General features: G+C 45.0%; 2 pseudogenes; both read right to left on the reverse strand.

Moving 5' to 3' along the window:
- Positions 1 to 1018904: 1018904 nt before the first annotated feature.
- On the reverse strand, positions 1018905 to 1019037 carry LOC146776090 (5.8S ribosomal RNA; annotated as a pseudogene).
- Positions 1019038 to 1020127: 1090 nt separating this feature from the next.
- Positions 1020128 to 1022032, reverse strand: LOC146776091 (18S ribosomal RNA; annotated as a pseudogene).
- Between the last annotated feature and the right edge of the window lie 131401 nt (positions 1022033 to 1153433).

A 1153433-nucleotide genomic window follows, 5' to 3' on the forward strand; every position in this document is an offset into this window, starting at 1 on the left:
CTAATGTGGGCGGCACAACCAGTGCTTCCAGACCACTAGTAGCATTCGATTTACAGACCCTGGAACAGACAGTGCACTTTACTAGGGCTTACCAGTAAAAAGGCCATTTACAACAACCATATTGTCTGGGCCAAATAGAATACCTGTGATACGATGTGTTATTTCCACTTGATTTCTTTAGAGGTTTACATTTAAGTGACTATCACAAGAGCAAGCCACCTTTTAAGGGCTGCAACAGGGCAAACAATCCTTGTCCTTGAAGAATGTTAGGGCATGCTAATGGCATGTCATTAGTCTATCACTCTGGTGCCTTCCAAGTTGACAAATGACTGTGATGTTAGATACATTATGAGCAGTGTGCTCCCAAATTTGTGCATTGAACCATATACATTATTAATTATGTGATATGCGGTGCACATGCCTGCCTCACACTGGCAATCTAAAGTTGGTCTTTGTCCAGTTGTAGTCTGTAAAGTGGCTGCCTGGCACGGTAGCAGTCAGCGGTTTCTGTGATGTGTATTATGTTACCCACAAAAAGGCCAAGGTGGTGTAAAAAACGTAGGCTGTAGTTAGGTTTGACTGTGTGTGGCACCAATCAGTGACATGCTGACCATTTACTGAATGAAGGATGTTTTTCCCCAACATCAATCAAAACTTGTTCCCCATTCACGCTGCAGAGGGTGAGATGAGTTTAAATGACATAAAAAAGGAAAACACAGACAAATATTTAGGGGAAAGGTTTGAATGTATGAAATGTTCAGATTCAGCATTGGAAACATAATCAGAAGGTAATCGTGTGTAGCCCGGGACTCCCCACTGGTACACTATATACCCCCCTGTGTGGCACTCCTCTACTTGAGGATCATGTTGGCACTATCCTGTACAGAAGGGGCTCACTTTCAAGTTCATGTGTTAACTATTCTAGAGACGCATATATTTTCCTACAAGTTCCAAGTGTCTTTATTCGGGTTGTGGGTCCAGAAAACTTTAAATGTTAAAGACTACAAAGCTGTTTCTTGAAGCAGTGTTTTGATCTAATTTATGTATAAGCATGTGAGTTAAAATGCATGTCTTTGTAACTCAGTTTTTCAAACCTGCTGCTTGGGAGATCCTCGGGGAACCCTTAGGAAAGACCTGGCTGGCAAATTAAAGGCAGAAGGGACCAGTGATGTAATGGAGCTACAGGATGTTAATTAATCGTTATCTGGCTCTGCTATCAGAGACATTGTGAGCACCATAGGTCATGATATCGGAAACTCTGTCCTATTAAAGGTGCAGCTTTCAACATCATGTTCTCCATTTTTAGGTTGAGTCTAGACCATGCTTGCGCTTTTTAGGATCATCTGTTGTATGTACTTTGTGGGTTTTGACACCTCCATCACCTGTGATTTGTCTAGTCGGTTGTCTTGTACAAATCCTTGCTTGTGGTTAATTTATCTTCCTGGCCCCTCCTTCTTCCAATACTCCCCTGGAGTATTGCCACAAGACTTGTCGGCTTCCATTTGTCCCACTGTAACATCTGTTTAGGGATTACTTTTTCATTATGGTCTGGTACTTACCCATATCCCCTACTCCAACTACAGACTCTGGGGTTATGGATGGCACCTCCCTCCCCCCAGCATAACAGTATTGGAAACCACACCAAAATGATATATTTTGGATTAAGTATTTATTCAAATTAACAATTTTTTAAAACAATTATATACAGAACTTTATGCAGAAAGTACAGATACATTTGATAGACAGATATTCCAGGGCTAACCTTAACACAGTCTAATACACAAGACACTCCTACCGGCCCCGTGAATGTCCCTGTGGGGAGCAAGAACAAGAGACTGTTCTGCTCCCCACAGCCCCCTTTTAAGGAGGGCGCCCAGGCTGACCAGATCAGACCGGTATACCTGGGCGCAGGCTGGACGTTTTCAAGCCGGAAGTGCTTCCGGTTCAAGAAGGCCGCCTCTTTCATTGTTTAATGCGGGGGGGGGAGCGCCGCGTCATTGCTGACGCAGCCTCCCCCCCTTCTCTTAACCGGGGACTAGTGTGACCGCCATAGTGGCGGCACGGTCTATGCTAGCCCTAGTCTTTTCCATTCTCTAATAACATTTGACCAGAGCTCTGGATGTTTTCAGTGCGCTGAGGTACATTTTTATAAACAGGGCTGTAAATCATGTCTTATCTCCTTACATTTACTTTGCATTCAAAGTCCGAGTTTAAATGTCAGAGGTTGTTTTCCAAGTGACCTCTTTCCTTCATACTGTTGCTGCCTCTTTAACACGCACTGCCGTCAGAGTAAACCTCATGGCAGGCACGAACACTGCCTCAGGCTGTGGGAGCGCGTTCAACTTAGTTACATCTTTAAATCCTGGCTGGAAGCTTTGGTTGTGTGTGCGCGCACACGTCTGAAAGAGGCTGGCTGTAGTGTGGGCAACTTATACGATCGCATTTCTCCAGACCTTCCAATCCACCATCACCTCTGCACCCTTCGTTGCTTGTTATTTTCTGGGTTTTAGCAAAGGACAACAGACGAATAATGTGCTGCGCGGACTTTGCCTGTAGGTGAAATAATGTATTTTAAGGTTGCAGGTTAAACGCGGCTCGTCAACATAAACCAGCAACCACTTTAGTGCCTCTGCCCAATTCTCACCCAGTTCTCTTGTCATTTCCGCTGAGGTCTCAATTTGGACAGTAGAGGGCGTCCTCTTCTGTGATATGAAGACTTGCGCAAGATTTAGCGCTTTCGAAGTTCAGACTCTGTCACACTGTCTGTCAGCGCCTTCATCAGTGCCCAATGACACAGAAACATCTTAGAGTGTAAGCAAAAAGGAACATGTAATTATAAATCTCAATTCTTTATTCGATGAAATTTCATCATAAAATAGCAATATAACAGCACAATGCAATATGCAATACAATGCAATATATAAAATACCAAACATAAAAATAGAAGCGACATTTTACCAATACCCTACTAAGGATAAACACAAGTCACATATCAGACATAATAGAAATCCTAACCAAGAACTTTTAACTAATAGGTGGGCAAGAGTAGGTTTTACAACACCTCATACGGGATCGCCAAGCACTGCCCAGAAATTTTGCAACTCCACAGACCATAGCAATAGAGGAAGTATCAGTGCTGAGTATCCGCAGGGCCGTTTTATGACATCTAAGGCCCAAACCCCTGCATAGCGGCTTTAACCAAATCCTCCTGGCAACCCTATAGGCTGGGCAAGCAAAGAAAAGATGTGCCACGGACTCTGTAGGGGCTGCACAGCCTGGACATGAATTCTCTTGGCCATCATGCTTTTTCCACCCCGAAGTGAAATCGTTTACTGGGAGGATCCCGAACCTAACCTTCAAGTAAAGTGCTCTATCCAAGGGCAACTCGATATAGTCCAAAAGTGGTTCGAAACTCCTAATCCATTTGAAGGACAAGAATCGCTCAGTAAGGGGACCCCCAAAGCTACTGGAGAGGGTCTCTTGCTGGACTAGATCCCAATATAGCTGTTTAATCACCAGCTTGGGTGGAGGTGATTGGCTTTCCCAGGAGTCGCTCAAACCCAAGAGACCTACCAACCGCTTCAGGTTGCTCAGCCATTTAATCCTATTGTTGGAATTAAGCTGGATTAATTCGTCTAGGGCGGCGGCATAATCCTGAAGCTCCCTTGCCCTTCGCAAGCGAACCCAAAAAAGTAACGGGTGCAAGCGCACTAAATCCTTGAGAGGGCGCCTGCCCATATCTGCCCGGAGAGGAATTAACGGGGTAGAGACTGGGAGGGCTACCGCATCTCTCAAAAATTTATTTTCAGCTCTGTCCAGCTCTATAGTATTTTCAAACCCCCATAGTTCTGAGCCATATAGGGCGGATGGGAGAACTTGGCCCTCATAAATAGTTAGGAGCGGTGATAAGGGCTTGCTCTTAGATTTCCGGTGTTCTCTCATAACTGCCCCAGAAGCTCTTTTATAATTTAACATCATTTTAGCCAAGTGGTCCTTCCAGCTCATACGATTATTAACCCTAATACCCAGATAGTCATAGGAGTCTACCAGCTCCAAGGGCTCCCCATTAAGTAAAAAATTGTTTCTAAATCTGGGTGATGGAGCTAAGGCCATGAGCTTAGTTTTTAGAGTGTTGATGGTGAGACCTCTATCCGTGCAAAATGTGCTAAAACGATTCAACAGCTTTTGTAGGCCAGACGGGGACTTAGAGATCAAGATGGTATCATCCGCGAAGAGGAGTGTGGGGATTTTTTCACCTGCCAGGGATGGAGCATCAGCTGGTTCACCTCTCAGATAATCCACCACTCCGTTCACAAAGAGAGAGAACAGCGTTGGAGCCATAACACATCCCTGGCGTACACCCCTCTTCACGGGTATCTTCTCAGTTAATTGACCTTGGGTACCCCACCTGATTCTGGCATAGTTCCCCTCATGGAGATGCACAATTAAACTCAAAAGGGGTCCGGGGAACCCCATGTTCTCCAAAACTTCCCACAGCCTCTCACGAGGGACCAGGTCGAAGGCCGTCCTGAGATCTATGAAAGCCAGGTATAAGCTACCTTTGTTAATGGTAACCGACTTCCAATAGATCGCAAAGAAGCGAAAGACCTGGTCCATCGTACCCACCTTTTTGCGGAACCCCGCTTGCAAATGGGACAAAACATGCATCTCTTCCATCCAGGTGCCAACCCTCGATATAATTACCCTGCCAACCACCTTCTGTAACACATCAATCAAACTGATTGGTCTATAGTTGGCAGGGTCGTCTCTGGCACCCTTTTTAAAGACCGTGATTACCTCCGCTCCCTTCCACGAGTCTGGAACGGGGTATCCGTGAGAAATGAGGTTCATTATGTTTGCAATGAGTTTGGCCCATAGCTCTGGGTCCTCCATAAGGAGGTCTCCAGAGATCCCATCTGGGCCGGCTGCGTTCTTTGGGGTGAGATGTCTGATGGCTAGCACCACCTCAGAGGGCAAAAAGGGTTCCCTAACCGGGAGCATGGGAGGGACGCTAAGGACATGATCAGGAGGAGAGAGGGACATTTCTGACCCTCCATACAAGGTGGAAAAATGGGATTGCCATTGCTGGCCTGTTATATGACTATCTAAAGGTCGAGAACTAGTCAACCTAGCTTTGTTAATCAGATCCCAAAACAGCGATGAGTTCTTTCTTTAAGAAGCTGTCTTGAGGTCTTGCCAGCGTTGTTCTTCCCACTCTCGTTTTGCTTGCTCCAAAGCCCTTGCATATTCTTTCCTGGCTACACTAACCAGGAATTGATTCTTTTTACGCAGGGCGATTCTGATCTCATTTCTTTTATCCTTACAATGGGCCGAGTACCAAGGGTTACTTGTTATAGCTGTGTTGTTTTCCCTACCACCTCTCTTGCCCTTATTATTTCCAATTAAGAAAAATTCCCCTACTTTCACTGTTAAGTTATTGTACGCCTGAACGAAAAGCGTGCCCTGAACGGACTCTAGATCCTGATCAAGCACCACCAATTCTGTACTCAGGTCTTCAACATGCGCCCTAATCTTTACCAAGTTATGAACCTGTGATTTAACCTTCTCCCATTTCAGTCTTCGGTTTCCCTGGAATGGTGTCACCTCCTTAGTGGACCTCCGGTGTGATAACCTCCGGATGTTATTCCGCTGCCCCCATCTTATCGTCATGCATAAAGGATTGTGATCACTGTCCTGTGAAGGAGTCACCACCATATCTACTAAATCACTCCACAGTGTCACATCTAATAAGATGTAATCAATTCTTGACGGGCTACTTAACCTATTGAAGGTCATCGCACCGTCAAAGTCAGAGGGAGTCCTACCATTGAGAGCTCTAAGGTTATATTCCACAGTTAGGGAATTAATCTGTATAACCTTTGATGACCATTTTTTGATTGGGGCTAAGGACAAAGTCGGAATTGACCATCTAGAGTCCACCTCCTCAATACCCAGGGGATCATCACCTTCCAGTGGTTCAAAAGTACAATTAAGATCCCCTCCCACTATAATTTTAGAGGAGGGGGGGCAGATAGCTAATGCCTGATCTAAGATAGATATAGTACTTGAATTTTAATCCCCTGTGTTCCATCTTGCGTAAACATTAAATAGATCTATCCTGCTGTTTACCCCCTCAAATGAAATATGTTGGATGTCGCAACACCCGGAGTCATAAGTAGTTACTTTCCAATTCAGGGCATTCTTGATCCATACGTGTAGACCCCCGGCTGGTCTACCCCTTCCGCTACTCTGAGCTGGTATGAAAAAAGTGGAGTATCCTGATTTATGTAGTGGGGATATACTCCATGTTTCTTGGAATAAACATACATCGAATTGATCGATGAAGAGATTCCATTCAGGTAGGTCCAACTTTCTTCGCAGACCCGCCACATTCCATGAAACTAGATTTAAGATTTTGTTATCTATTAAATGCAATTCGGAGGGGGCCCCCGCGTGCATATCCGAATCTGGCATGATTTGAGCACCTATGGGATCTAATTGGACTGGGGGATCTGTCAACCTGAGGACTACAGCGCTATGGTCCAGAGGTACGGAAAGGTAGGGGGGTACAATCCCACCAATAGCAGATCCGATTATAGTGGGTTGTCCTGTGATTACAGGAACAGCTCCGGGAACTTCCAAACACATCTCACGAGTATCATCCTTGGGACTAAATGAACCTATTCGCCCCCCTCGATCCTGGGGAGACTTTAGCCATCAATCACAGTCTGCCAGGCTAGAGAGGGCCTCGAACCGATTCATTGTCTCTAAAGGAGTGGAAGGCTTCACATTGCCACATCCTCTGTTATGATTCCTAATGGACCTAGGAGGAATAAAGTTCCAACTTAAAGGGTCAGCAACATAGGTGGTGTGTGAGGTGCGTGACAAGTGGCTGGGTATAAATGTACCTGGTAGAATGGGAAACCGTGAGGCTTGCTTAGTTATACGGGAGGGGGGGAACACCGTTGATCTGGGGTAAAAGTAGGTTAGCGCACGTGGAATAATGCCATTGTTACCTATTTCAGGGGGCCAGTCCAGAATATGCTTAACTACACGTGGGTCTCTAAAATTTACTACCACGATGTCTCCCTCGATGTTTTTGCTTTTACCACCCATCCATGGGAGACGTCTGACGTGTAAAATCTCACCGTTAATGTTCTCCTCAATAGGTCTATAAGCCAAAACATGATTTTGTTTTTTAGCTCGGTCTACCCTTCTCTTTTGTTATCCATTAAAGGTGGGACCCCCGTCAAAACAACCACCAAGGGCACAGCTTCGGGGGGCAGGTCAACTTGTGGCATGTGGTATGTTACAGGCTTATCAGTACTGGAATTTTCCCTATTGTCCAGCAAAGTGGTTGTATGAAGGTTTATTCCCCCCCCCTCTCTATCATCCTGAATGGGCGCTCTCTGGGTGCCCCCAGTCGTAGGTGGGAGGGACACATACTGAGACGCAGCTAGCTGATTAGACGGCTCAACTATAGCCTGGGAAACGTGGGGATGGCAGTTAGGTGCCACAGCTGTGTGATCTATGCCACTAGCAACAAACGCCTTCCCCTGACCTATTGCCAGATCGATTTTCTTACTTATTGCGACTTCTAAGTCCGCAAGCCTTTTCTCGACTCTTAGTAAGCCTTCAATAAGCGGTGAAATGAGGGACTTAATCACCTGGCCCCAAACATCCTGGCAGACAACCGAAGGGGAAGGTGATAACGATGGGTCAACAGAGAAAGAACCCGACGTTATAGGGGGCACTTCGGGTTCATGGGTGACTGGTGACACTGGAAGAGGTAATTTAGATGTAATAGTTGCTTCAACTGCTATCCCTTTAGTTAGATTTAAGGCCTTCAATGCATGTTTCCCGAATTCAGAATGGTTATACTTAGATTTAACTGGGACTCCCCCTTTCTTGCATCTTCTCTTGGTCGGGGGGGGCCATGGATCTTAGCTGCTTTAGACGGCTTGGTAAACTTCTTGTCCTGTTTACCAAGTACTATTTATAACTAAGGGAAGACCAGAAAGTCCAGTAACATGGTTCTCTTGAATAATCTGCTCTTTAGAGGCAGATAGGGTAGGAGCATGGTCCCTTAACGGGCAAAAATCACTCGGCAATACAAGAGGGTCTGCTATGGCACCACTGCTATCGTCTACCCGGAAGGGGACCTGCAAATTAGAGTTATCAGGAGTCCTAAGCTTTCGGCTTTCTATTGAGCGGCGACGCTCAGTCCTACGTTTGGCCAAGTTATTGTCCTTTTCCTCCTCATGTAGCACCTTTTTGAAATATGTGTCCAATGGGCCAGCTGCTGTGGCTCCCGTCAACTCCACTACGGCGTTAATAGAGGTGTTAGACATAATAGATATTAAGCGTTAGGTGCACTCGTATGCAGGCGCTACAGGTACTAATGGGTCAATAACCGAGCCCAGCCCGGCCTCGCTCGGCCTCTGAGGGCCTAAGAGGGCCCACCCTTTGCCAAGGCTTAGCCCCAGGCTACGACCCGCGCGCGTCCCGCTTGCGCGTGGATAGGAAATTCGACTATAAGGTAGAGGGGGAGGGGCCGGGAAGAGGAGGCAGCTGCTAACACCGCCAAGCAGCCTGGTCCTCGCAGTCCCGGACTGGGATATACAAAGTTAAAATCACCCCCACTCAGCACAGCGTCCACAGCGTCCACGGCAATGTCCTCGGGTGAGCCTCGATGTCCAGCTGCAAAGCCCAGGTGAGAAGGAAACAGTGGCAAGCCTACGAGCGGCCCCCGCGAAGCGGGGGCCGCGAGGCGTTAAGTGCCTGCGGGGGGAGGGGCCGGGAAGAGGAGGCAGCTGCTAACACCGCCAAGCAGCCTGGTCCTCGCAGTCCCGGACTGGGATATACAAAGTTAAAATCACCCCCACTCAGCACAGCGTCCACAGCGTCCACGGCAATGTCCTCGGGTGAGCCTCGATGTCCAGCTGCAAAGCCCAGGTGAGAAGGAAACAGTGGCAAGCCTACGAGCGGCACCCGCGAAGCGGGGGCCGCGAGACGTTAAGTGCCTGCGGGGGGAGGGGCCGGGAAGTGGAGGCAGCTGCTAACACCGCCAAGCAGCCTGGTCCTCGCAGTCCCGGACTGGGATATACAAAGTTAAAGTCACCCCCACTCAGCACAGCGTCCACAGCGTCCACGGCAATGTCCTCGGGTGAGCCTCGATGTCCAGCTGCAAAGCCCAGGTGAGAAGGAAACAGTGGCAAGTCTACGAGCAGCACACATACTTTCTCAGTTGAAAGGATGGCAGCTGGTATGTCCTCGGAGACAGAAAGGCGGTTTTTGTGGTACAGATCCATTGCCCCACCCCCCCTAAAAGACAAAAGGCACACCCGCAAAGCTTTAATGTAAGGCAGTAATGTGGAGAATAACTAGACATTTTTCTTTCACTGAAGGTGTCGTCCACGCTGAAAATAAAGAAGTGTGAATGTGCCTCTTTGTTTACTACAGGAATTCAAGGCACGTTTACCAGTCATAAAACTATACATCCACAGTGTGTGCCGCCCTCCATTTAAGTTTGGGGAAACGGGAATTGGGCATACGAACAAAGTCCTGGACTGGAGTGACAGTACCTCCACTCTGACCTGCTTGCCCATATTAATTGTACTTCTGCACCCCAAACGGTACTAAGAGCTGTAAAATACAACACCTGCATGTTTAAGACTTCAGTCACATTTTACAGACAGTAGGCGACACCTCTAGCTGTGACAGCACAATCATTTCACTCAGCACCAGTAATTCCTGAGAAGCTATCTGCTAAGGCAAGATTATCAGCACAGGGTGTTTGCGGGCTCGTGTATCATCCCTGCGTTGCCTTATGCTCTCACATTTCTAATATGGGTAGGCTGCTTGCTAACCCCTTATGCGGTCATGTTTGCTCTTCCACATCTACTGTTGGAACCCCAATTTCTTTGCATAAAATCTTAAATATAAATTCTCTGAAATTAGCCTCCAGCATATGCACAGTATGTGGGGTAGATTTTCCAGAGCCTGCAGATGTGGCATTTCGCCCCTAATTTGAAAATGTCAGTCGATGATTTCCTAAACTCGCCTTTTGCGATAGGAAGACATTTTAAACACAGAAACTTGTTTCTCGTGGTACCATGTCAAGTTACATATTGTTACATTTAATTAGCGAGGAGAGATAATATAGCATACAAATTCAAATGGTACTATTATTCCTTTTATTAAACTCTAGCAAATCGAAAGTTTAAAGGCACCACCAAACTTCTGCCTAATTACAACTGGCCATGATGTATACGTTTCTTTCTCTAGCTCCCGGGTTATACCTGTGTTCTTTACTGTTAAAACAATGTGCATCAACATCCCATATAGCTGCTTGCCCGTCTGCTCTTTGCAAAATTTCGTTCATATCAAAGATTTCTATCAGCCAGTTTTGCTTACTCAACACATTCAGAAACAATGAATCAAAAAAAGGGCCTTCAACTCCAGTGATTGACACACCAAACTAAATTCCAGAAAAATCAGGGATTGTTTCAAGAAGCAAGGTTGATGAAAAAAAACTCTAAAATCGTAACATTATGCTACATTTAACCATTTAAGTTCTTCCAATTCGAGACTCCTTAGGCGTTCGCCGTAAGTTAACACAGGCGTCAGTTTTGCTATTGTTACTGCAAGTATCGGCTTACCAAGTGAGAGTGCATTTTTTATGGGTAGATTACTGTTGCTGCCTTGCTTTTAAGTTTTTGGGAATGACATTTCGGTCTTGCTATCTTATCTAGCCAAGCACCTAGGCTATTGCAAAATGACCACCGCTTCATCCAGCATATCATTTTCCAGTCTTAAATTCATCTACGTCTAAAAATGTCAAAGATTTGTTTTTACTATATCAACCACTAGATCATTTTGTTGGTTATAGTAGTACAACTCTCAGAGCCTCTGCAATCCCACTGCAATTGTATCTAAAATGATAGCATGGCTCAGCACCAGCACAACACCAACTCAGCATCACTCGTCACCACCGGAGCACCGGCACAACATCACCTGAGGATCACCAAAGCATCACTCAGCACCACTTCAGCAGCACCAGCGCAGTACACCTGAACATCACTCAGCATCACCTGAGCACCAACTGCACCAACTCAGCCCCAGAACAGCATCACTTCAGCACCAGCACAGCCCCACCGCAGCACCAGTGCAGCACCAGCTCAGCATCACTCAGCACCACCCCAGCACCACCAAAACTTCACTCAGCTCCACCACAGAACCTCCTCAGCATCAGCACAGCACCACTTTAGCACAAGTCAGCATGCCTCAGCACCACTTCATCAGCCCCACCTGAGCATCACTCAGCAGCACCTGAGCACCAACACATCACTAGCACAACACCACCTCAGCCCCAGCACAGAACCATCTCAGCCTCAGCACCAGTGCAGCACCACCTCTGCATCAGCGCAGCACCACGTCTTCCCCAGCTCAGCACCACCTCACTACCAGCGCAGCATCACCTCAGCATCTGAGCCGCACCAGCACAGCATCACTCGGCACAAACACAACATCACTCAGCACCAGTGCAGCATCTCCTCAGCATCACTCAAGACAACCACAGCAACCCAGCAGCACCACATCAGCATCAGTCCAGCAACATGTCCTCATCAGTGTACTACAACCAGTGGAGCACCAGCTCAGCACGAGCGCAGCCCCACCTCAGCAAAAGTGTAGCCCCACCTCAGCACCAGTTTAGCCCCACCTTAGAACAGACCCACCACAGCACTAGCGCAGACCCACCTCTGCACCAGCGCAGCCCCACATCAGCACTAGCATAGCACCAACTCAGCATCACCTAAGCAACACTTTAGCATTTGCATAGCATCACCTCAGCACTAGCACAGTACCAACTCAGCATCACCTGAGCACCAGCACACCACCACCTGACCACCACCTGACCACCACCTGACCACCACCAAAGCATCACTCAGTACCATCTCTGCAACACTCAGCACCACTTCAGAATCACTTAGCACCACCTGTGCACCAACCTCCATACAAGCACACCACCATCTCAGCACCACTCCAGTATCACTCAGCACCAGCGCATCAGTGCAGCACTACCTAAGCATCAGCGCAAAACCACCTCCACATCAGACACCACCACCACAGCACCACCTCAGCATCAGCACAGCACCATCTCAGCTTAAACACAGCACCAACTCCTCATCAGTGCACCACCACCAGTTCACCACCAACTCAGCATATGTGCAGCTCTACCTCAGCCCCATCTCAGCACCATCTCAGCACCAGCACAGCACCAACTCAGCATCATCTGATCATCAGCACAGCATGACCTGAGCACCACTGAAGCATCAATCAGCACCATCTCAGCATCACTCAGCCCCAACAGTATCACTCAGGACCACCTGAACACCACCTCTGACCAAGCACACCACCACCTCAACACCACTTCAGTATCACTCAGCACCAGCACAACATCAGTGCGCACTACCCAAGCATCAGCGCAGAACCACCTCCACATCAGACAGCAGCACCTGAGCACCACCTCAGTATCAGCTCAGCACCATCTCAGCTTAAGCACAGCACTAACTCCTCATCAGTGCACCACCACCAACTCAGCATCAGTGCAGCACCACCTCAGCACCAGAGCAGCACCATCTCAATATAAGCACAGCAACATCTCAGCATCAGGACAGCACCAACTCAGCCCCAGTACAGCATCACTTCAGCACCAGCACAGCACCACCTCAGCACTAGTGCAGCACCAACTCAGCATCACTCAGCACCACCTCAGCACCACCAAAGCATCACTCAGCTAAGTCTGCGCGTTACAAGTTCCGTTTCATTCATTCATTCAAAGGCATACCAATAAGCTCTCATGTGGTCTTCCAGTCAGCTTTTATGCTAGGCGCCTTGACGCCCATTGGGCTAAGTCTGCGCGTTACAAGTTCCGTTTCATTCATTCAGCTCCACCGCAGAACCACCTCAGCATCAGCACAGCACCAACTCAGCCCCAGCACAGCATACCTTCAGCACCACTGCAGCACCAGTGTAGCACCAACTCAGCATCACTTAGCACCACCTCAGCACCACCAAAGTATCACTCAGCAGCACCTGAGCACCACCACATCACCAGCACCACCTTAGCCCCAGCGCAGAACTATCTCAGCTCCAGCACAGCACCAGTGCAGCACCACCTCTGCATCAGCCCAGCGCCACCTCTGCACCAGCACACCACCACCTCACTACCAGTGCAGCACTACTTCAGCATCAGTGCAGCACCACAACCTCAGCATTAGAGCAGAACCAGCACAGCATCACTCAGCACCACCACAGCATCACTCAGCACCAGTGCAGCAGCTCTTCAGCATCACTCAACATCACCACAGCACCCCAGCAGCACCACCTCAGCATCAACACAGCAACATCTCCGCATCAGTGCACCACCACCAGAGCAGCACCTCCCCAGCACCAGCGCAGCCCCACCTCAGCACCAGTGCAGCCCCACCTCAGAACAGACCCACCTCAGCACCAGTACAGACCCCTCTCAGCACCAGCGCAGCCCCACCTCAGCACCAGCACAGCACTAACTCAGCATCACCTGAGCATCACTTCGGCATTGCGCTGCATCTCCTCAACACCAGTGCAGCATCACCTCAGCACCAGCACAGCACCAACTCAGCATCACATGAGCACCAGCACAGCACTGCCTGAGCACCACCGAAACCTCACTCAGCACTATCTTAGCATCACTCAGCACCACCTTAGTATCCCTCAGCACCACCTGAGCACCACCTCTTTACAAGCACACCACAACCTGAGCACCACTTCAGTGTAACTCAGCACCAGCACATCAGTGCAGCACTACCTAAACATCAGTGCAGAACCACCTCCACATCAGACAGCATCACCTGAGCACCACCACGGCACCACCTCAGCATCAGCACAGCACTATCTCAGCTTAAGCACAGCACCAACTCCTCATCGGTGCACCACCACCAGTGCACCACCAACTCAACATCAGTGCAGCACCACCTCAACCTCAGAGCAGCACCACTTCAACATAAGCACAACAACTTCTCAGTATCAGCACAGCACCACCTCTGCATCAGTGCACCACTACCATCGCAGCCATGCCTCAACACCAGCATGGACTCATCTCATCAGCAACTCAGCACCAATGCAGCACCACCTCAGTATTGGTGCAGCATCACCTCAGCACAGCACTTACTCAGTATCACTCAGCCCCACCTGAGCACCACCTGAGCACTGCCTGAGCATCAGTGCAGCACGACCAACATAGCATGACTCAGCATCACTCAGCACCAACTCAGTATCACTCAGCATCACCTGAGCATCACCTCTGCACCAGCACATGACCACCTTAGCATCACTCAGCACCACCTCAGTCTGCCCTCAGAATCTGGTATCTGTTAAATCTCCCCTAGTGTCCATCTGCTGCTTGTGTTGTAACTCAGGTACTATTTCACAACCTTCACCCTCCAAGTGTTTATGTTCCCCATTCCCCACCCCAAAGAAAGTCTATAACAAGCATTAGAATAGGCAGGAAGAAGTGATCAGCATTGGCAAAAAAACTAGAAAACATTTTTTATGTTAATTATTTTTATCAATAAGGTCGTTCAGTTGTACATAATGTCTTCTTGGTTATATATAAGGTAACAAAAATATTTTTTAGCACTTTTTTCTCATAACATTTCAACATGCTGCACAGCAGCCACGCTGATCAACAACATAACTTAAAGACATTGGTAAAGCCTATAGCCCTGGATAAAAACTTAGAAGGTCCCCAGGGCCAGACCTATTCGCTATGCCAATGTTTGTGTGTTTGGCCACTATGCAGAGCCTTAAAAAAAACTCCTATTAGGTGCATTGTTCTTTTGTTTTCCAAAATAAAAACTGCAGGCCTCTAGGCTTAGAGCTGTTTTTCATGCTGGCAGAGCAGTTAGGTAAAAATTCCCCCTAGACTGGTGAGTCTAAATTGGTCAGAAACTGAATAGGGAGGAAACAAAATCAGCCCATCGGAACTTGGAAGAGCGCAGGAGGTAGGGATAGAACCCCAGTTGTGTCTTTTTCTTGCATATTTAACTGCCAAAAATGTTCTCCTTACCCACAACTCCTTGCCTCTTTTCATCCTTAATCCAGATATTTGTCACAGGAATCCCACCACACATGGTGCTGGTGTGCAACCATTGGCTCAAATTAACCACTGGTGCATACACCCATAATGGGGTGCTTAAGTGCTTTGCGCTGGGCAGCATGCAGCTCCAAGACCAAAGGTTGATGACATGGACGTCAATTCACTGAAATGCCAGGGGTAGCAGAAGTGACATTACAAGCCCTTTGACCTCTGCGTTCACTCACACATACAAACAACTTCACACATATACACTCTCCCACATTAACACACCTTCACCCTCATGCACGCACACAACATAAATTTAAATGTGTTTTTTTTACTTACCTCAGCTGCCACGGAAGGCCATATTTCACCTTATTGTACTCAATTTGTATTGCACTACTAGTGAATAATATATTTTATTGTTTCACTATTAGTGTAATAAAAATTGACAGAAAATAAAGAAAGTGGAGCCCCAGCTGTCCCTGTATTCCTGGCACAAATTTGCCACCTCTAAGGCCAGGGGTCGCGAGGGCAGTGCTAGGGGTAGTAACGGAATTACCAGGGGTTATGACTGTGGCTCTTGGCGACCCCTCAATGATGTCCATGGCTACTGTTAGTCGAGTGATATTGCTTTTTGATGGTTATTGGGATTACTTTTGTGTACTCAGCAAACCATTCCATTCATTTACTGCAGTTTCTTTGTGGTGGATTACATAATTTTAAGTTAGGTGTGATCATTATTGAGGGGGTTTGTGAGATCATGCAGATGTTTGTTGTGATTTGAGGATGAGCTAGAGATAATTCGGTATTTTTGGGATGCAGGAGTATGAATTTCAAGGAAGGTGTTTGTGGTGTTTGAAATTGGCTTCGGGCAATTGCAGAAATACAATAATAGAGATGATGGTGCTAGCACGGAAATATCGCGGCAAACTCTCTTTGGTAAATTTAGTAAATGTGGTAGAATTACCTTTAATTACATTCCCCTTTTTCCAATCCAATATATATTCTCGAGGTGACGAATCTTTGCCACCGTATTTTGACCAAAAGGGCTCCTTCATAAACACAAGTAGTCAAATACAAATACATATTTTTGTCAACAATGGGATGAACAATGAAGTCAATCAGAACTCATGAAATGTTTAAAAATAAAGGCAAGATTGAGATTAGCATGAAGATAATAAATCAATAATTAATAATTGCAAAGTTTCCTATGAAGAGAAAATAAAGCATAGAGCAAAGAAGCCTTGGTAAAGCCAATTGGTCAAAGCGTAAAGCTTGAGTTTTAATAAAGAGTAAAATGGCACACAACCTGTCTCTCAGTTAAACTGCCTTACCCCTTCTCCTATGTAATGAATCTTTCCTGTCATCTGCTCGCCTGCACACAAATCTCTCCAGCTCCTTCTGTTCTGTCTGCTTTGAATCAAAGTCAGCTCTCTCCTCCTCTGTATCTGTTCTTTGCTCTCACCTCTCTGCTCTCTTGTCCACTTCGTCTAGTTCTGTTCTGTAAATCACCTCTGCTCTGTTCTCTTCAATTCTGTATATAACTCTCCCCTCTAGTTCTGGTCCTGTTCAGTTCTAAAACTCGTAAATTAGGAACACATTTATAAATCTGTAAATGTTGCACATAGTATGCCATGTTTCTTCATCTTTTCCTCCTTCCTCCTGTTCACATGTAATTCATCAGGCACTAGCTATTGCTTTGTCCTCACAGCACATTTGAAACATTTTTTAAATGGTCTCTCTTCCTAACCTTATGATAGAGAAACGTGTTATTCTAACTAAACAAATTGCATTTGCTGCAAGAGAAAATTAGTATTTAAACAGGAAACATTAGAGCATAATGTGGCAATGCATTTTGAAATCCTTGTGTGTGTTATATTCCTACAGTTAATAAATGAGGCTTTAAGTTACTTCATTACTAGAGCTCTTATTTAAAATAACATTCTACCAGCAGCTAACACAATATCAGTAATGTTTCTAAGGTCATTCTGAGCATCTCTGTTTCTCTCATTTTTAGGTCGGGCATTCGAGACCTCTTGTATATACTTTAGTATATACTTATATATTAGTATATACTTATATGTGTATGTACTTTGTGAGCTCTGGAGATCAGCCCTAGGACTTGTCTGCTTCCGCTTAGGGACTGTTTGTTTGTTCAACTGCCTCTATTTAACTGTCTTAATAAAAAAAAGAACAGTAGAGGTCAGTAAAATACCAGAATTGCTTTCTGCTGAGGGACTTTCTTTTTTAAAAATGTCTTGCAACTACCTCTATTTAACTTTCTTGATAGAAAATGACCAGCAGAGGTCAGTAAAATACCAGAATCACTTTAGCATTCTCTAGATTCCAGTCCATAGAAATTGTCTTCCATGAGCATCCATAGACAATAATATTTCTTCAAACCTTGTATTTTCAGTGATATGACCAACTAAGGCCCTGATTTTATGTTAAAAACAGAGCATTGGACCATACCATTTCCCTCTGAATGGCAATATTTCTCACCATATGTTCCCATACCTGGCGTGTCACGCAGTTTGGTGTTTACTTTCCATCTTGTTAAAAAACAGTAGATGTTTCAGCACCCAGGTTAATGTGCTGCATAGCTAAATACATATAAGGTTCCAAAGGCGAGACCGATTGCATTGCAAATGCTTTTTTCTATTATCTACAAGGTCAAATGAAGCTTTTCTGAGCAAGCTGGAAGCCATTAATTCTATTTAGCTGTCACTGCTCTTGTGCAACTTTTTTTTTAAATGTTAAGTTAATTTAAGACAAATAATAAACCACTACTGCATACACGTTTAATATTTATTGTAAGTTACGAAACCACATTCTATAATTAAAACAAAATCTAAACTAGTCACATTAACTATGAATTATATTTGCACATGTTTTAACATTTAAAAAGAGCATGATTTGTTATAGGAGGAAGCGTCTGATTAAAGGTATTTAAAGCCTTGTGTTTTTATTTTCTACACCAAATGTCTACATGTCCTTTTTTTTAAAGTTCAAGACAGGTTGTCATTTAAATTTATTATCCACATTGGAATTTTATTTTGTGGAGTCTTTCCTACAATGACAAAAATACTTATGGTTTAAAGTAGGTTGTGGTCCAAGAGGAGGCATACTGGTCATGTTGAAAATGGTATTCTATTGTCTGCTTTAGGGAGAACAATAGCCAGTTCCTTGCCTGGGTTTCAACTATTCACGTTTTAGGGCAAGGCACCAAAGCTAACATTATGCTCAAACTTCTTTATGACCATCCACCACAACAGGAATGTTAATCAATTTCAGAACTTTGGACAAATGTCTTCTCGCTTTCTTGCTACTCACAGCTAAAGTGTCATTTATGACCCCGTCCAGAATTTTAACAGTATGTGTGTTATACCAGGTTAAAGCATATTCTCTAGGCCCAATAGATTACTTGTGATCCGAAGGGACTTTCACATGAGTAGGCCGGCTTTTGAGGGTTTTCAGGGCTGATGTAGGGCAAACAATCCGTCCTTAATGTTGTGGCATGCCAATGGCATGTCGTTAGTCTATCGCTCTGGTGCCTTCCAAGTTTACAAATGACTGTGGTGCGGGATGCATTATGAGCAGTGTCCTCCCACCTCTGTGCAGTGAACCGCATATATTATTAAATATGTGATATGCAGTGCACATGCCTGCCTCACGCTGGCAATCTTGGGTTGGTCTTTGTCCATTTGTAGTCTGTAAAGTGGCTGCCTGGCACAGTAGGAGTCAGGGGTTTCTGTGGTGTGAATTATGCAAGCCTCCAGCTTGGGTAGAAACTGTTCTATTTGAGTTAATCACAAGAAGGCCAAGGTGCTGTAAGAAAGGTAGGCTGTAGATAGGGGTGATGGTGTGTGGCACCAACCAGTGACATGCTGACCATTTACTGAATGAGGCTGTCAACTAAGGCGGTTTCCCCTCAACATCAAACAAAATCTGGTCTCAATGCACCCTACAGAGGATGAGATGAGATTAAATGATATAAAAAAAAAGGGGTTGAATGAATGAAATGTTGAGATTCACCATTGTAAATATAATCAGAAGGTAATCGTGTATAGCCCTGGACTGCCCATTGGTACACTGTATACCCCCCTGTGTGGCACTCTTCCACCTGTGGATCGTGTTGGCGCTATCCTGTACAGAAGTAACCCTGGGCGTAGTTCACGAAGTAGCACTACGCGAAGCTACGCAAAGTGCACTTCGCACCACGCGAGCTACGCGTAGCACTTCGCGAACTGTGTAGTACCCTGTTCGCACTGTGCAAGATGTTGTTTTCAATGATTGCACAGTGCGGACAAGCAACCGGCACTGTGCAATCATTGAAAACGGCATCTTGCACAGTGCGAGCTGTAGTTTTCTGCTGCTCGAGTAGATTTTTACTCGAGCGGCAGCTTTCTCAACGCGGACTGGTAGTTTCTTATCGCCAGCGGTCGCGAGCATACGCAACCACTCGCAATGAGAAACCTGACCTCCTCGCGTTGAGAATCTCGCCAGGAGGTTTATTTTCCACACTCGCGATCGCCAACTTGATGTTGCTGATCACGAACGAGGAAAAAGTCTCGCCGGGATGTCATTTTGCTTGCTCGCGGTCGCCAACTTGACGTTGAGGACCGCGAGCAAGCAAAAAATTACCGCTGCACTACGCAACACTACGCTACGCGTGTTTGCACTGTACTAAGTGCAATTCGCGTAGTGCGAAGTAGCGCAAACTTCGCAAACTACGCGAGCATAGCGTAGTGCTTTGCCCAGGCTTATACAGAAGGGGCTCACTTTCACGTTCATGTGTTATCTATTCCATAGAAGCATGTTGTTTCCTACCAATTGCAAGTGTCTTTATTCGGGATGTGGGTCCAGAAACCTTTCCTCCAAAGAAACACACTCAGAAGATGGTTCGGTGCCATGTTTAAAATCTTCACTGATGCAGCAGGGTGAAATGTTAAGAAAAAAACTTCAACTCTCAAGAAAGCAAGCTACGAAACACATCTGGGGTACACAGAGACAAATTATGTTCCACATTTTTTCAGCCGTAGTAGCTCACACACAACAGTGAGGTGGCATCTATTCTTCCCTGCATCCTGGGCAGGGTGGGTAGTGTTTTTTTAAAATATATTAATTCATATTATATTATATTTTAAAGTATGCGATAAATATTTTAATTTGAATTGTTTTCTTTATATTTTCTTTCTGTGTTTTAAACTGTTTTTTCCCTATGTTATTCATTTCTGTGACGTATTGTGGGCTATGAGGTTTATTGCGAGATTAGGTGGGTAGTTTTTGTTTAAAAGGTATGTTCATTTTTTGCAGAGTACTATTATTAATTGTACTATTGAATAACAATTAAATATTGGATTCATTAATTATTATTATTATGATATTTTCTTTTATGAAGTATGACTTTCTTTGGGTAGTAGGTGAGTATTATTATTATTATCATCAGAGGAATTAATTAGTATAAATAATGTGTCATTTTAGGGATCTTTTATTTAATGTTTTTGTAATTTCCTTTCAAAATAATACATTCTGTGATATTAATTATTTAATTATATATGTATTTGGTGGGAGTGGCTGACCATGATTGCATGAGGGCATGTGATTAGGAGCTCTGTCCCCCTCCCGGCCCAACATCTTTACTAAAATCCGTCAATACAACCAACTCTCCATCAGCAAAGCTGACCCCTCCACATACAACACAGCAGATCGCTACTCCTCTGGTGTGAAAACTCTCACACAGAGACACAGAGATGCAGAAAACTGACATTTAAGGTGAATTGCCAGGCCAACAATCAAAGATGGCACCCAGGCGGGGTCTGCAGCCGGATGAAGAACCATGAGCCATAAGCAACTGAGTTGAATTGCAGCACCAGAGCCAGCTGTCTGGAGAGAGGTGCAGTGAGCAGAACAGACACCAAGCAAGAGAAATTCCTGTCATATGTAGAACAAAAGAGGAGAATATCAGAAGGTGCCAAAGGATGGAGCGGTGAGGCAAAGGCAAGTCCAGAGATGATCAGTGCAGGTCCTGTTTCCCGAGAGAGGCATCACAGCCCTGAGGGCACTGCACCGCATCTGGCTAAGAAAGAGTGGATCTGGTCGGAGAACCTAGGAGGTAGCTGGTGGGCCCTGGAACGAGTGCTGTCCAATGTCACCTGCTGGCTGTGGGGCACCCAGTCATGGGATTGCATTCATATTTGCTGAAGAGAAATAGGGGCCACCTGAAACACGAGGTGCACTCGAGGGACAGTATGAGCATTCAGAAGGCTATGAAAGTGCACTACCCCACATAAGCGTAGTGAAACTGGGAGCTCACAGGCACCGAGGACCGAATGGGACATAGAGCAAAGCTACCCCCAAAAAGAAAATAGCCCTAGTGAATGAGAAGACATTCCACGGATTGGGCGGGGAGTACAAGGGGGGAGAGTGAGGCGCCACAGATTGAGATCCAAAAAGCATGATGGTCAAAGACAAACCCTCCAAACCAGAGCCCATACAAACTAATATTGACAAATATGCCAAAGTAGTTGTGATCCACAGGGCAGACAGAAAATATCCAGAACTACAACTCCACGACCACACACTGCTGGACATCAGGAGGCGACCCAATACATGTGATCATTCACTAGAGTGAAGGTCAATGGAGGTGCTGTAGACCTGGGTCTGATATGTGTGGACCTCCAAAATGTGACTTAAAGGGTCACACAAGTGGAGAAAGAAACAAATGAAACTCCCCAAATTGGATCTAACTTAAGCAAGGCAGTAGAGAAGGTACTCCAGGGGGTGACAGAGATAGTGGCTCGATGAAAGACACTGAAGGACATTTCAGCAGAAACAACATTCACCTAGTGTGCCTACCAGAGAGAATTGGGGGGTGGGGTTGGAGTTATATCTGTAGGAATGGATAATGATGGAGCTCAAACCATAAGCGCTTTCCAAGACCTTCTCAATAGAATGTGGGCACAGGATGTGAACCCTGCCACACCCTCTAGGAACACCAACAGGAACAATCATAATCTGGCTCCTCAATTAGAGAGACAGAGATGCTATAATGCAGTAAGTGTGAAAAGGAAAGGAGAGACGCATTGGGAAAGCAGCCTTAAAGCTGTGATTACTTACCGGAAATGACATTACTCTGAGACCTTCTCTCACCATGATTTACTGAATCTGAAATGTCACCAGTCATCTGGTTAACCAAAGTTAGAATGCGTACATTTTTTAGTGAGGCTTCATGGGTAGCTAAGGAGGCTTCACAAGAATTCTCAATTTAAGAAACGTAATTCTGATCTGGTGCTGATTACCTCAGTTATTTCCTCAAGAAACTCTAAAGGGCCAGGCTACTGTCTTAAACTCTACTCATTGTTTCAAAACAGCTCAGTGAAGACTTTTTGTAGGGAGCATTATATGAGCAACATTCTCCAATCGCTATATCATTCACACAGCCTTCTATTCAACCATATGGAGTCTGTAAATATACCACACCAGTATTCCTCTATTAAGGACCTTGAGATAGTCCAGACAAGATAGAAATATAGACCTGAAAAATGCTCTAGGAATGGAAAGATATTAACAGCCAATATACATTTAGATTTAAATCTTTTCTTGGACACCATAGTTTGTTGGCTCATGTAGAGTTTATGGTCAGTGTAACTGCTAGTTTCTCAGTTGTCGGGATGGTCTATGTTACTGTGCCCAGAGCATCTAGCCAGGGATCCTTACATGATGCGAGAGTAGCCATTGACATATGTAATATTTTAGTTTTTCTGCCATTGATTGCTAGTTTACCCAGTCTCATCCACCAAGAGACTACTCTCAGGCATGCATTAAGTTGTTCTTCTAGTTCAAACTTAATTGTTAGATTTGCTGAGGGTGGTACATATTGATGGAAAATCAGGAGGATGATCTCTGAACCTTTTGAATTCCCACAATCTTAGGCCCCAGTCCTGTCTTACCAGAATCATTGCGTGGTCTACCATACCAAAAAATGATGACCTTTGTATCTCATGTGCAATCAGTGTTTCTACCAATCAGCCAATATTTTGATGAGCATATACATTTATAACCTTCACAAAGGCATTCTTCTTTTGGGTAAGGTATTAACGTTAAAGTCTACAAAGCTGTTTCTTAAAGCAGTGTTTTTATCTAATTTATTTGTAAACGTGAGTTAAAATGCATGTCTGTGTAACTCAGTTTTTCAAACCCAGCTGCTTGGGAGATCCTTGCAGAACCCTTAGGAAAGGCCTGGCTGGCAACTGAAAGTCTGAAAGGGACCAGTGATATAATGTAGCTGTGTCTAATAAACGACAGGATGTTATTTAATCGATATCTGACTTTGCTCTCAGTAACATTAAGAGTACCACAGGTCATGATGTCAGAAACTCTGTCCTATTAAGAGCGCGGCTTTCAACATCATGTTCTCCAAATTTTGTTTGGCCACTATGCAAACCATGAAAAAACTCCCATGAGGGGTGTTGTTCTTTTGTTTTCCAAAGTGAAAACTGTAGGCATGCAGGCTTGAAGCTGTTTTTCATGCTTGAAGAACACTTAGGTAAAAGTTCCCAGTGGTGAGGAAGTCAAAATTGGAGGGTTACTGATTAGGGAGGAAACAAAAGCAGTCCATCGCAACTTGGAAGAGCGCAGGAGGTAGGGACGGAACCCCAGTTGTGTCTTTTTCTTACACGTTTCACAGACAAAAATCTTCTACTTGCCCACAACTCCTTGCTTCCTTTTCCCATGCCTCCTTTTATCTTTACTACAGATAGGTGTGACAGGAATCCCACCACACCTGCTTTCCTCCTAACAGGTCTACCACCATGGGTATTTTTACAGGGGGTGGGGGCATCATTAGCAGTGGGGGCTGGTGACATTTGATAGTGGTGAGGCATAAAATTTGCGGCTGAGTGCACTGTGGCACGCGCGCGTAGCGAGCAAGCTCAAGGGGCATTTGAGGGGTTCAGGTGTGTTTTCCCCCAGAGATAATTTTGAAAAAAGAGTGGCCAAATTGTGCATTTTCAAGCAAATTTGAGAAAGCTACTTGCCCAACAAAATGTAACAACAATAGTGAAAAATATTCCAGTGGTGACCTATGACCGTGTTAATAACTGCCTCCAGCAGTACCGTAAAGGGTGAGATAGGCATCAAGTCCAGTGCTGGGTTAAGGGCTACTGTAAGTAATGCTAAATATACCTTCGTAAAACAACTGAGGCCTGCAGTCAGTGTCTTCCAATGCTACACCTCTGCGTGTAGAGACAGTAGCCAGCCCATGTCTGCCTTCCACACACGCTTTTCCTTAAGATGAAACTGCTCGTTTTAAAAAGTTTCACAAACAAATGGTGATTCAGAATGGTTTCCTAAAGAATATATGGCATGGCCTATGTTTTATCTACATTACTGGCCTGTAGTGTTGTGCCGGTACTTTCTAGAAAGTGATGCCAAAAACACCGCAAATAAAAAAATTGCAAGTGTAAGTCCAAATGGCATCTGTGACACTGGTAATTACTCTAAGACCATAAACTACATTATTTTTCAAGCCATTTTGATTAGGCTCAGTTACCCGGAAAAAAATAAAGCATTTGCATGGAATGAGGTGGTCACTGTTAATTTATTTTCACAACTTAGGATAATGGGGAAATGAGTAAGAGAGGCAAGTGATTTGGGTCAAGCCAACACCGTTTAGGTCCAGGGGAAAAAATGAGATTATAACTTAGGGTTTGAAAGCTAACAATTTCCAACTGGCCAAAACTGTTAAAAAAGTCCACACCTAGTAAAAAAGAAAAACACCCGCTGCTTACAGTGGATAGCAGTGAAGCACGGAATAAGCGTTGATTTGTACGAAAGGTCACCATATGCAGATAAGCTTGGTGGTACCCCCCATCTGTGCCTGCTGTACAGCCAGTCGCCACACACTGCAATGAGGGGCATGGGGCTGTCTCTGGGAGTTCACACCCCGTGATACACGTGAGACAGATTTTGTCACACGCAAGCATAAGGAAGGGGGTGTTGAATATGTATAACTCCTGCATATACTCGAGAATGAACCACACCAGGAATCAATGAATGTGGGTCACAGGCATAAAAATGCAGTGCGCTTACTAATGTACACATTACCTTACTATCCTTAAGGTAAGTATGAGGTGAGTGACTGGCAGAAGGCTCAGGAACCTCGTGGCGCTACCTCTATCCTGGGCACCTAATTAGTGGGGCTTTGAACTTAAGAGCTATAGCTGGGTTTTTTACCATCCAAATTACTACTGTATGCCTTCCTGAAATCTATATGGGCAGAGGAAATACCCATTGCCTATTTGTAAATGCAACCCTCTCCCCTGGATGTGGTCCCTGTCTTCCACTCATGATGGAGTGGCCCCTCTTTCCTGTTACGCTTACTTTAGTCCTATGTATTCCTTCTTTCCTTCCCCTGCATGTGCTTCCACGTGTTTTAGAGTGCTTGAATATTCCTTCCTCCTGAATGTATACCCTCTTTCCTGTGAACATTACATCATCCTAGTGTGTGTGTGGACCCCTTCTAATATTCCCCATTGGCACCTACATCCAAGGGTTCAATGTGCCTTTTCTTTCCCTCTTCCCCTGACCAGCTGCCCTTCCCCCATCCTCATTCTGGCATGTGCTCCTCATCTCTACCTTCTGTCAACTATAAATTCTCCCACCGGGGGGCGTGGCTTGGCACCCGACGGAGATGGCGGCGCTTCACTGAGGCTCCCGGTCCGGCATGGGGGGAACGCGCTTACAGCACGCCCAGCGGGTCACTCTCTGGCCGAGCCTCACCATGAACTGACGCTCCTGCAAACGGGGAATGCTTTGCTACCTCCTGTAGAGGCATTCTGCAACTTTTTGAAGGTAACGCGGCCGCGCTCTTCTATGAGGCGACGGACACCATTTTGTCACCGGAGCCTGCCGCTCATCACTACATAGTACTCAGACACAAGACTTTCTGAACTACAAAACCAGAAATCACTTCTCAGACTATGCAACATTCCCTGTGAACATCTGATCAGGGAAAAATAACCTTCCTATAGAAAGTGAATTCGGATTTTTGACTGATCTGTGTGGCGCCTCCTCCTCAGTCAGATACCACCTGGTGGCAAATGGCCTTTCACTTCGCAGCACAGTGCTCTTCTAGTTCCCCGCACCTTGGACTGGCCAAATGCAAGTAGGACTATGATTTGGAATAGACTGACCAGAGAGAGGGTAACATCGTTGTTATATCCTGCTTATGCCGATGCAATGCCAATCTACCACCAGTGGAATGTTCATGTGATGATGCTGTCAGAATGTTGGGAATCTGCAGTGAGTTATGACAGTTGACTGGGCTGAGCTGCCTGCTGGCTGCTCCTGGTGGGGTCTTACTCTGGTCTTATCCTGTTCCTTATCTGGCCTACTTATGGTCTCCCTGTGATCTTGTACCATCTCCAATAAACCTACCTAAATCATCACAACTGAGTGGACTTGATTACTACAATCGTGTAGTAAAATAGGGCACATTAAATGCTCTGCTTGTATTTATTTTTAAGAGCCGCTTCTGCAAATGGGGAATACTTCGCGACCTCCTGTAGCGGCATTCTGCAACTTTTTGATGGTAACGCGGCCGCGCTCTTCTACGTGGCGGTGGCCGCCATTTTGTCAACCGGAGCCTGCCGCGAGAGTTATTTTACGATGCAGCATTTGCCAGCGCTGGTCCCACATTTCAGTATCAGGACTTTACAACACTCCCTGGATACGAGGGCTATTTTTACAGGCCTTTTATCTTACCAAGGGTCTTTAAAGTCTCAAGGGGCCTCTACTACTTATCCCTCAGCCTTCCACATGCTATGAGGGAATGTATTCCCAGCCGCCATTTTAAGAGACATACACATACTCAACCTACTGCAACCATGATAATTTTTTGAGATACAAGTACTGTGCGCTTAATCTAATGCTTACTCAGGACACTTTATATTTATTTAGCAGCCTTTCCCTGATGCTGTTGGCGCATTGGTGAAGCAATGTTAAATCGGTCAACATATTATTATTTTACTGTCTTCTCCCTCGTTCTCCGAATCGGAGCGTAAACGCTTTTTGCTTGCCTACAAGGTAATATTGTTGTACGCATCAGTCCTTTAATAGTTAGGTGCGAGTCTGGTGGTGGCACAGAAGTCCAGTTTTACCTCACCTCTATATAGAGGTTGGGGTGGTGTGATTACAGGCGCCTTTCTTTCTTTTACTTTAAATTAAGTGTAATTTTTGCAGCATATATCAGAGTCGTACTGGCTTACCTACAGTACTTTGAGAAATTGTGTAGGAACCGTTCTTCTGTTGAGGGACGCTCTCTTGCTTCTTGGCTCTGTTTCAATTTGCCTAACAGCGTCTCCTCAAGCAACTTAGTTGCATACTTTGTAGTGCGGTCTAAGTGAATTCATCTTACATGGGAAGAACAAAAGGCACTAGCTCTGCTATTTCAAAACCTAAACACATCTTTATCAAAAACTCTAAAGTCTTCTCAGCATTTTCTGACTTGGAGAGTCTGGATCTCCTTGCGTCAGACCAGTGCGGCACAGATATGGATCCTATGCAACCACCTACAGGGAAATCGAATACGAAAAGGTTAAAAAAAGACCTCCCCATCTCCACCAAAATCAACTTCTCCAGTATCAATGGAACTTTTATTACAGGAGATTAGGGCCCATAGACCGTTCATGGAGGAATCTTTATCTGATGATTGGTCGCAACTTGCCGCTAGACTCTCAACTGTGGAACAGAGTGTTTCCTCTTTTCAGGATACCACAACTTGCATTACCTCTTTAAAGTCTCAAGTGTCAACTCTTCAAAAACAGGTTGAGGACCTTGAAAATCGAAACAGGAGAAATAATCTATGCATATACAATTTAGAAGAGGGGGTCGAGGGTTCAGATCCGATTGCCTTCTTCCAGTCATTCCTGCCTAAGATTCTTCATTTGCCAGAAGCCACCAGGCTGAACATACAACATGCTCACAGGCTTGGCCGTGCTCCCAACAGCGCAACGTCTGTACAGAAACCGAGAGGAGTTATCTTATATTTCTTGGAATGTACAGATTTGTTAAAAGTTCTAGCTGCTGGTAAGGCCCGCCAAAAGGTCACCTGGTCTGGTGCCACAATATTTTTTGCACAGGATTACTCCAGAGCTACTGCGTCAAGACGTAAAGCCTTTCTCGATATGAGACCAACTCTTCAGTCAATGGGCGCCAGATACGGCCTATTTCACCCATGCTTGTTCAAAGTAACCTACAATAATAATACTATTTCATATGAGGATCCAGTGCGTCTACGAAGTTTCATCAATGCGCACAGCACAGATTCCATGGACTCTTCAGGATCATCTTCCTCACATGGAACTTGATGTATTTCAGTTTGCTACTTGGGTTGTCATTTCTCATGTTGCTAATCATATCTATGCCACTATATGTCTTTATATTCTAGTCACATCCTAGTTATTACTATGTAGCATTACAAGTTTTTGTTTACGCTTAGCATATAAATTAGAGGTAAACTTATCATCTCACTTCTTTTTGTTTCTATCGCCAGATTTATGTTTTGGCGTGTCCCCTCCAAGGTCCGGTCCGGTCCTCGTTGGATGTTTCGTCCGCTCCATGTGGTCCCACTTCTCCACACTCTTTCTCTCCCTCACTGTAAGTATGTCTTTCGTTTTGTCTTTTGTTTTTTGTCTTGTTTCGCACGTGATCTCTTTTATTGCTTCTGGTGTCCTATATATTCTCATCCACTTTTTTTCTTTTTCTTACCTCTACACTCTATCATTTTTTATTTCATTATTCAGCACTTTTTCCTTCCTACATCTGCTTCATCTTCTTGTCACTTTTATGCTTTACTTTTTATCAACTTTGTCTTTTTTCTCCTGGTCAATATTCTCCATATCTTACATCTCTCTCCTATTTACCTTTCTGCTCTTTTTCCAATTCTCTTTACTCTTTCTCAATAATCCAAAATGTTGCTGCAACGAATCAGATGTTTCCCTTAGAGTTTTGCTGTATTTCGTTTCTGATTACTCATGTCATTGAAGCTCATTTCATGGAACGTTAGGGGTCTAAATTCACCTATCAAAAGACAAAGAGTCCTTACTCACTTAGCTAAACTAAATGCTGACTTGGTGTTTTTTCATGAGACTCATCTAACAGATACTGAATCATTCAAATTAAAAAGAGGGTGGGTAGGGAATGTTTTCTCATCACCAGGAGATGCGAAACGCAATGGTGTAACGATACTTTGTCGCAAGTCACTTCCACTTTCACTCCTGTCCCAAGAATCGGACAGTGATGGTAGATGGGTATCTGTCAAAGTGTTATTAAAGGATGTTACGGTTTCTCTTCTTAACGTTTATGCCCCCACGTGTGGTGAACCCTCTTTTTGGTCCACATTAGCCAAGCAGGTTGTACACTCAATGGAAGACAATTTTATATTAGCAGGTGACTGTAATCAGGTTTTTGACCCTTTTATAGACAGGTACTCTAGATTTCCTTTTGTTCCTAATAAACCTCATAAATCCTTTGTTCATGCAATAAGCCAACACAAACTTTTGGATGATTGGCGGTTGTGCAATCCAACTACCAGGGAATATACCTTTTACTCCCCTACCCACCATACCCAGTCCAGAATTGATTACATTTTTGTTTCCCACCACATATCACAAACGCTAAAACATGCAGATATTGTTCCTATTTTAATTTCAGACCATGCTCCTGTTTCAGTCGGTATTGATATTTTATCCAAATTCCTCACTCCCTAAAAGATGGCGATTCAATAAAGCTCTTCTTTTAAACCCAGAATTTACCACTTCTTTTACTAGTTTTTCTAATTAATATTTTGAATTAAATCATACGGAACATATCCCATTTTCAACCATAAGGGGTGCTTACAAAGCTTCAGTGAGAGACTTCATCATCGGTTTTGTTGCTAAACATCATCGATCTAGCCGTTTACAGACTAACAATCTTCTCCAAGCCATCAAGAAGCTAGAGCACTCCTGTCATACCTCACACTCAAAAGATTGCCTCACAGCTCTTTTAAACGCTAAGATGCAATTTAACAAAAAGTCGACTGATGATGCCTCACTATACCTGTTAAAATCCAGTGCTAAGTTCTATGGTGGTAAAAATAAAGCTGGCAAAATACTGGCTAATTACTTAAAGATTAGGCAGAACAAATTAAATATAGAATCGATATATGATAATAACTTGAACGTAAAATTTAAGGACGCTGAAATTCTAAGTGAATTTTCTCTCTTTGACAAATCTCTATATTCATCCGAAACACAACCCACTGAACAGTCCTTATCACATTTCTTCTCTAACATACCAAAACCTCACCATTCCTCTCTAGACCTGTCCTCCTTAGAGTCAGATATTGCACAACAGGAGTTATTGTCTGCATTACAACTTCTCAAAAAAGATAAAGCACCCGGTCCGGACGGCTTCACTGTAGAATTTTACTTACACTTTTCCAAAATCCTTTTACCTAAGCTGCATTTTTTAATAGATTTTTTCACCTCTTCCAACAAATCTTCTGCATCCTTTTCAGAAGCACACATTTGCCTTATTCCTAAGGATGGTAAAGACTCTAAGTTCTGTAAAAACTATAGACCCATTTCACTGGTCAACATCGATTACAAAATCTTTTCAAAAGCATTAGCTATCAGATTAGACTCCTACCTACCAAATTTATTGGGAAAAGAACAGTTTTGTTAAGGGCCATTTTATTACAGATAATACCCGACTTCTTTTCAACATCCTGTCCAAGTCTTCCCGCCTGAAGCACTCCCTGGCTGCAATCGCTTTAGACGCGGAGAAAGCGTTTGATAGGGTTGAGTGGATTTACCTGTTTTATACTCTTAAATGGTTTGGCTTCCGTCCTAATTTCATTTCTTTACTCTCTCTCCTGTATTCCAATCCCCGGGCTGCAGTTTGCGCAAATGGTTTGGTTTCCGCTTTTTTTAATTTAGTTAGAGGAGTCTGTCAGGGATGCCCTTATCTCCCTTTTTGTTTAATTTGGCTTTAGAACCTTTCCTCTCCAAACTTCGCCAGAACTCACATATACATGGCTTCAAGACGACCAACACTCATATTAAACTTGCAGCTTATGCTGATGACATTTTGCTTTTCATCTCCGATCCAAATTAATCAATTCCTGCCTTTCTATCTGAAGTCCAAGCGCACTCCCTTATTTCTGGCTATAAGCTAAATAATGATAAATGCGAAATTCTGCCCTTAACTAAATACACTTTTAAACCGGACTACAGTGCCTCTAATTTTACATAGAGCTCAAATCATATTAAATATCTAGGACTTTATATCACTTCTAGCACTTCTGATACAGTAAGACTATGTTTAAATAAATGTATTCAAAAGCTTGTAGACCTCACCACTAAATGGCATCCTCTTTATCTATCTTGGTGGGAGCGCTTGGACACTATAAAAATGATGTTGACACCCATAGTTCTATACACTATATCTAATATACCACTCCCGATTCCTGTTAAACTATCACATAAAAACAACTCAATTCTCTCCTCCTTCTTATGGAATAACAAAAAACCTAGAATGTCTCTGCAAACGCTAATGCGCCCTAAAGACGAAGGCCGAGTCAATTTTCCAGATGTTAGGACATATCAGAAAGCGTTTCTCCTAAGCCAGGCCTCCTTTTGGCTGCTTGAGCCTACGGATGATCGCCCTTTGTGGACTTCAGTTGAAAATCTCTTCTTATCTCCCTTTTCCTTCCAAGAGTATCTCTCCTTTTCAAATAAACCGCAGTCCCTTTTCACCCCCATAATCAAGTTGACTTCTAAACTTCTCAGGCCACCATCTCCTCCTCAACGACACACTATAGACTTCTTTCTCAATTCTACTATTTGGCATAATAAGAACCTGCTCATTCGTAATAAAACGTTTTATTGGAAAACATGGAGATGGAGAGGATTACTTTGGGTTCACCAGTTATTTTCCCAATCAGTTTTTTTACCCTTCTCTTCACTCAGCCAAATATTTAACTTGCCCACTTCATTTATTACTAAATATAGTCTTTTAAAAGAAGCTGTAATGACCACTTACACTCAATTATCCAATGCCCCTGCTATGTCGAATAACGCTGACTCCCTCTCACACTTATATACCATATTAAAAAATCACCCAAAGCTTCCATTATCTATAATTTTCTACAACGCACAGCCATCACCAGACAGAAATCCACAATTGAAGTAGCGTGGGAACATGATTTTCAAACCTCTTGGTCAATCCCTTTATGGAGGCATTTATGGATTAAATTACGTAAATCTTCTAGAGCAGCAAATATAACGCAAACACTGTTTTTTGCTTATAATAGACTTTTATTATCACCATACGTTTTAAGCAAAAGTTTTTCAACTGTTTCCGATGTATGCTGGACATGTTTATCTCCAAAAGCCAATTTATTTCATATGTTGTTTTCTTGTAGGATTTTGTTTGCAATTTCTGGAAACAAGTTTGGACTCAAATCAATTTAATTTTTGATACTAAATTTCCTTTTTCCTTTACCAATGTCTTCTTAGGGAGCCTCTCGCCTGTATGGGAAAACCTGTCGTTTAATGTTAAAATTATTGATCTGTTATTAGCTGTCGCTTTTCAGCAAATTACTATAAACTGGAAAGACTTTACAAAAATGTCTCATAGAGCTTGGTGGTATAATGTTTGCCATAACCACAGGTTAGATACTGCTTTTGTTTATCCTCTAACAATGTCAACGAAACGTTTGGACTTATGGTCACCTGTTACAATGTTTCTTGATGTAAGTGCTCAAAGGTTTTCTCAGCCACATCCATTACAACAAGAAGTTCCCAAACCTCCCTGATCCCCTAAATGTTCCTACTTTTTCCCTATATTTCACTAGTCTTCAGATTTCAGATGTTATTTTTATCTCTTTATTGTCATTTATGAGTCTGATTCGTATTCTTATAAATATGTTTATGCTGGACATTTCATTATGACGTTATTAGGATGTACTTTGTATTGACACCTTTGTATTACTCAATAAAGCTTTCTTGAACTTAAAATACATTCTCCCACCTCCCTTCCACTCACATGTATGAGGGATGGGGGAACTTCTTACATAGCTGGTATAGCACCTGATGCTGCCTGTTTTGGGCAACCTACCAGTCCTTCTGGCTCATGCATTATGGGGAAGGGGTTAGTTTGTCCCCTGCCTCTAATGACAGCTGTGCAGTCTGTAGAGGCTGCATGGCCTCTACAAAGCTGGATTTTTTTTCTCAGCATATATGACCCTCCACAAAATCAGACCAACATACCTAAACAACTGCCTCTCCTTCCACGCACCCAAAAGACACCTTAGATGAGCTGATCTCTCTCTGGCCATCATCCAATGCATCTACAAGACCAGAACGGGAGGAAAGTCCTTCTCCTACCTCGCAGCCAAGGCCTAAATCGACCCCCTCCACCTCCGGCAAGTGCCTACACAGCTCCGGTTCAGGAAGGAGCTCAAGACCTGGCTCTTCGGATGACCCCAGCACTCAACGGAACGACCACCCCCCACCCCCCAGCACCTTGAGAGGCTCGTGGGTGATTAGCTATGCTTTACAGGTCCCGATTGATTGATTGATATGGCATCACAGCTATTTTTTGCACTGTAGCACCATGTAATGTTTTTCTGCTCAGAACGACCCACAAGCTGGCACTTCTCTTCAACTCCTCACAGCCTACCTGAATTTCCAACTGAGCCTGTCTTTGTGCTGTATAACAAAGAAGGCCCTTATGTAGTTCAGTGCATGTTCCCGAAATGAAAATTCTGCTACATTAAAATCAGAACGCTTTTCCTCGATATAAGCACCATTGTGTCTTTGCAGAACCCGCCTTCACACAACCAAATGGAATAATAATCATATTCTATAGAAAAGGAAAGGTATCTGAATATCTGATACAAAAGAATGCCTTTGAATGCTGTCTTCTATAGTTCATTGCCTCTGGTCTTAGAGCAATTACACTGGGTCTACATCATAAAAGAGTCCTCTCGGCTTGCACAGTTGTAGAGAAACTATCATACCTGTGATTGAGTGTTTTGAGATCTCTGAATACTTAATTTAGTTCTATGTATCTGAACGAATAATAAGAAACCCTGGCAACCAATCACCTCTAATGAAATACTAAACAAAAATGCATTTACTAAATATCCCGTTCAGCTCGTTTCATCACTCAATGTTAAATTCACTCAGTAGCTAAAATAATTTTCAATACTAAAAGTGTGCAAATTGGCAATCATAGTATTTGTGACCCTTTATACTTTGTCCACATCAGTAATGGACTTGCAAAAACATGTATTTCACTGGACAACTGAGAGCTGACTGGAGAGGGATGATAATACGGTGGCGGTTGCTATAGAGACTCGGATCTGAGCTCTTTCACTGAAGAGGGTTTATTAGCAGATGTGATATGTGCAGCTTTGTAGGCCAAATACCTCTCTAAGGTGTGTACTCGATCAGGAAGGGGCTTGCTCTTGCATTCCAGGGAGGACCAATTTTAGCGGAGCCAAGGACGATTAGCACAGAGTTGGGCTCTATTAGGTGTGGGCGAAATATAAGTTACACTGGTGCAATTCGCGTAATTTCCGGAAGTTCGCACTACGATTGTGCACAATTCAGGAAATTACTGCACGTCGTGTAATTGTGCTGCCAATTTGGTTTAAATTAGAGCCTGGGAGCACTGGATTTACAAGAATAACCAGAACTAGGTTGACAGTTGTTAGCGCCACTGTGTCCTCGTATCAAATGTTGATGCAACGACACATTATGCACTAAAATATAGGACCAAGGCACGGGCTAACATTTCGCGTAAGTATGCTTAATTTCGCGAGGTTGCCAGAAATTGGAGCGTAAATTACACACATTTCGCGCAGCACTAGACTCTTTCTTTAAGTGGTTACGCGAGCTAAAAAACAATGAACATGGCATGTGATCCGGTTTTATATACCAGTTATTTTAGTTAAAGCATTACACAGTGGCCTTGTGCGCTCTCTCTGTGACATACACATCCTGAAGAGAATTTCCGAAATAACATTGGATGATGCTACTTTCTGTCCTATCATGTTTGGATCTTTGGATGCAATGTGCATCCAGGACTGAGAGTCAGGATAATTCATTAAATGCACACATAGTGAAACTGCTTCTGACTCTTGTGATTAAATCCAAAGCTTTTCTGAAATATAGGACTGCACTGTTCAGTTTGACTCTCTGATGGGATTTATTTCAGGCTGTCGCTCAGCTTTGAGAAGCTGCACCCTGCTTTAAGGATGCTTTTCAATTTGTTTTTGGAGCAGTTAAAGCCCTTGTGAGCAGATTGGAGACATGGAAAGTAACATGGCGCCATTGTTCAGAGGGGCAATTCTTCAGCCTAGGAGAAGGTGCATAATGTGTGTGAGAGAGAGAGTGTGTCTGTGTGTGTGTACGACACTACTCAGTGTGATAAAAATAACTTTTACTAATAAAATTGGAATGGTGAGTGGAGAGATAATCATGAATTAATAATCATGAAAAACCGATGTATGTAAGATTATAAGAGTTGCACCTGGCTAAGTGCCCTTAAAACAGAGGTAAAGGTCACCCTGAAGAAAACAATATGCAGAGTCCCTTCAATCTCTCTAGAACTTCTGTTTGAATTGGTAGTTTTACCCAGTGAGGCACATACTTGGTGTGCTGCTTGTTGTCTTCAGTCTTCACGGATGCTGGTTTGGTATCCAGATCATCAGTGGTCTCCCCTTTAGACAGACTAGAAAGCTGTAACAAGTATCTGTTGATCTGCTGATGTTTAGAACCTATATTTTCACTAATGTAATTTGGTGTTGCATTTCCAGTAGGACGCAAAAGACACCGACTGTGAATGCTACTCTTGTGATCTAAGTAGCACACACTTGCGTTTGATTCTCTCCTCCCCTCCCATTTTCCTCTCAGTTGTACTTACAGGTGTGTTTTACCTTAGCAACCTCCGGTAGAGGTTAGGGAAGGTGTGAGATTCTCAGTGTGTTCAGATACTGCACATTGGATCTCTTGGCATCCTGCTGGTCACTAGGTTTTGGTTCAGCATTTCCTTTTTGCTTACATTTGATGCAATGCTACTAGCCAAACAGCCTAAAACTTCAAAGAACACATGCTCCTCTAATAGAACAACTTATCTCCTGCAGTAGGAATATACCCTGTGTCAGAAAAACTCCTAAAAACATTTGCACAAAGACGCAGTGTCGGCCGCTGTGGCTCACGTGTGGGGTGTTGGGTGCAGGAGGTCGCTAGAGAGTGTCTTGCGGTGAGGAGGCTGGGGGTCGCGATTGTGGGAGGGAGCATAAAAATATTCAAATAACGCACCTTTCTGCTGGGTCCTGCACCTCTGCTCCTGTTCTCCTTCCTCCAACTTCAGGAACAGGAAGCAGGCAGTCAGGCTCCCTCCTCTAAACCAACCACAATGCTGCAATGCAGCATTGTGATTGGTCTGAGCGCCGTAACACGGCGCTCAGCCAGTGGCTGGAGAAATGGGCATGTTCTCCATGCAGGCTGTACTGCAGACTGCATGGAGAATGGGAAAGTGTGCATGACTGGTTTGAGCAGAGCAGCTCCACCCGCCCGCAAAGCAGCACAAACATAAAATGATAATAACTGAAAGTTAATATCATTTTATGTTGTTGTTTCTCACACTGCTTGAAAGCAGGCGCCGCCACTGCAAAGACAATTTCAATGTGGTGGGAACCCTATTTCATACATGAGAACTCCCTCCAGGCACAATTCAGGAATGGCTATTTGTTTACTCCAAACCCCCCTAGAGAATGAATATAATCCTAGTACTTGAATGCAGACTTGCTGTACAAGTGGACAAACACCTGGTTGATTTTCATGGCATTAGATTTTAAGTTGTATCTATATATATATATACTTGCCAAAATTAAAGGATATTTTCTCTCACTTTAGCACATCTGTTGGGCCTGTTCACATGTTACTGAAGCAGTACATGTTTTTCTTTTGGAATATATTGGTGCTGGACGAACACAGACAGGCCCGACCTGAGGGGCTGGACGTCCCGAGCATCACAGTCTTTTGGATGTATTTAAAAAGGACAGTGAAGGATCGGGACATTTTGTGAACAATTGGCAAAGCATTAAGGTATTTGTGGTCTGCTAAGTAATGAGTTAAGTAAAGATCAGTCATGAGACTTGTGTACAAAATAGTACTTATTCAAGGGATTGACCATTACATTCAATTGCAAATCAGTGTTTATACATGGGATTAAAAACCAAATTGAATCTTTCTGGACGTGCGCTGTTTGTACACATGAAAATGTATTTATCATCAGAACCAATGACCAATGCCACTTTAATTTTTCGTAGTGAAATGTCCACATCACACAAATTGAGCGTCAATAACAACTGATGGCTGTCTACTCTCACCTGCTGCATACGATTAAGACTTGCAAGGATTCGAAACGCGTTATGCTGTTGGACTTGTCAAAATTAGGGGATATTTATTTTCACTTAAGCACGTCTGTTGGGCCTGTTTACATGTTACTGAAGCAGTAAATGTTTTTCTTTTGGAATATATATATATAGTTATGCGAATCTTCACATGGGCTGGTGGGCGGGGCAGGTGCTCACGGTCGAGTATGCAACCAACCGAAAAGAGAACATTGTGGTCTGGCCCCTTTTTTATAGACAATTTGTTGATTCTTTGGAAGGCCTCCCTTGAGAGGGCCGAAAAGTTTGTGTCTGCCTTAAATGAAAACTGTCTGAATTTGAAGTTTTCTAGTACTATCAGTGAATCCCAGGTGTGTTTCTTAGATCTAGAAGTATTTGTCAATGATGAAAAAATACATACACGCACCTACAGATAACCGGCGGCAGGGAATTCAATTTTACACTCAGACAGCTCCACCCGCTAAAACTCAAACAAAGTATACCCTATGCGGAGAATCTCTGCATGAAGAGGAATTATAGTGAACTGTCCTCTCTAAAAAATGCCCAGACTGGATTGTTTTGGAGGTTTAAGGAGAGAGAGTATAGTCAACGGTTCCTAAATCAGGCACTTCATAAGGTGGCGGGAACTTCAAGAGAATCACTCCTTTTTCCTGAGAAAGTGGGAGAAAGCCAGAAAGTTAAAAGGAAGGATGAGATTAGAATGATCACAGGATACAATGCCTATCATGTCAAGGTGAGAGGTTGCATGAATAGGCATTGGCATCTAGTGAGAAATGACCCCACACTAGGCAGCGATGTCTCACATAGACCACTCCTAACATTCAAAAGGGCGAAATCTATGAGACAACAACTAGTAGTGAGTAGCCCAGAGGTGGTAGAAACTGAAGGGTGGTTGAAAACCAATCTTGGATTCAACAAATGCTTGAAATGCAAGGTGTGTCAACACAGCGTAAATAAAAAAGAAATCCAATTGCCGTTGTTATATAGACCCTGGAAGATACCTCGCTTTTTCAATTGCAAGAGTGATTATGTAATATTTGTTCTCCAATGCATGTGCCCCAAATTATATGTGGGAAGCACAATACATATAGTGCAAGTGAGACTCCTCTAGCATTTAAGGGCTGTAAAGAATAAAGACAGGACCTATCCTGTTGTTAGACATATAAATGAGATCCATGGGGGAGATATAAAGAGGTTGTCTTACTTTGTGATCGACTCAGTCCCAAGGACACAGGCGAGGGTAAAATCGAAAATTAAAACTTAGACAATTTGAGTCAAGATATATAATTGTGTTAGACACCAAGAGTCACCAGGGTCTCAATTCAGAAGAAGACCTGTATGTCCATATTTAGAGGAGGAGGTCCCCTTAGCCGCCAACCCTTACCACGATAGAAAAAGAAGTTGTACTGTATAAAATCAATGCTACTGGATATTTACAAAATGTTCATTTTAAAAAAATTTAATTTCATTTTATTCTTGTACCTGTACTCTCAGAAATGCGTATGGAAGGGCAAACTACACAAAGTGGGAGATTCAGAAGCACTTGCACTTTATTTAGCCCAGCTCGACCAAGGAGTTGACATGGAAAAAACCATTCAACAGTGAGGAACAGTTATGCAATAGGCACTTGAAGTTCATAGCTAGATTGTCAAGTGGAAACATTCAGATATTTCAAGAAAAAGGGAAGAAACCTTTTCTCAACATCACTTGCGCTTTCTTAGATAACAGCAGTGCACTTGTTGAAATAACCATGTTTCTGGCTACGGTATAATTTGTAAGATCAACACCCCATGGCTGGAAATGGTATTGGAGAATAATTATTATCCCCTGAGTGAAAAATCGATGCTAATCCTTGCAAGAGCACTAGCACTTTAAGCTGGGAGCCAGCACAAGCACTTTATCATTATGCAATAGAGCCAAACTGTAGAGCGAAAAGTTCAAGGTATACTGCACAAAAGCACTTGCACTTTTTAATATTGCACTTAGGGAACAAGATATCCTGAGTGAATATGACGCAAGATGGCTATAACATGGGGGCTGAAAAAGAATATAGTATGACTTCTCCCCAGGAGCACTTCTGTGGTCAGATGGAGCACAGATCTGTTTATGACATTAATATTTTGCCAATATACACACTAGTGAAATTACAAAACGAATTGTAATGTAAGCCCAAGGATATAGGTTAATTTCCGAGAGTATTGGAGAGAGAATATATTTGCATAAATTTGCATTTTTGACACATTGGAATAATTTTGCACAGAAAAGCATAATCAAAAAAAGCTTCTTTAAAAAAACAGAATAAAATAGATAATAAAAATCTTTTTTGTGATGAAACAGTAAAGAAAAAATGCACCTTGAGAAGCATTTTCAATTAGAGATGTGATGTGGTGTCATATGTTTGAAATTGCATTGATTGTATAATGTTGTCTAAGTCAGTTACACCACGTGACTGACTGCTCCCAACAAAGAGAAGGGAGTAATGGAGCTCAGTGTGTGAACAAGGCAGGGGATCCTGTCGAACCACGTTACAGCAAGCAAGTGAATAAATTAAATGCCAAATCGTAACTGAGTCTGCAATGTCGGTGTCTGTTTTTTGAAGGAGAACTGGTGATTGGCTCGGATATATATGTATTATCTAATGGTAGTCGCCACTAGTTATAGTTAGGTCTGCATTTCAATAGACGGAACATTTTTTGGATTGCTTTATGGAAAGTTCCATGGTGACCTGTTCAGTGGAAGCCGAAAAAAAAGGGTGATCCCAAAACATGAAATCCCCATGCATTTTCTATTGTTAGGTGTCTGAGTTAGGCCTATGTAGCAACGCCTCACATTTTCTTACATTGCCCTCTTTCTGCACAGTAAGATTTTGAACAATAACCTTTAGCACATATTTGCAAGTGTGACAATGTTGGAATAGTTTCTCTGAAACTGCGTTGCTTGCAAATTTCTCTTCAGGCAACATTATCATAATACCTCTAACACTGGTACAAGGCATTTACGCATGCTGTACAAATGTCTTTCTATCACCCATGAGGCAACAGGGCTAACTGCATATCCATAACAATGCTGATTTGCATATACATGAAAGGATGCTTTTTATTATAAATAAATAAGCATATCCAGGGGTTAGTCAGAGGAAACACTTCTGATGACATCGAAGGTCCTTGCATGCTGATGCTTCCCTAAGCAGCTGCCTAACATCTCCTTGAGAGGTGCCAGTTCATGACCAAGACAGGGTCTTACATTCCGTCCCTTCAGGAAATGTGGTTGGATCATTCCATTGGGGGATTCTTGGACTAGATAGATATACATCTCAACACACACACACCCTAGGTGCACATTCTGTTATGTTATGTTATTTTTTTTATAGCGCGCCCAGATACTCAGGAGTGTCCCGGCGCGGAGCCAGCGAGGGGTGGAAACAAAGAAATCTAGGCAAAAAGATGAGTTTTCAGGAGTTTGGAGCAAGTCAGTGGATCTTTAATATTCCGAAGCGCAAAGGGAAGGGCGTTCCAGGCCATGACAGCTTTCCGGGTGAGCGAGCTGCCACCTAATCTCTTGCATTTAAAACGGGGCACCAGAGCCAGAAGCTGAAACGAGGAGCATAATTGTCTCACAGGGGCATAGAAGGAAAAACGTTTTTGCAGGTAAATAGGTCCTTGACTGTAGAGTGCACGATGGGCAATGATTAGTGATTTGAACTTTACCCTTGCCTTCAAGGGCAGCCAGTGCAATGAGTGCAGATGCTGGCTCACACTACTTCTGAAAGGCAAGTCAAGAAGAAGCCTGGCTGCCGCATTCTGCACTTGCAGCTTTTTCAGCAGGTAGCCAGGGATTTCCACATAGAGCGCATTAGCGTAGTCCAGCCAGGAAAGAATGAGGGCTCGGACAACTGACTCTTTTGCAGCCCTAGGCAGAATAGGGAGAAATTTCCAAAGGGTTTTAAGAAGGCCGAAGCATGTGCCGGTAAGATTCTTAACTTGCGTGTGAAATGCAAGGTTCTCCTCAAACCACACCCCCAAATTCTTTACGGGCTTCCCAACAGAAGTGGGCATAGGGGACTCTACAGGCCAGAGGGAGTCCCTAAACTTAGGGGGAAAATTCCTGAAGATGGAAGACAGGCAGTGCTTCGCAGAAATGACTGAGTCCATATTCTTCTCCCATGTAAAAATAAGCTGGGTATCGTCCGCATAAGCGATGATCTTTGCTCCCAGTTCTTCCGCCAAGTAGACCAATGGTGTGACATAAATGTTGAACAGAAGGGGGCTAAGGGAAGACCCTTGAGGGGCCCCTGTGGTCACTGTCAGGGGAGCAGAAGAGGCTGGCGGAAGACAGACCTGTTGGACCCGTTTGTCCAGGAAGGACTTGATCCAGCCCCATACTGAACCAGAGACCCCTATCTCGGTGAGTCGCGTGAGAAGCTGTGAGTGTGGGACCGTGTCAACCGCCCCGATAGGTCGAGCAAAATCAATGCTGCCCTACCGCCTGCATCCAGACACTCCCGAATGGCTTCTTAGACCTCGACCAAGGCTGACTCGGTGCTGTGAGCGGCCCTAAACCCTGACTGCCTGGTGCAGGAGGCCTGCACTTTCGACATAATCAGTGAGTTGTTTAGTCACTAACTTCTCACAGACCTTAGCTAAGCTGGGCAGGAGGGAGATAGGGTGGTAGTTCCCTAAGCTAATGGGGTCTAAGGAAGGCTTTTTTAAAAGGGGAAGAATCTTGGCCTGCTTCCAGACAGCCAGGACGCAAGCTTTCTGCAGGGACAAATTGATAATACCGTTCACTTCAGCATTAATAGTCTCTGCGGCTGTCGCCAGCAGTCTGGCTGGACAAGGATCCACAGGAGAACCTGACTTCAGGCCCCTTAAGAGTTTGAGAGATTCAGAATGGCATTAATCAGGGCGACCGATATAGTGGAGACCTTCATAGGCCTCATAAATTAGGTGCTAGTAGGAGCCGAGTTGAGCGACCCCACAGCAAGCTTAAGATCACATGTTCCACAGGTAACAGTGTTACAAATAGACAAATCACAAATACCTGGAAGGGTGCAGGGAAGTGGACGAAGATTCAATAGAAAGTCACTAGTATAGAGCAATCTGCCCAGCAAACAGGGAACCCAGCGGGCAGTGTGGCTGGTGCTAGCCACTTTCGGGCCGCTGACGGGCGCAGACGGGCTTGCCTTAGGCGCCCCTTTGGCGCGCATTCTTATGGACCTGGCAGCCACATAAGCTAGAGCGTGCATTTCCCAAGATGGCGGCTCTCAATGGCATGCCGAGGAACCAGGAAGTCAATCAGTTCCCACCCAACCGCCTCAAATTCAACACAGATTGTGCAGGCAAGAAACACAGATGCTCGTTTTAATATTTAAAAAGCAAAACCAATCCTCGTATAGAAACAGTTAAAAACAAGACTCATTATTTTAAAAAGGTCAATTCAAGTGGCAGAGATGTGCAAAATAGCGAAGGAGTGAAAGTACAAGAGCCTAATGCAGCAAACCCCTCAAGGCACCTGCGACCGCGCAGCGCGCATTTCTATGGACCTGGCAGCCACGTAAGCTGGAGCGCGCACTTCCCAAGATGGAGGCTCTCAGTGGCATGCCTAGTAACCAGGAAGTCAATCAGTTCCCACCCAACCGCCTCAAATTCAACACAGATTGTGCAGGCAAGAATCACAGATGCTTGTTTTAATATTTAAAAAGTAAAACCAATCCTCGTATAGAAACAGTTAAAAGCAAGACCCATTATTTTAAAAAGGTCAGTTCAAGTGTCAGAGATGTGCAAAATAGCGAAGGAGTGAAAGTACAGGAGCATAATGCAGCAAACCCCTCAAGTCGCCTGCGACCGCGCAGCGCACATTCTTGTGGACCTGGCAGCCACGTAAGCTAGAGCGCGCACTTCCCAAGATGGCGGCTCTCAGTGGCATGCCTAGAAACCAGGAAGTCAATCAGTTCCCACCCAACCGCCTCAAATTCAACACAGATTGTGCAGGCAAGAATTACAGATGCTCGTTATAATATTTAAAAAGTAAAACCAATCCCCGTATAGAAACAGTTAAAAACAAGACTCGTTATTTTAAAAAGGTCAATTCAAGTGTCAGAGATGTGCCAAATAGCGAAGGAGTGAAAGTACAGGAGCGTAATGCGGCAAACCCCTCAAGGCCCTACGTAGAGTAGGGATTGCATATTAGGAGAAGACCTGATCACCACCTTGTCTTATATGCCTGCATATATACACTCCTCTTAGCTAGGCCTGGGCATGAGCTCACAGAGTTTCACTCTGCAGAATTCTACGGAGTGTTTTAAAAACTCTGTGGAATTCCATGGAGTTCAGCGAGGGGGATGAGTATTATGCAGCACTGCCACCCCTAGCACAGACCTGCCTTGAGCCTAGTGTATCAGTGGCACAAACCAGTGTGAGCCCATTTGAACAGACCTGCGTTGAGCCTACTGACTCAGTGACACAAACAAGTGTGAAATCCTAAGCGCAGACCTACAATGAGCCTACTAGTGCATCAGTGACACAAATCACTGGGTGCCTACTGCCTAAGCCATGCACATCAAGGAGCTTTGTGCGAATTTCCATGCTTCTGACAGCGGACACAGTCCTTCCCATCTGATGTTAGCTCTATTTAGATAATGACTACAGGGGAAGGGGTAGAGGAGGAGAAGACAGGAGAGTGAACTAAAAATAAACTGCGGTCCCAACCGCAGGGACGGCAGCTCAGAAGAGATCTGTGAGGCGTGGAGGAAGAGCAGTAAAGGTGTCTGTGGGGCCAAGAGTGGAGATCCCTTCCCTGTCTGCAACCGCCCCCACCCCAGATAATCTAGTTACAGTTTGCATTAAATGGTCGCTCAGTTACCCATACCTGTTCAACAATCTCAAAAGAGCTTCAATTGCACGTTTGTATGCCGTTTTCTGGTCTCTTTGCAGCGCTTCAAATTCCCCAGATCATGCCCAAAGTAAGTTGACTATGCAGCCACAGAAGACCTTGATTCCACGTGGGGTCACTGTCTGATGTGGTTCCTTCTTTGGATTGGGTCAAATCGCCGACTCACAGCTGTGACCACATAGGCGACCAGTGACTTTTTTGTGGCTCCATGCCCGAAATCTGTTGTTTGTTATTAGCACTTTTCCAAGTCCACATTACCAATGTGCCACTTGCCTTCACACAGCGAGTTCACATTGCAGGTCCTGAATTACATTTCTGCAGTCTGCATAACTTGCTGTACATACCCTTTGCAAATATAGCTTCAGAAGGAAACACCAATTTTCCATATGTACACATTAATACGTTACTAACTCACCTTACGCGAATCATGCCATAATAATACAAAACAACATTCCTCTGCAGAGTGTCACTGATGGGCGAGATTTATGTTTTTTATTAGGCACTGTTAGACCTGTCAGCCCTTTGGCGGTTCCCTCCTCATTTTATTATTTTTGTCCCTTTTCCCCTCCTCATTTTTTCTGTCTACCTAACTATTGGGTGCTGATGTAGAGGTTCTGGGTGTTTTTTTTCCACATCACCTGAGGAAAAGACACAAGGTGCTCCTCTGAGGGAAATAGATGGGGAAGGTGAGAGGCACAAAATGGTGGCTCCAACTGTCACCTCAGCACCTGGGCCATGACTACCATGAGAGGTTCCAGAACCTTCTGGGCCCCTCTGGCAAGTCAGGCCCAAGGTGATAAATAGAGGTGGCAGGAGGGCAGCCATTTCGGAGTAGAGTGAGGCGGCAGGCTAGTCAGGAGTAAGGCACGAGAGTAGGGAGGTGGCTGCGCTGGACAAAGAGTGGACAGATCTCAGGATTTGCCAGGGTATCTACGGCAGTGACACCACCCTCAACCACCTGACCGGTCCCTGAACATAGCCGAGACGAGGGGATGAATTAACGTTTGGGGCCGCCTACTTCCCGAGTCCATGGTTGCCGGGGATTGCAGGATAGTGCCCAAGCCCAGAAGTCTATCGGGTCTCCGTCACTGTCCCCGTGTGGGATCCAGCACCCGTTACCCTTCGCCTTGTGTCCCTGGTCTGGAAGGGTGAGTCACACCCCGTAGCAAGAAGACTGGGCCATATTGGTTAATTCTCCCGGAGCCCTCCTGATCGCGTGAGGGCCGCACCAGACTCTTTTTCCCCCCCCCCTCACCTCCCCGAAAATATTTGTGTCCGGTCCCTACCTGAAGCGGACCCCAACGTCTTGGTCGCGTGGCCGGTGGTCCTCGGTGTGGACTTGCGGTGCCAGTGAGCTGCGGAGGTGAGGGGCCGGGAGCCAGCGACTCCGTCGAAGCTCCGGCGAGAGCTGCCTCAGGAAGCAGTCAGGAAGAAGGAGGGGGAGGCGTGTCTGGCCCGGAGGCTGCCGTCCTCCGATCACGTGGGAAGGGGCTAAGCGCCGCCCTTCGTTGCCGGAAGAAGTGGGAGACTGCGTCCCGTCCTGTCTCTAGAGGCGCGGATCGTGCAACGTCCCTGTCCCCAATTCAAGTCCTCTGCAGCTGTCCGTCCAGAAGATTGTAACGGAGTAAGGCACGGAATCGGACAGGGGGCGGGAAAGAGCCCGAAGGTGGTTTATCCTGTCAGGGGATCTCCCATAAGTTATTCCTCGGGGTGGGGATCGGTAGAAGTTCCCGGGTCCTCGTCCTCCCTGAGAAGGGGAGCGCCTCGCCGACGAAGAAGTCTGCCTCTCACGAAGTGAGGGGGAATTGATTCCAGTTCTGACGGGACCCCTGAAAAAGAGGACACCGAGACTGACCGTAAGCTGGGCCTGGTGGAGGAGGGAGGGGAGTGAGAGAATTCTGTGAGGCCCATAGCTGTTCTCAGGGTCCTTGGAAACCATACGAGTTATTTATAATTTTCTCAGTAGCCGAGATCCCTAGGAGACCAGCACAGAACTAGGGGGATTAAGGCCTATGTTATATTGTTAGGAGGTGACCGTGTGAAGTATTATTCAACCCCAGCGGTCAGGACTGATACCAGGGCTACAAGGGACAAGGAGCAGTAAAGGACAATTAACCAAGCTGCTGTGGAACAGCCTAGAGAGTCCAGGTGCTGTGCTTAGGCCCCAGGGAAGTAGTTGTGGGATGCCAAATTGAATTAACATTCCCTGTGGAGTGGTCAAGTCATACTTAAAACGCTGACTGAAATGTGACCGGGGGGGTTAAACTTTGATGGTTGTAAACACTGTTTGAAAAGTCATCGTGTACTGTTCTATTTGGTGTGCCTCAAGATATAGAGAAATGTACTAGAAATGTGCTAGGAATGTACTAGAATTGTGCTAGGAATGTACTAGAAATGTGCTAGGAATGTACGAGAAATGTGCTAGGAGTGTACTAGAATTGTGCTAGGAATGTACTAGAAATGTGCTAGGAATGTACTAGAAATATACTAGGAAGGTACTGGGAAGGTACTGAAGTTTTACCAGTTTAATGGAAAATTGATTAATTAAGCCTAACCAAGAGGAGAGGTGGTCAAGTCTTTTTAATAAAACTTCACAGTTAATCAGTGTAGCGTCCTCTTTTGGGTGAGGCTGCGCCAGATTGCAAGCTGGGTAGGATGCAAGCATGAGAAGCCAGAGAGAGATATAAGCCTGTTGACCGGAGCCAAGCTACCCCTTAGACGTAGGTCTAACAAATTGGTGCTCAGCGGTGGGATCACTTACTCAGTGCTTGCATCCCCTTAGTGGCAGTCTAGCGTGCATCACCACCTACACTGGATTGTTTTGGCTGGAGTTTTCTCCAGAGTGTTTTCCTAATTGGAGATTTTTGAAATTGTCCTGTGTATATCCCCTTTCTTGAGAAAAGTTCTTGTTAACGGTGTTGGGGTCCCATCTGGCAGGATGGAATTCGAATTGGGTAAGCTGGAGGAGTATCCAGCGGCCCAATTGAGGGAGTTCTGCCAGGAACGGGGGGTATTCTTTAAGCAGGGGGCGAAGAAGACAGAGCTCCAGGCAAGTTTAAGAGCCTGGGTTATGGCCCACCCTAGCGGGAAACGGGAAGAAGAACCAGGACTAGATCTCCAGTAAGAACCGGAAGTCCTTCTTCCCCCTGGGAGCGGTAATATGGACGTTGGGTCCAGGGCCCCATCAAGAGTGGGAAGTAGCGCCTCAGGGGGGAGCCTGTCCTCTGCTGACCTAGTTGATCGGAGGGAAGAGAGACAGCTTAGAATGGATCTGGCCCGGTTGGAAAAGGAGAGGGAGGAGAGGAGGTTCCTCCACGAGCTTCACTTAAAGGAGTTAGAGCTCAAAACCCTTCAGCTTGGAACCCCCAGCGGTCCTAATGGTGGCAGCATACCGAGAGAAGTCCCAAGAGAGTCCAGGCCCTACCTGCCCAAAGATGTGGTTGCTAGCTATGGTATCGGGGATGATATTGTAAAATGGCTGGCTGCCTATGAGGTCTCTCTAAGAGCCCATGGGGTCCCCGAAGCCCAGTGGGGGGGTGGCCTGTATAGGTATATGCCTCCGGTGGGGAGGGATGCCTTGTTAGCGCTAGAACAGCCAGACCAGACCCGGTACCCTGTTATGAAGGTAGCCCTAGTCAGGAAATTTGGACTGACCCCTGAAAAATTCAGGCAGAGGTTCCGGGGTAGTCAGAAGTTGTCCACTCAGAATTGGGTGGACTTCTTGGACTATGCCCGGAAAGCCTTAGAGGGCTGGGTGCAAGGTAGTGAAGTCAAGGACTATGAGGGACTGTACAATTTAATCTTAAAGGAGCATCTCCTCGAGAAAAGTTTTCCAGAGCTGCGTCAGCACTAGTAGACAGCAAGCTCACTAATCCCAGGAAGCTTGCAGAGGAGGCAGATATCTGGGCCAGTACCCGGGTATCCTCAAAAGGGACTGGAGGGAATTTCCAAGGGGCTGGACAGGGCGCCCCCCAGAAGAAAGGGGGGAAGACAAAAAGAGGGAGTTCTCTAAAGGCCCCCAAAAGAGTTCACCAGGGAAGGGAGTAGGATTCCCTCCTAAGGTTGGTCCCCACAAACCCCCTTATCCTGACCGTGGTTAGCAGCCTAGGGTTGTCCGATGTTACGAGTGTGGTGAGGTTGGGCACTATAAGGGGGATGCCAAGTGTCCCAAGAGACCACACCCTCCCATTGGAGGAAAGACCCCTGGGGTGGCGAGTGTAGTGCTCGGGGAGGAGTTGCCCCTAGATAAGGGAGGTGAGTGGGCAGGGCTAACCTTAGTGTCCTTAGGGGATTGTGAGATGGTTCCTAAGACCCAGATGCCTTCAAATACTACCAAGTACAGGCAATGGGTCACCATCAATGCCCAGAGGGTGGAGGCTCTGAGGGACACAGGAGCCAGCATGACTATGGTAAGGAGTCAGCTGGTGTCCCCAGAGCAGGTGGTCCCCAATGTAGTCCACCCGGTTGTGATGGCTGACAACCGAGAGGGTCACTATCCGGTGGCCCAGGTTCCCTTTGAGTGGGGAGGGGTGGCGGGTCCTCTACGAGTTGCGATCAGCCCTGCCATGCCGGTCGACTGCCTGTTGGGAAACGACCTTGAACACTCGGCGTGGAAGGAGGTTGAGTTCAGGGCCCACATGGAAATGTTGGGGACCCCCGAGTGGACGTGTGCCCACACTCGGTCCGTGACCACCCGAAGAGGGGACACACAGAGGTTGGAGCCTGGGACAAAGGCCCAACCAGCTGCCGGAAAGGGTAGACGGGGACGGGGAAAGCCTGCCCCGGCATCTGACCCTCCAAAGGTGGATGGGGCAACCAAGGTGGTCCCGGAGTCTACGGAGGGGGATGTAACGTCCTTGGAGGGCTTGCCTACCCCTGCAGATTGGCAGGTGGAGGGAGGACCTACTAGGGAAGAGTTTTGCCGGGCCCAGAAGGAGTGCCCTACCCTTGAGGGTTTACGGCGGCAGGCCGAAGCCCAGGCAGCGGGTAACGATTCGGGGAACTTCCACATATACTGGGAAGATGGACTCCTGTATAGCGAACCCAAGGCTCCGGTGCATGGTTCATCCCGGGCCTTGGTAGTCCCCCAGCGTTACCGAGCCTTCCTATTAGGACTGGCTCACGAAATACCCTTGGCGGGACACTTGGGACAAGACAAGACCTTTGCTCGACTTGTCCCTCATTTTTATTGGCCTCAGATGAGGATTGCGTCAGATACTTTTTGTAGGACGTGTGTAACCTGCCAAGCTAGTGGGAAAACAGGGGTGAAGCTGAAGGCTCCCCTGGAACCACTGCCTGTCGTTGGTACCCCCTTTGAAAGGGTGGGCATCGACATTGTCGGGCCATTGGATCCACCAACGTCAGCCGGTCACAGGTTTATCCTGGTTCTGGTGGATCATGCCACACGGTACCCAGAGGCTATCCCTCTGAGGACCATTACTGCACCTGCGGTGGCACGGGCCCTTATGGGAATTTTTACCCGGATGGGATTCCCCAAGGAAGTGGTGTCGGACAGAGGTACCAACTTCATGTCGGCATACATGCGGGCTATGTGGAAAGAGTGTGGAGTTACCTACCGGTTCTCCACTCCTTATCACCCCCAGACTAATGGTCTGGTGGAAAGGTTTAACAAAACCTTAAAGGGCATGATCCGGAGTCTGCCCGAGAGCCTGCGGAGGAAATGGGACGTCCTCCTACCTTGTTTGCTGTTTTCGTACAGGGAGGTACCACAGAAGGGAGTGGGCTTCAGCCCCTTCGAGTTGTTGTACGGGCACCCTGTGCATGGACCCCTCAGCCTGGTGAAGGATGGATGGGAAAAGACTCCCAGAAAACTTCCCCCGGATGTGGTGAGCTACATGCTGGCATTTCGTAGCCAAATGGCTAGGTTGTGGAAGCAAGCTTCTGAAAACCTAGAAGCCAGCCAAACGGTCATGAAGGAATGGTATGACCGTAACGCTCACCCGGTGGAGCTGGAGCCTGGCCAGAAGGTGTGGGTGATGGAACCTGGAGAGCTTAGCGCCCTCCAGGATCGCTGGTCAGGCCCCTTTGAGGTGGTTGAGAAAAAGGGCAAGGTTACCTACGTGGTAGATCTTAAGACCCCCAGGCAGCCCCATCGGGTGCTCCATGTCAACCGCCTCAAGCCTCACCAAGAGAGACCCGAGGTCACGTTAATGATGGTGACTGATGGGTCAGAGGAAGAGGAAAGTGAACCTCTTCCTGATCTGTTTGCGTCCCGAGAGAAGGATGGATCGGTGGAGGGAGTGATCCTTTCACCGTCACTAACTCCTGAACAACGGAAGGACTGTCGCCAGGTACTGGAGCAGTTTGCTTCCTTGTTCTCCCTTATTCCGGGAAGGACTCATCTGTGTACCCATGATGTGGACACAGGGGACAGCCCACCTGTGAAGTCCAAGTCCTACCGACTGTCGGATAAGGTGAAGGCTAGCATCCATGAGGAGGTTACCAAGATGCTAGAGCTAGGAGTAATTGAGCCTTCAGGAAGTCCTTGGTCCAGTCCGGTGGTACTGGTACCCAAAGCTGCCCCACCGGGCACTACCCCAGAACTCCGGTTCTGTGTGGATTACAGAGGACTGAATTCAGTGACGAAGACAGATGCTCATCCCATCCCGAGAGCGGATGAGCTCATTGACCGGTTGGGAGCTGCCCAATATCTCAGTACCTTTGACCTCACATCTGGGTACTGGCAGATTTCCCTAACAGATGGAGCCAAGGAAAGGTCAGCCTTCTCCACACCCGAGGGTCACTACCAGTTCTGTGTGATGCCCTTCGGGCTCAAGAACGCCCCTGCTACGTTCCAGCGATTGGTGAACCAGGTCCTCTCTGGAATGGAAGCCATTTCAGTTGCGTACCTGGATGACATTGCCGTCTTCAGCCGCAACTGGGAGGACCATCTGAGTCACCTGCAGGCCGTTCTTCAGGCTTTGCAGCAGGCAGGTCTGACGATCAAGGCCAGTAAGTGCCAGATCGGGCAGGGGTCGGTAGTGTACCTCGGTCACTTGGTGGGTCGGGGCAAGGTGCAACCCCTCCAGGCCAAGATCGAAACCATCATGGCCTGGGAACCCCCCAAGACACAGACAGAGGTTCGGGCCTTCTTAGGCCTCACTGGTTACTATCGACGCTTTGTCAAGGGATACGGTACCATCGTAGCCCCCTTGACTGAGCTCACTTCCAAAAAGCACCCTCGACGGGTGATCTGGACCGAGGGATGTCAACAAGCTTTTGACACCTTGAAAAAGGCCATGTGTGCGGCACCTGTTCTCAGGGCCCCTGACTTCGCCAAGGAGTTCATTGTCCAGACAGACGCGTCGGAGCACGGTATTGGAGCAGTGCTGTCGCAACTTAATGATGAGGGTCTAGACCAACCGGTGGTTTTCCTATCTAGGAGACTACTCCCCCGGGAGCAGAGGTGGAGTGCAATTGAGAGGGAAGCTTTTGCGGTGGTGTGGGCTCTGAAGAAGCTGCGGCCATACCTGTTTGGCTCGCACTTCCTGGTTCAGACCGACCACCGGCCCCTCAGGTGGCTGATGCAAATGAGGGGCGAAAATCCCAAGCTGTTGAGGTGGTCCATTTCCCTACAGGGGATGGACTTTAGGGTGGAACATCGCCCAGGAGTAGACCACGCCAATGCTGACGGTCTCTCCAGGTATTTCCGCCTTAGTGAAGAGGACTCCCAAGGGGTTGGGTAGCTCTCCCCACTTTCAGCTGGGGGGGACGCGTGTTAGACCTGTCAGCCCTTTGGCGGTTCCCTCCTCATTTTATTATTTTTGTCCCTTTTCCCCTCCTCATTTTTTCTGTCTACCTAACTATTGGGTGCTGATGTAGAGGTTCTGGGTGTTTTTTTTCCACATCACCTGAGGAAAAGACACAAGGTGCTCCTCTGAGGGAAATAGATGGGGAAGGTGAGAGGCACAAAATGGTGGCTCCAACTGTCACCTCAGCACCTGGGCCATGACTACCATGAGAGGTTCCAGAACCTTCTGGGCCCCTCTGGCAAGTCAGGCCCAAGGTGATAAATAGAGGTGGCAGGAGGGCAGCCATTTTGGAGTAGAGTGAGGCGGCAGGCTAGTCAGGAGTAAGGCACGTGAGTAGGGAGGTGGCTGCGCTGGACAAAGAGTGGACAGATCTCAGGATTTGCCAGGGTATCTACGGCAGTGACACCACCCTCAACCACCTGACCGGTCCCTGAACATAGCCGAGACGAGGGGATGAATTAACGTTTGGGGCCGCCTACTTCCCGAGTCCATGGTTGCCGGGGATTGCAGGATAGTGCCCAAGCCCAGAAGTCTATCGGGTCTCCGTCACTGTCCCCGTGTGGGATCCAGCACCCGTTACCCTTCGCCTTGTGTCCCTGGTCTGGAAGGGTGAGTCACACCCCGTAGCAAGAAGACTGGGCCATATTGGTTAATTCTCCCGGAGCCCTCCTGATCGCGTGAGGGCCGCACCAGACTCTTTTTTCCCCCCCCCTCACTTACCCGAAAATACTTGTGTCCGGTCCCTACCTGAAGCGGACCCCAACGTCTTGGTCGCGTGGCCGGTGGTCCTCGGTGTGGACTTGCGGTGCCAGTGAGCTGAGGAGGTGAGGGGCCGGGAGCCAGCGACTCCGTCGAAGCTCCGGCGAGAGCTGCCTCAGGAAGCAGTCAGGAAGAAGGAGGGGGAGGCGTGTCTGGCCCGGAGGCTGCCGTCCTCCGATCACGTGGGAAGGGGCTAAGCGCCGCCCTTCGTTGCCGGAAGAAGTGGGAGACTGCGTCCCGTCCTGTCTCTAGAGGCGCGGATCGTGCAACGTCCCTGTCCCCAATTCAAGTCCTCTGCAGCTGTCCGTCCAGAAGATTGTAACGGAGTAAGGCACGGAATCGGACAGGGGGCGGGAAAGAGCCCGAAGGTGGTTTATCCTGTCAGGGGATCTCCCATAAGTTATTCCTCGGGGGTGGGGATCGGTAGAAGTTCCCGGGTCCTCGTCCTCCCTGAGAAGGGGAGCGCCTCGCCGACGAAGAAGTCTGCCTCTCACGAAGTGAGGGGGAGTTGGTTCCAGTTCTGACGGGACCCCTGAAAAAGAGGACACCGAGACTGACCGTAAGCTGGGCCTGGTGGAGGAGGGAGGGGAGTGAGAGAATTCTGTGAGGCCCATAGCTGTTCTCAGGGTCCTTGGAAACCATACGAGTTATTTATAATTTTCTCAGTAGCCGAGATCCCTAGGAGACCAGCACAGAACTAGGGGGATTAAGGCCTATGTTATATTGTTAGGAGGTGACCGTGTGAAGTATTATTCAACCCCAGCGGTCAGGACTGATACCAGGGCTACAAGGGACAAGGAGCAGTAAAGGACAATTAACCAAGCTGCTGTGGAACAGCCTAGAGAGTCCAGGTGCTGTGCTTAGGCCCCAGGGAAGTAGTTGTGGGATGCCAAATTGAATTAACATTCCCTGTGGAGTGGTCAAGTCATACTTAAAACGCTGACTGAAATGTGACCGGGGGGGTTAAACTTTGATGGTTGTAAACACTGTTTGAAAAGTCATCGTGTACTGTTCTATTTGGTGTGCCTCAAGATATAGAGAAATGTACTAGAAATGTGCTAGGAATGTACTAGAATTGTGCTAGGAATGTACTAGAAATGTGCTAGGAATGTACGAGAAATGTGCTAGGAGTGTACTAGAATTGTGCTAGGAATGTACTAGAAATGTGCTAGGAATGTACTAGAAATATACTAGGAAGGTACTGGGAAGGTACTGAAGTTTTACCAGTTTAATGGAAAATTGATTAATTAAGCCTAACCAAGAGGAGAGGTGGTCAAGTCTTTTTAATAAAACTTCACAGTTAATCAGTGTAGCGTCCTCTTTTGGGTGAGGCTGCGCCAGATTGCAAGCTGGGTAGGATGCAAGCATGAGAAGCCAGAGAGAGATATAAGCCTGTTGACCGGAGCCAAGCTACCCCTTAGACGTAGGTCTAACAGGCACTGACAGCCGAGACGAGGATACAGCTCCCTTCTTCTCCATAAACAAAACTGCCAGAACCAAACATACCACATTCCGTAAACCCGAGGCACTACTCAGTAACACATGATCCCCTTTATTTCCTATGGCACATGCTCATGGACGCATAGAACGTAGGTATCTGGTACAATCTACTTATGTTTTACTTTTATTATGGAAATTTGCTTACCGTCATGGCATAAACCCGAGACACTGCCCAGTAGCGCATGATCCCCTTTACTTCCTACGGAGCATGGTCACAGAGGCATAGAACATAGGTTTCTGGTACAGTCTGCTTATGTTTTACTTCTATTATACAAACTTGCTTGCCACTATGTAATAAGGGTGGGCTGCAGGTGCCGTATACTCCGCCATGCAGCGGAGTCAGAGTTTTTGCAGAACTCCACGCTCCGAGTGGAGCACGTATAGCAAAAACTCCGCAAACTCCACACGCAAAACGGAGTTCACTGCCCACCCATACTCTTAGCACCATGGTACAACTATACCTGCTATTCACTATTTTGGAACTTGAAATCACTTTCATATGCTTCTATCTATTGAATATAGCAACACATGCATTCTATACAAGAATAACGTTGGCTCAATGAATATATATAAAAAAGTCCCATTGTGTATTCTGCGTATACTTTTCTGAGAACAAAAGCGCATGAGTTACTGAGCGAAAGGGTTCTAGATCTGTTACCCCGATCCCTGAGGGATCAGGGTTGTCATGTTCAGTGGTTGCCAGAAATCATTTGCTCCCTGTCTGCGTCAAGGGGGCTTATGGTGGTAGTATGAGCTAGTTGGTCTTTAGCCCAACATATACTGTGGGGGTGCATGGAATGAGATTAAACACCTCACACAAAGTCTATGTTGTCCACAAACATGCAGATCCTATTGATTAGCAGGAACTACGCAACACTATAGACTTCATTAGGCAGGGCTGCAGCAAAAACTGTGCAATGGAATTATTCCAAATTAAGCAGGAAGTTAGCTCTTGGTCCGCAAATTGTGCTTTTTGTAATTTGGTGTAAATCTGTTCAGTAGGTTTTGAGAAATTAACGGTGAAAAATAATTGTATACTTGACTGTTGGGCAAACTCAACAAGCAATAGGTCTTGCATTTTTTAGAGTTAGAGTTATTGACATTGTAAATAACAATGTCTTTTACCTATATGTTTTGGTTTAGAGTGCAGTGGATTTATGAATAGAGACACATCTGCAGCACTGCCTCGAGGACTTAAAATGATGACTTACCACCGGGACCAGAGAAGCAGCTGTAGACATTTCTAGAGGACTTAGAATGAGGAATTACCAATGAGACCAGAGAAGCAGATGCAGCACTGCCTAGAGGACTTAGAATGAGGAATTTCTGACAGGACCAAAGATGCAGCTGTAGCACTGCATAGAGGAATTAAAATGGAGAATTGCTGATGAGACCAGAGAAGCAACAATAAGTATACTTAAAAGCAATAAGTATTTAGGCATGCAGCACTTTTATTTATTTAATGATTTTTTTTACAAACTAAGTACTTTACATTTGATATAAAAACAAAATGCCTCAAGCGCGAGACCCACTGTGCCCTTTACAAGTAACCGATCCAAACAAAATACGCTGCTTATTTGGAGAATTTTGCAGTGTGCATATTATAAGCAGTTCCTCCAACGAAGGAGTGCATATCCAACATTGGTGATGAAACTTGAAAGTGCCACGTCGATTAGTTAATATTGATAAAATGGCAACAAAGCACAAATATTCAAAAACACGTTTTTCACATTTTCATGTACATTCCAATTTTGGGTACTTGGGGAGTGATTAAGTAACTTGTTGCACACATGTTGGCTTATAAATATGCCCCGTACAGCTACTACTGTCTGCACATCCAGTTTGACTTAGAATAGCCCCCATGCAGCCACTCCTGCCTGCTACCCAGGTTGACTGGAAATGCTCCCACATGTAGCTACTCTTGCCCGTGCACACGTGTTGATTTGGAAATGCATCTGTGCTGCCATTTCTTTGAGCACTGTACATTTTAGAAAAATTCAATTAATTCATGCATTCCTGCAGCACAAAAATGTTGCCTTGGTAGCCCCAAGTGCAGTTACTCCTGCCTGTGCACTCCTGCTGACTCGGGAATACCCCCCACCCCTGTAGCTCCTCCTGCCTGCGCACACATGTTGACTTATAAATGTGCCCCGTACAGCTACTCCTGTGTGCACATCCAGGTTGACTTAGAATAGCCCCCATGCAGCCACTCCTGCCTGATACCCAGGTTGACTGGAAATGCTCCCCATGTAGCTACTCTTGCCTGTGCACACGTGTTGATTTGGAAATGCAGCACACTCATGTTAACTTGAAAATGCCACTCTCAAAATGTTGCCTTCTGAAGAAGGTAATTCCGCACAGCACATCCGGCTTCCATTCAGAGGCAGCTGTTTAGCATTCCCCTCCCAACAACCAACTGCATTATGCTACTTCTAAGAACTGCTGTGAAGACTGCCCATTTCAAACAAAGAGCTGCACTTAAATTCTTTCACTGTCTGGGACTTTAAAAGCTCCCATTTAAAGAAATCCCGAGTTCCAGTTTCTCAATAAAAGCTAGTCGTGGGAGCTTTTGAAGTCAAAGGGATCTCCAAATGCAACTTATTTAATGGTGATTCCTTCAGCACAGCGTCTCTAGCAGGAAATCCCTCCGAGCCCCTCCCCGAGATCCTTTCAAATGGACAATCGCCTGCTGGTACTTCAGTAAAAGCCTCCATTGTGCATTCTCATTGTCTGTACCTAGCAGCCTTTTTAAATATGGAAACTGAAATCATAAGCAATTCCTAAAAAACATGTAAGCAGTATGTAAAAGTTTCTGGTTTAAGTGCGGCACAGATCACTACAGGGCACCCTGTGGGGCCACCCGGTAAACTCCAGCTGCGCGGTGTGGAATCACCTCAGGGCCTGGGACACACCTGGGCGTACAAGAACCAAATTCTTACTCACACTGGGATGTGCAAAGGAGTTGAAGAAACTGCTCCCTAAGATTTGCAAAGGGACAAGAAGTAACACTGCTTCATAGCAAAGCCGGAAGGATTAGTGAAGATCCACACCCAGCCATCATTCTCCCTCTTCCCATTGCAATGAAATCTTCCTTGACACAGGTTTGTTAAAGAAAGGCGCGTGGCTGCACGGCGTGCCATGCTGGTTTAAAAACCCAAAAGTTTTTTCCGGCGTGGCGCGCAGCCCTAGTATATGTTAAAGCAGTAAAGTTAAAGTGCAGCATGGTCCTGGTAGGCCGTGAGTCACATGATATTTTTGCAGTGCGACTGTCCTGCCCACCAGACATACGTGCTCTGTGGGGGGTCCTTAAAGCGTGGAGAGGCACCTAGAGCAGCCATAGCGAGCATGCAAGGTAAAAGAGCATTAATTCTAAACTTGAGCGTATTGTTGGCTCTGCATTTGAGCAAGCAGGAGGGAGGGAGCAGCTACAGCCGAAGAGAGAGAGCAAAGGGGGAGGAGGAGGCTTCAGCTGCAGGTCAGGAGAGGGAGCAAGTGTAGCTTCGTGCAGTTTCTCAGTCTAAAGAAGCAAAAAGGAGAGAGCAGTGCGCTGAAACTAATAAATGACATAACGTGTAACAACACATGTAACAGGGGTGTCCATATAGGAGGTAACAATAATAGAAAATGCGGTACTAAGGAGGGACGACTAAGCCTATAAACCAATAAAAAGGCACCATTTACAAAGCACAGTAACAGGAGGCAATTAAAAAGATGGGTGGAAAGTGGGAGGAGCTTCATGCCCATATCCTAAATACTATAAACCTATGGAAGGTTTGGGTCCAAATGCACACTAGAAAGACCACAATACGTTTTTTGCATGAAAGGTTTCTAGTGGCACAAGTTGAATGCACAATTTAACATGCAACTAGCCGGTGTTATTTATCCACAAGCTTGTGTGATTTATTTCACAATTATTCTCATATTTTGAAAACCAATATACACATTAACAGTGTGTCATGTTAAAGAACACAATTTCACGGTTTAACATTGCATACACAAACAGTTAAGAATTATTTGATAGTAAACTCTTAACAGTAAACAAAATCGACAAAATGAATGAACACAATTGGTCAACATGAATGAACACAATTGAACATAACACAGATCACCAGTCCTATATTGATAGGTAAACACACTGGGGTGGAGATTAAGTAGACAGACATCAAGTTTTTAGAGTCTCCTGCCTATGTGAGCATCCTATCATAGCTCCCGGGTACCCAAACTAAATATGGCTGTGCGGCATAACATGATAGCATTAGCTGATTGTCCAGTACTGTAGGTTTAACAATCTCCAGAGTAAGTCTAGTACTTTGTAGATGTGCTACACAAATTGCTTTTAATTCCTTTCTTGGAATTGCAATGATACTGTCAAGACTTTCAAAATATTCAGGATGGCCGATGTCACTGGTGAACTTTTTTATATTATTGATCAGTATGTCACAAATCTTTTGGGTTATTTAGATTTTGTTTAAGAGGAAAATGAAAACTTGTCTCTGAGGAATAAATTATCTGCTTGCATAAGCAACGAAAAAGAGCCTTGTTAACACAAGCAGGATTATTCTGCTATTCAGCAATAAATACATCTTGAAGCACAGTGTTTTCAGGTTAGAAGGATGTAGAAGCCCCTGAACAGTTGTTCAGATCAGCAGCACAAGCTTACTCTGAAAGATATAGGTTTTGTGAACTGTAATGCTGCTTTGCTGAGACTTTATTGCCACCTAGCCTGCTATATTATAGCAGGAAAGTACAGACTCCTTGGCAGACTAAGGTGGCTAAAAGACTGGAAAAGAAATGCTACTGACATCAAATTCCAGTAGGCAAATAAAGCAAAAAGAAGGGAGACGTTAGCGCCTACTGATGAGTGTTAGTGAAAAATTGTGTTGTTGCAATACAAATGTTTGAACTTACTTTTATTTTCTTTGTTTAAAAATTATTGTAAATTTAAATTTTAGTATAGTATTGCAATATTGACTAAAACTGGCAGTTCTCAACAGAGAGGATACTCCATTGTATACTCTACTATGGACATTCATCACTATGAAAAGAGATATGCACGGAGAGAATAGTCTCTATTCACAGTCTACTTTGCACATATGTTACTCAGTGAAGAAGTCTCAGCTGAAAGGTCAGTGTGTTTCCATACTATTGTCTCTATAGTTGTTTCAGAAGACATTCTCAGCATATAGGAAATATCTTCCCTATATCTTACTTGTACATCTGTCATCTTGGGGAGAGCTGTGACCAGAAAGTTAAGACTTTTTCACACCCTAATTTGCACACCCATTATCTAAGACACAGGTACAGGAGTGGGACAAGTCTCTGTCCACAATATATGTGGAAAAGTCTTAATTCTTGCTCTGATCATCCCCATTTTCAGGCTGATACTGCTGGTTACTGACTCGCCTTGGGGTCTGTCAACCAGGCCCAGGGCCAGTGCTCTGTCCTCAAAAGGTATGTGGTACATGGTGTATTTATAATTGGTCAAGACAACCTACCTGTAAGTCCCTAGTATATGATAGCGCAGGTAGGTTTAGAGCCACTACTGGAATTAATGTGTACTTAATGCCCTTAATTGCTCACTGCTTTGGTGTTATTTTAAATCTAGACCTGCCTGGCAGGCTGGTTTTAAAATAAAACTGTGTCCAAATTTGACTTTGGAATTAAAAGTACTTCCTAAGTCTAAAACTAACTTTTAATTACATATAAATCACCCGTAAGGTCTGCCCTAGATGGCCAAAGAGTAGGGTGCTATGTTATAAAAAGCAGGGACAATATAAAATATGTTTTATATGCCCTGGGGGGGCTAACAAAGTCTGTTTTCCCCATTGTAGTCCTACTAGTTCCATAGGCCAACATGGGAAGGCTTTATAAAAGTTTTATAAAGTCTAACTTTCTTTGGGAAAAGTCTAGAAACATAATTCAAAGTATCAAAAAAAGAGTTACAATAAATCCAGCAGCTTGCCACGGACTATTACAGGAAAGTATTTTCAGAACTTACTATTCTGAAGTTACCTAAAACAGCCCTGTAGCAGCTTATTCTGGTTGGCCAGCCTCTGACAGGCTGAGCCAAGATGCTCCCTGAGTAGGTGTAAAGAGGCCTGGGCTGAAATGATACAGATGAGATGGTGAGATGAGATTTTCTTTTTGAGGAAGCTGGGGACAGGAAGGAGGCTGGGAAGATAAACTGAGCTTCAAAGGTAGAAGCACACATGTAAAAGGACCTAGGCCAGCTTCCACTTCCTTGATCACCTGCGGATGGGAGTCTCCCTAATTAGATAAGGAGAGGGGCTGGAAGGGGAGTGCAGAGAAAAGTTAGCCACACCTGTGGGTCAGGTTAGCCAGACCTGCACTCCAAGAAGAGAATTTCTCCATTTTGATTTTCGGAGAAATGTGCATTCTGGAACAAATTTATGCCACACGTCCCAGGAAGGTGTCATGGCAGAGGGTCGCAACTTAAACCCAATTGGTCGGGGGTATTCTCCCTCTTACCAGACCAGGATGGGGAATGAATATAGGAGATGTGCAGGAACCCTTCAGATCCCTGCATGAAACATCGGGAGAAAAAGGACAGCCCTGCTGAACCCTTAGACTGCACCACAGAGGACTGCAAACAGAAGGACTGCACCTGTTGCACCCTACAGTCTCCACACAAGAACTGTGCTTGTCATAAAGGATAAGGAGTGAACTCCCTGAGCAGCAACAAGTAGAAAAGTGACGGAAGAAGTCACCTACAGCATCCACTGATAGGACAAATCCAGCTGGCCAGCTTCACCTGGATTTTCCTTAACTGACCAAGGAACCTTTCATAAAAAGTTCTTACAGTTTGGGAACTTTCTGCTAAGTTTTGTGAAAAAGCTCTGGAAGAAGACCAGCATCAATGACGAGAGAAAAGCCAGCGATGTGAACTGCCTGATCGCACTGGTTTGTTATGCTGAAAGCTCCGGAGCTCATTGCCTTCGACGATGAAGAAAAAAGATCTCCAGGTTTCAATAAGGCATCACGCTGCAGCAGGCCACAGTCATCGATGAGAAATCCAGATCCAAAGACCGATCACTCAACATTGAGAGAAAAAGCTCCAAAAAAGTGACTAAGTCAGAAGGTAAATTCTTGAACGGGCCTCACCACTCATCCTATCTGACCCACGCTCAAATGCGGTTGGATGAAACTTAGACTTTGTCCCAGTCCAGCGCGACTAGATAGCCATGGTCGGTGTGCTACAAAGTATGGTACAAAAAAAAGGACATTTTCTTATTTCATCTTTAAAATTTCTTATCTACAGTTCCCTACATTGGAGTTTTATCATTTTGGTGTTATTTTTAGGATACAAATAGTCTCTGTTTATAAATTGTTGTTGGATTTTTATTTTGTTTTATCTTTTACTTATTTACTGTTTAGGCAATATTAAATGCTACACACCTGTCTATTAAATTAAGCCTGACTGGTCATCTGCCAATCTTTTTTGGTTGAGCAGTGAGTAATTTATTGTGACTTAACAGGACCTTATTTGTGATTGAGGTATTGTTACTAGATGTAGGTATCTACCTGCACCTACTGATTACCCACCATCCTACATTTAGTGGCAGCAGTGCGATCCAGAATTTGTGTTTGATAACACTGTTCTGTCATGTGAATGGGTAAGACCCGGGAAGAAACACTGCCATTTTATGTGTACACATTTCTTAAGTTGCCTCCTTTTCGACACAATGACTTTTGGCACACATCTGCTTGAGTGACAGTGCAGGATTATTTACTCTGAAACTACAATGCTTTCAATTCCACTTTGCAAGTACACTATCATGATACACAAGGCCTGAACATTCATGCAAATGTTGTTGTTTGTTACTTGTCCATGGGGCATCATGGCTATCACAAAGACAATAAACAATGTCACCTCGGCTAGAGTATCGGCCCAGAAGCATGGATACTATTATCATGAATACACATGTATTTCCATGCTCAATCAGAAGAGCACTCTGCTGTCATTGCAAGGTCATGGCATCTGAAAGACGTTTACGATGTTTTTTTCCTTGGACCGTTGGGCATGATACAGATGGTACGCTAAGCCCCTGGGTGTTAAAACAGGGTGTATTTCAGATGTTTGGGAAAAATGCGGACCTTGGAGATTAGGTGCAGCTTGGGCTTGGAAAAGAAGGGCCTGTGGTTGTCAAGCTGTTTCATGTTTAAGCATAAATTGTTGGTATCTTTGTCCCCGCAGACGATATAGACAGACTATTTGGACTGCTTAGTACCTTGTACCATGCAGAGCCTACCCTTGTCATCGGGTAGCACGCGCTAAGGAGTGGGCTAAGGTTTTTTGGAAAAAGTAATAATGTTTTCTCTCTCAAGTTTGTTTCTCTTCTTTAATTCATTGTGGTTATTAATTCATCCATTCTTGATGTGGTGCTAGTAAATTGTTGCAACTGCATTTTTGTCTTGAGTGTCGTGCTTTGTTAATTACTCAATGTGTGTATGGAGAAGTTGCAAATTATTCCAATCTTTATTCCAAATCTAAATAATAGTCTGCAAATTTTCTGCTGAATTCACACATTTGGAACTGGCAATTTAACTTTCTTTGATGTTGTGACTCTCCATATGCATTTTTTGTTTATGTTTGTGAAATGTCTATTCTGATGCATCTCTATATAACGTTGAGCTCGTAGAAGTAGTTGTAATTAGTAACCACTGTGTATTTATTTCCCCACAATCAGAGTAGAAGTTAAAATTACTTAATCCTGAGAGGCTAGAGTGTAGCATGGAGTTGCTGGTAAAGCACATGCAAACTAGATTCCCCACACAGCTTAAAAAACATAGCAAATATTGCCACAAATTGCATGCATACACTAAGACACACATGTTCCCCTGCCAGAGGGGGAGACATTTTGACACTAACTGTTATATTCTGGTCTTCTCCTTCCCTGCTGCTCAGCCTGTGTGTGTGATGTCATTAGAATGTTGGTGAATGCATGGTTTGAATGTGTGGTCAGTTTGAGTGAGTGGGGCTGAGCAGCTGGATGCTGCTCCTGGTGGGGTCTTCTTTGCCATCTAACTTATGACTAATAAACCTACTTAATTACACCTACGGCTACTGGATTACTCACCTAAGAGAGCACTTTCTTCGATGTAAAACTAGCATAATCAAACACACGAGAACACACATTTCAACCAAATACGTAGGGTAAAAGAAGATCAGAAGAGAGGCACTATTAGAACTATGGGCCATCTTCACGAAGGGCCAGACCGGCAATCCTATCCCAGAACTAGCAAGCAAGGCGTCTGGACCTACCCCATCATATGTAGGAATGGAGGTGCTTTCCCCAATGCCTGCCATCCCCGCATTAGGTTATTGTAATCTGCCGGTCGAAGGAGCCAGAGGGCCCCCTACCAAACAACCAATTACCAGATCTGGACATGGGAGGCAAACAGGCCCAGGCAATCTCAGGATCACTCCAGTCCAGTGTTAGAGCTCCTCCGTCTGTAGTGTTCAACCCACCAAACCCCAGAGCATGCACTCCCACCCATCAGAGTGAACACACTTGGGTGACTGGGAGATTCATAGCATGTCTGGACAGTGATACAACTAGCGAAAGTGAGGAGGAGGGACCCATTCCCCAGGGATCCTACCTCAAGAGTGAGCCTACAAGATCAGTCCAGCAGACCAGAGGGGAAAATAGGGAACCTATTGCAAGAAACCAACAAAACACACAAAAACACAAACATCTTACTTTCGACCTCAGGCCAATCCGAGGAATATCCCATGGTCACGGTCTTGGTGAAAATTACACCATGCGAGTTCCTGTTAGACATGGGGGCAATAAGGTCATGCCTACGGGAAGGGACAGTCCTCTTGTCAAAATACTCCGCAACTATTCAAAGTGTCTCGGGGACAGTGGCCAGGATCCTCATCACAGAACCCATTGAGCTGGAGATAGGGGGAATAGTATGAGTGAACAGTTATTTTATTTTCCCACATCTCTGGCTAATATATTAGGGCAAGACCTAATGACCAAGCTAAAAATGTCATCCAGTTTGCCAACAACTGAAATATAGCCTGCTCCTCCCCTGAAGCTTCTACCCTAGAACAAGGAAGCACTCCCACACTTCAGTTACACATGCAAGGACAGTCGCAGCCAATCAGACCCCCTACATTGAGGCAGTCCAGGAATATATAGGGAATTCCTTTGAACTACACAGGCTAGCTCGGCAGTGGGCATGTCTCACTCACCACCTCCCAGTTGAAGTAGTCAAAAGACCGAGAACCAATGAGAGCCAGCAAGGTATTCAAGGACGAAGGGAGTTGGGACTGCAAACCCACATACCTACTGGGTCCCTCTGAACTGGGTGGGAAGCAGGACCAAGGTGGATAGTGGCAATGGCAATAACAGCCAGAGCACACGTACCTCCAAGATCACGTAACTCAGCCCCTACCGGTACTATGTGGTACGTTACCCACACCTGAAACCCTCCACCTGCTTTGAAACGTGGTACCCAAACATGTAACCACCATAGGAAATTTGGCACATAGAGCAAAGAGAAAACCACCCCAAGGAAGTGTCCCTGTCAACCACAAGGGGAGGTACCCTGAGCATGGGATGGGCCGGTGGCCACATGTGCCCGCCACACAGCAGCCTACAGGGAAAAACAAAACAGGAGCAAGCCAAGAGAGAGACTGCCAAGTTGGTCCAACACAAATTGAAAGAGACTGCCTTCGAGGGGGCCACATTTGGCGGCAAACATACAAATGCAACCTGACGTGAAGGGGTTCCCACTGCAAATCTCCCAACTGATCTAACCCAGCTATAACTGCAGAGGTAAGGGAGGTAAGCAGCCGGAACTCAGAGAATGTTATTATTTCCACCAAATGGGCCACATGGCCCACCAATGCCACTTAAAAGCATATCATGAACAGAGATCAATAAATCTCAGCAAGTCCCCGCAAAATACCCATCCTCGCAGCCAAGCCCAAGGTAGCCAGATAGTCACTGTGCAACAACCACAGAGATCAGGCGATTGGTCAAATAGGTGTACCAGCAGCAACAGACAGGGACCCCATACCAGCAAGGACCACAGCAGGGAGGGGTAACTAACTGGGGAGGCAATACTTTTACACAATCAAAAAACCCACCTAAAAAGTAAGTTCAAAACCCTAATGTGAAACATCCACTTCATGCATACTTCAAAACTCAATTTAAAAATAAAGACTAGTAAGGCAACACTAGTAATTCAAGCCTTTACTTGCGTTTGGGAAACTCTGGTCTGCTGTACATTTTGTTGATCAGGAATCTGCACTAGAGTCCGCCATTCAGGTGACTGTCTGGGTTTGAGCCCCACTCTACTACTGGTCACCCAGGGCAGGGTTGACTCAGACTGGCCATGCCCCAGGGGGAGGACAGTCTGTGAGGGGGCAGGGCAGCTCCCCATCCAGTGCATAAAAACAGACACCTGGGTCCCCTCACCCAAATCTAATTGGGACAGGTTCCAATGACCAGATCAAACGGACCCCACTCTCCGGCTCTGGCCCAGGACCTAAATTTCCTCATGGTATGAGGTCCCAACCACAGCCTGCAGCCTCCAGGCCAATGCAGGCTCCTTTTCAGATCCAATATAAAGAGATGTTCTCGTGTCAGGAGCAAGGTTTTCTCACACTCGGGATGACAAAGACCCATAATACCCATAGCACACTGACCAAGAAGCAGTAGGAATGTTCTCCAGAAGTATCGCTCGTACCAGTCCATTACCCATATTCTATGAATATTGACGAGTTCTGGCCTCTCACCTGACTCCCCATTACAGCAACTTTCTACCTCCTTCTTTACCTCAAAGTTTTTTAAACACCCAAAGCCTGCTCGTTGGGTCAGGTCCCTCCAAAACAAACAAAAGTAGCGAGTCACCAGCAAGAAGTCCCTGGACACAGCTGGGGATAGCAGGCCCATCCACCTCAATGATACAAAGGGATATTAGTCTTGTAGGGGAGGTTAAACACCAGCATAGATAACCCATGTGGGATACTGAGATGGATAGATACATCGTATTCCTTGTATTTCAGACATAAAGGAACGATTCTGTTTGGCACAAATGAGAACTGTAGCACAATCCTACACATACCAGACATGCAATGGGGCGCCTCCACTCGGATGACTACCTACTGGCAGTGCAGTGAATTTGCCTACACCCAACACATTCTTGGATGGGGGGGCCTATGCTCCCTCATCACTATACACAATCTGGCCCTGGTCATTGATGGAGAAGATTTGTCAGAGTAGACCAACGTCTGCCAAAGACCACTCTGTTGCATCAGGCTCTAGAGAAAAGAACTGCTGAGTATTTTGGGTGGGCTCAGTTCAAGGATATTCAGGAAGAATTTAGACTGTTTTCAGACACACAGGTAAATGTGGGAAGCTCCATGCAAGGGGTGGATGGATTTTTTAATTTTGCTTGTGGAACTCTTGTTATGCGAAATTACTAAGAACTTTCCGCTGCTCCACCAGCATAATTAAATTAATTAATTTATTCATCACTGCAAACCTGGAGACAGTGAGCAAAACAACAAATCATACCTCTCGAGATGGCCACCGCTGACACTGTCACCAACTTTAAAATGCCCTCCTCAGCAACAGCATTTCGTAGCACGGGTGAAAGTGAAGCAAAGTTCCCGCCTTGTTCTACGGGAAAATGCGCTACAACATTTTGGGTGAAGGTACTATCCGTGAGATCATGTGGCTGTGCCTGCCCAGCAGGGGACCCAAACTTTCTCTAAACTATCCTACTAATTAGTGGACATAGGTTTGTGGAGTGTCCTGCTCATTTCAAGTCTCAAAAACGTATCAGTGACTGGAGGAGCATCCTGTCCTCCTGAATGGAGAGTGTGGATGGTTCACATTAATTAGCAATTACAGCCAACCTAGATTCTTTGGGATTTCACTTCATTTTAAAATTTTGGTTCTTGAATTGAGCCTCCCTCATATTGTGATGTGACTGCATATCTTGTGCTTTTTTAATTGCACGTATCGGCATCCGTCTGAGACAGGAGCTGTCTTCATTGAGCATGTTTAACTCTGGATAGGGATGTGTTTTGAATCATTTGCTCAAGTGTGTATAAGGATGAAAGTTCACAGCAAAATGTGTTTGTGTTCAGCACAGTGCAAGCATATGTAATCTTGCACAGTTGAATAAACTAGGTTGTTCTGGGGCTTTCTAAAAACGTTAATGGCCCTGATTTATGAAGGCATTTATAGTCAGGAAGAAACCTAACAAAATACTGCGATTAACCATTACATTTGCACTTCGAAATTCAGACCTTGTGTATGGTCGCTGCCCGAATCCCACGCATTTCTACTAAACTTCCAAGAAATCCTCTTACTTTGACCGTACGTTAACAAACACAGGGATGCGCATTTATTATTTTTTAGATGTTGCTTCTCGTGTACATGTTTCAGTGACAAGTTCTGAAACTCAGCAGCAACAGGGAAATTAGTGAGGTGTGATTCCTGTCTGGGGTACTGGATTAGGAGGCATGGTGAATGTGAAACAAGTCAACATGTAATTGCATGGGGCTCTTCAGAGGAATTTATTGGCCATGTTGCTGTTCCTCTTACGCTCTATTTTCTACCCAGCACATACATTCCATGACATCTGTCTCCATACTTTGTTGTGGCAAAACTACAGCCCCTGGAAGCAAGCATGTTTTGAAGAGAGTTGCAAATATGAAGAGTAGTAGATAAACAAGTGCTAATTAGGTGGGTGAACTTTCCTGAATTCCACTGAGTTTTTATGGAACTATGAGGGATTCGGTGGAGAACAAGTCCGCGAGTTCTGCCCACCCCTAGTCCATACCTTTTTTCATTGTACAAATGAAAGTCAACGCCCGCTGGTTGCAAATAACCAGATGGGAAATGTTGAAAATGATGAACAGTGCTGAGCTCGGCCTTAATGCAATAAAAGGAAGAACTAAGAGCTTCATGATGATACAATATCAATACGAGTTAGACTTGATGACCGCAATGGAGGGAGGTGTGTGTGCCAAGCTTGGTGCATCCTGCTGCACATTTATCCCAGGTAATGACATGGGCAACAGGGCTTTAACTCTTACCATCCAAGCACTGCACCATTTACAAAGAGACATTTATAGCAAGGGAGATGCCACTGAGCAGGAATGGTATAGCAATTGGTTTCCCTGGCTCCTACGGTGGTTGACTGGCTTGTGTACATCATCGCTGACAAATCTCATCTTCATATTGTTTTTGTGTGGTTTGCTACAAGTGGGGGTTTCCAACAAATTAGGTAAAATGCAAGTAACTACGGAAGTAGTAACAGTTAAAACTGACGCACAACAAGACCCTAATAATGTGACAATCATAGAGTATGGGGTAAATGATGTAGTTGAAAATTCAACTAGAGGGGGGAATGTAAATATTGATGTTGATGTATGCAATGATACATGTGTGCATAAAATCAAAATCGAATCACTGTTGTTTAAAATCACCTGATATGGCTTCTCCATCAACCCTGAGTCAGAAAACCATGTTCAGGGAGGCCTTATGACCTAGGCCTGAGACAACCGATTGACAGGTTAAAGGTGGGGTAGCACATAACCAGCAGAACAAACAGTGAACAGGAAAAACCCTGATTCATACCACAGATAGGCAGCAACACCACAATGGTTCAGAGGAGATTGTCCCCAAAAAAGTGCACACGATGCAGCACTAATGAGCAACATAGTGGGCAAAAATTACAAAACGACACTATATATCTCAAATGGATTTTCTCTGCCAAAATATAGTTCCTGGAATCAGGTATTTGACAGCATTCATTGTGCTGGGTCCTCAAAACCAGTTCTGCCACAGGTGTAAAAGAACAACCCTGAGGTCAGAGTAACAGAACGTTTAAAAATATTTTATGACCAGGCATTTTCCTCTGTCGATGACATATATTTGACAGATGATGACCTTTCTGTACACTTGACAAGAGTAGATCGTATCATTCAGAAATTTGCTTACATGGGCTACAAATGTAACATTGAAAAATTAAAATTGCCCACCTCAATGTCCTGTTTCTGGGATACGAGTTTTCAAGTGAAGGCAAAAGCCTTGCAATGCATTTCTTAGGGAGGAGTGCTCTTTTACAATCTCCAATTACGTTGAAGAGGTTACAATACATATTAGGATTCATAAATGTTTGCAGAACGTACATTCTAGATTATGCAGGATGTGTCAGACCCAGTAGCGTAACAAAAATTGATGGGGCCTCCCTGCAAGGTACGCGGAGGGGCTCCTACTCTGGGTTTAATCCAGAGCTATAAGGTCTGAGTACTGTGCTGAGGGGGCTCCCTGCAGCTCAGGCCCCCCCGCACCGTGGAGGCCTGTGTTATGCCCCTGGTCAGACCATTCTATGACTGCATACATCCAGACTTCTCAAGCACGCATTGGACTGCTGAACATACTAACATGCTACCTTCATTACAAGCTGACATGCTGGCTTCATAACACTTACACACATATGTAAACACAACAAATCTGGTGATCCACTTCATCATGGGGTCATCAGGGTACACCTATGTTACATCCAATGAAGGTGACACTGTACCATTTGCATATAAATTGCATCTATATTAGGCCTGGGCGGTAAATTCAGTTCCGCTCACGGAATTTGAGTAATTTGGGTAATTTCGCGTTCTGCGGAGAACTCGGAATTGCCCAAACTTCTGCGCTCCCCTGGCTTCGCGCAATTTTGTGCTTGTTCGCGTTCTCAAAATGTGTGTCCGCAAGATATTTCCCCCCGAGCACGCAACCAGCGTTCGCGAACAGGAAAGAAGCATCGCGAACAAGCAAATCCACGTGTTTGCGGAATTTCTGCGTGCTCGCGGAGAGTTTTTACCGTTTTGCGGAGCTTTGCGTCGCGCGACTACGCAAATTCCGCCCACCCCTAATCTATATACAAAAGGTGAAATGCGTTTTGCACTAACAGAAAAAATACTGACTGCAGTGTTGACTGGTGTGGTGAGTGACTGAGCACTGGCTCAGGGAAAATAAATTATTGTTGTGACCCCAGTGTCGACCTTAGAGGCTGTAACAGCAACAAGGGGTTTGGCCCTAGGTGGCTGGAAGAGGCCGTATTAAACTAAGAGCAAGAAGTGTCCTAGCCATCACCCTTCAAATGCTGCTACATTAATTTAACAGACTATGAACCAACAATTCAATTGATATTGGCTTAAGGCATTTGCTTGATGCTCATTTCTATGTACTTTTGAATCAAGGGTCAGAGAAGTTAGATACATTTCAGTCTAGAACAAATTACATTTATTTATGCCACAGATCAAACAAAAACATATTGACTTTGTGGTGAAGTAGTGTGATGTAAAAAACAATACAAGAACAAGTGATACAAAACAACAAATTATACCAACATTATGTCACCAGTCTTAATTCACAAACAAAGCAGCTACTGGGATATCCTTTAACATCTACATTGTATATCTGAGTCAAGTAGATGCTATCACAGGGAACAAACAATCAAACCCAGTAGTGAGACAATTAAAAAACATTTCCACTGGGTGAAAAACTTTTATCAAATACAACAGTCCCCGTGTTGTGTAACGCCGACGCATTTCGATTCCCAGCGTGGCTTATGGGATTCTCTTCAGGGCGTGGACTGGTTTATCTAAAAAACAAAGGGGGCACAAGTTGAACCTGTAAAGGGGCCCTACACTTTCAATTTGCTCAAACTACAAAATAATGTTTTATAACTACCTGACCGATTTAAGTAAGCAAGTTGCTTGTTGCAGGCGAAAAGATGCAAGTTAAAATGTAAGTATCATGACCTACAATAAGAAGGGATCTACCATCAGTCACATGTTGGGTTTTAGTGGTTTTCATTATTTTACGGCTGGAGGGAACAAAAGAAGGGGCACTTACTTGTGCCAATCGGGCGATACTTCTACCAATGCAGTAGTTATGCTTGTTGCCGGTAAGTGGAAGTTTAGCTGAGCTTTCATGGGGAGATCTATGAATGGAAATGAGCACCACGTCATTGAATTGCATATACGGTAATATGGCACATTGTTGCTTTATAAGTTACAGGCAACACTTACTTTTGCCATGCTGATGATATTTTCATCTTTTCACCAATATTCTCAATGACGTAGCAATGGTCCATCGTGTAAAGCCTGTAAACACAGTTTCAGTTGCAATGATTATAAGACTAATGACGGTAAATTGAGAACAATTCACAAGTTTATCATGTGCACCACCGAATATGTGGTCTACATTCTGGAGTGCCCTTGTGGCATGAGATATAAAGGAAGCACGAAGTTATAATTGAAGAAACGTATTTTGGAACACCAACGAGCCATAACTAACCGAGATTTCATTTATACGTGGCAAGGCAAATCTACAATGTGCTTAATGGCGACAACATTTAATGAAAATTCTTTGGCATGGATCGTGTTATGAAACGCATTTGAGGAGGTGACAGAGCAAAACAACTGCGTATCCTTGAATAACATTATGTAATTGATTTAAACATGGTTTAAACATTAAGATGCCATGTGAGATGAATAGGGAAGAAGAATTGGCAACACATATAGGGCTATATTTCCTGGAGAACCCCATTTGGTATTCAATATTTATGCTGTAGATACATTGTTGCTTAAGCAGTTTCTAGTATATTTTATTATACATGTATTATATTCTGATATTTCACCTTTTTGTTTTTTGTTTATTTGATCACATTTAAAAACAACCACACATATGATCTGATTTTCATTTTATATTTTGGGCACTTGCCTTTTATAATAGGGCAATTGCCCCTTATGTAAAATCAAATTCATATACAGTATCATTGTAGACCCTAAAATATTTTTGAGAGATTAAGTTATAAGAAGTTGAAGTATTTATATCAATGATGGAGTCTTCAACAACAGAATCTTTCCTGTTGACAACGATATGCGATCATTAGTGGTTTTGTGATAAATATTTTATTATTCCACTCTTGCACTTTAATATGGGTGAAAAGAATAACGTATGGCAGCTCATAAGTATATGAATTTGAAAATAAATTTCACGTAAAAGATACTATGATCTATAAATATTTGTATTATGTCTATGGTTCATAAACGGGGATTTATAGAATCCTTTCAGTATGCGGTTTGCTTTTTTAATAATGATTGTTAATTATAAGTCATTTTTATTTGAGTGTGATTGATTTAAATCGCATTTATCCATTGATCCATTATTTTTTGCAAATGTGTAAAAAGATTGGTAATGAGTATTTTGTTTATGTTCATGATGATGTTAAAACCTATTTTTACGGCTGGTGGGGCACCATACGTCAACTTGGCAAAGACTTCTTCTGCCAAAACGCGTTGTGTTTGTGCACAATAAATCACTTGTGTATCGGACTGAGACTGGCGTATCACATTCCTTTTCTTTGGACTGGAATTTGCATCAATATATATATATATATATTTAGTGTAAATGCTACATTCAACAAATATATGCTGCAACATTGCTAGAAATGGAGTAAACAAGTGAGTTGTGTTTCGCAATTGATCTCTATTACTAAGAGATCCCAAGGATTCACAGTTTGTGTGATTTTATTTAGTGCAAACGGTTTTATGGTTGCAGCTATTCTAAAAGTCATTTAGCGGGCTAACTTTTCTTGGAAGTTATTTGTACAGATTATAGACATCATTAATATAAAATGAGAAAGGTTTTTTTGGGTGATCATTTTGTATCTTTTCACAGAGTGTCTGAAATACAAGATAGGAGCCACGGTCGGTAGTGGGAGTAGCTGCCGGGCGGTGATGTGGGGAGGGGGAGGGGCAGGGTGGGGGGTAGTAAACTATGGATTACGGATGTTTACTGGTAAGTAAACATATAAATTAATTTTTTTTTAAATCGTTGTGTGCACTACATCGCATTTGGAGATGCAGTGCGCGCATCGAAATTCGTTTTATTAATTTATATGTTTACTTACCTGTAAACCTCCGTAATCCATAGTTTACTTCCCCCCCCCCTGCCCCTGCCCCTCCCCACATCACCGTCTGGCAGCTACTCCCACTACCAATCGCGGCTGTAAGATAGTGGTATTTTTAATCATTTAAGGATTTCTTGTGTAAGTAAGTTAACATCAAAATGAGAGAATCTGCAAACCCCAAACACTCACAGAGTCTTAGGTTTGACACAGTGGCGGCTCGCAAAGGGCGTGTTGCTGGGTGGTGGGCGGGCAGGGGAGGAGCAAGGTGGGCAGTAGTACATACATAGTACCTTTTGTGTCACTGCCTGGGAGGAATACACAAGCCCACAATAGCAGAGCCATTCACAGTCATTGGGACCCAGAATAATGGCAGAAGACACATATGGTTAGGACAACATTCTAAAAGAGGCATTTTCAGAATTGTGACTTAAAATCCGACTTTAGCACTAGCTAGTAGTGGTAAAGTCCTAATGCCAGCAAATACAAATACAAAAAGAGGAGGGGTGAAGGCAAAAAGTTTGCGGAAAGACCCCACCAAGGATGTCAGGTCTAAAATTGCTTTTCACAGACAGCCCAGCACCCGACATCAGGACTTCAGAATCCAGTAGCTTGAGATACGTTTTTAATTTTAAGGAATGTGACCTTCATCTTATGCTGATTATCTGTGATCTTCCACATCAGGTTCACACCGGGCCACCGCAATGCGGGCTGGAGAGGTATTCTTCTCTGGACTCACACTTCTTATGGTCTGCAGGTTTGTAATCAATTTACAAGGACAGCATCAAGATAAAGATTCATTTTATCAGATGGTCCAAAAATATTTATAGCAAATTATGTGTCAAAATAAGGCCTTGTTGCTCTTCTCAACAACAGCTTGCAGCCTCTGTGAAGTTGTGGAACTCATCAACGACTGCAACCTCACATCTCAAGAGGCAGACCAATAGCTGACAGAGGCAGTCAGGGCTCATTGTCTCAGCCCCAAAGGCTCCAGGGGCTCCATGCTCATGTTGCATTATACATTTACATAATTTAATGTATGTCTGATCTGTTCCTACATGATGCGGCCACCTTCACAAGGGGTTGCTAAATACTGTGGTTTCCCTTTCCCCATTATATTTATTTTCTAGAACTATGTGTTGCAACTTGCAAACCAATAAGGGTGCAAAAAAATGTTTTTCACCCCAGCACCACCAAAGCTTCTGACATGCTTGTCCCAAAAAATTAGTGACTGTGGCCCCCACCTGTAACCACCAGCTCCAATAAAGCAATGCTGAAGAGCAAACTACTTGAGAGAGATTTGTCACTGGGATGCAAGTGGAAAGGTACAACAGACCAGTGCCGGTTGTAGGGTGGTGTGACCGGTGCAGCCGCAACCGGCACTGAGCTCGGGGAGAGCTGTGTTTACAAATACCTTATGGGTTTTAAACTACCTGTTACAGAGTTCCTTGTGTGTACAGCAGTTTTCCGGCAAGAATACTGATGTCAGGATAACTCTGATGAATAATGTACTTGTTGAAGAGAGATGTGTTTTGTCTAGTGGCAGTTTTGACTCAACACAAAGTAGCACAGAGGGGCAATATACCAGCTGCAAAGAACATGTACCATGCAGATCACAGAACTGAATTTTATGTGAATAGCTGAGTGGTTTACTGCTTTTGTCAGAGAGATCCTTTTGTTACTTGCAGTTCATAAGTTGCAATCCTAATATAGAACAGTGGGCTATAAGCTGTAATCAAAGAGCTGCATGCAAACCGCGTGGCATTGGTTAGAACGTTATGTTTTTCCCCAATCTTACATTATCCTAATGTTGGTAACTGGGTTCGTTTGGGTATAAATACATTCTTATTATAAAAGCCCAACCACCGTGTTACATTTTAAACCCTCAGTTTGTGCTTTTCCAGACCAAACACTCTTAAAGTGCCCTGCCTTCTCGCATGGATGTCATGTGATTCCAACACCCTGCAACTTGCATTGTTTTATGTTTGATTTCCAATAGACTAATTTATATGTGTAAGATTCATTGTGTATAATGTGTCTGTGATGAAAAGTGCTCTAACACTCTACACTGGTATGATTAGCACTAAAAAACAAATGAAATGTATGTGAAACAGTGGCACTGTTGGAGGGTGGCAGTGAGGGATTCGCAGAGAAGGAGGTATGTGGGAGAGGTGGGCCCAAAATGAATTGTCGCTGCGGGCGCCACCAGCACTGAAGCCGGCCCTGCAAGAGAGGCACACAAATGTTTCTGACAGACTTGATTCAAGCTGAGTACAAACAAGGGGTCCTACACGCCCCTAACGTTAAAACAAGACCACACGATCAACATGTCAATTAATATTTTTATTGCATACGTGTTTGCATCTCAGTTTTGAATGCCACACTGGAGAGGGTTATGTCCGAATTGGGCATCAGGGCTTCTTTGAGAAAGGCTTTGTTTAAACAGTTGATCAGTTTGAAGAGAATCCATCAATGTTACAGTGTTAAAGACCACGGGGCAGATTTACAAGCCCCTTGCGCCTCCTTGAGCTGCCATTGTGTCACTTTTTTTGTTGCAACGGAGGCGCAAACAAAGTGTCCAATTTACAATGTGACGCATCTAGAGAGATACGTCACGTTGTAAATCCCTGCATCACATTATACCTGCGTCAGGTATAATGTATGCAGGGTGGGCGTTCCCATGCAAAAAGCCATGCAGAACTGACGCAGTGAAATTTACAACATTTCACTGCATTACTCTACGCCTGCTCAGACCAGGCGTAAGTAATGACGCAGGGCTTTTTGAATGGGACTCACCTATCTGTTGTGGCACATTGCTGGAGTTACGTCACTTTTATGAGCAACTCCAGCAATGTGCCACTTTTGGGCCAACAGATGCCTCAGAATTTCTGACACATCTGTTAATCCTTGCGCCATGGACCACTGTATTGTAAATACAGCGCATCCATGGTGGCGCAAAGAAAGTGACGCACCTTTGCAGATGCGTCAGTTCCTTGTAAATTTGCCACACATCTGTTTCCAGCAACTTGTTACTCTAAATACCCAGAGGATTAAACTGTCTTTTTGAGAGTGATGTCCACATGTACAAACTATGTTAGTAAACATCCTGCTCACAAAAGCTCTTGGATGCTCAGAGATTTGCGTAAATATAGAATACAGCATTGTGAAAATGTTTTTCTTAAAAAAACCTCTGGAAAATACATTTTTTTCCTGGTTTGACCAAATCATAGAAACGTCATTTAAGAAAGAAGGAGATGTGTTTACAGCAGTGAAAGCCAAGATTTTGAGAGACAGACATAACCACCCTCATACAGGGAGACAGAACACATTCAGACTTTCCTTTTGAGAAACTCCAGACTGGAATTAGTAGCTGAAAGAAGAAATACCAGCTGTTCCACAATATAACAATGTTTGCAGACGTGGGAGGTCCTGCTAAAGGAAACAGAATCAGTGAGGGTGAGAAAGAAGCGACCATCTTCTCAGGTGACAAAGCTGCTTCTAAAATGGAGCCGTGGACGATTAGTGGATGGACTCAGCGGGTGTGAGCAGAGGTGCAAATGCTCCCCCACACCTACAATGAGACTCTCCCCAGGGGAGGAAAGACATGCTGCTAACATGGTATTTCCTTTCTCCCGGGGTGCCTATGCTCTGCGAATGGAAGGCATCATATCCGGAAGCTGTCAAATTAATGCCCCGAGTGAGCAATATATGTGTGTTAAAACAAATCTAACATATCATCCAAGAACTGTATTGTGCCTCACACTCAATATCTCAGCTGTCACTGGCTTCTGATGATCGTGATATCCGAAACAAGTGACCTAGCGCACAGTCTGTCCTTCGTGGCGATAGATTAATCGTGTCTTTATGCAGTCACTGTCCTTGGACAGGATGCAATCAATTTAAGTATACATGTGCACTGATGAAGTGTATTATGCGGCACATACTAAAGCTTCGTGATTCTAAAACAAAGGGTTGGTGGAGGAGCCTGTCACCTTCTAGTCGCTGGATGAACGTTCTAGTGGAAATCTGATCATGGTACTGCTCGTCAGTAAAAACAAGCATTTGCAATGCAATCGGTCTCGCCTTTGGGACCCTATGTGTATTTAGCTATGCAGCACATTAGCCTGGGTGCGTGACATGCCAGGTATGGGAACACTTGGACAGAATTATTGCCTTTCAGTGGGAAATGATATAGCCCAAAGCTCTGTTTTTAATATAAAATTAAGGCCTTCGGTATCATATCACCGAAAATACAAGATTTGAAAAAAATATTATTGTCTACGGGTGCTCGTGGAAGACAATTTCTATGGACTGGAATCTAGAGAATGCTAAAGTGATTCTGGTATTTTACTGACCTCTGCTGGTCGTTTTCTATCAAGAAAGTTAAATAGAGTCAGTTGCCAGAAAAATTAAAAAAAGAAAGTCCCTCAGCAGAAAGCAATTCTGGTATTTTACTGAATTCTGCTGGTCGTTTTGTTTCAAGACAATTAAATAGAGGCAGTTGAACAGAAAAAAAAGTCCCTAATGGAAGCAGACAAGTCCTAGGGCTGATCTCCAGAGCCCACTAAGTACATACACATATAAGTATATACTACAGTGTATATACAAGAGGTCTCAAATGCTCAACCTAAACAACAAAAAAAGGGCCACATACCAATCTAAACATTTGGAGAGGTGACAGAGATTTGTTGTTAGAGTGAATGCAAGGATAATAGTTCAGCACTGTGCAAACAGCTGTGCTGTCCTGCCCATAATTAAATTTCTGTCGTCATGTAGATGCTTTTCTCAAGGATGCAACACCTTTAAGATCCTGAGAGCTGCTCCTCGTGTTCTTTTGATTTCCTAATAAAGTACACACAAGGAGATGATGGACGGAGCACTGAAACCTTTCAGACACTCACCCCCAGTCATGGATCTGGGTTGAATCCATCATCGTTCTTTAGCTCACTATCTCATCTCTATCGGACCGGTCATGGACAATAGGGGTAGGTCTACACCTCCTCACAAAAACACAGCCTGATCTCCAAGAGTTTTTGAGCCCTGGGTCCCCCTGCCTCTGCTAGCCAGAGAAGGGTGAGTTTTGCTATCCTCCTTTTTAGGTTTATAGATCCTTAGGGAATCTCTTTGGTGGGCTTACCATCTCCCCCCTTTGTTTTTTTGTGGGCCTTACCACCCCACCATCCTGTTGTCACCGCCTGGGCTTTCTTGGGTACTGTTTTCCTTACCCACTCATCAGCCTTCTTGCCCAGGTCTCTGGGGTTAGAAAGTTCTGAATCTACAAGATGCTGGTGTAACTTGTCTGAGGTACGGTTTGTGTAAATGGGCTCTTTGATAATCAAATTTCACAGCCCATGATAAGTATCCACCTTATTGCCTTTTATCCGGCCATCTAGTGCTTCGACTGAAAAATCCACAAAGTCCACCCATGTCTGAGTAAGACCTTTATGAGTGTACCTAAACTTCAATCTGTATTCTCCAGTCATGAGTCCACATTCTTATATCAAGGTGTCCTTCATATACTGATACAACTCAGCTACCTCCTCATTAAGTATCAGAAGTAAAACTGTGCGCTTCAATGCAACTAACTCCCAAAGTAGAGAACCCCAGTGCTGGTGTGTTATCCTCCTCCTTTTTCAGGCTCTCTGAAATGCTGCACACAATGTGTCAATATCATCTCCATCACTAAACTTAAGGACAGTGCCTTTGGGGATCTTAGGGTCAAAGGATTCCTTCTTCTCCCTGGTACTTTTGTTGCTACCATCATCTTGGGCCTAAGGCACAACTTAACCCTCAGTTCCTCTCAAGCTAGCTTCCTCCCCTCAAGTTCAAGCTTTTTCTCCTCCTTGGAGGGTAGGTCTTGCTCATCCTCAAGGGTTCCTACCTCCTTTCCTTTTGGTAGTCTGCTAGAGTGACTCATGTCACTTTCCACTGGTGAGGGGAGCCTGGGGAAGGGTGGAGAGTTGAGATCGTCACCGTCTTCCACATAGTTATCAATGTGGGCTAGGGTTTCATCCTTACCATCTTCAGGTTCTTCTCCTGAGGAATGGCCCTCCCTCTCTATTCTTACTCTCTCATGGAAGCTGAGGAATGTCTCAAGTTTCTCCTTTTTAGCTGTCACCTTCTAGCTAATGCCCCTTGCTTTGCACAGCACCCTTAGATCCATGATTCTCAGGGATGGGATGACTGCTAGATCGAGATTCTGACCAGTCTCCATTGTGCCTAACTTTTTACTTAGTAGTTGGGACCTTTTTAAAAATGTATAACACGTTTAGAATTTTACCTAACTCCCCTACGCCTTTTTAAACGTACTATTGGGAAGGGGGTCTACACAGGGCCCTAACAATCCAGTTAGAAAAATCAAATACAGTTTTTCCAAAAATGTTTTTAATCCTGAAGACAATTAGGTGGATTTCTTATTCAAAATCACTTATGATCAAGTGGTACTGCAAGACACAGGTTCAGGACCCCATTGCTGAAACGCCAATATAGGAAAGTGGAGTATTATGTGGTGTGGTGGCTAGAACTCACTATGTAATACTATCAGAATACCCCAAAGATGGTCCTCGGCTTCACACTAATAAATCCAAAGCTCAGTCCTGGTAGTGTTACAAAGAGCTGTCAGGCTTTTCTAGAGGAACATGTGTTAAGCATTTCATAGTACCAATAGAGAGGATAAGTAATTGACACGACTCGAGAGAAAGCCAACACCAAATGACAATTATAAAGTCTATTTTTATCTTAATTTAGGCATCAAAACTAAGGGAAATGCATACATACAAATGGAGTTATAGATTTTAGAATTAATAGAAAATCAATGTAAAATAATACATTGAAAATGTAACCTTGTGGTCAATGGGAAAAGCCACTAGTGACTATCGGTCACTTGCAGGTTGAATTGCGTTGTACACTTGCAGGATAAAGGTGATGTGAGTCCCAGGTAGGGTGCAGAGTTGTTCGGGCTGTCCTTGTTGCTGAATGGGTGCCATGGGGAGCTGCTTTTTCCATCAAGATGGTGCTTCAGAGAAAAAAGATGACAAATGTGTTGTTGCTAACATTGGTCGAAGATCAGATGGAATTACCTATTAAGGCAACATCAAATAGAGGCATCAGTTGCCAGACTGGCAACCACATGGCTTGGCAGCAGTCAGCAGTGCTGGAAGTCCGGTGGCCCAAGGGAACACAGTAGCTATCTGGAAGTTTGTGGATGGCAGGACTACAGTTCCCACAATGCACTAGACCATCTGGATTTGGGCAATCCCTCTACCAGGAAGTGCCAAGTTGTAGTACTTTGCCATTATCACCCAGAGTGGCACAAAACTGTGCTGCAGCCCTCGGAACCCCTTTACCATCTTTGCCCTAGGTACTCCTGGTACCATATACTAGGGACTTATAAGGGGCTAAAGTCTTTGTCAATTGGGATTGCCAATTCACACATCACAGGTTTAGGTAGAGAGCACAGGCGCCTGGTTAGCAGGTTTCAGTAGACTGTCAGAGTCGAAAAACAGCATGTAGCTGTTCAATTGGGGCAAATTGTGGGGAGGAGCATTTGCACAGAACCCTGTTTTCTTACCCATTCTATCTGACATTTCCATCTAATTATAACATCACTTTAACCTTTGTTTTGTTGTTGAAAATATCTACATATTTTCACAGAAAAAACAAAGGATAAAATGCTGTTATGAATCAGTTTTTTGATCAGGAAAAAGAACATTTAAAAAACAAAACAATACTGAATGTTTATCTAACTGACTGAAGTAAAACTCTCGATCCATGGCACCAGTGTAGGTCCAGCTGGCCCAGCCAATCAAAATGATTTTTGTTGTTCATTCCTGTGGGACTTCCACAGAAATCTAGCAAGACCCTCAAAGCACTAGTTATCACTAGTTATCAATAGTTATCACTATTTTTAAACTTTTTACTTCTCAGAAAAGATTTATATCAAATTACAAAAAGCACCTTTTCTGAGTAAATATCTAGCTTTCTGGCAACCAAATTTGGTGAAATTCCATACAGCCTTTTTAATGTATAATTGTCAAGTTTTTCCTCTGGAAATTGCATGGGCAAAAAAGTGCTTTCGAACTCCAATCTTTCTTGTCCCTGCTTTACGGATCATGTTGAAACTATCCAGTAAGGAGCTGAGGTGGATGAATTTTCCCTTTGGAAAGTTTTGTGAAGATTCATCAAATGGTGCCAAAGTTATTAGCAAAGAAAAAGCTCTTTCTATGGAAATTATGACTGGCATGATGGAACTATACAGTGGAAACCAGGGAGAACGTTAGTTCCTATAGGGTTTTTGTTTAATTTCCTGCCTGAATTTTTGTCTATGGGAGTGTGATCCAGTACCAGTGGCTGACCATGTGTGGTGATTAACTGACTTCAAGGCTGAACTGAAGAACATTATACCATGTTTCAACATCTTTATGGTGCCAGTAACTTTAGAGGTGTATTTTGTGAACTGCATTAGCCTTACAATTTTGTGGATATATGTTTTGTATTAACATGTCCCTCCCAAGCGCCTACTTACATTTTCCTCAATCTGCCTTATTTAGTAGCAATTTTCCCCATTTTCCTACTCACCTTTCCCCGAATCCTCCTACAATTACTACTAATTTGTATATCTGTGTGTGCTAAGACCTCCAGCCCGAAAAGATTGGAGAGGTGGAGTTCACTGGCCATAGATTTGTGAATTGATATATATGAATAGTACTACTGTAGTACTTCTTTACGTCCTGCAAAATGCAGTTTGTGAATCTGATTATTGTTATGTTTCGCAACAATAAAGCACCGTTCAGTTGTGAGCATTTTAAAGATGATGATGCTATTTACCTATTGATTTCTCACATTTTCTATTGGTTGTTAATACTTAATATTAACTTTGAAACTTCTATCTCTGGACATTTAGTATTCACAACACCATGCACTCGCCTTTTGCACTTTGTGCATAAAGTAAAATAAAACTCAATGGGGCTCATTTATGAGCCCCTGCGTCACTTTTGCGCCACCGGTGCGTCACTTTTTGTGACGCACCAGTGGCGTAAAACATGCGCCATGTTGCGCCATATTTACGAAGTGACGCATCTAGGTAGATGCGTCACTTCGTAAACCCCTTCGCTACATTACACCTGCGCCAGGTATAATGTATTCAAGGTGGGCGTACCCCAGCAAGAATGGGTCGTAGGAGTGGCGCAATCTATGAGATTTCACTGCGCCACTACTAGGACGCCAATGCATCAAAACCTTACGCCTGCCTCATGGCAGACGTAAGGGTGACGCAGGCCCTTTCACATGGGGCTTGCTTCATGTGAAAGGAACATTGCTGGAGTTACGTCAGGCTTCCGACACAACTCCAGCAAAAACTTTTTGCGCCGACAGATAAGTCAGTTATACTGACGTATCTGTCCTTCCTTGCGACATGATGCGTCATATTTATAATATGACGCATCATTGGTGTCGCAAAGAGGGCACACTGAGAAGTGACGCATCGCTGCTTTCACTTCTCATAAATGAGGCCCAATATGTGCAAACCCAATTCCGAAATGGCACTTGCGTTTGTTCAGATGACACATTGCACATTCATAAATTGCTAAATCTCATTTGTGCATTAAAACAGGAAAGAGGAAGGCTAATGGACAAGGTCTGAGTGTATCCCTGTCTGACTTGCCAAGGGCCAAAGGGACAGTGAGCTTAACAGTTGTGCAGCACTGCACAGCATGCAGTTCCCCTTTGTGGATTATCAGGGGACTGCAGCCTCTCATGGCTTGGACATACACTGGTGTGTTAAGACTGCACGTGTAAGATAAGGGCCCCCATCGTAAACTAGGACATGGATTTAATCACTTAAACAATTGTTGTATTGTTTTGAATTTATAGTAATGGATCACTGCATCTGGAGACAATCTTCATTGAGTAGATTGCATTAGTGTGATCTTGCATTCTCAACTGCCAAGATATTTTGACCTGCTAACATTTATAAAATGAAATTTCCAGGCTGATTAGACGTAGCAAATATTGAATTTCCCCTTGTCAAGAAAGGCAAATGTTAGCACAAAATTGCATTATCCCTAGTGCAGCCTAAATAATCGAATGCAGAGTGTGTAATTTGTTTCGTGGAATTTTGATCGATGGCATTTATGCCCTTAATATGTGACCCTGTGAAAAAAGGGCACGTGTAAATATAACAACAATTTTGTCATTTACTAACTGAAAATGCCCTCAGTTTCAATTGTATGTAAAATAGCATGACAGGTTCATAGTTTGCAATCAGAGAATACTACAATATTTAATACAGTACTGGATGGCTCACAGCGAGGATTTCCCAAAAATGTGTTTTGGGTTACAACTCGCCGAACTCGAGTTGTGCTACACAGAGAACCCCAAACTGGATAATACAGAAACGATGTCAAAATACTGAGGTTTTTTTAAATACCGACCAACAAAAATATTGAATCAAGGATATTGATTAACATTGTATATACTAGTTGACGAGATTCTGGGTTCAATATTTTTGTCAGACCATACAAAGACTATATAATGTGTTTGAAGCGACATAAATGGCAGCAGTTAATTGACCTCACTCAAAATGAGATGCTTGCTTTTGAGGAAGATGATTAGAGGCCACTGCTGGTGGCTCCTCCCTGTGCATAAGAGCCCAATGGGGAACCAAGCAGTGGGGCACTGTAGGAAATTGATTTTTTGGTTGAGGGGAGCTGTGAACCTTTATCAAGCAGCAACCACAATCCCTGTCAGGGTGAATCACAAAAACGTACTAAATTAACCTGTGATTACCCTATGGGAATTTGGAACAAAAGGAGTCAGACTTAACTTAGAGGCACTGTGTAAGGTTTTCATGTTGCACACAACCAGTATTAAAGGGAAAATACAACACAGGAAATATACAATAAAAATTTAGAAAAATAGAGAAAAATGTGATAAAAAATTTGACACCAAAATAAATCAAATCCAATCAGAAGCACCGGAGTTCTGAATCTTATACTTTTTTGAGACAAATAGTACAGAAAAGATCAAAGTGCAAACTAGTCATGCAAGATTGGGGCAAAGTGAAAAGTTATGGCCGACTGCAATCGAGCGCAATTCAGATACATAAAGGGGATTGGGCTTAGTTTTGGCTTACCTTCAGAATTAGAAGAAATATTGAAGAAAAATGTCTGAGAAGGTAAAGTTCAGCAGGACAAGGCAGCCTGCAGTGACAAGGTGAGGTCATCATTGTCGGGGAGCAGCTGGATGAAGTAACAGTGAAGATTGCTACGTTCTGACTTTGTGACTTTTTTGGAAGTCGCAAATCTCCAGCACGACAAGGCTACAGACTGTAGCCGATGAGGGCTCCAAGAGGCTGGATACCTTTCCTAAGAGCAGCCATTGAACACAATTTGCTGCTGGAGAGAAGAGCGTAGCAGGAGCTACACCGAAGTCAGGCTGACCAGCGATGCGCCATGGGTGGATCGGCGAGCATGTAGGTCTCCGGTGTTCTGATAGTTCACTGGCCACTTCATAGTGAAAAACATTGTGGATTTTGCCTCTTTGGGCACCAATTGGAGGGTACGACTCACTTCAGGCCCTGTAGCTCAGAATAGGAGGCCAGCCAACAAGCCCTTGGAGTCACTCTGGTTGTCCTGGGTTCACACAGCAGTGTAGTCCTCTCATAGCAGCAGGGCAGGCCTCTGAAATGCAAAGTAGTCCTTCTGAGTGTCCTCCACAGATCCAAAAGTGAACTGAACAGTTGGTCTGGGGTTCAAGATTTTTACCTGATGTCATCCTTTGAAGTAGGAAAAACATCTAGACTTCGCCCTAAAACTGGTTCTGGAAATATCCTTCTTCACTTGCCCAGGTTCCAAGAAGTCTGTGGTGACAAAAGTCTGGTGTCAAGTTATTTGTGAGTTAGCTGGAGGCATCCCCTTTGACATGTATGCGGGGCAGGTAAGAGCCTGGCAGGATGGCACTTCATCCCAACACCTAACCCCCCTTTGTCTGGGAGGAATACACAAGGACCAACTGTCACTCTATTCACAGTCATGTGACCCAAGACACAGGCTGCAGGAATCTAATGGTTAGGACAAAAAAATTCCAACTTTCTAACTTGGCATTTTCAGAATTGTGACTTAATACAACTTTACCACTAGAGAGGGCTTTAAATTGCAATTCTTTTTGAGATCACACATGATATTTCTACCTATTCCCAATCCAAAATTAACATTTATTAAATGTAATATGGTAACATAATGATATCTATGGGAGAAGTAGGCCTTACAGTAGTGAAAAATGAATTTGGGAGTTTTTCACTTCAAAGACATATAAAACTTACATGTCCAACTTTTTAAATACACTTCACACTTCCCTATGAGCTGTTTAGGGCTTAACTTATGGGTGACATATGTATTAAAAAGGAAGGTTTAGACCTGGCTAAATGTTTATTTAGCCAAAACCGGTCCCAGGATGCTTGTTTCCCGTCCAGGGAAGACATGGCTTAGCTGTTCGGGTTGGACTGTTCCCTTGAGGCACAGGGTCCAGACTGATTTGCAGATAGCTGTGTCTGTATTGAGGTGGCGAAGTGAGCTAAAGAACGATGATGGATTCAACCCAGATCTGTGACTGGGGGTGAGTGTCTGAAAAGTTTCAGCGCTCCGTCCGTCATCTCCTTGTGTTTGCTTTGTTCGCCCTAAGTTGGCAGGATATGCCCAGATGTGGGTCCCTTGCTCACTTTGCCACTGGATTCAAGCTAGCCTTGCTGATGAGGGTTGTTAGCCCGACAACCAGTCCCAGGATGCTTGTTTCCGGTTCAGGGAAGCCATGGCTTGGCAGTTCGGGCTGGACTGTTCCCATGAGGCACAGGGTCAAGACTGAGTTGCATATAGCTGTGTCCGAACTGGGGTGTCGAAGTGAGCTAAAGAACGATGATGGATTCAACCCAGATCTGTGACTGGGGGTGAGTGTCTGAGAAGTTTCAGCGCTCCGGCCATCATCTCCTTGTGTTTGCTTTAAATGTTAATTTTGACATGCCAAATTTGCAGTCTAAAACTGCACAAAGAAGGCAATGAAAGTCCTTAGACATGCTTTAAAGGCCTACTTAAGTGGGTGGCACAATACGTGCTGCAGGCCCACTAGTAGCATTTAATTTACAGGCCCTGGGTACATGCTGTGCCACTTTATTAGGGAACTATAAGTAAATTAAATGTGCCAACCAGGAGTAGGCCAATTGTGCCATGTTTCAAGGAGTGAGCGCAAGCACATTGGCACTGGTTAGCAGTGGCAAAGTGCACAGAGTCCTAAAGCTGCCAGAAGTAATTTCTGCAAACAGGAGGGTAAAGACAAACATTTGGAGAAAGACCCTACCAAAGACTGACAGGTCTAGCAGGCACACTTTCACTCACTGTGGCCTAAAGTTGGCAGATAGGCAACTGTTTTTCCAATTTCTAATTTCTCTAAATTGTGTAAAAAAGCAGGATCAACCTTACCCATTCTGGAAATAAGGACGTACTTTGAAATGCATGACCCTTTCAGCGTTCTTTCTTTCTGCACACAATATAGGAGCTTGCTTGGCCATTGTAGCCTATCCTCCATTTAAGAATCTGGCATGGAATGTCTGAATATGGGATTTGTATGTTTGAGGATCATGGCGTAATTTGTTATCTTGTGTTTTATTTCGAAGCAGTTTTCATCTAAAAAATAGTCCTTTATACATCATTCTAACCCACTCTCTTTCATATCACCTATATCAGAATGCCTGTTGTAGATCAAGGTGGGTTTGAAAGACTGAAACCGAGTAGCTTTTGTTTTTTTTTCCTACAGCCTGCCAGCTTTATAAAGATGGCAAAGTTCAAATGAAAATAAAAGAGAAAGTCTACTGGGGGACTATGTCTCAGCTACTGCTCAGTGCATCAAATGGAAAAGTATAACTTGTAAACCAAAATAGCAACAGCGGAACCCGGGAACCTCACCTCCCACACAGTTCTGTGCAATTAGAGAATGGTGCACTTCATCGACAATTTCAGCCATTGCTTTGATACTGCCGGAAAAGCAGAAATGCTAAGAAACAAAACATAGAATGGTGCAACCAACATCAATAAAAGTCTACAATCTTTTTTTTGTATTTATAATCTCCTGTATTGAAATTTCATGTCTTTCATAAAAACAGACAACACTTTTGTTTGAATTGAACTCTATCAGAGCTTTTTTTAATATATAAGGTCAATATTTCCTTCAGTTAAGGGTTTCATAAGAAGTCCCATGAGGATGCTCACCACCTAATTGTCCTGTGAAAAGTTATCATCCATATTAAGGTGGGGTTACAGTGTCCCCCAAACGCGACACCTGGATCTGTGTCTCTCCTCACTATGTATGGTACTCCATTGGGTGACAACCGGCAAATGTGTCACCAGAGGGACTACCAGACAGATTGAGGAGAGACACGGATCCAGCTAACCCCACTTTAATGTGGATGATATCTTTGCCACTTGACAATTAGATGGTGATCATCAGCATGTAACTTCTAATGAAACCCTTGACTGAAGGAGATATTCGCCTTATATATAAAGAAAAGCTTTGTCGAAGTTCAAATCATTTGAACGAAATGCGTTGGCTGTGATCTCAACTGTTTTTAAGAAAGACATCAAATTTCAATAAAGGAGATTACAAATACAAAAAAGGACTGTGGACATTCCATTGTTGGGTGAACCATTCTATGTTTTGCTTCTTGGCAAAGAATATCTCACTGCAGCTCAGCAGTTGTGCACTTAAATTTTCTACGACTGGAAGTCCTGCTCCTATAGGGGCACAATATTTGGTGGCGGGTAGACATTTGAGTGTGAGCCCAAGCAGTGGCTACTTACCTGCTGCCTCTCAGGGGTAAAGAAGGTCAACTGAGTTAGTTTTTGTTCTTCATCTCAGATGTTACATGTAGTGTCATCCAATGCTATTGGTTCTGTTGCTTTTTTGACTACTTGTTCTAATTTATACCTTCTCTCTACTTTCCCACACACATACTGGTCACCTCGGTGCCTTGGTAGTCCCAATATGAGGGTTGTTTTATTTGTTTAGTGTAAGAATTGGATCAAAAGAAAAGAAAAGGAGGAAAATGAACAATGCAGAAAAAGAAGACAAATTAGCTTAATAAGTGTTAGGAATTAAAGAAATTGTAGAAATCTTTACACATCAGACAAGTGATCATACAAAAATGTTGAGACAGCACATGAGAATTGATCATCTATTCATATTATTCATTCGTCCTTTTTTGAAATTGTATATAAAATGGGCTACACACACAACCAGGTTGACTGTGCATTTAAAAAAAAGATGCAATGTGTTAGAGATTGCAGAGATCACATAGGGGCCGATTCCGATTCTGGCCGCAAAACTAACCGACCGACACAGACCCGGACCGAATACCGACCGACAAGGATCAGCGCCGTACGACCCGTGCAGTACGATGCAACGTGTGTGAATTACAACCGACACGTCTGGAATACAAGCCGTACGACCGAGCCGTAGGGAAAATAGTGATCCAGCTGGAAAACCGACGCGATTTTCACCAACCGACACGAACCCGGAATGAAACCGACCGACCCGTACCCGCGATGTATGATTAGCGCAGTACGATGCAATGCGTGTAAAACCAGACCGACTCGCACGGATACCAAGCCGCATGACCGACACACACAGACAACCGGGCACACAAGCAATAGAGACCGCCGTGACCGACGCGTACCAAACACAGAAGACAGGCAGTGTGAACGAGGCGGAGAAGTCCGCACGAAACAACAGCACCATCGTTTCTGTCACATGAACGTCTCCTTCATGCCTACAAAACACAAAGGAAAAAAGACAAAATAAGGACCAAACAAGCAATGACAGAGCCAATAAATACCACAAAAAAACATGGGACAAAGACACACCCACAACCCCAACTATATAAAGGACTACAATCACTACCATCATCCCTTGCAAACAGGAGACACAGCCAGCAGCAAACACCAGTACACAGCAACCACAGACACACTCACAACTCACCCATCACACAACTAACACACCATCAGCACCTCATACAAAAGCACACACACATACACACAGCAAAACCAACACCAACCCACCATCACTTGCACCCTCACGCACACATCACTCACCACCACCACCCATCACCATGCCTCCAAAGAAGAATCCAAAGTTCACAGATGAGTTAGAATTGCTGGTAGATGAGATCATCAGAGTAGAGCCACATTTGTTTGGTACATTGGTTCAAAGGACCCCCATCTCACAGAAAACAAAGATGTGGGCGAGGATTGTGGACGCACAAGCACCAGCAAGGTGCACAAAGGACGACATCCAGAACAGGTGGTATGACGTGCGCAGGAGGGTCAAGAAACTCATCAAAAAAGATCACGCCCTGAGTCAGTGCACCGGCGGTGGCCCTCCTGCCAAACCAGTCCACTTCAGGACCTGGGAGGAGAAGGTGCGGGACATCCTACCACCAGAGACCGTCCATGGCCTAACAGACATCCCAGAGCCTGGTGAGCAAACAAACAACATACCCAAGATTGTGTGGCAAGGGGACAGTGAAACCAGGCACCGCAAGCAAAGCTACACTAACCAATAGACAATCAGCCCAAGATGTGTATGCCAGTCACACAAACACAATACCTGCCATCTCATAGTGACTGGGAACTGTGTCATGACATGCACCAACCTACAAACAAATAGAGCAAGCCAGTGGCACTAAGCCAAAAATACCCTGCCAGACAGTTTGCCACCACAAACACACCACCTCACAGTGCAGCTGACTGTCAGGAAGGAATAGTGGGGATGCAGGTGAAGTGAGTGTAGCCAAAAGCATGATGGGGCCTGTAGTCACAGATAATGCACACCCTCCTGATTGGCCCATCAAGACCTCTCAGAAACATGCCCACATCACAGGGAGTGGAAAATGACTGACAAGATGGCTGACACTGGGCCCTGCTGTGGGGAGCACAAGGCCCTGCAAGGGGTTGTGTGCAAATCAGAAGCAGGACACCACTGACTGACATCCTGAAAGACAACTTGCACGCCCTACAATGGAAGCATGTTTCATGATGGGAAGGAGGACTGACAGCCCTGACCATACTAATCAGCATGGGGAGACACCCCCCCTCAGCACAAACTCCACACAACTCACCGGGTACAATGCATTGACACACACCTCATTGAAATATCAGCAAAAGATACCCCGTACTGGGTGCTGCTGTGTGAAGCACAGGGGCTCACTTGGGACTTGTAGCCAAACAAACACCAAGATTTCACAGTCAGCCATCTTGCCATTGCTGTCACACCCCCTCACAGGGAAGCAGAGTCAAGAGGGAGGAAGTATGGGCATGCTGGGAAGGGGGGTGTAGCCAAGAGTATGATGGGAGTCGCAGTCACAGACAACCTACAACTACCCACATGGCCCAGCAAGATCAAACGGAACCATACTCGCCTCACAGGGAGTGGGAAGGGACTGACAAGATGTCTGACACTGGGCTCTGTTGTGGGGAGCACAAGGCCATGCTGGGAAATGGCCAACAACAAACATCAGGACTACACAGTCAGCCACCTTGCCATTGCTGTCACATACCCTCACAGGGAAGCAGAGTCAAGAGGGTGGAAGTATGGGCATGCTGGGAAGGGGAGTGTAGCCAAGAGTATGATGGGAGTCGCAGTCACAGACAACCTACACCCACCCACATGGCCCAGCAAGATCAAACTGAACCATACTCGCCTCACAGGGAGTGGGAAGGGACTGACAAGATGTCTGACACTGGGCTCTGTTGTGGGGAGCACAAGGCCATGCTGGGAAATGGCCAACAACAATATCAAACTCTGTCTGTGACAAGCTGGGAAAAAGCAGTGTACAGGCAGGCATCTGTTTGAAAAGTAGAAAATGTCATGTTTGTGAACCAACGATGCATGTAGAAACATAAATCACATTGTGTGTCTCTTCCAAACACAGGTGGTGCTGGGCACCTAGCACCAAATGACGAGGATACCCAGTCCCAGACTCTGGTGGACACTGAGCTCTCTTGTCTGACTCTCTCACTGTCCTCTTCGGATGACGACGACCAACCTGGCCCCTCCGGTGTGAGCCATCATGCAGCACCAGCAGCATCAACATCTGCCCTCCCCTGTACCCACGCCTCCAGCATCTGGACACCGACAGGGCACCCCCGCCAACATGGACAGACCAAGGACAATCAACACCCACAGCACAGGGACACAGGACCCCCCAGAAGCTACAGCCAACACCACCAGCAACACCACCCAATGGGTCCCAGTGTCACCTGTGTGTACCGCTGCTGGTCCTGCCTGTGTGGAGAGGGGTGCTGGGAGGGGTGGGAGGCACAGGGCGCGCCTTGCAGAGGGGTCTGGACTGCATGATGATCCCCAACTGGCACGTATCTTAGATGCGTACCAGGATAGCACCGGAGGATTTGGCCAGGTAGTGGGGATCATCAAGGACATGCAACACGAGCAGGTCGCCCACCATGCCCGCATAGAGGCCAAGTGGGATGACATCACTGCGGTGCATCAGTACATACTACAATGCCTCCGCCAGGTCAACACCAACCTGTCCACACCCCCCTGTGTGCCCACTACATCTGTCGCAACACCATCTGCCAGTGCCACAGGGAGGGAGGAGGACTCTGGCGGAGAGTCCCCTGCACCGCAGAGGCCTGCACATGAGGATCCCCCCCCCCGGAAGAAGAGGGGTCGTCCGAAGAAGGACATGTGAGAGGCAGATGTCCCAGCACATCCCCCATGGCCTACAAACCTGTTCTGGACAATGTTCTATGTGCGCAACCCGTTCACCTTGTCCAATCGCACACAACTCGCCCACATGACATGGAGGGTTCTTGTTGGGCCAATGTATCAGATGACTGTGGACTTTACTCTGGACATTTCATCTACCAGCACTTCCAACTCCAATGTGAACTTTGGATTCCCAAACCACTGTACAGCAGCCACCATCCTGTGCACTTCCCTCACACATGTTTGTAAATAAACTCACCAGTACATCATACTTGCCTCTGTTGTGATTCCAACTTGTCCTGTTTAGGGAGATGTCGATCTGCTACACAACACAGTGCATGTCAAATACTGCAACAATGTGACCAACGTAAGGTGAGTCATGTGGATGTGACACAAGTGAGGGACACACACCACATGGCAACACAAAACATACTCACCATGGCCATGTTACTCATCACACACAATGATGTTGACCTGAAACACATTGGCATGCACACAACACCAAGCCCAGTCAGTGGTAACAAGTCCACAGGTGAGGTAAGCAGATGTCACTCAGATGTGGGAAGACAGACAACGCACATAACAAAGCGTAGCACAGGTTCATTACACATCAGCAACACGTTTATTCCACATTAGTTGCACGGTAATTCTACGTAACAGTGGACACACGCTCCCAATGTGTTGGAGAATGGAAGTCCAGGGATGTGTGGTACATCAGTTGATGGGAATTGTCAACTTCCACACTGGAGTTGACTTCTGGGTGTTGGGGGTCAGTGTTCACCACACAACAGGCAAAGTACCCTGGGAAGGACAGACAAGATACAGTCAAAAGCACAGAAGAACAGAAGAGAAATGCAAAACACATGCACAAAACATGTTGCAAAACACCTACACAAACACTAGTTAGCAGTACTACCCTATTGTGGAGTACACACCACCTGAATGGACACATCACAGCACGCATCCAGTCAAGTGGCACACAGACACACTCAGACAGCAACAGAGCTGGCTCAACACATTCCAGGCTACCTCCATACATTCACATAACAACACTGGAAACTCACATTCAGGTGAAGAAGTTGTTGAAGAGCTGGGAGCGGACGTCACCATCATCTTCATCATCACTGGCATCGTGGCCGAGGCCGGGATCCTCCACAGGTGCCGGAGGTTGGTCGTCGTCATCATCATCCTGGATGAGAGGCACCTCCTTCCGCACCGCCATGTTGTTTAGCATGCAGCAGACAAGGATTATTTTGCACACCTTTGCAGGCTCATATGGGAGGGCCCCTCCGGTCTTGTCCAGGCAGCGAAAGCGGCTTTTCAGGAGGCCGAATGTCCGCTCAATCACCCTCCTGCTCCGACCATGTGCCTCATTGTAGTGCAGCTCGGCTGGTGTCACAGGGTTCCTGAGGGGTGTCAGCAACCACGGCATGTTGGGGTAACCGGAGTCACCTACACACACAAAAATGAACAAGTAGCTGAGTTTTGTAGGAGTGCGGAATACAACAGTGGCAAACACACACAATGAGAAACAGTCAGTACACACCGACAAGCCAGGCATGCTGAGCTGGCATCTGTGACATCAGCATTGCAATGCGACTACTCCTCATAATGTAGGCATTGTGCGCCAAACCAGGGAACTGTGCACACACATGTGTGATCGACATGTCAGCAAGACAGACCACCAGAGCATTGATCGAATGGTAGTGCTTCCTGTTCCAGTATGCCTGCTCATGTGCCTGTGGTGGTATCAGGGCAACATGTGTCCCATCAATAGATCCGATGATGTTCGGCATCATCCCCAGTGTATAAAAGGCATCCTTTATTTCAGGGAGTTCAGCTGGGCTCGGGAACTTGATATACAGGTCGAGGAATTGCAACATCCCCTCCAAGACATCGCGTAGCACCCGACTAAACATCGTTTACGACACACCACCAGCAGTAGCCACAGCGTACTGGAAGGTACCGGTAGCAAAGAAGTGCAGGGCTGCCATCAACTTCACCTCTGGGGTCAGTGCTGTAGGGTATGTCCGGCCAGGTAGCAGATGTGGCGCCAACTGCTCCGCCAACTCCGCAATCAGTGGCCTGGTGAAGCGGTACCGTCTGATGCAGTCACGTTCCTGCATGGTTGCAAGGTCTAGGAACAGACGATGGACAGTTGGTGCCCTGCAGTACAGAGATGCACAAAGGAAGATTGTCAGTTCATCCACCCATGTGACCATGACCACGATCACTATCACTTGCCAGTTCATGACATTACACAATGTACTGAGGTGTGTGCTGTGGGGCATGGACACATATGTCACCTACAAGACCACCACCTCACATCTCAATTCCACATGTCCACATGAGTCCTATTTAGCGCAATGGCCAATCATCTGGCTGTGTCACCCAACCTATGTTCTGCTGCAACGTTCAAAAAACACACCACAGTGGCAATTGAGGCCTCATGTCTCCCAGGCATCACAGATCTTTGCCATGCAGAAACCCAGGCTCCCTGTATTGCTACATCAACACAGCAATGGACATGGCATAGCACGTACACACCACAAGGCAAGTGTATGTCCCACAGGTAGTGGCCACTGTGTTTCCTGCCGGCCCTACATGTACTTCTCTTAGACACACACCCCATCAAGGTTGATGCATATACCACATGGATGTGGAGACTGTCACCCATTGGGAACATTTGATCAGACACATCTGAGACACAACATGCACACAGACTGTGGGTGCACATCAGTATTGTGGCTACAGGTCTCACTGTGATGTACATGCCATCACCCCCAGGACTCAGGGTGTATGTGACATGTCCTAAACATATCCAACCTGACACTGTGGCCTTGAGTCATGCCCATTACTGTCCAATTACACATCACAGTGGTAATGTGCACAACACACAAAGGAGTCTGCCCCCATGTACACGTGCACAGCCTGGGAGTGGCTGCACAAAGGGCCAGCCAAAAAAACAGCAGTGCCCCCCCCCAAACACCCAGGGAATGCAGCCTTACATGCCATGGGACACTGTGTGGCCAATGCTTTAGTGTGGCAGGTGTGCACAGGTGTCCACGGCCAGTATATGTGTTTTGCATCCGTATAATAGTCACACTAATGAGGTCCGACACATATGACAATGCGTACGCATTGCACGGGTCATGTCCGAGCCATGCGTATGCTTTGCCCTTGAATGCAATGAGGTCCGATGCGGGTAACAATGCGTACGCATTGCACGGGTCATGTCCGAGCCGTGCGTATGCTTTGGCATTGAATGCAATGAGGTCCGACGTGGGTGACAATGCGTATGCATTGCACGGGTCATGTCTAAGCCGTGCGTACGCTTTGGCATTGAATGCAATGAGGTCCGACGCGAGTGACAATGCGTACGCGTTGCACGGGTCATGTCTGAGCCGTGCATACGCTTTGGCATTGAATGCAATGAGGTCCGACGCGGGTGACAATGCGTACGCATTGCACGGGTTATGTCTGAGCCGTGCGTACGCTTTGGCATTGAATGCAATGAGGTCCGACGTGGGTGACAATGCGTATGCATTGCACGGGTCATGTCTAAGCCATGCGTACGCTTTGGCATTGAATGCAATGAGGTCCGACGCGGGTGACAATGCGTACGCGTTGCACGGGTCATGTCTGAGCCGTGCGTACGCTTTGGCATTGAATGCAATGAGGTCCGACGCGGGTGACTATCATGCATACACGTCGGACAGGCATGGTCCGAGACAGGCGTATGCCTTGGCCATTGAATCGTATGGAGACGGGTGCATGTGTATATTCAAAACACGCGTTGTACAGTCAGTTGAACGAACCGGGCGCACCCATTGCCTCTGGACTGTCATGGAGACGGATGCGGATTCAAAATTTGTACAAGTTGGGAAGTGGAAATTCAGTTGGATGCCTACAACAATGTTGCGATTTCAAGTGTTCCATGAAGGTGAAGATTTGAACGATGCGGAAGGCATGTACGAGTCGTACTTTTAAATGGATTGGCCAGATTCATAGAATGCAACCGTGTTGGACCTATCACTTGGGACACATGGCACAGAGTCTCCCTCTGCAGCACAGATATAAGGCTGGCTGGCCCCCAGGGAGCTCACTTGCCTGCACTACATGCTACTGGACCACATCCCTGCTACCACTGCTGCTGTCTCTGCATCCTCTGACTCCTGCTATGGCACGTACTCTGGAGAGGGCCCCAGCCTTCACTGAGGAGGAGAACCAGGCCCTGCTGGACGGGCTCCTTCCAGAGTACAGAAAGCTCTATGGGAAACCAGGGGAGCAGGTGAGTGTGCAGTCCACTGCCTTCCTAATTATGCATGTTGTCTGACTGGCAGTACTAGCAGTGTGTACACCAGTGGCAAGCATTCTCAATGACTGCTTTCATCCCCCAAAGTGTGTAGGTACATGCAATGAATAGTTTTCCTGCTGCTAAAGTGCATTATTGCAAGCTTAAACTATCCAGGCATTGTTAACATGTCAGACATGCATGTGCTTTTGCAAACCCCATGGTTGCACTACCTGTGTAATTTATTTCCCTTTGTGATGATGACATGTCTATCCAAATGTGTGCTGCAGCAATCTGGGGCATGTGTGTTAATGTACTTTTCACTTTGTCCTCCTCACAGGTTGTTGCCCACCAGAAGCAGGAGATCTGGCTGACCATCGCCCGGGCTATTCTTTCTGTGGGGGTCTACATGCGCCGGATCCCCAACTGCCAGAAGAGGTGGCAGGACCTTCGGGGCTGGACCCGGAGGATAGCTAGAGTCCAGCTGAAGCTGTCACCTCCATGCAGGAAGGGTGGACACCGGACCCTGACTCCCCACATGCTCCGTATCCTGGCGGTGGTCTTCCCGGATCTGGATAGGCAGCTGAAGGCCAGACAGCAGCAGGAAGGGGGTGAGTCCATGTCTGATCTGTGTACTATGTCTGACATGCAAATAGCAGTCTTTGGTCCTGGTCACACTTCCACATTATGTAGCTCTTGTTGTCCAAAACTCAGGTCCCTCATTTGTGTGATGCACTCTCCTCATCTGTTCCACAGGTGTGGCCCCCTCCAATCTGTTGCTTGTGTCACTAGGGCACTGTGTCCCTGCAGTCAGCTATGCTTCAGGTACCAGTCAGCATCAGTTCCCGTGAATCTGTTGTGTGTTTAATGGGTGGGTCAATTGTTTACACAATGCCTGAGATCTGACATGTGATCTGTGTGTGCCCTTGAAATGTGTACCAATTGCTGGTCTGACTCGCAACATGTGGCTGGGGTATTCCAAACAAACCCATGCAGCAGGGGACTCCAATTTTGGGCCTCAGGAGTATGTATAGCAAGTATGTCACACTTGCTTAGCCACCTGACTACTGTCCAGGGCCAAACACTGTTTCACTTAGTCCTGGCCAGTCATGCCCCCTCAAGGGCATTTAAAAACACTCTGTAATCCCACTCCTGTGTATGAAATTGCAGGCTGTGCTTAGTGACATGTGCCGTCAGGTGTCTGCCTCTGTGTCATTAGGGTGTGGCTTGTTGTTATGTACAACTGAGGTGTCCATGATTCCGAGGGTCAGCATGACATCTGCGATGTGACTGTGAGAGACAAGACCTGTGTGACATATAGGTGTGTGATCATCTGACAGCGCACAATGGTGTATGTAACTGTGTCCTCCATGCAGCTGGGTTACATGCATGGCAGACTGTGATGTGTTAATGTACAGGGATTAGTGTTTGCTGAGACTCATATATCTGATTTGCAAGATGTGGGGTCTTCTGGGTCCTGGATATGTTGTTTACATGGGATGGGCAAGTGTGCCGGTCATCTGCTTAGTTTGCATTACCCCAGAGCTAGGATTGTGAGTCAGTGCATATTGTTGTTGTCTGGATGCCCTGCCCCTGTGACAGGAGACAGTGTTGACTGACTTTCAGGGCATACCAGTGCCATGGCATTTAACTTGCTATGAGTGAGCCTGCATTGTGTTCAAGTGTGCACCATGCACCACATTGTGGCATTGACCATCAGGACAGGAGTACATCATAGTGCGTGTTGCTGGCATGCATCACAAACATGTGGAATGAGTCTCTGCCCATCCCTTCATCCGGACACCTGTTCTGAGTCAGTAGCAAGAGATGTGCTGTGTGTATAGTGGCATACTCCTAAATGTTCACTTGCATGTACAACTAATGTGTGGGTGGTGCATGTTGGCACATTGGGGTGTTAGCATCCAACATGCAACGGACATATGTGTGAAAGTCAAGGAGGGATATGTGTGCCATGGTTGATGTTGAGAATTACAATTGTCTTATCCTAAACAGTGTTGGCACTTTGAGCTGTGTTCAGCTGATGATGCCAGGGCTTGCCCTGTGATGTGATATACTCACTGTGGTGTGTGCAGTCGGTGCAGGTAACTGATGTTGTTCTGTTACTTTCAATTCCTATCCAGATACATCCATGGCCACAGGAGGGGACAGCTCCATGGACCAGGAGGAGCCACAGAGCCTTACAGGGACAGAAGGAGAGGAGTCGGGTGGACCCAGTGGCACGGAGGGCGAGTGGAGCTACACAGAGGAGTCGTCAGCACCATCCCCCCAGCTGAGGGCCACAGCAGCTCTGAGGATGACTCCCTTGTGGAGGTGGGTGTCAGCAGCCACCAAACCCCAGCTAGTGAGGCTGTCCATGCCACCGCCACCACCACCACCACCCCCCTCCCATCAGCTCCCATCCCAGAGGTCCCTGTGGGCTCCCGTGTTCGTGAGCATGTCTCCTTTGTGCCAGGCACCGCACCCCCTGCCCCTGTGTCCCCTGCTGCCCTGAGTGAGGAGTCTATGGACTTACTTCGACAGATCCATGTAGGGCAGACGTCGATGCTGAAGGTCCTCCATGCACACACAGGTCTGTTGACACAACTGGTGTCATTCATGGAGGGCATTTCCTCAGGCATGTCTGCCCTACAGAGGACCAATCAGTCCGTGGCCTCCTCCCTGACGACAGCAGTGTCCCTTCTCCAACAGTCCCGCACCCATCCTACCCCTGCACCACCCACGATTCCTAACACCCTACCTGTCCCAAGCACAGAAACCCCCAAACCAATTTCTAGACGTGCACACAAGCAAGCGCAGGGGACTGATTCCACACTCACAGGGGCTGGTTTGCTGACACACACACAGAGTCATCCACAACCACTCCGCAGTCCTCCAAGACCTCTCCCTTCCAGCCCCCTTCCCTTGCCTCACCTGCAACCCCATCCCCCCAGAAGCTCTTCCTCTGTGACCTTGGCCTCATCCCCACCGACCCTGCAGGGTCCTGATTACAAGGGGAAGAGGAAGTCCCCACACACAGAAGGGAGTGCCCCTCACACCTGGACACCCTCCCCCAGGCGCAGTCAGACAGAGATGCCCACCCGCAAGTCCCCCCGGCGCCAGAAGAGAAAGACCCCCCGCCACCACGCAGCTCCAAGGCAAAGTCTCCGTCCTCCATCCCCCAGGCCACCACTCCAGAGGTTCCCCCGCCACTCCCTGCCCCGGGTTCCCCCACACACAGATACACCATCCCCAAAATGCTAAGGCCATCCCCCCTAGCACTTGGTCCTCCACACCTGGTCAGACAGTTGGTGCCCCTGATGTGGGGACCGTGTCCCCCCCGCCCTGCCGACCTCACCTGTCCCTCATTCCGCTCCCATGGATGAAGGCACTGCTTTGGAGTCCACGACCACCCTGTCTGACTTGGGCACTGCAGTGGTGAGCCAATCCACTCCATCTGACCTGCCCACTGGAGTTGTGCCGGCACCCACCCCATCTGACTTGTGCCCCACAGTTGTGACAACACCCACCACTTCAGTCAGCTCCACTGCAGTTGCAAGCATCTCGCCTGCATCCACCACCTCTTCACTGCCTCCTTCTGCTGCGCCCTGATCCTGTCCCTGCGGTGCCTGGCCTGCCCCCATGTATGCCCCTCCGAGGGGATGACCCCGGTCCTTAGCAGTGTAGGCAAGCAAGGTGTGACAGTTGTCACTCTACTTCACTCCTTGGCATTTGGACATGGACTGGCCATTGGCCTTTTGTTTGCACAGACGTTTAGATTTTCATATACTGAATTTGCCACTCTAGTTCACTCCTTGGCATTTGGAAATGGACTGGCCATTGGCCTTTTGTTAGAACAGACATTTCACTTTTAATATGCTGAATAAAGCTTTTTTCTTTATCCCTGTGAACTTGATTTAGATGTACATTATGTTGATGTTGTTTTACATGCCCTTGCACCTGTAATGCTTGGTTTACAATGTTGAATACTGATGTGTTGATGTGAGGTACTCCCTGTAGTCCATGAGATATGTATCCTATTCTGGTGGGTATCCATGTCATCCTTTGCAGCTACATGGGTGTGTCAGGATCACCTATTTGTGTACATCTCTCTGTGAGCATTTTATTTGCATGGTCACATCCTTGGCTTGCACCCCTGCACATATGATGTGCTTCCCATTTTCCAATTTGTCTCTTCCACATACTCTGTGCTCATCAACACTGGACCTACAGGTGTGGGCATCATTGTAATAGGAGAAACTGGGACCTCTGTGCAACTTGCTAGATATATGTTTTGGGTATGTGCAGATGACTTAGGGGAGACTCACGTACCCAGACTGTTGTGACCAGAGCCTTCATTGTATGCTAACTGATGGCTGACTGACCAAGTGTTCTGCAGACATGAGTGGGACTTGCGGTTAATATGTTTGGCACAGCTGGGCTCCCACAGGAGTTGTGTCCCCTCAAGTAAGTGTGTTGTCCAGTGACATGGCCTGGGCCCATGGTGTGTGTTGTATGGGCATGTGTGTGTGTCCACATCCCTGTTCATACACAGACAGTGTTCCCTTGATATGTTCCTGTTGTTGATGCTTGCTGAGTGGTACTGGGTTCATCCCACTACTTTTCCAATGGCCTACCAGATGAGATGTGTGGGTGTATGACACACTACTGTTAATTGGTGTATCATCATTGGGATTTGTCAGTTCTGAGTGGTGATGATGTTGTCAGACACAGATGGGACACAGTCAGGGTTCCTCAAGGCACCTGTTTATTTGCTAAATCATGTAGTTGTACCTAGGTGGTAGTTTTCACTGATTGAGGCATTTGTATGTGTGTGTAACTGCTCACGATGCTGGCAGGTGTCAGCATGTGTGCCTTGTGTTTCTCCTTGGCATCTGCATTGTCCTGGGACTGTGGCAGGTATTCGGAAGGTTCCATGAGCTTTGAGGTCATGGCCATGTACTGCATACTGTGCAGTATGTCTGTCATTCTCCAGGAGTGTGAACTGTCCTTGTGTGATGTGTGTGTGCACCTTAGTTCCTCCCAACATTCCTGTGTTTGTAATCGGTGCATGTGCAATGTCACCTGTCCATGTGAGCTTCACAGATACACATTGTTGCAGTTCAGGGTGTGTGGTGTTGAGGGTGGACTGATGTGAATGTTTGCATAGGTGGTCTCCTAGCTCAAGTTTGTCCATGGATGAGGGGCCATGCTGAGTGATTTGTGTTTGTGTATGTGTGATGTACGTTTGTGGCACAGGACACATGTCTGGGTTTCCCAGTTTGTACGACATCTGCCTTTAGCATCACAGTGAAGGTGTCATGCATGCTTGTGTCAACCCAATGTCTGTTCCCTGGGGGTAGTGGTGTTGTGTGTCAGTCTCTTGCTGTGTTATTTGGTGTTCATTCTAGCTTGTGTCACATGTGTCTGTTGTGCTCCCTCTCATCTCCCAATGCCTGATTGCCCACTTAGGGTGTCCCAATGATGGTTTACTTTTGTATGACACTGTGTCCACATCTGTGTCACTGTGGTTCAGCCCCCCTCATTTGTTGTGTAGTTGCCTGGGGATGCTGTGACACACACATGTTGTGTCCGATGTGCAGTGTGAGTTTGCCTGTTTGTGTTTGTGCATCTGCACCAGTGCATTGGTATTGCTGTTGTGGGCCTTTGTCTGGATGCTGTTTCTGTGATTTTGCATGCTGTCCCTGTGAGTCATTTCACATCATTGTGCACATTCATCCTGGTTGTTGGGTGCCATTGCTGGCATGGAATGTGAGTTTGGAATCTGACACCTACAGTCTATACATGTTGTTTTGATTGGTGTGTCTATTTTCGAGATGTGTGCATGCTTGGTGATGGTCACTTCTGCTGTTGTGTCATTGTACGCTGTATGCATTGTCAGCACCCATGTGTGGTGCTTGTCTGCACATGGCCGAGAGTGTGTTATGTTTTCACAGCACTGTTAGCCTCACCACATCTCTGTGTGTATGGGACACAACCACTAGTTTGCCCCAGAAGTGTTTGATGTGTTGGGAGCAGGGATCATACATACTGTTTGTTATTTGCAGCTTTGACCATGATGACACTTACCTTTTGGTCACTGTGATGAGGGGGGTTTAGTCCCCATCACCACAATGCTCGACATCTGCTGCATTTTGGGAGCCCCCACTTAACTTCTGTTCTACACAGTTAGGGGGTGTTCTTTTTACATTGCCACAATGCTATGGTGATGCTTGCTTTGTGTATGTCACACTCATGTGTTGGTCACACATGTGCTGTTACTTACATTGTATGCTCGTAGCCATAATCACTGTTGTGGGCATTTGTCACAGACTACACACTGTTGTCATGATGTTAGGGGGGATGCATTTTGCGGACATACCTGATGTTGGAGTATGCTGGATGTGTTGCGCATCACCCATCCTATGGCTGCGGGTGGCTGTAGTGGTGGGCAACATAAGCCCTATGGGTGGGGGTGGCAGTAGTGATGGGCAACATAAGCCCTATGGCTGGGGGTGGCAGGGGTGATGGGCAACATCAGCCATATGGGTGTGGGTGGCAGTAGTGATGGGCAACAGGTCCACTATGGGTGGGGGTGGCTGTAGTGATGGGCAACATAAGCACTATGGGTGTGGGTGGCAGGGGTGATGGGCAATAGGTCCCCTGTGAGTGGGGGTGGCTGTAGTGATGGGCAACATAAGCCCTATGGGTGTGGGTGGCAGTAGTGATGGGCAACAGGTCCCCTATGGGTGGGGGTGGCTGTAGTGATGGGTAACATAAGCCCTATGGCTGGGGGTGGCAGGGGTGATGGGCAACAGGTCCCCTGTGAGTGGGGGTGGCTGTAGTGATGGGCAACATAAGCCCTATGGGTGTGGGTGGCAGTAGTGATGGGCAACAGGTCCCCTATGGGTGGGGTGGCTGTAGTGATGGGCAACATAAGCCCTATGGCAGAGGGTGGCAGGGGTGATGGGCAACAGGTCCCCTGTGAGTGGGGATGGCTGTAGTGATGGGCAACATAAGCCCTATGGGTGTGGGTGGCAGTAGTGATGGGCAACAGGTCCCCTATGGGTGGGGGTGGCTGTAGTGATGGGCAACATAAGCCCTATGGCTGGGGGTGGCAGGGGTGATGGGCAACATCAGCCATATGGGTGTGGGTGGCAGTAGTGATGGGCAACAGATCCACTATGGGTGGGGGTGGCTGTAGTGATGGGCAACATAAGCCCTATGGGTGTGGGTGGCAGTAGTGATGGGCAACAGGTCCCGTATGGGTGGGGGTGGCTGTAGTGATGGGAAACATAAGCCCTATGGCTGGGGGTGGCAGGGGTGATGGGCAACAGGTCCCCTGTGAGTGGGGGTGGCAGGGGTGATGGGCAACAGGTCCCCTGTGAGTGGGGGTGGCAGGGGTGATGGGCAACATAGGCCCTATGGGTGTGGGTGGCAGTAGTGATGGGCAAGAGGTCCCCTATGGGTGTGGGTGGCTGTAGTGATGGGCAACATAAGCCCTATGGCTGGGGGTGGCAGGGGTGATGGGCAACAGGTCCCCTGTGAGAGGGGGTGGCAGGGGTGATGGGCAACATAGGCCCTATGGGTGTGGGTGGCAGTAGTGATGGGCAACAGGTCCCCTGTGGGTGGGGGTGGCTGTAGTGATGGGCAACATAAGCCCTATGGCTGGGGGTGGGAGGGGGGATGGGCAACATAGTCCATATGGGTGTGGGTGCAGTAGTGATGGGCAACAGATCTACTATGGGTGGGGGTGTTAGTGGTGCTGGCCATGCAACCCCTATGGTGGGCTGTTGTTAGTGGCTGTGGATCCCCTGTGTGTGTGTGTGCCATTTTGCAGGTATGTGTCGTTTGTTTGTGTTGTAGGTGTCTGACTTACCGCCTGCGCCGTCGGCGTCGGTCCCTGTGCCGGTCATAGATGTAGAGTACTGGTATGACCTGCGCGATGGGATTCATGATGTGTTTGTGTCGTACACGCTGCTTGTTGCTCCGTCTCGTACCCGCTGCAAGCTGGCCCGTCTCGTAGCCGTGGATTGATTTGTGGCGCGAATCGTAGTTGATATGCTTGTTTTCCAGATGCTGTGACGTGCCGTACGTGACGACCCGTCCGGCGAAGGAAGTACGCATCGTACTTGTCATGCCGGAAACTGCTATGGATACTGCTTCCGGGCGACTCGGTTCATCTTTGGGAGTTACGGCTCGAACGGAGAATGGGGCTTGAATCACAGCCTACGTGACGGTCATGTTTTTGGCAGTTATGCGCATCGTACTTACAGGACGGACCGGCTCTGGGTACGTGTCGGTCGCACGGTAAGGCTACGGACAGCTGTCCGACCGGCTATCAGAATCGGCCCCATAGTATTTAATAACAATGTGTAAAATGTTAAATCGGAAGAATTAGCAGCAGAGAGACAGCTGGTGAAAAAAAACAAAGTAAAAAGGTTTTCTGAAAGAATGGAAGACCTCACCAAAGAGGTAACAGCAGGTACCTGTGTGGATTATTTTTGGGATGTTGGCATGGAAAGGCAGCAGAAATCAGTTCATGTATTTAGGACCCCTTGTTACTGCAGAAGAAGCAACAGACCCAGGAGCAAGGCTTCGGTAAAAAGAAAGAAAAAAACGTGCTTGGCATTTAAATCTTATTTCATTTTTCTCAATCTTCAGGCCACAGTGAACCAGGATGTAGCGCACAGATTTGGTATGAATAAAGCATAAATGTATGTCATTTTTCTTTTGAATGTCAAAAACCTGACTGGCAAAGGTTTTTCAATATCATCCGATTCAACATTTCAGACATCATCAACTTAAGTATAGTTGCCATTGATTAGTAAAAAGTGGACTAGATGACAGTAATTTAGCTTCTTTGAAATCCAAAAAGTCTTTTGTACAATGTGAAAGGCCTTTGGCAGCATGGAGAAAAAAGGGAAAAATTAAGGAGTTTCTCCATTTATTGCAGAACAAAGAGCACTACAAAGACACAATAGATATACTGTTTCCTATATGCTGACCATCTTGGGTGTTGACATAACTGATGTCCACTTCTCTTAGCAGAACTTAGCTCACGAAAAATAATTCCAAGAAAGTAAGGATATATTGGACAATTTAGTTAATGTTAATGCTATTGGATAGAGAAGATTCAGCTGTTGTGGAAAATTAGAGAATATAGTAGCTTAGAAAAAACAACCTGGATCATGGAGAATTACTTCAAATCAAACTATCACTCTTGCCTGTTTCAGATATGGCTAACTCATCGATGAACAATTGGACATTCACACTTTCAAGCCACACTTTAAAGAATATGGGGAGTATCTTTGACCTACACTTCAAAGACCACTGTTGTCCATGTGACATAAGCAATTTCCAAATCGGTAGTCATTAGTAAAGAAATTCAGGAAACAAATCAATTCACAGTTCTAATAGAGTTAATACAGGTTCTCACACTTACTGGACTGGGCACAATTATCAGTTGACATGTCACAGACACTATACATGAGCACTTTCAACAGTCAGGCGTTGCACATTGTTGATTGCATAAGGATTGTGTGGGTTGGTGCAGAGGGTTATTATAAAAAGCAACATTGACCAAAGTGAGAGCATTGGGATCTTAATTTTTGGTGCTTCCAATATGTAGGGTCAAAACAATGGACTAACTTCTTGGCAACGCAATGAATCCTCAAGTCAAATACATGACTGGTGCCAGAGCCGGCTTTAGGGCAGTGCGACTGGTGCGGCCGCACTGGGCGCTGACCTCTGGAGGGGGCGCTGTGACCCCAGGGGGGGGGCGCTTTGCTTAGCAATATCTTATCATAGGAGAGACGAGGGGCACCTTTACAGGTGGTAGTGAGAGAATCGAGGAGGCGGTCAAGGGACGTGGGGGCGCCAAAAGTGATTGTCGCACTGGGCACCACCAGGGCTAAAGCCGGCCCTGACTGGTGCTTTGCACATGTGGGAGATTTTGCATCTGGTTACACGCCACAAGTGTTTCATGGCCCCTTCTCCTTTTTCAGCTGTTATATTCATGTGCAGGCTTTCTCCATGAGACCTATAAAAGAATGTATGTGTGGTGTGCAACTGCTTAGGCTATTGACACAGTGTAAATTACAGTTGAGATTAGATAGTAGGTTACAAATTTGAACTCTGAAACCTTTTGGTACTTTAAATAGCCGTAGCAAAGCTATGTTTATTGATCTTACTGACACGTTGTGCAATATTGGCTCCAGGACATTTGGGGTTACTTTAATGTCTGGTACCAAGCCCCACAATTTGCTGGTTCGTTATGTAAATGTAAACCGTCATCTGCCTAGTTAATCCTTCACATTTTTTCACAAACCAAACCATTGCCTAACTATCGCTGCACCAGTAAAATGGACATCCTGCAAACAAAGAGAAAAGTACCAGGCCCTATAAAACCCCTTTCTTCAGACTACAGAAATTTTGATGCCTTGAATGCAATAAAACTTGCAATAACCGAAAATTTGCTTAAAAGAAAGAAACTTTGATGAAGATGTAAAAACAACAGTATTCGAAGAAAGGACATGCCAAAACAAAATGTCCCCAATGTGCACTGGGAATGAGCCTATTTCTGTGAGTAAAAAATAGGTTTTGCATCAGTGCACATAATTGAGTTATGGGAATGGTTACTGAAAGTCTGACCAGCAAAAATACTTTACTTACTCCGAGAGAACTTAAGTAAGAGACTAAATGGGCCAATTTAGTGTTTTGCAGGCCCCCCATCCACCTGCCAGGCTAGCAGAGGTCATTAACTCCACCACCGCCTGCCACAATCAGACTTCACTGACAGCACAGCACTGATCGCTGTGCCTTCAGTAATTGCCATCCCGCAGTACCTCTGAAGGCACTGTACCTTTGGCGTTTTTCAAAAACACACTCTCAAAGAGGGAGCTTGTCATTGAAAAACATAACACCCTAATGACAGGCCCACCTGGGACTTTCTTTCCAGGAAGTGGTATAATTTGTCTTTTTTTCTGTCTTGAACTGCCTGCTTTTTCCTGGCAGTGATGGACCAAAGAAATACATTAGACTGTCTGTTCTAAATAGGGCAAGCGGTCTGACATCCTTAGTCCGATGACAAGCAACCTTTCTGACCGGAATCTGCAGGGTACCGCCGTGGGAAAGATTGCAGTCTGTCCGACTCATAATAGAGCGGGTGGAGTGAGGGTTTGATGGACAGGGTACAGGATACATGGGCCAATCTGTGGCGAAGTATCCTGTCAGCCAAACTCTGAATTGCCCCTCCCCAAAATGTACTAATTGCTTCAAAACATTGATAGTTTAATAAAAGGGCGGTCTCGGAAAGAACTCCTAGATGCTGTGTGCAACTAGACAAAGATGATAAAAATGCAATCTAATCATTTTGTGTCTAAAAAAGGCAAATTAACAATCACTCAGTACTACAAAGAGTAGAATATAGACATACAATGAAGATTTAACCACAAAGTGCAATACAAGTTGTAAATGTTATTGCTATGGTTTGAAAAAGGGCATGTTTGCAGCACTATTTACACAATTTGAATGTCAACAAATTAGTTTTACCCTTATACAGTAAGTGCCTGTAAGAAAAATGTTACAAAACTAAAGAACATTGCAATCTGTCAAATAAGTCAACTTGACCTTGACAGGAAAACCTGGAAGCCTTTATATTTATGACGGTCAAAGCAGAATGTGCTCCTCTAACTGCTTTTTATTAAGCCATTTAGCTACTTTAATTATTTTTTTGAATATTCATGTTTTATAAAAACAAAATACATCACATAATATGCACTGTACAATATAAAAAAACATGACTAAAAGCAAATTACAAATTGCAATTAATCAGTGCCTATTTTGAGCTAATGGTTTCTGGTGCTCGGCACCCCCACTTAATTGTCAATACCAGCGCATCTACAGTCTGCCACAAGGCGGCGCTGTCTGGCTCATTTAGAGATGACCACAACAACAGGTAATTATTAATTCAGTGCGCATTAAAAATGACTGTTACCTGCAGCCCAAGCCATTCGTATAGCTGTAAAGACCTGAAATAGTCAGAATTCTCACACTTGTAGGGGTATGATGGTTAGTAGTTGTGTTGTTACTGTCACTGGCAGCATGGCATGGGCAATGTGTGGTGCAAGCTGCAGTGGCCTTCCGAAGAGTGCCCTGGCACTTATTTATGTTGACAAATTAAGCACTGCAATTAATTATAGTTTTTTTCACTAATTACACATGTATTTCCATCATATTTTAAAAGTCACCACTACAATTTTAGAGAAAGACGAACAAAGTGCTCGTTCATCCACACAATTCACAATTTAAAAATAAAGTACGAAAAAATAAACGTTGCTCATTTTTTCCCATGGATGTTTTGAGACACAGATTTGAACTAGGTGGCCGTTCAAAATTGAAAAGTCAAATATGCTCATTATTACTTTATATGACTTGTCAATAGTGAGGTCCACTAGTTCAAGGGCTCCCAAGATTCACAGTCCAGAGCAGCATGTTTTTCATTTTAGAAGTTCACAGACTGCAATAATTAATTAAAATAATCTACTTTGACTCTAGTACTATCTTAATGTATAATGTATTGCCCTCAGCTTTTGTCTATTTAAATTCCATTTAATGTTGCTGTCTTACAATATAGCTTTATGGCCTGCTGCCGAAGGCTACACTGGTTGCTAAAGGCCCTGAACCCGACTCGGGCCTATAACTGGTAGAGGGCCTTTAACAACTGGTATAGCCAGAGGCAAAAGGATTATAAGGCTATTAGAACATTCCACCCACTAAGGGTCGAATGTTCTAAATTAAAAAGAGAGAAACAGAAGGGTAAACATTGGAATGTTGGAACAGAAGGCTTATACCAGTCATTTAAGCCCAAAGCTAATCCACTGTTTTCAATGGAGCTCCGAACATTTGAGCGTTCTAATTAGTCTTACGTGATTGGGTGTAAATTTCATAGACGGATAGCTAAGCCTTATTAAGCATTGTTATGGCCCTGAATGTGGCAGCTTAAGGTTTTATTTGCATCAATTTAAGTTTAACATTTAAACCTGTTGAGAAAAACACCAACATTCCCTTCGCAGATTCCCTACCCTTAAAAAAGGTAACTTTAAGTAAGAGAGAGCTGTAAGCATGCCTATACCCTGAACCAATAAGGTCTCCTGAAAGCCAATCTTAGTTATCTGCCTGCGGGCTACCGAGCGCCACATTGCAGGACAAACTATTTAAGCACTTGGAACTCACAATCAATCTCATTGGGCACCACTTGGGGTAAATTTTAACAGGGTGGGTGTGGCATAATTTATGTTCTTCAATGTTTGATTGTGTTACTCTATTATTGACAGTGACAGCTTCCAACCACAGACTGTAATCATCACACACAAATTCACCTTTGGTCTGAATTGAACTAAAGAGTTTTCCTGGATTAAGGAGGAAATTTACTTCTTTAGGTGGCATGTAATTTAGGCAAAGTGGCAGCAGGGGGCAATAAATCACTGACAGATGGGTTCTCCATTGTAAATAGTTGCACTATCTGGAGGGTCAATAGATCAAAGAGTGTTTCCATCAAATCATTAATCAGAAGACTTGTCAAAATGTCGCATTCTCTACTGACAAAGAAAGGCTTCCATAATCTAATGACAGCATCTCTTTCTGAAAAGCATATCTCACCGAAGAGGAATTCATAGCATTTCTAATTCAGTGTAGAGATTATTAATGACTCAGTCAGAGCATTCTTTCCACCATGCTGCTTTTATAGGGAAACCTGTCAGATGTACACAATGTAGGCATTAGTAATCAATCGACCATCTAATTCCTTGTTATCTCTCACACGTGATTGGGTATTGGAGCAACTATAAGTCCTTGTAGGTGTACATCCATACTGTCAAAAGCCTTTCTTCTTAACCTATTACTATGAACACACTTTTATTGTTCGAATAACCTGGAGGACATGCACCTGATTCCAATTAGATCCCACACATCGAATATTCGCCTTCCTTTAATCTTTGCTCACAGCATGTGCTGTGTGAATAGTGCTAGGGGAATGCTTTCTTGTTATGAAACTATGCCATAGACAATACACAAAAGATGTCAACTCTAGGGTACCTGCAGGAAGGAATTTTAGCTCTAGCGATATTTGACCCCTGAACTTCACCCATAATTCAGCGTGGCACATTTGATCATGCTGTGTTTGGATATTATAATCAAGGTAACTGTCTCAAAAATGTGCCTGAGCAACACATACAGAGTTGACTTAAGGTGCGCCAACTGATTTGGAGTTTAATTCAGGTACCATCCATCGATTAAAGCTAGATACTTGTATCAGCTCTTACCCTGCTGCATCATATACATTTGTTGATACAACTACCTTTATCCTATCGCTTGATGGTCTAAACGGCAGCTTTATCTGCTTGCTATCGCATCTGCATTCTGGCTTATCACACAAAACTGAGATAAATCTGCATTTCTTGTTCTATTTGCATTATGTGAAGTATTATAAATATCCTCCAGTTCTACAACAGCCAATTGGGTGAGATTTTCAATATGACTCACTTCTTCACGCACATATTCATCATCTCAATCAGGCAAGAGATTCGTCCTTGTTTTACTATTTGCCAAAGCTGCTACCCAGTGGAATTCAATGCCACCCTGGTGTTTCACCCCTAACACATGTAAATCATGCGGACCAAAAGGAAACTGCAGAAGAGGTCTTTAATAACCTTGTATCCGAAATGAAACTAATAAAAGATTAAATATACGTATATCAAGTATAAATAGCACAAAAAATATTGCTTTTAACCCCTGTTGGGGGGGGGGGGGTAGCATAATACATAAAGGAGTGCTTCCCCCCCACCCCCCGTCAGAGGAGTGCCATCAGTATTTCTGGAGTCTTCCCACTCCATCAACTACAGTGCCACATTTCCGGTATGTGGCGCATTTTAAACACCACCCTCTAGAATGGATGTCAATTCACTGGAATACCAGGGGTAGCAGAAGCCCTCACACACCTTTTGACTTCCACTTTCACTCACGCACACGTACTCACTCATTCACACAGATTCGCACATATACACTCTCACCCATAAACACCCTCGCACGCACACAACATACATTTAAAATCATTTTTACTTACATCAGCTGCCATGGAAGGGCATATTTCACCCATATTTTATTTATTCACTATTAGTGTAATACAAACATGGCAGAAAATAAAGAGAGTGGAGCCCCAGCTGCCCCTCTGTTCCTGGCACTGAATTTGCCACCTCTAAGGTCAAGAGGCGCAAAGGCTGTGCTGGGGTACCAAAGGTCAAGCCAGTAATCGCAGCTGCAACCCCTGGCGACCCCTATTTGACGTCCATGCCCTCTTCGAGTCTTCTTAGAGTCTTAGAATGCGTTGCTGTCAAAAAGGTGATGGCAAGTGACCTAGCCAAACTCAGCCTCGGGCAGGAGTAGATAGTGTGCTGCAAATTGTAAAGTAATAGATTTCTGGGACTCAGAGACACTACAGAGTGGCACCATCTCACACAAACAGGAGCAGCAAAGGAAGTGTGAAAGGAAGTAGAGGTCAGCCTCAGAGCAGCTGCTCCGGGGTTGGGCACTCAAAACACACAAACCAGCTGCATGCGACTGTCAACCCGGGTAACAAGAGGCAGGAGGGTGGTGACAGAAGAGGAGAAGCATTCGAACAGTTAAATGAAGCAGCTCCCAGATGGGGTTCAGAGCAATTCCGTGTCAGGTGGGGAAGCGTCAGTACAAGCAGGCCTGAGTTATGACCATTTTGCAGCACATGGCTGGTTGATGGCGAGATAAAGTTTCCCTCTGTTTATGCCTTCCTGCACCTTTTCGCACAGACCCTTCACGTCCCTAGTGAATATGTGACCCACAGTTATCCATTTGCTTTCCTGTTGTAATCCTTGTCTTAGTTATACGTTCCTTCTATTTGAGGAGGTCTCTAGCTTCCAGGAGGGTTTCTAGTACTCCTTGGATTTGTTACAGCTTGTTCTTTAACATATCTGGGTAAGTCGCCATTTATTTTGCATATTTACCCGTGACACCATCACAGCCGACCCATTTCTAATATTTTCTAATTGCTTCTTTGAGACTCCCCCTGGAACGCGTCCGAAGGGACAAGGCAAGTCTATTGCCATTGCCACAGCACACACCATCGAGTGTGCTTTCTCTCTCTTTTCCCTGTTTTTCTTTCATTTCCCCTGAGGTCTGTACTTGAAAGCCTGGGGATTGTACAGAGACCATTTTTTTAAACAGAATCCTTCATATGGGATGGTCAGCTTTTGTTACATGTTGGGAGCATCTCCCGCTTCACAAATCATTAATAGGAACCACAGACAATTCAGGCCATTCTTTTGCCGCATGTGACCTTATCCCTTGAGCTAACCCTGTGAAGACATTGGAAAAATTCTGCATGTTGTGGAATAAGAAGCCGCATAGCACGGTAGCAGGATTCTATTTATTTGGACGTTTTGGAAGTTCTCTTCCATAGGTGTTATGAAAGCATTATTTATTTTCTCTCTTTAATGATAAAGATTATTTCCTCTGAAAAACCTTACCTGTGCTGCAGGAATTTGAAATCTATTCTCATACCAAAGTCTACCTCTAGGAAAACAACCTAGCGAAGACTAGACAAAAATTGGGCTTTGGGACAAAATAATCTACATTGTAAGAGAGCATGTTTTATTTAATGTGGGTGTTCTGTGAGATCTTTTATGTAGGTGATATTGATGCATTATTTCCTTTCTCTCTTTATTGGTTTAGGTTCAATTCTGTCAGAATCCCCTTCTTCTGAATCAGAGCAAGAGATGGCTATATGCAAATTTCAGAACTATTCTTTCTCTGCTTTTTCCTTTCTAGTTCTGTTCGCACAGATCCCAACTTAGCCGCTCCACCTTGGTTTTGAACAAGGGCACTACTGGTCTAATGCATTTTCCCTAAGAAACAAAATAGGTAAAACCTTTTGATAGATATAGCCCTAGATTTCTAATGGTTTTGATATTTGCAGTCAAGGGCATAGATAGCTTTCAAAAGGTAACTTTATGCGTTAAGCAAAACCTGAGCATGGCACTGTAGGTGTCTAAAGTTTTCAATTTTAAGAGTTGCATTGAAATATTGTTGCATCCAGTTTTGACCAGTCTTACTGGCCCTATGTGCATCCAAACTATTCATTGGCTACACACTCCCACCAAGCTATGTTTCATGCAAATGTTAATAGCTTTATTTAGTTATTGTGCTAGTTTTGGTTTGCGTCCAACCTGTATATCTGTAAATTCTAATGAAGACATCTAAAACTGTGCTTTATATGGGGACCCATGTCCTCAATTGTTCACCTTAACTATAAAATCAGAATATGAGACTCATTGCAACGAGGAAACCAAAAATGTACAACCAGTACCTGAAGTCCCTTGGTAATCCGCTTCCCTTTCCTAATAACATTTCCAAGCATTAAAAGTTACATACTGGCCTTGTACACTCATATGAACATTCATGACAAGAGAGTGGGGAAGAACAAAGTCCACTCATGCCAGCTGATAGGTCAACAGAGTGCTGCTGCCTGCACTCATTGGCCTGTTAAAACCCTCATCTAGACACAAAAGAAATGGCAATAAAGCTATTTGAGGAATAACTAATACATAGTTCACTTCTTAGATCGCCTTGGTATCCTATTCGTCTTATATAATGCAGTCACCGGTTTAAAGTTACCACGTGGAGGCATCAGGTGACAGCAGGAATGGAATTAGTGCTTCAGTCTAATCCAAAATTGCATTGACCGCGATGTAAGTTATTTTTCTGGTAACACAAAATGCAGGGGATCTTTTACCCTGTGGATATTCAATTTTTAGACACATGTATACACAATTCATTATAAAACACAGTTCAATTAAACTTATGTGACATGAGGGAATGGGTTTATTAATGCTCTCAATGCCCCTACAGAACCATAGGTATTGCAACAGTATGTACAGGTGTATGCACGTGCCTCTAATTGAGTTGCAAACTGACATGTGTGCTGCTGTTTTTTTGCTCGATCTAGAATTTTCATCTGCAGATCTCAAATTGTGTGGTTATCCTCAAGGCTTATGAAGTCAGTGATCCCATCAGTGATTTAATTATAATAGCAGCGCTGTAGCATGTATGTCAGAAAATCAAGGTAACAAATATCAACATACAAATTACTGACTACAGAATATGAACTATTACTATATCTTATAGGTAAGCATATATAAATAAGTATACATTTACTATTCTTAAATCCACATTTATGTACCTTGAAGGTGATAGTAGCAATTTGAAAAACTTGATTTTGGTGAGGTATACACTTTAGTGTTAGTCTACATAATGCCATGACTCCAGGACATACTGTATCAGGACTTTAGATATACAGGAAATAATACTTTTAAATTGTGCCTATTACATATGGAGTGCTAGATTTGATGATGATTAGGATCAGCGTGACAGTGGTGTGCACAACGATAAACACCACAATAAAACAAATCCCACTTGAGATTCTTGGTAATCGGAATTTCAGAACCAGCGTCAATCTTGGAAGATATTGTATAAAAGGAGATTTGAGTTAGAGTCTTGTTCCTTCCAAATCAGCTTGTGGTTGGCAGTTGTGGTAGTATTGTTAAGGTGTGAGTCTCTTGTGGTAGGAGTATTAGGTTGGAAGTTTGACTTTCTACGTTTGCACTGTCTTGCCTATTCAAATCTTAGAATATGATCATCCACAATTTTCAAGGCCTTGTGTATATATTTTGCTCACTATATTTTTATAACTTTCTTGGTTTTTTGGGCAAATTTTTAATTTGCACTTTCGATCTCTCTTATCTTCATTGCTGTCTTTGTACACATAATCAATTTTCAAGACTGAACAAATTATTGGACTTGTGTGCATTGAACTCTATAGTAAGTTTCAGAGTTATACGTTACTGCGTGGATTTCGAAAGACAAATGTAAAAGCTGTTTTCTATTTATTGGCCAGTGAGAGAACTGCATCTAAGATTATAAAAAAAAAGGATGAGTTATAAGACTGTTTACGTAAGGTAATTAGGTAGAAACAGTCATTCTTGACTTTTTGACTTCTGTAGACCCCACTTAATCATTACTGGAACACAGGGACCCCACTGAATAATTGTTGGAGCCCAGGGACCCGAACTGAGACATTACTAGTAGTAACTTGAGATGCAAAATAAATACAAAAATACAGGAACAAGCGATCGCAAACAAATAGACAAATGATTCAATATTTTGTTTAATTCACAAACATATACAACAAAATGTGACTATAATGGGAACGTGTGAGCTTTTCTAAACTGAATTATGGCCATTCATTGTCCATACCATAATGTGATGCACTTACACTGCTCATATGAATCAATCTAATGATACTAACTTAATTTTAAGCTCCAATTTCTAATTCCTTCACATTTACAGAATGTTTTAAAATTTCCAATTTTATAGTTGTATTCTTTATTTATAAGCACTTTAATATTATGTTAATATTAATTAATATTCTAAGCACTACCAGACCCCTGAATAGGCCTCACAGATCCCCAGGGGTCCACAGAGCACAGGATAAGAGCCACTGAGATATATACGAATTTCATAATATAATGATACAACCTTCTCCATTAATCTGGTGCTGTTCTTTACAGACTTCTAAAGCAGTCCAGAAGAAAGTGTAACTAGTATCTCATGTGTGTTTTCTCTCTTTTCCCCTTATCCCTTTCTCCGGTGTATGGGCTGCTGTTATTTCTGTTACAACTGGAAGTCATGGTTTCCTGCTGGAGGAGAATAGGACTAGCTTTGTGGCACTCCTGCATATTGGTAAACAGAAATCCTTGAACTTCGACATATAGGGCAGTATGTATCTCATTGTTTCACAAGTCCCAGGATACTATGTTGACAGATTCAGTTAAGCTGTAGCTTCAAGTTTGTTTACACAATCCCTTCCACTCTCTAGTTTGAGATTGATGACTTGGTCATCAGATGCATATGCTTGGGGTTCTTCATTTGTCTTAAGTGTTTCTCTAGAGTAAAGACCATATCTAACTTTCTTTATCATTGATTTATGTTTTCATGCTTATATATTTGTTTCTCAGTAGGATGTATATCTTTGTTCAGACGTTTTTTGGTTCGTTCAGTTAATGTGATTCTGATTTTCTCTTGTTTCTATAAGAAATATGCATCTCAGCCTGTGGTGTGATGTGTACTTGTCCTACTAAGGGGATTGTTGTACAGTTTTGCAAAGTTTGTAATGCAATTAGTACAATGGCTATGGATATTGTTGTTCAGACATTTGTGAAATATGGCAAGATAAGAGTACTTTTATCTTTGTATTTTTATGTCTAGAACTCCTATGGTTGTGGCAAAACCTTGACATAGAAGGAACCTAATGCCCTTTGGCAAAATCCCCACTCTTTGACTGTGTCTGTGGCATTGGTTGATCAAACAATATAATGGCTTCTGTTACCAAATACTATTGAAATTAAGTACATTCTTTTCTATTTATACACTCCTATGATATTACCAATTATGTTTCTCGAATATACAAGATGTGTTGATTTTTTTTAGATTCGACCTACAAACTTACCTATTCCATCCAATGAAGGCTTACAGTGAGATTTGTCTCCATCCCTTCCTCATGAAATGTTGGCTGTTTTGCCTATCTATTTCACTTCCCTCTCCTCATTTGATACATTTTCTCCTCGTCTTGTATTTGTAGCACCCAACAAGCATTTTAGCCTCGTTGTGTTTTAACTTCATGAATTTATCCTTCCACAGCTGATGTCAGACCTCGCATTATACAAGGGTCTACTTTCTCTCGCTCTCTTTGTGCTTCCCTTCTCCTTTTTGCTTCCCCAGTTTATCCTCCACTATCCTCTTCCTCTTTATGCCACATGCTATTGTATCGGTGAGTGACCATCTTCAAATGTTTTTTAAAACATTCAAAGATGGCTGCCCTTATGTATGCAGAGGCCATATTGGATTGATTTTTCTTAAACTAAAATATAAAAAGCATAGCAAGATGGTCTCAATGCATACACACGCATGAACATCGGCCATCACTTAAAGATTTTTCTTCAAGTTCAGGAAAACCCATTACAATGTGACTATTACAATTGGGCAGGTACCCATGGTATCCATTTTTTAATGGTTTTTCTGAACTGAAATAAAACCATGACAAGATAACTGCTGCATATGCTACGCCTGCGTGGCAACCCTCTTGGGATGTTTTTTTTTTAGTTTAAGTACATTCATTAGAAGATGGCCATCGCGCATGCATGCATATGTGCAGGGGCCTTCTTGGAATGAGTTTTCTACAACTAAAACAAACCCATAACATGAGGTCCGCCACACATGCATACACACACATAGTGCTCATCTCGGGATAAAACAAGCATTGGCAAAGCCAACAGGTATCACTGGCAAAACCTACTTGGCTTTGTCAATGCTTATGTACTTCAGATATTACAGTGCAGACCATCTATAAAATTACCTGTATAGAACCTCAACTTATTACATAGTTCCATATATACTTTGTACTATATGCAGAACATAAAAGAAATATGCATTTATCTTAATTAAGTTCCAACTTGGTTTTTTGAGGGGAACAAGAAAACATTGTTTTTTGGAAAAAGAAAACATTGGGGAAAGAGGTGACAAATTCATAATTGTAATTTGGTCAGACAAGAAAAACTCTAAGTACCTCATGAGACACAAAATGCAGACACAGCTTTAAAATGGGGTCCTTTATCAGTTCAGGAGGATTCTATACATTCTCCCCATGTTTTGTGAAGAAATAATCCTACTCTAGTTCAAACCCACCAGGTACCTGGTCAGCAGGTCAGAGATGCTACTAAATTGGTCCTATGGACAGAAGGTTAGCCGACCAAAAAACCCTTGTTTTTAATATAAATTTTACATTTGTGGTGGATTAAGATGTGACAAAAGCTTCTCCGTAATGCAATATATTGTTGACTGGATACATTTAACGTATCAGTCACAGACCACAAACTCTTCCTGAACTACTTTAGCAGTAACTAACATCCCAGAATCAGGGCTGTAATAATGTGTCTTTGAATCCTCACATAAGAATTTCCAGATTAATTTGCTGTAGCAAAGGCTTAGAGCAATATAATAAATATTTCAGTACCTGCTAATCTTCTCCTCCAAGTTCTTTCTGAGGTAACATCACAGCCACCTCAATGAATGTACTAAATTTTAAAAAATCACCCAGCGAAGGCCTGTTGCACAATGCCTTTCCCGAAAACTGCAGCTGTAAAGGCCACGACAACTTTCAACACCACTGTTATTTTGACTGATCCTCCATCATAGATCACCCTTGGAGTGTTGGGGACAGGGTTGCCTGTATTAAATTATTTTCATATTCTTTAATATTGAATACTGTCCATGGCACCATTCTGGAGGGCCTGGCCTGGGAATGCTTGGAGGGGCTTGTTGTTTAGCATGGTGGTGCTTCACAGGTCAGTGGAGGATCTTATCACATCACTGCGGATATCAAGGTCAGATAAAGTAGACAAAACAATGTGCAGTACAGTGTGCTTAAACTATGCCGGTGTTTGCCGGGTTTGGTGACAGCACTTATTTCTTAACACCAGCACATTTTCTAATGACATTTTGCCACATTTTAAAGATAGCACCTCAGCAGTGTCTTTATTAATTCAATACAGATACACAGTCCTTATTAATTCAATATACATTAAAAATAGTATTACCTCTGCGCCCAGCCTATTCTTGCAGTTTTGAGTGATCTGGAATAGTTCAAATTGTTCAATTTTTAGGAGTGTGAGAGTTTGCATGTAGCATTGGTACTGGCATTTCGAAGCCCTTTTAGGGACAGTAGACAATGCAACCAGTGGTGACATTCTGAGAAATATCTAGGGGCTTGGAACTTTTTTTCGTTTTTTTACGAAGTTTTACATGACACGAACTTGACCCAAAGGTATCGGGTAGCCAAGCGCTTTACATAGCACCAGTTGTGTTACATGAGAACACATTCATTTTTGTTAGGCACGGGGAGATTAAGTGATTTGCACAGAATCACTGGATGTTCAGCATCATTGCTGAGACTCAAACCCGGTTCCCCAGATCCGAGATCGACCGCCCTAGCCGTTAGGCCAACTCCTTTCCCCACCTTGTTTTTAACAATTAGGCACTGCCAGTAAGGGCATCTTCGTGGGAGAGATTAGCTGCTTTAATCCCTGGAGTCAGTCTGCTTAATTGTAGGAATGGGCACTGCAAATAAAGAAGAGTAAGGGTCTGTCTTTCTTGGACCACTGGGTAATACTCCACCAAACTCACACAGTATGATTCAAGAGGCACAAAAATGCTGATGGTGAAACTATATGTAACACAACATGTCCAGCTCCTTGGACCTTTGCTGGACATGTTTGTACTAAGAAATTGAGAAATCATCACTGAAATGAGAGGAAAAATGTAAGGTTTCTCTATTGGTGCAAAATCGGGCCTACTCAAGAACTTATGGGGGATCATGATTGCATCTGCTTTACAGAGTGTATGAGCAGAACTAAGAAAGTCTGCCTAGCAACTAACCAAAAGCACAACTGTTGACGGATTGACCAAACTCTAGATCCAGCCTAGATAATCACAAAATACCTTATTTTCAAAACTTTCCAACCAGGGGTATGGCCCTTGGGGTGGCAATCAGTTTATACCCCAAGCCCTCCTCCCTCATACTTTGTGGGAGGAAAAAGCTATTTAAAAAGATATATCTGAGATAAGACAACTGAAGACGATATACACAGCCATTTGCCAACAAAATGTTAGTCCAACAGATCAACAACAGATAAGAGAAAATCTTCCTTAAACAACGGAATGAAGGTTAGGGTGTGTGTGCTAAAGGAAGTTGAGCAGTAGTTAGGCAACACTTAAAATGACACCAATACCACACATCCCCTTGAAACAAGGAGGCAGAATACTCTCACCTTCATGCATAAGGGAGGTCAACAACATTCCATACTGATTTAGGCGAGTGGAAGACCCACGGAATGGCGCCTCCTATTTTCTGACCCTGAAAAAGGTGCACAGCAGTGAAAGCGGAATGCTGAATAATTAACTTTACAATATCAAAAGGATAAATTGTGCAAAGGTTCAGTAGAGCAAACTGTGCCATGTGAAGCAAAGTTAACTACACTCTATTTCAACATAGATATTGAGGAATACATTGAGAGTTTTGTCAAGGAATTGTAGCACATCATAATATTAAACTGGGCAATGCAGGCAATTCATACTAGGAACATTATTAATTAGGACGTATATGGATGCCTCAAAATATAAAAACAAAAAGTAAAAATGTGTGTGGATATACAGTTCAACATTTTGCAAGATGGCATGAACAACGACCAGGGTACGGGCGCTATAAAAAGATCTTCATAAACTAGAAATCTGGCTGTTGATAACTCAGCGCCATTCAAAGGAGACGTGCACATCTTTACACTTAGGTTGTAACAATCTGAAACATGACTAAATAGTTCAAGTTTTATATATAGTCTGCATTGTAGAACTTGGGTATAAATGAGACATAGGCTCCATCAAGGTTCAAAGGTAAAGTCGCTGTACTTGCACACAGGAACCGGGTATGGCCAGGGCGACTGCCTCCGGATCCTGGGGCTCAAGGTTCGATCCCCGGTGCCGGTGGCAGATCAGCCCAGCACCATGTGACTCTGGGCAATAGCTCACTTAAAATTCCCGACGGCCCCCAGCGCTGGCACACCTCTCCTGAGGTAGCTGTGCGCTTTACAAATACTGTATCAAAAGAAATGGGGCGACCCGGTATCCCTCAGAACCTGGGTATAAAGTTTATCAACAAAAAGGGAGGTTCTGTAGGGTATACAAGGAGTTATTTCTTACATGTACAAGGTATCTTGAACGTAAATTATTCATCAGACACGAAGAGCGACCAAGCCTCTTATATATGCATCTAAAGATCGTAATAAATCACGTAAAGACCTTGAAAATATATCTACTTTATATTTATATCAGAATTAATACATTCAGATATGCTTATTTGATAAGGTTTAGAGTCAATAGTTGTGAACAATTGGTGAAAATCGTAACATGTGTGCTCAAGACGGTGAACAGTTTGTGCAATATATACAAAGTGATTCAAGGTTTATGTACAGGGGATGGGACAAAAAAATGTATACAATGGCCAGCCTAATAACCATAGACCCTGGATGCTAGTAATGCTTTTTCGTGTAGGGCCGTGGTTGGTCTGAGCCTAGGTGTAGCGTCGACGTTTCAACCCTTGAGGTGCTCCTTTCGGTAATCACTGCGGGTCTTCATCAGGACTGAGTGTGGGGGGAGGAAAGGGAACTTGTATCAGCCTATGGAAGAGACGTAAATGATTGTCAGGCGTGTAAAGTGCTGTAAGAGGCGATGGACGAGAAGAGACTCACCTAGTGTGGATCGAGGTTCTGGCTGTGAGTGCCTCTGAATGACACTAGTGTCAGCAGGCGAATGGCTGTAAATTAAATGAAACAGGTGCGTTGTAAGAGGTGGACTAAATCCGGGATCAGGAGTGATGTGCTGCGCCGTGACATGTGAGGGATGGTCCTACTCCTAGAAGCTAAGTTAGTACTGGACAGCGTGATAAGCACCAGCGCGACAAGCTGAATAAAGAGGTGAACGCGATGATTAGGCTAAGTTAAAACCGTCAAACACCAGAGCGCTGAAATGCTAGTGAGACAATCTTGGAAGAAGCGCTTGGGTGAGGTGGAGGCGAAAGGAGGAGGGGTGGGGCATTCCTAGTAATGCGATCGTGGCAGAGTGGCTCACCAAAAGTGTGACTAAGTGAAAACGGAGCGCCAAGCGAAGTATTGTGGTGAATGTGGCGATTAAAAACCGGAGCGCTGACCTTAAGATTTATTGCGATCTTTAGATGCATATATAAGAGGCTTGGGCGCTCTTCATGTCTGTTGAATAATTTACGTTCAAGATACCTTGTACCTTTACAAATACTGGACATCATTTACTGGACAGCAAGTGTGGCAACCTAGTGTCCAAATTACAGAAGTTCAGTGCAGCTTCTTATTTCTGTGAACCGCAAAGGGCATTGTAATACATATCCAATGAAAATAAAGTTACAGTTTATTTCTTCATTATCATGAGTAAATAAATCCTGTGCGCTTGATTAGGTGAGACAAATGACAAAATGTTATGCATATAGCCAATAAGCAAACATCAGTGTGATGTGCCGACGGCATAATACATTGTGGTGGGCTGCGTGATGCTAACATGACAGGTGACTGGGACATTGGGGATTTTCCAACACCTCTGACAATACCATATTGTGCTTCATGCTCAGTCGAATCGGTTCACCCGCCATGAAAAGGTGGGTGGAAAGTGACTTTAAGGGCCCCAAGCCGGGCCCCTAGCCACGCCCCTTTCTCCCCAGGCCCTCCACTATGGGGAATGGGGGCACCTCTGGTGCCCCCCCAACCATCCCTGCACCATGTTTCAGGCCCCATGGTGCCTGCCACGCGGTGCAGGGGTGTTTTTAAAGTATTATTTTTTTGGGGGGTGTGTACTGCAGTCCACAGCATACGCCGCAATGGAAAATATACACATTACGACTGGCGTGAAGGCGGTTGCCTTGCAATAAGGGCAGCGGGACCACCGACTTCTAGTCCACTACAGTGCTGGTTGGACGAGAGTCCGATCGGTATCATAATCAGGCCCTTGGTTCAATAATACATGGTAGACTAATGCTGGCTGTTGCTGTGCTAGCGTGGCAATGCGTGTCACAAGTGATGTTTTTGTTTAACCACGCCTTGCATCACAAGCTGTTTACTTCTATGAGTACCAGAGTTTGCCCAAAGGCATCTTGGCATTAACACACGTTCTGCAGGCCCTTACATCACTGAGTATCACCGACCGGGATAACACAAATGGTGTTAGGGTTCCACAGTATGATCTGCAGAATAGTCTAATGAGAATAGTGTTATTCACAAGCAAATATGGGAAATCAGGGCCAGTTTTAGGGCAGTGCGACCAGTGCAGCTGCACCTGGAGCTGACCTTGAGGGGTGCTGTGTTTAGAAATAAACGTATATTTTTCAATAAACCCTGCTGCAGGGTTCCTTGTGTGACCAGCAATTTTCAGGCAACATAAAAATGTCAAGATAACACTGGTGACTAATGTTCCTGCTGTAGAGAGATGGAGTTTTTGTCTAGTGGCAGCTTTGACTTAAAATACAGTAGCGCAGACGGTTAATGTGGCTTCTGTAAAGAATGTGCACCATGTAGTTCTCTGAATTTTATTTTAAATAGCTCAGTGTGCTACTGCTTTTGTCAAAGAAATCGTTTTGTTACTTGCAGTTAATAAGTCACAATCCTACTATAGCAAAGTGAGCTATGAAGACGCATGAAAGAGCTGCAGGAAAACTGCCTGGCATAGGCTAGAAGTTATGAATTATCCCCAGTATCTATTTATCCTACTGTTGCTAAAACGTTTTCTGATAAAAATATATTCTTATTGGTAAAGACAACCCCAACCAGTGTGTTGATTTAAAACCCTGAGCTTGTTCTTACCCACATCCAGCACTATACTGCCTACAAGTATGGATGACAATTGACTCCTACACCTTGTAATCCTCTATGTTTTATGTAACTTTCTCTATGCACTGATTTACACACGTATGATTCATTGTCTCTGTATAATGTATGTGTGATGTAAAGTGCGCCGACACCCTGCACTGCATGAGTAGCGCTATAAAATCAAATGAAATACATATGAGGAAGGTGCAATGGAGAGATGAGGAGCACTGTTGGAAGATGACAGTGAGGGAATCTGAGAAGAAGCAGGTCATTGGGGGTGGGGGGATTATCAGCCATTTTTTTCGGGGATGGATTCCCCTATGCCTTAATTATCCCCTTCTAACATCTCTTCTCACAATTTCTGGAGCACACAGTCAAGCTGAAATGTATTTGTTTATTTCCACTGTTGGTATCTTGGAATTTGACTGGTCAGTAAAAAGAATTGGGAATCTTTGCTTAGCACCTATGTTTAGTCCTTCAATAGGGTTGCCCATAGTACTGATGCTTTTTCCAGGCGTCTCAGCCGCATTCATATTAAATCCATATTAGATCTTTATAGAGCAAAGTGTGTCTTGACATAATCGTTTGGTGCTGAGATTTGGGGGGACAAGCATTGTCATCCTATTCAAGTAGTGAAAAATAATGTTCAAAGTGCACCAAAGGCGATTATGTACAAAGAATTGGGTGCAGGATTTCTGATTATATACAAATCCTCCCCATATTACTGCGGTTTTCTGTCTGGCTGAAAAAGGACATGGCTTTTAATTGAAAGATCCTGAAAGACTGTGTGGGACTGGATTTTCTATGGTTGCATTATGTCAAAAGAATTTTTCTTGGTAAATCAAAACATTTTCTGACACTGAGCAAATTACTAAATCAGATGTTTTTTGGGCTAAGGCGCCACTTTGCGTTATTGTGAATGAAAAAAGGGTTGAATGTATGTTGTCCAAAAAGTCTTGTACCCATTATGCTATGGTAAAATCAATGAGCAAAATAAAGCTGTATTTGACACCGGAGATGCCAGTCTAGCACAGACGACGACTGTACTATTTTATTTGACACCGGAGATGCCAGTCTAGCACAGACGACTACTGTACTATTTTCGTTTGACTTAGTTCCTTCAGTTTTTCGTAGGGTGACATAGATTAGTTTGCACATGTGGAATGGTTGCTGCACTGGACACTTTACATACAGTTTTTATTTGCCCTAAAAGTGCTAATTTACATCACATGTACATACGTCCCCTTCTCTTGTCTATGAATTTTGCACAAGTACGGCCTGCCTTACCATATCTTCAATTTGTATCTAGTTATAATGTTTGCTTTTATGTATCATGATTATTAGCAGGGGTGTTCCACTCTGCTGTGTGTTTTATGCCATTTATGAACTTTTATGATTTGCTGTATTACATCGAACAAAGTATTTTGATGATGATATTTCCACTGTCATTGTTTATGCTACTCTTGATGAACTTGCCCTGGCTCAGTCACAAATTGCCACTATAAATTCGAGGCCCTTCTCCTGGCTTACTGTACCATATTCATCCATATACCATGATATTCTTCATGTTACTAATTTGTACTACCAAGTTTGGGTGGCATTAGCATAGAGAGGCAGAATTTATTTTTCATTCAGTGGGATAGTGCTTAAGTGCAAAGGCAAGATGAAGTTTGTTGTGCTCTGATTTGCTGACAAAATACATTTTTCCATCACACCATAGTTATTTTGTAGTTTTGGTAATTTCATATATGCAATTAATGTATAAAAACCAGAACCCAATTGTCCACGGACTTGATAATTCTCGCTTCGGTGCCCACTCTAAGCATGAGTTCACACTATGCAGCTCTGGGCAACAAGCCTGCTTAATCTCCACAACGGCCCCCCGCGGCGGGATGCTTGGCTTTCACCTTGGGGATACCCAGTATGGGTTATCTTACAGGGAAAAACCAGGACGGGTTCCCAATGCAAGCGCCAAGATGCCCGTAGGGTGATAGTTGCGCTCTATAAGTACCCCAATCAATCAATCAATCAAAAAGGCTTCAATATGAGGGTGAGACAGAACTTCTCAGAGATGTTTTCTATGCTACTTGGGATGCTGCCGGATTTCCTCATAATTTTGCTGCTCACTTGGGACTCAGAATAATTATGACTTTGTATTCCTCTGTAATGCTCTATTTGCTGAGAACTTTCATGGCACTGAGTCCGTACTGCTAATTTTTTTATTTATGTAATAAAACCCTTTAACAATTACGCTGATGTAGAACTCAGTTACTGACTGGACCCTATACTTAATTGATTGTTTTTCTAAGATTGTGATGGGTTGGGGGGGGGGGCCTTATTCTGGCGAAACCTTCCCTTTTGAAACTGAGACTTTTAACACTATCTCTGAATCAACAAATTGTGGGCATTCTGTTGAGGTAAAATCTTGGGGTGTCTACATTTTTAGGTCTCTTTAGCACGTATGTATTGCAGACAGGATTTACCTCTCCTAACCATGAAATCTAAACATTTTGAAACTATGAGTTTTATCACAGTTCCTAGCCTGGTCTTCACCCTGCTCCTAGTGGTCCAGGCTGAGTTCCCTTCTCTCACTATTTTACCCTTGATCTTTGTGTCCAGTAACTACTGTTCTACACCAATGTTGAGTTGTTCATATCTGATGGCATTGCCTTTGTAAGTAGCGCAGTTTGGAGTGTAGTGCAGGGAAGTTGGATACATGAGGGCCAAAGTTACTCCTTCCTCCAGGAGGCATGGGGAGGAGGAGCTTCTTTCTCCAGCAGTCCTTGGCTCCTATTTGTCTTGCCACCACCATCTTTGCAAGATTTCAATATGGCAGGTGTGTTGCAAGACTATGGAGGTCATCTTGGTTTTGGTGCTATAGAAACTAGCAAGACGTGGGATGTGAGAAGTCTCGCTATGGAGAATTACAAGCATTCCTGCAAAAGACACCACTGTTCAGTGGCCTGCTCCTTTGACTCTTTACCCTCTGAACAAGTGTCAACAAGAAATGGGATTAGGTATTCTCTGCTCCAGCTGCAACCCTTTAACATCAGATTGATCATGCAGTGGCTGTGGCCCTTCCGTTTTGTGAATCTTTCTTGCACCTAAACTTCCAAAATGGGCTGCTCGTTTAGAACCTGAACAACAATTAAATAGAGAAACCAGATCTTAAATGCAGAGTTGCACAGAAGCCTGATCTGTCTCTCCCATATCCGGCTTCCGAGACAGAGGAGGATAATTTCTTCCTATAATGTCAGAAGAAAGCATCTGAAAATCTTCTACTGCATGGTGTTATACACAGGCTGCTGATGCGAGAGTGGTACACGTTTGACCATCTTGTTTTTGAAATGCTGTCTTTTCACAAAATTTAGTGAGGAATTTTCTTTGGGTGCCAAGGAGGATTCTGTGATGACTGGGTATCTTCTCTGAGGAGTGACATCTTCAAGGATGCTGTTTCTATGGATTCTCTGGATACAAGATTAGAGGTGGCAGAAACAAGTTCCTTCTTCCCTTTAAGTTTTTAAGTACATGAAAATACATATGGTACTTAAACAGTGCAATCTCTTCTACAAATATTTCATGGCACATGTAGTTTGTGTCTCTTTCCTTTCCCTGTGGTTTAGTGCTTACACCTGAGTAAATCCTCATTCAGTTACAACCGGGGTGAGGAATATGAAATAGAATGCAATGGCCAGTTACTTACTGGTAATCTTTATTACAACGTGGCAGTAACCATGCTTAACTATTACAACACGGTCATTACAACACAGATACCGTTACCATGCATAACCATTACAACAAAGGATTGTACAACACATTTGCCTTTACCAAGCATGCCTTTGCAGCGAATTTCATTGTAAAGGCATGAATGATAAAGGCATATGCGTTTTAAATGTAAGGTGGGATTTTTAGGATATGGGTGGGTATGGGCTGCAGTGTAAATGTAAATTTTTATATATCCATATATTCATTGGAAAAGCCAAAGGTTACAGGGATGTTATAGTTAGGCTTACATTTTACTCGCACAAAACAGGTGACATTTAGAAGCTATAGTTACCAGCGCTAACTTTTACTTATGCCCCCACAATGCACAGCATATGACCTTACATATTACATCTCTCATGACGTGGTCAGTGACATCACTGATAGTGCGCCAGGAGGTGTGTTTGCAAAGTGGTGGAGAAAGGGGACATGGCTGCCAAAGACCAATTAATTGGATACAAAATGCAAACATGGTTGCATTTTGCAGTCAATAAATTAGATAACCTTCACCCATGAGTGCTGGTCCTGATACAGTTCTGGAAAAGCACTCGCAGGGGTCTTTATCTTTATTCGATGTTTTTAATTCATGCAGCCAACAGTTAACATGATGCATTTCGGCTACTGCCTTTCTCCAATGTTACAATGTTTCACGCCAAACAACGGCATTTAAAAGCATCAACATAAGGTCACATGATGCAAATGAAAGTAAAAATCAACATAGGACAATAATTCCTCTATTCTTTCATGGGCGCCATCTTAGAGCATGCATAAAGTAGCTAAATCCAAATGTCTAGCGCTATATCAGCCTTCTGATGCGATTAGAATACAATGCGTTCAGTAATTCCATTTATCATATTGCAAAATGAAATATAGACATTCTCGTTGTTAAAACAGGGTAGTGCTAACCAAGATGGTATTATGCCGTGTATCGGCATTAGCAAGCAAATCGATTGGGCTCAACCTTTAGAGCCACAATTATGGCGCACATGTGAATTATAATCAAGCCGTTTATCGGCTAAGTCCTTTCTATAATTACTTGATTTCATGCATCAAAAACCAATAAATCAATAAATTCAAAAATTACATAGCATGTTACAAAATCAAAAATATATATATCTCAAAATCCACACAGACAACCTTAAACTTCATAATTTGCCTTTATGTTACACATAAATTACAGATTTAATCGCCCAGGTGTACAGACAAGAGAAAATTACAATGCCAAAGCACAAAGACAGTTATCAGATAATAACAATTATCAAAAAATCACTAAGAATGTCTATTTGGAAAGTGCCCATAGATATCATGATCTCATTAAGTTATGGTTTGATAAATCAATGCTCAACATGGATGAATTCCTTTTTCTTCATTGTCTAAATCCTGTGGTGCCTACATTTTACCGCACTCCGAAGATACACAAAAACAGTGAAAAACCTCAGGGGAGACCGATTGTTTCATCACAAGGGGGACTTACAGAACACTTATCTATTTTTGTTGATTTTTTCCTCTTTCCTTTTGTCAAAGACTTACCAGCATATATTAACCCCTTCCCTGCTCATGACGGAGCCGCTCCGTCATGAGCCACGGTTGCCGTGTGCTCATGACGGAACGGTTCCGTCATGTTACGGCCGTTGGCGGCCGCTCCGCCTACGCGGTGCTGTTTCCCCGCCTGTGCGGGGGGACATCGCAAATGGGCGGAGTCATGACGGAACCGTTCCGTCATGAGCACAGCTCAACCGTGCCTCATGACGGAGCGGCTCCGTCATGAGCACAGCGCCACCGCGCTGCCCCCCCGCACCCCCCAGCACCGCGGCGGAATTCTCGCCGCGGTGAAAGGGTTAAAGACTCGCAAGATTTTTTTAACCGTATTGAAAAACAACCATGGGATCCAGAGAATAAATTACTTGTCCTGGACATTACGAGTCTTTATCCCGGCTAAATCACGAGCATGGCCTTGAAGCGGTGGCACACTTTTTGAATAAAAAATCTTTGAAGTTCGCAGAACACGACAAAAGGATCTTACAATTCACAGAATTCTGTTTAACCAATAACATCTTTGTATTTGGTGATGACTATTACCGGCAGATTTCCGGGACTGCGATGGGCACCTGCTTTGCCCCCAGCTATGCAAACTTGTTCGTAGGCTGGTGGGAGGAGCAGGTGTCCAGAGCACATGGAAGTATCGATATAAGTAGGGTAGTTTCTTGGTAACGTTATATCGACGATCTGTGTATTGTATGGAACGGCTCGATGGAATCAGCTAATGAGTTCATTAGAAGTCTGAATAATAATGTTGTCAATCTAGAGTTTAGTGGTGAAGTCAGTTCTAATACGGTGAACTTCTTAGATTTGAAAATAAGTGTAATAGACAACAAGCCAAATGTGTCATTATACCGAAAACCTACAGCCGGTAATTCATTATTACATGTGGCTAGCAACCATCCACCTAGGTTGGTCAGAAGTATCCCCTATGGGGAATTCTTAAGATTAAAACGTAACAGCACGAGGAATTTGGACTTTGAATTAGCCGTCAAAGCCAGTCTGAAGAGATTTGTCAATAGGGGCTATATTAGGCAGTGGCGGCTGGTGACATTTGAAAGTGGTAGGGCGTAAAAGTCAGGGATGAGTGTTACGTTATGAAGTGAGCGAGCCCGACTATCATACGGGAAAGTTTGTTATAAAATAAATTTTAAAAAAGAGTGGGGAAATTATTTGTTTATAACATTTATCCATAGAATTGCATGATTGAGAAAATGTAATGCCTATATCAGTGGAAATGTGCTATTTATGAATGACAGTGCGCTACTGCACTATCCTTTAGTAATATATTTGCGACAGTGTGCTCCAAACGGCACGACCACCAGTAACATACTACACCCTTACAGATGACAAGCATGAGCCTTTTGTTCCGCAGGGCTGGTTTCAGCTCATCAATAATGGCAGGTTCACTCCCAATTTTGGGATTACACTGCTTAGTTAAAACTTCTATTTATTAGAGGGGAAATTAAAGAGGATAAAAAAGAGGTGAGGCGCTAAAGAGATAACGTGTCTTTATTACAATTCTACATGTCAGTATCTGGTCAAAGCAATGTATTGGGGAGAGGAGTTTGCCTAACTACTACGGCGGTCGACCTCGAATCTGGGGAACTGGGTTTGAGTCTCGGCAATGACCCTGCGACTCTGGGCAAATCACTTAATCTCCCTGTGCCTAACACAAATGAATGTGTCCTCATGTAATGCAACTGGTGCTATGTAAAGCGCTCTGATACCTGATTCGGGTCAAGTTTGCGCTATACAAAAGTCTGTAAAAAAGAAAAAAAAACTAAAGAGATGACAGCATGCCTCTATACAGCTGTCATGATCCGTGATCGCCGGCGCCAGCGCGAAGAACTACAAGCCCCAGAGGCGCGGCGGGCGCGCGATCACGTCACCTCCCCTCCGCGCATAAAAGCCCACAGCCACCACGGGGGCGTTGCCTATGATTCCCATAATCATTGCTACGGCCCCCAGAGCGACAGCTTAGCGGTTTCCAGCCCGCCAGCATCTGCGAATCAACGGACCTTCCAGCGGCCCTCGGAGCTTCTTCTATCCAGTGCCGGTGACGTTGCCGAAGCCCGCAACGCTCGGTGAGTATCTCTGTTTCCACCGGAGACCTCGCCAACGCCAACAGACCAGACCCCCGGCTCGCCTGAACCCTCACAGCCATCCCCTCGTCGGAACCCCGGAGTTCCCCCTCGGCCCACGGATTTCCGGGCACTCACCTCAGACCCAGCTTCACCCTCGGATTCCCAGGCGTTTGCCTCTCCAAGTCAGCCCTCGGAAGTTCCGAGCGTTTTCTCGTCCCTCGGAGTGCGCTCCTCTGCTCCCGGCGGATCGGGGAGCATTGAGTAGAAGCGCGGACATCTCCGACGGGATTTCCCGTTCTCTCTCCTCTGGTGATTGGTCGTGTCTCCCCAGACTGTCGGGAAAGACACAAGCGGAACCCGCCAGGCCCTCGCTTCGTGAAGGGAGGGAAGAGACCATGCCCAGATTGGCGCTCCTCCGCTCACGGAGTTCCGAGCGTTGAAGTGGAAGCGCCACCTCAAAACCTTGGTCAAGACTCATCGTGGAAAACCACGCGCCACGACCCTCGGTCTCGGAGAGACAGGAGAGCCAGGTACTAGGGCCTTAACACTCCCCGGGGGTACTTGGGAGGGGTGTAGGGGTCCTCGCTCCTCTTCTCACCCACTGCTTCTTTCTTCCAGGTCTCCCTCTCTCGGCTGTTCCTATCCCGTTTTCCCTCGCTCACCCGTCTCCCTAGTCCGAGGGTATTTCGCATTCTCCGGGCTGGGGACGGATGGGAGGGGGACCCATACCTAGCATCAGTGCCATCCCGAGGAGAAGATCACGAAAACCACGACAACAGCAATAGCTTTGCAGATAGTAATACAACACATTAGTAGTACAGGATTTTAAGTAATGTCATCATCTAAATTCAACTGCATGAGCTAAGGAATGGAGTCAAAAAGGATAAATGGCAATCAAAAATTACAGTAATTATTTGAGGTAAGCCCTTTAAATGTGTTCTGAAGCAGTCTTAATGACCAAGGACTGATAATTAAAGCAGATACAGATAGAAAGGCAAAGGTAAAAATGAAAATAGATGATTTTTCAGAAACCTAAAATGTGAACTAACTGCTGGTAAGTTACATAACGGTGAATGAGGAGAGCAGGCAGGTGAACATGCAGGATGAAGCCATGCAGGTCAGGCGGACCGGCGGCGAGGCTAAGAAGATGTGACTGACGTCATGGGTAGGCTTGGCGCCTTGAAGAAATCATTCCGAGTCCAAGGAAAGTTTGTTTCTACTCACGCCTCATGGTTATTCATAAGCAGCAAACAGAAGAGAATTGGCTGTATTTGCTGGGAGAGATTATTTAATTACAAAGACTGCTCTCGCCGAAAGCTGCCAACGGCCAAAGACTTATTAATTAGAGATAGTGAGCCTTCCCAGCAGGGCCTGCTGAGACACCAGGGGCTGCAGTTCGAGCTGCAGGAAGTGCACGGCCCAACCAGTCTAAGGAGCTGCAGGAACGGTCCCGGGGCTTTGCCAACAGGGGCACCCCCAGTGACCCCATCACCAGTGAGGGCCCTGTGAGGCTGACCCCTCCGTACAGGTCGGTGCCTCTCCCTTCCTTTACACACCAGCATCAGCCCACTGGCTTATGCTGGCGTTTAAAGGAAGGGAGAGGCACCGCATGCGCAGGGAATTAAAATGGGGTCTTCAGGGAGGGATGCCAGTTCATGCTGAGGTGGCTGTGGCACTGACAGGGTGGTGCCACAGTTTGTATGGGCAGGGAGAGGGGCAGTGGTGCGCTTTGGCAGTTAGCTGTGCAGGTAGAAGTCCAGATGGTAGGTATGTGCAGTGAGCGGACCGAGAGTAGAAGCAGTGTGCAGTGAGGGACTTGGGGAGTAAAACATGTATACAGTGAGACCTGGAGGAAGCAGTAGTAGCAGGTAAATACAGTGGGTGGCTCGGGACTCGGTAGACCATGTGTGCAGTGAAAGGCTTCAGGTCAGCCAGTGCGCTGGGGTAGAAGTCTAGAAGACGTGTTCTGCGAGAGGCTCCGGATTATGTGTCCAGTGAGAGGATCCACAGTAGACTGTGTGTGCAGTGAGGTTCTCGGGATTAAACGATGACGATATATGCAGTGAGAGCTGCAGGAGTAAACAGTGTGCGGCTTAGAAGTAGGCAGTGCGTTGGTAGAAGTTGAGGAGTAGCCAGTGCGTGCACTCCGTGCAGTGAGAGAGTGCGTTATAGCACAGGGAATGGCTCCAATTCTGGAGCAGATCATGTGTGCAGTGAGGGGATCCTGAATAGATCGTGTGCAGTGAGGGGCTCCGGACTCAGGATCTGACATTTAACAGCAGGTCTGCCGAAAAAGGGGAAAAGGCTTACCTGTACATGTGTCGTGTCCTTTGAAACCACGGCTGCAGGCACCTTTTTCCAGCAACAAACACACCCCTCCTGGAAATAGGAGCTGCCTGCCAAACTGAAACTAAATGGATAGCCACTCCCGGTCGCCTCGGCCTTACCCAATGAGAAAGCCTAATTTACGGAGGCGAAAGGAGTGCTGTAATTGTTACCACCCACTGCACTCAGTGCACTGTGAGCCAGCCCTGCCCCTTCCCATTACTCTGAATGGTGCTCCACTGATCGCGCCCTGGGCCAATTCATTATCGCCCCATTTGAAACCCATTTCCTGCTGCTTTTTTCAGCCACTCCCACAAGGCTGATGTCACCCGCCTCCTCGCTCCTCGCTTGTGCCTTGAGGGCGAGGAATAGTTCTCGCCCAGCTTTTGCACATGCGCACATTGCGCAGGAGACTCCGGGACAAAGTATATGTAAGTAAAAATATATATATATTTATTTTACATAGTTTAACTTTCAAGTTTCACGGGGGAACACCAAGCAGTGAGCACTTCTTTAAACTGCTCCACTGGTGTTCATTCGCTCCCATTAGTTTTCTACGATGCTGGTAGGTGGGGCAACGCCCACTACGCCCCTTAACACCAGCCGCCACTGCTTAGAGGTAACCATTAATAGGGTTAATAACATACCAAGAGAAACCCTTCTTGCTAATGAGAAGAAGAATAATAAGATAGAGACAGGAGACAACAAGTTCAGGATGATAACAACTTTTTCTAATGAAGCCAATGACTTGAGAAAAATCATGAAGAAGAATTGGCACATTCTAAAAACGGACAATGTGATAGGTTCAGATATCCCAGCTGCCCCTTTGATAACTTATAGGAAGGCCAGATCACTAAAGGATAATCTAGTACAAAGTCATTTCTATACTAGACCCAGCATAGGCGGGACCCTAAGGGAGCTTAGGGGTTTCTATCCTTGTGGTAGATGTAAGGCCTGTGCAGGGAGCAGAAGAACATTGACTTATGAAGTGACAGGCCTTAAGATGCCTAGAACCATAAAGAAGTTCATCACATGTAATACTACTTATGTAGGATACTGCATAGAATGTCCCTGCGGACTGAAATATATTGGCAGTACAATTCATCCCCTTAAGATACGGGTGTTAGAACACATGAGGGCGATAGCCAAAAAAGATGATACTCATCCAGTCGCAAGACACTATGCAGAGAAACATGGCAGTGACAGGGAGCTGTTACGATATTATGGTCTAGACATGATTCCCACTAGTATAAGAGGTGGAGATAGGATCAGAAAGTTACGCAGACTTGAATCCAGATATATTATCAATCTAGAGACGAAGACCCCAAAGGGAATGAATATAGGAGAAGAGCTAGCTGTACACCTGGGCGATTAAATCTGAAATTTATGTGTAACATAAAGGCAAATTATGAATTTTAAGGTTCTCTGTGTGGATTTTGAGATATATTTATTTTTGATTTTGTAACATGCTATGCAATTTTTGAATTTATTGATTTATTGGTCTTTAAAGCATGAAATCAAGTAATTATAGAAAGGACTTAGCCGATACACGGCATGATTATAATTCATATGTGTGCCATAATTGTGGCTCTAAAGGTTGAGCCCAATCGATTTGCTTGCTAATGCCGATACACGGCATAATACCATCTTGGTTAGCACTACCCTGTTTTAACAACGGGAATGTATATATTTCATTTTGCAATATGATAAATGGAATTACTGAACACATTGTATTCTAATTGCATCAGAAGGCTGATATAGCTCTAGGCATTTGCATTTAGCAACTTTATGCATGCTCTAAGATGGCACCTTATGTCGATGATTTTAAATGCCGTTGTTTGGCGCGAAACATTGTAACATTGGAGAAAGGCAGCAGCCGAAACGCGACATGTCAACTGTTGGCTGCATGAATTAAAAACATCGGATAAAGATAAAGACCCCTGTGAGTGCTTTCCCAGAACTGTATCAGGAGAAGGAGTGAGCGCGCATCGTGTACGCGGTGGCACCTCCGCGTTTTATATATATATAACCGGCCACTTGACCAAAGTTCGCGATGTGGGACTGCGGACTCGCACAGCGCGTGGGACATCACAGACTGCAGGACTTCAGCTACCAGCATTCCTTGCACATACTGCTCACAGTAAGGGAAGAACATTGACTGTGATTGGATCATATTGCACCAATAAGAACTCAATGAACAGTATGTAAAGCCCCTGCGTATTTGAACTTGTCTTAAAAAACACAAAGCTGGCAATGATTAAGGCATTCGCCGAAACGCGTCTGCCAGGTGTTTTGAACTCTTACCTGTCTGAAGGGTGGCAATTAAACCTTACCTGCATTCGTCCAAAAGCATGTTTCGGACCCGTTCTTGGATAAAGAGGCGGGATTGGTGGTATATATATATGTGTGTGTATATATATATTATCTACTGGCGGTCGCCAGTAGATAGTTATAGTTAGGACCGTGTTTCCATAGGAAATCCGCAACATTCTATTTGGAATAACTTTTGCGTCGATTGACGAATCCTCGCGAAATTTTCAAAATAGGTGGGGCGCTCCGCTCCGCTCCTTCCCTGAAAGTCTCGGGGGGATTCGTCAAGCGGGGGCTGAGAAAAAGGGGGGGTCCCAAAACGCATTTTCCCCATGCATTTTCCCATAGGACGTTTAGTCCGCGCTACAGCCCGAACGGCTGAACAGAAAACCTTGAAATTTGGCAGAGAGGTAGTCCTCAGGTCAGGGATGTGCCTTTTGCAGGTCTGGTGTAAATCTGTTCAGTATTTTCTGAGAAAATAGCATTTAAAAGCATATATATATCTATAGGCGCGCACCGTGCGCGTACGGTAAGCGCACCCTGGCGTGCACGAGCGCAATTCTGATTGGTTGTTAGATCTTAGTAAACATTCGAATCGGTCGAAACCAGGAAGTGTCGGCCGCCATTTTGTCTCTCGCAGTCCGAGGGAGGTGAAAAATAAAGGTGGAGAACATGAAAAGGGGGCAGGGTGGACAGTTCCTGACCCCCTAGCCATTGTCAGGGGGTCCCCAAAGGACCCCCAAGGGCCATAAATGTTTTTAATATTTTTACGAAAAATCGCGGAGTGCGCTTACCGCGCGCGCACGGTAGAAACGTGAAAATTACGCGAACGGCGTAACGTGGGCGCGCGATGCGCGAAGCGCACCGTGCGCGCACGGTACGCGCACGGTGAAAACCCTTAAAAAAAATTTTTGAAAATAATAATTACATAACTTAGCATTTAAAAAACCGTACAAATTCACTGAAAAAAACCATAGGTTTCACACACGTTATAGTTAGGAATTAGCATTTAAAAAACCTTGCAAATTCACTTAAAAAACCATAGGTTTTACACATGTTATAGTTAGCTGGACATTTCCCTCGTAAAAAAACAATAAAATTCCCCCGTTATAGTTAGTAAAGGGAACTATAACTCACGCGACCGCAATCCACTGCTGATGACGTCAGATATTACATCACTGATGACATATGTGTCTTTCTGTAAAATAAATATTTATTAAATATGTATAGCTAAAGGTTAAAGGAAAGAAAAATGGGTAAATAAGTGAATAAATACAGTGATGTAATATCTGACGTCATCAGCAGTGGATTGCGGTCGCGTGAGTTATAGTTCCCTTTACTAACTATAACGGGGGTATTTCATTGGTTTTTTACGAGGGAAATGTCCAGCTAACTATAACATGTGTGAAACCTATGTTTTTTTTAAGTGAATATATATATATATATATATATGTATATATATATATATATATATATATATATATATATTACCTACTGGCGGTCGCCAGTAGGTAGTTATAGTTAGGACCACGTTTCCATAGGAAAACCTCAACATTCTATTTTGAATAACTTTGGCGCCGGTCGACGAATCCTCGCGAATTTCTCAAAATAGGTGGGGCGCTACGCTCCGCTCCTACCCTGAAAGTCTCGGGGGGATCCGTCAAGCGGGGGCTGAGATAAAAGGGGGGTCCCAAAACGCGTTTTTCCCATGCATTTTTCCATAGGACCTTTAGAACGAGCTACAGCCCGAACGGCTGAACAGAATTACTCAAAATTTGGCAGAGAGGTAGTCCCTAGGTCAAGGAAGTGCCTTTTGTAGGTTTGGTGTAAATCTGTTCAGTAGATTCTGAGAAAATAGCCTTTAAATCAATATATATATCTGAGCCCGCTTACGGTACGCTTACCGTATGCTTACGGTAAGCGTACGGCGGCGTGCGCGAGCGCGATTCTGATTGGCTGTTAGATCTTAGTAAACATTCGAATCGGCCGAAACCAGGAAGCGGCGGCCGCCATTTTGTGTATTTCACTCTGAAAAAAAAGAGTGAAAACAAGGAAAGGGGGCAATGAGGAGAGTTACAGACCCCCTAACATTTGTAAGGGGGTCAAAGAAGGACAGAAAAGTACAAAAAAAACATTTATTGATTTTAAAAAAAATCACGGGGTACGCGTACGGTAAGCTTACGGTAAGCGTACGGTAAAAAAAATAAAAAAAAATAAATGAAAAGCAGATTTAAGAGTTTAGAAATTAGGGAGCTCTAAAAAGAGCTGTTGTGTTTATGAAGTCATTTTTTTAGTGGTACCTACAAGTAAGTACCGATGCAGAGTCTAAGGTTCAAGAGGAAGACTCTGTTCCCTTCATCATTGAAGTGCACACCATCTCCTCTATAAATGTCTTGCATGTCATAACGCAAGTTGTTGTGGTAAATGGCACCCATACCATAGTCACGGAGGAAAGCAGAAACAGATTTGTTGACGTGCTTTCTTGCTTTGTCAATCTGTGGACAGAAATGATTGGACCAGTTCCATTTTTGCCTTTGGCATATGTTGGAAAACACAAAGGCAGTTTTAGGGAAAAGTGTAAACAGTTGTGCAAAGGTGTCCTTCATAAGCATTTCCAGACCTACCCCAGTCAAAGTGCCTAGGTCATTGCCACCACAGTGCACTATTATGAGGTCAGGGTGTTGGATTTGAATGAAGGATTTCACCAATGGCATCAATTGGTGCCACTTTAACCCTCTCTGACCAATCCATTTAATGTCTACATTTGGCAAAGCAAGGTCTCTCACCATATCTGTTTTCTCTGCAAACTTTTCACTCCAGAAGACATAGCTGTGCCCTACAATCCACACTGTGAACATCTTCAAAGGAGAACTGGATGCACTCAGGAGGTGTCTTTCAGTAGAATGGCAATATGAAAAGAAAGACAGTTTGGAAATGGAGGCATACAAATTTTTTTAAAACAAAAAGAACTGATTGGCTGTTTCATACCATTCTAGAATAAAAACTAGGCTGTATGTGAAAATTAATAGAAGCATGTTTTGTATTGGTACAAAAAAATGTGTAACCAAAGAACAGTACTATGGATTTGCTGTTAGGTTTGAAAAGTCAAGCACTCTTGCTCTGTGGAATTGAAACATTGTGTGTCGAACTTCTGACCTAACTGCACACAGCAGTGTTCCATGAGCTGTTGCTATGGTAGCAGGCAGAAGTCAAGTTGGGGGAAGGGTACTAGGCAGAAGTCAAGTTGGGGGAAGGGTACTTTTGGAAAAGGGTTCGTTTTCAACCAATAGAAATGTGTGATTACATGTGAAAAAAAGGGGGAAGCACTGAGATTTGAAACTTACATGTATATGTGTGGAAAAATAGAGGGAAAGTTTGCCATTATCTGGTTCTGCTGAGAGGAGAGAGGTGAACACAACAGAGATCCTGGCTCTGATAATCTGCTGTTTGAGTGTCACATTTCTTTCACAACTAACTAATTTTAAAGGTGAGTTTACAGTTTGAGAGGGTATGTATGTGGTAACTTAAGAAATGAATAATAGAAATGGGAATTGTTTTTGTTGTAGTTACACATGGTGGTTTCATAATGTGTCAGTGTGTAAAAGTGATTTACACTTGCCCCGAAAAAAAAAAGAGCAGTAAGTGTGCTTTCAAATTGGCAAAGAAATTTCGTTTTGGGACTAATGTGAAAACATGACTCTGTGTGCATAGAAGAATTATAGGCAGAGATTTATTGCGTCTTGCTCTGGTGATTTCACAGTTGCATTAGATGGAAAGGGGGAGCGAATTTTTTGGGGAAGAAGCAGAGGCTTAGCACACACCCATGTGCTTGCCATGTATAGTCATGCACAGTATTTAGAAGCCAGTGGGGTTTTCAGGTTTAAGTCTGTAATGCAAATACATTCAGCATCACTAAGGCTGGTTGCCCTTGGTGGAGTGTAGGCAGTCACAGAGAATGCACATGGTGGTGGTCTGAAAAAAAAACAGCTTGGACACGTGCAATTAAATAAATCAAAAATAGTGGTTTCATAATGTGTCAGTCTGTAAAAGTGATTTCAAATTGTAAAAAGAGATTTTCACTTGGCCCGAAAAAAAAAGAGCAGTAAGTGTGCTTTCAAATTGGCAAAGAAATTTCGTTTTGGGACTAATGTGAAAACATGACTCTGTGTGCATAGAAGAATTATAGGCAGAGATTTATTGCGTCTTGCTCTGGTGATTTCACAGTTGCATTAGATGGAAAGGGGGAGCGAATTTTTTGGGGAAGAAGCAGAGGCTTAGCACACACCCATGTGCTTGCCATGTATAGTCATGCACAGTATTTAGAAGCCAGTGGGGTTTTCAGGTTTAAGTCTGTAATGCAAATACATTCAGCATCACTAAGGCTGGTTGCCCTTGCTGGAGTGTAGGCAGACACAGAGAATACACATGGTGTTGGTCTGAAAAAAAAACAGCTTGGACACGTGCAATTAAATAAATCAAAAATAGTGGTTTCATAATGTGTCAGTCTGTAAAAGTGATTTCAAATTGTAAAAAGAGATTTTCACTTGGCCCTAAAAAAAAAGAGCAGTGAGTGTGCTTTCAAATTGGCAAAGAAATTTCGTTTTAGGACTAATGTGAAAACATGACTCTGTGTGCATAGAGGAATTATAGGCAGAGATTTATTGCGTCTTGCTCTGGTGATTTCACAGTTGCATTAGATGGAAAGGGGGAGCGAATTTTTTGGGGAAGAAGCAGAGGCTTAGCACACACCCATGTGCTTGCCATGTATAGTCATGCACAGTATTTAGAAGCCAGTGGGGTTTTCAGGTTTAAGTCTGTAATGCAAATACATTCAGCATCACTAAGGCTGGTTGCCCTTGGTGGAGTGTAGGCAGTCACAGAGAATGCACATGGTGGTGGTCTGAAAAAAAAACAGTTTGTACATGTGCAATTAAATAAATCAAAAATAGTGGTTTCATAATGTGTCAGTCTGTAAAAGTGATTTCAAATTGTAAAAAGAGATTTTCACTTGGCCCTAAAAAAAAAGAGCAGTAAGTGTGCTTTCAAATTGGCAAAGAAATTTCGTTTTAGGACTAATGTGAAAACATGACTCTGTGTGCATAGAGGAATTATAGGCAGAGATTTATTGCGTCTTGCTCTGGTGATTTCACAGTTGCATTAGATGGAAAGGGGGAGCGAATTTTTGGGGGAAGAAGCAGAGGCTTAGCACACACCCATGTGCTTGCCATGTATAGTCATGCACAGTATTTAGAAGCCAGTGGGGTTTTCAGGTTTAAGTCTGTAATGCAAATACATTCAGCATCACTAAGGCTGGTTGCCCTTGGTGGAGTGTAGGCAGTCACAGAGAATGCACATGGTGGTGGTCTGAAAAAACAGCTTGGACATGTGCATTTAAATAAAAGAAAAAAAAGTGGTTTCATAATGTGTCAGTCTGTAAAAGTGATTTCAAATTGTAAAAAGAGATTTTCACTTGGCCCGAAAAAAAAAGAGCAGTAAGTGTGCTTTCAAATTGGCAAAGAAATTTCGTTTTGGGACTAATGTGAAAACATGACTCTGTGTGCATAGAGGAATTATAGGCAGAGATTTATTGCGTCTTGCTCTGGTGATTTCACAGTTGCATTAGATGGAAAGGGGGAGTGAATTTTTGGGGGAAGAAGCAGAGGCTTAGCACACACCCATGTGCTTGCCGTGTATAGTCATGCACAGTATTTAGAAGCCAGTGGGGTTTTCAGGTTTAAGTCTGTAATGCAAATACATTCAGCATCACTAAGGCTGGTTGCCCTTGCTGGAGTGTAGGCAGACACAGAGAATACACATGGTGGTGGTCTGAAAAAAAAACAGCTTGGACATGTGCAATTAAATAAATTTTTAAAAAAGGTTTCATAATGTGTCAGTCTGTAAAAGTGATTTTCACTCGGCCCGAAAAAAAAAGAGCAGTAAGTGTGCTTTCAAAATGGCAAAGAAATTTCGTTTTGGGACTAATGTGAAAACATGACTCTGTGTGCATAGAGGAATTATAGGCAGAGATTTATTGCGTCTTGCTCTGGTGATTTCACAGTTGCATTAGATGGAAAGGGGGAGCGAATTTTTTGGGGAAGAAGCAGAGGCTTAGCACACACCCATGTGCTTGCCATGTATAGTCATGCACAGTATTTAGAAGCCAGTGAGGTTTTCAGGTTTAAGTCTGTAATGCAAATACATTCAGCATCACTAAGGCTGGTTGCCCTTGCTGGAGTGTAGGCAGACACAGAGAATACACATGGTGGTGGTCTGAAAAAAAAACAGCTTGGACATGTGCAATTAAATCAATTTTTAAAAAAGGTTTCATAATGTGTCAGTCTGTAAAAGTGATTTTCACTCGGCCCGAAAAAAAAAGAGCAGTAAGTGTGCTTTCAAAATGGCAAAGAAATTTCGTTTTGGGACTAATGTGAAAACATGACTCTGTGTGCATAGAGGAATTATAGGCAGAGATTTATTGCGTCTTGCTCTGGTGATTTCACAGTTGCATTAGATGGAAAGGGGGAGCGAATTTTTGGGGGAAGAAGCAGAGTCTTAGCACACACCCATGTGCTTGCCGTGTATAGTCATGCAAAGTATTTACAAGCGAGTGGGGTTTTCAGGTTTCAGTCTGTAATGCAAATACATTGAGCTTCACTAAGGCTGGTTGCCCTTGCTGGAGTGTAGCACTGTGGACATGGGCTTTTTAAAAAATCTGAAAAGTGGTTTCATAATGTGACAGTTTGTAAAAGAGATTTTCACTTGCCCAAAAAAAAGAGCAGTTTGTGTGCATTCAAATTGGCAAAGAAATTTTGTTTTATGACTATTGTGAAAACAAATGTAGTAATATATTTAAATACAATAAAGGATTTTTTTTTAAGTTTTTTTCAGGTATTGCTGAAGAACAGTGAACAAAATTTAAGATGCCTACAAAATCTCGAGTTCAAAAAACGCTAAAAAAAAAACTATATTTGAAGACAACTGGAGGACCAAAGTTAGTAGAAGATGCTCATGTTGGGAAAAAGAAAAAATCTTCTGGTAAGCAGAAAAAACAATTTCTTAACAAAATATTCAAAACAAAGAAAAATGTACAAAATGTCTGTCCTCGGAAAAATGTAACAAAACATAGAGAACAGCAAAAAATTGAGAATTTAGTTAATGCAAATATACCTTCTGCAATTGAAAAGTTTAACATAAACAGAAAAACAGCGTTTAAAGAGATACGTAGAAAAATGTTTCAGAGAAGAGTTATGTCCAATTTGATAAAGGATGTAAAGAAATATAAGCAAAAGGCAAAATATTACAAGAGAAAAAAAGAAATTGAAGCCATTGCAGCAAAAGCATTAGAATTAAAAAGGAAACTATTCATATTAATTTTGAATAGGATGCGTACATTAGATAAAATGGTTAATGTACTGAAATCACAAAGCAAAAGCAAAAGAGTAGTGAACAGAACAAACTTTTGTAAAGTGTTTTTAGGAAAGTGGATGCATAGTTCAAGTAGTGAACCTTTTTTTAATGAAGAGAGCTATTTTCAAAGTAATAGTTTGCTGCATGCAGTTGACACCAGAGGTCGTTCATACGAAGTAAAAAATGGTTGCATAATGGAGAAGGAGATAATGGTTCCAAGAGATGAGGTACAAGTGATGGCAGATGAGGCAATGGGGAGACGTCCTAAAGCCCCAGTGTACACTTGGAATTGTAGTAGTATTTGCACTGTGCGTCAGGAATCTATTGACAGATTTCGAGAGTTTCTAAGAGAATATAGTAAAAAAAGTGTAAAACAAAAGATTAAGGTGCTTCAAAGTCTGGATCCATGCAGAGTGAGAGAGAATACTGGTTTGCAGGGTCATTCTCTTGCTTGTCTATCTAGAAAAGTGTGCAATAGTGTTTTCCATCATTTTAGGATGCTGGCTGTTCATCATACTGAAATGAGAAAGTTTGTGAGACGGTTGTATTTTGCCAAAAGTCCAGCAATAAAGTTAAATGAATTGAATAGGGCTCTGTTCCGAGGAACGGTATCAGATGTAGAGAAGGTTGTTGATGAAATTCAGTTTTGTTACTTTGGTCCTGAACAAAACAGTGCAGAGAAGGACACAGTAAATGAGGCAGAAGTGGAAGAGAATGTAGAACCCTCTGTAAGTAACACATTTAATGATCACATAACAAAATTTGCAATAGTCTCTAATGAAAGACCAAATGTTACTTGTATTTGTTGCCGCAGAACTCATTATAGAAAACAAACTAGGAATGTTGATCTCTACAGAAAGAGTGAAAATGAAGATAATTATAAGTGGATGGATTTTGCCACATATATATTTCTTGAAAATTGTTTTGAATTGGGTGAAGATCAGCGTATTTGTAAATACTGTTACAACAAGTTAGAGGAAAATAGAATGCCGACCAGAGCTGTACATAATAATTTAGAATTGGATGCTATTCCTGCTGAACTTTCTGAATTAAATACATATGAGTCTATACTCATTCAATGTGTTCATCCGTTCCAGACCATAGTACGTATGGAGCCCAAAACTGGTAAATTACCTCCTTCAGATTTACTGAGAGGTTTAAAAGGTAGAGTGGTGTATTTGCCCTTGGATTTGAAAAAAAATATGGAAACTATTGATGCGGATACTTTGGAAACTGAACCATTAATTATTCTGGTTAATGGTGTACCTACAAAGAATAAGAAGATTTGGCAGGAGCTGGTAGATGTGCGGAAAGTACAAAGAGCAAATTTGTATTTGAAAAAAAATAACAAATGGTATGAATCAATTTATATAGAAGAAGAAGAAGAAGAAGAAGATTTTCAAGAACACACAGAAACACCAACTGGACAAATTGAAAAAGTGGACAAGTCAAAGGAAGAAGAAATTTATGAACATTTTAGCATACATCCTCTCCATTCGAAAGAAGTTATGGGAGACAATATTGATCTCTTTCAGATGAAGAAAGCAAAAGGAAATCCCGTGAGTGTATGGGAGGAGAGCTTGGAAGCTCGATGTTTTCCCCAGCTGTTTCCTAAAGGAAAAGGAGGACGATACGATGAACGTCCAGAACAGATTCCAGCTTCAGAGTATCGGACTACAAGACTATATGCTGAAGATCCCAGATTTCGACAAAGTATTCCTTATTTGTTCCATCTTTTATTTGAAAGCGACTTGTCTGCACTGTCTTATGCAGTAAATCACATTTTAAAAAGTGGAGTACATTTACAAAATGTGTCTGCTAAGGATTTTATGGAGAAAGTGCAGCACCGAGATGATCATTTGGAAACACAACTGATCAATCTGATGGCTTGTCAGCGTGGGACAAATGAATATTGGTACCGACGCCATGGTGAACTAAAATGCATGTTACGCAATTTAGGAACACCAACATGGTTCCTTACCCTAAGCTGTGCCGAGTACGCTTGGGATGATTTACTGGATTTTCTACGAGAGGCCAATTCAAACATTAAAAACATCGAATACAAGACAGCAGGAGAACTGTGCTCATTGGATCCGGTTAATGTTTGCAGATATTTCAATCATAGATTTGAGGCTATGATGTCCTTCATCTGCAATAAAAAAAATCCACCCCTTGGAGAAGTAGTGGATTTCTTTTGGAGAAAAGAGTACCAGGCAAGAGGTGCTCCTCATATTCATATGCTGCTGTGGATCAAGGATGCCCCAAAGTTTGGAACAGATACTGATGAAGCAGTGTTATCTTACATTGAAAAATATGCAACATGTGGTATACCAAAAAGCACAGAAGAGAACAAGTTAAAGGAGCAAGTTCTACGTTTCCAAAGTCATCGGTGTGGAAAATACTGTCGACGGAAATACAAGAGCAAAGAAAAATACTACACTAAATGTCGATTTGGATTTCCTAGACCTGTTCTTTCAAATGGAAGAGTCAACAGTTTTATGTCAGCTGTGAGACATACTATCACAAGAAAATCACCTAAGAATACCTACAACCTTAAAAGAAAAGAAGAATCAAAAAATATAAATGACTACAACCCAGTCATTTTATCCATGTGGAACGCTAACATGGATATACAGTATGTAGCTGACAATTCCATTGCTGTTGCACGATATGTAACGTCTTACATTACGAAATCAGAAAAAACAGAATTGAAGGAAATGTGGGAAGAGATTTCTCACGAGAAGACTGTCAGTAAGAAGCTGTACAGTTTCAGTTTGAAGATGTTATCGCATCGAGAAATTGGATCCTACGAATGTTCAGATAGGTTATCTTCTGCAAGTCTCTACTCGAAGTCAAGAAGAATAATTTGGGCAAGTTTAGGCCGTGCAGCGTGTTATTTGGTGGAAAACACGTCATAGTTTTTGGGGATCTTTTGCAACTTACTCCAGTTAAAGGACAACCAGTGTTTAATACTGTGACACATGAAGACACGAAGAAGTCATTGGGAAGCATTGGAAATACAAATATTTGGTCCTTCTTTGAGTACAAGGAACTTACAACTAATATGAGGCAAGCAAACGATGAAGAATATGGAAGTATTCTGAAAGATATCAGAATTGGACTACTCACAGAAGTTGGGATAAAAGCATTACAGAGTCGGCTGCTACATAATTTATTTCCAAAGGAAGAAATAGTTGCAGAGAAAATATACAAGAATATTGCAGAAAACAAAAGTGTCATCTGCTTAATGCCAACTCTACGTGAATGCTCAATATTTAATGAGGAGCTTTTGAAATTGGAAAAGGAAGAGATCAGGAAATTGGAAGCAGTGGACAAAATTGAGGATGGAAGAATTACTGTCACAGTAACAGGCAAACTGAAAAATAAATTGGACTCACTAGAGAAGAACATCTCCAAAACAGCAGGATTAGAAAAAAATCTATATGTTTGCATGAACTGTAGAGTATTTTTAAGGAGAAATTTGGATGTTGAGAAAGGCTTAGTGAATGGAGCGATGGGAAGAGTTGTGGGTTTTATTAATTATCAGAAAAAAGAAGGAATTGAATGTTTACAGATAAAATTTGATCAGATAGATGAAGTTAAAGATATTTGTCGTTGTACAGTTCGTTTTATGCTTGTGAAAGACTTATATGTACGTAGGAAGCAGTTTCCGTTTTCTCTAGCATATGCTGTAACTATCCACAAGTCTCAAGGATTGACTGTAGATTGTGCATTTGTGAACATTGGTTCAACTGTGTTCAAAGAAGGTATGGCATATGTAGCTTTGTCACGAGTCAAAACATTATCAGGTTTATTCATGATAGACTTTGATGACTCAAAAGTTAGTGCTGATACAAACTGTGTAAAGGAGTATAATAGATTAAGAAGAAGCTATGCTCCTCATTTAGGTCAGTATCCTGTGTTGGAGAAACGTGTAGTTTCTCGTAAAAGGAGAAATGAGAATATCTGTAATGAAGATATAGAGAAGAGGAAAAAAAAGAGGAGTGATGTAATTGCAAGCAAAAAGAAAAAGGACAATGAAGAACAGGTTGTAGGATGTCATTTTGAAAATAGCTCTGGTGTCAACTGCTACGCTAATGTAGTGCTGAATGTTGCATTTTATCTGGAAAGTTTGCAAGAGCAGATAATAGTAAATCAGGGAAAAAGATTCTGTTCAGAGCTGAGTCTCCTTTTTCAAAAGCTGAGTAAAGATAAAACTCAAATAGAAAGTGCTACTGATATTAGAAAACTTTTAGATGTATGTTCAGGACGAACACAGTTTTCTCAAAATGAACAGCAAGATGCACACAAATTTTTGATGTATTTTCTTCAGGTAGTGGAAGAAGAAGGAGTTCCCATTGACATTTTTTTTGGTCTCTCTTATAAATGGGAACATAGTTGTGATAATTGTTATAATATATGTGGCTCTATTGTTGATAATGAAAGGTTTATTTATTTGACATTGCCAGAGAGTAAAACAGTCACTTTTGCAAAATTAGTTAAAGATGCTAATCATAGCATGAAATGTGGTGAGTGTAATTCTGACATGTTTTCAACATTAATTTTAAGGGAATACGGACAGTATGTAATTTTAATGATGCAACGATGTAGAGCTGATGGTTCAAAATTGGATACTTTAATAAAGAAGTTTACAGGACAGCAATTATCAATTTCAGGAAAAACTTTTGTAACTGTTGCAATAATTTTCCATGATGGACCTACTGTTACTTCTGGACATTACACAGTTTATCTAAAATGTGAAAAAGGCTGGACACTGTGTAATGATTCCCAATTGATTTTCAAACAACGTTTGCCTTTTGATTTAGCAAATTCCTATCTAATCTTCCTGAAACCTAAATTTTAGAGAGACTTGGCAAGATCTGGACAAAATAATTTTACCATTTTACTGGATTACCATTGCAATTTTGTAGAAAAAATATTTTTAAAATTATCATTTGGCCTAAAGGAAAGATAACCAATTGTAATGTGGACTTTTTTAATTTTTAATGCAATTTTGAAAAACCAATATTTAGAGATAATCGGTAACTTCTGCACATTTTAAATTTTGGAATGCTATTGGACTGCCATTGGAAAGTTTTTCAAAAATGATTTAAAAAATTACTATTTGGCCATGTGGAAAAGTAAGCAATTCTATTGTGGACTAAATAAATTATTCAAAAAATTTTCGTGAACCAAAATGTTACAGAGAATCGGTGAGATCTGGACAGATTAAACTTTAGAATTTTAATGGATTTCCCTTGGAAATGTATTCCAAAAAAAAAAAAAAAAATACTATTTGGCCTAAAGGAAATGAAATCAGATGTATTTTGGAGTTATTTGAGATATAATATTGTGATTATACTTCTGAAACAAACATATCAGACGGTATTTTAAAGAAATAAGTATTGTTTTTAGATGATATTTTTTTAGAATAATATGCATTTCTGTAATGATAAGTTTAAGTGAGAAGAGATTCTGGGCTTTTTTAATACAATCTTTGAGATTGTTATTTTTTTTTGCCCGCTGTAAAATGATGAATGCAATTGCTTTCACAATTTATAGTGAAATGCAATATATTCTGAAAACAGCAAAAATAAGGCAAAAATATTTTTGGGAAAAAAATGTAAATATGTATACTGTATTATAAATTGTTAAAAAAATATTAATACTTTTTTCTTTTTTTTCAGATCGATATAGAAAATTTTCGAAAACTACAACCATTTTTACAACTATTTTTAAAAAAAACAAATGAATAAATATTTTTTTGAGTGAGTATGGTAAGTCAATAATAATAATTGTAGTCTCTCAAGGACCTTGTAATGTGATAATTGATTTTTAGTGTTTTTTTAAAAAAATAAAAAAAAGGTACGCGCACCGTACGCGTACGGTAAAAAAAAAAAAAAAAAAGGTTTTAAAAAACATATGTAAAAAAAAGATGAAAGATAAGGTTGGCTCTTAAAAGAACTGTTGTGTTCATGCAGGGACAGAGGAAAGGAAGCATGGGAAAATTAGTCTCTGTGACAAGTGTGCTGATCTATTTTGAGGTTCACTAGGGAAACACTGGTCTCCCTATGACAAATTAGATCATGACAAGAGGCACATCGAATATCAACCCTCAGAAATCGAGGGTTAATTTCCAGAGGGCCAGCAGAAGGAGATGCTCCCCCCACAGATGAAGGGCTCACCTGACCTGCAGAGGAAGGAGTCAGCCCTGCAGATGATGGTCCAGGCTGAGCTGCTGTCGATGTACTGGCTCGTCTTTCTGAAGAGTTACCTCCAAAAAGATGACCATGTGTCCTTCCGTGTACATCCTGGAGGTGCCTCTTCATGGTGTGATTCCCAAAGGAATACTTCCTGTCAGGATTACCTCTAGAAAGTACACGCTTACACAGACAGCAAGTAACTAAGGGTGCATTCACCTTTTGCTGGCCTTCTGGAAAAGTAAAATAATCCCAAACATAAGAAGGCTTTTGTTTCCTCGATCTCTGCCTCAAGACAGTGCTGCTGGTGCTAGCCTCACTCTCAGAAGAGCTCTGCTGTTCTGCCATCGTATCCCAAAGACAAACCAGCTCCTTCTCCCAAGGGATCACAAGCAGAAATGAGGGGAATGGGTGTGGTGTAGGAGAGTTCTAGAACTGAAAGTAGTTTCAACCAATCAAAAGTTGTGTTTCAAGATCACATGACCTACCGTACGCTTACGGTACGCTTACGGTACGCTTACGGCAAAAAGTACGCGTGCGCGTAAAAAAGACACGCGCTTGCGCGCATGCGCATAACAGTCACTCCCCGGCACTTCCGCGTAACGTGCGCGTGTGGCGTAAGCGCGCACGCGTCCCACGCGCAGTACGCGCGGCTACGCAAAGTGCGTAACTATACGCAAGCAGCGTAGATAGATTACGGACGTTGCGTAAACCGTACGCTTACCGTGAGCTTACGGTACGCGTACTATAAAAAAAAAAAAAAAAAAATCTGGTAATAAATTTTACATGTTTATTTTAAAAAATATATTAAAAAAAAATATTTAAGGATTTTAAAAATTTAAGCATAGTCTTTATAAAATGAAAGAAAATTAAATTAAAAATATGTTTGAAAAAAATGAAGAATAAAAAAAAAAATTAGCATTTAAAAAACCTTGCAAATTCACTGAAAAAACCATGGGTTACACACACGTTATAGTTAGGAATTAGCATTTAAAAAACCTTGCAAATTCACTGAAAAAACCATGGGTTTCACACACGTTATAGTTAGGAATTAGCATTTAAAAAACCTTAGAAATTCACTGAAAAAACCATAGGTTTCACACACGTTATAGTTAGGAATTAGCATTTAAAAAACCTTAGAAATTCAGTGAAAAAACCATAGGTTTCACACATGTTATAGTTAGCTGGACATTTTACTCGTAAAAAACCAATGAAATTGCCCCGTTATAGTTAGTTCAGCTAACTATAACTCACGCGCCCGCAATGCACTGCTGATGACGTCACATATTACATCACTCATGACATGGTCAGTGACATCACTCATGACATCACTGATGACATCTCAAATGACATCACTGATGACATCACTGATGACATCATCCTTGTGATAGAGTGGCAGACCTCCTCTCACCTTAATATAAGCTTTGATACACACATTCAAAAATAGAGACTAAAATTTTCAAAACAATGGACATACCAATACCAGTTACAACAACCTCTTCAGTAATTCTAAGATCCACATACACATCCACTCATTCACCAACAGTCCTATACAGTCACTCATACATGTACTCACTCATCATATGTACTCATACACCTATACATCCTGTTACATAATGCCACTCATCCATAGAGTTACTCACACACATAGTCACTCATGCTAATAAAGAATCAAACATACATTCACCTGCATATACAGTTATACACACACCACCACACTTACTTCTACGGAAACTTACACATACTTAGTCTTTTAAACAATCACTTATAGAAACACATACTTATTCATACAGGAACTCTTTCAATCTCTCCCTCTCACATATACTCACATATATACACCAATAGTCACATATACTAGTTTAAAACATATGTAGTTACTCCTGAAGACACTATTGGGACAGTCATTCACTCACTAACACACCCATACACACACTCATCCACCCATACAGTCCTGCACACATGCTGTCTTCAACACATACAAACAGTGAGTCACTCATTCATGCACCTATGCACCACGTAATACCCCCCACCGAACCATACAGACACTCAGACTGATACTCAAAAAAACAACTACTAACCTATATAGACACCCATGTAGCTACTCACCAACCCATGCAGCCACTTATACACAAAGTGAGAGATACACTTAATCAGTCAGTTACACAATCAATTTTTCAAAAACAAATCATCCATTTAGACACTTATATACCCATTTATTCTTCCATCGACCTTGAGATATACATATATAAAACATATTTAATTTTCAGAAAAACACACATTCACTGGATGATGTCATCAGTGAGGTCATCAGTGATGTAATTTGAGATGTCATCAGTGATGTCATGAGTGATGTCACTGACCATGTCATGAGTGATGTAATATGTGACGTCATCAGCAGTGCATTGCGGGCGCGTGAGTTATAGTTAGCTGAACTAACTATAACGGGGCAATTTCATTGGTTTTTTACGAGTAAAATGTCCAGCTAACTATAACATGTGTGAAACCTATGGTTTTTTCACTGAATATATATATATATTCACTTAAAAAACCATAGGTTTCACACAGGTCATAGTTAGGTGGATATTTCACTCGTAAAAAACCAATGAAATTCCCCCGTTATAGTTAGTTCAGATAACTATAACTCGCACGCCCGCAATCCACTGCTCATGACGTCACATATTACATCACTCATGACATGGTCAGTGGCATCACAAAGGACATCACTGATGACATCATCCTTGTGATAGAGTAGCGGTCGCGCGAGTTATAGTTATCTGAACTAACTATAACGGGGGAATTTCATTGGTTTTTTACGAGTGAAATATCCACCTAACTATAACCTGTGTGAAACCTATGGTTTTTTTCAGTGAATTTGCAAGGTTTTTTAAATGCTAATTCCTAACTATAACGTGTGTGAAACCTATGGTTTTTTAAGTGAATTTGTACGTTTTTTTAAATGCTAAGTTATGTATTTATTATTTATTTATTTTTTCCCAAGGTTTTTCACCGTGCGCGCACCATGCGCGCACCGTGCACGCGCCCCGCGATTTTTTTCGAAAAAAATCAAATGTTTTTTTGCCCCTTGGGGGTCCTTCTGTAACCCCCTGACAAAGGCTAGGGGGTCAGGAACTCTCTTCCCTGCCCCCTTTTCGCGTTTTTCACCTTTTTTTCCCCTTTCCTTTTCAGGGCGAGAGACAAAATGGCGGCCGACACTTCCTGATTTCGACTGATTCCAATGTTTACCGACATCTAACAACCAATCAGAATTTCGCTCGCGCACGGCACCGTGCGCGCACGTGCGCGCACAGCGCGCGCACGGTGCGCACGTATAGATATTTATATGCTTTTAAATGCTATTTTCTCAGGAAATACTGAACAGATTGACACCAGACCTGCAAAAGGCACTTCCCTGACCTGAGGACTACCTCTCTGCTAAATTTCAAGTAATTCTGTTCAGCCGTTCGGGCTGTACCTTCGACTAAAGGTCCTATGGAAAAATGCATGGGGAAAACGCGTTTTGGGACCCCCCTTTTTTCTCGGCCCCCGCTTGACGAATCACCCCGAGACTTTCAGGGTAGGAGCTGAGCGGAGTGCCCCATTTATTTTGAAAATTTCGCGAGGATTCATCAACCGGCGCCAAAGTTATTCAAAATAGAATTTTGAGATTTCCTATGGAAACACGATCCTAACTATAACTATCTACTGGCGACCGCCAGTAGATAATATATATATATATATATATATATATATATATATATATATATATTACCTACTGGCGGAAAATTGTAACATTCTATTCCCAATAACTTTGGCGCTGGTTGACGAATCTTTGCGAAATTTTCAAAACTGATGGCCCATTCCGGTCAGCTCCTATTCTGGAAGTTTGGGGGTGATTCGTCAAGCAGGGGCCGAGAAAAAAGGGGGGTCCCAAAACGCATTTTCCCCATGTTATTTCCCTTAGAACTGCTTAACGGAATTACACCAAATTTTTAAAAAAGGTAGCCCTTGGTTCAGAAAGCACCCTTTTTTTAAATGGTGTAAATCCGTTCAGTAGTTCCTGAGAAATTAAAAAAATAGTGGTTAAAAGATCATTTTCCCATAGAAAACTTTAGACACGATTATAGCAAAATCTGCTGAATGGAATTACACCAAATTTGGCAAAAAGGTACTGCTTGGCTCAGGAAGCGAGCTTTTTAAAAATGGTGAAAATCCGTTCAGTAGTTTTTGAGGAATTAAGAAATAAAGTTGGTGATATCTAGAGGCACGGAGGATCCGCGCACCCTCCCAATCACAAGGTTCATGCTAATTGGCTGTCACCACTCCAAACCAGGAAGTGTTGGCAGCCATCTTGTGAAAAGAGAAAAGAGTAAAACAAACGCGCAAAACACGAAAAGGGGGAGGGTAGAAACACCCTGACCCCCTAAGCCTGCTTAGGGGGTCCCACAAGGAACCCCAGGGCCCAAAAGAATTATTATTATTTTTTTTGTAAATGGCGGGATGCGTGGAGGATCTGCGGATCCGGCCGCGAAATTAAAAAAAACGAAGCGTGGGCTCCTGCACTTCGTTTAAATAAAGCCCCCGGGTGGGCCAGGTCCCGGGGAAGAAAAAAAAAGTGAGGGGGGCACCAATTCCCCCCACACAACCTCAGCATAATCTCCTACGCCGACGACACCCAGCTGATCCTCTCCCTGACCGACGACCCCGCCGCCGCCAGAGCCAACCTGCACAAAGGGATGAAAGAGGTAGCCGAATGGATGACGACCAGCCGCCTGAAACTGAACTCAGACAAGACGGAGGTCCTCATCCTGGGCTCTTCACCCTCCGCCTGGGACGACTCCTGGTGGCCTCCCGCCCTGGGCACCGCACCCAAACCGACAGACCACGCACGCAACCTGGGCTTCATCCTGGACTCCTCCCTCTCCATGACCAGGCAAGTCAACAACGTCTCCTCGGCGTGCTTCAACATCCTACGCATGCTACGGAAGATCTTCTGGTGGATCCCCACCGAGACCAGGAAGACCGTCACCCAGGCCCTCGTCACTAGCCGACTGGACTGCGGCAACGCCCTCTACGCCGGTACCACCGCCAAGCTCCAGAAGAGACTCCAGCGGATCCAGAACGCCTCAGCCAGACTCATCCTCGACATCCCACGAACCAGCCACATCTCTGGACATCTGAGAGACCTACACTGGCTCCCCGTCAACAAAAGAATCACCTTCCGCCTCCTCACCCACGCACACAAAGCCCTACACGACCAAGGCCCGAGCTACCTCAACAACCGAATCAACTTCTACGCTCCCAAACGCCACCTCCGATCAGCCAACCACGCCCTCGCCGCCGTCCCCCGCATCCGAAGAGCGACTACAGGAGGAAGGTCCTTCTCCTACCTGGCCGCCAAGACCTGGAACTCCCTCCCGACCGACCTACGCCTGACCCAAGACCACCTCTCCTTCAGGAAGAAGCTGAAGACCTGGCTGTTCGAGCAGTAGCGGCACCCCCCTCCCCCCAGCGCCTTGAGACCCTACGGGTGAGTAGTGCGCTCTACAAATGTCTGTGATTGATTGATTGAGGACCGCCACCCCCCAGGGCTTTGCTCAAAGATTTTCAGGGGGCACATGGTCCCCCGCAGCCCCAGGGACCGCCACCCCCTGGGGCTTTGATTTTTAACATGGGGGCATCCAAGCCCCTCCAAGCCCCGGAGACTGCCAGCCCCTGGGGTTTTTCAAAAGTATTTGCGGGGGGGCTCATGGCCCCCCCGCAGCCCCCGGGACCGTCACCCCTCAGGGCTTGTAAAATAAATGGGTGGGGGCTCAAAGGCCCCCCAAGCCCCCGGGACCGCCACCCCCGGGGCTTTTGTAAAATATTGTAGGGGGCACAAGGCCCCCCCACAGGCCTGGGGACCACCACCCCCGGGGCTTTGTTCAGAATAAAATATAAACTACCTGTGTGGGGGGGCACGAACCCCCAACACGCCCTTGGGACCGTCATCTCCCCGGGGCTCTAAATATGCAAATTTGGGGGTCCGTTACAGACCCCAGAGCCCCGGGGACCACCACCTCCACTGGGCTATTACAACATTGGGAGGGGGGCCGTGCAGCCTCCTCCTTGAGCCCTGTGATGGCCCTGGGGACCGCCACCCCCCAGGGCCGGTTCCTGCAGTGTTCCCGGGTGCCCACTCCCGGGACACTGCTGTTTGCTATGGCAGGGCAGAAGCCTTGCGGCTCCCGCCCTGCCATAGCAAACTGTGCTTTGGTTTTTGGAAGAGAGAGCAGGAAACCTGCTCTCTCTTCCAGAAACTAAAGCAAATTGCTTTTCCACACGGGGAGCTGCATCTTAGCAGCTCCCCATGTGGAAAAGCAATGCCAGCTCCTGCAGGAGGCAGGGAGCCAGCGGGACCGTGGGGGGATTGGGGACCCCTCTGCAGTCTCCAACAGAGAGGGCCGGCCCCGGGGATGGGGTCCCCGGGGCTAGAAGTGGCCCGGGAGGGGGCCACACGGCTCCCCTCCCCCATAATATATATTTTTTTAAAACACGTAAATGCCGGCCCCGGGGGATGGGGTCCACCGGGGCCATAAATGGTCTTAGGAGGGGGGCCACACAGCCCCCTCCAAAAGAATATTTTTAAAAATGGCCATGTCCCGGGGGATGGGGTATCCGGGGCCCAGAATTGGCCACGGGAGGGGGGCCCACGCGACCCCCTTCCCGTTAACATTTTTTTTTTAATTGGGGTTCAGGCCCTGGGGGATGGGGTCCCCAGGGCCCCAAAAAAGTAAAAAGAAGGGGGGCTACACAGCCCCCCTTCCAAAAAAATAAAAATAAAAGCGATCGTGCCTAGGCCCTGCCCCCTTATGGAAACACTATGCAAACACGACCTGTGGCGCGTTTTAAATTGGGGAATTAATTCCCCTTTAATACTGGGGGTCCCTGGGGGCCAACTAGCCCACCAGGAACCTCCAGTATGCGCCAGGGAGCTGCGTGGCAGAGAGGTGTTCATAGGTCACGCCCCTTTTTACACCTCTCTGCAAAGCACCTCTGTGGCGCTTACTGGAGGTACCTAGTGGGCTAGTTGGACCATAAGGACCCTCAGGATTCAAGGGGACTTAATCTCCCAACTTAAAATGGCCACAGGGCGCGTTTGCACAGTGGGGAAGGGAGGGGATGGGGCCTGAGGTGACGTGTGCAAGCACACCCTGTGGCACATTTTAAGTTGGGGAAATAATTCCCCTTCAATCCTGAGGGCCCCTGGTGGGCCAACTAGCCCACCAGGTGCTTCCAGTAAGGGCCACTGCGCTGCGTTGCGGAGAGGTGGTCCAGGCCATGCCCCTTTTTACACCTCTCTGCAACGCAGATCTGTGGTGCTTACTGGAGGTATGTAGTAGGCTAGTTGGACCTAGGGACCCTCAGGATTCAAGGGGACTTAATCTTCCAAATTTCAACGGCCACAGGGCGTGTTTACACAGTGAGAAAGGGAGGGGACCGGACCTGAGGTGACGTGTGCAAACACGCCCTGTGGAGCGTTTAAGTTGGGGAAATAATTCCCATTGAATCCTGAGGGCCCCTGGGGGCCAACTAGCCCACCAGGTGCTTCCAGTAAGCGCCACTGCGCTGTGTTGTCAGAGAGGTTGTCTAGGCCGTGCCCCTTTTTACACCTCTCTGCAACGCAGCTCTGTGGCGCTTACTAGAGGTACATAGTGGGCTAGTTGGACCCTAGGGATCCTCAGGATTCAAGGGGGTTTAATCCCCCAACTTAAAATGCACCACGGGGTGTCTTTACACAGTGGTGAAGGGAGGGGACGGGGCCTGTGGTGACGTGTGCAAACATGCCCTGTGGTGCATTTTAAGTTGGGGAAATAATTCCCCTTCAATCCTGAGGGCTCTTGGGGGACAATTAGCCCACCAGGTGCATCCAGTAAGCGCCACTGTGCTGCATTACAGAGAATGTGGTCTTCGCCTTGCCCCTTTTTACACCTCTCTGCAACGCAGCTCTGTGGCGCTTACTGGAGGTACCTGGTGGGCTAGTTGGACCCCAGGGACCCTCAGGATTCAAGGGGACTTAATCCCCCAACTTAAAACGCGTCACGGGGCGTGTTTGCACACTGGTGAAGGGAGGGGGCGGGGCCTAAGGTGACATGTGTGCAAACACACCCTGTGGCGTGTTTTAAGTTGGGGAATTAATTCCTCTTCAATCCTGAGGGTCCCTGGGGGACAACTAGCCCACTAGGCACCTCCAGTAAGCATCACAGAGCTGCCTTGCAGAGTGGTGTAAAAAGGGGCATGGCCTCTGAACCCCTCTCTGCAATGCAGCTCCCTGGCGCATACTGGAGGTACCTGGTGGGCTAGTTGTCCCCCAAGGACCCTCAGAATTGAAGATGAATTAATTCACCAACTTAAAATGCGCCACAGGGTGTGTTTGCACACATGTCACCTCAGGCCCCGCCCCCTTCCTTCACCACTGTGCAAACGCGCCCCCTGGCGAGTTGTAAGTTGGGGAATTAATTCCCCTTGAATACTGAGGGTCCCTGGAGGCCAACTAGCCTACCAGGTACCTCCAGCATGCGCCAGGGAGCTGCGTTGCAGAGAGGTGTTCAGAGGCCACGCCCCTTTTTACACCACTCTGCAACACACCTCTGTGGCGCTTACTGGAGGTACCTAGTGGGCTAGTTGGACAATAAGGACCCCCAGGAATCAAGGGGACCAACTTAAAACTGCCACAGGGCTCGTTTACACAGTGGGGAAGGGAGGGGACGGGGCCTGAGGTGACGTGTGCAAACACGCCCTGTGGCGCGTTTTAAGTTGGTGTAATTTGAGATGTCATCAATGATGTCATGAGTGATGTCACTGACCATGTCATGAGTGATGTAATATGTGACGTCATCAGCAGTGCATTGCGGGTGCGCGAGTTATAGTTAGCTGAACTAACTATAATGGGGGAATTTCACGGGTTTTGTACGAGTGAAATGTCCAACTAACTATAACGCCCCTGAAGCCTATGGTTTTTTCAGTGAATTTCTAAGGTTTTTTTAAATGCTAATTTCTAACTATAACGTGCCTGAAACCTATGGTTTTTTCAGTGAATATATATATATATATATATATACTACAATGTTTCCATCAAAGGAATTCCCACGCACTCACAGATGCCACAATAATTCAAGTTAAATCCAATTGATGTAAACTGTTCCAGCAATTTTATTTCAAAGCGTGCCAGCCACCCAATGCATTTCGATCCCCACTGAGATCTTGTTCACGGGTAAAATGACAAAGACACAGCGACTTTTTTTATTTTTAAAACATAGAAGTTTACATCACTTCCTATGGAGCGCCGCTATGCACTCTGGATATAGTAGTTTATCTCATTATTTTATACAAAAATAAGAATTTTACATATCTGTTTTTCTTTTCTTGTTTTAACTTGTTTTTGTTTTTATATTTTTATACATTTTTAGACTTTTATGAATTAGTTTAAACATAAAACCACCCAGTGCATTGTCCTGCGTGCAATAAATTCACTTGCCTATTGAGTCATTTTGAGTATCTAACATGTTTTTATTCATTCTAACCTTGATCTTTCCATCATTATTCTTTATAGGAACCATTTTCATTTATCTAATTCATTACATTAGCGGCCTCAGCATAAATAAAGAATTCCTCATTTAAAGCCCTCCGGTGGGCATTCAATGGTAACCATAATTTTAACCATTATTATTAAAATGCAACTAAAGACTCAAGAAGGACCTAATTTAAATGACACATGACCATATAAATTCATTATAAATGGGTTCTCACCAAAGCACTCTTTGGGCAGGACAGTATTTCTATTATTCGCCAGATTGTGCTCAACTTAAAAACCAATTAGTGAAAAAAATAAAAATATTAATAATAAAAATTATAAAGAAAACAGTAATCCATGCTCTATTTACATATGTACATAGTTCCGGGAAGCCTTATACGAATTCTCAGCAATTTACATATTAATTGTTAATACAACAGTTATAGATGATAATGTAACTCTTCGTCCTGATTCAACCCATGCGGGGACAAAGTGCTGATATTTATAATATGTCGAGATTCTTTTTGTCTTAAGATCTTTTCTCTGTCTCCACTTCAAGTGTTTCGTACAACTGCTTCTACTGCATAGAACTTTAGATCTTTCCAATTCCCTGCATGTTCACACTCCATGTGTTTAGCCACTGCGTTACTTCTATCATTGTTAATCGTGGCACGTACATGTTCTAAAATCCTTTTCTTAAGTTCACAAATTGTGCTACCCATGTATTTCAGGTGGCATGGGCATTCGATAATATAGACGACAAATTGACTTTTGCACGTGATTAACCATTGTATTTTCCACTTCTTTTTATTCGCCATTTCAATTTCCTTCATGTTTTTTGCAATTATGCAGACTTTGCAATTTGTGCATTTATTGAAACCTTTAGGTTTGATCCATGTTGAAGTAGTTTTTTTGTCCGAGAAGTGGCTATGAACTAGCTGATCCTTGAGATTACTTGCTCTATTGAATGTTAGTCTCTGGTGATCCCCTACTATTTTTGCCACTGTTGCATCCAGATGTAAGATATGCCAATTTTTTCTTAATATTTGCATGATTTGTTTGATTTCTGTGGAGTAGGGTGTGATCACCGTATTTTCTGATCATTATTATTGTCACCTGTTAGATGTTTCTCTTTGAGCAGATCAGTTCTCTTTAATTTTTTGGTTCTCAAACGACACTTCATTACTACTTTCTTGTTGTAGTCTCCTTGTCTAAATCTGGTTGCTGCCAGAATATTGTTTCTGTGCCATTCACTTTCTTGTGAACAAATCCTCCTTATCCTCAGGAATTCACCATAAGGAATATTGTTTATCAAACTTGGTTGGTGGAAACTGTCAGCGTGTAATGTGGCATTAGTTGCTGTTTTCTTACGGTGCAGTGTAGTATGCACTTCATTGTTCTCAATATATATTTCAGTATCAAGGGAGACCACTCTTTCCTCACTTATTTCATAAGTGAATCAGAGATTTGTTTCTGTGTTGTTTAAAATCTCAAAGTACTCCGCAAATTCTTCCATCCCAAATTAAAAGCAGATAGTCAATATATCTTGACCACATGATGATTTTGTTGACTTGGACATCATTATTGGGGTTCCATGCCAGGTTGCTCTCCCACCATCCCATCATTAGGCAGGCATAGCTTGGACTAATGCCAAAGCCCATTGCCGTCCCTTTTACTTGACGATAGATTTCCTCTCCAAACATGAAGATGTTCTGTGTAAGGCACATATATATATATATATATATTCCAAGGCTCTTCAACAAGGATAGCCCCCCGATCCAACGGCATAGAAGAAAGCAGCAAACCCAGGCAATAGCGGATTGTAAGTAGTCCATTTATTTCATTTTCATAACCACCAACAGTGCACCAAAGAGACCTATGTGTTTCGACCTGACCCTTCAACATATATATATGTTCGAAATGGGGATCTCTAGTTGGCAATGGTTTGCACCATTGTCCAAGTAGGGACCCTTATTCCTAGTCAGGGTAAGGGGGATAGACTTCCAAAACAACCCCTTCTCACCCCCTTGGTAGCTTGGCACAAGCAGACAGGCTTATCTCAGAGGTAGTGTGTAAAGCATTTGTGCAAGCATACAGTAAGACAGTGAAAACACTACAAAGGGATACCACACCAGTTTAGAAAAATAAGTAATCTTTATCTAAACCAAACAAGACCAAAACAACCAAAATCAATAATACAGTAGTTTTGCAACGCATTTTTTGGAAGAAGACGCTAGGACGATTTCATTGGGCTACCATGCCCTTTTCTTGGTGACAACATTGTCATTTTCTATGAACTGTGTCTCAAGATTGCTAATGCTGAAACAAAATTTCCTAAAGGAGCAATTTCCTTAAATTACATTCTGGGCCTTGAAGAAGTCCCTATGAGGACGAAACGCATCTACTAATGGAGTGTGAATCTTGGATTTTATCAATTTGATGTATTTTCACCATTCTCATTATAGAATAAAGTACATTAAAGAAAAAAAGAACAAAATGACTTTGTGTGTGCGGAATCCATATTTTTTCTCAATTGTGTTTTGGGTTTCCCAATAAGGGAGTGGAGAGGGGTGCACTCCCAGGTTTTCCTGCACCAATCATAACTTCTTTGACTTTCTGAGAGGTGCGGTTGTTTTCTCTAGCCTCAGCCCTCCTTATGTGTTTGATGCTACACTTCTCCATAATCAACATCATTTCTAGAGAAGTAAACTGAACACCGTTGTCAGTTAAGATCTCTCCAGAAATACCTTCTCTTGCAAACACATCCTGAAAAAATTCGATCACACTCTTGGTTGTAGGTTCCGTAACACCTTAAACCTCCACCCACCTAGACAGGTGATCTATCATAACATTGAAGTATTTCATGCAGTCGGGAATAACCTGATTCAACTGCATTGTTATCTTGCTCTCCACTGTTTTTGTTGTTAGCTTTTCTTTGTAAAAGGAGAGAAATGTGTTGACGTATGTTCAGAGCGCTGTGCCATCATGGAATGCACGGTTCCCTGGGGATTCCACAACGGACAGTTGTCTCTGGGCCCCTGTAGGAGAGACACGGCGTCCCTCTTAATAAACACCTAAACCCACTACAAATGCGTCAGAACTTGCTTCATGAATTTGGCGACGAGTGGGCAACGAAGAATATCGAAGTATTAACCTATGCGGGAACAGAAACGACAGGGGCAAGAGGATAAACACTGAAGGAAGACTCAACTACGTAATGAAATTTAAGAAGATTTTCCTGGGTATTCGGTAATGTAGACAAACGCTACATCCCACGGCACAGCCCGAGATGGGAGACATTTTAATTATCAATTAGCGGTTTTATTTATTACTTAATTCACCGTGGGCACCAATCGCTAATGCAGGAGATGTGCATGGTGTACGAGGCGCACGCTGACTTCATAAAACTGCTTAAAGTATTACTGAGATGTGTAAGTCACTCATGCTGGTTTAAAATTGCACTTACAACTTCAAAACTGTACAGTGCCTACTACATAAAGAAATTCTTACCTTTGAAATTTGGTGACCTCTTTTGTTGTCGTTCTGCCTGCCAGCAGTCTTCAACGCTGACAGGCACAGCTTGTGCAACAGTCTATTTCCGCCTCAGAACTCTCCCTGTGAAGGACCAATTGAATTCTGGGTGGAGAAAAGAAAAGAAAGACAAGGCGCAGATTACCAGCAAAGAAAGAGGAATGAACCTCTTTATAATCAAATCTCTTCAATTAAAGCAATATTTTCTACAACTCTACATTGTTCAGCAAATCTTACAACAGCGATTTGCACGCTTTATAAATAATTTCTTTCTGTGTAATGCAAATGTGTCATCAGTGATGTCTACACTTATTTTATCTTTCCTATTGTTTATTTTGCTGATAACTCAGTGTGTACTATATATCACAGCGATTTGAAGGCTGATCAAACTCTTGGTCTTTTACAATATATTTTTACACAGCGATTTGCACGCTTGTCAAACATTTGTCCACTACAACATTCTTTCAACATGCAGAGTGTCCAAGCTCCAGCGCCGTTTTTACAAGAACCTTTAGAATGGAATTTGTGGTTAAGATCCTTCTAAGCTTATCCAGGAGCAATTGATGGACAATAATTTAGAACTAAAAGATGCAAAAGTTTAATGTATTATCACTTAGGTGTAGAGGGACAACATTTTCTGTTAAAAAAATGTACGCGCAGAATTGATATTACAACAAAGATGTAACAAGTACATAAGCAAATAGTAACAAAATACAAAATACATAAACCAACACGAAATAGTGACCCTTCCCACCCTTCCAAAAATTAGTGGGAAAAACTAGTGGAAAGAATTAACAATGAGAATTTAAAAAACTCAATCACAAATAAAATCTTGCCACCTGCTTGGTGTAAACTTAGGGCAAACACTCCTCCTCAAAACTCTATGCATGTCCCCCTCATCAACCTGGTTGAGTGATTGATTGCAAATGCCTCTGTTATCATTGCAAGCACTGGGGTCTAGTGCTATACGGGAAGTGTCCCACCAATTTGCGTCAGACACTTTGGCAGCATTCCTTCTAAGTTCACAAATTTGCATAGGCTCTTTGAACTTGGAACAACCTTTCCTAACTAAACAAGGATTCTTGACACATACCCAATCACCAGCTCTCAGTCTGCTCATACCACTCCCACTGATATTTAACCTCTTGGCGCAAGAAGAATTAGAATTGCTTCTCGCCACACTCCAAGACTCACTTACATTTGTGTTTTTAGGGGACATCTTAGTCATCCAAAAAGGGTACAACTCTGTGGTCACTTTCCTGCCTTGCATAAGTTCAAAAGGAGTTCTTGTCGTGACACTGTGGGGTGTCGTTCTGTAACACCAAATCAACTCTTTGATCCCTTTTTCAACATCAATGTTACACCTCAAAGTGGATTGTATACATTCAACTAGAAATCTATTAAAGCGTTCAACTTTACCATTACTTTTGGGAATTATATAACGTTGTCCTTATGTGTTTGATGTTACATTTCTCCATAAAAGACATCATTTCTAGAGAAGTAAACTGAACACCGTTGTCAGTTAAGATCTCTCCAGGAATACCTTCGCTTGCAAACACATCCTGAAAAAATTTGATCACACTCTTGGTTGCAGGTTCCTTAACATCTCTCACCTCCACCCACCTAGATAGGTGATCTATCATAACAATTAAATATTTCATGCAGTCGGGAAGAACGTGATAAGGTCCCAGGAAATCCACACCTACATGCTGCCACACTCTACCGGGACAAGTTGCAATAGAATCCCAAGGGAACCTTGCATTCCATGATGGCACAGCGCTCTGAACATACATCACCACAGGATGCCACACTAAAGGGTTCTGATATGAACTGAGAAGCACAAAGGGATCTCTCTGGTTCTGTTGCATTAACTGATATTTTTATTTATGGCAGGAAGGGCCTATTTTAACCTACCTACATCAATGGGGCATATTTACAAGGAGAAACACACCACCAGAACGTCACTTTTGATGATGTTCTGGTGGCGATATCCCTTCTCCTTATTTACAAAGCGGCGTTAAGCCACATAATGTGGCTTAACGTCACCTTGTAAATATGGCCCCTCTCCATGCTTCACTTCGCGTGAAAGGGGCGTGCTTTGGGTGTTGCAGTGGGCGTTCCGCCGCAATACCCATTGCTTTTTGACACTGCCACATATTTATGAGGATGGGGCACTGTCAAAAACGAAGGCTGAGAAAACCTTGTCTTAGGATGGCGATACGAGGAGAAATCATTAATTTCTCCTCATATTTTGCTCTTTCTATTTGTGCTGCATTCTGCTCAGCAAATCGCCTTTCAAGATTGTTTATGTGCAGGAAAGTGTCCCTTCCTGCACATGAACAATCTCCTCAGCAGTGCAGTAACCCTTGCAACATGGCACAAGGGTGCCTGCGTATTGCTAGGCAGCTTTTTTAGCGTCAGAGCTAGGTGTAACGCAGGAGTGTGTTGTGATTTTGTAAATACAGTGCATCCCTGCATTTAAAAAATGGCAGAGCACAGCGTTACTAATTTTGGCATGACACCTCGCTCCGCCATTTTATTGTAAATATCCCCCTATGTTTGTATAATGAGAGAAATCTCACTGTGTCGATTTGCTCAATTCACTGTTGCAATGCAGTTTGTCACACTACCTTTAGGCAATATTTGTCCGTAGGGCTTACTCGCAGAATGGCTTAAAAAAACAAAAGAGTATCATATTAATTAGTATTTCCCACTACATTATGAGAGTGAATAAGATTGTTCTTAAAATATTTGACTGTATGACTGCTACATGCAGTGTTCATGCGTCAAATCCTTTTGAAAATATAATTATATGGGACAACTAGTGTTTCAAGTAGATCTGATGGCTTTGTGTATGATTCAGTGGCATGCTATGTGTCATGAATAGAGTTGAGATTGCTTACTGTATTGTAAATGCTGTTTTCTTTATTATAGCTCTGATGGAAACTTGTCTTCACATCAACAATTTTGAAGGCAGGCGTTTTCTTTTATGTGCTCTGTACATGGATATTAATGTACATGGCAATGAGAAGCATGCATCTTTTCCTTCAGACGTTCGGCAGACATAGCCAGAGATGTGCCACTCATGATTTTACATCCATTGAGGTAGGTAGAGGCATATTCTATTAGCCCTGAGATAATTAATTAACCTTGGACTGCTTGAGGAGATAAGCTCAGTGCCGGATTGGTCATAACAGACTTCAAGCGTGTCCCCGGGAGGCTGAAAGGGTGGGGGCCAGTTTTGTTACTGGGGTTCGATTTTGCAGCAGTGCTGCAATATTCGCCCCAAGTAACAGAAGCAGCAAGCAAGCGTTTCCAGCCCCCTGGGGCCAGGCAGTGCTTCCCCAGGGGCTGGTCCGAGAAAATTGCCAGGGCTGCTTTGGGTTCCCAGTCCAGACCTGGATAGGCTATTTTCATAGGACTAGATGGAGCAGTATTGAAAACACAAGCAAATGTGAAGTTGAGAACTGGACTCATTACAAGAGTCCCACCACACCACAATGAGCATGTGAAAAGTCCTCCTAAAAGACAATTGGAGCCCTGACTCTCTAAGCATGGAATGAGACAGTGGAAACATACAGGCACAAGAGAACACATGGCACAAGGCTAGGACGATGTGGAGACATGCATGAAACAGCATAGCAAATGGGTGGAAGGAACAGGAATGTGCCACTGTAGCACATCTCATCTTTTTACAAAAGGAACAAAAGAGATAACAGAGCCAATGGCCTTTTCACACTTGAAACAATATCCATAGTTTCCTTTTGAGAAGGAATCCTGTATCTCAACAATTATCACTAATGTCTTTCATTGTAGGAATAACCGACAATCTAGTCTTTGATACATTTGTTATTACAACCATCAAAGTCACAATGTGAAGCTAATACTTTAAAATATGATATGCTATATAATATGTTCATGGGATAGCTGATTTCCGGTATTAAAGTTTGCGCCTCTCCACAAACCAATATGTTGTTCAGCAAAAAATGTAACTTGAGGTGAGCAGTAAACCGCCAATATAAATTCACTGTAATCCTTAGCAGAAGTACCAGAAGGAGGAGACCTATTTTCTTTAAGAGCTAAAACACATTTTGTGCCTCTTTTCCCAATAAATTTAACGCCAGAGTTTTTTCTTTCAATGTTACTTGTTTTAAAAAAAAATGTATGCCAAGTTTCTCATTTCATACTGGGTTCACAGGGATTCTGCAGTAACAATGAGGCTGATTGCAGCTTTGTGTATTAGAAATCCACAAACAAAAACGTTGCTGACAGTGAAAGTTGAGGAAACTACCGGTGCAACTACCCAGTGAGAAGTCATCATAAAAACTGTTCAGACCCCCATGCTCTAATGGCGATGCGAAACGTTGGGAACATAAGGACGCTAGACAATACATGGCACAAGGTTAGTGAAGAACTAGGTTGATGTGAAGCCACATGGGAAACAGCAATGTGAATGGATGACGCGAGCAGGAATGTGCCACTATAACAGGAAGATCTGGTTTGTTGTTCATTGGCTGCATAGGCTTGACTTGAGTTGGCTTGGAATGGAATTGGTGCATGCTTACCTGATCCTATTTGGCTGTGGGGCCAAGGACAGTGCATGTGGCCTTGGAACAGTGTACGCCCTGCAGTGAAATCAGTACAGAGTAGCTGACTCTTTACTGGTTGACTGTCGTTGCCTGTCCATTTCGGTGAGCCAGCATCCAGGCTTGTGGCAGCTAAAGGTGCACCCGACCCAAGTGAAAAGAGTAGCCGCTAGTGAATCCTCTCATTCAAACGGTGGCTGCAGTCTAACTGGAGTTCACCCTTCAGTGGCACCATCTACAGATGAGATTTTCACAGTCCTCATTATCATCACAACCTCTCCTGTCTCGCTCTCTTATTGCTCTCAAGCACCACAGCTGTCCATGAGTGTCTAGATCCCATCCTATGCCCCCACTAACACAAGGTTCATGCTGACCTCAGTAGCTCCTCTTTAGAGGGCTCCTCACCTACTCCTGTAACCTCTTCTATAGGCCCCCATCACCAGCCAGGGCCTCTACCAGTGCGGTGTGCAACTCCTACCTGTCAACAGGGGAAGCCCATCATGGTACCGAGGTCGTCTCTACTATAAACGTTTTAAATTTTTGAAGGGAGGCTGCTGCAGCTCGGTATGAGGGAAGTTTGTGCTGCTGATATCTGCTCTATTCCTTGTGTGTGCAATTGTGTGTGTTCATATGTGTATGTGCAAACTCATTCTTTACAGTGACAGGGACAGACAAGCACTATCAAATGTGACAATGCTGTTATTATCCACTAACAGAGACATTGTGTACCTCCTCTCGATGGAAATTTGGCCCACAAAAGCCCTTATCTCTCTGGAAAAGAACAAGGAGTAAAGGTTTGGCTTAAAGAAGGTAGTTTGTAACTAACATAGTGTACAGTACAACACAACTATCACATTTGAAATAAAGGTGTGATGTCCTCCCAGAGTTTTGAATTTCGTTAAAGGCATATCATGTATCGAAGTATCCAAAATACACAAATATATTGACAGCAAAATGAAGGTCATATAGTAAAAAGTTCACACATCAAAAAGCACAATAAGCAAGTTATGAATTAAGAAAATTCAGTGATACAACCAGGTCTCCTCGATATAATTACTGGATACTGGAAATACAGACAACTCCTAAAACCTGAGAAACACAAAAGATCACAATGCATGTGGTAAAAATAAAAAAATGGTTCATAAAATGTTTGTTAACAGATTGTGTTCACAAATTCTGCCTGGTCAAGAGCAATGCATTGAGAAATCGAGGACTGCAGCCCTCTGACCAAAACCTGGTACTTTGGTAAGTGTTTGTAAACCGTCCCATTCAAGATCTTACTGATCACAAACAAGTAAAACAGGCAAAAAACCGGAAAGACAATGAATGGCAAGTGATACAACAGATAAACATTAACCATGAAAAGAAATTGATGTGTCTCAGAGATTCGAAAAGTGGAAAAAAATGTCCAGAAAAATTAATTATTCCATGTGTAGGGTTGGATGTTGCTATTCTGTTAAGATGTGGGCTTCTCACATGCTGGGGTCCTGACATCTTGTGGGGATTGGCTCTACACTGAGTTGGCACCAACCTCGACATAAAGGGAGGAAGACTAAAGTCGAACCCACAGAGACAACAATGTGTGAGCTGAGCAGGAGAAAGAAGAAGACTCAGGCCCCTCTTGATCTGGCTAGTTCACACACCAGTCATGTTTTGCATCGCTGCATTCCCAAGAAGAGACTGGGAATCACAATAACAAAAGACTGGGTATAGGGAGCAGTTGTGCTCCGCAGAGAAAAGCAAAGCGCCTCACCTGCACTTACAGTAGTTATCTCTTAATGGCCTCTTCAAGTCTTTAGAAGTGCTTTGTCTGCTTTTCTGGACTGGCTGGAGGCATCCATGCAGGGAAGTCCAGCATCAGCAGGGCTGCCAAGTATAGTTTCAGCATTGCATTCAGATTTGCCCACAGCCTTCAAATACCAAACAACACTAATCCACACATTCTGAAAGCACCACTGCAGAGTTTAAGAAAGCAAGTGTTGAAGAACTCATTCAACAATCTAGAGGGGAACTCCAGCGTACATGTACACGTCCTCTCCGTGTGGCAGTACCCCACTGCCACTCAGGTTTGGTGCATCCTATGCAGTTCAGAAATCCAACTGCACTTCAATCCTCAGAGGGGCTTCTGGGAAGAGAAAGCCTTACCCTCTTTAGAGAAATGCTTTGTGATATCTATTGTTTATATGTAGCTGGCCATGAACAATCTCAAATGGTCTGCTATGGCAGAACACCTTCTGTATTGTTCTCTGGAGACAAATAAACAGGGAAGTAAGATTCAGGATTGGGCAATTCTTGTGATGTCTGTGAGCAATATCCATCCTCCATCTTGTAACCCCCATACAGACAAAAATAAAAATCTCCATGATTAGCTAAGGGTAGCCCAAACAACCACTAGTGCACAAGCTGTTTCATGATTGCCCAAATTCCCATTTGTGACCATTGTTGCAAAATTGATGCATAGTCTTGACAGCATTTACACTCAGAACATATGAAACATGGACCCTCATCTGGCCCAAGGTATTTGTTAGACCTGGCACCTTGGCGTGAGTCTCCCTTCCACTTTTTGTCGCTGTGCGTCATGTGTTTTGCTGGTGTTGGTCGCTCAGAGCACTGTGCCACTGCCAACCAGTGCCACAGTGCAAGTGCTCCCTATTTAAAATGTATATGTTGGTTGGATTCCATGATTGGTTTATTTGGTTTACTGTCAGACCCCAGTAAAGTGCACCAGGAGTGCCCAGGGCTTGTGAATACAAATGCTGCTGGTGGACTTGCAGCACTGGTTGTGCCACCCACAGAAGCGGCCTGGTAAAATGTGTCTAGGGTCTGCCATTGCAGATCCTGCTTGCAGTCTGGTACTGTCATGCTGACTGGGTAAGTGCACATACTTCCCAGTCCCTAAACCTTCCCTTAACTTCATATTAGTCACCCCTATGGTAGGCCCAAGGGCAGGGTGCATTGTAAGCATAAGGTAGGACAAGCCCTGACGTGTGTGATATGTCCTAATAGTGAATTACAGCCATTTTCGTTTTTCACTATTGTAAGGCTACCTGTTCTCCATAGGACAGAATGGGCTGCTAGAATTATTACATTCTATGATCCTAACAGACCCAGGGAACATGGTAGAAATTCGAGTTTAGTATGCCTGAACTCAGAATAATAAAATACATCTTTTAGTAAAGTTTATTTTAATATTCTGTGTTTGCAAATACCACTTTTAGAAAGATGGTATTTGCTTGCCTGGCCATTTCAGCCCGCCTCTGCTATGATGTGTATCTGCCTGTCTGGTTGTGTGAGTGACAGGGCTGGGAAAACCCAGAGGGGCAGGGCTAGGTAGCCTGGTGGTGAATAGGAAGATTGGCAGTCAGATGGGTGGGAGGAGTACACCTGGGCTCTGAATAGGGTTGTGCTCTGCTACCACAATGCTGGCTCCACCTCCTGCGGAGCGGCTGATGTCTCTGCCCTGCACCCTGAATAGAAAGGCAGAATCATGTCAACAGAGTGCTCAAGAACTGGTTTGGACTGGGCAAAGGCCCCTCTATCACAGAGGAACAAAGGAATTAGGGGTATAAGTATTGGGACCCTGCTCCCAAGAAATTAGATCCTGCTGAAACAAGAAGAACCTCTGCCAGAGGAGAAGGAACTGGGAAAGCTGTAGGAGGAGTACTGTCCCTGACCTGGGGGATTGGCCTGCAGTGGTTGCCTTGCTGCTGAAGGAGAGGAGAAAGACTACTAAAGACTTTGCTTCAACTTGTGCTTTAAAAAGATCTCCAAGGGTTTGAACTGAGCTTGCCCCCTGAATGAAGTCCCAGGACCAGTGGACTTCACCCCCAGCTCCCCAGAGTCTTTTGGAAGTGCCTGCTGCTGTTGTTGGGCCTTCTGAGGGACTGTGTGTCGCAAGGAGCTGGGAGCGCGACGCAAGGAAGAGAAGCGTGCCGCCGTCGGAGCTGTTGCTGTCGCATCTCGCAGAGAGTGTCGCCGCTGCAGCATGGCATCGAGCGGGAGCGTCTCGCATCATTCCGGAAGTGTCTCGCAAAGCCGAAGAAGCGTGTCGCCATCGCAGCCATCGTAGCTGTCGCATTGCACCGCATCGAGAGGAGAGTCTCGCATCGAGGAGGAAGCGTGTCGCCATCGCAGCCATCGTAGTGTCGCATTGCACCGCATCCAGAAAAGCGCCTCGCATCCATGGAGAAGTGTGCCGCCGTCGGAGCCGCTGCTGTCACATCTTGCAGAAGGGGTGTCGCCACTGCAGCATCGCATCGAGCGGAAGCGTCTCGCAACGTCGGAGAAGAGTGCCGCTGCCAAGGCCGCTGTCGTCGCATCTCGCCAAAGGTGACGCCGGTGTAGCTGACGCATCAAGTCGAGCCTTCTCACAACATCGGAGAAGCGTAACGCATCTGGAAGATCCCGTCTTTATTTCTTTTGCACCAAGAACTTCAACGCATCTGCATCGCTGCAACAGTTTCGTTGCCCTGCGTGTCGCATCTAAGGTACATTGACTTAAAGTGTTGCATTTAAGAACTTAAGAGAAACTAAGCAATCTTCTACCAACTAAGCAACCGTATTGTGTATTTTTAATCGTTAAATGGTCTTGTGATAATCCTATATAAAGAATCCTTATTTTTAATATAAATACCTGTGTGGTGTCCATTTGTACTGTTGTCACTTGGTTACTGTCTGTGTTCATAAATGCTTAACCTATAACGCTCTGAGATAAGCCTTGTCTACTCGCGGCAAGCTACCTAGAGGGTGAGCAGGGGTTATTTTAGGAGTGTAACCCCTTACCCTGACTAGAGGAAAGGTTCCCTGCTTGTCACAAGTACCTACCTGTGCCAACCAGAGAACCCGGATTCTAACATTGGTGGTCAGCGGTGAGGATTCTGTATTTGCATTTGTGACTCATGTACAGTGATTGGTGAACACTACTTAGTGAGTGCAGACCTTAAACGCAACCAATACTTGTTGGTAGATTTCTTTTGGGACTGTCTATTTTTGAGCACTGCCAAGCTTTACCATGGTGGAGAAAGCAGCATCCATAGTCTCTGTTGGTACCGAATTCGAATGGGAAGAAGAGGAAATAGATAACTACACTGCCAAGCAGCTAAAGTTCTTTTGCAAGAAGTTTAATGTTTCTACAACTGGATGTAAAAACAAGACACAGCTCTACAAGGCGCTGAGGGCCTGGGTAGAAGCAAGGAAGGCCACTGATGATGATAATGCAGATGAACAACTGGTTGGGCCAGTGGGCTCAGGAGGAAGGAGGAGCCCTCCTCTGCTGGTAGCAGTGTTTCTAGGAAAAGTATATCTCCAGAGGAGCTAGCAGTTAGAAGAGAGGGTAGGATGCACGAAATGGAAATGGCAAAGCTCAAATTGAATGGGCAGCTAGAGAGCAAGAAGCTGGCTCTGGAAGAGAGAAGAATACAAATGGAGCATGAAACAAAGTTGAGGGAATTAGATCTGAAAGCTAAGAGTTTAGAGTCTACTCCCTCTGGTGGCAGCACACCGTCAGTGCAGACAGAATCAAGGGTGTACATACCCAAGGATGTGGTTAAGGAATTCTTCAAGAATGATGACATAGGGCAGTGGTTTAAGGCCTATGAGGTAGCCATGACTTCCCACCGGGTCCCTGAGAAGGATTGGGGAGCGGGGTTGTGGGGACGGTTCCTTAGTGAGGGGCGGGATACACTGCTGGATTTGCCTTCAGATGATTATAATTCCTATCCCCATATGAAGGCTGCTTTGATGTCTAGGTATGGGTTGACCCCTGAGTTGTATAACCAAAGGTTCAGGGGTTGCACCAAGATTCCAAACAGTACGTATGTTGAGTATGTGACTTTTTTTTGCAGAGCACTGGATGGTTGGGTGAAGGGTAGCAAAGTGAATGATTTTCAAGGGCTTCTTGATTTAATGGCATGGGAGCACTTGTCTAGTAATTGTTTTCCTGAGCTACGCCAGCACCTGATTGATAGTAGGCTGACAAACCCTAGAAAGCTTGCTGAGGAGGCGGACCGCTGGGTCAGAACCAGGGTCCACAAGGGTCAAGTGGGAGATTCCGCCAAAGGTGGGCAGGGTCCCCAGCAAAAGAGTGAGGGGGAGAAGGGTAAACAAAGGGAGTTCCAGAAGAGGCCCCAAAGTAATCCCCAAGGGAACCAAGGGAAAGGTTCTCAACCTCCCCCACCACAGAAGCCGACCGGGGCCCCGACAGGTACACCTGTTCAGAAGGGGCCCATCAGATGTTACAAGTGTGGTAACATGGGGCATTTTGCCTCTGATGTGAAGTGTCCATTGTTTGGTAAACCAGCACCCACTGGTGCTCCCTCCCGGCAGGTGACTAGTGTAGCCCTGGGGGAGGAGATGGGTGTCCAAGGTGGGTGGGGTCCCTCAGAGATGTCCCTTGTCTCATTAGGAGACTGTGAAGTGGTCCCCCAAACCCAGCTGCCTGAGAACACTAAAAAATACAGGCAGTGGGTGACCATAAATGGCCATAGGGTTGAAGCTCTCAGAGACACAGGAGCCAGTGTGACGGCTGTCAAGCGCCACCTGGTGTCTCAGGAGCAGGTTGTCCCAGGAGCATTCTATCCGGTTGTTGCCGCCGACAACACCGAGAGCCACTGCCCAGTGGCTCAGGTTCCCTTTCAGTGGGGGGGGTCTCTGGTACTCTTCAGGTAGCTATGAGGCCCGCCATGCCTGTAGACTGTCTGTTAGGGAACGACTTGGAGAGCTCACCTTGCGCTAAGGTGGAGCGGAGTGCTCACCTGGAGATGTTGGGTATGCTGGATTGGGCGTGTGTCACCACACGGTCCATGGCAGCCAGTAGAGGTGCTCAAGAGGTCCTGGAGCCTGAGAGGGAGGCCCAGGGACCGGCCTTAAAGAGAAGGAGCAGGGGGCGCGGGAAACCGGCCCCTGAAGTTCCCACGGTCCAGGAGGGAGCAGACCTTGAGGGGGATGCCCTGGAACCTACAGGGGAACAGATAGCTGAACTGGGGGACCTGCCTGAGCTGACCCATTGGCAGCAGGAAGGAGGACCCTCCAGGGAAGAGTTCTGCAGGGAGCAGAAAGAATGCCCTTCTCTTGTGGGTATGCGGCAGCAGGCTGCAGACCAGGCCAACGGTGATCAGTCTGGAACACACTTCATTTACTGGGAGAACGACCTCCTGTATTCTGAGCCTAAGGTTGCTGAGCCTGGGTCAGCCCGTGTGCTGGTGGTACCCCAGCGCTTCAGAACCTTCCTACTGGGGCTGGCTCACGATGTGCCATTAGCAGGACATTTGGGGCAGGACAAGACCTTTGAAAGGCTTGTCACCCACTTCTTTTGGCCCCAAATGCGCAGGAGTTCTGATACTCACTGCAGAACATGCCAAACTTGCCAGGCAAGTGGGAAGAGGGGAAGGAAGCAGAAGGCTCCACTCCAACCATTCCCTGTGGTCGGTACCCCATTCCAGCGAGTGGGGATTGACATTGTAGGGCCACTAAACCCCAGGACAGCGATGGGCAATAGGTTCATCCTGGTCCTGGTGGACCATGCCACCCGGTACCCAGAAGCCATCCCTCTGAGGACAGTCACGGCCCTCTAGAGGTGGTGTCTGACCGAGGTACCAATTTCATATCTAAGTATATGAAATCCCTTTTGCAAGAGTGTGGTGTAACCTACAAGTTCACCACACCTTCCACCCCCAAGGAAACGGGTTGGTTGAGAGATTCAACCGAACCCTAAATGGCATGATAATGGGTCTTGAGGAACCCATGAGGCGTAAGTGGGACGTCCTCTTACCATGCCTTCTCTTTGCTTACCGAGAGGTGCCACAGAAGTCTCTAGGGTTCAGTCCCTTTGAGCTTCTGTACGGACACCCAGTGAGAGGACCTCTAAGTCTGGTCAAGGAAGGCTGGGAGCAATCTCCCAGGAAACCTCCCCAGAATGTATATAGCTACATGCTGGCCTTCAGAAACCAGACTAGGCGTTTCAGGGAACTTGCTGAGGCAAACCTGGAAGCCAGCCAGGAGGAGATGAAGCGGTGGTACGACCAGAATGCCACTCTGGTAGAGCTTCAGCCTGGACAGAAGGTGTGGGTCTTGGCCCCCGTGGAGCCGTGTGCGCTCCAGGATAAGTGGACCGGTCCCTTTGAGGTTGTGGAGCGCAAGAGTCCTGTTACCTGCTTGGTGGACCTGAAGTCTCCTAGGAACCCCTTAAGGGTCCTACATGTCAACCGCCTCAAGCCCCACTTGGAGAGGTCCCCAGTGGGCATGCTCTTAGCGACAGATGCTGGGATGGAGGAGGAGACCGAGCCTCTTCCTGACCTCCTGTCAGTCAAGAAGCAAGATGGGTCAGTGGATGGTGTCATCCTCTCTTCCACCCTGACCCCTGAGCAACAGAATGATTGTCGCCAGCTGCTGGGACAATTTTCTGACCTGTTTTCCCTGGTTCCAGGTGTCACTGAGTGGTGTGTCCATGATGTGGACACTGGGGATAGTACACCTGTGAAGCACAAGGCCTACAGGGTAACTGACAGGGTAAGGGCCTGCATCAAGGAGGAGGTCTCCAAGATGTTTGCCCTTGGGGTAATTGAGTCCTCAAGCAGTCCTTGGGCCAGCCCAGTGGTCTTGGTCCCAAAGGCTGCAGCGCCGGGAGCCACACCCGAACTCCGGTTCTGTGTGGACTACAGAGGACTCAATTCAGTCACCAGGACTGACGCATACCCCATCTCCAGAGCTGATGAGCTCATAGATCGGCTAGGGGCTGCCAACTACCTCAGCACGTTTGATCTAACATCTGGGTATTGGCAGATCGCCTTGACCGAGGGGGCCAAAGAGAGGTCAGCATTTTCCACCCCTGATGGGCATTACCAGTTCCGGGTTATGCCCTTTGGGATGAAAAATGCCCCTGCCACCTTCCAGAGGTTGGTCAACCAGGTGTTGGTTGGGCTGGATTCGTTCAGTGCCGCCTACCTGGATGACATCGCAGTGTTCATCTCCAAGTGGGAGGAACACCTGCGCCACCTCTGGGAAGTGTTGATGGCGCTGCGGAGGGCAGGCCTCACGATCAAGGCGAGTAAGTGCCAGATCGGGCAGGGTTCAGTGGTGTACTTGGGGCACCAAATTGGGAGTGGCCAGGTGGCACCCATTCAACCCAAGATAGAAACCATCCTGAATTGGGAGTCGCCCAAAACCCAGACAGAGGTGAGAGCCTTCCTAGGTCTCACCGGGTACTACAGGAGGTTTGTCAACGGTTATGGCAACATTGTTGCTCCCTTGACAGCGCTGACTTCAAGGAAGCAGCCCAGGAAGGTGATCTGGACTGACACCTGTCAGAAATCTTTTGAGGCCCTGAAAGCTGCTATGTGCACGGCGCCCGTGCTTTTGGCTCCCAACTTCTCCAAAGAGTTTATCCTTCAGACAGACGCTTCAGAGCATGGTGTGGGGGCTGTTCTTTCACAGATCAATGAAGAGGGCCTAGATCAACCTGTAGCCTTTATTAGCAGGAGGTTACTACCACGGGAACAAAGATGGAGTGCTATTGAGCGTGAGGCATTTGCTGTGGTCTGGGCGCTGAGGAAGCTAAGATCCTACCTGTTTGGGTCTCACTTCCAGGTTCAGACAGACCACAGGCCCCTCAGATGGTTGATGCATATGAGGGGTGAGAATCCAAAGCTGTTGACGCGGTCCATTTCCCTACAGGGTATGGATTTCACTGTGGAACATCGCCCTGGTACAGATCACGCCAATGCTGACGGTCTATCCAGATTTTTCCGCCTTAGTGATGACAAACTCCCTGGGGTAGGGTAATTCTCCCCACTTTTCAGCTGGAGGGGACACGTGTTAGACCTGGCACCTTGGCGTGAGTCTCCCTTCCACTTTTTGTCCCTGTGCCTCATGTGTTTTGCTGGTGTTGGCCGCTCAGAGCACTGTGCCACTGCCAACCAGTGCCACAGTGCTCCCTATTTAAAATGTATATGTTGGTTGGATTCCATGATTGGTTTATTTGGTTTATTGTCAGACCCCAGTAAAGTGCACCAGGAGTGCCCAGGGCTTGTGAATACAAATGCTGCTGGTGGGCTTGCAGCACTGGTTGTGCCACCCACAGAAGCGGCCTGGTAAAATGTGTCTAGGGTCTGCCATTGCAGAACCTGCGTGCAGTCTGGTACTGTCGTGCTGACTGGGTAAGTGCACACACTTCCCAGTCCCTAAACCTTCCCTTAACTTCATATTAGTCACCCCTATGGTAGGCCCAAGGGCAGGGTGCATTGTAAGCATAAGGTAGGACAAGCCCTGATGTGTGTGGCATGTCCTAATAGTGAATTACAGCCATTTTCGTTTTTCACTATTGTAAGGCTACCTGTTCTCCATAGGCCAGAATGGGCTGCTAGAATTGTTACATTCTATGATCCTAACAGACCCAGGGAACATGGTAGAAATTGGAGTTTAGTATGCCTGAACTCAGAATATTAAAATACATCTTTTAGTAAAGTTTATTTTAATATTCTGTGTTTGCAAATACCACTTTTAGAACGTTGGTATTTGCTTGCCTGACCATTTCAGCCCGCCTCTGCTATGATGTGTATCTGCCTGTCTGGTTGTGTGAGTGACAGGGCTGGGGAAACCCAGAGGGGCAGGGCTAGGTAGCCTGGTGGTGAATAGGAAGATTGGCAGTCAGACGTGTGGGAGGAGTACACCTGGGCTCTGAATAGGGTTGTGCTCTGCTACCACAATGCTGGCTCCACCTCCTGCGGAGCGGCTGATGTCTCTGCCCTGCACCCTGAATAGAACGGCAGAGTCATGTCAACAGAGTGCTTAAGAACTGGTTTGGACTGGGCAAAGGCCCCTCTACCCCAGAGGAACAAAGGAATTAGGGGTATAAGTATTGGGACCCTGCTCCCAAGAAATTAGATGCTGCTGAAACAAGAAGAACCTCTGCCAGAGGAGAAGGAACTGGGAAAGCTGTAGGAGGAGTACTGTCCCTGACCTGGGGGATTTGACTGCAGTGGTTGCCTTGCTGCTGAAGGAGAGGAGAAAGACTACTAAAGACTTTGCTTCAACTTGTGCTTTGAAAAGATCTCCAAGGGTTTGAACTGAGCTTGCCCCCTGAACGAAGTCCCAGGACCAGTGGACTTCACCCCCAGCTCCCCAGAGTCTTTTGGAAGTGCCTGCTGCTGTTGTTGGGCCTTCTGAGGGACTGCGTGTCGCAAGGAGCTGGGAGCGCGATGCAAGGAAGAGAAGCGTGCCGCCATCGGAGCTGTTGCTGTCGCATCTCGCAGAGAGTGTCGCCGCTGCAGCATCGCATCGAGCGGAAGCGTCTCGCATCATTCAGGAAGTGTCTCGCAACGCCGAAGAAGCGTGTCGCCATCGCAGCCATCGTAGCTGTCGCATTGCACCACATCGAGAGGAGAGTCTCGCATCGAGGAGGATGCGTTTCGCCATCGCAGCCATCGTAGTGTCGCATTGCACCGCATCCAGAAAAGCGCCTCGCATCCACGGAGAAGTGTGCCGCCGTCGAAGCCGCTGCTGTCACATCTTGCAGAAGGGGTGTCACCGCTGCAGCATCGCATCGAGCGGAAGCGTCTCGCAACGTCGGAGAAGAGTGCCGCTGCCAAGGTCGCTGTCGTCGCATCTCGCCAAAGGTGACGCCGCTGTAGCTGACGCATCGAGTCGAGCTTTCTCGCAACATCGGAGAAGCGTAACGCATCTGGAAGATCCCGTCTTTATTTCTTTTGCACCAAGAACTTCAATGCATCTGCATCGCTGCAACACTTTCATTGCCCTGCGTGTCGCATCTAAGGTACATTGACTTAAAGTGTCGCATTTAAGAACTTAAGAGAAACTAAGCAATCTTCTACCAACTAAGCAACCGTATTGTGTATTTTTAATCGTTTAATGGTCTTGTGATAATCCTATATAAAGAATCCTTATTTTTAATATAAATACCTGTGTGGTGTCCATTTGTAGTGTTGTCACTTGGTTACTGTATGTGTTCACAAATGCTTAACCTATAACGCTCTGAGATAAGCCTTGTCTGCTCGCGCCAATCTACCTAGAGGGTGAGCAGGGGTTATTTTAGGAGTGTAACCCCTTACCCTGACTAGAGGAAAGGTTCCTTGCTTGTCACAAGTACCTACCTGTGCCAACCAGAGAACCCGGATTCTAACAGTATTCAACTTAATTTAGAAAGGGAGGCCACAAGAAATCATACCTCTATGCATATACTGTATCCAAAACAAAAAATGAAGCAGCCACTTAAAACCTGTGTAGAGAGGATTGAGGGAGCTACAGGGTGTGGAGGTGAATGATGGGTCTCTCCTTCTCGGGGCACACCACCGGAGTCCATGAGGAGCACCACATCTACAGTGTGAGCGGTCCACTGCACCATCATTAGGCAGGGGGTGTCATCCTTACAATGTGTGTGTAGCTTGCACTTCCACTAATCTATTCACAAAGTGCATAGCTACCAGGGGGCACATTTCTTGATACGCTCAGCAATTACTGGCTTTATTGCCAACAGAAATATTAATCCTGGGGCTTTTTGTTTAGTCTTATGCTTATTGGTTCAGGCTTAAAACCCCAACACAGAAAAAAAAATTGCTGCCACTAAACCCAGGTCAGGCTGAATTTGTTACTCATGATTTGGAAGACTTAAGCATGTTATCCCTGTTGTACATCAACACATGAGCCTGATATGCTTAGGAGAAAATAAAGCCATGAGTACAAAATGTTGCACCTCACATCAGTGCAGGAATGGATGGGGAGTAACAACCTTTGCTTGAATGGATCAAAACAGAGACACTTATCTTTTGGAAGACTAACCCAAAACATCTCCCATTCCTTTAGCCAGCATCAGAGGGTGATCCTCCCAACTTGTTCACTGGCTTTATCATGCCTAGACTACTGCAACAGCAGGTCCAGTGACCTTAACTAGAAAAAAGTTGCAACAACATTAAGTACTGTGAAATTGGTCTGCAAGACTTGCATTAGGTCTACAAAAGTCAGAAAATGCCCTCAAACCCTTGAAATGGATGCCAATAAAACAGAGAGTAACCTTCAAGATTGTCCCAACCAGCGGCCTGAAATTCATATCTAACCACTTTAATGTCAACAAAACACCACACCTCCTGAGACAACAGGATAATCTAAAAACCGTTCAACAAGAAGAATGCAGGTGGAAACATTTCTAAATTCCTATTGTCAAAGGACCTGGGACAGCCTATCCCAAAGTCAAACAGGACCATCTTCTGTCCAAAAGAGCTCTGAACACTGACCTGTTCCAACAGACCTCCTCGTCCCTCAGTCTGAACTTCCTAGTCACCTCAACAATTAGAGATATGATACTTTCTCAGAACAGCCTATGTCATTGTACATGGACTCTCTTTCCAACTTACAAGTAGCAGCCTGTGTTTGGGATGAGTGGCTTCATGGGTTTGAGGTGAGGGGGGGCATTGGGGGCACAAAGGGAGGGGGAAAAAGGAAAAATAAGAATTAAAAAAATAAAGCTTTACCTTAAGCCAGCCGGCTCCTCTGCTTCAGGCACAGGCTCCGAGAATGCCCTGTGGCCAATCCTAAAGCTGCTCTCACGTGAGAGCAGCTGTAGGGTTGGCCTGAGCCCCCTTGATTAGCGCTCCAGGACAGACTGTGAGTCTGTGCCTGATCTCTCCAAGAGTTCCTTGGACTGGTTCGGTACCTTTCCACCTGAGGATATTCTTCTCTCGGAGTCTCTTTGACTGGCGGCTTTTTGCATTGTTCGCGCTCTATCAGTTAAGTTAATCACTGCCACGACGAATGTTTTCGCGGACCTCCTGATGGTGCCCTTGCATCTTCCTTTCATTGACATATAAAGCTCTGCGCACTCAGCTTTACCCAGGAGTGAAAGCAATTAATTACGCCTCTGAAATTTTCCTATCGGAAGCTCCAGCTCTGACTACGAGTTTACTATATTCCTAATAGCAGATTTAATTTATGTAATGCATTGATCTTCCGCCTGAGGCCAGAGCGATCCCGCCTGTGTCTTCACTTTGACTTGCACACTATTCTTATAGCGTATAGCCTATTCAGGTCCCAGCATAATACCCAAACGACTTTATTTGGTCCTTGTTTCGCCCTGAGGAAGGTGGCATCTACATTTCGGTGCGTTCACCGAAACGCACGTCGGCGCTTCCATGAGGCCCACCCAACTCTTTGGATTTTGAACATGTATTATTCAACACAGTACTGAACATCTGTATGACTTTGTATATATATTGATTACTGTGGTTTTCTGGGCCATTTTGGGTCATTTAGACCTTTCACTTGTAGATGTGTGACGTTTGTATTTACGATGTGGTATGATATCGGTATGAATCTGTAAGCCTGTGTGTGTTTGATTATGTTTGGGGTCTTTTATGTATATATATTGTTATTTGATGTCTCTCTTCTAAATTGTAAATAAGCCAATACATAGAATTTATTTCTCTGAATTTGACAAAAGTGAAAAATAAAATATTTACAAATCCTTTTTGGCCATATGCTGAACGTTTATTGAATTTTTGCTTGTTGGTTCAGCTTAAGTGTCGACTATACTAATAGCATGATACAGTGTACATTTTGAAAGATATAGGTAGGGAATCTTTTTTTCATAATTATTTTGTATTTTCCCCTGAGTCTGTACCTACATTCACTTTGCAGGGGTTCCCCTTGTTATATTGGTTGCCTGCTCTCTCCAACCCTAGCAATGCAGCTGGGGTTGGAGAGAGGTTCACTGATGGCCAAACCATCATGCGCTGTGAAGGGAGTGTCCTACCACTTCCCTCAGTGCCATCACCACCCCAGGCCTGCACCCCAAGACTCGGCTGGAAAGGAGAAATTAAATGAGTATCTTTTGTTTCTCCTTTCTTGCCGTTTTTTGGGGGCAACGCTGCACTGCCATAGCGGAGGAGCGTCGCTGCAACTTACCCTTATTATTACTCAGCTGTTTTTTAGTCTTTCTTTCCTGCAGGAATTGAAATATCTCTGCATGACTTCTCTGAATATTCCTGACATCCTCCTTTTCCTTGTCCCCATTTATCTTCCCCTAACACCCTGAAGCCTATTTTTGGTGGGATATAGAGTGCCATTCAAAATTACCAATAAATAAATAAAGGAAGACGCTTGATGTTGCTGCCATGAGGGACTCAATGTCCCAGGTAAACCTGCGCCAGAAGGCGCCAAGCCTACGGCCAGAGCAGAAGGCTGCCACCTACCCCTGCTTGCACTACAAAGCACGCTGAGGCTTTCCGCTATTGGGACGCCTTCTGTTGCTGCTGTGAGGGTCTCAGTGTCCCAGGGAAACCTGCGCCAGAAGGCCCTAATGCTGTGTACGGGGAGGAGGCTGACAAACCCCTTTGTAAGCACTACAAAGCGCGTCAAGGCTTCCATCTCCCGGAGGAGGCTGGGCTGGGCTGGGCCACCCCTCTTTCATCATCCACTAGGTAGGGTCCACTGTGTAATTTCCCATAAATTCCCTCCTGACATTATCGTGACTCCCCTGTGGCATTATCTCCACTCCTAAAATGGGAAGAGAAAGGAGGCTGAGGCCCCCCCAAGCCCTGTTAATCCTGTACTTAGAGCACCTAGTGTTCCGTACCCCAATCTAGGCCTAGGTAGCAACACGACCTTTTACTTACATTTGTCCTACCTTGCTCTACGTAAAGGTTCTAGCACTAACCTTTTACACAGTTATGTGCTGAATAAATGTCAATCAGTTTCTTGGAAACTAGCCTCATTTATTATGCATGAGGGTTCTTAGAACAGTTCCTACACATGACGTACATAACAGCATGAACTTACTCTGTGTAAAAGTCATGGTCATCTTCATCATAGGGCGAAAGAACTGCTTTTCATATACACAGGTATTGTTCTAGGCTCATTTGCATAATCATACTCACAACATATTGATTGTGTAACGAACCCCGAGGCTATTTTTATGGTTTAAAAGAGTTATACCAAAACTACATAGGCAGAGGAGAAGCTTCAACGCTGACACTAGCTGCTGACGTCCCGGCCTACAGAAGCTAAAACACGCAGCAGCCTGATATCCCTTGTGGGGTGTCCAACTTGAGACCAAGACGAGGTCCTTCATTCTCTCCCATCAGGTAATGGGTTTGGATCTTTCCAAGGAGATTCTTGGCTTTACACCCACAGATATGCTAGGTACACTAGGTAGGGTTTGGATCGTAGGAGTACAATTGATTCCCATCAAGTATCTATATCCCTGCATATGTTCACTGTTTTAGCAACATGGTAGAATTCCACATTCTATTTACTCTGTTAGTGCTTGTAATCTCATACATCTGTTTCTGTCTAATGGTTGTCGCAGTACATATGTTTTGTACTAGAATGACGCTGGTTCAATAAATGCTTATTGAAAACGTCCCCATCATTTATTCTATGTATCTCTGAGACTAAGTGAGTACGATTGCCTGAGTGAAAAGTACTGTACTGTTTCACAAACCCTGAAGGATCACGGGTTGTCATGTTCGATAGTTGCCAAAAACTATTCGCTCCTTGGTAAGATTAGGGGGCTTATGATGGCACTGTGAGCTAGCTGGCCTAAAGGCTAACATATCCTTTGGGGGTGTCTGGAATCAGTCTGGACACCAGTCCCGTAGTTTATGTTATCTAAATGTGCAGATCCTATGTATTTTTATGAACTACACGGCACTAGAATAACACTGGATGGCTTTTTTCAGAGAGGTGTTGGTGTCATCAACAGGGAGATCAAGTTGGCTGAACGCCATGTGTCTTCATCACCCTCTTCTTCTTTGCCTAGCAGTCTGGGGGCCACAAAGGACATTTCTAGTATTGACTTGAGAACAGGTGCAAACCAATAATCTGGGAAGCTGGGTCTATGAATTGTTTACCAAGGGCTCTGGTACAAGCCCCAGAACAAGCACTGATTGGGGTAATACTGGACGGGACATCTTAAGACCATCAACAGGGATAACGCGGCCAAAAGAAAGAGGGCCGAAGGTGGGGTAAATCCTAAAAGGCAGCGTCTTTCTACATCCTCTGTTTTATTCGAAGCTGGGACTGAAGAAAGGGTTAACTCTACTGACATAAGTGACAGATGTGAGGCCATTGGTAACAAAGTTTTGGAGTTTCTCAATTATAAGCTCGACCCCATTGTGCTCCATCTGGGGAAGACTGAGCATGAAGTATTTAAATTGAGCTCAAACTTGCCTGCTCACTTGTCGGTGGCTGCTTCACCTATGGTTTTACCTTCTATTGCTATGAGACTCAGTTATTTGCCCTCCCCATCAGAGACCCCAGCTCCCAGGTTTTGCAATACCAACTATGGATGGGTGTGGAATGGGCCAAGGGGGAAATGTATTAAGATTACATGAAAATCTAGAGGGTAGCTTTACTTTATATGTGATGGATAATGGCCACCTGGATCTTGTTGTTAGGGAGCTTTGTAATGTACCCATGTCTAATAACACTCGTTTGGATCCCCCTTCTGATGGATCTCTGACAAAATTTCGAAGGTCAGAAATTCGACCTACAAAAATATCGCAACAAAAATATCGTTGTCAAGAATATCGACATCCTATCTACAACATGGTAAGTACAAAAATATCGAAAATAAAATATTGATGTCAAAAATATCGTTTTTAAAAATATCGGGTTTTTTTTGGTTACAAAAAATATGTAAAATCAATATAATAATACTTATAAATAAAATAAACATAATTAACTATATTTCCTAATGTTAAAAATTAATAATTAATCAATATAATTTAATAACAAAATAATTAAACATATACATATAATATATAATATATATACTTACTTAATAATGTTTTTATAATTATTTTAATAAATTATAAATTATTTAAAAATTGCAAAAATTGCAAAAACATTACACACATAAAACAATAACATAAATAAAAATTAAATCATTATATATAACAAATTAAAAAAATTACATTTAATTTAAATGTTGTTAAAATTAACTATATACTACATTAGCTAAAATAATAAAAAAAAAAATATTAAATAGCAGAGACAATAAAACTACTACTCCAGCTCCAAAAAACAACAGAAAGGAAAATTTTGGATAGCGGAGGGCTAAAAATTACTATATCCACTCCAGATAGTGTAACAGTAGGGAAAGTGTTGGATAACGTAGAGGTATAAATTATTATTCCGACTCCAGGGAGTCCAACAGTAAGGAAAGTGTTGGATAGCGTAGGGGTAAAAATAACCATTCCAACTCCAAAGAGTGCAACAGTAGGGAAAGTGTTGGATGGCGTAGGGGTAAAAATTAGTATTCCCACTCCAGACAGTGCAACCGTAGGGAAAATGTTGGATGGCGTAGGGGTAAAAATTACAATTCCCACTCCATACAGTGCAACAGTAGAGAAAGTGTTGGATTGCGTAGGGATAAAAATTACTATTCCCACTCCAGACACTGCAACAGTACGGAAAGTGTTGGATAGCGTAGGGCTAAAAATTACTATTCCAACTCCAGAGAGTGCAACAGTAGGGAAAGTGTTGGATAGCGTAGGAGTAAAAGTTACTATTCCAACTCCAGAGAGTGCAACAGTAGGGAAAGTGTTGGATAGCGTAGGGGTAAAAATTACTATTCCAACTCCAGAGAGTGCAACAGTAGGGAAAGTGTTGGATAGCGTAGGGGTAAAAATTGGTATTCCAACTCCGGAGAGTGCAAGAGTAGGGAAAGTGTTGGATAGCGTAGGGGGAAAAATTACTATTCCAACTCCAGAGAGTGCAACAGTAGGGAAAGTGTTGGATAGGGTAGGGGTCAAAATTACTATTCCAACTCCAGAGAGTGCAACAGTAGGGAAAGTGTTGGATAGTGTAGGGGTAAAAATTACTATTCCAACTCCAGAGAGTGCAACAGTAGGGAAAGTGTTGGATAGCGTAGGAGTAAAAATTGCTATTCCTACTCCAGAGAGTGCAAGAGTAGGGAAAGTGTTGGATTGCGTAGGGGTAAAAATTACTATTCTAACTCCAGAGAGTGCAACAGTAGGGAAAGTGTTGGATAGCGTAGGGGTAAAAATTACTATTCCAACTCCAGAGAGTGCAACAGTAGGGAAAGTGTTGGATAGCGTAGGGGTAAAAATTACTACTCCAACTCCAGAGAGTGCAACAGTAGGGAAAGTGTTGGATTGCGTAGGGGTAAAAATTACTATTCTAACTCCAGAGAGTGCAACAGTAGGGAAAGTGTTGGATAGCTTAGAAGTAAAAAATTAACATACTTATAAATGCAATAATTCTTTAAAATAATTATTAATGTAATTATTAAATAACTCAAAATTACTTACAAATACCAATAGATATTTATTAAAAACATAACTACCAATAAATAATTATTTAGCAATAAATTATTAATAAATACCAATAAATACTAATTAATGAATATGAATATGAATTAATATTAATATTAAAAAATATTGAACAATTACATTTTTATACCAAAAAATTAATTATCAAACTTTAAATACCAATTAAAAAATAATAAACAATTGCATATTTTTAAACCAAAAATCATAATTATTATACATTAATTACCAATTAATAATGACTTATTAATATATTAATTAGAAATATCAATACATAATATTTAAACATATCTAATTAGCAATTGATTATTAATCAACAATAACCCAATTTTCATAACCAAAATATTATTATTTAAAATATTTACCAATTAATAATTAATCTCTAATTAATTAATTATCAATACCCAGCAACAAATTTAATAATTACTTAATTAAATTTCAATTACTTCCAACACTATTCCCCTATAAACACACGAAACACTCAAATAATAAAATAATACAGTTAACATAATTATCAATTAATCAATTAATAAAAACTAATTACCAATTAATGAAAATTAATTAACAATTAATACTTAATTAACAAAAATATAATTATCAATACCAATAAATAAATAAAAATATTACTTAATTACAATTAAATTACTTCCCACCCTATTCCCCTATAAACCCACAACCCGCTACAGAATTTAAACGCAAAAATTATTTAAAATTAATTTATAATTCCTAAAAATGTATAATTAATTTCACATAATTAAATTACTTCCCACCCTAATCCCCTATAAACCCACAACCCGCTACAGAATTGAAATGCAAAAATTATTTAAAATTAATTTATAATTCCCAAAAATGTATTATTAAATTCATATAATTAAATTACTTCCCACCCTATTCCCCTATAAACCCACAACCCGCTACGGTACTAAAACACAAAATTAACTTAAAAAAAACATTATTAACATATAAAAATGATATACATATATTTTAAAACCAGTTGAACACTTAACAAAAAATAATTAACACATACATATTAAATACATAATAAAATACATAGCAATATTATGCATATTGGTATTAGTGACATGGATATTAGTAACATCGATATATTTCATATCGATATTACTAACTTCGATATTACTAACATCGATATAAAAAAATCGATATTACTTACCTTAGGGTCGATATTCTGTCCATCGATATTCTTGACATCGATATTCTGTCCCTTCGATATTCTAGACTCGATATTATTGTAGGTCAAAATTAAATTTTCGATATTTAGACTGCTCACCCCTTCTGATTGTGCTCCTTATGTAGTAGTTCTGGTCAACGTGCCTCCATTAAAGAGCATCCGTATTATTTTATTTTTTTATCAATTGAGAAACAAAGTGACACACTGGTTGACTTCCAGGGGTGGGTTCAAAGCAAATCCTTATGGCTCATCGGATTAGGTGGGATATGACCACTTTGGTTATTTTACCAACCGGTCCCTGCCTGTACTTCGAGCTTTTATAAAACCACCCAACTCCTGGCGGAGTGGAGTAAACAGGGGGTTTCCGGGGAGTCTGCTCCTAAAACAGCCACATCTCTCCCCTTAGCGAATAGATTTACTCCTCTTCAAGCTCTGAAAAAAGTGAATTGACTACCACCCTCTAGACATTTAGAAACTCCTGATGATGATGTGGGATCTTCCCTCCATGGAAGGGGTGTTACTCAAGAGCAGCTTAGTCCCTTGTCTTAGAATATAGCGGGACTGGGGGAGAAAAGAAATTACCAAAGTTGGCTAGGTTTTAATAAGCAATCTGGTATCTTGGCCCATCAAGAAACTTGGTCAGGTAGGACCACACCCTTTATGGATGGGTTTGATCATGTCTTTTACCCTATCATTCCTTCAACTTCTGGACGAACAAAGAGAAGGGTGTGCACCTTAATATCTTTATCCCTGAACTGCTCTACGGCTGAGCTTATTAGTAACTCCCCTAATCTAAGAGCAGTTCTGCTAATCTTTCCCAATAAACCGAACCTCCTGGTAGTTAACATTTACAACTAAAAAGGCCAATTGCCCAGTTCTGATAATATTACTTCCATGGGTATGGTCATTGATACTTAGAAGAGATGGTACATGGAATCTGTCCAAAGCCCTATTTTATTCATTCCAGTAGTCGCTTTGGGCAATTTTAACCTTCATCCATGTAAACAGGCATGTCCATTATCACAGGAGGCTTTCATGAAGGAGAACATTAATTATGTTCATTTTGCACACTCACCTCAAGAGGAACAGACCAAGCTTTTAGTTCAATCACTGAATATGCTTGTACTTAGCACCCTGAATTCCCCTACTTATGTAGGTAGGGGGCAGGAGACAATTGTGGAATACATATTAATTTTCTCCTCTTTGCTTTCCTCCTTCGTTGAGTACAGGTTAATAGAGACTGGCTGGTGTTACTACAAGCCTTTTCTTTTATCCTTAAGATGGTCATTCTTGAACTTGCCATTATTGCCCCCCGTTTCTTCCAATCTTGCCTTGAGGAATCAAGGCAGGAGATAGAAATGGTCCAAAATAATTCTGGATTAATTTCTTAGAAATCTGTGTCATGGGAGCAGCCATGAGCTGGAATGTTGCCTGGGTTTGGATTCTGTGCATAAAGAGGATGTTCACCTCTCTCTGTGCCCTTACTCTTCCAAGTAGAGCACAGATTGACAATAGGGGTGAATGTTGGTTTGATGGGGCTTGTTTCAAAGACCAGCGGGAGTTTAAAGAAGGCCCTTAGCGGTAGTACCATGGATGCAGTAGAGGTGAGCTTGCTACGTAATCACTGTAAGTTGGTTACCAAAAAAAGTAAGCCTGGGCAAAGCACTACGCTACGCTCGCGTAGTTTGCGAAGTTTGCGCTACTTCGTGCAAACATGCGTAGCGTTGCGTAGTGCAGCGGTCATTTTTTGATTGCTCGCGGTCCTCAACATCAAGTTGGCGACCGCGAGCTAGCAAAATGACATCCCGGCGAGACTTTTTCCTTGTTCGCGATCAGAAACATCAAGTTGCCAATCGCGAGCGTGGAAAATAAACATCCCGGCGAGATTCTCAACGCAAGGAGTTCAGGTTTCTCATTGCGAGTGGTCTCGTATGCTCGCGACCGCTCGCGATGAGAAACTACCAGTCCGCGTTGAGAAAGCTGCCGCTCGAGTAAAAATCTACTCGAGCGGCAGAAAACGACAGCTCGCAAGATGCCGTTTTCAAGGATTGCACACTGCCGGATGCTTGTCCGCACTGTGCAATCATTGACAACGGCATCTTGCACAGTGCGAACAGGGTACTACGCAGTTCGCGAAGTGCTACGCATAGCTCGTGTAGTGCGAAGTGCACTTTGCGTAGCTTCGCGTAGTGCTACTTCGCGAACTACGCCCAGGGTTAAAAAAAAGGAAATAGTCCCTAAAGGATGAGTCCTGGGATAATTTGCCTCTGACTCTCAGGATAGTATTATCTTTTGGCAGGTTGTTAACAGCCCTTTTTTAGGGACATAAGTTGTCACCCCTTGTGATCTCAGTGATTGGCAATGATAAATGGTTTGACCATTTCTCACGCATTTATTCATCGGACCCTGCTTAGAGTCTCTGCTTTCACCTTTTTTAGCAAGGTCAAATCTTTCTTTCTCTGTTGTTGAGGTAACAGGGGCCATTTTGAAACTAGCTGGTAATGAGGCCCTGGATCCCGATGATTTACCTGCAGATCCTTTTGGGTCTAATGCCCTTATTTGGGATCCTCTGTTAAGTAAATTCCTGAATGCTGCTGTGATAAATGGCCTGCCTAGTTCATCACAATCAATTTTTGATCCCTTGTTTAAAAAGAGTATTTGAGGTGATCTGAAATGTTACAGGCCAATCTCCCTGATTGATACTACTATCAAGGGTTTTGGCTAGGTGAATTTTGAAAGGTTTTTTCCATGGGAGAATAGTATTATTACTGAGTTGCAGTATGTTTTCAGGCCTGGTTCAGGCCAGGCCTGGCCTCAGTATTATTGACCAATCTTTGAACCTATACCTTTTAACTCAAAATATACTCTGCCTAGTAAGGGTACCTTGTTCCTCAGCTTAAAGGATCTTACCTCCACATTTGATTGTGTAAATCATGCTAAATTATGGGATTTGTTGCTGTCACTTGGGGTTGATCTCATGGTGTCAGACAGGGTTTTATCCTGGCACCTTTTCTGTTTAACATCTATATCAGTCAGTCAGTCAGTCAGTCAAAAACACTTTATTCGATTAATTAAAATCATAAAAGTACAAAATTCATACAGTAATAAAAAGGCAGTCAAAGACATAAAGGTGCCGATTACGATCCGGTAAAAACCGGGTACGAACCGTCGGTCGGAGCGTTTTCTCCGTCCGACTCGTACCCGGTCGTAAAACTTTACAAACATGGAATTACGATTCGCACGGAAACACCATTTCCGTACGATTCGTAAAAAACACCGACCGACGAAAATATACATACGAATTTGATCCGGGAATGCTGCGACGTGACGTCGGGACGCTTTCAGGCAGCGTTTCACGACCCAGGAACTACGATTCGAACCGACAGCAGTCCGGACGGCAATATTTTCACGGCACCCAAAAAGTGCCGGAAAAGCGAAGTACGGCGCGAAACGACCAGAGTAGGTGGCCCGGTACGCGCCGTACACCCCCAGCCCCCGTATATACGTGCCGACCCCCCCCAGCCCCCGTATGTACGCGCCGACCCCCCCCAGCCCCCGTATGTACACGCCGACCCCCCCAGCCCTCGTACGTTCGAGTCGTACCCCCCCCAGCCCCCGTACGTACGCGCCGACCCCCCCAGCCCCCGAACGTTCGAGTCATACCCCCCGCCCCCGTACATACGTGTCGAACCCCCCGTGTATGTACACCCATGTTCGAGTCGTACCCCCCTGTGTATGTACACCCGTGTACGTGTTGAACCCCCGTGTATGTACACCCGTGTACGTGTCGAACCCCCTGGGGGGGTTCAACACATACACAGGTGTACATACACGGGGGGTTCGACACGTACACGGGTGTACATACACGGGGGGGTTCGACACGTACACAGGTGTACATACACGGGGGGGTTCGACACGTACACGGGTGTACATACACGGGGGGTTTGACACGTACACGGGTGTATATACACGGGTGGGGGTACGACTCGAACGTACACAGGTGTACATACACGGGTGGGGGTACGACTCGAACACGGGTGTACATACACGGGAGGGTTCGACACGTATGTACGGGGGCTGGGGCGGGTCGGCGCGTACATACGGGGGCTGGGGGGGTCGGCGCGTACATACGGGGGCTGGGGGGGTACGACTCGAATGTACGGGGCCTGGGGGGGGTCGGCACGTACATACGGGGGCGGGGGGGTCAGCGCGTATGCGGGCACATGTCTCCATGGTTGTTATGGGATTTCGGTGCGGACGGTGTTTTTTCCATACGGTTGTAACATCGGACGCACGGGATGGATCGTAATTCCGCGGTCGGACTTCACTTTTCACATTTGTACGGTAAATTGTCCGTGGACGTGTCGAACACATTTTCCGAACCAAGGACGTGTGGGGAATAATTCCCAATGCGATTCGTATGGACTTTTTACCATGCGAATCGTAATTGGCACTTGTACGATTCGTACGGTAAAAAGACCGGATACGAGTCGTACGGGGAATTTTTTTACCAGATCGTGATCGGCACCGATATGTACCAGCATAATTACAACATATCCACACAAACAGAGACCATACCTAAGAACAGACATTAAAAAATTGATCTATGATTGCACAGATAGGGAGAAATTTTTGATTTGCAGCGCATAGCTACTACCAGGAAATTTGCCACACTAAATATAATACGAGTACTACTCAACTGCTGGAGAAATAGCAGGGCGGGTCTAACTCGTACAAAGCCGGCTTCCTTCAAGATTGGGAGCAGATATTTTTTCCGTCTTGCAGAATAGAACTCGCAAAACATAATAAAATGCAAAGTGTCTTGGGATGAGAAATCATCACAATGGCATGGCCTACTACATTCAGGCCTACCCCAGGACGGATAGAAACCAAGTGAGTAGTGGATCAAATTAAATCTAAATCTTAACAGTAAAAATCTATGAAATGGGTTGGAAACAATACTCAAATAGGGTTCCAGCGAGGGAGATGAGAGAAGCATAAAATGCGATCTAACTGAAGGTTTTAAGAGTTCTCTTTCTTCGCGATCCAAATTGACCCTAACTAAAAAGCACTGCTTGATCCAAGCTAAGTCAGCCTTGACAATATCTGATGGAGACACAAAGAGCTCAGGGTGCCCAAGACGAGAGAGCTCCACTCTGACGTACTCCAGCCAAGGTATTCTTCTAGCATAGTCCAAGGTTAGAATGTCATTAAGAATCAAATGGTTAAGAGTGATTTCCTGATTTAACCAGGTTTTCACCCAACACAACAATGGGGCCATTTTCAGCTTGTCCGTGACATAGCCCAGACCAACCTCTTCATGGATAGAGAAAACAGGGGTCGATTGAGGGACTGAGAGCAATTGTCTCAGAAATCTATTTTTAACTAGTTGGATCATGTCCTGCGTAACATAACCCCACAGAGCCGCGCCATAAGTGGCAATCGCCAGGCTTTTCGAAGAATAGACTTTCAACAGAGCCTCCATTGGTCTGGCCCCCAGTCTTTTAGCAAAACTCAGCAACGCAGAGGTAGACCTAGCTACAGAGTTATATTTGAGCTTAATTTGCAGGCCCCAAGTACCATTCTCATCAAAGAGGACTCCCAGATAGCATAAAACCTTTACTCTAGAGATCTCTTCCCCATTACAAAATAAGGATCTGGATTTAAGCTTTTTTCTCTGTTTCCCCACCACCATAAAATGGGATTTCTTTATGTTCACCTTAAGGTCTAAGGCAGCCATAAAGGCACCAAAGGCGTCCAACAGTCTCTGAAGCCCCACAGATGTGCGGGCCATCAGGACAGCGTCATCCGCGTATAGAAGGACCGGTACAACTCGGTCCCCTACACGCGGCGCGTCTGCCCTCAGGACCCCCAGGGACCTTTCCAGGCCGTTAATATAAATAGTAAAGAGGAGTGGGGCAAGGATACACCCCTGCCTTACCCCTCTCTCTGACCTAAAGTGCTCAGTGCATTTCCCATCCTGAGTGACCCTCACTGAGGCTGAAAGATACTGATGAATTGCTGCTAAAAAACTTACTAAGGGAGGATGAATACCCAAATCCAGCATGATGGACCATAGCTTAGACCGATTAACTAGATCAAAAGCGGAGGACAGGTCCATTAAAGCCATAAAAAGGGACCCGTCCTTCGCCACCATGTATTTACTAATTAAATGCTGAAGGTTTAAACATTGATCCAGAGTCCCCCTATTAGCTCTAAACCCATATTGCAGATTAGACAAAATACCTTGACTGTCTAAAGCATCCCTGAGTTTATGAAGTAAGACCCTGCCCAAGATCTTCACTGCAGAGTCTATCAGGGAGATGGGTCTATAGCAAGAAGGATCATCACGATGGCCCTTTTTAAAGATTGGAATAATGACCGCCTTGGCCCAAGAAGCAGGGACCCTAAAACTAGAAACAACATTAAAAACGTTAGCTAAAATCCTTGCCCATAAATTAGGAGAGTAGCCATATAGGTCTGCTGGCACTCCGTTAGGGCCCGGCGCCTTATTACTAGCAGAATCCTTTATGGCTCTCTCCACATCCATCGGGTCAAAGGATAAGCAGGGCAGGGAATGGGATACTACAGAGGTACTACTGCTAGCGGGACTTGAATCTCCCACCCCATAGATTTTGCTAAAATGGTCAAACCATTTCTCATCTGGAATTACACAGTCCTGGATAGTGCCCTCAGAACCCGAGAAAAAAGGATGATTAATGGTTGCCCAGAACTTCCCACTGTCCTCTATATCAGTCATTTGGAGAGCTGAATTGAGACGTCCCCCGTGTAGGCCAGTGGGCCTTACCAGTTTTGTTCTCTGCCAATTACACCATCTTCATGTCTAGGACAGTGGTAGGGATATAATTCCTGCTTGACATCTTTTCAGAGTTTAGGCACTTTGGGATTTCTCTATAAACCAGTCATAGTACTTTGTTATGGTCTTTAACCGAAAGCCCCCCAAAGATAAATCCTTTTACTACAATAGGAGCAAAATCAATCAGGTACCCACTTTTAATTTTCTGGGTATCCTGCTTGATAATAAGAATACATGGGGCACACTTCTTAAGACCTAAAGAATAAAGTTAACTTGTATGTGGTGGGCTACATTGGATTAGTGTGCAAGGTTGGGCAGGAAATTGATTAAGCCCCTTCTTCAAATTTACACTGCTAAATGCGTGTCAGCCATATGGCAGTATATCTAGGGCAATGAGTATTGCCACTTGATTCAAGCTGAGGAAAAAAGGTTTGCACACTGTCTATTGGGGGTTCTGTAGAGTAATCCCAGCGTTACTGTGCATGAAGAATTTGGCCTTAAATATATATCAGATGCTATTGCTTTACGGCCCTTGCTACGGTGGATCTCTGTATGGTACAAGAGTGAGCCATCTCTGAACCGTTTGGTTATAAAGGAATTGTCTATTCTTAGTTAATGTGAAAGCCAAACCTTGGCTTGGCTCTGTTAATTTGAAAGTCACTGTCTGGGTCGTCCTCATTTATTTTCTACCCATGATACCCATGATAAAATCACCAAAGCAGACTATGAATGGGTAAAACACACTTTGTTCTCCTCTTTTGTGGCCTCTAGGGAAAACGATGAATTGCTGAAACCTGCTGTCTGTGCCCATTGCATGATAAAAAAAAGTGGTTATATGGGTAACCAATGTCTATCACCCGCAGCTATTAACCAGATTGATGTTAAATCTTTTTGTTCATCTTATTAGTTTCCCTAAAGGCTGGTGTGCTTTTGGCACATTGGGTGTATGTGTGGCAATCAGTCAATACAACATCTTGAGCACCTTGTTTTGTGCTGTCCCCATTTCTCTCTACCGAGAAAATGCTTTTTATTCTCCCTTTATAGAAATGTAATCTTTGACATAAGTAAGACTCGCCATGTTACACCGTATGATTCTCAGGAATATCCACACTTGTGTGAGTCTTGCTAATATTTGAAGCTGTGCAATCAAGTTGAAGGAGGCCTGGGATAAGCCAACAGGGCAGTCCTGCCTTTTAGTGGGTTCACATTTGCACTTTTGATGATGTGTGGTTTTTAATAATGATGGTTAAACTGAATTTTGGAGATCTATAGAGTTGCCATTTGACTGTTAAAATGTCTCTGATATGTGTTCCTGTAACATTTAATATTTCTGTTATGCACATTGACTGAGACTGGCAACGTGGCTTTTGGATGTTTTACTGTGTGTTCTATTGGTTATTTTTATGCACATACATTTTTATGATACATTTCTAATGTTTCATGCATCTTGTGTATCTTTTATGGTTACATTTTACCGGCAAAAAGATTTATACTACTACTAAATGAAGGAAGAACAAATTATTACAGTAAAGAAAATCATTCATTCAATTACCATGTCATACCCAAACAAAATACGTTTCTTTGACAAATGTTGTGAAGACCTGACATTCAGGCCATCATCCATGAAGACTAGAGGAACCAAACAGCCTACAAATCTATCGTACACTAGAGCTACAAAGTATCAAGGGCATATCAAAGGAAAAAATTGTGAGGAAATGTAAAGCCACAACAACTCATCAGGATGTTACCAGAAACTACATTGCCCACTTCTTGTACTCTTTGTAGTCATTATTCCCCAGAAGTGAATACTTATTAAGTGAAACTCTATCGTGGACACACAGACAGTTCCATGGGCTTTATGTATGATACAAACCTCTTCCCATGTGCTATTTTACTGTTCTTGAGAGCCTCCAATATCAGTTATTACACCACCATAGTAAAAATCCTCTCATGTCATGGTTCATTGGCATGCATGGTATGGAATGGTGCATGAGTGAATTATTCATAATCCCGAAAGACCACCATGGTGTACATCAACCTGTGGTATTGATGCTTAAATCTTTTGGCCACTGTTAAATAAGGTTATGTATAGCTATTGGTACTGATACCTGTAAATGTGATTGTGTGTGCCTGCATGCCAGTTGGCCGTTCCCAAAATGTGGGTCTGCAGTTATGTTCATCTGTGTATATCAGTGAATGTTCTTTGGGCCAGATTCACAAAGGTAAACATGTACATCTTCTCCCACACCCAGGTGCAACTCCCCACTTTTTTAATATTCACCATTTCTCAGTGGAGATTTACACTAGCTGCAGACTTACCTGTCTCCTCCCACTCAAATGAGGTGGTGGAGTCCCCCACAAAAAGTATTTTCAATTATAAATTTACTATTAATAACCTTTCACCTGTTGGTGGAGCTCTCTGGCACCAGAGTAGGGATGTCTCTCTGGTAAAGTAACGGAAAGTTTTATAGAGTTTATTATTTTTTTAATGTATAATATATACTATATGTAACTTAATTTAGGATATACATTACTAATGTGGAACTAATAAAATAAAATGTTACAACGACTTGACTTATTGAATTAAATGTGCAAATGTTTGGAACAGCCTTCAACTCCACATCAGAGACTCCTCCTCTTGTTGAATTCCACAAGAAGCTGAAGACCTGGTTTTCCAATGAACCAACTTCCTGTAGGCAGGGCCCGGCACACACATCTGCTGAGTGCCAGGATACCCTTGAGGGTGATTTACAAATACACAAAACATAACATATTAAATAATAAAATATTTTAAATATATTAATTTAATTTATGATTATTATTTTGTGAACAACAATTAAAGACGTATCTACCATCACTAACATTTTTAATTTGAATTAAAAAAAAGTTTACACGTTTAATTTAATTTTTACAATTGAGTGCCTTGTGTACTATTATTCTATTCACAAAACCAATGCATCAACGTTATATCAATAGGTTGGCTTGCAAAATACTGAATGATGGTGGGGCTCACAGAATGACCTGCCTAATAAATATTCATTAGACAGGTCACGTTTTTCAACCCCATTCTATTGGCCACAATCACAGTGATGGTAGCCTGCAAGATTCAGCAGACCCACACATCTGTGAATTTGTTTAAATAAAGAAATTATAAAAAGCTTTCTTTTTGTAGAAAGTATCACTGAGAGTTGGCAGTGGTCCCACGGACCATTGCCTACTCTCGGGGAACAACCTTTACAACGCAACTTTTACAACGCACTACACTTACAACGCAATTTTTACAACGCAACATCCACTACAACGCATTCCATTACATCGCATGACACTACAACGCATTTTTAAAAACTACCTTTACAACGCATTCCATTACATCGCATACTACCTTTACAACGCATACCATTACAACGCATAATATTACACTACACTATCCAACACTTACCCTACTGTTGCACCCCCTGGAGTTAGAATAGTATTTTTTACCCCTATACTATCCAACACTTACCCTACTGTTGCACCCCCTGGAGTTAGAATAGTAATTTTTACCCCTATACTATCCAACACTTACCCTACTGTTGCACCCCCTGGAGTTAGAATAGTAATTTTTACCCCTATACTATCCAACACTTACCCTACTGTTGCACCCCCGGGAGTTAGAATAGTAATTTTTACCCCCATACTATCCAACACTTACCCTACAGTTGCACCCCCTGGAGTTAGAATAGTAATTTTTACCCCTATACTATCCAACACTTACCTTACTGTTGCACCCCCTGGAGTTAGAATAGTAATTTTTACCCCTATACTATCCAACACTTACCCTACTGTTGCACCCCCTGGAGTAAGAATAGTAATTTTTACCCCTATACTATCCAACACTTACCTTACTGTTGCACCCCCTGGAGTTAGAATAGTAATTTTTACCCCTATACTATCCAACACTTACCCTACTGTTGCACCCCCTGGAGTTAGAATAGTAATTTTTACCCCTATACTATCCAACACTTACCCTACTGTTGCACCCCCTGGAGTTAGAATAGTAATTTTTACCCCTATACTATCCAACACTTACCCTACTGTTGCACCCCCTGGAGTTAGAATAGTAATTTTCACCCCTATACTATCCAACACTTACCCTACTGTTGCACCCCCTGGAGTTAGAATAGTAATTTTTACCCCTATACTATCCAATACTTACCTTAAATGCAATGTAATATTATGCGTTGTAATGGTATGCGTTGTAAAGGTAGTATGCGTTGTAATGGAATGCGTTGTAAAGGTAGTTTTTAAAAATGCGTTGTAGTGTCATGCGATGTAATGGAATGCGTTGTAGTGGATGTTGCGTTGTAAAAATTGCGTTGTAAGTGCATGCGTTGTAAAAGTATGCGTTGTAACGTCATACATCCCCTACTCTCCATTAAACTTTTTTCAAGATTCACAAAAGGGAAGGAATCCTAAGAGTAGCCCTTCCCTTTAAGAATCAGTTACCACCCTATCTTGGGTCTCTGTAACTTTTCAATGTTTTGGGACTGGACTATGATGACAAAACATTGATACACCAGGTTCAGAATCCCTGTTAGAAGTGATGCCCATAATACACCATTCAAAATCACGATTCTGAAAACATTTCTAAATCCATTTAGCAATTTGAAAAACTTATACCGAAAGTGAGTTTCGTACACTTGAATAAGGTTTTTAATGTTCACACTCTGATTTACTGAATCTGAGGGTTGGTGAATGCTAAAACCCTTTCAAAGTTAAGCCCTATCAATATTTTGAACTTTTAAGAATAAAAACCCACAATAATTTTACATATATTTGATCACACATGCACACACAAACACACACACACACACATATATAAACTGCTTCAGTAAAAGCGTGCTATTGAGTTTGTGGGAGACCAGGACAGAGACCACCAATGACACAATGATACTATTGTTTACCCAAAAAGCACATAGGAGGTGACTTCAATTGTGCATTTATTTCATTACAGGGCAGCCAGCTCAGCTGATTGTGTGGTTGTATGATGGAACCAAACATGCCATTACCACACTTGCCATTACAACATGGACATTACAACGCACATGCCTTTACCACGCATGCCATTACAACAAACATCTTTACCACTCATATGCCTTTTCAACTCAAGCCTTTACAAGTATTTCACAGGTAAGTATAAAGTCTTTATGTATATGTATAAATATATAGAGGAAAAGAGTTGCCACAAAGCGAAGTGCACTCCTCAAACAGGCTTTTATTCACCGCAACCACAACAAGTTGTACAAACAAGGCAGCGAATGACCCATGCCTGGTGCGTTTTGGAAGTCATCTCCCTTTCTCAAAGGCAGAACATGTCAAATCAATCAATCAATCAATCACATAATTTGTAAAGCGCGCTACATACCCGTGAGGGTTTCAAGGTGCTGGGGGGGGGGGCGTGGGGGGTTGCTGCTGCTATTGGTCGACGAGCCAGGTCTTGAGTTGTCTCCTGAAGGTCAGCAGGTCTTCGGTCTGTCGCAGGTAGAGGGGAAGGGTGTTCCAGGTCTTGGTGGCGCGATGGGAGAAGGACCTGCATCCGGCAGTGGTTCTCCGGATGCGTGGGACCGTGGCCAGGGCGTGGTCAGCGGAGCGGAGATTCCTGTTGGGTACGTAGAAGGAGAGTCGACTGTTGAGATAGGCTGGTCCGGTTTTGTGGAGTGCTTTGTGTGCGTGGATCAGGAGTTTGAAGGGGATTCTTTTGTCGACGAGGAGCCAGTGCAGGTTCCTCAGGTGGGGGGTGATGTGGTCGTGGCGTGGGATGTCGAGGATCAGGCGTGCGGAGGCATTCTGGATTCTCTGTAGTCTGCTGATGAGCTTGGATGAGGCTCCGGCGTAGAGGGCGTTTCCGTAGTCAAGTCTGCTGCTGACAAGGGCCTGGGTGACTGTTTTCCTCGTGTTGGTCAGGATCCATTTGTAGATCTTGCGGAGCATGCAGAGGGTGTTGAAACAGGTGGAGGAGACTGCGTTGACTTGTTTGGTCATGGAGAGTTTTGAGTCGAGGATGACACCCAGGTTGCGTGCGTGGTCGGTGGCGGCCGGGGGGTACCACAGTGATGTGGGCCACCAGGAGTCGTCCCATGCGGAGGGGTTGGATCCAAGGATGAGGATTTCCATTTTGTCTGTGTTCAGTTTGAGGTGGCTGTCCTCCATCCAGTCGGCGATGGCCTTCATTCCCTGGTGGAGGTTGGATTTGGCGGTGAGGGGGTCCTTAGTGAGGGAGAGGATCAGCTGAGTGTCGTCGGCGTAGGAGATTATGTTGAGGTCGTGCTGTCGAGCGATGCGTGCTAGTGGTGCCATGTAGACGTTGAACAGTGTCGGGCTGAGGGAGGATCCTTGAGGGACGCCACAGATGATCTCGGAGGCCTTGGATCGAAACGGGGGGAGGCGGACTCTCTGCGTTCTGCCGGAGAGGAAAGAGGTGGTCCAGTCCAGGACCTTGTTACAGATCCCTGCGTTGTGAAGGCGTGTGCGTAGTGTGAGGTGGCAGACGGTGTCGAAGGCGGTGGAGAGGTCCAAGAGGATGAGGGCCACCGTCTCGCCGTTGTTCAGCAGGATCCTGATGTCGTCTGTGGTGGCGATGAGGGTGGTCTCGGTGCTGTGGTTGCTGCGAAATCCTGTTTGGGACGGGTCAAGGATGTTGTTGTCTTCGAGGTGCCGGGTGAGCTGGATGTTTACTATCTTCTCGATGACCTTAGCTAGGAACGGAAGCAGGGAGATGGGCCGGAAGTTCTTGAGGCCGCTCGGGTCCGCCTTGGGTTTCTTCAGTAGGGCGTTGATCTCTGCGTGCTTCCAGATCTCAGGGAAGGTGGCGGTCTTGAAGGAGAGGTTGATGATTTTGTGCATGTGGGGAGCGATGGACTTGCTGGCTTTGTTGAAGATGTGGTGCGGGATAGGGTTGGATGGGGATCCGGAGTGGACTGTTCCCATGGTCTTGATTGTGTCCTCGATGCTTACGTTGGCCCAGGTTGTCAGGGTGTCGTGGGCGGTGGGGTGCAGTGGGTTCGGTGCGGTGTGGTCAGTAGGGGTCGTCCGGGGTCTGAAGCTGTCATGGATGTTGGTGATTTTCCGATGAAAGAAGGTGGCGAGGGAGTCGCACAGGGCTTGCGATGGTGGGATGTCGTACGCGTTGGAGCTGGGGTTGGAGAGTTCCTTCACGATGGTGAAGAGCTCCTTGCTGTTGTGTGCGTTGTTGTCAAGGCGGTCTGTGAAGGAGGTTTTTTTGGCGGACCTGATGAGGTGGTGGTGGTTGCAGAGGGCGTCTTTGTGGGCGGTGCGGCTGTCTGGCGTTTTTTCGTTGTGCCATATGTTTTCCAGTTTTCTGCAGGTGCGTTTGGAGTTGAGGAGTTCCGGGGTGAACCAGCTGACTCTTCTGCTGGTGTCTGCGTTGGTGGGGCTTTTCAGAGGAGCGATGGTGTTGGTGCAGTCGTTCATCCAGCGTTCGAGGGCGAGTGCCCCTTCATCTGGGTTGGTTGGGGTCGTCGGGGGGTTGAGTGCGAGGTTTGTCTGTAGATGTTCTTCAGTGATTTTGCCCCAGCGACGGCAGGGGGTCTGTAGGGTGCGGTGGTGTGTGGGTGGTTTTCGGTAGGAGAAGTGGATGCTGTGGTGGTCTGTCCAGGTGAGTTCGGAGGCGTGGCTGAAGGTGATGTGGGGGCTTAAGGAGAAGATGACATCTAGCGTGTGGCTGGCGTTGTGGGTCGACGTTGTGACGAGCTGTTTCAGTCCGAGGTTGGTGAGATTGTCGATCAGGGTGGAGGAGTTGCTGTCGTTGTTGTTCTCCAGGTGAAAGTTCAGGTCTCCGAGGAGGATGTAGTCGGTGGAGGTCAGCACATGTGTGCTGATGAGGTCGGCGATGGAGTCGCAGAATTGAGGCCGGGGTCCTGGAGGTCTGTAGACGAGGGTGCCTCTTAAGGTGGTCTTTGGGTTCGTGTGGATCTGGAAGTGCATGTGTTCGGCGGTGCTGAGGGTGTCGGTGGTGTTTGTTGAGATCTTGATGTTGTTTTTGTGGACGATGGCGATTCCTCCTCCGGCCCTGTTGGTGCGGTCTCTGCGGGTGATCTTGTACCCATCTGGGATGGCTATGGCGATGTCTGGCGAGGAGGCTTCGTTCATCCAGGTCTCGGTTAGGAAGGCGATGTCCGGTGATGTGGTGTCGAGTAGGTCCCAGAGTTCGACGGCGTGTTTGTGTGCGGAGCGGGTGTTGATCAGGATGCGTCTGAGCTGGTTGGCTTCCGTTGTGGTGGGTGTCTTGGCGCTTTTGTGGCAGGAGAAGTTGCAGTTCCAGCAGGTGAAGGGACCGTGGGTGCACCTTGGGGCGGCCTTGTAGCAGGTGTGAGTTTTTCCTGGGTTGAGAGCGATGAGGGTCTTGGCGTCGTAGCGGAGGTGGTCGTCCTGGCAGGGGCCAGGGGTTCTGGCGCAGGGCGCGCTCCAGGCGCGGACGGGCGCAGACAGGCTTGCCTTAGGCGCGCCTTCGGGTGTGGCGAATGGGTGTGGAGGGGGCGGGCCGCAGGGGAGGCAGCGGTGGGGCGGAGGACGGGAGACCGGCACGGGCACAGAGGAGTGAAGGTGTACAAAAGCAAAGGGGCACAGAGCAAGCGGCGATCAGAAAACAAAATGCAAAATACAAGGGGCACAAGCAGAGCGTCGATCAGGATACAGAATATAAAATAGGAGGGGCCCAAAGCAGAGCAGCGAGCGGGGGGCACAAGCAGAGCGGCGATCGGGATACACAATATTAAAATAGGAGGGGCACAAACCAGAGCGGCGAGCGGTGGGAAGGGGGCACAGAGCTGAGCGGCGATTAGGATACACAATACAAGATAGGAGGGGCACAAAGCAGTGCGGCGAGCGGGGGGCAGGGGGCACAGAGCAGAGCGGCGATCAGGATACAAGGCAACAGGCAGCCATGGAACACTGGATAAACGTACCTAAGGCCACCACTGGCCACCAGGGATGAGGCACAGGTGGAAGCCTGCGGGTGGTGGAGTGCCTCGAATTCCACCGGCAGCAGCAGACAGCGGGGGTGCAGGTGGCACTGCAGCGGGGGGAGCGACCTACCAGAGGTCAAGGGTCGCTCTCCTCACCGCCATATATGGGGAGGTGGGGAGGGAGGAGCAGCTGGGAGGCGGGAGGCGAGGGACGGGTGTGGCGAATGGGCGCGGAGGGGGCGGGCCGCAGGGGAGGCAGCGGCAGGGGCGGAGAACTGGAGACCGGCGCGGGGCACAGAGGAGCGAAGGTGTACAAAAGCAAAGGGGCACAGAGCAAGCGGCGATCAAAAAACAAAATGCCAAATACAAGGGGCACAAGCAGAGCGTTGATCAGGATACAGAATATAAAATAGGAGGGGCCCAAAGCAGAGGGGCGAGCGGGGGGGCAGGGGGCACAAGCAGAGCGGCGATCGGGATACACAATATAAAATAGGAGGGGCACAAAGCAGAGCGGGGGGCAGGGGGCGCAGAGCAGAGCGGCGATTAGGATACACAATACAAGATAGGAGGGGCACAAAGCAGAGTGGTGAGCGGGGGGCAGGGGGCACAGAGCAGAGCGGCGATCAGGATACAAGGCAACAGGCAGCAATGGAACACTGGAAAGACTTACCTAAGGCCACCACTGGCCACCAGGGATGAGGCGCAGGTGGAAGCCTGTGGGTGGTGGAGGGCCCCGAATTCCACAGGCGGCAGCAGACAGTGGGGGTGCAGGTGGCGCTGCAGCGGGGGGGCGACCTACCAGAGGTCAAGGGTCACTCTCCTTACCGCCATATATGGGGAGGTGGGGAGGGAGGAGCAGCTGGGAGGCGGGAGGCGGGAGGCGAGGGATGGGTGTGGCGAATGGGCGCGGAGGGGGCAGGGCCGCAGGGGAGGCAGCGGTGGGGGCGGAGGATGGGAGACAGGCGCGGGGCACAGAGGAGCGAAGGTGTACAAAAGCAAAGGGGCAAAGAGCAAGCGGCGATCAGAAAACAAAATGCAAAATACAAGGGGCACAAGCAGAGCGTCGATCAGGATACAGAATATAAAATAGGAGGGGCCCAAAGCAGAGCGGCGAGCAAGCGCTTCAGCAGCCTGACGCGTTTCGGGTAGTATCCCTTAATCATAGGCTTCACCACTGGACTTTATTTAAATGCACGCCCTGCAGTGGGCTACTCAGATAAGTCCCAGTGCTTTTTCATACCTGTGCATGATTTCTTGTCTCTCGATTGCGCCCTTGCTGCAGAAGCAACCGTTCCTTGATGTTTACACACTGGCTTCGTGCGTGAAGGGCTGCACCACCCTAAGGATTTACAAGGGGCCACTAGACACGTAATTTGACGATGCCAATATGTGGAGAGACATGCATGGATTTTGGCATGAACGGACACTTTATTATTCATCTGAATGCTAATATTGACTTTTGTATCCAACCCCATTAGGGTGAAGGCAGGGACTACATTACCCAGCAGGCGCTGGGACTCATATGAGTAGCCCATTGCAGGGCGTGCATTTAAATAAAGTCCGGTGGCAAAGCAACTGTTTGGAGTCAAGCCTATGATTAAAGGATACTACCCAAAACACATCAGGCTGCTGAAGTTCTTGTTCCTACCTGTGCATGATTTCTTGTTTCTCGAGTGCAACCTTGCTGCAGAAGAAATCGTTCCTTGAGATATATATATATGTCAGATCAACCAGCTCCACCAGCCTCGAAACTCGTGCTGACGCTTCAAGAAGTTGGTACACGAACCAGTTTAAGGTGCAATTCTCTTTATTTGCCCAGAGCGACGGCCATTATATATATATATATTGGAAAACGTTGTGCCCATGCACAAGAGAGCACTCGAGACCAGCGCTGATGGTGGCACATCTTTATTCAAGTAGAACCGCTGTCATCAAGAGGGTAAGTGCGGCAGAGTTGCAGTGTTTAAAATACGACGCGTTTCGGGAATGGCTCCTTTCTTCCTGGTACAACACCGCAGCTAGCAGTCCAACACACCTGCATTCATTAGACCTAACACGCCCTCCAATGGGCCAATCATCTGTGAGGTCAGTCCCAAGTGAATTCTGGGACTTGTAGTGTGTCGCAATGTCAATGGCCACAATATTTGTCCTGCGAGCAATGCATTTAACCCTGAATGGGCCCCTCTGGATATAGTGGCTCAAAATCAACCCCCACGCTGCTCCATAAGACTCCGCAAATTCAAAACCTCACGGCCCCCTTTCCAATCCTCGTTTTCCAAAGTTTTAACGCGGCCACCCAGCCGCGGAGAGCGGCACCACCCCGAGGATTGCAAAGGGGGCCATGAGGTTTCACATTCGCGGAGTCTTATGGAGCAGCGTGGGGGTTGATTTTGAGCCACTACATCCAGAGGGGCCCATACAGGGTCAAATGCATGAAGATTCGCAGGATAAATATTGTGGCCATTGACATTGCGACACACTGTAAGTCCCAGAATTCAGTTGGGACTGACCTCACAGAGGATTGGCCCATTGGAGGGCGTGTTAGGTCAAATGAATGCAGGTGTGTTGGACTGCTAGCTGCGGTGTTGTACCAGGAAGAAGGGAGCCATTCCCGAAACGCGTCGTATTTTAACACTGCAACTTTGCTATACTCACCCTCTTGATGTCAGCGGTTCTACCTGAATAAAGATGTGCCACCATCAGCGCTGGTCTCGAGTGCTCTCTTGTGCATGGGCACAACGTTTTCCAAAGTTTTAATGCGGCCGCCCAGCCGCGGAGAGCGGCACCACCCCGAGGATTGCAAAGGGGGCCATGAGGTTTCACATTCGCGGAGTCTTATGGAGCAGCGTGGGGGTTGATTTTGAGCCACTACATCCAGAGGGGCCCATACAGGGTCAAATGCATGAAGATTCGCAGGATAAATATTGTGGCCATTGACATTGCGACACACTGTAAGTCCCAGAATTCAGTTGGGACTGACCTCACAGAGGATTGGCCCATTGGAGGGCGTGTTAGGTCAAATGAATGCAGGTGTGTTGGACTGCTAGCTGCGGTGTTGTACCAGGAAGAAGGGAGCCATTCCTGAAACGCGTCGTATTTTAACACTACAACTTTGCTATACTCACCCTCTTGATGTCAGCGGTTCTACCTGAATAAAGATGTGCCACCATTAGCGCTGGTCTCGAGTGCTCTCTTGTGCATGGGCACAACGTTTTCCAAAGTTTTAACGTGGTCGCCCAGCCGCGGAGAGCGGCACCACCCTGAGAATTGCAAAGGGGGCCATGAGGTTTCTCATTCGCGGAGTCTTATGGAGCAGCGTGGGGTCGATTTTGAGCCACTACATCCCGAGGGGCCCATACAGGGTCAAATGCATGAAGATTCGCAGGATAAATATTGTGGCCATTGACATTGCGTCACACTGCAAGTCCCAGAATTCAGTTGGGACTGACCTCACAGAGGACTGGCCCATTGGAGGGCGTGTTAGGTCAAATGAATGCAGGTGTGTTGGACTGCTAGCTGCGGTGTTGTACCAGGAAGAAGGGAGCCATTCCCGAAACACGTCGTATTTTAACACTACAACTTTGCTATACTCACCCTCTTGATGTCAGCGGTTCTACCTGAATAAAGATGTGCCACCATCAGCGCTGGTCTCGAGTGCTCTCTTGTGCATAGGCACAACGTTTTCCAAAGTTTTAACGCGGCCGACCAGCCGCGGAGAGCGGCACCACCCCGAGGATTTCAAAGGGGGCCATGAGGTTTCATATTCGCGGAGTCTTATGGAGCAGCGTGGGGGTTGATTTTGAGCCACTACATCCAGAGGGGCCCATACAGGGTCAAATGCATGAAGATTCGCAGGATAAATATTGTGGCCATTGACATTGCGACACACTGCAAGTCCCAGAATTCAGTTGGGGCTGACCTCACAGAGGATTGGCCCATTGGAGGGCGTGTTAGGTCAAATGAATGCAGGTGTGTTGGACTGCTAGCTGCGGTGTTCTACCAGGAAGAAGGGAGCCATTCCCGAAACGCGTCGTATTTTAACACTGCAACTTTGCTATACTCACCCTCTTGATGTCAGCGGTTCTACCTGAATAAAGATGTGCCACCATCAGCGCTGGTCTCGAGGGCTCTCTTGTGCATGGGCACAACGTTTTCCAAAGTTTTAACGCGGCCGCCCAGCCCCGGAGAGCGGCACCACCCCGAGGATTGCAAAGGGGGCCATGAGGTTTCACATTCGCGGAGTCTTATGGAGCAGCGTGGGGGTTGAGTTTGAGCCACTACATCCAGAGGGGCCCATACAGGGTCAAATGCATGAAGATTCGCAGGATAAATATTGTGGCCATTGACATTGCGACACACTGCAAGTCCCAGAATTCAGTTGGGACTGACCTCACAGAGGATTGGCCCATTGGAGGGCGTGTTAGGTCAAATGAATGCAGGTGTGTTGGACTGCTAGCTGCGGTGTTGTACCATGAAGAAGGGAGCCATTCCCGAAACGCGTCGTATTTTAACACTGCAACTTTGCTATACTCACCCTCTTGATGTCAGCGGTTCTACCTGAATAAAGATGTGCCACCATCAGCGCTGGTCTCGAGTGCTCTCTTACCTCTCCTACCACTTTTTGAGTAATTATTTGCTATTTTCCCACTCCCCCAAGTCCCTCCCACATTTGCTATTTAGGCCCTCTTTACAAGTTAGGGTGAATAGGTGAGATGCTTACCAGACATGGTAAATGATATTACCTTGGAGGTGACCTTCTGACCTACATGTGTTAAATACCTACTATTCCCACTTTCTAAAGTGCAAATTAAGCATATCATGAGGAATTGTTTTCAACACACAGAATTCCACGTTTTGTCTTTTCATGGGCATTTTCCCTCAGGTGTGACCTCCCGGAATTTTTCAGAGGAAACCTGGGATAGTTATCACACAAGTCACAATTCAGATCCCTGTGTGCTGGGGTCGGAATTTAGCCCTACATATGTAATCATGGCCCTAAGTAGTATACTTGCATGTGCAGCGATCTCCATCACTGTAGCCAAGCTCTCTACACAGAAAAGATAGGCGAGACAGAGGCCTCTGGTGGTCTGTTTGTGTATTGTATTTTGTAGTCTGTGAGTAATATTACTGTAGTACGGCTTTACGTGCTACTAAATGCAGTTTATGAATCGTGCCCATTGTGTCTAAGTGCACTACCTTGAGTAAGCACTATAAAAATACAAGCCTATTGGCTTTGACGATACTAGTTTCACTCCTCTCCTTCTCACTTTTTATTCCATTTTCTCTGCAGTGTGCATGATCCTAAAACTTGCATGCATGAAAAGCTCCTTAATTATTGCATAGCAGTCAAGTGAACGACCTATGGACTATGGTTGATGACGTTTACTCCTATTTCCAGTTAGAGGAAACGGAACCATATTGTAATATGAAAGAAATAAGATGCTCCCATGCAAGCCATTTGATTTCTGTATTGTTTGCCTTTGCTGCCGTCCATTCAGCCTTAATGGTGTGCTGGTGTACTGGGACACAGATGCAAAATCAGAGTAAAGCATTTCGGCTGAGTTCCTAAATGGTGTATAATGAGCAAAGCCAAGGCAGGCTAAGGGGAGAAAATTATGTTCTTAATTAGGATCATAGTGCATAGCCGCTTACTTAAACACTCATGTGCCTGAGAGTGTCAATTAAAATCAGGCAAAATGTTAGATTCCTTGAATGCTTCATCGAAAATGAAGTGCTCGTTTCAGAAGAAATGCTAATTCAGTTTCTCAGAAAAACCACATACTGTTAAAAGGGATTATTTGAAATCTCGGAATAGCCATGTACCTACCTTTCCAGTGCCGTGAGAACAGTACAGCTCACGATTCCTGAGGTAAATGAAAATTACTTTGTCATATTGTTATTATTAAGTTAGCGATATTGATACGTTTTTGAAAGCTGTTATTTTGTTCTTAATTATAATGGGCTCACAGAGCTCGCAAAAACAGGAGAGACGCCAAGAGTCAAATATTATTCGGCAATACCTGGCGCGGTTTATTTCCCATTGGGTTGGCTGTTTTCAAAAACCAAATACTCATTTGAGAATTTGATTGGATTGGATTCATTAGGTGTGATGGGTATGGTTTATGTATTATACGTCAACAATGACAGACCCTTTAACCACTCTGGACTATGGTAACCGTACTAAGCATAAGAGAGGCCACATGGCCACTTTTAGGTAATTTAAGAATTTTCCTAAGCCCCCAAGGTACAACGTTCTGCAATGGAAATGACGTGACAAATCCTTTCAGTTTTTTTCCAGGTCATGAACCTGTTTTAGAACTACATTTTGAAATGCCAAAATGTCATCTGGCATCAGATTAGTTGTGCGGTAAAACGTGGTAGAGCATGGTCAATTTCAGTTGTGTGCCTTGAGTCTTCCCTAGCCTTAACAAAATTCCCTGATCTAATTTTTTTGAAAACATGTTAAGGAGCGTGATCTCACGTTCAGGATCTGCTCTAGAACCTCGAGTCGATGGTACTTTTTCTCAGCATAAGAGGGAGAGGGATCGTTAGCGGGTCGATCAACTCAGTTACAGTTCACTAGGCCCATTAAGAATCACAGACTACTAAATGGGGTCAGTTGATTTATTACAAAGCCAGAAATAACTGAACATACAGGCACCTCATGTAGAAATACATTGGGACTAGTACACTGCCGAACCCATGGATAAAAATTAATGCAGTTCAGCATACACAAGATGATTTTTCAAGAATGAAGATACAAAAGAGTAGAGCACAAGAGTCCAGATTTCCCAGCATTAAAGATTTCATAAAATAAAGCATCAATGTGTCCCAACACTAACACTGACGTGACATCCCTAATCAAGCATATTGCAAGACCGGTTAGGGTGTCAGCGTGTGGAGTCTTCCTTAGAAGTCTCTCCACATCAGTTGGGTCAAGCAGCATGACGTTACTAAGACAGAGGTTGTTTTAAGATGCTCTCTCTCCAAAGCCAGAGAAGAAGTGGGGCTCCTTCCCTAGTTACCATACCTCATTATTACAGGTGATTACCCAAGATCCTCTTTGGGTCACGCCATGCGGCCAGGCCACATCCTCAAAGGTATTTTTCCACTGGACAACGATATCCCAGAGCGGTAGCAAAATGACCTTTATTACCAGGCTTTCTCTGGTGAGAAAGTACAACAGTTCTCCTTATCGGTATCCGCGTTCAATGAATCCCCTTCTCTCCTTGACAACTTCCAAAACAAAGACATTATTCTAACTAACAAGGATGCGTCTTCCACCTGCAACACAAGCGTGAGAAAGAGCAAATCCTAACATGCACATGAAATTCAATTATTAATTCAAATACGAGAGCTTCAGGGGAAAATGCATTTCAGGCCTACAAAATTGAGTTAACATAAGAAAGATGGAACATGATCTTTACGATGTTTGATTGAATTTGAATCAAGCATAATAAACATTCTCCTTTACATTTAAAATGACATGACTAATAAGCATATTTCGAAAATAACATGAGTGTCAGTTGCACAATGCAAGCATCTTCATTAGAGTTCCAGTTAGTTGAGTTTACTTGCTGCCCTACTTCTCCACTTTACATTGAAATGTCCTAAAATATATCACGATAGATGTTATTACAATTCACATTCTAATGTCTCATGTTATCACACTGAAGAAATATATGTGGCTGCCTCAACAAACGAATCTCCTACCACGCTCCCAAGAAATATATGTTGATGCCTTAATGAACGAATCTCCTTCCACGCCCCCAAGAGAAACTTCTTGGCAGATCATTCTCCTACTTCGCGGCCAAGACCTAGAACGAACTCAAGACCTGGCTCTTCGAATGACCTACGCTCGCACCCTAGCCCCCCCGTGCCTTGAGACCCTCACGGGTGAGTAGCACACTTTAAAGCCCCCGATTGATTGATTGATTGATTGATTGATTGATTGATTGATTGATTGATTGATTGATTGATGTGGACTATGTATGATTTTGATGCACCCCTACAAATGAAAAATGGATTTTGCACTATATCACATGGAACAATTCAGTTTGGATTCTGAAGAAATTCGGTCTTTCTGTAGTGATGAACACCAACTCTTTACTAAAGATCAGCTTCTCATCATGTCCTAACACATGAGAGGAAATAGTGAAGATGGGAGACCTTTCTGCACCCTGGGACTCTACCATCAGTAATATTGTTTGAGAGTCTATCTCTTGCCCGACTTAGAGTGTCATCAGTCAGGAGACAGTATGATCTTGTTTTTTCAGTGTTCCACAGAAACACATGGCACTTATTGAAAGAATATGACTCATGGCCTACTAATCAAGGCCAGTCAGTCAAAACCTTTATTTCGGCTACTAAGGGTAACCATAAAAGCACAATACACAATATCAAAGCGATGTAGAAAACATTCCCATTTTCAATCTGCATCACAAAAAATGCATCTAATAAAATATGGATATTTTAAAAGATATTTCCCAATGAAAATACTTACATAAAACTTCTTGGATGCATTTAGTTCTGGACATGTCATAACCTTCAAACTCAGCCCTAAAAAAGGATTAATACAATTTCACAGGATCAACATTCCTAACCCATGATGGGTATCAATCAGAATGGATACACGCCACAGTGAAGCTCCACAGTGAAGCATGTAGCTAAAATAAAATTGAATTCCTTTTAGCAATTGCATATTTAAAAAATGAGCAAATAATCACAGAGATAGAGAGAGAGTTAAGCTTTTGTAAGTACACCAGGGCCTCACTGCATTTTCTTATTCCAAACTCCCTTAATATAGGAATTAAAAACCTTTTAGGAAAAAACAGTTTAAAAGTGACAGGAAAAGGTAAAATGGAGCAAGCTCTGGGGTGAGGACGCATCACATGGACAGATTAAAACATTACTGGTGTCAGACTGGTCAAGGGGTAACCCAAGGTGCCACGTCACAAAACCAAGTCTAAATCTGGTTAGAAGAAGTCTGTCCCAGGAACTATACACCCATTCTAGATACGGCTCCAAAGCTGGTGAGGTTTGAAGCTTCAAATAAAACCTGACAGTGTTTTAGCCATCTTGGATACATCCCTTAGACTTGATCTCAGGGACTTGAAAGTCTTCTTAAACCAGACAAAGTCAGATTAGAACATTGAGGAGGGGCTAGAAAAGAGGTCACCCCCCCCCAAGTTGGGCAGTTCTGACTTAATATAATGAAACCAGGGGACTTTCAGACTTCTTTTGCTAGTTAAGCAGTCAAGGATGTCCTCTCTCTTAAAACCAGCATGTGGATTTGCCCATATGGCACACCACATGGTAAGAGGGGCCAACTTGATAGCATCTTCCACATACTCAACCCCAAATTCTTGATGTACAATATAGGTTGAGCAGATGAAAGGCACACCCAACAAGCTCCTCAGCATCACATTCTGCTCTCCCTGGAGCGGAATGGTGTTCGAAGAGCCCCATAGGCTGGCCCCATACATAAGAGTCAGGGAACATTTGCCCTGTACACCTCCAATAAAGGGGCCAATGGTTTACTTCCAATACAAGGAGCTAAGTTATACATCTACCCTACTCGCAAATCTATGGGAGGCTTTGAGTTTGCATGGTCCCCAATTCCCCCTTGCTTTGAAGACTACACTGAATAAAATAATAATTCCTGGGTAGAAGCAGCAGGATGACTGTAAGTACTCTTCGCATCTTACGTTTTTAGATTGATTTGTGGCAAGGCCAGGTAACCCCATAAAATTTACAAAATCCTTAAACAAGTCATGCAGTTCTTTATATGAGGGCAGGCACAGGCCTATTCAGGAGCAAGTGTCAGCTGCTCCCTCCCAATCTACCTCAGGAAGGCCCACCAGCCTGGTGATGGGCCATCAATTTGCAAATGTGACACCCCCAGCTCCTTAGCTCCTTTTATGTGGCTGTCTAGAGAGAATGCACAAAGCCCAGCTGTCACCCTAACACAGACGTGTATTCAGAGACAGGCAGAGGCAGAGAATGGTTAAAATAAGAAAACGGCAACTTTCTAAAAGTGCCATTTTCAGACCTGCAATTGAAAAACTAACTTTACTTAAAGATGTGTTTTTAAATTGTGAGCCCAGAGACACCAAACTCCAATTTTCTTTCTGCGCCCAATGGGAATTTACACTTAAAAGATGTTGTAAGGCAATTCACATTTTAGCCCAAGGGAGAGATAGGCCTTGAAGTTTTGAAAAATTACATTAGCAGTATTTCTCTGCCAGGACATCTAAAACTTAAAAGTACATGTCCTATCTTTTGAATTCACTGCACCTTGCTCATGAAGCTATCTAGGGCCTATCTTGGGGTGTCTTATATGTAATAAAAAGGTAGCATTGGGCCTGGCAAGTAGGTTAACTTGACAGGTCAAAATGGCAGTTTAAAACTGCACAAAATGCTGTACAATGGGTGGGTGGCACGATCAGTGCTTGCCAGCCCACTAGTAGCATTTAATCTAAAGGCCCAGGACACTTTACGAGGGTCTTACAAGTACATTTACTTTACCAATTGTGTATAAGCTAATGTTACCATGTTTAGAGTACAGAGCATATGAACTTTAGCACTGGTTAGCAGTGGTAAAGCGCCAAGAATCCTATAGCCAACAAAAAAGAATTCAGCAAGAAAAGGGGAGGAGGAAGGCAAAATGTTTGGGGTGACCCTGCAGAAAGGACCATTACCCAACATGATTCACAGACATTAATGAAGTCAAAAGAATTAATGAACTGGAAGAGAGCTTTAGCTCTCTGATCCGTAAGTGGATATACACATTCTGTGCTTACTAGATCCAACATGGTAGCGATGTTGACTTCCCCTGTAGAACCCAATTTAGTATTAAAGAACCCACTAAAAATAAGTTGGAATCCAATGTGCAAATAAGCAAGTTTAGAGTCTAGGCCTAAAATAAAATCAGAGAGCATGGTAATAACAAAACTCAGGTTGGACCCACTGTAAAAATTTAAGATCACAATTTTCAAACCATTGAGCCCCTTTGTGCAAACTGGGGTAATTTTACATTCCAGTGTTACCCTGAAAAACACCATTAGACCCACACTTGCCCTACTTTAGGAAGATAGAATGGCTGGGATGGTATAGGAGGCGTAGCGTAGCCAATCAAACAGAAGGCCTCCTCTGCCCATGTTTCTTGGAAGAAAAGCATATTGTAATTTTGTATGAAGGAGACCTAGATCTCATTGTTGACTTTGCTGATGAGGCCGACGATATTCCAGGACAATATTTTCACCGACTGGTTGGGGACAATAATATGAGTCATCTATCCCACTACAGAGTTTGGGCCGCTGACCAAAAGATTGGAGGTGTTGGGACAGATGTAATTATCAATGGCGACAGCTGAGCTTTGCCTTCCTATAAGTTGCACTGGCCCCTAGGAAATTTCCTTGGGAAGGTACACCTTCTTTGCTTGACCATAGCTGAGTGTCTGCCAAGTCTCCCAGAGTTGCAAAGTGATTCTGCACCTCGATGTGGAAAGGTTAAGGAGGGGCTAAATAAGGACCAGGGTGCCCCACCTGATTTGGAAGACAATTAACTGTGTCTCTGTAGAAATAACCTATAGGCAAGATTTTAACATTGCTAGGCTTTAGTGGACCTTGTACTGAGGTACTTAACACATTCCCAGCTATTGTAGGGTTACTACGCGCCATAACAACACAATCTCCCGTGAATTCTTTGAACATCTTCCCCACGAACCTCACCCTCCTGACCATAAGTACTTCATTAAACAATTTGTCCTGACACCTCAAATTCCCGTTTATCCAGTGAAGTGATTTGTGAATTAAGTCCACTGTGATTAAATAGTCCTTGCGCGTAAAATTGGTTCATTGGCGAAGACAATGACAAAAGGACTAGCCGCTGGTGGGAGATCACACCTGGAGGGAGGGCCTGGATCCAAGTCTAGTTGACTAGGGGGAAGGGGTGCTTCCAGGTGACCCGATGTCAAAAAGGTTTGATGTAAGCCCTGCTGGCCCTGAGGTGGGTGTGCTGCTGCACTACTTGGCGTGTGAGTGCTTCCAGCTAGGTGAGAAATCAAGCTCCTCCTCCCTTCATTCAGATGGTTAGAGTCTCACACCATACCAGCAACAGTGTATCCAGTTATTGTGGTATCATTTATTCATGAGTCAGCGGCCTGCCTCAAGTCCATGGTAGAAAGCCTCTCCTCAATAGACTTCAAGCGATTGATCACACCTTGCAGCTTGAAGTCTAAGAATACCTCAAACTCTTTCCTAAATTAGGCCAACAAGCCCTCAATGGTGTACTTCATGGAACCAGGAGAACTGGATGCCATTTGCCCTGAGGGTCTTGGTTGATTGACAGCTGCACAACAAGTTTGATTAGTCCCTCATTTTTGTCGTTTGCTGGAGGGCATAGCAAGCTTAGCAGGTTTAGCAGCTGGCTCGCTTAGGGGCAAAACTCTGGTAGAGAACAAGTCACCACCCACCTCAACCTCTGCTGATGCCTGATTCCCTATGGCATCCTCTCCCTGGCTAGATACAGGTGCCATATCACTTGAAGAGGGGGTTAGCAATAGGTGAGTGGGGTCCACTGTCGATGGGTACTAAAGACAGCCTTCCTTCCACGCTTAGGATTTCTTTAATAATGGCGCCCACTGCCTTTTCGATATAACTATCGAGCACGCTGATCTTCCTTTTAGCATAGGCCCCCTCCATGGTACAATCCTGTTTGCTCTTGCCCATCCTGTTCCTGACCTGAAGTAGCCCGGGATGTAGAAGCCAAGCAACAACAAGGGTCACTGTTCACACACAGAGATAAAAAAGTCTATCAGTGCAATAGGGGATTAAACAGTTTCCTTTGCAGAGAGAAGACAACCAAGGGGGGTGTCCCAGCCCATCCTCCTCTTGGCTATGTCAGGCACAGACGCACTTGCCCATAGCCTGGGCTTCGCCCGGTAGAGTGTCCAACGCAGTCGGGAATGGGTGAGTGCTATAAGTGCGATGTCAATATGCCCATCCTCCCACTGTGGTGCTGCAAAAAGTGCTTCTGGGACCTGTAGTCCCTCCAAATGCAGGTAACATGGATTTTACATTGCAGACCTTGTACCAGTGAGGTAAGTCTTTTATGTTTTATCCAGACTTGACTGACGTTGTGTCTCCAGTGCCTCATGAAGGTGTGTACATCAGGGCAAACAAAATAAACAATCTCTGGTTCTAAATTCCCTCCCAAAAGTACAACTCTCGGTGCTACCATTAACATATCGGACTCTATGTGTGGTTTATCAGACCTCCACCTCTCCAGTGATTAGACTGTGGCTTTAACCTACTAGAGCTCTTAGTTGTCCTCACTCCTGGGACTCCTGTTTTTCTCCCCCACCAGTCAAGCCACCCTCGAAACCACCTCACACCACTTGCCAACAGCCACAACCCTGGTAGAGGGTCGTGGGTTCCCCCTTCTCAGAACCTCCTTCTTTAGAGTCGTTAGAGCAGTGGCCTCCTGCACCTACCTCGGTCGGCTGGGCTGTTGCCTCCTTCCCTCCAGACTCTCCTTCCCGCTCCTCCATACATTGATCTCGGCTCCATTGTGACAGTCAATCTGATGTCCTTAGCTTCCATGAAATGTGATTAGTAAGTAATTATGTTGTACAAAATGGTCTGTTCTCTAAAGAACTTATACAATGGGAGTTTTACATATTATCATTTTAGGTGATAACGATTCTCATTTTAACTGGTCCTTGGACCAAATATGGATTTTTTTTATAATTCAATCTATAATTATTTTTAGGGCATTTTAAACATTTCAGCCATTGATTGTATGTAAGGTATTAACCTGAGACTTGTTTAATCACCCTTAGTCATAATTGAATGTAGTTTGAACTAACTAGACTTGGGTTTTAACATAATTTGTACTTTTATGATCTGTATTTTAAATGGATCGAATAAAGAGATTGATTGATTGGCATTCAATTTAGCGCCAAAATCAACGCTTTACAGCCAGGTACTGTAATTAACTCAACTATATCATCAAACCCAGGTCAGCAGACTTTTGCACAGCTCCACACAGTTCATGGTCTGTGTGTGCATCATGCTGTGCTCTGTTCGAAAAATACTAGGGGTTCTAAGGGTGCGGGTTTTCCTGCGTTACTGGTATCGGCTCTAGGGTACCAATCCAGGCATTAAAAGTCTCTGAAGATACCACTTCATCTATATAAGGTAAGTGGCTGATTTAGTACATGACCTAAATTAGATTGTATTATAGCCAATATGATTTGTACATACCAGAGTACACAGAAAGTTTATTTGGAGTTTTTTATGCACAAAGGATCCTTGAACTGTAGGGGGTCTTATAGATTGGCAGTGTTTACACATGCCCTCAGAATCTATACACAGGTATGTGAATTGTAGTTATGAATGATTTAGACTATTGTTTGTTGACTAATTTGCATATGGCTGGGGCCAGACTGAGGTGACAAGGTGGACAAAAGATCACTGGGTTGGAATGCAACCCCAAGTGTTTGTCAGTGTTTAGACTTATTGCAACTATTCCTCCCACCCCTTTTTGTTTGTTTGATGTACTGTCTTAAGTGGGAGGGTAGCTCAGACATTGGTCCTGTCCTCCCTGTGCCCCTGGAACCAAGCTATATTTGACTGATGAGCCCCAATCAGGGAAAAACCGGTCTTCGGTTCCTTGGGTTCCGGGTCATGGAGGACTTGGCCTGGCACGTTGGTTGGTTAGTTCCTAAAGGAGCATGGGGACTCTTTAATTGGATCCAAACTGAGGTGTCATGGTGGGTGAAAGAACGATGAGTTGGAATGCTATCTCCGGCAATTAGCAGTAGTTATTGCAAACATTCCTTCTATCACATTTTAGTTGTTTGATGTACTGTCCTAAGTGGCTAGGGTATGCCTAGACATGGATCTGTGCTTATTGTGCAACTGAAACCAAGCTATATCCAACTAATGTGACTCAGTCAGGGTGAACACAGTCTTGGCTTGCTTGAGTTCAAGTTGAGGGAGAAACTGGCTTGGCAGTTTGTGCTGGACTGTATCCATTTGGAGCAGGGTCAAGACTAATTTGCATATGGCTGGGTCCAAACAGAGGTGGCATGGTGGGCAAAAGAAAGATAGGTTGGAATGCTACCCAGAGGGAATTCTTCCCATCACCTTTTATGTTTTTGATGTACCTCTTTAAGTGGCTATGGTATGCCCAGACGTGGATCCCCTTCTGACTGTAACTAGAACCAAGCTACACCAGACTGATAAACCCCAGTCACGATGAAACAAGTCTTAAGTTGCTTGGTTTCTAGTTCTGCGACGACCTGGCTTTGCACTTCAAGCTGGACCGTTCGTATTTGGAGCAGGGTCAAGCCTGATTTGGATATGACTGTACCTAAATTGAGGTGGCATGGCGATTACAAGTGGTTAGACTTATTGCTAGCCTTGCTACAATTACCTTTTGTTTGTTAGGCTATTGTTTAGCTTGAATGTTCATTTACTAGGCTAAGGGCCCCTTACTTCTCTTTCAAGGTGCTGCATAGATGGATAGGCACTGTCCTTATGTGACCTGCCAATTGTTGATTGGGTCGAAAATCAACAATACACCCTTGGTTGTAGAGTGAAATCATCAGCTGGGATACCACAAAGGATTTGTTGGCAGCAATCTTGATGTATAAAAATATTGCAACATCCTTGGGTGCTAATTGTGTTTTTGTGTGGTTCTGTATATAATATCCCACTTACTGGAGCACTGCTGAATCTACACTTTAATCACTTTTACAGAGCACCACTGCGTTTAATATGACAAAAATATTCATGCTGAGAAGAAAAGGAGAGGCAAATACAATTTTGGTTTTGTTTAATGAATGGCTGTTATATTCAGGACGTAACGTTGCATTGATTGCCACACATTATTTAATATGGTACAAAGTTAAGTGAGATATGGTTTATGGCCATGTGCCACTGCAGTCAGACTCACTGGGCCAATCACAGAAATGTTTCATGGGCAACCACCAAGCATGTAAACAAAATACAAAAAGAAAGCTAGCCTATTTAATTAACATCATCTTCATTGGAGATAGGGAAATCCGCTTTGGCACAATTTGTAACGGATAGCCTTGGAGTGGAAGAGGCAAGTCCAGGGCTGGCATCATCACTTCCAGCTATTTCATTCCCGGTGGACCTTAATGCTGAGACGATTTTGACAATGGTGGAAGATGACTCTGCTAGCCCCCTGAAAAGGAGGAAGAAAACAGGCCGTAAATGAGCCCCACTGAATGCTCCGCCCAAAAGGTCTACAATGCCAGCTAGTACTGACTCAGAATATTTTATTGACTCAGTTCTTCCAAAAGTGGAGTCCATGTTTGATAAACTTTTATCGCTGATACGGCAAAAGCTGGAGGGTCTGGCAGCAAGGCTTGATGCTATTCTTCCAATAATATCCTGCCACCCCTTCTCCAGGAAACCCTTGGGGGGGCGGGTACATCGGCCGTGCTAGGACCACTACTTTGCAACTGTCTGATAGAGGGACACCAGACATAGTGGCTTTATCAGCAGTGATTGGTAGTCTAACTCAGATGTCCCTTGAAGCTCAAAACACTCAAAATATTGGGCTTCTGTGTCAAGGAGTAACTGAAGGGACAAGAGGCAGCAGTTTGATCAACAGCCCACCTCAGGCAGTGCAGGTGGCACAGGTTGCCCCACCTCGAGGGGTACTACTACCAAAGGGGTGTTTACCTGACACACCTGCCTCAATTAATATTACCACGTCTGAAGCTGGCAGCCTCGACATCATAGATCTGCCTCCAGAATCAGCACCCTTGGCTGTAATTTTAGTGGGAGTTCCCTCGACTTCACAGGGCAGGAAGGAGTCTACATTGGATCTTATTCATAAGATTACTCATTGGTGCAATACTAACATCTTCAACAGCTACCGGCTATCCCCAGACATTATTATGGCTAAAAGAGAGGGCTGGGTGGGATGCATGTTGGGGAAATATATTGAGGGTGACTGCGTTATAGTTATTATGAGACATTCTGCACAAGTCAAAGATCTTACAGATTGTGAGTTTAGAAGTAGTTATAAAACAATAATTAGGATTGTCCCCCTTCAATATTTTTACCCCCTGCTAATTTTTCTTTAAATAGTGCCTGGTATCAGTCACCCAGATCAATTAAGCTAACTAAGAATAGTAACCTCAGAGTAGTCCTACCTTTAGCTAATAGATTTGAACCCTTGCAAAGTTTACAGGGGCTTGATGACATTGCTTGACAATCATTGGCCGAGGTTGAATGGCAAGGCATAACATCTCAGGACCTTGCTGCCAACACTATTCCCTCACCCAGGAAACCAGAGTCTGCCCCTCTATCTAGACAAGAAACTAGTCTAAAACCTATTAATGCCCCTCCATCCAGATAAACACCTATTAAAGCCTATGATACTCCTTTATCGTGGAAGCCAGAGTCTGCTCTTCCTCCAAGATTAGTACCTTCTAGAGTAGGCCTGCTTGTTTGAGGATACTCTTGTGGAATATGGCAGGCTTGGGTCAAAAAGTGATGAAGTCCTTTGGCAGAGGACTCTAGTGGGCTGCCTATTGATTGCCCTACAAGACACCTGATATACCAGTGAGAGTTTGTTTTTGGATGGGTTTACCTCGTTTTTTAATCATGCAATCCCCTAGACAGCGGGTCGAGTCAGGTGGGCCTTCTTTTATTGTTTTCTCTTAATTTAGGATGTATGATGAGCTGATTAGGGTGTCAGTCTCCCCACTTGTTAGCAGTAGAGTTGTCTTTTAGGAATCACTATCTGTTAATTTTTATAACTCTTGTACTAGATGTTCTGCTTCAGAACACTTAGTTGCCCTGGAGCATTTCCTTGATCATTATAGAAAGAGGAAACACTCCTATTTTGAGATCATTATTCTAGGTGACTTTAATATCCACCAGTGGTATCTTAACTATATCTCAATTGAGCCTCATGGGGAATTCTTACCACCAAGCACACATTTTGAACACACAGAGTCAGGTATAGTCACAGAAGGGATACTCTCAGGAAATAATTTGTATTGCCCAGAGAAAATGAGAGAGAACATCCCCATTCCCACTTTCACAGGCAGGGGATGCTCTAGTATCATTGATTATATAATGATCTCCGCATCTTTAGCTCCACCAGTTCATAAACAGAGCGCATCCTGGAATAATCACAGTGATCATAATCCCCTCATGCTTGAACTATTGTTCACATCTGCTTTTCCCCAACTCCGACATCAGTACCAAGGATCAGTCACATAGGCTGAAGTGGGAGAAGGTGGTACCGGAAAGGTTCTTAGATAACCTGTATGTGGAGTGCGCAGCTGAGGTCTCAGCATGTATGGACACCAATGCACAGGATAGAGTTGTCTTAGATGCCTTTGGAATATTAACTAACAAGTTAGCCATCAATCTAACCATCCTGTGGAGGGGAAAGGGCCCTAAGGTCTAGAGGTGGTTTGATGGCACGTGTTCTACTGCCCATAGGAAGCTACTGATGGCCCTTAAACAAATCCCGAGAGATGAGAATGAGGTCAGGGCCTGCAGGAGGGCTTACAAGCATGCAATCCAGGAGAGGAAGAAATCCATCATGGAAAAGGCTTGGGAGGACTGGGGACAAGCAAGTACACTCTCAAATAGTAATAAGTTTTAGGCGGTGGTCAATAGCTCGTTTTTCTCTGATACAGTAAATGCTAGTACAGATTGTACTATAGCCTCTGAACGTTTGGTCCAGCATTTTGGGAGTATGTACAGTGGTGAGGATCTGGAAGGGACAGAGATACAATGGGACCCCAGTGTAGTTATAGCACTACTTCATTTTAATGCAGATGAGGTTTATAGAGCTCTCCTTGCTACATCTGGGGGAAAGGCTCTGGGCCAAGATGGGGTACTAGCTGACCTGTATAATGGCAGACCTTCAGGTCTGGCCTACAATACTGGGGCAGGTTTTTAATGCGGTTGGCACATGCGGTTTTTCTCCCTTGTGAGCTATCATTATCCCTATTTTTAAGAGGGGTACAAGGGGTGATCTTGCCTGTTACAGACCCATTTCGCTCTTGGACTCAGCTGCCAAAACCATGAGGAAGGTGATTTTGAATTGTTTATCATCGTGGCTAGAGAATGTCAATGTTCTTAGTGACTTACAGTATAATATTAGGCAAGGCAGAGGGACGCTCGATCAATGTATTAATTTGAACCTGATGTTCGGGTAGTATAAAATAGTCAGGAGGGGTACACTGCACATGGGATTTATGGATTTAACATCACCTTTCAACTGTGTAAACAGATCTAAACTGTGGCAGATTCTGGGAGAGTTGGGTATGGAGCTGAGTCTGGTGTCCTTTTTACATTCCGCTCACAAGAACACAACTGGGGCTGTAAGGTTTAAGGAGGATGGCAGTATGACAGTCCCCTGGGAGGTCAAGCAAGGGGTATGGCAGGGGTGTATTTTGGCCCCCAGCTTTTACACTATCCATTAATAAGCTGGGGGACCTCCTGTCAGCTAACACTAAAGACATTCCAAGAGCAGGGGCTAAACTGATCCCCTCATTATTGTACGCAGATGATGCAGTACTGTTTGTCATGACCGCTGTAGGCCTCCAAAATCTTCTAAGTATTTTATGGATTCACTTGATTTAGCCACCAATTTTTCAAAATATACCATGCCGATGGGCCGTAAAAAGGCTGCTAAGTGCACGTTTTCTGTAGGGGGGTAGAATTAACGAGAGTGTCCACCTTCCCTTATCTGGGTGTGTTGTTTGACGACCATGGGACCTGGGTTGCGCAAAGACAGTTTAAAAATGAATGTTCTGGTGAGAGCAGTAGGGACCGTGTGGGACTTCGCCAAAAGGCAGAGGTCCAAACCAATCCCTGCCCTGCTCAAGGTATATAAAGAAAAATGTATTCCTATGGCCTCATATGGGTGTGATGTATGAGGATACAAGGATGTGAGGGACATTCATGGGGTAGAAAATAAATTCATGCGTGGCCTTCCTGCTGTCCCCTCTAGCACCCCTGCTTTTATTTTAAATGAAGAGCTTGGTCTGGGGTACATCTCTGACATTATATCTGCTGCACCACTGACAAATTGGCTGAGAATCTGGTTGAGCACAACCACTACTTTGAACTAGCTGAATATAACGGACTGTATTGCCCATGAGGGAGCCCTAAGTAAGTATTCCGTGGCTAATATACATCATGGAGCAAATGACCTGGCTGGATTGCCCTGACATGTAGACCAAACCTAGGCCCCTAGGTCCGGCAGCCATCAGGGATATAAATCAGAAGTTTCTGTCTAAACAGCAGGCGATAAGAGAGGGAATTGAATTAACTGTGCCTTCAGTAAGAAGGTATGTCACCTTGAGTCTGTGCCCAAAGACACAGCCTTATTTGTCACTGGTCTCCAATGCACAACATCTCTTTGTTTTAACCAGATTTCAGCTGAACCAAGTACCCTAGTTATTAGCCTTCCCCAGTGGTTACTCACTGCCTGGTGCTCTAAAGCCCTGTCCTTGTGACAATTTCTCAGAGCAAGATACCTTGCATTTTATCTTTTTTTGTGAATTTTACGCCCCCCCTGCGCAAAAAATTCATACTGCTGTTACTCAGGAATGCCAAATTAGTCCAAGTAAGGCCCACAATAAAATTTTTACAAATGCTTTCCTCCTCTACGGTGTGCTTTGCGGTTGCGAGCTTCATGCTATGGGCCTCAAGATTTAGGAAGAAGATGTCCCAGCAGTAGTCATGTGACATTCATTTACACATGGTCACAGCATTATATGCATTACTGAGCACTTTTTAATGTGTAATTAAGTGGTCTTTTATTAAGCATTTATTACTGCTGTATTCTACCTGCTGTATTTTATGTTCATTTTGATACCTGCCGTCTGTCTCCCTCTAATGAGTTTTACTTCGACTTGTTGAGTGACTAATTCTAGTATACACAATATTTGTATGATGGGGCCCTTTCAATGGGCATGTGCAATTTCCTTCTTCTAATGTATTGGCTGTTTTAAAAATGTTATTAAATGTTTTTAACTATCTGCTTTTATGGCTTTTATCAGCTGGATAAAGTATGTTTTGACTAGCTGACTGACTGAAATAAATGTTTTATTTAACCTCACACCCACCCCTTAGCGCCCCTCCTCCCCCGATTGATGCAGGCCACTGCTGCATATTTCTGACTTTTCTTTCATTTAAACGTCCATCCTCAAATTCTGGCCCCTAAAACTTTGGAGAGGAAGTGTGAAAACTGATCTTGATGTTTCTTCTTTCACATCACAGGCCAGCTTCTACTTTCTTCTTGATTACAAAGTATAAATGGCAATTTATTGCTATCGGTCGCATAGTAATGAAGCTGTTGTAAACTGATTGTATTTTCCTGTTATGAAACATAAGCCCTGATTAACAAAAGTTGTGACGAACATCTGCACAAAATGGCTTGTTTTTATTTACTTTCCAGCGCTGAACTTTTTTTGGACTGCAAAGTTCCCTCAAAGTAAAGCACGGCAGCACTTAGCGCGGCTTTGCGTTACTGTGCATCAGCGAACATTCCATGTGGGGTACGTGGGCATTTCTGTGCAACCAATAGCTTTTGATGCAAAATTTTATTTACTAGCAATAGTAGGCAGAGGTTAGTACCAAAATCAACACCGTTTTGAAGAAATGCTTTTATTTCTCCTTGCTTTTTCAACTTCGGATGTGTGCTGCAGTGTACAGCACACATCCAAAGTGTGAAAAGTTTTGTTAGTCTTAGAATAGTATTTTCTACTGCAAGGGTACCCTTTCAATACAAAACCTATGCAAGACTCACACAGGCACCCTTGCACTATGGTGCAAAGGTTTCTTCATGGCGGTCTGCTGCCTTATTGTGCACCGGAGCTAGTAAACGAGTAGGATAGTGCCACATCTCTGTATATATGGTGTTCTCCTACTCGGTTGTATGACGTTACAACAAATTCCGTTGCAACGCATACCTTTACCACGCATGCATTACAACGTGAATGGCTTTACCATGCATAACCTTTACCATGAACATGCCCTTACCACACTTGCCTTTACAACAAATTGCATTGTAAAAGCATGAATGTTATAGGCATATTCGTAGTAAAGGTTTTCCCTGCCCTCTGTCCTTAAAACAGATTCAGCCCTTGGACCCCTGCGTGGCACCCCCAGCCCTTCTAAAAAGTACCCCTCCCCATGCCCTAAGCCCTTCTTAAAACTATTCCTCTCCAGCTCAAAACTGTTAATCCGTAGGCCCCCACCCCAGGCCCAATCCCCCTTACCACTCCAATTATTTTACCTCTTCTCCAGCTCTTCTTTGGCACATCGCACGTCGTAAAGAGTAAGCGGAATAGTTTCCTCTAACGACTCCGAGTGGTACCACAACAAGTGAGGCGGAATCCCATTCCAAGGTAAGATTTCCCGTTTCATGTTCTTTAGGCATACATGCTGCCACACATATACACATTTCCCATACATAGCTTTACAACGTAATTCAATGTAAAGGTATGCGTGGTAAAGGCTACTCGTGGTAACGATGTATGTGTTGCAACGCATGCAAGCTTAATGTTATGCGGTGAAGCAGCGCCGTTGTAATGGCTGGTTCCACTCCTGGTCAGCACTCTAGGTTGTTCCCTGCTACTCCTGGCACTTCTTTTGTGACCCCTGGCCTGAGAGGAGGCAAAGACCTTGTTCCCTCTGAGGCCAGGGGTCATAATGGAAGTGCCAGGAGTAGTAGGGAACAAGCTAGAGGTCAGAGCTTGGACTCCTGACTACCTCCAAATGACATCCATGGCTCTCTCTTTATGACACAACACAGCTCAGCAGCTTTGGTTGCTGCGCTGCGTTGGGTGACACTTTTGGTAATCTGGGCGCCAATGTATACAGATATTTTAGGAGTATGGAAATGTTTAATAACAGATGCGTAGATGCATAGGCAATACTGCAGGTGGGTAAATGGGCAGGCCAGGCCTGAAAACACTCAGGGCAGACAAATGTGAGGCTGAACCTGAATCTCTGAGTGAGCGGGCGGAGGTTGAGAGCAGGGCACAGGATAGCAGTTGGTTGGCATCTGTCATTCCAATCCAATAAGCAACCCCTTAGTTTATTAAATCACTCTCTTTGCATAGTCTGCCGTAGTTTAATGATAAGTTGTCCTGAGTTGAGAGGCTTCATACCTTCACGTAACCTCATTTAAATTTTATTTAAAAACACTGTCTCAGTGCCATTTGAATGTGTCTACATTCAACCATGAAGGAATATTTATGTATAGCTAGGTACCTTTCAAATTTAAATATGGTCCTCAGTGCCCGAGGTGCCGGTGCTGGAGCAGAGTTTTCTTTTAGAAAATTCTGGGGCTTTTGAAGCTCTGGCATGTCTATGCGTTTTATTAGTTTATTAATAATTAACAATTAATTATTTGTCTTGTGCAAGTGTGTTTTACTAATCAACCCGTTTGTCCTAACATAAGAGAAAGTTACATGAGGGTTAGCTTATTTGTGCTGTTTTTGTATTTACAATAGCGTGCAAGTTTTCATGTTTAAACGTTGCTGTGTGCTATTTATTTTGAGCACAAAACGCTGTCTGAATTAATGCTTTTTATGTCGCAAGGCTAGATAAATGCATAACACATAAGGGTATTAGTGGGGTTAACACTGTTTAATCATTATGCTGTAGTAACGTTTATTTTGTCTCTTTAATTAAAGATGGTCTATTGTGGCCTATAAAGGCCTTAGCCGAGCTGACAGTATTTCGAAGCCTGGCTGTGGTATATTTCTGTGATGTGGCAAGAGAGACCCCTGCTGGAGAAAGGTCGAAGACAACTGACCGTGGTCCTTATTGTATTTTTCCATGAGGACATCAGCAGTTTGGAGGATCTCCAAAAGAAATGGAATGCCCTTGGCGAACAAAGGAGCTTCAGAAACAGATAATGAACTGTGGCCTGGCTGCCGAGGGAAGTTGTACAAGTTGGAAACTTTGATAGTTTCTTGGTTCCTGTTCCGTAGTTCACGTCTTGTGACTTTTCCTGAGCGGAGATTTCCAGATGTAGCAATGTTACATTTCTTCCTTCTCGTTCTGCTCAGTGATACAGTTTATCCTGCCAACTTTATGTGTGTTTCTATTGTATTTTTCATTATAAAAACTGTTAGCTTAGGGAGGGATTTTGCCACCCTTTTGCCACTTGCCATTTTACCTTTGCCGCGTGAACTTGCGTTGCTGAGGATCGATGCTGAGGACTCTGTCTTGAGAGACTTTACTGAGAGACTGGTCCTGACCCGTTCTGACACTTAGTTAGAATAGGTAACTATGAGAAATGATTTATTCTGATTTTTACTTTGACTAATTTTAGATAAAGCAATATAACTTTTAAACATGGTGTTGAATATTCTTTCTTGTCAATTATTGTGTACATTTTTGATCATTGTTGTATAGATTATAGAGTATGTTTAAGGACAACCACTATAATCAGGTCCTATCGCTTAGATATAGATGCAGGGTGGTTTAGGAGTTTTCTTCCCACAGGTTTATTGCTGGTAGAGTATTTGAGCGTATGTTAGTGAAATGGGCCCTAGCGTATGATGAATGTATGTGCGTGTAACTGTGAGATTACTCTATCTGTGGTAGTGGGCATATTTTTGATACCCTGATCTCTATCAATTTCTCTGGTAGCAGAGGATGGTTATAGATGGTTGTCTTGATCTGATAAGATAAAGATTGCTTGTATATTGGCTTATTGATTATTGATTTATTTTGATGTTATTGGTATATGTACTAATACTATATGTTGGAGTTGTCATGTTGAGTTATATGTAGTGCTTCTGGAACTTGGAAGCTGTTGTAGCAGTTCCGTAGTAGGGCAGAGGGAAGTATATGCTGCTCTCGGGAAAGACGGGATTGTTGGTCCTGTATGTATGCAGGAAAGTTCACATTGTCTGGGTTCGGAATCAGTGACATCGTCGTATGTTACTATTAGATATTTCTGGTATATAAGGAGTGTGTATCGTAGTGAAGGTTATCTATGAAACTCTGGTCTTAAGTCCCAGGGATCCGTAAGGATTGCCGTTAAAGCTTATTGCGGGAGGAGTAATAGGTATTCTCTGAGCTTGTTTGAGGAACTGGGCAGAGGTAAACTGCTTAGTTGTTGAGTTATAATTCTGTACAGGGACAGATTGTGCTGTTCTTGGGAAGCAGGATTCTGTGTGCATGTACTATATTTTTCTCGTATGAATGTGCGTGAATGCATATACATTTATTGACTGTAAGACTCTTTGGATAAGTCCTAGAGGAAACAGTTATGCGATGTATGAAAGTTGTTGATTCTTGAGAAATAGACTCTCTTTTACTATTCTGTGGTTAGCGAAGCAGACAATGGAGATGTTTTTATGTTGTAACTAATAGATTTTGTAGAAGTTTTGACACACAAAGTCTACTGAGAGTTTTTTGTAAAGGAGGGGTAGACGAGTGACAGAGACAGGAGACAGAGACTGCAGCGACTGTTGACGTCAGAAGGTCCGCGCACTGATTGGATAGTGAATCAGAATAGGGTTCGCGCTAGGATTGGTGCGTTAGTGTGAGTCGCGCAGGGATTGGAAGAGCTGTTTAGTGACGTAGACGCTCCAGGATTGGTGCGTTAGTGGGAATCGAGCTTTTCAACCTAACCTCGTATTGTATATTTATAATACGAAAAGAGTAGAAAGTTTTAGTAAGCGCTAAAATGTATTACCAAGAAGAGAAAAAGAAAAAAACATTCTTTGGGAAAGTTAAAAAGTGGTTTAGCACGGATAAAGAGGTTAAAACGAGAGAGGGTGAGTTGCTACCTCCAGCGAAAACACCTGCATCCTTCATGGTTGCGAAATATGGATTACATACCTGTATATGGTTGCAGAATTGGGTTAGGTATACTAAAGAAGATGGTGTTCTAGCATTTCCAGAACATGGTTCATTTAATTTGGCCGTGTTGAGAAATTTACGGGAAAAGATGTTATGCTTAGACCCGAAGCCGAGACCTACGCAGTTCGAGGCTTTAGTGGAATGGGAAGAGGAAGTTCATGACCGAGAAAAGCAAAGATCTGGAGGGTATTACAGGTACATGTTTGGGAGGAGACATGATCGTGAAACACATCATGATCGAATGAAAAGATGGCGAGATGCTAGTATGACAGAGGGATTATATCCAATGAGAACAGTTGAAGTTTCTGCTCCTTCAACAGAAAGGGTTCCTGAGTCAGATATGAGAAGATATGGAGAGTATGAGGATGACGTCTTAAATGACATGATTTACAAGAGACCACCTCCATATAGATCAGAACCAGATGAGAGTACACCAGTTGTTTCTCCGATAAGAGATACAGTTGAGAAAGAAAAAATGACACCTGAATCAAGAGGTAGTAGTTCTTTCAGGGAGAGAGAGAATCGAGGTAGTGAGGAAAATGCCAGAAAATTAGCAAAAACGACAACAGAACTGACTGAGAAAATTAGGGAGTTAACGAAGAATCTGGAAGCTGTTACGGTGCCTGTAACAATAGGTCCAGTTATGCCTGTGTTTGATAAACAGAGAGCAGGTGAGAAAGGACTGATAATTCCATATATTGCAAATGAATCGACAAATTCAGTTGGTCCTTCAGGAGATTCAGATAAAAGGACAGGGAGAAGTGACCTGAGACAAACCAGACATGACACATGTAGTGAACTATTGGATGTTAGTGAACCTAGTTGTTCAGGGATGCCGATTTTAGAACCGCAGAAAAAAGTGGTTCCAGTGAGAAAAACTGCTGAAATAACAGTTGATGATTTGAATGATTGGATGAAGGTTCTTCAGAAAAAGGACAAGGATTCACAAGTTATTGATGTGGTTAAGTTACGTATAGAATTAGAAGAGCTTGTGACAGGAACAGTTCCAACAGAAATACTGAAGAGTCATCATGATGGTGAGCTAATGTTCATGTGCAAGAGCATAACATGGAGAGCAAGAAATACACATGATAGACTAAGAGCAATAGCAAATGAGCAAGGAGTTGACATTGATAGAGTAAAGGCTTTGCAGAAAACGTACAGGATGGATTTCACAGAGAAAGACATTGAAAATTTGAATACTTCTGGTAGAACAGGACAGATTAAAGAAATGGTGGCATTATTGAGAAGATGGGGTGATGTAGAAAAGTGGAAGGATAGGTGGTATAAGAAAAGAGAGGAATCTGAGGATAGAACAACTTATTCAGCATTTCCAGTGAGAGAAAAGGAGAAACCAGTGGAGAATTATCCCATGAGAGAAATACCTGGAGGAGGATATGTACATGTTCCATGGACCAGACAGGATATTTTATCATTTACGAATGATTTCCCTCGATTGAGAGAAAAGCCCGTCGAGTGGTATAGGCAGGTAGATAGGTTTGTGAAATTGTCAAAAGTGCTGTGGGTTGACCTGAATAGTCTGTTTGATATAATAGTTCCAGCAGACTTGTGGACTGAATGTAAAATAGTTGTGAGTTGGCCTACTGAGGAATATCCAAGAGATTCAAGAACAGGGGCACCAGATCCAGAAGTAATGAGGAAGTATGATCAGGTGATGGTATACCTGAAGAGTAAAGTTCCTCCGAAAGAGACAGACTGGGTTAAGATAGATCGAACACAACAGGAAGCAAAAGAATCAGTTCATGCTTTTTACGAGAGGCTGATACTGGCTTTTAAACAATTCAGTGGAGATGAACACCTGGGTGACAAAGATTTGAGTCACTTTGTATACAGATTTGTATATGGTCTTAGACCTGAAATTGGTGAGAGAATTCGTGAACACACAGTGGATTGGCAGAGTAAAAAAGTAGATGAGATTCTGAGACATGCAAAATACTTCAGTGATGAAATTGAAGCAAAACAAAGAAAGCTGAAAGAGAAAGCAATGTGGGCACAAGTGAAAGTTGCAGAAAGACAGGAAGCACAGTTGGTGGAACAGGCAAATAATCCAGGAAATAATGCAGGAAATAGACCGAGATTTGCAGGTAAAGGAAAGGGAAGTCTTGAGGAAGCCAAAAAGAAGTTCCCGTGTCACAACTGTGGCCAACTGGGACATTGGAGATCGGAATGTCCTAATCCACCATTAAATGAGGGTAAATCCTTAAATCAACAGGTGCAGAATGATGGGAATATCCAGCAGCAACAACAGCAGAAAGTTGTGAGACAGCAGAGTCAAGAGCCAAAACCGCCCTTACCGCAGAATAGAGGGGTACAAAAGTACAATCAGGACTCAGGATTCTTCAATGATGAGCAGGTAAACAAACCAAGACGTACTAACAAAGTACAGCAGTACTTGTTAAAGAGTGAAGGGAGTGAGTCTGAGGGTGATTATTGACGGTGCCGAGGAGAGGAGGAAGAGTGCATACTTGGTGCAACTCTAGAAATAGACCAGGCAGGACCATTTGTGGATGGGAAAATAAATGAGGAGAGTGTTACTTTTTTGGTAGACACAGGTGCGACAAGATCAACTGTCAGGTCAACAGATGTTAGAAATCTTCCTCTCTCGGATGAAGCAATCCAAGTAGTTGGTGTAGCCAATACACAAATCAGAACACGTCTTACTGAACCAGTAAGAGTACAGATAGGGAAATTTTCAGACATGCACAGATTTATTGTCTGTGACACGAGTCCAGTGAACCTGTTAGGTAGGGATTTATTGTGTAAAATGAATTGCACAATTTTTTGTACACCAGATGGAATAGCTTTTGAGACACCAGATGATGATGTTTTCTACCGAATGACTCTAGAAAATAGAGAAAATGAATTAATTGGTGCATTTCCAGTGTTTAATCCGGAGGATTTGCCTCAAGTGCTGAGAGACACAGTGAAAAGAGCAGTTTGGGATTTTACAGGAGAGGATGTGGGATTGATGAATAATGTAGATCCAGTGAAAATTGCAGTGAAAGAGGGAATTACATATCCTAACATTCCTCAGTACAAAATGACACCAGAACTAATTGAAGGGCTAACTCCTATAATTGAGAAAATGATTCAGCAGGGAGTTCTGAGAGAACTACTGAGTAGTCCGTGTAATTTACCGATAATGGGACTGAAAAAGCCCAATGGCAAATTTAGGATCGTACAGGATCTGAGAAAAGTTAATCAAATTGTGGTGGCATGTTGTCCCATTGTGCCAAATCCATCAGTGATTCTGTATCAAATTCCACATAATGCTGAGTGGTATACAGTGATTGATTTGTGTCATGCGTTCTTTTCAATTCCATTGCATCATGACAGCCAGCCGATTTTTGCATTTAGGTTTGGCCAGCGTATTTTAGCATGGTGTCGTATCCCACAAGGGTATACGGAGAGTCCTTCAATATTCAATCAGTTATTGAAAAAATCGTTGGAAAGTCTAATCATGCCCGAAAACTCAGTGTTAGTGCAGTACATTGATGACCTACTGGTGGCATCAAAGACACGTGAAGCTTGTGAAGTGGATACCATAGCTTTACTGAATCATCTGGCAGATGGAGGGTTAAAGGTATCTCCAGCCAAATTGCAATTTTGTAAGAAAGAGGTTCATTATCTTGGACACAATATTGAAACAGGTCTGAGAAAAGTGACTACTGACAGGATCAGAATAATCAGAGAAATGAAAGCTCCGAAAACCCAGAGAGAAGTGAGAATGTTCCTGGGTATGGTGGGATATTGTCGTCAGTGGATAATTAATTTTTCCCTGATAGCAAAGCCATTGATTAAATTGACAAAAAGTGAAATGACAGATCCGTTGGATCTGGATGCAGAACAATTGGCAGCATTTGAAGAGCTCAAAACTAAAATGTGTGAGGCCCCAGCTTTGGGTATGCCTGACTACGAAAAAGAGTTTGAACTGTACTGCAGTGAGAGAAATGGATGTGCACTTTCAGTGTTAATCCAGAAACATGGGCAATTGAGAAGGCCTATTGCATACTTCTCATCGACACTTGACACTGTAGCCGTGGGGTTACCAGGTTGTCTGAAAGCTGTGGCTGCGACATGTAGAAGCCTGGAACAGAGTGAGGGGATCATAATGGGATATCCTGTAAGGGTATTCGTACCTCACAATGTGGCAATTCTTTTGACAAGAAGCAGAACTCAGCATATGTCACATAGTCGGCTGACTAAGTACGAAAAAGTGATACTGGGAGCATCAAATGTGACTCTTGAGAGATGTGTGAATGTGAATCCAGCGACACTCTTGCCGGATATTGAAAATGTAGGTATAAAGATGGAAGATGATCATGATTGTTTGGATGTGCTTGAGTACTGTACAAAACCGAGACCAGACATAAGGGATCTTCCCTTACCTGAGAATGACCATGTGTTGTTTGTGGATGGATCATGCCTGAGAAATGATAATGGTGTGTTATGTGCAGCATATGCAGTGTGCAAAGTTTCAGAGGTTATGGAAGCATCACCATTGAAAGGAGTGAAATCTGCGCAAGTTGCTGAATTAGTGGCATTGACAAAAGCTTGTGAGATTGGGAAAGATTTGAGAACAACTGTGTTGACTGATAGTCAATATGGATTTGGAGTGGTGCATGACTTTGGCCAACTGTGGCTACAAAGAGGTTTCTTGACATCGGGTGGAACTCCGATAAAGAATGCTGAGTTGATTGGAAAATTGCTTGAGGTGATACAGCTGCCTAAGGAGTTAGCGGTTGTAAAATGTGCTGCACATGGTTCAGGGGACGATTTTATCACTGTTGGTAACAGATACGCAAACGATGTGGCACAGTATTGTGCCAAAACAAATCAATCGATTAACAGGGATAGGATGGAAGAAATGTCTTTTCTTTCTGTGATGTTTACTAATGTTCTAGAAACGTGGGATGAAGTAAAGCAGTTACAAGATGAGGCAGGAGAAGAAGAGAAACAAGATTGGGTTAAGGCAGGATGTGCTCCAAGAGAAACAGACCATGTTTGGGTCTACAGAGATGGCAGACCAGTAATGCCAAACTCAATTTTGTCGTCAATGGCAAGGATGTATCATGGCCAGGGACATCTGGGGAGGGACGCGATGGTAAGGTCCTTTAAACAAACCTGGTACAATGCAAAGTTTAGGACAATTGCGGAGAGCATCTGTCAAAGGTGTTTAATTTGTCAGCAATTTAACACTGGGAAAAAGACAGTGGTGAGTCTAGGGACAATTGGCAGAGAAGGAGGTCCTTTTACAAGAATGCAAATTGATTTCATTGAAATGCCCCAAGTGAACAGACTGAGGTATGTTCTAGTGGTAGTCTGTTTGTTTTCAAGGTGGGTGGAAGCTTACCCGACTAGAAGAAATGATGGATTAACAGTGGCGAAATTACTGTTGAGAGAGTTGATTCCTAGGTACGGGTTTCCAGTTACAGTTGAGTCTGACAGAGGTAGACACTTTCAAAATGAACTCATTGGTTTAATTTGTGAAGCATTGAAAATACAGCAGAAGCTACATTGTGCATACCGACCAGAGGCTTCTGGTGTGGTTGAGCAGATCAATGGCACAATCAAGAATAGAATTGGAAAGATGTGTTTAGCCACTGGCATGAAATGGCCAGATGTGTTACCTCTAGTCCTGATGACAATGAGATCTACTCCAGATAGAACTACTGGTTTGAGCCCGCATGAAATAATTATGGGACGTGCAATGCGCCATGCATTCGTGCCTGTAAATAAATTGGTGGCAATAACTGATGACATGATTTTGGATTACTGTAAAGGCCTGGCTGACGCAGTTCATTCTGTGTTTCACCAGGTTGGAGAAGAAGCTACCACACTTGAGAAGAAGCAAGCCCATGATCTGAGTCCAGGTGACTGGGTGAGGATTAAGGTGCACAGAAGAAGAAATTGCTTGATTCCAAGGTGGGGAAGGCCGAGACAAGTCATTCTGACTACGACGACTGCAGTAAAGTGTGCTGGAGTAAGGCACTGGGTACATGCAAGTCATACTCTGAGAGTTCCAAGCCCGAGAGAGGGAACTGGTGAAGAGTATTTTGAAGAGTCAGATTCCAGTGATGGTGAAGATCCTGAAGATACGGAATCAGTGAGAAAAGAAGCAGAGAGAGCTTCAAGAGAATCACTGCGAGTATCAGAGAGAAGATCAGATTCTGATAAAGAGCCTGAAGTTTCAAGTAGCAGTGGGGGTAAAAGAAAAGAAAAGAGAAAACACACAGAACCCACTCCTGAATCAGAAGAGGAGGAGATTGAAGAACCACTTGAGATTATTCTTGAAAAAACAGGGTCAGAAGAAGATAGAGAGGGACAGATTGCGGAAGACCCCCGAGGAGGTGTAGGGAACATTGATGAGGAGCTAGGAGAAGGGACAAGTAAACAGCAAGAAGATTGCGTGTTGGAGACCCGAGGAGGGACAGAAATAGGGAAGTCTCAAACAGTGGTGAAAAAATCTGTGGAGAAAAGAAAAGCTACTGGGAAACGGAAACAAGAGGCACTTGAAACAGATGATGAAGATGAACAAACAGAAGGTCGAGTTCTGAGAAAGAGAACTTCGATTGGAGAGAAGAGTGTTAAAGAATTGAGGCCGAAAAAGGTTGTGAAAGGAGATCGTTGGCCTAACAACCGAGTGAAAAGGGTGAGATACAGAGTAATAAGAGCAAATTCATCAAAAGCTGAACAAGTGAATGAAGTATCAAGCCAAACTTCGAGAGCTGAAGAAGAAGAATCAAAGAAATCAAAAGAACCAGTAGAAATAAGAAGAGTTAAAAGACCCAACCAAAAGTACAGATCACCGGAATGGTCTTATGTGACACTGTCTGAAGAAGGAAAAGAAGAAACAGTGACTCGAGATAATCCGGAAGTGGTCTTGAGAAAAGTGGTTGAGGAAGATACTGGTGAAATTCTGAAAGTACTCTTGACTGACATTGGAGAAGAGTCGAGTACTGAGGATTCCGACGTTGGAGATCTGATACAATTTGATGTTGAAGAAATTGAAGTGAAGAATGACAAGTATCCAAACTGAGTGAAAGAAGGATTCACTTGGATCAAGTGAACGAGGAGATCATTTGGATAAACTGAAAGCTGAAGAATTGCGGAGAATTGAAGAAGTTCAAACAGTAGTGGAGTAGTAGAGGCTAAACTAAAATGGCTAACATAGAGGAAAATAGAAATAGATGTGCCTTTTTTAAGAGGTGGTGCAGAATGTGCTGCTGTTGTACTGGATTATTAATGCTTCTATGGGGTGTTTTAATTTTATTAGTAACTTTTAAGGTTGAATTTGGGATGAACACAGAGAATATGACTAATATAGAGAAGAATTCACAGAAAGTAGTTCCAATTAGAAGTAGTAGTTACATACACAAAGATAGGTCAATTAATAATTTTTCTAGTAATGTTTTTTCTAAACTGTTATATGAATATGTGAAGACGATGGAAGTAAGGGATTGCTATGTCTGCATGCAATTACCTGCATCCGTCTCAGAGGGTGTTACTTATCACCATTTGCCAGCTACATATGGTATTTCTTGTAGTATTTTAAGTAGTGTTTTTTATTTGTTAGGGAAAATAGATTATAAGATGTCTAACCGAGATAGTATTTTTGGGCACTTGCCAATGAATAAAGAGCTGAATCCAGCTAAAGAAGCTAACACTTTTGGTGAGATTTTTATTGAAGAAAAAGGATTAACATTAGATTACATTTTTAAGAATAATTTAACTTGCAGTTTGAAGGAGAGTGAACATGCATGAGAAAGGGAGAAAATATGAAGAGAGTGAAACAATTTGGGACATTGAGATGGGAAAAGAATTGAAGAATGGGGCTAGTCCAACTTTGGCTCTAGATGCATCACAGAAGGGTAAACTATGCATTACCAGAAGAAAATCCCAATATGATACATATTTCGTGGGAACTAGTGAGTGCCATGATACATACTTCGTTGCGACAGGTTGGGGTTTCAGAGGTGGAGAAGATACAATTTTTCCAGGAGTGTACTATGTGTGTGGGAACAAGGCTTATTACAAGTTGCCTGACCATTGGTATGGCACGTGTTATGTGGGCCTGGTTTTTCCTAAGATTTTTCATACAGATAAAATAAAAGATGTAGAAGATATTAACTTATTAACACGTTTTAAGAGAGAAACTTGGTCTGAAATTGTGGGTGATATTTTTGGGGTTTTGATTCCAGCAGTGGGAATTTCTTTAAATGCTTATGGAATTCGGAAACTGTCCACAGTGGTTGATCGCTTATCGACAAATACCGCAGGAGGGTTTCTTTTGGTGAATACGGAATTAAGTGCCGTACGTGCCATGTCAATGCAAAATCGACTTGCCCTTGATATCCTTTTGGCCAAGGAGGGTGGAGTTTGTGGAATATTGAAAGTTCAACATTGTTGCACTTACATTCCTGACGAAAGTAAAGACCTGAAGGTCTATATCAAAAATATTACTGATTTGCATGAAGAATTAGTACCACTTGAAGCTGGGAGTTTGTGGACTAAAATAGCTAATAAAATGATAGCTGTTAAGGATTTTATTGCAAAAATAGGTAGTACTATTATAGGTAGAATATTGTTTCCTTTGTCTTGTATAATTGTTGCTTTACTGATACTAAGATTGGTGTGTGTGTGTTGCAAAAACAGGAGAGGGAAAGAGAAATTGAAAAATGAAAAGAAAAACAAGAATTCGAAAATTTCGAAAAGAGAACCAGAAGAGATTGAATTAGAAGAATTGAGGGAGAGTGTTTATTTAGAGACAAAGAGAGATGATGAAAGAGTGACTGGTGTTTAATGTTGTCTAAGGGGAAAAGACATTTCTGATTTCCTAAAATGGGATTAAATTTTCACTAATTTTTTTGGGGTTTATTTGGTGATAAAATCACCAAAGGGGGGATTGCTGGAGCAGAGTTTTCTTTTAGAAAATTCTGGGGCTTTTGAAGCTCTGGCATGTCTATGCGTTTTATTAGTTTATTAATAATTAACAATTAATTATTTGTCTTGTGCAAGTGTGTTTTACTAATCAACCCGTTTGTCCTAACATAAGAGAAAGTTACATGAGGGTTAGCTTATTTGTGCTGTTTTTGTATTTACAATAACGTGCAAGTTTTCATGTTTAAACGTTGCTGTGTGCTATTTATTTTGAGCACAAAACGCTGTCTGAATTAATGCTTTTTATGTCGCAAGGCTAGATAAATGCATAACACATAAGGGTATTAGTGGGGTTAACACTGTTTAATCATTATGCTGTAGTAACGTTTATTTTGTCTCTTTAATTAAAGATGGTCTATTGTGGCCTATAAAGGCCTTAGCCGAGCTGACAGTATTTCGAAGCCTGGCTGTGGTATATTTCTGTGATGTGGCAAGAGAGACCCCTGCTGGAGAAAGGTCGAAGACAACTGACCGTGGTCCTTATTGTATTTTTCCATGAGGACATCAGCAGTTTGGAGGATCTCCAAAAGAAATGGAATGCCCTTGGCGAACAAAGGAGCTTCAGAAACAGATAATGAACTGTGGCCTGGCTGCCGAGGGAAGTTGTACAAGTTGGATACTTTGATAGTTTCTTGGTTCCTGTTCCGTAGTTCACGTCTTGTGACTTTTCCTGAGCGGAGATTTCCAGATGTAGCAATGTTACATTTCTTCCTTCTCGTTCTGCTCAGTGATACAGTTTATCCTGCCAACTTTATGTGTGTTTCTATTGTATTTTTCATTATAAAAACTGTTAGCTTAGGGAGGGATTTTGCCACCCTTTTGCCACTTGCCATTTTACCTTTGCCGCGTGAACTTGCGTTGCTGAGGATCGATGCTGAGGACTCTGTCTTGAGAGACTTTACTGAGAGACTGGTCCTGACCCGTTCTGACACTTAGTTAGAATAGGTAACTATGAGAAATGATTTATTCTGATTTTTACTTTGACTAATTTTAGATAAAGCAATATAACTTTTAAACATGGTGTTGAATATTCTTTCTTGTCAATTATTGTGTACATTTTTGATCATTGTTGTATAGATTATAGAGTATGTTTAAGGACAACCACTATAATCAGGTCCTATCGCTTAGATATAAATGCAGGGTGGTTTAGGAGTTTTCTTCCCACAGGTTTATTGCTGGTAGAGTATTTGAGCGTATGTTAGTGAAATGGGCCCTAGCGTATGATGAATGTATGTGCGTGTAACTGTGAGATTACTCTATCTGTGGTAGTGGGCATATTTTTGATACCCTGATCTCTATCACCGGCATGAAATGCAAATGTAGAAAAGTGAGCAAATCTTCAAAGACAGTTTTGAAATTAAGGGCATAATAGTAAGTATACTCCACAGTGTCAAAATAAAAAGTGTACTAGGCATCACAGGACTAGAGCACATTAAATCGTCCAAAAGGAAAAATTCTGTAACAATAAGGATTTAGGAGCTCTCCCATTCTGGAGAATGGCAGTAGAGGTAGAAACTAGAGACTCATTCAACTAAATAGCCCTAGGGAAAGCTCAGAGCAGTGGGGCATAGAGGCATCTACAGTTATCTGCATCCATTGGTTTATTAAAGCATTAATTAAAAATTGAAAACTAACCAGAATAAATTATAGTTGAGCATATGTTTGTATTATCAGGGACATCAACATCCATAAATTATATTTTCACTGTTGATCTCTTCATAGTCACTCGTGATTTCATCATGTTACAAGTGTTCAATACTTCCATTTCTATTGTTAAAGGAACCTTCAAAATAACTTCAATGCAGTGTGTTGCAGCAATATTTGTCAGATAAGAATCCTCTCCTGCAGTACATTCAAGGGAATAAAATGCACCATTCAACCAGGTTGTTTCACCATCTTTGACCAAAGCAAGCTTCGACAAATATAACCTAAAGGGGTTGTCTACAAAGAGTCTTTTGTTCATTGTGGTAATGACAAATAACTACATACTCTGCATTTTAGGTACAATGTAAATGTATGCATTTATTTTACGATCACAAAATGAGATGTCCCAGGGATAGGGGTTCCCATGGCATTTGCCAAATTTTAGAACTCCTTGAGATAGATAGATATTTTTTCTGACAATTTGTGGCACTGATAATGCTTCCGACTTGCTCTATCTGGAATTTCCAGTCTATTTATTTGTGATTAGATACAATATTGCTGCATGGATTCGAGGGCTATCTACTGAACTTCCACGACCTTTGATTGAATGTATAATGTTACAACGCAAACATTTACAACTCATACCTTTATAACGCAGTTTTTACATCACAACATCCATTACAATGCATGGTTTTACAACGCATGCCATCAAAACGCACTTTTAGAAACTACATTTACAACGCATTCCATTACAACGCATACCATTACAACTCATACCATTACATCGCATATTACTTTTAGGGCAACAGTAGGGTACGTTTTGGATAGTGTAGGGGTAAAAATTATTATTCCCCATTACTTACCTTACAATGTGTTTTAATGGCATGTGTTGTAGTGACATGCGCTGTAATGACATGCATTGTAGTGACATGCGATGTAATGGCTGCGTTGTAATGGCATGCGATGTAAAGGATGTTGCGTTGTAATGACTGCATTGTAAAGGTAGTGTGTAGTAATGACTGTTTTGTAAAGGTTGTTTTCCCCCTTTGATTTTCTGCTATCCATACTCTGACTTGGCTAGGAGTCCGACCCTCTGCATTACAATGAGAGTGCTATGTATTTCTTGTGAAAGGATAAATTAGCAATTGTTATTAAGTGTCAGGCTCTGGAATGGAATACATTTACAATAATTGGCTCAAATGAAAGAAGGTGCAAAGTAGAGCACACATTTAAGCTGTGGTGACCCTATAGACTCTGCTGCTTAAAGGTTCCAGGCACAGTGAAAGTGCTCCAAGAATATGAAGGCATTTTCTGCTCCCTATGCCAATATCACAATTTTCTTGCTTGAATTATCCCTATGCTCTGAAAAAAAGGCCCTCAGAAAGGCTTCTGTCGTAACTTGGTGCCACCAGTAGGTTTTGACTTAAGACCGTGCCTTGTATTCTGGAACCTCTACGGACCTTGTTAGAGGGTGGTACTAGGGTGCACTATACCATCTATATTCAAATCCTATCTCAGTTGGTATCTACATGGTGAGTTGGGGGCTATTGACCTGGCACTGGGTTATGGTAGCAGGCTGCATTTAGTGTAGTCTTATTGTTGTGACCTCCACTACTTCTATAAGTGCTAAGTTATTCTCAATCCCTATTCTATCCTTTTTCCTATATATATTTTTCTGAATGTTCCCTTTTCCTACATAATTCATACCTACTAATTTACTATCAGTATTTCTGGCAAAATGACAGAACAACTGAACGGTACAACAGAGGAGCAACAGCACACCGAAAACTGGTATCAAAACATTTTTAGAATGACAGACAGCCAAGAAGGTATCCAGTCAGAGTTGAACCATTCAGTGGCTGTTCTCTGCTATGGCACCTCCTCCAGCAATCATTTTCTTTTTTATGTTCTTCAAGTCCTTGATGGCCTTGGTGATGGAGTCATTTTCTTCATCGTTGGCACTATGCAGCACAGACTCCCTAGCCGAAGGCGTACCCTCCTCTTGGTCTTTCTGAAGATAGCTGGACCCTGTTCAATAGGCAAAACTCCTGTGGTATGTCTTTGAATGCTGCCCACCCATAGTACTCAGCATACTGCCAATGTCGGTGGAGCAAGGAAACAGACCAGAGATGGGCATGGATGTGGGAGATATTGGTTGCTGGAACGATCAGGGAGACATTGTGCATTGTTCTAGTGAGCACAGGCTGCTCCATTGAGGAGACTGTTGGAGATAGAGACGTTCTCTGCAGGCCCAGTAGAAGTCCATTAGGCTGGAGGTGCCATAACGCATGTCCAAATTATAGATGGTGCTGTTGCATCCAGAGTTGCGCCCAACAGGTACCGTGCCATTTCCTAGAAAACAGAGAAGAGGTGACTTTGATTTGTAATCTTTTCATAATTTTGGACAATTCTTCCCACCCCAAGTAGACATCCAGTCTATCCCATCTTCATAATCTTAGTCTATCCAAGGGGGCCCTAAGGATGCTGCTCTGTACACCACGTTGCCGAAATCATTCAATTTATCATGGATGTAAATTTGTTCGAATAAACTTAAAGCAGTTCTCTTTTGGCATGGGCAATGTAGGGTGTAGGGCAAAGAGCTATTACAGTCTGATAGTGAACCTGTTATCATAAACCCATTGTTCCAACAAAAGCTACACTAAGGTCGATATCAGGAACCCCTATCTAAAATATCTTTGTTTATTTTGTTTTATTTTATTTTGAAGGTTTTATATAGCGTGAACCAGACACTTGCGGATATCAGAGCTCTTTACAGGGCAAATGTAAGAAACATATACAAGCATAGAGAAATATATGAGACTCAAATACATAGTGATAATTACTACAAACTGGTAATTATATTTTAGAGTTAAGTAGGTAAATCAGGTAAATTTAGCCATGAGAATCGATATCACTTCTTTTTTGAAGGAGGCCGTAGAAGTGTTCTGTCTTGTTTCTGTGGGCAAAGCATTCCAGATCCCAGGAGCCATTCCTGAGAAGGTCTGGTTGTAAGTTTTCTTCTTGGCAAATCGTTGTGGTTTCAGAAGACGATTCCTGGAGCTCCTGGAGGATCTATTATCACAAGAGAGTACCAGTTTCTGAGCTAGATAGCTCGGAGTATTGTGATGTAGGGCCTTGTGTGTCATAAATGCAATTTTCAGATGAATTCTAACCTCGAACGGTAGCCAATTGAGAGCTCTAAGGTCTGGGGAGATGTCACTGTTTCTTTTGGAGCCTGTGATGAGTCTAGTAGCTGAGTTGATTGAGGCTCTTAGAGGGGCCATCATCGATCTAGGAAGGCCGCATGGAGTGACACTCCCATATTCCACTCTTGGGGTTACTAGCGCTTGACCTGCCTGTTTAAAGACTTTTGCTGGTAGGAAAGGTTTCAGTTTTCTCAGGGTGTTCATGTGGAAATTTGCTCTTTTTGTAGAGGCGCTGATATGTTTATGCATGTTTACGTTTCGGTCCAGCGTTACTCCCAGCGATTTCGCTGAGTCGACCATGAGAGGTTGGCCTTTGAGTGCTGTTAGGCGCTTCAGCCAGTCGAGGATGATGGTTGATTGGTTGGGGGGGGGCGATTAAGAGAAATTCAGTTTTGAGGGTGTTTAGTTTCAAATGGTTTTCGGCCAACCAGATTTGAGTTTTTTGTAGCGTTGAGTTAAGAGATTTGGGGCCATATGTAGGTAAATTATATTTACCGATTCTTAAATACCGAATTTTACCGATTCAGTATTTATGAATCGGTAAATGTAATGTAGGTAAACAATCGGTAATTATTACCTATTCGGTAAATATCGGTATTTAAGAATCGGTATTTACCGAATCGGTAATAATGCATCCCTTCCCATTCATTCCTATGGGCCTGGAGGCCCATAGGAATGAATGGGAAGCCAGTTACCATTACCGATTCGATAAATACCGAATCGGTAATAGGGGAGGCATTATCATGGGTGGCAGGGTGTCACATTGACACCCTGTTGCACCCCTGATTCGTGCATGTGTGCACATGTGGCGCACATACATGCCCTAAGGGCATGTATGTCTGCCACATTGCACTTTTCAAATGGCACAAAAATGCTTTTTGAAAGGTATTCGTCATTTACCATCAACTTGTAGTTGGTGGTAAATAACGAATCCAGACACCAATGATGCACTCACTTGAGTGCCCCCTACATAGCATTTCTGGATTCGGTATTTACCGAATCGGTATTTTACCGATTTCTTAAATTCCGATTCGGTAAATACCCAATCCCGAAAATCAGCCACCTACATCGCAAATGCCTAAATACCGGTCGGTAACGGGATATTTACCGAATTTCGTCCATTACCGACCGGTATTTGGCTTCTTACATGAGGCCCTTGATGTCCTCAAGTGAGTGGATCTTTATGTAGAGTTGAGTGTCATCTGCGTACATGTGATAATGGACATTGGAGAGGCTGAGAAGTTCGGTAAGTGGTTCCATGAAGAGGTTGAAAAGTGTGGGTGAGAGGGATGATCCCTGCGGTACTCCTAAAGTGACTGGGACGGGTTTGGATAAGGATTGCTCAACCTTGAATCTTTGTGATCTACTTTTGAGGAAAGAGGTGAACCAAGTAAGCTCCGATCCAGATAGTCCCAGTCTGTATTTCAGGAGGTCTAGCAGGTTGTCGTTTTTGACACTGTCAAAGGCCAATGAAAGGTCCAGTAGGATTATTAAACAGGCTTCGTTTTGGTCAAGGATTTTTAGTGCGTCGTCTATTATGTGGGTCATGGCTGATTCCGTACTGTGACCTGCATGGAAGCCTGATTGGTATTGGTTGAGCAAGTGGAATTGTTCAATGTGGTTGCTAAGCTGTGTGTGCACACATTTTTCCAGGAGTTTGGCCTGAGTGGGGATGTTGGATATCGGGCAATAGTTATTTAAGTCCGATGGGTCAGACTTTGGTTTCTTTAAGATAGGGGATACCTGTCCTGTTTTAAGAATGTCTGGGATGGTACCTTGAAGAAGGGAGGTATTTATGATCTTGGTCCATAGAGGCAGTAACAATGGAATGAAGTCTTTTAAGCAGTTAGCGGGAAGAGGGTCTGTGAAGTGGGTGGAGGGATGCAAAGCTGTTACGTTTACCTCGTGTGAGGTTGTTTACAACTAGGCCTCTAGAGTTGTGTCTTGTTGCTCTTAGGGGATTGGTAGGGATGGATTGGATTAGGGAATGATTATGTAAATTATCTGGGTGTTCCAAATTAAGTGGGAGGCACTGTAGCTCATAAGAACGGTGTAGGGAGATTATATAGCTGAAAGAGAGTTTTTCATCCTGACCTGACGGGATGAGGCGTTGGGGTAGAGCATTGTTCTCTATCTTAGGACACCATGATTCTGGGAATTTGCGTTTAGTTGTTGGGTGAGTTTCAAATTTTTGATGTGCCGGTATGTTCTGGGTTCTAGTTCAGGGCGCACAAACTTGGGTTGTTGAAGAATCAGATCATGTAGAGTTTGGATGTCAGCTTTGACTTGTTGTAGTGATAGTAATATCTCGTCTAGTCTGGGGTGAGAGGTATTATATTTAATTTTTGGACTGTGGGTGAGGGAGGTATACTTGAGCCATGTATGAAGTTTGGGGGGGAAACATGATCAGGAGTGTAAAGGTAGGGGGTCTGGGTGTGAGTTCTGTGTGTGCCTGTGGGAGTAGTTGTGAGGTGAGCGGTGATAGGTCAATGGCAGGATGAGGGGAGATGGGGGTTACGGATGTGTTTGGAACAGTGTGATTATCAGTGTTGTTGGGGGTGGAGTTGGAGTTGGGGAGATGATTGGTGCCATGGGGATGTGAGGCGGAATGGATGTGGGTTTGAGTGAGACAGTGGGAGTGTAAGTGAGGGAGAAGGGGGGGTTGGTAAGGCGGGATGAGAAGAGATATGGGTGTGGGGTGTGAGTGGAACCGTGGGAGTAATGGCAGGCTGAGGGAAGGTAGTGGTAGGATGAGGGAAGGTGGGGGTTACGGATGTGTTTGGAACATTGTGATCATTAGTGTTGTTGGAGGAGGAGTAGCAGTTCGGGAGTTGTGTGGCTTCATGAGAATGTGAGGTGGAATGGATGTGAGGTGTGTATGAGACAGTGAGAGTATTAGTGAAGGTAAAAGGGGGGATAGTAGGGAGGGGTGAAAAGAGTTAGGGGTGTGGGCTGTGAGTGTAACCGTGGGAGTAATGGTAGTGTTGGGGTACGAGAAGGGCTTGGGGAGATGTGTTTTATCCCCCTGGGTGGCTGTTAGGTCTGAGGTGGGTGTATATGTAGGAAGGGATAATGGGGGAAGGTGACCTAATGGGGAATCAGACAGGGAGTTGGTAGGTGAGCTGTGACTGCGATTGCCTGTGGAGGTGGGCTGGGGTCTTATAACTTTTTCCTTGATGAGAGGAGAGAGGTTATCTAGAAGGTTTAGGTTACAGTTCGATGATTGCATGAGGATGATCCCATTATGATAGATAGTGATTGTTGCTGCGGCTTTATAGATTGGGAAGGGGATGATAGATAGCGTGAGTCAGTGAGCTGTTTTCCTTGTGGAGGCGATCGTGAATAGGGCGAGAAAGGCTTTCCTCCATTGTGCTCTTCTTTTAGTGTAGAAGATAATGTCATTAGTAATAAGACCTTTGTTGGTCGAGAAGTACGGATCAGAGTTTGGGGTTTCAGGGTGAGATTTCAAAATGTTGTGTTTAAATCCTTTAGCTGCTTTTTTTGTAAGGTTAGGGCGGTAGATAATGTGTGCAGACCATTGCGCTCCTTAGTGGGGTTCAAGCTTGTTAGAGGGGGTAGAGCGGGGTCGGGGGGAACATGAGGCAGTTTGCACTATAGGGATGAGATGGTGCTAGGTCTGAAAGGTGGAACTCTCACCTTTGTGATTGTTGAATGAGGAAATTAGGGCGTTGTCTGAGTTCTTGGGAGCCAATCCATTTGTAATGCATCAGTCCAAGATGGCCGCCCTGTTTACTCCCTGGACCTGGTCCTGCGATGTAGTCCTCTTTCGCTTTCCATTAAGTGGTTTTCAAGGGATGTAGTCCTGTTTCTATGTTTGTGCAACTGTGGTGAGTGGTCCTTTCTTTGTTTTGTGTGTAGTGAGTAACATGGAGCGGTCCTATGTCTCTTTCTGCTTAGATCCCTGCGTGGGTGGTCCTTTCTCTCTGTTTATAACTGTTGCTGCCATTTTGGGTAGTGAGAAGAGGTAGCTGGGGATCTTCACCCAACCTGTGTGAATTAGATCCCAAAATGGGTTCCACAGCATTAGCAAATTGGTCTGTGGAAACTCTACAGCTCCATCAAGGTCATGTAAACCTCGGTGTGCTCCTCCTAATGTGTCCCGGTGAATGTAATATACAGTATGGCTTGCGTGCACAAAGTGAAAGCCTTGAAAATCATATATTGTGATCCTCAGTCATAGTAAGTAGAGGGCCCGCATGAGATAGGGGTCCTGCATGAGCACCATGTACACTCGCATCCTGGAAATGAGCAAGGTGGAATGTGCAATGTCTGCAATCCTGTCTGCCTTTGCATCGGGCGCATTGACCTACCTGAGAACCGGGTTCCGATGTGTCACCGGGCGATCAGCTGTTCGCCTTATCTTTCCTGAGCATGCAATTGCCTTCAGTTGCTCCGGCTCATTAGCCAGAGGGGCGGAGGCGGTGCAGAATCCACGTGATGTCCAAATCCAAGCATGCTGGTCTAGAGCACATCCGCGCCACGGACCCGCACCGTCTTGCCTCCTTGTAGATGTGTGTGCGTGCTTGTCCTTGCCAGTTTTGAGCACGCGCCGGTCCAGAGAACGTCTGCGAGTCGGGCAGCCCTGTACCATCTCACCTCCCTGAAGATCCTTGTGTGTGTCCTTGCCCGTTGTGAGAACTCTGCTTATGCAACCCGAGAGGTGGGGGGGCCCGGAATGGAGCTTGCAGGGCGAGACCGCCCAGAGACAGTGCCCAGCGCTCAGTGCCCCTGAGTCCTGTATTTGGGGCCCGCCACAGCTGTCCTGCAGTTGTGCTCTCACAGTAAGCGCATGGTCGTTTGGTTATCGTGCTGACATGGCCAGTGGGGAGGCGATCAGGTCATCATCGCTGCCCTGCGTTCAGGGAGATCGCCACCCTGTTTCACCCTGCCAACCTCGCCCCTGGTCACATTCTAGAGGGAGGGGGGATCGCGGTGATGAACCCACAGGGAGACAATGCTGACTATCGGCTGAGCACTGGAGTCGTGGCTTCTCAGCCTGCGGGGCAGTCAGTTCTTCATTGTAGATCTCTCACAGTTAGTCGACCGCCCGGCACCCAATCCAGCATGGTCCTGTGGTTGGGCGCTCACCGTGAATGGAGATTGGCCATAGAATCGCCACTATAGATGCCTCCGGGTCCCTAGATCCTTGTCACCGCAGGACTGCGATGCTCACTGGTTCCGGATCTCGCCCCTGCTCCGTCATTGAAGAGGTGAGAAATTAGTCTTTAATGTAGCTGGTCCTGTTACTCATGTTGATCCTTCTTCTTCTCTCTAAGTCCAGTGAAAGTTCTGATGGGGCTAACAGGGATATCAGGGAAAGTGATCTCAAGCAAGCGGAGCTCTCCTACTAAGCTCCTCTCCAGTCGGCCTCCAGTTACCTCCCCCTCTATTCTGGAATTGTCAGTGATAACCTCATGCATCATTGGGTTGTGGTCCCATACTGTTCTATTTACCAACACTTCAGAGAGGTTGGCCTCAATAATCTGAACTTGTCCTTGTATTCTGTAGAGGAACAGGTGTAGGAGATATTCTACAGTGTGTGGTAGTATTTCCCTTAGGAAAATCAGTCTATCTGCGCCTACTACATGGGTAATGCATGAACCACATAACAGAATTCATTATCTTCCTGTCTCCCTATTGTGGCCATCTCACTGTACCACATGTTGTCATGAAGGGAGTCATGAGCAGCATGCTGTCTAACTGCTGGGGCAGTATTTACATTATTGCATTATTACTTCCAACAGGGGGAGGGGATGAGGACACAGGGTGTGCATAGGTATTTGGGGTGCTGATTGTACTGGCAGAGGATGTGGAACCTTTTGCATTACTACGGGGACCATTTCCAGTACATGTGCTAGCAGGTAGATTGGGAGATGACATGGGGTGCACAGTGGTATTGGCAACTTCAACATTTTGAGGAATACAAGCCGCAATACAATGAGAAATAACAGCGAACCAATTAAACAGTCCTAGTGCACTCCGACAATAATGTAAAATATTATAATACAAATACATAACTTTGCATAGGACACTTCTGTGTGGAAGGCGGCTGAGTCCATAGACCACCAAACGATCATCTTCTTCTTCTTGGGGGACAGTCAATGGGAACAAGATACCCTCCTCTTGTTAGTCGTTCAGTGTTGACGGGGTGCAAGGTTGACCCTGAAGTCTGTTCTGTTAATCCTTTCCTCTTGGCAATACGGATAGCTGTTGGTGAAGAGTCTATGACTTTAAAATGTCCTTCAAATTTTGGATCACCGTCTGACATTTTTCTGGACAAAAATCTATGCTCCAGGACGGATATGTGGGAGCTCAGGATCGATGGTGCCCTTCTCCTTCCACCTAGATATCTAGGTAGAAAGGAACTTCCCAGTGCTTGTTAATTCACACAGATACTCAAACATTTCAGCTTTCACAATTTCAGAAGAGCTTCCAGTGTCAGTTTTAGATCTAGTTGTTGGTACTGATACATTTAATAATTGTTCACTGACAAGCACATGGGGCGTTGGGTGACGGTCAGAACTTTGAATTTGTCTCGGTGAAAACAGGGTAATTTGTAGGTAATTTTGCTCAATTGTGGCACTTATCTTGCTGGGGAGGTGGGCTGGGGTCTTATAACTTTTTCCTTGATGAGAGGAGAGAGGTTATCTAGAAGGTTTAGGTTACGGTTCGATGAGTGCATGAGGATGATCCCATTATGATAGATAGTGATTGTTGCTGCGGCTTTATAGATTGGGGAGGGGATGATAGATAGCGTGAGCCAGTGAGCTGTTTTCCTTGTGGAGGCAATCGTGAATAGGGAGAGAAAGGCTTTCCTCCATTGTGCTCTTCTTTTAGTGTAGAAGATAATGTCATTAGAAATAAGACCTTTGTTGGTTGAGAAGTACGGATAAGAGTTTGGGGTTTCCGGTCACGTGAGATCTGAGTATGTCATTTGCTTTGGTGTGGAGGGATTTTCATACCCTAGGATGAGTGTCACCAAGACCTTTTGTCCATTGCTGCCTTGCCATATGTCTTGTGCCAGACCACACAGTTTCCGTGGAACAGGCAAGGATCTTTGATGCTCACCTCACTTTGCCACATAATTCTCGACAGATCAATATAAGGTCTTCAAGGATGTTACCTGCTGACAAAGACTAAGGCACAGGACATGGCGCTAGTAAAACATAATCAAAGATGTGCCAAGTGCCCATTCCAGGAGGTCACCTTCCACAGAAGTGTAAAGCTCAGTAACAAACACCATGTATGGGACTGATTACGATGCGGCTCTGTCACAAGTCCGATAACGAACTGCGGACTTTGTTGCCCTTCGATACCGGCAAGCCTCTCATAAACGTCATCTCACCCTTTATACAGGAAGGGCTGGAGCCCTTTAAGTACAACCCTCAAGCAGAATCCCAGGGGGTGTGGCCCATGACGTCATTGCAAATCGGCCTATAAGAGGAGCAGATGGCCAAAACAAGAGGGCTGAACTTCTCTCACGGAACGGAAGCTGATTTCCCCAGAGCAGGAGGAGAGTTCGTGGCGTAGACGGCAGGAGCAGGCAGAGACGGAATATCGTCTGGAACGAGCAGAGCGGTTACAGAAGGGGAGACTGAGGCGAGGGCTGCTGCGGCAGACGAAGACGTCAAGCCGGGAGGCCAACGGGACCGCGTCTCGCCCAGCCTGGAGGAGGGTGGCTCACCAAGGCGAAACTACAGGGGTTCACAAGCCACGGGAGGGGGAAGGGCGCTGTGTAGAGGGAGGAGGGAGGTCACATCAGGGCTCACTTGGTGCTGGTTAGAGGTAACTTCTCCCCTCACTCCTAGTCCCTTGAGATAGGAAGTGCCCACTTTCCCCGTGACTCATTCCGATGTTGTTTTGTTTTTGTTCCTTCCCACCTACGCCGGTATAACCAACTCCTGGGAAGTGGAGCACCGGGTGCCCAACCCCAAGTCCAGTAGAAGCCCTGGTGAAGACGGGACCATCCCAACCAGGAAATCTGCCCTGGAAGTCCAAAGACGTTTACCTTGGTTTTCTTTCTGTTTTTGTGAAAATAAAACAAAATCCTGACCCTCTATCATCTCTCCCGTTTGTTTGGCTACCTTCACTCTGACAAAAATCCCTAGTTGCGTCAGGTTCCTAAAGGCTATGGCCTACGGTCGGAGCCTTTACGGCCGCATCGTAATGGGCTGCTCTGATTCCTTTCTGACTGCCTCATTACAATGGAGGCAGTTAGAAAGGAAACCGACTGGTCATTCCGGCTGGTTTCGGTCGGGCTCAGAGAGCCGTCCGCCAGTCGGAAGCCAGGTAGTAATCTCAAGGGCGGGCCTTTCCACCCTTGAGGTTACAATGACGATTTACGACATGGTTCTCATGCCAGCCTGATAAATCGCACCTCCCATTTCACTATGGGAGCATGCATTACGGCTGATTTACAGCTGTAATGCATGCTCCCATAGTGAAATATAGGCAAGCGACTGAACAGTGTTCGGTCACATCATGGGGCAGTTGGGACCGTCAACCAGGTGTCGGTCGGTCCCATGACCGAGTCTGTGTCGGGCGGAATCATAATGACCCCCCTAGTTTGCTGAAGAGCTGTCTGAGTGGAATCCCTTATCCAAGGTGATATCATGGGATCCCTGCCACCACTTGGTTTACAAAGCGATGAGCTCTACTCTGAGCAAGGTGATCATTTATCCTATTACACCCTCCACAAATTGTGCCACGCCTCCAACTTCCCCAGTATGAGATTATAAACTGGCCCCATGGGCTACAGACTGTGTTCACCTTTGTCTACCAACAGAAGCTCTGTGCCCAGCCAGAGGAAGGATTGACCCCGGGGAAGGAACACAAGTTTTCCTCCAGCAAGCTATGATCAGAAGTTTCTGAGGGGTGAGAACCTGCTTTTTATTAGAAAGATTCCATTTCCAGATGCCCATGTGCTGTTCTGAGGACTGCTGTTTGAAATATGAAGTGTTGCCAAGACTGGAGACTTGATTCTAGGGGCATCATGAACCCCCAATTTTTTGCAGCAAGAGGAGGTGGGCAGTGGTGGCACTGAGCATTTAGGATTAATATAAAACGTTTATATTTTTGTCTGCATCCTTTTTGACGTTAACATGATACTGATGGCCTTCGAAGAGAAACTCATACATAGCAGAGTACAATGGGAGGTGGGGCAACAAATGGAGCAAGAGCCTGAAAAGAGGGGGGAAAGGGAGGGCTGAGAGAAGGATGGCTTGAGGGAAAGATGGATGGATGGATGATGGAACGACAAATTGAAGGATAGATGGCTAGATTTAAAAAAGAAGGCAGGAGAGACGGATACGTAAATGGATCAATCAAGAGAAGCAACGAAGAATGAACAGCTTTTGATGGATGTAGACAGATTGATGGGTGGATGGATGGATAGATGGATGAACAGATATAATGAAGGAGAGAACAAAGGAGGGAAAGAAAGATGGATAAAGGAAATAAGGCATGAGGGAAGGAAGGAAAGAAAGAAAAAACTGAAAGAAGGACAGAAATGTAATTTCCCTTGGAGTAGCAATCCCCCGAATAACAACTGGGCTCATTTTCTTGAACAGTGCCATTTGTAGGGGGTATTTAATTTTTCAGGCTGCTCCCTTATTTTGAAGCATTGCCCAGCCTGACGATAAGGATGACATCTTTGAGAGCAGTGCTCCCATGATCACCCACTGATGGAGAATGAAGAGAACACCCCTTGTGCCTGATGCTAAATATGTGAGGGAAGCACTCAAGCGCATTATGGACACAACTGGCGCAGTTTGCAGTGCGACTTGAAATCTGCTCCTGCTGCCACCAAGATCGTCGATTGCTAGGTCTGCTAACCATGGTTTAGTAGACTTCACTCCACCATTGTGTGTCTCCATTAGGAGGACCCACCAAAATATGAAGATTGGATCATCAGCTTGACACCTTTAAGCATCTTCTCTTGTGTTCCATCAACCTGTCATTCATCCTACAGCTGAGGACAGTGGCTCAACAAGTGTCTAAAAGTCTATAGCACTCCATCAGCCACAACCCTGCAACACTTAGCTCCCTGCGGCCATCACCAAGGAAACTTGGATGCTCTATGGAGAGTCTTGCAGCTGTATCTACTATCAACAAGAAGCCATGCAGTTCCCAGAAACTTTCCCCAGAACTTTCTCTCCAAGTCTGTTACCTTGTAGATCAGACACTGCAGCTGTACAGCTGTGCCAGTTTGCCTGTGTAGACACCTGCAGATATTGTTAACGCATGTTGGCTTTTACTACATACCTGGAAGAGCTAGACTGTCTAGGCTTCATTGCAATGAATGTACCTTCTGCTAAGAGAAATATTTTTTTACTAAACTCTTTAACTTTTAATCGTAAATAAAATCTTATTCCTTTTACAAAAATGTATTGCCTTTTGAGGACCCAGCATCTTTTTTGCATCAATCTAGGGTTATCTGTATATGTTCATTGAAGTGTAGCCTTGACCCCTCCCCTTTCATTCATCCTAAAAGCCAAAGCTTAAACAGCAGGCTAAAAGCATTCACTAAGCTCGCAGTCACATCTAGTCACTGGGGGTTCACAGACCACAGGCAATCCTTGTTATGAATATTATCCAGCAGCTCCAGAAGTCCAGTAACCCCATTAAAGTGGCCTAGCAAGCCACTATTCATATGGAGTTTACTTCCGTTCTGAGACTGAAGAGAGGTTTGCTATAGCATATTTTATGTTTTTTAATGTTTTTGACGTCTTTTCAAATGAGGAAGGGTATAACTTGGCTGGTGACAGTGAAGAATTTGTATGTTTATCAGTCTCCAGATTTGTAAAAAAAATATAATACCAGGACCGATTACTGAAACACCAGAGGTCTGCTACAATGTTGTATATTCCTGACTACCGGTACACTGAGATGGCCCAAGTTCTTTCACTTTGAAGTTGCCTCAGGCTGGATGATAGGGAAGGGACTATGCTTTAAGGTGAAAGGATACATTTGTATATAAAACTTGGTCTATCCTATTGGAAAAGGGCTGCCAGAGTAGCCGCAAAATGCACCCAGGAGGACTGAAAGGGAAATTGGAGACCAGGGTGGGTTCCTTTTATGTAACAAAATATATGGTGTTCAGTCCTATGTCTCCTGGCAAGGGATTTCACCCACCAGGCTTGCATTCTTAAAAAAAGAAGGTGTGCCACGGCACGGGGGCTATGAGGCATTTATTTTTGGGGAGAAAGGTATGCGTGGCCCCATCCATAGGCCGATTTCAGCCCCGGGGTCCACATGCCCCAGGGCGACATCTTATTAAGGGGAGGATGGCATGCAGCATGTCTCCCGGGCCATTTTCAGCCCAGAGACTTCCTCCCCCGGGGTCTAATGTCTTTTTGAGTGGGAGGGGACAAGTGACCCCCCTCCCCAGGGGCAACTTTTGCCCCTGGGCACTCTGTCCAGAGACAGGGGTGACATGGCCCCCCTAACTAAGACTCTAAAGTGCCCTGGGACCCCATCCCCGTGGCCGCTAAACATTTGGAAAAAGAAGGGGGGCCAAGCGTGCCCTGAGACTGAAATGGCCTCGGGATCCCATCCCCCGTGGTCAGCTCACTAGCTATGTCTCGGAGAGCCCATCCTCTGGTACATAGAGGTTCCCTTGTCCACACCATCGTGGGCAGGGAAACTTGTATTTGCTGCTGCTTAGAGCAAACATTTTTTAAAACTCCCAAAATGTAGGAGCAAACACAAAGTCTGCTACCAGCCAGTGGGAGCTTTGAAAATGCTCCTGCCAGCTGGGAGCAGACATTTGATCTGTTTTCCTGCCTGCACTGATGCAGGCAGGGAAAGAGATCAAAATATTGTTAGAGACTGTAGGTAGCAGCATTAGTAACTGCTCCCTCCGGACGGGAGCAATGTTGGCTCCCGCTGCATGCAGGGAGCCAGCTGGGGATGTGGGGGCCTTAAGCTACCTCAGCGCCCCCCAACAAGTATATAGTGGGTGCCCTGGGTGGGCACCAGGGCATCCACAGTTAAATAATGAGGACCCGGGCAATAATGGGTGTCCACAGGGCCTAACAAGGCTCGGGAAGGGAGGGCACATTACCCCCTCCACTTAAATTTAAAGAAACGGCCCTGGGGCTGCCTTAACCATGCACTTCTAATAACCCCATGAGTTTCAGTGTTTTTCAGAGTTTAAAACATTATGTTGTTACTGAACATTTCACCTAACTGTAATGTTACTTTCACATTTGTATTTTTGTTAGTGAGTATATATATATATATATATATATATATATATATATATATATATATATTCACCAAAAAAACACAGGTTTCGGGGATGTTATAGTTAGAAATTAGCATTTAAAAAACCTTTGAAATTCACTGAAAAAAAGCATAGGTTTAGGGACGTTATAGTTAGAAATTAGCATTTAAAAAACCTTTGAAATTCACTGAAAAAAATCATAGGTTTTAGGGACGTTATAGTTAGAAATTAGCATTTAAAAAACCTTAGAAATTCACTGAAAAAACCATAGGTTTCAGATACATTATAGTTAGTTGGACATTTTCACTCATATAAAACCAGAGAAATGTAGCCGTTATAGTTAGTTCAGCTAACTATAACTCATGCCCCTGCAATGCACTGCTTATTGCGTCACATATTACATCACCCATGACATGGTCAGTGACATCACTGATGACATCACTGATGACATCTCATCTCCCTGAAACCTGTGGTTTTTTCAGTGAATATATATATAGATATATATATATACATACCCAGTGACTAAACTGCATAACGTGAATCATGAAACCCTGTATTTAATCTCATCTTCCCCCTTAACCAAATTGTGTGGTCCAAGACATTTTATTTCTCTTGTTCTCCTTTTCTAGCTTTGTTCAATATAGGCATGTCTGCCACGGTGGGGAAGACAATCAGTCTCTCCCAATTCCCCAATTCATTCTTTAAAACTATTCCCTGAAACAACAATAATATTTCTTGGCATAATCTGTTGTACGGGACAGAAAACGTATACACTCAAACTATATTTTTCAAAACTGTTAATTCATTCACACAGCTATTTGTGTTCTGCTAACTGTATATATATATATATATTATCTACTGGCGGTCGCCAGTAGATAGTTATAATTAGGACCGAGTTCCCATAGGAAATCTGAAAATTCTATTTTGAATAACTTTGGCGCCGGTTGACTTATCTTCGTGAAATTTTCAAAACTAATGGGGCGCTCCGCTCAGCTCCTACCCTGAAAGTCTCGGAGTGATTCGTCAAGCAGGGGCTGAGAAAAAAGGGGGGTCCCAAAACGCGTTTTTCCCCATGCATTTTCCCATAGGACCTTTAGTCGAAGGTACAGCCCGAACGGCTGAACAGAATTACTTGAAATTTGGCAAAGAGGTAGTCCTCAGGTCAGGCATGTGCCTTTTGCATATATGGTGTCAATCTGTTCAGTAGTTCCTGAGAAAATTGCAGTTAAAAGTACATAAATATCTATATGCGTGCACCGTGCGCGGACGGTGCTCGCACGGGGCGCGCACCAAATGTCCGCGAGCATAATTCTGATTGGTGGTTAGATGTCAGTCAACATTCCAATCGGTCGAAATCAGGAAGTGTCGGACGCCATTTTGTGTGTGACAGTGAAAAAGAAAGGTGGAGAACGTGAAAAGGGGGCAGGGTAGAGAGTTCCTGACCCCCTAGCCTTTGTCAGGGGGTCCCTGAAGGACCCCGAAGGGTGAAAAAAACATTTTATTTTTTTTCAAAAAATCGCGGGGTGCGCGCACGGTGCGCGCACCCCCCAGCCGCCATTTTGATTTTTAGAGGCAGACGAGAGCTAAAAACACAAGTGGAGAACGTGAAAAGGGGGCAGGGTAGAGAGTCCCTGACCCCCTTGGCCTTCTCAGGGGGTCCGTAAAGGACCTCGTAAATAAAAAAAAACATTTCGTTTAATTTAAAAAATTGCCGGTGCGCGCACCGTGAAAAACCCTTAAAAAAACAAAAACATTTTAAACTGTTTATAAGTTTATAGAAAATATTAACTATGCGGTTCAACTTTATCCAAATTCAAAAAAAAAGAGCTGAGCCATTCCATATTACAGGATACAGTCAATCTATAACTATATACATAGGTAGTTTATTGTAAAATAGATATCTAAAAAATATAATAATACATACATAAATTAGCATTTAAAAAACCTTTCAAATTCACAAAAAAAAACATAGGTTTCACACACGTTATAGTTAGAAATTAGCATTTAAAAAACCTTGCAAATTCACTTAAAAAACCATAGGTTTGACACACGTTATAGTTAGGAATTAGCATTTAAAAAACCTTGCAAATTCACTGTAAAAACCATAGGTTTCACACATGTTATAGTTAGGAATTAGCATTTAAAAAACCTTGCAAATTCACTGTAAAAACCATAGGTTTCACACATGTTATAGTTAGGAATTAGCATTTAAAAAACCTTGCAAATTCACTGAAAAAACCTTAGGTTTCACACATGTTATAGTTAGCTGGACATTTCACTCGTACAAAACCATTGAAATTCCTCTGTTATAGTTAGTTCAGCTAACTATAACTCGCGCGCCCGCAATGCACTACTGATGACGTCACATATTACATCACTCATGACATGGTCAGTGACATCACTCATGACATCACTGATGACATCTCAAATGACATCACTGATGACATCTTTGATGACATCATCCAGTGAATATGTGTCTTTCTGAAAAATAAATATTTTTTATATATGTATATCTAAAGGTTAATGGAAGAATAAATGGGTAAATAAGTGTCTAAATGGATGTTTTTTTTGTCAAATTAATTGTATAACTGACTTATTAACAGCATCTTAGTGAATACAAGTATTAGTGAGTAATGTTTAAATATTTAAATATCTGTATCAGTGTCTCACTTTGTGTATAAGTGGCTGCATGGGTTGGTGAGTAGCTACATGAGTGTGTATATGGGTTATTAGTTCGTTTTTAGAGTATCAGTATGAGTGTCTATATGGTTCAGTGGGGGATGTTACTTAGCGTATAGATGCATGAATGAGTGACTCACTGTTTGTATGTGTTTTGAAGACAGTATGTGAGCAGGACAGTATGGGTGGATGAGTGTGTGTATGGGTGAGTAAGAGAGTGAATGACTGTCTCAATAGTGTCTTTATGAGTAAGTCCATATGTTTTAAACTAGTATATGTGAGTATTGATGTATATAAGTGAGGATATATGAGAGTGAGAGATTGGAAGAGTTCCTGTATAAATAAGTATGTGTTTCTATAAGTGATTGTTTAAGAGAGTAAGTATGTGTATGTTTCTGTAGAAGTAAGCGTAGTGGTGTGTGTATAGCTGTATATGCAAGTAAATGGATGTTTATTTGCATGTGTGAGTATGTGTGTGAGTAACTCTATGTATGAGTGTAGGTGTGTAACAGGATGTATAGGTGTATGAGTACATATGAGTGACTATATAGAAGTGTTGATGAATGAGTGGATGCGTATGTAGATTTTGGAATTACTGAATAGGTTGTTCTAACTGGTATTGGTATCTAACTATAACATGTGTGAAACCTATGGTTTTTTCAGTGAATTTATATATATATCTATATATACACATATATTCTGGATGGAGTGCATGCATTCAGCTGTGCATGGTGAAAATGGTGTGAATTATTGGGTAACCTCGGACCCTGTGATGCACCGACGCTTTAAGTGTCCCGGCGTATCTGAGGAAGTGGAAAGGTTGTATATATATATATATACATTGCAAATGCCTTGAAAAAACCAGGGATGACGACGCCGTGTGCTGGCGCAATTTCTTTTATTGTCAGTCAGCTGGTTGAACGTGTTTTGCCTGACCTGCAGGCTTGATCACCAACAATCATTACAGAATGATTCAACCATTTTAAATGTTTGTGCTCGTGAAATGTCACATTATGTGACTACAAACTCAGTGTATTGGAAGAAAGACTTGTAGTTTCTATATATACATAACGGCTACACTCTAAAGGATTAATCAACGATTCTACAAAATTAAAGAATTCTGTCACATGATAATGGAAAATGTAGCGCTAATGAGATGTATTGCAATTCAGAACAAAATTACAATTATTGCAGATTAATATCGTATTAAAGACCTCCCAAATTTTACAATTCCCACAGTCTCATTTCCTTAAATATACAGGTAGAAACGACCACCTAGGTTATCGTAACTACCAATCTCATTGATAGAGAATCTCGTTTGATTGAGCAAAATTAAACAATCAAATAAGAATGATCACCTCCTTTAACAAGCGTCATGGGCAAGTGAGGAGCATACTCTCTAAACATTGGCATTCAATCCGCAATGACCCGCGTCTAGGTAAACTTGTTCAGAAAAAAACGTTGATTACATTCAGGAAAGCACGTTCCTTTAAACCGATGTTAGTCACCAATATGATAACTAAAAAACGACAGAGTAGCCAGGTTAGTTCTTGGTTGAAAAGAAAAGAAGGCTTTGTGAAGTGCACCAAGTGCAAGGCCTGTAGCTATGGTAAAAACACTGCTACCTATTCATTGGGTCTTTCAAAAAGAATAAAACAGATCAAAGGTTACTATTCCTGTAAAACAGATCATGCTGTCTATGTTCTGCAATGCCCTTGTGGCATGAGGTACGTTGGCAGCACAATCCATCCGGTCCATAAAAGGGTGCTGCAACACCTAAGGGCAATACGGAATGGTGATAAAACGTATCCAGTGGCACGACATTTTGAGTCACATCATGAGAAAGATGAGCAAGGTTTATCGTACTTTGTAATCGATTGCATACCGCCAAATGCCAGAGGGGGAATCGAGAGAAAAAACTGAGAAAACTTGAGTCCTGTTATATTCTTGCACTCAACACACGTACCCCAACAGGGCTGAACATGGAAGAAGATTTGATTACACATTTGTAAGCACTAGTACATCTGAGTGTAATGGAATCTAGTACTAGTAGGCATTCTCCTCAAACTGTTTTTAACCATTTTTGGCTATTTAATTATCCTTATTTTTTCTTTTTTCTTTTTTCATGTTCTGTTGGAGATATAAGACTTGTCCTAAGTACACAACAATGCCCACTATGGCGTAAGGTTATTGAATATTAGATGTATTGAGTATAACAAACATGAACCTCCGCTTGCCAACAGTACCCACTGGGGTTTAATAATATTTTCTCGGTCGAAGTTGGCTGAGTGTTAATTCGATTGCACGTTTAGTTTTGCTCAATCGAACGAGATTCTCTATCAATGAGATTGGTAGTTACGATAACCTAGGTAGTCGTTTCTACCTGTATTTTTAAGGAAATAAGACTGTGGGAATTGTAAAATTTGGGAGGTCTTTAATACGATATTAATCTGCAATAATTGTAATTTTGTTCTGAATTGCAATACATCTCATTAGCGCTACATTTTCCATTATCATGTGACAGAATTCTTTAATTTTGTAGAATCGTTGATTAATCCTTTAGAGTGTAGCCGTTATGCATATATAGAAACTACAAGTCTTTCTTCCAATACACTGAGTTTGTAGTCACATCATGTGACATTTCACAAGCACAAACATTTAAAATGGTTGAATCATTCTGCAATGATTGTTGGTGATCAAGCCTGCAGGTCAGGCGAAACGCGTTCAACCGGCTGATTGACAATAAAAGAAATTGAGCCAGCACACGGCGTCGTCATCCCTGGTTTTTTCAAGGAATTTGCGATGTTATGCGGACTTTCCTAGGGTAGTCCGCGTTCGACGACACACCCTCTGATCTGGTGAAGCGGCGGCAGTTACTCAAGCACGGAGGAGAAATATATATATACATATATCTCTATATATCAATTAACAAAACACACAAAGGGTTGAGGCAGCGAAACTGCACCTATTACTAATAGTGGTATAATAATATTGTGATGGTGCTGAAAAAACCAGGAAGTGCACCCTTCTCCACTTCCTATTGGGTAAACCCAAATAAAGTCAAAAACAGAAAGCGGAATTAGCACCCATCATTTGAAAGAGTCTCATTGTGATTAATTAGAACATAGAACATCCATGGTGACCAGTAGATGAAGCAGGTCCACAATTTTGCTTGTAGTCAGAAATAAATGTTCTAAGACGTCCGACCGCTTTGGAAGACGTCTTAGATCGTTGCTGGCCACCTTGCCCATTCTGTTATTACTTGATGATAATTTATCTCAGATAATTATTGTGCAACAATACTCACCTGTACCGCTGAAACTCTTTCTTTCTTTAAGTGGAATATAACTGAATCCATATATATTTAATCTTGAGCCCTGAAGAAGTCTCGATAGAGACGAAACGCGTTGGCTAAAAGATTCACTTTTATGGTCTTTGGATTTTAAGAATTTGAATACATTTGAATAAAGAACATTTATTTCTGACTACAAGCAAAATTGTGGACCTGCATCTTCTACTGGTCACCATGGATGTTTTATATTCTAATTAACCACAATGAGACTCTTTCAAATGATGGGTGCTAATTCCGCTTTCTGTTTTTATATATATATATATATATATATATATATATATATATATATATATATATATATATATATATATATATATATATATATATAATTTTTTTTTTAACTTTCCTGTTCCGTTTGTAACCAGGAAATTATGTCTTTCTGGCCTAGGCACGGTGCCCAGACTCTGTGGCCAGCCAGGAGCGTTAATATAACGGCAGCCCAAGAAGAAAAAAATCAATTAACCCTTCAACACCTCGTAATCTAAATCTAAAAAAAAACCACGTGTTGTTTTCCATTGTTCGTTATGCTAAATAGAGCTTATTTCAACATAACGTGTTTTTTGTGAAGCGCACGTTCACTCAGAAGGGTATTTTGGCACTAAATAGTATATCTTTATTGTTCCCCAACTCAATGGTACTCATTTTATTCACCTCAGAATGATGAAAGGCTGAACAGACCTTGTAGCATTTGAACCTGTGACCATGAAGTCAAACACAGGCCCCCACAGACCCAACGGAGGTGCGTTATGTGTCATGCATGTTGTGTAATACACCGTATTTTCTAGTCTTGTGCTCCTAAGGGCCTAGAATAATGTATTTGGACCTATGTTCTGATACAAGACAAAAATTGGGTGTAGTTAGTGTGCATTCCATTCCATCAATTTGTCTCCCCTTTCTTCTGTCTAATGATCACCATCTGCTCCGATATTTATGTTGCCCTTAGTCTAGTGTCACTAACTTCTTTGCTCATGAGCCACAATTTCAAAATTCTCATTTCTATTAGCTAATTGTGAGGCCCATTACGATGGTGGGCGGACAAAGTCCGTCCGCCATCACGAGGGAGCCAGGGACTGCCTGCCGAAGATGCGGTGGTCCCGCCAGTGGCATCAGGATGCGCCCGCAACACTGGCGGGCGCATCCCGCTTTTTTTACATTGTGGCGGGCGGTGCTGCACAACGTGACAGGCACCGCGCGGTGACTGCCACCTTGTGCTTGCAAATGCTGGAGGGTACCCCCCAACACCCTGGGGGCCTGCTACTGGCCCCCAACAGCAAAGACACAAGCCTTTCCATGGCAGAAAGGCTCATATCCGCACCTATCCTAATATAGATGGCGATGTCTAACAGACACCGCCACCATGTTATGCTCTTTTTCCGCCTGGTCGACGAGTTGACCGTCGGAAAAGCGGTGGACGGTCTTTCCGTCTGCCGCCGACCCCCCAGCCATCATAATATGGCGGGAGTCTTTGATGTGTGGATGGCGGGCGGATCGCCCCAGCCGGCCCAGCGGGGGAGATCCGTCCACCATCCTAATGGGGCCCTGTGTGTCCTCCTAGATCGGTGTTTGCATTTGGGCTACTGCTACTGCCTGGAGGGGTGGGAGTCTTTACTGCTTGGGCTGCTGTTGAATTGGACGCAGATGGGAGTAAATTATTTGGGGCTTAGTTGCTTGGTGCTGTAGTATTTTTATTTTTATTTAATTTTTTTCCACAAAAAGAAGAAAAAAACAATTACATCAGCATTTTCCAATAATAAAAAATTGGAAAGCATTTGCAGAGCACAAAGGAGCATTGTAGAAGAAAAAAGAAGTGACACATATAGCTATAGCTACTTACATACGATAACATCTGAAGATCAAAGCAAGCCGGTCAATCGAGAAAAAAAAAAGGGACACATTCAATCCTTAATCCCATTGAAGACAGAACCAAACCCTGCGGAGTTTTAGCAGGGATCGAGGGCCTCTAGATTTAGCTAATGCAGTTTTCATTTCGAAGATCTCCCTTAATAGAGACCAGAATTCATTAATGCTAGGAGGGGTGGAGTGAATCCAAGAGCGCGCAATACACAGACGAGCACAAGAAGCGATGATAGAGGCTAAAGGTTTCGTAAGACACCCAGACTCTGAAAATAGCCCCAACAGCAGCTCTTTCCCCAAAACCGGACTATCGTAGCCAACCCAGGTTGCTAAAGTCAGAGTGATATAAGACCAGAAGTGCTTCAGCCTAGGGCATGTGAAGAATATGTGGTGTAAATCGGCAGCATATTCCTGACATTTGTTTTAGCAGTAGTTAAGTTGTTAGCCCATTTGGAAATTCGCTCAGCAGTAAAAAAGAGCGTACAAATAATTCTATGCTGTTGTACTTTTAGATTGACAGATGTTACGGCTAAATCAATAGTTTGAAGAGATTCTTGAATTTCCTGCTTTGAAATATCAGAGCAGAAAATCCGACTTAGCTTTGCTGCAATTTGTAAACCATCATCATTCACCGCCCCAATTAATTTTTTATATATTTTGCCTATGGCTCCTCGCCTTCTAATACCAACAAGTGTGGACAGGATCTCGGATGGATTAGACAACTCTAATAATCTCCTACCACGAATAAAATAGTCCCTAACTTGTAGATATTCAAAAAAAGTAGGTTTGTGAAAGATCAAATTCTTCTTTTAAAGATGAAAAAGTTTAAAAACTCTGAGCATCATATAGCTGACCCACCCGTGTTATGCCTTTGAGTTTCCATTCTTTCCAAATCTGGTCATGAAATGTATTAGGAAAGAAAGGATTACCCCATAGTACCGTCTAATAGTGTAAATCGGATATTGCATAAGTCTTGCAGATTTCACGCCATATGTTGGTGATATCTCTGACTACCTTGAAGCGAACCCACTTAAAATAATTGGGGACAGATGTTCAATATAGTAGAAACCCAGTATTCGTCCACAAGCCAGCTGATATAAAAAACAACTGGGATTTGTATCATTTCCTCTAAGTAGACTCTGTATCCGCACGATAAATGCTGCCCAGAAGTATAACTTAAAATCAGGGAGGTTGAATCCGCCCTGTATATATGATAGTTTTAGATATCGAATAGCTCTTCTAGCCCGTCGGTATCCCCAGATAAAGCTGCCCAGGACACTATCTAGACGTTTGAAAAAAGAAGATGGTACTTTTAATGGAATTGTACGAAAAAATAAAGAAACTTTGGTAAAATATTTATTTTAACCACGTTGCATCTCCCTTAAATACTGAGAGGTAGCCGGTGCAAGCTTCGCAGCTTTACCACCGCTTTCTTCAGCAGTAGATCGTAGTTTAGTGGGATGATTTCATTAACTTGGCTGCCAAGACATACCCCAGATAAGTAGCCGTACTTGTAACTCCTAGAATTACTGGGGGAGCATCTAATTGAAAATTTAATATTGTCTGTGTTTTATGCACATTTAACTTATAGCCAGAAAAGGAACCGAATCGCTGTGCTTCATAGGTGATTGCGGCCATGGCTTTGACAGTGTTAGCCTGGAACATCGCAATGTCATCCACGTATGCGGTTAATTTTAAATTTGTCCCGTTTAAAATAACTGGATCAATATTTCCATTGATCATTAGATGTTGAATAAAGGGCTCAATATAAATAGCAAACAATAAAGGAGATAAAGGACAACCCTGCCGGGTCCCCCTTTGAACTGAAAAAGAAAAAGAGGAAAGCCCATTGAGTTTGATTGCAGCTGTTGGATGAATATATAGTTTCTGTACCACTGAGTTAAGCCTTTGACCGATGCCCATTTGAGACATAGATATCCATAGTGCTTCCCATGTTACCCGGTCACCCAGTCAAAGGCCTTCTCGGCGTCTAACATCAGCATCCCCATCTGTTGACCTATCTGACCAGAGATATCGAATGCGGCAATTGCCGTGTAATTGTGGGCGGCGGTGTCTCTTCCGGGGACAAAGCCATGTTGCTGCTCTGAGACTACTGTACGGATTACCGGAGCCAGACGAACCGCAAGAATTTTGGAAAAAAGCTTAGCGTCAGCATTAATCAACGCTATTGATCGGTATGAACTCATATCGTCAATGGTCTTCCCCTTTTTGGGAAAAATGACAATGTTTGACGCGTTCCAAGAAGGAGGAACCTCTTCTCTCTGTATAATAGAGTTACATACCTTAAGGAAGATAGTAATCAGTATATCTTTAAAGATTTTTAAAAAATTCCAATGGGATCTTCTCCTCGCCGACTGCTTTGCCAACTGGCAAGGTATTTATAGCTTCCTCTACTTCGCTTGCATCAATGTCTTCATCCAATGACTCGGATGACATCGGACTCAAGATTGACATCTGACATTCCTGCAAATAATCCAAAATGATCTGCTCGTCCGGACTACCTGGGCTACTGTATAGATTAGAGTAAAACAGCCCAAATTGTTTGACTATATCAGCAGACCTAGTATATATCAAGCCGTCCACCCCTTTAATCGTTTTTACATGAGTTTTAGCCGTTTGATCCGCTATTTGATTAGCCAGTAACCGGCCAACTCTTTCGCTGTACTCGTATTGTTTAGTCCGGAGCTTGCGATAATTATTAGTGACTTTATCATTTAGCCGTCTTTTAAGCTTACCCCGTAATTCTACAACCTGTTGGTATCTCGAATGTTCGTCCGCGCTCTTTGTGGCAATAGCCATAGCGTGCTGACGCTCCAGATCCAGGCAGAGTTTTTGCTCCAGGTTCCACTGACGAACGCCCAGCCTATTTTGCTTTATAATATATTGTAAGGTGACTCCTCTGATATAAGCCTTTAAACAGTCCCAAACAGTTACAATTGATGCCGAGCCCAAATTGGAGTCGATATATTCCCCAAGTGCCTTACGCATCACCTCCACGTATTCCGAATTGCTAAGGAGATGTCTGGGAAAAGTAAAATCCCTAATTGGTACTTGTATGTTTGACTGTAACTGCGCTATTAACATAACCGGGTTATGATTGGAAGTGATTTTAGGACATACAACCACCAGTGCGTTTTCCAGGATGGAATATTTAGCAAAAATCATATCGATTCTAGAATAGTGTTTATGAGGAGAAGAAAAAAAAGTGTAACCTGGGACATTGGGGATTAACCTCCTCCAGGAATCTTCCAACTGATGCAAATAAAGGAGCTCGAGTATAGCAGTTTTAGTTTTTTTTTTTTTTTTTTTTTTTTTTTTTTTTTGTCCTCATTGCTACCATGGTTCCAATGCCAAGCCAGATTAGCTTGCACATGACTGTCTCAGTTCATAAGAACTGGCAGGGATAAGGAAAACGAGATGGAAGGTACACAATATCCCTCAGCCATTGCAGTGTCAATCTTAGAAGGCGAAGAGGCAAGCGATTCCCATTTTATAAACCACCAAGGTGAGCCCGGGCTAGGACCAGGTAGAGACAAATCACATGGTGTAAACGGCAATGGGAGCACCATAATAGGATAATCATGGGACCCGGGGAAAAAAAGAAAAAAAAAAAAAAAAACCCCGGAAATCAGTGAACCCATGATAACAAATGCCAGAAAGCTCTCTTATTCTGATTGCCAGCTCTAACAAGGTCCATACGTGATGTAGACAAAACGGAGGTCTGCCATTCACTGAAGGAGGGTGGAGTCGGATCTTTCCACTTCTTGCAGATCTCCCTTCTTGCCAACAGCACCGCGTAGAACACCAATTTTTTGGCTGCAAGTTGTACTCCTTCCAAGACCCCGAAAATCGCTAGAGATAAGTCAATATTAACATGGACCCCCAATGAAATGGTTAGAGTATTACTGATAGCTGCCCAGTATGGCTGTAAAGTGGGGCAGTCAAAAAACATATGGGTGTCCGAAGCAGCCAGAAGACCACACCTTGAGCACGCAATAGAGTTGCCCTCGGAGAATTTAGATAATCTAAGGGGAGAATAATATGCCCGATGCAAAGTAAACAAATGGTTCCTGCGTAGCCAAGATGGCTTCACTATGGTGTATAAAAGGTCGAATGATACTGACCAGAGTTCTTGTGCTTTGGGACCAGAAATTAAAGGGCTCCACAGCAGGTCCGGCAAATTAAAGACGCCATCCGTTTCTTCCAATAATAGTCGATACCACTGTGAAGTCTCTTTCTTACCCAAGGGGTTGTTAACCAGATTATTTATAAGTGGGCTACATCCTCCAAGTAGGAACCTATTTCTTCCGAGGGGTTGAGTTTTATAGGCCTGAGTCCAGCTATGCATTTGAAAGTATTTAAACCTTGAGAGGTTAGGGCCAATCTTAGCCTGCAGCTGTTCCCATGCAAGCAACTCCCCTTCAAAAAAGAGATCTCCCCAGACCTCTAGGCCTGCATCTCTTATAGGTGCCGCTAAGATATCTCCGAGCCAGTCAGGGTTTTCAGGTAGCCCCCATAACGGAGTCTTATCACAATAGTAGCCTTGTTTAATAGATCTAGTGACTTCGGCCCACAACTTTGCCAAACCCTGTAATACTTTCAGTTTAATTTTTTTAAAGTACTTGGGGTTGCCAAATTTAAATAAAAAGGCAGATTGGCTAACTTTTTCCCCTTCTAGCATGGCTGAAAACATCCGCCCCACCCCGTAGTCATAAGGTAATTTTAACAACATACGGGAATGAGTTAACTGAAAAGCCCAAGCATATAGTTTCAAGTCAGGGGCAGCCAGGCCCCCTTTGTCCCTTCGCCTCCTAAGCTTTATCCAAGAAATCCTTGCCTGTATATTATTCCAGATGAAAGATGTTATATCTGACTGTAACTTAACTAAACAAGAGAAATCAAAATGCAGGGGAATGGTAGAAAACAAAAAAGAAACTTTAGGAAGAATCGACATTTTAATTAAGTTAACCCTCCCAATTAGAGATAGTGGAATACAAGACCATGAAAGCAATAACCTGCGACACTCTTTAGCTACTGCTATTAGGTTAACTTGAGCAATTTTCCCTATGTCCTTCCCAATATGTAAGCCCAAATACCTCATCAAAGAGCCTGCTTGTAGATCCCTAGCTTGCCCGTCATCATTCCAGACAAGCATCTCGGTTTTGGCATCATTTATTTCGTAACCGGAAACCTGGCCAAATAGATGGGCTAACTTTAACACCAAAGGGAGTGCGGTGGCAACATCCGAAGTAAGAATAAGCACATCATCGGCATAAAGGGCTACTTTCCTTTCCCAACCTTTATATGAGAAAGGTTTGATGTTGACCTCCTCCCTCAGTTGTTGCGCAAAGGGTTCGATGTAAAAATCGAACAGTAAGGGGGAAAGTGGGCAGCCCTGCCGAGTCCCCCTAGTAATAGTGACTGGGTCGGATAACTCTCCATTGACCAACAGACGTGCAACTGGGCTATGATATAACAAGCTTATAACCCTGCGAAACCCAGCCCCCACGCCAAACTTAGCCAAGGCTCCCGACAGGTATGACCAATTGACTCTGTCAAAAGCCTTGGTCGCGTCCAACGTGAGGGCGGCCAAGGGGAGGGCACGGGCCGATGCTATATCTATGGCACCTATTAAATCGTAGGTTAGCTCATATAGTTGTCGCCCTTTAACAAAGCCCTTTTGGTCAGAGTGGAGGACCGAAGGCGCAATCACAGCCAACCTTGATGCTAAAATAGTGGTAAAGATCTTATAATCCACATTGAGTATTGAAATTGGCCTATAAGATCCACAAGCGGTCTTTGGCTTCCCTGGTTTCAGAATAAGTGTAATAGAGGCATTATCCCATGAGGCTGGGGGGAGCTGCCCTTCCAATAAGATTTGATTGAAAAGAATAGTGAGGAATGGGACTAATTCTATTTCAAGGGCTCTATAGATTTCTGCCGGCAAGCCATCCGGCCCAGCCGCCTTCCCCTTCTTACTGCTTTTAATGGCGGATCTTACCTCTTCCTCAGTGATGGCTTTATCTAAGAGAAGAGATTGATCGGCCGATAGCGAAGGAAGATTAATGTCTTTCAACCAGCCCTCAATAGAATCTTTTGAGATCTCCTTATCCTCCTTATCGATCACCTGAAAGTAATCTCTGAAGGCACCCCTAATATCCTCATCAGAGTGTAAGGTATTGTTATCTACCATTATTACGGCAATGTTATTCCGAACCAGATCCGTTTTGATCTTCCAAGCCAGTAGTTTCCCAGCGCCCTCGCTATATTCAAAGTGGGCCAACTTACTTGCTTCCCATCTTTGTTGAAGTCGAAGATTTAATATCGAACTCAGACTACCCTTCAAGGCTAGTAGTTGACTGTGAAGATTGGACGGATCTGATCCGGGAGCCACATAGTTGGTATCTATGTCTTGTTGTATTTGACATATCTGAGCTTCAATGGAGGTAACTTCTTCTCTATGTAGCTTCCTGCGGTATGAGACTTTCCCCATAATAACCCCTCTCAAGAAGGCTTTAAAGGAATCCCAAATTATTCTAGTCATGGCTGAACCTCTATTGGAGTTCAAAAAATTCTGGGTTTCAGATTTAAGAAATGCGATATCCTCATGAGATGAAAGAAGAGAGCGGTCAAAAGACCAAGACGTGGAGCACTTCTTAATCGGTCTAGCCAGTTCCATTACTACGGCCGCATGGTCAGACAAATGTAATGGGAGGTAGCTGATAGCCTTTACGGAATCTACCAGTCTCAGACTTATTAGGATGAAATCAATTCTGGACTGGTGGTGGTATTTAAAATTCCGAAAAGAAACCCCTTGTTGTTGTCCCGACCTCATTCTCCAGATATCAACATAACCATATTGTTTCATAGCGCTTTGCAGCAAGGCCCTAGATTTGGAGAAGACGGCAGAACGATTATTAGCCGATTTATCCAGTAAAGGGTCCAATACGATGTTAAAATCGCCTGCCAGAATAATCGGATCAGGGAAGGAAAGCAGATGTGAAAAAATTGACTCAAGAGTAGAGGGGTCATCCTGATTCGGACCATAATATCCTACAATTGTGTTTAGCATACCAGACATAACCACTGACGCTATGGCCCATCTGCCACCTGGGTCAACCGCCTGTGATATCAGCCTAGCTTTGGCTCCCTTTTTAAATATAATTGAGACCCCTCTTGTGTTAGTTGTTTGGGTTGTTGAAACTGCAAAGTCTATCCACCCAAATTTCTTAAGAAAGGCAAGCATTTCGGCATGTGTTAAATGTGTCTCCTGGAGCACAATGACCTGCGTATCCAAGTCCCGTAAATATTGCATAATTCTATTAGCTCTGGGCTTGGTACGGAGGCCATTTACATTCCAAGAGACATACCCCACACTACCCATACTCAAAAAAAAAAGCTAAGGAAGGCAAAGATTTCCATTGTTGCATTAATACTTGGCACAATATCTGCCAACCTCCATCTTCCATAATACTACTTCGAACAATGAGGAACATTTTAAAGTTTTGCCAACACCCCCCCCTTCTAACCCCGTGCATCCCCTGAAACCCCCCACCCCCCCCATGGAAACCCTTGTGTTATCTAACCGGCCCATAGTCCGGAAGATAGCACCCCTTGAAACAAGCTCCCGTCAGAAAAACCCCCACCCATCCCCCAGAAGAAAATACATGCCAGAAAAGTATAAAACATAGAGAGGTGAAGTCCCCACCCAATATACAAATAAGAACGAGGTCACCTAGACCTCTTTTAAACAATTAACTAAGCCAACCTAAACCTAGACCAAGAAGAAGAGAGAGATTTTAATCAATATGGATAAGTGGCAATGGCCTAAAGTGAGGTAAGGAGCGTAGATCTATGTATAATAGTGATACAACATCTGGTAGGCAGATTTGGAGGAACCCCCAACACTATCACAGAAAATACGCAATCTAATTGTGTTCTTTCCCTAATGTTATCAAAAGCTCATCAGCTGCCTGTACAGTTCTAATATTATACATCCGATTATTATGCATAACTTTGATGGCTGCCGGAAACGTGAGCTGAGCCGTTGCTCCGACCTTCCTAAAGGCATCCAGACGCCTCCCGAACTCCCACTGTTTTTCCAATGTTATTCTAGAGAGATCAGACCTAACTAAAAAAGTGTAGCCTGCCCCGGCGAGAGACTTTTGTTTTAATGCCAGGTTAAGAATCTGTTCCTTCAGTACATACGTGTGGAAATTAACGAGAATTTTACGCGGCTTTGATCTTTGGGGGTTACGCCGAAAGGGGTCCCTGTGGACTCGCTGTATGTCCATGGCTAACTCCTCCACAGAGTGCTCTAAGCCCAGGGAAACCTTTAACAGGCCCGAGATGAACTGCTTTATGTCTGGGCCCTCGGTTCCTTCTGGAATATTAAGAATTCGTATATTCCCCCGTCTGGCATTGTTTTCTAACGTCTCCAGCCTCTCGCTTAGGCTTTGTTCCTCACTGATAAGCTTCTTTATGTCATCCTTAGCTTGCTCTAAGTTAGCTGAGAAGACCATTGAGGATTCTTCCAAGACACCTGTTCTAACAGTTAAGCTCTCAATCTTATTATCTAATGCCTCACAGTAGTTCCTTATCTCCTTCTGATTTGCAGAGGACTCAGAAAAACCTTTCCTTATCTCCATTGTAAGAGCTGAGAACATCCCCAACAAAGAGGCGGCTGAAATAGAGCACTCATCCTCAGAAATGGCAGGACCAGGTCCTGCGGTGTTACCCTTCTGAAACTGGACCTTAGTAGTCTCTTGATCCACACTGATTCCACCAACAGCCCCCTCCAACTCCAGAGTCGCATGGTCGCCGGAGGTTGGGCCATCCGCCGTTAACAAACTCAGTGGGGGGGGACTCTGTTCAAAGGTAGATAAGCCTGCTATAACCTTCTTCCCCAACACCGTTTCTTGACCCGCTCCTGCTCCAGCTCCCTCTAAATCATTCACCTGTGGTACGATCTGCTGTTCATTCATCCCCCCTGATGTAACTTCGTCTCCGACTAGTGCACAGGAGGATAGTACTGGCACGTTAGCAGAGGGAGAGGGAGAGGGAGAAGGAAGAGGGTCCGGACCATGCAAGACCCCTGCCATATTATGATCTTCCACAAGGTTAAGGATCTGAGGGACCGCTTTAAAATAAGATCGAAGTGATGGAGTAATCTTAGAGCCCAAGGATAATACTGCCTTAGAACCTTTCGTTTTGGTTTTGGTTTTGGACTTAGGTTTAGGTTTGCTACCCTGAGCCTTCACTTCTGTGTTTAAGTAGGAAGAAGGCTTCCTCCTAGCCGATATATCGGAGCTCTGAGCAGTAGCTGCCTCCTCAACAGTTTGTAAAAGCGCTATAATTGGCTCTTGCGGTAACCCAGCCTGCGTTTCAAACCCTTCAGGACTCTTACTCTTACCGTAGTCGAGAGCTTCCAACTCTAGCCTTCCCTCATCGGCTACTGACTCATGTGTACTTCCAGAATTCACTTTACCATCCACTTTACCATCCACTCTGCAGGCGTTAGCCACGTAGGCGGGACCGCGGAATAACTGCCCCAGGCTCCGCACCTTCCTCCCCCGCCTTAGCTCCAGGGCGGCAGTCCAGAAACAGAGCCTTGGTTTCCCCAATGGCTCTAGCGAAGGAGATGAAACAAGCCGACCTGACTTCGACCAGACTTCGACTTTTGAATCGACAGCTTCCTTATAACACACTGAACTGCTCTGAACTGCTCCAGCCTCTCTCAGGGGCACAATGCTCATAGAAAAACTCTCAGCAGGAACAGCTGTGAAGAAGCCCTCACGGTGTACTCCAACCTCCGGAAATACAGACGGGCAAAAGCAGCAGGCAGCCGGAGGAGAAACACGGAAATGAATTTTCAATATGCATTAAAGGGACAGCAGCCGCCGATAAAGATTGAAGAAAAAGGCATTTTACCCGGCTCAGAGTGAAAGTTTAAAACCCTCCGGCACCTCCCAAACATAATTTACTGCTCCAGCCATCGGGAGATCAGACGCCGTTGGAATGAGGTACAATCCGACGGGAGCTCGCATCAGAGCGCCACGGCAGCCTAGCTAGCTGCCGCCATGTTTCCCCCGAAGGCACTTAGCAGTTTTAGTTTTACACATTCTAGCACGGGCGGAAGTGTTGGTAGTCTCAATCCTCCTATCCAGTATACAATTAAAATCGCCCATCACTATCTTTTCACCAGACCACTCCAACAACTCGTAACTCAGATGATAAATAACATCTGGGCAGTGCGTATTAGGGCCGTAAACCATACATAATGTAACCTTTCGCCAATAAATCAAAATTTGCGAGATTGCCCACCTCCCCTTAGTATCTGCAAGTGAGCGGATAACAGTAGCCTGGCACAGACTGGATTTTAACAAATCCACCCTGCAAATAGAAACAGTCTGTGATGTAGAGCACCATAAAATCATATCCCAAGTGCTTAAAAAGCGCTCTGTCTTTATAAGCAATATGCGTCTCTGCCAACCCTAGTATATGAGGCTTAAAAGTGCGCAGCTCTTCCATTACTAACAGTCGTGTCCCAGCCTGATTCAATCCTGCTACATTCCAGCACATACACTTAAGTTCAGGCATTGAAAAATATAAACAAACTGAATCAAGTTATCAGTACCCAAGATAACATACTCTTCTGACTGCTGCTCTGCGCAAATTAAAATGTTTAAACTGTCTAAGCTGTGGCTTCCCCCCCCTTCCAGAGGCAACCATCCCTACCAGGCCCTTCACCCACCCCCTCCCAGTTACTTGAAAAAGGAATTGCATCTTTCCCTGCTGACCCATAATGACAGCATTGCGGAGACGCCCTCTCAAAAGCCCCCCCCCTCGTCCCCAGTGACCCCCACTATCTCTGACACCGTACACCAATCACTCCGCTTAACCTTGTGCCTATGAAAAACAAGCGTGCTTATCAGAAAAAAACAACAACAACAAAAAAGAGAGGAAGTCCCTTAGAAGTGTCCATTATAGTTTCAAAAATGAAAGTCTCTTCATGGAAACAACCTCTCTTATAGCTACCACCATAGGATTAAGACTATAGTTCGTTACTTGCTGACTGATTGCCCTTTAAACCGAGCTTGTTTAGCGTCCTGTTCATTGAAAAAGAAATGTTGTCTGCCATCCTTTGTTACTTTCAGATGTGCGGGCTCTTGTAAGAACACCTGCGAACAGACAGTTTTGAAGGGATCCATAAGTTGGTGAAGCTTCCACCGCATGTCCATGGTCGCCTTGCATAAATCAGAGTGTGCAAAAATAGACTTTGTTTCTACCTTGACTGGAGATGCAGGACGCACCTTAAAGCATATTGCTTGGCGTAATAGAAAATTACCCAGGAACACCAGATTCGGTCGGGCAAAGTTGGGTTTGGATTGATTACCCTGGGAGATTGGGATTGACAGTGGTAGTCTATGAGCTCTTTGGACTTGAGTGTCCATATCCCAGTCTGCGAGGTCAGAAAAGGCTTTTTAGAAGAGACTAACAATGAAAGCACGCGGATCGCTGCCTTCCCTGACCTCTGGAACTCTGAAAATTCGCAGGTTCTGACGTCTCCAGATCTTCAATCCTGGACTGCATGCACGACAGTTGGGAGTCCTGTGTTTTAACAAAATTAACTGTAAACATATTGGCTTCTTCCACAGCCACCACTCGCTGTTGTAAGTCAGCGACTTCAGTGGAAAGTTGGCCGACTTTGGATGTGACCTCCAGCAGTGCTTGCTTAATTTCAGAGCTATTGATTTTAGCCTGCTGGTAATATTCTTGGGCTTCCGCTCTCTGAGTGTTCAGTGCCAACAAAATGCTAGAGAAGCGAGCATTTTCTCCCGTAACGTTCTGGTTCTTAATACCCGCTTCTGACAGGCTCAGCGGTGACACAACAGGGCTGGGGACAGGGGAGAAGACTGAAGATGTTGATGAGGTACTAATGGGTGGAGATTCATGCTTCTCCGAGGGAGCCACTGATGCTTGCCTCCGACTACCGCCATTGCCCCCGGGGTCTACCCGATCTCCTTCAGATATTTCAGTCAGGGAGGCCCCAGAGTAGTTAACGTTTGAGAGCCTTGAGATAATAGTTTTCACCTCCCCCTTAGATGACACCCACTTACGTAGCGGGCTAATCCTAGTCCCAGCCTTGGCAACGTTAGCAGTTGCTTTCTTTAGTCGCCCCATTACCTCGGTTACTTGCTGCTTTGCTCCCCATCCGCGCCCTTTGCCTCCTTTGAGTTTTTTAGGAGTATTACAATTTTTATTTTCGGAGTCTTCGCCCCGTTGGGGGTACTGCATCCATTCTTCGCACTGTTCATGGAACCACAGACTGAGTCGTGTTGCTCTATGTCTAGCTCTGTTGAGGTCTGAGCCATTGAATTTTGGGCTGTGGCTAGGATATTGCTGATTGGTTCACTTGGAGCCTCTGTATGTTTAATAAGACCCTCTGCATCCGGACTGACAAAACCACCGTGGCCTGCAGCTTTGACTATAGCTGCTACTGTGTTTACGGCACAATCATTCTCAGCCAGATCATCCTGTTTAGTACCATTATCCAGACCAGCTGCTCCCTCTCCGTGTGCTCCGTCTGTCTGAGCAGTTTAGAGGGAACTTAAGGCAACAGTGACAGCGACAGCTGAGGATAGAGCATTTGTAGGACATGCGCTACTGAGTACATTACTGCTACTATCAGATGTAGGTCTAACAGAGCTCCTGCCTCCCTGCACTGCAGTGTTTATCACCTTGGCCATTACAAAATCTGGGATGGAGTTTTCAGAGCCACATGTACAAAGGATTTCAGTTGCACGCCCAGATTGCAGCAAGTTCAAGATAGATTTCCCAAGTTGTGACCCAGGCCAAGCCTCCCTTTTAAGCCCACTAATGCTATCAACGACTGTCTTTAAAATATGTGCAATAGAGTGTGGTTCACCTGATGTAGAGGGAGCGGTGCTGCTTACCCCTTTATTCCCTGTGGCCCCAGTAGCCTTCTTCTTCTCCTTATCCGCATCGCGTAGTGTTTCACTTGCATCCGCCAGTGTGGAAATTTCGTTACGCCTGGTTTTTGCGTTGCGTGGCGGACCCATTTCTTGTTTGAATGCTTTCTCTGACAAAGTAGCAGCGTCAGAGAGGGTTGTAAGAGCGGTTGGAGAAAATTGTGGCGTGTGAAAGAGCTGGAGCGGATCCGACCAAGAAAACCACCGAGCACGGCGGCTTTCAAAGACCCTTCGGTTTATTGTTGAAATGCGGCACATCCGCTGGTCTTACGGTGGAGAGTGGAGAGTGGGCGTCTGATATGGACGCCCTGAGGCAGAGACTGGACCGGAGCCCAGCAAGAACAAAGCCAAAACAGAGCTGGGATAAAGCCTCGGGCCCCACCAAGTCGTTCTCTTCACACAGCAGCTGATAGGTAAAGCCGTGGATTGACTAATATGTAAAACAGACCTCGGGAGAGGCGTTTCACGTCTTCCGAGCTTCGTGGCTCCAGCGGCTTCACGGTGTCAGCAGGCAGGCAGGCAGTGAAGCAGCTTCACGGTATCAGCAGGCAGGCAGTGAAGCTAGCAAAATCAAAAGCAGACCTCGGGGGAGGCATCCCACAGCCTCACGGTTCCCACTGCTCCACGGCAGGCACGTAGTGAAGGTAGGTGGGCAGCAAGCGATCTGTAAGGAGCTAGAAACATAGGTGACCTCGGCGGGGGCATTTCACAGCTGCACGGCCCCAGCCGTTCCACGCCCGCAGCAGGCAGGGCGTCCAACATGGATGCGCAGAAGCAAAGACTGGACCGGCGCCCAGCAAGAACGAAGCCAGACCAGAGCACAACGGACCTCGGGAAAGGCGCCTCGTGTCTCCACAGCTTCGCGGCTCCAGCGGCCTCACGGCACCAGCAGACGGGCAGGCATCGAAGCGGCTTCACAGCATCAGCAGACAGGCAGCGAAGCCAGCCACATCAAAGCAGACCACGGGGAAGGTGTCCCACTGCTCCGCGGCCCTCAGCTGGCAGGTAGGTAGTGAAGTTAGGCAGGCAGCAAGCTATCTGTAAGGAGCTAGAAACATAGGTGGAGGATCACTGAGGCACTAATGGAGGAGGCAGGGAGAGCCTCAGCGCATACGCAGCTTCAGACCGCCATCTTGCTTTTTTTTGGGCTGTAGTATTTTGTGCTGGTGTAAGCTTCAGTGTGAATTGTGCGTCTATTTGACCTGGCAGCCCTGGAACTACAGCTTCTATCATTGACCGGGGACCAGTAAGATATTGCAGTGTTTGACCTGAATTTATTATGTCATCGTTCATTGGGGGAGGGGATGGAAGGAGAAGGTCATCTGGTATTGGAAGGGAACCAATGGCTGGCCTGTCATTTGAAGTTGGAGCTAAGTCTAGGGCATAATAGTGACGAGAAACGTAAAAAGTTTGCTCTGTTTTGTGGTCAATAAATGCCTGCAAAATCCCTCCTCCCCTCTATCTGCCACTTGACTGAATAGTCAAGTGGGAGCATGCATTACTATGGGACCAAGCACGCAGGGGACAAGTGAGTTGATCAACAATGAAGCACAAGAATATGACATATATATAAATATAGATCTAAATTTAAAATTCACATGCACTACCAGCAAAGAGGTGATTCATTTTCTAGATTTAGAAGTATACCAGGAGAATGAAAGGATAGAGACAAAAACCTTTAGAAAATTAACATCAGGGAATTCTATACTACACGCAAGCAGTTTTCATCCAAACAAACTTATTCACAACATTCCGTATGGGGAATGTTTGAGGATGAAAAGAAATTGCAGCTCTGTCACCACTTTTAATCAAGCCAAGAAAGAACTCTTTACTAGACTTAGTCATAGAGGGTATAATGAACAAATATTGACTAAAGCAGAGAACAAAGTGTCAAAATCCAGAGAATAGAGCTACTGAAACCAGACAACAAGAAAACGTCAGAAGAGACAGGAGATTATCACAAAAAGACACCTCCTAGACTCATCACTGGCTATAATCTCTACCACAATAATCTAAGAAAAATACTGCTTAGACATTGGCCATCAGTACGTAACGATCTAGTAATAGGCGAGTTATGTAAGAAACCCCCGCAAATTACATTTAGACGGGCTAAATCTATGCGCCAAGAACTTGTCTGCAACTCCCCTAGAGCGAGTGCCAAAACTGAATGGCTTAAACCGCAAAACGGATTTTTCAAGTGTGCAAAATGTAAGGCATGCAAGTATGGTATTAACACCCGCAGCCTTACACTACCATTTAGGAACACTCCGTTTGAAATCCGTAGCAATTACACTTGTAAAACCGATTTTGCGGTCTATGTCTTACGGTGTACCTGCAATAAATTCTACGTAGGTAGTACCATTCACCAAGTTCACGTAAGAATATTGCAGCATCTTCGTGCCATTAACAAGGATGATCCAACATACCCGGTGGCCCGACACATAAACACCACACATAACGGCAGAAGTGAAGACCTTACATTTTTTGTAATAGACAACATCCCTAAGAACAACAGGGGAGGGAATAGATTGTTGTCTTTACGAAAATTGGAATCCAGATACATAATGTTATTAGACAGTAAAATCCCTAGAGGATTGAACGCTGATGAAGCTTTAAGTGTGCATCTGCAATAAGTATTGTACTTCAACTCAAGTTATTTCAGAAAATAATGGGTTCTATTTCCTTTCTGTTAATCCTAATCCACTCCACCAACACAGGTAGCACCTCAGGCATGTAGATACTTGTTTTATTTCTTTTATGTTGTCTCCCAACCAATGTTAGTGGTTCGATCAAGGAGCCACAAGTTATCACTACCCACTGGGGTTAAAATTTAACATAGCTGTTTTCTATGTAGTCGACAACATGCTAAATATGTGATATATTAAGTTTAAATGTGTGAGTATTTCACTCGTATTTGATTTGTGTATCTTTCTTTTCTTTTTGACAAAATGAAATTATTTCTATTACCAATTGGTTGGGTAACTATGGCAACAAAAGATTTAAATAACATGGTAATTGTGTTGTACCTGTGTTCAGTGACCAAGGCGGCGAGTCCGTCGAAACGCGTTTGGCCATTTTGCTGTAAATAAATATTTTTCTTTGACGAATTTCCCACGGAGTCAGCGCCTCTTCATAAACAGTTTGAACTGGATTGTTGAATATATATATATATATATATATATATATATATATATATATATACACTTTTACACCTATATTATGTTTTTCGCTTGATAAATGAAACACGCTTTTGAATCGCTGCACCAGGCACCCGTCTTTTAGAAGAGACCACAATATAATCAGTAGAAGATATGAACTCAAAATACCAACGAGCTGGTTATGTAAATATGAAACAATTTATACATAAGTTTAGTAGACTTTTTCACTGAATTAAATTAAAAAAGACAGGCAAAATTGTGCACTTTTGCCTGAATGGAGACAGAAAAAACGTACTTGTTCAATGTTAAAAACATTGTAATAAATAAGAGCCTTTCTTTTCCTTTCACCCAAGGAGAACAGGAAACCACAAAGGGAAGCCTTCTTTAAAAGGGGCATACTTCCCCTTTCTGTAACTACGCAGATAGAGATAGTTCTGTTCAAAACGCTACTATATTTTTTTAAAAAGCTTATTTATTTGCTCATTTATTTGTTAACTGTTTTAATTGTCTTGCAAGAAATTGAATTACTTTTTCTTGGAGTTCTGACCCTTTCAGAACCCATGAGAGCTGGAAAACGTAAGGCGCTTTTCCCCCTTAGTTATCTGTGCTAATTAGATAGATGCCCTATCTTATTTTAGACAGGCAACATGAACAAATAGATATACAAAAGATCATGCATGGAAAAGGAAAACCCACAATTTTAACAGTCAAAACCTAACACTAACTCCTGGCTCAGCGCCTGCATACGTGTGTTACCTTCAAGAGAGTTCTTTGACATGGCAAGACACTACGGAGCAAGGACTGTGGTTTGTGCCGTGTCGCACCTACGAGTGCTCAATCGACCACAGCCAAACATCACATTGGGACAAGGCAAAGATAAAAAACAAAGACTCTTTGACCTACCTGTGTGTGCTGTGGCTGTTCAGTCAGACAGAGGCACCGAAGGGCAATGTCCAGCCGCTGCCACTGGGAAAGTTCCATCTCCTTGCAGGCTGGAAAGTCTCTGCACATCCCTTCTGGGGTGCCAACTGTTAGAGGGTGGTACTAGGGTGCACTACACCTCCTTAATTTGAGCAGGGGTGCTCTAGCTAAAAAAGGAAGCACACGTGTGAGATGCAGGAACCGAGTCAGAGTGGCACCATTTATTAAAGAACAATTTGAACAATGAATGTCAAAGGCACATTGTTAATCAAAAATAGCATTGTGTAATCTAGAAGATAACACGTTTCAGAGACACCTTCCTAGATAAAAAAGTAAATCATGCAATTTTGTAAGTTTAAAAATCCCGGCAATGCAGAGGAGAGAGAAAAATACAATTTCAAAATATAATAAGCATTATAGTCTCAGCCAAAGATGCTAGAGAAGATGGCTGAGGGGGCACACACACTTGTCATGACCCAAGGGTTCATTTGGGCGAGGTAGTCCGTCGAATGGACTGAAGAGCAGATCTTTTATACTCTGTTAATGAGGAACTATTGACCACAGAATCACAACATTAGCAAGTGCTTTGACCGCACAACATGATGCACTTTGGCCACTTATTGGAAATACTAGGAACACAGAAGTGATACTATATTACAAAAGTTTACCAAAAGGTCACTTGATGTTTGACCGTAAATCATAATGAAATTGAACAAGTATCAAAAATAATTTGAGTCACTTCTCGGAAAGTTTTTAAGAAAGCAGAAGAATACAAAAGGTTTGAGTTCACTTGTAATTTCTAAAGCTCTGGAAAGTCCCAGTTGATGTTCAGAAAGATGTACACCAACAGGTCATAGGAGAGATACAGCTGAGTATACAGGAAGGCAAGGGGCCTATGGCCTTCTAGATGCTTAATGCAGTGTGGACAATTTTAACACAACCGTGTCTATGGGCTGGCAGGGACAATTGAGACTCTTATGCTTCAGATGTGGTCAGAATGGGCCTGGGGCACTATATGCTAAAAGATAGACCCTGCTTCACCTGCTCCAGGATGATTTCTGATGGCAGCATGATACTAACCCTGGGCGTAGTTTGCGAAGTAGCGCTAAGCGTAGCAACGCAAAGTGCACTTCGCACTACGCAAGCTACGCATAGCTTCGCAAATTGCATAGTGCACTGTGCAAGATGCTGTTCGCACTGATTGCACAGTGCCGGATGCTTGTCCGCACTGTGCAATCAGTGCAAACTGCTTCTTGCACAGTGCAAGCGGTCGTTTTCTGCCGCACTCGAGCGGCAGCTTTCTCAACGTGGACTGGTAATTTCTCATCGCGAGCGGTCGCGAGCATGCGCGACCACTCGCAATGAGAAACCTGACCTCCCCGCGTTGAGAAGCTCGCCGGGAGGTTTATTTTCCACGCTAGCGATCAGCAACTTGATGTTGCTGATCGCGAACGAGGAAAAAGTCTCGCTGGGATGTCATTTTGCTTGCTCGCGGTCGCCAACTTGACATTGAGGACCGCGAGCAAGCAAAAAATGACCGGTGCACTACGCTACGCTACGTGTGTTTGCACTGTGCTACGTGCAATTCGCATAGTGCGAAGTAGCGCAAACGTCGCAACCTATGCGAGCGTAGCGTAGTGCTTTGCCCATGGCTTACATGATACCACTACCAAGCAAATTGGAAATCTTATAAAATGAATTTCTTGATGATATTTCTCACTACAATATTCGGACATACAACCTACAGTACAAAATAAATTCAGATATAATATCTATTCAGCAATTTTGGCATTAAGACTAGCATATCGGCTAGTGGGATACGTCATTATTAATGCAGCATCCCTGAGGCCATCTTTACTTGCTAATAAAAAAAAACAGAAAATTAAAACTTTGAAAGCCCATTTACTCCCCAGATTAAGGTACTGGTCAAGGGTATCAACATGCAACCATCCCCGCCCCAGAGAATCATCTCACTCCTCTGAACCGATCACCCAGTAAAGTTGATATGGCCATGTGATGGCTTGCTTTGACTATTGTAACATAATTTACACTGGACTCCCCAAAATATATTGATAGGTTTTAAAGGGCCCAAATAATCACAGAAACAATGTGTTTAAACGTCTAGAGACACAGCCACAAAACAGACGTCTTGCAGCTAAACTCCACATCTTCATTTGCAGCAACTGAAGAATAGCAGATTGAGACCATCCTTCTCTGATTAGACTCCAGCTGCGTCATCCCTCACCTCACACAGATTCAAGCCACAAAACTCTCTGGGAGTAGACATTTATCACTCTATAAAACTTCATAAAAACTTACACAGCAGATCCATATTAACCTGCAATTAATATACTTGAAGGTCACAATCATTCAACTTATTTTGGGTAACCAATCTCTTTGCCAACCATCAAGAGCTTTCTTGTTTAGGAATAATTTTCAGAAACAATGAATCATTTTCTGAATGGAACCCAGTATTAGCTTTAGATCACTGACCTGTCACCTCAAAGTACTAAGAAAAACTGCCTGGAAGCTGTCTGATGGAGCGGTTATGAAGACTAGACTGTCCGGATTGAGTGACCGCATCATTTTCCCTGGGAATCATGACACAGTTGGAGGCAGATTAGGAAATTAAGTGGGCACAAGATTGGGGTTAACTACTGGTGATGTCAGGAGAAGGCACAGAAAGACTTTCTAAATCACGTACTGTAACACCGACCCCAACCACGCATATTCCAACGTGAGTAAAGCCACTGCTTTTATTGCAGTATTTTCTGAAAGCCAAAACACAAAATTCTGTGGAACTTCTAACTTACAAACTTCATCTCCTCAAAAACTGAGAGATGACAAAGTACACCTTGTGAAGACCTGCTCGGATTACTGTGCCACTCTGCACCGGAGACAAAGCCTTTCACTTTCACCATCTTTTTAATAACCATGGAGAGAAAAGTCCTTGAAAAAAGACACATTTTAAAAACAACTTTTTCAATTGGATGCGCCCTATGACACATATTGTATAGGTCCTTTCACAACCTGCCTCTGCTGAGGCTTTTGATCAAGTAAGAATTTCATAAACCCTTTCCACTGTACTTCACCTTACTTTAGAACAAACACCTTATATAGTATTTAATACTGTTTTAAGTACTGTAGCTTATGGGCTTTCCCCCCAGTAATTGCATTCTAACTAGTTTTTGAATTCCTTTTGTCTGAATATTACATTATTTATCCCAAAGTTTTGCATTGTGTTTCTGTTTCTTGCCCCCAACTCCTGCTGTGCCTTCAGCTTAGTCAAAATACTGAAAGTAAACCCGAGGCGCCTTAAAATCTCATTTGCGTGTCTCTATTTCTAAACAGTCAAGTTCTTAACTTTCTTGCCTAGAGAGTTGGAAATTATCAAACGGTTCCTCTGTACTTGCTGGTAGATTTTGTACAGTGATAACATATGTTTTTTTTGTGTGAGTATCTCTATGGACGCTGTGCCAAGAGGCACCACCATTATTACATTTCTAAGGGCAACACAGCTGTCCAAAAGACTGCACTTTCCAGTGTTAGAGAATCAGCGTTTCAAATATGGCTCACGGGAAAGAGGCAGATGAGTCACAGACAATATTTGTCCACAGAAAGAATATTGAATACATGAAACATCAGAAGTGGTAGAGAGATGAAAACAGTAATTTAAAAAAGAAAAAAAACACCTGAACATTATGTAGAAAGCATAGTTTAGTTTTTTTCCTATGTATTAAACAATGGTGAAAGTGATCTGTAAAATTAGTTAAAAAATAATTTAATTAAATTTAAATAGAAATGAATATCACTTTCGTTTTTATGTTAAAAAGGTTTATTAAAATATTTTTAAACAAAAAAATAAATGTTTTATCTTTAGACCATTTTAACATTAAATTTAACATTAAATTAAATGTAATTATTTTTTAACTAGTTCAAATATTTTAATGCAATTTAACATTATTTATACTGGGGGTTTATTTAACTCCCTACCTCCATTATTTTCCATGAGAGAAGGTTGCAGTACCAGTGGTTGGCCATGTGTAATGCTCTGAGCTGGACTACATTTACCACTGTTTTTGGCCAATTTGGCTGAAGTATATTTAGAGCTGCAGTTTGTGAATAGCAATGGGTATTTTCTATTATGGGTGAGTGCATATCTCTCCCTAAACCCCTGCCTAACACCCCCTGACCCGCTTCATCCTCCTCTCTAATCCCTCACATTTATCCTGTTTGTTTATTGAGGACTAAGGTGTATAGAGAGCTACAGAAGTCAAAGTTTCAAAATCATTCAGCTTTGTGGCTGGAAATAGCTTCTGTTGAGATCATATAGTTAATGGTCTGCGCCTGCATTTTGCCAAATGCAAAGAGTCTGACAAAATGTCTTTATTTTGAAAAATGTGGGCACGAATGCTTGGGAAGATGTTTCCTCTGCAATTGTCAAGGAAAGAAACTACTCAAGGCAAGTCAAAGCATACATTGTCAGCTAACATTAGAGGATTCTAGGATAGAGTCACATGACTAAATGTTTCATTTCAGTTTCCTATCAGGCAGGTGTTTGAATGAGATCATAACAACATAGAAACAATGGCCCTGAGAGCAAGTGCTTTTAAAAAGTAATCAAACATAGAGCTCTAATCCTTGTTATATTAAACACATTCTGACCTGTCAAAGTTTCATGTTTCAGGTGCCAAGCATGACCCAATCCTAGACAGGAAAAATGAGCTTCTGGTTAATACTTCAATAATGCTTACTAAAATATGGCTACAGAAAGCTGGAATAGCTAAACATTAACAATTGCCTCAATGAAGAAATCGTCCACCGGGGAAAGTGAAGGTGGCAGACCAGTCCTCCCCTGGTGAGCTTCATTCTGGCCACAGGACAGGGTAGGGATAGGTTAGTTTGGGGGAAGGGGCAGGTTTGTCATAGGATATATAAGCGTCAGTAAGGACATATCCGGCCTCTTCCTGATGCCAAGCACCACTGGGAAGATAGTTTTATGAGGTAGAGATACTTTGTACGAGGTTATATTTTTTTACGCATTAGTGGTTGTTTGTGACCTGGTCCCTACAGGTCACGAGCAGCGTAGGTGTGCGGAATGCAGACGCTCATCAGCAATGCGGTCAAGACGGTGCACCAGATGCAGGGGGCTGTTGGCAGGGCTAACCTTCTCAGCCCTGTTGTCTGACCTTCTAAGCCCTGGTGTCCTAGAACAGGCCTGGATGGGCGGTGTGGCAACGGGGTATTGGTGTGTATTAATGAGCCGCTACCAGCCAAGAAAGCAGGTGCGGGCTGCAAGAGGTGCGCAAAGCACACTGCCATGGTCAAGAGGGGAGGTAGGCAGGAGAGCCTCCCAGCGTGTCTCTCCTCGGCCGAGGAGAATGATTTTATGCTGGAGTTTGGGGGGTGCAGGACCTGAGGACTTAGATGAAAGTGCGATCCTGCTAGGACCATGAATGCAGCATTAGACCTCCCAGGGATGGCTGGGCTTCTTTACCTGTCAGCCAGGACCTCCCTGGGAGTGTTCCTGGACAAGTGGCTGGGCTCCTGGCCCCAGCTCTGAAAAAGTACAAGGTGATTGGGCCTGGGCCCTCAGTGGAGGGGCATGATGGGGAGGGGGGACCACCTTATCAGCAAGCAGCAACCCTTGTGGACCCTGTGAGGGGCAAGGGACCTTTGGCCTTTGGGGACTCCCGTCCCAATAGATGGCAGGGAGTTGACATTGAGGCACACATACACAAGCATCTTCTGCTCATCCAGGAGACAGAGGAGCTGGGCCAGAATGTGTGATGCCCAGAAGAGGACATCTGCCCCCGCAGACAAGGACCCCTGGGTTGATGACATGTATACAGGGTGGCACACACTGGACAGGGAGGACAGTGGGTATGGGTGTCTGAAGAGCAGGGTAGGGATGTAGATAGGTCTGGAGCTGGTAGGGCTCGCGGGCCTGGTGGTGCAAGGGGCCCCTCAGATTGGTGCAGCCTGGTGGGGGAAGGCAGTGCAAGACGGGCAATAGAGGCCATGAGACAGCTGGAGATGCCAGCGGGACACAAAACAGCCTCTGGATGTGGACCCAAAGCAGCAAGAGGGTCTGCAGCAGCCTGCCCTCCGACAAGGGCTTGCGCACATGGACCTTGGCCGGAACCTCGTGTGTCTCAGCATGATGTACCAGTGCAGTAGCAGAAAGGAATGTTGTATGTGAAAGAGTGTGTGGCTGCATTGGGTGATGATTACCTGATCCTGGACTATGAGGATGAGTGTGAGAAAGGGGAGACGGGTGGGTTGCGTGATGATGAGGGTGTACCTGCGGGGAGGTCTGTGAGAAAAGAGAAGACAACCAGCAAAGTTGGTGTTTTACAGATGTCAAGTGCGGCCAAGGTGAGTACCAAGAACAAAGGACCCCGAAGCAGTGGCGGGCATCGCAAGGAAAAGACAGTGATGGAACTTTGTCAAAAGGTAAAGGTGACTGGTGGACAGCGTGGGATATCGAGGCCCCTAGAGTTGGGGGCAAGCCTTGCAGGTCAGTGGGTGTGGGGAAGGGCTTGTGGATGGCTCACAGATCGTGAGGCTGGACACTGCAGCAGCTGTGTGGGTGCCTGACCAGGTAGCTGCTAGGAAGATGGTGGTGGGTACAGGGGTCCTAATGGATAGTATGGGGCTCAGCGAGGCAGAAGGTAAGGATGAGACTGAGGAGTATAAGCATAAAAAGAGATTACCTTACATAGGGTTGACAATGCTATTAGGGTCCCATCTGTCGGAGAAGACTAAGAATAGGATTTGCAAAAACGAAAATGTGGATGTATTCAAACACATACATAGAGAACTTCAGGTGAAGGAAGAGTCTAAGGAAGAGTAGTGGGAATTGACCAGGAGGCCGAGGGTCCCACAAATATGGAGAATTGGAAGTTGCCATTTTTGATTTATGCTAGCAACTACTGTGAGCGACACTTGAATAGAGTGATTGCGCTGCTTAAGTACATGGACATTGTTCACAAGGCGCAGATGCATTTTGGGGGTTATACCTGGTTGAGCTACAATGAGGAATTTAGAGCTAGAGTCTGCCTTAACCCAGATAAGCCTTGGGGGAAGTGGATTCGCAGCTGTGGATGCAGTGGATGTCGTCTACTCAATTCACAGCCTCGACACGTACTGCAAGCGTCCTGAGCGGGTCGTCAATGACTTCATTGTTCAAGAAGATACCAGGGTGCTATATGCCTCTGTGGATGATGTGATCTGACTAGTGAGGAAAGGTGGGCAGGGACTGAATCGGCAAAATGTGATATCAAGTCTGACTTTTGGTTGCTGCCGGTACATCCTGCTGATTTTGCGTTGCTAGGCATGCAATTTTGGGGTGCTATCCATGTGGACAGAGAGTTGCCTATGGGGTGTGGCATTTCCTGTGCCTTATTTGGACTGTTCAGCACCTTTATGCAGTGGGTCTTCACCAGGAGGAGTGGCCACCGTGCAGTGTCTCACTAGCTGCATTACTTTTTGCTTGTGGGTGCACAAGCATCGGGGAACTGTCACAGGGCGCTGTGGCATTTTGAGTCCTTAGCACAGGAGTTCAGGGTGTATTTGGCTCCCTAGAAAACAAAGGGTCCTAGTGTTGTGTTGACTTTCGTCGGTATTGAACCGGACTCGGTGCAATAGGTGGCTCGGTTGCCAAGGGAGAAAGGGGTGGAGATACAGGGCTTCCTGATGCATGTGATTGGGGAGAGGAAAATTGAGCTGAGGACAGTGCAGAAACTGCTGGGCTTCCTGAATTTTGCGTGCCGGGTGGTGAGACCAGGTAGGACCTTTTGCCGGTGTCTGGGCATGGGTACGTTGGGTGCATTTCTGCCCGCACCACAGGATGCAGATTTCTTTAGCAGTCAGGGCTGATCTTTGTGCTTGGCAGACATTAGTGGATGATTTCAACAGTGTGTCCCTGGGGTTTTTAGAAGAGAACACAGTGTGTCAGGTCCAGATATTCTTGGATGCGGCTTAGGCCTTGGGTTTCGGGCCTTTCTGGGACGGGAGATGGTGTGCAGAGTTGTGGCCAGTGCATTGGTCAAATCAGGGTTGGAGCTTTGCTTTCTTTGAGTTTTTCCCACTTTTGGTGGCCTTGGCAGTCTGGAACGGTGAACTGATGAACAGAACGATCCTGTTCCATGTGGACAACATGACTGTGGTGGACCTGGTAAACAGGCAGAGAGCAATTGACTTGAGTGTGTTGAGGAGATTCATGCTGGTGTGCTTGCAACTTAATGTGGTATTCAGGGCTAAACATGTGCTGAGTGCCAGCAATACTATAGCTGATTCCTTGTCGCATTTGCATTGGCAGTGTTTTCGCCAGCTGGTGCCAGGAGTGGAAGAGTTCAAGACACATATGCCTGCTGACATCTGGGCCTAGGGGAAGTGAGAGTGGTGGGACTGTTCGAGAGGCCACTGTCAGAGTCCACCAGGAGAAGGTTACCGACGTGTATAGAGCAAATTTTAAGATTTTACAGGCCATTCTTACGAAAGGATATCGCTGGAGCGACACAAAGCTGAGCAGGGGGTGTTGCATTTTGTTGAGTATTGCGTTGACAAAGGTCAGTTGCCCACAACAATTAGGGGGAAGTTGGCAGGGATCTCTTTCTATGGCAAGCTGTATTGGGGTTTCGACTCTGGCAAGGATGAGATTCTGGGTCCGGTTTTGAAAGAGTGGGGCAGGGAGAGGCGTGTGGGGAGGGTGGCATTGTGGGAAACTAGTACATTTGAGCTGTTACAGGATTTCGTGGCTGTTTTTCCTCTTTGTTATTACGATCGTTTTGAGGTTGCAGTTCCTCAACTGTGTGTGATCTGAATATTGTTTTGGGCGTTTCGGGTATCAGAGATCTTGGGTACCGTTGGTCAAGGGGGGAGGTCGTATGTGAAAGTGGGTTTGTGTTTAGCATGGGTATCTGGCTGTGGCAATCTAAGATGGATTAGATAGGCAGTGGCAAATGTATATGGCTGTGCGAGGGTGGTAGCCATGAGGTCTGCCCTGTGAGGGAATGGAGCAGTATCCAGTTTTTAGCATGGATTTTTTGTCACGCAGATGGCAGTAGGGTCACAGCTTTTAATTTGTTGGGGGTGTTGAGCATGGCATTGGGAAGACTTTGTAGGAGCCGACAAGATTTGGTATGCATGCCTCCTGAATTGGGGCAGCGACGGCTGGACCGCATTTGGGGTGTTCTTGGGGACGGATTAATCAGATTGGCAGGTGGAGGTCGAGGTGCTCGAAGCCATCTGTGCAGAAGTAATGTAGAGGAGTTTTTTCATGGAGAGGCAGGGGGTAGGGGATGAGATATCCAAGTTAATTGCCTTTTTTCTACTGCAGGATGTGTGTACGGTGCGGGGACTAGGACGGTCACCTAAATTGTTGGACATTCCTTTGTGCACTGGGTAGCAAAGCCTGCAGATCAATAAGTGTACGGATGTAATCTGGGTCTGCTGAGCAGCCATCATTAGGGTGCTTTGGTGGGGCAAAGGGGAAATATGTTGGGGTGCTCTGTTACCATGGCTGACAAACTTGGTTCGGCAAAAGAGTTGCCTGGACATGCTACTGATTTATCTGGGGCAGAATGATTTGGTTCATATGTCTGGACTGGCTTTGCTCCAACATATGCAGAGGGACTTGGAGGCCATCAAGAGGTATTTTTCAGGAACCTGTTTAGTCTGGAATAATTTGTGCCGCGCAGGGTTTGGAGGAGGGCTGTTAAACATGCTGCGATTGATAAGGCCCGGAAGAAACTAAAAAAGGCAATGAGGGTTTTCTGCATGGCAAATTACTTCAAGGTGATTGCTCATGGGGGGCTTAAGGAAGAAGAGCCGGATCTTTTCAGGGATGTTGGGGTGCACCTTTCACACTTGGGGAATGCTTATTACATGATGGAATTGTGGGATGTGGTGAGCACTTTATGGAATTAGTTGATTTGGTGAAGGCGGTCTTATTGCTGAGGTGAAAGGTGCACATGTTTACTGGGGTAGGGTTTGGCGGTATGTTGGGGGGTGGTGAGTTACATGCAGGCATATCCACCCCTCGGGAGGAGGAGGGGAGCACAGGTGACTGAAGGCAGTGTGCGGGATGCGGCAAGAAAGAGAAGGATCTTCAATGGGGGATACTTGGAGGGCACGAGAGGGAGTGACTGGGTATATGGTACGAGGTCAGTGAGTGAAAGGAGTGAGTGACAGGGGAAAGAATGAAGCAAAGGATATGGACTTACTTGGGAATTGAAAGCGGGTGATTGGTAAATGGTGCAGGGAGAATGGAACTGTCGGGTTTGATGATCAAATTCAGAAGTTTGAGACATTGTTAATGTTAATAAAGTTCAATAGTATGTTAGCAACCCTGTCCCAATAAATGGCCTTTAATGCTAATACAACAGCATAGAGTGTGCTCATTGCATGATGTTTGACAATGAGACAGATCATTCCTGGAGGGAAACATCCATTACCACGCGGGCATTGCATCGCAATGCCTTTACATCGCGGGTATACAATGCAAGTCGTTACAACGACTTGTGCTGGATGGCGCTCTAACCTTAGGAATTATATGATTTACTATTCCAACACCTTCCCTACTGTACGTAGACTGGTGTTGGAATAGTAAATCATACTATTCCTAAGTCTAGCGCCCTCCAGCGCAAGTCGTTGTTAATGACTTGCATTGTAAAAACTCCGATGTAACTTACCGCGATCATTTTGATCGCGTTGTAACGTCACATATTCGTGCCTAGAGGGCTCTCCTATTTTAGAAAGTGCCAGTGGTGATGCAGCAAACACTAAGAGACCAATTCACAAAGGTAAACTTACACTGCAGGTCCAAATTTACTTTTGTAAACTGGGCCCCAAGGTTCTAAAAATTTGCACAATTTCTCAGTCATCTCTATTCAAGAAAAATCAAATGTCTTTTTTGAAAGTCTGGTGAGATGACTATAAGTTGTTATTGGTGCTGGAATTTTATTTTTGCCTCATCAGCATAATCCTTCCTTCAGTTAGCTCTAAGAGTGAATAATAGCAGCTTTTTTTCTTTTTGAAAGCTTGTCAGAACTATTCACATTGTTAAAATGTAGATGTCACATGAATTAAGTTAATCAGAGCAATCTCATCTAGAGCCATGAAGCTGGCATCAGGAAATTGTAATAATGCCACTTGATCCACAGTTTCCTCAGGAGCAAGCAAGGACTGACCAATAAAGGAACCAGAGGTAATCAAAAAGGGAGAAAATAGCAAAGTGAGGGGTGTGCAAGGACTGGGTGCCAACTACAGTCACAATAGACACAGAGCCCTCGGGTCCGACGCAACAAAGTAATGTCAAAGAAGGGAAACAAACTGACTTGAAGGGGGGGGGGTTCCCTTTTTAGATCGGTTTCCCTCACACACCAATGGGGAATCCTCCTCATGAGGAAGCATGACATATTTGGTGTGTGAGGGAAACCGACCTTAAAAGGGAACACCCCCTTCAAGTCAGTTTGTCTCCCTTCCTTGACATTACTTTGTTGCGTCGGACCCAAGGGCTCTGTGTGTACTGATTCTTTAACTGGGGAGTTTGCCCTCACTGGTCCCTCATAACTCCTCAGGCTCCCCCTTGTGTGTATCTGCAAACTACAGTGACAGTCAAAATGCCAATGGAAATAGGAGACGTTACCAGGCACTGACCAAAGAGAACTGCACTCTCTTACACTAGCACTGCTCTTGGTGATCGAAAGTGATCCAACAAGGTAAAGGAGTAGGTGTTGAGTGTGCTCACGCATGCCCTGAGTCTAAGGCCTCCCAGATGCGGAGCCTCAGTTTGCCACATTTGCCAAGAACCATTTCTCTTTCTCAAAATCGCCCACTGTAAGTTTTGCCTGGTGTTATCATGTGGTGAGTGCTTGGAACCCATTGCCTGAGCTTGTCACAGCAAGAACCATTTAAGGTTTACTTTGGGAATGACAGTCTGCTGAATATCTTTACAAGTAGATGGCATATTGATGTTAATCCTAACAGATGACTGAATTTAACTGGTTGAAATACCACGAAGGGCCAGAGAGGCTCTTAGTAGGACAAACAAGAACTGCGTGTTTATAAATCTTTTTCAAATAAAGGGTCAGTTGTATTCCACACTCAGAAAGTAATAGCTCCTGTTCTTTTTTTTTATTTGTTTGCAATGGCCTTCAGTTTCAAAGGAACCAAACTGTGGTGAGACTCAAGGACGGACAGATGGCAGAACATCTATTGTTAATTGTGCTGCTGAGCAACACACATGACCAAGGATATGTCATGCATTATCTCAGGCCCATCTCACTTTGAGCATGTTAAATGGAGCCTTGCTCATTATCCAAGGATGTTTATATATGACCAAAGCAGACTCTGCCGTAATATTTAAAATCTCGAAGTACTGTCAGCTCATTATGTCATTAGAAATATTGTATGGGAAAGACAATCCCCAACTTAATATCATCATAGATTTCCAAAGGCAGTTAAAATGTCTGTGCAAGTAAAGGATTTGAAGGGAGGTTTTCATGAAAGTGGACCAACACCTCATTTTTAGGTCAAAGCACCAGACAGTGCAGCTGGATAAAACACACTGTCAAAGCCAATAGGTCTTGCCTAGGCGCAACCTATCGCTTTGCCAATGATTTTCATATCCAATCCAGTTCTCAGTTTTGTATTTTTGAAAGCATTAATAATAGAGGCGCAACCCTCCTATCAACATGTTTAAAGAAGGCAGATATTTTGGAGACCATTCGCTGTTTTCAGATTTTTATCCAAATATATCTATTTTACTCGACAGAGCAAAAATGTATCAAGCTAACCAATATATCACACAATGACATAACAAAACCAGGTTATGTAGACTTAAAAAAGATGGCAATTTTCATTAGAACAGGAAGTTAGAGTTTCTCCATGTGAAGCATTTTTTAGGATTTCTCATTCAAAAGGGTACTTCGAGCAGAAGAAAAATAACAGTGATTCACCTGAATACACAAGGTGGTTATGCTGTTGTCCATTTTCGTCCAGTAACAGTGCAGAAGAAAAAAATATGGACTGTTGAAACACCCCATATGCAAATGTTCTGTAGTAGCATAATATATGCTAGGATTCGCATTTAAGGATGTCTGAAGGGTTTTCATGGTTTTTGTTTTTTAAACCGAATAAAGTATTTCTTGAATCTCTTGAGTGATCTGAAAGCATCCAGAAGTACTAGGAAAGAAAACCAGTTAGTCTTAGGGGAGTGCACGAATGAAAGTCCCCCAGGATTATTGCAACTAGTTTATCCGCACCATTCTTTTTATATTCTCCGCAACGTTAAAGTGAAAATGTCCTTTTTGGCCTTTTGGCACAGTTTCTGGGACATCTCATGCCACTGAATTCCTCAAACTGCAGATCCAGTCTACCTTTGTTGTACCCGAGATTGGGGTTGGGCTAACAGTATGTGCCCTCTCCGTATTATGTTGAGCTAGCCCCTTTGAACTTATTATTCTAGGTTACAGCAACAGACTATATTTTTAGGGGGCAGTAGTAGCACAAAGTGATAATGCCTACTGACCTCATGATTTAAGTCTACTGACCTGTGATATAGGGGACCAATGTGTATTTCTTTTTTTTTTTAATAAATAGGAATATTCGTAAATATAATGTAGATGGCTTTCACAATAACAATTGTCAACATAGGAACAAGTGTGTAAAGAAGATTGAGCAAAATCATCTTATCATGCATCTGTCAACAGAGTAATCCTTAGCTGATTGCAAACATAGTTTTTAGTTAAATTTTGAGAGCTGCCTAGAGAGAAAACAAGCTCAATGCCGTTTACTAAGTACTTCTTCTTTTTGGCTTCTTTTTTCTTTTAGTCTGGTCTCAAGCCAATATGCAATAAGTGCCCGGATGTTGCCTGGTGTTGCCTGTTGCCACGTAGAGAGCAGCCCGAACACTGCATCCACTGAGCGGGGCAAAGTCAGCACTTCCTGGAAACCTCTCTGAAGAGGGAAACTCAGCCCCATTCTGGCTATTTGGAAAGAAGAACTGTGAAAATGTTCTGGACTCAGGTGACAGGTCTTACATTGAAGTGACTTAGTGACCACTAAGTCACTTCAATGGTTGTTTTAGTACAACCTTTGAATGGACAAGAACAGAGAAAAAATCAGTAAATATTGCGCAGATATCCCATAGCCCACGACAAACTGCTCTGATTGAAATGCATATACTTAGAGAGTAAAGACCAAAAGACAAAACGACAAGACCACACCAGTTAGAGTATGAGAAAGTTATGCTGCAGGTTTATTTTTATATTTAGGAAAGGTAATGGGTTAAGTTACAGGCTATCCAAGGTCAGCCAGCGAAGATACGACGTATGCTGACCGCCTACCTGGTTAGCCAACGAGCACCCGGACTGTGCAACATCAGGCACTATACTTTTGGGGGATTTCCCCAAACTCTGGACCCCCTAGCCAGGAGTCAGAACTCACCTGCAGGGGTGGTGCAATACAAAACAAGCCCGCAGTGGTTTACAACTGCCCGTGGGACTAATGTGGTGCTCAGTAATGGCTGCTACCGGACTTGTGTGGTGAGGTGGGGGTGGTGAAAAAAACTTTTTTTAAAACCCACTTACCTGTGACGGCTGGCCCCTACCTCTCCTCGGCCCTCTTCTTCCTACAGCAGGATACAGGAAGCAGTAGGAAGCACCTGGCTCCCAGGCTCCTGATAGCCACTCACGATGCTGCAATGCAGAGTTGTGATTGGTCTGAGTGCCGTGGATCAGCGCAGACAGGGAATGAGGGCATGGGCATGTTCTCCATGTAGGCGGTAATACAGCCTGCATGGAGAATTGCGCACAACTGTTTTGGCTGGCCCGAGAGGGCTGACCAAACAGTCATGTGTACTTAGGAGTGGGCAAACCACTCCTCCCCTGCTCCTCTGTCTTCCGAGCAGCCCCGCCTCACCCAGAAAGCTGCCCTAGCAGAAGGAAACATAAAATGATAATAACACAAGTTATTATTATTTTATATTTCCTACTGCGGAGCAATGGGGCGATGCTCCTCCACCTTTGCGGAGGAGCCGCCACTGGTGGTGCTGTTGCTTTTATGCCGGGGTTTTGCCATAAAGACTCCTGGGGAATTGGGATGGAGCATCCCCTTTGTGTTCGCACCCATGGTTGCTTCCTTCACCAAAATCCTTTGGATCACCCTGTAACTACGCCTTCACCACAAAACAATGGAAAAAAGACACACACACACACACACGCACACACACACACACACATATAACTATGTATATTACCTACTGGCGGTCGCCAGTAGGTAGTTATAGTTAGGACTAGTTTCCATAGGAAAAGCGTTTTTTCTTTTCCCAATAACTTTGGCGTCAGTTGACGAATCTTCACGAAATTTTCAAAACTCGTGGGGCGCTACGGTCAGCTCTCATCTTAAAAGTTTTGGGGTGATTTGGCAAGTGGGGGCCGAGAAAAAAGGGGGGTCCCAAAACGTGTTTTCTCCATGTTATTTCCTATGGGAGACTTTAGACACGACTACAGCCCGAACTGCTGAACAGAATTACACCAAATTTGGCAAAAAGGTAGCCCTTGGTTCAGAAAGAGACCTTTTTGTTAAATGGTGTAAATCCGTTCAGTAGTTCCTGAGAGATTCAAAAAATAGAGACCAAAAAATCAATTTCCATAGGAAACTTTAGACACGGCTACAGCTGGAACTGCTGAACGGAATTACACCAAATTTGGCAAAAAGGTAGTGCTTGGTTCAGAAAGTGCCCTTTTTTTAAATGGTGTAAATCCGTTCAGTAGTTGCTGAGAAAATCAAAAAATAAAAGTTTCGATATACAGAGGCGTGGTGGATCCGCGCACCCTCCCGACCACGAGCTGCATTCTAATTGGCTGTCAACACTTTAAACCAGGAAGTGTTGGCAGCCATCTTGTGCCTCGGTAGAACGGAGGCACAAGAAAAAAGAATAAGAAATGCTCAAAACAAGAAAAGGGGGCAGGGTAGAAACACCCTGACCCCTAGGCCTGCTCGGGGGGTCCCACAAGGACCCCCAGGGCCCAAAAAAGCATTTTTCTTTTTTTAAATCGGCCGAATTTGCACTGGGTGCCCAATTCGGACGAGAAAATAAAAAAAAACAAAGTGCGGGCTTCCACGCTTCATTTAATTGCAGCCCCTGGGTGGGCCAGGTCCCGGGGGCAGTAAACAAATGTGTGGGGGGCCCCAATCCCCCCAACACTGCCCCAGGGACAGTCACCCCGGGGCTTTGCATAAATATTTGCGGGGTGCACATGGTCCCCCCGCAGCCCCGGGGACCGCCACACCCCGGGGCTTGTGTTTTTTAAAGTTGGGGTGGCCTCTATGGCTCTCCGAAGCCCCGGTGACCACCACCCCTGGGGCTCTCATTAATTATAATCGCGGGGGCACACTTCCCCGCCCACAGCCCCGGGGACCGCCATCCCCCGGGCTTCTTTTAAAAAACAATTATACCTGTGGGGGGGGGTTCAAGCCCCCCCACATGCCCCAGGGACTGCCACCTCCCCGGGGCACTAATATTTAAATTGGGGGGTCCGTAACGGACCCCCGGGGACCACCACCTCCCCGGGGCTGTTCAGCTGTTGGGAGGGGGGGTAGCGCGGCCCGCCTCCTGGAGCCTGTGATGGCCCTGGGGACCGCCACCCACCAGGGCCGGCTCCTGCAGTGTCCTGGGGTGCCCAGCCCCGGGACACTGCAGTTTGCTATGGCAGGGCGGGAGCCTCGCGGCTCCTGATCTGTCATAGCAAACTGTGGTATGGATTTTGGAAGAGTGAGCAGGAAACCTGCTCTCTCTTCCAAAATTCAAACCAGATTGCTTTTCCACACGGGGAGTTGCATCTTAGCAGCTCCCCATGTGGAAAAGCAATGCCGGCTCCCGCAGGAAGCGGGGAGCGGGCTGGGACCGTGGGGGCATTGGGGTTCCCCCCACTTTCCCGAGTGAGAGGCCAGGCCCCGGGGAATGGAGTCCCCGGGGCAAGGAGTGGCCCGGGTGGGGGGCCACGCTGCCCCCTCCCAAATAATATATATTTTTTTTAAAGGCACGCGAAGGCCGGCCCTGGGGCATGGGGTCACCGGGGCCATAAATGGCCAGAGGAGGGGGGCCACGCCGCCCTCCTCCATAATAATAAAAAATATGTGGGCCATGCCCCGGGGAATGTGGTCCCCGGGGCCCGGAATTGGCCACCGGAGGGGGGCCCACGCGGCCCCCTTCCCGTTAATATATATCTATTTTTTTTAATGGCGATCAGTCCCTGGGGGATGGGGTCCCCAGGGCCCAAAAACATTAAAAAGAAGGGGGGCCACACAGCCCCCCTTCCAAAAAAAATCATAAAAAAAACCTCACAATCATGCCGGAGGCCCCATCCCCTCCCAGCAACACTCTGCAAACATGCCCTGTGGCGTGTTTTAAGTTGGGGAATTAATTCCCCTTCAATGCTGGGGGTCCCTGGGGGGCAACAACCCCACCAGGTACCTCCAGTAAGCGCCACTGCGCTGCGTTGCAGAGAGGTGGTCCAGGCCATGCCCCTTTTTACACCTCTCTGCAACGCAGCTCTGTGGGGCTTACTGGAGGTACCTCGTGGGCTAATTGGACCCCAGGGACCCTTAGGATTCAAGGTGACTTAATTTCCCAAGTTAAAAGGCACCACGGGGTGCGTTTGCACAGTGGTGAAGAGAGGGGGCGAACCTGAGGTAACATGTGTGCAAACACGCCCTGTGGCGCGTTTAAAGTTGGGGAATTAATTCCTCTTCAATTCTGAGGGTCCCTGGGGTCCAACTAGCCCACCTCGTACCTGCAGTAAGCTCCACAGAGCTGCGTTGCAGAGTGGTGTAAAAAGGGGCGTGGCCTGGGCCACCTCTCTGCAACGCAGCGCAGTGGGGCTTACTGGAGGGACCTGGTGGGCTAGTTGGCCCCAGGGACCTTCAGGATTGAAGAGGAATCAATTCCCCAACTTAAAGCACGCCACAGGGCGTGTTTGCACACATGTCACCTCAGGCCCCGCCCCCTCCCTTCACCACTGTGCAAACGCGCCCCCTGGCTCATTGTAAGTTGGGGAATTAATTCCGCTTGAATACTGAGGGTCTCTGGGGACCAACTAGCCCACCAGGTACCTCCAGTATGCGCCAGGGAGCTGCATTGCAGAGAGGTGTTCAGAGGCCACGACCCTTTTTACACCACTCTGCAACGCAGCTCTGTGGTGCTTACTGGAGGTACCTCATGGGCTAGTTGGACCCCAGGGACCCTCAGGATTCAAGGGGACTTAATCTCCCAACTTAAAACGCGCCATGGGGCGCATTTACACAGTGGGGAAGGGAGGGGGCGGGGCCTGAGGTGACATGTGTGCAAACACGCCCTGTGGCGCATTTAAAGTTGGGGAATTAATTCCCTTTCAATCCTGAGGGCCCCTGGGGGCCAACTAGCCCACCAGGTGCTTCCAGTAAGTGCCACTGTGCTGCGTTGCAGAGACGTGGTCCAGGTAATGCCCCTTTTTACACCTCTCTGTAACACAGCTCTGTGACGCTTACTGGAGGTACCTGGTAGGCTAGTTGGCCCCCAGGGGCCATCAGGATTGAAGGGGACTTTATCCCTCAACTTAAAACGTGCCAAGGGGCACGTTTGCACAGTGGTGAAGGGAGGGAGAGGGGCCTGAGGTGCCATGTGTGCAAACACGCCTTGTGGCACGTTTAAAGTTGGGGAATTAATTCCATTTCAATCCTGAGGGCCCCTGGGGGCCAACTAGCCCACCAGGTGCTTCCAGTAAGCGCCACTTCGCTGCGTTGCAGAGAGGTGGTCCAGGTCATGCCCCTTTTTACACCTCTCTGCAACACAGCTCTGTGGCGCTTACTGGAGGTACCTGGTGGGTTAGTTGGCCCACCATCAACACTGATGCGTGCAAAATTGCCTTACCCATTTGCTCTGCCCCCATTTATCTACAACCTGCTGCTTCTAGTGCCTCATGCAAGTCTAAGAGGAATATAACCATGCCCACTTTTGATAAGTGAGAGCTTAACTGCTCAGTGGCATAGCTAAGGGGGTAGTCTGTCCCCTGACGGCACTTTTTGGGGAGCAGCGGTGTATGCAAAGTATGTTTTCCTTAATTTTATACCCGCTCATAATCTGTCGCCTCCCCTGCTCTTACCTGCACTGGCCGTCACTGGGTGGCAAACACAGGGATCGCCCAGGCAGGCGAAAACTCTAGCTATGCCACTGCAACTTCTGCAACATAGCCTTTTCTATGCATATTGATCAGGCTATATCTTATAAAATCTAGGCATCTTTGCTTTGTAGACATCCACATAGCAATGTTACTTTGTCTTCAATAGAGCTCGATTACAGCTTCTGACCTGGCTCCCTGCAATAAATGGTGAGGAATGATCTCCAACCACGCTATCTCACATGACCCCATGAGTTTAGTGAATTCAAGCATTGTTTCCGTCATGGACTGCACCAAGGGTCATGGACCCATGGAAGTTACATCATTTTCCCCAGGTAGATCACTAAAGCATGGGTGTGCCTGGGCTCACTAAACAGCCTCTGGCACAGCTTGTTTATGAGGTTTGCTCAGCACAAGCCAGGAACCTCATTCCTGTTATTATGGTTCCAGTTCTTTGTCTATGGGCCATTAAGTCACCTTCAGGAAAAAAGATTGGTCAATGACCCAAACTGTGACCCTCTAGCAAAAAAGCCCAGTAAAAAAACAACAAATACATCCAGCACCACATGTAATAACATATCCTATGAAGTGATCACTTTCTCACCAGTTGGGATAGCACTACTTTATAATAAATGTCCTTTAATAAAGATGACACACTGCTCAGTTCAGACCAGTTTGGAACACAACTGCAGTATATATGACACTTACTTCCTTAAAGCACTCCCTGTTACAAACATGTATCCGTTTAAAAGATAGGATTTAGTGCATGGAAAGAATCCAGTGAATTGGAAATACTGACAACCAAATGGCATAAAACGTGGGGCCTTAATTGTTCTTGCATCCGAGATGGTAAACTTAAGACAATACAAATATTGAGCATGTTGAAACCATTTTACATCTATTACAACCATATTACACCCATGCATTTCTATACAATGTTAATAAGAATATTGTTACAATCGTCATGGATGTTCTATTATTACTAATATTTGGAAATCAAGTCAAGCTCTGGGCTTCCAGTCTTGGAGAATTAGGTTCGCAAAGAATCCCAAGACCTCAATATTGTAATATTCAAGAAATTGCTATTCAGAAATGTGTGCAATCTAGCAATTATACAATGAGTTTATTGAGATCTAAAGATGCTGTCTAGTTTATTTGTACAAAATGATGGTCTTTTTTTTTAATAGATTTTATTGCAAGATTTTTCATCAATACGTCACAATTACAATTATATTCTCAGGCGCATAATGAAAATTCCCACATGACAAACATATTCAATGAAGAAAAGCAAAACAGTGCAAAATATGTCACATGCTTCAACTCTCCCCTATACCACCTCCCACATGAGTCGCACCCTCAATGCTTTAAAAGGTTTTATATGGTACAGGGTGACTAGGCATTTCTCTATATGCTATCCTAGGGCACTCAGGTTATCAGGACCTCTCATAAGTGGTCTGCAGTGATTGGGCACAGATCAGTTGGGAATGTAGCATGTGGTCTCCGCATATAAGCTAAATGTTGTGAGGGGGTGGTGCAGGTGAGACCTTCGGCAACTGTGTATGGGACTGAAAATCTGGCTCTTTTAGGCTGTCTAGTAGTGTCTCCCAGGCCCATGACACCTCGATGGAGGACAAACCCCTCCTGGCCTCAAGAAGTAATACTTCCCCTGGTATCCAGCGTACCTCTCAATCTCTTTCCGCCATACAGCAAATCAAGGTCCCCCGGGGGCCTTTCAATGTCTTGTGACTTCTCTCATAGTCAAGAGGAAGGCTAGGTCTTGGAACCTACTTGTGACTTTTGTTTTGGAGCTATATGGAAAGCAGTTCAATATGCAGTGGCGGAGCGAAAAAGGAACCGCTTTGGAGATGGTCTCTGCCACCACTGTCGTGACCTCCTCTCAGTAACCCGTTCATTGAGGACAGTCCTACAACATGTGCTTAAACTCAGACCCTATCACACCACATCTAGGACATGCCACATCTGTCATATGGAAGTATTTATTGATGTGTCCTCAGGTAAGGTATGCCCTGTGAAGAACGTAATAATGAATCAATTTAAATGAGGCTATTCTGGACACTTTTGGCACCTGTTTCAGAATGTTCGTCCAGTCTTTTTTGGGACTGGACATTCCCAAATCCTCGTCCCACCGGGTTTTCAGAGTGTCCAGGGACTGAAGCATATCTCTTCTAATTGCCCTATAAATACATGTGACCACCTTAACGGTACCTGCTTATTGTGCAATAAATTGGCAGGTTTGGTGGGGATGTGGCTCTGCCTACCAGTTTCCCAATGGTTATGGAAGGCTATTGTCTCTGCTCTATGCAGCAAGAAATATCCCTGTGGAAGGTCAAATTCTGATCGGAAATCTTCAAAGGGGAGGAGCTCATTGGTTTAGAACAAGTCCCCAACGTTTGTCGTTCCTGCAGCCGACCATTCAGTAATTCCCTTCCAGTTCCCGTCATGGTGTAGAACCTTCAGCAACATGATAGGCAGGTCGGGGTAGTATGGGATGTGCGTTTGCTTTTTTTGTAAGGAACGGCTCCAGCAGCTATGCATGACTCTAAATTCCTGGGTATCGTCCTAAGAGGGTCAACTCATTCTAAGTAACACTCTCGCTAAGCTAGAAAGGTTTGGAATGAATGGCCCCAGTGCGTGATCCAAGGTTTGTGTGTCCGCCAAACATTGTGTACACCAGTGGAGTTGAGATGCTAAGTAGTAGCATTCAAATTCCGGAACTGCAGTCAGTCGTCACCTGACGGGCGCTGCAGTTTAGAGAGGGCCACCCTTCTCCAGACAGGTCCTCATGGGAATCCCGTCATCACGGATTGTAAGTCTCTAAACATTGCCCTAGGGATCCACACTGAGAGTACTGTAAAAAGAATTCAATAGACGGGAGGGCAATCATTTTATGTAATGTCCCTCTGCCTGCCACTGTCAGTGGCAGCATCCACCAGAACTTCGTGCTCGACCTCAGAGCTTTGATGGCTGTGCCCACATTCCCATCCTGAAGATCCTGCCTGTCATGGTAAATTTTAATCCCCAAGTAATTGAGGCAACAAGGTTCCCACCTCAGTTCCCTCAGTCCCCCTGGTAGGTGATGATTCCCCTTCATGGAAAACAAGTGGGATTTCTGCCAATTTACTTGTAGACCCAAGAATAAAACAAAGCACTCCAGCATGGGCCTAGCACCCATCAGGTCTGTAGCCAAGTCTCTGAGGAATATTACGAGGTCATCAGCATGTAAGGCTATGCTATGATGATGGGTATCAAGCTGGGTACCCTGGTAGCAGTTGCCCTGCATGGTAAGGCTGGCCAATGGCTCAATCGCAAGGGCAAACAGCAGAGGTGATATGGGCACCCCTGCCTGGTCCACTGACCTATGTTCTAACTCTCTGAGACGGGTTGCTCCGTACGGTCTCTGGCTGTGGGGTCTGTATAAAGCAGACGGGTCCACGCAAAAAAAAACCTCCGCAGTCTCATCCGATCCATCACTTCAGACAGAAAACAAAATTCAAGGCTGGCAAAGGCCTTCTCAATGTCAACATCAAACACTGCTGCCTCATTGTGGTCATAGGGTTTAGCTTCCATCACCACCAAGAGGCATTGTATAGTAAGTGTTGTGTGCCGGACGGGTATGAACCCTGCTTTGTCAGAGTTTACTAGCTTGGGCATAAGAGGAAGATACCTATAGGCCAAAATCCTGCTGAGGATTTTGTAGTTGAGATTGAGCATTGACAGTGGCATGTAGAACCTACAGTCGTCAGTCGGTGTCTCTGGTTTCAGTAGGGGCACCACTAGCACCTCTCGAGTGGCGTTTGATGGGTGGCTCATTTCCCTAGCCACCATATAGAGGTCCACTAGTTTGGGGGCTAACTCATTGATATATGTCACATAGAACTCAGCCGGGAGCCCGTCTATCTCCGGTGTCTTACCCCGAGCCAACACCTTTAGCACCGCTCTTATCTCATGGATAGTGATTACTTCTTTCAAATCTTTATTTCGATTCAGTGAATCATAAAAGAAATCATACAAATACATTTGAATCACACAGATTATCTTAAAGAAAGAAATCATTCATTGATAAAAGATACACTATAAACTGGGGAGAATACAGTTACGAATAGGTGAATTGCAACATAGTCCTAGCCAAGGATAAACAATTTACATTTCATTTCGGCAGGTGAATTCTTCTAATATACCATATTGCTGCTAGGTACTTGCTAATAGCAAAAACGGTAGAAGGGGATAAATCACTTTTCATCAGCCTATAGGCATCTAAATGTCGTCTAAATCCCCAACTCCTACAAATAGGAGCAATCCATTTCTTCCTAGGTTTAGTGTACATAGGGCAAAAAAACATTAAATGAATATCGTCCTCCAGCTCACTAGAGCATGTAGGACAATTTTTTACGGTAGGCGGGTGCCACCTACTGGTGAGTGCTCTAACTGGGAGTGCGTTATATCGCCATTGTAAAAATAGTTTTCTCAGGGCGACAGGATTAATGTCATTCAAGACGGTTTCCAATCTATAGTGATCCTTAGTGATTAAAAAAGTAGTGGTCATTGATCCCAAGTTCTCATTTGCAAGAGTTGCCGAGAGATTAAAATTGTGGTATAGTGCAACAAGTTCTTTACGGGGTATAGTCGCACAGGCCTCTAGGGGTTTTGTCCAATGGGTCTGAAGGCCCAGCTTAATAAATTCATTTTTGACATAATTCAGCCATGGGATTTTGCCCAGGGCTGGGTGAAGGTAGAGTTCCATAAGTTCAGAGCGATAACTCAAAAGTTCAGGGGTTGTCCAGAGACGCCTCCAAAAAGTTAAAGGCTTCACGCCAAGTTCCTCCCTTATCGGTCTTAGTCCCATATCGAGCCTAAGGGGAAGTAACGGCGTGCTAGGTGGAAGGGCAGACAGGTTCCGTAAAAACTTGTTTTCCGTAGCGGCAATCTCAGGGGCACAATCAATGCCCCAGAGTTCGCCGCCATAAGTTAAAGCCCCACGAGCCTGCATTTTATAGATTTCCAGGGGTGGACCAATCGGATGGGTCATAGATTGGTTCCATAATTTCAGGATTCCCCCTACCCTTTGATTTAACTTTAAATTTGATTTGATCTGGTGATGAGACCAGGTCATTTTCTCGTTGAGTGTTAGACCCAAATACTCGAAAGTGTGGACTCTTTCTAAGCTGGTTCCATTTATGGTAGGATTAGGTCGAAGGGACCTAGGGGGGTTGAAGATCATAAATTTGGTCTTAGCCGTATTGATCTCCAACCCCCGATCAATACAGAAGGATACAAAACCATCCAAGACACGTTGTAACCCCATAGGGGTCTTGGCTAGAAGCAACGTATTATCGGCAAACATAATGGCCGAAATGCCAGTACCCGCAAGACGTGGAGCATCTCTGTTGGGTACATCATTTAAATGAGAAATGAGACTATTTACATAAAGGCAAAACAGCGTGGGCGCCAAGACACACCCCTGCCTTACCCCTCTTTCAACAGGGAAACTAGCTGAGAGGCTGCCACCTCTCCCACATCTTACCCTCGCATAGTTATTAGTATGGAGACGCACCAGTATGTGCAAGAGAGGCCCTGGAAGGCCTAAATCTTGTAGCACGGTCCATAATTTTGTGTGGGGAACTAAGTCGAAAGCCGCGCGGAGATCGACAAAAACTGTATAGAGGGACCCCCCCCTCTATCTTTACTGTTTTCCAGAAGGGCATATACAACCTAAAGATCTGATCAGTTGTGGAAACGCTCTTTCGGAAGCCAGCTTGATAGTTGCTCAAGATCTCAGATGACTCAACCCAATCCATAATACGATTCAGGATCAGCCTCGAGAAGAGTTTTTGTGCAACGTCTATCAAGCTAATAGGCCTATAATTCCCTGGCAACAGTGGGGAACCTTTTTTAAAGATAGGCACAACTTCGGCGCCTAACCAAGTAGGGGGAATAGGCAAGCCGTCGAGGATGGCGTTAAACAGTAATGTAAGATCTGGTGCCCATACACTAGGTTCGTGTTTATACAAATCACCTGGTACCCCATCCAATCCTGGTGCTTTCCCAGCAGGAAGTTGGGAAATTGCAAGCTGGGTTTCAGTTAAGGTAAAAATTAGGTGGTCCCAGCTTGGTACTGCGTGTAATGGGCTCGCAGGGGCAGACGTCGGGCCCCTATAGAGAGTACTAAAGTGGGTTTCCCAGGCTTCTGGGGCAATGTTATTAATTACAATTGCGGGAGGTTCGGTTGTCCCAGTAGATACAATCAACCAAAATCTCCTCGAATCTCTTGATTTTAGGGCAGATGTTAAATTATCCCAATTTTCAGAAGCCCATTCCAATTTGGCAAAATGTATCAGGGATCTATAAATCTGTCTCTTGTGTTGGATGTCAGCCTTAGAGGCTTTGTTCTTTATAGCACCGAGCAGGTCGCTCTTTGCCGATCTGCAGGTCTTATTGTACCAGTTAGGCTGGTTGACAAATCCCTTTTTACAAGGAGTAATAGGGTTAAATAACCCAGACAGCATAAGAAACAATTCCTGATGGGCAGTTGCCAGTTTCTCGTGATAATTTGGAGGGGAATACTGCTCTAGGATCTCCGCTATATTGTTTAGAACCGAGGCGACTGCAGCATAAACTTGGGATATTTCTTTATCATTGCGAACCATTTTGGTCCATTTATTTCTCCGCTTATTATTAGAGAGAATAGCTGAGTCCGATGGCTCCGAATTAGGTGGTGACGCTAAATCTATAGGGGACAAACCAGATAAGGAGACATCCAATATAAGAGGATTATGGTCGCTCTCCCCCCTTGGGATGACTTGAAAATCAAGGACTCTATTCCAGTCCTTGGCTTGAACAAAAATATAATCAAGCCTGGCCTCTCTACCTGGTTTGTTAAATGTGGGCTTAGGAGGGTTATCTAGAATAGTTCGACCATTGCAAGCCCTAATAGAGTGGACCATTGTCAAGGAGGTAATCTGGATAGCCAAAGGTGTCCAGGCCCTAGCCATTGGACCAGAAACCTGAGGGATATTCCAGATTTCGTCCTCTTCCAGGTTTATTTGATCCACCAAGCCCTCGAGTGGTTCAAAATGATAGTTAAAGTCACCAGCTATAAGAAGCATTATGTGGTCGGGTATTCCAGTTAAAACATTCGAAAGGGCCTCAATCACCCGGGATTCCGCACAAAAATTCACGGGTCTGGTGTATACATTAATCACCGCCAGTTTGTTATCTAAGCCCCAATCCAATATTAAGCATAGAATATCATCAGACCCAGTTTCAAATTTAGTAACAGTACATCCTAGGTGAGTGGCAACCCAAGTAGTCAAACCGCCAGAAGGGCGGCCACGTCCGGCCCACACCGCCAGAATTGAATAAGTAGCATAACCCAGTCGATGGTAATCTTGTCTTGCCCAGGTTTCTTGAAAGCAACAAATTTGGTGAAGGTCTATAAAGGAACCCCAAATTGGGCAGTCAAGTTTACTGGGTAGACCGGCTATGTTCCATGAGAGCACTTTATGTTTTGTTGTGCAATTGGAAGGAGCTACAAAAATTTTACCAGCGGGAGACTCACACAAATTCGGAGAAGTAGGAGTGGTAATAGGAACAGGAATAGAAACAGGTGAGATGGGATGGCAATTAGAAAGTGGAAGCACTGGAGGAGGTAAAACAGAGGTAAAGCCTTCCTGGGGAAGTCAATCGACATCCTCGAGACAGGCATACCTGTTAAAAGTTGAATAGCCAGAAGACATAGGCTCATCGAAATGGACGCGCCTAAGCCTGCCTCTAGCCCTATTGCCCCCAACTTTAAACCAATTATCATCCGTATCATCCTGGAAAAAAGTATGAATTGGGGGATAGAAAAAAGACAGAGGCAAAGAATTAATAAGGGAAGTACTATTACCACCAGTCCAATTGAGAATATAGGGAGCTGTTAAGCGGTTGCTGAAATTAACCAAAATACAGTCACCCTTAATGTTCTTTGTAGTGCTACCGAGCCAAGGAACCCTTCTAACCATTAGAACCTGTGACCTTACATTCGGGGGGAGAGGCCTATGCTTGTTGAGCCAGTTAATGACTTTGTTTTTTAGAGATGCATAGGATTCAGGCGATGAATTAACAAGTTCCGGGACGCCTGTTAGAACAACGACATAAGGTGAGGCTTCTGGTGGGAGATTGATTATATTTCTCCTATTTGTTAGGGCCGTATTTGAATTAGTGTTGGCTCTTGGATCCTTGTTATTTTGGTCCGAATCTGCATGTTGTGGGATGGGTACTGTAACTATGTTCTTAGTTTGGGATTGTGATTGACATTGAGCAGGCACAGAGGATGTATGTTGTAAGGCAGGGGATACCAGCAGAGAAATAGTTGGAGTAGGTTCTGGTATATTTGACATAGGATCACGGGTTCCAAGTGGAAGGATTTCCTTCCTTTGGAGTGGGTTTGGAGAGCCCAAGGGAATAGGAAGGGAGGAAAAATGTGAGTCCGCTTTTCTTGCTTCACATACAGCACACGCTTTGGCTCTGCTTACTAATACATTTGCCGGGGCTGTAACGACCCTTTCTATTTCCTTAAGCCTAATGTCAATTGCATCAAACCTAACAGTCAATGAAGTAAGAAGACCCTTGATAGCAGTTTTTACAATATCATTATATCGGCAGGAGGCCTCATCGGGTTCTGAGTCACAATCAGAGACATGTATGGGTGTATTAGACGTCAATGCAGTTTGTTCTAATGATGGTTTGAGAGTGCCACTGTTGACTTGGGCAGGCCTAGTACATGTTGGAATAGGTGCTTTAACAGTACTAGTATGAGGTCTATCAAGTCTAGGTTTTTTCCCTCTCTTATTGGCCCCCACACGTTTTCTTTTTGGAACAGCACCCTCCTCAATATACTGTGCTCGATTTAGCATCTGGTCCGGCAATCGGGAGTGCATAATATGATCCGTACCCTCAGGGATTGGTTGAAGAGTATCTCTACATGAGGGGGAGCTAGATCTTAAGTCACATAATACAGATTCAATTGTACGATCAATACTGTCCATCAATGCTGCTTGTGAGTCATCGAGGTTTGTAGGGGAGCCTGCAGATGCGATTAAGCCCAAAGATGACCTACGTGTACTGGCAATTCCGTCAGATAGACGCCTTTCTAGTAAGTTCAGTTCGCCTTGGATTACAGAGTTCGCCCTGATAATAAAATTATCCAGTGTTCCAGATACTATTGGTTGTGATTTCGTTAGTTTACCTCGTGTATCCATAGTGACTTGCTTCCTGTGCGCGGCGAAGGAGTGGAGGAAAGGGACAGGGCCCGGTCCGGTCTTGTCCGTGCTTGAACGGGCTTAAACGGGCCCGCCCTTTGCCCGGGCTTCGCCACGCAACGCGTCCCGCAACGCGGTAGTAAACGCGGGAATTAAATAGGAAGAGGAGGAGCCGGGAAGAGTGACCAGGTGCGCTTAATCCGGTTGCACAGCAGCGCACCCTGGTCCTCGCAGTCCCAGCAGGAAACGGGCTCCAGGTACAGCACACAAGATGTCGTGAATAAAACTCCTCAGTGGTAAAAGTTTAAAAAAGGGACAAAGTTCTCCTGTGTCCACGCCAGCGAGCGGCACCCGCGAAGCAGGGGCCGCGAGGCGTTATGTAGGCGAGAGAGGAGGAGGAGGAGCCGGGAAGAGTGACCAGGTGTGCTCAATCCGGTTGCACAGCAGCGCACCCTGGTCCTCGCAGTCCCAGCAGGAAACGGGCTCCAGGTACAGCACACAAGATATCGTGAATAAAACTCCTCAGTGGTAAAAGTTTAAAAAAGGGACAAAGTTCTCCTGTGTCCACGCCAGCGAGCGGCTCCCACGAAGCGGGGGCCGCGAGGCGTTATGTAGGCGAGAGAGGAGGAGGAGGAGCCGGGAAGAGTGACCAGGTGCGCTCAATCCGGTTACACAGCAGCGCACCCTGGTCCTCGCAGTCCCAGCAGGAAACGGGCTCCAGGTACAGCACACAAGATGTCGTGAATAAAACTCCTCAGTGGTAAAAGTTTAAAAAAGGGACAAAGTTCTCCTGTGTCCACGCCAGCGAGCGGCAGAAATTACCTCTTTTGAGCAATGAAAAGCTCTAATAATAAGGCTTTGAAACTGCTGCAAAATCCCTGAAATGAAAGGTCAGTGATCTACTTGGTAGTGAATGCACTTGCGGCAGAAATCTTTGTGTTGTCTAGTCACAGATTTGGCTCATCATAAAATAGCATTGAAGGTTAAAGTGCTTGCTGGAAACGTATAACATCAAGTCAGTGATTTGTAGTTAATTTGTAAAGCTCAGTAAAGCTCAGTAGGTTACTGCTTTTGCAACAGAGGTGATGTTATCTGCAGGTCACAAGTTATAATCAATCTACTATAACTCAGTGAGTTATGAACTGGCATCAAGGAGCTCCGGCGTTCCACGGCATATCTTATGGAATAGCACGCTGAATATCGGTTCTAACCTTCTACTTTTGACTCGATAAGGCTGTGGGTAAAAACGGCTTCCTTTCCTTTCTCTCCGGAGGAAAAAACTACCAAGATAAGCATAAATAAAACCTAATTACGTGAGCTTGGGAGTCCGGGAGTCCGAGAGTATGGCTCATGGTGGTTTCAGCAGCTTCCCTCCATTTTGGCACTGCAGAACGGGCAGAGTGTGCAGCCGCAGTCAGCCTATCGTTGTGGCGCGCGGCTCGACCTGTTGTGGAAGGGCCGGCTCGTGGTGGTGCGCTTGAGCTTCCGGGTTGCGGGAGCTACAGCAGGCGGGGAGACTCGCGGAGGTGGAGCAGCTAAATGACAGTGATCTCAGTCTGCCTCTACGTTCTCCTGTCTGCCTTCTTCTGAACACCTGGCTGGCTGCAGTGCGCAGCCCACGATTACACTTTCTAGATTCCCAGACTCTTCTCGTGTAAGGGTTGTGGCTGGGGCAATGATGAGAGGAAGGTGTGTAGTGTTTTTGCATCACGGTGTGACGCTTGTGTAAAGCCCAGTGTAATACTGTAAAAAGTGTCTGTTGGTCTCCTCATGCCTGTATAATCGGTAGTCTCCCTCAGTAGTGAGCTCCACTATGATCGAGCCCCTCTTAGCTGAGTTAGCAAGCCAGGCCAGTAGGGATCCGGTTCTATCACATTCTGCGTGAGCCTGTATCATATATTGCTTATAATCAAAGCAGCGGAGCCTCTCTAATTGGTCCGCTACCTTTTCTATATAATTCACAAAGGTTTTCTGTAATTCAGGATGCCCTGGCCTGCACCTCTCAACCTCCCTCAGCGTTTGCTCAGCTTCCACTACCTAATGCAGCAGAGTGCCTGTGATTTCTATGGATTCTGCTGTACATCTTCCCCTAATCACTGCCTTGAAGGCGGCTGACTTCACTAAGAGAGAAGAAGCAGTACCACTATTATCATCAAAATAGCGCCATATATGTTCCTCGCTCACCTTCCGCTACAGTGGGTCCTCAGCGATTCCGTTTTCAGTTACCATGTAGGGCTGCAAAGATTGGGGCATCACCATCTTAATTGTAACAGCACTGGGTTGCGAGCCGAGATTGTGCAGGCTAGATATTCTACCTCATGTATTAGGCCGTGTATATCTGGGTTGCAGAGAAACGTGTCAAGACGTATATGCATGTGGTGTAAGCTAGAGAAGGAGTAGTCCAGGGGCCTCCAACCTTTTCTGTAATCCGAGCTACTTATCTTGAATGAAAATTATCACGAGCTACTAATATTAGTGATGTTGGAGTGGCCACCCCAAACAAGACAGTCAGCAGTGATCACATCAGTGCATTAAGCAGGGTTACCAGTAAATTCCCCTCTACATGGGTAATACATAAAAGCCATAGCTGCTTCCACTGGCACCAAGGTGAAAATGGCAGTAATATATTTCTCCAACTCAAATAATAGCTTTAAATACATTTTGAAAATTATTTTTTTATTCCTCCAAACAGAGACTTAGGAGTTCTGAAAATGCACACATTTTCATCCAAAAATGTCTATTGTAGGAGACTGGGCTGCATACTTGAGAGCTACCCACAAGGAGCTGGAGAGCTACCGGTAGCTCATGAGCTACTCGTTGGAGACGCCTGGAGTAGTCTCTTGTCAGTGGGTTCATTCGGCGCTATGTGTCCAATAGACTCCATTGGGTCTGCCAGTCCTAAAAGACCCTGGATGTCCTAAATACATGTGAGTACCTCAGTTGTGAATGTGAGCGGTCGATCTCAGGGTCTGCCAGCAAATAACGTCCCCACCTATGATGACACAATGAGCCAAATAGGGGGCATTCTGCCTGATAAAGTTGTTAGAAAGGCCCCGTAATCTACATTTGGTGCATAGATGTTAACTAGGGCTATGTCTTGGCCCTCTAGGTAACCCGTCACTACCACATATTTACCCTCTGTATCTATTAGGTCTCCTGTGTGTTTGAAAGGGACCCCTGACCTGATCCAAATTAGTGTACCCCTGGCACAAGCTGAATACGTGGTGTAATAAGCCTGACCTCACCATCTTCTGTGTAGCACAGCTTGCTTAGCCGCGAGGTGTGCAAGAATGCCACATGAATCCCCCTTCTGTTCAAAAAGGAAAGCACTTTGTAGAGTTTTGTCATGATATGCATCCCACTAATGTTCCAAGTGAGTAGTTTATAGGCCAGAGGTGTAGCAAGATTGATGTCAGGCCCCACCCCCTAACGATTTTCTTTTTGTACGAATTTAGTGAAATTTCACATGATTTAATTTATTACTTAAACAATTACATTAGGTTTAGTATATTTTGAGATGTTTGTCAAACATTTTTACAGTTATCTGTCAAATATTAATACAAACAACTAAAATAAAGTACATTTGTTTTCAGAGTTGAAGTTTTATGTTTACCCACTGTGTTTAAGGGAGAATGTTTCCAATTGCAGAAATAACATTTGAGCCGAACTTATATAGGAGGTACAGTTTGAGATGATTTTTCACTTTACGATCAGTTTGCCTTCCTGTCTAGCTCAATGGAATCTGTGAAAACCTTAACACAGAAGAAAAGTGCGTTTGCCATTTACAAGAACTTCGAATAACTGCTGCCAGGCAATGCTTTGTCTTCCTATGTGTCAGGACTGTCCCTGTGCAGCGTGCTATATCAGGGGAGAAATGTGAGTTCCTAAAGCCCCTGAAAGAGTGGGGGAATGCTATTGTTGGGGGCATTCTGCAAGGGTCTACTAGTCAGACTAAGGCCTAATAGATTTGTACAATACAACTCTTAATTTGAGCCGGTGGTTTCCAGTGCTTGGCAAGGCATTTAATTACCGGCACTTAATTGCCGGAAGCTGCACTTATGACAGCTGCCACATCGTGGCACTGTTTGTTTAATTGAAGCAGCTGTTTGTTAATTCGATATACATTAGAAGCAACTGGTACCTGCTACCCAAGCCGTTCTTGAAGCTTTGGCCTTGGACAGTCTGAATCGTAACACTTCTAGTAGTGTAATGGTTGGCAGTTGTGTGAGTACAGTAGCAATGTGCGGAGCAAACTTCCTCCTGACGAGGGACCCGTCGCTTTTTTTTCACCTTTTTTTTTTTTTACAAATTAAGCACTGAATTGATTTGGGAGTCTCAGGGGCCCGTAAATGAAGGGGGATTTGAGTTTTAGATAAATTGGGAAGTGGGTAAAGAGCGTCTTTGCTTTAAAAAATTCTTAGATGCTTAATTTTTCCAGTTAAACCAATGCTACGCGAGTGACGCTCCCCAGAGTGGAGGGGCGTGCATTCCCTTAAGCCTTTGCGACCACCCAGTCGGTGACAGGCGCTTATTTGCTATATACAGCCCCTTGACGTCTGCCTCTTCATATACTCTTCAGATACTCTGAAATAATTGAGGAATAAACATAATGGACTGGTATCAGCAACTCCGGCACTGAATGATGCGTGTTTACATTCTTTGGGCCGAGCACACCACTAATGGAAAAATTCCATTTACAGAAGGAGCAAAGATAGGCATCTCCTTCCGGCCGCCTCTTAGATGTGAGGAGCACAGTGTGTCTGTGAGATCTAATCACACGGCCTGAACTGTATACTGTGCTTGCATCACGAGCGCCATCAAGATTTACAGGGGGACGTAAAAGACCCGCGCCCCTGAGACTGCGGCAAATTCAACAAGCACAGGAGCCGGAAGAAGCCTGCCTTCCAAATGTTACATTGGCCCTGGGAAACATCTTTATTATAAATGTAACTACTAACACAGTCCGTCTTCTCTGCCCACAAAACACAGTGAAGTCCAATGGACAAAGTCATGGTTTGACTTCCCTCAGGTGTCATAAAGAAGGTATCCAACAAACAAAAAACAAGCATTGGCACATGCATCAGGTTTCGATTATTTGATTAATAATAAGCTGTATTTGTTGTAAGTTGTAGCTTGGTGAATCGTTGTGCAATATAAGTTTCTGAAAGTTTGTTCAAGTGTTGTGACTTGTTTATACCAGACACCGGACAGCCAGCTCTAGGGAAAATCCGAAGTGTTGAGAATAGGAAAGAAGAATGAAATGGCAAAGCAAAATCCACACTGCTATTTGCAGACAACACCTGCAAAAACAGAGCCGTTGCAAGGAATTTACGAAGAAAGGCCATAAATTTCCAAGCGCAAAACTCTGCCGTTAGAGCATCTAAACACAACCGATTAATCGTTAATACAATTGGCACAGCATGTGGTAGGTAGGGTTAGCTCCATAGCAGGTTAACAAGGACTCCTGCTTAGATAATAGTTGTTATCATGATGTGCTTGTGTTTTAACTCACAGTGATGTTATTGGCAGAAAGAGTGGTTCATGAGATCCGAAAAAAATACTCTTGCAGACCCTGGTCGCTACTGCAAGATCAAAGTTCAGAACATGTCTGAGTACTTAGCAGCCCTCTCTTCCAAAATGGGAGAATACCACCTCTGAAGTGACCCACACTTTGCCCTGCTCAACACATCTTTAAAGTCAGTGGATATGGCCAGAGTAAAATGACCACGCTGAAAACACTGCAGACAAACAGTCAGAGCAGACTGGAGGACATACTGTAGAAGAAAAGACACAGCAGAAGACTGAAATCTACAGAGGAAGAGAAACGGAAAAGCTGAAAACGCAGGACAGGACGAGAAGCGAGAACAGACCGAAACAGTGAACATTCAGCAGAGGAAGGGCCTGAAACAGAGTGGAACCAGCCACATTCTGAAAACGTAGAAAGGCTAGAAACAAGAGAAATACAGAAAACCCCTATGAGGAACACACAACGAGGTGAAAGGGAATGGAGATGGTATGAATGTTTCCTTAACACAGCCCCCGGTACCATGGTTTATGCTTCTTGTAGCCAGTGAACAGTTTATTTGATGGGAGATGCTCAGAAAATTACTGTAGAGGAAAGGAGATGAAAGTGGATGAACCAGTGTTCCCTAAATCCGTCCAGGAACTTGTCTCTGGTTTGACACCTGGTGCCAGTCACAGTCTTTACACCCCTCTCTCCCTCTGCCACTGCACTTCCATCTTCACCAGAGGAGGCACACGTCACAACGTTTTGGGACGGTGGTTTAAAGGCAGCTGTCAGGCTGACAACCTGGGCATTGGATATAGAAGGACCTTTATAGACTCAAGTTTGATTTTGCTTTTTATTTTAGATGGGAGATTTCTGCCAACTCTACGGATTGTAAAATAAACTGTCCTTGGGTAACTGGTTGGCACGCAGTGGGGGCTCCTCTGCTAAGGAGGAGGAGCGTCGCCCCACAAGAAAGATAAAATGATAATAACGCAAGGTTATTATAATTTCATTTTTCACTAGCCAATCTCCAGGTGCAGGGCGGGGTGGGGCTGGGCTGGCCAAAGAGCAGGGGAGGAGTGGGAGGCACTCCCCAAGTGTGCATGAGGGTTTGGCCAAGCCGTCTGGTTAGAAACACGCACAGGCCCTCAGGCCCCATCTCCAATTCATGGTGCTCAGACCAATCACAACACTGCATTGCAGCGTTGTGATTGTCTAGAGGAGTCTGGAAACCTGGGTGCTTCCAGTTCCTGAGTCGTAGAAGAAGGACGGAGGAGAGGCGGCCGCCCGTAAGGTAAGTTTATTTATTTATTTTTTTTTTTTAACCCCTCCCCCTGCCCTACCACTGCTGCCTGGTAACAGCCGCTACTGTTGGCACAGACATTTGCCCAAGACCTTCCCCTGTGTCCTCATCTTGAACTAATGTGAAACCGAGAGGAGTTCATCAGTGCCAAGAGATGCTTGATCTGTTATTTCTTCCTCTGAGACCTGGAGTGGGTTGACTCAAGTGAAGAATGGGCCTTCACAGTAGCAGGAGTGCAGTGGATTAATGTGCAAACGTGCCTGGAGGTTTTCAGGCTGGGCAAAAGAAAAAAAGAAATACAGTAATTATATGTCCACGAATGCCTCATTCAGTAGCCTGCTCAGAGGTCACCACCACATTTGTGCAATAGAGCTGTTCAAATAATTTGTGCGTAGTTGCTTTCAGGCACAAAATTAAGTCTGATCTGATTTTTGAAAGTTGCCCCCGTTTTTTTTTTTTTTTGCAGTTTAATACAGTGCAAACTCAACAGGAAGGTTTTAGAGTGCTTTACGAGAGTACCAGTTAAATTAAATAAGGTCATATTATTTTTTTATGCACAGGGAGATCAAGTGTTTTGCCAAGAATCATAGGATATTGAGCCAACAAGATTAGGTAGTTCTAGCCGTAATGCCAAAACCTCTGTCCTACACCTCCCTTTACATGTAGTCCCCCGTCTCAACCGAAGGGAATCCGTGCGATTTTAAGATGTTTAAGCAAGTAATCCATTTAAAGTAAACATGGAGGAATAGAAGTTTTAGTTTGTCTATCCCATTCTAGTCAATGCCCTGAGGATGCATAGGTTTGGCTAGACGTTTAACCCAACTGAGCCACTGGGATGTTGTTTTTTTTGTTGCTATTTTATATAGCCCGAAGATGATGAGGTATTGGTACGCTTTACACGAGCACCAGTTGCATTATACTGGGACACATTCATTTTTGGTTGGCACAGGGAGATGATGTTGCGCCGACTCGAAGACTTAAACCTAGATCCCCAGTTCCAAGGTCACCAACTCTGCCCGTTATACTACATGCTCTCTCTGTTTGACTGCTAAAGGATAGTGGGTAGGGTTTAACGTTGTCAGAGTATAAACACAAAAAGAACAGATGATGGTTGGAATTCTGAATTAATCAAACATTTACCCCCAGTCAAAGATCTGGGCTAAACCATAGTTTTTTTGCACACCACGCCATTCCAGTTTAGACCCACCCATATGCAAATCAGTCTTGACCCTGTTTCCCATGGGAACAGTCCGGCCTGAACTGCCGGGGAAGGTCTTCCCTGTAACAGAAACAAGCATCCTGGGACTGGTTTTGGGGTTTCACCCCTCATCAGCCAGGCTGTTTGAATCTGGTGGCATAGCGAGCACGGGACCCACGTCTGGGCATACCCTTCCCACTTAAGACGCCAAATGCAAAAAGACAGCGTTCTAAATTAATCAAACATTCACCCCCAGTCATAGATCTGGGTTAAATCCATCGTTTTCTGCACAACATGCCATTCCAGTTTAGACCAAGCCATATGCAAATCAGTCTTGACCCTGCTCCCCAGATGCAGTGAGTCTAATTACCCTTCTTTAGTGATAGCTAGGGTTTGTGGAGGCTAATGTGGATAGGTTTGCCTCATGTCCATTGGGTATGTCTGAGACAGTACTTCTCTTTAAACAAAGGGGAGTCTATCTAATGCATCTAAGTTCCCAAAAAGGGACAGAGATAGCTGCACATATGTACGCACACTACTGTGAGGCTTCCAACACTCAGATGCTGAAAGACTTTGCCTGCTCACTTGTGCACCAGGGTGTACTACCTCTGTTTCCATCAATTGGGATAGGAAAATACGGACTACGGATCTGCTTTTTTTGTGGGCCTTTGTTTGAATTGTATTTTTTTTTTAATAAAGAGTTCCTACTGTTTTCCTAATAGAGAATCAGCCACTGAAGAATGTAATAATTAATCAATTTAAAAGAGGCTATTCTGGACACTTTTGGCACCTGTTTCAGAATGTTTGTCCAGTCTTTTTTGGGACTGGACATTCCCAAATCCTCTTCCCACTGTGCTTTCTGTGTGTCCAGGTACTGAAGCATATCTCTTCTAATTGCCCTATAAATACATGTGACCGCCTTAACGGTACCTGCTTATTGTGCAATAAATTGGCAGGTTTTGTGGGGATGTGGCTCTGCCTACCAGTTTCCCAATGGTTATGGAAGGCTATTGTCTCTGCTCTATGCAGCAAGAAATTTCCCTGTGGAAGGTCAAATTCTGATCGGAAATCTTCAAAGGGGAGGAGCTCATTGGTTTAGAACAAGTCCCCAACGTTTGTCGTTCCTGCAGCCGACCATGCAGTAATTCCCTTCCAGTTCCCGCCATGGGGTAGAACCTTCAGCAACATGATAGGCAGGTCGGGGTAGTATGGGATGTGCGTTTGCTTTTTTTGTAAGGAGCGGCTCCAGCAGCTATGCATGACTCTAAATTCCTGGGTATCGTCCTAAGAGGGTCAACTCGTTCTGAGTAACACCCTCGCTAAGCTAGAAAGGTTTGGAATGAATGGCCCCAATGCGTGGTCCAGGGTTTGTGTGTTCGCCAACCATTGTGTACACCAGTGGAGTTGAGATGCTAAGTAGTAGCATTCAAATTTCGGAACTGCAGTCTGTTGCCACCTGACGGGCGCTGCAGTTTAGAGAGGGCCAGACAGGTCCTCATAGGAATCCCGTCATCAGGGATTCTAAGTCTCTAAACATTGCCCTAGGGATCCACACTGAGAGTACTGTAAAAAGAATTCAATAGACGGGAGGGCAATCATTTTATGTAATGCCCCTCTGCCTGCCACTGTCAGTGGCAGCATCCACCAGAACTTCGTGCTCGACCTCAGAGCTCTGATGGCTGTGCCCACATTCCCATCCAGAAGATCCTGCCTGTCATGGTAAATTTTAACCCCCAAGTAATTGAGGCAACAAGGTTCCCACCTCAGTTCCCTCAGTCCCCCTGGTGGGTGATGATTCCCCTTCATGGAAAACAAGTGGGATTTCTGCCAATTTACTTGAAGACCCAAGAATAAAACAAAGCTCTCCAGCATGGGCCTAGCACCCATCAGGTCTGTAGCCAAGTCTCTGATGAATATTACGAGGTCATCAGCATGTAAGGCTATGCTATGATGATGGGTATCAATCTGGGTACCCTGGTAGCTGTTGCCCTCTGTGGCAAGGCTGGCCAATGACTTAATCGCCAGGGCAAACAGCAGAGGTGATATGGGCACCCCTGCCTGGTCCACTGACCAATGTTCTAACTCTCTGAGATGGGTTGCTCCGTACGGTCTCTGGCTGTGGGGTCTGTATAAAGGAGACGGGTCCACGCAAAAAAAAGATTCCGCAGTCTCATCCGATCCATCACTTCAAACAGAAAACCCAATTCAAGGCTGGCAAAGGCCTTCTCAATGTCAACATTCAACGCTGCTGCCTCATTGTGGTCACAGGGTTTAGCTTCCATCACCACCAGAGGCATTGTATAGTAAGTGTTGTGTGCCGGATAGGTATGAACCCTGCTTTGTCAGAGTTTACTAGCTTGGACATAAGAGGAAAATGCCTGGAGGCCAAAATCCTGCTGAGGATTTTGTAGTCGAGATTGAGCATTGACAGTGGCATGTAGGACCTACAGTCGTCAGTCGGTTTCTCTGGTTTCAGTAGGGGCACCACTAGCACCTCTCGAGTGGCGTTTGATGGGTGGCTCATATCCCCAGCCACCTTATAGAGGTCCACTAGTTTGGGGGCTAACTCATTGATATATGTTGCATAGAACTCAGCAGGGAGCCCGTCTATCTCCGTTGTCTTACCCCAAGCCAACCTCTTTAGCACCGCTCTTATCTCATGGATAGTGATTACGCTTCCTAGATCCCCAGACTCTTCTTGTGTAAAGGTTGTGGCTGGGGCAATGATGAGAGGAAGGTGTGAAGTGTTTTTGCATCATGGTTGACGCTCGTGTAAAGCCCAGTGTAATACTGTAAAAAGTGGCCGTTGGTCTCCTCATGCCTGTATAATCTGTAGTCTCCCTCAGTAGTGAGCTCCACTAGGATCAAGCCCCTCTTAGCTGAGTTAGCAAGCCAAGCCAGTAGGGATCCGGTTCTATCACATTGTGCGTGAGCCTGTATCATATATTGCTTATAATCAAAGCAGCGGAGCCTCTCTAATTATTCTGCTACCTTTTCTATATAATTCAGGAAGGTTTTCTGTAATTCAGGATGCCCTGGCCTGCACCTCTCAACCTCCCTCAGCGTTTGCTCAGCTTCCACTACCTAATGCAGCAGAGTGCCTGTGATTTCTATGGATTCTGCTATACATCTTCCCCTAATCACTGCCTTGAAGGCGGCTGACTTCACTAAGAGAGAAGAAGCAGTACCACTATTATCATCAAAATATCGCCATATATGTTCCTCGCTCACCTTCCGCTACAGTGGGTCCTCAGCGATTCCGTTTTCAGTTACCATGTAGGGCTGCACAGTTTGGGGCATCACCATCTTAATTGTAACAGCACTGGGTTGCGAGCCGAGATTGTGCAGGCTAGATATTCTACCTCATGTTTTAGGCCGTGTATATCTGGGTTGCAGAGAAATGTGTCAAGACGTATATGCATGTGGTGTAAGCAAGATAAGGAGTAGTCCAGGGGCCTCCAACCTTTTCTGTAATCAGAGCTACTTATCTTGAATGAAAATTATCACAAGCTACTAATATTAGTGATGTAGGAATGGCCACCCCAAACAAGATAATTAAGCAGGGTTGCCAGTAAATTCCCCTCTACATGGGTAATACATAACAGCCATAGCTGTTTCCACTGGCACCAAGGTGAAAATGGCAGTAATATATTTCTCCAACTCAAATAATAGCTTTAAATACATTTTGAAAATTATTTTTTTTCTCTTCAAACAGAGACTTAAGAGTTCTGAAAATGCACCCATTTTTCATCCAAAAATGTCTATTGTAGGAGACTGGGCTGCATACTTGAGAGCTACCCACAAGGAGCTGGAGAGCTACTGGTAGCTCATGAGCTACTCGTTGGAGACGCCTGGAGTAGTCTCTTGTCAGTGGGTTCATTCGGCGCTATGTGTCCAATAGACTCCATTGGGTCTGCCAGTCCTAAAAGTCCCTGGATGTCCTAAATCCATGTGAGTACCTCGGCTGTGAATGTGAGCGGTCGATCTCAGGGTCTGCCAGCAAATAAAGTCCCCACCTATGATGACAGAATGAGCCAAATAAGGCGCATTCTGCCTGATAAAGTTGTTAGAAAGGCCCCTTGATCTACATTTGGTGCATAGATGTTAACTAGTGCTATGTCTTGGCCCTCTAGGTAACCCGTCACTACCACATTTCTACACTCTGTGTCTATTAGGTCTCCTGTGAGTTTGACAGGGACCCCTGACCTGATCCAAATTAGTGTACCCCTGGCACAAGCTGAATACATGGTGTAATAAGCCTGAACTCACCATCTTCTGTGTAGCACAGCTCCCTGCTTAGCCGCGAGGTGTGCAAGAATGCCACATCAATCCCCCTTCTGTTCCAAAAGGAAAGCACTTTGTAGAGTTTTGTCATGGTATGCATCCCACTAATGTTCCAAGTGAGTAGTTTATAGGTCAGAGGTGTAGCCAGATTGATGTCAGGCCACACCCCTCTAACGATTTTCTTTTTGTACGAATTTATTGAAATTTTACAGATCCCCGGCGAAATCCGGCTATCAGCTTTCGTACCGTCTTCATTCAAACAACAAATACTTCGTCTTCCCCCAACCCTTGGACATTGTTAAAGACTGCCATATTGGGAGGGGCTCTGCCTGCAGTTTGGTACCGTGCGAGGTGACGCTATCGTGGGGAGAGCGCACCACACGGGACTCCGGTTCCCAGGAGCCCGTGCGTCGCTGCACCTGTGCCTCTACACGCCCACCCGCCACAGTCTCGTGACGCCCTATTAAAAGACGTGACAGCAACCGCTACACGGTACGCGAGCGGGACGCGCCGGGCTAAGCCCGGGCAAAGGGCGGGCCGTCTGTGGCCGTCTGGGGCCGGACAAGGCCGCGCTGGGCCATCCTCCTTACCTTGGTAAGAGCGACTTGTTGGGCAGGGTTTGCCTGTGAAAATTTGTACTTTGAGGTACCGACTTTTGTGGACTATTGTTGATTTTGTCGTTGCTGGAGGTGTATTTGTGACATTGATCTGAGAAGGTTATGGCAAAAAATATCAGTAAGGGTTCTGTTGTTATAGGGGGGTCCGGGACATTAGATGCCTACTTAAAAAAAGTAGAACATGCCGTTTCTAGGGAAATTGAAATGGTGGAAAGGAGGCTATCTTTAGAGCCCGTAACCCAGCCTAACCTGGAGTTACAATCCAGCGATCCTACTTTATGTTTAGGCGTAGAGCAAGCTATATATCCGCTCCCGCAGGACTCTGTCCCAGAATCCTCCCCTGTTATGACACCCCCTCTCACCAATGTACCGGCCCCACCTTTTTCTCCTCCAGTGACACGCACCAGGCAGTTAAAGACCCCTCCGGTTGCACTGGTTAAAACTTCTAAAGGAAAGAGAAAAGCAAATAACGTTCCTAAGGGAAGCCGACAACAGGCTAAGTTACCCAGGCTTAAAGATTCTGTACTGGGGATGGATTGCCAGGAAAGTAGGGCTGTGGAACAGCAAACGGGGAATAAGGGAAATGGTTGTCATGAGCATTCTGTCCAAGGGGAAGTTGCCACAATGGGGGATAAGTCAGATGATTTGATTAAGCTTATGGATGAGCGTCTGAGAGTGATTATTTTGCCTGTCATGGACAGACTTAATAAGATTAATGATAGATTGGTTCTGATCGAACGTCATATAGTAGGGCAGAATGTTTCGTCGTTGAGGCAAAACGCACCTGAACTCCATTCTCTTAATGTAGTCACTTCTAGAGTTTCGGAGTTGGTTGAGTCCATGACGGCCCCTACCGTCGGTAACATAAATCCACCTCCATTGGTTTTGGGATCAAACAATGGTATTAAAGCGGGGATGAGGGGGCAGATTGAAAAACCATGTCCTCCGGTAGAGGGCTCACGAAAGGAATTTCCTTTGCATTTGCCGCCGGAGGCTTGCCCTTATACTGTCATTCTAGCTAACGTCCCAAAAATTTCTGATGGGAGGGAAGAGCACTGGTCCTCATTAAAAAATAAAGCCCTTCATTATTTGGCGGGCAAGACTGTCTTGGGGAGTTGTCTCTATAAATGTTTCAAAATGGTTAGAAGGGTTTCATGGGTAGGGAAGTCTAATAAGTCATTCAATGGTGACTGTGTCGTAGTGAATTTTAACTCTCCCGACATAGTAGACCTTATCTTGAGGCAGGCTGGGTCAAGTAGACTGCATCAGGATTATGTTAATGTTCTCCCGTTGGGTTTCTTTTACCCACCTCACATTCAAGGGCTGGTAAGACCTGGAGAGCATATTTCTCAGTTTATTCCTGCAAGTAAATCATTGGCCTTAAGCAATAGATATGAGATCCTTAGTTATTTGGACATCAATGACTGACTTAGTCTGGTTAATACTCATACCTCTAATGATCCAGCTAGTGCAGTTCCATCTAAACACCTTGGTCCGCCATTACCAAGGTCTATTATGGTATATGGGGTGGACGGTGGTGATTTGATGGATGCCCTTGTACCTGACCAGGTTGTTAATCAGTCAGGAATTACTCAGGGGAACTCCGACAATGTCCCGCTGGCTGGGAGTTGTATAGTTCCTGCTGATGTTACTGGTGATCTGAATGTTGTAGCGCCCAATCATAGTTGATTCTCATTTCCTTCTACCTCATTCAGATAACATCCTAACACAAGAGTTAGATTGCGGGGGAGGTACTCCAGAGACAGATAAAATCACCATACTTTCATGGAACACAGCTGGTTTGCGTTCGAAAAGAGAGGATAAAAATTGGAGGGACTTTCTTTCATCGTATCATATTATTGCCCTTCAAGAAACCTGGGAGGCGAATGACCCATATTATCTGGATGGGTACCAGTCTTTTATTAAATATGCAGTGCCTTCCTCTATGGGGAGAGCTCGAAGGGGTCTCTTGTTACTATTTAGTTTAAAGCTTTTATATAATGTTGAATTGATAGTGACTAATTCCCCACACATTTTGGCAGTAAAGCTTGAAGGGCCCAATTTGCCCTCTTTTTTAGTGGTAAATTTTTATAATTCATTCGTCAGGTCTGATGAATTAGAACACCTGAAAGCGCTGAACATTTTCCTGGACGAGTATGATGCAGGAAACGTCACACCTTATTCTCTTTTACTTTTTGGCGATTTTAACATTCATGTATGTCATCTTAATTGTTATGGTTTTAGTAATTATGATATATGTGGGCAAGAGGCTATTCACTTTGAACACTCTAAGGGTCTGGAGAGTATTATCTCTGCTCTTCACTTATATACTCCGGACCAAGATTCCTTGTCTTGTGTTCCTACATTCACTGGTCAAGGTCATTATAGTACGATTGATTATATTTTTTTACCTTATCCGCTGAGGGACTTGGCAGGTTCCTTTTGTGTTATTGAAAATCCTCTTAGCGATCACAATCCGCTTACAATGGAAATTAAAGTGAATGCCTTAGTAAAGGAAATTTTATTGTCTTTGACATCCAATATAAACCTAGTCTCTACTAGCCAGGCCAGGCGCTTGAGATGGGACGTTATTACGCCGGTTGCTTTCTTTGAGAATCTATACAATAACAACAATGAGGATTTTAGTTTATGTCTGTCGTCGAAGGCGCTTCCTACGGAAGTTCTTAGTGCCTTCGACAGGATAACCAAACAAGTATCAGGTAATTTGTTAACTTATGGGAAACCAAGGCCTAAGAAATTTAAAAGTTGGTTTGACCATGCCTGTTCTAGTGCCCACTCCGCGCTTATGTCGGCATTGAAAGAAAGAGACAAAGATTTAAAAAAGATTGTAGAGGCAAGAAGGATGTATAAAAAATCTATAAAGCTCAGGAAAACCCAGTTAAGAAATCTGGCATGGGATGAACTGTCAGACGCTAGTGTTCTGACAAGTAGTACCCAGTTCTGGAAGGTGATTAACAGCCCACTTTTCAATGAGCTGGAGAATACTAATAAGGATTGTTTCATCCCACCAGAGAGATGGGTGGCCCACTTCAGTGGCTTTTATTCGGAAATTGATGACCCAGATCCAGTGAACTACGCGGATAGCAATTCAGCCTCAAAAATTCTTTTTAATGAAGAAGAAGTGATAAAGGCCATCAATACAATGGCAAAAGGTAAAGCCCCAGGCCCGGATGGCGTTCCCGCGGACCTCTATCGGGCAGACCCAGGGTTCTGGGCAAAACTTCTAACTGCTGTTTTTAACGCTGCTTCTAAGGCTGGTGCACCTAAATCATGGGGCAAAGCTGTGATTGTTCCATTATTTAAGAAAGGGTCAAGAGAAGACCCGGCATGTTACCGGCCCATTTCTCTTTTGGATTCCGCCATGAAAATAATGGGTAAAGTTGTCCTTGCCCGCCTAACAAATTGGTTGGAAGATAAGTCTATAATTTCCAACCTTCAATACGGGTTTAGACAGGGAAAGGGTACAGTCGGTCAATGCCTTAACTTGCACCTTATTATCGGGAAATACACAGTCGCGAACCAGGGGGACCTTCATTTAGCATTTATGGATTTGTCCACTGCTTTCGACCTTGTTAACTGTCAAAAATTATGGGCTTTATTAGTTGCCTTAGGGCTTGACCCAGTTTTGATATCCTTCCTGGCCGTCATGCATGAGGACACTACCGCTGTCGTCCGCTGTAGTGAAGATGGGAGTTTATCAAATGCTTGGCAGGTAAGGCGAGGGGTTAGACAGGGGTGCATTCTTGCTCCCCTGCTTTTCTCACTTTACATCAATAATTTGGGTGAGGTTTTAAGTTCGACCAGCAAAGACATCCCTAGAGCCGGCACAAAATTATTTCCCGCGTTACTATATGCTGACGACACTGTTTTACTGGCGAGAACCGCTAGAGGTTTGCAAGCGCTTTTAAATGGATTTAATGATTTTATGGTCTCTCTAGACTTATTAATTAATTTTAAAAAATCACATTCCATGTCAATAGGTGCGGGGAGGGCTAAAAGGGTTAAATTCTATTGTAATGGGCAGGAACTTACAAAAGTGCAGACTTTTCCATATTTGGGGATCTTATTTGATGATAAAAGTTCCTGGGTTATGCAACGCGCCCAGAAAAAGAATATTTTTGCTAGAGCCACAGGAGCGTTGTTGGGTTTCGCAAAGCGTCTGGGGTGTAGACCACTACCCGCACTATTAAAAATTTATAGAGCTAAGTGCGTACCCATGGCACTATATGGTAGTGAGGTATGGGGTTATAAGATCTCGGCAGAAATGCAAATAGTGGAAAATAGTTTTTTCCGTAAACTGCTGTCCCTTCCTCCTTCCACACCAATTTTTAATATTCACGAAGACCTCGGGATGGGTTATCTTACTGATGAGATTTCTGTTGCGCCGTTATTAGGTTGGCTTAGAGTGTGGGCCCAGCAACCCCCAAACTTAAGCCAACTTATTGTACAAGATTGCTTGTCCCTTGATGAAGCTATGTCTATCCCTTGGTTTAATTACATTAGAAATAATTTGAAGTCACTTGGTTGTTCCGAATTGTTTGATAGGCCATGCGCATTGAGTAAAACGAAAATAAAGACCTTGAAGAGTCAATTCTTGAGTAAAGCCATGTCACTAAGGGAAGAAGAAGAATTGGGAAAGCCGACAGTTAGGAGGTTTGTCATGCTAAGTGCAGGTAGAGGGATTCAGTCTTACTTGACCTTTATAAACAAACCTTTTCATCTGTTTCTGTTAATAAGGTTTAAGCATGGCATGCTTCCCTGGCTTTTGGCTTACCCTAAGGGTTTTTTCAAAGACGGAACCCTAGGGCCTTGCCCCTGTGATAATACTTCCGAACAAAATTTGTTGCACATGGTTTTCTTTTGTGAATTTTACTCCATACTCCGTAAAAAATATATTGTGCCTATCCTCAAGAAGCATAACTTTGTACAAGTGAGACCCGCATTGGTATATTTGCAAATGCTTGACTCCCCGGTGGTATGTTTTGGGGTAGCAAGCTTTATTACAGGTGCTATTAGGCGCAGAAATAGGGTTTTATCCCATTAGTAATGTTCCCCAGGCCCTTGGAGTATTGTCTTTTAATCATGATATTTGGAATGTGAAGCAGAAACGTTTTTAGAGATTTGTAATTAATTAGATTTATTTATTGGACATACTTTTATTGTGTTTTGCGCCAATGTTTTGTATTATATTTTCTGTGAATTCCTTTTTGTATCTGCCCGTACCATGAATTACTGGACTGTGCTTTGATGGTTTTAAATTTTAACCGAATAAAGCAAATTTTTGACTTTGACTTTGAGTAGTTTATAGGTCAGAGGTGTAGCCAGATTGATGTCAGGCCACACCCCTCTAACGATTTTCTTTTTGTACGAATTTAGTGAAATTTCACATGATTTAATTTTTTACTTAAACAATTACATTAGGTTTAGTATATTTTGAGATGTTTGTGAAACATTTTTACAGTTATCTGTCAAATATTAATACAAATAACTAAAATAAAGTACATTTGTTTTCAGAGTTGAAGTTTTATGTTTACCCACTGTGTTTAAGGGAGAATGTTTCCAATTGCAGAAATAACATTTGAGCCGAATTTATTTAGGAGGTACAGTTTGAGATGATTTTTCACTTTACAATCTGTTTGCCTTCCTGTCTAGCTCAATGGAATCTGTGAAAACCTTAACACAGAAGAAGAGTGTGTTTGCCATTTACAAGAACTTCGAATAACTGCTGCCAGGCAATGCTTTGTCTTCCTATGTGTCAGGACTGTCCCTGTGCAGCGTGCTATATCAGGGGAGAAATGTGAGTTCCTAAAGCCCCTGAAAGAGTGGGGGGATGCTATTGCTGGGGGCATTCTGCAAGGGTCTACCAGTCAGACTAAGGCCTAATAGATTTGTACAATACAGCTCTTAATTTGAGCCGGTGGTTTCCAGTGCTTGGCAAGGCATTTAATTACTGGCACTTAATTGCTGGAAGCTGCACTTATGACAGCTGCCACATCGTGGCACTGTTTGTTTAATTAAAGCAGCTGTTTGTTAGTTCAATATACATTAGAAGCAACTGATACCTGCTACCCAAGCCGTTCATGAAGCTTTGGCCTTGAACAGTCTGAATCGTAACACTTCTAGTAGTGTAATGGTGGCAGTTGTGTGAGTACAGTAGCAATGTGCGGAGCAAACTTCCTCCTGACGAGGGGCCCGTCGCTTTTTTTTCATCTTTTTTTTTTTTACAAATTAAGCACTGAATTGATTTGGGAGTCTCAGGGGCCCGTAAATGAAGGGGGATTTGAGTTTTAGATACATTGGGAAGTGGGTAAGAGCGTCTTTGCTTTAAAAAAATCTTAGATGGTTAATTTCTCCAGTTAAACCAATGCTACGCGAGTGACGCTCCCCAGAGTGGAGGGGCGTGCATTCCCTTAAGCCTTTGCGACCACCCAGTCGGCGACAGACGCTTATTTGCTACATACAGCCCCTTGACGTCTGCCTCTTTATATACTCTTCAGATACTCTGAAATAATTGAGGAATAAACATAATGGACTGGTATCAGCAGCTCCGGCACTGAATGATGCGTGTTTACATTCTTTGGGCCGAGCACACCACTAATGGAAAAATTCCATTTACAGAAGGAGCAAAGATAGGCATCTCCTTCCGGCCACCTCTTAGATGTGAGGAGCACAGTGTGTCTGTGAGATCTAATCACACGGCCTGAACTGTATGCTGTGCTTGCATCACGAGCGCCATCAAGATTTACAGGGGGACGTAAAAGACCCGCGCCCCTGAGACTGCGGCAAATTCAACAAGCACAGGAGCCGGAAGAAGCCTGCCTTCCAAATGTTACATTGGCCCTGGGAAACATCTTTATCATAAATGTAACTACTAACACAGTCCGTCTTCTCTGCCCACAAAACACAGTGAAGTCCAATGGACAAAGTCATGGTTTGACTTCCCCCAGGTGTCTTAAAGAAGGTATCCAACACAAAAACAAGCATTGGCACATGCATCAGGTTTCGCCTATTTGATTAATAATAAGCTGTATTTGTTGTAAGTTGTAGCTTGGTGAATCGTTGTGCAATATAAGTTTCTGAAAGTTTGTTCAAGTGTTGTGACTTGTTTATACCAGACACCGGACAGCCAGCTCTAGGGAAAATCCGAAGTGTTGAGAATAGGAAAGAAGAATGAAATGGCAAAGCAAAATCCACACTGCTCTTTGCAGACAACACTTGCAAAAACAGAGCCGTTGCAAGGAATTTACAAAGAGAGGCCGTAAATTTCCAAGCGCAAAACTCTGCCGTTAGAGCACCTAAACACAACCGATTAATCGTTAATACAATTGGCACAGCATGTGGTAGGTAGGGTTAGCTCCATAGCAGGATAACAAGGACTCCTGCTTAGATAATAGTTGTTATCATGATGTGCTTGTGTTTTAACTCACAGTGATGTTATTGGCAGAAAGAGTGGTTCATGAGATCCGAAAAAAATACTCTTGCAGACCCTGGTCGCTACTGCAAGATCAAAGTTCAGAACATGTCTGAGTACTTAGCAGCCCTCTCTTCCAAAATGGAAGAATACCACCTCTGAAGTGACCCACACTTTGCACTGCTCAACACATCTTTAAAGTCAGTGGATATGGCCAGAGTAAAATGACCAAGCTGAAAACACTGCAGACAAACAGTCAGAGCAGACTGGAGGACATACTGTAGAAGAAAAGACACAGCAGCAGACTGAAATCTACAGAGGAAGACACACGGAAAAGCTGAAAACGCAGGACAGGACGAGAAGCGAGAACAGACGGAAACAGTGAAAATTCAGCAGAGGAAGGGTCTGAAACAGAGTGGAACCAGCCACATTCTGAAAACGTAGAAAGGCTAGAAACAAGACAAATACAGAAAACCCCTATGAGGAACACACAACGAGGTGAAAGGGAATGGAGATGGTATGAATGTTTCCTTAACACAGCCCCCGGTACCATGGTTTATGCTTCTTGCAGCCAGTGAACAGTTTATTTGTTGGGAGATGCTCAGAAAATTACTGTAGAGGAAAGGAGATGAAAGTGTATGAATCAGTGTTCCCTAAATCCGTCCAGGTACTTGTCTCTGGTTTGACATCTGGTGCCAGTCACAGTCTTTACACTCCCCTCTGCCACTGCACTTCCATCTTCACCAGAGGAGGCACACGTCACAGCGTTTTGGGACGGTGGTTTAAAGGCAGCTGTCAGGCTGACAACCTGGGCATTGGATATAGAAGGACCTTTATGGACTCAACTTTCATTTTGCTTTTTATTTTAGATGGGAGATGTCTGCCAATTCTACGGATTGTAAAATAAACTGTCCTTGGGTAACTGGTTGGCACGCAGTGGGGGCTCCTCTGCTAAGGAAAAGGAGGAGCGTCGCCCCACAAGAAAGATAAAATGATAATAATGCAAGATTTTTATAATTTCATTTTTCACTGACCGATCTCCAGTTGCAGGGCAGGGTGGGGCTGGGCTGGCCAAAGAGCAGGGGAGGAGTGGGAGGCACTCCCCAAGTGTGCATGAGGGTTTGCCAGCCGTCTCAGGCCGGTCAAACATTCATGAGCACTGTGCCTGTTCCCCACCAGGCTGTAATGCACAGCCTGTTGAGAAACACGCACAGGCCCTCGGGCCCCATTTCCAATTCATGGTGCTCAGACCAATCACAACACTGCTTTGTAGCATTGTGATTGTCTAGAGGAGTCTGGAAACCTGGGTGCTTCCAGTTCCTGGGTCGTGGAAGAAGGACGGAGGAGAGGTGGCCGCCGGTAAGGTAAGTTTATTTATTTTGTAATTTTTCTTTTTTTTTTAACCCCTCCCCCTGCCCTACCACTGCTGCCTGGTAACAGCTGTTACAGACATTTATCCAAGACCTTCGCCTGTATCCTCATCTTGAACTAATGTGAAACCGAGGTCTGTTTTTCTCCAGAGACAGAGAGGAGTTCATCAGTGCCAAGAGATGCTTGATCTGTTATTTCTTCCTCTGAGACCTGGAGTGGGTTGACTCAAGTGAAGAATGGGCCTTCACAGTTCAGGAGTGCAGTGGATTAATGTACAACCGTGCCTGGAGGTTTTCAGTCTGGGCAAAAGAAAAAAAGAAATACAGTAATTATATGTCCACGAATGCCTCATTCAGTAGCCTGCTCAGAGGTCACCAGCACATTTGTGCAATAGAGCTGTACAAAGAATTTGTGCGTTGTTGCTTTCAGGCACAAAATTAAGTCTGATCTAATTTTTGAAAGTTGCCCCCGTTTTAGTTTTTTTTGCAGTTTAATACAGTGCAAACTCGACAGGAAGGTTTTAGAGCGCTTTACGAGAGTACCAGTTAAATTAAATAAGGCCATATTATTTTTTTATGCACAGGGAGATCAAGTGTTTTGCCAAGAATCATAGGATATTGAGCCAACAAGATTAGGTAGTTCTAGCCGTAATGCCAAAACCTCTCTCCTACACCTCCCTTTACATGTAGTCCCCCGTCTCAACCGAAGGGAATCCGTGTGATTTTAAGATGTTTAAGCGAGTAATCCATTTAAAGTAAACATGGAGGAATAGAAGTTTTAGTTTGTCTATCCCATTCTAGTCAATGCCCTGAGGATGCATAGGTTTGGCTAGACGCTAGTAGTGTAATGGTTGGCAGTTGTGTGAGTACAGTAGCAATGTGCGGAGCAAACTTCCTTCTGACGAGGGACCCGTCGCTTTTTTTTCATCTTATTTTACAAATTAAGCACTGAATTGATTTGGGAGTCTCAGGGGCCCGTAAATGAAGGAGGATTTGAGTTTTAGATAAATCGGGAAGTGGGTAAAGAGCATCTTAGATGGTTAATTTCTCCAGTTAAACCAATGAAGGGCGCCACCCCTCCTCGGGGGCGTGGCGCCGTTAGTGGTAGCAAAGTGACGTCAGAGTAGGGATCCCTTCCGGGTCACATAACCCGGAAGTGGATAAGACGCTAGGTGGCAAAAACCGGAAGTGCGTAGCGTAGGGAGGAAGGAAGGCAGGGTGACCCCGGAAGCGATTTGCGTTGGGCGCGAGGCTTGAAAAGCCAGCGAGCCTGAAGACGCCCCCTCTTTGTCCACTCGCCTGCCGGAGTCGGAGGTCGCATTGCAAGTTCCCGCTAGGACCACAAGCGTCATCTTCGGAAGTCGAGGAGTCCAAGCGGCTTAAGGGCAGGTGAGCGGGCCTCACAGTGTTGCGCTTGTTAGGATGTTTATAGCTGATTTAAATGCTTTAATTTAAATTTAGCGCGGGGCGCCGCAAGCTCCGAAGCTTAGCGCCGTGGGAGTGCCTTAAGGTATGGTGTGCATAGGCCGAGGGACGGGCATGATCGGAGAAGCGGAGCATCCCTATTACGTTAATGCTATCCGCGTGAGAGTGAATGAGACATGTTCCGTATACGAGTGAAGGGTTAATGTTGGCGTAGACCAGGAGCTATAGCTCAATGGTAAGTCTGGTGCCTTTGGTTATCAAGGCTCATCACAGGACAAGGGTTCGAGTCCAGCAAACGCTGTCAAAATGTCATAAGTTGGCAAAATTTTAAACTCGGCTGCATCAGTCGCTTACCCGTTTTTAACTAGGCATGGCGCCATTAATAACAACCGCGAAGGGATCCCAGCACTATTTCCCTCCGCTATCCCTTTAGCCAACATACGGGGGAAATCATTTCAGGAAACACTCATTAAAGATGCGGTTTGGCGGCTCCGCTGCCGCCCCTGATGCAGGGAGCCGGGATTCAGGCCTCGGGGTCGCTTCCACATCCGGTGATCAGTCGGGTCTCTTAATCTCCCTGGGCATGAATGTTGGGCGTGAATGCGGTGCTCTGCGAATGGTGCATTGTTCTCGCAGGTTTTGTCTTATAATCGGCAAACTGTTTCGTTTTGGGTCGGAATTGTTTTGAAGCGAGTTCAGGTTTACATTCCCTCTGCAAGGGCAGCCGCAGGCTCCAATACTTTCCGGTCGAAGTGGCACGCCGGATTGGCAGCTCAGCGGGGCCAGTCGCTATGTGGGAATTACATGGGGGGAGCCTTAATGTCGAGTTTGGCACGCCAAATTCTAGACGAAGGGAAGCGTGCGCGCGGCAGCTAAGAAGGCACGTGTTCTTGCAATTGTTGTTTTGAACCTCATTAAGGCGCACTGGGTCCATAGCAAATTGGGCGTGGTTTAAAGGGCGGAACTAACTTTTCTATTTCTCATTAAGTGCAGAATGCCGCCAAAAAGGCCAACGAAGTGCAAAGGGGCCCAGGCTAAAAGAGACGATTATCTGGCGTTGACGGAGCTGCTGGAGTTCACGAAGGAAAAAGGAGTCGATTGGGCACTTAAGACATTAAAGGAAGGGGCAGGTACGGTTGCCCAGGAGGAAACAGGGCGAAGCAAGCGAGCCCGGCGCACACCCGAAAGATTTAAAGAGGCATCAGGGGGAAAGCGTTCCAGAGTCGGGGATTCTCAGGCAGCACCCTCAGGTGAGAAGGGAGCACTAGATTCAACAGACTTGGTTTCGAACACTGTGCAAGATACCTTGGCCCCTCTCACAGGTACAAGCGGGGGACCCAACACCCAGAATACTGTTTCACCGGCGGGTGTGACACCCGTCTCAAATGCGGGAACGCCTGGGGCTCAGATAGCTGCGCCACCAGTGGTCGCACATCCTGGCAGCGGCATCGCGCAGGTGTGGGTTCAGTCTGGGGGGGGTAGCACAATCACCAGGTGTACTGGCAACGACATCGCACGGCCAAGCCCTTAACAATTGCCCAGCGGGCGCAATGGTGCCTGCAGCGGCTTACCCAGGGGTGTTGGGGTCGGTGATTACGGGGCAATTCCCAAGCGGGGTGATGCCAGCGCCACAAGGGCAAACGGCCAGTAATGGCGCAACAGTCTCAGGGCCAACAAGTAACACGATTCAAGGGGCGGTGGGGCCGGTGGTGATGGGGCAGCCTACGCTCTCTTACAGTCCTTTGATCTACGGATCAGCCTCCATGGCTCTATCGCCCTCAGCGGGCATCACATGGCACGTGCCCCTGGAGACCAAAGAGAAGATCCTGAAAGGAGAGTATATCGATGTGTTTGACCTCATTAATGCCGGGGTAATCCCGGGTAAAGCCAGGGTAGGTAAAGAAGGGGAATACAAGCAAAAGAAGGTATGGGTGGAGTGGTCGATAAAAAATTGGATCACAGGTTTTGCTATCTATGCGGCCATCATGGTAGAAAGGTACCCCGCGGTAGCACCCCAGTTGATTAGTTATATTTCCTTGATTCATGGGGCAGCTTCCGAATTCCCCGGGACGGGTTGGTTACAATATGACACCAAATTCCGTCAAATGAAGGCAGTACACCCTGAGATAGCATGGGACCAACGCGAAATTAATGTGTGGCATGCGGTATTCTATTCCACGGTTCTCACGAATAAGGCTAGTTACCCGAGTCAGAATCAGTCCTTTCGGAGTGACAAGGGAGCAGGGGATAAGAAACAGGCCTGCTGGCAGTACAATAAGAACGAGTGCACCAGGGGCGCAGCATGCAGATACAAGCATTGTTGCTCCTTTTGCGGGGGACCGTCTCACCCAGAAAACAAATGTTTCAAGAAGTCAGGAAGGCCGAGAGAGCAGCCGTCCCAGAATGCGGCCAAAAGTCGGCCTCCTCAAGCATCCGAGAAATCTGCCAACTCCCATTAGGATTCATGTACTGACACACCTCCTTAGCATGTATGGCAAATTGAAAGATGCACAGTTTTTACATGAAGGTTTTGTCTCTGGTTTCCGCATCCCTTCTTCGGCCACCCCCGCCAGTGTTCCTCCTCGCAACCAAAACTCAGTGCTGCAGAACATGGAGGCTGCGGAGCAAAAAATCAGGAAAGAAGTAGCCTTGGGGAGGGTGGCGGGACCCTTTAAACAGTTGCCGAAGCCGGACCTTGTATGCTCACCTCTAGGTTTAGTACCTAAAAAAGAGGCAGGGAAATACCGATTGATTCACAATTTGTCCAGCCCCCCTGGTCTATCTGTTAATGACAAGCTTAATCCAGATCTATGTACGGTGCGCTATACAACATTCGACACTGCAATACAGAAACTGCAGGCGCTGGGTCAGGGAGCCTTAATGGCTAAGTCAGATATTGAGGCAGCTTTTCGACTATTGCCTGTACATCCCGAAGATACAAAGTTCTTGGGTTTCACGTTCAAGGGCGAGTTTTTCATTGACCTCTGCATGCCCATGGGGTGCTCAATCGCCTGTGCAGTATTTGAGACTTTCGCCAGGTTCTTAGAGTGGGCTGTGCAGCATTTCCTAACATCAGTTGCATCTTATGGAGTCGTACATTATCTAGATGACTTCTTGTTTCTGGGCCCCCATGGGTCGCAGTCTTGCAGAATGGCCCTGCTGGCCTTCCAGCATTTGACTAAAGCACTGGGCGTGCCGCTGTGCGCAGAGAAGACGGAGGGGCCGACTACTTGTTTAAGATTCCTGGGCATAGAAATAGATACTAGAGAAGGGGTGTGTAGGCTTCCAGTGTCGAAGGTGACTGCATTCAAGGCGGCCATCGACTCCTGTTTGGGGGCCCGGAAGGTGACACTACACCAATTGCAAGTCCTGGTGGGTCAGCTGAACTTCGCCTTGAGAGTCATACCGATGGGCAGGGCCTTTTCTAGGAACATCGCAAGGGCGATGTCTGGGCTTCGCGCCAAGCACCATCACACTAGGTTGTTGGCAGAGGTAAGGAATGACTTGGCAATTTGGAAAGACTTCTTGGAGAACTTCAATGGGTCAGTGATATGGCAAATGCCGAGTAGTTCCAATGTTGAGTTAGAATTGTTCACCGATGCGGCAGGCAGTGTGGGTTTCGGCGCAGTGTTAGGTCCCAAATGGTGCAGCGCAGCATTGGACAGAGGAATGGGTAAGGCACGGTATGACTCGGAATATCACCTTTTTAGAACTGTTTCCAATCATTGTAGCGTTGCATTTGTGGGGAGATATACTGACAAATAGGCGCATTGTGTTCTGGTCTGACAGCATGTCTGTGGTGATGGCAATCAATAATCAGAGAGCGAAATGTACCTGGGTGCTGCGCCTGTTGAAGGAGCTAGTGTTGCAATGTTTACGGCGCAATGTATTGTTTACTGCCAGACATGTACCGGGAGTAGACAACCTAGCCGCTGACGCCTTGTCCCGTTTTAAGTTGGCAGAGTTCCGCATTCAATGGCCTCAAGCAGACAGAGAGATGACGAACTTCCCGGCGGGGCTATGGAAGCTTGGTGCCCCACTGCCTCTGAATTGATAACAGCGTCTCTGGCCCCCAAGACTAAGTGTATGCATGAGAGTTCGTGGCAGGTTTATCAGGATTACCTAAAAGGGGTGGGGATAGTGGAGGTGTTCTCACCTACGAGTGTTTTGAGTTTCATAGTACATCAGAAACCCAGTGGGAAGTCAGTAGCAATGATGAAAAGACAATTATCGGCAATGGCTTTCTTTGCCGGTCTAGGGGTGGGGCCGCAGACCCAACAAAGGATCCTAGGGTGAGGAGAGCTGTGAAGGGCTGGGAACGCCTAACCCCGGGGGTCAAGGACAGTAGGAGACCCATAGATGTAAGCAGGTTGGTAAATATCCTGGAGATACTGCCCAAGATCTGCTTCTCGCCATACGAGACGCAATTATTTAGAGTAGCTTATGCATTAGCCTTTTTTGGGGCATTCAGGATCTCTGAACTGATACCTGCCTCTAAGGCAGACAGGGTAGGGGGCATATGGTGCGAGGACCTAATCCTGTCGGGGGAAACCCTGAGAGTCAGGGTCCGGAAATCAAAGACAGACCCGTTAGGTAAAGGCACATGGTCCCAGCTGGGGGCAGTGTACGGGGCTACGTACTGCCCAGTAAGTCTGACGAGGGAATTTCTTCAAATTAGGCCACAGGAGGGAGATAGTAGGGTTCTGTTGCATGCTGACGGTATCCCCCTCACTAGATTCCAGTTCACCAGGGTATGTAAGCTTGCTCTGATTAGATTGGGCGTAGACGCAACTGATTTCACATCTCATTCGTTCCGCATCGGCGCGGCCACAACGGTGGCGGGTCTGGGGCTACCTGAAGAGACAATTAAGAGGGTAGGCCGTTGGAAGTCTGCGTGCTATGAGCGTTATGTTCGCCCACAATTAGTCTGAGTTTTTCTGGTTGCCTCCTTTTGCCTCCCATTGTCCTGCTTGATTGCGTTCCATCTCTACTTACTCTAGGTTCTACGTCACAGAAGCACCAAATATGTTGGTGCGGCCACTCTATTATTCGCAGGGCGGGGCTTGCCTTCAAGAACTCACGCGAGGAAACAAGACAGGAGGTAAATGGATTCGAACACCATTGGGTGGGGATAGGCGGACAACATTTGGCTGAAGTACCGAACGATTTGCGGGGGGCCTTGAACAGAGGCATGCCTACCCCCGATCTATTAGTGCTACATTCAGGAGGTAACAATATGATCCCGGAGGGAAGGAGGGGCGTGAAAGACTCCTTGTTTTCAGTCCTCGCTGTGGTCAGGAACATGCTCCCCAATACGTTATTGTTGTGGTCTGAAGTTATACCAAGGCAAGTTTGGGCGCAGGGAGCTCCCCCGAGGGCAGTGAATAAGTCAGTAAGGAGACCAAATCAGTCAGTGGCAGAGATCCTAAAGAAATCAAGCATCCGGACCATAAGGCATAAGTTGATACAAACATCAAGGCTAGAACTTTATGCGGCGGACGGGGTACATTTGTCCGATGTAGGTAATGACTTGTTCATACAGACAGTGCTAGGAGCCATTTCAGAGGCATTCGAGCGCGGAGGGGGAGGTCGAGTCCGCCAGTAAGCACCTCGCCCTGTGTCGGGGTCCTGGGCAAGAGAAATGACAGGGACTCCGTTAGTCGGTGCCATTTTTGACCCCAGAACAGGTTTTGAAATTCATCATGGGCTCCGGGCTGGCGAGAGATTTGGGGCTGACCTGCTGGTGGCTCTGGATTCTCTAGCACTACCCTGGAAGCCGTTGGCTGTCACAAGTGGTGGGAGATTATTTACCTGCGGCTCTGTTGACCGGAGGGCAGTCAACCTAAGGAGAGCAGGCGATCTTGGTTGTGGCCTGCTGGCACAGCCCGAAGGTAAAGCAAAGGCCCCTTTGAGGGCGGGATGTAAATATAATGACAATGCGTGAATTTTGAGATTTATTTGAATGCTGTGGTGTTTATAAGAAAAGTGTTTTAAAAGATTCTACAAATAAATAAGAAAGGCCAATGGAATAATTGGCCAGAAAGTTAATTTAATAAAACGTACACACTGTGAAGACCAAAGCTGACTCAGGTGTCTCTTTGAGAGAGTGGAGAAGACTGGTGATGTTGAGGGGGGGGACAAGTGCGCTTTGTATGCCATCTATGAAGGGCGCCACCCCTCTTCGGGGGCGTGACGCCGATAGTGGCAGCAAAGTGACGTCAGAGTAGGGATCCCTTCCGGGTCACATAACCCGGAAGTGGATAATACGCTAGGTGGCAAAAACCGGAAGTGCGTAGCGTAGAGAGGAAGGAAGGCAGGGTGACCCCGGAAGCGATTTGCGTTGGGCGTGAGGCTTGAAAAGCCAGCGAGCCTGAAGACACCCCCTCTTTGTCCACTCGCCTGCCGGAGTCAGAGGTCGCATTGCAAGTTCCCCACCCACCCATCCCTGAAGTTAAGGTTTCGGGTTAAGCGGGGTCTCGGGGTACTGGCGGGGTCCTGGGCAAGAGGAATGACAGGGACTCCGTTAGTCGGTGCCATTTTTGACCCCAGAACAGGTTTTGAAATTCATCATGGGCTCCGGGCTGGCGAGAGATTTGGGGCTGACCTGCTGGTGGCTCTGGATTCTCTAGCTCTACCCTGGAAGCCGTTGGCTGTCACAAGTGGTGGCAGATTATTTACCTGCGGCTCTGTTGACCGGAGGGCAGTCAACCTAAGTAGAGCAGGCTATCTTGGTTGTGGCCTGCTGGCACAGCCCGAAGGTAAAACAAAGGCCCCTTTGAGGGCGGGATGTAAATATAATGACAATGCATGAATTTTGAGATTTATTTGAATGCTGTGGTGTTTATAAGAAAAGTGTTTTAAAAGATTCTACAAATAAATAAGAAAGGCCAATGGAATAATTGGCCAGAAACTTAATTTAATAAAACGTACACACAGGTGTCTCTTTGAGAGAGTGTAGAAGACTGGTGATGTTTAGGGGGGGGACAAGTGCGCTTTGTATGCCATCTATGCTACGCGAGTGACGCTCCCCAGAGTAGAGGTGCGTGCATTCCCTTAAGCCTTTGCGACCACCCAGTCGGTGACAGACGCTTATTTGCTCTATACAGCCCCTTGTCGTCTGCCTCTTCATATACTCTTCAGATACTCTGAAATAATTGAGGAATAAACATAATGGACTGGTATCAGCAACTCCGGCACTGAATGATGCTTGTTTACATTCTTTGGGCCGAGCACACCACTAATGGAAAAATTCCATTTACAGAAGGAGCAAAGATAGGCATCTCCTTCCGGCCGCCTCTTAGATGTGAGGAGCACAGTGTGTCTGTGAGATCTAATCACACGGCTTGAACTTGTATACTGTGCTTGCATCACGAGCGCCATCAAGATTTACAGGGGGACGTAAAAGACCCGCGCCCCTGAGACTGCGGCAAATTCAACAAGCACAGGAGCCGGAAGAAGCCTGCCTTCCAAATGTAACATTGGCCCTGGGAAACATCTTTATTATAAATGTAACTACTAACACAGTCCGTCTTCTCTGCCCACAAAACACAGTGAAGTCCAATGGACAAAGTCATGGTTTGACTTCCCTCAGGTGTCATAAAGAAGGTATCCAACAAACAAAAAACAAGCATTGGCACATGCATCAGGTTTCGATTATTTGATTAATAATAAGCTGTATTTGTTGTAAGTTGTAGCTTGGTGAATCGTTGTGCAATATAAGTTTCTGAAAGTTTGTTCAAGTGTTGTGACTTGTTTATACCAGACACCGGACAGCCAGCTCTAGGGAAAATCTGAAGTGTTGAGAATTGGAAAGAAGAATGAAATGGCAAAGCAAAATCCACACTGCTCTTTGCAGACAACACCTGCAAAAACAGAGCCGTTCCAAAGAATTTACGAAGAAAGGCCATAAATTTCCAAGCGCAAAACTCTGCCGTTAGAGCATCTAAACACAACCGATTAATCGTTAATACAATTGGCACAGCATGTGGTAGGTAGGGTTAGCTCCATAGCAGGATAACAACGACTCCTGCTTAGATAATAGTTGTTATCATGATGTGCTTTTGTTTTAACTCACAGTGATGTTATTGGTAGAAAGAGTGGTTCATGAGATCCGAAAAAAATACTCTTGCAGACCCTGGTCGCTACTGCAAGATCAAAGTTCAGAACATGTCTGAGTACTTAGCAGCCCTCTCTTCCAAAATGGAAGAATACCACCTCTGAAGTAACCCACACTTTGCCCTGCTCAACACATCTTTAAAGTCAGTGGATATGGCCAGAGTAAAATGACCACGCTGAAAACACTGCAGAAAAACAGTCACAGCAGACTGGAGGACACACTGTAGAAGAAAAGACACAGCCGCAGACTGAAATCTACAGAGGAAGACACACGGAAAAGCTGAAAACGCAGGACAGGACGAGAAGCGAGAACAGACGGAAACAGTGAAAATTCAGCAGAGGAAGGGTCTGAAACAGAGTGGAACCAGCCACATTCTGAAAACGTAGAAAGGCTAGAAACAAGAGAAATAAAGAAAACCCCTATGAGGAACACACAACGAGGTGAAAGGGAATGGAGATGGTATGAATGTTTCCTTAACACAGCCCCCGGTACCATGGTTTATGCTTCTTGCAGCCAGCGAACAGTTTATTTGTTGGGAGATGCTCAGAAAATTACTGTAGAGGAAAGGAGATGAAAGTGTATGAATCAGTGTTCCCTAAATCCGTCCAGGTACTTGTCTCTGGTTTGACACCTGGTGCCAGTCACAGTCTTTACACTCCTCTCTCCCTCTGCCACTGCACTTCCATCTTTACCAGAGGAGGCACACGTCACAACGTTTTGGGATGGTGGTTTAAAGGCAGCTGTCAGGCTGACAACCTGGGCATTGGATATAGACGGACCTTTATGGACTCAACTTTCATTTTGCTTTTTATTTTAGATGGGAGATGTCTGCCAATTCAACGGATTGTAAAATAAACTGTCCTTGGGTAACTGGTTGGCACGCAGTGGGGGCTCCTCTGCTAAGGAAAAGGAGGAGCGTCGCCCCACAAGAAAGATAAAATGATAATAATGCAAGATTTTTATAATTTCATTTTTCACTGACCGATCTCCAGTTGCAGGGCAGGGTGGGGCTGGGCTGGCCAAAGAGCAGGGGAGGAGTGGGAGGCACTCCCCAAGTGTGCATGAGGGTTTGCCAGCCGTCTCAGGCCGGTCAAACATTCATGAGCACTGTGCCTGTTCCCCACCAGGCTGTAATGCACAGCCTGGTGAGAAACACGCACAGGCCCTCGGGCCCCATTTCCAATTCATGGTGCTCAGACCAATCACAACACTGCTTTGTAGCATTGTGATTGTCTAGAGGAGTCTGGAAACCTGGGTGCTTCCAGTTCCTGAGTCGTGGAAGAAGGACGGAGGAGAGGTGGCCGCCGGTAAGGTAAGTTTATTTATTTTGTAATTTTTCTTTTTTTTTTTAACCCCTCCCCCTGCCCTACCACTGCTGCCTGGTAACAGCTGTTACAGACATTTATCCAAGACCTTCGCCTGTATCCTCATCTTGAACTAATGTGAAACCGAGGTCTATTTTTCTCCAGAGACAGAGAGGAGTTCATCAGTGCCAAGAGATGCTTGATCTGTTATTTCTTCCTCTGAGACCTGGAGTGGGTTGACTCAAGTGAAGAATGGGCCTTCACAGTTCAGGAGTGCAGTGGATTAATGTACAAACGTGCCTGGAGGTTTTCAGTCTGGGCAAAAGAAAAAAAGAAATACAGTAATTATATGTCCACGAATGCCTCATTCAGTAGCCTGCTCAGAGGTCACCAGCACATTTGTGCAATAGAGCTGTACAAAGAATTTGTGCGTTGTTGCTTTCAGGCACAAAATTAAGTCTGATCTAATTTTTGAAAGTTGCCCCCGTTTTAGTTTTTTTTGCAGTTTAATACAGTGCAAACTCGACAGGATGGTTTTAGAGCGCTTTACGAGAGTACCAGTTAAATTAAATAAGGTCATATTATTTTTTTATGCACAGGGAGATCAAGTGTTTTGCCAAGAATCATAGGATATTGAGCCAACAAGATTAGGTAGTTCTAGCCGTAATGCCAAAACCTCTCTCCTACACCTCCCTTTACATGTAGTCCCCCGTCTCAACCGAAGGGAAACCGTGTGATTTTAAGATGTTTAAGCGAGTAATCCATTTAATGTAAACATGGAGGAATAGAAGTTTTAGTTTGTCTATCCCATTCTAGTCAATGCCCTGAGGATGCATAGGTTTGGCTAGACGTTTAACCCCACTGAGCCTTTGGGATGTGGTTTTTTTTGTTGCTATTTTATATAGCCCGAAGAAGATCATGAGGTATTGGTACGCTTTTCACGAGCACCAGTTGCATTATACTGGGACACATTCATTTTTGGTAGGCACAGGGAGATGATGTTGAGCCGACTCCAAGACTCAAACCTATATCCCCAGTTCCAAGGTCACCAGCTCTGCCCGTTATACTACATGCTCTCTCTGTTTGACTCCTAAAGGATAGTGGGTAGAGTTTAACGTTGTCAGAGTATAAACACAAAAAGAACAGATGATGGTTGGAATTCTGAATTAATCAAACATTTACCCCAGTCAAAGATCTGGGCTAAACCATAGTTTTTTTGCACACCACGCCATTCCAGTTTAGACCCAGCCATATGCAAATCAGTCTTGACCCTGTTTCCCATGGGAACAGTCCTGCCTGAACTGCCAGGCAAGGTCTTCACTGTAACAGAAACAAGCATCCTGGGACTGGTTTTGGGGTTTCACCCCTCATCAGCCAGGCTGTTTGAATCTGGTGGCATAGCGAGCACGGGACCCACGTCTGAGCATACCCTTCCCACTCAAGGCGACGAATGCAAAAAGACAGAATTCTAAATTAATCAAACATTCACCCCCAGTCATAGATCTGGGTTAAATCCATTGTTTTTTGCACGACATGCCATTCCAGTTTAGACCAAGCCATATGCAAATCAGTCTTGACCCTGCTCCCCAGATGCAGTGAGTCTAATTACCCTTCTTCTTCTGAGTGATAGCTAGGGTTTGTGGAGGCTAATGTGGATAGGTTTGCCTCATGTCCATTGGGTATGTCTGAGACAGTACTTCTCTTTAAACAAAGGGGAGTCTATGTAATGCATCTAAGTTCCCCAAAAAGGGACAGAGATAGCTGCACATATGTACTCACACTACTGTGAGGCTTCCAACACTCAGATGCTGAAAGACTTTGCCTGCTCACATGTGCACCAGGGTGTACTACCTCTGTTTCCATCAATTGGGATAGGAAAGTACAGACTACGGAACTGATTTTTTTTTGTGGGCCTTTGTTTGAATTGTATTTTTTTTTTTTTAATAAAGAGTTTCTACTGTTTTCATAATAGAGAATCAGCCACTGGTGAGCCAGATAACTGAGTTGTCCACCGTTGCATCCAATCAATGGGGCTACCTCATGGAACGTCACAAAGGGAAGAGCTCTGATCTATTCATATTGTCTTTATTTACCAAAAAAGAGTAGATCTAAAAAGTCCTGAAGTCCTCTTCATTCACTTGAGTGAATCTTATTGTTACCACAGGGACTGCTAGAAATGGGGGTCTCTAGTTGGCAGTGGCTTGCACCCTGTCCAAGTAGATACCCTTCTAGTCAAAAGGGAGTTACACACACAGATAACTCCTGCTCAACCCCTTGGTAGCTTGGCACAAGCAGTCAGGCTTATCTTAGAGGTAAAGTGTAGAGTATTTGTACATATCACATACAGTAACACAGTGAAAACACTACAATTGGACACCACATCAATTTAGAAACATAAAGTATCTTTATCTAAACCAAACAAGACCATAATGACACAGATCCAACACACAGAAGTCAAAATATAACTTTTAAAAGGCTTCAAAAAATGATGTTCATATATCTCTTTGGATGCAGTGATTGTACACAAAGTACCTCAAATGCATCAAAATTCACAAAGCAAAAAAGCCACAGAAGAGGGAAGCATCGGAAAACAAAGTGATGCATCGGTTCCTGAGTCCACAGGGAGGCGATGCATCAGTTCTACTGCAAGCATGATAAGTGTTGCGTCAAATCCGGACAGTAGGGTGAAACGATGCGTCAAAGTCCAAGACGGTTCTGGTCTGCCGGTTATGCGTCAGAAAAACCTTGTTCACACATGCGATGGGTAGAAATCCAGACACGCTGGAGGTTGATGCTCAGTGGCAAACAGGCGCTGCATTGATTTGCTCAAATGCTCCATCCATCATCCCCTTTGGTATCGCTTTGATTTCTTCAGCCACGGTCCACGATGTGTCGATTCTTTCAACTGCACAGCAGAGCCTGCGTTGGAGTCAATGCGGAAGTCTCGTACTTCGGAGACACAGTGTGCAGAACTTTGACTGCTGTGCTTTCTACAGCCACTGAAAGGCGCGGCATCAATTTCTTCAGCCACAAGGCAGCAGTGCATGGAAATTTCTCCCACACATCAGAGGTGCATCAAAAAAAGAGGCGCTGGAAGGGTGATGTGTCAATTTTGATGGTTTCAAGCAGGTATTTGCAGCAGGAAGAACATCTAAGGCCCCAGAACTGGATTTGGCACCACGTGGTAGGGCAGGACTCCAAGCAATGGGGTTCAAAGATGCTGCAGATGAAGTTTTTTATTGCCTCAAGACTTCCAACAGGAGACAAGAACTGGGTCCTCAGTGATTCCGTTTTCAGTTACCATGTAGGGCTGCACAGTTTGGGGCATCACCATCTTAATTGTAACAGCACTGGGTTGCGAGCCGAGATTGTGCAGGCTAGATATTCTACCTCATGTATTAGGCCGTGTATATCTGGGTTGCAGAGAAACGTGTCAAGACGTATACGCATGTGGTGTAAGCTAGAGAAGGAGTAGTCCAGGGGCCTCCAACCTTTTCTGTAATCAGAGCTACTTATCTTGAATGAAAATTATCACGAGCTACTAATATTAGTGATGTTGGAGTGGCCACCCCAAACAAGACAGTCAGCAGTGATCACATCAGTGCATTAAGCAGGGTTACCAGTAAATTCCCCTCTACATGGGTAATACATAACAGCCATAGCTGCTTCCACTGGCACCAAGGTGAAAATGGCAGTAATATATTTCTCCAACACAAATAATAGCTTTAAATACATTTTGAAAATTAATTTTTTTTTCTCCAAACAGAGACTTAGGAGTTCGGAAAATGCACACATTTTCATCCAAAAATGTCTATTGTAGGAGACTGGGCTGCATACTTGAGAGCTACTCACAAGGAGCTGGAGAGATACTGGTAGCTCATGAGCTACTCGTTGGAGACGCCTGGAGTAGTCTTTTGTCAGTGGGTTCATTCGGCGCTATGTGTCCAATAGACTCCATTGGGTCTGCCAGTCCTAAAAGACCCTGGATGTCCTAAATACATGTGAGTACCTCAGCTGTGAATGTGAGCGGTCGATCTCAGGGTCTGCCAGCAAATAAAGTCCCCACCTATGATGACAGAATGAGCCAAATAGGGGGCATTCTGCCTGATAACGTTGTTAGAAAGGCCTCTTGATCTACATTTGGTGCGTAGATGTTAACTAGGGCTATGTCTTGGCCCTCTAGGTAACCCGTCACTACCACATATCTACCCTCTGTGTCTATTAGGTCTCCTGTGTGTTTGAAAGGGACCCCTGACCTGATCCAAATTAGTGTACCCCTGGCACAAGCTGAATACGTGGTGTAATAAGCCTGACCTCACCATCTTCTGTGTAGCACAGCTCCCTCCTTAGCCACGAGGTGTGCAAGAATGCCACATGAATCCCCCTTCTGTTCAAAAAGGAAAGCACGTTGGGGCAGATTTACAAGCCCCTTGCGAGACAATTACGCTGCCGTTGTGTCACTTCTGTGACGCAGCGGCGGCGTAAACCATGCGCCATGTTGTGCCTTATTTACAACGTGACGCATCTGGGGAGATGCGTCACGTTGTAAAGCCCTGCGCTACATTAAACCTGCGTCAGGTTTAATGTATGCAGGGTGGGCGTTCCGTCGGAAAAAGCCTCAGGAAAGTGAGGCAGTGAAATCTACAAGATTTCATGGATTCACTTTTCCGACGCTGCTGCGTCAAAACCCTGCGCCTGCTTGAAGCAGGCGTAAGGCATGACGCAGCATGGTCGGTATGGGCAGCCCCTGAGCATTGCTGGAGTTGTGTCGTGCTTGCAACACGACTCCAGCAATGTGCCGCCCTTATACCATCAGATGCGTCACGCATCTGTTTATCCTTGCGCCACGATGCGCTGCATTTTAAATGCGTGTTCTGCTCGATTTTCCCGGCCTTCTTGTGTGGCACAATGATGGAATGTGACTTCAGTCTCTTATCATTCAAGTCTAAGGGTTAGAGTAGTGAATGGAGCCTATTTACTAGGCACTTCGACATGATTCTGTGCTCTTCCCCATAGATCAGGGCTTGCACACATAGCCTAGGGGATAGATTCGTTAGTATTAGGGATAACCTGTCCTGTAGTGAGGGTATTTCATGGAGCCGTGCTGAATTCAGGCCTGGTAGGCCTCAAACGGGAGAGACTCCATCTTTCTTTCTGCTCCGGCAGCTTGGGATGCTTCTAGGTCAAATGTAATGTTTTAGTTATGAGGTGTTATTCGCTTGGAGAGAACCGGTTCAGGCCGGCCCTTATCGAAGGATTGTATTTTTCTTCATGCCGAAGACACTACATCAGGCCGGCCGGCTGGGAACGTGTCCTTGGTACGGGGAGGTACAAGAATTTGGTGGGCGGCAGGTTACAGGCCGGAATTTTCCATGAGGAAACGCACCTCTATATTAGTGAAAGTCTGAGGCAGTTACATGTTCAGTCCGTAGGCGGCATCTAGCCGTTAGCAGTAAAGCTACTACTCATTCCAGGGAAGACAGACGCCATCTTGAAGGCGGAGAAGAACCGAGAGACAGATGCTCTCCTAGCAGAATAGCCAGAGAGGAGAGAGTAGCCGATAAGGAAGAGGTCCCAGTGACTCGGAGAAGGGTGATTCCAAGCGAGCCGAGGCACAGACGAGAAGGGAACCTAGATGACCACTGAGTGCAGGCTACATACTACTAAGGTGATGTCGACCCTTTCTTATTAGAGTGTACAACTTAATCTTTCACTTTTCTTTGCAGGTTATGTGTTATATCGTAATGTTATGTGATTGTGTATGTAATGAGTAATAAAGTACCCAGTTTGTAGTGAACCAACATGTGCTGCGTGTTCTTGTATGAGAGGGTAGCCTATTCTTCTAGTCAGCTGCGGCTACATGAACAGATGTTAACCCTGATCAGGTAAGTGGTAACTGAATAAGGGAAAGAGGAGCCCCTCGGACCTGAGAACAGGCTATGCTCGAACTGGCAATCCTTGTGTGATCTGATGAATAGTGAGACTGATTCCCTTTTTGTATGTTATGGTGATCATAGGATGAACTGTCGTATGAGACTGCCGTCTAGGTAGAGAGGTCTGGATTCGTATAGGATCGCGAGGCCGCCACTTGTGATACTGTCGTATGGGCAGAGAGGTCTGGATTCGTAGGGGATCGCGAGGCCGCCGATTGTGCTGAGACTGCCGTCTGGGTAGAGAGGTCTGGATTCGTATAGGATCGCGAGGCCGCCACTTGTGATACTGTCGTATGGGCAGAGAGGTCTGGATTCGTAGGGGATCGCGAGGCCGCCGATTGTGCTGAGACTGCCGTCTGGGTAGAGAGGTCTGGATTCGTATGGAATCGCGAGGCCGCCACTTGTGCTGAGACTGCCGTCTGGGTAGAGAGGTCTGGATTCGTATGGGATCGCGAGGCCGCCACTTGTGATACTGTCGTATGGGCAGAGAGGTCTGGATTCGTATGGGATCGCGAGGCCGCCGATTGTGCTGAGACTGCCGTCTGGGTAGAGAGGTCTGGATTCGTGTGGGATCGCGAGGCCACCACTTGTGATACTGTCGTATGGGCAGAGAGGTCTGGATTCGTATGGGATCGCGAGGCCGCCGATTGTGCTGAGACTGCCGTCTGGGTAGAGAGGTCTGGATTCGTGTGGGATCGCGAGGCCGCCACTTGTGATACTGTCGTATGGGCAGAGAGGTCTGGATTCGTATGGGATCGCGAGGCCGCCGATTGTGCTGAGACTGCCGTCTGGGTAGAGAGGTCTGGATTTGTATGGGATCGCGAGGCCGCCACTTGTGATACTGTCGTATGGGCAGAGAGGTCTGGATTCGTATGGGATCGCGAGGCCGCCGATTGTGCTGAGACTGCCGTCTGGGTAGAGAGGTCTGGATTCGTGTGGGATCGCGAGGCCGCCACTTGTGATACTGTCGTATGGGCAGAGAGGTCTGGATTCGTATGGGATCGCGAGGCCGCCACTTGTGATACTGTCGTATTGGCAGAGAGGTCTGGATCCGTATGGGATCGCGAGGCCGCCGATTATAAGAGGTCTTGGTATGTATAGTAGGAATCCCCTGTCCTTAGGTGGTAGATATATGTGGTTGCACTATTGTAAATAGGTTCTAGGGAGGGGGTAACGTTCTGGCTGGGTTAGTGAGGCTCTGATGAGCGGGTTCTATCTGATCCGAAAACCCAAGCAGAACATTTGGCGTCACGAACCGTTTACGAAACCTGTGTGCGTTGTGGTTGTATCGTGTTTGCTTTCGGCGCGTGCGTGGTTTCGTTTGTATATTATTTGTATATAATTGTGTGTAGTTTTCTTTTCTCTTTCTTCTTTTTCTTTTTCTCTTTTTCTTTCTTTTCCGAGATGTTTTCTAGAAAGTCGAAATCTACTTTTAAGTTGCCCGTTGATATTCCCGGCTGGGATTCAACGCCTTATGAAGCCTTAGCCCGTGAGTGGGCTGATTCTACTGGTTTGAGTGAGAATTGGAATTCTTTTTTGGAGCTGGCGGAGCCGGCTAATGTGATTACTTGTTTACAGAAGTCGCCGGTATCTAAGGGTGATGAGCTTCCCGTTTTGGGGCGCAGAGGTTGGATTGTTCTGTCTGCGTACAGGATTCTGCATGAGAGGTTGTTGAAGTTACAGAACTTGCATAAGGATTTGGAAGCAAACTTTGTTGAGATTCAGAATGCTCATACTTTGTTGCGATGTCAAAATAAGTTGCTTGCTGATAAACTTGAGACGTACCAAACTATTGCCGAGAGGGCGGCTGTGCAAATTGCTCGTTATAAATACAAGAATCGGCGTGGTCGGGTTTCGACGCGAAAGGTGCGTCTGGTCGTGGCGAAAGCCAGACTGGATTGGAATCCTGATGAATGGGATGGTAATATCTGGAACTCGAGTGATTCTCCTTCCTCGGGTGAGGAGTCTGCCAAGCGCGAGTCCTCTCGCTCCGGCCGTGATTGTAAGTCTGCTTCTTGCGCCTCTGATGGTGCACCCCGTGATTGCGCTCGTCCTTCGAGCGGGGTCGATGCTTCTTACACTGATTGTTCCTCTACGTGTACTGGTCGAGCTCCATGTGATGCTCGTCCCGCGGTCTCGGTGCATCCAGTTTTTCGGCGGAAGTTGCAGCAGGCTCCCGGTGCTCCGAATGGTATTGCTTTAGACTCTTTGGAGGATTTTACTCAACAAGAAATTAGTGATATTTTGCAGCGATTTCGGCAGCGAGCTGGTGAGACCTTACTCACATGGATGGTGCGCCTTTATGAACTGGGCGCTGCTGGCATTATGTTGGATGCTGGCGATTGTTTGAAGTTTTGTTCCTTGAGTTCGGATTCTACTGTACAGGATCATTTTCGTAACTTTAATGTTGGTGGTCAAATTTCTTTGCTTCAATTGGCAACTGAGGGTTGTAATCAAAAATATCCTACTGAGTCTGACTGGCCTGTGAATGACAAACCGTGGTATACTTTGCGCGATGCTGCGCAATGTCTCAAAGAGGAGGTGATGAAAACGGCAATTTTTCTAAATACTGCTGACAGGTTGCTTGATGGTTTCTTGACATCTTCTGTGCGGAATCGTATTATTCGTTCTTCCCCTGTTGCTTATAAGCAGGTCATGATGACTTTATTGATTAATCAGACTGGTAACATGTTATCTGTGGTGCTGGAATCGGTACACCAACTCGGTGAGTTGGGTGAGTGGTTTAAACCTGAACGGCAGTCCCGGCCTGACACTCGTACTCCTGGTGACAATAAACTTACTAGACGTGATATGTTTTTTGGTCTTATGGCCGATGGTGTGCGGAAGGAGGACATTGATGGTGAGACTACTTCTCGTTTGTGGGAAATGTTTCGCAAACGTGGCTTGGATCGAAAGGAGGGTGCCCGGCGTGTTCGGACAACTGAGTGTGATCGTGGTTTTTCTGACGGTAGCGGTGATGACGACCGCCGTGGGCGCTCTGATCGTCGTGATGATCGACGTTATGTACGTGATTTGTCCCCCCGTCGTGAGAGAGACAGGGAGAGAGAGGGGGAAAGAGAGAGGGGGAGAGATGATTATGTTAACAGCAGACGTAGAGATGATAGGGATCAATCCCCTGAGTTGAGAAGGAGAGAGGATCGACACATATTGGCCGATCGAAACCCGCAGTACAATGCAGAGAACAGTAATCCATTTCGTAATGGAGATGGATATGAACAGGAGGTATCGATACCTGGGAAACGTGAGAGTCTTTATCCTGATTTATCCTGGTACACAGAACGCAGTAAAAAGGACTAGGAAATAGGTCAAGCTCCAGTACACAGATGGCCTCACAGAGATAATAGACCCTATGTAGATATTGATATTTATTGGAGACATCGTAATATCCAAAGGGCCCGAGCATTGGTAGATACAGGAGCGGAGGCCACTCTTATTCATGGAAAATCAAAGAAGTTTAAAGGTCAGCCTTTTACAATTACCGGATTAGGTGGAAAGGAAACTCCCGCAGTTCAAACTTTACTTAAAATGAGAATAGGTAGAATTCCTAGAAAAGAATACTCTGTATTAGTGGTGCCACTCTTAGAATTCATAATTGGAATTGATATTTTGAAAGGAATGACTTTGCACTTAGATGATGGATGTTACCAATTTGGAACTAAACATTATATATCGTCCAGGCCTGTACGGGTTGGTCGTTTAAGAATGCCCCCCATAAAAGTTCCCCAGGCGACAAAAGTGGTTCGTCAGAAGCAGTATCGTATTCCAGGTGGTCATGAAGAGATTAGTACCACTATTCAGGAGTTGGTGGATGCAGGAGTTATAACCCCAGTTACTTCTGCTTGGAATAATCCTGTTTGGCCTGTACGTAAGAGTGATAATTCTTGGCGCATGACTGTTGATTATCGAGAATTGAATAGACACACACCCTCTTTGACTGTTGCAGTACCGGATGTTATTACCCTAATTGAAAGAATCCAAAAACATCCAGGTACATGGTATGCGTCCATTGATATTGCTAATGCTTTCTTTTCGATTCCGATTGCCCCTGAGTTTCAGGAACAATTCAGTTTTACGTGGAACGGGCGTCAGATGACGTTTAGAAGTCTTCCCCAGGGCTATGTGCATAGTCCTACGATATGTCACTGGCTGGTGGCAGAGCATTTGGCTGAGGTACCGGTTCATCCGCAAATTCAGATATGTCACTATATTGATGATATTTTGATCCAAGGCGAAACACAAGAGGAAGTTCAGACCCAATTGGACAGAGTCATTGAGTGCCTGCGTGAGAAAGGTTGGGAAATCAACCCGGATAAATTACAAGGTCCGTCCCAGGCTGTGAAATTTTTGGGTATTAATTGGCATGAGGGGCACCGAGAAGTGATCCCTCAGGTTAAACAGAAAATTCTTGATTTTGCAGTTCCGAGGAATAGGAAAGAAGCCCAAAGCTTCATTGGTTTGTTTGGTTTTTGGCGCCAGCATATTCCTCATTTGAGTCAAATATTGGCCCCTTTGTACCAGGTCACTCGTAAAAAGAATGCATTTGAATGGGGTAAACCACAGCAAGATGCGTTTAGTCTGGCAAAAGAAGCAATTCAGCATGCTCTGGATTTATGGCCTGTATGTGATGGTGATGTGGATTTGAATGTGTCTGTACAAGGCCTTTATGCGAATTGGAGCTTGTGGCAGAAACAAGGCAAGAGTAGAGTACCGTTAGGTTTCTGGACAAAAAAGTTACCTGATGCTGGTGAGCGTTATACACCTTTTGAGAAACAGTTACGTGCATGTTATTGGGCTCTGGTGGATACCGAGCAATTGACTTTGGGACATGATATAGTTTTGCGACCTGAAATTCCTATCATGCAGTGGGTTATGAGTTCGCCGAAAACTCACCGAATTGGACACGCTCAAGAGGCGAGTGTGATTAAATGGAAATGGTATATACAAGACAGGGCACGTGTGGGACAAAAAGGAGTTGCATCTTTGCATGAGCAGGTGGCGCGGGCGCCATCGACTGAGACTGAGAGTGAATGTTCCGTACCTTTAGTACAGGAGTCTCCTGTTAAGTGGGGTAGACCTTTTGATGATTTGTCCGCAGAGGACAGAAACCATGTCTGGTTTACGGATGGTTCAGCAAGGTTCATAGGGATGAAACGACATTGGAAGGCAGTGTCCTATAATCCGATCACACAAAAATTGCTGAGTACAACTGGTGAGGGTAAGAGCAGTCAATTTGCTGAACTCTATGCTGTTCATCAAGTTCTGAAACAAGAGTTACCTGGCACATGTCATATTTTTACCGATTCTTGGTCTACTGCCAACGGACTGGCAGTTTGGTTACCGACTTGGCATTCCCATAGTTGGAAAATCCATTCAAAAGAACTGTGGGGAAAAGAATTATGGCAGGAGATTTGGGAAATGCTCCCACAGAGTACTGTTACAATCTTCCATGTGGATGCTCATACCCCGATAGACTCTCTTGACAAATTCTTTCATAATATTGCAGATGAGAAATCTAAAATTGCTGAGGCAGTGGTGGACACGCAAGATTCTGATATTGCGGGATTGGCGAAATGATCCCACCAGAAAGCAGGACACTTTGGAGAGAAAGCCACTAGCAGGTGGGCTGCTGATCGAGGAATTTATATTCCCCTAGATTTAATCAAAAATGTTATTCTACATTGTCCCATTTGTCAGCATATCAGGCAGCGAAAAGTGCCCCAAATTGTTAAAGGTCATTTACATCGCGGGAAATTGCCCGCTCAAATTTGGCAGATTGATTACATCGGTCCACTTCCTATGAGTAGGAATTGTCAATATGTTTGCACTATTGTTGATACATACAGTGGCCTGTTGGTGGCCCTTCCCTGTAAGCAAGCTACCCAATTGAATACTATTAAAACATTGGAATTGATATGGTGTGCCATTCCAAATTCAATCTGATAATGCATCCCATTTTCGTGGAAGATTGGTACAGGAATTCTGTGTGGAAAACAATATTGAATGGGTGTTTCATATACCATATTATCCACAGGCCTCGGGTCTTGTGGAGAGGTTGAATGGACTGCTGAAAAATCAGTTGCGTAAATTAACAGATGACAAGTATAAGAATTGGCGAGACTTTTTGCCTCAAGCGCTATTGATTTTGAATAACCGTCCTTTTCTAAATGCTGAATCCCCACTTATGCGTTTGTTTCCTCCGAATGTTGATGCTAAGCCCAATGAAATCAGAGAGACTGTGATGTACTGGGAGATTACTCCCGGAGCTTTGGCTCCATCTAGAGCGACCCCAGGGTCGGCAGGTTTAGACTTGCATGCCATGGATGACACCGTTATAAAAAGTAAGGATCGAGTCATCATTGAAACTGGTGTTGGTGTTCATATACCAACTGGAAATTTCGGATTAATCGCCCCTAGATCGGGGCTGGCTGTAAAAGGCATTCAGGTGCTTGGAGGAATCATTGATAGTGATTATCAGGGAGAGATTAAGGTGCTCCTGCTGAATAGCAGTGAGGTTGACTTACTGATACATCAAACTGACCGAGTGGCTCAATTGCTAATAATGCCTGTTTTCAGTGGTGAGATCACAAAAGGCACTGCCCCAACGTTGCTAACTGTATGAGGCCAGAAAGGTTTTGGCTCCACAGATAATCCTGGGGCCAGAGTTTGGGTGCAGTCGCCTAAGAATCCCCCTGAACAAGCAGAAGTCATTGCAACCGGTCAAGACAACACCATTTTAGTTATGAGACCAGGGAAAGATAGCTGGGAAGCAGTCCCGGCTGACAAATGTTATTTACGAGAATGAATAATGCTTGTATTTGATTCTCTTTCAGATCATTCTTTGGACTGTTGCTGCAGGATGTGTCGGCGTTGGACTCCTTTTGGGCTGGTACGACGAGAGAGGAGGGATCCCATCAACCCGGGCTGAGATGAGAACCCGAGTGTCGCGTTCCTTCGCTGCGTGGGATTCGTCGTCGAACTTTTGGACTACGTTAGCCAAAAGGGTGACTAAAGCCCCTCATTTCTGCTTGACACCGATGAGATCGGTGTCTGACATTCTAGCGACTTGTTTAGTTGCTGTCCCTGCTTCATTGGAGACTTTGACTCATATTTTCAATTTATCAAATGCTCGCCCCAATGTTCTTCTGGGCGATTTTGCCACCCATGAGTATTGCCCCTTGTGTACTGTACTTTCAGACCCGATACCCCCCATCCAGTCCCAAATAGTTACCTATAATATCACACAGGGTGATTTGTGTTTCTTCCTTACTTGTGATCCTAGTGCGATTTCTGAATGTACGCGTTTAAGATTGAAAGGTGCCACTTCATTCACCGCTCATGAACGAACTTTGTGCCTTCAAAGGACACCGAAAACATGTACTTCTGTTCAGAATGACATGACTTGCAAGAGTATGGTAGTTACCCCCAGTCACTATCGCACGATGTTACTGCCTGCCGGATGGCTTTTCTCATGTGGTAATACTTCCTGGCCATATATTCCCGCAAATATTTCTGGAGGCCCTTGTGCCATTACTAGACTGAGCTTATTAATGTTTTCATCACATCCGAATGCCAACTCTCGTGTGATTCGAGATACAGTGAAGTTACAGGAGGATTGTGACTCATCTTTGCATTTATATTCCAAGTCTGAATACCTTAGCCTGGCTATTTCAATTGTTGGTGTTCCTGCTTTGGCAGTTTATAATGCCAAATCTATTGGGAAAATGGCCTGCTGGATGGTAAAATCCATCAATCATACTTCTACAGTCCTGTCTGACATGCTATTAGACGCCCAGGGTGAACGTAGGGCTATCTTGCAAAATCGAGCGGCCATTGATTATCTTTTGCTTAAACATGGACACGATTGTTCTGATTTTGAGGGTCTTTGTTGTCTTAACTTATCGGATCATACAAAATCCATTCAAGCTCACATTGATAAACTACATGACTTGACAGAAGAAGTTAGAAAACACATTGACCAGGGCTGGTTTGACTGGCTCTTTAATTGGTTACCTGATTTGCATATGTTACGTCAGATATTAGGAGGTATTCTGATTACTATCGGCATTTTGATTTCTATCTGTTGCTTTATTCAGTGTATTCCTTCACTACTTCAATTCTGTACACCTGGTACTAGACATAGATCAGTTAGTCTTGTTTCATATTATTCTTCCACAGATATTAGTTCTGTTTAATGAATGTATAATAGACTGAAGTCAAGGGTGAAATGTTCTGCTCGATTTTCCCGGCCTTCTTGTGTGGCACAATGATGGAATGTGACTTCAGTCTCTTATCATTCAAGTCTAAGGGTTAGAGTAGTGAATGGAGCCTATTTACTAGGCACTTCGACATGATTCTGTGCTCTTCCCCATAGATCAGGGCTTGCACACATAGCCTAGGGGATAGATTCGTTAGTATTAGGGATAACCTGTCCTGTAGTGAGGGTATTTCATGGAGCCGTGCTGAATTCAGGCCTGGTAGGCCTCAAACGGGAGAGACTCCATCTTTCTTTCTGCTCCGGCAGCTTGGGATGCTTCTAGGTCAAATGTAATGTTTTAGTTATGAGGTGTTATTCGCTTGGAGAGAACCGGTTCAGGCCGGCCCTTATCGAAGGATTGTATTTTTCTTCATGCCGAAGACACTACATCAGGCCGGCCGGCTGGGAACGTGTCCTTGGTACGGGGAGGTACAAGAATTTGGTGGGCGGCAGGTTACAGGCCGGAATTTTCCATGAGGAAACGCACCTCTATATTAGTGAAAGTCTGAGGCAGTTACATGTTCAGTCCGTAGGCGGCATCTAGCCGTTAGCAGTAAAGCTACTACTCATTCCAGGGAAGACATACGCCATCTTGAAGGCGGAGAAGAACCGAGAGACAGATGCTCTCCTAGCAGAATAGCCAGAGAGGAGAGAGTAGCCGATAAGGAAGAGGTCCCAGTGACTCGGAGAAGGGTGATTCCAGGCGAGCCGAGGCACAGACGAGAAGGGAACCTAGATGACCACTGAGTGCAGGCTACATACTACTAAGGTGATGTCGACCCTTTCTTATTAGAGTGTACAACTTAATCTTTCACTTTTCTTTGCAGGTTATGTGTTATATCGTAATGTTATGTGATTGTGTATGTAATGAGTAATAAAGTACCCAGTTTGTAGTGAACCAACATGTGCTGCGTGTTCTTGTATGAGAGGGTAGCCTATTCTTCTAGTCAGCTGCGGCTACATGAACAGATGTTAACCCTGATCAGGTAAGTGGTAACTGAATAAGGGAAAGAGGAGCCCCTCGAACCTGAGAACAGGCTATGCTCGAACTGGCAATCCTTGTGTGATCTGATGAATAGTGAGACTGATTCCCTTTTTGTATGTTATGGTGATCATAGGATGAACTGTCGTATGAGACTGCCGTCTAGGTAGAGAGGTCTGGATTCATATAGGATCGCGAGGCCGCCACTTGTGATACTGTCGTATGGGCAGAGAGGTCTGGATTCGTAGGGGATCGCGAGGCCGCCGATTGCGCTGAGACTGCCGTCTGGGTAGAGAGGTCTGGATTCGTATAGGATCGCGAGGCCGCCACTTGTGATACTGTCGTATGGGCAGAGAGGTCTGGATTCGTAGGGGATCGCGAGGCCGCCGATTGTGCTGAGACTGCCGTCTGGGTAGAGAGGTCTGGATTCGTATGGAATCGCGAGGCCGCCACTTGTGCTGAGACTGCCGTCTGGGTAGAGAGGTCTGGATTCGTATGGGATCGCGAGGCCGCCACTTGTGATACTGTCGTATGGGCAGAGAGGTCTGGATTCGTATGGGATCGCGAGGCCGCCGATTGTGCTGAGACTGCCGTCTGGGTAGAGAGGTCTGGATTCGTGTGGGATCGCGAGGCCGCCACTTGTGATACTGTCGTATGGGCAGAGAGGTCTGGATTCGTATGGGATCGCAAGGCCGCCGATTGTGCTGAGACTGCCGTCTGGGTAGAGAGGTCTGGATTCGTGTAGGATCGCGAGGCCGCCACTTGTGATACTGTCGTATGGGCAGAGAGGTCTGGATTCGTATGGGATCGCGAGGCCGCCGATTGTGCTGAGACTGCCGTCTGGGTAGAGAGGTCTGGATTTGTATGGGATCGCGAGGCCGCCACTTGTGATACTGTCGTATGGGCAGAGAGGTCTGGATTCGTATGGGATCACGAGGCCGCCGATTGTGCTGAGACTGCCGTCTGGGTAGAGAGGTCTGGATTCGTGTGGGATCGCGAGGCCGCCACTTGTGATACTGTCGTATGGGCAGAGAGGTCTGGATTCGTATGGGATCGCGAGGCCGCAACTTGTGATACTGTCGTATTGGCAGAGAGGTCTGGATCCGTATGGGATCGCGAGGCCGCCGATTATAAGAGGTCTTGGTATGTATAGTAGGAATCCCCTGTCCTTAGGTGGTAGATATATGTGGTTGCACTATTGTAAATAGGTTCTAGGGAGGGGGTAACGTTCTGGCTGGGTTAGTGAGGCTCTGATGAGCGGGTTCTATCTGATCCGAAAACCCAAGCAGAACAATGCGGCGCATCTGTGGTGGCGCAAGGGTAAACTTGAGTGACACATCTTTCCTGGCGCATTCCTGCTGATTTGCAGGGATGCGCCAGGAAACATAAATCTGCCCCTTTGTATGTAGAGTTTTGTCATGGTATGCATCCCACTAATGTTCCAAGTGAGTAGTTTATAGGTCAGAGGTGTAGCCAGATTGATGTCAGGCCCCACCCCCTAACGATTTTCTTTTTGTACGAATTTAGTGAAATTTCACATGATTTAATTTATTACTTAAACAATTACATTAGGTTTAGTATATTTTGAGATGTTTGTCAAACATTTTTACAGTTATCTGTCAAATATTAATACAAACAACTAAAATAAAGTACATTTGTTTTCAGAGTTGAAGTTTTATGTTTACCAGAATGTTTCCAATTGCAGAAATAACATTTGAGCCGAACTTATATAGGAGGTACAGTTTGAGATGATTTTTCACTTTACGATCCATTTGCCTTCCTGTCTAGCTCAATGGAATCTGTGAAAACCTTCACACAGAAGAAGAGTGCGTTTGCCATTTACAAGAACTTCGAATAACTGCTGCCAGGCAATGCTTTGTCTTCCTATGTGTCAGGACTGTCCCTGTGCAGCGTGCTATATCAGGGTAGAAATCGCGAGTTCCTAAAGCCCCTGAAAGAGTGGGGGAATGCTATTGCTGGGGGCATTCTGCAAGGGTCTACTAGTCAGACTAAGGCCTAATAGATTTGTACAATACAACTCTTAATTTGAGCCGGTGGTTTCCAGTGCTTGGCAAGGCATTTAATTACCGGCACTTAATTGCCGGAAGCTGCACTTATGACAGCTGCCACATCGTGGCACTGTTTGTTTAATTGAAGCAGCTGTTTGTTAATTCAATACATTAGAAGCAACTGAAACCTTCTACCCAAGCCATTCTTGAAGCTTTGGCGAGCTTGAACAGTCTGAATCGTAACACTTCTAGTAGTGTAATGGTTGGCAGTTGTGTGAGTACAGTAGCAATGTGCGGAGCAAACTTCCTCCTGACGAGGGACCCGTCGCTTTTTTTTCATCTTATTTTACAAATTAGGCACTGAATTGATTTGGGAGTCTCAGGGGCCCGTAAATGAAGGAGGATTTGAGTTTTAGATAAATCGGGAAGTGGGTAAAGAGCATCTTAGATGGTTAATTTCTCCAGTTAAACCAATGAAGGGCGCCACCCCTCCTCGGGGGCGTGGCACCGTTAGTGGCAGCAAAGTGACGTCAGAGTAGGGATCCCTTCCGGGTCACATAACCCGGAAGTGGATAAGACGCTAGGTGGCAAAAACCGGAAGTGCGTAGCGTAGGGAGGAAGGAAGGCAGGGTGACCCCGGAAGCGATTTGCGTTGGGCGCGAGGCTTGAAAAGCCAGCGAGCCTGAAGACGCCCCCTCTTTGTCCACTCGCCTGCCGGAGTCGGAGGTCACATTGCAAGTTCCCACTAGGACCACGAGCGTCATCTTCGGAAGTCGAGGAGTCCAAGCGGCTTAAGGGCAGGTGAGCGGGCTTCACAGTGTTGCGCTTGTTAGGATGTTTATAGCTGATTTAAATGCTTTAATTTAAATTTAGCGCGGGGCGCCGCAAGCTCCGAAGCTCAGCGCCGTGGGAGTGCCTTAAGGTATGGTGTGCATAGGCCGAGGGACGGGCATGATCGGAGAAGCGGAGCATCCTTATTACGTTAATGCTATCTGCGTGAGAGTGAATGAGACATGTTCCGTATACGAGTGAAGGGTTAATGTTGGCGTAGACCAGGAGCTATAGCTCAATGGTAAGTCTGGTGCCTTTGGTTATCAAGGCTCATCACAGGACAAGGGTTCGAGTCCAGCAAACGCTGTCAAAATGTCATAAGTTGGCAAAATTTTAAACTCGGCTGCATCAGTCGCTTACCCGTTTTTAACTAGGCATGGCGCCATTAATAACAACCGCGAAGGGATCCCAGCACTATTTCCCTCCGCTATCCCTTTAGCCAACATACGGGGGAAATCATTTCAGGAAACACTCATTAAAGATGCGGTTTGGCGGCTCCGCTGCTGCCCCTGATGCAGGGAGCCAGGATTCAGGCCTCGGGGTCGCTTCCACATCCGGTGATCAGTCGGGTCTCTTAATCTCCCTGGGCATGAATGTTGGGCGTGAATGCGGTGCTCTGCGAATGGTGCATTGTTCTCGCAGTTTTTGTCTTGTAATCGGCAAACTGTTTCGTTTTGGGTCGGAATTGTTTTGAAGCGAGTTCAGGTTTACATTCCCTCTGCAAGGGCAGCCGCAGGCTCCAATACCTTCCGGTAGAAGTGGCACGCCGGATTGGCAGCTCAGCGGGGCCAGTCGCTATGTGGGAATTACATGGGGGAGCCTTAATGTCGAGTTTGGCGCGCCAAATTCTAGACGAAGGGAAGCGTGCGCGCGGCAGCTAAGAAGGCACGTGTTCTTGCAATTGTTGTTTTGAACCTCATTAAGGCGCACTGGGTCCATAGCAAATTGGGCGTGGTTTAAAGGGCGGAACTAACTTTTCTATTTCTCATTAAGTGCAGAATGCCGCCAAAAAGGCCAACGAAGGGCAAAGGGGCCCAGGCTAAAAGAGACGATTATCTGGCGTTGACGGAGCTGCTGGAGTTCACGAAGGAAAAAGGAGTCGATTGGGCACTTAAGACATTAAAGGAAGGGGCAGGTACGGTTGCCCAGGAGGGAACAGGGCGAAGCAAGCGAGCCCGGCGCACACCCGAAAGATTTAAAGAGGCATCAGGGGGAAAGCGTTCCAGAGTCGGGGATTCTCAGGCAGCACCCTCAGGTGAGAAGGGAGCACTAGATTCAACAGACTTGGTTTCGAACACTGTGCAAGATACCTTGGCCCCTCTCACAGGTACAAGCGGGGGACCCAACACGCAGAATACTGTTTCACCGGCGGGTGTGACACCCGTCTCAAATGCGGGAGCGCCTGGGGCTCAGATAGCTGCGCCACCAGTGGTCGCACATCCTGGCAGCGGCATCGCGCAGGTGTGGGTTCAGTCTGGGGGGGGTAGCACAATCACCAGGTGTACTGGCAATGACATCGCACGGCCAAGCCCTTAACAATTGCCCAGCGGGTGCAATGGTGCCTGCAGCGGCTTACCCAGGGGTGTTGGGGTCGGTGATTACGAGGCAATTCCCAAGCGGGGTGATGCCAGCGCCACAAGGGCAAACGGCCAGTAATGGCGCAACAGTCTCAGGGCCAACAAGTAACACGATTCAAGGGGCGGTGGGGCCGGTGGTGATGGGGCAGCCTACGCTCTCTTACAGTCCTTTGATCTACGGATCAGCCTCCATGGCTCTATCGCCCTCAGCGGGCATCACATGGCACGTGCCCCTGGAGACCAAAGAGAAGATCCTGAAAGGAGAGTATATCGATGTGTTTGACCTCATTAATGCCGGGGTAATCCCGGGTAAAGCCAGGGTAGGTAAAGAAGGGGAATACAAGCAAAAGAAGGTATGGGTGGAGTGGTCGATAAAAAATTGGATCACAGGTTTTGCTATCTATGCGGCCATCATGGTAGAAAGGTACCCCGCGGTAGCACCCCAGTTGATTAGTTATATTTCCTTGATTCATGGGGCAGCTTCCGAATTCCCCGGGACGGGTTGGTTACAATATGACACCAAATTCCGTCAAATGAAGGCAGTACACCCTGAGATAGCATGGGACCAACGCGAAATTAATGTGTGGCATGCGGTATTCTATTCCACGGTTCTCACGAATAAGGCTAGTTACCCGAGTCAGAATCAGTCCTTTCGGAGTGACAAGGGAGCAGGGGATAAGAAACAGTCCTGCTGGCAGTACAATAAGAACGAGTGCACCAGGGGCGCAGCATGCAGATACAAGCATTGTTGCTCCTTTTGCGGGGGACCGTCTCACCCAGAAAACAAATGTTTCAAGAAATCAGGAAGGCCGAGAGAGCAGCCGGCCCAGAATGCGGCCAAAAGTCGGCCTCCTCAAGCATCCGAGAAATCTGCCAACTCCCATTAGGATTCATGTACTGACACACCTCCTTAGCATGTATGGCAAATTGAAAGATGCGCAGTTTTTACATGAAGGTTTTGTCTCTGGTTTCCGCATCCCTTCTTCGGCCACCCCCGCCAGTGTTCCTCCTCGCAAACCAAAACTCAGTGCTGCAGAACATGGAGGCTGCGGAGCAAAAAATCAGGAAAGAAGTAGCCTTGGGGAGGGTGGCGGGACCCTTTAAACAGTTGCCGAAGCCGGACCTTGTATGCTCACCTCTAGGTTTAGTACCTAAAAAAGAGGCAGGGAAATACCGATTGATTCACAATTTGTCCAGCCCCCCTGGTTTATCTGTTAATGACAAGCTTAATCCAGATCTATGTACGGTGCGCTATACAACATTCGACACTGCAATACAGAAACTGCAGGCGCTGGGTCAGGGAGCCTTAATGGCTAAGTCAGATATTGAGGCAGCTTTTCGACTATTGCCTGTACATCCCGAAGATACAAAGTTCTTGGGTTTCACGTTCAAGGGCGAGTTTTTCATTGACCTCTGCATGCCCATGGGGTGCTCAATCGCCTGTGCAGTATTTGAGACTTTCGCCAGGTTCTTAGAGTGGGCTGTGCAGCATTTCCTAACATCAGTTGCATCTTATGGAGTCGTACATTATCTAGATGACTTCTTGTTTCTGGGCCCCCATGGGTCGCAGTCTTGCAGAATGGCCCTGCTGGCCTTCCAGCATTTGACTAAAGCACTGGGCGTGCCGCTGTGCGCAGAGAAGACGGAGGGGCCGACTACTTGTTTAACATTCCTGGGCATAGAAATAGATACTAGAGAAGGGGTGTGTAGGCTTCCAGTGTCGAAGGTGACTGCATTCAAGGCGGCCATCGACTCCTGTTTGGGGGCCCGGAAGGTGACACTACACCAATTGCAAGTCCTGGTGGGTCAGCTGAACTTCGCCTTGAGAGTCATACCGATGGGCAGGGCCTTTTCTAGGAACATCGCAAGGACTATGTCTGGGCTTCGCGCCAAGCACCATCACACTAGGTTGTCGGCAGAGGTAAGGAATGACTTGGCAATTTGGAAAGACTTCTTGGAGAACTTCAATGGGTCAGTGATATGGCAAATGCCGAGTAGTTCCAATGTCGAGTTAGAATTGTTCACCGATGCGGCAGGCAGTGTGGGTTTCGGTGCAGTGTTAGGTCCCAAATGGTGCATGCAGCATTGGCCAGAGGAATGGGTAAGGCACGGTATGACTCGGAATATCACCTTTTTAGAACTGTTTCCAATCATTGTAGCGTTGCATTTGTGGGGAGATATACTGACAAATAGGCGCATTGTGTTCTGGTCTGACAGCATGTCTGTGGTGATGGCAATCAATAATCAGAGAGCGAAATGTACCTGGGTGCTGCGCCTGTTGAAGGAGCTAGTGTTGCAATGTTTACGGCGCAATGTATTGTTTACTGCCAGACATGTACCGGGAGTAGACAACCTAGCCGCTGACGCCTTGTCCCGTTTTAAGTTGGCAGAGTTCCGCATTCAATGGCCTCAAGCAGACAGAGAGATGACGAACTTCCCGGCGGGGCTATGGAAGCTTGGTGCCCCACTGCCTCTGAATTGATAACAGCGTCTCTGGCCCCCAAGACTAAGTGTATGTATGAGAGTTCGTGGCAGGTTTATCAGGATTACCTAAAAGGGGTGGGGATAGTGGAGGTGTTCTCACCTACGAGTGTTTTGAGTTTCATAGTACATCAGAAATCCAGTGGGAAGTCAGTAGCAATGATGAAAAGACAATTATCGGCAATGGCTTTCTTTGCCGGTCTAGGGGGGGGCCGCAGACCCAACAAAGGATCCTAGGGTGAGGAGAGCTGTGAAGGGCTGGGAACGCCTAACCCCGGGGGTCAAGGACAGTAGGAGACCCATAGATGTAAGCAGGTTGGTAAATATCCTGGAGATACTGCCCAAGATCTGCTTCTTGCCATACGAGACGCAATTATTTAGAGTAGCTTATGCATTAGCCTTTTTTGGGGCATTCAGGATCTCTGAACTGATACCTGCCTCTAAGGCAGACAGGGTAGGGGGCATATGGTGCGAGGACCTAATCCTGTCGGTGGAAACCCTGAGAGTCAGGGTCCGGAAATCAAAGACAGACCCGTTAGGTAAAGGCACATGGTCCCAGCTGGGGGCAGTGTACGGGGCTACGTACTGCCCAGTAAGTCTGACGAGGGAATTTCTTCAAATTAGGCCACAGGAGGGAGATAGTAGGGTTCTGTTGCATGCTGACGGTATCCCCCTCACTAGATTCCAGTTCACCAGGGTATGTAAGCTTGCTCTGATTAGATTGGGCGTAGACGCAACTGATTTCACATCTCATTCGTTCCGCATCGGCGCGGCCACAACGGCGGCGGGTCTGGGGCTACCTGAAGAGACAATTAAGAGGGTAGGCCGTTGGAAGTCTGCGTGCTATGAGCGTTATGTTCGCCCACAATTAGTTTGAGTTTTTCTGGTTGCCTCCTTTTGCCTCCCATTGTCCTGCTTGATTGCGTTCCATCTCTACTTACTCTAGGTTCTACGTCTCAGAAGCACCAAATATGTTGGTGCGGCCACTCTTTTATTCGCAGGGCGGGGCTTGCCTTCAAGAACTCACGCGAGGAAACAAGACAGGAGGTAAATGGATTCGAACACCATTGGGTGGGGATAGGCGGACAACATTTGGCTGAAGTACCGGACGATTTCGGGGGGCCTTGAACAGAGGCATGCCTACCCCCGATCTATTAGTGCTACATTCAGGAGGTAACGATATGATCCCGGAGGGACGGAGGGGCGTGAAAGACTCCTTGTTTTCAGTCCTCGCTGTGGTCAGGAACATGCTCCCCAATACGTTATTGTTGTGGTCTGAAGTTATACCAAGGCAAGTTTGGGCGCAGGGAGCTCCCCCGAGGGCAGTGAATAAGTCAGTAAGGAGACTAAATCAGTCAGTGGCAGGGATCCTAAAGAAATCAAGCATCCGGACCATAAGGCATAAGTTGATACAAACATCAAGGCTAGAACTTTATGCGGCGGACGGGGTACATTTGTCCGACGTAGGTAATGACTTGTTCATACAGACAGTGCTAGGAGCCATTGCAGAGGCATTCGAGCGCGGAGGGGGAGGTCGAGTCCGCCAGTAAGCACCTCGCCCTGTGGCGGGGTCCTGGGCAAGAGAAATGACAGGGACTCTGTTAGTCTGTGCCATTTTTGACCCCAGAACAGGTTTTGAAATTCATCATGGGCTCCGGGCTGGCGAGAGATTTGGGGCTGACCTGCTGGTGGCTCTGGATTCTCTAGCACTACCCTGGAAGCTGTTGGCTGTCACAAGTGGTGGGAGATTATTTACCTGCGGCTCTGTTGACCGGAGGGCAGTCAACCTAAGGAGAGCAGGCTATCTTGGTTGTGGCCTGCTGGCACAGCCCGAAGGTAAAGCCAAGGCCCCTTTGAGGGCGGGATGTAAATATAATGACAATGCGTGAATTTTGAGATTTATTTGAATGCTGTGGTGTTTATAAGAAAAGTGTTTTAAAAGATTCTACAAATAAATAAGAAAGGCCAATGGAATAATTGGCCAGAAAGTTAATTTAATAAAACGTACACACTGTGAAGACCAAAGCTGACTCAGGTGTCTCTTTGAGAGAGTGGAGAAGACTGGTGATGTTGAGGGGGGGGACAAGTGCGCTTTGTATGCCATCTATGAAGGGCGCCACCCCTACTCGGGGGCGTGACGCCGATAGTGGCAGCAAAGTGACGTCAGAGTAGGGATCCCTTCCGGGTCACATAACCCGGAAGTGGATAATACGCTAGGTGGCAAAAACCGGAAGTGCGTAGCGTAGAGAGGAAGGAAGGCAGGGTGACCCCGGAAGCGATTTGCGTTGGGCGTGAGGCTTGAAAAGCCAGCGAGCCTGAAGACACCCCCTCTTTGTCCACTCGCCTGCCGGAGTCGGAGGTCGCATTGCAAGTTCCCCACCCACCCATCCCTGAAGTTAAGGTTTCGGGTTAAGCGTGGTCTCGGGGTACTGGCGGGGTCCTGGGCAAGAGGAATGACAGGGACTCCGTTAGTCGGTGCCATTTTTGACCCCAGAACAGGTTTTGAAATTCATCATGGGCTCCGGGCTGGCGAGAGATTTGGGGCTGACCTGCTGGTGGCTCTGGATTCTCTAGCTCTACCCTGGAAGCCGTTGGCTGTCACAAGTGGTGGCAGATTATTTACCTGCGGCTCTGTTGACCGGAGGGCAGTCAACCTAAGGAGAGCAGGCCATCTTGGTTGTGGCCTGCTGGCACAGCCCGAAGGTAAAACAAAGGCCCCTTTGAGGGCGGGATGTAAATATAATGACAATGCATGAATTTTGAGATTTATTTGAATGCTGTGGTGTTTATAAGAAAAGTGTTTTAAAAGATTCTACAAATAAATAAGAAAGGCCAATGGAATAATTGGCCAGAAAGTTAATTTAATAAAACGTACACACTGTGAAGACCAAAGCTGACTCAGGTGTCTCTTTGAGAGAGTGGAGAAGACTGGTGATGTTGAGGGGGGGGGACAAGTGCGCTTTGTATGCCATCTATGCTACGCGAGTGACGCTCCCCAGAGTAGAGGTGCGTGCATACCCTTAAGCCTTTGCGACCACCCAGTCGGTGACAGACGCTTATTTGCTATATACAGCCCCTTGTCGTCTGCCTCTTCATATACTCTTCAGATACTCTGAAATAATTGAGGAATAAACATAATGGACTGGTATCAGCAACTCCGGCACTGAATGATGCTTGTTTACATTCTTTGGGCCGAGCACACCACTAATGGAAAAATTCCATTTACAGAAGGAGCAAAGATAGGCATCTCCTTCCGGCCGCCTCTTAGATGTGAGGAGCACAGTGTGTCTGTGAGATCTAATCACACGGCCTGAACTTGTATACTGTGCTTGCATCACGAGCGCCATCAAGATTTACAGGGGGAAATAAAAGACCCGCGCCCCTGAGACTGCGGCAAATTCAACAAGCACAGGAGCCGGAAGAAGCCTGCCTTTCAAATGTAACATTGGCCCTGGGAAACATCTTTATTATAAATGTAACTACTAACACAGTCCGTCTTCTCTGCCCACAAAACACAGTGAAGTCCAATGGACAAAGTCATGGTTTGACTTCCCTCAGGTGTCATAAAGAAGGTATCCAACAAACAAAAAACAAGCATTGGCACATGCATCAGGTTTCGATTATTTGATTAATAATAAGCTGTATTTGTTGTAAGTTGTAGCTTGGTGAATAGTTGTGCAATATAAGTTCCTGAAAGTTTGTTCAAGTGTTATGACTTGTTTATACCAGACACCGGACAGCCACCTCTAGGGAAAATCTGAAGTGTTGAGAATAGGAAAGAAGAATGAAATGGCAAAGCAAAATCCACACTGCTCTTTGCAGACAACACTTGCAAAAACAGAGCCGTTGCAAGGAATTTACAAAGAAAGGCCGTAAATTTCCAAGCGCAAAACTCTGCCATTAGAGCACCTAAACACAACCAATTAATCGTTAATACAATTGGCACAGCATGTGGTAGGTAGGGTTAGCTCCATAGCAGGTTAACAAGGACTCCTGCTTAGATAATAGTTGTTATCATGATGTGCTTGTGTTTTAACTCAAAGTGATGTTATTGGCAGAAAGAGTGGTTCATGAGATCCGAAAAAAATACTCTTGCAGACCCTGGTCGCTACTGCAAGATCAAAGTTCAGAACATGTCTGAGTACTTAGCAGCCCTCTCTTCCAAAATGGAAGAATACCACCTCTGAAGTAACCCACACTTTGCCCTGCTCAACACATCTTTAAAGTCAGTGGATATGGCCAGAGTAAAATGACCACGCTGAAAACACTGCAGACAAACAGTCAGAGCAGACTGGAGGACACACTGTAGAAGAAAAGACACAGCAGAAGACTGAGATCTACAGAGGAAGAGAAACGGAAAAGCTGAAAACGCAGGACAGGACGAGAAGCGAGAACAGACAGAAACAGTGAAAATTCAGCAGAGGAAGGTCCTGAAACAGAGTGGAACCAGCCACATTCTGAAAACGTAGAAAGGCTAGAAACAAGACAAATACAGAAAACCCCTATGAGGAACACACAACGAGGTGAAAGGGAATGAAGATGGTATGAATGTTTCCTTAACACAGCCCCCAGTACCATGGTTTATGCTTCTTGTAGCCAGTGAACAGTTTATTTGTTGGGAGATGCTCAGAAAATTACTGTAGAGGAAAGGAGATGAAAGTGTATGAATCAGTGTTCCCTAAATCCGTCCAGGAACTTGTCTCTGGTTTGATACCTGGTGCCGGTTACAGTCTTTACACTCCTCTCTCCCTCTGCCACTGCACTTCCATCTTCACCAGAGGAGGCACACGTCACAACGTTTTGGGACGGTGGTTTAAAGGCAGCTGTCAGGCTGACAACCTGGGCATTGGATATAGAAGGACCTTTATAGACTCAAGTTTGATTTTGCTTTTTATTTTAGATGAGAGATTTCTGCCAACTCTACGGATTGTAAAATAAACAGTCCTTGGGTAACTGGTTGGCACACAGTGGGGGCTCCTCTGCTAAGGAGGAGGAGCGTCAGCCCACAAGAAAGATAAAATGATAATAACGCAAGGTTATTATAATTTCATTTTTCACTGGCCGATCTCCAGTTGCAGGGCGGGGTGGGCCTGGGCTTGCCAAAGAGCAGGGGAGGAGTGGGAGGCACTCCCCAAGTGTGCATGAGGGTTTGGCCAAGCCGTCTGGTGAGAAACACGCACAGGTCCTCGGGCCCCATCTCCAATTCATGGTGCTCAGACCAATCACAACACTGCATTGCAGCGTTGTGATTGTCTAGAGGAGTCTGGAAGCTTGGGTGCTTCCAGTTCCTGAGTTGTGGAAGAAGGACGGAGGAGAGGCAGCCGCCGGTAAAGTAAGTTTATTTATTTTGTAATTTTTCTTTTTTTTTTAACCCCTCCCCCTGCCCAACCACTGCTGCCTGGTAACAGCCGCTACTGTTGGCACAGACATTTATCCAAGACCTTCGCCTGTGTCCTCATCTTGAACTAATGTGAAACCGAGGTCTGTTTTTCTCCAGAGACAGAGAGGAGTTCATCAGTGCCAAGAGATGCTTGATCTGTTATTTCTTCCTCTGAGACCTGGAGTGGGTTGACTCAAGTGAAGAATGGGCCTTCACAGTTCAGGAGTGCATTGGATTAACGTACAGACGTGCCTGGAGGTTTTCAGTCTGGGCAAAAGAAAAAAAGAAATACAGTAATTATATGTCCACGAATGCCTCATTCAGTATCCTTCTCAGAGGTCACCAGCACATTTGTGCAATAGAGCTGTACAAAGAATTTGTGCGTTGTTGCTTTCAGGCACAAAATTAAGTCTGATCTAATTTTTTAAAGTTGCCCCCGTTTTTGTTTTTTCTGCAGTTTAATACAGTGCAAACTCGACAGGAAGGTTTTAGAGCGCTTTACGAGAGTACCAGTTAAATTAAATAAGATCATATTATTTTTTTATGCACATGGAGATCAAGTGTTTTGCCAAGAATCATAGGATCTTGAGCCAACAAGATTAGGTAGTTCTAGCCGTAATGCCAAAACCTCTCTCCTACACCTCCCTTTACATGTAGTCCCCCGTCTCAACTGAAGGGAATCCGTGTGATTTTAAGATGTTTAAGCGAGTAATCCATTTAAAGTAAACATGGAGGAATAGAAGTTTTAGTTTGTCTATCCCATTCTAGTCAATGCCCTGAGGATGCATAGGTTTGGCTAGACGTTTAACCCAACTGAGCCTTTGGGATGTGTTTTTTTTTGTTGCTATTTTATATTGCCCGAAGAAGATCATGAGGTATTGGTACGCTTTACACGAGCACCAGTTGCATTATACTGGGACACATTCATTTTTGGTAGGCACAGGGAGATGATGTTGAGCCGACTCCAAGACTCAAACCTAGATCCCCAGTTCCAAGGTCACCAGCTCTGCCCGTTATACTACATGCTCTCTCTGTTTGACTCCTAAAGGATAGTGGGTAGGGTTTAACGTTGTCAGAGTATAAACACAAAAAGAACAGATGATGGTTGGAATTCTGAATTAATCAAACATTTACCCCCAGGCAAAGATCTGGGCTAAACCATAGTTTTTTTTGCACACCACGCCATTCCAGTTTAGACCCAGCCATATGCAAATCAGTCTTGACCCTGTTTCCCATGGGAACAGTCCGGCCTGAACTGCCAGGCAAGGTCTTCCCAGTAACGGAAACAAGCATCCTGGGACTGGTTTTGGGGTTTCACCCCTCATCAGCCAGGCTGTTTGAATCTGGTGGCATAGCGAGCACGAGACCCACGTCTGGGCATACCCTTCCCACTCAAGGCGACAAATGCAAAAAGACAGAATACTAAATTAATCAAACATTCACCCCCAGTCATAGATCTGGGTTAAATCCATTGTTTTTTGCACGACATACCATTCCAGTTTAGACCAAGCCATATGCAAATCAGTCTTGACCCTGCTCCCCAGATGCAGTGAGTCTAATTACCCTTCTTCTTCTGAGTGATAGTTAGGGTTTGTGGAGGCTAATGTGGATAGGTTTGCCTCATGTCCATTGGGTATGTCTGAGACAGTGATGTATACAGGCCTCAGCTAGGCCCGCAGGACACAAGGGTTCGCTCTACTGCAATGGAATCTATAAGGAAGTTGGCACGGAAACTGCAAAGTACAAAGACAAAGTTTATTAACCCTTAAGGGTGGTCCTACAATCCATACAATACCCTTCAGTATTGCATAGAGTAGCACAAAGAACTTGCGTACACGGTCCCCTTTTACACACAACAGAGGGGCTCATAAGTGGGAGGATACAACATGAGGCAAGGAATGTTACCTTTTATGGACATTTTCGATACAAGATCAATATGTGGGTGGAGCTGACATACTCTTTGAGCCCGCGAAAACATGGTCAAGCAAGGACTAACTGATAACAGATGTGGTCAAGCCTGGGCATGCGCCAGGCGGACAAAGGAACTATTTATAGACTGTTACTAGGCAGATTACAAGAGCAACTAACATGGAGATAGGACTCTTCTCGTGTTGAGCATGTGGAGACATGACAATACAAAATGGAGTCCAAACTTCAGTCAACATAACGAAATATCATGTCTAAGGGAGGAGAATTCATGTCTTTAGTAAATGCTTAATCACATCGTGGTTTCAATGTACAACAGACGACCCTTTCAGCATTTACTGAAGACATCCGGTTTGTTAGGATAATCATCGTATATGTCAATTGTCATCATTCCTTCTACTTCCTTGGCTAAACGTTTCTGATAAGTGACATTGGCAATAGCTTTCTTATCGGGAATACAGAAGGATACACATAAGGAACAAAGCAAAGGACCACATTGGACACAGATGCAGCAAGAAAACAGAACTGCTATAATTATACAGAGACCAGTTAAAACCTTCCAACCCCAAGCAGTGATCAATGCCCAAAACCATCCAGAAAAGGACCAAGTGCCGTTTTCTGTATGGATTTCAGCTGCAATTTTATGCAACCTATTGATTGCATTATAGACTGACGGTGTGTGGTCAGGGATAAACACACAGCAACTACTCCCGATAATTTTACAAGCTCCACCTCGATCAGCTAACATAACATCTAACACCATACGATTCTGCAATGCAACAATTCTGGTAATCTGCAATTCTTCCGTAAGATTCCCAAGAGCAGCAGCGGTTTGGTTTGTCACAGCCTCTACCACTCTTGTCAATCTTCGAACTTTCCTACTATTTAGGGCAGCTCCAACGAAGAAAAACAATCCTAAATTAAAATCAATGTACTGCTGCAGACTGGTGTCAGTCTGATCCACATCATCAATTGATAAAGTACGTTTATACCTATCTACAGTCACATTATTTAACAACTTCAAATCCTTATGATAGGATGCAGGTGCCAAAAATACAGGAGGCAATAGAAATGCTACATAACATACTCCGGACCAACCGGCTGGCAAACGGTAATAACCTTTATTTCCACATACGAAGTATGTATTATGGGATGCTAAGAAGGTACTGTTATTCAACCCGTCGATGTTTAATATGGTAATACAATCACTAACACCAACAGGAATATAACCCACACTCTGGACACACAGGTCCGCTTGAGCTTGTGCCACTTGAATCACAAATTTGTCTTTTCCCACAGTGTCTCTAGTGTTCGTGAAAATATAAGGAATCGATTCATTGTCTGGTCGATACTCTTCCCATTCCCAAATTGTCCCATTCGCTTGCGGATATCCATCTTTATCCTGATGACATTCTTTATTGAGTCTGAAGAGTAATCGTCCCACTGTGGGTTTCCGGGTGGCAAAAAGCAAAGTGTACCATGCTCTACAAGAGCCATTATGAGAGAAAGGAAGAGGTATGAATGGCGTTCCTCCTTTCTTCTGATGAGCTGGCATCATACCACATATCCAACAGTTCGTAGCATTTGTGGCAACGTGGGTATGATGCAACATCTGGATGAAAGTGTTATTCAAATAAGACTGACGATGCTTCAATTCTTGATACGGAAGGGTATAGAAGTAGTGCTCCTCAGGCACTGGAGTGGTCAACACAAGTAACTCTCGAGCAGGAGTCACATCCTCCACAAACCATGTGGTTATCCCAACAATAGCTACTGTGAGCATAAAACCTGTTGCACAAAGGATCTTCTTTTTCTCCATGTCAAGGTAAGGAATCAATATCTTCCTGAAACTAAAAGGTTTGTCAGAACTCTTCCCCTTAGGCAGCGGTCGATTTCTTCACCAACGGGCCAAGACGGGTGTCACTACACTAATGCAGGGCTGATCACCCCCCTTGCCTCATTGGCTCTCCGTTTCACTAACCCAAGGGCCGTTCTGACAACATGTCCCGATACTGAAGGATTCACTTTCTTGGCCTCAGATGATATCGCTTTCCTCCAGGAGTCGCGTGGTCCGGAAAGAGCTCCTCAGCGTCGTTCGATTCCACAGCACGGCCCTTCTCTGTGGTCAGAATCTCTCGTTGATCGGTCAATACAGCAGGCTCCACCAATCCGGGCGGTACTTTGCGGCAGTGCAGGGAATGGATCCAATTCTTTCTGTTGGAAACTCGCACAGCCGTCCTCGTTGCAAGCAGGACTTGCTCAGGACCAACCCATCTCGGCTCCAGGCTGTTCGTCCTGTCAAAGATTTTTATCATGACATAGTCGCCAGGCCGGATACTATGTCCTTCACCGGTGGACCGATCAGGGAGCGCCTCCCGGACCTGTTGATGAATAGAAACCAAGTTATCCGTTAACTGTGCCAGATAATCATTCATCATTACACAAGGTACATCATACACAGTCTTAGGTTTTGGTGGACCCCAAATATTCATTGGACGTCCAAAGACAATCTCGTACGGTGTAAGACCGGTTCGAGAGTGCGGTACCGACCTAATTGACAATAACGCCAGCGGTAAAGCATCTGGCCAAGTCAAAGACGTCGAAGCTTGGAGTTTAGCGATCTTGAGCTTCAGTGTACCATTATACTTCTCGACTAGTCCTGCAGATTGAGAGTGAAATACTGCGTGGAACTTCTGGGTGATGCCCAGACCCTTCAAAACATACTTTATAACATCCGCTATAAAGTGGGGTCCGTTATCACTCCACAGAAGTCTACAAACGCCATATCGAGGGAAGAACTCCTTCAACAGCATCTTGGCGGTAGTCATTGCAGTATTGTCTTTCGTAGGGTATGCCTCAACCCATTTGCTAAAGGCACAAACCACTACTAGAACATACTTCAAATTGTTACAGCGCTCAAGCTGGATGTAATCCATCTGCAGAACCTCAAAGGGTGCAGTAGGTGTTACAAATCCTCCTGCTAGAGTTCGAGTACCCTTTCCTGGGTTGTACCTCAGGCAGATCATACAGGTCTGCACCACCCTCTTTGCCGTGCTAGCAATCTCTGGATGCTCCCAGACTTGGGTAAGCAATTTTACAATTGCGGAAGCTCCAACATGTGCTAGCCCATGTGCCATCTGAACCATAGGTTGTACAAAAGCCGTGGGTAGTTTCCATCTATCCATCTGCTTATTTCTCCAGCAACCCTCATCATCCAATTCTCCCTCACTGGACCATTGCTCCCGCTCTTTATCAGAAACGGTCCTCTGTATTTCTCGCACTTCTTCCTTTGCATCATGCCATCTTTCTACTTGCGACTTCACTACATACATGGCAGTAGCACCAGGCTGCATCGCAGTCTCCCGTGCCACCCGGTCTGCTAACGCATTCCCTTCTCCAACTTTATCGACTACTTTCCTATGGGCGCTACATTTAACGATGGCAATTTTCTTCGGATATGTCAATGCAGTTAAAAGATTATGAACTAACTCCCCATGCATTATTTGTGCTCCATGTGACGTTAAAAACCCTCTCTCCTTCCAGAGCAGGCCGAAATCGTGCGCTACTCCGAAGGCATACCGGCTATCTGTATAAACATTCACACACAATCCTGTACTGAGCTCACATGCTCGTGTTAATGCTATCAGTTCCGCTGCTTGAGCTGATTTCTGTGGTATGCGTGCTGTCTCCACTATTGTTTGCAATGTGGTAATTGCATACGATGCTGAAGTCGTACCATCTGGTAGCTTCAGGCATGACCCGTCCACCCACAGTTCTCCATCTACATCTGGAAAGGGCGTATCCTGGAGATCAATACGACCCTTTGTTTGTTCCTCAGTCACAAGAATACAATCATGTGCTTTCCGTGCTTCAGACTGAGTCTCGGGGTATGGCAACAATGTGGCCGGATTTAACGTCACGCACCTCTTTAACGTAATATGAGGAGCCAAAAGTGTCAGCTCATATCCCGTTAAACGGGCACTGGTCAAATGCTGCGTCTTTGTCTGATTAAGCAGGGCATCAACAGCATGGGGGACTAATACCAACAGCTTATGAGATAACACAATTCCCTCGCTTTGGCGTATTGACACAGCTGTCGCAGCAACCGAGCGAAAACAACCAGGCAATGCTCGGGCAACAGGATCAAGTACAGCTGAAAAATATGCACAAGGGCGCTGCTTGTCGCCGGGCATCTGCACTAAAACTGATAATGCACATCCATCTTTCTCATGCACATACAGCGAAAAGGGTTTGGTATAATCAGGAGTCCCTAACACTGGCGCTGAACAGAGAGCCTGTCGCAATTTCTGAAAGGCAGTGTCACACTCATTCGTCCAAGGAAGCGGAATAGGTGTGTCTTTTGTCAAAAGGGCTAACAATGGCTTAGCTATGTGTGAAAACCCTAGTATCCATTGCCTACAAAACGAAACAAGACCCAAAAATGCACGCACGTCCTTCTGCGTGGACGGCGTCGGCGTGTCCAGAATTACTTGGACACGATCTGGTGTGAGTGCACGCCCCTCCTTAGACAAAAGGTGACCCAGATAAGTCACCTTTGGTCTACAGAACTGTAACTTTTTCCGAGATACTTTGTGATTATGGGATGCCAAAAAGGAAAGCAAAGACAACGTACTCGTTTCACACAACTCCGGAGTGTCGGCCGCCAGCAAGATGTCATCGACATATTGAATGAGGGCGACACCCTCGGGCAGAACAAAGGAGTCCAATTGTCTTTTCAAAGCTTGACTGTAAATGCTAGGGCTTTCCGTGTAACCCTGAGGGATTCTACAAAATCGGTAAGACCTATTATTTAGAGCGAAACCAAAGAGGTATCGACTATCGGGATGAATAGGAATTGAAAAGAAGGCATTTTTCAAATCAATAACTGAAAACGTGGTCGCCGTAGGCGGGACCAAAGTAAGCAACGTCGTGATATCAGAAACCACTGGGTACTGAGGTATCACGATCTTGTTCACTTCTCTCAAGTCAATTATAAACCGATAGACTTTGGCATCCGTATCCTTTTTCAAAATGGGTAAAATCGGGCTATTACAGACGTTATAGGGGACTTCTTCCACTACTCCCACCTTAATCAAATCCTGCACTATCTGTATAAGAGCCTCTTCCCCCTCCTGCGAAATACGATACTGTGGAAGGCGTGGTAACACCGCCCCCTCCTGGACACTAATGTGAACAGGCGGAATCACCATCTGTCCCACATCAGTATCCGAGGTGGCCCACAAAGCACAAGGGAGGGTAGCTAACACAGCATCTTCTGTAACCACACACATCCGTTCAGACAGGGGGTAATTGTCATTTAATATCACCCGCACTCCAGCAGGGGAGCAGCGGATCGTAGCTCTGAAATGCTTCAACATATCAAGGCCCATAATATTGTCCGGCGTGTTCGGGGCAAGCAGAAACGGACAGGGTGCAGAAAAAGAATCAACCTGAAATGTGAGGGGCCGTGAAAGAGGGCTTCGGGAGAGTGTACCATCAAACCCTACCGATGTAACCATTAAGCCAGATGGGGGAGCCCTCGGAACCAATTGTTTAGACAGCGCACTACGAGTCGCTCCTGTATCCACTAGGAACTGATCAGTAGAACCCAAAACCTCAGCTGATACGTAAGGACCCTTCTGATCAACCGGCACCTCAACTGATTCTAACCCCCATCCAACGCATTCCTATGCATGCTGAGAATCATGATACCCAGAACGGTCAATCCCCGACACTTGATACTGGTTTTGTCGATCGAAAACATTAGGCCTATCTCGTTGCTGCCCGGCAGGGTCGAAACGAGTGTGATCGTTAGAATTCCCTCTAAAATTCGAGAAACCCCCTCTACCTCTCGGGCCACCCTGATTGTGTCCCTGACGCGAAGCATGCAACGCCGGGCAATCTCTGGCCCAGTGTCCCGATTGCTTACAATACGCACATTGATTCCTGTTCAAATCAGATCGGCCCGAGGGAGGACCATAAAATCCTCCCCTACCTCTATTTACACCCCGTCGGGGCGGACCATATACTTGTGCTAACATCACCTTCGTTTTTAAATCCTTCGATTTCTTCTCCTCCTGCCCCTTCGCTTCTTGCTCCTGGCGCTCATAGTACTGAGCTATAGTCAGGAGGGCTGTCGGGGTCGCAGTGGACCAAGAACTTTCACTCGCTTTTAGGCGGGCTGCGATCGCCGGTAATAAATTCGCCACATATTTATCAGCAAAGAGGTGTCGACACGTATCATCCGTAAGTGACTGACCACTAAAATCATGAAACGTCTCCTCAAAGCGCGTAAAGAAATCTGCAACTGATTCATCGACTTTCTGCTTGCACGAGGCTAGCATATTCCAGTCAATATTTTTAGGGGGAATGATTGTCTTCAACTTAGCCAGAATAGCAGCAGGGAGATCTAAGATAACCTGAGGTGGTTTCTGTGCGGGCTTCCTCTCCCTATCCTCATCCTCAAGCTCAGACCACCGAGCCTTAAAAGCGGCAACATCATCCACCTTCCGCACAGATCGCCACATATCTGGTGGTAAAATAAGCCCAAAGAACAAATCTATATCTGCTAAGGTCATAGTACAAGAATTCAAGGCCCCCTCGACTTCTTCGTAAAAGGCCGCTGGATTCTTGCGGGGATCAGGCAACGCATTCTTTAACGCCATGACGTCAGCCCTGTGCCAGGGAGTATAAACCCAATTATACACAAAATATCCCTTAGCATCGGCGGAGGTAATATCCGAGCTAGTCTCCGCTCCTTTAGGAGGAACATACAAAGGCGCCGCCTCTCGCATTGGTTTAGCATGCACTAAGTCGCTCTTATCTGACTGAGAGGTGGATGAATGGCCATCTCCGGTACGCGAATCCGACCGCTTCTCCTCCTCAGCTTGTTAGCGTGCTTTCTCTTTAAGGTTCCTCGCCGCATCCCGCAACGCAAACAGTCGCCGAACCGCATCAGGCGCCTTAGAGGGAGAGAAAACACCATTACGCAATGCTTTAGCATCTGATACCACATCGTCAGGTTCAAAGACACTGGAATATTTCCGGAAAGCAGCAATCACTTCCTCAGAAAAGTGACCCAAAAAATACAACCTTTCTCTCTCCTGCCACAACTCCCAAGAATTCAACAACTCAGCAAGGGATAACTTGCCCTTGAGTGCACGATAGGAAACTTGCCGAAGCTCACCCATTCGGTCAGCCGATAACATGGACCGCGTGTCCACCTTACCCGAACCCGATCCAGAATCTTGTGGCCTCGGGGCAGACGCGCCGACATAAGGAGGCGGAGAACGATCTAATAAATAAAAATCATCGTCATGATTATCAAGGACAGGATAAAGTGACTGACGAACAGCATATTGACCCGAGACTTGTAACCTACGCTCTTTCTCTTGCCTCTCCGTCTGTTCTCTTTCCTCCCGACGCTTTGCTTCCTGTGCTCGCACATGATCATTCTTCCGTTGCTCTTTATCAAACAGCGCTTTCTCACGCTTCTCTCGCTCACGCACTTCCTTCACCCATAATCGCACACATTCAAACATGTCTTGACGAACACGCCGCTTACACATACACTGTTCCACATACTCAATCTTACGCATATCAAACGACCCATACAACGGCCACCGTAACTCAGGATCCTTTCTGGTATATTTCCTCCATACTGTGCTGTACATTATGGAAGAAAGACCATGCTTCACATACATATCCCTATTAGGAGTCCCCTCTGGGGGAGCTGGAGCAGATTCCTTGAGGTTTAACCGGTTTCCAAAGCAGCAGCACCACTTACGGAGTGCGCTAAAAGCAGGCATGCTCAAAAATAATGCAGAATATGCAGTATTATCAAAAAAATGGCACTTAAACGTTGTGCCGTTCAAAGTTACACAGTTCCGGAGAAATATCTCCACATTACCTGCCTATATGTGTTGCAACGCATATATTCTCACAATAATCAATACAAGATATGACCGGTCATCACAAATCAAAGTCAAATAGCCAAACCAGGCTTCAAAAACTCGGAGCAAGTACCGTACAATGGTTCTTACCAATCAAGAGTCCAGATTCCAACTGCCAAGCTCCAAAATTCGCCCAAACGGCTGTCACGGCAGGACCGACAGAAGAGGTCTCAGTCGAGGACCGGCGCCACCCAGATGGTCAGCTCGGAAGGGAAGGAAGAAAAACCTCGGGATGCCAGGACTGAAGTGCCGCTGGCAGTGATCACATCCCCGGCCAAATTCCTCACCTTCGTCGCGACCAATCCTTCGAGCATCCGAGTCGCCGATGAGCCCCACGTGACGGGCGCCAATTGATGTATACAGGCCTCAGCTAGGCCCGCAGGACACAAGGGTTCGCTCTCCTGCAATGGAATCTATAAGGAAGTTGGCACGGAAACTGCAAAGTACAAAGACAAAGTTTATTAACCCTTAAGGGTGGTCCTACAATCCATACAATACCCTTCAGTATTGCATAGAGTAGCACAAAGAACTTGCGTACACGGTCCCCTTTTATACACAACAGAGGGGCTCATAAGTGGGAGGATACAACATGAGGCAAGGAATGTTACCTTTTATGGACATTTTCGATACAAGATCAATATGTGGGTGGAGCTGACATACTCTTTGAGCCCGCGAAAACATGGTCAAGCAAGGACTAACTGATAACAGATGTGGTCAAGCCTGGGCATGCGCCAGGCGGACAAAGGAACTATTTATAGACTGTTACTAGGCAGATTACAAGAGCAACTAACACGGAGATAGGACTCTTCTCGTGTTGAGCACGTGGAGACATGACAATACAAAATGGAGTCCAAACTTCAGTCGACATAACGAAAAAGACATGTCTAAGGGAGGAGAATTCATGTCTTTAGTAAATGCTTAATCACATCGTGGTTTCAATGTACAACAACAGTACTTCTCTTTAAACAAAGGGGAGTCTATGTAATGTATCTAAGTTCCCCAAAAAGGGACAGAGATAGCTGCACATATGTACGAACACTACTGTGAGGCTTCCAACACTCAGATGCTGAAAGACTTTGCCTGCTCACATGTGCACCAGGGTGTACTACCTCTGTTTCCATCAATTGGGATAGGAAAGTACGGACTACGGAACTGATTTTTTTTGTGGGCCTTTGTTTGAATTGTATTTTTTTTAATAAAGAGTTTCTACTGTTTTCCTAATAGAGAATCAGCCACTGGTGAGCCAGAAAACTGAGTTGTCCACTGTTGCATCCAATCCATGGGGCTACCTCATGGAACGTCACAAAGGGAAGAGCTCTGATCTATTCATATTGTCTTTATTTACCAAAAAAAGAGTAGATCTAAAAAGTCCTGAAGTCCTCTTCATTCACTTGAGTGCAGCTTATTGTTACCACAGAGACTGCTAGAAATGGGGGTCTCTAGTTGGCAGTGGCTTGCACCCTGTCCAAGTAGATACCCTTCTAGTCAAAAGGGAGTTACACACACAGATAACTCCTGCGCAACCCCTTGGTAGCTTGGCACAAGCAGTCAGGCTTATCTTAGAGGTAAAGTGTAGAGTATTTGTACATATCACATACAGTAACACAGTGAAAACACTACAATTGGACACCACATCAATTTAGAAACATAAAGTATCTTTATCTAAACCAAACAAGACCATAATGACACAGATCCAACATACAGAAGTCAAAATATAACTTTTAAAAGGCTTCAAAAAATGATGTTCATATATCTCTTTGGATGCAGTGATTGTACACAAAGTACCTCAAATGCATCAAAATTCACAAAGCAAAAAAGCCACAGAAGAGGGAAGCATCGGAAAACAAAGTGATGCATCGGTTCCTGAGTCCACAGGGAGGCGATGCATCAGTTCTACTGCAAGCATGATAAGTGTTGCGTCAAATCCGGACAGTAGGGTGAAACGATGCGTCAAAGTCCAAGACGGTTCTGGTCTGCCGGTTATGCGTCAGAAAAACCTTGTTCACACATGCGATGGGTAGAAATCCAGACACGCTGGAGGTTGATGCTCAGTGGCAAACAGGCGCTGCATTGATTTGCACAAATGCTCCATCCATCATCCCCTTTGGTATCGCTTTGATTTCTTCAGCCACGGTCCACGATGTGTCGATTCTTTCAACTGCACAGCAGAGCCTGCGTTGGAGTCAATGCGGAAGTCTCGGACTTCGGAGACAGTGTGCAGAACTTGCACTGCTGTGCTTTCTACAGCCACTGAAAGGCGTGGCATCAATTTCTTCAGCCACAAGGCAGCGGTGCATGGAAATTTCTCCCACACATCAGAGCTGCATCAAAAAAACAGGCGCTGGAAGGGTGATGTGTCAATTTTGCTGGTTTCAAGCAGGTATTTGCAGCAGGAACAACATCCAAGGCCCCAGAACTGGATTTGGCACCACGTGGTAGGGCAGGACTCCAAGCAATGGGGTTCAAAGATGCTGCAGATGAAGTTTTTTATTGCCTCAAGACTTCCTTTTTTTTAAAATCTTTTTATTGAGATCGGGATAAGAGTTCAAATCAACAGTACATTTAAAAGTACTAAAATAATTGTATACATATTCATATCAGTATAACTTGCAGGACATGGATATAAATGTCAAAGTAACTTTCATAAATGAAAAGGTCATTTTTATTCAAATAGCAGGTATAGCAAACAGCAAGAAGAAGTAAAGCCAAAAAAAAAAAAAAAAAAAAATTATATATATGTATATATATATTTTCAGAGGAGTTCAAATAAATGAGGACCCCCAGATACTATCTAGCTTCTGTAAGGATTTTGCTCCTCTAATTTTAGCTAGAGAGGATTCCATAATATATATTTCTTTAACCAAAATCCACCAATCCATCACTTGTGGTGAGTTACTTGCGATCCAAGTTCGAGCTAGAATCAGTCTAGCACAACCAATTAAGATATTGAAGAGATCTGAGTGTGAATCTGCTGGAGAGTTATTGTAAATCTGAATACCGAGCAATACGCTAGTTATGTTAAGTATTACTGGTCTAGACAAAATCAAAACCATTCCTTGTTTTACCTTAGTCCAGAATTCCGCAAGTCTAGTGCAAGTAAACAGCATATGTTCTAAACTTGCAGCAGGAAGGTCACACTTAGGGCAACTAGTCCGTTGGTTATCAGTGCTATTACTATACCACTTAAAAAGTCTTTCGGGAGTATAATATAACTGACAGATAGTTTTATAATACTGTAACCTCAAGCTGGAAGAGTGAATTATACGATTTGTATTACAGATAGATGTAGAGATTTGATTAGCAGTAATATTTAGGCCTAGTCGAGAGCTCCATTTCTCTGCTATTTTCCCACAATCATCAGGTTTATATAAAGTTAAAACACTGTATCCAACACTAATAAATGACCTATCCTTGCTGAAATAGAGACATTCCCAAATATCGGTGTCAAGAATATTCAAAAGCTTCATTTTATGAATAAGAAAGTCATGAATCTGTATATATTTAAAGCGTGTTTCAGGTAGTTTGTAAAGTCTACTAAGAGTCTCAAAGGTCAGAAGACCATCATTGCCATATAAGTCACCAAGTGGTTTTATTCCAGCATTTTCCCAGATTTTAAATGACCCGTCGTGAAATATTCCTGGGAGACCTGGGTTTACCCATAAAGATAGTTGCGGATGATAAAGCGTCGTATTGCATTTAGTCAAAATCAATTGCCAGATTTTAAAACTGTCTTTGGAAGTCTGGAAATTTAACTCGTTTAAAGTAGTTGCCTCAAGACTTCCAACAGGAGTCAAGCACACACAAGTCCTTGGAGAAACTTCATAAGCAGGATACAAAGTAAAGTGCAGACATTTTCCTCTCCAAAGCAGAGGCAGCAACTGCAGGCCAACTCGGCAAAGCATCACACAGCAAATGGGCAGTACTCCTCCTCACAGCTCTTCAGATTTTCTCCTTGAAGGAGGTGCCTCTTGATCCAGAAGTGTTCTAAAATTCTGGGGTTTTAGGTCCTTTTGTCCTTCAAAGTAGGCATTCTTCAAAGAATTGTCTTTGTAGTGCACAAGTTCTTGTCCTGTCTGGTCTTGGCTTCAGACATACTCCAGGGGGGCGGAGACAGCATTGTGAAAAGCCAGGGAAATCCCTATTGAGGTGCAGGTGGCAGCTCCTCTCACCACTCTAGCTTAGGAAGGTCTATCAGCCTGGTGATTGGCCATCAGGATAGGCAGGGCACACCTCATCTCCCTTTGTGTGACTGTCTAGATTGAATGCATAAACGGGCCCCTGTCAGTCTATACCAAACGTTGATTCCATAGGCAGGCAGAGGCACAGGATAATTAAACAAGAAAATGCCCACTTTCTGAAAGTGGCATTTTCAAACACTCAATTTAAAAAACACCTTTACTAAAATATGTGTTTTTTTAAGTCCTGAGCTCAGAGAGCCCATACTCCAAATCTCCAGCTGTTCCCAACTGAAAGTAACAGTTGTACAATGTTACAAGACAGCTCAGATGATAACCCATGGGAGTGCTAATCCTTGCAATAGTGAAAAATTATATTGACAGTATTTCACTGTCAGGACATGCAAAACACACCAATACATGTCCTACCTTTCACATACACTGATACACATTGATATTTTATATTATATGATCCCTTATTATACTTTCAATACATTCAATATGGGCATTCATCAGGGTGGTTCCAGTTTGGTGATAGGCTCGGAGGCTGCTTTAAATCTTTTTTCCCTGTGCTAGTGATTTCTTCTGTTTCCATGATTACGGGAACTTCCTACTTTTCCTCCTTTATTTCTAATATTGTATTTCTATTATTACTCAAATGACTAAGCATTTAAGAATCTAGCAGCATATAAAAGTATGCAAAGCTAACTTTTTGTTTATTTGCATGTGAGCAGAGATCTCTTTATGATCTGATATGGCTCAGTCACGATGTTTATTTGAAATTTTAAAATGTTTAGAGGATTTTCTGAAGCCCTCCCTTTATTAAAGACTAACAATTTGAAGTCACGATTCTCAGTAAGATCCGTTTAAATTGGAATATTAGTGACACAGCATTTGTTGCTCCGTTGCTATGACAATATGAAAGCATTAGGCCAGCCAGTTCACAGCTTGTCCTCCTGTCCTAACATGACAGCATGATATGTACAAGTGGACGCGGAAGAATAGTTGCATAAAGATGGGATTAGGGGAAACATAGAGCTACATAGAAGGGGGATCCTGAAGTTGCAGACTTCAGCCCTTGAATCAGCCCTCCACCTGGGTGAGGTTCTCCAGACAGATTCCGGCCCTGCTCACAGATTCAGTGACTTTCCTAATTGTTCCACAGGCCAACAATTCATAGTTATGCGGTAGCAGGTGACGGTTCCCGGTAAGAGACCACTCTAGTACGCCATTTGCTCCTCGAAACAGACTGTTTATGTCCCTGCTCAGCCCTGAACATCTGTTGGAATGATCCAATGGGTGAACTAACTATTAATTTAATCTGGCCCCATACCAGACAGACTGGCTGCATGAAAAAGTTTGGGCGACAAGTCCATGCTGGTTTATTGTTGCTCCACTGCACTAGCTTAACAAAACTTTAGGGGGGTCCCCTGCAAACTACATGGAGGGGCCCCCCTCCGGACTCAGTCAGGAGCTGTCACGCCAGGGTATTGTGCTGAAGGGGCCCCATGGAGCTCGGGGACCCCCCGCAATGCGGGAGCTGCTGGGGTCTGTGTTACGCCACTGCTTCACTGCTGATTTAGGGCTGATTCACTGTAGTTGTTTACATACCTTCTTATTAACATCTTGAAAGGTAAAAATATGATTGTTGGGCTTGGCCCCCTCTGCAGCGTCACCCCAAAGTTTTGCCTTTTACCCTACAATTTTTGTTGAATTTGTTTTTGTTGGCCTTAGGACTAGGTGCACTTTACCCCTGCTAACCAGTGCTAACGTGCTTGGGCTCTCTCTCCTAAACATGGTTAAATTGGCTTACACGCATTTGGCATATTTAATTTACTTGTGAGTCTCTTGTAGACTGGTATACTATATACTCAGGCCCGGTAAATTAAATGCTACCAGTGGACCTGCTGCACTTATTGTGCCACCCACTCCAAAATCAACATAAAACATGTTCCAGGTCTGCTCCTGAAGCCATAATATAGTTTTAAACTGTCATGTTGAAATGTCATTCACCCCCCCCTGCCAAGCCTTAAACTGCCCTTTTATTACATGTAAGTCACCCCTAAAGTAGGCCCTATGAAGCCCATAGAGTAGGGTGCTGTGTAATGAAGAGGTTGGGCATGCACTTTTAAGTTTTACATGTCCTGGTAGTGAAAAACGTCTAATTTGTTTTTCACTACTCTGAGGCCTACCCCTCACATAGGATGACATTGGGGAATCCGTGTTACATTTAATACGCTGTCATTTCTAACTGGGAGCTGGTAGGTATGTCATGTTTGTTGTCTTTGAGATTGAAGTAAGGAGCCCTATTTAATTGTAAAGTCAGGTTTTTGATGACAATTATAAAAATGGCACTTTTAGTAAGTTGCCTTGTGTTTGCTTTGTTCACCCTAGTTGATGGGGTATTGCCAAACATGTTTCCCTTGCTCACTTTGCCACTGGATTCAAGCCAGCCTGGCTGATGAGGGGTGTTATCCCAAAACTGGTACCAGGATGCTTGTTTCCGGTCCAGGAAAGACCTGGCTTGGCAGTAGTTGGAGCTGGACTATTCCCATGAGGAATAAGGTCAAGACTGATTTGCATATGGCAGGGTCTGAACTGCGGAGGCAAAGTGAGCTAAAGAACGATGATAGATTCAACCTAGATCTGTGGCTGGGGTGAATGTCTGAAATGTTTCAGGGCTCTGTCCATCATCTCCTTGTGTTTGCTTTGTTTGCCCTAATTGGCCTGGCTGATGAGGTGTGTTACTCCGAAACCGGCCCCAGTATGCTTGTTTCCGGTCTAGGAAAGACCTGGCTTGGCAGTTCGGCTGGGCTATTCCCATGAGGAATAGGGTCGAGAATGATTTGCATATGTGTGGGTCTGAACTGGGGTGGTCAAGTGAGCTAAAGAACGATGATGGATTCAACCCAGATCCGTGACTTGGAGTGTCTGAAAAGTTTCAGCGCCCTGTCCATCATTTCCTTCTGTTTTCTTTTAGAAAGTAGACATTTTTCTGCCTTTATCACTTTTTTGCCTCTAGCCTGGCCTGGGCCACATAACTAAGTGTACCTGACAGTTGGGCATTGTGAATTCTTTCCAGACAGTCAATCAATAGAGGTTTTAGAAGGGCTTGGAGGAGCCATTTGCTGGCAGGATGGGAGGGAGGAGTTGCGCACAGTCCCACTTAAAACTGAATAATCTGTGCTCTGCCTTCAAAGAAAGGGCCTAACAAGCTTGCATTGTTATTGCAGCCAGCTTGGAGCCAAGGCAGGGGAGGTAGGGAGTTCATTCACTTCAAAGCCACTGTCTAGAAGCTTCTTCCATCTTCCAAAACCAGGGCAGCAGAATAAAAAATTAGGACCTCAGACACCAACTCTTCAGTACACTTCTGGACCTGTGGATACTCTGCCAGGAAGAAGGGTTGCTGTGCTGGTGCAAGGACTGCCCTTCTGCTGGACTGCTGCTCCAAAGGAACTGCCACGCTGCTGTGCTGACCAGCTGCCTGCTGCTCTCTTGCCTGGGGAAGAAGAACTGGACCTGCAACTTCATCTTGAACCCAGGAGCCCACAGTGACTCTACAGGCTAGTCTACTGGCTTCATGATCTGAGCCTCAGGAACATAAAAGGCTCCCCAAGCAGCTCCTGGACCCAGATGCAGGAGGATCCTGACCCTCAAGTGGTGCCTTTCAGATCATGGACCATTGGTGTGGCTCATGGGTTCTTGAAATCAAGCTTTTGGGCTTTTTGTGACCGCGAACGGGCCTGTTTGCTCCATGACTGCGCCACACGCACCTAATTCAGCACAAGCCACCGCCAGCCCATCGCAAATACAACACAGGTGATATGTTACCATTCGAAAGAAGTTGGAATGGGATAATACCCATCATCCTATGCCAGACTTTGGCTAATAACACCAACCATACGGAGGTTTGGTTACTAATTAGATTTCGCCTCACCTAAGAAGTAATTCTACCTTGCCAAGGCTTATTCAGCACTATTTGAAAAGAAAAACAGACCATACGCTAGACAGCATCCATAATAGAAGGCCAACACACTTTCCTTGCCCTGAGGACGTTCGAGAGGGCAAAACGCGTTGGCTACGGTTTTATCTTGTTGTGAAGAAGAAATTCACGAATAAAAGAAGGATTGAAATACCTGCTGAATCAGTGTTCTTTCATAATTATGTGATACATTGTACAAAATTGTAATTGAGTGCTGGACTGTATTGTTGTTGTGATATGTGTAGGGTTCTTTAACCCTAGGAGGCTTAAGTGTATTAAGCCTCAGGTCAGGTGCACCAAAAGAACTAATACAATACATGACCTCACTATAGTGATAAGTGCAGTCCCAAATTGCCTCATACCCTGTGGTTTTGTTCTTTGCCGCCAGTCTATCTCTTCACAGAGCAAGCATCAATCACCCATGGAGAACTGCCAATGCGAGGCTCCAGCCCGCCTGTCTGCAAAGCCCAGCTTGCTCTTCGCGACATGGCAGCCACCACCTTGATGCTCTTCTTGCTCTCTGTCAACCTCTCAAATGAGAAGGGCACTCTTGGCACAATTTTGAGAAGGTACATCTCCAGCAGGGCTAATCTGGGACTATCTTTAACCCACATTCCATCATGGTCGGCCTGAACTTTTGACTTTAACCCGGTACGGCACAAACAGATAGCCATGGTTGGCGCTTTCATGCACTATTTTACAGTTTATTTGTTAAAAATTCATAACTCCGCTTCTACTGATTGAATTTTTGTTATTTTGGTCTTGTTTTATTTATTAAATTAGGTTCTATTTTTCTAACCTGGTGTGGGATGTTTTGTGTGGTGTTCTGACTGTTTTACTGCTTAAAGTGTTGCACAAATATTTTACACATTGCCTCTAAGTTAAGCTTGACTGCTCTGCGCCAAGCTACTAGAGAGTTGAGCATTATATAATTTGGGGTTTACATGTGTCTTACTCTGACTAGTATCGTGGTTGCTGCTTGACCAGGGCTCACACCCCAGTCAACCAGTAATCCAATTTCTGACAATATTTCTGAAACACAGTAGTTCTGCAGTTCTTCCCTTCCTTTCACCTTCTAAACAAACAATTGCTTCTCACAGACAGTTCTGCACAGTTCATGTTCACTGTGGGCAGGGTTGCCAGACGGACATGCTATCTAGAATGCCCAAGGTTTCCCAGACTGCCTATAAAGGGCCTGTCTTGCGTTTACCTCACCTCCCACTTTCCACACCCTGAACAAAACATCCCTCTTTCACTTGTGCTTGTTATGCCTTCTTTGTTGTATTGGTGACCAGGCTGCTTCTCTCACAGTTCAGTTGCATAAATGGATTGGACCACTACTGTGGCCCCAAGATGTACAACCAATCTAAGCCTCAAATCATCTCTCAGACACACTATGGGCCTGATTCACAAAGGTTACGTACACTTCGGAGTAATTTACACTTTGGAATAGCTTCACTACTTTTCGGTATTCACAAACTCTGGGCTCGATTCACAAAGGTAAACTTAGACATTTGGCCTAAACTTACACCAAATGTCTGCGTTTATGACTATGGGAATTCACAACGGACATGTACGAATACTATCTTTATGTCCGCACTTGGCCCGGATCTCCGCCAAGTGCAGATATAAAGATACCATTCGTAAATGCGCTTTGTAAGTTCCCAAAGTCGTAAACGTAGACATTTGGCCTAAGTTTAGACTAAACGTCTAAGTTTACCTTTGTGAATATGGCCCTCGAGTGTAAACAATTACGTAATTGTAAGTTGCATGTCTCCACTATGCTTGTAAAGCAATTGGCTGACTCTAATGATGGTGGGTGGGCCCCTCCCTAAACCCCTCCCTGGCAGTCCCTAAATCCCTCTTCCTCCTCTCTAATCCCATACTTTGTGGAGTACTTCTGCCCCTTTTCCCACCGACTCCCTCAGTCTCGCTCACATTTACCGAGACTCCGCAGTCGGGGCTGAGAACTCCGCATACAAAAGTATGGGTATTGGGGAGGCTTAAACTCTGCACACAGTTTGTGAATAGCACTTTGTACTATGTTTTATAGTACAAAGCACACTACAAAATGCAGTTTGTGAATCAGACCTTACATTTCTACCAGCATCTGAATGTAATCACCATAGTACCAAAACTCTGTCAGTGCGTACTCTCCACAAGGGAACCAAGAAAAGGTTGCTTCATGCTGGCTTCTATTTAGTTTACGGCACTGTTGCACTGCCATTTGTCTCCACACACACCGAGACAATATATCATGTTTGTGTGTTCCATATATTCTATATTCTTTTTTTCCTGTAACTGTATTCAAGGTGTATACTTTGTCAGGTGATACCTTCACTTCGAGTGTCGGACAGTCTGGCAAACACCCGCTCATATTAAGCACTGCTGTCTGCTAATTTATTGATAGCAACTGGTCAGTCTCTTTGTTGTTCAAGCACACACTCCACACTCAGCCAGCACGAGGACAGAGAACACTGCACAAAGTTCCCGGCGCCATTTTTGCAGCTGCTTCTTTCTCCATGCCTCAGGACCCCTGTCTATCTCTGGGGTTAAGCCATCCCCAGGATGATTACAACGTTGTATAGTCTCCTGTTCCATCCTGAGTGCCCAGACAGAAACATGCAACAAAGGATTAATGTTAAATTGTGGAATGATGGCACCTGCTGTGACTATAATTGTTTTTCACTTAATGTAAATGTAATATGTTCAGATGACCCTGTTCAGAAACAGTGTACCTCATGAAACACAACATTTAAATGGCATAATGATTGTCAAAAGAGTTTTTGAGAAAACGTATGACTTTTAGAAACAAGCATATTCCTATTAATGTACATATACCAACGCCAGGTGGAAGACTTCTTTCTAATGCTTATTGCTGGACCAACAGCTCTGCCAGGCAAGGCCTGTGGCAAAACTGCACTATACACATCTCTGTCAACATAACATACCAACAGTGCTTAATTTGAGCCGTGGTTTCCGGTGCCCGGCACCGCACTTAATTGTCAGCACCCGTGCTTCTGACAGTCTGCCACAAGGTGGCGCTGTCTAGCCATTTTAGAGATGTCCACAACAACAGTTAAGTATTAATTCAATATACATCAAAAATGACTATTACCTGCTGCCAAGTCATTCTTATAGCTTCGGGGGCCTGATATAGTCCAAAATGTCACACTTGTAGGAGTGCGATGGTTAATAGTTGAGTTACAAACTAAGCACCGCATACTAATTTGTAATTCAAAGGTGTGAGGTACTTTCTCTTTATAGGTGTGAGGCAGAAGAGATATTCTGGACAAGGCACAGTGTTCGTCTGCTCTCTGTTTGCTGTACAGTCTGCACTGTGTCGGTTCTGATTCATTTCTTTATATTGAATTCTTTCTTCTGAATTGCCTTTCCGCACACATTATCACTGTCACAGGTAGCCTATCTGAACAAAGAAGAGACAGGAAATTAATACAATCTAAAGATCTAGAAAAGTCATGACAAGGCCGGGAGCTGAACTATTATAAAAACATTATACCCATCGATCTGAATGGAAATTCAGCAGAGCTTCTTATGGCATTCAGACAGAAGTGTCAAAATGGCACTGGACTTCTGTACCCAATTGTTTGTAGGGCAATTTCATGAGCTTTAGGGGTACCTTTTACGTTGGGAGTTATGTAGAACACCTAATGTAATTTTTCCAACTGAATTTTGAGGGCCTTCTCAAAGTCAAACGTCTCAGCACCCGCCAATACAAAAAAGTATACATACAAATATAGTGGCACTTTGGTCAGCCTTCTTCATTCATTGGTCTGGACACCTTTCATTCACATTTTGCTTCTGCTCATTGCAGCATAGAACATAGGGCAGTGGGCCAAGCCACTTCAGTCACTGGATGACTTAAAGTGTGAGTGATGGCATTTACACATTGATTCGCCTAAATAGAAGTGCAATGAAGTGCCAGGACGGCTGGGCCATTATTTTACTTTGCCAACGCTTTTTTCTTTCCATTCTGTATCACTATTTTTTTTTTTAGCCGTACGTCTGTGTTTAAAGTAAGTCTTTAGATAACAGTAATTCAAGGGTAACATAACAGTACCCTATATTTGTGCCAATAAGAATCATAGTGTACTGTGGAGTACATTAAAACTAATAAAAGAAAAGAGCTTCTTTGCATATTCTAATTGCAGCAGCTTGCTAGGAAGTACATTACTGGTCCGCGGAAATGATATGCATGGTTACGTTGTTTTATTATTTTGTTTTATTCAAGCTTTTGGGTGCCACATTTAAGTGGCAGTATGTTTTATTTTCTCTTTTTATTGTCTTGGCACTTGCTTGCAATGATAATAAAAAAAAAATAGCCATCATCCCAGCCTAGATAAGCATAGACTTTGCCAATGCACACTGCATCTTACATCCGTTTTTCTCGGCTCCTGTTCCTCATCCGACAGAGATAGACTTCTGCATTTCTTGTGACATTACCATATTTTCTTGACTGACCCTTGTGGCGTGTATTCTCAGCAACCACGTCGCCTCTCCAACTGTACCTTCTGACATCAGTGGCCATTCTAAGTGTGTCGCTGTGTCCTGATTCGAGCCCCTATTTCTATCTCGATAATACATGTGCTTCAGGTAACACATAGCTCCCAATTTCCTCACTCTAAGCCCAATTTTCCCTTTGATTTAAAACAAACTTTACACAGTCATAACACAAGCAGGAGAGGAAATCTCACATTTTTGGCTTCGCGAGGCCAAGTAGACCTGAGAGTTTTTTGTTAAAGTATACAGGTCTGTTTTTAGATGCATATAAATACATATGCATACCAGATATTCACGAATAACATGTGGTTCCTTACTTAGAAATATTCTATTTGTAGATTGGACTCCAGTCTTAAAGGTAACTTTAGGCACTCAAAGCCCCATCACCAGTGCATTGGTAATTCTGATAGAGGTATGGTAAATCTGAGAGGTGAAATTAGCACGTGTCTATGAGTAACCCCGCCCCCCCCCCCGCCCTCCTTGGGAGCTTATGTATATAGAGAATAACACTGGAAATCATTGTTTTCACAGCTATTTCCATATGCATTTCCTGAATTCGGGACCATTTTATTTTCCCAGGATACATGCCTTAAAGACTGACCTGGAGAATTTGTCCAGGAAAAACACCCACCCAGAATCACATCAATATCACATCATACTGCATGTTGTATCACTGCATCACTTGTAGTACTGTTTTGGGAGGAAATTCCCGTTTCCACCCATATTGGCGTTAGGAGGCAACTCAGAAATACACCCTAAGGAGGCAATAGAAATGTATATCACCAGAAGACTTTACATTTACAATGCCATCCTCCGTTAAACGAAACACCGAGGATCCCACCAATCTAGAGTGCCAAGACTCCTATGTATTGACAACTAACGCATGCTCACATACCCAATCGGTGACAGGTAGACTCCTCTGAGATGATATATCAACACAATCCTGTGGATATCTTATCCCTGAAAAAATCAAGGAAGTAGTCTTTGGAATGAGTGAATACATCTCAGCCACTGGTAATTACTGCGGGTCGCATTCCAGTCCGAATGAACAAGACTGAAGAAGCCCACCCTAGGTTACTTTCTATCCCCATACCTCATGCAAGCCCAGTATGTTCTTTTAGATCTCTAACTGGCACATGCATCAAAGCTTTTTGCGATCGCAAATGGTGCGATTCGCAAAAATCGGCCGTTTGCCATCGCGTCAAGGGTCAGGGCCCTCGCAATTTGAGAATTCACAATTAATTGCGAGTTCTCAAATTGCGATTGCATTTAAGGAATCGCATTTTGCGATTCCTTAAATGCAATGCAAGAACCACTTTGAAGTAGCGATTTCGCTACTAGGGGGCGCAAATTACCATGAAGTTGAACTTCATGGTAATTTGCAAAAACTTTGAAAAATGCAAAAAGTGCATTTTTCAAAGTTGTAGGTTACACATTGGTACTCGCAAATTGCGCTTGCAATTTCCCATTCATTCCTATGGGCCTGTAGGCCCATAGGAATGAATGGGAAGCTATTCCTTATTTGCGACTCGCTATTTGCGAGTTGCAAAGAAGGAATGTGTAGGAATCGCTATTATTATAGCGATTCCTACATGCATAGGATTTTGCAAGTCCTTAATTGCGAATCCTTAATATTTGCAATTAAGGACTCGCAAAATCCTAGCTTGATGCATGTGCCTGCAAGCCCCTTGTTTTGTGTAGTTTGCTTCAGGAGGTATCCTCATGTCCCTATAGGAAAATTGCCCCCCGACAGTTTCTACTTTCACTCCTAAAAAGAAAATTACATTTTAGGGTAATACTGGAATATTGTGGTGAAAAATAAAACCCCCACTTCCAGAGCTGTGGCTGAGACACCTGCAAGGCAGAGATCTGGTAGTGCTGGTTTCTTCTAGTCTTCACCCCGCTCTTCTGGTATCTGGGAGCCTTTTAAAAAGACAGTTTTTATATGTCTCCACAAGTTAACATTCATTCCAATCTCCTCTGACGTGTCCGTTCCAACTCCCATGTGCCAAAAGTGGTGGATTCACAGTCTGCCTACCCTTGTCCAGTAGGAGGCCGAGGATGGCAGCGTTTCCTAAGGTGGGGTCACCTCCCTCTGTGCCAGGAGGAAGATTGTTATGGTAAATGAACTTCACAGGAAATATCCATATCCTCTACAATAGTGGTCTGGTGGACAGACCATCATATCTCAGATTAAGCCTTCTTTCCTTCCTTATTTTTTTCCTTCTCCTCCCCTTCTCTTCCCCTTCTCTATCTCTTCTCTTTCCCCTCCCCTTGCCTTTCCTTTCTGTTCCCTTTGATATTGTTTTTACTTCCATTTCCTTCCCTTCCTCCATCCCTCCCGTTCCTTCCTTTTCTCTCTTCTTTCATTATGCGTTCCCTATGCATTTGATTTGAATCAGCCCATGCATTATGGCCACTTCACAGCACTTCTCTCACAATAGCTCTCTTGCAGGCACACACTCTGCCCCTGATGTACATCGTCACAAGTGTTTAGCCCTGTGGTTGCAGGTGAGGCACCAGCAGTTCTAGGGGGTGTGACCCGGAGGGAGAAAGGGAGAAAATGCAAAAAAGGAGGAGGAAAAGAAAGATAGGAGAGCTGTGAAAAAGGGAGAAAGAGGGAAGAACAAGAACTAGGAAGAGTGAGTTAAATAAAAAAGACAGAACGTGTAGGGTGATAAAAGACAGGGGCACAAGGTGGAATAAGGACAAGGCTGCCTTGCTTCGGTACAATAATTACATCAGAGGGGCCCTGTACTCAAAAAATATATAACGGGGCAGAGTCCCAGGGAAAATACAATTAAAAAAACACACAAAAAACCCCTTTAAAGAGAAATTATCAGTCTATCCCACAGAATAGAATAAGTCTGCTAAATCATTCTTTTTAAATTTTTATTATAAAAATATAAAGTTATATATCAATACATCTCTTTTAAGTCAAACATTCAATTTTTGTTCATAGACAAAACTAGCCAGCTAATAAGTCAAGCTCAGATTGACGAAGCAATGCAATTATTAAGGAGACACGTAAACACTCATAACATTACATCCAGACTAAAACAATTAGTGAAGTGTATAAAATAGTGAACAATTTCAGTGAAAACATACAACACAAGAAATACGAATGAGAAAAACACCTGTAAAAGACAATACAAAAAGCATAAGAAAAAACACACACAATTGCGCCGACGCGCGTTTCGGAGTCTTCCTTCTTCATGGCGTTGAGGTATTTCAAGGTGGTAGAGACTCAATATGATTCGGTAACATAGACTAAAGAAAATTGTTCAATCAATAAAATAGATTTATTTTCCTTCTTTTTGCCTCGTCAGTCGCATCCAATAATTCAAACTCGTAAAATCAAAAGGAATGACTTCAGGAAAGTAATAATCACAAGAAGTCAAGGTCTGTTTCAGTATGGACTCGACAGAGAGAGGGTATAAACTTCCAGGGATCAGGTAGATTCAGGTATAGCAAAGGGTGATACTGAGAGTTGCAAATCTGTAGGCGGAGTTCACCAAGATAATTCAAAATACGCTAGATATAATTATAGCTTTCAATCATGAGGAATACTTCTTTCGCTCCCTATGTCGGGATCCTCTAAACCGCTAGGCATACGTTATCTTACTTCCGTGACCGAGGGCATAATTCTCAGTGCAACAGCTCGCTCGCGTATACCGAAGTCTCTATGGTAAAACTCGGGGGCGCACCGCCTCTGAATACCTTGCTTCGGTAACCATGGCATTGAAAAGCACCGTGGGGGCTAAGAAAAACTTTAGGCCCTTGCATAAATCATTATATTATTATTATTTTTATTATTATTACTGTTTTCACATATGTAATACCTTCGCACCGATCGTTGTCTCCATGCTCTGTATAGAAACCGGTGAGTCAGTCGTCTGTGGGAGAGATGCACAGATGTTATGTCAGGTAGCAGTGGCCAGAACAGGCTTCCGAGAACAACTTATTTAGACGAATGTTCAGGGCTGACAGCTTCACGCAACGTGTCATGGCATTCTCGTCTGAGCACAGTGACACAGCGACAGCAGTGTTACACATCTTACTCCCACGATTAGACAAGGCGAGCGTTCCAGCACTGTCCCTGCCAAACATGTGACTGTACAGGCAAAAATACATCAGTTAAAAAAAAAAGGAAAGCATTCTCCTTTTCAATAAATGGCTGTGGTGAAAATAAATGCAAGTACCGGGTCGTCTGTTGTCATAGCAGGCGGGAGAAGGCCTGTGCCTCGTAAAAATAAATTTAACACGTTTTAGAATGGGACACATCACAAAATCTATTTGTAACCATGTTCTTTCTTTTTTAATTCTTCCAATTTCTCCTCTGTTTTTTTGCTTATTTAATATCTTATAAGTAAGGAGATTATTCCCCACATTAACAGCACTGTTAGGGGAGCAGGGGTTCATGCTCAGAGCCGAACACTATAAACGTATACAGGATGCGAGCTAGGCGTTTGAAGTGCAGAGCAGTGACATTGATTTCAAATAGTCTTTTTAAGATCAGTTATCTTCAGGTTCTCTAACATCAGGCCAGGGGCACATTGTGGAGCATTTAAAGGAAACTACATGAAGGGCAGTCTTTATCGGATATGTGGGTCAGTTTACAAGTGAAAGGGCCCCAAGGGCAAACAAAGGCTTCTTACCGTAGATTTGATGTCATTCTACTTGACCACAAAGATGGTCTTTACAAAAGATGATGCATTCCATTGCTTAAACGTGTGGGAAAGACAGACTTTATTCTATATTATCCGGGGAAACATGGTGGCAGGCCGAGTCAGCCTGTTGGTAGACCAAGCAACCACCAGCTCCCGTAGTTTGTTAGAGATCCATGGAGGAAGGACTCAACATAATTACGGCGCGGGTCTAGTAGGAAACCATGTGCATTTTCAAGGCGCTGATTTTGTAGGTTATTTATGAACTGTTAGACTTGGCCCTTTTTGCAGGGTCATTCCTGAACTTTTCGCTTTCCTCCTAGTATTTTTTCTGACCTGGTGTCGGTGGTTTTTAGGACTCTGGGCACTTCAGCACTGCTTTCCAGTGTAAAGTGCATGTGCTCTCTGTGGTAAACATGGTAAGATTCGTCTGAACCTGTTTGGCGTATTTAATTTACCTTTCAGTCCCTTGTAAAGCGGTATCTCTGATTCCCAGGGCCAGTAAATTAAATGCTACTGGTGGGCTTGCAGCGCTGCTTGCGCCACGCACCAAAGTAGCCTTTCAAACCTGTCTCAGGTCTCTGTCATTGCAGGGCCTGTGCGTGCAGCTTACTGCTGCTGTGACATGGCACATAAAGGGGGTGCCACGTCTGGGACTCCTCTTTTACTACATGTCAGTCACCACTAAGGTAGGCCCTAGCTAGCCCTATGGGCAGGGTGTATTGTAGGTAAAAGTTAGGACATGTGTCTAACTGTATGGCATGTACTGGTAGTGACAAACAGCCATTTTGATGTCTTACTGCTGTGAGGCTGCCCTCTCATAGGAATGCATTGGGGATTCCCTGTTAAGTGTTTCAGTGGTAAATCCTGATAAGAGAGTAGTAGCATGATCAAGTTAGGTATGTTTGGAACAGTGGTAATACATTCTGTGTAATGGTGTGCACAGATTTATTATCACTATTTTAGAAATGCCACTTTTAGAAGTTGGCATTTCTGTGTGCTATGTGTCTTTGTGCCTGCCTGATGTGCATTGCATGTCTGGCTCTGAAGTGACAGGGGCTGGTTAGCTGCAGTAGCTCCAGAGGGGCTGGGTGAGTCAGCACTAGGCTGAATAGGCAGATCTGCATTTGGAGTAGTGGGAGGACTAGCCCCTGACCCTGAATAGGTCTGTGCCTGCCTTGTACAATGTTGGCTCCACCCCTGTGGTGTTTCTGGGGCCAGAGCCTAATCTAACAATAAGGGGTTTGAGCACTGTATAGAAATGTTGGAGCGCCCCCAGAACTGGTTTGGACCGGGCGCAGAACCCTTAGAACAAAGACACATGTGGTATAACTATTGAGGCTGTCACCCCATATAAAGGGTTGGTACTTAGTTGCTTACTTGGACTTGAAGGAAGGACCTTGCCAGGAGGTACCGCCATGTGGCCCAGCTGCTGCCCTCTGCTGGGAGGCCCTGCGTGCTGGCCTGCCTGTGCCCAGCATCTGGAATTATCAAGGCTTGGGCATTGGAGGATCGCCTTGCTCTATCCTGCGCAGCGTGCTTTGAGAGCCCTTTCAATTTCGTGGCCCAAGGAGGGGGGTTACTCTGTGTGGAAGCTTGGCGAGGAATGCTCCTTGCCCTGCAGCGTGTGCAGCACAGTCCTCTCCTTTGGGGCTTAAAGCAACGGGAGGGGAGAGCTAAAAGGAGCAAAGCATTTTCCCCCCTCCAGCCGAATTGCCTGCCTTTTGTGTGGTATAAGGCCTGGTAGCCAGGGCTATGTTACTTGGCCCAGGGCTGTGAGGCCGTGCTGTGGGCATGGGGGAGCCTTCCCCAAACCAAGAAGTTGCGGAGGCTCCGCTCTGTACTGTGTGGCAGAGGAGGCGGCAGGAGTAACGGGGACCTCGCTCCGTCCAACCGCAGAACCAGAAGCCAGGCAAAGACAAAACAGGAAGCCAGGTGGCACTTGCATGACTGTGGACGGGGCTCCCCATAAGGAGGAGGAGAAGTCCCGCGTATCTGCCGGCATTGCTGGAGGCAGAGAGGAGTTCTGTGTGTTCCCCGCGGACAAGGGGATCTGAGGATTCTGCAGAAGCTGCGGCTGCCAAGATAGAGACCCCTCCGCCCACAGGAGGACTGGGAGCAGAACCGCTCAGCCCCAAGGAATGGTGAGTGGTGCTGGGCTCCCTGGCATTACACTCTGATCGCCGTGTAGTTGGGAGCCTTAGCCCTCCAAGCTAGGGCAGAGGAGAGGAAGTCTGGTGTCGGCTTCCCTCCCCCTCAATGGTGGAGATTGCCCTGAGGCACTTTCTGGAGGTTGCCCCGAGTTGGGGGTGAGATCGCGGGCAGCTGCGTGGGGAACACTCATTTCAGGGAGCTCTGACTCTTTGGACAAGGGGCATGTGGGACAGCCCAAGATGGCCTGTCCCCCGAGGTAGGCCAGTTGGCCTGGGAGCACCTTGTGTTCTGGTGGGGCGCAAGGCTCTAAGAGGATGAATGCACCTGGTTAGTGTTACTGTGTTGCATTGCTAATATGATTGATGCATATTGTGGTTTATGCCTGATCTAATGTGACTTATGTATAATGTGTTTTGCTAAGTGCCGGTACCAGTAGTTACTGGTTGTGTTGTTACTTACCTGTTGTGATGGTTCTGACAGTGGCCCAATTGGCCCTGTCCTGTATATAATCCCCCTGTAAAGTATTACCTAGTGCCAGGTGAAACAGTGTACATTTGTAGTTATGATTCTAATGTGTGATATAGATAATACAAAGGTTATATTTACATAATCCTGTGTGGAGTTTCTTTTGTTGTGTGCCTAGTGTGTTGCTGCTGTGTGTGTGTTGCAAAAACGCTTTACACATTGCCTCTGGGATAAGCCTGACTGCTTGTGCCAAGCTCCCAAGAGGATGAGCATGGGTTATCTTCAGCATGTAACTCCCTTGCCCTGACTAGAGTGGTGGTTTCTGCCTGGCGTAGGCACATGCTCTAGCCAACCAAAAATCCCATTTCTAACATGAATCCATACATGTTATTGTTCAGTGTTGATTACAAGCTCAGGAGTAGAATGGTACCTGTGAGCCTCACTGCAATGCCAGTCAGTTGCTGGGTGAGGCTCGCAGGTGTAGGACACTCCTGGTTGTGGGTGTTTCTTATTCTGGAATAAAACCCTTTAATCTACGCTTGAGTCCAGTGACCTCCCTTTCTACAGATTGGCGACAAGGATTGGATCTGAACCCATGTGTGAAAAGCACAATGGTGTATGTGGCCGTTAGAGGCAGAACTATCACCGGGTGACAAGATTTAGTACAAATAGGGCTGTTTTCAAAACCAGGAGGGGGTTTGGAGGAGAAATCATATGTTGTAAGCATTGAGGACAGTCCAGGTGCCGCAGATATAGAAAATATTTCAAATCAACATACCACAGTGTTCAACAAAAAGGTTGGAACTATCAAAGGTTTTGAACATCATATCGGCCTTGAGTCAGGGCCTCAACCAGTTTTGCACAAAGTTTGTCCACTTCCATTGAGCGTGAGAGATGAGGTAAGGTCTGTGTTGAAGAACTTATGCTCAGAATGGAGCATTGCACCGTGTGACTGATTCCAGCAGGTTTTGCCCAAAGTAGTGGTGAGAAAGAAGTCTGGGGAGGTCAGACTTTGCGCTGACTTACGTTAATTGAACAGGAGGATACTCATCCACTGTCATCCGCTCCTCAAAATACTTGGTTGCTAGCCAATGTTTGGTCAAGGTGGCACATTCTTTTCCATTATAGACCTGCGCTCAGCAACATCAGATGCCACTTATGGCTGAGTTGCAGGAACCCCATTTGGAGCATTCAAGTGTCTAAAATTACCCTTTGGACTGGCCTTCTCGGCTAGCATATCCCAAAAGCTCATGGACAACTTATTGGGGGAGATATCAGGGGTCCAGGCATACCAAAATGACATATTGGCCTTTGCTAGGAGTTGGGAGGCGCATCACAAAACACTGCACAACATGTTGTCTAAACTGTCCAATGTCATTTGGGATGTCATCATCGATGTCATCACTGATGTCACTGTCCATGACATAAGTGATATAATATGTGAGGTCATAAGCAGTGCATTGCAGGGGTTTAAGTTATAGTTAGCTCACTAACTATAGCGGCTGAATTTCTCTGGTTTTGTATGAGTGACACCTGAGCCTAACCATAACCTCTCTGTAACCATTGCGTTTTTCAGTACATTTCTAAGGTTTTTCTTAATTCCATTTCCTAACTATAACTCCCCTCTAGCCTTTGCTTTTTTCAGTGAATTTCTAAGCTTTCTCAAATGCTAATTCCTAACTATAACGTCCCTGTAACCTTTGGTTTTTCAGTGAATTTTTAAAGTTTTTTAAAATACTAATTCCTAACTATAACGTTCCTGTAACCTTTGGTTTTTCAGTAAATTTCGATGGCTTTTTAACGAGTAGTCACGTTTGCAGAGTGGTGGAGAAAGGCGGCTGGGCCTCTGACCAGCTCTCAGGAATCCCACTGTATAGGACTTACAGGAGGTCTTCTTGACCCCCAAGGTCCATCAGGAGTAAAGTGGACTACATTCCCCAACCAGTAGTGCACCACGAGCCGCGTTTGCAGAGTGGTGGAGAAAGGGGGCATGGCCTCCAAAGCCATCTCAGCAATCAGGCTGTATGGGACTTACTGGAGGTAACAGGAGGGCTTATTGGCCCCCAAGGATCCTCAGCATTCAAATTGACCTCATCCCCCAATCAGCAGTGCACCAGGAGGCACTTTTGCTGAGTGCTGGAAAAAGGGGATGGGGCCTCTGAAGACCTCCCGGCAATTCTGCTGTGTGGGACTTACTGGAGGTAACAGGAGGGCTTGTTGGCCCGAAAGGACACTTTTGAGCCAACTGGACTTCATCCCCCAACCAGCAGTGCTCCAGAAGGCAACTTTGCAGAGTACTGGGGAAAGGGGCATGGCTTCCAAAAATCTATAAGCAATTGCCCTGTGTGGGACTTACTGGAGGTAACAGGAGTAGTTATCGGCCCCCAAGGACATTCTTGTGGGCCAACTACCCCTCCCGTTACCTTTAGTAACAACCATACTGCGTGAATGCTGAGAGGTCATTGTGGTCCACCCCCTTTCTCTGAACTGAGGTGAGCTCCCCAACAAGGGGAAATTCTCAGTGAAGTGCACAGATTAGAATTAATGCATGCTGGACATTCTTTTCCTGAATCCGTCTAGAATCATTAGGAACACTAGAACAGTGCCTTGAAATATTTACACCATTGGCTATCTTAGAATGCCTTAAATTCATTCCATATAGCTCAGCATTATCTATGCCACAGCGAAAGCATTTACCATCATACCCCCTCCCCCATTTCATCATCTTAGCTGGGGTATGGTAAAGATTAAATATCGTTTTGTAAAACTGGGCTGTGAGACTCGCCGACATGCAAACTTCCCTGGCGATATCAATCGCCATCTCTAAAGCAACCATTGGTTCTCCCAGTTTAAGTGCCCACTTAAGGGTGTGCTTATCCAGATCATCCCTCCTCAAGGCTAACAGGATTTTATAAAGGATCCCTGTCTTTTCCTGGCGCCTAATAGCTTCTACTAATTTATGAGATGTTATCAAAGTGGGCTGTTTGCTCAGGAAATCTCGAATCTGTAAGAATTAAAAAAACTGATTCTTAGGTAGAAGAAATTTGTCAGCTAGGTCACTAAAAGATAAATATAACCACCCTGCCTCGTAAAAGTACCCAATTTGATTAATACCCTTACATCTCTAGCTGGTTGCCACGTGGTCTTGAAATATCGGCGGCAATATACCTACGGCAGTAGTAGTAGGTGTATAAAAGGTTGATCCCTGAATTTGTAAGTTGTTACATACTGTGCTCCAAACCTTAAAAACTGCCCCCAAGATTTTAAAATGCGCTTTTTGTAATAGCTCCTATCCAATTTCTTGAACAGGCAATTCTTAACCTGGGATCCTAACACCGTCTGATAGATTGAGGGTGCCTCAGCAGGATTACTCACATCTTCTCCTGTCAATATCATCCGCATATTTGACAAGAGGGACACATAATAATAGAGCGTGAAGTCGGGAACCGCCCACCCACCCCTCTCTCTGGGAAGAGTCATAAATCGCATGGCCCTCTGTGGTTTCCCCGGAGCCCACAAGAATTTAGCACAAAGTGCATGTAGATGATAGCCTCCATATTTTTATGTTTGTGCTAAACTGGTGCCATTAATAGAACATATCGAGAAGTTTCTGACAGAGGTTACTGGGGTTGTTATTAAAATATCGGCTTCTATGATGTTACTTGGAATTGGTGAAGACCTAGAGTAAGGGAGACCCATGTATAAATTCCGTCATTTGCTCTTTATTGCAACGGCAGTTGCACGGCTATGTTTAGCGTCTTCATGGCTTCAGCCTGAAGTACCGTCTTATGAAATGTGGCGTGCCCGGTTTTACAATATATATAATCTGGAGTACAGTTTGTATTCTGTTAAAAGACCAAGAAAACGCGAATTAGGTATCTATGTATGGGGGGCAATGATCGATCACATGAATTGTTAAAATTTAATTTTTGGTAAAAGTGAACTAAATGAATTGGTTTTATGTTGTGTTATCAGATCTGTCTGTTTATTTTTTATTAATGTTTTTGATACTGTGGATTAAATAATAACATTTTTTTGTTTTAAAGTTCCATATAGCTCTCAGCTATTGGATGTAGTTCATGGTTTTACTCTAAAACGCTCTGTGTTCAAAATCAAATTGACCATTTTAGCTTTGGGTTTTGGTGTCTTCTGGTAGGTTCTGACAGTACCCTTTTAATCAATCAATCAATCAATCAATCAATCAATCAATCAATCAATCAATCAGGGTTGATAAAGCTCAGCTACTCTCCTGCGAGGGCCTCAAGGCTCTAGGGGGAGGGGGTGCGGCTTCATTGAGTGCTGGGGCCATCCGAAGAGCCAGGTCTTGGGTCCTGAACTGGAGCAGTGTTGGTACATGCCGGAGGTGGAGGAAGAAGTCACTCTAGGCCTTGGCTGTGAGGTAGGAGGAGGACTTTCCTCCCGTTCTGGTCTTGTAGATGGATGTGATGGTGGCCACAGAGAGGTCAGTTGATCAGAGGTGTCTCTTGGGTGCATGGAAGGAGAGGCGGTTGTTTAGGTATGCTGGCTCACAAGGAGGATTTTCCCGGTCGAGGCTTGGTTGGAATTTTCTGATGAAAGAATTTGGTCAATCGAGGGGCATGGACATCGGTACGCAATTCTCAGGACCTTTCGTCTGGTCCACAGCCCTTCCAATCAATTAGATAGTATATTTGACCTCTAACTTTCTTTGAGTACAGGATCCACATTTTACCTCAAACTCTAATCCTTCCTCAAGTTGGAGAGGCTTGAGCGGCAAGGTCTTTCTGAGGTTCTGAGACACCTTTTTTAATAAGAAGACATGAAATACAGGGTGAGATGTTATGTTAAGAATTGCTTAATATAGCACACAACTCAACTTCGGAAGGGATTTCTCGGTGCTTGGAAAAGCAGATAGCTAACATAGGCATGATATTTTAGAATAACCAGGTCTTCAGGTGTTTCTAGAAATCCAAAAAACTAGGGTATGTTGTAGAGTCAGTGGTCATTTATTCCAGTGAAGGAGGCTCAGGTGTGAGAATGCACAACCTCTGTATTTAGCCGTACGAATCCAGCGGAGGTATAGAAAGAATTGTTTGCTGGATTGCCAGTTTCTATTGGGGATATAAGGGGCAAGCCTGTTATGTAGGTATATACGGCCAGAGCCTGAGAGAGATGCATAAGTTATACATAGTAATTTAAACAGGGCTCTCTTGAGGATAGGTAGCCAATGTAAGGCACTGAGTGTGGGGGCTGATGAAGTCCTTTTGGGCAGGTTGTTAACCAGACGTGCCGCTGTCTTTTGGACAACGTGCAGTTGGGACAAGAGGGATTCATTAGAGGCAAGAAACAAGGCATTACCATAGTCTGGTCGGCTAATGACCAGGGCCTGGGTGAAAGTTTTACGTGTCTGCAATGGGAGCCATTGAACGATCTTTCTAAGATGATGCACGGTCCCAAAGTAGGTGCCACATATGGAGGATATGTGGTCTTGCATTGAGAGTTGATCGTTGATAAGGATGCCTGAATTCCTGGCCGTTCTACTAGGTAAAGGGGAGGGGCTCAATTCTGCCGGTTACAATCCTCAGTCCAGAGACTAGGGCTTTGCCAAAGAGAAGAATTTCAGTTTTACTCCCATTTTTTTGAAGGCAGTTAGAGGACATCCAGAAAGCAACACCTCTCATGCAGGTAGGGAACCTGTGTTTAACGTTCTCAATGTCCTGTCCGAATGAGATGACCAATTGAGTGTCATCAGCATATGAGAGTGTCTCAAAACCAAATAATTTTATCAGACAGTCCAAAGGGGCTACATATATATTCAAAAGCGTTAAACTCAGGGAGCAGCCCTGGGGAACTCCTTTGTTTAAGTGGAGAGCCCTAGAGTGGAGTGGTCCCATAGAGATTGTTTGGACTCGGCCTTTAAGGAAGTCGCTCAACCAGACAAGGCTGAATCCCTGACACCTATCTGCTGCAGACATTGCAGTAGGTTTTGTGCAAGATGGTACCGCAAGCTGACGATAAATCAAGCAGCACCAGCATAGCTGGTTGCCCATCGTCAAGTGACATTCTAATTGTGTCTACTACTGCAAGTAAAGCAGTCTCGGTGCTGTGAGATGGTCTAAAACCAGATTGGGAGATGTCTAACAAATTGTTCTGTTTGAGGTGGACCATAAGATGTTTGTTAACATGGGACTCTAATATCTTTCCAAGTAGGGGGAGAAATATGGGACGGTAGCTGTTGGGGTCCTTGGGGTCGGCGGTGGATTTCTTCAAGATAGGAGTTACGTGGGCTGCTTTCCATAGCCATGGAAGCTTGGCTAGGGTCAATGATTGGTTACATAGTTCAGTGATGGCCGGGGCAAGATAACGGGAGAGAAGTGAGATGATTTTTAGAGGACAGGGCTAGTAAGTCGATTATTTGGGTTAGTGGGATGGGCTCAAAGCAGTTATGTAAAGCTGAGCAGGAGTAATGTTGTGTAACAGTGGGGGGGGATGAGAGCGGATTGAAAATTATTGTAAATATTGTCGATTTTAGTTTGGAAGTGAGTTGCCAGGTTATCGTAGAAGACTTGGGATACTGGGGGGGGCAGGCGAGCAGGCCTGATGTTGGGCGGAGGGTTTTAAAATTTTGAAGAGTTCCTGAGGAGCTACCGGCTTGGTTCTTTTTAAGAACAATATATTGTTTATGAGCAGTCTTTATTTAAGCATGGGAAGAGTGAAGTGTGTCTTTGATTATTTGTCAGAATTGCTTTTTGAAAGCCTTCAGTTGCTCTTAAGCCTTTTGCAGTGGGTCTTGTCGGTTTTAGATTCTGTTGAGTACCACTGGGCATTAAATCTTGGATGTTTCCTAGAAAGTTGTTTATAGGGGGTCACAATGTTGGATGCCTGATCAAGGGAGTTGTTGAACTGTGCAAGGGTTTCATTGATATTTAACAGGTTACTTGGTTCGAAAGTGGTTCAGGCTGCTTGGAAGAAGTTACCAGAAATCTGCTTCCAGGATTTGGTGGTGGATTGGTGCTCAGCCTTGGATGACTTAGATATCATGATTAGTGGAATTTGGAAACTAATCAGAAAATGATCCGTCAATGTTAGTGTCAGTGGGGTATCAAACATCTGGAGCTTGCTGGTCAAAAATAAAAGATCCAACATATCTTGACCTGTGGAAGTAACCTTTATCGAAATGTCAATGAATTTATAATTTCCTTGATGAGATATGGCCCCACAAAGCAAGGTTGGAATTTTCGATTGCCCTTGAGTGGCCATCTTAAATTTGCTCAAGTTCCATATAGCTCTCCAGCTATTGGATGTAGTTTGTGGTTTTACTCTAAAATGCTCTGTGGACAAAATCACATTGACCATTTTAACTTTGGGTTTTGGTGTCTTCCGATGGGTCCTGACATCAAAGAAACCTTGGGACAAAGTTGGTCTGGATTTCTCAGGCCCGTATGAGGTACTGCCTAATGGTTACAGGTATTTGATCTTGTTTATAGGTTATCATTCTAATTGGATGTACTTTCTGTTTTGTGACACCCCTAGCACTGAAAATGCCATCACATTTTTGAAACATGTATTCACATTAGAAAGGTCACCGAAAACAATAGTTAGGGATAACAGTACACATTTTTTTTATCACATTTCATGTGCACATTTTGGAAGCTCCATGATATTCAAAATCTCAAGATAGGCCTTTGTTCCCCATCCTTGAATGTTCTAGTTGAGAGGGGTACAGAATGGTGAAGGAGGGGATCCAAACAGCGATCTCTTCTGGACAGAACATTTAGGATTTTGTGCATACAAAGGTTTGGCGCTACATTGACACACCCCAAAGTACCAGAGGAAATGCACCATTTACATTGCTCAGGGTTAGAAAAGTACATACAATTTTTTTGCCTGATTGTTTGAGAATTAAGGGTAATTTGGAGGAAATTGCTGCAGATAAGGTTTTTGAACGGTAACGTGATTCAGAAGCAGAACGCCATGAAAGCGCACTAGTGCACAGGGAAAACATTTAAAAACATGAACCTAGAAGCCAGTAAATGGGTGCAGAAAGGGTTGTCACATAATCATTTACCCTGCTTGGTAAACCTCTCTGGCGGCCCCTTGCTCCCCATTTCTGAGACTCAGACTCACCTCCGTCAGAGTAAAGAGCCAAAGCAGTGGTGACCTTCCGAGAAGAGGCACTTATGCTTGTAGCAACCCTAGAAGTTGTTGGTTACTCTTCTTGCTGTAACCAACTAGACCAATCACATTCATCAGCATCAAGCTTTGAATGTTTCCTCATGGTACACACCTGTGAATCGGAGAGCCAAAGCAGACTTCTCTTGTTCCACCAGCTATTGTCCTCCAGAAGGGCTAACCCTTTGCTCACCGACTTGACTAGAAAAGGTGCACAAAGGAAGGGAAAAATTCCTGCATATAAACAATCATTCCCTACAATGCAGGCACCCTTGCACTACGGTGCCTACATTAGAGCTAGGTAGCTAATTTTAGTGGCAGCGCTAAGGAAAACACAGGGGTGCACCGTATTGTAGTAAATACAGTGCATCCCTGTGTTTTGAAAATGTTGGAGTGCGGTGCTGCCAAATATGCCATTGCTCCGTACGCAGACATTTCCTAGTAAATATGCCCCTCTGTTTCCTGGCATGTCTTAAATGAGAATGGCTGATTCAGCACTTGACTGTATTAACTACTCAATATTGTTTAGGAGATTGGCTCAAGTTTTAGAGTGTAGCACATTGAAAATAAACAATTCATAAGAAACAACCTTTCAGAAAATCATTTCCATACATAGTTCACAGTATTCAATGAAACACCTTTAATTGCTCCAAATTTGTTACAGAAATGTTTACATTTTAATGGGGAACTCTGTCCTGAGAAATCTCAACAGGTAATTTATTTTAATTGTATTAGTTCTGATCTGCTTTGTGATGCACTTTGATCGTGTTCTATGAGATGGCTGCCCAATCATTATGTGCTGTTATTTGTGCAATCTCAAATATCTGGTGCCTTGTGAGTCATTCAAATTTATGCGTTCAGGTTTCCCAGGGACCTGATGATCTTAATGATGTAAAAAAGTTGGAGTCAATGAGCTCCCTGCAGGAACTTGACTTGTTTCTCACACATTAAAAATTGATTGCATTTATTTGTATTTTTTTTACTCACTCTGACATCCGAACCGCTCAACAGATATACACCAAAGTTGACATGAAAGAAGAACTTTGCAATAGAAAGAATGCTGTTGCTGATTTGCTGATTTGGTGTAAATAGGTTCAGTAGCAGAAAAGGAGACCACATAAAGCACCCACCATGTTCTGTGGCTGATCAGGGGCGAAACACAGGCCCCCGCATCCGCCGTGGTGCGGGGGCCCCTTAAACTTTCGTTACGCCACTGTGGCTTATGGGTGTTTGCGGTTTTCTAATGGTGATACCAAGATGGCGGGCGAGCTTTGCACCACACCTCCTTGTACTCCATCCCGGGGGTGAGGATTCCCCCAGCAACATGATCACAATCAACTGTGGGGTCTCCCGCTGCTTCCATTTTGGGCCACCGTAATCAGGGGAGCGCAAGCCCTGAGCAACTCTCTTGGTGTAAAACGGACTGCATTTTCTCTGTTGCTGGATGCCACGTACGTCGCAAGCAGAAGCTGCATTATAATCACTGCCATTGCAAGTGATTGTAGACTCAAGTAACAGATGCACGGATTACCGCTCCAAAACCTTCCCACTCACAGATAAGTACCTTTATTATGGAAGCGGGCACTGCACATTGGGGGATGTTGTATGATCTTGCCAACAGTCGGGGAAGCCACTGCTAATATTAATTGTTACCGCACTAAATTGCCTGTGTATATCTTTAAAAAGTGCTTTGCTGTGTGGCAGGTGGAGGGGCATGCTCATCCTGTAGCCGCAGTGCAGAGAAATGGAAGGAAAAGGAAGGGGTAGAAGGCGTGTATGGTGGCAACGCACACAGTACAAGGGAGAAGCTTCAAAAAGAAACTGTAGTAATTTAAGAACACTCTCAGGTAGTGTTATCTCAATGGCATCCCCAGGAATCAATCAGCTGCGACAATGAATGAAGTTGTACAAATAGACAACCTTGTAGTGGGGCAGGCTTAGCGCACCTCAGATGGGGCATTAGGCTCCCCTGCAGGAATGGGCCTTGTAGATGGTTGTGGAATGGCCTGTGTAGACACGGGTGTGGCTTGCGGCTCCCATGAGAATCTCTTAGCGCAACATGCATGAACAATGAAGAGGCTTTCAAGGGACACAAAAGCCAAGAATTGTGTAGCCACAAATCCAGTACGCAGTGCAAAGTACCACAACCACACCTCTTCTGCAAGGGGAGGTGGGTCTAAATCGCTCGGCATAAAAAGTAAAAGCTTTTCCCCTGATAGTGTACATGGGCAGGGGTCCTGCCCAAAAAAAGATAGAACAGTCTTCGAATACTTGACGAGAGAACTGGTGCGTAATAAGGAATTCCTGGCATCCATGGAAACTGAAATTAGTGACACAGTGCCCCCAGTCGTCCTACGTATGGACTTGTTAAAGACCATGAAGTCTAGTACACCTCCAGCAGGGCAAACTAAGGGTACTCTAGGCACAGGGATGAAGGAGCCAAGCCAATCATCCAATAGCCTCTCAGGACCTACGCAACTACAAGCATACCCCTCATGTTCCAGCACTAGTGCCAGGCAGTAAAGCAAGGAAGAAGGGCATGTGCCATCCAAGGACAGCTCAACTCCAGAAGTTCAGGGAAATGTAGCCGCCTTGAGTTTGCCAAGAATTGCCACTCCATCACCTGGGGTATGGGAAGGCATACAGGCAAGAGGTACAGCTATCACCAGAATACTAGCTTTAGTCCTGGAATCTCAGCAGATTCAAGTGCAAAGCCAAACCTTTGGGGTTGCCGAATCTCAAGCGGCTTCAACAAATTTGCTTCTCCATCAGATCTTAGAAGAACTAAAAGAAATGTAAATCTCCCAAGAACAGGTGGTTAAACAGCAAAATAGCTCAGCTTAACTCAAACTAATATGCAGCAGCTTATCACACGAATCTCGGGCATAGAGCAACGAGTCTTTGATCTAGAAGATCTAGGTGGATAAATTACAAGTTGAACTGACAGAGCTTTAAATAAAGGTCTACGATGCAGACAACAGATGGTGATGCTCTAATCTAAGATTAACAGGAATACCTGAGGGGCGCGAGAAAGACCAGTCAGTTGCCCCCTCAGTAACGGACCCTATCCTCAAACAAGTTTATCCCGATGTCACTGCATAAAAGATAGACCTAACAATTATGCGCGCTCACCGCGTCCCTGTGGTTCAGCCTCCTAATGCAAAGTATCCTCGGACAATAGTGGTGAATTCTGAAATTTCAGGATCTTGAACATTGTTCTTGCTATTGCCCACAGAGATAAAACATATCAGACTTCTAAGAACTTTTCTTTTAAGATATTTTCCGACATGTCTATATTTTCAGCATGACACACAAAATTTTGAGGCATGATTAACGTTTTCCAGAATCTCTGCGCCCCAGCTAGCATCATTGAACAGTCAAGCCTGAAAGCTCTGTATAAGGGGTGGGCACATATCTTCCAATCTGTTGACCAAGCATGAGACTTTCCATATTCTTTACAACATCAGGGGGAGGGTTGGGAGTAGCCAGTTTTGCTAAATGAGCTTTTTTCATAACTCAAAATTGTTGAAACTGGCAACAGCTGATTTGCTTTTTTGGCCATTTTGGAAGAAATAGGCTTGTTCTCTTCTATTTTTGATCAGTGGCCAGATATTTCATGCATTTCTGTTGGTAGCCCTAAACAGCCTCCAGGCACCATGTGAAAGTGCCACAACATGGGGGTGGAGAGGGGATGGGCTGGAGGGGAGATAGAGTTGCATGAAGGGAGGGGAACCCTCCTAGGAACCCCAGGTGGGGAGGACTCCAGGACAATGGAAGTTCAAGGGGGAAGGGGTCACTTGGGGGCGGGGGCAGGGTGGGGAGAGCACTAATAAAAAAAAGATATTCGTAATTGTCGCAGGAACACATCTCCCTTTTATGATGATTAGGCACATCTTAGGGGGGGCGATACTGCCATAAGGTTGTACTTAGGTGGGAAGGTAGCCGAAAGGAAACCCTTGTATAATTGTTCCAAAATTTTAAATTGGAAGTCTTTGGATTAGTTTCATGTAATAATAATGGCATCAACAATCAGAGTAAATTTAGATCCATCCTATCATGACTTAAATCATCAGATGTTCAGGTGATTTTCCCCCAAGAGATGCATCTAAAATCATCGGCTAAGTTGCCAAATATGTCATTTTTAGCATCGGCAGACACAAAGGTTAGAATTGTCACCATTTTATTAATTAAAAAGTTTGTTGGCGAAGAGATGCGGGTGATGTGCGGCCCTAATGCTAGATGGATCTTGGTGAGTCTAAAGGCCCATAATCTAATCATGCATATAGTCAGGTTTTATGGGCCTCTTGAAGATGAGGCGACTCCATTGGAAGAGGTTTATAATATTTTAGTCCCACTTACAGGAATAGTACTTATTGGGGATTTTAACCTTATTAAGCAGGTTAGTTGTGATTGTTCTCACCAAAATAAATACCAGAACAAGCTGAAATCTGCATGGGTCCTGGCCAATCTGGTACGGGATCTCGCATTCATTGATCCTTGGAGAGTTGACCATCCTCTTGGGCGGGAGATTACTTGCCTCTCTAAGCTTCTCGTATTGATTACTTTTTAATATCACAAAGTTGAAGGAAAACAGATTCAGGTATACTCTTGAACCAGCTCTCTGATCATTCAGTTTTATATGTAGTTCTTAAAATGAACAGACCTCTAAAGGAAAGGCCACGATGCAGGAGGGCTGGGTCACAATTATGCCGGTTGCATTAACCAAGTTTATTCCAGAGGAATGTTGGTACGGCTGCTAACTATTTAGTCCGGGAGGCATGTAAATCCTTTATACTTGAGGAAGCTATCTACTATACTGCCCAAAAAAATAGAGCTAGGTGTGAGGAAATTACTACCCTGCAACAAGAACTGGAGCAGGCCAAAGAGAGGACATCAGCTTACATACAGTTGAGTCCAATGCCAAACTGGTGGTGGCAAGTCCACATCCTAAAGATTACTTTATCTCAACAGATGTAATAAATCAGAGGTCTTGCGTTTAAACATTCTGTGAGAAGAGTGAGCATACGGGATGCTTCTTAGCTTGGGCAATTAAAAGAAATGTAGTTATGGGGCCACCAAAGAGATTTTAGATGTGAAGGAGAACTGCATAGTGACGAATATAGACCAGGAAGGCAGGGTGCTTTTAGAACACTATGCAGACCTTTATACCTCAAGTAGCAAACCCTCTTCTTGAAGCCTTTTTGCACCCGATTAAACTCCCTTTTTTGGAGGGAGAATTGTGGGAGAGAATAGAAGCTCCCATTATGCAGGTGGAAAATATTGAAGCTGTCAAGCTTCTTCCCAATGCCAAACCGTGCAACAATGATGGTATGCTGTCTGAATTCTATAAAATATTTGCCGCACTGCTATATAATGAATTCCTGGATGGTGACGAAACTCCAAAGGAATTTACAGTGTCCTTAACAAAGATAAACCCCTGGAACAGCCAGGTTCGTACCGCCTTAAAAGTTTCTTGAACTCAGACTATAAACTCCATGCTAAAATTATTAATTAAGACTGGCCTCCACTACATCGTGAGTTGTACACGGTGACTAAAATCTGTTTTTACCGGGCAGAACTATGTCACTAAATACAAACTTTCTTGCATAGGCAATAGATTACTATTCAACCAACAATGTAGAAGCAGCAATAATTATACTGGCTGCTTGGAAGGCTTCCAACCGTGTACAGTGGGAAGCGTCATTCACAATCATCCTGCTCTTGGGATTCTGTTCTAAACTTATAGTAATGCTGCGCAACTTATATGCCAAAGCAGAAGCAAAAATCATGAATAATACTCAGACAGCAGGAACCATACCTATATCTAGAGGCAAGTGTCAGGGTTGTCCAATGTAACTGGTATTGTTTTCTCTGTTTGTTAAGCCTTTGGCGACGGCCCCCAGACAAGGCCCGGAGATCCAGCCGCCACCTCCTTGTGCCGTGAAACTAAAACTATTTGCCAATGATACCATTTTCATATCTCATTCTCTATCATTTAAGATGACGTCAGTGGTGTCATGAGTGATGCAATATGTGAGGTCATGAGCATTGCACTACGGGGCCCGAGGTATGGTTATCTCAGCTAACTATAACAGCTGAATTTCTCTGGTTTTGTACGAGGGAAATGTCAGTCTAACTATGACATCCCTGTAACCTTTGTTTTTTTCAGTGGTTTTTTAAAAGCTAATTTCTAACTACAACGTCCCTGAAACCTGTGGTTTTTTCAGTGAATTTCTATGTTTTTTATTAACTAGCAGTCGCCTTTGCAGAGTGGTGGAGAAAGGGGGATGGGTCTCTGCAGTGTAGGACTTACAGGAGGTACCAGGAGGGCTTCTTGGCCCCCAAGGACCCCAAGGACCCTAAGGAGTAAAGTGGACTTCATCCCCCAACCAGTAGTGCTCCAGGAGGTGTGTTTGTAGTGTGCTGGAGAAAGGGGGCGTGGCCTCCGAAGACCTCTTAGCAATCCCACTGTGTGGGACTTACTGGAGGTAAGAGGAGCTCAGCTACCAGCCTTTCTAAAAACCCTAAAGCTGCCCAAACGCTCTCGATATAAATTTCTGAAAGCAATAACTAAAAGGTTTATGCAACTTCAACAAGAATTCCAGTTACCATTGTTGCATTTCGTAATGCCTTTGAAAGATTGTGGGTTAATAAGCTTATCACTGCAAAATAGCACTATTACAAAATGGAAGAAGGCAGGGTATTATACTCTTGCAAATTTTAATTAGCAGGGCAGTTGAAAACCTGGGAGCAGGTAGCAGCAGACAATACCAATATTTCATCTGATCTCACATTTTCCTACCTTCAAATTCATGACCATTTTCGGGCCTATATCCAGACATCTAGCATAGGTAAGGAACACATCAGTAAAGCACTCTTTGTGAATGAACTGATACGGCTAGAAAACTGGTATCAGATTTTGTATCTGTATTTCCACCAATCAACTGCTCTTACAGCTTTTTCACCAATTTCACAATAAATTGAGGAGAGAATGGACTTTGCTAGTTGGGGTAGAGTCAACCGAATGGCCCATAAGGCTGTGCGCAGAGCTAACTTTTAAGCGTGTGGCTTTTTACTCAAAATGGGCTTTCTATTATACCCCATATTGTTTGCAACAGATGTTTTTGGCCTTGTCTGCCAAATGTTTCAGATGTGAGCATCCACAAGGGGGCAGGGTGCATGTAGGGTTTCAATGTCCAAATTATTTGATTATTGGAGCAAGTTTATGGCCTTCTCAGGTGGGAAACTACAAGTTCAAATTGAACTTGACTTGCCCTCCAACATCTACCTAAGTTTGCAACAGTAACAGTACTTCTTTATTGGTTCATTAGTAGCCAAGGCACTAAAGGTGGAAATCCCCTATTCTGCCAATGTTCGAAAGTTGTATTACGAAAATGAAACTAGAGGAATTGTACTCCCAAAGGGTAGGTGCACTGAAGAAAGCCAAGGGAATTTGGGATTCTCCGAGGGAGGAGGTATCACACGAATGATGGATTTTATCATTATGTACTGTTAAATCTATTTATAAATATGAATTAAGATTTTATTTGATAAATGCCCATTGATTTTATGCATATATGCATATATATATATATATATATATATATATATATTACCTACTGGCGGTCGCCAGTAGGTAGTTATAGTTAGGACCAAGTTTCCATAGGAAGAGCATTTTTTGTTTTGCTTATAACTTTGCTGTCGTTTGATGAATCTTCATGAAATTTCCAAACTAATTCTTTGTTCACATCAGCTCTTATGTTGAAAGTTTGGGGGTGATTCGTCAAGCGGGGCCGAGAAGAAAGGGGAGTCCCAAAACGTGTTTTCTCCATGTTAATTTCCATAGGAAACTTTAGACAAGGCTACAGGTCGAACGGGTGAACAGAATTACCCCAAATTTGGCAGGGAGAAGGGTCTTGGTCTAGAAAGCACGATTTTGTTTATTTGGTGTAAATCCGTTCAGTAGTTGTTGAGAAATATCGAAATTTACAGATATCGATATTTGGAAATTATGCCATCTGATTGGCTGAGGCGTTACAAGCACAATATTGCTGCTTATTGGTTGGGAACGCTGTGAGCGGTTGCAACTAGGAAGTGTTGGCCACCATTTTGTGATTCTGTTGAAGCGAGTAAGGGGAAAAAAGGGCGAAAAAAGTAGGAAAGAGGAGGGTAGGAGCACTGTAACCTCTGTGGGGTGTTTAGGGTGTGCTATAGAGGAGTTGCAAAACAAACTACTCATACCTACCAGTCTGAAAGTACTGGGTACGGAAATTAAGTGAGGTATTGCGTAGAGTCTGAAGCTGCTAAGGTGAGCTGCTGTGGGAGTCGGGGATGAAAGCGTGAGCCTAAACTGTGTGTCTTATGGTGTGAAGTCATGTGCCCTGGCTGCTGCCGCACACCTGTAGAAGTAGTGTCAGCATGTGTTTATAACTACTAGGACAAACTACTTACTCCTACTGGTCTGAAAGTCCTGGGGTACGGAAAATATGTGAGGTATTGTCTAGAGTCTCATGGTGCTAAGCTCAGGTGCTGCCGGACTCAGGGATGAAAGCAATGGTCCAAACTGTGTGTCATATGCTGTGAAGTCATGTGCTCTGGCCGCTGTGCCATATCTGTCAAGTAGTGTCAGCATGTAGTTATACCTACTCGGAGGAACTTTTGTTTCGAACATTGTAACTTGTGTATGGTGCTTAGGGGGTGTTATACAGGGAGTGCGAAGGTAAATTTGGGCGTATCAAATCAATACAGTTTTGTAAAGCGCAAACTACTCACCCCTATGGGTCTGAAGGCCATCGAGGCTGGCGTGGAAATTATGTGAGCTATTACCCAGAGTCACATGGTGCCGAGCTGAGGTGTCCAAAGGTGTCCTTTATAAGCATTTCCAAACCTACACCAGTCAATGTGCCTAGGTCATTTCCACCACAATGCACAATCATGAGGTCAGGGTGTGGAAGATACAAAGAGGTTTTAACCAAAGGTAGGAATTGGTGCCACTTCAATCCTCTCTGTGCAAACCATTTAATGTCCACATTTTGTAAACATAGGTCTAAGTCAATACGTCTGTGTTCTGCATACCTCTTGCACCAGAAAATATAGCTATGTCCTACGATCCACACTAGCATTTTGAAGATATGGCTGGAAGGTATGGAAAGATGTCTGTAGCTCATGCAGTTCCTTGGTAGAATAAGAGATATGTTTAAAGATGGGGAACTACTTTTTTATGCCATACAAACCGATACGTGATTGGGAGATGAAAAGCATTCTTTTTTAAAAGTAGGGTGCACATTCGTTTTGTGGAAAAGCATCTTTGTGATTGGTTAAGAAAAAGCAGTTTCAACGTGGAGTACATATCATAGGATAAAATTTGCTCAACTCAACCACACCTGCTACTTGCAGTGGGAAGGCACTCTTTGAACTTAAAACAATCGTGAACTTTTAACCTGCACGTGCCGTTAAATGTTCGAGAAAATGTTGCAAAAAAATATCGTTAAGTTTAAAAAAAATTATGAACTTTTAACTTGCACGTGTTGTAGAATGTTCTAGAAAGTGTGTTGATAGAATACATTGCACTTCTGACTTCTATGTGTTGTTGAATATTAAAAAACTGTTTATGTGGAAAATTAAAAAGAGACCAATAGAGAGAAGTTTTGAAACCTAAAAGAATCAAGGAACTATTCTAATTTGTTCTTTACATGTATTTATGTGTGGAGCAACAAAATTATAGACACAACAGCACCAGGAAGAGGAAGAAGCAGGGAGTGGGGGGACGGAGGGAGATGGGCAGAATGGCACACATGCACAATTAAGTACAGCACAAGTATAGACAAACAATGGCCAAAATGAAACACACCAATAAGGAGCACAAGTCACACAACCCGCCAACATCACACCACTGAATGAGCATAGAAGTGAAAACCACGCTGCATTCATACAGGATGTGTACAAAGGCCGGTCGTTGGTGTTGTGGGATGTCTGCGACCGTGGTCATCATGGATGAGATGCCCAGCACGTGGTACATGGGTGAGTTCACTGTGTGCTACGTTGCCAAACAGCTGCTCCTCCCTCCCATGAGCCCCCACACTTTTGTACGGTTCGCTGTTGTATCTCGTACACTTGTACGACACACCATTGCAATGCCTATTCGCGCATGTCCTGCTAAATTCTAACTACACCATCACAGTGCTGTTTGGAGGTGGTGCATGCCACTTTACAACATCGACTGCTGGGGCCCTTGTGGCAAGCCACACCAGAACACAGAGACACACTTACTGCACTTCCTGTACACGGACACGTCCGAGACACCCCGTTCCCCCTGCCTGATAGGCAACCGCCGGTTGTGCATGCAGGAGGATGCGTGCGTAGCTACATGTCCAGGCTCACTGCCAACGCTGAGGTGACAGCACACTGTGATGTTGCAGGGCTCGTGCCTATCATGCTAACATAATGACCACAGGGACACACTTGCTCAGATGCGGGTTTGGGGGGCGTTGGAGGTCCTGGAGTTGTTGCGATGAGTCTTGTGGCCCTCATGGGTATCCCTGTATCATGCTCATTGACTCTATGGCACCTGTGGGTGTTATGGTGTGGCTCTTGGCTGTGTTCCCTTTCATGGTGCAGGTAGTCGTCCTGCTTAACACCAGCAGAAAGCAGGTGTAAAATCCCTGGTGCTAACGTGGCTTATCGCCGGAATTTGTTTCGCATTGCAGTTGGTGTGAAAGTTGTGATTTTTTCGTGTGCAGAACAATATTCGAACTGAGCAGTGTATGTCGTCAAGATCCAGCACCTGACGCACTATTCCCAATCAATAGAAATACAATGAGATTTCTTAATTGATTTTGTGTGTACACTGTAAGTGCAGCCACTACCTCAGTGCAATTCAATACAGGATTTTAGTATTTAGTATTTTAGTATTTAGAATAAATCACAAACTGCAGACATATCCTGTATTCCCGTGATAAGTGCCCCAAACTTTAACACCATGGTGGACTCCATCAAATAACTGTAATAAGAACAAGAAAGAGTCACACAGCAGTTAAGAGAACAACCAAAAATGTTATAAAATGTTTTCTATTCAAACTTTTTTTTTTTGGTCTTGAACAGTTCCTTTATATCTACACAGGTCCCTGTACATCATTACCTTTCTTGATATTGTCTTTTTGCGTCCTGAAGAAGGTGGTACCCCAACTTAGGGGTCGTTCACCAAAATGCGCGTCGGCGCTTTGAACGAGGCCCCCCCTCCATTTTTTATTATATCTCATTTAATACCATGTTTCTGAAATTATAACATTATCATTATGTAATAATTTGAGTATTCACAAAATTGATTCTTTGAATTTAAGGCGTGTGGGGTCCTTATATACACTAACAGCCTCATGCATCAAGCCAAAATCCAGTCGGTAAAATACCGAATCGCAAAAATCACCCGTTAGCGATTAAAAAATACCTACTTCAAATGCATGAACCCAAAACGTGAGCAAATAACGAATCGCAAAAAATAAATCCGCCAAAATACCGAATCGCTAATAACCAAAATGCAAAATTACCGAATCGCTAAATACCAAATTAGCAGTTACTGAAATCACTATTAGCTCCCGGAAAGTGCCAATAGCAAATAACGAATCGCACCCCAATGCAACAACAGTCGCTAATAACGAAAATCCCCCAAATCGCTATTTTGCAAGAGCTAAATAAGGGGAATCAAAACCTGGAGGTAAAGTAAAAAAAATAAAAACGCAAATGCTAAAAAAAAAAATTCAACATGTGCAAATGATTGAGGCAATCACAAAACCCTTAAATGTGGCCCAGGAGACCCTGTTGGCTCCCACAAAATGGCTGCCCTCTACGTGCTTGCAAGGAGGATGCGTATCAATGCAGAAGGACAGCGCAGGAGAAGGGTCCAGGAGCGAGTTTTCAGACTGCGCATAACCTTGCTCGGGCAGAATGAGGACGAGGTGTACGAGAAGTATCGCCTCAATCGTGCAATGATCATGCGCCTGATTGCAGACCTGGAACCATTACTGCAGCACCAGACACACCGGACCAATGCAATCCCTGCGCACGTTCAGGTCCTATGCAGCCTGCACCTACTGGCCTCAGGGAGTTTCCAGGGGGTAATTGCGGTGGCCGGAGGCGTATCGCAAAGCGCACTGTGACGCTTCTTCAAGAAATTCCTAGATGCCATGCTGACAATGCTACACACCCACATCAGCTTCCCCACAACCCCACAGCAGTTGGACCGCACCAAACAGGCATTCTACCAGGTGGCACAATTCCCACATGTGATTGGATGCATCGACTGCACGCATATCCCCATATGTCCACCCGCAGCAAATGAGTACATATTCCGGAACCGCAAGTCATACCACTCAATCAACGTGCAGGTTGTGTGCGATGCCAATAACATCATAACGGACCAAGTGGCACAATTCCCAGGGAGCACACACGACTCCTACATCTTCCGCCACAGTGGAATGCAGAGGCGACTAATCAACGGAGAATTTGGAGAGGGACTCCTGCTAGGTACGTAAAAATACGCTTCCCCACACCAACACCACACATGTATGTACATCACCAATGCTAAGTCTATGCTTCTATCTTCTAGGTGACAGTGCTTACGCCCTGCGTGAATACATACTCACCCCATACATCAATCCAGCAACCCCGCAGGAACATCGCTACAACGCTGCACACATCAGCACTAGGAATGTCATAGAGAGGACATTTGGGATTCTGAAGAGTCGCTTCAGAATCCTACACAAGACTGGCGGCGCCTTGCTATACAAACCTGAAACATGCTGCCGGATAATTGCTGTATGTGCAATGCTGCACAACATTGCGACCAGAAGGGGGATACCCATAGAGGTGGACAGGGATGACGACCACCCGCCCAACAACGACAGGCACACGTCCCTAACACAGCAGAGGGCCATAGGAGGCGGACATACATCATGCAAAATCATTTTTGAAACATGTGAGAATGAAACATTACAAGTTAGTTTGGGGTGCAACTGTTTAATGCACAGTAGCACTGAGGTTTGTGCAACAAAACTAGCTATGTAAATCATGCTCCAATTGCATAAAGTAAAATAAAAGGTGCCTTAAAGTCACGCCTGTGCATACTCAGTAAGTGGATGTCCATGGTTGCCCCACCATGGTCATGTATGCATGTCCAACTGTCTAGTGGCGCTTCCCACGTACCCCAAGCCTCCGCTCAGGTGTCTCCAAAGCCTCACCACGGCCTGTCCCCGTGGATGCCCGCGAACTGCGGCGCCTGGTGCCGCCCTCTGCCACAGACACACTGCTCACATTCGAGGCAGCCTCACTAGCGTCATCCCCCCCCAAAGCTGCAGCACTGCATGTGCTGCTCTGGAAGTGTTCCACAGCAGTGGTCAACTGCCCCAGTGCCTTTGCCACACCCCCGCAGAAGTGCCCAAGGTTGACCTGCAAGGACACAGTGCGGCGTGCCAACACTGCGGTACTGTTGCTGTGGCGCGTGATAGCCTTAGTAGCGGCAGCGGAACGCAACAATTGCTGTCGGTGCCTCCTCTTCTGGCACTCATGGCCCTCCCTCATGGCACTGGTGAGCTCTTGTACATCTTCCCTGAGGTGAGCATTGCCCTCTGCCACCACAGTGCTCATGTCCCTGACCGCCGTGCCCATGGCCGTTACTGCGGCAGTCATGGCTCGCATTTCACGAACAAGGTGCACAATGTTGGTGCTGATGGTTGCCATGTGGCGGCTCTGCACGCGCTGGACAGACAGCATCCTCTCCTCAATGCCAGGAGTGTGTTGGAGATCCAGGTTGCCTGAGGAGACCGAACGTTGGCGAGACCTGCGCCGCTGTGTTAGCCTGGCGCGGACAGGTGGTGCATCAGGTGGTGTGATGGCACGCTGACCGTGTCCCGTTTGTGTGGTGGGTGTTTCCATCACCGCCAAGGGCGCAACCTGGGACCTGCGCCGCGGCGCTTTGGTGGCTGTCGTGGCAGCAGCTGGTGTGGCTGGTGCTGGTGCTGGTGGTGCTGGTGTTGCTGGTGCTGGTGTTGCTGGTGCTGGTGGTGCTGGTGGGGTGGCAGGTGTAGGTGATGTGAGGGCATCCTGCTCTGTCTCAAGGTCTGATTCAGCCGGCCGCTGTCATCTGAATCCCCAGGTGATGCATCTGTGTGTGAAACAGTGCATGGTTAGTGGGATAGTTAGACCTACGTAGTGTTGCACACATACATGTCCCTCTGTGATCCACTAAACATACTGTCTATACCCAGCTTCTACTGATCTGGTGAATGGTTATTGCATTTACCCCTGTACATGCACACTTGCCTGAGTAGACTACAACTCCCATGATGCACTAGTGTTAGGAGTAAAGCTGTGTGTTGCAAAGCTGCATGCACACTCAGATCCTGCTGGGGGCCTGGAATGGGATTTACGCTATGCTGGGTATGGCAACAGGCATGCATCTTACCTTGGGCACTTGTGGCTGCGCCGGACGTGTCCATCTGGGTCACTCCCACGACGGCTTCCCGCTCAATTGTACCTTCCACCAGCTCCTCCAGGGCAGTGTTAGCCTGGACCGTGCAAGGGCCGCCTCCCGTTCTGCTAGCGTCCCGGAGCCTCTCTGCTATCCTCTCCTTCGCGCGCTACCGCAGGTCGTACCACCTTTTTTTTAGGTCGTCGATGCTGCGGGGCGTCACACCAACTGCATTCACCCTCTCGCGGATGCGCAGCCATATGCGGCGCTTCTCCGCCTCAGGCACCTTGAGGGACAGCTTTCCGAAGAGGCGATCGTGCTTGCTCGAGACTCCCTCAATTAGGTGCTCCAGCTCCCTGTCGGAGAACTTGCGCTTGTGCGCAGCCTCAGCGCTGGATGGGGCTTCCTTCTCCATGGATGGTGTATTTTAGCAGATGGAACAGTCTGTGTGGCTTCAGTCTGCACAATGATGGGGATAGGATGCACACCATTTTTTCATATTTTCTATTTTTATCCATGCTGTTCGTATATAGCGTGCAAACATTGGCGCAACTCGGCAGTGCATCTGGTCGGGGCTCATGTGGGGCCCCGTTTTCTTCATTGATCATTCAGTCTGCACAGGCAGTCTGCAGTCAGTGCTCCTGTTTGCTCCTCTGTCGATGCAATGAGGGTGGGGCTGCTGTATTTCCTGGTTGGTGATGTCATCTGCACGTTCTCGGTGCGACGCGGTCATTTGCGATTTCGCTAATACCGAATTCGCTATTTGCTAATTCGGAATTACCGAACTCACTAATAGCTAATCGGAGTTTGCATGCCCCGCTATTGTATAATCGGTAAAATTAGCGATTTTTAAGGAATCGCTAATAATTACCGAATCTGTTGATGCATACCCAAAAGCGATTCCTTAATAAAGATTCCTTATTTCTCGCTATTAAGGAATCGCTTTTGGTTTGCTTGATGCATGTGCACCTTAGTTTGTTTTTTGGTACAAGTGTGGCATATGTATCTGTGGTGTTGTATGAATTTGGCTTGAGTCTGAGTGAATGTCTTGAATGACTGTTTGGGTACTGGGATCTTGTTTCTCTGTATTTGATTAGGTATGTAGCAACTTGTCAGTTATTTTAATGTATTATTATTTACTAATTGTCAGCACATGTTCTTTCGGAGCTGTTCTTTCTGTTTTACAAAAAAATGAATAAACAATATATATATATTAAGAAAATTCAATAAAAGATGAATATATTTTCTCGGTAAACAACCTTTACAACGAAACTTTGACAACGCGTGCAGTTACATCATGGACTTTACAACGAACGCGATGTAACCACACAATACCATTACAACGCAAGTCTTTACATCGACTTGCGCTAGATGGCGTGCTAACATTACAAATAGTGTAGTTTACTATCCCAACACCTTCCCTACTGTTAAGTGGACTGGAGTTGGAATAGTAAATTACGCTTTTCTAATGTTAGCACGCCATCTAGCGCAAGTCGATGTAAAGACTTGCGTTGTAATGGCTTTGCGTGGTTACATCGCGTTCGTTGTAAAAACCGCGATGTAACTGCACGCGTTATAAACACACGCGTTGTTACGTCATACATCCTATTTTCAATTATGGTCTAGACAACTTGTTTTTTTCGGTCCAGTCAGAGTGTCATTAGCTGAATATATGATACATTGTACATATTGAAATATAGAGGTGGAGTACGTTCTTTGTGTTAATGTCGCTGAGTCCTGAGTCATGAATGGCGGAGACCACATCATCTTCTTCTCCACGGTCCGGCAGATCTCACACATGTCGCTGAGTACTGAGTCATCAATGGCGGAGACCACATCAGCTTCTCCGCGGCCCGGCAGATTTCACACATGTCGCTGAGTTCTGAGTTATCAATGGTGGAGCCCACATCAGCTTTTGTGGCCGCTAAGCCTGTGGAACTCAAGTCTGTGCCACGTGGTGGTAGGCCCCTGATGGCCATATGAGCTTCAGGTGGCACTAACCCTGTGCATCTGAAGTCCGGGCCAAGGGGGTGGTAGGCCCCTGACGGCTATACATATCAGAGTGCGACTATCCTTCTGCACAACTTTTCAAAGACTCTTTATGGTTGAGACACGTGGAGCGTCCGCCATCTAGTCAGCACCGGCAATAAAGGATGTGACGTTGACGATCTATTATATTTGCGTGATGACATGGCCTGTGACGCATGTGCTGGATGGGTGTGGTGTGTGTGCAAACCTGCCCTCAGGGAGTGGCCATGAGATGTTGAGAACTAGACCACTGACCTGCACACCAACAGCAAGTACGCCTGCGACAGGTAGCTACGTGGGGCCAACGTCGGAACGTAATCGGAGTGGCGTGGCATGGCGTACGACGGAACAGGGCAGAGATAGCTACAATGATGCAGACGACTCGTAGTACTGTGTCTGTGAGCCAAGCGAACGGGCCGCAGCTGTCCCTTTGTGAGCCTGGGTGGGAACTGTTCATAACTCACACTACATAAGCATTGAAAAACCATTTTGTGATTCAGTCCATCAGCTGGCATTTGTCCGAGGCATTTGTGAAAACATATCGGAGTTCTTTCTGTGATAGATACCCCTTTGACGCTGCCTCTCCCCACATCAGCAGGTAACGCACCCTCTTCCCACATTACCATCATAACCCTAACAACCTTCTTGGGCCTGGAAGTGTCCCTGTGCAGTTGGACAAAGAAGAATCTTAGTCATGTATAGATGTACATATAAAAAAATGTATTTAAAGAAAAGAACAACAAATAAGACTGAAGGGAGTCTGGTGCTGTGGTCGCTGCCACGAAGTTGGGTTGACTGCCATTCAGGACTCAGGACACAGATACACTCGTGGGATCTGCTTGTGTTAAAGAGGGTTGGTGGGACTACGTGTCGCCGGCCTTGCATATCGAAATATGCCTCACTAATCGAAGGGAGTGTGGTGCTGTGGTCGGTGCCACGGACTTGGGGTCACTGCCATTCAGGGCTCAGTTACACATGTGGGATCGGCTTGTGTTAAAGAGGGTTAGTGGCACCGGAAGCATTGAGACTGTATGAGCCTGTGATGATGCTTGGTGTGGACGGGCCACACTGGGAGCAATGTGTCTTGGCTACTGGACTGCGTCATGTGGAATCAGGACTCTGTCTGAATTGTGAGTCCTGCTGACCGTAGTGTAGGCCAGAGGTAGCGATGAGCAAGGGCCCACAGCCATGTGCATATGTTGGTGGCCCCACCGGCCTGCGTAGTGCAGGTTCAGTGGCACCATGTGTCGCCGGCCTTCCATATGCAAATACCCCTCACTAATCGAAAGGAGTGTGGTGCTGTGGTCACTGTCACGATGTTCGGGGCACTGACGTTCAGGACTCAGACCAAAGTTACACATGTGGGATTGGCTTGTGTTGAATAGGGTTAGTGGCACCACGTGCTGTTGGCCTTGCATATGGAAATATGCCTCGCTGATCAGAGGGAGTCTGGTGCTGTGGTCGCTGCCACGGACTTGGGGTGACTACCATTCAGGACTCAGGACACAGTTACACATGTGGGATCGGCTTGTGTTAAAGTGGGTTAGTGGCACTACATGTCGCCGGCCTTGCATATGGAAATATGCCTCACTGATCAGAGGGAGTCTGGTGCTGTGGTCACTGCCACGGACTTGGGGTGACTGCTATTCAGGACTCAGGACACAGTTACACATGTGGGATCGGCTTGTGTTAAAGAGGGTTAGTGGGACTACGTGTCACCGGCCTAGTATATGGAAATATGTCTAACTGATCAAAGAGAGTATGCTGCTGGGGTCGCTGCCACGGACTTGGGGTCACTGCCATTCAGGACTCAGGACACAGTTACACATGTGGGATCGGCTTGTGTTAAAGAGGGTTAGTGAGACTACTTGTCGCCAGCCTTGCATATCGAAATATGCCTCACTGATCGCAGGGAGTCTGCTGCTGTGGTCACTGCCATGGACTTGGGGTCACTGCCAATCAGGACTCAGGACACAGTTACACATGTGGGATCTGCTTGTGTTGGACAGTGTTAGTTCGCACCACATGTCCAAAATTCAAATTGCGAGGTCTGCTGCCCGCAGAGTAGACTGCTGAGGGTTCGTTTGTACTTGCAAATGAATTTGGTGATTGTGCTAAAGCTATAACTGATATAAAAAATGTTCAAGAAGAAAGGACACTAAAAGGATATTATGTAGATTTGAGGCCTGTAATAGTTACTTGCCTAGTGGACTCTGCAGTTAATGAATAAAGAAATAATTTTCATGGTGAGCCCTACTGAGTGCAGTGTAGTAGGCGTATGATGAAAAGATGAAATAAGTATAGAATAAACTGACGAAGTGTTGTATTTTCTGAGCACAAACTTGTTGTTAGAAATTAGCATTTAAAATTGGAATTGCGAGCTGTACTGCCTGCAGTGTAGATTGCTATTCCATGTTAGTTTGCATTTGAAGATTAATTTGGTCATTGTAGTAAAGCTATAACTGACATAAAAAAAAGTTCTTGAAGCGAGGATACTAAAAGGATAATATGTAGGGTGTAGGACTGTGATAGTTACTTGCCTACTGGAGTCTGTAGTTGCATATGGAAATACCCTTCTCTGATCGAAGGGAGTGTGGTGCTGTGGTCGGTGCCATGGACTTAGGGTCACTGCCATTCAGGACTCAGGACACAGTTACACATGTGGGATCGGCATGTGTTAAAGAGGGTTAGTGAGACTACGTGTCGCCGGCCTTGCATATCGAAATATGCCTCACTGATCGAAGGAAGTGTGGTGCTGTGGTCGCTGCCACAGACTTGGGGTGACTGCCATTCAGGACTCAGGACACAGTTACACATGTGGGATCGGCTTGTGTTGAACAGAGTTATTGGCACCATGTGTCGCTGCCGTTGCATATGTAACTATGCCTTACTGATCGAAGGGAGTCTGGTGCTGTGGTTGTCTCATGGAGTTGAGTCACTGTCATTCAGGACTCAGGACACAGTTCCACATGTGGGATTGTTCTGCTTGTGTTGAACAGGGTTAGTGGCACCACGTGTCGCCGCCATTGCATATGGAAATATGCCTCACTGATCTAAGGGAGTCTGGTGCTGTGGTTGTCTCATGGAGTTGGGGTCACTGCCATTCAGGAACCAGGACACAGTTCCACATGTGGGATCGACTTGTGTTGAAGACGGTCAGTGGCACCATGTGTGGCGCCAGTCTTCCACAGTGTAGGCCAGAGGTAGCGGTGAGCGAGGGCCCACAGCCACGTGCATACATATGTGGCCCCACCGGCCTGCGTAGTGCAGGTTCAGTGGCACCATGTGTCACCGGCCTTCCATATGCAAATACCGATCACTGATCAAAGGGAGTCTGGTGATGTGGTCGCTGCCATTCAGGACTCAGGACACAGTTACACATGTGCGATCGGCTTGTGTTGAACAGGGTTAGTTGGCACCACGTGTCGCCGGTCTTCCACAGTGTAGGCCGGAAGCAGCAGTCAGCAAAGGCCCACAGGCAGGTGACGTTGACTTGAGCTGTACAGATTGGGAGCATTTGGTCTTCTTAACCCATTTTAGTCTCTTACACAATTTGTGTTGCTACTAATCTTGAATTGTGAACCATGTAACCCCAGTGTAGGGCGGAGGCAGCAGTCAGGATGGGCGCACAGCCACGTGGCGTTGAGTTGAGCTGCACAGTTAGTGGCACCTGGAGTACTCAGCGTGTGTGCACCCTGCGATGATACGTGGTCCTGGTGGGCCGCACTGGGAGCAATGTGTTTTGTCTAATGAATTCTGCCTTGATGAGGCCACGTGGTGCAGTGAGTTAGTAGCACCTGAAGCACACAGCGTGTGCGCACCCTGTGATGATGTGTGGTCTGGGCGGGCTGCACTGGGAGCAACGTGTCTTGTGAACTGGACTGTAACATCGGCAATCGCCACTGCATCTGAATTGTGAGCCCTGCTGTCCGCAGTGTAGATCGAAGGCAGTAGTCGGTACAGACATAAGTCTGCGGTGCTGTGCCGCTGGGTTCGCAGGGGGCCTGTGTCGAGGAGGCCCGAGGTTATAGTGGCAGCCACGTGCCAGGGTGAGGGCTGCCGCTCTTACAGACTCGTTGGTCTTCCCACAAGTGAACAACGCCTAGGGCCTGGCCTATTTATTCATACTCCTGTGCTGGAGTGGCGTACGTTGGAGCAGCCCACTCCGCTTCCTCTTCCAGGGGGGACAACACAGCTACATGACTGAGATCTTCTCCACTGCCTGAGGTAACATGGTTGCGTCCACTGTGCACTACACTACAAGTATCAATAGTATATCTCCACATGGAGAGGTTTGTGCTTTGCATAGTGAGGTCTGTGCAGCAAATCAGCGTTACACTTGGCATTGTGTGTTTTATTATTGATGGGTGACTTGCCTCCTTCATATATAGTTGGTTGCCACATCTCCCAACATTCAGCTATTGTGTGGCAGAGGGGCATGGCATTTTGGGAAGGTCCTTTGCCCTGTTTTGCGCTGCCTTGTGGTAGTAGGGGTGTGGTGCGAGGGGAAGTTCTGGTGGTGGTGGCGCTGGGTGTTGTGGCCTTGTTGGGTGTCGGAGCTGCATGATCAGTAGCTCTATCACGTGTTGGTCTTTAGATGTGGCTGTGAGTTGGGTCCAATTCACGGAGTAGATAGTCGACCTCCTTACACCAGTTAAAGGTTGATATTAATTTGATACTGCTAACTCGGCTTATCACCTGCTTTTTGGATCGCATTGCAGATTTGGCTGGTCGTTGAAAATATAGGGAAGTGGTGTTTTTGTGGTTTTTTTGCACGGGAAAGCCTACTTTGCATTTCATTAGCATTAGTTGTGGCTCTCGTTTGTGGCAATTTTGTTGGCATAAGGTATCGATGAAAGAGGGGTGAGATTTGCAGTTTTTACCAAGTTGAGAATGGAATGATAATTAAAAAACACAGAAAAAAAGATAGATTTAATGAACATTATAATTAGAAATTCGCATTTAAAAAACCTTTGAAATTCACTGAAAAAACCATAGGTTTCAGGCACGTTATAGTTAGAAATTAGCATTTTAAAAACCTTAGAAATACACTGACAAAAACCATAGGTTTCAGGCACGTTATAGTTAAAAATTTGAATTTAAAAAAACCTTTGAAATTCACTGAAAAAACCATAGGTTTCACACACGTTATAGTTAGAAATGAGCATTTAAAAACCTTTGAAATTCACTGAAAAAAACATAGGTTTCAGGGATGTTATAGTTAGTTGGACATTTCACACATAGAAAACCATAGAAATTCCCCTGTTATAGTTAGATGAGCTAACTATAACTCACGCCCCCGCAATGCACTGCTGATGACGTCACATATTACATCATTCATGACATGGTCAGTGACATCACTGATGACATCACTGATGACATCTCAAATGACATCACTGATGACATCACTGATGACATCATCCACGTCAAAATCTGATGCACCTCATCAGACCCTAATATAACACTTGATACACCCACTCTAAAATACAGACTATAATTTTCGAAACCATGAACACACCAATACCAGTTAGTACATATCCACTCACTATTTTGCAGGTCTACACACACATCCATTCATTCACCCATACACTCACTCATACATGTAGTCAGCCATTAATACAGCATCATCATATCCAGTCACATATCTATACAGACTCTCACACACCGCCTCTCATTCATAGAGTTATTCACACACGTAGTCGGTACTGGAAATAATCAATCACACTTTCATTTACGCACCTGTACATTTATACACATACCACGTCACTTATTTAAACATATACTAACACATACTTACACTCTAATACAATAACTAATATAAGCACACACTGATCCATACAGGCACTCTCACAATCACTCACTCTCACATATAGTCATTTATACAGTCCAACACTCATATATACTGCCTTTCACATATGGAGTTACTCACACATGTACCACTGAGGCATCCATTCACTCACCAAGACACTCTTACACACACACTCACCCAGCCATACAGACCTTCACAGATACAGACTTCAACACATATACCCAGGGAATTATCCACTCACACATCTATGCACAGAGTCACACCCCCCACCCACCCACACAGACACTCAGGCACCCATACAGGTACTCAGACAAGCAATCGATAGCTCATATAGATCCTCATTTAGTTGCTAACCAAACCATGGAACTGCTTACACACCAACTGACAACCTAATCTGTGTGAATGTTTGTTTCAGTCGCTAACACATGCATTAAGCAAGACACAATTAATCACTCACTTATACAGTCAGTCACACACCTACTTAATCATCCATCCTGACTCTTATACACCCATTCATTCTTCAATACACCTTGGCATATTTAACCTCTTCAGTGCCCATGACGAGATAGTCTCGTCATGGAGCACGGTTGCGCTGTGCCCATGACGAGACTATCTCGTCATAAACCCCACCCACTAGTGCAACGCCCGGCACAGGAGGGGGAAAGGGCGTGGCACTGAAGGGGATATATAAAACATATTTAAATTTTATAGAAACACACATTCACTGGATGATGTCATCAGTGATGTCATCAGTGTTGTCACTGACCATGTCATGACTGATGTAATATGTATCGTCATCAGCTGTGCATTGCCGGGGCGTGAGTTATAGTTAGCTCAACTAACTACACCAGGGGAATTTCTATGGTTTCCTACGAGTGAAATGTCCAACTAACAATAACATCCCTGAAACCTATGGTTTTTTCAGTGACTTTCAAAGGTCTTTTAAATGCTGATTTCTAACTATAAGGTGCCTGAAACCTATGTTTTTTTCAGTGAATATATATATATATATATATATATATATATATATATATATATATATATATATACGCTAAACTCCAATCGCTGCAAAGCTTCCGGCGTTAAACACCAATGGAGGACGGACCACAGGTACGTGCAAAATCAGTTTATTGTCCTTTCCCCTTGCACCCTCACACTCGCCTGACGCGTTTCGATCCTCTAGGGATCTTGATCACATGACGCGCTGTACAGTGCTTGATAGGTTTAGATAGGTTGTTACATTTTTTTGTTTTTTTGTGTTTTTAAAGTGACAAGCACAAAAAACACCTCGTATTTACAACCATGAACATAGAAAACATACCATATTCGTCATATATATATATTATCTACTGGCGGTCGCCAGTAGATAGTTATAGTTAGGACCTATTTTCCATAGGAAATCCGCAACATTCTATTCCCAATAAGTCTGGCACCGTTTGACGAATCTTCGCGAAATTTTCCAAACTTTTGGCCAGCTCCACTCTGCTCTGAAAGTTTCGTGGTGATTCGTCAAGCAGGGGCTGAGAAAAAAGGGGGGTCCAAAAACGCGTTTTCCACACGGAATGACACCAAATTTGGCAAAGAGGTAGTCCTCAGTTCAGACTCATGTCTTTTGCATAAATGGTGTGAATCTGTTCAGTAGTTTCTGACAAAATTAGGGTAAAAAGGTAAGTGGTATCTATGGCCGGGGAGGATCCGCGCACCCTACCCGCACCGTAAGCGCACCCTCTCTGAACCGAGAGCGCACCCTCCCGATCGCGCGCTGAATGCTAATTAGCTGTCGAGTGTCTGTCTACATTCGAAAGCAGGAACTGTTGGCGGCCATTTTCTGCCTCGGTAGAAGCGAGGCTGAAGAAGCAAGGGGAATAAGTGTGCAAAACATATAAAGGGGGCAGAGTGGAAATACTCTGACCCTCTAGAGGTGCTTAGGGGGTCCCAGAAGGACCCCCCGGGGCCCCCTTTTTTAAAAAAAAAATGGCAAAATGTGCGCAGGGTGAGCCATCCTAACGCATTGGGTGCACGGATTCTCTTGCGTTGGGTGAGCGGTTCCTAACGCGTTGGGTGCGCGGATCCCAAAAAATTGGAAAAAATATATAAAATAAAGTTATGAACATATAGTTAAAAAAATATTTTTACAAATATAAAAAAATATGTTTGAAAAACCCAATAAAAACAAATATTATTTTTTAATTTTGAAAAGATTTAAATGAAAAAATAGGTTAAAAAAATTGTGTTAAAAAAGAATTTAAAAAAAACATAATTAATTAAATTGACACACTGAAATTGAAAAATATAGAAAACCAATGTAAATCCTTAAACATGATATCTTTAGAGATAAGTTATAGATAGGAATTAGCATTAAAAAAACCTTTGAAATTCACTGAAAAAACCATAGGTTTCATGCACGTTATAGTTAGGAATTGGCATTTAAAAAACCTTTGAAATTCACTGAAAAAAACAAAGGTTTCAGGGGCGTTATAGTTAGGAATTGGCATTTAAAAAACCTTAGAAATACACTGAAAAAACCATAGGTTTCAGGGGCATTATAGTTAGCTGGACATTTCCCTCATACAAAACCTTAGAAATTCCCCCGTTATAGTTAGTTCAGCTAACTATATCTCGCGCCCCCGCAATGCACTGCTGATGACGTCACATATTACATCACTCATGACATTGTTAATGACATCTCTGATGACATCACTGATGACATCTGAAATGACATCACTGGTGACATCACTGATGACGTCATCCATGTGATAAATTAGTGCATCATCTCATACCCTTTGATATACTCAATCAACATTTCAGACGTCCATTCTCAAAACCATAGATACTCCAATACCAATAACTACATACCCACTCATTGACTCTTAGATCTACACACACATCCACTCACTCACCTGTACAGTCACTCAGTACAGGACTGTCATATGCATTTATACACCTACATAGACATTCACACACCACCAATCATCCATAGAGGTACTCTCACACCTAGCCAGTCATGCAAATAATTAATCACACTCCCATTTACTCACCTATGCAGTTATACACACACAAGTTCACTTACTCATAAAAATAGTACCAGATTCTTATGTTCTTATACAATCACTGATACAAGCACACACTCTCACATATACCCACTTATATTCTCTTACACACATATATACTGCCTTTCACATATGTAGTTACTCACACATGTACCACTGAGATATATATTCAATTACTAACACACCCATACATACACTCACCCAACCGTACAGTTCATCACAGATGCACTCTTAAAACCATGCACCCATAGAATCACCCACTCACACATGTATGCACAGAGTCACACACACCCCACCCACACAAACACTTAGGCACCCATACAGATACTCAGACAACCAATCAATAACCCATCGAGACACTCATATAGCTATTCACAAAACCATGCAGCCGCTTATACACCAACAGACAGACAGATACAGACATTCACACAGTTTAGTCACTAGTCTGCAGTAAGATACGTTTAATGACTCACTTATAGAGTCAGTCGCGCACCTACTAAATCATCCATTCACACACTTATACACCCACTCATTCTTCCATAGGTTTTTCCCTATATATATATTAAACATATTTAAAATTTACAGAAACACACACTCACTGGATGACGTCATCAGTGATGTCACTGACCATGTCATGAGTGATGTAATATGTGACGTCATCAGCAGTGCATTGCGGGGGTGCGAGTTATAGTTAGCTGAACTAACTATAACGGGGGAATTTCTAAGGTTTTGTACGAGGGAAATGTCCAGCTAACTATAACGCCCCTGAAACCTATGGTTTTTTCAGTGAATTTCTAAGGTGTTTTAAATGCCAATTCCTAACTATAACGCCCCTGAAACCTTTGGTTTTTTCAGTGATATTATCTACTGGCGGTCGCCAGTAGATAGTTATAGTTAGGACCGAGTTCCCATAGGAAATCTGAAAATTCGATTTTGAATAACTTTGGCGCCGGTTGACGAATCCTCGCGAAATTTTTAAAACTAATGGGGCGCTCCGCTCAGCTCCTACCCTGAAAGTCTCGGGGTGATTCGTCAAGCGGAGGCTGAGAAAAAAGGGGGGTCCCAAAACGCGTTTTCCCCATGCATTTTCCCATAGGACCTTTAGTCGAAGGTACAGCCCGAACGGCTGAACAGAATTACTTGAAATTTGGCAAAGAGGTAGTCCTCAGGTCAGGCATGTGCCTTTTGTATATATGGTGTCAATCTGTTGAGTAGTTCCTGAGAAAATTGCAGTTAAAGGTACATAAATATCTATAAGCGCGCACCGTGCGCACACGGTGCGCGCACCATAACGTGCGCGAGCGTAAATCTGATTGGTGGTTACATGTCAGTCAACATTCGAATCGGTCGAAATCAGGAAGTGTCGGCCGCCATTTTGTGTGTGACAGTGAAAAAGAAAGGTGGAGAACATGAAAAGGGGGCAGGGTAGAGAGTTCCTGACCCCCTAGCCTTTGTCAGGGGGTTCCTGAAGGACCCCGAAGGATGAAAAAAACATTGTATTTTTTTTTCAAAAAATCGCGGGGTGCGCGCACGGTAAAAAACCCTTAGAAAAAAAAAAACATTTTTAATGAGCCATTCCATATTACAGGATACACTCAATCTATAACTATATACATCGGTAGTTTATTGTAAAATAAATATATAAAAAATATGATAATACATACATAAATTAGCATTTAAAAAACCTTACAAATTCACTTAAAAAACCATAGGTTTTCACACACGCTATAGTTAGGAATTAGCATTTAAAAAACCTTGCAAATTCACTTAAAAAACCATAGGTTTCACACATGTTATAGTTAGCTGGACATTTCACTCGTAAAAAACCATTGAAATTCCCCCGTTATAGTTAGTTCAGATAACTGTAACTCGCGCGACCGTCACTCTATCACAAGGATGATGTCATCAGTGATGTCATCAGTGATGTCACTGACCATGTCATGAGTGATGTAATATGTAACGTCATCAGCAGTGGATTGCGGTCGCGCGAGTTATAGTTATCTGAACTAACTATAACGGGGGAATTTCAATGGTTTTTTTACGAGTGAAATGTCAGCTAACTATAACCATGGGTCATGGGGGGGTCGCCCCACTGCTTTCTCGCAGTTCGAGAAGCAGAAAAATAAAAAGGTAAAACTACCCTTTTATGTTTCTACTTCTTGCACTGCGAAGAAAGCAGAAGTGCCTGGAGTGCCTGGTTGTGGGCGGGCAGGTGGGCAGTCCTGCTCGAGGGCAGGGGGGAGTGGCTTGCACAATGTTGTGGGCCCTGACTGCTTTGGTCGGCCTGGGGCCGACCAAAGCAGTCATGCGCACTCTCCCTTTTCTCTATGTAGGCTGCATGCAGCCTACATAGAGAAAAGGCACCCCAATTAGGCCATTGCAGTGTTGTGATTGGCAGAGGGGAGGGAGGCTGCCTGTGGGTGACAGCTTCCTGTTCGAGGAGAGCTGTGGCAGCAGGAAAACGCGGGACCCGGGTGTAAGTAATTTTTATTTAATTTTTTTAAACCCCTCCTGCCTCTCCCCTACCCCCACCACGCACAACCCCCCAGTGTGATCCCCCCCACCCACCCGTCATGCTGCCCACGGATGCATTTTCTCTCGTTCACTAGCAAAACATCATTGTTTATCACGCATCTGCAGTCTTTCTCTCATTCACTCAATGGTCTCTGTGTGTTAATGTGTGTACACGCACCTGTGCACATATCTACATGCACAGGCAGACATATTTCTCAACCTCTCTCCCTCTCGTGCACAGTAAAAGCAATAAATTCATGCTAATGTAAAAGCGACTCCCTTCTGTAGCTCAGCCCACTGATGAAATAAGGCCCCAATTATTCTTTTCATGTTACCCAGCGCCTGCCTCAGAACCATCCCGGGGTATAACACAAGACATGCTGCACAATTTGTGGATGAAAAGAAGGCCTCTCTATTTAAAACTCCAAAAATGGGTGAAAACACCCTTCATGGGACTTTAACGATGTAATTGTTCAAACCACTCAAAATGAGTGCAAATTCAGAACATTTTGAAGCAGGGCTTCTATATGTGTATTTTTTCAAGTTTTCCCCTTCCATTACACCCCAGCTTCATAAACATGCACGCACGCACGCACACTCATGCACAGCGACGATTCTTTACCACAGTACTGGAGCTTTGCTCATCTTTACACTTGCATTGTTTATACAGCAGCTCTTTGAACTTTTCCCGGTCCCTCAGCCTCCTGCACACTTATTTCCACGGTAAGAAGGTTTTGAGGGCCGCGTTTGGCCGGTGCTCCTGTGGGGCAAAATTAAATGTACTAAGAAAAATGTAATAAGAAAAATGCTTAAAGGACTCAGCTGCTGGACTGACACGTCACCAAATAGACAACTTCCCTGCTCACTGCAGCGGAACCAGGGCCGCATATTGACACAGAGAACATCTGAGCATTTCAGGGTAACCACCAGCAGAGCTTTTAACAGAGCAGAGTTATCCGTTTGTACAGATGCATATGTGGGAGAGTGTGTCTGAGAGTTTGTGTGTATCAATGTGTGTCTGAATGTGGCTTTTTTGTGTGTGCGGTGCACTTTTTCACGTGACAGTATATGTCTGTGTACGTAAGGGTGTGTGGATGTTTTAGCATGTGTAAGTGGATGTGTCTTTGTATGGGGCCGCGAGTGTGCACATGTGTGTGTCTGTATATTAGTCTACTTGTTTCTGTTACCATTATGTACTGGGCCATGGGCATTTTTTAAAAGCCTTGCATGCTCCATCTCTTGTGGATTTAATGTCAACTGATTTACGAGTCCATGCCGGCAAAAGCTGGAGTGGGCAGTGAATGCACTGTTACCAGGAGATTAAATTCAGTCCAGTGTACGGCCACCAATTGACATAAAAACACCATGAAATGATAATCCACACATAAGGGCTAATATCACCTTCATCTAGCAAGGGATTGATGACGCCCTCATTCTTAAATCATGTCCCCTCCAAATTCTAGCGCCCTGATGCCCAGAAAGGCTGCATTTTGATGTTGCCAGCTAGGTTCACGCTTTATAAAATACCAACACAATCTTTATGCAAATACAGTATTGGTTTTACGTTGACCACCTGCTGGGTGTTACAGCAGTAGCAGAGTGTGTTCTCCTTTCCCTGTGTTTGCACAAGGTCTGCTCTTCAAGGAATCACAGAATGTTGTGACACTCAAAAAAATGTAGCATTCGACCATGAAAGATCAGACAAAGACCATGCTCAGCCTGTTCCATCCACAATGTAAGCAATTAAACGTGATTTCCAGAGTTATTAACTTTTCTACTTGACATTGCTGCTTTTGTTACATTAATTTGCTCTGCTAGCCTCATAGTAGAAATGTATCATCCCAGTGTCAGATATTAAAGAATTGGTAGTGTTCTGTGCATTAACAGATGTGTTCACTCTCCGAGGCTGGACTGCTCCAATGGAGCAGGGTCTAGACTGATTTGCATATGTTGGAGAATTAGAGGGCATGGAATGGGCACAAGACCACTTAAAGAATTGATTGCCACAGCTAATTGTGTAATATTTTCCTTTTCTGCACTTGTTACAGCCTGGAGAAGTGCACATGTTTGGACAGAGAGGGGTTACATAGAACCCAATCTCCTTTTCTGCTTTTCAAAACCTTAGGGTTTAAGGTAAGGGCACTGATACTATTTTATTTTTACAAAGTAGTTAAGGGCTATGACTATGTAGGTGCTCTTTCACAATTGCTTTATTAACCTTCTTGTTCTCTCAAATTTGCTTGAAAATTCACCATTTGCCTTCTCTTTTTTCAAAATGTTCTTGAGAGAGAATCCCCCCGAACCCCTCTGATGCTGGTCTGGCACGCTCGCTAGGCTGACTCACCATACTGCACTCAGCCACAACCTTTACGCCTCAGCACTTTCAAATGTCACCAGCCGCCACTGATCTATATATATATTTATATTTATATATCCACCCATTCTTCAATGCAAATTGCTATATATATATATATATAGATATATAATACATATTTAAATAACGAACCAAACCACATTCACTGGATGATGTCATCAGTGATGTCATCAGTGATGTCATTTGAGATGTCATCAGTGATGTCACTGACCATGTCATGAATGATGTAATATGTGACATCATCAGCAGTGGATTGTGGGCACGCGAGATGTAGTTAGTACAACTAACTATATCGGAGGAATTTCAATGGTTTTGTTCGAGTGAAATGTCCAACTAACTATAACACCCCTAAAACCTATTGTTTTTTCAGTGAATTTCTAAGGTTTTTTAAATGCGAATTCCTAACTATATCAGGCCTGAAACCTATGGTTTTTTAAGTGAATTTCAAAGGTTTTTTAAATGCTTACTCCAAACTGTATCAGGCCTGAAACCTATGGTTTTTTCAGTGAATTTCAAAGGTTTTTTAAATGCTAATTCCTAACAATATCAGGCCTGAAACCTATGGTTTTTTAAGTGAATTTCAAAGGTTTTGTAAATGACAATTTTTTATGTATTAATTGTTATACTGATTTTTCTTATACTGATTTACTACATTGTTTAAACTGTTTATTTTCAGATATTTTATTTTTTTATTTACATTATACATTACAATACAACATATACTTTCTCAGAATGAATTACTTTAGTGTAAATACTTTGCAAATAGGCAATAGACTTTTAAGTACGGTAGTTACAGTTGTTGCAATGGGCAACACAATTTCAAACACAAAGCAACATTGAGCTCAATGTGAATTTCTAGTCAAATGCAATTAGTTACTTTATGGATTACTTTTCTAACCACAGGACTGGATGCTAGATTCAGTGCTTGGACATCTCCTCTAAACAGTTGAGTAAAAGCATTTTGGTAACAGTAGTGATTTTTAAGGACTATTATTGTATTTTAAAAGTTGACACTTAGAAAATGTTTCACATAAAATCACCAATGTTATCCTATGGCAGAAAATTCACTTAGCAGGTAAGTAGTGTTATTGTTACTTTTTCTTACTCAGTGGTGGATCCTGGATCCAGCACAGGTGAATCTCCTGTAAACAGTTGAAAGAATGTGTTTAAGTCAAACAGCCAAATTTTTAGGAATATTTTTAGTTTGTGAAAATAGACACTTAGAAACTTTTCTACTTAAAAGCACACAATGGATTCCTATGGAAGGGAATACAAGTTACTGTTAAGTATGCTTAGAATTACTTTTCAGGGTCAGTGCTGGTCTAAAAGATGCAGCCCTGGGTTCTCTCCTGATAACAGGTGAGTAAATCGTAATTCGTAGTTCGGCTGATTTTAGAGGAATATTTGTAAGTTTAAAAAATGGACACTTAGAAACTTTTCTGCTGAAAACCACACAATGGATTCCTATGGAAGGAAATACAAGTTACTGGTATGTACGCTTAGAATTACTTTTCAGGGTCAGTGCTGGGCTAAAAGATACAGCCCTGGGTTCTCTCCTGATAACAGGTGAGTAAATTGGAATTTGTAGTTCGGCTGATTTTAGAGGAATATTTGTACGTTTCAACAATGGACACAGAAACTTTTCTGCTGAAAACGACACAATGGATTCCTATGGAAAGAAATACAAGTTACTGGTAAGTACGCTTAGAATTACTTTTCAGGGTCAGTGCTGGTCTAAAAGATGCAGCACTGGGTTCTCTCCTGATAACAGGTGAGTAAATCGTAATTCGTAGTTCGGCTGATTTTAGAGGAATATTTGTACGTTTCAAAAATGGACACTTTGAAACTTTTTTACTGAAAACCACAATATGGATTCCTATGGAGAGAAATACAAGTTACTGGTAAGTACGCTTAGAATTACTTTTCAGGGTCACTGCTGGTCTAAAAGATGCAGCACTGGGTTCTCTCCTGAGAACAGTTGAGTAAATCGGAATGCGTAGTTCAGCTGATTTTAGAGGAATATTTGTACGTTTCGAAAATGGACACTTAGAAACTTTTCTGCTGAAAACCACACAATGGATTCCAAGGAAGGAAATACAAGTTACTAGTAAGTACGCTTAGAATTACTTTTCAGGGTCAGTGCTGGGCTAAAAGATGTAGCCCTGGGTTCTCTCCTGATAACAGGTGAATAAATTGGAATTCGTAGTTCGGCTGATTTTAGAGGAATATTTGTACGTTTCAAAAATGGACACTTAGAAACCTTTCTGCTGAAAACCACACAATGGATTCCTATGGAAGGAAATACAAGTTACTGGTAAGTACGCTTAGAATTACTTTTCAGGGTCAGTGCTGGGCTAAAAGATGCAGCCCTGGGTTCTCTCCTGATAACAGGTGAATAAATTGCAATTCGTAGTTCGGCTGATTTTAGAGGAATATTTGTACGTTTCAAAAATGGACACTTAGAAACCTTTCTGCTGAAAACCACACAATGGATTCCTATGGAAGGAAATACAAGTTACTGGTAAGTACGCTTAGAATTATTTTTCAGGGTCAGTGCTGGGCTAAAAGATGCTGTCCTGGGTTCTCTCCTGATAACAGGTGAGTAAATCGTAATTCGTAGTTCTGCTGATTTTAGAGGAATATTTGTACGTTTCAACAATGGACACAGAAACTTTTCTGCTGAAAACCACACAATGGATTCCTATGGAAAGAAATACAAGTTACTGGTAAGGACGCTTAGAATTACTTTTCAGGGTCAGTGCTGGTCTAAAAGATGCAGCACTGGGTTCTCTCCTGATAACAGGTGAGTAAATTGGAATTCGTAGTTCGGCTGATTTTAGAGGAATATTTGTACATTTTAAAAATGGACACTTAGAAACTTTTCTGCTGAAAACCACACAATGGATTCCTATGGAAGGAAATACAAGTTACTGGTAAGTACGCTTAGAATTACTTTTCAGGGTCACTGCTGGTCTAAAAGATGCAGCACTGGGTTCTCTCCTGAGAACAGTTGAGTAAATCGGAATGCGTAGTTCAGCTGATTTTAGAGGAATATTTGTACGTTTCGAAAATGGACACTTAGAAACTTTTCTGCTGAAAACCACACAATGGATTCCAAGGAAGGAAATACAAGTTACTAGTAAGTACGCTTAGAATTACTTTTCAGGGTCAGTGCTGGGCTAAAAGATGCAGCCCTGGGTTCTCTCCTGATAACAGGTGAATAAATTGGAATTCGTAGTTCGGCTGATTTTAGAGGAATATTCGTACAATGGTAGAGGAAGGGGGCGGGGCCTGAGGTGACGTGTGCAAACACGCCCTGTGGCGAGTTTTAAGTTGGGGAATTAATTCCTCTTCAATCCTGCGGTCCACTGGGGGCCAACTAGCCCACCAGGTACCTCCAGTATGCGTCAGGGAGTTGCGTTGCAGAGCGGTGTTCGGAGGCCACGCCCCTTTTTACAACACTCTGCAACGCAGCTCCGTGGTGCTTCCTGGAGGTATCTGGTGGGCTGGTTGGCCCCTAGGAGACCTCTGGATTGAAGAGGAATTAATTCCCTAACTTAAAATGTGCCACAGGGCGTGTTTGCACACATATCACCTCAGGCCCCGCCCCTACCTTTACCACTGTGCAAATGCACCCCCGTGACGCATTTTAAGTTGGGGGATTAAGTCCCCTTGAATCCTGAGGTCCCCTAGCGGCCAACTAGGCCACCAGGTACCTCCAGTAAGCACCACAGAGCTGCGTTCCAGAGAGGTGTAAAAAGGGGTGTGGCCTCATTACACCTCTCTGCAACGCAGCCCCCTGGCGCAGACTGGAGGTTCCTGGTGGGCTAGTTGGCCCCCAGGGACCCCCAGTATTCAAGGGGAATTAGTTGTGTAAGGATGGGGCGTGGCCTCGGACCGATCCCGGTCTTTTTTCTTCTTCTTTTTTTTTAGAAGGGGGGCTGTGTAGCCCCCCTTCTTTTTCCATTTTTTTGGCCCCGGGGACCCCATCCCCCGGGACATGGCCCTGTTTTTTTTTGTTTTTTAATGGAGGGGGGCTGCATAGGTCCCTGGGGCAGTGTGGGGGGGATTGGGACCCCCACACTCTTTTTTAATTCTGCCCCCAGGATTTGGCCCCCCCGGGGGCCAATTACCAAAGAAGCGCGGGAGCAACACGCTTCTTTTTTTTTATTTTCGGCCGAAATTCACGCTGGGTGTGCAAATCTCGCCGATAATTTTTTTTTAAAAATGCTTTTTTTGGCCCTGGGGGTGAGGGTGTTTCTACCCAGTCCCCTTGTCACGTTTTTCACGTTTGTTTTATAGGTTTCTTGTGCCTCGTTCTACCGAGGCACAAGATGGCTGCCAACACTTCCTGATCTGGAGTGTTGACAGCCAATTAGAATACAGCTCGTGCACGGCAGGGTGCGCGCTGGATGCGGGGAGGGTGCGCGTATCCTCCGAGGCCATAGATATATCTATCTTTTTAAGTCTAATTTTCTCAGGAACTACTGAATGGATTTACACCATTTAAGCAAAAGGCATGAGTCTGAACTGAGGACTACCTCTTTGCCAAATTTGGTGTAATTCCGTTCAGCAGTTCAGGCTGTAGCTGCGTCAACAGGTCCTATGGGAAAATGCATGGGGAAAACGCGTTTTGGGACCCCCCTTTTATCTCGGCCCCGGCTTGACGAATCACCGTGAAATTTTCAGGATAGGAGCGGACCAGAGCTGGCCAAAAGTTTGGAAAACTTCACGAAGATTCGTCAATCGGCGCCAACGTTATTCCAAATAGAATGGTGCAGATTTCCTATGGAAAATAGGTCCTAACTATATCTACCTATTGGCGATCGCCAGTAGGTAATTAGGTAATATATATATATATATATATATATATATATATATATGAATTCAGCTTTTCCCATAGGGAAGTTTTTTCCTCATGCACTCCCGTGTGACGGAGTCAAAAACCACACCGGGTTTTAGATCAAATTACAGTTTCTTTATTTCAGCATCCAGCAAAACCTAACGCGTTTCGGTCTCTACGGAGACCTTGCTCACAGGTAGTGTGTTTGACAAAATTTGTGCTTTTAAATAAAGGGGAAAGGGGAGAAACCAATTGGGTTACATCACTTCCTGTATGTTGTACAGGCATTCTGGGACATGTAGTTTGTTGATTCAACAAATAGCGCAAAACGTTGATTTTTATCTTTTTCACAGAAAGCATACTTCCAAAATTAAAGTTTCTTCTAGTTTTTGCATTTAACTCATGCATTTGTTGTCATACTAGATAACATAAAGAGTTAAATTGACAAACCTCCACGAAATTATATCAAGGCCCTCCAGTGGGCAAAACCTGTTTCGCACTAAATTCTTTTCGTCAATTTAGATGCTAGTGCAAGAGTTCACCAATTTTTTAAAATTATAATCATACATTTCAATTGATGTGTTATTTGAACAATTTAGATAAGTATAATAAAGCCCTCTAGTGGGCGGACCATTCCACACCATAATTCGTGATTCAACGTTTCACTGTGCAAAATAAATGATTGTTCAAACATGTCCAGAATGAAGAAAAATGTGTGAGAAAAAATGTGTGAATTTGCAAAGAGTGAGCAACAGTCATTATCTGATAAGTATGTAAGTACATCTTTACAGGTGGCAGTGTAGTTCTTCATCTTGATTATGCCCGAACGGGCTCAAGGTCCGGAAATTCATAATATGTTTGGACTCTTTTTGTCTCATCACCAGTTCACGATCTCCGCCTCTTCTATTTGGTCCAACACTTTCGATTCCATAGAAATTTAAGGATTTCCAATCACCTTTATGTTCCTTCTCCATGTGTCTAGCCATGGCATTACTGCGATCAGAGTTAATTGTCGCACGGACATGCTCCAAAATCCGTAGTTTGAGTTCTTTTTTGGTGCTTCCAATATATTTCTTTAAGCATGGGCACTCAAGGGCGTACACAACAAACTGAGTTTTGCAATTAATTAATTGTTCGATTTTCCATGTTTTTTTGTTTGCCATCTGTAACTCCTTAGTTGTCTTCGCAATGCAACAAACTTTGCATCCTGAACATTTGTAGAATCCTTTCGGTCTACGCCATGCTTCGGGTTTTTTTGGTTCCTGAAAATGACTATGAATCAATTTGTCCTTCCGGTTTTTTGCCCTTCGATAGGTCACATTTGGGTGATCTCCTACAATTTGAGACACTGTAGGGTCCATGTGGAGAATGTGCCAGTTTTTTTTAAGAATCCTTATGATTGCTTGGTTGGCCGTTGAGTGAGTGGTGATGAAGCGTATTTTATCTGATTCGTCCTTTGTTGATTGATGTTTGTCCATCAATAAATCAGTTCTATTAATCATTGTAGAGCGATTAGAGGCAATTTGAATCCAAGCTGGGTTATATTTTCGTTTTAAAAACCTATTTTTGGATAGGTCTTTTTGTTGTTGCCAGTCGTTCTCGTTTGAACAAATTCTTTTGATTCGGAGAAATTCTCCATACGGGATGTTTTGTAGAAGGCTAGGTTGATGAAAACTCTGAGCATGTAGGACCGCATTTGTCGCGGTGCTTTTACGGTGTAATGTAGTATGCAATACATTGTCTTTAACGAAAATCTCCGTATCCAGAAACACAACCCTAGAGTCACTGATTGTATAGGTAAAGTTTAAACCAAAATTGGAGTTGTTCAAAATTTCGAAGTACCTTTCAAATTCCTCATTTGTTCCTTCCCAAATTAGCAATAAATCGTCTATATACCTTAGCCATGCTATGGTTTTTTGGACCGCTTGATCGTTTTCAGATCTCCATGCCCATGTCTTTTCCCATTGCCCCATTGTCAGGCAGGCATACGACGGGCTAAAAGAAAAGCCCATAAACACGCCACTAGACCGCCAGGAAGACCAATAATCTCCGCCAAAGGGGCATTATTAGAACCTATTGCCAACTACATTGATGTGTTTCTATTACCCTATGTAAAGGGCTTAACATCTTACATAAAAGACACGGGTGACATGCTAAGAAGATTACAGGACACTCCATGGCAACCAACGTACAAATTGATCACAATGGATGTAATATCCCTATACTCCAATATTGAAAATAAAATTGGCATTGAAGCAGTTAAATCTTTCCTTAAGGACAGAAGCATACAACTGACTGATCATAATAACATGCTGTTGGAGATGATTTCGATGTGCCTGGAGCAAAATATCTTCTTATTTGGAAATGAAATCTACCGGCAAGCAAAAGGCACCGCAATGGGCTTTTCTTTTAGCCCGTCGTATGCCTGCCTGACAATGGGGCAATGGGAAAAGACATGGGCATGGAGATCGGAAAACGAACAACTCCAATTTTGGTTTAAACTTTACCTATACAATCAGTGACTCTAGGGTTGTGTTTCTGGATACGGAGATTTTCGTTAAAGACAATGTATTGCATACTACATTACACCGTAAAAGCACCGCGACAAATGCGGTCCTACATGCTCAGAGTTTTCATCAACCTAGCCTTCTACAAAACATCCCGTATGGAGAATTTCTCCGAATCAAAAGAATTTGTTCAAACGAGAACGACTGGCAACAACAAAAAGACCTATCCAAAAATAGGTTTTTAAAACGAAAATATAACCCAGCTTGGATTCAAATTGCCTCTAATCGCTCTACAATGATTAATAGAACTGATTTATTGATGGACAAACATCAATCAACAAAGGACGAATCAGATAAAATACGCTTCATCACCACTCACTCAACGGCCAACCAAGCAATCATAAGGATTCTTAAAAAAAACTGGCACATTCTCCACATGGACCCTACAGTGTCTCAAATTGTAGGAGATCACCCAAATGTGACCTATCGAAGGGCAAAAAACCTGAAGGACAAATTGATTCATAGTCATTTTCAGGAACCAAAAAAACCCGAAGCATGGCGTAGACCGAAAGGATTCTACAAATGTTCAGGATGCAAAGTTTGTTGCATTGCGAAGACAACTAAGGAGTTACAGATGGCAAACAAAAAAACATGGAAAATCGAACAATTAATTAATTGCAAAACTCAGTTTGTTGTGTACGCCCTTGAGTGCCCATGCTTAAAGAAATATATTGGAAGCACCAAAAAAGAACTCAAACTACGGATTTTGGAGCATGTCCGTGCGACAATTAACTCTGATCGCAGTAATGCCATGGCTAGACACATGGAGAAGGAACATAAAGGTGATTGGAAATCCTTAAATTTCTATGGAATCGAAAGTGTTGGACCAAATAGAAGAGGCGGAGATCGTGAACTGGTGATGAGACAAAAAGAGTCCAAACATATTATGAATTTTCGGACCTTGAGCCCGTTCGGGCATAATCAAGATGAAGAACTACACTGCCACCTGTAAAGATGTACTTACATACTTATCAGATAATGACTGTTGCTCACTCTTTGCAAATTCACACATTTTTTCTCACACATTTTTCTTCATTCTGGACATGTTTGAACAATCATTTATTTTGCACAGTGAAACGTTGAATCACGAATTATGGTGTGGAATGGTCCGCCCACTAGAGGGCTTTATTATACTTATCTAAATTGTTCAAATAACACATCAATTGAAATGTATGATTATAATTTTAAAAAATTGGTGAACTCTTGCACTAGCATCTAAATTGACGAAAAGAATTTAGTGCGAAACAGGTTTTGCCCACTGGAGGGCCTTGATATAATTTCGTGGAGGTTTGTCAATTTAACTCTTTATGTTATCTAGTATGACAACAAATGCATGAGTTAAATGCAAAAACTATAAGAAACTTTAATTTTGGAAGTATGCTTTCTGTGAAAAAGATAAAAATCAACGTTTTGCGCTATTTGTTGAATCAACAAACTACATGTCCCAGAATGCCTGTACAACGTACAGGAAGTGATGTAACCCAATTGATTTCTCCCCTTTCCCCTTTATTTAAAAGCACAAATTTTGTCAAACACACTACCTTGAGCAAGGTCTCCGTAGAGACCGAAACGCGTTAGGTTTTGCTGGATGCTGAAATAAAGAAACTGTAATTTGATCTAAAACCCGGTGTGGTTTTTGACTCCGTCACACGGGAGTGCATGAGGAAAAAACTTCCCTATGGGAAAAGCTGAATTCTTGTATTCGCAGCGGGTCCTGCTGCGCCTCGCGTGCACCACCTCAGAGCACCCGGGAGCCTCCGAACTTGGGCCAGACTGAATTATATATATATATATATATATATATATATATATATATATATATATATATATATATTATCTACTGGCGGTCGCCAGTAGATAGTTATAGTTAGGACCGTGTTTCCATAGGAAATCCGCAACATTCTATTTGGAATAACTTTGGCGCCAGTTGACGAATCCTCGCGCAATTTTCAAAATAGGTGGGGCGCTCCGCTCCGCTCCTACCCTGAAAGTCTCAGGGGGATTCGTCAAGCAGGGGCTGAGAAAAAAGGGGGGTCCCAAAACGCGTTTTCCCCATGCAATTTTCCATAGGGACCTTTAGTCCAAGGTACAGCCCGAACGGCTGAACAGAATTACTTGAAATTTGGCAGAGAGGTAGTCCTCAGGTCAGGGATGTGCCTTTTGCAGGTCTGGTGTCAATCTGTTCAGTAGTTCCTGAGAAAATCAAAAGTAAAATCATATATATATATGTGGGCGGAGCCTAACCACACATCTCATCCTGAGATCTGATTGGCTGTCAGCACTTCATCCAAGAAGTGTTGGCAGCCATCTTGGAACCAATATACATGATAGCACCTCATTAAAAAGCATTTCAGTTAATAGAAGGTTTTAAGACTTTAGTTACATTATAAATCATTTGTTGATGGTACCATACTCATTTTAGGAATTGTGGTATGTTCTAAGGTGATTTCACCATGTGAAAAAGCCTTCTGCTGGGATATCATGATTGAGAGAAAAATATTTTCTCATGCTTTTGCCACAGAGGTTTGGAAGGTGATCTATAAGCTAAACTGAGAGCTTATTTTCTGTAAATTCATATTATCTTTCTCAGTCATGTGACAATGAAGTCTGACATTCTCAGTAAAACATGTACATCCAACAAGGGCAGAGACTGTCAGTTGATTCCTTTGTGTTCTACTGCAGCTTCCCAGAGTGTTCCAAAGAACAACTAGAGCGCTAACAGTCCTACTTATGATAAACGTATGGCACACCTGAAGCCATCTTGCTTGGATTAAAGTGGTAACTCTTAAAACATTTAATTTAAAAAGGAACAAAATGAGGGGGTTCATTTTTCCATAAAAAGTATGATTAGTGCTGCAGAAAGAAAAATTAGGGCACATTTTGAGTGACTTCTCAAATCCTCTTCTATTTCATAAAAAAATTCTGACAAGCAGACTGAAACATGCACTTTCAATACAGCAGCAGTTTTCCCTGGTGAGCAGTAGCTTAACTACAGTGATCTAATGAGCAAAAAGAGTGCTAACATTCTGAATTTATGGCAAATGTGTGACACATCTGAATGCCTTTGGAATCAAAGTAAAAAACTGAAAGTATTTCCTACTGAGGAGACTGCAGTAAATGAGGAAATTAGGAAACTTCATAACAAATAAGTCTGCCAAGATGGCCACCAGAGACAAAAGAGCCCAAATGTAGCCCAAATATCACCCAGATGTAGCCCAAGTATAGCCCAATGACATAATGTCCCAGAGTGTTCTTAAAAACAACTAGAGCGTTTACTGTCTTCATTATGACAAAAGTATGGCACACCTGAAGCCATCTTGATTGGAATAAACTGGTAACACTTAAAACATTTAATTTAAAAAGAAACACAATGAGGGGGTTCATTTTGCCATAGAAATTATGATTAATGCTGAAGAAAGAAAATGAGGGCACATTTTGAGTGACTTCTCAAATCCTCTTCTATTTCATTAAAAACTTCTGACATGCAGACTGAAACATGCAGTTTTACGACCAGGAGAAGACTTCCATGGTGAACAGTAGTTTTACTACAGTGATCTAATGAGCAACTAGAGTGCTAACATTCAGAATTTATGGCAAATGTGTGACATATCTGAATACCTTCATGATGGAATCAAAGTAAAAAACTGAAAGCATTTCCTACTGAGGAGACTGCAGTACATGAGGAAATTAGGAAACTTCATAACAAATAAATCTCCCAAGATGGCCACCGGAGACAAAAGAGCCCAAATGTAGCCCCAAATCACCCAGATGTAGCCCAAATATAGCCCAATGACAGAAGTGTGCAAAACACTTATTATTTTGTGTTTTTGCAGTGTTATATAGTGCAGACTTGTCAGGTATTGGAGTGCTTTACATGAGCATTGGTTACATCACACAAGAACAAATTTATTTTGGTTGTAGACATGGGGAGACTAAGTGATTTGACCAGAATCACAGAATGTCGAGCTGAAGCAGAAACTCCAACCTGGTTCCCCAGTTGCAAAGTCTGCAGTTCTGGAAGTAACACCACATCCTCTCCCCTAAGTGCAACATTTAATCAAGTGGTCAACTGGATAAAAAAACATAAAGGTAACAAATAATTTAAAAGTGCTTTCTCGCTATTTGAAAACTGAGAAAATATGTCCTTATTTTAGTCTTTTAGAGCACTAACCATAATTTTGATGCCAATAAGACCCTCGCATATATGTAATTTCTAAAGGAAATGCTCTAGGTATTACAGTTTTGATTACATCAAGATGACGTCAGGCGTTCCACACTTTTGTAATAAATATAGAATGTTAGCAATCTAGTTGTTCATCAGGATACTGTTGAGAGGCAGAGGCCAGGGGCACGGACTCTGAAAATTGAAGGCAGGTAGGAGGGTGCAAAGGCCACAATTTAACCACACTGAGCAGGCAGGAAGGGCCGTGGCAGCACAACAGACTATGGAGGGCAGTGGAAAGGGGGGCAGGGGCAACAAACCAACAATACAGGACTTGCAAGAGAGGCTGTGGCAATGTGATAGACCATTGTGGGCAGAAGGAAGAGGCAATGGTAGTACAACCATACATGCCAACAGACCCGATTCAGCCAGGAAACTTCCAATGTTTTTAAGCTCAAATGGGCTTTATTTTATCTGTCTCCTGTCTACAATCTCCTCTTTTTCAATGTAACTCAAAGGGGAAAATCAATACCCCAGTTTTTTTTCAAAATCTCCCTCTTACCAAGTTCAAAATGTTCGCAAGTATGGTACATTGGATCATGGAAGGAACTGGGGTAGGGACATGGACTTGGATAACAGAGGACAGGAGGGACATGGAGAGGTGCACCAAACTGACCCTGCAGGGCAGGCATCAGGGTTTGCAGCAGCACAATACACCACACAGGGCATGCGGGACGGGAGTGCAGCACAACAATCCATAGAAAGCAAGAGGGTGGGGACAGGACCATGCACATGGACAACAGAGAACAGAGGGGCAAGAGGCAGGACCATAATGGACAGACAGGAGAGAAAGCTGCAGCATAACAGACCATAAAGGGCAGGAGGGATGGATCAGGGGCATTACAATGGAACAGACAAGCCAGGAGGGAGGGAGTAGGGGTCTGCACATGTAAACAGAGGGCTGGGGGCAAGGGGGCAGGGCAGGAGCAGCAAGATAGCCATGGAGGTCAGGCAGGATGGGCACTAGAAGCAAGACACACCATGAAGAGCAACAGTGAGACTGTGATGGCATACACACAGACCATGGAGGGAAGGTGGGAGGGGTTCAGGGGCAGCTAACTGACCACACAGGGAAGGTGGGAGGGGCCATGGCAGCACAGAAGACCATGCATGGCAAGTGGGAGGGTTAGTGGTAGCACAATGGCTATGATGGGCAAGAAGGAGGGTGCAGGGGCATGCACAAAGGACGATGGAGGATAGAAGGGAGGGTCAGGACCTGTGCACAGACAAGAAAGTTCAGGGGAAGGGGCCTCACAACAGACCGCACGGGGCAGGCAAGAGGAGCAGTTGCAGCACAACAGACCAGGGAGGGCAGAAGGGTGTGGCAGTACAATGGACCATGTAGGACAGGAGGAAGAGGATAGGGGCATGGCACGTGGACAGGCAGGGTGGAGGTGGCAGGGAGAGGTTACAGTCATCTGACAATGCTAGGCAGGTGGGAGGGGAGTGGCAGCTCAACAGAACACTCAGAGTAGATAGGAGTGGCAGGTCCATGGAACATGGTGGGCAAAAAGGATGGAGCAGGGGCATGCACAAAGACATCGGAGGGCAGGGGGAAGGAGAATAGGGGCAGCAAGCTAAGCACAGAGTTTAAGCAGGAGGTCAATGATGGGGCATAGAATTGGGCAATGGAGGGCAGGAGGAGTGGACTGGTACATCATACTAAATTGAGGGCAGTGGCAGCACATCAGACCATGCATGGCAGGAGGGAGGAGGCTAGTCCATGGATTCACACAACAGAGGATAGGGAGGAGGGGGATGGGGCAGCAAGCTAACTGTTCAGAGAAGGCGGGTATTAGGAACTTTATTGTTTTTAAAATGTGTGTCTGTGTGAACTACTTAAAATATGAACAAGTATGCAGCATAATCTCACTTTTATTCAGGAAGAAGAGGACGTTTGTGACTGTGACTCCGGGCTCACTTGGCAGAAACACCCCCTGACCCTCCACCCCCTATCGCAAAATGTAATGCCCGTGAAAAGGGTAGGTGAACACAGTGTTATATAGAACATTTTCCTGAGAGCACGATTGAAAATGAAAACTAGATATAGTGTATGGTATAAACTATGCACCAAAAAGTGTGATATAAGATGAACCGGGCGTGAAATATAATATGCAATACATTGTGCGCAATGACAGATTCATTGGAGAGCGCGAGATAGCACAGGCACTAGCGCGTGCTATGCGATATGCCACTTGGAGTGTAATATGCACAGGGCAGTGTTGTGTAACCTAACTAGTCTCTAAAGTTGTAATATAAAATATGTGCTGGGGAGTGTAACGTTGCATATGCATTGTGACTAAGATATGGATCCCAGATTGTAATATGTATGGCATAGCAGTGTGCGTTATAACATAGGCATCGAGGAAGGCACGTTAGATGGGGCAATATAACCCGTGCGAAGACAAGTGTGGCATGACATATTCACGGGGTGGTGTTACAGTGCACATGGGCTAGAGAGTGTCACAGCATATGCACTAGCTAGTGGAATACAACACAGAGGTGTGTGGCACTCAGCAGGCAATGGTGGGTGTAACACAGCATTGGGCTCTGCCAGGAGTGTGCTGTGACTCTCAAGTGATGTTCGTCCCCTTTCCAGAGAGTAAAATAAAAAGTATTACACATCCGGCAGTGGATGTGTGTTTTATTAACCGTGAGGGGGGTTTCTTGCATAGTTTTGGTCGAATTTTTGTCGAATCCCCTTTGAATGGCTTGGTGTGCATGTGTATTAAATGTGCCCGTCAATAGCTACCCATGTTTGTATAAATAAACGACAAGGGTGTCTACCGGGATTAGGCACGGTAGGGCATCAGACATGTCAGAGCTTCACTAGTGGTGTAAATACATTCCACGTGGATTCATTGTATGCATAGTCGCCTTTTAATGAATGTCACGCAAATCGTCATGGTGATAGGTACGTACGGTTTGTCCAGCATGTCCTAGGTGTGTCTATAAATATATATTTTTTAAAAATAATAAAAAGCAGTGGCCGGCCCTGGGGATTGGGGTCAAAAAAATATAATTAGGAGACAGGGGGATGGGGTCATCAGGGCCAATAAATTAGAATAAGAAGGGGAACCACACAGCCCCCCTTCTTAAAAAATTAAAAAAAATAAAAGACTGGCATCGTGCCGGAGGCCACGCCCCCTCCTTGCAGCACTCTGCAAACGCGCCCACTGGCGAGTTGTAAGTTGGGGAATTAATTCCTCTTCAATACTGAGGGTCCCTGAGGGCCAACTAGCCCAACAGGCATCTCCAGTATGCACCAGGGAGCTGCGCTGCAGACAGGTGTTGTGAGGCCAAGCCCCTTTTTACACCTCTCTGCAACGCAGCTCTGTGGCCCTTACTGGAGGTACCTAGTGGTCTAGTTTGACCCTAGGGACCCTTAGGATTCAAGGGGACTTAATCTCTCAACTTAGAACAGCCACAGGGCACGTTTACACAGTGGTGAAGGGAGGGGACGGGGCCTGAGGTGACGTGTGCAAACACGCACTATGGCACGTTTTAAATTGGGGATATAATTTTCCTTCAATACTGAGGGCCCCTGGGGGCTAACTAGCCCACCAAGTGCTTCCAGTAAGCGCCACTGAGCTGCATTGCAGAGAGGTGGTCCAGGCCGTGCCACTTTTTACACCTCTCTGCAACGCAGCTCTGTGGCACTTACTGGAGGTACCTAGTGGGCTAGTTGGACCCTAGGGACCCTCAGGATTCAAATGAACTTAATCTCCCAACTAAAAATGGACACAGGGCGTGTTTACACAGTGGTGAAGGGAGGGGACGGGGCCTGAGTTAACGTGTGCAAAAACGCCCTGCGGCCTGTTTTAAGAGGTAGTTTTAATCCCCCTGCCCTATTATATACTAGGGGCTTACAGAGGAGGTCATGCTAATCACAGGGGGACCCCAACGCATAATGTTCCCTAGTGTATGTAGGTGTTTTCACTGTATTCTAAGTGTCTTTTAACATAGCACTGGCTCTAGGACTGGTTAGTCAGACTCAGTTACCACCAGTATCCGTCTGGAAAAGTTGAGGGTACAGGATGATTTTGCAACAAGGCTTCTTTCTGCTCTTCTTTTTGTTCTTTCTGCACGTTATCCTTCTTCCTGCACTTTTCTTCGTCTTTGAGGACTTCTGTTGCTTCTTTCTGCACTTCTTTTTTTTCTTTCTGTGCATTTTTTCTTCTTTCTTCACATGTCCTATCTCTGTAGGCATAGTTAGAAATTGGCATTTAAAAAACCTTTGAAATTCACAGAAAAAAACATAGGTTTCAGGCACGTTATAGTTAGGAATTAGCATTTAAAATACCTCAGAAATTCACTGAAAAAACCATAGGTTTCAGGGGTGTTATAGTTAGCTGGACTTTTCACTTGTACAAAACCATTCAAATTCCCCCGTTATAGTTAGTTCAGCTAACTATAACTCGCGCGCCCGCAATGCACTGCTGATGACGTCACATATTACATCACTCATGACATGATCAGTGACATCACTCATGACATCACTGATGACATCTCAAATGACATCACTGATGACATCACTGATGACATCATCCTTGTGATAGAGTGGCAGACCTCCTCTCACCCTAATATAACCTTTGATACACACATTCAAAAATAGAGACTAAACTTTTCAAAACAATGGACATACTAATACCAGTTACAACAACCTCTTCTGTAATTCTAAGATCCACATACACATCCACTCATTCACCAACAGTCCTATACAGTCACTCATACATGTATTCACTCATCATATGTACTCATACACCTATACATCCTGTTACACAATGCCACTCATCCATAGAGTTACTCACACACATAGTCACTCATGCTAATAAAGAATCAGACATACATTTATTTGCATATACAGTTATACACACACCACCACACTTACTTCTACGGAATCTTACACATACTTACTCTTTTAAACAATCACTTATAGAAACACATACTTATTCATACAGGAACTCTTTCAATCTCTCACTCTCACATATACTCACTTATATACACCAATAGTCACATATACTAGTTTAAAACATATGTAGTTACTCATAAAGACACTATTGAGACAGTCATTCACTCACCAACACACCCATACACACACTCATCCACCCATACAGTCCTGCACACATGCTGTCTTCAACACATACAAAGAGTGAGTCACTCATTCATGCACCTATGCAGTACGTAATACCCCCACCGAACCATGCAGACACTCAGTCTGATACTCAAAAAAACAACCAATAACCTATATAGACACCCATGTAGCTACTCACCAACCCATGCAGCCACTTATACACAAAGTGAGAGACTGATACAGATATTTACATATTTAAACATTACTCACTAAGCCATGTATTCAATATGATACACTTAATCAGTCAGTTACACAATCAATATTCCAAAAACAAATCATCCATTTAGACACTTATATACCCATTTATTCTTCCATCGACCTTGAGATATACATATATAAAACATATTTAATTTTCAGAAAAACACACATTCACTGGATGATGTCATCAGTGATGTCATTTGAGATGTCATCAGTGATGTCATGAGTGATGTCACTGACCATGTCATGAGTGATGTAATATGTGACTTCATCAGCAGTGCATTGCGGGCGCGCGAGTTATAGTTAGCTGAACTAACTATAACGGGGGAATTTGAATGGTTTTGTACAAGTGAAAAGTCCAGCTAACTATAACACCCCTGAAACCTATGGTTTTTTCAGTGAATTTCTGAGGTATTTTAAATGCTAATTCCTAACTATAACGTGCCTAAAACCTATGGTTTTTTCTGTGAATATATATATATATATCTCCAATAGGATAAAGGCGTCCCTTGCACCCGTGTCCAGCGTGGTACGAAGCTCCTCTGCTGCGATAACCAGGGCAGTCTCCGTACCATGCCCTTGACGGAAACCATATTGTGAGGGATTCAGTAGGTCTTCCTAGGACACAAAGGCGGTGAGTTGGGAGTTTAGGATCTTCTCCAGGACCTTAGCCGGAAAAGGGATCCTCGCAATAGGTCTGTAATTGTTGTGGTCACTAGGGTGAAAATTTGTTTTTTTAATAGGGGAAGGATTGAGACCATTTTCCACGCCTCTGGGAAAACGCCAGAACTGATAATCTCTTTGAAAAGTAGACTGAGTTGCTCACTGATAGCATCAGGTGCCAGTTGGAATATTTTAGGGGGGCGGGTCTGATAGTGTTCCAGATTTAACTGCTCTGACTATATGTGAGATCTGTTCTGCATTAGGTGAAACAAAGGAATCCAGATCATGGACAGGTTGTAAAGGTGATGTGGTGGGGGTGTCCGCTAGGAGGTCAGTACCCTTCTCTGTGAGGGAATCGAAAATGGACTGCACTTTGTCCCTAAAAAGCTCTGCAAGTTGGTTGCAGAATGCCACACTGCTGTCCTCTATTTGTAGGGGCCGGTAGTGTTACTAATTCCTTTAGGGTCGAAAAAAGTATTTTACTAGAATTGCCAGCCTGCCTGATTTCCTCTGTGAAGTAGCAACTTTTCTTGTCCAGGATCATTTTTGATATGTGCTCAAAGATTGTGTATATAACATTTTCTCGGATTCCGTAAAAAGAATTCTCCAGCCTCTCTGTGCTCTTCTACAGAGTTGCTTCTGGGTACGTAGTGTGTCACAGAACCAGGGTTCTGATTTCTTCATGCGCTTACTAATGAGTGTTTTTTCTGGAGCTAGGGTAGTTACTGCCACTTCAACCCAGTTGGTGAAGCTATCAGTTGCCGAGTTTACTTTGGACATTAGGTTCGGTTTGGAGGATGCTAGTGCTAATTGCATCTGCTGCGGGCAAATATTCTTCAAATTTCACCCTTTAAATATCCTATAGGTGGAATGAGGGCGTGGAAAATGGTGGGTGGAGGTAAATACAAACAAAATGGCCTTGTGGTCTGACCATGAGATAGGCAAAACCTCCTGTACTTTCAGTTGGGAATTGGATGTAAAAATTCCATCTAGATTGTGACCGGCCTCATGAGGTGAATGCTTAACCAACTGTTGCATCGAAGCACTGGCCATCAACTCTAAAAGAGAAGCTGTATATTGGTCGTTTACATTTTCTAGATGGTAATTAAAATCACCTAAGATGGAGAACTCGTGTGAATCAGTGCTAGATTTGATGATATGACTAATTATTCCTTCAAATAAATTTTTCACCCCAGGGTATCAATACAGTAATGTACCTTAAATGTATAGTTGTTGCTTATAGTGGTTCTAAATGAGAGCAATTCACAGTCAGTACACCTTCCTGTTGGGGAGCTTTTTATCAACATTGTATCCTTGATAATGTTTTAGTGCGCATGCGTGTCATTGTAAGCATGCGCACCATATAATTTGTCATGGCAGAGTTCCAAGTGGTTGTGAAGAGCCTTAGTTAGGGATGGAGCCAGTGGTTGAAGTGTGAGGATGGGCATGGCACGGCGTGCCCCTACTTTTTTAATTAAATAGAATCCACTATCCTGTCATGTAATGCTTAATGCCGTTGTAGGCCTCTGAGGCTGAGCAAGGAGTCCAGTAGCTCTCAGGCCCCTCCAAGTGTGTGGAAGCACTTGCATCATCCCAGCAAGCAGGCAAGGCGCTAGTGCCATGGGAGCGCCATGTTTGGGAGGCCTTCACAGAGCGGCGTGAGGATCATGGCCACCTCAATGGAAGGCGTCTCTTAGTGACTTGGTGAGCCGCTGCAGTGTGCTGCATGGTTGCTACTGTGGAAAAGCAGAAGGCGGCAACCTGAGGTAAAGGCAGGTGAGGTAGACGGCTAAGTGCACAGTGGAGAGGGGCTCGTTTTAATATGTGAGATGGCCAACTCACTCCCTCTGTGTGTGCAAGAGCAAAACTACCATGTCCAATGCTCAGTCGTCGGTAACAGGGATGAGCATAACGGGGGGAAATTGCTCAGGAAATTTAATTCTTGGAAGTTCAACCACATTCGCAATCAGAAAACTCCACAATAAAGTAACTTCATTCGGCTGTGATGCACGGCACACACACACCAGCACTTGGTTGCATAAATGATGCTGTAAATGTGTTTTATTCAGAGGAGACATCCATTGCAATTTTTGTTGTGAAACACAATTGACTAAAAAATAAATTCACAGAGGAGTGGGAAATCAGAGAAAAAAGAGTGGCAGTAATCTGATCATCAAACAATACACGTCATCATGGGCGTCCGAGGGGGGGGGGGGCAAGCAGGGGTGCGTGCCCCCCCCCCCTGGAGTGCCCCTCCTTGCCCCCCCTGCGGACACCCATGTTTTAACGGACGCCTTTTGTCTGTAATTCTGGCCCCTGCAGGGAGTAGACCTGTTCCCTGACAGAGGCCTCAACTCTCTGATGGGGCGCCTCGTACTCCTCCTTGCAGCCCCTCCTGCCCATTGTCATTCTGTCCGTGGCTTATTGCCACATACAAAATGACAATGGCCAGTTTGAGCTGCTGCTACAGCATACATCTCACCTTGAACCTCTAAAGCGCCTTAGCTCAAAACCACTGAGGAGCCGAGCGGAAGATAAAGTTGAAGTTTAAATATGACACACATGGTTGGAGAAGCAGAAGAGCACTGCGTGGTTAAAAGAAGTCTCCTCTTGCAGTTGGGGTGCACAGTGAAGGCAGTGGGGGTACCCTAGGGGGTTGCGGTCCTGGAAAAAATGCAAGAAGGGGATCCGTGCAGTTGAAAGCATAATCTGGTCCTTCTCTCACAAGAAGACGTGCATCTTCTAACAAATGTACCTGCTTGTGTTCCATAAATTGAGAGGTCTTGTTACTCTCCGGTGCTATTTCATTTTGTAGTGTGAAAGGAACGGACAACGCTTTATCTCGCCATGAAACTGTTAAAGAAATGTAAATCAATGTGCTGTTTTTATTGTCTATAATGAAAGAGAGAACTAGAGAAATGTTTGTGCATGTCTGTCTGTATACAAGAATAAACACAAACAGCTCCAATAAAAATACAAGGACCATTTAGAAAAATACCAGACTGACTTCAGGCAGCAGTAGAAAAGATTTGATCGTACCAGTAAAGGTGAACAGTAGGGGATGTGAAAGAACAGTAGTGTGTGCATGTGTGCGCTGTCCTGAGGGTTCCCACCCTTCACACCACCAATTATGAAAGATAGATCAGTAAAAGGATAGATTGATGAGTGAAAGGGTGGATGATGGGCGAGTGAAAGGCTGGATGATGGGGGAGTGAATGGGTGGATGGATAAGAGAAATGATGGATGGATTGATGAATTAATAAGTGAAAGGGTGAATGAATGGATGGATGGGTGACTGATTGGATCGATGGGTGGAAGAGTGGATGGATGAGTGAAAGGGTGGCTTGGGGGAAAAGGTAAATGGTTGGATGGATGAGTGAATGGAATTCATGAGTGGAAGAGTGGTTGGATAAGTGAGAGGATGGATTGGGTGAAAGGGTGGATGGATGATGGATGAGTGAAAGGATGGATTTGGTGAAAGGGTGGATGGTTGATGGATGGATAAGTGAAAGAGTGGCTGGATGGGTGAAAGGGTAAGTGGTTGGATGGAGGAGTGGATGGATGGGTGGAAGAGTGGATGGATGAGTGAAAGGATGGCTTGGGTGAAAGGGTAAATGGTTGGTTGGATGGATGAGTGAATGGATGGATTGGTGGAAGATTGGATGGATGAGTGAAAGGATGGATTTGGTGAAAGGGTGGATGGATGATCGATGGATTGGGTGAAAGGGTGGATGGAGGGATGGATGAGTGAAATGATGGATGGAAGAATAGACGTTGGATAGGTTTGCAAATGGTTGAAAAGGTTTGGATATGGATGGGAACACAAATGGAAGGACAGAATGAATGGTGAAAGACTGAATGGTGGATGAAAAAATTAATAGATAACAGAAATTACATTTGAAATGGTGGATGTCAGGGGTTTGATGGAAGGCTGAATGGCTAGATCCTTGGACAAGAGAGCTCTTCTGGGGAGGGATGTGATGATTTACTTTGCTTTCTTGGGGGCATATGTATCAAAATCAGTTATTGCGATTCTCAAATAGCGACTTTTTGAGAATCGCTATTTGAGAATCACAAAACGGGATCTATTTAAAAATTCGCAAATATTTTGCGATTTCTAGTTGTTCCTTAATTGCGAGGAGGCCCATAGGAATGAATGGGAAGCCATTCTCAATTTGCGATTCGCAATTAGAGAATCGCAAATTAAGAATAATTTCAAGGGTGCAAGGGTGTCATAAGGACACCCTGATGCACCCCTGAAATGAGCATGTGTGTGCATATGGCGCACATACATGCCCTAAGGGCATGTATCTGCGTCACATGGCACTTTGAAAAATGCCAAAAAGTGCATTTTTCAAAGAAATCACAAATTACCACCAACTTGAAGTTGGTGGTAAATTGCGATTTCTTAAGGAGAAATCGCACAACTTGGGTGCTTGTTACATAGCATTTAAGGAATCGCAATTTGCGATTCCTTAAATGCTTACGCAAAAATAAGGAATCACAAAATTAGCGATTCCTTAATGATGCGATGCGAAAATGGCTCATACATCGCGTTTTGCGATTTTGTATTCGCAAACGCTGTTTTTTTGCGAATCGCAACGTTTGCGAATACAAAATCGTTTGATACATATGCCCCTAGTGCCATAAGAGCTTTAGTTCAAAGTGGGAGTTATTTCAATTTTCTGGCTACTCCCTTGCCTATGTATTACTATTCTGTATTTGCTGTGTGCTTATGTGTGGGATCCATACATCATGCATACGACATTTTGAGTGACACCCAACTGCTACTTGAATGTTACACTAGTAATTGTAAATGTTTGCATGCTTTGTTTTAGGTGTAAGGTTTTAGGGGGAGCCTCATAGTGCCATAAGATGTATATTGTGTTTGTAACAATAGGCTAGGTGTCAAAATTATACTATATAATAGTGTATTGACAGTGCCTTTTTTAAGAAAGCTGCAGGGAAAAGCACCTTTGTGACTTCCGTCAGCTAGTGCAACTATCTGCAAAGCCCCCATAAGCAAAGTCAGATTCCATATTTTAAGTTCCACTTGCTGAAACACCCATAATGCGTTCCCTATAGTGGGTTCATCACAGCAATCCTCCCTGTAGTTCACCTATGCTTGCCGCGTTACATCTCACAATGGCACTCAGATATGAGATGCTAGTAATAAAGTCTATCCAAGCAGATCTTCCTGAGCACTTCTCTCACCATACATGTCTTCTCACGACCATGAGTTGTAAACAAAATATCAGACTGGACAACCCAGTGCAGTAACCATATAAATAGTGTTAGAAGGCGACCTCAGAGGGGCCCGGAAGGGTCCCTGACTGCCCTGAGACCCACCCTCGAGGTATCGTAGCCGGGCACTGGCGGGAGACTCCTCAGGGGAGGAACCTCGTATCTAGGATCGTACACTCGGCACCACACGACAGAGAGACACTACACGAGGAGTTCTTAAGAGCAAATCTTTATCAGATCGGAGTGATAGGATCTTTATGATCAGCAAGGCAAAATATATACAAGTAGAGCGCGGGCTCACAAAGTCTTGGAGGGGCGTTAGGAGGTAGCGGGACAGTCTTTGGGGATAAGAATCAAATGCAGGAGCGTACCCGGCGCACAGCTCACAATCCTCGAGCTGGGGGATACGCTTGTCGTCGTGGGGTCCGGCGGGACTAAGAGAGTCTGTGGGAGCTGCGAGTCACTCAGCAGGCTCGAGTATCAGTTCGGAGGTCTTACGGTCTTCGGGGAGCCGCGAGTCACTCAGCAGGGCTCAAGCACAAAGTCAGAGGTCTTACGATCTTCAGGGAGCCGCGAGTCACTCAGCAGGGCTCAAGCACAAAGTCGGAGGTCTTACGATCTTCAGGGAGCCGCGAGTCACTCAGCAGGGCTCAAGCACAAGTTCGGAGGTCTTACGATCTTCAGGGAGCCGCGAGTCACTCAGCAGGGCTCAGGTGTTTCCAAGGCGAATCTGCCGGACAGTCCCAGGGCACCCCTTGTTATAGGGCGACTCCTCTTTGATGTCCGGAGTCTGTGCAGGCAGGGGTCTTGTCACCTGGGGGTCGCTTGTTGGGGGTTTCCTGCCATTGTCCTTTGATCCTTTCAGGGCCGGGTCGGGAGGAGCCCCAGACACCCAGCAGGCGTGGAGCCAGCCCTCGGGGAGGCCGGCGGGTCGATCGAAACCCACCTGCCCAGGGAAGCGCAGAGGTGTGATGGAAACTGCTCCTCCCTTTCTCAACCCAAGGGGAGCGCGATGTCCTCCAGCCGGAGTGGCGCCTACAGGCTAGGGTCGCGCTGGGGCCGGGCGGCCATCTTGGTGCATGAAGTGGGCACGCGGGCCCGGGGTGGCCGAAGGAGGAAGGCCACGGACGGGGGAAGTCTGGGTCGGGTGTGTGGGTTCTGGTGGGAAGGATCGGCTAGGCCGTGGGCTCGGGGCTTGCGTGAGGTGCAGGGGTCAGGTCTGACTATGTTACGAGGGCCGGGTCTAACACGCGTCCCCCCCAGCTGAAAGCCGGAGAGAACTACCCATCTTCTTGGGGGTTCTCTTCGCTGAGGCGGAAGAATCGGGAGAGGCCATCGGCGTTGGCGTGGTCCGTACCAGGGCGATGTTCTACGGTGAAATCCATCCCCTGGAGGGAGATTGACCACCACAGAAGCTTGGGGTTTTCTCCTCGCATCTGCATGAGCCATCGCAAGGGGCGATGGTCGGTTTGGACCCTGAAATGGGTGCCGAACAGGTAAGGGCGTAGTTTCTTGAGGGCCCAGACTACGGCGAACGCCTCGCGCTCGATGGTACTCCATCTCTGTTCCCAGGGCAACAGCCTTCGGCTGAGGAAGGCCACGGGCTGGTCTAGACCCTGGTCATTTACCTGGGAGAGGACTGCCCCGATGCCATGCTCGGAGGCATAAGTTTGTACCACAAACTCTTTGGAGTAGTCGGGGGCCTGGAGGACGGGGGCCGTACACATGGCCGTTTTCAGGGCATTGAACGCCTCTTGGCAGGCAGGGGACCACTGTACCTTCTTGGGCTGCTTCTTGGACGTGAGTCCCGTGAGGGGACCGACCAGGCTGCCGTAATTCAGGATGAATCTCCGGTAGTAGCCCGTGAGGCCCAGAAAGGCTCGGACCTGTTTGGGTAGTGGGGGGTTCCCAGGCTAGGATGGCGTCGATTTTGGGCTGTAGTGGGGCGACCTGCCCGCTTCCGACCTGGTGCCCCAGGTAGGTTACCGAACCTTGCCCAATCTGGCATTTGCTGGCTTTCACGGTGAGGCCCGCCTGGCGTAGGGCGGTTAGCACCCTCCGGAGGTGCTGGAGGTGGTCACTCCATTCGGAACTAAAAACTGCGATATCGTCGAGATATGCAGCGCTGAATTTTTCCAGCCCGGCCAGGACTCTATTTACCAGTCGCTGGAAGGTGACCGGGGCATTTTTCATCCCGAAGGGCATCACGCGAAAGCGATAGTGCCCATCCGGGGTGGAGAAGGCGGACCGCTCCTTGGCTCCCTCTGTGAGCGCAATTTGCCAGTAGCCGCAGGTGAGATCAAAGGTGCTGAGGAACCGAGCAGCCCCGAGCCGGTCAATGAGCTCGTCGGCTCGGGGAATGGGGTGGGCATCGGCTCGGGTGACTTCATTGAGTCCCCGGTAGTCCACGCAGAAGCGGAGTTCCGGGGCGACCCCGGGGGCAGCTGCTTTTGGGACCAGGACCACGGGGCTGGCCCAGGGGCTGTCTGAGGGTTCTATCACGCCTAGGGTCAACATTTTCGAGACTTCGGCTTGGATACAGGACCGGACCCGATCAGGGACTCGGTAGGCTCGGTGTCTCACTGGCAGGCTGTCCCCGGTATCCACATCATGGACACACCAGTCGGTGACCTTGGGGACCAGGGAGAAAAGGTCCGGAAACTGCCCCAGGAGCTGGCGGCAATCCTCACGTTGCTGGGGAGTGAGAGACGGGGAGAGGTTCACTCCCTCTACGGAGCCGTCCTTCTCCTTGGTGCAGAGAAGATCAGGGAGAGGATCTGACTCTTCTTCGGACCCGTCGTCAGTGGCCAGTAGGAGGCTCAGCTCTGTCCGCACAAAGTGGGGCTTGAGGCGGTTCACGTGGAGGACCCGGAGGGGGTCCCGGGGTGACTGGACGTCTACCAAGTACGTGACCGGGCTCTTCCGCTCAACTACTTTGAAGGGCCCGGTCCATTTATCCTGGAGAGCGCAGGGTTTCACGGGGGCCATGACCCACACCAGCTGGCCCGGCTGAAACTCGACTAGCGCGGCGTTCTGGTCGTACCAGCGCTTCATCTCCTCCTGACTCCCCTCCAGGTTGGCCTCTGCCATCTCCCGGAACCTCCTAGTCTGATTTCGGAGGGTCAGGACGTAACGGAACACATCTCGGGGGGGGCCTCGGGGCGCCGCCTCCCACTCTTCCTTGACCAGGCTGAGGGGCCCCCTGACGGGGTGCCCGTAGAGTAACTCAAAGGGGCTGAAACCCAAGGATTTCTGGGGAACTTCTCGGTATGAGAATAGAAGGCAGGGGAGCAGGAGGTCCCACTTACGCCAGAGGGGCTCTTCCAGGCCCCTCGATCATCCCCTTCAGAGTCCAGTTAAACTGCTCTACCAGGCCGTTTCCTTGGGGGTGGTACGGGGTGGTGAACTTGTAGGACACCCCGCACTGTTGCCATAAGGACTTCATGTATCGGGGGATAAAGTTGGTACCGCGATCGCTCACGACCTCGCGGGGAAAACCCATGCGGGAGAAGATCCCCATCAGCGCCCGGCCCACCACGGGGGCCGTGACGGTGCGCAGGGGGATGGCCTCAGGGTAACGGGTGGCATGGTCCACCAGGACGAGGATGTACCAGTGCCCCTGGGAAGTTGGGGGGGTCCAGAGGTCCTACAAGGTCGATCCCGACCCGCTCAAAAGGGGTACTGACGACAGGGAAGGGTTGGAGGGGAGCCTTGCGCTTCCCTCCACTCTTCCCACTGGCCTGGCACGTGGGACAGGACTAGCAGTGGGCTTCCACATCCGCTTTCATTCTGGGCCAGTAGAAGTGAGTCACGAGGCGACTGTATGTTTTGTCCTGACCCAAGTGGCCTGCGAGGGGAACGTTGTGGGCCAAGCCCAGGAGGAGGTTTCGGAAGCGTAGGGGTACCACCAGCACCCGGCCGGACCCTAGCTCCACTGACTTCTGTTCGCTGTACAAAAGGTCATTCTCCCAATACACCCGGTGCATCCCCGTCTGGTCGCCTGCGGCCTGGGCCTCTGCCTGTTGCCGGGGCCCGACCAGGGAGGGACAGGTAGCCTGCTCTCGGCAGAACTCCTCTCGGGAGGGGCCCCCCTCGTGGCGCCACTGGGCTAATTCGGGCAGATCGCCTAACTCGGTGTCTGGGGTGGAGTCGGAAGGCGGGGGTTCGTCACTGGCGATCGACTCTTCTGGTGGGGGGATGTGGGGGCCCTCGGCCGGGACCATCCCATCTTCAGGGGTCGGGGCGTCGTCGACGTCCCTCAGGGGGGTCAGTCGAGCCGCCATGGATCGAGTGGTGGCGCACACCCACTCAGGGAGGCCCATCATCCCTAGGTGGGTCTTGCGCTCAACTTGTCCCCAGGGGGAACTTTCCAGGTCGTTCCCCAGGAGACAGTCGACGGGCTGGGAGGTTCTCACTGCGACCTTCAGTTTACCGACCACCCCTCCCCACTCGAAGGGCACCAGGGCTACCTTACATAGGCTTTCTGTGTTGTCGGCTGAAATGACAGGGCAAAATACGTTGGGGAGGACCTGGTCTTCGTGGACTAAATGGCTGAGGACACCGGTGATGCTGGCCCCGGTGTCACGGAGGGCTTCTACTTGGTGGCCATTGATCGTTACGAGCTGCCCATATTTCTTTGTGTTAGAGGGCAGGAGGCTCCCAGGGACCATCTCTCTATCTCCTAAGGACACTAGGGCCATAGCGGCGGGTTCCCACTCCTCGGCCTCCTCAACCTCCTCCCCCAGGGCTACATTGGCTATCTGTCTAGCGGGGGGTGCTGCCTGGGTGGTGCGTGGGGCCATGGGGCATTCAGGGTCGTTGGCGTAATGCCCGGGCTTCTGGCAACGGAAACAAGTGATGGTTACCCGGTGCCCCCGTCTCAGGGGGGGGCCGGATACAGCTGGTGGGGGTGCCGGGAAAGGTGGAGGTTGGGACTTTGGGGGACTAGCCTGGGACTCTCTCTGCCCTCCCTGGTTTCCCCCCCCCCCTCTCTGGCAGGGTGGTCCCTGACTGGCTCAGGGGTACTCTCCTACAGGGCCCCGGGAGACCCGGGTGTTGGTCCAGCGATCCGCCTCGACAGCCAGCTTTCTCGGGTCCGTGAGCTTGCTGTCGAGCAGATGCTGGCGTAGTTCCACAAAGCAGTTGGCAGCCAGGTGTTCCCACAACATAAGGTCGGTTAGTTCTTCCAGGGTGGTTACCTTGCTGCCCTTGATCCACCCATCGAAGGCGCGGCTGAAGAAATTCACATATTCCACCCAGGTGGTACCCGGGATCTTCCTGCAGTCCCGGAACCGCTGGCGGTACATCTCCGGGGTGAGGCCGTACCTTGTGAGGAGGACCGCTTTCATGTGTTCATAGGAGGTCTGCATGGAGGTGGGTAGGTCGAGCAGGGTGTCTCTCCCTTCGCTCAGGAATCGTCCCCATAACCCAGCCCCCAATCCTTCTGCGGGACCCGATGGGAGGTCATGGCGACCTCGTAGGCCCGGAACCACTGCTGAATGTCATCATTTTTGTAATATTCTTTGACCACATCCTTGGGGATGTGGACCTTCTGCTCCGTCGGGGCGGCCGCCTCCCGGTTCCCCGGGGGCCGTGCTTCTTCTGTTCTCGTTGGAGTTTCTTCTCTTCTAGTTCTCCTTGTACTCGCAACTGTTCTACTGCTAGCTTTTTCTCGGCTAATTTCAACTCGCCCTCAATTTTGAGTTTGGCTAATTCGAGCTTGTGATGGCGACTTTTTTCTCTGTCTGCGAGTTCCTCCGGGGATAGGCCCCCGTCTGGTACGAAGCCTCGCACCTGGTTGCTGCTGCGTTCTCTTTGGGAGGGTCCAGCTTCGTCGTGGGGCTCCCCCGCTCCTTCTGGGCGGGAGGCTCCAGAATCCACCCAAGCTTTCAGTGCATTTTGCATATCTTCTTTGGTGTTGAGACCAGTAGTAGCGATTCTGAGTTCCTTACAGAATTGCTTTAGTTCTTTGTGAGTGTACTCTTCCAGCTGTTCCACCTGGAACACGGTACTGGCGTCGTCTTCTACGAGAACCACGGCGTTTCCTTCTGCCATCTTTGTCGGTAGTGCGTCAGCCGTTCACGGTACGATCTCTAGATTATGGGCCCGAATCCCACCGCTGCCACCAATGTTAGAAGGCGACCTCAGAGGGGCCCGGAAGGGGCCCTGACTGCCCTGAGACCCACCCTCGAGGTATCGTAGCCGGGCACTGGCGGGAGACTCCTCAGGGGAGGAACCTCGTATCTAGGATCGTACACTCGGCACCACACGACAGAGAGACACTACACGAGGAGCTCTTAAGAGCAAATCTTTATCAGATCGGAGTGATAGGATCTTTATGATCAGCAAGGCAAAATATATACAAGTAGAGCACGGGCTCACAAAGTCTTGGAGGGGCGTTAGGAGGTAGCGGGACAGTCTTTGGGGATAAGAATCAAATGCAGGAGCGTACCCAGCGCACAGCTCACAATCCTCGAGCTGGGGGATACACTTGTCGTCGTGGGGTCCGGCGGGACCAAGAGAGTCTGTGGGAGCTGCGAGTCACTCAGCAGGCTCGAGTATCAGTTCGGAGGTCTTACGGTCTTCGGGGAGCCGCGAGTCACTCAGCAGGGCTCAAGCACAAAGTCGGAGGTCTTACGATCTTCAGGGAGCCGCGAGTCACTCAGCAGGGCTCAAGCACAAAGTCGGAGGTCTTACGATCTTCAGGGAGCCGCGAGTCACTCAGCAGGGCTCAAGCACAAGTTCGGAGGTCTTACGATCTTCAGGGAGCCGCGAGTCACTCAGCAGGGCTCAGGTGTTTCCAAGGCGAATCTGCTGGACAGTCCCAGGGCACCCCTTGTTATAGGGCGACTCCTCTTTGATGTCCGGAGTCTGTGCAGGCAGGGGTCTTGTCACCTGGGGGTCGCTTGTTGGGGGTTTCCTACCATTGTCCTTTGATCCTTTCAGGGCCGGGTCGGGAGGAGCCCCAGACACCCAGCAGGCGTGGAGCCAGCCCTCGGGGAGGCCGGCGGGTCGATCGAAACCCACCTGCCCAGGGAAGCGCAGAGGTGTGATGGAAACTGCTTCTCCCTTTCTCATCCCAAGGGGAGCGCGATGTCCTCCAGCCGGAGTGGCGCCTATAGGCTAGGGTCGCGCTGGGGCCGGGCGGCCATCTTGGTGCATGAAGTGGGCACGCGGGCCCGGGGTGGCCGAAGGAGGAAGGCCACGGACGTGGGAAGTCCGGGTCGGGTGTGTGGGTTCTGGTGGGAAGGATCGGCTAGGCCGTGGGCTCGGGGCTGGCGTGAGGTGCAGGGGTCAGGTCTGACTATGTTACGAGGGCCTGGTCTAACAAATAGATTATTATCATATGAAATACCTCAAAAAGACCTGCACAGTTGCTCAAAGCTGTGCGCATACCAAAAAACCATGAAGTGCATGATTGTCTCAACCTAATATAAACTTATTTTGACTTGTACTTAAGTGGTTGTCTATTTACTTACTTTTATACTATCGCGCAACTTCCTCTAAAGTGTACCTTTGGTTCCGAAGATTTGTCCTGAATTTTGACCTTCTGTCCTGAATTTTCGTCCTGAATTTTGACCCTTTGTCCTGAATTTTTACTTACCATCCTGAATTTGCAACCATGCCAGTTGGTCACCCTACATTAACTGGTGAGTTCACTTCGGGGCGCTGCGTTCACACATGACATCACCAAAAGTACAGAGTTCACCCGAACGTGTCTGCAAAGCATTCACCAACGCATCCATGGTACTTAAAATATGAAACGCTCGGATGCGCAGATCTGGACAGGACTGAAGCCCAGAAGCATGACTGAAGCACGCACCTCCACTAGCAGGGAAAAGACACACTACAAGCCGTGCAGGAACAATGAGTCTCCTTCTCTGCCACAAACGTCCTGCTAAGCCCCCATTCCAGAACAGGGATTTCTCTGAAGTGACACCTCAGCCAGGGCTTTAAATTGGCCGGGTCCCCCGGGTCGCAGAGGACGTTGCAACGGGTCCTTATTGGGCTCTAACGTCATGCCCTTTATTCTGACATAAACACTGATCGATTTCTAAATAATTAATGTCAAAAGGCAATCCATATCAGCGATTTAGTTCCTGTTTGTGTTTGACGTTTAACTTAATATTTCATTCCCTTAGAGTGTTAACGATTTCCCGTATTTTGTGTTTCTGTATTTTTTCTGTGTAGCATATTACGCTTGTAAAGCTCCTACTTTGATCTGAGCCACCACCAGGTGCTAAGAACGAGCCATGGTTGAATGCTAAGCATCTGAGAATGTGATTTTTATGACCCCTTCTGAGAGATCCAGAACCAGCCCGAGCCAGCCCACCTCTGAACGGTTTCAGCGACCCTTCCTGCCCCCACCCTTTGTTTTCTTTTAGACTGGTGCCACCGAGGTGATATCCTTGCCTGAAGGCTGGGATTTCACCTAAGCACTTGATGTGTTGTGGATGTGAGCATGGGGTGGGAGTGGGAAGAAGTGCACAGCAGGGGGAAAGGGATGGGCAGTGCAGGTGACGCTTTTCTTTTGTATAGGAATTTCTGCTGGCATCATAGCCCAGGGTTTGCTGTCTGTGCACTTGTATAGATGTGTATTCCATACAAGTGTACAGACAGCAAACCATGGGCTATGACGCCAGCAAGAATTACTTTACAAAGGAAAAGCATCACCTGCACTGCCATCCCTTTCCCCCTGCTGTCTGTGCACTTGTATGGAATACACATCCACGGCGCTGCTCACCAGATGAATTGTGAACAGGGCCATGGATCTGTCTCTTTTTGCATCCAAGGCACCGACGAAGAAGCAGAGGAGGCCCAGGCAAGGAGAAACCAGGAGAAATTTGACCCACATCTATCTACACAGTGAGACCTTCGGGAGGGGCTGGATGCCAGGACGACAGTGCTGCTAATCAGCCCGACCCCACTGAATAGTATCAGAAGAGCAGGCAACAGTTTTTAAGTAAGGTACAGTAACTTTAATGCATTCTACAGCATCAGCATTACCTACTGGCTGCATATCTAGGTTACTCTAAGTGAAAGGTGTTCTAGACTTACAAGCATGGAAACGTCAAGGAGGAAAGTCCCCTCCGAATATGCAAATGTAGTGTAAGCTTGTAGTGTTCAGCTTTTGGGGTGCCAGGGGGTAACTGTATGGTTCAGGTTGGGTGTGGGTTTTAGGGTGTCAGAAAGTAATTTTAGGGTTCAGGGTAGGTTAGGGATTGGGGTGACGGGGTAATTTTAGGGTTCCGGGTGGGTATGGGTTTTGGGGTGCTAAGGGTAATTTTAGGGTTCAAGGCGGGTATGGGTGTTGGTGTGCCAGGGAACAATTTTAGGGTTCAGGGTGGGTATGGGTTTTGGGTGCCAGGGGGATAATTTTAGGGTTCAGGGTGGGTATGGGTTTTGGGGTACCAGGGGGGTAATTTTAGGGTCCAGGGCAGGTATGGGTTTTACGGGGCCAGGGGGGTAATTTTAGGGTTCAGGGAGGGTATGAGTTTTGGGGGGCAGGGGTAATTTTAGGGTTCAGGGTGGGTATGGGTTTTGGGGTACCAGGGGTTAATTTTAGGGTTCAGGGTGGGTCTGGGTTTTGGGGTGCAAGGGGGGGACATTTTAGGGTACAGGGCGGGTATGGGTTTTGGGGTGCCAGGGGGACAATTTTAGGGGTCAGGGTGGGTATGGGTTATGGGTTTTGGGGTGCCAGGGGGCTAATTTTAGGGATCAGGGAATGTATGAGTTTTAAGGGGCCAGGGGGGTCATTTTAGGGTTCATGTGTGCTCTAATTGTTGTCCAGTTTCAAATGCAGAATTCACCACTTTTTTTTCTCAGCTTGGCATTAGCATTACCCGATCCTGATTGTCTGCCATTTAGCCCCACCCCTATTGATTAACATTAGCCACGCCCCTTCATTTGCCAGGTTAGCCTCCCCTGGAAAAATTTCTGCGGACGCCCATGCACGTCATCATGTCCTGCCTTGCTGCATTCCTCATCATGTCCTGCCTTTTGCATTTCTGTTTCCATCACTGTTCGTCGAAGCATAGCAAATGGTTTTAAAACAGGTAGTCGAATGAAAGCGGCACAATTCTGCGATTCTGCTAAGCCCGTATTAAAGTTAGGTATTACCCTTTTAGAAGAGCCATGACTGTACATACAGGTCAGGAGTGAAACCGATGTACCTGAGCACTGAATAATAAGGATAGTCAAAGCCATTAGGTCTGGATTGCATTTTCAGTTATACGATCTATTGGCTATGGCATGCTAAATTGTATTTAAGCGGTAGCCAGGCAGGCATCAGAACCGAGGAGCTGTCAGGGGATCTGAATGTCACCGGTGGTCCGGCGGCTGAACGCGAATGCTCAGAATATAAATAGTTTGTTGCTCTAATCAAAACCATTAGAGGAAATGCCCTTTGGAATCCCTAGCAATTCACTGTGTGTGTCAAAAGGTGCGTTGATTGTACCTTTCTGAAGTAAAAGTGTCCTTCATGCATACCAATGGAAGGACTTCCTAGGAGGCTGAAGATTAGCACAACATGGAATAAAATAAATATTCCTCTGCTCTCATCCAAGAAGTGATTGACAAGCCAATGGCTTAAAGTGGTTGACCACATGATAACATCTGTCTATTGAACACAAAGGTTTGACCTCTCCACATGTAAAAACAAGCACCTGCAATGCAATAGGTCTCGCATTTACGCGGTTTTGAGCAATTGGCATTGTAAATGTCAATCCCTTTTATTTATGTTTTGGTTTTTAAAACATAAATAAAAGGCATTTTGATTTACAGTGCCAATAGAATAAACTCCCACAAATGCGAGACCTGTTGCATTGCAAATGCTTTTTTTATTTATAGGTAGTACTTAGGTCCACCATACTCTATCCTTTAACACCTCCACGCACCTCCAACCTCCCTTCCCCCTTGCCTATTCATTTTCTCCCAGTGTACCCTACACCCATTTGCGTCCCATGTATCTTTTTCTGGGGCCCAGCAGCTGCCAGGCAGCTCAGTTACCTTTATCTGCTTGCACGGCTGTATAGCACGGGGACTGAGGTAACTTGCCCAGTATTTATCAAAAACTCAGTTTGAATATAATATATCTAAAGAAACGGCATTCACATTTGTATGCATATACTATATTAGGGAAACAAACATGCTGCAGTTCAGAAGGAGAATGAGCAATAAAAATGCCTTTTTTCATCTTGTTACTTTTGCTGCTCTTTCAAAGATGGAGGTTAAATGTAATTTGTCTTGTGACAAATTGCTGTTTGTTCTTTTAACGTTGAGATGTTTACTTTTCTTTTTCTCACTGCAAAGTCAGAGGATTTTGTAAAGAGGGCTATGTGACAATCTCTCTGGGGTACAAGCAGGACAACTTGGATTATGTGGCAGGGTGACCCAAATTATCCAGCAAGTTTGACTATATTGTGCAAAAAATGCAAAATAATTTTACAGCTCAATGCAGCACATTTTGCCATAGTATTACTTCATCATTTTGTCATTTTTGCACATGTTAACACTGTTTGGGCAGAGTGAGCTAACCGCCTAACATGGCGGCCGCAAAATAGCGGAGCTCCAAGACCAGACTCACTTATACGGAACATATGGGCGACTCTGGGGGCCATCTAAAGCCTGCTTATTCTCTATTGTCCGCCTAGACTGCAAGGGACGCAGATTTGACAGACTGCATCCTGTATGATGTCCAGAAACTAGAAATCTGGCGACGCCACTGGAGGCAAGTGTGGCACGGGTACCTGCAGCCCACTGGGCTGACCGATGCTGACTGAGGAACACTGAGGGCCTCTGGGCTGCCATCCGAGACGTCCCTGCGGTGCCTGGCTGGGGAATTGCTAACCCGTTCTGCTGGGCTGTGGGGGTCGCCCCGAGCAGAGGAGTGAGCGCTGTGTCAACGTGCTCTACAGTGTCCCTGCGGGCACGGCCTACTGTCTCCTCCCTCTGAGCCGCGGTACAGCTGGGCCTGTGCTGGTGAGAATCGGGGCCGACTCGCCGGGGACCGGAGGTGGCAGCGGCTGCAAATGGGCAGCTGCCCTACGAACACCAGCCAGAAACAGACAACACTAGAGCAGCGCCTCCGCCCATTACAGCTGTGGAGAGGAGCCGGCGGGTGGGCAGGAGCGGACGTGCTACACGCTGCTGGGGTCCTGTGAAGTTAACGTGGACACTGCAGTACAGATCATACAGGCGGTGAGTTGTGGACCCTGGAGTGCCGGACGTGTGGTAAAGCATGGCCTTGTCTGGGACTTAGTTTGCCTTCCGGCCCTGACTGGGTGAACTGTGTGGGGCGGCAAACAGTGAGTACCTATCCCCTGCCTGATTGAGCGGCCCTGGGCTGTATGCCAGAGATGGTGGGGGTGCCTGACACTGGTGGGGGGGCCTATTACAGAAAAGAGGTATCAACCTGCTGTTAGCTCACCGGAGCATGGTGGTGGAGGAGCCTCCTTGCCCTGATAGCGGCGGCCCGCCTCTGGACTTGGATCAGGGCACTGGGGTGCTCCTACAGCTGGTTGACTAACCTAGCTGGGAGTACAAAAGGCACTGGATCTGCACAAATTGCATGATTGTTGGTATCGATCTTAGTACACCTGCTGGCCGTGGCTGGGGAACCCCATAGAGGCTTTCTTGGTCTGTGTGCCTTAAGCCAACATCAGCTCCCTAGTGCTTGGCTCTGAATCCACTGCTTGGGATGGGGCCTGGTAATAACAGCGCCACCTGGACACCTCCCGGGCTACGACCTTGGAAATTACTGACATGCCCACGAACGGAGCACCTAAAGACTCCGGGCACTGACACACTTCAATGGCGACTAGCCCCACTCGGCTGTGCAATATGGGGCGTACAAAAGGGAAGCTGCTGGAGTCAGCTACCATGTGTCCACTACAGCGAGAGGAATTGGTCAATTCAACTCAGATGCCCCCAATGAGTTGCATCCCACCGACCAACATGGAGGCCACCCCAGGCAAGCTAGACATAATACTACAGGAGGTGAGAGACTCTCGAAGGGCAATAGAACAGCAAATAGGCTACCTGACAGCTGGCTTCACACTGCTCAAGGCAGATCACGACAAACTGGCCTCCTCAGTGAAAAATAATAAACATCTTCTAACAGAGCTGCTCCCGCAGCACAAAGACCATGCAGGGCAGATTTCAGAACTGCAGCGACAAGTATCCAGCCTACAGGACAGAGTAGAAGATGCGGAGGGTAGAGCCAGGAGGAACAATGTCCGAATAGAAGGCCTACCGGAATGCTGTGAAGGCCCTAACCCCACTCGGTTTGTGCAGTAATGGTTGCGTGATCATGTAGCCCCGCAGGGCCTGTCTGACCTCTTCTGTGTGGAGAGAGCCTATCGAATCCCTACAAGGAAACCAGTAGAGGGTGCCCCTCCGCTCCCAATGATCGTCTGCCTACTTATCTATAAGGACCGGGACACGTTGCTCCACCTCGCTAGGGAAAAGTCTACTATTCCGTATGAAAATCACCAGATTTCACTATACCCCGACTCACGATACTGGTGCAGCGTCAGAGAGCCTCCTACCAATCGATAAAACAGAAGCTCAGAGCCCTGAACCTGCAGTACGCCTTGCTGTTTCCCACCCACCTGCAGATCATGTATGAACAGAAGACACATTTTTTTGATAGCCCAGAGCACGGACGTAGGATCGCTTCCAGTGGCTGGGAGGGGTACATGCCTTACCAGGTCGACTGGTTAACGTGGATCGAAGAGCCCATCCCCGGAACAGGGCAAGCAAGGAAGAGAGGCAGCACTCGCCACCACGGCAGCCTTCAGAGACTGTGACTCCCACTCCTCGCCAGAGTCGACTGAAGACACCACCATACATTTAGACTTGTGTCACTCCACAGACCGTAAATGATCTTTAGAGTCGATGTCTTCCATGCACGAATACCTTGCTGAGTCAATGGCAGTTTGCATTATATGGGGGTCACAGTCCTACGCGGCCTCCTTCATATTCCCCCAAGTCTGCTATATCCTACATAAACAACCACCGTTCGGTCAACCACACTACTGTCTGCAACTGAGTTATGCAGGGCGTCGTAGCCGCTTTCCCCATGGAGAATGCAAATCGAACTCAGCAAACTGTTACAAATGTTGTGTATTCTGTTTGGTCCAGCATAGTTTGTGGGTTGGACCTTGAATTGGGTGTTAATATGTTTTTGGGGGTTTCTTGCTCATCCCCTACTAAGCAGGGTGTAATACCCCGCCTCCGAGCTCGGGTAGATCTCAGAACTGAACACTCGTATATCTGGCCACGCAGGGAATGGGCACCATAGTCACTTGAAATGTCAGGGGAATGGGGGCGGTTCACAAGCACCATAGAATACATTTTCAACTAAATAGGCGAAAGGCGCAGTTTGCCCTGATGCAGGAGAAGCACCTCACTGACTTGGAGGCCATCAAGCTACACAAGAAATGGTGTTCACCACAATTATACTCCACCTTTGCGAGGGGGGGCAACTATCTGGGCTTGAAATGGGGTTTGTTTGTAGCCTTGGAACAGCACACAGATGCACTGGGCAGGTATGTCATTATTAATGGCACACTTGATGGCGTGCACATATTCATAGGCAGTATATATGCCCCGAACTATGACCAGGACAAATTCATAACAAGTCTTAATACAGTGCTAGCAGATTGAGCGGGATACACATGGGCGCTGAGAGGAGACTAGAAAGCAGTTCAGGATGTCCAGTTGGACTGTTCTCACCCCCCAAGGAGGGGTCCCTATTAAGCAAGCAGACGACCTCTGCGGGTGGGCAGAGGGCATTGTGAAGAAGATCGCCAGATCGAAACGCGTTGCCAGTAAACTTTCATAAGTACATCGACCCTGGAGCGCGAGTCTTTATTTCCTATCCGACTGTGGAGAAACCGGAAATCTTCACGCTATATATATATATATATATATATTGTCAAACAAAATGCCCCAGCATTGAAAGAGCACTCAATGCCTGTTTTCAAAGCCCAGGAAGAAGAGGCGTGTAAGCCTCGAAACGCGTCGGCAAGAGGAGAATAATTGGCATGTGAGGCGAGCTGCAGCGAGGCACTAAATTACCTTGTGGTAAGGGGCGCTGTTGAGTGCCCTTTCAATGCTGGGGCATTTTGTTTGACAATATATATATATATATATATATATATAAAGTTCCACAAGTGCCCAAGACTTCAGGATGCACTCGCCATCAGTAAAACTCCATTATCAGGCAGCAGCGCAGTTTAGCAAGTTCACAGTTCTCATATAGATGCCTTACGCGTTTCAGATTACAAAATTCTTGATCACAGGCTCGAGCGGCAGCACAATCAATGAGAAAGACTCTCGATGACATCACCAGTACTTTCTTTTATTGCTCACAGGTGTGAACCTTCCATGATGTTGAAATAGCATTCTGGGATCGGTAGTCTTTGCAATACATGCCTAAGTTCACAATAAAGCTCTTGCTGCTCGCTCGTAAATAATAAATTTAAATTCAGCCATTAGTGGGCTCACTGTTAGTTGCCCGCTGCGTTGCAAATTCAATGCCAAAACTGATGGTCCAATGACGGCTCCCCACATAGGAAGCCCACCGGCCCGCTGTCATACGCGGTGGTGCAACCTCACGGCAGGGCTGCCGTGCATACATAAAGTTCCACAAGTGCCCAAGACTTCAGGATGCACTCTCCATCAGTAAAACTCCATTATCAGGCAGCAGCGCAGTTTAGCAAGTTCACAGTTCTCATATAGATGCCTTACGCGTTTCAGATTACAAAATCCTTGATCACAGGCTCGAGCGGCAGCACAATCAATGAGAAAGACTCTCGATGACATCACCAGTACTTTCTTTTATTGCTCACAGGTGTGAACCTTCCATGATGTTGAAATAGCATTCTGGGATCGGTAGTCTTTGCAATACATGCCTAAGTTCACAATAAAGCTCTTGCTGCTCGCTCGTAAATAATAAATTTAAATTCAGCCATTAGTGGGCTCACTGTTAGTTGCCCGCTGCGTTGCAAATTCAATGCCAAAACTGATGGTCCAATGACGGCTCCCCACATAGGAAGCCCACCGGCCCGCTGTCATACGCGGTGGTGCAACCTCACGGCAGGGCTGCCGTGCATACATAAAGTTCCACAAGTGCCCAAGACTTCAGGATGCACTCGCCATCAGTAAAACTCCATTATCAGGCAGCAGCGCAGTTTAGCAAGTTCACAGTTCTCATATAGATGCCTTACGCGTTTCAGATTACAAAATCCTTGATCACAGGCTCGAGCGGCAGCACAATCAATGAGAAAGACTCTCGATGACATCACCAGTACTTTCTTTTATTGCTCACAGGTGTGAACCTTCCATGATGTTGAAATAGCATTCTGGGATCGGTAGTCTTTGCAATACATGCCTAAGTTCACAATAAAGCTCTTGCTGCTCGCTCGTAAATAATAAATTTAAATTCAGCCATTAGTGGGCTCACTGTTAGTTGCCCGCTGCGTTGCAAATTCAATGCCAAAACTGATGGTCCAATGACGGCTCCCCACATAGGAAGCCCACCGGCCCGCTGTCATACGCGGTGGTGCAACCTCACGGCAGGGCTGCCGTGCATACATACAGTTCCACAAGTGCCCAAGACTTCAGGATGCAGTCGCCATCAGTAAAACTCCATTATCAGGCAGCAGCGCAGTTTAGCAAGTTCACAGTTCTCATATAGATGCCTTACGCGTTTCAGATTACAAAATCCTTGATCACAGGCTTGAGCGGCAGCACAATCAATGAGAAAGACTCTCGATGACATCACCAGTACTTTCTTTTATTGCTCACAGGTGTGAACCTTCCATGATGTTGAAATAGCATTCTGGGATCGGTAGTCTTTGCAATACATGCCTAAGTTCACAATAAAGCTCTTGCTGCTCGCTCGTAAATAATAAATTTAAATTCAGCCATTAGTGGGCTCACTGTTAGTTGCCCGCTGCGTTGCAAATTCAATGCCAAAACTGATGGTCCAATGACGGCTCCCCACATAGGAAGCCCACCGGCCCGCTGTCATACGCGGTGGTGCAACCTCACGGCAGGGCTGCCGTGCATACATAAAGTTCCACAAGTGCCCAAGACTTCAGGATGCACTCTCCATCAGTAAAACTCCATTATCAGGCAGCAGCGCAGTTTAGCAAGTTCACAGTTCTCATATAGATGCCTTACGCGTTTCAGATTACAAAATCCTTGATCACAGGCTCGAGCGGCAGCACAATCAATGAGAAAGACTCTCGATGACATCACCAGTACTTTCTTTTATTGCTCACAGGTGTGAACCTTCCATGATGTTGAAATAGCATTCTGGGATCGGTAGTCTTTGCAATACATGCCTAAGTTCACAATAAAGCTCTTGCTGCTCGCTCGTAAATAATAAATTTAAATTCAGCCATTAGTGGGCTCACTGTTAGTTGCCCGCTGCGTTGCAAATTCAATGCCAAAACTGATGGTCCAATGACGGCTCCCCACATAGGAAGCCCACCGGCCCGCTGTCATACGCGGTGGTGCAACCTCACGGCAGGGCTGCCGTGCATACATAAAGTTCCACAAGTGCCCAAGACTTCAGGATGCACTCGCCATCAGTAAAACTCCATTATCAGGCAGCAGCGCAGTTTAGCAAGTTCACAGTTCTCATATAGATGCCTTACGCGTTTCAGATTACAAAATCCTTGATCACAGGCTCGAGCGGCAGCACAATCAATGAGAAAGACTCTCGATGACATCACCAGTACTTTCTTTTATTGCTCACAGGTGTGAACCTTCCATGATGTTGAAATAGCATTCTGGGATCGGTAGTCTTTGCAATACATGCCTAAGTTCACAATAAAGCTCTTGCTGCTCGCTCGTAAATAATAAATTTAAATTCAGCCATTAGTGGGCTCACTGTTAGTTGCCCGCTGCGTTGCAAATTCAATGCCAAAACTGATGGTCCAATGACGGCTCCCCACATAGGAAGCCCACCGGCCCGCTGTCATACGCGGTGGTGCAACCTCACGGCAGGGCTGCCGTGCATACATAAAGTTCCACAAGTGCCCAAGACTTCAGGATGCACTCGCCATCAGTAAAACTCCATTATCAGGCAGCAGCGCAGTTTAGCAAGTTCACAGTTCTCATATAGATGCCTTACGCGTTTCAGATTACAAAATCCTTGATCACAGGCTCGAGCGGCAGCACAATCAATGAGAAAGACTCTCGATGACATCACCAGTACTTTCTTTTATTGCTCACAGGTGTGAACCTTCCATGATGTTGAAATAGCATTCTGGGATCGGTAGTCTTTGCAATACATGCCTGAGTTCACAATAAAGCTCTTGCTGCTCGCTCGTAAATAATAAATTTAAATTCAGCCATTAGTGGGCTCACTGTTAGTTGCCCGCTGCGTTGCAAATTCAATGCCAAAACTGATGGTCCAATGACGGCTCCCCACATAGGAAGCCCACCGGCCCGCTGTCATACGCGGTGGTGCAACCTCACGGCAGGGCTGCCGTGCATACATAAAGTTCCACAAGTGCCCAAGACTTCAGGATGCACTCGCCATCAGTAAAACTCCATTATCAGGCAGCAGCGCAGTTTAGCAAGTTCACAGTTCTCATATAGATGCCTTACGCGTTTCAGATTAAAAAATCCTTGATCACAGGCTCGAGCGGCAGCACAATCAATGAGAAAGACTCTCGATGACATCACCAGTACTTTCTTTTATTGCTCACCGGTGTGAACCTTCCATGATGTTGAAATAGCATTCTGGGATCGGTAGTCTTTGCAATACATGCCTAAGTTCACAATAAAGCTCTTGCTGCTCGCTCGTAAATAATAAATTTAAATTCAGCCATTAGTGGGCTCACTGTTAGTTGCCCGCTGCGTTGCAAATTCAATGCCAAAACTGATGGTCCAATGACGGCTCCCCACATAGGAAGCCCACCGGCCCGCTGTCATACGCGGTGGTGCAACCTCACGGCAGGGCTGCCGTGCATACATAAAGTTCCACAAGTGCCCAAGACTTCAGGATGCACTCGCCATCAGTAAAACTCCATTATCAGGCAGCAGCGCAGTTTAGCAAGTTCACAGTTCTCATATAGATGCCTTACGCGTTTCAGATTACAAAATCCTTGATCACAGGCTCGAGCGGCAGCACAATCAATGAGAAAGACTCTCGATGACATCACCAGTACTTTCTTTTATTGCTCACAGGTGTGAACCTTCCATGATGTTGAAATAGCATTCTGGGATCGGTAGTCTTTGCAATACATGCCTAAGTTCACAATAAAGCTCTTGCTGCTCGCTCGTAAATAATAAATTTAAATTCAGCCATTAGTGGGCTCACTGTTAGTTGCCCGCTGCGTTGCAAATTCAATGCCAAAACTGATGGTCCAATGACGGCTCCCCACATAGGAAGCCCACCGGCCCGCTGTCATACGCGGTGGTGCAACCTCACGGCAGGGCTGCCGTGCATACATAAAGTTCCACAAGTGCCCAAGACTTCAGGATGCACTCGCCATCAGTAAAACTCCATTATCAGGCAGCAGCGCAGTTTAGCAAGTTCACAGTTCTCATATAGATGCCTTACGCGTTTCAGATTACAAAATCCTTGATCACAGGCTCGAGCGGCAGCACAATCAATGAGAAAGACTCTCGATGACATCACCAGTACTTTCTTTTATTGCTCACAGGTGTGAACCTTCCATGATGTTGAAATAGCATTCTGGGATCGGTAGTCTTTGCAATACATGCCTAAGTTCACAATAAAGCTCTTGCTGCTCGCTCGTAAATAATAAATTTAAATTCAGCCATTAGTGGGCTCACTGTTAGTTGCCCGCTGCGTTGCAAATTCAATGCCAAAACTGATGGTCCAATGACGGCTCCCCACATAGGAAGCCCACCGGCCCGCTGTCATACGCGGTGGTGCAACCTCACGGCAGGGCTGCCGTGCATACATAAAGTTCCACAAGTGCCCAAGACTTCAGGATGCACTCGCCATCAGTAAAACTCCATTATCAGGCAGCAGCGCAGTTTAGCAAGTTCACAGTTCTCATATAGATGCCTTACGCGTTTTAGATTACAAAATCCTTGATCACAGGCTCGAGCGGCAGCACAATCAATGAGAAAGACTCTCGATGACATCACCAGTACTTTCTTTTATTGCTCACAGGTGTGAACCTTCCATGATGTTGAAATAGCATTCTGGGATCGGTAGTCTTTGCAATACATGCCTAAGTTCACAATAAAGCTCTTGCTGCTCGCTCGTAAATAATAAATTTAAATTCAGCCATTAGTGGGCTCACTGTTAGTTGCCCGCTGCGTTGCAAATTCAATGCCAAAACTGATGGTCCAATGACGGCTCCCCACATAGGAAGCCCACCGGCCCGCTGTCATACGCGGTGGAGCAACCTCACGGCAGGGCTGCCGTGCATACATAAAGTTCCACAAGTGCCCAAGACTTCAGGATGCACTCGCCATCAGTAAAACTCCATTATCAGGCAGCAGCGCAGTTTAGCAAGTTCACAGTTCTCATATAGATGCCTTACGCGTTTCAGATTACAAAATCCTTGATCACAGGCTCGAGCGGCAGCACAATCAATGAGAAAGACTCTCGATGACATCACCAGTACTTTCTTTTATTGCTCACAGGTGTGAACCTTCCATGATGTTGAAATAGCATTCTGGGATCGGTAGTCTTTGCAATACATGCCTAAGTTCACAATGAAGCTCTTGCTGCTCGCTCGTAAATAATACGACGTGAGCAAGGTCTTGAGGCAAGACCGAAACGCGTCGCTTTGTTTTTGGATTTATTGCATACTTTAATTGGGCTAAAATAAAAACAGTTCTTGTACTTTGCGGAGTGCGACCCTACTTTCTCTTGTTTAAGAGAGTTGGATATATATATATATATATATATATATATATATATATATATATATATATATATATATGGAATCGAGGGAAAGGTGCAGAAAAAACAATGTTAAAACTAACGCACGGATCGCCTAACTTCCCTTTATTTGTGGATTTCCTGGCTAGATTAAAAGGGTTTTAATCAACCAGTGGATGGTGGTATTCTGGTCCATAATGGACCCACTAACCCTACAATCTGCAAACTGTTGACATGTTTCAGCCGGATAATGCGCTGTCCCCGGCTTTGATCAGGACTAAAGAGTACATCCCTAAGAAACTCTCCCTTCCTCCTACCTTAAGGAGTAGAGCGTTGTCACAGCCTGTGTAAATGCTCAGGTCATGAAGGTTTTGTAACTCATTCAAAGAGTTTATCCGAGTTTACTTGATACTTGTGTTCGAACTGGCGGGGGAGTGAGGACAGCTCCCTGTAGACACACATTCGCCAAGGTGAACTCGTCACAGACATTTTGTCCCTCCCGGCTCCGTGTAGGGATGAAATGTCCGTGATGGGCATTTACACAGGCTATGACAACGCTCTACTCCTTAAGGTAGGACAACACATTATTTGACTGAACCATGTCGACAGTTTGCAGAGTGGAGGGGTAGTAGGTCCAATAAAGATCAGAATACCACCATCCACTGGCTGATTAAAACCTTTTTAATCTAACCAGGGAATCATGAAGCATGCCACAAGTTTTTGTGGGTGAGGGCAGTTTTTACAACATGTTTGTGTTGTCAACGCACCTCTTCTAAATTAGTGATATACTTCTAATTGCCCCATTTCTCAGTGTGTGTAGAGAAGGCGTTCTCTAACCTTAACCCCTAGAGGTCGCGTTGGCGTGGGGAAGAATCCCTACACCCATCCCTACCTGGAAGTTGTGGCCACAAATGCTCGAAGACGCTGTCTTCTGAGCCCCTATGGCATTGGCCATTACTAATTATTTCGTAGAAAATGTCAACACGGCGTCTTCCCGCCTTGTAGAGTGGGACGCGTTAAAGACTGTCATAAGGGGTACTGCTATTACTGCCACCATGGGAGCCAGGCAGGAGATCCACAAATGCCTTAAGTCTGTAGAGAGCACTCTGAAAAAATTAGAGCAAGAGACAAAAAAGAGGAGCTAAAAGAGGCACGCATACCACGCGCTGAGCTGCTGGAGTGCCTCTGAGTATTGGATTATCAATCCTATACTCAACTCAAACATTCGGATGCCTATAAATCAGGAGTGCTTCTTGCACGATTGTTACGAGATGCACCGTCCCCCACCCCTACACATGAGATAGCCCTATCAGACGGTTCCACGGTGAACACACAACACAACATAAATTTAGCTTTCTGCGAATATTACGAGGAATTGTACAGGGCCCCTGGGGAGGCAGTCGGGGAACCCATAGAAGCTTTTTTGCATGACTCAACTTTCACAGGCAGACCAAAAAGAGCTGAGAGGCCCTATTACCAAACAGGAAATCAAGGAGGCCATCCAAGAACTCCCACGTAACAAGGCTCCAGGTCTGGAAGGCCTACCGGCGGAATTCTATGACACCTTCTCAGATAAACTGGTTCCAAACCTGGAACTTCTATACCAAACGGCGTTAGAGGTTGACACCCGCCCCCTCACCCCGATGCAGGCCTTGGTAACCTCACTTTTCAAACCGGGCAGGTATCCCTTGGACATGTCGGGTAATCGCCCACTGCTGCTTTTACGAACAGAATACAAGATTCTGAGTAAAATATTATCTTGCCGACTGCTCCCTCGCCTACCACAACTTATCCACACAGACAAGCACGGCTTTGTTCCAGCCCGTAGTACTTCCCTGAACATCAGACATCTCTATCATGTCATGAAGGCCACTCCTAATGATTCTATGGGTGCGGGTGCATTACTATCGATTTGCGCCAAGCCTTTGATACCCTTAACTGGGAGTATATGCTTAAGGCCATGTGTAGGTTTGGCATCCCGCTTAAATATGTGAGATGGGTCAGGCTGCTTTACCTCCGCCCCCACGGTACGGGCCCTATCCGGAGCCCACATCTCGCGGCCTTACTCAGTGAGCAGAGGCACATGAGAAGGTTGCCCCCTGTCACCACTGCTCTTTGTACTAGCGCTTGAGCCCCTGGCCATTAGACTCCGGAAGGAAGCAGAAGACACTTGGATCCGAGTGGGCAACTCAACACATATAATGTCAGCATATGCAGATGACCTCATTCTCTACATCCATAACCTAGCTAGTGACCTGGAACCCTTATCACGTATTTTTGAACACTTTGAACACATCTCAGGCCTAGCTATCAACGAGAAGAAATCGTATGCGTTCTTTTTCAACCAGGAGAGCATCCGGAATGGTGTTGTCTTTATTTTGTGATCCTATGTGGTGTTTACATGTTATGCAGGATGACCACCACAGTGCGGTTCTCATGTTTTGGGACACAACACATAGCTGTGATAGATGATGAGGTGTGAAAGACACAGATGCGCAGCTTATGGTTTTTCAATATGCTGGCAGCTTTGAACAGGTCTGTGGGTCCTGGTTAATGCACTGGGTTGTCCAATCAGAAATGTTGTGTATAGTTGTGAGCCAGAGCTGGCATGGTTGGAGGGAGAGGGAAGTGGAGGGATTTTCTGGGATGTACATTGTTACTATCATTCCATATCTAAGTGTCATTGTGAGATTTAAGGAAGCACACATGTCGTATAGATATTTGGGATCTGCAGTCAAGGACTAGAATAATGTCCTCCGATTGGCCCGCAGTGTGTGACAGATCTTTTCAGTTATTCTGAGCATGCTAATTTTGTGATGGTTTGTTTATTGGCTGCACAATACTGGTGATAGACAACCCTTGTAGCATATATGTTCTATGTGAATGTAAGAGGTGTACGAGACAGTTTGCTACTGACCTCTGAGTGCTATGGCATTGTTCTTAGGGCCTCATTACGAGTTCAGCGGTCTGACCTCTGAAGGACTGTATCAGTGCTGCACTTGTGGCCTTCCGACCGATGTCTTATGAGTTTGCCGAGGGGCTTGCAGTGTGGCTGTGGCAGTCTTATGTCAGTGGGCAATGCATTCCCATTTATATTGATGCCTGTGTGTACATTCCGACTGCTTATGTGTCAAATGCACATATATGCATGATATATGTGGAAAAACACCACCTATTCATTGCTGGAGTCTGCCCAATATGTGGGCAGTCCCGGTAATGGATACATGGTAGCAATGCACTTACCTGTATTTTGCCGAAGACGGGGTCGTATTCCTTGGGGTGAAGATGCTCCTGTGTAGGGGGACCTGGAGAAAGGGACCCGCATTGAAATCTGCTAGGGAGACCTGGAAAGGGATGAATATTCACCACAAATCTTTTGTGTCCGCAAATCTTTAGTCGACAGTCTGACTGCCGCAGTCGGCTCATTAGGAAGTCAACTCGGTAATACGGACGGCGGTGTTGCACCTCTGTCCCACATAATGAAGGCTGCTTTCCCCCGACCGCGGCCCTGGTGGTCTGCAGTGTGCTGGCACTGCTGGCAATGCCAGCGGTCCAGCCATGGTCTTTGCAAAGCCAATCTGCCCAACTCATATTACAGCGGACGGCTCACTGCCACTGTACCACCACCTCCAGGACACCAGCCCAAGGACCCCCAAACTCATCATAATGCCCTTAGTGTGGGACAGAAATGTTATACTCTTAATTGCATAACCATATAATACTCCAACGAACTATAGGTTGGCCCTCATTAACTTACCTGCTTATCAAAAGTAATTTGGTTGTTTCCAATCTGTGGACGGTAAGCTGAAGATTGAGCTTGGGGTTATGACTTTCTTTCTGGGTTTTGTTGCCAGAATGTGTGGTGATGTAATTGTCTCAGAAATAGCTATATCAGCTGTCTTCTGAAGTGTATATGCTCCTGAATGCTTTGAATTCTGGCTAGTAGAGAGTGCCAGAGCTTTGTACTGAGAAAGCAGTGTCTCTTATGGATTCCTTGTGGTATGGTGGTATGATGATAAGTGGTGCACACCTGGAGCATAGTGTCCTGTTTGGTTTATAGTGCTTCAATTTACCTTGTAGGTATAGTGCTCCTTTTCTTTGGACCCTCTGTATGTTAAAGATTGCAGGGATCTGTTAGCATGAGCTGAAAGCCATTTTGCACTTGGCAGCCATTTTAGTTAGCTATGTGCTAGCCATTTGCTTTCTCCCGCTTCCAGAACTTTGCACATGCTCAGAAAGGCCTAGCTAGTAGAATGCACCTGCTCTTATGTTATAACTGTCAGGCTATTCTTGCTGATGTAAGGAGAAATATCTCTCCTCCCACTTTGTTGAGCAAATTCTGTATAGCCATATTAGTCAGTAAGTATTCTTGTATGTGCCAGGACCTCCCCTTGGTTTTATGCTGACTAATGTAACCTATGCATATATAAGGCCCCTGTTCTCTGTACTCCATAGAATGCCTCCTAGAGTGACTTGAGGGTACTGTGTGACGCAATCTCCCTCATGTGAGGTTAAATAAATGCATTGTTTTTATAGTACAGCTTTTGTGCCAATCTCTTCTTTGTTGGTTTAAAAGGACCAGGTGTATCTTACAATATTCTTGGAATGCCTGTTTCAAGCGCACATCGAAGAATGTGTTGCTTTCTTGGAGGTACCATTATGGAACTTGTATGGAATCAGCCGGCTCCCCTAGAGGGGATACCTAAATAGGTTTAGGTAAAAAAATGTATTTCTTCCTTGGTGACTAGTACCCCAAGGAACTAAATATGTACAAAAAAAGGATCCTGGTCTGTGCACTTAGTAACATTCATAAATGGTGATATGCAGAGCGATTTTTGGTGTTCTGCCAGCCAAAACTAGCAAATTTGGTGTATTTTGGATTCTTGAAAATGGAACAGTTTTTTGGGCTGTTTTTGAACTACTTTTGAGAGCTTTTCTTGTAAATATGACTTATAATTAATATTTACAAATGGTTTGGTGTCAGTACAGTGTGTGGGCTGTCTTTTGTTTCTGTCCTAAATGTTGATTTGTGGGTTAAATGTGTGTTTAAATGTCTATGTGGTTTGTCATTGGTGGTACTTGTGTGAGTAAGTAGCGATTGCGCTCTTTGTGTAAGAATGGCTAGCCTTAGGCGCACTCTATTGTGTGTTCTGAGTGCATGACCCCCTTCTGAAAATGTCTGGAATGAGCTCAATGTGTTTTTTTTTGTCATCATTCTGTTATGCAAAATATCATTAAAATAAAATATATTTTAAAATAATCCAACAATTAATTATGTAATATATGCTAAATAGCTGCACGCTATCATTAAAATTGACAGAGTAAGACACTGTACATGTGTGCAAATTGCTACAATGCTAAAGATAAAAATAGAATTCACAATCAATAGGAATAAAATAGGCATCATAGAAAGGAAGAAAAAACGAAATTGTGGGTTTTACAATAATTTGGACTAAGATACAAAATGTCACAGCATTTATCATTATGTATTAGGTATTAAAAGGCATTCACATCACCTGAGTGAGTTGGTTGTTGTTGAACTAAACACACATTACAGAATGATAGATTTGTGCTGGCTTGAAAGACGTGAGAATTCGACGCCTGCTGATCACACGCAACAGCTGTGTCAATAGCGCATGGCTATTTCTGACTGCACGCTACAATGGGGAAAATGCTGAGTCACCTAGATTAATTTTTTTTTTTTAATTTGCCAGTACAGAAAGAAAAGGGAAGATTACAATAAGCATTACAAAATGGAGCCCATCCCCCCACCCCACAAAAAAGAAAGAACTTGCGTATGGTTATGAGAAAAGAAAAGACACAGTAAACAGGAAAAGGAAAAGAAAAAAAAACGAAAGAAGGAGAGAAGCGCATACATTATCCTGACTGTGCAAGCCATAGGCTAATTTTTTCCCAAAGCTCTAATCCCTTCTTCCGTCCCCTTCTTCCCTTCTTTGCATATATGGCGATTTCTAAATAATATGTGGCAATAAAATGAGCTAGCCAGTGTGAGAACGATGGAGGCTCCGGATCTAGCCAGGAGGAAGCCACACAGAGCCTCCAGACAGTCATGGCAATGAAAATCAAACCATCTCTTTTCAGCTGGGAGGACTCGGTCTGCGTTCCTAGCAAAATAATGGTAGGATTCAATATTATGGGCTGAGTTGTAACTTCCTTTAAGAATTCCTGTATTCTGTTTAAAGTGATGGAGAGTTTTAGGCATGTAGCGAAAATATGGATAGAGTTGACCCCGTATTCCGCACATCTCGGACAAAGGGTGCCTTGGCCAGACCCCCACTTAGCAATCTTACTAGGGGTGAGATATAGAAAAAAATAGTTTTAAAATGTTGCGCCTGTAGTTTGGATGAAATTAGAATGTTCTGTGAGAGGGAGAGTGAATTAAAAAAAAGTAGTATTAGAAGTGTCAGTTTTGCTGGACCATATATCGGCTATGTTCTGTAGGTCGTCGGGGGTCTGTCTATTTATTAAGTTGTATAATAAGCCAATTCGTGGCGCAACTGGCTTGCGTAAGATGTTAAGCATGTCGGTTTCCCTGAAGCCAGAGGGCCCCCCTGCCTTTCTAGACAAAAAGTCAGATATACAGTAGTATTTAAAAGCATCTTCATTTTTGAGTTTAAACTTAACCAGTAGCTCCGAAAAAGGGACCACCCCTTCACAGGTAACGAGGTCTCCTAATTTCAGTATGCCGGCCTTGTGCCAGTCTGAAAGGTAAGCCCTACCGAATATAGCAGGTAAGCTGCCATTATTCAGCGTGGGAGTGTAGAAGTTAAATCTACCCAACCCAAGAATTTTACGGATGCTGCGAAAGGTTTTAAAAGAGTTTAGTAGTGTCTTAAACCTCACCCTTTTGTAGTATCCGTAGGTGGTCTCCCGAAGTAGGCAGCCCCAGGACTGTTCACACAGCAGTAACTGAAAAGGCGTGGGGAGCCCTATGGTCTGGAGGGGTGGAGCCTCTTTTAGCAGTTCTGTGCTATATTGTAGAACCGAAGCCCAGTAGTAGAGTGTAATATTGGGAAAGGACCAGCCCCCTCGCTCCTTTGGTAGACAAAGCTGCCTTAGTGCCCTCCTGGGTTGGGAGTAAGACCAGATGAACTGTGTGAAAATTTGTTGAAATTTTAACAAATTGGATTTACTGAACTCCAAGGGTATTGTGCGGAAGAAATACAAGAGTTTGGGAAAGTATGTCATTTTTCTGTATTGCATCTGCCTACAAGGGTTAAATGTAAGTTGTTAATTTGTTTCAGGGCCTTTTTTGTGTGTAGTGCCAGAGGGGCTAGGTTGTCTGTGACAATTTCATCCAAATTTGATGATATAGAAACTCCCAAGTATTTGGCTTTAGAGACAACTCGAAAGTCAGTCCATAAAGCTTGGCTATTTGTTATTATTTGGGTTTTGTTTTGGTTCAGAGCATAGCCAGAAAGCCTCCCAAATTTTAGCGCCTCATTTTCAAGAGCCACTATGGTGTTTGAGGGGTCAGGTGAAGTGATGGCCAGGTCATCGGCGTAAGCCATGATCTTAGTACAGCTGCCTTGGAGGTTAACTGGGAGGATCTCATTATTTCTCTCTATTTGCTTGATAAAGGGGTCAAGATAAAGGGCAAACAGCAATGGGGAGCATGGACAGCCTTGCCTGGTGCCCCGGGAGATCTTAAACTGACTGGTTAGTTGCCCATTAACTGAGACACAAGCTGTTGGTTTTACATAGAGGGCTTGTACTGCCTGCGTGATCTTAGGTCCAAATCCCATTCTCTTCATGACCGCCCACAGAAATCGCCAGGAGACCCGATCAAAGGCTTTCTCAGCGTCCAAGAGTGTAAGTGACATCGGGTCTCCGGCAGCCTGTGCGGCGTCAAAAAGAGTAATGGCCCTTCTGACATGTTCGGTTGTTCCTTTTTTCGGGATAAACCCGTGCTGCCACTCTGAAACCAACGATTCAACCACAGAAGAGATTCTATTAGCTAGTATTTTGGAAAAGATTTTTGAGTCGCAGTTAATGAGCGTTATTGGTCGATATGAGCTCATCTCTGTTGGAGATTTGTCCTTCTTTGGGAAGATAGCTATTCTGGCCATGGACCAGGATGCTGGTGGTAAAGTCCCGTTAAAAATAGAAGGTATTACTTCTGTAAAGATTGTCTTAATCTGTGGAGCAAAGGACTTATAAAATTCTACTGGAATGCCGTCTGGCCCAGTGGCTTTCCCGTCAGGCAAACTGTTAAGGGACTCCAATATCTCATCCCATGTGGGAGTTATATCTAATCTATTCGTATCTTCTAAGGAAAGAGATCTGAGGTTGACCTCGCTAAGGCAATTAGTGGTCTCAAGAGCGATTAAGTCGCTAGGGCCACAAATCTCTTCGGTATAAAGCTTGGAATAAAAATCCTGGAATCTGTTTAGAATATGATCTGTGTTGTTAGTCTAAACCCCTGATGGGAGTTTAATCATGCGAATCTCGTTGTAGGAGACCTGTTGCCTAGTCCTGATGGCCAAATGGTGTCCAATGTTGTCACTACACTCATAATTTTTCTCCCGGGTACTTGCCCATTTTGCGGCGGTCTTTTCCGCAAAGATTGCCCCAATTTCGGCTCAGGCCAGCACTACCTCCTTCTGGACTGTCTCGATGTTTTGTCCGGTCTGAATGTGGTGGGTCAGCTTAGTTTCAGCCACCCTGAGCTTTCCTTGTAGGTTGTTTATTACCGCTTTCTTTTTTTTATTTTTGCATATTGTGAAACCCAGGGTTTCGCCCCTGACCCCCGCTTTTAATGCTTCCCAAACTGTCATAAGAGGGGCAGAGCCAACATTGAATTCCAGAAATTCCTCTAGCCATCCTTGCATATGTGTTTTATACATCCGATCCTGTAGTAGAGCTTTTTCAAAGGTCCAGGTGGAGACCGCTTTGACTTTCCCTAGGCCTGTAATATCGATGATAAGGGGATTATGATCGGACATAAAACGTGGGGCCATTTCAATAGTGCAATTATTAATGATCGAGGATGAAAGGAAGAAATAATCTAGTCTAACAAGGGTGTAGTGCGGAGCAGAGTAAAAAGTATACCCTGGCAAGGAGGGGTTTAGGCTTGCCCAGCAGTCTCTAAGACCATATACCTGTGCAAGGTCTATCAAGGCCTGATATACCTGTGGTTTCTTACCCTTGTATTTACAGTGACTGACACTATCCCAGTTGGAGGGTAAATGCAAATTCAAATCGCCACAGAGGACAATGGGGGTGGGCCAGTGTGCTAGTTCCCCGGAGACCAGATTTATAACTCCTGGGTCGTCTAAATTGCTCCCATAAATTGAGCAGAGGGGGGGTTATTAGAGACATGGCACTCAGTAATCACCCATCTGCCTAAGGGATCAGCCTTGACCCTGGGTGAGAAGATAGAGAGTTTTCTTTCAGCCAAAATACCCACCCCCTTATTTTTTGAACCCTGTGTAGTGGCCCCTAAGACTTGAAAACCCAAGGAGTCTAATAAATATCTCTGAGAGCCCTCGATATGAGTTTCCTGAATACAATTGATGTCCCCCCCCAAAGAGCGAAGCCCAAGCGCCACGTTCTGTCTTTTTGAGCGATCGTTTAGCCCGCAGATGTTAACAGAGACAATTCTTAGAGAGTTTAACTTAGCCATTTTTAAGGAAAAAAAAGAAGCCAAAGGATAATAATAACACTACAGGTTTGTGATATCTTATCTTATGCCATGGCAAGTGTGTATTAGGTATGCATATGTATGTGCAGAAAAAATTTAAAAAACTCGTGCTGGGTTTATCTGTGCAAAACTTTTCTCTTGTAGTGCCTTTCCCCCCCCCACCCCCCTCCCACCCCTTCTTTGAGCAATCAGGCAGAGCCTGAATGATGAAATTCAGCTTGAGCCCCGACTGCCGGTCACGCCGGATTGATATATTCTATGGCTCTAGTTTATAAGTTCAGCCGCATGCCCCTTTCTCTTAGCTATGTTCAATAGTAGCGTAATGGAGTGAAGCGATGTAGTAACAGCCTAAAGAAAAGGAAAAAACCCACGCAGTGGAGAATGAGGCGAAAAGCCAATTAGGGTCACAGAGAGAAAAAACACAAATGATGCCAGAATCGAGGTAAAAAAAAAAAAAAAAAAGAAGTTCGATTTGAGTCTGACTACATTTGTAAGCGCCAGTGAGCGAGTGTCATTTGTTCTTGCCTTTCAATTCCTCCAAATACTCCCCTGCCTTAATCTCGGAGAGAAAAACCTTAGTGCTCCCGTTTAGTATTACTTTGAGCCTTGAGGGGACCATGAGAAACACTTCTGCCCCCAGCTGTTGAAAAGGGGAGAGTAGTTGTCTCATACGCCATCTTTGTTCAACGGTCTGGTGGCAAAAGTCTGGTTTGGCAAAAAATGTTACACCATTTGCTCCCTTCTTGGAGTTAAAGCGGGCCTGGTCGTATATCATCTGTCTAAGGCAAAGTTTCCAAAGTAAACAAGGAATACTCTAGGCTGCCCTCCTGACGTATTGGCACCGCTATGTTGTCGCTTTTGATAAAAGGGGAATCGGTGTGCCCTCTGGAGTTCATAGTCCCAATCCCAATTTGGATGATCTGGAAAGGAGTCTTTTAGTAGTTGAACTATGAAGCGCCGGGGGTCGTCCCCCTCCTTCCCCTCCGGAATACCAAGTAAGCGGAGGTTGTTCCGGCGCTGGCGATTTTCCTGGTCCTCCATTTTTGTCATCAGGTCCATCATGCAGGCGGTATTAGACACTCCCTGCTCTTTGGTGATCAGAGCGTCAGTTTCCAAGTGATCAATTCGTGTTTCTGCCATAGAAACCCGCTCGCTAATGTCTACACAGGTTTTGTTCAGACGCCTTAGCCCACCCTGCAATTTTTTGGCAGCATTCTTGGCGATTCGATTGTCCGCCCGGACTTCTTCGTGAAACTCCTTGATGGAGGTCAAGATAGAAGCTAAAGAGGGTTCAGCCATTTCAGCATGTAGGCTCTTGGAACTACCCCACTGAGTAGAGTTTAAATCGTCTTCATCTAGGGTATATGATACCTGAGAGTCGGAGTAATCCCATTTTAGATGACTGCGGCGCCTGTTTTTGCTGGTGGACTTTTTCTGTCGCTGTACTGTGCCTGTGTTTTGAAGTGAGGTCTCACTGTCCCCTTCGCTGGCTTCTCCAGAGACATCTTCGTTAGAAGAATTTGGAGTACTGTCTGATACAGAGTAGAAATCTTCCCCTCCTGCTTCAGGAGTCCAGGGAGTCTGGGAACCAGTGGGCACCGACAGGTTTTGGATTACTTTGTAAATCCCTACTCCTGAGTCGGGATCAGAAGTGAGCCGAGGGGCCTCTGAATTATTCCTGTTGAGTATATTTTCAGGTTCCTGTGTCTGTTGGGAGGGCTGTGACAAAGAAATGTTATTGTCTATGGGTAGTGGTACAGGCACCGGGGAAGACCCATCCTGAATCCCTGCGGGCTCTCTTAGTTCGGCCAAGTCGTTATCTGATAAAGTGGATGGAGCAGCAAAGTCCACTCCATTCCCTGTTTGGGATGTCCCAGCCTTTGCGATATCTACTGGTGAGTGGGTAGTGAGAGAGGATAGAGGTTTCATGCTGGGGTTTGAAATGTTTTTATTGACTCCCAGAAAGATTTTTGCGGGGGGGGGAGAGAGAGCTCAGCGTTTTTTATGTCTCGAGGCAGAACACCCCCCCCTGACTTGTCCCCATGTTACCCCTGCATTTTCTTGTCCCCACTGACCTCGTTTTTAGATTTCGGAGCTCCCTCAGTGGCGGCGACGGCGGCATCTTTGGCAGCTTTTGCGTCTTTGAGGTCCAAAGCAGTAACAGGAGTCTTTTGTTTGGAGCCTCTTCGGACCCCACGCGTACTCATGATGATCCTACTGTGTTACAGCAACTTCGCCTCACAGGGATCTTTGAGAAAGGCAGTCCAAGGGTCCTGGAGATCGTTAACCCCGCTAACGGCTGCAAGGAATGCCAGAGGAAAAGAGCGCAAAGTCGGGTGTTTAACAGCATGCAGCGTGGCCAATGCTTTTTTCACCAGCTTCTTGCGTGAAATGAAAACGGGCCGATTAGCCCTCAGCCGGGACGAAATCTCCAATACAAGCCCCCCTTCCAAGAGGAGCAGTCTCAGTACTCGCGTTGCAGAGCAGTAAACGCGGCGCTCTGGCATCTCGGGTGGCGGAGCAGGGCAGCTAGCTGAGCGTTACGCGTCCGGCGTGAGCAGCCGAGCAGCGTGAGCTCAGGTCGATTCCATCTTGCTCTCCTACCGAGTCACCTAGATTTTAAGTCAGTGTAAACCTGGTATAAAGGCCTGCATTAAAGATTGCTCTTTTAAAAGTTAGAAATACAGTTTTATTATTTTGGATAACAGAGAAAAGATAAGAAGGGAATTCCTTTCTTAATGCCTTTTTACATAAGCACGTCCATGGTTTTGATGTTAAATAATAACTGTCCTTTAAAAAGTGGCGCAGATTTTTTCATGTTTCATGTAAGGCTTCTGTGCTTAGCGTTATAAATGAATGTGTTTAAATATGATAGGAAAGGAATGACGCTTGCTTTTCATATGTGCAACTTTAAAAAGGGTTGGAGTTATTAAAAAAAATATAATAAATAGGGGAATTTTGATTATATACATTTTTTTTATTAAAGATAAGTTAATTAAATTCGGTTTTTAATCTTTATAATGCCTAATAATAATACTGTGAACTCCCAGCATTAAAGTTGAATTTAAGCAAGTGTTTTACAGCAATTAGGGGAACTAAAATGGAAAATGTCACTTTACCCAGGCATACAATACTCATTTTTATAAGGGTGTACCTTATACATTTCTGATCCCCCATCTCTGGGATATTTAGAGGACATTCTGGGGATGACTAATATGCCAAAAAATTGTAGGATGTTCATTTTTAAGTGCCCCAAACACCAAAGTCGAAATTGGGCAAAATTCACCTTTTAAAAGAAGTTCTGCCACTCAGAGCAGCTTTCAAACTGCTCTTAGGCTTCAGTAAATGCACACATTTAAGTATGACACAAATAGCTGACCTCTAGAAAAGCACTCTGCACACTGCTTACGAATATAAATAAATATACAAACCCAGCAGAAGTTATTCTCTTACCTCTGAATTACTGGAAAACAGGAATAACAGGACTGCCTTTCAGCTGTGATTCTTCATAGTCACTTTGAATTGAAAAACCGCATGGAACGCCTTGCACACAAAATAGGACAGCTGATAAAGGGTTAAAGGTCGAGTTCTACATTTAGAAGCCTAGCAGAGCTCAGAGCAAGGTTTGCTTAGACAATTCGACATCTGAAACTTTTTGAAAGACGAGATGTCAGAGCAGGGAGAGAAAGAGAAGTTTTGCTTACTTTTTATGAACAGAGGGAAATATAATGGTATATGTGAACTCTGATTAAGAGAATGGCTCTGCCATGTATATAGCACTAATGCTTTTAGGGCTGAGTTAAGGAGGCAATGGGATTTAGTTTGAATTCATGTGCCCTCATGTTACACTTGTACATTTGCTAAAGGAATTGGTGGTTGGGTATTCATGTTATTTTTTTAGCTAGCTCAATGTGCTATTTACCTCCTATAACTTTGTTTATGCTCAAATGCTGCAAATAGGGGTTGATAGTGTCCACAGAAGTAAAACCTGTTTCAGGTTTTCCTATTGTCGGAATGGGGGAAGGAGGCTAGCTCCTCTACAAATTAAGGGTAGGCAAATTTATGTTTTCTCTCTCTTTTTCTCACTTTTTTTTTAGCCTGTCTAAATTGTCTAGGAAATAGCCATGAGACATTTAGTTGGCTATTCAGTAATATTGTTTTAAAATTGTTAGCATTAATAAAATGAATAAATAAATATGCTATATTACTGCCCATCCTGTATGATGAAATTATGAAAGGATGAGTAGTCTAGATTGCTGTTCCCTTATTTGATCTTTAAGGGGAACTAGATGTGGGTAGTTTTTGTTCTAAAATTCTCAGGTGATAACACCATTGTTGTTTATGTTATTCTCATGCTACATACAGTTTTGTAAGGGCATTGCAAGTCTTTTATTAGCTAGTCTGTGTAAATAAACTGACAGTCCTTATTAGAGCTGATGTTGCATAGTTTGGATCGTGAAAAGCAGAATGCAGGAAAGACGCCCATGTGATCCTTAGCAAACATTCTTTAGGAAAATATTGTTTTATAGGAGTTTGTTTGTCACAACATGTTCTGCTGGAGAAATTTATGTGCCCACTACGTTGAATTTTTTAGTTCTTTATGTAATCAGAATCCCTGTTAAATTAGCAGTTTTAGATTTTCCTGCTGCACCTATAACATGAGAGCATGGTCCTAAGCGTACAATGTAGGTGCTTTTATTAAGAGAAATCATTTTAGAAGTATCTGCAGACCTGTACAAGTAATGCAAAGTCTATGAGTAAAAGTGTAGAACATTTCCTTTTTTCTTGAGGGTCTTCAGATGAATAATATAGGAATGCACAAATGTATGGATTTAGAGTATGTCTGTATTGTTTTTCTCTTTTCCTCAGAAGTTAGTAAATGAACACAGACTTCCTTAGCTGCTTTCAAATAGAGGAATAGGTCCAGGGTGTTTTACTCTCAGAGAGATGAAGTGGTTCTTGTGTGCCTTGCTAATATATGGGGCGCACCAGGACTAGGAAGTATTTTGAGAATATCCTCTTTGTTGATAGATTATTTGTATGCCTTGTCTAAAGACCTTTTGTTCTGTCCACCAATAGATATTTGCTGCCTTACAACCATTGCCAAAGGGGCCCGGACATCAGATCCAGCCTGGGGAGTCAGCACCAGTCCAGCTTGTAGCCAAGGTGAATGTAACCAGCACAGGCATTGCTGGCAACTAGGACCTCAGTGAAGGTAGAAGGCCGGAAGCACTGGGATGTGAAGTGTGTACCCCTTGGGCAAAAGACGGGGTCACAAATCAGAAAGGAAAAAATGTGGATCAAGTTTTTGATGCCCGGCTGAGAGTCACAGACCGACCAGAACGGCAAGGAAGTTCTTGCTTGAGGTGACCCCCTTTGTAATAAGGGTTGCTTCAGGTACTTCAGCATCACGCTCCTGAATGCTGGCTGTAAAGTCTGCACCTTTGTTTGTTGATCAAGAGATAACTGGGCACACTGGATACAATCTGTGGCCCCAACGAAAGAGCAGTGTGCCTGCAGAGCAATACAGGAGTTAGGGAAGGACTTGGGTTCAGGGTACAGGTGCTGTGCCTTTGGTGCCTGTTAGATTGAAGTGAAGAAAACTGGTTCACTGCCTGAGACACTGGAAAGGATCGCTGAGGGCATTTGCCCCGGAAGGTGATTGCCCTATCCTGAAAGAAGAAACTTTTCCCTTGAAACTGGGCCATAATTCCTGAGTTGCAAGTTGTGTAGCACACTGTGTGAACAACAAGAGCCTGCCTGTGAGGCTCAAAACGGACGCAGGGAGAAGACTCCCCTCTGGCTGGTTGTACAGCGGCTTCAATTTCCCAAGGATCTTCTTCTTTTTTTGTTAAAAATTTACCCCTTTGGTCGTCCCATTTTTGAGGAGGAGCAGCCCTTTGCGGCTCCTCGTCCTAATTCTCATGGCCCTGTGTGGTCCTCCTGGTCCCCTGGAGCCAGGATAGTTTCTGTAATAATATGTCTGACTGCTTTAATATTTGCATTAGGAATAATGTTTATTCTGCGAGAGAAAAGTTCATCTGAGCAGTTGACAAATGTTACTTTACCCTTTCCTTGACTATAATGATTGATACTCTAGCCCTCATAAAAAGAACACTGGAAAAGACTATTGAAAATGTTTTTTACATAGAATTGGACTAGATGGTTCTAGATGGTTCTAGGATTTGATTTCTGCTTAGGGTTGAAAAATATTGGTAGTTCTGTTTGTGATAATAGTCATTACTCTCTCCTGCTATCTGTATGAACCAATGCTCTGTTCCCTTTGTACTCCTGCTTATACCTTATATATGCCCGCTTAACAACATTTAGAATGAGAAATGCCCACCTAGCAATGGATGAGAATATTGATGAATTTATGAAAATAAATGTGCAAAATATTTTCTATGTTCCTACTAGATCATGGGAATGTCTTTAGCTCATGCTAAAAGGATCATCTGTTAAAGATTGCAGGGATCTGTTAGCATGAGCTGAAAGCCATTTTGCACTTGGCAGCCATTTTAGTTAGCTATGGGCTAGCCATTTGCTTTCTCCCTCTTCCAGAACATCGCACATGCTCAGAAAGGCCTAGCTAGTAGAATGCACCTGCACTCATGTTATAACTGTCAGGCTATTCTTGCTGAGGTAAGGAGAAATATCTCTCCTCCCACTTTGTTGAGCAAGTAAATTCTGTATAGCCATATTAGTCAGTAAGTATCCTTGTATGTACCAGGACTTCCCCTTGGTTTTATGCTGACTAATGTAACCTATGCATATATAAGGCCTCTGTTCTCTGTACTCCTTAGAATGCCCCCTACAGTGACTTGAGGGTACTGTGTGACGCAATCTCCCTCATGTGAGGTTTAATAAATGCATTGTTTTTATATTACAGCTTCTGTGCCAATCTCTTCTTTGTTGGTTTAAAAGGACCAGGTGTATCAGTGAAACCCCTGAGAAGGTTTATATTTCTTCATGTGGACAATACAAAGTGCCTTGAACATTGTCCTTCTTGCTGTAGGTAGCCAGTAAGTAATTGCAAGACTGGAGTCATGTGTTCTCTTGGATAAATGAGTTGTATTTTGTGTATGATGAATGCAGGTGCACCAAGGTATAGGCTGTTGGCTGTTGGAGATTACAAGTGTGAGGATGGCATGCAGTTCCTGTTGGTATCCAAGGAATGGGAGGATGCAACATAGTTCTTTCATTGTGTAAAAGGCAATCTGTTTGATGTTATCAACATGTGATATAGGTCTGAATCCATGTCTACCCCTAGATTTCTGACTCCTCTTAATATTGTTGGAGAGGTGTCATGTTCCGTACCCATATCCGGTGGGCTGGTACTTTTTCCATTGCCTGCAGGTCATAATCACTGTCTTTGTGGTATGTAGCTTGAGATGGTTGTTCACCATTCATGTGCTTATGGCCTGAAGGCTGTCATCAGGTTTTAAATTGTAGAGGTCTTCCAGAACATCCATTTTAAAAGGATTTGGGTGTCATCAGCTTAGTTGTAACAGGTGAGGTTGAATGATTTAATCAGGTTCGTTAAAGGGGTTAGGGTTAGGTAGATGTTGATTATTAGAGGGTATATGATAGACCCCTTAGAAATGCCATGGTGTAAGTAGCTGATGTGAAAGGTGTTACTAACACTAGTTCACTGTTTTTTTAAATGTATTGATCTAATTTATGGTGGTAGCAAATAAATCCCTGTGATGAGGTCCTATGTAACTGATATATTATGTGCATAATACTGTTAGCCGAAGTTTGGTGTTTGCATGGCCTTCTGGGTAAGAAAAGATAATGGAATCCACACAAACCAAACCACCTCAGATTATCCAAGTTGCTTCATTTTGAGAAATGTCTAGCTCTGGCAGGTTTCCTTGGATGCCTACCAAGCCCTGACCTAAATACCGCTACCCACATTGTCAGAATAGGTCTAAAAAGGCAACATTTTGATGTATCCTTGCACCTTAGGAGACTTAGGAAGTCTGTCCTTTCAAGGGTGGTAGCCCAGTCTCACAAGTGGGGTACTATTGTTATTGGGAGGAGTCAGGAATGCTGTGTGATAGGACATTTATGGATCCTTGCAGATTCCATTAGTAGTGCCTGCTTTCACTTTTGTTTTGCTCTGCAATGTCAGTACTCATATTGTGCTGTGGAATGTAGCAAAACCAAAAATACAACTCAGGACTTGTAGCGAGCATTTCCCTTGTGTCACAACTTTGAGTTTGGAAAAGAATATGTTTCTGGTGTTTTTACTAGAAACATCTATTTTCCAGTACTGTGAACGATGGCTTGAAATCCACCGCACTGTGAAAATAGATTTGTGGACGTCAATGGCTTGTAATCTGCCCCAAAGCAGTTAAAACCACTAAATCCATGCAGCCTGATGTCCTGTCCAATAAGAGCTGAGAACAAGCTGGAGGGATATGATGGCAACATTGCAGTAACTTCTTTGTTCCATGATTGTAGGGGACATCTTCAGTAATAAGAGACCCCTTGGATAATAGGCTTCTGAACTAGGGAACAGGAAAAAGCAAAGTGGTCAAAGAAAAGTGCCAGGTGCTGCTAATAGCGATGCACAGCCAAGAGAACGTTTCCGTTGCCAGGCATAGTTTATGTAGAAAAGGGCTAGAAAGAGAGTGAAAATGATTTAAAAGTACAGAGAAGATAGAAGAGAAGATAGAGGCAAAAGGTTCTAGAAAAGAACCACCATTCAGACGCTTAGAGGCAGTACTGCTGCCTACTCAGGTTAAGCCCCTCTAACTGGAGATTAAACTAGTGCCCTCAGCCAGGCCATAGGCCTCAAATGGACCCATCCCAATCTCACACAATCATACAATCATCTATCCTTGCCTACCTGTCTTGCTCGTCGATGCCTAATGAGGGTCTTTTCTTATATAACACATGTCATACAACCTGTCTGTAACTATGAGGAGTGTATTGCAATGCTGGAGCCTACTTAAAGTCCATGATGGTTTGACTGGTGCATTTGATCAAGTGTAATTGAACTATCCACCTTTTGTCACAACCTTGCAGTGAAATTCATTGTGGGATCTTCTCAATTTCTCCTGTAACATAACATCTAAATTCTATTTAGTTTTCACCACTCTTGGACCACTAAAATGTTTAAAATGCACTGGCACCACTAATTTGCCCAAATGATCTTGATGGATATTCTCCAAGCTCTCTGTAAAGTTATTTCAAATTAGTGGGAAGTTAAATAACACTTTTATTAGGATTCCTGCCACAGCTCACCTCTCTTGGCTATCACAACATACCAGCATGACTGACATCATTCCTCCCAACACTTATGAATTAACAAACGTCTTGTACCCTGACGTTTGACCATATTATATTACATGCTGTTGGTAATAGATAGCTGCAGCTTGTTTCCCTGGTTTGTCTGAAATGGCTTAATAGCTTTTACAGATGTTTTACCATGCATATGCAAGGTCAGGTTTCAGGCACCATGGAAACATCCAGAAAATCCACCAGAAATAGCGTCAAGCAACCAGCGTAGATGATCTCAATGTGAACAGCCCTCATGAAATTAATCCCCTGCACCTGTTCCTTGCAAGTAGAATGCAATCGTTGTGAACATTCTAAAACACCTTCTGGAAGACAGCCTCATTAAATTAATCATGTGCATCTGTTCCATGCTATAAGCAATTAGAACGCAACTTTAGTGAACATTCTAATACACCTTCTAGAAGACAGCCTCATCAAAGTAATCATTTGCACCTGCTCCTTACTATAAGCAATTAGAACGCAACCTTCATGAACATTCTAAAGCACCTTCTAGAAGGCAGCCTCATCAAGTTAATTATCTGCACCTGTTCCTTGTTACAAACAATAAGAAGGTGACCTTTATGAACGTTCTAAAGCAGTCTTATTTAAAGACCGTCTACACTCCTCCCCTTCGCTTACCCTCTTCGTCTGCAACTTACATCTTTCCTAGCCTCCAGAATTCTACCTTGCCAGCTCCCTCGATCCTCCCACTTCCACCTCACGTCAAAGACCGTCCACCTAGATGGAAAAAAGAACAAGAAGAAAAGGAGAGACGCATTAACAGACTTATTTTACAATGTGCTGAGCTCAGCCGCAAACACAGGTAATCAGTGTTTTTGTTCTAACTTGTACATACTGTTGGCAGGGCTCTGTCAGAAAGGACTTGGGTGAAGCTAACCTGTCCAAATTTGCTTGGGGGTTTGATGTTAAAATCATACTCTCTGCACTTTCAAAAATGTTGATAAAGGAGACTCTACTGACAGTATACATGAAAGCAAAACAACAACAAAACTAAAGGTTGGTTGAGATTTGAGGTCATGTCTTAAGAAATAGAGTTAATACTAGACTTAAGCCTTATTATTTGTTTGTTTATAGCTATCATATCTGCCAGTACCATTCATCAGAGTGGTGTGAATGCTTGTTGCTGTTGAGTAGACGAGCCACAGCATCTTTGACTCTACACGCTCTCTCCATCCCAACCCTGTACCCCCTGGGATTTGCCACCGGAGCAGTATCTCCTCCTGCAAACCGAGGGTAAGTCTTGGGAGGATTCAGGAGCTTGCATTGCTGCCCCATTGAAATCATCTAGGATCCAGATAGATGGCTTATGACAACTTCACTTACAAAGCCGGGTGAAATAAGGAAACTCCACACTTTATGAAGCTGATGAAATGTGCTAACTGTATGTGAGCTAAGGTCTATCCCTTCGAGCTTTTCAGGTGTGATGAGTTCCTAATGCAGAATGTTCCAGATAGGACATCCTCCAGCAAAGAAATGTTGAGTGTGGAGTCTGGACATCCACCACCTGAGTGAGAGGTGTGGAAGGAAGGGCTCCGATCTTAGGGCAGCTTATTTAAAAAAAAGAAATCATTTCATAAGCTTAGCATTTCACAAAGCTTGAAAAGTGTAGAAAATACACAAAGTTGCCAGTCAACATACTTTACTACTTTACACCCTTCTACTTTAAATCTAACTAATAGTAAATGTGTACCATCATATAAGCACTTACCTTTCATTCTGGTGGTCGATATTTAGCAGTACAACCAGTACTTGGGAAAGAAAGGACCTATAGAGCTGGGGGAGAATGTCTGCATTGTCAGCATTCCGTCCATCATTTGTTTGTTGTAACGCTTTTCGCCCTAAGTGGGATGGGTATTCCCAGACGTGGGACCCGTGCTCACTACGCCGCTGGAGTCAAGCTATCCTGGCTGATGACGGCTGATAGCCAGAAACCGGTCCTAGGATGCTTGATTCCGGTCCAGGGAAGACATGGCTTGGCAGTTCGGGCTGGACTGTTCCCATGAGGCACAGGGTCAAGACTGATTTGCATATGGCCATGTCTGAACTGGGGTGGCGTAGTGGGCAAAAGAACGATGGATTTAACCCAGATCTCTTGACTGGGGGAGAATGTCTGCATTGTCAGCATTCCGTCCATCATTTGTTTGTTGTAACGCTTTTCGCCCTAAGTGGGATGGGTATTCCCAGACGTGGGACCCGTGCTCACTACGCCGCTGGAGTCAAGCTATCCTGGCTGATGACGGCTGATAGCCAGAAACCGGTCCTAGGATGCTTGATTCCGGTCCAGGGAAGACATGGCTTGGCAGTTCGGGCTGGACTGTTCCCATGAGGCACAGGGTCAAGACTGATTTGCATATGGCCATGTCTGAACTGGGGTGGCGTAGTGGGCAAAAGAACGATGGATTTAACCCAGATCTCTTGACTGGGGGAGAATGTCTGCATTGTCAGCATTCCGTCCATCATTTGTTTGTTGTAACGCTTTTCGCCCTAAGTGGGATGGGTATTCCCAGACGTGGGACCCGTGCTCACTACGCCGCTGGAGTCAAGCTATCCTGGCTGATGACGGCTGATAGCCAGAAACCGGTCCTAGGATGCTTGATTCCGGTCCAGGGAAGACATGGCTTGGCAGTTCGGGCTGGACTGTTCCCATGAGGCACAGGGTCAAGACTGATTTGCATATGGCCATGTCTGAACTGGGGTGGCGTAGTGGGCAAAAGAACGATGGATTTAACCCAGATCTCTTGACTGGGGGAGAATGTCTGCATTGTCAGCATTCCGTCCATCATTTGTTTGTTGTAACGCTATAGAGCACAGCTTTAATGTTTGGTCATAGCTGAGGGCCATGTTCCCTTAAAAATGTACTCCTGGCTATGGGCCTTTGTGTTTGCACCCTTCATTTTCCATTCTTAGTTTAGTGTATTGAAATTACTATTGGCCAGTAAAGTAAAAAACTAATATTTATATATCCATCGCCTCGTCACAACAGATGTTGCTACACATGTACAGAAATGCTTTGTGATGGGGCGCACTTTTTGCTTTCTTAATATTTTTTTTACTTTACCTTTCCAAATTGGCCCATGGACATGTTGCAACTTTCTGGAGCACCATGAGTGCGGAGTGCAAATGCGAATAAGCATTGGCAGAGCCAGTAGGTTGGCACTCGCCTTTTAAAGGTACGACCTCTTGGCTTTGTCAATGCTTGTTAATAATATTTTCCATTTATCTAGTTCACATATCACAAATTCAGCTGTGATTAGATGTCTAAAAGTATGTTGTTATTAACAGATTGTTAATTAAATTATAGCCACCCATAGACGACAGAAAGGTCCATGGGCATTTTTGGTTTCACCCTTTGTGCAAAATTAATTTTTGTGATTGTGCATGCACGCATACATAAATATGAAAAAATAGTTAAACACTTTACTAAACCCAGTCAGCGACACATCTAATGCAACAAGCATTTGCAATGCAACAGGTCTTGATTACTAAAAGTTTGAGCGATTGGCGTTGCATTATTATTTCCAGCGCCAATAGCTCAATCATTTAGTAATGTGAGGCCAATTGCATTGCAAATGCTTGTTTCTACCTGAAGCCCGACTTTCTGAATAGGACATGATAAAAGAAAGTGACAATTCATGTGTTAGGACTGCTACCTTTGTTAGCGCATATACAAAAGCAAACAAGTGACCTCAGAGGTGATTACTGATGGACAAAATGGCACTGCTTCAGACATGTGAGCCCACAGGTAGAAGGATGTGCCTGTGCTCGCACTTAAAAGCAAAACAACCCCACATAAGACAGTAGCAAATACTTATGAAGAAGCAGAAATGGACAGAGTAATGTTGAGGGAAGAATATAAGCTTACTGAAAGACTGCTGCTGAAGACCAAAAATAAAACTAGTTCAACAGCCGGGTTAAGCACATTTGCAACCAACAAGCGGGAATACATCACTGGGAAAACATTAGTTGCATGAGATCCAGAAAAGGGGTACATAAAGCTCCCAACACTGGAGTCATATTGGACCCGGTGGAGCGAAATCATGTTGTTGTTTCCATCCTGGGACTACTGAATTTGTGGACTGACTGACATAAGGAGATTCAAAAGTGTTGATGGCTTGAACACAAGAGAAGAGCTAACAATCACTCAGTTTATGCATCTATCTAAAAAGACTTATATTATAACCTTTACCATCAAAGTAGAAATACAGTTGCTTGGTATAAGACCTTGAAACATTGCAATGCAAAAACCAATACTGCGCCACAAAGTAAATATTTTCAGAAATCAAACATCATGTGCTCATGTACAAAACCCAACCTGGTGTGATGATACATATTACAACACTATGCACTCAGCATGTTCAGGCACATTTTTAATGCACAGGCATGCTCTTGCTAACTATTCAACATGACAATTGCAAAACTGCAAGGTGAAGGTCATTACTGTATAATGTATTGTGGAGAAAAGTCAATGTGGGCCCCTGTTAAACAGGACAAGCCTACAACAAACATCCAAAATTACTACGAAACGTAATGGGATACGTCTGTCTCTGCCTACTAAGCAAAACACCGGCACTCTTTCTTTAATTTTAATTGGATCAAAAGATACATACCCTAATTATTGATATCTTTAATATACAGTTTCAAACCTCACTGCTGCCGTTTCTAAGCAGGGTCAGTAATAGATGTCACTATTACCCAATTTAAGGCAATGTACTCACCTTTGTAAAAATGGAAAGCAGAGTCGGTCTTGCCGGAATCGGACATGCAGAGCTGTTATCACAACTTTTTTCCAGCAGAACATTCAACTCATTAAGCCATCCTTCCAGCTAATGAATTTGATTTCAGGTGCAAAAGAAAAACTCGAGGATTATGACAGCATGAGCAATGACCGAAGGAAGGTCTTCGCCAAAATACCAGGGCATGTGTCTGGCTGGCCCACTCTAATCACCCCATCACTGCAACAACCTCTATGACACCTATTACCAACACCCCTGTAGGTTCAATGAGCACTAAATGAAGGACAAAGCCACTATCACCATTTCTCTAGATATGTTGGCGCAGAAAAAACCATTGGTAACCCTTAGAAATCAGTACTGCACTGACTTTCTAGCAAGATACTAACTCCCTCATTTGCCCCAGTGCAACACCAGTTTTATACACTAATACCATCAGTGGTGCCCTAGGCCCTGATAGTGCCAGCAAAATCAATTACAGCACCTGGTTCTGTTCTAAACAAAGTGGAGGCATGAAATGACGGTCAACAAAAGCTTATTCTAACCAGGAAACTTGTCAAAGTCAAGTACACTCTCAATCAAGAACTGCAGAGAAATACTTAGTAGAGCGAGGGGAACAAACAGAAAGGCAGGCTAAGCTGACCTGTTGGCCCTGAAAGAGAGACTTTGTCCAAAACAAGCTTGAGCATCAATCTTTTTATCTGCAGGGCGTGCTCACTGCAGAGAAGCAGGAGTGCACTAAATGGCCTTATGTCACAACTGGAACATCAAGTCGTCTCCAGATGCTTGACAGCTCAATTGCATGTACTCTGACGGTTTCAAAACCCAATTTTCCATCCAATACCAACTCAATAGGATGTACCGTGGACATAAACCTAAGCCACAAGGAACACATCACCAAGAACACAAAGAAAATTGAGTACCAGTTCTCTCTATTACAGAACGTGAAACCATTCCTACCAGAAAGCGATGTTGGAACTACTTTGAAAGCTCTTGTGCTCTCAAACCTGCATGGTGGCAACAACTTGCTCCATGGAATTCCACGCTGGTCCCTCTCAAGGGCATCCTACATGCCACAGTATGTATAATCCATGGCTTGAAGAAATATGACTACATCATCCCCACCCAGATGGAATTCAACTGGCTCTACTTTCTGCCCCTCACCTTCAAAACTAGCTGCATAATTTGCAAAGCCATCACGACTAGCTCCTCCAACCACATGACTGACAAGCTCACTGTTTCCAGTGGTCCTAGATGCAGGCATGCCAAGAGCATCATAAGAATGGAGACATAAGAAGTGTAGGAAAGGAAAAAATACAGGCAACCGGCCTTCTCTATGGATGCACTAATGATCTGGAACTGCATCCCACTCGCCACCAGGCCAGTCTCAGCCCTCCTCCAATTCAGGAACGAGCTGACAAATCATCTCTAAAGAGAACACAAAACAATGCAGTAAATTCTGCTAAAAATAAACATCTATCACTTCCATATTTTGTTGACTGTATTTTAGCTTTCAACGCTGCAGAGCACTCAGTTGCTTTTTGTCTAGGTTTGCAGTATACAAATAGTGTATACAAGTATACATTTGTCATTAATTCCATTTAAATCTGTCTATATCAAGAACTGACACGGCCCAATTTACAAAGTTTACGTTTTGTTTGGTATTCACAAAGTATGTGTTAACAGTAAATTAGGACTATGGAGATTTCCGCAGTCAGGGCAGAGAATTCTTCACATAAAAAGATTGGGCAGGTCTCCACAATCGTAAACATACTGTTATTATTTATTATTATAACTGTTACCTCATAACTTGTGACTACCAAAAAAACTATAAAAGTACTCAATCGTTCACTCTGCATGCGAAACAACTCATGCCATTAAAACGCGGTCATTACAATGACTGCGTTGTTACATCGCATGCCATTACAAAGGAAGCCGTTACAACGGCTTGCTGTAGGGGGCAGAAGGTGTTGGATTTTAAATCCAACACCTTCCCTACTGTTGCACAGACTGGAGTTGGAATAGTAAATTATATTATTCCAACATCCAGCCCCCCCTACAGCGAGTTATTGTAATGACTTGCGTTGTAATGGTATGCGATGTAACAAAGCAGTAGTTGTAATGACCGCATTGTTGTGGCATGCTTTCTAAACGCATGCGTTATAACGTGGCATATTCGTAAATTCACCTTTGTGAAGCAGGCCCTAATTACAACCAGTCTGTTAAAATAATAATCTATGCACAAATGCGATTGATATTAACTGTCAGCACAGGGTACTTACAAGCTAACGTTCTTCTACAGCGGAGTGCCCTCTGCAGACGGGTGCCAGTAATGGGTGATTTGTTGTTTCAGACTCCAGCTATCAGCGGGTTGGTAGAACACCAGGGGTGTTTCACAGTCTTCTAGAAGTGACAATGCTCATTATGGGGCAGTTTGCATAAAAAGTTTTTTAAAACACTTCAGGAAAAGTAAGGGGTGCCAATTAGAGATGGGACCCGCACCGCACAGACAGGTCCCTGGAGGAAACTAATAGCCATTGGTTTGTACATACTCTATCTATCCTCAAAGTATAAAACAGTATTATTAAATAGAGCAGGATGGGGTATGAGTGGGAGAGTTCAAATGGCGCAGAGATAGTGAATATCGATGGAGAGAGTACAACCAGACCCTTTTCTTAATTACCTACCTGCAGCTCTGTCACTGCTGCACAACCCAACCCCCTGGGGAGGTAGCCCTCCAGGCCAAGGTACAGCAGTCCGAACCCTACTCCAAATCTGTCGCAGACCTAACAGCGTTATCTCCCCCTACTCCTCTCACAGTAGTGCAATCAATGAGGCACAGCTGTGATGACGTGTGAGAAACAAAAAAGGGACTAAGAACAAAAGTTGGTGGAGCATTGTTGCTAATCTTGTAAATGCTCATCTGGGTACAGCGCATCCATATTGGGATCAGGCCGTCTGTCACGCATTGTGAAAAAAAGAATTATACCAAATGACGAATGTGTCCTTGTGTAATGTAACTGGTGAACTTCGGGTCAATTTTGCGCAAATAAAAATACCAACAAAACCAACGCCTGACCTGCAATAGCCGGATGGGAGGAGGGAAGAGAAGCCATCACACGCTGTACTGTGTGAAAGCCGACCAAAATGCTTTCTGAGTGAAATCACTGGAAAGAGAGCTAAACACACAAAGGAGGGACTTTAACAGAAATGCATCAATAAGTAGCCAGCATTTCTGAATGCCACAGATAGTAACCAATGGCAATCTGTGGGTTTGCCAAACCCCACAGAAGAGATATAACAGGTCGATGGAAGCTCGACCTAAAAATGTGAAGTATAGCAAAAGTAGTTGTTGCGAGGGGATGTTGCATTACGTCTTGAGCTGTTGAATGTGGAGCTGGGGAATCAGGTTTGAGTCCCTGCATCAGCTTACAATCCTATGATTCTTGGCAAATAACTTAACTTCTCCTTGCCACAAAAAAATGTATGGGCCTTGTGAACAGTAGCTCGTGCTCAAGTGAAGCCCTCTAACACCTTTGGTCGACTTTGCACTATATAAAACTTCAAACAACAAAAAACGTATTTTTTTCAAGATGGCCTGGTTAGCATGGTGGACTATTTGCCACGATCAACCTGTGTTGTTATGGTCTCTGTAATTTTGATGTAATCTGCTTGACAGAAGTTCAGATCTTGCACAAGAGATTCAGACTTTCACCTCTTCCAAGCCAATAAAATGTGGCGCACTCTTTGATATTAAAGCAAACATTATCATGCACCACCAGACAGAGCTGAAGTTAGTCTGGTGAGATTCTTTGTCAAAACGTCAAAATATCCCATTCACATCACAACTGCTGTAAGCTGTAATGCACTTGTAACAGGGTGGACGGGACATCTGCCACTTTGGTAACAGAGCATCCCATCTGCCAAACCCTAATTAAGGCCCAGAGCATACTATTCCAGGTGTCAACACTCCTCACCAAAGAATAGCTTTGAATGCAGTTGCTTGCTCATTACCGGTTGCACTGCCCCATCAGACATGTTTCTGGTGCTGCTCAATAGTACAAAGCTGGAGCAGAGACCAAAACCAAATAAAATTAGCAAAGTTCGAGCTCTCCCCTGTTCCAGCTTCAGTTTTGCCCGGTTCGCAAGCCTGAGTAAAGTGTGTAATTTACGGTACCTCCTTGCAGTGGGCCAAGTGGCTGAGTTATTGTCTGTAACAGAGTTCTTCTCCCTTCAATGCCACCATTTCTCCACATTGTGGGACCCTGTGCTAATCACTTGGTCATGACTGTAATTCATTTTACTTATCTGGCAAATAAAAGTGAGGTTGAATCGAAAACCGTTTATGGTTTTTTTAATATAGGAATTTCATCGTAGATGTGTTTTGCTCTGTTCAGTGATCGTTTTCGATTTAAAATGAGCATAAATAATAGCCCTGACAGAGGAACAGCATGAAAATTAGATTTGCATGTTCTTCATATAGTGGGATGAGTGTAAAGACAAAATCCATTGCTCAGGGACAGAAAATAAAGAAACTCTTAGCTATGCCATTGGTCGATTTCTCAGCGCACTCAGTAGATGTTATGGCTTCACAAAATTGCACACCTGTTATTCTTATAGATTGCTGTGTCTAAGAAAGGATTGAGGTCCAAACTCTTGCTTAAAATTTTAACTCGGCAAACTTGGAGGAGTAGGTGAAATGTGGGCATTCCTTAGGTTTGTGATTAGGTTGCCTACTTCGTGTGCTCTTTCAATTACTCTTTCTCCCTTGGGGCCTATCTGTACTTCACTGCATTTTTCTCAAAGTCTTCCTGAAGAAGTTGAACCTCAATATGCCTGGTGAGGCTTTGGAATATTTCACTACTGCTCCTTCAGGGCCTCTGGATTTTTAGCTAACTTATGAAAATTGTGCTATAAGTGTACCATTTGATCCTGTATTTTTTTCAATTTCTCATGGGAAGAACCCTGCCGAACCCTCTTATGGAAATCCAGAATCACACAAGACTCTGTGTGGCAGGTGTATACGCCCCACCTCTTTCAGAGTTCACTAGCTGCTACCGTTGGTATTTAAGGAAGCACTGGAGGTGGAGACCTTCTTTACAACTCCCATGGAGGAGGGAGAGCCTAAGCTTAAGACTTCGTATAACTATTTGTTTTAAAATTTTATTTATTTGGGGCTAAAGTAGGTAAATCTTGTCTGTGCAATCAGGCAATCCTCATGAAGACTTGACTGATGAAGAAGACAAAGACTCGGAGTAATGAATATTACCAGTAAGTACTCAGGTAGCCTATTCACGTGGAAGGATAGCTTTGTTTGTGGGCAGCAGGCCATGTTATTCATAGAAATGTTTCCTTTAACACTGGTGACTAAATCTTTCCCATTAGTGTTGGTTGCCATGCTCTCCCGGTTTTTACCTTCTGTGTGTGTCTCAGACAGACATCACCTGCCAACAAGGCTTCATCTGCAGACCTGCTACAAGGCGCTTGATGGCGTATGACACCATTGGGCCGCCATCTGCCTCTTAGTTAGAGGAAGCATGTTACAGTCCTGCCCAGTGTCACAGATCTCATTAGTCTAACATAAATTGAGAAATATACTGCATTACCAGAAGGTCGGTAATTAATCATGAATGCCAAGCCAAGTAAGCTGACAGTGTCATTTTAATTTTTAGGTCTAGCTTGAAAGTGCAACTGATGTTAGACTTTTTGTCATCAACAAAGATAGAGCTTTAAGAAGCACTACTGAGAAAGGGACTTCAACTCCACCCAAATGATGATTACCTTGAGTACAGGCAAGACTTGTGTGCTTCCATTGAAAAAGAGCTCATATGTTACACGTTTTGCATTGTGGGAAAGCTTCAGCTCAACACAGCTGAACTGGACTGATCAATGCTATAGATCTGATTTATTACAAAATATTATGACAAAGTTAGTAGACCTAATATATTTATTGTGAAAAACATATGTTAAACCAATAAGAGTAGATTGTCATTGCACTGTGTTAAAGCTTTAAGAGTGGTATTTTGTTATAGGGAATTTCACATAATATTACCGTAGGCAAGTCTTTTGGAGGAGGTTAGATCATATGATAAACCCTGGGGGAGAAGATTTGCACTGAGATGCTCCTTGATGGACCCTATCAAGAGGGCCTAGCAGGTGCAGTTGTCTGCCCGGCCCTTTTACTATAAGACCTTTTAAAACTATATATGTTTTTTACTTTTGACAAGGTCAATTGTACTAAGCTTTGGGCAACTTTTTTGGATCTGGGGATCAATTCTACCATTGTTCATTTTCTGGCAAATATGCCTCAGAATCTATCCGCTAGGGTTAGACTTAGACCAAATGCTGAACTACCCAATCCTTTTACCTTGCATCATTGTTTGATACAAGAGTGCGTGCTAACCCATTTATAGTTTTATGCATTAATAAACTCAGTGTATCTCTGAATGGCGTGACTAAAGATGTCCTCTATGCCAATTCAGTTCCTATACCTGTACTTTTATATGCTGATGATGCTGTGCTTCTTGCCCGAACTCCAAATGCCTTATGTAGCTTGGTATGTACTTTGTCAGAATGTATGTGAGCTCAAGACCTGTCAAACAACTTTGCTAAAACCCACACCATAGCATGTGGCCCTAAGCATTGTTTGTTATGCGCTCTCTGTATCAATGGGAATAACTTTAAGAGTGTGTCCTGATTTCCATATCTAGGTCTCCTATTTGATTCCAATGGAACACGGGCAGAATGTGTGAGGTACAGGACTGCCAAGTTTATGCAAGCAGTATGTTCACTTTTGAATGTTTGTAAGGCTGTCGGGGACAAGTTGATCTCTTCCCTTTTAGAAATGCACTTCAAAGAATGTGTAACAGCCGCTATTTCTCAAAGTGGGATATGGGGTTTAGCAGACTGTCAGGCATTGCAAGTGTAGGAGAATAGATTTTGCAGGCATCTCCTCTCTCTTCCTCAATCAACTCCCCATTACTTTTTGCCACAAAAAACTGGCCTTTTGTTATCTTGAGGTTATTATTAAGATAGGGCCCCTTCTGTTAAGGATTTCATTCTGGAAAAACCCTCAGGCCACTGTTAGCCAAAATATAATTGCTTAGTGTATTCGATGTGAGCAGGGCTTGAAAATTCTCTTAGAATATGTTAGGCATAATTCTGCTAATTTGGGAAATCCTCCTTGTTTGACAATCCTCTGGCTGTATGTAAAAATTATTTTAAAAAATTCAGTGACATGACTATTGATGGACTGACAATGTGCACTCTGGAAAGTTTGGACTGTATCGGAAGGAGGGAATTCTCAAATAAATCTTACTAGACAACACAATCAGTGTTTTGTTCTAACTTGTACATACTGTTGGCAGGGCTCTGTCAGAAAGGAATTGGGTGAAGCTAACCTGTCCAAAGTTGCTTGTGGGTTTGATGTTAAAATCATACTCTCTACACTTTCGAAAATGTTGATAAAGGAAACTCTACTGACAGTCTAAATGAAAACAAAACAACAACAAAACTAAAGGTTGGTTGAGATTTGAAAAGATTTTGTGAGGTGATATCTTAAGAGATAGAGTTAATACTAGACTTAAGCCTTATTATTTGTTTGTTTATAGCTATCATATCTGCCGGTACCATTCATCAGAGTGGTGTGAATGCTTGTTGCTGTTGAGTAGACGAGCCACAGCATCTTTGACTCTACACGCTCTCTCCATCCCAACCCTGTACCGCCTGGGATTTGCCACCGGAGCAGTATCTCCTCCTGCAAACCGAAGGGCAAGTCTTGAGATGATTCAGGAGCTTGCATTGCTGCCCCATTGAAATCATCTAGGATCCAGATAGGTGGGTTATGACAACTTCACTTACAAAGCTGGGCGAAATAAGGAAACTCCACACTTTATGAAGCTGATGAAATTTCCTAACTTTATGTGAGCTAAGGTCTATCCCTTTGAGCTTTTCAGGTGTGATTATTTCCTAATGCAGAATCTTCCAGATAGGACATCCTCCAGCAAAGAAATGTTGAGTGTGGAGTCTGGACATCCACCACCTGAGTGAGAGGTGTGGAAGGAAGGGCTCTGATCTTAGGCCAGCTTATTTAAAAAAATCATTTCATAAGCTTAGCATTTCACAAAGCTTGAAAAGTTGTCAATCAACATACTTTACTATTTTACACCCTTCTACTTTAAATCTAACTTAGTTGATAGGATATATATATCTTCAGTGTATGTAAATGTGGAGTTAGGAATAGTAAATCTGTACCATCATATAAGCACTTACCTTTCATCCTGGTGGTCGATATTTAGCAGTACAACCAGTACTTGGGAAAGAAAGGACCTATAGAGCACAGCTTTGATGTTTGGTCATAGCTGAGGGCCATGTTCCCTTAAAAATATACTTCTGGCTATGGGCCTTTGTGTTTGCACACTTCATTTTCTAGTTTTAGTTTAGTGTATTGAAATTACTATTGGCCAGTAAAGTAAAAAACTAATATTTATATATCCATCGCTTCGTCACAACAGATGTTGCTACACATGTACAGAAATGCTTTGTGATGGGGCACACTTTTTGCTTTCTTAATATCTTTTTTACTTTACCTTTCCAAATTGGCCCACGGACATGTTGCAACTTTCTGGAGCACCATGAGTGCGTAGTGCAAATGAGAATAAGCATTGGCAGAGCCAGTAGGTTGGCACTCGCCTTTTAAAGGTACGACCTCTTGGGTTTGTCAATGCTTGTTAATAATATTTTCCATTTATCTAGTTCACATATCACAAATTCAGCTGTGATAAGATGTCTAAAATTATGTTGTTATTAACAGGTTGTTAATTAAATTATAGCCACCAATAGACGACAGAAAGGTACATGGCCATTTTTGGTTTCACCCTTTGTGCAAAATTAATTTTTGTGATTGTGCATGCACGCATACAGAAATATGAAAAAATATTTAAACACTTTACTAAACCCAGTCAGAGACACATCTGATGCAACAAGCATTTGTAATGCAACAGGTCTCGCATTACTAAAAGTTTGAGCGATGGGCGTTGCATTATTTTTTGCAGCGCGAATAGCTCAATCATTTAGTAATGCGAGACCAATTGCATTGCAAATGCTTGTTTCTACCTGAAGCCCGACTTTCTGAATAGGACATGACACAAGAAAGTGACACTTCATGTGTTAGGACTGCTACCTTTGTTAGCGCATATACAAAAGCAAACAAGTGACCTCAGAGGTAATTACTGATGGACAAAATGGCACTGCTTCAGACATGTGAGCCCACAGGAAGGATGTGCCTGTGCTCGCACTTAAAAGCAAAACAACCCCACATAATACAGTTGCAAATTCTTCTGAAGAAGCAGAAATGGACAGAGCAATGTTGAGGGAAGAATATAAGCTACCAACACTGGAGTCACATTGGACCCGGTAGAGCGAAATCATCCCATGTTGGTGTTTCCATCCTTGGAATACTGGATTTGAGGACTGACTGACATAAGGAGCTTCAAATGTGTTGATGGCTTGAACACAAGAGAAGAGCTAACAATCACTCAGTTTATGCATCTATCTAAAAAGACTTATATTATAACCTTTACAATCAAAAGTAGAAATACAGTTGCTTGGTATGAGACCTTGAAACATTGCAATGTAAAAAACAATACTGCGCCACAATGTAAATATTTTCAGAAACCAAACATCATGTGCTCATGTACAAAAAACCAACCTGGTGTGATGATACATATTACAACACTATGCACTCAGCATGTTCAGGCACATTTTTAATGCACAGGCATGCTCTTGCTAACTATTCAACATGACAATAGCAAAACTGCAAGGTGAAGGTCATTACTGTATAATGTATTGTGGAGAAAAGGCAATGTGGGCCCCTGTTAAACAGGACAAGCCTACAACAAACATCCAAAATTACTACGAAACGTAATGGGATACGTCTGTCTCTGCCTACTAAGCAAAACACCGGCACTCTTTCTTTAATTTTAATTGGATCAAAAGATACATACCCTAATTATTGATATCTTTAATATACAGTTTCAAACCTCACTGCTGCCGTTTCTAAGCAGGGTCAGTAATAGATGTCACTATTACCCAATTTAAGGCAATGTACTCACCTTTGTAAAAATGGAAAGCAGAGTCGGTCTTGCCGGAATCGGACATGCAGAGCTGTTATCACAACTTTTTTCCAGCAGAACATTCAACTCATTGAGCCATCCTTCCAGCTGATGAATTTGATTTCAGGTGCAAAAGAAAAACTCGAGGATGATGACAGCATGAGCAATGACCGAAGGAAGGTCTTCACCAAAATACCGGGGCATGTGTCTGGCTGGTCCACTCTAATCACCACATCACTGCAACAACCTCTATGACACCTATTACCAACACCCCTATAGGTTCAATGAGCACTAAATGAAGGACAAAGCCACTATCACCATTTCTCTAGATATGTTGGCGCAGAAAAAACCATTGGTAACCCTTAGAAATCAGTACTGCACTGACTTTCTAGCAAGATACAACCTCCCTCCTTTGACCCAGTGCAACACCAGTTTTATACACTAATACCATCAGTGGTGCCCTAGGCCCTGATAGTGCCAGCAAAATCAATTACAGCACCTGGTTCTGTTGTAAACAAAGTGGAGGCATGCAATGACGGTCAACAAAAGCTTATTCTAACCAGGAAACTTGTCAAAGTCAAGTACACTAGCAATCAGGAATTGCAGAGAAATATTTAGTAGAGCGAGGGGAACAAACATAAAGTCAGCCTAAGCTGACCTGTTTGCCCTGAAAGAGAGACTTTGTCCAAAACAAGCTTGAGCATCAATCGTTTTATCTGCAGGGCGTGCTCACTGCAGAGAAGCAGGAGAGCACTAATGGCCTTATGTCACAACTGGACCATCAAGTCGTCTCCAGATGCTTGACAGCTCAATTGCATGTACTCTGACAGTTTCAAAACCCAATTTTCCATCCAATACCAACTCAATAGGATGTACCGTGGACATAAACCTAAACCACAAGGAACACATCACCAAGAACACAAAGAAAATTGAGTACCAGTTCTCTCTATTACAGAACGTGAAACCATTCCTACCAGAAAGCGATGTTAGAACTACTGTGAAAGCTCTTGTGCTCTCAAACCTGGATGATGGCAACAACTTGCTCCATGGAATTCCACGCTGGTCCCTCTCAAGGGCATCCTACATGCCACAGTATGTATAATCCATTGCTTGAAGAAATATGACTACATCATCCCCATCCAGATGGAATTCAACTGGCTCTCCTTACTGCCCCCCACCTTCAAAACTAGCTGCATAATTTGCACAGCCATCACAACTAGCTCCTCCAACCACATGACTGACAAGCTCACTGTTTCCAGTGGTCCTAGATGCAGGCATGCCAAGAGCATCATAAGAATGGAGACATAAGAAGAGTGGGAAAGGAAAAAATACAGGCAACCGGCCTTCTCTATGGATGCACTAATGATCTGGAACTACATCCCTCTCGCCACCAGGCCAGTCTCAGCCCTCCTCCAATTCAGGAACGAGCTGACAAATCATCTCTAAAGAGAACACAAAACAATGCAGTAAATTCTGCTAAAAATAAACATCTATCACTTCCATATTTTGTTGACTGTATTTTAGCTTTCAACGCTACAGAGCACTCAGTTGCTTTTTGTCTAGGTTTGCAGTATACAAATAGTGTATACAAGTCTACATTTGTCATTAATTCCATTTAAATCTGTCTATATCAAGAACTGACACGGCCCAATTTACAAAGTTTACGTTCTGTTTGGTATTCACAAAGTATGTGTTAACAGCAAATTAGGACTATGGAGATTTCCGCAGTCAGGGCAGAGAATTCTTCACATAAAAAGATTGGGCAGGTCTCCACAATCGTAAACATACTGTTATTATTTATTATTATAACTGTTACCTCATAACTTGTGACTACCAAAAAAACTATAAAAGTACTCAATCGTTCACTCTGCATGCGAAACAACTCATGCCATTAAAACGCTGTCATTACAATGACTGCGTTGTTACATCGCATGCCATTACAAAGAAAGCCGTTACAACGGCTTGCTGTAGGGGGCAGAAGGTGTTGGATTTTAAATCCAACACCTTCCCTACTGTTGCACAGACTGGAGTTGGAATAGTAAATTATATTATTCCAACATCCAGCCCCCCCCACAGCAAGTTATTGGAATAACTTGCGTTGTAATGGTATGCAATGTAACAAAGCAGTAGTTGTAATGACCGCATTGTTATGGCATGCTTTCTAAATGCATGCGTTATAACGTGGAATATTCGTAAATTCACCTTTGTGAAGCAGGGCCTAATTACAACCAGTCTGTTAAAATAATAATCTATGCACAAACGTGATTGATATTAACTGTCGGCACAGGGTAATTACAAGCTAACGTTCTTCTACAGCAGAGTCCCCTCTGCAGACGGGTGCCAGTGTTGGGTGATTTGTTGTTTTAGACTCCAGCTATCTGCGGGTTGGTAGAACACCAGGGGTGTTTCACAGTCTTCTAGAAGTGAGAATGCTCATTATGGGGCAGTTTGCATAAAAAGTTTTTTAAAACACTTCAGGAAAAGTAAGGAGTGCCAATTAGAGATGGGACCCGCACCGCACAGACAGCGGGTCCCTGGAGGAAACTAATAGCCATTGGTTTGTACATACTCTATCTATCCTCAAACAGTATTATTAAATAGAGCAGGAGGGGGTATAAGTGAGAGAGTTAAAATGGCGCAGAGATAGTGAATGTCGATTGAGAGAGTACAACCAGACCCTTTCTTAATTACCTACCTGCAGCTCTTTCACTGCTGCACAACCCAACCCCCTGCGGAGGTAGCCCTCCAGGCCAAGGTACAGCAGTCCGAACCCTACTCCAAATCTGTCGCAGATCTAACAGCGTTATCTCCCCCTACTCCTCTCACAGTAGTGCAATCAATGAGGCACAGCTGTGATGACGTGTGAGAAACAAAAAAGGGACTAAGAACAAAAAACCTCATCTGGGTACAGCGCATCCATATTGGGATCAGGCTGTATGGTCTGGGAATTTCCCCCTCCCCCTGCGCGTAACCCACATTTTTAATGAGGGACATGAGAAGGTAATTACTTTTTGGAGGCGGGGGTCGTACAACCCCCGGCTGTATTTATTAAAATATGAAAACAAAATAAAATTTTGAAATAAACATTATTTACACAATTATACGCAGAAACATAACACAACATTTGATTACAATTCATATGCACAGATATCAGATGGCTAACCTTAAACTATCTCTAATACATAGTTTTTCTATCCGAATCTAACATCTGGACATAATCATACATTAATTACTTTCTGCGTATCCTATTTGGGCCTACGGCAAGGTCGCTAACCGGTGTCAGATCCTTATCAATTAGCCACGCCCTCCCGTAGGAGTTGCGCATGCGCAGAGGGCCCGCTTACCGAGAGGGCTGGAGATTAGCTCCTCCAGCAAGACCCTTCTGCCTAGTGTTATCAAGTCGTTACCCCACTAACTAAGAACTATTGTGGCGAAGGACTGTGTCTCTTCAGAAGATCAGTCATAAAAACCCCCTAAACTGACTGAGGCCAAGGAAAGATACTTGGAAACCACCCTGCTCTCAGCTCTGTCTGTATAGTCTGCAGGTGTAAAAAACGCTAGCTAGCCTCCTCCCTACTGAAATCCCTGCAATCCATGCGGAGGTGTACCTCGGCCTAGACGTGTCACTTTCCCACTCCCATGCGAAGTATTCCCACAGTTCTACCCAGGCGTAGGGTCCGCAACCCCCTTCCTAGTGTACGATAACACAAATACCAGGGCCGACTGAATCAGACAAAGTTGACATACCGTCCAGGGAGCCACTAAATGGTCTTAATTGAACGCATCGCGATGTAACACGTTGCGACCCACACCCCTAGTATTATTAGCACCATGCTGTAAACCGTCAGGGTTAACCGGCCACTCACATACCCCGGCACTCATTGCCGATGTGTGTATACAATTGTGATACTAACCCAGTAGTGTCCCACAGGCTCCCAAAAAGATCCCATAAGCATACCATGGGCCTCATGAACCATTGAAACCGAACCAATATGCTCTAAGATAGGTTCTGTGTTGACTGCTGACCCTACTACGGAACATCCCAACACCCCCAGTGACCAATTTAATGACAAGGGGTGCTGAGCAATAGTTTCGTACCCGGTCACTCCCCATTTGCAGGATAATAATGCTACGGGGCTGGATTCATCATAGGGAATGTACCTGCCGTTTTGGAGCCCTATACCGTGAACTATCTGCATCTAAGGACAATGTTCTGGGATAGGCTCTGTGCCAGCCTATCCCCCTTCATGGAGCATCCCAACACTGCTCAATGTCCGCACTGAAAGGCGCCTGCGTGCACATGCGCCGTAATGGCAGTTAGCCGTCCCATGACACAGGAATTAATGTGTCGCGTCTGCCCCTAATACTTGTGTTTTATACCATCGGTAAAGGTATACACCTACAAGGCAGCGAACTGCCACCATAACACGAATGGCAACAATAAATGGGTGACAACCATACCCTCCCACTATAATGCATGAGCAGCTCTGAAGGTTTATACCTGCCGGGCAAACGTACTGCCGACTTACCAAAATTGGCAACAACAAATGAGTGACAACTATACATTCCAACTATGAAGCATATGGAGCACTGTCTCAGGCTAGCACCGCATGAACCACTGGGTTGATCACCCATTCCACTTGATGCCGCCGCTTGCCACTCACGTTTCGGATCCACCAGTCCCCTTAGTTGTCCACCTCTTGTAGTCATAGCGATGTGTAGCACTTCCAGGCATCAGGCGTGGATCAAGGCATACATAAAAGAAAATCAAAGATCAATGATTAGTGCCTTATGCTGTGAGGTGCCCAACAACGATTTTTTAAGTCAGCGCTACTTTGCGAGACTGTATTCTCCCCCTTTTACCCACACCCCCAGGCTTTTACAGTGCATCGATACTATTCTTTGGCCCGCCGGACCCATCACTTGTACGCCAAAAGGATGCGTTGATACTGCTGACACTACACCCCTCTCTCGGTGTGACACCGCCAGGTCCCATAATCTGCCGCCCGCCTGGTGCATTGATACTGAGTGGGTCTGACAACATAGGCCCCCAAGTACCCCAAATGTGAACCAGCCCCAGAGCGTGGGTCCAGCGCCACACAACCCAACAAATAACCTGCTTATTGTACAAGTCCACTGCACCCCAATAATGCGCAACCCCACACATACATAACACTGTGTAAGTGCACTGGCAATGGTGCATATATACAACATGACAAACCCCAGGCATATAATGCCGCCGTGTATACGCGCTAGGGGAGCGACGGTACCATGTGATGCCATACGACGTAAAAATAACAAGTGCACACGCACATAAATACAGAGATAGCGTGTGATACAATAAATCATTGTGCCTGCATATATGCGCATAAATGTATTCCCTAAACTCCAGTGTACAGACACTGAGCAGACATCGGAATCCAGTGCCTACGTGTATAGTTGGACCGACGCACCGGCGCCGTGTGACTTGGCGCCTTCCTGCGGCTTACTTCCCCTGCACATGGCGCCCAGGGCTTCTTGACCCAGACCCCTCCTTCCTATGTACCCCCACACCACACACACGGATACCCTTGACGGTGTGACAACAAGGCCTATACGTGTTGAGCATTTACTTAAGTGACCCTCCCCTCATGCCAGTGCCTGGTGTGCCGAACCTCCATCATTTAAAGGTATCGGTTAACATGCTGAGCCTAACTCACGAACTAAGAAATGTCGCACAATGTGCAACCCTGTAGCCTACCATAAAGGTACCTTATATGTAAAGCAGTGAAGCTTTGTACCAACTTGGCAATTTACCAACTGTTTGAGCAGATCCTACAGTGATAGGTTTGACACACAGTGTTAAAAAAGGGGGGCCCACCCCGGCGGGTGGCAATGCTGGTGGTACAGGCCCACCAGCAGTGCTTGGCTTACAGGCCATGGCCCACACCTCTCGTATTCCTAAAAATATCCTTCAGTAGACCTGGTACATTCACCCTAGGACGCTTTCATAGGCAGTATTGTCCCGCTTTACATGAACACAATACTGACTCCTATTCTACTGTTCCAATCCCTGCCTACTTCATTTTTCCTTATCTATAGCAAATCCCCCAACACTGCTTCCTACAGTGTTACCTAATGAATTTGTAATGCAGGCCAAGGCATTGCTTTCAGCCATCTAGGCACAGATCAGAGAATTTCTCAGAGGTAGGAAATGTGATCGCTGGCTGAATGTGCTTCTAGCACCAGGCTGCGTGAAGTGTAGTCGTGGCTGCCTCACTTGATCAACCGTATGATTCTGGGGGCAAAACACTATATCTGGCCACACACTCCCTGTAGATCATATAGGGCCTATACAGACACTCCTGCAAGCTGGCTTTATGATCTGTGAATGAGCAGGACAATGTATTGCCTGTGTAATACGTACCCTTTGCGCACAGCATTACCATTAAAATGCTTCCTGGCGAGTATCTAAGTAACTCCTGCATCGAAACATGTGCACGTATGCCACTGGCTGGCACTCTGGTGCACAAATGTTACTTAAGCTCTCCACTAAACCCCTGCATATCCCTCTCGGAGAGTGTTGCCACCATATAAACTAACATGTATTTGCCAAAGGTCCAAGATCTCTTGGTGCTGAATAACAGATGTTTACTGCTACCCAACTCCATTGTACTCATCTTACCCATCTCTCAATGAGTCAAAGGCTGGATGGACCCATAGGGATCTGAAACTGCGGCCATGAGGTCAAACACAGGCCACTATAGTCGGAAGCACCCACCGGGGCTAATAAAGGGGGCATAGTCCTTCAAATCATCTGTTTTCAGAATTATTAACGGCCAGCGAGATCCAAACTCTGCCAAAACAAAGTTTGTTCTGTGAGGGAGCCCCCTGCCGAGTTGTGACCCTGCTCCAGAACCCATAAAACTCCTCGGGGCTAATGCTATGCTCTAAACTTGCTCACATCCCACAGACGGACTTATGAGTCCGAAGACAAATATCTGGCAATGGCCCCATGGACAGCGCACAACGTTATGTTAATGCAGCGAGCAGGGGGAAAAGTAACCAACACTCGCCGCGCAGAAATACCAAAGCAAATAAGCCGAGCAGTACCAGCCCCCATTCCAAAGCCTGCCTGAAACAATAGCCATACAACAAACATATGATGGACGGAATGCTGACAATGCAGACATTCTCCCCCAGTCAAGAGATCTGGGTTAAATCCATCGTTCTTTTGCCCACTACGCCACCCCAGTTTAGACATGGCCATATGCAAATCAGTCTTGACCCTGTGCCTCATGGGAACAGTCCAGCCCGAACTGCCAAGCCATGTCTTCCCTGGACCGGAATCAACCATCCTAGGACCAGTTTCTGGCTATCAGCCGTCATCAGCCAGGATAGCTTGACTCCAGTGGCGTAGTGAGCACGGGTCTCACGTCTGGGAATACCCATCCCACTTAGGGCGAAAAGCGTTACAACAAACATATGATGGACGGAATGCTGACAATGCAGACATTCTCCCCCAGTCAAGAGATCTGGGTTAAATCCATTGTTCTTTTGCCCACTACGCCACCCCAGTTTAGACATGGCCATAGGCAAATCAGTCTTGACCCTGTGCCTCATGGGAACAGTCCAGCCCGAACTGCCAAGCCATGTCTTCCCTGGACCAGAATCAAGCATCCTAGGACCGGTTTCTGGCTATCAGCCGTCATCAGCCAGGATAGCTTGACTCCAGTGGCGTAGTGAGCACAGGTCCCACGTCTGGGAATACCCATCCCACTTAGGGCGAAAAGCGTTACAACAAACATATGATGGACGGAATGCTGACAATGCAGACATTCTCCCCCAGTCAAGAGATCTGGGCTAAATCCATCGTTCTTTTGCCCACTACGCCACCCCAGTTTAGACATGGCCATATGCAAATCAGTCTTGACCCTGTGCCTCATGGGAACAGTCCAGCCCGAACTGCCAAGCCATGTCTTCCCTGGACCGGAATCAAGCATCCTAGGACCGGTTTCTGGCTATCAGCCGTCATCAGCCAGGATAGCTTGACTCCAGTGGCGTTGTGACCACGGGTCCCACGTCTGGGAATACCCATCCCACTTGGGCGAAAAGCGTTACAACAAACATATGATGGACGGAATGCTGACAATGCAGACATTCTCCCCCAGTCAAGAGATCTGGGTTAAATCCATCGTTCTTTTGCCCACTACGCCACCCCAGTTTAGACATGGCCATATGCAAATCAGTCTTGACCCTGTGCCTCATGGGAACAGTCCAGCCCGAACTGCCAAGCCATTTCTTCCCTGGACCGGAATCAAGCATCCTAGGACCGGTTTCTGGCTATCAGCCGTCATCAGCCAGGATAGCTTGACTCCAGTGGCGTAGTGAGCACGGGTCTCACGTCTGGGAATACCCATCCCACTTAGGGCGAAAAGCGTTACAACAAACATATGATGGACGGAATGCTGACAATGCAGACATTCTCCCCCAGTCAAGAGATCTGGGTTAAATCCATCGTTCTTTTGCCCACTACGCCACCCCAGTTTAGACATGGCCATATGCAAATCAGTCTTGACCCTGTGCCTCATGGGAACAGTCCAGCCCGAACTGCCAAGCCATGTCTTCCCTGGACCGGAATCAAGCATCCTAGGACCGGTTTCTGGCTATCAGCCGTCATCAGCCAGGATAGCTTGACTCCAGTGGCGTAGTGAGCACGGGTCCCACGTCTGGGAATACCCATCCCACTTAGGGCGAAAAGCGTTACAACAAACATATGATGGACGGAATGCTGACAATGCAGACATTCTCCCCCAGTCAAGAGATCTGGGTTAAATCCATCGTTCTTTTGCCCACTACGCCACCCCAGTTTAGACATGGCCATATGCAAATCAGTCTTGACCCTGTGCCTCATGGGAACAGTCCAGCCCGAACTGCCAAGCCATGTCTTCCCTGGACCGGAATCAAGCATCCTAGGACCGGTTTCTGGCTATCAGCCGTCATCAGCCAGGATAGCTTGACTCCAGTGGCGTAGTGAGCACGGGTCCCACGTCTGGGAATACCCATCCCACTTAGGGCGAAAAGCGTTACAACAAACATATGATGGACGGAATGCTGACAATGCAGACATTCTCCCCCAGTCAAGAGATCTGGGTTAAATCCATCGTTCTTTTGCCCACTACGCCACCCCAGTTTAGACATGGCCATATGCAAATCAGTCTTGACCCTGTGCCTCATGGGAACAGTCCAGCCCGAACTGCCAAGCCATGTCTTCCCTGGACCGGAATCAAGCATCCTAGGACCGGTTTCTGGCTATCAGCCGTCATCAGCCAGGATAGCTTGACTCCAGTGGCGTTGTGACCACGGGTCCCACGTCTGGGAATACCCATCCCACTTGGGCGAAAAGCGTTACAACAAACATATGATGGACGGAATGCTGACAATGCAGACATTCTCCCCCAGTCAAGAGATCTGGGTTAAATCCATCGTTCTTTTGCCCACTACGCCACCCCAGTTTAGACATGGCCATATGCAAATCAGTCTTGACCCTGTGCCTCATGGGAACAGTCCAGCCCGAACTGCCAAGCCATTTCTTCCCTGGACCGGAATCAAGCATCCTAGGACCGGTTTCTGGCTATCAGCCGTCATCAGCCAGGATAGCTTGACTCCAGTGGCGTAGTGAGCACGGGTCTCACGTCTGGGAATACCCATCCCACTTAGGGCGAAAAGCGTTACAACAAACATATGATGGACGGAATGCTGACAATGCAGACATTCTCCCCCAGTCAAGAGATCTGGGTTAAATCCATCGTTCTTTTGCCCACTACGCCACCCCAGTTTAGACATGGCCATATGCAAATCAGTCTTGACCCTGTGCCTCATGGGAACAGTCCAGCCCGAACTGCCAAGCCATGTCTTCCCTGGACCGGAATCAAGCATCCTAGGACCGGTTTCTGGCTATCAGCCGTCATCAGCCAGGATAGCTTGACTCCAGTGGCGTAGTGAGCACGGGTCCCACGTCTGGGAATACCCATCCCACTTAGGGCGAAAAGCGTTACAACAAACATATGATGGACGGAATGCTGACAATGCAGACATTCTCCCCCAGTCAAGAGATCTGGGTTAAATCCATCGTTCTTTTGCCCACTACGCCACCCCAGTTTAGACATGGCCATATGCAAATCAGTCTTGACCCTGTGCCTCATGGGAACAGTCCAGCCCGAACTGCCAAGCCATGTCTTCCCTGGACCGGAATCAAGCATCCTAGGACCGGTTTCTGGCTATCAGCCGTCATCAGCCAGGATAGCTTGACTCCAGTGGCGTAGTGAGCACGGGTCCCACGTCTGGGAATACCCATCCCACTTAGGGCGAAAAGCGTTACAACAAACATATGATGGACGGAATGCTGACAATGCAGACATTCTCCCCCAGTCAAGAGATCTGGGTTAAATCCATCGTTCTTTTGCCCACTACGCCACCCCAGTTTAGACATGGCCATATGCAAATCAGTCTTGACCCTGTGCCTCATGGGAACAGTCCAGCCCGAACTGCCAAGCCATGTCTTCCCTGGACCGGAATCAAGCTTCCTAGGACCGGTTTCTGGCTATCAGCCGTCATCAGCCAGGATAGCTTGACTCCAGTGGCGTAGTGAGCACGGGTCCCACGTCTGGGAATACCCATCCCACTTAGGGCAAAAAGCGTTACAACAAACATATGATGGACGGAATGCTGACAATGCAGACATTCTCCCCCAGTCAAGAGATCTGGGTTAAATCCATCGTTCTTTTGCCCACTACGCCACCCCAGTTTAGACATGGCCATATGCAAATCAGTCTTGACCCTGTGCCTCATGGGAACAGTCCAGCCCGAACTGCCAAGCCATGTCTTCCCTGGACCGGAATCAAGCATCCTAGGACTGGTTTCTGGCTATCAGCCGTCATCAGCCAGGATAGCTTGACTCCAGTGGCGTAGTGAGCACGGGTCCCACGTCTGGGAATACCCATCCCACTTAGGGCGAAAAGCGTTACAACAAACATATGATGGACGGAATGCTGACAATGCAGACATTCTCCCCCAGTCAAGAGATCTGGGTTAAATCCATCGTTCTTTTGCCCACTACGCCACCCCAGTTTAGACATGGCCATATGCAAATCAGTCTTGACCCTGTGCCTCATGGGAACAGTCCAGCCCGAACTGCCAAGCCATGTCTTCCCTGGACCGGAATCAAGCATCCTAGGACCGGTTTCTGGCTATCAGCCGTCATCAGCCAGGATAGCTTGACTCCAGTGGCGTAGTGAGCACGGGTCCCACGTCTGGGAATACCCATCCCACTTAGGGCGAAAAGCGTTACAACAAACATATGATGGACGGAATGCTGACAATGCAGACATTCTCCCCCAGTCAAGAGATCTGGGTTAAATCCATCGTTCTTTTGCCCACTACGCCACCCCAGTTTAGACATGGCCATATGCAAATCAGTCTTGACCCTGTGCCTCATGGGAACAGTCCAGCCCGAACTGCCAAGCCATGTCTTCCCTGGACCGGAATCAAGCATCCTAGGACCGGTTTCTGGCTATCAGCCGTCATCAGCCAGGATAGCTTGACTCCAGTGGCGTAGTGAGCACGGGTCCCACGTCTGGGAATACCCATCCCACTTAGGGCGAAAAGCGTTACAACAAACATATGATGGACGGAATGCTGACAATGCAGACATTCTCCCCCAGTCAAGAGATCTGGGTTAAATCCATTGTTCTTTTGCCCACTACGCCACCCCAGTTTAGACATGGCCATATGCAAATCAGTCTTGACCCTGTGCCTCATGGGAACAGTCCAGCCCGAACTGCCAAGCCTGTCTTCCCTGGACCGGAATCAAGCATCCTAGGACCGGTTTCTGGCTATCAGCCGTCATCAGCCAGGATAGCTTGACTCCAGTGGCGTAGTGAGCACGGGTCCCACGTCTGGGAATACCCATCCCACTTAGGGCGAAAAGCGTTACAACAAACATATGATGGACGGAATGCTGACAATGCAGACATTCTCCCCCAGTCAAGAGATCTGGGTTAAATCCATTGTTCTTTTGCCCACTACGCCACCCCAGTTTAGACATGGCCATATGCAAATCAGTCTTGACCCTGTGCCTCATGGGAACAGTCCAGCCCGAACGAGTTTGAAGGGTATGCCCAGACGTGGGTTCCTTGCTCTCCATGCCACGGGAAATCAAGCAAGCTTGGCTGAAGACGGCTGAAATGCCAGAAACCGGTCCTAGGCTGCTTGTTTCCAGTCCAGGGAGGACCTGGCTTGGCAGTTCGGGCTGGACTGTTCCCATGAGGCACAGGGTCAAGACTGATTTGCATATGGCTGGGTTCAAACTGGAACGGCATGGTGAGCAAAAAAACGATGGATTTAGGCCCAGATCTCTGTACTGGGGTGAATGTATGACATTGTTCTGCATTTTGTCCATCAATTGTTGTTTTTGCATTTGACACCCCGAGTTGGAAGGGTATGCCCAGACGTGGGTCCCTTGCTCTCCATGCCACTGGAAATCAAGCAAGCTTGGCTGAAGACGGCTGAAATGCCAGAAACCGGTCCTAGGCTGCTTGTTTCCAGTCCAGGGAGGACCTGGCTTGGCAGTTCGGGCTGGACTGTTCCCATGAGGCACAGGGTCAAGACTGATTTGCATATGGCTGGGTTCAAACTGGAACGGCATGGTGAGCAAAAAAACGATGGAGTTAGGCCCAGATCTCTGTACTGGGGTGAATGTATGACATTGTTCTGCATTCTGTCCATCAATTGTTGTTTTTGCATTTGTCACCCCGAGTTGGAAGGGTATGCCCAGACGTGGGTCCCTTGCTCTCCATGCCACTGGAAATCAAGCAAGCTTGGCTGAAGACGGCTGAAATGCCAGAAACCGGTCCTAGGCTGCTTGTTTCCAGTCCAGGGAGGACCTGGCTTGGCAGATCGGGCTGGACTGTTCCCATGAGGCACAGGGTCAAGACTGATTTGCATATGGCTGGGTTCAAACTGGAACGGCATGGTGAGCAAAAAAACGATGGATTTAGGCACAGATCTCTGTACTGGGGTGAATGTATGACATTGTTCTGCATTCTGTCCATCAATTGATGTTTTTGCATTTGTCACCCCGAGTTGGAAGGGTATGCCCAGACGTGGGTCCCTTGCTCTCCATGCCACTGGAAATCAAGCAAGCTTGGCTGAAGACGGCTGAAATGCCAGAAACCGGTCCTAGGCTGCTTGTTTCCAGTCCAGGGAGGACCTGACTTGGCAGTTCGGGCTGGACTGTTCCCATGAGGCACAGGGTCAAGACTGATTTGCATATTGCTAGGTTCAAACTGGAACGGCATGGTGAGCAAAAAAACGATGGATTTAGGCCCAGATCTCTGTACTGGGGTGAATGTATGACATTGTTCTGCATTCTGTCCATCAATTGTTGTTTTTGCATGAAACAATAGCCAAGCATCCAAAGGGGCAGCCTGCCCCACCCAGCAGTATTGAAGAGTATTGCAGGCGCAGTGCTAACCCCTGCTATCGAACCCGGTCCACTCCCAAGTGACACGATGGTGACCTGTTGTGTCTGGCAAAATATCTAGTGCCTTAAAGAATGCAAGGCTGCTCAGCACTGCGGACAAAACCGGCCAAATGAAGTGCAATGGCCAACGAAAGCGGAAGATCCCCAATCACATTCTCACAAACCTGACAAAAAGAAGAACGTGCAGGATGGCAGGCCTCATCAGATATCTCTCATGGGGAGGGCCACACAACTACCATCTCTACCGATGTAAACCACACATGCGTGACAAACATGAACACAGGAGTCATGCAATTGGAGGCTGCACAACCGACCCCCCCCATTCCATCTGCCACCATCAATATCATTTGCTACCGACAGGACAAAACACCCTCTCTCCTCTGCGCCTCCGCCCCATTCCGTCCCCCACTCCGTGCTTAAGCACACCTGGATACCCAGCCATGTGCGCCCTGGACAACCCCAACACTCCCCGGCCTGCTCTGCTAGCCATACAAAAAATGTCTCCACGCAGAGACAATGCAAATAGTCCGAAGCAAATCAGGCACCAACACACTAGCAACTGAACGCCACCGTCCAGGCTCACCGATGGACGAAAAGCCAAGACAAGGAACACTAACCACTAGATGACACACGCCAAAATGCTAACGGCTCTACAATGTCAAAATGCAGCTAAAATGCTCTGCTCCGGACCCATGCGAGAAATCTCGTTCGAGCACCTCCACGTAGACAACATGACACCATCAATGCCAAACGCTGAAAAGAGTACCACCACAACAGGCCAAATGGCCAAAACGAACAACTCCAGATATTGACAGGATGAGAACCTGTATGTAACCGTGCACTGTTCACAAAGTGTCTAGTCTGACACTATACAATTTTTGAAGTCAAGACGAACAACTGCCACCCGAAACACCGCAGTGCACTACCCGGGATTAGGATACGGCTTCATATGATGAAGACAACCTGCGAACCCTCGCCGCGCTTCACTGCCTGTACGCCACCCCCATGATGGGAGAACGCGGCACACATGGCCCCAAGGCTCACCTTTAGTGAAGAAATCTCAGCACCATGAAGCAGATAACATCGAAGGACCGTCTCTGTCCACACCCGGGCTCCGCCCGAAAACTCCTCCGCTGCTCCCCGAAAATATCGTCCTGCTTCTCACGGGAGCGCCGATCGCTGCAACATCGCATTTGGGATCACCCGAGCAATTTCGCTGCTCCTTCTGCCATCGCCGCTTCTGCTTTTCGGCCTGCTTCCCGCTTTCACGCCTGCAGCAAAGAGAATAAAAGTGAAGATATCCTCCACGCGTGGTCGTCGCGTCTTGCCCTGGACGGCGACATCAGTCCGCCGCACCCTGCAGAAACAACAAAAAGAAGGAAATAAAATTACAGCCTCCTAGCGAGACTGTTGTGCTTAAGGCGAACAAATAGTTAGCAGCCTCCCAGGGGCTGCGTCCGGTTGCCTGAGAGCGCGGGACCAAGAGACCGCGTCCCGCGCTCCCCGGCCTTTTATCCCAACCCTGGGGGCAGGCCAGTTCTAACTGGCCTGTCCCCTGCCGCCCCCTTGACCCGGAAGCACCTTAATTGCTTCCAGGCCAAGGGTTCCCTGCCGCCACCCAATCCCGGCCGCGACGCGCCCACCGCGTCACTCTGACGCGGTAGACTCGCCGGGCCGGGCGAACAGGCGAGAGGGGGGGAGGGGGTCGGTGCCCCGCCATATCTGCGGCGGGGCCGATACCGGCACCCGCCTTTCTCTCTGTCACGCATTGTGAAAAAAAGAATTCTACCAAATGACGAATGTGTCCTTGTGTAATGTAACTGGTGAACTTCGGGTCCATTTTGGGCAAATACAAATACCAAAAAAAACAACGCCTGACCTGCAATAGCCGGATGGGAGGAGGGAAGAGAAGCCATCACACCTGTGCTGTGTGAAAGCCGACCAAAATGCTTTCTGAGGGAAATCACTGGAAAGAGAATTAAAAAGGAGGGACTTTAACAGAAATGCATCAATAAGTAGCCAGCATTTCTGAATGCCACAGATAGTAACCAATGGCAATCTGTGGGTTTGCCAAACCCCACAGAAGAGATATAACAGGTCGATGGAAGCTCGACCTAAAAATGTGAAGTATAGCAATAGTAGTTGTTGCGAGGGGATGTTGCATTACTGAGCTGTTGAATTTGGAGCTGGGGAATCAGGTTTGAGTCCCTGAATCAGCTTACAATCCTATGATTCTTGGCAAATAACTTAACTTCTCCTTGCCGCAAAAAAATGTATGGGCCTTGTGAACAGTAGCTAGTGCTCATGTGAAGCCCTCTAACACCTTTGGTCGACTTTGCACTATATAAAACTTCAAACAAAAAAACGTATTTTTTACAAGATGGCCTGGTTAGCTTGGTGGACTTTTTGCCACTGTCACCCTGTGTTATGGTCTCTGTAATTTTGATGTAATCTGCTTGACAGAAGTTCAGATCTTGCACAAGAGATTGAGCCTTTCACCTTATCCAAGCCAATAAAATGTGGAGCACTCTTTGATATTAAAGCAAACATTATCATGCACCACCAGACAGAGCTGAAGATAGTCTGGTGAATTAGATACTTTGTCAAAACGTCAAAATATCCCATTCACATCACAACTGCTGTAAGCTGTATTGCACTTGTAATAGGGTGGACGGGACATCTACCACTTTGGTAACAGAGCATCCCATCTGCCAAACCCTAATTAAGGCCCAGAGCATACTATTCCAGGTGTCAACACTCCTCACCAAAGAATAGCTTTGAATGCAGTTGCTTGCTCATTACCGGTTGCACTGCCCCATCAAACATGTTTCTGGCGCTGCTCAATAGTACAAAGCTGGAGCAGAGACCAAAACCAAATTAAATTTGCAAAGTTCGAGCTCTCTCCTGTTCCAGCTTCAGTTTTGCCCGGTTCGCAAGCCTGAGTAAAGTGTGTAATTTACGGTACCTCCTTGCAGTGGGCCAAGTGGCTGAGTTATTGTCTGTAACAGAATTCTTCTCCCTTCAATGCCACCATTTCTCCACATTGTGGGACCCTGTGCTAATCACTTGGTCATGACTGTAATTAATTTTACTTATCTGGCAAATAAAAGTGAGGTTGAATCGAAAACCGTTTATGTTTATTTAATATAGGAATTTCATCGTAGATGTTTTTTGCTCTGTTTAGGGACCGTTTTCGATTTAAAATGAGCATAAATAATAGCCCTGACAGAGGAACAGCATGAAAATTAGATTTGCATGTTCTTCATATAGTGGGATGAGTGTAAAGACAAAATCCATTGCTCTGGGACAGAAAATAAAGAAACTCTTACCTATGCCATTGGTCGATTTCTCAGTGCATGCACTCAGTAGATGTTATGGCTTCACAAAATTGCACACCTATTATTCTTATAGATTGCTGTGTCTAAGAAAGGATTGAGGTCCAAACTCTTGCTTAAAATTTTAACTCGGCACACTAGGAGGAGTAGGTGAAATGTGGGCATTCCTTAGGTTTGTGATTAGGTTGCCTTCTCCCTTGGGGCCTATCTGTACTTCACTGCATTTTTCTCAAAGTCTTCCTGAAGAAGTTGAACCTCAATATGCCTGGTGAGGCTTTGGAATATTTCACTACTGCTCCTTCAGGGCCTCTGGATTTTTAGCTAACTTATGAAGATTGTGCTATAAGTGTACCATTTGATCCTGTATTTTTCAATTTCTCATGGGAAGAACCCTGCCGAACCCTCTTATGGAAATCCAGAATCACACAAGACTCTGTGTGGCAGGTGTATACGCCCCACCTCTTTCAGAGGTCACTAGCTGCCACCATTGGTATTTAAGGAAGCACTGGAGGTGGAGACCTTCTTTACAACTCCCATGGAGGAGGGAGAGCCTAAGCTAAAGACTTTGTATAACTATTTGTTTTAAAAAAAAAAAAATTTGGGGGCTAAAGTAGGTAAATCTTGTCTGTGCAATCAGGCAATCCTCATGAAGACTTGACTGACGGAGAAGACAAAGACTCGGAGTAATGAAGATTACCAGTAAGTACTCAGGTAGCCTATTCACGTGGAAGGATAGCTTTATTTGTGGGCAGCAGGCCATGTTATTCATAGAAATGTTTCCATTAACACTGGTGACTAAATCTTTCCCATTAGTGTTGGTTGCCATGCTGTCCCGGTTTTTACCTTCTGTGTGTGTCTCAGACAGAGATCACCTGCCAACAAGGCTTCATCTGCAGACCTGTTACAAGGCGCTTGATGGCGTATGACACCATTGGGCCGCCATCTGCCTCTTAGTTAGAGGAAGCATGTTGCAGTCCTGCCCAGTGTCACAGATCTCATTAGTCTAACATAAATTGAGAAATATACTGCATTACCAGAAGGTCGGTAATTAATCAGGAATGCCGAGCCAAGTAAGCTGACAGTGTCATTTTTATTTTTAGGTCTAGCTTGAAAGTGCAACTGATGTTAGACTTTTTGTCATCAACAGAGATAGAGCTTTAAGAAGCACTACTGAGAAAGGGATTTCAACTCCACCCAAATGATGATTACCTTGAGTACAGGCAAGACTTGTGTGCTTCCATTGAAAAAGAGCTCATATGTTACACGTTTTGCATTGTGGAAAAGCTTCAGCTCAACACAGCTGAACTGGACTGATCAATGATATAGATCTGATTTATTACAAAATATTATGTCAAAGTTAGTAGACCTAATATATTTATTGTGAAAAACATATGTTAAACCAATAAGAGTAGATTATCATTGCACTGTGTTAAAGCTTTAGGTGTGGTATTTTGTTATAGGGAATTTCACATAATGTCACCGTAGGCAAGGCTTTTGGTGGAGGTTAGATCATATGATAAACCCTGGGGGAGAAGATTTGCACTGTGATGCTCCTTGATGGACCCTATCAGGAGGGCCTAGCAGGTGCAGTTGTCTGCCCGGCCCTTTTACTATAAGACCTTTTAAAACTGTTTTTTGCTTTTGACAAGGTCATTTGTACTAAGCTATGGGCAACTTTATTGGATCTGGGGATCAATTCTGCCATTGTTCATTTTCTGGCTAATATGCCTCAGAATCTATTCGCTAGGGTTAGACTTGGATCAAATGGTGAACTACCCAATCCTTTTACCTTGCATCATTGTTTGATACAAGAGTGCGTGCTAACCCATTTATAGTTTTATGCATTAATAAATTCAGTGTGTCTCTGAATGGCGTGACTAAAGATGTCCTCTATGCCAATTCAGTTCCTATACCTGTACTTTTATATGCTGATGATGCTGTGCTTCTTGCCCGAACTCCAAATGCCTTATGTAGCTTGGTATGTACTTTGTCAGAATGTATGTGAGCTCAAGACCTGTCAAACAACTTTGCTAAAACCCACACCATAGCATGTGGCCCTAAGCACTGTTTGTTATGCGCTCTCTGTATCAATGGGAATAACTTTAAGAGTGTGTCCTGATTTCCATATCTACGTCTCCTACTTGATTCCAATGGAACACGGGCAGAAAGTGTGAGGTACAGGACTGCCAAGTTTATGCAAGCAGTATGTTCACTTTTGAATGTTTGTAAGGCTGTCGGGGACAAGTTGATCTCTTCCCTTTTAGATATGCACTTCAAAGAATGTGTAACAGCCGCTATTTCTCAAAGTGGGATATGGGGTTTAGCAGACTGTCAGGCATTGCAAGTGAAGGAGAATAGATTTTGCAGGGATCTCCTCTCTCTTCCTCAATCAACTCCCCATTACTTTTTGCCATAAAAAATTGTCCTTTTCTTATCTTCAGGATATTATTAAGATAGGGCCCCTTCTGTTATGGATCTCATTCTGGAAAAACCCTCAGGCCACTGTTAGCCAAAATATAATTGGTTAGTGTATTCGATGTGAGCAGGGCTTGAAAATTCTCTAGAATATGTTAGGCATAATTCTGCTAATTTGGGAAATCCTCCTTGTTTGACAATCCTCTGGCTGTATGTAAAAATGCCGCTCGTGGTGGAAACTGACCTTTTGCCTTGGTACACCGCATTGAGGACTGCGAGGCCCAGCAGCCCTCCGCTTCCTGCTGCTGCTGCCTGCCTCTTCCTCTGGACCCGCCCCTGGACACCTGGACACCAGTTAAAAGCTCGCGGCCCCCGCTTTGCGGGTGCCGCTCGTGGTGGAAACTGACCTTTTGCCTTGGTACACCGCATTGAGGACTGCGAGGCCCAGCAGCCCTCCGCTTCCTGCTGCTGCTGCCTGCCTCTTCCTCTGGACCCGCCCCTGGACACCTGGACACCAGTTAAAAGCTCGCGGCCCCCGCTTTGCGGGTGCCGCTCGTGGTGGAAACTGACCTTTTGCCTTGGTACACCGCATTGAGGACTGCAAGGCCCAGCAGCCCTCCGCTTCCTGCTGCTGCTGCCTGCCTCTTCCTCTGGACCCGCCCCTTGACGGCACAATATTCACTTGCACACACCAATCCGCAGCGCGGATCGCAGCGCGGGCGAAGCCCGGGACAAGGGCGGGCCCGTCTGAGCCCGTCAGAGACCGACTGAGGCCGGGACGGGGCACCCCTCTTGGTTCTGCTGTGAAACAGGTGAGCCGTGCGCCAGTGAATGTCGTAATACTGCACTGTATAGCTGCCCAAGACCATAAGACTTAATCCCCCCGTTTCGGGTGCCATTGGAACATTTCCTTCCTAGCCGCGAGCTGTTTTGTTGATATCTCCTTACGCTAACATCTGAGCATGGCCACTGCCGGCGCCGGAAAGGGCCGGAAGTCTGTGATTGGGACTGGAGTAATTGGAACTATGGACAGTTTTATAACCAGAGCTGCATCTGTCCTACAGAGGGAAATTGAACTGACAGAGAAAAGATTGTCTCTCGAACTAGTCCTTGACAAGCGCTCCTCTCTGGGTAACATTGCTTCTGCTAAATCACCGGCAGCATCCACACACACACCTGTATTAGTCCACCGCACAGATGTCCCACCTTTGAGTGGGAATGAGTGCGTGGATGTTCCAGCAAATAACAGTGTTTGTGTTGTGATTGACCCTGGCGATTCTCGTCGCCCAGTCTCCTCAGTTGATGCGATATCGGAAGGCACCACCAGATCTGGCCATTCCATCCGCCCCGATGCCACCTCTACTAAAATGCCTGAAAAGGCGGTGAAACGCAAAAGGGGTGGCCCACCAGCGTCGACTAATAAAAGATCCAAAGTGCAAAAGCGGTGTCACAAGGGGACATCTGAACCTGCACCTACTATAGACTTGATGGCTGACTGCCTAGAGGCACCACCAAGCCCCGCACAGAACTATGATTTTTGGCAAAAGATGGAACAGCTTTTTACTGCAATCTGTCGCCCCATCTGTAACAGACTCGATTCCCTAGAAAATGGTCTTACTAATCTTGAACTTATGATTGCTTCAGCTATTAAATCTAAGAGCATAGAGGGAAGAGGGGGAATAACAGCTAGCCCTGCTGGGACTGGTGTCCCCGGCAACTCTGCCCAAATCCCACCAACTGCCCAGACAACCATTGTAGACCAAACAATTGCCCAAGGCAAGGGCCAGAGTCAGGGACTGTTCATTGTCCCCCAAGTAGCCGCCCATGCTTCAGCTAGCATAGGGAGCACCAGAAATAGAGTGAGCACTGTAACTCCCAACATACCTAACACCTCACCATCTAAGTCTACCGGGCTCCCCCAATCCCCTAGCAAGCAGTTACAGCCCTCCTGTGACCAGAAATTACCCTGTCTGGACCTTCCTCCCGAATCGGCTCCATATGTGGTGATCCTTGCTGGTGTCCCCACTTTGAACCAAGGATCAAGGGAGTCATTTCTTGATTTAAAAAACAAATGTATACATTGGTTAAATTGCCACAAACCACTCCCGAAACCGTGCTCAAGCGAGATTTTATTCGCCAGGCGAATAAATTGGGTTGGACATCGAGCCAAAGATGTACAGGGAGATTGTATAGTCATCAATTTCAGGAACACAAACACGGTCAGACACATCTGCACATTTCAGCCAGGCCCTAACTCTAACAATCACTCAGCAATTAGAGCTCTCCCCCTCACCTATTTTTACCCAGGTCTCCATCATCCCAGTATTATCAATCCAAATAGGGTAAGGGTGGACTTTGCGCGAACTGATAGGGCTGGTTTATTACCCCTCGACTATTATACATCTCAAGGTCCAGACCGACCCTGTTCATCTTCGTTTGAAGTTTTCTACCACCCTAACAGATACAGCACTCTTGAGCAAGTGGATTGACGTTTGAACCCTAATACTGCGAAAATGGCCCTAACCCCAGGGAACAAGCCAGAAATGGAAGGGCTGGCAAATAGGCCCTTGTGGGAAATTACAGAGAGGGCATTGAGTTCTTCATCCGCTACTACCCCTGTTGCTGACCCGATCCCATCCCCTAGTAAACCAAAGTCGAGCCCTTGTTTTCTATCTTGGAACGTGGCAGGTCTCAAGAGCAAACTGGACTGCGAGGACTGGGGTGTCTTTATAGACGATTTTGATATTTTTCTGATGCAAGAGACCTGGGCATTGGAAAATTCGCACAGGGTTGGCTTTGCATCTTTTGACATATTGGCTGTATCTAGTGGTAGGGGCAGACCCTCAGGGGGTCTTACCACCTGGGTAGCGCTTCATCTGGGCGCCGTGGCAAGGCAGATATACACCAACTCGGAAGACATTCAATGTATTCTTTTAGTGTTGCCTAATAATATTCATTTGGCTCTTCTGAATGTCTATTCGAGACCTTCCCAGGGTGGCCGAGAATCAGAGGTTATGGAATCGCTCAATAAATTTATCTTGACCCTGGACTCAGATTATTCCGTGGTCGTAGGTGGCGACTTCAATTGCCAATACGAACCACTCTGTGTGTCGGCCTTGGACGATCTAAACACAGAGAATGAATACAGAAATATCCCTGATCCTATGATTCCAAAGGTCAAAGCGTGGTCCCCTCTGGCCCTTCAAATCTCCGCTCTCACACTTTCCTTGTCACTGAGGGCTTGTAATGGGAGATTTGATTCTGACAGACCTGGTCGAGCTACTTTCAATAGGGTAGGTCATACTTCCATTCTCGACTATATCCTTATTGAAACTAGATCTTGGGATAAGGTGCTTGACTTTAGGGTGTTAGATCGCAATGATAGCGACCACAATGCCTTGGTTATAACCTTTAAACCAGGCTGTTGGGGTATGAGCACCTATGATGTACCATCACCCACCACTGCTCAACACCCCATATTATCCAACAACAAACGAAGGGTGAGATGGCCGCACATTGCCGCAAGCCCTAATAAAATCTCCGAAATCTATAGCCTTGCTCTTCCTTATCTTGTGGAAATGTCTGAGGTGGAATCATCACGTCTACCACCTGTACACGCAGCCGGACCCACAGGCATCCACCTACAGTTAGTAGATAAACTCTCGAAGGCGTTTTGCCTGTCAGGGCCCGTGAGGCCCCATCTGCCTAAAAGGCAACCGTGGTACTCTGCTGAGTGCAGGAAATCGAAGAGCGAGCTACTCATCGCCATCAAAACCCTCGATAGAGATAGGATTAAAGTAGCTAGGGTCAAACACAAACAAACTTTAGAAAGGGCCAAAAAATGCTGGGAGTCTGATATTTGGGAAGAATTAAGATCTACTCTAATAGCGAAGGATTTCAGGGGCTTTTGGACAACCGTGAGCAAGGGGAGGAAAGAAGCAGGAACGAGCCCATTCCCAAACATAGCTCCAGCTGTATGGGAAGCACATTATGGAGGTCTCTACTCAAGCACATATACCAATACTCCTCCTTTGCCTATCTTCTCTCCCGGATCTATCACCCAATGCGCGGCCTCAACGATGATAACCATAAAGGAGGTGGAAAGGGCTATTCATCTCTTAATACCAAACAAAGCTCCAGGATTGGACAAAATCCCGGGCGACCTCTATCGCTCTGAACCTATGATTTGGGTGCCATACCTTTGTGTCCTATTCAATTCCATCCTGTCGGGAAATGATCCACCAGAGTCATGGTTAGGAGCGGAGATTGTGCCCATATTTAAGAAAGGCTGTCCCCTAAAACCCTCAAATTATAGGCCCATCAGCTTAATCGACATCACTCAGAAGCTGTTTGGGCGTATAATACTGGACAGACTCCAGGCCTGGGAGACTGAAAACAACATCTTAAGTTCACTGCAAGCAGGATTTAGAAAGGGCACCTCCACTGTGGACCAGATCTTCCGACTTCAGGTCATACATTGGAAGACCGTGAGTTTAGAGGGTGGCAGCCTCTATCTCATTTTTGTTGACCTGAGGTCGGCCTTCGACCTGGTTCCGCGTGAAAAACTGTGGAAGGTGCTCCTGGCTCTTAATGTCCCCTTGTATCTTCTGGACATTATCTGCAGACTGCACACAAAAATTTTTGCACAAGTTAGATGTGGCAAATACGGTGAACTTTCGGCCCGTTTTCCTGTAAACCGTGGAGTCCGACAGGGATGCGTGTTGGCACCCACATTATTTTGTCTTTATATCAATGGGCTTATTAAGCACTTGGCAGATATTAGGGACATTGATGCGCCCAGACTTGCCACAGGCCTGGTGCCAGCGTTGATGTTCGCCGATGACACTCTTTTGTTATCGCGCACATCAACCGGCATCCAACGCATCCTGAATGGCTTTGTGGATTTTTGTGCAGAAAGAGGCCTAGAGATCAACTTGGCCAAAACCAAATATATGATTCTAAATCCCCCCAAACACACACGGCCAAACCCAGTTCTGAATGGTGTATACCTTGAGCGGGTAACCACATTCAGCTATCTGGGGATTTTACTACAGGAAAACTTTGGCTGGGGTGGCCAAGTTGCAAACTCCGTGCTAAAACTTGCACAAACCACCGGGGGAATCTCTCAAGTATTCAGGGGTTCGGTCTCCAAACCAGTGTCCCCTGCTTTGGAAATATATCGGACACAAGTAAGAGCAGCCTCCATATATGGAGCGGAACTGTGGGGCCACACCAGAATACACAGCTTGACTGGGTCAGAAAATTCATTCGTGAGGAGCATGTTGGGCCTTCCATCTAGCTCCCCACTGACCCCTATCAGGCTGGATTGTGGGCTACTACCCATTGAACAAGTGGTAATGCTGCGTCCATTGTTATACTGGAAGAGATTATGGTCAAATGAGGAGTTGGGATTTTATCGTGAGGAATTTAAGGGAGTCTGGTCCCAACTCAAGAGCAAGAATATTCCATGGCTGAGATTTGTCAGGGATTCCTGCACTAAGATTGGCCTTCCAGAATTATGGTCTACTCCGGAGGCCTCATGTCTGGCCCTACCCAAAGCTAAATTGGTCGAACAGTTTAAAAATCATCACCTTGCGTGTCTGTATGAAAACCCTAAGATCGGCAGGCTGACGGCCGTGTTCCTCCAAATTAAAGATACTTACAGGAAAGAGGAATTCTTAGACCTGGTCAGTCCACCGGCCGCAAGGAAACTTTACTGCCAATTGAGAATGGGTTGTCTTCCGCTCAGGTCATTTACATCTGGATGGGACGCCAATAAAACCACTGCTTGTCCGGCCTGTAGCTATATACTTGAGGATGAAAAACATGTCTTTTTCTTCTGCCCAATATATCTACACCAAAGGAAACGCTGGATTAAGCCCCTTTGCAATAATCTTGGTTTTAGAGAATGCGAAAAAGCAATGAGAATTTTAAAATATGACACAAAACCTCTGATAGTTTTCGCTGTTTCCCGGTTCCTCAACTCTGTCTGGTTATCACGTAGGAAATTTTTATAATCGATTATCCTGCCAAACATTTTTCTGCTCATCTTGAATGTAATGTGTTATTTCGAAAATGTTTGGATTGGCTCTACTTTTTAAGATTTTTATTTGTATTATCTATTGTGATAATGATTGTCGCTTTTATGGTCATTGAACCGAAATAAAGCTTTTAATGATGATGATGACTTAAAAAAATTCAGTGACATGACTATTGATGGACTGACAATGTGCGCTCTGGAAAGTTTGGACTGTAGCGGAAGGAGGGAATTCTCAAATAAATCTTACTAGACAACACTGACAGGTAAGGGGATCCAGATTGAAAATAAAAATACCTTAGTAGGCTTGTTTATTTATAAAAATGTATGCATACCTTACTATCATTGGATGTTCTTGAGTGGAAGTCTAATTTAGTAATACACTCAGGTGGGTCCTACCTGGTAATTGATGAGTAGGAACTTGATACCCTAGGTTTTAGGGGATATTGAGATCTCGGTCACAGAGGGGGGTGGTAGGCTTTGTAGTCACACATTCGTCCAATGGTACACCACTCGGTACTACCTATGCGGAGCCCTTTCTGTGCCACTGGTACCTCTTCCATTAAGGATGACCTTTCCTAGCTTAAAACTAGGCCTGGGTGGTGAACTTCGCTCCTTTCGTGCGGTTTGTGGAGTTTTCTGCACTCCGCAGAGCTCGTTAAGTGCAGAAAACTCCACTTCGTGATGTGCAGCTGAGTTTTTTCCCCTCTCGCGATCGCGAACGGTAAGTTTGCGATCGTGAAAAGTAAGTTCGCGATTGCGCACAGTAAGTTCTCAAGCGCGAGCTGCCGCTTGGCTAGAATTTCTACTCGAGCGGCAGAAATACCAGCACACACTGCAGTTGGCACTGCACTCCGCCACTCACGGAACTTCACGGAGTTTTTTGTCACTTCACGGAGTTCGCGTAGCAAAACTCCGTGAACTACGCCCAGGCCTGCTTAAAACTAAAAATTTGTTTTAAGATTAAGGAAAATCTGTAAACTTGTATCGTACTAACCAAATAGATATAAGAAGTACACTTAACAGTTTCTTACAATTGTTACTCAATGCTGCGATATGTCTTAGATTGAGTAGGTTTTGCTAATCAGCTATTTCCTATTACAAATGTCTGTATTTTTAGGTGGGAGCATATTTTAATTTTTTTTGCATGTTTTATGGTATGTACATCTGTTTATGACATTTTAACTGTGTGGATATTACGTATGAATATCTTATAATTGTCGTTGACATTCAAATAAAGATTTAATCGATATATATATATATATATATATATATATATATATATATATATTCACTGAAAAAACCATAGGTTTCACACATGTTATAGTTAGCGGAAATTTTACTGATAAAAAATCAATGAAATTCCCCCGTTATAGTTAGTGCAGGCAACTATAACTCACGCGACCGCAATCCTCTGCTGATGCTAATACTGTATTTAGACACTTATTTGCCCATGTCTTCTTCCATACATTTTTAGCTATACATATATTACAAATATTTTTTTTTCATAAAGACACATATGTCATCAGCAGAAGATTGCGGTCGCGTGAGTTATAGTTGCCTGCACTAACTATAACGGGGGAATTTCATTGGTTTTTTATCAGTAAAATTTCCGCTAACTATAACATGTGTGAAACCTATGGTTTTTTCAGTGAATTTGCAAGGTTTTTTAAATGCTAATTCCTAACTATAACGTGTGTGAAACCTATGGTTTTTTCAGTGAATTTGTACGGTTTTTTAAATGCTAAGTTACTTTACGCCATTCGTGGCATGCGCGCCCACTTAACGCAGTTCGTTCCGTGCGCGCACCGTGCGCGCACAGTGAGCACGCGGTGCGCTTCGCGCACCGCGCGCCCACTTTACGCAGTTAGTGCCGTGCACACACGGTGGGCACGCGGTGCGATGACAAAGCAAGAAAGCACGTCAACAAATCTGTTTCTGCTTTCCTCCGTGACTATGGTATGGGTGCCATTTACCACAACAACTTGCGTTATGACATGCAAGACATTTATAGAGGAGATGGTGTGCACTTCAATGATGAAGGGAACAGAGTCTTCCTCTTTTTCCTTAGACTCTGCATCGGTACTTACTTGTAGGTACCACTAAAAAATCATTTCATAAACACAACGGCTCTTTTTAGAGCCCCCTAATATCTAAACACTTAAATCTGATTTTCATTTTTTTTTTTTTTTCCTACCGTACGCTTACCGTAAGCTTACCGTACGCGTACCCCGTGATTTTTTTTAAAATCAATAAATGTTTTCTTTGTACTTTTCTGTCCTTCTTTGACCCCCTTACAAATGTTAGGGGGTCTGTAACTCTCCACATTGCCCCCTTTCCTTGTTTTCACTCTTTTTTTTCAGAGTGAAATACACAAAATGGCGGCCGCCGCTTCCTTGTTTCGGCCGATTCGAATGTTTACTAAGATCTAAGAGCCAATCAGAATCGCGCTCGCGCACGCCACCGTACGCTTACCGTAAGCGTACGGTAAGCGTACCGTAAGCGGGCTCAGATATATGTATTGATTTAAAGGCTATTTTCTCAGAATCTACTGAACAGATTTACACCAAACCTACAAAAGGCACTTCCTTGACCTAGGGACTACCTCTCTGCCAAATTTTGAGTAATTCTGTTCAGCCGTTCGGGCTGTAGCTCGTTCTAAAGGTCCTATGGAAAAATGCATGGGAAAAACGCGTTTTGGGACCCCCCTTTTATCTCAGCCCCCGCTTGACGGATCCCCCCGAGACTTTCAGGGTAGGAGCGGAGCGTAGCGCCCCACCTATTTTGAGAAATTCGCGAGGATTCGTCGACCGGCGCCAAAGTTATTCAAAATAGAATGTTGAGGTTTTCCTATGGAAACGTGGTCCTAACTATAACTACCTACTGGCGACCGCCAGTAGGTAATATATATATATATATATATATATATATATATATATATATATATATATATATATATATATATTACCTACTGGCGGTCGCCAGTAGGTAGTTATAGTTAGGACCACGTTTCCATAGGAAATCCGCAACATTCTATTTTGAATAACTTTGGCGCCGGTCAACGAATCCTCGCGAATTTTTCAAAATAGGTGGGGCGCTACGCTACGCTCCTACCCTGAAAGTCTCGGGGGGATTCGACAAGCGGGGGCTGAGATAAAAGGGGGGTCCCAAAACGCGTTTTTCCCATGCATTTTTCCATAGGACCTTTAGACACAGCTACAGCCCGAACGGCTGAACAGAATTACTTGAAATTTGGCAGAGAGGTAGTCCTCAGGTCAAGGAAGTGCCTTTTGTAGGTTTGGTGTAAATCTGTTCAGTAGATTCTGAGAAAATAGCCTTTAAATCAATATATATCTGTGGCAGCTTACGGTGCGCTTACGGTGCGCTTACCGTAAGCTTACCGTACGCGTACGGTGGCGTGCGTGAGCGCGATTTTGATTGGCTCTTAGATCTTAGTAAACATTCAAATCGGTCAAAACCAGGAAGCGGCGGCCGCCATTTTCTCTCTCGCCCTCTGAGTTGGGCAGCAAAAACTAAGCCAAAAAATGTCTAAAGAGGCAGTTTCTTGAGATCCTAACCACCCAGCATTGATATAGGGGTCCCCAAACAACCCCCAAGCCCAAAAAAAAAAATTTTTTTTTTTCGGAAAATCGACGATTATGCTTACCGTACGCGTACGGTAAAAATTTAAAAACAACAAATTATCCACACTCTCCCCACCCCGCGTGCAAATGGTGCCCGAAGGGCACCATTTGAGCACGGCTTATTAGTGATAAGAAATTAACAAAGAATAAATTTCACAAAGATGCGCATAATATGTCCCCCATGTGCGCACGGTGCGTGAGGCGCATCGTGCGTACATGGCCCATCCCGCATAACGTGGGCACGCGGTGTGCGCAACGCACCGCGTGACCACCGTGCGTGCACGGCACTAACTGCGTAAAGTGGGCGCGCGGTGCGCGAAGCGCACCGCGTGCTCACCGTGCGCGCACGGAACGAACTGCGTTAACTGGGCGCGCACGCCACGAATGGCGTAAAGTAACTTAGCATTTAAAAAAACGTACAAATTCACTGAAAAAACCATAGGTTTCACACATGGTATAGTTAGGAATTAGCATTTAAAAAACCTTGCAAATTCACTGAAAAAACCATAGGTTTCACACATGTTACAGTTAGCTGTACATTTCACTCGTAAAAAACCAATGAAATTCCCCCGTTATAGTTAGTGCAGGCAACTATAACTCACGCGACCGCAATCTTCTGCTGATGACATATGTGTCTTTATGAAAAAAAAATATTTGTAATATATGTATAGCTAAAATTTAATGGAAGAAGACATGGGCAAATAAGTGTCTAAATACAGTATTAGCATCAGCAGAGGATTGCGGTCGCGTGAGTTATAGTTGCCTGCACTAACTATAACGGGGGAATTTCATTGGTTTTTTACGAGTGAAATGTACAGCTAACTATAACATGTGTGAACCCTATGGTTTTTTCAGTGAATATATATATATATATATATCTATATATATATATTATCTACTGGCGGTCGCCAGTAGATAGTTATAGTTAGGACCGAGTTTCCATAGGAAATCTCAAAATTCTATTTTGAATAACTTTGGCGCCGATTGACGAATCCTCGCGAAATTTCAAAACTAATGGGGCGCTCCGCTCCGCTCCTACCCTGAAAGTCTTGGGGTGATTCGTCAAGCGGGGGCCGAGAAAAAGGGGGGGTCCCAAAACGCGTTTTCCCCATGGATTTTTCCATAGGGACTTTAGTCACAGCTACAGCCCGAACGGCTGAACAGAATTACGTGAAATTTGGCAGAGAGGTAGCCATAAGGTCCATGAAGTGCCTTTTGCAGGTTTGGTGTAAATCTGCTCTGTATTTCCAGAGAAAATAGCATTTAAATCAATATATATATCTGTACGCGCGCAGCGTGCGCGCTGGGTGCGCACACCTTGCCGTGTGCGAGCGCAATCTGATTGGTTGTTAGATCTTAGTAAACATTCGAATCGGTCGAAACCAGGAAGTATCGGCCGCCATTTTGTCTCTCGCACTCTGAGGGGGTGAAAAACAAATATGGAGAACGTGAAAAGAGGGCAGGGCGGACAGTTCCTGACCCTATTTTCAGATCTAACAACCAATCAGAATCGCGCTCGTGCACGGCAGCGTGCGCGTACGGTAAGTTTTACCGTACGCTCACGGAGCGCGCCTATACATATATATATGCTTTTAAATGCTATTTTCTCAGGAAATACTGAACAGATTTACACCAGACCTGCAAAAGGCACATCCCTGACCTGAGGACTACCTCTCTGCCAAATTTCAAGTAATTCTGTTCAGCCGTTCGGGCTGTAGCTTGGACTAAAGGTCCTATGGAAAAATGCATGGGGAAAACGCGTTTTGGGACCCCCCCCCTTTTTCTCAGCCCCCGCTTGACGAATCCCCCCGAGACTTTCAGGGAAGGAGCGGAGCGGAGCGCCCCACCTAATTTCGCGAGGATTCGTCAATCGGCGCCAAAGTTATTCCAAATAGAATGTTGCGGATTTCCTATGGAAACACGATCCTAACTATAACTATCTACTGGCGACCGCCAGTAGATAATATATGTGTGTATATATATATATATATATATATATATATATATAAACAATCCAACAAAGTACCACTGCCTGCCGAACACTTAGTTGGCGGGTGCTCCCGGCGTGCATGTGGCTTGCACGCATTTATTTTCCAACAAACGTCCCTCTACCAGGAACAGACCGGGGCACATCTCGGGTGTTAAAATGCATTTATTTCGGCCTTTCAAACCTGCATTTCAGTCACTCTGCATGACGCGTTTCAGCTATTCAGCCTTTCTCAAATGCCTCGAGTGAAAGTTTGTTACTTCTCGTGTAGGTAGTTAAATAGTCCCTTGTTCTCCCCATGTATAGTGGATAGCGATGAAGGACCGTGAGTTCACTGTTAGTTCATCTGCCAATAATGCCGCCATATTTGCATGGTTGAACTCCTTTCTTCTTAGTGATTGATGACTGACGGCACTTTGAAATATCACCATGCACTGTAAATGAGGTATATATATATATATATATATATATATACATATATATATATATATATATCTTTGCAAATGGCTCCTGTCATTCCACCCGACTGCATCCAAGCAGGGTTGGTGCCGGTTAGGCGGCACAGGACCCGCAATTATATTTCAAAGGCTTCTCGCGTTGTCACGCAAAAGAATTAACTGCACTCCAGGATTTTGGAGAAAATACATTTTTATTGACTGATGCATTTCGACCTGAACGGTCTTTGTCAGAGTCATTTTCCAACCTGGAAGTGCTCTATTTTAAAAAAAAGCTGTGAATGAACATTCATAGAACAAGTAAATAGACTTTAAGAGAACACGAGTAATTCCATTAATTTCATGGGAGAAAAAAGATTGCCCATACTGTTCAACATTGTAAATGATGTAAATGCACAGGTAAATTCATACTGTGATAATCACATAGTAATATGAAAATTTTTCCACTCAATACATAACAAATATTTTATAGTTCGTACATAGTCAACAATGCATAATTTAAACATATGTAGCGACTGCTATTAACTGCATGCCCAGTGGCAAATTTAAGATACCAACAGTTTGATGCCCAAATGAAATGAGATGAAAAACAGCCCAGTGGCTGAGTCTCACCCTTCTAAAAAGCTCTACGCTTTCCTGGCCACATTCTAATAGGTCCTGCATAATCTTGATGCTATTTTGCAGACCTATGGCTTTTGCTACACTGGCAGATGATGCAAAGTTTTGCAGTGAGAGCACAAGCAGGTGGAATGAAAAAGAGGGGGTCTCAAAACAAATATTTCCACCAATATTTTCCATAGACTTTGTACTCATGCGTGGTGGCCAAACAGACTGTTGGATTTCCATTAAACTTGGTTGGATTATAGATTATTGTGTGAAGATGATCCTTTTTGGTATTACGTATGTATATGGTAAGTGTTTTAAAAGTTATAAGGTATTTAAACTTATACAAGCCACAGTAGTTTCATAAAGTTTCGAGGTATTTTGCAAAAGTACTGTGATACATAGCGATGACAAGGCATTATGTGATTGGCTAATGACTGCCTTTACAAAAGTTAAAGAAAGCCACCTTGTTTTAAGTACACTTTTCTGTGTTCTGAGATAGGCCTCAGATATAGGTAAGTATTAGGTTTTCATATTTTCCCTACTTATTACCACTTTATTAAAGTGGTATTAGGTAAGGAAAGATATTTAAAATTTTCTAATTGTTATAAAAACCATTTACAGAGTACTGCAGTACTTCCTAGGAAGTACTGCGGTGCTTAATAAATAATTATTTATAGTTAAAAGTGATAAATGTACTACAGTATATTTTTTGAATATAGCGTATTTCCAACTTTTTGCATATTCACTTTTCTAAAATAAATTAACGCAGTATCGCAGAACTACCTAGAAAGTAATGTGCTACTTAGAAATATCTTTTTTTTCAATTGTAAAAAAAGAAGTTGCATTTTAGTACACTATATCTCACCAATATGGTGTACTACGGTGCACTCCACTCTATGGCACTCGCTGTAAGTCAGTCCATTGCATGCTGCACAAGTCAACTCCACTCTACTCCATGCTATTCTACTCTACACCATTCTGCTCCATGCCATTCCATGCCACTCTATGCTACAGTATTCCATTCCAAAGCACTGCGCTCAACATCACTCCACTGTACACTAGTCCACTCTATGCAACTGCACTCTACATATTTCCAAACAGCGTAATTCCAGTGTATGCAACTCCACTCTAAGGCACTGCAGTGTATGCCACTCCACTCTATACTCCCCCCTCTCTACGCCACTGCATTCTTCTCTACTGCACTCAACACGATTCCACTCTGTGCCACCACACTCTACACAACTTCACTCTAAGCCACTCAACTGTGCACATTTTAACTGTATGCCAGTCCAATGTGAGCTATGCAACTCTAAGCCACTGCACTGTCCAAAACTTCACTACACGCCATTCCACTGTAAGTGCCTCCACTGTTCGCCACTCCGCCATTCTATTTAACTTCATACTATTCCACTCTACAACACTGGACTCCATGCCACTCTACACTACACAACTCTATTCCTCTCTACACCATTTCACTCTACTGCACTGCACCCTGTGCCACTGCTCTCTATGCCACTTCACTCTATGTCACTCCACTGTAACCCACTCCAATCTACGCCACTCCATTTTATGCCATTCCATGCTACCCTTTTCCACTCAAGGCCACTTCACTCTGCTATTTCATTTTATGTCACTCAATTCTACACCAAAACATACTATGCTATTCTAATCTCCGCCACTCCACTGTAAGCCACAACACTGTACATCATTCCACCCTACACCACTCCACTCTACTAATTCCAGTCTACGTCACTCCACTCAACACCACTCCATTCTATGCCACTCCAAGCTATTCCACTGAATGCTACTCTAGTTTACGCCATTATACTGTACACCACTTCACTGTTTGCCACTGCCTTCTGTGCCAGACTACTCTATACAATTTCATTGTACCATGCTCGACTCTATGCCACTCCACTCTTTGCTACTCCACTCTCCACCACTCCTTTCTACACCACTCTACCCTATGATATTCCACTGTACGTGACTACACTCTACTCTACTTCATTTCACTGTATGATAATCCACTGTATGACACTCCACTCTTCACCAAACCACTGTACCCCAGTCCAATCAACACTATTCCACTCTACGCCACTCAACCACAAACAAGCATTGGCAAATGTAAAGTTTGAAAACTTTTGGAAAGTTTGGAAAAGTTAGTGCGAGTACTCCGGCTCAACTTGGGCACCCAAATCTTGCAGGAATAAGGTCTATGGGGCCAGAAAGGATACTTTGGACAGTTACCTGCCACCAGAGAGTTTTGAAAGTAAGTTTCAAACTTTACAGAACAATTACCATAGATGTCAATGGAGTGGTCCTGATGCTGAGAGCTACAGGCAAAGATGCTCAAAAGGATTCTCCAGTCATAGGTGTGGTCGATGGAAGTGTCTCAGTGGTGGTTCCTTGGTCCACGGGTGATGTGGGGCAACTCTGGCCATGGAGATTAGGGTCTCTCGAACTCCTCTATGTTGCAGTAGCTGGACAGCCAATACTGCACTACTGGTCACGCTGCACCTTGGTTGGATGAAAACTCTGGTGTCCCTTGTGAACAACAAATCCAAACTTGGGCAGCACTCCTGAGTCTGCCAGGCTCGGGTGCAGGATTTGGCTATTTCAGATTTGGCATCTGTTGTGCTCGGCAACTGGTAGTGGCAAAACGTCTGTAGTGGATACCCCTTTGTCTGTTAAGGCTCTTTCAGCTCTTGTTGTCCTAGAGATGGTTCCAGGAGATCAGCAACCTCATCCTCAGAGTCATTAGGCCTGGAAAGCTGAAAAATCTACTTTTCCCACTGTCCCAGTCTTGCTAACCCAAAAGTGCAGAAGGTTCAATCCTCTCGGAGGTGCAGCCTTTCTTTGTGTGGTTCAAGGCCAGCAGAGTAGTCCTTCAGTCCTCTCTTCTTCTGCAATGTGAAATGAAGGGCAGGGTTCCGGGGGTGCCTTACTTATCCCAGGAAAGTGCTACATAGGGGACCACGCTGTCATTAGTCAATGGGCTACTGGATCCTCTCCTCTCTAGTGGCATAGTTCCTGTGATGTGGGCACCTGGCTATCTCAGATTGGCCCATTTTGGCCCCTTCAAGATGGCACAACCCTTCCTTGGTGACTGGGAGCAGGGAAACTCACCCTGGAGGCGTGGGTACCAGTGGGCTACACGCTCACTGGAAAGCTGGTTTGGACACAGGTTGTCACACTGTGTCCTGTCAGTCTGCAGTGGCAGACTGGGGACCAGTGTTGCAGCCCAGGGTGAACACTATGTCTAACATGCCCTGGGTACCATATACCAGGGACTTATAAGCAAGTCAGTACTTGCTAATTGGATGTATCCAATTCAACATAACTTTGCACAGGGCTAACAGACCTCAGTACACTGTCAGAGTCGAAAATCAGCAGCATCACTCTAAAAGTGAGGATGCAAAAAGAGGCATTTCCTTACAGTAACCATTCTACACCACTCCAATGTATGCCACTCCACCATACACCCTTCCAGACCATGCCACTCAACTTTACACCACTTCACTCTGCACTTTCTACTCTATGCCACTCTGATCTACACCATGCAAAGATTGCTACTTTACTGCACACAAGTCCACTCAACACGGTTACGTGTAATTTCACTCTATGCCACTTGAATCTACGCCATTGTATGCCACTCCAGTACACGCTATTCTACTGTAAATCATTCAACTTTATGCCACTCTAATGTACACTACTCCCTTCTATGCCGCAGCACTCTATTTTATTCCATTCTATGCCACTCTACGCTATGCCACTCTATGCTATTACACTCTACGCCATTTGACTCTACTCCACTGTACACTCTTCACTCTATGCTATTCCACTATGTGCACTCCACTCTATGCCACTCCTCCCTATGCTATTCTACTCTGTGCCACTCCACTCCACTTTATGCTATTCTACTCTACTCTACTCCACTCTACGACACTCCAGTCTATGCTACTCAACTCCATGCTACTCCACTCTACGCCACTCCACTCTATGCCACACTTCTCTACACCACACAAACCAATGCCACTCCACTCTAAACCACTCCAGTCTACATCACTATAGTTTAAGGTATTCCACTCTATGCCACTCAACTCTACACTACTCCACTCTGTGCTATTCTATTGTACACCACTCCACTTCGCTATAACTCGCATACCTCCATTTACAGTGTTGTCCCCACTCTAGCCACACTACACTAACTATAACTCATGCCTTGACCATGCACTGCTTATACCCTTTAATAAGATATTATTCATAACATATGAAATATACCATTCATACCAACACTTGTGTCATCTCAAATAACATCATTTATTGGAGCACTGTGCATGATGGAGTGGCGAGTTATAGTTAATGTAGTGTGACTAGCAAGTTGACAACTCTGTAAACGGAGGTGGGCAAGTTATAGTAAATTGGATGTGGTGCATAAATGATAAATTTAAGGTATAACTATAACGTTAGAATTTCTAATGTTTGTTTAGTTAAGCTTGGTTTGCATATTTAGAACAAATAACTTTTTCCTAACTATAGCTTTGTTAACCTTTGTTTTTTAATTGATATATATACATATGTATATATACTCAAAGTTCAGAGTTCCAAACGCGCTCGTGGAGCAAAAAGTTCACACCAAGGAAACGACTGGTTAGATCAACAGCAGGTAGGTTTATTCAAGTCATAAACGGCTGGTTTATGACTTGAATAAACCTACCTGCTGTTGATCTAACCAGTCGTTTCCTTGGTGTGAATTTTTTGCTCCACGAGCGCGTTTGGAACTCCGAACTTTGAGTATATTAATTGCCGGTTGTCTCCGCCGGTCCGCGCCACCCCTCCTAAGGGGGCTTGAACTTCGGAAGGAGTAACTTTGTGAAATATATGTATATATATATATATATATTGCTACATATTTGCCTTTCTGACAAAATCTTATGGCACAGTTCTAGAGTATCTAAAGGTCATGTGGGAGGTACCCTTCTTTGGAAAAGGGATGGGTATATGGACTCAAAAAAACAAAAGTTCCCTTCTCCTGTTGATGTGATTAGGAAGAGATTATATCCTCCTGGGCCTCTCTTTTCTCAACGTGAGAAAAAGGGACTAAGTGTGCGATAGAGTCTTATGCAGGTTACCAAATTTACAATACAGTAATTCAATGCTTTGTGATTACCCAGTCAAATGAAACAACTACACAGATGCAAAGGAATAAGATGTTTACCTATTTTATTAACAATACATTCTTCATTATACTTCCATATCAGTTAAATACACTTTTCCATGTTATTTATTAAAAAAACATATACAATACATAATAATAAAACAAAGATATTTTGAAAAAAGACTGTTGACGCGGCGTTTCGGTGTTCTAAAATATCGTCACCTTCTTCAGGACAACAATTTCCAATTATAAAAACATCTAGACAAAAATATGAACATTGAATTATTGTAAAGAAAGAAATGGTATTCTTATGTTTATATTCCTTTGCTCGTTTTCAGAAAATACATGCAACAATCTAACAAACTTTTCTTTTGACATTGTATATTCATACAACCATCTATTTATCCCCACTTAATCTTAAGAATGGCTCCTTAATTCATTTGGGGTCTCACCCCTTTCATTCGACCAAAGTTGTTCTACCACAATTGTAGAATTTACTTTACATTAAAACATCTCTATACCATGGTGAAGAACATCATCAACACTGTTCGATATATATTTGCAAATAATCATTCTAATATTTGGTAACCTGTAGACAGTATCATGTTGATCACTCTCCTTGGGAGAGGATTTTTCTTTTAACTATTACTTCTATATGATATTATTGCAATTCTTCAGTACTTTTGGATAAAAGATAGAATGGTGCTACAAAGAGGGCTCTTGCAAGTTGCAAGTCTGAATATCAGAAAGAACGAAGGTATGACGAGGGGGATATTCTACTCTAGGAACATGCACTTATATAAACAACACTTTTTGTTAGTATCAGCAACTGTTGCATCCATTGCCTTCTTCCATCCAATAACCATCCAAGATTTTTATGGGAGTCGGATTACTCACCATATCTTCTAGAAACAATGGTCTTTCGAAAGAGCTAGATTTGTTGCAACTAATGTCCAACAATGTTCAGTTCCACCGTAGTCTGAGCTTTCCCAGTATACTTGTACCAGTCTATCCTTCAAACTAAGTAAGTTATGTAGAAGTTAAAAAAATATATATAAACATTTCACAATGACATGACCTGAAAGGAAAATACGTTATAATTTAAGAGGTCAGCATTCATGATATTTGCTGATTCCTCATATTATGCTGCACAGTTTCCATTTTCAAAGACTACATCCTAATCAATCCTACCAGTAAGCCTCTAGCAAAACAGCAACGTTTCTACAACATATGTGAATCATGTTATAAAATGTTGATCTTATTATAAAGTAGCATATTTTAGTGAGGGTCATGAGTACACATAAGTGTTTTATATTCCACTGTAAATGATATCATTTTCAGAAAACTTTGAGTGTGTTAGCATTTCTAAATGAACAACCTTTAACATTACAAATGAACAGTTTGGGGTCTAGCATGTGTAATTGTGCTTGCACATTCATTTTCTGTACATTTATTTAAAACTATTTTATTAGTGAATTTTATGGAAACTCCCTACTAATGTTTGTTCTGGTCATTTATACATTCTCATTTTGTGTCTGGGCTGGTTCCCTCCTACCATCTCTCTTTCTCTTTTCTTTCAGCTCCCAAATTTTCAGGTCCTTTTCTCCCACCCATCCCTCTTTCATCTGTGTGACATGCTCTTTACCCCTGCGGCCACCCCTTCCCATTACTCATCCTACTGCTCTCTCTTTCCCAGCTGCATTCTCCTAATTTTCTTTGCTCGCCAGGCCTTTTTGTTCCTCTCTATAACCTTTCCCTTATTCACCTGTGTGACCTCCATTTCATTTTGGCATCGTCTGGTTAGTGCTGCTGGGGTTTACTTAAAAAGGGATGGCTGCCTACATTGACTGATCCCCTACTTTCAATTTAGTCCTGCATTTGTTTGTCAAACAAAGGTCAGTTAGCATTACATAATTCATTATAGTCCCTCCTTTCTGCGCAAGACACAGAAACTGAGAAAACAATTGGCAATGTCAAACAGTCTGGCTTATAAATGAAAGTGCCTCTTTATCATTGATGGGTTTAGGCACTCAATAAGTCACTATATATACACTCTGTAACTTTTACTTGCCCTCATGCATCCATTTATCCACTCACTGACTCATTTTTCCATTCATCCATGTACACTAACTCAATAAAACAAAAACTAACTCAATAATAAATGTGAGATAAATTAAAAGAATAAAAGTAGAAAAAATAACACATGCTTCAGCCTCAAAATGGTAGGCATATGCTGCAATGACAAATAAGATGTACCATGGCATTGGTTGTCTGTATTAAAGTCTATCATTGCTTTAAAGTTCCAGCATGGCTGCCACATTTTAAACCGTAGTGTTCACCATTTTGGAATAGTAAAACACACTATGGACAATATCCTTCCATGATGGTCACCTGATTTTGAGGCAGTCGCCACGCTAGATGCAGTGCATTGAAGATAAATGAGTGGTGAGCAAACAGTCTGTTAACACTGTTGTCCAAAATTCTGCAGTATGCTCTCAAAGTGAATGTAGAAAAAGGAGAAATAAAGAAATTAAAGGGTACATTTAAATGAATATTTCATAGAATACTAAAGGACTTACCCAACATCCATAGCGCTGATGTGCACTAATTTTCAGTTAGATGGGAACATGTGGTCAGACAAATGTAATCACTCACAGGGCAAGAGAGACAATGGCTGAAGTGGGTTGGTTGACCCACTGCTGTATGCACTATTTGTGTATGTATGTATGTTTGCATGTATGAGTGTATGTGTGTGTGTGTGTGTGTATGTATGTATGTATTTATGTTTAACCTATTATTTTGATAAGATCCTGCCAGACAACTTAGCTTGTCAGGCCTTCTGGAGCAATTTTAGCAACAATGTACACAGTGCAAAACCTCTACCCATTAAGTTTGTCAAAGGGTGGCGTCAACCCCAAAATCCATGCCTTCTAAAAGTAATCTGTGAGATTTTATGTAACAAAATGTGTTTGCAGGCTTTACTAATGTGCAAACAATTAACACTTACCAGTCTATTGGCTTTAAAATATGCACTTTGTCACAACTTTTCATATTAAAAATTTAGGCCTACAATATCTTTCCGAATGAAAAAAATCAGGCCTACCCTACACCCAATATCATTTACTTAACACCATAACTAACTCAGACCTACTGTATTAAGCATTCCCAAAGGGCAACCCCATGTATACTGTAGTAAAACTCAAAATGTTTCAAAAATTACATTTGTCAAAACAATATAAAATCCATCCTAAGTGGGACTAATAAGGATAATAATACCACAAATATTCTATGCCTATGGCTTGTTCGAATGGGTCATCAGCACCAAGTCCCGTGCCTATTACAGTAATCAATGAGGTTCCATGTAATAAATTACCTACCTACAGCTTTATCACAATGAAATAATAATACACTCTTAAGAGCCTATTGCCAGTAGCATATGTTTTTCACAATTAGGAAATTAGTCCTACTGTTTTTGTCATAACTTTCCATAATAAACAGATCAATGAATCCAACAAGGCATGTAGCCATTACCATTGGTTTGACACCATAATCAGCACAGGCCTATTTGAAGTGTGCATAAACTGACAGTCATCGTGCCTAGCGATGTAAAATTACAAATATGTACAAAATTACAAGTGGCAAACGAACATACAACACTTCTCGAAAGAGCCTTTTAAGGATTATCACAGTAAAATCCTCTAATCCCAGGGTTTTTAACCTACCACGGTAACCTGCGAGATTTCATGTAAAAAAATACCTGTCTGCGGCCTGTAACAGTATGATAGAAATCTAGTGTTAAAGGCCTCTTGACTTTAACAAATGCTTTTCATGTTAAATAAGTCAAACATATTCATAATAAACTGATAGGACCTATGACATCAGACAAACTTTTTCAAGTGAATCAATCAGCTTCATGCCCTTTATCATTGGCTTTTCACCATAACCAACTCAAGCTTACTGTATTGCACATAAGCTTTCCCAAAAGGCAACCATCAGGTGCACAGTCATAAGACAAAGCCAAATACTATCTGTCCTAAATGGGCCTAGCAAAGGTTTTCATAAACCAAATCTATTTTCACCACAATTATTCACAGGGGATAAACAATTCAAAAACCTTTGCCTATTATGGACATCTGTTAGATTCTTGGTAAGAAAATATCTGTCTTTCTGCTTTAGCACACCATGAAGACAATCTAATCTTAAAGGCAATATGCTTTTCACAATAAATAATTAGACCTTATATATTTTATGTACCTTTTCACAATAAACAATTCTAGAGTATAGACCCAATCAATTGTGTGTCACTATAACTAGCTCAGTCCAGCCTTATTTTGTATAATCTTTCCCACAACAGATAGTTTGCGATATAAGCATTCCTTTAAAGCTGAAGCGCACAATTTCTTCCCAGTCAAAATCTTTACTCAAAGTGATCAAAATGCCGACAGACTCTCTTTCAATAGTCCTTATCAAAAGTCTTTTCCTGTTGATTAAATAAGGTATGGTGAGATGTGCTGTCAACTCAGACTTAAAAAGGAATATAATGAAGCACCCTGTGTCATTTCAATTTTATTTGTCATGGAAATAAAAATAAGACTGTACTGAAGGTAATGGAAGTTTAAATGTAGATAGCCTTTCATTTCCTATGGGGCCGATTAGGATGGTGGGCAGTGGCACCACCACGGTGCTGGGGGTGCAGAAAAATGCATTTTACCGCCCGCGAGCAGCGGACCCCACACCCGCCATATTGGTATGGCCAAACATAGCCCATTTCCCATCCGTCGTGGTTCGACGCGAACCGCCATCAAAGTGCGCTTGCCACCGCGGCGGTGGGAGCCAATGGAGACTCACCGCCATGCGGAATGACATCCGCCGCGCTCCACAAATTAGGATGCCCCAAACAACCAGTCGCACCGCAGCGGAGTAACCGCCCAACCAGAGACGGCAGAAGCTCAACAGCGGAGCACGAAACCAGAGTCCCGGTCCACACCACCCGGACACAACCGCAATGGACCCAGCCCTACACGTTTTGTCCGGTGCTGTACCTGATACATCACCAGCAACTCATGGACCGCCGCAGACGCCGCCGCAGGTACGCAATAACACAACCACAACCTACAACTCATGGGCTAATACAGGGTCCAAATCAACATCAAGACACCCTGGTGGGGACAGGAACACATCCACAAGTGCACCCACACAACTGGACACACAGCCTGCCAAGTCACACATACATACCCCATACTGACACACAGACACATCCACACACCACATTCCAACAGCAATGGAGCACAACAAATAGGAAAGCCAAAGTGGGGTGCACACAAATGAAAGGCTATGGAGACAATCAACAAGCATGTGTACATCACATGCAAGATAAGGAACAGAGAGAAACACCCTCAGCCCATCAAATCACACATGTTTGGCACAGTTAGTGAAGTCAAACTACAGACAGCTCAGTGCAACAACACAGGGAGACAGCAAGGCAAACCATGTATAGGCACAAGGATGAAAGGAAGGCCCTGAAGTCAAACTGTGAACAGCCACACATGTATACAACTACTTCACAGGAGTACGCCAGCAGTACAACACACAGGGACCACTGACACACTCCATGACTGCCAAACACTAGTAGGAATCTACACACATACCCCCCTCACACCAGCAGCACACAACACCAGTGTCATACACACTGACGGGTGGCAATACTTGCCAGTCAATACACAGACAAACAATCACACATTTTGGGGGTAGCCACAAACATCACACACACACACAGGGATGCCAGCAGAACAAATGTCTGCACACAAACCCCAGACAAACACATAATCCAACAGAAACACACACAGAACCACAACAAGAACAGACATGCCCTGTGTAGCTAAACTGTGGAAAGGCAATGGGAGCACAGACACAACAGGAGTGCACAACCTCATCACTCAGGAACAATGCACAGACAACATACCACAACACAGACAAGAAGTGCACCATCACAGAACAACACAGCCACATCAAACAAACAACAGATGCACAGGCAAATAAATCACATAGCAAACACAGCAGGAAATCAGGGGATGCACACCAGGCAATGACAAGGCAACATACACACACAGCACTGCATGCACAACAAGCAGTGTATGCACACCAAGCATACCAGCCCGCACAGACATGGGTGACATAACATTAACCCACACAACATCAACATGCACAGCACAAAGACAACAGCCCACCCAGGAAGTGAAGCAGTACCACAACTAACCCACATACATCCAACACAACACATGCACAAGTCTGGGACAGAAAGGTGGAAACAACTTGACCAGAGGACTGGGCAGCACACACAGTTGAACTGCATATGAGCAACCAAACAGCACAACAATATGACATATAACCCATTGGGGAAAAGCCCTGAGTGACACATTGCTCCTGACCACAGAACTGCACCAGAAAGCACAGTGGCACAAATTAAGTAATGGGGAGGAACACACACATGTAAACCAAGGGGACAGCTGACATCAAAGTGAAGTGTACTGCATGTCAGTAGGGGACATGGCAGGAGTGTGCCATACACAAATAGAGGGAGTGCAGACTCACAATGGGTAGGCATCTGAAGCACAGATAGGGGATGGTATGACACCACACACAACATACCATACTGGAGGCAAAAAGGCACCATGTGACAGCAATGCATGAGAAAACACAACCACAATGGCAGTGTGGAGCAGCAGGTCTGCACAGTCTCCACAAACAGTAACAAGACACACAGATGATCAACAAAACACAACACTGACTTGCAAGTCACACACTCTGCATACTCACAAGTAAGAAAAACAACAAGTAGGAGTCAGCCAGAACTGCAAGGACACACACACACACTGCACAGTGCACAACCTACAACTCACACATGTGCATACAGCCACATCCACGGGGCTGAACAATCAAAACAACAGGCAAACAACTCCTGGGTGACACGTGTGTAGTTGACAATGTAGGGGCATACACACATCAACACTCCCGACAAAGTCACCCCCTTCACACTGCACACTTCTTGACCACCCAAGAGCACACATTGAAAGTAAGCCATGGGACTAGGATGACTGGCCATCACAAGATGACCACACACATACACCACTGGGCACACATAAAGAAAGAATACACATACATGATGGCCCTGGCCAGCCTGCCTGCAATACTGTGGATAGAATCCCACTCTGTGCTGGCAGTGCCCCCTATCCTGACATGTGTACAATATAGCCAACCTGAGCAAATTAAGAAACTGACAACTGCTTTCCATTTAAAATTGACATCATTGCCCCCACAAGTATCAGGGTCAGGAAGAACTGAAGTCCCTGTCACCCCTGTAAAAAATAGAGTAAGTGAGCCAAGACATTGGCTATGTTGAAGTGGCACAAAGAGCATGTGGCCCAGTAAACCATATACAGACAGCAAAATAACTTTATTTAGTAAGGATACTGATAAAACAGACAACAGGAGCAACTGTCTTTATTCACATATTGCACAGATAGCCACCATGAGTAGAGAAGAGCAAGGCACAAAATGCTGAGTACGTCCATGAGAAGCTGCACAGGCAAGGGGCACACAGCAGTGAATAACAAGGCCAGTTGGCAGGGCAAAGTGCAGAGTATGTCCATGAGAACCTGCACAGGCAAGGGTCACACAGCAGTGAATGTCAAGGCCAGTTGGCAGGGCAAAGTGCAGAGTATGTCCGTGAAAAGCTGCACAGGCAAGGAACACAGAGCAGTGAATGACAAGACCAGTTGGCAGGGCAAAGTGCAGAGTATGTCCATGAGAAGCTGCACAGGCAAGGGCAAAAAGCAAGGCCAGTGGCCAGTTCAGGGTGTAGAGTATGTCCATGAGAAGCTGCACAGGCAAGGGCAGAACAGCAAGGCCAGTTGGCAGGGCAAAGTGCAGAGTATGTCCATGAGAAGCTGCACAGGCGAGGGGCAAACAGCAGTGAATGACAAGGCAAGTTGGCAGGGCAAAGTGCAGAGTATGTCCATGAGAAGCTGCACAGGCAAGGGGCACACAGCAGTGAATGACAAGGCCAGTTGGCAGGGCAAAGTGCAGAGTATATCCATGAGAAGCTGCACCAGCAAGGGCAAAACAGCAAGTCCAGTGGCCAGTTCAGGGTGCAGAGTATGTCCATGAGAAGCTGCACAGGCAAGGGTAGAACAGCAAGGCCAGTGGGCAGGGCAAAGTGCAGAATATGTTGATGAGAAGCTGCACAGGCAAGGGGCACACAGCAGTGAATGACAAGGCCAGTTGGCAGGGAAAAGTGTAGAGTGTGTCCATGAGAAGCTGCACCAGGAAGGGCAAAACAGCAGGGCCAGTGGGCAGGGCAAAGTGCAGGGTAGGTCCATGAAAAGCTGCACAGGCAAGGGGCACACAGCAGTGAATGACAAGGCCACTTGGCAGGGCAAAGTGCAGAGTATGTCCATGAGAAGCTGCACAGGCAAGGGGCACCCAGCAGGGAATGACAAGGCCAGTTGGCAGGGCAAAGTGCAGAGTATGTCCATGAGAAGCTGCACAGGCAAGGGACACACAGCAGTGAATGACAAGGCCAGTTGGCAGGGCAAAGTGCAGAGTATGTCTGTTAGAAATGGGATTTCTGGCTGGCTAAGGCGGACGCCTAAGCCAGGCAGAAACCACCACTCTAGTCAGGGCAAGGAAGTTACACGCCAAAGATAACCCCTGCTCACCCCCTTGGTAGCTTGGCACGAGCAGTCAGGCTTATTCCGGAGGCAATGTGTAAAGCGTTTGTGCGCGCACACAGCAACAACACCCTAGGCTAACACAAAAGAAACTCCACACAAGGTTATATATAAACAAATAGCCTTTGTATTACAATAAAAACATTAGATGATAATCACATAATTTACACTGTGCCAACAGGCACTGGGCAGAATTTTACAGGGGACTATTTACACAAGCCAGGGCCACATGGACCACTGTCCGAATTAGCACAAATCACCAATTGTAAATGTAGAGCATATACCAACTGTAACACAAATTATCACTGTAGAGCACAACCAGTAACTACTGGCGCAATAATGACCTCAGCATTATCACAATAGAATCAGGTATAAAACCTATCCTGTATACATCACAGGGGCATAATCACATTATGCAATCTTTCACAAGTCTAACGCATTAGACCCTACCTCCTAAGTATAATTACCCTAGGGGGGTACATCACACAGGGAAGTATAATCTCACTAACATCAACCAAAACAGGTAGAACAATCTCCTATGCAGAAATCATTTCTAGAGGTATAAAACATAGGGTTGTCAAAACATGCTACACACAGTACATTTCCTAACACCCAACGCATTAGTATATAAATCACAATAACACCTAAATCACATTAGGGTCCAGGTTGTGCCAAAACCTAAACGTAGCAGCTGCCCACTACTTGCTGGGCAGCTGGGGGCAAGAACAGGGCCTAAACGCTGCAGCTGGCACTAAGTGCTGCGCAGCTGGGGAAGTAAACTGAGTCATGGGCTCTCAATGGCCCTTGAAATAATGTCCAAAGCGTTGGAGCCACCCAGGATCTAAAAACGACATGTCCCCCAGTACTGTGGAGCCACACGGGGCTCCTGAAATTAACATGCGCCAAACGTTGGAGCCATCTAGGCTCTAAGAACAAACTCGCCCACGGGTTGGAGCCACTCAGGGTCCGAGATAACTAACAAACTGGCCCCCGTGTTGGAGCCACCAAGGCTCTGTAAACTATGCCCCTCTCGGTGGAGCGCACTGGCGCTCTAAAATAAACATGACAAATAGCACTGGCACTACGTGTGCCATGAGAGTCCCACTCCGGGACTCTTAGGAAGAAGAGATGGCCCAGCAACATTGGAGCAGCCCCCTATCAGGCGGGGGCTGCTCAGCACATGGGCAGTGACTCTGTGCCTCGACCGGCACACACAACAGAGGAGCCCCTACTCACCGGCTCTCTTCGTCGCTCTGGGTCTCCTCTCCCACAGACAGCACTGCTCTCACGGCGCGGGAAGGCTCGCACCTCCTGACTCTACTTGCTGGCCCCGCATGGCAGGCGCCGTCCTCTTTACCCGGGCCCCCTCCTGGGATCCGAGACTTGGTTGAGAGGCCGCAAGGCTCCGGGGGCATTTTCCTCTTCTCCTGTCTCCGGGAGGCGGGGTGGGCTCCCGTCCTCCTTCCGGCTGTAAGCTCCAGGGCTCCCTTTTACCCAGAAAATGGCTGCACTTTCGCTTCTGTCCTGTGGCCCTGCCCACAACCAGGCGGGCCGCGGACTCGGCGGCGATTTTTGAATGCGGCTCGGGCCGCGGCAGTGAAACGCGGGGTGGGCACCCGCTTTGATTACCAGGTGAAAAAGCGCCACGAGGGGTAGGCTCCCTCCAAATTTGGCGATAAAGCAGGGTGGGCTCCTGCTAGTTAACGGGCAATGAGGGGTAGGCTCCCTCAATACGAAATAAATAGCAAGCGGGGTGGACAACAGGACACAATGCGGGGAAATCCCTACGTCGGGATTCCCTCCGAAGATCGCAGCCCAGCGCTGCAAAGACAAGGCACAGGCTCCCTCTCAAATCAGAGGGGGCCAATTATGTTAAAGCGCTCCCAGGCGCTAGAAGAATGCAAAAGGTCCCGGGGCAAAGAGAATCAATCCAAAAAGGTCCAAGATGTCCATCAGGCATCCAGGGGCTGGGCAGGGCTCAGGGAGGCAAGCCTTCCCCTGGGCCCCAGCAGCAGCACGCCCCTGGTCGATTCAAGTCAGAACAAGGACAAGAACATTTTCATGGGGTCACAGCCTCTCTTTTATACACATAATCCTTTGTCTCCAAAGGTGCAGGGACGGGGCGAACCAGATGCAACTGGTTCCTGAGCACTTTGTTTTGCTCAGCCCCTCTCCTTATTCACAGGACAGGCCAGGGACATCAGACGCACCACAGGGGGTGGAGCCAGCATTGTGTAGGGAAAGCCCAGCCCTATTCAGGTCCCAGGTGTACTCCTCTCTCCACTCACCACTGGGGCAGACCCATCCTGACTCCTGGAGACAGACATACCGGCCAATCGCAAGCCAGACAGTCACTGCACATTTATTATACAGACAGGCCAGCTTCTAGAAGTGGCACTTCTACACGAGACACCATAACGCCGCACACATCATTGCAGAGCATTCACTCTCACGAGTTCGTACATACCAAACTCGACCCTGCACTCCTCTCACATCAGGACTTAACACGGTCACTCTGATCCCCCATGCATTCCTATGGGAGGGCAGGTCAGTCTCACTAAACATACACAGAGCGCACGCACTTTCCACTGGGACACAGTGTGAAAGCGCCTAGAGGCCTAAAACCACTAGTACAACATAGGAAAAAGGCTAAGAAAATGCAAAAAGTTCTAGGGGTGAACTGGCCAGAAGGGCCAAGTCCAACAATGTCCATGAGAAGCTACCCCAGCAAGGGCAAAACAGCAAGGCCAGTGGCCAGTTCAGGGTGCAGAGTATGTCCATGAGAAGCTGCACAGGCAAGGGCAGAACAGCAAGGCCTGTGGGCAGGGCAAAATTCAGAGTATGTCCATGAGACGCTGCACAGGGAATACTTGAACACAGCATAGAGCAACAAGGCCAGTGGCAAAAACAAAGTGCAGAGTATGTCCAGGAGAAGCTGCACAGGGAATACTTGAACACAGCAAAGAGCAACAAGGCCAGTGGCAAAAACAAAGTGCAGAGTATGTCCAGGAGAGGCTTCCCAGGCAATGTGTGCGACTGTACCTTTCCATGATCAGCAACACAGTCAGGGGGTAACAATGTGCAGTACAGGCCCCACCTGTGTGAGAGACAGGTGTGTGAGGGTGACTCCCACTCAGACTTGGCTGTCAGGCGGACTGAGAGCTGGCTGTGTCTCGGGGACTGTCAGGGCATTTGACTGGGGAGAGAGCGGACCAGCTGATGTAGAGCTATCAGTGGCTTGGCAAGCCGGAGGGCTGCTTGGACCAGGTGGTGTATTGTCATGTGGAGGCAGAGTCATGCAGACGGGAGACATGGTGTGGCTGGGAGATTGTGGAGGGGTGCCTTTCCACTTCTTGGGGATCCTAACTGGCTTGACTGACTTTGGATCAATGAGAAGTGGTGTGGACACAACAGGCACACTCACTACCAAAGCTGCATCAGGTGCAGACGCTGGCACTCCCTCTGGTGATGTGCTGGATCCAGTGGAACGCTTTGCCTGGCTTCGCCTTTTCCCCTCCATCCCCTGTTTACTAGGTGTTATCTCTTTAGTGCCCTCCTTCCCCTGCTTCACTGGGCTTGGAATGGGAGTCGAGGTGGTGGGTGAATCTGCCTTGGAGCCCTTCCTAGGTGTACACTTGGCATGCACCACCTTCTCGGTGGGCACAGAAACTGTATGCTACTCTTTGCGAGATGCCTTAGGGACAGGAGAGTCCTTGGATGGGGATGCCTCTGAGACATGTGAGCCTGAGGTCTACTTCTTTGCATTTTGGCCCCTGGTGTTGCCTGACGGGCTTTTCTCTCTGTGATCTGTGGTGGCTTTGGTCTTCTGTGGGGATGGTGTCTGTGCCCGGGACCGCTTGGGTTGTTGCTGCTGTGTGCTTTGTGTGCTGTATTGTGACTTTGACATGTGTGGACCATGGTCACTATCGTCAGACGTGGCCAATGCCAGGGGGGTTGACAAAGGAACTGGAGCTGGACTGTGAGTATGTGCCTGTTGAAGGGCTGACGTCCCTGTGGAGGATAAAGACTGGACAGTCAGGTGCAGCTCACCCACGTCTGAATGTATGCCTTCCATGAAAGCAACCACCTGTGCCAATTTTTTGTCGTGGTCAATGAAGGCATTGAGGAGAGCTGTCTTGCCTACACACAGCTGGCGCAAAGGGTCCACAGACTCAGCATTGATGGCAGCAGGGGGGCAGGGGCAGCGGTGCCCGGGTTGAAGGACACTCTTCCCCTCTTCCCCTCTTACTGAGGTGAACACGGGCACCACCAGAGGAAGTGGCTGGGAGGGTGGGCAATGGCCACTGTGTGGTGGAAGATGGTGCAGAGTCCCCGTTGCCTGTGCCCACCAACATGGATGCATCCCCGCTGGCATCAGATGATGTGGTACTTTGCGTCTCACGCTGGGATTCCTCCAGCAGACTCCTGGTGACATCTGTGTCACTGGGCTCCTGTGCAGCTGTTGTGCTTGTTTCACCCCCACTGGTGTCCTTCTCCTGTCCCTCCGTGACCACAGGAGATGCTGCATGAGAGAGAGAGATGTAGGGTCAGTTCAGTGGGGGTAGACTCACTATGTCCAAGACTGCGCATCCCTCAATGTCCCTGCCCTGTGAATAGATAACTGTGTCATGGATGTCACATTGAGGGACATGATCTCACAAATCCAAAATCCTCATCACAAGGCCGGTTGTGTGCAATCTGCAGTGCTGAGATGGCTCATAGCTAGAGTGCAATGAGAAAAGACTGATGTAATACTCTGTAAGTGAAGTGATGTGTCCTTGTGTTTTTGGGTGGGGACTGTGCAGGCCAGCTGGGCTCACACTGAGATGGACAACAGGGGCACACACAGCCATTCAGCCAAGCAATCACTGTCCTGGCTCCTGCATGAACAACTTTCTGCGTCACTGTATGGCTGACAACACAACACAGGTCCCTCAAACATACATGTGCAGGCAGGGAAACCTGTGGCATTGGGTACACACACCTTCCCCCTGGAGACAACATGTTAGGCAGTGCATGACACAACCAGACACTCTCAGGCACATACTGCATCAGTCCAATTCCAACTACATGTGTGCCCCCCTGCCCTCCCCCCCCCACCATTGAGGACTTACCACGACATTTGGGGCACCCTATAGCCTTGGGTACTGTGTGAGCACCTCATCCACCAGGACCTCCAGCTCCTCGCTTGTGAAGGGAGTGGCATGGATCTTCTCTGTCCTTGCCATCACTGTGGACATGAGACAACAGCGGCAGAATTGGGTGGTGAGGGGTCTCTGGCAGCAGTCCCTGGAGGCAGCAGCAGGTGAGTGGTCTCTGGCAGCAGTCCCTGGAGGTAGCAGCAGGTGGGTGGTCACTGGCAGCAGTCCCTGGAGGCAGCAGCAGGTGAGGGGTCTCTGGCAGCAGGCTCTGGGAGCAGTGGAAATGTGAGGCTCCCGCCCACACATATATAGCCCCCTGGGGTCGTTGCACAGGTGCCAAGCAGCAGCAATTGGTGGTCCAGGTCTGCCTTTTTCAAATGTATCCAATGACCACCTCCGCCGTGGCGGAGCACGCCTACCGCGATTTTCAAAATAGCATCATGCCACCGCACTCATGGTTCCCACTGGCTGTAAGAGCATGCTCCATGGCAGTGACAGCCGCAGGGGCCCGGCGTGCGCTACGGCGATAGTGCATCTTTCAATTGCATCCAATGACCGGCTCCGCGGTGGCAGAGCACGCCTACCGCGATTTCAAAATTGCATCATGCCACCGCAATCATGGTTCCCGTTGGCTGTAAGGGCATGCTCCATGGTGGTGACACACTGCAGGGGCCCGGCGCGCGCTACCGCGATGGGGCATCTTTCAATTGCATCCAACGATCATGCTCCGCAGTGGCAGAGCACGCCTACCGCGATTTTCAAAATTGCATCATGCCACCGCAATCAAGGTTCCCATTGGCTGTAAGGGCATGCTCCATGGCGGCGACACATCGCAGGGGCCAGGCGGTAGCTACCGCGATTTGTGTGCCATACATCCACATGAGGCACCGCGATTTGGGTGGCAGAGTATGCTAACCGCCATTTGGGCATGTCTCCATGGCTATCACTACCGCACTTGTGTATATGGGGAGTGCTGGTGACACACCGCTGGGGACAGGCGGTAGCTACTGCGATTTGGGTGGCGGAGCATGCCGACCGCCATTTGACAATACATGGATATATATATCACTACTGCACTTCTGTATATGGGGAGTGCTGGTGACACACCGCTGGGGACAGGCGGTAGCAACCGCGATTTGTGTGCCATACAATGGCAATGGCCATCTGGCAAACATCAACAGTACACAGTGGCCACATGGTAAATGGCACATCATTGTGCAATCAATGCCAATGTTCCATTTACTCCACTGGTGACTACACATGCCATGTTTGTGTATGTGATTTTGTAGATTGGCATGTACTCCTTCACATGTCACTTGTGATATTGATGGTCCTGTACACAGGACAGTGTTGTTATGGACTCTACAATGTGTACACATGTCAATGTGTTGAGGTGCTGTGACAATCACAGCAATGTTTGTTTCAATTAATGATGTTCTTTTTTGCATGTCCTCTCATGTCTGATCATGCACACAATCGTCATTTCTGCTCAGACTGTGGTCATTGTGTTGCTGATGTGTGCCAGGTTCAAATGACGCATGAAGGTGTGTCAGGTACAGCAGCTAGGTATGAGACAGTGGGGTTGATTTGTTACAGATATGCTGGATGCTATACTCCCAGGCGTGCCTATGGTAATTGCGGTCGTATCCCTATGTGCATTCACATTGACCGAGGTGGTGTTTGAGGGACTTGCTTTGTGTAAGTTTACAAGTGTGTCATTTGTGTAGCGGAAGGTGTCCTTACATGTAGGCTGGTCTGTAGCTCAATTGTGATGACAGTCATTGTTGGCATTGTGTCATCCAGAACGTGAGATGCTGTGCCCATCTCATGATGTATTGCATTGACATGTGTCCACTTTCATCTCAACTAGGCGGAGATCAAATCTGCTTCGTCACTTGACAGTGCTGGAAGACATGGAGGATGAGGCGATCATCCAGAAATGCCATCTGGATAGAGCCACCCTAAAGACCCTTTGTGATATGTTGGAGCCCCACCTGCAGCCTTGTAGAACATATCCAACAGCTTTCACCCCAATGTAGAAGGTGATGGCGGCCCTGTATTTTTTTGCCACTGGATCGTTCCAGCAGACATGGCCAGCGCAGGTGGGATGTCACAACCGATGTTCAGCATGGTGCTGCATGAAGTACTGTCCGCCATGATGATCTACAAGGACAGATATATCAATTTCCCTAGGGGGCCTGAATTGGCAGCTGTGAAGGGAGATTTCTCTTCCCCCGGACACATCCCCCATGTTGTTGGTGCCATTGATTGCACCCATGTTGGGCCTGTGCCACCACAGACATGTGAGCACATCTACAGGAATCAGAAACATTACCACTCCATAAATGTGCAAGTGGTGTGCCTGGCAGATATGAACATCTCCCACCTGTGTGCCAAATTCCCAGGCTCAGCCCATGACTCATACATCCTGCAGAACAGCATTGTACCCCAGCTGATGGTTAATCTGCTTCCCGAGCATGCATGGATTGTGGGTGAGTATGCCTAGTCATATGGCGTGCTGGGTGTGTGACCTGCTGCCCTCTGCCCCCGCGACATAGCAATGTTTATTTGTGTTTGTCACACCTAGGTGACTCTGCATGTCCCAACCGTCCCTGGTTGCTGAGCCCACTACGGAATCCCAGGACCCCGGCTGAAGTCCGCTACAATGATGCCCATGGGAGAACACTGTGTATGGTGGAGAGTACTTTTGGTCTGCTGAATCACGTTTCCGCTGGCTGGACAAGATCGGAGGTGCACTAAAGTACTCGGTGTGTCAGATTGTAGTGGCATGCTGCATGCTCCACAACCTAGCCATTCGCAAGGAAATTCCCCTGATTCTGGATGATGATGAGGACCAAAGGCCCCCGCCTGCGCTGCTAACCAACCCATGTCCAGTGATGAGGACAGTGGAGAGGAGGGAGGTGTTGACCTGCGTCAATAGCTCATCACCCGCTGCTTCACTTGAAGGTGGTGATAATGTACAAAGTACCCATTGTCTGATGATGTTGCAGTTGTTGTGAAGGTGTACGTGAGATTTGTGACAGCAGCCGGTTGCAGACTCAGTAGTGGCTGACAATGTTTCTGGGACAGTTAATTTAGGAACATCTATAGGATGTGTATGTTGACACTTGTCGCCCATTGTGTTGTGTGCATGTGGGATTCTCTTGTTGTGAAGTGTTATGTGATGTCTGTGATGCTGCACCCAGACTAGTGAATGTTGTTCTGTTGTGTTTTCCTAGGTTCCTTCAACCTCTCCTTGCCCATATACACTCCAGTCTACTGGTACATTGTAATCATGGTGAAGACTGTACATCCTGGAATAAAGACAGAGCAGACACAACAACTTGTGTGTAAGGATTTTTTATTTACAATGGTGACATGTGAGGGGGTGAACATTTACATTGAGGTGATTAGTGGAGCAGTGAGTTGACAGTTGTGGTAAATGAGATAGTCGAGTAGTCACAACATTGATGTGGTGACCCAGTCCAAGAGACAGATGCCATTCACAAGGCAGTGTGGGGAAGGACAGTCAATGAAGTCAATGCAGTGGTGAAGAGGGTTTCCATCATGGCTGGCTCGGTGACTGGGGTTTGGCAGTTGCTTTGCCTCCTGTTGCTCCTAGGGTTTTCTTTGGACGGCCCCTTCGTCGCTTGGTGGGGGGGCCCTGTTGTAGGGCCAGTGGTGTCTGAGGACTCACCCCTCTCTGTGGCTGCAGGGGAGGATGGTGAACTGTCATCCTGCAGACCACCAGAGGGGGGTGGAGGTGTTGGTTGTGGTGCAGGCCTGTCCCTCAGTACCACCACTTGCTGGCCCAAGAGGTACACAATTTGTCCCATGCGGGTGTCGATGGACCTCATCAGCAGGATGAGCTCGCGGAACAGTTCATCCGACCGGCCCGTTCGTCCCTGGAATCGTTCATATGCCCCAAGGACTCTGGTGATGTGGTCCAGGGATTGGGTCCCAGCCTCTTGTTGTCTGTGGGTGACCCTGCCCCTCCCACCTTCCCTGCTGCCACGGACCTGTTGCCTCACCACTGTAGGCACCCGCATCCTCTCCCTGCCCTCCTCAGTCGGTGGTGTGGGGTGGTCATCCTCTGGGACAGGGAGGGTGTTGCAGGCAGCACTGGTGGTGGTGGTGGTGGTAGTGGTGGTGGTGGCGGTGGACGCACAGTCCGTAACAGCAGTGCTCTGCAGTGACGTAGTTGGTGCAGCAGATGTGGTGGGGGGGACGATGGGATCCTGGGACCTGTTGCTCCCTGGCACAAAAGATGGTCCGGCTTCGAGCTCATCGTCCAGAGAATCCCGGGAGTCAACATCCGGGAGTCGATGTATGGGGGGGGAGGGGACTGGCTGAGAAGGTTGCTGGTGTTGTCCTCTGCAGTGAGTTCTTGGTCACCTGTGGGTCAGATGGGATATGGTCATTGCAGTGCACCCTGAAAGCTGTTTGTTGGCTGTATGTCATTCACCTATTTGTACACCACACAGTTGACTGATCATCACATTTTGTTGTATGTGCACTACTGTGCCTCCTGACATGGTGCTGTGGTACATGCATTACTTGTCCATGGTGTGAGTTGTCAATACCTACCATGTGCTACATGCATTATTTCTGAGTACAGGGACATGTTGCCATCTGGGGACTAGCACATGGAAAAATATCTGTGAGGACTCTTTTTTGCTCACGCAGCCCTGTCAGATGTTACATCTGGCCCTGTACAGCCTATTGTCATCTCCTGCATACCTTTGTCTTGTCATGTGCATATCTGGATTCATACCACAAACCATGCCTTCTAGTTTCACATTTGGTGCTTGCTGATCGGGCACCATGGTACTTAGACATGGAATTCAGTGCTGTGCATGATTGTTCCCAGACTTTTTCCTACATGTGCATTGGTGTATCACACTTTGGTTGCTGTGACAGTCTCATTGGCTTATTTGTGTGCTAACTGTGAGTGGCAATAGGATCTGGTGTATGTGTGTGCAATGAGGGGGTTGTCATGTGTCACCATGTTTTTTGCGGACACTGGCTATATGCACATACTGGCTACTTACCTGTTCTGTTTTCCCATTTGGCTTTGACTTGACACATCTGTGTGTGTGTGTGGTGGGGATTTGAATGCTGCTCAGGGGTGTTACTAGCAAGCATGATAAGTCTACCTACCTGTTATTTTGTTTGTGGTGATACAATGGCTGACACATTCCTCTGGGTGGGTGTGGAGGGTCTGGGGGATGAGTTGGCCTGGGGTGAGTTGTTGTTCAGGCATCCCACCCACAAACACCCACCCAGGGAAGTAGGCTACCTACCTGTAAGTTTGTTTGGTGTACTGCAATGGCTTCCAACTGCTTCTGGGTGGAGGAGTGCTCCATCCTGCTGAGGTGCGGGACAGGGGGCACGGTGGGAATAGTGGTAAAAGCCTCCCACACACAAACACCCTCCAGGGAAGATGGCTACCTACCTGTAAGTTTGATGTGGGTTATGTAATGGCTATCACATGCTTCTGGGTGGGGTGGGGGAGGGTTCCATTTTGCTGATGCAGTGGGACATGGGGGCCTGGTGGGAGTTGTAGTGCTGTCTGCCTGTACACATGCCTGTACACATGCCCCCATGGTAATGTTGCTAGCTACGTTTGGGGTGTATGGGAGTGAGTGAATGTTGGATCTGTGAGGCATGTTTTTGTGAGTGTGTGGTGCAGATGAATGGAATTTGTCCTAGGCGGTGTAGCTTTGTAGTTGTGCAAGACAGTACATAGCAGTGTGGTGGAAGTCATTTGTTTGTACTTACCAGCCTCCACTCCCCGGGTACTCCTGTGAGACTCTCTGGATGCAGTATGGCAAGCACCTTCTCCTCCCATGGTGTGTCTGTTTTTGGTGGAATGGGAGGGCCACCGCCAGTCCTCTGAGCCAGCTCACGGTTCTTGCTCCTCCTCTCTTTGACAAACCTCTTCAAGTCATGCCACCGCTTCATGATTTCCTTTTTTGATCGCGGGGTGGTCCCTACTGCATTGACCTTCTCAACTATCCTTGCCCACATTTGTGTTCTAATGGCTAATGGTGTCTGTTGGACCAGGCTACCAAACAATTGTGGTTCCACTCTGACTTCTCATCTACCATGACTGTCAACTCACTCTCTGTGAATTTTGGCATTTTATGTGTTGCCATGGTGTGTGGTGTGCAAAGTGGTTGTGGGTTAAGGGGTGTGAGTGATGGGTTTGGTTGTGATATGTATGGTGTGTGATGTGCAGGGGGTTAGTAGTGCAGGTGTGGAAGTGGTGGTCGTGCCTCTTCTTTAGGCTGGGGTATTTGTCCCTTCACTCCTGGAGGATTGCAAAGGATTGTGGTCAGGGAAGGGGCTGGTTTTATACTCAGCTATGTGGTATTGCTGTCAGGTGTGTTGTGTGTGTTATCCTGGGAATTGTGTTTTTTTGCCATGTGGTTGTGTCATTGGGGTGTATTTTGTGTTTTTGGGGGGCATGACTAGTTTACTGTGTGCACTTTTTGGCATTATTGTGGGTTTTCTCATTCGTTCGCCATATTTTTCACGGATCGTCCCATTCATCACTGTTTGCGACCGGGGTGGTTGGAAACAGCGGAACATACCGTGGGACCATCGGGTGTCTCCGCTTTACTTGCGGCGGGTTGGTGTTTTTCTGCCACGAATCTGACCGCCGCGGACGGATTTTGGCCATCTCCACCCACTATGGGTGGTTTTTCTTGGCCCCGTTCCACCACAGTGGGTGTTTTTTGACGGTTGATCCTAATTTCCCCACCGGTTTTTCCACGGTGCCTGCGGGCGGTTGTTTTCCGCTTCCATGGCAGTCGGGGTGGTTTTCTGACCGCCATCCTAATAGACACCTATGGCTGGCTTCAATGGGGTTACACTTCATATGTAAGCACATTAAAACCAGACCTCTTGTCTTCCACAATGCTTATTGAGCTTTCAACTGGACAGTCACCCAGAATTGCAGATACATACCTACACAAAACTCATAATTTATCAAATTAGGCCACCACTCAAAAGTGTTGCAACATACAAAGAGTTTGTCTGACAGGGTGTATGACTTTGATTTTATATAGTATCCCTGAATGACAGCTCTTTGCTTTCCTATCACACCAAGGCCAACCCACCTGAATTTCCAAATATTCTGCAGAAGTCAAGATTTTTCACCACTGCTTCTGATGTTAATGCTTAGTATCAGAAGAGAAGACTGATACAGTGGGGGCTGAGGAGAGAGAGAGAGAGAGACGGTTCTGGTGTACCTGGAGCTCCCATGGAAATAATGACAGGTGTGTGTAGATGCTTTTGAGCTGGAGCCTTCAAATTCTAGCGGTAAGGCTCACTCCTTTTGCAAAGAGACATATCCTGTGACAAAAGAATGCAATCACTTAAGGCAACCAAACATGAATGCTTTACACTCACCTTGAGCACGTTTTTCTTGACCCTGCTTCAGCTATTTGCGGTTTATCTCAATAATCCCTAAACCCATTTGCAGAGACCACCATTAAGTTTAGCCTTCTACTTTCCAATGATAAAATTACAAAGTTAAGCACAAAATTGATGTGAGTCCTTTAAAAAATGTCAAATAAGAACACTGAAAGAAATCGGAGACCACTTGGAGATCTTTTGACCACTGCCCGCTTTGCTAAATCCTAAGCACATATTTCTGGTTTCTTCACTGATGATAACAATACCTATCAACTTCTTTTACATTGTGTTTCTTCATACAACTCACAGAAATTGTCCATTTTTCCTTTTCTTCTGCTAAAACTTCTTCATTTAAAGTCAAACTGTCAGGGTGTCCTTGAGGAAAGGAGAAACCAAAAACAACAGGCACCCGGCTAGTGCACTAACCTGAGGTCCGTGTAATGGGCCAACTAGCTGGAGCATTGAGCAGCAGTCAGAGAATGAAGGTCGTAATCAAGGGGAGGGAGGCTGCAGCACCGCGGATTGAATGACCAGGTTCCCGGTTTCAAGGTTGTAGAAAGGCACCCGGAAGGAATGGAATTCCAAGACAGGTTGAAAGCCACCCAGCTTCTAGGCAACAGTGTCCGGGTTGCTCTTGTTGCAGGCAACAGAGCTCGGAACCCATGCTCTGTCTTCAGACGGATTGACAAAGTTAAGTGGGCAGCCACACTTTGAAGGTGATATTTATAACCTCTCATAAACGTAAAGTGTGCTGCCTGGCAATCACAAGACTGCCTGGAAGGAAACTGGGGCAGGATTAGAGGCCTTAAATATAGTCAGCAGTCATTGTACACACATAAACAAAATACCAGACACTCTGGAAGGAAACAAGGACAGCAGGAAATAGAGGTTTTTGATTGCTCAGCAATGCATGTTGATTTAACAAAAATACTTGGCACTTGAACTTCATTAAACAGACTCATTTTACAATATACACAAACTAAAGTGCATAGCATGCCTTTTAAGTGTGACAATCAGCTTAGCATGCAAATTAAAGTACGTAGCAAAGACCATGACACCTTCCTTATTGTAAAATATTGATGACAACAGTGAACAAACAGCACCACGTTATGACATTTCCTTTAACTCAAATTTTCAACTAAAAAGTAACATAACATCCTGGTCACGCAAGAAGTATGATGTGATTTGCCCTATTTCCCTGTGCTAGATAGCATGGTCTATGGCAACAGAGGATGTCATAAATATTATTGTTCATAACCCATACTTGATCAGAACCACAGGTACACTGCAAAAGCCTTGCTGGCATTGAAGTCAACATTGATGATAAAGGACAAGATCAGCTCCAAACAGCACCTGCAATTAAAAACTCCTGACACATGCGCAGACCGATTGAGAAGTAACACGGAGGGTGCCCCAAATTGCCACATAGATGCACAAACAGCAAAAGGCATGACACCTCCACAAGTACCACCTTTCACCGGTCCACCACTAGATACACATGCAAAAACGACAAAGCCATACACAGGTTGTTGGACCTGACCTTTCTTGTATGGTCACCCCCCAAACATTTTGCCTTCCTCCTCCCGGGTTGGGTACTTTAGCAGTGCCAAAGTACATGTGCGCTCTCCCTAAAATGTGGTAACATTGGCTTATCCACAATTGGCATATTTAATTTATTTATAACACCCTAGTGAAGTGCACTACATGTGCCCAGGGCCTGTAAATGAAATGCTACTAGTGGGCTTGCAGGACTGATTGTGCCACCCTATCAGTAGTCCTTTTTCACACGTCTCAGGCTTGCCACTGCAAAGCCTTTGGCTACAGTTTTAAACTACCATTTCGACCTGGCAAATTAACTCTATTGAGTCCAGTAAGTGGCACGGCAAAATCCGTGTCACTGAGGAGTTGCACAGCAGTATGCACATCAGTGAACGAATATTCACAAGTATACCACGATTTAACCAAGTTTATCCAGATTTATACAATTTTATTCCGGAGTTAAGTCAGTTTTTAACCATCACGTCAGAGACATCAAGTTTCTATGTTTCATGCATTTATATACACTGAGATCGCCTGAAGTACTGGGTATTTTAGACCCAGCGGTGCAGGGGCACACACCCTATGACTTCTGGGTTCACCCTGTTCCAGACCTACAGAAACACAGAGTCTTCTGGGTGAAGTCAAAGATTCGTTTATTGGCTGCAGACCAATGACAGGTATCCTAGAAGTACAACAGCGTGTATGTTCTCAGGAGACTGCTGAAAATCATAGGAACGGACTTCATCTTAAATACGCTTTTTCCTGCCTCAAGCATACATTCCTAGGTTTTATGATACGGCAATATGCAAGTGTACATTACAAAGAAAAGGCAGAGTCATGATGACCATCCCACATTCCAGTTCGGCCAGCCCACAATGATTTACACAGTAAGGTTCAGATCCCACATTTGAAGTAAATAGACCCCCCAATAAACATGAGCATCTCCTGTTTTGGGAAACAAGTCATAAAGCAGGAACAAGCAGGTGTGGAAGAGATTAGCCGGGGGCTTGTGTAGGATGAGAAGGGTTTTATGATGGGTCGAGCCCTGATGCTAATCACAGGTGGACGGAGGAAGGGGAGCTCGTGAGACCGGTTTGACCCGGGGCAGCAGAGCCGGCTGCCCAGGTCACAGAGAAGTCAGAGGGAAAGCCCATGTACTGTGAGGCCCGTATTAACTCCATCATAGCCTATGTGAGGGCAATGACAAGATGGCCACTGCTTCCAAAATGGAACCCGCGTAGTGAAGCCGAATAACGTGTAAACAGTGCGTTTATAGCTAGAACGATCTATAAAGCACTCGTACATGCCGCATTTACCATTTGCGGTTCGCTAATACCAAGATAGACAGGGGTAGGGCCCTGTCCCCTACGCGGTCCCGAATATTAAAGTACGACAGACCCTCCTTTTGCCCTTACATAGGCAATCACTATACTCATCTTAATCCGAGTCTAGGTCAATGTTCACGAAGTCATGGAGATGTTGCTGTAGCATCATCCTATTACTTAGCTCGTCCCTCGATACAGGTTTCCTTACACATAAGGTAGCACAGAGGCCACATATCGCGGGAGCACACTGTATACACAGACAGAACAGGAAAAGAATGGCTAAGATCATTCCAATGACCATCAGAACTTTCCATCCCCAGGCAGATATCAGTTCCCAGAACCATCCCATCAGTGACCAATCTCCCTTATCCACGTGTATGGCTTCAGATATTTTATGGAGTTTGGAGATGGCTTGATACACTGTTGGAGCATTATCTGGTATGAAAATGCAGCAACTGGATTGGATGACCTTGCATACCCCACCGCGGTCTGCAAGAATAACGTCTAGAACCATGCGGTTCTGCAGAGTCATAAGGCGATCCGCTTGGAGCTCAGCTGTCAAATTACTAAGGGCACCAGCCGTTACATTGACAGTGGATTCAACCACACGAGTCAGCTGTCTCAGGTTCCTACTATTGACCATAGGTCCCCAAAACGGCAGGAAACCCAAGAAGAAGTCTCCTGCTTCCTGACCGGCAGTGTCCTCCTTACTAATCACACCTCTCACGACTCTGGTCTTGTGATAGTCAGAGGCGGCAGTAAATGTCGGCGGTAGCAAGTTCGCAATATAACATGTGCCCGAGAAATCAGGGGGCAACCACGTATATGCTCGGTCATGACAGATGAAATATGTGCCCTTGGCAGCCAAAAACGCAGGGGAAAACTGCGACGGGAAGGTGTACGTTTCAGTACAGTCACTCCTTCCCAGTTGAGCTCTAGGATTCTGACCATTACCCTGTAAGCAGAACCGACCCATGTGGGGTACGACCCAGATTGGAGATGAGATTTTTCGCTGTCTTTCACCCAGACTAATACTATACCCCGTCGCGTTCCATCCTACATAAGGTCTCAACTCTTCTTTGGGAATGGATGAGTACGCGTCAATATCTCTACTCATGTCGGCAACTCCTTTCATCAAAGCCTTATTATTGGTGATGGGTCTGATGGAACGCGGTTGGCGAGGGGAGTATGTATCTAGAGCATAGAGAAACATGGTTTGGAATGCCCATGACGATCCATTGTAACTGTACGGCAGCACCAGGTAGGGAATACCTTTGTTAATGGTATGTGGCATTAACCCACACACCCAGCAATTGGTCGTATTCATTACCAGTTGGTGCTGGTGCAAGAGCTGGATAAACGAGTTATTTACGAACTCTGATCGTCTGGTCTGTTCGTGCTCAGGCAAAGGGTGAAAAGAGTGAGAGGAGGCAGTAGAAAGAGATATAGGCTGTTGAGTGGGTGCAATGGGCTTTTGAGCAGAGAAAAACACAAACCCTACAATAAACATCATGATACTACACAGTGTAAAAAAGCACAAAAAGACAAAACATTTACTTTTTACAATTCTACACATCCTGGCTTTAAAGTTCATTTCCTCAATCGGTCTCTCCATCTTACAAAACTCCATCCTCTACTCGGGCCGCTCGCGGTGGATGAGTTTCTTCTGCTAAGGAGTACGCCTGTCAGTCCAGGGAAACGCCCTAGACCAACCAGAACCGTCGACCTAGCGTCTTCGGCCTGTACCCCAAAGTCTTGGCACCGCGACCCTGCGGCAGAACCCGGATGGTGGTTCGAAAAACAAAAATCAAGAAAGTCCTTCAGATGGGAGAGCAAAAAATGTCAAAAGGGAAATAATGAGGAAATCTTTATTTGTCCATGGGCCTAGGTCTCAAATTATAGCGGAGACGGCCAGGTGCTGTTTGGTCTTGAAACAAAAGTTCAGGCTCAGTGGTGTCCAGTCGACTTGATGGTGGCACAGCTTCCTGCAGAATATTGTCACTCTCTTGGTCTGAAACTGTGCCTCTTAAGCGTGCGTCACTAAATGGTACAAAGCGAGGTACAATGTCTGTCTCTGAGTCGGCGATACCCTCCTTGACCCACTGGTCATATGGCAGAGGCAAGGGAACTACCTTGCAGTGAGTACCATGAATCCAGTGTTTCTTCCCTTTCACTCGCACTGCTGATCTTGTCGATAGAAGAACAAGATGAGGGCCGATCCAGCGAGGCTCGTCGTTGCTCTTGCGCTGGAAATTTCGGACCAGGACCCACGTACCAGGGTTGATAGGGTGTCCAGGAGGTTCAGAGGCTTGGGGAAGGGTATCATATACCTGTTGGTGCAAAACACGCAGTTTAACAGTCAAATCATACAGGTAATCGAGCAGTACTGGATGCTCTATTTCGCTAAATTTCGCCGGTCTTGGCACGCCCCATACATTAGCCGGGCGGCCAAAGACGACCTCATAAGGGCTAAGTCCCACTCGTGAGTGTATGGTCATTCTGGTGGACAGGAGTGCTAGGGGCAGAGCGTCAGGCCATTTAAGACCAGTGCTCGCCTGGATTTTAGCCAGCTTGAGCTTTAAGGCTCCATTGTAGCGTTCTACTAATCCAGCTGATTGGGGGTGATTTGCAGCGTGGAACTTCTGCTGTATCCCTAGCCCTTCACATACATTCTTCATCACTTTACCCACAAACTCACTTCCGTTATCACACCACATCATTCTTGGCATCCCAAACCTAGGGAAAAACTCTTTCACAAGGGCTTTGGCTGTGGATAGGGCAGTGTTATCTTTCAGAGGATAAGCCTCAATCCATTTTGAGAAAGCACAAACAACCACCAATACATATTTCAGGTTGTTGCATCTTTCCATGTGAATAAAGTCCAGCTGCAAAACTTCAAATGGACATGATGGGGGTGCAAAGTGACCAGCCGGAGTTGGGGTTCCCCTACCAGGGTTGTACTTCAAGCATACTATGCAATTCTTGACCACGTTCTCTGCACACTTGGGAATCCCAGCATTCTGCCATACTGGAGCCAACAACTTGCATATACCTTTCGTACTGATATGTGCCATTCCATGTGCCATAGTAACCACTGGAAGCACATATGCATCAGGCAACAACCATCGCCTATGTTCTGTCAGATCAATCCAACAACCATTCCCATCCAACTTACCCATACTTTCTCTCCACTTGCTTAACTCTTCCTCTGTGGCTTCAGCTTGAAGCGACTTCACACTCTCTATTGTGTTCTCACACATTCCCACATCATTAACCCATCTTGCGGGACCTGCAACATACATTCTAGTCCTCACATTCTGTGCGGTTTCTCTCGCGGTCTCATCAGCAAACGCATTCCCACGTCCAACATCATCTGTGACTTTCCTGTGCGCACTACATTTCATGATCGCAACTTGCAACGGTAGGGTCAGTGACTCAAGGAGATCATTCACCAACTTGCCATTCTGAATTTTAGCTCCATGTGACGTCAGGAACCCACGCTCTTTCCACAAACGCCCAAAATTGTGAGCCACGCCAAAGGCGTACTGGCTATCTGTGTATATGTTCACTCTCATTCCTTCAGACAACACACATGCTCTCGTGAGGGCGATTAATTCTGCTGCTTGGGCCGAATTATGTGGCACTCGTGCAGTTTCCACGACCGTGTGCAAAGTCGTGATAGCATATGCAGCAGTCGTGTCACCATTAGGGAGCTTGAAACATGACCCATCTACCCATAAAGTGCCATCACACTCAGTCAGGGGAGTATCTTTCAGATCTACTCTCCCTTTCGTCTCTTCTTCTGTTCTGAACAGACAGTCATGTTGCTCAATCTCATCTGAGTCTGCCGGAATTGGCAACAATGTAGCTGGATTCAGCGTATTGCATCTCTTTATGTGTATGTGATTAGCTAACAGTGTAAGTTCGTAGCCCGATAATCGTGCACTGGTCAAGTGTTGTGTCTTGGTTCTATTTAATAATGTGTCTACAGCGTGTGGAACCATGACAATCAATGTGTTGTCCATTACCAAACCAGCAGATTGTCGGATAGACATCGCTGCAGCAGCTGTCGCTCTCAGACAGCTTGGCAATGCCCTTGCTACAGGGTCCAAGGTAGATGAAAAATATGCGCATGGGCGCGGTCTGTCGCCAAAAGGCTGTGTTAACACTGACAACGCACATCCGTCTTTCTCGTGAACATACAATGTAAAAGGCTTACTGTAGTCGGGAGTACCCAACACAGGTGCTGAACATAATGCATTACGCAATTCCACAAAACTTCTCTGGCACTCTTCAGACCATGGGATAGGATTCGGTGTGTCTTTGCATGTTAAAGCTAACAAAGGTTTTGCCAATAAGGAAAAACTAGGGATCCAATGCCTACAGTATGAAGTGATGCCCAAGAAAGCACGCACTTCTCTCTGTGTTTTCGGCACACTTAACTGTGCAATAGCTTGAATTCTCTCTGGGGTCAGTTTCCTTCCCTCCTTCGATAAGAGATGACCTAAGTAGGTCACTTCTTGTCGACAATATTGCAGCTTAGAGAGAGACACTTTGTGATGGAAAGCGGATAAATGACGCAATAGTGACAATGTGGCGTCTTTACAAATCTTCTCAGTATCTGCGGCGATCAGTAAATCGTCCACATATTGAATCAGGATAGCGCCACTAGGTAAAACAAGTGCATCAAGCTGCGCTTTCAGAGCCTGACTATATATGGATGGACTCTCACAGTAGCCCTGGGGAGCGCGTTTGAAGCGGAAGCTTCGGCCTCCCAGACTAAAACCAAAAATATCTCTGCTCTCTTCTGCAATTGGGATACTAAAGAAAGCATTCTTTAAATCGATCACTGAAAACCATGCAGCAGAGGCTGGAATCATCGTTAACAAGGCAGTTATATCAGGGACAACCGGAAACTGTGGCACAACAATCTTATTAACCTCTCTAAGATCAATCACAAATCTGTAAACAGGTGGCTGTGAAGGGTCCGTTCGTTTTAAGACAGGTAAAATCGGACTATTGCAAACGTTGCCTCTTGTCTCTTCGATCACACCCTTATTAATCAAGTCGCTGACAATGTCTAACAATGCTTTCTGCCCTTCATTAGAGATCTTGTACTGGGGAATACGTGGCAGTCTGACATTAGCCTTTAGAGTCACCACATATGGCGGTATTTCCAAGAGGCCCACATCATTGGGACCAGTAGCCCAAAGGGCATCCGGAAGGGATGACAATTCAGGTGGCATCGTGTTTTTAGACAAATACATTGGGGAAACCACTTTCTTGCCTAATGTAAGTTGTACTCCTGAAGGAGAACAATACAATGTAGCGTGCAATCTTTTCAACAAATCTAATCCCAGCAAATTCTCACCACAACCTGTTGTCAGGATCAGGGGCGCTTTCAGCTCGCAAGGTCCAACAGAAAGTGACATGGGACTGGAAATCGGGTTCCTAACTGGGGCGCCAGAAAAACCTACTGAAACATTTATATCGCCAGACAAAGGTGCGCCAGGGAGTTTTGAATGCATGATTGAACTCTTTGCAGCACCAGTGTCTAGCAGAAAAGGCTCCGTTACATTTGCTGTAGTCACCTCAACATACGGTCCACTCTGATCCACTGGCACTGAAACAACTCCCTCTCTCTGTCTATGGCTGTCCTAGTAACCATTACTCTCTGCATCACCGTCTTCTGCATAATAATCATTATTATAATACTGAGCCGTATTGCTAATCGCGTTAGCTTGCTGATCAAAGCTATTGATGGTACTTTGAGGCGGCAGAGGACGCGCGTTCTGGGGAACACTTCCACGCCCTCGGCCTCTAGGAGCTTGCTGACCACCCCTTCCTTTTGCGCCATACGCATTACCGTTCCGCTGCATTAATTTAGGGCAACTGTATTTAAAATGACCTTCCTCTTTACAGTATGAACATTGGTTGGGACCTACAGGGACACGTGGTTGGTAATACCCGTTCATTTGCTGATTGTTTTGAAACTGTTGGGGTTGGTGATAGACACCTTGGGGTTGTCTATAATTATTACCACCTCCACGTGGCGGATAGGCCTGCTGTAAAAGGACCTTTGTCTTTAGTTCCTTCGTTTTCTTCTCCGTTCTATCTTTCTCGTCTTTATCTCTATTTTCATAATACTGTGCAGTAGCCAGTATTTGCGCTGAAGAAGAAACAGCCCAAGAACTTTCTGAATCTTTTAACTTTTTACACAGGTCAGGAAGTAAATTCTGCACAAACTTATCCACAAACAGCCGTTGGCCACCCTCAGTACTCATATCTTGCCCACTGTGGTCAATAAACGTTTCTTCAAACCTAGTAAAGAAGTCTGACACTGTCTCATCTTTCTTCTGCTTGCATGCGGATAACTTGTCCCAATTTACGCGCATCGCAGGCATTATTGTCTTCATATACGTGATGATTCTACCAGGCAATTCAGCTACTAAAGGTTCTGGTTTCGCGCCACCCGTTTGTCTAGCATCAGCAGCAACAATGTTAGCCCATGTATCCCCTAGTTCTGCATTGTGATCTACATTACGAATTGATCCCCATAGAGGCTGTGGAACAACATTACCAAACAACATGTCTATGTCGGCCAGATTCATAATGCATGACCCTGCCGTCTGTGACAACTCTTTATAATAACCTGCTGGGTTTTTACGGGGATCAGGCAAGGACTGCTTAAGCGCTAACACCTCAGAGCGCTTCCATGGAACATGCACCCAAACACGCTGGAAATGCGCTGCCACAGCGGGGTTACCACCGGCAGCTGCAACCGCTTCCTTCCATACCGGGGGAACTTCTCTCATAGGGTATTGTCGCGCTTTTGCCTTTTTCCCCACAAGGACCTCTTGTTCAAACAATGACTGTTGGCAATCGTCATTCCTTAAGGACAATACAACCGCAACTGCTTTATCTACTTCGCGGTCCACAATTATACCAGTTCCAAAATCGAACCTCACTCTACACAATTCCTGCGGGTTCGGATTTCTACCACTATCCTCCAATTCTTCACAGAGAATTTCGCACATTTTCTCAAATACATATCTCTGTTTCGGGGCATCCCATTGATGGAAAGTGTTAACAACCGATTCCACATCATACAGTGAAGGAAAAACGATCCATCTACGCGCCATGTGATCTATTACCTTTTTCTCATCGGGGTTAGGCAATTGGCTGCGCAACTGCTTACGCTGTACACCAGGAGTTGCACCAGATGACCCAAAGAGAGGAGACATTAATGTAGTAACCACATTAGCTAAGCGCTGTCGCGCTGAAGGAGAAGCTGAGGCGAGAACAGGGGGAAAAACAGAGGGAAGAAAAGAGGATGTAGAGACAGGTACTGGAGTGGTGGAAGGAAGAGTGTTAGGGGAGGCAGTTACTGGATTAGGCAAAGTTGCAGGGAGTGTGGGGGCAGTTGGAAGCACAACTGGCGGCGCTTGAGAGGACTGCGCTACAGGAATAGGAACTGGTTGCAAAGCAACTGGCGGTTGCGGCAAGGCTTGCAGTATATGCACTGGAGGCGGCATATTTACAAGCTGGGGAGGCGTCGTGGCAGTTTGAGCATACGGGGGTGGCGAACTCAACAAATGTGACATCAGGGGATCTTTCTCCTTTTCTTCTGACTCATCCTGCTTAGAATGTGGCAAAGCTGGGTAGCATTTGTCAATCCCTAACTTACGCTGCCTGTGCAATTGCTCATCCATTTGCTCCTCTTCATTGTCTTTAAATTGTACAGCTGCTTGCATTACTGACATACCTCTCTCTCTCTTATTCTTTTTCGCTAACTTAATTTCCTTCTGTTTGGCTTCCTTTCGCCATAAGCGGAAAGAGTCAAACATCACCGGCCGGGCTTTCTTCTTAAACAATTTAATTTCCAGATTATCTAAAATATCAGTATCAAAACTACCATTTTGGGGCCATTTTAAAACACCATCTTTCCTGGTGTAGTGGATCCACACTTCGTTATATGCAATGGGGCCTACGCCATGTTTCACATAGAGCTCATAAGTTGGAGTTCCAACCGGAGGAACCGGACATGATTCCTCTAGCTGGAAATCTTTTCCACAACCCAAACAGAATAATCTACCAAATAGTCCAGAACCAGGCATCTTCGCTCACTAGTCTAGATCCAAACGTCAAAGGATTATCGATTACGATAGCCTCGTGAATACACGAGTCCTCTGGTTTTGGCGTTTGCAAACTCCAAAGTACCAATTCAAATGATCCCAAAGGATACCAAAACAAATGGGAGACGCTCCACTTATACTTAACTGAATATTGCTGATCGATGGCGTCACCAGAAGACTCTCTCGATTGTTTCGCTCTCTCAAACTCGTCAAGGGTCCAAAACAGGTCGATTAATCAGGGCAGCAGTCCTTCGTAGCCGTCGGGACGCGGAGAACCTCGCAGAAAAGACTTTCGGACCACGTCGACATGCAGGGGTCGATGAAGTGGCGGCCTTCCTCCGGAATTTCCACACGAAGCTCCTCACGAACCTCTGGCTTGGACTGGTACCGCTGAAATCGTCCCGAGTTGGGCGCCAAACTGAAGTACTGGGTATTTTAGACCCAGCGGTGCAGGGGCACACACCCTATGACTTCTGGGTTCACCCTGTTCCAGACCTACAGAAACACAGAGTCTTCTGGGTGAAGTCAAAGATTCGTTTATTGGCTGCAGACCAATGACAGGTATCCTAGAAGTACAACAGCGTGTATGTTCTCAGGAGACTGCTGAAAATCATAGGAACGGACTTCATCTTAAATACGCTTTTTCCTGCCTCAAGCATACATTCCTAGGTTTTATGATACGGCAATATGCAAGTGTACATTACAAAGAAAAGGCAGAGTCATGATGACCATCCCACATTCCAGTTCGGCCAGCCCACAATGATTTACACAGTAAGGTTCAGATCCCACATTTGAAGTAAATAGACCCCCCAATAAACATGAGCATCTCCTGTTTTGGGAAACAAGTCATAAAGCAGGAACAAGCAGGTGTGGAAGAGATTAGCCGGGGGCTTGTGTAGGATGAGAAGGGTTTTATGATGGGTCGAGCCCTGATGCTAATCACAGGTGGACGGAGGAAGGGGAGCTCGTGAGACCGGTTTGACCCGGGGCAGCAGAGCCGGCTGCCCAGGTCACAGAGAAGTCAGAGGGAAAGCCCATGTACTGTGAGGCCCGTATTAACTCCATCATAGCCTATGTGAGGGCAATGACAAGATGGCCACTGCTTCCAAAATGGAACCCGCGTAGTGAAGCCGAATAACGTGTAAACAGTGCGTTTATAGCTAGAACGATCTATAAAGCACTCGTACATGCCGCATTTACCATTTGCGGTTCGCTAATACCAAGATAGACAGGGGTAGGGCCCTGTCCCCTACGCGGTCCCGAATATTAAAGTACGACACGCCAATCCAGGCTTATTCACAGGCAAATTCTGAAACTTCATCATTTCCAGCCATTTGATTCTACCCAATGCATTTCGGTCCTCCCGACCTTCTTCAGGGGTATCTGTGATGTTAAAAAGATATTTCAATGAGTGTACCCACTAACAGTTCATATACACATTGATTTTACACTAAACATTTGACCCATACACCCCTTTGTGCCCAACAAATATGATTTATGTGGCTCTTAAACACAATGTTCACAACCCCATGCTACAATTGTTACACTTCCCTATTGATTTTTACCCCAGTTCTCATAACACATCAATCGATATACCCCACTGGTAAACAACGTGCTCAATACCCTTTCTAAATCAATGCTAAACACAATAGTAAATGCTACTATATCCAGTATAAGTGTTAACCCCTATTCCCCAACAAACCTCCTGTTTAAACTTCACCCGCACTAAAAAACAAACATTAATTCCCCGTGCATACCTGCTAAAAACGTCCTGATTTTAAACCCACGTAACCTCCTTGTCTTCCTCCACCAGATTTTCTGATCGTGCTACTTCTAACGTAACGGTTCTTAAACCTCGTACTCCCACCTGTGTTAAGACTGTCACGTGCTGTCTACGCCTCAGGTTTCTTCTTAAAGTGCACCCGACCATTAGATCCCTCAATTAGTAAAAACAAAGCTGCAGTGCCATGAACATCTCACCCCCCTCATTAATCATGAAAAAAACAGTGTAAATAACCTCATCTCCCCCCTCATCCATAAAGAATTATTCAACAAATCCTACTCTCAAACGTGATATGAACAAAAATGAAAGTGAATTAAATATAAATATAAACCCAGATCATAAGTCATTGCAAAATCATCCATAGTTAGTGCTCCTTCAAATTCTGTGGAAAAAGTCTCTGACGTGAAAACATCAAATGTAACAATATTGATCTATGTCCTATATTCCAGCGGGGTGCTCTAGCAGGGTTTGGAACAAAGTTAATAATGTGTCAATGGGATATGACCTGAAGCACACCCTTCGTTTTTTTCTTTTTTTAAATCCTCCAACTTTATCTCTCGTTTTTTTCTTTATTTAGCGTGCAGCACTCCAATGCGCTTCGTCCCAAACAAGCGCCAACATTCTCATGAGTCCAGTAAGTGGCACGGCAAAGTCTGTGTCACTGAGGAGTGGTGGAGGAAGACAAGGAGGTTACGTGGGTTTAAAATCAGGACGTTTTTAGCAGGTATGCACGGGGAATTACTGTTTGTTTTTTAGTGCGGGTGAAGTTTAAACAGGAGGTTTGTTGGGGAGTAGGGGTTAACACTTATACTGGATATAGTAGCATTTACTATTGTGTTTAGCATTGATTTAGAAAGGGTATTGAGCGCGTTGTTCACCAGAGGGGTATATCGATTGATGTGTTATGAGAACTGGGGGAAAAATCAATAGGGAAGTGTAACAATTGTAGCATGGGGTTGTGAACATTGTGTTTAAGAGCCACATAAATCATATTTTTTGGGCACAAAGGGGTGTATGGGTCAAATGTTTAGTGTAAAATCAACGTGTATATGAACTGTTAGTGGGTACACTCATTGAAATATCTTTTTAACATCACAGATACCCCTGAAGAAGGTTGTGAGGACCGAAATGCATTGGGTAGAATCAAATGGCTGGAAATGATGAAGTTTCAGAGTTTGCCTGTGAATAAGCCTGGATTGGCGATCTCAGTGTATAAAAATGTATGAAACATAGAAACTTGATGTCTCTGACGTGATGGTTAAAAACTGACTTAACTCCGGAATAAAATTGTATAAATGTGGATAAACTTGGTTAAATCGTGGTATACTTGTGAATATTCGTTCACTGATGTGCATACTGCTGTGCAACTCCTCAGTGACACGGACTTTGCCGTGCCACTTACTGGACTCATGAGAATGTTGGCGCTTGTTTGGGACGAAGCGCATTGGAGTGCTGCACGCTAAATAAAGAAAAAAACGAGAGATAAAGTTGGAGGATTTAAAAAAAGAAAAAAACGAAGGGTGTGCTTTAGGTCATATCCCATTGACAAATTAACTCTATTGCCAGGCCCAAACCTTCCTTTTTAATACATCTTTGTCACCCCATATATGGTAAGCCCTAGGCAGCTTCAAGGGTAAGGTATGGTGTATTTAAAAAGTTGGACATGTAATTTTAAGTTTTACATGTGTAGTGAAAAACTCTTATATTTGTTTTTTACCACTGTAATGGAGATCTCTTGCATAGGTTAACAATTGGATTACCTTGTTACATTTTATAAGTATAATTTCTAATTGGGAAAAGATAGAAATTTGGAGTTTAGTGTCTCTGGAGTCACAATTTAATATCACAACTTCTGGTCAAGTGGGATTTTAAAGTGTAGGTCTACAAATGGCACTTTTGAAAATTTGGCATTTTCTTAGTTTAACTATTCTGTGCCTCTGCCTATCTCTGAATACATGTCTGGGTTGGGTTAAAGCTGCGCTTTGTGCATTCCTTCTAGACAGTGACAAAAAAATGGAGCTGGGATCTGACATTTGCATCCTGATAGCTATCACCAGGCTGGCGGTGCTTCCTGAAGTAGATTGGGAGGGAGGAGCTGACACTTACAGCTCCATAGGGCTGTGCTTGTCCCCACACAAAGAGCTGCATAACACCCTGTAGTGAGTCTGGAGCCAGGTAATGAAAGGCAGTGACCTTGTGATCTTCAAATGCCTCTTTGAAGTCTCCAACACTTCTAAGTCACTACTGAGTATAAGTACTGGACCCCTGACACCACCAAATCAGCCCTTTGCTGGAATCAAGGACATTTTGCCAGGAAAAAGAGCTACTCTGCTGTTGGAGGGGCTGCCATTGTGTTTCCTGCTTTGCTTTGTTGGCCTGTTGCCTGCTGATTGCTGTGCTGCAGGAGGGACTGCCCCTTTACTACCTGCTTTTCTGTGCTGGCCTGCTGCCTCTTGCCTGGGAGTGAGATGGACTGCACCTGCTCTCTACATCCTTGAACCCAAGTTTCTCCAAGGACCTGCCCCCTGTTCTTGAAGTCTCAGAGCCATCAAAGACTTCCTTTCAACTCTGCTTTAGCTGCTGAGCTCTACCAACTGTGAGTTCTGACCTAGCAAGCGGTGCCACTACACTTCTGGGCCTTGAAAGTGGGTTCTACAGCTGTTTTCCTGCAAAAAGAGACACAGCGACGACTTGTGCTTATCAGACCCGACGCAGTGCCCTTAGACAACAACGCATAGCTGATCTGAGGGCATCCCTGTACAGCTCGACAACAATGCGGGACCTTGACTGCGGGGTTCCACGATGATGCAGGGCCGATTCGAGGACACAGCTGTGAGACTCAATGATGTTGCTGCACCTGCATCGTAAGAGGTTTAACAGTGACACAGGACCCAACTGCGAGGCTTGACTTAGACACATCGACCCGACTGCATGCGTTAGAACTGATGCATCGAGTCTTCATCACCGACACTTGCTCCATCCAAAGTACTTTCTCTGGGGGCCCTGCATGGGTCTTGTAGCCAGTCCTCCATCCATCCCCGCTGGCCTGAACTTTTGGATTTACCCTGGTCCAAGGCGATCGCAGGTCGATCGCAGGGCGATCGCAAGCAACCCCTTACCGCTATTGACTTTTGAGCATCATTTTTCAGTTTATTCTTTAAAAATTCATATCTTGAGTTCTACATATTGGCTTCTTATAATTTATAAATCATCTCTATATTTCAAAACTAGTGTGGACTCCTATTTTGGTGTTCTTACCGTGTTACTGTAATTTAAGTGTTGCACAAATACTTCACACACTGCCTCTTAAATTAAGCTTGACTCCTCTGTGCCTAGCTACCAGAGGGTGCGCACAGGTTAATTTAGGTTTTACAACTGACTTACCTTGACTAGGATTGTGGTCCCTACTTAGATAGGGTGCACACCTCTGCCAACTAGAGATCTCATTTCTAACAGAGGTCCTTCAGGAAGAAGAATGAAAGAAAAATGTTGTTATGTCTCACCATATTACTGCTTGGATCGCTGTTAGCATCTAAACCGCTTTCAAGACCATCAGGAACATCAGAGACCTGCCCAGAGCCAACACTGCCACATCCCACTGAAACAACCACAGGAATAAAAAAGTTATGTTCCGCAAAACAGAGGATGATGTACTGTCTGAACACATTAGCCTAAGTGGAGAGCCAGGACTACCAGGGTTTCCAAATCCTGATCTCTACTCTCAATTCTCTCATGGAAGTTCTCTCTCATTCCAACCCATTGCTAAAGGATGGCTGGCATATGCTCAAGCACTCAATTCAACATGATGGGCACTTGCCACTCAGTGTTTTTCTAGTTGGGTGCTGGGCTTGTTTTAAAATTATTCATCACCTCTCTGAAACTAACGATATGGCAAAGACATCCCTGCTGCTTTACTTACCCAACAGCACCATCTACAGATTCTTAAGGACATTAACATTCAAGGCCCTCAACATATTTATGCCACATCCTTCACAGTGCTCATTGAGCTCTTTGAGAGGATAGTCAATCAGGCTAAAAAACGTTTCACTTCCAAAAAGACATACACACTGAAAACGAAAGCTATTGATGCATTTCATACCATGATTCATGAGCATGACACCACATGAACCTTTGATGATTCTAATGAACTTCTTTTGCAAATGATTAAAGGATGCCTCTCCACTAAGTTTTACAGACTAATTAGTGAAGAGCCATGAATTTCACAGGAAAACATAGCATTTGGGGCTTCTCATGGAGTGGCGTAACTGTTTGCTTCACCAGGGGAGTCTGCATTTGCATGGACATTCAATCAATCAGGGATGTTAAAGCGCGCTCCTCTCCTGTGAGGGTCTCAAGGGGCTGGGGATTGGGGGGTGAAGCAGCTCCATAGGTCATTCAAAGAGCCAGTTCTTGAGGTCTTTTCTGAATTGGTGCAGTGTCAGGCTTCGTCGGATACGTTGGGGGAGTTGGTTCCAAGTTTTGGCTGCGAGGTAGGAGAAGGATCTGCCACCTGCTCTGACCCTGTGGATGAGGGGGACCATGGCTAGGGCGAGGTTGGCAGAGTGGAGGTTTCTCATGGGGGCGTGGAAGGAGATTAATTTGTTGAGGTATTGGGGTCCGTTGTTATGCAGGGCTTTGTAGTCATGTGTGAGCAGTTTGAAGGTTATTCTTCTTTTGACGGGTAGCCAGTGGTGGTCGAGGAGGTGTTGGGTGATGTGGTCATGTCGTGGGATGTCGAGGACAAGTCTGTCTGTGGCATTCTGGATGGTCTGGAGTTTGTGGAGGAGTTTTTTGTTGATTCTAGCATAGAGGGCGTTTCTGTAGTCCAGTCTGCTGGTGATGAGTGCGTGGGCGATGGTCTTCCTGGCGGTTCGTGGTGAGTGAAGAGTCAAGTATGATGCTGAGGTTGCAAGCATAGTCCGTTTGGGTGGGTGGGTTTCCGAGTGCGGGGGGCCACCAGGTGTTATCCAATGCAAAAGGAGTGGAGCCGAGGCTAAGGACTTCTGTTTTCTCTGAGTTGAGCTTCATGCAGCTGCTGCTTATCCAGGTTGCAAAGTCTTTCATCCCTTCATGGAAACTGGCGTGGTGATGTTGAGTTCCTTGGTGAGTGAGAGGATGAGCAGGGTGTCATCAGTGTATGAGACTATGTTGAGTCCGTGTTTTTTGACAATGGTTGCTAAGGGGGCCATGTAGACATTTGAAGAGCGTGGGGTTGAGGGAGGATCCTTGGGGTACTCCGCATCGGATCCCTGTTGGTTCAGAAAGAGGAAAGACGGGAGGCTTATTCTTTGTGTTCTGCCTGAGGGGAAAGATCAAAACCAGTCTAAGCCTGGTCCCTGGATGCCGGCGTCGTGTAGTCTGGCGGCTAGTGTGCATTGGGAGACGGTTTTGAAGGCTGCTGAAAGGTCCAGGAGGATGAGGGCTGCAGTGTAGCCTTGGTCTAGGAGGCCACGGATGCCATCAGTGGTGGCTATGAGGGTGTTCTTGGTTCTGTGGTTGCTGCGAAATTTGAACTGAGAGGTGTCTAGGACATTGTTGGTTTCTATGAAGTGTGCTAGCTGGGTGTTGACGGCTGTCTGGATGACTTTGGCAGCTAAAGGGACCAGTAAGATGGGCCTGAATTTCTTGAGATCCATCGTGTCTGCGGAGAGCTTCTTGGGGAGGGGTTTGGCTTCTGTGCGTTTCCAGTCATCGGCGAATGTGGCGGTCGTGAGGGAGCAGTTGATAGTTTGGCGTATTTTGGGTGTGATGGTGGTGGCGGCCCTGTGAAAGATGTGCAGCGGACAGGGGTCAGTAGGTGCTCCAGAGTGGATGTTTTTTCATTGTCTTTGCAGTGTCTTCTGTGGTGAGAGGGGTCCAGGTGAGGCAGGTCTGTTGGATGGCATCGCTGTGGGGAGTGTTGAGGTGATGCCACGGTCTTGGAAGTCGAAGTTGTCATAGAGCTTCTTGATCTTGCGGTGGAAGAAGGAGCTGAGTTTGTTGCAGAGGTCTTGGGAGGGAGGGGCGTCGCTTGTTTCGCTGTGAGGTCTACTGAATTCTTGTATGATGTTGAAGAGATCCTTGGAGATGTGGGAGTTGGAGAGGATTCTGTCTTGGATGAGGTTTCTCTTTCTTAATTTGATGAGTTGGTGGTGTGCCGTGGTGGCGGCCTTGTAGGTGGAGGGTCCTTCCGGGGTTTCGCTGTTTCTCCACATTTTCTCCAGTCATTGGCAAGAGCGCTTGAATTCTCTGAGGTCCATGATGAACCAGGTGGTTTTCATGGTGTGTCATCTGGTGGTGTTCTGGAGGGTAATGAGAGTGTTGGCGCAGTTGGCGATCCAATTGTGGAGGTTGCTAGCTGCTGTGTTGGCGTCTGTGGTCCTGGGGGACAAGTACAGCTGAGGGTGGAGGTGAGGTGTTCTTCTGAGACATTGTTCCAGTTTCTGCATGGGAGGCAGGGCATGCGCTTCTCTGCGGTGGGTTTCGAGAAGGAGAAATGGATGCAGTGGCGGTCTGTCCAGAGTGGTTCCATAGTGTGACTGAAGTGAATGTTGTTTCCTCCTGCGAAGATGGGGTTGAGTGTGTGTCCTGCAGTGTGTGTGTGGGTGGAGACAAGTTGCTTCAGTCCTATGTTGGTGAGGTTCTCTAGGAGGGTGGTGGTGTTGGGATAACTGAGGTTGGTTAGGTGGAAGTTCAGGTTGGCGAGCAGCATGTAGTCCGTGGAGGCGTTGTCGTACTTTACAATTTGGGACCGTGTAGGAGGCAGGGCCCTACCCCTGTCTATCTTGGTATTAGTGAACCGCGAATGGTCAATGAGGTATGTACAAGTGCTTTGTGTAACGTTTTAGCTATGAATGCACTGTGTATACGTTATTATACATCACTACGTGGGTTCCATCTTAGAGCGGTGGCCATCTTATGGTTGCCCTCACATAGGCTACATATCATGAAGCAAACACGGGCCTTTTAGAGCACATGTGCCTTCCTTTGACTCCTCTGTGACCTGGGCAGCTTGGCTCCGCTGCCCCAGGTCAGTCCGGTCCCACGAGCTCCCCGTCATTCGGCCACCTGTGATTAGCATCAGGGCTTGACACACCATAAAGCCTTTTCATCCTACACGAGCCTCCAGCTAATCTCTTTCACACCTGACTATTCCTGCTTTATGGCTTGTTTTCCAAACAGGAGATGCTCGTGTTTATTGGGGCCTGTTGATATCTGATGTGGGATCTGAGCCTTGCTGGGTAAATAATTGTGGGCTGGCTTAACTGGAATGTGGGATGGTCATCATGACTCTGCCTTTTCGTTTGTAATGTGTACATGTATATGGCCATATCATAAAACAAGGAATGTATGCCTGAAGCAGGATATTCTGTATTTAAGGAGAAGCCCGTTTCTGTAACTTTAAGCAGTCTCCTGAGAACATACACGCTGTTGTACTTCTAGGATACCTGTAATTGGTCTGCAGCCAATAAACTGATCTTTGACTTCACCCAGAAGACTCTGTGTTTCTGTAGGTCTGAAACAGGAAGAACCCGAAGTCATAGGGTGTGTTCCCCTGCACCGCTGGGCTTAAAATTCCCAGTACTTCAGTTGGCGCCCAACTCGGGACGATTTCAGCGGTACCGGTCCAAGCCAGAGGTTCGTGAGGAGCTTCGTGTGGAAATTCTGGAGGAAGGCCGCCACTTCATCGACCCCTGCATGTCGACGTGGTCCGAAAGTCTTTTCTGCGAGGTTCTCCGCGTCCCGACGGCTACGAAGGACTGCTGCCCTGATTAATCGCCCTGTTTTGGACCCTTGACGATTTTGGTAGAGCGAAACAATCGAGAGAGTCTTCTGGTGACGCCATCGATCATCGATATTCAGTTAAGTATAAGTGGAGCGTCTCCCAGTTTGTTTGGTATCCTTTGGGATTTTTTTTGGTATCCTTCGGGATTATTTTGATTTGGAGTTTGCAAACGCCAAAGCCAGAGGACTCGTGTATTCACGAGACTATCGTAATCGATAATCCTTTGAAGTTTGGAACTAGACTAGTGAGCAAAGATGCCTGGTGCTAGTGTATTTGGAAGATTATTTTGTTTGAGTTGTGGAAGGGATTTCCAGTTAGAGGATTCATGTCCGGTTCCTCCAATTGGAACTCCAACTTATGAGCTTTATGTAAAACATGGCGTGGGCCCCATTGCATATAATGAAGTATGGATCCGATACACCAGAAAGGACGGTGTTTTAAAATGGCCCCAAAATGGTAGTTTCGATACAGATATCTTAGATAATTTGGAAGTGAAATTGTTTAAAAAGAAAGCCCGGCCGGCGATGTTTGATTCTTTCCGCCTATGGCGAAAGGAAGCCAAACAGAAGGAAATTAAGCTAGCGAAAAGAAATAAGAGAGAAAGAGGTATGTCAGTGATGCAAGCAGCTGTGCAATTTAAAGATAATGAGGAGGAACAAATGAATGAGCAATTGCACAGACATAGCAAACTAGGGATTGATAAATGTTACCCTGTTTTGTCACCCCTTGTGCAAGATGAGACAAAAGAGAAAGAGAAAGATTCCCTAATGTCCCATTTGCTAAGTTCGCCACCCCCATATGCGCAAAATGCCACAGCACCTCCACAGCTTGTAAATGTGCAGCCTCCAGTAAATATGCCGCAAGCCTTCCCGCAGCCGCCAGCTCCTCCTCAGCTGGCTTCTATCCCTGCAGTGCAGCCCTCTCAAGGGTCGCCAGTTTTGTTACCTGTTACCCCCACGCTTCCTGCGACTTTGCCTAGCACGCCAGCGGCTTCCCCTGGCGCTCCTTCTTACACTACCCAGGTACCTGTATCTGACTCCGCTTTTCTTCCCTCTGTTTATCCCCCCGTTCTCGCCTCAACTTCTCCTTCAGCACGACAACGACTAGCTAATGTAGTTACTAGTTTAATGTCGCCTCTCTTTGGGTCATCTAGTGCGACTCCTGGCTTACAGCGTAAGCAATTGCGCAGTCAGCTGGCTGGTCCCGACGAGAAAGAGGTGTTAGATCATCTGGCGCGTAGGTGGATTGGTTTCCCTTCACTCTATGATGTGGAATCAGTTGTTAACGTTTTTCACCAATGGGATGCCCCAAAACAGAGGTATGTCTTTGATAAGATGTGTGAGTTCCTCTGTGAGGAATTGGAGGATAATGGTGCAAACCCAAACCCCCAGGAATTGTGCCGAGTGCGATTTGATTTTGAAACAGGTATAATTGTGGGTCCCAATGTAGATAAAGCAGTTGCGACTTTACTGTCCCTCAGAAATGGCGATTGTCAGCAATCATTGTTCGAACAGGAACTCCCTGTGGGGAAAAAGGTAAAAGCGTGCCAATATCCGATGCGTGAGGTTCCTCCAGTGTGGAGACCTGCTGTTTTAAATGCTAATCCAGCTGTCCCAGCTCATTTTCAGCGTGTTTGGGTACATGTTCCATGGAAGCGTTCTGAGGTGTTAGCACTTAAGCAGACATTGCCTGACCCCCGTAAAAACCCTACAGGATATTATAAGGAGTTATCCCAAACTGCAGAATCGTGTGTCATGAATCTGGCTGACATAGATATGTTATTTGGGAATGTGGTTCCACAGCCTTTATGGGGATCCATTCGTAATGTAGATCACGCTGCAGAATTGGGTAACACATGGGCTAATATCATTGCTGCAGACGCTGGACAAGTTGGCGGCGCGAAGCCTGATCCTTTAGTAGCAGACCTCCCTGGTAGAATTATTACCTACATGAAAACTATAATGCCCGCGATGCGCGTAAATTGGGATAAACTATCCGCATGCAAGCAGAAGAAAGATGAGACAGTGTCCGATTTCTTTACCAGGTTTGAAGAAACGTTTATCGACCACAGTGGCAAGACATGAGCACTGAAGGTGGCCAGCGGTTATTTGTTGATAAATTTGTGCAGAATCTACTTCCCGAGTTGTGTAAAAAATTAAAAGATTCCGAAAGTTCCTGGGCTGTTTCCTCTTCAGCGCAAATACTGGCTACTGCACAGTATTATGAAAATAGAGATAAAGATGAGAAGGATAGAACAGATAAGAAAACGAAAGAACTGAAAACAAAGGTCCTCTTGCAGCAGGCTTATCCACCACGTGGATGACAGAATAATTATAGGCAAACACAAGGTATCTATCAGCAGCCCCAACAATTTCAGAATAATCAGCAAATGAATGGGTATTATCAACCACGAATCCCTGTAGGTCCCAACCAATGTTCATATTGCAAAGAGGAAGGTCATTTTAAATATAGTTGCCCTAAATTAATGCAGCGTAACAGTAATGCGTATGGCGCAAGAGGTAGAGGTCGTCAGCAAGCTCCTAGAGGCAGAGGGCGTGGAAATGCTCCCCAGAACGCGCGTCCTCTTCCGCCTCAAAATACCATAAATAGCTTTGATCAGCAAGCCAACGCGACTGGTAATACAGCTCAGTACTACAATAATGATTATTATGCAGAAGACGACAATATAGAAGATAATGATTACTAGGACAGCCGTAGACAGAGAGAGGGAGTTGTTTCAGTGCCAGTGGATCAGAGCGGACCTTATGTTAAAGTAACTACAGCAAATGTAACGGAGCCCTTTCTGCTGGATACTGGTGCTGCAAAGAGTTCAATCATGCATTCAAAACTCCCTGGCGCGCCTTTGTCTGGCGAAATGAATGTTTCAGTAGGTTTTTCTGGCGCCCCAGTTAGGAACCCGATTTCTAGTCCTATGTCACTTTCTGTTGGACCTTATGAGCTAAAAGCACCCCTCATCCTAACGACAGGTTGTGGTGAAAATTTGCTAGGATTAGATTTGCTAAAAAGATTGCATGCAACACTATATTGTTCTCCCTCAGGAGTACAACTTCTATTAGGTAAGAAAGTGATTTCCCCGATGTATTTGTTTAAAAATGCAATGCCACCTGAATTGCCATCCCTTCCGGATGTCCTTTGGGCTACTGGTCCCAATGATGTGGGTCTTTTGGAAATACCGCCATATGTGGTCACTTTAAAAGCCAATGTCAGATTGCCACGTATTCCCCAGTACAAAATCTCCAATGAAAGTCAGAAAGTATTGTTAGCAATTGTCAGTGATTTGATTAAAAAGGGTGTAATTGAAGAGACAAGAGGAAACGTTTGCAATAGTCCTGTTTTACCTGTCTTAAAACGAACGGACCCTTCACAGCCACCTGTTTACAGATTCGTGATTGATCTTAGAGAGGTTAATAAGATTGTTGTGCCACAGTTTCCAGTTGTCCCTGATATAACTGCCTTGTTAACCATGATTCCAGCCTCCACTGCATGGTTCTCAGTGATCGATTTAAAGAATGCTTTCTTTAGCATCCCAATTGCAGAGGAGAGCAGAGACATTTTTGGCTTCAGTTTAGGAGGCCGAAGCTTCCGTTTTAAACGCGCTCCCCAGGGCTACTGTGAGAGTCCATCAATATACAGTCAGGCTTTAAAAGCGCAGCTTGATGCACTTGTTTTACCGAGTAGCGCTATCCTTATTCAGTATGTTGACGATTTACTAATCGCTGCGGATACTGAAAAGATTTGCAAAAACGCTACCTTGTCATTGTTGCGTCATTTGTCTGCCTTTCATCACAAAGTGTCTCTCTCAAAGATGCAATATTGTCGACAAGAAGTGACCTACTAAGGTCATCTCTTATCGAAGGAGGGAAGGAAACTGACCCCAGAAAGAATTCAAGCCATTGAGCAGTTGAGTGTGCCTAGAACACAGAGAGAAGTGCGTGCTTTCTTGGGCATTACTTCATACTGTAGGCATTGGATTCCCAATTTTTCCTTGTTGGCAAAACCTTTGTTAGCATTAACATGCAAAGACACACCGAATCCTATCCCATGGTCTGAAGAGTGTCAGAAAAGTTTTTGGGAATTGCGTAATGCATTATGTTCAGCTCCTGTGTTGGGTACCCCTGACTACAGCAAGCCTTTTACATTGTATGTTCATGAAAAAGTTGGTTGCGCATTATCAGTGTTAACACAGCCTTTTGGCGATAGACCGCGTCCATGCGCATATTTTTCGTCAACCTTGGACCCGGTAGCGAGGGCATTGCCAAGTTGTCTGAGAGCCACAGCCGCCGCAGCTATGTCTATTCGACAGTCTGCTGGCCTAGTAATGGATAATACATTGATTGTTATGGTTCCACATGCTGTGGACACATTGTTAAACAGGACCAAGACACAACACTTAACTAGTGCGCGATTATCCGGATATGAGCTGACACTGTTAGCAAATCATATACACATAAAGAGATGCAACACGTTGAATCCAGCTACACTATTACCAATTCCAGCAGACCTAGATGAGATTGAGCAACATGATTGTCTGTTCAGAACAGGAGAAGAGACGAAAGGGAGAGTAGATCTTAAAGATACTCCCCTGACTGAGTGTGATGGTACTTTATGGGTGGATGGTTCATGTTTCAAGCTTCCGAATGGTGATACGACTGCTGCATATGCTATCACGACTTTGCACACGATTGTTGAAACTGCACGTGTGCCACAAAATTCGGCCCAAGCAGCAGAATTGATTGCCCTTACGAGAGCATGCGTGTTGTCTGAAGGAATGAATGTAAACATATATACGGATAGCCAGTACGCCTTTGGCGTGGCTCATAGTTTTGGGCGATTGTGGAAAGAACGTGGGTTCCTGACTTCGCATGGAACTAAGATTCAGAATGGCAAGTTGGTGAATGATCTCCTTGAGTCGCTGACCCTACCGTTACAAGTTGCGATTATGAAATGCAGTGCACACAAGAAAATCACTGATGATGTTGGTCGTGGTAATGCGTTTGCTGATGAAATCGCGAAATAAACAGCAAAAGATGTAAAGACTCGAATGTATGTTGCAGGCCCTGCAAGATGGGTTGGTGATGTTGGAATGTGTGAAAACACAATAGAAAGTGTAAAGTCCCTTCAAGCTGAAGCCACAGAGAAAGAGTTGAGCAAGTGGAGAGAAAGTATGGGTAAGTTGGATGAGAATGGTTGTTGGATTGATCTGTCAGAAAATAGGCGATGGTTGTTACCTGATGCGTATGTGCTTCCAGTGGTTACTATGGCACATGGAATGGCACATATCAGTACGAAAGGAATCTGTAAGTTGTTGGCTCCAGTATGGCAGAATGCTGGAATTCCCAAGTGTGCAGAGAATGTGGTCAAGAATTGTATGGTATGCTTGAAATACAACCCTGGTAGGGGAACCCCAACTCCAGCTGGTCATTTTGCGCCTCCATCATATCCATTTGAAGTTTTGCAGCTAGATTTTATCCACATGGAAAGGTGCAACAACCTGAAATATGTATTGGTGGTTGTTTGCACTTTTTCAAAATGGATAGAAGCCTATCCCCTAAAGGACAACACTGCTCTATCCACAGCCAAAGCCCTTGTGAAGGAATTTTTTCCTAGGTTTGGAATGCCAAGAATGGTGTGGAGTGATAATGGGAGTGAATTTGTGGGTCAAGTGATGAAGAATGTGTGTGAGGGATTAGGGATCAAGCATAAGTTCCATGCTGCAAATCACCCCCAATCAGCTGGATTAGTAGAGCGCTACAATGGCGCTCTAAAACTCAAGCTGGCCAAAATCCAGGTGAGCTCCGGTCTTAAATGGCCTGACGCTCTGCCTCTAGCACTCCTGTCCACCAGAATGACCGTACACTCACGAGTGGGACTTAGCCCATACGAGGTTATTTTTGGCCGCCCGGCCAATGTATGGGGTGTGCCAAGACCGGCGAAATTCAGTGAAATCGAACATCCAATACTGCTTGATTATTTGTACGAATTGACGGCTAAATTGCGTGTTTTACACCAACAGGTGCACGATACTCTTCCCCAGGCCTCTGAGGCTCCAGGACACCCTATCGACCCTGGCACGTGGGTTCTTGTGAAGAATTTCCAGCGCAAAAGCAACGATGAGCCCCGTTGGATTGGCCCTCATCTCGTACTTCTGTCTACAAGATCAGCTGTTCGAGTAAAGGGGAAAAAGAACTGGATCCATGGCGCCCACGTCAAAAGGATACCTTTGCCTCTGCCGTATGACCAGTGGGTCCAGGAGGGTATCGCTGACTCTGAAACAGACACTGTACCTCGTTTTGTGCCTTTCAGTGATGCACGCGTAAGAGGCACAGCTTCAGCACAGGAAAGTGACGATATTTTACAAGAAGCTGTCCCACCATCAATTCGATTGGACACTACAGAGCCTGAACTCTTGTTTCAAGATCAGACAGTACCTGGCCGTCTCCACTATAACTTAAGACCAAGGCCTATGGACAAATAAAGATTTCCTTACCTTTTTGTTTTTGATAACCATAGCTCTCCCATTTGAAGGACTTTCTTGATTTTTGTTTTTCGAACCACCATCTGGGTTCAGCCGCAGGGTCGCGGTGCCAAGACTTTGGGGTACAGGCCGAAGACGTTAGGTCAACGGTTCTGGTTGGTCTAGGGCGTTCCCTGGACTGACAGGCGTACTCCTTAGCAGAAGATACTCACCCGCCGCGAGCGGCACGATTAGAGGATGGAGTTTTTCAAGATGGAGAGACTCGCTGAGGAAATGAACTTTAAAGCAAGAATGTGTAAAATAATGAAGAGCAAACGTTTTGTATTTTTATGTCTGTTTATATTATGTAGTATGGTAGTGTTTACTGTAGGATTTGTATTCTTCTCCTCTCAAGAGCCCATTGCACCCACTGTACAGCCTATACCTCCTCCTACTGTCTCCTCACACTCTTTTCACCCTCTGCCTGAACATGAACAAGCTAGACGATCAGAGTTTGTAAACAACTCGTTTATTCAGCTCCTGCACCAGCACCAACTAGTCATGAATACAACCAATTGCTGGGTGTGTGGTTTAATGCCACATACCATTAATAAGGGTATTCCTTATCTAGTGCTGCCGTTTAGTTACAATGGATCGTCATGGGCATTCCAGACCATGTTTCTCTTTGCTCTAGATGCGTACTCCCCGCGACAACCGCGTTCCATCAGTCCTAGCACAAATAATAAAGCTTTAATGAAAGGAGTTGCCGATATGAGCAGAGATATCGACGCATACTCATCTATACCCAAGGAGGAATTGAGAGCTTATGTAGGGTGGAACGCGACGGGGTATAGTATTAGTCTGTGTGAAAGACAGCGAAAAATCTCATCCCCAATCTGGGTCGTACCCCACATAGGTCGGTTCTGTTTGCAAGGTAATGGTCAGAATCCAAGAGCTCAACTGGGGAGAAGTGACTGTACTGAAACGTACACTTTTCCATCGCAGTTTTCCCCTGCGTTTTTGGCTGCCAAGGGTACATATTTTATCTGCAATGACCGAGCATATACATCGTTGCCCCCTGACTTCTCGAGCACATGTTATATTGCAAATTTGCTACCACCAACATTCACTGCCGCCTCTGACTATCACAAGACCAGAGTTGTGAGAGGTGTGATTAGCAAGGAGGATACTGCCGGTCAGGAAGCGGGAGACTTCTTTTTGGGTTTCCTGCCGTTTTGGGGACCTATGGTCAATAGTAGGAACCTGAGACAACTGACTCGTGTGGTTGAATCCACTGTTAATGTTACGGCTGGTGCCCTTGGTAATTTGACAGCTGAGCTCCAAGCGGATCGCCTAATGACTTTGCAGAACCGCATGGTTCTAGACGTCATACTTGCAGACCGCGGTGGGGTATGTAAGGTTATCCAATCTAGTTTTTGCATTTTCATACCAGACAACGCTCCAACAGTTTATCAAGCTATCTCCAAACTACATAAAATATCTGAATCCATACACGTGGATAAAGGAGATTGGTCACTGGTGGGGTGGTTCTGGGAACTGATATCTGCCTGGGGTTGGAAGATTCTGATGGTCATTGGAATGATCTTAGCCATCCTTTTCCTGTTCTGTCTGTGCATACAGTGTGCTCCTGCAATATGTGGCCTCTGTGCTACATTATGTGTAAGGAAACCTGTATCGAGGGACGAGCTAAGTAATAGGATGATGCTACAGCAACATCTCCATGACTTCGTGGATATTGACCTAGACTCGGATTGAAATGAGTATAGTTATTGCCTATGTAAGGGCAAAAGGAGGGTCTGTTGTACTTTACAATTTGGGACCGCGTAGGAGGCAGGGCCCTACCCCTGTCTATCTCGGTATTAGTGAACCGCGAATGGTCAATGAGGTATGTACAAGTGCTTTGTGTAACGTTTTAGCTATGAATGCACTGTGTATACGTTATTATACTTCACTACGTGGGTTCCATCTTAGAGCGGTGGCCATCTTATGGTTGCCCTCACATAGGCTACATATCATGAAGCAAACACGGGCCTTTTAGAGCACATGTGCCTTCCTTTGACTCCTCTGTGACCTGGGCAGCTTGGCTCCGCTGCCCCAGGTCAGTCCGGTCCCACGAGCTCCCCGTCCTTCGGCCACCTGTGATTAGCATCAGGGCTTGACACACCATAAAGCCTTTTAATCCTACACGAGCCTCCAGCTAATCTCTTTCACACCTGACTATTCCTGCTTTATGGCTTGTTTTCCAAACAGGAGATGCTCGTGTTTATTGGGGCCTGTTGATATCTGATGTGGGATCTGAGCCTTGCTGGGTAAATAATTGTGGGCTGGCTTAACTGGAATGTGGGATGGTCATCATGTCTCTGCCTTTTCGTTTGTAATGTATACATGTATATGGCCAAATCATAAAACAAGGAATGTATGCCTGAAGCAGGATATTCTGTATTTAAGGAGAAGCCAGTTTCTGTAACTTTAAGCAGTCTCCTGAGAACATACACGCTGTTGTACTTCTAGGATACCTGTAATTGGTCTGCAGCCAATAAACTGATCTTTGACTTCACCCAGAAGACTCTGTGTTTCTGTAGGTCTGAAACAGGAAGAACCCGAAGTCATAGGGTGTGTTCCCTTGCACCGCTGGGCTTAAAATTCCCAGTACTTCAGCGTGGGGACGTGGGGAGCGATGTAGTCTGCCATGATATTGGTGAAAGTGGTGCGGGGTCCTGGTGGTCTGTAGGCAAGTGTTCCACGGAGCATCGTTCTAGGTTTGGGCTGGATCTGGAAGTGGATGTGTTCCATGAGGGGTGAGGCATCGTCTGAGTTGGTGGTTGTTAGTCGGAGGGAGCTTTTGTGGATGATGGCGAGGCCTCCTCCTGGGCAGTTGGGGCAGACTTTCCTCAGGATCTTGTATCCATCTGTGATGGTTGTTGCGATGTCTGGAGCGGAGCTTGCGATGGTTCAGGTCTCTGTGAGGAAGGTGACGTCATGTCAGTGAGTGTTGATTTCTATGGCTTGTCTGAGCAGGGAGCGTAGGTTGAGGAGGATTCAGCTCAGGTCCTTGTGTACGGTGGCCTCCGGTGGGTTGAAGGTGGCTTCCTCGGTCCGTAGGTGGGTGAAGGTGCGGCGGTGGTGTAGGCAGGAGATCAGGCCATGGGTGTTGCTCAGTGTCGAGAGCTGGCAGTTGTTGTTGCATCCAGGGCTGAGTGTGTGGAGAGTGCTGGGGTAGTAGTGGTGGTGGTCGGGAGACCAGGGTCCCTGGCACTAGTCAGATCACGGATGAGCACAGATGGGCTTGCCTTTGGCACAGCCACCATTAAGTAGGGGTCAGGGGAGGGTGAGCAACTGGGAGGTGGGAGGCTGGAACACACTGGGGGGAGTGGTCTTGGGGGCAGCAGTGGTGAGGAAAAGGCAACAAGAAAGGCCAAACAGAAAAAGACAAAAACAGGTAAAAAGAGAAAGGCAAGAGAGAAAAGGCAGAAGAGAAAGGCAAAACAGAAAAGACAAAACAGAAAAGGATGACACCCACAGAGAGGACTAGCAGAATAGCAGGCTCTTCCACTAGACCACCAGGGATGAGGCGCAGGCAGGAGGCCGCAGGTGGAGGAGAGCCTCGAACACCTACCTGAAGCTCAGGAAGGCGCTAAGGGCTGTACCCTAACGGTGGAGTTGTGCGGGGGAGAGCAGTGACTCTGACCATTTGCATTATGAACCTCATGGCGGAATCTCAAGACTCTTGCTGCAAATGGGGAACCCTAAAATGAGTGTGCACTGATGTATCTGTAGCTACAGTAGCGGTGCTGCCTAGTGTCCCCACTGGATTCCTGGTGAAAGGAAAGGTACACTCTGCATGTGTTAAGTTGAACCACTTAATCTAGGCGGAGCAACCATACTATTTTACCCAATAATTAAATTGCCACACTGATGACATGGGTGAAGAAAACACAGTCAAATCTTAGATTTTGCCTGCATGGTAACTAAAACAGTGCCACCTCAAAGGCATGCTCCTAACTGCCAAGTCACCATCTATGGATACATTGCAATCTCATGTGTCAGGTCTGCTGTTCTAAGAAATGTTGTTCAATCCCTGCTACCGATTTGAAAATGGTGTCTGCAGGAATATATCTTGCAATCTTTCACAAACCTGGAAACAATAACCCAGCTGACAATGCCACCCTCTGATAGCCACTGAGCAAGAAGCATTGTGAGCTAGAGAGACGTAAGAGTGAATGCGATATGTGGTGGATATCTCAAGGATCATCCTGTTGTCTTTGAAGGACATCGGGAAAGCCATTGGCAATAATAAGTGTGATCAGCATGCTGCTGCTGCACTGCAAGAACATTCTCAGATGCAGATTCTATATGGCCAATCCTGTGATGTAGAAGTGGCTCTAGGAACATTGATGGCACATGTAAAACACAGGATAGGAACCTTCTGTGATCCCTGATGGCCTATTACTATGATGGTACTTGTGTTGTCCAAACGCTGCCATGTGCACATCTAGGACACAAAGGAATTGTAAAAATAAAATCACATGTTTGAAGAAAGGTGCAGTTCCCTCACATAGATAACAGGATGAAAAACCTACTGGAATAATGTGCTGCATGCCAGGTGTCTGTTCAGGTGGAACATTGCCTCAGCTTCACTTAGCACATTCTTGCCATCGCATAGGCCCACACCTGTGCCAACTTTAACAGGTATCAAGATGGATATCATCTGGTAGTGATAGTGCATGACTTTACAAAATACAAGTAGAAATCATAATACAGACCATATCAAGTGAAGAGGTCATACCTAACATAGAGAAATTAGTTGCCAGTCTTAGGATAATCAAAGAGCAGAGGACCAACAATGACTTGTCTTAGATGACACCAACAAACCAGCCTATTAGTTTTGTACCCAACCTTCCCTTTTACTCTTTACAATATAAATACATAATAATACATTTATTTGTCCTATGCATCAGTATGATCTTCCCTAAAGTATTTCCTAATAGTAACTAAAAAAAACTTGTATTCACATCTGAATTCTGCATCATACCTGTACTTAGGGATCTAGTGTTAATATGAATGTGTTTAGAGAGACTGGTTGGAGTGTATTTAGAGAAACATGAACCTTAGCATAGAGTTAAGCCTTAGGTACAAATCTGGTAGTCTGTTTCTAGTCATTGCATCATTCCATGTAATACTCCTCTATTACTTCATATCCATATTCTAGAGAATTTAACCTTTCCCAGGTTACCCGTATAATTTTTTTTTAAAAAACATTTTTTAGAACAAGAGAAACATAGAGAGAGTTTTGATTAAATGATTCTGCCCTCTGGTCCACTAGCATATTACTCAGATTGTGATCTAATACATAATCAATAAAGCTATATATTCTTAGGGTAATTAGTGGAGTAATGTAGTATGTTATACCATTAGTAACTGTTACACCATACCCAATGGTCATCAGCACAAGTTGGCGTGCTACTTCAGAACGAATTTTAAAGTGAGTTGTTGCATAGAAGGATTTTCCCAGACTGTATCCTCTTCCGTTGTTAACATATTAAAGGCATGTATTGGTTCAAAACATATATTAAACTTTCCCGTCAATTCTAAAATGGGGCTACCAGAAAAAACATGTTTACTCCAGTTCAACATGTTATACACTTTCCACTATTTACATGTTAAATGGATTTTCAATAGGTCTATTTGTAGAACAAACAGGCTTATAAACATTAAGGGGTCCATTAGGATGTAGGGCGGTGCCACCACTGTGGCGCTGGTGGTGCAGAAAAATGCCTTTTTCCGCCCACCAGCAGCGGACATCACGCCCACCATATTAGTATGGACAAACATAGGCCAATTCCTGACCGCCGTGGTGCGCCATGCACCGCCAACAAAGTGCGCCCGTGACCGCGGTGGTGGGAGCCAATGGAGACTCACCGCCATGCGGAATGACGTCCGCCCCGCTCCACAAATTAGGATGACTCAAGCAAGCAGACGCACTGCAGCGGAAACACCGCCACACCAGAGACGGCGGAAGCTCGACAGCGGAGCGCAAAACCAGAGTCCCGGTCACGACCGCCATGGATCCAGCTCTATACGTCTTTCCGGTGCTGTAGCTGCTACATCACCAGGACCTCATGGACCGCCATGGCCGCCGCCGCGGGTACGCAACAACACAAACACAACACACAACACACGGGCTGACACAGGGTCCAAATTCACATCAGACACCCTAGGGGGGACAGGGACACATTCACAAGGGTACCCACACATCACCCACCTGCAACAAAGTCACCCCGCTGGAACCTGGACACACAGCTACCGCAACCATGCAGCAATGTCCCGGTCACATGACCGCACAAGCAAATACATGCTCTCAATGCAGAACGCAGGGCCAGTGCCAGGCATGGGCAGGGCCCAAAGACCACAGGGCCACACCCCCTCCCACCACACACAAGCACACCCCATGAAGGCACATGCCATGTGCCCCTCCGGTGCACCCCATGCACAACAACAAGCCAGGGCTATACACACCCTGCACCACACAACAAAAAATCATGGAGACAGACACTCAGGGGTGGCTGCACAGGAACACACAACACATAGCACAGTAGCACAGGGCCAGGGAAACACACACAGCACCACAATCAGGGAAATATAAATGATGACAAGCAACAAATGAACACATACAAGGAATTAACATCCAAATGGACACAAAGCCTGCACAGTCACACATACATACCACAGAGTGACACACACACATACACACCCCACATGCCAACAGCAATGGAGCACAACAAATAGGGAAACCAAAGTGGGCTGCACACAAATGGAAGGCCATGGAGACACACAACAAGCATGTTTACATCACATCAACACAAGGAACAGAGCACAACACCCTCACACCATCAAAGCACACATGGCTGGCACAGTCAGTGAACACAAACCACAGACAGCACAGTGCAATAACACATGGAGACAGCAAGGCAAACCACGTATAGGCACAAGGATGAAAGGAAGGTCCTGAAGTAAAATTGTGAACAGCCACACATCCATACAACTACTTCACAGGAGCACACCAGCAGCACTACACACAGGGACCATCTACACACCTCAGGACTGACAAACACCAGTAAGATTCTACACACATACCCCCTCACACCAGCAGCACACAACGCCAGTGCCAAACACACTGAAGGCTGGCAACACTTGACAGTCAATACACACACATACAACCAAACACCCTGGGCTCAGCCACAAACATCACACACACACAGGGATGCCACCACAAATGTGGAAACAAATACAACAGACAAACACATAGCCCAAAAAGAAACACACACAGAGCCACAATAACAACAACAGGCATGCCCTGTGCAGCTAAACTTGGGAAAGGCAATGGGAGCACAGACACAACAGGAGTGCACAACCTCATCACTCAGGAACAATGCAGAGACAACATACCACAACACACACAAGAAGTGCACCATCACAGAACAAAATCACATAGCTAACACAGCAGGACACCAGGGGATGCACACCAGGCAATCACAAGGCAACATGCACACACAGCACTGCATGCACAACAAGTGGTGTGTGCACACCAAGCATTCCAGACACACACAGACATCAGTGACAGAACAGCAACTCACAAAACACCATACAGCACAGCACAAAGACAACAGCACACCCAGGAAGTGAAGCAAAAACACAAACAACACACATACATCCAACACAACACCCAATAGATGCACAAGTCTGGGACACATAGGTGGAAACAACTTGACCACAGGACTGGGCAGCAAACACAGTTGAACTGCATAGGACCAACCATGACTGACAAACAGCACCAGAACATCACACATGATCCATTGGGGAAATGCCCTGAGTGACACATTGACCCTGGCCAAAGAACTGCACCACAAAGCACAGTGGCACAAATGAAGTCATGGGGAGGCACATACACATATAAACCAAGCGGACAGCTCACACCAGAGTGAAGTGTACTGCATGTCAGTAGGAGACATGGCAGGAGTGTACCATGCACAAAGAGAGGGAGTGCAGACCCACAATGGGTAGGCAGCTGAAGCACAGATAGGGGAGGGCATGACAACACACACAACATGCCACACTGGAGGCAAGAAGGCACCATGTGACAGCAAGGCATGAGAAAACACTACCACAATGGCAGTGTGGAGCAGCAGGTCTGCACAGTCCCCACAAACAGCAACAAGACACATGGATGTGCAACAAAACACACCACTGACTTGCCAGTAACACTTTCTGCATACTCAGAAGTGACAAAAACAAGTAGGAGTCAGACAGAACTACAAGGACACACCAACACACTGCACAGTACACAACATACAACTCACACATGGGCATACAACCACATCCACAGGGATGACAATTCAAAACAACAGGCACACAACTCCTGGGTGACACATGTGTGTAGTTGACATTGCAGAGGCACGCACACATCAACAATCCCCACAAACTCACCCCCTTTACACTGCACACTACCTGGCCATCCAAGAGCACAAATGGAAAGTAAGCCATGGGACTAGGATGACTGGCCATCACAAGATGAACACACACATACACCACTGGGCACACATAAAGGAAGAACACACATACATGATGACCCTGGACAGCCTGCCTGCAATACTGTGTGCAGAAACCCACTCTGTGCTGGCAGTTGCCCCCCCCCCCGACATGTGTACAATAGAGTCAACATGAACCAATCAAGTAAATGACTACTGCTAACCATTCGAAATTGCCACCATTGCCACCACAAGTATCTGGGTAAAGCAGAAATGAAGACCCTGTCACCCCTAAAAAAAAGAGAGTAAGTGAGCCCAAACATTAACCATGTTGAAGTGCCACACAGACCATGTGGCACAGTAAACCATTTACACACAGCAAAATAAATGTCTTCAGTAAGGACACTGACAAAATAGACAACAGGAGAAACTGTCTTTATTCACATATTGCACAGATAGGTACCATGACAAGAGAAGAGCAAGGCAAAAGATGCAGAGCATGTCCATGAGAGGCTGCACAGGCAGGGGGCACACAGCATTGAACGACAAGGCCAGTGGCCAGGACAAAGTGCAGACTGAGTCCATGAGAAGCTGCACAGGGAAGAGTTCAACACAGCAAAGAGCAACAAGGCCAGTGGCCAGTCCAGGGTGCAGACTGAATCCATGAGAAGCGGCACAGGTAGGGGGCACACAGCAGTGAACAACAAGGTCAGTGGCCAGGACAAAGTACAGACTGAGTCCATGAGAAGCTGCACAGGGAAGAGTTCAACACAGCAAAGAGCAACAAGGCCAGTGGCCAGTCCAGGGTGCAGACTGAGTCCATGAGAAGCTGCACAGGCAGGGGGCACACAGCAGTGAACGACAAGGTCAGTGGCCAGGACAAAGTGCTGACTGAGTCCATGAGAAGCTGCACAGGGAAGAGTTCGACACAGCAAAGAGCAACAAGGCCAGTGGCCAGTCCAGGCTGCAGACTGAGTCCATGAGAAGCTGCACAGGCAGGGGGCACACAGCAGTGAACAACAAGGCCAGTGGCCAGGACAAAGTGCAGACTGAGTCCATGAGAAGCTGCACGGGGAAGAGTTCAACACACCAAAGAGCAACAAGGCCAGTGGCCAGTCCAGGGTGCAGACTGAGTCCATGAAAAGCTGCACAGGCAGGGGGCACACAGCAGTGAACGACAAGGCCAGTGGCCAGGACAAAGTGCAGACTGAGTCCATGAGAAACTGCACGGGCAGGGGGCACACAGCAGTGAACGACAAGGCCAGTGGCCAGGACAAAGTGCAGACTGAGTCCATGAGAAGCTGCATGGGCAGGGGGCACACAGCAGTGAACGACAAGGCCAGTGACCAGGACAAAGTGCAGACTGAGTCCATGAGAAGCTGCACAGTGAATGTGTGCGGCTGTACCTTTCCATGGTCAGCAACACAGTCAGGGGCAACAATGTGCAGTACAGGCCCACCTGTGTGAGAGACAGGTGTGTGAGGGTGACTACTACTCAGACTTGGCTGTCAGGCGGACTGGGAGCTGGCTGTGTCTCGGGGACTGTGGGGGCACTTGACGGGGGAGGGAGCGGAACAACTGAGGTAGAGCTCTCAGTGGCTTGGCAAGCCAGAGGGCTGCTTGGACCAAGTGTTGTAGTGGCACGTGGAGGTGGAGTCATGCAGACGGGAGACACGGTGTGGCTGGGAGATTGTGGAGGGGTGCCCTTCCACTTCTTGGGGATCCTAAATGGCTTGCCTGACTTTGGATCAATGGGAAGTGGTGTGGGCACAAGAGGCACACTCACCACCACTGTTGCAGCAGATGCAGGTGCTGGCAGCCCCTCTGGTGATGTGCTGGACCCAGCGGAACGCTTTGCCTGGCTTCGTCTCTGCCCCACCTTCCCCTGTTTACTAGGTGTTACCCCTACAGTGCCCTCCGGCCCCTGCTTCACTGGGCTTGGAATGGGAGTCGAGGTGGTTGGTGAAACTGCCTTGGAGCCCTTCCTAGGTGTACCCTTGGCATGCACCACCTCCTTGGTGGGCACAGACACTGTACGATTATCTTTGCGCGATGCTTTAGGGGCAGGAGAGTCCTTGGATGGGGATGCCACTGCATGTGTGCCTGAGGTCTGCTGCTTTGCTATTTGTCCACTGGTGTCGCCTGATGGGCTTTTCTCCCTGCGCTCTGGGGTGCCTTTGGTCTTCTGTGGGGATGGTGTCTGTGCTTGGGACCACTTGGGTTGCTGCTGCTATGTGCTCGGTGTGCTGTATCGTGACTTTGATGTATGTGGACCGTGGTCACTATCGTCAGACATGGCCACTACCAGGGGGGTGGACAAATGGACTGGAGCTGGACTGTGAGTATGTGCCTGTTGCAGGGCAGACGTCACTGTTGATGACAAAGCCTGGACTGTCCGGGGCAGCCCACCCACGTCGGAATGTATGCCCTCCATGAAAGCAACCACCTGGGCCAATTTCTTGTCGTGGTCAATGAAGGCATTGAGGAGAGCTGTCTGGCCTACACACAGCTGGCGCAAAAGGTTCACAGACTCAGCACTGATGGCAGCAGGGGGGACAGGGTTAGGGGCAGCGGTGCCAGGGATGAAGCAAGGACACTCTACCCCTCTTACTGAGGCGGACACAGGCAGCACCAGAGGAAGTGGCTGGGAGGGTGGACAATGGCCCCTGTGTGGTGGAAGTCGATGCAGAGTCCCCGTTCCCTGTGCCCTCCAACATGAATGCATCCCCGCTGGCATCAGATGATGTTGTGCTTTGGGTCTCAGGCTGGGTCTCCTCCAGCAGACTCCTGTCCCCCTCTGAGGCGCTGGTGACATCTGTGTCACTCGGCTCCTGGGCAGCTGTGGTGCTAGTTTCACCCCGACTGGTGTCCGTCTCCTGTCCTTCCTTAACCACAGGTGATGCTGCATGAGAGAGAGAGATATAGGGTCAGGTCAGTGGCAGCAACAGAACAAACATATGCAAGCAATGCATGACAAAAGTTGACCACCACCCTGTGCAATCACATTGTGCCAACTCACTACATAGACTGAAGCAGTGCGTGGAAACTGGAAACTCAGGCATAAGTAAGCCATGTGATGACCACACAGCACAACACCCTGCTTGTGGCTCTGTTCAAACAGACACACAACTAGTTCTGAGCACACCTAGGGACATGATGGGGGCACACTACTTGTTGCCAATGACAGAACTGTATGGAACAGGAGGGGCAACCAGACCCAGACTACAACATGACAGTCCACAATGGACATTAGCCCATGCCACCCACCATGTCGTACCTTGGGGACAATATAATGCTGCACATTGCTGTAAGATGTGTAGGCCTCCCCAATATGGGTGCATGCAATGGACGCATTGATGTACGAGCAGTCAGATTGGGCACACTGCCGTTCCCTCCCATGGGATTCCCAAGACTACACCAATGCAGAAGAAACCTGAAGAGCACAACTCAGAATGTAATGTCAAGGCACAGCATCCAAATCACCTCTGTAAGTACAGGTAGGGCATATGCATGCCACAGGCACCCAGGCCAGCAGCCACTTACATGCCACAGCATCACACTACCAATATCATATAGGCCAGCGCTGGCACAGGCTCTGTACACATGCAGCCACTCCCAGCCAAAGTCAGACTCCTCAAATGCTCACCCCTGGCTTGCTGCTGATGCTCCTTCAAACGTGCATCCAGCTCAGGCTGTGTCACCAAGATACGCCCCATTAGTGGTGTCATGCTGCACCGTGCCAGACGCCCAGTGTGAGGAAGCAGCCCCAAGGTCATCTCCAACACATTCTTTGCCAGCTGGCTGATGTCGTCCCATCTCTTGTGGCAGTGGGTGCGCCGTCGGTTTGAGACCCCCAGAGCTTGCACCTTAGCTGCAATGGCCCACCACACGGCCGTACGCTGGTGTACCTTGAGTTGCAGGCATGGGAGACAAGGTGTGGAAATGATCAGTGACACAGTGTCATGTACCGACATCTATCAGTATAGCAGCAAGATACAAAATCATCACATTTCCAACGAAATTGGCAATCAAAGACTATAGTACAGCTCACATTGGACTCCTGCATGGGAAAAGCTGATGTTAAAGCATGCAGGTGTGAGGGAGAACACAGTCCCTGCACATCTCACGCACATGCAGGATGCCAGCACTGAAACACCCATGTAGCCTGCCCTCATCTCCAGTCCATTGTTGGCTTGAGCAACACATACATCACATGTCAACATGTGTTTGGGGATGGACTCACTGTGTCCAAGACTGCGCAGCCATCAATGTCCCTGTCCTGTGAATAGATGAATGTGTCATGGTGGTCACATTGAGGGACATGATCACACAAATATAAAATGCCATTCACAAGGGCAGCTGTGTGCAAAATACAGTGCTGAGATGGCCCATAGCTGGAGTGCAATGTGAAAAGACTGATGTCATACTCTGTAAGTTAAGTTAGCTGTCCTTGTCTTTGTGGGCGGGGACTGTGCAGGCCAGCTGTGCTCACACTGAGATGGACTACAGGGGCACACACAGCCATCCAGCCAAGCAATCACTGTCCTGACTACAGCATGAACTACCTTCTGTGTCACTGTATGGCTGACAACACAACAGAGGTCACTCATGCATACATGTGCAGGGAGGGAAAGTTGTGGCATTGGGTACACACACCCTCCCACTGAAGACAGCATGTCAGGCAGTGCATAACACTACACCTCACTCCCAGGCACATTCTGCATCAGTCCAACTACATGTGTGACCCCCTGTCCTACCCCACCACTGTTGAAGACTTACCATGACAATTGGAGCACCTTATAGCCTTGGGTACTGTGTGAGCACCTCGTCCAACAGGACCTCCAGCTCCTCGGTCGTGAATGGACTAGTACGGATCTTCTCTGTCCTTGCCATCACTGTGGACATGAGACAACAGCGGCGGAATTGGGTGGTGAGGGGTCTCAGGCAGCAGTCCCTGGAGGAAGCAGCAGGTGAGGGGTCTCAGGCAGCAGTCCCTGGAGGCAGCAGCAGGTGAGGGGTCTCAGGCAGCAGTCCCTGGAGGCAGCAGCAGGTGAGGGGTCTCAGGTAGCAGACTCTTGGAGCAGTGGAAATGTGAGGCTCACTCCCACACATATATAGCCCCCTGGGGTCGTTTCAAAGGTGCCAAGCTGCAGCAATTGGTGGTCCAGGTCTGCCTCTTTCAAATGCATCCAATGACCGCCTCCTCGGTAGCGGAGCACGCCTACCGCGATCTTCAAAATTGCATCATGCCACCGCAATCATGGCTCCCATTGGCTGTAAGGGCATGCTCCATGGCGGTGACACAACGCTGGGGCCTGGGGTGCACTACCGCGATGGTGCATCTTTCAAATGCAGCCAATGTCCGCCTCCGCGGTGGCAGAGCACGCCTACCGCGATCTTCAAAATTGCATCATGCCACCACTATCGAGCTTCGCATTGGCTCTAGGGCAAGCTCCATGGTGCTGACACACCGCAGGGGCCCGGGGTGCACTACCGTGATTTTAGTGGCGGAGCATGCCATCCGCCATTTCCACATGTCTCCATGCCTATCAGTACCGCTCTTGTGTGAATGGGGGTGCTGGTGACACACCGCTGGGGCCAGGTGGGAGCTACCACGAGTTGGTTGCCGTACATTGACACCAGGCTCCACCATTCAGGTGACGGAGCATGCCAACTGCCATTTTCACATATCTCCATGTCTATTACTACTGCACTTGTGTGTATGTGGGTGCTGGTGACACACACCGCCGGGGCCAGGCAGTAGCTTCCACGATTTGGGTGCCATACAATCGCAATGGCCATCTGTCAAACATCAACAGTGCACAGTGCCAAAATGTTCAATGGCACATCATTGTGCACACAATGCCAATGTTCAATTTACTCCACTGATGGCTACACATGCCATGTTTGTGTGTGTGTATTGTAGATTGGCCTGTACCCACTCACATGTCACTTATGGATTTGATGTTGGTGTAGGCATGACAGTGTTGTTCTGGACTGTGCAATGTGTATACATGTCAATGTGTTGAGGTCAGTGACAATCACAGCGATGCTCACCTAAATGAATGATGATCTATTTTGCATTGCCTCTCATGTCTGCTCATGAACACATTTGTCATTCCAGCGCCTACTGTGGTCATTGTGTAGTGGATGTGTGCCAGGTTGTAATGATACATTAAGGTGTGACAGGTACAGCAGCTAGGTATGAGACAGTGGTTTTGATTAGTTACACATATGCTGGATGCTATACTCCCAGGCATGCCCATGTGAACTGCGGCCATTTCCCTATGTGCATTCACATTGACCAAGGTGGTGTTTGAGGTACTTATCTTGTGTAAGTTGACAGGTGTGCCCTTTGTGTAGCTGAAGGTGTCCCTCCATGTAAGCTGGTCTGTTAGTCACTATAGATGTCAGTCATTGTTGTTGTTGCGTCTTCCAGAACGTGATATGCTGTGCACATCTCATGATGTATTGCATTGACATGTGTCCACTATCATCTCAAATAGGAGGAGGCCAAATATTACTCATCACTTGACGGTGCTGGAGGACATGGAGGATGTTGCGATCATATGGAAATGCTGCCTGGACAGAGCCACCCAGAAAACCCTTTGTGATCTGTAGGAGCCCAACCTGCACCCCCGCAGGACATATCCAACAGCTTTCACCCCTACTTATAAGGTGATGGCAGCCCTGCATTTCTTTTGCCACTGGATTGTTCCAAGAGACAGTGGCCAGCGCTGGTGGGATGTCACAACCGATGTCCAGCATGGTGCTGCGTGATGTACTGTCCGCCATAATGCTATATAAGGACAGATACATCCATTTCCCCAGGGGTGCTGAATTGCCAGTTGTGAAGGGAGACTTCTATCCCCTTGGACACATCCCCAATGTTGTTGGGGCCATTGATTGCACCCATGTCGGTCTTGTGCCACCACAGGCAAGTGAGCACATTTACCGCAATCGCAAGCATTACCACTCCATCAATGTGCAGGTGGTGTGCCTGCCAGATATGACCAACTCCCACGTGTGTGCCAAATTCCCATGCTCGGCCCATGACTCCTACATCCTGCGGAACAGCATAGTGCCCCAGCTGATGGCTAATCTTCTTCCAGAGCGTGCATGGATTGTGGGTGAGAATGCCTAGTCATGTGGCGTGCTGCGTGTGTGACCTGCTGCCCTGAGCCTCTGCAACGTAGCAATGTCTATTTGTGGTTGTCATACCTAGGTGACTCTGCATATCCCAACCCTCCCTGGTTGCTGAGCCCACTGCGTAATCCCAGGTCCCCGGCTGAAGTCCCCTACAATGAGGCCCATGGGAGGACACGTCGTGTGGTGGAGCGTACTTTTGGTCTGCTCAAGTCACGTTTCCGCTGCCTGGACAAGACCGGAGGTGCACTGGCACACTCGCCCAGGAAGGTGTGTCAGATTGTAGTGGCATGCTGCATGCTCCACAACCTAGCCATTCGCAAGGAATTTCCCCTGCTCCTGGATGATGGTGAGGACCCAAGGCCCCAGCCTAAAAACCAAGCCATGTCCAGTGATCAGGACAGTGGAGAGGAGGAGGAAGGTGTTGACCTGCGTAAACAGCTCATCACCCGCTACTTCACTTGACGGGGGGTGTCAATGTGCAACATACCCATTGTCTGATGATATTGCTGTTGTCGTGAAGGGGCATGTGAGAATTGTAGCATCAGCCAGTTGTAGACTCAGTGGTGGTTGGAAATGTTTCTGGGACATGTCATTTGGGAAACAGGACGTGTATGTTGACACTTGGTGGCCATTGTGACATGTGCATGTTTGGATATCCTGATGGTAGGGGTTGTGTGATGTCTGTGATGCCACACCCAGACCAGTGACAGTTGTTCTGTTGTGTTTCCCTAGGTGCCTTCGACTTCTCCTTGTCTACATACAGCCCATGCTCCTGGTACATTGTGATCATGTTGAAGACTGTACATCCTGCAATAAAGACGGAGCAGACACGATAACATTTGTGTGAGGATATTTTATTTACAATGGTGAGATGCGAGGGGGGTGTACATTTCCATTGGGGGTGGGGTGGAGCAGTGAGTTGTGGTAGATGAGATAGTCGAGTAGTCACCACATTGCTGTGGTGACCCAGTCCAACAGGCAGATGCCATTCACAAGGCAGTGTTGGGAAGGACAGTCCAAAAAGTCAATGCAGTGGTGGAGAGGGTTGCCATCATGGCTGGCTCCATGACTCGTGTCTGGCAGGTGCTTGGCCTCCAGATACTCCCAGGTTCTTCTTGGGATGGCCCCTTTGTCGTTTGGCAGGGGGGGGCCTGCTGCAGGGACAGTGGGGTCTGAGGACTCACCCCTCTCTGTGGGCGCAGGGGAGGATGGTGAACTCTCATCCTGCGGCCCACCAGAGGGAGAGGGAGGTGGAGGTGTTGTCTGTGGCGTATGCCTGTCCCTCAGTACCACCACTTGCTGGCCCAAGAGGTCCATGATTTGTCCCATGCGGGTGTCGATGGACCTCATCAGCACTCACCACTGTGGGCACCCGCATCCTCTCCCTGCCCTCCTCCGTCGGTGGTGTGTGCTGGTCATCCTCTGGGACAGGGAGGGTGTTGCAGGCAGCACTGGTGGTTGTGGTGGTGGTGGTGGTGGTGGCGGTGGCGGTGGCTGCACAGGCAGTGACAGCAGGGGTCTGCTGTGTAGTTGTTGGTGCAGATGTGGTGGGGGGGACGATGGGGTCCTGGGACCTGTTGCTCCCTGGCACACCAGATCGGTCAGCCTCGAGCTCATCGTCCATGGAATCCTGGGAGTCAACATCCGAGAGTCCATGTAACGGGGGTGGAGACTGGCTCTGCAGGTGGCTGGTGTTGTCCTCTGCAGTGAGTTCTTGGTCACCTGTGGGTCAGATGTGAAATGGTCATTGCAGTGCACCCGGCAAACTTTGTGTTAACTGTGTGTCATTCACTTTTTGTACAATGCATAATTGACATATAATCACATTGTCGACTATGTGCACTACTGTGTTTCCTGACATGATGCAGTGGTACAGGCATTACTTGCCCATGGTGTGAGGTGTCAAGGCATACCATGTGACCCGTGCACAATTAAGGTTTACAGGGACTTGTTGCCATCTAGGGCCTGGCACAACATGTGTTTAATTGAGAACTCGTGGATTTGTCTGACCAGGCAGACATCACATCTGGCCATGGACTGGCCATTGTCATCTCCCGCATCCCTTTGTCCTGTCATGTGCATATCTTGATTTGTGCCACCACACATGCTTTCATATTTTTCTGATAGTCCTTGTTGCACTTGCCCCATGGCGATGCACATGTAACTAGGTGCTGTGCATGATTGTGCCCTGACTTTCTTCTACTTGTGCATTGGTGTGTCACACTTTGGTAGCTGTGACAGTTTCCTTAGCTTACCTGTGTGCACACTGTGCTTGGCAATGGGGTAGGTATGCCTCTTTGTGCAATGAGAGTGCTGGTGTTGTCATATGGTACCATTTAATTTGTGAAAAATGGGTGGGTGCACGTACTGGCTACTTACCTGTAAGTTTGTTTGGTGTACTGCAATGGCTTCCAACTGCTCCTGGGTGGGGGAGTGCTCCATCCTGCTCAGGTGTGGGATGGAGGGGATACTGGGACTAGTGGTACAGGCCCCCCACCCCCAGACACCCTCCCAGGGAAGATGGCTGCCTACCTGCGAGTTTGATGAGGGTGGTGTAATGGCTTCCAACTGCTGGGGGGGAGTGCTCCATCCTGCTCAGGTGTGGGACAGAGGGAAGTTTGGGAATAGTAGTGCAAGCCTCCCAGCCACAAATACCCTCACTGTGAAGATGGCTACCTACCTGTAAGTTTGTTTGGTGTACTGCAATGGCTTCCAACTGCTCCTGGGTGGAGGAGTGATCAATCCTGCTCAGGTGTGGGACAGAGGGGATGTTGGGAGTAGTGGTGCAGGCCCCCACCCCCAGACACCCTCCCGGGGAAGATGACTACCTACCTGTGAGTTTGATGTGGGTTGTGTAATGGCTGACACATGCTTCTGTGTGGGGTGGTGGGAGGGATCCATCTTGGTAGGCTGTGGGACAGGGGGCATGGTGGGAGTAGTGGTGCAGGCCCCCCACCCCCAGTCACCCTCCCGGGGAAGATGGCTACCTACCTGTGAGTTTGATGTGGGTTGTGTAATGGCTGACACATGCTTCTGTGTGGGGTGGTGGGAGGGATCCATCTTGGTAGGCTGTGGGACAGGGGGCATGGTGGGAGTAGTGGTGCAGGCCCCCCACCCCCAGACACCCTCCCGGGGAAGATGGCTACCTACCTGTGAGTTTGATGTGGGTTGTGTAATGGCTGACACATGTTTCTGGGTGGGGTGGTTGGAGGGATCCATCTTGGTAGGCTGTGGGACAGGGAGCATGGTGGGAGCAGTGGTGCAGGCCCCCCACCCCCAGACACCCTCCCAGGGAAGATGGCTACCTACCTGTGAGTTTGATGTGGGTTGTGTAATGGCTGACACATGCTTCTGGGTGGGGTGGTGGGAGGGATCCATCTTGGTAGGCTGTGGGGCAGGGGGCCTGGTGGGAGTTGTAGTGCTGTCTGCCTGTACACATACCCCCATGGTAATGTTGTTAGCTACGTTTGGGGTGAATGGGAGTGGGCGAATGTTGGATCTGTGAGCCATGTTTTTGTGAGTGTGTGGTGCAGATGGATGGTATGTGTCCTAGGTGGTGTAGCTTTGTAGTTGTGCAAGACAGTACATAGCAGAGTAGCGGTAGTCATTTGTTTGTACTTACTTCAGCCTCCACTCCCCCGGCTACTCCTGTGAGACTCTCTGGATGCAGTATGGCAAGCACCTTCTCCTCCCATTGTGTGAATGGTTTTGGTGGAATGGGAGGGCCACAGCCAGTCCTCTGAGTCAGCTCACGGTTCTTGCTCCTCTTCTCCTTGACCACCCTCTTCAGATCATGCCACCGCTTCATGATCTCCTTTTTTGATCTTGGGGTGGTCCCTACATTTGTGTCCTTGTGGCTAATGGTGTCTGTTGGACCAGGGTACCAAAAAGCTGTGGTTCCACTCTGACTATCTCATCTAATATGACTGTCAACTCACTCTCTGTGAATTTGGGCATTTTCTGTTTGGCCATGGTGTGTGGTGTGCAAAGTGGTTGTGGGTGCAGGAGTGTGAGTGGTGGTTATGGTTGTGCTGTGTATAGTGTGTGTTGTGCTGGGGGGTTGATTGTGCTGGTGTGGAGGTGGTGGTGGTGCTGTGTGTGGTGTGGCTAGTGATGTTCAATCAATTCAATTGTAAATTTTATTCGATATGTAAAAACAATATCATAAAAAGTACACATATATGTATTTTAAAAAAAGTCAATAGAATTCAATAATAAAATACCACAGAGGGTCATAAAAACGTTAAAAAGAGTACACTAGGCATAATTACAATGATATAGCGTCCGTCATGAAATCATTTGAATAAGAGATACGCAACAAGCATTAAATCTTGTATCATCTAAGGTTGCATTGATGCCCTTACTCTCACAATCACTTTTAAATAAGAGGAAACAACAGCAATGGCTAAGGGATTGTCCAGTGTTTTTAGTTTATGATAGGCCGCTCTACAAGATTGTAGCCCCCATGATTTGAGCAATGGTTTCAAAAAGGTAGCCCTCGGCAGTTGGTAAAACCTACCAAACAGGATGCAATGAATATTAGATTGTGTTGAGAGACCATCACAAGGGCATTTCTCCAAATTACTGGACCAACAATTTTGAGTGGGAAATGTTAGTAGTCTGAAGAAGGTGTCAGTACGGAAACGAGTCACGAGCATACGAATAAAAGGGGATGGTATTAAAAATAAATATTGCTGAATCCCTTTAGTTGTAGTAGAATGTTGGTGATCAACTACCGTGCTCTTAAGTTTTTCGAATGACCAACGTCGGCTGGTCAGGTGGCTTAAGACTAGTCGTTTTAATGTGACTCTCGATATTTTATTCAGAGTTGAGGGGTCAGAGAAAAATTCTGGATGCCCTAGGTCGGATGACAGGTTTCTAACATATTTTAGCCACTTAATGTTGTCAACCTCGTACAAACTGAGGCAATCTGTGATGATTTCCCTGTTAAAATATGTCTCTTGGTTGGTCCAGACTTTGTGCCATAGTGATGTTGTATCCTTTGTCTCTCCTGTCAGCTGGGGTATGTGTCCCTTCTCTCCTGGAGTATTGCAAGGGATTGTGGTCAGGGAAGGGGCTGGTTTTATACTCAGCTATGTGGGTGTGTCCAATTGGGGTGTTGCTGTAAGGTATGTTGTGCTGGAATTTGTATTTTTCGTTTTGCCATGTGGTTGTGTCATTGGGGTGTGTTTTGTGTATTTGGGGGACATGGCTAGTTTTCTGTGTGCACTGTTTGGCCTTCTTGTGGGGTTTTGGCTTCGGCCGCCATATTTTTTATGGTTCGTCCGCGGCGGTCGGAGACAGCGGTGCGTACCGCGGGACCGTTGGGGATATCCTAATTTCCGGTGCAGTGTCTCCGCTATACTTGCAGCGGGTTGGTGTTTTTCCGCCGCGATTCCGACCGCCGCGGACGGATTTTGGCCATCTCCGCCCACTACGGGTGGTTTTTCTTGGACGTGAATAGTGTCCCCCATAGTGCAATGTGCACGATCTAACCTGAATAAGAGGTATTTTAGGAACAAAGAGTGTCCCACCCTTTTCCTTTCACTTTCTTTTTTTGCCACATTTTTGGTCCTGACGAAGAGCGAGGGGATCCACTAGGGACCCAACTACAGCGCAAAACATGTTGACCAGCACACAGTCCTTCACACACAGGGACTATGAGCAGCAGAGTAATACCCCGTCCTCTATGCCATCTATTAATAGAGGATTGCCCCTTGCCACTGTACATATTTATTTTTTATCTTACCCCCGGACCAACGAATAAAATTATCCCCACGGTACCGAGGGTAATTTTAAGACACTACACTTTCCCCCCCTTTTTTTAGGACCACACACCCGCATGCACAACTGCGGCGTCTCCACAAAAGATCTCCGGCAAAGAGCCCTCCCGCGGGGCCCGTGGGGGACTGCAGCGCCGCCCCCACGAGGAGCAACGCCCGATGATGAAGCATGACACTCGCAAGGGTGTGTGAGGGCACTATCAAAAGGAGAAATTCCCCACCCGGCACTGATAAGGTACATTTTCTTTAGAGACTTTGTCCTTTTTTGCTTATTTCAGCGACCTAATTGGCCTCTGAGTCTTGCTTCTTCCTGAGGAACAGTTACCACAACGTGACTTAACAATATTACTTGGGAGTATTGGTACTGGACCTAGCTTTTCCTAACCCACTCCCAGTCCCCCCCTCTCCCAGTTTCATTTTTTTTCAGAAATTGGTCACACACAACAAAGTTTAGTTGTTGCTAGTTGTTTGCATTCAGTTCATGCTACATGTAACAAAACAAGCACACAGAGACAAAGTGAAGCACAAGTAAAACCAACACTCGCTGACACCCACTCACCAATGAAAAGGAAGAAAATAAGATTGACAAAGAAGCAGTTATCTGCGGGAAAAGCCCCTTTTTAGAGTTTTAGTTTTTTTGTTTTTAGACACAACAAGATTGTTTCAAGTGACAGTACATGAGCTGAGTCAGGCGAGACCTAACAACAGCCAAAACAGAATGGAATATAACAACCAAGGCCAAGTACAACATCACATAGTAATGATGCAGCTTATAAACAACAGCACAGACAGCAGCAAAACACATCACCACGGCAACAAAATGACCTACAAAAACGTACTCAAACATTCTAGTCACGCGTTACTACTTCAAGGAACAGTGCCAGGTACAATGGGGCAAATTTACAAGCCCCTTACGCCAGATTTGCGCCGCCGTTGCATCACTTTTGTGATGCAGCGGCGGCGCAAAGCCAGCGCCATGCTGCGGGCTATTTACAACGTGACGCATCTAGGGAAATGCGTCACGTTGTAAAGCCCTGCGCCACATGTGGACGTTCCTGCACAGGAGGGGGGGCGTTCCGGCGCAGGAACGCCTCCGAAAAGTGGCTGAGTGAAATCTACAAGATTTCACTCAGTCACTTTTACGGCCATGTTGCGTCAAAACCCTGCGACTGCTTGAAGCAGGCGTAAGGATTGCTGCAGCATGTTAGGGATAGGGGCACCCCAAGCCTTGCTGGAGCTGCGTCGCGCTTGCGACGCAACTCCAGCAATGCGGCGCCTTTCCGCAGGGGGGATGCGACACGCATCTGCCCATCCGTGCGCCACGGTGCGCCGCATTGTAAATGCGGCGCATCAGTGGTGGCGCACGGGTGGGCAGATGCGTCGCAACTCTTCTGGCGCATCCCTGCTGATTAGCAGAGATGCGCCAGAAGTAGTAAATCTGCCTCAATGTGTTTTGGATCCGACCCACAGAGTCTGCAGAAGTCACAGGCTAACATCCTTTCTTTCAAATGTATCTTACAAAGGTTAGTCCTGGCTGCATCACAGAGAAGGCGCGGGAACAACAAACAGGAAGAGAAAAGGGAGCTGATATTTCGTGTTGCATATAATGGTAAAACCGAGACGCTGTAAGAAGCTAAAGCATTACGGGTGACCACGCGTTGTTATTACTAACCTGGAAAGCAATTTCCCAGATATACAGCACGTGCATGTCAAAGCACAGAAGATCATTTGGAAAGCACGCAGGTCACGTTCAAGTAAAAAAAAAACACTGACACAGTCAATGGGTCTCGGCTCGAAAAAGACTGAGTTGTTGCTTTGCCACGTTTGCAGATTAAAGCCAAACGCCAAAACATGTAACATTTAGATAGTGGAAACTTCTTCAGAAAATAATAAAAAATTGTCTATTTTGAAGTGTGCGTGGGTTTTCTGAAGCTGCATGAATGAATGTCATAATATAGTGCGTTTGAGACTTAAACATTCCTAGGTGCTGCTGATGTTAAGGAGGGAACTCATGGAACTTGAACAATACATCCCAAAATTAAAGTACTGATTAATTTAGCGGGTATTAACATACTTTGTACGTCAGTCCATGGAAGGGTCATCAAAACACGGTAACCTTTCATAGAATGCTTGCTTAAAGAGCATAACAAGTTCCTTGTGATTCTGAAAACCACTGTACAACAAGGGGAAATACTTATTTTTCCTCTTTATTATTTGACCAAATGAGAGACATTCTCTCTCCAAAGTACCTGATTAAACAGCACTATCAGCGCTGAAGATGGTGCAGTGCAAGGGAGATGAGTTGTTCCCTTCAAAAGGGTGGGCATGACTTTGACGAAGTGATTTGATTGTTTAAAGTCCAAACCCTTTTACAAGAGTCGAATGGTATTAGGTGTGTAAATTATAAACTGTGCCATGTCCCTTTCAGCCAGCACAAATAATTTTCTGTTCATCCAATAAACCTACCGCATCCACGTCTTATGGCAGACTTAACTGGGCTCCAGCCAAGGTAGTGTGAATGAAGAAGGTGTCAGAGGGGGTGGGGGGCAGATGAGGTTGGAATGCAGGATCCAAAACCACAGGTCTTGGTGGTGGGGCTTGAAAGGCGTAAGGAAAGGGCCAGCATCACCGCTCACTCTTAATACTGCCTTTTTTCAGAGAGCTCCTTGGTAACTGAATTGTTTCTAGGCACTTATCAACTGAGTGTTGCTATCAAACTCAACTTTGCTCTTTTTATCGACCTTAAAAGTCTGAGAACCTGAGAAAGGAATTGTTGGTAATCCTATTAGAGGAAGGTTTTTGTCTCTTGCCGAAACTGTGTTATCCTGGGCAGGCGTCAAAGCATTTATCATATTGTAGTAGCTTCAGTTCCAATAAGTGCCACAAGTGTGAATAATCAACAAGAGAGCGCATCAAGCGCTGAGTGCCAAAGAAAGGATGGGGCACAGTTCGAGGAACACAACAACTGCAGGACGAACTTCACAGGAGCCCAGACTTCCTCACCCCTGTGTGCGTTATTGGTCACTTTGGCAAAAGCTCTTCTGGACCAGGGGGTCCACTACATGTTCTGAATTGTTATCTTGTCTCACTGAGTGAATGTCCCTTTGTGGTAGGTTCACCTCTCCCAGCCCCGGGAAAAACAACCTTTAATGCAATAGACACCCCCTACTTAAGAGTATGAGAACTCATTTAGAATACATAGTTGGTGGACACACATATTTTGTCTTTCGTTATATCATATTGTACAACTATGTTACATTTGATCACTCACTCTGTAAGGTACTAGAAAATTAAATATGGAGATAAGGAGTGGGGGCTGTAGTAACTACTAGGAGTGCATGAAAAGAAATTACAAAAATAGTTCCAGATCCACATTCAAGCTGAATTGTCCTGCACCACAGAAATAGTTGACCTTCAACTGATTTTAGTCCTACTATTGACCTTGGAAGGCTGAATAGTTGTGTCGGTCCCCAGGATTCAAGCTGGTTACATTTAGCAGGCACAGTGGCAGTGCTAATTTTTTGCAAAACAAAAAGTGCTGGGGCCAAACTTTTTCTAAGCCTTCGGCTACTCTTGAAGGTTCCTGCTTCTCCCTTTGTTACGTTGTCCCGTTTTTTCCCCTCCTTCTTTCACTCTTGTATTTCCCCCCTTTTGCTCTGGGTCAAAGCCCAATAAGTGGCGATCCCCAAAAATGAATGCCAGTGGAACCACCTGCGACGCCGGGGCAAATTAAGCACTGCACAGCGAGCAAACCTGTGACATATCATGAGGGAAATCACTGAGGAGAAAGACAACACTATGACTGGCTATGAAATATAATGATTTTGGGCCGGGTGCACTTTGTTCATTCTGCACCACATTACATTGTTTGATGTTTGATGGGGTGTCTGCTCTGCATGCTCTCTTTCTGCCTCTGCCATGGGAACTACTGCTGGCTGGTAAAGAGCTGTCCATCTGCAGAGCTGTCGTGGCTGTTTTTGCTGCTAAGATAGAGGATTGATACAGAAGTGAAAGCTTTTCCTGCTGTTCAAATTGCTTTTAATGCGTAGACCATTGTCGGCATGGCTTACAGGGCAATCTGGCAGTGCCAGAAGGGCTTGTTTGACAGATCAGTATGTGGGCCAGTTTTTTGGCAGTTTTTAGGCCTGTTTTATGGTCTGGTGGGTCAGTCTTTACTGTAGATTTCCCTAATGTCATTGCAAACATTAACTACAGCAAGCACAAACAAATACAGCCTCCCATACCTTGCAAAACAGATAATCATCATAACTTCACGCTATTAATCTGCACCTATTTGCCAAAGGGGAACACTTTCTTAGCTATCTCATTCGCTAAAGGGGCCAGTTTTATTTTGGTGCCCCAGGCCAATGCTTAATTTGAGCGTGTAGTTTCCGGTGTTTCGGCACTGGCACTTAACTGTCAATACCGGCGCTTGTGACAGTCTGCCACAAGGTGGTGCTGTCTCAGATGACCACAACAACAGTCAATTATTATTTCAATATACATAACAAATGACTATTACCTCCTGCCCAAACCATTCTTATAGGTTTGAGGGCCTGGGAGTGTCCGAATTGTCACACTCGTAGGAGTGTGATGGTTAGTAGTTGTGTTTTTACTTTCCCTGGCGGCACGGCAGGGGCAATGTGTGTTGCAAGCTCGAGTGGTCGTCTGACGAGAGCCCTGGCACTTATTTAATTACAAATTAAACACAGCCCAAGCCTATTTTCTGTTCCAGTCCAGCCTTGGGTAGACTGGCGACACCTCCAGGTCAGAAGGAGTTGAGCTTCAATGTTTGAGCACCGCACAATTTCCTAGATCCCCCAACATAAGGGGTAGAGTAAAGCAAGCCCTGTGAATGGAGATCAAGTGCCAGCTTGGAGGCACCACTGGCACAGATTCCAGCCTGGCAGAGCAAGGCAGATCACCCCCTCACAGTAGCAGAAGCTTCTCTCTCACTCCTCCTCACCAGATTGGAGGCACCCAAGATCAGCAGCTCAACATGTGACCGCCGGCTAATGGAAGGGTGGTAGGCATGAATTGTGCATGCGCTCTTCCCCACTGATGACACTAGTGCTTAATTTGAAAAAAAATAATGGGCTTATTAGCAAGTCCATTGCACCGCCGGTGATTCATTATTTTGGACACACCGGCGGCGCAGTGTGCAGCTCATATTTACAAGGCCACGTAAAGTCACCCTGGTGACCTTTCACGGCTTTGTAGATATGGGTCCCTTTCATAAACCACTCTATGTGAAAGGGGTGTTTCATGAGTGTTGCTGTGTGTGTTCCCTCGCAACATCCATGGAACCTGAAGTACTCCAATTTTTGAGACCCCAGAGGTGCCAGGGGTAGCACCCTATGACTTCGAGTACTTCCTGATGTGGTATTATAGAATTCTGCATATCTTGATAGTATAACAAAGAACTTGGCAACAGAAGCTGAAATATGAAAAGACATCTTTATTAAACTCAAATGAGTGAGACTACGTCGCACAGAAGCCTTAGCAACTGGATAAGGCAGTCTGCAGAACAGAAACCAGTCTCCTCTTTTATGGAGGATGTTACGCTCTGGGCAACACCGCCCTTCTCTTGCAGTTGGTCATTCACATGTATACATTGCAAACGAAAAGGCAGAGTCATGATGACCATCCCACATTCCAGTTAAGCCAGCCCGTAATTATTTACCCAGCAAGGCTCAGATCCCACATCAGATATCGATAGGCCCCAATAAACATGAGCATCTCCTGTTTTGGGAAACAAGCCATAAAGCAGGAACAGTCAGGTGTGAAAGAGATTAGCCGGAGGCTTGTGTAGGATGAAAAGACTTTATGGTGTGTCAAGCCCTGATGCTAATCACAGGTGGCCAGAGGACGGGGAACTCGTGAGACCAGTTTGACCTGGGTTGGCGGAGCCAAGCTGCCCAGGTCACAGAAGAGTCAAAGAAAGGCACATGTGCTCTAAAAGGCCCGTTTTCGCTTCATGCTATATAGCCTATGTGAGGGCAACCATAAGATGGCCACCGCTACAAAATGGAACCCACAGAGTCAATGTATAATAACGTATACATAGTGCATTCATAGCTAAAACGTTACACAAAGCACTTGTACATACCGCATTGACCATTCGCGGTTCGCTAATACCGGGATAGACAGGGGTAGGGCCCTGCCTCCTATGCGGTCCCAAATTTTAAAGTACGACAGACCCTCCTTTTGCCCTTACATAGGCAATAACTATACTCTCATCAATCCGAGTCCAGGTCTACAGACATGAAGTCATGGAGATGTTGCTGTAGCATCATCCTATTACTTAGCGACTCTCACGGGACACGTCTCCTTACACATGTAGTAGCACAAAGGCCACATATGGCAGGACAAAATAAGGAATACCTCTATCTAGGTGGCATAAGATCACACACCCAATAATTAGTGATGGTCATTACTACTAGTGTTGATGCAGAAGCTGTACAAAAGAATTGCTTACGAATTCTGATCTTTTAACCTGCTCATGTTCAGGAAAAGGGTGAAAAGAATGCAAAGAAGCAGTAGTAGGAAAGGACATAGGTTGGGAAGCGGGTGCAGAAGTCAATTGGGTAGAGAAAAACAATCCCATCCATAAATGACAACGTCATGTTTAAAAAGACACTAGAAAACTCGTTATTAAAAACATATAGACAACGGGAGAAAGTAGTGACCACTATTACAAATGAAATAATAATTTTTATGTTCAGGTGAAACAGTGGTGACCCTCATCAATGCTCTGAGGTGAAAAGGGGGGGTACTCTTTCCACAGAAAATGGACTTCATTCTGTTTTTACTAAACAGAATAGTACTTTAAAACAATGCCAGCAAAACAATCAGTCTCCTTAACACCTACTCTATACAATCACACGGAAACCTCTTGTGAAACCACCTATGCCCAGAGTCCGTTCAAAAAGCCTCTCTGGCAGGCTTCTATTGTCCATCAAATCTTCTTCTGTTGTTTTCTTTTGCCTGGGCCTCTTCATTCAAGCCCTTCATGAGAAAAGTACTGCTTAGTTGGAGTGCCCTCCTGGCAAACACCCACAGCTCACTCGAAAAAAAGTCTCAATGTCTCAAGGCAGTGCGCCAGTATTTTTCCTTTGCGGCAGGCACTACAGGTAGTGTGCTCTCCATTGATCAAGGGCACAGGTCATCTCGTGCAAATTCGGGACCATTCTCAGACTCCAACACTCGTCATTCAGTGTCAGAGGACGCTCAGGCTGCTCTTCCATGGGCACTGGAATGTAGTTCTTTCTGTCAATCTTGGATCCGCCGGTGCACTGCACTTCCATTGAAGCAAAGGAAAAGAGGGGGTGTGTGTGGCCAAAAACTCAGGCCAAGGGGCTCAAAGGACTGCACACTGTCAGAGGTTACCAGCACATGACAGGCGCTCTTTTGCACTGGAATTCTGATTCTGTGGCAAAACCAGCTCCTCCATCTTTTCTGATGTTGAACGCCTTCTGATGAAGCAAGTGTGATGCTTTAAACAGTTCGTTGTATAACAAGGGGACTGTAAACAGGTGGCCTGTGATTTTCAAAGGAGTGGCCACACGCCATGGGACAATTTTCGTCTAGAATACACTGTCTTTCTCAGGAAGCAATACAAATAAAAAGGCAGTAGGCAAAACAGTGCCTCTAAGCTTTTCAATTGGGTTTCCGTGTGAGAGCCTCCATCATCTAAGGGTAGATAACTACACGAGAATTCTATCTAAATGGATGTCTTCACATATGGTGGCATTGTCTAATAGGGCAAACACATTCTTTTTCTGAATGATTACATATAAGTGTTTCTAAATTCCTTATCTAGGACATCTCAATAGAGAAATCACATGGTACAGATTATCATAGGCATGTAGAAACCTTTCACATCAGGTGCACTAGGCAATACACAGGCTAATAGTCAGATATAAAAACAAAAGACAAGAACTAGAGGGTCCTGATATTTGCATGATTAGAACACACCTGATCCCACCAAAAATTAGAGCTTCAGGAACAAAAGGGTAAAAACCACATTAAAAAATAGACATTGAAAATTTGTCATGTTCAAAAAAGGTAGACGCAATATATCTCCCTTTGGGATGGAAAACTTGTCTTACTATAATATTGAGTCAGTTAGCCAGTCTATCGCTACTCTGACAGTCAGGCTGAAAAATATTGAAGCAGGCCTAAGGAAAATTCTTGGAAACCAGTCTGGTCATGCAAAAGGGAATTGTACATAATATGGGGGGTCCCTGGTACATCACTGCAGTCTGGAAGTGTGTACCTGAACAATACACCTACAATAATAAATGGGCTGACTGGTGAAAGGAATACAGAAAAGGGAATTGGAACTGGGACACAACTAAAATCCCCAATAACTAAGCATGATGCGACATCGGTCAGGGAAGAAGCAAAAGCAAAAAATAAAAATCTATAGGAAGGACAAGAATTTACTTGGGTGATAGTCAGGCATGTGACACTACACCAAGAGTACGGGTGATACACAAAAGGCCAAAGTCACATACGTTTTAACTCTACCGCTGGCGACTACACCATATACGGTAATCTTAGGTAATGTTCCAGTTCCTTCTTCAGGGAAAAATGAAAACCTAGTTTTCTTTTAAGGAACAAAAGCCATAGGCTACTTAGGAAGCAAAACATAATTAACTAATGTAATATAGAGATTAGGCCACCTTGAGTCACAGATCTATAATTTCATCCTTAGGTCCAATCAAGGATACGTAAATGTAGGGCTGCCTGTTCCTTTAAGGGAAGGGCAGTAACGTGACACACTTCTATCCTGTAGATCTCTTTTAGTTTTCTGTAATACCATTATAGCCAATTTAGACATGCACTGGTGAAGTGTTGTCTCTCATGCTCACAGCATGAAATATCATTAGCTGTGGAATTTAGTAACCAGAACAAGTTCAACCAACTGTTGCGTAGCAATGGGCATCGTCATGACCATCCCCTCACAACACAGGTAAACTTGTAATAGTATCAAAAAGCAGCAACAAAAAGCAACGAAAACATGCAAAAAATAATAAAAACGCACAAAACGTCAAGCCATCAGATATACTTGCTGTATATCAAGCACAAAAAGCATAGACAAAACAATAGCATATGTAATAAGCGGTGACACACAAACACCATGTCATGTACTTTATGCACTGTAAAACTGCAGCCCAAAAGCCAATATTTGGGCCTGTTTAATTTGTCAGGTTTAAAATACTTACCCTCCTTTTTGACAGTAGATCACCAGGCAATGGAAATCTGCTGTCAAATATACCGTCTCTCTTCTAACATACAGGACTAGCAAGAACAATTCATGATAGCAATTCGTTCACATTTAGGCATGTAGCCTTAAACATTTTTAGAATCTTTTTGTCTGTCTAAGACTTAATGCAACACTTCGTTTTCTGTTAAAGAAGAGCAACTATAGCAGGCATCATTCTTTTTTTTTTTTTAGAGCACCAATGTATCTGCAAAGCATTTAACATGATGTTTGGACTTTCAAAGAAAACCCCTTTGCTATATTTTCCCTTTGGAATTGAGTTCTTTAGTTTTAGCAATGCTATGGAGAAACCAGAAACCCCACCTTTAGAGGCCCGTGTAGCAAGGTCATTCTGCATTCCACAGAGGCAAGGCCCTAATTTAAAAGGTCATAAATGTCAACTCCATTGTTTACGGGAAAGATAGCTTCTCAGCAGCGTGACCGAGCCAGCCTCTGCAGCTCTCCCAACCCCCAGCTTCTGACACTCTGAATTCGTCAAAGCCAGAAGGCCTTCCTAATTCCTCCTAACTTGCAATAATTCGCTCTATTTTGAAAAATAATTTCTCCTTTTTAGGCGCTAAAAAAATTATCTCTATTCCCAGATTATTAAACTACATTTACTGTGAATAATTCACGAAACTTAATAACACACATACCACTTTTTAGAATAAATCCTTGTTACAATCCTATGTAATGGTACACATTTCAACAACCTTAAATGAATGAACGACTCAGTAGGCCCAGCTAAAGTTAGACTGAACTCCAGCAATTGGGACCGCTTTCTGCCCCAGTCCACTGGCACTGCGAATTGCATTTGCAATGAGTTTTGATATTTTCTTCATCATTTAGTCACTTGCCTTTATACCACATTCCTTTTTATTCCCTTCGTCAATACAACCTTCCTCACGCTACTCTTCATGTCTTTATTACTCCCCTTCATCATCTCTCTTCCCTCCACGGCATTCTATTTTCCCAATTGTTCTTCTCCTTCCTTTGTATTACCTAGTTCCTATAACCGTAATTCTACATTTCTCCACCCCTCTATCATTACTGACTTCATCACGTACCTGCTCACAAACATCCTCTTTTTCCTTCATCAAAAAAAAAATCTCCATTTCTCTTTCTCTATGTGGGTGCTAACTCCATTAAGGCCGTTTTTTATTAACATCAAATAGTTGCGGGTTGCGACACCATATTTTATTTAATTTCTCCAAGTTTTTAAAAAGGTCTTGTTTTTCATAGCGTGTTCAGTAGTCTCGTGACAGACACAGCTAAAGTTAGAACCTTCAACCCTGATATTAAAACAAGCCTTTGTACTGGCACATTGACTCATTGAATCATAAGAAGGCACAACCTGTAAATATATATCAAACCTAAACGTATGCATTTACTGAAGTCTGAGACACTTTAAAAAGTACTCTGAATGGAAGAAAATGCAGTTCAAACAGTGTTTTCTACCCAAATTCGACTTTCATTCTTTTGGCATTAAAAAATGAATATCCTACAGTTTTTTTGCATAATATGCATTACCAGAATGTTTATTACATAACCCATGAGTCAGACATTGGAAATAATAACTTATACTTTATAAAAATGAGCTTGTTTGCGCCTGCGCCAAGGGAAAATTGTACACACTAATGCTTGCCATTTTAATGATGCAACACAACTCAAATCAAATTTTAATGCTAGGAGGTCATAGTATGAGTATTAAGCTTTATTAATATCAAAAAACGATTTTGAAAAGCACTTATTTTTTTAAAATAATTTTTCAATTATTAATAATTTTCTTTAAAATAAAATCCCAATTATTCGTTTTTGTGATAAATCCATGTATAAAAAACAAGCTGCATCTCTTGCCTATCGTTTTGGACACATTAACTCACACGCCTAAGCGCATAAGCCCAACTTGAAACGCGTCACATTTTTGCGCCACTTTCATTTAAAAGGACGGTTCTGCAAAATTCCACCCGTGTTCAACTGGGAAGGTGCTGGCTGAATGAACATTTCTATCAAATATACTGCAGCTGAAAGGTTTGCCTGTGAACATCTAATACAATGCATCTAAGGAAAATGCTGTAAATTTATTTACTTTTGCAGAAATATATAATTTGGTTTTTGGGGCCTGATTTATATCTATTGAATGTGTTTCTAATTTTATCCTTTAAGCATTTAACGGCAGTTTTGTATATGTGCACAATTGCTCATTCTATAAATTAAAGAGCACCATATAGCTATTTTAGCACGTCACATGGTTCGTTTCTGGATTTCTTTTTTTAAGTTTCTACTTGATATAAATTAACCAACACTTTACTTAACAGACTGGAAACATCAGAATACCCACAAACACATATTGAGCTCATTTCACACCTAAACAGAAAGGGATTAAACAGACAATACAGCGCGCTTTAGCCATTTTTCATAAATAGCGCCGTCGCAATTTACTTACAGAAGTTGCACTAATGATAAAAAAAAACACAGACATTTAAACACACAGTTGACTTACAAATCAATATGCATGACAGAAAGAAAGAACAGCTCACAGACTATACTTGAAACAAACCATTTGCAAATACTAGTTGTAGGTCATATTTACAAGCAACGCTTTTCAATAGTGTTCCAAAAGGCTGCAGAAACAGCTCCACACACAGATGCATGTCCAAGAAGTAGTGAATGCGCTCAATTCACTAGCTTTGCCTAGCAGAACACCACACAAAATCGTTCTGCATATCTTCATTCATGAAACTGCGCAGAACGAAGGATCCTTGTTTTGTATTATGTCATATTTTAATTCCCTGGGGATACAAAATCACCAAGGAAGAAATATGTTTTTAAATTTAACCTATTTAGATATTTCCCACACTATGGTACCTTTCAAAACAAAAAGCAACACATTTTTCCATGTGAGCTTACAAACAGGCATGCCAAAAATACTGCGGAAAACGCAATTGTTATAATCCAAACCAAATGGAGAAATATCTCCTCATTACCTGCCTACACAAATTGCAATTCGCATATCCAAACCTATACAAACCAAAAGCTACATTTCCAAATTTGCTAAGATCAGGCATCTTATAGCTCACTAATCTAGCTTCAAACTTCAAGGGGTTATCTCTACCAATACACTCGCAAATATGCGAGACCCTCGGTTTTGGTAATTGCAATGACCAAATCAGAAACCAAGAAACCAACCCCTCGGCTTTGGTAATTGCGATAACCAAATTAAAGACCCAAAGAACCAAAGGACTGGGAGCGACCCACTTATACTTAATTCTTATTCTTAATAATCAAAAGGTTATCCAAATTCTAATTGTCAAGTTCTACATGACCAAACGTCTTCTATAATACTCACGCCAAAAGGGTTCTTTTTCTCACCTTTTGAGTGACAACATGTGGAGGATCAAAATCAGGAAGAGCAGAAATATACTTGGCTGCATAATCAAAGAATCTCCAGAATCCCTGTGCACAGAGTACCTTCTTGGTAGAATCCCGTTCTGTCCTCCTCAGTAGATTTCAGTCTCCTGACAAGATCACTCCCACAGAAAGTCACTTCTCTGATGAGGCCGCGCTGGTGGGCGCCAACTGAAGTACTCCAATTTTTGAGACCCCAGAGGTGCCAGGGGTAGCACCCTATGACTTCGAGTACTTCCTGATGTGGTATTATAGAATTCTGCATATCTTGATAGTATAACAAAGAACTTGGCAACAGAAGCTGAAATATGAAAAGACATCTTTATTAAACTCAAATGAGTGAGACTACGTCGCACAGAAGCCTTAGCAACTGGATAAGGCAGTCTGCAGAACAGAAACCAGTCTCCTCTTTTATGGAGGATGTTACGCTCTGGGCAACACCGCCCTTCTCTTGCAGTTGGTCATTCACATGTATACATTGCAAACGAAAAGGCAGAGTCATGATGACCATCCCACATTCCAGTTAAGCCAGCCCGTAATTATTTACCCAGCAAGGCTCAGATCCCACATCAGATATCGATAGGCCCCAATAAACATGAGCATCTCCTGTTTTGGGAAACAAGCCATAAAGCAGGAACAGTCAGGTGTGAAAGAGATTAGCCGGAGGCTTGTGTAGGATGAAAAGACTTTATGGTGTGTCAAGCCCTGATGCTAATCACAGGTGGCCAGAGGACGGGGAACTCGTGAGACCAGTTTGACCTGGGGTGGCGGAGCCAAGCTGCCCAGGTCACAGAAAAGTCAAAGAAAGGCACATGTGCTCTAAAAGGCCCGTTTTCGCTTCATGCTTTATAGCCTATGTGAGGGCAACCATAAGATGGCCACCGCTACAAAATGGAACCCACGGAGTCAATGTATAATAATGTATACATAGTGCATTCATAGCTAAAACGTTACACAAAGCACTTGTACATACCGCATTGACCATTCGCGGTTCGCTAATACCGGGATAGACAGGGGTAGGGCCCTGCCTCCTATGCGGTCCCAAATTTTAAAGTACGACAAACCTGACAAATTCCCGGATTTAGAAAGTGTCATAAACCTGGAATGCGTCAGAATCCAATACCTACCTAGAGAATGTATAGGAGTGGCGTATAAAGGAGAAATACTTTATTTCTCCTTGTTTTTTGCTCTTTCTATCTGTGCTGCATTTTGCGGCACACAGAGAAGGAACAAAATGTCATTAATGATTTTGTTTGGTGCAGGAAGATGTCCCTTCCTGCACAACAACAATCATCGTTGCAACACAGGCACCCTTGCACCATGGCACAAGGGTGTCTGCGTTGGCACACAGCTGCTGTTTGTGCAGCGGCACAGGGGAGAAGAAAAGGAATGCACCATTACTTGTAGATACGGCACACACCTGCCCTTTTATTTTGAGACACGGCAGCACAGTAGGAAGGCTTGCTGCACTGCCTTGAGTCAAAATATAATGAATGAGGCCCTCAGTGCCAAGGCCCCCATCAGGAGGCCACTACGGATTGCCCCACTCTTTGCCACAGCGAATGCTGCCAAGCACAGTACCAACACAGCTACTAACCATCACACTCCTATAAGTGTGACAGTTCAGACTATTATCGGCCCTCAAAGCTATAAGAATGACTTGGGTGGCAGGTATTAGTCATTTTTAATGTACATCGAATTAATGAACAACTGTTGTTGTACTCATCTCTGAACTAAACAGACAGCACCACCATGTGGCAGACTGTCATAAGTGTTGGTGTGAACATTTAAGTGTTAGTGCCAAGGACTGGAAATCAGGAGCTCAATTTAAGCCCTGGATGGCACCACCAACACCTTTTGTTGTTTGTGTATACATAGTGAGAAGCAGAGGGAATTAGGTGTCCATGCACTGCAGTAGCCCTAACTAAATAGCTACTCCAGATAATGCCTAATCTCAGAGGCATCAAATATTTGCCCTCTGAAACCAAAGGACAAAAAATCTGAGGGGTATCGATATGAGTGGAGAGAACATTGAAAGAAGGTGAAGCAGTGGGACAAATAGAAGAAAGAAAAGAGGTGGGAACAACGGGGATGAGAAGGAGGTAGAAACAGCTGAAAGCATTGTAAAGCTGACACACAAGAGACAGAGGAACAAGCTGAGAGGAGAGGAAAGAAATAGATGCACTTCCATTGAGTTCTTAAAGCTAAACATACGCATTCCTAAGGCCAATAGGTGTGGCTTGTGACTGAAAATGCAAACCAGACCTCTTAGATTCACTAATGCTGCTTGACTCCCATTTGATCATGAAATCCTGTGCTTGCCCCAAGCTACATTAACCGAGAAGCTTGGTGACCTTGTCGTTTTAATGCTTAGGCCTTTTGAGACCAATCTACAATTGAAAATGGGCATAAGTAATCTCTAACGTCCATGCATTCTTGAAAAGCGAAGAAAAATTTTGCTCTGTTGCATCAGAATCAACCATTTACACCTCTAACAGTGTCAGCAAGCATTTGTGGGAATTCTATCACAAATGCCAATATTTCAAAACAGGAAAGATGGAGCTAGTGAAAAAAATAATTGGGGGGATTTATTTTTTCCATTGACTAGCATTGGATCAGAGGCAATCTTAGGTAGGAGACAGTAATCTTTGGCTTGAGAAATGTCAATCTCCAGCCTAAATCTGCTATGTCCTATGCTGTAGTGTTTTCAGACTAGTGGCATGACTTCCTTCGCTCCTGGCCAGACACATAGTGGGTCACTGATGCACATCGTAGTAAGCGGTTCTTCATCTGAGTTTTTCTTCTTAGTAGACCTTAGTGTTTCTTTTGAGGTGAACTGTTTATGGGGAATAGATTGGATTCCTATATTTGGCATGGTCTAATATATTGCTATGACTGTGCTGCAAATCACTTCAGAATTTCTGACAGAAAACCTTTGTGTCCCAACATGTTTGTTCCTGCTCCAATGTCACAAGCCAAGGTCATGGTGCCTGGATTTGCATAAACATATTTATCACGAGTTTTCAAATATGCTAGATGTTGCTCAATAACATGCCACGCAATATGATTTCACTTTTCAGTACAATATGTTGACCTTTGACAAATCATTTAATTTTATACAAGTAAGTGCTGCATCCTAGAAGTCTTTGTGGTGGTAACCAGTGCTTAATTTGAGTGGGTGGTTCAGGATGGGAGCCACTGTGCTCATTTTTGGGACTTGCTCTTTTGCTTCCTCGACTGGCTTTGATCCAGCGCAAAACAGGGAAAAATACAAAATGGGAAAGAAGGATGAAGAGAAAGATAGAAAAAGGAGAAAGCAGCAATGAAAAATAACCTGTAACTGTGAAATAAAGAGGCAGAGGGTGTCTAGTGGTGAGTTAAAGTGGCGTGAGATACAATGAAGACTATGCAGCATTGGTACCCTGGACCCCGACCTTCAATAATGCCAGCTGTGGGCTTCCCTGACAAAAATGTCAGCTCAGGCACCTATTCTTTTACACATTAAGCATTGGTGGTGACACCTATGAACCAGGTGCTGAAAGCTTCCAATGGACAACCACACAAGAAAGTGATTCCTGGGGTCAGCACATCCATTACCTTAATATACATATTTAGACTCCACCAAAGCAGGTACCCCAGAAGCCACGCTGGTAAGAAACTACTTCAAAAGAGTAAATGGTCTTTTAAGGCAGTATTAATATTTGTGCGTGAGTGCATATGGGCGTGTGCATGTGTTTGTGTGACAGAGAGTATGCTAGTGTGAATGTAATTATGTGTTTCTGTGTATATACGCAAGAAAATGTCAACTTCAGCTTCCATCTGGAAGACTCCCTGACTACTGTTCCGCTGACCTCCTCAAGAGTCTACACAACATAGGACTTTGAGAGCTCATTACAGACCCAGCCAAAATGCAGGACACACTTTAGAGGCAATCTTCAACTCCAGCTACAGCATCAGCTACTGCTCAGCATCACCACTCATATGGACTTACCACTACATCGTCCATTTTAATATCTCCACACCACAGGACAAAGCTCCCTTCAACACCAACCAATCCAGCTGAAACTTGAGCAGAATAATGGAAAGGGACTAGCACTACACTCTCAATACAAACCAACCCAACACCACCAACAACTTAGCCAAGGACATCACCAACTTCAACTAATGTATCTCCAACTACACTGACGCTGTTGCACCCATAAAAACTCATAAACATCACAGAACCAACAACCGGCCTCCTGGTGCACTGAAGAACTCCAGGACTTCAAAAGATACTGCAAATAGGTGGCAAGGAAGTCAAGGACCAACACAGAAGCCAGATCAACCTACAAGGCTGCCTTCAGGCACTAACACCACCTCCTGAGAGTTACAAAGAGAAGATCCCTCATGGATCTGACAGAAGTCAGTTCCAACAGCAGAAAGATATATTTGCAGTCATCAAGTTATTCACTACCCCAGACACCTCAACCAACTCCATCACCCCCTCCCAGGATCTCTGTGATGACCTTTTAAACTACTTGAAATGCAAAATTGAGAAGATCTAAGATAACTTCAAAAAGCAACCAAACCCTGAGGACATCATCAGCAAACTGCACACCTACCACTCATATGGACACCTAACCAACTGGAGAACATTCACTGAGAAAGACACCACCTCAAACATGAAGACTGTTCCCTCCAGGCCCCCCACAGACCCATGACCAAACCATACTTACAACCTAGGAGGACCCATGATCAGCAAACTCCTCACTCACATCATCAACTCCTCCATCGAGTCAGCATCTTTTCCAGAGGAGTGTAAAAATGAACTCCCATTGACTGAGAAATCTTCTCAGCCACTCCCAGTCTGGCTTTCGTATGGAGACAGAACTCATCAGTGCCACACATGAGATCCACACCCTTGTAGATCAAGGAGAAACTGCTGACCTCATACTGCTGGACCTCTTAGCAGCATTTGAAACCACGTCACACTCCAGCCTCATCGAAAGATTACACGCTAAAGGTCCAGCCCTCAAATGGATATGCTCCTTCCTCACAAGGAGAACACAGCAGGTCCAGCCCTCAAATGGATATGCTCCTTCCTCACAAGGAGAACACAGCAGGTCAGACTCCCCTCTACACATCGGAGCCCAATGACCTCCTGATCTGAGGAGTCCATCAGGATCAGCCCCACCCTGTTCAATATGTACATGACACAACTCACTGGCAATATCAGATCTCACAGCATCTCCATCAGCTTCTATGCCTTTGACACCCAGCTCATCCTCTCTACATCAGACAAGTCCCCCAAGACCAGTTGAAACTCCGCCAAAATCATGATGCCTGTAGCAGAATGGATGAGAACCAACTGTCTGAGACTTAAGACAGACAAGACAGAAGTGCTGATCTACGCATCCTCATAAAATCTGTAGATGGATTCCCAAGTGCACCAGACATACAGTCACTCAAGCCCTAGTCACCAGCAGATATGACTACTGCAAGGCACTCTATGCCGGGATGCCCAAGCACCTCCTTCACCGACTTCAGGCCATCCAGATCATTGCTGCTAGTCTCATCCTGGACCTCCCACGGCACACCCACATCATGCCTCAATTCAAAGATCTCCACTGACTGCTGATAAACAAATGCCACCAATCCAAACTCCTCACAAACAAGGCACTGCACAGCATTGGACCAGCCCACCTCAACTGCTGCCTCCACTTCCACACATCCACCAGACACCTACACTCTGCCACAGTCTCTCTTGCATACACACCCAGCATCTGCAAAAGCAGAACAGGAGGCCTAGCCTTCTCCTACCTTGCACTCAAAACATGGAACGACTACCCACTACACACAAGGGCATCCTGCCTTGCTTCTGGGTTTTTGGAAGAAGCTGAAGACCTGGCTCTTCAATTAACACCCAGCAGACAACCTTCATACCTGATTCAGTGCCTGGGTACCCTTGGGTGCCTCTCAGCTCATGGAACAAGTTGCACTTTATAAATCCTGATAATATAACATAACAAAACATAACATATGTAGTTGTGTATGTATGTATGCTTGTGAGATAGTGTGGCCAACAATGTATGTGTGAAAGAGAGAAATAGAGAGAGCAGTATATAAGGGTGGGAGAAATGCTATGTGTTTATTTGTGTTAGGAGTGTGCTTGTGTGTATTGGAAGTTAAGTATGGGTGTGGTTGTATGAGTGCTCGTGTGCATGTTCAGATGTATGTGTGTGCCTTCGTTTGTTGACCTGTTTGTGAGAGGGAGAGTGTATAACTAATTGAGAACAAGTATGTGTACCCCTGTGTATGCAGTGTTTCTTCATTTGTGCAGATGTGCCATACAACGTATACATTATTTCAAAGTAAATTAAACAACCAACGGCAACTTCTCACTTGAACACACCTCCTGAGCAAAAAATATATATTATTTAAAAGCTCTTTTTTTGCTCAGTCTGTTTAAACACTGTGAAGACCCATGTCAAACAGACCGTGAATGACCAATGATTTTTGGGGACTTTTCTGTATATGTTGACACACTCTAGTTAACAGGACAAACAAGTATGTTAATCCCGATAATTAGTAATGGCCAAAAGCATGCCTTATACATATGTGTGCTGTATGAAACGAGAATTTTTCCAAGGACAAGGAAAGTGGAACATGAAGAAAAGCAAAAACAAATTCCCTTCATGAAGACATGCAAAATTATTTGATTAAAATCCAAGCTTCTTAGCATTTGATGTGTGCCATTTATTTAATTCCAGGCAGTGACGTCACATTGTAATGCTCCTAGCTCAACTAGACCCTGCAGCACTTTCCGCCATCACTAGTGATGTCTTCTGTTGGCTGTCAGTGGACTGCAGCCTTTTCTCATTATTCTCTGCAGAGTAGCATATACGGGTGAGTGGGTTGCCTACATGGCCAAAACCTTGTGACCCGCATCTGCATATCCAAAATTCTAACTACTACTTTCATAAGACTTAAAGTTATTTTACAGCAATTAGGTAGGATTTCCTTTCATTAAAACTTGCTGCATTTCTAGTGTTTTTGTTCAAAACTAAGCTGCTCTACCATTCCAAGGTATATCATTTTTAGGTCGACCATTCGAGACCTGTTGTAACTTCTCTTGTGGGCTTAAAGCCATACCCCTGCTTTCCATGTGTTTGTTTTAGTGTCCTTTAAAAATCCTTGCTTGCTAGTAGTCAGTTTTGCCTCATTGTCCCTCCTTATACTCTTTAATTCCTCACAGGCAGCAGGGACCAAGTATTGTCTCATTAAGCTTTGGCTGTATGGATTTTCTTTGTGGGACAATTTTTTTCTTTTTTTCCTTCTCAGCATCATAGCTGCTTGCATTTCATGATCTTAACAGTGCTCTGAGCTCTGCCTTTCTGCAAAAGGGCATGGGAAAGCTCTCTGGTCACACAGCTGCTCCTCCAGCCTTTCTATTTTGAGCACGATTGAATCAGCACGGGTATGTGAAGCATTCTAAAAGCACAATTCGACATATCATCAACAGAAAATTAGAGCATTTCTTCCTCTACAAGAACAGCCAATAGCCGTTTGGTGCTGCCATGGAATGTGTGGCTGTAACTAGACTGAACCAAACCTGTATGTGGGAGAAGATAATAAGCTTGTTTTATCCACATTCAGCAGCACTGCATGTGAATGTTAACCATATAGCAATTAAAAAGCAAAGAACTTGTGCCCTTGGTCAAAGGAAAGCCCCATTTTAGCTGAACATTTCCCTCTCTTCCTCCCTGCATTGGTAGATCCCACGGCTAGCCCTCTTGAGCTCAGCTCTGGCTCAGAAAGTGGCTGGCAGATGGACAGGGTAGGGAGACTGTTTGTGGGTTTCTTGGCCAGGCTCTCACCACTCTCTGCCAGATGATTACTTAACATCCGTACAAGTGTGGCTGCCAGTCCTTCTCTGCAAGTTATCTTCATAGGACGGAGACGGACTGCAACTTGAAAATTCATTTACATTTATTTCGGCAAAAAAGTGTTGCTCGCATTATTCATTTGGCAGCCAGTGGACACTAATATCTTCTGTTTTTGTGCAATATCGGCTCCGACATCCGTTGTGTTTCCTGATTTAACCCAGAAAACCACCCCTCCTTCAGCGCCCCACCCCCCCCCCCACCATCTCGAATTACTTCTGCGTGAACAGCCGAGCAGGAAAAATACTGTCATTAAATGCCTGGTGTGCTCGGGTGCACACGATAACATGCCATATTTATTTACTTATTTATTTCTTGTGTGCCTGTTCGCCATAGAAGCTGAAGTTTGCAAGATTAGGGAAATGAGTTAGTGAGTTGGGACGCCAAGAGAGAAGGCCCCAATTTCTTTGAAAGCACTTTACCCTCAGAAGCACTGCTGGTTTTTTAAGCAGCTTGTGTTGAAATTACTTCTGAAAATAAAAGCGTCGGCTTCCATGCAGATGATGGAGCGGGTAGTACAAAAATGTTGTATACCCCCCATTCTGCACGTTCATACTAATTAGAATAATCTATTAATTATAATACTATTAATGTGTTTGTGTGAAGTTTAAACAACATTACTAATGTACGAAACATACGTGGGATTTGCATTTTGCATGGCTAAAATAATTTGTAATTAACCTATGTACGCATACTAATACAAGAAAAATAGAATATCGCATGATATATGTTGCTTTTGTGACGTTATCGTATGTTGCACCAGATGACATCAATGGGTGAATATGAATGCTTTAAATGTCGCCATATGCTAGATAATTACAAGCATATAGGAGAATTAGTGAGGGTTTAACATTTTATTCGTTATTTCTATGTTTTAATTACTTAATGTGTTTGTTTCGCTTAAGTCATCCTTTAGGTCTAAAAACAAGATGGCCGCCTGACTTACTCGATGCGATGGCCACCATTCCACGAGGTTTCAGACCAAGTGCGCTTGCACCAATCACCCGTACCAGTAGCCTCAACATGACCCCAGACACGATGTACCTTAGCAAGGTCACGATGGGATGCTTGCCAAATGTTCAAACAAACGACTTATGCAAGGAACCGGATGGATCATGCCTGACAATATAACCTCATGAACTGTGTGAAACTTCACCGGACGATTCCAACTGACCAATGGGATAAGCCCAAATTCTCTAATTTGTATCTTTTAAACCTTATTTCCATTATATAAATAATGTTAGAATAGAAAGGTTCTTCTACTTTTTCTCGTACTTCCTTTTGCTGATGGAGACGACGGTGATGCTACGTGACGGCTGTGTTCCTGAATCTTTGACAGAGTGAATTGCTGCCCAATTTCTTGATGAACTATGGACTTCTGAAAATCTATGGGCACTGAACGATATTTGCACGTCTCTGGTCCTTGACCTGATCTTTGGGACTGTAGCGTGCTGATGACTAAATTTGATGACTTAGAGGACGACCGATAACCAGACTAGGTAAATATGGTGTTCTGTGATTTGCGTAATGATTAATAAATTACTAGATGGAACTAAAATGCTTGCAATATTTAGATAAACAAAAATATTGATTAACAAGAAAATGTGTTTGGTCGTTTATTGAAAGGGAGTAGATCAGGATTTTTGAGTATGCTTTAGCTGGACTAAATCATCAAACTCAAATCAACTAAATTGATCCGTTGATCACATGGGAGGAGTATCTTAATGTTTAGGTTTATGATGTGCAGTAATAAAGGTATTAGTGTATAGAAGTGTAAATAGGTTTTCTCTCTATAGGTTATAAGGTATTCTTTTCATGTCAGCGCTTGGAACACTCATCTCTCCTGTAAGTGCAGACCAGTGAGAAGCAAAGTGTGAATGTTGGTGTTATGGGCCCCACCAAATGATTGTAGGAGTGAATGTGTTAATGTGATATTTGGTCTGTGACGAAGGGAGGATATTAGGTACGGGGTTTTGTCCTGATTCCCGTTACCCAGGTTTCCGCACTGCATCAGTTTTTCTGGTAGCAGGATGATGGTTTTATTGTTTTGGTTTGGTGATTATTGCTTGTACATTGCTTATTGGTTATTAATTATTGATTGGTATTGGTTTATGTATTAACACTCTATGTTGAGTCGCGTCAGGTTCTATGTTGTTTGCACGGCTTCTGGGATGTAGGAAGTCGGAAGTTTGTAACGGTTCGGTAGTAGAGCAGAGGTAAGCGCTGCTCTCAGGAAAGACGGAATTGTTGTTGCCCTGTAGGTACACAGGGGAAACATGTAATGAGTGAAGTTGCACGACACATTGTCTGGGTTCGGTTCGGTGACATCGTCGTGTGTTGCCATTAGAAATATCTCCTGTATGAAAGAAGTGTATGGTAGCGAAGGTCACCTGTGAAATTGTGGTCTTAGGTACCAGGAGTCCAGAAGGAGCTCTGATAACGCTTATCACTGGAAAGGTAATAAGTGTTCCCTAAGCTTGTTAGAAGGATAAAGTAGAGGGAAGTGCTACTTTATTAACGTGTGTCATAATTTTGTAATAGGACAGACTGTTCGCTGTTCTCGGGAAAGACAGAATTCTGTGTGAATGTACTACATTTTTTCTGTGTGAAAGTGCGTGAATGTAAAGGCATTCAGGTTAATTGTGAAACTCTGGTTTTATTTCTCAGATGCATTGGGTATCAAACAAGGTGTCTTAATTCTGGAGAAACGGTTAGCTAATGCTAGTTAGAAGGGTGAGGTAGAGGAATGTGCTACTTTATCAACGGTAGTAATGATTCCGTAGTAGGGCAGAGGTAAGCGCTGCTCTCGGGAAAGACGGAATTCTTGTGAGAAAGGTCATTGACTGTCCTTTGGTTAGCGAAGCGGACAATGGTGATGTATTTATGTTGTTACTAACAGATTTGTGAATCGGGAAAAACGTTAAAAGCTTACCGAGAGGATTTTGTAAAGGAGGGGTCAACAGGAGCAGGAGCTGCGACAGCGGCTGCTGACGTCAGAAAGACCGCGCTGGGATTGGCCTGTCAGCTAGAGACATAGACGCTCCTGATTGGTGCGTTAGTGTGTGCCGCGCTGAGATTGGAGAATTGCAGAAGTGTCGTAGACGCTCCGAATTGGTGCGTTAGTGTGAGTCGTGCTGAGATTGGAGAATTGCAGAAGTGTCGTAGATGCTCCGGATTGGTGCATTAGTGTGAGTCGCGCTACGATTGGTCAAGAATGACAGTACAGTCGTAAGGAGAGGCCAGCGATACACGGAAGACAGAAAAGATGTATTACGATCCACCAGAAAAGGAGAAAAAGTCTTGGTTTGGGAAAATTAAGAAGTGGTTTAAAAAGGACAAACCGATTGTGACTAAGGAAGGACAGTTACTTCCTCCACCGAAAACCCCTGCATCCTTTATGGTTGCGAAATACGGATATCATACTTGTATTTGGTTAGACAATTGGGTAAAAACGGAGTCTTAGCATTTCCATAGCATGGTTCGTTTAATTTAGCAGTTTTGAGAAATTTGAGAGAAAGAATGATGAATCTAGAACCAAGACCTAGGCCGACACAGTTTGAAGCATTGACCAAATGGGAAGATGAAATGCATGACAGAGTGAGACAGAGGAGTGGCGGAAGATATAAGTACATGTTTGGTAGATAGGGCATGACACTCATGATGATAGAATGAGAAGGTGGCGGAATGCGAGTATGACTGAAGGTCTGTTTCCCGAGAAAGAACTGCTGAAGAAGTTAGAGGTAGAAAATGTACGGAAAAAAGACATAATGTTGAATCAAGAGGGTATGGAGTGAATGAATCGGAGGATGATGTTCTTGATTACATGTTTTATAAAAATCCACCTCCGTATCAACCAGAATCTGAAATGTTGACACCAAGTGCCCCAATGAGAGAAACTTTGCGATTCATTAAGACTGAACTAGTTCCCCAAGAATTAGGGAAAAATAATACCATCAGAGAGATAGAGAAAAAATCAGATGATAAAATGAGTGGTGAAAATTCGGCAGAATTAGCAAAAACAACTTTAGAATTAACTGAAAAGATAAGAAAATTAATTAAAAATGTAGAAGCTGTAACTGTTCCAGTGACTATAGGCCCTGTGATGCATATTTTTGATAAACAGAAAGATAGTGAACATTGTTTAACTGTTCCTTATAATAGCAATAAACAGATTGAGAAGCCAAAACAGAACCTAAATGAAAATCCATGGAGACAGACAATGAGTATGAATGAACCAAATGTTTGGAGTAACCCATTTATAGGCCCAAATATAGCAGAAAGACATACAATGACAATGGAGTCAATATTAGAGACACAAAGGGATTCAGAACGGAGTAATGTAGAGAAACCAGTAGGTCCATCTTCAGAAGAATTGAGTGAATGGTTGAGAAGCTTGCAGAGAAAAGACAAAGAATCTCAATCAATAGATGTGGCCAAATTACAAATGGTACAGGAAGAGTTAATAGTAGGAACTGTCTCCACAGAGAAATTAAAAACTTATCAGGATGAGGAGTTACTATTTTTATGTAAAAGTATAACATGGAGAGCGAAAAATTTACATGAAAGATTAGAAGAAGTAGCAAATGAAATGAGTATAGATATTGAAAAGGTGAAGGCTTTACAAAAACCATATCGAATAGATTTTACTGAAAAAGATATTGAAAATTTGAACACCACAGGACGGATAAGTCAGATTAAGGAGATAATTATTTTGTTGAGAAAATGGGGAGATGTGGATAAATGGAGAAGCAGGTGGTACTGAAAACGAGATGATGCCTCAGATAAAACATTTGCAGCATTCCCGGTGAGAGAAAAGGAAAAGGTAGTATGCCCCATGAGAGAAATTCCAGGAGGAGGATATGTACATGTTCCATGGACTAGACAAGATATTTTATCATTTACGAATGATTTCCCTCGACTACGCGAAAAGCCTATCGAGTAGTATATGCAAGTGGACAGATTTGTGAAGTTATCTAAAGTATTGTGGATTGATCTGAATAGCCTATTTGACATAATAGTACCAGCAGATTTATGGACAGAGTGTAAGCTCATGATAAATTGGCCAACACAAGAATACCCTAGGAATCCAAAGACAGGAGCCCCTGATCCAGAGGTTATGAAGAAATATGAACAGGTTATTGCCTTTCTGAAAATAAAGTACCACCTAAAGAAACAGATTGGGTAAAAATTGACAGAACTCATCAGGAAAGCAAGGAGTTGGTACATGCATATTATGAAAGGCTGATTTTGGCCTGTAAACAGTTCAGCGGTGATGAAAATTTGAGTGAAAAGGATTTAAGTCATTTTGTATACAGATTTGTATATGGTCTACGTCCAGAGATTAGTGTGATGATCAAACAACATACTGTAGATTGGCAAAATAAGAAAATAGAGGAAGTATTGAGACATGCAAAATATTTCAGTGATGAGATTGAAGCAAAACAGTGAAACTTAAAAGAGAAGGCTATGTGGGCACAAGTAAAAGTAGCAGAGAGGCAGGAAGCTCAGTTAGCGGAACAAGCGAATAATACAGGCCCTAGACAAAAAATCATTCCTGGGAAAGGTAAGGGAAATTTTAACATAGAAGAAGGTAAAAAGAAATTCCCGTGTCATAATTGCGGTAGAGTAGGGCATTGGAAATCCGAGTGTAAATTTCCCCCAAGTACTAACAATGAAAATGCATCATTGAATCCACAGGTGCAGAATGAGGTGAGTGGTCAACTGCAGCGACAGCAGCAGGTTGTTACCCAACAGAATCAGGTGCCAAAACCGCCTTTTCCACAAAGCAAAAACTCACAGAAATACAGTAATGAGTCAGGATTCTACAACGAAGTACAGGTAACTGAGCTGCTGCGCGCGAGCGCTGTTTCGCAGTATTGGCTACAACTCGCGATGAGAGTGATTCAGAAGAGGGTTATTGACGGTGCCGAAGGGAGGAAGAAGAGTGCGTACTTGGCGCAACTCTAGAAGTAGACCAGACAGGCCCATTTGTGGACGGGAAGATAAATAATGAAAGTATTACTTTCCTAGTCGGTATGGGTGCTACTCGATCAACTGTCAGGTCAGCTGATGTTAAGAACCTTCCTCTCTCAGATGAAACGATCCAAGTAGTTGGTGTATCCAACAGACAGATTAAAACTTATCTTACAGAACCAGTGAAAGTTAGCATAGGGAAATTTTCTGAAATGCACCGCTTTGTCGTGTGCGATACAAGTCCTGTGAATTTGTTAGGTAGGGATTTGCTGTGTAAAATGAATTGCACTATATTCTGTACCCCTGATGGGATAGCATTTGAAACTCCTGATGAAGACGTGTTGTATAAAATGACTATGGAAAACAGGGAAAATGAGGTTACTGAAGCTTATGCTGTATTTAACCCTGATGAGTTACCTAAAGAATTGAAACAGTCCGTAAAAGCAGAAGTTTGGGATTTCACAGGAGAAGATGTGGGACTAATGAGAAATGTAGATCCAGTAACAATAACAGTGAAGGAAGGAGTAAGCTATCCAAATATCCCTCAATATAAATTGACACCTGAAATAATTGAAAGAGTTACTCCTGTGATTGAAAAGATGATAAGACAAGGCATTCTGAGAGAAATAATGAGTAGTCCATGTAATTCCCCGATTATGGGACTGAAAAAGCCTAATGGAAAGTTTAGGATAGTGCAAGATTTGAGAAAGATAAACAAAATTGTTGTATCTTGCTGTCCCATTGTACCAAATCCATCTGTGATTTTTTATCAGATTCCCCATGATGCAGAATGGTATACAGTGATTGATCTATGCCATGCTTTTTTCCATCCAATTGCACCATGACAGTCAGCAGATTTTTGCGTTTCATTTTGGCCAACGTAATTTGGCTTGGTGCCGAATTCCACAGGGGTATACAGAAAGCCCCTCAATATTTAATCAGATATTGAAGAAATCCTTAGAAAATTTAGAAATGGCCGAAAATTCAGTGTTAGTTCAATATATCGGCGACCTTCTTGTAGCGTTGAAAATCCGTGAAGCATGTGAAATAGACACTATAACCTTGCTGGATCATCTGGCTGATGGAGGACTTAGAGTGTCACAAGTAAAATTAAAATTTTGCAAGAAAGAAGTACAATATTTAGGCCATAATATTGAAAAAGGACTGAGAAAGATAACAATAGACAGAATCAGGATCATAAAAGGAATGAGAGCACCCATGACCCAAAGAGAGGTGAGAATATTTCTTGGAATGGTTGGATACTGTCGTCAGTGGATTAGCAATTTCTCTTTGATTGTAAATCCTTTGGTACGTTTGACAATAAGTGATGTGAGAGATCCCATTGATTTGAACAAAGAGGAATTGGCAGCTTTTAAGCGATTGAGAGATGGGTTGTGTGAAGCACCTGCATTAGGCATGCCTGATTATGAAAAGGAATTTGAGTTGTACTGCAGTGAGAGAAATGGATGTGCACTCTCTGTTCTAATACAGAAGCATGGAAAACTGAGGAGACCAATTGCATACTTCTCATCAATGCTGGACCCAGTAGCTGTAGCCTTACCTCGGTGCTTGAAAGCAGTGGCTGCTACCTGTCGGAGTTTGGAACAGAGTGAAGGAATTGTGATGGGATATCCTGTGAAAGTGTTTGTACCTCATGATGTGGCAATCCTTTTAATAAGGAGTCACACTCAGTATATGACACATAGTCGGCTGACTAAGTATGAGAAAGTCATAATAGGTACAAGGAATGTAAGTCTTGTAAGATGCTTGAATGTGAATCCTTCAACATTGCTGCCTGATGCTGAGAATGTGGAAGTCAGAGTTGAAGCAGATCACCATTGTCTGGATGTACTCGATTTCTGTACCAAACCACGATCTGACATAAAAGATGTACCATTATCAGAAAGTGATTTTGTGATGTTTGTAGATGGATCTTGTTTGAGAACAGATGATGGAATGTTGAGTGCAGCATATGCAGTATGCACCGCTGCAGCAGTAATGGAAGCATCCTACCTGAAAGGAGTAAAATCGGCCCAAGTAGCTGAACTTGTCGCTTTAACTAGAGCATGTAAGATTGGGAAGAGTGTGAGAGTGACAGTGATAACTGACAGCCAGTACGGATTTGGTGTGGTACATGATTTCGGCCAAATATGGCTGCAGAGAGGATTCTTGACGTCGAGTGGAACTCCCATTAAGAATGCTGAGGTGGTTGGAAAATTGCTTGAGGCGATACAGCTGCCTAGGCAATTGGCTGTTGTGAAGTGTGCTGCCCCCAGTCAGACTGGGGATTACATCGCCATTGGAAATAAGTACGCCAATGATATGGCTCAATATTGTGCACGTAATCAGAATTCGATAAACAGGGCAAAGGAGAAAGAGGTGATTTCTTGCACCTTGATGTTTACTAACACTGTAGATACCTGGGAGGAAGCGAGGCAATTACAGGAAGAAGCAGGAGATGAGGAAATAAAGCAGTGAGTAAAAGCAGGATGTGCACCAAGAGAGAAGGATCATGTGTGGGTCTATCGGGTTGGAAGACCAGTTATGCCTGATAGCATGATGTCTGCCATGGCACGGATTTATCATGTCCAGGGACACATAGGGAGAGATGCTATGATCAGGTCGTTCAAGCATACCTGGTACAATGCAAAATTTAGACTAGTAGCAGAAAGCCTTTGTCAAAGATGCCTTATATGTCAGCAATACAACCCTGGAAGAAAGACAATAGTGAGCCTAGGAACAATAGGTCGAGAAGGAGGGCCTTTTACCAGAATGCAAGTGGATTTCATCGAGATGCCTCCCTGTAACAGGTTGAGGTATGTTCTAGTTATGGTCTGTTTGTTTTCTAGATGGGTGGAAGCATTCCCAACAAGGAGAAATGATGGAATAACAGTGGCTAAATTACTTTTGAGGAAATGTATCCCTAGATTCGGATTCCCAGTAACAATTGAATCAGACCGAGGAAGACATTTCCAGAATGAGATCATAAAATTGATTTGTGAAGCATTGAATGTACAGCAAAAACTACATTGTGTCTTTCGCCCAGAGGCTTGTGGTGTGGTGGAACAGATGAATGGTACTATCAAAAACAGGATAGGGAAAATGTGTATAGCCACTGGTATGAAATGGCCTGATGTCTTGCCTCTGGTACTCATGACTATTAGATCAATTCCAGACAGAACTACAGGGTTGAGCCCCCATGAAATCATCATGGGTAGGGCAATGCGACATGTGTTCATACCAGTCAACAAGCTGGTGCTTATAACTGATGACATGGTGTTGGATTACTGTAAAAGCCTGGCTGATGCAGTTCATTCTGTGTTTCATCAGGTTGGAGCGGATGCCACCACCCTTGAAAAGAAGCAAGCCCATGATCTGAGCCCAGGGGACTGGGTAAGAATTAAAATACACAGAAGAAGAAACTGTTTGGTTCCAAGGTGGGGAGAACCACGACAAGTTATCTTAACCACAACAAAAGCTGTGAAGTGTGCAGGACTGAAAAACTGGATTCATGCAAGTCACACATTGAGAATTCCAAATCCAGTGGATAGCACAGAAAAGGAGTATTTTGAGAATCAGAATCTGGTACTGAATCAGATGACGAAGAGACAAAAACAAAAGAAAACCCTGAAAGGGGGGAATCATAGCCAAATCTAACTCTCGTCCCCAGAAGTATTTCCCTGAGAAGAAGGTTACAGATATCTGATACCAGCTCAGACTCAGAGACTGAACAAGGAATTCAATGTTCTAGAAAAAGATAAGGAAAAGACAAAGAAAAAGACAGTGAAGAGACAATTAAAGAAATTACTGAAAGGGAAGTTCCAGATGAAAGATTGAGAGAAATTCCACCTGAAATAACTCATTGAGAAGGACAGGTGCCAGATACAGAGAGAGAGGGAAAGATTTCTGCGGAAGACCCCTGAGGAGGTGTAGGGAACTCCAACATCCAGTTAGAAGTAGGGACAAGTAGTCAGCAGGAAGATTGCGTGCCGGAGATGCGAGGAGGGACAGAAGTAGGGAAAACAAAAGAAGTGGTGGAAAAAGAAGCTGTTGAAAGTAAAAAGCAAGTTTAAACAGAGTCAGAGGAAAGCGAAGACGAGGTACCTGAAGGTCGAGTTCTAAGAAAGAGAGCTTGGAGAACTGAAAAGAATGATAAAGGAAGTAAATTGAAAAGAGCAGCAAAAGACGACGTTTGGCTGAATAAAATAAAAAGATTGATCTTATGATCTCATTTAAGGTTACTATAGATACAATAGAGGGACATAGTGAAAACAAAACTAATATAGAAAAGATTTAAAAGGTAGTTCCGACTAGAATAGATAAAAGCTATTTACATAAAGACAGGTCTATAACTGATTTTTCTAATAATGTGTTTTCAAAATTATTGTATGAATATGTAAAGACAATGGATGTAAGGGACTGCTAAGTTTGTATGCAGTTACCTGCATCTGTATCAGAGGGAGTGACTTATCACCACCTTCCAGTAACTTATGGAATAACATGTAGTGTAATAGCTAGTTTATTTTACCAAACATGGAAATTAGAGTATTATTTTATAGACGTAGATAACATATTTTCACAAGTACCATCAATTAAAAAGCTAAACAAGGTAAAACCTGCAAAGGTATTAGGTGAATTTTTCTTAGAGACTAAAGAACTAACATTAGAATATATATTTAAAAACAATTTGACTTGTAGTTTGAAGAAAGAAGAAAATACATTTTTGGATATGGTTGAAGAAAGGAGATTGAAAATGCAAAGGAAGGCATCTGAAGGAAAAGTGGAGAAGACAGTCTGGGATGTAGAAATGGAAAAACACTTGAAAGGAGAAGCTAGTACGACTATGGCTTTAGATTGGCCTCAGAAAGGAAAATTGTGTATTAGAAGGAATCAGACTACAGATGATAATTACTTTGTAGGTAATAGTGAGTGCCATGATACATACCGAATCATGGGTAGATGGGGATTTAAAGGTGGAAAAGATCCAGTTTTTCCTGGGTTATACTTTATTTGCGGTAACACGGCGTATTATCGTTTGCCAGACCATTGGTATGGCACATGTTATGTAGTCCTGTTTTTTCCGAAGATTTTTCATATGGGAAGAGGTGAAGATGGTGTACATAACTTAGGTAGTTATTTAGCACGTAGGAAGAGAGAATCTTGGTCAGAAATTGTGGGTGATATCTTTGGAGCATTGATACCAGCAGTGGGAATATCTCTGAATGCAAACAAAATTAGAAGGCTTTCAACAGTAGTGGATCGCTTGTCAACAAGCACCGCTGGAGTATTTTTGTTGATAAACACCGAAATGGTTGCCATGCGTGCCATGGTAATGCAAAATTGACTTGCCCTTGATATATTATTGACAAAGGAGGGTGGAGTCTGTGGAATGCTGAAAGTTCAACATTGTTGTACTTACATTCCAGACGAGAGTAAAGATTTATAAATTTATATTAAAAATATAACTGAACTGCATGACAAAATTGCACCACTGGAGGTTGAAGGTGTTTGGGAAAAGATTGGAAAGAAAATATCTGCTATTAAGAATTTCTTAGTCAACCTAGGTAGTACCTTTTTAGGAAAAATCTTATTTCCATTAAAATGTGTGATTTTCATAGTATTAATAATAAGATTAGGGTGTAATTGTCCTAAAAAGAATAAAATTCAGAAAAAGTTAAAAAGAGAAAATTTAAGGAGAAAAGATAAGAAAAAAGAGAGGGAATTTGAAGAAATAGAATTAGAGGAAGTCAAGGAGAATATGTATAAGACAGCGAAAAGAGAAGAGACTGGGGAAACTGAGTTATGAATAAAAGCAAGAACTCACTTCGATTCCATAAAAAGAAATACAAAATGTTAATGGTGTGGTGATATAATCACCAAAGGGGGGATTGATAGAGCGGGTAGTACAAAAATTTCGTATACCCCCCCATTCTGCACGTTCATACTAATTAGAATAATCTATTAATTATAATACTATTAATGTGTTTGTGTGAAGTTTAACCAACATTACTAATGTACGAAATATACGTGGGATTTGCATTTTGCATGGCTAAAATAATTTATAATTAATCTATGTATGCATACTAATACTATAAAAATAGAATATCGCATGATATATGTTGCTTTTGTGACGTTATCGTATGTTGCACCAGATGACATCAATGGGTGAATATGAATGCTTTAAATGTCGCCGTATGCTAGATAATTACAAGTACATAGGGGAATTAGTGAGGGTTTAACATTTTATTAGTTATCTCTATGTTTTAATTACTTTTTGTGTTTGTTTCACTTAAGTTATCCTTTGGGCCTAAAAACAAGATGGCTGCCTGACATACTCGACGCGATGGCCACCATTCCACGAGGTTTCAGACCAAGTGCGCTTGCGCCAATCACCCGCACCAGTAGCCTCAACATGACCCCAGACACGATGTACCTACCTTAGCAAGGTCACGATGGGATGCTTGCCAAATGTTCAAACAAAGGACTTATGCAAGGAACCGGATGGATCATCCCTGACAATATGACCTCATGAACTGTGTGAAACTTCACCGGACAATTCCAACCGACCAATGGGAAAAGCCCAAATTCTCTAATTTGTATCTTTTAAACCTTATTTCCATTATATAAATGATGTTAGAATAGAAAGGTTCTTGTACTTTTTCTCATACTTCCTTTTCCTGACGGAGAAGACGGTGACGCTACGTGACGGCTGTGTTCCTGAATCTTTGACAGACTGAATTGCTGCCCAATTTCTTGATGAACTACGGACTTCTGAAAATCTATGGGCACTGATCGATATTTGCACGTCTCTGGTCCTTGACCTGATCTTTGGGACTGTAGCGGGCTGAAGACTAAATTTGATGACTTAGAGGACGACCGATAGCCAGAACAGGTAAATATGGTGTTCTGTGATTTGCGTAATGATTAATAAATTTACTAGATGGAACTAAAATTCTTGCATTATTTAGATAAACAAAAATATTGATTAACAGGAAAATGTGTTTGGTCGTTTATTGAAAGGGAGTAGATCAGGATTTTTGAGTATGCTTTAGCTGGACTAAATCATCAAATTCAAATCAACTAAATTGATCCGTCGATCACGTGGGGGGAGTATCTTAATGTTTAGGTTTATGATGTGCAGTAATAAAGGTATTAGTGTATAGAAGTGTAAATAGGTTTTCTCTCTATAGGTTATAAGGTATTCCTTTCATGTCAGCGCTTGGAACACTCATCTCTCCTGTAAGTGCAGACCAGTGAGAAGCAAAGTGTGAATGTTGGTGTTATGGGCCCCACCAAATGATTGTAGAAGTGAATGTGTTAATGTGATATTTAGTCTGTGACGAAGGGAGGATATTAGGTACTGGGTTTTGTCCTGATTCCCGTTACCCAGGTTTCCGCGCTGCATCACAGACGTTAGTATTACCACACCTGTTGTGTTGGGCATACTTTTATATCTCATGTTAAAGGATGCTAGTGTATGCTCAATCATGCTTTCCGCGCGTAGTGTTATATCTCCAAAACAAAGGCAGAAAATCGCAGACAATAGTTATAGTTCATACTATATAGTATGGAAAAGGTTATTCAATTTTGACCAGTAACTACTTTTACGTGCAGCACATTAGTTACTGTTCTGCCATGTTTTTAGACACATATGTGCTAAGACCGGATCCATTACAGTTTTGACTCTGCTTCTCATGTTTGCTTGTTTTTTTTAACTGACATTGACATTTACATTTATTTTTGTGAAAGCTCTCATCTGGAAAATGGCAAAGTGGCTTATATTAGACATGGTTTGTCACTGAAATGTGACAATACTGTTCCTTAAACATGGAACTTTGTTGAATTTATTCTTATCTTAATAATTCGTATTCACAACCCTCAATGCTAGCGATCAATTCAGAAAAAGTATCCCGATTTCTCGAGGAAACTCAGTAATTAATTGCTGTGTATCTGAAGAAAATTTATTTCTGGATCGAATTGCCATTTTTATGCTTCTGATAAGGTTCAAAAGCCATCTTTGCATTAGAAAAGCGCAGTATTGGCTCAGTCCACTTTAACAGTATGCTGCCCTTACTTTGCTGCATACGTTTTGTGTAGATGCATGGTATGTGCTTGCTGCATCAGTCTGGACAGTTCATCCCTATTTTCAGCAAGAATTGCAGCCCAGCCCAGCCCATTTGGAAGCTCCTCCAGCAGAAGCATCATTAATAAAGGGGCCTAGCTTCACATAGGCTTGTTTACTTTCTCAACAACTGTGTGAGAGCGACAACGTACAATGGATTTTTAATGAGATTGTTCAAGGCCTTTGGTGCAAAATTCGTTATTCTTAGTCCTCTTGGCAGTACCGCAGATGCTTCTCTGGTCCCAGTGGTAATTCCTCATTCTAAGTCCTCTAGACAGTGCTGCTAGCTGCTACTCTGGTCTCCTCAGTAATTCCTCATTCTACGTCTGCTAGGCAGTGCTGCAGCTGTGTCTCTGTTGCCAATTGATAATTCCTCATTCTTAGTCCCCTAAACAGTGCTGCAGCTGCTTCTCTGGTCCCGTCGGTACTGCCTCATTCAAAGCCCTCCAGGCACTGATGCTAGCTGCTTCTCTGGTCCCAGTGGTAATTCCTCATTCTTAGTCCTCTAGGCAGAGCTGCACGCTGCTTCCCTGGTCTCATCGATAATTCCTTATTCTAAGTCCTCTAGTCAATGCTGAAGCTGCTTCTCTGGTCCCGTCGGTAATTCCCACATTTTAAGTCCTCTAAACAGTGCAGCAACTTGCTTATCTGGTCCCATCAGTAATTCCTCATTCTAAGTCCTCTAGACAGTCCTGCAGCTGCTTCTCTGGTTCCAGAGGTAGTTCCTCATTCTAAGTCCTTGAGGCAGTATTGCAGCTGTGTCTGTTCCCAGTGGTAATTCATCATTCTTAGTCCTCTAGACAATGCTGCTAGCGGCTTCTCTGGTCCCATCAGTAACTCCCCCATTCTAAGTCCTTTAGACAGTGCTACAGCTGTGGCTCTGTTCTCAGTGGTAATTCCTCACTCTTAGTCCCCTAGACAGTGCAGCAGCTGCTTTTCTGTTCCCTTTGGTAATTCCTCATTCTAAGTCCTCTATACAGTGCTGCTAGCTGCTCCTCTGGTCCCGTCGGTAACTCTTCCATTCTAAGTCCTCTAGGTAGTGCTGCAGCTTTGTCTCAGTGGTAATGCCCCATTCTTAGTACTCTGGACAGTGCTGCATCTGCATCTCTTTACCCAGTTGTAATTCCTCATTCTTAGCCCCTGGACAGTGCTGCAGTGGCTTCTCTGGTCCCCCTGGTAATTCCTCATTCTCAGTCCTCTGGACAGTGCTGCAGCTGAGTCTCTGTCACCAGAGGTAATTCCCCGCTCTCAGTTCTCTGTACAGTGCCGCAGCTGCATCTCTGGACCCAGTAGTAATTCCTCATTCTTAGTCCCCTGGACGGTGCTGCAGCTGCTTCTCTTGTGGCATCGGTAATTCCTTGTTCTAGTCCCCTGGCCAGTGCTGCAGCTGCTTCTCTGGTTCCAGTGGTAATTCCTCATTCTAAGTCCTATAGGCAGTGCTGCAGCTGTGTCTCTGTTCATACATCCACTACACTCCAAACCAAAACAAAACACATAGGTAAACCACATTGTCATTTACAACACCAATAGCTCTATCTCTCACAAATGCAAGACGTAATGCATTGAAAATGCTTGTTCCTGTTCTTATCAGCAAAAGCAGCATGACAAAATGGTTGTTCAACTCTGGTTGGTTGAACTTGTGATGGGTCTCTTCAATTCAGGTTGTATGGAGTAGAATTCTCAGTTCTGCAACAAAGTGTCGACTTTAGAGTTAAAGTCAGATTGTGGAAACACACCTCCATACACAGGCACTTCATCAGAGGCTCTTTGGTGCTGCTGCAGCTATCATGTGGTGGAACTGGTCAATATGTTTGCTGCGCTCCACATAACATAGGACTGTGTGAACTGCCGTCGCTGTGGCTACTGTAGAAGCACCCTAGTAGGAATGATATGAAGACTGCTGGGCGCTTTCTATTCTACAAGAGATGCCCAGATGTAATAACTTGAGTGCAGCCCCGGCTCTGAATAGTAAATGAACATCTGGCAGCAGTGGCAAGGAGCGGCTAGTGCAGAACTACTTTTAACAAATGTAGACATCCACAAAACGCCATGGGATGACCAAAACCATGAAGGCCACCTTAAATACGTAATGACTGAAGTGGCTGACCAAAGGATACCTTTATGTGTATATATGTGTGTGCGTATACAAAGTAAAAGGTCTTTGACTGAAGCCAGGCCTGAAAAAACAGTCGTCTCAAGTCAGCAGTGGAAGGATACCGCTCATCTACTCAGAACACTGTGAGATCGAAACACTCCTGGCCAGGAGAAACAGAAGAATAGGGAGAAAAGCCATTGCATCAGAAGCAGGCACCTAAGAAAGGTGACAGGGGCATCCAGTCATGAGCAAGGCACTGCCTCAAACCCCACTTTAGCATATGATATATATTGGATACAATGGGACTACTAATAGACAGCTAAATCTGTCTGAGGCTGAAACTTAATAAGGGATACATTTACAGTAGGCAGTACCTTTCCTTAGCCCAGGATTAATATATGCAACAATGCTACAGGAAGCCAATTTCAGTGTCACACTTATGTACCTTTACATTTATGCATTATTCCATTGATCAGCGGCATACTGTATACTGTCAGCTGTCCATCTTCCTATCAAACAGATCTTTTTATCAACCATGAACACTTTAAGAGAGAGAAAATGCAACAATTGGTACAGGAGAGTGCTGGACAGTGGGTGTCATGTATTGGCTCCAAATGTCTGCATTTGCCCTGATTAACAATAAATGCTCTTAATGATCACTCCGATTGTAAAGGTCCCAGAAAAGTTGTGTACACAGACGTTTATACTAATACCTCGATGACTCTTATGGATTTCACGCTGTTAGATATGAAACCTCTGAAATGGCATAAAGGACCTATACCATGAGAAAAGGGAGCTTTGATTGTCACTGTCAGGTGGTAAGGGTTCCTGCTTGACAGTGAAGGTTGCGATGAAGATTTGTTCTTTCTCCTCAGCAGGAATCAACCGCATTTTTGGACCTGGATGCACCGCACACACAGTGGTGGCTCCTCTGCTGAGGTGGAGGAGCATCGCCCCACAGCTTTTTAGCAGTGAAGTTAAAGAAAAATAAAATGATAATAACTTGCGTTATTATCATTTTATTTTGTCCTGATGTCTGGCAGTTTGTGGGTCAGCTAACCTAGAAACAAGGAAACCCTACTCACAAGGAGCCTGGGTGAAAGTTTATAAACGGAAACAATGGCTCATGTGGATTAATGCTCAATAATATGATTTTTGTAAAAAGTCACAATAAATACAAGGGCTAAATGTAACGTCAGAAAGAGAAGTTAGCCTCATACAACAGACAGTAGGTAGAAAAACAATTTTTTTATATATATGTATTTACAATAAACAAGCACTTTGAAAAATACAAAAACAATTTCACAATATACAAACAAATAACAGTCTTAATAAAAGCAAAAAACAATCTCAATACACATTTTATAAGAAGAAAAAGGGGGATGGAAAAGAGAGAGGTGTCCCAATGAAACCAGTGGATAAACCCAAGAAAAAAAATTTTAACAAAAAATTATAGTATACAACGGTTTCAATTTGTCATTACAAAGGCGATCAAAAGAAAAGATAGAATAATCAATAACACTTGTTCAATTCAAGTGTCAAAAAATATTTTTGATTCGCCTGTCTCGTCAACGGCGTTTCGACCCTGTCTGAAATAAAGGGTCTCTTCAGGACAGTATAATGTGGGAACACCTAAAAGTTAAATAAAGAACTGTCAGAATAAAGTGCTATCAATTTGAAAAAATATATTTTATAAAGTGATGATGTTTAAAACTATCTACCTAGTCGGCAAGCGTTTCCAATATTGTGAATATCACGTGTCACCGTGTTTAAAGTGAAAGAAATTACTCACAGGGCGCCCAGACTGGGTGTTGTAAATATAAGGACATGGTTAATGCTGGATATAAGGTGGAGGAGTACACATAAGTGTCCATTGGACCCTTGGTAACTTACCCCTATGACGGACGACTCAAATGGAAGCCGGTAATTAATGTCAGTCTTGTTTGCATAAACAGACTTGGCGTAACAATCAATGCGTGTGTTGAACGAACACAGAGCCTGCACAATGGCTGTCTTTTGATTTGGTTGATTTAGAATGAACTGTATCAAAAAATAAAAATAGAGAGGCAAAAGTCTCAACGGATGGCCACCTAAAACCATAATAAAAATATTGGAAAAGTATCAAAAAACCCACCTTTACCTGTCTCTATCTACTGCTAACGAATAAATCCACCGCGTTACGCTTCGGCAGGGGAACAATCTCCGGCCTGCATGGTACAATCACAGCGATTGGTGCGGGGTATGGTAATTTTAAAGCTAATTGGATGTGAAGTATCCAATGGGAATGTCGCGTACACATGCACGTCAAAAGAAAGGGAAATTGGCGAATCAGTAGACAGTAAAAGTGGACGCGAACCATTCAAATTCGAACTTTATCAGTACACTATGTACAATGGTGTAAATCTTTGACCCGATTTCAATACTAAAACAAAAAAATAAAAAAATATAAGAATAATTAACCGGAATTAAGAAAAACCGGAACTATAATGCGCGCCACAGGTCAAGTATATAGGTAGTTCAACAACTATATTTGAAAATAAAAATAATAAGGATGTCGCGTGCACATAAGCGACATTATAAGGGCTTAACAAATTAATAAACAGTTAAAGTGGGCATAAATAAATGGTTTCAAATTTTATCAGTGCGCTACACACAATGTCCAAATATTCTTAGCCTGGTCTTACGAGCAAGGAGAATAAAAGATAGAAAAGAAAGAGAGAGACCCACAATCAATTTTGGAAAAAACAGTGTGCGCTATATACAAAATCTAAAAGAGGTTCAGCAATGGCATTTCTAACAGAAAATTCATTATCAGGGGAATTAAATCGACAAAGACTACACACCAATGTTTATGTATTCTGTGCCAGATCTAATAATATATGAAATCACAATCTCTATCAAATACTGCCTCTTGTTGTCTAATAATACCTGGATCTATTCAATATAAGCTGTGACAAAATATCAACTGTTGTCTACATAATAGACCCTTACAAAGTATATATGATATTGATCTCGATACATTATATCAATTAAACCCAGCAAGAACTTATTATTTGAAATCCTGATTCATATTTATATGCATTCTTGCATTAACAGCAGACAATACTAGTTCCAGCATTACATTTATCCAATATTGATGGCTGTTTCAACACATCATGTACTAGTTCCAGTATTACATTATCCAATATTGATGGCTGTTTCAACACATCATATACTGGCACTTAAAGGTTCTATGATAGGCTGAAAAGACCTAAACAGACAACTAGGGAAACATTAGGTTAAGGTTGTAATAAAACCACGCCATTCTTCAGCCGAATTTAATCCTTGTCTGATAGAGTTCATACGTTCTATCCAACGACACTCCAATCTTTGAAGTATCTGTGACATGTCGACACCTCTGCTCGAAGGGACCACTTTGTCTATCACTAGCCAGCGAATGTCACTGGCTGTATGACCTTTCTCTATGAAATGGTTAACTAGTGGTGCATTAAGGACCGAATTCCTAATTCTACTTCGATGTTGTCCTACCCGCGCTTTCACAGTCTGTTGTGTTTGGCCAATGTAGGGTAGTCCACATGGACAAAATATGCAGTAAACTACATTTTTTGTATTGCAGTTTGAGAAAAAATTCAATTGCTGTTCTACTTTGCCGTGTTCAAACTTCTTAGTATTGACCGTGAATTCGCAGGCCACACAATTCCCGCATTTATAATGCCCATTTACGTTGGGGAGACCCCAAGCTGATTCCAAGGATCTCATCGTTTGTACAGGATTTTCCATCGATGATCTAACTAGATGATCCTTAATGTTCTTGCCTCTTTTGAAGGCAAACATAGGGACTTCCAGTGCAGAATCAATACTTTTAATAATATGCCAATTCTTTGTGATAAGCTTGCGAATTGCATTGGTATGTATACCAAATGTAGTGACACAAATAAGTTTGTTAACTGAGGATTTAACTTTTGGAGTGAGTAATGTTTCTCTTGGACAGAACCAAGCTCTTTTCAAAGAATTCTTAACCAACTTCTTTGGATACCCCCTTGATAGCAATTTTTCTCTTAAAATGTTTGCCTCTTTCATGTAGTCTTCTTTTTTAGTGCAATTACGACGTAATCGCAGGAATTGTCCATGGGGTAGGCCATCTCTTAATGGAACTAGTACATGATGTGTTGAAACAGCCATCAATATTGGATAAATGTAATGCTGGAACTGGTATTGTCTGCTGTTAATGCAAGAATGCATATAAATATGAATCAGGATTTCAAATAATAAGTTCTTGCTGGGTTTAATTGATATAATGTATCGAGATCAATATCACATATACTTTGTAAGGGTCTATTATGTAGACAACAGTTGATATTTTGTCACAGCTTATATTGAATAGATCCAGGTATTATTAGACAACAAAAGGCAGTATTTGATAGAGATTGTGATTTCATATATTATTAGATCTGGCACAGAATACATAAACATTGGTGTGTAGTCTTTGTCGATTTAATTCCCCTGATAATGAATTTTCTGTTAGAAATGCCATTGCTGAACCTCTTTTAGATTTTGTATATAGCGCACACTGTTTTTTCCAAAATTGATTGTGGGTCTCTCTCTTTCTTTTCTATCTTTTATTCTCCTTGCTCGTAAGACCAGGCTAAGAATATTTGGACATTGTGTGTAGCGCACTGATAAAATTTGAAACCATTTATTTATGCCCACTTTAACTGTTTATTAATTTGTTAAGCCCTTATAATGTCGCTTATGTGCACGCAACATCCTTATTATTTTTATTTTCAAATATAGTTGTTGAACTACCTATATACTTGACCTGTGGCGCGCATTATAGTTCCGGTTTTTCTTAATTCCGGTTAATTATTCTTATATTTTTTTATTTTTTTGTTTTAGTATTGAAATCGGGTCAAAGATTTACACCATTGTACATAGTGTACTGATAAAGTTCGAATTTGAATGGTTCGCGTCCACTTTTACTGTCTACTGATTCGCCAATTTCCCTTTCTTTTGACGTGCATGTGTACGCGACATTCCCATTGGATACTTCACATCCAATTAGCTTTAAAATTACCATACCCCGCACCAATCGCTGTGATTGTACCATGCAGGCCGGAGATTGTTCCCCTGCCGAAGCGTAACGCGGTGGAGTTATTCGTTAGCAGTAGATAGAGACAGGTAAAGGTGTTTTTTTTGATACTTTTCCAATATTTTTATTTTGGTTTTAGGTGGCCATCCGTTGAGACTTTTGCCTCTCTATTTTTATTTTTTGATACAGTTCATTCTAAATCAACCAAATCAAAAGACAGCCATTGTGCAGGCTCTGTGTTCGTTCAACACACGCATTGATTGTTACGCCAAGTCTGTTTATGCAAACAAGACTGACATTAATTACCGGCTTCCATTTGAGTCGTCCGTCATAGGGGTAAGTTACCAAGGGTCCAATGGACACTTATGTGTACTCCTCCACCTTATATCCAGCATTAACCATGTCCTTATATTTACAGCACCCAGTCTGGGCGCCCTGTGAGTAATTTCTTTCACTTTAAACACGGTGACACGTGATATTCACAATATTGGAAACGCTTGCCGACTAGGTAGATAGTTTTAAACATCATCACTTTATAAAATATATTTTTTCAAATTGATAGCACTTTATTCTGACAGTTCTTTATTTAACTTTTAGGTGTTCCCACATTATACTGTCCTGAAGAGACCCTTTATTTCAGACAGGGTCGAAACGCCGTTGACGAGACAGGCGAATCAAAAATATTTTTTGACACTTGAATTGAACAAGTGTTATTGATTATTCTATCTTTTCTTTTGATCGCCTTTGTAATGACAAATTGAAACCGTTGTATACTATAATTTTTTGTTAAAAATTTTTTTCTTGGGTTTATCCACTGGTTTCATTGGGACACCTCTCTCTTTTCCATCCCCCTTTTTCTTCTTATAAAATGTGTATTGAGATTGTTTTTTGCTTTTATTAAGACTGTTATTTGTTTGTATATTGTGAAATTGTTTTTGTATTTTTCAAAGTGCTTGTTTATTGTAAATACATATATATAAAAAAATTGTTTTTCTACCTACTGTCTGTTGTATGAGGCTAACTTCTCTTTCTGACGTTACATTTAGCCCTTGTATTTATTGTGACTTTTTACAAAAATCATATTATTGAGCATTAATCCACATGATCCATTGTTTCCGTTTATAAAGTTTGTGGGTCAGGGCTGCTCTCATAACAGGAGCAGGGGGAGTGGTGAGCACACTGTAAGTGCGCATGAATATTTGGTCGGCCGACTCGGGCCAGCCAAACATTCATGCGCACTTTGCATGTTTTCCACGCAGGTTGCATTATAGCTTGCGTGGAGAACATGCCCAGGCTCCCAGTCAGCATCTGAGGGCCGAACCACGGCACTCAGACCAATCACAACGCTGCATTGCCTGGGTGTGCTTCCTGTTCAGACCAGAGTGAGGGATTGCGAGGAGAGACGCAGTGAGGAAGTGGCAGGAAGGTGAGCTGCCTGCTTCTCCCACTTCCCCCGTGTCCCACCTCCCACCTACCGCCCCACCACCCACGATCCTTGCCGGCCGCCACTGTGCACACACATTCCACTATAGCCATAAGCCTCCATCCTGAGCTTTTTATCAGAGTTTGGCAATAACCTTTGTGTTTTTTAAATTCTCTTCCTGGAATTTTGCTATAATCTCCACACATTCCACATTATCCTGGTGCCTCAGCCCTGTGTTTGTTTCCAGACAGAGATGGTCATTTTTTTTTCTGTATGCGAAGTTCAAGTTAGCACAGATATCTGACAGCATCATCAGGGCCTCAATATTACTTACTATGCTTGCAATCTGTCCATATTTTCACAATAAGTGTGAGTAAATTCTTTGATTAAATGGGTGGGAAAAGGACTCTTTGGCACCTGCTTTTCTGCATCTCAGGCATGTTGCCTCACCAACTTATATGTCCCATTACCATTCCAGTCCTGATGATGACCTTGATATCTTAGACAAAGTTGAAACACATCCACACTGCCACGAACAGACATAGACCCTTCCACATTGAATGTGACAATGGTGTGACAGTAATGCATTGTAATAGTCAGCATACTGTTGCTCCTGTCATTTTTTTTTTTCTACACACGTCTTTAGTCACTTTCTTTCTTAGACTTTGTGTGAACACGGGAGACAATAAGCACCTATCTGTTATTTCCGAGGTATATTGTTACAAGCAACATTGTTAAAGCATTTGTTACGCCTTACTTAATAAAATCCCTGGATTATCAAGAGGCTAGTATTTCTTTTATTGTCATATTTTGACCTCACACAGTACAACTTGCAACCCTGAAAAATAATAATGAATATTGAAATGAGTCACTGGTGATTTTGTTGTTCTGTCGAATATGGTAGCAAGGCTGTTTCAGATAAAAAGCCTTTATACTAGAGAAGCTTGGTAAACCGAAAGAAACGACATGTTATATCTAGCAGATACGTAAACTCTTAGGACTAGATGTACAAAACATTTTTGCGTTCGTAACATTTGTGAATGCAAAAAATGCCTTTTCTGATCTACAAATCCAAAATTGTGATTCGGTAATGTAAGAAAACAGGCCTAATTTTTGCTGGCATGGACTATTAGATGCTGGTTTTCAACTCTGACAATACACTGAAGCCTGCTAATCAGGCTCCACTGCCAGTGTATAGTTAATCCTTTATCCCAAAGTAGCTCTGCATGCCATAGGAAATAATATCTAACATCTGGTCCTCCCTGCTCATATTTCCCTATGAATTTCCATTATAGAAGAACTGGCTTAGGACAAATGTTGCAACAACAACAACTGGTTAGGACACTGATGATGTGGCAGAATTACATGTGAGATAAAAAAGTACTTTAGGTAAGATCAGCATTGAAAGATCTGGATATCTTCTCCAGTAATTCTCATCCCTGTGCTTTCAGTGTAAAAAAAACTATTTCAAAATTATAGTAACACCGCAAGATTTCAACAAACATCTACAGTATAAGGGGATGAAAAAGATACACATTTCAACAAGAGGAATTCTATATAGGTAGCTTTATCATCTCCTAGTGTTTGTTTGAAGCTTATAATCAGTTAGGATTGCTGGTGTTGCATACAGTTTATTTTTAATCACACCATCTTGCTTAATGGAATCAATTTTATATATTTTATGAGAGTTATTCAATAAGAGCTAATGTGTTTTTCTTGCTAGCTCCTAGCACTTACGTTTAAAGGCATGCATTACTGTTTGGGGGCCTCATGGGCCTTTGCCATACCAAGCTCCCGGCAGCCGGCTTTTCGAGATTAGAGTGCTTGCCTTCAGATGCTTAGTCCTTAATTAAGGTTTTCGTAGCTTTGGTGTCAGAAAGGCTAGATTTTATTAAAGACACGGAGGTGAGTATTATGCAGTCTTTAACTGCTTTATTTAAGCAACAGCCAAGCAAGAATACGCTTCCCATAGTAACGTAATAATTACGTTGACTGCAAACAACAAGTCCTCTTTTCTTGAAGAGAGAACTTAACTGGGTAAGAAATTAAACACAGGAACTGAATAAAAAGTCAACAACATGATGAAAAGGTCCATGAAACAGTCCGCGAAGGTATGAAGAACATGGAAAACATATGGAAATAGAAATATATGACAGCATCCTGCATCCAGTAAGAGGGAGACTGCTCCCCCCGTATTAAGAGGAAGTGCTGGTAGAAGGAGCTGGCAAAGCAAAAGAACAACAGTAGGGAGGGTTAAAATATAGAGTTGGAATAATACTCACCTCCATATCTTTAATAAAAATCTAGCCTTTTTGACACCAAGGCTAGGAAAATCTCAATTTTATTACAAGACACAGAGGCTCCTAATATGCATGTTAAAAACAATTGCAATAACAGAATCAGAAACATGAGCAATAGGTTTACAATAAAAGTCATTAAAGTGTTTACATTTGACCAATCTGCAGATTTGAGAATATTATGTAAAGAAGCCCTGGCCCAAATAGCCTAAGAAGCCATGGTCCCTCTGGCTCAATGGGTGCCAAAAGAGCCTATATTAATACCAGCTAGGGACATGATCCATTTGACCCGAAAGGCAAGGGTGGGGGATGAATCGGGCTTGTGAGGTTTTTGAAAGGAAATGAGTAACTGAAAAGAAGAATATCTCAAATCTACAGTATGAGCCACATAACTCTTCAAACAGTTTCCAACACACAATTTGGGCTGAGAAGGTAAAAAAGGGATAATGAATGGAAGATAAATTAGTTTTGGTGTGTCTACGAACTTGAAAAGAAACACCTAGGGAAGAATAATGAATAGAAGACACATCCAAAGCTTTCACATCAGAAACAAGTTTCAAGAAAATCAGACATAAAAGCATAGTGAGTTTTGCAGAAAATCATTTGGGAGAGAGAACAATTGTCTTGCCATGAAATACACAATTTCAGTACAAAAGTTGACATCCCACACAGTATTGTACTTAGGAATTAGAGGTTTAACATGTGTCACTCCCTTCAATAGACAAGAAATTAAGGGATGTTCTTCAATGGGTCTGCCATCCACTCGATGATGCTTGGCAATAATAGCTGATCTGTATGTATTGATAATCCAGTATGCTTTACCCTGGGAGACTAAGGAAGCTAAGAAATTAACAATTAAAGTGACATCAGCTGCAAAGGGATCTGAATTCCTACACCTGCTACACCAGGTGAGCCAGGCTGATCTGTAAATCTTTGACGTACCAGAAGCCCATGATTGTTGGATGAGCTTGATAGTTTCTTCCAAAATTCCTGGGGCTCTCCAGGATGACCCGAAGTTCTCCAGACGATCAAAACCAGAGAACCATCCAAAATCATATTGTAAAGTTAGCCTAGATGATTGAGTAGTAGTTCGTGAAATGGAGGAATCCAAACCAGAAAATCTGAGGCCATCTCCAACAGAGTGGGATACCAAGGTTTGGCTTGCCATAATGGAGTTATTAGAACTAGAGAAGATCGCTGTTTGCAAGCTTGTGCCAGAACTTGTACAATAAGAAGACATTACAGCAGGGACTGAGGCCAAACTTGGAGAAAAGCATCCATAGCCAGGGCTTGAGGATCGTGTCTCCAGCTGAAAAAGGAAGAAAGTTGGGAGTTGAGCCTGAAAGCAAAGAGAACTATTGTCATTCTGCCAAAGATGGAAGAAAGGCGATTGAATACTGAAGGATGCAAATGCCAATCACTGGAATCCTGCAGATGTCTGGAATATCAATCTGCCACTAGATTTAACTTCCCTGTAAGGGGGGGCGTGGCTTGGCTGCAGCGCGGAATGGCTGCCGGAAACCGCAGCTCCGCCGATCGAGCGAATTAATCCGACAATTATCGGAGATCCAGGTGCCAGAGCTCGGTCCTCTCGGCCCCAGTGAAGTGTACTGGATATCAGCCCTCCCCAACGAAACGCATGAACCCGTGGCTGGAACAGTGGCGGAGAGTGGCCCGGTGATTGTCGAGCGCCGGAGCGGCCTGCAGCGCGCACAGACGCCAGGGACTGGCGTGAGACTGGATCCGTGGAGAAGACGTGCTGCGGAGCGGGGATTGCTGGGTCGGCTTGGCTCTGGGGCTCGGTCTCCTCACAATAACCCCCGCCGGCGGAGACACGCTGCTGCAACGGTGTCAGTCCAGACCTGGTACATCGCTGGCTGAGATACGGTGAGGTGAAGAGGCGGTGCTGCGGCCGCCGGGCGCTGGGGCCTCGAGGGCTATCGGCGCATCGGACGACCTGAGCCGGCGTCCTGAGTGAGCACTCGCTGTGCACGTCCTGCCACGATAGAGCGCCGCTGAGCGCCCGCGCCCCATTATAGATCCTGCAGACCGCCTGACCGAGGGGAGCTGCGCGGCAGCCAACTGCCGGAGTGTACCCTGAGGCAGGGACCTGGGAAGGGCGGTGAGCGGTCGGGACTTGCCGTTGTCCATCGAGGCGGCGCGGAGGGCAGCGCGCTGTGGAACTGTGGCTCCGGACGGGGTGGTGCTGCCGCTGACGTGGCCGGGCTGTGGCTGGCTTTCACAACTGAGGCCTGGGGCGCGGACCGGCGCTCACTCGGCCCGGTGGATGCCTACTCTGGGGCTCCAGTGCAACGCGAGAGGCGCCGCTGAGCGGAGGATAGGCCGCATCTGAGGATACACCCTGCGGCGGTCCCGCCCTGGTGGACCTGGTCTACTGCACTACGGACATACCCCAGTGCGGGGGCGGTGGCTCCCTGGCCTGATGTGGTCGATTATCCTTCCTACCATCTGCTGCAGAGGCCTGGTGTGGGGCGCGCAGCGCCGTGGGGAGTCCTGTGTTTAAGTGGCCCCTATCCACTAGCGGTGAGGTGAGTCAGCCATGGGTAAGCCGGACACGTGCCAGCCCAAGCTCACATTCGACAAGTCCAAACAAAAAGCGCCGGACCAGGATGGCCGAGACACAGAGGCCACACGCACGGAACAGAGCGGCCCATTGGATGCGGACATTAAAGCGATGTTTAAAGAGCAGAAGGAAGGATTGCGTGGCATAGACGGCAAAATGGACGCGCTGGCAGCACGCATGGACGGAATCACGACGCGTATGGACAAGCACGAAAGCAGAGTGGAGGCGCTTGAGACACGCGTGGCTGACACGGAGGATGGCCAGACCGACTTGGTCAAACAACTGCGTGGAATGGACAAAGTCCTGGAGTTGATACAACAGAAGAACGAGGATTTAGAGGCACGCTCGAGGCGCAACAACATCCGCATCACGGGTGTGGCGGAATCGACAGACATCACTAATATGGAACGATACGTTGAACAGATGCTAAAAGACCTATTTGGGTCGGGGCTATCCTTAATGTTCCTCATTGAAAGGGCGCATAGGAAACTGGGGCCCAGGCCTAGGCCGGGAGCGCCGCCTCGGCCGATCATCGCGCGCGTCTTGAATTATAGGGACCGGGAGACGGTATTGCGTATGGCAAGAGACATGAAAGATATGCAATACAAAGGTAATCACATTGCCCTTTACCCTGACTATACCATGCAAGTACAAACTGCTCGCAGAGAATTCATGCCTGCGAAAAGACTCTTCCAACAAACGGGAACGAAATACTCCCTGATCTACCCTGCGAAGCTCCGGGTGCAGGGCCCCGGAAAACCGACTTTCTTTTTGGATGCGAAAGCGGCCCTACAATATGCAAAACAACTGGCAAGAGAGCAGAAAAACTCTCCTGCAGAGGGGCCGGAGCGACAGGACAGGCTAAGTGATATTGAGTTACTACCCGTGTCTAATGTTTTTGCTATTTAGTTGTTTGCCCCCTGTCCGGGCCGCTTAGGGGCCTCTTGGTTGTCTACTGCGCAGGGGATTTATTCGCTTGCACTGGGAGGGCTGAGCATATCGACTTGGTTCCGGGGTGGCGGGGGACCTTGAGCCGGCACGCTGCTGCAGAGCTCGATCGCCCTGTCACGAGCACAGGGTTAGCAGGCGGCCAGCCTGCGTACCTCAGGGGATGATTCCCATGTCTTGGTTAATAAAGTTGGGTTTAGTCATGGTTTCTATGGCTGGGTGGGTAACTTGGGGGGCTATTGCACAACCTGGTTGGGGGGTTGGAGCGGGTGGGGGGAGGGTTCACCGGAGTTTGGGGGGTGGATTTGGAGTTTGTTTGTTTAGTAGTGTTGAGTCAGGAGAAGCGAGCCTAACTGCTGTGCCATACACCGTATATTCCTCACTGCCCTGTCGTAAATTTTATTCCTTGCTGTATTATGATCGCTTCCAAGTAATGTGGCCCGGTGGGTTGCGGGACTGTGCTGTGCACGTCGTCTGTTGGTGGTTGAGTGGATTATCACATGGCTTGAGCGTCTTGTTTGATCGTAACTTCTTCACGTCCCTACCGCCATGACGCGAATAACCTGCCTTACCTGGAATGTGCGAGGCTTGAATGACAGACGCAAGGTCAGGTTGGTTCAGGCCTACTTACTTAGAAAAGATATAGACATTTGCCTCTTGCAGGAGACTCACTTGACAGCTAATGCAGAACAGCTGCTTAAGCATAATCGATGGGCAGAGATAGTTCACGCATCTTATTCTAATTACTCCAGAGGGGTGGCGGTCCTGATACGAAGAGTTCTCAAGTGGACGACGCACGAGGTGCTCAGGGACGTGGGAGGCCGCTATGTGCTGCTTGTGGGTACGCTGTGTGGCATGCGACTGGTGCTGGTGAATGTGTACGGCCCTAACGATGACAACCCAGATTTCTTCGGGGAACTATGGCATGCGGTGCAGGCTCGTGGCCCGGCAGCAATCTTATGGGGGGGGGGACTACAATGTCGTACTCTCAGACACTATGGATAGGCAGGGCTCTACTAGAGAACACCACCCTAGGGCATCAGAGGCGCTTGGCTGTATCGTACAGGAGACAGGGTTGGTGGACTCCTGGAGGGTGTTACACCCAGGGGACCACGCAGGCACATGTATAACAGCGCATAGAGCCGCCTGGTCCAGGTTGGATTACTGGTTGCTATCCAGAGACCTGCACTCGTCAGTGCAAGAGGTGATGCATCTGCCGAGATCGCTTTCCGATCATGCCCCGGTGCTCCTCACGTTGTCCACTCCGGCCCAATATATACAGCCATTTAGCTGGCGGTTTCCCTCGCGGGCGCTGCGCGATCAGGTATTTCAGCAGGCACTGCGCGAAAAGCTCGAGGACTACTTTGCGATTAATGAGGGCACCGTGGACTCGCCGGGCACGCTCTGGGAGGCTTGTAAGGTGGTGACGAGAGGGCACTGCATGTCGCTGAAAACAGGTGTGCTGAGATCAATTCGCGATTCCCTGAGCAAACTGGAAATAGACCTTGCGCGACTGGAGTCTGACCTGATAAATGCGCCGTCAGACAGAGTGCGTGCGGACCTTAGATCGCAGCTCACTAGGTACCAAGAGGAGGTGGACAGGGAAGTCGCATACCTATCTAAAGACTGTCGGGCTAGGCGATATGGCGAGGGTGACCGAGCCGGACGCACATTGGCGCATATGTTGCGCGCGCCACGTGGGTCGGACCATATACTAGAGTTGCAGCGTGCGGAGGGTGACGTGGTGCGTGAGCCGCCAGATATCCTGGACACGATGATGGATTTCTATAGGGATTTATACACCACAAAGGTGACACCAGAGGAGAAAGTGCTCAGCGACTATCTAGACACCATTGGCTTAGCGTGGTTCAGCAATAGTGCCAGACAATACATGGACTTGCCGTTCACGCAAGACGACATACGGGCGGTAATTGCAGGCCTTCCGCCTTGCAAAATGCCTGGCCCGGACGGGCTGACGGCGGCCTTCTACAAGGAATACGCGGACATCCTGGTCCCGAGGCTACATGGTGTGTTTGAGGAGGCAGTGGAAAAAGGGATCCTCCCCCAGTCACTGCGGGAAGCACTGATCATCACGCTGCTTAAGCCTGGCAAGGACCCAAAGCGCCCAGACTCCTACCGCCCACTGTCACTAATAAACCTCGACGCCAAAATATATGCTAAACTGCTTTCTGACCGCTTAAAGTACATGCTGCAACAAATTGCGCTCTCTGACCAATCGGGCTTTGTAATGGGGAGGTCCACTTCTCATAACCTACGAGTACTATTTGGGCTCTTGCATTATTTGGATCCCAAAGTCCAAGCCGCCGCGGCACTGTTGGATGCGACGAAGGCATTCGACTCTCTGGAATGGCAGTTTTTGCGGACGTTATTTACCCGAATGGGATTTAGTCCGCTATTTGCCAGGCGCATTGGCATATTATATAATGGTCCAGCGGCTAGGGTGCGGGTGAATGGCCAGACGTCTGCCCCTATCTCCATCACCAGAGGGACCCGACAAGGATGCCCATTGTCGCCGTTGCTATTTGCGATCGCGACGGAACCGCTGGCAGCCCGATTGCGACAACATCATACTCAACGTAGCATTGGCTTTACGTCGCGCGGTCTGCTAATTTCTATGTATGCCGACGACATCACCATCTACATGATGAACCCGTCGGAGAACTTTGACCCGCTGATGAGGGAGGTAACTCGCTACAGTGGGCTCACCGGTATAGATATCAATTGGTCCAAATCGGCCATGCTACCCTTAACGGAGGGCACGCACAAGTGTCACACGGAATTCCCGATCGACTGGGTCACGGATGAGGTCAAGTCCTTGGGTATAAGGATGAGCCGCTCAGTTCAAGATATACAGTTGGCCAACTTTGGTGTGGCCATGGAGTGGCTGGTGAGTAAAGTTAAGAGGTGGAAAGCGTTGCCGCTGTCGTTGACGGGCCGCATAGCCATTGCAAAAATGGTTGTGGCTCCTAAATTCCTCTACCTATTCGCTAACATCCCTGTACCGTTGACGATGGCGTTCTTCCGCAGACTTCGCTCCGCGATGATTGAACTGGTGTGGGCAGGTAAGCAGCCCAGGGTGGCCTGGAACCTCCTTACGCTCCCCTTTCGGCAGGGGGGTCTCGCAGCCCCGGACCTTGAGTTGTATGCGTATAGTGCACAGGCCCAATACTTGCACTATTGGCATCACCCGATTCCCTACCAGCCTCACGTGGCCATAGAGACAGACGTGGTGGCCCCTTGTCCCATGCGGACAGCTGTGTACCAGACCTACAAGCGATCCCAGGAAGACGTTAACACCGTAGAGATGGTGCGTTGGGCCTGGTCCAACATTGCGAAGCGTGCGGGTATGGTGGACCTATATGCCCCAAGTATGCCATTGGAGGCCAACCCTCTGCTGAGTCCGCTTACGGACGCGGCGGTAGCGCGACGAGCGCACGCATGTGGCTTGAAGGTGGCGGGGGATTTATATGCGGATGACTCTTTTCTTCCGATACAATCTCTGGCCGCGGCGCCTGAGCCGACAGCCTCTGAGCTCCTCTTGTACTACCAATTGCGGTCAGCTTGCAGGCACAAATATCCCATGTTCCCGAGCGCCCCACCAACGCTGGCAGCTCTGGAAGACATTCTGTCAAACTCCTCCCCGCGTAAATTGATAACACGTATCTATAGGACCACACAAAGCACGGCACCCGTTGCGCATGTTGATTCCAGGACCTTATGGGAGGAGGACGCAGGCATACGTATTACAGAAAAACAGTGGGAATTCTGTTGCACCCAACTCGAACACTTGTCGCCTAACTATAGACTGAGACTGATACACTTTAACTATCTGCACAGGACATACCGCACGCCCATACAACTGTTCAGGATGGGCCTCCGATCCGACACGACCTGTTGGAGATGTGGTGAAAGCGAGGCGACGTTCCACCACCTAGTTTGGACATGTGGACCAATACACAGATTTTGGGTTACAGTTTTCAACATTATAGGGGAAATGGTGGGAGTGGCATTGGTGCCAGACCCGCTTGTGGCCCTCCTGGGCTTTGTGCTGAATGTCCCTAGGGCTTCACGTAAACTCACTGTCCTCTTATTATTGCTTGCCAAGCGCCAAATAGCGATACATTGGAAGAAGAAGGCTCCCCCGAAGGCGTCTGGCTGGGTGGGATCAGCGGTATACTGTAGGGAGCAACTGACTGCGTACTGGGACCAACTGCCGCAGCGTTCACGACCTGCTGATGTGTGGCAGCCGTTGGTGGAGTGGCTTGCAGGAGCGGAAGTGGAGGGAGATGACTGAGTTGACTGATTAGAAGGCTGTTGATGAGATACAGACCGGTGATGGCTGTCTTGTGGGGCGCGATAGTGGGGAGGGCGCCGGCCTGGTATGAGCGCCATGTTAGCTGAACCTGCATATAGCAGAGATGGGAGAATTAGTGTTTGTGCGGCTCTGACGGTGCGAGGTCGCAGGGCAAGGGCAGTTGGGATATTTGCCCTTCGTGTTGGTGGGCTCCTCCCTGACTCTCGCTCAAAGTTGGTATTGTTGGATTGTTCACTAAACTGTTACTATTTGCGTTGTACTCTAATATACGATGTGAAATCGCTCATGCGGCTCGCCGCACTGACAACATGCTGCCTGCCTCCGGGTTGTTGGCTGAATAGCAGTGTACAAATTGATGAGACAATAAAGGTTTTTAAAAATCAAAAAAAAAAACAAAAAAAAAAAAACTTCCCTGTAAGGTACACAGCCCGCACTGAAAGATTGCGTTGGAGACAATACTTGCAAAGATGTTTGGCAAGATCCGCCAAAACTTTGGATTTTGTGCCACCGAAATGGTTGATATACCTAACAGCAGTCAGATTGTCCATGCAAAAAAGGATGGAACAACTTACTCTTTCTTTAGTAAATAACTGGATGGCAAAGGAACCTGCAAGCATCTCTGAACTGTTGATATGCAAGAACGACTCCTTCAGAGATCATTCGCTTCCAGTCGAGAACTGACCATATAATGTGCCCCAACCTGCCCGACTTCCATCGGATTCTCATACAAGATCAGGGGCGGAAAAGAAAATAGTTCTCCTGTACCAAGCGTCTAGATTTCGAAGCCACCAAAGTAGCTCTTCTTTGGATTCCTGATTGAAATAAATGGGATCTGAGTAAGCAAGGCCCCTGCAAAGATGCTGAATTTTTAACCTATGAAGAGTCCGGTAACAGAGGGGGTCTGGAAAAATGGCTTGAATTGAAGAGGCTTGAAGGCCTACCAAACCGGTCAAAGACCTCCGGGAGAAAAGAGGAAGAGTTAGAAAATGACAGATTTCCTTCTTTATGAGAGATACCTTGTGGGGTGGGTGTTGAAGAATAGAGCGGGAAGTGCCTATTAGGAAACCGAGAAATCCCAACTACTGGGATGGGATCAAAGCAGATTTCTGCATGTTTGCCAGAAAACGTAAACAAAACAGGAGATTCTCGCAAAGATGTAAATGAGCGAGAAGAAGATTTTAGTCCTGGGCCATGATGAGAAAATCATAGAGATAAACAATAATGAAAACCCTGAGTTCTGAGAAAGGCTACCGCTGGTCTGAGAATTTTGGTGAAACACCAAGGGGCTGAGGAAAGGCCAAAGGGTAGAACTTTGTAGTGATAACAAGACGTTTTCCATTGAAACTGAAGAAACTTCATGTGAGACGGATGCATGGGGACAGTAAGATAAGCATCCTGAAGATCCAGTCTGACCAACCAATCAGTTTGAATGAGAATGTCTCTGAGATGTAATGTAGTTTTCATCTTGAAGTGATTGTACATTACAAAGTTGCTGAAATTTCTTAGATTCAAGATCAAGCAGAATTGCTTGTTCTTTTTCTTCACAAGAAAAATTGTGCTGAGGAATCCCAAAGGATCGAAGGAAGTCTCTTCTATAGCCTGTTTAGAGATAAGACACTGAATGTCGTTGTTTATAAGGCTGTTTTGCTCTTGGGATAAATGGAGAGGAAGAGGAAGTTGATGTTGAGCAGGGATTGGCAAACCCTGAACTGACTTGATTGCCCAGGGATCTGTGGAAAGAGAAAGCCATGAATTGAAAAATAAAGCCAGTCTGCCTCCTACGGGATGAAGCCCAGAACTGGAAACACTTACCAGAGTACTGTCCTCCATTGTTCCTGTAGCCTCTGGATCGATAACCTGTGGCATGGCGGGGGTAGAACTGAGGCTTGTACCCTAAATAGGACTCAGAATGACCTTGTTGGCTGAAGGTGCCTCTGTTGGAGGAGCGGCCGACAAAGTGACTCCAACCTTTGCCGGCCCTGGCAAAAACCTGAGGGGAAAATATAATTTTAAGAGATGTTTGAGCCTTGTCTATAGTGGCAAAAGTAGGCACATATTTACATAATTCCTTAATAAAGGAATCACTGAAAAGCAAACCCTTGGCAGAAGATCCTTCCTCTTTGGAGGCAAACTTGATTAGGGTAAAATAAGGATGGTGAATAAATGGCAGATTGAATATTGGTTCACTGAGGTGGTCTACTAATTCTTGAGACTCCGGGCGTGACACACCACTGCCAAAAGAAGAAATGTTACGCCTTTTCTCTGGAGGCCCGTAAAAATCAGGAGCAGCAGATCTATCAATACTGTCTGTGTCATCCAACATGCCAACTTCATTCTCATCAGTGTCTCTTAAATGGGAAATAACAAGGGGGGATGAGGGAGGCCCGATTTAGAAACCTTTCAGGTGGGAGGACCACATTTTATTGAAATGCCCTGGGAGGATCCAGAGGTGGCTGAATAATTCCTACTCTTAGAAGAAGAGCCTTCACCAGAAGAAACAAGCATTTTAGATAAAGAGGCTTCCAAAGTTTTGGAAACATCCACCATGGAAACTGACATAGCCTGTTGAACTGAGTCTTTAATAAAAGACTTTAAGTTATCCTTAAATTGATGTGATTCCTCCTCTTTTGACATGGTAAATGTCACAAATAAAATATCCTACAAAGAGAGAAAAAAACAGAACGTGAGGGGTTAAAAACCTACTAGTGACTAATGGGTGTGTATGAGGAAAAAGGGGGAAGTTGCCAAGAGGGAAACACACTGAGGGTAGAGAGATCGAATAAAGGCCATACCAAGAGGTGGTGTCCAGTCACGAGGAACTGTGTGGAAGGAAGCGGAGGAAGAGAAACGCTCAGAGAAAACCAAGTGAAACGTTGAAGATGAAGCGACAAAGAACACTGCTGAAGGCCACAAAATGCTGAGGAGAAGCGCTGTGCACAGTTGACAAGAAGCCTCCCGAACAGTAAGAAACTACTATTACGGGAAACAAACAATCAGCATGTAAGCGGGCTATACTTGCACGGAACAGCCAGCAACAGAGACAATAAAAATGAAATAATCAATATATAATAAAAATGGTTGACAATTTAATAAGAAGAAGTTGAAGAAAGAACTTATCTTGACTGCGAGCAGCAAGAAATAGGACTTGTTGTTCACAGTCAAAATAATTATTGCGTTACTCGATGTCTGATTTGGGTGTGTTCATTATGATGCCATACTGTAGTTTTTTAGGTCTGGCAAGATCTATTGTTGTTGGTTTGTTGGCCGAAGGGGGACAGGATAAGTGCACACGTACGGACAGGAGATGTGAACGCGTGCACATCACCAGTCCCTCCCTGACTCCTGTTTGCTGTGCCAACGTGGACAGGAGATGTGCACGCGAACGGCCGTCAATTTTGCTCTCGGCGTTTCCGGCATTCTGTGAGGCACAATGCTCGCTTCTCCTTGTCAATGTCGGAAATAAGCCCTTTATTTACATATATGAGCATTTGTTGTGGCAATGGTACTTTACCCAGTGTTCCCATCCCTCCCCTCCCACTACGCCCCTCCCTGCACCTTCTCCCTATCAGTGTCCACCATTACAGCAGCATCAGCAGGGATCGTACCGGACTCTCTCCCAGCTCAAAGACGAGGTAAAGTTGCATAATGGTCCTACAAACTGTGGGGAAGGTCTTGAGGTAAGCCGCTTCATCTACGGGAAGGTTTTTCTTCTGTCCGACTGAACTAGCGATCTGTTCTGCAATATTGTGAAGCGCCACAGGGTGCTAAGGGATGGCGTATGTTGGCCGGGGCAGCTGTGGCAGTATGGGACAGGGAAGGTAAACAACTTTTTCAAGGTTTGCTGGGGGGACGTCATTAATGACTGCGGCATTCAGACTAGTGGTTGTCCATTCATGCACTTTGAAAGTTAGCAGGGTGCCATGGTGGACTGTGTGTTGTTTGGGTGGGGCAGTGGTTCATGCCCCCTCCCAAAAAGATAAAACCATGCGGATCAGCTTAACGCTGAAGAGGGGTGTGCCTGTGCGAGATAACAGTGGGAGCGTACTTCGATTTATCCTAGCTTTTTGAGAGCATCCTTGGACACTTTGGGACTCTAATGGTCGAAAAGGTAGTGGATGAACAATCCTCCACGCTGTTAAAAAAGTAATGACATATTAGAACAGTCATCACCTTTTTTCCTCCTAACCATAACACACACAAAGCGCCATTCTTGGGTCTTAAAAGTGAACTTTTGAACAAGCGTTGCTGAGTGGTTAATGCAGGTATACACCCACATGTGTGCCCAAAACATTACTTCTGTTCCAGCAAAGCACTCCATGGGAGGCCAGGGAACCACCCCTCTCGATATAATTATGTTACGTGAATCAGGCATAATGTGTACGTTAGCGTTAAGGGAGAATTGCTGCAGCCGTGCTCGTAATATGGTTGGCGATTCAGGGGGCGCTGTAAAGGAGCTGCTGAGAGGGTGCTACGTAGGATGGACAGTGGAAATGTACAACACCTGCAGGTACTGGCTACACACTTCGATGGGGACTGTAGGGGGAGTGGCTGTTTACCTTCTCAAAACTCTCACGACTTCCCAGAGGACTCCTCTAGGGGCGTCTTTCCATGGCGTCTTTCCATGGCGTGACAGGCATTCTCACATGGAAACTGCAAGCTATCTGCCTTTTTCTCACTCCTTACACGAAACACCCATCTCCTTAGCGCTCACACATCAACAAACCGCCCCTATTCTAACCACATCTTGCTAGCAATACCTGCTCCCAAGCCACAGCATAGCCCACCGGCGCCTCCTATACTATTACACCCACACTGCGAGCTCCACCCACCGCAAAGGCATCACAAGCCATTGCCCACCCACCTCCCTGAACATAACTGGCACTGACAGCCCTTCTCTCACACATTATGCCAGCCTCCTTCTGCACACTGCGCATACTCAAACAACTTGTGCGCATACTTAAACAATGCATCTTCCTCAAGCCACAACCTCTCTTCGCACCTACCCAGCCCTTCCACTTCTATTCCACACCACTGTCTTTTCCAACCCCTTTTTACCCTCTAACCTTGCATCCTATAGCGCAACACCCACGGAACTACTCACCCACCTCTTATGCACTCATCAAGGAGTAACCCATGGTAAATTTTCTTTCCTACACTTCATCTTCGTTGCGGCTTTCTATACATGTGGTTCAGGAAAATAAATGAGCAAGAGTTACACTTGTGTGAGTGAATGTATGGCACAATAATTCATAAAACTGAGCTCCTTTTACTTTCAGGCGCACAGACGATTTATCAATGGTCCCGAGTAAACTGGGTATTCGTTTTTCTGTAATGCACAATATATCGCTGCACTTTAAAAAAATATATTTCGCTGCAGATAAGGGCAACAAGCCAAATGGGTCAGATTTGTTGAACGAAAATGTTCTACTTGGGACATCAAACATATGTATTGGGCTGCTGGGTGCTTACCATTGCAAGCACAAATCCGTCTGTCCTGCTCTTTTCTTGAGACCACGAATGAACTGGGATGATACGTTTGTTTTATTTGTCTAATTTGGCCCTGTTCCTGCTGATAAGGAAGACACTTGCCCAGAAATTATGCACACAAAATATAGACTTTAGTAATAGCAAACTATGCTGCTGTAAGAAGAAGCTGTTAACGTAGTAAAGAACCTTCATCACCTGCAGGATGCCAGGGTTCGTTTGCATTTTCAGCTCTTAATAGGAATGACGTTTTCTATACATTGTAGGGCCGTGTTATGGGATTTTGTGTATATTTGAAAGTCAGCACAAGGACCTTGGAGCATTTATAATGCAATAGGTCTCGTGTTTGCAAGACTTTTTTTTGGCATTGTAAATGACAGTGCATAGTCATTGCCTGGCAGTAACTGCACCTCTTTTGCTGCCAGCCTTGCTTCTCGTAAGCAATGGCTATAAGTACAAAGCGCGTGTTTACGCACCGCTTGCAGGTTTTCAAAACACATAAATAAAATGCATTGCCATGTACAATGCTAATAGCTCAAACTCTGGAAAATGTGAGACTTATTGCATTGTAAATGCTTGTTCTTTCGTTTTTATGGGAAACGTTATCCTTGCTTGGCTGCTGTTTAAATAAAGTAAGAAAAGGCTGCATAATAGGAGCCTCCATGTCTTGTAATAAAAGTAGAGCCAGCCGTTGCAGGGGGGACCCACTGGCACTCATATTTGGGGTCAGGCTCTTATTTTATCTCATCAGACTTTGACCCAGAGCAGTAGTGAGAAAAATTCAAAAGGTGGAAATGAAAGACAGAAAACAGCGACAAAGGGAGAAAGAAGCAATGCAAAAGAACCTGCAAGAATGAAATAAAAGGGCAGGGAGACTATGGAGGTGTGATAAAGAGTTTGAGATGGGATCAATGTTACCAGCCCTGGTATTCCGAAATCCTGACATTCATCTGTGCTGGCTGCGAGCTTCTGAGCAAAACCTTGGGCACTTGCGTTATTATTTTACAAATGAAGCACTGCAGATGCTTGTCACTTGCTATTTACCTTGTCTTTTCTCTCATGCTTTTGCAATTCGTTATATTTCCCATCTTTGAGCGAATTCAAAACTATACTGCATCTCTTTAACATGCATGTTTTCTCTTGGGATCACAGAGCTTCTAACAGGATGGTTTATTAATAGTTTTATTTGCATTAAGGTATGCGAGATGCAATTTCAGCCTGCAGGTGCAAGAGTTCAAGAGTACTTCAGGGTGGCTGATTGATTTTTAAAGACGGTGTTCAAGTGGTTCATAGGCTTAACTAAAAAAGATAGAGCTCTGAAAACCGTAAATTACACGAATGTAGAAAACGTATATGTATCATACAAAAATAACAATTCAAAAAAATCACTAAGGAAGGAGAGATCTTCTCTGTGAAGTGCTATGTTTCGTCCATCAGTGGAGACAGGTGAACTTTGAAAGTTGTCAGGTATAAGCAGCCACACTTAATATCACTAAGCTGGGGAGTAGCCAGAAAATTAAAATACCCCCCACTTGAACATAACCTCTGCTCATGCCAGCCTGTGAAATAAACAATTCTAACCTTGCTTAGAACAGTAGCCTTCAGCCTTTCATCCTCCTTGCATCTATATTTGCATTCATCTTTTTATTTTTATTCATATTTCCACCTCACCATGATTTCACCCTTCTATCCATCCATGTATCTATCCCTTCATCCATTCTTTTTCTGTCCATATATCCATTTACTCTTCCTTCCTCCATCCTTTCACCCTTCTGTCTATTCTTCTGTGCTCCTTCAATCAACTCTTTCACCTATTGATCCTTTCACCCTTTGCTTCATTCTTTGAATTTTTTGTCTATTCTTCGTTTCACCATTCCATCCTTACATGAACTCTTTCTTTCAACTTTCCTTCCTTTCAATCTCCCATCCTTGCGTACACCTTTTCTTTCTTCTTTCGTATAACCCGTCCCAACTCCTCCTGTTCTTTACTGTTTCTACCTCTCCAGCTTTATTTATTTATTCTTTCTCGCTTTTCTCTCTCATTCTCACTTTTTCTCTTCATAATTTGTTATTTTTCCCTAGTTCATCAGTTTTCTTTTTTGATTTCCTAAAACGTGCATGTCAGCCATGGCCCACAGCCCTCTGATAAAGTGTTATTTATGAACATTTTCTCTGTAGACAGAAGAGGCCCATTAATAACTAATTCATGTTTTAGTGGGACCAAGTTCATCAACCTGCCACAGCTCCCGCTTAAGCAGTGAAAGTGGTGGGTTATCTATGTCACTGTCACCAAGTGAGTGAGCAAGTGGGCCAGCCTTCTCCTATTTCATTGGCAAGTTAGAGGGACTTTACCATACCACACGAGAAATATTTCAAATATTAGAGTTAAACTGTGAACTACCTCCTCATTGCCTAACTTGTCTCTTGATTTACTTATTTGAGTAAAATGTAAATATTTCTGTTATTCGTCACCTATTCCAAAGCTCCTTTTCTAGTTTCTATAGAAAGAAGGGAGGTACCGCCCATAAATCTTCTCTCACCCACCCACCTCACTTCATGGTTGTTTATTGTTAGGGGTGCAGGCAAGGCCGGACTGGCTGTAGCGGGCACCAGGAGTCTCCTCGCTGGGCCGCCAGGGTGGGGGGCGGTTATGGACCCCTGGGGGGCCGTTTTTGTTACCGGGCCGGTTTTGCAGCATAGCTGAAATATCGGCCCCCTGTAACAAAAGCGGCAGCGGTGAGACGGGAGTGGTGCTTTCCACTAGCACGGCCGAGCTGTTTGCTAGGGCCGGTTTAGGTTCGCAGTCCTGCCCTGGGTGCAGGGGCTCTTTCTGTATGTTCTGTTTTCTGGGCAGTTGGCTGCGATCACTGCTGCAGGGCTCCAGCCCACTTACCCCTGTTTCAAGCAGAACAAGACATGTTCAATTGGTTTGGGAGGAGACACCGACCTGCAGGTGTGTTTGTGTTTAGGGGTGATGTAGCCGCCTCTAGTAGGCTAAGTTCGGCAGTGTGTGGCCTGCCATTGTTTCTACCTTTTAGTTTCAATAAACTGCAACCGGCTTAATGCGCAGTGTGGGTTAATTTTTTTTGCCTCAGATTACAGAGGAGGGGCTGGGCTTGGGTTTTTTATACCAGCATGCAGGCTTCCTACACACGCCCAAAAATCTCGGGTATGGGCCTATTATAGTAGTCAGTCGTCTGGAGATTTTGTGATCAGATTTATTCATGGCTGTTGGGGCATAAAACTCTTCTAGATGGCAATAGTCATAAACCCCTGCACTGAGTCCCTAACCAGCCTGATGTCTAGATTCCCTAATGCTGATTTTTATTTCCATAGGAGAACATGGATGTTACACCTGATACTCTTCACGTAGTGTTTCAATAAACTTTTAGTTTTTTCCTCCTGGGTTTTGCTGATTCTCTTGTAGTGGCCTGAGAGCTCTGCCACTTTTCCACTGTAATGCAGCATGAAAGTGCGTACACCCTTCCTACACTTGTTAGGAAGTGGTGCATACCTGATAATTCTAAATATGTGTCCAGCCTGCCGTTGCAGGCCGGTGTGTGCGCATGTGTACCTATGGTGTTTTTAAACGTGTGTCCAGCCTGCCATTGCAGGTCTGTGTCTGCGCCTTTGGGCATATGCTCAGGCTGGCCTTTTGAAATCACTATCAATTCTGAGGAGACCTTTCACTACCACTATAGCATCCCTAGGGTATGTCTTAAGGGGTTAAGTGAGTGGTAGGTGAAAGGCATGGCAGGTACACATATGTGTTCCCTGCCCAGGTAGCGAGGAATACCCATGTGTGGTTTGCTCTTTCCATAGGCTAACATAAGGAAATGGTTGAAATTACTTCAATAGTGGATTGCAATGAAGCAGACTCATTATGTTTCCTATCATTGGATTCACAATGACAAACCCTTTCCAGTGGTAAAGATGGTTTTGCAATTACTAGCTTACAAATGCCGCTCCTGGAAAGTGAGCATTTCTCTGCTCTAAAACTCTCCATGTGCCTTCAAGCTTGACTCCAGTTCACACTCGAGGCTGGAGGAGCACATCTGGGCATTCCCCAGCGACAGCTATAAAACATTGGGCACACAACTGGAATGACAGACCTCTGCCATTTGAGGGACTGACTAGACAGATTGGAGGAAGAGGTTTTGATTCTTAGCCTCTGGGAGCCAGATCATGGCCCCACTAAGGATTCAAATCTGCATCCCACGGCCCCATGGCAGATAGGACTGAAATGTAGGGGAGACGTTTGTGGTTCAAAGGTTCAACCTAAACCAGCTCCCACTTCTAGGGCACACTACAGTATAACTACTGGTGCCATACTTCAGTAGAGCAGAGATACATGTGGGGACATGGTACTGGAGAACCTAGAACAACGTGTTGCACACTGCCAAAGGAATCTGTTGTGCACAAGGAGGATTACTATCATTGAAAAGCACTGTGCTCCCTTCCCAAATAGTGACTGGCCTATGCTGACTGTTGTGGCACCCTGAAATGTGCTCTCCAATAGCTTGTTGGCTTGCCCCCTGTTCTTTCGGAGGTCTCAGGGACATCAAACATCTCCTATGGAGGACCTACACCGTCTACTTGTGACACTTGGAAAGCAGTGCCCTCTTAAGTGCCCACATCGTCTGCTGGATCCCAACTGGTAGCACGACGTGAGCATGGAACTAAGAATTGTGCCTGGAGACTAGATTGCCTTGTGCGGAGACCTAAAAATCTTGCCCGCATCTAAGGTATGTGGCCCCTGCATTGTGGGGACCTCAGCACTCATAAGCATCTTGTTGGTGGTCAGCGAATTCACAGGTTGTGGGATCCAATGTGGTTTGCTTCCTTGAACATGCCGCATCTCTCTCGTGTGACACGCCCACTGAATGCTCACTGCATGCGGTGTCCAATTGACAGGTTGCGACCCTCGGTACTGAGGGCGTAACCATAGTAGTACCTCATTCTACCTCATGAGGTATTGCTAAACTTGCGCCTGTGTTTGTGACCGGAATTGCCTTGTGCTATCAGTATCAGCACGTCCCAGGCATTGTGCCTCATTTCCAAGGAGGTACAGAATTTGCAACTCTTTGTTGTGAATGACCGTAAATGGTTTGGTGCGACCCACATCAGACATTGTGCCCAGAATACCTGGGCGCAGCTCTGTTCAACGTGTACCAGAGGACCCTTGCTTCATTCTCCATTCATCAATTTGTTCCCATTTTGGCCCTCAGCGCGGCAGACCATCTGCCCTCTCCTTTCCCGGCCATTGACGACATTGTGTTGCCAGGTAGTATTGCCTGGCTGGGGCTTGGGTAGTGAAAGTGATTGACTGGGCGGAAGGAACACCTCTGAGAGTAATCCGAAGCAGGTCAAGAGATTGCATGATCTCCCCGTGCTTCGCAGAAGTGGGCTGCTGCTGGAAGGCCCTTGTGAAACCCTTTTGAGTGACCCACTATTGCCCCCAGCCCGCTTCCGCTCCACATCCTGTGGGTGAACTTCACGAGTGGCTGATTAACTCTCAGTTGATGACTGCCTCCTAATTAGTCCTGCTACCTACCCCCACTTACCTACCTGGGACCCTAAGTGTGACTTCATCCACTTGCGGACTAGTATTTGGGGGGAGGGCTGGTTATCTTCCATCTATTGGGAGTGGGACAGCGGGTGAGCTGGAGGATTGAGGGAGGCTTGGGTCACTGGGTTTGCTGTGTGCTATCAATTGAACCACATTACGGTGCTGAGTGCGTATTTGTGCGAGCACGTTCTGTACAGAACTGCCTGATATCTGTTGCACTGAGAATTGGTGAGGAGTGAGTGTGTGTGTGAGAGTGACAGTCTGCAGACCGCCTGTGATTCACGACACTGTCCAGCAGTGTTGCCTTAAACATTGATTCTTAGCCAGAGGAGCACTACGGTTAACATTGGTTTTACCCGTGCAACCTCAGCCCGCGGTGCTGCTAAAAAGTGTAATAATTCTTTGTATGTACATATTTCTGATATTGTTGTGACCCAGGTGAATTATAAGAATTGCTAGGGTGGGCTTTGGGTTGACAATGTGTTGCACCGCAATGGGTGCTCTGGTGTTACGAATTGGATCTGTCCCAAGTGTGCATATTATTGATGTCATTTCAAAACTGGTGGGCCTAGTGCTGCTAGTAATATTTCCAAGCGTGATTTATGCCACAAAATACATGATGTTCATGTTGTGTTGATTAATGTGTGTGTTGAACACAAACGTTATTTATATACATCACATGAGAAGTCTCTTCTGTGATGCTCGGTGTAATTATCATGAGCGAGTGCTGTGCCTATGCTTTACACATCGCCTCTGTGTTAAGCCTGACTGCTCAGTGCCAAGCTACCCAAGGGTGAGCGCAGGTTATACAGCGTGTGCAAAAATCTGCCCCTGATGGGAGTAGTAGGTTCTGCCTGGCTAGGGCATCGTCTCAGCCAACCAGAAAGTGCCAGTTCCAACAATGGATCATATGTGTGCACCATGACATAAGGCTGTCTCACTGACTGCGGTCTTGTTAGACCAAAAATGGTACCCAAAAAGCTACCCTTGTACTTGTAGAAGGCTACTGCCATCACCAGGAGTTTTTTCCCATAAAAGTGAGTATTTGGCCAGACGATGATTTATTGCTGCTGTTGTGTGCATGTTGAGTTGTGAGACCATGTTCATCAATCAGAATCCACCCCGTCCCCCTCCCGAAGGAGCCTTGAACTGCTCAGACCACACTAGCCTGACAGTTAAGTACAGAAGGGGTACCTGGCCCAGTTGTGCAGAGTTGCTCAGAGTCCATAGTAGGATGAGCAACGGAACATCAGGAGTAAAAGGCTTCAAATCCCAAGGTTAGGCCCAGTAACCCCTGCTTGTTCTGTGGCCCGCTGAAAGGCGTTTGGACAGTGGCTTTTTGTTTTAATAAAAGAGATTTTATAAGGGAGAAAGTGTGAATTCCTACCAGGCAGATAAAGTGGCCTCCTAGATTTAGGACCCAAGAACTACTTAAAGAGACTGTTTTTTCACTTTGTTTTATTTTGTGTTTGCGTACTCTTACCATAGATAAGCACTCTCAAAAGCGTCACCACCATTCACATCCTCCTCCCACAGACAAGTATCTTCATGGAGTTGAATCCAAGAGATGAGGTCTATATCAAATCTAATTTCTTGAAAGAATCTTCAGAGTATATTCAGATCCCTATGAGAGGCCTGTATTCAATCTCAGTACAGATTCTTTCCTCCGCCCTTGTCAAAAAAATCTATGTTTTTGGTTTCCTCACGGAACTCTGTTTCTTCATAGGCATTCCTGGAGTACGATGAGGAGGAGGTTGGATTTACAGCAGATTCTCCTAACCCCAGGGGAAAGTTCATACAGAAAGAGAATCTCAAACCTACAATATGCTTTCTTTCCTCCAATCTCCAGATCTTTGTGGAGAAGAATAGCCTGTAAACAGTAGCCATTATTTTAATCAGTTTCATAAACCTCCTCTTGCCAAGGTTCTGATCATTCCTGTGATCATGAATTTCCGGAACAGCAAGCGGAAGAACCACGATAAGGTTTCGGTGCCAAGATTTATTCAGAAATTTTACCCACAAGCCAAGGGGGAAATCAAGCTTCCACAAAGACTAACTGTGGATTCACTCATGACAACCCTTACTGGGAAGTCTTCTATCCTCTTTGAGAATGTAGCATTATTCAATTCAGTGGATAAATGAGTTGAGAATGCCCTTAAGAAATCCCATGCAGAGCTTAGTCATGCAATGCGATCCAAAATCTATGCAGTCTATGCCTCTTGTTAAGGAATTCCAGGCCGTATCCTCTTAAATTCAGAAGAGTAAAGATTTTCCTCAGCTATTAGGAAGGATGGAAGCTAAGTGTTAGTCAAACTTAATGTTTGACACCTTAAGAGCATCTACTATAGAATCAGCAAGGGCAGTAGCAGCTTGGCTTCACTGGTATCTCATAATCTGGAAAGCTGAGCCCACCCAGAAAAATTGTATTCTGAGAATGCCATACTCGGGCAATAGATTATTTGGTGAGGAACTGGAAGAAGTTCTTTGTAAATTTTCCAATATGAGGGAAAGATCTGCAAAGTGTGGCAGAAAGACATATGAGAACTTTAAGAAGAAAGGTCCTGCCTGACAGGTGGTAGAGGAGGATGTAAGCAAGACCCCTGACTATGCAGATGATTTTCCAACCTCGATCGGGGGACAACTCCTTAACTTCCATCAGAGGTGCGAGGAGATGATCTCAGATAACTGGATAATATAGATCATTTCAAGAGATTACTCTGTCCAGGTTTCTTCATAATTCCGGGGTCATCACTTTGTACAAACAGAATGGCCTCAAGACAGAGAGAATAAGAGATCTCTGCAAGACAGTATTTCTCTCCTGATAAATAGGAACACAATTCTCCATGTCCAGGAACCCTACCTCCAAATCCCAACCACTTGTTGTCACAAACATTTCCTAAAGTTTGTGAGACGCACCCAGTTTTAGCAATTTCAGGTCCAAATCTTTGGCCTCAAGACCTCCTTCAGAGTCTTCACAAAAGTGCTTGGACCAGTCCTGGGGCTATTAGATTTTTGGGTGATAGACCTTTTAATGCAGGCTTCTGTCTGTGAAGGTCACTCAGATGGCAATTCAGATGCTGCAGAGCTTTGTGTGTCTTGTCAATTGGGAGAAATCTCACTTACCAGAGACCCAGAGGTTGGAGTACACTGGTGTGGTGTGCGACATCACTCTCAAATTGGTCTCTCTGCCGGAAGACAGGATTAAGAAACTCAGGGGGCGTTTAACAGAACTGTTGGCCAGTCCAGAGGCTATGGTGAGACAGTGGCTACGAGTTACGGAGACATGGTAAATATTGTTTCCCACTTATATACCTCTTATCTCCTTGTTGTTTACTATCCACTGCATTGAGTTCAGATTATTTAATCTGTCTTTAGGCGGCAACTTTAAACATCATCCTTTGGGCAGGTGTGCATCTCATAGACCTTTCATATCCTAGGCCATTAGACTTCTAGACAGGAGAGTTACAATGAGCTGATCCCTGTAACTTGCACGATTCAGGAGAGACAAGCATGGTGGATGGGTCACTCAGTCTTAAGTCGAGAAATTGTATTTGTTTACCCCAACCTACTGATTCTTACTACCGATGCCAGCAGTACAGACTGGGGAGACTTGGACAGTCTCACCATCCAGGGTTTGTGGGATGTCGCTAGTCTTCCAACTGAAAAGAGCTTATGATGGTTTGGAAGGCAATGCTGTCTTTTCCCCATCTTCCGATGGGGAATACCTTGTAGTAAGAATGGGCAGGCTCCAATTCCCTCAGTGAGTTGACTCATCAGCTCTGTTTGGGAGGGGAGCAGAATCTATTGCACCTGAGGGCTGCATACATATAAGGAACTCTGAATTTAAAGGTAGATCATCTAAGTCACATATTTCCATGCTCTCAGTACTTTGTTTTAAGTCCTGCTGTATTTCAGAAGATATGTCACAAGTGGGGGTTCCCCCTTGTAGATCTCTTTGCGAGTCAGCACAATGCCCAACCCTAGGGATTTTCCCAAGATTTCAGCAAACTCAGGCGTTGGAGGTGGATGCACTGTTTGCTCCATGGCCGGACAGTCTTTTTTATGCATTTCCCCCAATCCCACTGGTTTCCAGAATCCTAGCAAGGTTACAGAGGGATCAGCAGAGATGGTGATTGTTATCCCGTACTGGACAAAGAGACCATGTTTCCCCATAGATCACCTAGCAATGGACCAGGTATGGCTCCCACCAGTATCTCCTTCTCCTTGATTCACATTTTTCTTAACTTAGAAACTCTAAGATGACTAAAACCATTGGTCTGGAGATTGAGAGGGAGAGGTTCTTAAGTAAGGGATTGTCAATCACAGTTTTCAACTCTGCTTGCCTCTAGGAGGGCTTCAAACAATAGAGCCATTCTTTCACACTTGGTCTACTACTAGTTCTATTTCCCCTCTTTTAGCCCCTGTCCCGACATAATGCATTTTTTGCAGGTGGTTTTGAGAAGGTGTTTTCTTTAGACATAAATGGCAATGGCCAGCTAGTAAATCTTTTAGAGCCCTTTAGAGTGACCGCTCCACTGTTCAGCCTTTAGCTTTTAGACTTTTTAGAGGCTTTGGTCTTCTATGTCCTAGGATCAGGAATGATCAGGAATGATTTCCCATCATGGGACCTTCCTCTTGCCTTATCCTGCAAGTAGGGAGCACCATTGGAGCCTTTGAAGACCCTGTCTGAAAAGCTCCGTACTATGAAAGTTCTCTATTTAGTGTCAGTTACCACAGGTCGAAAGATTGGGGAGCTTGGAGTATTGGTATGCCACCACCCCTATCTTAGAGTTTTTTATGATAGGATAATCCTTTCTTTAGACACTAGATATCCCAAAGGTTAATTCTAGGCTTCATAGGGAGCAGGAGATAATACTTCCGACTCTACCGCTAGACAACTTTACTCAGGGTCCACCTACTCACCTTTAGATTTGGTAAGGGCAGTGAGAATGTTTTTGAAAAGATCTTCAGTTTATAGAAAGTTGGATAATCTTTTTGTTAATTTTGCTCCAGTGAAGCGCTGAGAAAAGCTGTCTTCATCCATATTAGCAAGGTGGGGTAAGGAGATAGTTTCTTTGGCATGCAAGAGCAGTGAAAAGGATATTTCCAATACATTTTCAGCTTGTGCCACTAGAGCAATGTCTGCTTCTTGGGCAGAGTGCTCTGGAGTCTTATTAGCGGAGATGTGTAGAGCAGCCATATCGGTGACCCACTCCACTTTTATTTCTCATTACAGGCTGAATTTAGCACATGATTCTGAATTAGTTGTTGATTCTTCAGCTATAAAGGGCTCCATTTTAATATAATGAAAACAACAGGTTCTAATGTGGTCACTTAAAGGACTGTTTTTAAAAGCTAAAGATGCACAATGTGTGCAATGAAGGATGCTGAATAATTAAAGGTGGTTTCCTTCAAAACACCTAGGATCTGCCTTTTTGGTATTTATGTTCGGCTGATGAGAGGTGCTAATGCTTGAGCTTACCTCAAATAAGTAAGTTGTGGGACGAGTAAGGTGATGAGGGGGTAATGCATGAATTACTTATGAGTAACCTTCATTACTCCAAATCTTTCTTACTCATCCCAATATTTACGACATTCTCCCTCTTCTTAATTCCTCACCAACCTTCCAGGGAAGGCTGTTTCACAAACAGGAAGAGAGGTGGGTTAGAGCAAGATCAAGGGAGGCACCTCTCTTCTTTCTATTGAAGCTAAAAAAGAAGATTTGGAATGGGTGATGAATAATCCAGGCATTTCACAACACAGTGTACAAATATATTGTATGGGAAAAGATTGGTAGAAAAATTTAAAAGTTTAACAGATTTTATAATCTCAGAAAATTGACAGAATCTCTATTTCCAAGGTTAGGCAGATCTCACAGGCTTACACACTAGAGATACTGCTCAGGTTCCAGAGACTTTACAACTCCTGACAATAGACTTGTCTGAAAGGTACCTCAAGCGACAGGTTCTAGTCTCAGACTGCAGAAGTAATGATAATATCATAAACATTATTATAAATAAACACCATAAATTCCAACCAAATGCATAACGAAATATCAACAATGAGCCTCTGGCACCAAGGAAATAGCGTCAGTAGTAATTTATTTCCTGCATAACTATGATTTTTTCAGTTAGTTCATTACCCCATTGAGATATCTCAGTGGTTTCAGCTGCAACTACAGCTCTGTAGTTGGTATTTTAACTCTCTACACCACCGATATCTGCTAGCAGACATTCTACAATAATTCTTTCCATTTTCTGACTTTCTACTCTCCTTTTTGCCCCATATTTTTAACTTAGTTCTTTCTATGCAATTCCTATGTTTGCCTCCTACGCCTGCCCATCCATTCTTCCCTTCTGTCTATCAGAGAAACTCAAATACATCCATTCACTCAACTGTATAGATTTACTCAAGCACAGACAGGCAGATAGAAGCACATCAACTCACCGACAACAACATACATACAACTGTGCACTTTAATGCTGAAGAAAATTGGCTCAATCCGCCCTCACCAAACTAACATTACAAAGTCAGTGGCCTGGTACCTCTGCTTGTCTCCTCTACTTATGAATATCTGTAGGAGGTCTTTGCTTGTGTGGTGGCTGGTGCATGCATCATCCTTCAAGCACATGTCATTTTTTCATTCACAGTGAATGATGAAGGAGAGAGATAACTCACGCCCTTGCAAGGCCTGCATTAGCTAAACTGGTGGTTTGCTGACATGTGGTGTTGTTCCTTCCCCCACACCCTTCTGTGCCAGCTGCCACTGGTTGCAGTACTGATCGACAAAGCAAGTACGAACCAAGGGTCTTAAATTAATCTTGGTAGACAGGTTACTCCTTCACAACAGGAATGGATATCCCGTCCGCCAAAATATAAATCCCATAGAATTTTATGGGATTTATATTTTGGCGGACGGGATATCTCTCACCATTGTGATGGAGTAACCCATCCGCCAAGATCCAAATTTGGTCCCAAGCCATGTAACATTTGTTCCAAGGGAGATTTATGCTACTAAACCTTTAGAAAGTGAGTGATATGATAGATTTACATAATGTTTCTGGTACTTCTAAACGTAAGCCAGGCCTCTGCTGGCAAATTCAATCTGCTGTGCTCTATCTTGACCAAAAGAGTTTGTAAAGAGACTAGTCATGTTTTTGACCCTGTTTTGTATCACAGGTTAAGAGCAAAGAAACAAAACCAATTGGATTGCCTGACTCTTGGCAAATTATAACCTGACCCAGTTTGAATTCTCTTTTCAGTCTGCACTAATCATTCATATTTCTGACTCTTCTATTTTTTTCAGTAAATCCCTCACCACTATCCACCATGCTTGCTAAATGATCCCCAGTAATTTCTGATGATGTCTAATAGTTTCTGAATTTGAGCTGACTGAAGCAGAGTTCTATAGTAATGGGTGGCTTTATAATGCTTTTCTCGTTTAAACTAGGTTTTAGTCCGTCTGCGATGGGCCTTTACTCTTTTTTCTTTCAAAGTAACTTTCAATCTCACACTTCTTAAATGCCTGCATTGGGCACTTTAAAAACTGTTGTTGAAAATGATGATAATGCCTGTATGGTGCACAGAAAAAATGGCAACTATATTTCTGACTAAAGTTTACATCCTTGACAAGTTTCCAATTGATGGGCCTTTTCAGATATCATTCTGGTCTCATTTAGCTAACATTTTAACTTAATTACATTATAACGGAAAAAGTATGTGGGACCCTGATGTCAAACAAATTGCCACAAATTAGAATAATGTAATGTTGAGAGCTTCATTGAAGACAATGGAGTCGCTACTGGACTAAAATGGCTGGTAGAAGCCCGGATCGCCAACATTCCAAAGTTTGTCTTCATGTTTCCCTCTTTTTTATTTAGAACATTCTACCCTCACTGGGTGAAATGTTCTAATAGCTTTATAGCCCCTCCGGTTATAGCGGTTGTTAAAGGCCCTCTACCTTGTTATAGGGCCTCGGATGCGTCTGGGACCTATAACTTGGATTCAGGGCCATTAACAACCAGTATAGGCCTGTCTGCGGACTCTAAGGCTATATTAGCTTACTATTTTTCTGATTTGTATGAGCAACTGTGCAAACCAGAACCCTACAAGTTCATCAAATGCATAGTGAATTTATCAATTGGTAAGATACAATCTTAGGGAAAAAAACCTTATTAATTTGTCTATCCTGGATTGACTGCTATCTCTACTTGACCTACAGGCAGCCATTCAGAGCTCAGAAAAACTAAGGCTTCAGGTTTACATAACTTGTTCTTGGACCTTTCTACCAATTATATTGAAGTTATCTGCTCAACGTTTTGTAAACTGTACAGTTGACAGAACATTTTCCATGCTCAACTTGTTCCCAGTACTTGAAGGGATTCACTGCAGCTGAGGACTTTGAGTTATGGTTTCTTTAAAAATTATTATCTAAACTGTTTATATAGCTGCTGGCCATGAAGACAGGGACATTCTTAAATAGGCTGATTAGATCTCACAAAATATAGTTTGTTAATGAGCTGATTGTTTTCCCCCGATCCTTGTAGTTGGAGGCACAACACAGCAATATCAAAGATGAGACGGCAGGTATTCTCAACACGCCCACACATTATGGTTGTATTAGGATTCAAGAAGGAGTTTAGGCCTAGTTTGGGCCTAGTTTAGTCAAGCACCAGAAAATCTATTTTTTTTAAAGTGCAGTGTTTTGGTTTTACTGCAAAAATGTTCATAATGTTAGGCAAGTACTTATATATAAGAATCATCTCGCTCACTTTCAAAGAGTTGTGATTGTTTTTGAAAACTAAGAATCATTGAATCACAATGCATTTAACAATATGTTTCAGTAAATCCCCCCAGCAATAAATGGAATGCCAAACCGCCCAAATCCCAGCTAGCTATAAAGATTAATGTTTAGTATTTTCTTAAATTATGGAATAAGTTGTATTTATATATTTGTATAACTATATCGCTCTTGATCCAACTAAAAAACGTTTTTTTATAAATCTTATTGCCAGTGTTTTTCAGATGGGGAAAAGAGGAAGCAAAAAGCAAAGCAACATTCAAAAATGCACATTCTGTGATTTAGTCAGTTTTTTTTAGCTTTGATTAGAACAGCCACAAGGCTAACTCTGATGACCACTATTGATAATGCAAGGTGTCAAAGCAATGTAATTTATTCATTTATAACGGATTAAGGGCCAGATGTATCAATATTGGATTTTGCAATTCCATAATAGCCAATTTTACCGATTCGCTATTATGGAATCGCAGAATGCAATGTATGTAGGTTTCGCAATAAGAATTGCGATTCCTACATATTCCTTATTTGCGACTCGCAAATTGCGAGTCGCAAATAAGGAATGGCTTCCCATTCATTCCTATAGGCCTAGAGGCCTATAGGAATGAATGGGAACTGCATGAGCAATTTGTGAGTACTCAATAGGTACTCGCAAATTGCGCATGCAATTTCAATGGTGCAAAGGTGTCAAATGGACACCCTGTTGCACCCCTGGAATATAAATGTGTGCACATGTGCCTTAAGGGCATCTATGTACGCCACATGGCACCTTAAAAAATGCAAAAAAGTGCATTTTTCATGGAATTCGTATATTACCACCAACTTGAAGTTGGTGGTATTTTGCGATTCCTCAGAGGCAGGTCGCAAATTTGAAAGGCTTCCTGCTTTTCATTTAAGGAATTGTAAATTGCGATTCCTTAAATGCATTTGCAAAATAGAGAATCACAATTTTACCGATTCCCTATTGTGCGAATGCCTTTTGGGATGACACATCCCAAAAGGCCTTTTACCGTTCACAAATGGCCGATTCTGTGAGTCCGCCCGTTTGCGAACGTGAAAAACGCTTGATACATCTGGCCCTAAGTAAGTTATGTGTTTGCTTCACACACACGTTGGATTGGTTGTACTTTTTGAATTTGACGACATATTTAGTCAATGTACTAGATTAGTTGCTAGAGGCCCAAAGTTCACCACTACATTGAAATGCTTTTCCAAATGTTCTATTCCATACCGAGAATCAACATAGGGGGGGTGTGTGTGTGTGTGTGTGTGTGTGTGTGCGTGCGCGTGTGTGTGTGTGTGTGTGTGTGTGTGTGCGTGCGTGCATGCGTGCATGTGTGTGTGTGTGTGTGTGTTTATTTTTATTTTTTTGTCCAGGGCAAACACTGATTTTCTCCAGTAATACCATTATATTTTTGCTCCCATGCAACAATCGTGCATGCAACACAGGCCCCGTTGCACCATGGTGCAAGGATGACTGCATTGGCATTAGGCAGCAAAAATGGTGTGAGTGCAGGGACAAAGGCAGGAATGCCCCCTATTCCTTTAAATATGGTGCATTCTTACCTTTTCCTTATCACACAGCTAGATACCTTGCTGCACTGTGTGACATCCTCATAAATATGCCCCCCAATCTTGTTTGTGTCTCAAAGTTCAATAAAGATGGAACTGGGGCTCAGGCCTTTTTGGTCAGAGCTGCACAACTGTGGAACTGTCTGCTGCCCTCTGGTGCACCACAATTTACACGTCACAAATATGTGACATGAATGTGCACTTAGCACATATTTCTCATGTCGTCTAACAACATTAAAATAAGTGTTGCTCTTGACATCATTACTAAAGTGCATTTACTCTAGGATTAGAGAATTTACTTATACTGTGTGCCTTAATCACATCAAATGATACATTCTTTAGAGACTTGAAGAATAAACCATCTTTACTTATTAAACATGTGTTTTCTCTAGACATTATAATGAATTATGTCATGTGTGCACTAATGTTTCATATATTGCATTTAAATGTACTTCTTAGACATACTTACACATATATATTCCCGATCTAACTGTATGCCACATGTAATATGAATCTAATGAACTGACATTTTACATTCATGTGTGGTGCTTAAATGTGCACATGCATGTTAAATGTGCACCATTGAGTTAATGCTTTACGTTGCCCTAAGTAGGCCTGTTTTCCATGCTGCATAAAGTACTGTTTTCCATTTTCTGATTACATGACTTTTCTTGCTAGTGCAATTCTCATGCTTTGTTAGTTGAAGAAAAGATACAGTACTGAATTCGCGATAGTGAGAGCCTGAGAAGCAGACCTTGACGAAAGAACATGTAGACCGTCCTGACTCGTGCAGATCCGGTTGCTCCCCTCTGTTCTCCTGCTGGGTATCGTAGCGCTTCTCCCACGCTGCTTGTAATATCTGCATTCTTCAGCTGGACTACCATAGCGCCGCATTGTGCATTTGACTCGCTCTGTCCTCAGCGCTGCTTTGCTGCTTTGTGATTGCTGCTCTGTGTTTGCTCTGTGCCCAATTTCCTAGCGCCGCCTGTCACTCTTAATGAGCTGTGCTCATAGCGCTACTCTTTGTCAGCCATTTCTTTTTTAAAATATATATTTTGATCATTGCGCCCCACTGCTCGCCCCAACCTCTCCCTGCGTTAAGTGTTTGTTGTTGTTGCAGCCATTTGCTTCCTGTGACGTCCTAGCCCGTCCCTCCAATCACGCTCCCGCCTCCCAGCTGAGCCTGCCTCGCCCCTCCCCTTCAACTATCCACTTATGACAGTGGCTTTTGCGCGCAGCGTTCACGCGCAGCGATCGCGCCCCATTCGCGCCGAAGGTGCGCCAAAGGTAAGCCCGTCTACGCCCGTCCACGCCTGGACCGCGCCCAGCGCCAGAGCCCCTGGTCCTCGTAATGCCCACCCCTCCCGCATTACTTACGATGCCACCACCCTCCTAGCCCTCAACCCCGGCCGTTCCCCCAACTGCGTCCAAGCGGCTCCTGGACACACCCATGGACCCTTTTCCTGCTACTCCTGCAAGTTCGATGGCACCAAGAACAACTCCTCATCTATGAACACACAACAGATATCCGATCCCAACCACCTACAATGCATCCTGCTCAACACTCGCTCGGTCCACAGGCACGCCATTGACCTCTGGAATCTACTCGACACCATCTCTCCGGACGTCGCCTTCCTAACAGAGACATGGATGAATGCCTCTTCAGCCCCAGACATCACCATTGCCATTCCGGAAGGCTATAAGATCATTCGCAAGGACCGTACCAGCCACACAGGAGGAGGCATCGCTATCGTCCATAAGAAATCCATCCGCATCTCAACCAGCTCAGACGTCAATCTCGCCAACTCTGAATACCTTCACTTCCAGATCCACATCGACCCCAAGACCACACTCAGAGGCACCCTCCTTTACAGGCCACCAGGACACCGCGCACAATTTAGTGAAGACATCACGGACTTCATCACTCCACACGCGCTCCCCTCCGAGGACTACATCCTTTTGGGAGACCTCAACTTTCACCTTGAAAAGAACAACGACCGCAACACCACCACCCTTTTGGACAACCTCGCAAACCTCGGACTTAAACAACTTGTCACTACCCCCACCCACATCGCAGGTCACACACTCGACCCTATCTTCACCTCCAGCAAGCATGTTTCCTTCAGCCACACCACAGCTCTCCTTTGGACTGACCACAGCTGCGTTCACTTCACCTACAACAAGCCCACATCCAACAACCACCCCCAACCCACTCTGCAAAGAAACTGGAACAAAATCACCATCGACCAGATCTCCTCATCGCTTCTTCAAAGGCCCCCCGCCCACTCCTCAAACCCAGACCAAGCAGCCACCAACCTCACCCAATGGTTATCCAACAGCGCCGACATCCTAGCACCACTGAAAAAACGACAAATCAAACTAGGCAGCAAGAAGGCCTCCTGGTTCAACGATGATCTTAAGAAATCCAAGAAACTCTGTTGCTCCCTCGAGAAGGCCTGGAAAAAAGACCCAACCACCAGCACCAAGGACGCCTTCAAAAACGCCACCCGCATACACCACCAACTAATCCGAAATGCCAAGAAAGCAGCCCTCAAGAACCGTCTAGATAACAACGCCCACAACAGCAAGGAATTATTCAACATCGTCAAGGAATTTACCAACCCCTCAGCCAACTCCAACGACATCACCCCCTCTCAAGCCCTCTGCGACTCCCTAGCCTCATTCTTCCACAACAAAATTGCAGACATCCACAACAGCTTCGACAACCAACCCGAAGACCAACCCACCCAATCCCCTGCAGGACCCCCACCCCCCCTGAACATCCTCAATGACTGGAAGCCAATCTCCACTGAGGACACCATCCGTCTGATGAACTCTATCCACTCAGGATCCCCCACAGACCCTTGCCCTCACCACATCTTTAACAAAGCAGACTCCATTATTGCACCGCACCTCCGAGACGTCATCAACTGCTCCCTCAACTCCGCAACCTTCCCGGAAAGCTGGAAACATGCCGAACTCAGCGCCCTCCTGAAGAAACCCACAGCTGACCCCACCGAACTCAAAAACTATCGCCCTATCTCACTCCTTCCATTCCCGGCCAAAGTCATCGAGAAAGCTGTCAACAACCAGCTCGCCGCATTCCTCGAAACCACCAAATCCCTCGACTCCTCACAGTCCGGCTTCCGAGCCAAGCACAGCACCGAAACCACCCTCATCGCAGCAACAGACGACATTCGAACTCTACTGGACAATGGAGACACAGTCGCCCTCATCCTCCTCGACCTCTCCGCAGCCTTCGACACAGTCTGCCATAGCACCCTTCTACAGCGCCTCAAAAACATCGGAATCCAAGGAAAAGCACTGGAATGGATCACCTCGTTCCTCTCCGGAAGAACCCAGAGAGTCCGCCTTCCACCATTCAAGTCAGAGGCCACTGAAGTCATCTGCGGCGTACCTCAAGGGTCCTCACTCAGTCCCACCCTCTTCAACGTTTACATGAGCCCCCTCGCGGCCATCGCACACCAACATAACCTCAACATCATCTCCTACGCCGACGACACTCAACTGATCCTATCACTCACCAGAGACCCTAACACGGCCAAAACCAACCTACACGAAGGAATGAAAGAAGTAGCCGAATGGATGAAGCACAGCCGTCTGAAACTGAACTCAGACAAAACAGAAGTCCTCATCTTAGGTACCTCCCCCTCCGCCTGGGACGAATCTTGGTGGCCAGAGGCCCTTGGAAAAGCACCCATCCCGACGGACCACGCACGGAACCTGGGCGTCATCCTGGATTCCTCACTCTCGATGAACAGACAAGTCAACGCCGTTTCTTCATCTTGCTTCAACATTCTTCGCATGCTCAAAAAAACATTTCGCTGGATCCCTACCGAAACTAGAAAAACAGTCACCCACGCTCTGGTCACGAGCCGACTGGACTACGGAAACACCCTCTACGCCGGCACCACCGCAAAACTCCAGAAAAAAGTACAACGCATCCAGAACGCCTCAGCCAGGCTCATATTAGACATCCCGCGTAAAGAACACATCTCTGATCACCTGAAAAACCTCCACTGGCTCCCCGTCAATAAGAGGATCACTTTCCGGCTTCTAACCCACGCACACAAAGCACTCTACGAAATCGGACCCGAATGCCTCAACACACGACTATCCTTCTACACCCCCTCCCGCCAGCTACGATCCTCCAACCAAGCCCTTGCCACTGTACCTCGCATCAACAAAACCACCATGGGAGGTAGATCCTTCTCCTACCTAGCAGCTAAAACTTGGAACTCACTTCCCACTCACCTTCGCCTTACTCAGAACCACCTAGCATTCAGAAAGCAACTCAAAACGTGGATATTCGACAAGTAACTCCCCACCCTTCTACAAGCGCCTTGAGACCCTCTGGGTATGTAGCGCGCTATATAAATCTTTTGACTTGACTTGACTTGACTAGAGCCAAAGCCCTAACTGAAAGGTCTATTCAGCGATCTTACAACACAGTCTGAGTGAGAAAGGACGATGTCGTTCCCACGTCCAGTGTGGGATCCTTCGTTAATTCTGCAGTCTACAACATGAGAATGATAGAGGACAATGGTAACCCAGATGATGCGTACAGAGGGGTGTTGCTCTCAGGATCCTGATGGAAATAACTGTTGTTCACATCGTCTGAGGTTACTGCATTTTCCTTTGGACTTTTATAGGTTCAGACCTCTATGATGCCCTTTAACTCTTTCTTAAGTGTGGCTTAGGCTCGCACTTACTTCCCTGACCCAAGAACACTCGAGCTTCTGAAATGCTGACACCTTTCCTCTACTTCCTGAACTTTTCTGTATTCCCTGATTTTTTTGCAGTTCCCTGATTTTTTAGATCCTTTAGGTTTCAAAACCATCCACTAAACTTGGACTCTAATTTAGGTGATTCTAGATTTACTCATGTATAGACAAGAAAATCTGAGACTCTTCTCTGAGCATCACATACTACTGCTCATCTTTTATATTGCTGTGACTGAACTCCTTGTTTGCCTGATGCCGGTATGCCTAAACTTCTTTTGGAGGTTGGGTTTCCCAGTTATTATTCTGTATCTCTATAGCATGGTGCTGAGAGTTGTGTACCTTAACTTGATTGCTAACTTGTAAGAAACCTTCTTAACCATACTTTCCTATTTTTTGTACTTATTGTGTGCTAACTTGTAATAAACCTTCTTAACCATAGTTTCCGATTGTTTGTACTTATTGTGTTGTCAAATGGGTTACACTGTTAATTGAAATTGATTGATAAAGTGTTAACTCCCATCACCTCTCAGTCATATAATAAAAGGTCCATCAGAGGACAAATGCTAAGAGGGTTGGCCCAAAATGCAGCATCACTTCCCTAGGTTTTTATGATGGAACAATGCATGTCTGAACAACGTATGCCTGAACCATGAAGTCTTAACCACGACCGTGTCTTTACCACGCATACCTTTCCCAGGCAATTTTCCGAGCAATCTGAAAGCCATTAATTCTATTTAGCTATCATGGCTCTTGTGCAATTTCTTTTTAAATGTCAAGTTAAGTTAATACAAACTATACACTAACACTGCACACGTTTAATACATATTATAAGTTAAGAAAACACATTCTATAATTAAACAAAATCTAAACTAGTTACATTAACTATGAATTTTACTTGCACATGTTTTAACATTTTTAGAGCATGATTTATTACAGTAGAAAGCTTCTGATTAAAGGCCTTTGAAGCCTCCAGTTTTCCTTTTGTGCACCAAATGTCTGTGTGTCATTATTTAAAAGTCCAAGACAGATTGTCATTCTCATTCGGTTTGGAAGTTGGAATTTTATTTTTGAAAGTCTTTCCTACAGTACCTATGAAGAGGGTCAAGGGGGTCGGGGAGGGTCAGGGGCTGCTTAGGATCTTCTGTGGGCAGATTTGATAGCTGCAGACGGAGGAATCCAAAAAATGTCTGCAAGTCAAGAGAGAGTCAAGAGAGAGGGAGACGCGGCCACGGGGTGGCAGGACTTTTTATTTGAGGTCCCTTTCTCAGTCGTCCTCTCTCCTGATGAGGCTCTGGCACAGGCACTAACATGGCAGTGTCCCAAGCCGTGTTCCAAGCATTACTGGGCATTTTTAGGCTGCTGGAAGGGGCTGTGGGGTGGGGGTGGGGTGGGGGAAGACATGATTGGTAAAGGGACATGTGTGCTAAAGTTCATACCCCTGCCCTCAGCCCCGAAAACGATCCCTTTTCCCCCACCCCGCTCAGAGCCCTAAAAATTAACCCCATTCCCTTGAACCCACCCCAATCCCAGCCACCCCACCATGAGCCCTAAAAACTGTCCCCTACACCCGTAAAGTACCCTGACCCAGCCCCCCACCCGCCCTGAGGCCTAAAACTGTCCCCATCCCTTAAAACTGTCCCTTTTTCCCTGCCCAAGCACTAAAATCTGTCCAATGCCCTAAAAAGTACCCCAGCCCTCCAGCCATGATCCCTAAAAACTGATCCTTAGCCCTGAAAGCTGTCCCCTGACCCAGCCCCTTGGCCTTAGGGCCTAAAACTGCCACCAGCCCTGAAAACTGTCCTTTCCCCTGTACCATGCCCTCCAAACTGACCCCACAACCTAAAACCTACACCGACCCCAGCCTCCCCTGTCCTGAGCCCTTAAAACTGTCCCCTACACTTAGGCATTACCCTGAATCAGCCCCCCCTGCCCTGAGCCCTAAAACTGCTCCCTGCCCTAAAAACAACCCTGACCCTCCAAGCCCTAAAAACTACCCACATCACGAAAAACTACCCACACCCTAAGACCAGGTCCCAGCCCCACTTACCTCACTGCGTCCTCTCCCGACCCTTCCTCTTCTTGTCTTCCTGTGTCCCCATCCACTCGGCATCTAGACCGCGCACTGCCTCAACCCTGCATACGCGTTGTTATGGCATAGCGTGGTCAAGGCAAGCATCGTTCAGCTTGGGGGGAAAAGGCGCGCGTGACTGAGCCCACATTGTCAAGGCCGTTTCTCCTCACTAAGACCTGTTGTCATTCAATAAAGCATTAAAGACCGGTCTCTTCTCTGCCTAGTGGTCTAATGCCCGTACTCTCAGGCTCAGGTTATCTTCTTAAGGGTACCATGGTCCCTTTGAGGTCTCAGCTGCACTTTCAAAATGATATGCAATCCAATACCTCTATTATAGACCACCTTGATGACGAGATAAGGCACTCTATAGTGTGGATGCAATATTTTTACAGGACAATATTTCGGTCACTAATTAGTGACCAAAAACCATTTACATACCCGATTTGTAAATGGAAAAGCTGAACAGGCTGTCCTGCCCAGTTGACTAACTGTCCATGTTTTACGAAGTGAATTATACCTACTGCGTGAGCTCTTGAGGAGGGCAGAGAGGCGTCTAAATATAGAGTGCCCGAGCCAGCTTGGCACAAGTACAAGACAGGCAGCAAAGTGCCAGGTGACCTGGGCAGTCGGTGCTTATATGGAAACAGTCAGCTTCAGAACTTTTCTCAGTCTTTTTAAGCAGCAAAATTGATTATTTTAGGGTTGGCAAAAAACTTTGGAATTATGTTAAGGAGCCTTCCCACAGAAATCGAGCGCGAAGTTAATTAAATTATCTGAGTAGCTTTAATTGCTATGAATGTGAAAAGATAGGTTCATGGCAAATGCGTTTTTTTTACTAGACTTTTCTGAGAACCGGCATATTTGTATATCTTTAGCCAGATGTTAAAAGCGCGATGTTCACTAGTGTAGATTTTGAAAACATGGCATTCATTCTGTGCAAACAAGATGGTATGTTCCATAAAAAATATTTTCATAGACCCGGCTCCTTTTGATCGCTGCCTCGGGAAAGGGGAAGAAAGCATTTACTCCGACAAAAGGGGTTCAAGAGGTTGTTGAAACACCGAAATGCCGACTTAGGAACACTGACTGGAAATCCTATTTTGACGAAAATTAATTTGTCATGTACTTGCGAGTCTCGACAAAAACAAACCTACTAATTACATTTAAAAAAATAAATAAACGTAGACTGCCACGGGAACTTTTTAAAATGCTTGTCAAAACACATTACCATAGACTAAACTCTAAAGCCCGTGTGTTGGCAGTTACAAGCGCATGCGCAGATAACCTGGAAGGTGTGACGAAGCAGTTCAATTGCCATTCCTGACAGGAGACAGAGAAGGCAGCTCAAGTACCAGGGCTCGCACAAACGAACAAGATAAAAGTGATAAGGGTGAACACTCATATAGAGAAAAACTAATGATGTCTCTGAAGTTTTTAGATTAAAAAAGACGCATGAGGCGTACAGATGTTCGTATACGTATCTTTTAAAAATCGAGAGAGTCAAATAAATAAGTTCAACTATGCAAAAGTTCACAGACAATTTGTAAATTTTGCTTAAGGGATATATTAATACTAGAGTACGTTCTAACCTACACTACAGAACAGAGCGATGTACTGCAAATGACTAAACATATAAGTAAACCACAACATTTAAGAAATTATCACGATTTTAAACGGAATTGCGAAACAACAAGATCAAATCAGAGCAGCAAAAACAAACCAGCCAAAAAACACCCACATATTTGTTAATTGGTCTTTCGCCTATAATTTAAATGAATGTTAAAGGGGGTGAAATTCGTGTAGCATGAAAACGAAGCAATTTACAGCACACCTATATACGATATGAGTTACTCACATGAAAGGTTCAACTGGATTTTAGATAGTCCATTTAAAATATCACCTGCTTTCCATTATATATACACCATACCTTGGAAAATTACAACAGAAGCCGTTCCCTTCTATTGCACTCTACTTCCACACAGAAATTTTAAAATAAACAAATATTTCTTTGACCAGGTAAAACACCAAGTAAAAAAAGAACAACAACCTGTATCGATGTGGTTAAACCAAGTCGAGGCCCGGGCTGGGGAGGCAAAGCCGGACCAAATGGGGGCCCGGGTAGAACGCCCTCCGGAGGTGGGGTTCCTCCCCCGCCCCTATTAACATACCGGCTAGGCCGGCGGGGGTCAGGATTGGCCCCCGGAACAAAGGGAGCTCCCACCCAAACAGGGGGGTGACCAGGATAGCGAGTAGGGGAATAAGAGGGGCCAACGGCCAGGAACAGGCACATTCCTTCCCCCATTGCAAAGAGTAGAGAAGAATCCCACTCACCCACACCTAAGAAAACGGGCATCGCAAGCGTACAGGAAAGGGGTAGCGGAACAAACACAAGGAAGCTAGTAGAAAGAGATAAATACTAGAAGGTAGATGGAAGGCTTCGCAGTGTCCTTGGGATGCCTCACGACAGGGGCACTGAGGGAGCCAAGGGGCGGCGTGCCACTATAAGAAAATAGATGTGATGCTCCCGCAGGACCCTTGGGATGCCTCACGGCAGGGGTACCGAGTGAGAAGATGGCAAGGACTCAGTCTCAGGAAAGGTAGAGTAGATGCTCAATTAACTTCCTTGGGATGCCGCACGGTAGGGACCCCTGGGAGAAGGGAGGGCCCATGAAAGGGTACAGGGCGAGCGGGACGGCACTTTCAGCCTGGGCAGGTCCAGACGGACACCTTCCAAAATTGCTAGCAAGCTGAAGCCTAGACCTGTGATTCGGAGGCCCGAAAAGGGGGCCCCTCCCCTCAGCAGGAAATTGAGGAGTCTGGGTCCATAATGCAAGAAAAAGAAATGCAATGAGCAATAGATGCAAAGGTAGAACATGGACATTGAATACGGTATGACCATGAACATTGGAAATGTATAAAACAAATTGTAAAAATTTTATGTGATGAATAAACTGCGACCTTTTCAGGCAACAAAGAATGTTGTCAGTGGTGATTTAAGGTAAAAGCACGCAGTGTTGGTTGGTAACAATGGAGGGGAGCGGGCGGGACGACTCGCCGCCTGGAGGGGGTTTTGCAAAAATATGTATGTCAATCTTGTCTCATGCAGAGTTTACTGTTGTTATCTTTACATTGCACAATCACCGTGGAGAAATACTATAAAAAGAGTTTACTACATAAATACAATATACATGGTAAACTCTGGTATATTAAGCCCTAATGTCCCTTGCATTTTTGTATTTATGCCGAAGTGGCAATTAGGAAACTAGCTTGGTGAATTGATTGAATCAGAATACTTTAAGTACATGACAATTTGCTAGCCGAATTTTCGGAATTCATTATCAGGTCACGTGGCCAGGGCTCCTAACCCAATGTGGACTTGGGCTGTAAATCTGTTTTAAAAAGCTCACCCTCAAACCATTCTTTTACTGGGTACAAATATGAGGCGCTCAATCCTACAAATCACACAAAGCATCTCCATCTGATTTCTTTGAAAACTTGAAAACTCTTCTTTTTCCCTAGGTCTTTTTTTTTTTTTGCGGGTCCATGAGAAGTACGAATCCGAATATTTAAAATGTTCCTGCTGCTATTCTAGCCTTGTGCATGCTGTGTCTTTATTTTTGCAAGATATCATTAAATGCATCTGCTGCGCCTGTTCTCTAATCAACATGTACCCTGGGATTGCTGAATAGGCATCAATGTTGATGAGGATGGATATAAAAGAAGCACTGGGATTATGTACATTTATATTTAAATCTTAAGCATTTGCAGAAACCTTAACCTTGTGGTGTCTGAGAGGAATGCTTTTAACACTACCACAACATCTAGTCCCTTCCAGAAAGCGCTCAATCATACACACAACAAGCACTTGCAAAGGCAGTAGATCTGGCTTTAATGTACCAATGGATGGAAACAACATTTGTGCATTTCTGTATTTGCGTGTGCTAGCTCTTTAACGTCACACCTGTTGGCTGTGGCAATGCTTTTTTTTTCACATGAAGCCATAGACAAGAAAGAGCAATTGATAAGACCTATTCATACGGGGAAAAAATAACAAGCAATGGAAAAATTCATACAGGGGCAAAATAAAAAGAAATATACACAGAAAGTCAACAAGAAATAGACAGAAGTAAAAGAACAAGGTGTAAGAGAGAGAACAATATGGATGTAGGCCCTGACTAAAAAGAGTATGCTACAGTGATAAACAAAAACCGTATTGCTTTCTTAATGCAAAGAACTTATAAGATTAATGAAGTGTGATGATTCAATGTACTTTTTAGATGTAAAATAGTCCCTTGTACACTGTAGGTCAAGCATTCCATATAAGGCAGGCTGACTCATCAAACAGCCAATAGAATGATGTGAGAGAGCAATACTTCTCTTGGTGGAGCCGAAGCCCACTCTATGCTCATGATTCACAAAGAAAATAGTGAATCTACACTGGCATATTACCTACATGTGAGTGTAGATTTACAACTTTCTGGGATTCACAAAAATGCCTGGGAATCCACATGGACAGCTGTGCCAGGAGCAGGTTCTGAAGCAGATTCCTGGGAAGCTCTTGTGACATTCGTATGTCAGTCCAACTGAATTAATGACAAAGAAATCACAGTACAATTATACAATATAGCAAAGATTAAACTTGTATTACACTAATTGATGAAATAAAAGTAAGAAGAGACAAAAAATGATGTAAAGGGAAGAAAAAATACATATGAAAAGTAAATGGGGATAAAAAGGCAGATCAAGAGACAGAACCCTAAACTGAGTAGTAACAACAGAAACATGTGTGTAATAGCAAAATTTCAAGACAGCCATCCGAGCTAAACAAAAAAATTACATTCACCTGTTTCTCGGGGAAGTAGGTTTTTGATGCATTCCCATACCCATGCGCCACCAATAGACCCCTAAAGCAAAGTAACCCGAGGTAATTCCCGTGCAAAGCATGCAGCTCTGATTTGGGTAGCTTTGTAAATCACAAGTAACCTTTTGCGCCGTGACTGTGCTAAATATGTGGCACATCCACAGCGCAAAATGTTAGTGATCTGCTCCTTCTGTGTTTCGGTGCTTGCTCTAGGGATTGGATGTAAATGTTTCACTTGCAGGTGTAGAGGGTTCTGCTCATTTGGGAGCTCTCCGTAGCAGTGAATTCCACACAGGGAGAAATGAATCCTCTGAGCAAATGCACAGTTTTTTTTTCTCAAGGAAATAATTCCCAAGAATAAACCCCTTCTCCTAAATCTGTCCTCAAATATGGAGGTGATTTATTCCCCTTCTCACCCTGGAAGGAGCTTGATACCTGCATTGTACTGGAGTAAAAATCCTACAGGGGAATGCTAACCATGTTTGGAAATGCCATATTCCCACCCGTTGAGTGGAGTCTATGACTGTGGTGACTTACAAAATCCTGGCAACCATAAAAAAGTTCAATTCAATCATACATTTACATTTACCACCATAATTCCAACTTTGAGATTAGTAATAATAATTTTTGCAAGTCGCTGCACTATTAATTCATTATTCACTATTAGTTAAAAACAAATTGGAGCACTTGGAGCTGGAGTGGGACTATTGCTGGCAGCTGAGGAACATATAAAAAGTACTTGTCAAAGTATTTTTTGTGAATGCTTGTGGATGAGATTGTGTTTATGTGAGAGAGGGTGTATTTATGTGTGATTGTGTGCATGCGTGTCTGTGTGTGAGTGACAGGTAATGAGTGACAATAGATGAAATTGAAAGTCAGTAAGTCAGAGTGAGTAAGAATGAGTGAGTGTAAGAATGACTACATGTGATTGAGAGAGGGTAAGTGGGAAGAAATAGTAAGAATGAGTGTGAGGGAGTGCTCGATTGTGTGGGAGAATTAGTGAGAATGAGGGACACTGAGTGAGTGTAACTAGGAATGAGAATGAGTGAGTGTGAGCGAGTCATTGAGAATGAGTGAGTGAAAGTCAGTGTGATTAGCATAGTATGAGTGGATCAGGGTAAGAATGAGTGACAGTAAGTGTCAATGAGTGAGAATGAGTGAGAGAAAGACTGAGTGCAAGACAGTGAGTGAGAATGAATGAGGAAGTGCAGGTGAGTGAGAATGATTGACTGAGAGTGGGTAGGTGAGAATGCGTGTGATTTGGTGAATGTAGGTAAGCATGAGTGAGAATGTGGTTTTACATTTGCAAGTCTGCGGTTGCCCCTTGCACACCAAAGGTAATTCTTGGCTTACACCCATGGTAATATACTGGTTTTTGCATACAAGAGGCAATTCTTAACGTGACAGGCACCTGTAACAAAATACTGGCACTAACATACTAGATGTAATACTTGGCATATGGAACATCCATAGCAAAAGGCTGACGCTGTTGTACTAGACATAATTATTGGTATAGGGGCATTCCTGGTAGAATCCTTTTACTTGTGGACTAGAGATAATTTCTGGTATATGGAGCACCCATGGCTAAATGCTGGGGTAGGACATTGGAGGGAATTCTTAGCATAAAGGAGAACAGCTGTGCCATATAGGAAAGTGGCAACATGACAAAATGCTGATCCTAACATACTAGAGATAAATACTGTCTTAGATGTCACCGCTGTATATGGATGACATTAGTAGCAGATTTCTGAGACTGGACTATTGTAGGCAATTTTTGGCTTAAGGGAATAACCATGTCATATTGGGGGCACCCATGGTAAAATGCTGGCCCTGGTACAATGGAGGTTATTTTTGGCACCTAGGGGCCCACAACACATTTTGAAAAGTGAAAGTGTCATGGTTCACTGGCTTGGCGCACTGTGAAAGGACATGTATTTTAAACAAGTTTCCCTTCAAAGCGCATATTTTTTTCAATGGATCTATGTGAGGATGTTGTAGGAATATGCACCATTTGACCCAATTTGTTTCAAAAGTTTTTCTGGGAAGATCTCCCTGCCTTCTAGAAGAAGTCTGGCTCATTCACTTTGTTTGGGGCAATTTAGGGCAAGTATTGTATTACACCCCACCACTTTCTAAAATCATGTTAGCAACACTCTAATATCGACCTATCTAAAATAGACATTTGTGTTGCATTTTTATATTTCTTACACAGTAAATATGGAACTTTACCAAAGCCAATTATCGTGATGTTATCCAGGTGAAGGTCAAGGGAAAGAACTTCCTGGAAAGATTGAGGATCAAAGGTAATATGACAATGCTTCCTTTGATGTCACTAAAGTCAACGGGTGTGTGATGTTACTTTTGCTACACCTGACATTTGGGTGAATGGAGGTCCATGGCTATCATGAGAAAAGACAGCCTAACTCTAAAACCCATTTTTCAAAGCAATGGTCACACTGTGTAAAAGCAATCTCTAAACCATACTCAAAACTCTGCATTGACAATAGCTGCTGTAAGGATGAAAACCCTGACCATCAATTCAATAGGTCCATCCCACTTCAAGGTAAAATTTTATGTCCCCTTTTGGCCCAGTTGGAAGGTGTCACTTTTATCAACGTACCCTAAACTGCAGATCTGATGATCTTCATTGGCACACCTAAAGTTCTCTGAGATTGGGGTGACCCTACATTCGTATCTAGTGAGTAGCCCATCCCAAACACTTTATCAAGGTTCTTGCTGATGGCAGAAGATTCAGTTTTTGTGGTGCAGTAGCTGCTGCCAGGAATAATGCATACTGGCCTCCCCTTATGAATTAAGTCTGGTGACATTGGACACCTTTGTGTTTATTTATTTTTTAATCTGTATGGTTTTTGGAATCAAGATCGTGGATATCTGAATAAGTGTGTACAGAAAATGGGTATTAATCACCATCTGTAGACCCGTCTTTCAGGTTACTGTCACCTAATTCCAAACATATTTTTTAATAACAAACTATAGGAGCAAGATGAATGTTGACCGCCAACAGAGAATCAAGAGCCCCTTTGCACAGTTGTTCTTCTTCTCTGCATCGTTTGTCTCCAGGTTCTGACTGAGAAACATACATCCATAGAGCAGGCCCCTGGAGATTGTACTAGTCAGTTTCAGTTTCAAATCTTTATTCAGTCTTGCAAGCAAAAGACCATAAAAGTACATATAAAGTATTGCATATAACTGTGAACACGCATTAAATTTGGATAAAACAAATGTAAAAAATATTTAAAATTCTGGTAAAGGACATACAGTGTGAGAAACAAGACACAAGACCAGTCCGTCAAGTGTCCAGGGTGACATAAAATTGCATACATAAAAATATTGCACACAAAATACATCAGGCATCAGAAATTTAAAAAGAACCTAGGGTATAAAAAACATATTCTGAACAAAGTGCACTGTTAAGGACTAAGGGGTGAGAACGCAGTTATAACACCAAGAACAGAGAATGGGGAGAGGGCAAAGACCTCAAAATGGTCCTCCATGCGCTACCCCCGTCAATGAGAGAACCGCGCTCAGTTACCGAGATCAGTGTATTTTGCCAAGCTACCCATAAAAGATTCAGTCAGATTAATCCCGCATAGTTTGTCTGGTTCTGAGTGCAGCTTTCAAGATGGCACAGACGTGGAAACAAATTCGGAGAAACTGAGAAATTGTAAGTGCAGGAGTGCAGGACTGCAGTGACGAAAACCTAACCTCCTTAATAAGGGAATTAGAAAGTGTTGAGGTGCTAATCTGTGCAAATTGCAGAAAAACATTAAATGCAACAAAGATTGGCCAGAATTGTTGTCATACAGGCACAGAGAGACCTTACTGCCTTTTGAATCTAACTAACATTTAAAAGATAAAGACCAGTAGATTATCCAGCTCTAAGGCGAAAAAGTATAGATCGCTCCCATCTGGTCAGCTCCAGGCCAAATACTGCGGAGGCTCAATGGTATAAAAAAGACTGTAATATTGCTGCACCAGACTGTACTAGTCTGCTGTCAAATAATCACCACCCGCCGAGAACATAGCATGAAGAGTGAAAGACCTATCATTCCCAGAAGCTCCACTTAGGAATGCTATATGCAAATACAAACTTGGAAAATGTCCAGGTGCTGCTTGGCAATGAGCTACTGCTCAAATACCAAGGAATGGAAATATAACCTGGATATTTTCCACAGCTACACTGTTTCAGACTTGCAACGACCAGTCTCTAGGGCTTCCTGAATGTGGGGGTGCATACTGGCTGTTTCCTCAATTCTAGGATTAAGACCAAAGCTGTGCCGCTGACCTTGCACACATGGAGACCCTGAGCCAGCCCAGGGAGCCCAGGAATGGAAGTACAGCATGCTGAGAAGCCCTCTCAACCCCTCAACAGTGAAGGACTATGAAGTATCTTGCACAATAAAGTAGGCAGACAATTGAATAGTAGATGGGTTGTTTATTCCAGCAGAGAAGATCCCATCCATCAGCCAGCAGTCAATACAGTAACTGAACACTTTCAGAACATTACCATGTACAACAGTCCATGACATCGTCAAGATTCCAAGCTATGATGCTAACACCCCTCAATGCCATGTCATGAGAGATACCACACATCTCCCTTCCCCAAAAGAAGACAAAATAATCACATAAAATAAAACAATAAAGAACTAAGCAATAAACCTTAAATAAAATCAGCAAGATGACTAGGTTTCCTAGACACCCTGGAGCATTTCCTAGGACAATTCAAATCCCCACTCACTTCATCACCAGTATGACTAGAGATGGAATTATCCTTATTTGAATCACACTTCCCACCATGTTTCAACACCCCACTACACACAACAACTCTGTTTAGATTCCAAATACGATGATCTTTAGTTTGAATCGCATTATCAAATATTTTGATGACCTTAATAGGTTTCATGAATTTAGACAAGGAGCTTCCTAACAAACCAGGACGTTTGATCATGACCCAATCACCTACTCGTACCACAGTCTTCTTTACAGCATGTTTTTGATCAAAATATGCTTTTCTTAGTTTTCCTTTTTCTTCTTCTACTCTCAACATTTCTTCACCATCACACTCCTTCTCCTTACCTCTTAATAATTCATACTTATTAACCCAGTAAGGCTCAACACACGTATTGGGAAGCCTACCCCTAAACAATAAAAAAGGAGTCTTCCCCGTAGTTGTATGTGGAGATAATCTATACTCTTCAATTTTCCCAATTACTTCTTTTTTCCAATCCATACCACCACACCTTGCCAATGCAATGGTCTCTTTGACAACTTTATTAAATCTTTCCACCATCCCATTGGCCTCTGGGTGATAGAGAGAAGCGGTTTTGTGAACAATCCCTCTAGAAGATAAAAATTGTTCCATCTCCCTTGAAACTAGTTGGACACCATTATCAGATAAAACTGACCTAGGTAAGCCTTCCCTAGCAAATAAACATTTCAAACACTCAATCACACTACCAGTATTAACGGTAGATAAAAAGAATACCTCAGGCCACCTTGAATACATATCGATGACAACCAACAAATATGTTAGAGTTCCTTTCCCTTGTATTGGACCAACAATATCCAAAGCAATTTCCTGCCACGGACCATTCGGGCGTTTTCTCAAAACCATAGGTTGATCATGAGTACACTTAGACTTGTCACTGATGGCACAAGAAACGCAATCTCTAATGACCCGCTCAACCATTCTGTCCATGCCAGGCCACCAATATGACATACGAAGTCTTTCCTTACACTTAGTCAACCCTGAATGGGCCCCATGCACAGAGTCAACTAATTCTTTCCTGAGACTAGTAGGAGGAATTAATCTTGTCCCCCGAAACAACAAATCATTATCCACTGACAATTCATTCCGTATACCCCAAAAACATTTTGTAACATCTGATACATCTTTATTCGAGCTCCACCCTTTCTTCAATAAGGATATCACCTCACACAGTGTCACATCATTCTGTAATTCTTCCAACCATCTTGCTTCTGAAATTATGTTGTGTTCCACAACACAGACTATCTCGTCGTCATCATCATCCACTGGATTATCATCCTGCAAGCTACTACCTGGTACTAAGCGTGACAGAACATCAGCAACTCCATTATCAATCCCAGTAATGAACTTGATACTAAAATTATACTCTTGTAAACCAATTACCCACTTAGTAATTCTACCCGAAACAAGATCTAATCCTTTCTTGCTGAAAATCTCAATCAAAGGTTTATGATCAGTATGGACCTCAAAATCTAGTCCCCACAAGAACTTCTTCAGTTTCTTCACGGCCCAAAACACAGCTAACGCCTCCCTCTCCACAACAGAATATCGTGTTTCAGGATCTCTTAGACTTCTAGACAAGAACATTATGGTTTGCATACCATTAACGCCACACTGCTTTAAAACAGCTCCCAGCCCCTTCTCACTCGCATCAGTTACCAAAATGGTTTTACTAGAAGGGTCAAAACTTTTCAACGAAGGAGCCACCCCAAGCTTTTCTTTTATGGCCACAAATTCATCTTCACACCGGCCTGACCACAAGAATTCCTCGCCTTTCCGCAGTAATTTCCTCATGTTTACAGTTGCCACTGCAAACCCCTTTACAAACTTAGCATAATATTTGATCATCCCTAAAAATCTCATTAGATCAGGCTTGTTGGTAGGAGAACTCATTTTCGAGATTGTTTCAACCAACTCAGTTTTGGGTTTTACCCCCTCCCCAGAAATGCTGTGACCTAGGTAGTTAATGGTATTGGACTTAAATTTGCACTTCTCCACCTTGATAGTGAGGTTATGCTTGCTCAAACTCTTCAGCACAGATCTTAATCTAGAGTCATGCTCCAAATCATCTTTTGCAAAAACTAAGATATCATCCTGGTAGACACATACTCCAGGTAGATCCTTCAATATCCTTTCCATCACACGTTGGAAAACTGAGGAGGCGGATACTAAACCAAAAGGCATTCTTCTAAACCTAAAGGTGCCAAATGGAGTGATGAAAGATGTACAATCTCGGGACGACTCATCTAATTCTATTTGATGATACGCTGAAGTAAGGTCTAATGTACTGAATACCTTTGCCCCATCAAGTAAGGTCAATAGTTCGGTAATATTGGGTAATGGATACCTGTCCACAACAACACACTTGTTAAGTTGTCTTAAGTCGATGCACAGACGCAAATTCCCATTAGGTTTGCGTGCTGCAACGACTGGTGCCAACCATTCAGATCCTTCAACCTCTTCAATAATCCCACAACTCCTTAGTTTTTGAATTTCCTTTTTCATGTCTTCCCTTACAGATAGTGGGACACTTCTCACCTTGCAATACACAGGAACTGCATTATCCTTTAGCTGAATTTTATGCTGATACCCCTTCAAGCAACCTAAACTTTCTCTGAATACATTCGGAAATTCAGTTTTCAGATTATCCGCGTACATGTCATTGACATTACCACCTACTGATTGAATTCTATCCCTCAACTGTATGGGAGGATCAGCATTGGGATCAAGAAATACCCCCAGATCCCCTTGATGTAACCAACTAATGATGCTGTCTCCCCGCTTTGAAACATAAATTTTTCCAGCAATCAGCCGATTCTTATATTCAATCAAACCATTGAAGTATCCATGTATCTTTATGGGTTCTCCCCCATATGCTAGCGGAATAATATCTGGTTTCATAAGTGTAATCTTTCCCTTAAGCTTGGAGTCATAAAATTCATTAGATACTATGGTAATCTTCGCACCCGAATCAAACAATACCTTGGTGCGTTCACCCTCTACAACAATTTCATCATACGGGCATGACTTTTTACTAGATTTGCTTTCAACCTGCACCACAATCTGACCACAAACTAAATCTTCGGAATTAGATTCTCCCCAATCCCTTTGGTATATTTCTACTTCTTTGACCCTAGTTTTGGGTTTTGTTTTACAAAAAGCAGAAAAATGCCCCTTTAACTTGCATTTGGAACATGTTTGACTGAGAGCCGGACATTTCTTATCGTTAGCTAGATGTCCAGCTTTACCACATCTGTAACACTTTCTTTCTAACCCCATTTTATCAGGATGTATTTTATCATTAGTGTTTCTTTTTTCTGCTTTGACCTTAACCATCTCAATATTAGCCCCTTTTTCTACATCCTTCTTAATGACCGCAACACATTTTAAGGAATGTTCAATACGTTTGGCAACAGTTAACACCTCATCAAGAGTCGGTTCGTCCCTTAACCACAACTCTTCTCTAATTTTTTCTATGCTGCAACCAAACATGAACTGGTCCCTGATGCGCTCATCAGTTAAATTCTCAAACTTACACGATGAGGCAAGCTTTCTTAATTGAGTAATATAATCCTCAATAGTCTCATCAGTAGATTGCATCCTCTTTGCAAACTGGTACCTCTCAAGAATCGTGCTGACTTTGGGCAAATAGTGCTTGTCCAGTTTCTTAATGCAAATCTCATAGTCATTCAAACCGCTGGCATCAGAAGCTGACAGCTCAGGTAAATGGTCGAAGACATCCTGACCTTCAGACCCCAAACAATGGAGTAATAGGGACGACCTTCTCTCAGCGCTTAAGGAGGGACCGCAGACCCTGGCATATCTCTCAAAAACAACCTTCCATTTTTTCCATTTGATTGGAGGAGAACCAGGACACGATAGAAAAAATGGTGCAGCAGTAACATTCTGCATGATCACAAAAGACCGTAAATAAGACAGATCACGCAGAACCAGTAACAATTGCACCTGTACAGTTGGCAAAATAAAATAGAACGGAATGTCTTAAAGTTCCCTGTTTTAGTGTTAATCACAATATTAGGAAAAAACAATGTTATGGTGTTATGCACAATATTCATTAAAATATACCTGACACATTTTATCAACAGACTTTTTTTTTTTTTTTTAAAGTCGATCAGTTCAAGTGCCACTGGCCTCCCAACCCACACGAAGGCTGTTAAATCCAGAAAGACCTGCCGGTTACAGCGCAACCTTTACGGTAGGTCCCGATCCACACGACGCTTGTTGGTGCTAGGAAAACACGTCCGAATGAAGCGCTGCCAGTTGCTAAGCAACCCAAACAAAATGGGCCCCACGCACGCTTGCGTTAGCGTGCAACGTGATGACAACGCCAGTTGCTATGCAACCCCAAACAAAATGGATCCGACGCACGCTTGCGTTGACGTGAAGCGTGATGACACCATATGACGAAGGGAGAAGCAACAATGAGGCAGGCACCAGAGAGTCGATCGTGCCTCCCGTTCCAGATCCGTACAAGAAGATTCCAGTTACGACGACACCAAGAAGAATCCAGGTACGATGACACCAAGAAGATTCTAGGTAGATCGTTGGAATAACTCTGTATGTTTTTAAAAGTTGTGTGATGGCCACCGCCTCGAGAGCAACGTCGAGATGACAAAATAACGCCGAACGACAATCCACTTTAGAAATGAATGCTCCGCTAGCCAAGCCAGTCACACAATGGTTGCCCAGAATGATCTTTCCTTATGTAGAAGCAAACATCCAGCGTTGGAAGTAGATTTTAAAGTTGAATCCAGGAAGTAAGCCAAAATCCACGCTATGAAGTGTCCACTCGCTGACAAACGATCCATTTAAACTCCCAGACTAGGCAGATAACACATTGCAGCTTGTAAAATGTGCACTTAAAAACACATAATCTCTCACGGAGCTTTCTTCTTCCTCTCGTTTTTTTCCTTTAGAAAGATCAGAGTCTTTAAGAAAATAAATAATCTTGTGTTGAGATCTTCTCCTGTGGATTCCAATGCCGACTACGCCAGTGAAGTATCTTGCACAATAAAGTAGGCAGACAATTGAATAGTAGATGGGTTGTTTATTCCAGCAGAGAAGATCCCATCCATCAGCCAGCAGTCAATACAGTAACTGAACACTTTCAGAACATTACCATGTACAACAGTCCATGACATCGTCAAGATTCCAAGCTATGATGCTAACACCCCTCAATGCCATGTCATGAGAGATACCACAGACTACTTAAAAATAATGCCATTTAAAAGTAGATGAAAGCAGAGTCACGATTGTGGATGGGATGCACACTCCCTCATGAAATCATCATCTTTTATTTTTCTTGATCCCCCTCTATCTGCCTTGCCCAGCAAAGCCCATGTGCCCCGTTGGCCTTTTGACAATCCATATTGAGACTCTGCGAGGATTAACTGGGTGATGTCAGTGAGTTCCCTTGTGAGTAGGACAGTTATCTGCCTCCCATCAGTTTAGAGGCTGCTTTCCCCTAAGTCTAGGACGTCCAACCATGTGACACTAATGCCACAAGCCACAATAAGTAAAACCTTTATGGGGCCATTTAATGCTGAACCATACAGGGAGGTTTCACACCGTCCCAGTTCCATTGCATGGAACATTGAGGCACTTATGCTTCGTTAGTCAGTGATAAAGCTTCAATACTTGGCAGGTTTTCATATTGTGTTTTTTTTCATTTTGATGGCTCTCCAGCATTCCAGATCAACTACTGATCGCATTGTTAGCCAAAGCTAGAAAGTTATCAAGTTTTGGAAACGGGATCACAATTTGTTTGTGTCATTGTTCTATAAATACCACAGGGTCCATGATTAAGCAGTGCTCATGAACAGTATCCTTTCAATTACAATGCACTTTGCATCATTTGCAGCCCAAAGCAAGGACTTTGCATCTCAAAACCCAGTTCCACTCAGTCCTGTATCCGGCCCACGCTCCATCACAGCCAGCCTGAACTTGTAACTTGGACCCAGTCCACTGTGACCAGATAACCATGACTGGCTCTTTTAGATTGTTAACGCTTGATTTTCACAGAACCTTTGAAATTGCATATCTCCAGTTCTACTAATTGGATTTTTGTTGTTTTAGTGTCAAATAATTTATTGAATTTCACTCACTATTTCTAAATTGGTGTGTGATTTCCTTTGTCGTGTGTTTTCACTTTATTACTGTTTGTGTGCTCCATAAACACTTTACACATTGCCTCTAAGTTAAGCCTGACCGCTTTTGTACCAAGCTACCAGAGGGTTAGGCACAGATTAATTTAGGGTTTGCTTGTGTTTCACCCTGACAAGAATCCTGGTCGCTGCTTGAGTAGGGTTTCAAACCCCTCAAACACTAAACCAGCTTCCAACATACACATAATATTTTAAGGCATTATTAATGCATTTTTGATTTCTATTGTGACTGTGATAATTGTGTTGTGAGAATTGTGTTTTACCTCAACTCCACCTTCAAATCACCTCCTTTGAGTTAGACTTCGCCTGCTTGATTAACCTGGAGAATCAAGGAAGCTTGGGAGGCCAGCTTTCCATCACAAGGCATGTCTGTTACTATGCAGAGGACTTTTCCATCCCAATAGTCGCCCCACCCACATCTGGCAACCACAAACCAACTCCTAACCTGGAGAGGTTGAGGTGGTCAAATTGGCTCTGTGCTCCTCCACAAAGTCTAACCCTTGCAAAGAAATAGATAATTTTGATAACTTGGGATCCTCTCCCATCACAGCTATAAACCATTTCAGTGGCTCGTGATCCATTTGCACCACAACCTTTTAAAAAAAATATATTTTTATTGAGTTTTGTGTAAGAACATTAACAGTAAACAAAGTACCACTCTTACACTGAGTGTCCACTGACACAATCACTTACATGGAGAGTCACATCGCCCACTGGGCATCGCATACAAGCTTGTTAACATAGTGAGAGTGAGTTAATGCTACAGTGGGACACATACAGAATAAATAAAACAACAGGCGCTTGGCAATACAATACCACATATCCCCGCAAGCCAGCTGGTACACCTTCGTTGCATCCCATGGATACTTTTACTTTGAACATATAGAATCTTGGATCGTCCGCTGCAGCTGAACATAGCCAATTTGTAAATGGGGACCATATGTCCTTTGGGCGAGACTGTGTCAGTAGAAGTTCCCAATAGCAGGTCAATTGATCTCTGCAATACCTGACATCTGTTACCCAAGATTTTGCAGTTGGAGGGAGAGAGCACCCCAATGCAGGGCTACCTGTCTTTTTGCCAACAGCAGCAGGATAGCAGTGAGTCGCCTCACCGATGGTGGAACACACTGAACATACCCCAACAACGCCACCAGAGGGGTGACCGGTAAGTCCTGTCCAGTGATATTCTTGGTATGATGCAGTATTTTTGACCAGAATGTAGCAATTGACCAGCACTGCCATGCAATTGGGGAATATTTTTGTGTGCTAGTATAAATACGAGTCACCAGCTTACGACCCGAGTCCACTGTTATAAAGTTTTCTAATGCGGAGGAGCACCTGGGAAGGAGCTGAACCTACTTCTGCATGATGCACGTAGCTGACCATAGAAGAGCGTATCTAGTGCTGTGGGAGGTGTTGAGCTGCACATTTGCTGTAGCGTTAGGAAGGTGTCCCCTGAGAACAAGTTGTTGCCTACAAGGAGTTTGTGTGAGTGTGCGCGCACCTGTGCCCTGCTCTCCATGAGTGGCGGGAACAGCGGATTATTTGCTAATGGTATTGAAGGAACATATATTGTGTCTAGGCCTGCACGTCTGCAGAGCCCCTCCCAGGCCCACCGCATGGCTTCAGTGGTGTCCATTTCTTGCCTCGGGCGTTTATATTTCTGCTGCATTGCCGTATTTAAGGGAAGTAATGCCACCATGTCCAGTTCAACTGCCACGTGAGGCTAGAACGCTATAGGATGCAACTAAAACTGTAGGAATTGAGCCTGGGTGCTATATGCATACAGAGCATGGTCAGGGGCGCCAAGCCCTCCCTGCACCAACAGCGAAGTGAGTGTCTCCCAAGATATCTGGGGCTGTCTCCCCGCCCTTACCAGTTCGATCATTAATGATCTGAGTTGATTAAAAATTGTGTTGTGACGGGTATTGGAATGTTCATGAACAAATATAGTAGTTTTGACAGGATGATCATTTTTGTTATGGCGATGCGGCCTACTAAGGACAGAGACAATGTTTTCCATCTCTTAACCCGGTCTTCTATCCAGTCCACTACTCTGCCGTAGTTGGCCGACCAGATCTTGTGCAGGTTTCTACTTATCGAGATGCCCAAGTACTGCATTGGACCGGCTGCCCATGCTATTGGATGTTCAGTATCAAAGGCATATGTGCCTAATGTTAGTGGAATAATAGTGGATTTCCCCCAATTGATCTCTAGCCCCGAAAGGCCCCCGTAGCGCACTAGTTCTCACGTCTTAGATGCAAAATTTTCCCCTGAATTTGTCATGTAAAGGGTGATGTCAAATGCATACATTGACACAGTCAAGCCCCTGGTTGTAAATCCTATCCCACGTGGTGCTACCTGAGTCTGGCCGCCAGTGGCTCGGTTGCTATTGCAAAAATAGGGGTGACAGAGGGCACCCCTGATGGGTTCCTTTTGTGATGGTTATAGGCTCTGAGACATAATTTGGATATAAAAAGGCATTCCAAGATAGCTCCGGTGCTACACGCCGCGGAGGACACGAGGAACGCTTTCTCTTATCGTAATGCCGGATTATGGTACTGAGTTATTAGTGGATTTTTTAAGGGTTAAATTTAGTTTATACATTACGAATTAAGTGATTTTCATAATTAAGATATAGCTTTTATAACTGATACTATTTAGGATGTTATGGCATTTATTTATTGTGCAATCGGTCCATAGATTTAATTGTGTACATTGGCAGCCTGATGCAATGTGGTGTTAATGCTAGGTACCGTTTGCTTTGTTCTTTTGTCAGCATATGTGGTCAATTGCAACCTCTTTCTGAATTCATTATTCTGCTAACAACAGACCTTTTACGCTTGGAATGATTTCTTGTATTGGACTTGGATTATAAGGTATTGCTCGCCAATGAGATGCTTACTGCTAGAACCCAAGATATAACAGATGTATACTATCTTTACCCTTGTTTGTAGATATATTTGGCTCTCGCTTTTAAATAACACTACGACTGCATGAAATGGCCTCTCGCTTCCTGTAATGGATAATAAGTTTAGCCTGCTGCTTTAATATTAAGTGCAGCCTTGCTATACGTAATGATAAATGGCCACATCACTATTGACACTTAGGTTTGCCAGGTAGTGCGTGTCTCTCATGCGAGGACCTGACGTCCTATGACTATACCATTAGAAAAATGTGGATGTATGACATGATAGTTTTGACCTGGATGTGCGCAATTGGTTCTTTCTCACTGTGGACAGTTTTTTGTTATTTGCTCATGGTTTGATTAACCTGTTTTTTTACTCTCCTAGGATTCTTTTGGATAATTGCGACCCTACTTTAATTTTAAGAGTACAGTTACTATGATAAGTCATACTTTTTGTAAGTGTATGAAGCATTTGTTATGAACACTATGTGGTGTGGTAATGCTGGCTTTTGGCTATCTTTCTCATACTCATATATATTTATATGAAAATTCCATAATGCTTATCACTAAAAAAACATGTATGCACATTAGTGGTGAGTTTCTTTGATTCTTATTTTCCTTTTTTCTCTTATAATGAGTCACACCGAATTAGAAAGTTGCCCCTTCTATGGTCTGACTCGTCACACCGTATGCCCACCATTGGCAGAGATGCTATGGGTGAAGGACTTACTGTAGTATCTGTGCTACAGAGTACCATATTGTAATCTAGTTGCTTTGCTCTTGTTCTAGCCCTAATGAAGTCAATGGCTTACAGCCGTATAGACGAAACACGTTTTGGCATGGTTTGTGGCTTGGACAATTGGGTGCCAATTACGATCCGGTAAAAAAAATTCCCGTACGACTCGTATCCGGTCTTTTTACCGTACGAATCGTACAAGTGCCTTACGAACTGGCAATCACGATTCGTATGGTAAAAAGTTCATACGAACCGCATCGGGAATGATTTCCCACACGTCCTCGGGTCGGAAAATGTGTCCGACACGTCCTCGGACGATTTACCGTACAAATGTGAAAGGTGAAGTCCGACCGAGGAATCACGATCCATCCCGTGCGTCCGATGTGACAACCGTATGGAAAATACACCGTCCGCACCGAACTCCCATAACAACCATGGAGACATGTGCCCGCATACGCGCCCAACACTCCCCCCCGCCCCCGTACGTCCGAGACGTACCCCCCGTGTATGTACACCCCCACCCGTGTGTGTACACCCCAGTACGTTCGAGTCGAACCCCCACCCCTGTACGTGTCGTACCACCGCCAATGTACACCCCAGTACGTTCGAGTTGAACCCCCACCCCTGTACGTGTCCGACCCCCATGTATGTACACCCCAGTACGTTCGAGTCGAACCCCCACCCCTGTACGTGTCGTACCACCGTCTATGTACACCCCAGTACGTTCGAGTCGAACCCCCACCCCAGTACGTGTCGTACCAACGTCCATGTACACCCCAGTACGTTCGAGTCGAACCCCCACCCCTGTACATGTACGACCCCCATGTATGTACACCCCAGTACGTTCGAGTCGAACCCCCACCCCTGTACGTGTCGTACCACCGTCTATGTACACCCCAGTACGTTCGAGTCGAACCCCCACCCCAGTACGTGTCGTACCAACGTCCATGTACACCCCAGTACGTTCGAGTCGTATCCCCACCCCTGTACGTGTCCGACCCCCATGTATGTACACCCCAGTACGTTCGAGTCGAACCCCCACCCCTGTACGTGTCCGACCCCCATGTATGTACACCCCAGTACGTTCGAGTCGAACCCCCACCCCTGTACGTGTCGTACCACCGTCTATGTACACCCCAGTACGTTCGAGTCGAACCCCCACCCCTGTACGTGTCGTACCAACGTCCATGTACACCCCAGTACGTTCGAGTCGAACCCCCAACCCTGTACGTGTCGTAACAACGTCCATGTACACCCCAGTACGTTCGAGTCGAACCCCCACCCCTGTACGTGTCGTACCACCGTCAATGTACACCCCAGTACGTTCCCGTTGCACCCCCAACACAACCTCCTAAGTACGGAGCGCACCCCAGGCCCCAACATCACAACCGCATGTACGAGTCGTACCAAGCCACACACAAGGACAGCACCGTACAACCAAATGGCCGATGTACACACCGTACACACGCTCAAAACGCACGTACACAACCAGGACAAAACCAAACAACACAAGAATACACTATTCGAATGGCACAAAGCCACTAAACATGGCCAACAAACACAAAAAAAACACATCCACTGACCTGCAACTGCCAAAAACAAACAGAGGCCCAAAACACCACCACTCCTTATAACACACCCACCCAAACTTCAAACACAGCCACACCCACCCATGGACCAATAAAAAGGGCCCACATACACAAACCATGAGCCTTTGCAACAGACTCACTGCTGCCAGACACCACAGAACCATACTACAAGCCTCACCACACCTTACACTTGCAAACCTCCACACAACCACCTCCACAAACACCCCCTCATCACATTCACACACACACACCTGCACAACCACACCCACACACCCACAACCATCCACACACACCCCCCACCATCCACACCCACACCCCTCACCATGCCCACTAACAAGAATCCAAAGTTCAGTAACCGAGAGTTGGAGGTCCTTGTTGATGAAATCCTCAGAGTCGAGCCACAGCTCTTTGGAACATTGGTCAGACAGACCAGCATTGCAGCAAAAACAGCCATGTGGCAGACCATCGTCGATGCTGTGAATGCTGTTGCGGACACCAGAAGGACCAGGCAGGAATGCCAAGCCAGGTGGTACGATCTGCGGAGGAGGGTCCGAGCCAAGATGCTGGAGGAACACAACCAGGCCAACGCCACCGGAGGAGGGCCCTCCCGCAGACCCGTACACTACCAGCCCTGGGAGGAGAGGGTGATGGCCATACAGCCGGTGGAGGCAGTCGAAGGATTAGGAGGACTCCGAGACCCGGGTGAGTACATGAACAACGCACCTCACATGGGGGGGACCTCATCCACAACCAAAATCACTAACAGGCACGCAACCACCCCAACCTATCGCATGACTCAACCACACTCCATGAACACGCACATGCCACTGCCGCCACCATGCCCCATGCACCCAGCTGGACAATGTCAAGTCACAGGCCACAGAAGACACCAACACATGACACCGTAACCCGGATGGCGGGAGGGTGGGCCCCAAAAATCACATAGTGCAACTCAGAAGCAGACAACAATGCCCTCTGCCCATATGGCCCAGGTCACAGCCAGACAAACAGTGTGTTCCCACACAGGAAAGACTCGCCAGCAAATGGCGGACGCCTTGCATCAACACATGGGGGTGAAGGCACTGTTTTGCACATGACAGCAGCTAATGAACAGCCAACACTGTGAAAGAGTGGCAGCACACACAACCACAGCAGCAGCGCACACACAGACACTACACCCAATGGGTGCCTGGAGATCAGAAACAAACTCACTGCAACAAGCCAAGGGCCATTCAAAGGACTGGAAAAAGTGTGTGTCTAGGAAGCTGGGCTGAGGTGACAGAGGGTGACACACAGAGGGAGGGAGAGGGTGACAGAGAGGGAGGGAGAGGGGGACAGAGAGGGAGGGAGAGGGGGACAGAGAGGGAGGGAGGGGGGACAGAGAGGGAGGGAGACACAGGGACACGGACAGAGGGAGGAGGCTGACACACGGAGGGAGGGAGAGGGGGACAGAGAGGGAGGGAGACACAGGGACACGGACAGAGGGAGGAGGCTGACACACAGAGGGAGGGAGAGGGGGACAGAGAGGGAGGGAGACACAGGGAGAGCAAATCAGCCGTGTGGTGTGTGGGAATGTCTGCTCGTCAGCAGGTAGAATGTGTGCATGTAGCCAAAGGTGGCCAGTGCCAGAACCCCCCCTCTTCCCCATGGCAAAACACAGGCCCATGTCACAACCTGTTCACGAGCACAACGACAGCTACCTGCATTATATAAGTGTGTGGATCCACTCCATGTGCACATGTACAGTGCTACACGGAAGGCGCCAATGCATGGCTCGCCACACCTGCCCACTCCACTGCTGACTGCAGTCACACTTGACGCAGCAAGTAAGACTGTGCCACACATATTTAAAGGGGCCAAAGTGGTGTCCAAGGGACACACCCATGCACAAGTGCACTGTGAGTGGAATGCAAGACAGATCCTAATTCCAAGAGGAAAAGTGCCAACTTTGAAACTGATGAAACATGGATGTTGCATGGACCAAAATTAACATTGTCTCTCTCACACACAGGTCAACGTCGTGGTTCACCACCCAACACTGGGGGGGAAGACTCACAGGACCCGGATCTGCGGGAGCCCGATCCCACCGGCAGCGACGACTCTCACCACTCTGTGGACGACCCCGACCGACCTGGCCCCTCTGGTGTCCAACCACCTGCAGCACCTGCGTCAGGTACAACTGTGCCAACCACCACCCCCCTTCCTGCCACATCCCAGGAGACACCCCGGATCCCTGCCCCACCACCACAATGCAGCCAGGCTGGCCAGGAGGGACACGGTGTCCCGGGCACCCAGGAGGAGGCAGGTGACAATGCCAATGCCACCCCTCAGGGGTCCCGGAGACCCGATGTACCCACAAGGGCAGGCCAGGTGCAAGTGGGCAGGGGTGGTGGGAGTGGAGGACGGCGTAGGCGCGAGCCTGACCAGTTGGCTGGGGAACCGGTATTTTCCCATGTCCGTAACATCATGGACACATACCGGCAGGACACCACGGGCATGGCCCAGGTTGTGTCCACCCTCAATGAGATCAAGGGGACCCTCGATGAGATGAAGACCCAGCAGGCCCAGCAACATGCCTGTCTACTGCAACACCAACGGAGGATGGAGGACAGACAGGCTGAGCAAGTGACGGTGTTCCAGGGGATTCACGATACACTCCGTCGGATGGCCGACAACATGGCCGACCCTCCCTGTGCCAGAAGGCGGAGAACATCACCACCCACAGGGAGGGATCAGGAGGAGGAGGAGGAAACATCCGATGGAGCATCCCAGACGTCGTCACGGCCTGCTTCTGAGGGTCCCCGCAGGAGGGCGGGTCGTCCACGGAAAAGACCGTGAGGGTCGGCGCAACATCACCATCTCCCAGGACACCTGGCCTGGCACCTGGCCCACTGGAGCAACAGCATCACAGCATCAAGAGACATTCTCTGCCACATGGCCCTGCTGGACACTGTCTGACCAATGTTAACAAAGACTGTGGCATGGACTCAGAGGATTTCAAATGGCAAGGACACCAACTCCCCTACTGAACTTTGGATTCCAAACTCCCGGAAAGCCCCTCACTTTATCCCCCCCCCCCCAAAATAAAAATTCACACCATGAAGAGAAGATGCCTGCTGGTTTCATTATTACCTTACATGTGTGTTGTAAAGTCTAAACATGCCTGAGCTCTCTTTTGACTCCAACCATCCACACCCTGGGGCCTGAGTCTGGCACAGGACACACGGGTCACAGTGTATTAGTCAAGACAGACATGGAGCACCATACACACCCGTGATGGGCCCAACCAGCTGAGGGGGTGGCCGCACAACCGTGCTGACAGACACATTGAGTACAGCAACAGTCATGCGCAGAGGTCAGGGATCATGTCCAGGGTCCTGGGGGGCACCCAGGTATGTGTAGACAGGTGGCAGAACCATGTCCTGCAAGCTTGAGTCCGGTGGATGCAGAGAATGGGGGCCTGGCCAACGTTGGATGCATGGGGATGGCACATGTCACAATACCCACACAGTCATGGACATCATGCCCAATACACAGTCTCAGCCCACACACACAGCTTGCATCTTGCTACTCGACACATCGACACATAGCCACCATCAGGGAGAACCATGCCAGACATGCTGGATGCACCGTGGCAACACACCAGCATTGACGGAGAAGAGGCACCTTGGAGGCATAGGGACACCTTTATTAGTCATGTATTCGGGATTGCAGAGGCAACTTGAAGTACACATGAACACATCTTGTGGAGTAGCATGTGGGTCCAACACTGGCACCCCCCTTCTGCAGCACAAATGCGTGTTAGCCATGGAACTGGCACACAATTGTCGGCTAACAGCTAAACACCCACAGCTGCTCATGGAGAGCCTGCCATACACCATTGATCAGCTGATGTGGAAGTCCCACAGCATGTCAACCCAATGCTAACCGCATGTGTCCGAGGGCAGTGTTACACACATTGATGCCATCATCACAATCCACTATCCCATTACAGATGACTTTCAACAAGTCTGACCATCTATTCAGGTGTACCCAGCTGCATGTCATGTGCACCATGGTGATGCGACATGTCTGCAGAGGAACCAAACATCGACAGGGGCAGTGTGCATACATCGTGAACAACTGCCACACCCAATACACCCCTGATGCATCCCTTACCCTATGGAGACTTCCAAACGTGTCCGTGCCTGTAACGCTGAGTCAGCCCACGATGACGTGTCCATGAGGAATAGCAGTGCCACAACAATGCAAGCAGCAGACGGCATGCGCAAGTACCTGGGGAGGAGAGACACACAAGAAGTCAGCCACAAAAAGCACAGCCACTTGCATGTGCATTTACTCGACACATGTATGGATGACAACATGCTAGGTCACAATTATGACTGGGGAAATACAACCATCACTGCCACCATCACTCCAGTGACACACTCACACACACCTCTGACTCACGTGCCATACATGCAGGTGGAGACACACATCACAACACATGCCACACGGGGACCAATGCGTGCACACTCAGACACTGGTACTCACCACTAAGCAAAGAAGTTGCGTATGAGCCGAGTCCGGATGTCCTCTTGCGGCTCCACATCCTCCACATCACTAGCCCCATTGCCAAGCCCTTCGTCCTCCACGGGTGGATGGTCCTCGTCATGTTGATCCAGGATGAGTGGCACAGCTCTCTCAACTGCCATGTTGTGCAGCATGCAGCAGACCATGAAGATTTTGCAGACCTTCGCAGGGGCATATGGGAGCGCGCCGCCGGTCTTGTGGAGGCACCGAAATCGGCTCTTCAGCAGGCCAAACGTCCTCTCTATCACTCGCCTTGTCTGGCCATGGGCGGTGTTGTAGCGGAGCTGGGCCGGCGTGATGGGGTTGCGGAGAGGTGTGAGCAGCCATGGCATGTTGGGATAGCCAGCGTCCCCTACATGGGAAGCACATTGACATCGTTAGAAGTGGTGCAGCGGTCGTGCTGGTAGGCTATGCAAAATACAGGACAGACAGACTGTACCCACCAACAACACATGCTCTTTCGTTGCGCAGCTGCATCATCATTTCAGGCATCCTGCTACGCCTCATGATGTAGGCATCATGTGCTGATCCTGGAAAACGAGCACAGACATGTGAAATCACCATGTTGGACTGACACACCACAAGGGCATTGATGGAGTGGTAGTGCTTCCGATTGCGGTACGCCACCTCCCGTGCGTGTGGTGGTACCAAAGCTACATGTGTCCCATCTATGGACCCAATGACATGGGGCATCCCTCCCAGGGCATAGAATCCACGCTTGACCGCAGTCAACTGTTCAGGGGTTGGGAACTTGATGAAGTCATCCAGGTGAATCAACATGACCTCTAAGAAATCATGCAGCACACGGCAGAACATGCTCTGGGACATGCCCCCAACATGAGCTATGGTATATTGAAAGGTACCCGAGGCAAGAAAATGTAGGGCAGCCATTACCTTCAGCTGGGGTGTCAGTGCCGTAGGATACCTGTGCTGCGGTTGCAGGTGTGGTGCCAGTCTCGCCGTCAACTCCAGAATCAACGGTTGGGGGAAGCGGTAGAGCCGGATGCTGTCATTCTCCCGCATGTCAGCCAAGTCCGGAATTGCTCGGGCAAGAGGCGGCGCTCTGCAGTAATTTGGAAGTGACAAGATAGAGTGAGTGCACTACGACAACAATTCATATGTACTGAGCACATGTTAATCTGTCAATACACATATGCTACATAGGGAGTCAGGTATGTGCTACATGCCCAGGACATGTATGGATGCAAGGTGACACCCCTACCAAGACCCAGCTACACACGGAGATTGAGAACCTCCCCATGCCATGCCATGGGAATAGCTGTGTCCCAGTGCAAGTGAACAGCCAGACGCAAGACAGGAGTGACATACGCCCACACATCAGCAGAAGTAGGATGCCGATTGCAGAGACTGGTAGCGGAACACTAGAGCCACAGGTCACATGACATTACACTAGGACAGCCCACACACCTTGCCATGAAGGTGCACATGTCATGACTCACCACACATTCATTGTGAGGATGCAGACATGTCCTTGTCACAGTACTCCGTGTCCCATGCATACATGTGCACCTCACATCCGCTACCACATGTGGCATGGTGAGCGGAACAGTGTGCAATGTCAATCTACACACAGACACATGTTGGTTGCTGCAACGGCTGCAGCTTTTGAGGGTGCTCCAACATCAACCTGATGGGAAGCCCCCACACATACATGACATTGTCACATTGTGCACCGTGGGTAGTGACAAGTCAGGTGTGGTAACCCCTGTACCGGGCATCAGGGGACACTTCCGTGTGTTGGTGTCCGTGCCATGCCAGTGACACTCACCCCAAGTGTGCAGTACGACATGCACACATGTCAAAGGAGTCAAGGGCATGCCTGGCACACATTGCACCATCACACAGTACATCTGTACACATCTCATCATACATCTGGTGCCTTCTCGACTCAGGAGTAATGTTCCACATCACAGGCCGTCACACCTGTGCCCCACACATGTAGTAATGCACAGACGATGCCTTGATGTCAATTAATGGACAAGTATGTCCATTCATGGACAAGTATGTCCATCCATGGACAAGTATGTCCATCCATGGACAAGTATGTCCATCCATGGACAAGTATGTCCGCCCTATCCCTACCTGTGTGCCGCCTGTCACCACTGTGATGTGTGAAAACCGCTGTACTGCTGCGAAGAGGGCCTGTGTACGTTCCCATATCACTATGGGAGTGCTGCCGTATGTGTACCCATCGTGATGGCGAGCGTACAGGCATGTGTACGGCCCGTACCACTACGAGTACGCATACGCAAGAACACCCATAGTGGTAGGGCCGTACGCACGCCTGTACGCTCCCTATCGCTATGGGTGGCCTCGCGTATGCGTACTCGTAGTGGTACGGGCTGTACACACGCCTGTACGCTCCCTATCACTATGGGTGGCCTCGCGTATGCGTACTCATAGTGGTACGGGCCGTACACACGCCTGTACGCTCCCTATCACTATGGGTGGCCTCGCGTATGCGTACTCATAGTGGTACGGGCCGTACACACGCCTGTACGCTCCCTATCACTATGGGTGGCCTCGCGTATGCGTACTCGTAGTGGTACGGGCCGTACACACGCCTGTACGCTCCCTATCACTATGGGTGGCCTCGCGTATGTGTACTCGTAGTGGTACGGGCCGTACACACGCCTGTACGCTCCCTATCACTATGGGTGGCCTCGCGTATGCGTACTCGTAGTGGTACGGGCCGTACACACGCCTGTACGCTCCCTATCACTATGGGTGGCCTCGCGTATGCGTACTCGTAGTGGTACGGGCCGTACACACGCCTGTACGCTCCCTATCACAACGTGTACGCATACGCGAGAACACCCATAGTGATAGTGAGCGTACAGGCGTGTGTACGGCCCGTACCAATACGAGTACGCATACGCGAGGCCACCCATAGTGATAGGGAGCGTACAGGCGTGTGTACGGCCCGTACCACTACGAGTACGCATACGCGAGGCCACCCATAGTGATAGTGAACGTAGGCACGCGTGTACGGGCCGTTGCAATGCATTTGGGGTGCCCTAGGGCCCCGGAACGCACCATACCTGTGTGTGAAGCTCCAAATTACATAGGGGACACATGAGGGACAAGTATTAAGGCCTACATGCATGCTGGTTGTCATGGAGACCAAGTTCAAAATTTGAATTTGTTCTGGAAGGTGCACAGCAGAAGTCAGTTGGAATTAATCTACTTTGTTGCAATGTGTTTGTGGGGCTGACATCATGCAGGAGAATGAAACCGATAGAGAACACACAGACTGCTAGGTTTGAAGGGATTGGAGGAAACATAGGATGCAAATGTGAGTGACCAATCACTCTCTACTCCTGTGCATGAGATGGGCCAGCAAGGCAGATATAAGGCAGCCAGGTCCCATGAGGGAGCACTTGCCTGCACATCTTTGTATTCCACGACCCAGCTGCTGCTACTGATTCCCTGGAACCATGTCAAGGGCTGTGGAGAGGTCACAGCCATTCACCCTGGAGGAGAACATTTCTTTGGTGGATGTGATCCTCCCACGGTACCCCATGCTGAATGGGCGACCAGGTTATCAGGTGAGTTCAGTGTCCACTGGCACAGACTGTGTCCCTTTTTAGTGACTGTGACTTCTGCCATTGTGTCCAGGTGTGACACACATGCTATGTACTGTAGGGGGGACCCAGGGGGGGGAATGCCTGATGTCTCCCAGCAGTGCCCTGAGACAGGAGGGGTGGGGGCCTATCACTCCCAGCAGTGCCCTGAGACAGGAGGGGTGTGTGCAGAGTCCTCCCAGCAGTGCCCTGAGACAGGAGGGGTGGGGGCCTATCACTCCCAGCAGTGCCCTGAGACAGGAGGGGTGGGGGCCTATCACTGCCAGCAGTGCCCTGAGACAGGAGGGGTGGGTGCAGAGTCCTCCCAGCAGTGCCCTGAGACAGAAGGGGTGGGGGCCTATCACTCCCAGCAGTGCCCTGAGACAGGAGGGGTGGGTGCAGAGTCCTCCCAGCAGTGCCCTGAGACAGGAGGGGTGTGGGCCTATCACTCCCAGCAGTGCCCTGAGACAGGAGGGGTTGGGGCCTATCACTCCCAGCAGTGCCCTGAGACAGGAGGGGTGGGGGCCTATCACTCCCAGCAGTGCCCTGAGACATGAGGGGTGTGTGCAGAGTCCTCCCAGCAGTGCCCTGAGACAGGAGGGGTGGGGGCCTGTCACTCCCAGCAGTGCCCTGAGACAGGAGGGGTGGGGGCCTATCACTCCCAGCAGTGCCCTGAGACAGGAGGGGTGGGTGTGATGCACAGTGTGAGCCTGGATCATTGATTGTGTAGTTGCCCTCATTCCACCTGTGTCCTTTCAATGGCACGTACTGTTTATGGCCTTCCCCCACAGGATCATGTCCCTATGACAAAGGTGCAATGCGTTGGATGCATACTATGCCTTGTTGTAAACAGCAAATGTGTTCTAATCTGTGTCCCCGTGACATGTGCACGGTGTATTGATGTAGTGTCACTTGTTCATCCTCACAGGTAGACGCCTCTGCCAAGGAGCAGATATGGCTGGACGCCGTCAGCGCCGTGAGGAGTGCGGATGGTCGGAGGCGGCACCTGTCCCAGGTGAGGAAACGCTGGCAGGATATCCGGTGCTGGACGCGGAGGATCGCACGGCTCCTGCTGGGGGACTCACCTGAGAGCCACAAGAACCGCGGGCGCCGCCGTCTCTCCCACATCCAGAAACGTGTGCTGGCGGTGGTCTTTCCTGACTTGGACAGGCGTCTACAGGACATGCAGCAGCCGGAAGGGGGTAGGTACATGTGTGTGTTTGTTGTGTTTCACCAGCATTTGTAAGTGCACTGTTCCATGGATACACTTCCAGGGTTTATGGTGCTGTGCAGATCCTGTTACCCACAGTGTTGCAGGCCTCTCCTGCCTCCCTTCCCCACCTTGCAATGTGTTCCCTGGTCTCTGTGTAGTCACTCCATCACAAAGTTATGTAGCCTGACACCTTCTCCAAGTGTACAATGCCGGCAGCATCATGTGTGGGGGTGGTGTGTAACAGGTTTAGTGACCTTGCCTGTGCCCTGTCCAGTTCTGGACTTGTGGGTTCCATGTCAGTTGGCACTAATGCTGATTTCAGACATGGGAGTTAATCTCTTGAGTGCGAGGCCTTCCAGCCGGCATGTCCCATGTGGTGGCCTGTGACATGATGTGCATGAGTGTGCGTTACGCATAGTGCAGGGATGTTAGCGTGTGTTGCAGTCATTCCCATTCAGGAGCATGGAGTTGTGTGGCCACTACTGTCCCCAGGGGCATCTTTTCCTAGGTATCATGTGTGTAATCCGAGAATGTCGACAATCTCTGTGTCTACAGCATAGGTTGTGCTCTGTGCCATTGTCCCCTGGCACCATGTTTCTTGACGTGAGATGTATTACAAGTGTCCACTGTCCAGCCTGACCTGATTTTCCAAGTACATACTCACGGTGGCCATTGCCTGTGTGTCTTGTAGCAATCATCTGATGATGCCCATTTGTACATGATTCTTTGGACAGGCGCACCTTGGGTATTTGGTGTGCAATCTTGAATTATTGCATCCCATGTGTATTTCACCCAGACTAAGAGAATTAAGTGCCTCCTGTGTCTCCACAGATTTGTCTCATGTAGGGGGTGGGTGGGGCGGCCATGGCCTACATGTCAAGACCTGTCATCTCCTTGCTCGGACTGGCCAGTGTGTGATGTTTGTCTGGACATACACTCAAGGTGCAGTGTGCCAGTCAGGGTGGGCATGTTCTCAGTATTACCTATGCTGCATGTGCCTCTAGTTCCTGGATTTGGTCCCTGCTCATCCCAATTTCCTGCCACGCTGTGTGGTGCAGATGCAGTGCTGTATTGTCCCCAGGGCCTTGCTCCTCAGTCAGAATAGCATGTCATCTCATTTGCTATTGTGTCATGCTCTCCATAGTTTTTCCATGGCATGGTGGGTCACACAACTGTGTCTTGCAGGGCCTACGTATGTACCTTGTTTTGTAGTTGTAACTCATCCTTTGTTTCAGGCTATGCACTGTAACTACATAGATTGTACTCATGTGACATATGTATACAGGTGTATGATTACTTTCTGTCTCTTCACCCTGCCCACAGCATCATCGGGGGACACGGAGGGAGACATGGACACAGACGGCGCGGAGGGACCGAGCACCAGTGCCAGCGGTGACATCGGGGCTGGCACTTCGAGTGGGACAGATGCGCAGGAGAGTGAACCCGGGGACCTGTCGACTGGCACAACAGAGTATGAAGCTGACGGGTCCGAGGATGATCTCTCCGAGTGGGCGGTGGCTGCACCACCATCTGACAGCAGCCCTACATCTGGCACCGCCCCCTCCATTGGCATCAGACGCCTCCCACGTGCTTGTGTCCCTTCCCAACGTGCCCGGTCACCACATGTCTCCTTCCTGCCAGGCACCGCACCCCCTGCCCCTGTCTCCACTGCTGCCGCCAATGCTGAGTCTGTGGACATCCAGCGGCAGTTGCAGATTGGTCAGACTGCGATCCTTAATGTCCTCCATGGCCACAGCCAGGTCCTCAACAACATGGAGGCATACTTGGAGGGCATTCATTCATCGCAGGCTGACCAACGCAACTTGCTGAGGTCCATAGACTCCACATTGACTGCAGCAGTGGGTCTCCTGCAGCGCTACGTCCCACCCCCTACCCCTGCTCCTTCCACAATTCCCACTCCCATGCCTGTCCCACATACACCCAGACGTAAGCATGTACCCACCACAACAGACACAGGCACCACACCAGCAGGGAAGGTCCGCCGCACACCTCCTGACACGCACACACAGGGTGCAGTAGGCACACCCACTGGGTCGGGGGGCAAACGTGTGACACACAGCCAGAGTGGGAGTCCGCATTCCACACAATCCACTCCCTCCAAATCCCCTCCCCTCAGCTCTCCTGGCCACATCTCCCCAAAGACTCCTTCATGGCCGCTCTGTCCCTGAGCCCCACAGTGACACCACCCCGCAAGCGGTCAAGGAGGTCCCCGGTCAGGGTGATTGAGTCCCCCCCCTGTCCACACCCTCCCCCAGTGGCGCTGCGACCCATCCCTCTGACCCCCCCCTCCTTGGGGCCTGTGGTTCCTTCGGGTGCAGGGGAGTCCCTGGAGGACCTTGCCGAGGTGTGCAGCGCGCTCCTAGAATCCACCTTTGGCCCTGCCCCACCCCCTGTGGTGGAGTCCTCCATCCCTGCACCCACGACGCCTACCCTTCACCCTCCTGTCCCTGCGGTGCCTGTTTCTTCCCCCCCACATGATGCCCTGACCCCTGTGGAAGACAACGGATTGTGACTGTGCAGGCAAGCTAGGGGACACGCATCCCACTGTGTCCCCCATCCAGCTGGGACTCCTGGACTGCCCTATGGCCTTTGTTAATCTTGGACTTACGTCATACTAGTTTTTTGCTCATGCTGAATAAAGCTATTTATTTTTTGGCCTTGGAACACTCCTGCATTGCTGGCATTGCTGTTGGTGGGGCTGCTACATGGTTGTGGGTGTTGGTCATGTGTTGGGTGTGTGGGTAATGTAGTGGTGTGCTGCTCATAGGGGGGACCCTGGGATCTGTGTGCCATCACACGGTGTTAGCTACCTTTCTCCATTCATGTAAGCAGTTGCTGCATGTTGCAATTGTCCCAAGGTATATTCCTTCCTCTGTGTACCCTGACTTCTTCCCTGCAGGGTGTCCCCTGACTTTAGCACAGAGCTGTGTGTCCATTAGCTGGGTGTGTGACGTAGTCCTTCACCTTTGCACATGCATGCTGAGAGATGTCTCCACCTGCATCATTCGTGGCATCCTTGGTAGTCATTGTACTTGTGTATGTGGCCTATTGACATGACTTCATGTGTACATGTTTTCTTTTCTGCGCTATGCATGCGTATACTCCCAGCCTCGCACACATGTGGTACATGTACTGCAGGGTCTTTGTGCACCTGACTGACATTTGTGGGCATGGTATCTGTGACTACTCCACCCTTTGCGTTCCATGGGCACTGCTGGGAGTGATGGGCACCCACCCCTCCTGCGTCTGGGCACTGCTGGGAGGACTCTGCACCCACCCCTCCTGTCTCAGGACACTGCTGGGAGGACTCTGCACACACCCCTCCTGTCTCAGGGCACTGCTGGGAGGACTCTGCACACTCCCCTCCTGTCTCAGGGCACTGCTGGGAGGACTCTGCACACACCCCTCCTGCGTCTGGGCACTGCTGGGAGGACTCTGCACCCACCCCTCCTGTCTCTGGGCACTGCTGGGAGTGATAGGCCCCCACCCCTCCTGTCTCAGGGCACTGCTGGGAGGACTCTGCACACACCCCTCCTGCATCTGGGCACTGCTGGGAGGACTCTGCACCCACCCCTCCTGTCTCAGGGCACTGCTGGGAGGCCTCTGCACACACCCCTCCTGTCTCAGGGCACTGCTGGGAGGCCTCTGCACACACCCCTCCTGTCTCAGGGCACTGCTGGGAGTGATAGGCACCCACCCCTCCTGTCTCAGGGCACTGCTGGGAGGACTCTGCACACACCCATCCTGTCTCAGGGCACTGCTGGGAGGACTCTGCACACTCCCCTCCTGTCTCAGGGCACTGCTGGGAGGACTCTGCACACACCCCTCCTGCGTCTGGGCACTGCTGGGAGGACTCTGCACCCACCCCTCCTGTCTCTGGGCACTGCTGGGAGGACTCTGCACACTCCCCTCCTGTCTCAGGGCACTGCTGGGAGTGATAGGCCCCCACCCCTCCTGTCTCAGGGCACTGCTGGGAGGACTCTGCACACACCCCTCCTGCGTCTGGGCACTGCTGGGAGGACTCTGCACCCACCCCTCCTGTCTCAGGGCACTGCTGGGAGGCCTCTGCACACACCTCTCCTGTCTCAGGGCACTGCTGGGAGTGATAGGCACCCACCCCTCCTGTCTCTGGGCACTGCTGGGAGTGATAGGCACCCACCCCTCCTGTCTCAGGGCACTGCTGGGAGGACTCTGCACCCACCCCTCCTGTCTCAGGGCACTGCTGGGAGGACTCTGCACACTCCCCTCCTGTCTCAGGGCACTGCTGGGAGTGATAGGCACCCACCCCTCCTGTCTCTGGGCACTGCTGGGAGTGATAGGCACCCACCCCTCCTGTCTCAGGGCACTGCTGGGAGGACTCTGCACACACCCCTCCTGCGTCTGGGCACTGCTGGGAGGACTCTGCACCCACCCCTCCTGTCTCAGGGCACTGCTGGGAGGACTCTGCACACACCCCTCCTGTCTCAGGGCACTGCTGGAAGTGATAGGCCCCCTCCCCTCCTGTCTCAGGGCACTGCTGGGAGGACTCTGCACACACCCCTCCTGCGTCTGGGCACTGCTGGGAGGACTCTGCACCCACCCCTCCTGTCTCAGGGCACTGCTGGGATGGCCTCTGCACACACCCCTCCTGTTTCAGGGCACTGCTGGGAGGCCTCTGCACACACCCCTCCTGTCTCAGGGCACTGCTGGGAGTGATAGGCACCCACCCCTCCTGTCTCAGGGCACTGCTGGGAGGACTCTGCACACACCCCTCCTGTCTCAGGGCACTGCTGGGAGGACTCTGCACACTCCCCTCCTGTCTCAGGGCACTGCTGGGAGGACTCTGCACACACCCCTCCTGCGTGTGGGCACTGCTGGGAGGACTCTGCACACACCCCTCCTGCGTCTGGGCACTGCTGGGAGGACTCTGCACCCACCTCTCCAATTTCACAATATGTACGCTCATGACATACACGGATGTGGGTACGCTCCATGCATTCGAGGTGGGGGTACGTGTCGTACTTACACTGTTGGGGTGGGGGTACGCTCCATACGTACGCGGGTGTGGGTACGGGTCGTACTTACACTGTTGGGGTGGGGGTACGCTCCATGCATTCGAGGTGAGGGTACGTGTCTTACTTACACTGTTGGGGTGGGGGTACGCTCCATACGTACGCGGGTGTGGGTACGGGTCGTACTTACACTGTTGGGGTGGGGGTACGCTCAATACGTACGCGGGTGTGGGTACGGGTCGTACTTACACTGTTGGGGTAGGGGGTACGCTCCATGCATTCGAGGTGAGGGTACGTGTCTTACTTACACTGTTGGGGTGGGGGTACGCTCCATACGTACGCGGGTGTGGGTACGGGTCGTACTTACACTGTTGGGGTGGGGGTACGCTCCATACGTACGCGGGTGTGGGTACGGGTCGTACTTACACTGTTGGGGTGGGGGTACGCTCCATACGTACGCGGGTGTGGGTACGGGTCGTACTTACACTGTTGGGGTGGGGGTACGCTCCATACGTACGCGGGTGTGGGTACGGGTCGTACTTACACTGTTGGGGTGGGGGTAAGCTGCATACGTACGCGGGTGGGGGTACGGGTCGTACTTACACTGTTGGGGTGGGGGTACGCTCCATGCATACGGGGTGGGGGTAGGGTCCGTACATATCCGTCCCCACGCTATGTGATGCTTGTGCGGGCCGTACCCAGGCCTTTGCCACGTGGGTACGATCCGTCCCGCCATTGTTGGGGTGACGTGGGTGTGGGCGTGGTACGACTCGTACCCACGCTCTTCAGGCGTGGGTACGGGACGTACCTGTCTGGTTGTGTTGCCGGTTCGCGTCGTGACGGACTTCCGTTGTGGCGGTCGCTGGCTTAGCTGGACACGCCCCCACCCCCTCGTAGTGACCAGGGCATGTGAGTCAGGTATGTCCTGGGCATGTGTGCTGTGTGACTTTGGTGGGGGGTTTGTGGCCTGCCCTGGTCCTGCCACCCCCACCCCACCCCACTTCCCCCCTCCCTTAGTTGTTCTGACCTTTTGCGGCGTCTGCATCCGAACCTGTAGAGGAGGTCGACTGCTATGAGGGCCGGGATGACACGTAGGTTCGGGTCCATGTCTGTCCGTCGCGTACGGGTCCTCCTTGTTCGCGTCGTCCTGTCTGTCCGTCGCGTACTGGTCCTCCTTGATCGCGTCGTCCTGTCTGTCCGTCGCGTACTGGTACTCCTTGTTCGCGTCGTCCTGTCGCGTACTGGTCCTCCTTGTTCGCGTCGTCCTGTCTGTCCGTCGCGTACTGGTGGTCCTTGTTCGCGTCGTCCTGATTTCCCGGCAGTTTTTGGCAGCCGGAAAATATTCACCGTGCGGGATGACGTCGGTGCGAATCGTAATTCCTGGTTCGTGAATGGCAGGCTGCGAGCGTCCCGACATCACGTCGGCGCTTTCCCGGATCGCATTTGTAGGTTTATTTTGGTCGGTCGGGCTTTTTTACGATTCGTACGGAAATGGTGTTCCCGTGCGAATCGTAATTCCATGTTTGTAAATTTTGACGACCGGGTACGCGTCGGACGGAGAATATGCTCCGTCCGACGGTTCGTACCCGGTTTTTGCCGGATCGTAATCGGCACCTTGAAGTGTCAAGAAGAATGAAATATGGATGTATGCTTTAAGATCTTGGAATAAAGCAGGAAGAAAATATTAAGGATTGAGACTTGGAATTTATATGTGCTTCTACCTTTGTGTCTTCTGCTCAGATTGCCGATTGTTAATATTTGTGTTATATGTGGACTTAGGCCTACATTGTTACAGCGTGGGCTGGTCGTTGAACGGTAACCGTGAAGCATTAACACTTATTGGAATATTAGAACTGGAGAAACTTGTACACTTCCCTGCGCGGATTTCCCCTACTACCTTTATTTGTTTAAATTCAGGCTCTGAGATTAGCCCATTTACTTTAATTCGAGCCATGGGCAGGGTGTATAAAAGCTGGACCTGCTGAATAAACAAGGGGCTGAATTCCAATCTGCGGAGAAGAGCAAACAAAAACTTCCACTCCAAAGAGTTAAATGTCTTTGTGGCATCAGGTAGTGCTGCTGCCGCCGAGACATGAGGGGCAAGTTAATGTAATAAGGTGAAAATTGTCCTCAAATTATAGGAGGTGGATCGACCCGGCACAAATCCTGATTGATCCGTGGAAGTAGCGGCTGCACTTTGTTAGCCAGTAATTTCTCAAAAATCTTAGCATCTAGGTTTATTAGTGAGAGCGGTTGATATGAGACGCATCTCGAGGGGTCTTTGTCAGATTTTAGCAACGTTATAATAATGGGTTCACGCATAGATTTCAGTAAGACGCCAGATTGTGAAGCTTCTTGGTAGACCGCTAATAAATGAGGGGCCAGCAGCTCTGAGTATTCTTTGCAAAATTTGGAAGTTAGTCTGTCAGACCCAGGTGCTTTATCAGCCGGTAAGCTGAGGATTACTTTCCTGACATCCTCTACCATGAGTGGGACATCAAGATATTCCCGATGTGCCTTACTTAGCCATAATAGTTCTATCGAATCAAAGTACTCAAGCGGGTCGGGTTCTGATGGGTCTTCCTGTGAAGTGTATAACTGCGAATGAAAATCAAGCATTGTGTCTAAAATCACTGATGGTGAGCGCGCTGCCCCGGCTGTGTGTGTGGAAAGTTCTGTTATGAATGTGGAGCTTCGGGTGGTTTTAGAAGGTTCGCTGGCATCTTCCCGGGCCTATCTCCCTCCCCATATCAATGGGCCAGCGCAAATTTATGCAAAAATCTAGTTTCCCTTTCCGCCTCTTCCTGAAAGGCAGTAAGTTTGCCCCGGATTTGTCCCAGCATCGAAGACGAGGGAGAGTGAAAATACTGCAATTCCAAAGTGCAAATTTCCTCTTCCAATCTGGTCAGACTACCACGGATTTCTCTGAGTACCCCTGATTGCAAGGCTATGCAGTATCCTCGAATCACCTCCTTAAAGGCCTCCCATATCGTCCACATGGTGTCCACCGAATCCATGTTGTGGTCAAAGTATTCTGTGATGTGTGTCCTGATTTCTTCTCTGAACACTGAAACGAGCAGCGTGTTAGGGGGAAGTCGCCTAAATGGTTGAGTGTAAGGTTTAGGAACTGAAAATGTTATCAAGACGGGAGCGTGGTCAGATAGCGTGCGATGGTGCCGTACAACCTCTGCAGCCCAGGAGTGTAAGTGTTTAGCCAGAGGTTTAGCTGGGACCAGGCCAGGTGTTGGTGCATTATACATGTACCTTTGCGGGCCATGGGGTGGAATATGCACCATGTGCCTACCAAGTGATGATCCTGTATTATTCCCTTCAGCGCTGCAGCTGCCTGCGGGTGGTGCATGCGAGAGGAGCCCGTTCTATCTGCACTGGGCGACAACACAATGTCAAAGTGGCCCCCCCACAATACTGCTGCGTCCCCCATTGCCTGTACCTTATGCCACACATCATAGAAAAATTCAGGGTTGTCAGCGTTGGGACCATAAGTGTTTATGATTATAATCTGTTAGTCATAGATTACCCCTCGTAGGACTATGAAGCGACCCTCAGGGTCCGTAATCTCCATCTGCTTTTTCCAGTGCATCCATTTTTTATCAGAATTGCCACCCCGCGGGTGTAGCTGGGATAATTGGACATATATATCTCCCCCATCTATTTGAAGCTAGCCTGGCGCGGGCTGTATCTTTCAAGTGTGTCTCCTGTAATAGGCAAATATCTACATCCTGCCTCCTTAAATAGGACTGCACCAGTCTGGACTTCCTGTGGTCGTTTAGACCTTGTGCATTTCAAGTAATGCATTTTAATGATGACATTTATGCCTGTGGGACACAAACATAGGGATCTGTGTGTAGGTTGCTGTGGCCTGATAGCTAAGAGTATTACATGCCTCATACTCCACTCTTGTGCACAGTACGGACCGTTCCATGTGTCTGAACACCATGCAATAAGCAGTAGGATACTCTGCGGTGGCGAACTGTAAACAGTAACATTCCACCACTCCCCCTCCCACACCAAACCCCAAATAGGTTCTGTTTTCATCCCCATTAAACTGCCCTAAATGTGATAAATGCCCTGTGTACCTTAGGACTGTTGGGAATTATCCCAGAGGAGAGCGTGAGGTCACCGGCATACACCCCTGTTCAAAGAAACAGGGTGGCCGAACTCATATGGTAACCCAGCAATTACATATAAGAGTCTACAATATATACCTCGGGAGTAGACTTAAACTGTGCACAAACCACCATAGATAGGAAACAATATTCAACAGTCACATATGGAAGGGTTTCCACCTCCTGTCGATAACAACCTGTGACCCCCCTAATAATCTGTTGACCTTCTGAAAATGCAAAAATGGAGATATCACTTGATCATTACACAGTGTACATTACTTCTTCAATCATTGTCACTTAGGTGTCCTCCTGTTACTGTCTCCTTCTCTCCACGCAGACTTTGATGTTTTTTGGCCGCTTGCTTTGCATACTTGAGCGCCAGCCTCATTGAATATTAAAGGCTTGCTTTCGGTATGCACTTGAAGTTTAGCAGGGTATAACAATGCATATTTGGTGCCTATTTTCTGCAATATTTTTTGGGACGGATCAAACTCCCGGCGCACCGCCTGAACAGCCTAGGTAAAATCCTGAAAGAAGGCAATGGAGTTGCCCTGATATTGGGTTGCTCCCTGCTCGTGGGCCATTTGGAGAACGGTGTCTCCATCTCTGTAGTTCAAGAGGCGAGCAAGGATTGGGCGAGGTTGAGCTCCAGGAGGCGGTCTGGGGCCCAGTTTTCAATGAACGCGCTCGACCAGGAACATGTTAGATAGGTCCTTACTGAAAAGTTCTTTCAGCATGGTCTCGACATATTTCTCCATGTTCATGATGGTTGTTGACTCCGGTATGCCTGTGATGCGCACATTGTTTCTCCACGACCTCGCTTCATGGTCTTCGTTCTTTGCTCTAATTAAGTTAAGGACCTTATCCATGCAGAGTAATTGTTCATGCGTTTCGGTATGGCGGTCATCTTTGTCTGAAACCCTGGTCTCTAATGTGTCTATTCTTGCCTCTTGTTTGTCCACCTTGTTTGTCCACCTTCTGGGAATCCAGTTTTTCGTCAATCGCCGCAAGCTGACCTTGACTTCGCCTAACATAAATCTAATGTCGTCATCCTGGTCAGAGTCCATTTGAATTTCCGACACTACATTTGAAGGTTTTGGTCCACCTTCCTGCTGTCTTGTTGACCTTTTTCAAAGGTTAATTTTGGGTGCCTGATGTCAGATTTCCCCATGTTTACTTATTCTTAACGCAAATTCAGTTCAGTACAGGTTCCGTTATGGCTGATCAGGTAATGCCCTCGCCCGTGCGTCCCAGCACCACAGAGCTACTCCGGAGCAACTACGCTGCTCTGAGCGCACTCCACCAATTGATCAGCACAGCTCCCAGATTTTGCCCACAGAGCTTTCGCAAAGGCTCACCTTGGTGGTTCAAACTCCCTGCCCTCTTCATTCATGCGGCCAGTTGGGGCAATGTTCAACCCTTAACCCCTTCAGCGCAGCGCGGATTACTGCGCCGTGCTGAAGGTTCGTTGCGCGGGCGGGCCGTGACGGAGCGGTTCCGTCATGCGCACAGCGCGACCGATGCGCATGACGGAACCGCTCCGTCACACGCATCGAAGGGGTTAAACGCTGGGTTCAATGCTACACCCTGCCTTGTATACAATTCCACCCCTTTCAGAGGCCTGTTGGTGGTGGGGATGGTACAGTCAGCCCTCCGCTAGCACCACTGCTCGTCACGTGGCACGAGCTGTACATATGGCTCTGCGCATTGCACTTATTTTTACCAGCTTGTGTTTGTGCAGGGTGTATTTTAGCTGTATTTCGCCGCAAACCGTAAAGTCTGCCAAGGTTCTCTGCCCACATTCCACAGAAGTCATCAGCCAATTTTTGCATACAGTTCAGCGGCCTTTTTGGCCCCCAGCATAGCCACGCGATGAGTTCCTCTGTGCCCCTGGCGGGCATGAGCAGCAATGCGCAGCAGACCCTGAGGCAGTTACCTGCATGGCCGCCAGCCGCCCCGCAAGCCCCTGTGCTCCGCCTCACACCCTCTTCAGTCAATACGCCGACCGTTCGGCCGCCGCACAGTTTGACTCACCAGGCAGCCGCCGTCCGCACTGGCCCACCGTCGCGTGTCCGTGGCTCAAGTCGGGCAGATCCCAGCCACCTGCCGCCTCCGCAGCTCTTGTCTCCGACGTCACCGCAGCCACATCCCGCGGGGTAGCAAGGGGGTCCGGTAAACTGTGCCCACAGACACTCCACCGGGCAGCCGCAGGGGCGCGCCCTCCAGGCCCCAGATAGGCCACAGGATCATGAGGCCAGGCAGGCAGACAGTCCCCAGTTCCGCGTCGTCAAACCAGCAGGTCTGGATGCCTCCTGCCACGCATTGCACACACACCCCCATTCCAGGTCCAGAATGCTAGGATGAGACAGATAATTTTCGAATAATATGAGTTCGGCCGGCAGAGCCCCTTCACTGTGCGGCCATTTTGCGACTCCGCTCGGCCACACCCCCCTTGCACAACAACCTTAGTGCCAAACAAATAAGGGCAGAACTTAAGCATAGCCCACACAATACAAAGAACTCCTTCTCAATAGCCGCCCAGTTTTTTCTCTGGGTAATAATCTTCTCAATGGGGCAACCTATACTTCCATAGTTTGCCACAAAGTTCCTGTAATACACGGTCAGTACTAAAAAGGCCCTCACTTCAGTCAGGGTAGTAGGCAGTTCCCACTCCATCACAGGCTGAATCTTGGCATACAACAGGCGGATCTTCCTGTTCCCCACTTCATGCCCAAGGTAGACTACAGAAGACTGCCCCACCTGACACTTGGTTGCCTTGATGGTCAGTTTTGCCTCCTGTATCCTTGACATCACCTGTCCTAGGTGCCTCAGCTGGTCTTACACACTGGACACTGCAATGCCACTCAGGTAAGCCACAAAGAACCCTTCCAGTCCTAAGATGACATGGTTCACCACACTTCCCACACAAATACACATAATTACAAGTAATTTTGTGGGAATTACGATTAATTACTCTAGACAAAGTTATACCAGTTAAGCCTACTCCTAGTTCAGTCCCTTTGAGCTTCTATATGGACACTCAGAGTGGGTTCCCTTACCTTAGTCAGAGAAGGGTGGGAAGGAACCTCAGAGTCCCTACACAAGGATGTGGTGGACTATGTGATTGCCCTCAGGAAGTTGATGGTGCAATACATGAGTCCAGCAAAGAAAAACCTTCGGAACAGCAAAGCGCTGATGTAGGAATGGTGCAACCAGAAAGCTACATGACTGGGTATCAGGCAGGTCAGGAGATGTTGGTGCTAAAGCCTATTTGTCCCATGCTTGGGAAGCGATGACCTGCATGACCATTGCCTTCTCAGAGTCTTCCCTTTCCTACAAACTGCCTTGTTCTGGTTCCTGCAAACCAAGAATGATCCCAGTTCCACCTTTAGACTGATGTGCAGCCTTAGCTTAAAGTACTTCCTCTCAAACGTGGTGCGGAAGGTTCCAGTACCTCTCATGGCAAGCATTTTTCTCCCATTGATGATAAATTCCTGCACAAACCCCATCATGTTAGGATGAATGTGCTTCGGGGGGGGGCAAGATGGCGGCTGTGTGAATGCTGTCGGAGCCGCTCTCCCTGCCGTTGGATTAATGCTGGTATTTACCGGCTAAAGCAGATTTTCACTCAATAGGAAATAGCCCCGGAAAGTCACGATTCAACTATTTAAACTAAACTTACTATTGGTGGTGTGAGGCGAAGAGGAGGGAGACGGTGCACTCTGGAGAACCTCGGACGAAGGCGGATGAAGTCGGTTCATGCGGCCAACACTCTGCTTGCAGTTGCCGCCAGTGTAGTGAAGCGAGCTTGCCTCTCAGCAGCCGGGGCGAGGCTGGTGCTTTTTCGCTGGGCTCAGAGGTCAGTGCAGGCTTTGGTGCCTCTCCAGGGCGAAAGTATGCCGCCAAGGATCAAGGCACTGCCGAAGGACTGTGGGACAGCTGGCGGCAGCAGGAGAGGTGCTGCTCCGCTCCGACGTGTTCACGCTGCTCCGGGGGCTCCGAACACAGCTCTCCCGCCAAACGTGACGACGCCTCTGGGGGAGAAATGTCTCGATACAACAACTAGACCAAAGCAGCAGCAGACACTTCCTAGTTTGTTCGCAGGACAGGCAAAGGCGGACTCTTTGGGGAAAAAGTCTCTGAGCAAGAGCAAATCTAAGAATAATCTATTTAAGACAACAAATATCCCTAAGATGTCGGAAACTATAATAGGGGACTCAACTGTGGAAGCAGGAACAATGTCTAAAACATTTATTAATACAGACAGTAAAGAGTCAGACTTGGGTGACCCGGATGCCAAATCTTTCAATACAAATAGAGGTGAAGAGGAAGAGAGAGTGGTTAACACTGAAAAACAAGGATACATTGCTAATATATCTGACTCTGGCGGCTACCGAGATTCAAAGCTAAAAAACATGGTCTCTTCCCAGATGGATCGGAAACATATTGGGACTCCAGAGGGAGACAAATTTTTTTCATTGACAGATGACTCTGAACTCACTAATAACAGCGAGAGTGAAGGCTCTGATCATGAGTTCTCTGGAGTGGCTAGTGGTAGCCCTCCTTTAAAACCCCAAACCCAAAGGCGATTACCAATTCGCACTAAAAGGCGAACCACTCATGACAGGGAAAAAAGTCTAGAGTCGGACAATAGTCAATTAAAATGGGATTACTCCACCACTCATTTTGGGCTAGAAATGGACGAAAATGGTTTTCGGTCAGATCCCCCAAAAACAACAGGGGAGTCAGAAAGTAAAATTAGTCCGGAACTGCCTCCGTCGATGGAGTTAATTTACTCAACGCTAAAACAAATGCAAACAGAAGCTCGACATGAGCATAAGAGAGCCCATCTAGCTACTAAGAAGCTTCAAGGAGCTATCCGCAAGGTTAACAAAACATGCTCCGAAATCAATGAGCGTACTACAGCACTTGAGGAACGTATCATTCAACTTGAGGCAGGGGCTGATAACACAGGACAACAAATAGCGTCAAATGATAGCAGGATGTCCGATGTGATGTGGAAACTTGAGGACTTAATCTTCGCTTACTTGGGATCGCTGAAAAGGCAGAAGGAGATGACATCCGTGGATTTGTCCTTAAGCTTTTTAAGAGTGCTTTTCCCGATCTGACTCAATGGAACTGGGAAGCGGAGATCCAAAGAGTACATCGATTTCCGGTGATGTTAAAGAAGAGAGCTGGTCAGGAGGAGAAACCCAGAGCCATACTTATATTTTTTGGAAATTTTTTACTTCGCCAGTCTATTTTTGAAAAGGCGAGACCGGATGCGAGACGATCAGCCGAAGGATATTCCTTCTTTGTTCGCCCGGATTTTTGTCACACTATCGTAGAGTGGAGATGGAGATTTCGGCAGTTAATAACCCCTTTCCAGAAATTGGGTTGTGAGGTCTTTCTAATGAACCCTGCTAGACTTAAGGTTACGCTTAAAGGCACAAGTAGAGTATTCACGTCAGAAATACAAGCACAGGAATACATGCAGAAACTCTCTCAGAAATAGGGGCTTTTCTCTCCTTTTCTCCTTCTCTTTATTTTTCTCTTGTTTTTTTTTTTCTCTAGGGGGCTTTTTTCCGATTCGATTGTTTGATTATCACGCTGTGATATGTTCTCTTGGCAGGGATCGGCTAGGGGCACGGCTTGACACAGGAGGCATCACAAGGGTCTACGAACCTTTTTTGCCTTTTTGTATGGGCGAGGGGTCAGGGGCGGGGGAGGGGGGTCCAGAATGGGGCAGAGGATTTTTTTTCTTTCTCTCTTTTTCTCTTTACACATTGGTATTTGTTATGGCTGGACAATTCCTCGGATGGGTAATTATATCTTTTAATGAAGAAATTAAGAATAGCATCAATTAATATCTGCGGGTTGAATAATCCCCAAAAAAGACGGAGAATTAGCCTGGATATTCAGTTCCTGCAGGCAGATATTCTTTGCCTCCAGGAGACACATATAGAAGCCAGCAGATGTGGGCTTTTGGAGTTTGCTGGTTATCAGCTGATTGCTAGTACTACACAGGATACCAGGACCAGAGGGGTGGCCATACTGGCGAGAAAAGGGATTGCCAGATTTTCACGATCTTATGTCGATAAAATGGGCAGGTGGATAATTATACAATGCTGTTTGGAAAACACCATCTTTACACTCTGTTCAGTCTATGGTTCAGTGTTCGATGATTCAGCACTGTTTGATTGGCTCAAGACAGAATTAGTATGCTGGCCTTTACCCCTTATAATTTGCGGGGATTTCAATATCAATATGACTTGTCAGATCTCCAATCAGTCCGACGCAGTATATAAGGGTCGTAAACCAAAAGTATATAGATCCATTATACAATTAAAATCCTTGCATGGGCTGGTAGACGTTTGGGCTAAACAAGAAGCCAATGATCCAGGTTTTACGTATTACTCTGCGCCACACAGAACACATGTACGGTTGGATTATTTTTTTGTGTCACAGGAATTCTTACAAGGAAGTAGAGTTAGAAAATTTCCAAGAGTTATGTCGGATCACAACCCGCTGGTGTTAGAAGTAAACATTCAGATAAAAACTCCACTGTCTCGATTGACATTTAATAGAGCTCTATTAAGCCAGGAAGATTATATCCTACACATGGAGAAGTGGATCCCTAAGTTTATTGAGGAGAACTTGGGTAGTACCAGTATTTGTATGGTTTGGGACACTCTAAAGGTTGGCATCAGAGGAGAAACATCTAAGTTTGGCTGGGAAACGCAATGGAAAGATAAAAAGCGGCTACAGACACTTTATGACGATTTGGCAAAAGCAGAGGCTGATCTGAGTGAGACCCTTTCTAGCGGGGGTGACCCAGTGTTAGCTCAATCTAGAATTATATCTTTTAGATCAGCTATTATAGAGATCTCAACTCAAAAGGCGGCTGGTAGATATATGGCTTGGCGGAGTAGGGCTTACGAAAGTAACGAAAGGGTTGGTCACATGCTTGCAGTTCGTACGCGGGAAAAAATGATCCAAACTCGGATTAGTGAAATTAAAGACCCCATTGTTGGTATGGTCTCAAACCCGGGAGATATTCTTTCTGCTTTTCAAAAATTCTATCAGAATCTGTATACAGATGATATACAGATAGGGGATCAAGAGTTTAGTGACTACCTCGCTGGGCTAAATGTAGCGAAGATTTCCACTGAGGAGAGATGTAGATTAGAAGCACCAATCACTATTGATGAGATAATAAAGGCAATCGACTCTATACCGTCCGGTAAAGCAGTGGGTACGGACCTGATTCCAGGGGAGTTTTATAAAAAGTTTAAAACACAGCTGATAAGTATTATGTCTGAGCTTTTTCTAAATGCGCAGTTAAGGGAGTCAGCTCCTGAGTCATGGAAGTCCGCCAACATTGTCGTATTTCCAAAGAAAGATAAGCCTTTAAACGAACTAGGATCATATCGCCCTATAACGCTGGTTAACAGTGATACAAAAATCTACTCGAAGCTTTTAGCCAATAGATTTGCCTCAGTGATTCAGAAAGTAGTCTCTCCTTATCAACATGGCTTTGTCCCTGGGAGAGGAACGATAGATCATATTCGGCGTACTATTGCGCTATTTGATTCCTCTAAGGTTACAGGAGACCCTATGGCTCTTATACTTTTGGACACAGAAAAAGCCTTTGATAGGGTCTCCTGGCCTTTCTTATGGGCAATCATGGAAAAAAAGGGTCTGGGAATCGGGTTTATCAGGGCAATTAGCTGTATGTATCACAAACCTGTTGCTAGAATTGCCATGATGGGGTCTACGTCTGATATTATTCAAATTCGTCGTGGCACGCGACAAGGGTGCCCTTGTTCTCCTCTACTGTTTGCGGTCTATATCGACCCCTTAATAAAGAAAATAGAGGAGAATCATATGATTAAAACTTTATATACTATCGGCGGGGGCACCAAGATCTTAGCCTACGCGGACGACCTGGCAATTATAACAGCCGACCCGAGAGAGGCTCTTATAGAAATCGAAAAGGAAGCAATCTTATTTGGTAAAATCTCAGGGTATCATCTTAATGAAAGCAAGACACTTATAATCAAGAATGACAAAGTTGATCTGGATGATTCCAGAGTAGTCGGAAATGCTAGGTATCTAGGGGTTAAAATCAGTGCTAACATAGATGAAATCGTCAATATCAATCTGGAACCTCTGATTCAGAAATCTAAGATAGAGTTTGACAGGATGAATAATCTCCATTTGACACTTTTAGGTAGGTGCAATGTGATCAAAATGCTGTTTTTACCCAAAGTCTTATACTTTTTTAGAGCCATTCCCGTGGAGATAAACAAATCTTGGTTTGTGATGATGAATCAAATGATCACTAGATTTTTGTGGGCCGGGCACCGCCCTCGAAGGGCATTGAAATATATGACATTGTCTAGAGATCGTGGAGGCTGGTCAGTCCCTAATTGTCAACTATATTATTGGGCTTCGGCACTTCAGCAGATGTCTGTGTTATTGGGAAGACAAAGCGGGACAACAAGAGAAACAGACAATGTTTCCATATATGAGTTAATATATGGGACTGAAGCTCGAGGTTGTCTTATGCGACATATTGATTTTGCTTATTTTAAGAGAGTTAAATTTAAGGTATTGATGGGAGCATTTAGGGTGTTGACTGCTGTTTGGAAAAAATTGGATATTGGTAGAATTCATAGATACTCTCCCTTAATTAATAATGATTTACTCCCACCTATATTTCATGATGGCTATATGAAAGTATGGGTCGACAAGGGTGTTAGACTTATTGGGGATTTAATGGAAGAGAAGGAGGTATATTCTTTTGATATTATTAAGGATAGATTCGAGATTGGGAACAATAATTTTTTCAAATATTTACAATTGAGGGATTTCTTAATTAAAAAACTAGTTACTGGCAGCAAAGTTCCCCTTTTGGAATTACTGCTTGGAGCTTCTCCAGCCTTGTCCGTAATTTATAAAATACTTAATAATGAATTGGGTGATGATATAAACAAGCATTTAACTCGTTGGCAGGAGTTGCTTCAAGCAGACATCGAGGAATGTGAGGTGTCACTTCGGCTTAGCCAGACAGCATTTATCTCGGCCAATCTTCAAGTGCAGTGTTTTAAAACTTGGCTTAATCTATATATTACCCCAGCTCGAATGTATAGATGGGGTGGGACGTCGGGAACACACTGTTCTCGCTGTGGTCTCTTAGCCGCCGATAGCGTCCATATGTTTGCCACCTGTCCCAAACTTGCTTCCTTAGTAAATACGCTCGGCAATTACTTAAGAAATATATTTGGATTTGAGTTAGATATTACGCCTCATGTAATAGCCCTGGGGGTCAGTAAACTGGAAATGGCAGAACCAAATCAGATTTTGTTATATACTGCTATGGTGGTGTTCAGGCTATGTTTAGCCAGTGCTTGGCTCGACAAAGAACCCCCGTCGATACATGTTTGGTTGGGGAAACTACTAGCTATATACCGATGGGAGAGCGCAGTTTATAACCGAAGGGGATTCAGAGCGAAAAAGAAGGGGACTGCTGTATGGGCACCAATATTTAAATGGCTTAACCTCTTCGGTGCCCGTGACGAGCTGGACTCGTCATGGGCCGCGGTGGCGCTGTGCCCATGACGAGTCCAGCTCGTCACAAACCCCGCCCGCTAATGTAACGGCCGGCACAGGGCGGGGAAAGGGGCGGGCACCGAAGGGGTTAACAAGGAAGCAGTCTCTCTATTGGCAGAATAGTTCCATTATTTTGAAATCGGCTTAGGATAAGGGGATGCAGAATGTACTCTTATTTTTTTTTTTTTTTTTTTTTTCTCCTTGTTTTTTTCTCCTCCCCCTTTTTTTTAAAGGAACAAAAAACAAAAAAAAGGAAAGGAAGAAAAAAAAAATCCTGCAGTTTTTCTATGTAAATGTATTTGTTCTGGACCCGAGAGAGGGGGTTGGGATGGGGAGGGTTAGGGTGGGATCTCTGGATGGGGGTAAAAATGTATAAGACATTGAGAGATATGTTTGGGTTAGCACATGTTGTGCTTTCCTTTTTTTTCTGTTCTTTTGCCTGATGTCAAAATAAAAAATGTATAAAAAAAATAAAGAAAAAAAAGGATGAATGTGCTTCAGTGCAACTGGTGCCCTCTCCTAAATGTTCATAGCTACTAGGTTGAGCACAACTGGGCCCTATTGAGTCCCTTCACCCACATCTAACATGTTTGCTAACATGAGTGCTGCTGAGTCAGGATCTTTTGCCTGACAATCTCTCTTAAAGTGTCCCACCTGGTGGCACTTGAAGCAAGTCACCACCTTGGACTTAGAAGAACTTTCCTGTCCTCTCTTCTCATGATGCTACTTTCAGGATACACTAATACCATGTTTCCTGCGCCCTATTGAATTCCCATGAGAATTACCCTGGTCCTTACCCTCCTTTGTAGAACCAGTCTTTGCAGAGATCTTTTCCTCTTTTGGCTTAAAACCAAGTTGTCCTAGCTCTTTGTGAGCACTTTTAGCTTCCCACTTGTCAGCCAACAGGGCAAGTTTCTCTGGATCTGTCTCTGTCAAATCAGATAGGTATTGCCTAAGTGGGGTAGACCACTCCTCCTTGAGTCGCTCTGTCACCATCAGTTGGTTAACAGACTAAAAGTCCTGTGTCTTTATCCCTCTTACCCATTAATTCCAATCACACAATACACCCTAAATCTAAGTTTCAAATGGAAGACCATCTTCTCTCTTGCAGTCACTAAATCTCTGAAGGTATTTAGCTGGCTTCACCGCAAACCTCCTAATCATAGCTTTCTCCATTTGCACATAGACCACTTGATCTGCCACAGACATTGTCCCAAAGATGGTTGTCCCTTCTAATGATGTGCCTGATGATGGCAGCTGCCTTAGCACCTCATTTAGGCCTGCACCCTACAAGCGACCTCAAAGCTTACAAAGCATTCTAAAATATCCTGACCTTGCACATATACATACACATGCACAAGATATTTTGGAACCTGGCCTAATCTGGATGTAGAGTCACTTATCCCAGTTGGAGTTGTAATTGCTGCTATCCCAAGTTTCTCTCTCTTAATGGCTATCTTTTTCCTTTGCAGCTCTACTTTCCTTTCCTTCTGTTTCTCTTCCCACTCTCTGCTTCGCCTTACTTTCTCTCTGTTTCCCCTCCCTCTCTCGCAATCTCTTCTCCTGGGCCCATTCCTCCTGTCTCTCCCGCCTTCTCTCCTCTTGTTCCTGGAGAGCTAGTCTTAGCTTCTCCCTCTCAAATTCTCTGGCTTTCTTATTTTCCTCAGCTTTAGCTTTCTGAAGTGACAATTGCAAGCAGAGACCAACATCGACTCGATGAGGCTTAATTGAATGTTCACAGCTCTCACCACTATCCGGCTGTTGCATTTATTTGATATTGTTGGACTTGTGTGCAAGGGAATATTACATTCTGAAGCAAATGTTGTAGTTTTTTTACAACTGTGCCCTAGTTTATTTGACAGTTTGGAACACACCAAAAGCGACTGAGGCAAAGCCCTAGAATCCAGTGGCCTTTAAAATCAGACAAAAAACAGGTCAAAGTTCTGCACTCTCCCCTTCACTTGACTATACAATCAACCCCACCTTCGCCTTCGAGGGATCACATCTGGTGGATAATAATGGGTACTGCATCATTTTTTAAATTTTTTTATGTCCTCATACATGTCACACGCCCAAGATCTAAGCTGAAAGCGATCTAACGGGGAGGGAATATCCCAAATAGCTTAGTCTCTTTGTTCATTTTGGGCTCCTTCAAGCCATATATGAGGGAGATTCTGCTCTGCATCGCCAGCCTCCTTCATTGTTGAAGTGTGTCTTAATCATTGAACGGTTTTGAGATGCTATAGTAATGCAGTTTCCCCCCTAATCGGGTTACGCCTGTATATCATTAGCAAGCAGTGCATCCCACATTTTTATCCTTTTGGCAGACCCCCTTATACAGTTCAACCTGCAGGTGTGTCTAACATCGGAAACCCACTCACGTGTTGATGGTGCATTCTGAACTACCCATTTCATGCATATTTCCCTACATGCAATTATTATCTGGACAAAAAGAAGCTGGGCCTGAGTTTTCTGCAGTATGTGATTACTCCCGCCACCAGGTAGAATCCCAAATATAACCAACTCAAGGCTTACCTCTATATTGGCCCCGAATAATCTCAACAAAAAGACACCCACCTCCTGCCAGAACAGTTGGATTACCGGACATTGCCATAGTAGATGGACATCGTCTGCATTTTCCAGCATATACTTAGGACATTGTCTCTTCTTGCTTCCACCCATCTTTGACAACTTCTTCGTAGACCAGTATGCTCTGTATAAAGTAAAAAGATGGTTCCTCATCAAAGGTGCAAATTTCACTGTTAGCCAAAGTGTAGCCATAGGTACTGCATCATTTATGCCCATTCAATGTTTGACCTCTCTGCACAGACCTCAAGCAATAAGGGGTGTTAGTGAAAAGTTTAAACATCTGTAGTAACATAGTAATTGCAAAATGAGAGAATGGTTCATAAAATGAATCATAAATCTGAGCCTGCAAAAGTGCTCCAGTGTATGGCTACAGATTTTTAACTTTTTCCCTGCTCACAAAAATTCCAAACAGTACGCTTGGGAAACGGCACCACTTGACTAGCATTGCTGTTTCCGCAATGCAAAAATATTCAGTGAGTACAGTTCCAAGCAAGGCAAAAGCAGGCCTGATGTGCAGTTGCACATGCACATTTTTTTCTTTTTCCTCCACTGGGGAAAACATTTTTGCCTGTGTAGAAACCCCTTTATTACACCCTCGCAAAATCTGTGTTCCCCTTCCCACCATGGAAGATTTACTGAAGCACTGTGCAGGTCCAAAGCTGTAGCCATTTTCAGGGTGGGAAACAGATGGAGAAGAATATGTGAATGGTCACAAAATCATGAGTTTGTGAGTGCTCACAAACTTACAATGAGAGCCACATCTTGGCTTTTTACTGCATACACGTACACAATTGTGGAGTACATTTACATAGAAATAAATTAACTTATGGCTGCTAGAGCACTGTTTAGCAGTAATACATTCTATCATTAGTGCTTCTGAACATGATATATGACAACAAATTACTTTTTGAAGAAGATCTTCAATGTAGAAAAACCAGGCCCACATAAAGGACTGTTTTGCTAAATATGTGAAGCAAGGAGCTAAAATAAATTAAATTCTTAATGGAAAAATGACAAGGGTGAACACCTACAGATGTTTTGTACCAGCACTTCCAGTCAATGTACACGGTTGAAAACAAACAAAATGGTTCATTGGTCAGCCACAGAAGAAATGGCCAGAGGTGAACCACAAAAGAATGTACGAAGGTACAATGTGGATGCAAGACTATTTGTAAAATAGTCCTAACAAAGAATGAAAACCTTAAGGGGTCAAGGGAGAGGAATAGAAGCTATGATTCTAACAAGTTTAAATGACATTAGTGACTTGATGGCACAAATAACATCTCTATCCATTTGCTTACCAGAGATGCAAAAAATTCCAAAGATTGCGGTTGTAGTAGTGGGTGGAACGAGCAGGGGATCATAACCACTGTGATCAAACATAGATCTGCAGCACCATTGATAATCACTATACAATTTACAATTATATTATCGTGGTATGTAGATGTGGAATTAAGAATTGTAAATCTATACATTCTTACCTTGACAATATAGTGGTAGTCCATATTGTGGATGCAATACTGGTGCATGTTGAGACTATTGACCTGAATAATGTGACATTCAACCATTGTTGTCTCATCGAAAGTAATTTGGCAACTTCAGGCATTTCCCCCACGACATCCACTGCAAGAAAAGTCATTCAAACACATTTATGTCAGAGACATATGCAATCCCTAAACAACTGTTCACTAGGCAACGATCCTGGCACAGTTTCACAGGAACTAAGTTGTGACATACTGCTGAAGCAAATTTTATTTGCTATTGAAAAATTTTAAAATTATTAATAATGTGCACAATTCTACGTTTAAATATGCCATGTGCTAAATACAGAAATTGCAGAAGGTAACCATATTTGAATGTTGTAGGCCTGCTCGAAAACCAAATGCTGGACTAAGTTGCCCTAGCTGTTGATGTCATATTAAATAAAATAATGTATTGTTGTTTGTGCAAGATGTTTTTCTTCTCTTTGCTGTAGATGTCGCAACTTCTGAAGTCTACTGTTAGTTAGTGAGTAGACACTTGGTTTGTTTTAGACAACTTATAGTGAGGTTCTTATCAGGAAGAGACAATAACAACAGGAAGAATGATTCATGGTTCGAAGTTTGGACAACAAGACAATAACATTGTAACACTTCCTAGGACAAATGTCTGAAAATCTATTATGCTCTGGTGAAAACATGGGAAGTGAAACTGTTCTCGGGAGTTTGCTTACATTCTATTGGTGGATGAAAAAGACACATGAAAATAATGTTGCAACATAGAATTTGTGCGTTTATATTAGTGTGTATAGCGTATAAAAGGACTTGCCAGCTTCCAGAGCGAAGCTTAGACCCCAGACCCCGGAGAGGCAGATTCTATAGGATTTCTTTTCAACAACATTCTGACTAGAGACTTGTCGCTGATCTAGACTTCTCTACATGAGAGGTTACTTAGCCTAACTTTATGCCTGCTGAATCACGACTGAGAATAAATTAGCAGTCTGACATGCAAAAATGTTACACTTTCTCTCAATCAGAACTCTTTATGGGTCTCTGAAATGACACCTTTACTTTGAATATCACAGCCTATTTACAATAGGGAGTTTCCTTTATGGCACACACTTCTTGCATTATTACCATTTTAAATTTTATCGTGACAAACATTCAGTTCTATTTTGGACTCAAATATCGATTGATGGATTCTATTTGTTTCTAATGCTGAAATTTAGGATTAATGTCTAATAAATAAATAAATGAAAACCTAAAGGATTCCAAAATAAAACCCTTAAACCCACACTAACTCGTATTATTGACTTAATAACTTTATGTATTGTTTATGTAGAGAGTTGCTTCTCGTTTCTCGTCGTCGGCCATCAAGGGTCCATATGACCAATGGCGGGGGTTATTTACTGATTACACTCGAACATTACTATATAGAAAACCCTGTTCCATCAAGTGGTAGTAAGAATACGGTTAGTGTCACAAGAGAGAGGAGCTGTAATAAATTGCCTAGACTTAGAATAACCTATCTCCTTTAATCCCAAAGCTCGAACTTGAAGACTGAGGGAGTTTTGGTTTCGAAGGAGGATGCAGTGGTGGAGGTGTGAGTATCAATAGAGCCGTCTGTTGAAATTGTTTGTTGAAATTTGTTATTGTGTTGAGGTTATATGCTTATGTTTTGTGAAGTAGTGGAGTTTAAGCGCTAGATATTGAGCAGCTGAAGTTGTTATCATTCTTAAAGTAGTCCAAGATCCTGTGACAGATAGATAAACAGTTGAAATGGTGGTGTTATTTCTCTGCTAAATATCTGTGGTGCAGATTTGTGAGGTGCCATTGACTGCACAATTGACATAGAGACTTTAATTGTTGTGATTGAACTTATATTGATTGGTATTAGTGGAACCTAATATGTAAAGGGGAAGCTACATCAGTCAGGGTGATTTCTCAGTGATCAAGATTTCATTTGTGTGTGTGTGTGTGTGTGTTTGTAAGGGTGTCAGAGGGTATTAAAACTCTGTGTCTGATTGTTCCGTGTATGAGTGAACTACTTTAAATTTCTCTAGTGGAGCAGACAAAAGCTATTTGTTTATTGTGCCTGCATAGTGTTGTAGAATTGGTGGAAGAGAAAATTGTGAAGGAGTGTGACCCACTGAGGAGTGAGGAATACATCAGAGTGTGTCGTGCTGAAATTGGACACTTGGCATTAGTGCTGCACTGTTATTGGTTGATGACATCACAGGGTGCTGCACCAGGATAGCTCTGTTGTTTTGAAGTGCTGGGCTGAGATTGGAGGAAGACATTAACATATACGGAATTAAAAACAGAACCAAAACATGGACATTTTGAATTTGATCACTGTTCATTGTTTGTTGAAATATTGCAAAGATGAAATGCTTTAAAGCACTACCAGAAGGGATGCCAACTCATTATATGGTGACAAACGTAGGGCTTCATACATGTTTGTAGCTTTGATAACTGTGCAAAATCATTGAAAATGAAGGATCATTTCAATTTTCACAATATGCTACCTTTGGTTTAAAGAGTATTGAAAACTTATGAGAAAAGTTATATGAAATGAAGCCACATCCTAGTCCCATACAATATGAAGCGTTAAACGCTTGGGAGAGAGAGATTCATGCTAAGGAGAAAGAAAAGTACCAAACTAGAGCAAGAATAACAGTGCAAAATTATGCAGATGCCCAATGGGATGAAGGGCAGCAAAGGTGGAGGAAGTGTATTTCAAAGGAGCTAGAATGTACCCAGCTATAACTACAGTGAAGAAAGAATCGGAAACAGGGAAATGATGATGAGGAAGCTGCAAAGGAAACAGACACTGCTAGTGATTATGGGGCCGATATTTTAGATATGTTATTGTCCTCACATCCACCTCCAACAAATACAGATGGTGTTTCAACCGGTAAACAACGTTTATGATGAAACCATTTCCCCGCAGGGATTCACAACGCGGTTGTTACAATGACCGCGTCGTGATTCCGCATACCATTACTCCGCAAGTCGGAACAACGACTTGCGGAGGGGGAGGTGTTGGATTTAAAATCCAACACCTTCCCTAGTGTCCGCACAGACTGGAGTTGGAATAGAAAATTATACTATTCCAACATCGAGCGCCCCCCCTCCGCAAGTCGTTGTTCCGACTTGCGGAGTAATGGTATGCGGAATCACAACGCGGTCGTTGTAACAACCGCATTGTGAATCCCTGCGGGGAAAAGGACTGCGGGACAAAGACATATATTCATTTCAACCACCAGTGATATGATGGCTACAGCCCTTGTTGATCCAAGCATGATTCAGATTCAGAGACCACTTCCAGCATTTCCAATTATTCCGACACCTATTTAAGCAATCACTACTGTAATTGCTCTGGTGTTAAGGTTTTAGTTTTGACTGTTCCTGCCCCAGTATCACACATTGTGATAGCACAGACATTGGCAGTGCCGATTGCTACTGCACCAAGAAACATTGTTCCAAATACTGTTCTTTAAGGAGAGGTAGGAAGAGTAGCTTCAACGCAGTTTATCTCGACATTTCAGAATTCACAGATTGTGACCTGGACACCACTACATAATGTTCAATCATTGAGAGAAGGGGAGAAGAATTGTCTTCATAACACCATTTTCATAGGGAGAGACAGGACAATTTGAGGATGGGTTTCCCCCATGGTTTGAAGAGACTTTGAAGAATAAGAAAGTGGTATAATCAGAGAGACTACCTGCTAATCAAAAAACACAGGACCAATAAATGTGCTGAAATTAGAAATTAGGTAGAATTAAAAGAAATTATCAGAGGATGCTCCTGCAAATGGAGTGATTTTTACAGATTAAAGAGCAAATGGGCATAGAAATAGGGAAAGAAAAAGAAACTGTCATACAATACACAGGCGAAGAGTAAGCAACCACCAATACACCCAGGTGAAGATGAGGCTTTTACCGTTCCCATGAGGGAAAAACCAGGTGTGAAGTATGTTCATGTTGCATAGAGTGAGGTGATCTCGCAACATTTACAAACAATTTTCCAAAATTGACAGAGAATCCTGCACAGTGGTATATACGTGTTAACAGATTTGTGAAAATGTTGAAGGTTTTGTAGACAGACTTGAATATTTTCTTACTACATAGCTGTGCAATGGCCATATTCTGAACCTCCAAGGGAAGTGCATACTCATGCACCATCACCTGTGGTAATGACTAAATGGGATGAGGTGATTACCTTTTTGAAAGGTAGAGTTTCAGCGAGAGATATTGATTGTTTAAAGATCAATAGAACTACTCAGAAAGCCAAGGAATCTGTACATGCTTATTATGAACGATTGTTGCAGGTGTTTAAACAACAGAGAGGACAAGAAAATCCCGGGAAGGGAGATATTGGGAGCTTTGTGTTACAGTTTGTTCGTGGGTTGTGACCAGAGATCAGTATGAACCTACAGCAAAATGTGATTTGTTGGCAGACAAAATATTTAGATGAGATCCTGAGATATGGAAAATACTGTAGTGATGAGCAGGGAATGAAGTAAAATATACTTAAGGAGAAGTTTATGCTTGTGCAGACAAAGCTGGCTCAAAAGAGGTTTCAGAACCAATGACATGGTGGGAATGCTGGTGGAAAGCAAGGTGTTATGTTTCAAGCTGGAGGTCAAATGGCACAAGGTGGAGTATCACAGGGTAGCGATTGGAGTCTTACGGTTGTTCCAAATTCAAGAGTAGACATTGCAACATTGAAGAAAATTACTCCTTGTTAGTATTGTAACAAGCTTGGGCATTTCAAATCAAGTAAGTGGTGAGGGTCAATGCAGGGTGCAAATCAAACACAGATGCAAAATGCTCAAGTTCAAGTACCTGCCTAAAGAATGCAGATCCCAGTGCAATCACAAAGTTCTAAAATGTAAATCCCACATGCTCCGATGGCCCCACAGAACATGGGAAATATGGCTTTGGTGTGGTCCATGACTTTGGACAGTTATGGTCACAAAGGGGATTCATGACAGCATCAGGTTTCCCCATTAGAAATGGGGAATATGTAATGAAAATAATGGAAGCATTGCAGTTACCCAAAGAAATTGCAGTAGCTAAATGTGCAGCTCACAGAAGTAGTATGACTATGTCACTGTTGGAAATCGCTATGCTGATGAAGTTTACAATATTATGCACTTATGGTAGCCACATATAACAGACTGTCTGCAAATAAATCCAAGGAAGACAGTACCTTTACAATGTTGGTGCCAGTAGCTGACACGTGGGAAGAAATCAAAAGATTTCGGGGAGAAGTTTCAGAGGCAGAGCAGTAAGGGTGGATCAGAGCTGGATATGGTAAAAATGCAAATGACATTTGGTTTTCAGGAGATGGAGGACCAGTGTTGCCAGAACGCTTGTTGTTTCCCATGATAGTTCCGTGGCCCTGCACACAGTGGAAGGGACATCATGGTCAGGCTGTTTAGGCAAAATTGGTTCAAACCCTCAGTTGTTTCCTATTCTTGCCACACGACAGCCGCTACAGCCGGAGGGAGGCGGAGGGAGATGCGCAGTGCTCAAGCTGGGTGCAGGCCCAGCGCCGTTTTGGAGATGGCGGATACTGTCTGGCCTGTTGACAGGACAGTGAGCGTGTGTGCCTCGATACGGGTAGTCTGGTAAGGGCAGGATGGCTGTTGCGGCTTGCTGTCCCGCCCCCACACGGGTGTGCACTGCTCGGCACAGCGGTCAGAGCAGGGAGCCAGCACAATCGTTGCTGCAGCCACGGGAGGTTAGGAGAGCATGGCCTGATGTTTTTCTACCATGCCTAGATGTCCAGACCACCCTCTTCTTTGCCTGCTTGCAGCTCTGTGCTGCTTTCCTGATCCTTCGACCTTAGTGCCAGAGTGCCTCACTGCCTCAGCGTCTTCTTTCCTCCAGCCCCACTGAGAAGCGAGAGGGTGCATCTTTCCGGCCAGCCCCTCCTCTGTGGGATATCAATCGGAGTCATTGGTGAATAGTGGGCATAGCAGTGGGGCTTTGGTAAACACAGGCTGTACTCATCCTTTCAGAGTGTGAGTCCGACCCCCGGCGGAAGCTGTTGTGTAGTTCCTATATACCCTATACAGGATCTGCGTGTTTGGATAACATAAACTGTGGGATTGGTGGCAGACTGGTTCCATGCACCCCCACCGGATATGTTAGCCTGTCTGTATCAGCTAGCTTAGAGTGCCACTAGAATATCTTCCTTTCGGGGAGAGAATAGTTTCTGACAACCTCAGAACATGACAATCCTTATCCCTCAGAATCGTGGAAACAATATGCTACCTTTCGCTCAGTCACTCGTGCTCACTTAGTTTCTCTCAGAGATACACAGAATAAACAGTCTGGGCGTTTCAATAAGAATGTTTTGAACAGTTGTTATTTTAGTGTAGAATTGATGTGCTGTAACAACCATTAGACAGTAGCAGAGATATATGATTAGCAGTACTACGAAAGTAAAGGGATGGTACAGTTCTACCATTTTGCAATAATCATGAATACAAACAAGTATATAAAACACATGATAAAAGTGTGTACTCCTACTATGCCTCCCTAACTAGATGTACCTAAATGTACCTAGCATCTATGTAGGTGTTATGCCAGGCATCCCTCTAGGATCTAGTTAACCCCATTACCTGAGAATGAGAGAATATGGGACCCCGTCCTGGTCTCGAGTTGGACACCCCGCAAGGGATGTTAGACCACTGCGAGCTGGAGTGTCTGCATGCAGGAACCTCAGCGTCTCTGGTCAGTGTGTCAGCCGGGAAGTCACGTCTCCTCTGTCTTTCTAAGCGAGACATGATGTATATGTACCCACAGGTCTCCCCAGGGGTCCTACCTTGCCGTTTTACTGTGTCAGCCTCAAGGATGACGTCGGGCCTGAACTTTATTTAGAGATATTATACAGAAGATGCTCGTCCTGCTGTCAGTCCTGCTGTGCTTCCAAGAAGCCTCATGCATAATGTATGAGTTTCGAACTAGGGAAAAACCCGCGTTCTGAATGCAGTGTCGTATTTAGGTAAAATGTCAGTCCCTATGAACCGTTATGTATGTAATGTAGGGAAGGATATAGGTGAAAGGTTGCAGTGTTACCTGCACCTATATAGGGTACCTATATGGAATATAACACCCACTCTTCTTCCGACTGGACGACATATGTAACCTATTATTGTACTACCATTCAAACTAGACATTGGTACGCACAAAGTGTTAAAAACATTGCTGTTGCTAAAATAATTAAAAGTTAAAAAAAAAATTATGCGTTTTTTGCAAGCCATAGCTCTAAAAAGGTGTCCGTAGCTATAGTCTGAACCACTATAAACATTTGAAAACCATGCATGCCCAATAAACGAAAGGAATGTCAATTTTGTTTTTGAGTTCCGAATTTCAGCTTGTTTAAAAAGGGCGAATTTCTTCCAGCACAAGACGAGCCAAATGAGTTAATTGTTTAGGTGTCCTGGCTGGTAGACGCAACATTCTCGTTGCTTGCTTCCGCAGTAGACGGCCCCTGTAACACCTCGCAGAGTAAATCAATTGAGCATAAATGATGTTCCACGATGGCCGCAGCCGAAGCTGGGGCAGCCTGTGCGCCATCTAAAGCCTGGGTGTCAGTGGAGGAGCCGGTGTCCATACCAGCAAGTGCAGTTACTACCTGCCGTGGCTCAAGAAATGCCGCCATAAACATTTGAATACGCTGAGGACATTGCAGAACACGGGCGGATATCGGGTCCAGTAGAGCATTCACGTCCAGTTGCGCACTTGATGGGAGTGTCAAACAAAGGTCTAACACGCATTTTTCTCTGCAAAACAGGCATCAGAGGATAGGTAAGGTGCAGTCCATCCAGACTGGTCAAAATGACAGGAACCAAGATGCACTTAGTTCTCTCAGGCGAGGGGTGCCTAGATGTTGTGCAATGCGGTCACTGTATTTCCGCTCCACAAGTGCATTTTCCATCTCCTTGGTGACTGGGACATCCATTGCGTAGCGGATAGAAGACAAACAGGTTACCGGCTATTATAAAGAGGATTAGCGGAAGTCCTCCAAAGATGCTTCCGAATGCGGAGTGTATGAAGTTTGGTATAACTCAAAGTACCGTCTGAAAGATGCCTAGAAGTCCAGAACCCATGGTCTTAAATAGGTGGACAATGCCAGTCTTATCAGACATGTTATAGATACGATTTACTATTTCTACGAAATAGTAAGGGCAGTTTGTATGGCTAAGCACCTGTATCTCTGCGGAAGACCTTGTGATCTAGAGATCAAAAGTCTCTTGAGTGGAGGTTGAGGGCACAGACTTCTGTAAAAGCATGGCTTTCATTGTGCTTAGAGTATCAAACCATATCAAGGAAACATTCAGTGAAGGCCATAACAGCGCCTCCCTGACTGTATGTGTCGGTGGAAACAATACTTGCATACAACAAGTAACCCTGGACTTCACAGTTCCCAGATATGCGATGCCCGGGAGCATTCCACAGCAGCCTTGACTGTTCAGCATCAAGTAACTCCCATTTGAAAGTAGCCCGAATGCTGGATTAATCACTGCAGCTGGGTCACCCCTCAGATGACAGGACACGTTCGCTACAGAACCATTACAAGCCCTGTGCAGCATTATATCCTGACATATGAGTGATCCCCTTAAAGCGTTATCACAGTTTGCACCATTAAGAAACACTTCTCGATCCCCACTCCAGAATCGAAATCTGTGTGATGATTCCCATGATTCCTTAATGTATTTCTTACCCATTTTTTCATATCTGTCTGCCTGCTTTCGTTCAAGGCAATACTGAAACTGAAAAGTAGTGACCGGTAGAGTTATGTGGCCATGGATTAGCCATTCCATGGATGGTGATTCTGCCACTGTAAATGGTAATCTATCCAGTTTTTCGATAAGCAGCATTGTATATTGTTCTCCCCTTTGTGCCATTTCTATCTGTTTATCTGTTAGATTGTATTCAGAAAACAGAGACATGCTGTTGAGAAAACGCCATGGCACGTAGCCTGCACGCAAAGATTGCAGCGTCCAGCTTAACAACATGATAGAACGTAATTGAGTTGCCCTTTGTTGTAATATGGCCAAATCTTATTCTAGTATGTCTATCTCAGAAGATACAATGTTGCCTAAGGAATATATCCCGGAGGTCAATATTGTTAACCCATTGTCTACCACCGCTAGAGATTTTTCTAGGTTCATACGATCTATTTCCCGTAATCGCTCTGCGGCCTCTTGTTGGGATATTTTCCATATTTCATTGTAGGCAGCATAAATGCCAGCATATATATGAAACGTTTTTGACGTGGCTTCCTGGGACCTAGTAAAATATTCCTAAGATCCACATCCTGTGAAAGTGAGGATAAGTGTTGTTTCACCTCTGTGAGTGTTGAGGTTTTTAGCCAATCAAGGAACAACTTCCCAACACTGTAGGATGTCACTACCCCTGGATGTTCTCTCTGTACATAGCGTGGATCTGGCATATGGATAGCGAACCCTTCGGTTTTACCCATGAATCTTGCCTGACAACTATTGGTGTCTGTGGGCCAAATCAACCATTTTTCCCAATTGGGGTCTGATCTCTTGTATTGTAGAACGTCATCTAATGTAACCTCTTTCTGTGATGTTTCATTACCCTCAGTCAGTGATGGTTTGGCTGCCGAGGTGTGTTCAAGTCTTTGTTCTTGGCTAGTCCAAGGCAAAATGTCTGTTGCACTGTCTCATTCAAAAACATGGGGGCATATTCTCAAGGATCTATCGCAGAGTTATCGGCACTTTAGCGCAGCCAAAGTCGTGATAAATTTATCGCCCCATTCACAAGCTGGTGCTAACATCCGATATCACCAGTTTTCCGGCGATAGCATCCTCTAAAAAACATCGCCACGGATGACCCCGGCAACTGTCGCTAATAAGATACAGAGTAGGCGTTCCCGAGCAAAAAGCTGTGACAACACCACTCCATAACATTCTCAACGACCAGCCAGATCGGCGATAAGATCCCAAAAAGATTCCAAAAAGATAAGGCGCTTTAGCAGCAGGAAATTAACACCTGCTCCGACCTGGTGCAAAGCCGGAAGACAACCTGCAGAATAAAAAGGAGCCCAGCCCAGAGCCACACCTGAAGAACAACAGTTGCTATGGAGCTACTCATCATGCAGCTCGGAGCCCCAACAGGGCCACAACATCCACCGCCACCCCCCCCCAGGACCGCCACCCTCCCGGTCCCCCACCGGCACCCCCAGACCACCACAGAAGCGGCGCAGACAAAGACAGCGGACCTTCAGGAAACGCTCCAGCCTCACAGACTTAACACCAGAGCATGTCATTGCCCACTACAGACTCAAAAGAACAACCATCCTCCGTATCCTGAACAGGCTGACAGCACTAACACAGCGGACAACCAACATCCCGCCGCAGACAAAGCTGCTGGCTGTGCTGCACCTGTTGGCCTCTGGGACTTTCCAACCAACAACTCCCAGAGTCGAAGGAGTCTCACAGCCAGCCCTATTCCAAGTTCCTCAAACCTGTCCTGAATGTCATCATCTGCTTAGTACCCCAGTACCTATACTTCCCCCACACTGCGCAGGAACAGCTGGAGACCAAGCAAGGCTTCTACGCCATTGCTGCATTTCCGCACGTGTTGTGCGCAATTGACTGCCCACATATCCTACTTGTGCCCCCTGCCGACACTGCACACAATAACCGCAACAGAAAGCACACACATTCCATCAGTTGTGCAGGCAATAGTGGCGCACCGGGGACTCTTCACCAATATCGTCGCCAACTACCCAGGCAGTGTGCATGACTCATACATCTTCCAACAGTCCATCATCAACCGGCGCTTCCAGGATGGCACCTATGGAAACGCAGTGCTCGTTAGTAAGTACCAAATGAACACATCACACACCTCAACTCCACAATCATGTAACTCACAACTCTGGCTCATCAGACGTACAAACATACAAACAACATGCCCACCCACCAGACACAACAGCACAACTTACTGTGGTAACCTGGGCTAGCCATGTACATCAACAGCATGGCACCTCAGCCACACAATAGCAAGATGTAGGGAGAGGTGGGAACCAGGCATGTGTGAAGGAGGCAAGTGACCCATGAATGAGAATGTACACAATGCCAAATGTGGCATGGATGTGCTGGACAGACTGCAGTATGCAGACCACAGACATATCCATGTTGACATACAATGCTGGTGGTGGTAGTGTTGTGGACACAACCATTTCACCCCAGCCAGTGGGGAAGATCACAGAAATGTAGCTTGGTTTGTTCCCCCAGTAAGCGTGTGTGGAGTAGGCTGGCCTGGCATACGCCAGGCTAGCGTATGGGTGTGAATAAAAAGCACAAAGCTCTGGGCGTGGTTTTCTTCCCGAATGCCCATCGTCTCTGCCAGGGCGGCGCCTCTCACCCCGCCACGAGGCTGATGCCATGTGCAGCCGTGCCTGTGAACCTGGGCGCCTGCCGCAGCCCAGGCCACTGCTCCCAGGACCAGTCCCGTCCACACCTGCACATTCCAGGCCCCACTGCTCACCTGCCGACACCAGCATGTCTCCAAGAGTGCCAACCACATGCCAGTGCAAGCTCCAAGCTGAGGCCCGCGACCTTGGCAGCCTCCTCAGACCATCACGGCCTCCACGAGCAAGACCCGCAGTTCTCCTTTTTCATTGACGTACTCCACCGGCATACACCCCAGACAAGTAGGTCACAACCTTCGATGTGGTCCATCAATTCTGTGCATAGCATTCCGACAACACATGTCTGTGGGCCCCTGAGGACTTCTGCCTTAGGCCTACACACCTGTCCAGCAGGCCTCAGACAAATCCAATCCAGTCCATCCCAGGCAGGACATGGCATCGTCGCAGGGTGCACACCCACTCAGCTTTGGTGCCCCCACCTCCGTCAACCAGGAATCTTCTCCACATGCCATTCCAATGCCGTGTTTTAGAGATCCAGGAGAAGCTGGCTGCTCAGCGGTTGCCCCACGCTGAGCGCTGCCTCCGGCACACACTGCGTTTGAGTAGGACACACAATTGGAACTGAGTCTTGATTTGTTAATTGCAGAGTTGACATCATTGTACAAGCCTCATCGCAGACTGCATCCCCTTCCAGCTCTGGTGCCACTGACTCTGTGCCACGGGAGTCATGGACACTCTTCTGTTGAACTTTGTTGGCGTATGAGTCTATGGCCTGGGGGTTGTCTTCATCATGTAGCTGATACCGACATGGTGGGAAAAAAGGAGACTGTAGCATTCAACTCCTCCATATTGCCTGTTTCTGCTTGCTTCTGCCCTCTGCACCATGCCCTGGATGGACACCTTCCACTGTCCCCCGTAACACTCTGCGACATTCTCCGTGGACATCAACAAGGACCCACTCAGCACTTGTGGCCCTATCTCAGTGCACTACAAGTCACCATCCCTTGCGGGTGTGCCTGTGCCGGCCGCAGGGCATCCGGGACCACTAACTCTGTTCAGCTCACGTCATGGACCTTTGCTGTTTGTACTTTGAACTTCTGATTGTCTGATCACTGTTGTAGTTGTTGCCAGCACCAACCAACCCCTGAGTGGTTGCTTACACTACCCAACACCCATCCAGCACAGGTGTCACTGGACGTGTGACCCTGGCAATAAAAGGGACCGGGCGCACTTGCCCGTAGCCAGTTCCACAAATTCTCTCAGTGTGTCCGTGTGGTCATTGTGTATGCATGAGGGCCCTGGGCCATACCACATCACATTGTGCTGTGTACAGCGTACACAACCTTGTCACCTCAGGCAGTGGAGTAGACCTGGGACATATAGCTGTGCTGGACCCCCATGTGAGCGTAAGTGAGTGGACCGGCGTACGGCAGTGCGGTGTAGGGGTGTGGTCATTCGACACGTGGCTCTGGGCGTGGTTGAGTTTTGGCCTTAACAAGGAGGTGACTGATGCGTGTGTCTCTGGTGTAGTGTCTGCGCCAGCCGTCACGCAATGTGCAATGTTGCCATGTAGCATGCCCACGGATTGCAGCCTCAGCCGAGGGGTACATGAGGGTGAGCAAACCCGCCCGGGGACCGGGATCATACATGCCAACTTCTGTGTGTGTCGCTATTTCCATAGCATAGGCCAAAGGTCTACCCTCAACCGCAGGGCGATTTCAGCCAGGCATGACCTCTACATCTGTGTCCGCTCTGTCCTTACCATAGGCCTACATACATGTGGCAACCCACCTTCAGCGCACAACATCACTGTGTCATTGTCAGGCTTGTGAACATGCGCAGACGGGCATGACATTGGTGTGCAGTACGGGTGCAAGTGATGCAACCCTGCTGCGCATACTAGTGAATAGGCTCGGGGATAGGGAGGAGCAGCAGTGAGACTACGTAATACACATTGATGCTGCTCATTTGCAACAAGCAGTACATGTCATACAGGAATCACAAGATCAAACATATCACACACCAATGAACCAGTGAGCCGGCCAGCACATCATGCAGGACCAACTATTGACTCATATCTCTCTGCACTATCAAAGGTGACTAAGGATATGCACTCTGCACTTGAATGATGACACCCCTCCGAGCCCTGAACACACAGGCCCAGAGGCAGTACAATGCCGCCCACAAACGCACCAGGGGCATGGTGGAATGCACATTTGGTGTGTTGAAGTCACGTTTCAGGTGCCTGGACATCACAGGTGGAAGGCTCCTGTACAGCCCAGACATTGTGTGCAAGATGATCGTGCTCAATGCCTCCTTGTCCTCGGGCTAGACCCTCACCCCTGGAAACGCACCATGGTTAAGGCCCTCTTGAAACAATCTAACCTGGATCAAGACAACCCCAGTAATTACCGGCCAATCTCCTTGTTACCATGGCTGAGCAAGGTCTTGGAGAAATATGTCAACACCATATTGACAGAGTTCCTAGAGAACAATCATTTGCTCGATCTTTCCCAGACAGGTTTCTGTCCCATGCATGGGACCAAAAACAGCACTCCTTGCGGTAACTGAGGAAGCCAGGAAGATCCTGGATCAAGGAGGCGCAGCAGCAATCATTCTCCTTGACTTAAGTGCTGCATTTGACACTGTAAATCATGACATACTAACACACCGACTCATTAACTTGGGAGTCTCAGGAAATGCCATTAAATGGTTTAAATTATTCCTGGCGGACCGTTCCTTCAAGGTTTTTGAGGGCAAAACCACCTCTCCCAGCATGCCACTCAGTTGCGGTGTGCCTCAGGGCTCCTCCCTGAGCCCCACGTTGTTTAACATATATATGAGCCCCCTAGCTGAGATTGTCCGTCCTTTCGGCATAAAAATCATCACTTACGCTGACGACACTCAGCTAGTGGTGGCCCTTAACCAGCATAACACCGCCCATAACAACCTGAGTGGATGCCTGGAGGAGGTGGTTAAATGGATGACACTGTCCTGTTTAAAGTTGAACTGAGACAAAACGGACTTTATGCTCTTGGGTAATGCACCCAAGCACATTATGAAGTCACTGTGGCCCCCTTGCCTTGGTCCTGCCCCAGTACCAAAGGACACGCTCAAGAGCCTGGGCATCTGGCTGGATAACACCCTCAGCTTTAACCATCAAGCAGCTAAACTTGCAGCCACCTGCTATGGTCTACTGAGACTACTCCGGAAGATTCTTCCCCTACTTCCATTCCAGGCGAGACAGATTATGGTCCAGGGCCTCATTCTGACACGCCTGGATTTTGGGAATGCCCTCTATCTAGGAGCCCCTCAATCAACTCAGCGCAAGCTCCAGGTCATCCAAAACTGCGCAGCCCGAACACTCCTTCAGATTCGTCGTCGACTCCCAATCAATCCTGGTCTGAAAAACCTTCACTGACTCCCAGTCCGGGAGAGAATCGGATTTAAGGCTCTCTGTATTGCTCACAGGGCCTTCTGGAAGACAGGCCCTGCTATCAACCAATCGCCTATTACCCCCTAACATCCTAACAGACAGCTTAGATCAGCATCCTCTCTCCTCGCCAGAGTACCCAGGATAAAAAGAACCAGATGTGGTGGCCGCTCTTTTGCCTATAACGTAGTCAAACTCTGGAACTCTCTCCCCCTGCACCTGCGTTCAGAACCTAATTTGCTCCCATTTCGCAAGCTTCTAAAAACTCTTCTTTTTAGTAAACCTGTATAGCTTCAACTGTTTTCCCTGCACGTGTTGTCTGCAGCGCTAGGACGCCTAACGGTAGCTATCGCGCTCAATAAATTGTCTTTTCATTTCATTTCATGTTGAGTGTTGCACAACATATGTGTACGCAGCAAGGCACCATGGATACCAGTTCCAGAGGCACCGGACGATGATGATGAAGATGAGGCATGTTGACCACACCCCACTGCAGCCACAGCAGGAATTGCCCGCAGGTACACCATCATTGCAAATTTCTTCTGATGAACACGTCACATTGTGACAGTCCTTGGCACTCATGGGACAGTACAGGATAACCACAGGCACAGCATGTGCAAATAAATGCATTCCAAAATAACATTCCCTAAGTGGATGTCACTCATCTGTTCGGGCACATCACTCAGACAGGTGTGAGTGTGACATGTGTTGATGACGATTTTATGACGTGTTAATGGATGGATGGTGGGTCACGTATTCGAACTGCCAGTTCTATGTGTCACAGTTAGGAGGGTATCCCACTCTTCGGCGTTTCACATGTGTTCAAGATCATTCCATTTTGGCTGCCATTTGTGACCTACAGGTGACAACAGGGCTCCTTTTGGGGTCAGTTATGTACCACCATGATGCAGGGATGCCCCCTGTGACTCAAGTCCCACGACATGGGCAACATGTAGGTAAGCGGGAGTCACTGCCCCTACATTTGTCCACGCTGTCATTGTTGATTGATCATGGCAATGACACATTTGTGTGCAGGGGGGTTGTTTGTCCCTCTGCAATGTGAAGGGGAGATGCGGTTTCACTGTGTTTTCCATGCATGTGTCTGCATTGGCGCAGTTTACATGCAGACTGCATGTCAATGAACATTGTGACTGTGTGGAGATGCCTATGTGATGCGGAACAATGGTTATTTGTCCTACATCACGGATGTGGGGTTGTGCTCGCACATTGTCATCTCACCGTTTTTGTACTCTGCTTTTATGGTGTCTTTTCCCGCATGACGCGTGGGACTTGTAGGCCTATTGCTGGTTATCGCTGATTTTTGTATCGCGATTAGCTTCATCGCAGCTTTTTTTGTGTTCGTGTTTCACATTTTTGCGGCGTCGCGTTGGTTTCAACGTGGTCATTTCACACGTGGTGGGTCTATCGCATGGTGCCGCTGTGTTGAGAAAACCACATTAACACAGTGTTATTTTCCCGCAAATGGACTGCGATGTGAAGAGTTGTGTTAAGCTACTTTTGCCACATGTTGAGGGATAAGGCATGCTCCAAACAAAGCTTCCTTTCCATGTACTTGCCATTCTCTAGTACCCCAGACTCATTTTAAGTCTATGGTGTCTTTCCATAAGTCGTAACCTTGTTCAGACAACTGGTCAATAAAGGATGCAGAGTAGATCTGTTTGGTGTTTGTTAACATTTTTCTGTGCTGATGTTGATGCAACCTTATAATAATATAAGGCTGGGTTAGACATATTAAAGCCTGAAAAATACAGAAACTTTTGTGTACATGTTTTTGAACTGCCTTTTGGCGGTGTTGGACAATGTTCCCACTGGTGGTATGTGAACACATTTCTAGGATTAGCAGATTTATGCAAAAAGTTATTACCATAATGTTGAAAACAATACATCATTTCAAAATCTGGTGTGTTTTCCAATGTTTCACTATCAGAAAATGCAGCTGATTTTTCTAAATCAGAAACATGTTATTTACAGTTTCATAATCCCACTCATTGGAAAATGTACTTGAGGTAATGATATCACTCAACAATATTTTAAATAAGTTTGGAATTTTAAAAATTTCATTTGGGCCAAATATGTTGAAATCAACCCTGTCCCAAACTATACCATCCAGTATAGGAATGTTCACTGATGACAAGTCTCTTTGTTCTCGATGAGATGATTGATGTGGTTTCAAAATTAAATTCACCTTTTGGGCTTCAGAGCTTTGTCGAAGGTATTTTCCACTAACAAGCATGCTAAAAACTGTCACTAAGCCTAACCAGAAAAGAAAGAAAAGTATCCCGGAAATTACCCATAGTTCTACCCATGGTGATACCAGGTAAGTCTTTTTAAGAAAGTTCAGAAAGTCTTTAACTTGCGGCTTGCGTGATTTTTGGCTGGCATCGTTTCAGGTTCACTTGGATCCAAAGAAAAGGTATCAAAGTTTATGAAGTAGCCAGCAGCAGTTCGATCAATTGTTGGTATCACATCAGGATTTGTAGAAATTGTTGCTCGTTCTTGTTGAGGCATGTTGATGTAGACATCTGTATTTGCTTGAATAGTAATTTGTTTTTCATATTGAGTTTGATTTTGAAGTTGAACTTCTGGCTCCGGTTCAAGGGGAACGAGTTCCAGAGCATTGTTCCATAGTCCTTCATTCTTTACAGGGGACTCTTCGAACGTGATGTTTCTGTTTGAACTTCTTGAATTGTAGCGAGAGGACGGTGTCTGCTACTTTGGAGTCCACGTGGCCTGCTACTCAGCATTGGCCACATAGTGTGGTTTGATTAGGTCAATTGAGACAAATCTTTCCTCCTTTTTTCCGGCAAGAGGCTGTAGAAGTACAGTTCTTGTTCCTTTCACTGCTAGGACCTGCACAGGTTTTCTTTCGGATGGCCCAAATTCTTTCTTGTCCACTATCTTCTCTCTGACCAGACCCCGACTATTGGGATCCAGGCAGGTCTTGCCGTGACTGTTTTGACTTCCCCAGTGGTGGTCCGCTTCAAGTGGACAAATCACTTTTTTGTGTCCTGGATTCATTTAGATCCTGTAAAACAGCCAAACGATCATGAATGTCAAAAGTTTTTTCATCCGCCACTGCGCCTTCACAATCAAGATCAGGTACCCACATTCTTGTCCCAAATAGGACCTCATATGGAATGACTCCCCCCAGAGAAATTCTTGGCCTATTGTTCAGAGCCCGCTACACTCCATAGAGAGGTTTTACCCAGCTCTCACCCATGCCTAATACTCTAGCTATTAAAGACTGCTTTAAGTCTCGGTTTTTCCTCTCCACGACCGAATTTCCCTTGGGATGGTATGGAGAGGAGTACCGCAATGCTACACTCAATCCTCGCATGGCCTCCTTGTAAGCCCGAGAGCTAAACACAGGGCCCTGGTCAGAACGTAATGGGCCAATTGCGTATGTCCCTATGAAGACTCGCAAATCTTTTATAACAGTTTGAGCATCAGCCGAGCGCTGGGGCCACACCCATAGGAATCTTGAGCAGGAATCCACTGCAACCATGATATATTTGTAAGCCCCATCTCTTTTTAAGGGGCCGCAGTGGTCCAAGTAGACACACACTAGTTGTTTGTCAGATATTAACAGGTGTCTGCGCTAGGCGTGTTACGGTGGAACCTTTTATCTGCTGCCAGGTGTCGCATTTCAAGACATAGTCTTTAGTCTGCTTTGTTAATCCAGGCCACCAATAGCATTGTTTCAATAAAGAAATTGTCGGTGTAACTCCTGCATGTGCAGAACCTATACACTCGTGTGCTGCTAGAATTAAACCTAATCTACGATCCATATTTGGAATTACTCTATCCCCCACTCCAGGAATCTGAGCAAATGGAATGTTAGTGGCATCTAACTTGTAGAAGTACTTGAGTGGAAATCTTTTTGGAACTGCACCGCTGTTTTTTCATGAAGCAATAACAGCCACTATAATCTCACCATCTATTCTCATTTTAGAACGAGTGATTGCAGGTACGGAAGCTGTGCATACAGCCCCCTTTGCGGCTTCATCAGCCAATGAATTCCCTTCAATGTGAACGCCATCACGCTGATGACTCAGTGTATGTATCACGTGAACCCTTGGTAGTTCGGTTTTCAACTCCACTACCTGTTCCCATAGCATATTGTGCTTACTTGTGCCACCTTTAGCATCTTTTAACCCGTTTTGAATTCAGTATTGCAAGTATTCATTATATGACTGCACACAGTAAAAGGAATTGCACACAATTAGTGTGGGAATTTCTCTATCCGTATTCACAAATACCAGTATCTAGGCTTTTAACTCTGCCAACTGTGCAGTGCAGTCTCCTAGAGATTGCGTTTTAGTGCAACTCGGATGGAACTTTCCATCCCGCATGCGACCTTTAACGATTGCACATGCCGCGCTATATTGTTGCCTACTCCCTATGGCCGGTTGAGCAGATCCGTCAGTGTAAATTATATCTTCATACTGATCTAGAGGCATTAATTAGTTTGGTAGAGTATATTCTTGTTCGTATTGCAGAAATGCTTACGTCTTTAAATTTGGGTCGTACCTGTAGTCTACATCTGTTGCAGTGAGAGAATTAGCCCATTGCATCCCTCTCGGATGTTAGGCTTGAGCGGTAGGAACGCTTGCCTTTGTTGCAGTCTCTAAGGCTGGGACCGGAGTCACTTCTATTATTCGTTTCCCCTGAGCGAGTGCTCTTTCTCTCACTACAGCAGTCTGTACTACTGACAGAATCTTTTCTGTAGATGCGACGTGCATCTCAGCATTTGGAATTACTCTATCCCCCACTCCAGGAATCTGAGCAAATGGAATGTTAGTGGCATCTAACTTGTAGAAGTACTTGAGTGGAAATCTTTTTGGAACTGCACCGCTGTTTTTTCATGAAGCAATAACAGCCACTATAATCTCACCGTCTATTCTCGTTTTAGAACGAGTGATTGCAGGTACGGAAGCTGTGCATACAGCCCCCTTTGCGGCTTCATCAGCCAATGAATTCCCTTCAATGTGAACGCCATCACGCTGATGACTCAGTGTATGTATCACGTGAACCCTTGGTAGTTTGGTTTTCAACTCCACTACCTGTTCCCATAGCATATTGTGCTTACTTGTGCCACCTTTAGCATCTTTTAACCCGTTTTGAATTCAGTATTGCAAGTATTCATTATATTATGCAAAAGTTGGTCGCACACTGCTCGTCACACCAGCAAGTTGCCCCAAAGGACTGTGGTAAATGTAGTGGCGACGGCGGGTACGCCTATGCCACGATGTGTAAAAAGAACAGTATGTGTTGCGTTAGCCATCCCTGGACACGTGTTTCGAGGTAGTTGCCTCTCGTCAGCAGGGAGCAGGTCAGTGTGAAGGGGTGCCGTGTGGACTGCCAAAATGTAATTAAAACAGGTCAAGTACCTCTCATGGCGCGCAGGTGCAGATCCAAGGCTCGTCAGCCCGTTGGCTCAAGGGAGCCGTAATAAATTATGCAAAAGTTGGTCGCACACTGCTCGTCACACCAGCAAGTTGCCCAAAAGGACTGTGGTAAATGTAGTGGCGACGGCGGGTACGCCTATGCCACGATGTGTAAAAAGAACAGTATGTGTTGCGTTAGCCATCCCTGGACACGTGTTTCGAGGTAGTTGCCTCTCGTCAGCAGGGAGCAGGTCAGTGTGAAGGGGTGCCGTGTGGACTGCCAAAATGTAATTAAAACAGGTCAAGTACCTCTCATGGCGCGCAGGTGCAGATCCAAGGCTCGTCAGCCCGTTGGCTCAAGGGAGCCGTAATAAATTATGCAAAAGTTGGTCGCACACTGCTCGTCACACCAGCAAGTTTTTAATTACATTTTGGCAGTCCACACGGCACCCCTTTACACTGTCCTGCTCCCTGCTGACGAGAGGCAACTACCTCGAAACACGTGTCCAGGGATGGCTAAATGCAACACATACTGTTCTCCTCACACATCGTGGCATAGGCGTACCCGCCGTCGCCACTACATTTACCACAGTCCTTTGGGGCAACTTGCTGGTGTGACGAGCAGTGTGCGACCAACTTCTGTACAAAGTATTCATTATATGACTGCACACAGTAAAAGGAATTGCACACAATTAGTGTGGGAATTTCTCTATCCGTATTCACAAATACCAGTATCAAGGCTTTTAACTCTGCCAACTGTGGAGGGGGCGTGGCCAAGCCGCGGGCTAAGATGGCCGCACGGCGTTGAAGCTCCGCCATCGACCCGGCGCAAACCCTGCTTTCCTCGCCCTCCTGATGCGGGCGCGGGACACCAGACGCTGCCGCTGACCCTACTAAGACCCCGGAGTGCGCTGGGATGCAGAGCGGACCCCCCGGACCACGGGGGCGCCCGGAGATGAGCACACCATCCTGAGGCCCAAGATGGCGGGCTGATCCGGGAATGGGGGACTCAGGTGCGAGGAGAGCGGCCGGCCGAGAGACAGGTACCCGGGGGCTCGGAGGGGGGGGCATTGAGCACCGTGGTGCTGGCTGGCGGGGGGCCGCTTCTTTCTCCCTACGCCGTTGCGGACCGGGGGACGACCGGGCGCACGGCTTTGGCCCTGCGCTCCGGCCGCGGCCTCGCTCGTTGTCTCCTCCCTGGTGCCCCGGGCTAATCTGGTCGGGGAGCCTGGGAGGGGTGGCGGGACGGCCTGCTGGCGGTGGGGGGGGGGCGGTTGGGGCCCTGCGCTGGGCCCGACACCCGGGTTGTCTCTGCCTCGCTACTTGGGCCCTCTCGGGTTGCGCCATGTGCTCCGCGGCTGGTTGGTGCGTTCCTCCCTTGCCCCTCCCGGCGGCGCCGAGTCGTGGCTGCTGAACACATCGCGATGGCGCACTTGATGTTCCATTGGGGCCCTGCTGACTACACGGAGTCGTGGCTCTTGCCTGCTGCACAGTGAGGTCGTGATCTGTCCGGTGCCCGGTGGGCTCACCATCATCAGTGCTCCAGACCAGATTGGCTAAGGATTAGCCGGACGCTCCATCGCACCATCGCCCTTGCTCTCTACACGTCTGGCGGTTGCGAGAATGGGTCGCAAGGACCCCAAACAGAAAACGCTGCAGTTCGAGAAACTGTCGGAGCAGCCCGCGGATAACCCCCCTGACATGCCGGACCCGGCTGGTGGGGCGACCGGCGGCTCGACGACCCAGGCTCCGGCCCCGGACTGGCTACAGGCGATGCGTGCCGGCTTCAGGGCCCTGGATGGACGCTTTGACGCCCTAAATAAGACGCTGGAAACTATGGGGGCCAAAATCCAGGCCCATGACAAGCGTTTGGGAGAGGCTGAGGCCCGGATCTCGGCAGTGGAGGATAAATCGGTGCAGGAGATCAGAAGGGTGGACAGATTGGAGCGCATACTGAAGGAAGTGGCCAGCAAAAACGAAGATTTGGAATCGCGCAGTCGGCGCAACAATGTACGGATTATTGGGGTTCCGGAGTCCACGGCCACGGGCAGGCTGGATGTTTTTGTGGAACAACTGTTGGCTGATATCTTTGGGAGAGACTCCTTCACTCCTGGCTTCGTGGTGGAACGTGCCCACCGCTCCCTGGGGCCGAGACCTAACCCGGGGCTCCCGCCTCGCCCCCTGATTGCCCGCATTATGAACTTCCGAGACCGTGACACGGCCTTGCGGCTTGCCAGAGAGAAGGGCGAGATTACTTGGCAAGGCTCAAGACTTTCATTCTACCCAGACTTCACCGCCATGGTCCAGGAGGCCAGGCGTAAGTATGCGGGGGTGAAGGCGGCGCTCCGGAACCTGGGCCTTAAATATGGCATGCTCTATCCGGCCCGGCTCCGGGTCGAGGTTGATGGCCGAGCTCGGCTATTTGACAATCCCGCTGCGGTGCAGGAGTTTTGCCGTACCTACAAGCCGCGCAGGGGCCCGCCGGGGGGAGATGAGGGTGGACGCTCTCCCCCTGGTAGTGGGTCTGCGGGCAGCCAGGACCTGTTCTTATCCTCAGGTGTCGGCTGAGACTGCGCCCGTTACTGAACTTTGCACTGTTTTGACTTTGGTTATTTGAGGACGTATTAACATTTGGAGTATATTTGTGCTGCAGCGCTGGGTTGATTGCGGATCGTTGTCACCCCCCTTTGGTTGAAACCGCTGGGATCGTTTTCTGTTGCGATGCTCTATGTTTTGCTGTTTGGTTACACTGGGTATTCCTGCCTAGAGCTATGTTCTTCTTTTTTTCCAGAATTGGGATTGCCTCACGTTTGCGTGGTTTGGCTGGGCGGGGGGAGGGGGGTTGGGGTACGCAATTTTGATTCTTCTACTACGGCTATGTGTGAACGAACTTTATTGATACACAGTGACATTCCGATTTTGCTGCTCCCATCACTTGCTGACTGGCATCAATGGCCCACATAGGTTTGAATGAAGCTCCTTTCAATCTATCGTTAATGACTTGGAATGTCCGGGGCCTGAACAACCGGAGTAAATGCAAACAAGTACTGCATTACATAAATCGGCATCAGGTGGACATTGCTTTTCTCCGAGAGACTCATCTGCATGGCCCCACGCCCTCCCGCTTTGCGGCTTCCTGGGGCTCTCACCGATACTTCGCTAATTACAGTAATTACGCCAGAGGCACTGCGGTGCTGATCCATAAGAGAGTCCCGTTTCAGTGCCAGACGTTTCTGGGGGACAGGGAGGGGCGCTACTGTATTGTACAGGGGGTCTTGATGGGCCATGTTGTTACTCTTGTCTGTGTATATGCCCCCAACACTGATTCCCCGGATTTTTTCAATGCGCTTGCGGCCCAACTGGTAACCCTAGCGCCGGCTGGCGTTTTGCTGGGCGGCGACCTAAACATGTTACTGGATGTGGGGCTGGATAGCACCTCTGGGGCCACAGACTCTAAGCCTAGGGCAAGGCGCGCATTCCTGGACATTTGCCGTCGATTCTCGTTGACGGATATATGGCGCAGGCGACACCCAAACACTACTGACTACACACACTTTTCAGGGCAGCACAACACTTGGACCAGAATTGACTACTGGCTCCTCTCCCCGGGCCTGTCCCCTTGGTTCCGCGCGTTGAGGACGTTCCCGAGAACGTACTCGGACCACTCTCCAGTCCTGCTTGGCTTAGACGTTCCTCGACCTGAGGGGTTTGAGCGGCAGTGGCGCTTCCCTGGGAGGGCGCTGCTTGATGACCTTTTTGTGCACGAGGTTTCCGAGGCGATAGAGGACTACTTCACCATAAATACTGGCTCGGTGGACTCATGGGCAGTGCTTTGGGATGGGTTCAAGGCATACATCAGAGGGGTCTGCATTGCTAAGCACGCGGGGGTCCTGAAAGTATTGCGCGCCACAATAACACAACTGGAGATACAGCTAGACGCGCTAGACACTGAGGCGCTGCAGGCACCCGCTGACGAGGTATTTACCAGGCGCTTACGACTGTTATCTGACTTCTGGGAGGCCGCGGACAGGGAGATCCTGTATCTGGGGAAGTACCAGGTTGCGCGTAGGTATGGAGAGGGGGACAGACCAGGGCGCACGCTAGCGCAGGCCTTGCGACCACCATACAGCAAGTCCCTTATCGCCGAGGTGCGGGGCACGGACGGGGAGCTCCGCACAACGCCCGCTGAGATCCGGGACGAGTTCCTGGCCTACTACACAGATCTATACACCACCAAGTTAGGTGACTCCGCGGCCGCGCGTGCGGCCTATTTATCGGAAATCGTTCTTGTGTTCCTGGATAGGGGCATGCAGGAGTTCATGGCGGAACCTATAACGGTGACGGAGGTGCGGGGGGCGATCAAAGTGCTCCGGGGCTCTTCGGCCCCGGGCCTTGATGGCTTCTCCGCTGACTTCTACAAGGCCTTTTCGGACCTGTTGGCGCCCAAGCTAATAGAGGTGTATGCGGAGGCCTTGGAGCGTGGCTCCCTCCCGTCAACTCTTAGTGAGGCGGTCATTGTGCTGCTCCCGAAGCCGAATAAGGACCCGACATTGTGTGGGTCGTACAGGCCCCTCTCCCTCTTAAACACAGACTATAAGATCTTGGCCAAAATAGTGGCCAACAGGCTTTCCCAGCTGATGGAATTCATTATATCGCCCGCACAGTCCGGCTTTGTCCCCCGCCGCTCGACGTCGCTGAATTTGCGTACGCTCTTCACGGTTCTGCACAGAATTAACCCGACCACTCCGGCTGCAGCGATCCTCCTAGACACCGAAAAAGCGTTCGATTCTCTGGAGTGGCCTTTCTTTCTTTCCGTCATGGAGCGCATGGGCATGCCCACGAACTTCCTGGCGACCGTCAGACTCCTTTATAGCCGCCCTACGGCCCGTTTGCGTCTCAACGGCACGCTATCTCGCCCATTCTCACTCACGCGCGGTACGCGGCAGGGTTGCCCGCTTTCACCGCTCTTGTTCATTTTGGCTATGGACCCCTTGATTCGGCATTTCCAAGAGCGGCACCTCCACAGGGGTCTCCAGTTTCGGACGGGCCCATTGCTGGCCTCTCTGTATGCCGATGACACAATCCTGTATGTCAGGGAGCCGCAGGCCAACCTGGCCCCCTTGATACATGAGATCCTTCGTTTCGGTAGCCATTCGGGCCTGGGCATAAACTGGCATAAGTCCATCATCTTCCCACTGACTATCGGCACCTCCCCATGGCACTGTGAGTTCCCTCTTGAGTGGTGCTCAGACTCGGTGCGGTACTTGGGCATACAAATACATTTGAACACGGACGAAATCATCCGCCTCAACTATGGCCGCGCGATTGCGCGGCTGGAGACTCAGGTGGATGGGTGGTTGCGGCTCCCGCTCTCTATGTCCGCCAGGATAGCTATTCTTAAAATGATAGTGCTCCCCAAATTCTTGTATCTTTTCAATAACATCCCTATCCCTCTGACCCGGGCCTTCTTCTCCACACTGCGGTCCCTCATGATTAGACTGGTCTGGGGCGGGAAACACCCCCGGATCCGCTGGGCGACCCTCATACTCCCACAGGATCGTGGTGGCCTTGGAGTGCCGGATTTATATTTATACTATCTAGTCGCTCAGTGTGCACATGCCTATGCCTGGTATCACCCTGATGCTCGGATCCCATTCCTTCGCCCAGAGGCGGACTTTGTCCTCCCGGGTCGCCTGTCGACGGTGTTGCCCAGAGGTGTCCCCAGGGACCCAAAGGACATTCAAACTGTGTCTACCACCAGCTGGGCATGGAGCAGGCTCTCGCGCTATCTGGCTCAGCCTCAACTATATTCGTCTTCTCTCCCGATACCCAACCCTGGGCTGTTACCCGGCACGGATGAAGCACTAGTGCGACGTACGTTGACGAAATTTGACCTCACCAGGATCGGGGACTTGTACCCGGGTGGGCACATTTTCTCGGCGTCAGAGGACGCGCGATTAAGTGACGCTACATTCATGGACCGGTTCGTTCTTCGCCGGCTCTATTGCGCCGCCCGGGCGGAGATTCAGGGATTCCCCCTCGAGCCGGCCTCCCTTGAACCTCTCACCATCCTGATTGACGCCGATACGGGGGCACATATTGTTTCCAAGCTGTACAGGGCATGCGCGGCGCGGGTCCCCTGTGCGGATGATCGTGCGCGGGAGGAGTGGGGGACAGACCTTGGTAGGCCTATCACGGACGAACAATGGACGGCATGTTGCAAGGTCACCGACACAGTGTCATTGAATAGCCGTCACAAACTCCTACATTATAAATTCCTGCGCCGTTGGTATATGACCCCGGTTAGACTCCATGCCATTGATCCCGCGCGGCCGCACGCCTGCTGGAAATGCGCTGCACCACATGCCGATTTTGCACACATGGCCTGGACGTGTCCGAGACTGCAGACATTCTGGGCTCAGGTTCACAAGATCCTAGAAGAGATGCTAGGGCTTACACTCATTCCCACTCCTGAGGTCGCACTGTTGGGTTATACGGTCAATTTCCCAAAGAATGTCCATAAACTGGCCCCGCTGGGGCTTCTTCTGGCCAAGCGGGAGATAGCAAAGCACTGGGGGAGGAAGACAGCTCCCACGTCCAAGACATGGCTTACAGCCATGGCTTTCTGCAGCACGAATAGCGAGATCTACTCTAGTCTCCTCCCAACGATAGCGCGGCCTAGGGACATCTGGGGCCCTTATAAAACATACATTGCAGGCTTGCCTGGCTCGACCCCACCATCCCCGCATCCTGGAATAGCTCCCACTGGAGTGGGGTAGGTCGCACCAACCCACTATTACGCAGATGTAGGGGTCCTGCTGGGGTGTCGACGCAGGGATATTAAGCGCCTGGGGTCAGGTACTGTACACCGCGTGGCGTTTTCCCAGGTTAGAAATGAGGGCGGGGGAGGGGGACGTCTTTGGTACCCTGGAGACAGCTCACGGGTCAGGGATCCCCCTGGTTCAGGTCCGGGCAAGTGTTGATGATGGATTGGTAGATGGGGTCTTGTTGTCGGTTGCATTCATGATGTGGTATTGTTTATCTACGGACCGGAAATGTCACACTGCTACTACTGATTTGTTATTTGTGGATCACACAGCCGCAAACTCTGTATTATTTGATTTGTCTAATTTCAATAAAAACTTTAAAAAAAAAAAAAAAAAAAAAAAAAAAACTCTGCCAACTGTGCAGTGCAGTGTCCTAGAGATTGCGTTTTAGTGCAACTCGGACGGAACTTTCCATCCCGCATGCGACCTTTAACGATTGCACATGCCGCGCTATATTGTTGCCTACTCCCTATGGCCGGTTGAGCAGATCCGTCAGTGTAAATTATATCTTCATACTGATCTAGAGGCATTAATTCGTTTGGTAGAGTATATTCTTGTTCGTATTGCAGAAATGCTTACGTCTTTAAATTTGGGTCGTACCTGTAGTCTACATCTGTTGCAGTGAGAGAATTAGCCCATTGCATCCCTCTCGGATGTTAGGCTTGAGCGGTAGGAACGCTTGCCTTTGTTGCAGTCTCTAAGGCTGGGACAGGAGTCACTTCTATTATTCGTTTCCCCTGAGCGAGTGCTCTTTCTCTCACTACAGCAGTCTGTACTACTGACAGAATCTTTTCTGTAGATGCGACACGCATCTCAGCATTTGTGTACAAATGTGATTTGTATGCAATTGGTACTGTTTCACCTTCGTTATATGTTAGATAGGTGTACCGGGATTGACCCGCAATTATACGGATCACCAAGTTGCGTACGTTTATGCGGGTCGTAAGTGTTTTGAAGTCGTAGAAAGGTCTTACTCTTTCTGCGTAATCTAAAATGTAAGTTCTACCAAAATTTAGGAATCTCAGGATTGATTGTACATTTTTGTAATGATTATGGAGGATGGAGCAGCGCGCATTTTTCTAAAAAAATTGGCGGGCAGGCTTTTCCCTTCACTTGAAAGGTCATAAGCTCATATCCTAAAAACAGGACACTGAGGTGGGCAATTTTTGATTTTTTAAAGCTCCATTTAATGCCCTCAGATGCAAATCCCAAAATTATGGTATTCACTCTGTTCAAGGGTTCCTCTAGGTCATTGTCTGTCAGATAAATATCATCCACATAGGACAATGCCTCTTCATCCACTTTTTAAAGTAACTCAGATACTCTGGCTGAAAACAACCCGGCTGTTCTTATACCCCTGAAGGAGTCAACTAAATTGCCGCTGGGACCCTAGCACTGAGAATGCTGTTAGATACCTGCTGTCGGGCGCTATATTGGCAGAACAATCCATTTGAGATATCAAGTGTTGTTTTATATTTTTTGCCGCAGAATGTTATTCATTAATGCGGCACTGTGTGCATTTTGGACTGCAAATGTCTTGGTGCAAGTGTTTAAATGTCTGTAATCTATCAATCAAGCAATCAATCATTCGCTTTTATAGAGCGCGCTACTCACCCGCAGGGGTCTCAAGGCGCTGGGAGAGGGGGGGGGGGGGTGCTGCTACTGCTCGAAGAGCCAGGTCTTAAGTTGCTTCCTGAAGGAGAGATGGTCCTGGGTCAGTCGGAGGTGGGTGGGGAGGGAGTTCCACGTCTTGGCAGCCAGGTAGGAGAAGGATCTTCCTCTGGTGGTGGTTCTGCGGATCCGTGGGACGGTGGCGAGGGCGAGGCTGGTGGATCGGAGCTGTCGGGTGGGTGTGTAGAACGCGAGGCGGCTGTTGAGGTATATGGGGCCCGTGTCGTGGAGAGCCTTGTGAGCGTGGGTGAGGAGCCTGAACGTGATCCTTTTGCTGACGGTGAGCCAGTGCAGGTCTCTCAGGTGGGCAGAGATGTGGCTGTGTCGAGGGATGTCCAGGATGAGTCGTGCAGAAGCGTTCTGTATGCGCTGGAGTCTTTTCTTTAGTTTGGCTGTGGTTCCAGCGTAGAGGGCGTTCCCATAGTCCAGTCGGCTGGTGACGAGGGCCTGGGTGACCGTCTTTCTCGTTTCGATGGGGATCCACCGGAAGATCTTTCGGAGCATGCGCAGGGTGTTGAAACATGATGACGAGACGGCGTTGACTTGCTTGGTCATAGTGAGGGAGGAGTCCAGGATGAAACCCAGGTTGCGTGCGTGGTCCGTGGGCTTGGGGGCGGTGCCCAGGGAAGGGGGCCACCAGGAGTTGTCCCAGGCGGAGGGAAATGGTCCGAGGATGAGGACTTCCGTTTTGTCTGAGTTCAGTTTCAGCCGGCTGAGCTTCATCCATTCCGCGACGTCTTTCATTCCGTCCTGGAGGTTGGCTCTGGCGGTGGTGGGGTCGTTGGTGAGGGAGAGGATCAGCTGGGTGTCATCGGCATAGGAAATGATGTTTAGGTTGTGTTGGCGTGCGATGGCTGCGAGGGGGCTCATGTAGACGTTGAAGAGGGTGGGGCTGAGCGAAGAGCCTTGAGGTACGCCGCAGATGATCTTGGTGGCCGCTGAGCGGAAGGACCTCTGAGTTCTGTCGGAGAGGAAGGAGGTGATCCATTCCAGGGCCTTTCCTTGGATCCCGGCGTGGTGTAGGCGGTTTGTTAGGGTGCGGTGGCAGACTGTGTTGAATGCGGCCGATAGGTCGAGGAGGATGAGGGCAGCAGTTTCCCCGTTGTCGAGCAGGGACCTGATGTCGTCGGTGGCTGCGATGAGGGCGGTCTCGGTGCTGTGGCTTGCTCGGAAACCGGACTGTGAAGGGTCGAGGGAGCCGTTTGTCTCGAGGAAGGTGGTAAGTTGCTTTTTGACGGTATTCTCGATGACTTTGGCGGGGAAAGGGAGGAGTGAGATGGGGCAGAAGTTCTTGAGGTCCGTGGGATCCGCAGTGGGTTTCTTTAGGAGGGCGCTGATCTCCGCCTGCTTCCAGCTCACCGGGAAGGTGGCAGCTGTGAAGGAGTTGTTAATGATGTTCCGGAGATGGGGTGCGATGATGGAGTCTGCCTTGTTAAAGATGTGGTGTGGACAGGGGTCGGTTGGGGAGCCGGAGTGGATGGTGTTCATCACGCGGGTGGTGTCTTCAGTGCTGACGGGGGTCCATGCACAGAGGGTGGTGGTGGGGGGCGTTGGTTCGGTGGTTGGGTGTGTGGTCTGGGTGCCGAAGCTGTTGTGTATGTCGGCGATTTTGTGGTGGAAGAATGAGGCGAGTGCGTCGCAGAGGTCACGCGAGGGCGTGATGTCGTTGTTGCTGGCACTGGGGTTGGAGAGCTCTTTAACGATGCTGAAGAGTTCCTTGCTGTTGTGGGTGTTGTTGTCTAGTCGTTCTCTAAATGCTGTCCTTTTGGTGGTGCGGATCAGCTGGTGGTGTTTGCGGATGGCGTTCTTGAGGGCTGTCATGTTTCCTGTTGACTGGTCGTGGCGCCAGGCTTTCTCGAGGATACGGCAGGATTTCTTGGAGTCTTTGAGGTCGTTGGTGAACCACGAGGTTTTCTTGCTGCCGGGTCTGCTGGGGGGGTTCTTCAGTGGTGCAAGGGCATCGGCGCAGCTGGTGAGCCACTGTGTGAGGTTACGGGCTGCTTCGTTGGGGTCCGTAGTGTTGGCGGGAGGGTTTTGGCTCAGGGAGGTGGTGAGCTGGTTGGTGGTGATCTTGCTCCAGTATCTTCGGGGAGCCTGTTGCGGGTGGTGGCAGGTCGTGGTTTTTCTGAAGTTGAATTGGACGCATCTGTGATCTGTCCAGTGTGGTCCGGTGGCGTGGCTGAAGGAGATGTGGTTGCTATAGGAGAAGACGGGGTCAAGTGTGTGGCCGGCTCGGTGAGTGGGGGGGTTCACTAGTTGTTTGAGTCCGAGGTTGGCGAGGTTGTCTAGCAGGGTGGTGGTGTTGTTGTCATTGTTGATTTCCAGGTGGAAGTTGAGGTCCCCTAGAAGGATGTAGTCTGAGGAGTTGAGGGCAAGCGGGCTGATGAAGTCTGCAATGGCTTTGCTGAATAGTGAGCGTGATCCTGGGGGTCTGTAGATGAGAGTGCCTCTGAGGGTGGTTTTGGGGTCGGTGTGTATCTGGAGGTGCTCGGCGGAGGTGAGGGTGTCGTCGGCGTTGGTCGTGACGCTGATGGTGTTTCTGTAGACAATGGCGATGCCTCCTCCGGTTTGGTTGACGCGGTCCCTCCGGGTGATCTTGTAGCCATCCGGGATGGCTATGGCGATGTCGGGGGGCTGAGGAGGCGTTCATCCAGGTTTCTGTGAGGAAGGCGACGTCCGGCGTTGTTGTGTCGAGGAAGTTCTAGAGTTCTACGGCGTGCTTGTGAATGGAGCGGATGTTGAGCAGGATACACTTGAGGTTGTTGTTGCTGGTGCCTGGTCTGGCGGGTGTGGTGCAGGTCCGGAGGCAGGTGAATTTGCAGGCTTGGTAGGTGAAGGGTCCGTGGGTGTGTTTCGGGGTGGCTCCGTTGCAGGCGGGGGTCCGGCCGGTGTTGAGTGCGCGGAGAGTGGCGGTGTCGTAACTCAGTTGGGTGGGCTGGCATCGTCGGGGGCCAGGGGTCCTGGCGCTGGGTGCGGACGGGCGCAGACGGGCTTGCCTTAGACGCGCCTTCAGCATGCCAGCGGCGCGCCCGCTGCGCGGCCTCCATATGAGGGGGAGAGGGAGGGAGGAGCAGCTGGGAGGCGGGAGCGGGGTGGCCAATGGGGAGCGAGGGGGCGTGGCCGTGTGGGATGCGAGCGGCGGGAAAACAAGGGTCACAGAAGGCAAGAGGGGGCCGGGGGGGAGAGACAGGCATAGCGGGCACAAAAAGGAAAAGAAATAACAGTGGGCACAGTAGGTGAAGAACGAGCACACAATTTAACAGAAGGCAGCACCTAAAAAATACAGTCACCGGAAGCGGTAGCAGCGGCACACAGGGGGTCTGCGCGGTGGCAGAGGGAGCGACCTGCCTAGTCACAATCTAAAACTAGACGATACGAACTGTCCGGTTTCATTACCGAAAACAAGGGATTGTTCATCGATGAGGTGCAATTTTCGATCACCCCTTGGTATTCAAGTTGATCTAAGATCTCCCTGACCTGTTTTTTAGCTTCTTGCTTTATTGGATACTGCCTCTGTGCAGTTGGAGTATTTTTTGAAGGAATTATGTGATGGGTTGAATCTTCATCCCATCCAACATGGTTTTTGTATAATGCTGGAGCCTGGGCTACCACCCACTCCTGCGCATATGTGTGTTGCAAGTGCCTGGGAATATGGTCTGAGAATTCCGGTAGAATTACCGTTTCCCCTTTAGGGCAATCCATACCGAATGCTGGCGGCCAATCTCGTTCAGCTAACAAAATGTCGTAGCCAAACGTAAGGTTCTCCCAAAAGAGACCTTTCACTGTTCTACTTTTGTCCCCCTCCATCTGGAGCGTTATTTCATATACTTTATGTGGGACATCTACCCTAGTATCGGGTGTTTCTACTGTGATATAATCATTCAAGTCCGCTATCACCAGAAATTCCATCAGGTTCTGGCGAGCTATTGTTACTTTTGCCACACTATCTAGCATCGTCAGAGCCCACTCCCCGTTCAGTAGTCGAGTCCTCAGAAATCTGGGCATGTCTGATCTTTAGACCTGCAACCTTCTACTTTTTGAACTGTGGCTTTTGCTTTGGCTTCTCTTCTTTTTTGGAAGTGTAATCTTGAGCGTGCTGCTTGTCTCTGGACTTTGTACGCTCTTCTTGTCTTTATGACCGTCCTTCCCTCTCGGAGTTTTTCGATGTACCCTGAAAGAAACTAGGGGAATGTGTATCAGTATCCTGACACCTGTCAGGTTTCCTAATGTTATCCCTGTTCCTGAGGTTATACCTCTTTTCGGAGGTCTCCTGTGAAGGAGATCTACCTCGGGATTGAGATCTGTTTCTTTTAAATGTTTGTTGTTTTTTATTATCCCACTTCTTTTTATTTGAAGCAGGTCTGCTTGGCAGTGTCCTTTTCAGAACTGCCCATCAGTTGTGGTTTTAAAGCTTTCCCACCCAAACTGTCTCAGCCTAATTCTGCATATGCAGTTTCAATTATTTGTGGTAGTTCATGTTCCTGTTCTAAAGCACTGAACTCCCTTAGGCGTTGGCGGATTGCCACCAAAGCTGCTTCCCCTTTAATATTAGCTAATTATGGCTGATACCTGGGCATAGTTACCTAGTAACTTCATCCCTAAGTTCAGAGCAGGTTCTGCTCCATACTCCTTTTGTATTTGTCTTAATACATCAGGTATCACCTTTAATGAAGGAATACCATGAGTCCTGGTATAAATGGCAGCAAAGACTGTACCCCAAGTGGTACAATCCTCTACTTATGGTGTTATCCCCATGATAAAGCAGATTGTTAGCATTCTGTGTAATTCATACGGGGTGGTATTCGGTAATACTGCTTCTAACTGTGTTATTTTCTGAGCTGCCCAGAATGGCATTTGTTCGCGTTTTGTGGGCATTTTGCCCATCACTGCATATAGAGTTTGTGGTGTGATTTTAGTTGCTGTACCCTGAGATTGAGTTACATTTGTTGCAACTATTGCTGGTTGGACTGTAAATGTCCTCATGATGAATTGCGTCATATTTCTATAGATTTTAATTAAATGTTTATGTTGTTTGAGTAAATCTCCTACTGGCATTGTATCAATGTCAGGGTGTTTTGTGTAGGCCGCTACTATCGGCCATGTTGCCCCTTCTCCTCCGAGTGGGCCGAGTCTTACTTTTCTTCTTATATGGGGCAGGGTGCCTTTAAACCAGTATAAGTGTTCCTGGTACGTGAGCAGAACCGCAATGTCCTCAAACGGACAATATTCTGCTGCTGCATCTCCTTCTGTATAGTAGTGAAATGTCTGTGTTCTTGCATTTGCTGCTGGGAATGTAACCCATTAATAAAATACCTCTGTTTTGTTTGATTCATGTGCCTCAATCACGAAGCTACTATGCCACCCCTTGTTGATAACCCATGCTCTAGCAATTTCAGGGTGACTGTATTTCTAAATGTTCATGTTCTTCATCTGCAAGTTGCAAATTATGCACATCTTCCCCTGCATTCTCGCCTTCCGCCATTTTTTAGAGGAAGATGTTTTCAAAGGAACAAAAATAAGGTTTTTATGCACAATTCTAGGAACACTGTGTCCTTCAAGCTTGATTAACCAACAGCCAATAAATAGGATTTTCTCCTACTCAGCTGTGGCGGAGTTTGTGCCCACCCACTCCAGACGTCTCTGGTGTTTTGTGAGTAGGGGTCTCTGAGAATAGCCCAACTGAACTACTCAGATTCCAACATTGCCAGCGCCATGTCGTGTAGTTCCTATATACCCTATACAGGATCTGCACGTTTGGATAACAAACGGTGGGATTGGTGGCAAACTGGTTCTGTGCACCTCCACCGGATATGTTAGCCTGTATGTATCAGCTAGCTTAGAGTGCCACTAGAATATCCTCTTATCGGGCAGAGAATAGTTTCTGGCAACCTCAGAACATGACAACCATGATCCCTCAGAATCGTAGAAACAATATACTACCTTTCGCTCAGTCACTCGTGCTCACTTAGTTTCTCTCAGAGATACTCAGAAGAATCAGTCTGGGCATTTCAATAAGAATTTATTGAACAGTTGTTATTCTAGTGTAGAATAGATGTGCTGTAACAACCATTAAACAGTGGCAGAGATATATGATTAGCAGTACTACAAAAGTAAAGGGATGGTACACTTTTACCACTTTGCAATAATCATGAATACATACAAGTATATAAAACACATGATAAAAGTGCGTACTCCTACGATGCCTCCCTAACTAGATGTACCTAAATGTACCTAGCATCTATGTAGGTGTTATGCCAAGAATCCCTCTAGGATCTAGTCAACCCCATTACCTGAGAATGAGAGAATATGGGACCCCGTCCTGGTCTCGAGTTTGACACCCCGCGAGGGATGTTAGACCACTGCGAGCTGGAGTGTCTGCTTGCAGGAACCTATGCGTCTCTGGTCAGTGTGTCAGCCGGGAAGACACTGTCTCCTCTGTCTTTCTAAGTGAGACATGATGTATATATACCCACAGGTCTCCCCGGTGGTCCTACCTTGCTGTGTTACTGTGTCAGCCTCAAGGATGATGTCGGGCCTGAACTTTATACAGAGATATTATACAGGAGATGTTCGTCCTGCTGTCAGTCCTGCTGTGCTTCCAAGAAGCCTCATGCATAATGTATGAGTTTCAAACTAGGGAAAAACCCGCGTTCTGAATGCAGTGTCGTATCTAGGTAAAAGGTCAGTTCCTATGAACCGTTATGTATGTAATGTAGGGAAGGATATAGGTGAAAGGGTGCTCCTATATAGGGTACCTATATGGAATATAACAAAGTGGTACAGCTAGGTCTGGGTACGGCTTGCTGGGGGGTTTTGGTGTCCTCCTGCTTGCCTGCCCTATTAGGGCCAACAATAACCAAACAATAACAACAACAAACAAATTAAAGCCATAAGAACTACCAGGACAGAGACCCCAAGTCAACAAGAAGTGTAAAGCTCTACGCTGAAGTTCCCAAAAAAAAAACAATTATCATTGGACACAATGGATGCAAATTCTGCCCAGACGACAGGTTGCAATCTCTGATTTCAGAAAAGTTGGAGGTGTGCTTGTGCCTCCCATAACCCCTCCCTGGGAGAAGGTGACACTAAGATACCCCTTTTGAAAATTTTGACAAAGAAACTATCGGAAACAAATTTGGAATAAAACTGACTGAAGGTAATTAACACTCTGTTAGACTGCTGCAGATCCCAGCTGGAGGCAGCCAGGTAGCAGCTCATATATATCACAAAATATCCTTAATTGCAACCTTCACTGTCACTACGAGGAAGACAAAAACTGCTATACTCACATCGCTATTGTCAATACAAAAATCAAGTCATGAGGTCGGGAAGAGAAAGGATCCCACATAATGCAACAAAAATGAAAAAAAAGGCTTCAAACGTCAATCACTAATTTCACCTTTGGCTCGTATTTTTGAAAGATCTAAAAAAATTCCACACTGATTTGAGTTTTTAAAAATCCGAGTAGTATTCTGTTTTCTATGCCTAGTAATTCGAACAACTTATCAGATCCATAATATCGATAAAAACAGTTAATTGTTAATTTTAGACTTCCAAAATTAACCCACTTGCTGTAGAAGATATAATGGATCAAATCTTAAAATGGAAACGAGGAGAAAGTAAGGAGACCATATGGGGCCCAGTTAGTGATCTGGAACTTTTGTCAATGATTCCAATATCACCTAATCAGTATAAGCAAGAACACAATCAAACATATATGGATCTGACAACACGCTTTAGAACAAATGGAAATCCACTTCCAATAGACGTTGAACTTGAAGTAAACAAAAGAATAACTCCAGCTGTAGCAAAACCAACAACTTCCGAAAGATCAGAGAAACTAGCACTGCATAATGTGAATTCTAAAACTGCATGGGTTGTCCCTCTGCTTTTTGGAAAAAACATAGAGGACCCAAGAGAAAACAAAATGGGCTATTCTTTTCAACAGACCACAGTGAAAATAAGAAATGTAGCTCCAGTATGGGACATTATATTAAGGAATTCTCAGCTAAAACAGGATACCCTGGCCTATCAGTCAAAGAAAATTAATTTTCGAATTGATTTACTTAACATAATGGCAAGAGCAGTATTTGGAAATGACTAGAAAAGGACTGAATTAAATAATTTGATGGATTTTGCACAATAATATACGACCACAGTCATAATAGATTGTACGTGCACTCCAGTGGTAAATAAATTGGCTACAATACCGGAACAAATGACTGCATTGACAGAAGAGCTAAAAACAAACCTAACAACAAATTTAATCACCCTGTGGAACAAGAAAGCCCTTTGCCTGAACAAGCAACAAAATCAGCGAACAGCTAATCTCTCATACTCAAAGTAAATGAAAGAAAAGAAAGAAAAGGATAAACAAGGAGATCCCCATACAAAGCAGGCATATGCCTAAAGCAGCTACTTTACAGAAACTTTAGCAGCCAATCTCAATCCGAACACTGCATCATCCCTTTCATCACAAAAACACCAGGAAATAAATTAATCTCAAACTGGTAATTTATTACAATCTGAATTCAAAATAACTAAGAAACAACAGAAAAAGATGTGTAAAGCACGAAATAAACAAAAGGCATTTACTGTAAAGTCACTCAGGGCCAGATGTAGGTAAAGTCAGTTTTGAGAGTCCTTAATAGCGACTTTTACCAAATCGCTATTAAGGACTCGCAAAATGGAATGTATGTAGAAATCGCAAAAATAATTGCGATTCCTTAATATTCCTTAATTGCAAATTGCAAATCGCAAATTGAGATTCGCAATCAAGGAATACCTTCCCATTCATTCCTATTGGCCAAGAGGCATGTATGTGCGCCACATGGCATTTTGAAAAAAGCAAAAAAGTGTTTTTTTAAAGGAAATCGCAAATTACCAAGAACTTGAAGTTGGTGGTTCCTTCAGGCAATCTTGCAATTTGCGATGCCTACTAGCATAGCATTTAGGGAATCGCTAATTGTGATTCTCTAAATGCTTGCGCACAATAAGTAATCGCAATTTTTGTGATTCCTTATTTTGCGAGAGGGCATTTGCCTACCTACATTGCACACAGCCAAATTGCGACCACAAACACTGAAATTCTGCGAATTTCAGCGTTTACGATCGCAATTTGGCTTCCTACATCTGGCCCTCAGACTCTCTGTAACAAACCAGTGCGGTACTACAAGTATAAGGATCGAAGAGGATGAAAAGTTGAATAACAGTGATAAAATGACAGTAAAATTAGCTAAGTCATTCCAAATATTTGAGAAAATAAAAAGACCTAAAAAAAAGAGATAAATGAAAATCTGGACAGTGAGAATGTTCAATACATGCCATCCTCACAAATAAAGAATAGTACAAAAAATAAATTGTTAGGTAAAGTAAAACAACAAAAGGTGACAGAGATTGAGCGGAAAAAATGTATGGAGATGGACGGTGGTGCTGGAGTAGTAGACAACAGGACCAAACTTGGGTTTCATGTGTAACATTCAGACTGAATCTGAAATAATCCTAAATATAAATTCTACGCGCATAAAACAATGCCCAAAAAGGGATGCAACACATGACCAAGATAAAATCCTTCTTTCAGAGGGCAAATTTACATCAAAAATAATTTTTAATCCTAAATATCAGTCGAGAAGATGACACAATATCTTTAACAGAGGCAATATCATTAAACTCTTGCAGGCTGCTCCCCAACTAACAGAAATAACTTCAGCTGATATAGACTCTATTGAATTTATAGAAAAGCAAGAGAATATCTCTCCAGAATCGCCTATAGTCACTTAGGCATGTACTGCTATGGCAAAAAGGGTACTCCTGGGAAAAGATCAGTTACAGTCCTGGGGGAATCAAGTCAAAATGGTCCCCCTTAGGTTTATCCAGGCCCATTTGCCTTGGAAAACACTGAACGAAGGATGAATAATTATGAGAATCAAAGACACCCTTATTCAATACTGGCTAACCCAGTAGGAAGTACTTTAATCATCTTATCCTCACATCAAAAAATTAAGCCACCATTAGGCGAAATGGGAAAGATAACATTAAATATAGGCTGGCTAACTGAAGCTCTGAATGCGAAGAGTGGCTCATAATTTCGAAAGCCGGTCAAACTAAAAGGATTCAACATTTCTAATAAAAAAGATGCACTAACAATTTGCACTTGGAATATTAATGGCGCTCTACGCAAAAGCCATGGACAAAAATTTGACGCAACTATTGGAAAATAATCATATAATATGCCTACAAGAGACCAGGGCATCACAAATATTCCCTAGTAATGACTATGTAGGTGTCTATTCTCTAGCAATAAAAATGAAGAAAGCAGGTCACCCAAAGGGAGATCTAGCGATATTTGAGCAGTAGTCTTACAAATTTAAATAGAATCGATTAATACACAGGATGAAAATATTTTAGCGATAAAACTCAAAAAGTGGCATAAAAATGCAAAAATTCCTCTTTTTTGGTAGATCTCTACATTTCACCAGCTCAAGAACAAGATTAACAAGATGCTGAAAATAATCCTTGAAAGCCCACAGGAGGGTTCGCTTCCAGATGTTTTAATAACAGGGGACTTCAATATGAATCCATGAAAGTATTTTTACCGTGACAAGCTGAAAACCCAACAGGACTTTACGTAGTCAGTACCAACACAGATCGCGTGAGACACAACCCAAAGATCCACTGATGTAAAAGCTATTTCCTTTAAGTTAAAGATATTAAATCCCTTGGATTACGAATCCTCAACTGGAGATATCAACAAGACCAGAACGTTCCCACTACACCACCTGTTCGAACTCCATCTTAGATTATACGTTAGAATTTCTTCCGCTTTTACATCAAGTAGCATCTTTCAGAATACTGAAGACAAGCAAAAGTTATCACAGACAACTGATGATAGAAATTAGGGTTCAAAGCCACTTCCATCAAAAAGCGCCATCTATTCCTGGAAAACATACAACAATCAACTACAGGAAGCTGATATGATCAGAACATACACAAGTAAAAAATAAAAAATACAGCAGAAACTATAGCGAATAACAGTTTTAGTAAAGATTTATCAAACCCAATAGGGAAGTGCTCAAATTTCACTGAAAAAATAATGGGCAATCATCAAATTACCAGGAATGTAAAGTTAAGCCGTAACATATCCAACTCGAATGAACAAAGAAAAATTAAAATATCGGCACACTGCTGTGTAATTTAAAACTGAGCGCAATTGACTAGCAAGAAGATTTTCTGAAAATCAAGAGTACCACAGGACCCTTAATGCTATAAATAAAAACTACAGAAGGATAGTGTGGGAAGAAAAATTAAGGCGAAAACAACATTTTTGGGCACAAGTCCTATTCCTCTGCAAGAAAAAAAATACAAGAGATTTTTGCCAATTAATTAACGGCCTAAATCAACCACCATCCTAAGTAACAAGCTCAGATCTTACTGAAGAAAATTTGGAAAAATTCAAAACAGATCATTTTAAACTCTCTGAAATATCTACACAGCAATCCAATGAGAAAAGAATATAACTGTACCCACCAATTTTGGCTCCTCATCAGGTTTCAAAGGATCAAATACGTAAAGTTATACAAAAAGCAGGAAGGGTGGGGCCCCGGCACGAATGGGCTGCTACAAGCGCTTTTTAAATCAAATGTAGAATTCTGGACAAGAAAGTTATCCCAGGTATACAATTATGCACTACAACAAGAGCCGGTTCCTGACTCATGGAGGGGATCGATAATTGACCCAATCTTTAAGGAAGGGAATAGGCAACAGCCGGAAAATTATCACCTAATTACCCTGCAAGATGTTGAGGTCAAATATTTAGCAAATTTACATCTTAAGGGCTGATCACAATGTCGTGCGGAAAGGCTCTGAATGTGATTCGATATTGCAGAATCCATTTCGGAACCCATGTTTCCTAACAAATTTTACACAATTCCCGATGACCTATTACGATGTCCGGAAACTGTTGGGCCAGTCCGAGTCGGTTCTGAAAGACATTCGGACAGCCCGAGTCTTTCAGAGCCGAATGGTACAGCTCTATGTACGCGGTTTCCGGGCATGCAATTACGATGACCGATTCGGACAGCTGTTCTGATTCGATCTGCCCGAGACGAAACGGCTGTCAGGAACGATTCCGAGACTGATTAGTTCGGAACAGTTACTGAACTACATCGTAATCGAATGAATCGTTGGAATGGTCAAACAATAGCAATGTCATCCCTCTGAATCAGGCAGGATTTTCCAGATCCCAAGGTACGGAAACTAACTTACTTGCGGTACCAATAATAATGAATACATTGAAAAACAAGAAACCAGCACTATATTTGTGCTATGTGTGTGCTATAAGGCTGCTTTCAACTCGGTGAATCGAAACCTCCTATGGCACAAGCTATCTCTCTGAGATATTTTGCCTTACTCTTTTAAAAGCAGTACAGCTGCTACACACAGATATTTGGGTGAGGGTAAGAACAGGAGATAGATCATGGCTATCAAAGAAAATAGAGTCACAGCAGGGCCTAAAACAGGGCTGGTTCCTCACTCCATACATATTCAATTTATCTTTAACTGACCTCCTGACTGACCTAGAAAAAGTAAATTCCCATCCCCCAAAATTGGGCGACAAGCCCATATCTAACCTTCTATATGCAGATGATATCAAATTACTCAGCCAGACAAAAATTGGCATGCAGCGACTCATAGACCAACTTTCTTTATAATCTGCAACAAATACATTGAGAGTTAACCTAAGGAAGACAAAGATCATGGAAGTGAGTTGAAAAATATAGAAGAAGTATAAATGTTTCTTAGGAACAAGCCAACTGGAGTAAATAACAACATACAAATATTTGGGAGTAGTTTTTGATCATTGGGCTACTTTTAAACAGCACAAAGCAGACTTAAAGAGAAAAGCTATATCCTTAGGAACTGCTGTGGGACAAAACGCTTGAACCCCCTGATATAACAGCACTGTCTGCACTGATACGAGCAGACTCCCCTGCCAGGCTGGTCGCTAGAATATACACCCTAACGCAGAAAGCACGTAGACCTAAAGTTATAAAGGCTAGATTAGAGTGGCAGAGGGACTTGGACAGGACATTGGATGACAGGTGCTGGAGACACTGCTGTGCGGTGACTCGCAGGGTGTCACTGAGTGGCAGGCACAGGTTAATTAATTTTAAGTATCTTAATAGAGTGTATTACACCCCAGAGAGGCTGTTCAGATACAGCCTATGCGACACAAAAGAATGCGAGAGGTGTCATGCAGTCACAGCTGACTTTATGTATGTGTCGTGGCTATGCCCAGAAATCGCTCCTTTTTGGGGAGGGGTGTTCTACGAGCTGAGAAGCATAATAGGCATCAGCCTCAAATTAGAACCCCTACTTGCCTTGCTGGGGTATGACAAAGGAATCAATGTTAAATACAAGAAGGTGGTAGCGATGGAATTACTGTGAGCCAAACACAGAGTGGCAGTGCGCTGGGCGAGAGGTCCTTCCCCCACAATCAAGGAATGGCACATTGACAAGGTATATTGTAATACACAGTCGGATGTATATAGCGAGCTATTACCACCTCAAAGCCGCCCCAAAAATTACTGGAGCCCATATCAAATGTCCCTAGTTGGCAAAGAGATGGGAGGCTGAAGGCGATCAAGATAGTGGCAGAGTACAGATGCTAGGGACTCCTGAGACACATGAGCAGGAACTACAAGCAGAATGAAACAATGTGTCAGGAGTAGAAATAACTCTGGAACTATACCGGGACGAGGCCCGAGACTGCGGAGTATGGAGCAGCAATGGCCTAAGTACTAAGTACTTTGCCGTAGGTGATGTATCATACCTAAGTAATGAAGACCAGATGGTTTGGATATCTAGGGTGGCTATAAGGGCAACAAATGCAATTTTTAAATGGCTGTGCATGATTGTTGTACGCTAAATGTCATGTGTTGCTATAATACTATCTGCTATTGGTATATGTGTATTATTATTAAATCAAGGAGGACATTGTTCCATGTTGGCGGTGAAAAAAGTGCACACCTGCTCAACGAAGGGAAGAGTGAAAAGGCGGAGAGGAGAAAGATAGAGTGTGAAAGGAGAGGGAGAGGAGGGGGGGGGGAAGGAAAGAGAAGAGGACAAGAGCGGTAGGAGTGAAGATAAGAAGAGGCAGAGAGAGCTCTATCCCCAGTATCAAGGATCCAATCCCGAAGGGGAGGACTCAGTATGGCCTCTTGATGGCCCTCACACACCCCGAAGGATGTCTTGCTTCATCATCGTGCTTGTTATTGCTCCTCGTCGGGCCGGCGCTGCAATGCCCGACGGTCCCCCGAAGGGTCTATTTGTCGGAGGTCTTTTAAAGAGAAAGGCCGATAGGTGAGTGCGAGTGTGTGGGATAAAAAATAGTGGTGGATCCAAGAGGTAGGTGGTTACGTGCGTGCAAAGTGTGTGGATAAAATTACCTAGGGGTATCCAAAAAAAAAAAGATCTCTCTTCCATCTATCCCTGAAACATCTCTAGCCCAAATGAGACTGGAGTTCAGGCTTACAAATCAAATATTAGCAAACTTGGAACAGAATAAGAACTGCCTCTGAAAATGACTTATGCAAAGCTTTGTGGAAGGAAAGAAGAATGCAAAGAAATGAAAAAGCACTAGCCCATGTTTATTTGAATGCAGCAATAAACAAACTGGATATCCATTCAATATAGGCTAACTCTCTTCTGCCAACTGCTTTAAAAAAAATTGATCAATAAGATAATAAAGAAAGCATCTGGTGTAAAGGATAAGGAGGAATTTGCGATCAGAGCCCATTCCTGGTCGGTTATTAATGAATACAAATTTCTTAAATCCCAACCATACTTAGAAGCCATCTGGTAAGAAAACTAAAATTCGATTTTATGCATTTCCGTTTCAGCAAAACTCCAGGGGAAGAACATGAATGGAATAAGACATCTACAAGAACATCTGTAGACTGTGTAATAAAGGAATGGAGAACACTGTTCACATTGTGTGTGTATGCCTTGGACTGATAAAAGAAAGAAGAAATATGCTGAAAACATTTTTTAACGAGCAGGGAATCCGCACTGGTAGGCAAGCTGTCATTTCATGTCTAAGATTCACTGACCCAATGATCAACTGTCAATATACAAAAAATTTAAATATGTCTGGAAAAAAATATTATTAGGTACAGCTGAGCATTGGTTTGGATGTGAGACTGTATAGAATATTTAAAGTTTACTCTGCCTTATTTTGATTTGTTATAATCCCATGTGTTATATTTATACTGTATTACAAATATCACTGCACTTTAATTATTGTACAGTGCATATGCACTTTAGGGATACAAAATGCCTACCGGTACTTGGAATAGTTGGAAAGATATCTTTGTTTTTATATGTAATCCATCCATATTTTATAAATAGCATATGTTTTTATACAAGTGCCTTTAGGTGCTAAATTTTGATGAAATGTTGTCTGATGTGTAAATTTAAAAAACATTTTTTTTAGGATTAATGTAAATTGTATACTACGGTTTTAAATAACAATGCATAAATAAACTAACAAAGGTTCAATCCCTGATTCCGAGTGCTAGCAGAAGAATTGTGCCATTAATGTGTAACATGTCAGTAGATGAATGTGGGAAGGAGAACACCCGTAATCATGAGTCACATAGGAAGATCAGATGGACCCTTTAATAGGATACAGTTGGACTTTATCGAGATGCCTCTTTGTATTGTGCTGAGGTATGTCCTGGTTACAGAGTGCATTTTCGCCCAATGGGTGGAAGCCTACCCAATGTGGAAAAATGACAGCCTCACTGTAGCTATGCTTTTGTTACAAGAGCTCATACCACGGTTTGGTTTATCTAAAGTCAGACCGAGGTACCCATTTCAATAATACGGTTCTCAGAATGCTTTGTAGGACCTTTCAAGTGGAACAGAGATTATACAGTAGCTATCATCCCAAGGCTTTGGGGATAGTAGAGCAAGTGATGGCCAAAGTTTGTACGTCCACTTCATTGAAATGGCCAGATACTTTACCACTGCTTTTGATGAGTCTTCTAAGCACCCCTGACAAGAGAACAGGATTGTCACCTCATGAATTCCTCATGGGCCGTGCTATGAGACTGCCTGCTGTACCTGCAAATGCGCTTGTGAACATCACAGATGACATGATACTTGATTACTGCAAAGGATTAGCTGATGTGGTGCGTTCTGTTTCTCACCAGGTTGGAGCTGCCACTGCCAGTCCACATCGGGAGCAGTGGCATGACATTAATCCCGGTGACTGTGTTTTTGGGAAGAAACATGCAAAAATCCTGCTAAGAGCCAAGGTTTAAAGGCCCCTACTAAGTTTCCCTAATCACAAACACTGCTGCCAAATGTCCTGGGATACTTACTTGGGTGCATGTGTCACACCCAGAGAGTAAGGTTCCCATATGAAGAAGTAATATTCTTTGAGCCAAATTTGAGATCTCCAGTACCTGCACATCCAGAGGGTCCAAAGCGGGGGTGAAGTACAGTAGATTCTTACACGGTGCAAGTTCCTGAAATCCCGCAAAGTGGTGTGAAAGAGGAAGAATCGAGAACTGAAGATAAAGATTCTACCAAAACACCACAAGAACAATCAAATGATCCAGATGAAGGAACAAGTATGAGGAAAGAAAGACCCCTATGGAGATCTGAATGTCCCAATGGTAGGAGGCAAAGGACATCAGGGTGCTGATTACGATCCTGTAAAAACCGGGTACGAACCGTCGGACGGAGCATATTCTCCGTCCGACGCGTACCCGGTCGGAACAATATACAAACATGGAAGTACGATTCGCACGGAAATACCATTTCCGTACGATTCGTACAAAACACCGACCGACGAAAATATACATACAAATGTGATCCGGGAAAGCGCCGACGTGACGTCGGGACGCATGCAGCCTACGTTCCACGAACCAGGAAGTACGAATCAAACCCACAGCAGTCCGGACGGCAATATTTTTACGGCACCCAAAAAGTGCCGGGAAAGCAAAGTACGCCGCGAAACGACCAGATTAGGGGGCCCGGTACGCGCCGTATCCCCCCCAGCCCCCGCATGTACGCGCCGTACCCACCCCAGCCCCCGTAAGTACGCGCCGTACCCCCCCCAGCCCCCGCATGTACACGCCGTACCCCCTTCAGCCCCCGTAAGTATGCGCCGTACCCCCCCAGCCCCTGCATGTACACGCCGTACCCCCACCCGTGTATGTACACCAGTGTACGTACGCACCGTACCCCCACCCGTGTATGTACGGCGCGAACCCCCAGCGCGTACATACACGGGTGGGGGTACGGTGCGTACGTACACTGGTGTACATACACGGGTGGGGGTACAGTGCGTACATACACTGGTGTACATACACGGGTGGGGGTACGGTGCGTACGTACACTGGTGTACATACAAGGGTGGGGGTACAGTGCGTACATGCGGGGGCTGGGGGGGGTACGGCGCATACATGCGGGGGCTGGGGGTGGGTACGGTGCGTATGTGGGCACATGTCTCCATGGTTGCAATGGGAGTTCGGTGCGGACGGTGTTTTTTCCATACGGTTGTAACATCGGACGCACGGGATGGATCGTACTTGCGCGGTCGGACTTCACTTTTCACATTTGTACGGTAAATCGTCCGAGGATGTGTCGGACACATTTTCCGACCCGAGGACGTGTGGGGAATTATTCCCAATGTGATTCGTATGGACTTTTTCCCATGCGAATCGTACTTGGCAGTTTGTACGGCACTTGTACGATTCGTACGGTAAAACGACCGGATACGAGTCGTACGGGGAATTTTTTTGCAGGATCGTAATCGGCACCCAAGTGTGTCAATTGAACGAATACCACAAACCAATATTGAAGAAATGGAATCTAGTGGTGTAAGCAAGACAGAAGAAGAGCAACTGACACCAAGGAGATTTAAATGATCAAGAGTGCCTTGTTGAAGGTATTCTACATCTGAATGGATTTACTATGTGAAGAATGTGTAGATTGTGATGTCACAAATTCCTAAAGAACTGAGATAGGAGTTATTTGATCCTCCATGATATGCTACGCGATATGCCATGCTGGGAGACAGCATTGATTAAATGAGGAAGATTTCTGAAACAAACATTACAGTCAAAGAATTTGATAAGCACTCTAGTGAATACAAAAGCTAAACTAGTTGAGAAGATATCTAATAAATTGTGTTTAAACCAAATAAGAGACTGAAATAAAAGGAACTGACAGTGAACAATTAATAAAAACAAATAAAAAAAACTAAGACGATTTCCCTAGGGCCAAGGTTGCAGCAGAAGAGTAGGGATAACACATTTAGAAGAAGATGGAGCAGGGTTAGTGATGTCTCATGAAGATTTCTGTAAATAAACTGAGAGATATAACTGCAAGTAATACATCAAGAAGAGTTGCGTGTTTGCACAAGTAGAATTCAATGCAAAATATTAACCTGCTGTTAGAAATGGGATTTCTGGTTGACTAGGGCTTGCGCCTAAGCCAGGCAGCAAACCACCTCTCTAGTCAGGGCAAGGGAGTTACACTCTGAAGATAACCCCTGCTCACCCCCTTGGCAGCTTGGCACGAGCAGTCAGGCTTATCCGAGAGGCACTGTGTAAAGCGTTTGCACAACACCCTCACACAGCAGCAACACACTAGGCACACCACAAAAGAAACTCCACACAAGGTTATATAAAACAATAGCCTTTGTATTATCCAAAACACATTACAGTTATAATCACACAATATACACTGTGCCAACTGGCAGTAGGCAATATTCACAGGGGATTATATACACATGACAGGGCCAATCGGGCGACTTTCAGAACCTTTAGAAAGCACTAGTGGCACATATAAAACACAACCAGTTACTACTGGTACAATAATGACCTTAGCATTATCACCTACAACATAAACGCATTATGTCTGCATCAACACATGGTGCATATATCCCATTAGGCATTCACATTAGGCATAAACCACGTTATGAAACCACATTAGGCATCAACAACACAACATGACACTGTATATCATTAGGCATCACATTATCATAAACACAGTATGCACCAATCATATTAGGCATACACACATTATACCTCTCTTTAGGCATCACCGTATTAGGCATCAACCTATTATGCAATCTTTGGGCCTTGTGCCCTACAAAGCACCAAAACTATGACCCCAGGCCTTCCACCGGCCCATCGGCTGCCAAAGCAGCAAGCACAAAGTGCACATGCGCTGGAGCGTGGGGTGCTTCTCACCTCTTCCTTAGCAAGAAAAGAAAATGCCTCCTGCAGCTGCCCGCTCTCTCGCGGTGCAGCTGTGCAGATTAGGCCTGGCACCACTGTGCCTCTCCAGTCCCCCTTCCGGGACTTCTAAAACAAAGGTTGCCTCCAACAAGGAATCAGTCCCAGGGAGCTCCGTTCACAGGGCTCCTCCCGGTGCACCTCTCTCTGCACCAACTGTGCTGCCCAGTTCAGCCCCACTCACCGGGGCTGCTTGTGGGTTCCTCCGGTCTCCACCAGGCCAGGAAAAATGCACCGACAATGTGCCTCGGCTGCTTCCTCTTCCCGGGCCTCTCAGGACCTGCCTCTCTCCCTACGAGGCGTCAATGGAACTCGCAAGGCTCCGACTCTTTTGGGCAATCCGCGGGGCTCCCACTGACACACGGGGGCCCACCGTCCTCCAGACACGGACTGTCTGGTTGCTGCATTGCGTTGCCAATTCTTCGGCCGGTTGTCTGCTTCCGTTGATTGGCCCCGCCCACCGTCAGGCAACAGGCGCCTGGCTTCCAGGTCACCTGTATCGGCGGCAGTTTCACAGCAAAGCACTGTGAAGAGGTGATTACAGGGCTCCTCTTCCCCATTGTTAGGTGGGGGCTCGGTCATCGGACACACCATGTTGGGGCGGAGCCAGCATTCACCCAGGCAGGCACAGACCTATTCAGGGTCAGGGGACTACTCCTCCCACTACTCCAAATGCAGATCCCCTATTATGCCTAGCGCTGACTCACCCTGCCCTCCCTGGAGCCACACACACCTCACTAGCCCCTGGCACTCCAAAGCCAGACATGCAATCCACATCAGGCAGGCAGACACATAGCACACAGAAATGCCAACTTCTAAAAGTGGCACTTCTAAAATAGATATAATAAATATGCTCACACCATTGCGTAGCATTTCTTATCACTATTCCAAACATACCAAACTTGACCACGCTGCTCCTCTCATATCAGGAATTACCACTGAAACACTTATCAGGGAATCCCCAATGCATTCCTATGAGAGTGCAGCCTCACAGGAATGAGAAACCAAAATGGCTGTTTGTCACTACCAGGACATGTCACACACTTAAGGTACATGTCCTACCTTTTACCTACAATGCACCCTGACCATGGGGCTAGCTAGGGTCTACCTTAGGGTGACTGACATGCAGTCAAAGGGGGGTCACAGACATGGCACACACTTTAGGTGTCACGTCACAGCGGCAGTAACACTGCACGCACAGGCCCTGCAATGGCAGAGGCCTGAGACAGGTTTGAGAGGCTACTGTGGTGGGTGGCGCAATCAGCACTGCAAGCCTACCAGTAGCATTTAATTTACCAGCCCCGGGTATATGAGATACCACTTTACAAGGGACTGACAGCTAAATTAAATAAGGCAAACAAGTGTAGACCAATCTTACCATATCTACCACAGAGAGCACAAGCACTTTACACTGGACAGAAGTCCCAAAGTGCCCAGAGTCCTAGAACCACCAACACTGTCAGAAAAAAGGCTAGGAGGAAGGCAAAAAGTTCAGGGGTGACGCTGCAAAAAGGGCCAAGTCCAACACCTGCCAACTGCCATTAACCTATTTAAGGTCTGGCTGTAGACAAACGTGTATCCTTACCAAGGCTAAGTGTAGATAGTGGTTGTTGTCGCACTAAAAGTTATTATATTAGCTATTATACTCCTTTTAGTTGGCATGAATTTTGCACCTGAGTTAGAAACACTTAAATCTACACCTACACAAACAATGCCTAAAGGCTTCATTTACAGATTATTCAAAGGAAGAGTTTCGAACAAATGTTTTTTCTAGATGTTCAAGAATATACACATGCTTTAGATGCAAAAGATTGTTACGTTTGCACACATTTATCTTCTTCAGCCGCAAAAGAAGTGACATACCACCATATTCCATTGTCATATGCATTTACAGTTCGAATTTTACTTAGTGGATTTTATAGGCAAAAACTTTTCGAATGTTATTTTTTCAATTATGACATGATCCTTTCTGAAGTATATCGAATTGCACTGTATTTCTTCAGATCACCCATAGTCATAGACATTATGGAGGCATACGAAAACAACTTAACCTGCTTAATGAGGCCATTAGAAAAATACATTTAAATTACCATTAGAGGAAAGAAGAGCTCAACTTTTGTGCAGTAAAAATAAAGATTAAGGGCCTCATGTAGGTAAATAAATTTTACCGGTTCTAAAATACCGAGCCGTACCGAATCGGTAAATTAGAATCGGTAAGTTATATGTAGGTAAAAATTCGGTAACAGTTACCGATTCGGTAACATTCGGTAATCACGAATCGGAATTCACCGAATCGGTAAATACCGAGGTGGTATTTACCGAATCGGAAAATACCGAGGTGGAAGTTACCGAATCGCAAAATACCGAGGTGGTAGTTACCGATTCGGAAAATACCGATTCGGTATGTACGGAGTCGGTAAAGAAAATCACATGACTTGACGAAACAGCGAATCCAGTGCAACGACAGCCCACCCAACCTGGAACTGCCCACACCCAGGCAGGTGTACTCAATTAGCCGAAGTGGCCACACCCAGGCAGGTGGACATAATTAGCCGACCCTGGAGAGGCTTGGAGTGCAGAGGAGAGGCAGGGAGCAGTTGCATGTGCGAGCGGGTAAACGAACAGCATGTCCAGCCAGAGAACACAGAAAGACGGAGGGGAAAGGAGGAGGAAGCTGAAATTTAGCCCCAAGGAACTCCAGGTGCTGGTGGAGGAGGTCGTGAAGCAGCACCAGAAGCTGTTCGGCAGGCAATCCCTGCAAGTGCCTGAGGTGGAAAAGCGCAACATATGGCTGGCCATCCAGGCGCAGGTCAATGCTGTGGGAGTGACCCACAGGGACATTGAGGTCCTCAAAAAGCGCTGGTATGACCTGAGAATTGTAACCAAGAGGAAGATGGGCGACATCCAGAAGGAGGCCAGCCAGACCGGAGGTGGAACCAACAGGGCACCTGCCCTCACCGAACTGGAGGAGCTGGTGGCGGCCACAATCGAGCAAGAGAGCGTCGTGGGTCTTGGGGACGCCGACAGCTCTGCCAGAGCCGCAACACACCAAGGTAAGACGAAAGCACAGCAATGTATCCCCCCCTACCCCATCCCACATCCCCCAAATGTGAAACGAGAATCACACTGCAGTCCACACGTGTCAGTGCAGACAGGCAATGCATTTCGGGAGATGTAGTCAGGGCAACACTAAGCATGACGTAAATGTTACAGGGCAACAAGGCATGTCACGCACTCGAGGCACAAGGAGACAGGGGACATGTTGGAATGTGAAATTATTTATTGTGCCGCTTGCAATGCAGCCCTTCGGGGACACTGAGCCAATGTTGTATTTCTGTCCACAGATGTGACATCATGCAGGACAGGGCATGCTGCAGGAGAGACGGCACCACGGCAACATCAAACACCTCCAGCCAGCACAAGTACAGACCGGGGAGCAGGCCCACTGGCAGCCGCACCACCAACACAGCCAGCATCGCCGCACACAGAGCCAGCATCACCTCACCGTGAGCCAGCATCACCACCACCAGAGCCAGCCTCGCCACTCATGTTCGATTCACCGGCCACATCTCCGCTTGCATGCGTGAGACAGAGGAGGCGTCCAGCAGCCAGGCTACGAGCCTTGGACACCTCGTCAGACGACAGCATGGGCCCTGAAGACCGCACCGGGCCCCAGGAAGGGAGCCATGCCACTGTGCCCCACACCTCACAGGCAGCACAGACGGAAACAAGAGGGCGCCGCAGGTCGCGTGTCCAGAGTCCACCAGCACCCACTGACGGCCATGGTGTCTTCTTGGGGCTCGAGGGCCAAATGTTAAAGCAACAGCGCCTGCAATCAAAGGCAGTCATGTCAGTCCAGAGGCACATGCGGGTGATGAAGACAAGCATAGTCAACATGGACACAAACATTGGCGGCATGGCTGCGGGCATTCGGGACATGTCCCAGTCTATCCAGCAGTTGTGCAGCAAATTAGATGCTGACATCGAAGCACGGCGCCGGGAACGCCAGAGAAGGGACACTACCAGCAGGGCACTCAACCGTCTGGCAACTGCCACTTCCCTACTGTGCCGGCGCTCTGTGACGATGCAGGAGGGCCTAACACAGTGCTGCAGCGACCTGTCTCGGGGGATGGTGCAGGTGACAAGTGCACTAGGGGTGCTATTCACGAGTCAGGCGTCGACAACTGCTGCAGGGGATCCTGCGGAGAGCATCGACACCACCAGCAGCATCACACCCCCCGTCCCAGAAACACGCAGGAGCAGCAGGCGGCTTGGGGTTGGCTCTAGTGAGGATGCACAGGCCGTGCAATCCACCACTGCAGCGCGTATGCGCAAACATTGATGTCGCCCTGCCTCGCCACTTCACAATGGGTGACGTAACCCTGGACATACTCCTTGTATAGATGATATATTGCCAGATTGGCCTGATCATGTGTTCATGGCGTGGTGCCACATTAAACTACGTCATGACTGCTCACAACTCGCTGTGTCCCCTTACTTACTCAGAAATAGTTGGATGTGATCTCTGCCCGTCTCTCTCTCCCATCGATTGCAGTTGGCACTCTAGCTGCGTTGCCCTCTGGCTGGCCTGACTCATCCTCGTTGTCCTCAAAATATGTTAGTTCCACATCTGTACCTTTTTTCGTGGAAAGGTTGTGCAGCATTGCACAAGTGGCAATGATCTTGCAGCAGGTGATGGGTTTGTACTGGCGTGCGCCTCCGCTCTTGTGCAGGCAGCGGAACCTGCTCTTCAGTAGTCCAAACGTGCGCTCCACCACATTGCGTGTTGTTTTGTGTGCCACGTTGTATCGTCTCTCACTCTGGGTAGCTGGGTGTAGGTAGGGAGTGAGGATGAATGACCGGCATGCATATGCACTGTCGCCTGGATGGGTGAAAGGGAACCATCAGTCACATGCCTCTATACACTATGTTTGCATGTTTCAAGGGGCGTCACTGTTACTTACCTAGCAGGTATCCCTCTCCGAATTCTCCGGCACTCAGTCGTGTGTAAATCCCACTATTCTGGAAGATGTAAGAGTCGTGGGTGCTCCCAGGAAACTTTGCAACAATATCTGTGATGATGTTCCCTGCATCACAGATCACCTGCACGTTGATGGAGTGGGTGGACTTCCTGTTCCTGTAGATGTGCTCTGTATCTGCTGGTGGACAGATTGGGATGTGGGTACCATCAATACAGCCGAGGACATGGGGGAACTGTGCCATGTGATAAAAGTCAGTTTTTGTTTTCTGCAGTGCAGCCTGTGAGTTCGGGAAGCTTATGTAGTGGTGCATTCTCTGCATCATGGCATCCAGGAACTTCCTGAAGAAACGGGACAGGCAACTTTGGGATACCCCACCCACCGCAGCTATCACCACCTGATAACTGCCGGATGCCAACAGATGTAGGCTGCAGAGCACCTGCACATGTGGGGGTATGGCGTGCGCCCTTCTAACTGGCTGGTCCAGGAGTGGGTGTAGGTCCCTGATTAAGTCCATGATGGTTTCGGGGTGTAGCCTGTACCTCTCATGTATCTCTGCATCAGTCAGCTGGAATAGTGTGATGCGCTGTCTGTAGATTTGTTCCTCCCGTCGCCACACCCTCAGTCCTGCTGCCTGTAGACGTAGGCGCCTTGCAATGACGTACATAGCGGCCATGTTGTCCACGCTGTTGAATTTTGGGTTTGCTTTTATCCATTGTTGATGGTTACCACCTGCTTTTAGTCCGTGTTAATTACCGACTCTTAATTACCGATTTTAATGGATTTCTTAATTACCGACTGCTCCTACATGTCATTTTAAATTTTTACCACTTCATATTTACCACTTCATGTTTACCGATTCGTTAATTCTGTATTCGGTAAGTATGAATCGGTATTTTAGAATTCGGTAACTATGAATCGGTATTTACCGCCTCATATTTACCGAAAAGTGGTTTTTGGACTCCTACATCTCACTTGTCTGTATACCGGTCGGTAACGGCATATTTACCGAAAATCGGCCGTTACCGACCGGTATTTCGCTACCTACATGAGGCCCTAAATGTCTTAGGAAACATCTGCAAAAAGGAGGAAAAAGAATACAAAAAGAAAATAGTTTATCCAAAATTGATATTAGACAGAAGACAAAAAGGGAAGTTATGTGCTTACAAAAGGCAAAACCAGGTTAGAAAAAGACATATTGGGATTGGACTGTGAACACACTTTTGAAGTTTTAGGAATACCTGTCCAAATATTGCCAGGAAAAGAAGAAGTTATTCCTGAATGTTTTTAGTGTATATGGACAAGATGCTTATTTTCAATTGCCAGCTGGTTGGGAAGGCGTATGTTATCCAACTTTGCTATTTGCTCAGATGTATCATGTAAATAGTATAGCCACTGTAACAATGACACCACTGCATAGACAACCGAACAGATCGCTGAAACCACTCCTGAGGCGGAAGCCGGGAGAGTATGCTTTGTGTGTAATTTTACAACTACTGTATTCTGTTGTTTTTAAACTCACGTCTCACTCACCCCTGGGCACTTCCCTTCAACCGCCTTGAAGTCCCCTGCACAGCGGATTGGAGCGCTGTTGCAGGCAGGGAACAATCTTCGCCGCCATCGCGCGCTCGATCCCCGGGCCACGCCCACTTTCTAAGGCCACGCCCACCGAACCTTCAAAAAGCCGCGCTGACTACTAGCGCGCCAGAATCGCTGAAACCACTCCTGAGGCGGAAGCCGGGAGAGTATGCTTTGTGTGTAATTTTACAACTACTGTATTCTGTTGTTTTTAAACTCACGTCTCACTCACCCCTGGGCACTTCCCTTCAACCGCCTTGAAGTCCCCTGCACAGCGTATTGGAGCGCTGTTGCAGGCAGGGAACAATCTTCGCCGCCATCGCGCGCTTGATCCCCGGGCCACGCCCACTTTCTAAGGTCACGCACACCGAACCTTCAAAAAGCCGCGCTGACTGCTAGCGCGCCAGAATCGCTGAAACCACTCCTGAGGCGGAAGCCGGGAGAGTATGCTTTGTGTGTAATTTTACAACTACTGTATTCTGTTGTTTTTAAACTCACGTCTCACTCACCCCTGGGCACTTCCCTTCAACCGCCTTGAAGTCCCCTGCACAGCGGATTGGAGCGCTGTTGCAGGCAGGGAACAATCTTCGCCGCCATCGCGCGCTCGATCCCCGGGCCACGCCCACTTTCTAAGGCCACGCCCTTCTTCCTTTCTTTATTAATGTGCATTTACCGGAAGCGCAGCGGACGAGCACAGCGGGCGCGCCGTCAGCGCGCCGAAGGCGCGCCAAAGGCGAGCCCGTCTGCGCCCGTCCGCGACCGGCCGGGACTAGGGGCTATACCCCCTACTGGTCCCACTCAAACTCTGCCCACACCAAATCGCTACTCGCGCAGCGAGCTATTGGCCTTTAACAAAGCCAATACAAATACAAAACCACATCCCTGTATCCAAACTGGCCCAGGTTTATCCTATGGACCCATCTCCTGCCTTGCGTGTAGATGGTCCAGCATGAGTCAATCTCTAACAGACTACCAAATAATCCCCGATACTAATCATTTCGCGCTGAATTGTCTATATCTCAACGCAAGATCTCTCCCTAAACATGCCCTTGATATCTGGGATCTACTAATATCCAAGACCCCAGACCTGGTTTTCATCACCGAAACCTGGTTATCTGAAACCAGTGCTCCAGACCTAGCAAACGCCCTTCCCCCCAATTATAAAATCATCACACAAGATAGACTGGGCAAAAAAGGTGGCGGAGTTGCTGTGCTATTCAGGGATTCTCTAACATGCCTCACCGAACCTATAACTACCTATATCGAACATCAGACCCTACCATTCAAAGTACTTTTTGAGGGCCTTACCATCATAGCGGGTGCAGTTATATAAAATCCCCCAGGACAACAAGCCAGTCTCGGCGCCAAACTATTGAATCACCTGCTACCTCTCTGTCTAAAAAACAAAAACTATATGGTTGTTGGCGATTTCAACATCCATTATGAGAAAACGGATGCCCCAGGATCCTCCCAATTGGAATATGATATGGGAATTCTCCAACTAAGACAGTGGATAGTGGGTCCCACGCACTTAGCGGGCCATACCCTAGATCTACAATTTACCAATATCGAATCCACCGATATAAGAGAAATCCTTCCCCTATCCTGGTCAGACCACTCCATGATATCCTTCTCATTTAAATTTCCTGGCAAACCTCCGAAGCCTAAAACAGCCCCATTTATCTCTAATAGAGCCTGGAGGCTAATTAATGAATCAAACTTTGAGAAATATTTCTGCGAAGTGGACGCTACACAACCGGACGATTCCCCTGTCTGTAATGACGTCGTCCTATTAGATGCCAGAATACGGCAAACATTAGACAAACTAGCACCTATGCGGGAATCTAGGAAAAAAACTACAACAGAGAAATGGTACACCCTCCACCTAAAAAACCTTAAAAGGGACTGCCAAAAACATGAACACTTATGGAGACAGAAGAAAGATAGCGAGGCAAGAATAAATTATACCCACAAATGGAAGCAATATATCTTGACTTAATACAAGAAAAAACCCTACACAAAGAGGGAAAATGTGGGTAGGGAGGGTCCAAGGGATATGTTTAGAGACCAGCTACAGTATGAATCCCCAGTCAACAAACATCATACCAAAAAATACTGTGGGTCTAAAAGTTCTGTGTGAAGACCTGATATATTCAATAGAGTGAAAACCATCTGGGGTATACCCAAAAAGGTTGAATTCCCATCACCCACAAAGGTGGCTATTCATCATCTGGGAACTCTGAACTAAACCATAACAACCAACCACTTAGGTAATTATGGCGGTTATATGGTAGTCCCAGTCGTGGGTGACCAAGGGTAGGGTGATGGTTTGCAGTGCCAAGAATATGAAAGGAAAAAGTGCTATTAAAAATGGCTATCAAAACACAAACAATTTTATTCTGGTGCTGTCTTGATGCCACTTTAAAAACAGTGCGTGGACAGCGTAACAAATAACTGTCAGGGTGTCGGTCTACATGTTTCGGCTATTGGACTAGGGAGTCCAAGCTCTCATCAGGACCAAATGCGCTACTGCAAAAACGTGTAAAAAGGAAACTTATGTAAACTAATAATTGGGATGAATTCCCAATACGACCTGTTTGTTCTAGTACGTTTCCCTGGAGTTTTGGGGGAAAGGAACCCGTCAGTTTTCGGGTATGTACCTCGCCTCGCCTGGCATCCGCTCAGGACTGGAGGCACCGCTCTCTCCGTCGGTACCCCGCGCTCGCAACTCAGCTCAGTTGCGAGCGCGGGGTACCGACGGAGAGAGCGGTGCCTCCAGTCCTGAGCGGATGCCAGGCGAGGCGAGGTACATACCCGAAAACTGACGGGTTCCTTTCCCCCAAAACTCCAGGGAAACGTACTAGAACAAACAGGTCGTATTGGGAATTCATCCCAATTATTAGTTTACATAAGTTTCCTTTTTACACGTTTTTGCAGTAGCGCATTTGGTCCTGATGAGAGCTTGGACTCCCTAGTCCAATAGCCGAAACATGTAGACCGACACCCTGACAGTTATTTGTTACGCTGTCCACGCACTGTTTTTAAAGTGGCATCAAGACAGCACCAGAATAAAATTGTTTGTGTTTTGATAGCCATTTTTAATAGCACTTTTTCCTTTCATATTCTTGGCACTGCAAACCATCACCCTACCCTTGGTCACCCACGACTGGGACTACCATATAACCGCCATAATTACCTAAGTGGTTGGTTGTTATGGTTTAGTTCAGAGTTCCCAGATGATGAATAGCCACCTTTGTGGGTGATGGGAATTCAACCTTTTTGGGTATACCCCAGATGGTTTTCACTCTATTGAATATATCAGGTCTTCACACAGAACTTTTAGACCCACAGTATTTTTTGGTATGAAGCAATATATCTTGGCCATTAAAGATGCAAAGAAGGTCTATTTTACCCGGCGCATTCAGGAGAATAGCAACTCAGCTAAAGAACTGTTCAGAATAGTAAAGGAGCTTAGTAAACCTTCGAGCACCTCACAAACCCTCACCCCCTCAATTGAGGCTTGTGAGCGTATCAGCACCTTCTTTTCTGATAAAATCAAAAAAATATATTCTACCTTTACCCCCCAAAATACTCTCAGTACCCTAGACAATTTTTGTAAGACTGTTATTTCATCAGAAATATGCAAAGACCAACCAGACCCATGCAATGTACCCCGCTTAACCAGTTTTGAACCATTCTCTGAAGAAGAGGTTTTAGCGGTACTGAACACAGTCAAATCGGGATCCCCTTCGGACCCCTGTCCCCACTTCGTGTTCTCTAAAATTGCACCCATGCTCTGTCCCTTTGTCACCCAACTCTTCAATAAATCGCTAGTTACTGCCATCTTCCCTGAGGCATGGAAACACGCCTCCGTGACCCCCCTTCTGAAGAAGGTGGGATCTGATATTTCTAATCCAGAGAATTATAGACCCATCTCCCAGCTCCCTTACCTCTCCAAAGCCTTGGAAAAATTGGTCAACGTACAACTGACTAAGTATCTAGAAGACAATCTTCTTCTGGATCCTTCCCAGACTGGTTTTAGAGCTAACAATAGCACCGAGGCAACGTTGCTGGCAGTGTCGGACAGCATCAGATCCTCCACCGATCAAGGTGGAGCAGTGGCACTGATTCTGCTTGACCTGTCTGCGGCGTTTGACACGGTATCCCACGACTGCCTGCTGAACATACTCCTGATTAAAGGAGTTCAATCTACAGCACGGAACTGGATTCAATCCTTCCTAAGCAACCGTACCCAGGCAGTGCATATGGGCCAGTTCCACTCAAAACCTAACCCCATTGGCTGCGGGGTCCCTCAAGGGGCCTCACTGAGCCCCACTCTTTTCAATGTCTATATTTCATCTCTGGCTGACATTGGAAGGAAGTGGGGCATTGGCATCTGCTCTTATGCAGATGATACACAGCTGATGGTGACTATGAACGAAGGGCCTGAGATAACCAAAAAAAGCTACATGACTGCCTCTCCGAGATGGCCCAATGGATGCACAACCATTGTTTAAAACTAAACGCCGGCAAATCTGAGATCCTCCTGTTCGGTGGAGCCAAACGTGTGTGGGATGCCCCATGGTGGCCACCTTCACTGGGATTGGCCCCCATCCCCAAACAACAAGCCAGAAATCTGGGAATCATTATGGACGATGCCCTGTCCATGAAGGATCATGTCCGCTCCCTTTGGGGCAAGGGCTTTGTTATACTAAAACTCCTTGCAAGGATATTTCCTTGGATACCCCTGGAATGTAGACGCTCAGTCACACAGGCACTATTGATCAGCCGCCTGGACTATGGCAACGCACTATTCGAAGGGATGAATGAACAACTATTCTCCCGTCTACAGGTCTTGCAAAATCAAGCGGCCAAACTGGTCTGTAATAAAGGCAAACGAGACTCGGCATCGGAATGCCTAAAGAAACTCCACTGGCTTCCGATGCGTCAGAGGTCTGCCTTTAAACTGCTTAGCCATGCGCATAGAGCTTTATATAAAACTGGCCCTACAATTCTTCAAGGGAAAATCGAGTTCTATGTTCCCAACAGGAATCTACGGTCGAGCCATTCAGCCCTAGCCAAACCCAAACGAATCTATAAAGTCAGAACAGGCGGTCGCGCTTTTTCCTACCTGGCGGCCAAAAGGTGGAATGACCTACCTACCGACCTAAGACACACCATAAACTACTTCCAGTTCCAGAAAAAACTGAAAACACATCTTTTCCCCAAAACGTAACCCTCCAGCATATGCCTTCAGTAGTCTTTCTCAGTTCATAGCGCCGTGATATCCCTTGGGATGAGTGTCGCGCTCTATAAATACCGTAAATAAATAAATAAATAAACCACACAGTACAAATCATGGGACACAATTAGTGAGAGATGTTTTCTTAGCAATAATACCACCTGTGAGAGTAGCCTTGAGTGGTTAGAAAATTGGAAAGCTGTCAACAGTAGCATATAAGGTAGCCACAAGTACATCTGGTGCTTTACTAGCAGTTAACACAGAATTTGAGGCTATCAGATCAATAGTTTTGCAAGATTGATTAGCTCTGGATATTTTGTTTGTAGAAAAAGGGGGAGTCTGCAAGATGATGAAAGTGCAGCATTGTTGTTCATGCATTCCCGATGAGAGTAAAAAGATAGAAGAATTTGAAAAAAAATGTCGGAACTGAGCCCTGAACTAGAACCCTTAGAGACCACTAGTGTATTAGGGAGCTTAGGCAAAGGACTTTTAAGCGTTAGCAATTGAGTTAGAATAGTAGGAAGAAGAGTTTACAGTCATATTAAGGCACATATTAATAGCTAGTATGTGCTTGATAGTTTTAAATGTTTTGTATAGATGATTTAGATGTTGTTCAATGAAAAATAAAAATAAAGAAAGTAAAAGGAAAATTAGAGAAGAATTAGAAATGGAAGAAATAAAGAATAAAAAGTATAAAAGTTGAAGAAAGATGAAACCCTGAAAAATAAAAAGAACAACTCAACTGAAAATGAAAGTGCAATCTAAAGATTCATTTGTAAAGAAACGGTGATGGTTTTTGTAGGCAGAGACTACAGAATGTCCTTTCCCTAACATTCTGACTAGAGACCTGTCTCTGATCTCCTAGACTTCTCTGCATGAGAGGTTACTTAGCCTAATTTTATATTTGTTGAATCACGACTGGGAATAAATTCCCAGTCTGACTTGCAAAAGCTTTATGCTTGGGCAATGATCTTTCTCTCAATCAGAACTCTCAATATGGGTGTCTGAACTAACACATTTTATTTGATCATCTCGGCTTATATAGAATAGTGAGTTTCCTTTATGGAACACACTTATTGCATTATTACTATATTAACTGTTATCTTGATGAACATTCTGTCCTATATGTCATCAAATATCAATTGAAGGATTATATTAATTTCTTATGCTAAAATTTAAGATGAATGTCTAATTAATAAATTATATTAAAACCTAAAAGATTTGAAAATAAAACCCTTTAACTCACAATTACTCTCTTTATTAACTCAATATTAAGTATTTAATGTTGTATTGTTTATGTAGAGGTTTGTTCCTCATTTCTCTTAGTTAACCATCAAAGGTCCACACGACCAGTGGCGAGGGGGTTATTTAATGTTACACTCAAAGATTGAGATATAGAAAACCCACTCCACCAGTACCAATCTATTTCTGTTACTTCAATTGGTTGACTAGTGAGACAGACAAAGACAGAGTGATGGATGTCCTTTAATTAAAATAACCTATAGAGTGTTCATGGGAAAGATAGCAAGGGTTATCAAGGGTTGCTTCACTTTTGCACCATGTTGAGTGGTGTAAAAGTGACGCAAACCTAGAAATGCAATTTATCAAGCCACGTAAGGCCCCCTTATGTGGTTCTGAGTGGCTTGACAAATCTGGAGTAACACAGTGCAAATCACTGCGTTGCCTTACTCTGCCCCAGGGAGGCATTCCATGGGCATTGTGTGGGTGTTCACACACAACACCCATGGAGTTTGAGGCATTTCCAGATTTACCATTAGTGGTAGACCAGGGAATGTGCCAAAATGCTATGCATTCTTAGGGGAGGCGTAACGAGGAGGGAACTCAGAGGGAAATGCCTCAGTGTATTGTTTTTGTGCAGGAAGGTGCCCATTCCTGCACAAAAACAATCCTCTTTAACCATGGTGCAAGGGTGTCTGCACTGGCTCTAGGCAGCACATTGTGCACCAGCAATGGATTAAGGCAGGAATGTGCTGTATTGTGATAAATATGGTGCATTCCTGCCCTTTCCCTGCAACCCACCGCAGCAATGTGACTTGCTGTGTTACAATACTATCTAATCAATATGGCCTGAAGGGTCCTGATACCTTTCCTGTAGAAGAAATGTAAAAAAGATAATTGTCTTGGACCTTGGAGCCATATTGGTAGTTTAGACGACTGAGGCTGGGAACACTGAATCCCGATTAGCATCGGGAGAGAACATCGTTACAACAGGATCCAGGGACAAAACTTTTAAATGCAAATGCACAGACAGAGGTAAAGATTTATGCTTAACTCCACATCCATATACCTTGAAGAGATATACATCACCAAGGTACGCATATGTGGAGTTAGGTACAAAAAATGTACAGACACTTACCTTTCGATATTTTGTATTTTTGTAATCATATTCTGTCCCATCGATATTCAGGATATTCCCAACCTACACCATTTAGATGAGGTGCTAGTTAGGCAGAACTTGGCAGGGTTCCTTTGAAGGAGTAGGAGGAGACGAGCAAGATGCCACATGGACCAGTTATCAGGCTATTGCTTTTCAATCCATTCATACAGACGCCACAAAGGTCTGTCTCAAGGTTTGTATGTCAGAGGAGAGAAAAAAAGAGACAAGCCATAGAAAAGATGGAAGAGGAATCTAGGCGTCAACAGCTTTGATATAATGTTCATTCAACAAAGGCTTGAATGTTTGCAAACTCCAGATCCTGAATCCAAGGAGTGTGACAATCCATTCCATGAAATAGAACAATTCTGTAAATAAGCAAAATCAGCAAAAGTGGCAGTGAAGAAGAGATGACTATTTTCACAGATTTTCAGTGAAGTATTTCTGATATATTTGATTCAAGCAGACTCAGTCTGCAAAGTGCACAGAATAAAAGTGCCTGCAAAAATGTTAAAAACAATTTCTTTGTTGTATTATAGCAAGGAATCAGATAATGAGAATTATAGACAAATGAGTAAAATAGCAGGATCCATGTGTTATTATTCAGCAGAAGTTGCCACTCTGCTGACGCCTTTGATAAAACCGTATTGATTCCGTTTGTCCGCGGAAAGCACACAGCTAAGTTCAAATCCCCCAGTGCATGCAAAGGCTAAGCTTTAACAAGGAGGATGTGTCTGGTTACAATTGCCTTCCGTGCTCATGATGTGCCCAGGTTTTCAATGATCAGCATCATCAGTTTGTGTTTGGTCATTTTTACACCAAGCCAGAGCTGGTTTCAGTGCTTCATTGGAGTAAATCAATAAATAAATGATTGCTGGATACTGGAGATGTGAAATACCATGGCTGCTAAATCCAAATTCATCTTCATTCCTCTTTCATCCATCACCTTACACTTCCTGTTTGTTAGACCTGTCAGCCATAGAGTAGTCTTTCCCCAGTTTGTCTACTCCCCTCCTATTTTTTCTGCAGTCATATTTGTTGGTCTTAGGACACTGCACTTTACCACAGCTAACCAGTGCTAAAGTGCTTGTGCTCACTTCTAAAACATGGTAAAATTGGCTTACACCTGATTGGCATATTTTATTTACTTATAGGTCCCTAGTAAAGCGAAATACCATATACCTTGGCTGCTGGATGAAATGCTACTAGTGGCCTGTAGCCCATATTGTGCCACCCAGTTAATTGGCCCCATGAAACATGTCCCTGGCCTGCTATTGCAGCCTGTATGCAGTTGTAAACTGCTAAATTCGACTGGCAAAACCACCCATAGGGCAGGGTACAGTGTAGTTAACAGGTTGGACATGTACTTTTAAGTGTTACATGTACTGCTAGTGGAAAGCTTACACATTCGTTTTGCACTACTGTGAGGCACGCCTCTCTCATAGGATAAATGGGTTACCCTATTATATTTAATAAGTGATAATGCTCGTTTTGCAGTAGGCAGATATGCCATGTTTGGGTCTAGGGATTTGTAATTTAAAAATATTTTGAATGGTAAAGTTGGACTTTAAATCAGACGTCTGAAAATGCCACTTTTAGAAAGTAGAAAACAGAACAAGATGATGGATGGAGTGCCAAAACTTTTCAACCACTCACTCTCAGGCAAGAGACCTGGGTTGAATTGATTATTCTTTTGCTCTAGCTCTTTCTCACTCCGGACAATGTTAGAAATGTAGCAAAAACCAAAGAAAATGATGGACGGAGTGTTGAACATTGCAAGCACTCACCCCCGGTCAACTGAGTTCAGACATGGCCATATGTAAATCAGTCTGACCCTGTGCCTCATGGGAACAGTCCAGCCCGAGCTGCCAAGCCATGTCTTCCCTGGACCGGAAACAAGCTTCCTAGGACTGGTTTCTGGCATTTCAGCCGTCTTCAGCCAGGCTTGCTTGAATCCAGTGGCAAAGTGAGCAAGGGACTCACGTCTGAGCATACCCTGCCAACTTAGGGCGAACAAAGCAAAAACCAAAGGAAATGATGGACAGAGTGTTGAACATTGCAAGCACTCACCCCCAGTCAACTGATCTGATTAAACCCATATCAGTTGACTGGGGGTGAGTGCTTGCAATGTTCAACACTCCGTCCATCATTTCCTTTGGTTTTTGCTTTGTTCGCCATAAGTTGGCAGGGTATGCTCAGACGTGAGTCCCTTGCTCACTTTGCCACTGGATTCAAGCAAGCCTGGCTGAAGACGGCTGAAATGCCAGAAACCGGTCCTAGGAAGCTTGTTTCCGGTCCAGGGAAGACATGGCTTGGCAGCTCGGGCTGGACTGTTCCCATGAGGCACAGGGTCAGACTGATTTACATATGGCCATGTCTGAACTGGGGTGGCAGAGTGGGCTAAAGAACGGTGATGGATTAAACCCAGATCAGTTGACTGGGGGTGAGTGCTTGCAATGTTCAACACTCCGTCCATCATTTCCTTTGGTTTTTGCTTTGTTCGCCATAAGTTGGCAGGGTATGCTCAGATGTGAGTCCCTTGCTCACTTTGCCACTGGATTCAAGCAAGCCTGGCTGAAGACGGCTGAAATGCCAGAAACCGGTCCTAGGAAGCTTGTTTCCAGTCCAGGGAAGACATGGCTTGGCAGCTCGGGCTGGACTGTTCCCATGAGGCACAGGGTCAGACTGATTTACATATGGCCATGTCTGAACTGGGGTGGCAGAGTGGGCTAAAGAACGGTGATGGATTAAACCCATATCAGTTGACTGGGGGTGAGTGCTTGCAATGTTCAACACTCCGTCCATCATTTCCTTTGGTTTTTGCTTTGTTCGCCATAAGTTGGCAGGGTATGCTCAAACGTGAGTCCCTTGCTCACTTTGCCACTGGATTCAAGCAAGCCTGGCTGAAGATGGCTGAAATGCCAGAAACCGGTCCTAGGAAGCTTGTTTCTGGTCCAGGGAAGACATGGCTTGGCAGCTCGGGCTGGACTGTTCCCATGAGGCACAGGGTCAGACTGATTTACATATGGCAATGTCTGAACTGGGGTGGCAGAGTGGGCTAAAGAACGGTGATGGATTAAACCCAGATCAGTTGACTGGGGGTGAGTGCTTGCAATGTTCAACACTCTGTCCATCATTTCCTTTGGTTTTTGCTTTGTTCGCCCTAAGTTGGCAGGGTATGCTCAGACGTGAGTCCCTTGCTCACTTTGCCACTGGATTCAAGCAAGCCTGGCTGAAGACGGCTGAAATGCCAGAAACCAGTCCTAGGAAGCTTATTTCCGGTCCAGGGAAGACATGGCTTGGCAGCTCGGGCTGGACTGTTCCCATGAGGCACAGGGTCAGACTGATTTACATATGGCCATGTCTGAACTGGGGTAGCAGAGTGGGCTAAAGAACAGTGATGGATTAAACCCAGATCAGTTGACTGGGGGTGAGTGTTTGCAATGTTCAACACTCCGTCCATCATTTCCTTTGGTTTTTGCTTTGTTCCCATAAGTTGGCAGGATATGCTCAGACGTGAGTCCCTTGCTCACGTGGCCACTGGATTCAAGCAAGCCTGGCTGAAGATGGCTGAAATGCCAGAAACCGGTCCTAGGAAGCTTGTTTCCGGTCCACGGAAGACATGGCTTGGCAGTTCGGGCTGGACTGGTCCCATGAGGCACAGGGTCAGACTGATTTGCATATGGCCATGTCTGAACTGGGGTGGCAGAGTGGGCTAAAGAATGGTGATGGATTAAACCCAGATCAGTTGACTGGGGGTGAGTGTTTGCAATGTTCAACACTCCGTCCATCATTTCCTTTGGTTTTTGCTTTGTTCGCCATAAGTTGGCAGGGTATGCTCAGAAGTGAGTCCCTTGCTCACTTGGCCACTGGATTCAAGCAAGCCTGGCTGAAGACAGCTGAAATGCCAAAAACCGGTCCTAGGAAGCTTGTTTCCGGTCCACGGAAGACATGGCTTGGCAGTTCGGGCTGGACTGTTCCCATGAGGCACAGGGTCAGACTGATTTGCATATGGCCATGTCTGAACTGGGGTGGCAGAGTGGGCTAAAGAATGGTGATGGATTAAACCCAGATCAGTTGACTGGGGTTGAGTGTTTGCAATGTTCAACACTCCGTCCATTATTTCCTTTGGTTTTTGCTTTGTTCGCCATAAGTTGGCAGGGTATGCTCAGACGTGAGTCCCTTGCTCACTTTGCCACTGGATTCAAGCAAGCCTGGCTGAAGACGGCTGAAATGCCAGAAACCGGTCCTAGGAAGCTTGTTTCCGGTCCAGGGAAGACATGGCTTGGCAGCTCGGGCTGGACTGTTCCCATGAGGCACAGGGTCAGACTGATTTACATATGGCCATGTCTGAACTGGGGTGGCAGAGTGGGCTAAAGAACGGTGATGGATTAAACCCAGATCAGTTGACTGGGGGTGAGTGCTTGCAATGTTCAACACTCCGTCCATCATTTCCTTTGGTTTTTGCTTTGTTCGCCATAAGTTGGCAGGGTATGCTCAGACGTGAGTCCCTTGCTCACTTTGCCACTGGATTCAAGCAAGCCTGGCTGAAGACGGCTGAAATGCCAGAAACCGGTCCTAGGAAGCTTGTTTCCGGTCCAGGGAAGACATGGCTTGGCAGCTGGACTGTTCCCATGAGGCACAGGGTCAGACTGATTTACATATGGCCATGTCTGAACTGGGGTGGCAGAGTGGGCTAAAGAACGGTGATGGATTAAACCCAGATCAGTTAACTGGGGGTGAGTGCTTGCAATGTTCAACACTCTGTCCATCATTTCCTTTGGTTTTTGCTTTGTTCGCCATAAGTTGGCAGGGTATGCTCAGACGTGAGTCCCTTGCTCACTTGGCCACTGGATTCAAGCAAGCCTGGCTGAAGACGGCTGAAATGCCAGAAACCGGTCCTAGGAAGCTTGTTTCCGGTCCACGGAAGACATGGCTTGGCAGTTAGGGCTGGACTGTTCCCATGAGGCACAGGGTCAGACTGATTTGCATATGGCCATGTCTGAACTGGGGTGGCAGAGTGGGCTAAAGAATGGTGATGGATTAAACCCAGATCAGTTGACTGGGGGTGAGTGTTTGCAATGTTCAACACTCCGTCCATCATTTCCTTTGGTTTTTGCTTTGTTCGCCATAAGTTGGCAGGGTATGCTCAGACATGAGTCCCTTGCTCACTTGGCCACTGGATTCAAGCAAGCCTGGCTGAAGACGGCTGAAGTGCCAGAAACCGGTCCTAGGAAGCTTGTTTCCGGTCCACGGAAGACATGGCTTGGCAGTTCGGGCTGGACTGTTCCCATGAGGCACAGGGTCAGACTGATTTGCATATGGCCATGTCTGAACTGGGGTGGCAGAGTGGGCTAAAGAATGGTGATGGATTAAACCCAGATCAGTTGACTGGGAGTGAGTGTTTGCAATGTTCAACACTCCGTCCATCATTTCCTTTGGTTTTTGCTTTGTTCGCCATAAGTTGGCAGGGTATGCTCAGACATGAGTCCCTTGCTCACTTGGCCACTGGATTCAAGCAAGCCTGGCTGAAGACGGCTGAAATGCCAGAAACCGGTCCTAGGAAGCTTGTTTCCGGTCCACGGAAAACATGGCTTTGCAGTTCGGGCTGGACTGTTCCCATGAGGCACAGGGTCAGACTGATTTGCATATGGCCATGTCTGAACTGGGGTGGCAGAGTGGGCTAAAGAATGGTGATGGATTAAACCCAGATCAGTTGACTGGGGGTGAGTGTTTGCAATGTTCAACACTCCGTCCATCATTTCCTTTGGTTTTTGCTTTGTTCGCCATTAGTTGGCAGGGTATGCTCAGACGTGAGTCCCTTGCTCACTTGGCCACTGGATTCAAGCAAGCCTGGCTGAAGACGGCTGAAATGCCAGAAACCGGTCCTAGGAAGCTTGTTTCCGGTCCACGGAAGACATGGCTTGGCAGTTCGGGCTGGACTGTTCCCATGAGGAACAGGGTCAGACTGATTTGCATATGGCCATGTCTGAACTGGGGTGGCAGAGTGGGCTAAAGAATGGTGATGGATTAAACCCAGATCAGTTGACTGGGGGTGAGTTTTTGCAATGTTCAGCACTCCGTCCATCATTTCCTTTGGTTTTTGCTTTGTTCGCCATAAGTTGGCAGGGTATGCTCAGACGTTAGTCCCTTGCTCACTTGGCCACTGGATTCAAGCAAGCCTGGCTGAAGACGGCTGAAATGCCAGAAACCGGTCCTAGGAAGCTTGTTTCCGGTCCACGGAAGACATGGCTTGGCAGTTCAGGCTGGACTGTTCCCATGAGGCACAGGGTCAGACTGATTTGCATATGGCCATGTCTGAACTGGGGTGGCAGAGTGGGCTAAAGAATGGTGATGGATTAAACCCAGATCAGTTGACTGGGGGTGAGTGTTTGCAATGTTCAACACTCCGTCCATCATTTCCTTTGGTTTTTGCAATGTTAGAAATGGCTCATGAACAGAACAGGACAAAATCCTTGTAGCGTGTGGAGACATAGGGATCATGCCCAAAATATATGGGGAAGAAGTGAAAGGAGTTTCCTCCTGTAGAAAAATGGAATAGCACAGTAATATAGTGCATTAACATATGTTCAGCAGATGTACTAGTTAATGGGAAAGTAGAATTCACAAAATAATTTGAGGAGTGTCTCCAGAAAGCCATGACTGTTAACAGTTTTCAAGTGTAATCTGGAAAACCTTTGTCAATTCCAAAAATGAGAAAGTCTACATTTGTGTGTGGTCACAGGATTTCAGGTGTAAATTTACACATTTTTCAGACAATCGCACTCTTAAGCCCTACTACTGCACCACTATTCATCACACAACAGGGTGTAATACAATTATCATTATTAGGGATCTGTCCCTAAAATAACTAAATGACAATTAAGAAATATCCTGCTGTGGAGTTTAAAGCATCTGTATACCTCATGCTCCCTCTTTAGCAAATACAAATTTCATTCGAAGACATTTCTTGGTGCCATTTCTGATCACCTTGACATTGGCCATACTAGGCAAAGAGTATTAAAGCATTCATAACTCCACAGGCTGATCTACCACAGTGATCCTAAAAACTTAAAATGAGCATTTTATACTATATATAGATTCTTTACTTGCACCTTTCATGGCAAGACTGCCTTGTACATGGGAGGCAGCCCACATCTAGTGTGGAGTGAATCAATTGCCATGGGAACCAAACTATCTGCTAGCTTTTCTTAATGTGATTTCTTTATCTCCCAGTTTATACCACTGAGATCTTTGATAACCATAAAGTACCTCGTCAGTGCAGATATGCTGTTAGGAAGTGCTGAATTTGTGCTTGCCAAGAACCATTCCATATTTGATGTTGATAAAAGGTATCCAGTTGAAGCTGTAACATTTGGTACTTGATTGGCACCATCATTGGCACATTTATTCATAGGATGGCAAGGACAAACAGTGTCCCGAGCACCAAAAGATAAAGAATTAAGGATGCAGCATGAAATGGTTGCCCCAAATTGATAATATATACATCTAAAATGGGATGTTAGGAAACTGATACAGTATGCTCTGCTTGCACTGTGCACTTTACTGCTGATATAGCTGTATTGTAATCTGTTTTTTATTTGGGCTACAAGACTGTTGGAGGCCACTTTGGTTCCTGTCTCGCTTCAGACATTTTGCTGTCTTCTTTACCATTCCCCTCACCTGGAACAAGCAAGAGTGGATTTCTGAAAAGTGGGCAGCCCTTCTCATTGGCCAGAAGAAGCCGGAAAGCCAGAAAAGGTGTAAGGCACTCAAATATCCATGTGTCCAATGCCTACCCTTTGATTAAAAAAGTCCCCTTCTTGTCCAAAGGCCTTTGTGTATCTGCCAGCTTAAATGAAGTTTTAAGAGGTCCTAACCAAATAATAATAGTAATATGTAATAGTCCACAGTACATGTCATAAAGGTTGATAAAACAGTAGGGGGTGATTACTATATCTTTATTTTGAGAGATTTAGAAATCCAAGGCACCATAAAATGACACAGAAATTGTCATGCCTGTACAATCATATTGTATTCTTTAACCAGGAAAATCTTCAAGTGATTCGGGGAAGGCAATGGCGATTTTCTACTTAAAGTTGAGTAAACCTCTGACTGTACATATTAGTTTACACGCTGAGCAGTCATGCATGAGCTGAAAATAGTTTATTGAGTCCAGATTGGAAATAGTGATCACATGAGTGACTATGGAGGCATTATCGAATGCCACAATGACAGTTCGCTGAATTTTGTGAGTGGAGCTGGAGATTGCCATTGTGAGATTAAAATGCTGTTTGCTGACACCATGATATGCACAATGTTTCCCCAATTATTACATAAACCATGTAAAATTGTAAGAAAGTTTGAAGAGTAAAGTGAACTTTGTTGTTGTTCCTGAGATCTAATATAAATCTGTGCAGAGATTAACAACCATGAGAGGGATACTGGATGCTAATATCCAATTATTACAGGGAGCAACATTGCACACAGAGCATCAGCTAAAGTCACAGCGGTGCTGGCATGCAATGTGCAGATATATCTAGGAAGAAGAAAGAGATTTGGGCATTGCTGTCCAAATCTCTTGTAGTACCACATGGGAATGGCACCCCATTTTTAAGAGCATTTATAACCAACAACCACACATTTTCTCATGAAGAAATGTACCGGGAACTTTGCACCCTTCCCACACTTTCTTCGGGCCTCATCATCAAAACCTGCCGTTAGGTGTAGATCCAAAATATCGAGGATGAAATATCAATATAGCCACAATCTTGTGACGAAAATTTCAAAAGGCAAGTATAGATTTTCTGTTCCTAACTCCACATATATTTGTTTGATGATGTTCATCTTCAAGGTATGTACAGGTAATGTTAAAAGGTACTTACCTATATGCACTTACCTCCTCAATATTTTGGTCAAGATATTGTGGCCACTTGATATTTCAAACTTGCTATTCAGGACTGCAGTCCTGCCTCAGCATTGCCATCACCCTCCATAGACATTAAATGCCTGATTACGAGTTTGGTATTTGACCACCCAAGAACCGCGTCTGCACCCACCAGTAGCCCACAGCACTGGTGGTGTATAGAATGCTGTATTACGAGTTGACCATGGTGCCGGTGGTGTGGATGCGGAGATCTTGCAGCAGCGGTGCGTACTTTTTCCAAATATATCGATGCTTGTGTGTGCATTTCGAGTGCATAAGTGTCAGATGCACACATATGCATGCTACTTGTGGAAATATACCATCTACCCATTGCTGGAGTCTGGCCCATATGTGGCCAGTCCTGGCAATGGGTATATGGTACGAAAATGACTCACCTGTAGATTGTTGCAAACAGGGTCGTAATCCTCAGGGTGAAGATTCTGCTGTGAAGGGGGGATCTGAAGAAAGAGATCCAGGTCGGACTCTACCTGAAATAATAATACAGGGGGAGTATACACCCCAAATCCTTCATCGGACCACCGCAGGCTGCTCGTAGGAATTGCAACTCGTAATACGGATGACAGTGCAGCTCCCCTGTGTCGTCCTATGGCGTATGTCTTTCCCCGACCTTCAACTTGGCAGTCTGCAGTTTATCCACAGTCTTTGCAAAGGCCATCCATCCAACTCATAATGTGGTGGTCAGTCCACTGAGCTCTCCATGGTCAGACCACCAGTACAGCGGTCCACAGACAACCAAACTTGTAATAGGGCCCTAAAACCATGACACTATCCAGGGGTGTAGCAAGGGGGAGGGGCAGAGGGGTGGCATGAGTTTTGGGGGCTTGCCTGCAGCCACGCGGGGTGGCACAGGCAGGATTCGTTCTCCAGCACCCCCCCTGCTCTTACGCCGTGGGGAAAAGGCTGGGACTACCACGGGCAGCAAAAGTCCTAGCTATGCCACTGACACTAGCATCTCTAACCTCCGCCAGGGTGGGTGCCCATTCCCCACTCTCAGTAAGCTCCACTTACTTCTTCAGCCATAGAAGCTTCCTAGCATTTAAGATGGGATAGAAAGATTAAGTATAGTGATCCTTGAAGACATTTACCAATTACTTCTAAGCTATAAGCTTCTCATATAAGGCTGAATCAGGTAGAAGGGAAGTTAGGCCCCTGATCCATCAGCAATTGTATGCACATACTGTATGATGTAAAAACCCATAGTCACCTTCAAAGGAATTTGACTAAGCCACAGTCTGTCATACTCCAGGCAAATCCAGCTATTTACGCTCAGTGTCATGTTAATGATTTTGGGGCCCTGGGCAAGACATATGTAGGGGGGCCTTAATAATAACAACCTTACCATTTATTATGGCGTTCCTGCTATGTAAAGCCAACATAATCCCACACTCTACTGACTTATATGTTAAACTTTCAGAAACTGGGTCACTCAGAAATAATTGAAATATGTCTTTTCTGTACCTTAAAATTCTTTAAGTTGACACTGGGTAGAGAGAGTAAGAGGTACAGGACGAGAAAGAGGGAGAGTGGTTTAAAGAGTGAAAATGACATAGTAGTCAGAGGTCAAATAGACAGAATGCTCACTTTCCAAGGGGGGCCCTTGGAAGATGGGGCCCTGGGCAATTACTCACTCAGCCCATGCCTTTAAATACATCTGGAACGTATGTTAAAGCAGAACTGTTGTTGGCCCTTTCAAAAAACCAGACCGGATTTGGTCTCATTTCTGTTTTATGTGACTGCGGCAGAGAAATGCTCTCCATTTGTTCCCCTCAGTTTTCATGGTCTGACTTGACAGCACAGCTGTCACCAGACAATTATGTGAGCATCAGTGGGAAGTGGATTTGGCTCCTCCCACATGTTGGGAGCCAGGAGTGCATGCTTTGGTTGGGCAGATGTAGTGTGCTTCCACAAAAAAAGTGTTTGCCATTCACACTGCTGTGATCGTTTTGTTAATTTATCAAGCTGCCTGAGCTTAAATTTCCAGTGGCACACACAGGACACTGTAATGCTACAACAGTGCCTTAGATAACGACATAGTTTATGCTATTTTTCTCTGGCAGCAGCACATATGAGAGGAGTGCAATCACTAACCTACATGGAACTTAGTTCTGGTTTGACAGTGCAACTGTCACCTGACCTTTTAAGCTACACCAATATCATTCTACAGTTCTTTGCTTCCACATGAATACATATTCAGCCCATGCCATTTACTTGCAATGCGTCACATTGCCATACAGCATTCTTTTAAATCTAGCCCTTTTGGCTTGTCAATGCTTGCTTCTTCTTTCAAGTGCGTGAGGCAAGCCCCCACAAACTGAATGGCTGAGTCCAGCTTCCGCCCTCACCAACGGGCCTGGGCTGCTACCTGTCTGTCCAGTCAGATGAAACGACACCGCATTTTAACCGACACAACACTGAAGAACAAAATTCGATGTTAAAATAGTTCTTTTGTTATAGACAGTCTTGCATTGAATCAATGTTGATCCTAGACACCGAGCATCCATCGTCTTAGCATTTTACAGGTTGATAACAGCTCTTTCATCTGTCGCTGCTTTCATCCTGGGGCCTAATTAGTGACTTTACCGAAGAAGAGGTCGTGTTTTCCTGCAGTGAAACCGATCGATGTAAGTCATACCAGAGCTGCTTTCGAGTGGATCCCATACGGAGCAGTCGCTGTATCTGCAGAACTGAACCTTACATTTATCTGAAGATGGAACTGACATTGTGCAATGCTTTTCAGGAGCTACTTGAGATATACACTTATAAAGTAAGTCAGTGTACCTTAGTTTAAGAAAATATTGTGTGAAAAAGTCACAAATTAGTTATACTGAACATCGTATTGAGCTCTACAGCATTTTGTGGCTGCTGGAGGGTTAGGGACAGATTTACCGCTTACTCACGCAGCGCAGTGCAGCAGCCGCAGAATCGGCACTGCGCTGCGTGAAAAGGAAAGAGAAGTATGGCTCTCTCCTCCCATAGGTTTTGTATTGGAAGGAGTACCCTTCCAGTACAAAATACTGTGCATAGACTGACTTTAGCCCTTTTCACCCCTTTGTTTGTGTGCTGTAAAGTGCAGCACACGTACAAAGTTGGATAAGGAAGGAGAAATGAAAGCATTTCTAGTAAGTAAATCGGTAAAATAGATTTTGTGCCGATTTGTTCACTTTTGTGATGCAAACACAGTGTAAAATCTAAGTAAATCTCCCCGAGTCTCTTGTTATATAGACAGAACTTTCTAGAAAAAAAATATTGCCTTTCCTTTTAAGCTTTTTAAGCTACAGTAGGTAAGATGTTTGCATATACTGCTGTCTCCAGCTGTTCTGTGCTAGTGCTCATTAGAAGTGCCAGATGAGGACACTGTGGGCCAGATTTTCAAAAAAGACACACAACTCAGCGCAGCACCAAAAGAGGCTGAGCTGCGTGACAGGGAGAGAGCAGGAGTGTGTCATATCTACAGACATATGGCTCTCTCCTCCCCTCTCCCTAGCATCGGTGCTGATTTCAACTGCCGTGCACCAGGCAAGCACCTAAGTGCCATAGCGCTAGGGTGCGTGCCTGTGTCTAGCATAGGTTTCCTAGAGGAAGGATACCCTTCCTGTACAAAATACTATGTCCAGACAATTTTAAAAAAAAATCCTGCTTTGTATGTGTGCTGCACAGAGCAGCTTGCATGAAAAGTTAGAAAAGAAAGGGGAAGGGGGGGCGTGGTTAACGCCTTACGAAGATGGCAGCTTTTCCCTGATGCTCCCGGGGTCGGGAGGACAACGCCGATTTTTTCTCGCATAACTGCGAGTGCGAGGATGCCACAAAGTGAGGACAGGCTGTCTGAACATCCGGAGCGCCGAATTTTGCAGTCGCTATGACAGTAAGCTGCATTTAATCCTCTTTAATTCCCTCGGAGGTCCCGTTTTCGGAACGGCCGCCATTTTGTTTTTTCGCCTGAGGAGAATGTAAGCTAATGGCTTGAAGAAGTATGCTGCAAAAGTGGTTTCTGCCCCTCTTGGCTACTATTTCTGATTAACTCTGGCTTTTTTTCATTTTTTCGCCAACTTTTGATAACCTCAATGATACATATCTGGAGAATACGGAAGGTGCGTAGTTTGTGCAGCGTTTTCTTCACCGAATCAGCCGCCATTTTATGCATGCACCTCACGAGAGTGTTTTCCTGTGCTGTTCTCCTCAGATAACTCAGTTCTTCCTCACTCATGGCTATTCTTGACGAGTGTTTTTGTCTCAGATATTGAAATAGTTTTATGGGACTGCCCCATTTTTTCTCGGATACGTCAACTCAGTGACTATTTCTTCAATTCCGTTTGAACGCGCGCTTCAATGAGGTTTGCTGATACTTGCTGGATCTGACAGTGATGTTAACCATTTAACTAGTGCTACTCTACTTCTGGGCCACGTCTCTGCCCCTCTCACTTGGACTGTTGGACTTGCCTCTTATGGGGAGAACGAAAGGCTCACTTGCTAAACACCCTACGCCTAAGCATACCCTCATCAAAAATTCAAAAGTTTTTACTGCCTTCTCCAAACTAGAGGATTCATTGTTATTCTCACAAGACCCCACGGAGAATATGGATCCCTCTCCCTCGCCAGTGCCTGCTGTGAAGTCTGTCACTAAGCGTTTAAAGCATAACCCACCTTCTCCTCCTAAATCGACCTCGCCTGTTTCCATGGAAACACTACTGGAAGAAATCAGGGCCCTTCGTCCCTTTATGGAGGAAACAAATAATAAACTACAAGTTCTCACTGACACTTGGGCTCAACTTGATTCACGAATTACTGCAGTTGAAAGTCATATGTCTTCCTTTACAGACACTAACACCAATGTATCTCACCTTCAATCTCAAGTGTCTGCCCTCCAACGCCAAGTCGAGGATCTTGAAAACCGTAATAGGCGGAACAACCTGCGTATTTATGGTCTGGTGGAGGGGTCAGAAGGGTCGGATCCTCCTACCTTCTTTAAATCTTTTCTACCCAAGATTCTCCACATGCCGGAAGGCACTGCTCTCAACATTCAACGAGCCCATAGGTTAGGACGTCTCCCATCGAATGCATCTTCTTCACAGAGGCCGAGAGGTGTCATTTTGTACTTTTTGGAGTACACGGATTTGCTAAAGGTCTTGTCAGCGGCTAAATCCTCTCAACGAGTCACCTGGTCCGGCGCCACTTTGTTTTTCGCTCAAGACTATGCCAAGCCCACAGCCAACAGACGTAAGGCCTTTCTTGATATGAGACCTACTCTTCGTGCCATGGGAGCGCGTTATGGTCTTTTTCACCCCTGCCTCTTTAAGGTCACGTTCAATAACAAGACGACATCCTATGAAGATCCACAGCAGTTACAAAGTTTCATAAACTTTCACAAGACGGAGACCATGGAAGCTTCGGGACCCTCGTCTTCAAATGTTACTTGATGTTCTGATGATTTTTCTTATGGTTCTTTCATTCATTGCTTCTCCTTATCATCGTCCTTCATGTATTCTTTGGTGTTCTTTTGTAGCTTGGATGGTCTTCTTAATTTGAGTTGGTATTTAATTGTTTTGTTCTGTTTTAACTCTCCTATTCTTCATCACTTACTGTGCTAAATAGTTTTTGTTTTTTGTTCTCTCTCGCATCCGTAGATGTCCTATTTTATTGGCGTTTTCCCCCTCGTCCTCCGTCTGGTCAGCCTGGATGGGCTGCCTGTCTCGTGTGGCTTCTTCCCCTCCCCCCTGTTCTCTTGGATCTTCTTCATGTAAGTATGCCTCCTGTTCATATTCTCCTTTTATGCTTTTTTTTTTTTTGCTATCTTCTGACATTGTTCCTCTTCTCTTCCTTTTTCTTTTTTCCTTTTCTTTTCTTCCCGCTTACGCCTCCCTCATTCTATCCTCTTCTCCCTTCCTTTGGTCATTCGCAAATTCATATTCCTTGCTTATGTTTCTTATCCCTTATTGAATTTCTTAATATTATTGTTTTTAATCTTTTCCTCTCTTATCTTCTTCTTTGTACACTCCTGAGTTCTCATTTCTCTACTCTTCTCATCCTCAACCCTATTTATCGCATTGTATGTTCATGGTTTTTGACTTCAATCTCATCCAGTCAAGTTCAGAATTATCACATGGAATGTTAAAGGATTGAACAATCCCATTAAAAGACAACGAGTTCTATCCCATTTAGCAAAGTTAAAAACTGATGTTGCTTTCCTTCAGGAAACCCACCTTCCTGAGGCTGAAGCATCTAAGTTAAAAAGATGTTGGGTAGGTAATGTGTTTTCCTCTCCAGCCTTAGGTAAGAAAAATGGTGTTCTTATTCTTACTCATAAAAAGTTTAATGTATCAGTGATTTCTCAAGAGACTGATTCTGAAGGTCGTTGGTTAATTGTTAAATTACTTATTGACAAAATACCAGTGGTTTTCTTTAACGTTTATGCTCCAGTTTCAGTTGACAATGTTTTTTGGTTACATATTTCTGATAAGTTGCTCTCCCTTGCAGACGATTATATTGTTTTTGGGGGTGATTGTAATCAAGTTTGTGATCCCATTTTAGATAGGAATTCCCCAGTCAGATTTGTAAACAACAAAATGCACTCACAATTTACTTCCACCATTCGTCAAAAGTCTTTAGTTGACATCTGGAGACTGTGTCACCCTGATCTTCGTGAATATAGCTTTTTCTCCCCCCCACACAAATCACAATCTCGTATTGATTACCTCTTTTTAAGTAAACCTCTAACGCAACATGTACTTCAATCAGAAATAGGGTCCATTTTAATCTCAGACCATGCCCCGGTTTCTGTTGATTTTGATCTTCTCCCTTACACCCCATTTGCTGGACGTTGGCGTTTTAATAATTCACTGCTTGCAGATCCTAATTTTTCCAGCCAGTTCAGTTCTTTTGCTTCGGAATTCTTCATCATAAACACAACTCATGATTCCTCCCCTGCTATGATTTGGGATTCTTTTAAGGCAGCTGCCAGAGGCTTTATTATTAACTTTGTTTTTCGGAAGAAAAAAGTTTTTGAGAAACATTCGGCTCAATTGCTTGCCAAAATTAAAAAATTAGAATACGCCTATTACCACTCGTACTCTGAAGCTTCTTTGAAAGATCTTATCACTGCTAAAATTACCTTCAACAAAGCATCCACGGAAGCGGCTTCTTCTTATCTTCTGAAGAGTAGTGCTCGTTACTATGGAGGTCAGAATAAAATGGGGAAAGTATTGGCCAACTATCTAAAATCTCGGCGGGACAGAACTAGGATAGAGTCTTTGAAGGATTCCAATGGTGACATTCTTCTCAAAGATGAAGATATCTTAAATGAGTTTGTCTCCTTTTATAAAACTCTTTATACCCCTGAGGCCCAACCTCTTCAATCTGATCTTTCCTCCTACTTCCAATCCATCTCTTCTCCTCCCTCGCAACATATTGATTTTGATTCATTGCAGCTAGATATCACATTAACAGAAATTTCTCATGCCGTATCGGTTTTAAGGCGAGGGAAAACCCCTGGCCCTGATGGATTTACCATTGAATTTTATGAACACTTTTCGAAACTCCTTCTTCCACAACTTCTTCTTTTGTTTACCTCTTTTATCACAAACGGAACATCTCAAGGTACCTTCCAGGATGCTATGATCTGCCTAATCCCCAAAGAAGGCAAAGATCCCTCTTTCTGTAAAAATTATCGCCCGATATCTTTAGTGAACACGGATTATAAAATTTTTGCTAAAATTCTTGCCTTACGTATTGACCCAATCTTACCCGAGCTTCTTGGTTCGGAGCAATCGGGCTTTGTAAAAGGTCGCTTATCCTCTGATAATTCTAGAGTCTTCTTTAACATTCTTAGCAAGGCCTCTTCCTTAGACTACCCGCTTGCTGCCATAGCTTTAGACGCCGAGAAGGCTTTTGATAGGATTGGTTGGGACTTTATGTTCCATGCTCTTCAGTGGATAGGGTTTCCCTCTAAGTTAATTTCCTTGATTTCTCTCTTGTATTCTGGTCCCAAGGCGTCTATTTTTGCTAATGGTAAGGTCTCCGATTATTTTTCTCTTTCAAGAGGTGTACGGCAGGGTTGCCCCCTATCCCCTCTCCTATTTGTAGTGGCGTTAGAGCCTTTCCTTACCAAAATTAGGCAGGATTCCCTAATTACAGGATTCCATTTAGGCTCCCGCCAAGTCAAAATGTCTGTTTACGCAGATGATATTCTTTTATACTGCTCCAATCCCGATACTTCTCTTCCTCCTTTCCTTTCCCAAGTAGATGCGTTTTCAAAACTTTCAGGATACCGCCTAAATCGTGATAAATGTGAAGTCTTACCCCTCAATGTTTTGTGTCTTAAACACTATTTTGACCATACCGGTTTTTCCTGGCAATCCTCTAAATTAAAATATTTAGGATTGTGGTTCTCCCCGTCTATTTCCGAAACTCTTAAACACAATTTTGATTACATTACTAAGAAACTAAATGATTCCATTACCAAGTGGCACCCTCTTTTTCTCTCTTGGTGGGGTAGGTTAGACTCTATTAAGATGATGCTTGCTCCCGTTATTTTATACTCTCTCTCAATGATTCCTGTACATATCCCAGATTATTACTTTAAGAAATTAGATCGCACTTTACTAAAATTCCTCTGGAAAGATAAGCCCCCTCGGATAGCCTTATCTACTCTCAAAAAAGACAAATCAAATGGTGGGCTTAAGTTTCCTGACTTTAAATCTTACCACCACGCATTTTCCCTAAAACAAGCCTCTTCATGGCTTTCCTCGGACCTTCCTACCTATCCTCCAATTTGGCTTAGCATCGAGAAGTTTTTCACTTCCCCCTTCGCCTTTTTGGAATCCCTTGCTTTCTCTGCGCACACTTCTTCTTTGCGTCATCCTGTTATCTCTCACACGCGAAAACTCTTAACTCCTCTCCTACCAGCCTCTTATCCCTCGCTTAACTCACTTTCTCAACAACCTATTTGGCATAATAAATTACTACGTATTAAAAATCGTACTTTCTATTGGAAGGTATGGCACTCTAAGGGTTTGAAGTGGATTTCCCAACTCTTGATGGGTGATACACCTCTATCCTTCTCAGTCCTCAAATCTAACTTTGCCCTTCCTAATTCCTGTAAGAAGCAATATGACCTTCTGCTCCCCTCTCTTCACCAATATCTTTCATCACTCCCACCTTCTCCAAATCTCCCTACAACTTGCTCTACATTATCTCCATTGTTAAACGCTTCCCCTTCTGCATCTTCCCTTTACAAAGGTCTTTTATCTCTTTCGACGCGATGCAAAACAAGGACTGAGCTGGCATGGGAAAAGGACTTATTACAATCCTGGTCTGTCTCTTTGTGGGATAAGTTGTGGTTAAAGATTCATAAAACTTCACGGGCGGCCAATACCACTCAGACTCTTTATTTTGTATATCAGCGTGCATTATACTCACCCGCGCAATTGGCTTCCTTTTCTTCCACCACTTCATCACACTGCTGGTCTTGCACATGTTTAAAGGCTGACTTAAAACACATGCTATTTGATTGCCCTAACATTGCTAAATTTTGGCTCTTAGTCTGGTCTCAAATTAACAAAATATTTAACACTAAGGTTCCTTTTTCCCTCTCAAATATATTTCTTGGTTCTTTATCCCCCTCATGGCCTCAACCTTCGTCACATTGTCAGTTAATAGATTTGTTAATTGCTATAGCCTTACATCTAATCACCTTGAATTGGAAACATGCGGATAAAGTCACTTACAGAGCCTGGTGGAACGCCATCTGTTTTAATCATAGACTTGACACCAACTATGTTACCCCTATATCACTAGCAATTAAAAGGGATTTGTTATGGCTCCCTCTCACTACATATTTATCTGCTTCCCCCCCTTCGAATATTTCAATTACTGCTACTGTGAGAACATCGGACGATGTCCGCAAACCGCCCTGATTTAGTTTCGTTGTCTTTTGTTTGAATAATTTATTATTGTTCTTGCATACTGTACTCCTCCCATTATATCACTATATTCGTTTTAGAGTTTTAAAGTACATGCGATGTAATGCTTCATTTTACCTCTTTTGTTGCCATTGATTGCTCTGAACTCTTTCCAATGATATTCATATTGCTTCCCCCCCCCCCTTTTTCTTCCTCTTTCTCCCCTTTTTCTTTTCTAGGTCACCGTGTTTATTGTAACCATTATGCTTAATATCCTTTATTATTCATATCATAATTATTCATGTTGTCTGACCAGATTTTGATTGTACATTGTATTTTCTTACTGGTTTCAATAAACTTAAACTTAAAAAAAAAAAAAAAAGAAAAGAAAGGGGAAATAAAAACATTTCTCCTGTTAGTGCCTTCTTTGAAGTGATGTTACCTTTTACCACTAAACCCTGTCTACAATTGTTTATAGATAGGGTTTTGCGTCAAAAGTCATGGGTGGTTCCATGGGAATGCCCATGTACCACCAATGTAATGCCCCCTTGGCACTAAGTAATGCAAAGCAGGGCTTTGTGCTGCTATGCGTTACTTTTAGAGTACTGTTTTGCGCCGGAAAGTGAATTAGGAAAAAACATTTTGTGCTGGTTAACGTCACTTTTGTGACCCTAACCCAGCGCAAAATGTTTGTAAATCTACTCTGCAACTCAAGGAGGCTTATTTACTTACCCCTTGCGCCGCTGGTATGTCACTTTTTCCTATATAAAAAGTGACGCCCTGGCGGTGCAACGGGCTTGTATATAAGCCCCAAGGTACCTAATCTACATGCAATTAAATGTATGTGCACATTATGGCAGTCCAGAAGGTAAAACAGAGATTGTAACAGAGCAATGCACATCCACTCCCACAGTGCTCCAAACAATGAGAACTCCCTTATCTGAAAGAAACATAGAAGGAAGAGGGTAATTAAGAACCTTTCAAAAGGGCAATAACTATGGCTAACAAAGCATTTTATTTTTTGAGTTGGACACTCGACAATCATCAACTTGACTGAAACCAACAAATTAAATTACACAAAAGAGACATCTAATACTAATGGCACTGTCCCTAACAACATCTGTAATGCCAACCTGATAACCTGGTGGTGCAAGAGCCTATCACAACCCACTGAGTGGTTCAGCCATTCTGTTCATCTCTTGTGCGTATCTTAGCCTGTAATCTTAACATGAAGATACTAGAACCAGAGACGTAAATTCACCCAATCTACCTGTTTGCCGCATTCAGTTCTACCCACCAGGCAGCGATCGACAGCCGGATGCTCTTTCTCAACCCACCATTGTCAACAAAATAACAAGAGTCAATACTGTTTCTCTGGACTGTACAGACACCTGTGCAGACACTGCAGCCCTCTCAGACAATCAGATCGAAGCCACTTCCATAAAATATTGACTACAAACGTCTTGTAAAAGACAGCTGGTGCTGCTGTTATCTTACGGCTTCTATTGAAATACTCCTCATTAACTGAAAAAATCCTCCAAAAAATCAAGCTCCTCTTTTCTCAGAAATAGCCTTTTAAAGGTTTCAATTGGCAAATCTGAACTATATAACCTTCCATCACCATTGTCTACTAAGCTTGAGAAGATGTGAAATTTTATAGTAAACATTCCTCTGTCTTACACTACTCTCTTCATCTGAATTGACATTTCTTCAGCATTTTCAAAACCGAACCTCCCTTAGAAGAAGGGTATTTCTTCTCCATTTACTCTATCTCACTCAGTATGCTTCTATGCTCCAAAGAGAAAATAGGGTACATGAACACCACCAAACCAATAATACAGTTACAAAATAATAACATGTAACACGTTTAGTGCAATTTAACACGATGTAGTGATTTACATTATATGAAAATGAAACAAATCTGATGCAGCAATCAGGAGTTTCTGATGCTTTAATTCGGAGACAGTCTTCAGGAGTAAAAATGTAAACACACAAATTAGCTGCCTACCGCAAGGGAGCATCAGAGAGTTTTGGGGAGTGAAACAAAGCAATGACCTGCCTGGGAGATATTTTAAATGAAAAGATGTTGTGGGGAAATCCTGTCTTCTAAAAGCATAGTTTCACTCATTTGCGTCAAATGTCCTTTTTTTCTATTAAAAAAAAAAAGCTGATGAAAAAATGTTTAGATCTTTGCATTTCTGCATCTCACCCTGGTGCTAAAAACGTGCCCACAAACTCCCAAGGAAGATTTCTTGGACACTAGCCTAGAGGGAAAAGTTTATCCACTTCCAAAGCAGACCACAGCCAAAGTTCCAGTCACCACGCCTTCCCTGTTTCAACCAGGCAGACACATCTGTCTTAGTTCCATGAATTACACACTTTCTTTCCTTCAGGAATGAAGTTCCACATGAGAAATGCTTCTCTTTGTAACATCCAGATCCTGGATTCATTTTGCTCTTGTTAGTCAGCAGAGGCCAGCTTTCATGGCCTTCAGAGAAATCTCTAAATTCAAGGGATTTAAGATGAAGCAAGAGTCACCAATCCTCTGTTCTTCAGCAGGCAGAGGGCAGCTCATCTTTCCTCTGCCAATCAGCTACGTGCTTTGAGGGTGGTTGCAGCAGTTTTATAGGGTGCACCTAACTCTGACTGGTAAATCCTCTGAAGACAATAACATTAGAATCCCCACACATGTATTTCCCTATATTTGTTAACATCATTGCATGGTTCCTATTGCCCAGATCCGACACAGCAAGGTTCACCTATCCAGCTTTATGCTCTAGCTTAAAAAGAATCTCAGAACTTAGCTTGACCTAGAAATCCTACTCTCGCTCACTTACCTCCTCTCAAATCCAATCTCTTCCAGAACCACTGTGATGAAAGTAGAACCCCACCCCTTCTCAACAAATCTACCATTCTCACACAAAGGGAGATTGGCAAGACCACTTCCCTTCAGAACAACCAAGTAACAATAAGTAACAGAGACCTCCTTTGATGGATAATTCTCAAACAGAAGAGGGAAAAGGTGAGATCGTTTGGAAGTGGGCACCCCAAATGCAAATGAATCCTTTAGCAGATAGAAGGCCAATATCAGGCAGAAAGGCTTTCATTTAGGGAGAGCTTGGAACAGTGGGAGTGGAGAACATCTCCTAGAAGGGGATCAGATGTGAAAAAAATTATTTACACTGTAAAGCACAAAGGCTCAGCTCCAGGAAAGGAAATAAGACGAAGAGGGCATACTGGTTTTATAGAAACACAGAAAATAGAGCAAATTATGAAAGTCACTTTTGCAATACATAAAATAACAAATGAAAATCTATGTTTAGAATATATTTTTATTTTACATAATTAGCCATAAGCCCAGAGAGTGACTTTCCCCTCTATCTACAAAAAAAGATTTAGGCAGAAATGTTCTTTAGGAACTGTGCAAGGTTAAAAACATAAATCTCGACTGCAGCCTCACATGTAACATTGCACATAGCTAATTTTTTTTTATGCAAGCGTGTGCAAGGCTTACATTTAAGAATCAAACATTATTTAATTGGACCTAATTGAGCAAAGCACACCATGGGCTGAATCCGATAGCGGTGGAACCACCACCGTCAGCCAGTCGGTGGTGGTCCCACCGCCATCGGACCATGTAAGATGGCCGCCACAGTAGGATGGTGGGCTGATGGTCGGGCGGAAAGACCATCCGCCACTAATCTGACGGGCTCAAGGAGCCTGTTGCATGGTCTGTAATGCCTACAATGGTGGTGGTGCCTGCTCAAGCACTGCCGTAGGCATTACAATGTCAGTTAGGCAGAAAGTGACTTTGGGGCCCCTAGCGGGCCTTCCTTCCACCTTGGGCCTACAGTATGTGCCCAGGGGTGCTCCTATGGTGTCCCCCTACATATCCCTGCACCTTGAGGCAGGCACTGCATGGTACCTGCCACAAAGTGCAGGGATATGCAGAATGTGTATTTTTTGTTCTGCTGCATGTGCTGCAGCCCGTAGCGCATGCCGCAATACAAAAGCTACACATTGCGACTGCCTTGAAGGCGGTTGCATTGTGATTCTAATGGCTGGACTACCGACAGATAGTCGGGCGGGCCCAATTCCAAAAGGATGGCGGTCAGGCAAAAGTCCGACCACCATCCTAATAAGGCCCTAGGACAGCTCATTTGCATTGCTTTACATTTGACAGTTTAATTGATAAACTGGGTTGCATTTCTACTTTAAATATATAGGTATAGCTTTTAGTATTAAATATATATGTCATGTCACAGGGTTTGCAGCAAATATACGTGCTGAAAATTATTGTTGTTGAGGTACTCATGCATACTTTACAGATGACTCATAAAAATATAGAATATCCCAATGTTTGTCATACCAACACCATCCAGAGGTCAAAAACTCTAGCTATCTATGCTAAACAACAATAAAGCTGGGGAAATGTTTTTAAAACAGATACGTTATCTCTGGAATGGTTGTCTTCCTTAACTGCTAGTGATCCTGATCTTTTCCTAAATATTCTACTACTTAATCTTCCTATTCCCACATGTTACAGGAATGAGAGGATTGCTACGCATTCTCTGCATTCTACAAAGACCTAGGGGCCTATTTCGATGTCGGTCGGAAAACCTCCGACCAATGGTCAGAGGCTTTCCGATGGACAGCTACGGTTTTCACTTCCGACTGCCTAATTGAAATGTAGGCGGTCAAAAGTGAAACCGGCCGGTCAACCCGGCTGGATTCCTAGGGGCTCAAGGAGCCCGTTGGCCAGTCAGAACCGGCACGTGATCCCTATGGAATGGTGTTTCCGGCATCGGGATTACGATGTTGGCTTCCCATAGGCTTTTAATGACAGGCTTTCCGAAATGCAAAGCCTGGTGGAAATCGACTTTGGGGGCCCCTAACAGGGCCTCCTTCTCCCTGCGGCCTCTGGTTGGGGGCCCTGTTAATCCCTGCACTGTGTGGCAGGCACCTTTAGGTGCCTGTCATGAGGTATATGGATTAGCTGAGTCTCCCATTCTTCTCTGTGGGAGCTTTTGCCATGGCCAGTTTACGGCCATAGCACAAGCTCCCATAGAGAAATTGGAGTATGCAACTATACCATGCGCCGATTCAACTCCGACCGACCGACATCGTAACGTAATGAGGCTCCTTGTCTTCTGACTCATTAACTAAAGATAATCGATAACTAGCTATAATTAGTTAATAATTTTAGTCAATAACTATCATTTAATTTTCCCTTCTTTACATTAATTTGCAAATATGTACGAATATTCTATCTAGTCATTTGGCAAAAGGTATTTGTAATATTATTCCCACTTTTCTTCAACTTGCATTCCAGGAGTGAGAATTGTTGACAAGGTGGGTGTTGGAACAAAATATTGACTTAGAAATATAGTGATGCAATAATATTGTGTCAAGATTATCTGGATGTTAAAGTTAACATCAATGCGAATATTGAAGGTAAGAACATAATTTTCAGTGTTATTTTTAGTATTGTTATTAAAAATATTGATTTAAAAAATATCGTTCTATGTATTGTCATTTGTGTTATTTTGTATGTAATTTATTGTAGTGTTTTTTAATAATATGTCTTTAATATTTTTTGGTTTTGTGTTTTTAGAAAGATCATTTATTAATTCTGAAATTTCTATGTTCCATTTTTTAATGCCTTCAAGTATGGGTTTTATACGGGATAAGGGTGGGAAGAGTATCAAAAAGTAGCTAATGTCATTTAAATTTCCTGTTAATATTTTAATGATATGCAATAAGTATTGATAAACTATTTACTTTCTTTTGTTATAATAATAATTTTAAAACATAATACTTCATTATACGTTTAAATATATATAAATCATATTAAAAATACATTTTAATGGTCAATTTTAAATGAAATAGTTCATTTAAATCAAACTTTGGTAAAATATATATATTTAAACAAATGATGCACTAATGTAAAATAATGTTACTTTTTTAAAAAGAAAATTTGAGTTTTAAAGAAAAATTATAAAAAATACTAATTTTATCTAAAATCAGATCATTTATTTTTTTGAGTTTAAAAATATGCCAATGTAAAAAGAAGTTGATCTTGTTTTACATATATATATATATATTATATATATATATATATATATTATCTACTGGCGGTCGCCAGTAGATAGTTATAGTTAGGACCGTGTTTCCATAGGTAATCCGCAACATTCTATTTATAATAACTTTGGCGCCGGTTGACGAATCCTCGCAAAATTATCAAAATAGGTGGGGCGCTCCGCTCCGCTCCGCTCCTACCCTGAAAGTCTCGGGGTGATTCGTTAAGCGGGGGCCGAGAAAAAAGGGGGGTCCCAAAACGCGTTTTCCCCATGCATTTTTCCATCGGACCTTTAGTCGAAGGTACAGCCCGAACGGCTGAACAGAATTACTTGAAATTTGGCAGAGAGGTAGTCCTCAGGTCAGGGAAGTGCCTTTTGCAGGTCTGGTGTCAATCTGTTCAGTAGTTCCTGAGAAAATCAAAAGTAAAATCATATATATATGTGGGCGGAGCTTAACCACACATCTCATCCTGAGATCTGATTGGCTGTCAGCACTTCATCCAAGAAGTGTTGGCAGCCATCTTGGGACCAATATACATGATAGCACCTCATTAAAAAGCATTGCAGTTAATAGAAGGTATTAAGACTTTAGTTACATTATAAATCATTTGTTGATGATACCATACTCATTTTAGGAATTGTGGTACGTTCTAAGGTGATTTCACCATGTGAGAAAGCCTTCTGCTGGGATATCATGATTGAGAGAAAAATATTTTCTCATGCTTTTCCCACAGAGGTTTGGAAGGTGATCTATAAGCTAAACTGAGAGCTTATTTTCTGTAAATTCACATTATCTTTCTCAGTCATGTGAGAATGAAGTCTGACATTCTCAGTAAAACATGTACATCCAACAAGGACAGAGACTGTCAGTTGATTCCTTTGTGTTCTACTGCAGCTTCCCAGAGTGTTCCAAAGAACAACTAGAGCGCTAACAGTCCTACTTATGATAAACGTATGGCACACCTGAAGCCATCTTGCTTGGATTAAAGTGGTAACTCTTAAAACATTTAATTTAAAAAGGAACAAAATGAGGGGGTTCATGTTTCCATAAAAAGTATGATTAGTGCTGCAGAAAGAAAAATTAGAGCACATTTTGAGTGACTTCTCAAATCCTCTTCTATTTCATTAAAAAATTCTGACATGCAGACTGAAACATGCACTTTTAATACCAGCAGCAGTTTTTCCTGGTGAGCAGTAGCTTTACTACAGTGATCTAATGAGCAAAAAGAGTGTTAACATTCTGAATTTTTTGGCAAATGTGTGACACATCTGAATGCCTTCTTGATGGAATCAAAGTAAAAAACTGAAAGTATTTCCTACTGAGGAGACTGCAGTAAATGAGGAAATTAGGAAACTTCATAACAAATAAGTCTCCCAAGATGGCCACCAGAGACAAAAGAGCCAAAATGTAGCCCAAATATCACCCAGATGTAGCCCAAGTATAGCCCAATGACAGAATGTCCCAGAGTGTTCTTAAAAACAACTAGAGCGCTTACTGTCTTCATTATGACAAAAGTATGGCACACCTGAAGCCATCTTGATTGGAATAAATTGGTAACACTTAAAACATTTAATTTAAAAAGGAACACAATGAGGGGGTTCATTTTGCCATAGAAATTATGATTAATGCTGAAGAAAGAAAATGAGGGCACATTTTGAGTGACTTCTCAAATCCTCTTCTATTTCATTAAAAAATTCTGACATGCAGACTGAAACGTGCACTTTTAATACCAGGAGCAGACTTCCATAGTGAACAGTAGTTTTACTACAGTGATCTAATGAGCAACTAGAGTGCTAACATTCAGAATTTATGGCAAATGTGTGACATATCTGAATACCTTCATGATGGAATCAAAGTAAAAAACTGAAAGCATTTCCTACTGAGGAGACTGCAGTACATGAGGAAATTAGGAAACTTCATAACAAATAAATCTCCCAAGATGGCCACCGGAGACAAAAGAGCCCAAATGTAGCCCAAAATCACCCAGATGTAGCCCAAATATAGCCCAATGACAGAAGTGTGCAAAACACTTATTATTTTGTGCAGTGTTATATAGTGCAGACTTGTCAGGTATTGGAGTGCTTTACATGAGCATTGGTTACATCACACAAGAACAAATTCATTTTGGTTGTAGACATGGGGAGACTAAGTGATTTGACCAGAATCACAGAATGTCGAGCTGAAGCAGAAACTCCAACCTGGTTCCCCAGTTGCAAAGTCTGCAGTTCTGGAAGTAACACCACATCCACTCCCCTAAGTGCAACATTTAATCAAGTGGTCAACTGGATAAAAAAACTTAAAGATAACAAATAATTTAAAAGTGCTTTGTCGCTATTTGAAAACTCAGAAAATATGTCCTTATTTTAGTCTTTTAGAGCACTAACCATAATTTTGATGCCAATAAGACCCTCTCATATATGTAATTTCTAAAGGAAATGCTCTAGGTATTACAGTTTTGATTACATCAAGATGACGTCAGGCGTTCCACCCTTTTGTAATAAATATAGAATGTTAGCAATCTAGTTGTTCATTAGGATACTGTTGAGAGGCAGAGGCCAGGGGCACGGACTCTGAAAATTGAAGGCAGGTAGGAGGGTGCAAAGGCAACAATTTAACCACACTGAGCAGGCAGGACGGGCCGTGGCAGCACAACAGACTATGGAGAGCAGTGGAAAGGGGGGCAGGGGCAACAAACCAACAATACAGGACTTGCAAGAGAGGCTGTGGCAATGTAATAGACCATTGTGCGCAGAAGGAAGAGGCAATGGTAGTACAACCATACATGCCAACAGACCCGATTCAGCCAGGAAACGTCCAATGTTTTTAAGCTCAAATGGGCTTTATTTGATCTGTCTCCTGTCTACAATCTCCTCTTTTTCAATGTAACTCAAAGGGGAAAATCAATACCCCAGTTTTTTTTCAAAATCTCCCTCTTACTAAGTTAAAAATGTTCGCAAGTATGGTACATTGGATCATGGAAGGAAATGGGGTAGGGACATGGACTTGGATAACAGAGGACAGGAGGGACATGGAGAGGTGCACCAAACTGACCTTGCAGGGCAGGCATCAGGATTTGCAGCAGCACAATACACCACACAGGGCATGCGGGACGGGAGTGCAGCACAACAATCCACAGAAAGCAAGAGGGAGGGGACAGGACCATGCACATGGACAACAGAGAACAGAGGGGCAAGAGGCAATGGTAGCTAGCTGACCATAATGGACAGACAGGAGAGAAAGCTGCAGCATAACAGACCATAAAGGGCAGGAGGGACGGATCAGGGGCATTACAATGGAATAGACAAGCCAGGAGGGAGGGAGTAGGGGTCTGCACATGTAAACAGAGGGCTGGGGGCAAGGGGGCAGGGCAGGAGCAGCAAGATAGCCATGGAGGTCAGGCAGGATGGGCAATAGAAGCAAGACACACCATGAAGAGCAACAGTGAGACTGTGATGGCATACACACAGACCATGGAGGGAAGGTGGGAGGGGGTCAGGGGCAGCTAACTGACCACACAGGGAAGGTGGGAGGGGCCATGGCAGCACAGAAGACCATGCATGGCAAGTGGGAGGGTTAGTGGCAGCACAATGGCTATGATGGGCAAGAAGGAGGGTGCAGGGGCATGCACAAAGGACGATGGAGGATAGAAGGGAGGGTCAGGACCTGTGCACAGACAAGAAAGTTCAGGGGAAGGGGCCTCACAACAGACCGCACGGGGCAGGCAGGAGGAGCAGTTGCAGCACAACAGACCAGGGAGGGCAGAAGGGTGTGGCAGTTCAATGGACCATGTAGGACAGGAGGAAGAGGATAGGGGCATGGCATGTGGACAGGCAGGGTGGAGGTGACAGGGCCAGGTTACAGTCATCTGACAATGCTAGGCAGGTGGGAGGGGAGTGGCAGCTCAACAGAACACTCAGAGTAGATAGGAGTGGCAAGTCCATGGAACATGGTGGGCAAAAAGGATGGAGCAGGGGCAGGCACAAAGACATCGGAGGGCAGGGGGAAGGAGAATAGGGGCAGCAAGCTAAGCACAGAGTTTAAGCAGGAGGTCAATGATGGGGCATAGAATTGGGCAATGGAGGGCAGGAGGAGTGGACTGGTACATCATACTAAATTGAGGGCAGTGGCAGCACATCAGACCATGCATGGCAGGAGGGAGGAGGCTAGTCCATGGATTCACACAACAGAGGATAAGGAGGAGGGGGATGGGGCAGCAAGCCAACTGTTCAGAGAAGGCGGGTATTAGGAACTTTATTGTTTTTAAAACGTGTGTCTGCGAACTACTTAAAATATGAACAAGTATGCAGCATAATCTCACTTTTATTCAGGAAGAAGAGGACGTTTGTGACTGTGACTCCGGGCTCACTTGGCAGAAACACCCCCTGACCCTCCACCCCCTATCGCAAAATGTAATGCCCGTGAAAAGGGTAGGTGAACACAGTGTTATATAGAACATAGTCCTAAGAGCACGATTGAAAATGAAAACTAGATATAGTGTATGGTATAAACTATGCACCAAAAAGTGTGATATAAGATGAACCGGGTGTGAAATATAATATGCAATACATTGTGCGCAATGACAGATTCATTGGAGAGCGCGAGATAGCACAGGCACTAGCGCGTGCTATGCGATATGCGCCTTGGAGTGTAATATGCACAGGGCAGTGTTGTGTAACCTAACTAGTCTCTAAAGTTGTAATATAAAATATGTGCTGGGGAGTGTAACGTTGCATATGCACTGTGACAAAGATATGGATCCCAGATTGTAATATGTATGGCATAGCACTGTGCGTTATAACATAGGCATCGAGGAAGGCACGTTAGATGGGGCAATATAACCCGTGCGAAGACAAGTGTGGCATGACATATTCACGGGGTGGTGTTACAGTGCACATGGGCTAGAGAGTGTCATAGCATATGCACTAGCTAGTGGAATACAACACAGAGGTGTGTGGCACTCAGCAGGCAATGGTGGGTGTAACACAGCATTGGGCTCTGCCAGGAGCACGCTGTGACTCTCAAGTGATGTTCGTCCCCTTTCCAGAGAGTAAAATAAAAAGTATTACACATCCGGCAGTTGATGTGTGTTTTATTAACCGTGAGGGGGATTTCTTGCATAGTTTTGGTCGAATTTTTGTCGAATCCCCTTTGAATGGCTTGGTGTGCATGTGTAATAAATGTGCCCGTCAATAGCTACCCATGTTTGTATAAATAAACGACAAGGGTGTCTACCAGGATTAGGCACGGTAGGGCATCAGACATGTCAGAGCTTCACTAGTGGTGTAAATACATTCCACGTGGATTCATTGTATGCATAGTCGCCTTTTAATGAATATCACGCAAATCGTCATGGTGATAGGTACGTACGGTTTGTCCAGCATGTCCTAGGTGTGTCTATAAATATATATTTTTTTAAAATAATCAAAAACAGTGGCCGGCCCTGGGGATTGAGGTCAAAAAAATATAATTAGGAGACAGGCCCTGGGGGATGGGGTCATCAGGGCCAATAAATTAGAATAAGAAGGGGAACCACACAGCCCCCCTTCTTAAAAAATTAAAATAAATAAAAGACTGGCATCGTGCCGGAGGCCACGCCCCCTCCTTGCAGCACTCTGCAAACGGGCCCCCTGGCGAGTTGTAAGTTGGGGAATTAATTCCTCTTCAATACTGAGGGTCCCTGAGGGCCAACTAGCCCAACAGGCATCTCCAGTATGCGCCAGGGAGCTGCGCTGCAGACAGGTGTTCTGAGGCCAAGCCCCTTTTTACACCTCTCTGCAACGCAGCTCTGTGGCGCTTACTGGAGGTACCTAGTGGTCTAGTTTGACCCTAGGGACCCTTAGGATTCAAGGGGACTTAATCTCTCAACTTAGAACAGCCACAGGGCGCGTTTACACAGTGGTGAAGGGAGGGGACGGGACCTGAGGTGACGTGTGCAAACACGCACTATGGCACGTTTTAAATTGGGGATATAATTTCCCTTCATTACTGAGGGCCCCTGGGGGCTAACTAGCCCACCAAATGCTTCCAGTAAGCGCCACTGAGCTGCACTGCAGAGAGGTGGTCCAGGCCGTGCCACTTTTTACACCTCTCTGCAACGCAGCTCTGTGGCACTTACTGGAGGTACCTAGTGGGCTAGTTGCACCCTAGGGACCCTCAGGATTCAAATGAACTTAATCTCCCAACTATAAACGGACACAGGGCGTGTTTACACAGTGGTGAAGGGAGGGGACGGGGCCTGAGTTAACGTGTGCAAAAATGTCCTGTGGCCTGTTTTAAGAGGTAGTTTTAATCCCCCTGCCCTATTATATACTAGGGGCTTACAGAGGAGGTCATGCTAATCACAGGGGGAACCCAACGCATAATGTTCCCTAGTGTATGTAGGTGTTTTCACTGTATTCTAAGTGTCTTTTAACATAGCACTGGCTCTAGGACTGGTTAGTCAGACTCAGTTACCACCAGTATCCGTCTGAAAAAGTTGAGGGTACAGGATGATTTTGCAACAAGGCTTCTTTCTGCTCTTCTTTTTGTTCTTTCTGCACGTTATCCTTCTTCCTGCACTTTTCTTCGTCTTTGAGGACTTCTGTTGCTTCTTTCTGCACTTCTTTTTTTTCTTTCTGTGCATTTTTTCTTCTTTCTTCACATGTCCTATCTCTGTAGGCATAGTTAGAAATTAGCATTTAAAAAACCTTTGAAATTCACAGAAAAAAACATAGGTTTCAGGCACGTTATAGTTAGGAATTAGCATTTAAAAAACCTCAGAAATTCACTGAAAATACCATAGGTTTCAGGGGTGTTATAGTTAGCTGGACTTTTCACTTGTACAAAACCATTGAAATTCCCCCGTTATAGTTAGTTCAGCTAACTATAACTCGCCCGCCCGCAATGCACTGCTGATGACGTCACATATTACATCACTTATGACATGGTCAGTAACATCACTCATGACATCACTCATGACATCTCAAATGACATCACTGATGACATCACTGATGACATCATCCTTGTGATAGAGTGGCAGACCTCCTCTCACCCTAATATAACCTTTGATACACACATTCAAAAATAGAGACTAAAATTTTCAAAACAATGGACATACCAATACCAGTTACAACAACCTCTTCAGTAATTCTAAGATCCACATACATATCCACTCATTCACCAACAGTCCTATACAGTCACTCATACATGTACTCACTCATCATATGTACTCATACACCTATACATCCTGTTACACAATGCCACTCATCCATAGAGTTACTCACACACATAGTCACTCATGCTAATAAAGAATCAAACATACATTTACTTGCATATACAGTTATACACACACCACCACACTTACTTCTACGGAAACTTACACATACTTAGTCTTTTAAGCAATCACTTATAGAAACACATACTTATTCATACAGGAACTCTTTCAATCTCTCACTCTCACATATACTCACTTATATACACCAATAGTCACATATACTAGTTTAAAACATATGTAGTTACTCATAAAGACACTATTGAGACAGTCATTCACTCACTAACACACCCATACACACACTCATCCACCCATACAGTCCTGCACACATGCTGTCTTCAACACATACAGTGAGTCACTCATTCATGCACCTATGCAATACGTAATACCCCCCACCGAACCATGCAGACACTCAGACTGATACTCAAAAAAACAACGAATAACCTATATAGACACCCATGTAGCTACTCACCAACCCATTCAGCCACTTATACACAAAGTGAGAGACTGATACAGATATTTACATATTTAAACATTACTCACTAAGCCATGTATTCACTATGATACACTTAATCAGTCAGTTACACAATCAATTTTTCAAAAACAAATCATCCATTTAGACACTTATATACCCATTTATTCTTCCATCGACCTTGAGATATACATATATAAAACATATTTAATTTTCAGAAAAACACACATTCACTGGATGATGTCATAAGTGATGTCATCAGTGATGTCATTTGAGATGTCATCAGTGATGTCATGAGTGATGTCACTGACCATGTCATGAGTGATGTAATATGTGACGTCATCAGCAGTGCATTGCGGGCGCGCGAGTTATAGTTAGCTGAACTAACTATAACGGGGGAATTTCAATGGTTTTGTACAAGTGAAAAGTCCAGCTCACTATAACACCCCTGAAACCTATGGTTTTTTCAGTGAATTATATATATATATACATATATATATAAATATATATATATACATATATATATATATATATATATATATATATATATATATATATATATATATATATATATATTTATTCACTGAGAAAACCATAGGTTTCACACACATTATAGTTAGGAATTCGCATTTAAAAAACCTTGCAAATTCACTTAAAACACCATAGGTTTCACACATGTTATAGTTGGCTGGACATTTCACTCGTGAAAAACCATTGAAATTCCCCCGTTATAGTTAGTGCAGGCAACTATAACTCACGCGACCGCAATCCTCTGCTGATGACGTCAGATATTACATCACTGTATTTAGACACTTATTTACCCATGTCTTCTTCCATTAATTTTTAGCTATACATATATTACAAATATTTTTTTTCAGAAAGACACATATGTCATCAGTGATGTAATATCTGACGTCATCAGCAGAGGATTGCGGTCGCGTGAGTTATAGTTGCCTGCACTAACTATAACGGGGGAATTTCAATGGTTTTTCACGAGTGAAATGTCCAGCTAACTATAACATGTGTGAAACCTATGGTTTTTTAAGTGAATTTGCAAGATTTTTTAAATGCTAATTCCTAACTATAACGTGTGTGAAACCTATGGTTTTTTCAGTGAATTTGTACGGTTTTTGAAATGCTAAGTTATGTATTATTTTTAAAGTTTTTTTCACCGTGCCCGTACCCTTGGGGGTCCTTCATTGACCCCATGACAAAGGCTAGGGGGTCAGGACCTGTCCATCCTGCCCCCTTCTCACGTTTTCCCCCTTTGTTTTTCATTGCCTCAGACTGCGAGAGACAAAATGGCGGCCGGCACTTCCTGATTTCGACCGATTCGAATGTTTACTGACATCTAACAACCAATACGAATTGCGCTCGCGCACGTCACCGTGCGCGTACGGTATGCTTACCGTACGGGCACGGTGCGGGCTTATAGATATATATATGCTTTTAACTGCAATTTTCTCAGGAACTAATGAACAGATTTACACCAGACCTACAAAAGGCACATCCCTGAACTGAGGACTACCTCTCTGCCAAATTTCAAGTAATTCTGTTCAGCCGTTCGGGCTGTAGCTTGGACTAAAGGTCCTATGGAAAAATGCATGGGGAAAACGCGTTTTGGGACCCCCCCTTTTTCTCAGTCCCCGCTTGACGAATCCCCCCGAGACTTGCAGGGAAGGAGTGGAGCGGAGCGCCCCACCTATTTTGAAAATTTCGCGAGGATTCGTCAATCGGCGCCAAAGTTATTCCAAATAGAATGTTGCGGATTTCCTATTGAAACATGGTCCTAACTATAACTATCTACTGGCGACCGCCAGTAGATAATATATATATATATATATATATATATATATATATATATATATATATATATATATATATATATATATATATATATATATATATATATATATATATATATATATATATATATATATATTATTAAACATTTTGAAATGTATTTTATCTATAATATAAAAAGAATACAAATATGTATTAATTGAGATGTATACATTCATATTTTGTTGAGCATTTTTATGTGAATGGTTTATTTATGTAATTTTTTTTAGCTGAATTTTTATATGTTTAATATTTCAATAAGTGTTGTTGTTGCAAAATATTTTTATAACACTTAATAAATGTAATTTTTTTTATAAAATAACATTATTCATGCTTTTTTGGGTTAGTTTTGGAGTATGATAATATTTCTATGTAATGGTTCAAATTTTAGGAATGGTAGTAAATATTTTTACAAACACATTGACTAATATTAGTTATAAGAATAACTTATTACCTGTAAATGTTTAATTATGAACATTTAGGTTTGTGGTTTGGGTCAGTGCTTTTTTAAGTAATTTTTGATGTGTATTATAGTACACAATTTCTGTGTGAGTGTGGAGTATTGATTGTGTATATTACATTTTTAATGGGTAGTGCCTTGTATAAAGTGTTTAAGAATGTTTTGAAAACAGTAAATGTCACCCATTTTGTGTCCAACATTGTCCCCACATTGGTACAGATTTCAGTGGGAATAGTGAATGTCAACCATTTAGGGGCCGATTCCGAGTTCGGCCGGAAGGGCTCCAAACGATGGTCGAAGCCCTTTTGTGTCGGCCAAATTCCTTTCCGACCGAGCCATTCCGATGGGCTCGGTTGGGAAGGAATCCGACTCGGATGGCTGACGACAGGCTCGGAGAGCCCGTCTGCCATCCTGAAATCCCTCAGTACTCCCCCGGCCGCCTCTTTACGACCGAGGGAGTACGATGGCAGTTTTTCACTGCCTTTTCATGCCGGTCTTTCCGGCACGAAAAGGCAGTCGGAAACGGTCTTTGGGGGCCCCCAGTAGGGCCCCCATGGGTGCGAGGCTGCCGAATGGCGGCCTGGGGGCACCTATGGTGCCCCTCTGTGGCTCCCTGCACCCGGTGGCAGGCACCTTGGGGTGCCGACCACAGGGTGCAGGGATGAACTGCAACCCTGCTTTTCAAAATGCAAGCATGTATTCCGCTCGGAATGCATGCTTGCATTGTGAAGTATACGAGTGCGACCGAACCCTGTTCGGTCGCATCGTACTTGCAGGGCCATAACCTAATGACAGCAGGTCAGTCGGTTACGGCTCCTGGCCGATCAGAACCGTCCGACATCAGAATCGGCCCCTGAGTGTTCAACACCTTTTCTAGCAATTACACATTGGAGTTGGAATAGTAAATGTCATCCCTTCAGGTAAGATATATGTATTTTTTGGAATGTAAAGTGTTTTACGGGTAAGTTTTTTTATTTACTTTACAGGTTTTTATCTACGAACGTATCCTATCAGCTTTGGGAGTTACTTTTTTTTTTTTAAAGCAAGTCACTTTTAGCTTATGATAAACCAAGATTTTTGAGTTGAATTTCCAATTTTTTGTTTTTCAAGAGAGTTTCTTGTTATAAACGCTTTTCGGGTTTTTTATGGTTCTGAGTTACTTTGGATTGCTTCAAGGGACCTCAATTGGATTCATTTTATGTTTGCATTTTTTTCAGGGGGTATTTTTGGAAAAAATATTTTTCCCTTCTTTGGTGGATTATTATTTTTTACTACATGGATACAGACACGGAACAGTAAGCCATATTTATTGTATTTGTTTTGTGTGAGAAATGCTATATTTTGTTTTTTCTGTATATATTATTTGTGATTCTTATTTGGAAATGTGTGATTTATGTGTTGTATTTATTTTACATGATGGATTGAGTTTTTCCTTGAGTTTTTTGGTTGGTAAGGATTAGATTGGTCATGTAAAAAATAATATATTATTTTATTATCTCAGTCTTATTTAACATTGGAGTTTTATTTAATGTTTAGATTGATGTAATAGAATATTATGTTTGTTATTTATATAAAAATTATTTGTCATGTTGGTTTACATTTTGTCACAGGTTTTTGGCACTTTTGTAGGTTTCTATTCATTTTATAATATGCTTTTGGCTATTATTTCCAAGTTATCTGTTGCTTTGTTGTTTATGATGATCTTGATTTTACATTGTAGCGTGCTGTACATTCATTTGGTTTGTTTGCTAAGTATAGGTGTAATTTGGGAAACAGATTGTTCTAGTCATAGTTGGTGGTAGCTTTGCTCTTTTTGAAATGCTTCTATACATTTATAGAATGTATGTTGGGTTCTGCCTAGAGTAGATTTGCCATCCTTCCACTGCGTTGTTTGTTTTGGCTTCGTATGCCAAGGTGCTGTCATTGACATGCCACAATGGTATTCGGAATTTGGGTTGGCTTCTGTGTCCAGTGCAATACAGCCTGCCAACCCAAGTGTCTTCAAAATAATCTATAAGGGGGCTTAGTTTGTTTTCATTTTGGTGGTAGAAAGTGCTTTCCATTAGTAAAGTGTAAAGGTTAGCTACTTCTGTGACAGGGATGTAGGCTAGAGCTATAATTTTGTTTTATTTAAAAGGCAAATCAGCTGTTTGTAGTATATTCTATGCTTAGTGCAGGTTCTTGTAGGTGTCTCCATAAACTTTGATTGAAATTATTGAAAAAGCCTTGTATGGCTATGTGGGGGTACATTTTTAAAATTATTTGAATCATGGCTTGGTCAAAGTCTATGATTATTATTTGTGGGTAGCAGTTGTTTGTTTTTGTTTAATGTGGTTTATAAGTTTGTAGTAAGTCCTGCTTTGTTTATTTGGTAGCAGGGCATATATAAATTCGAATTTCTACCATGTTCCCCGAGTCAGTTAGGATTATAAGATGTAATAATCTAACTCCCATTCTGGCCTATGGAGAACAGGTAGCCTTGCAGTAGTGAAAGACGAAAACGGCTGTAATTCAATATTAGGACATGTTACACACACCAGGGCATGTTCTACCTTATACTTACAATGCACCCTGCCCTTGGCCTACAATAGGGGTGTCTGATATGAAGAAAAGGGAAGGTTTAGGGACTGGCAAGTGGGTGCACTGGCCAAGTCGACATGGCAGTACTAAACTGCACCTAGGCTCTGCAATGGCAGGCCTGAGACACACTTTACAAGCTGCTTCTGTGGGTGGCACAACCAGTGCTGCAAGCCCACCAGCAGCAATTGATTTACAAGCCCTGGGCACACATGGTGCACTGTACTAGGGTCTGACAAGTAAATCAAATAACCCAATCATGGAGTCACTAATCAATACATCAATTTAACATAGGGAGCACTTGCACTGTGGCACTGAATAGCAGTGGCACAGTGCCCAAAGCATATAACCAGCAAAAACATATCAAAAACAGAGGAGGCAATCTGACAAAATGGAAGGGAGACTCACACCAATGATGCCAGGTCTAACACGTGTCCCCTCCAGCTGAAATGTGGGGAGAGCTACCCTTCCCCTTGGGAGTTCTCTTCACTAAGGTGGAAAAATCTGGACACACCATCAGCGTTGGTGTGTTCTGTACCAGGGCGGTGTTCTGTACCAGGGCGGTGTTCCACCGTAAAGTCCATACCCTGTAGGGACATGGACCACCTTAACAACTTTGGGTTCTCACCCCTCATCTGCATTAGCCATCTGAGGGGCCTGTGGTCGGTCTGAACCAGGAAGTGAGTACCAAACATGTATGGTCTCAGCTTCTTCAGTGCCCACACCACAGCAAATGCCTCACGCTCAATTGCACTCCACCTCTGTTCCCGTGGAATTAACCTCCTACTGATGAAGGCTACAGGTTGGTCTAGGCCCTCTTCATTAAATCTGTGATAGAACAGCCCCCACACCATGCTCTGAAGCGTCTGTCTGAACAATGAACTCTTTTGAGAAGTTGGGCGCCTGAAGCACGGGTGCTGTGCACATGGCAGTCTTCAGGGCGTCAAAAGCCTTCTGACAGGTGTCAGTCCAGTTCACTTTTTTGGGCTGCTTCCTGGAAGTCAGCTCAGTCAAGGGTGCAACAATGTTGCCATACCCCTTGACAAACCTCCTGTAGTTCCCCGTGAGTCCTAAAAAGGCTCTCACCTGTGTCTGAGTCTTTGGGGGTTCCCATGCCAGGATGGTATCAATCTTGGGTTGCTGGGGTGCCACCTGGCCGCTCCCTACCTGGAGCCCCAAGTACACCACGGAACCCTGCCCGATCTGGCACTTACTCGCCTTGATTGTGAGGCCTGCCTTTCGCAGTGCCATCAACACTTCCCAGAGGTGGCGCAGATGTTCTTCCCAACTGGCGCGGAACACTGCAATATCATCCAGGTAGGCGGCACTGAAATCCTCCAGTCCAGCCAACACCTGGTTGACCAACCTCTGAAAGGTGGCAGGGGCATTCTTCATCCCAAAAGGCATCATCCGGAATTGGTAGTGCCCATCTGGTGTGGAGAATGCTGACCTCTCTTTGGCCCCATCAGTCAAGGCGATCTGCCATTACCCAGACGTCAAATCAAACGTGCTGAGGTACCGTGAAGCCCCTAACCGATCAATGAGCTCATCAGCTCTGGGGATAGGGTGCGCGTCAGTCCTGGTGGTGACTGAATTGAGTCCTCGGTAGTCCACACAGTACCAGAGTTCAGGTGTGGCACCAGGCGCGCCAGCTTTTGGGACCAAAACCACTGGGCTCGCCCAAGGACTGTTTGAGGACTCAATCACCCCTAAAGCAAACATCTTGGAGACTTCCTCCTTGATGTAAGCTCTGACCTTGTCAGTCAGTCTGTAAGCCTTGTGCTTCACAGGAGGACTGTCCCCGGTGTCCACATCATGGATGCACCACTCAGTGATACCAGGAATCAAGGAAAATAGATCAGAGAATTGCCCCAACATTTGGCGACAATCTTGCTGCTGATCAGGGGTCAGGGTGGCAGAGAGGCTGACTCCATTCACTGACCCATCTTGCTCTGTCGCAGACAGGAGGTCAGGAAGAGGCTTGGTCTCCTCCTCCATTCCATCATCCGTCGCTAGGAGCATGCCCACTTCGGACCTTTCTAAGTGGGGCTTCAGGCGGTTAACATGTAGGACCCGCAAAGGGTTCCTGGGAGACCGCAAGTTCACCAGATAGGTGACATCACTCTTGCCCTCCACCACCTCAAATGGACCGGTCCACCTGTCCTGGAGCGCACAAGGCTCTATAGGGGCCATGACCCAAACTTTCTGTCCAGGTTGAAGCTCAATCAGAGTGGCATTCTGATCATACCACTGCTTCATCTCTTCCTGGCTGGCTTCCAGATTCGCCTGAGCGAGCTCTCTGAATCGCCGAGTCTGGTTCCTGAAGGTCAGCATGTAACTATATACATCCTGGGGAGGTTTCCTGGGAGATTGCTCCCAGCCTTCCTTGACCAGACTCAAAGGTCTTCTTACCGGGTGTCCATACAACAGTTCAAAGGGACTGAACCCTAGGGACGTTTGTAGCACCTCACGGTAAGCAAACAGAAGGCATGGCAAGAGGACGTCCCACTTACGCCTCATTGGTTCTTCAAGACCCATGATCATGCCTTTAAGGGTCCTGTTGAATCTTTCAACCAGCCCATTACCTTGGGGGTGGTAAGGAGTGATGATCTTGTAGGTAACACCACACTCCTTCCACAGGTACTTCATATTACTAGATATGAAATTTGTATGATGGTCTGACACCACCTCTCTGGGGAACCCCACACGGGAGAAAATCCCCATCAGTGCACGTCTCACCACGGGGGCCATCACTGTCCTGAGCGGGATGGCTTCCGGGTACCGGGTAGCATGGTGCACCAAGACCAGGATAAACCTGTTGCCCATGGCTGTCTTGGGGTCCAGTGGCCCCACAATGTCAATGCCCACCCGTTCAAAAGGGGTACTGACTATAGGGAAAAGTTGAAGAGGGGCCTTGTGCCTCCTTCCACTTTTCCCACTTGCCTGGCAAGTTTGACAAGTCCTACAATGAGTATCTGAACTCTTTCGCATCTGGGGCCAATAAAAGTGGGTGGCAAGCCTTTCAAAGGTCTTGTTCTGCCCCAGATGTCCAGCTAAAGGTACGTCATTAGCCAACCCCAGTAAGAAGGCTCTGAAGCACTGGGGTACCACCAGCACACGGGTTGACCCAGGCTCAGCAACCTTAGGCTCGCTATACAGGAGGTCGTTCTCCCAGAAGATCCAATGTGATCCAGACTGATCATCTGCTGCCTGGTTTGTGGCCTGTTGCCTCAAACCCTCAAGAGAAGGGCACTTCTTCTGCTCTGCACAAAATTCCTCCCTGGAGGGCCCCCCTTCTTGCTGCCAATGGGTCAGCTCAGGTAGGTTCCCCAGTTCAGAAACTTGCTCCCCTGTAGGTTCCAGGGCATCCCCCTCAAGGTCTGCCTCCTCCTGGAATGTGGGAACAATGGGGGTGGGTTTCCCGCGCCCCCTACCTCTTCTCTTTAAGGCAGGTTCCTGGGCCATACTTCCACGCTCCAGGATCTCTTGAACACCCTTGGCTGTCATAGACCGAGTGGTCACACACGCCCACCCAGGCAGACCCAACATCTCCAAATGAGCCCTCTTCTCCACCTTAGCCCAAGGGGAGCTCTCCAAATCATTGCCCAACAGACAATCCACAGACATGGCTGGCCTCACAGCTACCTGAAGAGTACCAGAGACCCCACCCCACTCAAAGGGAACCTGAGCCACCTTGCAGTGGCTCTCTGTGTTGTCAGCAGCAACAACTGGGTAAAAGGCATTGGGGACAACCTGCTCTTGACACACCAGGTGACACTTGACAGCTGTCACACTGGCTCCTGTGTCTCTAAGAGCCTCCACTCTATGGCCATTGATGGTCACCCATTGCCTGTATTTCTTAGTGTTATCAGGCAGCTGAGCTTGAGGGACCATCTCAGTCTCCTAATGAGACAAGGAACATTTCTGCGGGACCACACCCACCTTGGACACCCTTCTCCTCCACTCCCAGGGCTACACTGGCCATCTGACAGGGGTGCACGGGGTGGCACATACTGACCCTTTTGGGGACACTGGGGATCATACCAACGGTGTCCCACCTGCTTACACTGAAAGCAGGTAGCAGGCCCCCTATGAACAGGTTTACCTGTCGGGGTTCTGACTTCTTCTCAGGGGGAGGCTGGGAACCTTTACCTTGGTTCCCTTGGGAATTACTTTGGGGCCCTTTCTGGAACTTCCTCTGTTTACCCTTGTCCCCCCCACTCTTCTGCTGGGGACCCTGCCCACCTTTGGCGGAGTCTCCCACAAGACCCTTGTGGCCCCTGGTACTGACTCAGTGATCCGCCTCCTCAGCAAGCTTCCTAGGGTTAGTCAACTTGCAATCAATAATGTGCTGGCGTAGCTCTGGAAAACAATTAGCAGACAAGTGCTCGCTTGCAATCAAATCATAGAGAGCTTCAAAAGTATCCACTTTGCTACCCTTCACTCAACCATCCACAGCTCTGCAAAAGAAAGATACATATTCTAACCAAGTGGTTCCCTCCAGCTTCTTACAATTCCTGAACCTCTGTCTATAGAGTTCTGGGGTCAAACCATATCTTGTCATCAGTGCTTCCTTCATGTGGGCATAAGACATCCTATTCTCACTGGGTAGGTCTATCAAAGTATCCCTCCCCTCACTCACAAAGCGGCCCCACAACCCCGCTCCCCAATCTTTCTCAGGGACCCGGTGGGCCAACTTTGCTATTTCATAGGCTGCAAACCACTGCCCTATATCTTCATGCTTATGGAAATCTTTCATGACATCCTTGGGAATATATACCCTGCCTTCTGATGGCACAGATGGTGCGCTGCCCCCAGAGGGATTGATCTCTAAGCCCTTCGCCTTGATCTCTAACTCCCTCAACATCCTCTCATGTTCCATTCTCATTCTCTCTCTCTCCAAGGACAATCTGTTATTCTCTGCTTCCCTCTCACCCTCCATCTTAAGCTTAGCCATCTCCAGCGTGTGTGCCCTATTTCTCTCCCTGTCTTCCAACTCTCTGGGGGACAGGTCTTTGGAAGAGATATTACTGCCAGGTGGGGACGGTACCCCTCCCCTGGCTGGAAACACTGGCCTATCCAGTTGCCCATCTGCATCCCCAGCTGGCTCCACCACAAGATCAGGGGCATTTCTTGCTTCTACCCAGGCCCTCAGCGCCTTTTGGTAGTCATCCTTTTTAGAAATGCCTGGTGTAGCAACTTTCAATTTCTTGCAGAGATGCTTGAGCTGTTTCAAAGTGTCGGTTTCCAACCTCTCTTCCTCAAAATCAAGATCCATAGATGCAACAGATGCTGGTCTACTCATGGTAGTAAGAATTGGTAGTTCTCAGGAAAAAATAACAGTGCAAGGAAAAAATTCTACTCAAAAAAAGTATGTGGTCGCGTTTGGTCTGCACTCACTAGTAGTGTACACCAATCACTGTATATGAGTCTCAAATGTAGGTCCAAATCCTCACCGCTGACCACCAATGTTAGAACTGGGAGTCTCTAGTTGGCAATGGTATACACATTTGCCCAAATAGGGACCTTTGCTTCTAAGTCAGGATAAGGGGATTACACTCCTAGATAACCCCTGCTCACCCCCTTGGTAGCTTGGCATGAGCAGACAGGCTTATCTCAGAGACAGTGTGTTAACACATACAGTAATACAGTGAAAACACTACAGATGGACACCACACAGGTTTTATAAAAATAAGTATGCTTTATATAGACTTAACACAAGACCACAAACGACAAAAATCCACAATACTGTACTTAAGATTGACTTAAAGATGGTAAAAGTTATTTAGTTCAAGTTGATGATAAATGCGACACAGTTCTCACAAAAGTACCTGGATGCGTAACGCAAAATAAACAAAAGGCTTGCAGAGGGAGATGCGTTGGTTCCGTGCTCCGGGGGAGATGATGCGTCATGCCTCAATGCTTGCGCAGAGTAGGGGATGCGTCGTGATCTTTACCGGTGCGGGGGTGATGCGTAGGTTCTCGGCCTGCGTCCCGGTTGCGATGCACAAGATAGTGCCTCGATGCGATGCAACAATCCTGGTGCGATGCAAGAAGATGGCGCCCTTGATGCGACGGCGATGCGTTCACGCCCTGGCAGCCTTGCAATGACTCTGTACTTTGGAGCCGCGACAGGCCCTGCGACACACTTCTCCGGCAATGCAATGGCGACCCTCTCGGCATCACGCTTCTCCGGTGATGCGACAGCTTCGACGAAGACACACTTCCTGGGAGATGCGGCGGCGGCACGCTTCTCCAGCGATGCGACGACTACAGCTGCGGCGGCGACACGCTTCTTCTCGTTGCGTCACGCTTCCAGCTCCCAGCGACACACAGGCCTCTGCAGATAGAATTCCCAGCAAGGAAATTCAGAGGGGAGCTGGTGGTGAAGTCTTTTGTCCCTGAGACTTCAGCAGGAGGCAAGCACAAGTTCAAGCCCTTGGGGAAATATTCTGTAAGATGATGAAAGTCCTTTAAAAAGTTCCTTCTCCTTTCCTTGGCAATGAAGACACTACTGCAGGCCAACCCAGCAAACAGCACACTGGCAGAGGGGCAGTCCAAACTCCTGCAGCTTTCTTGGTTCTTCTCCTTGGCAAAAGGTTCGTCTTGTTCCCAGAAGTGATCTAAAGTTCTTGGGTCTGGGTCCCAATATTTATACCCCAAAATCCTTTGTTCTCTGAAGGCAGAGAGGCCTCTGCCTAGTCCAAACCAGTTCTTGAGCACTTTGTTTACAGGACTCCTTCTTTCCTTTCACAGTGCAGGGCAGAAACATCAGACGCCCCACAGGAGGTGGAGCCAGCATTGTGGAGGGAAATCACAGCCCTGGAGCACTTTGTTGACATGATTCCTTCTCTTCTTTCACAGTGCAGGGCAGAGACATCAGCCGCACCCCAGGAAGTGGAGCCAGCATTGTGGAGGAAAAGCCTAGCCCTATTCAGGTCCCAGGTGCAACTCCTCCCTCCCATCTAGATGCAGATCTCCCTATTCACCACTGGGCTGACTCATTCTGTCTCCTGGAATTCCCCAGCCCCGTCACTCAAACTCCAGACAAGGAATACACAACCTAGCAGAGGCAGGCTTTGGATAGTTAGACAAGAAAATACCTACTTTCTAAAAGTGGTATTTTCAAACACAGAATGTTAAAACCAACTTTACTAAAAAGATGTATTTTATCATTCTGAGTTCAGGCATACTAAATTCGAATTTCTACCATGTTCCCCGAGTCAGTTAGGATTGTAAAATGTAATAATCTAACTGCCCATTCTGGCTTATGGAGAACAGGTAGCCTTGCAATAATGAAAAACTAAAATGGCTGTCATTCACTATTAGGACATGCTACACACACCAGGGCATGTCCTACCTTATACTTACAATGCACCCTGCCATTGGGCCTACCATAGGGGTGTCTGATATGAAGAAAAGGGAAGGTTTAGGGACTGACAAGTGGGTGCACTGGCCAAGTCGACATGGCAGTGTGAGACTGCACATAGGCTCTGCAATGGCAGGCCTGAGACACACTTTACAAGCTGCTTCTGTGGGTGGCACAACCAGTGCTGCAAGCCCACCAGAAGCATTTGATTTACAAGCCCTGGGCACACATGGTGCACTGTACTAGGGTCTGACAAGTAAATCAAATAACCCAATCATGGAGTCACTAATCAATACATCAATTTAACATAGGGAGCACTTGCATTGTGGCACTGAATAGCAGTGGCACAGTGCCCAAAGCATATAACCAGCAAAAACATATCAAAAACAGAGGAGGCAATCCGACAAAATGGAAGGGAGACTCACGCCAATGATGCCAGGTCTAACAATCAGCACTTACCCAGCATTCCGCCTGTTCTTTTTTTCTGCCTGTCGACAGAAGTGGGATGTGGATGCTGGTGCCGCTCCTGCTGGGCTTGAGTAGCTTTTCTCCTTGGTACTCCCTGTCCGGCTGCCAAGCTGTTCGGTCAGGGAGTGTTCTGTCCGGCCTCCCGGCCTGCCAGGGTTGCTGGGTGGCTGGGATCTTCGCTGTAGGCTCTTGTGTGCCAGAGCCGCCCTTTGCGGCTGGTGCGCCAGCCTCCGGGTCTCTTCCAGGTCATGTAAGGGTGTAAATCAATCTACAGGATGTTTTACATAAGACAGTAACGGTTACAAGGTGTAGGAGTCACCTCTCCTTCGTACTTCACTGTGGTGTATTAGAAGGATCTAAATGTATTAACTGCAGGTAAAAAACGGATCTCTGTATTGAAACAGTAACTTACTTACCTATCTAAATAAAATAAAAATCTGTCATCTACGTGCTACATGATGTGCTTTGCAGGAGACATGTTAACCTTCAATACTACTTTGATTCAAATATGGGACCACACAACACACAGATCTCTCCAGCAAAAGTTAACCTCCAGAGTTATCGTACCATTATTACTATTTTTCTGAGATTTACTGTACACACAGAAATCTCTCTATGTTATGTTATGTTATGTTAATTAGGTCTTATATAGCGCTCGGCTACTCCAAGGAGTGTCCCGGCGCTTTTAATAACAACCTGCAGCAAAAGACACAGCACAATAGACAGAAACGGGCACAGCAGAAAGAACAGAAAAACAAACTAAAGAGCAAAAAGCCAAGTTTTAAGGCCCTTCCTAAAAGTCAGCAGGTTAGAGGTGCTGCGTAATGCCAGAGGCAGAATATTCCAACGCTGCGACGCCAACAACTTAAAAGAGCGACCTCCAATGCGGGCCTTTTTGACTCGGGGGACCACAGCCAGAAACAATGATTCCGACCTCAGAGATCGGGCCGGATGGTAAAAGGCAAGTCTCCTTTGAAGATATTTTGCTCCCGAGGCGTGTAGGGCCTTGTGAGCCAAGGTCAAAGCCTTAAAGACTATCCGTTTCCGGACCGGAAGCCAGTGAAGTGATTGCAGTAGACCGGAGGTTCTGGCTCGCCTATGAAGGCCGAAAATGGCCCACGCGGCTGCGTTCCGGACCACCTGCAACCGTTGCAGGAGATATTCCGGAAGGCCAAGATATAAGACGTTGGAGTAGTCCAATCTTGAACCAATTAAGGCCTGCACCGTCGTCTTCCTATGATCTTCAGAAAGCAAAGGAAGGAACTTACGGAGCATCCTAAGAAGGCCGAAACATATGCCAGTAAGACCAAGGATCTGAGATCTAAACGACAGACCATTGTCTATCTTGATCCCCACATTCTTTGCTAGCTGAGACGAGCCTACTGGAGGAAACATGTTAGCAGGCCACCAATCCTGCCAATCCGGATCAGATGGGCATCCGAAGAAGAGTACCTCCGATTTATCTGAGTTACACTTGAGGCTGTTAAGCTGGAACCATTTAAAAACAGCCCCAAGGCACTCACGAATACTCTCTCCATCAAAATCCTCTCCTTTTCTGCACGTAAAGAGGAGCTGGGTATCGTCGGCATAGGATACGATCTGGGCCCCTAAAGACTCCGCCAATGCCGCCAAAGGGGTCATAAAGATGTTAAAAAGAGTCGGGCTTAACACAGAACCCTGCGGAACTCCGACTCCCAACGGCGGCATTACGGCAGAGCTGGGCGAGACCCAGACCATTTGTCGACGGCCATCCAAGAATGATCTAAACCAGCTGAGCACCGTCCCCCTCAGACCGATGTTATAAAGTCTGGCGAGGAGCCCCTCATGGGGGACGGTGTCAAAGGCCGCCGACAAGTCCAGCATAACAAGCATAGCTTTGCCCCCCGAGTCCAGTGCCTCTTTAATGGCTTCGGACACCTCCAAGAGCGCCGTCTCGGTGCTTAGGTTAGGGCGGAAGCCAGATTGAGTGGGGTGCAGCAAGTTGTGAGATTCCAGGAAATTGGAAAGCACGATATGTACATGCTTCTCCAGGATCTTAGCCAATGCAGGGAGAAGAGAGATAGGCCTATAATTGGCCAAAACCTCAGGATCTAGGCCCGGCTTTTTAAGGAGGGGAATAACCATCGCCTGCTTCCAGGCCTGCGGGACCACCCCCCGACTCAGGGAGAGATTCATAAGTGGGTTTGCCAACGAATTTACAACTTCTGCCATTCTCGCCAAAAATTTGGCCGGACAAGGGTCAAGAGGCGACCCAGATTTCAAATTGGCCATAAGTGCTGAAGACGAAGAAGCTGAAATTGGCGGAAAAACTGCCAGGACTGGGCCCAAAGGGGCCAACGAGAGTGGGCCGTCCTCAGAAATGTGGCACATTTCAGCCACCCTCAATGGAAGAGAGTCCTGGATCAGTTTAATCTTAGTAGTAAAAAAATTGGCAAGGGCAGAAACCCACGGCTCAGAAGGAGCGGCCAGGGTCACATTATGTCGTGGGGACGTGAATTCCCTGACAATCATAAAAATCTCCTTGCAGGAGTTAGAGGCAGCCTCTATCCTCCTTGCTATATAACCTTTTTTTTCAAGGAGGATATCTCGGTGGTATGCTTTAACCGCACTCCTATATACAAGCCTGGCCGCGGGATCATATTGTGACCGCCAAGCCCGTTCGGCCACCTTGCACTGCCGTCGAGAAGCCGACAGTGCTTCAGTAAACCAGGGGGCCGAGACCCGCTTAGATATTAGTCGAGGGGCCATCTCAGGGGCTAGATCATTCAGCCTATTCGTTAACCACACCTGCAAGGACTCTAAATCTCCATCCAGGTCTCCCGTAAAAGGACAGGGATGATCATGGGATGCTTGAGTCAGCATTTCCGGAGTCACCCGATGATACGCCCTATGCGTACGTCCCTGGTGTCTAGAAGCGGTACTCAATGGTTTCTTTATGCCCAGTACATTAAATTTGGCCAGCCTATGATCTGACCAAAGCACCGGCAAAAGGGCCAGCACTTCTATAGGGGACGTAGAGAAAACCTGATCCAAGGTATGACCCCTGTCATGTGTTGGTCCAAAGAGGTAAGGGGCAAAACCTAGGGGGGCCGTGACATCAGTCAATTTGATCGTGTCCGGATCCAATCCCTCCTCCATGTGGAAATTAAAATCTCCGGCCAATACACAATGCTCAGTACTAAGAGCGAGCACCGCGATTACCGACTGAAGCTCATCAAAAAAGGAGCCAGCCGGTCCAGGGGGCCTGTAAACTAACAGCCCTTTGAAAGATTGATGAGGCGCTAATGCTATAGAAAAAGCGAGGGATTCAGATCCTGTGATGGCATCCGTGGAAATAATGGAACATGCAACGAGTTTATCCACTACAAGTGCCACACCCCCACCCCTCCCCACCGATCTATCTTGCCGAAAAATATTGTATTGTGGGGGAATTGCTATAGCTATGTCAGGGTTGGAGGAATCCCCTAATCATGTCTCAGTCAGCATCAGACATAACGGTTTTTCAATGGTCAGGAGATCATAGATATCCTGAGCATGTCTGCGCACTGATCTGGTATTTAGAAGCAGACAGAGATGCTTCACACTGTCCACCTCCCTATTTGAAGTAGTGACTGAAGCATTTCTTGGGAACCACCCACACCCCGGACATCGTCTCTAGCAGTTGCCTTAACCCAATTAAATATTTTAAATACAGACTTTGCAACCAATTGGGCAGAACAGATCTGCTATCATGCTTTTCCTTGTTTCCAATTACTTTGTGGCAGGGTTTTATAAATAATAAATGCATAAGTTGAGGCTCAGATTTTGCATCGGGGTTGGACACTGTTTTTGGCACAACCCTACCACAAAATCTTATATGTTAAATCTCGTAATGTGCTTAAATGAACTCATGATATACTTGATAAACATGTTAAGGTCTTAATATCTGATGTCACTTCTTGTGATGTCACTTCCAGTGAGGTCACTTGCAGTGATGCCACGTGCAATGTCACAGGCTGTGACATCAAGCACTGTGATGGCACGTGCCTTGATGTCACTTGCATACTGCCTAACTTGGTTAGTCACTCCACCTCTGTTTTTTAGGACTTGTGCCCTGTTGTTCGCTACCAAAAAAAGGAGTAGCTCCGCAGAGCTTCATTTATAAAAAATGAAGTGCCAGGGCGCTGTGCGGAAGGCCACTGCATCATGCACCAACCATACCCTGCCAACTCTGCCAAAGGCAGGACCAACATAACACCTAGCCATTGCACTCCTACAAGTGTGGCAATTCAGACTATTTCAGGCCACACACAGCTATAATAATGGCATAAGAGGCTGGTATTATTTAACTCCAAAGTATTTTGACAATGAACACAGTTGTGCTCATCTCAAAATGAAAAAAGTCAGCACCACCATGAAGTGGACTGTCACTTGAGCTGGTGCTGACAATTATGTGCCAGTGCCACGCCCCGGAAATCACTGGCACAAATTAAGCGCTGTAGCTCTGTCTGATCTTTATCAAGGCCTGTTTATGTTGTGCTGGAGTCTGAGAATGAAGTAACCGAGAGGGTGATTATTCTCCTTCTATGCCTCCCTTAGTATTGCCAGGACACATGTTTATTGCCCGCATTGATGTCAACATCTAGGTTAAGTGAAAGATGAACTTCTTCTGGTTCAAATTTTACAATATCTTTTGCAGTATTTCAAACGAATGTATAGGTTTTTTTTGCTTTTTATTGTTACTTTTCTGAATTGTCTGTATATGTCACAGTCAGTTTTTGTCTAGTGCTGAAAGATTCCATATTATAGGTTCCAATAAGCTAAAAATAAGGAAGTGATTGCTCTAGGTACGTCGAATGCTCCTATACAGGCATGTATCCTTTGAAAATCAAGCTTCTTTGTATGCTCTTGTAATCCTTGATTCTAAAATCTGCATTGATGGACATTTTACCAGCTAGAGAAAGACACTTGCAGCATACCTTTTTTAAGTCAGGCCTGAAGACAGCTTCAGTTGTCTTGCCAGCCTCATGCTTTCCAAAGGTATCATACAAAAACACATACATATATTGGGGCTTCAATCAACAGTCTTTCACCAATGGTCTGTCCAAATGTCACTCAAATTATGCTCCCTCCCACCCCAGCACAAAGGATAGGTCACTGAGCAAGCCGGCTTTAGACATTGGATTCTTCCACTTTGAGTGACTACATTCTACCCTTCACAGTGCTTTAAATGGGCCGGTACTCACAGGTAATGAGTACCGGCACTTCTATTTTTTATCACTCTGAGTACCGGCACTTCTCTACTGCCGTGGAGAGTACCGGTACTCATGAAGGGTAGGTGCATTGGCCGCTAGTGGTGGTTGCCTGTCTCTTTGACAGCCAATGCACTTGTATAGCCCTGAGCTGAGCCCCCGCTGAACTACTCAACGTGGGCTCATTTGCATGAAATCCAGGTGTTCGCTGTCATGCTGTGTAAAGAATCGAGGCAACCCAGTGACAGCACAATGAGGAAATCCATGGGGGGTAAGGAGGTTAAAGGGGCTTTAATCCCGCCTGATTCTTTTGTGTGTGAGCCTGTCTATGTTTGTCTGTTTGCCTGCTTGTGTGTGCGTGTTTTTGTGTGAGAGAAAAAGGAGAAAAATATTACTACGCAAGGAAATGTTAAATTATCACTGTGTTTAACTTTCGTTTTGTATAACGAATTCACCTGTTTTGTTTATAGAGACACATTTCTCGTGTTTTGGTATGTGCTGCAACTAGTATATAAGTCAGTAAGCTTCCCATGTCTTGCCTTTAGCCCCGCCCCTAGCCCCGCCCACTCACCACATTTAAATGAGTACCTGCACTATTTTATTCCCATTTAAAGCACTGACCCTTCCACATGTATGCATACAAGCCACTTGCCGTTTTGCAATCAGCCTCAAACAAAACAGAGGTCGTTTTTGATTTTATTATCGAAAGAGTAACTTTGAAAATGTCGACCTTTAAAATGTAATATATATATATATTTTTTTTAATGAATCTTTTAGAATATTCTGTAGGCTAATGGCAGATTCGGCTTCATTATGCGAACATGTCGGTCATGATAAATGGATTTCAGCAAATCAGCCGGCTGTGCCGCCAAACGAACACACATGCGGATGAAATGCACCTCCGTCTCGTCAGAGCTCCTGTCCCTGCTCCCTGCGTGTTGTGCTGTGAAAGGCTCGGGTCCAGCTTCATCTGCTCAGCGTGAGAGGCCTGGCTCCCTGCCACCGCCCCCTGCCGTGTACGGTGTACCTCGGATGGCTTTCTAATGGCGTGGGAAAAAGGCCGTTTTAGCTTTAGGAACAATAAGGTTTCATGGGCACATTTTTAGGGCCGACTTGGATGTTTTTATGCTTTATGCCGCTGTGCAGACAAAATATTAAAATACTTATTTTTTACGTGGTTTGCTGTAATGATGAACAGGCCATACGGGCAGCTGAGAGCTGTGCAGAAAATGCATTTGCAGTGTTGGGGAAATTCAGAATGTGTCATTCCTGCCTAAACGGAGAAGAATGCAAATCCACAAGCATGCACAATCATGTTTACAGTCCGGCGTGCAGTACATACATATACACATGGGTCAAACAGTAGGCGGAACACGTGCAAGCATACATGATTAATTTGAGATATAGAAATCGGTAACATGTCCCTGCATGAAGGAAAATATACTTACAGTACCTGAAATGTGTCGGTCGTTATAGGGCGAAAAGAAAAATGACTGAAAAATGAGACCCTGACTGTGTAACAGTTTGGGCCAATGTTGTAATCGACCACTGTAAACCATCTAAACATGTGGCCAAGTTGATCACATGTTAGTGCTACTGCTTGGTCACAAAGGGGCAGATTTGCAAGAAAGTGACGCATCTGTACAGATGCATCACTTTCCCTGCGCCACCCTTAGAGACCCTTGCGCCACCATAGATGCGCCGTATTTACAATACGGCGCACTATGGCGCAAGGATTGACAGATCTGACGCATCTGTTGGCGGAAAAGTCACGTATTGCTGGAGTCGTGTCGCAAGCACGACGCAACTCCAGCAATGCGTGTTGAGGCCTATTCCCACTACACTGTGTCACTACTTACGCCTGCTTCAAGCAGGTGTATGGTTTTGATGCAGTGGCATCCTAAAAGTGGCGCAGTGAAATCTTGTAGAATTCACTGAGTCACTTTTACGAGGCCTTCCTGCGTGGGAACGCCCACCCTGCATACATTATACCTGACGCAGGTATAATGTGACGCCTGCTTTACAACGTGATGCATCTCCCTAGATGCGTCACGTTGTAAATATGCAGCATTGTTTGCGCCGCTGTTGCGTCAAAAAAGTGACGCAACTGCAGCGCAAAAGTCACGCAAGGGGCTTGTAAATCTGCCCCTATGTGTTTGAATGTGCCAAGTGAGTTTTTTTCTGAGGGAGCATCTGAGGGTGTCTGTGGTTTCTGGCCGTCTGTCAGAGCCCCTTTTTAAGTCAAGCAAAATAAAGGCTGGTTTGGTAAAAGCATAATATTTGTGTGGAGGAAGTGTGGTGCTACAAGTTGTGTGAAGCTTAGTTCATTTGATACAATTTGGGGTATCTCCGTGAGGACTCCTTCTTGGATATATTAAGCAACAGTGTTTAGCTGCGTTCTTTGCAACACATTGCCACAGTTTATTAAACAATGAAGGTAAGTTTACTGTCCTGTTTTTACATCTGGACTTTGAAACAACTTTAGCTGTCTCACTAGATTACTGTTTTCCTCAAAAGAATCATACATGTTACACATATAATGTAGACATCTTGGGCAGCGAGTCCCCTCCATTGGTCTGATATATTGTGGTTTACATTTCGCTTCTGGCCTCCAAGGCATACAGCATGAGGCAATGAGGCAACCCACTTTACAAATTAGCTCTGTTTACACTGAGTGGTTGCACAAATAAATAGTTCCTTTTTCCTCAGTATCAAAGCTGGGTTCCTGTGCGCTTTTTATTTTAATGTATTTTTAAATGAAGTTTACTGCTTGTTTTACTACACTTCTTTTTAACGTTTATGTTGCAAAGTATTTAAGTGGCACTGTAACTGCCTGCAATTTGAGAGGTTGGTTAGGTAACGATTTTTTCTTGTCTCCGTCACAAATAATAACACAATGCGGAGTATTTTTTGCTTTATATGCTCAAAATAAAATTAAGCATTGCAGCAGCTTGTCAAGGCCAGACCCATTAGCTTTGCAAGTGCTTGTTGTTCCCTTTTCAAGAGCAGAAAGTTTTGCACAGGGAAAGCAGGTTTGCAATTGCAAGTACTGGGACTAAACGTTTCTATTTTTGTTTAGCAATTCAAAGAAATATATGTTCAGAAAATAAGGGCACAGTACACGAAGGGTCACTAGAGGCATGAAATAGCTGTAATCCTTTTAGTGAGCGACAACGATACGGTCAATGACATTTGAAACACAGGCGCTGTGTCACCTCAGCCACTCCAACTCCCAGGCTCACTGATGGGTGAAAAGAAAGGATCTCTGAATAAATCACACCAATATTGTCTTGTCAGGATAAAAATGTTCTCATAGGCAAATGCATGATTCACTTCAATATGCACATAATGATGTAGGAGACCGTGGAGAATTAAACTATTTCATTAGTTCCCCTACAGAACTGCCTGTAAAACATATGATTTTTCCCCATATATTTTGGAAAAATGTTATGTCAAAGATATCATTTGACATAATTTTTCCCTAAATTTTCTTGAAGGGAGAGAACCTGCTGGCCCATTGAAATTGCGGCTGCTGGGGTAATTTTTGCCATGTCTACTTTCTTTTATCAGTATAGTGTATATGGTAGGAAGTAACCCTGGGCATAGTTCGCGAAGTAGCGCTACACGAAGCTACGCAAAGTGCACTTCGCACTATGCGAGCTACGCGTAGCATTTCGCGAACTGCGTGGTACCCTGTTCGCACTGTGCAAGATGCCGTTTTCAATGATTGCACAGTGCGGACAAGCATCCGGCACTGTGCAATCATTGAAAACGGCATCTTGCACAGTGCGAGCTGTAGTTTTCTGCCGCTCGAGTAGATTTTTACTTGAGCGGCAGCTTTCTCAATGCGGACTGGTAGTTTCTCGTCGCGAGCGTGCGCGACCGCTCGCAATGAGAAACCTGACCTCCCAGCATTGAGAATCTCACCGGGAGGTTTATTTTCCACGCTCGTGATCGCCAACTTGATGTTGCTGATCGCGAACGAGGAAAAAGTCTCGCCGGGATGTCATTTTGCTTGCTCGCGGTAGCCAACTTGACGTTGAGGACAACAAGCAAGCAAAAAATGACCGCTGCACAACGCTACGCAACGCGTGTTTGCACTGTGCTACATGCAATTCGCGTAGTGCGAAGTAGCGCAAACTTCGCAAACTACGTAAGCGTAGTGCTTTGCCCAGGCTTAGTAGGAAGCTCCTCAGAAGGAAGACGTCGGTGGGCAATATTCTATCATATTTCAAGGAATCTCACTGGTGATGCAACATTAACATAAAGATTTTAAAGCATGCCTGAAGTATTTATTAATGGTGAAGCATGGAACTTGATTCATACCATTAGATGGCGCCAAACGTTGCTAATTTTCTGACACGACCCTGCAAACCTTCTGACATACCTTATGCATCAGCATGGATTTGGGGACTCATTGGCGGACTTCACTGGGCAGCAACTGCATGCAGCCTGTGCTGCCCTTGTTGAAGCTCGGTGCTTCAGGTTCCAGGCCAAGGATCTGTTCGGCAAGAGTGACAACAGGGCATTATTTATTTTCCTTTCGGAGTGTCTCTTGACACTTTTAACTGTTGCTGCTTCTATTGTGTGGTAAATGATGCCTTTCGCAGGTTTTCAAAGGAGTATTAGCCCTCAGATTTTCGCCTTTGCATTTGAAAGATGACTTCCGCCCTCTCGCCCACTGGGCTGTTCAAAATGTGATTCTCTACAAGAAAAAAGGGAGAAAGCCTGGAACAAAATTTTTATTTAGATTGACATCTTTGCGCTTTGGCCCCTACGACATAGCATGCCATCATCTATTTTAGTTTTTTCCAGCCAACAGCACGTTGCATTGTGGGGCTTGTAGTGTATTTTTTTTTAACAGTTTCACCATGGGCTCATGGAACCAGCATGCAAAGTGATGTTGGCTAAAATGTCAGAATTCGTCACTTGTCAGCTCTGTTTTACATTTTTACAATGCCGTCTTGTCAACTGTTTTAAAATTTGGCAAAATTGAATACTCCATAAAAAAAGCTTGTTTCATACATATATCTAAAAGTAAATTCTACTCATATTTTGCAAGTGTTCACTCTTTCACTCGCATCATGCATTAGAGCAAGCATTGGCAATGTGAATCTTTTTTTGGTATGCGTAGTGGAAAATTTTATACAGAGATTTATAGCACAATAAAGATACTACATGATTAGCAGCAACACAACCTTCCCTAACAGAAATAATTTCAGGATAGGTGACAGTCAGGGAAGGAACATAGCACGATTCTTTCACAGATACAGGGCAAGTACAACACAGGTAGCTAACACACTAAAGAGTGAGTGAGAAGTGGTAAAGGACTATTGTGAGATTTCGATAAACATGCAAGAAGTACAACATTCCTGCAAGAAACAGCCAACCTCATGGATTTAACATACATTCATGTACTCATATAGAATGATGAATGCTCACCTATCTAGTTTGGTTTGCTTCATCAGTGGGTTCCATATCTTCCTTTAGGAAGAATTCAAGAATAGTACTGGTCACTGGTTATATAGTCTTCTAATGTGAGTACCCTTGATTTGATGTGGATATGTCATTTACGTGAACATTTTTTCTGGACTCCAAAATCCAGTATTTTAAATAAGAAAGGGAATGCACTTGTTATTCCTTAGACAATGTGATTGATATGGCGAAAAGTGTAGATATGTGAGACTACCTCGTCCCTAGATAATGCCGATTTGAATTCAATAAAGAAATTTTGACATGAAATGTGTGGCTGAAATTTACTCTTCTACTACAAAAACAACAGGGTTTACCCAAATCACCCTCCTATACCTGGGTAAGAAACTACATGATATGCAAGAAAAAATGGCAAGGAGGAATCAATATCTCTTTTTTACTTGGTCATAGGGGAAATTGAATTCTCCTATCAATAGTCGAAAGTCCTAGTACAATTCATAAATAATTCATTCAACAAGCACAGATACCATGGAGACAGTCTTTGAAAACATCAATCATTATTTAGATTTTTGACAAAAAGAACATACAAATACATATATATAGACATTTACATCACAATTTATTTAGGTGTTGTTTCATAAATGTTTGTGATGTAAATGTCTATATACATGTATTTGTATGTTCTTTTTGTCAAAAATCGAAATAATGATTGAAGTTTTCAAAGCCTGTCTGATTGGTATATGTGCTTGTTGAATGGATTCTTTATGAATTGTAATAGGAATTTGGCCTATCAATAGGGGAATTCAATGTCCCCTATGACCAAGTAAAAAAGAGATTCAATATCTCTTTTTTACATTCCTCCTTGCCATTTTTTCCTGTATATCATGACATTTATTCTTCAGCGCACAACACAGGCCAGGCACTAGGAAGAAGGGAAGAAAAGAAGGCGGAAGAAAATATACCTTCCTTCATGTGGAGATGCTAAGGCACACATGTACAGTTCATGGTTTCTTTTTCCCTCTCGTGCCATAGGCACAAGTCAATTAGCTTGAGGTAATGTTACCTCTCATAGTTACATGTTCTCACATTGTCTTGTTTTAAACTCAATTTATATTACATATTTGAACATAGGTGATTTGTAGGGCACTACTTGCCACATTGAGTGAAAGACGGGTTGATTGAAAGTGAAACCTTATAACATGGGGAGTATATGCAGTATATTTGTACATGGACCTGATGGTAAAATGGGACTCTATTTTATGGCCAGTTGGAGAACTGTGTTTAGCACACTCAGGACAAGATGTATTATGCATTTTAACAGTCTCAAACCTTCCAATCCAGCGTTTGTGACTGCTAAAATGCTTTTTTTCCTTTTTACTAATCCATTTTAGGAGTAAAAAAAAAATTCTAAGACTCCTAAAATGGCTTTCCGAAGATACACTGGTTTGGTATCTGGAAGGGGGGCATTTTAGGAACCCCATCCAGTTTCCCAATTAGTTTCATATACATAAATGTTTTGCGACTGAAATCTGGTTCTCATAACATTGACATTTTACTGACACTTCAAAGGGGGTGCTAATGCATTTGCAAAAGGGAAGTAGTCACAGTTTTTTCATAGCAATCACGTACATCGTGGCCTGCTGATCCCAAAGGGCCACCATCCCTGTGAGGGTCTCTAATTGGTGTGAAATGGCAATTTGCTAGGTTGGATTGTGGTCCACTACGATTCAGGATGTTACAAAACTGACCTATTAGTACATAGGTCAGTTCTTGAAAATATTTACTGGTCACAAAAGTACTGTCTTCAAATTGTGACCAGTAAATAGGATATTTTGGCCAAACTTCTTATGGTTAACATAGCAAGAATATAATATTGTTGCAATGAAAATCACATAGTAGAGATCTGTCCTACGTTTGCTTTCTGTGCATTTTAAAGTACTATAAATAAAACATTTTTGTAAAGGTAGAAACTGAAAAGAGGTCACCTGTACACCCTGTTATAATTCTTACCGGCGTACACTTTTGCGATGCATGTCTCAAAGCAATATTCGTATGCTCATAATAGAGACAGATTTGAGCGATTCTCATCATATTAATATTTTCTCGAATCTCTAATCACAGCTAGATAGTGCAGCGCATAAGGACATGCACATAATGATATCTGCCCAAAAAAACACAAGAGGTCACTGTTTTGAGGAAGTAAAAGGCTTCCATAGGCCTTCGCAGTGCTCTGGCCACAGCCAATGCGATCCACAGGAAATGTTATGCGGAGTGGGGGCAGGGCTGTAGGTCTACACTGCCTCAGAGTAGCTGCATTCAAGGCCGAATTCCAAGGATAAGCTTAAGCATTCACACTAAACAAGGATACATTACTGTAACCTATCAAAAATCAAAACCATACAAATCAGAAACTAAATTAATCCCCTGAACCTTGCAGCATTCAAATTAATCTGCATTAATAGGAATAGGAATTGTGACCATTCGTCCTATTAAACATTATGAATGAAAATGGAATTGATTTAGTGAAAGTTTCTTCAATGCTCACCCACCCTGACCTTTTTTTCATTTCCACTTCCTAAATCTGTCAGAAATCTTTCTCAAAGCAGTTGCCCTATAATAATTATTGAGATTCACAAGATTCATACCTTTCCTCTCTCTTCAAAGCTTTTTCATATTCACGCTATTATGTTTTCTTTTCCCCCAGAGGATTATGGAGAATGTATTGTATTATCTTGTTTTGTAGCATATAGCCCGTAAAACTCCCCTTATGGTGAAGCGCTTACCCCCATGGATAGCAAGCTACACAGCGTAGGGTCTGAACTTGGAAGGGTTTTGTTTTTGTTTTGAGCCTATGAGAAAAGTGTTTCATTGTTGTGCATGATGACCACTGAGGTTCGGTTAACATGTTATGGGATGCAGCAACAGGCAGTGTGATGGGTGAGGTATGTGAGAGATAGGTGTACAAATTGCAATTGTATTGAGGACTAAAATATATAGGCAGTGACACAGCACCAGCCGGGCCATAAGAGCAGTAAGATGCTTAGTGTGTGTAACAAAAAAAGGCGGAATCATCAAAGGCTAAGTAATCCATATTGCAACATAAATCAGACAGAGATGACATTGAAAGAGTAAACAGATGTCAAAGGGCCAAGAACTGCTATTAGTGACATTAGCAGTGGTCACTGACATTTTTTAAAGGCAAGAATACTTCTTACTGCTAAGCAAATGCAATCCATGTATGAAAAAAGAAGGGGGACAGCAATCAAATGCTGGCAATCTGAGCAGAAACTGCACAATCTTCAAAAGGCAACAATTCCAGCAAGTCCAGTTAATCCAAGGAAGTCAAGGTTTAAGCAGGGATTGCCACCCCAAGCCCCTCTCATGCACCCAAAGGCTCCCACAGGTATACAACCTAGTCGGACAAGCTCCTTTCAGAATTAGGCTCGGACTCTAGCCAAACTTGCACCAGGACCTTACGGTGCAAGAGAGGATCTGCCTTCTTTATGTTACCCTTCTGTCCTCAGCCCTCCATGTAAGCCTAATACTTTTCTTAGATCCTAGAGACCCTTGCTGTTCCTCGTTTATGTAAGGAGGCACTCTCTTGACGTCCTAAAATTTGCTCCCAGGTGAAGTTAAGGGGCTGGCCTAACATTTAGACTTTGATGGGTAGTACAACAGCCAACTGGACCTGGAGAGGTCTTGGCCTCCACTTCCTTGCTCTGGCGGCAGACAATCTACCATATCTAGAGGTCCTGGGCTGGTGGCAATGTCACTGGCTAGCCTTGCTGATGCTTGGGCGTTTTTCTATCCTGTTAAGCCTTCCCATTGCAAAGATATTACCCGCAATCCACCTTCAGCAGCATTAGAAGATGAAAGTATGCCAAACCCTCACAGCCAGCACAAACAATCACTCTAACCACTACCGTTTTAAGGCTGATCGCAATGTCTCAGGATAGCCATACAGTTTCCATGGCATTTGTTCCTTTCCTGCCGACTCTTCCCATTGTAAAATATGACCCCCAATCTCCCTTTATCGTCATTTTGTGATGAAAGTACTCAGAGCCCTGCAAGCAAGCAAAAACTCTAACTACTCCCTGCAATTTAAGGCTCATCACAACATCTCAGGCTTGTCTTGCTGATTCGGGAGGTGGGGAGGCACTTGGCCCTTCCCATTGCAAAGATTTGATACCACAATCTGCCTTTACTGCCAGCCAGGAAAAATCAATATACCCACTCCTGTTGCAGGGATTCTGCGAAGTCACAGTACTATGCTTGGAATCATAGAACCTTAGAAGACAGGGACTGAGTCATCCTGCCACCTGAGTACCCATGAACCAGGGACAGACTAGCTATAGCATCTCACTTGCCCTCCTACTCACTCACAGAGGAACAAGTGATTAAATATCTCAGAACAAGACACTCCTGACCCTCTCAGGAATGGTTGCAGGACATACCCTTTTGCTCACAAACTCATACTAGTCCACAATATGTTCTGATGAAGACACGAGGGAAGTTTAAACTGTTTCTTTTAACTATCATGCTCTAGTATGCAGTTTACTTGCCACAATAAGTAAGAAAATGCATAACACAAATACAGCCAACATAGTAAGTAGTCCATAAATCATAAACAGAGCTGTCATTATATAAGACAGGGTAGCCTAACCTCCCTCCCCTTCTACAGAAGCAAAATGATTATATATCAGAAAATCTCTGGCTGTTAGCTGCAGACCCCATACTTTAGAACACACAGAAGAAAGTTCTACATCTCAGGGGCTGTCACAATGTCTTCCCTGGAAAGATCTCTCTCCAAGTGTGTTATTACCTATCCGTGCATACCTATATGACAAAAGTATTTGTTCCCAAACAGCAGCTGCATTTGCGTGTTTTGTCTAGGTCCTAGGGCCCGATCAGAACAGAATAACAAAGGGCATTGTTATTTGACCTTGTCTACAGTGTTCAGACTAAATCTCAGGAAAGAACAGAACACAAAAACAACAGCAAGTTGTGTGTGAAAGCACAGTGTGGCACAAAGCAAAATAAGTTTGTATAGTAACATGCGCAGAGGAAAGTCTACAACGTGCTCATACTAACATAAGAAAAATGACAATGCCCTGCACAGGACATATGCCACTCCTACTTAAAGGCTATGCTTAGCCAATTGCTTTGAATATTGCTCTTCAGGTATTTATGGCTACAAAATACCTGCATAGATAGGTACATTTATATAAATTAATTATTTTTATGAAGTTTACCTTTCCCACAATGAATAAAAACCTTTTTACTTTTGTATACATACAACTTTCCTCTTTTTAGAGTCAGTTCTAGGTTCCATGCATTATTTTAGTTAAATGATTAGACATCTGAATTCTTAGGTATTTAATGTTTCTATGACTCAAGACTCCTTCCAGGGAACTAAATAAATATTTAAGTACCCACTACAAATTTCCATTGTCTCACAACGATTCACATTCATTTTAAATACCCACTAAGCTTCATACATTTCTGGATATCTATTAATATTGCGCTAAGGTCTTCTGTCCACGTATGCACATGATGATTTATCATTTAAATCATTATTTCTTGTAAGCAGACAAGACTCAATTTTAAAAACACTAAAATGCATCAAGTTAGAGATTAAAAGTTGCCCTATACTCTATAAAAGGTTTTCTCAGCGGCTAATGATATTTCTGCTCTTTTATGTAATGACATCCACTTTTAAAATGTCAATTACAGCAAAGTTGAGTTGAAATTGTCAAGGTACTAACATTATCTTTTTGTGCTTTTATTACCTCTAGCAATGCCAAAGGTGTCACAAGTCGTTTTTATTACATACAAACTTTAATTTATCTAACTTTTCGTTAATGAAAACCTTAGTACTCCTTAACACTTCCCATCCCTGAACTCTTAAAACCACAACCTACCTCTTAATGGTACACTTCCCTGCACCCTAAAAAAAACCTTATTACTCTTTTACACTACACATCCCTAACACCTAAAAAACGTTCAACTACCTCTTAATGCTACCCTTCCCTGAACTCTAAAAACACTTACTATCCCTAATTACACCCTTTTCTGACTCTTAAAAGCCCTTGACCACCCCTTAATGCTTTCAACCCCCTTGATACCTTTTTACACCACTCTTTCCCCTTAATAACCATGTACATTACCATGGCATGAATCCTAGAAATATTTTTTTACTCAATCTTATTTCAGTCTTGCTTTATACCAATAATATTTTTACCACAAACCATTACTGCTGCCAGTGCAATTTTATTTTTCACGTTATAGATTAAAGAGATGAATATTATTAAAGCTTCTAATCACCTTGCCATTCTGCCAAGCTAAAATAGATGCAAAATAATTCTCTGCAGATGAGTAACGAAATCAGCATATAGTTTAAATGTTGCTCTTTTGGGATGAGTCAGACCACGATCTGACACTTAGCCTCAAAAAAGTAGCTTTTTACCACTGTCTATCCTCCGTAAATGATTTAATATCTTCGCTTATTCAATCTCTGGAATATTTAATATGAATCATCCAAACCCAGGGCACATCCTGTTTTGAAAATCTGCATTGTAATTTGCAATTCATCCTCCCCTCTTTGGTTATGAAAAGTCTGGATAGCTTCCTGGTATCCTATGCGAGTTTAAACCAAGTTCATGTTTTAACTTAACAGAAAGTCCATTATGAATCTTGAATATCTTGTTTGATGCATACTTTTTCCTAAACCTAGAGGTTAAAAGTCCTTCACTTTTTTCTGTGCTTCCCAGGATCTCTGCTTGGACCTGACATTGTATATTATACAGTTAGCTCATACCTCTAGTTATTCCCATGCATAAATCAACCCTGTTGTTTGCCACGTAAACCTGTTCATGATTCTTGATTTTAACTGAAATTGTCCCATATTTGGTCCTGTTAGACTTGGCCTCTTTGGTGTGGTTTCCCCTGTGCCTCTACCTCTTGTATTTTGATGCTGTGTTGGATTTCGTTTTTGCTGGCTTAGACACTTTTGGCACTTTGCCACTGCTGATCAGTGTCAAAGTGCAAGTGCTCCCTGTGTAAATTGTTATTACAGTTGGCTCTCCTTGATTGCCATATTTGATTTACTGGTAAGTCCCTAGTGAAGAGTCCTGAGTATGCCAGGGCCTGTAAATCAAATGTTACTAGTGGGCCTGCAGCACTGATTATGCCGCCCACATGAGTAGCCCTGAAAAGGTATCTCATACCTGCTACTGCAGTGTTTGTGAGCAGTTTTAAACTGCCATGTCAACCCGGCAAGTGCACCCACTTGTCAGGCCCTAACCTTCCCTTTTCTTACATATAAGGCACCCCTATGGGGGGCCCAAGGTACCCCCATGGGCAGGGTACAGTGTATGTAAAAGGCAGGTCATGTACTGTCGTGTGTGACAGTCAAATAATGCCAATTTCATTTTTCACTATTAAAAGGCTATCTGTCCCATAGGATGGAATGGGAAATACTTTGTAACATCTTACAAGTATAACTTTCCAATGGGACAAGATGGAGAAATAAAGTTTAGCCTCTCTGAACTCAGAATTTAATAACACATCTTTTAGTAAATATGGTTTTTAAAATATGTGTTAAAAAATGCCACTTTTAGAAAGTAGGCATTTTATTGTTTAACCATTCTGTGTGCCTCTGCCTGTTTGTGGATTGACTGTCTGGTTTTGGAGTGACAGGGGCTGGGGCTGTGCATTCACTGTAGACAGCCACTGGAGGGGTTAAGGTGTGCCTGGCCCTTCCTGGATGACTCAGACCTATTTAATCAACATGTCTTGCTGGTCGCGCAGCGGACGCGCGCAGACAGCAATTACATGCTGAGACAGTTCTGTTTGGGCTAATCTGTTTAAGCTTTTAAAGCCTGTGGAGAGATTTTAAATATTTTAAGTTCCTTTCTGATTCCTTGCTATTTGCACTTGCTTTGTTACTTTGCACCAACTCTCTACTGTTCTTACCTCATTTGGGACCTTGTTCCCCTGGTAGCGCTTGTAGGTGCTCCCGCTTGCACCCCGTTCCACTACGGGTTTTCCCGTTTGTTGAGGCGGGTGCAGGCAGTTTTCCACGCACCATTTCTGGCTTGTTGGGGGCGGAGCAGGGCAGTCAGCGCTCCAGCGCTCATAGTCTATTTAACCAACATGTCTTGCTGGTCGCTCAGCGGACGGGCGCAGACAGCAATTACATGCAGAGACAGTTCTGTTTGGGCTAATCTGTTTAAGCTTTTCAAAACCTGTAGAGTGATTTTAAATATTTTAAGTTCCTTTCTGATTCTTTGCTATTTGCACTTGCTTTGTTACTTTGCACAAACTCTCTACTGTTCTTACCTCATTTGGGACCTTGTTCCCCTGGTAATGCTTGTAGGTGCTCCCGCCTGCACCCCGTTCCACCGCGGGTTTTCCTGTTTGTTGTGGAGGGAGCCGGTGGTTTTCCACACACCATTTCTGGCTTGTTGGGGGCGGAGCCGGGTGGTCAGTGCTTCAGCGCTCATAGCCTATTTAACCAACATGTCTTGCTCGTCGCGCAGTGGGCGCGCCAAAGGCAAGCCCATCTGCGCCCGTCCGTGCCAAGACCGCGCCTTGCGCCAGGGATGCTGGTGTTTTCCTGCCAGAACGTTCGGTATGGACTAGCTATACTAGGAAGGAACTTCTAGACCTTCGGAAGGTAGGAGCATCTTGCAACCATACTATGGACCCTGAGGAACTAGCCAGGAAACAGGTTGTTTTTCTCCAGGTGGATAGTCAGATCCTGATTAATGGCCTTTTCCAAGATCTTGGAAGTTATGGGCAGACATGAAATGGGACGGTAATTTTTCACCTCCAAAGGATCAAGGGAAGGTTTTTTTAGTATAGGCCTGATGCAAGCCAGTTTCCATCCTGCTGGAAAGATCCCTGTTTCAATCACTAAATTGAGCAGAGGGGTCAGTGCTGTGCCGACCTCTTCCGCTGCTAGGTGTAGGATACATGGGGAGCACGGGTCAAGTGGGGATACTGATTTAGTTAGGGAAAGTAGATCAACCACTTGCTTCACCTCCAAACTTGAATAATGGGTTAGGCTCCCATAGCAGGACTGTCTATCCCAAGCCTCAAGGGGAGTAATCCTATTGACCTGGGGTAGATTTGAAAGTTCCTCGTAGACCTGATTTACCTTGGTCTGAAAGAAGACCGCTAGGTTATCGATAAAAGTTTGGCCGACTGGACAGTGCAGTGACTGTTTTGAATAATTCTTTAGAGGAATTAGAGGATTCAAGGACTTTAGCAGTAAAATAGGCGGTCTTGGCTAAGATTATAGCTTGCTTGTATTCATTTAAGACGGCACCATAGCCTGATTTGTGTGCAAGGCTATAGGAGGAGCGCCAATTGCGTTCCTTATGTCTGCCTTTGATTTTTATGATTTTTAACTCTCCTGAGTACCACGGTGCTGATGCGTGCCTTTTTTCCGCTGGCTTAGACACTTCAGGGGCCAGTGGATTTGTGGCCTGGATAATCCAATTGTTAAAGTCTATAGCTGCCTGATTGGGATCAGCCTGGAAGGTAGGATTATCTTTCAAGGCTGCGGTCAGCTCTGGTTGAGAGACTTTTTCCAAGCCTGGACTTTGCTCAGAGGGGGTCTTATTCTACGGGACTGATTGTTGAAGCCGATATTAATGATAAAGTTGACAGCATAGTGGTCGGTCCAAAGAAGGGGTAGTGAGCTAGCTACTTCAAAATGTGTACTGTTTGTAAAAATGCCGCCCAGGGTGTGTCCTACTTGATGTGTGGGTTTTTGCACCAATTGAGTCAAACCAAAGCTGGCTAGAGTGTCTATTAGATTTGAGGTATCCACATTATTTGTTACCTCTAAATGAAAATTAAAGTCTCCAAGCAGCGTAAAGGAATCTGTATTGAGACAGGACTCCATGCGGGTTTGCAACTTAGTGACGAAAGGTCGCTTAGGTCCAGGGGGTCTATAAACTAGAATTCCTTGGAAGACTTCCCTATTATTTAGTTTTATGCTCAGAAACATGGCCTCTGCCGCCAGAAGATACTTGGGTGTCATTCATGGTTATGCCATTAATGCCAGATCCCTGATTAGGAACAAAGTGGACTTCAGAAACTTTGTCTCGTTATGGAAGCCAGATTGGGTGTTCATTACAGAGACTTGGGCCAGGGACTGTTTGAGTCCCGATCTTGAAGAAGCACTCCCTTCTGGATATAGCCTAGTCTGATTGGATAGGGTAGGCTGGGGGGTGGGGGGTTGGGCATTCTCCATAGGGAGGCTCTTACTTGCCGTACAGAGCCACTCACCTCAATCTCTGATCATTACCAGGCTTTATACTTTTCAATAAATACTCATCCTACGGAAAGTTTCTCTGCTGTCTTATGTTACAGGCAACCTGGATCTAGGGCATCCTTCAGTCATGACTTTAGTAGTCTTTTAGAGCCCTTCCTGGAAAGATCTAATTTCACACTTCTGGGTGACTTTAATTTCCATCTGAATAAAACGTTATGTAATGACACACAAACTCTCTTGGAAACCATGAGCTGCTGCGGTTTTACGCAGTTGGTTATGAGTCCCACCCATGTGGCAGGGCATATTTTAGATGGTATTTTCTCTAATGATCTACGAATTAAGGTGGGAGAGCCTATACCTCTCGACTGGTCAGATCATTTTGCCATTCCTTTTAACTTACAGACTTCGGCATCAGGGACTGTTTTATCTGGAAATAGGAAATTGGAGGAAACGAGAAATCTCAGCCTTATTAGTAAGGAGGCACTCACTAACCTCTTCAAGAACTTTCAGCTTTCCGGGCTCCTGGATGCAAATCTGGCAGCAGCTGAATTACTTAAAAAGTTGTTAGCAGTCATGGACACTTTAGCGCCCATTAAAAAGCACTATGCAGCAAGAAAAAAGCCCTCCACTCCTTGGTTCTCTGACAGTCTGAGAAAGCTTAGATAATTGTGTCTCACAAACAGGAGAGGCTATGGCGTATAGATTTACCGCCGACGGCTAGAGAGTTACAAAAAAACGCGTTTGAAGGAATATAAAGCGGCTATCATGGAAGAAAAGGGAATATACTACTCAAAGATCATAGAGTCGATCAACTCTTCCAGAGTGCTTTTTAATTTTATTAACTCCATTACATCTCCCCCAGTCACCGATTTTTCAGAGGCTTCGCAGGAACTCTGTGATAGAATATCAGTTTTCTTCCGTACCAAAATCACAGATATATATTCCTTGTTGGAGGCGTCCAACTCCAAAGCGGGGTTATGTGCTCAGCCTACATTCCACCTCAATGATGGTGCAATTATGGAGGAGACACCCAGGCTACTTACTTTCCCTTGTATGTCACCAGATGTTACGGACTGGCTACTAGAAGGAGTTACATCTGGTTCTCCTTTGGACTCTTGTCCCCTGAAGGTGCTAAAAATTGGTAGAGAAGTTATCATTCCCCACCTTACCGCTTTACTGAACGTAGCTATCTCAGAGGGGCAGCATCCTACCTTGTGGAAGACTGCTGTGGTTAAGCCACTCTTAAAAAAACCTTCACTGGACCCTACGGAATTGAAAAATTACAGTCCTCTTTTTTTGCTACCAGTTGAAGAACCAGAACCTTTTGGACCTGGCGGCGCAGGGTACGCCTTAATCTCCTGGGTTCTCCTGCTTCAGCTAACAGAGACAGGGGGACACTCTGTCGGCGTAAAAGATCAGATTTTATTAGCTGCAGCTAGTACAGTTGTCCTAGAAGTACACACGGTATGTTCTCAGGAGACTGCCACTTCACTCCGTGGCGTACAATCTTATATTGGTGTAGAAGACATATACATTAACCAGAAAACACACCTATCATACACATTGAGAGCCAATAAGGGAAGTTTGAGATAGGACAGAGCCAATAGAAAAGGTTGGAAAACAAGGTGTCGAGTAACTCGAAGAAGCCTCTCCTTCAACTGTGTTTGCCACCCCTCCCCACAGGTTAAGGTATTAACGTGTCTGCAACTGACTTGCAGGTGGCGAGATACGTTTGTGTGTTTTGGAGGACAGTTGTGAAACTAGAGAATACGAGCAGAGGACAGCGAAGGCCAGAGGATAAGATAAAGTCAGAAGAGAATAGTGTGAACCAACAGATAGTTGAGACAGGGATTAGAAAAACCAGACAGGGATTAGTGTACTCGGCCAGTCCCTAACACCAGCTTTGTAAATAGAGGCAGAAGGCTTATTTTGACACAATATTGCAGGAAAAGCAGAAAAGACTTCGTCCGTTGCGCTGCCTGAGTGAGGGCAACACAAAATGGCGGCGGTTTACAAAATGGTGGGTCAACGAGATCGAAAATCGAATTTCCTCACAGTCCCAGCCAAGATTTTGGAAACCTATTTGAATTCTCACCTTAGTTCCTAACTAAAGGATCACCAGATACTTGATGGCTCACAACATGGCTTTAGAAGCCACCATAGTATGGAAACAGCATTAACTGATGTATTTAATAACATCCGTACTCAGGTTGATGCAGGGCACACCACATTGCTGGTCCTACTTGACCTTACCGCAGCTTTTGATACCCTATCTCCTTTGAGCCTGGTTGAAAGTCTCAGGAGGATAGGGATCGGGGGCTTGGCCCTGGGGCTTCTTGCATCCTTTCTCAGTTATCGGGCACAGACAGTGAAATTGGGCCAATTCTACTCGGCTACAAACCCCCTGTCATGTGGAGTTTCCCAGGGCTCTTCCTTGAGCCCGACACTGTTTAATATCTATGTTGCCACGCTGGCTAAGGTTGCGAGATTCTTTGGGCCGGAGGTGTTGTCTTATGCTGACGACACCCAAATAATGGTGTCCATTACCACAGTATTAGGGACTGCACCACAAACTTTAAAAACTGTATGCAGGCAGTCTCTTCCTGGATGGTGGAAAAGTTTCTGAAATTGAACGGGGAAAAGACGGAGGTCTTGATATTTGGTAACCAACTGGACATCTGGTCCAATGATTGGTGGCCAGATACGCTTGGCAGCTGTCCTTGCCCTGTATCCCATGGGAAAAATCTAGGGGTCATAGTGGACAATTCTCTTTCTTTGAGCCTGCAGATTAGTAGGAGAGTGTCCACCTGTTTTGGTATAATTATCCTTAGAAAGATTTCCCATTTTCTTTTGTTTGCCTCACGAAAACAGGCTGTTATTGCCCTAGTAATGTCCAGGCTTGATTACTGTAATGCCCTCTATTTGGGAAGTAACAAAGGCCTGGTGCAACATTTGCAGCTTGTGCAGAATGCTGCAGCCAGGCTGGTGATGGATCTTTCGAAATACCACTCAGTCTCTGCTTCCCTCATCACGCTGCACTGGCTTCCTCTGGAACGTAGAATTCTTTTTCAAACCCCTTGCTTGACCCATAATGCCTACTATGGCCTAGGCCCTGAGGGTATTAAAGCAATATGTCAGCGTTATGCTCCTAGTAGGCAGCTTAGGTCCGCAAATAAGAATCCACATTAGTCCCGGTATAGCGCCTTATCGCCCTTGGGCTAAGTTAGTGCTCTATAAGTTTAATATTCATTCATTCATTCATTCATTCATTCATTCAGCTGAATAGACCTTGGCTGCATTTAGAGTAGTGGGAGGAGTTTTCTTTGCACCTGAATAGGCCCCTTTCCCTTATATAATGCTGTCTCCACCCCCTGTGGTCATACTGCACCAGTGAAGACAGAGCTGGTTTGGACAGGGCTCAGAGACCCTTGCACAAAGAGAACAAAGACAAAATCGGGCATAAGTAGTAGACCTCAAACCCCAGAACTTTAGATCACTTCTGTACTCAAGAGGAACCTATGCCAAGGAGAAAAGCTGAAGAGCTGTAAGGTGGAGTACTTTCCCTTTGCTGAGTGTGGTTGGCCTGCAGATGCTATTTCTGCCAAGGAAAGGACAAAGACTGGAACTTTGCTGTGACCCCCCCTAGAAGAGGAATTCCCAAGGGCCTGAGTGTGCTGGCCTCCTGTTCTGAAGTCTCAGGGACACAAAGACTTCACCCGCAGCTTCCCTGAACTCTGCTGCTGAGAGTTCCGACCTGACAGGAGGTGCCTATTCCAGTTTGGGGCCTCTGGAAGTTGTTCCTGCTTTTGGGAACAGGAAGAAACCTGAAGAGCTGAGAAAATCGAAACATCGCCCTTCTTGCAGCTGTTTTTCCTGACGCAGCACCGCGATGCGAAAAGAATCTCCACGCACCACTGCAGAGACGAAGCAGCAACTGTTGCGGCTGCAAGAATGGACGCATAGTGGGATCGTGGCTGAGGAAACCAACACAGCTTCGCTTGCTGCATTGATTGCCAGCGTATCCCAGTTTTCCAAGCATCGCACCTGTGCATCTCCCACAGACCTGGACCATCTTGGAGTCGACGCATCACTTTCCCCTACAGTCCGGATTTGACTCATCACTCCTCCTGCGTGCAGCAGAACTGTCTCATCGCCTCCCCAAGGACTCAGGAACTGACGCATCTCTTTGTTTCTTGACGCTTCCCTTCTCTGCAGCTGTTTGGCCTTATGATTTTTAACGCATCTACAGGTACTTGGTGTATAATCACGCATCAATAGTTTTTTATGGACCAAGTTGCTAGAAACCTTTGAGAGATCATATTCTTATTACATGTATGTTGGATTTTTGTTGTTTTTGTCTTGTTGAGATTAGATAAAGATGCTTTATTTTTCCTAAACTGGTGTGGTGTCCATTTGTGGTTTTATCACTGTATTACTGTGTTTTTTGAGTACAAATACTTTTCACATTGCCTTTGGGATAAGCCTGTCGGCTCGTGTCAAGCTAGCAGGGGGTGAGCAGGTGTTATCTAAAGTGTGTATCCCCCTTCTCCTGACTAGAAGCAAGGATCCCTATTTGGACAAAGGTACCTACCTCTGCCAACTAGAGACCCCCATTTCTTGATATCTACCAATAAGGTCCTCAACCTATGTAGCTACAAACCCTTGATAGGCTTTCCCATTCAACAGTTTAAATATATATATATATTTCTTTATTGGTTTTTAGCACACATAGAAAGAAACACTATCAATGACAGTTCCAAGGAATTTTTCACTAACAATAACACAACATAGACAGTGGTGGGCATTTTGTAGCCCCAGCCTGGTGTGTTGCACAATGTCGCAATTAATAGGCCCCCTGCACATGTATGGGGTGCAATATGATATAGGGCCTGACTTAGATCTTGGCAAACAGGTTACTCCGTTACAACGGTGACATATATCCCATCCACTAAAATATAAATCCCATGGAACATAATGGGATTTATATTTCGGCGGACAGGATATCCATCACCATTGTGATGGATCAACCCATCCACCAAGATTTAAATCAGGCCCATAGTGTGTCAATAGCCCCTGGGGAGAATATTCAGTTGAAAAGGACCTTCGGAAAGCACCCTACCACGTTTATTGTCTATTTCTCCTGTGGAAATAGAATAGGATCATGTAGTTGGGTGTTAGTGGTTGCTCCATGATGGGGGGCCAAACTTGGGGTGCCTGCTGGGGGTGGCCCTGAAGGAACTCGCATCCCATGGTCATGAACCGTAATGTTGGTGTGCTTATGCTACTTTAAATGTCTTCGGGGTCCATGGAGAGGCATGATCCCACTGTCTCTCATGCTGTGATGACTCAGGTTTGGTGATGCAATGTCAGAAGTAATTGGGGTGGTGTTCTTTGCCTCTAAATTTCCAACATATTTATCCCAGCACATGTCTCCGATTTCCCCCTGCTTTATGTACGGGCCACTTTGAGTACATCCAGCTCAGGTTTTGCCCATTTCAGCAATGTAGAGAGCCAGCATTGTATATCAGAGACTGCATGTGACTTTCAGGACATCGCAATTTGCAGTTTAAGGAGTAGAAAGGCTAGATCAATACATTTATGGAAATGCTTATCTCCTTTAGTCTTAGGTTTAAGACCGTGTAGGCATGCTTCTGTGGGCAGTCCGCCAGAGTGGAAGAAATTCCAGTGACTTCCTCTAACAATGCCAAAAGTGCCTCACCAATGGTCACTCCAAGACCATGTGGTAAAAACCTGCATCAAGTGTTCTGCATCTGGGGCATTCAGGGGCTGCTGTTCAAAATATCGTGGACTATGTAAACCCTTCTTTACATGTTGTGATGCTCAGGTCTAGAAACTGTCTTTGCATTGCATCTGAAGTTGAGTCATGCATTGTTCTCCAACCCGGTCATCTGACTTGCAGTGGTGAGAGCATTGTAATCTTCGGAGTGCTTCCGTGTGACAGTGTTGCATGCAGTGGCAGTGACCTAGGCGATTTGGCCCTGCCCTATCCCCATAGTGTAGTGATCACATGTTGTATGGCATGATATGTTAAGAATTGTCCTGCTGCAAAGCCATAGATGTCCACGAGCTCCTGAAAGGGCTGTAGTGCACCCGTCAGGAAAAGGTTCTCCATCTTTTCCATTTCTGCGGCTCTCCGAGGTGTCATGTCATGGTGCTGGGTCACCTCCTGGAGTGTCGCCAGTTGCCATATGGGGATCAATGGTGAGTGTGGGGGATGGGGATTGTTGCCATGCATGTATGCATGTATGCATGCCAGCAGTGATGTGCTATCCTTGTCTGATGCATCTCATTTGGAGGGTGTGCTCTGGGGTCTGATAACCTCGTGTACACGTGCACCCCTTCCAGGAGTCATCAAATGGCCATTCTCTCTGGGCATGGGGCTATCCCCAGCCAGCGCATCAGCCACTGCAGCTGAGATGCTGCATAGTACAGCTCATAGCTGCGGGCACTTAGACCACCATCAGGAAACGGTTGCTGTAGTATGGAGAGTGCCACACGCCTCCTGTCTGAGACCCATACCAGCTCCAACAGGAGGCTATGGAGGTCACTAAAGACTTGTTTGGGGAACATAAGTGGTAATGCTGCAAATAAATACAGAGGCTGTGGCAGGATAAGCATCTTGGAGATCGCCACTCGGCCCAGAGGGAATAATGGTAGGGATGACCAAAAGGGTAGACCCGGATGTATCGAGCCCAGGGCCCTATACATGTTACCCTCACAAGGTCCTTATCCAAATGATAGATCTGTACACTCAGGTATTTGAATGTGTAATGGCGCAATTCCAGTTTAAACTGCGGCAAGGCCCCCTCCTATTTTGCTTAGGGATCAGGTAAAGGGGGAACAGACAAGACTTAGACCAATTAACCTGAGGCCCGACATGGTTTCAAATTCCTCCAGTGTCTCCATCAGAGCTGGGAGTGTGGTACTGGCATCACGCATATAGGCAAGAGCATAATCTGCATATAAAGAGATTATGTGGTGTTCTATGGATCCCCCGTGCTGTGCTCGCAAACACAGTCTGCAGGCCAGTGACTCCATGGCTATGGTAAAAATCAGCAGGGACAGGGAGAAGCCCTGCCTGGTGCCCCTTTGTATGTCAAAGCTGTCAGAGATCAACTGTCCTGTCCTGACTCTTGCTGTCAGGCTCTTATAAAGGGCACATATGCAGCTACGGTATCCTGGACCGTTGTCCATTACCTCTATTGTGGCCAGTAAGTAATCTCATCCCCGTGTGTAGAACGCTTTTTCTATGCCAAGAGATACTTCCACTTGTTCACCCATAGTACTAGAAGCGGCCTTCATCAGGCGAAGTAGCTGTAAGATTTTAAGGAAGATATTATGTTCTGGTATAAACCAGGTTTGGTCGATATGTTCTAGGATGCTGACTACGGGGAGCAACTTATTGGCCAGGATCATCCCCAAGATCATATAGTCCAAATCTAAGAGGGATAATGGCCTGTATGAACATACATTGAGGGGATCCCGTCCTGGTTTGAGGAGAATCCCTAGCAGCGCCTCACGAAGCATATCTGGGAGCTGACCCCCTCTCTCCTTTGCTTCATTAAGAACTTCCACTTTGAAAAAGGACAAGGGAACCCTGAAAGTCAGAAGGGACTTAGGGTACAAGTAATTTTTACAGGAACAGTGGTCCCTTACAAGAAGGCCTATAAAGTAATACTGCACAGAAATAAAATGACCGCTATGTTTTGAATTCACATTGGAATGTATTAATTTATTGAATCGAAATAAATTTGAGAACCATAGAAGTGGGACAATATATAACAAACGAATAAGCCATTTAGAATGTCTGAACTCAGGCATTAAACAGCATGTGGCTAAAGTACAAACAATGAGTAAGCAACAGTAACATAGTACATTTGCTCATATTAAGAATAACGAGTGAACAAGTCAAGTCAAGGTACTCAAGTCGATGACGTTTGATCCCTAACAGGATAGTGGGTTCATCATCAGGACACAACAAGTTATGCCTGAGAGAATGCATGCTGAAAAAAATAAAAAGAAAGAGGGGAAGAAAAAGAAAGATGAAACGAAAGTTACACAAGTAATGTAAAATAAAGTATATGGTAAACAAACACATAGTAATGAAAAGGACCAAGTGAATTGTGAAACAATCAAACCATGCGGAGTTGTGCCTAAATTTCACCAGGAAAAACCTATCTGGTAAAGACACAACCATCAGCCATAAGTAAATGAAATAGTCACCTTTCTTTTTCTTCCCCTCTTTCATTCTCTTTTTTTCACATCTACGTCTACACATTAAGAGCAATAGTACTCCACAAAGGCGGCATTACTATTCATATGTGTGTTAACCACAATGCCGTCCTCCAACTTAATCGCCCCTATTGGCGGATGTGTTTGGTCACCTCTGATCAGCCACACCAGTAGCGTTCCTGATCAATCCCCCCTCAGCATGGAGGTGGGCAAGACGGTGTCTGTAGTCATGTTTTTAGAAGCACCTCTAGATCTCTGTGTCTTTTCCTCAGCTGTCTGAGTTGGTCTGCCTTGCCTGCCCTCTGTGTCACCTCAGTCTCAAGTAGTCCCAACTCCCGCTCCATGTCCAGAAGTTCCCCGCACAGGGTCTGACAACCCACCCCCATGTTGGCAATACAGTGCCCTTGCACAACCACGTTGAGTGCATCCGACTCCAGTGCTTTGGTAGCAGTGGTGCCTGTGTTAAGTTAAAAATATTGGGCAATATGTGTTGATAGAGCTTTCCTGAATCGGGAGTCCTGGAGTGCATCTGTCTGAAGCTTCCAAGTCGGTATACTAGGGCGTGCTCTCAGCCAGTGTATCATCATTTGCAGTTGGCAGTGGTCTGAGAGGGTATGTGGAAGGCACTTCCTCCTAGTTATCTGTGTGCCTAATGGTTCACAGCAAAGAAAAAGATCCAGCCTGGTGTGGATGTCATGGACCGGAGAATAGACTGAGAAAACTGGTGTCTGGATGTTGTAAGCACTATATATTGTACACTTTCCTGTTATCCGTCCTGTTTCAAAGGTATTGTGATGATCTCATACAAACTGCACCATCCATTGGAGGTGTAGAGCGGTCCCCGGTGACATCCAGAACACTATTAAAGTTGCTGCTCCATATCAGGTATATGGGGGTCCTGGAAACAAACTGGGGTGGCGAAGCGAGCTAAAAAATGATGGTGGATTGAACCCAGACCTGTGACTGGGAGTGAGCATCTAAAAAGTATCAGCGCTCCGTCCATCATCTCCTTGTGTTTGCTTTGTTCACCATAAGTTGGCAGGGTATGCCCAGATGTGAGTCTCTTGCTCACTTCACCACTAGATTCAAGCTAGCCTGGCTAATGAGGTGTGTTACCCTGAAACCAGTCCCAGGATGCTTGTTGCTGATCCAGGGAAGACCTGGCTTGGCAGTTCGGGCTGGACTGTTCCCATGAGGAACAGGGTCAAGACTGATTTGCATTTGGCTGGGTCTGAACTGGGGTGGAGAAGTGAGCTAAAGAAGGATGGTGGATCCAACCCAGATCTGTGACCGGGGGCGAGTGTCTGAAAAGTTTCAGCACTCTGTCCAACATCTCTTAGTGTTTGCTTGGGTACTGGAAAAGAGCTGAAGGCAGGAGGTCCAGAAAGGCAGAGTGATTAATGTTTGGGTCATAAATGGCCATCAGCATAAGGGTGGCACCATACATGCATCCTTCCACCACTACATACCTACCCTCTGTGTCCACTTTGTTTGTTTCCCTCACAAATGGCACCCCCGAGCAATCCATATTAAGACCCACTTTGCATACACCGATGTTGTAGTGCCATACATCTGTACTCTCCAATTATCGTGGACATTTTGTAGCTCAGTCTGTGTCAAACGTGTCTCTTGCAGGAAAGCTATATGCTTGTGGCGGTGTTTAGGATATGTGTGGACCCGGGACCTCTTTGTTGGAGTGGCCATGCCCCTCACGTTCCACATCAGCAGGTTAAAGTGAGGGTAGTGTAGGTTTCAGGTGTGCCCATTGGGTATGGCGATATGTAGTAGTGTGTTACGTCTTGTGATTTCTATTTCCTACGTCCCCAGTATGTGAATCCTCCCAAAGCCCCCTCGACAGTTTCATTTTTTATATGGGTAGTGGTCTGCCACATAATATATGTAGGAGGCTCCAACTGTATATTAGCAGTTGGAAGAACATATGTAACTCCCCTCCCTGGCTAGGTTTCTGCAGAATGCGAAATGAACAACAGCAATAGAAAATTGTCAAACAAAATACACGTACAGTTCTGTGAACAGTGAGATTGTCTACCAACCATGGTGTTAACTCCAGCCCCCAAGAGTCCTCCCCAGGAATGGTGATAGTTCCATTAGTATCTGAATCAGTGTCCGAAGCGCTGTCCTACTGCCAAGCTACAAAATAATTTTTGTCACGGTGGGCACTTCTGCCACTGCTTGTGCTCACTCCTTGGCTGATCAGCCTTCTTTATGTTACCCTTCTGTCCTCAACCCTCCATGTAAGCCTATAAACTTTTCTTTGATCACAGAGACCCTTGCTCTTCCTAGTTTTTTTTAAATTATTATTTTTATTGGCATTTATAAAGTTACAAACTTCCACGAAAACAAACAGCAGTACATTGCTCAGTAACCACACCATCATAGGCATGTTTTGTAACTGTTCAGACCCACATACAGTACGTAGCCTTATACACACGGTTTAGCTTCAATTGCAACAAGTGGCGACTAGGTACAGCAGGCCAGATATTTACCCAACATTGCGGTACAACAGAGAAGGTAAAATTTCTTAATGTCCATATTAGGGATCATTGGTATCTAGTGTGTTTAACCAGTTGACAAACGGGTCCCAAATGTCCCTGGGCCGTGCTCGTGTTGGCATTAACTCCCAGAAGCACTCCAGCTGGGTCTTGCATTGAGTGACTCTCAATATCCAACCTTTTGTTGTCAGTGGGAGGGACGCCCCCCAATGCAGAGCAACCTGGCGCTGGGCCATGAGTAAGCGTTACAACAAACAAATGATGGACGGAATGCTGACAATGCTGATTTGCATATGGCCATGTCTAAACTGGAGTGGCGTAGTGGGCAAAAGAACGATGGATTTAACCAAGATCTCTTGACTGGGGGAGAATGTCTGCATTGTCAGCATTCCGTCCATCAATTGTTTGTTGTAACGCTCTTCGCCCCAAGTGGGATGGGTATTCCCAGACGTGGGACCCGTGCTCACTACGCCACTGGAGTCAAGCTATCCTGGCTGACGACGGCTGATAGCCAGAAACCGGTCCTAGGATGCTTGATTCCGGTCCAGGGAAGACATGGCTTGGCAGTTCGGGCTGGACTGTTCCCTTGAGGCACAGGGTCAAGACTGATTTGCATATGGCCATGTCTAAACTGGAGTGGCGTAGTGGGCAAAAGAACGATGGATTTAACCCAGATCTCTTGACTGGGGGACAATGTCTGCATTGTCAGCATTCCGTCCATCAATTGTTTGTTGTAAGAGCCATGAGTAAGAGCATAGCCGTTAACTTCCTCAGTTTTGGCTGCACATCTGAGATAGCGCCCAACAACCCCACCACTGGAGTGCAGGGCAGTTCCTGACCAATAATGTTGTGTATGTGGTGTAGGGTCTGCAGCCAGAAGTTGGCTATGGGGCGGCACTGCCACGCTACATGTAGGAATGCTGCCTGCGCAGCCTCACAGCGTTTGCAGCAGTCATCAGGCCGCAGCCCCATGTGGTGCAGCTGTATCGGGGTTCGATATAAGCGGTGGATGTACTTGAAGTGAATCAGTCTAAGACGGTAGTTAGGGGATAGCATTTCCAATTGACCGCAGACAAGCTTCCACTGGTCATCTGTGACTTCCATCCCTATGTCTTCCTCCCATGCCGCACCGGCCCCGGGGACAGTGAGTGAGTAATCAGCTGCGTAATATTGTATAAGCGAGTGATTAGCTTGCAGCCGTGTTCCACAGCAAGAATATTTTCGAGTGCTGGTAATGTGGGGGGAGGGCTCAGAAAGGTGACAAAACTGCCTCTGCATGCAGCTCGCAGTTGATAATATAGCAACATGTCCGCTGCCGATGTGTCTGCTGGGTCGCACATTTGCTGCAGTGTTAGGAAGGTGTTGCCAGGGAAGAGGTTCCTGCCCACCTGCAGCCGATGTGTCATCGCCTGTTCCCATGCCCCGCGGTCTCGGAGTGGGGTAATCTGTGGGTTGTTGGCCAGTGGCATGGAAGGAGCATAAAGCATCTCCAATTTCGCTCGTCTACGCAGGCCCGCCTAGGCCCATCTCATCGTTTCAAGAGTGTCTACTTCATTACGTGGGCGCTTATACGGCTGATATACAGCAGTGGCAAGTGGAAGCGGCGCTGCTCTATCCAGTTTAATGACCACATGCGGCTGAAAGGGCATGGGGTGTGCCCAGTGATGTAGTAACTGCACCTGCGCGCTGTAAGCATAAAGAGCAAAGTCTGGAGACGCCACCCCCCCTGAGCCTGTGGTAAGGTGAGTACCTCAGGATATCCTCGGCTGTCGCCCCACCCACACCAGTTCAATCATTAGGGATCGTAGTGTTTTAACAAAGTGTGAGGTGAGTGGGATAGGGACGTTCACAAATAGGTACAATAGTTTGGGAAGGATTATCATTTTGGCCACCGCTATTCGTCCAATCAGAGACAATGAAAGCGTCTTCCAGCGGTGCACCCTCTCTGTAATCCAGTCCACCGCCCTACCGTAATTTGCCATCCATAGTTCCTTAATATCATTGCTTATCCATATTCCCAAATAGCGTGTTGGACCTGTCGCCCAGGTAATAGGGTAGTCCGTTTCAAAGTGCGGGGTCCCGGTCGTCAGGGGGATTATGACTGATTTATCCCAATTTATCCTTACCCCAGAAAGTTCCCCATAGTGCACCAATTCCCTCATCATAGGTGCCAGATTCTCTGTGGGGTCCACCATATACAAAGTAATGTCGTCCGCATAGAGTGATACAGTGAGACCTCTGGTGGTAAACCCTATGCTACGGTGTGTGTGATACTATCTAATGCGGGCTGCAAGCGGTTCAGTAGCTATAGCAAAGAGTAGCGGCAACAGGGGACAGCCCTGTCTAGTGCCTTTTGTGATGGTGATGGGGTCTGATATCAGGCCATTCACCTTGAGGCGTGCCGTGGGCAAAGTATAGAGCAGTTTTATCTGTTGGATAAATACGGGGCTGAGGCCTATTCGCTGTAGCAGTGGAAAAAGGGACCCCATTCCAATGAATTGAATGCCTTAGTGGAGTCCAGGAGCGCCGCTATTGCCGGGACATGTGGTACAAGGTAATGCATTAAAGAAAACAGCGTCCGGAGGTTGTGAGATGTGGCCTTCCCCGGAATGAAGCCGGACTGGTCCGGTCGTATAATCATGGGGAACAGTGGCTGAAGTCGGACGGCCAGGAGTTTAGCAAAACATTTTGCATCCAGGTTTATCAGGGATAGTGGGCAGTAAGAGTCACAAAGCGATGGGTCTTTGTTCGGTTTTAAGATAGTTTTAATAATGGCCTCACACATTGAGGGGGGGGCAAGCAGCCAGACTCCATGGCCTCCTGATAAACGGCCAAGAGCCGTGGGGCCAATAGCTCTGAGTATTCTTTATAGAATTTGGCCGTCAAGCCGTCCGCTCCAGGGGCTTTATCTGCAGGCAGGCAACCTATGACCTGCTTGATGTCTTCTACCATGAAGGGGGTCTCTAAATACTCACGGTGAGCTCTGCTGAACCAGATTGACTCAATAGAGTCAAAATAGTCCCCCAGGATATCGTCCGGGGGCCTAGAGCTGGATGTGTAGAGCCGCGCGTAGAAGCCCCTTATAGTTGCCAGAATGTCCGGTGAGGAGTGCACTGTTGCACCGTCTGTGGTGGCTAGTTCTGTAATACATGGGGACTCTCTGGGTGTACACAATAGGTTGGTGAGCATCTTACCCGGCCTATCCCCATCCCTGTACCTACGCGCTGTTGCATGTTTGTGTAAAAATTTGGTCTTGCGCTCCGCCTCCTTCTGATACTCCGTTAGTTTAGTGCGAAGTAGCCAGGAGCGAAGGGGATGATGCCGTACAATACTGTGTTTCTACTTCATGGAGTTCCTTTTCTAATCTGCCCAGACATTCCCGAATGTCACGGAGCACCCCAGATTGGCCTGCGATGCAGTGCCCCCTTATTACCACCTTGAATGCCTCCCACAGTGCACCCTCCGTGGTCACAGACCCAGTGTTGTGTTCAAAGTACTCCTTAATGTGTGTTCTGATACTTTCACAGAAGGCAGCGTCTAGTAGTGCATTTGGGGGCAGGAGCCACGCAAATGGCTGCTGGTAGGGCTTTGGGACCGAAAGCGACAGAGCCACCAGGGCATGGTCAGACAAAGTCAGCGCGTAGTGAGTGACATTTCGAACCCAGACGTGTAAGTCTTTCGTCACTAACCAGAAGTCAAGTCTGGACCATGCCTGATGATGTTGTGTAATGCATGTCCCCTCGCAGGCCATGGAGTGTAGCGCTCGCCATGAATCGACCAGACAGTGGTCCAATATTATACTGTTTAGGGCTGCTGCCGCCTGAGGGTGTTGAGCGTGAGCCCCCTCCCTATCCATGGTCAGTGTCAGAACTATATTAAAATCCCCACCCCAAAGTATTGCAGCGTCTCCCAACGACTGCACCTTGTGCCAAATCTGTAGGAAAAATGTGGGGTCGTCCGCATTCAGGCTATATGTGTTAACCACTATCAGTGGCTGGTGAAATAATGTCCCCTTTCGGATGAGATACCGACCTTCCGGGTCGCACATCGCATGTTGTGTTTGCCAAGGCAACCCTCTGCATATTAGAATTGCCACCCCTCTGGAATAGTTAGAATAACTAGCAGTGTGTACCTCACTTAGGGGTGGGTGGAATTTGCATAGTCGAGCTATGCAAAGCTCTGCAAAATGGTTAAAAATCTCAGCGAGCATGCAGAAATTCCGCAAACACGTGGAATTGCTTGTTCGCAATGCTTTTTTCCTGTTCGCGAACGCTGTTTGCGTGCTCGGGGGGAAATATCTTGTGAACGCGCATTTTGAGAACGTGAACAAGCAAAAAATTACGCGAACCCGCGGAACACAGAATTTTAGGCAATTCTGTGTTCTCCACAGACCGCAAATTACCCAAATTACCCAAATTCCGCGAGCGGAACGATATTTACTGCCCCGCCTAACCTCGCTCCATCTGTGTGAGGTTAACCACGAGCGAGCTGCCTCACGGAGGTGGGTCTCTGACCTGCTCGCAGATCGGGTCACTCCCCACGCCACTCGGCTCCTCCTCAGTTCGCGTGTCCCCCTCCGCTGCCGCTGCCGTGGTGATCCCGCCTCCGGCGCACCCCCTGTACTGCTGCCTGCTCGGTGCTGACTAATTGTTCCTCTGTTCACTCGGTGAGTGTCCGTGTGACTCTCGCTCCTTGCCCCATCTGTGCTTACTTTTCAGGTCTATCTCGCGCTCCTTAGCGCTACTGTTTTGTGCCCCATCTGTGCTTACTTTTCAGGTCTATCTCGCGCTCCTTAGTGCTACTGTGTTGTGCCCCATCTGTGCCTACTCTTCAGGTCTATCTCGCGCTCCTTAGCGCTACTGTTTTGTGCCCCATCTGTGCTTACTTTTCAGGTCTATCTCGCGCTCCTTAGCGCTACTGTTTTGTGCCCCATCTGTGCTTACTTTTCAGGTCTATCTCGCGCTCCTTAGCGCTACTGTTCGTGCCCTTCGCTCCCCGATTCCCGCTGCAGCCCCCTGCGGCCCCGCCCACTTTTCTTCTGTTCCCGCCGCTGCCTCCCTGCGGCCCCACCCCCTTCCCACGGTAGCCACCGATTGGCCGCCCCGCTCCCGCCCCCCAGCTGCTCCTCCCTCCCACTTGTCCTTATATGGAGGACGCCGCGCGGCAGTGGGTGTGACTCTGACCTGCTCGCAGATCGGGTCGCTCCCCACGCCACACGGCTCCTCCTCAGTGCGCGTGTCCCCCTCCGCTGCCGCTGCCGTGGTGAGCCCGCCTCCGGCGCGCCCCCTGTACTGCTGCCTGCTCGGTGCTGACTAATTGTTCCTCTGTTCAGTCGGTGAGTGTCCGTGTGACTCTCGCTCCTTGCCCCATCTGTGCTTACTTTTCAGGTCTATCTCGCGCTCCTTAGCTCTACTGTTTTGTGCCCCATCTGTGCTTACTTTTCAGGTCTATCTCGCGCTCCTTAGTGCTACTGCGTTGTGCCCCATCTGTGCCTACTCTTCAGGTCTATCTCGCGCTCCTTAGCGCTACTGTTTTGTGCCCCATCTGTGCTTACTTTTCAGGTCTATCTCGCGCTCCTTAGCGCTACTGTTTTGTGCCCCATCTGTGCTTACTTTTCAGGTCTATCTCGCGCTCCTTAGCGCTACTGTTCGTGCCCTTCACTCCCCGATTCCCGCTGCAGCCCCCTGCGGCCCGCCCACTTTTCTTCTGTTCCCGCCGCTGCCTCCCTGCGGCCCCACCCCCTTCCCACGGTAGCCACCGATTGGCCGCCCCGCTCCTGCCTCCCAGCTGCTCCTCCCTCCCACTTGTCCTTATATGGAGGACGCCGCGCGGCAGTGGGTGTGACTCTGACCTGCTCGCAGATCGGGTCGCTCCCCACGCCACTTGGCTCCTCCTCAGTGCACGTGTCCCCCTCCGCTGCCTCCAGCGCGCCCCCTGTACTGCTGCCTGCTCGGTGCTGACTAATTGTTCCTCTGTTCACTCGGTGAGTGTCCGTGTGTCTCTCGCTCCTTGCCCCATCTGTGCTTACTTTTCAGGTCTATCTCGCGCTCCTTAGCGCTACTGTGTTGTGCCTCATATGTGCCTACTCTTCAGGTCTATCTCGCGCTCCTTAGCGCTACTGTTTTGTGCCCCATCTGTGCTTACTTTTCAGGTCTATCTCGCGCTCCTTAGCGCTACTGTTTTGTGCCCCATCTGTGCTTACTTTTCAGGTCTATCTCGCGCTCCTTAGCGCTACTGTTCGTGCCCTTCGCTCCCCGATTCCCGCTGCAGCCCCCTGCGGCCCGTCCACTTTTCTTCTGTTCCCGCAGCTGCCTCCTTGCGGCCCCGCCCCCTTCCCACGGTAGCCACCGATTGGCCACCCCGCTCCCACCTCCCAGCTGCTCCTCCCTCCCACTTGTCCTTATATGGAGGACACCGCGTGCCCGTCAGGACAGCTGGACCCCACGCCCCTCGCAACGCCAGACTCCGGAACGACGCCAGCACCCTCAACGCCCTCAATACCGGCAGCAACAACCACTGCTTCCAGGCTGCCCCAAAACGCACCCACAGACCCTTCTCGTGCCGCACCTGCAGCTTCTCCTGCGACAGAACCACCAAGCCCCCAAGGACCGGATCCAACCACCTCCGCTGCATACTCCTCAACACCCGCTCCGCACGCAAACACGCCGTCGAGCTCTGGGACCTACTCGACACAACAGCCCCGGACGTAGCCTTCCTGACCGAGACCTGGTGGAACGACTCCTCAGCACCCGACATCGCCATAGCCATCCCAGACGGATACAAGTTATCCCGCAAAGACCGCACCCACGGACATGGAAGAGGAATAGCCATCGTCCACAAATCCACACTTCAGGTCCACACCCTCGCAGACGACCATCTCGACTCCGCCGAACACCTCCACTTCCGGATCCACACCGACCCCAACACCACCCTCAGAGGAACACTCGTCTACAGACCCCCCCGGACCCCGAGCCCCATTCAGCAACTCTATTGCCGACCTCGCCAGCACCCACGCACTCGCCTCCACAGACTACATCCTCCTAGGGGACCTGAACTACCACCTCGAGAACAACAACGACTCCAACTCCGCCACCCTGATCGACAACCTCACCAACCTCAGACTCCGACAACTCATCAGCGCACCCACCCATGCCGCCGGCCACACGCTCGACCCCATCTTCTCAACAAGCCCCCACGTCGCCTTCAACCACACCACCGAGCTTCACTGGACCGACCACCGTTGCGTCCACTTCACATTCAAGAAGCCAACCACGCACCACCACACCCAACAGCTGCCCCGCCGCTGCTGGGGCAAAGTCACCAAGGACCAGCTGACCTCCATCCTCGCCATGAACCCTCCTGGCGACCCCGCTGACCCAGACACCGCCGCCCGGAAACTCAGACAGTATATCGAAGACTGTGCCAACACTCTCGCCCCGCTAAAAAAAACACCCATCAACCATCCCAGCAAAAAGGCCGCCTGGTTCACTGAGGAACTCCGGACCTCCAAACACACATGTCGGAGGCTGAAAAAGACTTGGCTTCACGCACGCACGCCGGACAACCACACTGCCCTCAAGGACGCCACCCGCAGACATCACCAGCTCATCAGAACAACCAAAAGATCCTCCTTCACAACCCGCCTGGACAATAACGCACACGACTGCAGAGAGCTCTTCAGCATTGTAAAGGAACTCTCGAACCCCAGCGCCAACACCAACGACATCCCACCCTCGCAAGAACTATGCAAATCACTGGCCACTTTCTTTCACTGCAAGATCATCGACATCCACGACAGCTTCAACGTTCCGACCACCCCGACCTCGACAGTCCCCACCCCGTACAACACCAATTTACTGACCTCATGGGCCCACGTAAGCAACACCGAAACACGCAAGATCATGAACTCCATCCACTCGGGGTCTCCAGCAGACCCCTGCCCACACCACGTGTTCAACAAAGCAGACGCGACCATCACACCCCAACTACGGAAGGTCATCAACATCTCCTTCGACTCAGCTACATTCCCGGAAAGTTGGAAACACGCCAAAATCAACGCCCTCCTCAAGAAGCCCAAGGCGGACCCCAAAGACCTCAAGAATTTCCGGCCCATCTCCCTGCTCCCCTTCCCGGCAAAGGTCATCAAAAAGATCGCCAACATGCAGCTGACCCGCCACCTTGAAGACAACAAGATCCTGGACCCATCGCAATCAGGCTTCAGACGGAACCACAGCACCGAAACAGCCCTCATCGCCGCCACAGACGACATCCGACGCCAACTAGACAATGGGGAAACCTCTGCCCTCATCCTCCTGGACCTATCTGCTGCCTTCGACACAGTCTGCCACCGCACACTAAGAGCGTGCGTCCAAGAAGCCGTAATCCGGGAGAAAGCCCTGGACTGGACGTCCTCCTTCCTCACCGGCAGAACCCAGAGAGTCTGCCTCCCACCCTACAGAGCAGAAGCTACCGACCTCATCTGCAGCGTTCCCCAGGGCTCATCCCTCAGTCCGACGCTGTTCAACATCTACATGGCCCCCCTAGCACAAGTGGCCCGCCAACACGACCTGAATATCATCTCTCACGCCGACGACACCCAGCTCATCCTCTCCCTCACCAAGGACCCGCACACCGCCAAAACCAACCTCCACGAGGGTATGAAGGCCATAGCCGAGTGGATGAGGAACAGCCGCCTGAAGCTGAACTCGGACAAGACAGAAGTCCTCATCCTCTGCCCATCTCTGTCTGCCTGGGACGACTCCTGGTGGCCAACTGCACTAGGAACAGCCCCGACACCCACGGACCACGCACGCAACTTGGGATTCATCCTCGACTCTTCCCTCTCCATGTCCAAGCAGGTCAACGCCGTCTCCTCCTCCTTGCTGCGCAGGATCTACAAGTGGATCCCGACCAATACCAGAAGAACGGTGACCCAAGTGCTCGTCAGCAGCCGGCTGGACTACGGCAACGCACTCTACGCCGGAATCCCCACCAAACACCTACAAGCATCCAGAACGCCTCAGCCCGCCTGATCCTCGACCTCCCCCGCCGCAACCACATCACCCCTCACCTGAGAGACCTGCACTGGCTCCCCATCAAAAAGAGTTTCACCTTCAAACTCCTCACCCACGCGCACAAAGCGCTCCGCAACGCTGGACCAGCGTATCTGAACAGCAAACTCCACTTCTACACCCCCGCCCACCAGCTCCGTTCTGCGAGCCTCGCCCTCGCCACTGTCCCCCGAACCCAACGAAGCACCTACGGAGGCAGATCCTTCTCCTTCCTTGCGGCCAAGACCTGGAACACCCTCCCAACACACCTACGGCAGACCCAGGACCTGCTCGCCTTCAGGAGGCTCCTCAAGACCTGGCTCTTCGAGCGGTAGCAGCAGCCCCCCTTCTTAGCGCCTTGAGACCCTCACGGGTATGTAGCACGCTCTATAAATTCTATGATTGATTGATTGATTGATTGATTGTAGGAGACAAATATCAACCGCATGTGTGACCAAATAGAATTGTACCAAACGCGCCTTTTGGTGGTAGTTTAGACCCCGGACATTCCAGGTCATGCAGGAGAGTTTAGACAGTTATAGGGCTTTGCTGATCGGTATGACGTGTGTGAAGGTCCCATTCCGAGGCCACCCAGGTCTCCCTGCAAGCGTCTCTGTGTCTGACATTATTGCGCTGTTGTGTGCGGGCCTCAATTGCGGATAATGTGGTGTGCCTATCATCAGGTGATACATTAGTTGGAGGTTCGAGTCGTACTGAAATAAACAACATTCCATAACTTCCCTCCCAACCCACCCCACCCACCCACCCACCCACACCAACCCCCCAATCAGGTTGTGCATTCCTTATAGAACAATTCACTACACAGTAAAGCCCTCGAAACACGAGGCAACAGGGAATCATCCCTTAGGGGCGTGGGTTTGCCTGCCTACTGCCCTGCCTGGTAAGAACAGGGTGGCTCAGCATAGTTGACTATGGCTAAAGGATTCACATTATGAACAGTCATTAGGTTCCAAGGGAACTAAACAAATTTGGGTCGGAACCTAACATATATAGGTTGTTGCTAATATCACAAAAGTCCCCCACCCGGGGTGCATGTCCCCCCAACATCAGTCATTATTACTTAGCTAGTTGCTGGAGGAAGGCGAGGACGCTCCGTCTCAGCCACTCTGCCTCCTTGCACTTTGCTTGGCATATTTTAAAGCGGCACTGGCTTCGGTGAATATCGGTGAAGCCATTGTCTCCTAAGCCTTTCACACGTTATGCCTCTCACGTCCTCCCTTCCTTCTAAACACTCGTCCTCCTACTTCCCTATACTGGTGTTAACGTGTCCCTTCTACCACATTCACCCCCACTGCTGTTGTCCCATCGCTCAACTACCACTCTGCATACTCTCTTTCCCCATGAGTTCAACTTACTCCCTCTCCACTAATCCCCCTTTTTTCCCTCATATCTTTCCCTCATCCAGCTTCAGCTCTACGCACCACTTCCCATCCATCCTGATAACCACTCAACTCACATTTCCTGACATCATGCATACACACACATTATTTCTCGTTCCATACTTTCACTCTGCCATTCGCTCACACAAAAACAACTGAAACGCTGCATTTAACCCTCAACCATTCTCCAACGGCGCCTCGACACCCCCTTGAGCTGTGACAGCGAGACTGAACTTCCGAGATCACCACCAGAGGACATGGGGGGGACGCCACAGCGGTGTGCGACACAGGAGCCATCACTGCCAACACCACTCGCCCCTCAGCTGGCAAACACTGGCGCTATTCAGAGTGGGACCAGCAATTTGCAGCTCCAGCTCAGGTCAATCCTTCGAGGCCCCAGCACTCAGGTGCAGTGGTAACTCCAGACAAGGCAGGCCCAACAGCCCACGAGCAGATCTGCTGCATACACACACACGCCCATGACAAAGTCTATGGCTTCTGCTGTCTGGCAGGGAGGGTGATCAGGTGCCACGCGAAGTGCCTGTAATCCTAGTGCTGCAATGGGGGACTGGTTGGGCCGGATACGCAGAAGCAGCGAGGCTCCACAGCCTCCAGAATACATGTGCCTGCCTGTGCAGCGGGTGTAGCAGGGCATCCGCTATATTGAAGGTGCGTCCATCGCATCAGGGCCTTCCATCCTAGGAAAGGTATGCAGTGCGGGAAGGCGTCACTAATACTGCCGCGTCGGCCTCAGGCTGCCCCCCCAAGGCAGCGCCATGTTGATTCCACTACGCGCACCGCACTCGTGGCTGTAGAGGACGCCGAGGTCCAGAAGGTGGGGGAAGGGGGAAAGGCAGCGTCCCAGCTCTCAATCCAGACCAGCCAATATCCCACTTAACAAGGCTGGTGGGTCGCGCCCGGTTGGATCAGGCAGGCTACAGCTCCCCACTATGTTATTCCTATCTGACCCCGTATGTACAGCCAGCGGGATCGACGGTGCCGCCGTGTCTATGCAGTGGGGGAGCAGTACGTCTCCCGACTCAGCAAGGGGCTCACCAGCTTGGTCTTTCTCGCGCCTGTTGTCCCGTGCTGCTCCAGCGTCCCTCTACTCACAGAGATCACTGCAGGGGGTAGGGCGTCACTCAGCTCACGGTCTCCAGTCCAGCAACGCTGTCAGTGTGCTAAGCTCCGGGCTCCCACCACCAGGCCAAGGCAGCGCCCGCCACACCCACACACAGCTCACTGGATCTGGAGAGGTCTTGGCCTCCATTTCCTTGTTCCAGCGGAGGACAGTCTCCCATATCTAAAAGCCCTGGGCTGGTGGCAATGTCACTGGCTAGCTTTGCTGATGCCTGGGCATTTTTCTATCCTGTTGAGCCTTCCCATTGCAAAGATATGACCTGCAATCTGCCTTCAGCAGCATTAGAAGATGAAAGTATTCCAAACCCTCACAGCCAGCACAAGCAATCACTCTAACCCTTACTGTTTTAAGGCTGATATACCCACTCCTGTTGCAGGGATTCTGCGAAGTCACAGTACTATGCTTGGAATCATAGAACCTTAGAAGACAGGGACTGAGTCATCCTGCCACCTTAGTACCCATGAACCAGGGACCGACTAGCTATAGTGTCTCACTTACCCTCCTACTCACTCACAGAGGAACAAGTGATTAAATACCCCAAAACAAGACACTCCTGACCCTCTCAGGAATTACGGTTGGAGGACACGCCCTTTCCCTCTCACACTCATACTAGTCCACAATAAGTTCTGATGGAGACACGAGGAATGTTTAAAATGTTTCCTTTAACTATTATGCTCTAGTATGCAGTATGCTTCCCACAATAAGTAAGAAAATGCCTAACACAAATACGGTCAGCATAGTAAGTTGTCCATAAATCATAAACAGAGCTGTCATTATATAAGACAGGTTAGCCTAACCTCCCTTCCCTTCTACTGAAGCAAAATTACTATATATCAGAAGATCTCTGGCTGTTAGCAGCAGACCCCATACTTTAGCATACACAGAAGAAAGTTTTACATCTCAGGTGCGATCACGATCTCTTCCCTGGAAAGATCCCTCTCCATGTGTGTTATTACCTATCCATGCAAACCTATATGACAAAAGTACGTGTTCCCAAACAACAGCTGCATTTGCGTGTTTTGTCTAGGTGCTAGGGCCTGATCAGAACAGAATAACAAAGGGCATTGTTATTTGACCTTGTTTACAGTGTTCTGACTAAATCCCAGGAAAGAACAGAACACAAAAGCAACAGCAGATTCTGTGTGAAAATGCAGTGTGGCACAAAGCAAAATAAGTTTGTATACCCTGAAAGTCAGAAGGGACCTAGGGTACAAGTAATTTCTGCAGAAACAGTGGTACCTTACAAGAAGACATATAAAGTAATACTGCACAGAAATAAAATGACCTCTAGGTTTTGAATTCACAATGGAATGTATTAATTTATTGAATCGAAATAAATTAGAGAACCAAAGAAGTGGGACAATATATAACAAAATAATAAGTCATTTAGACTGTCTGAACTCAGGCATTGAACAGCATGTGGCTAAAATACAAACAATGAGTAAACAACAGTAACATAGTACCTTTGCTCATATTAAAAAGAACGAGTGAACAAGTCAAGTCAAGGTACTCAAGTCGATGACGTTTCGATGCCTAATGGTTCACTGCAAATAAAAAGATCCAGCCTGGTGTAGATGTCATGGACCGGAGAATAGACTGAGAAAACTGGTGTCTGGATGTTGTAAGCACTATATATTGTACACTTTCCTGTTATCCATCCTGTTTCAAAGGTATTGTGATGATCTCATACAGACTGCACCATCCATTGGAGGGGTAGAGCGGTCCCCGGTGACATCCAGAACACAATTAAAGTCGCTGCTCCATATGCCAGGTGTATGTGGGTCCTGGAAAAGAACTGGGGTGGCGAAGCGAGCTAAAGAATGATGGTGGATTCAACTCAGATCTGTGACTGGGAGTGAGTATCTAAAAAATATCAGCGCTCCGTCCATCATCTCCTTGTGTTTGCTTTGTTCACCATAAGATGGCTGGGTATGCCCATATGTGGGTCCCTTGCTCACTTCACTGGATTCAAGGTAGCCTGGCTAATGAGGGGTGTTACCCCGAAACCAGTCCCAGATGCTTGTTTCTGATCCAAGGAAGGCCTGGCTTGGCAGTTCGGGCTGGACTGTTCCCATGAGGAACAGGGTCAAGACTGATTTTCATTTGGCTGGGTCTGAACTGGGGTGGAGAAGTGAGCTAAAGAACGATGGTGGATCCAACCCAGATCTGTGACTTGGGGTGAGTGTCTGAAAAGTTTCAGCGCTCTGTCCATCATCTCCTTGTGTTTGCTTGGGTCCTGGAAAAGAGCTGGAGGCAGGAGGTCCAGAAAGGCAAAGTGATTAATCTTTGGGTCATAAATGGCCATCAGCGTGAGGGTGGCACCATACATGCATCCTTCCACCACTGTGTACCTACCCTCGTGTCCACTTTGTTTGTTTCCCTCACAAATAGCACTCCCCTCGCAATCCATATCAAGACCCACTTCGCATGCACCGATGTTGTGGTGCCATATATCTGTCCTCTCCATTTTGCGTGGACATTTTGTAGCTCAGTCTGTGTCAAACGTGTCTCCTGCAGGAAAGCTATATGTTGTGGCGGTGTTTAGGATATGTGTGAACCTGGGACCTATTTGTTGGAGTGGCCATGCCCCTCACGTTCCACATCAGCAGGTTAAAGTGTGGGGTAGTGTAGTTTTCAGGAGTGCCCATTGGGTATGGCGATATGTAGTAGTGTGTTGCGTCTTGTGATTCTCATTTCCTATGTCCCTAGTATGTGACTCCTCCCAAATGCCCCCTCAACAGTTGTATTCTTTATATGGTGTAGTGGTCTGCCACATAATTATATGTATCAGGCTCCAACTGTATATCATCAGTTGGAAGAACATATGTAACTCCCCTCCCTGGCTGGGTCTTCGCGAAATGAACAACAGCAATAGAAAATTGTGAAACTAAATTCACATCAAGTTCTGTAAACAGTGAGATTGTCTGTCAACCGTGGTGTCAACTCCAGCCCCCAAGAGTCCTCCCCAGGAATGGTGATAGTTCCATTAGTATCTGAATAAGTGCCTGAAGCGCGGTCCTACTGCAAAGCCACAAAATAATTTTTGTCACGGTGGGCACTTCTGCCACTGCTTGTGCTCACTCCTTGGCTGCCTATGCATTGGAGTGGCGGCTCCATAGCTTTCTGAGCCTCCTACATCTCAGTCTGGGTGTCAGCCATTCACCAGTGTACCGGTCAGCTGTTGGAGGCATTGCTATGCACTTGGTGTGAAACGAGGTCCATGCACCTCTGGAGGACAAGAAAAGTGGGCCGACTGACCTTCCATCACCTTGAGTTTAGCAGGATAAAGAAAAGCATACTTCAGGCGTAGTTCACAAAGGTGTTGTTTGACCATGGCGTAGGAGTTACAGCCAGAGACACTGCGCCTCTGTAGTAAAGTCCTGGAAAGCTGTGATGGTGTTACACTCGAAGTGGCAGAGAAACAGATGAGATGAGAGGAATAGAGAAGATTTCAGACCGAATAATCACTGCATTTGTCATAATAGCTAAGGGAGAAGGATTTTGTTTTCATAAATGAAAGTGGTTTTTTTTCATAAAAAAATCTCATTCTATCATATAGCTCTTGGGAAGAGTGCACCTATAAATGAAGTTCTGAGGAGTATGCAACATATCTGTATTCAGAGATCTATTCTTGATCTGAGTTGTAAAACTGGGAATTTTGTGAATTAAAACATTTTAAAATGAGATTTTAGCAATAATGAACCTTAATTTGCCCTGATTTAACTGTACTGGAAAGGGCCTACGAGTGCTAAACTCCATTCCTTTTGCTTGACATGTCAGAAGTTTCTGAATTTTTGTATTGTGATTAAACCATGAGTTACACTTGGACAATGAAATTCCTCCTAAATTAAAGGTAAATCTACATGTGAAATTTTACTTTTGTGTAAGTATCTACTCCTACACCTAGGTGTAACTTTACACTTTACACAGCTGCAGAATTTTCAGAATTGTATGGTGTCCACTTTAGTGTGGAGGAAGTTGAAATTCACTGAGTTTTGCTAAAAAAAGCTCCCCACTTTTCAGGGACGTTATTGTTTATTAAGATAAGAGAATGTATAAAGGAATTGTAGAAAGAAAGTTGGAGATTTTACAGATGCTCTGAGGTCGTGACCTGCTACTCAAATTTTGGTGATACACTTTGAAAGGATGAGCACAGTTTTAAAGTAATAATTTCCAAGTAACTAAGGTATAGCTAAAGCAGGAAATATGACTATCTTTAAAGAATTTATAAAACTACAAGAAAATGTTAATTATGAAGATAGTTGTAATTGAATGCAGGCTGATTCTTTGAAGCTGAAAAATACGGTCTGCATAGAATATAGACACATTTCTGGCAAACATGTGGGAAGTGGGTGCAATGGAACAACTAATTTTAAAATAAGAGGTATGTTTGATACTTCTGAAGATATTTGATCACCCTTTTTAGTATATTTGGAGTTAGTCATGGTGTATATTATCTGATGGACAAAATAGTCAGAAAAACACAGCCCCCCACAAAGTTCCCTCTCACCCATTTATATCACATGGCGGGAAATACACATGATTAAACATAAATACAGCAATGGTATACAGATGTGGATAAATCCAAGAGAGACAATGAGGTATATTTACAAAGAGTTTGAGCAACACGGCAAGTAAAGTGTATCACGACCAGTCTTAACTCCAATTGTTCATGTGCTAAAAGAATTAAAACAAGAATTATTACCAATAATTACATTGCATTCATGTAATGTTTCTAACAAACGTGCTTCCTGTGCAATACTGTTTTACACAAAACAAAAAAAACATTTAAAATCACAAATTCAGGTGGTTTTTAATGGAATGTGCATGAGTGCAAGTGAGTTCCTGGGTCTCTGCAAGTATAGGGATGTGTGCACTTTTGTATAGATTTGCATGTTTCTGCAAAGAAGTGCATGCCCATGTTTAAACATGAATCTATGTGAACGAATGTGTGTGTATGTTTGAATATGTGTGCATTGCAGTGAGCACCTGTGCCGCTGGCCCGGACTCTAGAATCCTGTTGATGTAGTGAGTCTAGGTATGGGAACACCTCATGTGACTAGAGGAGGGATGGTGAGTTAAGGTTTACAACGACTACATTCAGGGGGCTAGAGAGTCAGGGGACAGGTAAGCCAGTGATCATTTCCAGCAACCGGACCCCAAGGTTGAAAACATTCAGCACCAAGGCCACTGTCCCTTCAAAGCAACCTATAATCTATCGCCTTTCTGGTAAACAACAGTTGGCATAGTGCGACCCCTTGGTTCTACGTGGAGCACTGTCTGCCAGCCGGGTCTGGAATTATTTTTGTTTATGACTTGCACTAACTGAAGAAAGTATTTTAAACACTCTGGGAAAGCAGCCAGTTTGGCAAGAGATTGGTGATTATATTTTTCCAGGCAGAGCCGAAATTTGATTGTGCCAAGAAAATAAGTGGGACAGACTGCATGCTTTCGACGATGCACTTACTGCCACCGTGCTTGCTGCTTAAATGCAGCTACTCATACAGCATGCAAGGTGGTCAGGGCCCAGGTGTGCTATAGCTTCAATGAATAAAGCATTCTAGTGTGGTGATGCGGACACCAGCACTAGTCTGACCACTAATGAGTGGTACGTGACAGGACTGCCAATGTGAAAAGTGAACGCTCTTCAAAATTTTAAAAAGTGTGTATCTTTTTAACATTTGAAAGTCAAATTATAGCACCGCACTGAGAAGACTTCATTAAACATGATAGGAGGGAGGGGATGACACATACACCTGAATAGGGCTATGCCTATTCCAACACAAATAGCTGCATAACCACCTGTAGTGTGCCTGGATACAGAGAAGGAAGGGCAGCGACCTTTTGAGGATCAAAGACAGGTCTCTTTTGCTGTCTCCCCCACTTCAAAGACATATTTTGGTATTAGTACTGGACCTGTGTCACCCCCAAATTAGTTCACTTTGGGGTCTGGAGGAGACTCTGCAACTATGAGGTACTATGCTGCCAGGAGGGACTGCCTCTGTGTCACTTGCTTTGCCAGCTAGCCTTCTGCCTGTTGATTGCTGTACTGACAGGAGAGACTGCTTCTTTGCACTGTGCTCTGCTGTGTTGGCCTACTCCCTGCCACCTCTGCAATGAGGGACAACTGCCCTCTATATCCTACAAGTTCCCAAGAACCTGTTGGCTTTCCTCCTGTTATGGAAGAATCCGGGCTATTTGTGTGATATTGGGCACCAGACACAGTCACACAGTCTAGCGCCTGCTGTGTTGGCACCCGGTCACCTTTTGTTACTAGTCGTACTCGAGATTGCTATTTTTGAAGATACTGCAGCGCCGCGGTGTGCACTTTCCCCTCAGTCAGTGCCAGGAGCACCAAGCGGTGTGAGTGCATTCTGGTTGCCTAGCAACACAACGATCTGAGTGCACTCTCACCAGGCTCTTTGGGCTGAAGATTCACAAGACTGCCTTTACTGTGGTTAAACCCCAGCCCTGCCTGCCTCTGTGCCTCTTACCAACACGAGCTCCGTGTGTGAGGCCCGCCAACACAGTATTATGGGGCCATAGACCTGCCTGTGCTCCTGCGGCCATTCCGGAGCCAAACTCATCTTCCTACCATGTGGACCCCATGTGCGAGACCGCCGGCAACCAGAGCAGCGACTCCAAGCCCCAGGTACTGTCCCAAGGGCCCGTACGGCCTGACTTCATTGAAGACCTTTCCAAGGCGGCTGGTGGGCTTATTTGAGGATTACTGTAACTCCCTTAAAGGTTCCTCAGCACTATGATGCCCCAGGCGAATGAGCTATTACCGTTACTACTGACATAACTCTTGATAGACTGATTATATTGTTGTCCTTTAGGCCTGGTTTTAATTACATTAAGATGGCCTATTTTTCTACAAGTGGTGTGGAGTTTTTTGTAGTGTCGCACAAACACATTGCCTCTTTGATAAGCCTGCTCTGCGCCAAGCTACCAGACAAGGAGCACAGGTACTCTTGCATGTGCACTTTGCCTGCTTTATTCCGATCAGCAATGTGCAAGGGGGGGTTGTGGCTTATCAGATTAAAGCTGGGCCCATGACAAAAGCCGAAGTTAAAGGGCCTTCAGGCCTCCTTTTGTTCCAGGGAGGTATCTGGAGCCTCAAACCTAGAAGCAAATGCCTTGACCAAGGAGAAACAGCTGCCCTCTTCTTCCTGGACCTGTCACCTGCCTTCAACACAGTTTCCCACCACACCCTCTGCACAAGACTCCACGATGCCGGCATCCGGGACAAAGCCCTGGATGGATCCGCTCCTTCCTCCAAACACAGTGTCAGACTTCCACCATTCAACTCAAACCCCACAGAGATCACCTGTAAAGGGCCTCAGGGCTCCTCCCTGAGCCCCACCCTCTTCCGCATCTACATGGCCCCACTTGCAGCCATCATCATAAACCACAGACTCAACATTGTCTCCTACGCCGACAACACCCAGCTGATTCTCTCCCTCACAGAAGAACCCACAGCAGCCAAGAGCAACCTCCACAACGGGATAAACGCAGTCGCCACCAGGAGGAAGGACAGCTGCCTCAAGCTTAACTCAAACAAAACCTAAGTCCTCAACCTGGGATCCACCCCCAAGTGCTGCCACCCCCTCTGCCTGGGATGACCCCTGGTGGCCCAGGCAGAGGGGGCCCGCAGCCCTTGAAACCCTGCCACACCCACTGGCCACGTGCAAAACCTTGGCATCTTCCTGGACTCCTCCCTCTCAATAAACCACCAAATCAAAGCTGTTTCCTCCTCCTATTTCCACTCGCTCCATCTACTTCATAAGACCTTCCAGTGTGTCCCCAGTGAGTACAGGGAAACCGTCACCCATGCGCTCGTCCGCACTCTAGCCGGCACCACCCAGAAACTCCAAAAGAAACTGCAGAACATCAAGAACACCCCAGCCAAACTCATCCTGAACATCCCACGCCACCTGAGAGGGGAAACAGCCATTCAAATTCAATGCAACGCATGCCATTACAACGCATGCCAACACAACGCAAGTACCATTACATCGCAATGTCATTACAACGCATGCCAACACAACGCAAGTACCATTACATCGCAATGTCATTACAACGCATGACATTACAATGCATATACCTTTACCATACATACCTTTACAACAAATTTCGTTGTAAAGGCATAAATGGTAAAAGCACATGTGTTTTACATGTAAGTATAAGGCAAGAATAGGATTTAGGGTGGGTTTTGGGGTGTAGGGGTATAGGTTTTGGGGTGCCAAGATTATTGTTAGGGTTCAGGGTGGGAATAGGTTTTGGGGTGTCAAGGTTAATTGTAGGATTCAGGGTGGGTTTGGGTTTTGGGGTGCGCAGTGTAATTTTAAGTTTTTAGGGTGGGTTTAAGTTTTGGGGAAGCAAGGGTAATTTTAGGGTTCAGGGTTGGTTTGGGTTTTGGGGTGCTAAGGGTAATTTTAGGGTTTAGTGGGTATGGGTATTGGGGGGTATGGGTAATTTTAGAATTTTAACGGGGTATTTTATTGATGTTCAAAGGGTAATTTTGGGGTTTGCGGGGGTATTAAATATATATATATATATTCACTGAAAAAACCATAGGTTTCAGGCACGTTATAGTTAGGAATTAGCATTTAAAAAACCTTAGAAATTCACTGAAAAAAACATAGGTTTCAGGGGCGTTATAGTTAGCTGGACTTTTCACTCGTACAAAACCATTGAAATTCCCCCGTTATAGTTAGTTCAGCTAACTATAACTCGCACGCCCGCAATGCACTGCTGATGACGTCACATATTACATCACTCATGACATGGTCAGTGACATCACTGATGACATCACTGATGACATCTCAAATGACATCACTGATGACATCATCCAGTGAATGTGTGTTTTTCTGAAAATTACATATGTTTTATATATGTATATCTCAAGGTCGATGGAAGAATAAATGGGTATATAAGTGTCTAAATGTATGATTTTTTTTGAAAAATTGATTGTATAACTGACTGATTAAGTGTATCTTAGTTAATACATGGCTTAGTGAGTAATGTTTAAATATGTAAATATCTGTATCAGTCTCTCACTTTGTGTATAAGTGGCTGCATGGGTTGGTGAGTAGATACATGAGTGTCTATATAGGTTATTAGTTGGTTTTTTGAGTATCAGTATGAATGTCTGAGTGTCTGTATGGTTCGGTGGGGGTATTATGTAGTGCCTAGGTGCATGAATGAGTGACTCACTGTTTGTATGTGTTGAAGACAGCATGTGTGCAGGACTGTATGGGTGGATGAGTGTGTGCATGGGTATGTTAGTGAGTGAATGACTGTCTCAAGAGTGTCTTTATGAGTAACTACATATGTTTTAAACTGGTATATGTGACTATTGGTGTATATAAGTGAGTCTATGTGAGAGTGAGAGATTGGAAGAGTTCCTGTATGAATAAGTATGTGTTTCTATAAGTGATTGCTTAAAAGACTAAGTATGTGTAAGTTTCTGTAGAAGTAAGTGTGGTGGTGTGTGTATAACTGTATATGCAAGTAAATGGATGTTTGATTCTTTAATAGCATGAGTGACTATGTGTGTGAGTAACTCTATGGATGAGTGGCGTTGTGTAACAGGATGTATAGGTGTATGAGTACATATGATGAGTGAGTACATGTATGAATGACTGTATAGGACTGTTGGTGAATGAGTGGATGTGTATGTGGATCTTAGAATTACTGAATAGGTTGTTGTAACTGGTATTGGTATGTCCATTGTTTTGAAAATTTTAGTTTCTATTTTTGAATGTGTGTATCAAAGGTTATATATTACGGGGAGAGGAGGTCTGCCACTCTATCACAAGGATGATGTCATCAGTGATGTCATTTGAGATGTCATCAGTGATGTCATGAGTGATGTCACTGACCATGTCATGAGTGATGTAATATGTGACGTCATCAGCAGTGCATTGCAGGCGTGCGAGTTATAGTTAGCTGAACTAACTATAACGGGGGAATTTCAATGGTTTTGTACCAGTGAACAGTCCAGCTAACTATAACCCCCCTGAAACCTATGGTTTTTTCAGTGAATTTCTAAGGTTTTTTAAATGCTAATTCCTAACTATAACGTGCCTGATACCTATGGTTTTTTCAGTGAATTTCAAAGGTTTTTTAAATGCTAATTTCTAACTATGCCTACAGAGATAGGACATGTGAAGAAAGAAGAAAAAACGCACAGAAAGAAAAAAAAGAAATGCAGAAAGAAGCAACAGAAGTCCTCAAAGACGACGAAAAGTGCAGGAAGAAGGATAATATGCAGAAAGAACAAACAGAAGAGCAGAAAGAAGCCTTGTTGCAAAATCATCCTGTACCCTCAACTTTTTCGGCCGGATACTGGTGGTAACTGAGTCTGACTAACCAGTCCTAGAGCCAGTGCTATGTTAAAAGACACTCAGAATACAGTGAAAACACCTACATACACTAGGGAACACTATGCGTTGGGGTCCCCCTGTGATCAGCATGACCTCCTCTGTAAGCCCCTAGTATATAATAGGGCAGGGGATTAAAACTACCTCTTAAAACGCGCCACAGGGCGTGTTTGCACACGTCACCTCAGGCCCCGTCCCCTCACTTCCCCACTGTGTAAACACGCCCTGTGGCCGTTTTAAGTTGGGAGATTAAGTCTCCTTGAATCCTGAGGGTCCCTAGGGTCCAACTAGACCACTAGGTACCTCCAGTAAGCGCCACAGAGCTGTGTTGCAGAGAGATGTAAAAAGGGGCACGGCCTAGACCACCTCTCTGCAATGCAGCGCAGTGGCACTTACTGGAAGCACCTGGTGGGCTAGTTGGGCCCCAGGGTCCCTCAGGATTGAAGGGGAATTATTTCCCCAACTTAAAACGCGCCACAGGGCTTGTTTGCACACGTTAACTTAGGCCCCGTCCCCTCCCTTCACCACAAAGTAAACACGCCCTGTGGGTCGTTTTTAGTTCGGAGATTAAGTTCATTTGAATCCTGAGGGTCCCTAGGGTCCAACTAGCCCACTAGGTACCTCCAGTAAGCGCCACAGAGCTGCGTTGCAGAGAGGTGTAAAAAGTGGCACGGCCTGGACCACCTCTCTGCAACGCAGCTCAGTGGCGCTTACTGGAAGCACCTGGTGGGCTAGTTAGCCCCCAGGGGCCCTCAGGATTGAAGGGGAATTATTTCCCCAACTTAAAATGCGCCATAGAGCGTGTTTGCACACGTCACCTCAGGCCCCGTCCCCTCCCTTCCCCACTGTGTAAACACGCCCTGTGGCCGTTTTTTAAGTTGGGAGATTAAGTCCCTTTGAATCCTGAGGATCCCTAGGGGCAAAATAGCCCACTAGGTACATCCAGTAAGCGCCATTGCAGAGAGGTGTAAAAAGGGGCACGGCCTGCACCACCTCTCTGCAACGCAGAGCAGTAGCGTTTACTGGAAGCACCTGGTGGGCTAGTTGGGCCCCAGGGTCCCTCAGGATTGAAGGGGAATTATTTCCCCAACTTAAAACGCGCCACAGGGCTTGTTTGCACACGTTAACTTAGGCCCCGTCCCCTCCCTTCACCAGAAAGTAAACACGCCCTTTGGGTCGTTTTTAGTTCGGAGATTAAGTTCATTTGAATCCTGAGGGTCCCTAGGGTCCAACTAGCCCACTAGGTACCTCCAGTAAGCGCCACAGAGCTGCGTTGCATAGAGGTGTAAAAAGGGGCGTGGCCTCAGAACACCTGTCTGCAACGCAGCTCCCTGGCGCATACTGGAGATACCTGTTGGGCTAGTTGGCCCTCAGGGACCCTCAGTATTGAAGGGGAATTAATTCCCCAACTTACAACTGGCCAGGGGGCGCGTTTGCAGAGTTCTGCAAGGAGGGGGCGTGACCTCCGGCGCGATGCCGGTCTTTTATTTATTTATTTATTTTAAGAAGGAGGGCTGTGTGGCCCCCCCCCCTTCCTTTTCTAATTTACTGGCCCTGGGGACCCCATCCCCCAGGGCCTGCACCCTAATTTTTTTTGTTGAAAAAAATTAATTTGGCCCTCCCAAGGCCTTAATCGGCCCCGGGGACCCCAACCCCCGGGTCATGGGCTTTTTTTTTTTTTAATTCTTTAGGAGGGGGCTGCGTTGCCCCCCTCCTCAGGCCACTTATGGACCCGGGGACCCCATCACCTGGGGCCGGCCTTTGTTTTTTATTATTTTAAAAAAATATATATTTATAGAAACACCTAGGACATGATGGACAAACCGTACGTACCTATCACCATGACGATTTGCGTGATATTCATTAAAAGGCGACTATGCATAGAATGAACCCACATGGAATGTATTTACACCGCTAGTGAAGCTCTGACATGTCTGACGCCCTACCGTGTCTGATCCCGGCACCCCTGCCGGTGGGTACTCTCCAAGTAGACACCCTTGTTGTTTATTTATACAAACATGGGTAGCTATTGACGGGCACATTTAATATACACGCACACCAGTGCCCGCCAAGTGCCTCACACCTCTGTGTTGTATTCCACCAGCTAGTGCGTATGCTATGACACTCTCTAGCCCATGTGCACTGTAACACCACCCCGTGAATATGTCATGACACACTTGCCTTCACACAGGTTATATTGCCCCATCTAACGTGCCTTCCTCGATGCCTATGTTATAACAGACAGCGCTATGCCATACATATTACAATCTGGGATCCATATCTTTGTCACAGTGACTAGTTAGGTTACACAACACTGCCCTGTGCATATTACACTCCAAGGCGCATATCGCATAGCACGTGCTAGTGCCTGTGCTATCTCGCGCTCTCAAATGAATCAGTCATTGCGCACAATTTGTTGCATATTATATTTCACGCCCCGGTTCATCTTATATCACACTTTTTGGTGCATAGTTTATACCATATACTACATCTAGTTTTCATTTTTAAATCGTGCTCGCAGGACTATGTTCTATATAACACTGCGTCCACCTACCGTTTTCACGGGCATTACATTTTGCGATGGCGGGTGGAGGGTCAGGGGGTGTTTCTGCCAAGTGAGCCCGGAGTCACAGTCACAAACGTCCTCTTCTTCCTGAATAAAAGTGAGATTATGCTGCATACTCTCTTCATATTTTAAGTAGTTCGCACAGACACACATTTTAAAAACAATAAAGTTCCTAATACCCACCTTCTCTGAACAGTTAGCTTGCTGCCCCATCCACCTCCTCCCTATCTTCTGTTGTCTGAATCCACGGACTAGCCTCCTCCCTCCTGCCATGCATGGTCTGATGTGCTGCCACTGCCCTCCATTTAGTATGATGTACCAGTCCACTCCTCCTGCCCTCCATTGCCCAATTCTATGGCCCATCATTGACCTCCTGCTTAGCCTCTGTGCTTAGCTTGCTGCCCCTATTCTCCTTGCCCCTACCCGCCGATGTCTTTGTGCATGCCCCTGCTCCATCCTTTTTGCCCACCATGTTCCATGGACCTGCCACTCCTATCTACTCTGAGTGTTCTGTTGAGCTGCCACTCCCCTCCCACCTTCCTAGCATTGTCAGATGACTGTAACCTGTCCCTGCCACCTCCACCCTGCCTGTCCACATGCCATGCCCCTATCCCCTTCCTCCTGTCCTCCATGGTCCATTTTACTGCCACACCCTTCTGCCCTCCCTGGTCTGTTGTGCTGCAACTGCTCCTCCTGCCTGCCCCGCGCGGTCTGTTGTAAGACCCCTTCCCCTGAACTCTCTTGTCTGTGCTCAGGTCCTGACCCTCCCTTCTATCCTCCATGGTCCTTTGTGCATGCCCCTGCACCCTCCTTCTTGCCCATCATAGCCATTGTGCTGCCACTAACCCTCCCGCTTGCCATGCATGGCCTTCTGTGCTGCCATGGCCCCTCCCACCTTCCCTGTGTGGTCAGCTAGCTGCCCCTGACCCCCTCCCACCTTCCCTCCATGGTCTGTGTGTAGGCCATCATAGTCTCATTGTTGCTCTCCATGGTGTGTCTTGTTTCTAGTGCCCATCCTGCCTGACCTCCATGGTCATCTTGCTGCTCCTGCCCTGCCCCCTTGCCCCCAGCCCTCTGTTTCCATGTGCAGACCCCTATTCCCTCCCTCCTGGCTTGTCTGTTCCATTGTAATGCCCCTGATCCTTTCCTCCTGCCCTTTATGGTCTGTTATGCTGCAGCTTTCTCTCCTGTCTGTCCATTATGGTCAGCTAGCTACCATTGCCTCTTTCCCCTCTGTTCTCTGTTGTCCATGTGCATGGTCCTGTCCCCTCCCTATTGCTGTCTATGGATTGTTGTGCTGCACTCCCGTCCCGCATGCGCTGTGTGGTGTATTGTGCTGCTGCAAACCCTGATGCCTGCCCTGTAGGGTCAGTTTGGTGCACCTCTCCATGTCCCTCTTGTCCTCTGTTCTCCGAGCGAGTCCATGTCCCTACCCCAATTCCTACTGCCTACCATGATCCAATGTACCATACTTGCGAACATTTTGAACTTGGTAAGAGGGAGATTTTGAAAAAAACTGGGGTATTGATTTTCCCCTTTGAGTTACATTGAAAAAGAGGAGATTGTAGACAGGAGACAGATCAAATAAAGCCCATTTGAGCTTAAAAACATTGGACGTTTCCTGGCTGAAACGGGTCTGTTGGCATGTATGGTTGTACTACCACTGCCTCTTCCTTCTGCCCACAATGGTCTATTATATTGCCACAGCCTCTCTTGCCAGTCCTGTATTGTTGGTTTGTTGCCCCTGCCCCCCTTTCCACTGCCCTCCATAGTCTGTTGTGCTGTCACTGCCCTTCCTGCCTGCCCAGTGTTGTCAAATTGTTGCCTCTGCACTCTCCTTCCTGCCTTCAATTTTCAGTGTCCGTGCCCCTGTCCTCTGCCTCTCAACAGTATCCCAATGAACAACTAGATTGCTAACATTCTACATTTATTACAAAAGTGTGGAGCGCCTGACGTCATCTTGATGTAAACAAAACTGTCATACCTAGAGTATTTCCTTTAGAAATTACATATATGAGAGGGTCTTATTTGCATCAAAATTATGGTTAGTGCTCTAAAAAACTAAAATGAGGACATATTTTCTGAGTTTTCAAATAGCGACAAAGAACTTTTAAATTATTTGTAATCTTTATGTTTTTTTATCCAGTTGACCACTTGATTAAATGTTGCACCTAGGGGAGAGGATGTGGTGTTACTTCCAGAGCTGCAGACTTTGCAACTGGGGAACCAGGTTGGAGTTTCTGCTTCAGCTCAACATTCTGTGCTTCTGGTCAAATCACTTAATCTCCCCATGTCTACAACCAAAATTAATTTGATCTTGTGTGATGTAACCAATGCTCATGTAAAGCACTCCAATACCAACAAGTCTGCACTATATAAAACTGCAAGTACACAAAAAATAAGTGTTTTGCACACTTCTGTCATTGGGCTACATGTGGGCTACATCTGGGTGATATTTGGGCTACATTTGGGCTCTTTTGTCTCTGGTGGCCATCTTTGGAGATTTATTTGTTATGAAGTTTCCTAATTTCCTCATTTACTGCAGTCTCCTCAGTGGGAATACTTTCAGTTTTTTATTTTGGTTCCATCAAGAAGGCATTCAGATGTGTCACACATTTGCCATATATTCTGAATGTTAGCACTCTAGTTGCTCATTAGATCACTGTAGTAAAACTACTGCTCACCAGGGAAGTCTGCTGCTGGTATTCAAAGTGCAAGTTTCATTCTGCATGTCAGAATTTGTTTATGAAATAGAAGAGGATTTGAGAAGTCAAAATGTGCCCTAATTTTTCTTTCTGCAGAACTAATCATAATTTCTATGGCAAAATGAACCCCCTCATTTTGTTCCTTTGTAAATTATATGTTTTAAGTGTTACCACTTTATTCCAATCAAGATGGCTTCAGGTGTGCCATACTTTTGTCATAAGTAAGACTGTTAGCGATCTAGTTGTTCGTTAGAACACTCTAGGACATTCTGTCATTGGGCTATACTTGGGCTACATCTGGGTGATATTTGGGCTACATTTGGGCTCTTTTGTCTCTGGTGGCCATTTTGGGAGACTTATTTGTTATGATGTTTCCTAATTTCCTCATTTACTACAGTCTCCTCAGTAGGAAATACTTTCAGTTTTTTACTTTGATTCCATCAAGAAGGCATTCAGATGTGTCACACATTTGCCATAAATTCAGAATGTTAGCACTCTAGTTGCTTATTATATCACTGTAGTAAAGCTACTGCTCACCAGGGAAGTCTGCTGCTGGTATTGAAAGTGCATGTTTCAGCCTGCATGTCAGAATTTTTTAATGACATAGAAGAGGATTTGAGAAGTCACTCAAAAAGTGCCCTAATCTTTCTTTCTGCAGCACTAATCATACGTTCTATGGCAAAATGAACCCCCTCATTTTGTTCCTTTTTAAATTAAATGTTTTAAAAGTTACCACTTTATTCCAACCAAGATGGCTTCAGGTGTTCCACACGTTTGTCATAAGTAGGACTGTTAGCGCTCTAGTTGTTCTTTAGAACACTCTGGGAAGCTGCAGTAGAACACAAAGGAATCAACTGACAGTCTCTGCCCTTGTTGGATGTACATGTTTTACTGAGAATGTCAGACTTAATTCTCAAATGACTGAGAAAGATAATGTGCTTATAGAGCACCTTCCAAACCTCTGTGGGAAAAGCATGAGAAAATAGTTTTCTCTCAAACATGATTCATGATATCACAGCAGAAGGCTTTTACACATGGTAAAATCACCTTGGAACACACCACAATTCCTAAAATGAGTATGGTACCATCAACAAATGATTTATAATGTAACTAAAGTCTTAAAACCTTCTATTAACTGCAATGCTTTTTAATGAGGTGCTATTATGTATATTGGTCCCAAGATGGCTGCCAACACCTCTTGGATGAAGTGCTGACAGCCAATCAGATCTCACGATGAGATGTGTGGTTAGGCTCCGCCCAGATATATATGTGATTTTACTTTTGATTTTCTCAGGAACTACTGAACGGATTTACACCATTTAAGCAAAAGGCACGAGTCTGAACTGAGGACTACCTCTTTGCCACATTTGGTGTAATTCCGTTCAGCACTTCGGGCTGTAGCTGCGTCAACAGGTCTTATGGAAAAATGCATGGGGAAAATGCGTTTTGAGACCCCCCTTTTTTCTCGGCCCCCGCTTGACGAATCACCGTGAAATTTTTAGGATAGGAGCAGACCGGAGCTGGCCAAAAGTTTGCAAACTTTCGTGAAGATTCATCAATCGACGCCAACGTTATTCTAAATAGAATGTTGCGGATTTCCTATGGAAAATAGGTCCTAACTATAACTACCTACTGGCGCCTGCCAGTAGGTAATTTATATATATATATATACCCCAGGAGTGCAGTGTGTTTTTACGAACACGTGAGCCTTGTTATGTTGAATGGACCCACCACCATTTAACTGCACCCGTCCTGAAGAGTGCAGCACGCGTCTTTGGTGGACTTGGAGCTATGTATACGACTACAAACGCTTTGCACCGCCAGCGTGGCATTCTGGGCAATGGAGTCGACAATGTCGGAAATCATACAGATTGAAGGGACCACGGATATATGCCGTCCCCTGCTCCGTGAACCACAGTGCCGCATGGTTGGACGATGGGGTGTTCAGCAGCCACATCAACAGTGTGAAAGGTACTTTTAAATCGCTTCGCAACAAAAGGCAAATGAGTACATGCTCCCTATACTCGTGAGAATGCCCAGTTTGTGGCGGGATACAATGTGACATTCAGATCTGTAATGGATTGTCCGAGCATATGGAACTTTTGTATCAACTTGTACTACGAAAGAACTGACCAATCCCTTCCCTTGGTTGTGCCAGTGTCCAATGAGAATCCATCTCTATGTTTAAAAGCACCCTTACACTGTGTTGACTGCTTTGTAAAACGAGCTGGAAGAAGGCAGACACGCCGAAACGCGTCCTCGTAATAAATCGAATGAATGTAAACCCCAGGAGTGCAGTGTGTTTTTACGAACACGTGAGCCTTGTTATGTTGAATGGACCCACCACCATTTAACTGCACCCGTCCTGAAGAGTGCAGCACGCGTCTTTGGTGGACTTGGAGCTATGTATACGACTACAAACGCTTTGCCCCGCCAGCGTGGCATTCTGGGCAATGGCGTCGACAATGTCGGAAATCATACAGATTGAAGGGACCACGGATATATGCCGTCCCCTGCTCCGTGAACCACAGTGCCGCATGGTTGGACGATGGGGTGTTCAGCAGCCACATCAACAGTGTGAAAGGTACTTTTAAATCGCTTCGCAACAAAAGGCAAATGAGTACATGCTCCCTATACTCGTGAGAATGCCCAGTTTGTGGCGGGATACAATGTGACATTCAGATCTGTAATGGATTGTCCGAGCATATGGAACTTTTGTATCAACTTGTACCACGAAAGAACTGACCAATCCCTTCCCTTGGTTGTGCCAGTGTCCAATGAGAATCCATCTCTATGTTTAAAAGCACCCTTACACTGTGTTGACTGCTTTGTAAAACGAGCTGGAAGAAGGCAGACACGCCGAAACGCGTCCTCGTAATAAATCGAATGAATGTAAACCCCAGGAGTGCAGTGTGTTTTTACGAACACGTGAGCCTTGATATATATATATATATATATATATATATATATATATATATATATATATATATATATATATATGCAGCAAGAGACCTCTGAGCCCAGAGGTCGAGATGAACACGCACTCAGACGGAATCCAATTCTTTTGTTGAAGTTAGTTTTAATTCAAGGTTATGAGCAAAACAAGCAAAACAACGCTATGCCCAACGCGTTTCGGTTCGTGACTCGAACCTTGATCACGGGTAACAACCGGGCATGACCAGGCATCATTTATTTCTATTATTGCCATTGCTTCCTGTTACAACGGTAGCAGAGCATTCTGGTCATTGTAGTGCATTGAAATAACGCATGTACTAGTTGTTGAAGAATTCTGAAAAAGGTTATTTAAAATTCAAAATTCAAACACAAAGAAGAGAAAAAAGGGGGAAAGGTTGTCATTGTTGAAATTCTATATGACACTCTGTCCCAATTAATAATTCTTAAATTTCAAAATGTGTTGAAGCTCAACTGTACAATAATGACATTGCAATGAATTGACAGTGCTTTACCTTTTGTTCCCTCTAGTGGGTGTGTCAACTGTCCAAAACCGAGTTTAAATAGGACAGTGTACTTAAAGCATTAACCGCCCTCTAATGGGAGTTAAAGAGTAATGCATTAAAGGCATGCGTTTGTAAGCAACCCTCTAGTGGGAATTGAAAAGTTATGCGCTGAAGGCATGCCAATGTTGACTTATTTAACCAATAAGTATTGGGGTTAATGATTTCTACTAAGCCTTCTATCGGGTTTAAAACAATCATTAGTCACAAATTGTAAACAAACTTATGCAATGTGATAGTTCAAGAGCACAGTCGATGTCCACAGAGTTGAAGTTCACAAGTGTACAAAAAGTTACTCATCTTGATTTAAACCATAAGGTGTCAAAGTTCTGAATGAAACAATGTGCTTGGATTCCTTTTGACGAAGAAGTTTTTCCCGATTACCTCCTCGTTCTAGGTGTTGTACTTGTTCAATTGCGTAGTATCTAAGCAGTTCCCATTTACTTTCATGCATTCTTTCCATGTGTTTAGCGATTGCATTAGAGCGATCCAGATTGACGGTGGCCCTAATGTGTTCCAAAATTCTTTTTTTGATTTCACAGATTGTACTGCCTATGTACTTCAAATTACATGGGCATTTCCACTACGTACACCACATATTTACTTTTGCAGGAGATGTGTTGTTTAATTTGCCATTTCTCGCCTTTTCTGACTGTAACCTCTTTTTTTGGAATTCCAATCTTGCAAGCTTTGCAATTTTTGCATGGCCAGAAACCTTCGATGTCAGTCCATAGTTTTTGTGGTTTTGACTTGAAGTGACTGCGAGTTAATTTGTCGCCTAAATTGGGTGCTCTCCTGTACGTGACATTGGGATGGTCACCTATAAGGTCTGCAATAGTGGTGTCTATTTTCAGAATACCCCAATGCTTTTTCAATATATGGACCAGATCACTGGTTTCAGTTGAGTAGGTTGTTATAAGGCGAATTTTCGTGAAATCTGCCTGATTGTCTTTTTGTTTATTTTTTAGTATCTCTGTCCGATTTCTTTGTTTTGCCTTCATTAAACTTTTTTTGATTATTTTGCCAGGGTATTTTCTTTTTTCAAATCTGACTTTCATTGCTTTGCTGTGGTTTTCGAATTCATTGTCTGCGGAACAATTCCTGCGTAGTCTTAAGAATTCACCGTAAGGTATGTTCCATTTTTGGTTGATGGGATGAAAACTGTTTGCATGAAGAACTGAATTGGTGGCTGTTTGTTTCCTGAATAGGGTGGTTTGTAGTGTGTTGTTTTGCACGTATATTTCAATATCCAAAAATGAGATTTTGTTAGAACTAATCTCATAAGTGAATTGCAAATTGGTCTCATTGTTATTCAAGATTTGGAAATATGTTGCAAATTCTTCATTGGTGCCATCTCATATTATAAAGAGATCGTCAATGAAACGCCACCAGGCAATGATCTTTTGCACATGTATGTAGTTTTCGCAGTTCCATGCTATTTTCTGTTCAAACCATCCCATTACAAGATTTGCAAAATTTGGAGAAAAGGAAAAACCCATGGCTGTGCCTTTCATTTGTTGATAATGTTTTTTATTGAAGGTAAAGATGTTATTTTGCAGACACAAGGTTATCATTTGTAGCAACATGGTGTTATGCTGTTTGTATTGAATGTTCCTTTTCCCTAAAAAGAAACTGCATGCTTTTAAACCTATTTGATGTTCTATACTGGTGTATAGAGAGATTACATCCATTGAAACAAGCTTGTAACGTTGATTCCAAGGTATTCCTTCAAGTTTCTGAAGGAGATCTGTTGTGTCTCGCAAATAACTGGTGAGATCCTTTACCATGGGAGCTAGGAAGTGATCGATGTAGTTTGATATGGGTTCCATGATTGAACCATTAGCAGAGATGATGGGTCTGCCTGGTGGTCTGATTAAACGTTTATGTACTTTAGGTAAGAAGTAGATCGTGGCTTCGATTGGATTTGACACTGTTAAATATTTTCTCTCTTCTTCATCTATCAGCCCCTCATTAAACCAATCATTGAGATGTTTATTAATGGTATTTTCAATTGCTTTAGTTGGATTGGAGCTTAGTTCTTTGTAACATGATTCATCTTGCAGCTGATTGTTAGCTTCCCATATGTAATCTTCTTTATTCTGGATTACTACGTTGCCGCCTTTGTCCGCGGGTTTGATTTCAATTGTCAAATCCTGTTGTAGATCTTTTAACGCTTTTCTTTCAAAGGGCGAAAGATTGTCCTTTACTTTTCGTTGGTTGAGGTGATATAAATCATGTATGATTGTTTCATGGAACAAATCGATCTTGTTGCCTGGTGGTAAGGTGGGGTAATAATAAGATTTAGGTTTTTTGCCACTTATTCCTGCTCCTAGAGACGGTAGTAATTCTCCAAGACTCTCACGGTGGTCTACTGGTTCTTCTTCACCCATAGTTATGAGGGTGAGCAGGGCTTGTTCATCTTCTACTAATAGCTCACTATTCAAGTTAGTGGTGATTTTTTCTTTGGTCGATCTTGTTTTTTCTGCAAATATTTTAACCAATTTAATTTTTCGGATATATTTGTAAAGATCGATGCGTGTTTGAGCGATGTCAAGATGTATTTTGGGGCAGAAATTGAGACCTTTCTTTAACAGTTGTTCTTCTGAATCCGTTAGGTGGCGTGTCGAAAGATTAATGACATTCAGTTCCTGGGAGTCACTGCTGTGATCTGTTTCTTCTTGGTTTCTTGATGTTGCTAGGTCCGTTTTGTCCTGCCCCGGGTCTCCATTGATACATTGTTGCCTTCCTTGCCCTCTTGTTTTCCTCTTCCTCCTCTGCCCTGTCCTCTTCCTCTTCCTCTTCCCCGGCCTGGTGGTCTTGTCTTTTCCCAATTCTGTTGTTGCAGGGCCAGGCGCATTTCGGTTAAAAAAGGAATTTTGGTACTTGTTGATGGAATTTGTTGGGGAGCATTGGTACTTTCATTTTCACTCAAATCTGTGCTTGTCAGAGATTCAAAGCTGGAAAATTGCGTACTGGCTGCTTCCAGTTGTTCCTTGCTTCTTTGTTGTTCAAATTTCCTAGAAAAGGTGAAAATACGTCCCTCCTCAAAATCAAGTTTATCCCTCTGAAATTTAAATTGCTTGCGTTGTTTCACGTGATCTTCATGTTTTTCTAAATTTTTAATAATTTCTTCTTTCAATTTTTGATGTTCATCCGATAGGGTGAGTTTATCCAAGGATTCTTCGATTTCGCTTAGTTCTTTTTGTATATCATTGAGTGCTTTTTCTGTATGTTTGATGAGGATCGTTATGAGGCCCATTGAGGAGCCCAGAAGGTGTTCGCCCCATTCTTGCAATAATTCACCACTAGTGTCTTGATGGCTGGGCATTAGTGTTAGACCTAGTCCTCGGGGAATTATTTTTACTTCCACGTATTTTTTCAGAGTAATCAATTCCCACCATTTGTTTATTTCTTTTCTGGATAGTCTTTCCCAATATCTGAGAACCTCTTTGTTGTCGTTTATAGCGTTCGCACTTGGTTTGCCTTTTGATTGATATGATGTTGGAATGTTTTCAAACACTTGCGCTACCTCAGCATTGCGTTTGGCTTCTCTTCTCTCCATAGCTGTTATTTTGCTGGCTTGTTTTTGCACTGTTTTGAAATGTTATTACTTTGGATTCCGAGTTCTCACTCATGTAGACAGAAACAGCAGTGTAAGATCCAAAACGTTATACGACTTATAATGAGTCTGAAAGCTTGTTTGTTTATACCATACAAGTCAAAAGGTCTTATTTCGCTATTGTTGGCAGTCTAAAATGAGCCGTGTAATATCAGTAGCGCATAAACAGTTACGTGACTTGGTTAGCCTTTGCCATAGTGTTTACAAGGTAACTCTATACACGGAATAGTTTGTTGAGAGCTCCATGAACCCGCTATGAGCGCTGTAACCAGAGAGCATGCAATGAATGATACAATGTTGCCGCGTGTTCTTACCTCAAACAGAAAGGCTTCACCGTATCCTGCGTCCCTCCGGCTGCAAGTTAAAGTATCCACCTTCCGTTTTTCAGAGGTGCGCCTACAAAATTTCCATTTCCTTTGTCTCTCAGTGCTCGGTTTGCGGTGGCTGCCGACTGTTCCTTACACGTGAATCCTGTAATGCCCTTTTTCGAAAGTCGGCGCTCCTTGTGTGGGGCGGTGCGTAGTTTGTCCGGCAGAGCAGCCGGTAAATATAAGCAGCAAGAGACCTCTGAGCCCAGAGGTCGAGATGAACACGCACTCAGACGGAATCCAATTCTTTTGTTGAAGTTAGTTTTAATTCAAGTTCATGAGCAAAACAAGCAAAACAACGCTATGCCCAATGCGTTTCGGTTCGTGACTCGAACCTTGATCACGGGTAACAACTGGGCATGACCAGGCATCATTTATTTCTATTATTGCCATTGCTTCCTGTTACAACAGTAGCAGAGCATTCTGGTCATTGTAGTGCATTGAAATAACGCATGTACTAGTTGTTGAAGAATTCTGAAAAAGGTTATTTAAAATTCAAAATTCAAACACAAAGAAGAGAAAAAAGGGGGAAAGGTTGTCATTGTTGAAATTCTATATGACCCTCTGTCCCAATTAATAATTCTTAAATTTCAAAATGAGTTGAAGCTCAACTGTTCAATAATGACATTGCAATGAATTGACAGTGCCCCACACAAGGAGCGCCGACTTTCGAAAAAGGGCATTACAGGATTCATATATATATATATATATATATATATATATATATATATATATATATATATATATATATATATATATAATATGATTCACCAAAGTCCAAGCAAGAACGAGAAAGCACTGAGATATTGCCCATCTTTAAGAAGGGTGATCGCTCTTGCCCGGGGAATTACCGCCCGATTAGTTTAATTGATTCCGTTCAAAAAATTATTACAAGAATGATCCTGGCAAGAATTCAGTCTTGGATTGAGCAGGAGGATATCATCTCGCCCCTGCAGGCCGGGTTTAGACCCTGCACTAGTACCATCGACCAGGCGTTCAAGTTTCAACTGATCGTCTGGAAAATGGTCTACCTTTGTGGCGGTACCCTGTATGCCGCTTTTGTTGACCTTCAGTCAGCCTTTGACTTAGTCAATAGGTCCAAACTTTGGGGGGCTTTAGCGTAGTTAGGGATGCCTGCTGACCTTTTGAAAATTGTCATTAGGTTGCATGAAAACAACTTTGCACAAGTACGATGGGGGAATCAAGGGCAGGTCACCGACAGACTCAAAGTTAATAGGGGTGTTAGGCAAGGGTGTGTCCTTGCGCCCACTCTCTTTCTGTTATTCATAAATAGAGTCGTGCAGTACTTTACATCTACATCCACTGACGCCCCCACGCTGGGTGGTATAAAAATTCCACTACTCATGTTTGCCGATGACACCCTACTCCTATCCCAGACTCTCTCTGGGTTACAGGCGGCTTTGAACGTATTTGTCAACTTTTGTTCCGACTTCGACCTCCTAGTTAATGTCTCCAAAACTAAGTACATGGTCTTTAACAAAGGGAAAAGTGTGAAAGGTCATGTGACTATGAATAATGATTTACTCGAATGTGCCAATGTTATGACTTATCTGGGGGTTGTCTTCGAAAACAAGTTGAATTGGAGGCCACAAATTGATGTCCTATCTCTTAAATTTGCCCAGCTCTCTAGGAGCTTGGTTAAAGAACAAAAACAGATTAAAATGATAGGTCCAGGGATTAAAATTTATAATGCCAGGATTAATTCTGCGATCCTTTACGGCGCAGAACTCTGGGGCTTTGCTGATCTTTCCTCTTTGATTAGGGCACAATACAAATTTTTGAGGATCCTTACGGGTCTCCCCAGTTCAAGCCCAGTGAAACCGCTTCTGCTGGATCTTGGTTGTTATTCTTTTTAAGATATCGCCAGGTTCAAACCATTGGCTTTTTGGAGGAGATTATGGACGGTACCGGAATTAGGCCCCTATGCAAAGGCATTTTTGGACGTTCGTTCCATCCTGGGCGCCGGTGATATTGTGTGGTTCAAGCAAGTTGGTCTGCTATTGAAATCCATGGGCCTGGGAATTCTTTGGACTGACCCGGCGAATAACCCTTTTCCTCCAAAAAAACTCTTTAAAAGCCTTTATTGGTCTATGGTACTTCAGAAACAACTATCCCTAGTTCCAGCAGAGTCTTTGACGGGTAGGTTTCTTGTGCAGAAAAAAGTCCCACTTTTAGAAGCCTATTGGGACATTATTACTAGGCCCAGTGACAGGAAACTTTATCATCAACTGAGGGTTGGCACCCTACCCACGAAAGTATTTACCAAAAAATGGAAGGGTGAGGTCGGCGATTCCTGTCGCTGGTGTACAGACTGTGCTGAATCGGTGGGTCATATATTTTTTGTCTGCCCGGCTTATGCAGCCCCCCGGGCTAAATGGCTCAAGCCTATATGCCGTACCTTGGGCACTAGATTGGGGCTTGAGGCCCTAAGAATCTTAAGATCTGATACTGGTGAATGTATCGTAGTTGCCGTGGCCAAATTTCTGGGTTGGGTTTGGATCATCAGAAATAGGAAGTATTAGGTACCAGTGTTGTGTTTAATCAAGATTTCATTGTTTTTTTTTTTTCTTTTGTGTCACTTTGGAACTGTTCTTATTTCTCATTTTGTATGTAATGTCTATTTTTATATTGTATTGTCTTTTTTGATTAAATTGATCGATAATAAAGACTAACGAATAGCAAATCGATTCACCAAAGTCCAAGCAAGAACGAGAAAGCACTCAACAGCAGTCGTGATTCCTCCGATCTCTTCATTCATGGGGAACCGGCATTCATTCTCCTGATATTCTGCTGCCTGACCGGTTTCGGAGCCCCCGCTCCTTCATCATAGGCACGGCTGTGTATCTGCAGATATTTCCCAGCATTCTTATAACTACTTCACTCCTGCCCTCAGTGGGCAGCACAGGTGCATATTTTCACCATCACCTTCTGGGATTTGTAGTTCGCTCGGAATTCATTATATCTTCCTTAGTAGGTTCTGCAAAATAAACAGTTTATAGTCCATTACTCTTCCACTCAATGGGCCACAGGGATCATAATGACACGGTTATATTTAACAAGACTGCTGTTCCATAAATCAGGCTTTCATTAGTTAAAGCCCTATGGCCCTGTATTTCGTTCCCGGTGGTGCATTTCTCAACGACTTTGGACGGCCGTGTATATGTTATTCATCAAAGTCCAAACAAGAACAAGATCGCACTCAACAGTCGTCGTGATTCCTCCGATCTCTTTATTCATGGGGATCCTAAATTAATACTGCTGATATTCTGCTGCCTGACCGGTTTCGGAGTCCCCGCTCCTTAATCATAGGCACGGCTGAGAATCTGCAGATATTTCCCAGAATTCTTATAACTACTTCACTCCTCCCCTCAGTAGGCAGCACAGGTGCATATTTTCACCATCGCCTTCTGATATTTGTAGTATGCTCGGAATTCATTGTACCTTCCTTAGTAGGTTCTGCAAAATAAACAGTTTATAGTCTATTACTCTTGCCCTCATTGGGCCACAGGGATCATAATGACACGGTTATATTTAACAAGACTGCTGTTCCATAAATCAGGCTTTCATTAGTTAAAGCCCTATGGCCCTGCATTTCGTTCATGGTGGTGCAGTTCTCAATGGCTTTGGATGGCCGTGTATATGTGATTCACCAAAGTCCAAACAAGAACGAGAACGCACTCAACAGCAGTCCTGATTCTTTCAATCTCTTTATTCATGGAGAACCAGCATTAATCCTCCTGATATTCTTCTGTCTGACCGGTTTCGGAGCCCCCGCTCCTTAATCATAGGCACGGCTGTGAATCTGTAGATATTTCCCAGCATTCTTATAACTAATTCACTCCTGCTCTCAGTGGGCTGCACAGGTGCATATTTTCACCATCGCCTTCTGGGATTTGTAGTATGCTCTTTGGTGAATCATATATGCACGGCCGTCCAAAGCCATGGAGAACTGCACCACCGTGAACGAAATACAGGGTCATAGGGCTTTAACCAATGAAAGCCTGATTTATGGAACAGCAGTTGAATATAACCGTGTCATTATGATCCCTCTGGCCCACTGAGAGCAAGAGTAATGGACTATAAACTGTTTATTTTGCAGAACCTACTAAGTAAGATATAATGAATTCCGAGCATACTACAAATCCCAGAAGACGATGGTGAAAATACGCACCTGTGCAGCCCACTGAGGGCAGGAATGAAGTAGTTATAAGCATGCTGAGAAATATCTGCAGATTCACAGCCACACCTATGAATAAGGAGCGGGGGCTTCAAAACCGGTCAGGCGGCAGAGTATCAGGAGGATTAATGCCAATTCCCCATGAACAAAGAGATCGGAGGAATCACGATTGCTGGCGAGTGCGTTCTCGTTTTTGTTTGGACTTTGGTGAATCATATATATACGGCCGTCCAAAGCCGTGGAGAACTGCACCACCGTCAATTAAATACAGGGCCATAGGGCTTGAACGAATGAAAGCCTGATTAATGGAACAGCAGTTTTGTCAAACCTAACTTTGTCATTATGATCCCTGTGGCCCACTGGAGGGCAAGACTAATGGACTAATAACTGTTTATCTTGCAGAACCTACAAAGGAAGATAAATGGATTCCCAGCATACTACAAATCCCAGAAGACGATTGTGAAAATACACACCTGTGCAGCCCACTGAGGGCAGGAATGAAGTAGTTATAAGCATGCTGGGAAATATCTGCAGATTCACAGCCATGCCTATGAATAAGGAGGGGGGGCTCCGAAACCGGTGAGGCGGCAATGTATCAGGAGGATTAATGCCGGTTCCCCATGTAGAAAGAAATCGGAGGAATCATGATTGCTGTTGAGTGCGTTTTCATTGTTGTTTGGACTTTGGTGAATCATATAATGAAAAATATATAATTATTAAACAATGTACATAATAATCAATTAAAGCATTAATAAATTAATAACTAATTGATAACTAATTATTACTTAACTTCCTACTCAACCCTTACAAGCCTAGCAACCCACTACAACAATAGAAATTAGATTATCAATTACATTATAAATTATAGATCTGAAATTTACAAACTATATTTAAAAATATTATAAACTATTTTACAAACAATACTAACACATAATATTCATATATGAACTAAAACACCTTGAGATAACTATAGTATTGAAAACTATATTAACAAGAATAATATTCTTGACAACGATATTACTTACCTGAAAAAATCGATATTCTGGACAACAATATTTCTTGATCACAATATGTATGTAGCACAATATTTTTTCCCAATATTTATTTTCCTGATGTTTACAACACAATATTTTGTCCAAATACCTAAATCAACAAAATGTTTTGAATCATTCTAAGCCACAAGATCGCCTGTGCAAAACTTTAGTAAATATACACCCTAGCGTCATGTTTGAACAAATCCTATTTAGATATTCCAATGGAAGAGATGACTAAAAGAAAATTCTTTGACTGATTGGCAAAATCTAGTCAAATGATTGTTCTGCCAATGTTGTGGAAGAACCTTGGACTGTTCATAAATTCCAGCGTGCTCTTGATAAGACAAAAATATATAGAGTTGCAGAGTACATCCTCCAAAAAGCCAACAAAGAGACTCCATTAAAAGCTATAGTAAACTTAAAAACTCCATTCCTTTAGTATGCCAGCTTTATTGCTCAACAGAAATGTAGACAGTTCTACAAACCTTACTAGTTTGTCCTTCATATAAAGCAACAAGACAGTAATGAATTGTTCCTTTATTAGCAATACCAAGAAAGAAGTAGTGAAACGGCTTTTAATTTTGTGCTAGGCATCACTTGTGATCATTCATCTGGCTATTGCATATTTTATCTGGTGTGGCTAGAAACCAGGATGGAAAATTTTGGCAAATTACACTTTCACCTATATAGAAGCATTGTTGATTCCATTAAACTCCAGAAATAAGAACAATCTCATACAGTTATGAAGACGCAAAAGGATTTTATCTTTAGCATAATGGATTTTGAGTTTGACCCCTCTTGTGTTATCTGTGAAAATTGTGTAATCACATTTCTGATTAAGGTCCCAAACCTGTTAAGGGTCACATGTCTTTTTAGACAACGCGCATTTATTGATTCAGTGAGTGATTGTTTTGATCCCTACATATCCGTTTTCTTTTTCACAATTTTACTTACAAGCACATTAGTTTAATTGGATTCAGGAAGATCTGGTTTTAGATCTCTGGTTTGACAAACAGACCAATTGTTTTGTATTTGTTTACATTTTTGTAATTTTATACAGTACAGACGTGGTCCGAAGGAATCAAAGCATGTTACAATAGTATCAGGATACATGAGTCACAGCGAGTTCTATTTACAGTAATTAAACTTGGAAATTTATATCGGAAGATGTGTGCAGGAGTTATCACAGGAGACAATTATAGCAGTTGATCAAAGGTCAGACACAATTAAAGTATTGATTTAGATGGTGAAGTCACATAACAAAGGTAGTTCAGATCCTTGTGGGGAGAGTACTTAAGTATGATCGAAGGCACTTAATGAAGATGTCTGACAAATAGGAGGAGCTAGAGGTCCTTTCTGAAGGTACATAGGCAGGTGGTTAGGCAGAGGGAGGTAAAGAGTTCCAGTTTCTGGTGGCTTTATCAGAGAATTACTGGCTCATGTATCGTTCTCAACTGAAGGTGGGGGGTTCCAAAAGCAGGTAATGGGCATTTTTGGAATCCCTGTTTGCTCCGGAGATTTTCAGCTTCTCGTGTAGATAGGAGTGTCAAGTGGTGTGCAGCACCCTGTGGGTAACACAGGTGGTTTTGAACTGGGCCTGTGCTTCAATGGGAGGCGATTACAGGGTTAGCAGGGCACGGGAAATATGGTCAGCGTTCTTGAACCCTAAAACAAAGTGCACTGCTGCATGTAGTGTTGCTCTCTGTGGGACTAGGTGAACTTTGGGGATGCCTTATAGAAGGGCCATTACAATCTAGTCTGAAGAGAATGACAGACTGACCCACCCAAGTTGGTGTCTTGCTCTTTTGACCATAACTGTGATGTGGCTGTGAAGATTGAGATGATTGTCATGGGTGATACTAAGTGATCTGGCACTCTTGACAGTGGCAGGGCACCCTCCAGGCATCCATTCCTATACTGGAATGTTTGCTTTCAGAGATTAAATCAAAAGAAATTCTGTTTCAGTTGGGTTGTGTTTTAAATGGTGGCTATACATCAAGTTTTGAATCCTAAGAGCATATTTGAAAGCAGGGCAACATCTTCTGGGGATAAGATTTTCACTTATATTTAGGTGTCGTTGGCGTAGAGGTGGTAGAGAATTGCGGAGTTTCCGAGAATCACACATATTGCTTCTAGGTAGAGGTTAAAGAGGGTTGGGGAGAGGATCAAGCCTTTAGGGACCACTTGATATACGCTGACTTGTCTTGAGAATGAGGTACCCATTTTCACAATTTGGGAAGGGTTGGTCAGGTATGAGGTGAACCAGTTGAGTACTGTGCCTCAACATCTCATGTGCTGTTCAAGATTGCGAAGGAGATTTAGGTGGATGTAGTTCCCGTTCAGATATTGGAGAGAAAGATGACCATGAATGCAGTGTCTTGCATGGCAGATCTTCAACCGTCTCTAGGAAATCGCCATTGGGTAGCGAGATATGGATGTCTCAAACTTTTTCATCAAAAAAATCTAAGTTTATGCAGCGGTCCACTGATGACTTTGGAGCTGAAGTGGTGGAGCGGTATGCAGTCTGTGTGATAACCTCAGAATGGCACCTCAGTCTGTGCTTGGCAGAATTCACTAGGGCTCTGATATGGGAGGATTTGGCTCTGAGGATTCGGTCTTTGTATTGTTTTCTCACTTTGTGAATTAATCAAACTCAAGTGTTAGGGGGCCAGTTTCCATTCTTTCTCACATTTTCTGATAAGCTTTCTTTCTTTGGAAAGTTATTTTGAGATTCAAGCACTAGAGGGTTTTGGTCTGGATAATTTGCACTTCAGCGGTGTACATTTTTCTATAAGGTATTCCATGCAAGAGTTGTATTTGTCTGTGGCCTTGTTAATATCAAGATGAAGTGTTATCAAAATTAGGGTAGGAAGGGCTATGATGGTCATGACGTCTGTGTCAAGGGTTGGGTGTGTCCCTGAACCATATTTTCTCTTTCTTGGGTTGCCTGGATGTTTTGGTATAAGAGCCACATAGGGAGAACAGGATCTGCGAATGGTCGGACCAGTCAACTGGAATGAGATCAAATGACTGACGGTTGGGAGGATTGGAGATTATCAGGTCCATGCTCCTTGTGGTGTGCGCGTGTATGTCAGTGTTGTTAAAGATCATTGTTTTTGAGAAAGGAGGTAAATGTGTCCACGTAGCTGTTACCCTTGCCTCCCAAGTTGATGTTGAAGTCACCAAGGAAGATAGTGTTCTGCAAGTTCATAAGTTGAGGGGTCAAGAGATCCATGCATTGCTCAATTAAGGTGGTGTTTTGACTCGGTGGATGGTAAATCATGCAAATCACATTCAATCTGATGTTGGAGGTTGTGGATGTAGACATTTCTACCAACATGCATTCAAAAGACTGAAAATGAGTTGTTGGGATGGTCCTGCAACTCTGGGGGTTTCTGTGAATGAGTGGGAGGCCTTGTTTAGCTTCCTGTTCCCAATGCAAAATGGAGTAATTGGGAGGAAGTGCAAGGTATAGAGCATGGTTAGATGAGTCAATAAGCCACATTTCTGTGAGGATCATGATGTTAAGATTATGGGCCAAGGTCAAGTCCAATTACTCTAGACAGTGTTTGACTGCAGACGGACAATTGTGTGGCATTGAGTTTATGGAGAAGCTGCTGTCTTTTTGACTTGGCTGTTCAGGGAGATAATTTGGTTTTGTATCAAGTTAAGAGGGGATGAGTCTGACTGCGATCTGAAATGATGGTGGAAATTATGCAGCCCACTGCGTGAAGAGGGAAGGAGAGGGAAGCAGAATTTGAAACTGTATAACTCTCTAGGATATAGGTCTGAGTTGTCCAGGGGAAATTGTGTCCATTTGGGTCTGGGTAGATGCTGTCTCTTGGTATGCTGTAAGGTTGGCGGGAGGCTCTGAAGGGGTGATATGGGTAGCAGCAATGAGAGGGCAGAGAGACGCTTAGCTGAAATAGAGCCGAGATGAGGGTGTTCATTCCTCAAGAGAGATGTAAGAACGGTGAAAGGAGCTTGTTAAACAGAGGCCAGTTATTTTCATCAAGTATGGTTGAGGGAGGCGCAGGTTGTTGGTATGTGGTGTTGGGAGATGTTAGGGCCGGGGGATATAGATGGGGAGGAAGAGGGAGGCTTATGGGCCAAATATGGGGCAGAAAAAAAGAGAGAAGGGAGCAACCGGAGGCTGAGATAATAGTTTGTGGGAGGTTGGAGAGGAATGGTGCGGAGATGGTCTGTTGGGGGTGTTCAAGGTCTGGTATTGCTGGTAAGATATGGGCTTAGAGGGTCATTTGGATTGCTGGAGATTCCTGGGTGAGAAGGGTCATTTGGGAGAACCATTTGGGGAAAATAATGGTCGAGGGGTGTTAGGGATGAACAGAGAAGGGGTTCATGGAGGATTGTTGGACGGCTTGAGGGTGAAATAAATGCACTTGATTGTGGCCAGGGTTGTATTGTTGGCTTGGAACATGATTTTTAAATTGTTGTAGATGGAGAGAGAAAGGATGTCTGAGAGGCCAAAGGGGGAAAGCATTTGAATTTGCGTCTAAAGGGGATGTTAAAGAGAGAGGGGGATGGGAGAAACTTGCATTAGGAGCGGATCCATATGTCAGTGTTGTGTGTGAAGAGGAGGAGGTCGTTTTGGGGGGCACCTTGCATTGGCAATGGTATTGGTATTGGTCTGTGTAGAGAGTTTCCGGGAAGTCTCTCAAAGTCCTGTGTTTCAGGTATTTTATTGTGTATTTAGAAAGATTTGGGGATATTTAATCTTGAATGCATTGGTGCCAGATCTTGATAGCTGCAATGGAAGGGCAGCTGTGGGAACGTGTGTCGCCATCATGTTGGAGCATGATGCTGGATGGGACTTTATAGGTATTTCCTAGACAACCATTGCTTAGGTAATGATGGACGTTACATGGTCATCTGTAGCCTTGCAAAGCACACAGCATTCTTAGGGGTGGAAGGAGACCACATAATAGGCTTTGGTAGAGCAATAGATGGGGCTGGTATTAGGATCCCAATGTCATTGATTTATTGAGCTGGTGGGATTTGACAGTTTTTTTTAAGTTGGTTGGGCTTGTTTTGTTGGTTCAGTGGGCTGTGCACTAAGGGTCAAGCATATCAGGATGACCCATGCAATTTGTAATTCTCCAGAGGATAAGATCATAAACATTTCAAGGTGGCTACCATTTTGGGGAAAAATTAAATCCTCTTTCCATTGCAGTGCTTTCAATTGGAGTTGCTGGAATGAAATGGACATTGCTAGAAGATGATTTTGCTGCTTTAAATATGGCTGCCATTTTGAGGGTGATCACAACCCCTTTCAATTTCTGATAGGGGAATGGAAGGGCTGTAATTGTAGTAATTGAGATTGTATCCATCGCGTGCCGCCATTAAGGTCAGGCACACGTGGAGGAGCAGATAGCATTTGGGCTTGGTAAATTGCATTTTAAAGTGGCCGTACCTTGTGCCCTGCAGATGTTGGGTGGATGGAAGCAGGAGTTTTTTTTTTAGCTGAGTAATAGGGACCCCTCGCAGTCCATTTGTCTTTGATCAGGGAGCACCACCTACTCTCACCCTTCCCTGCTGGGCTCAACAATTTCTTACAGGGCAAGTAATGAGTCATTTAGAATGTGCTTGTGATTACCATAGTGCAATGGCCGTGTTGGACTGCACCAAACCTTGCAAGCTAAAAGTGTGAGCCTTGGAGGTAAAAATAATATGGTGAACATGGCAGTCACTAACTTATCCTTGAATGCTCTCTCTCTTTCTTGAACGCTCTCTCTGTAGTGAGACAGCCAGGAGAACAGCAGTGCAGTCGCACATGCAGTAGTGGTTCAGCTTCCTGAGCGAACAGGTTCCAGGGCCACAAACAGGCCTGGAGGTGGTGGCAATCAAGGCATCGACGTGAGTCTCCACGGTGTCCCCAGAAGGCTGTGCCGTATTCTAGACCGGTGCTTCAGGCCAAAATTAACAGGTTCTCCGTAGGGAGGGCGTTACTGCGGGGACTTCTGTTGGGCCCTCCTCCTTGAGACCACCACCCACACCATGCATGCCGCCTGCTACCAAGAGCCCGCGCAGCTCACAGGGGCATCTGTCCTTCTGGGAGACAGTTTAGGCTCCCATATTTCTGAAATGCCTCTCAGTGCATGTGCAACAGCACAGGTCATGGCAACAAGGGCCCTGCTTCCAGGCCCTGGCCGTAAGTCACGTTATAGGCACCAGTGTTCCAGGCGCTCTCCACCCCAAGATGGGAGCCGTTTTATTCCGCTTCTGCCTCCTGGCTGTGGTTGCTTCATGTCTTACCCAGACCCACAGGAGCGACCCCAGAGCCTCAACCGGTGCAGCGCTGGGTGGGGTAGTAAGTAGAGGTTATACGAGACCAGCTTGACATTGATCATTGATGACCAGGATGCTACAGGATTCCCCTGGGGCTGTGGGAGGTCTAGTGAGTTACCTCTGATCGCCCATCATGATGGTTGGCATCACTCTGCTTGCGTGCCCATGGGGAGCCTGCTCACCATGCACTGCGCACTCTGCTCCTCTGCAGCAGAGGTGACTTAATACTATTGCTTATTGCTAACTTAATACATGAGTGCCCTAGTCATGAAGGTAGGTTTGCACATGTAAATCTTCTCACGAGTAAATCTACACCTACACCTAGGAATAAATTTCCTCAATGAATGGAATTAACTATTTCCTTGTGTAGATTTAAACCTCGATGTAGATTGATGAGCCTCCAACCCCTCAAACAAAGAAGAGGGCGTGGAGACTCCATTGACTGAATTTATAAATGTAAAGTTACTACTGGTAACTTCATACTTGTTTGTGGTGATCTCAGCCAATGAGACAGAGATATTCCTATTGAAAGTAATAGGACATTTGAGCAAAAATTATTTGAATCATTTTTTTCTTAATTAAAAATAATTAAAACACAGTACCCTAATTCCTATTCACCTAAGTCTACCCAAGTAAAAATGTGCAACAAATCCTTCTCCACTAAGACTTAACATATTATATTTGACTTTTTTTTATTTTGCATATTTTTTAAATTAAGTAAAATGAATTAAAATGATAATTTTCCCTCCTCATCCCTTACAGTATAATTTGTGTGGATTTAATAAATCATTATTATTCACAATATATGCATTAAATGCTTTTCAAAAATGTACATTTAGAATTGTTTATTAGCACACCAGTGGCTGTGACTGTTGACTTACTCTAAGGCTGGTCCGGAGTGCATTTGCACCTGTTTTGTCATAGTACTATTAAAGTAGATTGTATTGTAAATGCCTATTTTGTGAATTTGAACTGCCTTATTCTGCTGTGGGTGTGTTTTCTGTATTAGCATGTCTCTCCCAACACCCCTCAATGTCCCTTAATCCCACCAATTGTGTAGTAATTATGCCCCATTTTCTCAACACTCCCCTCACATTTATTTCGAAGTCCCATACTTATGTGTGCAGCCCCTTTACCGGGGTGGAGAGCCCCATACTGAAAAGCCCGAAGAGGCAGAGGTGAAGATCACCTGCCAGAAATTTATGGATAGCAATAGTAAAATAGTTTCTTCACTATATTTAACTCCAAAAAGTTTTAATTTGGTAACACTTTCATAAAGTATTTACGAGTGACCAGATCCTGAAATTACAGCTTTTGGTTTGATTTTGCCAATTTAAAATTATTTGTTCACTGTTGCAATATTCTTTGGCTTAGAGCTATTGGTACTCTTTACAGGGTACAATTCATGATTAACGAAATGGTGGTGCATATTTTACAGCATTATATTTACTTTCTTTGAATGAGTTAGATTTTAGAATGAATTGGTTAACATGTCCCAAATTATTCCTAGAGTTCTTTACCTTATGTAATTTTAAGTGGATGTAACAAGAATATTTTGTTTAACCTTGGGAGGGTCTTACCCATTTGTGCCTAGACCTCAGTTGCAAGCACTGTGGAAATGGGGGTGGTATTCCTTATTACAATCAGTCAACATTGTTACAGTGGGTAGGGTATTTGTCAGGTGTGGTAAAAAACACCCTATTTTGATTTTATTTAGCCTAGAACGAGTAATTGTATGCAGAATCAGTATTTATTACACTCATTTCTGCAGTTTGCATGTTTCTGTCTCAATAAATCTTGCCGCTCTTTCCTGGGAAATTCTGTCAGTGGAAAATGTAGAGGCTTGTCAAAATCCCTCAACTCAGAATTTCAATATGTGCTCAGTCTTTATAGCAAATATCAAAACTTTGCTCACTCTTTATAATCAGGCCTCAACCTTATTGTTTTAAACTAAATAGACGAATTATTATGTTATAACGTTAGAGCAGTAAAGATCTTTACATACCATTACGTTAAGTGGGATATTAAACCTGTAAATACCTCATGCTCTGAGTTTTACAGGTTCGAATGAACCATATTGATTCGGGGTGAACCAACCAATTTTAGCATGTCTTGCCAAACATGAAGAAATCAAGGAAACATATTACTGGAAGTTCCTACAAGTGTTTAATTACAAGAGAGAAACAACATTTCCATTTTTTATACTTGTTTTAAAATCCAGGGATGCTGTTCTTGCCTAAAATGTGCAACCTAAAATTGTCATATTTTTAACATAATATAATTTTTTTTTCTAATTATATTGTAACAAACACATTGACAGGAATAGTATCTAAAATGTTAAGAAATATATTTCAGACTGGACCCACTGCTATCGAATAATTGGACATTTAGCTTTTAAACATGGATGCGTATGTCAGACAACAATGGGCCAGGTGTACTAAGATACTAGTCACCAATAGCGACTCTACTTTTTGCAACTTGTGTCTTTTTTTATAAACCTTCCTATGTACTAATAGGTCAGTTTGCAAAATACTGAATCCTGGTGGAGTCGGATTGCTTTTAAAAATGATGTTTTGTTTATATCAGTCCAATTTCTTTTAAGGAAACAGGACTAATTTTGAAAGAATTTTTCATTTAATTTCAGTTGTCAGGCGGCAGTGGTCCTCTGTACCACTGACTACTCTATCTGAACTTGAATCCCAATTTGCAAGGTGGACGGGGTCCAAAAGGAACTCTTACCTTTTTGTGAATGAGTTATTAACCCAATTTGAGAGTGGACAACTTATCAATGGGCCTCAACCAGAATTCCGATCACAAACTGTCAACACATAGAGATCCGAATCGCAATTTGGAAGTGACACCTAAAATACGCCCCTTCTAACTTACTGTTCTGTATCCACTCGTAAACCCATTTTAGGACTTTGTAAAACTTTACCAACTCCGAAAATGGGTTAGTGCATTGAAAGTAACTTTTTGTTGCAAACATTCTGATTTTGCAACCTATAAAACATGCATCACATGTAGCCAATTTTTTTTTTTTTCTAAACCTTTACTTGAAGTCAGCTAACTGGGAACGCAAGAACATATTTTAGTTTCTACTAATGTTGTGGTTTACTAGTGATTAATGCCTGCCATAATTTGTTTTTATGATTTGATTCTTGGCTTGCCCTGTTTTTGTCCATGTAGTGCTATGCTCCTGGGACACATCAGCCTGTTGTACTTTTTGCAATATTTAATGTAAACTTTTGGGGCCGCACAGCGATGTAAACTTTATAGGATTTTGTTTTTAATCTGATTTAGGGGTATTTATATATGACTAAGAGGGGGCAAGGGTTGCAGTTGCAACCGACGGTGCTACCCCTACATAACTGAGATTCTCTGTGTTCAGTGCCATCCCCCTTAATCACACAGAGAAGCAGCAACAGTGAAAGTTGGCATGGAGAGAGAGAGGGACATTTGTGTACCACCTTCTCATGAAAAGGCCAGTAAAGAACCAATGGCCTGACATTCTCTTACAAGGATCATAATACCAAAAGCATAATTGGGGCATCTCCAGGAGCTGCGAGTGGTACCACTCAAATCCCCCTTGGTCAGTCCTTTTAAGAAGTTTAACCATGAATTGTCAGGAAAAACTGCCCTAACACATGTAACCTAGAATCACACTCGCCTCACTTGTGAGACAGGACTGCACACGTGACTACTGAGAGCTGAGTTTGCTTATACTTTGCAGGTATGCTATTTTGGATGTGTCACCTGTTGCCCTGGAGAGAAGTGAACAAAACCAATTGATGCTATCTTTTTCTACCTGACTGTAGGCTAACCACAAGGTGATGAGATACACATCAAAACCTGCTTAAGTTGTTTCAACCTTTGGTGCTGTACACGGTTATGAGCCCCACCTGGGCCTAAAGTTCAAATCGCTCCTGCTTAAAACTTCTTATGTGTCTTACTGCTTTGTTTTCAGAAAAGCTAGATGTGTCAGTAACGTGCACATATAGCTTCCATGAGTGAAAGGCAAACTGTGCTATGTATGCATTGAGAGGTAGGATTTTGGTCTGGCCATCTTCTATTACCATTGATCTTCATGCTAAAGAAGGTTTAGGGTTTATCTGCTTGCTAAGGCCACTCATGCCGTAGCCCTGCTACTTTCTGAAACTGGCCTGGCCTGGCCTCTTTGCTAGCCACAGCACCAACTTGAAAGATGGAACAATAAAATTAAAGTCTTCTCACTTTTGGTTCTGGTCTTCCTGGTCTTGGTACTACAGGCCCATCTGGTCCTGCTCGTTCTGATCCTCCTGGTCTTTTGGTCCTGTTCCCTTGGCCTTATTAGTCCTGCCCTGTAGAGAGTCCTGGTTCTCCTTGGAGTTCTGGTGGTGCTGTTATTCCTAGTCTTGGTCTTCTGGTTCTTGACCAGGTCCTCCAGACAATGCCCTTCATTCTCATGGTCCTACTCCTCATGACTTACAACCCTAAATGGGGTGTGTGGTGCCATCTCACAGATCCCTCAAACTGATGCTCCTCACACTATCCTTGAGAGTGTTGACTCTTATGGGCCTTCATTTGCTTTCAGGTGAAGTATCACAATCACTTCAAGGTCGTCACTACTCCAAAAAGGGCCTTACTTAGCTCTACGCCGAGAAATTAAAGCAACCCTCTACTCACCTGGCAGTGCACCACTACTAGGCCACTTGTGATGGCTGATATATCTGTCTAACTTTAACAACTGGCTGTTGTCACTTGCTTTAACACCTTTACTGAGGTTATAGCATTATTCTATGTGGAGTATGGAAGGGCCTGGATCCCAAGCAGATGATCGCTTCTTGGGAGAGTCAGTGATGCATGTTCGGAACTATGTATCTGCCATAGTGCGCTTAGTGGCTGCCTTTAGTTTTCTCCAAAATGAAAATTTTCAGTTTTTGATGGATTTGCTGTCACTTGTGCATCAAAATGTTTTGCAAACACATGCTTTTCCTGAAATGTCTGCATATGTGTCAAAACCTAAGCAGTGTTTGGCAATGCAATTAGGTCTTGTTTTCGCTATAGGAAGTTTTTCCTAAAAGTGTTCACTAAAAGTGTGTTACATCTGTGTATGTTTCCTTCATCTATCATAAAACGAAAATCCCATAATATAGCAACATCTTTGGCTTCAATAACATAGAAGCTGGGATAAGGGCCGAACAGAATTGCAAAATTGCAAATTGCAGAACAGTTTGCATTAGCAGAGTGAGGTTGCAGCCTCAAACAGCATTATGAACGTAAGTAAGCGAGAAGATGAATTCATAATGTGTATTTTGAAGTAAAAGGTATACACAGCAGAACACTGTATATTAAATTCTTTTTTTACAGATGGTATGTTCATATTTTGTGAGCAAAAAACGCGTAAATACAAAACATGTTGTCTTGAATGCAAACAAAAACAAATGAATAAGCAAGACCAATTAGGGAATAACAGTGTGCCTTTACGAAAGGCTAGAGAATTCAAACAGCAAATACTTCCTAAAAATAAAAACAACAAATAAGCAAAATGCTATTGTTTCAATAAAGTCATAGACCAAAGAACACACACTCGTTCTCAATTACAGGCCACAAGTCATGTTGTATCTGCAGTCTAAGGGAAAGAATACATGATGCTCCATTACCAATACCAAATGGGAATACAAGTAAGACAATGTAACTCCATAGGAATAGTGCCTAAATGTGCCTAGAAAGAAACAATGAACAGGAGTACACCCGTTTTCCCAGCAGAGACCGGGCAATAGTTTTAACAAAACAACAACGTCTCAACTGGATGTCATTTTAGAAAGAACAAGTTTTTGCACAGTGATATAAATCACAAAGGGAGGGGGGAGAAAAGGGAGACCACCAGAGAATTAGGAAAGAAGTATATATTGTAGGTAGTTGTTACAGCACTACAGTACAATAAAAGTACAAATGACCAAAAAACACACACAGGTGAGCACTGGGCGTGCTAGTGATAGTGAACGGCGCAGTGACACAACGGGTGAAAGACAGCATGAACGGCGCAAATTAATACAATAACAATGTGGTCAAGAAAAATTATATACAATCTGCTATGAACGAAAAAACTTTTTCAGTGACCACAGACAAGCCAAAGTTCTTTGCTGGGGATTGTCGACGGCGTTTCAACCTGGTTAATTTCAGGTCATCATCAGGACAATGGTCATAATTTTAACGTGTGCTGGGCATAGTACAACTAAGTACAGGGAATCCTTTGAAAGTAGAAGAAAAAAAGTAGAAGAAAAAATGGACATAGATCGGCGTGTAATCAGGCATTAAGGCACTCAAGGATCAACATCCGTGAATTTGTTGTGGCAGGGAGCAATAAGGTCCAAGGACCGGGCATAGGAAACGAATCTCGTGAAGAGTTTAAGTCAAAAGGTCCATAAATGGTTATCCAAAAGGCGGGGAACAAATCCAGGGAATAGGACGAACGGGCGAGTAAAGCGTCCGTGCCGGTGAAATGTGCCTAGAAGCAGCATAGGTTACTTAGTTTCCCAGAAGAGCTTCGGTGTCATTACAAGTACAGGACACTAAGGGCCAGATGTATGAACACAGTTTCCCATAGACACAGAATGAGTAAAATTGTTTGATACATCTGCCCCTAAGTAGTTCATCAGTATTAACAAGTTGTATGCTTGATTCACAGACGAGAGCAAAGCTGAGATGTAACAAGCTCTATCTGGCACATAAGCTGTATCTGGAACATTTGAATAAACTCAGATAAGACAACCCAAGCGAGAAGACAGTACATAACTGAGAAATAGCATTGAGATTTCGTAAACACAGCTGCATGGGTTATTGCAGAACTCTTCACAGAGCACGGGCTACAGATAGATGGGCAGCCCCAACCTTGCCTTTATTCAAGAATCAAGGAGAGAGAGTTTGCTGGGCAATGGCCAGAAACATCTGCAAGATTGTCTTTGGAATGTGCATCCAGGGCCCAGAAAGCTTTCAAAGAGAATAATGCAGGCACTTCAGCTATTCAAGGCTATGTTTTTTCATGCCTAGCTGACATTCCATGTCAGCGCGCACCCAAGCCCCATATGCCGCACAACTTTCCATTCATAAAGGCTGCACTAACACTCTATTCTGCATGAATCTCAAAGCTAAGACAAAGGGACGTGTGTGAGACTATAATCACTCGTTTTTATGGCTTTGCTGATTGCTTACATGTAAGAAAATGGGTTATTACTTGTGCAGGATGTGAGTCCTGTGCAAGTAATTGGTCCACAATACTCTCCTTTCTGGGAAGGAAGCACCCTATTGTAGTACTTGATTCTCTCAGGGTAGTGAAGCAGAGCAGTCCAAGGCCTACTCAGGGCAGGTGGTGTGGACTTCCAATTGTCATTTGCTGGCACGCAATAATGACACTCAATAAATAATTGTCCAGTTAGTGCTTTTTCTTTTGAAAAAAGGAAATGTACATTTTAACACAAAAATTACTAAATACTACACATTAATGTAAAAATATGTACATCAAGCAGATGGAATTAACTTTGTGGACATTCTGAACTCACATTTGACCCCTACTTGGTCATGCTCCCCAACTTCAGAGTACCCAAGTATAAGATAGAATTTCACAGTATTTGGGGGTTCACTGTCAATAAAGCAGACATGTTGGCTTTATCACGGGGCCAACACAACAATAATATAAGGCAAGCCTATTGGTTTTGACAAAGAGGTCACTACATTAAAAGCTCTATAACCACATACTAGCAACAATTGAAAGCGCTGAGTCTAGAACGGGGATTAAGGGCAGTGAATGGGAGGTCCGTGTCAGACAGGGGGGGAGCCCACACCTTTAGTAACGGGAGGAGAAGCAGCCGTATTGATTATATTTTTCTGAATATGGAATTCTGGTACTCCCTACAGGACATGGTAGTACAGAACCGGCTTGAAAGCAATCACAACCCCTTAGTATTATCGCTGCAGGTTCCTGGTCTTTGCATTCAGGATTGTCAGGATACAGCGAAGACTACTGTAGAAGTTGAGCTTACCAATGACTCCAGGAGAGCCAAATGGGCTAAGGTCATTACCAACGAAGGGTAATTAGAACAGATGAAGGAGCTGGTTGAGCGTTCGTTAGACACCCTTTTAAATTGCGACACCCAGGAGGATATAAATCTTATTTTTCTGCAGGTCCATAACGACCTGTTCTCTAATCTCAAAACTTATTTTACTAAACAGTAAAAAAAATCAGGGAAAGAATCTCGTCCAAAGGCAGCTGCATGGTATAACAAATCATGTAGAGAGGCCTATCGTACTCTATCAAGCCTAAAAGCCTAAAAGCCAACTCCAGCAAGTCGGAGGTGCTATTCTTCGGCTGTGTCATCGATCCCGAGTGGCGGCAGTGGTGGCCGGCCGCCATGTGTCCCCCGGCGCAGTCTTCCTTGGTGGCCAAGAATCTCGGCGTTAAGCTTGACAACCAGCTTTCTCTTAGATCTCATGTTCTTGGCCTGGCTGGCACCTGTTTCGGGGTTCTGAAAATGCTCCGCAGGTTTCTTCCACTACTTTCTGCGGAGCATAGACGGATCACGGTGCAGGCGCTTATCGGATCCAGACTAGATTATGCTAATGCCCTTTTTTTGGGTCTTCCTGACTGTTAGACCTGTCAGCCCTTTGGGTGGTCCCTCCTCATCATTATTTATTTTGTCCCACTTTTGCCTCAAACCCTGTTTGAATTTTTCCTTTTTGGGAACCACCAGACTTTTTCGTGTTGCTGCAGATTCAGGGAGCCATTTTAGCTACCCCTGAAACTTCTGTCTGAGGGCCTGAAGCACAAAATGGTGGCCACCTGTGACATCACCAGCATCCACTGGAACCTGCTAGCACCTTCCAGAACATTCCAGAACCCTGTGACAGTTGGAGGCGGTTTAGAATGTTGGGAAGCTAAGACAGAGAGTTGGCAGTTGGAGCTGGCAGTTGGCACCTGACTGGTGAAGAGTGAGCAGCAGAAACCTGAAGGAGGAAGGAGTGAGGCAGCAGGGGTGGAAACTTGTGCCTGGAGTGGGGTCCATAAACCCACCCTTGATACTAGTCCCTACTGACTGAGCCCAGCCTGGAGCCCTGTGTGGGAAGAAGCCAGAAAAACCATCCTAAGGACCTGGACAGCAGGAACAGGCCTTAGAAACAGAGAACAGCAAGATCCTGACCTGGAAACTGGTTTCCCTGGAGTCCGACGTCGAGTAGCCTGAGACCTGGAGCCCGAGGTGGAGAAGCGGCGCTGACTGGAAAAGCAGACGTCGTACCCGGAGCCGCCAGAGGTCGAGAGAGGGCGCCGTCAGAGGTCGTGAGGAGTACCAGAGGTCGAGGAGGAAGTCACCCGAGGTCGAGTGAGCGGCGTCATCGGAGGAGTGAAGTCCGCCCTCCGGAGTCGTCGGAGACCGAGGTGAGGTGTGCCGGAGGTCGGGAGTGAGGATCGCACTCCGGAGTCGCCGGAACCTGTGAGAATCGTGCCGGAGGTCGGGAGTGGAGGTCGCACTCCGGAGTCGCCGGAAACCTAAGGAGAGGAGCACCGGAGGTCGGGAGTGAGGATCGCACTCCGGAGCCGCCGGAAGTCGACATCGAGTCAAGGCCGGCCGACGTCATCGAAGTTGAGGTCGCCATCGGACCGGGGCCGCCCGAAGTCGACATCGAGTAAAGACTGCCCGACGCCATCGAATCGGAGGTCGAGATCGAACCGAGGCCGCCGACATCGAAACCGGAACCGCCTACCGGCGTCGTCAAGAACTGACATTGTGCCGAGGCCGCCGACATCGAACCGGAACCGCCTCACGGCGTCGACACGACTCCAGCGGCGTCGGAGCATCAGAAAAAGGGCAGTAAGTGGAGTAGAGGGCGCCTAAGGCCCTGTGGAGACCTGAGAGACTGCTCTAAGGGGCTAGGGAGGTGCTGGAACCAACCTGACTGTGCCAGGGGTGAGCTGGGACTAATCTAGAGAAGGTGTGTGGAGGGAGAGAGCCAGGTCTCTGGTATTCCCCCCTTGATCTACCTCAGTTTAGGCCTCAGCCTTGTCCAAGTCAGGGAGTAGACACCCCCAAGCCTTCCACATCCCCACAAGCTGTGCCTGGGCCAAATCAGCCCTTAGGAATTCAAAAGTGATCTGATTCTATGAGTGTCACTGTCAGCTTTTAAGTATTTATTAGGGGCACTGTATTTATTGTATTTAACCTATTTATTGCTTCACTGTATTTATTGGTCCACAGTATTTATTGATGTACAATATTTATTGGTTTACAGTATTTGTTGCCTCAGAATATTTAATTGCCTGTATGTATTTCACTTTTATTTATGCCTTCAGTATTTATGATCACCCCTATTTATTGAATCATTAAGCCAGTATTTATTTGACCTGCACTATCTAAAAAGTTTGTATATTGTGATTGTTATTTATTTTATCCAATCAGCAACTAAGAGAAAAAGAAGATAAAGAAAGATATTTTCATAATTTTTACGGTGTAGAGTCGTTTTTGGAACGGATGCACGCATGGTTATTGTATGGGTATGTCGTATGCTTAGCACGGAGCCTGATTCCTGACCACTCGAGCCAAGCTACCACAGTGTGTCCGGAAGACCACCACCACCCTTTCAGAGTGGGGGTGTGGTTTTCCAACATTAAATTGGTGGCAGCGGTGGGATAGAGCTGTGCCTACGTATACTCAACAATAACTGTGGGTAGTCCATAGGCCTACACCGGGAGTTTTCTCAAAGCGGCCTTCCTAATTGTGGGTTTTTGTTTTTTCCAAATTTACTCTGGTGGTGGGAGGAGGTATTATTAAAGGTACCCCCCTGCATAGTTACTGCACAAAACCTGTCCTCTAACCTGAGTGGGCGAGATGGAGTTTGTACTAGAAAATCTAGAAACGTACACTGTGGCCCAACTCAGGGAGTTTTGCCAGCGGGAGGGGGTGTACTGTCCCCCAGGAGCAAAGAAGGGTGCACTCCAAACCAGCTTAAGGGCTTGGGGGGAGGCACGCCGAGAAAGCAAGGCTGAGGAGGAGGACAGGGATAGAGAGCCTGACACCGAGGGGGCTGAGATGTACCAACCTGAGGTAGGGAACCTGTCAGCGGGGCCCAGAACCATTTCTAGGAAGGGCAGCAGTGCCTCTAGCGGTGGCTTGTCTGAAGTGGAGTTAACAGACCGGAGGGAGAAAAGACAGCTCACATGGGACTTAGCAAGGCTGGAGAAGGAGAAGGAGGAGCAGAGGATGGCCCATGAATTACGACTGAAAGAAATAGATCTTCAGATCCTGAGAATCGGGGCACAACCTGTTCCTAATGGTGGCAGCCAAACCCAAGAGATCACCAGGGAACCTAAACCATACCTGCCAAAGGACATAGTAGCTAGCTATGGGGCGGGTGACGATATCGCCAAGTGGCTAGCGGCCTATGAGGTCTCGTTGAGGGCCCATGGGGTTCCAGAGAAGTACTGGGGAGGGGGATTGTACAAGTACATGCCTCCAGCTGGTAGGGATGCTTTATTGGCCCTCGAAGAGGATGAGCAGACCCACTACCCCACCATGAAACTGGCGCTCATAAGGAAGTTTGGACTAACACCCGAAAAGTACAGACAGAAGTTCAGGGGTAGTCACAAACTGGGCACACAGAATTGGGTGGACTTCCTGGACTATGCAAAGAAGGCACTGGAAGGTTGGATTCAGGGCAGTGAAGTGAGGAACTACGAGGGGTTGTTTGACCTAGTACTGAAGGAACACCTGCTCGAGAAATGTTTCCCTGAACTGCGGCAACACCTGGTGGATAGCAAGCTGACCAGTCCCCGGAAGCTTGCTGAGGAGGCGGACATTTGGGCTAGTACCCGGGTGTCCACAAGGGGGACTGGAGGGGATACTCAAAAGGCCGGACAGGGCGCCCCCCAGAAGAAAGAGGGAGGGGAAAAGAAAAAGGAGTTCTCCAAAGGCCCCCAAAATAACTTCCAAGGGAAGGGAACAGGATTCACCCCTAGGGCTAACCCACCCAGAAACCCTAATCCTGGCCAGAGTCAGCAGCCAAGGGTTGTCCATTGCTATGAGTGCGGTGGCGTTGGACACTATAAAGGAGATCCGAAGTGCTTGAAACGACCACCCCCTCCCACTGGAGGAAAGACCCCCGGAGTAGCTAGTGTAGTGCTCGGGGAGGAGATGCCCTTAACTAAGGGAAGGGAGTGGGCGGGTGTCACTTTAGTGTCCCTGGGAGAACGGGTGATGGTTCCCAAGATCCAGGTGCCCGCAAATACCGCAAAGTATGGGCAGTGGGTCACCATCAACGGCCAAAGAGGGGAGGCTCTGAGAGACACAGGAGCCAGTATGACTATGGTGCGTAGCCAACTGGTGTCTCCAGAGCAGGTAATTCCCGATGTACTCCACCCAGCCGCGATGGCTGACGGCAGAACAGGCCACTATCCAGTGGCCGAGGTTCCCTTTGAATGGGGGGGGGTTGCAGGTTCACTTCGAGTTGCCGTAAGCCCTGCCGTGCCAGTCGATTGTCTGCTGGGGAATGACATGGAGCACAACGCTTGGAAGGAGGTGGAATACCGGACTCACACCGAGATGCTGGGTACACCTGACTGGGCCTGTGTTAGCACAAGGTCCGCGACTACCCGAAGAGGGAGTTCGTTTCGGCTGGAGCCTGGAACAAAGGCCCAGCCAGCTGCCAGTCAAGGGAAGAACCGAGGACAGGAGGAGCCTGCCTCGGCGTCCCCACCCCGTAGGACGGATAGGCCACCGGAGGTGGTGGACCAGGAGTCTGCGGTGGGGGACGTTACCAACCTGGAGGACCTACCCATCCCGGCCGAGTGGCACGTGGAGGGAGGCCCGTCCAGGGAGGAATTCTGCCAGGGCCAGAGGGAGTGCCCTACCCTTGAGGGGCTGAGGCGACAGGCCGAAGCCCAGGCAGCAGGGAACGTTGAAGGGAACTACAGTGTTTACTGGGAGGATGGCCTCCTCTACAGTGAACCCAAGGCACCTCTACACGGATCGTCACGAGCCTTGGTAGTCCCTCAACGTTATCGAGCCTTCCTTCTGGAGTTGGCTCACGAGATACCATTGGCAGGACACCTGGGGCAAGACAAGACCTTCACCCGTCTTGTCCCACACTTTTATTGGCACCAGATGAAAGTGTCGTCCGATACCTACTGCCGGACATGTGTGTCTTGCCAAGCCAGTGGGAAAACAGGGGTGAAGCTGAAAGCTCCCCTGGAACCACTTCCTGTCGTTAGCACCCCCTTTGAAAGGGTGGGCATTGACATTGTGGGTCCATTAGATCCGCCGACTACAGCTGGTCACAGGTTTATCCTGGTTCTGGTGGATCATGCCACACGGTACCCAGAGGCAATACCTCTGAGGACCATAACAGCACCTGTTGTGGCTAGGGCCCTGATGGGAATCTTTACCCGAGTGGGTTTTCCCAAGGAAGTTGTGTCCGACAGGGGGACCAACTTCATGTCAGCGTATATGCGGGCGATGTGGAAGGAGTGTGGAGTGACATACCGGTTCACCACTCCTTACCACCCCCAGACCAATGGTCTGGTGGAGAGGTTTAACAAAACCTTGAAGGGCATGATCAGAAGTCTGCCTGAAAGCCTGCGGAGGAAATGGGACGTCCTCCTACCCTGTGTACTTTTTTCCTACAGGGAAGTGCCACAGAAGGGAGTGGGCTTCAGCCCCTTCGAGCTTCTGTATGGGCACCCTGTACGTGGACCTCTCAACCTGGTGAGAGACGGATGGGAAAGAACTCCCAGAAAGCTTCCCCAGGATGTGGTGAGCTACATGCTGGCCTTCCGGAGCCAAATGGCTAAGTTGTGGAAGCAAGCTTCTGACAACTTGGAAGCCAGCCAAGCAGTGATGAAGGCGTGGTATGACCACAACGCTCACCCGGTGGAGTTGGAGCCTGGCCAGAAGGTGTGGGTGATCGAACCGGGAGAGCTTAGTGCCCTCCAGGATCGCTGGTCAGGACCCTTTGAGGTGTTGGAGAAGAAGGGTAAGGCTACCTACTTGGTGGACCTGAAGACCCCTCGTCAGCCCCTGCGGGTGCTGCATGCCAACCGCCTCAAACCCCACCACGAGAGGCCCGAAGTCATCTTGATGATGGTGACTGACGGAGGAGAGGACGTGGAAAGCGAGCCTCTCCCTGATCTGTTTGCGTCTCAAGAGAAGGATGGGTCGGTGGAGGGAGTGATTCTCTCCCCATCTCTAACTCCTGAACAGCAGGAGGACTGTCGCCAGGTCCTGGGGCAGTACTCTTCGTTGTTCTCCCTTGTCCCAGGTAGGACTCACCTGTGCGTGCATGACGTGGACACAGGAGACAGCCCACCTGTGAAGTCCAAGATCTACCGGATGTCAGACAAGGTGAAGGCCAGCATTCATGGTGAAGTCACTAAGATGCTGGAGCTAGGAGTGATCGAACCTTCTAGCAGCCCCTGGTCCAGTCCGGTGGTGTTAGTACCAAAAGCTGCACCACCGGGTGCCCAACCAGAACTGAGGTTCTGTGTGGACTATCGGGGACTGAATTCAGTGACCAAAACTGATGCTCATCCGATCCCTAGGGCGGATGAATTGATTGACCGGCTGGGAGCTGCCCAATATCTAAGTACCTTTGACCTTACTTCAGGGTACTGGCAGATCTCTTTGACTGATGGAGCAAGGGAAAGGTCAGCCTTCTCCACGCCCAATGGCCACTACCAGTTCTGTGTGATGCCCTTTGGGCTCAAGAACGCACCTGCCACGTTTCAGCGCCTGGTAAACCAGATCCTCACCGGAATGGAGAGTTTCTCTGCTGCTTATCTGGATGACATAGCCGTCTTCAGTAACAGCTGGGAGGATCACTTGCGTCACCTGCAGGCTGTTCTCCAGGCCCTGAGACAAGCTGGATTGACGATCAAGGCCAGCAAGTGCCAGATCGGGCAGGGGTCGGTAGTGTACCTTGGACACTTGGTGGGTAGGGGAGCGGTGCAACCCCTCCAGGCCAAGATCGAGGCCATCATGGCCTGGGAACCCCCCAAGACACAGACTGAGGTCCGAGCATTTTTGGGCCTCACGGGATACTACCGCCGCTTCGTGAAGGGGTACGGTACCATCGTAGCCCCCCTCACGGAGCTCACGTCCAAGAAACAACCTCGACGGGTAGTCTGGACGGAGGCTTGTCAGCAAGCCTTTGAGAGATTGAAGAAAGCCATGTGCGAGGCCCCGGTCTTAAGGGCCCCAGACTTTTCCAAGGAGTTCATTGTCCAGACAGATGCATCAGAACATGGCATTGGGGCAGTGTTATCGCAACTCAACGAAGAGGGTCTGGATCAACCCGTGGTCTTCCTATCCCGGAGACTACTTCCCAGGGAACAGAAGTGGAGTGCAATAGAGCGTGAAGCCTTTGCAGTGGTATGGGCTCTGAAGAAGTTGCGGCCATACCTGTTTGGCTCGCACTTCCTGGTTCAGACCGACCACAGACCCCTTCGTTGGCTGATGCAGATGAAGGGGGAGAATCCCAAGTTGTTGAGGTGGTCTATTTCCCTACAGGGAATGGACTTTCAGGTGGAACATCGGCCTGGAGTGGACCACTCCAATGCAGACGGTCTCTCAAGGTATTTCCGCCTTAGTGATGAGAACTCCCAAGGGGTTGGGTAGCTCTCCCCACTTTCAGCTGGGGGGGACGCGTGTTAGACCTGTCAGCCCTTTGGGTGGTCCCTCCTCATCATTATTTATTTTGTCCCACTTTTGCCTCAAACCCTGTTTGAATTTTTCCTTTTTGGGAACCACCAGACTTTTTCGTGTTGCTGCAGATTCAGGGAGCCATTTTAGCTACCCCTGAAACTTCTGTCTGAGGGCCTGAAGCACAAAATGGTGGCCACCTGTGACATCACCAGCATCCACTGGAACCTGCTAGCACCTTCCAGAAAAATTCCAGAACCCTGTGACAGTTGGAGGCGGTTTAGAATGTTGGGAAGCTAAGACAGAGAGTTGGCAGTTGGAGCTGGCAGTTGGCACCTGACTGGTGAAGAGTGAGCAGCAGAAACCTGAAGGAGGAAGGAGTGAGGCAGCAGGGGTGGAAACTTGTGCCTGGAGTGGGGTCCATAAACCCACCCTTGATACTAGTCCCTACTGACTGAGCCCAGCCTGGAGCCCTGTGTGGGAAGAAGCCAGAAAAACCATCCTAAGGACCTGGACAGCAGGAACAGGCCTTAGAAACAGAGAACAGCAAGATCCTGACCTGGAAACTGGTTTCCCTGGAGTCCGACGTCGAGTAGCCTGAGACCTGGAGCCCGAGGTGGAGAAGCGGCGCTGACTGGAAAAGCAGACTTCGTACCCGGAGCCGCCAGAGGTCGAGAGAGGGCGCCGTCAGAGGTCGTGAGGAGTACCAGAGGTCGAGGAGGAAGTCACCCGAGGTCGAGTGAGCGGCGTCATCGGAGGAGTGAAGTCCGCCCTCCGGAGTCGTCGGAGACCGAGGTGAGGTGTGCCGGAGGTCGGGAGTGAGGATCGCACTCCGGAGTCGCCGGAACCTGTGAGAATCGTGCCGGAGGTCGGGAGTGGAGGTCGCACTCCGGAGTCGCCGGAAACCTAAGGAGAGGAGCACCGGAGGTCGGGAGTGAGGATCGCACTCCGGAGCCGCCGGAAGTCGACATCGAGTCAAGGCCGGCCGACGTCATCGAAGTTGAGGTCGCCATCGGACCGGGGCCGCCCGAAGTCGACATCGAGTAAAGACTGCCCGACGCCATCGAATCGGAGGTCGAGATCGAACCGAGGCCGCCGACATCGAAACCGGAACCGCCTACCGGCGTCGTCAAGAACTGACATTGTGCCGAGGCCGCCGACATCGAACCGGAACCGCCTCACGGCGTCGACACGACTCCAGCGGCGTCGGAGCATCAGAAAAAGGGCAGTAAGTGGAGTAGAGGGCGCCTAAGGCCCTGTGGAGACCTGAGAGACTGCTCTAAGGGGCTAGGGAGGTGCTGGAACCAACCTGACTGTGCCAGGGGTGAGCTGGGACTAATCTAGAGAAGGTGTGTGGAGGGAGAGAGCCAGGTCTCTGGTATTCCCCCCTTGATCTACCTCAGTTTAGGCCTCAGCCTTGTCCAAGTCAGGGAGTAGACACCCCCAAGCCTTCCACATCCCCACAAGCTGTGCCTGGGCCAAATCAGCCCTTAGGAATTCAAAAGTGATCTGATTCTATGAGTGTCACTGTCAGCTTTTAAGTATTTATTAGGGGCACTGTATTTATTGTATTTAACCTATTTATTGCTTCACTGTATTTATTGGTCCACAGTATTTATTGATGTACAATATTTATTGGTTTACAGTATTTGTTGCCTCAGAATATTTAATTGCCTGTATGTATTTCACTTTTATTTATGCCTTCAGTATTTATGATCACCCCTATTTATTGAATCATTAAGCCAGTATTTATTTGACCTGCACTATCTAAAAAGTTTGTATATTGTGATTGTTATTTATTTTATCCAATCAGCAACTAAGAGAAAAAGAAGATAAAGAAAGATATTTTCATAATTTTTACGGTGTAGAGTCGTTTTTGGAACGGATGCACGCATGGTTATTGTATGGGTATGTCGTATGCTTAGCACGGAGCCTGATTCCTGACCACTCGAGCCAAGCTACCACAGTGTGTCCGGAAGACCACCACCACCCTTTCAGAGTGGGGGTGTGGTTTTCCAACACTGACTATCTGGTCCAGCGTCTGCAGGTGACACAGAACTCTGCGGCGCGCGCAATTTTTGGCTTACATAGACGCGCACGGGCTTCTGGTCTTCTGCAGACGCTGCACTGGCTCCCGATCCGAAAGCGGATTATGTTCAAATCCCTGACACTGGTACATAAAGCTTTGTTCGGCTCAGGTGCTGGCTATCTCCAGAAGAGATTGGCCTTTTATCGTCCTGCCCGCTCGCTGCGCTCGGAATCCCTCTTCACGGTTGTGGTTCCACGCGTGAGGAAGGCACGGATCGGGGGGCGCTCTTTTAGCTACAAGGCCACCCAGCTGTGGAACTCGCTCCCACTGGCACTGCGCAGTACCTCCAACCTGCTTCAATTCAGGAAGAATTTGAAGACTTGGCTTTTTAATCTTTCTGTTTAAGCGGACTCTCTTTTTCTTTTCTTTTGCGCCTCTGCTCTTATTGTTATGTTGTTATACACTGTAGCTGTATGTGGAAAGCGCCGGGACGCTCTTTTAGAGTAGCCGAGCGCTATATAAACGCATTTTAACATAACATAACATAACATCAAGAGCCATCAGAATAAAACACATGGATGACATAAAAAAGGCAAGGGCTGGGTATAAGGAGACCCTATCGCGAGCCAAAGGAGAGTGGGATGAAAACCATTGGCAAGACCTGCTTAGAGCCAGTAAGGATAAAAACATGGCCAACTTTTGGAATCTCGTCAAATGGAGTAGTGGCACTTTGAACCCAGTCCCTGTCAACCATGTAGCTCCCGAGATGTGGACCTCTCATTTTGAGGCCCAGTTTGCTGCCAGTAATGATAGCATAGATCAATTTAATTTGCCCAACCCCACCACCATCATGCACTTTTCTAGGCAAGAGTTTCAAAATGCCTTCAAACTAATTCCAAAAGGTAGGGCACCCGGCCTAGATTGTATACCTGCGGACCTGTTTATGCATGACGGTGATAATTGGGTGACCTATATCCAGCTACTTGCTAATGCTATAGCCAGTGGCGCTCCCCTCCCGGAAACATGGTCTGGAGCAGAGATCATCCCGATCTTCAAAAAGGGGGATCGATCTAAACCTGGCAATTATAGGCCAATAAGCCTTATCGATTGTATCATTGTATCATTGCCAGGCTGGTACTATGACATGGATGGATGAAACAGATATTTTGTCACCATTGCAGGCAGGGTTCCGGCCACACACTGGCACTATCGATCAGGTTTTTAGATTCATGATCATATACTGGAGGGTGGTTATTTTGGGAGGAGGTACTTTATTCGCAGCCTTTATCGATCTAAAATCGGCTTTTGATCTGGTGTCCTGCATTAAAATGTGGAAAGCTTTCATGGATATGGGGATGCCTCTTCAAATACTGGCAATTTTAATTTCGTTACACAATTCCAATTTTGCCTAGGTCCGCTGGAGCATAAATGGGGAAGTCACGAACAAGTTTCGGATTTCTAAGGGGGTCTGCCAGGGGTGCGTTCTCGCACCAACCCTGTTCTCCCTTTTTATCAACAGAGTCATGCGGTACTTTTGTGACCACCCCACAGATGCCCCCACCTTAGCATGCATGAAGATACCCCTGCTAATGTTCGCGGACGATACTCTGATAATATCTGAAATCCAGAAAGGGTTGCAGACCGCCCTCACCAGGTTCGAAGAGTTCAGCCGCGATCACGACCTTGTGGTAAATGTGGATAAGACTAAGTTTATGGTTCTCCATAACCGCAAGGCCATCAAAGGGAGTGTTTTTATGAACAGTGTGCAACTTGAGCAGACCGACGTTTTTACATATCTGGGAATTACCTTGGGAAGGAAACTAAACTGGAAACCCCAGATCGATATGCTGGCTCTCAAACATGATCAATTGACAGGAGTCCTTATGAAGGAACAGATACTTTCCCAAACAAAGCCAGTGGCTCCTGTCATAAAGATTTATAATACTAAAATTAATACCTCGGTTTTATATGGGGCGGAGCTATGGGGCTTTCAAGATTTAGCACCCCTGATTGCAGCCCAAAACAAATTTGTGAGAGCCCTATCATGCCTCCCACAATCAACTCCACTAACGCCTCTATATCTAGATCTGGGCTGTAAAAAAATCGATGAAATAGCCCAATTCAGACCGGTGGCATACTGGAGAAGGCTTTGGGTCACCCCCGAACTGTCTCTGTACGCCCAAGCTCTTCTTGAAACCAGGCGCGCTGAAAGCTCTTGCAAGATCTCCTGGTTAAGATGGAAAAAAGAAACCTTGAGTGATATGGGGATGTGTAGTTTATGGGAGAATCCCGCAGGTAACCCCTTTGCCTCAAACAAAGAGTTCAAGATAGCATACTGGTACATGATTACGAAGAAGCGATTTGTATCCTTAACGAGGCCTACCCTGACGAGGGATTTTCTGGAGAATAAACATGAGTACTTGTACGAACGCTATTGGGATTTTATTACAGTACCCATCGATAGGAAACTGTACCATCAGTTTAGAGTGGGTTCTCTCCCTATCAAATCCTTTACTTGCAAATGGCATCCCCTGAACGATGATAAATGTGTTGTATGCCTAACTCAGAAGGAAACTAGCACATGTTCTGTTTGTTTGCCCCACCTACAAGCCCCCCAGAAACAGATGGCTTAAACCAGTCTGTATAAATCTCGGTACAAGGCCGGGCACAGAGGCACTAAGGATCTTAAAGTCTGACACATGTGAGCCCAAAGCGATTGCTGTCGCTAAATTTCTGGGATGGATGTGGGCCATTCGAGCAAAAACGACTAGGACACTTTAGCTGCGACAATTTTTATTAACAATTTTAGTACCCATGAAGTTTTTGGTTGTTTTTATTTCCTGTCTATGCACACAAATTTCATCTCCCCTTACAGAGCAGGTGTTGTTGTGTGTTAAACTGCGAAAAATTTCCCATGAGTTATTTCAGTGGATTAATGTAAATCAACTGTATCCTGTTTTATTCCTTTATGTGAAGTGTTTGACTTTTGTGATTCGGTTTGCTACAGTTTTTACAAAAAAAACATGTATGATAGTATTGAATGGTTTATATTATAAATTTATAGATTTTTAACTGATGTACGATGTCTTTAATGATTTGATAATCAAAATAAAGACCTAACTGACTGACTATTATATTTTTGAAATCCGTAAACATGTTTAAATGCAATCACCATTGTGAATAAAGTATTAAAATGTTTATCAAAAAGCACTGTCAACAATAAACTGCCAGATAAGCATGTAAAATCAACATAATGTGTATGAGACTGAGTCTTTCTTATATTATTTAAAACCACATAGAGTGCAGCCTTAGAACAACCACTAAAGATCCCTACATTCCCAGGCTGTAGAACAAAAGTTTCAGCCTTACAAATGCTTAGAAACATGGAAAATATCTCCCAGGGTCATGCATCCTCTTACCTGAGAGACATAGGGTTACTTTTAGAAATTGCTCATGGGGGAGCTGGTGCTCTCCCTACAGCTCCCACAAAGCTCTCAGTGTACCTTGGTGGTGCCCGCTGCCCCTCCTTGGGACACCACAAGAAAAGGAAAAGGTGAAAACAGGCCATTGCAGGGCACTATGGGGGTTGTATGACAAAGCCATGCATGGCTAAATCACGCGTGCCTCTACCACTCAGCCCGAACCACGAATATGTCTTAACCACGCATTCCTTTCCCACACAACGTTGTGATAAAGGCATAAATTGTAAAGGGGTATGCGTGGCTAAGGTCTCCACTACTGTGACCTCCCTGACCCCTGCCCTAACCTACAAACCCCCTACCTCCCCCACGCCCTGAGGCACACAACAGAAAACTACCCATTCTCCTCCGACTGTTTCCCTATTAAGGGGCACTCTAGCCAGAGAAGCAGTGAATATTTTAACAGCCAGTCTTCCATTGCTCTTCTTTGCTATGCAGCCTTGAGCTGTGTGGTTTTTTTGTGTTAAAATTGTGGGTGCCTGTGCCTACAAGCCACCCAGGTGCAGGGTCAGACAGGAAGAGGCAGCATGGGGAGCCCACTCCCAGCTGCCCTAGTCATCTCTTCAGCTCCAGCCTCAAACAGGAGCCACTGCTGCAGATCTAGGCTCTTGCATGGCGGGTGCACCTAATACTTTCTTCTTCTCCCACCCAGGTGCTGCCAGCTCTGGGGATGTGGTCACAGGGCCACTTGTTCTTGTGTCAGGCCCACAGGGATTTATGATTACGATACCTCTGAGGCGGAAGCCGGAGGACTGACAGCCACTAATTTTAACTTGGATGATTTGTTTTTTGCGCACTGTAAATTTGTAAAGTTGTATTCTGTGTTTTAAACCACAAGTTTCGTACTCACCCTGCCCCGCCGCATCTATTGGCCGCTCTTCGCGCATACCACTAGAATCTGACGCGTTGGAGGCAGGGCTTGCCGCCGCTGGGTGTTGAGTCGTTCACCGCACCTGTGCTGGGATGAGTCCCGCCCTCTCCTATCCCTATATAATACACGCTACTTCCCGACCGCGCAGCGGGCGGGCGCAGCGGGTGCGCCAGCGGCGCGCTGAAGGCGTGCCAAAGGCAAGCCCGTCTGCGCCTGTCCGCGCCCTGAGGCCCAACACTCTGCCCAATCGGAGCCGCTATTTTTCAGTTCAATTACTTACTCCTCTGAGGAGCTTCACTGCCTTAACAATACCCCTCCCTCTTGCATACCACTTGATTGCTCGCTCAAAACGTCGTCAAAATGCCCATACTGCAACTTTGCTTACTCCTGTTATATTGCACCTTCAGTGCCTTCAATCCCTCCCTATAAGTTCTGGAGTATTAATTGTCGATCTCTGCCTAAAAACCGAGACCACATCTTTGACTTACTGACTTCGACCCAGCCAGATGCCCTGTTCCTAACGGAAACCTGGCTCCATGCGAGCTCCGGCCCAGACGTGGCAAGTGCCCTGCCACCTGGATATGTAATAGTTAAGCAAGATAGAGCCACGGGGAAAGGTGGAGGGATTGCGATTATTTTTAAAGACATCTACTCCTGCTCTCTGGATGCTGTTCCTTTCCCGAACTGTGAAGCCGCACTGTTTAAGATAGCAGTTTCCCCCGACTGACGCTATCGGGCATTTTAATCTACCGCCCCCCTGACAAGCCTACACAGTGGCTAACCTCATTTGCTGAGTACGTAACTACTCATGCTATGAAGGCAGCGAATTTCACCATCCTGGGAGACCTAAATCTCCGTCTAGAGGATTCGCAGAACAGACTAAGCAGAACGTTTTTATCCGATTGCGAGGCTATTAACCTAATACAGCGCAACCGAGGCCCAACCCATCAGGCAGGCCATTTACTTGATCCTGTCATTTCTAACATTCTGTTTGACTGTACCTCTCCTGCTCTTCCCCTAGATTGGTCCGATCATTTTGCCATACATTTCACTCTGCCTGCTGACACTATAAAGTGCATGTCTCTTCCTGGCATTAGGAATATCCATAGATCCTGGTCTAAGCTGAACATCTCGGCGTTTAACGCCTCTCTTATGGACACCTGCCCCGACATCAACCTCAGGTGCACCTCCTTGGCTCAGGAAGTGTCCTACTCGTTAACTTCTAATATTAATCACCATCTGCCGTCGCGCCCGAGATTACCAACCCCGCATCTCGCCCCCGCCCACGGTTCACGGACGATCTGAAAGTATCTAAATCCGAATGCAAACATCTGGAGAGATCTTGGCGGAAAACCTACGCCCTGAATGACAAATTAATTTATCGTTCAGCACTCAGGCAATACCATCAAGCCTGTTCGTCTCTGAGTCTTTCGAAAAGGCTATTAACCGTCCAAAAGCCCTTTTCTCTATGGTCAAGAAGCTAGCTGGCTCAAACACCGTCCCCAATCCACCTGCACTAGGGGAAGTGGAATGCAATGAAATTGTTGACTTTTTTATATCGAAAGTCGAAACCATCTACAATGCTCTATCTCGAGCTTCCCCCATACACCCTTCTGACCCTTCTACTCTGGACTCACTGAGCATGCAATCTCAGGAAATACAGATCTCTGAATGGCCCCTGCTAGATTCCAACTCGCTGCTCGCCTGTATAACAAAGGTCAATTCAGGCTCCCCCCGGACCCAATTCCTATGAACATCCTTCACCAGCTTTCCCCTGATGCTCTACTAATCATTCAAGAGCTCTTGAACTCCTCATTGCTAGAATCCATAGTCCCGGAGGAATGGAAAAGAGCTTTGGTAGTGCCACTTTAAAAAAAACCTGGTGCAGACCCTAAGACGCTCGCCAATTTCCGGCCCATCTCCTTCCTGCCTATGTTCTCAAAAATCCTGGAGAGGCATATTAACATACATCTTACATCTCATGTGGAGACTATAGGCTTTTTACATCCGTCCCAATCGGGATTCCGCTCTCACTTCTCCACTGAAACAACCCTCCTGGGGGTTACCGAGAACCTACGCACCCGTCTTGATCATGGTGAGACCGCGGCGCTTATTCTTTTAGATTTAAGCGCCGTATTCGACACGGTCTCACACCCTATTCTTCTGAGAGCCCTGAGAACGGCTGGAGTGACTGGCCCTGCTCTTGCTTGGCTGGCCTCTTTCTTAAATCACTGCACCTTTCAGGTTGTTTCTTCCGGCTCTTCTTCCTCTGTTCACTCATCTGCGTATGGTATCCCGCAGGGGTCTTCACTGAGCCCTATGCTCTTTAATATCTATGTGAGACCCCTAGCTACCATCGTGGAAGACTCTGGCCTCTCCCTCTACTCATACGCCGAGGACACTCAGATTCTTTTTTCCCTCTCTTCGGCCACAACAAACGCTCCATCTGCTCTTAAACTAGGACTTAGCCGAGTGGCAGAGTGGATGCAGGCGAACCTCCTGAAATTGAACGGAGATAAGACGGAGGTGCTCCTTCTGGGCAAGCAAAAGCATCTCTTGAGCCCTGCACACTGGCCGTCAGAAATGGGTCCACCACCCCTTCCAGTGACCCAGGTTCGCAATCTTGGGTTTGTACTGGATGATTCGCTTTCCATGCGACATCAAGTGGTTAAGGTGGCAGCCACTTGCTTCTCCATCCTGGGGTGGCTCCGAAAAATTTTATGGATGCTCCCAGTATGGACTAGACGCTCGGTGGTCCAGGCTTTAATCACCTCTCGCCTGGACTACGGCAATGTGCTTTACCTAGGAGTTACCCTAGAGCTTCAGAGGAGACTTCAGCTCGTACAGAATTCAGCCGCTCGCCTCCTCTGTAAGGTCCTGTGGAGATCTCCTATTTCCCCTTTTCTTAGAGACCTTCACTGGCTCCGTATCGTTAACCGTGTCAAATTTAAGGCCCTTTGCTTTCTGCATAAAATCAAGCAAGGGTCGGCCCCAGGTTACCTTAAAGCCCTTGTCCAACAATACTCTCCATCTCGCCCCCTCAGGTCATCTGCTCATGGCAACGTTCTGATTCCGCGCTTCAAACTGATGAGAATGGGCGGATGCTCTTTCTCTTGCGTTGCCCCCAGGTTGTGGAACTCTCTCCCAGCTACGCTGAAACTTGAACCATCTCTGTTAAAATTTCGCAAAGACCTTAAAACCTGGCTCTTCTCTCACTAACAACTGCAATGCGTAATCATTAACTCTATTGGCGCCGGGAGACCCCGTGAGGGTAGCTGCGCGCCCTATAAATTCAATTACAAATACAAAAATACATCTTGTTTTCTTTGTGTTAGCCCCTGGGAGATAGGAGCCCAGGGGGCATATAGCATTTGGGGGAGGGGGTCCCATGGACAGCTCCTACACCAGGGTGTGAAATTAATGACTTCTGCACTGACCCCTGAACTGACCCCCTTGGGGTTATTTAAAAAAAGAATTGCAGAGCTCAACTAACTCTTTCCTTTGTTTACAGGGAGGTCAAAAGTCAAGGTCTTTAAATTGGGATATGGCTGGTCCCATTGGGCCAATTTCAATGATCTTGGGCTCATTTTACTGCAGAGATGAGTTCTAGCCACCGGGAGCTTTTTCAGCAGGCTTCCTGGCCTCCAAAGGGGCGCAGCAACCTTGTTTCACTGGCTTCCTACACCAGCATTCTCCTGTGCCAGACTCCTGATGCTCCCCTCTTTCTGCTTGGGCCAGTAGTCAGGAATTCCCCCATATGGTCCTCAGGGGGGTTAATGAGCCAGCATCACTGACCCCGAGACATCCACTAGTTCTGGGGTCAGCTGCAGAAAGAGTCCTTAGTCCATTAGGAAGCTTGTCCTTCTTGCTGCCGTTGTCGCAGTCCAGGTCCAGGGTCTTGTTCTCTTTCATGTTCTGGAGATGGCACATTTATGCCCAGTACCAGCCTGTGGGTGGGGGACACCCCTTTGTCTAACCCTAAAACTGGTTCTAGTTAGTTCATCCCTTTTTCCTGTCTTTGGGTCCAACCTGACTATTGAAACAAGAGTCGATTGTCTGGTTCCTTTGAAGTGTAATCAGGGCAGCCCAGCCGTCCTGTCAGCAAGACTTACTCTATATACACCTAGGCCCTTATTGTTCACTGTTTGCCTACAATACACATTTACTATGAGAGAGCCATCACCAGCCAAGGCAGCTGGAAACTCTCAGAAAGCCCCCAAAAACATTTAGGCAGGAAAATGCTAACTTTGTAAAAGTGGCATTTCTAAAATAATAATTTAAAATCTGACCTTCCCAATAAAGAGCATTTTAAATTACAGGTTAAATGAGAGGAGGATGGATTTGGCTAGCTGCTACCAATTCGGATTTATTATTTAATAAATGTAACACTGTAGCCTAATGATTCCCTACAGCAGCAGCCAGCCTTACTACATTGAAAATCGTTTTTCAGTTTATGTCACTGTAAGACATGTTCCACATTTTTTTCTACATGGCCTATTTTTAAATATCATGCACCCTGCCTTTGTGGGCAATAAGGTCTCCAAATGGGTGACTCATTAATATTTAAAAAATAAAGTTTAGGCCTGTCAAAAGCGGCTTTTGCCAGGTCAAATTTGCAGTTTAAAAATTCCTCAGGTAGATTACCTGTGTACAGCTATCAGGCTGCTCACGACTGTAGTCTTTCATGTGCAGCTTGCACCAGTGCGCACATAAGTGGTCATGTTTTCACATGTACCTGCACAGTGCCCCTTACTTTAAAGGCAGACACTGGTGCTAAACATGTGCAGTTTAATTTGACATGCAATTACTGGGAGGGAGACCCAGGAAGGGAGAAGATCTGTTCAGTGTTGCCTTCTTCTTGAGTGCTCCCCTTGGTCTACATCATGTACAAATTACTTGGCTGTTGGCAACCAGTACAAAACACTAGCCATCCACAAAATGCCATGGCCTTAAAGGACAGCCTCTCAGGGCAATAACAAATCATTACAAACATAACACATGTATTTGTAAAGCACACTTATCACCCATGGGTGTCATGGTGCTGAATAGAAGATGTTTATTGTCACCTAACTCAATGATACTCATTTTATCAACCTCAGATGGATGAAAGGCTGAGTGGACCCACCAGGATTTGAACCTGTGACCATGAGGTCGAAAACAGGCCCCTGCAGTGGATGAATTAGACCACTAAGCCACCAGTCCAGGCTTAGTGGAAGCAACAAAGAAGCCAGTGACCCAAGGGTCTCTCTGTCTTCCTGTACTCCTTATTGTACTCTTTTGGAGAACTGATGGAGCAGTTACATCTACTGTAGCCATATCTAAAACGATCAATTAGCTCTTTCTTGTCTGTTTCTATCTAGAATGATGAGCTGTGCAATGGGGTTACAATGAGCTCACTGAACAAAAGGGAGGTCTCACCAGCCCATTAAACAAATCTCAGCACTGAATCCGATTACATTGTATCATAAAGGCGTTCAACCAAAACACTATCATCAAAATATCGACTTGTAAGAACATTCTTTGAGCTCTAATTTCTCTAACATTACATAGCAAGGTAAGTAAATATAAGTGGGTGTGGCGTTATAAAGAGTGAATACAGTATACTCTTATTTTGGTGATGTAGTGGTAGGCGAGGTAGGCGATGCAATATTTTGTAGATCGATCTTTCGATCACAACATAGTGGATGCAACCTTGTAAAGAGTGTTTCCTTCCCAAAAAAGTACACATGCCCATTTGTACTCCCTATTTTCAATATTATCTGCACTGGCTATGGATCAAAGAGAGTTCTTCAAAGCCCTGATCACAGTTTGTCACTTGCTGCAGCATGCTGCCTGCCACCCCATGAGTTTCTGTCATGTTTGCTGTGCAGAATTTCTTGTCCTCTCAGCCCAGGCCCCTGGAGTCTAGTTTTCAACTGATCCCTAGTTGGCTACTTCATTGCCAGGTTTCAAAGAAAGCATATTGCTTTGCTTTCCTAAAAAAAACTACACATTGCAGGAAGGCCAGCGCGTAAATACCTATCTAAGTAATGGATGCTAGTAGTAGTAATAGTAACAGTAGTAGCAGTAATATTAGTAGCAGCAGTTGCATGGACAGTAGAAGTAGCAGTAGGTGTAATCATACTGGTAGTAGCAGTAATAGTAACAGCAGTTGTAGCAGTAGTAGTAGCAGAAGCAATCATAGTACCAGTAGTCGTAGTTGTTGTATTAGTACTCATTGTAGTAGCGTAACAATAGTGGTTGTAGCAGTAGTATATACGGTAAAGTAGATAGTAGCAGCAGCACAAAAAGCTTTCTTTGGGATCAGCCCTATGCATTCCAAGCATTGTACTGTTAACCACCACCTACATTGATGTAGATTACAATATAGAAAAAGCTTAGAACTCTCTCAGCACTATAACACTTAGGAGCTGCATCTCTAAGCAAGTGGGAAAACTGAAAGCTACAATGCCGCTAAGAGCCCTTGAGCCCTTTGTGTTTCGGCAACCTACCAGCTGTGTAATCCGACTGACTCTTACTGTGCTGAGAGATGACTTACAAGTGTGTGTGGTTTGAAAAATGTCACTCATTCATTCAATTACAGATATTTTTGTTACGGTAAAGTACTTTTTTACAAACTAAACGTCTCAATGATAGCCTGTGGGTTAATATATCAACATAATTTAGAGTCTTAAATGTTAGCCACCATACAGTGAAATGCTGACAATACATATTAAGAAGTATTGGCAAAGCCAACAGATCTGGCGTTGCCCGCCATTCTTTTGGCTTAGTCAATGTTTGTTTTGCTTTGTCATGGTCTTGCAAATGGTATTGTTGAGGAAGATGCCCTGTCCTAGTCTGTCTAAATAAAAAGAAATCAGCTAAAAGCAAAGATATTTTTGGGTTTCAAAAATCACACATTGCCTTAGTAGTCCTTGACACTTAAGTGAAACAGTTTGTGTGTAAATGTGCTCTTTCTGAAAGGGCAGAATGACGTCACTCACAGTGACGTTAACCTATTACAAGAGCCTGTATGCCATACTGGATGAGAAAAAATCAGTTGTATTACACAATAACAGCCCAGTGGATGACGAGGGCTAGCTGAAAGCTAATCTAAGTTAGTATTTTATACATATTTTAGTAAAATCTAAAGGTCTTGGCTAGCTCCAGACATACCAAGCCCTCTGTAGTGTCCTGAATTATGTCTATGGGAGCAGTCCACGTTCATCTTCTCTTCCTCCACTGAGTGTGATCTTGAGTAAGTCTCGTTACATCTCTGCTGCTCATTTCACCAATTATTCAGTTACAGCAAGGTCTTAGTTTCTATACTCTATACTGTAATTAATGGTAATGCCCACTGTTATTTGGGGGGCCATTTTTTGTTTCATTCGTCTTAAGACAAAGAGAATAACGTATCTTTTTATTTCAGAATATAATTCCCTGTGGTGTTCAAGAATGCAGAGAGTATTCTGGACGCAGTGCTACTTTTGTTTTTCCTTTAAAAGGTCGGTAGCTCTCATTTCTATCTGTAAATTGAGCTCCGACAGTTTCCCATCTGAAGGTAATTGCTGCGATCTCTCTCTGTTGCAAACTAATTTACTTTATCCCGGGGTCAGCCTTCTACAAGATTTCCAAGAGTGATAACTGGCTTCTTCGGGATTGCATTTGTGTAGAGGACACCCATTGTTCATCAACCAGGTAACACATGAAACAGTTCCAAATATTTCAACTTTTTAAGCAGGAAATTCAAATTACATGATTTATATTCTTGAGAAGCCCCTGCACATTTGAAAAAGCCTTTGAACCTAGTGATTAACTAGTTAAATACAATAAGAGGTCCAAATATTTATTTGAGAACCAAGGCTAGGGCTGTGAAATGTCGGGGTTAAGAAATACTAGCGCTGCCTAATCTGTATTCAACCTCATACCTCTTTGTTCTACCACCCTCTGCTTCCTTTGACTTTATCTCATTATTGCAGGCTCTTCTTTATTATCCCTGCTGTCTCCGTTTGTCACCATTTTCCTATATTTCTCAACCTTCTTTCTACCTTTTAGGCTTTTTTTCTCTCTTGTTGTTAGAGGGTGATGATGAATGTTGTGCTTGGCCCTCTCTGCTCGGTCATCCCCAAACTTTTTACCTTCATCATCCTGTTTTCTGGACCCATTTTTGTTGACTTCTTGGACTGTACACACTTTTACCACTGCGACCCAGTGCTAAAGTGCTTGTGCTCTCTCCTATAAATATGGTAGAATTGGCACAATTCATTTACTTGCAAGTCCCTAATAAAGTGGTACTACGCATGGCTAGTAAATTAAATGCTACTAGTGGGCCTGCAGCACTGATTGTGCCACTCAATTAAATAGCACTTTTAAACATGTCTCAGAACTTCCATTGCAGTCTATGTGTGCCTTTAAACTACTATTAGGTCTGGCAAAATAAACCTTTGCCAGGCCGAAACCTTCCTTTTTAATACAATTATGTCACCCCTAGGGTAGGCCTTAAACAGCCCATAAGGCATGCTGTATTGTATTTAAAAAGGTGGACATGCACTTTTGACTTTTACATGTCTTGGTAGTGAAAGATTCTTACATTACTTGTTCCCTACTGCGAGGCATGCATCTCCCAAAGAATAACATTGGGGTACCTGATTACATTTAATAAGTGATAACTTTCAATTGGAAGCATGTAGGAATATCAAGTTTGGTCTCTAAAGAATGGTAAAACCCTCTTTAATGCTAAATTTGGATTTTAAGTCCCAATTCCGAAAATGTAACTTTTAGAAAGTTGGCATTTTCTTGTTCCAACCATTTGGTGACCACAGCCTGTATCCTGGGTCACATGACTAGGTGTAGCTGGCAATTGTTTTTTGTGTATTGCTCCCAGACAGTGACACAGAGGGGGAATAGGTCTTGGCGTTATGAGCCATCTCTGACTAGATAGGGGGTGGAGCTGTCACCTATCACAGTTGCACATCACAAAGACTCTGCCTCAGCACAATCACAAAGGGTTTCACATGAGTCTTTTGTGCTCCCAAACAAGCCGGGGAGCAGGGCGGGGAGGCAGAAAATTCCAGACACCTCTGTAGGGGGAGGACTCTAGAAGCTTTAAACGGTGGATCCTCAGACCCAACTCTTCAGTACACATCTGGACTTGTAGAAGACTCAGAAAATGGACTGTTGTGCTGCTATGCTACAAGAAGGACTGCTTCTTTGCTGCCCTGTTACCTGAGTGAGGAATGGATTTGCATCTTGAACCCTGGACCACCAGAGTGACTGCAAAGTCCAGTTGACTGGCCTCCTGACCAGATCCTTGGGGACAGAAAAGGCTTCAACCTCCTTGAATCCTGGACTCTGCCTGCTATGAATTCTACCTCCAAATGGTGCCACAGCCCTGCAGCTCTTCAGAACTACTGCTGCACAATGCATCCTCAATGCTGGATCTCCCATCGAATCCCCGCAAGTCCTCGGAATCAATGCTGTGCAACACATCAACGCGGGACCTCCCAAAGCCCCACAACAAGGATTTAAGGTTCTTTGTTCAGCGAGTCTAAATTGGTCCCTGTATCTGTCCCACGCTTCATCGCATTTGGCCTGAACATGTGACTATGTTCTGGTCCATCGTGACCAGATAACTATAGTTGGCGTTTTTTGCTTTTAAGCACTACTTTTACCTAAATCTTTAAATTGCATATCACTGGTTCTACTGATTGGATTCCTGTTGTTTTGGTGTCAAATAGTTCATTAAATGTTACTCTATTTTTCTAAATTGGTGTGGAATTGTTCTTGTGTTGAGGTTTCACTTTATTGCTGTCTAAGTGCTGCATATATATTTTACCCCTTGCCTCTAAGTTAAGCCTGTTTTTGTGCCACGCTACCAGAGGGTTAGGCACAGGTTAATTTGGGGTTTGCTTGTATTTCACCCTGACAAGAATTGTGGTTGCTTCTTGAGTAGGTCCTCACCCACCTCAACCAGTCACCTAATTTCCTACAATGAAAACTAAGTCCTGGTCCTCAAAAATAAATGATGGTGCCCACCACCTCCATCCACTAACACAAAGTGAGCACAAAATTAACCCCCTATGAAATCACTGTATGCAGTATGGCATTTGCCTTATAACTATGCTACACTGGACCATGTAACCTGGAAAGCCTTTCCATCTTATTCTAGTTCATTTCAGTTTTACCAGAATTGTAACCTGACGTCATATAAAATCATCATGTTTTTATCCTTGAGCTGCTGCTGCAAAAATATGATACAGCTACAGTTTAAAGGTCATCTCCAAAATCTTGCTGATTTGTGATGGTTAGTGTACCATTTTTAGGTCTTACATAAAGACAGCTCTTAGCTGTTTGTTGTCAAAGACCTATATTGTACAATACCAATAGTGACAGTGGGCTTTTGATAAGCCCACACCTCATTAGTTGACTTTCTTGCCAATCGCATTTGCTTTCTTAATATTCAGTGGATTTCCTTCCACTTCTTGCATTTGTCTTTCCCTGGAGCATAGGTTCTTTACCATCCTTTGACTGGATGATGTATATCCTTTCACAACTCACTTCCAAAAACGACATTTTTCAGGATTGATTCGAGGTAATCTATGTCACTTTCTATCTCTCGTTTAGATAGAAGGTCACTGTTTTGTCTTTCACTCTTGGCTCAAAATGAGAAAAAACCGACACAGAGCTAGCAGACCCGACGCATGGCCCCCATGCCCAATTACCGGCCATTTATTTATTAGGGTGGTGTCAAACCACAAACCCAACCCCCAGGCACCTTCACTGCCAGAGGCAATACTTTACCCCCGTGATCAGGGACAGATGCAACTTCAGCAGTGACTTCCACAACTGTCACAGATTTCTTACCTACAGATTTCCAGCCAATGCCATATCTCAACTCCGTAGCATAATTTTCACTGCCCCTTGGTTGGACCTCGGAATCAACTCTGCTTCACATCCCCTCAAATGACCCAACATAGTAACATCTGTCTTACTTTCCCATATGCCAAGGTTTCCGTTCTCTCTTGCAAAATGCACCTACATCCTACATACACAACATACTAAACTATTTATCTCTTGTCAGTTGGGTTCTTTACAGAGATTAAATTCATGCTTCTCATTTCTCAAACAAGTAAAACATTGTTACCTTTATTTCTTTGTTTACCATAATTTGCCCTGATCTAATACCACGCTCTAGTTGCACACATCCTGGCATTCCTCAGTATTGATGACTAAATTTGAATGTAAGGATGTTGCAATCTATTGAGTAAATCTTATTGCTATATAATTCTGAGGGCAGCATTTGCTGAAATTTGTGTTACATGCCCTAAAAACATGCTTTGCATGCTCTGTTTCTATGAAAATAAGTTTTAAAAAGTTACAAATCAAGAAGGGAGTGTCATTTTGATAAAATCTAGCAAAGAGGCAAGGGAATTACAGAGAAACATCTCTCATAAGAGAAACACCACCTCTTCTCTTGTCCACTGAGATATTTACAAAATGCTTAGTCAAAATCCCTGTGACTGCATAGTTGTCAAGGGTGTCAGGGCACCTTGAGATAGATACATTTCCATGTTAGGGCAAAGTTTTAATTCGTAACCATCATTGTACATTAACTGTGTTTTTTAAGTGAATTTCAGAGGTTTTTAAACCATCGGATATGTTTTTATAACAAAAGCTAATGATAATAAGTGGATTTTTGGGGTGCAACATTTCCCTAACCCACCACAGTAGGCCAACACCCCTGTGCATGCAGGCATTGAATACAGGCCTCGCCACTAGCCAGGAACGTCTCTAAACTGGTCATAAGTTGCAACAGCCATTGCACTCAGGATTCGCCAGTGCACAATGTGGGGTTAGTCACATGGCTGGGCAATGCCTGGCCATACACCCAACTCCCTGTGGGCAGCCAAACCACAATTCATACAGCATTTGGCCTTGCACAGCTGGGGATAATTGCACTGCGCCCACCCTTCCACTGTATGCCATTGGCCAGGCCCTGTGCTTAGCCTGCTGTAGGTGGCCATCCTTAGAGCCACAAGTACTTTGACCATGCACTGCAGTTGTTGATGTGGCCATATCCGGCATCCTATGCTTCGTGGGCATGCAAATCCAATGCACATGGTCTTCGGCCAAGCACAGAGGGGAATGGTTGAAGGACCTGGCCTGTGGTCAGACCCTATTTTTTTCACACAAAAAATCAAACAGCTCTGAGCCTTGTCTAGTGGTTAGTGTACCCTCGCACACATTTACCTTTACTGCAAATCCCCTGAAGTATGTCTATCCGATACTAAGGGAATTCATGGACCCAGTACTGGTCTGTGAATGCTGTAGACGGTCCAATACGGATATAGGATACTTGATGTGGGTTTACTGATCTTGGGGGCGCACTGACAACCATTAATCCGACCTCGGGGGTACAAAATTTCAAAATAAATTTGCAATTTTTAAAGAGATTCTCTTCAGGGGGTGCACCTCACCTCACAAGAGGGTCATGGGATGCTCCCCAGGCCCCTTATGGCTCCTTCATTTCTTTTGTAATCATCCTTGTAATGGTGGCCACAATATTTTTCTTCTAGTTGTAACCAGCCAACCAGGGAGCTTTTGGTACACATGTCTAAAATGGGGAAAAAGCTCCTCGTCCAATTGAATTTTGAGCCCACAACCCCTGGTTGGCAGCCATCTTAGGACTAATGGTCCAGAAATCTCTATCTTGATGGACAGTTCAGTCAAGTTTGAGACCCACAAAAAAAACTTTTGGAATGCTAATTTCCAGGAAATTAAACTTTCTAAGTAAAGTTTTACTATCATGCCAAGATTGGAATAACTTCTTCTAGAAGCTTTTGCTGTAGCTTTGAGCAAACTTTCAATGAGAGCTAATTAGGAAAACACATTTTTACCCCTTACTTTTTCCGACTGTAGAGACCTGTACAAAAATTGACATTCCACACCTTAGCTGCACATGTTATATCAGTGTCAAATTTTGAGCAGATGTGTACTTTTACATGGTGTGGTGAAATCTGTTCAGTACTATTAAAGAAATAAGCATTATTAAAATGTTTTGGGTGGACCTAAAAGGGTTAAAAGTTAGAAACATATGGACTGTTAGGATATGCAAAGTTCCCAATCCTGGGTTCACGGATTGTCCGTGGACCTAATTAAAAAATAAAAGACCCCTTCCATTGGAGGAGATTTTTAATACCATTCTCCATTTTAGGTCTAAGGTTCCAAAGTTTGGTCCATGGACCCAACGGCTCTGTTGCAACCTCCATTATGGGGCATGGGGCTTGGTCCACAAACTGTTAAATTGGGTTCTATGAAATATCCTTGAACCTGAGTTTGATGTATTTTGCAGTCCAGTTATCTCTGGCTTTTAACCCTTCAAACTCCAACCAACACATTTTTGGTAAACACATTTCTGAATGGATTTTTCACCAAACCAAGCAAAGGCGCTGGTTCTAGTTTCATTCCAAGTGTGCGGCAATTCTGTTCAGCTTTTTTAGTAGCTTCTAGCACAGATTCCTATGGGAGTCAAAAGGGAATAAGTCACTTTTTTGACCCACTCTCCCTCCCATCAAGATGGATCTGCATGACACTTCCCATGTCAAACCCAAATCGGCTGAATTGTTTTTGTCTGCCACCACAGAAAATTATATAGCTAAACAGAATTACATCAAACTTGGCATGAATGTAGAACGTTACTTAAATATGTGTATTTTCTTAATTTGTATTGTCATGGTCAGAATGCTGCTAAGATCTTTTAAGTCCCAATCTAGATTGCTTGATGAAAGGGCAAATCTGCCTAGTAGCCACTAGGTGCCCACCCTGCACTGAATAACATGTCTGAAAGGTGCCAGGTAGGTGGAAATAGCCGCAAAGGTTAAAAATCCTTCTTGGCATTCTTGTAGATCCTGAATAAAGATTACAAATAATACTGAAGTTATTAGCAAGGCACCAGACTCCCTCTAACATGTAAGGTAAAAGTAAAGCAACAGTGTCCTGAAGTAGGTCCAGTAGAATTTCCAAATGCCTGAATAAAACTTAGGACTAAAATAGTAGTAATATGGGGAAGAATGCAATAAAGAATAAGGGAACTAATGCATGGCGAAATAATCATCACTTGGAAATGCCTCTTCAATATATGATTCAAACACCAAAAAACTCCTCCATCTTGGTTTCAGAACGTTGTATAGCATTGAATGGATAAACCACTATCTTGGAAAGGGCAGATTATGTTATGTAGAACATCTCTTTACTCTTCAGGTCACTATGAGCATGATGGCATTAGTGTTGTCTAGGCAGCACAAAAGCGTAATAATGTGCTGAGCATGGCATCCAGCAAAGTGGTGCCTAAAAGCACATTGAGCACTGCTTCTTTTCCTGGATGCAGCTCAACTCTGGAAAGTTCTCAGCACAGCTCCTGAAATCAGCAGTTCCCAGCTGAGTGTAACAGCCTTAAATCCGTTGCAAAAATGTTCTGGGTGAGCTTCGAGGGGTTTAAAGGTTGGATATGTCTGGCCTGTCATTCTTCAGACTATCCTCAAACCCATATCTAAGGAGAGTTTAAGGTCCAAAATTCAAAAATTATTCTTAATGGATGAGGAAGCTTTTTAGCCCCATCATCCATTTTGTGCTTTTTTTTTCTTTTTGAGACCACTATGAAAACCTGGCCGTCCTGAATAGGAAAGGTGATTAATGACCCCATATGCGCTGGGAAAAATTATCCCATGGAAGAAGGCAGCTGCAAGTGGCAGTGGATTTTCTGAAGGCACAGAGATCTTCATCTGTAAGGTAGAAAACTATAAATGTGGCGGGCTGTAGTCCACCAGGTCAGCTGACTACTTTCCACCATTGACCTGGAGCAATTTTGGTGCAGTTTGGCAATGGGTAAACCCCTTACCAATTTGTAGGTACTATTTTGCACTTGAATTTTCTTCCATGTGCACCTCATTAATTTCCCCTTTCATTCTTCCACTTTGTAAAGTATAATCTCCATTTTCCAGGCATTTGTGCTTGCCAATCCCGCAGTTACACCAGTAACACAGACCTATTTGTCCATTGTTCTCTGCACTCATGTCTAAGAACTCCACACGAGAGACAAGACAGGCATAAATCTACGCCTGTACCTGTGTGAATTGCATTTATGAGTAAGTGAAACAGTACTAGAGGAGTACTAGTTGAACGAGAATGACATCCAGGTGCACACATTGCTGACATGATAACACAATTAAATGGTGCAAAGGTTTTCTCTCGCCTTGATTTAAATAAAGGTTATCATGAATTGGAACTCAAAGAAGATTGCAGGTATATTACAACCTTTCCTACACCTCAGTCTGTTTTGATATAAAAGACTCCATTTTGGTGTGTCATCGGCTGCAGAGATTTTACAATACCTCATTTGACATGCCATACAGCCGGTTGTGAACGCATTCAACTATAGCAATAATATTGTTTTTTGGAGCTACACAGGAGGAGCATGATAAAGCTCACCCAAGTATGTCGCTTACTGACAGATGCAGACCTGCCTTTCAATGTAGACAAGTGCGATTTCCACAAAAGAAAGTTAAAATTCTTTGGCCAGTTCTTGTCTGATGGGGGTATGACATCTGATCCTGCTAAAGTAGAAGCGCTGTCAAATGGTGATCCCACATAAGATGTTTCTATAATACGCTCATTTCTTGGTATGGCCAACTACTGTTCGAGATACATACAAGACATTGCCTCGATAAGTTCTCCCTTTCAAGAGTTAAGAAAGAAAAAGGTTTCATTGAAGTGGTCACAAGAATGTGAGGAAAGTTTGTAGTAATCAAACGAGCCATTGAAACTGCTACTGAAATGGCCTATTTCAATCCAAAACTTCATGCAGAGGTTGTTGCTGATGCTAGCCCTGTCGGGTTAGGCACTATCCTGGCACAGCACAGTGGACAACCCAATGCTCGAAGGAATATTGTGGCATATGCCAATAGCAATTTGCAGGGGTGGCCGGCACAGCTCATGGGGTCAGGGGTGGGTGCGGGGGAAAGGGGAGGAGACGCTGGCAGCTTAAAATGTTTTTTTTTAACTTGCTGCCACCGCAGGGTCCCGCGTCTTCTCTCCTGCGCGCCTGTGTCTGACTCCAGGTTGGATCAGGAATCAGGCAGCCAGGCTCCCACCCTTAACTCAATCACAACACTGCAATGCAGCATTGTGATTGGTCTGAATGCCATGAGACAGAGTTCAGCCAGGGGCTGGAGTGGTGCGCATGTTCTCCATGCAGTCTGTAATGCAGCCTACATGGAGAACAAGGGGGTGCGCATGACTGTTTTGGGCAGCCCAAGAGCGCCAACCAAACAGTCACTGCACACAGGAGTGTTCTACCACTTCTCCCCTGTAACCCCGGCATGCCCCCTCGCACACTGCCACAGCAGGAGGAAAAATTTAAATGATAATAACATTCAGTTACTATCATTTTATTTTTTCCTTTGTTTGCTGCTCCTGGTAGTGGGGCGACACTCCTCTGCCTTAGAAGAGGAGCTTCCACTGGCAATTTGTCCCAAACAGAATGTGGTTACTTTCAACGCAAGAGAGAAAGTTTGGCCATGGTATGGGCTTGTGAACATTTCCATGTATTCCTGTATGGAAAGCTTTTTATGCTGGTAGCTGATCATCAAGCTTTATTGACTATTTTTGGCAATCCAAACACCAAGATGCCTCCTCGCATTGAACAGTGGGGACCCTGATTACAAGAGTATGATTAGTCCCTTGTACATCATCCAGGGAATGATCAAAACACTGCTGGCTACTTTTCCAGAGTGCTTATACAAGGTCAAGGTACTCCATCTAAGACGACTAAGCCTACATTAACCACTCTCGACCTCTCCCCAGTGATGGTGAATAGCAAAAGTATAAAAACATTCAAGATGAACTATCTATAACTCAGGAAGGAGTTATACTGTGACGGGAAAGAATCCTAATTCTGGAGAGTTTAAGACAGAAAATAATTGAAGTGGCTCACAGAGGACATTGTGGTATTATTGTCACCAAGAGAGCTCTCAGAGATAGAGTTTGGTTTTCATATTCAGATGAGAGGATTGAAAAGTAACTCCAGGCCTGTCACCTATGTAACTGCCTCTCTACAAACATTACTTAGCATACTTCTGTCATGTCAGAACTCCATAAGCAGGCATGGGAGAGAATAGCATTGATATCTGTGATCCACTGATGATGGACATCCTCTAATGGTAATTGTAAATGAGTACTCTAGATTTCCTTTAACAGAGGATATCTCATCCACAACATTTCTTTTTTTTTGTGATGGAAAAAAAAATATTTTAATTGGATCAAAACAAATCAAGACACTTTAATTGGTAATGCACAAATGCTAAATACCAGATTTCCACACATTATCATTTGTGTGTGATATCATTTTAAATAGTATATCTGTGCAATGTAGTGGCAATTTCAATTGAAAATTTGCTGTCTCTAAATGGCAGTGCCATACCACATGATGTTTTAGTTACATAAAAGAAATTGCCCCCTCATGTCCATTTAAGCTAGGTGGATTGCGAAAGTTTGTTGTTCTGAAAATTGGGCCATGGCTCTAAAATGTGTGGGAAGCTCTGTCCTACAACCTTTCCTTTCACTGTCCTTGTACTCCAGCATGATTGGCACATAATATACTTTGCTTTTATTTATCTAACTGCAAAGTGAAAGGAGTTTGTAAACACCAATCCCCATATTAAAAATAGAATGCAGCAATTTGTCAGAAGACATAGCCTGATATATGACCTCTGTCTTCGAAGCGCCTTAAATATGAGAAGGTAAATACAGAATTTGAGGGCATCTTTATTTATTGCTTCAGCTTTTGCAAAACATCGGCTCACGAACAACCAGTGGGTCGCGACCCACTATTTGGGAAATGCTGCCCTAATGCATACACTTATTATGTGTGCAGCACCGTTAAAATGTTTGGCACCACCATATCATTCCTCTATTCCCCAAGTGAAGCAGTTAGGAAATGAGAAGAATTGAGGGGGGACCTTGATCAATTACAACTCTGCATTCTAAGGGGAATATTAGACTCGGTAAAGAGATAAAATATATGTTGCACTGCAGGTCTACAATAACTGAGAAGAAGCCCAGAACTGCCATTCAGATTTTTTCCAGATCTCTTTCCAGGACCTTGATATTTACTATGCAACCACAGCAGGCTTCAAAAGAGGCAAGAGAAGAGTGAGAGCCTAGATCTGCTCTAAATCATTATCCGATAGCTTGTTGATTTGGAAACCTTCATGGTGAGTTTTTGAGAGATCAGCCCACCATGCAGACAACTAATCCTAATATCCAGGATAGGTTATGGGTGAATGGAGATTGTGATTACCATTGTAGGTAAATCTGAGCTTACTAGTAGATGTGCCAAAGCAGAGCTGGAGAATATGAAGGGAACACAAATTGACAGTAAGTTAAAGAGAAACAAAAGTGGATGATTCGAACAAATCCAAATTAAGGAAAATATATATATATGAAGGTGAGGTTAAGACATATGAAGGGCACAATATATGACGGTGTTACACATAACAACTGCTATAGATGTGGAAGTACAGGCTATCTGGCCTAGAGCAAACTTGTCCAACAGTTAATCAAAATGTTTCAGGATCTGAATTAATTGGCCATTTCATAAGAAAAAGGAGGGGTACTAAGCCAAATGGATTACAAAAGAACAATTTAGTGCATTGAGTAACTCTGAAAAAAAGTGAATGGAGTAGAATCAATTTTGAATCTGGGAGAAGATATTAAAAGTATTGATGGTGTGATGAAGAAAAAAACCTAAGTGAAGAATCTAAATAAACATCATAGCTGATTCATCCTTACCATATGCTATTTTTAAGAGAGCAATCTAAAAAGGGAAAGAGAAGAAATATTTGTGGGAAAACTTGGTTAGGTTTTAATACCACCTGGCATCAATCCAGAGAGTTTTACGGGTGGGAGACATAGAAATGATAGGTACAGACAGCTAACTTTTGAATTTAAGAATAGAAGGACAAAAGGAAAACTATACATGGCTCTTGCAGGGCCATCAGTAATTCAGTGGTTGGATAATAGGGCGCTCAATATATTATTGGATACCAACTGTCTGAAAGAGGTTTTGGTTGTAGGGACAAGTGAGAATACGGGAAGAATAATGAGGGAGTTTTCAAGGGTCATTTTTGAAAATATAGGATAATTTGATGGGTTTTCACATGGGATCATTTTGAAGGAACTGGCCAATCTGATTATTCAGAGAGTGAGGATTGTTCTGGTGAATTTTAAAGATGAATAAAAAGGTTAAAAAGAATTACTGGACACTGGCATAATAGGGCCAGTGGAGTCATCAGGATGGGTGTCACCCCTAGTGTTGGACCCACAAGCAAAAGGCAAGATGAGGCTGTGCATCAACTTATGAGACCTACAAAAAAATAACTTAGTGAACAAGTTTGCCTTACCAAAAAAATAAATAAGATCTTGTAAAAAATGAAGGGCAGTCACTGGTTTTTCATCATTAACTTATTAGCCACTTAGCATAGGGTGCCTCCCTATCCTGAAAAGCAAGAAAAGCATAACCTTCATCACTCTATTTGGATGTTTACAATATATGAGCAGATGCCATGCTTCAATTGTTTTTTATTTTTATTCATTTATTTTAAACTCCTTTTATTGCATTTTCAGAGCAAAGATGATCCACCCTGCTACCATGCAAGGTAACACATTAACAAAACTGCAAAAACAAAATGTGATTGTTTAGTACACAGGCCTATTAATTACATATAAATAATTAGTGACCACAGTTGGCATTACAAAGAGATTTCCAGGTTACATATATAATCAAATTGCTGCTTCCAGAGAGCTGCGCGAGGCTTGTTGTTGAAAAACTTGACGTAGTGGCTCCCAGATGTCCTTGGGTTTGGAGGTTACATATATAATCAAATTGCTGCTTCCGGAGAGCTGCGCGAGGCTTGTTGTTGAAAAACTTGACGTAGTGGCTCCCAGATGTCCTTGGGTTTGGAGAATGTTGGTAATTCTTCTGCATACAGCTCCAGTTTTTCTTTGCAGTATACCATATCTTTGAGCCAATGTTCAACCCTCGGTGCAAGCACACTCTCCCAGGTCACAGCTACTCGCCGTTTCGCCATTAAGAGCGCAATGCATATGAATCTACCTAGTGTTCCTTTCACATGCGGAACATAGCACAATAAAGATATCAAGGGCGTGCAGTGCAATTCAATCCCAGACATCGTAGATCTATGCTGTACCACTTGCTCCCAGAATCTAGCCACCAACCCACATTACCATGCTAGATGCCAGAAGTCTACATCTTGTTGGTTATAGCGTTTGCATCTGCTAGAGTCACGTACACCATATTTAAGTAGTTTGAGGGGTGTGTGATAGATCTGATGTAGAAATTTAAAATGTATAATTCGTAAGTTGCCATTTGGAGTGAGTTGACTGGTAAGCTTACAAATATGTTCCCACTGTGAGGGTGTTAGGGGGGGAAGGCAATTTATTATTCCAATGTGCAAGGCTTTTATCTGGGGCGCTTGTCGTTTTAGCCCTTATCACTTTGTACAATTTGATGACTAGCTTCTTGCACATAGGAGTGGTTAGTACTAACTGTTGCGATTGTAGGGCGGGTGGCTCCTCCGGGTACATTGAGTAATGTGATTTAACTGCATGGCGGAGTCTGTGAATAGTGAATTGAAATAGTGGTGTGGGATTAGCAATATATTGAAGATCTTCAGCTGTGAGAAATTTGTCATTTGGATAAAGATCGTGCATGGTGACTAATCCTACCTCCTTTAATGATCTGACAGGACCGTCTTCTTGTGTCACCGATAAGGCAGCATGGTGTGCAAAGGGCAGCGCTGGGGCATACATAGGAAGTTTAGAAGCAAGTTGGCGTATGGAGTGCCACGCTGCGATTCGGGTATTAATTGTGTTAATCTCCGTTTTTGGGGTGCCCTGCCCAGTATGTGTGATAATACCTGACAGGGGGGTTGGATGGGCATCGCCATCTTCTACTGCAATGTGTGGAGTGTATGCATGCAGATGAAACCAATATTACGCATACTGCGCTTGGACACTGAGATAATATGTGTACAAATCTGGCTCGCTGAACCTGCCTTTGTCATAGTCCAATGTAAGGGTTGCCCAGCCGATGCATGCCTGTTTGCCTCCCTATACTAGCTTGAGTAGAGCAGTTCGCATAGTTTTTAAAAAATGTTGTGTCAATTTTATCAGACTATTAGAGAAGAGGTACAGAAATCTCGGTAGGATAACCATTTTTATTAGTGAAATACGGTCGGCTAGGGACAGATGCAATGGAGTCCATCTTTCAATCTGCTGATCAAGTTTGGCACATGCACACCCGTAATTTTCTTGTATGACGACTTCCGGATCCCGATGGACCCATACACCCAAGTATTTTATAGGATCTGAGGAAAACAATAAGGGAAACTCCATAGCTGGCAGTTTTCAGGGGTATGAGCACTGATTTTTCCCAATTGATGGCTAGTCCCCTCATCCACAACTTATGAGTGAGTCATTGAGAGACTTGAAGGCAGCTGAGAATTCAAAGATTTTCTGGTGCATCTGAACATAAAGCATCAAAAGACTACACCTTTGCGGTCACAGGCCAACTGACTTTTTGAGCATTTTATGTGTAGGCTAAAGAAAGCAGTACACCGTAGCTCAGTTTGCAAACTGTTTTGAGTTCAGCACTTTGCTTGACCACAGGCGAAAGTCCTGCAACTTTGATGTTCGGGGGCATACCCGTCCCACTCAGGGTGACAAATGCAAAAATAACAGTTGATGGGCAGAATGCAGAACAATGTCATACATTCACCCCAGTACAGAGATCTGGGCCTAAATCCAACATTATTTTGCTCACCATGCCATTCTAGTTTGAACCCAGCCATATGCAAATCAGTCTTGACCCTGTGCCTCATGGGAACAGGCCACCCCGAACCGCCAAGCCAGGTCCCCCTGGACTGGAAACAGGCATCCTAGGACTGGTTCCGGGGTTTCACCCCTCTTCAGCCAGGATAGCTTGATTCCAGTGGCATGGAGAGCACGGGACCCACGTCTGGGCATACCCGTCCCACTCGTGGTGATAAATTCAAAAACAACAGTTGATGGACAGAATGCAAAACAATGTCATACATTCACCCCAGTACAGATATCTGGGCCTAAATCCATCGATATTTTGCTCACCATGCCATTCCAGTTTGAACCCAGCCATATGCAAATCAGACTTGACCCTGTGCCTCATGGGAACAGTCCAGCCCGAACTGCCAAGCCAGGTCCTCCCTCAACTGGAAACAAGTATCCTAGGACCGGTTTCGGGGTTTCACCCCTCTTCAGCCAGGATAGCTTGATTCCAGTGGCATGGAGAGCACGAGACCCACGTCTGGGCATACCCGTCCCATTTAGGGTGACAAATGCAAAAACAACAGTTGATGAACAGAGTGCAGAACAATGTCATCCACCCCACCTGTACAGAGATCTGGGCCTAAATCCATCGTTATTTTCCTCACCATGCCATTCCAGTTTGAACCCAGCCATATCCAAATCAGTCTTGACCTTGTGCCTCATTGGAACAATCCAGCCCGAACTGCCAAGCCAGGTCCGCCCTGGACTGGAAATAAGTATCCTAGGACCGATCTTGGGGTTTCAGCTCTCTTCAGCCAGGATAGCTTGATTCCAGTGGCATGGAGCGCACGGGACCCACGTCTGGGCATACCCGTCCCACTCGTGGTGATAAATGCAAAAACAACAGTTGATGGACAGAATGCAGAACAATGTCATACATTCATCCCATTACAGGGATCTGGGCCTAAATCCATAGTTGTTTTGCTCACCATGCCATTCCAGTTTGAACCCAGCCATATGCAAATCAGTCTTGACCCTGTGCCTCATGGGAACAGTCCAGCCCGAACTGCCAAGCCAGGTCCTCCCTGGACTGGAAACATGTATCCTAGGACCGGTTTTGGGGCTTCACCCCTCTTCAGCCAGAATAGCTTGATTCCAGTGGCATGGAGAGCACGGGACCCACGTCTGGTCATACCCGTCCCACTCGTGGTGACAAATTCAAAAGCAACAGTTGATGGACAGAATACAGAACAATGTCGTACATTTACCCCAGTACAGATATCTGGGCCTAAATCCATCGTTATTTTGCTCACCATGCCATTTCAATTTGAACCCAGCCATATGCAAATCAGTCTTGACCCTATGCCTCATGGGAACAGTCCAGCCCGAACTGCCAAGCCAGCTCCTCCCTGGACTGGAAACAAGTGTCCTAGGACCGGGTTCGGGGTTTCACCCCTCTTCAGCCAGAATAGCTTGATTCCAGTGGTATGGAGAGCATGGGACCCACGTCTGGGTATACCCGTCCCACTCGGGGTGACAAATGCAAAAACAACAGTTGATGGACAGAATGCAGAACAATGTCATACATTCACCCCAGTACGGAGATCTGGGCCTAAATCCATCGTTATTTTGCTCACCATGACATTCCAGTTTGAACCCAGCCATATGCAAATCAGTCTTGACCCAGTGCCTCATGGAAACAGTCCAGCCCGAACTGCCAAGCCAGGTCCGCCCTGGACTGGAAACAAGTATCCTAGGACCCATTTCAGGGTTTCACCCCTCTTCAGCCAGGATCGCTTGATTTCAGTGGCATGGAGAGCACAGGACCCACATCTGGGCATACCCGTCCCACTCGGGGTGACAAATGCAAAAATAACAGTTAATGGACAGAATGCAGAACAATGTCATACATTCACCCCCGTACAAATATCTGGGCCTAAATCCATTGTTATTGTGCTCACCATGCCATTCCAGTTTGAACCCAGCCATATGCAAATCAGTCTTGACCCTGTGCCTCATGGGAACAGGCCAGCCCGAACTGTCAAGCCAGGTCCTCCCTGGACTGGAAACAGGCATCCTATGACTGGTTCCGGGGTTTCACCCCTCTTCAGCCAGGATAGCTTGATTCCAGTGGCATGGAGAGTACGGGACCCACGTCTGGGCATACCTGCCAAACTCGTGGTGACAAATTCCAAAACAACAATTGATGGACAGAATGCAAAACAATGTCACACATTCACCCCAGTACAGATATCTGGGCCTAAATCCATCGATATTTTGCTCACCATGCCATTCCAGTTTGAACCCAGCCATATGCAAATCAGTCTTGACCCTGTGCCTCATGGGAACAGTCCAGCCCGAACTGCCAAGCCAGGTCCTCTCTGGACTGGAAACAAGTATCCTAGGACCGGTTTCGGGGTTTCACCCCTCTTCATCCAGGATAGCTTGATTCCAGTGGCATGGAGAGCACGAGACCCACGTCTGGGCATACCCGTCCCACTCGGGGTGACAAATGCAAAAATAACAGTTGATGGACAGAATGCAGACCTATGTCATACTTTCACCCCAGTACAGAGATCTGGGTCTAAATCCATCGTTATTTGGCTCACCATGCCATTCCAGTTTGAACCCAGTCATATGCAAATCAGTCTTGACCCTGTGCCTCATGGGAACAGTCCAGCCCGAAGTGCAAAGCCAGGTCCTCCCTGGAATGGAAACAAGTATCCTAGGACCAGTTTCGGGGTTTCACCCCTCTTCAGCCAGGATCGCTTGATTCCAGTGGCATGGAAAGCACAGGACACAGGTCTGAGCATACCCGTCCCACTCGGGTTGACAAATGCAAAAGCAACTGTTGATGGACAGAATGCAGAACAATGTCATACATTCACCCCAGTACAGAGATCTGGGCCTAAATTCATCGTTTTTTTGCTTACCATGCCATTCAAGTTTGAACCCAGCAATATGCAAATCAGTCTTGACCCTGTGCCTCATGGGAACAGTCCAGCCCAGACTGCCAAGCCAGGTCCTCCCTGGACTGGATCCAAGCATCCTAGGACTGGTTTCGGGGTTTCACCCCTCTTCAGCCAGGATAGCTTGATTCCAGTGGCATGGAGAGCACGGGACCCACGTCTGGGCATACCCGTCCCACTCGTGGTGATAAATTCAAAAACAACAGTTGATGGACAGAATGCAAAACAATGTCATACATTCACCCCAGTACAGATATCTGGGCCTAAATCCATCGATATTTTGCTCACCATGCCATTCCAGTTTGAACCCAGCCATATGCAAATCAGACTTGACCCTGTGTCTCATGGGAACAGTCCAGCCCGAACTGCCAAGCCAGGTCCTCCTTCAACTGGAAACAAGTATCCTAGGACCGGTTTCGGGGTTTCACCCCTCTTCAGCCAGGATAGCTTGATTCCAGTGGCATGGAGAGCACGAGACCCACGTCTGGGCATACCCGTCCCATTTAGGGTGACAAATGCAAAAACAACAGTTGATGAACAGAGTGCAGAACAATGTCATCCACCCCACCTGTACAGAGATCTGGGCCTAAATCCATCGTTATTTTCCTCACCATGCCATTCCAGTTTGAACCCAGCCATATCCAAATCAGTCTTGACCTTGTGCCTCATTGGAACAATCCAGCCCGAACTGCCAAGCCAGGTCCGCCCTGGACTGGAAATAAGTATCCTAGGACCGATCTTGGGGTTTCAGCTCTCTTCAGCCAGGATAGCTTGATTCCAGTGGCATGGAGCGCACAGGACCCACGTCTGGGCATACCCGTCCCACTCGTGGTGATAAATGCAAAAACAACAGTTGATGGACAGAATGCAGAACAATGTCATACATTCATCCCATTACAGGGATCTGGGCCTAAATCCATAGTTGTTTTGCTCACCATGCCATTCCAGTTTGAACCCAGCCATATGCAAATCAGTCTTGACCCTGTGCCTCATGGGAACAGTCCAGCCCGAACTGCCAAGCCAGGTCCTCCCTGGACTGGAAACATGTATCCTAGGACCGGTTTTGGGGCTTCACCCCTCTTCAGCCAGAACGGGACCCACGTCTGGTCATACCCGTCCCACTCGTGGTGACAAATTCAAAAGCAACAGTTGATGGACAGAATACAGAACAATGTCGTACATTTACCCCAGTACAGATATCTGGGCCTAAATCCATCGTTATTTTGCTCACCATGCCATTTCAATTTGAACCCAGCCATATGCAAATCAGTCTTGACCCTATGCCTCATGGGAACAGTCCAGCACGAACTGCCAAGCCAGCTCCTCCCTGGACTGGAAACAAGTGTCCTAGGACCGGGTTCGGGGTTTCACCCCTCTTCAGCCAGAATAGCTTGATTCCAGTGGTATGGAGAGCATGGGACCCACGTCTGGGTATACCCGTCCCACTCGGGGTGACAAATGCAAAAACAACAGTTGATGGACAGAATGCAGAACAATGTCATACATTCACCCCAGTACGGAGATCTGGGCCTAAATCCATCGTTATTTTGCTCACCATGACATTCCAGTTTGAACCCAGCCATATGCAAATCAGTCTTGACCCAGTGCCTCATGGAAACAGTCCAGCCCGAACTGCCAAGCCAGGTCCGCCCTGGACTGGAAACAAGTATCCTAGGACCCATTTCAGGGTTTCACCCCTCTTCAGCCAGGATCGCTTGATTTCAGTGGCATGGAGAGCACAGGACCCACATCTGGGCATACCCGTCCCACTCGGGGTGACAAATGCAAAAATAACAGTTAATGGACAGAATGCAGAACAATGTCATACATTCACCCCCGTACAAATATCTGGGCCTAAATCCATTGTTATTGTGCTCACCATGCCATTCCAGTTTGAACCCAGCCATATGCAAATCAGTCTTGACCCTGTGCCTCATGGGAACAGGCCAGCCCGAACTGTCAAGCCAGGTCCTCCCTGGACTGGAAACAGTCATCCTATGACTGGTTCCGGGGTTTCACCCCTCTTCAGCCAGGATAGCTTGATTCCAGTGGCATGGAGAGTACGGGACCCACGTCTGGGCATACCTGCCAAACTCGTGGTGACAAATTCCAAAACAACAATTGATGGACAGAATGCAAAACAATGTCACACATTCACCCCAGTACAGATATCTGGGCCTAAATCCATCGATATTTTGCTCACCATGCCATTCCAGTTTGAACCCAGCCATATGCAAATCAGTCTTGACCCTGTGCCTCATGGGAACAGTCCAGCCCGAACTGCCAAGCCAGGTCCTCTCTGGACTGGAAACAAGTATCCTAGGACCGGTTTCGGGGTTTCACCCCTCTTCATCCAGGATAGCTTGATTCCAGTGGCATGGAGAGCACGAGACCCACGTCTGGGCATACCCGTCCCACTCGGGGTGACAAATGCAAAAATAACAGTTGATGGACAGAATGCAGACCTATGTCATACTTTCACCCCAGTACAGAGATCTGGGTCTAAATCCATCGTTATTTGGCTCACCATGCCATTCCAGTTTGAACCCAGTCATATGCAAATCAGTCTTGACCCTGTGCCTCATGGGAACAGTCCAGCCCGAAGTGCAAAGCCAGGTCCTCCCTGGAATGGAAACAAGTATCCTAGGACCAGTTTCGGGGTTTCACCCCTCTTCAGCCAGGATCGCTTGATTCCAGTGGCATGGAAAGCACAGGACACAGGTCTGAGCATACCCGTCCCACTCGGGTTGACAAATGCAAAAGCAACTGTTGATGGACAGAATGCAGAACAATGTCATACATTCACCCCAGTACAGAGATCTGGGCCTAAATTCATCGTTTTTTTGCTTACCATGCCATTCAAGTTTGAACCCAGCAATATGCAAATCAGTCTTGACCCTGTGCCTCATGGGAACAGTCCAGCCCAGACTGCCAAGCCAGGTCCTCCCTGGACTGGATCCAAGCATCCTAGGACTGGTTTCGGGGTTTCACCCCTCTTCAGCCAGGATAACTTGATTCCAGTGGCATGGAGAGCACGGGACTCACGTCTGCGCATACCCGTCCCACTCGGGGTGACAAATGCAAAAACAACAGTTGATGGACAGAATGCAGAACAATGTCATACATTCACCCCAGCACAGAGATCTGGGCCTAAATTCATCGTTTTTTTGCTCATCATGCCATTCCAGTTTGAACCCAGACATATGCAAATCAGTCTTGACCCTGTGCCTCATGTGAACAGTCCAGCCCGAACTGCCAAGCCAGTCCTCCATGGACTGGAATCAAGCATCCTAGTACCGGTTTCGGGATTTCACCCCTCTTCAGCCAGGATAGCTTGTTTCCAGTGGCATGGAAAGCACGGGACTCACGTCTGAGCATACCCATCCCACTCGGGGTGACAAATGCAAAAGCAACAGTTGATGGACAGAATGCAGAACAATGTCATACATTCACCCCAGTACAGAGATCTGGGCCTAAATCCATCGTTTTTTTGCTCACCATGCCATTCCAGTTTCAACCCAGCAATATGCAAATCAGTCTTGACCCTGTGCCTCATGGGAACAGTCCAGCCCGAACTGCCAAGCCAGGTCCTCCCTGGACTGGAACCAAGCATCCTAGGACCGGTTTCGGGCTTTCACCCCTCTTCAGCCAGGATAGCTTGATTCCAGTGGCATGGAGAGCAAGGGACTCACGTCTGAGCATACCCGTCCCACTCGGGGTGACAAATGCAAAAACAATAGTTGAAGGACAGAATGCAGAACAATGTCATACATTCACCCAAGTACAGAGATCTGGGCCTAAATCCATCGGTTTTTTGCTCACCATGCCATTCCAGTTTGAACCCAGCCATATGCAAATCAGTCTTGACCCTGTGCCTCATGGGAACAGTCCAGCCCAAACGGCCAAGTCAGGTCCTCCCTGGACTGGAACCAAGCATCCTAGGACTGGTTTCGGGGTTTCACCTCTCTTCAGCGAGGATAGCTTGATTCCAGTGGCATGGAGAGCACGGGACTCACGTCTGAGCAGAATTGGAGGTATTTAAAAATGACAAAATAGTGATAGAATTCATGAAGAATTTACAAGTGAAACTAAAGGAATACGAGGATACCATTAAAGTGAAGAAGCAGCGTAAGTTCCTAAGGGACAAGAGAGATTACGCGGAAGGGCATATTCTGACCTATGTCAAAAGATTTGATTGGGCACGTAAGGACTTACAATTTTCCCTACGACATCGACAGGAAGAAGCTTTATCTACTGGGTTGAGCTCTGATTTAAGTTCAGAAACAGAAGGACGCAATACACCTGTCCCTTTAGGGGTGCGTCCATTGACATTCCTCCACGAGTTTCAGATACTCAAACAAAAGAAGGAACAGAGTCCTCCAGACAAACCATCAACAATAGGAGAGGTCGAAAAAGAGGAAAAGAAACAAAAAAAGACGTAGATTAACCATAGAAAAGGAGGACGCACAAGATCTACAAAAAGGTATTCACTAAATAATCCAAGTGATAATTCCATCATTAATTTTTCCTTCAGATTACTAACTCAAGAAGAAGTAACATCATTGAAATTGGGATTATCTTTCTGTCCCTCTTAGGATATCACCAATACAGACACAAGGATCAACCTTTTCCTATTTATAAGGAAACTGAAACTCATGAAATTTTACAAAATGTCCTCTAGTAAACGACTGAGCATAGGAGGGATGCAACAGATTTCGCTATTCTCCACGTAAGGGACATTGAACTACTATTGGATATGTGAGCGTTGGAAACGGACAGTAACAGACAAGAAAACAGTAACATTGTTTTGGGAGAAATGGATATTACAACAGGACATGCCAGTCATAGCGATCTGAAACCCAAATCAAGCTATAATCCCAATGTTCCACATGACAATATCAAGGCTTATGGATCAGCTATAATTGAGGAGTTGAAGCATTTAAGAAAATGCGCCACCAGAGGCAAATGGGATCTGACGAGGGTTCAGAGAATGGCCCTAAAGAATCTACAGGATGTTCCCTCCATAGTAATCAAGCCATCTGATAAGGGTGGCAACATTGTGATTATGGACGTAGCCCAGTACAGAACAGAAGTACTTAAACAACTAAATCATCATGCATGTTATGAAGAAATTGGTTGGTAAGAATACAGAGCAGGAATCAAGGAATATAATGGTCTCTTGAGAGGATGGTACAGCATGGGTTTGCTAGATCACAACAAATACAGTTTTTTAAAGAATGACAATCCCCGTGTCCCATGTGTGTACATCTTACCAAACATTCATAAGGACCCCCAAAATCCACCAGGGAGACCAATAGTCTCGTCCAATGGGGGACTGTTGGAGAATACGTCCATTTTCTTAGACCTATTTCTAGCCCCTTTTGTTGTCAATTTGAGTTCCTATTGCAGAGACGGCTCTGATTTTTTGAAACGCATACATGACATCCAATGGGAACCAATATATCTTCTAATATCATTGGATGTATGCTCTCTGTATACATGCATTGACCAAAAACAGGGAGTGGAAGCGTGCATGCAATACTTACGAAGCAGACACATCTCATTTAAAGATCACAATAAGATGTTAGAAGAAATAATGACCTATTGTCTTGAGCAAAATATTTTTCTATTTGAGGAGACTCTCTGTCACCAGATATCTGGTATAGCAATGGGCACTTGCTTAGCCCCAAGCCTGGCTAATTTATTTTTGAGCTGTTGGGAAGAACAAGTTGTGGGGGCAAACTCAAATGACCGATACACAGAACACATCCCAATCTGGATCAGGTACATTGATGACCTGTTCCTGATTTGGGATGGATCAATAGAACTGACAGAAGAATTTATTCAGAAACTAGGAATGAATAACTTAAATCTGAGCTATGCACAAACATAAACAGAGATTATTGTGAATTCCTGGATGTGGCAGTGCAAGTGGTTGACAATAAAATAACCACCCGCCTATTCAGAAAAGAAAGCGCAGGCAACACCATTCTGCATGCGGCCAATAATCACCCTACAACGCTAATACGGAGCATACCGCATGGGGAGCTCTTACGAGCTCGTCGAAATTGTAGCACCCATGAGAGATATCTACAAGAACAGGAAGTGATGGTGAAATGCTTTAAACAGAGAGGATATAGCAATAAAATACTAGATACAGCTAAAACAAAGATTGTAGGAAAAACACAAAACAACCTTCTCTTTAAATCAAATCTCAAAGATGGTAAGAAGAATAACAATGTTCCCAGAATGATTACCACCTACAATGGGGGCTCTCAAAGATTAAAAAAAAATAATGAAAGCTCATTGGAGTTTATTTAAAGCTGGCCCTATTTTAGGCAAACATATCGGGCAGGCTCCCAAAATAACATACAGAAGGTCGAGGTCATTGAAGGACCAACTAGTCCACAATTATCAGCAAGAGGGACAAGCAGGTTACTGGTTAAAATCTGTCAAAGGATTTGTGACGTGCAATAAGTGCAAGGCATGTAAGAATAGTAAGATACTGCCACATCCAAGGTGTGGTGACCGGGAGAGAACCATGCAATTATCGGCTATTGTACATTTGTATATAATCAATCATGGTTTTAACGATATGAACTCAAAGATGGCAATGTATGATGTTTTTCAATGAATTACAGTGATGTGTGTATATGTGCAAAAATTATGAAGTATGTTTCCACTTTCCATGAACTACAAGATGTATTTCTAAGGGAGATTGCAGTATCCATTCACTCGAAAAAGGCTAAAGCCGAAATGCATCGTCTTTGTGCACATTAAAATAATTGTGCAGTAATCCCTGGTGTGCTGCTTGCTTTTCTTGTTTGGAGTTCTGGAGAAGAAGTTTGGATTATTATATATTACGGCGGCTGCCCCCGCAGCAGGCACCGACACTGTTGGATGGTGAACCGCGACAGCAGCAATTGGAGTGGTTGAAATATATATATTATCTACTGGCGATCGCCAGTAGATAGTTATAGTTAGGATCGAGTTTCCATAGGAAATCTGAAAATTCTATTTTGAATAACTTTGGCGCCGGTTGACGAATCCTGCGAAATTTTCAAAACTAATGGGGCGCTCCGCTCAGCTCCTACCCTGAAAGTTTCGGGGTGATTCGTCAAGCGGGGGCTGAGAAAAAAGGGGGGTCCCAAAACGCATTTTCCCCATGCATTTTCCCATAGGACCTTTAGTCGAAGGTACAGCCCGAACGGCTGAACAGAATTACTTGAAATTTGGCAAAGAGGTAGTCCTCAGGTCAGGGATGTGCCTTTTGCATATATGGAGTCAATCTGTTCAGTAGTTCCTGAGAAAATTGCAGTTAAAAGTACATAAATATCACCGTAACGTGCGCGAGGGTAATTCTGATTGGTGGTTACATGTCAGTCAACGTTCGAATCGGTCGAAATCAGGAAGTGTCGGCCACCATTTTGTGTGTTTTGTGTGTGACAGTGAAAAAGAAAGGTGGAGAACGTACAAAGGGGGCAGGGTAGAGAGTTCCTGACCCCCTAGTCTTTGTCAGGGGGTCCCTGAAGGACCCCGAAGGGTGAAAAAAACATTTTATTTTTTTTTCAAAAAATCGCGGGGTGCGTGCATGGTGCGCGCACCATGCGCGCACAGTGAAAACCTTAAAAAAAATATATATATAATAAAACATACATAACTTAGCATTTAAAAAACCTTACAAATTCACTTAAAAAACCAAAGGTTTCACACACGTTATAGTTGGGAATTAGCATTTAAAAAACCTTGCAAATTCACTTAAAAAACCATAGGTTTCACACATGTTATAGTTAGCTGGACATTTCACTCGTAAAAAACCATGGAAATTCCCCCGTTATAGTTAGTTCAGATAACTATAACGCGCGCGACCGCCACTCTATCACAAGGATGATGTCATCAGTGATGTCATGAGTGATGCCACTGACCATGTCATGAGTGATGTAATATGTGATGTCATGAGCAGTGGATTGCGGGCGTGCGAGTTATAGTTATCTGAACTAACTATAACGGGGGAATTTCAATGGTTTTTTACGAGTGAAATGTCCAGCTAACTATAACATGTGTGAAACCTATGGTTTTTTAAGTGAATATATATATATATATATATATATATATATATATAAATATATATATATATAAAAAAAAATATATATATATATATATATATATATATATGACTAAACCTTTGAAAAAAGCAATCTGCTGAAACGCGTCAGGTTCATCCCATTCTGTTCGTGCCTGCGCCAAATGAAATAAAGTTGTGTTTGTCCAGAACCGGGCTTGGCGCCTTTTCCTTTGGACTTAAATTGTTGGAAAGTGCTGTCTTCCAATTTAGCCAGGCTCGCCCTGCAGGGTTGGAGGCCCCCGATGACAGTATGTGTTTAAGGATATATATATATATGTATATATATATATATATATATATATATATATATATATATATATATATATGAAGCAACTCGCAATTTGTCTTTTCCTGGAGGAAAATTACGGGCACAGACCACTGTTATACCAAACAGTATGCTTTATTTATTTCCCAATTTTGATGTCGATGTTCAGGACGCGTTTCGGCCGTCCAAGCAGCCTTGGTCACCTGACCATACGCATTGACAAGCCCACAATTTAAAGTGCTAGTGCTAATTTAGTAGTAAACATGGAAAAGTTACTGTAAATTTCGTCATTTTTAACATAGTCATATGTTGCTAATGCGTAAACAAATACAAAGAGGATATACTTGAGAATTCGGAGGCCTAAATGCCACTATTTCTAGAGTTCAGTTTTTTTCAAAATATTTCCCCTATATTTGGTAATTAAATGACAATAAAGAATTTTTCTCCTGACACATGATTACTACAAATTAGTGCTTACTTAACCGTGTTAGCAGTTAAAAAAAACAAATCACAAAATATTTGATCTATATACATTTCCACAATAGTCCATCACTGCAATTAACATAAAGTTAATCAAATAAAGTGCATAAAATGCAACTATATCAAATGGACATAAAGTGACTGATGCTTGTTAGTGCAAATTTTGCAAGTTGAGGTAGGAGACATAAACAAATAAAGTGCAACCATATTAGATAGACCTAAAGTGACTAATGCTTGTTGGTGCAAATTATGCGAGTTGAGGTAGGGGACATAGACAAATAAAGTGCAGTAAATAATTTGTCATTAATTATTTAAAGAAATGCAATCGTAAGATAGTACACTGAAAGATGGCTATGTGACATATTTAAAATGACCAATAAAAAAGACACAAGGTTAATAAAACCTACCCTGCCTTTAAAATCAATCATTAAAAATATATATAATGTTTTTTCTCATACAGAACAAGCCCAAGAACCTTCAAAGTAAAATACATAGCAATCCCAGGGAGAGACAACCACCCAGTGTTTTTATTGCCAGATGCACTGTTCAACCTTATAAAAAGGTATAGAGGTCTTCTGTTGCATTAAGCCCCCCCGGCCATTTGGAATCGAATTCTAATATATATTGTGTTTCCAGGCGACGTAGGGTGGCTTCTCTATTCCCTCCCCTTCGTTTCTGGGGAACAGATTCAATTGCAAAGTACCTGTGACTTTTGGGGTTACTTTCATGCATTTTTTCAAAGTGTCTGGCTACTGGGTAATTTTGGTCCTTATTGACAATAGCTCTGATATGCTGCAAGATTCGTTTATGGACCGCCAGTTTGGTACTGCCTATGTATTTTAAGGGACAGTCACATTGTAACACATAGACACAGAAGTCTAGTTTGCACGTCAGGTGTTGCTTGATTTCCCTTGGAATTTCTGAGAAAGCAGTGCAATATGTTTTTGTATTTGTACCAAACTGGCAGGCCTTGCAGGATGAGCATTTAAAAAAACCTTTTCTTACAGGTAGCCATGTCTGTTTTTTAAAACTTTCTTGGCTATTGTCCGTTAACATATTCCCCATGCTTCTGGACTTACGGAAGCTGATTGGAGGATTTGGGGGCATAAGGCAGCCAATCACCGGATCTTCACGAACTAGATGCCAGCTCTTTCTCATGATATTCCTCAATTCTTTTTCTTGTCTAGAATATGTTAAAATAAGACGCACAGGTTCTTTATCAGGATCAGAAACCTCATTTTTTCTGTATTCTAAAAGCTCTTCCCTGGGTTTTGATTGGGCCTTTTTCTTGGCTGCTTCCAATACCTCATAACTGTACCCTCTTGCTAAAAACCTAGTCATACTTTCCCTTAATTTGTGTTCCGCGTCCTCAGGGTTACTGCAAATACGACGGATGCGGAGCATCTCCCCATACGGTATACTATTTATTAAATGGGGTGGGTGTGAGCTGGAGGCATGAAGAAGTGTATTGCCAGCCGTAGGTTTTCTAAAAAGGGTAGTAGTTAAAATATTGTTGGATATTAAAACCTGTACATCTAAAAATGTCACTGAGTCATCACTGATGTTAGAGGTAAAGGAAAGATTAAGATCATTGCAGTTGATATCTTTGACAAAGTTAATTACACTATCCTTAGTACCTTGCCAAATAATAAAAAGATCATCTATGAAGCGGAACCATAAAATCACATTTTGAGCAAAGACATTACTGTATTGCTGTCTGACCACCAGCTCCTCCCACCAGCCCATAAACAAACAGGCATAGCTGGGGGAGAAGCTGGCCCCCATTGCTACTCCTCGTATTTGTTGATAAAATTGCCCATTAAACAAAAAGAAATTATTTTCTAGGCAAAAAGATAGCATATTCAATAACATTCTGGAGTGGTCCGCATATTCCATTTGTCTTGTGCTCAAGTAAAATTCCACTGCTCTTAGTCCATCCTTGTGTTTGATACAAGTGTAGAGGGAACTTACGTCTAATGTGACTAGCAGGTAACTTTCTTTCCATTTCAAGTTATTTATTTTTTTGAGAAAGTCTCCTGTGTCCTGAATATATGATTTTAACTTTTTCATATGATCTTGTAAAAAGTAATCAATATATCGTGATAAGTTCTCAAGAGGGCCATCACAGGCAGCAATAATCGGTCGTCCCGGAGGCTCCGTCAAACTTTTATGCACTTTTGGGATGAAGTAAATGTATGGTATTAATGGATGTTCTTTTTTAATGAACTTGAATTCTTCCCAACTTAAAAGACCCCGGCTTTTCCATGCCAATAGGTCCTTAAACAATGTCTCTTGTGCATTTTTGTATTTAAGTGGCGAGCTCTTACTATAGCATGCCACATCGTCCAACTGCCTGTAGGCCTCTTTAAGATATTCAACTGTCGGCCAAAGGACTATGTTCCCTCCTTTATCTGAATTACGGATGACTAGGTCCGCCTTCTGAAGTTTGGAGATCAACTGCATAAATTTTCCTTGTTGATGATAATACTTTCTTTTTCTTACTTTGTTGCTGAAATATGTCAATTATATATATATATATAAAGTTTCACAAGTTACCCACAAGGCAGGGAGCACTCACTGATCGGCGTATTCATAAAAGCCAGGGAGAGTCAGGCGCATCCAGCGTCTGCAGTGACCTGACGCGTTTCGAGTATTCCACCCTTAATCATAGGTTTCTCTGCTACACAAAACTGCCAACAAAATGGTTTCCAGCAATCTCCCTTTATTTTTCCAGCAATCAAACTCAGGTGAGTAAACCTCAAACTGCATTATGGGACTGGTTGTCCATAAAATAACTCCCAAGTGGGCTGAAGGCAGTTTATGCGTACATAAATAAAATCCATCATGGTTGTGCCAAACGAACATCTCCCAAATAAAGCATACGCCTGTATGTTCCGCTCCGCTGAAATGACTCCAGCAGCAGAGCCGCCTGCTTCGTGGCGGTGCATCCCTCGGCCGGGTCGGCCGTATCAAATAAAGTTTCACAAGTTACCCACAAGGCAGGGAGCACTCACTGATCGGCGTATTCATAAAAGCCAGGGAGAGTCAGGCGCATCCAGCGTCTGCAGTGACCTGACGCGTTTCGAGTATTCCACCCTTAATCATAGGTTTCTCTGCTACACAAAACTGCCTTCAGCCCACTTGGGAGTTATTTTATGGACAACTAGTCCCATAATGCAGTTTGAGGTTTACTCACCTGAGTTTGATTGCTGGAAAAATAAAGGGAGATCGCTGGAAACCATTTTGTTGGCAGTTTTGTGTAGCAGAGAAACCTATGATTAAGGGTGGAATACTCGAAACGCGTCAGGTCACTGCAGACGCTGGATGCGCCTGACTCTCCCTGGCTTTTATGAATACGCCGATCAGTGAGTGCTCCCTGTCTTGTGGGTAACTTGTGAAACTTTATATATGTGATCAAGCCCACTTGTTGGGCGAAACGCGTCATGCTGCCATGCCGAAACGTCTATTTGCCTAAAAAATAAAAGAAGAAAACCACGCACCTACCTTGGAGTCCGTGTCCCGATTTTTTGCCTTTTTGAATTGGAGGTGACAATAGTGGGAATTCTGGTGTTTGTTCATATATATATATATATATATATATATATATATATATATATATATATATATATATATATATATATATATATATATATATATATATATATATATATATATATATATATATATATATATATATATATATATATATATATATATATATATATATACATACATATATATATATATATATATATATATATTACCTACTGGCGGTCGCCAGTAGGTAGTTATAGTTAGGACCCCTTTTCCATAGGAAAACCTCAACATTCTATTTTGAATAACTTTGGCGCCGGTCGATGAATCCTCGCGAATTTCTCAAAATAGGTGGGGCGCTACGCTCCGCTCCTACCCTGAAAGTCTCGGGGGGATCCGTCAAGCGGGGGCTGAGATAAAAGGGGGGTCCCAAAACGCGTTTTCCCCATGCATTTTTCCATAGGACCTTTAGAACGAGCTACAGCCCGAACGGCTGAACAGAATTACTCGAAATTTGGCAGAGAGGTAGTCCCTAGGTCAAGGAAGTGCCTTTTGTAGGTTTGGTGTAAATCTGTTCAGTAGATTCTGAGAAAATAGCCTTTAAATCAATATATATATCTGAGCCCGCTTACGGTACGCTTACCGTACGCTTACCGTAAGCGTACGGTGGCGTGCGCGAGCGCGATTCTGATTGGCTCTTAGATCTTAGTAAACATTCGAATCGGCCGAAACGAGGAAGCGGCGGCCGCCCATTTGTGTATTTCACTCAGAAAAAAAAGAGTGAAAACAAGAAAAGGGGGCAATGAGGAGAGTTACAGACCCCCTTACATTTGTGAGGGGGTCAAAGAAGGACTGTAAAGTACAAAGAAAACATTTATTGATTTTAAAAAAAATCACGGGGTACGCGTACGGTAAGCTTACGGTAAGCGTACGGTAGAAGAAAAAAAAAAAAAAAAATGAAAATCAGATTTAAGTGTTTAGATATTAGGGGGCTCTAAAAAGAGCCGTTGTGTTTATGAAATGATTTTTTAGTGGTACCTACAAGTAAGTACCGATGCAGAGTCTAAGGTTCAAGAGGAAGACTCTGTTCCCTTCATCATTGAAGTGCACACCATCTCCTCTATAAATGTCTTGCATGTCATAACGCAAGTTGTTGTGGTAAATGGCACCCATACCATAGTCACGGAGGAAAGCAGAAACAGATTTGTTGACGTGCTTTCTTGCTTTGTCATCGCACCGCGTGCCCACCGTGCGTGCACGGCACTAACTGCGTAAAGTGCTCACTGTGCGCGCACGGTGCGCGAAGCGCACCATGCGCGCACGGAACGAACTGCGTTAAGTGGGCGCGCACGCCACGAATGGCGTAAAGTAACTTAGCATTTAAAAAACCGTACAAATTCACTGAAAAAACCATAGGTTTCACACACGTTATAGTTAGGAATTAGCATTTAAAAAACCTTGCAAATTCACTGAAAAAACCATAGGTTTCACACATGTTATAGTTAGCGGAAATTTTACTGATAAAAAACCAATGAAATTCCCCCGTTATAGTTAGTGCAGGCAACTATAACTCACGCGACCGCAATCTTCTGCTGATGACATATGTGTCTTTATGAAAAAAAAATATTTGTAATATATGTATAGCTAAAAATGTATGGAAGAAGACATGGGCAAATAAGTGTCTAAATACAGTATTAGCATCAGCAGAGGATTGCGGTCGCGTGAGTTATAGTTGCCTGCACTAACTATAACGGGGGAATTTCATTGGTTTTTTATCAGTAAAATTTCCGCTAACTATAACATGTGTGAAACCTATGGTTTTTTCAGTGAATATATATATATATATATATATAGAGAGAGAGAGAGAGAGAGAGAGAGAGAGAGCTTTATAAATAAAAAAATATTCTTTATTTACCAGAGGGGGAGATGTAGTGTCTTGCAATATTTTATGACTGAACCCATTTGTCTCCCAACGGACTCCGTGGAGCTGTGATGTAGGCGTGAGAGTGCAATGCCATAAAAGCTTGTTTTAGAATGTTGGGTTTGCAGTAACATGCAGTAGCATAAAGACGTGTAATACTAAGCTCCGTGTGTGGCATGTGTATTAGGAGGGACCCAGGCTAGGAAGACGCTACAACACCCAATGTATTTATCTACTTTAGTTGTGATCAGTGGCTATTACTGAAAATCTGTAATGGATCCCGCTCCCTAGACTTAATTAAGACACACGTGCACTGATGCAATGCTTTAATGAAATTTGAGAGATGTGGCCCTTGCCACAACTGCATTGGCCACAGCTCTCAAATTTGATTCATGCAATGCCTCTTTGCCTCACAACCTGGACACTACTTAAACTGTTACCTGATCTTTGAGACTTTCTCATGGGAAGTATAACATTAAACATCCAAATGGCTCCTTATTGCTATTAGGACATTTGAGACTATGGATCTAAAGATGGTTGTTTGAATTATCTATGATCAATCCATTACTTAAGTCAGAAAAAGTGGCTCGCTGTTAATTTTCTTTTCAATCTCTGTGTTTAATCATTTTCATTGCAAGGCCTTGAGTTGCATTCCAGCGTGCTGGTTCGAATAGAGTGTTTTTTAATTAAGATGTCCCTTTTTCTGCATTCACATGTACAAACTGCAGAGTAATTAATTATTCGCATGCACCTCTTTCCTTTTTTTCCAGCAGGGCTGCAGGGGTCTGTTGTATGTCTAATTAAAGGAAGCTGGAGGTCATTAGCTCTCCAGTGTTTTCTGAGAAGATAATCTGTCTTCGATGAAAATTTCATTCTTGAGATGTTTGTTATTGAAGTGACAACCTTAAAATACTGTTTTCTTTGTTTAGATGTGTTTAAAATGTGAGGTCGATAGACAGGCATGAAGAAGAAGAATATATGAATGATAATTTAAACCAGTGCTTAATTTGAGCCAGTGATTGCAGTTGGGCCTCACTGGCACTCGTTTTTGGAGACCAGCAATTATTTTTCCCCAACAGGCTTTGATCCAGAGCAGGAGAGAGAAAAAACACAAAAAGTAGCAAGAAGGAGGGATAGAAAGACGGGGGAAACAGTGAGGAAGGGAGAAAGCAGCTATGAAAATAAGGGCACAACAGTGAGATAAAGAGGCAAGAAGTGTCTGGTGGTGAACAAGGTGGAATCAGGACTACTCAGCCTTGGTATTCAGTCTCATGCCCTTCGATGGCACCTGCCTGGGACTTCTGAGTTAAAGGTTGAGCACAGGCGCTTACTCTTTTACAAATCAAGCACTGATTTAACCTGTGTAGTCCAACGAGTTAAGGACCGGGAAGGTACATATAATGTGGAATTTTACAGCCAAATATTAAGAACGAGCCCCCTCCTCTCATCAGGCTTTATGTCACTGTCATGTTTGTACAGTCACTAGAATAGTCATTGTCACTGATTGTTTTCATCATTGAAAGCATTGACAGCATGGTGTATGGCGGGAACAAAAAAAGTGGGCTGATTCTGAGTAAACGCAACCTTGAATCGAAAGACATTCACAGCAAAGATGGAGAATGTAACACATAACCTGTGTAACAATCGCAGGCGTCAGCATTCCTTTTGTAGTATTCATGCATCCATCAGAGCACATTGTCGCCTAAGACTTGGTTTTGTACATTCTGAAAAATAGAACCTGCTAGGAATGAACACAAGGAGCCGCATCAGCATTGACGAAGACCCATTGTTGCCAAAGGTTTCCAAGTATACATGAATTTAATTTAAATCCTTACTGCAATCACAGTGGTATTCTAAAGTTTGAGGAAAGCTGCTAATACTGCCTTAAATCACAACTCTCAAGAGGACAGCCAAAATTATCCTTCTATTTTTGGTTTGCAATAAAAATATCAAGGGTAAACAAGGTGTGTTGAAAATGTTATTTCCTGGAAAAATAGAATGAAAAAAGTTGTGGGTACAATAAAATTCAAAAAAGTCACACTTTATAAGGCAAAGTTGAGTGTACTGGGGACGGGGCAAAGGGGCATCTTCCGGCTAAAGTAGAGAGGAGCATGTACAGCAAGGTGGGGAATGGGGCGGTGACTAGCAAGGGGTTTTTAGGATTCAGGGTAGGGTAGCATTAAGAGGTAGTATGGCGTTGGAAGGGCTCAGAGATTAGTAGTATTAGGCCGTACTTAGGGCTTTTAGGGTTCCGGGAATGGTAGCAGTAAGGGGTAGTTCAGGGTTTTTAGGGTTCAAGGACGAGTAGAGTTAAAAGGTAGTAAGGGTTTTTAGGGATCAGGAAAAGGTAGTATTATGGGATTGTTGGGGTTTTAGGGTCCAGGGAAGGGTAGCATTAAGGGGTATTTTGGATATTATAGGGTTCTGGGATGGTGCACAGACATAATATTGCGTTTTTAATATCGACCTACATTAATATTGAGTTTTAAATATTATAGGGACAGAATATCCACATCAAGAATATCGACTACCAGAATATCGAACTGAAAGTAAGAAATATTGATGTTGTTAATAACGAAATTAGTAATATCGATAGCAAAAATATTGATGTTAATAATATCGATGTTTATATTAGTGTTATGTATTTTAGTATGTATTTTATATGTATGTGTTCTATTTTTTTTGTTAAGTATTGTACTGTTTTTAAAAAAAATATATGTATAAAAATGTTTATAAAAGTAAATTATGCGTTTTAGTACCGTACTGGGTTGTGGGTTTAAAGGGGAATAGGGTGGGAAGTAATTAAATTTATTAAGTCATTATAAATTTAAATTTCTTGGTATTGATAATTAATTTGTTGGTAATTCATTATTAATTGGTAATAATTTTTTATTAATTGATTAATTGATAATTATATTAAATGTATTAATTTATTATTGGAGTGGGTTGTGGGTTTATAGAGGAATAGGGTGGGAAGTAATTTAATTGTAATTAGGTAAAAGAAATGGGGGTATTAATAATTAATTTAATGTTAGCTAATTATTAATTGGTTATTCATTTGTATTAATTATTAATTAGTGGCATTGATAATTAATTTATTGTTAATTATTATTAATTGGTAATTACTTTTTATTAATTGATTAATTGAAAATTACATTAATTGTGTGAAAGTTTATGTGGAGTGTGTTGTGTGTTTATTGGGAAATAGGGTAGGAAGTAATTTAATATTATTAAAGTGATTATTAATTATAATTTATTAGTATTTTTAATGTATTTATTGTTAATTTATTAATAAATCATTATTTAATTACAAAATATATTTCTTTTATAAGTATGTTGTTTTTAACCCCTACGCTATACAACACTTTCCCTATTGTTGCACTGACTGGAGTGGGAATAATAATTTTTACCCCTACTATATCCAACGCTTTGCCTACAGTTAAACTCTTTGGAGTGGGAATAGTCATTTTTACCCCTACGCTATCCAACACTTTCCCTACTGTTGCACTCTTTGGAGTGGGAATAGTAATTTTTACCCCTACGCTATCCAACGCTTTCCCTACTGTTGCACTCTTTGGAGTGGGAATAATAATTTTTACCCCTATGCTATCCAACAATTTCCCTAAAGTTGCACTCTTTGGAGTTGGAATAGTAATTTTTAGCCCTACGCTACCCAACACTTTCCCTACTGTTGCACTCACTGGAGTGGGAATAGTAATTTTTACCCCTACGCTATCCAACATTTTTCCTACTGTTGCACTCTTTGGAGTGGGAATAGTAATTTTTACCCCTACGCTATCCAACACATTTCCTACTGTTGCACTCTCTGGAGTGGGAATAGTAATTTTTACCCCTACGCTATCCAACGCTTTCCCTGCTGTTGCACTCAGTGGAGTGGGAATAGTAATTTTAACCCCTACACTATCCAACGTTTTCCCTACTGTTGCAATCACTGGAGTGGGAATGGTATTTTTTACCCCTACGCTATCCAACGCTTTCACTACTGTTGCACTCTTCGGAGTGGGAATAGTAATTTTTCCCCCTACGCTATCCAACACTTTCCTTACTGTTGCACTCTCTGGAGTGGGAATAGTAATTTTTACCCCTACGCTATCCAACACTTTCCCTAATATTGCACTCAGTGGAGTGGGAATAGTAATTTTTACTCCTATGCTATCCAGCGCTTTCCCTACTGTTGCACTCAGTGAAGTGGGAATAGTAATTTTTACTCCTACGCTATCCAGCGCTTTCCCTACTGTTGCGCTCTTTCGAGTGGGAATAGTAATTTTTACCCCTACGCTATCACTATTGCAAGGCTACCTGTTCTCCATAGGCCAGAATGGGCAGTTTGAAAATCACATCCTATAATCCTAACTGACTCAGGGAACATGGTAGAAATTCGAATTTAGTATGCCAGAACTCAGAATGATTAAAATACATCTTTTAGTGAAGTTGGTTTTAATATTCTGTGTTTGGAAATACCACTTTTAGAAAGTAGGTATTTTCTTGTCTGACCATCCAAACCTGCCTCTGCTAGGCTGTGTATTCCTTGTCTGGAGTTTGAGTGACAGGGGCTGGGGGATTCCAGGAGACAGGGTGAGTCAGCACAGGGCTGAATAGAGAGATCTGCATCTATATGGGTGGGATGAGTTGCACCTGGGACCTGACTAGGGCTTGGCCTCCCTCCACAATGCTGGCTCCACCTCCTGTCGTGCGTCTGATGTCTCTGCCCTGCACTCTGAAAGGAAAGAAGGAGTCATGTAAACAAAGTACTTCAGGACTGACCAGAACAGGTTTGGACTAGGGCACGCATCACTGGGTAGCGTGTCACAGGGCCTGTCGCGGCTCATCGCAGGAGACGAGGATCGACGTCGCATCAGATGCCGCCGCATCTCCGAGAAGCGTGTTGCAGGGCCTGTCGCGGCTCATCGCCAGAGAAGAGGATCGACGTTGCCGCAGACGCCGCCGCATCACCGGGAAGAGTGTTGCAGGGCCTGTCGCGGCTCGCATCGTTGTGGAAGCAAGTCGCATCGCCAGGGGAGAGGACCGACATCGCCGCAGACGCCGCCGCATCACTGGGAAGCGTGTCGCAGGGCCTGTCACGGCTCGCATCGTAAGGAAACATCTCGCCTCACCGGAGAAGAGGATCGACATCGCATCAGGCTCCGTTGCATCACCGGGAAACGGGTCGCATCAAGAAGAAAGCGTCATCTTTGTTTATTTGCATCGGATTTTCAACACATCACCGTCCTTGCAACACTTTCGTTGCCCTGCGTGTCGCATCTTAACGTACATTGAACTCTGAGTGTTGCATTTACCATCTTAAGAGAACTAAGCTAAATTTTACCATTTTAAAGTAACAGTATTGGGGATTTTTGTTGTTTATGGTCTTGTGTTAAATCTATATAAAGAATACTTATTTTTAATATAAAACTTGTGTGTTGTCCAGCTGTAGTGTTGTCACTTGACTACTGTATGTGTTCACAAATGCTTTACACACTGCCTCTTTGATAAGCCTGTCTGCTCATGCCAAGCTACCAAGGGGGTGAGCAGGGGTTATTTTAGGAGTGTACCCCTTTACCCTGGCTAGACGTAAGGGTCCCTATTTGTCACAAGTACCTACCTGTGCCAACTAGAGACCCCCAAATCTAACAGTTGTCACTTCCAACTAAAGCCAGAGGATGTGGTACAGTCCCAGTATTAGAGGTAACTCTAGGAAAGGTGTGGAACCTATCATTGCTTACACATGAATTTAGTGTTACAAGATCCAGGTCTGAACTTATGGGATTTACCAGACAAAGACATCATTTTTCATAGGTTTTAGTTTTAAGTGCTGGAAAGGCATCAGTATTCTCATATTTCACCTAAATGGATTATGCATTCAAGGGATGCAAGTGTTGGTTATAGTTGTAGTTCAGTGTTTGACACAACAGTACTCTTACAATCCTGTTTTTGCTCTTCAAAAGTAAGGGCGATGCCTTCCTGAAGTCACAGTGCTCTCACATGAGAATATTCATGTGTGAAAGGCAGGTGTACCAGTGGGAAGGATGTACCCAACCACCAGAACTCTGGTAGTGTACACATTTTTAATAAAAAATACAATACTCCGCCTCACAGCGGAGATTGCAAGCACGGCTCTTAACCCATTGAGGCTCAACATCTTAAACTGCACATTTAGCTTCAAATATAGTTGTGCTTATGGTGTCATTGATTGTAGCACCAGTCACCTGACCTCTTCTTGTGATGAGATTTTCCTATGAAATTTCAAAAACCACCAGGAAAAAAACAGGACACCCCACATGTATCCTCAAATTCCCTCTAATGATATTGCATCATCCCTACCTACAAAAAAAGGTTATACCCTAGAACTGATTTTCATAATGGAACACCACATACAAACCTCTAAACCTTTCAAATTGGATTGTTCAGACCACTTCTCAATTCCTTTCAAAACCCCATCCTTAACACACCCTTCCCTTGCTAAACTACAGATAGAAATGATCAAATCTATAGACCTCAAGCACATTGACAACAAGCACTAGCAAAGCCTCAGGTTTGGCTTTAACGCAAGCACAAATGTACACATACTATTTGCGCCTTTGTACAACCTGACTCATCCTGCGTATCATGTGACTGTGCCATGTTTTGTTATGGCTCAAGATCATCACCTATTGAATTTTCCAATGTTTCTTTCTTATATAGAACAAAGCCTTTCCTCATCCTAGGGTAAGTGTGATTAATGTCTCAGTAGCACAGGCATTATATCCTGTTAGTTTACTCTCTTTTTGGGAGATCTACAGAGTTCTGATTTACAAGAGCTGCAAAAACTGAAAGTGTTTATTTAAACGTTAAGTTAATATTAACACCCCTCCTCCACTGTCCTTTGGTATTGTAACTTGTGTGAAGAATATTTTTCACTTTGAAAGTTTAGTTGTTTTTCTCGAAAATGTTCTGCCATGTGCCTGTTATTGCATGTGAGCTAAGGAAAGTAATAAGACTGAAATGAACAAAACGGAGCTGTCAATTTTGTGTTCTGTTACAAAAATATCTTTTGCATGAAAAGTCACTCTGACCCACACTTAATGGCAGATTTGCTACGTTTTGAAGCAAAACAGGTCAGTAACAAAAGATGTTGCTCTCTGTTGTGTTGAAGAGTGAGAGAAAATTAGCACCATATATGCTAAGATATAACTCTGTTTTTCTTTTCCCCAGTGCTGGCGCAATTGAGGCTGCCATCCGCCAACGCACAATGGGTTCTGTCAAGCATATGTTTTCTACTGAAAGGATACTCTTCCAGTACAAACACTGTGTTAATACTTTTCCCACATTGTAAACCCTCTTTTTTGTCAGTGAAGCACACACGCAAAGTTGGAAAAAGTGGAGACTCCACTGTTATGCCTGGCTCGAGGAGATGTTATTTTTAAGCACAAATCCATTTAGCAATGTTTGTAGATAGGGATCTGTGTCAAATTTACATTGAATGGAAACATCAATGTACCACCCATGGTACACGCTCATGATGTAAAGTAGTGCATAGCGCTACTTTGGGTTACTGTAGGCAACTTTCCAATGCAAATAATGACTTGCCTTAGAAAGTAAATCGCACCACAACCCTTTGTGCCAGTGTAAGAAAATGCCCTTTTTCCATGGTCAAACCCTCGCACTTTTTCCTGGATTTTATTGTTGGTACATGGACTGTGAACACTGGCTCCCAGTGTATGTGGTCTGACTCCCAAACCACGTAGAGTTGGCTCATTCCTAATTGGCATAATTAACTTACATACAAGTCCCATGCTCATAAGTTAAATGTCACTAGTAGTCTGCTGCACTTATTGTTCCACTTGGAAAGTGACCATGTAAAAAAATGAGTCTAGGCCTGCCATAACAGCCTAGGTGTGCAGGTTTAGAACTGTTAATTCGGGCTGGCAAAACAAACCTTTTTCAAGGCCTAATCCTTCATTTTTAATACTTATAAGTCTAACCAAAGTAGGCCCTACATGCCCATAGGGCAGGGTGCATGGTATTTAAAAGTAGGGCATGTGTACTAAAGTTGTACATGTCTTTTAAGTGAAAAATCTCTAAAGTCGTTTTTCAGTGTGGCAAGGATGGCTCTCCCATAAAAAAGCGCTGGGTTACATTATAACACCTTATAATGTATAACTTCAGCTTGGGAATAGCTAGACACTGATCTAATAGTAATTTAAAATCTAATCAGATAGTCAAATTCGAATTTAGAAATTTGACTTGACCATTTTCCTGCTTAAACCAAATGTGCTTTTCTGCCAGTGTTCAGTGTCACCGACCGTTAACGGCTTTCATGTTGTAAGATGTGTATTGCTCTTATACCATTTAACAAAGGGTTTGGGTGTGTAGAGATACTTTTTGTCCCTGACAGGAAGGCCGTCTGGGCTTTACCCGGGAACTAAATTACAATTCAAAAGATGACTACCCTGCCACAAGCAGATGTGACTCACACTTGGGCCTGCTCTCTTCATTATTATGCTGGCCACCATGCACCAATCCCAGTGGGAGAAGGGCTGCCCCAAGAACCAGTTTTGGGTGGCCACAACGGATGGCTTGCTCATTGTCATAGCCACATCTCTGAGTGGGTATGAGGAGAAAGGTACTACCATGCTGGTTTTAGGCAGAGAGGGGCACTGTGGGACAGGTTACAGTAAAACACACACAAAGTCCTGCTACAGTTGCTCCCATGCTCCATCGCTGTTGACCTTAACTTTTGACTTCGACCCTGTCTAGCATGACCTGCAGTTGCCGCTTTCTGTTGTTCAGCACTATAACTGAATCCATAATTTTTTTATTCATATCTCTGGTTCTCCTTGTCGATTTTTTCCATTTTGGTGTCTATTTGTTTATTACATTTAACTCAGTTTTTAAAAATTGGAGTGAGATTATAATTGTGTTTTATTTTCTACTTTTTAACTGTTTTGGTAGTGATAAATGCTTTACACTTTTCTCCTAAGTTAAGCCTGTCTGCTCTGTGCTTCCAAGAGTTGAGTTTGGTTATTAAGACATAACTTGACCTGGTACGGAATTGTGACATTAATACTTGATGAGGACTCACATACTCTCCAGCTAATAATCCACATTCTCACAGCCAGGAAATAATCACTTATGTGCATCTGGTCTTGTTATGAACATTTTGGAGCAGTGCTGCGCTAGATTTTGCAGCACCACGCTGCATTATTTAAAAAATGCAGGGATGCAAGAATGTGGTACTCCTGTGTTTACCCTTGTGCTAAAAAATAGCTGCATAGCGCCAACACAGACACCCTTGCGCCATAGTGCAAGAATGCCTGCATTACAGGGATGACACATAGAAGTAGCAAATCGCCATTATTTAATGATTGTTTTTGTGCAGGAAGGGACACCTTTATGGTGTTTTACTCTTTCTATGTGTGCTGCTGCAGCTCACATAGAAAGAGCAAAAACAAGGAGAAATTAAAATATTTCTCCTCGTTGCACCAGTCTAACACCTGCTTTTTCATAGCATTGGCATTATTTGTGGGATCTGCCTCAGATTTACACATCCTTGTAAACCTGGGGCAGTGTCAAAAAACGATGGGTGTTGCCGTGGAACGACCACAGCTACACCAATTGCACGCCCCTTTCAGGCAGATACCTATTTCAAAGGGTACCATATTTACAAAGCGGCGTTAAGCCATGCAAAGTGGCTTAACACCACTTTGTAAATATGGTGCAGAGCATTGCGCCACCAGAATGTCAAAAAAAGTGACATTGCGGTGCGCAATCCCCTTGTTAACACGAAAGTAGGCACACAACAAACTAATTGAAATTAAAGCTTATTTCAATTAATACAGTAAGTAAAAAACAATCGTGGTGTGCAGATATAGAGAGTATTGATTACACTGCTCCAGTTACCCCCGAGTTTTTCGGATTGCTTTGGAACTGACAGAGTTAACAGACATCTCAAAGATGAGACTGAACCAGGAAACCACATTTGATCTTCAAGTTTGCAATCAATTCGGAATCCTTGGCCCCTCTGGATTTAGTGATATTTCCTGATGAATATTGTAGGAATTGTTTCTGCTCAGTGATAGTAATCAAATCTGCCCTACAATAGGAAACTATAACACAATCTCACCTTCTGCTGTTAATGCAGCAAAGTATATTCATACCGTGCCTATATATTTTTTTTGAGTTTAAGAAAAGTTTATTGGATATAAGCAGAAGATAAAACAGTAATACAATAGTAAAAAATGAAGCCATGTTGTATACAGCCGTGCCTATATAGATTGGAATCTACTGCCTGTGGCAGGCCTGGCGCCACACTTTGGGGCCGATTACGATCCTGGAAAAACCCGGTACAAAACGTGGGTCGGAGCTTTTTCTCCGTCCGACTCGTACCGGGTTGTAAAACTTTACAAACATGCAATTACGATTCGTACGGAAACACCATTTCCATACGAATCGGAAAAAAGACCAACCGACAGAAAAATACATACAAATGTGATCCGGGACACCGCGGACGTGACGTCCGGACGGAGTTAGGCATGTTTTTACGTACCTGCAATTACGATTTGCACCGACTGCAGTCCGGATGGGAAAATTTTTACGGCACCTAAAAAGCTAAGTACGCAGCGATGCGAGCTGATTAGGGGGCCCGGTACGTGCCGTACCCCCCCCCCGCCCCCCGTATGTTCGGAGCATACCCCCATACCCCCCAGCCCCCCGTATGTACGGAGCGTACCCCCGTACCCCCCAGCCCCCCGTATGTACGGAGCGTACCCCCGTACCCCCCAGCCCCCCGTATGTATGGAGCATACCCCCCAGCCCCCCGTATGTACGGAGCATACCCCCGTACCCCCCAGCCCCCCTACGCGCTGGGGATCCGCACCGTACATACGGGGGTGGGGGTACGCTCCGTACATATGGGGGGCTGGGGGGTACGCTCCGTACATACGGGGGGCTGGGGGGTACAGGGGTACGCTCCGTACATACGGGGGGCTGGGGGGTACGCTCCGTACATACGGGGGGCTGGGGGTACGGCGCGAACATACGGGGGCGGGGGGGGTACGGCGCGTACCGGGCACTTGTTTGGACATCTCCATGGTTGCTATGGGAGTTCGCTCCGGACGGGTTTCCATACAGTTGTACAATCGGACGGATGGGACGGATCGTACTTGCGCATTTGGACTTCAGTTTTCCCATTTGTACGTAAAAATGTCCGGGGACGTGTCGGAGACTTTTCCCGACCCGAGGACGTGTGGGGGAATTTTCCCAATGCGATTTGTATGGACTTTTTCCCATACGAATCGTAATTGGCAGTTTGTACGGCGCTTTTACCATTTGTATGGAAAAAAGTCCAGATTCAATTCGGTTGGGGAAATTTTTTCCAGGATCCTAATCGGCACCTTTATATTTCACTGAATCAATAACTATGCTGCCGGGACTGAGGTGAACAACCGACTGCAGAACTTTCCTCCCACATACAGGGAATCTACATTCAAGTTCAGAATGCTAAGTTGTTTCAAACAAACGAATGTAGTTTACATTCAAAAACACGCGTTACGTTGGGAACAGGGAGAAACAAAAAATACACTTTAAAATTGACAAAGGTTAGTTTATAACTAAGGAAGGATAGCATGCTTCTAACTATGTCAGTGAGCACTCAGCAGGTGCGTTTACATGGATGACTGAGACTAGCCTCATGCCGTGGAATGATTATAAAGTCGCTGTCAAAATAGAATATTTGTTTAAGAAAAAGGGCAACGCAATAGCCACTTGAAAGTCTAATTATGTACACATAGCAAAAATACATCAAAGGTGGTAAGTTTAGACATTCATTTATTAAGAGTAATTAGAGTCAAACATACATTGGCAGGAGAAACATTCACACCTAACATGCTTAATCCATTGTACATATATGTTGATGCAGGCGTACATATAATGGCATACAATTTGAATTAAACAGTATGCAAATTCACAGGAGATGAGAGGTTCTGTTATAGCAAATAGCACATAAATGATATAACCAACAGTAATAACAGTCTTCTCTGCGTCCATAGTGACAAGTAAATCAACATTGGTGTCAAAAGAAACACCCTCAACATTAGTAATAGCAGAGGTGCAGTTGTGAACATATGATTTACTGAGAGACACAAAGGATTTTTTGAAGAAAAAAAACATATATTCAGCTAAAGGTTGGAAATCTGACTCACAACTAGATATGATTGGGCAGCCTGGGGGATTGGACTCACTTTTATGAATTTTAGGTACAGTATAAATTTCAGGAATGAATTTTTGAAGCAATATAAAATCAGTGCAAAATAATATATTGAAAATGTAACATTGCGGTCAATGGCAAAAACCACCAGTGACAATCGGTCACTTGCAGGTCGAGTTCAGCTATACCCTCACAGGTTAAAGGTGATGTGGGTCCCAGGACCAGGCAACGTCAATCAGTTAAATTATAACTGGCCATTGGAGCCCGGGTGCAACATTGACCTGGCTGTCCCTGGTGCTGAACCAGAGCCACAGGGGAGCTGGTTTTACTGCTTTACATGGTGGTGCTGAAAAGATGTTGCATAAGCACAAGAGCAGGGTTGTTCCTGGCATCAATCACAGGTATTGTGGAATGCTCTCCTAATGCAGCCTCGAGTTAGGAGGTCGGTGATCGGACAGGTAGCCAAAAAGCCATGGCAGCGGTAAGCTCAGCTTTGAGCTTTTTCGATGTCTGGGGGTCCATGGAAGTGCAGGAGCAGCTCGAAACTTTGGGTAAGGCTGGACTACTGTTCACACAATGCACTAGTCTATCTGGATTTGGGATACCCCTCGGAGGGCTCCATAGCCAGCGATTCTTTGGTTTAGGAGGGTCGTTTTACCTGCACTTTGTAGGGGAATAGTCCCACTAGTCCAAAGGAGTCTGACTTTGCTTGTGGCTTCTACAATGGTCCCTCTGCGAAGGAGTGCCAAGTTTTAATCGAGGGCGAGTCTTGTTCATACAGTTTGAAGAAGTGTTGCCACAGGTTCAGAGTATCCTTCTCCTTGTTTGTGCAAGTTTCTGTTGTCAATGACACGGGTCCCTTCTGTGTCCTTCCTTGAAGCAAGGTGTTCAGAACAGAGGTTGTGGTGTCAGGGGGTCCCTTAAATCCTAGATTTAAGGGAGTTAGGGATGTGGCAGCTAGCGGCCAATGGGCAGCTAGTCCATGGAGCTCATCCGTCCCTAAGGTGATCACATCTGGGGGTGTAAATCACCTTTTCTACCCAGAACCCACTACTTCTGCCTTTCTAAACATGCCAGAATTCTCTTTTAGGTCACCCTGGAGGTATGGCAAGCCTATCTGGAGGTGTACACCTCCTCCATACCTAATTTCCCCACCTTGCCCCAGGTGTAAATGAGCCTAGGGCAAGGGGAGGGCTGTTCCTTCTACTCGGAGTCAGTCCTTATGCATTTCAGAGGTGATGCAGCCTTTGAAGCTCACTGATCTGATGTGCCACTTTACTAGCATGCGTGATGGGGAGTAGGGGTGGGATCCTTCCAGCTTAGGCCTTTGTACCTGTCTCTTGGGAGTGACCTCCCTGCATGGCAGGAGGTCAGAATTTTGTTTTGATGGCAGCAGGCGCGGGCTTGTCAACCAGAGCACAGAGAAGCTGGCACAACCAGATGGGAAATCTCTAAGGTGCCACCTGGGTGCATGCCACTTCACCCAGGGCATAAGAAATGTGTCTGGGGTGAGAAGGCACGTAGTTTGACACCAAACACAACATATTTTAGTGGTACCATAATGGAGCTGGCAATCTCGAAAGTGCCCGGTTGGCAACCGATGTTGTCCTATGAACCGCTAACACTTCTAGTAGTTTCCAATGGGGAATGTCACTATAAGGACATAAAGGCGTGCTTGTATATGTTCTCACATTTAATATACTGCACCCTGCCTCCTGGGCTGAGGAGGCCTACCTTAGCAGTGCCTCACATATATTAGAACTTATAAACAACAGGGGTCCCTAGGCATGATTTGAGTAAAAAAGGGGGAGTAATATATTAGAGGCAGTGCATTTGACTGTGCCACATATGGTGAGGGCATAGTCGAGCTCGAGCAGTTTACACTGCTCCTGCAGTCTGGGATTGCAGGCCTGCTATCAGTACTTTGCTTGGGTCACCTATGTTGGCACAAAACTGTGCTGTAGCCTTGGGGACCCCTTTACCACCTCTGCCCTGTGTACCCCTGGTGCCATATACTAGGGACTTATAAGGGGGTAAAGTTGTTGCCAATTGGGGTACTAATTCACACACTGCAGTTTTGGGTAAAGATCACCAACACTGAGGCCTGGTTAGCAGGCTCCAGTACAATGTCAGAATCGAAAACCAGCATCTTGTAGTCCAAATGTGGTCAAAAAGTATGGGTCATCAGTAAAGAATCCTGTTTTCTTGCATGCATTGTTTTGGGGCTGTCTGTAAATTTAATTATTTTACTCATCTTTACTTAGTAACACAACACCCATACCCATATCGATGAGTTTTACAGATATGTTTGAAAGTGTCCGGAGTGATTTTAAAGTCTGATGTTTTGCTTAGAACATATTAAATTTAAGAAACGTCTTCTGTTTAACTGAGAGTCAATTTCTGAAAGAATTTAATTTTCTAAATTAATAATGGATTTTCATACCTCACTGTTAGTGAATAAAAAGTATACGGACAATGGGGATGACATTTTCCACACCTGCTGCCATATGGGGATTCGGCACTGGGCTCTTCACACACTGTTACTGAGGGAATCCTGGTTAGTTACTTTTCCTCCACTTAGTAGTATGCTTAAATTCAGTGGGTCACCACGTCTGATCTGAAGGGTAGTCGGATGTTGAAGCATGGGAGCCAGACCAATTTCATGAGCACAAGAAGAGAGACATCCTCTTTTGCACAGGAGCATCACAGCAGCCCACCTTTTTCCAGATTGGAGACCAAAGCCCATGTGGGCCTGCATGGAAACCAGCATCCACAAGCAGGCAGGTGACTTTCCCAATTGCAGCCACAGAAGTGGACACCCAAGATGGTGCATGTGGGCAGCTGTGGCTACACACAGTACACATCCAGGCAGGCCAGGTTTTTCAGTCCTGGGCCATACCGGATACTCAACCCTTCAAGGCAGGAAAGACTAGTCACACCAGCAGTGTACCTTTGCAGGAGGATTGTGGTGGTGCCTGCATGGACAATCAGGGGTCTGACCTTGGGAGGATGAAGGGAGCAGAGCCCCCTGCGACAGCATCAACCGCGTCCTGGTACAGCCTAGGGCGACTAGCATTCAAGTGACCCTTAGATGGCGTACCCCATGATGTGTTCTAAATGTTGATGAGCAATGTCTCCTGCAATTCACACTAGTTCTTGCTGCTAGTTGCATTCTTTATCAACGCATGAGCCAAGTAATCTACCTCCAAGAGACATAGACAACTTTTGTAATGTTTGTCCACTTGCAGGTGCAGGACAAGCAGAAGTAAGTCAGCACCGGTCATCCACTGCCTGCGCAGTTAGACAGCCCAGCGGCCCATCATGCTTCTTCTCTGGAAGTCAGCCCCATGATTAAAAGAAGTGTTTCCAGGCTCATGGACTATGAACCCTACCCCACCACCACATCAGGCAAGCAAGAGGCTCCCATGGCAGCAGAAGCAGTAAAGTCCACTGGCAGCCCTCCCAGACAGGGTCACACTACTCTTTAAACCCCAGTCTGGCAACACTGCACCAGTCTACCAGGTACCTGGTAACAAGGAAGGGTTGTCCCACCTGTACACCAGTCATCTGCCACACACACAGGCCAGTGGGAGCCAGGGCTCAATCCCTGCACATCTAGAAACCCCAGCTTAGGCAGCAGCCCGAGCCAGGACAGTAGGCTCGGGTCCCCCTTGCCCTGGTAGGAGGCACCAAGGTGAAAATAGCCAGGGTCCCCCATACCGTCAAAGCAACTCACCTGCTTCTGGGACAGGCGTGGAATTCTAGTGGCTGGGGAAATTATCTATTCCCACTCCTTGGAGCAATTCACACTGGCTTCAAGGGGGCACCACATCATCACCAAAAGGAGCAAGGGTTCCCTCATGATCCCAGCTCCTTCTCATCCAGGATACCCTGCCACCCACGACAGACCACTCCACAGTGACTCGAAACCTGGGCAGGCTGGTATCAGGCTTAAAAATGACCCAGGTGGCATGTGCTTCAGGGGGTCCCAGCCCTGGGTGGCACTACAGTTTGGTTACCCCAGGTACATGCTGGGTGAGTATGGGTTTCCTCTTGGGACAGCTATCTCTTGTATCATGCCCCTCCAAGAGGGTCCAGGGCATAACCTACCCATGCCCCACATGTAATTTGGGTCCTCCCAGGTAGAGAAGCCTGCCCATTGCCCAGTCCACACCTAAGTGCCCAGCAACCACATACTGCTCAGTCAGCACAAGGAGAGGGTCAGGCCCTGTGCCTTGGGTTTCATCTGGGAGATGCCTAAGGGTTCAGGCTGTCATTATCAGTCACTGGGGCTGCTCCACCGTTAATGAGCTCTCCACAGGTTCACCTACTGAAACCTTGTTATGATTTTTACTTACTCTAGATAGTCAAGTTTTATCGTCATCTTGGTGCTCCACCAGGGCAATCGCCAACCCGGCAGGCCCGATACAAGGACCTCACTAAACCATCTACTCAGTAGTAGCAAGGGGCAGTGTGTGCGAAGGACATCGATTTAATCAACACAAGCTTATGATCCTCACTCACTGGGAATTTCTCATTAATGAGAAATAATTGCAGTCAGTATCACAAACAGGGTTTAGTAGGTTACCTGCACCTGTCAGCAAAGGGTAGACACCTGCTGATCCACCCAGTGTAGCACCCTTGCAGCTCCGGACAAGTAGGAGCATCACAGACCTGTTATTGCTTGATCTATTGTGGTTGCACACATCCTGTCCCGCTAAAATGTTCAAATCCAACCACTGAGGGTCACCTAACTAGTTACCATGGAGGAGTCTCATTTGTTATTGAATTAACCAGACAAATTCCTCCTCCAACTAAGAACAGCCATACACTATCACCCACATAAACAAGAAATAACTATCAATCTGTCAATCCTTTCAGTGGCATAGCTAGGCCTTAGGCCTCCCTTGGCAGCCCCTGCGTATGCCGCCCACGGCAGCCTGATCAAAGAGCGGGGGGGAATTGCTGGCTATTCATGAGGCTGCGAGGGCCGCAGGTAAGGGTGGGGGGGAGGGGGATGCTGCTGATACTTACACCCGCAGGTAAGAGCGGGGGAACAGCTGCCACCCCCAAAACTTGTTCCACCTGGTGCAGTCCATCCCCCCTAGCTACGCCACTGAAGCCTTTTCATGTCCTGGCTGGGTGAGGTTTCCTGTGTTGATTGTAAATTAAGCTGCACTTCTGGTGGTACCTTTCCTTCACTTCCTTCAAGTTTCAGTATTTCAACCATTCTCCCGCCGGAACCCACAGCTTTGGTTTCCCAGAAGCTGCTCTGCAGGTCAATGGAATAAAGGTAGCTGGTTTACTAGTCAGCATTGTTTATGGTCAGAACTATAAAGGTTTGTGATAGCCTTTGAACCACCGACTTTCATTTTTAATTAATGAAAACATTCTTGGCAAATGCTTTTGCTTTGGTTCATCTTGTGCCTGTCCAAGAATTTCACCTCAATTGGCACAGCACGAAGGCTCCCAGCTGTCCCTCCTAATCATGGCCCCAGTTCCAAAAACCATCAGAATAGAACCAGAGTCCTATTTCATTTTTCTTAGCTGAAGTATTCAAGTGGCCGGCCTGTTTTGAACACTCTAATTTTTTAAAAGTAAACGCTTTGGATCCCCAGCACACTCAGTCTAGAGCATCAAGGAAGACAAAAGAGGCAGGGGCTGAGACAGGCATTAGCTCACCACATGGCAGACCACCAGCTCAATCCCAAGATCCAACTATGAGCTTTTTAACTGCAGCAACTTCAATATATACTATTGGAGCTGAAATTACTTTGGCTGCTGGCAGCAGACTTGTCCTCCCATGGATCCTTTTTAAAGAATTTATAGTGGAATAATTCAAATGACAGGGCCTCAAAAAAGTCCAGTACTCTTATTTTTTGTCACCATCTGCCCATTGTCAATATGGTTGGCACAGAAAGTACCATCGAAAGTTGATAGAGCAGACATCCATATGTATTGCATTTGTCACAGGACAAGGTTATCTAGAGTCACCAAAGCAGCGAGGTGAACCCAGATTGGTCTAAATTTGATAAATGCACACATCCTGGGAGGTCAGCACTCTTCGGCATGTATTAGCTCTAAAATTGCCACAGTTATCTACGTTACAGATGGCGCAATCAAAGGAACCATAATTGATTAATGAGTCAAATGAGCCTTCATGAGGACTTTCAGATCAGCCTCGCTAGAACGACTACAGTAGAGTGATTGCGAAACCACCCCAAGCAGGCCACTCTTGACGGGATGTCAGCTTTGCAGATCTGCCTGCTCTCTGAGAGCCAAAGCTCGAAGGAAAGGCCCTTTGAATGGGTTGGAAGGCAGCTGCAGACCCAGGCAGCACCTGGGTGAGAACCACTAGGCCACTATGGGCCCCAAGGACACTGTCCCTACTAATGTAGAGCAAGGTAACACCCCTTTCCTGCAATCTGTGCACAAGGAGTGACAAAGAGGGCAGCTGGAGAAAACTCACTTGACCTCCTGGAGCCCTGGCTGGGATCACAGAGCCAAATAAGTCTTTATCTGGACCTCCATGGCAACCTGGGCATCTGGGCACCCTATAGGATTGCATGACGTGCAACCAAATGCTTAAACCAAAAGGACGGTCAACTGGTTATGCTGTGTCTTATTTTTTAAAGGGAGTCCGCTCACCCTTGGAGAGGACAGGGGCTCTGGGGCCCAGGTCCCTGGAGTCCAAGCTGGGAATCAGGCAAGGGGCTATTGGGGCCAGGGCCCCTCACACTGCCCTAACCCAGGGCCCGGAGACAGCTTCTGAACCCAGACAAGCAAGAGAGACCTCCCTGGGCTTTTGGGGCGTCATCAAGGGCACTTTGCTACACAGCGGGCTGGAGAATGGAGTCCAGGGCCAGAGGCTTCCCCCCCATGGCCAAGTGGACCTCTGACTCAGGGCTTGGTTGGAGTTTCTGAGTACAGTGCTGTCTTTACATTCCTGCCTGACTTACGGGAAGTAGAGCTCAGAGAAAAGGCCCATGGAACAGAGCTAAAAGACCGCCCAAGACTCTGGCCCCTGGGATCCCAGGTTGGGCCAGCCCAGGCCCTCGCAGCACCGGGAGAAAAAGACCAGAAGAAAAAGGGTTCCCTCATACCTTGTCTCTAATAATATGGAGGGAGGCTATCTGCCTTTTTATAATCCATGAACACAGAGTGGAAGGAGGCCATTGAACAGAACACATCTGATCTCCTGGAGCCCTAGTCAAATGATTTGCCATCAGGACTTCAAAGTCAGCCCAGCCATCATAATCACAGTACTATGCTGGCTAATCCACCCTCCTCACCATCGAGCAGGCCTTCCTGCACTTGGATGTCAGCTTTGCATCCTTCTCTGATCTCCGGGAAGCAAGGCTTAGAGTAAAGGCATATTGGACAGTGCTGGCAGACTCAGACCCTTCAGGCAGCACCCAGTTGAGAATTATCGGACAACAAGGGGGTCCCAGGGATCCTGGTCCTATTCATCTGAAGCAAGGTTACGCAGGGGGCCATCGGAGAAAATGCACCGACCTCATGAAGCCTTGTATGGGGTTCAAGACTCAAATGAGCCCTCATCAGGACCTCCAGGGCAGCCTCAGACATCTGGACATGCCATTTGAGCTCATTGCGCATGTCCAGATGTCTGGGGTTTAGAGCGACCAAATGCCTGGACTCAAAGGAAGTCCATCTGGTTGCAGTCTGAAAAACTATACTGCTTGCCCTCGGAAGGGGCAGGTACACTAAGGCCCGGGTTCCCAGAATCCAAGCTGGGTATCAGGAAATGGTCTATGGAGGATGTGCTCAGGGAGCTCCAGCCTGGGTCCCCTTCAGAGCTTATGAACCTGGACAAACAGGGGTGACGTCCCGGTCCTCCGTTACCCCGTCCAGTGCACTTTGCAAAACGGTAAGCTGGAGAAAAGCAGGCAGGGTTCACTGACCACCCTTGCTGCTGAATCATTTTTGTAAAGAAGGCTGCAATGACACTGACTTGAGCTGTTTCCAGGAAAGCTCCAGGCAAGTTGGTCACAGTAATCACGATAACGCACAAGGAAGCAGAAGCATTGTTCACCCCCTTCTTTCCCTCACGATCTATTGCTTCTACAGTCCAGTCTGCTAGTGCGCTGGTTCCGTCCGTTGTGTGCTCTTTCAGAGCAGAAGGTGCCCGGTTCAACCTGATGGGGGCCGTCTCAACCTTTCATCCTTACTTATAATTGCTGAAATGCTTAGAGACAATTCGGCTTCTGGCGCATGTTACAGAAATGGACACTGTATTTTTAACTGTAATTTAAAAATGTAAAATGTCATAAGATCTGTTTTTGGGGCTTTCGTTGTCCCTTGTCTAAGCAACCACACATCCGTTTCAGCATAGCGCCATACTCAGCTGGTCTAAAAAGACAATTACTTTTTTATTCTTCCTTTATTCCTCACAAAAGAAAGAAAACACTAAGGGCCAGGCGTACAAACATTAGGAATACCAATTTCCTAATTGTGATGCGCTCCGAATCGCAATTAGGAAATTGGTACTCCTAATGTATGAAACTCATTTAGTTTCATTTAGGGATTTCTTTTGGATCACAAATCGAGCTACCTCATAATTATTAATAAGATAGGTTGCAGTTTCCAACCCATTAGGAATCACAGAGATGGTGGCCTGCTGAGGCCAGAAGACCACCATGCCTGTGATTGCTATTTAATAAAGCGATTTGTTTTTTTTTTTTAAATCCAGCACATTTTCTATAAAGGAAAACAGGATGTGTTTAATGAGAAAAAAATCAATTCTGAAGTTTTTTTAAGAGTAGGCAGTGGTGTTGCGGAAAGCTTTTGCAATCAGTTGCAGGCATACTTTCAGCTTATTTCAGCATCGCTGTGCCCTTTCCCCAATGTGTGTACGTGCTTTTGTACTGAGCATTTGTTTTTCTGTATTTTGGTGCTTTTTCACTGTGTCTGGCCCTTTGTTTGATTATTTATTTATGTATTTTTGCTTTGTTGCTGTTCCTGGTCTGTGTTGCACCTTGAGACCACACTAAATTCCTGACTCAACAGTGCGTGAAGGCTGCAGTAAGTTAGATGCATCCCAAGGGCAAACCAGCTCCACTTCACTGAAATAAATTGTGTAGTTCTTATACATCTTCCATACACATGTCCACTATATTGTATCCATCTGAGTTTTAAAAAGGGTGTTGTTTCTCTTTTTTTCACACTGATTGCAAGCTGAAACTCAGAAAAACAGCTTAGTGCCTAGAGGCCTTTTGCGAGGTATTGATATAACTGTTCTGAGTGAGCCTGTTAATGTCAATCAGTTACTTCTGATTTAGTCAGCTGCTACTGACTCAGTCAGTCAGTTTAACTTTATTTAGTTTGTTACAACCATAAAAGTATATACATTACATCTATTCCCTCTATTAAAATACATATACATATAAAATATGACACATACTCAACACACATAAATTGATCCATATCCTTTTTTCAAAAAAATTACAAAATATTCTAAAATTAATAAAACCGGGTAATTCATACGTTTATACATTTGCATCCAATATTTCCGATAAATCAAATACCGTACTGTTATCTTTTAGTTGCACCATCTCTTAACGACGTTACAGTACGCATACAAAAGTTACTCTGTGCCCTTAAGAATCACTTTGACCTTACACATATATTTCCCCATGGCGCAAGCTATGTCTAAATTCCTCATTCCCATTAAAAGTTCAACAGCTTGCGTCCTACTCATTATTCTGTATTTTGTAAATATTGGGCGTAGAATCTCCTTTCGTATATCTAAAAATTTCATACAATCAAATAAAATATGTACAGTATCACAGGGGGTACCCAAAGTGCAAGTGCATTTCCCGTTAGGATCTATCATGAGATTTTTCACCCCATTATTCATGTAACAGGGGTTTATCCCCATTGGCACTTTTAACACCTCACGTCGTAAATAGTGACTTGGTAACCTATCTATATAAGGATAATGTTTATCCTTTTCCCAAGCCAAGGTCAAATGGGATACTGAAGTTTTTTCGCGAAAGATACTCCCGGTCATGTATACGAGACGTGTCGAAACCCAATGACCTGAGTTCTTTTTTATCTAATCGGGGATATCCTAGCTGCGGGTCAAGCCTTAAACCTAATACTCTGTACGCTTCCCTTACTACGGTTTTTGCCTCTTTTGCCCAGGACAACTCACTCGTGGCAATTTCGGCTTTACACCACTGGGAGATTTTATGAGACTCCTCTGCCCCTAAGCGCTGCCAGAAGCGTATTAGTGCCATACAGGCTGTTATGGCCCAAGAGGTCATTCCCAGCTCTAATCTTGCTGCTTCTGCCATAGATGATTTTGGCAGCGAGAACAAGCTTTTTAGAATATTTCCCTCTTCTTTATCGCAGCTGAATTTTCACTTAAGTAAAGTACTTCTATCCCATACAGGAATTGTGGCTGGACCATAGCTAGATAGGCCTTTATAACCGGCCTATCCGACATATCTCCATATACACTGTTAAATCTTTTTAGGCCCTTCACAGAGGCCGCTGCCCTCATTTTTAGCGCTTCCAGATGAGTATTCCATTTTCAAATTACTCGTGAACCACATTCCTAGATATCTATACTCCATTACTCTCTCGAGACGTTCTATACCAAGGTTCCACAAAAACTTTGTTTTATTCCTCCCGAAGCATAAGATTTTTGTCTTCTCCATATCGCTACTGACTCGATCTTTTAGTGTCCCGGGGCCAGATGTACGACCATGTCATTTAGCTTCTTCCAAATTGTGCTCAATTGCGAGTCGCAAAATGCGAGTCCCGAAATGAGATGTCCCGCAGTGTCTGAGACACTGTTAGCGATTCCTAATGGGGTCAAAAATTGCATGCCTCATGCATATTAATGAGGCACTCACGATTTGCGACCCCATTAGCAATGGCTGGCTCTCCCGGGTATGATGGCCTGCTGGGCTCAGCAGACCTTCATGTCTGGGACTGCTTTTAAATAAAGCAGGTTTTTTTTTCAATGCATCCCGTTTTTCTTAAAGGAAAACGGGATGCATTTAAAAAAGAAAAATTAAACGTTTTCATTTCATTTTTTAAGGACAGGTAGTGGTCCCTGGGACCACTACCTGACCCTAAAAAATATTTTCCCCTGCATTCACAGAGAGGAAGGGGTCCCCTGGGGACCTCTTCACATTTACGAGTGCTGTATCACCCTCTTGACGAGGGCGGTAAATTGCGATTGTTTTGAGACCGCAATTGCGGTCGCAAAACATTCTTACATAGGCCTCTGCCTCGCTATTAGGAAGAGACGCCCGTGGAACGCCCCTTCCTAATAGCGACTCGCAATTCCTATTTAGCGAGTCAAAACAAAATTGCGACTCGCTAAATATGAATTGTACATGGCCCTATTAGATTTTGCATGCGCAAACAGGTCGCAAATCTGTTTGCACATGCAAAATAGGGTCGTACATCTGGCCCGTAATTACTTCCTCCATGTACTTTGCAGGTTACAGGTTAGAATTTGGACAGTGTGTCTCAGTCTTTCATCCTTCAATTAATATAGGTTATGTTTTAGGTAACGTCTGCATCAACTGCAAAAACAATTGTAAGACGCTGCTATACTTAAAGCAAACCTTGTTAAAATGATTTTTCATTTTCAGTGTGCCTGCCATTAAACTTTACACTGGCGTCTCCTTACTGCTCAGAAAATGCCCACCACAAAGTAATTTGTCTTTCAATGATTTCAATGCTCCAACAACACAGGCCACCATTAAACAGTGGCAGCTGGTGATATTTGAAAGTGGTGAGACGTAAAAGTTGTGGCTGAGTGCGATGTAGTGAGCTAGCATAGCGAGCGAGCGAGCCCGGCCAGCAAAACCGGAGTTCGGGGTGGGCCCTTCCCCCAAGAACATTTTGAAAAAAGAGTGGGGAAATGGTGCATTTTCAAGCAAATTTGAGAAGGCAAGAAGGTTAATAAAGCAACTGTGAAAGTGTGGTTATGACATCAATAAAGAGATTTCATATGATAATGAGGTAGGTTGCTGCTTATTCAGTATAACCAAAGAACTTCATAACAGACTTCGAGATAACAATGCTGAGTACCTCATGTAATTTATTCATTTTCAGAGTTGATGTAGCATTCATTCTGTTTCTCTCCTCACTCTGGTCCAACTTTTGCTCAGACCTGTTCTCAGATGCGGGTCATATCAGTGTCTGTCTAGCAGTGCTGACTGATGGTTACACAGGCTGGCCAACCGGGGTTGATTTACTGCAAGGCGGGATAATGAGAACAAGGCAAACATGAAGCCAATCACTTCCTCAAATCTGACTCTTTAAAGACTTAAATTTGTTTATTCTGGCATTCCTGTGCGAGATTGTCCAGGTATGCTCGCATTTTAAATCACCAATGAAAAGGCACTGCATATGAAGTCTACAAACATCTGGACCGCAAAGCGGTACCAACCACTGCCTGTCAAGTACATGACACAAGAGCAAAGTGGACACTGGACATGTGAATATGTCAGGGGACAATCAACATTAATCCCATAGAAAGAAAGATGTCTACGAAGGCTATCCTTTGCCTGTGTGTCCGGTCCCATGGTAAAGAGACGGACAGAAGATGTGCAGACTGTGCCAGTCTGTGACATGCGGCCTGCCCCTACCCTGCCACCTCATTCCACCCTGAAACAGAACCGCACTCCAATAACTGCATTTTCTCAGGCTATTGAGTATATGCAGTTATTTTTAGTGCTCTGCGAGAGTATTATGTTCACAGGTAATTTAATTAGGTCTCAAGTGATGTGAAATAGTCAAAACATAACATTTTATTTCCTTTTGAAAGCAAGATGCAAGGCCGCCATGCAGCCTGGGATTACATTATCGCTGCCTTCAGTTATTCCCAGAATGAAACAAACATAAGAATCCTTATCGCACTATTTTAGCAGAGACAAAAAGAAGACAACTGATGCCGATCTCAACGCGTCCAATCTTGGGGGGAGTAAAACTAAATTCACAAGGACTCACACAATCACCAAACAAAAGTTAACGAGCCCAAAAACCTCCCCTAGTCTCTGTCATCTTTCTCCCCCTACCACCACCACCACTAAGCACTCGCCAAGTTGCCTTCGCTGCCCCTATATATACGTAACACAATATATATATAATTTATGATTATACAATCATTTATATTTTGTGCCACGCACTTTAGCTCAGGGTACGAAGTGGCACTGGCTGGTCCATTGAGTGTCCACTCTACTCCGGAGTACTTGGAGCCTTGTCGTTCATCACACAAAGTCTCGTCTCACCAGTGCCACAGCAGCATGAGTTAAGGTTAGATCACAGGTGTGGTCTGACTCCGTCTAGCTCTGGCGCGCTGAGAGGGGGGAGAGAGATAGGGTGGCCGAGCAGCCCAGCAACAGTAGAAATGGCCAATTACTGCATGGCTTGACAGTAAGCCATAACAGTGATTGGGCATGCTCCATGGGCAGAGCCTCCCACCTTCGTGGAGCCATGTGCACAAACTCAACAAATTCTGCACCAGAGGCCTAGACTAGGCCCAGCAACCGTGTCGCTGAGCAAATCCAAATGCTGCTCCCTTGTTGTGACACAGCATGAGAGCAGTGCCAGTATTGGCATGAGTGGGCAAACTCACCGCTCATTAGGAGGCTGAGGGTCTGTGGCATTGAGCAACCCCTGCTCACTAATGTGCAGCACAGAGAAGCCTCTAGTGCGCATGTCAGGCAGCCCGGAAATAGGCAGCCGGCCAACCCGTTATGCCACTGTGTGGCCTGGATACCGTGCGCTAGCTTCTACCCGTGGCCATGTGTGTCTGTCAAATCGAGGCCCAGCCCCTTTGGAGCCAGCACCGCGCCCTTGGCTGTAAGGCTGACTCGAGTCACGACTTACGTCACGAGCCATGCTGATTTCAATTCTTGTAAGCTACAGTGTGTGTGTAGTGTATATTCCCAAGTAATAGAAAGGGCAAAATACCTGTGGGTCAATGCCCCAACACCCTAAGGCAGGAACCGCCTTAGTTGCACACTACACTTTCCGTGGACTGGCATGACACCTGTCTATCTGAGCAGCGAATTCAAAAAGTAGAAAGCAGCTGACATGCAACCCACAGAGTTATCTCCATGAAATTCCATGCTGGAACATAGCTACTCGTATCTGTGAGGCCAGCTAAGTCCATGCCATTTTATGCAGTGGTATTGTCTGAAAGGGAACCTAGGTGAGGCTATTGTCTGGAGTTACTGCATCTCCTGTGGCACATCACAGTGCTTGTTCATGTAATATTACTTGATGGAATGCTAATAACATAATGACATAAAGTTTACCATAGGTCTTGGACAGAGCTGTTTAAAGAACCCACATCTCATGCGTGCTTCTGAAGTGATAGCTTCCCAGGTTAATGCGCCTGTTGTAGCACTGATGGACGGTTGGATTGTAGAGAAAGTCTTTGAGACCTGGGCTAGTATGTCTCTTCATTTTTGTGCTTTCACATCATCTTCAGCAGTTGCAGAAACTAACCTTCTGTCATTTTGTTCTTGTGACTTGTTGCTGCTGCTCACAGCTTCTTCCAGTGTTTGTGTTTCTCTGTATTCGTTACTAACGCTGTGAACAGCCTTGGATATGTCATTGTTTCAGGAGTGCAAATAATTATTTTCCCACGCAAATACTGAATAGGATTCACTGTGCTATCTCGGACAGAAGGGAACACCGAAACAAGCGCAGTGCTGTAGCCACCATTATTTCAAACTTCCATTCCCATTGCAGATGCAATACTTTGTGTACTATAACACTTTTGTGTACAAATTCATACTTATGCAGACTGATAGATGTAGCATTGCCTTCATTGCTCAGAGAAAATGAAATATTGTTCTACACCCAGGGATGTAGGTACCATTTGCACAGCAGCTGTGGAGGCACCAGTCCCCCATGTGCTTCTTGAAACCAGATAATTGCTGCATTTTACTAAGTCAACCATAGCCAAAGGGACCATTTTCCTTTCTTGCACCAGGGCCCATGGTACTGTTGCTACACTTTTATCTAATCTCAATGTTGCCATTGTACTGCTGTAAGAAACTTATCATAGTCGTTCAAGATTTGTCCAGCACCTTCTGAGATGGTCACATCAGACAATAACGTCTGTCCCCTTTCTCCCCATCAAAGAGAACTTTGTCCATGACAGGTTATTTTCGATTACATTCGGGTCATCACTTGACCCTCGGACTTTCAAAGGCTTGAGACATTGCCCTTTTCGCATACCATGTTACTAACAGGTCTAGCTTAAGGAGCCCCTTTTTTCTGATACAGTTCCATGTGGAAATGAGCACTTGTTCTTCCATCACTACGGAAGCCCACTGTGGATGAGAAAGTTCCTGCAAACTTCTGGCCGGTTTCAATTGTCCCGCTTCCAGAGGGGTTGTCTAGTATTACTACATAAAATGCAGGTGTCATGTTACAAAACGGTTAAGAGATTGCCATATTTCAATCTACACTAGAAAGCTGAATCACCTCAATAATAGAACTTGGACTTCTGAGTAAGTTAGAAGGGGATTTTTTGATCTTACACTAAGATCCTTTTCAGAAAATGTGTGTGAATTTGTGCATTGAAATCACATTTCTCCAGCTACATTGGCAAAAACTTGATAAGCTATAAATTGCACTTAAAATTTCCAATCACCTCTTCTCTCTGTAGCTAGCTCTCATTGCGCTCCTTGAGGCTCTATTTTGCTCTCTCTCTCTTCTCTCTTCATCTCCTAATCTGTGCCTCCTCTGTCTCTGTCAGCCTTTCCCCCTCTACGCCATTCTGTTTGCTGCTGCATCTGTTAATCTTCCCCTTCCTGTCTCTCCAACTCTCTCTTACTTTTTCTATTTACTTTCCTTTCTTTCTCTCCATTTCTAGAAATTCTTCTCTATCTTCTTTGTACTTCTCAGTATAGTATTTTTTATTCCCTCCTTAGCCCTCTTCTTCATAGACCATGTATGGAAACTGAAACTTTCCCTTGGTGGTACATGGCCATGAGCAGCAGTTGCCATTTTTCTTTGGCCACTGTGCTTTTCTCTGTTCTCCAGTCCTGGAAGCCTACCATTCGGGGAGGCCTTCTGGAACTGGAGACGTCCCCTACAACAAAGCAATGAAGAAGTTTATGTAATATGGCCCTCATATCCCTGCAGTTTGTTGTCCATTCTTGTTGGACAGGGCATCAGGTTGCATGGATCTGATTGGTTTTAAAGCTTTAGGGCAGAGAATAACACATTGATGTCCACCTTAATTCCTTCACAGTGTGGTGAACTTTGAGGGGTCATCCACAGTACTGGAAAATATTTTTTTAATGGTAAAAACACCAGAACTTTTCCTTTTCCAAAATCAAAGTTGGAACACGAGGGAAATTAGTTTGATTTTTTTGTTTTGCTGTATTATGTAGCACACTGTACTGCTGATACAGCAAAACAAAAGTGAAAGCAGGCCGTACTCATGAATCTACAGGGATCCACAAATGTCCTATCCTATCAAAAAGAATTCCTACTCTTCTCCCCAATAAAAATAGCTCCCCACTTGGGTGGCTGGGCTATCACCCATGAAAGGAAAACCCCCACACGTAACAAGGAAGCATCAAGATTTTGCACTTTGGCCCATCCTGACAATGTAGGTAGCTGCAGTATTCAGTTCAGGGCTGGCCGACACACAGGGAACCTTCTAGGTCCAGTTGTTTCTGAAAACAACACATCTAGGGTAGGTGTCTCTTTCATGGTTCCCAATGCATTTTCTTACCAAGAATGTGCTGCAAAAACCAAACGTTGGCTAAATCCCAGGTGTTTCTGTGAAGGAAAATGCCAGGATCTGTGAGAATCCATAAAATTCCTATGACTCAGAATTCCCACACTTCTCCCAGCAAAAACCCTAACAGGGTTATCTAGATATTAAACCATTTTTGGAAGACAGATAGTGCTTATAGCAACCCTTTTTGACATGGCAGGCTCAATTGGATCATTTCAGATTCACACTACTTAATGCTAGTTAAGGAATTTGCAGTCCTCTGCAGCAGGCATGTTAACCTGACAAACGATCTGGCTTCTGTAAAACAAAAAGATATGTAAAGCAGATAGATTATCTCATCAGGCTATATTTTACAATAGGTCAGTGCCCCTAGGAAGACTATAGGCTAGAGAAATGTCAGTCAAATATAAGCCCTACCTGACTTTTGACAACTCTGCTCCAGTCCAATATGTTAATCATAGCACTAACCTTATTGGAATCTAGAGATTTCCTGATTGGACATTGTTTCAGAATGGTCAGTAGTATTAGGTAGCGATGACTATTTGCTTATCATGAATAGGAAAGGTCATGGAAGTTGCTGGCTTAAAAACAACATGACCTAATGTCCTGAACAGTTGTGCTCTCTTTTCACACAGCAAATTCCTGTTTGACATACCATATGTGGAAGGTGAAAAGGGAGCTCAGATAATGAACATTAAATACTTAGACACAGCAAACTAATGTTGGTACCACCTTTCACATCAGCTCCTCACACACCACACTATGGCGTCCTACAGGGGTCTATCGCATCCCCTCTATTATTCCGATATCTACCTAGCCCCATGACAAACCTGATTAGATTATTCAACCTTACCTGTCACAACAATGCAAATGATACCACAATCATTTTAAAAATGGATTGCCCAGAAGGCCTCAACAGTTTATAACTTGATGACTGCCTAAATGCATGGATGATGAATAACCATCCAAAACTCAATACTACAACAACAGAGTTTGTGACCTGCGAGCAATGACAAAAATACCAGCCTACCTCCATATGGCCTAAGGAACATGAGGCTCTTCTAACAATATCAAGAGAAGTGGGAAACCCTGGGGTAACCATGGATTTATAGCATTACCTGATACCACATCTTTAAATGTCACGGAGAGTGCCTTCTACACAGTGAAAACACTATAGGCCCTATTACGATGTTGGGCAGAGTTTCCGCCACCCAACATCATCTCGGTCAAGGGACCGACCGACACCCGGTCGGCCTACCTGACCAACTAATTAGGATACGACCAAACACTGTTCGGTCGCATGCCTATACTTTACAATGGGAGCATGTCTTCCAGCCGGAATACATGCTCCCATTGTAAAACCCATGGGGGTGCTGCTGTGGGCCCCTAAAGTAGAATTCCAACAGCCTTTCTGTGTCAGAAAAGCCGGTACAGAAAGGCTGTAGGAATCCGACAACGTAATCCCTCGGGCGGAAAGAGCCGCCCTTGGGATTACTGAAAGCATTCCGACTGGTGGACGGGCTCCCTGAGCCCGTCGGAAGCCAGTGGTAATGACTGGTCACATTCCTTTCTGACCAACTCCATTGTAATGGGTTGGTTGGAAAGGAATTCGACCGGTAGATTACGATGTTGTTGGAATGGTTCCGACCAACAGTCTGAGCCATTTCCGACCGCATTGTAATCGGCCCGTATGTTGCATTTTGTCACACCTTGAATACCAACAGAAATGATAAGCTATTCTCTCACACTCATAATCTCTCAGCTTGACTGTGTCAACAGCCTTTACCTTGGTGCACCAAATTCATCATACTCAAAATACAACTCACCCAAAATGCAGCTACAAGACTGCTTCTCCGCCCTTCACCCAAGAGAACCTATGCCTCCAGTTTTGTAATCACTCCACTGGCTGCATATAACTGGAAGAGAAATGTTCAAGGCACTTTGCATTGTCTGCTTAGCCTCTTTAGGAAAAGGACCCCTACACCTACAAGTTAAACTCTAGTAATGCAAACAAAACAGGCCACTGCACTTCAGTTTCACACCACGTATCACCATACCACCTTCCCATAAGGAATCTGTAGGAGTCTCTGCTTGCTCAGTACAAGACGCCAACGTCGGAAACTCACTACCAGCCAGCATTTGAAGCAACCAAGAGCATATGCACTTCAGAAGTCAGTTGAAAACATGGCTACTTCCAAGACAGCTACATTACACCACCTCCCAACAATATAACCCAGAAAGACAGTCCCACTCACAGACTCAATCTTCAGCTTACAGTTCACAGATTGGGCAAACCTAACCAGCAACTTCTTTTGATAGGCAGGTAAGTATTGTTCGCCTGGGTATTATATAGTTATGTAATTTCATATATAACATTTCTGGCCCATACTTATACTAGTATCATAGCACTCAACAGTCAGCAGCCATCTATCACTTACACCTCTTACATTCACATAAGACGCATCTGCTACAAGGTTTTTCCATCACCAGTACTGTGCAGTCAATAAACCAGTTGCCACCAAATTAACAGGCATTAAATAACTGAAGAGATCTGTCACACACTGATGGTTTAAAGTAGACCACCACTGCAGATTCCAAATATTTATACTCTATGCCCACTTCTTTACATCTCAGAAGACACCCAGATATGGGATGATAGAAACAATGCCCATCCCAGAAGATCTCTCCACTTCTCTCTACCTTCAAATATGCCAGCTTAGGCCCACCACAATAAAGAAAGTTTCTGATCAGACAATCCAGCACAGTAACCAGCTAGACAGACTATAAGCATGAGAAATACCATAAAGGGACCTGCAGAGCTGTTTAAAGCTGCCAGTGCACTGAAAAACCATGTAATGCAAGTCTTTGTCTCTCACACCTCATTATTCACTACACTGCTACGCGCTGCATCCTTTAACATAATAACTGCACCTCGGTGGTAATCACGCACAACATGGAAAAGCTTCCCACATGGGATCACAAAAAAAAGACAACACCCTTCCAACTACACACTCTATATGGCGTACCTTGCTGCCCATGTAGATAGGAGCTTCAGTGCCCCACTTAAAGGTAGTAAGCGCTATACAAATGGTGCAATACAATACAATATTTATCATTTGTGCATCACCAAGATTCCTTTTGATCCTATAAAAATCACACTTCATAATAACAAAACAAAAGATGCTTCACTTATGCTTTCATAAATGCTGATATATATTGAAATAAAAAATAGACATCCTACAGCCTTTCATTTTTGCACTCTCTTTACTTCAGCAAGATTTTTGCATAGTTCACTTTGCAAAATTCTCTCACTTTGCAACATCACCTTATTAAAATATGAACAGTAATCTGTCAGCAGACATAGCCTGACATTTGACCTCTGTCTTTGAATGCACAGAAAATGTGCCAAGATAAGAACAAAATTAAAAGTTATTCAGCGATCCAGCATGCTTATTTTGGGAGTTTTGCACCTCTACTTCCAGTGCCTATGGTTTCTTTTTTAATTACATTGTGTGCTCTCAAATGTGAATCATTTCGATTCATGCAGTGCCAGCTTCCTGGGTCATTTGGGGGTGGGTGGGCAAAGATTTATGTGGGCTGGACGGGTCCTCAAATGCCGCCCCACGGCCATGACCACAGTTGTTAAAGCTGTGACTATAGAGGAGGGAGAGGATGCATCTCACTCTTGTCTCTACTACTGATGAACGTGCCTGTGTCAGGAATCCCAAGAACGCTACTCTTTGCAGACAGCTACATTTTCCAGGAAAAAGGAAAGGGGTTGCTCAGTTGGGGAATACCCATTCTCAGAACATGAGACCATCATAAGTTCAATGGAGAAGAGGAGGTTGGTGTACCAGTGTCCGGCATCGGATGGACCAATGAGAGGAGTGTTCAGCCACTTAAGGGGTGGGACAGGAATAGTGGTTAGACTTAGGAAGGCTTCCGGGACAACAGAACAAGAGAAATGATCAAAATAATCCTCCCCTAGAGTATCACTGCCTGGCAACAAGGATGGTTTGGGTTCTTTTTCTCTCTGTGAAGCTTGCATTTAAATGTATGTCTCCACAATTTTGTTATTTCTTTCCTGTATGGCAATCTCAGGAGCTAATGATCCATGTCTCTCTTCCATTTCCTTCCAGCTCTGACTCTTTTGGCTGCTGTACCTGCGAACCACTGGGTCTTCACCTGTTCTAATGTTGCATTCACCGTGGTCCTGTCATTTCAGAGTTCTCTCGCTCATTCCATCTTATTTTTCTTCGGCTCTCTGGCACTTTCCAGCTGACTGGAGGGACTAGGTACAGCACTGTGATAGTCTGTAATGGTAAGCGTCTGAAAATTAATTGATAATCATTGCCTCATTAAGAACAACTAGAATTTCTATACTTATCTGTCCTCCTTTTCCATCTAGACCCCATCTTTGATCTCCACCCCTGCTGGTATTAGACCAGTAGTCCTGAAATTCAAGAGATGTTACCTGCCAGAAACCTGCCTTTTTCTCTTTCACTATTACTTCTTTTACCCGTGGGGGTATAGCATAGACCTGACCTCAATAGTCTATGTGATTTGCCCTGCAGGAAACAAAATGGAATTAACATTCATAGTGGGAAACAACCTTTACAAAGCAGTCATTACATCGCACTACCTTTACATAGCAGTCATTACAACACAACATCCTTTACATCGCATGTCATTACAATGCAGCCATTACATAGCATGTCACTACAACGCATGTCATTACAACGCATGTCACTACAACGTAGGCATTACATCGCAAGTCATTAAAATGCATACCATTACAACGCATTGTACCCTTACACTATCCAACACTTACCCTACTGTTGCACTCACTGGAGGTAGAACAGTAATTGTTACCCCCACACTATCCAACACTTACCCTACTGTTGCACTCACTGGAGTTATAATAGTAATTGTTACCCCTACACTATCCAACACTTACTCTACTGTTGCACTCACTGGAGTTAGAATAGTAATTATTACCCCTTTACTATCCAACACTTATCTTAAATACGATGTCTTGGTATGCATTGTAATGGTATGTGTTCTAAAGGTATAATGCGATGTAATGGAATGCATTGTAAAGGTAGTTTCTGAAAATGCGATGTAATGGCATGCGATGTAAAAGAATGCATTGTAAAGTATGTTGCTATGTAAAAACTGCGTTGTAAAGGCATGCATTGTAAATGTATGCGTTGTAACATCATACATTCTTCATAGTACAGAGCCACTTCCATACTGTTTCTCCGAACCTGACAATTGGTCAGGTCCATACTTTATGGCTATTTATAGACTCGTATGTGAATTTCTTGATGGTGTGGCATAAGCCACAAAAGTGATTCAGTATGATATGGAGAAATCTTGACAAGAATGAGTCTTATAGTGCGACCGAATTAATCAGATATGAGTCTTCTCTTGAACTCACTACCAGAAGAATGAGCCTAAACTTAATTACTTCTTAACCTTCCAGAAGGACTGTGGGAGCAACCTCTGTCACCGAGGGAACTACAGGAAGTATTGTGTTATACCATCCCGGTGAGAAGGGAAAGGCCTCTGTTTTTTTGTTCCAAATCTTTTTTCGAGCAATGTAATTTGAATTTCCTGTCCAGATCAAAGGTTTTCTTTGATCCAAGATCAAGTTTATATTGTCCTACCCGAGTCAAAACACATTATCATAGGCTATGCTACTAATTGTAGGTAATAGTCCCTGGTTACTACACCACACCATATTTCAGTTGCAGGTTCAGACCATTTTTGTCACAAAGCAAACCAGACAAGACATTCAAATTGGATTGCTAACTTTTTAGACAAGGATTGTGTAATCTAGTATCAGTGATCAGGGGCCATATTACAGAAGTGCCCGGGGCGCAACAGGCATTTGCACCCGCTTAACGCGCCCCCGGGGCATTTTGGTATTGCAGAAGGGGTTACTGATGCTTGTGCATCCCCTTCTGTAATACAGATAGCGCTGGCACACATAAAGTGCCAGTGCTATCTTCAGAGGGCATTTCCTCATTTGCATGGGGGCATGTCCCATGTATATGAGGGAATCCCTTTGCCTCTGCACCCGCACCATATTATAGATGCATACTCAGAGGCAAAGAAGCTGTCAGGAGGTGCACTGACAGTGTGCCAGCTAAAAGGTGGTGCACTGTCAGTGCCCCCCTGATGGCAGTCCACTGGAGGGGGCAAAGAGGGTCCCATGGAACCCCAGGCATCCCCTTGCAGGCAGGTGCAGTCACCCACTACACCGGCCTGCAAGGGGATCTTTAATCCCCCCTAAAAATGCAGGCAGGTTGCTGCCTGCACAGAGAAACATGGAGCAGCTTCAAAGCAGCCTCTCTGTTTTTCACATGAATGCGCTGCCCCTAGGGCTGAGCAAGTTCGAGGGTTCCTTAGGGGAAGCGCATTCATCTTATTGTGCTTCATTTTCCTTGTTTGTGCTGGGTGCAGTTTTTAAAAGGTGCACTCAGTTCAAACAAGGAAATTGCGCGGTATGTATGATACGGCCCAAGGTGTCCATGGTGAGGACATAGACTGATGATGTAGTTGTGGCCACTTTTAACCAATGCTTACATGATTACTTGAGGGACTCCATTGCATCCAGTATGCAAGTGACCCTTAATCTCTAATGCAATAATCAATCTCACATAACAGATGGATTGAGAAGCAATGGGTGGGCTAAAGTGTGTTTTCTGACAAAAAGTCTTCTGCCTCTGTTAATTCAGATGAATCCATGAAGATGGTTATCCTTGGAACGAAGTAAGGACCAGAGAGAACGCTTAGGAAATTCCTTTGTACTTACTGCAGAGAATCTGGCCATTTCCTGAGAGAATGTTCTATCCAACTTGGCACCTCTACAACTTGATCTTAATAAGGCACGTCCAGACCGAGTGCCACACTTTCAAAGAATGCTGCAATATCTGAGGCCCCTTATTATAGACACGTGAAAATCTCCACACTCACTGTTCTAGTGGCAATTGTGGCTCTTTTGTCCTATGGAGCCTCAGAATGTTTTATGGACCAAACCTTTCATCCAAAAAGTGATTCTGACCTTAAGAAGAAGATCACACTGGAAGAAATATGTGTCACTGATGATACTTCCATGACTTGATTCCACAGTCTAGGAAACAGTTCATCAAGGAATATGTGAAATGATGTGGTGAGTGTGTGTGTGTGTGTGCATACACTTCGAGTCTACCAATCATATGGACTGCTTCAACCTCTGCCAAAGCCATCATAGCTGTTGTCTCAAATATTCATAGAGGGTATTGTCAATATCCAAGATCCCAGACGTACACTAACACTATGTTATGCACTATGTTGCACTATGTTGCACTATGTTTTTCAAAGTTGGCTCATTTCATCCTTTTCTACAACCCCGGAGGGTAAAATTGTTTTTTCTCAGTGAAGTTTTTCATCTGTATAACCTCCCTGAAAAAAATATAATGAGTGATTGATTATTTTGTATAGCGTGCTTCTATCCACCAGGGTGTCCTAGAGCTGTGCTAGCAAGAAGCTATTTAGCACAGAAGCTACAAGTGAGAAATTAAAAGGAATGCTTTCAACTATTTACTGGACATCGAATATGACAGAATAGAGCAGAGAAAAAATGAGAAATGGCTCCATAGAGAAGTCAATAGGAAACAAAATGACTTGCAACCAAGTCCAAATTTTTTCACATGTGTAACACAAAGCAAGTTGGCAAAAGCTGGCCTAAGCGTGCAAGAAGAAATATATCTGTGAAGCAATTGGCCAAATTATGAGTCTCTCATGGTGGTGCAGCAGTGGCGGTCCTGCGGCCGCCGCATTATGAGGTGGCCATTCGGACCGCCACCACTGTGCCGGCTGCGCCAGGGAAATGCCAAACCCTGGCAGTGATACAAAAGACAATGGTCCTAGACCTATTATTAACAAACCAGGGCAATAGGCCCTTACTCAGTTGTATCATTCACTTAGTTAAGAGCTAAATAAGGATAAATTGGGTAGCTCACAATATTAAATACAATATTTCAACACAAGAAAGCAACATCCAAATTCAAAATCACCATACATTTATTTTACACATTTTTAACAATTGACCTTTATAGTATATCAAGGTTGCTCCAGAGGGAACGTGTATGTAGCAAGGGTGCTGAAGGGTGAGTGAGTGAAAGAAAAGGTACAGAACGTAGTGACATGAAGAATTTAAATGAATTCACATGGAGACCGGTTGTCAATCACCATCCAATGAAGCCTGGTCACGTTACAAAGTATGCAGACTCAATTATGCATTTAGAAATAAGACTAGAAACCAATTCATAGTGTAGCACGTGAGGGAATTGCGTGTCCCAGGCAATTAAACTGGGGGCGTCGACGTTTCGACCCGTCTAGGTGGCCTTAAGGGTAGTTTAAGCCTTGGCCGTGCGGGTCTTCATCAGGACAGGAGGGGCAACCTGGATGAGTGCTAGACTTAATCGTGTGCCCGTTATGAATCAGGGAGCAGGATTCCTTTAATATAAAGCATGGGGGTCAGGTGCTGAGTTCCTGTTTCCCTTCGTGATGCACAGATTTGAAAAATACCCGTTAATTCGGTATCTTAAGGTAGAGCACAGGAACCGTAGGGAAACGTGTGCGTGTCTCTAAGAGCTGGGGATAATACCAAGCTTAAAACCGTTCTATTCGGCCGTCCGTGTGGCATCTCACTATGCTGGTATCCTTATTTAGCTCTTAACTAAGTGAATGATATAACTGAGTAAGGGCCTATTGCCTTGTTTGTTAATAATAGGTCAAGGACCATTGTCTTTTGCATCAAAGTTATACCCAGGTCCTTGACTATTGGGTCACCCCATTTTTTGTAATGGAAACCCTGGCAGTGGCGCAGTAGACAGGGGTATACAATATGCAAGGTGGGACCTCCGCGTGAGCCTGCCATGAAAAGGCTGGCAGTGGGGAAACAATGGGGTCTGTACAGGGCCCCCATACCCCAGCCACCATGGGGATGCATTCAGGGGCGCACAACATGTGGCCCCCTGTTTGCATGCACCCCAAGTTCCAGCACTGCATGGACTTCACAGGCCATGCCGTGCTGTAACTGCTTTTGTGTTCCCATTGCGATGCCCATTTTCAGGCCACCGCTGTGGGGACGGCAAAAGAAAAGCCCACCAGACATGAGTGGAACTTGTAATCTGGCAGGCAAACTATGCACAGCTTTGGTGGTGCTGTGCTGGCGCAAAGCCAGCGCAGCACTGCCAAAGGCATAATCAGGCCCATAACTCTTTTTTTTGTGAAATCTTTTATATTGAAAGCATATCAACATTAAACCATACAAACAGGGAGCGCTAGGTGGCGCACACGAAGATGGCTGCCTCGCGGTGAGGCTCCCGGTGCTTGACCCCTCGCATCCGGCAATCATCCACTTCCTGCCGTCCTAGCGGCGATCTGAGGGTCCCTACCTGCAGCGGGACCGGGGATCTACACTCGGTCCCACTTTGGGCTGCCTGCCTGCTCCCGTGCTCGAGTTCTGCCGCCCGTTGCTGCGAGGCCGAGAGGGAGACCCGGCTGACTGGTGCTGCCCCCGGCGTTGGATCCTGCGCGAGGCCGCGGCGCCACCGCGTGACTCGGGCCGCGAGGCTGACGGCGGCCGGCTGCACATCGCGGGATCCAGGGAGGGCCCCGGAATAGTCCGACGCTGCTGCTGGCATGACGTGGAGTCTCCACTGATCCGTGGGGCGCTGCTGGGCTCCTGCGTGGCCGGGAGGGCCTGGATCCGGCTGAGGCCTCTACTGGAGCTGACCGGAGGTGAGCGCTGCGGGCCTGTGCGGCCGGCCCCGGTGGGCCTTGCCGGCCCTGGCTCCTGGCTCCTTCCCCTGCATTCACTGATGGCTGGCGCTGGAGGCGATTGAGCGGAGGCCTCGCTGGGGACGCGGACGTGCTCTCGCCGCGGGTGCCGGCTTCCACCGCGGGAGGGCCCCCCTCCGGCTGCCGGTCATTGGACCTTCCCCCCCCCGCCACCGCTGGTTGGACCCTGCTGCTGTTGGGCTTGGGGCGCCCTGCTTCCCCTCCCCCGCCTGGGGGGGTCTTGTTGGGGCCCCGGGCCGGGAGCGCTGTCGGGCGAGCCCGTGGGCCCGTTGTGGGTGCTGGACCCGGAGCGGGGACGGCGCGGACGGCGCCTGTGTGAGGGGGCCACGCCGGCCTGCGGAGCCCTCGGTGGCCCTTGTGAGGGGACGACGACACCTCTTCTCCTTTGCGTTCCCTGTGTGGCCCGGTCGCTTGGACGCTGGGTGAGGCTGGTTGGCGATTCGATCTGCAGCGCCTAGCCACCGGTGCGCGCTCCACGAGGGTAGCCATGGGCAAGGACAGGGGCACCAAATCAGCGGCCGCGCCCCACCAGACCAAGATCGACCGATTCACGACCTCCGACCCCCCGGGCACGGGCGGGGAGGTGGCACCGACTCCTGGCACGGACCTTGCCACCATATTGCAGGCCATCACCGCCTCTCGTACGTCCCTTGAGGGGATGGTCGGGGAGGTGAAAGTGGACGTCGCACTACTGCGGCAAGACCTGCGCAATGCCACGACTCGCATCACCGAGATGGAGTCCCGGATCTCGACGGCGGAGGACGACATTCGGCAGCTCCAAGACCAGGTTCGGGAGCTCACGACTCATTCTAAAGAGCTGCATCGGCGGGCGGAGGATGCCGAAAATCGGGCCCGCCGCAACAACCTTCGCCTGGTGGGATTTCCGGCGGGGGGGGAATCTGGCTGCTCCGATGACTTCCTGGAGAAATGGTTCAAATCTTGGATGCCGTCGGCCAGCTTGTCCGCCTGGTTTGTCGTCGAGCGGGCGCATCGGTCGTTGGCCGCTAAGCCTCCGGTGGGGGCCCCCCCGCGCCCCTTCATCTTGCGGATCCTCAACTTTAGGGACAGAGAAGCTATTCTGAAGGAGGCGCGGGCGCAGGCTCCCTTGACCTTCAACAACCACAACATCATGGTATTCCCAGACTACACCCGGGAGGTCCAGGAGCAACGCCGTTCGTACGTGGAAGTGAAGCACAAGATGCGCTCCCTGGGCCTCAGCTACCAGCTTCAATTCCCGGCACGCCTCCGTGTTGTCTTCCAGAGTAAGACCCTGTTTTTTGACACCCCCCGGGCGGCCTGGACTTGGCTCACCGAAGAACGACCGCTGCGCCAGGCCGAGCGGGAGTCACCGGCTCGGCGGCCTTCGGATCGGGATGCGGCCGGGCCCCGGCGCCCGGGCCGCAGGAGGCGCACGCGGTCTCGGCGGCCCCGGGGGGGGCTGGCGGCTGGGCCTCGCTCCACAAGTGCATCGGGGAGAGGACTGCGGGACTCCTCCGCCTCCTCCGGGACGTCCTCCAGGGCGGCTGGGGGCCCCGGGCGCCAGTCGGCCCATCTGTTGGACCCGTCCCTGACCCCCCTTCCCATGTCAGTGGACCTTTCTGATCTCTCCCGCAGCCCAGCGATCTGACTCTTCTCTGTCCTCTGTTTCGGCGGGGGGCCGGACGGCCTGGTCCCGCTGTTGGGACCTCCACTACGGACCTGGACTCAGCGGCTTCCCGCTCATCTGTAGGGATCTAGGACCGGACTCTTGCATCCGCACATCTGGAGGGGTCCACCACGCTCTTGACACCCGAGCACGTCGCTTGGGGCCTTGTAATTGCTGTTACAGTTAGGGCGACAGATGCTTCAGTTCTCGAAGTATAGGGTGGGAAATTGGGGGGGGGGGTTTGGGTTTGTTGGGGTTTTGTTTTGCTGGTTGCTCCTCTTGGGGCGGGTGTTTCCTCTAGTTTGGGTCTGGTTCCTCTTGCTCATGTCACACAACAGTTCCCTGCGCGCGCTGGTCCAGAGCTTCGCACTGACATTCATATGCGCTCCACTCGCTCCCGCTCCCCGCCTGGCCTCCCTGGCTCCCTTTCGTATGTCCTCTGCTCTCCCCGTGCTGCCTGGGCGACCCTCCTTCACTCCCTGCGCGTTGGCGCGGCCTCGGGTCCTCCTGACGCCGCCCGGGTGCTCGATTCCGCGGCGTATCCCGCTCGTGGCTTCCATGGCTGACCTAGCCCCCGGGGCGCGGATGCGCATCATGTCTTGGAACGTGAACGGCCTGTTGGATAGGCTCAAGCGTACCGCGGTCCTCAAATATGCCCACCGCATAGGGGCCGACGTGCTCCTTCTTCAGGAGACCCACCTTATCGGGGAAAAATGCCCCTTCTTGGCGCGCTATGGTTACGATCGGGTGTGGCATTCAGGGTTTGCTCGCGGCTCCCGCGGGGTGGCGATCCTGCTGCGCCGTTCCTTCCCCTTTGTCCTTACACGGGTGGCCCACGACCCTCGGGGCACCGGGATTGCTATCTGCGGCACGCTCGATGGTAGGCCGCTTAGCTTCCTCTCGCTCTATGCACCGCCCTCGGGACTGGCGCAGGCTTTGTCCCACGCGGCCTCTCTGCTGGCGTTGCTCCCGGGGGGCACTGTAGTGCTTGGGGGGGACTTTAATGCCGTCATGGCCCCTCAGCTGGACTCCTCGGGACCGATCTCGGACTCTCGCGCAGCTTGCACGCGGCAGCTGGCGGGCTGGGCCGAGGCTCAGGGCCTCTGCGACGCCTGGAGGCTCTGGCATCCTCAGATGCGTCAGTACACGCACACGTCAGCCGCTCACCATTCCCACGCCCGCCTCGACATGATCTTTGTCCCCCCCACCGACTGCGGGGGCGTCCAGGACGTCCGCATTCTGCCCAGGGGGATTTCGGATCACTCGCCGGTCCTCCTGGGCCTGGGTCCTCCGCCGCATACGGCTCGTCCGGTGTGGCGGTTTAGCGCCTGGTCCCTCCAGGACAAGGCGCTGCGCAAGGCGGTGGGTACCGAACTCGTTCAATACTACTCCGCCAATGAGGGCTCGGTCTCATCGGCAAGTACTCTGTGGGAGGCCTGCAAGGCGACCATTAGAGGGGCGGCTAAGGCGCAAGTGGTGTGGCACCGCCAGTCGCGGCTGCAGCAGCTCACTGCCTGCGAGGCCCAGGCGCTTAGACTGGAACAGTCTCTCGCTGCAAACGATGACCCGGCGGCGGCCCGGCGGCTGCGGCTCCTTCGCCAGGAAATTAGCCAGCGGTCCCTGGATGCGGCCAGGCTCCTTTGGCAGTCCTCGGTGGCAAGGGTGTATGGCTGGGGTGACAAGAACGGTGCGCTGCTACATCGTCTGGCGACCTACCCCAGGGCGTCGTGTATCATCCCGGCGGTCACGGATTCCACGGGGGTGCTCCGGTCCTCCTCTGAGGAGATGGCAGCGGCTTTTGCCCAATTTTATTCTCAGCTCTATCGGGCCCGTGCACCGACTCTTTCCTTGGCCGCTTTACTCACGTCTGGGGGCGCACACCTCGCTCGGCTTCGGCCGGCCGAGTGGGAAAGCCTCGAGGTCCCCATCTCTCTTGAGGAGATTGGAGATGCCATTGGTCGTACGTCCGCGGGGAAGACGCCGGGACCCGACGGGTTCCCCCAGGAATTCTACGCCGCATACAAAGACGCCCTTGTCCCGCGGTTGTGCGCTCACTATGCGGAGGCGATTGAGAAGGGCTCCTTTCCCCCGGAGGCGGATATGGCCACGATCGTGGTCTTGCCTAAATCCACGCCACCGTCCACCGACAGGGCGGCCTACCGTCCCATTTCGCTTATTAACACGGACGTGAAGCTCTATGCTGCGATCCTGGCTCAACGGCTTAGGCCCTTGCTGTCGACCTTGGTCCACCCGGACCAATGTGGCTTCATGCCCGCTCGGGGCACCCGCCACTGTCTCCGCCGTCTCCATGTGGCCCTGGCCCACCGCCATCGGCTGTCCCCGTACCTCGCTCTCCTCCTCGCTGATTTCGAGAAGGCATTTGACTCAGTGGGATGGACCTACCTATTTGAGGTCCTGACCTGCATGGGTTTTGGCCCCCGGTTCGTGGGGATGGTGCGAGTCCTATATGCCCATCCCCGGGCCAGGGTCTTGGTCAATGGAGTGCTATCGAGGCCATTTCGGATCGGCCGGGGACGCGGCAGGGCTGCCGACTGTCGCCCCTTCTTTTTGCCCTTGTGATGGAACCCCTAGCCGCCCTGATTAGATCTGATCCCGTCCTTCGGGGCTGGGAGTGGCCTGGCCTGGAGGCCGACAAAATCGCACTCTACGCAGACGACGTCCTGCTGTATCTGAGTGACCCGGCGCACTCCGGACCCCGTGCCCTCTCCATCCTGAGCCGTTTCGGCCGGGCGTCTGGTCTATCCCTCAACTCGCGGAAATCGGTGCTGGTCCCGCTGCACCCATCCAGGGAGTGTTTTGACTGGCAGGAGACCATCCCTCTCCGCCGGCTATCGTTCCAGTACCTGGGTATCTGGGTCTCCCTCCTCCCGGAGCTGAGCTGGGCACTCAATGTCACCCCCCTGGTGAAGAAAGCCAAGGCGGACTTGGTGCGTTGGCACCAGTTGCCTCTCAATCCGCTAGGGAGAGTGGCCCTCTATAAAATGATGATTCTTCCCCGGTTTCTCTATGTGCTGCAAAACACCCCCCTTTCCTTTCCGCGCCCTTGGTTCCGCGAGTTGGACGCAATGGTGACGAGATTCCTCTGGGGCAGCGGGAGGCACCGGCTGGCATTATCGACGTGCCGCATACCCACTTTTGATGGGGGCCTGGGCATGTCTGACCTCTACCTTTATTATCTTGCCACTCGCCTGCTGGTCGTACATGACTGGTTTGGGGGGGGTTGGTCTGACCCAGCCTATAGGGTGGAACTCGGTGAGTTGGGCTTCTCCGGTATCCAGGATCGTCTGTATGGCGCGTCCGTCCCCTCCTCTTGCCCGGATATCACCAGGGCCGTATTCTTGTCCTGGCGAGCGGCGCTCCGTCATACCCGCTGGACGGGGAGGCTGACCCGGGTCACGCCCCTGTGGCACGGGACATGGCTGCGTGAGGTCGCGGCGCTGGAAGGGTTTCGATCGTGGGACTCAATTGGCATTTCCCAGCTGGGGGACGTCTGGCGGGGCGGGCGAATGTGTTCCTTTTCAGAGCTGCAGGCGCGCTTCTCCCTCCACTCCTCCCAATTCTTTAGATACCTCCAGCTGCGCCATGCTATACGCACCCACACCCCGCTGGACATCCGGCTGCCGGACCACAGCCCCCCGGAGGCTCACGTTATGCTGGGCAACTTGGGGAGGGGGGGCGTTTCTAGGATTTAGCGCTCCCTCGTCAACTGCACCCCTACGTCCCTTGAGGGCCTTAAGGAGCGCTGGGAGGGCTGGGTGGGTCCCCTGGATGAGGCCGACTGGCGGGACGCCCTTATGGCCCCCCGCCTGGTGACGGCCTCAGCTCGGCTACGGCTTGTCCAAATGTATTACTTGCACACTGCTTATCTCACGCCGGCCCGCCTACACGGCGCGGGCCTCTCCGGGGATGCGGCTTGCCCCCGCTGTGGCTCCGAGCCGGCGGATTTTCTTCATGTGGTGTGGTCCTGCCCGGAGCTGGAGGGGTTCTGGAGGGGCATTGAGTCCGAGCTTACGGAGGTCCTGGGGTGGGAGGTGCCACATGAACCTAGACATTCCCTATTGGGCATCACGGATGGATTGGATGGCACGCGCTCAGAACACCTGTTCCTCATGACGGCCTTGATGGTGGCTAAACGAGACATTGCGGCGGCATGGAAGCAGCCACAGCCGCCGACTGTAGCTAAATGGGGCGCCGGGGTGGACTGGTGTGCGGCGCAGGAGCGGACTCTCTATCTGGCACGCGGATGTCCCAAGAAATACCGGAAGGTGTGGGGGAAATGGCTAGGCAATATACCTTAGCGGAGTGGGTTGGGGGGGGGGGAGGGTTTTGGGAGAGGGTGGAAATGTGATGCGTGGTGGGGACTTGGAGGGCCAGACGTTCTTTTTGTTGTACTGCTAAAAACAACAAAAACTTGTTTATCAAAAAAAAAACATACAAACAAAACGGGTGCAGTAAAGAGCAGTTTTCATGATGCACAAAACTTGCAATTTAAAATTACATTTAAATACAAATCAACACAGTGGGTCAGTAGCACAATTAGGTGTTCCATGATCTCTATTATCTATTAAAATCTTACAGTGTCTCATTGTCAACAACGAATGGGGGAGCAGCGCTAAATGGGGCGCATAGCAAGCCTCTGCTCCCATTCCAGGGGCCCCATATTTTCGATCATTTACCAGGGCAAACTCTACTCTCATAAACCACCCTCTCTGCTTGCATTCACCAGTGCATATCAGACTCCCAATCAGTGTATCAACATTCAACTCCTCCCTTCGATGTTCTGGCGATATTGCGTTTTGCCACCATGCAGCACAATGGGACCCATATTTGTTTGGTTTGTGATAAATCAGTGGGTTCCCAGATGTTTAGAAGACAAAGTCGGGGTGAAGCCTCAATAGTTGTATGGCATATCTTAGACATAGTGGGCACAATCCTACCCCAATATTTCTGCAGGACAGGACATTCCCACCATTGGTGTAAAAAGGTGCCAGTGAAACCACAGCCACGGGGACAGACCGGGGAGTCAAGAAGTCCCATCTTAACAAGTGCTGAACTAGTATAGTAGGCTCTATGGAGTATTTTTAGCTGTACAAGTTTGAAGCGAAAACGGATAGCCACCTCCGGGGGTGAGGCTAGGGCCTCCCTCCAATCCTCATCTGTCAAGTCCCAAACATCGTCCACCCATATTGTACGTATTTTGTCATGTGTCTCGGGTAAGTTATTGAGGATTTTACGATAGGTCAATGAGAAGGCTTTTTCCTGAAGGTAATCATCCAACAGTCTATCTTCCAAAGGGGAGGAGACAGGTAGGTCAGAACCCCTGGGAATTGCTTTGTATAATGTACTTCTCACCTGAAGGTATCTAAAGGTTTCCCTCCCTTGCAATTGATACTGTGTCTGTAGCTCGTCAAATGGGACAACCCTGCCCCCCACCCACCGGTCTCCAACCTTAGAGAGGCCAATCAAGTCTCATTTATCAAACCCCGGCTGCCTTGAGAGCATACCTAATTTACAGGACTCTAGCAACGGAGTACTCCATGTGATTTTACCTTTCCAGCCCAAAGCAGCGGTTGCGGAATGCCAGATGGAAACCATAGTGGAAGTCGGGGTGTGTTTAGGTGCGTATTTTGTTCCACCATAAAGTGCCGACAAGTAATTACCTGCAAACATATTGTGCCTGTCCATTCTATATACTGGATCTGTAATAGGTCAGTGTGTCCAATGATTGAAAACCACTAACTGTGAGGCCCAGTTGTATAATCTAATGGCTGGCAGAGCAATACCCCCACCATGCCAACTTTTTGTAAGCATGGCGAGAGCGATCCGGGGCGTGCCGTTGTTCCAAAGTAGAGCGCATATCTTGGAGTCAACTGACTGAAAGTACTGAGGTGGGACTATATATGGCATGTTCTGTAGGGTGTAAAGAAAGTGGGGAAGTGCCATCATTTTATAAAGGGCAGCTCTACCTAGTAGCGTAAGAGGTAGTGTTTTCCAATGCTGTACGTTGGCTCGGAGGTGATGTAAAGGAGGTAAAAGATTTTGTTGGTGGAAGACCCCTGCATCTCTTGTGATATATATACCGAGATATCAGAAACCGTCAGCAACTATTTTAGTGTTGCAACCCATGGGAAGGATCGGAGGTTCCCCACTCAGAACGTAGATCAATGATTTATCCCAGTTAATAATATAACCAGAGTATTTTTGAGGCCCATAACTCTTAGACAATTGGGCCCCTCCTCAAAAATGCCCTATAACAGAAGCAGAGTGCTTTAAAAATCCACCTCTTGTCCACCGTGAGCAATATAATTTTTGGAAGTGTTGAGAAATGGGTTCATGTCTCATAAAACCCCAAAAAAGGTGAGCTGCAGAGTTTTGATTTATTTGGTGCCTACAGAGTTGTTTGTTCAGGAGATCTAGGAAGACCAAATTACAATATTCCAGTCAGGACAGAATAAATGCCTGGATTATGGCCTGGTAGTAGTCTATAGGAGTGAGAGGTAGGGCTTTCTTTACAATTTTCAAAAAGAAGATATAGTAAGCGACAGGTTTAGAGATATGCTCCTGAAATGATGGACGGGTTTGAAGAACGACTCACTCGATTTTTTTCTGTAGTATTAGTAGAGGATGTGGGTCTAAGTTTGCCAGGCCATCAGTTTCAAATGGATGAGTCACCAAACACTAGAAATTTGGTTTTAAATAAGTTCAATGGTAGGGAGTTTTGAGCCATGCATCCTGCTATCGTTGGCATACAAAATCTAAATCTGGTTTGCAGACAAACCGTCTCTCCCCCAAGTTCAATGATAAACTGAGTATCATCAGATTAGGCAAAATAACTAAAGCCAAAACCTCTGCTAATTTTGGTCAAGGTAGTGACATGGAGTTTGGATAGAGTGGGACTTAGTGAAGAGCCTTTGCTAGTTCCACATTGCAAACCTTTGATTCTGGTTGACAGGGAGGTATGGTAACTGCCTGAATCGATTGGGGAGGAAAGTGTGGAGACAATCAAATGCATGGCCTCCCTCCTCAGCTTCTGAAAAGCAGTGGAGTAGAATCAGGTAGGAGACCATGTTGGAGGCAGCCAATAAGCCCATAAGGGTGTTTTTTTGAGTCAGGGCAAAACCAAATTTCATTAAGCACAGACACCAAAACAGATTTGGTGCTGAAACCCAGACAAAAGCCCGTGTTGATGTGTGTTAAAGTAGTTAAAAGATTCCAGATATGCTGATAGTTTCATATTTACATCTAATAATAGGATGTCACTTGCCGCTGGGAGACGAGAAATCGGTCTTAAGTTCTCAAGAACTTTCAAATCCATACTGGGCTTCCTAAGTAATGGAAGAACAAGTGCTCATTTACATGAGTATGGAACTGCATTAGAAAAAGGGACTATTCAATTAGATCAGTTTGCAATATTTTATGTGAGAAGGTTAATGTCTCACGCTTTTGAAAGTGCCAGGGTCAAGTGGTGACCCAGATGTAATTGAACATACATTTTCATGGACCAATTGTGAGGAAGGCAGAGAGGAGACACACATTAATGTCTGATGTGACCATCTCAGAAGGTACCAAAAAGACATGAAGGATTGTATTAAGTTCCTTATTTTATAAAAGAAACAATCTGATTGATCGTCACACAAATATTGAAAAGGAGAGCAGTGCAACTGACAGCACCCAGGGAAACTAAACCCTTAATAATGTTAAAGATTTATTTGGGTTTGTTGACAGCATGCTAAATGCGGTTACCATAACGGCCGACTCTGGCTACCTGAAAGGCACCTTTATGCTCTCCGAGGGCAATCAGATATGGTTTGTGATTTCAGGCAAATACCTGACACGCCAATATCATTACATTGTTGCTTTTTGACTCTTAGGAAGAGCTTTAAAGGTTGCGAGTGATGAGATTTGATGGGTCTTGCAAGACGGGTCTTATTTAGTGCAATGAGAATCCAGTTGTCAAATTCAGACGGGAGAGAGTTTATGTTTGCTTGCTGACTGAGATCAGCCTGAGGTAGCATGTCCCGTACAGTTTTGTTGACTTTTGAAAAGAGCAGTTTGGACCACACTCTGCCATACTGAACTGCAATGGTGTAGGCATTGGTTACTTGCCAGATATATTAAAACTAGTAATATAGAAATGGCAGAGTGATCTGTCGATGCCATAGAGAGAACATAGCATTGGTAAATGAGATGGCCAGTGGCAAAGACTAGATATGTGGTGTGACCTTTCTAAATGTGTGGGCCCCTTAACATACTGTAATAGTTTTAAATAACTTCAGCCTTCTATCAGGAAGCCCATTTCTTTATTAAGTTGGCTGTCACTATACTATGTAACTTAAAATCTCCTAGTATAATCATGTGCTTATTAGTCACCAAAAGTGTAGTCAGAAGGTGAAGAAGAGCTGGAACAAACTGTGGGTTCAGTGTATGGGAAGTGGTAGACTAGTGGGGTTTTAAATTGAGATCCACCATCAAGCAGAGTTCAGCCAATAATGGCTCTGCTCCATTAATAGTGGCTATTTCCAGAAGCTGAACCTGCATAACATCTTTAGAAATCTCAACCACGCCCTGCCTTTGTTATCCGCATATTTTCATCAGCTGATTTTATAAGAAGTTTGTAGAGCAAGTACAATATCAGGGTAGGAGTGAGTTTTTAACTACGTTTTGGTAAGGAAGGCTATGTTGATATCCTTATCAATCAGGAAATCATAAAGCTCTGAATTGTGCTTAATCAGGTGTCATTTATATGATATAATATCAACCAAAATAATATAAATTCTCAACAATTTCAGTTCTCAACAATATAGGGGAAAAATATTGATTACCAAAATATTGTCCCTCCATACATAACCAAGAAATACACAAGCATTTATAACAAAATATCCCTCTCACAAATGTCTAAAATGAGTGATATCATAAATATTGATAAAAAAATTGTTAACTCATTGAATATGTACAAAAGAAATAAAATATTTAAAAAACGTTGTTTACAAGAATATGGCCTAAAAATAAATACAAATAGTGTAATGCTGCAAAAATGATTTTAATAACCCACACAAGGTAAAATCCAAAAACAAAAAATAGCATGAGTATACATTTTATTAATATTAATATTCTTAAAAATATATAACTATTTATAAAACAACCACATTAACTTGAACCCTACCTAACAAATATTTGCAAAACACTAAAATGATTACAAATATTATGCCAAATAGAATAACCAAAAAAACTAAGAATTATAAATACAAACCTCACTCTAAATATAATACCATTTAAAAATAGGAATGACTATAGATATACTAATCATTAAAGAGAAACCTTAATTAGCCTTCACCAAATAGAGAACAACCTGAAAATACACAAATATAAAATTTGCACTAATGGAACAACAACAAAAAATAAAGACAAATTATTCAATAAAGCTAATTAACACACCACTGTAAAAAGAGCTAAAAAGCAGCAACATTTTGCACCAAAAACAGTAGAACTGGAAGAAAACCAGTATTAACGCTTCGCAGAAATAACCAACTATCACTGACCGTAAGTTAAATGACTGAAAAACTGAGTTGTAACTTACAAATATCACTACCACCGTAATTTAAAAGAAATAAATACAAACCATTTAACTTATCTCTTCAAACTCCATCTTCCACATCAACATTCCAAAAGAAAAAGCCATTCTCCAGATCAACAGTGGCAGTTTCATGGATATCTAACTCAACAAACACAAATTACAAGTAAGTAAAAGTCACAAAAAGTATCCCAAAACCCAACCCTTAAAACTTAAAATTAAAACCAACCCCAAACAAATCACCAAACTAATGTAATGGTATTTTTAACTTAAAACTAAACAAACAATTTTAACTAATAGGAAAAAGCCACCTCAACTGACCCACGTCTCGACTGAATTAAACAGACCCTGGAAAAAAAATGAAACTTCAAATTAAAATGACAGCAAATATGTAAGTATGTAATGTAATAAATATAAATACATTTTACAATGTCAGAGATTATTGAAATAAAATGTTTAACACAAAATAATGAACAAAAATACTTCTACCATTTTGAGATAAAATAGCACAAAATGCCACATATCTCATCTCACAGAAAGTCAGACAATGGTTATCTCACATTGGATATGCATAAAATAAGAAAACAGTGAAAATGTCAACTGGAAATGTACAAAAAATTATGCTAATGCTTGTTATAGGTGGGCCACAACTAAAAATGACATTATAATGAATGTTATAGAACACAACCACACCCCAAATGTAACCAAGACAGAAGTAAGGTACATTTTCCTATATCTCAGAAAAGCAAACACTAGTACTCAGCTTGCTATGGTATATCTCAGAAAAGCGAACACTAATTCTCAGGAAGCCACGGACAGTATTTTAAAAAATGTCCTTCCTAAAGTTAATGAGCACATTACATGCCAAATATCAGCAATCCCAAATTTAAAAAGATTAATAACATGCACAAGAAAAGTCACAGTCCATACCCCTGCTGCTCCTAAGGGATACCAAAACATAAACATTACAGAACACCTATCTATAGCACAAAATGAAGTACCCTTTCTCCTTTATGACAATAGAAATAATGGCAGGAAAATAATCATATATGCAACAAAAAGCAATTTAATCATACTACCTCAATTTACAACGTGGATGATGGATGGTACCTTCAAACCGTGCCCTCCACCATTTCCACAAATATACACCATTCATGGAGAATACCAGAATGATAACATTCCAGTAATTTATTTGCTACTGCCTAACAAACGAAGTGCAACATATTATGAGCTAGTAAACAAAGTTAAAATTCAAAACTAACAGATACTATCCTCAAGAAGGAATATTAGATTTAGGGCAAGCAATGATACAAACTTTTCTTCAGATCTACCAACACACAGCCATACAAGGTTCCTATTTGTATTGTAATCAAAGCATTTGGAGACACTTACAAAAATCTGTATTACGTTTAAAATAAGCAACAGATTCTTTTGCTTTTGAAAGTAAAAAATGAATAGCGATAGCATATGTACCAGTCACAGAAGTAGCTAATAATATAATCTCTATACTTTCAAAGACATGAACAAATCTAAGTACACTCTGGACTACCATGAAGAAATCTCATGGTGGAACACATACGACTTTGCAATAACCCAACAATTCAAAACCAACCACGCAGTGGAAGAATGGCACAATGGCTTCCAAGCCACGTTAGACTAAAGTCACCCTATCCTATACAATTCATTAGAAATCCTTCAAAAAGAACAATTCTATCAACAACTAAGATTAGAACAGTCAGTCAGCCAAATCAAACCAAAAATATCAAAACAGACCAGAGATGTACGAAATGCTACAATTCAAAGTGCAGCTCTTTGTAAAAAACAAAAGAACTACACATCGTCAAAATGATATCTAAAACAATACTCAAACCAAACTAAACATCTCAGTAACAATAGAACTCAATAGAAAACACCTATCAAAAACACATAAATATTTGTTAATACATTTTATAAATGATGTCTTCATTTATCAGTCTACTACATAAATATACATGAAATAACATAGAAACAGACTGATAAAAATATTATGACAACAATTATTTAAAGAAAAATCAAAATATTTAACAACAAAATCACATTTATTCACAATGCAATAAAAACTCCAAATCACATACAGCATTTTTTATAAATTGCATTTTACTTTACAAACAAATGAATAACTAATGCAGCTATAACATTGCTCACCCAAAATATAGGTAGAAATAAAATTCCCTTGGTGGAAAGTTTTTAGTAAAGCTGGATCTCTCTACTCCCAGCACAAACTAAAGCCCATGTGTTAGAACATGTACACTACTGAATGATACCATACTAATTGTAAAGTAAATATTAAAACATTTTATTTTTATTAAAATACAATAGACAGCGCAATTAAAAAAGGACATAGAAATGTCTATAATCATAAAACAAATTCATAAACCTTGTACATATATATTTCACATACAGTTGATGAAAACCTATTTCTTTTGAGGGCTATATTAACACAAAATAATTATGCAAGACTACAATTATTAAAAAGCAGGGATAAACATCACCAGCATTGGCCAACTCATGATGTAGTCCACAGTCTACCTACCATGTGGGAGAGGCCAGAGGAATTAGCACTGTGAAGGGAGGAAGCTAGGGGGTGTGAGGAGATGCTCCATGGTGCCTCTATGGATGCAGGTGCTGGATGGCTTCGAGAATCCAGACGGAGGGACTGGGCCCTGCTCCAACACATCAGGTTCAGGGGCTCAGGGTGAATAGCCCGGTCCACCTTCCTGTTGTTTTTGCATTTGTCACCCCGAGTGGGACGGGTATGCTCAGACATGAGTCCCGTGCTCTCCATGCCACTGGAATCAAGCTACCCTGGCTGAAGAGGGGTGAAACCCCGAAACCGGTCCTAGGATGCTTGTTTCCAGTCCAGGGAGGACCTGGCTTGGCAGATCAGGCTGGACTGTTCCTATGAGGCACAGGGTCAAGACTGATTTGCATATGGCTGGGTTCAAACTGGAATGGCATGGTGAGCAAAAAAACGATGGATTTAGGCCCAGATCTCTGTACTGGGGTGAATGTATGACATTGTTCTGCATTCTTTCCATCAACTGTTGTTTTTGCATTGTAAATTGTAAATGTAAATTGATACTTGTATAGCGCACTACTCACCCGCAAGGGTCTCAAGGCGCTTGTACGAATACCGCTGTGGAACCCATCCTGGCTTTCCCTGTGAGGCGTCCACTCCTGGGCACCCCCAAGGTGGAGGCCAGGCATCCTTAGCATTGTGGGGGCCGTTGTGGAGATTAAGCAAGCTATTGCCCAGAGTTGCAGAGTGGGACTCCATGATTGGAATGGCACCGAGGCGAGAATTATCAGGTCCGTGGAATTTTGAGCCCAAGACCAGCCAAGGCGGGGAATTGAACCCTGGTCCCGGGCTAGACCTCTGCATCAGGGTCTGCCGCTCTAATCATTGAGCCACACTTCTCCACATTTGCCCCCCCCAGTGGGACGGGTATGCTCAGTCGTGAATCCCGTGCTCTCCATGCCACTGGAATCAAGCTATCCTGGCTGAAGAGGGGTGAAACCCCAAAATTGGTCCTAGGATGCTTGTTTCCAGTCCAGGGAGGACCTGGCTTGGCAGTTCGGGCTGGACTGTTCCCATGAGGCACAGGGTTAAGACTGATTTGCATATGGGTGGGTTGAAACTGGAATGGCATGGTGAGCAAATAAACGATGGATTTAGGCCCAGATCTCTGTACTGGGTTGAATGTATGACATTGTTCTGCATTCTGTCCATTAACTGTTGTTTTTGCACCTTACGTCCCTGGGCAAGAATGCTAGAGTATCAACAGAGGGTCTCCTATAACATGCGCCTCAAGTATATCCAATTCAATTACCTTCATCAAACATACCTTACACCTAGTAACTTGCAGCCATTTATGAGAGACGAAGCCAGGCACTATACCAGATGCACCACGGAGGAGGCAGATTTCGGCCATATGACCTTTCTCTGACTAGGTAGTGTACACCATCTACAAGAAGCTTACGGACCTGGTGATTCACCTCCCTTCCCTGAATCTGGTGTGTTGGAGGAGATTCTTGAAGGCTTCCCGCACCTCCATCCATAGAAGTGCTATGGGGTGTCTCCTCGTTCTCCCTAGCTTCCTCCCTTCACTGTGCTAACTCCTCTGCCATTTCTTATTCTTTAACTGAGGACTCTCATCGAGGTCCCACAGTGCCTACTACCGACTTCCACGCCATGGCAATCAGCCATCTGGCTGTAAGTTTACTAGGTGTAAGGTATGTTTGATGAAGATAATAAAATTGGATATATTGAGGTGCATGTTACAGGAGATCTTCTGTGGGTACTTTAGCATTCTCACTCAGTCACATTCCGATATGTCCCGACCCAGTTCCCCTTCCTACTTTGTCCATAAGGCATGCAATGGGTTCCTACACATCCCACTATGGGCACCGTAAAACCACTTCCCGAAATGTCTTTTGTTCCCCATAGATAACAACAGGTGGCGTACTGCATGTGGCTGTTGCTTTTCCATTCCCTTGTCCCAGAGAGCTGAAAATGTCCTACCAAGTACTTCATAACGGAGGAACTTCCCTGGGGCAAACCATTGGCCTTAATCAGAGTTGCCGGTGGTTTCGATGTGGAGGTCTCATAACAGTCATCCACTGTAATCAGTCCTGTCTCCGTCCAGCTTTCCATCTGGGCCACAGACCAAAGGTTGGGCTTTCACCAACAGGCAGGCCCACCAGCAGGAGGTTTGGGGCATACAGTGTGCAGTCTTTCATGTGAAAAACACATCGCCACTAAAAGCGGAAATCCTTGGATAATAACAGGCTGTCTTTCACTCCCCCTGGCACCCGGCACAGGAGTCCCACCAGCAGTGCATTATGGTTAGGCTCGGCCCCAAGTCGTCCCAATTCTGGCATATTCGATCCATCCAGTGACTTGGTGAGCCATTGCAGCTGGGCAGCTAAATAATAGTTTTCAAAATCTGGTACCCCGAGGCCACCCACTTAAATGGGCCCCTTAAGAATATCCCAAAACACCTGATTGCATCGCCATTCTCATATAAGGTCCCGGAGGAGCGAATCCAACTGTCTGAACCACACAGCCTGAATCCATGTAGGAAGATTAGTGAAGTAATAAATCGCCCAGGGTAGCATGATCATCTTGGTTATCCGTGCCATAAGGGGAAGCTTCAATGTCTGCCAAAAGACCACACACCCAAGTATGGAGCACAGCAAGGGACCAAGTTTGCCTTCTAGGGTGTACTCAAGCTTTTAGTAAATCTGCATACCCAGATAACAGAAGGTGTGGTGGGCCCACGGATGTCCGGTCCTACTGAAAGAGACCTTGCCAGTCCCAGTCTCAGAGTAAAGATGCAGGATTTTGGAATATTTACTCACAGTCCTGAGACCCTACAAAACTTCTGCAGCAACTGCAACATGTATGGGACTTTAGTCTCCACATTTGTGACATTTATGCTAGCAAGTCATCCACATACAGGGAAATAATGTGTTCGGTTCCATCCAGCATGATGTCCTACCCCAGCCTCTCTTCCTCCATAATTCTGCCAAGGGTGCAATGCCGTGCAAACAGGAGTGAAAATAATGGGGATCCCTGTCTGGAGCGCTGGTAAACCCTTTTGGATCCTGAAACACAACAGCACGTCCGCACCCTGGCAGTAGGGTTAGTGTATAGCAGGTGCACCCATAGCACGCAGGCAGTTCCCAACCCAGTTTAAGCATGGCGTTCTCCAGCTATGACCAGTTAATGTCATTTCCAGGATGATCGATACAAGCTCCATCTGCCCCTTACCTGGTAGCACATACAAACGATGTAGATTCAGTGAGGTATTGCGTTGCGGTATACATCCGCACTGGTCTGGGAGCACCAATGTTTGCATGTGATGGAGCAGTTGCATCACTAGGATCTTAATTAAGATCCTAAAGTCCATGTTCAGCATGGACAACAGCATATATGCAGTGGCAAGTACCCCGGGGGCTTGCGTCTTAGGGAGGGGGGCCACCATCACATCCCTAGTGGAGACCGGTAGATCTCCCTTCTTCTGAGCTGTAAACGGCAGCTAGTCTTGGCAGCAGCACCCCGGCAAAGGTAGAGCAAAACTCTGCTGGTAGACCATCTGTTACCAGCGTCTTCCCCATGCCACGTAACGTATGGCATATTTATTCTCCTGTGTTGTGATTGAATCCCCTATGACTTCTGCTGTCTCCTCAGTAAGTATGTGCAATTGCAGGGGTATCAAGAAGATTCCTGTTGCCTCCACTGATCCTCAGCCTGCTTCCTGTAGAGTGTCATATAATAGTCTCAGAAGATTGTATTTATCTCCAACTGGGAGTACACCAGGCCTCTGTCTGGCAGACTTACCTGAATAATCAGGGATCCCTCACTTTTCGGCCTCCCGAACCACGCCAGGAGCCGTCCTGCCTTACCCTCGCTCTCATGGGTCTGGGGAATACATTCCTTGTAACCATGACACTGGAGCTTCTCTAAAAGGACACTGTATTTCTCACTGGCATCCACCAGCCATGCTCCCAATTCCTGATCAAGGCCAATCGAATTGGCTAGCTGCTTAATAGTGCCTTCTAGTTTATTCAAATCCTGTTCAAAGTCTCTCCTGATACTCACCGAAGCACCCACGCAATATCCCTTCACAACTCCAATGAAGGCCTCCCATTCCACAAGACAGTCCGACGCCGTACCCTGGTCAAAGTTGCGATATAGTGTGGAAAAGATACTCCATGTGTTGGACGAATGGACATAGTCGACTGGTGAAAATGAATCTTTCCTAGAAGAATACTCCCTAGCTTGGTCATGTTGTACCCACTATATTTCTTCGACCCCCCCCAGCTTCCTATCAAGTCCCTGAGCCCCCTTACTAGTCTGTAAGCAGGGGCCCTTGGTAAAGGCGGAGTGGAAAGGTTTAAGTCTGTGTCCACCACACAGTTAAAATACCCCCAGAATCTTGTTTCCTGCTGTGAGTGTGCTCAATTGTAAGGACAGTGAAGCAGGCCAGCCGGTCCTGATTCTGGGCATATATGAAGCCTATTGTTAATTGTTTACCACCTAGGCTCCCACCTACTAGGACGTCCCTGTAATCCCTTTTAGTTTTAACATGCAACGACTCAAATGGGACCCCCCGCTCTGATCCAGACCAGTGAACCCCTAACAAACGCAGAATGTTCCATAGCATATACCTGCCTCACCAGTGCCATTGGAGCTGATGTGCCTCAATTTTAGTAAGGTGTGTTTCCTGCAAAAGGAACAATGTGAACAGCCCTGCTTTTCAAGAACATGTGGACCTTGTGACACTTGACTGCTGACCGCTAAACCCATGCCCTTTATGTTCCACATAGGCACCATAAAACCTTCATGTGATGTTGCCATTATAAGAGTGTATGCCCAGTACCTCAGCTGCCCCATCTCAGCCCCCCTTCACCCATGTGGACAAATTCCAGTCACTGGGATGTACAAGACCCAGACTCCAATTAACAAACAAACTGATCCCAAATCCCCAAACCCAGAGCAGCCCATCAATGGCTAGCTGCCTAAACGTGGGCATGGCAAACCATGCAACGTACTACCGCTATCTATGAGTTCATTGACAATGGGAAGGGGCACATCAATCATGCATGCATGGAGATAGAATATACAACTGCATTAGCCAGAGAATGTCAACCCACCATTGGCATCAGGTGAGGGTCTGCTGTGGGTCCCAAACACCAAGGTGGGTGAGCCCAAGACCAGCCGGCCTCCATCACATTCTATTGAGCAGTGTACCCAGTTCAGCCATCATAAATTGCTGGTGGACACCCACCAAGGACAGAGCAGCAATGTCTTACCATCCACACATCTATCCATGGTGGAACTCTCTCACCCACAAGAGTCTGAAATTGGGGCAGTTCTTCCACTGTCGGTGGGGTCATCTGTGGCATGCTCTGTTTACTGCTGGTTTTGGCATCAAAGGCAGACTCCTCAGAGTGGTCATCCAAATGTGCACCATCCTCAGAGTCTGTGTGGTCCCTGCTGGTTATCCCGGAGGCTGCTTGTAATGCTGCTGCCCTGGCCTCATTTATCTGCACCCTCGTTGGCTTTTGTACGGGCTCAGGGCACATGGAGTCACAGCAGTTCCTTGGCATTGCAGTCAGACCCTCAGCCTGGTATCATTCAAACCAGTCCCAGGCATCTGACGGGTTCAGGAATATGTGTTGGGTTCCATCTAGCATGACCTGCAGCTTTGCCGGGAGTGAAAGGGAGTATTGCACCCCTGCTTCTCGCAGCCCCCTTTCACTTCCAGAAAGGATGCTCTCCTAGCCTGGACCACGGCAGTAACATCCGAGAACATGGTCACTGCTGCATTCTCTATACAAAAAGGGCCAACCATGTGTGCTTTCTGGAGTAGTGTATCACCATCACTATAATGCAGAAGCCTGGGCACCACCAGCCTTGGTTGACACCCCGGAGTCGGGGGTCTGGCCAGGACCTTGAGCGCCTGTTCAAGGGTGAAGAAAGGAGAAAGTTCAGTGGGCGCCACTTCTGTTTTCATCCAGCACTCTAGGAATGTGACCATGTTTCTGCCCTTCACCCCTTCGGGCAACCCCACAATCCTCACATTATTGCGCCAATTGCACCTTTCAGCATCCTTGGCTCTGTGCACCACCACCTTCACTCACTCAGTCAGGTCAGACACATGTTGGTACATAAAGGTTTGTGCTGGTTGGAAAGCACCCAAATTACCCCTGCAGCCTTGACCTTGTTTGCCAGTTTTTGGTGGTTCCCCCTTAGAAGGCCCTACTCCATTGCCACCTCTCCACTGGTACTGGAGCATTTGCTTGGAGTCCACAATAGCCACCAGTATTCTGTCTAATGGGAACGGCAGGTTACGTTAGACCCAGGGGTGGCCCCTCTGTCCTGGGCACCCCTTGGGTCTCCATAATTGTGCCACCTTCCTTTGGCTTGATTTGGTCCATTGTCTTCTTATTCCAGAGCGTTCCACAAAGCCTTCCAACAAATAAAACACCAAGTGGGGAAGCGAAGGGGCCACTGCCCCAGCAAGCTGATTATCCAAGTGCAGCAGTCAATCTCAACAATGTCGTGCCTCTTTTAGGCCACGAGTCTCCCCTTCACAACCACAGCGCATCCAGCCGCAACTGTAGTTGAAAACAGCATCGCTCATCAGCACTCTGGCTGCACTATGCTACTGCCCCCCAGTGGTGAGAGACCCCTCCGTTGCGTTGCACCCCAGTCCAAGCTCACAAGTCATCGCCAGAACCAATTGCCACTTCCTCCACAAAGCCCTCACTGTCTAAATTCACAAAAGGTAAGGATCCCAGTCTCACTTCGTGGCCAATGTGCCCCTTCACACAGTTCAAGTGCTGTCCCAGGTGGAAGGGTATCGTAGAGAGGCAGCGTACACTCTCCTGCCGCTTTTTGAGTCTACTCAGTAGTACACTATGTGTTGACCCTGTTGGGGGAGCCCTGCACTAACCTCAGACCTCCTTGCTGCCACGTATTCTCTGGTCATGGCAGCCACCATGTCAGCCCAGCACCACTGTGAAGGCTTCTACCCTGGGTACGTGAGGCCTCCTTAAACTCAGTGGGTGCAACTCTCCAAGTCCAAGGCAGCGATTGCACCACCGGTTCCCAGGGAATTCATACTGCACACCAAGCAAAATCTCATGTGGCCGTTGGGAGCAGTGCTGACATCTGGACCCGGTCCCCTCTCTGTGCATGTTCAAGCATGGGGGGCCGCTGGCACTATCTGGCTCCCAGGGATCGAGATCCAGCTCCAAACTCACCCGGGGGACTGCCTTTCACTCTAGGCATCCGCTCGTCACTTTGCCCCCAGACCTCGACTACGCGACTCCCAATATCGGATGCGCCTTCAAGAAGCTCTCCCATGGTGCAGTTTTAGCTGCGGCGTCTCCTCTGCCCCTCCAGGGCCAGGATCTTGCCTCGGGACACCTTTCAGGATCCTGAAAAGGGAGAAGAAATGAAGGGGCGGATGGGCGAGAGCCCGTCACGTTCGTCAGTGAAGCCACAACCCAATAAATATTGCTTTTTAATATATATTCACTGAAAAAACCATAGGTTTCCGGCACGGTATAGTTAGAAATTAGCATTTAAAAAACCATTGAAATTCACTGAAAAAAACATTGGTTTCAGGCATGTTATAGTTACAAATTAGCATTTAAAAAACCTTAGAAATTCACAGAAAAAAACGTAGGTTTAAGAGACGTTATAGTTAGTTGGACATTTCACTCGTACAAAGCCATAGAAATTCCCCCGTTATACTTAGTTCAACTAACTATAACTCGCGCCCCTGCAATGCACTGCTGATGATGTCACATAATATATAATTCATGACATGGTCAATGACATCACTGATTACTTCACTGATGGCCCCCAGGGACCCTCAGGATTCAAGGGGACCCTGAGGGTCCCTGGGGGCCAACTAGCCCACCAGCTACCTCCTGTAAGCACCACAGAGCTGCGTTGCCGAGAGGTGTAAAAAAGGGGCGTGGCCTCTCAACACCTCTCTGCAGCAGCTCCCTGGTGCATACTGGAGGTACCTGGTGGGCTAGTTCGCCCCCAGGGACCCTCAGAATTGAAGGGGACTTAATCCCCCAATTTACAATGTGCCAGGGGGTGCGTTTGCACACTTGCTATGTCAGGCCCCGCCCCTTCCATTCACCACTGTGCAAACACGCCTCCTTGCACGTTTTAAGTTGGGAGATTAATTCCCCTTGAGTCCTGATGGTCCCTGGGGGCCAACTAGCCCACCAGGTATCTCCAGTAAGCGCCACAAAGCTGCTTTGTAGAGAGGTGTGAAAAGGGGCATGGTCTCGGAACATCTTTCTGCAACGCAGTTCCCTGGAGCATACTGGAGGTACCTGGTGGGCTAGTTGGCCCCCAGGGACCCTCAGGATTCAAGGGGACTTAATCCTCCAACTTAAAACGCAACACAGGGTGCGTTTGCACACTTGTCACATCAGGCCACGCCCCCTCCCTGCACCACTGTGCAAACGCACCCCCTGCTGCATTGTTAATTGGTGGATTAAATCCCCTTGAGTCCTGAGGGTCCCTGGGGGCCAACTAGCCCACCAGCTACCTCCAATAAGTGCCACAGAGCTGCATTGCAGAGTGGTGTAAAAAGGGGGCATGGCCTTGGACCACCTCTCTGCAACTCAGCTCCCTGGTGCTTACTGGAGGTACCTGGTGGGCTAGTTGGCCCCCAGCGACCCTCAGGATTCAAGGGGACTTAATCCCCCACTAGTCATATGCGGTTGTTATTTGGTACTTCTGGGACCCCTTGAGCAGGCCTAGGGGGTCAGGGTGTTTCTTCCCTGCCCCCTTCTCTTGTTTTATACCTTTGTTTCTCTGTTTTCTGGTGACTCGCTTCTACCGAGCCACAAGATGGCTGCCAACACTTCCTGGTTTGGAGTGCTGACAGCCAATCACAGTGAAGCTCGTGCATGGGACTTAGGCTCTGCCCAGATATCAAAACTTTTATTTTTCTAATTTCTCAGCAACTTTTGAATGGATTTACACCATTTAAAAAAAAGGTCGCTTTCTGATCCAAGTGCTACCTTTTTGCAAAATTTGCGGTAATTCCGTTCAGTAGTTTCGGCTGTAGCCTTGCACAAAGTTTCCTATGGGAAGTTGATTTTTTGACTCTTATTTTTTGAATTTCTCAAAAACTACTGAACGGATTTACACCATTTAAAAAAAGGTCACTTTCTGAACCAAACTCTATCTTTCTGCCAAATTTGGGGTAATTCCGTTCAGCAGTTCGGGCTGCAACTTGTCGCAAAATTTCCTATGGAAATTAACATGGGAAAACGCGTTTTGGGACCCCCTTTTTTCTCAGCCCCCGCTTGACGAATCACCCCCAAACTTTCAATGTAGGAGCCGACCTATTAAGTGCAACTTTTTGGAAAATTTCATAATTTCATAATATCATAAGGATTCGTTAAAGGACGCCAAAGTTATAAGCAAATAAAAAAATGCTGTAATGTTGTTTAAAATAGAACATATTGAATATTTTAATATATAACATAAATTAAATAAATGTTAGTAACATTTAATACCATATATATAAATATATATAGGTAAATACCTATATACGTGTGTATGTTTATATATATATCTATATAATATAATACTAATATAAAAAATATCTTTAACATTATTTTATTTACTATTATAAAAACCATATATATATCTATATATATCCATCTATCTAGCGACGAATTGCGGAGCTTGCGCAAATCTTGAAGTGCTATTTAAATGTCTGCCAACATGTTACGATCCAGGGAGGAGGCGGCGGATGAAATGTTTACCGAGTGCCCTAATTCCCAAACATATGTACAAACGACTGATACAGGCACACAAAGACAGCCCTCAATGTTAAAGATCTTTACAAACAACTGGAAAAACTCAGCAAAACCGAGCAAGCTAAATGGTGGGAGCACCAGTCGCTGTCAAAGTATTTAGAAATTGGAAGAATCCCACGAGGGCTCTGAATCATGCTCGCCCCGAGCTATGAAAATCCGAACCCCAACATGATACGGGAGTGGGCAGAAAGCAATTTGGAGGCATCTAAAAACTTGATGTGCATTCTAATTAAATATGCGGACATTGATAGAACAGAATTACAACACAAAATTGACAACATCAATGAACAAATTGCCCTATTAGAAAATGGCACCAATCGTTCCAAACTGAGAGAAGAAATGCTGGCACGTTTAAAGAAAGAAGAGCATATAATTAAAAAACGCAAAACATTTAAGTTTCAGCGAGATAAAGTGGACTACGAAAAAGGACAGATTTTTACCTTTGCGTGTAAATATGACGCAGTGAAATCCATCCCTAAATCAGTACGATTTACTCTGGACCATGATAACAGAGGGGGTATCGATAATGAGATTCCAACAACATCATCAATGTCGGATTCAAGCTTGACCGTGGAAAGTGAGTCTGAAGGAGAGCAAACAGCAGGCGCAGCTGACAGCTCCGCTTTCCAGAAACCAAAACACACGATCGGAGATGAAATTGTTTTTTTACAAGAAGAACGGCGTTTAACCTTACGCCCCAGAATTACAAACATCAGAGGAGGCAAAGGAGGAATGTCAAACGTCATGAGAGACGCAGAGCAAAGCGCCAATGGAACATCACGTCTCCAGCCAACTAGCAACAAAAAAACGATGATGGAGCAGGTAGTGCAAAATTTTGTATACCTCCTCTATTCTGCATGAAAATACTAATTAAATAATCTATTAATCATAATATTATTAAACGAGTGCTGCATGTATACTAATCAACATTATTAAAATACAAAATTATACGTGGGAAACTGCTATTTGCATGGCTAAATAAATTATGTAACTAAAATCTGTACGCATATTAACAATAGTATATGTGATAATAGTATATTGCGTGATATATTGCTTTGTGAGGTCTGCATCTTCGTGGAGGATCGAAAAAGGTGAATATAATGGCTTTAAATGTTGCTATATGCTAGATAAATACAAACACATAAAGGGATTAGTAAGGGGATAACATTAGAATCATTACTTCTATGTATTAATTATTCTTTTGTGTTTGTTTTGCTTAAGTTGAAATCTGGGCCTAATCCAAAATGGCCGCTGACCCTGTATGCAGAAGTGGCCACTGTCTCGTGAGGCGCGGAGTTTACTGCGCATTTACGGACAATATTGTGAACTTCTTAGCGACCTTTACTCATCATGTTACCGGTCAAGTATAAGAATTTGGTGGTTCGCCAAGATAGGGGAACAGTCAACCTTACAGTAAACCGGAACAAGCCGACACTTTAGTGGACTACTGACCTCACCCCTTGAACTGTACTGAGAATCTGGGAATAAGAATCAGACGATCCCAACCAGCTAATCACCACTGTTCTTGGCCTAAAAATGTATCATGTTAACTTGGTTTTTATTATAAAAGGATAGTGGGATAGTGAAAAAAAAGACTCTAACGCAAGAAGACAGCGACGCATTTTCCTTGATGATCCAGATGCTGCCCGATCATTTGATGACTGCAACCTTTCAAAACCCTACAGGCTATGATAGATGCTTGCACGATTTCTGGTCCTTTGATAACTTTGGGATTGTAGCTTGTTGAGCAGAGGACTTTGGACTTTGAGCCTTGGCCTGCTTTATTCGGACAATTTACGACAAACTCAGTTATGCAGAGCCAATGAATTAGAGGATCCCAAATAGCCAGATTAGGTAAATATGATGTTCTGCGATTTACTTAAATTGATCTAGAGATTCTGAACTTTGACGAGACAAAATGCTAATGTAAATAATTATGACGTTTTAGATAAATATTGATTAACAAGAAAATATGAGTTTGTGGTTTTTCATTAAGAGAAATAAGGATTTTGCTTCTTAAAATGTGTTTTAGCTGTTCTAAATCACCATCAACCAATCCAACTATTTGGTCCGCCGACCAAGTGGGTGGAGTGCCTTGATGTTTAAGAGTAGAGATCTATAGGCGACGGATGTTAATGTATATTTTGTAGAAATAACTTTTTCTCTCCCTATAGGTTATAAGGTGTTCCCCCACATGTCCAGCGCTTGAATTACTCATCCCTCCTGTGTGTGTAGACTCTTGAATGGTGACGTGTGTATGTTGGTGTTATGGGCCCCACCAATGAATGCGTGTATGAATGAGTGTGCGTGACGACGGGTCTGCGACGCAGGGACGATATCGGTATATGTTGTTCCCCATTTCTCAGTCTCGCGCTGGATCACCGACAAGAAGGAATTGGCGGCAGAAGTAGATCAAACTGAATACAAAGCAAATACCATTATCAACCTCTCAGAAGTTATCTTGAGTGAGGCAGAGAAACAACTCTTATCACTTGGTTTATCGTACTGTCTAAAGTCGAACTTTGATTATACCCAACCTAGGGTGGACGTCTATAAGTATATAAGGAAACTCAAATTAAAAAAATTCCATAGTTGGAGACCAGCAAAAATAGACCCGCCTATTTCGAGTCCAACAATGCAAGATACTTCGTATCCTCTAACTGTATCTGATGTAAATCTATTATGCGATATGCAGGCCTTACAAAATGATGCCACACTATCACTTGATTCACAATCCACAGATCAAATTTTGGTGCACCAATCGATACAAATAAATGCCACAATCAATACAATTTTTAAACCAAAGTCAACTTTTGTCCCAATTCAACCAAGGGACTCTATCGACACATTCAACAAGAGTATTTTGACGGAATTAAAGAAATTGAATTACAAAACACAGGCGACAACCAAACATCAAAAAGCGCACCAACACCAATATCACCAGCTTATTAAAAAATTACAATCAAATGACTCCCCTGTCATAAGAAATTCAGACAAAGGGGGGAACGTGGTGCTTTGGCCTAGGAAATTATACTTGGAAGAAGCACTCATGCAACTTAACGATAGGACGTGCTACAAAATCAGCAACAAAATACCAACTGTGGCAGCACAAAATGAACTGTTCAAACGACATTTGGCATGGAAAAGTGCAGGTCTTTTAAACCAAGACAAGTATAAATTCCTCAAAAAGGACTATCCGGTCACACCTGTGATTTATTTCATCCCGAAAATTCACAGGAACATCAACAAGCCACCGGGAAGACCAATAATTTCTGCCACACAAAGTTTGTTAGAAAATGTATCGATATACGTTGACTCATTCCTACAGGACTTTGTGAGAGCTCTTCCGTCTTTTATTCAGGACACTGCAGATTTTTTAAAGAAATTACAAGAGTGTCAATGGTGTAAAGATTATCTTTTAATAACTATAGATGTATCCAATCTATATACTAGCGTACACCATAAGGATGGGATGAGAGCTCTGAAGCATTTCCTGGATAGGTGACCCATACAGTTCCACAATCACAATAAGCTGTTGATCAGTCTAACTGAATTTTGTTTGAATAACAAGTACTTCCTCTTCCAGACCCAAATTTACCAACAAGTGAGAGGGGTGGCAATGGGGGCAAGGTTTTCTCCCAGTTATGCTTGCCTCCATATGGGATGGTGGGAGAAGGTGATTGTTAATGCATTATATGGTGACATATTATCATATCATGTAATCAAATGGGTCAGATATATAGATGACTTGTTTTTGATATGGCAAGGTGATAGAGATAGTGCTGAAGCATTCATCACTAATTTGAACAACAATGACATAAATTTACATCTCACACATAATATCAGTGAACAGTCTGTCTACTTCTTAGATGTGGAGGCATTGGTTGCCAATAACCGCCTGGAAACACGACTTTTCCGCAAGCCCACGGCAGGAAATACCCTACTACATGCATCCAGTTTTCATCCAAAATATACAATAAACAGTATCCCCTAAGGGGAAATGCTTCAGATGTGTAGATTATGTAGTAGGGAGGATGATCTGATATTGGCACAGAAACAATGCAAAGAACGTTTCCTAGCCAGGGGCTATTCAGCTTTGACTATAGATGCAACGATCAGAAAAATGAACCACCTATGCAGGGAAGACCTTTTGTCCAAAGCAAATAAAAAAACAGATTCAAAGTCCATTTCTGAGTCCAGCAATCCGAGACTCATTCTGACATATAGCAGAAAGAGAGAGGATATATGCCGAATTGTAAAGAAAAACTGGCAAATAATACGTAACAATCCTGCAATGGGACAATTATTTCCCAGAAACCCTATTGTTACGTATAGAAGGGCAATCTCCACTAGTGATTACCTAGTAAAAAGTAGTCCAGAGATTACCTCCAATAAGAATTGGCTGTCAGGACAAAAAGGTTTTAGAAAATGCTTGACTTGCAAAGCTTGGAAGCTTGGAAGTTAGGCATCAATAAAAACTCTTACATCACCCCATTCAGGACTTCCCCCACCATGATTTCCAAGTTCTTGACTTGCAAATCCGAATATGCGGTTTTTGTATTGGAGCGCTACTGTGGACTTAAATACATCGGCAGCACGAAACTGCCAGTCCATAAGAGAGTTCTCCAACACATAAGAGCTATCACTAATTTTGATCCGAGTTATCCAGTTGCCCACCAATCAAATACAAGATCTAAAATATTTTGTTGTGGACTCCATACCGCCCCTAAGACGCGGCGGTAACAGAGAGGCCAACCTTAGAAAATTGGAAACTCAATACATCTTAGAGTTTGATAGTAAGATTCCTAATGGTCTCAATACAACATAGGACCTATATACATGGCTTTAAGGTGTGAGTGCAGCTACTTTTCACTGGTAGATGTCTATTATGGGTCACTAGGACAGCCGTAATGTGCGTTTTATCTGATACACACGACTTACCGAGTGCGCTCTGGGGGTTGCTAACTTGACTCCTGACAGCCCTCACCTGACAGCAGTGTTATGTTTTCATCGATTTGACACATAGCTCGATCTGGCCGTAAGCTATTTAGAGCATACATTATCACTTTGATAACAAGAATTGTTGTATTGTATTAACCCATGCTTGTAAATATCTATGTATGTGCAGCACTTTCCATATGGAGACGTTATTTGTATGTCTCAACTACATTCCAATAAGGCCACCAATTATCATGCCATTTGATTCCATAACACAGCCGTCTTCTATTGTTACCATGATTTCTTTTATAAACCAATCACTTGTGGTACACGTTTACACGTGATCAAGACTGCGGAGGCAGTTGAAACACGTTGTGCGAATTAAACAACTTGCAATCTATCGATGTTTGGACCTGATTTTTCCTGAGAGCGCACGTTATCTGAGACTTGTTTGGGGAAGATATATATATATATATATATATATATATATATATATATATATATATATATATATTTATATACACACATATATACAAATATATGCATACATTACCTACTGGCGGTCGCCATTAGGTAGTTATAGTTACAACCTAGTTTCCATAGGGAAAGCATTTTTTGATTTGCTAATAACGTTGGCGTCGTTTGACGAATCTTTATGAAATTTTCCAAAAAGTTGTACTTTTTAGGTTAGCTCCTATCTTGAAAGTTTGGGGGTGATTCGTCAAGCAGGGGCTGAGAAAAAAGGGGTCCCAAAACGCGTTCTCCCCATGTTAATGTACGTAGGAAATTTTGCGACGAGCTACAGCCAGAACTGCTGAAATTTGGCACAAAGGTAGTGCGTGGGTCAGAAAGCGACCTTTTTTTAAATGGTGTAAATCCGTTCAGTAGTTGCTGAGAAATTAGAAAAATAAAATTTTCGATATCTGGGTGGAGCCTAAGTCCCGTGCACAAGCTTCACTGTGATTGGCTGCCAACACTCCAAACCAGGAAGTGTTGGCAGCCATCTTGTGGCTCGGTAGAAGCGAGTCACTAGAAAACAGAGAGGCAAAGGTAGAAAACAAGTGAAGGGGGCAGGTAAGAAACACCCTGACCCCCTAGGCCTGCTCAGGGGGTCCCAGAAGGACCGCAGGGCCAAAAAAAACATTAAAAAAAAACCAAATTGGCTCAATTCGCTCTGGAGTTGCGGGTTCCCGTGTTTTATTTTAATGAGGCCCCCGGTGGGCTAGGTCCCGGGGGCATTTCTTAAAAAATAATAGAGGGGTTCACTGGGGCTGTTGGGGCCCGCTGGGGTCCCCACAGCCAAGGGACTCCACTCATGTTGGGAGGGGGGTTGCGCGGTCCGTCTCCTGGAGCCCTCCATGTGCTTATAACTTTGGCGTCATTTGACGAATCTTTACGAAAATTTCCAAAACGTTTCTTTTTTTCAATCAGCTCATATGTTAAAAGTTTGGGGGTAATTGGTCAAGGGGTGGCTGAGAAAAAAGGGGAGTCCCAAAATGAGTTTTGTCAATGCATTTTCCATTGGAAACTTTGAAGAAGGCTACAGGTCAAACTGCTGAACGGAATTACGCCAAATTTGGCAGGGAGAAAGGTTATGATTCAGAAAGCGCGCTTTTGTTGAAATGGTGTACATCCGTTCAGTAGTTTTTGAGAAATATCACAGGTAGTGTGAATGTGCGGTATTGCGGCAATGTTCTGTAGGCTGTGTAAATTATATCGGGAAAATAGCAATGCGCCGTATTGCAGCTTTCCTTTAATATAATGTACAGCAATGTTTAGTTATAATGCAGTGTTCACTTTTATCATGGACAGAGTCACTTTCTTAGACAAAATTTAATGTTATGTGAGAGGGCGTGTTCTGTTCCTGTGTCTGGAACAAAATTAACGTTTAATTGGCTGAGGTGTTCAAACAACGAGCTCAATGTTCATTGGCTGTGAACCATTGAAAGTAGAAGTGTTGCCAGCCATTTCCTCCCCGTCCGCGGAGTAGCAGGGACATCTGATTGGCTGACGTGTTCCAAGCAAGACCTTCCCAAGCTTAATGTTCTTTGGTTGTAAACCATTGAAAGTAGAACTGTTGCCAGGCATTTCCTACTCCTCTGCGGAGCATCAGAGACATCTGATTGGGAAACGTGTTCCCAGGAGCCACTTCCCAAGCTTAATGTTCATAGGCTGTGAAGCATTAAAAGTAGAAGTGTTGGCAGCCATTCCCTCCCCCTCTGCGGAACACCATGGACATTTTATTGGCTACAGTGTTCCGAGGACTAGTTTGCTCATAATTGGCTGGGAACGGTTCACTGTTGTGAACCATTTTGTGACGCACTTCAATGGAGTACGGGGAAACAAAGTAGTAGCGGGGAGGGTAGGAATGCAATTAACTCGATACATTTTATGGGCCATTTATATAATTGGCATGGGGTGTACAAATCACGGCGGCAAAATAACAGAGTGTGTTGCGGTCTTCTTATTATTGAGTTTGCAGGTGGTATACTTCCCAGGAGCACTATTTACTTATAATGTGGTGTTTACTTTTCTGACGGGGAGCTGTGGTTGCACAGCTAAAATTTCATTCTAGGTTTGAAACTGTTTTTATTAAGAAATTACAAATATACTTTCTTCGGAAACTGAAGCTGTATATATCAAAGGGGTGACAAATAAAAAAGCAATTCATAAAATATCCCTTAAGTGTGGCCACACCCTCCCATTTCTTGTCACCTATAGTTTGTAAAAGTGTTGCCCCATATTCTTGTTAATATAAAAGGGCATCAGTTACTGTTAGGTAAAGTAGAAAAGAAGTGCTACAGCAAACACTCCCACACTACATCATCTCAGGTCAGAACAACAATAATCAGTAAAAAAACAGTTAAACACAAATGACGTGATATTACATAGAAATGTATGCGTCTTCAAAACATTACATGAGGCACTATGTATACAATTGTTATTTAGCAACTACTATTTCATGAAACATTAGCCGTGTTACAAAGTGTGTGGTACTAAGTGATCAAGGGAAATAACTGTAGTATGTATTGTAAATCTATCGCAGAGATAGATCTCCAACCCCTTTGAAAAACTATAAACTCACAGTATTGAAGTGTGCAGGGTGAGTTTATAGTATTCCACAGAAGAAGAACAGTAAGGATCACAAAAAAAAAAAAAAACTTTTACAATTTATATTCTGTGGAACTCGGAAAAGTTTTCTCGTAGTGCTTAGAGGTCGCTCACTGCTTCGGTGACACATCGCGTACTCCTTTAAAAACACATAGGATAGTAGTAATATATACACTACTATTCCTATATATTCAATAGGGAGAACGAGAATAAGAAGTACAACAGAGAAAGAGAGAAATACCAAAATATCAATTAAGAAATGTAGGGTTTATTAAAGGTATTCAGTAAGAAAGTATCCATGCAAACAATCTTTTTTTAAACTGCAATTTCGAAAAATATTCTCACTGTAAAAATATCTGATCAAGTAAGTTATAAAGAACAGTAAGCTGCATTTCAGATGATTTACTCCTGGGGCTGACAAATCTCCAACTCTTGTTGTCTGAAAATATGACAGTGTACTACAATACACAGTGTCACTGATGCCAGACCAAAGGAAAAGGAAAATAAGGTGATAAACAGTAAACAAGATGAATAATGAAATATTGTGGGGAATATTTTCAAAGCTTCTTTTCTCTGGAACTTCAAAATGTTTCATCTTCGCGTCGACGGGTCATGAACTCCACTTAGGTCAGTATGAATGTGAATATTACAATATACATACTCACACTATATGACCCCAGGGGGGAAACAGAGTAAGAATCAGAAGTTGCTGACGTTAGATATGAATCTTTAGTGTTCGCGTCGACGGGTCACCAACACCTCAGAAGTTCGCTATACTCTAATTATTACAATGTACATAGTCACAGTATATAACCTCAAAGTATTCGAAAAGGCACAGTGTTTCCTCTATTCTGGGTGTTTCTCAATACCACCTGCTGACGTTACATAAAAATGGCAAAAAGAACCAATAACACTTTTTTCTAAATACAAATCTTTGAATATTCACAAATAGCTACGTATTTTAAATATCTACTATGCCATAATCAAACAACTTACAACTCCGTAATATGTTTTGTTGTCGCAAAAGAAGAATCCAGTGCTAGAAAAGGAAACCTGCATCACAGAATGGTCATGTGTAAATAACTCGCAAAACCTAATCGAACAACGGGTGTGGTTTATATTGTTTTTGGGTATTGAGTATTCTATGGAAGGAAGATGCAGCTCCGGCCATTTAGATGTCACATTTTACAGTTGACACGTACTCATGTTTTAACTGTTTAATTTATGCACGTGTTGGAAAAAGTTACAAAATGTGAAGCGGTAAAGGTTTTGATTTCGATCCTAAGACGTATAAGGTCCTTAATATGTAGATACGTTGGAGAGCTTAAAAACTGATACCCGGCAAACAGTGTCATTTCCATTCTCATGGCTAAATACATCTATTAATTGCCATAATTCTAAATAGAAGACATAAAAAAAATATCTTTCAAAATAGTGGGAAAAAAAGTGCTAATATTTCTCATCGCTATGGTTTTAAATAAAAAAAATGCGAGCATTTGTAAAGCGTACAGCTACCCCTGGAAAGGTGTGCCGGTGCTCGGGGTCATCGGAAAGATTAAGCAAGGTGTTGCCCACAGTGACATAGTGATGGGCTAACGTGCCGCTGGAGCCGGGAATCGAACTGTGAACACTGATGTTCAAAGTCAGGTATTATAGCTGCTGCGTCACACTTTTTCCATACTTTTTTATTAATTACTGCTAATTACATTTCAAACATTGTTAAATTATAACTTATAACAGACTACTGTTACAGTTAGTTTTTCACTACAAAAAGTATGCACGTCTTTTTAAAATTTACTTAAAAACAATATAGGTATCAGGGACATTGTAGTTAAAAATGAGCATTTATAAAACCTTAGAAAATCACAGAAACAAACATACATTTTGCAGATGTTGTAGTTAGAAATGAGCATTTAAAAAACCTTTGAAATTCACAAAGAAACCATAGGTTTCAGGGACGTTATAGTTGCCTGGACATTTCACTCATACAAAACCATAGAAATTCCACCGTTATAGTTAGTTCAGCTAACTATAACTCACGGACCCGCAATGCACTGCTCATGGTGTCACATTTACATCATTCATGACATGGTCAGTGACATCACTGATGACCTCACTGATGACATCTCAAATGACATCACTGATGACATCATCCACGTGAAAAACTGATGCATCTCCTCACACTCTAATATAACCTTTAATACACCCACTCCAAAATACAGACAACCATTTTCAAAATCGTTACCACACCAATACCAGTTACTGCATACGCACTCACTGATTTGTAGGTCTACACACACATCTACTCATTCATCCATACAATCACTAATACATGCAGTCACTCATAAATACAACACTATCATATGCACTCATACACCTATACAGACAATCACCGCCACTCATCCATGCAGTTACTAACACACCTACTTAGTCATGCAGAGAATCTATCACCTTCCCATTTGCTCACCTATACAATTATACACACAGCACCTCACTTCTTTATATAGATACTAACGCATACTTACTCTATTATATAATCAGTGATCCAAGTACACACTCATCTATACAGCCAGTCTCAAAATCACCAACTATTGTGTAGAGTCTTTTATATACTTCAACTCTCGCATACACTGCCTTTTACATATGTAGTTACTTGGACATGTACCACTGAGATATTCATTCACTCACCAACACACGGATACACACTCACGCACCCATACAGGTGTTTCCTCATGCACTGTTGAACCCATACACCCAGTGAATCAACCACTCACACATCTATGCACAGAGTCACACACCTCCCACCCACCCACACACACACTCAGTCTCCCAGGCAACCAATCAATAGCCTATATTGACACTCATATAGCTACTGACCAACCCATGTAGCTGCTTGCACAACAATAGACAGACTGATACAGACATTCACACAGTTTAGTCACTAACCCATGCATTCAGTAAGACACATTTAATCACTCACTTATACAGTCAGTCACCCACCTACTAAATCGTCCATCCAGACACTTATACACCCACTCATTCTTCAATACACCTAGGAATATATATAAAACATATTTAAAAATTACAGAAATACACAGTCACGGGATGATGTCATCAGTGATGTCATATGTGATGTCATCAGTGATGTCACTGACCATGTCACGAATTATGTAATATGTGACGTCATGAGCGGGTACGCAAGTTTTAACTAGCTGAAGTAACTATAACGGTGGAATTTCTCTGGTTTTGTACGAGTGAAATGTCCAGCTAACTATAACGACCCTGAAGCCTATGGTTTTTCCAGTGAATAGATATATATATATATTTATATTACCTACTGGCGGTCGCCAGTAGGTAGTTATAGTTAGGACCTATTTTCCATAGGAAATCCGCAACATTCTATTCCCAATAAGTCTGGCGCCGGTTGACGAATCTTCGTGAAATTTTCCAAACTTTTGGCCATCTCCGGTCCGCTCCTATCCTGAAAGTTTCATGCTGATTCGTGACCCACCTACTAAATCATTAATCCAGAGACGTATACACCCACTCATTCTTCAATACACCTAGGAATATATATAACACATATTTAAAAATTATAAAAACACACAGTCATGGGATGATGTTATCAGTGATGTCATCAGTGATGTCATTTGAGATGTCATCAGTGATGTCACTGACCATGTCATGAATGATGTAATATGTGACGTCATGATCAGTGCATTGCGGGTGCGTGAGTTATAGTTAGCTGAACTAACTATAACAGTGGAATTTCTATGGTTTTGTATGAGTGAAATGTCCAGGTAACTATAACGTCCCTGAAACCTATGTTTTTTTTGTGGAAATACTTATATATGTATATATATATATATTATCTACTGGCGGTCGCCAGTAGATAGTTATAGTTAGGACCTATTTTCCATAGGAAATCCGCAACATTCTATTGGGAATATCTTTGGCGCCCGTTGATGAATCTTCGCGAAAATTTTCAAACTTTTGGCCAGCTCCGCTCCGCTCCTACCCTGAAAGTTTTGCGGTGAGCCGTTAAGCGGGGGCCGAGAAAAAATTGGGGTCCCAAAACGCGTTTTCCCCATGCAATTTCCCATAGGATCTGTTGTCGCAGCTACAGCCCGAACCGCTGAATGGAATGACACCAAATTTGGCAAAGAGGTAGTCCTCAGTTCGGACTCATGCCTTTGCATATATGGTGTGAATCTGTTCAGTAGTTCCTGAGAAAGTTAGTGATATCTATGGCCGGGGAGGATCCGCGGACCCTACCCGCACCGTAAGCGCACCCTCCCCGAACCGAGCGCACACCCTCCCGATTGCGCGCTGAATGCTAATTGGCTGTCGAGTGTCTCTCTACATTCAAAACCATGAACTGTTGGTGGTCATTTTCTGCCTCGGTAGAAGCGAGGCTGAAGATGCAAGGGGAATAAGTGTGTAAAACATATAAAGGGGGCAGAGTGGAAATACTCTGACCCTCTAGAGGTGCTTAGGGGGTCCCAGCAGGACCCCCTGGGGCCCCACTTTTTTGTTTTTTAAACGGCGAAATGCGCGCATGGTGCGCGCATCCTATCGCGTTGGATGCACGGATCCTCTCACGGTGGGTTCGCGGATCCAAGGGGAAAAAAATTAAATTGTTGGGAAATAAAGATTAAGCTTAAGTGTTTTGTTCATGAGTGGCTCTAAAAAGAGCCGTTGTGTTCATTGAGAGTTTTTGGTACTTATAAGTAAGTACCTATACAGAGTCTAAAGTTGTTGAGGAAGACTCTGTTTCCTTCATCAGTAAAGTGTAACCCTGGGCGCGACACTACGCTTCGCCCACGTAGTGTGCGTAGCGCTGCCTGCTTCGCAGATTTCGAAGTAGGCGAAGCAGGCAGCGCCTACGTACACTACGTGGGCGAAGCGTAGCTGCCTGCAGCCCACCACCCGCCTCCCGCCCGCCATACTTTTAAAAGGTAAAATAAATTTTTAATAAAGCAAATTAGGCACTTACCTGACGCGCGGCGTCTCCCGGGGTTCCCTCTTCCTGTTTTTCAATTTTCCTGACAAATGCGCATGCGCGGACGCCCGCGCATGCGCATTTCTACGCCCACCCTTAAGTGTACTCCATCTCTCCTATACATCTCTTGCATATGAAAGCGCAGATCGTTATTGTAAATGGACCCCATTCTGTAGCCTCGGAGAAAAGCAGAAACAGATTTATTCACATGTTTCCTAGCTTTCTCAATCTGTGGACAAAAATGCTCGGACCAGTTCCATTTCTGCCTTTGGCATATGTTAGAGTACACAAAGGCAGTTTTAGGGAAAAGTGAAATCAGTTGTGCAAAGGTGTCCTTCATAAGCATTTCCAGACCTACCCCAGTCAAAGTGCCTAGGTCATTGCCACCACAGTGCACTTTTATGAGGTCGGGGTGTTGGATTTGCATGAAGGATTTCACCAATGGCATCAATTGGTGCCACTTTAACCCTCTCTGTCCAATCCATTTAATGTCTACATTTGGCAAACCTAGGTCTTTGTGAATGCCTTTGTTTTCTGCATACCTTTGGCTCCAGAAAATGTAGCTGTGACCCACAATCCACACTGTAAGCATCTTGTAAGGAGGTCTGGATGCACTCAGATGGTCTCTCAAAATGAAATGGCAGTTTGGAAAAGTAAGATGTTTCTAAAATGGTGGCTAAGATGCAATTTTGAAAAAAGACAAGAAAGCATTGGTTGTTTGACAACCTTCTACACTGAAAGGTAGGGTGCATATTTCTGTTTTTTAAATGCAAGATTCTTATTGGTTAACAAAAACTGATTGTAAGGAACATTATATATGATAAGCTGATATGTTGAGAAGTCAAGCACACTTGCTGTTTTGATTAGCAACATTGTGTGTGCTGAACTTGTGACCTGTGTGCTCAGTACAGTGTTCCATGACCTGTTTCTATGGTAACGGGCAGAAGGCAGATTGGGGGAAGGGTTGAAGTTTATGTCATTTGGAAAGGGTTGAAATATTTAACCAATAGAAATGTGTGTTTGCTTTTGAATTTATGTGGGAAGGAATGTGATTTGATGTTTACATGTATATGTGTGGAAAATGAGAGGGATACCTAGCCATTCTTTGGTTCTGCTGACAGGTGCACAGTGCAGAGATTCTGTATAAGAAAATCTGGTGTGTGACTGATATAGTTCTTAATCTACAAAACATCTTGAAAGGTGAGTTATTTAATTGTGAGGGGATGTATGTAGACTATTTTGATTTTAATCAGACTAATGTATTTCTCCTGCTAAAGTGTAAGGATTACTTTTTTTCTGTACAATCTTATTGACAGTGTGTGTGCATGTAGAAACCATTCTGTGATAAGCATTTGTGTTTTTCATGTGTTTGCAGAGAGATAACTGTGCTGTTTTTATATTTTGGTAGAATTAGAAACCAATCATTGTTTATGAATTTGTGAAATGAGTTATGTTATGTTTCTATACTAAAATGTAGTACTACTTCTAGATGAAGAAATGTGTTTTGGTATAGTGCAAGGGATAGTGTTGTTTGTCTAGAATCACACAGCGAGTATGTGTGCATTTGGGAACCACTGTGAGAGAAGCGTTTGGTAACACCGTGTATTTGCTGACAGATAACTGTTATAAAACCTGTCATGTTGTCAAGTTTTAGTAGCATTAGAAGTCAGTGTTTGCTTATGCATTGATAAAATAAGTCATGCTTTGACACTAATGTGCTGTACTTTAATATGTAGATTGTGTGTAGTCTCCTTACCCCTTGCACAGTAGTGAATGAGTTTTGGTAAGCTGCTAGGGATAGTGTTGCTTGTCTAGAATCACACTGTGAGTCTGTGTGCATTTGGAAACCACTGTGAGAGAAGCGTTTGGTAACATCCTGTATTTGCTGACAGATAACTGTTTTAAAATCTGTCATGTTGTCAAGTTTTAGTAGCATTAGAAGCTAGTCTTTGTTTATGCATTGATTAAAAGAGTCAGGCATTGACACTAAAGTGCAGTCGTGAAATATGTAGATTGTGTGCAGTTCCCTTACCTCTTCCACTGTAGTGAATGACTTTTGGTGAACTCCTAGGGATAGTGGTGCTTGTCTAGAATCACACTGTGAGTCTGTGTACATTTGGGAACCACTGTGAGAGAAGCGTTTGGTAACATCGTGTATTTGCTGATAGATAACTGTTTTAAAACATGTCATATTGTGAAGTTTTAGTAGCATTAGAAGCCAGTCATTGCTTATGCTTTCATTAAATGAGTTAGGTATTGACAGTAAAGTGTAGTCGTAAAATATGTAGATTGTGTGCAGTTCCCTTATCACTTCCAGTGTAGTGAATGAGTTTTGGTAAAGTCCTAGGGATAGTGGTGCTTGTCTAGAATCACACTGTGAGTCTGTGTGCATTTGGGAACCACTGTGAGAGAAGCGTTTGGTAACATTGTGTATTTGCTGACAGATAACTATTTTAAAACATGTCATGTTGTCAAGTTTTAGTAGCATTAGAAGCCAGTCTTTGCTTATGTGTTGACTAAATTAGTCAGGCATTGACATTAAAGTGCAGTCGTGAAATATGTAGATTGTGTGCAGTTTGTTTACCACTTCCACTGTAGTGAATGAGTTTTGGTAAAGTCCTAGGGATAGTGGTGCTTGTCTAGAATCACACTGTGAGTCTGTTTGCATTTTGGAACCACTGTGAGAGAAGCGTTTGGTAACATTGTGTATTTGCTGACAGATAACTGTTTTAAAACCTGTCATGTTGTCAAGTTTTAGTAGGATTAGAAGCCAGTCTTTGCTTATGTGTTGATTAAATGAGTCAGGCATTGACACTAAAGTGCAGTCATGAAATATGTAGATTGTGTGCAGTTCCCTTACCTCTTCCACTGTAGTGAATGAGTTTTGGTAAACTCCTAGGGATAGTGGTGCTTGTCTAGAATCACACTGTGAGTCTGTGTACATTTGGGAACCACTGTGAGAGAAGTGTTTGGTAACATCGTGTATTTGCTGACAGATAACTGTTTTAAAACATGTCATGTTCTCAAGTTTTAGTAGCATTAGAAGACAGTTATGGCTTATGCTTCCATTAAATGAGTTAGGTATTGACAGTAAAGTGTAGTCGTGAAATATGTATATTGTGTGCAGTTGCCTTACCACTTCCAGTGTAGTGAATGAGTTTTGGTACACTCCTAGGGATAGTGGTGCTTGTCTAGAATCACAGTATGAGTCTGTGTACATTTGGGAACCACTGTGAGAGAAGCGTTTGGTAACATCGTGTATTTGCTGACAGATAACTGTTATAAAACCTGTCATGTTGTCAAGTTTTAGTAGCATTAGAAATCAGTGTTTGCTTATGCATTGATAAAATGAGTCATGATTTGACACTAAAGTGCAGTACCATTTAGTATTGTCTTCACTGAACCAGAGCTGAAAATGTAAAATTTTTACCCAGGCACTGTCCTAGAAGTAGTCTGATGATTTAGTTAGTTTCTAAGTATTGTTGTGAACCATTCATTACCAAATAGACTGCTTCAAATGTCTATGCAGTATGCATGTAGTTCTGTAACCACCTACACAGTTGTTTTCATACCTTCAATTCCCTAGTCAGTATCCATACACTTCTAGGAAACACCCTGTCAGTCCCTTTGCAGTCTTCTAGTGACCCATTCAGCACCATGTAGTAATCCATTCACTGTGCCAAAACGCAAACACTTATAAATTCACTAAGACACTCTCTTTATAGTACTCTAATGATTCAGTCACTGTCTAAGTATTCATGCACTGAGCCAGGCCTTAGCACATGGACTGCTTCAAACCCCTATGCACTATGCATGCAGTTTTCTAACCATCTACAGACTTGTCTTTTACACTTTCAATTCCCTAGTCAGTATCCATATAGTCCAGCAAACATCCTGTCACTCCCTTTGCTCTCTTCTAGTGACCCATTCAGTACCAAGTACTAATCCATTCCCTGTGCGAAAAGCCTACCACTTATAAATTCATCCAGGCAGTCTCCTTGCTGTAGTCTAATCATTCAGTCAGTACCCAAGTAGTCATGCAGTGAGCCGGGCCTTAGCACATGGACTGCTTTAAATGCCTATCCAGTATGCATTCAGTTCTCTAATCAGCTACACAGTTGTCTTTCGCACCTTCAATTCCCCAGTTAGTATTCATATACCTGGTACTCACCCAGTGTGTCTCCTTTTAGTAGTGTAATCATTCAGTCACTTAGCATGTAGTCTTTTAGTGAGGTAGGCTTTAGGGCATGAACTGCTTCAAAGTAGTATGCTATATGTATGTAGTGTTTTAATCATCGTCACACTTGTGGTTCAGGGCTATAGTTTCTTAGTCTGTTTTTATATAAAATGTGTTTGTAAAGTAATGGAATACTGTAAATTTGAAAGTTATAAATATACATTTATTTGTGATTCTTTTTTGCAGATACTGTTTTTCAACGTTAAAATCAAGAAATTATGCCAAAAAAAAAAGAAAAAGAAAAGAACAGAGACAGGAGGATTATTTGAAGAAAAATCAACCACAAGTATTGAATGAACAAGATAATGTGGCTAAAAGGAAAAAAAACTTCTGGTAAGATCACGAAGCAATGTATTAAAAATGTTTGTAGGAGCAAACAGAATGTAGAGAATGCTGCAACTTCAGAACATTTTTTAAGTAAGAAAAAAAATCAAAATAAGAGGAAAAGTAGAAAAGCAAATGTTCAGTCAAAGAAGATAAAGTATGGTAAAAGAAGACAAAATCAGTATAAGGAATTACGCAAAAAAATATTTTACAAGAGAGTAGTGCATAATTTGCTGAAAGATGTGAAGAAATATAAAAAGAGAGCTTTATTTTATAAAAAGAAGAAGCATATTGAAAGCATTGTGGAAAAGGCTTTTGAAGTAAAAAGGAAACTGTTTATTTTACTGTTAAACAGAATTCGATCACTAGATAAACCAATATTTGTAATGAAGGCCAAAAGTAGGAGGAAAAGAGTTATTAATAAAAAAAAATTGTGATGTTTTTTTGGGAGAATGGAAACACAGTTCTAGTTCAGAGCCTTTTTTTAATGAAGAGAGTTACTCACTAAGTGAAAAATTATTGTATGCAGTTGACACCAGTGGTAGAGGTTATGAGGTTAGTGATGGTTGTCCAATGGAGAAAGAGAAAATGGTTGAAAGAAATGCAGAAGAAGTGATAGCTGATGAAGTTTTAGGGAGACGTGCTAAAAACCCTGTGTACACTTGGGATTGCAGTAGTGTTTGTAGTGTACGACAGGAATCTATTGAAAAATATGTAGTTTTTTACGAGTCTATACTAAAAAAAGTGTAAAACAAAAGATTAAGCTGTTGCAAGGATTAGACCCTTGCAGAGTGAGAAAACTTACTGGTTTGCAAGGTCATTCTCTGGCTTGTCAGTTTCAGATGTGAAGCAGGTCTGTGAGGATATTGAGTTTTGTTACTTTGGGCCTCAGCAAGAGAGTGAAGAAACTGACACATTAGTAGAACAAAATGTTGAAGACAATGTAGAACCTGTAATTTCAGAAAAATTTGAGGATGAAATCACAAAGTTTAAGGTAATTTCAGGTGAAAGACCAAATGTTTCTTGTATTTGTTGTCGGCGAAATCACTATAAAAATCAGACTAGGGGTGTCAATCTGTATCTAAAAAGTGAAATAGAAGATAATGATAAGTGGATGGAATTTGCAACTTATTTGTTGGTAGAGGATTGTTTTGATTTGGGATGTGAGCAGCGTATTTGCAAATATTGTTATAATAAATTAGATGAGAATAAAATGCCTGCTAGAGCTGTTCATAATAATCTAGAGTGGGTTGCTATTCCTCCAGAGCTGATTGATTTAAATACGTATGAGTCTATTCTGGTACAATGTGTTCACCCGTTTCAGACTATTGTTCGTATGGAGCCCAAAACAAGTAAATTACCTCCATCAGAGTTGCAAAGAGGATTGAAAGGAAGAGTTGTGTATTTACCATTAGATTTAAGGAAAAATGTTGAAACTATTGGTGTAGATCATGCAGAAAATGAGCCACTAGTCATTCTAGTTAATGGTGTTCCTACTAAGAATAAGAAAATCTGGCAAGAGTTAGTGGATGTTAGAAAAGTGCAAAAGGCATCATTGTATCTCATAAAAAATAATGAGTACTATAGAAATGTGTTTGTTGGGGAAGAAGAAATAGATTTAGCAGAAGATAGTGAAACATTAAGTGGACAAATTGAAAAAGTGGACATGTCCAGATGTTAAGAGATCTATGAACATTACAGTGTACATCCACTTCATTCCAAAGAGGTGATGGGGAATACAATTGAGTTGTTTCAAATGAAAAAAGCAACAGGAAGTCCCATGAGTGTATGGGAAGAGAGCTTGGAAGCTCGTTGTTTCCCGCAGTTGTTTCCAACAGGAAAAGGTGGACGATATGATGAACGTCCTGTGCAGATTCCTGCATCTGAATATCAGACAACAAGATTATATGCAGAAGATCCAAGATTTCAACAATGTATCCCTTATATGTTTCATCTTCTGTTTGAAAGTGACTTGTCTGGACTTTCATATGCAGTAAATCACATTTTAAAAACTGGAATACATCTTCAAAATGTAACTGCAAAGGATTTTATGGATAAAGTGCATCAGAGAGATGATCATTTAGAATCTCAGTTGGTTAATCTGATGGCATGTCAGCGTGGGACTAATGAATATTGGTACTGTCGACATGGAGAACTGAAATGCATGCTACGGAACTTGGAAACTCCTACATGGTTTGTTACACTAAGCTGTGCTGAGTATGCTTGGGATGATTTACTTGAATTTCTTCGAGAGGCAAATTCCAATATAAAAAATATTGAATACAAGACACCTGGAGAATTGTGCTCTTTGGATCCTGTCAATATATGCAGATATTTCAATCATAGATTTGAAGCTATGATGTCTTTCATCTGCAATAAAAAGAATCCTCCTCTTGGAGAAGTTGTGGATTTCTTTTGGAGAAAGGAGTATCAAGCAAGAGGTGCTCCTCACATACATATGTTGTTATGGGTCAAGGACGCCCCCAAATTTGGAACAGATTCAGATGAAACAGTTTTGTCTTTCATTGAAGATTATGCTACATGTGCTGTTCCAAATAGCAGAGAAGAGAAAAACAACAAGTCTTACGATTTCAAAGCCATAGGTGTGGAAAATACTGTTGACAAAAGTACAAGTCAAAGGATAAGTTCTATACCAAATGTCGTTTTGGATTTCCACGTCCTGTATTAGCCAAAGGAAGAGTGACCAGTTTTATGTCAGCTGTACAACATACCATCACAAGAAAGTCTCCGAAAAACACCTACAAGATAAAAAGAAGCGAAGAATCAAAATACATAAATGACTACAATCCAGTTATTTTATCCATGTGGAACGCTAACATGGATATTCAGTATGTTGCGGACAATTCCATTGCTGTTGCTCGATATGTAACGTCTTACATTACTAAATCAGAAAAGACTGAATTGAAAGAAATGTGGGAAGAGATTTCTCACGAGAAGACTCTAAGTAAGAAATTATACAGTTTCAGTTTGAAGATGTTATCGCATCGTGAAATTGGAGCATATGAATGTTCAGATCGGTTATCATCTGCAAGTCTATATTCCAAAAGTAGAAGAATCATTTGGGTGAGTCTAGGTCTTGCAGGAATGCGAAATCGGGTACTGAAATCTGTTCAAGAAATTTGAATATTTAGCAGAAAATGACCCTGAAAGTACAGATATTTTGAAAACCAATATGTTGGACACATACTATCCAAAGAGAAGTCATCATCTTGAGAACATGTGTCTCATTGAAGTGCTGCAAAACTACACTTTTAAACGGAATATTACAGAGAACATCAACGATGGAAAATATAGAGTGATTGGTTCTGAAGGATGTCTGGTGAAACAAAGGAAAGGAAATTTAATTAATCACAGAAAACTGAGTTGCGACACTGCTGACAAAAGGGAATTTTACTATTTAGCCCTTTTGCAAATGTTCAAACCATGGCGTTCTGAACTGGAATTACTTGGAGATTTTCCCAGCTATGAAGATTCATTTAATGCTTGTAAAGATAGCATAGAATGCAGTGCTTTTGCAAATTATGTGAAAATTTTGAATGATGAAATTGATCAAGAAGTTACAATTGCAGCTGAGATTGCTAGAGACAGTTCTCAAGACAGTCAAAGTTCTGCAGCACTGAGTCAAGATCCACTAGGACAACCAATAGTTGAAAATGAAGCAGCGATTGCAATGAATGAGGTGGAAACAGCAATGTATCAAGCACAAGAAGATGCAATACAGTTAGGAAACTTGGAAGAGCAACTAAATGTTGAACAGAAACAAATATATCAGCAAGTGAAAGAGCAGATTGACCATGGATTACTTCATGAAAAGAGAGTGTGCTCATGTACATCATTTCAACCTATCCGAATGTATGTGAGTGGTCAAGCTGGAACAGGAAAGAGTTTCTTAATTAAAGTAATTACAAGTTATCTGCAAAAAACAACTGAATCTCATTTGTCTTGTGTTGTCACTGCTCCAACTGGGTTGGCAGCACATAACATTAAAGGAATTACTTTACATCGTTTACTAATGCTGCCAGTAGAGCATGAGAACAAATTGGAATACCACAAGCTATCTGGAGAAGCTTGTTGTTAAGTTTCAAGAGTGCTGAAGAAAATTAAACTTCTCATTATTGATGAGGTGAGCATGGTTTCAAACTTGATGCTTGCCTTTGTGCATTTAAGAATGCAGCAAATTCTTAAAACAGAGTATGACGTGTTATTTGGAGGAAAACACGTCATAGTTTTTGGAGATCTACTGCAACTGACACCGGTAAAAGGACAACCGGTATTTAAAACACTTGCCCATGAAGATACCAGAAAGTCTCTTGGCAGTGTTGCTAATGGGAACATTTGGAGTAATTTTGAATACAAAGAACTGACAACAAATATGCGACAGGTAAATGATGCTGAATATGGAAGTACTCTTCAAGATATAAGAATTGGAATTCTTTCAAAAAAAGGGAAAGAAGCTTTGGAGAGTCGATTACTTTGCAATGTCTTTCCAAATGAAAATGCAGTTGCTGCAAAAGTGTATGTGGAAATTGCTAAAAATAAGTCAGTGATTTGCTTAATGCCGACACTGTGTGTGTGTTCAATATTTAACGATGAATTATTAAAATTGGAAAATGAAGAAATTGTTTAAAATGGAAACCATCGATAAAATACTACATGAAGGAATCACTATTATTTTGATGGGTAAGTTGAGATCAAAACTAGATTGTTTAGAAAAAAAAATATCTAAAACTGCTGGGTTGGAAAAGACACTGTATGTGTGTGTAAACTTTCGGGTAATTTTAAGGCGTAATTTGGATGTAGAGAAAGGTTTAGTTAATGGTGCAATGGGTAAAGTGGTGGATTTTGTGAATTATCAGAAAAAAGAAGGAATTGAATTTTTACAAATTAAATTTGATCAGATTGATGAAGTTAAAGAAATTGGTCGTTGTTCAGTTCGTTTTTTGCTTGTTAAAGATTTATATGTCCGTAGGAAACAATTTCCATTTTCTCTGGCATATGCAGTGACTATTCATAAATCTCAAGGATTAAGTGTAGACAGTGCATTGGATCTACTGTATTTAAAGAGGGTATGGCATATGTTGCTTTGTCGCGAGTTAGAACATTATCTGGTTTGTTTTTGATTGATTTTGATGAGACAAAGGTTACTGCAGATCCAAACTGTGTAAAAGAGTATAATAGGTTAAGAAGGGTGTATGCTCCAAATTTAGGTCAATATCCTGTATTTGAAAAGCGTGTGGTTTGTCGAAAAAGAAGGTTAGAGAATATCTGTACTGAAGATGTCAAGAAGGGAAAAGAACAAGATAATGTTGCGATTGCAGGTAAAAAGAAATTGAACACTGTTGAAGAGATTGTTGGTTATCAGTTTGAAAATAGTTCTGGTGTCAACTGCTATGCTTATGTAGTGGTCAATGTTGTTTTATATCTGGAAGGTTTGCAAGCACAAATTATGCAGAATCGGGAAAAAAGATTTTGTTCTCTGTTGCATTCTGTTTATGAAAAATTGACAACAGATAGAAGTAAAATACAATTCATTTCAGATGTTCGTAATCTTTTGGATGTGTGTTCTGGTTCTACACAATTTACACAAAATATCCAACAAGATGCTCAGGAATTTTTAATTTATATGCTTACAATTTTTGAAAATGAAGGTGTAGAAATAGAAAATATTTTTGGCCTTTCTTACAAATGGGACCATTATTGTGAAAATTGCATGTATACATGTAGCACCAATGTAGACACTGAGAGATTTCTGTATTTAACATTACCAGACTGTAAATCAGTGTCTTTCAATAAATTAGTGAAAGGTGCAATTCAAAACATGGAGTGTAGCCAATGTAAATTAGAAATGTTATCCACATTATTCTTAACAAAATATGGAAAATACATAATTTTAATGATGCAATGTTGTACAGCTGATGGAAGAAAATTGGATACTTTAATAAAGCAGTTTGTAGCAACACAAGTATCAATATCAGGAAGGACTTTTGAAGCAATTGCAATAATTTTCCATGATGGTCCTTCCACCACATCTGGACATTACACTGCCTATCTAAAATGTGACAAAGGCTGGATACTTTGTAATGATGCCCAGTTGGTTTTCAAACAACGTTTGCCTAGGGAATTACAAAATTCCTACCTAATATTTTTAAATCCAAAGTTTTAGGAAGATAATTCACTCTCTGAGGAATTTATTATTATAACTTAATAGGACTACCATTGGACAATTTACATAAAGAAGAAGTGCAAAAATACCATTTGGCCTTAAGGAAAGGTATATTTTTGAATTATGGACTTTTTGGTGGTCATTTATTCGGTGATTATTTTAATGCGGCAACATTTACAGTTTTTATAAGTTAAAGCTATAACATTTTGTAATTTGTAAGCATTTCATATATGTATGATTTGTATTTTCTGGCATTTTACTGAGAATAGTATGTTGGGTTTTTTTAACAATCTTTCTGATTGTTTTTTTTTTTGCCCGCTGTTAAGTGATGAGTACCATTGAAATCACTATTTCTAGTGAAATTCAATATATTCTGAGAACAGCAAAAAAGGCAAACAAATTACTTTGTGGAAATTATGTTGTGTTGTAAAAAATGTATTATTATATGTTATAATTGTTTTTTTTTTTCTTTCACAGATCCAAATTTTAAAATAAGCAATGTTTAACAATTTATATTTGAATGAAAAACAGCAAAAAATGAATACCATTTTTTATTCCTATTACTGTGAAGGTAAGTTTAACTAAGTCTCAATATGCAGAATGAAGAGGCGTGCAAGAAGCTACAAAGTTCAAACACGTTTCTAAAAACACTCTGTTTATGTAGTTTTGAAATCTGACCATAATCAGATATCATGTGACCTGCAAAAAAAGAGATTTGAGGGGTTCATAATATATCACATTTTTAGCTGTTGAAGGACCGCAATCATTTCAATCATTCTTCTTTGAACATCTTTGCAGACAAAGCTCTGTGCTTACTTTTATCATTCGCAAGGAAATTTAAAAACGGAAATATGTCACTTTTTGTAACATAGTTATTGTGGAAGATACTCTTTTATATTTACAAAGAGAGGAAAAGGCACTCTGTGCACTTTTTATACTCCATGTAAATACAACCTCATCATTTAGACCACTTTGTGTTGAAAGGGTGTTCTATAAGTGTTGTTGTGCATGATTGCACTTAATACTCATAGAACAAGACACATGTCTAGATTTATCAGAAATCATAAATCTCGATATGTGTGTGAATGGTGCACCATTCTACAATTGGTGTAGGAAAGCACAACAAAGAGAATTGTTTTAATTTCTCTACATTTTTATATCTTCAATTCATGCTGAAATGTTCAGCATACATTGAAGGAGAAAAATGCATTTTCTCAGTGTTTTTGTACAGGAAGGTGTGTCTTCCTGTAGAAAAACAAACAGCACATGACACAGATATCCTTGCACTATTGTGCAAGGGTGCCTGTGTCACCACATGGCTGCAGTTTAAGCAGCCGTGCAGACAGAAGCATAGATTTGCAACATATTTATGTACATATGTTGCATCCCTGTGCTTCGGAAGTACTACAGCACACTGTAGTTAAAGAGGTTACTGTGTGATGCTGCAGCACTTCCTCATAGTTCTGCACTTATACATTCACCATACTCTACTAATGCATTCATTCAGTCAATTATGTACTACACATACATTCATCTACACTTTCACACACTAACAAAGAAATTTAGCTCTTTTTTAAAGCAGGAAAGTTAGTTCTTACAAGAACTTTTTTTTTTCTTCTTTCTTCTTTTATATTTTTTGGGGGGTTTTCTGAACAATTTTGTGATTTTTTTGGTTTTTTAAAAATTGAAATTGATGACGGATGTCCAAGGTTTGGTCTGATGGATGCACTCTTGATGTGCTTGGCTGCGATGAGGTGGATGGCGCAGGAGCGTTTCTCATCCGTCGGCACTCTTCTTTTGCAAGATTGTTTGGATGAAGGGTCCTCATGTGCTTCATCATACTTGCCGTGCCGCAAGAGTATTTCTTGTTAGGATCCCCTCTCGATAGGACTCTTTTGAAAATCTTGCATGTGACCAAGGTGGCATTGGTTTTATTCTGCCTCTCGGGAAAAGTAAAACATTTCCATACCACTGAAGAGAAAAGTTCTTTGCGTGGTAACTCCGGCAAAAATTCATCCTCAGAGGTTTGAGGTGATGCAGGTGATGCCTGCTGCCCTGAAGCCATTTATGGTTGAAAAAAGTTAGAGCTAAGTGTAAACTTAGTCTAAAAAATGTTCTTCTCTCCAAAGAGGTGGTTCTCCAAAGAAGCACAAAGAGGAATGATTGAAATGGGTGGGGTCTTTCAGTAGTTAGAACAGGAAGTGTAATGAACCAATCAAATCTCTTTTTTTGCAGGTCACATGGGATCCGCGCACCGTGTGCATACGCAGCACGCACCCAGCGTGCATCCGCGAAATTGAATTAAAAAGAAATATAGGATTAGATGTCAAAATATATCAGTTTTAAGACTATTTTAGAGTTTGTCTTCAATTAATATTCACATGCAATACATAAATATGTTTTTTTAAATGTTAAATACTTCACGGGATCCACGGACCTACCGCGTCATAGACGCAGATGACGCATCGCGGAAGTGCGTAAACGTCGCGTTACGTACATCGAACGTGTCGTGTAGAGGCTGGGAGTCGCATTGGCATCGCGCACTAACCACGTACCCGACGCATACCATGCGCGGGTGCTATCGCGTAGGGATCGAGAACGGTGCGCTTAGGGTGCGCGGATCCAAAAACATGGAAAAAAATATATAAAATAAAGTTTTGCACATATAGTTAAAAAAATATTTTGAAAAATATAAAAAAATATGTTTGAAAAACCCATTAAGTTCAAATAATATTTTTACATTTTTAAAAGAATTAATTGAAAAAATACATTTAAAAATGGTGATAAAAAAGTATTTTAACAAAAATGTAATTAATGAAATGACACACTGAATTTGAAAAATATAGAAATACAATCAAAATCATGAAACATGATATCTTCAGAGATAAGTTATAGATAGGAGTTAGCTTTTAAAACACCTTTGAAATTCACTGAAAAATACATAGGTTTCAGGCCTGATATAGCTAGGAATTAGCATTTAAAAAACCTTTGAAATTCACTGAAAAAACCATAGGTTTCATGCACGTTATATTTAGGAATTGGCATTTAAAAAACCGTTGAAATTCACTGAAAAAATATAGGTTTCAGGGGCGTTATAGTTACGAATTGGTATTTAAAAAACCTTAGAAATTCACAGAAAAAACCATAGGTTTCAGGGGTGTTATAGTTAGCTGGACATTTCCCTCGTACAAAACCCTAAAAATTCCCCTGTTATAGTTAGTTCAGCTAACTATAACTCGCGCCCCTGCAATGCACTGCTGATGACGTCACATATTACATCACTCATGACATGGTCAGTGACATCACTGATGACATCACTGATGACATTTCAAATGACATCACTGATGACATCACTGATGACGTCATCCATGTGAAAAATTAGTGCATCTTCTCACACCCTAATATAACCTTTGATACACCGACTCAAAATTTCAGACGGCCATTTTGACAACCATAGATACTCCAATACCAATAACTACTCACCCACTCATTGACTTTTAAGTCTACATACATCTCCACTCACTCACCTGTACAGTCACTCATACTTACAGTCACTCTGTGCATTTATACACCTATATAGACACTCACACACCGCCAATCATCCATTGAGGTACTGACACATCTAGTCAGTCATGAAAATAATAAATCACAGTAAAATTTACTCACCTATAAAGTTAAAAACACTCAAGTTCACTTACTAATAAAAATACTAACAAATTCTGTGTCTTCCTGCAGAAAAACAAACAGCACATGACACAGATATCCTTGCACTATGGCGCATACAGCCACTCCCAAAATCACACACTCTCACATATAGATAGTTATATACTCTTACACACATATACACTGCGTTTCACATATGTAGTTACTGACACATGTACAACTGAGATATACATTCAATCACTAACACACCCATACATACACTCACCCAACCATACAGTCCATCACAGACGAAGTCTTAAAAACATGCACCCACTGAATCACCCACTCACACATCTAGTCACAGAGTCACACACACCCTACCCACACAAACACTCAGGCACCCATACAGATACTCAGACAACCAATCAATAACCCATATAGACACTCATATAGCTATTCACAAAACCATGCAGCCACTTATACACCAACACACAGACACATACAGACATTCACACAGTTTAGTTACTAGTCTGCAGTAAGATACATTTAATGACTCACTTATAGACTCAGTTACGCACCTAGAAAATCATCCATTCACACACTTGTACACCCACTTATTTTTCAACAGGCCTTTCCATATATATATATTAAACATAATAAAACTGTTCAGAAACACATACTCAATGGATGATGTCATCAGTGATGTCATCAGTGATGTCATTTGAGATGTCATCAGTGATGTCATCAGTGATGTCACTGACCATGTCATGAGTGATGTAATATGTGACGTCATCAGCAGTGCATTGCGGGGGCGTGAGTTATAGTTAGCTGAACTAACTATAACAGGGGAATTTGTAGGGTTTTGTACGAGGGAAATGTCCAGCTAACTATAACACCCCTGAAACCTATGGTTTTTTCAGTGAATACATATATGTATATATATACCACATATAGAGTTCAAGGACAACTCACACTCAGGAGATGCCACTCAATGCAGGTTTGATGGTCAAAAGGTAATGCATTTCGTCAGCAGCGCTGTCTTGATCACACAGTGATTGAACAGTGACGGTGCATTACATAGCCATGTGGGAACTTAAACAAAGGACTCCAAAAGGAAATGAGAAGAATCCAGCACAAAAGTGGGGGCCACTTTGAAACATTTTTCACAAAGCAATGTGCAATGTGAATCAATGTAGGGGTAAATTATACTATTCCCACTCCAATCTGTGCAACAGCAGATAGAGCGTTGGATTTCAGAGTTGTAACCTTTACTATTCCCACTCCAGTCTGTGCAACAGTAGGGAAAGTACTTCACTTCAAACACATAACATATATGAGACATAGCCATATTAATATCTAATAGATAGAAAACTCTTAATATAATCATAATTAATTAACCCAAACACAATTATACATATACAAAAACAATTAACAAGATTAACACTTTTTTTATAATTAGCAATTTAAAACAAATTGTCCATTATTTATTTACCACACTATGCCCACTATGCCCCCTCAAACCTAGCAGACCACCCTTAAAATATAACTAAAATAAAGAAATATAACACAATGAGCATAATTAATAATTAATTAAATATTAATTAGTATTGAAGTTCCCACCCTATAGCAACCCACACCTAATATATACCTTAAAAACTATAATTATTACATTTATATAATTAATATTATTAATATTAACACTCAAATTAAAAACTATCAATCACTTAAAATTAAAAACAATTATACAAACAATAATGAAATATAAAATTAATATATGAACTCACACATATATAGTGAATGAATTTTTATTTTATTTTACAACCATTCCATTGAAAATGATATCAACAAAAACTATATTCTTGAAAATAACATTATTTACCTGAAAAATCTATATTCTTGACAGTGATATTTCTGCATCACAATATTTTCGTATCACAATTTTTTTTTCTGATATTTCTGCAACTCGATATTTAAAACTTTATATTTTGTCCAAATACCAGAAAGGACACCTTCCTGCACAAAAACAATCATCTGAGGCTTTTTCCCATTTCTATGCAAAATGCAGCACACATAGAAAGAGGAAAAAACAAGGAGAAATAAACATATTTCTCCTTTTTATGCTTCTCCTGGGAAGGTGTACCATTTTGACGCATTCTCAGGTTTACTAGTGTTACTAAATCTGGGAATACGCCAAAAACCATGGATGGATGCATGGGAACACCCATGCTCCATCCATGGAATGCCTTCCCAGGCATGCAAGGCAATGACTTGCGCTGCCTTGAGTTACTTCAGATTTGCTATGCGAGACATCTACGTGGCATACTAATCTCACTTAAGGGCTTGTGTTTTACGCAAGCCCTTGATAAATCTAGCCCACAATGTATAAGTGTTTTGCAAGGAATCGAAAACTGTATGGATTTTTGCTTGCTGCAGGCAATGTTTGTGGTACTATCAGGGAAATCAACAGTAAACATCAGCACATGAGACCATAAAACAGGCCCAGAAACAGGTAAAAAATGTCCCACATACTGAGCTGTCTGACCAGCTCTTCGGGCATTGCCGGATTGTACTATAGGCCAGTCTAACCCTGCTTAATGGTCCCCTTATGGTGGTTGTGACGTCTGGGCGGTAAGTACAGGAACTGTTTGCTCTTTAATATTTCCCTTGAGAGATGCAGCTAGACTGCTAATAATGGAGACATATCATTTACTAATAGTTCTTTTGCGGGTATTGTGATTGGTAAAATTGGATTGTTCCGTAAAGCACTGTTAGGCCTGACTTCCTCTGTGTAGTATTCCTCCAAACTTTTTGTCTTCACACCTCCTGTTTTCTGACAAATGCACATGGAGTGCAATGCATATATCCGTCCAATCAATTATGGTGCCAATTACGATCCGGTAAAAAATTCCCCCGTACGACTCGTATCCGGTCTTTTTACCGTACGAATCGTACAAGTGCCGTACAAACTGGCAATCACGATTCGCATGGTAAAAAGTCCATACGAATCGCATTGGGAATTATTCCCCACACGTCCTCGGGTCGGAAAATGTGTCCGACACGTCCTCGAACGATTTACCGTACAAATGTGAAAAGTGAAGTCCGACCGCGGAATCACGATCCATCCCGTGCGTCCGATGTAACAACCGGATGGAAAAAACACCGTCCGCACCGAACTCCCATAGCAACCATGGAGACGTCCCCGCATACGCGCTGACCCCCCCCAGCCCCAGAACGTATGCGCCGACCCCCCCCAACCCCCGTACGTACGCGCCGAACCCCCCGTGTATGTACACCCGTGTACGTTCGAGTCGAACCCCCGTGTACGTTCGAGTCGAACCCCCCGTGTACGTTCGAGTCGAACCCCCCGTGTACGTTCGAGTCGAACCCCCCCGTGTACGTTCGAGTCGAACCCCCCGGTGTACGTTCGAGTTGAACCCCCCCGTGTACGTTCGAGACACCCCCCGTGTACGTTCGAGCCGAACCCCCCTGTGTACGTTCGAGTCGAACCCCCCCGTGTACGTTCGAGTCGAACCCCCCCGTGTATGTACACCCGTGTACGTTCGAGTCGTACCCCCACCCGTGTATGTACACCCGTGTACGTTCGAGTCGAACCCCCCCGTGTACGTTCGAGTCGAACCCCCCCGTGTACGTTCGAGTCGAACCCCCCCGTGTACGTTCGAGTCGAACCCCCCCGTGCACGTTCGAGTCGAACCCCCCGTGTACGTTCGAGTCGAACCCCCCCGTGTACGTTCGAGTCGAACCCCCCCGCGTAGCGCTGGGGGTACGCACCGTACATACACAGGTGGGGGTACGACTCGAACGTACACGGGTGTACATACACGGGGGGGTTCGACTCGAACGTACACGGGGGGGTTCGACTCGAACGTACACGGGGGGGTTCGACTCGAACGTACACGGGTGTACATACATGGGGGTTCGACTCGAACGTACACGGGGGGTTCGGCGCGTACGTACGGGGGCTGGGGGGGGGTCGGCGCGTACGTACGGGGCTGGGCGGGGGTCGGCGCGTACGTACGGGGGCTGGGGGGGTCGGCGCATACGTACGGGGGCTGGGGGGGGGTCGGCGCATACGTACGGGGGCTGGGGGGGGGTCGGCGCGTACGTACGGGGGCTGGGAGGGGTACGGTGCGTACCGGGCCACCTATTCTGGTCGATTCGCGGCGTACTTCGCTTTTCCGGCACTTTTTGGGTGCCGTGAAAATATTGCCATCCGGACTGCTGTCGGTTCGAATCGTAATTCCTGGGTCGTGAAACGCTGCCTGAAAGCGTCCCGACGTCACGTCGCAGCATTCCCGGATCACATTCGTATGTATATTTTCGACGGTCAGTGTTTTTTACGATTCGTACGGAAATGGTGTTTCCGTGCGAATCGTAATACCATGTTTGTAAAGTTTTACGACCGGGTACGAGTCGGACGGGGAAAACGCTCCGACCGACGGTTCGTACCCGGTTTTTACCGGTTCGTAATCGGCACCTATATGTGTTCCAAAAATCTTTATTTTTCTTTGTGAACTTCGTCAGGGCTGTAAGAATATAAAATACACTCAAATATATGTATAACACATATACGATACAACATACAAAATACTTATTTTTCATATTTATCAATATCAAACACAAATTTTAACCAAATACGGAATAGACAAGAACTAAAGAGAAGAATGATAATTAAAAACATAAATGCAAAATCACATACGATTAACAAAAACATATAACAAATATTTTTAACTAGTTAAAAACCTATAGAAACAATTTGAAAAAATTGACCAAACAAGACATGCCACAATGACATGGCCTAAGCCGTTTCATCATATCCACTCATGTTTAAAAATATGTGTGATATAGTGATGGGAGCAACATACCTCTGAGGCCATAACCATGTGAAAGCCACTGAAAATAACATTAATAATAGTAACCATAATCCAACGGAGGGGTTTAGAAAAAAAATGTTATTACCAACACCTCCTGTTTTCTAAATTCATTTTTTTTGGTATTAGGACTCTGTGCACTTTACCACTGCTAACCAGTGCTAAAGTGCTTGTACTCTCTCCCTAACATATGGTAAAAATTGGCCTACACCTGATTAGGGCATTTAATTTACTTGTAAGTCTCTACTATATGGTACATTTACCCAGGGTCTGTATATAAATGCTACTAGTAGTCCTGCAGCACTCATTGTGCTACCCACTAAAGTAACACTTTAAAACATGTCTCAGGCCTGTCATTGCAGCCTGTAGTATAGTTTTGAATTGCTATTTTGACATGGCTAAATTCACCGTTTGCCAGGTCTAAATCTTCCTTTTTTCATACATATAATGCACCCCTAACGTTGGCTTTAAAAGTTCAAGGGCATGGTGCCGTATATTTAAAAAGTGGAACATGTGAGTTCATATGTCCTGGTAGTGGAAGACTCTAAACGCCGTTTTCCAGTACTTTAAGGCCTATCTCTCCCATTGACTAACACTGGGTTATCTTATTACATTTAATAAGTGCTAACATTAGATTGGGAGCAGGTAGAGGTATCATGTTCAGGCTCAAATTAATTGTAATTTAAAATCCTCTTCAATGGTAACATCAGATTTTAAGTCACAATTCTGACAATGCTGCTTTTAAAAAGTGTGCATTTCCTTGTCTCAACAATGTATGCTTTCTGCCAATGTCCTGTGACACATGTCTATTAATGGCTCTGTTGTTGGGGTTTCGGTATTTCTTCCAAACAGTGACACAAAGGGGACTGGGTGTGGGCAGGATGGGTAATCCTGTCAGGATGGCTGGGACAGAGCTTTTCCCTGCCCCATGTAGGCTGCCTTATTTTTAAATCCTTGAATGGCAGAAGCCCCAAATTCATCAACAGCCTTATTCAAAGGCACTTACCCTTGCGCAACCTACGCTCTGCTCATATGACCGCCTGAAAATACCCTCCTTCAAACTGAAGCATCAGGGCGGCCCATAAACTGGAATTCCCTTCCCTCTGAAATGAGATCCTTTACCGACCTCCTGAGATTCAGGAGGCTCCTCAAGACTTGGTAGTTTAGACAAGGATACGAGTAATCCATCAGCGCTTTGGCCCCTCCTGGAGCAGCACCATGAAACCAATCGGTGAAGGTGCGCTTTATAAGAATTTTTTAACATAACATAACACTTACACTTTAAAAGGCTTGCCTTCAGCACACACAAAGGAATCTGATACTAGCCTCTTGCCACCCCACACTTCTTGGAGCCTTGACAGGGGAAGAACTTTCCAGAACCAGGTGTGGGGGTAAGTGTTGGACCTGGCCCTTTTGGCCGGATGGTCCCTAGACTTTTTGCCTTCCACCTGTACTTTTTCTGACCTGTTGTTGGCTATGCTATGACTCTGGGCACTTTACCACTGCTGTTCAGTGCTAAAGTGCATATGCTCTCCCTATGTGAAATGTATATGTTGGTTGGATTCCATGATTGGCTTATTTGGTTTACTGTCAGACCCCAGGAAAGTGCACCAGGAATGCCAGGGCTTGTAAATACAAATGCTGCTGGTGGGCTTGCAGCACTGGTTGTGCCACCCACAGAAGCAGCCTGGTAAAATGTATCTAAGGTCTGCCATTGCAGAACCTGCGTGCAGTCTGGTACTGTCATACTGACTGGGCAAGTGCACACACTTCCCAGTCCCTAAACCTTCCCTTAACTTCATATCAGTCACCCCTATGGTAGGCCCAAGGGCAGGGTGCATTGTAAGCATAAGGTAGGACAAGCGCTGATGTGTGTGGCATGTCCTAATACCGAATTACAGCCATTTTCGTTATTCACTATTGTAAGGCTACCTGTTCTCCATAGGCCAGAATGGGCTGTTAGAATTGTTGTATTCTATGATCCTAACAGACCCAGGGAACATGGTAGAAATTCGAGTTTAGTATGCCTGAACTCAGAATAATAAAAAATACATCTTTTAGTAAAGTTTATTTTAATATTCTGTGTTTGCAAATACCACTTTTAGAAAGTTGGTATCTGCTTGCCTGACCAATTTAGCCCACCTCTGCTATGATGTGTATCTGCCTGTCTGGTTGTGTGAGTGACATGGCTGGGGAAACCCAGAGGGGCAGGGCTAGGTAGCCAGGTGTTGAATAGGAAGATTGGCAGTCGGATGGGTGGGAGGAGTACACCTGGGCTCGGAATACGGTTGTGCTCTGCTACCACAATGCTGGCTCCACCTCCTGCGGAACGGCTGATGTCTCTGCCCTGCACCCTGAATAGAAAGGCAGAGTCATGTCAACAGAGTGCTCAAGAACTGGTTTGGACTGGGCAAAGGCCCCTCAACCCCAGAGGAACAAAGGAATTAGGGGTATAAGTATTGGGACCCTGCTCCCAAGAAATTAGATCCTGCTGAAACAAGAAGAACCTCTGCCAGAGGAGAAGGAACTGGGAAAGCTGTAGGAGGAGTACTGTCCCTGACCTGGGGGATTGGCCTGCAGTGGTTGCCTTGCTGCTGAAGGAGAGGAGAAAGACTACTAAAGACTTTGCTTCAGCTTGTGCTTTAAAAAGACCTCCAAGGGCTTGAACTGAGCTTGCCCCCTGAACGAAGTCCCAGGACCAGTGGACTTCACCCCCAGCTCCCCAGAGTCTTTTGGAAGTGCCTGCTGCTGTTGTTGGGCCTTCTGAGGGACTGCGTGTCGCAAGGAGCTGGAAGCGCGACGCAAGGAAGAGAAGCTTGCCGCCGTCGGAGCTGTTGCCGTCGCATCTCGCCGAGAGTGTCGCCGCTGCAGCATCGCATCGAGCGGAAGTGTCTCGCATCATTCCGGAAGTGTCTTGCAACGCCGAAGAAGCGTGTCGCCATCGCACCCATCGTAGCTGTCGCATTGTACCGCATCGAGAGAAGAGTCTCGCATCAAAGAGGAAGCGTGTCGCCATCGCAGCCATCGTAGTTGTCGCATTGCACCGCATCCAGAAAAGCGCCTCGCATCCACAGAGGAGCGTGCCGCCGTCGGAGCCGCTGTCGTCGCATCTCGCAGAAAGGGTGTCGCCGCGGCAGCATCGCATCGAGCGGAAGCGTCTCGCAACGTCGGAGAAGAGTGCCGCTGCCAAGGCCGCTGTCGTCGCATCTCGCCAAAGGTGACGCCGCTGTAGCTGACGCATCGAGTTGAGCCTTCTCGCAACATCGGAGAAGCGTAATGCATCTAGAAGATCCCGTCTTTATTTCTTTTGCACCAAGAACTTCAACGCATCTGCATCGCTGCAACACTTTCGTTGCCCTGCGTGTCGCATCTAAGGTACATTGACTTAAAGTGTCGCATTTAAGAACTTAAGAGAAACTAAGCAATCTTCTACCAACTAAGCAACCGTATCGTGTATTTTTAATCGTTTAATGGTCTTGTGATAATCCTATATAAAGAATCCTTATTTTCAATATAAATACCTGTGTGGTGTCCATTTGTAGTGTTGTCACTTGGTTACTGTATGTGTTCACAAATGCTTAACCTATAACGCTCTGAGATAGTCTTGTCTGCTCGCGCCAAGCTACCTAGAGGGTGAGCAGGGGTTGTTTTAGTAGTGTAACCCCTTACCCTGACTAGAGGAAAGGTTCCCTGCTTGTCACAAGTACCTACCTGTGCCAACCCGAGAACCCGGATTCTAACAGTAAGACAGGGTGATCCCCACACACAAAGGTTAGTACGAGGTATTGGACCCTCAGAACAACTCATCAGTACACTGCTGGAGCTGTGGAGGGTTCAGAAGGACTGCCCTGCTGCTAAAAGGATTGCCTTGCTGCTTGAAGGACTGTCTTGCTGCTTAAAGGACTGGATGGCTGCTTGAAGGAGAGTTGGGCCATATCCTTGAACCCATGAACACCAGAAGTGACTCCAAAGGCTAGTTGACTGGCCTCCTGTGTGAGCTACATGGAAATAACAAGCTCCTGAATCTTTAAACCCAGTTGCTAGCCTCGGCCGGAGTAAGCCCTAACCCCCCAGGTGGTGCACCCCAGGTCCTGGACCCTTGGTATGGGTTTTGGTGATACTTATCCAAAAGCCGGGACTTGGATTTTTTTCCACAAAAACTTCCTGGAGAACTGACAGAAGACTGGGACCTAGCTGCCATCCCATTACAGTATCAAGGCTCGTGGAGCATGATTTGGCTACAGCTTGCAGCTTTGTCCATATGGACATTTTTGGCTTCAAAAAAGTTGTCTAAGTCGGGGGTGGAGCTTTCCTGGCCTGAAGATGGCCGTGCTTTAAGCGAGCTCCTTCAGCCACACAATTATCCTACATAATCCTGCACTCCTAACGAGTGTCATAAATTTTAAAAAGTCCTGCCAGTCACCGCCAACTCACGGGAAGCAAGAAGGTCTTAAAACTACCCTGAAAATTGGGGGGGAAGTGGCAAAATAACAAAATACACCAGTACGGAGCAGTGAAGACAGAACCAGCGGGCGGGGCAAAGTGGCTTCGCAGTTGCAGGGAGAGAAAGTCGCTACCAAGACCTGTATCCCTGACAAAATTGTTGGAGGGCGAGGTGGCGAACGATACGGGAGTGGAGGAAAACAGCTGGGAAGTGTCCAGAGACCAACTGTGAACTGGGTAGAGCTGCGCCCTATGAGTGAAGATTACGAGCCGCATGCTGAGGTGCAGGCCTAACAGCAGAGAAGAAGTTAAGCGCATAGTGCAAGAGCGGAATAAAGCCCCAAAAAGGTAAGGGAAATCCAGCAGGAGCACCCGGTAAAAGCAGCCAGCGTGTCTAGAGAAACGCGGGCGACCAGCGCGAGCCCGGCAGGCGGCGAGTCCGCGGACTGAGCAGCAGAGTCACCGCGCACGCACGTTATGCAAGGCTGCGTCCGAAATAAAACACTCTAAGGCCCCCCAAAGCGGAGCACGGAGGTCACAGATAAAAAAAGATGGCAGATTGGGAGAGAAATGTGAAAGTAGTGACTGTGTGGTGTTAGCACTGCTGCAGCGAGTGAGAACTTAACCACGGGCCTACAAGGTCAAGAACAAGATGGAGGGTGCGCTGAGCCTCACAGGCCACCGTAACACAGCACCGGGGCAAATCCCCAAAAAAGGCAACCGATCAAGGTGGCAGAGGTTGCTTGCAACTGACGTAGTGCAAAAAGTACTGCTCATAGGTCGTGGAGCGGGGGTAGGCCACGTCGCAATCTGTGCAACGAAATGGTGCGAGGGCATAGAAGTCCAAGCAAACAGGGCATAAAGGAGGAGAGGAGATTATAATTACAACAGTTGATTGAGGCAAGCAAAAAATGGGCAAAACTGACAAAATGGAACCCAAACTGAACTTTGAGCAACAAAAAGGCCCTAATACGCACAAAGGTGATCAAGAGGAACCTAGCACGGAGGCAGAAACTGCAGACATAGCGGTCGGGAATGAACTACGCCAAGTTCTGTCCACCATGCAATCCACATTGGCTGCGATAGACAGCAAACAGGACACCCTGACATACAGAGTAGACAGGTTGTCTGAAAGAATGGACAGGCAAGGCGAGAGAATGGACATGGTAGAGCGCAGAATATCTGACAACGAAGACTACCAAGGAAAGCTATAGTACTTACAGAAACAGCAAGAAAAGGTGATAACAGCTCTCCAAGTCAAGACGGAGGAACTAGAAGCGCATTCCCGGCATAGCAACTTCAGAACACTAGGTATTGCTGAGACCACAAACACTGGAAATATGAAGAAATTTGTAGAACTACTCTTGGATGTACTGGGCAGAGACATATTCTCAGACGTGTTCATAGTAGAAAGAGCTCACAGATCGTTAGGCGCTCGCCCTCCACCAGGAGCAAAACCTCGGCCGATAATAGCAAAAATCCTCATTTACAGGGATCACGATGAAGTGCTGAGGAGATTCAGGAAGTTAAAAACACTTCAATAGGCAGGATCAGATATTTCATTATTCCCTGATTTTACAGCGCAAGTACAGGAAGCTCATAAGAAGTCTTTTCCAGCAAAGCAGAAGCTACAAGGCTTGAACATCCCTTAGGCCATGCTTTACCCAGCGAGGTTGAAAATTACAGTGGATGGATCACAGTAAATTTTGGAGACCACAAAAGCCTGTCCCAATACTTGCAGGAACGTGAAAGGGCAGGAAACAGACGCAAATCTCCACGTGGAGATAGGGATGAACAATCAACGGAATACAATCTAGATGACCCATAGTGAAAGTGTACATGTAAACGTCAAACTTATACCAGGTGACAGCACTGGAACTATGGAGCAACTGAGCACAGTTAGAAAGAACAATGTGTAGTATATGGACATAATCGAAGATAGGAAGTGCAAGCTGTTAAAAAAGTGTGGCACTCTCTGCAACATATGTGGAGAGGTCCGGTGCGCTGCTCACGCCCCCCATGTGTGTACCACAACACAAAGGGACACAGCGTTTGTTTGCGGGTGGGGGGAGGATAAATGTTTGGGGAGGAGAGAGAGGTAGGAAATCAGATCTTTGACGCGATTGGGGCGCCAGAAGTGGGTGGGGGAGGAAGGGAAGTATTATATGGCAAAAAGTTATTTCCATGGCAAGCAACACCATAGACTAAGAGTTCATAGTACCAGATAAACTGCAAGACACACAAACAGTTAGATGACACAGGCTACTAGATCACTGACCATCATCACATGGAACGTTAGAAGCTTGAACAACCACCGAAAAACCAGGCAGGTTCAAGAATAACTGTACAGACAAATAAATAAATAAATAATAGTACTAAAAAGATGTCTAATGCCAAAGGTAGGAATCTTCACCGAGGGTCAAGGACGACTGATTCCCCACCAACGCCAGTGACCTCTTTGGCCTGGAAATTCAGCGCTCAGAGCTATTCTCACCATTGTTGATGGCTTCACCGAGGCTTCTTTCAGTAGCTCCCTGGCGTCAACGACCCCTCCTCAGACAAAGTTTGCTGTCTTGACCCACTGAACTCCTTCTATCACGTTCGTCCTTAACTTTGACTCAATTACGCATGACCAGATACCTGCATTTGGCACGTTGGTCTTCTAGGCACTAGATTTCACTAACATCTGTCAAAATTCATAACTCCGATTCTACTGATTTGATATAATTTGTTTTGGTGTCTTTATTTCCCTGAACTGTTTTGGGATTTTTCTTGTGTTGTGTCTTCACTGTATTATTGTTTTTGTTCTGCATAACTACTTTACACATTGCCCTTTAAGTTACGCCCGACTGTTTTTCTGCCAAGCTACCAGAAGGTTAAGCACTGTTTAATTTAGTGACTTGTTGTAGTACACCTTGACAAGGATTGTGTTTGTTGCCTGCGTGGGGCTACCACCCCCACTCTCAACAAATAACCCAATTTCCTACAAGCGCCGTCTCCCAAAAGATGGAAAGACATACTTGTAGGAAACTTTCAGATATATAACAAGAGGCACAGAGAGAAATCTCCACAAAATGTTGCCTATCCTGTTTTTTACTTTGTAAACCGATTCTGCAAAAGGAAAATCCAATTTTGAAAAGAAATTATTTTAAAATACTATTTTGTATAGGTAAAAATGGAACTGGGTGCTTGAGTAGTTGTATAGAAATTTCGTTTGGTAATTTTCTAAGAAACGAATGCATTCATTTTATTAGAATTATTTACTATGTAAGCAAAGTACTCTTCTTTTGATATTTTGCTCGTGAACAGCACCATAAAAAATGTGATTCAGATTTTCTGTAAAAAAAAACTCATATCTGACAAAAACATGATTCAATCGTCAAACTGCAAAACAAATACCTTTCCTGAGGGAACAGAAGGCCGACTAAGGGCAACATCAGCTAAAGAAGCACATAACAAACAGCGTGGCACATCTTACCAAAGACTATACCACAGAACAAAATATGAAGGTTTTGCAGGAGAGGATGTGGCTTAACGGTTAGAGCGGCCGACTTTGACGCTGGGGAAATAGGTTCGAGACTTGTTAGAGGATCCTGAGCAAATCACTTAATCTCGCCGTGCCTAAAAATGGCTGAAACTGGTGCTAATGAAAAGCGCTCTGATATCTTCAGGTCGAGTTTGCGCTATATAAAACTGCAAAACGAAAAAATAAGTGTATCAATTTAGAACCACTGGTTTGAAAGGTTTCATTTTAACAGCTGGATGGCCAGCTAGTCTACTGCCACAACGGCCTTAAATTGTCAGCGGCACCATGCGCGAGACTAGGGACTCAAGGGATCACTGCTCCTCGTGATAGGCCATTTAGCCTTTCATGTTGCCTGAAATATGTTTTTTGTTTTCGTTACTAGGGGCCTCATGTAGGTAGCCAAATACCGGTCGGTAACGGCCGATTTTCGGTAAATATGCCGTTACCGACCGGTATTCAGACAAGTGAGATGTAGGAGTCCAAAAACCACTTTTCGGTAAATATGAGGCGGTAAATACCGATTCATAGTTACCGAATTCTAAAATACCGATTCATATTTACCGAATACATTATTAACGAATCGGTAAATATGAAGTGGTAAATATGAAGTGGTAAAAATTTAAAATGACATGTAGGAGCAGTCGGTAATTAAGAAATCCAGGAAAATCGGTAAATAAGAGTCGGTAATTAACACGGATGGAAAGCAGGTGGTAACCATCAACAATGCACATAAGCAATCCCAAAATGCAACTGCGTGGACAACATGGCCGCCATGTACGTCATTGCAAGGCGCCTACGTCTACAGGCAGCAGGACTGAGGGTGTGGCGACGGGAGGAACAAATCTACAGACAGCGCATCACACTATTCCAGCTGACTGATGCAGAGATACATGAGAGGTACAGGCTACACCCCGAAACCATCATGGACTTAATCAGGGACCTTCACCCACTCCTGGACCAGCCAATAAGAAGGGCGCACGCCATACCCCCACATGTGCAGGTGCTCTGCAGCCTACATCTGTTGGCATCCGGCAGTTATCAGGTGGTGATAGCTGCGGTGGGTGGGGTATCCCAGAGTTGCCTGTCACGTTTCTTCAGGAAGTTCCTGGATGCCATGATGCAGAGAATGCACCACTACATAAGCTTCCCAAACACACAGGCTGCACTGCAGAAAACAAAAACAGACTTTTATCACATGGCACAGTTCCCCCATGTCATCGGCTGTATTGATGGTACACACATCCCAATCTGTCCTCCAGCTGACACAGAGCACATCTACAGGAACAGGAAGTCCACCCACTCCATCAATGTGCAGGTGATCTGTGATGCAGGGAACATCATCACAGATATTGTTGCAAAGTTTCCTGGGAGCACCCACGACTCTTACATCTTCCAGAATAGTGGGATCTACACACGACTGAGAGCCGGAGAATTCGGAGAGGGATACCTGCTGGGTAAGTAACAGTGACGCCCCTTGAAACCTGCAAATCAGAGTGTATAGAGGCATGTAACTGATGGTTCCCTTTTACTCATCCAGGCGACAGTGCATATGCATGCCGTTCATTCATCCTCACTCCCTACCTACACCCAGCAACACAGAGTGAGAGACGATACAACGTGGCCCACAAATCTACACGCAATGTGGTGGAGCGCACGTTTGGACTGCTGAAGAGCAGGTTCCGCTGCCTCCACAAGAGCGGAGGCGCACGCCAGTACAAACCCATCACCTGCTGCAAGATAATTGCCACTTGTGCAATGCTGCACAACCTTGCCACGAAAAAAGGTACAGATGTGGAACTAACATATTTTGAGGACAACGAGGATGAGTCAGGCCAGCCAGAGGGCAGCGCAGCTAGAGTGCCAACTGCAATCGATGGGAGAGAGAGACGGGCAGAGATCACATGCAACTATTTCTGAGTAAGTGAGGGGACACAGCGAGTCGTGAGAAGTCATGACGTAGTTTAATGTGGCACCACGCCATGAACACATGAACAGGCCAATCTGGCAATATGCCATCTATACAATGAGTATGTCCAGGGTTACGTCACCCAATGGCAAGTGGATAAGCAGGGCCACATCAATGTTTGCGCATACGCGCTGCAGTGGTGGATTGCACGGCCTGTGCATCCTCACTAGAGCCAACCCCAAGCCGCCTGCTGCTCCTGCGTGCTTCGGGGACGGGGGGTGTGATGCTGCTGCTGGTGTCGATGCTCTCCGCAGCATCCCCTGCAGCAGTTGTCGACGCCTGACTAGTCAATAGCACCCCTAGTGCACTTGTCACCTGCACCATCCCCCGTGACAGGTCGCTGCAGCACTGTGTTAGGCCCTCCTGCATCGTCACAGAGCGCCGGCAAAGTAGGGAAGTCGCAGTTGCCAGACGGTTGAGTGCCCTGCTGGTAGTGTCCCTTCTCTGGCGTTCCCGGCGCCGTGCTTCGATGTCAGCATCTAATTTGCTGCACAACTGCTGGATTGACTGGGACATGTCCCGAATGCCCGCAGCCATGCCGCCAATGTTTGTGTCCATGTTGACTAAGCTTGTCCTCATCACCCGCATGTGCCTCTGGACTGACATTACTGCCTTTGATTGCAGGCGCTGTTGCTTCAACATTTGGCCCTCGAGCCCCAAGAAGACACCATGGCCGTCAGTGGGTGCTGGTGGACTCTGGACACGCGACCTGCGGCGCCCTCTTGCTCCCGTCTGTGCTGCCTGTGAGGTGTGGGGCACAGTGGGATGGCTCCCTTCCTGGGGCCCGGTGCGGTCTTCTGGGCCCATGCTGTCGTCTGACGAGGTGTCTAAGGCTCGTAGCCTGGCTGCTGGACGCCTCCTCATTCTCACACCTGCAAGCGGAGATGTGGCCGGTGAATCGAACATGAGTGGCGATGCTGGCTCTGGTGGTGGTGATGCTGGCTCTCGGTGAGGTGATGGTGGCTCTGTGTGCGGCGCGGCTGGCTGCGTAGGTGGTGCGGCTGAAAGTGGGCCTGCTCCCTGGTCTGAACTCGTGCTGGCTAGAGGTGATTTTTGTGGCCGGTGTGCCGTCTCCCCTGCAGCATGCCCTGTACTGCATGATGTCACATCTGTGGACAGAAAAACAACATTGGCTCAGTGTCCCCGAAGCAAGCGTCACAATAAATCATTTCACATTCCAATCTGTCCTCTGTCTCCTTGTGCCTCGAGTGCGTGACATGCCTTGTTGCCCTGTGACATTTATGTCATGGTTAGTGTTGCCCTGACTACATCTCCCGGAATGCATTGCCTGTCTGCACTGACACGTGTGGACTGCAGTGTGATTCTCGTTTCACAATGGGGGATGTGGGATAGGGGTAGGGGCGGCTACATTGCTGTGCTTTCGTCTTACCTTGGTGTGTTGCGGCTCTGGCAGAGCTGTCGGCGTCCCCAAGACCCACGACGCTCTCTTGCTCGAGTGTGGCCGCCACCAGCTCCTCCAGTTCGGTGAGGGCAGGTGCCCTGTTGGTTCCACCTCCGGTCTGGCTGGCCTCCTTCTGGATGTCGCCCATCTTCCTCTTGGTCACAATCCTCAGGTCATACCAGCGCTTTTTGAGGACCTCAATTTCCCTGTGGGTCACTCCCACAGCATTGACCTGCGCCTGGATGGCGAGCCATATGTTGCGCTTTTCGGCCTCAGGCACTTGCAGGGATTGCCTCCCAAACAGCTTCTGGTGCTGCTTCACCACTCCACCAGCACCTGGAGTTCCTTGGGGCTGAATTTGAGCTTCCTCCTCCTTTCCCCTCCGTCTTTCTGTGTGCTCTGGCTGGACATGCTGTTCGTTTCCCGCTCGCACATGCAACTGCTCCCTGCCTCTCCTCTGCACTCCGAGCCTCTCCAGGGTCGGCTAATTATGTACACCTGCCTGGGTGTGGCCACTTCGGCTAATTGTGTACACCTGCCTGGGTGTGGGCAGTTCCTGGTTGGGTGGGCTGTCGTTGCACAGGATTAGCTGTTTCGTCAAGTCATGTGATGTTATTTACCGAATCCGTACGTACCGATTCGGTATTTTCCGATTCGGTAGATACCACCTCGGTATTTTCCGATTCGGTAGATACCACCTCGGTATTTTCCGAATCGGTAATTATCACCTCGGTATTTACCGATTCGGTGAATTCCGATTCGTATTTACCAACTGTTACCGAATCGGTAACTGTTACCGAATTTTTACCTACATATAACTTACCGATTCTAATTTACCGATTCGGTACGGCTCGGTATTTAAGAACCGGTAAAATTTATTTACCTACATGAGGCCCTAGGTGTGTTAAAAGAATCACGTACTTTTTAGGAAAAATAATTTGCAGTTTAAACAGTAGGAATAAAATACGTTCTACTTTGGGGTCTCACCTCTGGGCATATTTATAAAGGGGTAGGATTTATTGCAGTCAACTTAACAATGCACTAGTAGTTGTTCATTTAAATCCCATTTCAGGGCTAGACTAATGTCCTAAGACCAAAACAACCCCTTTGTAGTTGTGCTGCAAGAAAGATGCAGAGACATAGGGGGGTCATTACGATGGAGGTTTCACCGCCACTGTCAGCCTGCCGGTGGCAGTTTCACCGCCATCGCGAAGCACTTCTCTGCCCGCCAAATTATTATGGCGGGCGGTGTGCAAGTCTGTCTGCCACGGGTCCGCCACAGGCAGTCGTTATGATTGCCTGGCGGACCCACCCTGCATCTACAATATGGTGACAGTGCCTAGCAGGCACCATCCGCCATATTATGATGCTGTATCCCTGCCAGCCGGTGTATGGCGGTGAAACCGCCATTCACAGACTGGCGGGGATAGCATTTGGAAGCCCATTGCAGACCCCCCTTGTGTTGGGGGAGGTGGGTGTTCACCTACATTTTCCTGCTCTAGGTGGCAGGCACCGTGTGGTGCCTGCAAACGTAGTGCAGGGAAACGTATGACATACATTTTTAGTATTGTGGCAGGTGCAGCAGCCAGCAGCACCCGCAGCAATTTTAAAAATGCATGATGCGACCGCCACGTGGCGGCAGCATTGTAATCACAGTGGTGAGACCGCCGCACAGCTGGCAGGTCGTCCCAGTAGCTGCATCGATGACGGGCGGACTCAAGTACGTCCGCCATCGTAATGATGCCCATAGTGCTGGAGCGTGGAATACAAAATCCCTCCTTCCGTCAGAGACCAAAGATCTCACAAACACACACAATCAATACATTCACTGGTGGGGCCCATAACACCAAACACTCACTTACCATCAATCTATTTCTAGGGAGGTGATTGTTCCATCCGCTGACATTAAAGGAAATACCTCTTGACCCTAATGAGTAATAATTCACCTAAACTTCTTTAACTCACTTGGCCCTAAATTCCACCTTTGGTATTCCTCTCATAGGTTGGCCATGGATCTGCTAGTTGCTGGTTTAGTTTATCTTACTAATTTCCCTTTACTACTCATTAATACATTTTCCATAAATAAACAACCCAACTCATTTATGTAATGATTCAAATCAATCTTCATCTAATTAATGCAGATTAAGTCATTGGTTATTCAAGCAGTTGATCATCATATTTACCTATTCTGGCTAAATGTCGTCCTCTTAAGTCAAATTCAGTCGTTCAGTCACTCTATGCCCATTTAATTCAAGAGTTCAATTCATCAGGAAATTGGGCAGTAATTCAGTCCGTCAAAGATTCAGGGAAACAGCTGTCCTGCAGTGTAACCGTCCTCTCCGTCAGCATAACGTCAGGAAATCAGAAGCTTCCAACACAACCTCTCTATTCTACCATTTTTTATTGGGAAATCAACAAAATATTGTAACAAATATTGGTTTTCAGCGCTCCTCATTGGACAGTCCAAGATCGTATGACAGGGTTCTCACAAATAATGTCTCTTAGGTCATTAGTCTTGCTTGTTCCGGTTTTTAAGAGGCATCTTATTGTTCTTTGGAAAACTGGCTTGTTTCCCGGGACGGCCTTGGTGGGTACAGTCTGGTTAGGGTCATGACGAGGCCACTGTTGCTGGCGTTAGCGCAGGTGCACTTAACCCAGAACCTCATGGAGCGGCTTAGGTCACGTCGAATGCAGAAGGCGGCCATTTTACGATAGGCCCAAATGGTCAACTTAAGCAAAGAAACACAAAAACATAATTAATACATAGAAATGACTAATAAAATGTTATTCCCTCGCTAATACCCATATGTGTGTGTATTTATCTAGCAAAAAGCAACACTCAATGCGGTTTATACTCACTTTATAAGCACAAATCACCAATACATCACAAAAGCAACATATATCATGCAATATTCTAATTGTCTATCATTAGTATGTGTACATATTTTAGTTTACGTATTAATTAGGCCATGCAAATGCAAATCCCATGTATAATTCATATATTAGTAAGGTTAATAAATATTCACTGCAAACCAATCAGTAAGATTTCTATTAGTTAATTAATCAAATTAATATAAACATGCAATATGAAGAGGGTATACAAAAATTATTATTATATATTTTTTTTAATTGCCCGCTCCAGCAATAGTTACTGGAAGCAAACCCTAAAAGGTCTGAGGCCTGTGCAGTGGTATCAGACCATATCAGGGATTAGATGCTTCAAAACAGGGGTGTAATAATGGTGAAATGGCATGGGGAGGCAGGTGGTGGGGATCTCTCTGCACCACAATTATGGATGTATTTTTACTGCTCAACATGGGATATGGCTGTTCAATTTCCATGCCAGCTTCATGGCCCGTGGCACTCCTTTACATCACTGCCTAAAAAATAAAAAGAATTGTTGATTTAACAGAGATGATTGATATTCCTACATATACCCAAAAAGAAACTTACATTTTTGAATAAATAGCTTAATACTAACAGCAGGCCATTTTATAGGAGCATAGCTAACCTGGAAGCACTTTTGTGTTCTCCAAAGACGAACCTTTAAATGGCCACTGTGTGTTTTTTACCAGTCTGCAGGGGGCATTGGTACATCTTGCCTCTATGGGACTACCATGGTTCGCATGGGGACCTGAACTGTAAAGCACTGATATGCATAGTGTCAGATGTGCCACCATGAATGTGGCATCCCCTTTGATGGCATTTTCACCAGTGGAGCCTCGACAATAGGTTTTTTCCCAATGGCATAACCCACAGTCTTTGGGAAAGTAGCCATCTGTGCACTCTGAATCAGGTAGGAGATGCGAGCGATGGGTGGATGGGAAATGAGTCAATTTTTGGTGGAGGTCCCTTTGCCATCGCGAAATGAGGCCCATGCTCAGCCAGTATGACTGTGCTGCCTGGAATGTTGGTGCCTGGTGATGCATGGAATGTTGGACCTCTGAGAGGGTCAGTTGGAATATGGACTGAGCAGCAGGAAGGCTGCTCCTGGTGGAGCTCATTACTAAAGCTCTTTATTGTAACTACTTAATAATCATCTTACCTAATCTACCCTCGGCATTGGACAAGGTTTATATTACAACACATATTTAACAATACTTCAGTACATCCTTCCATGCGTTCATGATGAAGATAGGTGACATACTAAATGTTAAGTCTTGTGAAGCATCAAACAGACATCTGCATGTCTGCGGCTGAAGCTAGCAGAGGTGAGAAACGTGCTGATTATCCCAAAAAATGAGAGGCCAGATCAAGTGAAGGGTATCATGGAATACCACCTATGTGTGTGCTTCTATCTCAAGGTGAGAAATTGTGAGGCTTTAAGAGCAAAACTGCACACAGCAAGAAAAAGGCCTTTATTATGATAATAGTCCAATGTCCGCTGATGAGAAGCAGTCATGACTCTCTTATCTAGCCTAGCATATAGAGTCAACAATGCTAGCCCACCAACCGAGCACAGGTCTTCTGGCCTTCATCAGGACAATAGGGCAAGGCACAAGCCAAGGAGAATTCCAGAAGTGGCTGATTGTCACTACATTAGGATTCATAGCATCAGGAGTCGCCACATCGGGTAAGTCATACCATTTACATTGCAGAAAATGAATATGATTATAATTAAAATATTTATATAGCGCAGATACACCAAATCGTTGGTTTCTCTGCGCCACTACCAGCGTGTATAATTTCAACAGCTGGATACGTTTTGAAACACGTGAGGATGTCTCACAATTTCAGGTGGGGAGTAAAATAAAGCTGACAATGAGACTAATTGATGCCCAAAAAGAAAGATTTCCAAAGACTCTCTACAAAGTGAGAGAGCAGATTTGCTTTGAAGGTAAGTGTAAGCGTATTCTAAGACTTAGCTGCCTGGATCAAAAATATTTTATTACCAGAAGTGGCGGTACGTGTTTTGGAAATCTGTAATTTAAAAGGTGTTCCAAACGAAGACTTATAGAAGGTCTAAACCATCAATTGTTTTTTTTGTTTTTTTGCATTTGTCACCCCGAGTGGGGCGGGTATGCCCAGACGTGGGTCCCTTGCTCTCCATGCCAGTGGAGTCAAGCTATCCTGGCTGATGAGGGCTGATACCCCGAAACCGGTCTAGGATGCTTGATTCCAGTCCAGGGAGGACCTGGCCTGGCAGTTCGGGCTGGACTGTTCCCATTGGGCACAGGGTCAAGACTGATTTGCATATGGCTGGATCCAAACTGGAATGGCATGGTGAGCAAAAAAATGATGGATTTAGGCCCAGATCTCTGTACTGGGGTGAATGTATGACATTGTTCTCCATTCTGTCCATAAATTGTTTTTTTTTTTTGCATTTGTCACCCCGAGAGTCACGGGTATGCCCAGACGTGGGTCCCGTGCTCTCCATCCCACTGGAGTCAAGATATCCTGGCTGATGAAGGCTGTGAGCCCGAAACCGGTCCTAGAATGCTTGTTTCCAGTCCAGGGAGGACCTGGCCTGGCAGTTCGGGCTGGACTGTTCCCATTGGGCACAGGGTCAAGACTGATTTGCATATGGCTGGGTCCAAACTGGAATGGCATGGTGAGCAAAAAAACGATGGGATCTCTGTACTGGGGTGAATGTATGACAATATTCTGCATTCTGTCCATCAATTGTTTTTTGTGTGCATTTTTAGCCATAGATGAATTCGAATAAAAAGCCCTATGACAAATGTCTGGCTTTAAGCATAATTCTCTTGTTCACCGGAAGCCAATGGAGATTTTTATCTTGCTTGCGAGACCAAGTCGTATTCGGCGATGTTAGCAGCTTGTGGCATTTTGCAAACGCTGAAAACTGGTGATGTGTTTCTGAGGTGCAGCAAGCAAAACACAATTGCCATAGTCAATCCTTGACTGAATCGAGGCATTGACAATGGGGGCCCTAAGGTCTTTCTGTAGCAGAAAACATTTGTCATACCATCTTAAGCTGAAAGAAACAGGGTGTGGTTAAGCTGGCCGCAAAATTTGACAGGTTTAGCAGGGTTTGGGGGAGAGCCCATTACAGATGGTCAGGTAAAGTAATTTACAAGAATTTTAGCTGAACTCGGTAACGATTGAGTCCTGTTGGGACAGCGTTATAAATAGTTTACCAACATCCACCATCTAGTTAGTGCTGGGCTAGCCGGTAATCACGAACACATTACATTTGACTATGGTGACACCCAGAAAATAAGTTGGGTATCATCGGAATACACAAGCAACGTAGTCCCCAATTGGTGTAACATTTGGCTGTGCCAATGGTGGCATACATATTAAAAAGAATTGGGATAAGGCGGGCCCTTAAATTGCAAATTGGTAGGCAAGATATACAGTAGGTCATGACTGATTAACTCTTGGAAGCCCACCCAACCTCTTTTCATGCTGCAAACTTTTAATTGAATGATTAATAGTTTCACCAAACAGTTAAATGTGCTATTAAAGTAAAGTTCTCGTTTCTTGCCAAGTTTAGTGGAATTTAATTCAGCAGGTGTTGCTGTAGGTATGGGAACATTTTCCCAGAGTTAAAACATAAAACGTTTTGCCCTTTCTAACTCCCCTCCAGCCCCAAATGGATCTACACAAACCTTAAAGTGCTAAAAGTGAGCTGGATAAAAATAGTGAATTTTCTGCTAATCCATCAAACAGCACTAAAGTTACAAATAAATCAAAAAACACCTTTTAAAAGGAAACTGAGGCTTAACCCTAATTACAGAGTTGATATCACTGACTCAGTAATATATATTCTCGAAAAATTGAGTCATGGTTGTAGCTCAAACACGCAAAACAACTGAAATTGTTGTGGTTACTAATGCATTCAACAGCCACCAAAACACATGCCACCTGCCTTGCTTTTCTCATAAGAGCCCATGATTCACCACAGGCCATGGCCCACTCCACCTTAGGTGGACAACCTCTGCTAAACATGACCTAGGGCTGTGTGCACCTAGGGGGGGCCACAGGGCCTGGCATGATTTGGTGGGAGTGCCAAGAGCCATTCTGTTGATCATCACCACCCCATATGTGGAACTTTTAGAGGGAGTTGCTAAGAGTGCTGCTCATCTCAATGGATGTCTAGGTCCACCACTAGACAGATGACATGCAGGGGTATCATCCAATATCATCTCAGAATTTTGTCTGAATATTGTCTGTCTCATACCATTGGGGGATCTATAATTAAAACATTATCTCAAGCTTAACCCAATGGAACACCGATTTGCATGTTTTACTTCTCAGGTTAGCTCTTTCCCTGTGTACTCTTTCATGTAGACAATCACTGTGTATGCCATTCCTTGCTGGCTCTAAGCTTATTAGGCAATCTCATATTAAATATATCAGCCAGTCACAATTCCAACTGCTTCTCCTGAGGAGAATATAACAAACTTTCCAGTTACTAACGTTAGGACCATGGTTGAAGCTTTATTTCTTTAGGAGGTAAACAGAAGAAATGTAATGTTGTTAAAGGTACTTTAGACTTCAATTGCTCTTCCCATGCAAGTGATTGTTCACGCCATCATCAGATTGGTGGTGATATTAAATAAAACCAATTCTCTATCACCTTTCTTGTCCTTCTATCACCAATTTTCTCTAGAAGTGAGAATTCTCTACAGGATCAATTTCCAAGCTTACAAGGGACTCCTCATGACTCTTCTTTTGGTATCTGGCTATCTGAAAGTTTCATCTGACCTCATAATTCCTCCATTTTGTCAATTGTAAGATTGGGAGTGCCAATATTTTCATAATGGAGAAAAATAGCACTTTCTTCTCTGGTGCAACATCGCCTTAGTATTTTTTTACCACCAATTGTACTTATCACTGTCCACCACATTTAGTCAGGACCTAGACGCCACCTTATCTCCTGGAGACACCCCAACAATCTGCCATCAGTCAAAATAATAAAAACGTTTCAGATATTTTGAGGAGTTTACTGCATTCCAAATGCCCAGCAATGTGGTGCTTGCACTATTTTCCAACAATATTTTGCAGATCATGGCCAAAATATTACAAGCCTTGTCTCAGAATGGACGTAAGTTGGGGCACATCTAAATTGTGTGAAAGAAATGCCTAAACCTTTCACAGCTCTTGTCCTATAAATCACTGTTAGCCCTACCAAGTTTAAACCACCCTGCCCTTTTTTATGGCTACCTTACAGGGGTTGTTGTAAAGCCTCCTACCCCTAAGAGTCATCCTGCTCCCCAAGTCTAGTGCCCCTACCTAAGGTGATCCAGGTAGGCATAGTGTTCCTAATCAGTGACCTGCAGATCTATGAGATTACTTTTTTGACAAAGCCTCAGAAAATAATCTGTATTCTAATGGGGAGCCCTCAGGTAGAACAGTGCCATCCGGTAAATGCACATTTCTAAATATCTAAATTGCAGGTATTTGGAAATCCAAATCTCAGATTCAACCAGTTCAGAGTCTTGCAGCAGTCATAGGAAGGATTTAAATAAAACATATAGCCCCACATATCACAAACGGTGATTATCCTGATCCTATTCCACTTGTGAAGGACTGGCATACATTTCATCACCTCCAATCCATTACACACTCATTGCAGAGTGTAGCCAGTATGTACACCTTTCCTTCCCAATTTTCTCATGGCCTTCTGCCATAATCTAACCATAGAATCTCTGTGTTCTGGTAGTTTGTTCACCTTCCAGTGCCCTTACATCACCACCAGTAGCCAGAGATGCCTAGGGCATGACTGTCCACTCCAAGAGATAGTTCTTGCAGAGGTCAGAAAGCCCACTCAATTAGAACCAGTTCTTGCTTTCAGCAATGGTATTTATGCATGTCTGAGAATGCAATGTCATCATCATACACATCCCAATACAGCATGGTCAGAGCTATCCTGGCCGAACCTCCATCCCACTGCAGGGTGTGGAGTGTGGAATCGATTCTCTGGAATAGGTCCCCTGGTGCTTGGAAAGGTGTGTTTCGGAGTATATAAATCAGTTAAGTGTTAGCTTGATCAGCATTGCACGGTCTAGCAACAAAAGAGGAAGCAAACACCAATGCTGTATTTTATCTTTAAACTTAGTCAGTACTTGAATATCAAATGAGAATATAGAGGTTATGATGCCGTGAGCGAGTCAGGTCTGTTTCCCGACCGCAGCGCTACGTAAGGCGGCGTAAGGCGATACGGACCCCAAGAACGTGTCGGAAAAGACTACAACCTTCATGATCCTCTAGCACGCTGCGTGGCGTGCTCACACAATGTACAAAAACCAACAACGGACCTTCCGTCCGTGTCGGAAATTCTGTGTTAAAGACCCGAAGAGCGAGAGGGAAGACGTCGAGTTGCCCCCTGGTTCGGTGACGTGGGTGAAAGGCGGCACTATCCTTCGTGGTTCCGGCACCTGGTTCGGCCCGCTAAGATACTTTTACGTCCTTCTGCTCCAGGTCCGGTGAGGTAGGGGTGCCTTGCACTGGTAATCAGGGTGTGTTCTGGGCTGTGCAGTGCTCCGTTCCGTTGCCCAGGATAAGCAGGGCGGTAACAGGGATATTCTTTAGGCACTCTTCCTCTGCCTACAGACTCAAGACTTGCAAACAGTCGCGCTTAACCCCTCTCCTTCGGCGGCATGTCACGTTCCCCGAATGAATACGATTTACTTTGAAAGGGGCATTGCTACTGTGTGTTTCCAGAAACGTACTGCTAAAACAGCAGAGACATACCAGCCCTCACAGGATACTCTCCTAGTGAAGGAACTAGAAGGGTGAAGTTAACATTCCTGACTGTTTCATTGTGGCTGTTTCTATATGCATGATGTTTACCTGAGTTATGGGTGTCCTGTGTTTTTGACTCCACTTAACAGGGGGTTCTGGTGAGAGGTACAGACTGTCTACCTTCGGTCCCCTGTGATGCTGGTTAGTAGTTCTAGAAGGGTACGTGTATCATGGTGTAGCGGCGCTTTCAGGTGGCGCTTTGTTAGTTCTCTAGATGAAGATTGTACCTTTATAATGATACTTTCCTGTATCTTGTTACAGCACACCCACTCTTCACAAGGACCTAAGATTGAATGAAGTCCGTAGGAACCTTGCTATGTTTGCGTTATGTTTTCTTTACAGGTATATTAGATGTATTTACACATGCACGTTCACTGATAGAGAAAGGGAAAAAACCTCTTATAGTGTGTGACGGAAGGGAAGTGTTTTGATTACTTTTCTTTGTCTTCTCAGGTCTCCCTCCCAGCCGTTCCCTTCCTTTCCTTCCCCCACTTGATCTCCTCGCTGACCAGTGCCATTTGGCTTTTCTGGCTCTGGGCTATCTAGAGGTGGACCAGTCTCAGCAACAAGCCGACCCTGAGGATATGGAACCGTGATAATAGACTTAACATCTCAAAGATATGTAGTATCCTGTCACAGGGACGAATGAGGGTCAGAGGAGTGCAGCACAGTATTATCTGCATAGAGGGATATTCTGACTTCTCATGAAGAATCTCAACAATGACCACTCACTTGGGTCTCCATCTGAAGTCACCAGGGGCAAAGCTCCAAATACAAAGCAAATAACTTGGATGAAAAAGGGGTGAGGCTGTATCCTTACGGCTAGAGCGGTCGAGTTTGAAGCTGGGGAACCGGGTTCGAGTCTTGGCAACAACACTCACCATCCTGTGATTCTGGCAAATCACTTAATCTGCCTGTGCCTAACAAAAAACTAATATGTCCATCTGTAACGAAACTGATGCTCATGTAAAGCACTCTGATACCCGATTTCACGAGTCTTGTTCGCACTATATAAAACAAAAAAAAACAAAAATGGGGCATTCCTCCCTCATGACTCTTTTTCTAGAGTGAAGGGGTCAGAAAGGACCCCATTCTCTCTACCCACGGCTCTCACTCCCATAGCTTTTCTCTAGAGTAAAGGGGTCATAAAGGACCTCACTCCCAATGCCCCAGGCTCCCTCTCCCATGACTCCTTCTTTAGAGTGAAGGGGTCAGAAAGGTCTTGATCAACTTTTACCCTGGCTTCCTCTACCATGACTCCTTCTCTAGAGTCACTCTTACCCCGGCTCCCTTTCCCATGACTCCTTCTCTAGAGTGAAGGGGACAGAGAGGGCCCCATTCACTCTTACCCTGACTAACCCCAGCTCCCTCTACCATGACTCTTTCCCTGAAATGAAGTGGTCAGAAAGGACCCCAGTCACTCTTACACAGGCTATCAGTGTTGGGTATTATATCTTGAGGCATGACAAAAGATATAGGCCAATACCCATTTCTTTAAGGACTGTAAAAACAAGCAGCCATTAGATGGGTTTGGAAACCTTGACAGCATCTAGTTATAGCACTACTGTGGCTTCAGTAGCATATCCAGTGTACTCCATGCAACAACCTCCTGATGCTTCATCTAGTACTCCTCCTCGGCATGCAAACTGATTGGTCTGAATGAACCCGGGATCCTGTTACACCAAACATGCAGTTTGCCAGCACTTTAATGAGGGCTTCAGGGTCTGTATTTAAAAGTGATATCATTCTGAATGAGTTGTACAGGTTTTTGGGCTTCAGAAGCTGCCGTCCTCAGTAAAATATCTTCCATCCTATTTCTTTTTTTACAAAGGATGCATCGGTTGAGCCAGTTTCCCAGATAAGAGTTAAAAAAAAATTCTGGTGGGAACCAGGAGGTCCAGGAGTATTTTCTCTCTGCTATTGAGAAATAGCTTTAGATGCTTTTAGAGTTGTAACTGTTTGCGTGTCACAGGATCCTTACTATCCAAATACAGCTTCTCTAATTCGAGATGTTCTCCCTCAGTCTCTGTACATGGCATTACACCCCCTCCTGCCGCCATAGAGCAATCACATTACCTCCACAGACCTTCTTACATGTCTCCCATATTACGACCTCCGACCAGGTCGGCTTTGTTTTTCTGTAGCAACCTCAGGTTTGTCCATGAATTTCCTCTCCATTCATTCTGAGACATCCAGGCCCAATCCCATAGTAACATGATAGTGTCTGGGATAAAAGGCCCCCCTGAGCAGAGTATAATCTGAAACATCAGGGGTAAATGAATTGTACTTCACTAAATCTGTATACGTGTAGTTGTGGCATATGAATATAATCAATTTTGGAGAAGGAGTTATATGCCCCTAAACAGTATGAGTATAGTCTACCATTGGGCTGTACCTCTCTGCATACGTCAACCTTCCCAAGTGCCAAAGGGAATATCCTGAAACGTGTATCCCTAGTAGAAGTCCTACTGATCAACATTGGTCTATGCACCCACTCTTCCATAGTTAGATCTCCACCCATGATCACCACATCATTGCAGCAAAATGTAGCCAATTCTTTTGAGAGTATCAATTTGCAGTCTCAGAGAAAGATAAAAGTCAAACAATGCCACAAGTTCCCCATCCCAAACTGTAGTCACAGCAGCATTAATTCACGAGGGTCATACTACACCAAAGTCAGGAAAAAAGGTATAGATCTACCTAATGTGGCTACCCTTCAAAACCCTGATGTGAACGCTTCATGCATGAGGGATTGTTTGCATCTCCTACCCAACAGAGATCCTCTGTTACCTCTCTGATGTATCTCTTTTAAGAATATTGTGTCTGGCTTTTGTCCCTGTAACATTCCTGACACCAACCTTCCCCTTTATTATAGCTCTCATGCCATTCCCATTTCATGAAATAAGTGTAATGTCTTGAATGTCACTAATAATCACAGAGTTTTAGTCTCACCTCCACAATGCTGATGCTCAATACATATACATTTCCTTTGAACTCTGAATTCTGAGTATCTTCACTCATACCTTTATGAGTACCAACCAACACCCTGCACCACTGTGCAGTTAGCCCAAAAGTGCTCTCAACCACAATCTAAGACAAGCCTGTTATCCAAACTGTTAAATAATAACTTGCCACATAATTTTGGCTTCAACCTATAGCTATTTAGAAGACATCAGTATCACGCCATTGACACTATCCTAGACACCTAAAGGCAGCACAAAGTAAAAATACTTATATGGATTGGCATACAGAACACATCATTTTAAAACATTAGTAGATCTGTCCGTCATTCCCAAACTGTCTTTATTAATACGAGGAAAGGAAATGAAACAGGCTGTCCGAACATCAATCAGAGAGACAAAGTGCCATGATTTGCTATGCACAGAATCCACTGACTGGCAGGGAACAATATATCTAATGTGCCTACTCCCAGTTACTCTCATAACACCATCAAAAGTTAAGAGTGAGTGGTTTGCGTAAAGTCAGATCAGAAAAGGACACCAGCATCATTAACCTTCAGCGACCCATTTAGTCTTGCTGCTTGGAGTATGATGGCTCTATACCTGAAGTTGAGTAGTTGGGCCATTATTGCCCTAGGTTGAGCACCAGGCTTGGCTGGGAATCAGTACCTTATGCACTCTCTCAATCTAGAAGAAGTTTGAAAGGCCCTTTGACTGAAGTGTGTTCAGGTTGAGAAATTTAACAAATATTTCAACGCCTGGTTCTTCCCCCTGTCAGGCCCCTCTACAAAATGGATATTGTTTCTGCAAAGCATCCCTCTATGTCTTCAGCCCTAATGGATAGTCGTGTGTCACTTGGTGGTCCTTTATTTCCCCCTGCACACTTTTGATGATAGACCAGTGTTCAGAAACAGTTTTTTCTCTCATGTCAACCCTATCTGATACCTCACAGGACAGCAGAGATAAGGCTGACATCTGTTGCCACTATATATCAACTTCTCACTTGTGATCAATAAAGACATATGAAGCCGACTCAAACGCAGATTTCAAGTTCTTTTTAATTCAGTCAGCCATACCGCGTTTCGGCCGCTGCAACGGCCTTTGTCACATGACACGTATGTGATGTTGCTTGCTTTTTACTTACGGTGGTCTGGAAAACTTAAAAGAAAGACTCACTCGCTTGTAAACCCGTGTATGGGACAATTTAAATTCATTGTACTTCCATCATGGAGTTTTGTTTTTTCTTTGGCCCCCTATTTCTAAAAAATTAATTGTGGCAACTTAATTTTTCTAAACATCTTTCTACAAGATTAAAATGCAATTGAGAAACATGATGCATTACATAATCCTAGGCAAGTGCCTCATCAATTAAATTAATTCTTGCTCTTATAGCAATAATGTCCTTAGCAAGCACATAAGAGAATATATATGTATGTCTGTGTCCACAAGCTCACATAGATAGAGAATATGTGTAGAAAAGTGCTAAATACTGAGCTAGTGCCTTATTTCATTCTGAACAATTCATTCCTTTTTAAATGGCAAATCAACTGTTTTATGACAAATTTACATAACTGTTCAAGTGTCAAAAAAGCGCTTAGTGCATTGTTCCATTCGGCAAGTGCCGGTTTCTTCAATTTCCAACACCTTGAATCACGTAGCCAAATTCTAATAAACAGGGCGGTGGTGAAAGTAGGCAAGGAACAAATAACAGTATTTACTCAGCTTTCAATCCTGCTACTAATCTTGTGTTGCTCGTTAAGCTCAAGATATTTTAATCTTAAGGGCATAATCATTATTTAAAGTTTACAGACAAGAATGCATTTCTTCATCATGGTTTAACGCATTTGGAGTCTTACTATCCATCTTTATTATATACCTGGTTTCCAGCTCATGTAGTGCTTTCATATGATCACCCCTCCTGTTTCCTGGTACTGCATCACTTACTAAATAATTGATTTGTGTTGGATTTCACTGATGTACCATCTCTCAGTGACATGCTACTGGGTAAGACCGATCCCCATTCGTTATTGCTCTCAGATGCTGCAGGATTTGTTTATGAACCTGCAAGGTGGTACTTCCCACATATCATAGGTTACAGGCCCTTGTTAGTACATAAACTGCAAACTCTGTCTTGCAGTTATACGTTCCCTTAATCATCACCTCCCTACCTCCAAACGGAGTACAGTAAGCTGTGGTATTTTGGCCTATGATGCAAGCCCTGCAGCAAGTGCATTTCTTGAAACCACTGGGTGGTCTTAGCCAACTTTGTTCATGGTCCATTTCAGTACTACTCTTTACTATTGCATCTCTTAATGATGGTGCTCTTCAAAAGTGATGAGGGGTGTCTCTGTAGTGTCTTCCCTATGACTGGGACTGACCTCACTATGTGCCAGTTTTTGTTCAGCAAGTCCCTGTATTCTTTATCCTGTGTATAGTAAGTGGTTAAAAATCTCAATAGGGCTCTTGAAATTGCTTGAGAGAATAGAACCGCCTCTCTCTTCTTTTGGTTAGCCGCTTGGCTGGCCTTCTCAATCACTAGTTTGTTATAGCCCCTTTCAATAAATCTATGGGTTATTTCATCCTGGCACTTTTTAAATTCGGCATCAGTGCTACAATTTCTCTTTGCGTGTAGCATTTCGCCATAGGGAATACTAAGTTTGGTGTGATTAGTCTGAAAGCTTGAAGCATTGAGGGTTGTATTCCCGGCTGTCTTTTTTCTGTGAAGCCTTGTTTCCAGCTTACCCTCCTGAAATGCACTTCTATGAAAAGAAATGTTACACTGGTCTTACTGATGTCATATGTAAACTCTAGGTTCAATTCATTGTTGTTTAGGAGCTTCACAAACTGTTCTGCAGAATAAGTCATTCCCCTCCAAACCACAAAAGATCATCTATATATCTTGCCCACATCACTATGTGCTCATCCCAAATCTGCGCATGGTCTCTGCGGAGCACCTGTTCCTCCCACCAGCCTACATGTAAACATGCATAGCTGGGGGTAAAACATGTGCCCATCGCAGTCCCACACTGTTGGTGGTACAACTCTTCCCCAAATAGAACAAAGTTACGTTCCAGTCATCTCTTTGCCATGATTGTCATCATTTGGGTGTGAATATAAAGACCTATTGGTCTGTCTTATAGGAAATGTTTCATGGCTCTCAAGCCATCGCTGTGTGCAATGCTCATGTAGAGAGTTGTTATGTTCAGCACCATCAGCACATAGTCATGTTCAATGGGTATGTCGTAGATCATCTTCAGGAAATCACCACTATCCCATATATAGGATGGTAAGTTTTTCACAGATTTTGCAGAAAGAAATCGGGCGTCCGGGGGCAACTAGCATTCTTATGCACCTTCAGAATTAGATAAAAGACAGGTGTATTGGGAGTGTCATTTCTCACGTACAAATATCCATCAATGGAAAGCAGGCCGTCGTTCATCCACTGTTCCAGCTCTTGTGTGTACTCATAATAAGCCTTGGTTACTGTCATCTGTTTACATTTCCTGTGGCAGTCTCTTTGTCCTAGCTGGACCTGGGCTTCATGCAAAAACATGTTAAGAGGCCATAGCACAACACTACATCCTTTGTCAGAGTTCCGTTCCACCACGTTTTTTTTTTAATTTGGCAACTAATCCATGGAATTTCCATTCATTGGCTGTTCTCTTTGCTCTGCCTTCATTAGTCTGCTTAAAAATCTTTTTCAGGCCTTCAGAGATCAGCTCATGAAAAGTGTCTATTGTGTCCTTTGCAGTGGCTGGCATTGCTCTCGAATGTGGCCGAAACGGTGTAGATGCAGCTGCTCCCAATTCAATATTTTGCTCCTGAATAACGTCCTGGCTAGTTACCTCCACCTCGGAATCCTCACTTCCAATTTCTAGCTGCCTTAGTGTTTGTAGTAATGAAAGGTCTGCAACAGTGGCAATCTCCGTTGGTGCCCTTGACGTGCTCCCCTCTACCCTAGTTGTGTTGGTGGGTTGTTTACTTAGTGTATGTACTTTCAAGAACTTAAGTTTCCTTGTGAATTTAAAGGTGTCTTTTCTTGTTTGGGGATAATCTTTTGAATTCCTTGGGCAATATGGTAGTCCCAACAGTAAGATGTTTTCCCCTGCTTTGGTTAATGTCAAGTCGATGAGATTCACAATTGATCCCCTCTCTGCCGGTTCCTGTGCCTAATAATTTTGTTTCCACGATCTTTTGGTGTTTCTGTTTTTCCTGCCTGAGTTTTCGCTGCTATTTGTTCCGCCAGTATTCGTAGTCTGAGCATTAAATGCCGGTCCAAACGTAAAAAATTCAATTAATCCGAGATTGTTATCTTTCTAGCTGGTGTAGTTCCACTTTGACCTTAGCCTTTGCTCGAATCTTCATTATCAGTTTCAATTTTAGAACTTAGCTCGGTCTCAGTGTCTGTTAATCTCTTCTCCTGTTGTGTTCTGTTCCCTTCCTCCTGCCATTGTTTTCTCAGGCTAATGTGAAAATGTTCCCACTCTCGTAGTCAATTCTATCTCTTGTGAGCTAGTGCACCTTCATTTGTTTGATGGTGTCCTCATGTTTTCTCAGACGGGTTTGCATATCTGCTTTAAACTTCGCTATCACCTCATTCTCAGGTCTAGTGTTGAGGTCAGCTTCCAGCAATTCAATTTCTTGCAAGATCCTCAGTCTGTCTTTGTCGGCATATTTAATCAAGATTTGTACTAATCTTACTGATGCCTCCAAGTTGCTGGCTACCCACTCTTTAAGCATGTCCGGGTCTGGGTTCTCAAAACTCGGGGCAATAAGTATTCTTAGACTACGGGGAATCTGGCCCACCTCCAAGTATTTAGTCAGAGATTTTACCTCCCATATATATATATGTTGTTGCAGTGCAGACTGTGACTCCTAAACCATGGCAAGCACTTACTTTAATTAATTGCCCAATCAGCTGGCTGAGTCATTACATACGAGACCACAGCAGAAGGGGGCTCCTGTCATCCAAGAGGAGATTCTTTAAAAAAAGCACTCAAAAGCCTGTTTCTCTGGTCTTTTTGTTGTGTTGAACGCATACCTCTCTCATGGCCCATAATCCTAGGATTCTCTCATAGACCACTAAAAGAAGGAAAAGACAGAGTGTGCTTCTGAGGCAAAGCAAGTATATCCACAGGTTTAGAAGCAGGTGCACCATAATCAACTCCTGGAACAGGTCACACAATCATAGAAGTGCAGTGATGCGAGAGTGCAACAATGTGGGAGCCAAGTGAGATCCTCAGTTTACTTTCAGAAGAATTTAAAGAATATCACTGTCTCTTATCAGTTGCCAGTCACTCACCAAGCAATACATTGACCATTTCACATTCCCACTTGTCCTTGGGATTATCATCTCTATGACTCAATCTAATTAATGTCAATGTCCACAGGCTCAGGAAATCTCTTTCAGATCCAGCAGACCTCTGGCCCCACATAGATTCCAAGGGTGTCTCCCCAGAATGACTGGATAGGTTGCAGGAGGGAAAGGGAGGAGAGACGCAGGCATACTCCCACCTGCCAAGGGCAGCACAAGGCATCCCAGAGTTAGTTGCTTCACCAAGGGCTGGGTCTCGGCACCGCACACTCCGAAAGTCAGTTTGCAGTAGTCAGAAAAGCACAACTCACAAAAGAATAAAAGCAGCTGCATTCTCAACTGTGGAGGGGTGCAGCCCTCAGCCCCTCTTCAATGGCCAGGGCAAGCCACTACCTCCACAGGACCCCTCACTCTGACAGGCCTAATGAACTCTATGTGTGGACAGCTTCTGCTTCTCTTGCTCCCTCCAATTAGCTGCTTGTTAGTTCCACCTACAGCTCCTGTTCCTCCACCCAGGGGCTTTGGCCTCAGCTCACTGTTGCTGCTCCATCTGGAAGCAAGGCTCAGCCCACTCTTCCTCATTAGTGTGGGCGGATAGGATGATCTTCTGGGTCCCACAGTACAGAACACCCATCAGGCCCATAGCGGACCCTTCTCAGGTCTCGCTAAATAGCACAGGACACACCTTCACAGGAAGATGGCAAGCACCAACAAACTAATGTTCTTGTGCAGAAGAAACCACACAAGGACATTGCGCAAGCTACTGTGCTACTGCCTCCTGTTCTCCCACAGTTAGGACTAGAGTCAGTCAGCTCATCGCAGCCTTAACACAAGAGCAACACACAACATTAACTGCCACAGGACTGGACAATCACATTACATCCTGAACAATTTTAACTAAATGTGCAAAGAAAGCAAAAAAGTGATTTGCAATGTATCTAAGGGCCGAGTTACTCTGGTACAACGTTGATGGATAGCCTGTCCGCTGAAATATAAATCCCATTGTATCCTATGGGATTTATGTTTCACCAGACTGGATACATGTCACCGTTGTGACAGAGTAACCCATCCGCCAAGATCTAAAACAGGCCCTATGATTCTATATATCATATTTTAAAACATTTTACATTTCACGGATGTGTATGGATTTTTTGTTGTGTCCTGTGCTTGGTATGTTTAATGGTTTTGTTCAATCAAACAAACAAAATAAGTACAAATAAACTACTAATAATGTTTGACCTTTCTTTTGGAGCCTAGGAGTTCATCTCACAACTTTTCTACTGACAAAGTGAAACAGAATACAGAAAACATTAAAGCAAAGAGAAAAATAGAAAACGAGCAAATTGTCTGAAAGAATCTCCTGATACACCAAGCATGGAACCTACTCACTGATACTGTCATTGGTTCTGAGTATGAATGTGAATTCTTTAAAATCCACCAAAATTTTAATCTAGGACACTGAAAAGTATTGAATTAATGTAATGCACTCACAGGAGTTAACAGTTGTACTTACTAGTTTCACTAAATTTCAGCAATGACACAAAATCCAAAATCTAATCAGAGGGATGCTGCTCAGAAAGCTATTTCCCTGTTGCAAAGGTCAGAAAAATCCTTAAAATGGGGGAAAGTGAAAACAGACTAAAGACTCTTTTACTGGTTCAGCTAGACAATGTGGTCCTTTGGCTCAGAACGGAGGCTCTTGAACAGGAATTGAAATGTGGTAGGCCTGATTTCCTGGTACTTCTCAGGTCAAATATTAGGCACCTACACCAGTGGCTAGTTCCTCAACTGAAAAATGTTTACAGTATGCACCTATAAGAAAGCATTGCACTGCAAGTGAAATGAGATTTGACAATTGAGTTATTTTTATACTGAATCTCAAAAGTTCAAGATACATACAAAATTCAATAATTAGTTGTGCAAAGTACACCTGATTTGAAATGTCCAAATAAAGAGATTGCAAATGCATTTTTATTTGTACAGTGGGAAAACAGGCCAGCATCAAAAAGTAAAAATTACAATTAAATTAATTAATTTATTGAATAGGTTTTCTGGATTATATTTTGATATACTTCGTTGCCCAATGGTTGCAAACATTGTGTGGAAGGGAGTAAATTATTTTAAAATACAGTTGTGCTAGATAGACTGTAAAGGGAATCAAACTGTTAACAAATGTAGGATGTTTGCAAATTCCATTTATTGATACAAATATCATCTACAAAGAAACTAAAATAGCGAACTACTAAAACCGATTTCAGAACTAAGGGCCTCATTACAATGTCAGGCGGTCTCGGTCAAGGGACCGACCAACACCCGGCCGGGGGTTCCGACCAACCAATTAGGATGCGACATAACACTGTTCAGTCGCACTCCTATACTTTACAATGGGAGCATGCACTCCAGCTGCAATGCATGCTCTCATTGTAAAATGCGAAGTGCAGTTCATCCCTGCACCCTGTGGCAGGCACCTCAAGGTGCCTGCAACAAAGTGCAGGGATCAACAAGCGGGCACCACAGGTTCCCCCTTGGCCTCCAACCGGAGTCTGTGCACCAAAGGGGCCCCTGCTGGGGACCCCCCCCAAAGTTGAGTTCCAACAGCCTTTCTGTGTTGGAAAGGACAGCACAGAAAGGCTGTGTAAACCCGACATCGTAATCCCTAGGGCAGAAAGAGCCACCCTTGGGATTACTGGCCGCATTCCGACTAGCGGATGGGCCTGTCGGAAGCCAGTCAGAATGACCGTTCACATTCCTTTCCGATGGACTCCATCGTAATGGGTTGGTTGCAAAGGAATCCGACGGCATATTATGATGTGGTCTGAATGGCTCCTACGAAAGGTTGCAGCTGTTTCCACCCACATCGTGATAGGCCCTTAGAATGTACATATACTTATATTTGCCTTGTAATAGGTAACATACACGGTAAAACAGTACAAATACATTTCCTAGATAGTAATATTTAATTTCAATTAAACAACTAATAACTATTTTTAAACAAAATTCACTAAACTCTATGAACCTCATTTTTGAAGCCTCCAATTTGCAAATATTTCATAAATGATAATATGCACTTTCAGGGTTGCAAGAAGCCAGTAATAAAGGTCTCACATGTTAGATTATTACTAGACCTCACAATATAAAATTTTGCAGATTGATCAATCAATAAAATCTTTATTCAGTTTAACAAAAATCATAAAAGCTATCATAAATATAAATTACATATATTACAATATAAAAACAGTTCATCATTAAAATAACATCACTCAAAAACACTTATGATAGCCTCATTGAACATACTAGTTTGTTAAGTTTTCCTTATTTTAAATGCCTTTTGAGCGAAATTAACTATGGCTGAGCAGCAAACAACAGAGTGTAGTTACTATAGTTCAGTCCAGAAAACGTTATTCAGTCAACTTTGACCATAAAAGCACATAAAAGAAAAAACATACATTTTGAAATATCACAGTCATAATATCATATAAAAAAGATATAACTATTAAAAATACATATATTTCAAACATAGATTAATTATTACATAAAACAACTTCCCAAAGCATACTTCCTTCTCAATTTTAGAGCAGAGTAGATAAAATAATAATGGAGAAACATGCTGAGGGTGAATTTAGCCTTTGTAGATAAAAGAACCCTTCTAGATGTGTATCAATATTCCTATTGCATAGGCTAGAACATAAAAACGAGATCTTTAGGTGCGATACAATGTGCAAAACACATAAAGTGCACTGTGGATTGAGTAGAAACCCCACTGCGTGGACAACATGTACCCATTTGCAGGAATGTCACAAAATAATGACCTTAATACAATCATAACCGTGTAAAGTAAAATCTATATTTGGCATTATCCAAAATAGGTATGGTTGCGAGAGGCGCGTATTGGAGGCAGAAGACAAATTGTGTCCTTTAATGATTCTTGCTTCCTCCCTACGGGCAAGGAACCTCTGTTTTACCAACTCCTTCTCGTGAGGGCCTATGTCTCATGGAACATTGAAAAGATGGCTCAGGCCTAGATCACAGAGGTTATTATTGACATGTGCCAGCCACCCAATTGCTGACATGTGACTTAGATCAAGACAGTCCTCGACCAGCTTACGAGAGAAACCCATTTTAGGGATATCCCATACTTTTTAGTCATAATAAAATAAGGGATTTATTGGCCTAACCCTTTAAATAAGCTAGACCCATTTCATGGTGTGCGATAAAGCTGGACGTTGGTTTAGGGATTGCCAAGAGTCTACACAAGAACTTATTTTCAACTGTCTAAAGCGCACTTGGACTGGTATAACTCTAATCCGCTGCACAGAAGGTGCCAACTGAGAGGCATTTACTTTTATATAGTGTAATCATCTCTTTGACTGGCATATCGCCTAGCTTTTTTGTAAATCTAAGATCATTTCACAAGAGGCTGCCAACTTCTGGGATTTCTGGGAAATTACCCTCTCCTACTTTAAACTAGCGACAAACTGTATGCCATGGTAGTTAATTCGGGACCTTTAAAATCGGGGTCCCCCAATAAAAATATTTTTTTTACAAACTATGTTTTGGGCCGCAGTTCTGTACAAAGAATTTTGTACAATTAATCTGAATATTTTAATCCCTTATAAAAACCATTCAAATCATCTAAAAGGACCTGAAGTCCATTTAAAGTGTGTGCAATTAGAACTATGTCATCCATGTACAACAGTAGGGGGACAAGACAGAAACCTATCTTTGGGACATCTGTTGTTTGAGAGATAAAAACGTAGTTTAGGGCATTAATATCAAATTTGAATTAAAAGGTGCCAATATTCAACCGAGTTTCTTACCACAGGAAACCCTTATAGGGTGAGTACAGACACCAGTTTGGGTATAGCGTACTTTCAGCGATGTATCCCAAGGTAGACGCTTTAAAAGGTACAGAAGGGGTGGGTCAATACCTACTGCTTCCATCAAAGCCCACAAATTCCCTCTGTCCACTAGGTCAAAGGCACAGGAGCGGTCAATAAAAGCCATATGTATGGCTCCTATCTTGGCTTTGGCATATTTGCCCAATATAAAGAACAAATTAAGTGCTTGGCCAGTGGTGTTGAGGCCGGGCTGGATTCCATATTGAACTACCGAAAGAAAATAATTGGCCACTGCCCATGTTTCCAATTTCTCGTTTTTTCTCTCGTTAACTATAAAGCTATCTTGAATTGTGTTTGGAGCAGCCTCATCCGAGAGACAACACAATGTGTCCTCGCGATTTTTGTTGACCAGGGGCTGCATTATGTATTGTGATTGTTTGTACCCGGCGCACCTTTTAAAAGGTGCGCCAAGTGCAAACAATCAAAATGCGCCCTATTATGATATATGCGCAGCCCCCAGGGCAGCTGCGAACTCGCACTGCCATGGGGGCAGCGCATTCATGTGAAAACACAGAGCAGCTGCTCCGTGTTTTCACAGGGCAGGCGACTGCAACCGCCTGCAAGAGGAAGTCTGGGGGGTCCATGGGACCTCCTGCAGAGGGCTGCTGTCAGGAGTCGCACTGACAGTGTGCCACATTTTGAATGGCGCACTGTCAGTGGGCCTCCTGTGGGCTTCTGTGACTCTGCGCCCGCATCTGTAATATTGTGCGGGCGCAGAGTCAAAGGAATCCCCTCATTTGCATAGGGCACGCCCCTATGCAAATGAAGGAACACCTTCTGAAGGTAGCGCTGGCGCTGTCAGTGTGCCAGCGCTATCGGTATTATAGAAGGGGAACGCACAAGCGTCTGCACCCCCTTCTGTAATACCAAAGTGCCCCGGGGCATGCAAATGGGTGCAAACACCCATTGCGCCCCCCCCCCCCGGGCACTTATTGTAATACGGCCCCAGGTCTCTAAAGAATTTATTAGGGTCAATATGTTCCCATATCACTTGAACTCTTTTTTTTGTAGAGTATTGTAAAGTGGGAATAGACCTTGGCCTGACTCTAAGCCACAAGGAAAGAGAAAGGCTAATACTGATCGGGTAGTGGTCACTATGCGGTAAAGGGTGGACCTCATAACTCCCCAAAATGCAGAACGAATCCATCAAAAGCAAATTGAAATCAATCACACTGCCTTTACCTCTACCAACAAAAGTGGGTGTGTTAATACGTTTCGGAAAGAATAAATCTGACGTGAAAGACAAATCATGGATGAGCACTAAATGATTCAAGGCTTCACCGTATAGAGTATGAATAAAATGGCGATATTATCTCCTTTCCAATCCGTAGCCCCGCAAACATGATTGGCACTGTTTAGGTTTAGGGATTTGAAGAGTGCATGGCTACCCTTAGGCATCCCAGCACTAGTATGAAGCAAGACAGGTAGAGTTTCAGCAGATACTTAGGGGAACAGCCATGTTTTTAGTCTCATTTTAAAGGTCGTTTTGTTCTCCATCATTCTTAGCTCTGGGTCCATAGTGTTCCACAGCTTGGGGACCAGGTGTTTAAATGATCTTCCACCCCATCTGGATCTCTTGATTCTTGAGGTGTTCATCAGGAACTTTGATCCTGATCTGAGATGGCGACATGGTGAGTGCTGGGAGAACAGGTCTCGTACCAGCGCGGGACCTTTCCCGTGCATAGCTCTGTGGGCCAAACAGAGGGACTTGAATTTGATCCTGGTCTTGACCGGAAACCAGTGTAACTCCCTAAAGGAAGCCCCTGCTGACTGATACTTGGGTATCTTCAGGAGCAGTCGGGCTGCTGCATTCTGTACTATTTGTAATCTGTCTGTAACATATTTGGGGGAGCTCAGATAAAAGGAGTTACCGTAGTCAAGCCTTGACACCACTAAGGCTTGAACCTCTGTCTTCCTTGATTTTTCTGGGAGCAGGCTCAATAATTTCCTAATCATTCGGAGCATCCCAAAACAGGTGTTCGCCAGTTTTTTTTCTTGGATCTCTATCGTTAGGTTCTGGTCCAGCCACATCCCTAGGTTTTTTATGGAGGTGTTAGGTGGAGGGGGGGCACCCCATTTTGCTGGCCAGGGGATCTCCGAGCGTGAGCTGAAGTTGCTGCCCAGGATCATAAGCTCGGTTTTATCACCATTCAGCTTCAGGCTGCAGTCAGTCGTCCAAGAACCAATTTTTTCCAGGCAAGGGGCTAGTTGCCTGTGGTCTGAGTTGATGGCGTCAGAGACTGAGACCACTAGTTGTGTGTCATCGGCATATGACACGATGGAGAGGCCGAACTACTGTACTATATGAGCTAGTGGGATCAGGTATATATTAAAGAGGGTCGGGCTCATGGAAGATCCCTGAGGAACCCCCCACCAGTGTTAAACCCCTGCCCACATAAGTGAGACATGGTTTTTGTCACTATATAGAAATTTTGCTATGGTTTATTCTAGTTCATCAATGATGCCCACAGGATGATCCACAAAGAAGTTGCAATCAAAATTAATTAAAATATTATTAATTGAAATTGACTGTGATAATTTTAAAATCTGCTCACAAGGGTTTGAGGACGAGACCTTAGCATTCAAACTTCTTATAGCAGTGGAAACAAGGGGGACTAAGCCCCCTTACCCCTTCCGGTGACTGATGGAACTGCTGGGGTACACAAGGATTTAAATCCCTCCACGTATATTGTGTAGAGGGCCCATGTCTCTTGGCAACAAATTATTTCAAACACTTGAATGAGGGACATCCAGTTCCCATAATCTAATTTCTGGTGTATCCCTGCAGTGTTCCATGACAAGAACTTACAATTCAAGGATATCACTGCTGGGCACCGATAACCATTAGGCTTTGTTCTGTAAGCCCCTAGAGATTAGTAAAATAGCTAGGGACAGATTCAGAAAGTAATGGAGAACCAGATGGTAAGTGGCCATCTAAACTAAGAGGTGGCACCCATCAGTGAATTTCTGAGAGTCTTCATAATCGTTCAAAGGGATTTCCGGTAGTGATTGTAACAGGAGGAACGGGGGCTTAGGAAAAGCTTCTGCTATGTTTGCTTGAATGTGTGGTACTATCTTAAATAGAAGGTGGGCTATAAAAGAAGCCTAGTGGTTAAGCACTTATTTTATGAGACTGTAAATATACCAAACTTGAAAGGAGAAAGCAAACAAGATGCTGATTTTTAAAATTCAAAACCACCGCAATCCCCTCTTAAATTACTTCATGATGGACCCACCTATCTTACCCTTTGGGCCATAATAATTGCTCTGGCCAAATCAGCCTCACATCCTGCATTTAGTTTGCACCAATGTGCTGCTTTATTTATGAGACCTGGGTGTCTTTTTGAGCATCACGCTCTATACGGGGGACCCCTTCCAGAATATTCACTTGTGTACACAATTCAATTCAATATGTTTATTAAGATTTGGATCTCCAACGAGGTCCACATAAAATATACACACAATTATTACACAATCAGACTATTAAAATAGTGTGTACACTCTGAGGACAGATGCAGATTAAACAATTGTTTCCTTGGTGGGACTGAAAGTGCTTCAGCGTGCTGGGTTTGGATGTGAGAGTGAGATGCCGTGGGAGGTCTTGTAACGGGGAGTTAGATTTGTTGAAGGCGTACCTCAGTGGGATTTTCCGTCTTTTTCGCAAGCTGCAGGCTCACAAGTTCAGGACTTCCCTCCCCAGATAGCTTGGGCAAGTTGCGTAAAGCTTCTTTAATTTTAGTAAGGCGCATGAGAATGGGACTCACACCCTTTAAAATGCCTTCCAGCAAAAGGGTGAGTGATTCTCCTCCAGGCTGAGTACTGGCTTTGACACTATGTTCTCCCATACTTCTGTCCCCCACGGGAAGACCATGGCATAGTCTTTTTGATTTAACAACACCGTCCGTCTTTTCCTTTTCCCTCCTTGCAATTTTCTTTTGGTACTTCTCCCTAAAGCTGAAGCTTCGCATGAAGTTTTCATTTCTTCCCCCTCCCCCCTGAGGCCAGACTCGAAGTAGTACCTAATTCTCTAAGTATGAGCACAGAGTCTTGGGTTCCATCCATTATAGTGTTAATAAGCACCACATCCTCATTTGGTTCATCTGCTACAACTGAGAATGATGACAGAGATAGCCACCTTTTTGCTAACTCAATTTCCCTATTAATGACGCTTACTGCCCCCTTTAAGAAGCTGTTCATAGTGGCACCCGTTTTGGGGGTTGGAGATTTTGCCTTTCGCTTACCCATAACAAAACCTGTGGTGTTTCCCCTATTCCTAATTTCCCAGTAAACAGCTGATTTTACCTTATTTTCAGGAAGTGAGAGGGGGGCCCAACCACGTTCGGCCACAAAAAGGCGCAGATGAGCCCACCCTTGGACTGGGCTTTGCCTGGGCACGGCCCATGTGCGTCCAATGCTGCAGGAGACAGGGCGCGCTTTGTGCACAGAGAGTTCCAGTGGCCCGTACCCACCTGGCGCAATGCTGCCGCTTGGGATTGTGGTCTTGGTGGTCCCGCCTGGGACCAAACAGCATTCCTCAGGTTAAAACGTCTGATGACAGTCCCATGATGTGGGAGACAGGGTTGTGCTGTGACCGCAGAGAGTATAGGTGGCCTTGGCCCCTCCTGGCAGAATGCTGAAGCTGGTGTTACGGTCTCAGTTGTCCCGCCTGGGACAGAACAGCACTCCTCAGGGTCAAAGACCCAATGATAGTCCAAGTAGAAAAAGGAGAGCAGCTCTATATTGCCTGGAATATACCTTATTGTGCAACAGTCTTGGATACAGTGATACTGGGGCCTTGTAATGTTGGCAAAAAACGTAAAATTAATGGTAAACCAAAAGGAGCAACCATTATGTGGACAACCAGGAAGATTCCTTGTCCACACACCAATATTTGAGAAAAAAAAGCAGAAACTGAACAGTGGTATGATGAAAACGTGTTGTCAGTCATGCACCACTGTAATGAGGATGCATTCCCTCTTTAGTTAATAACAAAGAGTGAGTGTTAACTGTAGATCATCATCACAAAATGTAACAAATAAAGATTTCATATTTCCTTTGATAAGGACGTGGATGGGATCAGGCTTATCAAAGAACTAAGTTTTATCTAAACTCATGCAGCATAATTGGCCACAGAAAAATATTTGCTTTTGTATACAGTGATCATCACACTCAGGGGTTTCATCCCCAATTTAGATGCAAATCTAACAAGCACTGGCAAAGGCAATAGGTCTGGCAATTGACTGTCAGCCTTTTGGTAATTCTTATTTTGTTTGTTCATGGTTTTTGCAAAACTTTATTGTTCAGGAAGTTGCCGGGTCTCCATCAGTCTAAAAAAAAAAACATTGCCTAAGGGTAAAAATTGTTTTTGGGTCTCAAAAAAGCACAGTTAGTGGACTGACACATTGCCCCTTCATGCATGCTCGAGTGGGTGGAAGAAAAATGTGAATAACACAACCACAGACTAATGGATGAAGTTTGGCTGAAAACTCTGAAAGTAACTTTGTCATACACTCAATTTTAGTAAACTCAAAAGGTGTTGGCTAACACATACCAAAAAGCCAATTGGTCTGGCATTGGCTGAAAGCCTCTTACAAAGAGGAAAGAAACAAACAAACAAAGAGAAAGAAAGAAGAAAGGAAGGAAGGAAACAAGAGAAACGGAAGAATCAGAAAAATGAAGGAGGGAATAAAAAACCAAAATGGAAAAAAGAACGAATGAAAAAGGACAAAGAAAGAAAGTAAGAGAAGGAAGGAAAGAGAAAAAAAGATGACAAGAAGGAAGGCAAGAAAGAAAGAATGAAGAAAAGGAAGAAGACAAGAAAGAAGGAAGGAACAAGATAGAAGGCAAGAAAGAAGGAGAGAACAAGAAGGTAAAATGAAAGAAAGAAGTTAGGAAAAAGAAAGAAAGAGAGAAAGAGAGAGAGAAAGAAAGAAAGAAAGAAAGAAAGAAAGAAAGAAAGAAAGAAAGAAAGAAAGAAAGAAAGAAAGAAAGAAAGAAAGAAAGAAAGAAAGGAAGAAAGAAAGAAAGGAAGAAACAAAGAAACAAAGAAACAAAGAAAGAAGGCAGGATAAAGGCAAAAAAAGTGCAAGAGAAGAGAAAAGGCAAGAAAAATGAAAGAAATAAGAAGGGAAAGAAAGAAGGAAGGAGGGAAACAAACAAGGAAAAAAAGAAACAAAAAAGAATGATGAAAAAGGAAGAAGGCAAGAAAGAAGGAATGATAAGAAAGAAAGAAGAAAAACAAGAAAGAAAGAGAAGGAAGGAAAAAGGGAAGAAAATGTAAGAACAAGAGAAGCAAAGAAGGTAAGGAAGAAAAAGGAAAAAGAAGGCACAAAGAAGGAAAGAGAGAAAGCAATATGCAAACAAAGAAAGCAATAAGGAAAGAACAAAATCAATGAGGTAAGAAAGAAAGAAAGCACTAAGGAGAAGGATGCAAACAGACAGACCGGGTTGCAAGGATAGGGAATAGTTGCTGTTTTTATTGTTGTTTTTCAAAAGGCTATGTTCAGACTGGTGAAATTAAAGCAGTCAGATAATTAAAGGTCGGTCCAAAAGGATTTACAACCACATTGGCTGGAGACTGGAACTGATAAAGCTGGAATGTGCCCTTTACATCAAAAGTGTCCTGCTATCACATCAGGCTTATTGCATAAAGGCAACACTAAAGTAATTACAAAGTAAAAAGAAGAAAACTGGCACTGAGGGAACCTGAGGTAACTACTTCTTGAGAGCAAAATGTAGTCACTGAAAGTAAAGTTAGCGGCTTAAGTAGGCTGACCCTCTGCCCCATGCTTTATGCTGTAGTGGGCAGGAGCAAAACGTTAATGACACCATAGACTAATGGATGAACAGAAGGGGCTGAAAGTCCCATTTACGAAGTATATTATACATATAATTTTAGTAAACATCAGAAGGTCTTGGCTAACGACAGACCTAAAAACTGTTTCTGTGGCCTTTTCAAATTGCTGCTTCCTAACATTATGTAAATTCATTCAGAGTACCTATTTTACTAATCTGCACGCCGTTAACAATATGGGAGAAAGTCTTTGCAGCCCTGGGTCCAATTGGTCCATAAAAAAGTAAGGGAATCAAGCAGTTTCTGAAGCCTGTTGGCAGTTCTTGCATCAAAACAGCATCATCCACCAACAGCAGAACTGAGATTGGGCGGTCAATCGTCTGTGTCACATCCTGACCATCGCCCACCAATAACCTCTCAAAGCCGTTGATATATAGAGAGTGAAAAGGAATGAGGCAAGCACACATGCATGCCTAACTCCCCTCTCAATCTTCTGAACATTCCCATTCACCAGACCAGATTTTCATGGAAGTGAGATAATGGAGTAACATGTTAAACTAGGCATTGTCTCTCCTGGGAGGCCATCTCGCCAGAGTGGCCAGTCTGTTTCTATAGTGAGACAGTACGTTCCTTAAAGGGATACATGTCTTTCATTCTGCGCCCACGTACAGTAAAATGCTAAGATTTCGATCTATTTCGTGTCTGGTAGCTTTAAAAGCTGGGACTCGCTCAGTTAACCAGGGAATGTTTGCAGCCCCTGCGACTCTGATGAAATGACGCCAGTGGAGAAAGCCACGGAGCACTACCAGAATGAACAGTACCATTACCAACCCCGGAGCAGAACAAAAACATTACACTTCACAGAAACACTGCTCAGCCCACTGCAGAGAGGGTGGTAGGCGGCAGCGTGCAAAAAAAGAACAGTTTGTCAAATTAATAACTGTGAAATGCCATAAAATGTTAGAATGTCAGACCTAAAAGTAATTAAGAACACTGGCTGCTAGAGCAATGTGTTTTCAATTGTTCTGATTTAGGTGGCGGTATTTGGCGCCTTCAAAGATGAAAAATATATTTTTATGTACTTGTGCATCTGTAAAATGCAAATGTGATGCCAGCAGACCTGAGATACGTCCAATAAAAGCGACTTTGGCTACAATGGGAATGAAAAGCATGTCTCCTGTGGCACAGGACAATTTTTTAATTGACTGAAATTTCATGGAAGTTGAAGCTGAGGCTGGGCTTAATTATATCTCTGAATCCTCTGCGTTTCTGAATAAAATGACATGGTGGCCCAAATCACTTAAGCATGAGTGGCAGAATAATTCCTTTCTTTGGCATTTAAGAATGCCCAAACCAGAAACCTACTTAGGTCTTACTGTCATCTGAAAATTACCCATAATACAATTTAAAATATAATTTTGCTAAATCACCTTAATAATTTATCTCAAAGCACACATGTCTTTCTTTTGATTAATTGTGGCCAGAAATACGGTTTCAAATGGTAGGATAAAAGGATTCTGAAGGCCGGTCGATTTTCGAGGAAAAGTAGCTGTCTGCTGAGGAAAGCATGGTGATTGGACCCTACATACTTCAGATAGGAACACAATCCATATGTGGGGTTGGCACCCCCTAGTGGTGAATGGAAATGGAGACGAAATGGATGTTGGAATATGAATTCTTGTTTTTCTTAGAATAGTTTATTTGTGTTTCTCAATGTATGTTTGTGAGTGTTACCCTCTTTTAGTCTGATCTTTCCTACATACATCCCTGTGATTCCTTAAAAGAGCTGTGCGCTTTTTCCCAGTCTGTGGTTCCAGCAGCCTGTCTACATTGGCCTGCCTTTCCTTTTTAATGTCCTTTTAAAAAAAAAAAAAGAGTTTTGAGGAAAGGTTTCTTGATCACTGTTTTTATTTATGTCAGTGACTTTTTACATTGGATCTCGTTTTTCCAAGAAAATCAATGATGCAGATATATATTTTAAAACTACTCTTGATCCTGCACACGAGGGGGCAATTCAATGCTTATGAATTTAATGAGCATTCGCCTGAAGGAGAACCAACACAATGACCATGCAATTCCCCATGTTACTCAGGAGTGTTCCTCCAAAGTAACATGGGGTATCTACCTCAGAGTTTATTTCAAGCTACTGCTAAGATGACCTTCAAATGCCAATGTGATGTTTTTATGAATTAAGCTCTGCAGAGGTACTACTCGTTGCTTCATTTTAATTTTAACATTTTAATTGCTTAAAACTCTTCATTTGCTCACTCAGTACCTTACAACTACTCAGTAATTCCTCCTTGACCTGCATCAAATTAACAGTTTTTTTAGATGGTGCCAACTACTCATTTTTGCCGAGAATCTATATTACAACAGATATCACAGCTCAAACCCACAGATCACATACATCTTTCTTGCCAGTTATGTTATGTTATGTTAGTAACATTTATTACGCACACAGCTGCCCCGGCTAAGGGGCGTCCCGGCGCGTGACAAGGTACAACACATCTAACATAAGTCCACAGGAAAGCAGCAGAATTAAAACAGAAAAGTTTTTAAGGATTTCCGGAAAAGCAGAAGGTCATTAATTGTACGGAGCTGAAACGGGAGCGTATTCCAAAGGGCTACAGCCTTCACCCGGAAAGAGCACCCACCAGCTCGGCAAAGCCTGAACCTCGGGACTACAGCAAGTGCCTGCTCCGAGGATCTTAATACACGAGTTGGAACATAGCCGGAAATGAGATTGGAGAGAATCAGGGGAGCAGAACCTTTCAAGATTTTAAAAACCAAACATAAAACTTTAAAATGAATACGCGACTTAATAGGTAGCCAATGTAGTGCTCGGAGAGTGCTGGAGGCCGAGCAGAACCTAGGCAAACCTACAATTGCTCTGGCCGCGGCATTTTGCACGCGTTGAAGCCGCACAATTTCTGCCTGATTGCTCCCTAGCAGGAGTGAGCTGGCATAGTCCAGGCGAGAAAGAACAGTAGCCTGCACTACCATCTGCCTGGTAGAGGGATCGAAGAACTTAAGGACAGGCCTTAAGCCCCGAAGGACACCAAAGCAACACGCCGCGGTCTTCTTGGTGTGCCCCACAAAACTGAGATTAGAATCCAGCCAAACTCCCAAGTTACGCAACTCCATAACTGGAGTTGGAGCTACACCAAGTTCCGGCGGCCACCATCTGTCGCCCCAGAGGTCCCTACCTTTCCCGACGATCATAACCTCGGTCTTCTTAGCGTTCAGCTGGAGACAGTTAGCTGTCATCCAACTAGCCACTGCCCTTAGCCCGTTCTGGAACTTGGGGGCATCCACATCGGTATCCCCACTGATGGTAACCGCTAGCTGAGTGTCGTCAGCATATGAGACCATAAACATGCCCCATTGCTTGACGACATCAGCCAGCGGTCTCACATAAAGAAAGGAGCGGAACCACTGAAGGGCAGGCCCCGTAACGCCAATCTCTTCCAGGCGGTGCAGAAGAATACGGTGCGAGACCGTGTCGAAGGCGGCGCTCAGGTCTAATAATACTAGCGCCGCCGTCTGTCCCTGATCTAGCACCGACCGGAGGTGTTCAACCATGGCGAGAAGGGCGGTCTCCGTGCTATGCCCAGCTCGGAACCCATGTTGGGTCTCGTCCAGAATGTAGGCTTGAGTAAGATGGTCAGTAAGTACCTGATTGACATGGGCTTCCATCAGCTTGGCCGGCCATGGAAGCAAGGAAATGGGCCGGTAGTTCTCCGGTCCCGAAGGGTCCAAGTTAGGCTTCTTCAAAATAGGAGTAACCACAGCACACTTCCATTTGGGTAGTACCATGCCCGTGGCCAAAGAGGTATTAATCAAGGAACAGACCGTAGGAGACCCCACAAAAGACTGGTTCCTAAACAGGGCAGGACATACCGGATCCAGAGGCGAGCCAGATTTGACCTTCTGAGCCAAAGTATCAAAAGCCTCGGATGAAAGTTGCGGAATAGATGCCAGCGTGGAGCAGGCAGGGACTGTCACCGCGGTCTGCTGAGCGGGCCCTGAGCTTGGAAAGGCACGATAGATGTTCTGGACTTTTTCCAGAAAAAAAGAAGCTAGGGCTTCACAGTGCGAAATAGAGGCCGTGACTGTGGAGATGGAGCGCTTAGACAACAGCTCCTTAAGAGCTTTGAAAATAGTCTTAGATGGATTAAGGCTATTACGAATTTCCAGAGAGTAGAGTGACGCGCGAGCCCTACAAATGGCACGGTGGTAGATTTTAATAGAGGCCAAGTATAGCGCTTTCCTCGCCGTGTCGTAGGATCTCCGCCATTCTCTCTCGGCACGCCTGCAGTTCCCTTTCAGTGCACGTAAAGCACTGTCATACCAGGGGTTAGACTTTTTAGGACTGATCTTACTAGTCCGAATGGGAATCAAGAGGTCCAGCCCCCTGGTAATCCAAGTACAGAACTGATCATAGCCCAATTCAACATCACTCGAGAGTTCGAGCGGATCAGCAGTTAGGGCAAGATGGAGATCCTCTAACCTAAGCTTGCCCCAATGTCTTCTAGGGATAGTTGGTATTGGATGTTGCAACAAACAATCTGCAACTACATTTTATTCCAGGCTCCCACTTCATTTAACAAATAATACTTAGACCAATATGCCATTGTACTGTCTGACATCACATAAGTATACCAAGTCAGATCTAATCTCTCTTATGGAATGGCAGGGCTGCATACATTGAGTCCATCAATGGCATCTCACTGGGTTCTTCTAAACCCTTTGGTGACAAAATGCCTTCACTGTTCTAAGGTAACTAACTGTAGAGTTCATCTCTTGAGCCTCCCAAACTATGACATCAGAAAGCAAAGTTGGTGGCACGACTGCACCTACCCGCGCAAATGTGGATATTTAAGGGGTTGTAACAATATTTTACTCAGTGCTAGTCCTCTGACTTTGAACACCTCTAAGCAAACCCTATAGTGTTTTTAAGTCATTGTCACAGACTTTTTCTGGGACATTAGTATTTAAAATATATTTTCGTGAATTTAAAGGAGCTTGTGAGCGCTCATTTTCTTATACATCACATTTCACAGCAAATGTTTTGTGATTCACATTTGGTTTTCTAGGACTGAAATTAACCACTGAAATTAACTCAAAAATTACGTGGCAAAAGTTTCTTATTTATGTGTCTGCATAGATCTCATAAGCCCCTATATTATTTAAGACAAAACTCCAATAGTTACATTATATGTATATACGGTAATATCAATGATCCTTAACCCCTTCCCTGCGGGGGTAATTCCCCCGCGGTGCGGGGGGGGGCCCGCGGCGCCGCTGTGCTCGTGACGAGCTCAGCTCGTCACAACCCCGCCCACTGATTAATTCTCCCTCACAGGTGGGGAATTAATCACGCGTGGGCGGGCCGAGGCAGTTATGACGAGCTCAGCTCGTCATGAGCACAGTTCCACTGTGACTCATGACGAGCTGAGCTCGTCATGAGCACACAACGGGTTAATATGCCAATAGCAATATGTCCAACCATTCCAGTGGAGCAAAAGTTCAGAAACAGTATTCAAATATCTATCTATCTATCTATCTATCTATCTATCTATCTATCTATCTATCTATCTATCTATCTATCTATCTATCTATCTATCTATCTATCTATCTATCTATCTATCTATCTATCTATCTATCTATCTATCTATCTATCTATCTATCTATCTAATCTATCTATCTATCTATCTATCTATCTATCTGTCTGTCTGTCTATCTGTCTAGCTATATATATATAAGTGAAAACATGGGAAATAAAGTGTTTTTACAATTTTTACTCTTTTTATAATTAACAGCATTGTTTAGCACTAGCACCTTAATTACAAATTATGTATTTGTATGTTATGACCATATTACGCTCCAGAATTGGGTACAAGAATTATGAATGTACTTCACATTTAAATGAAAGATGAAAATGGCGGAAAAACAAAGCCACTTAGTAAGAACAGTGGGTTAGCAGTCTAGAAACACGCAAAGGGTAGAAACAAACAAGGGATCGTAATGAGCACCTAGCACTTTAAATGGCGATCTAGACAGCCGGACTCTATGGTCCAGTTGAAGGCATAGAGCCGAAATGCAGAAAAAGTCCATATCTCTGCACAATTGGTAAAATGAAATAAATATTGAAAAAGAATAACTGTCCAGACTTGACTTGCTTCATGGTGCCGTAGTAGCCTTGCTGTGTAAGGTGAAAGTGTTGGTGATTACGAAGATATATATATATATATATATGGATGGGGTCCCCAGGGCCAATACATTAGAAAAAGAAGGGGGGCCACACAGCCCCCCTTCTTAAAAAAATAAATAAATAAAAGACCAGCATCGCGCCAGAGGCCACGCCCCCTCCTTGCAGTACTCTGCAAATGCGCCCTCTGGCGCGTTTTCAGATGGGGAACGAATTCCCCTTGAATACTGGGGGTCCCTGGGGCCAACTAGCCCACCAGGAACCTCCTGTATGCACCAGGGGGCTGCGTTGTAGAGAGGTGTTCTGAGGCCATACCCCTTTTTACACCTCTCTGTAACGCAGCTCTGTGGCGCTTATTGGAGGTAGCTGGTGGGCTAGTTGCACACCAGGGACCCTCAGGATTCAAGGCGAGTTAATCCCCCAACTTAAAACGCACCACTAGGAGGGGGCGGGGCCTGAGGTGACATGTGTGCAAACATGCCCTGTGGTCCGTTTTTAGTTGAGGAATTAATACCTCTTCAATCCTGAGGGTCCCTGGGGGTCAACTAGCCCACCAGGTACCTCCAGTAAGCACCACGGAGCTGCATTGCAGAGTGTTGTAAAAAGGAGCGTGGCCTCTGAACACCTCTCTGCAACGCAGCTCTCTGGTGCATACTGGAGGTACCTGGTGGGTTAGTTGGCCCCCAGGGACCCTTAGGATTGAAGAGGAATGAATTCCAAAACTTAAAATGCGCCACAGGGCGTGTTTGCACACATGTCACCTCAAGCTCCGCCCTCTTCCTTCACCATTGTGCAAACGCGCCCCCTGGCGAGTTGTAAGTTGGGGAATTAATTCCCCCTCAATACTGAGGGGCCCAGAGGGCCAACTAGCCCAACAGGTATCTCCAGTATGCGCCAGGGAGCTGCATTGCAGACAGGTGTTCAGAGGCCACGCCCCTTTTTATACCTCTCTGCAACGCAGCTCTGTGGCGCTTACTGGAGGTACCTAGTGGGCTAGTTTGAGCCTAGGGAACCTTAGGATTCAAGGGGACTTAATCTCTCAACATAGAACAGCCACAGGGCGCGTTTACACAGTGGTGAAGAGAGGGGACGGGGCCTGAGGCGACGTGTGCAAACACGCCCTGTGGCGCGTTTTAAGTTGGGGAAATAATTCCCCTTCAATCCTGAGGGACCCTGGGGGCCAACTAGCCCACCAGGTGCTTCCCGTAAGCGCCAATGCGTTGCGTTGCAGAGAGGTGGTGCAGGCCGTGCCCCTTTTTTACACCTCTGCGCAATGGCGCTTACTGGAGGTACCTAGTGGGCTAATTTGTCCCTAGGGACCTTCAGGATTCAAGTGGACTTAATCTCCCAACTCAAAACGGCCACAGGGCGTGTTTACACAGTGGGGAAGGGCGGGGACGGGGCCTGAGGTGACGTGTGCAAACACGCCCTATGGCACGCTTTAAGTTGGGGAAATAATTCCACCTTCAATCCTTTTGGACTCTGGGGGCCAACTAGCCCATCAGGTGATTCCAGTAAGCACCACTGCATTGCGTTGCAGAGAGGTGGTGCAGGCCGTGCCCCTTTTTACACCTCTGCGCAATGGCGCTTACTGGTGGTACCTAGTGCGCTAGTTGGACCCTAGGGACCCTCAGGATTAAAATGAAATTAATCTCCCAACTTAAATTGGCCACAGGACGTGTTTACACAGTGGTGAAGGGAGGGGACGGGGCCTTATGTGACGTGTACAAACACGCCCTGTGATGCGTTTTAAGTTGGGGAAATAATTCCCCTTCAATCCTGAGGGCCCATGGGGGCCAACTAGTCCACCAGGTGCTTCCAGTAAGCACCACTGCGTTGCGTTGCAGATAGGTGGTCCAGGTCATGCCCATTTTTACACCTCTCTGCAACGCAGCTCTGTGGCGCTAACTGGAAATACCTGGTGGGCTAGTTGTATCCAAGGGACACTCAGGATTCAAGGGGACTTTATCCACCAAATAAAAATGGCCACAGGGCGTGTTTGCACACGTCAGCTCAGCGCCCCCTCCCTTCACCAGTGTGCAAACGCGCTCTGTGGCGCGTTTTAAGAGGTAGTTTTAATCCCCCTGCCCTATTATATACTAGGGGCTTACAGAGGAGGTCCCCCAACGCATAGTGTTCCCTAGTGTATGTAGGTGTTTTAACTGTATTCTAAGTGTCTTTTAGCATAGCACTGGCTCTAGGACTGGTTAGTCAAAGTCAGTTACTATCAGTACCCATCTGAAAAAGTTGAGGGTACAGGATGATTTTGCAACAAGGCCTCTTTCTGCTCCTCTGTTTGTTCTTTCTGCATGTCTTCCTTCTTCCTGCACTTTTCTTCGTCTTTGAGGACTTCGTTTGCTTCTTTCTGCATTTCTTTTTCTTCTTTCTGTGTGTTTTTACTTCTTCCTTCACATGTCCTACCTCTATAAGCATAGTTAGAAACTAGCATTTAAAACACCTTAGAAATTAACTGAAAACAACATAGGTTTCAGGCACGTTATAGTTACAAATTAGCATTTAAAAAACCATTGAAATTTACTGAAAAAACCATAGGTTTCAGGCACATTATAGTTAGGAATTAGCATTTAAAAAACCTTAGAAATTCACTGAAAAAAACATAGTTTTCAGGGGCGTTATAGTTAGTTGGACATTTCACTCGTACAAAACCATTGAAATTCCCCCGTTATAGTTAGTTCAGCTAACTATAACTTGCGCGCCCGCAATGCACTGCTGATGACGTCACATATTATATCACTCATGACATGGTCAGTGACATCACTCATGACATCACTGATGACATCTCAAATGACATCACTGATAACATCACTGATTACATCATCCTTGTGATAGAGTGGCAGACCTCCTCTCACCCTAATATAACCTTTGATACACATGCTCAAAAATAGAAACTAACATTTTCAAAACAATGGACATACCAATACCACTTACAACACACCTATTTAGTAATTCCAAGATCTACACATACATCCAGTCATTCACCAACAGTCCCTATACTGTCACTCATACATGTACTCACTCATCATATGTACTCATACACCTATACATCCTGTTACACACCACCACTCATCCATAGAGTTACTCACACACATAGTCACACATGCAAAGAAAGTATCAAAGATCCATTTACTTGCATATACAGTTATACACACACTTACGTCTACAGAAACTTACACAACCTTACTCTCTTAAACAATCACTTATAGAAACACCTACTTATTTGTACTGGAACTCTTCCAATCTCTCACTCTCACATATACTCACTTATATGCACCAATGCTCACATATACTAGTTTAAAACATATGCAGTTACTCATAAAAACACTATTGAAATCGGCATTCACTCACTAACACACCCATACACACACTCATCCACCTATACAGTCCTGCACACATGCTGTCTTCAACACATACAAACAGTGAGTCACTCATTCATGCATCTATGCACTAAGTAATACCCACACCAAACCATACAGACACTCATACTGATACTCAAAAAACAACTAATAACCCATATAGACACTCATGTAGCTACTCACCAACCCATGCAGCCACTTATACACAAAGTGAGAGACTGATACAGATATTTACATATTTAAACATTACTTGTTGGGAGTGACCTCTGTGCAAAGGCAACTTTTTTGAATGAATTATTCCGATCTGCTCGGTCGGGGAGGAGCACCATTGCTTAACACAGCAAGTCCGTAGCTGTAGAAGAAAGGCAGCTGCAAATGGAGCAACAAGTTGGTTTATTTTTGGAACAGCTGCGGAGTTTATTATCATCGGAAATCTGAGGGGAAAAGAAAATAACCTTGAAAGTTAAAAATGAGCAAGTTCATTATTTTACGACCTATTTAGGCAGGATGTGGGCTCCAATTCCCGAGATGCAGTATAAAGAGGCCCACATGGGCAGCTATTTAAATGAGACAATTTAAATTAGAGGATCGACGGAAAGAACATTGCTGAAGACATGCTGCCTTTGAAAAAGAACATTTATGTTTGAAACGCGTCAGGCAAGGCATGGTACTCAGTATTTCACTCACCGCAATTGTTCTGGTACCAGATATTAAAGGCTGTTGGGAGTGACCTCTGCGCATAGGCAACTTTTTGGAATGTATATATTTATATATATATATATATATATATATATATATATATTCACTGAAAAAAACATAGGTTTCAGGGGCGTTATAGTTAGGAATTGGCATTTAAAAAACCTTAGATGTCATCAGTGATGTCACTGACCATGTCATGAGTGATGTAATATGTGACGTCATCAGCAGTGCATTGCGGAGGCGCGAGTTATAGTTAGCTGAACTAACTATAACAGGGGAATTTCTAGGGTTTTGTACGAGGGAAATGTCCAGCTAACTATAACACCCCTGAAACCTATGGTTTTTTCAGTGAATATATATATATATATATATACACACACATATATATTCCACAGCAGGATCCCAGGGGTACCACCATCCAAAGAAAGGCGCAACACCAGGAAACAGACTCCAAAGGCAAAGTTGAGAGTTAAATGATGATTTATTCAAGCATCAAGGGTCCAAATGCCGCGTTTCGGCTGCCAGACATGCGGCCTTGATCACATAGCGCTGTACTGGTGAATGAGTGGTATTTATATATATGTGTGAGTGGCAGTGTTTTTACTATGTTCATTGCAATGACTGAGTAGTTTTGCAGCGTGTGACTGTGGGCAAGACGCAGTAAAGCACATGCATGACATCGTGTTTTACTACAGTTAGTAACACCAGTGTAAACAGACTATAAAACTGTCAACTAACTGCTGAATCCAGTGATTGCCTCAGTCATCTCGCACATGCATCGTGGAAGCTGGTACAAGAGCACATGGCGTTCCCAGATGCAGCCAACCGATCGTGTAAGTACACATTAAAACGGAAAGCATGTCCCTCGTAAGCAATCATGTTAGTGTTACTGATTGCTCACAACTAGAAACGCGAGACCTAGCACAACAGTGTGTGTGTCTGTGACTCCCTGCTCTCGGCGCTTCTCATGAAGCACAAAGTGAAGCGCTGCATGTGAGCAAAGGCTAGTGATAAAATGTGCGCGTCTAGCCCCAGTACACTAAAAATGCAAACAAACTAAATAACTGCATAAATGCAAAACAAAGCTGCCACTTAATACAACAAAAGTTGAAAATGTGAGTGAGGGTGAAATGTGCACAAAGGTGTGTATATACATGTTGAGGAAGGCGTAAGTGCACATATAGGCCAAAATATATACGTGTGGTGTTTGTACCTCCTCAAGAGCATTTGAGTGACATAAAAATGCATAGAATGTACTAATAAAAAATGAGTGAAAGCGCAGGAAATATTCAAGCACAAGCCCTGAAAAATTGTAAACGAGTTGACTGCAAGAGTGAAGAAACTCATCGTGGAAAAGGAGTGACCGTTAATCACTGAGACAATTTATGAACATTTCTTAGGCATGAGACATTTAATCATGTTCTGAACCAATGAGACTTTTAACACTGTATATGGCGAAATCTGCTATATATTGGTTATATCAGGTCTGTCTTCTATGGCTATAGGAGCAGCATACCATGTGACTGAGAGCCTTGCATTTTAAATGGTTGAAGGAAGAATGACGTTTATTGTGTGAGCAATCCAGCTGTGGTAGGCGAAACGTGTAATCACTGTATGAAAATAAAAGAAGATTGAGTGAAATTTAGTTCGGGCCCCTGTTTCAGTGTCCGTGTCGAATGGAGACTGGAGTTGGTATATATATATATATATATATATATATATATATATATATATATATATATATATATATATATATAGATAGATATGTCCACAACAACAGATGCCTGCAAAAGGCGGGGCCCACAACAGGTAAGTGTATTCTCATTATTTAATTGAAGGTTGCCGTATGTGGAACAAGGCTGCTGACACCCTTTCAGCCCGACGCGTTTCATGCACCTCGGCATTTCATCAGGGGCAGGGCTTCACAACTACGGGCTGGCATAACAGTTTTTAAAGCACCTAGATGATGTAACAGTCCCCGCCTCAGTGGGCGTGGCCACTCCCGTGGCCTCTCGGTACTCGTAGTGCTTTATGTCTTACCCCATGTGAAGCCCTACCCCTGATGAAATGCCGAGGTGCATGAAACGTGTCGGGCTGAAAGGGTGATCTCTGTGTCAGCAGCCTTGTTCCACATACGGCAACCTTCAATAAAATAATGAGAATACACTTACCTGTTGTGGGCCCCTCCATTTGCAGGCATCTGTTGTTGTGGATATATATATATATTCACTTAAAAAACCATAGGTTTCACACATGTTATACTTAGGTGGATATTTCACTCGTAAAAAACCAATGAAATTCCCCCGTTATAGTTAGTTCAGATAACTATAACTCGCGCGCCCGCAATCCACTGCTCATGACGTCACATATTACATCACTCATGACATGGTCAGTGGCATCACTCATGACATCACTGATGACATCATCCTTGTGATAGAGTGGCGGTCGCGCGAGTTATAGTTATCTGAACTAAATATAACGGGGGAATTTCATTGTTTTTTTACGAGTGAAATATCCACCTAACTATAACATGTGTGAAACCTATGGTTTTTTAAGTGAATTTGCAAGGTTTTTTAAATGCTAATTCCTAACTATAACGTGTGTGAAACCTATGGTTTTTTCAGTGAATTTGTACGGTTTTTTAAATGCTAATTTATTTATGTATTATTATTTTTTTTATATATTTATTTTACAATAAACTACGTATTAAAAATTGTTGGTTTTTTTTCACCGTGCGAGCACGGTGCGCGCACCCCCGCGACTTTTGAAAAAAAATAAATAACATTTTCTGCCTTCGGGGTCCTTCAGGGACCCCTTGACAAAGGCTAGGGGGTCAGGAACTCTCTACCCTGCCCCCTTTTCACGTTCGCCACCTTCCTTTTTCACTCTCGCACTGAAAACAAACAAAATGGCGGCCGACACTTCCTGATTTCGACCGATTTGAACGTTGACTAACATGTAACCACCAATCAGAATTACGCTCGCGCACGTTAGGGTGCTCGTACGGTGCTCGCACGGTGCGCGCATGGTGCGCGCACCCTGCACGCGTATAGATATTGATATGCTTTTAAATGCTATTTTCTCAGGAAATACTGAACAGATTTACACCAGACCTGCAAAAGGCACTTCCTTGACCTTATGGCTACCTCTCTGCCAAATTTCAAGTAATTCTGTTCATCCGTTCGGGCTGTAGCTGTGTCTAAAGGTCCTATGGAAAAATGCATGGGGAAAACGTGTTTTGGGACCCCCCTTTTTTCTCGGCCCCCGCTTGACGAATCACCCCGAGACTTTCAGGGTAGGAGCTGAACGGAGCGCCCCATTAGTTTTGAAAATTTCGCGAGGATTCGTCAACCGGCGCCAAAGTTATTCAAAATAGAATTTTGAGATTTCCTATGGAAACACGGTCCTAACTATAACTATCTACTGGCGACCGCCAGTAGATAATATATATATAAATATATATAAAGAAACCACAGTCCTGAAGCAATATTTTTTAGCAAAATCAGGTGCAGACCACAGCGTATCGTTGAATAATTCGTGCTTTATTGCAATGTCCCACAACATATATATATATATATATATATATATATATATATATATATATATATATATATATATATATATATATATCACCACTTCATCCTCCAAGATAAAGAGAAAAGTCTGCACTCCAAATGGGGGAAGAAATTATCCGTTTTTGTTAGGCAAGCCAGCAATACTCAGGACGCGT

Source organism: Triturus cristatus, chromosome 12 (genome assembly GCF_964204655.1).
Source record: "Triturus cristatus chromosome 12, aTriCri1.1, whole genome shotgun sequence".
Taxonomy (NCBI): domain Eukaryota; kingdom Metazoa; phylum Chordata; class Amphibia; order Caudata; family Salamandridae; genus Triturus; species Triturus cristatus.